Source organism: Saccopteryx leptura, chromosome 2 (genome assembly GCF_036850995.1).
Source record: "Saccopteryx leptura isolate mSacLep1 chromosome 2, mSacLep1_pri_phased_curated, whole genome shotgun sequence".
Taxonomy (NCBI): Eukaryota; Metazoa; Chordata; class Mammalia; order Chiroptera; family Emballonuridae; genus Saccopteryx; species Saccopteryx leptura.
Genome location: NC_089504.1, coordinates 105,078,249 through 106,073,453, shown reverse-complemented (window position 1 = coordinate 106,073,453; position 995,205 = coordinate 105,078,249). Strand labels below are relative to the sequence as shown.

Genomic DNA, 995,205 nt, shown 5'->3' with positions numbered 1-995,205 from the left:
AAAAATGACATTCTGTAGTTTAGTTTCTTCTGAGAGTGCTGAACTGATTTGGGGAAAGCCATCTTTTCCATCATGAAAGCCTGACAGAGTCAGCATGGATGGAGTGAGCACCCACAACTCTAGGAGGGGGGGTTCAGACCAGGGTCCTCCAAGATGGCCACTATTTATCTCAGTGATACATACTAATCCCATATCTTTTATTAGTAACTTTTAGTAAATTATACTAATCCTACTAAAATACTTATTTAGAGCTTATTTCTATTTTTTTAAGGCTATTTAATATTACTTAGTAAATAACTATACATGTGCTATTACTGTATTTGGTCTGCCCACTGAAAAAAATAATTTTTTAGTGAGAAAGAGAGAGAGAGAAATAGAGGGATAGGCAGAGGTAGACAGGAAGGGAGAGAGGTGAGAAGCATCAACTTGTTGCAATACTTTAGTTGTTAATTGACTGATTTCTCATACGTGCCTTGGCTGGGTGGCTTCAGCTGAGCCAATGACTCCCTGTTCAAGCCAGTGATATTGGGCTCAAGCCAGCGACCTTTGGGCTCACACCAGTGACCAGGGTGTTATGTCTGTGATCCACACTCAAGCCAGTAACCCCGTGCTCAAGCTGATGAGCCCGCACTCAAGTTGGTGATCTCAGAGTTTCGAACCTGGGTCCTCAGCATCCCAGGTCAATACTCTCTTCACTGCGCCACTGCCTGGTCAGGCTGAGAAAATAATTTAATTTAATAAAACAACATTGATAATGACCCATATACTATATTATTGAACAAGTTGCATCTATCCAAATGTGTTATTCTAGAGTGAGGGTCAGGGCTCAAACTTAAACCCAGGTGACATTAATTTCAGTGCTTTATATATTACACTACATTACAACACTAGATTGTAAATTTCACGATCAGAGTGACAATGTGGTTTGCCAGTATATACTCATTGCCTAACATATCATTGATGTTTAGTAAACATTAATGAACTAAAGAATGAGTAAAAGAACCATACTACTTGGCAGATAATATTCATTGTAAATACATTTTATGATGAAAAATTAATTCAACTATATTGTTGCTTACTTTGTACAAGATATTTCTCTATTATATGATTGATATTTAGAATAAAAGAATAAATGAAATGTGGACCCAGCACTGCAGAAATTTATAGTTGTCACACTTACATGCAAAACAGGGTAGAGCATGGTAAATGCCATGACACACAAGACTTATGAACAAAACATTACATGGAATATGAAAGCCATGATAAAAAAAGATGACATATATGCTGTGTATTTTAAAACAGGAGATTTTTTAGACAAAGGATTGAAAGACATTACAGTTGAAACGAACAGAATGTGTAAATGGATGAAATCAGGAAACAGTGGTTTGTATTTTATTTTTGAAACAGTTCCCTTGACTGAAAAATGAAAAGCATGAAGGAAGTTAACACAGTGTTAACACTAGAAAGAAGCTTGTAAAGACAGGGAATGGCGCGTACTGTAGGAGGCTTTGAGAGTCATCTTACAGAGTTTAGGATTTATTCAAAAGATCTTTCAAACTTTCTGGGCAACAAGGTGATACTAGGTTCTTTTTTAAATAGTATAATAAAACCTAATATAAAAAATGATTATAAATTCTAAATACACATTAACTGAAGACCAAAATTATTCATATCAACTGATCATATTCTAGTCACATCTGAAGAGAATAGATTCATTCTGAGACCATAGAAACGAGCGTTAACATCACAGACTTGGTTCATTGGTTTAGAGGCATCATTTTCTTCAATGTTTTTTGTGGTAGACATGTGGTAGCATTACTTTTTTTGAGGGCTGATGACTTTGGCTGTAAAAAAAATTGTTACCATGCAAAAAAAAAAGTATGCAGATGCTTAAGTTTATAATTCTGTGGACTCATGATTTCTTAATCCCTGCATTCTTATTAAAGCATCATGTATCTATCCTCAAATAACTCTGCTTGTATGAACTAATAATTGTAGTAGCATATTGTTACTCTAAGTCATATAAAAAGTACAGCAATGAACTAATGGGAGGAAAGATGAGAGATTTTTTGTGGCTAAAATATAAACAAATACTGGTTTTACATCAATGATGAGATGTTCATTAAGGAAGGCTTTCAGGAATTACCGCGGACACCTCTTCACGCCAAGATAAGTTTTGCAATAATGATGATTTTTAAATTCAACTGAAATGTTTTAAAGAAAATGAACTAGATGAAAGGCGAAAGTGGCTAAAGAGATTTAAATGGTGGTACACCTAGTCATTTGTGTCATTGCTGTTATAATCACTATTAACTCCAACTTAAAAATTAGAGATGAAACTTGAGAAAAATTGGAAAATGTCACTGAGCCTACAGAAATTATACAATAGTGAGCAAAGAAAGTTTACAGTTGTGAGTACATGAAACACAGTTTATCCTTGAATTGTTATTAATTGTTGTATTATTTGGATTACAACTGTAAACCTACTTTGCCCACCCTGTTTTATCAGTAGGACAAAACTTTCTTTTCTTCCCTCAAGTCTTTATGTGGACAACCTTCCCAGCATACATTTTCCACCTCCTAATGTGTTTGTACACAGTGACTGGCATTTTTGTTCAGACTAGTGGGTATACAAGACAAAGATTCATCTGTGACTAAGACATTTTAATCATAGATAGGAGAATTATCTTTCATTTTTATGTGGGAGATATATGAATGTTACAGCTCTTAAGACAAAGTATTTGCATTTAATGTCAGTGGAACTTTCATATTAGTAGATGAGATAAAATATTTAGGGAATAGGAGGGATGGTAAATGAGCAAGTTAACAATTTTGTGCTTTGTGCAACTCATAATTGTAGCTCTGTGAAGAGCTCCCACTGAGTCAATGGGAAGTGTGGGTGGAGGTTAGTGCTCGGTTAATTGTTGCATTCAACACCATTCAGGAGAAAAAGTGGAGATAAAATTGCAGCATTTATATTTCTGCCCTCCGATTTTCCCTCATCTCTATGCTTGTTACATTTTCTTCACTTGTTACTATTTATATACTGAGTTTTTCTTCTCCCCTGACTCGTTGAGTTATTGAAGAAATATGTTCTATAAAGTTTACATCTAAAGCATTTTAAAAATGAAGAAAATCTCATCCATCTATTCATTTTTAATACAGAGTAAGAAATATAGCTTCATGGAAAATATTACCAGGTAAACCTCATTGAAAAGGCATTTTGGTAGATGTTTCCATGTCATGCTGGGGATTGTGGTACACCACCAATGTTAAGCCTGCAGGTAATTTTAATTTTCATCTGACAGGTCATTTTTCTTTTTTAGTAGTTTTCTGGTCCATTGGGTGCCACCTATTCAATGACTACAAAAGTTTTTTCTGTGTAATGAAAGAATGTTTGACTTCAAATATGCAGCTTCAATAATTTAGTTTTTTGTTTTGTTTTGTTTTGTTTTTTCTGAAGCTGGAAATGGGGAGGCAGTCAGACAGACTCCCACATGCGCCCGACCAGGATCCACCAGGCACGCCCACCAGGGGGCGATGCTCTGCCCATCCGGGCGTCGTTCTGTCGCGACCAGAGCTACTCCAGCGCCTGGGCAGAGGCCAAGGAGCCATCCCCAGCGCGCGAGCCATCCCCAGCGCCCGGGCCATCTTTTGCTCCAATGGAGCCTCGGCTGGCTGCTGGAGGGGAAGAGAGAGACAGAGAGGAAGGAGAGGAGGAGGGGTCGAGAAGCAAATGGGCGCCTCTCCTGTGTGCCCTGGCCAGGAATCGAACCCGGGACATCCGCACGCCAGGCCGACGCTCTACCACTGAGCCAACCGGCCAGGGCCAATAATTTAGTTTTCATATTCCCTGAGTTCTCATCTTTATGATGTGATTTAGGTCTGCATTAGAGTATCATATAATAACGTGTCGGGACACTACTACCTAACTTTAAGTCAAGTCCAGCTTTAAATTCTGTTTAAAGGTGAGGCTTTCAAATACTATCAACACTATTTCTGCACTTTGTTCAAGAAGTTAGTAATTGGGTAAATTATATTGTGTTTCTCATCTACTGATACAGTCTTTACTCCATGATCTCCCTCTTTAAATTGTCCAGTTCTCTCTGTGTTTTTATTTTCATCCTATTTGTCAATATCAATAATGCCTTTCCAAATTTTTATTTCTGAGACATTTCTTTGCTAAGTTTGAAGAGTATTTACACAATTCCGAGGGAACTGAAGGTAACAAAAAGAAAGAAAGAATAACATTTTGAAGACTGTCAACTGTCATGCTTACTAAATGCAAAAATCCTTTTTTAAAGGGGAATCAGCATAACTGACTTTTCTTTTTTTGTGTGTTCATCTTTCAAAGTGAGTTCGGGAGAACAACCTGCATCAGGTTACAAATTTTATTGAATAGATTAGTGAAACAAACACAAATTAAATCTGTAAACTTTTGTCATCACGTAGAACATTAAAATTGTCACTGCCTTGCTTACCTCACAATTAAATTAAAGCATTTTGACAGAAAAACGCCTATTTTGATTAAAAAATAATCATCACTTAAAATTGCCCTTTAATTTTTACAAACCTGAGTGCATTCTAAAAGGCTTATAAAATGATATTGATCATAGTCTTATTGATGGTTTTGATTTTTTATATATATATAGAGAGAAACCATGAGTCATGAGTTTGTTTTCCTGGGTATACATAATACACGTTTTTATAAAATATAAACTAATTAAAATATGTTACAATGTCTTTCTAAAACTAGGCAACATCCTTATCCTCAACAGATGAGCTCTTCTCAATGGGTATGACCTTGTTGCATTGAAGGACTATAACTGTGTATTTCAGAATGAAAGGTAGGTTGAGCTCCTTCATCTTCTTGGTCTGGAATTTCTACCTCTTAAAGGATTCATTTAATAACATTCTGGCGCATCTCTTGGCTTAGAGGTGTTTATTAGGACACAATAGGGCATAAACATCAAACTATTGTGTAATTCTATTTGTATCATTGGACCATTTAAAAGTTTATACACAGGAACCCTTTTAAAGAAAATTTTAAATGTGGAAATATATAAATAGAATAGAGACAGCTGAATTGATTTCCCAACATTTTGTCTAGCAATAAAAAGTGTATAACCATAACAAACACATGCATTTACTAAATTCAAATGTCATTTTTATAGCCCTCATCTTGTGCTGGAATTTTATCCATTCAAGTTCTAAAGTATAAATATGAAGACATCATTCTGTGCATCATAAGTTTTTCTGTGGTTTTAGGCAAAAGACCTAGTTCCATTAATTAATATTAGGCACACAATCCAGGGAAATACCCTCATTTAAGGGCAAATGCTGAAAGTGGACAAGACCATGTTTGGGTTTTTCTTTTTCATTTATTTATTTATTTATTTATTTATTTATTTATTTATTTATTTATTTTTGTTTCCACATCTAACACATAGTAGTGAGTAAATAATTAATAGATGGAAAGGAGGAGGGGAAATTGACAAATAAATTCATGAAAAATGTTGAAGGCTTTTCTGAATAAGCAATGATATTAGTCAAAGTATATTTATAAGTGTTTATTTTGTATCTCAAATTTTGTGTACTAACTGCAAGACAGCAAGCAGACTAGCTATACCTAAACACTTCTGAGCCCTAGAATAGATATGTTATCTGTATTTGGCACATTCAAGTGCCCTGTTAGGGAGGCTGACTTCTGCTTACATTGCATTAGCTTCACAGGCAGACTGTGATTTTGCAAATTACAGTGAGATTGCTTCTTGCCAGGGTTAAATTCTAAAATCATCTAGTAAGGCAAAATTGCCCTTGAAATCCTTTATGTCACTCATAAAACTTGATTTGGGGTCTCTGTTCTTCTATCGTAATTTGTAAGTGCATTAAAATATAAGGAGTCCTGTGTTAAACTTAAAACAACGTCTTAACCCTCGGTAGGGAGTGACCCAGTGCTCAGTGACAGCATCGCTTGGAGGTTAAGAGTTCCTGCTTCGAAATCAGTCTGTGGACTTTGAGTCTTAGACTCACTGCTTAACTACCAGTGTGCACTTGGCCAAAGGACTTAATATTTCTTGCTCTGTTCCCACATCTGTACAATTGGATTATCATTGTACTTATGGAAGAGGTTGTTGTGAAGATCAAATGAGATAATCTGTGTCAACTGTTTGAAATCGTGTCTGGAATACAGTAATTGTATTTGCTATTCCTCCTGAATTTATTTTAATGACAAAATTCCTAATAGAGAACAAATGAGGGATGAGAATTCTAAAATGTTTCTGTTTGCCCGAAGGATTTATTCCATTCTGTTTTGAGAAAACTTAATAAATATAAATAATTGTCCCTTGGGAGAGGTAATGAGATAAAACGTCACCTTGCACACAGTAGGTAATGCATGCTGGATTTTAATCTAAATCATGTGTGAGCAGATGGACTTGCATACTCTCTGTTCTTGGAAAAGATACAGAGATGACCTTGGTTGCTTGCATCTGTCTTTTAGTCTGTTGGTATATTCTGAAGTCCCGCTGAACAGAAATCAGTCTCATGTGCTTAAGCATTAAATGCAAATTAAATGATGATTAGGTTCTCAATCCAGCTGAAGAGTTAAATGTATCGACAATGTTAAATCCATTGCGCTAATATCTACCAGTTCACTTATACTGCATAACATTTTTCTTGCTCCCTGGCCAAAAAACCTCCCTGACTGTTATACTGAACCAAGTGTTGTTTTATATATATATATATATATCTAGCCACGTTTCAGTTACATATCCAACCCTGATCAGCTAAAATTCCTGAAGAAATGATCTCCCTAAGAGCTTTGCCTTAAAGACACTCGTTCCATTATCTACACTTTGCGCGCGCACACACACACACACACACACACACACACACACACACACACACACACACACACACACTTTCCTTCCGTAACTCCAGTCCCTTAACCTCTCCCCCTATGTCACCATCCTCTCCACTGAGCTTTTGTCTGGTAGACACATCAGATGTGGGGGAGTCCCTTTCTCTGCTTGTACAGTGACAAGTTTTATTCTTTCCTACTGAAAAGTGGTGACAGATGGATCCCTTGAATACCTAATCTGAATATATCAATCATTCAACCAATATTTATTAGCTTATGAGAAATTGTGTGGTACACTCAGGATACTAATAAGTGAAAAAATACTGTCATCTCTTCTGAGTTGGCAGAAAAGAATGAGAATTATATTAATGAAAATTTGCTATAATATGCATCACCAATACAATGCTTGGCTAACTGACCTTTGTAGAATTGCATTCTACCTCAGTGTGAGTGAGCATCCAGGTATACGTACTGTTTGTATTAGAGTGGCAAGTATAGCTATTTGAAAAATAATCATTTTTTTTCCTGTTCTACTTTTCATCTGTGAAGGAGAGAAGGCACAAAAGAGTCTGACATATTTCTTTCATTTTTCTTATTCTACAGAGTTGCGGTATGATCTCATTGGAGGTGAATCCTTCATTTTTATTTTAAATTAGAAAATGAGGACAAGCACTCTGTCATAGACACTGCCTCTGTGCGCCATATCTAAGTAGAGATTATTTTTTTAATTACCTTTCCTCATGCGCACTGGAGCCAAATTCCTGAGACATAAAACTGTTTTGGCAAAAGCTTATTAGAGTGATTAATAAATATCTGGACATTTTATAATGTCACAGCCATGTTGCTTTTTTCTGATGCTTTTCATTGTTATATATAATGACAGGTACAGGGATTGAGGGTTTATTATGTGCCAGGGAAACAGAGAGTATTTACTAACATTTTGAAATTTAATCTCTCCTGCATCTTTATGAAGAAGATATTACTACTTTCTACTTACAGATAAGAAAATCAATACAGAGAGAAGCTAAAAATAACATAACTACTCTCTCTCACACACATAAGCCTGAATTCCAAGCCCACCCTCTTTTTACTCTATCTATCCCACACTTCTGGAAAAAAAATGCATTTAAAAACCCACAATGAACCATATCAGTTCTTCATACACTGTTCAAAAGCTAACTCACCTACCACTAGCCCAGTCTGTTCTTTGTTGATGTTAGTATTCAAGGTTGGTAATTAATTGTTTAAATGTCAGTGGGCCAAGATTACTCCTTTGAGTAAGACTCTGATGGGAACAAAGCAGATAAAGAGACTATACAATTACATAAAACAATGAGAATCAATGAGGTGATTAATTTCTTTGATGTTACAATGTATTTCTTATAAAAATTAACACACCCCTAAATGGACCATATCTGTGGAGTGAAAAGGTGTTGTTTCTCATTTAAATCTTTTTGCTTTATTGATATAAAGTATGCCCATCTCTGGGTTTTCTTTAAAAACCTTTCAGCATTCTCCAGGCACAGAAGAACGTGCCTTCAAAGCCATTTGCCTTCAACATTTGGCTATTTCAATGACTGAATGGATCCCGTTAGTTTTCACTGTCTGGGTGCTTTGTGCTGTTGTCCTAATGCCTTTGAAAAGTTAGTCGTTTGGGAAACAGCAAAGGACCATGAGCTTCAATCTTCTTAGCCAGCAGCTTTCCTCGTAATAGTATCTCTTGAGTAGTTTAAAAATAATTTTCGCATATTTATGTTCTCCTAACACAAAAACTCTAAGCCAGTGTAAACCAGGGACATCTATGTAAAAACTCTAGGAAATTGTTGGCAATCATATCCTCATAGAACCCTGGACCCCATATCTCCCTACTTTATTTTTTTAATTCAGTTTTAAAATTGTACTCTGTAACTATTATCATTATGAGCTAATTGTGTCTCCCCAAAATTCACATGTTGAAATCCTAATCCCCAATATGATAGCATTTGGATGTGGGGTCTTCAGGAAGTTATTACCTTACGAGGATATAGTCCCTATGACCGAGATTAGTGCTCTTACAAAAGAGGAGGGGGAGGGGCACAAAGAAAACTAGATAGAAGGTGACAGAGGACAATCTGACTTTGGGTGATGGGTATGCAACATAATTGAATGACAAGATGGCCTGGACATGTTTTCTTTGAATATATGTACCCTGATTTATTGATGTCACCCATTAAAAAAATAAAATTTAAAAAAAAAAAAAAGAGGACCAAGAGAGCTCCCTCCCCGCTTCCACCGCACAAAGGAAGAGGTCAGCTGAGAACCCGGAAGTGGGCCCTCACTAGAGAAGCTGCTGGTGCCTTGATCTTGTTCTTCCCAGACTTCAGAACTGTGAGAAACAGATTCCTGTTGTGTGTAAGTCACTCAGTCTATGGTGTTCTGTGATAGCAGCCTGAACTAAGACAAGTATGAAACTTTTTTTTTTCTTTTTTTTTTAGGGACAGAGAGAAGAAAGGAGAGAGAGGGGAGGGGGAAGGAAAACATTCATTTGTTGTGCCATTCAATCTTGCATGCATTAGTTGCTTCCCGTGTGTGCCCTGTCCAGTGATCAAAACCACAATTTTTCTGTTTCAGGACGATGCTCGTAACTGACCAGGGCCATGAAACTTTCTATTTCTCAACATATTTAAAATATTGACAGAAAACTTTCTACCTTGCATTCAAAGTTATTATTTCTTCTATAAGCACCAAACATTCAGGTTTATCATTCTATCTTTTAAATATTTTTAACAACTTTATTGAGATATAATTTACATGCCATTAAATTCCCCCACTTAAAACATACCGTTAAGTAGATTTACAGCAATCACTGCCGTATAATTTTACAACATTATCATCATTCTGAAAGAAAACGCCATACCCTGTAGCAGTCCCTCCCCTGCGACTCGTGTTTCTAGTGTTTCTACTGCCTTGAATTCCTAGCAGTCACTAATCTTCTGGTTACCTAGATTACATATTCTGGACACTTAATAGAAGTAAAATCATATGACCTGTGACCTTCTGTGTCTGTTATTTTGTTCACTTACCATGACGTTTCAAAGCTCATCCATGTTGTGGAATATATCGGTAATCTCCATTTCTTTTTATGGACAAATCACAGTCCCTTGCATAGATAAATCATATTTTTAAATCAATTCTTCAGCTGATGGTTCTTTTGGTGTTTCTGCTTTTTTTGCTACTATAAATAATGCTGCTGTATAAACATTAATGTATACATTTTTATGTGGACATAGGTTTTCGTTTTTCCTAGGTATAGACACAGAAGCAGAATTGCTGGATTTTCTGGTAAATTCATGTTTAACAATTTTAGAGAATGCTCAAATATTCTCTAAAATGGTTGCACCGCTTTAAAATATCACCAGCAAAGTACTTTCTTGGGCTAATTCAGTCTGTTCTTTGTTGTGTGCAGCCAGTGAAGTTTCTTCTCGGTTAATTTAGTGATCAGCTAGTAGTTACAGAGGTTTTCTTAGAGACACTGAACCAATATGTCTCCCAGTCTTTTCTGAGGAGCCCTGTTTGAATGTTAGGGTGTGCCCTCAACACCTCAGCACACAGTTTTAACCCCGCCTTAGTCTTTACTTCTTATCTGGGCACAACATCAGCCAATTGTGAGAGATTAGGGCCTTATCAAGTGATCTATTATATCAGTGTAAGTCACTGAAGTAATTTATTTGTTGTTAATTACATTCACCATATATGTCTTTTGAAGGGAATATCATCAATTTTCTAAAAGATTGTATTGCTTCTTTAAATTAGAATAGATTGAAAAAGAGCTTTCCTGAGGATTGTATCAATTTACTGCTAGCATCAGAGGCCCAGTGTATTAATGATAACTTACTCCAACATGATCGGACCCAGCCTTTGTGAAATATCAGTTTTTCTTTCAGAAAGATTGCCAGAATGGCTTAATTTTGCTTAGAACCATCATTTTATAACTAAGCATGCTGTCACTGATTTAAAATGTTTTGGATGACAGCTTTGGATTTCTTTGTTTAACTTTTTAAGGTATTCAAACTTGAACAATCTCTAGAATAAACTCTGTCAATTTTAATTTATTCTTGGAGTAGAATTGCCCTTGCAGTATAAGCTATATTTTATAAGTGGAACATTTTCTACCTAGAGATAGTTTATTTCTTTGAAAAGTGTGCTTGTGGTTTCGAGTATTTTTTTCTTTGAATGTCAGAAGAACTTGTTTATTTTCTTAGTGTGCTGATTTTTCCATCCAAATATATAAATGAACTGCCATCCTATTGTATTGCTCACTCTAATTTCACAATCGTGCTAACTCTCTTACCGTTCTTGGGTAGGTTCCAAAATACAATGTTAGAATTAAATATGCCTCCAGTAGATTTTACCCTTTAACTGTATCCTTCTCCCCTTTTACAGCTATTACATAGAACATCTGAATGACGTTATTATATTTCAGCACATGACTGCTATTTCCAGCTATTTTTGTCTTTTCTACTGGAAGTAGAGTTTCATATTTCTCTAAGTATTTTTAGAATCTGAGATCATTAGTTACAAATGTAAAAGCTGCATTTTTTTTCTAGTAAAAGTGAGTATATCACTGTAAGAAAGTAAACATTTTTGGAGCTCTTTTTTTTTTCATTTTATTCTGCTTTGTTAGATCCATATGATGAAATAATTTCTATGACTAAATGAGTAAAATGTGGCCATCTAAATACAATAACTTTTCTTTTTTTCTAAAAGTTGAATTTTATTGGAGTGGCACTGAAACAATTATATAGGTTTCAGGTGCACAATTCTACAACACATCTTTGTACTCTGAACTGTGTGTTCACCCCCTCAAGTCAAGTCTCCATCCACCACCATTTATCTCCACTACAGCCTCCTTTACCACCTTCCTTTACATGCAACAATCACCACCCTGTTTTCCGTGTCCATGAGTTTATTTTTTTTTTTTGTCATTTTTTGCTCTATCCCTCTACCTCCCTCACCCAGCTCCTCTTCCACCCTGAGCTGAAAACCAGCTCGCTATGAATGAGTCTATTTCTCTTTTGCTCTTTAGTTTATTTTGTTCATTAGATTTTACATATGAGTGAAATTATATGACATTTGTCTTTCTCTGAATGGCCTATTTCTCTTAGCTTAATGACCTTCAGGTCCATTCATGCTGTAACAATAGATGAGATTTCCTTCTTTTTTTATGTCCAACTAGTTTTCCATTGTGTAAATGTACTGCAGCTTTTCATTCACTCATCAACTCATTGGCACTTGGGCTGTTTCCAGATCTTGACTATTGTAAATAAGACTGCAGTGAACATAGGTGTGCAGATATTCTTTAGAATTAAGGTTTTAGGATTCTTAGGATATAAAGGCAGCTCACTAGATCAAAAGGCAGCTCCATTTTTAATTTTTTGAGATACTGCTTTCCACAGTGGCTGTACCAATCTGCATTCCTACCATGAGTGAACAAGAGTTCCCTTTTCTCCACACCCTCGCCAGCACCTGTTTGTTGATTTATTGATGGTAGCCATTCTGACAGATGTGAGGTGAAAGCTCGATATGGTTTTAATTTACATCTCTGATGAATAGTGACATCAAGCATCTTTTCATATGTCTATTATGCATCTGAAAATTGGCATAAGAAACCAAGGTCTGGGCACTAGATGTTCTGTCATGTTTTTTCAAGCTAAAGAGATGGGACTGATATTTCTTGAGCTTCTACTACAATCTAAGTCAGAGTTTAGCAGATGTTTCCTGTGAAAGGCCAGATAGTAAATAATTTGGGCTTTGCAACTATATATATAGTTTCTATCACAGCTACTAAATTGCCTTTTAAGTGAAAAAGCAGCCATAGAAAGTATGTAAACAGATGAAGCAAATGGGTATGGTTGTTTTCCAATAAAACTTTACTTACAAAAGTAGGTAACAGGCTAAATTTGGCTGACCTCTGGTATTAGCCATATGTGTGGCTCGTGTGTATGGGAGGTAGGCAAGGAAGAGAGTGAGCTATAAATGAAATGAATTACTCTTTAAGTGAAAGAGTCAAGGATTGAGCTCAAGTGGTCTGATTATAAAGCCTGTGTTATTTTTATTTCACCTTACTGTCTTTTAGTCAGCTCTGCAAATTATATTCCAGCAGTTCTTTGTATATTTCCAGCTTTCAGAAGTAGTAGGCTGTTACATGTATACACTAACCAGATGTCACAAGTGACATAACTGTAACAAAGATGTTGGTTCTACATGTAATACCTGGATATTAATCTTATTTACTCTTAGTCACATGTTATATGGTTATAAACTCGAGCTTATTAGTAAGTAGATAGGACTAGCCAACAAAACTGTTTGCTGAAATTTGCTGTTTGAAAGAGTCATTCAAAGTAAAGATATTTTTCAGCTCACGTGGCTTTTGGCAAGCTATATATCTGTGTGACTATGCAATAAGAAACCTCTCTGAACCAGCAAACGCCAGCATGCGGGGATGACAAATTCAACAATAGTCTTCCCTAGAAACTAGCAAAGGAAGTTAATGAAAAAGGGTGGACATGACAATTTCAAGATAGAATTAAGCCATCGTAAAAAGGGAAAAAGAAGAACCAAAAAAAATGCAAGTTAGTATTAAACCATCAAAGAAAGGGAAGAAAGGGAACCTGAGAAATATTGAGACACCCTAATGTGAGCCAAATTGATCTCTTAGAACATTGGAAATCCATGGCTGAGCCAGATACATTCCCTGGATATGTCATTTCCATAACATTTTTGAATTATTCTCCAGTGTTACACCCTCACATTCAAAAATACTTTTATGAATTTATAATTCTAGATGCTAAGTTTATTAATCAAAGGTCCTCTTACCAAGGCAGCCCAGCCATTGGAAATATACTACATTTGCTTCAGCTGTGAAACAAAAATGACCTGTGAGGTGCATATTTGCTTCCTCAAACTACTATAAGTCATTAGCAATCAATGAAGAGCTGGACAAAGATAATGTTGTAAAGGTTAATCACACAATATTTTTAGGTGCATTTGCCTTATGGAGGACACAAAACCCTTCTTATTATTGATTATACATTTTCCTAATTGTTCAAAATCTGTTTTTCAAAATACCAAATGATTTTTCTTAGACTGGTATTGAATGCAACAAATTTCTCCTCCCACTAAGCCATTAATCGGTGATAGCTACACACCTATAGTGGTGTAATTAAATGAGACCATGGTTCATATAACTATTGATCATTCATTACATATACCTCTGTGTCAAGGACGAAGTCTGTGGGGAAGAGGACTATTGTAGTGGACTAGAAAAGCTGAGTAGGAAGGTCACACTGTTATATTTTTGTTTGTTTATTTCTAGATAATGTTTCTGACTATGTTAACAATAATATTAATACGATAACTAGCACTAATAATAGAAATAATATAGTAAGTATAACATAACATAGTAAAATAACAATAGTTTTATTCACCGGTCAGGAAAATATAAACCCCTGTAGACATTTCAGATGCAAAGGGACTTGTGCATAGAATGAGTTACCAAGATGCTGGAAAGGCTAGAGGAACAAAAGAGTACAAAGGTTTCCCTATTTATCTGGAATTGGTGCCAGTCCTGTGCTGACACCCACCCTTGCCACTACTCTCTTGGAGACACTGTCCCTTGAGTTACTGTAACCGATTAGGAACCTGGGAGCCCCAGTCCCACAGAGAGTCTGTATGACACCATTGTGACTGTTGCTGAAGGCATCTCCAAAAACAAGGAAAGTGGCGTGTCTCTTCCTCTTACTTTTCAATCTTTGGAATCTATGAAGCAAGGAAAATACAGTTGACAGGCTACTACCCCTACAGTCCAAAAGTGAGTGTAGGAAGGCAAAGCTAGAGCTTACTCAAACAGAAAAATAACCAAAATGCATGCAATGTGATGGATAACAATTTAAGTATTTTAAGATAGAGTAGTACATCGATACATAGATCAATCGGTTGCTCGATCGATAGATAAATGATAGATAATTTATTTAGTTCTCACAACAACCCTGTGTATTAGGTATGCTTTATAATTATTTCACCAATGAGAAAACTGAGGCATGAAGAAGCAAAGTGACTTCAAATTCACATAACTGTTGAAAAATATAATTTAGGTTTGAGCCCAAATAATATGATTCTAGAGTTCATACCAGCAATGATTGTATTACAAATCTATAAGCACAGATGCTTTGGATTTTCATTCATTTGCCCAAAGGAAATAAACTAGTTTTTTCCAAGGCCCCCTTTCTGAGTATTTCTGAAATATACCTGTCCAGGTATTGAGTGTGACCTGATCTTCATGTGCATTGGCCAAGTTTGATGTATATAGCTCCTCCTCTTTGTATAACCAACAATTTCAATAAATAATTTTATATAGGTTTTCTTGCCAGGTCACCTTTCCTTAAGCCCCTGGTGCTACTACTATACTGGCCTCAGCATGAGGAAAAACACTTCCCTTCCTTTTCTCATACATAGTGTAAATATCCACCCATACATGGGACAGTCCAGCTCTTTAACTTCCCACAACACAGCTAAAGACGAGGCTATCACTTGGCAGGATTGCACTGAAGACTGGAAATAAAGAAAGGCTATCAAAACACAGAATGAATTACAATGACAATGAAATGAGGCTGCTTTTGGAATGTACCTGTCCAGGCCAATCCTTAAAGAGTCTCAGTCACAGGGCACCTCCTGGCCTGGTTTCTGACCTGCCTCTAAATGGCCAAAGCCAAGTCATTCTCATCACATGGCATGTTTTTTAGTCTATATCTGTTCATCAGAGTCCTGGCCCACTGCCTAGAGAAGTCTCTCTCTCATCCAAATTTACAATGAATTTGCCAGATTTTATTTCCTTTTCTTACTAGGAGAAGTTATCCAAAACCTGGGATGCGAAAGGATGACGGCACTGCCTCTCCGTGGCGTACATGAGCACTAACTGGTCTCACAAAGCTCACCTAATTCTCTAAGAGGATTCAATTTGTCTGATTTACTATTGATAATGTTTCATTTTCTGTTTAGTTAGATATTAACCTTTAGGATATTGTTAAATGGCAAATGACTTTTGTGCAGTTAAGACACAAATGATTTCTGTCTGATAGAAAAAAAATAACCCCAACGGTTATGTTTTATGGTCCTAGAAGATATAAAACAGTTTAGTATTTAATTTAACACTGTCATGTCAACATTTGTGTCATTTTGTGTCTATACATGGTTTGGCCTTTCACATACTCTATTGTACTAGTTTTATGTCTGGTTTAATCCTTAATTAAGGTTTTCAGTTTGAGCTTACTTGATATTTTTATTTGAAAATTATACTTTGATACTCTGGCTCTTCATATAATTACTAAAAAATAGAAGTGTCCACTTCCTGTAGCAAGTCTTACCACCTAATTTTGTGGGACCTGGGAAACAATACAAATATAGGTTTATATAAATATATAATAAAACTAAATATGTAACATTTATAAATCAAGATTACAGACTTTAAAATATATTCTACCCTTCTGCCTTAATAAGTGTCCCTGCCTTAACAATTGAGAAATACAAATTAAGCTTCAGTGATTTTTATTATTGAACATCAGCAAAATATCAAAAACGAGCAAATTTAATTATTATATCATATGCTTGGTTGTTCCATTGAAAAGAAGAATTTGGCTGAGTAGTATAGCAAAACATATATAAAATATAAATTATTATATATGTATTTAAAATGTAAAGTTCTAGCCTTTATGTCAGCAAACTTATTCCTTATGTTGTTATAGTCAAAGTTTTTACATAATTTATATTCTACTAACAGTAATGCAAAATTAAACAATCTCTGGTGAATCATCAGAGTGCTTAATATAGGGTTATTTGGTTTAGAATTTCAATTTGAAAAAATTTGCTTAGAATTATTTAAATTTATAATGTGGGTACTGGCCGGTTGGCTTAGCGGCAGAACATTGGCCCAGTGTGTGGTTGTCCCAGGTCTGATTTCCAGTCAGGTCACAGAGGAGAAGTGACCATTTGCTTCTCTACCCTTCCCTCTCCCACTTCTTTCTCTTTCTCTCTTTTCTCTTGCCACAGCCATGGCTTGATTGGTTCGAGCACATTGGCCCCCAGCACAGCACTGAGGATGGCTCCCTGGAGCCTTTGCAGCAGGTGCTAAAAGTAGCTTGGTTGCGAGCATGGCCACAGAAGGGCAGAGCATCAAGCCCAGGCAGGGGTTGCTGGATGGATCCCGGTTGAAGGGTATGCAGAAGTCTGTGTATCTCTCTTCCTCTCACTTGGAAAAGAAAAGAAAAATGTTTATAATGTAATACTTATATTTGGGGTTATTATATGATATAAAGTTATATATTTAAATGTAGTGGGGGTAATATTTGAAAAATTGACACATAAAATTTTATATTATGTATATCAAGAATTTTAGCATTTCATAATACAACATCCTGAACCATACATGTTCCTTAAATTTTTTCAATGCTAGTATATTTTAAAGGAAATTTAAAATATTCCATGTACTATTACATGGATCACCCAATTTGCTCAGCTCTTTATTCCATTAAGACCATATCTTGATTTTTATATTAGCAGGTGAAGAATCTCTATAGAAATTAATTTCAGTACTATTTGTATGTGAATCTCCTTTATAGTCATGCAAATATTTTGTTTTCTTAATTTCTCCATATTTTATTAAAAACAGTTTTCTTGCATATTTTACATGCAGTATGTTTAACTTAGAAAAACCATTTTCTCTAAAGTTTGACATAGCATATTTTTAAATGTCTAAAATTGAAGCATCCAAACAGCTTTGTTTACCTAGTTGTTTGCTGACATTATTAAACAACTGTATTATTTTATTTACTTTACATTGAACAACCATAGATAGCACAAATTCAAAATTGATTTTATTTTCTGTCAAAGATCATATTTTTGTTGGTGGTATTTAAAAAATAATTTTAATATATATTTTTTATTTTATTTTATTTATTCATTTTAGAGAGGAGAGAGAGGGGGAGAGAGAGAGAGAGAGACAGGGAGAGAGGAGAGAGAGACAGGGGGGAGGAGCTAGAAGCATCAACTCCCATATGTGCCTTGACCAGGCAAGCCCAGGATTTCGAACCGGCGACCTCAGCATTTCCAGGTTGACGCTTTATCCACTGCGCCACCACAGGTCAGGCAATTTTAATATTTTTAATACCCTGTCAAAATTTTACATCAAGCTCCATGGAATTTTTTAATATCTGATATATATTTTCTATAATTTTGTGTAGCACGTACATAATTTTAGCATCACCTGTATAATATTACAGATTCTAAAAAATATTGATAAACATTGAAACCTCAAATTCCCCTCACAGAAATAAAAATTTTATACTATTTCAAAGGCACAATTTTATATTTATACACAATGCATAATAGTTTCAGACCTATCATGAAATTGACTAAAGATGATGGTGGAATTCTGTGCTTAAAACAAATTCTTAATAATTTGGGCTTTCTAGGACAAGCTGTAGACTAATTAACTTCATTTAATAAGATAATGGTTTAGTGTAAGATTTGAATATGTGAAATACCAGAAATTTTACCAAAGTTTCCCAAAACAGAGCAAGGTCTTCAATCATCTTTTTCTTAGCAATCCTTGAGTTTAGGCTGTAATTTCATCATTCACTTATTTGAGAACCTCATCGATTTCCTTAACTACTCTAAAGTGTCTTGTGCTAACAGCAAGTGAAATGTAGATCCCTCTCAAGTGCTGCACTTACCCCCACCCACCCACCCACCCCCAATTTAATTCCTAGTTAAAGGTCAGATACTCATGATCATAAGTGGCTTAGCCTGACCAGGCCAGCTGGTGGCAGCACAGTGGAGATAGAGTGTCAGACTGCGATGCGGAAAACCCAGGTTATAAACCTGAGGTCGCTGACTTGAGTGCAGGCTCACCAGCTTGAGCTGGGGCCACAGGCTTGAGTGTGAGATCATAGACATTACTCCATGGTCACTGGCTTGAAACCCCAGATTGCTGGCTTGAGCCCAAGGTCGCTGGCTTGGGCAAGGGGTCATTAGCTCTGCTGTAGGCCCTCAGTCAAGGCACTCTGTCACAATAAATAAATAAATAAATAAATAAATAAATAAATAATAAATAAATAAAAATAAATGGCTGAGGTTCAAATCCTTTTTATTAGTAACTTTCTTTTTATTTTTGACAGAGACAAAAAGAGAGTCATAGAGAGGGACAGATAGGGACAGACAGACAGGAAGGGAGAGAGATGAGAAGAATCAGTTCTTTGTTGCTACACCTTAGTTGTTTATCGACTGCTCTCTCATATGTGCCTTGACTGGGGGGCTACAGCAGAGCAAGTGACCCCTGCTCAAGCCAATGACCTTGGGCTTCAAGCCAGCAACTCCTTACTCAAGCCAGATGACCCCATGCTCAAGCAGGCAACCTCAGGGTTTTGAACCTGGGTCCTCTGAGTCCACGTCCAAGGCTCTATCCACTTTGCCACTGCCTTCTCAGGCTATTTATTAATAATTTCTTAAAGAAGAATACACAATTATACAATGTTTACAAGGGTAAATGCTTTGCCATTGCTGGGCATCCTTTGTAACCACACTGAGAGTGAGAGAGGAGAAACATTTTAGGCAAAGGAGCACATATTTAGAAATAGAGCTTACAAACATCCAAATAATTGCCTCAGTCTCTGTCAAGAACAAAGAAGAGGAGGCAGAGCACTTGCTTTATGTTTAACTAAATAGCTTAAGAAGGTGTTCCCCCTCTGTGAACAAAGCAGCCTGTGCTTTAAAAGACTACTCGAATTGCACCATTTTCTCCCAAATTCCTTTCTAAGCTATTTTTATAATTTTATCTGACCTCAGAATACAAGTTACATTTTTTTTTTCAAAACTGAGATCTAAAATGGTTAATGAGTATTTTTCTCAAGTCATTCGTTTACTCATGTAAGCATAATTTACAGTCCACATACTTCATTCCAGCCACTATTCTAGTTGCTGGGGATAAACGTGCACAATCCATGCTTTTGGAATTTTAAAGGATACATGCAATTGTCTGGTTTATTTATTTGTCCACGTAAAAATATTTTTGTAGGCAAGGTGCCTTGGGACCACAGGAGAAAGATCTATTAGACAAGCAGGCATAGCATCCATTTCCAGTGCTATTTCTCCAGAGTAATGAGAGTTAAATTCAGTCCCCAATATTAATCTGCATTCACTTTCTGACTGTTGATGACCTTGAAACCATGAATAGCCACAATTTAACTGGGGGACTGGGGAGCACAGCTGGCAACCCCCTCCAATGATATACTAAAGTCATAGAACGAATAAATTCAACCCAGTTACAGCCACATTTTTCAATTGCTACAACTGTCCCCAGTACAGCTTATATTCTGCCGGCAGGGTCAATGGATTATCTGTTGTGTCTAATAACCTGCATCATTACTCCTCTTTATTTGTGGATAAAGTGGTGGATTTAAAATTGCACAATTAAGATCGAAGATAACACAAAGCTTTTAGAAATTAATGTGAAGAATATAATTGTTAACTCTAGATAGCCATTGACTTTGTTTATACTTGTAACACAGGGTAGGAAGGTGTATACGTGTTTCTGATTCTATCAACAGACCATAAAATATGCCAGTGAGTGCTAGTTCATGAGGATTTACTAGAGTAATCAAAAATCATAAAGTCAAGAGGAAAAAAATCAATAACACTTATACTAAATCACCTGAGTCAGAGGATGTGGTAAATCACTGATTTCTGTCTTGAAAATATATAGAATATATTTATAAATTTTTATTTGAACTAAAATATGAAAAATTATTAAATCTTCATTATACAGTTTCTCAAAAAAGCAATTAATGTTAACCACATTTTAATTTATATATATATATAATCTTTCAATTCTCTCTCTATATACACTCTTTCAAGTAGCCCAAAGCATGCTTACATATATTATCCCATTTATCTTAATAATCGACCTTATGAGGTATAGAGGGGTTATCATTATCATCTCATTGGAAATAGGGAACTAAGGGAACAATAGATTAAATACATAGAGGCAGATAAAAATTGATTTATAGCTTCAAAGCCCTGAAAAATTAAACCATGCTTAGTTTACAATTTATTTTTTTAAATTATTATTTCCCAGGTGTTTTAAAGGCAATATTTATTATGTTAGACTTTATCTGATAATTAATGGCTAATATACAATTCAGATCACCTTTATAACCTTGGTTCAAATGAAAAGATGGGAAGAAAGTACAATATACTTTAGTTACAAAAAAGAATATAAAAACCCAGACAATGGATGTCTAACACTCGCCTTAACAGGCAGTCTGCTCTTGTGCAGCAAGCCTTGGGGAGTGGTTTAATTTATGTTCTAGCCTAAGGGGGTGCTCCGGAAAGGCACTCAACCTGTGCTTTCACTGTTGGTCTCTTCCCTGCCTCTCCGCCCCGTATTGATAGATATTGTCTTTTCTTTGCTGATCTTACCTTATGAAGCTTTTTTAAAAACTGAAGGCAGAAGGTTAAAATTCTTTATTTACTTTTTTCTTTGTTCTTTAAAAAAAAAAGATTTTTTTTAATGAAAGAGGTTATGTGTGTATAATTCAAATATGGTTACAGCAACAGATTCCCCATCTCCCGAATATAGTTTCCAGAAGGGGATTCAGGAAATATGCACCTTTAGCCATTTAAAAGCTTGTGTTTACTTCTTCTATGAGGATATGCACACTGCTCTCTTGTACTGATTTACCATAGCGATGGGGCCTCTGTGTCTCTGCTCTGGTGAATGCTGCAGATTGACTTGAGCATAACTAAAGAGCGTGTGTCAAGAGCAGAGGTTGTTGCCCTGGTGAAGTATTCCCACTGGAAATAAAGGGCACCTGGAATGAGAAAAATACATTGAAAGGAGCTAGCACCTTGCCTGAGCATCCATCAAAGGCATTAAATGAAGCTTGGTTACCTTTCTCCCTCCCTCCTTTCAGGTTGTAGGTGGCAGCTAAGCCATTGTCCAGTTTATGGAGTGTCAGCCTCTGCATTAGCCTGTGTGAAACACTCAGAGGAAGGATATTTAGCTTTCTGTGCACTGAGGCTCAATAATGGCAATGGAAAACTCAGATCCACTGGGCATTGTTTTGCTGACCACTTAAACCACGCACTGTTCGTTTCTCTGACTATTTCATTTCCTGTCGACAAAGGACAAAATATCTTTGGTACGACAAGGTACTTGAACTCATTGACTCTTTCTTAGAATTTGGTATTGATAAAAATAATTCTCCTTTTCATATCTGTCAATAAAAGTACTGTGATAAAAATAAGGCTGTTTAGTGAATATAATAGTGATGATATTTTCATATATGAAATGAATTGGCTTTCCACGCCTTCACTCCTAGACTGTCGTTCAGATAGTCAGATGGCGGTGTAACCTACCACATTCATAAATCCATCTTACTCAGATGGAAAAGCTTTGACTAGATTTGACCCATGCCTGAATTTTGGAAGGGAGGTGTGCTATAAGTGGCAAAACACAGGGAGTTGATCAGGTCCTCTTAAGTGCATATGGCCGTCTTTTGTCTCAACTTCAGTAATATCTTTGAGGACAATTTTCTGTTTTCTGCAAGTTTTTATTTTGTTTTGCACAACACCTAGGACAGTACAATCTCTCCAAAAGAGCACATTATGCTCACACTAAGAAGATAAGGAATCTCCCATAACTACCTATCCTTTAAAGTGACTCATTCCCCAGACACTGGATAGCCCCTTGCCCTGCTTAATTTGTAGCCCTTATTGCTATCTGACATTTTTCTTGTTCATTTAGTTTTGTGTTTATTACCTGGTGTCCACATGAGGCAAGGCCACCAAAATGTCAGTAACTGCCTGAACTACTATTGTCATAAAGTAAATATTGTTCAGTGAATATATAAATGAAGAATACTGAGATTTTTAAAGGTTTCTTCTTCAGGAAAGTAATTATTGTTGTCAGACCGACATGTTTAATTTAGTTTAGAACTATAGACACAGCCCTGGGAAATAATAAAACAGTTTTGTTCTTATTACCCTTCTGTTTCTTGAAACAAGGAAATGGAAACTAAAGTGATACAACCTCCCACTCCTTAAAGTCTATGAGCACTATGGAACCAAAACCAAAGAAATCTGGACAGTGTCAGACCTGAGACTGAAACAGAATCACATCAGTAACACAAGGAACCAAACAAAATTATATTAATTATAGTTATTTTGTAAAGATAGAACTTATTTTTAAGAAGGGTGTTGGGCTAGGAAATAATTGAGTCATCAGAATCCCTCTTTTATCAGTATAAAAGTCAAAATAGATAGAACTAATGGTTATTCTACTCATCATAGCCATCTACTACAAGCCAGAGATTTTTCCACATTATTGCTTCAAGTGAGACCTGCAACTTGGAAGCTCTTTCTTTTTATTCCCAAGCATAGAGGTCAATAAGAATTTCTGCCAGACACTGAAATACAGACCAATAACACCAGGGGGTCAGACTGAAACTCAGTATAGCCAATGACTTGTATATCCCAAGTAATTAACCTTATGTGAAAAAAAGTATGTTTATTAAGTTTCCTTTCTTTTCTGTGGTCAAGCTGATATAATGGGATCTTTGACTGATCTAAGAAGAGTGATGTCTGTTTCCGTGTGTGTGTGTGTGTGTGTGTGTGTGTGTATCACTGGGGAACAATTTTTTTTTTTCATTTTCTATTGCATGAAGTTTTAGAACTGTTTCTATACATCTCTGCATCACTGATTCCAAATCTGAAATCCATGTTTTGGTGCATGCTCTAATTTTTATATAATTTTAATTTCTTTTTGTTACAGTTAATAGCATGCATTGGTTTTTAAATTAGAGTTAAAGCGCAACGACTCTTGGATTGAACATAACCACAAGGCAATTAATGTTTTACAAACATCACTTTTACATAATTGTAGTTGTTTTTAAATGTAAAAAATTGTTATCTGACAAAAATACCCTCTTATTTTGTTTTAAGATTGAATCATTGCTTCTTTGAGTAGGCATACATGTAAGAACAGTCCTGACACCTTCTGTTATATATGTGGCTGTCAACGTCAAAGGCACAATATTTCATCATTTGTGACACGTGCATATATTGCCTATTTTCAAGTTCCCCTTGGCGATCAAGACAAGAATTGGGCTCCTCATAGTGTGTGTCATAATTGTGAGGAAATGCTTAGTGACTGGACAAAAGGAAAATGCAAAGGAATACCTTTTGGTATTTCCATGGTTGGCGTGAACCTAAGGACCACAGCAGTGACTGTTATTTCTGTCTGATCCATACAAAGGGCATCAGCAAGAAAAAAACAGCATGTGGTAGCATATCCTAATATTCCTTCAGCAATACGACAATCCCACATTCTGAGACACTCCCAGTTCCAGTTTTCAATGGTTTTATTTATTCTAAGGACAAAGAAAGTGAACATGGTAATCAAGTGTATTTTGATAAGATGCATGGTTGTAGAATCTGAAGGGTCTTCTTCTGATGCCAAGCAGTCATTAACCCCTCAGCAGTTTAGTTAACCCAAATTGAATGACTTAGTAAGAATAACATAAAAATTGTCCTCAACTTTCTGAAGTATGAGGAGCATAACTGGATCATTTGTGTGGATCTTAAAATGGTAAATTTTCTGCTAGGACAACAGAGAGGTTTCATGAAGTATCCTTGCTTTCTGTGTTTGTGGGACAGTGGAGCTCGGGAGAAACACTGGACACAGAAGGAGTGGCCGAAACATTAAGCTCTGGAAGTAGGGATGCAAATTATTGTGAATGAACCTGCAGTTAATTGAGACAGGATCATTTTTCCCCTTCTTCACATCAAACTTGGCTTCATGAAGCAGTTTGTTCAGGCTTTGAATAGAGAAAGCGAATGCTTTCTACATATTATTTCTGCTTTTGCTGCCTTGTCTTTCGAGAAGATAAAAGCAGGTGTATTTGATGGACCTCAGATTCAAACCCTCATACATGACGAAGAATTTGCCGGGAGGATGAATAAGGAGGAGAAAGCAGCATGGCAGTCTTTTGTGGCAGTTACAAAGAACTTCTTTGGCAACAAAAAAGCAGAAAACTATGAACTTCTGGTTCAGAGGATGCTGTTGGCTTTCTGTGACATTGGATGTAACATGAGCGTTAAGATTCACTTCCTGAACAGTCAGTCACCTCGATAAGTTTCCCGAAAATCTTGGAGCTGTTAGAGATGAGAAGACTACTGCTGGAGCATCAAACGAGATTGTCCTCAACAAGTACACAAATGCAAGAGCTACAAATGCAATTTTTTGCCTGAATAGAAGTTAAATAAGTTTTGCACAATTTTTTTTTTTTTTTTGTATTTTTCTGAAGCTGGAAACGGGGAGAGACAGTCAGATAGACTCCCGCATGCGCCTGACCAGGATCCACCCGGCACACCCACCAGGGGGCGACGCTTTGCCCACCAGGGGGCGATGCTCTGCCCCTCCGGGGCGTCGCTCTGTTGTGACCAGAGCCACTCTAGCACCTGGGGCAGAGGCCAAGGAGCCATCCCCAGCGCCCGGGCCATCTTTGCTCCAATGGAGCCTTGGCTGCAGGAGGGGAAGAGAGAGACAGAGAGGAAGGAGAGGGGGAGGGGTGGAGAAGCAGATAGGCGCCTCTCCTGTGTGCCCTGGCCGGGAATCGAACCCAGGACTTCTGCACGCCAGGCCGATGCTGTACCACTGAGCCAACCGGCCAGGGCCATTTTTGTGCAAATTTTATGATTAAAATAAGTGTTTTAATATGTTCTATTTCAAAATTGTAGAAAAATTCTAATACAATCATATCTTTTAGTGTATTAGTGTATTTATTCCATTATATAAATGATTATATTTTTACAAAGATGATGCCCAAGAAGACCATTCTACTCCATTATGTTAAACTAAATGTTGAAAATTTTACAATAAGATGAAAATCTAAAATCTTGAATTGCAAAAAAGACTGTAGCTTACAGAGAAAAACTAATGTCAAATTTGAGATCAGCATACTCGAATTAGGTGAGAACAAATGTTTTTGTGGATACAACAAACATTTTGTTCCCCAGTGTATTATATAATATATATAAAAATATATGTTATATATAATATATAAATATAAACTATTTGTAACATATAAGTATATTGTATATTATAAATATATAATAATACACTATATATATAAATTCAGAATAATAAGATTATGCAATAGTTTTAGTCACTAAAAATAACATTACTACCTAATTACATGTGAACTTGTGTTAGCCTGAGACTTTGCATAACATGGTTACATAGGGCCTGACCAAGTGGTGGTGCAGTGGATAGAGCCACAGACTGGGATGCAGAGGACCCAGTTTCAAAACAGGAAGGTCGCCAGCTTGAGTGCAGGTTCATCCGGTTTGAGCAAAGCTCACCAGCTTGGACCCAAGGTCACTGGCTTGAGCAAGGGCTTACTTGGTCTGCTGTAATCCCACCATCAAGGCACATATGAGAAAGCAATCTATGAACAATTAAGGTGCTGCAACAAAAAATTGATGCTTCTCATCTCTCTCTCCCTTCCTGTCTGTCTGTCCCTATCTATCCCTCTCTCTGACTCTCTTCATCTCTGTCAGAGAAAAAAAAAAGAAAAGAAATCTAAAAACATGGTTACACAAGGATCTCAACTGAAGGACGTTCTGCTGCCAGCTTACAAATATAGTCACCCTTTCCACATGATGCCGCCACATTTAGTTTGGCAGAGGAGGAGAGCATGAACGTTTGCTGTCCCCTGGAGGATACTTCCACCCAAAAGAGAAAGACACTCATAACTGTTTGTTGCTCACGTTTAATATACCTACAGCAGTCACATGGGCATTCCTAACTTTAAGAAGGTATATTTTCTTCTTCTTCCAGGAAAGCTTTCATTTCTGATGATACCTTTGACTATAAAAGAACAGTTGCAATAGAAACTGATTGCAGGAGGGCAATGCAAAAAGTCGTGGAGAAAATACTTTTTAGCAGAAAACAAAGAAATAGAAAAATATGTATGATGTAATTAGTAAAAGTGAGAAATGTACCTCCTACCTTCCTCTTCCTTTTGCTTTCTTCACCTTTTCTTCTTCCCTTCCTTTTTTCTCCCTTTTTTCCTCCCTTCTTTCTCTCTCCCTCTTCCTCTGCTTCTCTTTTTCTTTCTTTCCTTTTATCTTTCACCCAATGTTTGGGATGGGGCAAAAATATTGCTAATAATTTGTGGTTATATAGATAAAAAGACAGTGCATTACTAGCACCTGAGGATGTTACTCCAGTCATAGATCTGACTTCATGTCTGTCTTGGGTTCTTTTATGTTTCAAGAGGACAGTGACATGACACAGCACATATACTCACTTTCAGTTTAAGAATATGAGGCCACTTTATTGTTGGCCCTCACTGAGGTCACACTGCATGAAGTCTCCTAACAGAAGGAATAGGAATTAGAGGTATATTTTAATAGTCTATAAGTCCCCATTGTATGACCTTCTTCCTGTCAGTGAAGAGATGGCATTTTTATCAGCAAGTCTTGGCAGCCAATAGAGAATGCAAAGAGTTTGTATGGTTCCAGGAAGCTGTCCCCAAGTGCAGGCCAAGAACCACTGCTTGTTCAATAGCTGAGCAACTGAAACTATGGTTCTCTGTCACTTCCAGAGACGCTCAACTGGTTCACTTCAATTCTTTGCTATTAATCACACTATTTAGCTACAAACCAACATTTACATCATTATAAACTATTATTTTTATTTCAGGGCCTAAAAATTTAACAATTTGTTCATTTTCCAACTATACAGTTGCAGCAGCAGGTAAACATTAATCAACAAGCCATGCCTAGAATATTCCTAGGATTCTCTCTGGCCATAAGCACAAGAACTATGTAAAGACTTTACAATATAAAAGGTAGGACAATCAAAAATGAGAAGCTATAGTAAAAATAAATAAAATTACTGTGCACTAAAGTTATAAGTTTGTATAATATTTAGTAATACAAGTAAAAAAATAACAGCTAACATTTTGATGAACATTTTTGTGTACTAGATGTTCTATTGAGCCTTTTACAAGGACAATCTTATTTCATCTTCACAGCACTTCTATGATGGAGTCAGACTATGCTACCTAACACGAAGATTTAAGAAGCAATGAGCATGACCTGTGGTGGCACAGTGGATAGAATGTTGACCTGGAACATTTAGGTCACAGGTTCAAAACCCTGGGCTTGCTGGCCTGCCAGGTCATGGCACATAGAGAAGCAGCTATGAGTTGATGCTTCCTGCTCCTCCCCCCTTTCTCTCTCTCTCTCTCTCTCTCTCTCTCTCTCTTTTCTCTCTCTGTCTCAAATGAATAAATAAAATCTTTAAGGAAAAAGATTTTAAGAAAGAAGCAATGAGAAACAAAGTTTTGACCAAGTCTTCCTGAAGAAATAAAGTCAATAGGCAATACTTGAAGAATGATTAGAAGTTTGCCAGACATATTAGCATTTCAGGCAGAAGGAAAAACAAGTTAAATAAGATAAAATATAGAGAAAGTAGAGGTACTAGGACTTAATAGATTCTAATGATAAGATTACAAAGTGTCTTTTGAGCCATGCTAAAAAGTATAGGTTGCATAGTTTGGGAAAATATCGAAGAATTATGCAAAAATGACTGTATTATTTTATTATCTATTAAAAAAACCTGATGCCTCAAGATAATAAAAGATGGAATAGAATAATAAATAAGGGAACTACAAACTTTTTTTATATATGCACAACTATAGGTCACAGAATTGACTGCTATAAAAAACATGGGCTTCAGGGCCACACAGACTTGGGTTTGACACTTACTTCTATTACCTAGCAACTCGACGACCATGGGAATATTATTTAACTTTTTTTGAATGAAATGGAAATGATAACAGTACCTACCTCATAAACTTGTTTAGTTATTTAATATACTATTGGTTATAAACTCCTTAACATAATGCCTTGAATTTAGTGTGTACTAAGAAATATTAGCTCTTACTATCATGTAAAATGCTTCACACAGTATCTAACAAGTATTGTTGGTTCTCAGAAAATGGTGGTCTCTACATATATAGTTAGAGATATCAACATCTCTATCAATCTATCTACATGTTTCAGTTACAGTATCAAAATAGAAAAAACAATGGACTACTGGGTGAAAACAAAATGAACAGAAAATGACACTCTGGGAACTCTCCTTCTAAGCTGAAAAATAGAGAGTAAGACTCTATTTTGCTCATGCCCTCCCACAAAAACTCAGCCCTCTGATCAGAAGTCAGAGGAGGTCCCAGATATTGTTCATGAAGAGACATTTGGTGAAAGTAGGAAGAAAATTTTGTGGACTGTTGTGTTTCAAAAGATGGAAAGTCAAGTCCAGTATGCCATAGGCACTAAGACGGTGATTCTCAGCAGGAAGCGCAAGTGGAAGACTCCCATCTTTTGCAGATATACCAGATGGAACTACAGCGGTACCAAGGCAAGGGAGATAGATGGCAGGATGAGAAAATTGCTCATAATAGTTAACATTTTAAAAGAAAATCTATTAAATGTGTGAATACAATTTTGATTCCATACTACTTGAAAATATATGTGTGGCATATCCTCCAACATAGATATATTTGTTAGGTTTTAATAAGAGAAAACAACATCTATTCTAAGTAATCCAAGAAGGAAGAGATTTAAGTATAAATATAAGCTTGGAAATGACTGGGTACATTGGAAGAGTAAGTATTGGGGGAACCACCATAACTCTCAGGTTCACTTCTAGCTTTCTGAGACTCAGATAATTTCAGGAAATGGAGGGACCCACTTATGAATGTTTACAGCTTCCTGTAGCCCCAAGGCAGATAATTTTCAGGGGAATTCTCAGAGGCTATTGCAAGACTTCACATCTGCTGAAACTCCCATACCTAACTGTGGGTTCAAGAGCAATGCTTTCCATTTCTCACATGAGTGCTTTTATTGAAAGTCTAGGCCATAATCCTGTTGGCAAGGGAAACATACAGAGACTGGAATGTCTCAGGAATGGTGCTAAGTTGCCAACAATCAGAGATAATAATAAAAAACAATTTTTATACTGGTCCAGGTAAATATGTGCTAAGTGAAACAAAAACATTCATAATATTTTTAGCCTGGATTTTTAAAAAAATTTTTAAAGAAAAATGGAGTTTATTTATTCTGATTTGGGTATTCCCTTTTTTTTTTTTTTTTTTTCTTTTTTCTGTATTTTTCTGAAGCCGGAAACGGGGAGAGACAGTCAGACAGACTCCCACATGCGCCCGACCGGGATCCACCCGGCACGCCCACCAGGGGCAACGCTCTGCCCACTAGAGGGCGATGCTCTGCCCCTCCGGGGCGCATCCCTCTGTTGCGACCAGAGTCACTCTAGCGCCTGGGGCAGAGGCCAAGGAGCCATCCCCAGCGCCCGGGCCATCCTTGCTCCAATGGAACCTCGGCTGCGGGAGGGGAAGAGAGAGACAGAGAGGAAGGAGAGGGGGAGCGGTGGAGAAGCATATGGGTGCTTCTCCTGTGTGCCCTGGCCGGGAATCGAACCGGGGACTCCTGCACGCCAGGCCGACGCTCTACCACTGAGCCAACCGGCCAGGGCCCTGATTTGGGTATTCTTAGTATATTTATTCATACTAATATATATTTCATAGCTGAGTAACAAGCAAATAGAAATGCTACTTGTAGACGTCAACAACTTGAATAGTTGTTCAACAGACAGTGCTGCGAAAACTGATATCCTTAATCAAAAGAATGAAATTGAACCCCTACCACACACCATATACAAAAATTAACTCAAACTAGAACTAAGACCTAAATGTAATGATTAAAATTATAAAACTCTTGGAATACAAAAGAGCAAATCTTTATGAATTTGGATCAGGTAATGGTTTCTTAAAAATAACACTAAAGTACAAGCAACAAAAGCAAAAATACATTCATCTTCATCAAATATAAAAGTTTTGGCTTCAAAAGACAGCATTAATAAAGTAGAAAAGACTACCCAAAGAATAGAAGAAAATATTTGCAAATCATATAATCAGACAAAGGGCTTGTATCCAGAATATACAAAGAACATTTACAACTCAACAATAAAGACAAATATCTAATTTTAAAATTGGCAAAATATGTGAATAGAGATTTTCCCAAAGATAAACAAATAAAGGAATTAAGCAATATACACACATGCATGCATGCGTGCACACACACACACACACTTAGACACAGATAACAGTGTGGTGACAGAGGGAAAGGGGGTGGGGCTAAGGTAAGGGTTGGAAAAGGGGAGCAAAATGCTGCATAAAAGAGACTTTGCTTGGGGTAATAATGGACACACAATGCAGAGTGCAGAAGATGTTTCATTAGTTGAACATCTGAACATGTACCCCAGTAAATTCAATTAAAAAATAAGTAAATATGAAAAGAAATAAACAAATGAGAAGATATATAAATGAAAAGAAACTCAACATCATTAGTCATCAGTAATATACAAACCAAACCACAACCATATATCAGTCACTTTACACACCAGAATGGCTAAAAAACACAGACAATAGCAAGTGTTGGTTGGAATGTGGAGAAATAAGAATCCTCATACTTTGCTAGTGAGATTGTAAAATAGTGAAACACTTTTGCGTTTTCTAAAAATCTTAAACCTAAAGGTACCACGTGACACTGCAATTCCACTCTAGGTATATGCCCAAGAAAACTGAAAACTTATGTCCACACAAACATTTGTATGTGAATGTTTATAACATTATTCATAATAGTCAAACTATGGAAACAACCTAAATATCAGTCAACTGAAAAATGGATAAAAATATATGGTATATCCATACAGTTTTATTTGTCCACAAAAGAATAAAGTACTGATACATGCTACAACATGGATGAATCTTTAAAATATCATTGTAACTGAATGAAACTAGACAACAAAGGGCACATATTGTATGATTCCATTCATATGAAATGAACAAAATAAGCAAATCTATAGAGGCAGAAAGAAGATAATGATGTCTAAGGACTCATGTCAACAAGGAATGAGTCATAATTGCTATGGGGTTGTTTTTGAAGATGATAAAATGTTCTTAAATTACATAGTAGTGAATGTACTAAAAACTACTGAATTGTACACTTTAAGTGGATAAATTTTACCATATGTATATCTCAATAAAACTATAATTTAATGACAGGCAAAGCAGAAACTTGAAACAAAAAGAAAAACCCGAAAACCTAATAGTAGAATGCTAGCTATTTAAACTATAATGTTAAAGTATAATAAGTTATGAAATACAAAACAAACTAGAAAACAATGAAATGAGATTACATTTTTTTGTTCACCAGTGTATAAAATGAGGGACTTGGTGTGGCTTATGAAATTAGATTATAAATTACCAAATGACACCGAATATTTATGCTTTCTTACTATGGTGACATGATGTCAATTTTAATGTACAGTGGATGCCTAATATTTTAAATAATGTATCCCTTTCAATTATCTTCTAGTATTGCTAATATGTATATTAGATTCAGTAGAATTAAAGAATCTGGAAGTGTATTCTGACTTTAAAAATCTATCTGTACATTATCATAAAATAAAGATAATAACATGAATTTTAAAATGCTCAAAGAATTATTAAATAATGTTAAATTAGAAGAAAATTTGGGAAAATATGTTTTTATAAATATTGTAGTTCAGTTAAATAAAGAAAATAATTTCTAGAACCAGAAATTTTGTTCTAATCTAAAGAAGTAGCATGAAGGTAACTAATTTTACCAGGAAAGAATGATATAGAATTATCAAAAGCAATACATATTTTTCATAATAATGGCAAAAGAAAATAAAAATAATAAGCTTTTAGTTTTAAATATCAACAAAAAGGTAAACATTGGGTACATTTAAATTTTATATAAAATCTATTATTTTCCTGCAGAATGATATTTATATAGCAGTCATAAATGCTTTTACCACTTAGGGCATTCTTCCTTTCATAGTTGTTAATTAAAAAGAAAAACAACTAAGAAATAACTCATATATAGATTACTCTAGCATTCTAGTAATTTATTTCTAAAATCTATACTCATGCCTCATTATCTCTCTAAAATTTTAAGTTCTTTCTTCTTCTATCTTATGATTCCATCTCGCTCTCTTACATGATAATTTGCTCTTTTTACCTAATAATTCTATCCTTAGATATCACTTTTATTCATCTGGTTTGTTCTATAAATCTGCTTATTAGATACAAAAGTATTTCTCTCTTCACACAATTTTTAGTTTTTTAAACCACTAACCACACTAATACAAAACTTATAGTCAGTCTTTGAAGTTAAAACTATTAAAGAATATTAGTAGGAATTTTGGGGGCTATTTTTCCCCCCACTAGAGTTACTTTATTTTCCTCTTCAAGAATCTTAATCATTTCTCCTACACATAGGATTTTGGATTTACCTCACTGATGACATCCTCTTTGGATCTAGTTAGCAAGAATCAACAAATATCCTATATGTGTTGGCATGTTACATAATATGTCAGAAGTTGAAGAGTGATCTTTATTAAAATTCTGGAGCCTGCCACCTCAGTGAAGTTTCTAAAGTGCCAGTGGTCTATGTCATGTTAACATATCACGTCCAAAGCAAAATGTGCATTTCTGCACTTTGTACTCCCCTACCACTAAAAAAAAGATCCCTTTACATTCTATTTGCAACAAGCATTACCTCCTCTTTCTCAGCCCTTCCAGTGACCTCATAAGGAGTTTCTTATAACCAATTTATGAGAAAAAAAATCAAGGCTGGTTTACACATAAAAGGAGATCTACATCCAGTCCAAATTATACAATTATAGCATAACCATCCACCCAACTGAGATCTTGGAAGACAGTGGGAAAGAGAAATCTTCCTAGTGGGCAGAACCTTGAGCAGTGCATGCATGTAGTGTTTCATTTTACTGGTAAAGGAGATGATTAGATCTATAGATTATACTGTATATCGATTACAAGATGATTTCAATAGATTTGCTGAATGGAGGTGAACACCAAAGGGACTTGACTATAAGTCAAGTAAGTTGGAGGAGGAGGAAAATGAGAGATCAGCAGAAGAGGACCTCTTAGGTCATTGCTGAGTGTGAGAATACTTGTATCCCATATATACACTGCCTCAATAAAGGGTACATACTGCAAAAGAGGCCTTCAATTATAAGGTCAACAAGGTAACTTGATCTGTGGCTGTTAATCAGTATTGTTCAACAATCATCCTAGTGTTTCCTCACTGATTTTGACAATGAAGTGTCCAAGACAGTTCAAATGGAAGTTATATATAAGTTAAGCCACATGGGTGTAATTTCTGCAAGGTTAATCGGTCCAGTGAACACTGTGTACCTGGTATGTCAGGGCTGAGGTAAAAGCTGAGTCCTCAGTATGACACCATTCCCTAGGACCAGCCAGTCACCTGGTAAGTAGATGATATGTTAAATTTTTATATCTTATGAAAGGGAGCAATATGAGCTCTGTGGAACAGACATGGTAGATATAGACTTTCCTTCCTAATCTCATAGACTTTGCCAGCAGCATCAACCTAGGGTCCCAAACATTGTTTTTGAACAAGGGACTCAGTCACTGTGCTACAAGTGAGGGAATAAACTAATAGCCATGGGAATCACGGGTCTTACCAGGTACCAATTATCTATAAGTATAATGAGAACACATGAGTCTGGAACTAACCAAAGTAGTTCATCTCATCACTTATATCCCAATTTCTGTCCTAAGAACTTTGAGTCCCTGGGTCCTGAGGGAGGAATGCTCCTATCGAAAGACAAAAGAAAATTGCTATGCAATTAGAAGTTGAGATTTCCAATGAAGCGATAAGCAAAGAAGTGGTTTATTGAACATTTTGGAGTGAATGGTCTTACTGATTAAGAAATAATAAGCTCTTTGCTAAACAGTAAGGTGGTGTGTGAAATAGAAGGGGTTCTCTGGGGAACTCTTGCTGTGTCCATCTATGCTGGGAAGAGTTAATGGAGCACTCCAGCAATCAAATTCAGGTGGAACCATTGAAGTTTAGGGCACCTATTAGGTAAAGAATTACAAGCCCACTGAGGACAAATATGACATCAAACAGAAAAACAAAGTTATTGATATCAATTATTGGTTCCTATCTAAGTTTAGAAATCACTATAGTGCCCAGACATACTGCCTTGCTTACTTTGATATAAATATACAGGGGAAACAAAAGTAGCTTTATGTCTATTCATATAGAAAATAATACAACAATGAATAATACAAGAATAAATTTTGTGTACTCAAAACTATAAACCTACTTTTGCCTCACACTGTATGTATATTGATTTATATCATTTTTTCTTTATCCTACTATTTTATATAAAGTATTTTGTTGATGGAAAACTTTTATAATTGATTGTTTCAGTTAAAGTATATTTTAAAAGTTGTGAACAAAGTAGAAAGATAAGTAGTACCATCCTGGTTTGGATAAAGTTACTAATGGAATTTGGGATCTTTATAGGGGGAGAGTGATCACATTTATATTTGAATAAGAAATAATTGCAATATATCAGATTTAAGAGTGTTGCCATTTTTATTGTTTTTAGATTTAAATATAAATAGATGGTCTATTTGAACACTGAATGGCCAAAGGAGTGACTGTATTGCATATTATTTTTTCTAGAGCAACCAGCATACACCTTTATTTTCCATTCTCAGTGTCCTCCTATCAGAGTTTAGGAAATACATTTCCCAGAATTTTTTGACAGTAAGTTTCTGGTTCAGAGTTCACCAAATGGAGACCACAAAATTTGAAAAAAGCAGAAACCATTATTATTATTATTATTGTTATTGTTATTATTATTTAGAGACAGAGAGAGAGAAAGACAGGAAAAGAGAGAGATGAGAAGCATCAACTTGTAGTTGCATCACTTTAGTTGTTCGTTGATTGCTTTCTCATATGTGCCTTGACTAGGGGGCTCCAGCTGAGCCAGTAACCCCTTATTCAAGCCAGCGACCTTGGGCTTCAAGCCAGAGGCCATGGGGTCATGTCTATGATCCCACACTCAAGCAGGCAACTTCAGGGTCTCAAGCCTGGGTCTTAAGCATCCCAAGCCAATGATTTATCCACTGTGTCACCAGCTGATCAAGCCAGAAACTATTATTCTTCATCCAGTAAGGAGAACTCATGATCTTCAACAGATGTGATGATTTGCAGCTCCTGCTGATTTCTTGGAACTTGTTCATCTGGTTCAGTGTTGAGCGGAGATCATTAATGGACATTTCCTGTGGTTCCTGGAACTTCCTCATCCTCTCGTGGCTGGTAATAAAAGAGTAAGAGTGAGTAATAGTGTTTTCCATGGTTTCTGTTCTCATCCTACCGATGTATGTTTATGTCACTAGGTCACTTTATCCAATTTGTTCCTGCTTGAAATACCAGAGTGGCTGCTTTATTTTTCTGATTTCTAACTGATACCATGAAATTGCTTAAATCAATCAGGAATATTTGAGATTTGGCAACACTGCTTATTTTAGCTGGAGCTTTTTCAATGAAAATGTGTTAACTCTTACCACACTGAGCAATAGTCTTTATTTTTTTTGCAATATTCTTAAATAAGCATTGCAAAATAAGAAATGAAAGAATTCTATTGATTTTGGGAGAAGATATCAAAAATATGATAGTGTATATCATAATTGTTTTGAGCTGACATGTCACACTTAACTTGTGCTAGAATGTTCTAGAAACTTTATATCTCTTATTTCACTTAATTCTCCCAACAACCCTATGAGGCAGGCACCGTTATTAGCCCTATTTTAAAGATGTAAAGGAAGAAGCTCAGAAAGGTACCTTGTCTGACATTGTATTACTCAAAAATGGTAACGATTCATTTGTAGCCAGGCATTCTGACTCCAGTAAATTTATTCTTTTGTTTTTGTTTTGTTTGTCTGTGTTTTTTTAGATTTTATTTATTGATTTTTAGAGAGAGGAGGAGGGGGAGAGAGAAAGAAAGAGGAGGGAAAAGCGGGAAGCATCACCTTGTAGTTGCATTCTGTATGTGCCTTGACCAGGCAAGCCCAGGGTTTCAAACCAGTGACCTCAGTGTTCCAGGTCAGTGTTTCATTCACTGCGCCACCACAGGCCAGCTTTCCAGCGACTTTATTCTTAAACATTGCAATGGGCTGCTTTGTAATGCAATACATAAAGGTCAATCCAAAGATGCATTGTCAATTAAAGTGGTTAAAATGAATAATGTAGGTGAACACAGTTTTCATACTTTTCAGAGACCACCCATGTATCCTGAATATGCTTCCTTCCTAGTGTCTCTTTCCATGCCCTCCACTGTCCACGCTATTCTGGTATTGGCTACTTATTAGAAATGTGACGATGGCTATGTTAATAGCTAACATGTATTGAGCAGATATTGGCCAGGCACTGTGCCAAATACCTTATGAATGTATTTTACCCACTCCCCACCCTAATCTTATTATTGCCCACATTTTACAGACTGGAAAGTTGATGCCTAGATGATGAAGTGATTTTACCATGTAAGCAACAATATAAATAATAACGTAGCCTACTCGCTCCAGAGCCTGGCACTTAGCCACAAGCTTCTCCTGTTTAGGGAGCTGGCACTGTGGAAGAAATGCATTCATATTCTATAGACAGAGTCCTAATAACTTGAAGGCATCAGAGAAATTCAAATCCAAACTTCTCTGTCTTTTCTTCTCCTCTCTGTAAGTATCTCTGTGAAAATAAACTCATGCCCAGGACCTAAATTAATCTAAAGTAGCAAAGAAAATGAGGCCACTAGTCTAAAAGAAAATCTACTTCCTGACTTGTGGACAGTGGATTTTTATGGGATTCTGCTTCTCAAGGAGAATTCTGACTTGATTTCCTGCATGTGGAAACTTTTATTCTCTTAGTTTAAAAGAAAATGGAACTCACAAGGAGAAGAAAAAACTGCACACTTATACAGTGGAGTTTCACAGACACCTTGATGTTTGAAGGAACCAAAAGGCACTTATTTGCCTTTTTATTACTATCTTTTTCGAGTGAGTAGAACATCTACTTTGGACTGGTGAGGGGAAGAAAGCTGGATCCAAGCCCTTTGAGGTTTCAGGCTCCAGAACTTCCAAGAAGAAACAAGGATTAATAAACTGTTCTGGTGTTAGCAGGGTAGCAGATCACATTTTATCCTGGGGTTCAGTTTGATCTTCATTAAACACATCAGCTGGAGAACAGCCCCGTGCCTCTCAGCCACCAGACTTAATGTGATACAGACTCCATCTCTACCACACCTGGGAAGAATACGTTGCTTCTCTTGGAAGCGCTTGTCTGCCAGGTGTCTCAGATAGTGTTCTCACAGCACCTATTAAACTGTGTGGTGCTAAACACAATGGTGATATATTTGTAAAACTATTCTTTTTATATTTGTCTTCCTTTTTGACCCATAGGTTATGTTCTTCTGTAGACTAAAGACGTTGGTTTAGTTGTCATTGTTGTAAATTAACCATCAAAGGCTACAACCACATGATATAAAAAATAGGAAGGAGCACTTTTTCAGGAGAGAAACTAGTGAATGTAGTTTTATGTTTTTAGAACTTTGGTGGATATATTACTGAGCAGGAAAATTAAAAAAAAACACTTCAGGTTCAGAGCAAGCTTTGTCAATAATTCTCTCTGTTGACACATGGTTATTTGGATTGGGAACTGTCAAACCACTGGATTAAATATAAATTTAGTTTGGAGGCACTTAGTTTATAGTATGAAGACTCAATCCAAACAATAGTCAAATATTCTAATTGTACAAGTGAAGAGGGAAGTGCCCAAAGTTACAGTTATTTAGTTTCAAAATCTGAATTAAAAATAGGAAGATTTTAATCAGGATCAGTACCCTTCCCAATAAATAAGAGACATTACTAAATTTCATAAACATTGATCAGCCAGCGAGTGCCCTCTATGAGTGAGTAATAGAAATGAACTCTGATTGACTTCAGCACAAACGAGACTTGCAGAATAACTTCAGAAATTATGAAATAAAATCACCATGAATTAGGCTTCGGTTGGGTCAACCAAGAGGCAGACTTTGGTCAGAACTCCAACCAGCTTTCTGACTGCATTAAGCTCTCCAGCCTGCAAGGGCACTGTGGGGTACGGGGAATGAACTGGGCCAGCTGTGCCAATTCCCAGAAAGGTCTGAATAAGTTATGTGGGTAACTAGTTATAGGTCACTTTAGGAAAGCAAACAATTAAACCCTTTGTCAGCTGGTTGAGCTAGTACACTGCATCAGGAATCTATAGGTGGTGTGCTCACACTGATACCTGTACCCAGTTTCAAATTACTATGCCATTTCCTCTTGTTGAGCTGCTTTAGAATCTATTTGCACTCACGTTCCTACACATTTACAGACAAAAATATATGTTATGAAATGCATTTAGCCTGTAGAAACTATGCTGGTATGTAGTTCTAATTGTAAGCCTGAAGACCATGGAGGATGGACCACTGGATATGAAGAAAATTGGCTTGTCTATGTAACACTCTCCTGCAAGAAAGTTATAGTGTTTTAAGCAAATGGGAAATGATTTCTTTATTTGGAAAAAGAAAGTTAGTGGGACTGTATAGTGAGGGTGTTTCAAGTCCTCCTGATTATCATCTATATAGACATCTTACTATGTCCTCACTTTTCAACCAGTGCCATAACTTGTGAGCCAGAAATGCGAGTCTTATGCAATTTAATTTTTTCTAGTAGACACATTTTAAAAAGTCAAAAGAACCAGGTAAAATGAATTTTTATATTTCATTTAACCAAATGTTATATACCAATATATAATAATTGTAACATATGAACAGCATAAAAATTAATAATAAGATATTTTACATTCTTTTTAGCACTAAGTCTTTAATACTCAGGCTGTATTTAGCTATAGAAGGTTAGTGGTACCATAATAAACAGCAAAGGTCTTTTTTTTTCTTTTTTTTTTTTTTTTTTTTTTTTACAGAGACGGAGCGAGAATCAGAAAGAGGGATAGATTGGAACAGAGAGAGATGAGAAGCATCAATCATTAGTTTTTCATTGCGACACCTTAGTTGTTCATTGATCGGTTTCTCATATGTGCCTTGACCGTGGGGCTGCAGCAGACCGAGTGACCCCTTGCTTGAGCCAGCGACCTTGGGTCCAAGCTGATGAGCTTTGCTCAAACCAGATGAGTCCACACTCAAGCTGGTGACCTCGGGATCTTGAACCTGGGCCCTCCGCATCCCAGTCCGACACTCTATCCACTGCGCCACTGCCTGATCATGCAACAGCAAAGGTCTTATTCTCTTTCTTTTTCTTTTAAGCTTTTCAATTGTAATTATAAGTAGTCACTGCCCTACGGTCTTGAATTCTCCATGCCTTATATACATTTGTTGGCAGATTTCTACCTGTGAATTGTAATAGGAGACCTAGATTCCCCTTCAGCAGTCTATAGACCATAACTAAGCCAAGAATCCTAATTTCTCTAAGCATCTACTGTCTACAATCTATTCACAAATACCAATTTCTTCACCAGAGCTTTTGTTGTAAGCAAGAACACCAACTCTGGAGAACTTAAGAAGAAATTATTCTACTGAATGAATAATAATTAATTAAAAATGTATAGAAATGATGGAAAATGAGTATCAGGAAATAAGCAGGCACTAACAGGTTAGGAATCAGGGAATAGAGTCAAATTTATGCTAAGAATGTCATTCTTGACACCTTAGCCAGCTCTTAAGACTGCTCCATTAAAATTGTCAACTGTATCTGCATCTCTGCAGATTCAACATCAAAGCCGAAGAATTTCACTAGTTCAGTATCATGAGCTGGCACTGTAAGGAATCATGGAGAGGTGATGTTTGAATTTTCATCTTCTGTAATAGAAGACAGAACTCTCTCATCAGGTGAATCAGGGGAATTCTTCCCAAATAATATAGGTAGTAGTATAATAGTAGGATAATGAAGTCACCCACAATAGACACCAAAGAACAAATTTATGACTGTCATAAATGTGCTCAGTAAAAACTAAGGGCTTGCTAAATTATTTAAAGTGACAGTTTATTATTTTTATGTTCAAATTTATGTGAAATCTTTTAAATTTTTCTAGTTTTAACAAGTAATATTTCTAGTTTTAACAAGTCTAACATTTTTAAAAGGCATAATCATTTCTGAGGTAACAATTATTAATACTTTGCAAAGTATTTTTTCTGTGCCAGAAGTGAAATTTTAGAGGATTGTTTGAGTAAATTATTTTGAAATGATAAAAAAAAAAATCCTCCCTCAACAATATTAATGTTGTCAATGTCTTAAAGTCCTTATGAAAAAATAAATCACTTAATTCTGAGAACAGCTTTTAAAAATCATGAAAAATCTTTGTTATGGTATCAAGGCAGTAGTATTCAACATTTATTTTTAATCAAAGAGGAAGACAACCACAGAACTCACTATTTATATTAATTTTAATTTCACTATACTACGGTTTAAAATGCATTATTGTTACTGTTTGTCATGTCATCAGTTTCAAAGCTTAGAAAAATGATGTCTACTATGCCCCAATTTTGACTGTATTTCATTTTCTCAATGTAATGAAATGTGAAAATGGCAAGACAGTGAACTATCTGGGATCAAGCGACTGTGTAAAACCTCATCACAACCAACCAATAAAGCCTCTTAATGAAGAGAAATGTATGCAGGACACAGCACAGCTGAATTGTGATCCAAAAGCTGGCAGACACATAGCAGTGGAGAACTGCAGAAATACAAGAATAAGGTGTAATCTAATTTTGATTGACTCTAAAGGGTAAATAAATGACACCAGAAGATTCAGGTGCTTAATAGTACAAGTTTCAGCCTATTTTTCTTCATTTTCTTAGCTGATACTTCAGATAGATTCTAGGCCAATCAAAAGCATTCATTGAAAACTAAAAGTTTATGATTAAGACACTATTCCAGGGGTATAATGTAAAAGTAAGCCTAATATTATTTTTTAAAATTGGTTATGATTTCATTTGTTCATTTACTCTCCATATATACTATATGACATTTTTATTAACTGCCTACTATGAACACATTTGGAATATATAATACTAAGTCACATAACTGAGTAATTAATTCAACTTCTTTATAATGATTTGAAATGCCAGTTTGGTAAATGTGTCCCCGCTGATTATACTGGAAGCAATTTGATGTAATCAGCCAGCTAAATGACTTATCTCCACCTGGCATATTGCTACTTTCTTCATCGTACATTAAGCACTAATGCCAAAATGAGCTATGATCCCAGCTGCTTTGATATTGATACCCATACGTACTCAGTTATAGAATACTTTTGCTCCATTATACACTTAGAAGCACCTTAACTAGTAGAGAAACCAACTATCTTAGTAGCCTTTATTTCCTAAAGAACTATGTATGCCAGCCAGCCGATAGAAAAAAAATCAGTAGAGACAGACCTGTCTACTCCTTTATAAGCAGAGTATTCTTAGCAGTAAAAAGCAAGTCATAATGAGGGTGACTGAATGAGACACAGCATCTGATGGGAGATGGAGAGGAAACCTATCACTAGCATGTCTGATTCAGTTTTCTAGTTTCTACGATATTTCCACTCCTGATAGCATATACTCAGCTTATCATTTAATATCTTCATTGTAAACATGAATCCAGAGTACTGAGAACCTCATTTTTATCTTCTATCTCAAGACATTGCCTGCCTTGCCTGACCAGGCGGTGGTGCAGTGGATAGAGGGTTGGACTGGGACAGGGAAGACTCAGGTTCCAAATCTGGTCTCCCGCTTGAGCATGGGCTCATCTGGTTTGATCAAGGTTCACCAGCTTGAGCCCAAGGTCATTGGCTTGAGCAAGGGGTCACTCGATCTGCTGTAGCCCCCTGATCAAGGCACATATGAGAGAGCAATCAATGAGCAACCAAGGTGACTCAATGAAGAATTGATGCTTCTCATCTCTCTCCCTTCCTGTCTGTCTGTTCTTCTCTCAGTCTCTCTCTGTCTCTGTCACACACACAAAAAAAGAGATTTTTCCAGCCTTGCTTGGATGGCTCTGTTAGTTATAACATCATCCTGATACACAGGGGTCCCTGGTTCAATCCCCGATCTGTCTTTCTCTTTCTCTCTCCCTCTCTTTCTAAAATCATTAACATAAAAAAATTTTAAAAGATTTTGCCAGATATTATGGTGCCATATAACTGTATACATATTATGAGAGAGGACAGAAACTTATATAAACTGTTGTTGACAAATTTTATTAAGAATATTAAATACCATTATACATAATACAGTGAAATGTTTTATTCAGAAACATTCCCATTACTTAACTGTAACACCTGACACTGTCTATATAACTTCTCTTATACTGTCCATATCATTCTGGGTTTTGTTTCTTGTTTATTCAACAAATATTTATTGAGAACTTAAGACATTCTAGGAACTATTCTGGCAGGAGTAACTAGAGCATGAATAAGGGCTTATAGCATCCCTGACATCATAAAGCTTAAATTGTAGGAAGGAGAGGAAGACCATAAACAAATAACAAAACATAAAATGTCAGAGAACAATAAATGCCATATAGCAAATAAATCATGTTAGGGGGCAGGAGACATTGGAGGTGTATTTTTAAATAGGATGGCCAGGAATGGCCTTACCAAGAAGATAATATCTGGGTTAACTTGAACAAAATAATAAAAGATCAACCTTTATAGCTATCACAATTAAGTTATTAATATCATAATTAAGTTATTAAGTTATTAATAAGGAAATGGGTTTATGTGACTGAAGGTGAACTACATAAAATGCACTAATGTAGGGATTTGAAATTATTAATATAATAACCACAATGCTATTGTGGTACTTTTGACAAAAGTATTAATTTACTCTTAGAAGCAGATTTCATATAGCACCTATAAACTATTACTCAAATAACAATGGAAATTTCAACTATAATTGTGAAATAAGAGTGTAAAAAACACACAGTATACTGAGTTCAAAATGGTAACCAAAATGAACCAAACAGAAGGTAGTAACTTTTAAAGGTAATGATGTATGATAATTTGAAATATACATGCAGTATACAGTAAGTCCCCAAGTTACAAACATTCAATTTACGTATAACCCATACTTACAAAGAGAGCACCGTAATGGCTATTAGTAATCAACTGCAGCTGGACATCAGTGAAAATGGTATCATAGAGTTACTTGACTCCCATGGCAAGGAACTAACCAGTGAAAACCTTATGAAACTAGAGCAGCACATGATAGCATTTAGGGAAGGAGACAGGGACTTAGAAACTCCAGAACCAAAAATGTTTTCTACTGAAGAGTAACCTGATGCTTTTCATCCCATTGAAGCAGAATGGCAAAGTTAGAGGAACGAGATCCTGATACAGAGGGGTTCACCCATGTTCACAGTACAATTACCAAAGACCTGAGATGCTACAGGGCCATTTATGATGGGGAAAAAAAAAGCTCTGTGCAAATCGCTCTTGATACCTACTTCAAGAAACTCCAGCAACAGAGTGAAACCCTGAATCTCTAACACCAGTCCCATCCTCTCCAGCAAGTCCATCATCTGCCGCATCATTCAAGATTGTTTAAGGTTGTATTTGAAAATGTTTATGTATTTATATGCACAGAAAGGTAAAAAAAAAAAACAAAAAACAAAGTTAAGACTAACATTTAAGTTGTATTTAGTAGGTAAATGTACCTTTTCCAACTTACATACAAGTTTAACTTAAGAACAAATCTACAGAACCTATTTCATTTGTAACCTGGAACTGCCCGTTGTATTATAAGACAGGTATTTCTCATCAGTATAAATCTACCACTAGAACTTTTAGAGACAGTTTTGTTAGCTGGAGGAGAGATTATGCAGACATAATAAATAATAAGCTTAAATGTGTAAGGCTAACATATAGCTTGGATAAGGTTGGATCTTGTATATTGATCATTATTTAGAGCTTATTAAAAAATATGAAAATTAGAAACTTAGATAATGCTTTTTATTGAGATATTTTATACCTATATTAATATATATTAATTTCCTTCCTCAGTTAGAAAAATTAAATAACCTTTCATTTTATTTAAAAGCTAAAGGAGTCCAAGACACAATTTTTATTGAAATAAACATTCATACAAATTAATCAAATCAAACTCAAAAAAGTCACAGAATAGTAGGTCATGATAAAAAATAGGTCATTCTAGGCCCTAGCCTGTTGGCTCAGCAGTAGAGAGTCGGCCCGGTGTGTGGAAGTCCCGGGTTCAATTCCTGGCCAGGGCACACAGGAGAAGTGTCCATCTGCTTCTCCACCCTTCCCTCTCTACTTTCTCTCTATCTCTCTCTTCCCTTCCTGCAGCCAAGGCTCTATTGGAACAAAGCCCGGGTGCTGAGGACAGCTCCATGGCCTCCACTTCAGATGCTAGAATGGCTCCTTCAGGTGCTAGAATGCAACGCCCCAGATGGGCAGTGCATTGCCCCTTAGTGGGCATGCCAGGTGGATTCCGGTTGGGCACATGCAGGAGTCTGTCTGCCTCCTCACTTCTAACTTGAAAAAAATACAAAAAAAAAATAATAATTAGGTCATTCTATTTATTTACTTAGTTTTCTAAATATTGAAGATATTCAAATAGACAGATCACTATGTTTTTTTGAATTCATTTTATTTTTATCATTATTCTACAAAATACCTTGTAATCCAGTTCTCACTGTTGGTACAATTCCCTAGATATAAACTCAATTCAGTTTTTAAAATATTAATCACCCATTCTTTGAATAGACACGGGATGCCTGAACATTAATTAACTTAGATTAGTTGATGAAAAAGTTGAATTTAACATTAACTTTAGCAGTGATGAGATGCCAAAAAAGTATATTCATATATTCAATGAGCAGAGACTTTAGTAGAGAGAAAAGATCCTTTTTGCCACAGCAGATTGATTGTCACCATACATATTTTATAAATTCAGTCTCCAAAGGAAAAGGAGCACTGGCTTATTACTTATGTTCTCATTTCTCTCCTAGGAACCATACAAGGCATCAAGGGGAGTGAGGAAGGAAAGGGGAAATTCACTAATAGAATATTCTACAAACTAGAAAGCATGCAGTTCTGGGAATTATATGTACATATAACAAAGCATGTGAGACCCATGGAACTTGCAGAAGAATGTGGTCACAAAGTCAGGGAAGACTTCAGAGTTCTGACAGGCAAGTATCAGAATTAATAAAAAATAATCTTTCTCAAAAGGAGAGAGCCCCAAGTAGAATAAGAATTTAACACCTTAATTTTTAAAAACTCCCCAAAGTAACTGTTTATTAAAATAGAAAAAAATATTTACATTAATTAAAATTCTTAGGTATAAAGAAAAGAAAAATGAGAATATCCTTGTGGGAGACAACCAAATGTATAATCCGAGGTCAGGTCAAGTCACATGCATCCAAGAGACAGTTATTATAAAAGAAAGAAGAAATTAATAAATATTCAAGTAAGGACTACAGAAGCGATAAAACTTATTTACAGACTGTATTAGAATAGAATAAATAAGACCAAAACAGGAAATTGATAATTTATAAACATTTAAGAAATAAATGTAATTCATGTGTAAGTCTTAAAATTGTGATTTCTATTTTGTTCTTTGCATGTGTGCAGAATGTGAGGATGTGTGTGGGGGTGTCTGACAAAATGAAATATAAACTATCTGACGAATGTAGTAAAAGAAAAAATAATGTTAGGCATAAAACAGGAGATACAATTAAAATATTGATTAGTTTCAAAGACTGCTATTTCAAGACTTACTAATAAATTTGAAAATATTAATGAAATGAGAAATTTTCTGAAAAATTACCAAATTGACTCTAGAAGTAAAAAAGTAAAATCTTAATAAACTAATAATCAGGGAGAAAATAATAAATTGTTAAAGTTATTAAAGAACTTACTAAATTCATTAAGGAACTTTTCCTTTAATGGTTATACAGGGGGGTCTTCAGATCACGACAGTCTTAACATACGACATTTCAAGTTTATGACACTTATTCCCATAAAACCTTTAAAAAATTGAGATGTGAGTGTTTTGGTTTACACCATTGGCATCGTACTTACGGATAACGCGAGCAAATTACGGAAGTTTGTGCACGGTGGAAGAATACGCAGTTTAGTGTACAATACAATATTTATGTCCTTTTCCTTTTTCTGTGGCTTAGTTGCATTTTTATGTTCTAGATTATGATTTTACAACTGTGTTAGGATAGGTAAGTGACTTAGACTAGAGTGTGTTTCGACTTTCACCACCCCAAAACTCCCTCCGTCACCCGCTATCCCCTCTTTTCTCTCTTCTACCTATCTCCACCCTCCTTTTCCTCCTGCAATCCCCAACTGTTGTCTGTGTCTATAAATTTTATTTTCATTGCTTAATCCCTTCACCCAGGCCCCAGCCTCCATCCTCTCTGACCACTGTCAGTGTGTTTTCTGTATCTATGAGTCTGTTTCTAGTTTGTTAGTTTATTTTGTTCGTTAGACTCCACATATAAGTGAAATCATATGGTACTTGTCTATACAGACATGGATTTTGTAAAAAAAAGGTTTATTAGCACTTACCGTGTATAACATACTGGGACATGAGATGGGAAGAATACAGAAAGGAACAAGAACAGTCTGCCCAGTTGCATTTTATAATCTGTCTTCAGAATTTTTTGAAATGCAGATCCCTGGGATGAATAAGCTCGTTTTTTACTTATCTGAAAATATGTCTTTTATTTTATCTTTATTGTTAAAGAATATTTTTGCAGGACATAGAATTCTGATTCCTTTTATTTATTTTTTAATTTTTATTGATTTTAATTTATTGTGTTTACATAGATTCAAGTGTCCCACCGAATACATCCCCCCGTGTTACTCTCAACATCCCCCTCTCCTTCCCCCAACGCCCTCCTGATTCTTTTTAATACATTAAAAATGTCCCATTTTATTCATTTTTTTACTAGTGAGAAGTTGGTTCACTGAATTGATATTGCTGTTTCCCTGAGTGCAACATACATTTCCCCCTCTTGCTACTTAAGACCTGTCTTTCATATTTCCTTGTGGTTTGATTATGTTGTCTCTCAGTGTACCTACTCTGTAATTATCCTGTGTGAAATTAACTGAATTTCTTGTTATTTACCAAATCTGCAAAAAAAAAAATCCTCCAAATATTTTTTACTCTATTTTCTCTCTTCTTTTTCTGGAACTCCATTCACATGTATGCTAGACCACTTCTTTTTCCTGTTTAATCATAGTTTGCTAAATGCCTGCTCATTATTTTTACAAAATTTTCTCTATCTTCAGATTGGATAATTTCAATGGATTTATGTCCAAGTTCACTGACATGATTCTGTTGCCTCCAATCTGCCGTTTACCACATTGAACATACTTTGTAAGAGCTTCTTTAAAGTCCTTGCCTGCGATTTCCAGTATTTTGGCCATCTTGGGGGGTTTTCAATTGAACATTCTTTTAACTGTCTTGACAATGAGTCATATGTTCCTGCTTCTTTGAAATCTAGTACTTTTTATTACATGTTAGATATTGTGAGCAAAATTTGTAGAAACTGTACATTCTGTTGTTTTCCTCCAAGAGTGTTTCTTTTTGTTCTAACAGTTAAATTACTTGTCATTCTCCTTAAGCTTGTGAAGGCTTGGTTTAATACTTTGCTATGTGGTTTTAACATCTGAAATTTATTGTTTTAATAACTGAAGTTTCATTAAGTCCAGCTGAGATATTGTTGGGAGCAAATATAATAACAACAACAACAAAAAGCAAAGCAATAATGAATTCATATACTTATTTTTTGTATTTATAAAAAATCTTCTTTAAAATTTTTATTTAGAAAATTAAATTTAATGGTGATATTGATCAATAAAAGTATATAGATTTAAGGTAAACATTTCTATAGCATTTGAACTGTTGATTACATTATATACGCATCACCCCAAGTCAAATCATTTTTCATCACTTTATATATATTTGTCCCTCTTTACACTCTTTCCCTCCACACCCTCCCCTCTCCCGAATTCATATACTTTTAGAGGGTAGATTTAAACAGCAAGAGAGAAGAAGAAAAGGCAAGCCTGCTACCCTGAGATTGCCCTTAGGATTTTACACTATCTCCTGCAGTTGAGATGCATTCCCCTTCATTGTGGCATCTCTGATGAACTTTCCAGTTTTCTCATCTCTGCTACGTTCTGCTAGCAACCAGCAATAGAACTTAAGTCAGCTGAGGACTCAGAGCTTTTGCAAATGTTGTTTTCTATACCAGGAATATGCTTTTGGTTAATATCTTTTAAATACTGCTCACGTGTGACTCATAAAACCTGTCCTAATTCTATCAGGCAAGGTTAGGACCTGCATTCTGAAACCTTCCACAACAGTTCTTTTCAAGTCTCAATTACAGATGCTATCTCAGCATATCACTTCTCTAGAGGAATTCTTCTTGAGCAGTCAGTCATTCATTTATTCAACAACAGCTACTCTGTACATAAAAAGTACTGGGCATTGGTTTGGGTACTCAGGATGCAGTGATAAAAACAATACAAGTGTTTTCTGGCCTCAGAATTTAATGGATGCTCTATCCGGATTTTATCTTGAGAAACAGTCCTACACAGTGGTTAAAGGAAAGGACTTTGAAACTAGATTGCATGGTTTGAAGCCCATCTCTACCCTTGAGCACATTACTTAAGTTCCCTGTCTCTCATTTTTATCATTTGTTAACTATAGATAATAATTCATAGGTTTCTTGTGAGCATAAAATAAATTCAAAAGTGTAAAACATTTAGAATTATACTTGGCATAAAAGAACTCAATAAATATTTGATATTATGATTTTTGTCTTTCATATCTAGTGTGATGTGTAATAATAGTAGATGCAAACCACATACTGTTAAATGAATAAATAAATGAATATGTGTGATTCTGGATTTAAAAATATACTTCAGATATTAAAGAAATTTTATACTGCTTTTCTCTTTTTTAACAATGTTTGATATTAAAAGCTCTGGCTAGGAAATGCGGCTGTAGAAAAGGTTATTGCATGAACACTTGCCACGTTTCCTAGCCAGAGCAAGTGTTCATGCAATAACCTTTTCTACAGCTACTTTCATTTTGTTCATTTATTCCTTCAACAAATTATTTTGTGTCTTCATTAAAAGCAAATAATGTGACATTCCCTTTCCTTAGGCATTTATAAGCAAGATGGAAAAATGATATGCATTGAATTACATATAATAAAACATAGTATACAATGAGTACACAAGGAAATTAAATGAATCACACATTTTAAAGCATATACAAACTATTCGGCAAATGTTAACTTTAGTTATATGAATATTCAAATGGAAATTTTCTATCACTCAAAATAATAGCAGATAATAAAGAATATATATTATGTATCCAAATAATATGTCAGAAGAGTAGAAACCTTTCAATCACAATGACCAAATAAAACTTTAGAAAAGGCCCTGGCTAATTGGTTCAGTGGTAGAACATCGGCTGGGCATGTGGATGTCCCAGGTTTGATTCCCGATCAGGGCACACAGGAGAAGGAACCATCTGCTTCTCCACCCTTCATCTTTTCTCTTTCACTCTTTTCTTTTTCTCTCTCTCTTGTTCTCCTGCAGCCATGGTTCGATTGGATTGGTTTGAGTGCATTGGCCCTGGGTGCTGAAGATGGCTCAGTTGCAGGCATGGCCCCAGATGGGCAGAGCATCAGCCCCAGACAACAGGATTTGCTTGGTTAATCTCAGTCAGGGTGCATTAGGGAGTCTGTCTCTCTATCTCCCCTCCAGTTGCTTGGAAAAAAAGAAAAAAGAAACTTTAGAAAAGGTAGAGGAGAATCAAGTGGTTCAGAACAGTGATCCTCAAAATTTGGTTCCACAATTTTAGATAAGCATAAAAATTTATAACCAAAATACAGCCAACCCGAAAGAACAGTGGCGAGATATTTTTCAAATAGTTATTTCATTTACTTTATTTTTCATACATATTCCTTTTTCTGAAGTTGGAGGGTTGAGAGAAATTTGCTCAAGACAGAGTATCTCTAACTGATAAAAATTCTTATAATTAAATTTCACAGAAATATCTCTGGCCAGGTAGGTCTGTTGGTTGGAACATCCTTCCTCATGAGGCAAAGTTATGGGGTTCAATTTCTAGTCAGAGCGCATACAGGAATTGACCAGTGAATGCACAGATAGGTGGAACAGCAAATCAATGTATGTCTCTCCATTTCTCCCTTCCTCTCTAAATTTAATAAATAAAAAATTTCTCAAAAATCAACCAATGAATGTATAAATAAGTGGAACAACAAAGAAATGGTTCCTTCTCTTTCTAAAATCAATCAATAAAAAAAATTACAGATTTAATAATTTCTTATATCTAATAATTTCAAACATCTGAGCCTATGTACAATATATTAGTATTTCCCCTACATAATTTTTGCTTAATATAACTTTTAAAGTTCCAGGTAACTAAGCTGACTTTCAACTTTCTATTGCACTAAAATATTCTGTTGCATAAATTCTTTTTATCTCCTAAGACATTTATTTAATAAAATGCAACAACATGCATTTCAAGGGGTCAGCTCTTTTCTCAAAATAATTTACTTAATGAATAGAAGGATGTCAGATCTGTAGGCCACTCAATACTGAAAGCACAGCATAAAATTAAAAGCCTTGTGTGAATTTAAAGGAATGATTTTCAGTAAAGTTTCATGTTTTAAAAAGTGCAAGTAATTTAAACTCAAAGATACACTGTAGGTATTTCTCATTTGAATTTATACTAATTTAGCAGAAATTTTCAAATGATGTATATGTGTATTTGTGATCATTTTACTTAGCCAAGGGAGAATTTTAACAATATTTCATATAAATGTTTATGCTTTTAAATACCGATAACGTTATTTTAGTATCTTCACGTGATATGTAAATGAACAAAATAGCTATTTAGTTTTTGAACAAAGTATCATAATAAAACAAAATGTTTTGTCTAAAGTACTTATTCAAAAGCTAACTATAGGAGGCTGGTTGAATGCATGCAAGGGAGGCAATTTCTTTCAGTAACCCCACACAATAAAGGGCACAGTCTCCAGAATTCTTGCTTTTTTGCAAGATTGAAATCATAGGAGGTCCTAAAACTGGTGTCCATTTCCAATTCAGTGGTGTCAGAAACTATTTCAACTCTTATACTCTCATAGGTAGAATGAATTGTGTACTGGCCACGTATAGAGGCAATGCTTGGCTGGTTTTATCCTTCAACTTAGGGTTTAAGAACACTCTAGCTGTGAAAACAACAGAAAATAATTCTAAACTGTACGTCATCTGATAATATCCTATGCTTGGAGATGCTAATGTCAACTCATCATGTGATACTCTATTTGTACAATAAATTATGAACCTGGAGGAAAAAAGATTACTTTAATATGCTAACTAGCTTGAACATCATTCTCTTAAAGATACCAGTTTCATTCTTGAAATTATTATAAATAGAAATCAATATGTAAGGAGGTAGTGCCATTTTAATGTTGTGGAATCATCCTTGAATTGGGATTTAGATCTTTATTCATCACCTGGGAAACTAGATTGTCTTTATCAGTTCTAAACTATATGATACTGATGTTATATTCACAAAGAATTCTGAAAGTACTGTAACAATGTTTAACAGAAAATGCAAAGGGTTTGCCGTAGCTAAGCTATGTGTCTTGTCTTTTACTTTTCCATAGTTTAATCTTAGTTTGTACACATCTCTTATGTTTAGAAAGAAAGTCTTTTATACACATACAAGAGATACTTATTTACTAAAAACTTTTCCTCAGACAGCAGAAAAGAGATATAATTGCATTTAAAAAAAAACAACAACTTATATAATGGGATTACAGATATAGTCTTTAACTTTGATCAAAGTATTCATTTTTCATTTGATTCCACTTGCAAAATATATTTTCACAGAATCAACCATCAGCAAGTCTGTGAAGAATCTATGGGAAGACATCCTCCTGCATCTCAAACATTTCAACTTCATGCTAGACTCCTCTTTCCATTATTCCAATATCTTCTCTACCCTTGGCAGTCATTCTTTTTCTGCATCAATACTGATACTAGATTTCAATTAATTCTTTACCATATGGCAATCAGTAAGCAGTTTAAGTCATGTCTATGTAAGAAATCTAAACCTATAGAGAATTTTTATGAGTTTATTTAAGACAAACAGATAATAATTGCCAGGAAACAAAAAAGTTCAACAAATTAAGAAAATGCTCTGGAGAATGACAGATTTACAGCTTATTTTTTTATATTACAATAAAAGAAGGAGAGGTGTGTGTTGGGGGGTAGTTTACATGAAATCCATTGGTACTGGATTAACAGAGCTGGAGAAAGCAGGGAGGGGAAGTCTCTGAGATTGAATAAAATAAAACAGAGAGACACATCTATTTTACATTGTTGGATATATGATGGCCAATAATTGACTTTTATTGCACATAGGACAGTATATGCAGAATAAGATAACAATGAGGGGCTATGTGATTACCTTCTCTGCTATAGTGGTTGTGCCCAGAGTGTATGGAAAAAGATTACTCCCACACATTTGTTTAAGGCAGGGGTCCCCAAACTACAGCCCGCGGGCTGCATGTGGCCCCCTGAGGCCATTTATCCAACTCCCTCTGCACTTCCGGAGGGGGCACCTCTTTCATTGGTGGTCAGTGAGAGGAGACCTGGAGTATGCAAAGCATAGCATCGCTCACATACAGTACTACTTCCGGTGACATGGGACACACGCGTCACGGCTTCGGAAGTGCATCACATCACTTGTTACGGCTAGCAGTGACAAATATGGAACCAGACATTGACCATCTCATTAGCCAAAAGCAGGCCCATAGCTCCCATTGAAATACTGGTCAGTTTGTTGATTTAAATTTACTTGTTCTTTATTTTAAATATTGTATTTGTTCCCATTTTGGTTTTTACTTTAAAATAAGATATGTGCAGTGCGCATGAGTATTTGTTCATAGTTTTTTTTATAGTCCAGCCCTCCAATGGTCTGAGGGACAGTGAACTGGCCCCCTGTGTAAAAAGTTTTGGGACCCCTGGGATAGAGCATTGATCTGTGATGCTGAAGACACAGGTTTGAAACCTCAAAGTCATCGGCTTAAGTGCAGGCTTACCTGCTTGAACAAAGGCTCACCAGCTTGAATACGGGGTTGCCAGCTTGAGCATGGGATCATCAACATGAACCCAAGGTTGCTAGATTGTTCAAGAGGTCACTGGCTTGGCTGGAGTCTCCCCCCATCAGGGCACATATGAGAAAGCAATCAATGAACAACTAAAGTGCCACAACTATGGCTTGATGCTTCTCATCCCTCTCTCTTCCTGCTCTCTCTCTCAAAAAAATTAAATAAATAAATAAATAAATAAATGAATGAATAAATAAAAGATTAACTTGGTTTTTATGAAATTAACAATAGTGATTCAGCCTGACCTGTGGTGGCGCATTGGATAAAGTGTCAAACTGGAATGCTGAGGTTGCTTGTTTGAAACCCCAGGCTTGCCCAGCTAAGGCAAGCATATGAGAAGCAACTGTTATAAATTGATGCTTCCTGTTCTTCTCCCCTTTTCTCTCACTCTCTCTCTCTAAAGTAAAAAAATAAAATTATAAAAAAGTTTTTATAAAAAAGAATAGCTATTACAGAAAGGACAGTTATGAGAGTGGAAATATAAGCCAGTGGCTAGACAAAGATAACTGACTCATGTACATCTGTCAGAAAACTTGTCTTCAGAATACAAATCTTATGCAGTACCTAATCAATCAAAAAGAGTAAGAAAATCTATCAATAAGAACAATATAAATCTCAAGTTTATAAATGGAGAAAAGACACAGGCATAGAAAAAAATGAGAAGATTCAGTTGGCCAAAAAACATGAAAACATGTTCAGCAAAATTACTCATCAGGGAAATGCAAATTAAAACTGTAATGAAGTGTCATTGCAAAGAAACTGGAATTGTTAAAATTAAAAGACTAATAATACCATATGTTGTCTTCTTACCACTCTCCCTTTAAGTGAACCTGAATATAATGTTCAATTCAGATTCCTGTTTTGAGATTAAGTTTGAATTGATAATGCAGGGTCTTATTCTTTTGTTTTTTTTTACATTTTAATATTTACAGTGGAAATTACAGATCTTAACTAGTAGTTTCTTGGAAAGAAAGATGTGGTTCTTCATGTTAATGAATAAAACTATGGTGTTCTCTGGTGCAGTGGAGAGAAACATCAAACATGCCCGGAAGAGAAAAAGCTCATGGACAGCTCTGACTCCAACTCTCTAATGAAAAAATGTGAAGAAACATCTATAGACACCATGTCCAGGGAACTGAGTATTGCAATTCTGAGTATGAGTTCTCAGTTGTTGTTTTGCTTTGTTTCTATATTTGATTTTACTTCTTTGCTTGTAGAAAGAACATTTTTTAAAATTATTTTTTTGATCTTAGAGAGAGAGGAAGGGAGAATGAGAGAGACAGGAATATCAATTTGTGCTTGTTTGTGCCCTGACCAGGGATCAAGCTGGCAATCGCCGTGCTTCGGAACAATGCTCTAACTGAGATAATCTGGCCAGAGAAGAAAAAACACTTTTTAAAAAGAATGACAGAACACTTCTGGACAGCAATGTCTTATTACTGCGATATTTTATAAGACTTGATAATTGATCTGGTCTAACCTCTCTGAGTATAAGAATCTTAACAACAATTTCTGATGGAAATTTCTATTCCCATAATAATGTTAGAAAGGTTTCTTTGACTCAAATTATGAGAAAATGATTGAGAATGATTCAACTCACAATACAGAGAAAACTGAGTGTGCTAAGTGTACTGTGCAGTTAAACACAATCAAATAACTATTAAATTCATGAATTTTCCATCTTCATCACTAACGCACTTGATCAGACCCTTAGACACAAAGCTAAGAAACCGTCTCTGTAAAATATCCTTTCTTTTACTTTGTCTAGCCTCTGCTGAGCTCTGTATGTCAGTCCCAATGTCCTCCAATCCCACTAAGCACTGATATAATGCTGCTTCCTTTTGTTAGGGAGATTATTACTAATAACAAAAACTAATCAGCCTTTGATATATTTTATCCTTCTTGCTCCCTTCTTCCGGCCTCCCCCTCCTGCTCCTTTTCTTCTTCCTCCTTCTTTTATTTTTTTACTTACTTATTTGTTTGTTTGTTTTTTCATTAATTTGAGAGAGAGAGAGAGAGAGGAAGGGAGAAGAAGAAGAGGAAAATTTGTTTCACATAGTTGTTCTATTTAGTTATGTACTCATTGATTACTTCTCATGTGTGCCCTGCCTGGTGATCAAACCTGCAAATTTCCTGTGCCAGAACAATGCTTTATCCACTGAACTATCCAGCCAGGGTTCCTCTTCCTTCTTTTAAACTATAACATTCTCTCTCCTGGATATACAGTGTGTCCATAAAGTCATGGTGCACTTTTGACCAGTCACGGGAAAGCAACAAAAGACGATAGAAATGTGAAATCTGCACCAAGTAAAAGGAAAACCCTCCCAGTTTCTGTAGGATGATGTGGCAGCATGTGCGCATGCACAGATAATGATGTAACGCCATGTATACAAAGGAGCAGCCTACAGCCATGCCAGTCGAGATGTGGAAGGTTCAGAGGAAAGTTCAGTGTGTTAAGTGGCTCGCTAAATTTGAATTCGTGACAAAAGTGCAACGTGAATATTGGCGCATTTATAACAAAGCACCACCACATAGGAATAACATTACTGGGTGGGATAAGCAGTTGAAGGAAACCAGCAGTTTGATGGAGAGACCCCGTTCTGGTAGGTCATCAGTCAGTGACGAGTCTGTAGACGCAGGGGTCCCCAAACTTTTTACACAGAGGGCCAGTTCACTGTCCCTCAGACCGTTGGAGGGCCGCCACATACAGAGCTCCTCTCACTGACCACCAATGAAAGAGGTGGCCCTTCCGGAAGCGCGGTGGGGGGCCGGATAAATGGCCTCTGGGGGCTGCATGCGGCCCGCGGGCCGTAGAGGCTATACGGGATAGCTACCTAAGAAGCCCTAAAAAATCTGTGCATGAGCCCACATTGAACTGCACTTAATAGGTATGAAACTGGGAGAGTTTTCCCTTTATTTGGTGCAGAGTTCACATTTCTATCGTCTTTTGTTTCTTTCCTGTGACCGGTCAAAATTGCACCATGACTTTATGGACACACTGTAGGTGAATGAATCATTTATGGAAATATAACTGTAGCTGGGCCAATCAGATTCTTCTTTCCAGGAACTTGAAACAATGATTCAGAGACAAGTAGGCAGTCTTTTGTGTGCGTGAATATGTAGCTGTAAACTTAGGAACTGTAGAGTTCCTGTGCATGAAGACTCATGCTAGAAGAATAGCCCTAGATTTCTTATATAGCAGCAGTGTGTGTGTGTGTGTGGGTGTGTGTGTGGGTGTTGTGTTGTGGGAATGACAATATAAGTGCTCCTTCTTGTAGTGATTTATACAACCTATAAAACTAACTCCTTGAAGCATAGATTGCTATAAAAGAGACTTACGCAAGGGTTCACCATAACGTGTGCTGCTACATAAAGGAACATAAAAATTCTTCACAAGGAATGTCATCACTTTGAGGATGAAAGAGGTAATGTATAAAAAAAAATTAGAACAATCTCTGAGAAATAATAAGAACTCAATGACTTTTAGCTATTATAATTATGGAAAGCTGGGTTTGGTGAAGTGACCTAGGATCTCTTACAATTAAAAGGGAGGTGTGAGGAAAGAGAAAGTGAAGAAAAGGGGAATGAAAAGTTTATCAGGATACATGAAGGCTGTCTTGCAAATGGATGAGAGTGTGGTTGTAGCAGAAAATAATACTGCATAGTGGCTCAGATCAGAAGAGTATAGTTGAGTCATTGTGCAATGAAGAGCTGTCCCTTTAATTTTCTGAAATGTGTCTTTGAAAAATCACTCATTTTCTTTTAATCCTTTTAAAGATTCAGCCAAAATTGATGCATTTGAAAGTGTATCACACATGCCGCTTGAGAACCAGTGAACAAGTTAATGAAATTAATTAGTTTGCCTAGCCAAATCAACCATTGCCGAATGATTACTTTTATTTCTACACATTTTTCATGGAAAAAAAATGAGAACGAGTAAAAGCAAAGCATTGTTTGAACCAAGTTATATAATTTGCCTCTCTGTACAGGCAAATTAGGCACATAAAATAACAGCAGTCCAATCCAGTCATGCATTTTAGGAAAAATATTTCTAAGATAATATATATAATCTTGCCTCCTATATTTTAGTTTTTCGGCTAATAAAAATCATCAAATGAAATGAAGATAAAGTAGTACTAAAAACATTAGAATAATATTATGTAATGTTTATGCATCCTTTACTGTGTGTCAGAAGCTCTGCTGGGCATGTTACATAGATTAGTTCTTTCCATTTTTCAACCACCCTACAAGGCAGGCTGCAGGGAACACTGATTCTGGCCTCCCCAGCCACTGTTCCTATCTCTGTCCTCATTGTGAAGTCACTCTGTGGTCTGTTTAAGACTGAGCCTAACCCAGATCAACACATTGGCCTAAATCAGTAAGACTCCTTCCCATTCTTTGTGCTATAGAAGTAATTTTAATGAGTACGCATGGGCACCAACACTAATTAAATCCAGATGAAGCTTGAAGTGCTTGTATTTGATGGTTACGAGAAGAGAAAGGTTCTCTTAATCTGCAGTAAACAGTGTGAGATGGGAGGCTCACAACTGAAATGGCCATTTGGCTACCCTGAGGTAAGCCAACATTGGCACAAAACCTTAGGAAAACGGAGCCAAAGCTGTGATCAAAGCATCTTGAAACCTCTGATCTCGTAATTTATGCGAGCCACAAAATTTTGTGTTTTAAGTTTCTTTTGAGTAGTTTTGTGAAACTTATAGTCAAATATCTTAAATGATTCATAGGCATATTATCCCCATTACATGGAGAAAATTAGATTCAGAAATATTACATTATTGTCTAAGAAAATATTTTCTAGAGCTAGGAGCTAGGATTTGGGTTCTGGAAGTCAGAACTCCAGAGCCATGGTGTTTAACGGTAACATAAATGGCTTTCCTACACAATGACTGGAAACATTGCATTCACTATGAGACATTCAAGGAATTTTGAAGCTGGGTTATTATTATCATTATTACTATTATTATTATTATTATTTCTTCATATACCTGGAAAGATTTTCATGGGGTGTGGGTTCTTTTTTTCACTTAATTTCTTTGGGTAAAGTGAAAGAATTAAGATAATTATTTGGATAATTTTGAATCCAAATACTTGAATTATTCTGTATAAAAAAGGAATTTTGGAGGTTTGAATAATCATAGTAATTATTCCACTTTCTAACTTTAAATTACTGTTAAATTCTTCAGTGTCCTCTCTCTCAGATGTGTTGAACACTTTGCCTAGAGTAGCAGGAAGAGTAAGGTTTTAGGGAATTAGAAGCTTGGAGACTTTTTATTAAAATCGAGAAGTCACTGAAGGGCTCTGTGATATTGGTCAGTCTTTGAACTTCCGTGTTATCCTTTTTTATTATTAATTTTAATGCAGTGACATTGATAAATCAGGGTACATATGTTCCGAGAAAACATCTCCAGATTATTTTGACATTTGATTATGTTGCATACCCCTCACCCAAAGTTAAATTGTCTTCTATCACCTTCTATCTGGTTTTCTTTGTGCCCCTCTCCTCCCCCCACCCCCTCTCTCCCCTTCCTCCCCCCTCCCCACTCCCCCACCCCACCCCCATTACCATCACATTCTTATCCATGTCTCTGAGTCTCATTTTTATGTCCCATCTATGTATGGGTTCATATAGTTCTTAGTTTTGTCTTTTATAAAAATTGATTAATAATACTTGCCTTGCTGGCTTGTTGAACTTGATAAAATGTGTTAATTGAACCATAAGTGGCAGAAGATAAGTACAGTACTCAAAAAATGAAATCTAAGTCATATAAAATATTTTTTAATCTATAGTATTATTATAAGGCCTGTTAGTAGTAATATCCTTGATTTTTAAATTATCTAAAAAATTATATTCCTTAGCTATATGGTATTGGCAATACACTGCTGCCTCCTTTACAACAAAGAGCACTACAAGTCAACTCGTGGTTTTATTGGACATGTTTGCACATCTTACCACTTCAGAATTCCCTGTTTACTGCTGGTTGGATTGTCTGTTGGACAGGATATTGATTTTGCAGTCATAGAGATTTTAAAGTTCAAATCCTGACTGTAACCATGCAAATTGTTAATAGCTATCAAGGCATGTGGCAGAAACGAAGAAGAATGTGTTTTTAAAAGATGAGATAAATAAGTGGATTATAAGTGATACTATTAACCATAATATTAATATAAATAATACATGTAAAGGGCCTATATAAATTAGTCATCGCTTTAAGGTTTTATTGCCATTTGTCTTGTGCGTGTACCCTTTCTCATTATCACCCAACACCGCCACGTCAGAGTGGTGTGTGTGTGTGTGTGTGTGTGTGTGGAGGAACCAGCAGCTTTCCACCTAATGACTAAAGTATATTCTCTTTGGAATCTGAGGAAATTAGGAAATTTGGAGATTTCCCATCTGAAAGTGCTGAATATAGTTTAAAAGAAGGTTTAAAATTGAATCAAACAATATTTTTCTGTATGTTTCAAACAAGTTAATGGAATCCTTCTAAGTGCCATTAGAAAATATTGCTTTAAAAAACTTCACCTGGCTTAAGAAATGTGGGGTCCTTCAGAAGTCTGTTTAATTTTTACTGTAAAACAAAGAAGAAAGTTTTCATGAACGTTAGAATGCCTTATAATTCCATGTGTTTTGCTGCACACACACACACATGCACACCCAGAAAACATACACAAAATAACGTGTCTAAATTATACAGGTTCAAATTCTTTCTTTTTATTTATACATATATTGGAATTTTTTAATGTGAAAAGTGTGAATACTTGCTTTGCTTCTCCACTTTTCATATGCTTAATAGGTCAACTTTAAATTTCGCTCTAAATAACTGCTTGCTGGCCCCAAAGACTACATATATTAAATATGAGAAAAGGTGTTTTATAATATATTATCTTCACTAAAGCAAATTAAGGGTATCTTTTAAAGGAGAAGAAAGTCTTTGTAGAATGCTAATAAGTTAGATGTTTATTTTTATTACATGCCATTTCTATTACAAACTATAATGGTTCTTAAAAAAAAAAAGAAAGAAGAAAAAAGAGAAGCAGAACAAAGCAATAGTTGAAAATAAAAGCCAAGCAGTTACAGAGTAAGGCAGTGTTCAGGGTAGAGTAATGGCAACCTTTCCGCTTGGGTGTTTGTCCTTTATATGTTTAGCATTTGTGCATTGTCTGTGGAAGATTAACTTATAAAAAGTAAACCATATTGGAGGTACAAGCCTTTCTAAAAGAGTTGTATATTGTGTAGGGACTATTTCTCTATCGTCTGTGCTCCTGAAATTGGTTCTAACAAGGAGCCATATTAGTATGCGGGCACTTGTGTTACATCTCTTTTCCAGTTTTTGTTCTTGGAATGAGGTATCCCCATGAAACTCATTAAACCTCCTGTTTCTGCAGCTGACACTCTACTCAGGCATGAATAATCTAAGGGATAAACAGGAAGTTGATATAAATATGCAAGCATTTTTTGATGAAACATTAAATAATAGGTAACTAAGGAACTGAGAGTGACTCATCTACACAAATTTTTTTTTACCATTTTTATTATGTTTAGTTATAAGAAAGTCTAATCTGAGTTTGAAGTGCTTGTTGAAATGCATGTTAAAATTCTTTAAAATTGTAGTTCATATAGATGTAAGATATTAGTATTGTAAGTATTTAAAGCATGGTGATAGAAAATTAAAATAAACAATTATAAATTTCTTTTTATCATCTTTAAAATGATGTTTTAATTAAATACAAGGCAACAATAGGGGGAAGGGATCACTATTTAATAATTTCTTTGGAGATATTTGCTTATCACTTTGAAAGAAACAATCTGGGATTCACAAATTGTGCAAACTCGGAAAATAGATCATCCACTCTGAACAAATAATTGAGTAATATATGCCAAGTAAACAAATGAAAGAAAAATATCTTTGCAAAATGATTACTGATAGAACAATTAACATTCATCAGATTGGTGCAAATTAATGTTTGATGATACTCAGAGGGAAGTAGAATTCATACTTTACTAGTGATAATGTCAATTTGAAAATTGTCTTAGGAGAATAATTGGGCAATAGCTAATGAATACAAAATGAGCACACTTTTCACCCAAGTCCTGCACTTCTAGGTGCTATGTTGGGGAAACACACACCCATGTGCACAAGGATGCCATTTCAGTATTGTTTGTATGAGTGGAAGACTGGTTTCAATGTGGTTATTAACAGAGCAAAAATAATTAGAACCATACCTCACATCATAGCTCATAAAATTGATTTCACATGGATTAAAGACTCAAACATAAAAGCCAAATATAAAATGTTAGAGAATATATAGAAAATTTATTTTTCTTATTAGGACAGAAGGAAAAAAACATAAAAACCTAACAGTGCAAGCCATATATAAAAAGTTGTTGAAAGATTTACTACATTAAAATGGCAAATTTTGTTTCAAAAAGAGACACTGGCCTGATCAGGCAGTGGCACAGAGGATAGAGCGTTAACCTGGGACTATGAGAACCCAGGTTCAAAATCCTAAGGCTGCTGATGGAGCACAGGCTTATCCGGCTGAGTGTGAGCTCGCCAGCTTGAGTGCAGGATTGCCAGCTTGAGCCTGGAATAATAGACAAGAGCCCATGGTTGCTGGTTTGAAGCCCAAGGTCGCTAGTTTGAATAAGAGATCACTGGCTCAGCTGGGGCTCCCCAGTCAAGGCACATATGAGAAAGCAATCAATGAACAACTAAAATGCTGCAACTATGAGTTGATGCTTCTCATCTCTCGCCCTTCCTGTCTGTCCTTCTCTGTTCCTCTCTCTCTCTTTCTTTCTCTTTTTCTCTCGCTAAAAACAAAAACAAAACACTGAAATCTAAAAAGATATCTTGAATTTAAAATAAGAAGCTTAATCATGCTTATAGCAGAGTATTGTTTTTCAGAATAGATAAAAAATTATTATGATCAATAAGAAAAAAATCCACCCAGAATAAAATAGGTAAAGGTTGTAAGTAGGTAATTCAAAGAAAATATAAAAATTATATTAAAAATGCTAAATCTCATTAGTAATCAAAGAGATAAAATTTAAATGATAGTTTGATATCATTTCACACAAAATTGGTAAAATTGTAACAGTCTTACCATAAATACTATATGAGGGAAAATATATGTAGAATTGTTGAATCTCCTAAAATATTGGTGTGAATATAAATTAGCATACCCATTTAAATAGCAACTTGGAAATATTTAAGAAATTTAAAGATGTGCACATACTTTGATGAAGCAATTTTATATCTAGGCATTTACCTCAGTGAAACTATAGTACATATGTTCTGAATTACAGGTACAACATATTCATAAGAGTACTTAAATACAAATTATGATTATTTTTTGAGTTCTGTCATCTCATTTCTGAGATTTTTGAAGTCTAATTTCATGTGGTATCTTTATGTATTGATTTCTTATGTAATTTCCTTGATAACTTTTATCTCATATTGATATAGTAGGTATGGTTTTAATATATAGTTTTTTATCTATCTATCTATCTATCTATCTATCTATCTATCTATCTATCATCTATCTATCTATCTATCTATCATCTATCATTTATCTATCTATCATCTATCTACCTACCTACCTACCTGTCTGTCTATTGCATGTTTTTTTTTCTGAGGTCCTTACACTGTATGCATCTGCCTTTGTTCTTTATTTTCTTTTCATTTATGTGATTCAACCTTAACATTTTTCTCATGATCATTTTTTCTGTAATATTAGTTTTCCTGGACTTTAAAGAGATTTGATTCAGAAGTATTTTCTAATTTCACAGTTTCCTCTTTAGTTTCTCATGGTAGCTCGTTTTTCCCTGAACATCCCCTTTCCTTCCTCTCTATTACTTGTCATGCTAAATTTGGATTTCATATCCAACAGTTACTCCCTGTGATCCTGCCCTGGAAATTGGCCTTGGCAGGTCAGTCTTGTGTCTTGTTAGGGCTAGAGTGTCCCTTATCCTTTAAGCTTTCTTATTGTAAGCTCTTATATTTACCTACATCTGGAATGTACTAAAACTCTTCCTCTTGGTTCTGGTTGTTACTGTCTTGCAGTGTTTTCTAGTGAACATCTGTTGGCTGCTTGAGTGTTCTCTTTCACACTAATCAACGTGCATCTATAATTTTTTTCTTTATTCTTTATAGCTAAGTATATTGCATTATATTTCTCATAGAGCCCTAGCTGTAGAAGAAGCAAGATGCCATATTGTCATATTGTGAGTTGCCCTATGGAGAAGCCCGCCTGGCAAGGCAGTAAGAAGGCCTCCAGCCAACAGTTGGTGAGGAACTGAAGTCCTCAGTCTAAAATTCTTTAAGGTACTGAATCTTGACAGCAGCTATGTGAGTGAGCTTGAAAGTAGATCCTTCCACACTTAATCCTTCATGGAGAACCCAGACCTGGCCAATCCCTGATACAGCCTTGTGAGACTCATTGAAGCAGTAGAATCTAGCTAAATTGTACGTGGATTCCTGGCCCACAGGAAATTTAAGGTAATAAATATTTATTTATTTTTATTTAATGAGAGGAGGGAAGACAAAATGACAGACTCCTGCATGCATCTGGACTAGGACCCACCCAGAAAGCACTGCCCATGTGCAGTGTTGCTCTATTGCTTAGCAAACCAAGCTCTTCTTAGCGCCCAAGGCGTAGGCCATGGAGCCATCCTCAACATCCAGGGACAACTTGCTCCAATTGAGCCATGACTGCAAGAGGGTAGAGAGAGAGATAAAGAGAGAGAGAGAAGTGCGAGGGGGAGGGGTGGAGAAGCAGATGGTTGCTTCTCCTGTGTGCCCTGACTGGGAATTGAACCCAGGACTTCCACATGCTGGGCTGATGCTCTGCCACTGAGCCAAACGGCCATGGCCAAGATAATAAATATTTATTAATTAAAACTGCTGATTTGTTATGCTACAGTAGGTAACTAATATCACTTGTGAAAAATTACGTATATGTATTATAAATTGCTAAGAAAAAGAAAAAATCTAAATATATTCAATACATCAATAAAGTAGTAGTTAAATATGTACAGAGCATTGCTCCCTAGTGGGCTTGCAGGTTGGATCCCAGTTGGGGTGCATACAGGAGTCTGTCTCTGCCTCCCCCCTTCTAACTTATTTAAAAAAACCTACATGAGCTAATGCAAAATAACTATGTAAAATATACATTTAAAGTAATCTGGCTTCCCCTTCACTAATTCTATTCACCTGTTTGCTTTTAAAAAGTTCAGATGGCCTGACCTGTGGTGGCACAGTGAATAAAGCGTCGACCTGGAAATGCTGAGGTCGCCGGTTCAAAACCCTGGGCTTGCCTGGTCAAGGCACATATGGGAGTTGATGCTTCCAGCTCCTCCCCCCCTTCTCTCTCTCTGTCTCTCCTCTCTCTGTCTCTCCCTCTCCTCTCTAAAAATGAATAAATAAATAAAAAAAAAATTAAAAAAAAAAAAGTTCAGACATGGGCAGATAAAAGATAAAAGAATTATTTTAGGAAAGTCATTTAAATATATATTTTATGCTATTAACATTGACTGGGACTCTATAAAAAATTGCTATATATTCTGTTATAAAATTTAAATATGGGTATAAATTGAATAGTCATTGGACATACAGTATTTAAGAAAATTTATATAAAAAACCATAAAAGCTCATGTATCTATCTTCACTAGTAGGAGCTATAAAAATAAAAATGCTAGCATTGTTAATACCTATTGATTGCCCATTACTTTACCAAGGCACTTTCATTTTACATTTATAACAACCAGTCAATCTGTACAATAGCTGAAGCTCTCTGTGAAAAAAACAAAACATTGTAAGCTACCTGTAACAGTAAAAACTAAACCAACCCAAAACATAACAAATATTATACTATTACAAAAAAAGCAGAGCTACTCATATATAAGATAAGTAATTTTTTATAGCAGCAGTAAAATCCAAAACCTTTTCTGGAATTCAGATCTTCTACTTTACCCTATTAATTTAATATAAGAACAGTCTCTATAGTCTCCTGGGAGGATGGTTTTACAGGATATTTTTTTCCAGTTGATCTTATTATGCCTTCCAGAGTAATGTAGAGAAAACCCAGGTCTTCATTGTATAAACCCTTTCAAATATTTGGAAATTATCTAAAATATATTTTAAATCTACTTTTTCTAAACTGCACATTCATTATTACATTTCTTCACTTGTTTTTTTTATAAATTATCCAGGCTTGGTAAATTAATTTTTAAGTGCTTCAGTTTATCAAATTTATTTTAAATTTGTCCCCCATAATTTACTACATTACTACTTTAGATGCATAATTTGAGTCAAAAAGTCAACTCCTTACAAAAATTAAGAAGATAAATCAAACTGGGTAGAGATCATGGTGAACTAGATTGGGTCTAATATGGGTGTGTTAGGTTAGTTTAAATGACATAACAAATAACCCTCAAATCTCTATAGTTTAAAATAATAAAGGTTTATTTATTGTTTATGTTACAGTGAAGATTAACATGAGCACTTTACTCCATGTAATTGTTCAGGGATTCAGGCTTCTTCCATGCAGTGTCTCCATCATCTTTTCTGGCATTGAAGTCTTCTAGCTGTATCTTCTGCATCAGTCAGATGTATTAGGTAAAAACTTGGGCATTGAGCATCATATGGACATCTTTTTTCAGCAGCCATTCCTTCAAGTTACATATATTGCTTTTAAATACATTTGATTTGTTGAACTCAAACTACCATACCTAATTTATTGAGAAATGTGACTTATGTGTGCCCAGAAAAAAAAAAAAAAGAAGGAAAGAAGGAAGGAAGGAAGGAAGGAAGGAAGGAAGGAAGGAAGGAAGGAAGGAGGGAGGGAGGGGAGGGAGGGAGGGAGGGAAAGAAGGAGAGAAGGAAGGAAGGAAGGAAGGAAGGAAGGAAGGAAGGAAGGAAGGAAGGAAGGGAAGAAGGAAGGAAGGAAGGAAGGAAGGAAGGAAGGAAGGAAGGAAGGAAGGAAGGAAGGAAGGAAGGGGAAAAGACATATTGATTCAGTGAACAAAAAGCTCTGTCCCTTCCAAAAAGATGACAGATAACCTGCTCGTGCCTATTAACATATGGGCATGTTGGCCTCAGTGGTCAGGTCTTTGAATTCTTCAGGAGAATCTAGAAATTTAATTTTCTAACATGACATATTCCTGATTTTTAAAAGTTGATCACTAAATCACTCTGTTAATGATCTTGTATGAACCAAATAAAATATGTCTGAAACTAGATCCAGTCTGTAGGCCGATAGTCTGTGAACTTTGATTATATTAAATACTATACAATTGCCTGACCAGGCGGTGGGGCAGTGGATAGAGTGTCGGACTGGGATGCAGAGGACCCAGGTTTGAGACCCCGAGGTCGCAAGCTTGAGTGCGGACTCATCTGGTTTGAGCAAAAAGCCCACCAGCTAGAACCCAAGGTCGCTGGCTCCAGCAAGGGGTTACTCGGTCTGCTGAAGGCCCATGGTCAAGGCACATGTGTGAAAGCAATCAATGAACAACTAAGGTGTTGCAACACGCAATGAAAAACTAATGATTGATGCTTCTCATCTCTCTCCGTTCTTGTCTGTCTGTCCCTGTCTATCCCTCTCTCTGACTCACTCTCTATCTCTGTAAAAAAAATAAATGAATAAATAAATAAATACTATACAATTGAACACTTGAGGAAAGGGTCAAAGTTCAAGATTTCTTCTGTGCATTGTGGCTACACAGTTAGTTGGCACTCAAGAACAGTTGGTGTGTGGTTCCACAGGAGCTGGGGGTGGGATAAGTTTTCATAAACAACAGTGTGTCAGAAGGTTACTCCCAGTAAACTATGATGAAGGTTCAAAGGCCATCCAATCTAGCAAATCAAACACGAGGGCCAGCCACAACCTGGTAAAGTTGTGATCTCTGGCCTCTTGAAACCTGCAATGCTGGTCCAGAAAGATTGCATACAAAGAGATGTCAGTGGGCAATACAGTGCAAGACTGAACACATCACAAATCAAAGAGCTAAATCATCATTGTGAGGTGTGGTAGTTAGAAAAAGATTTGTGAGGTAGGGAAGACTTGTAACAGGACATAACAGATTTAATGTGGAGAACTTGAGAATATTCACATAATCAGTAAAGAAAAAATAGACAGGAATTCTAAAGAGCTGAATTAACTTTTAAGTTCTGCATTGACTAGCTTCCTGAGTGGCAGAGGCTGCTAATAATCTCCTAATCACTATTCTCACTTTCTTTTCAATTTTTAGCTGGGCACATAACTTCCTTGCCTTTAGGTTTGACCATATGTCTAAATTCTGGCTAATGAATATAAGGAGAGTAGGATGTGAAACTTCCAGAAAATGTTCTTAAAGAGCATCCATTTTATCTCTTTCTCCTTGTTACTGATTAGGACAATCACCAAAATGCTGAAACTGCAGTAGCTATTAGTGGACCACAAGGTGACCGTGGGAGTGGCTGTCCTTTAGCAAAGCAACAAGAAAGGAACCTGGGCTGGAAATGGTGAGGCTCCCTGAATAGGAGCGATAAATAAATTCATCCCTAATTTCTGCCACAGGTATTCAGTCTGCTTACTATTATTTTATCTTAATTTTGCTTCCCCTCCACCACCACCTCAATACTCAAACTTGAACATATTACTTTTTACCTCTTTGAGCTGGACTTTCCTTAAAATGAGGGAGGTAAACTTAAATGACCCCATTGACATCTTTAAACTTTAAGATTCTGTATGATCTAGCAGGAAATTTTTAAATAATCTATATAAACAACCCTACCATGTCACAATGTTCATCAACATGTCTCATAGAGAAATGTAAAACACAAAAAATTAGCCACTCAGTTATTTTTAAGTGTACAGGCATTTCTCTTTGAGAAAATGTGTGATAATGTGTGTCATACCTGAAATGGAATAGATTATTTTCCAGAAGAAATTGGAATAGAAAAATATTCCAAGTCTTCTCATTCATTAACATGACGCTCAAAACAAAACATACACCATTAATGATACTATTGAATTTTTTATAGTTTATTCTTTAAAACAAGGCCAACATTTTCTAAAGTAGAGTCGGTTGACTATAAATCTTCATAAGAAATCAACAAAATATATATGCTGGAGTAAGATAATATTTATACCACTTTTATCTATATTTTCTTTTGAAACATTCACCATTCACATTAGCCTAGGAAAACCCTGGAGCCCTCTCAAACAAGCAGATAAACCAAAACATTTATCTTTGTTTAATCAGTTATTTCTACAACATATTTGACCACAACAATATTTTTCTTCAGGAGAGTGTTTGGGAAACAATTCTCGATGGTATTCTTTTCCAGAATTCTTTCTTATCCTGCTGCTTCTCCATTTAGAGAAGTAAACAAAGCCACGAGGTAATAGATGAGTTAAAACCAGTTTGCTATTTCACAGCACATTCTGCAAGAAAACTGTTTGTAAACCACAGCTTAAGGTTTTCCAAGGGAACAAGAATAATCAGCAAGCCGTTTAGACATTGCACATATAAGTTTGTCTCTTGGGCTTTGCCTTTCGGAGCAAAACTCAACTTTGATCCAAAAACTCATTATCATCTTAAGAGCATCAGTCAGACATTTGACTTACAACCTTGGACTTTATGTCTTCGGAAAGAGATTTTAGGAAGAAAATTTTAGTGATTGCTTCTAGACCTTTCTTTGGTCATAAACCTTATAGTTCACATAAGCAATAAATATTTGAGTTTTTTATTAGTAAAAATGGAAACAAGGGACTAAAATGATAAAAGTACAATACAAAAATAAGCAGTTAGTACTTGGAAGCATCTCCTTTTTGATACAGAATACATTTTTTAAAAATCTTTTAGGTATTTTTGTCTACCAAGAGAACAGAAATCTTCTACAGGGACTAGAAAATGCCATCTGGTGATTTTATACAATATTACTATTAAAAAAGCTCGATTTCCCCAATTGTAACACATCTAAAGACTCATTTTTGAGTTTCTGTGATTGTGCTGAGGGAAACAGATTTTCTTTAATTCTTTTTATCATTCAAAAAAATAAGCTAAAAGCTGTTTTCATTATTTAAAACACCTCCATTCATTCTTAATGCAAAGTAAGGAATGGAAACAAAAACCACATCAAGGATAATAAATCCATAAAGTCACTGAGAGTTCAAAATATTTTGACAGGTACTCTAAAAAATCACCTTAATGTATTTCTCCTGGAATCAAAACTATTAAAAGGCTACATCCTGGCCAAGTAGCTCTGTTGTTTGGAGCATCATCCTAATACTCCAAAGATTGCAGGTTCCATTACTGTTCAGGGAATATACAAGAATCAACCAATGAATGCATAAATAAGTGGAACAATAGATCAATATATTTTCTCTCTCTCTTTTTCTCTTTCCTCCTCCTCTCTCTCTCTCCAAAATTAATTAAAAAGTTTTTTTTTCAAGGCTACAAAGGAACATGTTATAAACATTTGAATTTTGAATAAAAAAAATATGACAGGCTTTTATTTTATTCAATTGCTTTACAAACATTCAGTAGAACTTTTATTTTTTATTTCAATTGCACTTTTAAATTAATTACATAAAATAGGGTGCTAAGAACAGTTAACAGAAATACAATATAACAATAACAATGACTTAAACTCTGTCATTCCTGGGGAAATGTAAAATATGAAACATTTGCTCAGAAACAATGATCAACTTTACATTTCAAAATATATGGATGGTCACGCATCGCTGTTTTGAGTAGTGATTGGCATTGATGTATGTTGATAGATTAAAACAAAGGCTAGTTTGTACAAGGAAGAAAGAACAGACAGGAGACTGCCGATTTTGGGTTTTTGCCAAATTGAATTTCACTGGGCTTTTTATAACTTGATTGGAAGTGACCATTTTTGTTTATATTTGAAATCTATGCATTTTATATGAAAACAAAATGTGATAGTGCCTATGTAACTCAGAGTGAAAAATACGTTCAATCATAGACCCAACATTTCAATTTTAATTGAAATGTTTATTTGCCCAGAGCAGTATTTCATGAAGCCCTTAAACTATTGAACCCTTGCCATTCTACATGGCTGGTTTAATATATACAATGCTTGATTGTTTTCTGACTAACTGCTAATATTAATTTGTGTACATAATTTATAATTTATTCTAGTTGAAATCCAGCATAACATTGCATTTCATTTTTTTCCCCCTCTTCTTAAGGGAGAAATGGAAAGGCAGAGAAACAGACTCCCGCAAGTGCCCCAACAGAGATCCACTTAACAAGCCCCCTACAGGGTGATGCTCTGCCCATTTGTGGCCATTGCTCTGTTGCTCAAACAACTGAGCTATTTTTGAACCTGAGGCGAGGCCATGGAGCCATCCTCAGCCCCCGGGCCAACTTGCTCCAACTGAGCCATGGCTGCAGGATGGGAAGAGAGAGACAGAGAGAGAGAAAGGAGATGAGGAGAGGTGGAGAAGCAGATGTTTACTTCTCCTGTGTGCCCTGAGCAGAAATTGAACTCTGGACATTTACATGCCAGACTGACACTCTACTGCTGAATCAACCAGCCAGGGCTATAACATTTCATTTCAATCTATTGATTTAGTACTTTAGGGAGGACAGGGACTATTAAATTTTCAAAGCTTCTCAGTGCTATTCCTGTATTTAATAGAACTAGCCAATTGAAAATCACCAATGTGGTTTTTCTAGGCAATCAGGCTGTACCTTAATACACAATGTCCATTTTCTGAGACATAATGTAATCATAATTAATCTCCAGTTTATTAAATTGCTGTCTGGGCCTTTAGAGATGACTATTTTTAGGAGAATAAATTTTAAAAGATTTTAAAGAAACAGAGAGACACTGCCTGTTATTATTGTCTTAGCCTGTTGCTATTATGAAACACATTGCTTCAATAAATGAATTTTAGATAAATTGTTTATGTATCAAAGATAATGTTAGTCACAATATGTATTTTAAGTTACAATCCTACTAAAGTGAAAATAAAACAAAAAGAATCATGAAAATAAACACATCTACTTGCTTTCAGAAACTGAAAATAGCAAGCATATTTAACTTTTTGAATACTTCATTCATTTTCATGACCATCAATTTTATAATTGGCTTTAGTATGGTTATTTTTCTGTGTTTCCCCTTACTATTATTTAGTTATATAACAGCTTGCCAGTGCAGTGCTGAGTACAAGGAAAGTTTTTATGTTTTTGTTAATACTTGTGTAACGAATGCATGCATTCTCAAATGAAGCTTTCAGTTCTCTTTCTAATTGGATACCGGCAGAGAAATAAGATAGGCAAGCTTCTTTATTATATCTAATGCTGAATCATGGGTCCAGCCAATAAACAACATCCATAAATCTTAGAATATCAGCTCTTTCAATGGATCAGAACTTTTCCCACTTATTGTCAGGATCTCATGTGTGTTACAAATGTTAATGTTGCCAAAAGAATGAATGCTCAAAGAACATTGATGTTATTATCAATGAAGAAATGACACAGGTAATGTATTGAGTTCTTGTGTAATGCTATTATGTTAACAAATATAAGCATTGCCTTAGGTGGTTTTATATTTAGTTATAATATAGAGAAAAAATTTAGAATCTGCTGTCTTTGCACATGTAAGGTCAGAATCAGTCCGAAATAATGGTGCCCTGAAAAGATAATATTGAAAACAGTAAGATCAGTGAGTATTCCCTTGGGAATTCTCCAGGTTTCATTATATAATCCCAAAGGTCATCTGTGGTTTTATTCTTATTAATTTCCTAGGCTGACTATATTGATATTTTGTTATATCTACACTATAGAGAACTAAGATTGTCTATAAAACTTACTTGTTTTCATCTACTTGGAGTCTATTCCCAGCCCCTAATGATATTGACTTGATTACTGTGATAAATTTATCAGCAATAAATTAGAGAATGGTAATCAAAAAGAAATAAAAAAAGAGGCAATGTTGTTAGATAATCATTTTTAGAAGATGTCTGGATGCTGGCATAATAATTTTTACATCCAGATTGTGAAATTTTTATAAAAGTATAATTTTATTGGTACAATTATTACATTTCTGTTTTTCTTCTCTTCTTCTAGTTTTGGTACATTTATTCTGTAATAAAGTTTTAAAGACTTGAAACTCGGTCGGGCGCATGCGGGAGTGCGGGAGTCTGTCTGACTGTCTCTCCCTGTTTCCAGCTTCAGAAAAATGAAAAAAAAAAAAAAAGACTTGAAACTAAAGTTCTAAAAATTGTTTTTAATTTTAGCCTACAATGCTGATTGTAATAATCTTCATTTTATTTTATGATTTTCTCTAACATTTCTAAATAAAATGACAGATAATTTAGAAATGGGCATATATATTTTGAATTTTTAAGTAGATCTCAGTGAAATTTGTTTTATGAAGTATAGCATAGACATTTGGCAGTTCTGATATAATCTCCAGTCTACAGGTATTCTTGGATTTAGATGGCACCTGGCTAAAAGCTAGAAAACATAGTGCTTATTAAACCTCATTTTGGAGTCTGCATTCCCCTGAATATGAGGATGTTTACTGCTATTTTTACAAAATCTGTGCCTCATTCTGTGGGTTCGTGCTGAAAGTCAATTTATTTATTAATAGTCTTCAGTTCAACAACTAAAACCCAAGACCAAGAAAAAAGTTGAATAATTCCCTACATGCTCCAGAACGGTAAAAATAATCAAGAGGCCATGATCTCCCTGGCTGCTGCTTGCAAGGCAAATAGCTCAGCCATTCTAGTTAATTGCCTTAGTAGCTATCCCAAACCCAGGTCCTTTCAAGAAGAAACTCAGGGAGTAGGCCAACCCGGAATTTATCCAAGCTATGAATTATTAATCCAGAGAAGAAACTACAGTTTTTTACTTTTATGCTTTAAGAGTAAAGAAATGGTGCTTACAAAATCCAAGAGAGAAAGCCTGAAGAAGTGCTACCCCCAGAAACTAGAAGTTAACGCTGGTGTCTTATTCCTCAGTTGCACGTTTTCTTTTTTTCTTAATTTTTCTTTTCTTTCTTAATTTTTAGAGAGGAGAGAGAGTGAGAGAGAGAGAGAGAGTGAGAGAGAGAAAGAGAGTGAGAGCGAGAAAGAGAAAGGAGACTCAAGGGAGGAGGAACATGAAGCATCAACTTCCATATGTGCCTTGACCGGGTAAGCCCAGGGTTTTTTTTGGAACCAGTGACCTCAGCGTTCCAGGTCGATGCTTTATCCACTGTGCCACCCCAGGTCAGACACTCAGTTGAACGTGTTCTTATGCACCACACTTATGGATGTATGCCTTATCTGTTCAGATGCAAGAGAATTAGATTAGGGATATAAATGGAATGTTATTTATTAAAAATTTCCTATAATTATGGACCTCATATGTATTTTTTCTGAGCTGAATTGAGTTATTTCATAGGATTTGCAATTCATCAAAAACAATTCAGTAAATGTTATAAAAAAATTAAAAGTAAACTTTTATTAGAAAATAATTTATTAAAAATGAATCTCCTAATAAAATTAAACTATTTAAAAATATTAATATATGCAGAGATGTATATTACTAATGTTAGAATGCAACAAGTTCAGGATCAACTATTTCATTTTTTTATTTTTATAGTTGTACAGGCCAAAAAAAATTTTTTTTTTTCTGTATTTTTCTGAAGCCAGAAACGGAGAGAGACAGTCAGACAGACTCCCGCATGCGCCGGACTGGGATCCACCCGGCATGCCCACCAGGGGGTGACGCTCTGCCCACTAGGGGGCGATGCTCTGCCCCTCCGGGGCGTCACTCTGTTACCACCAGAGCCACTCTAGTGCCTGGGGCAGAGGCCGAGGAGCCATCTCCAGCGCCCTGGCCATCTTTGCTCCAGTGGAGCCTCGGCTGCGGGAGGGGAAGAGAGAGACAGAGAGGAAGGAGAGGGGGAGGGGTGGAGAAGCAGATGGGCGCTTCTCCTGTGTGCCCTGGCCAGGAATCAAACCCGGGACTTCTGCACGCCAGGCCGACGCTCTACCACTGAGCCAACCGGCCAAGGCCAAAAAAATATTTTTTATGAATACGTTGATAATAATGGCAGTATTTTAAAATATAACTAAATTACTTCTGATAAAAGTAAAAACATAGTAATCTATTATCAAAAATCATTATTATTAATAACTTATTTACTATGAGCTCAATTAGGTCCTCTTTCAATTTTGTCAAAAGCAAAAATTTGAAAACTACTAACTTGTAGAAGAATTTGTTATCTAGTGTTCAAAGTCATTTACTCTATTTCTGGAAAGTATTCTGAAATAACTTTACCAAGACTTGTTAAACAACTATTATCTATAAATATTACTTTTATCAATGGCCTAGTTTAAGTGAATAATAACCAAGAATTCTATAGTATAGTCCTCACCATATGCCAGGTATCATTTGTCTCATTAATTTGAACCATATATAACTGCTGTCTCTATTCATCAACAATAGGTGAACACAGACATTTTGTATAGTTTAATTTACCTATTAACTACTAATCCTCATCACAACTTTATAATTAGGTTCTGTCGATATCCCATTTTAAAGATGAAAATTGAACCTGACCTATGGTGGTAGAGTGGATAGGGCAGGGCTCGGGAACCTTTTTGGCTGAGAGAACCATGAACACCACATATTTTAAAATGTAATTCCGTGAGAGTCATACAATCCGTTTAACACTAAATACAAGTAAATGTGTGCAGCTTATGTAAGATCAACACTTTTAAAGTACAATAAGTCTCTGAATTCTTTTTAATAATGTTGTTATGCTGTTGCTAACCAATGATGAATAAAGTACTTCTTACCATTAATGTGACTTCTGGTGCTGCATGGTTTTGCTGATGACTTTGTAGTCTGGTTGATACCTGGTGAGGTTAAGCTTCATGGAGGCATTGAGACTTCCATCCGTTAAAAGTGATCGTAGGTTGGTCTTAACATTCTTTAGATGTGAGAAAGACTGCTCACATGCATACGTAGAGCCAAACATTGTCAGTACAGCAATACTCACATGCTGCAGTGTGTGGTATGTGAAGGGAAGTACATTCCAAGTTTTGACAATCAGCTGGTCCGTGGGTTGAAGTTTTTTCATTTCTCCCCACTTGTGTTTGCTCGCCAACTCTGCTTGCTGTCGTGCAAGTCTTTCCAAATCTTCATTCAGTGACTTAAACTTATTCACCCACATGTCTGAGGTTTTCAAGTCAGCAGCTTGTAGCTCAAAATCTCTGACGGCGACACCAGGGATGTAACTCAGGTCGGCGCTGTCCACTGCATACTCATGTGGATGGGTGATGAATTTAAAAAGAGGAGTGCACTCATGAAATTCTCCAAAGCGCACTTTGAATGACTGCAGGAGGTTAGACATGAAGCCCACTAGCTGCTGGAGATCAAGATGTTGAGCAGGGTCACTTGCTGTGCATGCATCTTTAAACTCTCCCAGTTTTTCAAAGTGTAGTTAATGACCTGTTTCAATGTCGGGGATGAAGAGTTCCAGCTTGTTTTCAAATGCAAACACTGCTTGTTGAGGGGATAAGACTGTATTTCCAACACCTTGCATTTTCACATTGAGCTGGTTCAGATGTTCAGTTATGACCATGAGATAGTAGAACTTCAGGAACCACTCAGTGTTAGCTAACTAAGGATGCTCGACATTTTTCATTTCAAGAAAAGTCCGGATTTCGCTCAGACAAACTGTGAAATGGCTGAGCACCTTCCCTCTTGACAACCAACGCACATTGCTGTGCAGAAGCAGACCAGGATAATTATTCCCAACTTCATCCAGCAGTGTTTTAAACTGGCGATCATTTAAAGCTTGAGCAACAATAAAGTTGACCACCCGAATGACCAGCGACATCACCTCACCAAGCTGCTTGCCATACATCTGAGCACAAAGTGCCTCATGATGTAGGATGCAGTGAAAACTTAGGATGGGTCTTTTTTCATGTTCACAAAGAAGTGCTACAAATCCTCTGTTTTTTCCCACCATGCACGGAGCACCATCAGTACACACCGAAATAAGTTTATCCATCAGATTTTTTTCTTTAGCGAACTCAGTGAAAGACTTGAATAAATCCTCCCCTCTTGTTGTCTCTTTCATAGGCAAAAGAGCAAGACCTTCCTCACATAGTGTGTCACCAACAGCATGCCTTGCAATCACACTGAACTGGGATTAATGGTTTACGTCTGTTGACTCATTCAAAGTGAGAGAAAAGAATGGTGCTGCATTTATGTCCTCAGTTGTGTTGCCTCAGTTTGATTTGCCATCATGATGGTACAATCGTGAACAGTTCTTGCCAACAGAGGCATGTCTTTTATTCGTTTGATTATCTTGTCTTTTTCCGAAAAGTCATCAAAAAGTTCATTGGCAATATCAAGCATGAATGTTTGGGCTTGCTCCCCATCTGTGAATGGCTTTCCATTTCTCACAATTGCTAAAGCACCAGCAAAGCTAGCAGAATTCCAGTCACCTTATTGGGTCCAAACACAGAGTTGCTGCTGACTAGCTTGCACTCTGCACAGTAGCTCTTGACATGGTTTCTTCCTGCTGTCCCCTGCTGGATATTTCGATGCAAATGTAGTATGGCATGTGTTGAAGTGCCGCTTTATATTTGACCATTTCATCAATAAAATTTTATCATTGCATATTAGACACACTGCAGAACCTACTCTCTCCACAAAGGCGAATTCTTCTGTCCATTCCTGCTGAAAAGTACAGTACTCCTTATCTTTTTTTTTCCTTTTAGCCATCTTCTTCATCAAAAGGGTTTCTGCAATTAGCTAGCTGACAACTTGATTAAAAGTAGGGAAGTTTACTTCCTGACCTCACAATGACCCATGTACATTATGCATTATCCAATAAAAATTTGATGTTGTCCTGGAGGACAGCTGTGATTGGCTCCAGCCACCCGCAACCATGAACATGAGTGGTAGGAAATGAATGGATTGTAATACATGAAAATGTTTTATATTTTTAACGTTATTATTTTTTTATTAAAGATTTGTCTGCAAGCCAGATGCAGCCATCAAAAGAGCCACATCTGGCTCATGAGCCATAGGTTTCCAACCTCTAGAATAGGGTGTCAAACTGGTTGCCAAGGCCCCAGGTTCAAAATCCTGAGATTACTGGCTTGAGTGCAGGCTCATCCGGCTTGAACCCAAAGATTGCTGGCATGCGCTCAAGGCTGCTGGCTTGAACAAGTGGTCACTGGCTGAACTGGGGCCCCCTGGTCAAGACACATATGAAAAGCAATCAGTGAACAACTAAAGTGTTATAACTATGAGTTGATACTTCTCATCTCTCTCCCTTCTCTCTCTCTCTCTCTCTCTCTCTCACACACACACACACACACACACACACACACACACACACACACAAAAGAAAGAAAGAAAGAAAGAAAGAAAGAAAGAAAGAAAGAAAGAAAGAAAGAAAGAAAGAAAGAAAGAAAGAAAGAAAGAGAAAGGGAGAAAGAAAGAGAAAATTGAATCACAGCTTGAATCTCTTGCCTAACATCTCAGGATTAAATTCAGGTCTTTTCTCTCTGGTTTGTTCTCTTATCTACTAAGTTAAACTGGTGCCTCCTCCATTGTACTCAGAAAGAATTGGAAAATGAAAACATTCTTAATTTCAACACATTGCCAATATAACATTTTTAATATGTTTTTATCTTGCATATGCTTTGAATAAACTGTATAAAAACTTTGGAGCTGCAGATTTAATTGGTAAAGTGTGTTCTTACTGTCAAGCCCAAAAGCCATTATAAAAAATACCTTCTCATTCTTTCTATCCCCCTCATCCAATAAAAAAAAAAAGAAAAAATTCTGGGGAAAAAAAATGACAATGTGGTGATTGCTGGGGGAGGAAGGAGGTGGAGAGAGTGTGGGAGTAATAAATGGTGATGGACAGAGACTTGGGGTGATGAACACACAATACAGTGATGTGTTATAGAATTGTGTACCTGACAACTGTATAATTTTGTTAACCAGTATCACCCCAATAAATTTGATAAAAAGAAAAAATACTTTCTGACAAGGAAAGCCTAATTTTATTTTTCAATTTAAATATTCATTTTGAAAAGTATTACAAAATCCACTGAGAAATGTAGTATAGACCATGGTTTTTTAATAAGAAAATATAATGAGTCCTCTTAATCAAGACATAATTAATTCATAAAATTTTATAACATAAACAATATTATAAATCAACATGCTATTTCTCATTACTTATTTTTAATGAGCAATAAGTCATAAGTCATTTATTTCCCCAGAAAAAATTTCCTTTTTATATGTGTATACATACATGTATCCAACTTTGATGGTTGGTCATTGGGAGTAATTAAATTAAAATAATGTATAAAGTCAGAAAGAACTCTGTTAATTTTACATGTTAAGTTTATATGATGATTAAACTTTTCTTGTATCTAAATAAATAGAAACTTCTATATTGCCCCTGAGTAGTCTAGCAAATAGCATAAATTTTTACTTTTGTTATGGTATGACTTGATAAAATTCTTAAGCACTTTGTCGAATAATACATACCAAATCTGAAAGAAATTATAAAAGTTTTATCCATAGGTTTTATTCAATGTATCTTGAATATTTTGGTGGTCTCAAAAAATATTCCAGTTATATTAATTCATTAACTTATACTGCTTCAACTCTTCATTTTTTCTTTCCAAATAATGACAAATTCCAAGGAGCAGTGTTGGAATAGTTGAAAAGAACTCCTTATATTTAAATAATATTTAAATTCATGAAAAAAATCTTTTCAGTATTCAATATTTCTTACTTACATGTTATTTGTTTTGCTTTTGTGAAACTCTCTCAACATTGATACATTCTTTGATAATAGTTGGAAGATGAAAGAGGTATGATCTTTGAATCACAATGATCAGTACCAATCTGTTTTAAATGCTAGTTTTTCAGCTTTAACAGAAATATCTAAAAGACAGGGAAAGATACTAGTCCTAAGATGGTTTTTACTTCCTTGGTTATTTATTTACAGTGATTTGTTTTCTCACACCAGTGTTTTGAAGTCACTTTGTTTGATATCCAGAGATATTTCTGAGGTGTGTGTCTTTCTACTGTGAAGCAGAATAGAAGAGATAAGGAGAGGAAGGTGGACTGGGGGAACCTGTTTTTGTTAGTGTGTTCTTTTAAAGAGAGAGAGAGAGAGAGAGAGAGAGAGGAAGGAAGAGAGATGAGAAGCATAAACTCATAATTGTGGCACCTTAGTTGTTCATTGATTGCTTTCTCATATGTGCCTTGATGGTGGTGGCAGGGTGGTGGGGTGGGCTTCTGCCAAGCCAGTGACCCCTTGCTAAAGCTAGCGACCTTGGGCTCAAGCCAGTGACCACGGGGTCATGTCTATGATCCCATGCTCAAACCGGCGACCTGCACTTAAGCTAACAACCTCAGGGTTTTGAACCTGGTTCCCCAGCATCCCAGGCCAATGCTCCATCCACTGTGTCACTGCCTGGTCAGGTGAGGGGACTTGCTTTTAAATTCTTCCACTAATTCACTCTCAGCTAGATTAATCTTAGGAAAGAACACATATGAATTGAGTAAATGGAAATTATTCTTTAAACTATCCTTGTTCCTTTATTCCTTTTAAAGTCTTGGTTTTATAGTAGTTTGCTTACCTAGGTTTCAAGACTGCTCCAAAGAGTACTGTAAAGGCAGTGTTTGGAGAAAACTAAAACTCTCTATTTGTAAATAGCCAAGTCCAGATCTTTCAATAACTGAACGAATGGATAGATAAATAGATAACAATCTCTGTATAAACATATTTTAAATAATCTGATAGATTATTTTGTCATCATGTAACTTTTAATTAATCATGACTTATAATTTCTATGTAAATTTATGGTTTTATTAGATCAAAATATAACATAAAAATAGTGTGTTCAGTCATTAATTGTTGTATTTCTCAATCTAGGGTTCATATACCCTTAGGGATCCACAGACACATGCTCAAGGTCAGGTCCAGTGTGTAAATTTGAAAGTCTGAGAAATTCTGATTAATGCTCTTAGTTGTTAAGAGCTTAGGTTATCAGAGCCAATCTCATCTGGGTCATTTTACAGCTTCTCATTTACTAGCTGTGGATCCTTGGGCAAGTTACCTTTCCTCTCTGAATCCCAATTTCCTCATCTGTAAAATGAAAAGTGCAATGTAATGTGAAATTCTCATTTCCTCTTAGGTTGAATTAATTAAGAAAAACATTTCATTCACCCTTAAAGCCAATAAGCCAATGATGTTATGTCAGAATAACAGAGACTCCTTGTAATTCTAAAGTTTGGATTCTGGGTATAATTAAGTAAAAATAATGTACAATATTTCAGAAATAATTATACTACTTTTGTTCACCATCATGGTCAAACTTTTTCTGTATATTTCAAGAGTGAGAAATTTTATATTGTTGAACAATAATTACTCTAGTAGCTAGAATATAATTTTGATTTTTTAAATAGAAAGCAAAAAGTATATTTTATAAATAAAATACAATGAGGATTATTAACTCCAATTGGTAGGAGTAGTTCATGCTATGATTTGATAAAATGGGTTTTAACTACCAATATAGATTTTCATTAAATCAGACTCCCTAGAAGCCCAAAGTGTTCTTCTTCTACTGACAGGAAATTTTCCCATAAGAGTACCTTAGCAGGAAAGATGGAGCATGTGGGAGAAAAAAATATTCCTAAGCACTGATATTAAAAGCACATTAGTGTTTTGCTGGAAAAGGGAGAATATTTTAATTCTATGATAAGTACTGTATACTTCTAATTTAGACTCATATAACTTATTGTAAAAATGTTGCAAGCAATTGATAAATAAATTTCCTAGCAATATCCAGATCAAAACCTCTTTTATTGAGGCCAATTGGTACACAATGATGAAAATCTCATATACAGCAAGGTAGAGCATGCTGGGTAGTATTTAAGAAAGGAAAGCATGAGACAAACCTTTCGTTTGTCTCATAATCTCTGTACAATTTAGGTCTACTGGAACAAACCATCCCTAAATTTTACTGGCTTAAGACAGTAGAGATTTATTTCTCACTCACATTACACCTCAGCCAGGAAGTGGCGGGCTCTGCTCTTTACAGCTAATCAGGAACCCAAGCTCCTGACATGTAGCTCTGCAATCCTCTAAGATCCTGGGGTCTTCTACAGGATTTTCTGCAGCCAGAGAGCAAAAAAAGGTAGAGAAAAGGATCTGTAGTATCTTGTCCAAGGGTTTAGGGGCCAGGCTAGAATAGCACACATCATTTAGGCCACATTAATGGGCCAAGGCTTGCACTCTTCACCCTGTCTCATAAAGAGTTAGAAATATAGTCCAGCAGGGCACCAAAAAGGAAGAGAACATAGGTATTGGTCAACACCTGGCTGGGCTCTGCCAATCCTCTACAGAAATGCAGAGGACTGGATTTAAATTCACAGATTCTTGGAAATACATTAATGACATTGTTTTGCAAATGTTTTTGTTAGATTTCCACATTAATATTCAATCATAATTAACATTAATTCATTAATTAACTTCTAACTTCATGAAACTGAACTATCTTGTATACATAGTTAATTCTTTTTTGAAGATACTGCATTAATTATAATTCCATCAAATAAATAATTGCCAGCAGGATAAATCCGAACACTTTTAATTACAATTTCCTAAAACAAATCCACAACTGTATGGAAATGCTGTTTTACATAACACCTAAATAAACAAGCATCAAAATAGTAAAGTTAATAATGAAAATTATAATAAAAAAACAAAAATCATGTAGATCTTCTTGCCAACAAATTGCTAAATTATGGATGATATAATATAAATCTTGTGATGACAAAAGCTAACAGGAAAGAAACATCACCCAAACCTTGCTAATGGTATATCAAATTGTTTTCAAATGTGTCAAATTTGTAAATATTCTTCAACATTTTATTCTATTATTTACTAGATATTAAAGCTTGACCCATTACTTTGTATTTCAAAACACTGATATAAAAAAATTTCAACCTCTGTTTTTTTAATTCAGTGAGAGTAAGGTAGGCAGAGGCAGACTCCCTCATGCACCTTGACTGAGATCCACGCAGCAATCCCACTAGGGGGTGATGCTTTGCCTACCTGGGGCATTGCTCTGTTTCTCAGCAATCACGCTCTTCTTAGCACCTGAGGCAGAGGCCATGGAGCCATCCTCAGTGCCTGGGGCCTCTCATTCTAAAGAAGCCATGGCTGCAGGAGGAGAAGAGAGAGAGAAAAGGGAGATGGAGAGAGGTGGAGAAGCAGAAGGTCACTTCTGTGTGCCCTGAGTGGTAATTGAACCTGGGACATCCAAATACTGGGCTGATGATGTACTGCTGAACCAACTAGCTAGGGCTTGTTTTTTTTTTTTTGTTTGTTTGTTTATTGTTTTTTTTAATTGAATTTTTCTGAAGTTGGAAACGGGGAGGCAGACAGACTCCAGCATGCACCCAACCGGAATCCACCCGGCATGCCCACCAGGGGGCGATGCTCTGCCCATCTGGGGCATCACTCTGTTGCAACCAGAGCCACTCTAGCGCCTGAGGCAAAGGCCATAGAGCCATCCTCAGCACCCGGGCCAACTTTGCTCCAATGAAGCCTTGGCTGTAGGAGGGGAAGAGAGAGACAGAGAGGAAGGAGAGGGGGAGGGGTGGAGAAGCAGATGGGTGCTTCTCCTGTGTGCCCTGGCCAGAAATCGAACCCAGGACTCCTGCACGCCAGGCCAACGCTCTACCACTGAACCATCTGGCCAGGGCTTAGGGTTCATTTTTTATTCTCTCAAAATTCTAGTTACTCAGCTTGGGTCATGTCACTTCTAATTTATTTTAATTAAAGACATTTGAGATTCAAATTTTTAAATTTCCAACACTAATAATACATTTTCTCTAAGAGAGTTTGGGTAAATGTTCTTGGTCCAAAGTGCTAATATTTTTCAGCAGATCCAGGATATCTGGGGCTGAATTTTCAGCTCTCAGCTTTTCCAAAATAAAATAATAAATCATGACCACATGCCCCAGCAAAAAAATATACGCTTTATTCAATATTCAAAGAATAGTTAGGCCACAATAGTTTCACCAACAAAATTTTCAAGAACTGAAAAAATGCAATTATTATATTACATTAATAAAACTGCTAAACATCAAAGTTTATACTAAAACATCAAAGTTTATACTAATATCAAAGTTACCCATATTATTTCACTGCAAATAACAGTACCGGTGATTCTATACAGTAATCTATCTTCTACAACACCTTAAAAATATTTCTGTGTTTGCACTTTACTCTACAAAGTCTTATAGTTTCTGATTTGGTTTCTCTTTTTTTTTTCTTTTTCTTTTTCTCCCCCCCCATGCATGAGGGGGGGGAGAATGATGAGAAGAATCAATTTGTAGTTGCTGCACCTTAGTTGTTTATTGATTGCTTCTCATATGTGTCTTGACTGGGGGGCTACAGATGGAGCCAGTGGCCCCTTGCTTAAGCTCCTGATCTTGGGCTTCAAGCTAGTGACTATACTAGCAGGGGTCTCAAACTTGCGGCCCGCGGGCCGCATGCGGCCTGCCAAACAATTTTGTGCGGCCTGCAGACTAATCCACGAAGTTCAAAATATTTTGGATAAAATTAGGTAAGCCTAGGGGCCTACTTGTATTTTTCATTTCTCTAGCATCCTAGCTAGATATTAACTTAGTTAACAGCAGTTGTGATGCGAACTACAGTTTCTGGTCGTTTTGTGACACTGAGTAAACTGCATGTAAGATTGTGCTTGTTGTACTGATTTTTTTTTGTTTTCAACTGTAGTGAGAAAAGTGTTGCGTAACAGTTGCCTTTTGTAGACCTAGTGCGGCCCGCTGAATGGCTGTGATCTTGCTCTGTGGCCCACATGCTGAGTTGAGTTTGAGACCCCTGGACTATAGGATAATGTCTATGATCTCATGCTCCCGCCAGAGAGCCCATGCTTATACCTAATGAGCCCATGCTCAAGCCAGCAACCTCAGAGTTTTGAACCTGGATCCTCAGCATCCCAGGCCCATGTTCTATCCACTGCACCACCATCTGGTCAGGCTGTGATTTGGTTTTCATTCAAGCTCTTTATCTATATATTTAGTCTTCAGCAAAACATTAATTTTTCTGAGCTATAATCCTTGCCTATAAAACAAGGATAATTATATGAATATAGCAAAGTTTTGTGATATTTAAATAAGATGAGGAATAAACTCTTCTTAATTTTTTTTTAATTTATTGACGCAAGAGAGAGAGAGCGAGAGAGACATCAATCCCCTGTCCCACCCATCCATGCATTCATTGGTTGATTACTGTTTGTGCCTGATTGGGGATACAGCCAGCAACTTTGATGTATTGGGATGATGCTCAAGCTTCTGGGCCAGAGAAAGGAGTAAACTCCTTATAAACATTATGGGTAAAGCATCAGCACAGTGCCCTTGGTCTTCCTTCTTTCTTTTATGCATGATCTCGAGGGTTCTTGTTGGTGTTGTTCCTTTGATTTTTTATTTCTGTGTGTGTAGTTTGACACACTTACTCACTTACTCATTGATTTTTTATTTCTGTGTGTGTAGTTTGACGTTTGACATACTTACTTACTCATAAAACTAACTGGCAAATCAGATACAGTCTCCACCAAATAGTTATTAAATACCTACTATGTAGCAGTATTATGCTAGATAGCATGGATTCAAAGGTAAGTCAGACCCCCCTTACTCTTCCCAGTTGCAATTTATTGAAGCAGAGGGTAAAGTGTGATAATTGCTAAGAAAGTGAAAGAACATAGGAAGAGGCACCTACTATACTTAGAACAAGCTTCCTAGAAAATGTAATATACAAGGAGAGATATGAAGGCTGCAGAAGAATTATCCCAAATAAGTAAAGAATTCTCTAGCAAAATGAAAACGTGTGTAAGCTGAGGGGAGTGAGAATCAGGTATAAAGAAAATGGCTAGAGCCTGACCAGGCAGTGGTGGAGTGGATAGAGTTTCAGCCAGGGACGCTGAAGACCCAGGTTCAAAACCCTGAGGTTTTCAGCTTGAGTGCAGGCTCACCAACTTGAGCATGGGGTTACCAGCTTGAGCATGAGATCATAGACATGACCCCATGGTTGCTGGATTGATCTCAAGGTTGCTGACTGAACAAGGGATCACTGGCTCAGCTGGAGCCCCCTGGTCAAGGCACATAGAAGGAGCAATAAATGAACAACTTAGGTGCTGCAACGATTAGTTGATGCTTCTCATCTTCCTCCTGTCCCTGTCTGTCCCTGTTCCTTGCTAAAAAATAATAATAAATAAATAATAAAATAAAATGGATGAAGAAGAGAGAAGCATATACCCATCTAAATCTTTGAGAAAAATTAGAGCCATGTCACATGTTATTTACTCTGTCTGGAATACTTTCTTTCTTGCCCAACCCCTGTCTATTCTTCTATTTCTAAGGTTAAAATTTATATCCTCTAAGCAGCTTTCTGTCTTACCTTCCTCCCCAACCCCTTTTACTGTACTTTCTTGTAATTAATTATTAATTGTTAATTTTCTCTCTTTCTTACTAAACTACGAGTTCCAGAACAAGAGTCTTGCCTTTGTTGTCTATTAGCCAGCAGAATGTTTGGCATTTACCTGGTGTGTAACATACATGTTGAATGAATGAATAAAAATGACCAGTCCTTTAGTACCAAGTATGCATTAAACACTGTACCAAGTACTTTGTATGCTCACATAAGCTCCCTGGTGGTATTTCCATTTTACACATGAGGAAACTGACGCTCACGATAAAAGATTTGTCCCAAATTACATATCTAATAAAAGTACAAGGACTGGAAGCAAGGGCCAGAACTCCTAACCTCTATATTATAATAATTTCTCCCTGGTTCGCCCTATTATATTTACTCTTTTGTTTTTGATGACTTGGGATTTACATTTTGTTTGGCCTACAAGAAAAGTTATTATAGTGAATGGGAAAAACAATCATACAACTTTTAATGTTCTTAAGTTTCCTTTATTTCTTACATGTGTTTTGACCAGATGTGTTTTCAAAGTGGACACTTCAAATTTTGTTCATTTGATTCCATAGTATGGTTAAAAGGCCACTTGGGCATTTTTTGTTTGTTGTTTTTTTTAATGAGGTGCAGTTACAGTTAGATTTAAAGTAGAGTTGAAATAGTTATGCTCTTTTGTTCTTAATATATCTGTTTTCATTGTGTGACAAAGAAATGTTTCTTTTTTTTAATGTCACTTTTTTTTAACCTATCTTTGTCTATACAAAATGGGTATGTTCTCTCCTTTGCAAGCTTACTGATTGTTCTCTTTCTATCCTAAGCTGGTTAAGTATATTTTTTGAGAGGTGGAGGAGGAATATTGCCTACAACACTCAAGTCTCTTTGATTTAGATCTTGTACAAACTCTTAATCAAGTTACCCAAAGTTAAATCACAACAGTTCAGTTAAACATTCAGTTTTTATTTTTAATTAATTCAAATATATAATATAAGAAATCACTTAAATGTTATTTTCTAATAATATCTCTGAAGCAACAAGTCAACTTGATTATCATAACAATCATAAATGAAATTTGATTACTATTCAGCTATATACAACATAACCAAATCTCGAGGCTAGATTTAATTTAATTTTTACTGTGATAGTCTTTGCTCTACCTAATTATTTTGGCTTTCATAGACGTTTGAGAATTTTTTACATATCTTAATTACAACTTAATTATAACAGTTTTATCTGTGTAATTACCATGAATGAATTTACAATGTGGAAGCTTATCTTTATCCTCCTTCTGTAGAATTTCACAGAGTGCTACATTATGTGTAGCACTTCAAAATCAGCGGGCATTTCACAGATGGAAGATAAAGAAGTGTATGGGGGCAAAATTAGTTACTTTTCTAGTAGTGCTTATTTAATCCTGACAAGAATAAATGCTCATGTGTAAGAAAATTTGGGTATTTTAAGTTAGATCTTTAATCCAAACATTGATTGTGGGCTCAGTGTCAGTAGTGAAGTTCCATGAAATGTCAACACTGTAGATAAAAGAGAGAGTGGACCACTAGTAAACCCAAGCCCCCTCTCATTTGGATGCTTTGAAAACCTTTTGTCCAGATGTCAAACTCAGGAGGTAATGGTTATAATAAAGGCCATAATAAGAGGGTCAAAACCCTAAAACTTCATAAACACAAATCAGATATCTTCTGATTTTGAAATTTATGCAATTGCTTTTAACTGCATTTAGAGTAAAATCTAAACTCCTATCTATAGTCAATGAGGTCCTTCATGATCGAGCTCCTGTCTCTTATTCTAAATCTCTCAACCTTTTCATATTCCTTAAAGCATTAGTGAACTTTCTAACTCCCACATATGCCCAGCTTGTTCCAACCACAGAGACCTTGCACTGGGTGGTCCCTCTGTTCCTCTTTCTAAAGCTCTTTTCCCTCAGATGTTCACATGTCAATTTCTTTCCATGACCCAGGTCTTAGTTTAAAAATTACCTCTTAACAGAAGTTATTCACTCATTTGTTTTATTTTCATCATTGTCCATATCCTTACATAAAATAATATTTATTTATTGTTGTAATGTGGCAGGAGATACACTTTTATTTTATTTTATTTTATTTTATTTTACTTTATTTTATTTTTTGTATTTTTCCGAAGTTAGAAGTGGAGAGGCAGAGAAACAGACTCCCACATGTGACTGACCGGGATCCACCTGGCATGCCTACCAGGGGGTGATGCTCTGCCCACCTGGGGTGTTGCTCCTTGGTGGCTCTAGCCATTCTAGCGCCTGAGGTGGAGGCCACAGAGCCATCCTCAGCGCCCCGGGGCAACTTTGCTCCAATGGAGCCCTGGCTGCAGGAGCGGAAGAGAGAGACAGAGAGGAAGGAGAGAGGGAAGGGTAGGAAAGCAGATGGGCGCTTCTCCTGTGTGCCCTGACCAGGAATCGAAAATACACATTTATTTTTAAAAGTTATTCTGAGACATGAATTGTAGAGGCCCTGAATGGGAACACAGAATACGGATAGAGTTCAGTGCTCAGGAAGCAAAGGCCACAGTGGCTCCACTGACAAAAGTACTGAAAGCAGTACAGAGGTACCTTGAGATACAAACAGACCAACATACGAATTTTTAAGATATGAGCTGCGACTCGGTCCATATTTTGTTTGAGATCTGAGCAACATTCCAAGATGCAAGCTGTGATTCGGGAAACTGCTGCTAGTTGGCACGTTGGCACACAGGTCCAGTATCGGCAGTTTGATATTCGAGTTGACTGACTTATGAGCTCAGTTACAGAACAAATTAAATTCATATCTCAGGGTACCACTGTACTTTGTTGAACACAGCACAATAGGGATAGAATTAGCAATGCTCGTTAATCAATAGGTGGGGACATTTGAGCTACTTCATTTGCCCTTTAATCTGCTTTAAAGAAGTTCCCCTTCCTGACTTCCTCATTCTCTTCTCCTCATTCTCTTCTCTGCTTCCTGACTTCCTAATTCTTATCTCTGCTTCGATTTTGTGTGTATCAATAAATACCTGCAAGGACTGGGGGTCAGGGCCATCTCATGTGAGGCGGTATACTCTAGGTCCCTTGATGCATGCCATGTGGTCACTGAGTAGTCATTGTCTCCATAATTCACTAATTATTATGTGAAGGAGAATTTGTACCTCAATAGGAAACATTGGAACAAGCAGAGTTTGGGTTAAAACAAAGCAGATCAAGACTCTACATTCTACAGTTCTCTCTTAAATGACACCATCCTTGTACACATGTGCTTATAAACACAGAGACAATATGCCACTAATTTGATTATTTGTTCAACTAACTTATATTAAGAAGTATTTACTATGTGCAGGGACTGTGTAAGGTATGGGACACTGAGATAAAACTAAGATTATAAAATATAGTCATGCAGGAGTTCACAGTTTTTAGAAAAATAAAAGGGTGGGGAAAGAAGTAATTACAGCAGTATAATAGAGCTATAAGCAAGATAAGAATAGGGCAGAGACACTCAAGGGCTCATCTGCTTAATGGGATCAGGGAACGCATCCAGGAGATGAGGATATTTGTATAAAATTCTGAAGAGAATGTTTGAAAGATTGCCAAAGCGAAGAAGGCACAGAAGCCAGAAGGAAGGTTTGTGAAAATCAAAAGGAACTGAATTTCACAGGGAATTTCAGGAAGCCAGACACAAATGGAGCACAGGTGTGTGCGTACAGGATAGTGTGCACAAAGGGTAGGAGAACTATTTGGTAACATTGTTGATAACATGGTGAGGGGCTACACCCTTTTCTGTACAAGGCTTTAGTATGCTTGTGTGGTAAGCAGTTAGAGAGAGACATGAGCAGAGCATGGATGATAGATCAGGTACAGAAGGTCACCAGGGTAGAAAGACCCAGGTATTAGCAACAGCCAAAACCGGGAAAACAAGGACCTTTCCCACAGGGTAACCTTTCTTCCGCTAGCATATCACTAGTCAGGCAGTTTAGATCCCCTGACTTTTCGTATTGTGGGTTGTTGGGCAGATAAAATGTATTATGCTCACTTTGTTAAAGATGGCTCCGCTGCCCACGTGAGGCCGTCGCCCAGGTGATATTAATGTGTGTTGGGGTGGGCTAAAGGCAGGCAGAATCCTTGTAGCCTGGGGCTTGGTTTTGGGATTAAGCCTTTCCTACCCTTTTTGATGTGGGGTGGTACAATCCAATCATGCCTCAGAAAGTGACTTTGTATTAGAGACTTCCCTATTTTGTATATTGGATTAAGGGTTTTGAATCTACACTATAAAATAGGGGTAGAACGGGAGCTTGGGCTCTTGGTTCCTGAGGTTAGCATGAGAGAGCGGAGAGCGTAGAGCCAGCAGCTAAAGGAGGCCACGTGGAGGAGGCCAGGAGAAGCAGCCAAGATGGCGGAGTGCTGAGTGAGATGCCAGTCTGTGTAGAGTTTGTATCTGGGATAAGGAAGGAGATGGGGAACTGAGGAGAATAAGGTTGGTGAGCTAGAAACCTTTGATTCTAGGAAACTCGGATAAGTCAGTGGCTTTGTGAGCACTGAGTGTGACTGGGTTTTGGAGCCTGTAGAGCCAGAAGCCACGGCCGGGGCTGCTATCACAGCAGCCTCTTGGCCCATGCAGGTTCGCATTGGATTCGGACAGTCGGTAAAGAAACAGCGGAGCCAAAAACTGATGGGCCATAGCCTTTAATCCTACCTTGCACCCGGCGGGCAAGTAAAAATACACACTGGGCTCCAAAACCCAGTCACACTCAGTGCTCACAAAGCCACTGACTTATCCGAGTTTCCTAGAATCAAAGGTTTCTAGCTCACCAACCTTATTCTCCTCAGTTCCCCATCTTCTTCCTTATCCCAGATACAAACTCTACACAAACTGGCATCTCACTCAGCACTCCACCATCTTGGCTGCCTCTCCTGGCCTCCTCCACGTGGCCTCCTTTAGCTGCTGGCTCTACTCTCTCCGCTCTCTCATGCTAACCTCAGGAACCAAGAGCCAAGTCCCGTTCTGCCTCCATTTTATAGTGTAGAAATCCAAACCCTTAATCCAATATACATAATAGGGAAGTCTCTAATACAAAGTCACCCTCTGAGGCATGATAGGATTGTACCGCCCTACATCAAAAAGGGTAGGAAAGGCTTAATCCCAAAACCAAGCCCCAGGCTACAAGGATTCTGCCTGCCTTTAGCCCACCCCAACACACATTAATATCACCTGGGCAACAGCCTCTTTAACAAAGTGAGCATAATACATTTTATCTGCCCAACAATCCACCCCTATGCTCACTTTACTACCCACAATCTATACCACCAGTATCCCTGTGCAAGGAAATTAGAACATTACACAAATTACAACAGCAGAAATCATACAGTTTCAACAATTACAAAGGTACACTTCACCAGTCTCTGAGCACTTAGCCCAAAGCGCAAAATGTCCTCGGCCTTCCTTCTAGCCATCGGAAAAGCTTCCCGGGGTGGGGGAGTGCTTTCAGCAAAGCCACCCCCCACCCCCATCAGGGTATTTCACATTGTCCAAAATCCATAATCCGTAAATCCATCCAACAAAGGAGCCAATGCCCACTCTGGTCGTAGTCCAGGAAATCAGTCCACACACATGGGGCATCAGCCACCCCCCTCATTCCTGCCGTCCTGGCAGGTCTTACACTGTCCCAAAGAGGGGCACATGGCAATGGCAGTCAGCATTTCCATCTTGGCTCTGGAGAGCATGATAACGTTCATCCTATGTCCCCAAGATTGCAGACCTACCAGGGCTGTAGTAGGTGCTCCTTCCAGCTGGGCTCTCATCTTCCGGAGACTGCGGATTGCAACTCCAGTCCGATTCTCCTCATCCTCCAAAGAGGAACTGAAAACACCAGCTCCTGCTGCCAGTCTCGAGCCCCGGGCTGCCGCAGCCTTCTGCTCCGCAGACCTTGCAGCTCCGGGCCCGGCCTCAGCTTCAGCCTCAGCCCCGGCCTCCTGCCGCTGCTGGCTCTCCGCAACATCCAGGGCAAGCTGCAACTCACGAACCTCTGAATCCTCCTCCAGTGTTTGCTCCATTTCCAGGCGAATCTCGAACACCTGGTTGGCCTCCGCCTCCAGCATTTCCTCCAGCTCCAGGGTCAGCATCGGTTTCTCCTGCGTTTGCTCCAACTCCTTCTGCTGCTCGGTTTGCAGGTCCCAGGCAGCCTCTTTCACAGAGCTCTCGGTTTCCTCACGCATGGCTGTAAAAGTCAGCCAGCCTACAATCCCCAAAAGGACAGCCATGGGGAACCCTAAAACTAGCCAGTCCTCTACTCCACCACTCAAAGGCTCCTTGCCGATCTGTATCGAATCCTGCCACAGACTACGCCAAATGTAAAGCCAGCAGGCAGGGCCGGGGCCACTAACACAGCAGCCCGGCCCATGCAGGTTCGCATTGGATTCGGACAGTCGGTAAAGAAACAGCGGAGCCAAAAACTGATGGGCCATAGCCTTTAATCCTACCTTGCACCCGGCGGGCAAGTAAAAATACACACTGGGCTCCAAAACCCAGTCACACTCAGTGCTCACAAAGCCACTGACTTATCCGAGTTTCCTAGAATCAAAGGTTTCTAGCTCACCAACCTTATTCTCCTCAGTTCCCCATCTTCTTCCTTATCCCAGATACAAACTCTACACAAACTGGCATCTCACTCAGCACTCCACCATCTTGGCTGCCTCTCCTGGCCTCCTCCACGTGGCCTCCTTTAGCTGCTGGCTCTACTCTCTCCGCTCTCTCATGCTAACCTCAGGAACCAAGAGCCAAGTCCCGTTCTGCCTCCATTTTATAGTGTAGAAATCCAAACCCTTAATCCAATATACATAATAGGGAAGTCTCTAATACAAAGTCACCCTCTGAGGCATGATAGGATTGTACCGCCCTACATCAAAAAGGGTAGGAAAGGCTTAATCCCAAAACCAAGCCCCAGGCTACAAGGATTCCGCCTGCCTTTAGCCCACCCCAACACACATTAATATCACCTGGGCAACAGCCTCTTTAACAAAGTGAGCATAATACATTTTATCTGCCCAACAGAGCCCAGTGTGTATTTTTACTTGCCCGCCGGGTGCAAGGTAGGATTAAAGGCTATGGCCCACCAGTTTTTGGCTCCATGGTTTCTTTACCGACTGTCCGAATCCAATGCGAACCTGCATGTGAATGGCCACGATGGCGGCTCCTGGCTTTACATGGGTCATTCATTTAGGACCCTTCCCTGACTTCCCTCCCCTGGCATGTTGCTGGTTATGTGGTAGACCCCCTTGGAGGAAGAACACAGGGCTGAAGAGTGGCCTCATTTGACTCCTGTGTGGGCCCTTGCACTACTGCTCTCCTACGCATTAGCCCCTAGAGATAACATCTAGGCCTCAGTTGTGTTTCAGCTCTAAGCCCAGAAAAACAGCAAAACCAGATCAGTGATACCACAGCTGACCTCCGGACCAGCTGCAATGAATAATGACCCCTGCCCTGGCACCAGCCAATCAGTGGAGACCACAACCCTGAAAGGACACACCTGGAGAGCTGATGACTATTCTACTGAGAACCTCCCTTGAGACCTCCCTACAATCCCCACTTTTATTTATTTATTTTTTTCTTTTATAGCTATTTTCTTTTTTTTTTTTTTTTTTTTTTTTTAATAATTTTATTTTTTTAATGGGGTGACATCAATAAATCAGGATACATATATTCAAAGATAACAAGTCCAGGTTATCTTGTCGTTCAATTATGTTGCATACCCACCACCCAAAGTCAGATTGTCCTCTGTCACCTTCTATCTTGTTTTCTTTGTGCCCCTCCCCACCCCCTCTCCCTCTCCCATTCCCCCCTCCCCCCCGTAACCACCACACTCTTATCAATGTCTCTTAGTTTCACTATTATGTCCCACCTACGTATGGAATAATACAGTTCCTGTTTTTTTCTGATTTACTTATTTCGCTTCGTATCATGTTATCAAGATCCCACCATTTTGCTGTAAATGTTCCGATGTCATCATTTCTTATGGCTGAGTAGTATTCCATAGTGTATATGTGCCACATCTTCTTTATCCAGTCATCTATTGATGGGCTTTTTGGTTGTTTCCATGTCCTGGCCACTGTGAACAATGCTGCAATAAACATGGGGCTGCATGTGTCTTTACATATCAATGTTTCTGAGTTTTTGGGATATATACCCAGTAGAGGGATTGCTGGGTCATAAGGTAGTTCTATTTGCAGTTTTTTGAGGAACCACCATACTTTCTTCCATAATGGTTGTACTACTTTACATTCCCACCAACAGTGTATGAGGGTTCCTTTTTCTCCGCACCCTCTCCAACATTTGCTATTACCTGACTTGCTAATAACAGCTAATCGAACAGGTGTGAGGTGATATCTCATTGCCGTTTTGATTTGCATTTCTCTAATAGCTAAAGAAGATGAGCATCTTTTCATATATCTGTTGGCCATTTGTATTTCTTCCTGGGAGAAGTGTCTATTCATATCCTCTTCCCATTTTTTTATTGGATTGTTTGTTTGTTTGTTGTTGAGTTTTATGAGTTCTTTGTATATTTTGGATATTAGGCCCTTATCTGAGCTGTCGTTTGAAAATATCAGTTCCCATTTAGTTGGCTTTCTGTTTATTTTGTTATCAGTTTCTCTTGCTGAGCAAAAACTTCTTAGTCTGATGTAGACCCATTCATTAATTTTTGCCTTCACTTCTCTTGCCATTGGAGTCAAATTCATAAAATGCTCTTATATAATGAAAACTATAAACCATTGTTAAGGGAAATCGAAAAAGATATAATGAGATGGAAGAATATACCTTGTTCTTGGCTAGGAAGAATAAATATAATCAAGATGGCTATATTACCCAAAGCAATATACAAATTTAATGCAATTCCCATCAAACTTCCAATGACGTTTTTTAAAGAAATAGAGCAAAAAATCATCAGATTTATATGGAACTATAAAAAACCCCGAATAGCCAAAGCAATCCTAAAGAAAAAGAATGAAGCTGGGGGCATTTCAATACCTGACTTCAAACTCTATTATAGGGCCACGACAATCAAAACAGCATGGTATTGACAGAAAAATAGACACTCAGACCAATGGAACAGAATAGAAAGTCCAGAAATAAAACCACATATATATGGTCAAATAATCTTTGATAAAGGGGCCAACAACACACAATGGAGAAAAGAAAGCCTCTTCAATAAATGGTGCTGGGAAAACTGGAAAGCCACATGCAAAAGAATGAAACTGGACTACAGTCTCTCCCCCTGTACAAAAATTAACTCAAAATGGATCAAAGATCTAAACATAAGACCTGAAACAATTAAGTACATAGAAGAAGACATAGGTACTCAACTCAGGGACCTGGGTTTTAAAGAGCATTTTATGAATTTGACTCCAATGGCAAGAGAAGTGAAGGCAAAAAATCCCCACTTTTAAACACCTCAAGAGGAAGAATCCGGTCATAGATAGGTTAAAGCAAAAGATTTTTAAAAATATTTTATTTATTGATTTCAGAGAGGAGAGAGAGAGAGAGAGAGAGAGAGAGAGAGAGAGAGAGAGAGAGAAGAGAAGTGGTAAGCATCAACTTGTTGCTTCTCTTATGTGAGGTGACCAGGCAAGCCCGGGGTTCGAAACAGTGACCTCAGCATTCCAGGTTGATGTTCTATCTACTGTGCCACCTCAGGTGAGGTGAGCAAAAGATATTGATTTATATTTTAAATACTTTAAAATGATTCTTTTTTGCCATGAACACAGTGTCTTCCACTCCTCCCCCCTTTTTTGGGGTCCTCCACTATTGCATTTTCATCTACCTCTAAAAGACCTAATAAACTATGTCGTGTTAGTTGACTTGTCTGCCTCCTGCCTAGACTGTGAGCTTACTGCAATCAGAAATGTGTTCTCAGTTATTTATAAACCCTCATTTGTGGTCCTGAAAATCTGCTGAACTTGGTGAGAGGTACTCAGTAAATATGTGCTGATTAGTTGAATGATAGGAGGTAGGCGAGCCTGCAGGAAGTGGGTCGGGTTAGCAGGTATTAGTTCACTGGAGAAATGATAAAGGAATGTACTTTAGAGATGGAAAAGAATAACAAAGTGGAAATTAGTGATTTTACACACACCCACACACCCACACATACACATTCATAGTTAGTTTTGCAGGTGCAATCATCTATCAAAAAATCTAACCCTTTGTACCTGAAATAGTTTGACAGGCCCCAGTATTACTACTTAAATTTTGTTGTTACAAAACAATACATTAAAAAAAATGACAAAAATAAACTTAAATAGCCAATGTAAAGCCAGAAGCCAAGGCCAGGGCCACTATCACAGCAGCCCAGCCCATGCAGGTTCGCATTGGATTCGGACAGTCGGTAAAGAAACAATGGAGCCAAAAACTGATAGGCCATTAGCTTTAATTCTAGCTTGCACCCAGCGGGCAAGTAAAAACATACACTGGGCTCCAAAACCCACTCACATTCAGTGCTCACAAAGCCACTGACTTATCCGAGTTTCCTAGAATCAAAGGTTTCTAGCTCACCAGCCTTATTCTCCTCAGTTCCCCATCTCCTTCCTTATTCCAGATACAAACTGCACAAACTGGCATCTCACTCAGCACTCCACCATCTTGGCTGCTTCTCCTGGCCACATGGCCTCTTTCTACTCTCTGCTCTGCTCCCTCTGCTCTCTCATGCTAATCATCCCAGGAACCAAGAGTGCAAGCTCCTGCTCCGTCCCCATTTTATAGTGTAGAAATCCAAACTCTTAATCCAATATACAAAATAGGGAAGTCTCTAATACAAAGTCACTTCTCTGAGGCATGATTGGATTGTACCACCCCACATCAAAAAGGGTGGGAAAGGCTTAATCCCAAAACCAAGCACCAGGCTACAAGGATTCTACCTGCCCACAGAGACACACATTAATATCACCTGGGCAACGGCCTCCACGTGGGCAGCGCCACTTTAACAAAGTGAGCATAATACATATTTTATCTGCCCAACAGCCAATAATAGTTCTTTTTCTTTTTTTTTTATAAATTTTTATTAATGTTAATGGTATGACATTAATAATTCAGGGTACATATATTCAAAGAAAACATGTCTAGGTTATCTTGTCATTAAATTATGTTGCATACCCCTCGCCCAGAGTCAGATTGTCCTCCGTCACCCTCTATCTAGTTTTCTCTGTGCCCCTCCCCCTCCCCCTAACTCTCTCCCTCCCTCCCTCCTGCGTCCTCCCTCCCCCCACCCCTGGTAACCACCACACTCTTGTCCATGTCTCTTAGTCTCATTTTTATGTTCCACCAATGTATGGAATCATGTAGTTCTTGTTTTTTTCTGATTTACTTATTTCACTCTGTATAATGTTATCAAGATCCCACCATTTTGCTGTAAATGATCTAATGTCATCATTTCTTATGGCTGAGTAGTATTCCATAGTGTATATGTGCCACATCTTCTTTATCCAATCTTCTATTGAAGGACTTTTTGGTTGTTTCCATGTCTTGGCCACTGTAAACAGTGCTGCTATAAACATGGGGCTACATGTGTCTTTACGTATCAATGATTCTGAGGTTTTGGGGTATATACCCAGTACAGGGATTGCTGGGTCATAAGGTAGTTCTATTTGCAGTTTTTTGAGGAACCACCATACTTTCCTCCATAGTGGTTGTACTACTTTACATTCCCACCAACAGTGTATGAGGGTTCCTTTTTCTCCACAGCCTCTCCAACATTTGTTATTACCCGTCTTGTTGATAATAGCTAATCTAACAGAGGTGAGGTGGTATCTCATTGTAGTTTTGATTTGCATTTCTCTAATAACTAATGAAGCTGAGCATCTTTTCATATATCTGTTGGCCATTTGTATTTCTTCCTGGGAGAAGTGTCTGTTCATGTCCTCTTCCCATTTTTTTATTGGATTGTTTGTTTGTTTGTTGTTGAGTTTTATGAGTTCTTTGTAAATTTTGGATATTAGGCCCTTATCTGAGCTGTCGTTTGAAAATATCAGTTCCCATTTAGTTGGCTGTCTGTTTATTTTGATATCAGTTTCTCTTGCTGAGCAAAAACTTTTTATTCTGATGTAGTCCCATTCATTTATCTTTGCCTTCACTTTTCTTGCCATTGGAGTCAAGTTCATAAAATGTTCTTTAAAACCCAGATCCATGAGTTTAGTACCTATGTCTTCTTCTATGTACTTTATTGTTTCAGATCTTATATTTAGGTCTTTGATCCATTTTGAATTAATTTTAGTACACGGGGACAGGCTGTAGTCGAGTTTCATTCTTTTGCATGTGGCTTTCCAGTTTTCCCAACACCATTTGTTGAAGAGGCTTTCTTTTCTCCATTGTGTGTTGTTGGCCCCTTTATCAAAGATTATTTGACCATATATATGTGGTTTTATTTCTGGGCTTTCTATTCTGTTCCATTGGTCTAAGTGTCTATTTTTTTGCCAATACCATGCAGTTTTGATTATTGTGGCCCTATAATATAGTTTAAAGTCAGGTATTGTAATGCCCCCAGCTTCATTCTTTTTCCTTAGGATTGCTTTGGCTATTCGGGGTTTTTTATAGTTCCATATAAATCTTATGATTTTTTGTTCCATTTCTTTAAAAAATGTCATAGGAATTTTGATGGGAATTGCATTAAATTTATATATTACTTTGGGTAATATAGCCATTTTAATTATATTTATTCTTCCTATCCAAGAACAAGGAATATTTTTCCATCTCATTGTGTCTTTTTCTATTTCTCTTAGCAATGCCTTGTAGTTTTTTTATATAGGTCCTTTACATTCTTTGTTATGTTTATTCCTAGGTATTTTATTTTTTTTGTTGCAATCGTGAAGGGGATTATTTTTTTGAGTTCGTTTTCTAATATTTCATTGTTGGCATATAGAAAGGCTATGGACTTTTGTATGTTAATTTTGTATCCTGTGACCTTACTGTATTGGTTTATTGTTTCTAGTAATCTTTTTGTGGAGTCCTTTGGGTTTTCGATGTATAGGATCATATCATCAGCAAAAAGTGATACCTTTACTTCTTCTTTTCCGATATGGATGCCTTTTATTTCTTTGTCTTGTCTGATTGCTCTGGCCAGAACTTCTAGCACCACATTAAATAAGAGTGGAGAGAGTGGACACCCCTGTCGTGTTCCTGATTTAAGGTAGAAAGTCCTCAGTTTTACGCCATTTAATATGATGTTGGCTGATGGTTTATCATATATGGCCTTTATCATGTTGAGATATTTTCCTTCTATACTCATTTTGTTGAGAGTCTTAAATATAAAATTGTGTTGTATTTTATCGAAAGCCTTTTCTGCATCTATTGATAAGATCATGTAGTTTTTGTTCTTTGTTTTGTTGATGTGGTGTATTACGTTAACCGTTTTGCGTATGTTGAACCATCCTTGAGATTCTGGGATGAATCCCACTTGATCATGATGTATTATTTTTTTAATATGTTGTTGTATTCGATTTGCCAGTATTTTGTTTAGGATTTTAGCATCTGTATTCATTAGAGATATTGGTCTGTAGTTTTCTTTTTTTGTGCCATCCTTGTCAGGTTTTGCTATGAGGGTTATGTTGGCCTCATAAAATGTGTTTGGAAGTATTGCTTCTTCTTCAATTTTTTGGAAGACTTTGAGTAGAATAGGAACCAAGTCTTCTTTGAATGTTGATAGAATTCACTAGTATAACCATCTGGGCCTGGACTTTTATTTTTGGGGAGGTTTTTAATAGTTTTTTCTATTTCCTCCCTGCTGATTGGTCTGTTTAGGCTTTCTGCTTCTTCATGACTCAGTTTAGGAAGGTTGTATTGTTCTAGGAATTTATCCATTTCTTCTAGATTGTTGTATTTGGAGGCATATAGTTTTTCATAGTATTCTACAATAATTCTTTGTATATCTATGATGTCTGTGGTGATCTCTCCTCTTTCATTTTGGATTTTATTTATTTGAGTCCTGTGTCTTTTTTCCTTGATGAGTCTTGCCAAGGGTTTGTCAATTTTGTTGATCTTTTCAAAGAACCAGCTCCTTGTTTTATTGATTTTTTCTATAGGTTTTCTGTTCTCTATTTCGTTTATTTCTGCTCTGATTTTTATTATCTCCTTTCTTCAGCTGGTTTTGGGTTGTCTTTCTTCTTCTTTTTCTAGTTCCTTAAGGTGTGAAGTTAAGTGGTTTACTTCGGCTCTCTCTTGTTTGTTCATATAGGCCTGAAGTGATATGAACTTTCCTCTTATTACTACTTTTGCTGCATCCCAGAGATTCTGATATGTCATATTTTCATTTTCATTTGTCTGTATATATCTTTTGATCTCTGTGCTTATTTCTTCTTTGACCCATTCATTTTTTAGAAGTATGTTGTTTAGTTTCCACAATTTTGTGGGTTTTCCCCCCTCTTTTTTACAGTTGAATTCTAGTTTCAAGGCTTTATGATCAGAGAATATGCTTGGCACAATTTCAATTTTTCTAAATTTGCTGATATTGTCTTTGTGGCCCAACATATGGTCAATTCTTGAGAATGTTCCATGTACACTAGAGAAAAATGTATACTCTGTCGCTTTGGGATGAAGTGTCTTGTAGATGTCTATCATTTCCAGGTGTTCTAGTATTTCCTTTAAGGCCACTATATCTTTATTGATTCTCTGTTTGGATGACCGATCTAGAGCCGTCAGCGGTGTATTGAGGTCTCCAAGTATGATTGTATTTTTGTCAGTTTTTGTTTTAAGGTCAATAAGTAGCTGTCTTATATATTTTGGTGCTCCTTGGTTTGGTGCATATATATTAAGGATTGTTATGTCTTCTTGATTCAGTGTCCCCTTAATCATTATGAAATGACCATTTTTGTCTCTGAGTACTTTTTCTGTCTTGTAGTCAGCATTATTAGATATGAGTATTGCTACACCTGCTTTTTTTTGGGTGTTGTTTGCTTGGAGTATTGTTTTCCAGTCTTTCACTTTGAATTTGTTTTTATCCTTGTTGCTTAGATGAGTTTCTTGTAGGCAACATATAGTTGGATTTTCTTTTTTAATCCATTCTGCTACTCTGTGTCTTTTTATTGGTAAGTTTAATCCATTTCCATTTAGTGTAATTATTGACACTTGTGGGTTCCCTATTGCCATTTTATAAATTGCTTTCTGTTAGTTTTGTATCTTGTTTGATTCTTCTCTTTTGTTTTTCTATCGTTTGTTTTTGTTTGTTTGTATTCCATACTTCTTTCCTCTGTTGCTACCTTTTTTAAGTCAAGTGTTTTTGTGGTGGTTTTTTCAAGGGTGGTTACCATTAAGTAATGAAAAGGGTACCTACCATATTCATTGTAGTATCCTTTCTTATGAGTATTTCTGCGCTTCATCGTCCTTTGCTACTGTTAATCTTCATCCTTTCTCCCCTTTTTTTTCTTTTGTTGTCACAGTTTAAGTTTGGTTTTATTGTTTTCTTGGTGGAGCTGTTACTTGTGGTGTTGTTTTCTTTTGTTCTTTGAATCTGGTTGGAAAACCCCCTTTAGTATTTCCTGGAGTGGGGGCTTTCTGATGATAAATTCTCTCATCTTTTCTGTATTTGTGAATATTTTTATATCTCTTTCGTACTTGAAGGATAGCTTTGATGGGTATAGTATTCTTGGCTGAAAGTTCCTCTCTTTCAGGGCTTTAAATATTGGGGTCCACTCTCTTCTAGCTTGTAGAGTTTCTGCTGAGAAATCTAATGATAATCTAATAGGCCTTCCTTTATATGTTGTATTCTTCTTTTCCCTGGCTGCCTTGAGAATTTTTTCTTTGTCATTGGTTTGTGTCATCTTCATTATGATGTGCCTTGGAGTGGGTTTGTTGTGGTTAAGAAAACTCGGTGTTCTGTTTGCTTCTTGAATTTGAGGCTTTAGTTTTTTCCACAGGCTTGGGAAGTTCTCATCTATTATTTGTTTGAGTATATTCTCCATTCCATTTTCTTTCTCTTCTCCCTCTGATATACCTATTATTCTTATGTTATTCTTTCTGATGGAGTCAGACAATTCCTGTAGGGCTTTCTCGTTTTTTATTATTTTTGAGTCTCTTTCTTCTTCTTTCTGTTGTGCCTCAAGTTGCTTGTCTTCTATTTCACTGATCCTATCTTCTATCTGGGCTGTTCTATTAGCTAAGCTTGTTACCTCGTTTTTCAGCTCTTGAATTGAGTTTTTCATTTCTGTTTGATTTGTTTTTATAGTTTCAATTTCCTTGGTAATATATTCTTTGTGATCGTTGAGTTGTTTTCTGATTTCCCTAAATTGCCTTTCTGTGTTTTCTTGTATATCTCTGAGTATTTTTAAGATTTCTATTTTAAATTCTCTTTCATTTGGCTCCAAGGCTTCCAATATGTTAAATCTTTTCTCCATAGATTTTTCCACATCTATTTGTGTTACCTCTCTGTCTTTTGTATCCATAATGTTCAATTTCCTTTTTCTTATTGGCATCTGAAGGTGGTCTTGATGATAGTGTTAATTAGAATTAATAAAAAATAAAAAGGAAAAAAAAAAAAGAAAAAAGGAAAACACTCCACAAAAAAAAAAAAGTAATAATTTATTATTTCCCCCTTTTTTCTTTCTTCATTTCCCCTCCTCTCACCTCCTTAGGGAAATATCGTGATGACCTGTGAATTATATTATGCTAAATGGAACAAAAACTGCCTATAATGGAGGGCCTGATTTGGGGTGAAGAGTTCAAGGGGCAAAAAAGGGAGTAGGGACCTACTAAATACAAAAAAAAAAAAAAAAAAAAGAGAAAATCTTAGACAAGCATAAAATGATTTGCTTGTAATTGATGGTCGACTAAGAGATATAATGAGAGGGGTAAGAGGGAAACAGAAAAAAGGAGAGAAAAAAGAATAATTAAAGAAGAAAAAAATAAAAATAAAAATAATAAGTAAAAATCTGTTGTATTAAGTGGAGCGAAGACTAAATACAATGGAGACTTTGGGTTGGGAGGAATGCTAGTGAGTTAAAAAGCAATGTAAAAAGTGCCCAAAATGCCACAAAAACAAACAAAGGAAAACCAAGAACAAAAGCAGAAGAAGAAAAAAAAGAACAAAAAAAAAAAACCCAAAAAAACTTGAGCCCCAAATTAAATAATTTGTTCGTGATTGAGGCTTAAATGGGAGGAAAAGTAAAAGGAGAAAAGAAGAAATGAATAGAAAGGAAAAAATAAGAATAAGAGAGAAACAAAGGAAGAAAAAAAGGAAAGGAAAAAAAAACGAAAGGGGAGAGAGTGAGAGTTAAGGGTTTTGGAGTGTAACCCTAAAGGAGAGTTAGGATGAAGAAAAGAAATAAAATGTAACACTCATGGGTAGTGTAGTTCAAGAAAAGGGTAGCATAAGATGGGCAGAGAGTAAAAGGACCAAGGTGGAAGAAATAGAAATAATAATAAAGGCAATAAGATAGAAGAAAGAAACAACAACAACAAAGAATTAGTGGAACAAGTTATAAAGTCTGTGGATTTTTCTTGATTTTGAGAGGTTAACTTCTTCCTTTTTTCTTTTCTCTCCCTCTTCCTGGTCGGTGACTCTGTACCCCAGGTTCTGCCCTGTGTCACTCTTAGGTAGGAATTTGCAGTTGATGGGATTCTATGGCAATGTCATATAATTGGCTTTAGTCTCGCTGGTAGTCAAGGCTTGTTGGCGTTTGCAGAGTCCAACAATGAGAGAGTTTGCTTTCCTGGAGTCTCTTTCCTAGTCTCCCCTTCCTGAATTAGCAGCCTGGTGATCCAGCTATGAGGCTGCCACTGCTTCTGTCTGGGGAGTAAGAGGCTCAAAGAGCTGGGAAATCCTCGCTCTATCCTCACTCAGCGCAAGGCTCTGGGTAAGGCTCTGGCAGTCAGAGCCTCCAGCGTAATCAGGTGGGGCTGGGAGTCAATTGTTGTCAAGGTGACTGTTCAGCGCCTATCATTCAGTTGGACCACTCAACCCAGGCTTTCCACACTTGGTAGCCTGTTTTGGCTGGGAAGAAGAAGCACTAGTCGCTGCTTGCTTTATGGATCTTAATATCTGCCAAGTCCCTCTTGTTAGGTATATCCCTGAATATGGAGGCTCTGTCAATCAGAAGTTGCCCCCGCCCCTTTAGCGAAAGGCACTGAAAAATATCACGCCTCTTGTCTTGGATGGCTGAACTGGGAGAGATCTTATCAATTAGAGCCCCGTGGGTGCGGGTGCGTAGATTTCGTGGGTTAAGCTAATTTCAGTGATTGGATCCGCAGCTGTGCTCCAGAAAGTATTTCAGGCTGCCTGCGCACCCCTCCCCCCAACGCTTGATTGTTAGCTTGAATGGCTGGGTGAGGTGCCCCGCCCATGGAGAGAATCTCCTGACTAGGAAAGACAGCCTTGGCGCCCCTCCCGGACCGCGGCACGGGGCGCGCGCGCGGTTTCTCGTCACGCCAGTGGACGGGGACTCTCCGGACTGCGGCACGGGGCGCGCTCGCGCGGTTTCTCGTTACGCCAGTGGACGGGGACTCTCCGGGCTGCGGCACGGGGGCGTGCGCGTGGTTTCTCGTCACGCCAGTGGTCGGGGACTCTCCGGACTGTGGCACGGGCGCGGTTTCTCAGGGCATGCAGCGGCAGCCGCCAGTGCCCAGGCTGCTGTTCCCCGAGTGTGGGCGGGCAGCTGCAAGTGTGGGTTGACTCACCACAGGTGTACTCCCTCCTCGGCAACAGTCCTTTTGCTTTCAGTGTGTGTGTGGAACTCCGGAATGCTCCGAGGATAAATTTTTCTGTTTCTAGTTGATAAATTTGTTGAGATTTTGGGGAGATCTGTCGGACGCGCTACTCACGGCGCCATTTCCGTCCTTTTTCTCTTTCAAATGTGATGAGTTGGTTTATAATAGGTAGATATAAGTTTTAATTAAATAAGCAATATATATTATACAGAAATAAACTGGAATGCTGAACTCACTGGTTTGAAACCCCGGGCTTGCCTGGTCAAGACACATAATACAAGCAACAACCAAGCAATGAACAACTAAAGTGAAGTGACTGAGTTGATACTTCTTGCTCCCTTCCTTCTCTCTCCCCCTCTGTAAAATCAATAAATACATTCTTAAAAAAAAAAAGAACTCTTTGTCTACATAGTTTTACCTATACAACCATAAAGAAACTTTATATTCACATCAAGGTATCAGAGTATCTGAATTAAACAATACTGAATATGCAAGCAAATAACAAAGAAATGTCAATTGAAATCCCTTTTATACACAGTATAGCTTAATTAGAAATTCTGAATATATTCTGGCACACTTGATAAAATGGGCAAAAATCTTTTTTAAAATAAATATCCTAAGCAAGTGTAAACATTTGCTTGTTCAAAACAGGATATTGTATCAATAGATAGAACATGAAAGTATCACAAGAGTCATCTAAGCATCTCATCATTCAAAATAGTGGCATGCAACACGTATTCCATGCTTTTATTTATTTATTTATTGTTTACCATGCTTCCAATAAATAAACGAGACACCTGGTTTCAAAATCTACCTAAAGTCTTGTCTTCATCCCTATATTTCCTGTTTTAGAATAGTACGTCAGTTGAAATCCTTGTTTGGTCTTTAAAAATCCTCAAATTAATGCTCACTTCCTTGTTACATAAACAGCAGCTCTTGTGTTAGCAAACTGGGCTTGAGTTTCATTTTCTAGTTTAATTTCACGTGCTCCCACCACACACACAAACACATACACACACACACACTCACAAGCTGACACAGAAACATTGGCAACCTAAGATGATGTTAGGCAATCAAGTGCACTTTATAAAAAAATATTATGAAGGATACTTCTCTTTCCTTTTCATTTTTTGTTCTCTAATAAGGTCATTTGCTATATTTATTATCCATATTTAAATACCACATAGTGGTTTTAGTTTAAAAATATAAAAGGGAAAAGAGTAATTTCTTAGGAATTCTTTATGCAGAAAAAATTAAAGTGATCTCTCAAGGATTTTGATGATCTACTTAAAATGTTAGTAATTTTTATTGAATTTTTCATCACAAGTGCATTGATGAGATATTTTTTCCTCATTAGTAAATTGCTATGCAGGGGCAGAGGGGGGAGAACCAAAGAAATTGAAAACATAATTGGAAATCTTTGCTTAGGTTGTTCCTTTATAGTTCCTTTTTTCTTTTTAAATAGAAGCACCTAAATACTTTTTTTTAAAGTTAGAAATAAATTTTAATTACTTTTTTCCCCAAAAATATCAATATAGTTGGTGGATGAATTCCATGCCTTATTTTATTTGGTTGCTAGAATTAACTGGAGTCTTCCCATCGACTAGAATGTTATTTATTTTATTTTATGAAAACCATTTTTATTTATTGATTTCAGAGAGAGGAGAGAAAGGCGACGGGCAGGAGTGGGAAACATCAACTCACAATTGCCTCTCGTATAAGCCTTGACAGGGCAAGCTGGGGTTTCAAACCTGCAACCTCAGAATTCTAGGTCAATGCTCTATTCACTGTGCCACCACCGGTCAGGCTGCTTAAAAAAAAAAAAAAAAAAAAAAAAAAAAAAAATATATATATATATATATATATATATACACACACACACACACACACACACACACACACACATCTATCTATCTATCTATCTATCTATCTATCTATCTATCTATCTATCTATCTATCTATCATCTATCTATGACATGCAGGCAATTCTATTTATTTTTACAATTTATAACCCCAAAGGCTCAACTTGTTTATTGGTAAAATAGTTCACATCAAAACATCGCATGTTAACCCATGGTGATAATGCAACATTTAGCTCTTCTTTGTAGCTGGAACTCAGCCATTCAGTTCATTCTGATGATTCCTGGGACGCTCTCTTAGATTCCAAGCCCTCGTGCTTGGCCATAGTATGTTCTGATCGCAGCCTGCTGTAAATGATTTCACAGACCTCCTTTCGGTTTCACACACAAATCAAAGAACAAGCATGTTCTCACGTTCAGCACACTTCTTATCATTGTTGATCTTACTTCTGCTGGGCCAGATGAGCTGGGGATAGAGAGAGCTCTCTGAGTACCTGGTTGCCCTGTGTGTCTCACGAGAAAACCTTTCTTGAGAACTCAGATACTAATTTCAAAGAGCCATTCTATCCCATACTCTTCCTCCTCACAGACTGAATCATTGGGAAGCACAATGTTCAAGACAGCATTTTTCTCCAAGTACACTGTCTTAAGATTTAAGAATATGCTCCAGGCCTGGTCACCTGTGCGTAATTTCCGATTCCTGGACTTTTCCCTTGACCCCTTTGTTGTGCAGTCTGGTGACGACTTCATTTATCAAGGACTGTTGCACAGGGGGTTTCCTGAGCTCTGCATCCTCCACCAGCTAAATCGCACTGGATGGCTTCACCAACTTTGTTAAACTGTTCCAACCGGCAGCCCAGGGAATGACCCCCGGTGGGTAGCAAAGTTCCTGTCTCACATACCCTTCATACCCTTTCTCAGGGGAGCCTCCTCAGGCCAGGTACCGAGCACACCATACTTCCACGTGAACTCTGTGACACCCCATTGTGCTGCACCTGCTGAAATTCAGCTGAGTCTTTTTTGTTCTCATTTCCCCCCTAGCTGTTTAGTGCCGGCATTATTCTCAATTTTAACACAGGGAATAGAGGTCTTTGGTCCGGTGTCGTGGGCAATGGGGATGGACATACTGGGAGCCTGGATACACTTTGGGCACTGCTGAACATGGAAAATACGGATCTCCATATCTAAATCCTGCCCTAGGAACTGAAATTGGATTTATAGGCAAGATTTTGGCACTAGAACTTTGGTAAGGCTGCTTGGCTATGCCTTCCAAGCAATAAAAGGGTCTGGAGTTATTTTCCTTAGCATGTGTGTTTTCTTCTCAGAGTTCATTTTTTAAGGTTCTCTGGTTCAGAGTCTGCATCTGGGAGTGTCTACAGTGGCGAACCCCTGCAGCCCAGAGCATCTATCGGAATGTAAATTGTTTTAAAATAATTCTTTGACCTGCCCTTTTCACCTGGCCTTTATTGCAATTACCATGTGGGCAAAAAGAAGGTTTTAAAATAGGAGTTTATAAATTACACTACCACCAATCCTCACTTTAGAAGTTAAAGAAAAAAAAATTAAGCTATGAAAATCAACATAGTTTCAAAAATCCGTTTGCTAAACTGGAATGAATATGCAGCATTTCTGCAGGCTCATATTTCAGCTCGGCAAGCCTTCACTGCTGAGACAAAGTCCTTTGTGCAAACATTTCCATGTTTACTTGAAAAATTTTTACAATCAGGAATTTAGATGTATAGGAACCTTCTTTCTGTTATAAGCAAAATCTCAGTAGCTCTAATATTTACCTATTTACCCAAAGTTAACAAATGTGAATTTCATGGCCACAAAAATATGTGAACAAGGTAATCTATAATTAGTTATAAATTGTGAACTTTTATTTAATATTTTTGAGAAAGAGAAAAGAAGGGGGAGAGATGGAAAGCATCAGCTCATAGTTGCAGCACTTTAGTTGTTCATTGATTGCTTTCTCATATGTGCCTTGACCAGGGGGCTACAGCAGAGTGAGTGACTCCTGGCTCAAGCCAGAGACCTTGGGCTCAAGCTGGTGACCTCATTGTCTATGATCCCACCCTCAAGCCAGAGACCCAACCCTCAAGCTGGTGAACCTATGCTCCTTGGGTTTTCAAACCTAGGTCCTCAGAATCCCAAATTTCAGATTGACACTCTGTCCACTGCAGCACCACCTGCTCAGGCTAAACAGTGTACTCTTTAATAACTTTTCTTCTCTCTGGTAAAAATGTTTGCATGGTCTAAGGATGACCAAACCTAACCAAAAATTGCAAAGTGGGAAAATATGAATTGTAGGATATCTGTATCACTTCTCTCCTTCAATTCTAATACCATTCTGCTTACCTCCTGTATTTCCCCTCGCATCTTTCTCTTAGGCAGTCAGTATCCTGACTCCAGGTGCCTTCCTTCCCCACATTCTTTTGCAATTTTTGTACACAGGCTTCAACCCTTTTTATTCTATACTCAGAACTCTCTCTGTACCTCTTCTCCATTAGTATGCTTTTTCTATTTACTAGAAAGTTCTTTTTAGATCATCTGATTAATTAATTTTTGCTTGAGGTGTTTGAAATCTCATCTTGAATGGCATATTAATATATACCAGTTATTAATATACAATAAAGTAAATATTGTATTTTAAAAAGCTGGAGTTTTAGAGGGCTTAAATTTTGGGAAAAAAATTGATTACCTGTCCCCAAATTAGTTAAAAAATTGATTTTATTTTTTGAAGTAGTACAGATATATATGCATGCTTGAATTAAAATAATTTCTTTAGAAATTATCTGATTGTAAAATTTGAATAAAGCTGGAGCTTTGTGAGGTTGATTTTTAATTTTTTTTTTGGATTGGTTGTTTTTTCACAGGTTTGGCTGCCATCCTAAATTGTTGGGTTTGCTATTGCCCTAATGCTAAGCAATTTACACATATGTAAATCTTACAATACTCCTGTGAGATAAGCATCAGCTTCAGAATACAGATGTTGCAATTACAGTATAGAGAAGTTAATATATTTTCCAAGTTTTCCCACTTATTAGGTACTGGGATTCAAATTAGGACTCAATGGCTAATGGTTTTAAGCTTTTCATATTCTTAATGACCTATCAAGAAGCAGTGTCTTAATTTAAAGGCTGATGGTCTACCCTTAGGGCCTGGACTGCATTTGACACTATTTTGCTCCTATCTGGCTCAAATAAGGGTTGGTAGTCCTATTGCCTATTCCTGTTATACCTGTACACTGACTGCACTTTCTGCCTTTGCTGTGATTTCACTGATGCTCTTCGCTTGTCCTGTAATGAAACTTACATTAACAGTCTGTTTGGTACAATGACTTAAAACCCTCACTTTACTTAATAATGGCCATGAAGTGTAAGAGCAGTGATTCTGGGAAATCAGATGTGCCAAAGAGGAGCCAGACCGTGCTTCCTCTAAGTGAAAAGGTACAAATGGATAGCAGAAATGCCGCAGGTATAGGTTTCAGTACCATCCAAGGTTTCAGGCATCCCCTTTGGGCTACTATACTGCTGGGGCCAGAGAAAATGGTTTTGTCTGGCAATGTGGGCAGTGGGGGTCTAACTTTGCCTCACACAACCTTTTAATTAATCCTTTTTTTATGCCCCAACCATTATTTTGAACTTTGACAAGAACCCAAGGCCTCCAAATCCTGAGATAGTCCAGGTTTCTGATGAGAGAAATGTTTTTTCCTCTAAAAGCAGTTAACTTCAGTTCCCTTTCCACCTTTTAAGTCATAGACTACAAACCCACCTTCTTTCCAGTCTCTCTCTGGTTTCTTTTCTTCCTCTGTTCTCTTTGTCTTCCTGGGTTTTTATCATCATCACCACCACCACTCCTCATTGATTCTTTTTTGGTGGGGATTCTAGAGGAAGAAAAATATACCTGAGTGTCCACTTCGTCACATTTTATTGAAAGGTTAAAATCTTTCTTTTCTTTTCTTTTCTTTTCTTTTTTCTTTTCTTCTCTTTCTTTCTTTCTTTCTTTCTTTTTTCCTCCTCCTCCTCCTCCTTCTTCTTCTCCTTCTCCTCTTCTTCCTCCTCTTCCTCCTCTTCCTCCTCCTCCTCCTCCTCCTCCTCCTCCTCCTCCTCCTCCTCCTCCTCCTCCTCTTCCTCCTCCTCCTCCTCCTCCTCCTCCTCCTCCTCCTCCTCCTCCTCCTCCTTCTCCTCCTCTTCCTTATTCTTCAATAGAAAGATAATTCCTGGTGGGTAAATCCTGGACTTTGGAGTCAGATTCCCCATATTATTCAAGTCAGGGCAAATTCTGGACTTTGGAATCAGATTTCCCATATTATTCAAGTCAGGGCACAGAACGCACATGATAACATTTGCGTGGTGTGCTGGGGTCAGTGACAGGTATGAACTAGACTGGCACTGAGCAAGCCCTCCACCTTGAGGTGGGGTGGTTGAGCTGTCAAGCTGTGACCATCAATAAGGTTTGGATCCTGGTTCACTTTGTTAACCTCTCTCAAGCTCCATTTGTAATCATGCGGATTATAGTTCCCACTTTTTAGTACTGCTCTGAGATTCACAGGGGCTAACATATTGCAAAGTGGGAGCATATACAATGTGTACACACCGTAGGTCAATAACGGCTTCCTTCCTTCACAGCTTCCCCAACAAAGCACACCTTGCTGTGTAGGAGCTCATGTATTTGTTAAGCAGATTTCTGAGATGGACATCACTGTAATACTATAGGGAATAATTTGTGGTCAGGAGATCTTGTATTAAGCAAAAAGCAGCATTAAGCAACAGGGCAGAGGAAAGGAGGTTAAATGGCTTTGTAACGTTCTCTGTATTCAAGCGGTGACAAGCATCTTTTGTTACTGGAATTCATTTGATTTGAGGCCTTTGGAAGGGATAAAGTAGGTTGTTGATGTAAGGGAAAAGTCTAGTGCCTTGTTTCTCAGTTGGAAGGAAATAGTTGAGGCTGTTAAAGAAATTTCTTTTGTTTCGCAATAAATTTATCTGTTTTGCTGAACCTTTATCTCCACATTATTCTTTCCTGCAGAACAATCTGTTTACAGCTTCTCAAGTTTCCAATCCTTCCTAGGGACAGGGGTATTATACTATTTCTCACTTCAGATTTGGGAATGCACATCAGATTTGGGAATGCACATCTTTACATTTAACACTGAAAATACTGCCACACAGAAACAGAACATGCTTGGCATAATCCTAAAGCAAATGAGCTGACACCTCAATTTCACCAAGATGTAAAAACAGGGAAGGGGCTTGAAGAACGTTAAACTCAGCCAGTAATTTATTTCGCCCTTCTCTTTCCATTTTCTCCAGTCCCCCCCCCTCCCCCCCCATCATATAAAGAGCTACAGACACACTATAGAGGCAAATTGAAAGGGAGGAAATGCAACAAGTCCTTTCTTCTTTCTGTCTCCAGTCCAGTAGGAAGTCCTTATCTCGGTGGGGTTCCTTAGCCTCCGAGGCCTGTCAATCACTCCCAGGAAGGCTTTTCCAATTCTGCCGGCAAACATCCCTCCACTCCTCCCACCTTCTCAGCTGTCAGAAAATCCTGGAGCAGTCTTTGCCCTGGAGCTGCTTGTGTTTTTAATAATCAGAGATTGAGCTGAGTTAAAACAAACAAACAAACAAACAAAAACCCCCCCAAAAACCATAAATAAGAAATCCCGGGACCCCGCCGCAGAGTCCAGGATGGCTGGGGTCCACTGCAGGCCCAAGGCGATGTGCCTCCCCCAGCTCACTCTGCAAAGAGCAACGCAAAGTTCGCTCGCTCGCTTGCCCACTGGGAGCAGGCCGGCCCGTGGGCCTCCTCCGAGGGTACTTGTGCCCTGGAGACGGGGCGTGCTGCAGTCCCAAGGCTCTTTCCCTGGGACCCGCGGGATGGGCAATGCATGCAGGGGCTGGGTTTCTTGCAGGGCCATAGTGACCACGCGCAAGGGCCCTGTGATGCCTCCCTCTCCCTCCATCTCTGCCACTCCAGCCTGTTGCTTCCCCCGAGAATCCAGGTCGGTTTTTCCTTGCGACTCTAGCGTGACTTTCAAACTCCTAGGCTCTGAGTTAACAGCAGAGTTTGCCCCCGCCTCCCGCTTATTCCCCGGGGCCCCAAGAAATCTCCAGCACCCTAACTGTCCCCAGCACCCTAACTGTCGCCTGCAAAGTGCACTCAGGCTGCAGGTCGCGGAGCGTGCAGGGGTGGGGGCAGCTAGCGGCCATGAAGCCGTCTTGGCTGCAATGCCGCAAAGTCACCGGCGCTGGAGCGCTGGGGGGACCCCTGCCTGGGTCTCCTCCGGCTCGGGGGGCCGGCCCGGCCCGCAGGGCATACGTGGCCCCCGGCCCGCGGGGCGCGCTCGGGGCCCGGGGCTGTCGTGCGTTGTCCTCCGGTGGCGGCGGCGAGTACAAGACCCATTTCGCCGCCTCGGTGGCCGACCCGGAGAGGTTCTGGGGCAAAGCTGCGGAGCAGATCAGCTGGTACAAGCCCTGGACCAAAACGCTAGAGACCAGGCACCCGTCCACCAGCTGGTGAGTGACTCTGCCAGCCTCGATCTCTGGGCTCGACGTTTCCTGCACTGGGGACCTGCAGTTCTATTAGGAACGATAATTGAGACTGGAGATGTGTGCTCATATCTTTCAGTTTGTGTTTAATTTCATTTCACAGTTCCCATGCCTTCTCTTGAGGGATTCCGTTATCCATTGTGAGTCCAGTTTCCTATAGACAGAGATTTATTCACCTGTATGTCAGGGCTCTGCTTGGCACTGGAGGTGTTAAGCCTACTAAAGCAGGAGCCTGTCTCCAGGGATAGCACGGTCTAGTATGGGAGAAAGCCACATAAACAAGTGCAAGCAGTTTATTAAACTAGGAAAGTATTGCTAAACAGCTGTGGGGAAAGAGAGGGTAGTGGAAAGATTTCAATAAAATCACACCTGAATAGGGTTTGGACAGATGGGTATGTCTTCTCAAAGTCCACGAGGACCTAATTATTAAAGACTAGGAGATAGGAAACAGGTTAAAATTGGATTGTTTCTGTGGGTATGACTAGTTGTGTTAGCTGGCAAGGTTGGAGAAGGGGCTGTCAGTCAGGGGCTTAGGTCTAGAAGGGTTTTAGGTGTCATGGCAAGTAGCTTGTCCTGGGTCTAGGCCAGATGGTGCTAGAAATCATGGTAGGAATAAAGGCTTTTCTCTTAGAGTTGCAATTAGAAGTAGTTATAAACATTATTTTTATATTACAACACACAGAGATACATTATAGAATAAATGCCAAATTTGCTAGAATACCGAGAGAGAGGCAGTCTGGTAGAACTCAAGAGTTGTGGCTGCTTTTCGGGCTTCATGGAGTGTGGTTGCACTCATCCGCCAGTCTTTAGGGAAGGGTGTTTCTTGTAAAAGTTTAAGAAACACTGCAATAAGGTTTGCCATTCCCTTTCCTCATTCCCAGCAGTGAGATGAGGAAAATGACTAATCAGGTTGGCGTCTGATAAATATCTCCTTGCTAAGGGCAGGGAACCTGGAATGGAGTGGAGATGGCCAAGCGGGCCAGAGCCTGGTGTGTGTCACCATCATCCCCTGTCCTGGCCTGTTAGAAAATGTTTACATGGTTGTCCCTTTGGACAATCTGAGTGCCTTTCCTCTCTGGGTCCTGTTTTTCTTTCCCAATAGTGTTTGACTAACTAACCCTCTTTTACATGCTTGACAGTGAACCAAGCCCTAGGTATACACCAATGGGTAATACACGGGCCCTGCTTTGTTGGAGCCATGATAATTCCGAGCTGGAACCAGAACACTGGGGTTGAGTCCTGGCTTTCACAGTAATGGGCTGGATGTTCACAGGCATGTTACTTAATCCCTCAATAGTATGAGGACTGACTAGGTAAAGGATTAAGACCATGTCTTGAATGAAATAAGCCCCATAAATGTTAGGGGAAGAATACCTATCTTTACACTCTCATTCTACAGTTGTTGTTTGAGCCGATTAACCCTTTGAATGTTTCTCAGATCAAAATACAGATGACTTCCTCTCCTAACAGTATGTTCCCAAAGTTCTGTGTCCACCTATCTGTCATAAAGTATGGTACAGAAATGATTTATACGACTGTCTTCCCATAAAATTGTGTGCAATGAACTTGATTAAGAAGTCACTGGGATAGTCCAAGTACAAACTAATGAGGGCAAAACATAAGGCAGTGGACAAACACACAGGGAAGAGAAACGAGAGATTGCTTGAGGGTTAGTTAGGGTTAGGAGGGGCCAGGGAGTCCAGAGGATTTGGATGGCAAAGTGTCCATCAAATAGACATGTAAGATTTGGAGATTGTCTAACTTGCTTTTTTCTTCTGAATCTCTAGTTGCTTGCCTAGATTTTCTAAAATTGTGTGTATAAAATGTTTTTTATGAAAAGTTTTGACAAAGAGTCCTTGTATTTTCAAAATTCAGTACATTGTAAATCAGTGAAATATGATAATACTGTTATTTGACTAACTGATGTTATTTGGTGAAATAACATGACTCAAACATTACTAACAGTTAGTCAAACACTACTGAAAAAAATTGAATTCATCTCTACCATCTTGGAATCCCATGCTCATCCCTATTTTATAGCAGCCCAAGAGGTCAAAGTAAGAGTAAGTCTTGAGTCTTCATTTATTTGACCACTGTGATGCAAACTTACTAAGAAGTTTGGTTGGCCGAACAGCGTTGGGAGGGAAGTAGAGGTGAGAGTCCATACATCTAATCTTAAACTTCATTGAATATGTCATTTCAGTTTGAGTTCATTACTGTACTGGATACTTTCTTGTAGATACTGAACATTGGTTAACAATTTTCTACAAAGCTAAACTCAAGGGCAGGGTGAATGTTTTATTTATTTATTTATTTATTTATTTATTTATTTATTATTATTTGTCTTTCTATCCCTCAGATCTAGTGCATAGATGGTTTATGTCTTTAAAATGATAGTCAAATAATAGCACATAGATTTGATGATTTTTTCTTTGTCTTTGGGAGGTGCTAAGTTGATAGAGGCACAGTCTGATGTGGAAGAGCTTTGCTTATTTTCTTTGAAGCTGGAATTGGGAGAAGAGAGAGGTTGACAACCAAATCCTTAAGTAAAATGAGGAGGGGTTGCTACAGCTAGTTGTTCTGTCCAAGATGGAGATGACATACATAGATTCAAGATCTCTGATGCCCTCTTTATTATCAGCTTGTCTGTTGTTCATGAAAGTTAGCTCCCTTCTGAATCTACAAGCCTTTCAAAAGCCCAAACATATAAGAAGCGGTATGTAGAGGGTATTATATTGAGTGGGACACTCGAAACTATGTCAACATAATAAATTAAAAAAAAAAGAGTAATGCACATCGGCTTTCACAATGGCATAGGTTACTCAGTAGCTGTTTACATATGCAGTCGTATGAACATGGAAATCTTTAAGGGTGATACACTGAAGGGACTGTCCATTGTGGTAAAAATGACTATAAAATACATTTCTGCTACTATAATCTCTGAGATATTTGAATCCCAACTACATGTAGGTGGTTTAGGAACTTGTGAAGAAATGCCCTTCCTCGGAGTTTGGTAGTTAATTCCCAATGTTGACACCTGGCTTTTGGGGTAATAAAGTATATTACAGAGACTTCAGTGGACAACTGCAATAGAAGGTGAAGCAATTAGAAGTCCTACTGATTTCTCTAATCTTGGAACAACAGAATGAATGTTTTGGTTCTTTTCTCCTGATTGCACATCTTGCTGTCAATCTGAAATTGAAATCCACTTGCCACTCTCTGAAGAATTAGCCACACACTTCTGCACTATGCATTGCGGTCGCCTCTTCTGTTTGGTCATTGTTTATTCCTTTCCATGGAAGCAGTGTAATCCCATTTTAGTTTACTTTGATTTAAACAACATTGAATGAAAAGACTCACATACTAGTTGTTTTAGAATCTAATATTTATTAACAGTAACTATAAACTGAAAAGGAAGAGACTCTAACTAAATCTAGATTATTAGAATATGATTTCAGCTTGTTAACATTTTTATAATGGAAATAGTGTAGATTTTTTAACATGTAAAGAATCAGTTGTTTACTATCTATGAAATAAAGGTTGTTTGATTTCTCTAAATCTTAAAATGGCTTGTTAGAGTTGAAGACATCAATCATTCACTCACTGTGTCTATGGTACAGAAAAAATAATGGCAATACTGAAAGAACTCACCACACAACAGGGGAGACAAATGTTAAATAAATATTACCAAGCTATTTAGGGTTGCAGAGGTGCTATGAAATACAATAGTTAATGGGGGATTTAACCTGGTTTTCTCTAGAAGAATGATGGAAGGAGTCTTGAGGAAATGTTTAAAATGAGATCATAGTGAAGAGGGATTAGATGTGAGAAGAGGGGAGGAACATTTCAGGCAATGAAAACCACATTTGCAAAGGCCTTGAGTGATGTAGTATCTCAGTAAATACTAGAAACCGAAAGAAGGCTAATGTGGCTGAGGCTTAAGGGATGACAGGGAACTTAACAAAGAGTGAAAGAAGAGAGCCCTGTTGTTAGTGGTTTTGCGAGTCAAGTTAAGGATTTGAAATTTTTTCCCCTGCATATAATATATGTTATATAGTACATAATTAAAATATAAGTTTCATATAAATTTCTTTTTGAGCTGGAACAAGACAGGTTTGAGTTCAACCCTGTTACCAGACTAAATGGGTCCTTTGAGCACATTAAAGCACAAATGCAAGCAGGAATTTGCAGCCAAGAAAGTAAAGCTTTATCAGTTGAGGTAATGGTGTCAAGCTCTGAGTTTCAGGTAAACTAGTGCTCAAAGATCTGGCTCCCCATTGGCTTCCAGGGAATGGGTTATATAGGGGAAAATCATTAATCATGGTGATTAAGGGAGTTGGGGTCATGGGCTCTACTGATTGGCTGAGGCGGGAGCAGTTGATCATTGTATCAGGTCCTGATGTCAGCCATGGTGTTACTCTGCCATGTTTTAGTGAGGGTGTATTCCACTACTGTAGGGTCTTTCTGCTTTCCTGGGCCTGGGCCTGGGCCTGGGCCTGAAACACAGCTGAAGTCAAGATGTTATCTTTAGCTTGAGGGAATCTCTGTTTTGTGGTCAACAGATCTGAGGCATTATTCTTAAGCCAGTTTGATATTGACCAGAATTTGATGGCAAGGACTTAATGATTAAGGAAGGGAGTGGACAGACAGAAAGGAGAAGGGGCCATGTTATAGAAGTGGAGTTTCAGCCCTGATCAGATAGCTCAGTTGGTTAAAGCATCTTCCCTGACATGCTGAGGTTAAGAGTTCGATCCCCAGTCAGGGCACATACAAGAATCAACCAATGACAGCATGAATGAGTGGAACAAGTGTATCTCTCTCTCTCTCTCTCTCTCGCTCTCTCTTTCTCTCTCTCTTTCCCTTCTTCTGTCTCTAAAACTTGATAAATAAATTTAAAGGAAAGAAAGAAAGAAAGAAAGAGAAAGAAAGAAAGGAAAGAAAGAAAGAAAGAAAGGAAAGAAAGAAAGAAAGAAAGAAAGAAAGAAAGAAAGAAAAGAAAGGAAAGAAAGGAAAGAAAGAAAGAAAGAAAGAAAGAGAAAGAAAGAAAGAAAGAAAAGAAAGAAAGAAAGAAAGAAAGGAAAGAAAGAAAGGAAGGAAGGAAGGAAGGAAGGAAGGAAGGAAGGAAGGAAGGAAGGAAGGAAGAAAGAAAAAGAGAAAGAAAGAAAGAAAGAAAGAAAGAAAGAAGAAAGAAAGAAAGAAAGAAAGAAAGAAAGAAAGAAAGAAAGAAAGAAGAAAGAAAGAAAGAAAGAAAGAAAGAAAGAAAGAAAGAAAGAAAGAAAGAAGGAAAGAAAGAAAGAAAGAAAGAAAGAAATGGAGGTTTTGGGCTTTTATAACCCCAACTCTGCCACTTACCTTAGGTGATCTTCAATATTCTTACTTGTAAAATGAGAATAATGATAGTATCAATTTCTTGGGTTCTATGGGCAGAGAGTGGGGGCTTATAAAATACATATCCAGGACTGTGCCTGACACACAGTACTAGTCTTTGGACTATGGGAGAGATATTCTCACAAGCTAATGTGGTTCAGGAAATGGTAGTAATGTGTTTTCAGAGAAATGGTAGTATTTGAATTGGATTGTAAAGTAGGCCTTAGGAAAAAATATTTATATGTGGGGAACAGACATGACAAAGGCATGAAGGTAAGAAGGAACCAAGTGTGCTTGGAACACTTAGCAGAACAGCTGGCTGGCAGTGGTGACTTTGAATTACTGGTGCTGGACTTGGGCAGGTGGTATCAGGATGGGTTGAGGAGGCTGGGCATTGCAGGCTAAGGCATTCCAGGCTACAATTCCTATTCTGACTGAGAGACTGCACACAGGTTTTGTTTGACTCAGTGCTGTATTTTTTAATTGATCAGTATTTAAACATTGGAACAGTTCATTTAAAATCTAAATGTCCTTTAACACTTTAGTTTTTGGGTTTCTTCTGAAAAAAAAACAAAAAGCTGAGTATCTGTCAGCAATGGGTCAGCATTCTTACATGGCAGCCTTGGCTGGGACTGAGAAGCTGCTGTCCCAGGATGCATTAGAGAGGGAGTGCCTCCCGGCCGTGGGAGGCAGGGGGCAGAGGAAGTTATGAGGACTGCAAGAATATGAGTCAGATGTTCAAGTGGAGGAGTTGATTGTGAAATTAAAGATAATGGGTTGAAAATGCGAGAGGGCTTGATGTAGAAGTATAGCTTTGACGGTAAATTGCAAAGAGGTGACAGTTGAAGCCTGGTGAATGTTCAGTGAAGGGCGAGGCAAGTGAAAAGGGGAAAGAGGAAGGGAAAGAAGGGAGATGGGAAGAGACAGACGGAAGGGAAGAGAAAACTACCAAGAACTTTGGAGACAAGTAATAGAGGAAAAAAACACAGAATTGTTGGGGTGTTGTTCAAAGAAGTAGGAGAAGGAAGAGTATGATATTTTAGTGTCATGGAGTGTGAGAAGGAGAAGTTAAAAGTAGTGAAAGTCAGTGGTGGTCAAGGGCTCTGAGATGTTTTGAGGCTACCGAGGATTGAAGGATTAGTTTTGACTTAGAAATTCCTGAGTGATATCAATAATGTGTTGTCAACGGAGAAATGAAGACAAAATCCAGACATTGCATTTGAGTGACATGGAGATAGGCAAAAACATACCATGGGTATGTTTGACAGCGGCTGAAGGGGAGACAAGTGACATGTGAAGGTACCTAGGTTATGTGAAAGATACTTTCCCACTCTCTTACTTTTCCCTCTGCTCCCTTTAGGAAAAACCCGAGTTCAAAGGCAGAAGTGAGGAATCTGTGAAACAGGTATAAAGGGAGTTTTGCTTACTTGAAACCTATTTCTCATCAACAGGACTCCTTGTTTTCACAAATTTAACTTTGTGTGTCTTTTGTTTGTTTGTTTAGATACTAGAAGTTCATGAAAGAAACAAGATGGAAAAATTTAAAAGATGGACTAAAGAGATACTCAGCATATCTATTATATATGTTTCTGTTATATACTGTTCAGCTAGATATCTAAACATTTGATTGTGAGATTGATGAGGAAAACAAGGAGACAGTTGAAATTATCAAGCATGATGTCACTAAGTTGTTCAGAGGGGGAAATATTCTTTATCTTGAACTGGCAAATTTTCTATGAGTTTGGCATTGTTTCAAAAGGAACCTAAATAAGGAAAATATAAAGTGAATTTTATTTTACCAGAAAGTAATTTAATTCCCTTACTGAATTTTGGTTCTTTGGCAAACAATTAGGCACATTAAACTGTAAAATTTAATCTTCTTTTTATTAAACGTATTAAGATTCTATAAAATTTTCTTTATATTTCTCAAATTTCATATAGTTATATTTAATTCTGGTTTGAAAGTGAGAGTTTTATCTAAAGATGAAAAATTAGTTCCCTTTTGACACACTCAAACAGAAATGAGTTTATTCATAATATTATATACAGTACTGGTATATTTAAATTTAAATAACCATTTTTCATAAATATAAAAAAGTATATTGAGAAGGTACATGGTCAGCAATGAAAGTGGCTGACACAATACTGTTCCTTAAAGTAACAGCATCAAAAAGACCAGTTTAAAAAATGGGCCTTATTTTATATTCTGAAGATCAGCAACTTGGTGCTGTGCTATATCTAATTTTCTACATCTGTCATGCAACTGGGCCTGCAGGACAGAACAGAGTGAGCAGAGGAAGGCTGCCCTTACATAAGCGCGGATGGATTGCCTGACAAACGGCACAATCAATGAACAATGGAAATTCAAGCAGCTGCGACCAATCCACCAGCAGGCGTGGGAGGGGGCAGTCCAACTCTGAGCACTCTGAGCACCGCCTGGAAGGTGGCTCACTTTTCCTTTCTTCGTGCCATACGCTGTTATTAAGAAGAAATCCAGTGGTTTATGTTATCTCCTCCAATCCCTCTCCTTCTTCTCCTTCTCCTTCTCCTTCTCCTTCTCCTTCTCTTTCTTTTTCAAAAATGAACAATTTCCACTTTCATGAGCATCAAGCAGCAACTTCATGAAGGAGATCATCACGTTCCATCGTGGTGCTACATTTGAAAGAGAGATGTGTGGGAAACAGACATCGTTGTGAAAATATATAGGAATGTTATAATAATCTCTTGAAGTTACAGTTTTAGGAAGCACATCTGAATGTGGAACTCAAGGGACTGAGCAAATAAGGACAAAAAAAAGAAAGAAAAACTCATGGACATGGACAGCGATGTGGTGATGGAGGGAGGTGGAGGAGGGTGTAGAGGTGATAAATGGTAATGGGCAAAAGAAACCCAGTGGCTTAAATTATGTCCTCCCTCTCTTCCCCCCCCCCCTTTCTTCTTCTTCAAAAATACCCCAATTTCCACTTTCATGAGCACTAAGCAGCAACTTCATGAAGGAGATCATTACTTGAGGGGGCAAACACACATACAGTGTACAGAGATATGTTGTAGAAAGGGGCACCTGAAATCTGCATAATTATGTTAAGCAGTGTCACCCCAATAAAGTGAGTTAAAAAAATAAACCACGTGGTTAGAGAACCTGTTATGAGAGGTTAAATTATACATGCTTTTGCTGTTATGGTGGCTAAATGAGGTAAGACAGTACATAGAAAAGAGAGGTACTATTTTATAATATCTAAGAAAATTGAAGTTTAAGAATTTTAATTTTGAAATGATCCAGTTTCAGTCTTAGAACAGCTAAAAAAGAAAGTCTTTCAAATTCTAAGTTAGATAGAGTTGAGCTTATGACTTTTAAGTAAATAGTGAATTTTACTAATTTAAAATAAAGTCCTGTAGGTGTTTGACTTAAGAGCTAACTCTGCACAATAGGAACACCTTCTCCTTAGATATTAAAATAACAACATTTCCCAGTCTAATCTTTCAAAATTTCTCTCCTACATGTATCTATCAATTAAGTAAAATAAATTTGGGAAGATTTAAAAAAAATATTTCTCTCCTAAATGGATCTATCAATTAAGTAAAATAAGTTTTGGAAGATTAAAAAAAATAAAGATTTAAAAAAAATAAAGATTAAAAAATGCTAAGTGTCTACTGTGGACATGACCAATATAGATAGATATTTGTAAAAAAAAATTAGTATGATAGAGTGATTAAAAATTTAGTAGCCGAAGGGACATAAAATCAGTAGTATTGACTATTAGCTAAATAGCTGTGAGTACAAGCATGAGAGTTTAGAAAAGTATTTTTTCACTAATCTACTTTGCTTTCTCACTATACTTTCTCTTATTTTTACAGAGCTTCAATGATTCTCAACTGAGAATTAAATGCTTTTCTAAACCTTAAATGCCCTGACTTTGCTTTCTTCCCAACTCTCCCCCTTAATCAAGGCTGAGTGAAATTTGCCCCTCTTATTAATGGAAATTTGTCAGATACCCTCTTTTGGTGAATAGAAGGAACAAGTTGAGGATCATTATTTGTGGAGAAAACAAACTGATTCCTGGGTTAAAATGTTGGCTCCACTCTTTGAACAGTACTCTGCTTCAAATAATCATAAAATTGGGGAATTATAAAATGCAGGCTCTATTATTGTTCAGCAATATCAGTTTTGTTTTTTTTTGTTTGTTTGTTTTTTGGTGTGTATGCCAGATTATAAATTTATTCTGGGGAATAAATCCAAAAAAAACTGCTATGAAAGATGCTTTTGGTTAGAAAACAATGCATTGTTAACATTTTATTTTACTTCAGAGTAGATGACACATATTGTTGGGGCTTGATCTCTATAATTTATCAAGAGAAAAGGCCATGGAATTGTTCAACAGTCAAGAGAGATCTATGATAATCAAGACTGACAACTCTGGAGAATAGGCTGGATGCTACTTGATGAATTAGACTTTTAGTATAGCCACATTGTATGAATTTATCTTGAAAAGCATCTAAAAAATAAATATTTATATCATGAATAGCCACAATGTATGAATTCATCTTGAAAAGTATCTAAAAAATAAATATTTATATCATGAGTTTATCTTCTTTAAGACCGAAATGTAGCCACATTATATGAATTCATCTTGAAAAGTATCTAAAAAATAAATATTTATATCATGAGTTTATCTTCTTTAAGACCAGAATGTAGCCTGCTTGAATAATTCAGGCTGATTTATTTTCCATGTACTCTACTTTTTTGATTGAGTACATTTAATATTTGATATTTTTTCTTTTGATTGACTTTGTTAAGATGAGATTGGTTAACAAAATTATACAGGTTTCTGGTACACAATTCCACAATGCGTTATCTGTACACTGCACTGTGTTCACCACCCCAAGTCAAGTCTCCTTCCATCAGCGTTTATCCTCCCTCTACTTCCAAGCCCTCCCCCCACATACACATAAGCATGGTTGTGTGATTAGCTTTGGCTAATGCAGTAAGAGGAGTAAGGCATGTCAGTGCTTCCATCCTTAGAGCTCTCTGGTTTGTCATGGCCATTGTGGAAGCAAATGTAGGGTAGAAGTAAGTCTGGATTGCTGAGCAGATATGCGTAGAGGACAGTGCTTTGGGGAGTCCAATTGAACCTACAGAGAAGTATAAATAAGTAACATTTATTTTTGTGAGTTACAGAGAGTTTGAGGTTATTATTGTAGTGAACCCAACCCATCCTTATTGAAAGAGAAGAAAATAATAACTTTATAGAATATTTGGAATAACTAAGTATGCTAATGGATATAAGTAGTATCTCGCATATAGTTATAACAGGTAAGCATTATTTGTACCCATACTATGAGTCAGGTATAATACTAAGTACTTTAATTTACTTAATATTTATAACAACCCTGTGAGATGGGGTCAATTTTTATTCTTGTGTTATGGCAGTAGAAATGGAGATACAGAGAGTTAGGAAACTTGCCTAAACTTATAAAACTATTGGGTAGTAGAATTAGAATTTAAACCCAGGTTGAATGAATTTAGCACCTATATTCTACCTAAATGCTACATTGTATTATTTCTATAGTAATAGTCTCCATTGATTTTAGTTTTTCTTTTCTTACCCCTTCTTTAACAAAACCACTAAAACGAATTTAAAAAATCAGGATTTACATCTCAGTGACATTCAGAAAATAGCCTTATTGATATAGGATGATAGATTGATATCCTTTGAGAAAAATAAACTATATTTTATACATAAAATATTTAAAACATGTATGACACTCCCAAAAGTGAGGGGAGCAAGGCTTTATATTATTTCCTACTTTTGAAATGTTTCCTGGACAATAGAAAGCAATATTAATCTCTCATAGAAATGCTCTGTTGTTTTTCTGGCTTGAGGGAAGTCTGTAATGACCACATTACTCAGTGCTTGCAGTATGCTTTAGTATTATTGTTATGGGCACATGGTGATAAATAATTAATTAATTCGTCTGATTATGAATATTTGAAAAAACTTTTTTCTTCTAACTTCTTAATAAAAGAAAATACTAGGACTTGCTGCATCTTTGTAATTATGGAAGTTGTTGATTTTATTTAATTTTTTATGTATTCATGTAGGGCATGCTTTCCTGTTCTTCTTTTGCTGCTTTTCATCTCGATCCTAGTGCGAGTGGACAGACCTGCCTGTGTTAAGTGCAAAGATGAGAGTTTCTTTGGAATCATCTTGCTTAAAGTTTTCTTAGTTCATATATGAATATCTCATTTCTTTGAAATTCCATATAAGAACAATGAATTGTTGGCTCTCTCACTTACCTTAGTTATTCCATGGATGTCGCCAAATTTTGGGGAACAAATGATCTATAAAAATGTTCAATGCTTCCTTTCAGTGTTTAGGACTTTGGATATTTGCAGAGTCATATTCCAGCTTCTGACTGAGCTATTTCTTTCTCTAAGGCTGATACATGGTCTCTCAATAATGATAATGACAACAACAACAACAGTGACAACCATGGCAATGACGACAGCAGCTGCTAATTGTTGAGCAATGGGTTAAGGCCAATGCTAAGACTAATAGGCATGTTTCTTTAGATTCTTCCAACACCTCATGAGATAAGTTTAGTTAAAATGCATTTTTATAACTGTGTAAACTAAAACACAGGGAGATTAAGTGACTTGTTAAACAGTGGTGGACTTAATTTTTCAATCCAGTTGGGTCACAGTGTATAGCTTATTTTCTGTATTGAGTTTTAACTACACTTCTAACTTTTGTCTGTTTGTCAATGTTAGAATTCTAAATCTTTTTAATCGGAGATACAATTTCCCTTCTCCTCATTTGTTGTCTGTTTTTTGTGTGTCTTCCACTCTCCTCTCATTTTAGAGGAATAGTCTTCATTGTTTTCCCAGAGTCTCTTTGCACATATTGTTTTGGCAAATATTTTTTTCCTAAAAAGCACTTCACCTTGAACCTTATTCCCCTTTAAGCTAATTAGGCAAAGAATTCTCAATACTCATCTCCATTTTTTATTGCACATCCACTATAAAAGCTCACATTCGACTAATACTTGTTCTGACCAGGAATTTAACAAATTAACAGCAAGGTAATAGAAGGGCAGGGACCAAGCCTTGGTCACCTTTGTTATCTCCACAGGGGAATATAGAAAACTGTGTATATTAATTGAATTGATTTTAAAAATTCAACTCATACAGATTAACCAGTTTAGTCCATCTGCTTAATCTAGATGTATGCATAACTTGAAGCTAGATGTTACTTGAATTATCTATCCAACCAGAACCCGAAATGACCAATGAATCTTGGTTCTATCAAGACATCAAGCGTTTGAAATTCTCTTGTCTTCATGAGTCTAAATTTCATTATGAAGCAAATGGATCACTTTTCTCCCATTAAGCTCATTTATCTTTCAGCTGTAGTAGGGAATATTTTACATCAGCATTGTTTCTAGTCAGCAAGCCAAAGATACACATACTGCAACAAGGGAAACACTTGACTTCTGTGGTTCAGACCAACTACCCACGTGAGGATAGATTGGAAAAGTTGTCTCTCTGGCACATAGCAGATTCTAAGAATTTCAGATTTAAGAGTTGGATTAATATTATATCACTAAATTGTCATTTTGTAGTAAATATGTTAACCAAATATATCATATTTGGTTAACCAACTTAATATCACTGAATAAAAATGATAAAAGAAAGACAAATACCATGTGATTTCACTTGTATGTGGAATCTAAAAATAAAACAAATAAACAAACAAAAAGCAAAGCAACACAGAAAACCAAGTTTATAGATACAGAAAATTGATTGATGATTGCCAGAAGGGAAGAGGGATCTCGGGTGGGTGAAGGGTTTCAAACGTTCAACCAAACTTCTAATTATAAAATAAATGTCATAGGAATGTAACATATAACATGATAACTATAATTAATAACATTGTGTTGCATATTTGAAAGTTACTAAGACAATAAGTCTTAAAAGTCCTCATCATAAGAAAAAAAAAAGAAAAACATTGTAACTAGGTATGGTAAAGGATGGTAACTAGACTTACTGTGGTGATGATTTAGCACTTGTACAAATATGAAATCATTATGTTTCACACCCTAAACTACTATAATGTGTTATGTAAATTATACCTCAATAAAAAAAGTGTTAGCAATCAAATAACCAAAATATTTCCTTTAGAACACATTTATTGTATTGCTACATATGACAACAATATTAATATTTATCTTATTTAGAGAAAAATGTGATTAATCTGATAAAGGCATGAGCTTAAAAAGGAATATAAAGCTGATTTTACAATCAGTTTAAAATGTGGGGTCCTCACTGCTCAATGTATCTATTATAGACATCTCATTTTTTACATAGTTCAAGAGCTGTTTGAAATATGATTTGTAATTACAGACTTAGTACCATGTATCTAATGTGATTACATTTTTCTTAATTTAATTAAGTTACAAAAGGATAAATATTAGTATTTAATATGAATTTTAAAATTTATAATTAATGAAAAATACCTTTAATCTGGAATATTTTCTTTCTCTTACCAAATATCTAGTTATTTCAAACAATGATGAAAATAATAACACTCTTAAATTAAAATTTCTTAAATTGTAAAGGATGATCTTACTTTATACATGTGCATTTGTGTATGTGCATGTGCAGTTTTATATTTGCTAAAGTGTTACAGGATACAAAATGTATTATTATTGTGATAATAGGTATAATAATACCCTTTAACATAGGTTTTAAATTTCTTAAGAACCTCCTTTCTTAAGGATGGATTTAGGGAAAGTTAAATAACTTGCTCATGTTCTCTTGGCATGCAGGTGGCAAATCAAGCATGAAACACCAGATCTGTTAGACTTTAGATGATATCAGCTTCTCCCTGTGTCATATTTCCTCTCTAGTTAATCCTATTTTATCCTCCTAAATAGCAGTGTTATAGATTAAAAACAAGCCAGGTGCATGTATACGTATATGTACACACATCTATATGAGTTTGTTGACCTGTTATACTTATAAAGGTGAAGATTTTTGGTTCCAGAACTTGTTTATTTATTAAACAAGTTGGTTCCCTCATCCCTACTTTCCTTCTTGTTGATTCAGCAGATGTTTATTGAATGTCCTCTGTAAGCAAGCACTAATCCAACTGCTGAATTAGAGTCTAAAGAGTGTATAACTTTGAAGAACAATGTCATAATTCAAAAGGGGAAAAATGTTTTTGCTTGTAATAATGTAGCTTATATTTTCCTGTTTAATAAAAGAACAGTAATCATGAATGATATGGACTATTTAGTTATTATTTTTTGAATATGTGGGCAATAAAATTTATTTTGTTTTATAGTCAACTCTACTCAGAATTGCCCTTGTTGAGGTGTGAATGACTAGAGCACATTCAACCTGACATTTTGGTGAACAGTAGCTATCTTCTAGCTAACAAATCCTTGATGAAACCAATTTAACTTTATGCCTTTGTGCAGCCTTTCATTTTCTCTTAAAGGCGCTAACACACAGGAAAGTGAGCAAAAGACAAGTAACAAACAAAAAAAGAATAAAAGAAATATGTAATGGACTTAATTAACATTAACTAGGTAATGAACTTTTAGATAATTGAGCAAACCGCACTTTATTCAAGTTTCCAGTTATCCACTGTTAATGGAAAATGGTTCATTAATGAATGTGATATGTGCTAGTGGGGGAATTGGCAAAGAGAAAAGATGTAGTTTGTGATATTGTTCTCAGATTATTTTGATAATAAGGCAAGGAAAAAAGGCATAATAAAATTTTTTTTTACTTAACATTTTAGTTATGCTCAATGATATTACTTTTCACTGACATTTCTTCTTTATTTGGAAATATTCTGATTAAAATTGAAGCTCAGCCCTGGCCAGTTGGCTCAGTGGTAGAACGTTGGCCTGGTGTGCAGGAGTCCTGGGTTCAATTCTCGGCCAGGGCACACAGGAGAAGTGCCCATCTGCTTCTCCACCCCTCCCCCTCTCCTTTCTCTCTATCTCTATTTCCCTCCCATAGCCAAGGCTTCATTGGAGCAAAGTTGGCCCGGGCGCTGTGGATGGCTCTATGGCCTCTGCTTCAGGTGCTAGAATGGCTCTGGTTGCAACAGAGCAACGCCACAGATGGGCAGAGCATCGCCCCCTGGTGGGCATGCTGGGTGGATCCCAGTCAGGTGCATGAGGGAGTCTGTCTGACTACCTCCCCATTTCCAACTTCAGAAAAATACAAAAAAAAAGAAAAAGAAATTGAAGTTCATGTTTTTGTTACACAAAGAGGCAGTATTACTTTATTTTTAAATTTTTTAGAAAATTTTATTTACTGACTTGAGCGAGAGAGGAAGGAAAAGATAGAGAGAAAGAGACAGGAACCTTGATCTGTTCCTGTATGTGTCCTGATTGGGAATTGAACCAGCAATCTCTGTGCTTCAGGATGATGTTCTAACCAACCAAGCTATCTGGCCAAGGTGGAAGCAGTATTATTTTAAATTTTAATTAAATAAACTTAGGAAATCCAAAATAAAGATAATAATCAACTATAGTTTAATATAGAAGTATATTCTTCAAATATATATGTGTATACACACACACACACACACATCTTGGTATATTTCCCTTCAATCTTTTATTGCTTTTTCTTTTTAAAAATTTTTATTTGGGATAATTAGAGATTCACAAGAAGTTGCAAAAGTATGATAGTAGAGAGAAGTTCTTTGTATCCATCTCCCAACTTCCCCTAAGGGTAACATTTTACATAGCCTTGGTACCTTATCAAAACCAAACTTGACATTGGCAATACAATTCATTAGGCTACAAACCCTGTTCAGATTTACCATGTTCTTTGTATGCACTCATATTTTTTCATGTGTATATGTTTGCCTTTTTAATCTATAATCTACACTTGTTTACCCATCTGTTTGACTCTCTGGGTCTCTATTTTTGTTTTTACAGAAAAATGGAATTATATTGCTTATACTATTTGGTATCTCATTTTTTCACTTGTAGTAAGTTGTGATTTTTCCATTTCTCTATTCTATTTCATGATTTAAAAAAATTTTTTTTAATTTATTCATTTTAGAGAGGTGAGGGAAAGACAGAGAGAGAGAGAGAGAGAGAGAGAGGAGAGACAGAGAGAGAGAAGGGGGGGAGGAGCTGGAAGCATCAACTCCCATATGTGCCTTGACCAGGCAAGCCTAGGGTTTCGAACCAGCAATCTCAGCATTTCCAGGTCGATGCTTTATCCACTGCACCACCACAGGTCAGGCCTTCATGATTTTTAATGTATGGACAATATTTTGACATATTGTTCAGTAAATTTAAAATTATTTCACAATCCCATTGTGTTGATAATTAAGTGGTTTCTCTTGATGTGCTATTATAAACAGGCAGATATACTTTCATCTTTAGACACAGAATTCCAAAGATTTCTCTCTTTGTGTCTGTCTGTCTCTTCTTCTCACTCTGTTTTTTTCTTTCCTTCCTTCCTACTGATGAATACATAGATTTCTGGGCCAATTGGAATATATATACTTTCTGAGGTACATTGTCAATTTTTTTCTCCAAAAATATTAATAAATATTGTGATTAAGGTCCCACAGTCTTTTTCCTTTTGAAATATTTTTAGAATAAATAAAGGCAATAATTTAGTGCACACTGAATGGTAGACTCTGTAAAACCTTAACATTGTGTCATATTTGCTTCAGACCTTTTTATTTTAAGCATTAAAACAAAATTGATGTTCCCTTTGTATTATTTCCAATTACGTAGTCCTTATAGAAATAATCTCTGAAGAATTTAAAAGGCTCAATAGGAAGAAAAAGTTCTACTTAGATATTTATAATGATTGATTGTATTCCTCCTTTTTAATAAGAGCCTGTATGAAACAACTCTCTGTGGACAAGAGCTAAGCATTGTGCAGAATGAGTTAATGAATATGGTGTCTGCCTCCTGGGAGCCTTAGCTGTAGAGGAGTTTCATCAAATATAATAGTGTATCATTCTGCATGAGTTATAACCTTAAAGAGAAAGACAAAGATGAAATATGAAAATAAAAAAATATTCAGTCCTAAGCATATTAGGTTTTTTTTGTTGTTTCTTTTTTTACAGAGACAGAGAGAGGGACAGATAGGGACAGACAGATAGGAAGGGAGAGAGATGAGAAACATCAATTTTTTATTGCGGCCCTTTAGTTGTTCATTGATTGCTTTCTCATCTGTGCCTTGATCAGGAGACTACAGCAGAGTGAGTGACCCCTTACTCAAGCCAGTGACTTTGGGCCCAGGCTGATGAGCTTTGCTCAAACCAGATGAGCTCATGCTCCAGCTGGCGGCTCGGGGTCTCAAACCTGGGTCCTCCGCGTCCTAGTTCGATGCTCTATCCACTGCGTTACCACCTGGTCAGGCTATTAGTTTTAATCTTTATATATTTCTCCCTTCTTTCTTCCCATTTCTACTTAACTAGAGTAAGATAGGACCATGTGAAAGATCGGCTTCCTCCTCCCCTGCATGGTGCTGGGGCTGCTCTCCCTTCTCCTTTCTCTCTCTTTTCTTCTTTCATTTTCATTCTTTCCCCATCATGTCATCATCATTGTCTTCAGGACTGAATATTGATTGACAGGAATCTTCTCTTCCCTCCAACAAATACCAGTTAACCATGGAGAGTCTGCCTCCTCTCTGCCCCCTCCTGGCTCTTAGAACAGCATTGAGGTGTGCGGGGTTACCATGCTAAGCCTCTGTGGGCATCCTGGTCTGCAGGTCTGGTTTTCTAAGCATCTGCTCTGGTTTGGAGTTTAGTTGCATTATGACTTATTTCTGAGTTGGTTGACTGAGGACCCTTGCTCCTAAGAGTGTTTTATTTTTTTTTATTTTATTTATATTTTTATTTTTTTTGTATTTTTCTGAAGCTGGAAATGGGGAGAGACAGTCAGACAGACTCCCGCATGCGCCCGACCGGGATCCACCCGGCACGCCCACCAGGGGCGATGGTCTGCCCACCAGGGGGCGATGCTCTGCCCATCCGGGGCATCGCTCTGCCGCAACCAGAGCCACTCTAGCGCCTGGGGCAGAGGCCAAGGAGCCATCCCCAGCGCCCGGGCCATCTTTGCTCCAATGGAGCCTTGGCTGCGAGAGGGGAAGAGAGAGACAGAGAGAAAGGAGGGGGTTGGGGTGGAGAAGCAAATGGGCGCTTCTCCTATGTGCCCTGGCTGGGAATCGAACCCGGGTCCCCTGCACGCCAGGCCCACGCTCTACCGCTGAGCCAACCTGCCAGGGCCGCTCCTAAGAGTGTTTTAAAGTGCTCTCTTGAAAAGGGCTGACTAATGAAGTTTACTTTCTTTGAAAATTTACTTTTAAATTTATATTTATTTAGGATAATATTTAAATTTTAATGTATTTATGCTTTGAAATATAAAGGTTTTGATCTTATCTTTTACGTTGACCTTTAATATTATTTTGTTATAATTTTTTCTTTTCTTATATAAAACCAAATCCTGTTTTCTTTTCCTTTAATTCTCTTCTTCATGCATTTTCTCTAGAATAAAAATAAACAAGGTAAAATGGCACCCTCACCTTCTGCTTTGAATTTAACTGTCAAGCATGACTCACAACCAGAGGATCTTTAAGATGATTCGTTTATGCCTTTTCTCTTCATTGACAGTGAATCCAGTTCAGATAACAGGTATTGATTTCGTAAAAGCCTTTCTTTCCATTCTTTTTCCTGTTGGCTGCGTGTCTCCCCATTGGCCATTCACTCAGCTTTCATCTGAGAAGGGCTGGCCAGTGTGCAGATGACCAGGCTGCCCTTTCATGGAGATGTGGCAATCTGTAGCTGGAGCTGGTGGGATGGGACCAGGATCTGAGTGTATGTACTCATGGATACAAGATTAGTAGGGCTAAAGGAGTTTCTCTCTTTGTGTTAGATGTCTCTGATAAAATAATTGTCCAACAGAGAGATTTGCTTTCCAAGTACTTTTTCAAAAACAATATCCCTAGTGGTTAAATTACCATAAGGTTATTGTGCTGCCCCAAGTAAGCAATTACCCAATTTGGAGGGCTTCCTGGAATAGTCAGTTGATACTACCTAAGGCCAAGTATCTAATTTAGATGGGGTGTCACTGTGTGAATAACGCAATATGATGCCCTCTTTAAAATGCTTAAAGCCTTTTCTGTGGGCAATAGTAGTCTTTTGAGCTGGGCATTGTTTTTGGTGAGTGTTTACCTTATGAGACTCTTTTTCTTATTTGTGTTAATGTGTCAAAAGAGTACTACTTCAATTCACATTCATTCATACTTGCAGACATTTATTTGAAAATAATTATTGAGCATTTGCTGTGTGCTGTAGATGAGCTAGCTCATGGTCTCTGGCCACAAGAAGCAGTGCCTAGGGAAGCACAAGAATTACTCAGGCCCACAGACGTATAAAATTGGAGAGCCATTACATTTTTCTTGGAGTTAGAAAGAATGAGGTTCTGATCTGGCACGTGTTAGTTTTACAACTCTGGGAAGTTACTTGACCCCCTGGAGCTTCATTTCTTAGATGTAAATGGGAATAACATTTTTTCCTCAAGGGACAGTGTGTAAATGAAATGATGTGTATAAATTACCAAGCTCACAACTTGGCACATTATTTATTGGTCTTTAAAAAATGTTCATATCCAGCCCTGGCCAGCTTGCTCAGCGGTAGAGTGTCAGCTTGGCGTGTGGAAGTCCCAGGTTCGATTCCCAGCCAGGGCACACAGGAGAAGTGGCCATCTGTTTCTGCCCCCTCCCTCCCTTTACTTCCTTTTTTTTTTCCACTCCTCCGAAGCTGGAAATGGGGAGGCAGTCAGACAGACTCTTACATGCGCCTGACCAGGATCCACCCGGCACGCCCACCAGGGGGCAACGCTCCGCCCATCCCGGGCGTCGCTCTGTCGGGACCAGGGCCACTCTAGCGCCTGGGGCAGAGGCCAAGGAGCCATCCCCAGCACCCGGGCCATCTTTTGCTCCAATGGAGCCTCGGCTGCGGGAGGGGAAGAGAGAGACAGGGAGGAGGGAGAGGGGGAGGGGTGGAGAGGCAGATGGGCGCCCCTCCTGTGTGCCCTGGCCGGGAATCAAACCCGGAACTCCTGCAGGCCTACCACTGAGCCAACTGGCCAGGGCCCCCTTTACTTCCTTTCTATCTCTCTCTTCCCCCTCCTGCAGCCAAGGTTCCATTGGAGCAAAGTTGGCCCAGGCGCTGAGGACGGCTCCATAGCCTCCTTCTCAGGCACTAAAATGGCTCTGGCTGCAATGGGGCAATGCCCCAGATGGGCAGAGCATCGCCTCCTGGTGGTTATGCCGGTTGGATCCCGATTGGGTGCATGCGGGAGTCTGTCTGACTGCCTCCCTGCTTCTAACTTCAGAAAAATCCCCCCCCAAATGTTTGTTTCCTCTTCTACTTCAAAACTGTTTTTTTATTCTTTCTTACTCAAAATTGCCATTATAAAGACCATATATTTGACACTCAAAGATGAAAAAAAGCTGTATTTTTTTTGATACCACCCTTGCTCCTACTTCTAGCTCCTTTTGATTGGTTTCTGCAATAGTCCACCCTCCCCACCAATTCATTACTTACCAGGACTTCTTAGGCTTGTGAGTAGATCCTAATTGATTCTATTTTTCGTTTGCTTCTCAGGTACCTCCCAAGTCTGACCTGAAATCCATTTCTATGCAGAGCATTTTCCTGCTCAAAACCCTTTACTGGTCTCCCCTTAAGAAGGGGAGGAAGTTTCGAATAGTTATTTCATGCAAATTGAAAGTTTCTTAAGGAGTTACATGAGCCACATTGTTTAAAGTCCATTACATTTTATTCTTAGAATAAGAGAGAATGAGGGAATTAAGAGGAACATGTTCAACTTTATTATTTCAACTTTTATAGCTGGGTAATCAAATTCACAGAGTAAATGCTATCAATTCCCTTGTCTAAAAGAAGTAAGTTTTTTACTGTGAGTTTTATTTCCTTTTCTAATGCTTAGAAATTGATTTAATAAATATTAATCAAGTTCAAGTTTACAAGATAAAAATTGAAAACAAATGTTTTTATTTGATTAAAAATGTTCATTAATGGTAGTTACACTGATTATAAAGTTGATTTAGTAAGACTAAGGGCCAAGCAATCTTGACTGTTTTAACATATTTTTATTTAAATATATTTAAATCACCCATTCAATACATAAATGCATGTTTATAAAAACTGAATAATACAAAAATATGTATTAGATAAAAATGTAGACTCTCCCATCTCTATGCTCAATTTTTCTCTTACCCAGAATTTACCACTATTAATATTACATGCTTAAATAAAAAATTTTTAGCTCTCAAAAAAGGGAACATTGGTGATGATGGAAATTAATGGAAACAGAAGAATCATGTGAACATTTGCCACTAGCTTCTTCTGGCACCCAAAGGTCAAGAGCATGGGAATTGTCAGGCTCCAGACCTCTTAAAGATCCTTCAGACAGCTACCACATTCATTGACCTAGCCCAGTGCATGGGCCAAATACACACTCCAGTGTAACTTAGCTGATGAACAAGGTCAAAGTGAAATATAGGCTGGGCTAAAGTCTAGTATTTGGTATTATAAAGTCTGATTCAGGGTGAGCTAAGGTGAAGGAGAGAAGAAATCAAATTCAAACAAGATTCACTCCAAAGAGCTGAATCTAAGTTTTTGTGCTAGATATAAGCTAACAAGGGTTAGCAAGGAAAAGGCAAGGAAAGATAGAAAATTACACGCCAGAAGAAATCCATCGGAGTTTCAAGAACACTCTTGTTTACTGAGCTCCTTCGGCAGACCCTCAGCAATGCGTTTGGGAGCTCGGACACTGATGGAGGTACAGTATATCTAGAGTCCTATTCAAAAACATCACTGGGCTTTTATAAACCAAGGAGCTTTGAAAATTGTTGATTCCTGTGGCCAAATCTACTTTATCCTGACACAGAAGTCTTAAGATCCATCAATTTAAACAAATTCAAACAAAAATTTAAATTGTCATATTTTATCATTTAAGAAGCAGCTAGATATATTCCAGGGCAAACAAAATGGGAAGAATCTCAACTAATGTAATTATGTAGTCACTACAGTGATGCTTCCCCACCTCCCCCCTTTCTCTCTCTTCTTTCTAAAATGACTAAATAAAACCTTTCTTTTTTTCTTTTCTGAAGAACAGGTATGTTTCACTCATATGTGGTTATCTTGCTTTGCCTGGGAAATTGGCTCCATGTCAGCTCTCCTCATTGTTACCACTCGAATGTCTCTCATTCTTGTTAAAGAGAAGGTAATGTGGTAAACATACAGTGGGTTTTGAAAAATGTTTTGATTGCTTCTGTGGCTTATGTCATGGGCCACAGGAAGCTTAATGGATGTGCCTCATCTTAAGTGGGTGGAAGTGCATCTTGTAAGTGCCTGGAATGAGGGTGACCAAAATCATAGTGGACAGCAGGAATGATGATGACAGATTTGTAACAAATCTCTCTATGTGATTTGAAGGTAGCTATTTATTATGACTGTTCAGCTGTTTGGGGTTGGTTTTGATAAGAAAAATAAATAAAAAGAAGCAAAAATTTTATGTTCCAATTTTTAGTTTCTTAAATTTTAGTTTAGGGGTTGTTATAAGTATAAGAAATGTTCAAGTTTACAAGATGAAAATTGAAAACAAATGTTTTTATTTGATTAAAAATGTTCATTAATGGTAGTTATACTGATTATAAAGTTGATGATTTAGTAAGACTAAGGGCCAAGCAATCTTGACTGTTTTAACTTATATTTTTATTTAAATATATTTAAATCACCCATTAAATATATAAATGCATGTTTATAAAAACTGAATAATACAAAAATATGTATTAGATAAAAATATAGACTCTCCCATCTCTATGCTCAATTTTTCTCTTACCCAGAATTTACCACTATTAACATCATCTTGTCCATGTTTCTAGATGCCTTCTTTTTTCTTTTATATAACATAGAGATTCACACACAAGCAACTTGCTTTGAAAAGTACATTTTGGAGATATATATCTCCCCTAAATTGCTGAATTTATTTGGTCATCAACATTATATGAGAATGCTGGTTTCTCTTTACTCTCACCAACACTGTTTATTATGTTTTTATATCTATCTAATGGGGGAAATGACATCTCATTATTGTTTTAATGTTCATTTTCCTGAATGTTGATAAGGCTGAGCATAAAATATTTTTGTTTATTGGCCATTGTCTTTTTTCCTCTATGGATAGTGTGCGGAAATCCTTTGCCTATTGGATTTTAATTTTTTTCTTATTGATTATTAGGTACACTTAAATATTATCGAAATTGCCAATATATAATATCTTTCCTTGTTATTTTTGTTGAAAACGTGTCCTCCCCAGAGCTTTCCGTTATGTTCTATTTTATATCTATATACCTATATACCTTTATCTATCTACCTATCTATACACATGTGAACACATACACACACACTCATCTAAGTGTGAGATGCAGGTTGCTGACTGGAGTAGATTTTAGAATCCAAGTAAAGATCCCTGTTCACTTGATTCAGATTTTGATAATGAGAGAACTTCTTATGACCCAGTTATTAAGGATTGTTTAAGGGAGAATGGGGATTTCCAGGTGGCAGTGGTATGTTAGGTATAGGCCCCATGGAAATTCTGCAGAGCCTGCTCCTGTTCTGCAGGTTTTAGAACTCCTAGAGTATCATCCATGCTGCAACTCTCCCCAGTTCAGAAAGTTAGACTCCCAGGGGTCCCCAAATTTTTTACACAGGTGGCCAGTTCACTGTCCCTCAGACCATTGGAGGGCCGCCACATACAGTGCTCCTCTCACTGACCACCAATGAAAGAGGTGCCCCTCCCGGAAGTGCGGCAGGGGCTGGATAAATGGCCTCAGGGGGCCCGCATGTGGCCTGCAGGCCATAGTTTGGGGATCCTGCAAGTTAGACATTCACCTAAAGTATATATGTGTACGTATGTATGTGTGTGTGTGGGGGGAAGAGTTGCTTATGTCATAATTATATATCCAAATATTCATGGCCCATTCTTTATATTTCTGCCTGCCTCTGAACTTAGAGTTCTTTCAGAATTGCATTGAGTGAGGTTTTTTATTTCTTTGTTTTTGTTTTGTTTTTTGGTGAGTCTATTTATTGCATATGTAGTTAGGGTTTTATAGATTACTCATGGATGTATTCTGTGGTATGATTGTATACATTCTTCTACAGCTCCATTTTCTTTCTTTTACTTTGACTTAGTAGTGTATAAAATGTCATGGAAATCTTTCTGTATTAGTACACTCCAATCTACCATATTTCTCATGACTTCGGGACTTAGTCATTTAGTTCCTGTCTGCTTTAAGTATTCCCCAAATTTGCCATCACTCTGATGGGTGAGAGCACCATTTCTTTTTCTTTCTTTCTTTCTTTCTTTTTTTTTGTGTGTGACAGAGACAGAAAGAGGGACAGATAGGGACAGACAGATAGGAATAGAGAGAGAGATGAGAAGCATTAATTCTTCATTGTGGCACCTCAGTTGTTCATTGATTGCTTTCTCATATGTGCCTTGACCCCGGGGCTACAGCAGACTGAGTGACCCCTTGCTCAAGCCAGTGACCTTGGGCTCAATCTGGTGAGCCTTGCTCAAACCAAATGAGCCCGCGCTCAAGCTGGTGACTTTGAGGTTTTCAACCTGGGTCCTCTGTGTCCCAGTTCAACGCTCTATCCACTGCACACCACCTGGTCAGGAGGCAGCACCATTTCTAGCTGTTTCACTATTGTCATCAGCTTAATTTCAGTTTCATTGGATTTTTTTCCCTGTTTTTCAAGGGGTCTTTTAGATTGCTTGCAATTTTCTGAAGAAGGAATTTGGGGCAGAAGTAGGGTCAGAGAAAGAATATGAAATTGTTTCATTTCTTTATTTAATGGAACTAAAAGCTGTTTTTAAAGAGTTATTCACAAGACTCTAGTAACAGAATATTCCAGTAGTTATATCTAGAAACTATAGAGAGCCCTGACAAAGACTCTGATCTATGTATGTATGTCTGTATCTATCACCTATCTATCTATCTAGCATCTATCTATCTATCTATCTATCTATCTATCTATCTATCTATCATCTATCTATCATCTATCTATCTATCTATCTATCTATCTATCTATCTATCTATCTATCTAACATCTGTTTATAAATATACATATAATACATATGGGAGGAAAGGAGCATCAAAAACAAATGAAGAGAGTAAGGAGTAGTCAAATTATGCTTGAAAAATTGACTACTGAAAAATAAACAAATATAATTGTATTGCCACACAACAGTATGTATACACACGTATCATAGAATCCATATGTATACTATGTAGTATATAGCTTATTGCATGTACATTATATACATACACTAATAAATTATTAGCACATTTAAGAGATAAAAAAAGAAACAAGAAGAGAGTAAATTAATTATGTTAGAGAAAAAACTTGCAAAAGAAAATAATGGTTTGTTTGACTACACAAAATTTTTTAAATATTTTTTATGTCTTGAACACCATGAACTCAAGTTAGTCAAAAATTGAGAAAATAATTTGTAATTATGTCAGACTTAAGTTAAATGTCATATATAAAGAACTTTAAAAGACTGGGAAGACATTGTATTTAATAGTAGTAATCAAGAAAACCAAAATTAAACTTATTTTTTACTTCTCTAATTGTGGAAGATTAAGGATAATCTGTTTAGAGGAGTGTGATGAAATACGCTTTCAAGTAATGCTGATGGTAATATAAATTGATTCTATATTTTTAGAATAGAATTAGATTATTTTATTTGTGTGTGTTTGATTGTAGGAATCTAGCCTGCAGATGTAATAAAAATGATGTGACCAATATTTCTCTACAAGAAACATCCACCTAGGATAATTTAAAATAATGACAATTATTATTAAAGACAGTTTGAAACAATGTAGAATTAAGTCAAATGATAGAAATTCATTGCATATTTAGATCATTTTCAAATTACATAAAATATGTAAACATTCATTACTGAACATAGATTTATTCACTATTTGCTTTCTTGTACAGAGAAAAGAAAGCTTATTGGTCTATTAGTAAACATGTTTTGTGCCATGCTAAGAGATTTTTTAATGAAAAAGCATGTGCTATTAGAAATTATAAAAATAGTTGTCAGTCTACAGACCGTTAATGTAAAAGACAATTCACAATAGCTAACAATAGTGTTAGCTAGAAATTGAGGTTTCTAAGGGGTAAGCATTCTAATTTATATATCATTAAAAACATTGGAAATAATAAAGGAAATGTCTTCTGTGCAATGAAAGTAAAACATATGTTTCAGTAAAAGAAGCTATGAAGAATGCATTTTCTTAAGCGAAAATAATTTTATCCTAAAGAGAGACTAAACAAACAAACCAAAACCAGAAAAAATTTGAATATGAGAAAAAGAATGTTATAAAGGTTTATGGAAAAAAAATCTTTGGAAAGGAATTTATATGTGCTCAAACTGATTAAGATTGAAATAAATGTATTTATTTAAATAGCAGAAGTACACTGGTACAAAATTAGAATTGGTCTTCTCTCTTTGTTGAAAGGATAAAGTTCTGTTGGACTTTTGGTCTGCTTTTGATAACAAATTAAAATTTCCTTTATCTTTTAAGTAGCCTACCTGAAAAACCAAAGATGTTGTATCTTATTGGAACAATTTCTGTGCTTCACGGTATCTCTGTTATCATCAGGTCTTTGATGACTTAATTAAACCTTGCCTTCACAATATTGAAGGAGCTAGGTTTTGCTAACAACTGTGCACCTTCTCCACTTGCCTTTGAAATCTCTCATGCCATTTTGGTTGAGAGGATGATTAGGTACTGGTGCGTAATGATCTGTGGCCCTGTTTGGCCAAGTGGCCAAACCTTTTTGTATTTTTGACAAACTTCCCCAAATCAAATTTTAAGTGAAGTTCTTCTGAGTTTTAGCTAACTTTGGGGTTTTAAGAGGGTCCCTAGAATAATCCAAAAAATTTGTTCCCTCTTTGTATAGAAGAGAGATACTAAACCCGTTAAGCTTACTTGATATGTGGGATTACATGGGGAGCATTGTCAAATAAATGTTGAATTCCCTTTCTAGGTTATATTGCATGGGTGAATATCATTAACATATTAATGTATTCTAAGAAATCATTTAAAATTTCTATCAAGGAGGAGGAAAAATTGCCCCTTACCCCCTTGAGTTAATAGGGCTGGACTAATAAAATTGACTTAGATTAAAAGGAGAAAAAGTTGTTTAATTTATGAATACAAGATATAAGTTGATGCTCAGAGAGTGACCAAAGAGCAGGCAACTTTTATATCCTTTTTACACACTCACACAAAACCAAAGTTTATAGGCATTTAATGTACAGAAAACCCTGACATTTAGGTGCTCATTTGTGAGGAATCTAAGTAAAGGAGCAAAATTTGGGCTTGAAGACTAAATTAGTAAAAATAAATAAATAAATAAATATCCCAAGATGTGTTTATACAGACTTTTCATCCTTGAATTCTCTGACTTTGGTGATAAGGATGTTTCTCTCAGTCTCTATGTGAAGGGAAGGTTACCTTTCACAAGGGAGATTTATTTCTAGCTTCTGAGAAGTAAAGGATAGTTAAGGTTTCCTTACACTGGCTGCTTTTCAATGAACTTTAATTCAAAATAATCAATAGGACAAAGTGGCATATTTTGGAGTTACTTGTCCTGGGCCCCAACTTTCTTAATATGATATGTTCTGATAAAATAATATTACTCATAATTCTAATTATCTTCTTATAATGGTTATGTTACAGAAATAACATTTCTTTGTCAATTTAATTGTGATGAATGCTCATTAGATCTCAAAAAAATGGGTATTTTTTAAAGTCTTGTCATTTATAGACAATTACTGTTTGACTTTGATGCTTCTTCTTTAGAGACATGCATGGAAAGATCTCTGACAAATACTCTAGAATACAAGTCTCCGATAACTTTTAGATCACACTACTGAATTGGATTTAAGGAAACTTTCTCTTAGCTGTCTATGACTTACAGAAACTTGGTAAAGTATATCTCTCTGTACAAAGATGAAACAATCACTTTTTCACTCTACCTAATCCATCTGGAATTCAGAAACTGGAAATTAGTATTTTTCTTTTTATAGCAATATTGTTATTTCAGTGAGTTCAATAAAAATCTGTTTTTCTTGCAGACAAGCTACTGGCTCTTCTATGACTCAAATTCTATTACAGAAAATCATCCCTACCTGGGGAACCACTATAGAACTTTATAATGACTGGTGAATTCATTTTACCAATCAGGTTATTCAACAGGTCTAAGATGTCTGGTTGGTTCTACAATATTTTCACTGAGTCTACTATCTTTGGGTAATTTGTTCATAATTCCATTACCTGTGCCCCATTAGGATTTATTTTCATTTGCACTTGGCGGAAAAAATCTATGGGAGAGTTGCTTAAATTCTTACCTACTTGGAAGTTATTGCACCTTCAGATTATCAGTAACATCTATTTCATTATGTAGTCAATCAGAGACTCAGCACTGGTTATCACCCTTAAATTTACACCACAGAATAAAATAAGAATTGCCAAGTGATGTCTCTGATAATGAAGGAATAAGGTTTTTGAAAATTTTATGTCCATGGTGGGATATTGACACAAATAAATATATGGTCAGAAATTTGTCTAAAACTTTAGGGGCTATTGCTGAATCTATTGCCAAAGTCATGGCTGCTCTAGAAAAATCTTTACATTTACTTGCTCAGGTTGTTTCAGGTAACTGAATTGCTTTTGACTACATTCTAGCAGAACAAGGTGATATCTGTCACACCACCTATGAACTTAAATACAGTCTTCAGGATTGATTAAAACACAATTGCACAAAATCAGAGAATAAATCCACTGGTTAGAAAGCGTTTGATCTTTTGACCTGTTTAGAAGGGATAGACTCATGATTTAGAATTACTGTACAATTTAGAATTGATGCCGTTTTTCATTTTAGGAATAATTGCTATTAGCAAACTTTATGTCTACTGCCTTTCATGTTGCTGTAAGAACTCCACAAGAATAATGGTAGCGCAACATTTTGAATTGATTTCTAATACAGATAGGACCTTAGATGGGCAATTAAAAGACAAGATTGAAAATAATTGACTATCTGTGCTGAACTTTGCTAACTTCTGTTTATTTTATAGGACTGGATGGCAAGCCTTCCTCTGTTTTGGCACATTTACTGTTCACATGTGGCCTGAAGGCTCCCAAGAAAACTCTTTTCCTCCTACAGGGAACATGACACACAGGAATGAGCTTTCCTGGGGACAGGGTGTCATAATGTGAACACATGGGAAAACTGAGAAAATCCACCACAGTGATCAGTGAAACTTTTGAAAAAATGCCTTGGTCAAAAGGGGGGAATTGTGAAAATGGGCATAAGTGAGGTCATTTTAAAATGAAGTCAGAGCAGCCATTGCAGAAGAACTGCCTTGCATGTCCAGTTTTGTGAACCTTTAAACTGGCCCAAACCACCCACATAACATGTCAGCAAAAATAAGAATTTCTTGTGGGTAGGACTGATAAAAGTAAAATTATACCTACTGACCACTTAACCTGACAAATCAATGAAGTACAAATTTTGGTTTTTCAGTACCAGTGAACTCTTGCAACTGACCTCATCTTCCTTTATTTATATATTTACATAAAATCATGAAAATCATGATTATACATATATATTATATAAAATCATGAAAATCATGATTTCCTGAGAATGGCTCCATGGGCTCCAACTCAGGTGCTAGAACAGCTCAGGTTGCATCAGAGCAATGGCCCAGATGGGCAGAGCATCGCCCCCTGGTGGGCATGCTGGGTGGATCCGACTCGGGCGCATTCGGGAGTCTCTCTCTCTGCCTCCCCGCTTCTCACTTCAGAAAAAAACCCAAAAAATAAAAATAAAAATCATGATTTCCTCTTCTGTAATCTGGACACTATTTGGGTTTCTACCTAAACTGTTTTACCCAGAAAATTACAGTTCTTGGATCCCAAATAAACATTTTGCCTCTTGATCTGGTTCTTGTATTTTAGGATGACAGGATGGGCTGTGGGTTGGAGGTTGGCTGAAAATGATTATAAATTTGAACATATTTTATCCAAGTGTAAATGTTGAGCAGGCTATTGACTATAAATATGTGGAACTCCGAAAGGAGATTGAAGCTAAAGGTAAAGATGGAGGTTGAAATTCTAGGAGTGTAGAGATCATTTAGAGAATGTATGTAGAGTGAGTAAAGGGATGGATGTAGAATGTGAGAGCTTACTGTCAATGACAAATTTGGCAAAGGAAGACGATTCCGTGAAAGATATTTCTGGTTTGTGAACTGACCCCCACATACAGAAAGGAGGGAGGAACCAAGAAAGAGGCAGGCATTCGTGATTGGTAGGTAGCAGGGTTAATGAGCAAGGGCACTTATATACCAGGCTTATTTTGGGTGACAATAAGAGGCGTAGGTGTCCATACTTACCCTTAACTGGGTTCAGTCATGTACTCAGTCTGGATGGTCTCAACAACACTTACTCTCGCAGGTTATGTCCCTGAAAAGGCTGCTGGTTTGGAAATAGTAGATGTGGCAGACACTGCAAGGACAGGAGGGAGGGTGAGGAGCCTCTGATTGTCTGGGTCAAGTTCAAGGGTCAACCAGCAGTCTCCAATCCTCTTGATGACCTCCTCCAAAAGATATTGAGAAGGAGCAAAGACAGAGGAGAACTATCAGGCAAATAGTAAAGTATATTTTCCATGAATACTTGAAATTGAGAGGGCCTCTTTTTTGGGACATGTTATTATATAAACACAATTAAATATTGAGCACCAAGAGTAGTAGAGTAGAAGTTGTAAAAAGAATAATGACATCAAGACATATGCTAGCAAGTCAATCTTCCATGCACTTGAAATATATCATTTTCAAAAACAAAAACAAAAAATAACAAAAAATTCACATAAGTATCTTGTAGGAAAGTTTTGCAAAACATCTATCCTTATTTTTACTGCAGATGAGTAAACTTGACCTTTCTCTTGATGTACTAGTTAATTATGGCTACAATTAGGCAGCCCATCAAGTAACCATAAAAACCTCCAAATCATGAAATGCTGAACTGTTATTTCCATGTACCTGTAGGTTGTCATAGGATCAGCTGGTCTAGGATGTGTATAATTGGAAATATTGCTCCAAGAAATGTATCTGGCTGGGTTGGGCTCCCCAGAAGAGAGCTTCTTTTTCTTCTTCTTTTTTATTAGAGAGAGAGAGGGATAGACAGTGACAGACAGGAAGGGAGAGAGATGAGTAACATCAACTCATAGTTGCAGCACCTTAGTTGTTCATTGATTGCTTTCTCATATGTGCCTTGATGGGGGGCTACAGCTGAGCCAGTGACCCCTTGCTTAAGCCAGTGACCTTTGGGCTCAAGTCAGCAACCATGAGGTCATGTCTGTCATCCCATGCTCAAGCTAGTGACCCGTGGTCAAACTGGTGACCTCAAGGTCCAGGGGTCATCAAACTTTTTATAAAAACCACCCACTTTTGCAGGGCTGGTCAACCTGGTCCCTACCGCCCACTAGTGGGTGTTCCAGCTTTCATGGTGGGGCAATCGCAGCACCGTTTGGTCTGCTACCACCTACCATGAAAGCTGAACCGCCCACTAGTGGGCAGTAGGGACTAGGTTGAGCAGCACTACAAAAGTGGGCGGTTTTTATAAAAAGTTTGATGACCCCTGCCTGTGCCAATGCCTGGTCAGGCAAAACAGAGCTTCTTTTGGGCTCTGTTCCCACCTGCAAATATCCATTCTGGGCTCCAAGCTAAGGAGAGAGCAGCAGTAATACCTGGAAGCTGTCCTGGAGAAGGCAGAGGTGCAGGAGACCAAGCTCAGTTGTCCAAGTGCGTTCAGGCCACTGCTTGCATTGTGTCTGCTGATTGGCCAAAGCAAGTTGTGTGGATGAGACTTAACTGAGGGAATTGTTCTTCACTCCAGGAGGTGGAACAAGAAGAGACAATATTTTTGAACAAATGTTGAATCTGTCACACTTGGTCATTCAGAATTATTTTATTAATTACTTTTTGTGCTGTGCTGTAAAGTAGTCATAGTCATTGTTACTGAAGTATTTAGCCTTTGATTGTGATCCGTCCTGCTGCTGCCTTCTGAATCTATTACTGCTGAGTGCTGCCAGTGTGTCTAAAGCTGTTCTCAAGTCTCTGCTTAATTTCACACAAGGCTCTTTGAGTGAAAAACTGAGGGTGATACTCAGCTACTTAACAGGATATTTTTTCTTCTTGCTTCAATATTATTTGTCCTGTTCTTTGTTATTGTTATAATGTTTGCTAGTCTGACAAATGGACCATTATTGTGTTCGTATATTTATTCTAATTCCCTTCTTCTTAAAAAGTGGTAAATAATTAGCCATTTCTTTTTGTAAAAGTGGCTTATATTTTCTTAAAATTTATCTTCATCTATCTTAAGGGGCAGTCAACCTTTTTATACCTACCGCCCACTTTTGTATTTCTGTTAGTAGTAAAATTTTCTAACCGCCCACTGTTTCCACAGTAATGGTGATTTATAAGGTAGGGAAGTAACTTTACTTTATAAAATTTATAAAGCAGAGTTACAGCAAGTTAAAGCATATAATAATAATTACTTACGAAGTACTTTATGTTGGATTTTCACTTAGTTTGGCAGAATAAATCTTTATAAAACAACTTACTATAGTTAAATCTATCTTTTTATTTATACTTTGGTTGCTCCGCTACCGCCCACCATGAAAGCTGGAACGCCCACTAGTGGGCAATAGGGACCAGGTTGACTACCACTGACTACATCATATCTGTATTTTCAAAGGAAGGCACTGCTCAATTAAGTGATGAAATGTACTAAATTGAAAAAAAAAATTTTAATTAAAATGTTATGTACATGTCCATTATTTATTCAAATTATGAAGCATTTCCAACATGTGGAAAGAGCTTATATATTTTTTATGCAATTGGAGACATCTTATTTAATTGAAACTAATGTAGTATTTATCTATCATCTATCTATCTATCTATCTATCTATCTATCTATCTATCTATCTATCTATCATCTATCATCTTTCAAAGAAGACTTGAATTTCCCAGTAAGTGTGTTTTTATACCACGAGTCATCTACAATTTGCTCCCGCAGCTAGCAGTGTCTGTGCTGCACTAATACACAGTTCATTTCATTGCTGTAGATTATTTTGTTGCTCTATACCAGGGGTCCCCAAACTTTTTACACAGGGGGCCAGTTCACTGTCCCTCAGACCGTTGGAGGGCCAGACTATAAAAAAAATTATGAACAAATCCCTATGCACACTGCACATATCTTATTTTAAAGTAAAAAAATAAAACGGGGACAAATACAATATTTAAAATAAAGAACAAGTAAATTTAAATCAACAAACTGACCAGTATTTCAATGGGAACTATGGGCCTGCTTTTGGCTAATGAGATGGTCAATGTCCGGTTCCATATTTGTCACTGCTAGCCCTAACAAGTGATATGACGTGCTTCCGGAGCCGTGACGCGTGCGTCCTGTGTCACCAGAAGTAGTACTGTACGTGAGCAACTCAGCGCTTTGCGGCGCCGCCACATACAGTACTCCAGGAGCACAGGATGCGGATGCTCCTCTCACTGACCACCAATGAAAGAGGTGCCCCTTCTGGAAGTGCGGAGGGGGCCAGATAAATGGCCTCAAGGGAGCCGCATGCGGCCCGCGGGCCGTAGTTTGGGGACCCCTGCTCTATACTCTAGTTCCATCCTAAGCAATGAAATACACAAAGATGTCACCTAGAAGTGTGAGGTATTTTTTTTAGTGCTCATCAAAATAAGTATGTATTAATTAAAATGAAAATGTCACTTCTGTACCATTTTCCACAGCAAGTCTATAGCTATAATCACCTGGCATGACATGCAGGGGAAAACACTGTTTTAAGTGCAGCTCTGCCAAACTAGAAATATACAAACCTAGTTAAGCAACAATATCTTTTTTTAATTGATTTTTTATTATTTTTTAGAATGAGGAGGGGAGTGAGGGTGGAAGGGGAGAGAGAGAGAGGAGAGAGAGAGAAAGAGAGAGAGAGATGATTCTACTGCTCACAAAAATTAAGGGATCAGAGAATGTGCAGATACTCTAGTACTTTCAGCCTTTTGTATAGTGCATTTTCACCAATGAAATAAAAGTTGGTTTTGCATCTCATTTGCATAATCTAACAACTTTCTTTGACTTGTCTTTTGCTTTTCTGGTGTTCTTGTTTAATAAAGAAAAAAAATCAAATGCTTCTTTTATTGCCTCATATTCATTTTGAAATATCCCTTAATTTTTATGAGCATTATATTTATGCAATCATTGGTTGACTCTTGTATGTGCCCTGACCCAGGATCAATCCCATAACCTTGATGTGTTGGGACGATGCTCTAATCAATTGAGTACCTGGCCAGGGAAAGCAGCAATGTGTTCTGAAAAGAGTCATACAGTTTTACTTTCCAATTATTTTTCAGGTTTGTGGAAGGAATGCTTAACATTTGTTATAATGCCATTGATCGTCATATTGAAAATGGTAAAGGAGATAAGATCGCTATCATCTATGACAGTCCTGTTACAAACACTAAGGCAACTATTACCTACAAAGAAGTCCTGGAGCAGGTAATATGAATTTCCTCTATATGTTATTTGGAAGGCATACAGAAATGATTTAAATAGCATATGTTATCCGAGAATGTGATGGTAACAGGGGTGGGAGGGTGGGGGAAGAGGGGGCAAGGAAGGAGAGAGGGGGTGGGGGAGGGGAGGGGCACAAAGAAAACCAGATAGAAGGTGACAGAAGACAGTTTGACTTTGGGTGAGGGGTATACAGCATAATCAAATGTCAAAATAATCTGGAGATGTTTTCTCTCAACATATGTACCCTGATTTATCAATGTCACTGCATTAAATTTAATAAAAAAATAATTTATATTAAAAAATAGCATATGTTATCATTGTATATAACCTTAATTCTCTTAATCCACTGACATTACCAAATTTTTCTTTTGATGCACATTGGAAATGGAGGTGTGCTAACTCATTTGAGGTGTTTCTATCCCTTAAATTTATAGCTTAAAGTACTGAAAATCTCTACGAATACCTTTAGATCCTCTCTGGCCTCTGTTGTCCATCCCCACTGCCATCACCTTTCTCCAGCCATTCTAAATTTAGCTTCTGTACTGCTGAAGCTGTCTCCCAGCTTCCCCATTACCAGGTCTGCTCGTGTCACATCATCACCTAAACTGACACCAGAGATTTTTTTCTTCAGAAACCACATATTTCTCTACCTTACTTAGAATTTTTTCCCTTAAAAATGACTGTCATTCAGAGAGTAAAATGTGGACTCGTGGGATGCACAAGACCCCTTGGATTCTGATCACAGCAGCCCTCATATTTTTATTCCCCACATTTATGGCCATGAACACAGCTCTTTTTTCACCCTGGGGTCCTGTCCCTCCCTCAGGCCCCCATGGCCCAGTACAGCTCTTTGTCCATGTTCATTCCTATCTCTTATTTACTCTTTCTTAGTTTTCCTTTTTCTTTTGCACTTAGGTAGTTCTTAGGTGAATTGTGATATTGGGCAGATGAAGTCTGAGATTTTCTTTGATCATTAGGATAGAAATGAAGTTTCAAAAGCAATAATAACAGTACTTGGGTATTGTGATCTGTGGGAGAGTTATTCTAGCTCTGGGGGCATTTATTTATACCTGATTTAAAGGGAGATAATAGTCCAGTGTCTCGACCTTGACTTTATCAACATGCCAAGCCAGAGAAGTAAGTGTGGTGAGATGCTTGATGTATGTTGTAGGATGTTTAGTAGCATCCCTGTTTTCAACTCATTAGATGCCAGCAGCACCCCAGTGAGATGGTCATAAATGACTCAAATATTGCTAAATGTCCCCTGGGTGACAAAATCACCTCTAGTTGAGAACTACTGGTTGAACAGAGTCTGTCATACTAGGGTTTGTGAGCACTTCCTTTTAAATTGAGGATTTTCGAATTGCATTTTCTTCTTTTGCTTTTTCTAAAAACTTATTTAGGGTTTCCATTCAGTGTTAGAAAGTTTGTTCAACTTTTCCTGACTGGCTGAAATTATATCCTTTTACACCCACAGTGTTCCTGTTTAGCCTTCTAAGAGAATTCAAGAAAGGCATTTGAGACAAAACAATAAACTTCCCAACCCTGAGTTGTTGCAATCAGTCATGAGAGAAAGTGGAGGCCACTTTGGCTCAGGCTGGGTAATAAGCCCAGCTTTAGCTGGTTTACACATAGCAGTATTTATGAAAAGGGAAGACAAAGGACCCAGACTCGGGAAAATTGCACAGCCCAAGGGAGACGGGGAAGCGATGGAGAGCTAAGGAGAATCCACAAAAGGTCTAGTAACTAGACTTGCTGACTTGAGTCCATCTCCTTCTAGATTGACAGAGTAAGAACATCTCACTGGCCAGATTTAGGTTACATGCCTAAAGTACTAGGCAGTGGAAACAAAAAATCTTCTCCTCTCTGGATTTTATAAGATTTGGGTCCCTGCCTACTACTAGGACCCACACTAGGAAATTGCAATCTAATAAGAAGAGACAGCACAAGACAGAACAAATCCGAATTATTCTGAAAATAACTATTGGGTACTTTATATTGGTCTGTGGGAACAGTGTATTTTCTGAATAAATTATGCAGAGACAGAGCTCATATTGGGGCTAAGGAGGATAGGCACTCTGTTACCTAATGACTTTGTTATTCAAACGAGGCCGTGCCTTAATAATACAGCATAAATTTCTTAATAACCTGATATACTCCATGTTGTATTTTAGGTTTGCATTTTCAACTTTAAGGCAAGGTTTATTCTTTGATTAAAACTTGTTCCTCCTGACCAGGCGGTGGCACAGTGGATAGAGTGTCAGACTGGGACCCAGAGGACCCAGGTTCTTAAACCCCGAGGTCATCGACTTGAGCGCGGGCTCATCGGGTTTGAGCAAGGCTCACCAGCTTGAAACCAAGGTCACTGGCTTGAGCAAGGGGTCACTTGGTCTGCTGCCCCCCCCCCCCCATCAAGGCACATATGAGAAAGCAATCAGTGAACAACTAAGATGCCGCAAACAAAGAATTAGTGCTTCTTATCTCTCTCCCTTCCTGTCTGTCTATCCCTATCTGTCCCTCTCTCTGTCTCTGTCACACACACAAAACAAACAAAAAACTTGTTTCTATTTAGCCACATTGTTACAAACTCATTAACATCAGGCCTAAGATACTGGTAAATCTTGCTATACTGATTAGGCTGCTAATTTATGTATTAAAAATATCATCTATATCAACATATTACATTTGATACATAACCAAATATCAGAGTAAAAAAAAACCAAAAACCTTTGGAGAAACCTAAAATCAGAAGAGCTAAATAATGTCTCTTACTTGTCTCATTTTCTGTTTTCTTTTCAATCAATTCTATAAGGAAGTATGATAAATACACATTCACATTTGGCCTAGAAGTTGTTTTACTTATTCATCTTGATTTTATAATATTAAGTGTGGACTCTTAGACCCTCTTGAGGTTTGCACTGGTTCACTGGTTTCAGTTCGGCTTGTCATCAAAGTACTTAAAAGGTCTGTTTCTCTCACCTGCTGACAGCCTCTGATTCCCCAGGCATTTCTTCTCTCAAGAAGTTGTAAAGGAAGGACTGTTCGCAAAGAGGGTGGCATTGTGCTCCGCTTTCATTCCAGCTCCTGGTTCCCTGTGGCCTGTATTTTATTAAGCAGAGAAGACAAAGAAAGATTTAATGGGTAATGCCTTTGCGAACAAACAAAAAGAAGTGCCTTTGTGCTCCACTTGTTTTAATCTCTCCGGTCTCATTTCTACTGGGAGTTTCTGGCTAGGTAAAACTTTAGTTAGCATTTCTTATTTAATTAGTGAAGCAACTAATTTTAGGTTACATTGTTTCAAGGACATGAAAGAAGTGGAGATTTTACAGAATTATTCAGTAATACAGCTTATTCCAAAATTGCCATATTTTATGTTGATTTGATCATCTAAATAATCCTTTGAGGTTTTTATTGAGAAATTTGAGCCTGGTGTATGATCTATCATTCATCCAACAAATATTTATTTTATATGCCAAACACTGTTGTGAGCATGGAATACCAGGTAAATGGACTCATTCCTTATTTGCAAGAGACTAAAATAGGTCCTGTCCTGTTGGTTCAGCAGTAGAGCATCCGCCCCACATGTGGAAGCCCCGGGTTTGATTCCCAGTCACAGAAGAAGTGACTATCTGCTTCTCCACCTCTCCCTCTTTTCTCTCTCTCTCTCTTTCACTCTCCCACAGCCATTCTCAAATGGTTCAAGCAAAGTTGGCCCTGGGTGCTGAGGATGACTCCATGGCCTGAGGCGCTAAAATAGTTTGGTTGCTAAGCAATGGAGCAGCGGCCTTGGATGGTCAGTGCATTGCTCTGGTAGGGGGCTTGCTGGGTGAATCCTGGTTGGGGCGCAGGCAAAAGTATGTCTCTCTGCCTCCCTGCCTCTAACTGAATAACAGAGAGAGAGAGAGAGAGAGAGAGAGAGAGACTAAAATAACATGTAAACAGAGTAAACAGTAAGATGGTGATAGTGTTATATTCTGTGGAAACCCATGGGAAAGCCCCCAGCTCCGCCAGGGGTTAATAGGCTTTCTGGGAGAGTCAATACTTGACCAAAAGTGGGAAGGGAAAAATTATGGGGAGAGAGAGGTCTTACTTATGGAAGGAATAGGACTTGCAGAGTGATACTGAGGGCAGAGAGAACCGAGTGCCCCCACAGTGGCTTTGGCAGAACGTTCCCTACCAGGGTTTAGGGAGAGACAAGGCTGGAGTGAGCCAGACAGGATGGCTGAGAGGTGCCACACTATGTATTTGTGCTTTATCCTTAGGGCAGTTGAGATAAAAAAACAAAAGCCAACTCTGTAACGTATGTTCCTTGTGATCTGGCTCCTGTGACCTCCTTCCTGTCCCCATGGCGTTGTACTCCATACCCCAGCTACCTGCCTCCTGCAATCAACTCTCCGTTCCCACCTGAGAGCCTTTGTCCTTCCCTGCCCTCTGCTTGAGGTAGTTTAGTGTCGTTTTCTCGTCTAGAATTTAAGTTCCACAAGGCATGGATTTTTGTTTTGTTCACAGGAACGGTGCTTGGTACATAGTGACTGTTTGTTGAATGATGAAGGAATGGATGAATGAAATACCATTTGGAATTTCTAGGTGACTGTAGTTTCCCACATTGCAGAAACTTCTTATCTTTAAATGGTATCAGTAATAGGACTTGATTTTCTTTCCAAGTAAATTCTAACTTCATAATATCTGTAAAGCTTATTTATAGTTGGCTTGGTAGTTCAAGATTAATATTTCCTCCTTGAATTTCCCATGTATACAACTGTCATCTGTGTTCCAGGAGGCACGTATGTGTCCTTTCTTGACGTGAGTAGTTATGTCAAACCTCAGTGAAAGAGAAGGCATATGTGTGAGAGTCTGTGTGTGTATGTATATGTTATATATAGTGTTTATCATTTTTAGAAATTGCTACACTGAGTTTATTTCTCCATCTCTAATTTTATTTCATATTTTCTCTGTATATGGTTAAAAAAACCTCTTCTTTTATTTATATTCAAACAATTATACATTTTTTGTATTTATTCACAAAATAAAAGCATAAACCCTAAAGGCCGTTTGAGAGATTTTCATGAATATATGTATACGGGGAAAAAGTGATAAAACCCAATGTGGGCTAAATTTTCCTGATTTAATTAAAACTGAAAGTGTCTATTATCTCTACTGAAGGTAATTTTTGGAAATATAATTATGACAGTGGTTGTAATTATAGAAGTTGAATAATTAAGATAAAAAAATGACTGAAATCTAGGGTCATGTCCCATGAGAAGCCCTCCTTCCCACCTCTGCCCTTTGGGATGCTATCTTCGATGTGTGAACCCCGGTGTCTCAGGAACCTGTCAGGGTAAGGTCATGCGATATTCCTTGGTCTACCTAATACATCACTGGTATTTTTTCAAGCAAAGACCTAAAACATAAAAACCAGTTAATGCAGAAAATCAGTCCAGCCAGTGGTTACCTTAGTGAGAGGAAAGGGTGAAACTGTGCCTATTAATAGTTTTCTTTCCTTCAACTTCCTAAATCAGCAATAAAAACTTCATTTGTGTTATAGTCAGTGCCACTAAAAACTATTTCTGTAAGGAAAATGACCCTTTTCATGCTTGGTGAATAGGTGAAGGGCGCTAGTATCAGATTGAACTTGTAGTGGTTCAAATATGTTCTTTCCTAATATCTAATTTTTTAAATAAAAACCTTTATTGAAATGTGATATGCATTCAGATGAGTGCATAGATAAGTACAAAGCTTGTTAGATTTTCATAAACATAGCACTTCATGTGATGTGATCTGTCATATAACCAAGGACAGAATATTCCCAGCCCCCTAGAAGTCCTTATTATGCCTCCCTTTACTCCTTTTTTCACACCCTCAAGTCGTAATATTCAGACATCAAAAGACCATTCATGATGAGGTTTACCTGCTTTTGAACTTTGAATAAATTGAATAATAGGATGTACTCTTTTGCATTTGGTGTTTTTTTCTTTTGTTGCTTGTTTTATTTTTTGTATTTTTCTGAAGCTGGAAACGGGGAGAGACAGTCAGACAGACTCCCGAATGCGCCCGACCGGGATCCACCCGGCACGCCCACCATGGGGCGACGCTCTGCCCATCAGGGGGCGATGCTCTGCCCCTCCGGGGCGTCGTTCTGCTGCAACCAGAGCCACTCTAGCACCTGGGGCAGAGGCCAAGGAGCCATCCCCAGCGCCCGGGCCATCATTGCTCCAATGGAGCCTTGGCTGTGGGAGGGGAAGAGAGAGACAGAGAGGAAGGAGGGGGTGGGTGGAGAAGCAAATGGGCGCTTCTCCTATGTGCCCTGGCCAGGAATCGAACCCGGGTCCCCCACACGCCAGGCTGACGCTCCACCGCTGAGCCAACCGGCCAGGGCCTGGTGTTTTTTTTTTTCACTCCACCTTTTGTTTATAAGATTCTTTCATCTCAGTGCAAGAGGTTGTAGTTTGGTCATTTAGGTAATGACTAGATTGGGGCTGTTACACATGATGCTGCTGTACATATGTTTGTGCACTGACTTTTGTGAAGGTATGCATGCAGTTTTTTTGAGAATGTGCGTAGGAGTGAGATGGCTGGTTCATGGAATGTATACATGTTCAGTTTGAGTAATAGTGTCAAACCATTTTTCAGAGTGGTTGTACCAATTTCAATTCCTACCCCACCTCTGGTATAAGAGCGTGCTAGTTGTCGACACTTAGCATTGAGAATCCCCAGTCTTAATTTTGGACTTTCTGATGAATGTGCAGTGACACTGTATTGTGGTTTTAAGTTGCTTTTCCTGAATATGATATTGAGCTCCTTTTCTTGTGCTTCTAGGCCAATTTTTGTTGTATTTTTCTCAAGGGCCCATTCAGATCTTTTGCCCAATTATTTTTCTATTTCATTGTTACCCTGTTAGCAAGCGGAAGGGGAAACTTTTTCACATTTGAAGAAAGTGCTTTATCAACATCTGAAAAGCTTAAGGAAAAATGATGATGTTTTAATACAAGTGTTGATGAATTGAGTGGTTTGAAGTATCTAAAGCTGAGAAAACATTCTTTCCTATTTTAACTAGAACTGGTGATAAAAAGGACACTTTACTCAAAAATAAATAAGTAAGTAAGTAAATAAATAAATAAAGGACATTTAACTCATCTCTACCAGTCTTTCTCTGGAGGAAATTTGGAGGCAGAGAGTCCTACAGTAGGATGACTTAAAGCAGGAAGCATGAGCCCCAGTATTTGAGGTGGGAAATTATCTACAGAAGTTGCTGCCCTAGGGCTTTAACTAACATTGGAAGGCTCTAAATATGTTGATTTTAAGTGGTTTGGCTCAACCTATATTTACATAAGCATTGCTATTTTTGTGATCTATTTTGTATGATACAAAAGGGCATAATGGGTTTTAGCCAAAACACTTGTATTTAATTTGAAATGGAAGATGAGTATATACCAATGTAAAGCCAGGAGCCACGGCCACCATCAGAGCAGCCCGGCCCATGCAGGTTCGCATTGGATTCAGACAGTCGGTAAAGAAACAACGGAGCCACAAACTGGTGGGCCATAGTCTTTAATCCTAGCTTGTACCTGGCGGGCAAGTAAAAACACACACTGGGCTCCAAAACCCACTCCGATTCAGTGCTCACAAAGCTACTGACTTATCAGAGTTTCCTAGAATCAAAGGTTTCTAGCTCACCAGACTTATTCACCTCTGTTCCCCATCTCCTTCCTTATCCCAGATACAAACTCTGCACAAATTGGCATCTCACTCAGCACTCCGCCATCTTGGCTGCTTCTCCTGGCCACATGGCCTCTTTCTGCTCTCTGCTCTGCTCCCTCTGCTCTCTCATGCTAATCATCCCAGGAACCAAGAGCAAGCTCCCGCTCCCTCCCCATTTTATAGTGTAGAAATCCAAACCCTTAATCCAATATACAAAATAGGGAAGTCTCTAATACAAAGTCACTTTCTGAGGCATGATTGGATTGTACCACCCCACATCAAAAAGGGTAGGAAAGGCTTAATCCCAAAACCAAGCCCCAGGCTACAAGGATTCTGCCTGCCTTTAGCCCACCCCAACACACATTAATATCACCTGGGCGACAGCCTCCTCGTGTTATCTTTAACAAAGTGAGCATAATACATTTTATCTGCCCAACAACCAACTAATGATTTAATTAAAAAAAGATGTAACTGGAACCTTGTTTTGAATACCTTTTAGACTTCAGAAAATTTAAGTTAGTTTCTGAGTGTATTCCGTGTAAGGAAAATAAATATTAGACCAATTTAATATATAATATAGAAGAAATTAATTAAATAAGAAAACAACATTTTAGTATTTCCTAGCTTTTTCCCCTTATGTTTAGAGCTATGTATTCAAAATTGAAAATATCTACAGATAATTTTTACATCAACCCAAAACAATAATACAACCAACTGCTTTGAATTTGAAATCAATAAGCACATAGATATGGGAAGTGATGCTGTTAACATTATTTTAATTCATTTGGCAGTTTCATGCTTACATAAATAGTTAAGTAAAATAAATTTGAATAAATCAATGGAAGGTTACAGTTAATAGAATTATTGTCAAGATTAGAAAACTTGAGGAAATTGATTATTCATTTCCTCATGCTGTACTTGATTTAAGATAATTTTGTTTCCATTACAAAGCTAAATTACATTAACCTGATCATATATAGTTTTTATGGGAAATTTGGTCTACTTATGAATATTTATGATCGAATCTTGGCATATGTGATTGTCTATATTTACTTTGTGTATTAGTTAATAGTATATGCATTATATTTATGAATATTTTATTTTTAAAAAGATGTATGGCTTCTTTAGTTGAGTGGTGTTATTGCTCTTGGAACAGATACAACTATTGTAATGATCTTACGACGTCCTTGTACCCCTCCTGAGTATTTAACAAATTTTCTGTGAGCCTTTCATATATATTGATTGACTTTTAGGATGTATTGACCAACAAAACCATAAAGGTTAACGGGAACATAGCCGAATGCTGGGAAATGTGGTGGATGTAGCCAGAGGAGTTGTGTTTTATGTGCTGTCTGTAAAAATGCTGGAGGTGTTTGTTTAATTAAAGCTTTGATTAAATAATCAGTGCAGAATTTATCTAAATGCGGAAGGTTCCTGTTGACATCTCATGCTTCTTCACCATTTGCCTTACCTTATAAGAAAATATCTCAAAGAAACCATTTTTATTTCAAAATTGTGAGATATAGAAACATTTTATAATGGAAAAATATTCTTATATAGTTTTTGTATTGACTTAAATTATTTTTATTTTAATGTACATTTGAAACTAGGCTTTGATTAAGCCCAGTACGGATACTAAGCCATATCTGATTTATGCATTGGGTGAAAGCAAATCTACAAAGCCAGTCAAGCTCAAATGGACAGACACTGTTCATTTCATATAGTGAGAGATGTTTTGCTGGAACTGAATGACCTGAAAAATGTTTAACAGTTCTGAGTGCTGTGGACCTAGACCCTCTAAGTTCTGCAACAAGTTTCTTGTGATGCCTCATTTCTCTTGTCAGCGCAGTCCTTGACCTTTCATAAACTCTTTCATTATATAATGCACCACAACATCATCTGGCCTTTATAAGAGATTCCACAAGATTATGAAAACAAATGCAAAAATACAGTGTAATTGTATGTGAGCTCAGATAGTCCAGAATATGCCATATTCATTGTTAAAATGATCGTCACAATGACAACACAAAGTTTAAAAATTCTCATAGATTTGAAAGTCTCTCTGCAGACCTCAGATTCAAAAACATTACACTACATAGTTTATTAGATAAAGTGCAAGGGAGCTGGCTTTAACTGGCAGCATGAGTTAATGGTACAGTACTTTAAAAAGAATATTCTTCCTTAGCCATTTAATGTGGTGTTTATAGCAGTCACACTGTAACTCTTTTTAAATAAGAATTGTCCTACATTTTGCATGTTTATTAGTGTATAAACAAATATACAAAGAAATAATAATTTTCACAACCTTTATGTTTGTTGAGGGAATATCGTCATATCTAGATGGCTTACATATATTATACGGAGTCGAATGTTTTTTATTAATAGTGTGTAGTAGATTCTGTCACTTCTTAAACACAAATTTGAAAAAGTTTGCATGATAACCATATTATGCTAGATTTTTTTAGATAGCTACATAACGATATTTGAATACAAAATTGTGAAAAATGACTTTCCTAGTAGTTGCATTTTCTATTTTATTTTAATCCAGTTGTGTTATATTTTGAAAAATGTAATAAAACTTGCTCCAGGACTTGGAATATTTTCTTTAGGAACACTAGGAGACATCCAGAAATGAATCAATTGAGTTAAGCTGTTTTAAAATTTTATTTATGCCAGAGCTGTGGTGGCACAGTGGATAAGCATCCACTTGGAACGCAGAGGTCGCCGGTTCTAAACCCTGGGCTTGCCTGTTCAAGGCACAAATGGGAGTTGATGCTTCCTGCTTCTCCCCACCCTTCTCTCTTTCTCTTTTTCTCTCTCCTCTCTAAAATCATAAAAAATTATTTATTTATTTAAATTTTATTTATTTACTTGTAATTTGTACTATATTTCTCCATATATCTATAAGAAGTACTTTTCTGAGTAGTGCTTGGTTTCAGTCTATCCACTGTTGGAATCCATGGGAGTCTGAAAAGACCAGAGTAACAGGCTTTATTGAAAGGAAGAAAGGAACCCTGCTGGGCACTTCTCCAGGGAGAATGGCACCAGTACAGACTAAAGGCAAATTTTATAGGGTTTGGGAGAGCCTGAGGAGATACTGAGTCAGAAGTTCTGGTATGTTCCCTTTTACGATTTTACAGTTTCAGCTTCCTTCCACCTTCTTGAGGTGGTTGACCAGCTTCCTGGAACTCTTCTGCCTCAGGAGCGATTGTCCAGTAAGTAAGGGTGAGGTCAGGCAGTCAGGTGAAGGGGAGTTGGAAGTTCTGGTAAATTCATATATCTATCATTTCTCAACTCTGTGGTATGATAGAAAAGGAAAAGAGGTGGGGGAAGGAAAGGGTATGGAGTTCAGGAAGGAGGTTTGTTGTCTTGGACCGGCTATCTTCTGGAGCTACTTCCTGCTGTTATCCCTATTGGGGGTATCCTTTGTGAACCACTCCCTGGGGCAGTTGGAGTAGGGGTTGTAAAAGCATTTGATTGTAGGTAATTCTGGAGATTTCTCTCATTTGGGCCTGCAGGAACATTGTTCAGAGTAGGAGTGTATTTATAGGGTTCCAGATTTTTCTGTTTCGTGAGGGCAGGTATCAGGGTTGGTGTGTAGGGTTAGGTAGATTTTTCCAATTTTCTGATTGGCGAAGGTCAGCATGCAGTTCTGTAAGAAACTAGTGAACAAACGTAAGAGGCAGGGTCCAAAAGTTAGAAAAATAAATAGGAGAGTGAGTGGATCAATGAAAGGCAATAGTGAAGACACCTAGTTTGCGTGAAACCACTGACTCAGTGACTCGGGGTTTTTTTTTTTACAAATTTTCTGGGCTTCAGAGAGAAAGAGAGAGAGAGAGAGAGAGAGAGAGAGAGAGTAAGACAGGGCAGTGGCCAGTCCCCCTGCCCCTAGACCTATTTTATAAAAAATTTTAAAGCAACAAGGAGAGAAATTACTTGTATAGCTCGTTTGGTCCTTAGATTGATGGGTAGTGTACTAGGAACTGGAAAAGGCTCATGGGGTGGGATTAGGTTGATATTTGGGGTGAGATAGATTAGGGTACAGGTTTCTGTCCAATTAGTAGGGAGACACATATAGGTGTTATGCCATTTTTCTACTTTAGCAGCAGTGGGAGTTGTCAGGATCATGGTGTGTGGTCCTGTCCATGTGAAAGTCAGTCCTTGGGTGATATAATGCTGGAAGCGCCTCTTGGACAGTCTTTGAACAGTTTGCTGAGTAATCTGTAAATCCTGCAAGTACTTAGGGAAAGGGTGGTTACATTTCTACACTTTGCAGCTAAAGATTAAGTCCTAGTGACCACTGCTTCTAGCTGGAATTAGCAGCAGGTCCCAGCCTATAATAGGCATGGGACATTGAGACAACAGGAATAAAGGAGATACTATACATTAAATAAAGTAATAAAATCAGACTGTCAATACCCATAGTAGAGATCTTTGAGGGATAAAAAAACTCAAATATTCAGGCAAGGCATAGTAGATGGCCCTTGTGTTTCCAAGAAATGAGGTCAGCTTATCTGCTACTTGGAAGAAATACCTTAGGCTCGTGAACGATGTCCTTGGGCCTTCAGTGGCAATTCCCAGCATGCTGGGTAAGGTCAGGTCACAGGTAGCTGGAGCAGAGCTAGAAGAGACTGAACCCTCCTTCCATGGAGCAAGGGGGCAGCTTACCTTCCCGTGTCACTTTTCCACAGCACAGATATGTCAACCAGTGGGCCAGGAAGCATGGCAGGCTTCAGTTCAATGACCTTTTTTTCCACTCTTGAAGCAGGGTCCTGATGGAATCCTATGAAGCCCTTGAGGGTGCTGGAGCCTTTAGAGCGTATGCCAAAAGCTGGTATTTCATGACCTCTTTTGGGCCTTATTTGCCTTTTTGGTTACTCCCTTGGCCATTATAGACCTTAAAAGCCATGCTCAGAAGATCTGACTGAGGGGCTTGACTAAGAGAGTAAAATTAGGAATCTAGTGTCTAAAGAAGCATATTAGACTGAGGAAAAAAAGGATTTGATTTGAGGTGGTACGTGGTTGGAGATTATGGAGAGTCTGAGGTTCAATTTAGGGTGAGACCTCAGGTGGTGGGGTTAAGGTGATGCCCAGATAGACTACGGACTGAGAATGAAGTTAAGCCTTAGCAGAGAAGACACGATATCCCTTCCTGGTGAGGAAGTTAAGAAGGGTGGTGGTGTGTTTCCTTGAGGCAGGCAAGGAGGGGCTGCAGAGGAGTAGATTATTTACATATTGTAAGAGAGTACTAGTTTTGAGATTGCATTGCTGCTAAATCCTGAGCTAGTGCCTGCTCAAACAGGTGTGGGCTGTTTTTGATCCCCTGGGGTAAGACAGTCCATGTAAATTGCTGGGCTGATTTAGTGTCCAGGTCAGTCCAGGTGAATGCAAACAGAAAGTAAGAGTCAGGGTGTAGAGGAATGGAAAAGAAGGCATTCTTGAAGTCTGGGACCGTGAAGTGAGTGGTATTTGAGGGAATGTGTGACAGTAACTTGTAGAGATTAGGGACTACTGGATGGAGGGGATCTACTGCCTCATTGACTAGTTGTAAGTCTTGTACGAGGCGATAAGCTCCTGAAGGTTTTTGAACAGGAAGGGTGAGGGTATTGCAGGGCGAGTCCATAGGGATGAGTAAGCCTTGATTTAAGAGGCGGGTAATTATTGGTTTAAGGCCTTAGAAACAACTCAGTTACACATTAAACAAAGACTTCATGTACAAATTTTAAATTAAGGAATTTAAATGAGCGTGCTTTACTTATTTCAATTAAAATTATAGTAAAGATATTTTCTGACAAACAAAGAGACAAAACATATTACTTACACAGCTCAATAGACAACTCTGCTTTTTTTAAGCTGTTCTAGATGGCCGGGAGTTGTCAGCACAGAGGGGAAGAAGAGAGAAAGCTGATGGATGGACAGTGTGAACAGCTGGATGGAAAGAAGGAGGGTCAGAATCTGCAGGAGGAGAGGGAGGAGATTAAATTGCTGATGGTGGCACCACGTGGTCAGAGGAGTCAAAAAGATTTGGAGCTCTAAAGAGAGGGAGAAGACGAGGGGGAGAAAGGCATAGCTGTAGCCAAAGCCGGTAGGGTGGGAGGATGGGTAAGATACAGCTGAAGCTGGTGGGGAGGGGGTAATATGTCAAAGAAGAAGAACACAGTGGAGAATGGAGGGGCCCTTGGCCAGCAGGGGAGGAGAAAGAGACAATGGTATTTGCAGGTGAATAAAAAACAAGATTCAGTGAAGAGAGAGGAGGGGTCTTTCTGGAGGGAAGAGACTCAAGTGGAAGAGATTTGCAGAGGGACCAGAGAGGGGTCCCGAGAGAGGGGTGCCCCCGGGAGTCCTGCAGGAAGGGGAGAGTTGGGAGTCCACAGAGAAGGAAAGATTAGGAGTGAAGGTTTTAGGTGAGGTTTCTCTGGCCAAAAACAGCCTGCGTGTAGAACAAGTGGCACAGAAATTAAGGACAGGAGCGAAGGTAAAAGGAAGCCTACATGTAAGGAATTTCTGAAGCTCTCCCAGTCCAGTGGCAAAAATTATTTAGGTCCTCAGAATATTGTAATTGAATGTCCCATTTTTAGGCAAATGGGAGTCATTGTCAAGCCTATATTGAGGCCAGGCTGTGTTGCAAAGGAAAATGAGTTTCTTTGGCTTGAGGTCAGAGAGACCTAATTTGGTAAGATTTTTTAGAAGACAGCTCAGTGGGGTTTGGTAAGATGGCTTTGACTCCAAAGAGCTTATTGTGGAGATTAGGGATCTAGAGAGGGCACCCCTGCCTCTAATCACAATCTCAAAGGAGAAAGCCCTCCTGGGGGATGTGGAGTCGTCCTACCTAGGGGTCGTCACCACCTAAGAAGGAGCTCTGAGAGAACGTGGAGGCATTTGGCTAAGCACTTAGTATTTTGGAATGTGCTGTCTCTGAGACAGAAATTGTCAAACCCCTCAGAATGTGAGGCTGACCAGAGAAAGCCGTCCGACGATGGATTAGGGACTTATGGGTCGAATTAAAGCCAGCCGGGAGAAGGAAGGGAGAAACTCCTTACCTTCGGTCCAGCAGGGGTTCAGGACAGGGACAGATCGCCGGCCAATCAACCTACAATTACAAGTCCAAACAGAATCAGGGAGTAAGCCCAGGATGAGCTGCCGCTGCCCATTGTTTCCCTGGTTGTAAGTTTGGATGGCAAAGAGGGATTGTCCAGGCAGTTAGTACCCTGTCCCAGGTTTCAGCACCAGATGTTGGAATCCATGGGAGTCTGAAAAGACCAGAGTAACAAGCTTTATTGAAAGGAAGAAAGGAACCCTGCTGGGCACTTCTCTGGGGAGAAGGGAACCAGTACAGACTATAAGGCAAATTTTGTAGGGTTTGGGAGAGCCTGAGGAGATACTGAGTCAGAAGTTCTGGTATGTTCCCTTTTACGGTTTTACGGTTTCAGCTTCCTGGAATACTCCTTCTTGAGGCAGTTGACCAGCTTCCAGGAACTCTTCTGCCTCAGGAGCGATTGTCCAGTAAGTAAGGGTGAGGTCAGGCAGCCAGGTGGAACAACCAAAGGGCAGTTGGAAGTTCTGGTAAATTCATATATCTATCATCCACCAAACTGCTTAACACATAATATAGCTTGAAATACAGTGCATTAACAGTGAAAAATAATCAAGTTAATATTCTTGCAATGCTTGTAATTAAAGAGAGAAGAATAAAATGAATACAAAATAAAAATTATTGGCTATATTGGAGCTATTGTAAACCAGATTCAATTAGATGAAAGTACAGGATAGATAGAGACCAATGAAGATGTTCTGAGAGGTCTTTCTGCACATGTTAAAGAGTGACAGAGTGTGATGTGAAGGTGAAGGAGGCAAGTGGAGGTGGTCCATGAAAAAGAGATTGCCTGAGGTGGGGTAAATGAGCAATGGGGTGAACAGTGGAGGGAAAGAAGGATACCTCAGTGTAATTTCCTCAGGACTGAAGGACATTGTGAGGATCAGCTGGACACAAATGTGTGAGGTAACTCTCCAGTTTGGCCTTTTTGGTAGATCGATATGGGGAATGAGTAAAGAACATAGTTAATTGGAGCATATAACTTTCAGAGTATTTATTTTAAACCTTTGGTATTACCACACTGTGTAACAAACCCGCATTTTTAGACAGTTTGCATTTTGGACAAAATCTGTATTAGATGGTATAGTTTTAAATGGTTCTGACTTTCGATAGTTAACCCCAAAGAGTCCCTTCTGTTTTCACCTCTCTGCTTACACTGGTTATATTCTTCACTTTAATAACACAACTCTCTTGCTAACATCCTTCCCTGTCATGCACAGTATCACCCATCTCACCTCCATGGCAGAACTCCAGACCTGGATAAGTTCAATCCTATCTTTTCTTCTGTATCACAATATGCTAAATCCTGTAGAGAAAAAAAAATCACTAACTCCAGCTATGGGTTTACTATAAATTAGTGGTTTCCGGTATTTACTTCAATGCTGCATTTTAATTTTTTCTTTAACATTTTATTGATATGTTTTGTGTCTTCCCTCCAAAGGCTATTTTGAATTGACCTTTTCACCTCCATGCCTCAAGCTTAAGAGGGAACATTAATTTAAACCAATGAACCAACCTTGTGAATGGCATTACTTTCAAACTGGTAGCTAAACTCCAAAACTGGGACCCAGTTTGAAACTTCCCACCCTCTCACTACTTCTCTGCATGCATCAATCACCAATCTCTGTACAGTCTGCACTAAGCATTTCTCAAATTATATCATTTATTTATATCCCCACTGTCACAATCCTATTTTTTTTGCAATAATCATTGCACTGCAAGAATATGTATGGATAGCGCCTACTTCTAAAGAGTACTTAACACTTTTAAATTCATACACATTGTTCTTAGGATAAATCTAAGCTTAATCGGGCTTAACAAAGTTCTATATGATATATGATACTGAGTTTCTCTCTTGATATGTGATATTGAGTCTCTTTTTAAGCGAGAGAGAGATAGAGATAGGAAGGGAGAGATGAGAGAAGCATCAACTTGTAGTTGTAGCACCTTAGTTCTTTGTTGATTACTTTCTCACACATACCTTGATGGGATGGGGGGATCCAGCTGAGCCAGTGACCCCTTGCACAAGCCAGCAACCTTGGGCTCAAGCCAGCCACCATGGAGTCATGTCTATGATCCCACACTCAAGCCGGTGACCCCATGCTTAAGCTGAATGAAACCTGGGTCCTCACCATGCTCAAGTTGAATGAAACCTGGGTCCTCAGATTCCCAGGTTAATGCCCTGTCCACAGAACCACCACCTGGTCAGGCATATATTGAGTCTCTCTATACCTCTCCAACCCATCTCACAACCCGCTTCACCGTGAATTCTTCCTCTGTCCATTCTGAACTTTGTTTATTTTCTCAGGCAAATGCCTGGTTTAAGTTAAAAATGCCATAAGAATTAGAAATTTGGCAGAAACTATCAAATGAGTAAAAGCAGGAAGATGTCATTATTACTTTACCAGCAACCCCTCAAATAGAAATATTTTAAAATGTTGAAAAATGGAGTCAATCATTTTTTTCTATCGTTTTTATTACATACACTTTCTTTTTTATTATATATGCTAAATTATTGCCATGTGTTAATGAAAGACATCAGTTACATTTTCTATTCTTTTAGACCTTGGACTTCTCCTTGATGTAGGATTATTTTCTCTGTCATAAATGGCCAGACTGTTAAGTAGAAGTACAATTTTAAAATTAACAAGATGTCCCTTTCAAGATGTGATAAATTCTGATGACCTATTTGTAAACCACAATATATGAATATTAAAGAAATAGAAGAACACATTCTGTATTAAGTGTATGAGCTCATATGAATAAAGACATGTAGAATTAAACTAATTTTCTATGAAATATAGTCAGAAAATCACATTAGTTGTGAAAGCATACAGATTGTTGAAATTGTGGCTACTTTGAGCCTGAACTAAATGGATTAAAGATTTTGCTTTCATTTTGCTTGCAAATACATAGTCTTAAAATGACCAAATATTGATTGAAACCTACTTGTGAAGAAAATGGAAATGAGAAAAATAATTATTCTGAATAAAGATGTTTACTCCTTCATTTGGAGAAAATTATTTGAGAAGAGTATTTCCTAACTGGCAAGTAACTGTTTTGAACCTAAGATAAGATTTTACAATTTTTCTTCTAAAACTTAATGGAATTCAATTTTTAAATATGAAACATATTTTCCTCTGTGTTTTAAAAAGTGATAAATTGGCTCTTAAATATAAATGGTGTCTACCTTTATATTTCGAGGAAAGATTTCTCTTTTTTTTAATAGCACCAACTCTACTTTTCTGCTATTCAAAGGCTTATCTCACAATTGAATTGACTTAGTATATAGTTTCACATGCAAATGAATATTATCTCAATATCATACCCAATGAATTGTCACTGTCTCTAAAAATTATATATCTAGACACTTTACTATAAATTTTATCCTTTTGGTAGTTCTGTACGTGTGTCCAAGTAGGAAAAGCAAAAACATTTGTTTAATGTATGTGTATATACATACATAAATACATGATTAGCTTAATATATCTTAAAGTAATATGCAGGTATTTTAGGTAATCATCTCTTTCTGTGAGAAATTCTATATATTCTGAAGAACAGATCATTTCTCCCCAATTCTGGTAAACTGTTTTCTCAGATACTGTTACTGGTTTTTTACCCTTTGAGTAGTGAGTTTTCTCATGCTCGCTGACCCCCAGGAGTGAGTTTTTTCTCAAACAATGAAATTAGTTCCAGTCACTGTTTTATTAACTTAAAATCATGTTTGTTTGATAACCAATTTATAGAAACAAGAAGAATATACATTTGCCTTTTTTAATGTTGCCTTACACATTTTTAAAATAAATCGATCGTACTCTGGATGGTCAGGAAGCATGCGGACGTACATGAACATTCGTACTATTCAAAGGTTAAAATTAGTTCTATTTTCTGTGATAAGGTCAGGGTTTGCAGTGTAACATCATTACAGCTTGAAATATGCTTTCTTTTGTTCTCTCTTTCATATAGTTTCTTTGACATAGCTCTGAGGTTGCCCATGATTGTTGTCTGTGTACTATAATTTGTTCATCAACACTATGTTTGTCATACAAACATGATTTTCTCTAGATGAACACATCTGCTATTTGTAAAGTGTTAATATACTCTTTAGAACATACTATTTGGTCATTTTCTACTGATGTTTATATTTGTGATATAAGCATTTGATCATAAAATTATTCTAAACCCAGACTGCTTTTGAATGAAGATTTTTCAGAATGAGTAAATAAAAAATTTATTGAAATCTCTTTCATTATTCATACTAGTATGTTTTCACTTTATAAGTCTAAATTTAATATAAGAAAATTTAAAGGTTTACTTTGCATCTAAACCAAATATATGTGTATACCATTTCACATTACATGAAGATCTGTTGTTGTATTTTCTTATTTTATCATTACTGTTTATGTATGCTATTATCAAAGTAAGGGACATCCAAATCTATAAGAATTTTTATGAGTTCATTTGAACCAAACTGACAACAACCTCGAGGAAGCAAGATTTCTAGAGATCGAGAAGATGTTCCTGAGAACGGCAGTTCTGCACCTTATTTTACACATTGGAATCAAAGGAGGAGGTGTAAGGAGGGTACATGAAATTCATTGGTGGTCGATTCAGGAGGCAGAGAAAGCAAAGGGGGGTAATCTTTGAGATTCCATAGACACACACTTCTTTACATGCTGGGTAAGATGTTAACAGTGAACATGTACAGCTCATAGAGATGGTATGAGGGGGACAAGGTAACAATGGGGGTTTCATGGTCTCGTGCTCTGGAGAAAGATGGTGCCCTGATGAGCCTGGATAAAGGAGGACTGCCCAGACATGCCAAAGGTATGTTATCATAGAGGCAAAAAGACCATAGACAGGCTCAGCTAAGGTAAAGATTGACCTTTGTCAAGGAAGACACGGGCCTAGGATATGACTACCCACCATGACTTGCTTTTAGTTAAGAAGTTTTTAATTTCAGACCATCCTATGTGTTTACTGTAGGTCTCTGAGTTTGTAAGGCCACTGTGCAGTCCTCCCCTGAGCTTGCTTAGTATTTGACCCCTTTTCCCGCCAGACTGTTATTACTCCTGGACTTCGAATTGCTTTGCTTTAAGGACCATGTGTGCCTTATTTTGGCATCTGCAGACTTGACTTCAGTGTAGGATAGGTAGCAATATTATATAAAACATTGACAATGGCAGGATATAATCTTTAGTGGGAAGAAGCAAACACTGGTGTATCTAAATGAATACATACATTCGTCTGTTTCTCCAGGCCTCCTGAGCGGCTCAGTTATCCTCACTTGAGCAGAATAAGAGTGGCCTAGCCATGACTGCATGGCTTGTGCATTTTCTTTGATGTCAGAGTAAAAGCCACATTTAGTAGTGTGTGCATGATATAAAATCATTAAGTTGTTGATCAATTAAAACACAATTTTAAGAAGGTGCAGCAATGAATATGAATTTAATGAATTGCAGATGATTTAACCTTTTGTTCAGTTGAAAAACAATAGGTCATATGAGATATATATTAAATATTTTACCATCGGAAAATGATAGAAATTTTAATTCTATACTAAAACATCTATGGTAAGATAAACAGTGTATATATAAACATCTATGGTAATATCTATCTATCTATGTATCTATCTATCTATTTTTCTATATATACTAATCTTACCATAGATATTTTAGTATAGAGTTATAATTTCTATTATCTTCTAAAGGTAAAATATTAATATATCTGATACATGTTATCTTGTATATGTATCTATACAATTTAATAAAAATAGTATCTATTTTTCTTTTTTTTGATATTTATCACTTGAAAGTAAACAAAAACAAGATAAACCCTGAAATAGCAATCATCAAATTGTCCTTTGTGCTGAATGTCTTAGTGATTATGAACTCTTAGGAGTCTGGGATTTCTAGATTTTTTTCTCTATTGTTCACTCTTGTGTACATTTTTCTTCAAAATGATTTTATTTGCATCTGAGATAATATTATTATGTATTCAGCTCTATTATGTATTCTTATATTAACCAACTCCAGATTTATAAATATTTTAATATTAAATCAATGTACCTTTTTTTCTTGCTGTGAGCACATATTTTTTTCATAAACCTATTAGAAGTCTCATTAGAAACATATTTTCCCAGACATTTTTTCATATATATATGAATATATATGAATATATATATGAATATATATATGAATATGTATATATGAATATATATATATGGATATATATATACACACACATATATTTTTTAAATTTAGAGGTTACAATGGATAATTTTCCTGGAGTGACATTTAGCCCAGGAAACTACTACAAAATAAATTTTCTCTATTGATCACATAAAACTTTTGTCTTTCGGGCATCTGTGGTATGGTTAGCGAAGTACCAGAACGTTGAGGAGTAGCTGCAAGAAGCGAGGTTAACTAGGCCAAATGCCCGCCATCTAGTGGCTATACACATCTAATGCAGCCTAATTTGAAAAGGTCTTCAAAGCAGTGGTGAAAAACGGAGATGCCTACAGGAGCCAAGCAAATAATATAAATATAAATAGAAGAAGGGGGTGGAGAAAAAAACAATTATTGGCATATATCTCCTTCTGTGATTATAGAATTATGGTGTAAGCACATAACATAAACAGGAAGTAGAAAAATGTGTTTTAAATTGAGAATGGAAAGAAAAATGCAAGTTCTGTGATTAATAGTCCCAGGGAATGGCGAATTATATAGCCAACTGGGCAGCTGATCACAGATTCAATTAACTGATGTCATCCAAGAACACAAACACAAAATGCTAGACTTTCTAATTTTTCAAGAGAAACTAGAAATCTGGATTTGTATATGAAACTGTCTAATTTCAATCTCAGCTCTTTTTTTTTTTTTTTTTTAATTTATTGATTTTTAGTGAGAGAAGAGGGAGGGAGAGAAAGAGAGACAGGCACATCACCTGTTACCGTATGTGCACTGACTGGGAAGGGAACTGGCGACCTCTGTGCTTCCGGGCATTGCTAAACACCCGAGCTATCTATCCTTCCAGGGCTCATTATTTCCAAGATTTGACATGGTAACTTAAATACATTTTGGAGTGCCATTTTGCCATTTTGAGATCTTCCTTTCAAATAAGGTCTTTAATATATTTTATTTCTTTCAGAGTACAGAAAAGTTTTTGGCATCTTTTAGCAACATTGTGAAGTGAGAATGGAATATAAAGTTACTGAATTATTGCTAGCTTAGGTCTTTTTTTTTTATAGCGAGAGAGATAGGTAGAGACAGGAGAGAGACAGAAGGACAAGCATGGACAGACGGAAAGGGAGAGAGATGAGAAGCATCAATTAGTGGCACCTCAGTTGTTCATTGATGGCTTTCTCATATGTGCCTTGACTGGGGTTCTTCAGCTGAGCCAGTGACCCCTTGCTCAAGCCTGTGACCTTGGGCTCACGCCAGCAAACTTTGGGCTCAAACCAATGAACATGGGGTCATGTCTATGATCCCATGCTCAAGCTGGTGACCATATGTACACTCAAGCCGGATGAACCCATTCTCAAGCTGCAACCTCAGGGTTTCAAACCTGGGCCCTCAGCATCCCAGATCAGCTCTCTATCCTTTGCATCAGTGCCTGGTCAGGCTAGCTTGGGTAATTTTGAAGATTGTTTTTTATTCACTACCAGACACCAACCAGAGGCTGAAGTAGTAGAAGCTCTTCTCATTGGTCTTTCCCACTGCTAGACCTTAAAAAGGATACCCAGTACTGTAATCTTGGAGCGGGGCCACTCGCTGCAGAGATTGCTCACTGAGATGTTTGGAGATAACTTTTCAGTGTTTATATTGGTTCTGAGCTTCATATAGAATTTAAGTTCATAATTTATTTTATTGTGATGTATCTTTCTTGTATTTCCCTGTGGGGCAGCTTTGGGTTCTTAAAAAGTAGCATTAAATTATAGTTTGCAGTAAAGGGAAGAATAAAACACGAGGTAGTTGTTTGATGTTTCCTTTCACCAGCATTCTCTATCTTGACCACATCTTTCCCTTTCTGCACAGAGAAAGTAATAAATAGAAAAAAAGTAGGAAGAATGATCAGGATTCAGGTCCTTTAAACCTGTTCAAAAAGCAGGAGAGGCAGTGTGAAATGAAAGGAACCACAAATAGCCTTATGGCCAATTCCTTCCCTCGAGCCTTCTCTGTTCATTATCTTGAACAGTCACATTTAAAGGCAAGCCATAGTCCTTCCCCTTGCCCACCAGATCCCTGCAGGCCCTTTAGCTCTTTGACCTGATCTACAACCACTATTATTCTTGTTTATTTTCTCTCTCAGAACCTCTGGTCTCCCTGCTTTTCTCTTTTCACAATACATGTGCTCCCCCTTATACCTTTGTGCTGGCGTTCTCTCTCCCTGAAATAGTGTACTCACAGATACCCACTTATTCTCAACTTGCTACATGGCTTTGCTAAAATGGCACTTTCCTAATGAGGTCTACCCTGTTTGTCCCATTAAGAGTTATATGCCCTGCACTTCCAATCCCTTCTACTTTGCTCTACTTCCCCCTATTCAGTAGCACTAATTACCTTTAATATAATGCATAATATACTCATGTTTACTACAAGTATTTCCTCTGCTAAAACATAAGTACTCTGATGTTAGAGACCTTTGTCTTCGTTTATTGATGTTTCAGAAAACAGTGTCTGGTGTATACAGGTACTCAATATATATATTTAAAATAAACAATGGGTGAATGTCTTATTCACTTAGGTCTGGGCATCCCTCCCACAGCCTGCTGTTGTTACCCATGGATAGGTTTCTTGCAATAAATTATATCATCTGTGGGCTCATGATCTATTTTGTCTTTATAACTAGAAATTGCAAAAACACATATTAAGAGAACAGAGATGTTTTTATGTTTGGTTTTCAAAATATATATATAAAAAGAAGTTTGTATGTTTGGTCTCAATATGGAGGGCGGTTGCTTAGGATGGATAATTAGTATTAAAAGCTACAAAAAATAATAATTGGCTTGAGTCAGCAGAAAGGACAAAGAACACGAAGTCAAGAGAACTGTGGTGGGATCTTGGCCATACCTGTTGCTCGCTCTCTTGACTCTGGCTGGCCGTTTGTTATCTCTGAGTCTGTTACCTTATCTTTAAAGTAGGCATAATACTAATAGACTCTGTCTTTTAACTTTATATGTCTATAATGATATGTTTTTTGTTTATAGTCATTCTCATTTTCTTTAACAATTAGCCCAACATGTATCTAAATCGATAACCGTGTTATTTTCTGTTCCTGTGAGAGTGTCATCCTCTGGAATGAAAGCAACACAGGGACTAGTCTGTCTTTTTTTTTTATTGTTTTTGTTCTCAACTCTAAACACAAAGTATGACATGTAATAGTTGCTCAGTAAATGTGTTGTTGAATGAATAGTTAAGCAAATTTAAGCCATGAAGTTCCTATGGAATAATAATAGTAAGTTGGTTTGGAGGCAATTGTTATAATACAGATGTCTGTTATTATTGTCTCTAGCTAAACCCTTATCATCATTATCATCATCAAATCTGTGTTACTCAGCCTTCCTTAGTTTCCTACCCAGAGGATGATTATCTTCTTGCATTACTAACTTAATTGTTCAGTGAAAAAGCATAGAAAACACTTTACTGATCGAATGATTTTGTTATAGGTCTCTAAGCTGGCTGGTGTTTTGGTCAAGCATGGTGTCAACAAAGGTGACACTGTGGTTATCTACATGCCCATGATCCCACAGGCGATCTATACCATGCTGGCATGTGCAAGGATAGGAGCCATCCACAGTCTCATATTTGGGGGATTTGCATCCAAGGAACTAAGTAGCCGCATTGATCATGCCAAGGTAAGTGCTGTGTTTGAAGAAATCAAAGATTAGCTATGTATAGTACAGCCATATCTATGGATGAGTCATCCAAGAGTGATCTGAACTTATGTCCTTTCAAATAAGACACTTAAAGTTTAGTTTTTCTATGGCATATGTCTATTAACCAAAAATTATTTTTGTGTCAGTCTTATGTAAAAAACATCTTGCTAGGTGTTGTGAGGAATATAATATATGAGTTAGTTTGCCATGTATTAGGGTGTATAAGTAAAATAACTTATAACTAATTTATTCAGCCTGACCAGGCGGTGGTGCAGTGGATTAGAGCGTCAGACTGGGATGCGGAAGGACCCAGGTTTGAGACCCCGGGGTTGCCAGCTTGAGCGCGGGCTCATCTGGCTTGAGCAAAAAGCTCACTAGCATGGACCCAAGGTCGCTGGCTCGAGCAAGGGGTTACTCAGTCTGCTGAAGGCCCACGGTCATGGCACATATGAGAAAGCATTCAATGAACTACTACGGTGTCACAAGGAAAAACTGATGATTGATGCTTCTCATCTCTCTCCGTTCCTGTCCCTATCTGTCCCTCTATCTGACTCTCTCTCTGTCCCTGTAAAAAAATAAAAAATAAAAAAATAATTTATTCAGTATATATATATTAAGTTACCACTATGTGCCTTGTACTATGCTTGAAACAGGATAATAAATGATACTAACAAATGGTTGGGACACATAACTAGTTTTATAATTTATGTACGTACTCCCAGGGATGGTGGGATAGCACAGAGGTTAAGAGAGGGTGTCAGCAAGGAGAAGAGTTACATGTTTAAATGTGGTCCTGAAGAACACACTTGATAAGGTTGAGATGAAATATCGTTTGAGGTGCTAAATTTAAAACACTTAATACAGTGCCTGGCATGCAAGACTCCTTAAAATACAAAGGTGAGCTATTGTTATTCTATGACTTAACTTTAAAGCAGGGATCAGCAAACACCTTTTTGTACATTGCCAGATAGTAAATATTTTAAATACCGTGGATTAAATGGTTTCTGTGGTAATCACTTAGCTGTGCTGTTTAGCACAAAAGGAGCCTTAAGTGCTTTGTAAACACAGCAATGTCCCAGTAAAACCATATAGAAACATACTGTGGGCGGAGTGTGGCACTCAACCATAGTGTGCAGACCCCTGATTTACAGGAAGGAGAGATTTCTTTTCATTAATGACCAAAGAAGGCTTCCCAAAGGATGTGAGATTGCAGTTATATTTTGGCTAAAATTCAGCCAGTTGAAGAGAATGATGTCATGGGATCCCAAAGGAGAGACAAACAATGTGAATCAAGCATTAGAGGTAGAGAAGAAAAAATTCATTTGGAGGCCAGTGAATAGACCAATGTGATTGAAGCAGAGTAAAGGGTGAGCTTGCAAAAGCAGTTTATGTCTGAACTGGATCTTGTAGACCTTGACCAGTCAAAGTTTTTGAGCCAATGAGTCATGTTTTAAAGCAATGTTAAGAGTAGGCAAGTCTTTCAACATGATGTGAATGGGACAGAAGCTAGAGGCTGGAATAAGAACTTTTGGTAAGCAGTCTGTTTATGAAGCATTGGGCGATGTGTAGGACAGTCATAGCAGTGGGAAGGTGAAGGAAGGAAGGTTGTTATACGAGTAAGAGATGTTTGACCTTTGGAGTTTTACAAACCCAAGATGAGACATTTTTAACATGAAAGGTAACAAATATACAGGCAGTCCCTGATTTGCAAACAAGATAGGTTCTGTAGGTTTGTTCTTAAATTTGTATGTAAGTTGGAACAGGTATATTTATCTATTAAATGAAACTTAAACAGATGTTTGTCTTAACAGTATATTTTACCTTTCTGTGCATATAAATACTTAGACATTTTCAAACCTATAGAACCTATTTTGTTTGTAACCTGGGAATTGTCTGTATATTGAAGGTCCCTTGAGCACTTGGAATGAGGTTTTACATGACTGACTTCATTTGGAATAGGTCATTAATTAGAACTAAAAGCTGGTTTGTGGACTAACTGGCTAGGTTCATTTCTCTCTCTCTCTCTCTCTCTCTCATTAAACAAACTGAGTTAGTGCTTATGAAGGGAAATCTAGGGGGAAATATCAGTCAGTCATTGACCTGCAAATCAGTGAGCAGTGGGGACTCCTCTGAGGAATCTATAAACTCCAGTTTGTTTGTTTGTTTGTTTGTTTTAAGTGAGAGGCAAGAGTCAGGGAGGTAGAGACAGACTCCTGCATGCACCCCGACCACAAGCCCCCTACTGGGTGATGCTCTGTCTAAATGGACAGAGCTCAGTTATCAAGGACCATTGCTTGTTAACTGAGCTATTTCAGCGCCTGAGGTGAGGCCATGGAGACATCCTATGTGCCCAGGGCCAAATTGCTCAAACCATTCGAGCCATGGCTGTGAGAGGGGAGGAGAGAGAGATAGAGAGAGAGAGAAAGAGAGAGAGAGAAAGAGAGAGAGAATATGGAGGGAGAGGGGTGGGGAAGCAGATGGTTGCTTCCTCTGTGTGCCCTGACTGGAAATCCAACCAGGGACTTCCACAGGCCAGGCCAATACTACACTGCTGAGCCAACCAGCCGAAGACTAAACTCCAGTTTTTTACCTACAGAAATCTAAAAACCATTTGGATGAAGGTATGAAATATATTATTTCCTTTTTGTAAAATTTTATATGATGTAGGGAAATTGAGATATATAAAAATAAATATTTATAACACTTATGCTGTACCAGTGAAAGAGTTTCATCTATCACACACACTTTTTTTAAAAAATTTGTTTTTTTTACAGAGACAGAGAGAGAGAGTCAGAGAGAGGGATAGATAGGGACAGACAGACAGGAATGAAGAGAGAGATGAGAAGCATCAATCATCAGTTTTTTGTTGTGACACCTTAGTTGTTCATTGATTGCTTTCTCATATGTGCCTTGACCATGGGCTACAGCAGACTGAGTAACCCCTTGCTCAAGCCAGCAACCTTGGGTTCAAGTTGGTGAGCTTTGCTCAAACCAGATGAGCCACGCTCAAGCTGGCGACCTCAGGGTTTCAAACCTGGGTCCTCTGCATCCCAGTCCGGCACTCTATCCACTGCGCCATTGTCTAGTCAAGCCAAGACCTTGAATCATGCCAAATTAAAGGCAAGAAGATGGATATATATACATATATATGGATATGTATATATATATATTTGTGAGGTATTTCAATTTATTGTAAAAAGTTTTATTTTAAAGGATGGGAAGAATATATTGTAACAAGTCAATTGAGACTAAACAGAACTGCTACTGGTGATGTCAGTTCTCGGTTCTTGAGTTTGGCAAAGAAAATTCAGAGCCAACAACTCTACTGGAAGAGAAAGTTTATTTAGCATGCAAAGCAAAATTACTCTCAAAGAGAAGATTTGAGTGGGTTTCTCAGATAGCTACCTTGGCCTTTTAGAAAGAAAGTCACAGAGGCAGAAGAAGTGAACCATCTGGGCTGCGTGGACTCAGAAAACAAGTTACAGAGGCAAAAGAAGGGCCCTTGGAGACAGGTGCAGGGCGTTAGCCTGGGATGAGCTACTGCTGCCCACTGCTCTCCCGTTTGCAAGTCTCATGAGGACCCTTAGAGCTTAGGAGAAAGTAAGCAAAGATACACACCTGAAGAAAGAAGGCAGAGGCCCTGGCTGATAGCTCTGTTAATCGTAGAGGTTGCTGGATCAATCCCCAGTCAGGGCACACACAGGAACAGATTGGTGTTCCTGACTCTCTCTCTCCCTTTCTCTCTCTCTCAAATCAATAAATAATAAAAAAAAAATTTTTTTTAAGAAAGAAGGTACAGGTTTACTCAAGAGAGATGTTTGCGTCCTTTTTCTTAAGGGTTTTTAATCTGTTTTCTGAAGGTGGGGATTTTAGGGGGGAGGTTCTCAGGAGAAGATCTCAGTAGAATATTTATAGTTTTCTAGGTGTGCCCTTTAGTATGCTGATGAATCAAAATGAGCATATAGGTCATTGTATGGTCAGTTTCACCTTCAAAGAGTGTCATCGAAGAGGGACAGGGTCCAAGGTGGGTCTGCCCCAGCACAGTGTGGGTGGAAAGTGTGAGATAAAACCTTGCGATATATTATCTGGATGTAAATTCCTTGGCCAGTTTGTCCAGCTCTCTGTCTGAGTTTCCCCATTTCACTTGCCAAGGAATTTTCCTAGCTTTTTACTATCCGGCCTCAAAACCTCCAATAAAAAGCTAATAGAAATGTGAAAAGAGATTATTTTTTGTAGAGGAAGAGTCTAATTCTAACTTTATTAGATTATTCAAGTTTTGATATATTCTGTATGTTTTTAATTTGATATGTAACTTTCATTTATTCAGAATCCTAATCTTAGGAAATGTTATCTAGAGTTATTTTTGCAAGTATTACAAATATTAAAATGTGAATTATATTTAAATGTCTGACCTTTTAATATGTAATAAAAGGTAACAAGACACTTTCCCTCCCTCTCCTTTTTTTTTTTCTTTTGGTCTTTTAAAAGGCAGCTTGATAGAGCAGCGAAAGGAAGTTCCTGTGATCAGACAGAATGGGACCTTTTCTCATCCCAGCACTTGTAACCTGGGCAAACTATGTAACTGCATTGAGCCTCAGCTCCATGAATATTACATGATATTCAAAAAGCAGAAAGGACTAGATACACATATATTTGGTATATTAGATGAAGTGTATTGTAACCAGAAATCAGAAATCAGAAATAGATGCACTATCTTGGATTGATTATCTTGTCTCCTGAATAATTTATTATCTGTTTTCTTTGCTTTGGATTTTATGGTGAAGAAATAGTGTACTTAAGAGAATAATGACATGTTTGTTTCTGCAAATTAATGGGAATTTTGGTTCAGTTAGGAACATTCAGTTATCAAATGTTTATTGAGAGCTTGTGGCATGGCAAGCATGGTACCAGGCGTGGAAGACACGGAGGTGAGTGGGAGCCACGCTGGGCCTTGGAGAGCCAGCGGTGGGGAGGCAGGGCACGACTGCAGTCAGACAGCAAGGCTAGCCCGGGCTGGCCCGAGGAAGGGAGGGAACCCTGACTTCCTAGGCGCTTTCCCAAGATTATTTTTGGCTACGTCGGTATACATCATGAATAAGTGGCAACTTGTCAGGTAAAGGAAAGTGCCAAATGTGTCTTAATGCCAGGCTGGTTCAGGCTTTGTGGGTCCTGAAATCTAAATCATTTGGGGAAAACCCTTTTTAGAAAAATATGACAAAGTTACAGATGCTTGGTAAAAATGGATATGTATTTGGAATGCAAGAGAACCATAAAAGTATTATCAGAGACCCAGATGCCTTCCTTCTGTGGACTCTGGGCATAAGCAGAGATGCTTACATGAAAAAAAGAAAACTTAAAAATGCTTCCTGGTAGCAAATAGACTGGCCCTCCCCACCTAAGAAAGCACCCTGACTTCAACAACATCCATCTGTTACATACCTCTGTAAGTGAGGGGCCCCAGACTTGCCTTTTACTGGTTCATAAATCTACTGGCTTCATGAATTTTTTGGAAAGTATTATATTTTTTAAGCAGCTCATCCTTATTAGGCAAAGCATGTTAGTGTGTAATTTTGAACAGGTAAGTGAGATTTATGTGGAAGAGGTATGTTTATAACACTTAAAAAGGGCTTAAGGGCTTATTGGTTTTCAGGTCATTTGTTCAATAGAGCAATGAATCATTCAAACATTTTTTTTAAAAGAAGTGTTAATCTGCTTGTCTGCATCTGAAATACTGTGATTACCTTAGTTAGGATTGTTAAGCCTTCTCAATTTTTTTTTAATCTTTTTATTGTAGCCCAAGGTGGTTGCTACAGCATCATTTGGCATGGAACCTGGAAGGCGGGTGGAATACATCCCTCTTCTCGAAGAAGCGCTGAGACTAGGACAGCACAAACCAGAGAAAGTTCTCATTTATAATCGTCCAAATATGGTAATCTGAATACTGAATTTGGTTCTTGCTTTAGTGATGTGCTAAGGGTGATTCTAGTTTTGACCACTTAACACACTCTTGATTTATGAACCATTAAATATACTCCCTGAATGTCACTATTTTTGGCAGAAAGAAAAAATTAGATATGAATATTTTATTTCTTTATGAAAAAATAAAATAGCTTAAAAGAAAATGATTGAAACACAGAAATAGCTGTGATATTAATGAATTGGATTATCTGTCTATTCAATTGTGATAGCATTTATTTTTTTTTTATTTTTTTTATTTACTCATTTTAGAGAGGAGAGAGAGAGAGACAGAGAGAGAGAGAGAGAGAGAGAGAGAGAGAGGAGAGAGAGAAGGGGGGGAGGAGCTGGAAGCATCAACTCCCATATGTGCCTTGACCAGGCAAGCCCAGGGTTTCGAACCGGCGACCTCAGCACTTCCAGGTTGACGCTTTATCCCACTGCGCCACCACAGGTCAGGCGTGATAGCATTTATTAATTTAAATAATAATAATAATAATAGTAAGAGCCAACACTTACAGGCTGCCTACCATATGAGTTTTAAGATACTCTACCAGTGGATCATTTAAAAAATCTCCCATGTAACTGTGATCTCAGAATCCTCTTTGAAAGAAAAAGAATCTAATGAACAGAGAGAAAAACTTGCCCTGTGTCAGGGACACATCTGAACCCATGCCCTCTAACTGTTTCCTTAAACCCTAAGCTATCCTGCCAGGTGGAACAGTGTGATTAATTTGTATGTAAAATATAGTTTAAAAACTTTAGTGAAACTATATATACATAACACAGAGAAATAGATAACAGGACAGCAAATGCCAGAGGGAAGGGGGGAGGGAGTTAGGGGAACGGGCCAAGGGGGTATAAAAAGGGACACAGGGGTGGGGGTGAGGGAGTTATATTCAGTGGGGCACTTGAATCCATGTAAACACAATAAATTAAAAATTAATAAGAAACTTTAGAAAAGATATTTAGTGCAAAAATAAAAGCTATGTTCAAGGAAACAAAATTTGAATATTCTAAACAGATTTACTTATTCTGTGATCCATGAAGGAAGAAAAAGCAGTATAATACATAAATGAATATATTTTACAATTACTTTTCTTAGTAAATTGGACAAATGGTCTCCTTATTTCTGCATGCAAGCAAGTCTCCAGATATTTATAGTAGGACCAACTTAGGTTTCTAGCAGATTTAAATTTTTTGCAGAAGAAAAATTACAAGAGTGGAAAAAATCGTGTATGATTATGTGGGACTCTTGAGAGCTTCTCTGTAGAAAATGCTTAAATGACAAGATGTAGGAACAGAGAGCATTAAAATGGTGTCATTTTGGTCACCACCTAACAATTCCCATTACCATATTGAATTCCCATATAAAGTTTTAGTAGTCTGTGTTTCATGAACTGCTGCATTCAATGATTTTAATATTCTTACTGTCTCAAAGACTTTTTCTCTCAGATGACATTAAACCTATTTTTAAAAAAAGGTTTGTTGCTATTAAATCAGGGAATGCAAAATCAGCAATAAAGAAAGCTTTCAGTGAGAGAAGGTAAAACACACACACACGTAGTTATGTGGGCATATATGTACTATTCACACTTGTGTGAATTCAGAGGTTATAAAGAACATATGCCAGGCCAGATAATAAGTGTTTTCAAATACTTCTTATTTAATTCTCTTAAACCCATAAAGTAGATGCTATCACTGACCTCGTTTTGCAGATGAAGAAACTGAGTCATGGATAAATCTTAGCCATAAGTCATACCTACTATGACTCCAGTGAAATTTGAAACTCTAGTAACATTTGAATTCCAGTTAAGTGATTTTTTAACCAAAATAATTTTTTTACTTTATAACACACTGGCTATGGATATGAATGTTTCCTATTCATATTTTTCTAATGTAAATCTCTTCTCTTCCTCTTACTAAGTAGAGATTCACACACCCTTTCCCTCTCATACAAAACTGGCTCACTTTCTCTCTTTCTCTTTTTCTTAAGACCCTTCCTTCTATTTTGACATATCTTTATTTTAGATAAGGGCTTCACAGGTCTCTTCTCCTTCATATTAGAACTACTATACAGGCAGTAATTAAGCCCTTTGGACTGACTGGCTTTGCTTTGACTTTGGAGAGACACAAATTGAAGCTTAGTGGAGTCTTTCATTAACCAGATTTGCATTTTTGCCAAAGGAGTTAAAAACTTGGCTGCTATTCATAAGCTTTAGGCAAGCAGTGACAGAATCAAAGGAATATTACATTTGTCAACTCTAGCACTGTCCCAGTTATTGCCGTTTGAGAATGATAACAACTAGAAAGCCATGTCTATAGAAGTAAATGTATATATGTAAAAGCTAATGTTGTCTTTTTACCTCTCTTCCTTTTATCAAATCCTCTTTACATGTGTGTATTTCTTTCTTTTTTTTTTTTTTTCTTCTTCTGTATTTTTCTGAAGCCGGAAACGGGGAGAGACAGTCAGACAGACTCCCGCATGTGCCCGACCGGGATCCACCCGGCACGCCCACCAGGGGGCGATGCTCTGCCCCTCTGGGGCGTCGCTCTGTTGCAACCAGAGCCACTCTAGCGCCTGGGGCAGAGGCCAAGGAGCCATCCCCAGTGCCCGGGCCATCTTTGCTCCAATGGAGCCTCGCTGCGGGAGGGGAAGAGAGAGACAGAGAGGAAGCAGATGGGCGCTTCTCCTGTGTGCCCTGGCCGGAATCGAACCCGGGACTTCTGCACGCCAGGCCGACGCTCTACCACTGAGCCAACCGGCCAGGGCCATGTGTGTACTTCTTAGCTTGAAGAATAACCACTCATTCAAGTCCTCATTTCATTTAATTTACAGTTATTTTTGTGATGACTCAATTGACATTTATAATTGTTCAGTATGATGATTGTTTGTACATCTGTAATATTGATGTCAAGGGCTTCTTTTTTTTTTTTCCTTAAGCAAGATAGAGAAAGAGAGAGCGACAGACAGGGACAGACAGGAAGGGAGAGAGATGAGAAGCATCAACTTGCAGTTGTGGCACTTTAGTTGTTGATTGGTTACTTCTCATACATGCCTTTACTGGGGGTCTCCAGCTGAGCCAGTGACCCTTTGCTCAAGCCAGTGATGTTTGGACTCAAGCCAGTGACCATGGGGTCATGTCTATGATCCCACGCTCGAGCCAGCGACCTTGTGCTCAAAATGATGAGCCAGCACTCAAACTGGATAAGCCCGTGCTCAAGCTGGCAACTTTGGGGTTTTGGGGTTTTTGTTTGTTTGTTTGTTTTTTCATTTCATTTTTTCGAAGCTGGAAATGGGGAGGCAGTCAGACAGACTCCTGCATGCGCCTGACCGGGATCCACCCGGCATGCCCACCTGGGGGCGATGCTCTGCCCCTCTGGGGTGTTGCTCTGTTGCATCCGGAGCCATTCCAGCGCCTGAAGCAGAGGCCACAGAGCCATCCTCAGCACCCGGGCTATCTTTGCTCCAATGGAGCATCAGCTGCGGGAGGGGAAGAAAGAGACAGAGAGGAAGGAGAGGGGGAGGAGTGGAGAAGCAGATGGGCACTTCTCCTGTGTGCCCCGGCCAGGAATCGAACCTGGGACTCCTGCACGCCAGGCCGACACTCTACCACTGAGCCAACCGGCCAGGGCCAACTTTGGGGTTTTGAATCTGGGTCTTCAGCATCCCATATCAATGCTCTATCCACTGCGCTACCCCCTGGTCCAACTAATATCAAAAGCATGGTAATTTAAATTTAATTATGTTTGTCTATGCATAAAAAATGAAATTATACAATTTAGCCACAGTTAACTATTTTTATTTATGTAAGTGCATATTTTGGGCTTATCAAAGTGAGGCTGGGAATGCCTAAAACTTCACTTTCATGAAAGTCAATTCAGATTGTCATCTATCAGTATGTTTATTCATATAGGCATTGCATTTATGATGTTATATTGCAGTGTTAATTTGTAAATGTACTCATTTAAAAACATGACCATTTTATGCCTAACCAGGTAGTAGGGCAGTGGGTAAAGTGTTGGCCTGGGATGCAGAGGACCCAGGTTCAAAGCCCTGAGGTTGCTGTCTTGAGCATAGACATAACCCCATGGTTACTGGCTTGAGCCCAAAAGTCGCTGGCTTAAACCCAAAGGTCACTGGCTTCAGCCCAAGGTTGCTGACTTGAGCAAGGGATTATTGGCTCAGCTGGAGTTCCCCAGTCAAGGCACATATAAGAAAGCAATCAATGAACAACTAAGGTGCCTCAATGAAGAATTGATGCTTCTCTTCTCTCTCTCTTCCTGTCTGTCCTATCTATCCCTCTCTGTCTCACACACACACACACAAAAATCATTTTTTACAACCCTGATCAATACATTAAGGAGCCCCCAAAATAAAAATGGTCTGGCTTTTCTAAATATCTCAGAGTCTGGTTTAGTTTCACCTTGATGAATGCATGGTTACCCCTACACTCTTAAGTGGTGAATCTTAGCTTTCACTGAGGAATGTTGTTGCCTTGCCTTGTGCCTATACTAACAAGTTCACCGACTATAAGCCTCCTAATGTGACTTCTTGAGCTAGTTATTTCAGAAAATTATTAGACATATACTGGGTCATAATGCTACTTAAATAGATGTAACTCCATTAGAACAATTTTTCTATAAGCTACTTCCTTACTTTTCACCTGTCTGGTCTATTTCACTAGCACAAGTTGTGAAGAGGTTATCTAACCTTTTTTAAGGTGTAGCTGTCTAACTCATGACTCTATTATTGTAAAGTTTACAACTTAGAGCTTCATTCTCAGAACAGAAAGAAAATAAACATTTCAATGACATAGATGGAGGAAATTTGGGATAGCATTTTAGATATGTCACATACTCTTTATTAATTTTTAGAACTGTTTCTTCTTTAAAAAGCAAAAGTAGAGTTCACCTCCACCCCTAAAAATGATTTAATATTTTCTTATTTGGAAAGATGGCCACAATCTTACTCCTAAATGGTTCTCATATAAAGAGAAATTTTAACGGGTTAGTTGACATTTGATTGTTAAGATGATAGCTCCAAAGTAAAAGATACTGGTTACAAAAATTAGAAGTAACTTCATAAAGTTAATAGTGTACACACATTTATGAAAACATAAAACTGTGTTAGTTAAGCTCTGACCGTTGATGAAAACATGACCACATTGCATCGAGTTTCTTAAGGATAACCCTAGATCTGAATAAAACGTGTTCTTTCGTCAGAGCAGTTGAGGCCAACATCAAACTGTTAGACTTTTTATGGATGTTTATCTGAGAAATTTATACATCTGATATTTAGTGCTATATAGATAGCCTCTATTTAATGTCAGATGCTCAGACTAACATTGTTCTCCGAACTGAATCTCCTTTGTTCAGTACGTATTCCTGTATTTTTGCTCTCTAGGAGACGGTTCGTCTGGCTCCAGGGCGTGACCTTGATTGGGATGAAGAGATGGCAGAGGCCCAGTCACACGGTTGTGTTCCGGTTCTTTCAGAACATCCGCTGTATATTCTTTACACGTCTGGAACAACAGGTTTGCCGAAGGTACTCACTCTCTTAGCGATAAGTATACAGTGACAGATTAGTTTTACACTGAGTGTATTTGATTTCTGGCTGACAGTGCTTGCAGACTCTACTTTGTGGTTCAGACTTTGGTACTTTATATTTTAAAGAAATGTTGTGTTTATATATAGGAAAAATACTAATTATATTTAAGGTCAAGGGTTTTGCTCCCATTTCTTCCAAGATCTATATATATCTCAGCAATCTAGAATCGCTGAAGTAAACTATTAACATTAGCTATGTGACTGAATAGCAGCTGGGTACTGAAATTTTATGAAAATATATTTTAAGTGAAAAACTTTAATACTTTTTTGAACTGAGGTATAACTTTCCTACAGTATGGGATTGATTTTTCATCTCGGGGAGTTTGATTCTTTGTTATAAATGCAAGTTTGAGAATCAGTGTAGACAGTTGGAGCAACAGGCAGTTCATCCTGAGTATCGAGCTGTTTGGTTTGTAGCACCGAAAACTCTCAGGCTCTTTAAATCTGCTTACTGTGAAAGGTGTTAGCACAGAACCAAGTTAAACACATCGATATTTATGAAGGTGTCAGAGAGCAACAAATTCCACTTTTGACTGGGACCTGCAAACAATACTATTGGGAGTATTATACAATTTCTCAACAGCTTGCAGTCTCATCTTCCTCTTCATCATTATTAAAGAGTTCAATATTCATTGACTCACAGAATTTTAGTGGGGGAAGAGACTGTCACAATCACTCACATCCTAGAGGGGGGCAGTGGCCTCTTAATTAATATTAGATCTCTGCAGAATCAGGGTTCTAAGTAAAACTTGGTTAAACATTTTAAAAAAGGAAAATGATGATGTTCCATATAGAATTCACTTGTTGTGTTAAAGAAAACATTTGGTAGGAAAATTTAATATTGCCAGGAAGAGAGACTGTTTCATGACATTTTAGGCTGTTATTGTGTTTTGTGGGTAGTTAGTGCTCGTCCATTTTTGTTGAGTACATAAAAAATAAATAAACAAATGAGTATACATTAAAGCTACTTGTGCCATTGTAGAACTTAAGCCTTATGTTATTTTTTTTAAAAAACAATTTTGGTCATCTCAAAAATAAATATTTGTTATATTAAAGACTTTTAAAAAATATTTTATTCATTTTAGAGAGAAAAGAGAGAAAAAGAGAGAGAGAAGGGGGGAGGAGCAGGAAGCATCAACTCCCATATGTGCCTTGACCAGGGAAGCCCAGGGTTTCAAACCAGCAACTTCCGGGTTCCAGGTTGACACTTTATCCACTGCACCACCACAGGATAGGCTGTACTGAAGACTCTTAAGACTTGTTTAAGCTGTCCAAGTGATCTGTTGGGCATAACCCTTAACCTCCACTCTTTGCAATTTTGCATTATACACAAGCCATATAGAGTCCAACTGTACACTTGACTGTCAAATGAAAGCATGTTTTAATCTAACAGGAAAGTGTCAACATGAAAGGAAATCCTGATCTTGAAAACACAGTATAACCTAACCAAAAAACAAAACAAAACACATCCAGGAAGTCATTTCAGCTCCTTAAAAGCCTGAAGGAATCTTTAAAAGCATTTGCACCACCTCAAGCTATTAAATTGCTCTGAATTTCACTATGGTCTGGATGGGGATCCCTGTGGGACAATTTCAAGGAAGAGGTTGTCAGAAACTCAAAACCAACTCAGCCAGTAGAGTAGAAAGAAAATAAAAAAATATACAGAGCATTAAATCTAAAAAGTAGTAGTTCCAAATAAGGAAATATCTGTTCCAGATGTTCTCTGGGTGAAAAATTTCCCTTCTAGATTCCTAGGTATTCAAGCTGAAGATCATTTGAAGTTTTAATTACTCTCATTTTTTCCTTTTCTACCATACTGAAGTTAATCTGTTTCAACAGAATGGAGAAGGCTTGCATTGTTTGGAGATCTTTAGTCCTGTTGAATTTAACTCAATTCATTGTTCATTCTGTACTGAAAGAGGTAAAACCATGAGTAAACCACAGTTCCTTCAGTCTGGTAGGGTTGAAGAATATAGATAAACACAGATAATGCAAGGTTAACTGATCTTGCTCTCATGAGGATAGATGAGATTCAATGGCACCTGAAGTTTTTTATTCAATTAATTTATCAAATATTGTTGAGCACGCAAATATGTGTCTGGCTCACTTTCTATAAGTATATATTCTATTTCTCAGACACAGGCACTATTATATAAGGAGCTGTGCAATGTGTGATAAGTGTTATGAAGAAAAGTAAAGCAAGGTGAGGAGGCAGAGTGAGGGAGGAGTCGGTGTGCAGTTCTACCAAGGACTGCTCTCAGTAAGGGGGAACTTCCTCAGAGAGTGACATCACAGGGAGAAGGGCGTTCCAGGCAGAGCAGGTCAGCATAGGCAAATGCCAGAGTGTGTAAGGAAGCTTCCAGGAAGCCTACCTAGTGCATACGGTACAAGGGAAGAAGAAATGGCTACATATATATATAGGCAAGAGCCAAACTTACAATTTAAGAAGTTTAAGTTACTGTTCTGTATGTAAGGGATGAAGGACACTCATACTTTGTAAGCAGGAGAAACAGTATGAAGGAATGTTCTATTGGAAAATAAGCACGTATAAACAATGGAAGTAGGAATATTTTAGGTTGTTTAATTAGTTTAAGACATTACTTAGGACAGCACACTCAATCAGGAGGAATCAAATTTGGTTCAAGGATAGGAGTGAGGTGGAGGAGGAGTCCAAGACTTTGAACCTGAGAACATGGGAGGATATGGGAATATTTACTAGAATAGAAATACAGGAGGAAGGTTTAAGGTTGGGTAGATTCAGTTTATAAACATATTGAGTATGATGTGTCTTTGGGACATTAACATGGAATTATCTAGTTAAAAGTTGGAAGTGAGGATCTGGGTCCAAGAAGTACATCTGAGTTTGCAGATAGAACCTTATGGATCATCCATGTAGTTTTGGTGTTTAAATCATAGGAATATATAGATTTTGCAAAGTAGGACATATAGAATGACAAGAAAAATAATTGTCTCTCAAGATCCCTCAGAAATACTTCTCTCATCCCTTCAATGGACTTTAGAATTTCAATTGCCTTGAAATTATACATTATCAACAAATCTTTATGATATTTATTTTATTCTACCTTATACATATTGGTTTTTATTTACTATCTTCTTAACATTGCATGTTCTCTGAGGTCTTAGAATATGTTTCATATATCTTTAAATCCACTATGTCACTAACCTTAAAATTGGGCCATGGGAAGTCCTCAGAATATTTGTTAAATGATATCTTGCTTCTCCTGTTAGCATCTTCTTTATTGGTAAGATTGTCTCTTTATTTTTTTTTGGTAGGTATAATCAGGATTAATGGGATCTGAAAATTTAACATTAGGATTCTCAGAAGAGAAGTATTTCAGAAGAGAACACACATTTATTTATGAGGCATTTAAATGTAAACCTTATGCATCATCTAGTTTGTTTTCTCAGCCTTTAATCTTCATGAAGAAAAATAATGTTAGCCCATAAAAATATTCTGCTTTAAACTGCTTCTTTCTCACCGGCACATAAGACACACATGAGGCAACCTGTTCTTTGGTTAGGATTTGCAGATATATTTAGGGCATATTTCCATGTCTGTGTCTGCCAGCCATGGGTTTGTCAGGTTGCCGTTTGACAGGTTAATCTGTGAGTTGCTGCAAATATTCTAGCAACCACAGCTGAGCTGCTTTGCATACATTACTGTCTTTTTGTGGACTTCTCTCCTGTTTGATTTGGATGCCACCGTTCAAGATACTTAAAAACGCTTCATAATAGAAGAATCCTTCATCTGTATGGGTGTCAATTAGGGTGTGAAAGATTTAGTGATAGTCATATTTATCTTCTTGTTTGATATTATAGAAGGATAGTAAAACTAACCCCCCACCTCCCTTAACCCCCCAAAAAGAAAAAAAAAAGTTCAGTGCCAAAGGAAAACAGAAGAAAAGAAACCAAAAGGAAAAGATTGAAAAGAAGGCATGACAAGAAGGTGTAGGTAAGGTCTTCTGTCCTGATGTGCATTTACACAACTTATGTCACTTTGATTCCTGCCTGTTAGGAGATATTCATCTTCCCATATCTGAGGAAGAAAAAAATGAGAGAAAGTCCAATAAAAAGGCAGTGAACTTTTTAATCTGTTACAGTTCTTGCAGTTAAAATGCTGGGCTGGCTACACCTTTGCACCTTATCTCACAGTTGTTCAGATCAATAAGAAATTATACTGCTGCTAAAGTATCCTTCATAGAGGCAGCACTAGAGCTTGTAGGCAGAGATTTTATGTTTGATGAAACATCCTAAGTGGAACCATTCCATTTCTGCTAACATGATTTACTAAGTTCTGCAAGTTTCAAAGGTTTCTTCTGAACAAAGAAGACTACTTTTAAAAAGAATATTTTTTCATACATTCACTTATTTAGTCTATCAACAAATGTATTAAAATACTATTCTATGCCAGACTCTGTGCTGAAGAGACAAAGGCATTCTCCTCACAGTAAGTACCCAAGAGGTGGAGACCCAGCTCAAGGTTGGGTTGGAAGGAGGTAGGCAAGCCCAGGGGCAATGGAAGGTGGGAAACATTTACTGTGAGATCCTGGACAGCACTTTCACAATGTGTTTAAGTGCTTTTGTGATGAAATAGGACCTAACGAAGTTCAGAAAAGGGATGGGGTGGGGACTCATTCTAGGAAGAGGGACTTTCAGCTGTCAAGCCTTTATAAGACAAGGATAGAGTTGACGTGTTGGATTTTTTAGGTTATCAGAACCATATCTTTTATTTCTCAACCCATTGACTTCAACCTTCATTTAGTGGTGGATATTTTTTCACTTCAGGCAAAATATTTCTTCCTGCTTTATTATTTTTCTCAATTTTTCAGACTAAAATTCATGCATATAAAATAAATAAATATAAACAAACATAGTGAAAACATAAACATACAATACACATAGACATAAACATTCACATATATGTGTGTGAATAAATATATATCTCATGTATATAAATATATATATTTGTCTCATATAAGCATTTATCACAGGTTAGATGACATAGGGGCTCAATTTAGGGAGTGGAAAGCTTTGTCACATACTTCAGTCTTCTCTTTCCTAAGTATTTGGAGATTAGCCTTTGATATTTTTATTGATCAATGAAAAAAACATTTTTAGCATAAAAACTTTAAGGTCCTCCTCTTATCACACACCTCAGTCTTCCTTCATCTTTTGCAACAACCTGTGTTGTTCATATTATTTAACTCAAGACTGTCCTTTCAGGGATCATTTCTATAGTTCATTTGTATTTTTCTAATCATTTGTTTTAAGTTGCGACAATCGCAATTGTACACGACACTTGCTACTGATCTGTTTTCTATTTTACTTTAACGGCCCCATTTATGATATTTTGTGATTTTCTTTGTCTTCACAGATAGTTTATTAAGCTGGACATCACAAAGAGCCATCTGTGAAGACTCTGTGGTCCCATTCTTGCACAATTAATGATCAGCCTTTAATTTTATTTGTACGGATTTAATTTTTTAAAATAACCCTTATCTGGCCCTGGCCTGTTGGCTCAGCGGTAGAGCGTCAGCCTGGCGTGCGGGGGGCCGGGGTTCGATTCCGGCCAGGGCACATAGGAGAAGCGCCCATTTGCTTCTCCACTCCCCCCTCCTTCCTCTCTGTCTCTCTCTTCCCCTCCCGCAGCCAAGGCTCCATTGGAGCAAAGATGGCCTGGCCGCTGCCCCAGGCGCTAGAGTGGCTCTGGTCACGGCAGAGCGATGCCCCGGAGGGGCAGAGCATCGCCCCCTGGTGGGCAGAGCATCGCCCCTGGTGGGCGTGCCGGGTGGATCCCGGTCGGGCGCATGCGGGAGTCTGTCTGACTGTCTCTCCCCGTTTCCAGCTTCAGAAAAATACAAAAGAAAAAAAAAAAATAATAACCCTTATCTGTTGAAAGTGGGGTTTTGGTCTTTATTTTTTAAGAGCACCTCCATCCACGTTGTCTCTCATTTTGGTGGTAGAATTTACTTTTATGTCTTTATTTGTGGATTGGAGTGTTATTCCCACCTGGATGTCTGTCAGGTTGTCCAGAAGACTTTAAGAATAATGATGAATTCCACAAAAACCAGAGTAGAGTATTGGCAAGTTACATGGGGCTCTTCTGAGGATATGTTAGTGCATCTAATGTCATTACTTTAAGGTAGACATAGTGTTAAGTAGATAAAAAAGTTATAACAGATTCAAAAGAGTAAAATGCAGCATACTTGTATTCTGGTGTTAAGCATTGGTATTGAATAAGTATTTTTACCGTGATTCAAGTTTCAAATGTATTTTAAGATAGTATTTTCAGATTAATTGGGTCTACTTAGAACATGATTTCTTTAAGCATGACTAATATGTTTTCAGAGGCTGAACAAGTTTTCTCTTTTGCATTTTAATTATCATTACCTGGAAAATATAATTATAAACAAGACACAAAAAATGCTTTTTTTTTAAACCTGGCCTGTTGGCTCAGTGGAAGACCATAGATCTGGTGTATGGGAGTCCTGGGTTTCATTATTAGTCAGGGCACACAGGAGAAGTGGCCATCTCCTTTTCCCCCTCCCCCTTTTCTCTCTTTCTCTTCTCCTCCTGTAGCCATGGCTCAATTGATTTGAGCACATTGGCCCTGGGTCCTGTGGATGGCTCCATGGAGCCTCTGCCTAAAGAGCTAAAAATAGCTGATTGCGAGCATAGGCCTTAGATGGGCAGACCACTGACCCCAGATGATCACTGGATCCCAGTCTGGGCACATGTGGGAATCTGTTTATCTCTGCCCTTCTCACTTAAATAAAAAAGAAATGCTTTATTATTAGTCATGCATTAATATTATTATTATAATAAAGAAACTTTTTAACATAATCTTTGAACTTTTTTAACTTTTACACTTCTTGTAAAAGACCTACATGAAAAATATGAAATGATGCAGTTCTTTTTTTCTGTACCATATCACATATTTAGAATATTGAAAACTATTATCTGAAGACTTTGGAGGCAATACCAAATTTCAGATTGAGAGTCTAGATGAAGGAATAAACTGATGCTTGATGGGAATTTTTATACCCATCCTTTAAAAAATAAAAGCAAATGGTCTCAGAGACTGATGAAAAGCAGATGGTATGGATATTTTTTTCTCCTTTAGCTTCATTTTAATTGTTTTTAGTGAGAATCTTTGATGATAACTTCAGTTATTTTGATATTTCTGCCTTTTGGGTAGTATTGGCCTAGGGAAAATAAAAATCAATAATTGCTAGAACTAAGAAAATACTTTTGTTGATATGATTTTAAATTTTAGCCTCTATTCTTTTAAATGCTTTTCCATGCAGGGTCTCATTTTTAAGCCTCACTTTTTTTAGAGGTCAAACGAATTTACGTATTTATCATTTTATAGATAAAGCAGTATGGTAAATATACATAAAGAAGTGTTCACTTGAGATATAAATAGAAAACCTATCCTCAAAATTATCTTCTAAGTTTTACAAATGAATCACTACATATTCATGGTCATCTAAACCTTTAGTTCCCTTTTATCACTTCCAGTTCATTTACCTTACCCTCCGTACCACATAATTTAAAGTTTGACCCAGTTATAACATCATTTAGCATTATTGATACAAATGAACTCTCCATGCAGGGACAAGAGATGAAGGGAAAATTCTAAAACATGTCGTGTGAAATTATTACTGATATGATCTCTTTCTACCTATGGATAGCATATTTTTATTTTAAAAAGTTTGCTTTTTGTCCTCTACAAAATGAATAACAATTTTTAGAAGTGAATGTTAGCAAGGTGATTAATATTAAATTCATGAAGGATTAAACAATAAGAAAAGACCTTCTCAATAGGACAAAGGAATTAGCAAAGTCCATGGAAGATAATACCGAATCTACTGAGAAAAGAGCTGCCCATGGGAAGATGCATAGATGAAACTTACTGATGGGGTGTTAGGATTTCCCAATGTGATCAAAAGAGCCAGCTGCATGTATGGTGTCATACAACCTAGAAAGTATCTGTCAAATACCAACAAAGTGACATGTGTTATTTGCTAACAGGCCAGATATTGCTACTGGCAGATAAAATGTGTTCTGCAGCTTAATACCTGGGTTTAATTAGCGGTAACTAAGGAGTATAGAAATGTTAGTAATTAACAGAAAGTCCATTTATTTTTTATTCCTCTGATTTATGTACATGTTACAGTTGCAGAGCTATGGCAAAGAGGTACACCTAGTAGCACATTTATTCATTAAGACTGTGTTTGCCCAGTGAAATAAAAGACAGGATTAACAAATGGGACTATATCAAACTAAAAAGCTTTTGCACAGTGAAAGACAATAAGAACAGAATAAAAAGACAAACTACATAATGGGAGAACATATTAGACAATACTTCTGAGAAGGGGTAGTAACCAAAATTTATAAAGAACTTGTAAAACTCAACACCAGGAAGATAAACAATTCAATCAAAAAATGAGCAAATGAAATGAATAGATACTTCTCCAAAGAGGACATACAGATGGCCAATAAGCATATGATAAAATGCTCATTACTAATCATTAGAGAAATGCAAATTAAAACCACAGTGAGATATCACCTCACACCAGTCAGAATGGTGCTCATCAACAAAACAACACAGAATAAGGGCTGGCGAGGATGTGGAGAAAAGGGAACCCTCCTGCACTGCTGGTGGGAATGTAGACTGGTGCAGCCACTGTGGAAAACAGTGTGGAGATTCCTCAAAAAATTAAAAATCGAACTGCCTTTTGACCCAGCTATCCCACTTTTAGGAATATACCCCAAGAACACCATAGAACTGTTCCAAAAGGAGAAATGCACCCCATGTTTATGGCAGCATTGTTCACAATAGTGAAGATCTAGAAACAGCTCAAGTGTCCGTCAGTGGACGAGTGGATTAAAAAGCTTTGGTACATATATGCTATGGAATACTACTCAGCCATAAGAAATGATGACATCGGATCATTTACAATAACATGAATGGACCTTGATAACATTATACGGAGTGAAATAAGTAAATCAGAAGAAACTAAGAACTATATGAATCCATACATAGATGGAACATAAAAATGAGACTCAGAGACATGGACAAGAATGTGATGGTAACGGGGGCGGGGGGGGGGGCGAGGAAGGAGAGAAAGGAGGTGGGGGGAGGGGAGGGGCACAGAGAAAACCAGATAGAAAACCAGATAGAAGGTGACGGAAGACAATTTGACCTTGGGTGAGGGGTAAACAACATAATCAAATGTCAGAATAATCTGGAGATGTTTTCTCTGAACATATGTACCCTGATTTATCAATGTCACTGCATAAAATTAATAATAATCATAATAAAAATAAAAAAAACTGTGTTTGCCCTTTCAGCTATAATAATTATTTTCTGCAGAGTAATTATAATTTCTCTACTAAAAAATACTTTGAAACACATGAGTGAAATATTGAATGTTTCTTAGCAAAGATTCACCTCCCTGCTCTCAGAATTCTCAAGTCCTTTTCAGCCAGTGATGATGAATGTTTATAGAGAAGCAATAAATGAAATTAATTATTGAATGTACCATCAGTTCTTATTTATCATGATACTTTTTGCCCCATTTTCAAGTATGAATCTTGTATTATAGTTGAATATGTTCAATGCCATGGACAGTTGCTAGAAAATGATTCCTGGAAGCTATACTGGTGGGGTGTAGCAATTCCCACTCATCACCTTCAGAGGCAACTTCTCAGGATTGATTCCTCAGAGTTCCAGAATTCATCATTACAGAGTTGCTCAGCTCAGATACTGTGTAGCATGATCCCCAGGGCAGCATTGTGTGACTTTCCAGTTAGAATATGATGTTGTTTCTGCTAAGCATACTGATATTTAATCATCTTAAGGAATATCCCCCTTTATGTTAAAGTCTGTATTTTAGACACACAGCTACTTTTGACCTTTCTGTGCACTTAGTATTTAGTTTCCATTTTTGTTCTGGAAATCTGTCTGAAAAAGTAACGTTGTTAATTTATGTGACCACTGCACTAGTTTTTATTGCATGTGATTCTGTGAAATCCTATTTTCCTTAGAAGGTCAAGAACGGTCTGTGAGAATGAATCTACAAGTGGACTGATGTGAACAACTTACTCTGTTTTTATTAGTGGAGAAGCCAAAGAAATAATGATTCAGATACAATTATATAATTTGTAGCTTATAAAATATAAAATACTTTAAATAAAAACTTTTTTTAGGTAGATAGTAAAAAGACAGAAAATCTTTTAACACATTGTTTATTGATTTTAGCTTTATTTCTTCTCTCATTTAGGGCGTGGTTAGGCCCACTGGGGGATACGCTGTAATGCTGAACTGGACAATGTCTTCCATATATGGACTTAAACCTGGAGAGGTAATCATGGTTTTCAGTTCACTTTACATGACATTTCTCTGATTAAGATAGATACATTTTATTATCTTCTTATTTTTTAGGTGTGGTGGGCAGCTTCTGACTTGGGCTGGGTTGTTGGACATTCCTATATCTGTTATGGACCTCTTCTTCATGGCAACACAACAGTTTTATATGAGGTAATAAAAGAAAATCAATACAACATATAAATAATATTTTACTGAAATATTTTAAGTAGTAGTCCTAAGTAAGAAAAGAAAAATTAGAATGGTGGCAGGTGACTTTTTATATCATCTTTTTCTTTCAGGTAAAGATATGATTCCCAAAGAGAAAGGAATATATAGAAAATAGCACCCAGCTAATTAAATTTGTTGAACAAGGCCATAAAAATTATATTCTAAAAAACAAACATAAAACACAATATCTGTTCCTAACAGATTTCTAGAAAATATCATGCTGATACTGATTTTGAAATCTTAGCAAAGCAAATAGTAATCTTAATAAAAACAACATAGATTCACCTTTTTGTGTTCTCATAGAATTAATAGATTTCCAAATACATGGTGTCTTGATTTTCGCTAGATATTTTTGATGGTTTCTGGTTGTATGTATAAAGAAGAGAATCATAGACTGACCAGACTTGTAGTTAAATAGATAACTGCTTTAAGATCCTGTTGCATGGATTAATATCACAAAGGAATAAGATTTCTATGTCTGTACTAGAAAATTTTGCTCATATGCTCATTCTGTTTAATTTTATCAGCGCCGTGTATTACTACTTAAAGCATTTCTATCAGTGTTGTAGGTGGCCAAAATTTTAGAAGGATAGCAAAATGGTAGTTTACTAAGTCAGCATGAAAATAATTACATAAATTAAGTATGGGAAACTTGAGTTTGTTGCAGATTATGTGATTAAGTCCTTGAATATTATAATTGTCCATAGTTCAAACATAACCAGTTGGTAGGCTTGCTTTTTAAAAAAACATATACAATGTTATAATCTTATTTTTTTCACATTTGGATATTCATGTTCAGTTTAATGTAGAGGAGGAAAACTAACTTATTAGAAACGATCTGGAAGAAAGGCACTAAGATGAAAATAATGCCATGAGAAAGGAATATAGGAATTGTGAATGGCTCATGTGCATATATTTAGTGTACATATATGTTCAATATCTTTTATATTTAAAGAATTGATACATATAAAGGAAATAGTATAGTAATGCAGAGTTACAGAGACCAGTATTTTGGGAATAATCAAGAGACAAATTTTAACTCTTCAGTAATAGAATAGACAACTTCTCAAATATCAGACAAGGAATGTGAAGAAGGGAAAGTGAAGAGGTGTGGAGAATAGTATTAGATGATGTCAAAGTTCTTTACACCCTTAAAATTGTGCAACTCAATGATTCTGAAAATTTAAAGCTATTCTCTATCCCTGTGGAATTCTCCCAGTCACCATTTAAAGACATTAGTGTTTCTTCATTTTTATCTGGCTGGTCTTTTGTCTCTGAATGTTTGAAGATATTAAGTCAGACTTTACGCATTAAACTGCCTCACAGTGCTCTGTATATTTTGTCCTACACTTTTGTACTTTGTAGACTTAATGTGCTCTGTGGTGTTTGTAATTAAGATATAAAATAATCTTGAAAAATCCATTCCATTCTGAAGTTCTTGCAAAGAGTAAAGATTTTTATTAAAATAATCATTCTCCATGAAGTAAAAAAAAAGAAAGTAAACTTCAACATTGAATTCTTATAATGAATTGTGGTATTACTACCATAAACGTGACAGCCAAAGATGTCATTTTATTTATAAGTATTGAGCTGCCTGTGGAAATGAAGTATATGCAATTTTTGTGTATTTACCATTGGCCTTTTATTATTTCTCAAGTTTATTCAAAACATGATTTTAACACCATAAAAGAGGATTGGCTATTTGTCTTTATCTTAGAATGATGTGCTCAGGAGGAGTGTGGATGCTCTATAAATATAAATATTTGCTTTGCAGGGGAGTGAAGGAAGTAAGTTATATTTTGAACCTTTTCTCTGCACTCCTGTTTCTTTCTTACAACTTGTAAACATCCTCAATTCTCCGTGGTCACAAAACCAAGCCTTTTAGTCCTTTTCCCACTTCTAGCTATCCCATCTTTATTTTCTTCTCCACTGAGAGCTCCTTGAAAACACACTCTACCCACACCATCTGAATACATTCTTCCAGTTGTTCTTCATTCCTCTGTAGTCCAATTTCTGTCCACATCGCTTCACAGACGTGGCTATAGCAGAAGCCAACAGTGACTTCATCAGTGACTTCATGAGCCAGAGGGCTGCTTTGATCTGATTTTATTTTCTCTCAATGACATCAACCCTGACTGTTCCTTATAAGTAATTCTCTCTCCCCTCAAGTTCTTTTGTTATTGTTTATGTTGTTTCTTTTGCCTGGCATGACTTTCCCTCTGTTTTTTTTTTCTTTTTCCTTTCTTTTTCTTATCTGGTTAATTCCCATTGTCCTTGAAGACTCTGCTAATATGTTATCATCTCTTGAAAGGTTCCTCTCACAGTTATTGGCCATACTCAGTGCCCTATTTCATGGTTCCATTGTTTCCTGAGCTTATGTCTGTCACTGAGCTCACCACACTCTACTGAAATTATCTGTCGCAATCTCGTCGAGTGTGAAAGCCTCAAAAAACCAGTCCCTTAGCACAAACTGAACCTTCAATAATTTGTGGAACTAAATTGAACTCTTTTACTAACTTTTGACAGCTTGTCTTCCTTTTGCAGCCTTGCTTTTTCTTACTTTGATCCTAAACATTGGGGTTTAATAGGGTCTTGTTCTTAGTCTTCTTTTCTCCTTCTGCTTATATGTCCTTGTTAATCTCCATACAGTTGGATTTGAGTATTACTGATTCAACCAAGGCTCCTAACTCTTCTATATCTAACTTCCTTCCGAGCACCAACTTGTTAGACATCTTCAGGAGGTCCATACCCACCTTATGCTCAAATTTGATATGAACTGAACTCACTATCTCTACTCTTTCTTTCAAAAGATGTTTTATAAATTTTCTTTATGTATTCTATAGTTTTCTTAATGTTACCTGCATCCACTCAGTCCTCCAAAATAAAATCTGGTAATAACCCCAACATTAATGTTTTCATCTATCATACCCCATTGGTCATTACATTTTGTTGAATATACATTTTAATACATATTAAAAGTGTTCTATTTTTTTCATCTCTCTTGCCATATATCCAAGGATGATATTAAGCTGGTCTGCACAAGTATGTTATGTTGACTATTGTCCATTCTATGTTTGGGCATCTGATCTGATTTGTGCCTATGTGTTCTTGTTGCATATTTCAGATTATTGTCAGATAATTGATCCAGAGCACTTTCTAACAAATGTCCTACCTTTAGTGTCACTCCCTCCCAGGCCATTTCTACCCTAACTCCAGTTTCCTAGCTCTCCTCACATACAGTTGTCTGTCTAAAATGCAAGCAGCAACACAGAACGTTGCTTAATATCCTTCCATGGTGTGAGTTCTGCTTCCAGGAAGATGGTGATGACATATATTTTCTTCTTCCTTCCTCAGGTAGAACTAAACATATTAGGCATTATGTTTAAATCAAATATAAGAAGACCCATACTTAGAAGAAGGAAAATTGGATTTAGGGACTTTGAGAGTCAATGAAAAATGTGGCAATGATACCCAGGGTTTTATTTTTTCCTCATTTGTCCTAGACTTGTTACTGAAGAAGTTTACAACCTAGAAATTCCAACAAATGCAGTAAAACAATTAACCATCAAAAAATCCCTTGATCTTTTAAACTGAAGGAGTAAGAAGGAGGCAGCCTAAGCAAAATATAAAACTTTTAGATTACTCAACTGCAGACAAAAATCACAGAAAAATATACACTCCAATTCCCACTCCTAACAGCAAAGGCTAAGTGGGCAGCTTAGACTTCTACATCTGTCAGGCCATGAGAAGTCACTATAACCCTCCTTCTTCCCACAAGAGAAGGTGTCAGAGAGAATAGACTAGGAGGCCAAGACTTTTATCCCTGCCAGGTAGCACTGAGAGCCCCTCAAATCTACAGTGACAGTAGAGCCCATATAAGGAGCTGGATTTACAGTGTGTCTGTAAAGTCATGGTGCACTTTTGTCCAATCATAGGAAAGCAACAAAAGATGATAGAAATGTGAAATCTGCACCAAGTAATAGGAAAACCCTCCCAGTTTCTGTAGGATGATGTGGCAGCATGTGCGCATGCACAGATGATGTCGTAACACAGTGTATACAGTGGAGCAGCCCACAGCCATGCCAGTCGAGATGTGGAGGGTACAGAGGACAGTTCAGTGTGTTCTGTGGCTCGCTAAATTCGAATCCGTGACTAAAGTGCAGTGTGAATATCGGCGCATTTATAATGAAGCGCCACCACATAGGAATAACATTACTCAGTGGGATATGCAGTTGAAGGAAACTGGCAGTTTGGTGGAGAAACCCTGTTCTGGTAGGCCATCAGTCAATGATGAGTCTGTAGAGGCTATACGGGATAGCTACCTAAGGAGCCCTAAAATATCTGTGCTTGAGCCCACATCGAACTGCACTGAATAGGTATGAAACTGGGAGAGTTCTCCTTTTATTTGGTGCAGATTTCACATTTCCATCGTCTTTTGTTGCTTTCCTGTGACTGGTCAAAAGTACACCATGACTTTACGGACTAACTGTATATGCCCACTTTACCAGTAATGACATACCTCTCCCATACCCCATGGTGGTGTCCCCATTGGGTAGAGGCCCAGTAGAGAGTCAATACTTTCACCATTGATAACAAGGCCACCTATCCCTTCCAATTGGTGTTAGAAGAGACCATTTTGAAAGCAGTAACAAGACACTCTGACCTCACCCTGCCAGGAATGTATCAGCTGAATCCAAAACCCACCCAGCAGTAATGAGGAACATCCTCCCAATTGGATATCAATGGAGGACAAATGAGGAACCTGGTTTATCTTCTCTATATCTCTCTTTCTTGCTATAGTAGAATGAAAGTAAGTAAGATTTAAACATGAAACATTCTCAAAATATAATACACAAAACGTTTAGTATTTGATGAAAAAAATTACTTTTCATACCAAGAACTAGAAAAATCTCAAGCTATCTGAGAAAAGAAAATTGATAGTTTCCAATACTAAAATGGCAAAGATGTTAAACTTACCTGACAAAGATTTGAACATTCTTGGAACAAATGAAGAAATAGAAAATCTTACCAAAGATGTAGAAGCTCAAAAAAATAAATAAATAAAACCTATATGGACATTTTAAAATTGAAAATTATAATAACCAAAATAAAGTCTCAGTGGATGGGCTCAATCCCAAATGGAAGTACCAGAGGAAAGAATCAGTGAACTGACAGAGAGAAAAATAGAAAGTACCCAATCTACACAATAGAAACGAAGTAGACTGAAAATAATTTACCAAACCTCAGGGACATATGGAGTGTTAACAACAACAACAAAAATGTAACATTTGTGACATTAGAGTCATAAAAAGAGAGGAGAAATAGGGTGGGGTTGAAAAAAGTACTCAAAAAATAATGGAAAACTTCTCAGTTTCTCAAGTTTAGCCAAAGATAGAGCCAAACTATAGAAGATCTGTAGATTCAAGGAAATGAGTAATTAATGATTAGGATTAATCTAAAGAAATACACACTCACCAAGAAAGTCATAATTAAGCTTCTAAAAGCTAAGTAAAACAAATAATCTTGAAAGCAGAAAGAGAGAAAGGATACCTGGTCTTTAAAGGAACAAAACCATTTGTGACAGCATTTTTATTGGAAACCAGGGAGAATAGAGGGAAATGACACATTTTTCAAGTACAGTAAGAAAGGAACTGTCAATTCAGAATCTTAAATTCAGCCAAATTATACTTCAGATATAAAGGCATTCTCAAGATAAAGAAGAACTTAGGGAAATTGTCACCAGTAGGCCTCCCATAAAATGACCACTGGCCAAAACTTAATGATGAAAGACTAATACCTCATGTCTGAAAACAAGGCAGGGATATACTTAGTAGTATTCTATTTAACATAGTTCTGGATGTTCTAGTCAGTGTGATAAAGGAATGTAAAGAAACATAAATGAAAACATCAGAAAGAACAAAAGAAAGAAATTGTATCTATTTGCATATAGCATGATTATGTAGAACATTGTAGGACATTTAAAAATACCATAGTCAATAAATTCAACCAGGTTTCAGGACACAAGATAAACACACGAAATGTAATTGTATTTTTAAATACTAGCAATGAACTCTGTGGCTATCAAAGGGCAACAAGAGGGTTCTTTTTGTGATAATGAAACTGTTTTGTAGCTTGGCTATATCAGTATCCTGATTGTGATATTAAACTGTAGTGTTTCAAGATGTTTTCACTCTGAAAGTTGGGAAAAGGGAAGATGTATAGTACAGCACAGAGAATAGATTGTAATCACCAGATACAGTATAATCACTAGGTACAGTGCCAGGTGGGTACTGGAAGTATCAGGGGAACACTTTGTAAAGTATATGATTGTCTAACCACTATGCTGAACAACTGAAAGTAATATAAACTACTATTGAATGTAAAATATAATTCATAAATAAAACTATTAAAAACTGGGTAAAGGGCCTGACCAGGCGGTGGTGCAGTGGATAGAGCGTTGGACTGGGATGCAGAAGACCCAGGTTCGAGACCCCGAGGTCACCAGCTTGAGTGCGGGCTCATCTCCTTTGAGGAAAAGCCCACCAGCTTGAACCCAAGGTCGCTGGCTCCAGCAAGGGGTTACTCGGTCTGCTGAAGGCCCGCGGTCAAGGCACATATGAGAAAGCAATCAATGAACAACTAAGGTGTTGCAACGCGCAATGAAAAACTAATGATTGATGTTTCTCATCTCTCTCTGTTCTTGTCTGTCTGTCCCTGTCTATCCCTCTCTCTGACTTACTCTCTGTCTCTGTAAATAAATAAATAAATAAATATTAAAAAAAAAAACTGGGTAAAGGGTATATAGTATATATCTGTCTGTCTTACAATTGCAAGTGAACTGACAATGACCTCATATAAAATGTTTAAGAAGTAAAAAAAAAAAAAATCCCTCACAGAACACCTGTCTCTTAAGACCCTAATTCAAACTCATTTGAGTGATACTAATGACCCAAAGTGCTTAGCCTCTTGCCCACATGTAGCAGCATTTTGTCTCTGGTTTCTGGTCTCTGACTCCCCATCCAAACCTAACTCTCCTGTTGTTCCAGCACTTATATAAACAGGACTTCCAGTGATGGAGTTGTTCCCTCTACTAAAATTTCACTTCTGTTCCAATCATGTAGCAGGGATCAACTTACATTTCAGCTCTTCTTATATTTTCTTTTTGCTATCCTTAGGTTGATTGAAGGATTTTTTTACATATGTTATAGCATCTAGAGTCCTCTCATTTTTCAAATACAATGCTGAGATACTGTGAGCTCTTTGAGAGCAGAAGTAGTTTATAATTTCTGTATGCACCAGCGCTTAGCAGCATATCTCCTAGGAGGTAGGCAAAATTTGTTGGTTTTCTATGACCAGTCTGTGGACCTATCCACCAGAAATTTCGTTGCAGTGTGCAAAAGAGTTTAACCATCCTAATGTATGAAGATAGCAGACCCAATGATCTTAGCCAAATTCACTTGTGCTCAGGATGACTTCTACCCTAGTGGTCCCGAAGTAATTCTCCTATTTGATCAGTCCCTAAGTGTAAGAAGGTTGAAAACCACTGGTGTAAATGAACCATTTCTATGAGGGTTAATTGACAATTCGAACATGCAAAATGCAAAGGGAAAACATGACTGATTGACTAATTAAAACAAAACAAAATTAAAAGTTCTAACTTGTCACTAGGCCAGCAAGTGAAAAACAAATTATTATTCTCCACAAAATAATTGTTCCACCTGTGTCCCAATTTAGGTGGATTACCAAATTACCATTTATTATTATTTTATTTTAGTATTCATAGTTAGAAAGCTAATCTCTTCCATTTAGTAATAAAAGTTACATTCTTTATATAGTAAATAGAATAATTTAGCAAATCATTATGTCATGAGATTATTTTCCAAAAGAAAAATAAAATTATACACATTTCACTGTGATCAAAGTTTTGTTTTCACTCTGAATCAATTATATTTCAAAGCTATAATGCAAAGTATATAATTAATTGGTGTCTATGATTATATTTTTCCTTAATAATGAATTTTTTTATTTTTTATTTTTTATTTTTTTGACAGAGACAGAGAATCAGAGAAAGGGAAATATAGGGATAAACAGACAGGAAAGGACAGAGATGAGAAGCTTCAATTCTTTGTTGTGGCTGGCACCTTAGTTGTTCATTGACTGCTTTCTCATATGTGCCTTGACCTGGGGACTACAGCAGAGCAAGTGACCCCTTGCTCAAGCCAGTGACCTTTGGGCTCAAGCCATCAATCATGGGGTCATTTCTATGATACCACGCTCAAGCCAGTGACCCAGTGTTCAAGCTGGTGAGCCCACACTCAAACCGGATGAGCCCACACTCAAGCAGGCGACCTCGGAGTTTCAAACCTGGGTCCTCTGAGTCCCAGTTCAACTCTCTATCCACTGTGCCACTGTCTAGTCAGGTCCTTAATGATGAATTTTGATTCATTTAATAAAAGTTGATGGTCTGAAGTGCTAGGAAATTTGCATCTCATTTATGTGTCAAAATCATCTGGAGTGCAAAAATAAGACCATAAAGCATACCCCTTACTGAATGCAAGTGAATCATGGTATATTTGAATAAATAATGAATGAATCATTTTTCTCAGCAAAGATGAAAAATTTATATATATTCTGGAATTTAATACAAATCTGTAATTTGAGAAAAAACTGTAAAGATGGTTATAACTAAGTTGAATAATCATTTTTACTTCGAATATATGAGTTACCCACTTAAAATAATCTGTTTCAACATGAAAGCAAACAATGGATATTTATAAGAATTTATTTTCTGCCCTGAGAGGACATACACCTCTACATCCACAGGGTGAAAACTATTGGAAATCTTAGTTGTCTGCTTTGTCTTTGACTTCCTGACAATTACCAGTTTTTAAAACATATTCCCCTTTCTCACATTGAAAGAAACAGTATCAAAAACAAACAAACACGTCCTCAATTCCCTTCCCCCCTTGCAGTTACAGCGCTCTCTCTTTGAAGGCTTGCCTGCACCCAGTAGCATAGCTCTGTTTCTAACCTGGAGCTCCACTGTCCTCTTGGACTGGCTTCTATCACAATCATTCCATAACAGCTTTTAACTGGTTCCCCCAACCCCCATGATCTCTATTTTTCCAAAAACCATGGACATTTTAAGCCCTAATCACCCACATTTGGCTTTCTAGCATTTGAAAGTTGACCATTTTCTTCCTCTTAATCACTCACTTCCTTTCAAGAAGACGCAACAGTTTCCTATTTTCCTGAAATTATTCTTAATGCTCACTTCTACAGGAATTTGGTTATTTGTTGCCTGAAATGTAGTTCTCTGGTTTTTGATCTCAGCTCATTGTCACTTCTACAAGGAAGCCCTCCTTAACCTCTCTGAAGAAGCCACATATCCTCATAGTATCTCTTAAGCACCTTGACTTTTTCCTTCCTACTTGAATCATAGTCGCAGTTTCACATTAGCTTACAGAATCCCTGATTTGTTTATTTGCCCCTCCCTGCTTTAAATTTTTCCAGGGTGGGAATCATCTTGGTTTTTGCTCACCATTAATTCTCAGCTCCTGGCCTTGTTCCTGACACATATTATGCTCTCAATAAATGATTGTTAAATAAATGCCTGTATAAAGATATCAGGAAAAAAACACAAAAAACTTGAGTTTTACATAAACAATTTTTCCCTGAGGGATAAAAAGGTAATTTAAATTTTCTTTTTACCAGAGAACTTCATAAACAATATAAGTAATAGGTTATATATATTTTTTAATAGCAAGGATTTATTTTTGAAACTGGACATGTTTAAATTATGTAATTCTGGAAGCCAAATTGGACTGACCAGTTAAAATATGCAAACCAGTTATGAATAATTCAGTTCTTATTTTTGAGAGGAACAAAACAAACAGTACCTTTTCAGAAATTTACTTTATTAGTGGAGCACTGATTCCAACAGACCTAACCCTAAAAGCATGTGGACAAGGACATACTTGGTACAGTGGTTTTGTCAAAGAGGAGAAATAGAACAATACTTTAATATAGAAACTTTATGTATAAAAAAATTCAGCAAATTGTTACGTATGCGTGGGCAGTTGAGTGTGTTGGTTAATGGTTGTCATACATAGATATGCTTTCTGGCCTCTCTTTTGTCTTGTATTTCAAATTCTCTTTTTCAAAAAGTCTGTCATCTGCAGAATCAAAACCTAACACTTCTCAAGGGTGAACAAGTCCTTTTGAGCTCTGCCGTTCTCCTTATCTTTGCTGGGGTATCAATGTTCAAATGTGATCTCATACACACATTTCAATTGCATAATACCAGAATCCAGGCTCCCACAATGGCAGTAGTGTGGACAAGCAAAAACCAAAAATTACTTGACCCCATTATAGTCCCTTATGATTTTTTAAAAAATTTCGGATGCACTTATTACCTTTGCTTCTCTTTTATTTCTGATTTTTAAAATTTGAACAATTTCTCTTTTTTTTCTAGTTAGTCTAAGTAAAGGTTAGTTGATTTTATCTTAAAAACATAACTCTTAGTTTTAATTTTTCAATTTTTTTCTATTTTCTGATTTATTTTTAATCAAATGTTTATTTTCCTTTTGCATTGGTCTTAGTTATTTTTATTTTAGTTTCTTGAGGACTAAAATTAGCTCATTTACTTGAGATTGTTCTTTTTTTTAATGTCAGTATTTATTGCTACAAACCTTTTTTTTAGTTTTGCTTTTGTTGCATTCTTTAATTTTGGTATGTTGTGCTTTCATTTTTATCTGTCTTGAGATACCTTTAAAATTCTCCTGTGATTTCCTTATTAACACAATAGTTATTAAAGAGAGTGTTGTTTACTTTTCATGTATTTATGGATTTTTCTGTTTTATTACTGATTTTTAGTTTTATTTCATTGTGGTCAGAAAAGGTATGTGGAATGGTTTCTGTTTTCTTAAATTTAAGACTTGTTCTGTGATCTATGATATAATCAATCCTATAAAATAATTTATATGTTTTTGGGAAGAATGTGCATTTTTTTTGTTGTTGGGTGAAAAGATATTGGTCAAAAGGAATAAAGTTTCAATTATTCAGGATGAATTAATTCTAGAGATCTAATGTAGAGTAATGTGATACAGTTAGCAAGAATGTATTGTATACTTGAAATTTGCTAAGAGGGTCAATTATAAGTCTTCTCACCAAAAAAAAAGAAAAAAAAGTAATTTGTGAGGTATTTGTGAGGTGATGAATATATTCTTTAGATTGATTGTGGTGATATTTCACAATGCATACATATCAAAATCACAACTAGTATACCTTAAATACATCCAGTTTTTGTTAATTTTAGGTCAATAAAGTTGAGGAAAAATGATATAAAACTTTATATAAAAATAACAGAAAGTAAAGGAAATTTTACTTTAAATTAAAAAAAAGAAATGTTTACTGTTTTTTGTCTAAGTTATTACCTAGAATGGAATATTAGTTATTGGTCACCTAAATCTAACTTGACATTAAGTCATAATCTGGTCGGTATGCTTAATCTTTTTTTTTTTTTTTAATCGAGAGGGGTGCAGACAGGGACAGGCAGGCAGGGAGATAGAGAGATAGATGAGAAGCATCAATTCTTCATTGTGGCAGCATAGTTTTTCATTGATTGCTTTCTCATGTGTGACTTGACCAAGAGCCTCCAGCAGAGCGAGTGAGCCCTTGCTCAAGTCAGTGACCTTGGGCTCAAACTAGTGACCTTTGGGCTCAAGCCAGTGACCATGGGGTCATGTCTATGATCCCACATTCAAGCTGGTGAGCCTGTGCTCAAGCTGATGACCTTGGGGTCTCTAACCTGAGTCCTCTGCATCCTGGGCTGATGTTCTATCCACTGCGCCACCTCCTGGTCAGGCGATATACTTGTTCTTGATATGGCATTATTTATACACACATATTTATACATATTTGCAAAATATGAGTAATTATCATTTTATGTAATAACTGTCTCTTTGAAAGTCCTTGAGGAATGAAAGCTTGCTCTCATTTTACATTTGTTTGCATTTCACAAATTGTTAACTTCATAACAGTAAACCATGTCAATAATCTCTTCTTGTTTGCTCACTGTACTAACCAGGACAGATGGCTGCCTGTTATTAATTCAACAATTAACTTTAAAGATATGTACCACATTCTGTCTTCCTGGGCAATACATTTGTTACAGGAAGTCGAGGATTTAAGATTCTGAATTGCAGTGTAAGTGCATAGTCATTGGACTGAAAATATGAATTTCTGTGGCATTTATCTTGTTCTGCCTTTATCTACCTATATAACCTTAGGCAAATGAACTCCATCTCTGCTGGAATTCAGTTTATCATCATGAAAGAAGAGAGCTGACACACGTTCTCCTTGTTCTTTACTTTTGTGAGTCTGCTCCCAAGTCCATGGTTTTTCTCTTTCTAGAATAAATATAATTATTTGATAGCATGTTTTACTTTTTTTAACTCTGGAATTTATTCTTATTTCTTTTCATAGTGTGTGAACTTGACTCTTCAACTGCATTTAGAAAAGAAAAGTTTTATTTTAAATTAGTGAAACATCTTAGTGCGGAGAGGAAGCATAGCAGATAAGATTTCCGTTCCATGGTTTCTGAGATCTGCATATTGTTTGGTATCACACAAATTTCTTAACTGCTCTCAGCCTCGGTTTTCTCAGTTATAAATATCTATATTAATTGTACTTTTCTTATATGACATTAACTTGATGAATCCATACAAAGCCCTTAGAATAGTTGCCAGGATATAATAATCCAATAAGTGCTACAATTATAAGCTACTGTTATTATTTAAATATATGAATTTATTCTTTCTCAGAATAAAATTTTACTGTGCAAACACCAAATACTCATTCCCATGGGATCCAGTCACTGTGATGTTTGAATGTTCAGATTTCTTCTTTCAAAGTCTGTTCTCACAAATCGGAAGCAGTCATCACAGTGTGAGAGCAGCTCCCTTTGGAGCCCATTAATTCTCTTCTAAAAACCATGTGAAGGAATCAGCACACGGGACGCACTGGTCCTGCCACTCCTGACTTTGAAGAATGAGCAGCAGATGTGACAAATAACCCAGTGGTCTCTCCCCTCAAGAATCTGTTCTTTTAGAGTGAAGGAAGAATAGACTTGAAGTTTCATCTATGAATAACACAATACAGTTCATGGTTCACCATTATCCAAACATTTATAACCTTTCTTTTTTATTTTTTAATGGGCTTTATTATTACTAGTTCCTGCAGTGTGTGTGTGTGTGTGTGTGTGTGTGTGTGTGTGTAGAGAGAGAGATTTAAAAACTTCAGAATATTTAGTTTAATAATCTCTTATTGACTGCTCTTTTCCTGAATTCATAGGAGAAAAAAAATTAGATAACCCTGTCTTTTCTCTCTATATAAATGATTAGTGTGATTATTAGCACTATACTCTTTTATTTGTATAAGAATCAAATAAGATGATGTATATGAAATTAGTTTGAAATCTTCCAAGAAATATGGTATCTTTATTATATGTGGCTTAAGTGTCTGTTTGTCGCCGATAGCTTATTGGTTGCTTGTGTAACTATACTAGCCAATGGGGTGAAGTTGCCACGGCTGAACACAAATTGAGCGGGTCAAGGGGAAGGTGAACATTTGTTTGCATTGGCAATCATCTGCTTTTGAAACAATTTAAGGCTGAACGCAAATTGAGCGTGTCAGGGGGAAGGTGAACATTTGTTTGCATTGGCAATCATCTGTTTTACATAAAAACTACGTCTTAACGTAATTTCTTTTAAGAATGCCTCCTAGAAAATACAGCACTGAAGAGGAGAGAAAAGGAGCTAAAGCTTCACAAAAACGGCTTTCTCGACAAAAAGAAACCACTGAGCAGAGAAAGACAAGGCTTGCTTCAGTCGCAGAGCAAATGCATCTTTCTCGGCAAAATGAGACTGATGAGCATAGAGAAACAAGGCTTGCCTCAGATGCAAGACAAAAAAGCCTGTCTCGACAAAATGAGTCCCTTGAACAAAGGCAGGAGAGAAATGCAAAAAAACGACAGAGTAATGTTGACCGAAACGCAAAAAGGATTAAAACAGTTTCAAACGGAGAAACTTTAATTTTTGAGCATTCCTCTGGTGACATGAATATTAAATGTGAACACTGTTAGTCCTTAAACTTCAAGTTAGAAACTAATCGATTTGACCATGACAAGAAAGGATTTTCTCAATGTTGCAAGTACGGAAACATTGTAGTTCCACTAATTGAGAACTATCCACCACTCTTGAATAAATTATTGACTAATCAGCATCCAAATAGCAAACAGTACATGGATAGCATTTGATCCATTAATAGTTCGTTTGCTTTTGCATCCATGGGAAACAAACCAATTGACTTGCCTGGACCAGGACTTTATTGCTTTCAACTTCATGGTCAAGTTTACCATCAAACTGGAACTTTGCATCCTTCTGACGGGAAAAGAAAGTTTGCTTAATTATATATACTTGATCCCTCAGAAGCCAGTTCGGCACGTTTAGAATGGAATAAAAGAGTTCCTGAGACCTTACTTAATGAAATGGGGGAATTATTTCAAGACATTAACCCATTTGCACGTAAAATTAAAAATAATTGATGGTCCTCTGCAAGGCGAGCTTAAAAATGATGGAAAGATCTACACAAGAAATGTTGTGTACAAAGAGATCTTTGACATGTGAATTAACATTTTATTATTTAAATCACCTTTATTTATTGAGCTAGCGGTGGCTCTTAAGAAATGTACCACCAGTGGTTTCCTTCATTGCACTCTACTTTAAGCAATTAAGCAAGTAGAAGGGGGAAACCCTGTGGGGCACTAAGCAAAGGGGCGTCCTCGCTGCCTGCCCTGGGTAATTCAGTTTGAATTAGCAGATACCTTTGCACAAATCATTTTAATTACAATTTATAATATCTAAATTTTTTTTATTTATTTCAGAGACAGAGCAAGAGTCAGAGAGAGGGACAGACAGGGATGGAAAGAGATGAGAAGCATCAATCATCAGTTTTTCATTGTGACACCTTAGTTGTTCATTTATTGTTTTCTCATACGTGCCTTGACTGCGGGCCTTCAGCAGACCGAGTAACCCCTTGCTCAAGCCAGCGACCTTGGGTCCAAGCTGGTGAGCTTTTTGCTCAAACCAGATGAGCCCACGCTCAAACTGGCAACCTCAGGGCCTCGAACCTGGGTCCTTCTGCATCCCAGTCCGATGCTATATCCACTGCGCCACCGCCTGGTCAGGCAGACAATTTATAATATCTAGAACAGCAGTCATTTCGTATGACCGCCGGGCTTTCTAGTATATTATATATAGTAAAATATGACAGCATTATTTAATCACACATATTTCCACATGTTTTCAAAATATGAGTAAATATAACTTTGTAGTCATAGACATAAATTTAAGCCATTTCCAGGTATGAAAATCAGATGTTCCAGAATACTGAGGATCAGAACTACTTCTGAATTGTTTGGTATTGAACACTTGTTAAATTATGCCACAGTCTTTAATACATATGTCATCTACTTCTGTAGATGCTTCTGCAGATCCTGCACTGAATCTGTTATCTCCGTGAAGTCATCCCATAGTGTATTTTCCACACGTGGACCCTCTGGATTCTCAGCTCCTCCCAGGCTTCATTTTAACAATGGAATTTTAGATGTCTGTATTGTAGTTATCTTCTTTTTATAAGAATTTTGCAGTCTTACTTTTGTTAACCTATTTTGTCTAACTTGATTATCCCCTTTTCAAGGATGGAGATTTGTTTCTTTCAAGCAGAGGAGTCTATGACTTTATTTTAAGATTAATAGCCACAGTGTTGTTAACGTTCACTCAGTAGGCACACATCAGAGTCCTCTGCTTTCCCATTCATGTAATGAAAAATGATTTTTAATTTTTTATATTTATTTATTTTTAATTCAATGAGAGGAAGGGATGCAGAGAGACAGACTCCCACATGCTCCCTGATAGGGATCCACACAGCAAATCCTCTAGGGGGCGATGCTCTGCCCATCTGGGGTATTGCTCCATCACTCAGCAAACGAGCTCCTCTTTGTGCCTAAGGCAGAGGCCATGGAGTCATCCTCAGTGCCCAGAGCCAACTTGCTCTAATCAAGCCATGGCTGCTGGAGGGGAAAAGAGAGAAATAGAAAGAGAGAGAAGTGAGAGGGGGAGGGGTAGAGAAGCAAATGGTTGTTTCTCTTGTGTTCCCTGACCAGGATTTGAACCCAGGATATCCACATACCAGGCTGATGCTCTACCACTGAGCCAGCCAGCCAGCCAGTGCTAGGAAATGATTTTTTTTTAAAATCTAGTATATCCGCAATGTCCTTTTCTGTATGTATACAATAAGAAAAAAAAAATGATGACTCTATCTTTCCTCCGATTTAAGTATATAATATGATTTCCTAATTGTGAAAAATTATAAAGCTATGCCACCATCTTTTAGATTTCTATCTCACATGACCAGTTGTTCAAAGGTATTTATTTTTTTTAGTTTATTTTTCTGTATGTATGCCTGTGTTTTACATTGGTGCAAGCAAGTTCAGCTATGGTTATAGCTCCATCAATATTTGTTGGTGCCCATTGTAGCTCAACATCTTGCTAGGGGCGGATAAGAAAACAGAATATATATCAGATGCACTCCTTGCATCAAAAATGCAGGTGATATATTTAAAGAATTAAGATCAATGTAGAAAACAAAAAACAAACAAATTAAAACTAAGGAATGTTTTACTCTCTGTAAAAGATTTAAAAATTTTTCAGAAACTACAATGAGCCATGGCCTGTGATAAATACTCTACATTTAACTATTATACCTGTTTGGATACAGTTTTCTGATAATGAAACCTCATGAGAATCACAGAAATTAAATAAATTGCTTTAGGTCACATAGCTTATAAGTGGCAGAATTGGAACGCCACCCTGACTCAAAAATACATCCACTAGTCCCATCAGGGAAGTTTCAGACTATAGTGGACAGAAAAATTTTTGTGAATGAGACGGTACAAATCACAATAATATCTACTATTGATTGAATGTTGGGTAATAGTTACTCTTCTAAGCATGTATAAAAAAAGGACTTAGGGCTGACCAGGCAGAGGCGCAGTGGATAGAGCGTCAGACTGGGATACAGAGGACCCAGGTTCGAGACCCTGAGGTCGCTAGCTTGAGTGTGGGCTCATCTGGTTTGAGCAAAAGCCCACCAGCTTGACCCCAAGGTCACTGGCTCCAGCAAGGGGTTACTTGGTCTGCTGAAGGCCCGCAGTCAAGACACATATGAGAAAGCAATCAATGAACAACTAAGGTGTTGCAACGCCCAATGAAAAACTAATGATTGATGCCTCTCATCTCTCTCTGTTCCTGTCTGTCTGTCCCTGTCTATCCCTCTCTCTGACTCACTCTCTGTCTCTATAAAAAAATAAATAAATAAATAAAATTTAGAAAAAAGACTTAATTCTCTCTACAAAGCCATAGGTCAGTAGTGTGAGACCCTGTTTATAGGTACAGAAACTAAGGATCATAGATATTAAATACATTTATAAGTGACACAAGAGTGATGGAGCTGAGATTTGAAGCAAGGTTTTCCAGTTCCAAAGTCAGTGCTCTTTGCCATACTTTAGAGATGAACATCTGGGAAGCTGTTGAGAAGCACAAACTCCAGGGCCAGAACCAGTGATGTGAACATTAAGAAGGCAGGATGTGAGGGTTTCAGGTGGATAGTATAAGATAGAGGTGAACAGGAAGTGGAACGTAGCTGAGAAGTCCTCCGCTAAGACAACTGATAGATATATACTGACAGTTGTCAATTGCGGTACTCCAATAGAGCAATAGCTATTGTGGTAGGGGAAAATAGTGCTTTTGCTTTTGGTAATGTTGAATTTAAAGGTACTACTCAGACATTTGCATAATGTTGGGAACCATGTTTGAAGTTCATATATCTTTCAGAATTAGAGATGTAGAAGAGTTCATCATTTCAGTCCCTAAGGGGATGAAGATATTCAGAGAGGTGAAAATTGAGAAACGGACAAAGGGACACTATATAAATTGACAATGAGGAATTAGAGAAGCAGTGGGAGATTCAGAAAAGCAAGATATCCTGAAGACCGGTTGGAGGGAGGTTTTTCAGAAGATGCGGGATCAGCAGTGCTACAGAGAGGTCTGCTCAGGCAGCAAATGAAGAAAGCTTTGGGGAAGGGGTGTCATTAGCCACCTTTGTGAGAACAATTTTATAAGAAGGTTTATTATGTTTATTTTTTTTAACATGGGGAAATATAAGCATGTTTGAAGCTGTTTTTTGTAAGAATTTGAATTAGGAGCCAGACTTTGTACAACCTCAGGTTGAATTGTAGGATATATGTGGAATAGCCACACTTTATTTTCTGGGCAGAAATATGGAAGTGTAATAAAGCAAGAAGCTATTTAATTCCTCTGCTTACAGCAAAGTCTTACTGTTCACTATGAATAAAGAAAACCTTAATGGTCCCTCCAGTACAGGACAGCAGAGTGATTGTACATCAGCATGGAGGAATTCAGAGATGAAAGCTAGAAACCACAAGCTACCAGCTCTTCTAGTAATACGTGCTCTCTGTGACTGCTGAGAATGGTAACTATATCAGCATCCCTAATTAACTCCCTACTGGATCTACAGAATTACCAGCTCCAGTGCTGTGCTCCATTCACTTGGTATCAATACTTCAGAATTAAGCGTGTTTTTAGGGGGACAGGTAGACTTTTGTCACCTACCTGGAAGCAATGGCATATTGACTGGGAATGACCTCGTCACAAAGCCCAATATGATCAACTCTCAGAGCTCGTAGAAAGCAGGGGAAGAACCAAGTAAAAATGCATAAATGAATTAAAAAATTTTTTTTCAGCTTTATTGAGGTATAATTGACAAATAATATTTTAGAATATTTAAGATGTCTATCATGACGATTTTATCCACACATACATTGTGACAGCATTCCCCCATCTGGCTAATTAAAACATTTATTCACCTCATTTATTTATTAGTTTATTTCTTTTTGGTGAGCATATTTAAGTTCTACTCTCTGAAAACGTTTCAGTTATATAAAACATTATTATCAACTATTTTCACCATGTTGTATGTTGGATCCTCAGACTTTATCACCTTATAGCTGAAAGTTTGTACAAAAGAGATAGATCTAGTTAGATGTAAAGACACCTTTAATATATATAAATATCTATGCAAGGATCTTGGAGCTCTAGGCTTAGAGAAGTGTTACCTTATCAGACCTGGGAGGCAAAGCATGTTCTTAACTAAAGAAAGGGAAGGACTCAACACGAGAAATTACAACTCTGTGGTGTCCAGCCCAAGAGACTGTAAAGAGAGATGATTAAAGTAGAAAGCTTATCAAAAATATTAATTCAACCATGTAACATTGCAGTTTGATTAGTTTTGACTTATAAATATGGCAATTTCACATAATCAACTAATAAGAAGTAGAAAAATACAGCCTAGTTGGAGACCTCAGGTTGGCCACTAGGTTTTTGGTTTTTAAGTCCATTAGCAGCCCTTTGATGGAAGTGCGTTAAAAGGATTGCACTAAGGAGACATCCATCCTGTGGAGAAGAGAATGAATGGATGTTATGGTCTACCTAACCGTCCACACTCTAGTGTCATCCAAGCTGTTTCTCGGAGTTAAACAAAAAAGAGATTTCTGTATTTGGTAGTCTCTCCTGTACCTCGAAAACTTTAGGTTCTGGAATCCTTTCCAGATCTGATGAAAGCTATAGTATCAGAATATTCATGAACTCTCCTGAATTTAGGTCAGAAACCATTAATCTAAAAAATAAAGATAAAACCCTCTTGAGCATGGATACAACCAAACTAAAACTCCCAATGAGAATGATAGCTTTAAAATATTTCTGGGAAACACAGAAAGAGCTGTTGGACCAGGCAGAAAGGTAAGCATCATACATCTTTGGAGAAATGGCTGTTGTACTCAGGATGCATGAGGGTATATGCATGCTATGTATGTCCAGTCTGGTTTATAGGCCCAAGCGTAAAGAACTGAAACAAGGAGGCACTTCTTCCAAATCATTTATTTTCAGTGTATGGCCCTCTCTGATCAAATTGCAATTATCAGTATAATTTTTATTAATACTTAGATTAGCTCATTTCCTTATAACATAGAGAGAAAACCAGCAAAGGCTAGTGTTAAATTTTAAGCTCATCCACTAGAGCAATGGTAGTCAACTTGGTCCCTACTGCCCACTAGTGGGCATTCCAGCTTTCATGGTTGGCGGTAGCAGAGCAACCAAAGTATAAATAAAAAGATAGATTTAACTATAGTAAGTTGTTTTATAAAGGTTTATTCTGCCAGACTTAGCGAAAATCCAACATAAAGTACTTGGTAAGTAATTATTATTATATGCTTTAACTTGCTGTAAATCTGCTTTATAAATTTTATAAAGTAAAGTTACTTCCCTGCTTTACAAATCACCATTACTGTGGAACTGGTGGGCGGTTAGAAAATTTTACTGCTAACAGAGATACAAAAGTGGGCAGTAGGTATAAAAAGGTTGACTACCTCTGTAATACAGCAACCAGTCAGGTAGGTATTAGAAAACAATGTCATGTCAGGCAGTGCCTGTTGTGTGAAGATACATTGGTTCTCAATCCTGGCTACAGGTTGGAATCACTTAGTCACATGTAAACTGCAACAATGCCCAGTGCCAACTCAAAGCCAATTAGATCAGACTCTCTAGGAGTGGGGACTAAGAATTGATACCTTTTAAAAGGATCCTAAAAAGTTCTCATTTGCATTCAGTGTTGACCATTACTGGGTTAGATGATGGTATGGATAAGATGAAGGAACCATAGCCTCACAGGTGAGGCCAAAGGGATGATTAGAAATTTCTGGCAAATAATCAAAGAAGTCAGTCTGATAGAAGTTTGTAGTCATCATATTATATTTATAATTAAGTTTTTATTTATTAAAAGGGAACCTGCTTTAGTAACACAAAGTCTAGATCTGGAAGTCCTAGGACATAGGGCAATAATCCCTCTAAATTTAAAGCAGCAGTGATTTTTTTCAAAATTTGGGCAAGTTAATGTGAATTATTGAGAGAGGAACTTTAGGAAAGAAAAATCTCATTTTTTGAAGAGGCTATATGCTCATTTGGTTCATATTTCAAAACTCACAAAAAAGTAAAAAGTCTAAATCTCACTACCATGTTCCCAGCTGTTTAATTTCTCTCACTGTGAAGCAATCAGTCTTATGTGCACAACAGTTAATTCATATATAGGCAGTATCTTTTCTCCTCTTTAAATACAAATGGCATTGTACAAGTGGTATGTGTACTGTTTGCATTTTTCTTTTTTCACTAAGTAATATATCCACAGCTTAGATGCTGTACACCCAAACTCTTGTCCATTGATAAAGGCACAAAGCATGTGGTAGGAACTCAACAAATACTATTCCTATTTCACCAACTCTTCTGAAAAGAACAAGCTGCTGCTGCTGCACCTGTCTGCCAAAATGAAATTCAGGATTAGCCCACATGGGATGTTGCTGTCGTCACCTCAAAATTGTGGTAGAGACCTGACTTTGGTGACATTATCAGAAGGGTTCTAAAAAAATAAAAATAAATTAAAAAAAGACTAAACATGTTGTTAATCCTGCCACAAAAAGAAGCAAAAACTGCAATTGACTAAAAAATTTTTATTTCAAAATTTGAGGAACCACAAGTAGCTTTGACTCCAAGCCTTGAACTGAAATGATTGGATTAATAATAAAGGAAATGATTTTTTTGCTTGAAGGTTTAGCTCTAGTGTTTTATATTTTTGTTTTGCTAAGTTTCTGTATTCCACTACTTTCCTGTGTTGAAAACTTAAGTTCATTGAGAATTATGTGAGAATTCAAGACATTACCTGGTTTTTTAACTCAGGACTTATCATCTGCTATCTATTAATATTAACACATTGAATCATAAGTAGTAGAGTATTATATGTGCAAGTTCATTTTAAGATATTTGGTAACTGTCTTGTTTTGTGCTTTGTAACATCACTAACCACATTATAAATATTGGCAATTGATATTTTATAAATATCTGATGTTAAAAATTCATGATTTATGATAGCTAAAAGCTTGTGATCTCTGCTTCACCAAGGTAGGGATTGCTTTCTGCCTTTGTGTTCAGGGTGCAACCAACAGGGTAGACTTTAGTTTAGGTGAAGGAAATAAAAGCAAATGGTAAGAACATGGATTTGAGTTTTAAAAAATTTATTTGTTTTAGTTTTAGAGGAAGAGAGAGGAAGGGAGAGAGAAACATCAAGTTTAGTTGTGTAGCCCTTGATTGTGTCTCATATTGTACCTTGACCAAGATTGAGCTGGCAAACTTGGGTTTCAAAACGGGACCTTGGCGCTGATTTTTCTTTTTAAAATTTTTAAACTTTTAAAGATTTATTTATTGATATTTTACAGAAAGGAGAGAGAGAGAGAGAGAAGGAGGGAGGAATGGGAAACATTAACTAATAGTAGTTGCTACTCATATGAGCCTTGACCCAGCAAGCCTAGGGTTTCAAACCGCCAACCTCAGTATTTTAAGTCAACACTATCTACTGTGCCACCACAGGTCAAACAAGTTTTGAAAGAGTTTTTAAATTGTTTTTACCTTTTGTCGCATTACTGCTTTAGGTGTGTGTTGTTTATTAAAAATCCCTACAATCATAGAATTTTCTCATTTTAAAATTGAATAGTATTTAGGCTCCTGTCCTTTACTGAATATACACGTTCTGAAATTGTGTCATTTTTTTTCCAGGCTACTCAGCATAATTAGTGAGTTACTGGTTACTTTACTTTTTAATTTTTTAAAGCTTTTTGTAAAAAAAAATTGAGTCTAGCAAGGAAGAAAGGGAGAGACAGAGGAACAAAGGAGCTGTTCCTATATATGCCCTGACCGGGGACCAAACTCAAACTCACAACCTCTGTACTTCAGGACAATGCTCTAATCAACAGAGCGAGCTAGCCATGGCATGTTACAGGTTACTTTAAAAGAACATTATAAAAGGGATGGTATTGTGTGTGTGTGTGTGTATATTCAATAAAATTAATGTCATTGACTCACTTTCATTTAGAGATCATATGAAAGTGGCTCCTAGTCTTTTCTTTAGTTTTCTAAAACTACTAGTGGTGATAATTGTTGAGAAGATATTAGTCTGATTCTTTTTTTTCCTATATTCCTTCCTTTTATTAGACAAAAATAGTTTAGATGATCTACTATGTAATTTTTAATAACATTATCTCATACAAACACCCATAATTAGTAAAATATAAGTTACATTAGAACAGAACCTTACCTGATTCATTCACAAAATTATTCCCAGAATTTAGAATAATGTCTAGCTCACAGTTATATGCTCAATAAATATTTATTAAGTGAATAAATATATATATTAGTACTACCTAATTTATTGACTTGTTTTTATGTGAATGATGGTTCTTATGAAAGATCTTGCTCTGTGCTGCAAAGTATCACCTGTAGTGTTTAGATAATTCAGAACCTAATGTTTGTGTCAATCAACAGCTGTTTTGGCGAACAATAACTTCTTTAATATATCATAGCTTATGTTTTAATTAAGACTTGAGATTAAACAGAAGTCCTTAAGAAAATAAAATGATAATATATATAAATAGTAAAGTAATTCTGAAATAGAGAAACATCATATTCATAGCCTTGAATGACCTTCTGGGGAACAGAGAATAAAATGTAAAACAACTGAACCTTCCTGAGATCAACTAGCTTTCAATGAATACTGTAAGCTTTTATATGTCAAATTCTTCAGAATCCTAATAGTAATGATATATTATCAGATTTTTTTGCTCAATAAATACAATATTGATAAAAATTTTGTGCAATGTGAGAATTATAACCGTGGTTATAATTTTATATTATTTATAAAAAGTATGATAATGTTTTTAACTAGTATTTCTAATACTTAAACTATTGTTATTGTTACTGTTAGACATAATTAACTGAAGGTGCTGTAAATTACCTCACATTGTGCCTTTTATGGGAGTAGTCATTATGGGATAGCATTTTCATTATGATGTTCATATTATCTTGTAGTGAGTATATAGTAATTGCCCTATGACACTGGCCCCATCGTGGAATTCAACTTTAATTGGTTATAAAATATGTTTCTTCATTGGCAGTCAAACTGCTTTAAAATATTATCTCAGTGCTTTTAGCTAATCGAGAAAATATTGGAAAAGTGATTCTTATTTATCAGGCAAGAAAATGGCAAGTCAGTTGAGTAAGGTCAGCTGACAATTTGTTTTTATATGATTGATTGGCATCAAGCTTTCCAGAGTCACAATCTTGTACATGGTGGACTGATCAGTGCATAAGGTAGATCAAAGAAGTAAAAAAAGTCAAATGTTTACCTTGATTGGATAAAAAGAATCAAGTGGCTGATTCATTTTTAGACTGATGTGCTTAAATTAAGGCTTCAAAATTTGTTAGTCAAATTATTTATATGTGTTGCCAGATTGTATACTGTGTCAATGTGTTGATCTATATGAGATGGTAATGAATAAATTGCAATCAAGTGTTCAAGATAAGTCAGGATAATAAAAAATGAAACTCTACTTGCAATGAATACTTTCTTTGGCATTAAAAGAGCAAGAGAAAAAGCAAAGAGTATAACAAAGTCCAAAAGAGTTTTTTAAATGAATGTAATTACATTTAAGAATATTAAGAGCGCCTGACCAGGTTGTGGTGCAGTGGATAGAGCGTCGGAATGGGATGCGGAGGACCCAGGTTCAAGACCCCAAGGTCGCCAGCTTGAGCACGGGCTCATCTGGTTTGAGCAAAAGCTCACCAGCTTGGACCCAAAGTTGCTGGCCTGAGCAAGGGGTTACTCAGTCTGCTGAAGGCCCACAGTCAAGGCACATATGAGAAAGCAATCAATGAACAACTAAGGTGTCACAACGAAAAACTGATGATTGATGCTTCTCATCTCTCTCTGTTCCTGTCTGTCTCTCCATCCCTGTCTATCCCTTTCTCTGACTCTCTCTCTCTCTATCTCTGGAAAAAAAAAAAGAATATTAAGAGCAATTATGAAAAAATAAAATTGAAATTCTGCCCTATCAATTAACCAGTTAGAAGTGGATAGTGGACAGCTATGGTCTGCCTCATATTATTATCCATTCATTTATTATTCTCTGTGAGGAGAGCTCTAAAATTATTGATAGCAAATTCTTCCCTCTTCTAACCTTAGTTCAGTGTTTCCCAATTGTACTTTTCAGAAAGTTAAATCCATGGGACGCTCCAATTGGAGATATGGCCAAAGGAGTTTAGGAAATGGCATGCATATAACATATATTAACATTCCAGGCACCCTGCTTTAGTAGCACAGGGAGAAGTAGTGATGATAATGGACTGAAGAACGAGGGTACATGGCTGCGTTAAGGTAGATTTTTGTGTGTCACTTTAAATTTTTTTAGAGTTACTGATGTATTTAAATGTCACCTTCGTTTCCTTTTTTGTATGTGTGACAGAGACAGAGAGAGGGGCAAATAGGGACAGACAGACAGGACGAGAGATGAGAAGCATCAATTCTTCATTGTGACTCCTTAATCTCCTTAATTGTTCATTGATTGCTTTCTCATATGTGCCTTGACCGAGGGGCAATAGAAGAGCAAGTGACCCTTTGCTCAAGCCAGCGACCTTGAGCTCAAACCAATGACCTTGAGCTTCAAGCTAGCGACATTTGGGCTCAAGCTAGCGACTTTGTGATCATGTCTATGATCCCATGCTCAAGCTAGCAACTGCCTCACTCAAGCTGGTGAGCCCGTGCTCAGGCCGGATGAGCCCACGCTCAAGCTGGTGACCTTGGGGTTCCAAACCTGGTCCTCTGCATCCCAGTTTGATGCTCTATCCATTGCGTCACCACCTGGTCAGGCATCACTTTCATTTTCAACTTTGCAGACACCTCAATTAAAATTGCTTTGGGTGTTTTTGAATTGCATAGTCTATCAAAATTGCTGATTGGTATGCATGAGTTTTTCATTGGATATGCATCATGTCATTTTGAGGCTGTGGAACACATGCATCTTGGGATATCTTACTGGATTTTTTTTTAAATATTTGGGTTTTTTTTATTTTATTTTATTCATTTTTAGAGAGGAGAAAGAGAGGGGGAGAGAGAGACAGAGAGGGAGAGAGAGGAGAGAGAGAGACAGAGAGAGAGAAGGGGGAAGGAGCTGGAAGCATCAACTCCCATATGTGTCTTGACCAGGCAAGCCCAGGGTTTGGAACTGGCGACCTCAGCATTTCCAGGTCGATGCTTTTTTATTCACTGCGCCACCACAGGTCAGGCTGGATTTTTTTTTTTTAATTCATAGAAGTTGCTTTCCTTGGGTTGAGGCATTTAATTGAAAGGGTCATTGCTCAGAAATCATTATGACTCTTAAGTTTTTGTCTCTTCTCAAATATTTTGAGAATTATTATATCACTTTTAGTGGTGGTCGCGAAATAAAGATTAAAGTTAGCAATTAAGAGCAACTCTAGTTCTCTTTTAGCCTACCATACAAAACTATACATTTAATTTCTTGTAAAATAGAAGACTGTTGGGTGCTAGTCATTTGAATGAGATATATATTTTCAGTTTTAATCTTTCAAAATCTGAGAAAGGAAAAATTGCAATTTGAATAGCTTTTAGGAGGCTATAATGGGACAAATGTCCTTTATGATTCCTGGGCACTTGATTTGTTTTATTCATGATAGAATATAGGAATATTTGAAAACCAAGATTTGTTGAGAATCCCACTTTATTAATATTCCTATGTTAAATGTATAAGTATTGAACTGTCAATGAAAGACGAGACATTTTACCCAGTGACACTTGAAATGAATCTCATTGCAGGGGAAGCCTGTGGGAACACCAGATGCTGGGGCCTATTTCCGTGTGCTGGCAGAGCATGGAGTGGCTGCCTTGTTTACAGCGCCGACCGCAATTAGAGCAATCCGTCAGCAGGACCCTGGGGCCGCCTTGAGCAAGCAATACTCACTGACAAGGTGAACAGGGTGCACAAGGCAAATTACATTGAAAACTGCAATCAGAATGAATATCTGAACATTTTATTTTATTCTGGTACTGCAATATCTCTATGGAAAGAACCGAAAAATTCTAATGATATTAAGAGTAACTGTTCTAAATATATTTTTGAACTACTTGTAATTTTAACTATACTGTGGATATTTTAAAATACCAGATCATGTTTATTTCAGTTTAAATATTACCCTAATATTTCTCTTATTTAAACTGCCCTGCATATATATTTTTTACAGAGACAGAGAGTCAGAGAGAGGGATAGATAGGGACAGACAGACAGGAACGGAGAGAGATGAGAAGCATCAGTTATCAGTTTTTCATTGCAACACCTTAGCTGTTCATTGATTGCTTTCTCATACGTGGCTTTACCGTGGGGCTACAGCAGACCGAGTAACCCCTTGATCTAGCCAGCGACCTTGGGTCCAAGCTGGTGAGCTTTGCTCAAACCAGATGAGCCCGCGCTCAAGCTGGTGACCTTGGGGTCTCGAATCTGGGTCCTCCGCATCCCAGTCCGACTCTCTATCCACTGCACCACTGCCTGGTCAGGCCTGCTTATATTTTCTTAAAGTGTAAAGTTGATTGTGTATTAAAATGCATATATGCCTTATATGCATTATATATATGTATATATATGTGTGTGTATATATATATACAGTTTAAATAGAGTAAAATATTATTTGATTTTTCATAAACAGATAAAACATGAATTTTATAGTCCAAAGTTCCTTTGTTGAAAATGTAAATAAAGGAAGTTACTTTTTATAGTTTTGTAATAGTATACTCTGAATAGTTTATATATTTTTGTGCTGGCTTCTTGACATCTGTTTTAGTTTAATGTTATGTATATTCGAAGATAATTATAGCAATTTGTATCTTTCAGGCAGTTTGCAACGTCAGTTCTCAATGAACCTGTTTAAAATAGGTCAGTGCTATCCTACAATAAACAAAGAGATTTTATAGGTTTCTCAAGTCAGAAAGTGTGTTCAAATTAAGTTGATTTGAATTTTTTAATTAAAAGCCCGATGTCTTGAATTTTATGTTGCTATGCTTCAAAGAAGGAGTAAAAACAGATACCACACACAAACCAGAAATGTAATCAAGGGGCTTTTCATTTGGGCAGGGTCAGTGATTTTATTAATTTTTTTTCCATTTTTTATATTATGAAAAAAATAGATTGATATTTACATCCAAATTTATCTATACAGTAGTCCCTCACCATATTGTGGTTCACTTGTATCACAGATTTTTAAATTATATATATCAAATGTTTTGTCATAGATTTTTCTCTATATTATGGAATATTGTGGTACATAGGTATTTTTATATATGTTATATATTTGCAGAAAAATAAGCATTTTCTAGCCTAAAAAATTGAAAACAATATAAAAATATAAAAGTATTAATTGAAATCTCATCATTCAAGTTGTAGTGTATTCACTCGTGAGTATCCATATAGAATTTTATATGTTGTTAAAATTACGTAAGTTTAAGAGTGTAGAAAGTGTTTAAGAATATAGGAAGTTGCCCTGGCCAGTTGGCTCAGCGGTAGAGTGTCGGCCTGGCGTGAGGGGGACCCGGGTTCGATTCCCGGCTAGGGCACATAAGGAGAAGCGCCCATTTGCTTCTCCATCCCCCCTCCTTCCTCTCTGTCTCTCTCTTCCCCTCCTGCAGCCGAGGCTCCATTGGAGCAAAGATGGCCCGGGCGCTGGGGATGGCTCCTTGGCCACTGCACCAGGCGCTAGAGTGGCTCTGGTCGCGGCAAAGCGAAGCCCTGGAGGGGCAGAGCATCGCCCCCTGGTGGGCAGAGCGTCGCCCCTGGTGGGCGTGCCAGGTGGATCCCTGTTGGGTGCATGCGGGAGTCTGTCTGTCTCTCCCCGTTTCCAGCTTCAGAAAAATACAAAAAAAAAAAAAAGAATATAGGAAGTGTTTATAAGAGTCTGGGAAAGGTTCATAAGAGTGTGGGGAAGGTTTATAAAGCCTTAAAATATATATAAATAATAAAACAAATATAAAGTCTGTACTTTGCAGAATTTTGCCCATTGCGGGGGGGGGGGGCTCTGGAGCCTAACCCCTGCCATCAATGAGGGACCAGTGTAATCTAAAGAATACTCTCTTATTAAAATAAAAGGTGTTTATAAAATAAATCCTCTATTGTAATATTTCTATTCACCCCTCTATTTGTTCCTTCATTTGAGACATGTCAATTAAGTTTTCTTCATTTTAATAAAAAGCATAGAAATATAGATTTTGGTAAATACATTTGAGGTTGTGTATAGTCTTCATGTCTGAAGACAATTCCAGGGCTTTGAAGAAACAGTGATTGTAGTTTCTTGCAGTGTCTCTTTACTGAAAAAGGCATTTTGATTGCAGGGTATGGTATTGTGTGACCAGCAAGTTAAGTTCTCTCATTTGCCGCATCATCTTCTTTTCCCATTTGTACGAGGTTTTCGATGCTCTCTTTTCTGTGAAGGCAGGAACTGGTTCTAATTTGCCTAATGTATAAAGCATCAAGCAATCCTAAATGGCTATTAGATCATCAATTTTCAAATGAATTCCTAAATACATCGAGTCAAATTTTAGCATAAAAGAAATTGCAATAAGTTTCCCTCGATCATGCTCTTTTATCTTAGTCACCTATATTATTTATGATGATGTGCACATATGTTTTTAATAGGTATTTAGGAATAAAAGACTCTACAAACACCATCAAGTATTCAAAATACTACACTAATAAATACAAACACTGAAAATCTACTGTGTGCCAGGCATAAGCAGTATAAATTTATCTTACTTTGTCATCACACAGCGTGAAAATTGTAATTATCTTTACATATGAGTAACATTGGTCCCAGAGAGTTTAAGTAACTTTCTCAGAAAGAGACTAACTCAATTTGACTAGTCCCCACCCTCTCCACTAAATACTGTGGACATTTTCTTACTATGAAAGGTAAATTCAGAAAGAAACTTTGAGATTTTTGTCATTTGTGGGATAAAAAGAGCTTTCAGTTTTTATATATTTTTGGTCTTTTCAGATAATATCTTTGCTGAACTTCTTTAATGGGTTCTCACTTGTGGACTAAGCGAGATGTTAGAAACAGACAGGACCTCAAATATCCAACTGTGTCATTTTTAAAACAAGGAAACTGAGGTCCAAAAAAGTTAGGGTTGGTTTAGAGGCAGAATAAGTCAAAACCCAAGTCTTCTTGTAGAACTATACTTTTATTTTATATTTATTTTCAAGACATTTTGTACTTACACAGTGAATTGATATAATTTCACGCTCATGTTTTATTTGCAGGATTTCTCTCTTTTTTTTTTCTTATAGAACACTTCAAGTGATGAACTTTTCTCTTTAAATGTGTTGCATATCTCATTAAAGATTATCTTCAAATAAACTTGGAGGTTTTCCAAAAATTTCAGCTCTCAAAATGAATTTAAAAGGGTACTCTGAAACAGGAAACTAACCAGAACTATACATTCCTTTTATCATAGATGACTAGAGTTTGGAAAAATAGATTAGATGTCATCTAATATAATCATTTCATTTCACAGTTGAGAAAACTTTGTCACAGACAGGTGAAATAGCATTCCCTGTATTGTAAAACTACTCTGGGGCAAAGCTGGGACTAGGCAGTACAGTATGGTAGTTAAGATGCTGACACTGGAGTTGGACAAGGAGCATTCAATCTACCATTTACTGCTGTAAATATAAGCATGTAAGACCTTGGGGAAGTTAAATAGTCTCTGGTATTGTGTATGTGTGTAATATACAGATAGTTGTATTACAAGGGTATAATAAAAATAAGTTACCTCATTCATGCAAAGCACTTGAAACAGTTCTTAACACAGATGAAGTCTTAGTTGTTATACTATCTTCTGCTTTCTAATTCACTGCCCTTTCACATCACACCATAGTTGTTTATCTTCCCAGGATTTTCTAGTTCAATCTTAATCAAGTCAGACAATAGTCAGTGCTTGGATTTCCATTCAGTATCACAGTACCTCATACTGGCTGCAGCCTTTCTTTTACAATTACATACAAAGGAGATGAAGCAGGGCAGAAGCTCAAAAAATAAATACTTATGTGGACTGGAAATAGAATAGATTTGCAGGGTGCGGAGGCTGGTTGCAATCAAATGGGACCCAGATGGAATTGCCATCCAAGTACTAAGGAGGATAAATATAAGTCCTCATGGGACATGTCATTTGGAAATTGTAGAACATAAGTTGAGGTTATAGATAAAATTTATAAACTACCAGACAAAATCAAAAGAGCACCAAGGAGGAAAATCAAACTGATGCCAATAGACTTCAGATGACAACTGTGAAAGATCTTCAGAGCGATGATAGAGAAGTATCAAACAAATGAACAAAAAATTATTGAAGATCGAGGGCAAAATAAATAAATGTTCATATGGAGAAAGAAATTATATAGACATAACACAGCATTATAGAGAACAGGACAGCAAATCCTAGAGGGAAGGGAGGAAGGCATTGGGGGGAGGGGGCATAGAGGGGGGCTGAGGGGGAACATGGGGGTGGGGGGAGATATATTCGGTGGGACAGTTGAATCTATGTAAACACAAAATCATAAATAAATAAAAAATAGTAAAACTCTATAAAAAAAGGAAAAGAAAGAAAAAAAGAACTTACAACTCAAAGCCTTTCAAAAACGGAGAATACACATGGGACAATGGTGTGGGATATAAAAATAAGCAGCTGCCAAAACCACTGCCATATTTTGTTGAATTTATATAATTGGTATAATAATCATAATGGGATATTGTGTTTCATCAGACACCAAAATTAACATGGTAAATAACAGTAATAAAATGGTGGCGAGTTTTTTCAAAAGATAATTTGAGTTTTCTAGTGGTGAGCAGTTGGAGAAAATAGAATGAAGGAAAGATGGAGAAAACCACAGGGACATGGATGGCAAAAAGTAATGATGTTCTGTCATGTGAACTAGAAGTTGATGAGGCATCACTGAAATAATCTATTTTTATTTAACTTCTGTTGGCACAAGTAAAGAGTAATTTTCACTTGTTTGGTAGTTTATGGACCTTGAATAAAATATTCATTTTAGTTTTCTGCTGTCCTTAATTTGTTACCTGGAAATTCTTCACCAGAATTTCTCTCTAGCTCTTTATCTATTTCTGTGCAGCTTCTTGTCCATTTTGGACTAAAATTAATTTGATAACACTACCATTTTTTCCATTTCCCTTGTGCTTCATTTTCAACTTTGTCTTTGATTTTACTCAGTTTTCTGTAAAATTAGGGAATGGTGTGCCATCTCAGCTTATTTCTTAGGTTACTAATTGAGTTTATGAAAGCCAAATAAATGGCTGTTCTTTTTAATTCTTTCCCTTTTATGTAATACAGTACATTTAAAATTTTCTAAAGTAGCCAGAACTTTTCTCTCTTCAAGTCATTGTTCTTTAGTCAATTTCCATACACTTAAAAAACAACATGCCTCCTCTTACTCAATAGACGAGTCAAGCTGACATAAATTTTGCCAACTCCCCACCTCTGTAGTTCATCTTTCCAAGCTTCTAGAAATGTTTCAATGCCTAAAAATCCTCAGGTATTTTGTCTAGTATTGAGGTAAAAAGATGAATGCTCCTAAGAAGCTCACAGTACCTGTGGGAAATAGACAAAAAAAGCAAATTAAAGAGTAAGATACTTGTTTATAGCAGAGACAGGAAGTACATGTTAGATGATAAGGTGGGATATCTGAATCTCCATAATCTTCATGAGATGATACAAGTTAAAGGAAAGGTTATAAATCTTTTGTAGCTGTATTACCTTGTTCAGGGTAGGGAGGCAGGTTTTTCTTATTTGTTTGACTGCTTTTTTATTTTGATAATAATGATTAAGTCTTCATAAACACATGCCTTTTCTTGACAGGTCATGAGCATTGAGAATGGAAGAAAAACAGTCATTCTCTCAATGAACCACCAGTAGTGTCAAACCAATTCTATTTTTCTAGTTAATCCTTTTTATTTTGTGGCACGGTGCTCCCTGCCAAAAATTCTTTATCTCTCAGTACCCTTGTATTTCTTTTAATAAGAGCCTTTTTAACCTTGAAAGCCATAATGGAGTTTACTTTTTAATCATATATCTGTCCATATATATCCTTGGAATAAGAGAAATATGTGCTTAAAGTCAGAATAAACTTTACCAAAGGAACTTGTTAGAAGAAACAAGGGCATCGTATTTATGAGCATATTTGTTGTCTTAGCTGATACTTGAGAGTGTATTTTTGTGTATAGAACTAAGTAGAACATAGCGATCAAGGTGGGAGCTAAAATTATCAGAGATAATGTCAAGGAGAAAAAGGTTTTTATTCTTGATTATTAGAGGAATATGACAGATATAAAGATCAACTCGGTTGCTCTTTTCAGAACTGAGAAACACTAGCTGTGAATTCCACTTTTGAAATACCTCTCTTCGATGCTATGATGTGTATTTAGTTACATTTGGGTCAACAAATCTCTCACCTTTTTGTAGTATGATACACTGGTAACATGGATGTTTTCTTCTGAGAGAATTAGTGGGGTTACAATCTACAATGTTTAAAAGAATGTAGATGAAATTACTTATATTTATTTTCAAGGAATAATTTGAATTCACTCTCTCTCTTATATTTAGATTTAAGACATTATTTGTGGCTGGAGAACGATGTGATGTGGAAACTCTGGAATGGTCCAAAAAAGTCTTCAGAGTCCCCGTCTTAGACCATTGGTGGCAAACTGGTGAGCATTTTCTAAGCATGCACATAAACATTACAGAAATGCTCAAAAACACTGCAAGGACTGGAGGAAATTCTGAACTCTGACCATCAGGCACAAACTTGGGATGCCGGTAGTTCTGGTTTCCATAGAAATAAGCAGTGTTATTAAGATGTCTTTATCAATAGCATTGAGGCCGGCCTTCTCTTGATCCCAAGATGTACAGTACCAAAGACCGCGCTTGTTTTCCTCCTCTTTATGTCCTACATCCAGGAAGTCACTGAGTCTCAGAGTTTCCCTTGAAGTATGTTGCTGAGTTCTTCTCACCGTCATTACTCCCCTCGCCTTTGAGTTAGGAAAGCCTCGTTATCATCTGCCTGGTTTAAATTATTCTCATCACCCATCTCGGTCCTCTGCTTTCCTACACGCACTGCGCACTGCTCCAAGAATTTTTTACACGTACTGTTTTTCTCATAGAATTTTCTGTGATTCTCTGGCTCCCTTCTTGTGTTCTATAAAATTGAATATTTCTTCTCCTTTTTTTTTGCATCATTATTTTTTTTAAATTTTTGTTTTTAATTTATTGTCTTGACATAGATTCAAGTGTCTCACTCAATATTTCTGCCTAGGCAGAAGAATGTATTTTTCTCCAAAACACACATGCACTATATATATATATATTATATAGATCTAATTTTAAATTAATTATAATACAGAAGATCAAGTGAGTGACTAAAACTGAGGTTTGGTGTTTGATATTTTAGAACTTTTGATTCTGATAAATTATAATTTTTATATTATCTTCTTGTCTATTACTCTTGGAAAAATGTGTTTTCTACATCCTTTGTAATATGTAATATAAAAGAAATGATCAGAGCAGAATATATATTCTTTAAATAAAATGAAAATCAGAGAGAATTTCTATTCTTTTTAGTTTGATTTGCTAACTAAAGGAGAAATTTCTTATGTAAATTTAGATTTGGGAATAAAAAGGATAACACTGAATTTGGAGAATGAGCAATACTATTGAATATATGTGGAAATACAGAAATACAAGTGAAGAATTATTGCCTCCAAAAGGAAAAGTATTTAGCATGTTGATGCATTCCCTATTTACCAGGAAAGTTTTAACCGCTATTTTTCTCAGCTGAGAGAGAAAAATATCTTGTCACCTTTGAGATGGTTGTCCTTTCCTGGTCTAATCAAAGGGTTGTTTCCAACACAAGTATGACCTTATATAAATGCTCGTGAGGACATTTTTTTTTCTCTCCTTAAAATTGACTGTGCCAAAGCTTGTTGTAGGAAAGCAACACATCAATAAATAAAATTATAATTTTTTTTACTTTTTATTGATATATTTGTGTTTGGCAGTCTGTGCTGATGTGCACAGTTAGAACATTCCAGCTTACAGAAAAGCTCATATGGGGAATAATCATACAAAGTCCCTGGTGAGATTCATGTGAATTTGCAATTTTTCTTTAATGTATTGTTCAGAGGGAATTACTAATAGCCACACTGTGTCAGTGTGCTGTCACTTTAATCAGGTTCGAATGGCTGCTCATTACTGTGGAAAACAGTGGGTTTCTAACAAGGACAGATTCTTTCCACTTCCCCTCATTCATCTGTATTATATTTGATATTGTGTTCAATGAAAGCACACAAACAAATGCATATGAATGGGTAGGTAGGTAGCTTCTACTTTATAAAAGAAATTCATCTGAAGTTGACGCAGAAGTCAGCTACTAACAAAATCCAGTTAGAATCTTTCTTCAATTGCAATGAAAAGCTTATTTTCAAAGTTGTACATTGTGGTAAATAATTGTGAAGTGATATTGAAGTTTACCATTTGTAGCTGTTCACCTTTCCTAAGGTGAGATCAAATTTATCTTAAGGTGACATTAATTTAACGTTAAATCACCAAGGGGAAAAGATACATACATACTCCATGGGTTAGTGTTAACTCTTAGGAAAAAGAAAGAAAAATTCAGTATTTCTAGCACATTCATGAATTTCCTAATGCTTTACATATAAAGATGGTGGAACACTTCCCCCAAGATGTATGCTAAGAAAAATCGGATAACAGTAGAGGGAATGTAAAGCATTGTCCAAACAAATATTTTTATTTATTTCAAATTTCAAGTTTTTGACCAGGTCTCCCTTTCTTGTTACTGACTTAGAAATTATTTTTTATACAATTGCACACTTTTATGAGCCTTCCATATGAGGTATAATTTATAAATTTGCTCTCTGATTACATTAATATATGTGTACCCATGAGCTGTTTAGAAACTGTGATGTGTAATTAGAATTATTAAGAAATACGTTAAGTAACTAAAATGTACAAATAAAAATTGATTAGTTCCTGTGACTTGGGTTGTAAGAAGGCACACCATAGTCAATTCACTTCATTCCAATGATGGCTTTGTTACACGTGTGAAATTTGTGTTAAGAACAACACATTTCCAATGACTAACATTCTCTTTTGGCCCATTAATATCAACTTTGATATCTGATTGGAATAATATTTGAGATCCTAAATTGAGAACTAATCTCTGGAAAATTCAAAAGCAGATCAGTTCTTCATAGGGATATTTTAATAAAGAATTGTTGCTGTTTAACACCACTGAAACATTAAGTAATTGTTTTGGATTGTAGTAATGTAAACAAACATTTAATAGTCTCATGACAGAAATTGGTCTTGGTAAGTGTAGAGAGATGTTGATTCATAAATCTGAATAAAAGATGAATTGTTGTCATTTACCCCAATGTTTTATCTTCATAGTAGCTTATAGGTAAGATGATTGAAAGCATATGGATTATTGGCTGAATTTTTTATTTTATATTTTACATAAAGATAGTGAAACAGTGATATCACAATCAAAATTTAAAATTCTTCCATCAAAATATGGCAGTTCATATGCCAAAAAATAACCAGACAGAACTTCATTATCTGCAGGTATACACTGTACTGTTACAGATCATTTTCAGTACTAAAAGCAGCTTTTTCAGAAATTATATAGGAAACATAATTTTAGAAAAAAAACAACTATCAGTTCTGTGCACAGTATTCTTCAAAAGATTTTTTTTTCTTATTTAAGATGACTATAAAGAAATTGTTTTTCTTATGAGTGAATGACTAAGTACAAAAAGGAATACGTTTTAGAAACTAATTACTAAAACCTAAATCATATTAGAATTCATTCCTTTTTAAGGTTATTTTCTTCCTTCCTTTCTTCCTCTCTCTCTCTCCTCCCTCTCTTGCCCCTTCCTTCCTTCCTTCCTTCCTTCCTTCCTTCCTTCCTTCCTTCCTTCCTTCCTTCCTTCCTTCCTTCTTTTCTTCCTTTCTTTTCTTCTTTATTTTCCTTCTAATTTATTATATGACATGGTACTCATTTAGAAATGACTGTAACAAAACAGTTTGACATTCCACTTTTAATGTTATTTAATCCTAGGTAGAAATACTTTATCCATTCACTTGCTATCAGTTAATCAAAGACAATGCTTACAAAGTTAGAATATTTAAATTTCCTGATGGTGTTTATAAGGGACAATTTGGTAAATGGTTTAGATCAAGAGAATCCATGATTCTTTCCACCTGCTGGCAGGACATATCTGTGTGGTTTCCATGTGAAGATACAGAGCTTATGGTGAAAGTGTTTGAAATGTCCTTTACCCTGGTAGCAAAGTAATTGAAATGATCACCAACTTAAGCAGACTGGGTGATTTTGCTGTTGGTTTCTTTCTTTTGTTTTTCAGTGAGGGACTACATTTCTTTATAAAAATTTTAAAACTCTGTGGAGGGATTTCAGTGAAAAAATATAGACACCTAATGGATCAATACATTGGTGACGATTGAAGTTATTGATATCTTACTTTAGTCTTGAGCCATCTTTGCTGAGTGAGTTCTTTTATCTTGGAGTGATCACAGCATTTCTCTCCCTGTTTGATTGAACTGCTTCAGGTTTAATTGCAATTGTCAGTTCTGAAGTCACTCTATTTTACCTGTAGCCTAAATCCTCTTCTTTTGAGAAAGAATCTGGTAATTCTGGATTTTATTAACGTGGACACAGAGGCTCTGGCAAATTCAATCATGCCAGTTTTTAAATCAAAATTATTGATCCTATAAGCACACACATCCTAATACCGTGTTATTAAAATGTGTCAAGGTTACTTGACATGATAATCCTTATTTTTGCAGCTTGGTAGAATATATTTCCTGAGAGTGAAAAACTGGGACAACAGTTTTGAACTAAAAAAATTTGCTAGGCTAGCCCAATTTAGTCTCATCCTTTGGTTAAATGGGGAAGATCAATTAGCTCAGGACTTTTTAAAGAACTACAGTGCATTTTATTTGTAAGAATCAAAACCACAAAATAGAATATATTATTATAGTTTAATGATAATTATCCCAGGCAGAGATCTCTACAGAAAATGCTACAATCTCAAATATAGAACTGTCTCATTCCTCCTAGGTAAACTAATTGTGAACACTTCGCCAGGATTTGAAGATTTGATAGCTAGGGTATCAACGTTTAAGCCACCTTTATTTTCACCTTGATTATCCTTTCCCTTTGTTACCCTTGCATTCTCTGACATTCTACTTTCATGCCTCTGAATTGATACACCTAAGTTTAGTCTATAATAGGGAATTTTCTTCATCCCTGAAATTCAATACTGAAAGTTTTATGACTCTTGTGATTTCTGCCTTTTAAGAAACATTTTACAACTATGTACTAGCTATGTGATTTTCTTCTAACTTAAACATACTTAGCTTGTGCCCCCTGCAAAATGCTATATATTGTCCTGCAAAATACCTTCCTAAGTCTCATACATAAGAGTCTTTATATGACAGACAAGACAAGGAGCAAACTATCTTCTTGGTGACTTCACCTTAAAGACTCTATCTTTAATGATTTTCAAACCTTTTCTTTTATGATTTGAGGCCAACAGTCACTAGCAAATTTCCTCTGGCTACAAATCTTGGAGTAAAATATTTCTTGTACAACCAGATGCTGCCTTCCTAAACCTTACTTCATGGTTCTTTGTCATTCCTTGCTTCTGGGTTTTACTTAATGATTTCTGAGTCCATCAGATTTGGGCTGTGGTGACAGGTTTTCATTAAAATACATACCTGCATTTTCAAAGGCAGTGGGTTGGACTAGGCTCTTGAAATACACACTGTGGAACTCACAGGGCTGCTTGGACTGGACTGGCGATGCCACTGCCCCATGAACTGGCTTGCTCAGAGTATACCTCGTGCTGCTTTCAAATAGTAGGCTGCCGTCTTTAGTAATATGAATCACTACTGTCTACTGCATCTTTTTTTCTTTTCTCATTGTAATGTTAAACATTAAATGTATCTCTTTTCTTTTTCATTTATAGAAATGAAAATTTATCTAGTTTAGCATGAGAAGTTGTGATTAAGGGGAAAACAGTTACATAGACACAGTGCCATCTCAGCAACGTTCAGCTAGTGATGCCGACACTATCCATCTGGTGAGAGAAATAAAAGACCTGAAGTCATCTTTGTTGCCTGGCAACCACAGTTTTTTTCTTTTTTTTAAATTTTATTTAGAGCAGTCTTTGTTAGTTTAAAGTAGGTATTTCTTACTGATAATTTGAGAATCAGGAGCTTGGAGGTAATTATGACTATGTGAATTTGGTTTTAGAGGGAATAGTCTGTTGTCAAACATAAGGCGGGTTTGATGAGGCTTTCTCTTTTTGAAAGTGAATCTGTTTACAAATTGCTAATCCATCTGGAAATGAATTTTCCAAGTCAACGAGCGGTCATTTGAATCAGACATATTCATTTTTATAGCATTGCCATATAGAAATAACTTTAAATTAGGTATTTTTCAAATGTGATTACTATATACAAAGTAGTTAGGGTAGGTATAATTGCCTTTAAGAATCTCCATTTATGCTCATTATTACATCAGGTGATGTTTTGACAGAAGGCTAAACAATGGGACATCGATTAATAATATAAAGTTGTTTTGGTCTTTGAAATATCGTCTACTCTAATTCTCTTGCCCTTGGCAAGAATCACACTTAACCCACTCTAGAAAGGCAAAAATATGGCATGTTTTTGTAGACATTTAACAAGAAAAAAGGTTCCTAAACTTTTCCTTGACAAACTTTACTGTCTGAAAATTTGGTTTCCTTCCACTGCATATAAATTCCTGCACCGGGTCTGTTGGCCCCACAAAATGGTTCATGATTCCTCTTTTGTTGTTAGTTCTAATTTGGAAAACCACACATGGCTAATCTTAGGAAAGCAATGTGGGCAGTCAAAGGTGATGCTGACTCCTAAGAGGACAGTATTTAGATCCTGGCTCGACCACTTTGCATGTGCAGGCAAGTCCTTGATCTGCTCAGGCAGATCTCTGCACGTGGGCCTGTGGAAAGCTTGAACTGAGGTGAAATGTGTCCAGTGCAGCCGAGTTCCTGGCCTATAGCAACACTCAAACATTTTTCCTTTCTTTCTATGAATAATCCTTCATGTATATAAAGACCATTTTAGCATCCTGGCCTGTTGGTAATCCAAACTCAAGAAAACTTGGGACATTAGAGCTTGATGTATAGATAAGAAAAATTGTGGATAATTTAATTTCCCCAAGCCAATAAGATAGTTAAGATTAGAACCAGAATTCTCATTGTTCTCTGTTGTTCAGTGTTCTCTCTTCATATGTATTATCTTTTATCTTCATTAATTCAGGATTCTTATCTAGTTCAACTGCAGGTAATTTATGAGTTTCTCCCCAGTGAGAGGTGGTGTGCTGGTGAGGGAGTGGGATAAGACAAGTGTCTCACAGTTTAAATTAATGGTCTGCTTCCAGTAGGTTGGCTGCTTTGAATTAAGTATTTTAAATTGTAATCGCACCATCCTGTGAACACAAAGATTAAATTGATTTTCTTTCACTGGTGCATCTTACTGTTTCTGCTTTATTTCCGCTACCACCATTCAAGTTATTTATAGCTCACTGTATAGATCCAGAGGCGGAGAAAATGGTTCTTTTACAAATTGCTTCCATGACCATCATGATGCTGTGATGAATATTACTCACTGGTACTAGGCTGTTGAATTGATTTATTTCTAGGACTTCAGCTCTCTGAATGGGCCACCAACTTCTAAATCTGTATTGCTTAGGTGCAATGTTTCTAGGACCACAGTGGGGGCAAAATGGCAGATTTCCAGATGCAGTGGGGGACCTTATTTACAGAGCTGGACTTGTGAACCTGTTACCATGTTCTTCTTATCTCCCTTCCACTCATGTCTACTTCTCTTTCTGCATTAATTCTTATTTGTAAGCCAAAACCTGGGGCTCTTTCCCCCCTCCCCAAACAATCACTAAGACTTTTGGCTTCCAAGTATGATTCAAATATACTCTCATCTTCCACTACTGCTCACCTGCATTAGGAATGCCGAAGTCTAACTGACATCCTGCTCTGGGTCCTCAGTTTAGTGCTCCACTTTGCAACTGGAAGATTTTTCTAAAATGCAATTCTGAGCAAACTGCCTCTGCTAGAAACCCCTGTGTCTCCCATTGTTCCTGGAACTCTATTGAGACTCCTTAACAGGGCACAGAAGGCACTTCAGATCTGCCTCTACTAATCTCTCTCACTTTGTTTCTTGTTATGACTTAGTCCACCCACCACCCCAAAGCTTTGCTCTGCTGAGTAACATGGGGTCATTCCCGATGGTCTCAATTTTCCACCTTTGAACATGCTGCTATTTCTGTTTACTGTATCTTTTCATCCTGAGCACTACCTTCCCCCAACAAAATGCCTTTGAGCAGGTTAAATATATTTAATAAATATTTATTGAAATACTGACCTTTGAATATCATTCTTAGAATAAGAAAAGGTTGTGACAGGAATATAACAGGAATGTAGAATATTTTTCTTTTTCCCTGAGTTCTCTGTTCTTCTTCTCTTTGTTTCATTTTGGGACTGCAGTCTATTTGTTGTTGTTTTTTTTAAGACTTCTGATCTCAATAATGGAAACTGGAGGCCCTGGCTGATTAAATCAGTGGTAGAATGTCAGCCCAGCATGTGGAAGTCCCAGGTTCAATTCCTAGTCAGGGCACACAGGAGGGTGACCATCTGTTTTTCCACCTCACTTCCCCTCCCACAGCCATGGCTCTAATGCTTTGAACAAAGTGGGCCTCAGGCACTGAGGACAGCTCCATGGCCTTGCCTCAGGCTCTGAAATAGTTTGGTTGCTGAGCAATGGAGCAGCGGCTCAGCTGGCAGAACATCACCTAATAGGGTATTTGCTGGGTGGATCCTGGTTCTGGCCCATGCAGAAGTCTGTTTCTCTGCCTCCCTGCCTCCTACTTGATAAAAAAATAAATAATGAGAAATGGAGCCCAAAATCATTTTTAAAAATATATGTATTTACTTGTGATCAAACATTTCCTAAGCATAAAATATCAGAAATGTCAGAGAAATGGCAGCATGAGAGATACTCCTCATCTCTCCCCTTGAAATTTCAACAAATTCTATAACTATATGCAGAGAAAAAAACCCAAATGAGCTTGAAATATACACACACTGGGTAGACCAGTGGTAGTCAACCTTGTCCCTACCGCCCACTAGCAGGCATTCCAGCTTTCATGGTGGGTGGTAGCAGAGCAACCAAAATATAAATAAAAAGATAGATTTAACTATAGTGTTGTTTTATAAAGATTTATTCTCCCAAATTTAACAAAAATCCAACATAAAAGTACTTGGTAGGTAATTATCATTATATGCTTTAACTTGCTGTAAACTCTGCTTTATAAATTTTATAAAGTAAAGTTACTTCCCTACTTTATAAATCACCATTACTGTGGAACCTGTGGGCAGTTAGAAAATTTTATTATTAACAGAGATACAAAAGTGGGCAGTAGTTATAAAAAGGTTGACTCCCCCTGTCCTAGAGCAATACATTTTTTTTTACTGAATCATGAAGAAATAAAAAGCCTAAATAGACTGATCAGCAGGGAGGAAATAGAAACAACTATCAAAAACCTCCCCAAAAATAAAAGTCCAGGGCCAGATGGATATACTAGTGAATTCTACCAAACATTCAAAGAAGAATTGGTTCCTATCCTTCTCAAAGTCTTCCAGAAAATTGAAGAAGAAGCAATACTTCCAGACACATTTTATGAGGCCAACATAACCCTCATACCAAAACCTAGCAAGGACAACACAAAAAAGAAAACTACACACCAATATCTCTAATGAATAAAGATGCTAAAATACTAAACAAAAAACTAGCAAATTAAATACAACAACACATCAAAAAAATAATTCATCATGATCAAGTGGGATTCATGCCAGAAACACAAGGATGGTTAAACATACGTAAAATGATTAACATAACACACCATGTCAACAAAACAAAGAACAAAATCCATATGATCTTATCAATAGATACAGAAAAAGCATTCGATAAAATACAACATCCTTTTATGTTTAAAACACTCAACAAAATGGGTAGAGAAGGAAAATAACTCAACATAATAAAGTCCATTTATGACGAACCATCAGCTAACATCATACTAAATGGTAAAAAACTGAAAACTTTCCCTTTAAAATCAGGAACAAGACAAGGTTGCCCACTCTCTTCACTCCTATTCAGCATAGTGCTGGAAGTTCTAGCCAGAGCAATCAGACAAGAGAAAGAAATAAAAGGCACGCATATTGGGAAAAAAAAGTAAAGGTTTTACTTTTTGTAGATGACATGATCCTGTATGTAGAAAACCCCAAAGACTCCACAGAAAAGCTATTAGAAACAATAAACCAATACAGTAATGTCACAGGATACAAAATTAATATACAGAAGTCTATTGCTTTCTTATATGCCCACAATGAAACATCAGAAAAAGAACTCAACAAAATAATCCCTTTTACAGTAGCAAAAAGTAAAAATAAAATACCTAGGAATAAACATAACAAAGAATGTAAAGGACCTATATACTGAAAACTACAAAGCATTATTAGAGGAAATTGAAAAAGACACAATGAAATGAAAAAATATTTCTTGTACATGAATAGAAAGACTAAATATAGTTAAAATAGCCATACTACCCAAAGCAATATACAAATTTAATGAAATTTCCATCAAAATTCCAATGTCATTTTTTAAAGAAATGGAACAAAGAATTATCAGATTTATATGCAACCATAACAAACCTCGAATAACCAAAGTAATCCTAAGGGGAAAAAAATGAAGCTGGAGGCATTACAATACCTGACTTCAAACTATATTACAGAACCATGATAATCAAAACAGTATGGTACTGGCAGAAAAAATAGACACACAGACCAATGGAACAGAATAGAGAGCCCAGAAATAAAACCACATATATATGGTCAAATCATCTTTGATAAAGGAGCCAAAAACACACAATGGAGAAAAGAAAGCCTCTTTAATAAATGGTGCTGGGAAAATTGGAAATCTGTATGCAAAAGAATGAAACTTGACTATAGTTTATCTCCTTGCACAAAAATTAATTCAAAATGGATCAAATAATTAAATACAAGATCTGAAGCAATAAATTACATAGAAGAAAATATAGGTACTAAACTCATGGACCTTGGCCATAAAGAACATTTTATGAATTTGACTCCAAAGGCAAGGGAAGTAATAGTGAAGACAAAATGAATGATACTACATCAGACTAAGAAGCTTCTGCACAGCAATAGAAACTGTGAACAAAACAAATAGGCAACCAACTAAATGGGAGATGATATTTTCAAACAACAGCTCAGATAAGGGACTAATATCCAAAATATATAAAGAACTCACAAAACTCAGCAACAAACAATCCAATAAAAAATAGGAAGAGGACATGAACAGACACTTCTAAGAAAAAATACAAATGGCCAACAGATACAGTATACGAAAAAATGCTCATCATCACTAACTATTCGAGAAATGCAAATCAAAACTACAATGAGATACCACCTCACACCTGTTAGATTAGCTATTATCAACAAAACAGGTAATAACAAGTGCTGGAGAGGATGTGGAGAAAAAGAAACCCTCACTCACTGTTGGTGGGAATGTAAAGTAATACAACCATTATGAAAGAAAGTATGGTGGTTCCTCAAAAAATTAAGAATAAACTACCATATGACACAGCAATCCCTCTACTGGGTATATACCCACAAAACTTGAAAAATGGGTACATAAAGACACATGCAGCCCCATGTTCATTGCAGCATTATTCACGGTGACCAAGACATGGAAACAGCCAAATGCCCTTCAATAGAAGATTGGATAAAGAAGATGTGATACTGTACATATATACAATGGAATACTACTCAGACATAAGAAATGATGACATAGTATCATTTACGACAACATGGATGGAACTTGATACCATTATATTGAGTGAAATGAGTAAATCAGAGAAAGCTAAGAACTGTATGATTCCATACATAGGTGGGACACAAATTTGAGACTCATGGACATAGACAGGGGTGCGGTGGTCACCAGGGGGAAGGGAGGGTAGAGAAGGATGGGGAAAGGGGAGGGACTTAAAGAGAAACAAAATATAGGGTGACAGAAGATGATTTGACTTTAGGTGATGGGTATACAGCATAATCGACTGTTCAAATGATGTGGAGATGTTTTCTCTAAACCTATGTATTCTGATTGACCAATATCACCCTGTTAAATTTCATTGTCTAAATAAATAAAAAAATTTAAAAAATCAGGTCTTGACTGTGTTTATCCTACTGATACAAATGATGTTCAAGCACATGAGAAAATCCGACTGCAACTGTAGGCTGAGAATTATTTCCAGTCAGATATTTTTATGGTTGTTTGAATGTCATCACATTACTACTTAATATAGAATATTGCCTACTTTTGGACAATCTTCTAAACTTTAAATAAAACTATGATAAATGTCCTTTATATTTAATATTTTTGAACTCCTACACATATTTTCTTGCATATATTCCTTAAATTGGAACAACTGGATTAAAGCATCTATGCATTTTTAACAATTTTTATAATTGCCAAATTGTCATTCAGAAATGTAGTATTATCTAGATACACTAAAATTTATATAACAAAAGTGATCATCTTTGTTTTGTGTGAGCTGTCCTCCCATGTACGATCTAACAGGGCCTTAGTATTTCTGTAAGTCTAGTGGATTCTCATGTGAATTGGTTCCTGATGTTGATGAAAACACAAGAATCTCTATCATTAACCAGCCATTCTGATATAGCTTCTCTCTGTCTGTGCATTTTTTCCCATTCATCTCTCTCAAAACCCCAAATAATATAAACCTGATCACAGAAACTAAATGATGTGCAAATGTGTAAGTAAATCTTATTTGCGTTGTTGTGATTCATTAGCTTCTTTGTTCAAAAGCCCTCATGAGCTTGCAACACCATTCAGACTAAAAACTTACAGTTTTACAAGGACTTTGAAGTCTTTTCCATGATGCCTCTTCTTTACCTCTCTGAGCTTATTTCCTATTGATGCTTCCCTCATTTATTCTGTCTCAGTGACACTGGCTGCCTTACTGTTCCTCAAACCATCTGGGAATTAACCTGTCTCAGGACCTTTGTGCTGAGGTTTCTTCCCCTTGGATTCTTTGGCCCTAGATATGCAATGACCCATGTCCTCGTTGTTTTTCAGATCATTATTCAAATGTCACCTTCTCAGGGAGGTTATTTCTGGCCACCAATTCTAAAATTGCAATTCTTCTCCATTACACCTTACACCCTGTCTGTGCTTTCTTTATATTCCTAATGCTCATCATGCTAATATGCCATATGTTTTACTTTTGTCTGTTTTTTTTTATTGTTTGTCTCTCCAACTAAAATGTGAGCTCTGTGAAATTAAGAATTTTGGTCCCTTTTGATTATTGCTGTATCCCCAGTTCTAATGACAGCATCTAACATATAGCAGATGCTCAGTAAATAGTTGCTAGTAAGTGATTTGTACCACCCCTTTCCTTCTGAAAACATGAGAGACTGGGCTTACTCTGTCTCCAGAGTACAGTCTGAGTGATTTCCCTTCCCTTATAATTCTCTTTACTTTACATGAGAACCTCACAAGGTATACTTGTCTATTCCATTCTTCTTCTCTGAAAGAACTATGTAAACCAGGGCAAATGACTTCAATTTTCTCTCTCTTTCTCTCTCTCTCTCAGTGCACACACAAATTATCATGGTACACAGGGTAACTAATATTTGAAAAAATAATGTGTATTCTTCCTTTCCAATAACAAGTATGAAGGAAAATTCATTTAAGTAGCTACTCACTAATATAATAATGAGGCCATAAAGACACACACAGAAAAGTGAAGTGTATGTATCAGCATTTAATGCAGTAAGAATACCAGGGTAATTTATCTTTCACATTCTTCAGTTCCGTGCCATTTTCCTGGTTGTCTCTTCTCTAAAGAAAATGTGTTAATGAATTGCTAAGCATTGTGTGTTTCTAAGGTTAGGTATCTTTGGATGGCTTTCCCCAAATGTAGTACGCTGTTCTCTTCTTCAAAGAGAAAGCTCTGGTTTGTTAAATGTAGTTGTTTCCCATCACAATGCCACATCTGGATTTTCTGTCTCCCTAGATAACAGCTGACCTGTTCATTGTAGCCTGGGCAGTGGCAAGCGGAGGATTTTAGAACATTTTTAAAATGGGGTCTTGGGAGACCTTCGGAGCTTGGTTATAGGGCTGCAGCATGCCTGGGGGCGTGCCCTCATGGGAAGCCTATTCTGCACACGGCCCAGCCTGACAGCCAGGGCAGTTATGCAGTCTATGTGCAGGAGGTGTGAGCACACATGTGAATGCTTGTGTTATATAGGTGGTTCAGTATTGGGACCTCAGGACATTCAGACTATAAAAACAGAAAACCAGAGTTTCTATAACAGCCATTATAATCTTTCTCATCCCACTTTTGTCCTAAGTGTGGCTCCTTATTATGCTGAGAGGCTAGGAACTGTCATTTTGTCTGATTGTGTCATTTGCATGTGACTAACAACAGTTTTGCTTCTAATCCCCTAAATGAATATAAAAATAAGGTCAATGAGATACTCAGATTACTAATGTTCAAATCATAAACTAATATTATGTACTTAGTAACTGACTGGATAATTCTTTCACTGCCCTTACAATTCAGTCAAGGGTCTGGCTGGGTAGTTCTGTTGGTTAGAGCATCAGCCCCATACATCAAGGTTGTGGGTTTGATCCCCGGTCAGGGCACATTTGAGAAGCAACCAAATGGATAAATAAGTGGAACAACAAATCAATGTCTGTCTCTCTCTCTCTCTCAAATCAATAAATTAATAAAACAAAAAATAAATAAATAGCAGATTTATGTTAGCAGCTGCTTCCCACTGAGGTAAGAGGGGAATCAAAGCATCTTGAAGGGGACATCTCCTTTCCTAATGTGACCTGGCAGCTTCTGTGTCTTGTCACCTTGTGCTGTGAACCTTCCTTTAAGAACCTCTCTCTGCAGGGTTCCTTCCTGTCATCAACACTGCCCTTGTTTCTCCCTGTCAGTTTTGAAGGATAGCTGGGTCGAGCGCTTAGACGGTTTAAAAAAAGCAAAGGAGAAAATGCCGTTAACCCGTCTGAACATGTGGGTCTCTTCCATGCTTTGTATTGGAGGGAGAATGGCCAAGGTATTGCATGGCTGATGAAATGCCATTTCATAAAATATATTCCCATTTTTGTCTTGCTATGAAAATCATTTTTAAGAATTCTTTGTTATAAACATCAAAAATGTCTGCTCTGGGTACTTGCCACTTCTCCTCAGTGGGGACCATGTGGCTTAGCATCTTAAGTGTTGGGCTGTGACTTAGGGACTGCGTTTCAATATTCAAAAGTCCATCTTCTGTTATGATGCCAGCTGAGACACTGTCCATAAAATGTGAATGATAAACTGAATGGTGCTGGGAAGTAAAGGACAGTGATCCATTCTCCCTATCATTCTAGCATGATATAACTGTGTGAGAGATAGTAGTGAAAGGAACACATTCTGAGTCCTTAGGAAAATAGATGTTTTTATTATTTTTGATTACTTTGGTTCTGATTAGTTTGGCAATTAATCCCTTGGGCGTACAAATCTGTGCAATATTATTAAGCCAGTAGCTCTGAATTTTTACACTATCAATACTCTCTTATCCTGTCCTTCCACACATATGAAACTCATGCTTAAAAGGTTCTGTTAAGTTTCAACTTGCATTTACTAATAACAAATACATTCTTCAAAAAAATTTTTTTTCAGAACTATGGTTATTATGTAATAGCTGCTATTTTTCTGATGGTTACAGCCAGAGAGAGAAAACATATTTAACATTTTTGTTATTCAGTGCAGGCTAATTGTAGGTAACCCTCTGGTCTTGCTGGAATAATCAGCATAGTTACAAATATCTTTCTTCCCATGTTTTGAGCCTCCTAAAAATACAGGAAAAACAGATTGAGAGCAGTTTGATAAAACATTGGTAAATTCAGCTTTAGATGCTAGGAATTTTAGGAAAGTGTAGTTCTTAAAGGCACTAGGGTATGATGTCGTTCATACATTAAAAAAATTTGGAGGATTATTGAGAGACTAAGCTATAAATAAATATTTTGCATATAACTGTTATTTACCATGATAAAATAACTTGAGGTGAGTTAAGAGCATCTTGTCTAGAGATCTTTTCATTTTTAACATGTGTTGACATGTGACTCTGGCAGTCACAAAATTCTCCATTCTTCATGCCTACCCTCTGCAACTAATAACACTAGAGAGGCATTTCTTTTCCTTAAAAGAAATATTACTATATATATTATTCTAAATTTGTGACCTTAAAATTTAAAAATGTTGATATGACATAAATTATTGCATTTTTTTTCATTTTTAAATAATTCATTTGCACTGTTTATCTGTTCTTCATGCATTTAAATTCTGTGACAAACTTGGTGGAGAGAAATAGTGAACAGACTGAAGAAATCATGATCTCCAGTTGAAATATTCAATAATAAAACACATTTCTTTTTTCCAGAGACTGGATCCCCAATCACAGCATCCTGCATTGGATTAGGTAATTCTAAAACACCGCCCCCAGGGCAAGCCGGAAAATGTGTTCCAGGATACAATGGTGAGAAATGAACCTGGTCTATAAAATATCTGAGGTCCCAAAACTGGGCATTTTCTTGTGTATAATGCAAATCATAACACATGAAACAAGCTAGGTGCTAAGTAAGAATTTGATTGAATAGCTATTTATATTAAAAGGGTTACCTTAATCTTTATTAGCCAATTTGAGATCAAAAGTAAGATTGTAAACTTCCAAGGACATATTCTAAATTATGTCATAACTAAGAAGTTAATTTGTTTATAAGGCATGTTGAGGATACAAATGTGATAGATACAGAGAACAGACTGATGGTTGCCAGAGGGGAGGGGGGCGAGGGGGTGGATGAAAAAGGAGAGGGGATTACAAAGTACAAATTAGTCATTATGGAATAGTCACAGGGATGTAAAGTACAGCCTAGGGCAGGAGTCGGAAAACTTTTTGGCTGAGAGAGCCTTGAACGCCACATACTTTAAAATGTAATTCCATGAGAGCCATACAATGACCCATGTATGTTACACATTATCCAATAAAAATTTGGTGTTGTCCCGGAGGACAGCTGTGATTGGCTCCAGCCACCCGCAACCATGAACATGAGCGGTAGGAAATGAATGGATTGTAATACATGAGAATGTTTTATATTTTTAACGTTATTATTTTTTTTTATTAAAGATTTGTCTGCAAGCCAGATGCAGCCATCAAAAGAGCCACATCTGGCTCGTGAACCATAGATTCCCGACCCCTGGCCTAGGGAATATAGTCAATAATGTTATAATAACTATGTATGGTGCCAGGTGAGGACTAGAAATATCAAGGGCACACTTTGTAAATGATTGTCTAACAACTATGTTGTACATCTGAAACTAAAAATAATATTGAATGTAAGCTATAATTAAAAAATAAAATTTTATAAAAATAAAAAATATGAATGTGAAATTGATATGGGTGAATTCTGCCAAGTACTAAGTACTTTGATACACTTTTATATCATATTGAAGTATATTTAATTCAGAGATAGTGTTACCATTTTAAAGATTAACTAACTGGTACCCAGAGAGGCTAAATAACTTCCCTAAGATAACACAGCTGGTGAGGTCCTGAAGGTAATGTGAATCTTTGTGTTTTACTTGTATCGTGTTTGTTTGTTTATTTTTGTTGCAAAAGCTGCAGTTTGTTTTGTTAGACTACTTTTTCATTTAAGACTGATTATAAGGCTTTTGAAACTTTTGGCTGAAAATAAGTATAAAGAGTAAGAACTCTAAAAACAAAAATCATTCCATCCATGCTGGCAGTGTGTGATGAGACACAATATCCTTCAGTATTTGTTGATAAATTGTTGGTTGTGATTATAATAGTTCAGTAATTTCCATTGGACTCCATTTCCTAGTTGTATAATTATGGAAGTCCTCTAACTCTTCAAACTTTCCATTTCCTTATTCATCATACTTCAGAGGGCTGCTGTGTGGCGATGTAATTTAATGAAGCATTAACACAAGCGACTGCTGGTAGGAAGACTAAACTAAGTCTAAGCTGGTTAATATCACCGATATTTCAGAGAAGCTGACTTGATTTAGACTCACACATTCATTTTATAGATAAGGAACACGAGGCACAGAAGTTCTATTATTTGCATAAGGTCACCCAATTTAGTTGAATAGATTTACAGGAAAACCCAGCTTTGTGGGACAGAATATGATTCCTACATGTAGTGGCTATTTGCATATAAATTACAAAATTTAGAGATTTGTCTTTTGCTTCTCTAACATAAAAGTGTTGTGCTTCTTTCCTAGGACAATGACTAGTTAAGAAAGTGTGGATCATTTGGTTTAACCCAGCAGATATATTTATAAAAAGAAACGAGATATTTTTAAAGGGCAAAAATAGATATTCTATGAAGTTAGTGACATCTCCAGGCATGGAAAGGTGAATCTGGTTTTAGTGAAATCCTCCCTTTGAACAGTTCTGTCATCCCTACTCCTTTTATCAGAAAAATTGCTTTTGTGTTGGGCTATTTTTAGGGGCTGATGACTGTGGGAGATGTTAAACACATTTCCCTTTCAATAGTTTAGGGCCATTTTTGTATCCAGTTGTAAGGAAGAGTTAAGCTTTGATGCCTCATAGAGTTTTAGCACAGGAGTTTCTCACTGTCTGAAAGCCATTGGCTTACAGATAGCAAAGGTTAAACATTAGAACTAAAGTATTTATATCCAAGAAAATAGTAGCTTTATGACTCATTACCTTTATATAACTTGTGGCTTTCCAGAGATTCAAAAAACATAATGTAACATTCAATATTAGAATAAAAATGAAGTATTTTTTTGAGAAAGAAAAGAAAACCATTTTTTTTGTGTGTGTAAAACATTTGGCCATGACTGGTTGGCTCAGTGATAGAGCATTGGCCTGGTGTGTGAAAGTCCCAGATTTGATTCCCAGTCAGGGCACACAGGAGTAGTGACCGTCTGCTTCTCCACTCCTTGCCCCTCCTCTGTCTCTATCTCTCTCTCTCTCTCTGTTCCCCTCCTGCAGCCATGGCTTGAATGGTTCGAGCAAAGTTGGTCCCAAGCACTGAGGATGGCTCCATGGTCTGACCTCAGGCACTTAAATAGCTTGGTTGCCGAGTAACGGAGCAGCAGCCTGGATGGCAGAGCATCATGTGGTAGGGGGATTGCCGAGTGGATCTTGTTCAGGGCGCATGCAGAAGTCTGTCTCTCTATTTCCCCACCTCTCAATTAAAAAAAAAAAACATTTGATATAATGTAACACAACTTCACATTCATTGAATATTTTCTACAAGTATGTCACTTTATTATTTCCTTCAATTCTTTTACTAACTGTGTGAGAAAGGAACTACCCTCACTTTTAGACAGGGACATAGAATGTGCTCAGGGACACACAGTAAACTGGCCACTGTAGTGGGCTTTGGGGAAACAAAGATGAATTGGGCATGGCCTCCACCCTTAATGGACTCACAATCTAGTGAGAGACAGATAACTACCCTGCTAATAATTGTCAGAACCGAATTTTAATACAAAGTGCTCTGGGCATACAAAGAAAGGAGTGACTGTTTTGTTTTGTTTTGTTTTTTTCTGTGGGTAATGTCCTGCTTTTCTCAGCTTCTTTCAGTAAAGTAATCTGGATGGATGAAGCCACATAAAGAATCTATTAAGGCTTAAAACATGAGGATTTATTTTCATTTCTAGTTCCCACTAAGGGTTACTGGATGTGTATACAAGCTTTGATCTCCTAAAATCCTTCAGGATTGTAACAGGATAATGCTGGGAAAGCACTGGGATAATATTTTGGGAAGGTTACATGGACCTGTAAGACTTATAAGTGGACACGAAGCCGTAAATCAGAAAAATGGGGTTTCCAGGCTTTTCAATACTTTATTTTTATTGCTTGAAATATTTTTGGTCTATTTTAAAACTTTACTTATTTCCTTTAATTTTTAAAAAGCTGAATATATATTTTTAATGTTTTTGATAGAATGGAAAGATATGTTTAAATGGATATGAACATAGATTGTGAAATGACCTGCATGTTGGAAATATGATGTTTTTATTTAAGGGAGCATCTAAGGAAAATTTATGATCTTGTTAGAAATCAAAAGCATATGCTTTTTCTATTTTTGCAAGATATCATCGCTTATTCATATATCTTTATTGTCTGATAGGAATTACAAGATGCCTTTTTTAAGCTAGAGTTTTGGGTGTTGAGTAGAAAATATGGAAACATTTAAGCTTTAAGATTGTGCATTTTTAGTCAAAATATTTATTTAGCTTTTTATGTTTTATTTTGCAGTTATGATTTTGGATGACAATATGCAAAAACTGAAGGCTCAGTGTTTAGGAAATATTGTAGTGAAGTAAGTAAATTTTGTGATACTACTATTTAAAGAAACAGGAATTAATATGTAATTTTAAGAAAAAGAAATGCCGCTTGACCTGTCATGTCGTTGTGAATAAGGTCTTGACCTGGAACGCTGAAGTCGCCTGGTTTGAAACCCTGGGGTTGCCTGGTCAAGGCACACCTGAGAAGTAACTATGAGTTGATGCTTCCCACTCATTTCCCTTTCTCTCTCTCTCTCTCTCTTCTGTCTAAAATCAATTAAAAAAAACCTTAAGAAAAAAAAAAGAAATACTTGCAATAAATGATGTTACTAGTGAAGAGGTTGCAGAATGACCTTGTATATTGTTTGAAAATTCACAATGCCAACTCTTATAATTTACACATGCAGGCCCTATAAAGTAGAACAAATTTAGTTACACTTTTTATTTATTTATTTATTTATTTGTTATTTTTATTTATTTGGTTTTGAAACAGAGACAGATAGACAGACTATAGGAAGGAAGAGAGATGAGAAGCATCAGCTCATAGTTGCGACCCCTTAGTTGTTTATTGGTTGCTTTCTCATATGTGCCTTGACCGGAGGACTCAAGCTGAGCTAATAAACCCTTGCTCAAGCCCGGTGGAAGTCAACCTGGTCCCTACCGCCCACTAGTGGGTGTTCCAGCTTTCATGGTGGCCGGTAGCGAAGCAACCACAGTATAAATAAAAAGATAAGATTTAACTATAGTAAGTTGTTTTATAAAGATTTATTCTGCCAAACTTAGCGAAAATCCAACATAAAGTACTTGGTAAATAATTATTATTATATGCTTTAACTTGCTGTAACTCTGCTTTATAAATTTTATAAAGTAAAGTTACTTCCCTACTTTATAAATCACCATTACTGTGGAACCAGTGGGCGGTTAAAAAATTTTACTACTAATAGAGATACAAAAGTGGGCGGTAGGTATAAAAAGTTTGACTATCCCTGCTCAAGCCAATGACTTTGGGCTAAAGCCAGCAACCATGGGCTTCAAGCCAGTGACCATGGGGTCATGTCTATGATCCCACACTCAAACAGTGACCCTGCACTCAAGCTGGTGAGCCTGCACTCAAGCCAGCAACCTTGGGGTTTTGAACCTGGGACCTCAGTATCCCAGGCTGATGCTATATCCATTGTGCCACCACCGGTCAGGTGATTTTTCAAAAGATAAATTCTGCATCTTTTTAATAATGTTTTTTTGATTATATCCTGGCTGGGTAGCTCAATTGATTAGAGTGTCATCCCTATATGCTAAGGGTGCAGGTTAGATCCCTGGTCAGGGCACATATGAGAATTAACCAATAAATGCATAAATAAGTGGAACAACAAATTAATCAATCTCTCTCTCTCTCTCTCAAATAAAAATAAGAATGTTAAAAAATGTAAAAAATGTAACTTAAGTAGCAAAAATACAAAATATAAAGTTTGTATACGCCCACCTTCAATGATACACTATTAATTTATAATATACGTGACTTTCCTCTTTTTGACAAGCATTTTTCATTGTTGAAACAATTAGGCTTATTCTTGTGAATTGATTTTTTTCCTTAATTTGCCTCATGAGCAATTTTAACTTTTATTCTGCTTCTTTAAAATGTTTATCTCCACTCTAACCCTCTTAGTCTTTTTTGAATATTTATGATTATAAGTCACTCTGTATAGAACATTTTTTTGTGTGTGTTGTGTTTTTTCTCTTTCTGATAATTATTATAGTATTGATTAGATTTCTAAAAGTGTAATTACTGAGTCAGATGGTAGCATAATATAAAATCCCTGACTCTTCCAGTATAATTCATTGCTAACCGTTTTTTGTCATTGTTCATTTGATAGGCAAAATGCTAAAATTTGAAAATATTTAAATGTACTTTGGTTAAACCAGTACTTTATAATTGCTGTGCAGATGGACGGTGAAAGGAAGTTGACTGCTTTGAGAGACACACAGCATATCATTTCAGTAATTGATTCAGGTGGCTTTAGTGCCTCGGATGGTTTAAGTAATAGAATTTACTGATATGGTTTAAGTAGAATGAGCTACTCTACATAAAGGACATTGCATATCAAGTTTTAAAATAGGTTTGTTTTCCCATTTATTTGAAATAATTTTTCTTACTTGGCATTCTTAGATTGGTAGAAGATTGTCTAAGACTAATAAAACACTTCAAATTCTGTGAAAATTTAATAAAAATATTAATTAAAATACATTTCTTTAGGTAGAGATACTTTAAATTTACAAAAAGCTAATAGAGGAGGTATACATTTTGATGCAGTTTTTTTTTTCTTCAAATTCTTATGCTATCAGTAAACATATAGTGACTATATTATTTTTTTAAGTTTAAATTTTCAAACATTGTTTTGGCAAATGGAAAAGTTAAATATTGAATATACTATTTGTCATCATATTTTTCTGAATCGGGATCCATCTTAATATAAAACTAGTTGAAATTTGTCCTGTAAGGGGAAGGATGTTGGGGTTGGCAGGAGGGCTTGCTAAAGAATTAACCTAAACAAGACTGTGAGTGGATGTTTAGCTTGCTTTAGGAAGCACATGGTGTTTGAGAGCCTTTAAAAGCACTCTAGCAGCATACATTTTTATATAACCTCCTAACTGTATATAAGTGAGTCATCTATCTCACAAAGCAACTTTTGCAACATCTCAGGGCTGGTTCTTGATGCCAGCACAGTTCTAAACCCGTTATGTGCTCTGCCCTCTTATTGTGGCTTCACTTACATCTATTTAAAAATAATAAAATATAATATACCTCACATAAAATCTAATTTTTTTCTTGTAGCCATTTAGTTTTACTTCAACTGATTAAAAGTAACACAGCTATTGCCAAAAAGCAGTCTAGGATTAGATTTTTGCCGATTCAGAATGATTCTCCTGCCTCTCTAGTCCTAAATAGGGAATTTTTTTGTTCTGACTTGGGATTTTGAGATTTCATTATAAATTTTTTGATGATACAATATACTATGACATGCAGTGGACTTTGATTCCTCTCATAAGTGAAACTAAGTATTGATTAGATTTATAAAAGTATAATTACTGAGTCAAATAATAACATAATATAAAATCCTTACTCATCAAGTATAATTCATTACTAACATTTTTATTCTAATATATATGTGTAGTATATATATTTATATTTAAGAGGTAAGATAGAAATCTTTAGGAAAGAAGTTATACAAAGATTTTTCTTTTTGTTTAAATGGAACAGTCCTTGAAATCTCATTTCAGAAACTCATTTTTGTCTGGGAGAGCAAGAATTTCCTTTTGAAACACACCATGTCCAGTATCCATTCCACTCTGACTCACTGACCTGACGATTATCCTGCATCCCAATGGCTGCTTACTGTATTCGTAGAATGTTTTCATATCTAACATCTATCAAGAAGACTTGTTTGTGTCAGTCTGTTTCTTGTTCGGTGTACCTGGAGGGGATACGTCATTCATCTGGAATGGAAAATGACCAATAAATTCTTTTTAAAAGGATACATAATTTAATTAAGTTAAAAAAAAAGCATACCTTCTTGACTTAATAAAAATTATTGTGATTAAAAAACTATGTAATTTGAGAGATAATCATTTTTTCTCTGTAGACAGCATTTTTAAGAAGGTCTGTGATCTGGAAGTAGGGTCCTTTCCCGAGACCAGATACATGGCCCCAGGACCATTTGATGGCCTATAAGTGATGCTTGATTAGGGATCATATACAATGTCCAATGTTCACAAAATATCTGAGATTCTAAATTTTAAGAAATGTATAGATTCCCAGATTTGAGAAATGTTTAATCAAAGTGCATATGCACTTAATTATATATCTATAAACTTGAACATCATAACTTTATTGTCCGTTTAGTCTTCATAAATTTTTTATTTTATTTGCAAACAATTTTTAGGTCTTACTTTCTCACTTCCCATGTATCCAGAATATGTACAATGGTTGCTGGGAAATGATAGCCAATGGTGAACTATGTGTGTGGCTTCTTGTCAAATGATTTCAAAAGCAAAATTGTAACCTTTTCCTTTTTCAGGAAATGTTCTAGTATATATGGTGTATTGCTATATTTTATTTTATTTTATTGTATAATGGGTGAGGTCACTAATAATAAGAATGACCTGGGTGCTGGTTGGTTGGCTCAGTGGTAGAGTTATAGCCTGGCATATGGACATCAAGGGTTTGATTCCCGGTCAGGGGACATGCAGGAGAAGCAATCACCTGGTTCTTTACCCTTCCCACAGCCATAGCTTTTTTGGAGCAAGTTGGCCCCAGGTGCTGAGGATGGCTCCATGGCCTCCACCTCAGATGCTAAAATAGCTCGGTTGTTGAGCAACAGAGCAACAGACCCAGATAGGCAGTGCATCACTTATCTGGGTGGATCCCAGTCAGGGCACATGTGTGAGTCTGTCACTCTGCCTCCCTGCTTCTCACTTAAGAAAAATTAAAAACCGAAAGAAAGAAAGAAAGAAAGAAAGAAAGAAAGAAAGAAAGAAAGAAAGAAAGAAAGAAAGAAAGAAAGAAAGAAAGAAAAGAGAAAACAGAATGATTTGGTTCATGAGGGGCTCAAAATGGAGCTGGCATCAAAAGCTATCGCTGGATTGTTCTGCATAATAATTAAGCAAAATAGTCTTTGAAAGGGCAATATTTTCACTAGATAACTCAGTTTCAGAGCCTTGTCCCAGAGATCAGAGGTTGTGGGTTTGAACTCGGTCAGGGCACATACAAAAATACATCGACGTTCTTCTCTTTCTCTTCTCTCCTTCCTTCTCTCTTTCTAAAATTAATAAATAATTTTTTTTTAAAAAAGAGCAGTATTTCCTAATCCCATGTATGTTCACTAATTATATTTACAGTGATTATAAAGAATAAAAGGGAAAATCTGTATGAAATATTTTGAATATATGGGCTCAAGATGTGTTAAAATAAATCAAGAAAAATAATAGACTTTATCGTTTTAATCCCAAATTTCTTTGCTTTATGTAAATACAGCTATAGCTTCTCATTTTACTGCAAAATTTGTTGTAAACATTATAAATCACATTGAAAATGATCTCTGGCATTCCTTTAAAATTTAAAGCTATAGTCATATTTCCATGCTTTAGAAGATAATAAATTTAATAATGCATTTCATTGTATTAAGATGACTCATCTCCCAATCAGCAAAGTGATATGTAGTCATTTTGAGAAAAGCTCTTGATCCACTTTCGTTTTTCAAAATCGTTTTTAAGGCTCTCTAGAAATCCCAGCCTTGCTCTCCTGGGGATTCCTTAACGAGGAGGTAGGCATTTTAGTGATTTCTAAACTCCTGTGGACTTTAGGTTGTAATAAACATGAATCCCGCAGTTTTCATAGATCACTTGCATTCTTAAGGTGAACCTTTCTAGTAGAAAATTCCTTTGATTTTTAAATTTACTCCAGGCAGTTAATTTAGTGGGGAAGTTATAATATCTGAATTGCTATGAATACAAAATTCTCATGAATTTTCAAAGGTGCTCCTGCCATTACATCCAGAACTCCAAGTTGGAGAAATAAAACCATGAGCCAATAATTTCCAGTCAACACAGAGCAGGGCATGAAAGGAAAATGCAACTATTATTGCCTTCCTCACTAGCGTGGTGCTCACCGGTATTAAAGCCTTCGGTCTGGCTCTGCCTCTGTCGTGGGCATACGCTTCTCTGACAGGCCCAGTGCCTGCTCCAGGACGTGCAGTACGTGTGCTCTGTTGTCTGGTGGCCTGTGCCCTCAGCAGTGATGAGGTGTGGAGCTGTATTGCTTTGTCCGAGTGCCTTTATTCTGGTGCCTGCCAATATCTCAGCCTCCAAATACTGACTGACCTCTTGGCCCTTAGTGATGTTTATGTACATCTTCACAGCTTAGAAGAGTGATTCAGTCATGGTGTTTCAGTCTTGGGAAAGAATCTTTTAAAGCCTAACAACACTATCACGTGGGCAGTGTGACAGACATTAACCTCATTTTAGACATGGGAGTGCAGATATCATTAGTAGTTATACAGTTAACACTCATGTGTATTACCTTTTCATTTGTCTGCCCAGAGAGAAATTATGGCCTAGTTAGTTTCTTCTGGGGAGATAAAAGAGTAGTTTCATAGGAAAAGCTCAAGTCAAGCCTAATAACACCATAAGAAATAGAGGGAGTGCAAAGCTGGGAATCTACCTTTAAGTTTGTCTAGGGAACAGGAGTATATCGGTTTACTTCTGCTGCCATAGGGGTTCCTGACGGAGTGGTGACTATAGGCTATATTTTACTTGGCAGTGACAGCATCTAGGGTTTATATTTCAGGTGGGTCAGTAATGTGTTACCTTTATGATGATGGATGTTCTGCATTCTCCTTCCTTAGCTGTTTAAGGGTTTCTCTGCATGAGACCTCCCCCTCATCTCTCTCTCTCTCTCTCTCTCTCTCTCTCTCTCTCTCTCTCACACACACACACACACACACACACACACACATCATTGCTGCCTTAGTTGTTCCTCTTCCCCCTTAAGATTGGTCTCTTTGAAAAAGACAGACAGGGGCACAAAGAAAACAAGATAGAAGGTGACAGAGGACAATCTGACTTTGGGTGGTGGGTATGCAACATAATTGAATGACAAGATAACCTGGACTTGTTATCTTTGAATATATGTATCCTGATTTATTGATGTCACCCCATTAAAAAAATAAAATTATTAAAAAAAAAAAGAAAAGAAAAAGACAGACACTTAGTGCCATTTCCAACAGGTCCATACCTTGGCTAATGATAAAAAAATTTTTTCCCAGAGCTCCATGTAAGTAGTGTTTAACCATCCGCTCTGAAACTTGCCTGACAAACATCTTAAATACTTACATTTGCCATTATGTCATTAAAATGATGGAATAGACATAATTCATGACAGTCTTGCTCCCTATCTATTTTTTAAAGAATACTTGTTTCTTTTAGTGCACAATGTTGCAAAGATCTTCTTGGTTGTGAAGCCAGAATTTATATCAGTGTGCCATCAATGTCTAATACAGTGAGGGAGGAATACCAAGTACCTAACAAATATTCATTGGATGAAAAAATAAATGCATAAATGAATGAATGAATAAACAAATGAATAAATAAATGAATAAAACAATTGAATAATTTCTCTGCTGTTTTCTTCTCTAACTTTCATGTTTTCATTTTCTCTCCACTGGCTACTTCTAATGAAATCTTTGTCATCCTAAATTAGCCTGCCTCTCTGCATTAAACTACTGATTTATAGCTCTTCTTCCAGTCACAAATAAATTTTTTAAAGTATAGTCTAACCTTACTACGTCCACTTACTTGCTGTTTACTCCTTAGTCACTCCAGTTATTGCCTGCCTCACTCTATTAAAATGGAAATCCTGAGGATACTAAAAATATTTTCATTATTGAGTTTCATGACCTCTGTTGAATTGAAACCTGTATGGTTTTATTAACCAATGTCACCCCAATAAAATAAAAAGGACCGTTTTATAGAATTGTGTAACTGAAACTTATATAATTTTATTAACCAATGTCACCCTTATAAAAACCAACAAACAGACATTTGTACTTCTTTTGACCTTTTGAACATTCAATCAGTATTAAAACTGCCCTGTGGCTCTCAGGATATGATTTTTCTTAGTTATCATACATCACTGATTTTTATTTTACTTATGCTCAATGGTCTTCTTTTTTTGGTCCTTATTTCACACTACTGTTTGACCTTGGATTTCTTCTTATTCTGCACTCTCTTCCTGGATCCTACCTTTGGTACATTATTCTTAATTTCCAAGTTCTTAGCTATATAGAACCTTGCGCAGACCTTTCTCACAGGAGAGGTGGTGTGAAAATCCATACTGTTCCTGTTCTTCAGAAAATGTGTGTTGATATTTAATGTTTGGTGCCACGGCCAAGAAACCTGTGACCGGAAAGCATATTTGTTCTGAAGGATGGCTAGCTGTCCTTTTAAGCCTCTACATTTTTATTAATTATAAGAATATATTTTATTAGTTACCAATTTTTAGTACCATATTTTTCTCAGGAAACAAGAGAAAACACAGATTATCAGGTATCTTCTTTGAAGAATAGGGATTGCAATTGTATCCAACTTCTGGGAAGTCTAAAATATTTCTTTTCTTGGCAGTAATGCTCATACTGGAAAATATGAAACTCTTGGTCTCATGTATACTCAGTGAATTAGGTCCATACTAAACCACCAGGAAACTCAGATGATGTTCAACAAGTACTAATCATTTGCATAATTATTGCCAACGCTTGAGTATCTCTATTTACTGTGAGGAGGCAGTGTGTGGATGCTGGTGGACCAGAATCTTGAATTGGGGGTAGATACGATGAAAGAGAGGCTTGTTTCACAATGTGTTTTTCAGTGTGCATAAGTATGTTATGTGTTGAAGGATTTGGATCAGAATGTCTGCGTGTGAGACATCAGGTCTGACTAAAGAGCAGCAGCTCTCATTAAACCTGACGTGTGCATTCTAACTTGTCTCATACCACCCTACTCTCTGTTGTCCGCAGTCTAGGCTGAATGTCAGTTACCATTCATTATCACATTTACCTTTTGTTTTTCTTATTGTAAGGAAATATTTTCTTGTACCCATGTATCTGTTAAAAAAAAGAATGTTACCATGAGAGACAGAAAGGACTAAATAGATATGATATATATACTTTTGGGGCACAACTGAACATTGTTTCTCATTTAATGTACAAGCGGAATGCATCTCCATCACATTTATTGTTGTTGTTTATGTATAGTTGGCTTCATCATTGATGCTATTTCATTTGGTACATTATTGGATTTTGATTTGTCACATCTTCATAGTGTCTTTTTCACTTCTTTATCCTTAACATCCTGTAAATGTTGCTAATAAATTTAAAATGATTTTTAGTGGTTTCTATATTCTATTTTGTTTTCATTTTTAATTGAACTTATTGGGGTGACATTGGTCAATAAAATTACATTGGTTTTAGGTGGACTGTTCCACAGTACACCATCTATACACACTAACCACCCCCAGTTTCCTTCCACCATTTATCTCCCCCTGCTCCTATTTTAGTTTAATGTTTAATAACCAGTGATTTTACACTAGTTTGTAAAATGTTAACAATTAAGCTAATGAAGTAAAATTATTTACGTGGTAATTTAGAAGGATTAGCATAACGAGGTCCGTTAACCGGACGTGAGGGGATTCCCTGCTTCATCCTGCTGCCTCCTCACGGGTTTCTTGATGAACAGTCATAGTATCAAAGGCAACAGCACTAACAAGACAGCTTCTCTATAGCTACCTTATTTTTTTTATTTAACTGATTACAAATTGCTTTCACATATATTTTATATAACTACATGAGGTCCAGAAATACAAATGTAGCATTTTTCTTTCATCTCAAAATATTACAAAAAAGAGGTCGAACAAGGGAGGACCTACTGGGAGGTTGGACATGGTGGAAATAGGCAATTGCAGCTGGGCTGCCGATCCTGCTTGCACCTGATCTCATTTTCTGCCTGACAGAACATGAGAATACAATTCCCTGCTTCCCCAGGCTAACACTGGGTGGAGGGTGCATGAAGTTGCCTCCTGCAAGCAATGGCCACGTCTACTTAACTTTCAATTTTCTCAGCATCAGCCCTGTGAAGTCACCGCTTCACTTAACATTTTTGCTGTGTGAGTACAGGAGGATAGGTTTTGAAAACCCATAAGTAGTGTTACAGTATCTAAACTTCCAAACTACAAGGCATCTAAAAAGTTTCTGTATCCAGCAAACAGATGGATGATTATTTTTGTTACGTGACACTTTCTAGAGGGAACCAATATAAGATTTCTTTGTTCATTTATTTATTTTTTATAGATGATAGATAGATAGATAGATAGATGATAGATAGATAGATAGATAGATGATAGATAGATGATAGATAGATGATAGATAGATAGATAGATAGATAGATAGATAGATAGATAGATAGATAGATAGATAGATGATAGATAGTTATGGAGCCCTTGCCATGTGTATAACACCTGTTTGGTAATATGGAGGAAAGAAGGAAATCTGAGAGGAAGCTGGAAAGAAGAGGTGTTTGCCACCTTCTATCTTGCTCAGAAAAGTAAGAAATCACCTGGGTCTTTATGGTCATGAAGAGGGAGCAGTGAGAGGGAACTCTCAGAGTGGGGCGGTTTCTTGTTGTGTTGATAAGGTTGTCATGGGATGTTTAATTATAGCATTCAATTACACAGGGACAGGGAATTGGTACCTTGATACTTTTTTAAAAAATGAATTTATTTGCTTATAGTAGAAGAAAATTTATCTTAAATAACACAGTGATGCATTTTGGTTTATTTTTTGCACAGATTTTTTTGAAACATTTCTACTCATAACTATTTGAAGGCCAAATGTGTGCCTTGTGTGCCCTTTCCAGAGACTACAGTCACCCCTCAGTGATTCTGCTATGTAAGGAGAGGTCAACTAATGCGGCTTTGGTCAGACATGACCTACCCAGAAGATTTAGGGGTTGTAATTAATTACAGGTTTTGAATTGTAATTATCTATTACTCTGGAAAGTTATTAATTCTAATCAACCTGCCTTTATTACCACATTAATAATTCTAACTTCTATGTTTTAATATAAGGTTGCCATTACCACCGGGAGCTTTTTCAGGACTCTGGAAGAATCAGGAAGCATTCAAGCATTTATACTTTGAAAAATTTCCTGTAAGAACTTTATTATACCTTTTTTTAAACCTTCTTATATACTTCTTTATAGTTCTTGGCTAAGCAATTCAGTTAAGCAATTTGCTCCTAAAAGTATTGATCACAAAGCAACTTTTAAATGTTATCTGGACCAGTTTCCAGATTTCAGGGATTATAATGCCCAAACCACACAAATAAGTTATTTTTATATTTATGTTTATTAGTCTCTGGACATAAAATTTCTCAGTTTGTTTTAGAAGCTCTTCCTGGAATTTAATAGGCCTCAGTATCAGAAACATTTTCATGAAGGTAAAATGTTTTGGGGCTTTCTATAGTATTTCTTCCACTGGACTCTGTCACAGACTGAGAGAACCTGGACAGAAATGTACATTTTCAGTAAGGCCGCTTTACTGACTCTACCCCTGGTTATGTGAGCAAAGTTCACTGGTTTGTCAGAAGTTGTATTTTCCCATACCTTTACCTGTTTTTGACATAATTTCCTAGGTGGTCTCTGAGACTTTTTATTTTAAAGTCGCATTTTAAAATACGGATGCAGAATAGACAGTGTTCTCAGCACCCATTGCCCCAGTCACCTGGATAACAAAAAGTGTCTCCCTGTCTTCTGTTTTATTAGTTACCTGTCCTCTTGTGCCATGGTTATGTGTTTTGTGTTTATACCAGAACTTCATTGATAATACACATCAGGGTCTCACAATCCTCTTTCTGCTATCTTTCCCCTTCTGGGTCTTTCCTTAAGAGATACCTGGTCCTCATTTTGTACTAGGTAGACAGAATGATCAGAACTTCCTTAAAAAGAAAAAATGAGTCCAAGTATTTGGCATTCTATCTTTTTTATTTCTGAGTGAAGGACGGCTAATCTGATCAACTAGACAAATGACAAGAATTAAATAGCTTCCTTTAGAAAGAGATCTCATACTTAAAACGACCTCAGCAGCCAAGATTAAACATGCCACTGAGGGACAGTGGCAGGGACGCTTTGTCAGTGTAGGTGACTTCAGTCAGCCAATCTGTCTGCCTGCTGGACCACAGTGAAGTCATCAAAATACTGGTATAATTCATTCCAACCTGACAATGGCAAGTAGTAATATGTGCAGGTGGTTTTAACATGATCACTTTTAACATGGGAAAGCTTCTTCAGTGTTCCTGTTTATGTGTAACCCATAGGTAGTGAATCGGTCCTTTGTCTTATTACCCTGACTTCAAAACTCTCATCTAAGGGGTTAATAATAGCACAGAAGGGTTGGGTTGAGTAACTTGACCCCAGCTTCTAAGTAACAGCGCTAACATTTGAACCCATGTAATCTGGCTTGGGAATCCATGCTCTTGAACTAATTCTACAGATTGTCTCTCTAACAGTAATTGCAGTAGTAATTGCAATGAGTTCAAATTATTGAGGGATCATGATGTGCTGTATCTGCCCTCTTTATGTAAACCACCTCCTTTATTCTTTACAAAAACCTAAATTGTTACCCCATTTAATAGATTTGCATACTGCCCTGACCAGATAGCTCTGTTAGTTAGAGCCTCATCCTGAAGTGCAGAGGTTGCCGGCTTGGTCCCTGGTCCCAGCATATACAAGGACAGGTCAATGCTCCTGTCTCTCTCACTCCCTACCTTTCTCAGCAGGGTCAATAAAAAGAGTAGACGAGTATGCTGAGTATCAGAAAGGGTAGAAACACAACTAATGCCTCATTGGGATTGGGATTTGTCCCAAAGCCCGTGCTTACAAACATAGGTATCAAGATAACTCAGAAGCATTAGGGAAATAATATTTTTTTCTTTCTACTTATTCTTCTTGAGATGTCATTCCATTGTGACTTCTGGACCAGTGAGGATATGCTGCTCCTTTGGGTTGATTAAAAATTTAATTTCATACTTACTGCTTACTGTTTTACTGAAGCTGGAGTTCAATCAAAATCCATGTTAATAAACTATGCTCGAGTTTGTAATTATTCACAGAAAGCTTTAAAGCTTTTAAATATTAAAACAATTAGAGAAGTAATCTACCAAAGAATTACTTTGAATACCAAAGTATATTGGAAATATTGAATTCTTATTTTTAATTTAAAATAAAAGAAATTAGGCTCATAAACTTTACAACTTCAAGTTCAAACATTTAACTCGAACATATCTTAGAACATTTTAATTTATGCCAGGTTATTAGAGGAGCAAACAGTTTCTAGTAAGTTTTTTAAATTGTAAGTAATTTAATTTCATAGGCTACTTATGAAAAAGTCAAATGCATACAGTAAATTGATTTCTATGACATTTTATATTTTACCAATCTTAAAAATAATTATGTCATCTAATAGTACATGTTAATTAGACCTTATTTATTCTTATTTTCAGGGATATTATGATACCATGGATGCTGGTTACATGGATGAAGAAGGCTATTTGTATGTTATGTCTCGAGTTGATGACGTGATAAATGTTGCAGGTCACAGGATATCTGCAGGTGCTATTGAAGAGGTATTGATGAATGCTGGTCTTCTAAATAATCTTTAGGCACAGAGCTCAGATGAAGTCAATATTGAGATTAAGTCATTTGACCTGGAAAATCAGCCCACTGTTCATTGGAAGCAGAGGACCTTTCTCACCTCACTTCCTCTCCTGTGGATTTTCATGTTCTCCATCCACTTCTCCATTCCTGTCTCAGAATTCCTGTACAGAATTCTAAGCATGCACATATTTTTGTTATGTGTGGGACAGTCTGTATACATTTGCTTCTTGATATTTGCTGATTGTGTCCAGCTTCCTGATGTGCTCCTGCGTGATATCCACACTTGCATATAGTTTTTAAATTTGAACATTTTATTGTACTCTTAAATCCCGAGAATTTTCTGCCAGTATAAGTACTATAAGTTACACAAAATTCCCAGAAGAGTTTTTTAAAAACATATTTAATTTTCACCTTTATATAGAGTAAATCCACTTTTTAAAATTTTTTTTATTTTATTTTATTTTTAGTGAGAGAGAGAGAGAGAGAGAGAGAGAGAGAGAAAGAGAGAAGAGAGAGACAGGGACAGGCAGGAAGAGAGAGAGATGAAAAGCAATTCTTTGTTGTGGCACCTTAGTTATTCATTGATTGCTTTCTTAATATGTGCCTTGACTAGGAGGCTCCAGCCAACCTAAGACCCCTTGCTCAAGCCAGCGATGTTGGGCTCTAAGCCAGCGACCATAGGGTCATGTCTATGATCCCACGCTCAAGCCAGCGACTCTGCACTCAAGCTGGTTAGCCTGCACTCAAGCTGGATGAGTGATCTTAGGGTTTTGAACCTGGGTCCTCAGCATCCCAGACCAACACTCTATCCACTGTGTAACCACCTGGTCAAGCAAATGCACTCATTTTTGTACAATACTGAGTTTCTTACTTGCATAGATTCTTGTAACCATCATCACAGAAAGGATCCAGAAAAATTTTCACACGTTAGAGAATTTCCTCATTCTGACCCTTTCTATCCCTGACCCTTGGTAACCACTGAGCTTTCTCTGTTCTTATGCCTCCTCTGGAATGTCATATAATGAAATAATACAGTATGTAACTTTTTGAAACTGGGTTATTTTTTAGGAAAATACATTTGAGGTCCATCTAAGTAGTAGATCATAGACCTTTCATACTGCTGTGCAGTGTTCCGTTGTGTGGGTGGGCTAAGTGGTTTATGTGTCAATTCACCCATGAAAGGATATTTGGGTTGATTCTAGTTGAAGCCGATTATAAATAATGCTGGTATATATATTTAAGTACAAGTATTTTGGTTTAAAAGTACTTTTTATTTCTCTACAATCTACATTTGCTGGGTTATATGGTGTTTGTTTAGGTTTATAAGAAACTACTAAACGATTTTCTAGAGTGGCCATGCTATTTTATATTCCTGCCAGTTCTATTTCTTCCCATCCTCATAAGCACTTGAAATAGTCATTATTTTTATTTTCACCATTTCAATAGATATACATATCTATCATTGTGCTTTGAATTTCCTTGGCTGTAATAACTAATATGTTGGACATCTTTTCATATACTTATTTGCAATACATATATCTTTTTTCATGAAATATCTGTTCAAACTTTCAGTTCATTTTTAAAATATTAGATTATTTTTTTTATTGTTTAATTTTGAGAGTTCTTTAAATATTCTGGATACAAGTCCTTTGTCTGATAGATGTGGAAATTTATCTTCCAGTCTATAACTGGTCTTTTTTTTTTCTTTTTTCTTTTTTTCTTTTTTTTTTGTTTTTTGTTTGTTTGTTTTTTTTGTTCAGTGAGAGTACTGGAGGCAGAGATAGAATCCCACATGTTCCCAACCAGCATCTACCTGGCAAGCTCATTATGGAGTGATGCTCTGCTCATCTGAGGCATTGCTCTGTTGCTCAGCAACCAAGCTCTTCTTAGTGCCTGAGGCAGAGTCCATGGAGCCATCCTCAGTACCCAGGGCCAACTCACTCTAATTGAGCCATGGCTGCCAGAGGAGAAGAGAGAGAGATAGAGAGAAATGAGAGGGGGAGGAGTGAAGAAGCAGATGGGTGCTTCTCCTGTGTGCTCTGACCAGGAATTGAAGCTGGGACATCCACATGAAGAGCTGATACTCTACCACTGAGCCAACTGGCCTGGGCCAGTTTTTTATTCTATTAAAACTGTTCTTAGCAGAGCAGAAGTGGTTTTTATATTGATATCGTCAAATTCACCAACTGTTTTCTTTTATAGATTATGATTTTGGTGTTATATCTGAGAATTATTTCATAACCCAATGTCATAAATATTTTCTCCTTTATTTTCATACCTAAGAGTTGTATAGTTTTACTTTTTACATTTAGTTTTATTGGTATAAAATTTATATTAGTTTACATTTATGTTTTTGGTGTTTATTTGTATGGAAGATTTTTTTTTTTTTAATAATGATGACAGTTATTCCAGGCATCATTTGTTTCAAAGACTGGCCTTTCCTCATTGAACTGCCTTTGCACCTTTGTTAAAGGCAGCTGACAATATTTGAGTGAGTCTGTTTTTAGAGTAACTCTTCTGTTTCATTGATCTATATGTTTATCTTAGTCATCAATACTTTTCTGTCTTGTTACTGTAGCTTTATAGAATGTCTTAAAGTTGAATAGTGTCCACGTTTTCTCTTTTTTTTCACAAATGCTTTAGGTATTCTGTTTACTTTCTTTTTTGTTGTTGTTGTATATTTTAGAATGAGCTTTCAATTGTTAAGATTATTCCTGTATTTTGGTTTAGATTATGTTAAATCTATATAGATTAATTTGGGGAAATGTTATGTAAATTATACCGAATCTTCCCATCCATGAACTTTGTATGTTTCTATTTATTTAGATGTGTTTGATATATTTATTAAAATGTTTTATACTTTTTAGATTACAGATTCTGATCATATTTTGTTAGAGTTATACCTAAGTATTTAATATTTTTAACTATTATAACTAGATTTAATTCGAGGAGCTTCCAGTTTTTCATAGTTAGTTGATAGAAATACTATTATTATAAACTGATATGTATCCTGTGATCTTAATAAATTCTTATTACTTCTAGGTTTTTTTTATTCGCTATTTATTTTGGTAGAGTCCTTGAGATTTCCTGTGTAGACAATAATGTTTGTAAATAAAGATAGTTTTAGTGTGTCCTTTCTAATCAGAATTTTTTTTCCTTGCCTTCTTGAAATGGATAGTATGATAGCAAATAAAAGTGGGGAAAGCATATATTCTTGTTTTGTTCATTAACTTAGGGTAAAATAATTTAGTATCTTCACATTACAAATGATGTAACGGATAGGTTTTTATCTATATCGATGACCTTTATCAAATGAGGAAGTTTCCTTCTATTACTGAATTAAAAAAAAAATTGACAGAATGTTGAATTTTGTTAAATGCTTTTTATATCTCTATTGATATGATTATGTGGCTTTTATTTTTAACCCTTTGAGTAGTGACTTTTTTTCATGCTTGCTGAACCCTGGGAGTGAGTTATTTTCAGAAAATGAAATTAGTTCCAGTTACAGTTTTATTAACTTTAAATCATGTTTGTTTAATAACCAATTTATAGAAACAAGAAGAACATACATTTGCCTTTTTTTAATGTTGCCTGACACATATACAGTTGTACTCTGGATGGTCAGGAGGCACGAGGATGTACATGAACGTTAGTACTACTCAAAGGGTTTAAACCTGTTAGCATGGTGAATTACAACGATCAATTTCCAGCTATTGAACCAGCCTTTCATTGCTAGGATAAACATCACTTGGTTGCAATATGTCATTGCTTTTATATATTGATATATTTTTTAATTAGAGTAAATTTCCTTGTTCTAGGTACAAGTTCTTTGTCTTATATGAGATGTGCAAATATTTTCTTCCAACTGGTGACCAGTCTTTTTATTCCATTAAAAATATTCTTAGCAGAGCAAAAGTATTTTTATATTGATATAGTTTAAGTCACCTAATGATTTCTTCTATAGATTATGATGATTTTGGTGTTGTATCTAAGGATTATTTCCTGAAGTCTGATTTGTATGATAGTCATATAACAATTTCATCTTTTATGGATAAGATTTGAATCCTTTATCTTTTTCCATTCTTTCATCTTTAATCTATCTGGATCATTATGCTTCCTGTGGATTTCCCATAAATAGGAAATAGTTGGGTCTAGTTTTTGTCTTTACCCAATCTGGTAATCTTTTATTTTTAAACTGGTGTTTTTTAGATTATTTTTGATATATTTATATTTGTGTCTACTGATTTGTTAGGTTTTTCTTTTTGCCTATTCTCTTCTTCATTCCCCCATATTACCTTTTCTCGCTTTTTTAAAGTCACTTGGTTCTTTTTATAACTTCTGTTTTTTTTCTGGGAAATTTTATTTTTATTTTTTCTCAAAGAGTATGGACCATGAATTAATTTTATCAAAAATGTGTAAAAATGTGCTCTGGGTAAGAAACAGATTTATTAACCACATGTATCATCACCTTCTTACCCCAGGTCTTATTCCTAGGTGGCCCGTGAGAGCCAATGGGAAATTTCCCTCCCATCAGTAGCCAGACACTGTAGAGGAGAAATAAGGAAAAGGATTTTTCTCTGCTTGTTAAGAGGAAAGAAACAGCTATCTTTCACCCCTCCTGGCAGAGTCTCCTTGGAAACCTGATGGCCTCAATTCAAACTTCAGCTCTTTGATATGTAAATAAAATATCTCCAGGAGCCCCATAACCCCATGTGTTCAATTTTTACAACCTAGAAGTGTTTCCAAGGACTGAGGCTTCATCTTTTTGACATGGAAAGACCTGGGAAGATAGTGAGCCCGTCTCTGGGCACCATGGGAATTTAATCTAGGGATCTACACTGGGCTGTAATCGTTTGGCCCTACCAGGGAAACTAGAAAGTTTTAGTATCCTTTTAGATCAGAGCAATTAACTAGACAAATAGCTTTATCTCTATTTCTCATTGTATTTGAAAATTATCAGGAGGCTGAGGCTTGTATTACGGGAGAAATTGAGGAAAGTTTTATCCCCACACAGCTGTAGCCACATATATAGCTACATGGAAATATTTGTCTGGTAATTCTAGTATTTGGGTCATTTGTTTGGCATCTGTTGGTTGTCATTTTCTTAGGAGGTATTTAGTTTATCCTCATTTTTAAAAACAGGTCCAATCATTTTAGATTTTACCCTGGATATTTTCAATATTAAATTATGAGATTCTGGATTCTGTGTAAACCATTTGGATTTGTGTTCATATGATTTTTTTTATTTTTATTTTAACAGGTGGTCAACTCAGTTAAGACAAGACCACATCTCTTTACACACCTCTGTGGGTGGTGGTTTTCCAAGCCTTAGCACTGCTATTCTTGCTCACTTCATGGGTATCTCTCCCAAAGGTCACTATGGAGCTCTAGTTAAGTGTTTAGAATCTTCTCTGTGCTGATTCTTTTACTGAACTAAAGGGTTTGTTTGCCTGTGTGCATCAAAGCCCATTCAAATGTGAATAGGACTTTGCAGCCAAGAAAGTAGGGTTTATTTTTAAGGAAATAGTGCCACACCCAGAGACCCAATGAGCTCATGCTCATAGACCTGGCTCCCTGAAGACTTCTGGGGAATGGATACTATAGGGGAATTTCATGAATCATGGTTACTAAGGGAGTTAGGTCATGATCAGGGTCATGGTCTCTACTGTTTGGTCAGTGCTGGGGTAGGGGGTAGTAGATCATTGCATCTGGTCCTGTACTGATGTCAGCTATGGTGTATCTTCATCTGGTTTTGCAAGGATGTGGTCAGTGGGATCATTCTTTTCTGGGTCCAGAGCTGAAACACCACTAAGGCTTCAGTGTTATCTTTAGTTTGATTGAAACTGTGTGGTCAATAGAACTGAGACTTTGTTCCCAAGATTGTTAATGTAGACAAGGGTGTCATTGTCCTGAGGGCTTAATGATTAAAGAAGTGCTCCTTGCAAGGGAGAACGGGGCAGGTGAATCAGGGAGCTAGATGAGGCCAGTTTGAGTCAACTAGAAAGAATGGAGAAAAGGTCATATAAAAGAAATGAAGCCTGACCTGTACTGGCGCAGTGGACAAAGTCTTGACCTGGAATGCTAAGATCGCCAGTTCAAAACTCTGGGCTTGCCAGGTCAAGGCACAAATGGGAGTTGATGCTTCCTGTTCCTTCCCCCCTTCTCTCTCTCTTCTCTCTAAAATGGATAAATAACTTTAAAAAAATTAAAGAAATGAAGTTTCTATGCATTTACAGTTCTGGTTGGATTAATACATATACAAATTCAGGGTAAGGTCAGACCTTCACACAAAAATTTAAAGTATCCCTTTTTCTAGCTATTGCCTTTCCAAGACCTATTGCTCAGTTTTTGATTCCCAAGGCTCCCTTTCTGCTCTTCTGAGAAGAGAGCTCGGGTCTAAGTGTAGGTAGGGCTTGGTCTACCTACACGGTGTCCCTGGAGAGAGAAAGGGACTCTCTCTCCTTGCTGGCACTCACCTGGTATAGGACAAGGCAAGTCAATAGGGACCTACTCTCAGGGACTGAAGGGCTGCTGGTGGGGAGGGCAGGTGGCACTGAATATTTTCAGGCTCTCTTGGGGTAGCACATGGAGAGTCCACAAGATTGCTGCAGCTGTTTAGAGAGGAAGAGAGGCTCTGCTTCTTTGCTGGTGTTCATCTGGAGTAGGGAGGATAAAAACAAAATGACTGTTTCCCAGCTCCTCTGCTTCCTTTTCCTGGACCTCTGACTAGAAACAGTATGCAGGATTGGGGCTTTTCTGTCTGTATCCATTGGCAGTCTCACATTTTGGGTGACTCTAGCACCCAGACCACAATACATTGCAGGCAAAACCAAGCAACAAACAAACTATAACAACAACAAAAATTTTAAATCTCCAAACCAACCAAGTAACCAACAAACAAAACATGGGACTCACTGTCCTGTTGTTTCTCATGTTCTGATAGTCCTGATAGAATCTTCTAACCTATAATTTAGCACAGACTGTTTTCATTGCAATTAGTAGCAGTGACAAGGTGGAATGTGTTTATTCTGTCTTTCTTTAGAACCAAACTCATGACAGTTTAAACAGAGTGGGGCAAACTGCAGTTTAAATGAAAGCAAATATTTAAGGTAGTGTGATTAAAAATGCAGTGGCTAAAGCTTTGTCCCAGAGTGCCAAGGTTGCCAGATTTGTGCCCAGGGTCACCAGCTTGATCCTAAAGGTGCTGGCTGGAGGCCCAATCAGGGCTCAACCCCACTGGTTTGAGACCTGGTCAGTGCACAAATGAGAAGCAATCAGTGGCACAACTGAGTTGATGCTTCTCTTTCTCTTTCAAAAAAAAAGTGCAATGGAATTGAAGTATGTGAAATCCAAGGTTAGTTCCCTTCTTCTGATGAAAAGAATGGCACCTTATTTGAAGGAAGTACTTATCTTCAGCATAAATTTAGCGGATTTTTTTTAAAAGCGACAATGAGATATTATTTGAGTAAAAGGAAAGACTTTCATAAAATGTTTTGGAATATGTGACCTTTATGTGCAGTCATAATGTTATCTTGTTTTTAACTGACTCTGGATTTTGTGATAATCTGAAATTGAAATTTCCGCTTCATGTGTTTTAGTGTGTTGGCGAAAGGTGATTCTGGTTGCATGAACTTTTAATTTCTTGCTTGTAGATTACATCTAATATTTACTCGCATTTCTGGTGGACTCAGCTAATCAAAATATGGATATTACATATGCATGGACCTTAATATCAGTCAAAATCCTTTGTTCTGTCTTCTACTTATAGAATAAAAAGGGAAGCATCAGCCTATTTAAATATATATTGTACTTCACTATGTTTCTACCAACATTCTTATCACAATATGGAGCAGCAGAGTGAGGTAAGCAAAAGGTAGGCAGTTAAAATAACAAAATTGAAAACCTGAGCCAGAATCAATGGCATTTTACAGGGATTTTTTAGTGAAGTATTGGAGTACATACAGCACAACACAAGACACCTCTCAGGCCTGATCTGTGGTGGAGCAGTGGTTAAAGTGTCGACCTAGAACACTGAGGTTGCCAGTTCAAAACCCTGGGCTTGCCTGGTCAAGGCACATATGGGAGTTGATGCTTCCTGCTCCTCCCCCCTTCTCTCTCTCCCTCTCACTCTCTCTCCCTCTCTGCCCTCTGTAAAATGAATAAATAAAAAAACAAAGACACCTCTCAGCCTTCCAACCTTCATATGAATTAAATGCTTAACTCCTGCATATTTATGTCTAATAAGACAATTAGTATCTCAGTTCATATCAGATTTGTCTTTTCTGTATTGGAATCTATTAGAAAGAGTTGTAATCTCATATGCTTGATTGGCATTCCTCATCCTCTAGCACAATTGCTTAACAAAGTGATAATTCTATGGATGTGAATTGTTTATATTGATGCCATCACTAGCTTCTACTAAAGTGCCCAAACCTTGCTTGATGTTTAAATGCTTTTTCAGGATTCTTAATGGTGAATGCTATATTTCAGTTTGACTTTTTAAAATAAGACTTGAGGGTCTTAATCTGTTCAAAGTCTCATTTGTAGAAATTGAAAGTAGATGTAATGTTGCTTCGTATATTGTGAAAATGTCTGTGCTTTTTCAGTTTCTCAGAGTAAAACTTGACAAGGATATTACCTTTCATAAGACTTAATTAAACAGATATTCTATTAAAATTACTACATCAAAGACATTTTATGAAACCTATGCTATTTTCTATTCTCATCATGAGAAAATAGAGTCTTAGAATAGCTTTTATAAATTTAAGAGGACATTATCCTTGCAGATTTCAACACATGTGAGGGCTGTCTGTAACTGTTAAGTAATAATTATATCTATTTTAACAGTTGGTTAATCTTTAAAAGCTTGGCATCTAGCTAGACATTTGAGATATTTGGTGGGAGCTCAAGGAATTCTTTAGGAAATTGGATCTGAAATCTGCTAGTTCATGTCTTCTGAGTCAAAATTACTAGGAGTCAATGTGATCCTTCATGCTTGTCTCTCTCTTCCAATTAGAGGCAGACCTTTCATGCATAGACACATCTCCAGGGAATAAATTGGGCTTCCTGTTTTATTTATTACTCTGGTAGTTTTCAGTTTCAGTGTGTTAAATAATCCTAGTAGTATCTTTGGGAACTTGGAAATCTGGTGTTAAAATACTACATTTAAAGTTCAAGGCAGTATTCATATATCATTTGCCCTTTGAAGGTTGTTTTGACCAATATGTCATTGTTTGTTTCCAAGTTAGCTATTTTGTTCACTATTTTGGGCATGGTTTCTTCAAAACTGAATGTATTTCTGTAAACTGCATATTCAACAAAGATGCTGTGCAAATTCAGTTTTACTCAGCATGAACTAATTTCTGGATTTAAAAAGTTGTGAAGTAGCTGACTATTTTCCTTAGCACATCAATGTGACTACTGATGGTGTGGAATCTGCCAGCTTCCTGGATGAATCCAATGTCAGAGGAAATGAAAAAACATTCCTCTTCTTCATCAGCTCCTTACATCTTATGAGGGTGTTTGATTCAAAGTATGCTTTCTTAAATCAAAATACTGAAAAAACAAAATTGAAAAGCCTGTGTAAGTAGCCCACTGAAGGCATGACCTTTTAAACTCACTAAAATTTACCCAAGAGTGGCAGTACACCAGTAACAACGAATGCCAGACATTTATCAGACCCGTTACCATAACCTTTATATGCACATTTTTGGTGAGACAATTAGTTTAAATTTTATCTTTTGGGGGGGGAGGGGCAGGGATTATTTGCCTGTTAACCGCAGATGCTTCATAGAATGTATATGGAATAAATGCATGAACGTGGCTTTTGAGTGTTTCTCCCCACCAGCCATTTAGCTGGCTTCTGCTGCGCAGGTGACCCCAAGGCATATTTTGATGCTTTCTTTTTTAAAGATTCAGATGTTAAAATCATAATTGGCCTGCCAGTATTGTTGGCAGGGCCAACGTAGAAGGCTGCCTCCCTTCTTTTATGGTATCTTTTTAATGACGACAGATTGATACACTATTTTATCCACCATAATAATGAACTGCATTTACAGATGACATGAAGTTGTGGAAAGAGATTGTTTCTCATAGATTTTTGAGAATTTATGCACAGTTGGCAGAAATAGAAAACGTTAATATTCTAGGGAACTGTGTTGTGTATGACTTCTGATTTTAAAATACTTCTGCATTTAGAGAAAACTGGTCACCACTTTCCCACCCACTTCTAAAAACACTGAGACTGAGGATAGAAACCCGTGACATTAAAATAACAAGGTGGGAAGAAAATAACAAGGTGAAAGGATGGCAAACCAGAAGCTTTGATGTTTAATTTCGTTAAAATTGCAGCCATGTTGGTTAGGTGACAGAATACCTGGATGCTTGACTTCTTTTTTTACGGTGATTTGAACTGCTTTCTTGGCAAATTAAAAACTCAAGCATAGAGGCTTACGGCACCAGTGAACACTTAATAAATGTGTTTGGTTTTTTTTGGTGGTTTTTTTTTTTGACAGTTACAAATCTGGTTAGACAGGTAAAAGAGTTTTTCTGTACTCATTAAAATGGGAATAGGTAATCAAAATTACAGGGCTGAGCTGACCCCATTCTACCATATTTTTCGCTCCATAAAATGCAGTATTTTGATTTAAGGAGGAAAATAAGAAAAAAAAAATTCTGTTCCAAATGGTGTGTTAAAATATTTAATAAAATACCATATTTTTTTTTGCTCCATAAGATGCACAGGCATTTCCCCCTCCACTTCTGGGGGGGGGGGAAAGTGCGTCTTCTGGAGCGAAAAATACAGTATATGTATCTCATCTGGTAGAGACAAAGTATTCTCTCCCATGAACTGTTGACTGCTGTACCAACTACCAAAACAAAATCTCTGGCAGTAAAATCTGTTTCTACCCTGATTTATCAATGTCACCCCATTAAAATTAATTTAAAAAAAAATCTGTTTCTACTTTCAATGCACGGACCTAAAGAGTAAGTAAGACTTCAACAAGTAGGAAAGCTGTTGGAAGCATTCTGAGAGTTTAGACTGAGGTAGTGGGGAACGTGGTGTTGCATGGTTAGTGCAGCGTGTGTTTTGCAGAAGGTATTTAGCCAGTGTCAGTTAATAGAAAGAGGCTGTGGACTTCTTTAACTTAACAATGAAGTTAATAAAACATACAGTACAAAAATTATTTATTTAACACATCCTAGCCTCAGTACTGTAGAAGTTGAAACCTAAGTGGATGAGAACCTTTACAATTCAGTAGTTTAAAGTGGATGCAAGCAACAGGGTAAAGGAGAAATTGATTTGTATGTTTACTAAGGAATACGTGTGGTTGCACCCTGGGTCTGTACCAAACATTCTAGCAGGTCATTGAGTTTTCCAGGAGTTCTGAGGAGAGAAAGTTTGTTTTCAACTTGTCTTAACCACAAGAAAAAAAGTTTCTTCCAGGCCAGTTTGGGACTCAAAAATGAAATATCCCAGACATTGATTCTTTTCCTACTTGCCTGGTCAAGCTACTTTATGTTCATTTGTTTAATTGTGAGAAGGGCATGTGTGTTTCAGATTATTGTCAACAAGAAAATGACATTGCTCCATGAAATGTGGTTTCATACCCATCACAGCAGTTTGTGGGTGAATTTGCAGCTTTAGGAGTTGCTTTCAGAATCCTATTTCCAAACACTTTCACCTACAAAACATGTAAATACTGGTCCTTAGAGAATGGTTGCAGAAAGCCCAACCTAGTTTGGAGTTAGGGATCTGAGCTTGCCTGCAGGTTTGAAGCCGCTGCCTTAGGGTACTTGCCGCCAAGGTTTCTTGGCTAAAGTCAGGAAGGGGAGAAGTGGATGAAGGGCTTCTAACTATGCTCGGTGTTTCCTAACTCCTTCCAGTGGTTTAACCTCAACAAGCAAGTGAAATGGAAATTTGAAAAAAACGTACAAGAAAGAAAATCCCCCATTTCCTGGGGTCTGTATATGATTTGAATGATTGAGGAAAAAGACTTGAGTTGGGATGACCGTGGAAGATGATGCTGTAGGAAGTACCTAAGCCTTCGTTTTCTCTCTCCATTCTCTTTTCTCAATGGAAAGCTGATGTGTGAGGACTCCTTTCAGAACCTCTCTCATTTGATCCTCCTCACCTATCCTGGGTTTGGTTTTTTTTTTGAACTCTGAGTTGTGTGTTCCCTCAAAAGATGGTGGAGACAAAACAAACCTCCTCTCCCTTCAATCAGAAGACACTCATGGTTGACCAGCTCTGCAGGGTCATGTGTTGTTATTTTCCTCTCTGGTTGGTGCCATTTGCTGTACAGCAGGCATGAAGGCAACAATTATTATGGGGTATGGTGGCTAATTGTGGTCATTCCTCGCAGAATCCACCATCTCCCATTATTAGAATGCTTTGAACTCGCTGGAGAATCTGCCCATTCTGGGGCAGCCATCTGTATTTTTTTTTTTAAATCATCAGGGTCCTAGTTACTCATTCATGTTTGCCTGATACTAAAGCAGGCCTCTTAGAGGAGCAGATGGTGGCTGAGGGAGAGGGTGGTGCCTTTTTAATCTCATTTACCTGCTGATTCTTCTTTGTGTAGCTATTAGCTGTTGGAGGTCGTTATGGCTCTCGCTCTTTCCTTCCCATTACTTTCTCCCTAACCTCATGCGTGGCCGCAGCTTTTGCTCGCATCTGTACCTCAGTGGCACTCAAGGACACGGCTCCAGATCGAGGCTCGCCTCAGCTCCAGTGGCTCTGACTAGGAAGTTTCAAGAGCACTTCAATAAAACATCGCCAAGACTTATGACATGATTTCTTCTCTCAAGCCTAGCCCTCACTAGCATTTTCTTGCTTAGAAAATGACATCACTATCCATGTAGCTGCTCAAATCAAATACACAGAGTCTTCTCAACCCTCTGCCTTCTTCATGCACCATATCCAATTATCACCACATTGTATCCACTTTACTTTTAAGGAAACTCTGGAATCTTCACTCCTACTACCATATTCTTAGCCTACTATAGTAGCCTCTCAGGTGGTATCACTGCCCAAACTATGGTACTGTCTCTTAGTACCCCTCTATTTATTCTCCATGATAAAACAAGTTTGTGTTTTTCAAATTCTACTCTGATGTGAAAGAAGCCAATTTGAAAAGACTACATACTGTATTATTCCAACAACATGACATGGAAAGGAACTTTGGAGACAGTAAAAAAAAAAGAAAAAAAAAAGAAACATTGGTTGCCAAGGGTTAGTGGGAGTGAGGGGTGCATAGGCAGAGATTTTTAGGGCAGTGAAGCAGTTCTGTAATATACTAATATATGTCATAAAACACACAGAATAAACAACACCAAGAGTGAACTCTAAAGTAAACTGTGGACGAGGCTGATCGTGACGTGTTGATGTTGGTTCATCAGTGATACCACCGTGTATATATACCACTGTGGTGAGGGATTTTGATGGGGAAGGCTGTTCGTTTACAGGGGCAGGAGGTGTCTGTACTTACGCTCAATTTTCTACAAACCCCAAACTACTCCATAAAAATAAAGTTGGCTTTAAAAATCCATCCAATCTTGCATCTCTTCTTCAACTCCTGAAGGTGCTTTAGTGCCTGCCCAGTGCTGCTCCCGGAGCAGCTGGAAGTCCTTTGCATGGCTGTCTTTGCCTCCGCTGCTATGTTTCCTCTGTAGTTCCCACTCTGGCTTTTGCTTTCCAGCCACACTGGTTCCTTTCAGGTGTGAATGTATACGCACCATTCCTCCACACGGCTCCCCCCTCTTTGCCTACTCAATGTCTGCTGATCATCTACACCTGAGCTTATTGTCATTTCCTAAGGGAAGGTGTCTCTGAACTCCATAGCCTTCTGCCAAGTTGCTTACCCTTGCTCTGCATTGCATATAAAAACTCTAGTTATTTCCCCAAAGCCCTTACCACTTTTCTGTTTAGACATTTATAGTAATTAAATATTTATGATTGTTAATATTCCTCTCCCATTTTCAACTATCAGCACCATTGAGACCATGCTTTGCCTATTTTTGCTCACCATTGAGCCCAGCGTGATGGTTGGAACACAAGAAATGTTTAGTGACTATTTGTTGAATGAATGACTAGAGGAAAGAGTAAGAACTACCAAATGAACTATCGGTATATTGCGCACTGTTTTCTCTATCCATTAGCGAGTTGTACTCGTTGAAATATGTATTGCAGGCCTTGGCCGGGTAGCTCAGTTAGAGCATCATCCCAATATGCCAAGGTTGCCGTTTTGATCCCTGGTCAGGACACAGACACAAATCAACCAATGAATGCATAAATAAGTGGAACAAGGAATAGGTGATTCTTTCTCTTCCTCTCTATCTCTAAAAATAATAATAATAGAAAAAGAAATATGTATTATTTTCTCAGAAAATGATTTTTTGGATATTCATTTTAAAAAGTCCCATCACAGCTAAAATGGTTTTCTAAACTTTAAGCTTCTGTGTTTCTTGTGGTTACACTGCAGGTTCCTGTGATTCCATATAGGCATCTGCTTCATCCTTTAAGATATTTTGAGTTTAGGGTGAGCAATAGGAAAACGGTGTCCCAATGAGGGGCTTGCCTGAAGTCAGGGCTCCACTCCAAGTTCAGTCTCTTGTTTTGGAAAGTCCTACCTGGTTAGGTGGTCACTCAAGAGATGAAGTGCTCTATTCTGTCCTTAGTTAACAGATGCAAACATAAAATCACTACGTATCTAGTCAAGGGGCAGTAACAGACTCTGTTGGGAGGCGTGCTCATGGTGGTCAGCGCTCTGCTGGGAGGCGTGCTCGTGGTGGTCAGCGCTGAAGCCCAGTCAACACAAGCCCGTCTATTTTCGGAAGCCTGTCCCATTTGTCTATAGGTCATATCCGTTGCATATTTTCCCTGACTTCTTTAATAATCAATTGAGTTGAGGAAACAATCCCCTTACTTTCCAGGTAAGCTAAGTAATGTGTGTTAATTACTGTCAGCCTTTAGTGAATCACTACCGGGGGGACTTAACCATTCCCCCGGGAGTAATGCAATGGATTGTGGGTTAGTAATTTTCACACAGGCAGCTATGGGTTTCCGAGCTCTCTGACATGTACGGGTACTTATTTTCCCAATTGAAGTAACACACACACACACTCTCTCTCTCTCTCTGAATGAATGCTTTTTCTAATTGCAGTCCGTCCTTTCCCACGGCACTGTGGCTGACTGCGCTGTTGTTGGCAAGGAAGACCCTTTGAAAGGTCATGTCCCGTTAGCCCTCTGCGTGTTGAGAAAAGGTGAGAGAGCTTTGTCCTCCCTGACTGTCAGGACCCTGAATGATTAACTAAGGTTCATTCATTACTCACCATCCGAACTTTCTCCCTAGGTATAAATACAACCGAGGAACAAGTTCTGGAAGAAATTGTGAAACACGTTAGACAGAGCATTGGCCCTGTGGCTGCTTTTCGAAATGCGGTTTTTGTCAAACAATTACCCAAAACTAGATCTGGCAAAATTCCCCGGTCAGCTCTGTCTGCCCTTGTCAATGGCAAGCCTTATAAGGTAAATTATCAAGGATGTTGACACTGGGTTCTGAAATGGTTTTTCCTCTTTCCTTTGGCATCGGCAAAGCTCTTAAAAATAGTTCTCAAGCATGAGTTGTAAAATATACATGATAGCCCTTTTTTAAATGTTAAATGAGGAATTGCATAGCCACGCTCTCTGTGGGAATGAGTTTTGGAGAAACACAGATGAACTAAAACCATGTGCTTTGAGAATACAAGAATCAGTGGGTGAAAATATTTTTACTGTTAGTGAACATGTCAGGTAAATTTAAAAAAAACAAAACTTGGCCTGACCTGTGGTGGCGCAGTGGATAAAGCGTCGACCTGGAAATGCTGAGGTCGCCAGTTCGAAACCCTGGGCTTGCCTGGTCAAGGCACATATGGGAGTTGATGCTTCCAGCTCCTCCCTCCTTCTCTCTCTCTGTCTCTCTCTCCTCTCTCTCCCTGTCTCTCTCTTCTCTAAAAATGAATAAATAAAATAAAATAAAATAACTTGTGGAAACTCAATCTTATTGAATTAAAGGTACATTTTCCTTCCTTGTAGTCATTAATGGCTAGTAGTGAGAAAGGACGTAATTGAGGCTATACATATTTAAATTCTCCTAATTGATGCATGTGCTAATTGTAACTAGTGAAAATTATTTTAGGAAACTGGCTAATCCATGAGTATGCATTCTTTTCATTTGTTTGCATATTATACATGCATAGGTAGACATATTTTAATAGCAGAGTTTTTGCATGAGCAAATGCAAAAAAATAAATTCTTTTTATAGAGGAACATAGAAAGTCCAATAAGAGGAATTCTGAGAACGTAGCATTGAGGACCAATAGCTTTGCTGATAGAACAGTTTACTTTATCATTCTGGGAAAACTTTAGATACATTTTAAAAACATTAGGTCTAAGTTGCCTGTTTCTGAACATTTCCATATGAGTGTTATAATACGGAATAGACCATTGCATATAATTATTGAATTATGGAGTGAGGGAAAGGGTTTCAAGACAGAGCGTTCATATGTCTCTCATTTTCTTTCCAGATAACACCGACCATCGAGGACCCCAGCATCTTTAGGCACATCGAAGAAGTGCTGAAACAGGCATCATGACTTTTTTTTTTTTGAGTCAATTTTCTAAATGAAGTCTAGTTTTTTTAAAAAAAATTATTTCTCATAAATAAATATTTAAATAGAAATTACTTGCAAACTGAAATGTGAATTGTGAAGTTTGATCTATAATGTACTGGAAGACAAGTGAAAAAATCTCTCCCTTCTGTCTGATTAGTCTCAATTAGCATTGTCATCAATTACCAGGAACACGGTTGTCTAGCACTTTAACTTTAGGAAAGTATGTCTAATGTATAATATTTAAACATTGTACCCCCCCCAAAGTATTTTAATTAAAAGTGACATTAGTATAAAGCTACTTCCTAAAAATAAGAATCTGTAGCTTTGACTGACCCAAAACCAAAAATTCAACTTGAAGTCAGAAAATAATTACAATTTTCTTATAGAAATTTGGAATGTTTTTCTGATATTCCTGAGATGCCCACATGCATGCTCATTATCTGACCAGATGATTTTCTAAGTAGGAGAACCTGTCTAGTCATTTCCTGTGGGAAGGCTGGCTTCCAGGGGACAGTTCTGTGGTCAGGTCAGTGGTTCTTAGTCCAGGGGAATCACATGCCTGGCCAAGAGCCTAGAAGTCACTTAAGCTTTCTCTTTGTCATGGAGATGAGGGCCCTTCGGACCCCCTCTTCCCATCTCAGGTTCTTAGTTGACTGTGTGCTTAATGATTCCAGTTTCTTATGGAAACAGAGAAAGGATGTAGAAATCAGGAGGTGGGCAACAAAATCTCTCTAGGAAGAAATTTAAAAGTTATGCTAACAGACCAAAAAAAGAAAAGAAACCCCAGTGTTTTATGTAAAATCTATAATTTTTAAATAACCCACTAAAAAATATTGTGACATCCAAACACAGCTTTCCATTTAAACTTCTATGAAATTATTGAAAACATTTTAATATGAGTCTTTGTTAATAAGCTTATGATACTGTGCTAATATCCAGAGTAGACTGATAAAGCTAATTAAATATTTGGTTTACATAGGGTTGGGCATGTTATCAGTAATCAAAGAATACATTTAAACAGAAAAATATGCCCATTGAGTCTTTGATGGCATTCAAACCTTAATCTCTCAGCCCATCAGAAACACTATTTTCAAGAGCAGCTGTCCTAACATAATCATCTGGGTATATGAAATATATGTCAGACAATAAAGAGCTTATTTACTTGCTTGTTTTATAAAACCTGCTTACAACCTGTAGAAAGACATTTTGAAAATGGGAAGTTTTTATTTGGATCATAGGCTATGAAATAAATGACTACTTCAAGTGAATTCCTATATGCTGAAATTGGCTTCTTGATTGTTACATCTGGAAAAATATATTCATCTAGTTGTTATCATTAATTATTTTAGTAGCCTGAATTAAGCCAACTTTATAATTTGAAGGTGTTGGTTTCCTTAAACTGTAGGTACATTAACTGTTATCACATCGGTAATCTTAATAATCAATTTTTAATGTCTTTAATTGTATTACCATACTTTTTCACCTAAGAGACAGTTCATGTGAAATGGCAACTTTTTAGCTGATGGTGTATCCTTTGCAAGGTATGAACACCAGGTATGTCACACAGATGTAAGAAGTGTGGGAAGGTTGCATCTTTGGTCCTCTTGCACATTTTTCCTGGTAGTCACTAAAGGGACACTTAGTAAGTAGGCTTGACCTGTTTTCCCGGTGAGTGAGAAGAAAACAATGCACAAGACTGGGAAAGCGTTTTTTTTCTTGTTTCTGGTGGAGGAAATGTATCTGCTTTGCAGGGTCAGAGAAAGTATTGTGATTTTCATATTAGTAAATGTGGGGCAAGAAGGACACTCAAGTCATCAGATAGCTTAAATTTTGGAAGGAAAAAAGCCATTTTCTATTTTAATACCTTTATCATAAAGCACTTTTACTCCATAGTACCGAAAATATTCTGAATTAAATGTATCTTTAAAAATAACAATATAATGTTACTTAAAATGCAATCATCTTTAAGTTTGTGGAAATAAATTCTGTATGACCTTCTTCTGTATCTTCATAACATTTTTTTTTTACTGTAAGGCATTGGAAAAATTAAAATATAAAGATTTTATCTTAAAGGCTATAAAGTGTTTTTCAAGTGAGTTATTTTGCTCATGAAAATATATTGAGTATATACACGCAAGACCTGTTTTACATTTGAAAAGCAGTTTGATTTATATAAAAGCAGTTTGATCATTACAACTGTGAAAATTCATAATGTTGATAGATGGTCATTAAATGGATATTAAATGGATTAACCAGGTTTTAGAATTTGGCAAATAATACCTTATACATTGAAGAGCATTTTATCATTTTTTGAGACAAGTAGCTGAATCTTTTTTATCCCTATATATTTGAGTCTATTATAAATGTTACTATTTCTTGCTGATGCTTTCTAAAAGGTAGAAGCTGTCTATATGATTAAATCCTATATAAAAGTAGATACAAATCTAGTTTATATTGTTATACTATCTTAGTTTCTGTATTGTTTCATTTCCGTAAGTCAACATCCCCATCTAGCAGATGAGCTCAGAAAGCTCTTTTCCATTGTTTCTGCCCAGGCATCCTTTTCAGAAAAATGTAAGATTATTCTCATAAGCAAGTTTAGTACTCCCTCTTGTGGCAGATTCAAAGAGAGTCACTACAAGGACAGTTTTAAGTAAACTGTTCAACTTTATGTGATTAGAAAACAAATCTTAAACAGAGAACTGGAAGTATTCTTTTTTTATTGACAATGGAGAGGGTTTCTGTTACCATTACCTTTTGACTGAATCTGTTTAAACAAAAATAGACATCGAAACAAATGTAAATGTACGTGCAAACATAGCAAATTAAATACAAAAATGAAATTACTAATGACAGCTCTAGCTCTTAATAAGATCAAACAGCAGAAAATCAGCAGTTAGATAAATGTATTTTTAAATAGGTTTTACTCTGAAAATCTCCCATATGAACAAAGAATAAACAACAGTTAACACCACCAAATAAAGCCACAGGGAAGAGATTACTCTTCTATACTTTATACACTATATATGTTAATCATTCTGTCTTTCATTTATTTCCTCTGATAAGATTGACTTCAGGGAAGTCAAAACAAGGCCATCTCGGCTAGAAGCTTATAACATTAGACATGAGTGTGGCTATTGCCCTGTTATATTGACAAAAGGGAAGGGTTGGGGAGTGGTTTGTTTTTTTCCAGTGGAAATGAGCCTCAGACTCTGCAGTGGTTGACATTCACTGAACAGTGCTGGCCGGCCGTTCAAGGTATTTGAATGAACATGTGGTTCGTAGCAAAGAAAAAAATTGTATTGGTCCACAGGTAACAAGAGAAGATAATGTTTTTCTTTATAAATTTTTTTTTTAAATAATTGTTTTGACTCTTGTAAACAGTTTGGCTTTGTTTTGTATTTAAAAGGAGATTGAGCCATCACAGTGCTATTTCTAAAGATAGAGGACATCCCTGATTGCCTTTAAAGGTCTATTTTTGGCTCCAGTTCCAGGTTAAATCATTCTTTTTTACACGATCAGAGGCAGGTTTTCAGCTTTAAGTATTGACAGACTGGAAAGGGAAACACGCGGAGGCATGGAGCATGCTCCCAGGAAACATCCTTTTGACTGCTATAATTCAAAAACTGTAAAAATGGTGAATGGCAAAATACAAACAGCACTTGGTATTGTCAAATGTTTGCACTCGAGACGCCATGAACCATATATTTTATTTTTTAAAAAATCATATTTATATCCATTTACATAAGACTTACACATTTAAAAAGAAATACATACACAGTAATACATAAATTCCTAGTATATTACAATAAAACATGGAAAAACAAGTGTCTCCATTTCATAAAAGCGTCTGTTGTACAGAAATTATGATGTGGATGATGTTTTTATTCAAATGACTTAAGCATTTTCTTACAATTGTAGTAAACTAATCAAACTTAATATCTGACTTCCCCCCAAAATCACATTTTCAGTTTAATAGACCATTACTTGTGGTTTTTTTTTCCTATAGAATCAGTCTTCACAAAGGTGTTCACTGCGCGTCTTCCTCGATGGTAGTGCACTTTAGGTAGGGTAGACTGAAAAGACGACATCTAGAATATTTAAGGGACAGCATTAGTTTATGGAAAGTTCCCAGACTAGAGAAGAACCCCTCCGCCTCCCCTGGGTGCCACTCCATGCAGTCTGCCTCCTTCTGTCCTAGGAGATAATGAATAGGATGTTGTCTAAAATGTAACCAACAGCTGTATGTAATGAACATTGCTCTTCTCCAATTTTGTGCAGGCAAACTTAAATAACATTTGCTCAGTTTTGTGGAAAGTATGGCAGTAATGTATATTAAAAAAAAAGGTGTTAACAGAAAATGTCACCAGTCCTTATGAAAATTTTACAGTTTGCTCATTAATAAATTGGGTATAGCTGACCTATTCCATGGAATAGATTTGTATTCTAGCTCATATATTTTAGAGATCTTATAAAGATACTTTGGTTTAATTATGACAAAAGCATAATGATAATAAGTAATATTTTCAAGATTCTGGGTTGGTGATGTGGCATCATTGATCTTTTTCCAGTCATAGTATATTTGGAAAAAGTTCACAATGACTCTTCCTGACACAAAAATTAATAGATTATAAATTATTTTAATAACAAGTGATAATGTTTCATAAAATAAAAATGTATTGTTCTAGATTGAGTTATTATAAATAAATGCTTTTATTCCACTTAATGGAAACAACTAGGAAATATAAACTGAACGCCATGCACAAAATACAGATTGAAATAGAGTTCTTTCATCGGTCAAGAGATAAGAAGCAAGGACTACTCAACACACTAAATAGTCATGTGTAAGTTAGTGAAGTGTTTATTTCTGGGAAAATGACCATGTTATGTGTAGAAACTATTACAAACAGTATTTTGGAAACCCTATTATTTAGCCAAATTAGCCAAATTATTATATACTTTAGATCATGCCTAATTAGATGCCATGTTGTATACTGTAATTAAAATTTTAGTGTTAGCGTTCTATACACAGAAATTAAATCTCTTATTTGAAAGATTTTTTTTTTGTTCTGTTTTATCATCAGCAGCTTCCAATAGTGACCTAAATAAGGCAGCAAACCAGCCCCCATATGAGGCCCCACACACCAACAATCAATTGTGTGGAGCTTTTAGTTCAAGGCAATGAATAAACAGCACAAGCTGAGCTGTTCCTCTGCCCATAACTGCTCTCTCCTCTTCTCTGCACACACGTTCTGTTCTAACTGTTGCTCTAAAAGTATGTTCCCAAAATTTCAACTTATTGTAAATGGTCAAGTATATTGGCAAAGCACAGTTTTAGCTTAAAAGAAGTTTTATGAGCACTTGACATTTATAATCTAGGAGACCACAGTTTTACTAAGACTGCCAATACAACTCCATTTTGATGTAGATTTGGAAGTCAGTTCCATCAACTAGTATTTCTGTAAATAGAAATGCCTTATATCTTATGATTACGTATCAAGGTTTTCTGTGCATCCTGTCTGCTATTCTTACAAAATAATTTAACTTTGTTCTCCCGCTATAAGCCCAAGATACTTAAAATTCATTTGTATTTTTAACAAACATAGATCATATCGATGAAAACATCCTGAAAGTTCTAATTTTTCAGTTATACATTTGTTCACCTCATTTTTGCTGTCTCTGCCATTACTTGACTCTGAAGATCATTCTCTGCCTATTTCAGCTTCTCTTAGATAAATGACTCACTTACAAATACTTTATTCTGTAAATGCCAAACTCTCATCAGTAAATAGTTCTAAGCACATCTGTGTCTAATGCTACTAAAAATCTAGAGGACGGTGGCAGGAAACCATCGGTGTGTTCTGAGACAGTGACTGGCTTCCGGTGGGCAGACCTTCCACCACAGCAGAAAGGTGGTGATAGGAAATCCTAGATTAAGAGTTAAACATACAAAGATTCCTTTCCACCCCTGCAGCAATTCAAAGGGGTGATGTCCCTTCTGAACTGCTAGGCCACACCGAAGAGGATTGTGTTTATTGACTCGTCTATGTAAGTTCAGTTTCTGTGGCGGTTTGTTTTTCTGTCAGCCAAGGAAAACTACTCACAGCAAGTCAGTGCTGCCTCCTTTGAGGGGCTTGTCAACATGAGTATGTGCGGACAGTGGAGTTGTCTAACCTCTGCAGTCTTGAAGAGGCAACTGCAAATGGAGAAAAGGGCTTTAGAGGGACTTGGAGGATGGAGTACAAAATTTCAGATGAGAAAGATTTATTTTCCCTGCAAAGAGGGATCCTGAACATATTAGTAGACATTCTTTCTCTCAGCTAGAAGCCACTCACATTCCTTTCCTCTAGACCGAGTTAGTAATGAAAACGGGATTATCTCATGTGACTCAACTGAACTTTAGAGTCGTGTATTCTCCTTAGATGAATCTCTGAAAAGCAGCTCGCCCAGGGTGCTTCTGTGTTTGAAGCAAAGATTGTCTTAGAAAACTTAGTGGTGTGGATGCTTATCCCTCTGAGTGCTGAAGAACTTCTACATTGATTTTTAGTCATGTTAAATTCCTCATACATTTTGCTTGCATGTTCCATAATATTAACAAGTTAGGAGAAATGTGAATCAAAGATCACAGCTTATATGGGAATGAATTTTAAGGGCCATGATAACTTTAAACTTGAAATAATGATTCTAGTGATTGTCTTAATAAAGAGAGTGGAGCTATTTGGGTTTTTTTTTTTTTTTTTTTTTTAATGCGTACTAAATAGAAATAACTTTGTAACTGTCATGTCTAATCCTTTCTCCTCCAGAATGGCTGTTTTCTTTTGTGAAGGGTCTAACGCAAGTCAATGTCCACAGAAGGAAACACTCATTGGGAAATCACTGTTGGTTTTGTGTTTGTTTAATTCTCTTCTCATGGTTGTGCTTGTTTATTTAAGGCCTTCTACCTTGGTCAAAGGTGAGACTATCTGAGAAGTCTGAGTTTCTAAGATAAAATATAAAACTTGAAATATTCAAGCATGTTGGGTGACAGTGGAGTTAATTTCCATTTACTACCTCTATCTAAACACATTTACTTTAGGAATAGAAAAGTAACACAAGTCATGCAGATGCTTATTCTTCCTAGATGTGGACATTAGCCAAAATTGTCCCTTTTTTGGATATTATAAATCATTTCTCAAATGTGAAGAAAGTGCCATGAATTCATGCATTAGCAGTATACAAAAGTCTGGTCTGATGAAAGCAAAGTAAACTTCAAGCAGAGCAAAGCAACTTAAGTCAACAATCCCAAAAAGCTATGCAAGGTCAGAGAATGTTACTAGCAGTTGCTAAACAAGCTTTTCACTTTATAAGCAGAAATGCAAAACTCCTGTACCATCCGTTGTCATTTTCCTTGACTGCCCAGATGTTGTGGTTAACCTAAATCCAGCTGGTAATGTTTCTGAGGACCCAGGCATCATGCTGATTCCATGTACTTCACGGGGAGGAAACTGCCTTCTCCAGGTCGAACCACGCCTGAAATTCTTGTCATCACTCTGCTAGCACAGAGTTAAACACATGCAACATTTATTCCTTACATTCAGCCTATAAAGTATACATATATATAAAATGTTATACTTTCTTTTGAGAGTTCTGTAGATTACAAAATAAAAAAGCAGGAAGTTTGAAACAAATTGTTCAGATGATTTTAAATCTGTCTGTCATCCATAAAAGTAAACATGTTTGAAAAACTAAAATAAAATCCCAATATGTTTCCAAAAAATATATATTGGAGATACTTTGTTGTATTTATGCAAATTTGTTTCACAGTGTAAGATAACATACTTAGTGAAATAAGTATTTTGCTTTTATGTTTACAAGAGATATATGTTATAGGAATTCTATATTTAAAATAGCCTGGCTCATATGGGATACTATAACCTATATTCTGTATAAGAAACTCAATTTAGTCACATGTTATGTTTTAGCTGATACAGGATTGATTTTTAATATGTTGAAACATTTGCGCATCCTGGCTACTATCCTTTTAATAAATATATGTACTCTTTAGATGCCACTAAAAGCATAATGTAATTCTGGTTGCTGATTCTATTACATATTAATAATAAACATTTTTTCTGTCTCTGTATGTATACAATGTACTTATACAGACATAATTATTTTCTCTATATTGATGGGCAGCAATATGTAATTTAGCAGTTAATTAATATTATTCTTTATATCTAATTCTAAGAAACATATTAATCATTTCACATAGAATTTATCTTTTATATTACCAAGTTTCTCATCTAAGGAAGGCCTATCTATTCCCTTAAGTTATCTAAATATATGTGGTTGACCCTACTAACTCAGGGAAATTCATTTCAGCGTACAGAATGATTGACATTCAACTCAAATAATCGCTATTATAAATAAGTGCCACTATAAGAGATTCTTTATCATAGATTGTCAATTTAACTAAGTAACATGAAAGATCACCCTGGGAAAAATAAAATAATTTATGTAATTACATCTACCCACTATTTTCTTAGGATTCTTATCATTAATATCTAAATTTTGTTCCAATTCTTATTATCAATTTGGTTTAGATTTGATAGAGATTGTACAGTTTAAGTGTCTGAGACTCCTCACTGTTGGGTTTTAACATTGCCTTAGATCTCCAAATGTTTATTAATGCAGAAAAAAGCAAAATTTTACAGCTGTGGCCTCTCTGACTTCTTGACACTTGGAGAAGTTGTTGCACAAAATAGATAATCTTCAGTTCTACATAACACTAATTTACATTGCAGGAGTATACCACTCCTCTAATGGATGGTAAAGAGCTTTAAAAAAAAGCTAGGAATTAAAAAATTTAAATCATGATTCTGTACTTTTGCTCTTTTAACACAGTGTCACTGCAGAAAGTTAATGAGAACTATAAAGCAGCAACATCATGAGAAAGAATGTCCAAGAGACAAGGTTAAAATAGATCCCCATAACTGAAATTAAAGTCTGTAGCCTGACCAGGAGGTGGTGCAGTGGATAGAACGTCGGACTGGGATGAGGAAAGACCCAGGTTCGAGACCCCGAGGTTGCCAGTTTGAGCGCAGGCTCATCTGGTTTGAGCAAAGCTCACCAGCATGGACCCAAGGTTGCTGGCTTGAGCAAGGGGTTACTCGGTCTGCTGAAGGCCCACGGTCAAGGCACATATGAGAAAGCAATCAATGAACAACTAAGGTGTCGCAACAAAAAACTGATGATTGATGCTTCTCATCTCTCTCCATTCTTGTCTATCTGTCCTTATCTATCCCCCTCTCTCCGACTCTCTCTGTCTCTGTAAAAAAAAAAAAAAAAAAAAAAAAAAAAGTCTGTAGAAACACAAGTTCTCAAATTATGTCAGTGCACTCTAATTGTGATCTACCCCAGAAACAAGTCCACTCTGTTTCTGAGCAAGTCGTTTAGTTATTTTTGTTTACACTCAAAGAAATAAAAGACATACAAAAAAATTAGAACAAAAGAGAATAGAGGGATTCAATGATAAAATCATTTGCAGTGTTTTTAACAATAAGAAAATGCTGCGTATTTTAAAGGCAGATAGTCACATCCTATTTAGAACTTTTCTGCTTGTTACTTTCAGAACACAGTACTATAAAATAACACAGGCTCATGTCTCTACCTGGACAGCTTCTTCAGGCCAATCTGCATTTCAGAATGCAGAAATATGAGAGAGCTTTAATAATTTTTATGAAAAAAGATTTTCAGCTTTTAAGCAAGGAGAATATTATATTCAAAAGTATGTATGGGTATATGCAGACTATCTTTGATTCAACAATTAAGAATAAGGATTAAAAAATTACCAAACAGCTTACAAAACTAAAGTTGGTTAAATATGAACTGCTTTTCAAAATATTACTCATTATTCTGATAGGACAGCAGAATAAATTTATAGGAAGTCAGTTGAGGTCAAGATTGTAGAGTTTAATCTGTCTATAACTTCCTCTACAAAGGACAGCTTGGGTTTTATAACATCAAGATCATCTGCCTTGCTCATGTGAATATGGAATTATTGCCTCAATTTAGGATTTTCTGAGTTCATACACAAAATTATTTTAATCAGCTTTTCCTTATAACCAAGAGAAGCTGAAATTTGAAACACAAAATTATATGCCTCTTCACACTTTCCTTCTCATTGCTTCCAAAAGACTGTAAAAACTCAAAGGACTATTAGAGTCCACAGTGTCTATCAATGCAGGTTGCTAATGTCCCTTGTAATTTTTTCTTCTCAGGAGGATACTTACATGTTTATTATTTTCCAAATCATTTAAATATGCATGTTTGATATATAGGGATTCTTACACTCAATATAGCCTTCAAATCCTACAACCATTAAAATATTATTCATATATATATATATCTCCGAGAGAGAGGAGAAAGAGAGAGAAGGTGGGAAGGAGTGGGAAGCATCAACACATAGTAGTTGTTTCTCATATGAGCCTTGACAGGGCAAACCCAGGGTTTCAAACTGGTGACGTCAGCATTCCAGGTCAACGCTCTATCCACTGTGTTACCACAGGCCAGGCTATTCATATATTTTCTTAAGGAAGACTCAATATTGCTATCTAAAATAATGAAAAGCTTCCCATTTATTGAAAGCAAGTTTTCTCTTCATTTTAATATCCTAAAGCCTCCTGTCGAGATATACTGACATTTAAAAAATAAGCCATCTTATTAAAAAGCTTAATTTAGGATTAGTGCTATCATCCCTTCTAATATTTTTTAAATGTTCCTCAACATTATTTTGCTTACAGAGCCCATGAAAAAAAGTCTGTTTTTGAATTACTTCTTGGTGTTTCTAATTGCTGATATGATAATATTTAGGAATTCATGAAGTCCTTTCAAAAGTAAAATGAGTAATAAAATTCAATATTTAAAAACAGCACTAGGGAAAATTCTAGATCCTATTTGTAGAGCAAGCGTCCGATTAATTTCTGAGTTCTATCCCTTGAAAGCCATTTTGCTGGTGCTCTTTTGAATGAAAGGTAAGGACTTACCTCGTCCAGTCGCCGTTCTGTCCCCAGCGCCAGCAGGTTATTATACTCCCTTTCAAGAATCTGCCTTGCCTGTTGACATCAAATAACAGTCACCAAACCTGAAGTCACATTTTATTTTAAAAAATTTTTGTATTTATTTGAGAAAACTTTCCAAGTGCTGTTTTACTTATGATGACTTAAGTATTTCATCCTCCATATCAAAAAGGCATTGTAAGTTTAACTTATAAATAAAAGTTCGGGCAATTTTCTTTCATCTGTGAACAGTAGAAAAATAGCCTTACATAAATGTCTGAGGTCTAGGGACTTGGACCTCACTTTGCTACTTTATTCAAATTGAATATTTTCTATAAAATTTAAAATACATAGAAACAAAATAAAAAGTGAAATTAAACTGCCAAATTTTACACAAGTCTATGCGGGTAGTTCTCAAACCTGGACAATGATTACCATTTGGGGAAACTTTAGATAATTAGGATTTTTGTGTCCTATCTCTAGATACCTGATTTCTTAGGCCTGTCATATAGGTTGCAGTTATTATTTTAAAGTTTTAAGGCATTCTGGTGATACAAATAATTATTTAGATTTAAAAATCAGTGGCATCCCCAATGTTAAGAGTCTATGTAATTTGGATATGCAAATAGGAATGACAGCCTCTTTGAGAGGCAGAAACTGAAGGCTATCTGTTAGGGATATTGTTTTTTGGGAATCTGGCATTTAGGTGGGAAGTTGAGCCACTTAACCTCTAAACCACTTTCTGCTTAATTTTATGATTTTTGTTTTGGCTAGAAATACAGTAGCTTGAAATTAAAGCTACAGTGACATATTTCAAAGGTTGAGCTAACTCTTATTAGGAATCATTAATACACAGCCACCATTTTCCCCCTAAAAGTTGTTTGCTGTTATATAAATTAGGATACAGTGCAACTACAGCAGAGAGGAGCTTGCCTGGGTGTTCTGTGTTGGAATCTGCAGTAGCAAAGCGAGGCTGCTGTAGTCAAAGTTCTCATCCAGGGCGATAAGGGAACCATGCACACCACTCTCAAGAATATTATTTGCATATTCTCGAAGTCCAATTGCTTGGATCCAGCGAATAACTCGATCATTGCTCCACACCAACACATCTAGGAAAAGAGATGCATCATTTTAGGCTGCAGTATTTTGCATAATAAACAAAACTACTGACTGAGATGAGACACAGGCATCGGTCAGGTCAGCATTTATGCTGATTGTTTAATCCATTTCTGTGTGTGTGTGTGTGTGTGTGTGTGTGTGTGTGTGAGAGAGAGAGAGAGAGAGAGAGAGAGAGAGAGAGAGATAGGGACAGACAGACAGGACGGGAGAGAGATGAGAAGCATCTTTGTTGCAGCACCTTAATGGTTCATTGATTGCTTTCTCATATGTCCCTTGACCTCAGACCAGATGAGCCCACACTCAAACTGGTAACCTCAGGGTTTTGACCCTGGGTCCTCCGTGTCCCAGTTCAATGCTCTATCCACTGCTTCACTGCCTGGTCAGGCTCTTTATCCATTTCTGAATGTACCTGGACCCCATATGCTGCACATATTTACTGTTCTAATAATTAACCTTTTTTAGTTTTAGCACAGAAGAAAGTTGTCATTTCAAGATTGTTATTACTGAAATGAGAGGACTTCTATTAATGTGCACAATGTCTTGTTTTCTTTTAGAAGCTCTTGGGGTCTATTTGAAGCTCAGTATTTTTACCACAAGATGGGGATATTTCTTATTTGTGTCTTAATTCCTACCTTCAGTAAAAAGAGCAAAGTGAGAACAAGAAAGGGGTCTTCATCGGTGGTTTTTCACCACTATTTAAATATTTCCTATAGACTAGAAGAGACTTTTCTTTTCACCTGGAGTAATAAATCAAGAGACTAGAACAGTAAGGTAAAACAAGGACTAAATAGTTTGATATCTTTTTGGCAATTCATTATTTTAAATTACATAGAAATGCAAAAATAAAACACTCAGTCAAATTACAAGTTGAATTTCCCATTAGGCTGAAAAGTATTAATTTATTAAGATATGAAACACATTAATTAAATTTTATTTACTGCCCTGGCCAGTTGGCTCAGTGGTAGAGCATCGGCCTGGCGCCAGTGCAGGAGTCCCGGGTTCAATTCCCGGCCAGGGCACACAGGAGAAGCGCCCATCTGCTTCTCCACCCCTACCCCTCTCCTTTCTCTCTGTCTCTCTCTTCCCCTCCCGCAGCCAAGGCTCCATTGGAGCAAAGTTTGCCGGGCGCTGAGGTTGGCTCTGTGGCCTCTGCCTCAGGTGCTAGAATGGCTCTGATTGCGGCAGAGTGATGCCCCAGAGGGGCAGAGCATCGCTCCCTGGTGGGCGTGCTGGGTGGATCCTGGTCGGGTGCATGCGGGAGTCTGTCTGACTGCCTCCCTGTTTCCAGCTTCGGAAAAATGAAAAAAAAAAATTATTTACTGAAATTAAAACATTTAGAGAAAAACATGATAAATATCTTTTCCAGATGAAAACATATAAAAGTATTACTATTTTTTCTATTTCTTCCCATTATGAGTTGACAGAATGCTACATAACAACTAGTAAAATAGTCAGAAAGGCAAAAATGTTCCATAGAAAAGAAAAAATTTTAAGGAAATTAAGTAAAATTTTTTTAAAATTCAAACATTTTTCTAATTCTATAAAAAGGGAAATGAAACTCATAGTTTATTTTTACAGTAAAAGTAGGGTTTTCTGTTTATTTCTTACTATATACAATTTATACCTTTTCCATAAAAAGTACAAAGAATGTTTAGAGAATTATTTGTCAATTTCAACTGTCTATATTCTTCCATTTAATTAATCTGTAAAAAACAAGGTAGTATTTTGGGGCAAGTGGGGGACTTAGGGAGTGTATTTATATTCTAAGTTTTTCAAAACTATTACTAATTTGTCTCAATTAAATGAGCCTCAGTAAGAGAAGTATGTCCTGCTAGGGAGGGTCTGCTCTGTCCGTGGACCAGCCTTTTTTCTGTGTCACTGCTTCAATGATAAAGTTTCTTTCACTTTAAATTCTATGCTGTCTTGTAATTGCATTCTTTCCTGCAGGAAGCCAAGTGACCACAGAGGGTCATAGACCTTTGGCTCCCTGACCCCTGGAACACCAGCAACATGTCCAGTCACATGTTGCCACACTTGTAGTTAAGAGTCATCAAAAATATAAGATGATCCATTTATTTATAGGGTGAAGGGAAACAAGGCACTAATCCAAACTCCTTCTTTGAAACAGCAACATACCTTTTTTCCCCCATTTTATAAATCAGATCTTTTCTATAAACCTGCTTCTCAGCAAAATTTATGCCCCAGCTGTATAGCTTTGTAGAGATTTCTTAAACCTAAACAATAAGTGACTAAAGATCAGTGTTGACTGCTTCCTAGCAACAAATGAAATGTTAGTACATTCTTGATATTCACATGGTCTGCTCACTTTAGAAAGCTATTTATTAAGGTGAAGGTTAACTAATTATCACTTCAAATAATTACGAAGATCCCCTAGTCACCGACAAGAGTTATTCCTATAAATGTCATTAGATGAGGTATAGGAAATAGGCGTTATGATCTCAGTCATAGACACCATATGTAGTTATCTGTGTTTAATTTTAGTAAATTATGGAAGTTTTTTATCAGAGCTACACTTTAACTAGCTACTGCCAAATACTAATACAATATTTAATGTAGGACCAGATGGGTAATTCCTCTTCTTCATATTTATCTACATATGAAGCATTCCATGTGATGAGACCAGGCATAATAAAATCTAATTGGAAAAATATACTTCAAAAGAAAACTAGAAAGTGATATTTCTCACATTCAAATAATATGAGCCAAAGATGAACTACTAGCAAGAAATGATATCCTATGTCTCTCTAAATCATAATGAGAATGTTCTATTAAAAGTATGACAACAATTTCTACACAAAGGAATCTTTAGAAAACAAACAGAACATATAATTAGTAGGTTCAGAGAAATAAATGTTCAATTTTAAAGATCAAGAATATGCCCAAAATGAGATCTTTACCTTGCAAAGTGATAATATTCTTTTCTGTTTTAACCAGAAGTCATGAAAAAGAAATAATGATGACACTATTCTAGCCAAATATTTACATTTCTTAATGATAATTCTAATAAATTCAGCAATTTAAGCTTATAAAAGTGGAAACTAAAAATCTCAGAAGAATGGCATTTGATAGGAAAGAAAGAATACTACCTTTTATTTCATGTTGGCTTGCTTCTCGCCTTCTTTCCAGCTCTTTTCTGTCATAATTCAACCTTTTTAAGCACATAATTCCATACTGTAAACTTGTTCTGTTATTTTTTGAAAAAGAAAAATACATTAAATTGACTCAGCAGGTGAAGAGTGTTCTTTGATTAAGCATAGGCAACACTATGCACTACTTCTTAGGACAACAGGTTAATAAGTTACATTTGCAATTAAATCATTGAGTATTGAAGGAAAATAAAATTATAGTTTTCTAATTTAGCACACAGTGTTTCTAAAGAGTAAGACAAATATTTTCAGAATGATAAAATTATATGTGTCAAAATAATCATGGATTATATTGTTCATCCGTATGTCTTTGTCTTTCATTAGGCAATTTTGACATTATCTACAAACAAGTGAACATTTTATTCTTTTGAAAATAATTTACCGATCGCTACTATGAAGACAGGAAGGAATGCATAAGAAATTGATACTCTCTTTTAAAGCTGATATGAAAACATGAATAAGTTAAGTAGTAACCTAAAGAACCAAATACCAAGATGAAGAGCCACCAACTTTAAGTGATTCAGAATTACATATGTGAAAGGAATCAATTAGCAGACATTGAAACTCTAGACAGGATATTAGGGAAGAGCAGAAAATTGGCTGATTCTTAAAGGATCAGGTGCAAAGAAAGGGTTATTAATAAAAATAGAGCGTCATGAACACGGGATTGCAGACGAAAATTAAATGTGAGAAACACTGTCTGGGGTTGAAATCCACACTAGGAAGTTCGGAGAAATAAAATTACATATAGAAAATGGAGTTATATTAAGGAAAGCTTTGCATTCAGTCTAAGTGTGGAATACATCCAGGTGATAGAAGATTATTAGGCAATTTTTTACAAGAGAAAGACAGTACAAATTTCTGTTCAGGGAAGAATAATCTGGTAAAAAAATAGTACATGGGGGAAATAGGTAAACTAAGGGACAAGGAAATCAATTAAGGTGTCAATGCTGACAAATGATGGTCATAAAAGAACAGTTACCATGAGCATGAAAGAAAATCCGGAAACCAGAGATGTTCAGAAAGAAGAAAGAAAAACATTTGGTGAGATTTTATATAAAGGATATGGAAGAGTGTAATAAGAAAAAGAGAATTTTTAGGCTTCAAGAATAAAAAGCATTGATTATTAGCGATTTCTTAGGTGTTTAGAAATACACACAAATTTTGATATACACACTGGCCAGGCTACTCCTAAGTGTTAGATGCAATTCTGAGCCCTGCTCTTTAATAAAGACAATGTTGATGCTCAAACATTTCAGAATTAGAGAAAAATAAATAAAAATCTGCATTAAGTGGGTTTTACAGGATGAATTATGTTCCTCCAAATTCATGTTTAAATCCTAACGCCCAATGCTTCAGCATTTGAAGATAAATCCCTAAAAGAAGTAGTTAAGTCAAAATAAGGCTATCAAGGTAAGGTTTAATCTAGTCTGACTGGTATCCTCTCAGGAAGAAAGAACCCAGATGCACAAAAACTCCGGAGGCACCCACACAGGGGAAAGACAATACGACAATGCAGCAAGAATGTGGCCATCAGCAGTGCAAGAGGAAACCATTCCTGCTGGTACCTGGATCTTGGATTTTATAATTCCATGACTGTGAGAAAATAAATATTTGTTGTTTAAGCCACCCAGTATTTTGTTATGGCAGCCCTAGCAAACTAATTCAGAAGGATACCAGATAAGGTTGATAGAATGAACAGCACAGACATGAGGCAGCTTGTGGTTAAATCAATGGCTCTTGGCAGATTTCTGTCAAGTATTTATATGAAGCATAAAATCGTGCTATAAAGAGGATATATATCATCACAATGTCTGTGAGATTTCTATCCATGGTTATGGAGACAATGAGATACAGGATTTAGTGGATCCTACCTGCTTTAAGTCAGAGCTGAGCACAGCGTAAAGATGAGGATTGTGCATTTCCCAGAATGAGCAAGGACCCTGCCATTTGGGGAAGTTTTATTTTTAAAAAGTAAATTTGATTATTTCAAAAATCATTTCTACTATAATAATAAAGTGATTAAAAGTAGATTGAGTGAAGAAAAGTGTGTTATCAAAAATTCTAGTAGTATTCGAAAGTCTAACGCAACCACACAAAACTTGAGGGTCTAAATGCTCACAGATAGAGGGAGTCATTACCAAACAGTGTGAATGCTACAGGGCAGTTGAAACTTACACTAAGCGTCTACTGAAGATATATCACTCACCTTAGTATCGACACCTATGTGAACTAGAAAAGCACATCTTCAACCATTACATAATTATATTAAAATATAAAAAAACTTATCTGAAGTCTTCCCATATCCAAGCTAAATGTCTTTAATATCTTCAACCTTTCTAACAGACTTTTACCGCTTTTCCAATAACAACTTAGTGTGCATACATACAACTTATTATTGTCATCTCATCATACGGCAGAACTGCTATTATGCCTGCCAATAAACACAATCTAAATATGCCTTGACAAAGCATTAACTCAAACCAAGATATTTATGTCAACTATAAGTCACATATCTTTTTTCACTTAAACTCTTTTTAAATCAGGGATTTCCCATTCAGCATTTTAATGTTTTTATTAAATCGTTATATTTATCTCTACTACATTTAACCCAACAATGTTAATATATGTATTACGATTCAAAATATCTGCATATGTTTGATAAAAGAACCTCAATTATTATCTTTTTATCCTAACTTTGTCATCATCTTGTCTGATTTTTAAACCATTTTCATTTCAGTCCCTAATTTAATGTTGGACAGGATGTGATCAAATACAGTTTCCCCAGCCCAAATCACCTAGATTAATGTTTAATAAGTTGCCATTATAATCAATTATATATAAAACAATCACAAGACAACTGAAAATTTTTTACATAACCTACAAAGATATCAGGCTACAGAATAACATTTATGATATGATATTATAGAAAGCCTTTTTTCACCGCCTAGTTGGTAAATGTCTTGAAAAAGAAGTTGCATTTTATTCATCTGTGTTGTCACAGCTGTTTCACAACCCACTGGGTTTTTTTCCCTAAAAATTAATGTACAAATAAACAAAGGCACAAAAAATTTTATACAAAAAGAAAAACACAAAGTGTTCTTCAGAGCAAGATTCTTTCTCAGATTGTTTTCCTAGTATGATATAACCTCAAGTTATATAGTGTATAGCCACATACATTTATATTTGAGACTGCTTTAATTTTATTCTTAATAAATAATTTTCTGGCCCTGGCTGGTTGGCTCAGTGGTACAGCATTGGACTGGCTTGTGGATGTCCTGGGTTTAATTTCTGGTCAGGGCACACAGGAGAAGAGTCTATCTGTTTCTCCACCTCTCTCCCTCGCTCTTTTCTCTCCCTCTCTTCTCCTCTCCTGCAGCTATGGCTCAATTGGAGACTGTTGGCCTTAGGCGCTGAGAATGGCTCCATGGCCTTCACCTCAGACACTAAAAAATGGCTTGGGTTGCAACAGAGCAATGTCCCCTGGTGGGTAGAGCATCACCCCCTAGTGGGCTTGCCAGGTGGATCCCAGTCAGGGTGCATGTGGAAATCTGTCTCTGCCTCCCCTACTCCCACTAAATTAAAATAATAATAATTATTATTATTTCCTAATAGAAAAACATATGAAAATACAAATGTATAAATATAGGATTTCCTAAAGATACAGCAAAAAGATTTATGTTGTATGAGAATTTTATGAATATATAATTTTATAAGCTTTAGGCACAAATATGCACAGAGCTCTGTAATTTTCTGCATGAAACTATTTCACCAAGTGGATATTCACCAATGTCTCAAATAGCAAATATTCTTTATTTCTTAAACATCTTTTTCTGATTTAGTTGTATGTACATTATTTTTTGCTTTACTTTAATGACTCTTTGGAAGAAACCTACCGATGGAAACTATCCACCATTTTTAAATGGACACGGAGATCTTTTTTTGTTAGGTGATCTAACATTCTTGCATCTACCAAGCATTCCATAAAATAACTTCTGTATTGAGGTAACCCCAGGCTGGGAAGCCATTCATTTCCAATCCACTCGTGGTTCATATCTCCATATGCCAGGGTCTGTAGAAAAACCGGACACTAGAATTGTTTTATAGCAGTCAAGTTTCTTAGCCAATAAAATGAGATGGTAATTGGGGGATATTGCCTGTGATTAAAACTGATATTTAATTACTATGATATATGGAAATAAAGCAGAAATAATATTTAGCTTCTAAGATTTTATTTAGTTTGGTACAAAATGAAACTGTATAATGTATCAAGGTATTTATCTATAGAAAATAATGCTCATTTTGGATTCTCAAAACAATTACATTTTATACAAATATGCATTTTTAATAAAAACTAGAATTAATGGAATAATGCAAATGTTGAATTTAAGGATTATTTATGTAAATAGGTCTATTTAATTTATTTTATTTTTATCTCTTAGCTAATATTCCACCATCTCCTTCTCTTCAACGGTATGACATTGTTATCATGCAATAGCAAATCTTGATGTAAAAATAGAAACCTCAGCCAATGAATGAAGAAAGGAGCCATAGGCTAGAGACAGAATGCTGCAGCTTTATGTGAACGACTATCATCACCTAGTGAAGCATGCGGCCATATTTCATAAAGACTATTGAAAAGAATCAGTTTTCTTTAGAAATCAATCGATATAGACTCTATACTTAAAGAAACAGGGCATGATCAAAAACTAAGAAAGATAATAAACATAATCCTTTAAACAATATGAACTGATCTTACCAAATGTTGTTTATAACACCCAAAATGAGTAGAATCAACTGTTACGTCTAAACCAATAGTTAAAAAAAATGTATTACACTCTATTGATTGTATAGTGTGTTTTTATCAAATGAAAATTGTAATTATAACATATATTTCTAATGAAAACCTAGGTGTTTCCCTTTTTGTGTGTGTTCTTTAAAATTAAAAAAAAAAATCTTACTAAATCAAAACCTAATGGAATGCTAATTTACTGAATGCTTAATTATCGGTCTTAGTAATAACTACTGAAATTGTCCTTATAGTCAGAGGTTTGAATCACATTATAATACACATTACAGTCATGTGTTGCTTAACAACAGGAATATGTTCTGAGAAACGTGTCCTCAAGTGATTCTGATATTGTGTGAACATCACAGTATTTACTTACACAGTCTTAGATGGTTTAGCCTACGATACCCTAAGCATGTCTGTCATTGGCTGAAACGTCATTATGTGGTACATGACTGTAATTCTTTCAGTTATATAACATGTGGAAATGCTAGAAAATGCAAAACTTCCTTGCAAACATACATGTTTGCTCAAAGTATATGTGTTTGTCTTGTATTGCCATCTCAGTAAATGGGAGTGACTTCTAACTTGCAGGTAGCAATACTGACAGCCCTTTCAACCCAACCCTCACACACGTTCCATTATATTTTAAGACGTGTGATAACAAATATATTTTTAATTCTCCCCCCCCACACACACACATCCAACTTGAATGATTCCTGATTAAAAATATTCAGGTGTGACTTCAGAGAAATTTATGTTACAGTTGATTCTTCTGTAGAAGAAAAGAAAATTCCCTTTAAAAAGAGACCAGGTATGAAATGATAATCATCTTCTTTGAAAAATATGGTGATTTTAAAAGATATATATAATTAAACATAATAAATTCAAATTTATTTCTTTATGGAATGTGTATAATAATATTCATATTAGCCTAATCTTAAGCTAAGGGAAGATTTATAATATTGTGACATACAACAGTTTCTTACTTTATATCCTCATACTGTATGAACGATATTGTTTTAAGCGTTTGAATTTCCTACCTGGGCCCAGCTTCCTTCCTCAGTTTCTTTCTGTGTTAGCAGCAGGGAATGATTAATAAAGCAGATAAGTATTAGTTCATTTCAAATGAATATAGTGAAATTTTCTAGCAGAAGCAAATTGTTATTGAAAGTGTTAATTATGAAATAGGAAGCTAAATGCACAGATTTTTATTCAGATTCACACTAATCAATGTGGTAGTTCAAAGGCAGCCACATAGTTTCTAATTAGTTCTAATTAAACACCCATGGATGTAACACATGGGAATTTCATGCTACATTTGATCTGGTGATTCTAAACTTTTTTTAATACTTAAAAGTGTGTAATTTTCCAAATGTAATTATTTATAATATAAATTTCTGAGCATATACATAAAAACAAATAATACACAAATGTGTATATATACATATATTATAAAACACACATTATATATGTATAGTCTACTACAATCCCACATTTTATAGTACACAATATTGTACATGAGATCTGTTGTTACACACACAGACACACATACACATATATATAAAGAAATCTTATATAAAAAGTAAATTAATGAAGTGGAAAAGTAGCCTCATTCCTCTGTGGAAGTTTTATGGTAACCAAATAGATTTCAACAATAGCAAAAACAAGAACGACTAAAAATAGACAAAAAACTAACACAACAAGCTAAAACAGAAATGTAATTAGCACACAACCTTGGCATTTTAATCCATCATAATCTAGAAAATCAATTTTTCAAATAGGGACAAAAAGAAAGAACATTGCCTTAAAAACAAACAAACTAAAAACAAAATGCATGCCGTGCTTAACGTTGCTACTTTAAATTAAAAAGACTATATGTAATATTATATTTTTAAAAGTGGACAATTACAATGAGTCACCAAGACTTTTTTTAAACCTGTTCTTTGAATATCAAATGAACAGGACATTTGGGGGGGGGGGTGTGTGTCAAGCACTGTATCTGCAAAGGGAAAATACATGAAATAAAATGATTCCATTAAAAATGATTATTCAGTTTTCTCTAAATCTATGTACTCTGGTTGACCAATGTCACCCGTAAAATTTAGTTGTGAAAGAAAGAAAGAAAGAAAGAAAGAAAGAAAGAAAGAAAGAAAGAAAGAAAGAAAGAAAGAGAAAGAAAGGAAGGAAGGAAGGAAGGAAGGAAGGAAGGAAGGAAGGAAGGAAGGAAGGAAGGAAGGAAGGAAGAAAGCAAGTTTTAAAAAAAGATTATTCAATCTAAACTTTTCTATTACAAGTTTAATTGGGTTTGGTAATATGTATCACCTGTGAATGTGCCCAATACGAAGTGATTTTTGTTACTGATGTTGCAAAGTGGGTACCTAAGCTGTTATTGTTGTTATTATTGCATATTACAGATGCTTATGATATTAATTACATTATCACAATCTAGCGTTGCTTCATTTAAAAATATCCAAGAGCAGTACACTGAAACCATAACAAAAACTTTTAGTTAACCATTGTGTAACACTACATCAACATTCCCCCCATTACGGTAAGCTATTGCAACAAAAGAGCTTTATCATCCAAATAGCAGCCAAATAACTTCTCTTCATTTTTTAACAGAGCCCTAAAGACTAACCGTTTTCGCTGGAGCTGCAAGATTTTCCATTTCTTCGTGGGTCACCCAAACGTTGCCGGAAGGCTGCGAGGAGGCGCGGAGCAGCAGGGTCCGGGGAGGGAGGCAGCGGGAAAGAAGAAAGGCAGCACCATGGTAAGTGAACAGCCCACAGACACGAGACAAGGTCCTGCCTCAAGTCTACAGCATGCACCAGAGACCACTGCAGGCTCGTTCATAGCTCCCTTTTCTTCTACTTAAAAAGATTAAATAGAAAGAGGCATCCTGTGAAGTTCAAGTGAGATCGATTTAAAATGATACTTCTGTGTTTATTAATTAGAAAAAAAGGCTTAATCAAAATTTTCATTTCAAAGGTAGGTGGCTATTGGATCCACGGAGAATAGATTAAAGTTGAACTGTAGAAGAGTGTAGTTCATTCACAGAGTTTTGATTCTTCAATGTCCTTGCAAAGAGAAAATTGGTTGTCAATTCAAACTGGAAAGCACTGTCATATCCTGCCAGGGAACCAATGCCAATGTTTCCCAAATGTGCTCTTCCTCGAAGCTAGCATATTCCAGGACACAATTCAGCAAATATGTCGTTTTCCTCTATTCTTATTGAAGAAAGGATGTGAAATCCTATTCTTCGAATTCAATAAAATGTATTTTCAGCCACACTAAATACTGTCAGAAATTACAAAACCTAAGTTTCCTAATTTTTCAGCAGTGTCTTATATCATTAGAGAGAGGAAAATGGTGTATAAGAAAACTTCCCCTCCGGCGAGCAATGTTCCACAATGTCACATCATTTACTTTCTAAATAAAACAATCCATGATATTTGTTCTATACATTAAATAATGTACAATTTTTAAACCAAAGTCCACTTAGCAAGACAGAGGATCAGGCATTTTGTTGATGATAACAGCCACTGGGAACCGCTTTTCATTAAAGTCTACCATTTTGCTAGGAAATCCTTATGAATGTTGCAAAGTTGTCCATGTACATTAATCCTATAGTTACAATGAAATTTACTTCCTACCTATTTATTACTCGTTACTTGCTCTGAAACATGTCTACTTTTAAAGAACTGGAAGTAGCAAAATTGATACCCCAACATAATTTACCAACATAATTCCCTCTAGCTTTTGCTACCGTTCACATAAGTACCATGTTTGAATTTCCTTCTATTATAAATAATGCAATTTAATATAATATAAAAAATAACAACATAAAAATTAAAATGGCAAATATAATCTTTATTATATGCAGCTTAAGTGTCTGTTTATCGCCGATAGCTTATTGGTTGCTTGCGTAACTGTACTAGCCAATGGGGTGAAGTTGCCATGGCTGAACGCAAATTGAGCGGGTCAGGGGGAAGGTGAACATTTGTTTGCATTGGCAATCATCTGTTTTATAAAAACTACGTCTTAACGTAATTTCTTTTAAGAATGCCTCCTAGAAAATACAGCACTGAAGAGGAGAGAAAAGGAGCTAAAGCTGCACAAAAACGGCTTTCTCAACAAAAAGAAACCACTGAGCAGAGAAAGACAAGGCTTGCTTCAGTCGCAGAGCAAATGCATCTTTCTCAGCAAAATGAGACTGATGAGCATAGAGAAACAAGGCTTGCCTCAGATGCAAGACAAAAAAGCCTGTCTCGACAAAATGAGTCCCTTGAACAAAGGCAGGAGAGAAATGCAAAAAAAATGACAGAATAATGCTGACCGAAACGCAAAAAAGGATTAAAACATATTTAAATCACCTTTATTTATTGAGCTAGCGTGGCTCTTAAGAAATGTACCGCCAGTGGTTTCCTTCATTGCACTCTACTTTAAGCAATTAAGCAAGTAGAAGGGGGAAACCCCGTGGGGCACTAAGCAAAGGGGCGTCCTCGCCGCCTGCCCTGGGTAATTCAGTTTGAATTAGCAGACACCTTTGCACAAATCATTTTAATTACAATTTATAATATCTAGAACAGCGGTCATTTCGTATGACCGCTGGGCTTTCTAGTTTGATATAAGAGAAATTTCTTATATAAGAGAATTATTCATATACACAATTGAGTAACAAAAGGGAGCTGAGTAGTAAATATTCATAATTATAAGTAAATCATCTGGGCATAAATGTCCCCCGAAATCGGTATCATATATATGTATAGAATTCTCATTCTCCTACAGTTTGGAAAATAGAGTATACCTGATTATTTCTATCAGATAAAAGTGCATACACCTGTAAAATATACTTAGAATATGAGAGCCATCCATGTCATTAAAAGCCCCTCCCCTTTAACCCCAGTTTCTGGGAATGATTTCCATTATATTTGAATATGTGAAAGTGGCATATGAATATATGAATCATTAAGTCATTTGGAAGAAATTGCTTTTATTAAATTCAGGAGGAGTATTATGCTAAAAAGAACCTTACACTCATCTGTCACATTCCCTTTCTGAATTTTGCCAGAGTGCCTATACTATTTTCAGTGATTGTTAACTGAAGAAAATTAATTTAGGCCAATCTGGATTTACAATGATTTCTGTAGCCTTCATTTCAATTGTGAATTCAAATAATAAAGACCTATCTCTCTCCTTGTGTAAGAAACTTGACCCTCACCATCTCATTCTGGAATGCAATTGTGGATAATCTCTTTCACAGGTTATCTTAAAGTCTCCATTTGCCAGTCTGTTACCATAGTCTGGGATGGCCAAGGTACGAGAAGCTGTGGTTTGAATTTGTATCTTTATATGCGGAATGAGTATACATCCAGGGCAATTTACTAAAGTGTGGTGGGCAAACTTTCTGAAATTATGTTAGTCTTTTTGGAATTATGCCAGTAAAACTTTAATCTGTAGCTTTACTGGCGAGGAGCACTGCCTGTCTCTAGAATCTTGAAAAGTTACTCACAAAATGGCTTCTACACAGCTGACTTAATTAGCCATTGGTTGAAATTTTAACAAGTTTCTTTCATAAGCAAGCCCATACATAGTAAGTTTTTCAGAATTCTCTTTTCACCACAAATTAGAGGGATGGAACTTTCATCTAGGTAGTTTCTAAAGGGATGATTTAGAGCAGGGGTCCCCAAACTTTTTACACAGGGGGCCAGTTCACTGTCCCTCAGACTGTTGGAGGGCCGGACTATAAAAAAAACTATGAACAAATTCCTATGCATACTGCACATCTTATTTTAAAGTAAAAAAACAAAACGGGAACAAATACAATATTTAAAATAAAGAACAAGTAAATTAAAATCAACAAACTGACCAGTATTTCAATGGGAACTATGCTCCTCTCACTGACCACCAATGAAAGAGGTGCCCCTTCTGGAAGTGTGGCGGGGGCTAGATAAATGGCCTCAGGGGGCTGCATGCAGCCCGCAGGCCATAGTTTGGGTATCCCTGATTTAGAGCATAAGAGTTTCAGCAATGAGCCTATTGCTGCATGGAGAATAGCTAGAGTGGGGGGCTTTGAGCAACCAAAGCAGGTAAGGAAACTGGTGCCCAGGGCTGAGGAAAAAGAGAGTGCAAAAAGGAGGCTGGAAAAGCATAAAGGACAAGCATCACATAATTTGGTTATGGTTCTCTGAGAGCCACTGAAAATCATCTACTCCTGCCCTAGGCAGTCCACGTGGCAGCCTCCAACAGCTAAGCTGGAGAACCAAACCAGTAGTCATTCATTTTTTGTGACCAATACTGTCAGAGTCTAACGGGTGATTTATAAAATTTCAACTACCTGGTAATTCAATAAATTATAATGAAGAAGCTTGAGTTCCGCCAGATCCATTCCTCAGTAACTCCTGTAGATTTCTTAAACCTCCCTAAATTTTAGAGTCTACTTTGGTTAAGTGGCTAAAACCACATACTGCATCCGAGAAAAACACTGAAGAGTTTACATTATGATATAATAAATTCTGACGAATAAGATGAAGCAGGTGCCAGCCGGACTAAATTTAAAGAAGCCTCACATTCAAGGTCTGACAAGTGCAGGGTGGGCGCCTGAGAGGAAGAGCCCCCGTAAATTTCGTGCTTGAGGTGCCCCCTTGCCTCAGCTTAGTCCCGATGGAGGAGAATATTTAAATAACATTACCAAATGAGAGCCAGGGGAAAAATCCCTACAGGATGTGAAGGATTAAAGCAATCACCTAATTAAATCATTCAGGAGAAAGTTAGGACATAAAAATAAATATGAAAATGAGCTTAAGAAATAACTTATGAAAATTAATTAAATTAACTAGGAAAAAATAATAATTCTGTTGCTGTCAGAAAAATAAGTGAAGCAGCCAGACCTCAAAAAAAATCCTAAACCTTACCTCATTGGAATTAACTTCTGTTACTACCTATGTCATTTTGAAGTACTTTTAAATTAATGATTGAATTACATAGTACATTGACTTGAAATTTACTTTCCCCATTCAAAATGGCCCAGATCCACATTTTTCCCTTTTCTGAATTCATGTTTCTCATTATAAGAAAAGAAATGTTCCCATTACAAGAAGGCTAGTATTTATATAATTATACCTCACCTTATTTACACTAAAGATTGAGGTTAATGAGCTTATAATGAAAGGGGGAAGCAAAGCAGATTGGATAAATGGAACAGAGAAGGAAAACGGGTACAGTATAGAAAGCAGGAGACATACTTGTCAGATCATAGATTCTGGGCAAAACCATATAAGGGTGTGACCTAGGACCAGTCACTTATTCTCTCTATACATCAGGCTTCCCATCTATAAAACATATATAATAAAAGTACCTATCTCATAAAGTTGTTGTGAGGTATTATTACATGTAAAGCACTTAGACAAGGGACTTAATATGTACTCTACTAATGTCAGCTATTACTATAATACCCATAAAAATGTTGTTAAGCAATCTCCACCTAAGCAAATCTTTAGTTTAGTAAACGGTCTCTGCTTCCCCTGTACACTGCACTGACTGATGCCTATCTTGTTCCTTATATATATATCTGCTCGAATTCACTGAATTGTACATTTACCAAAGGTCATTTGTATTTGTTCTGAAACCTACTTATTTCCATTGCACTTTTTAAAACTAGGTCATTTGAATAAATATTTCATAAAGCAAAAAATAAATAAAGAAAATTTGGCTCCTGTGTAAACACTTCACTTGAATTATTTGGAAAGGTTAGATACAGGCAAATCTTAAACCATACTAATTAAGGGGATACAATTTTGTTAAAATCTGGGGAGAAATTGTAAATGTCCAGAAGGATTTTGCACTCAAATAGCTTTCTGAGTATCATGAAGTTACTACTTTAAAAAGAAATATTCAAACTAGTGAAATTGAAGATGTTTTATGGATGAGGTTATCAAAGAATGATAATGTGGAACTCCAGGCAGTAGAAACATATTTAAAGAAAGTCTTAGGTGTTTCATCTAAATTTGCAAGTTCCTAAATATTTACATATTTTTATTTTACATAAAATATTTAAGGAATGTAACTTTGTCTTTATAAAATTCCTTTTCAACCAAATATTTCAACTAACTGACATCTCCATCCCTATTCTATTAGGTAAGGGGTTTTCTATGGTAACACCAGTTCAGGAAGAAGAAAGCTGGAAGATTGGGAAAGAAATAATAAATGTAAAGGTGAGATTTTCCTTTTCATCTGGACCAAAAAAAAAAAAAAAATGGAGCCTGATTGGGAAGAAATTCTGCTCATTTTTTTTTTTAAGAGTCTAAATTCCTTGTCGTTTTCTCTTAAGAACTTGAATGAATGGACAAGATACACCTGGCTGAGGAACCAAAACCCAAACCTAAGTCTAAAAAAACTGTATATGATCTGAAATAATTGCAGTTTTCTGGAAGACATGAAAATGTTTCTTTTAAAAAATGTTTTCGTATTCTTTTGATGCAGTGGATTCACTGCTAGAAGTTTACATGTAATTTCTTTTTGCAAAGCAATTCATATTTGAAATATACTAGAAATAAGTAATTAAAAAGAACTAAACTTTATTTCATGTAACTTGAACCAATATTTGGCAAAGGGGCGCATATCTTTTGTGAATAAAGAGCATATATTAGTAAAAAGTTGAAAACTTCTATAATCCTACAGAAAAAATAGAAAATATTATAAATAGGTACTCATTTAAATTCTAAGTCAATAATCATACGCAACAATTTTAACCTCTCTAGTTATTTTGAAAATGCAAATTTAAGCAATGTGATAATGTTAACAAAGGGAGGGGAAAGGGCTACACAATGCAATTTGGCAATTAAGGTTTAAAAGTAATAAGAATATAAATGCTCTGTATTCAAATATTGTTGTGGCAATAACCACAGTTTATGCAATAACATAACATAACTCCATGTATATCCACTATGGTACTATAAACACAATGAAAATTGTTAAATAAGCAAAATGTACACTGTCAGATTTTGGGTTAAAGAAATTATGGTATTTTGTCGAAGAAGGTATGTAGCAATTAAAAGTAATACTAGAATTACATATTTATTAAACTGAGGGAAATATTTATGCTCTGCTACACTACTAAGTTTTAAGAGTACAAAAAGAATTCGTCTTTATAAAAATATCAAGAAAATAGGCTAGAAAAGTCTCTCTCAAAAAGTTAACAGTGAAAACAAATTAATAATAAATTAACAATATATGACCAGTTTAAAATCTCTGAAAAATTCAGTACTATTCAAATCATCTTTTTGAATCTACGATAATAGGTGGGACTCTCCATATGTCCCTGGGGAATTGCTGTCCAACTAAATTTATAACCTTCTCAGGTGAAAGCATTTCACAGGTTAATTCCTCCTTAAAGCCTTTTCAACAGGATGGACTGATGTGATTTCTTCTTTCACGAATTCCACGTCACTTTGCTTCCAGCTCACAGTTAGAAATTAAAATACATCATCTCCTGCTAACCTTACTGGTGAGCACGTCTCAGTCTCACTGCCCTCACCATGGTTACCCTCACTGATGTCAGGGCCATCCCTATTTCTGATCCTCTGTAATGGCAGGTAAAGTGACATGTACAGACATCATTTTTAAGATGAGTATTTACTGATCACCCACAATTTGCCTGGCACTGAGTTAAGGCTTAGGGACTATGGTAATATTCTTGCCTGGCCTAATGTGGTATAAATCAAGGAGAGAAACGATAAAATGGTTTTTAAAGGTTATCAGAGTGGTGATTCAGGGAGGAGGAGCAGACCCAGAATTGCAAGCTTTAGTGAAAAGTTTGTAGAAAGAGAACATTCAGGAACCATTCGATGAAGGGGGAGTTAGAGAAGGATGATCATCCTGGAACAGGAAGAATGTTCCAGGCAGAAGATCAATTAGAAGAGCAGATAATTCATCAAGGACAGAAAAGTTTAGGAAATTGAAAGTACTTCTGTGTCGTCAGGGTTCTGACCAGAGGAAAGAGAGCCTCTGAGGTGCACTGAGGTTAGACTACGAAGTGTCTCATGAGCTCTTCTCACATTTGACTGCTCTTTACACAATTGAGTATTCACTTACCTCTAACAGCTTTTAAAGTCCTTTAGTTTGCTTAGACCTTTTTAGATAGTGTTTAAAATTATTTCTCCATTAGGAAATGAATTAGGATGTGAAATAGAAATGATAAAGTATATGCTATTTTCTACCTTGAAACTGGAATTTCCAATGCTTTTAATTTTGCAAGGCAAGACATTTTAAATAATTTTGTATGCATTTGCTCTTGAGAGGAGAGGGTTGATGAAAACCAGTTGTGATGTTCAGGAAACTATCAGGTTTGAATTCAGTTTATAATAGCTATTTTAATGGCTACTCAGCTTCTGTTTTGAATTTTTTTTTTAACTTGAGTAATATTTCAGCTAGTATATTTAGCATTTATATACAGTTGAAAATATGTCATACTTAAGTTTGTTAAATTATATGTTTTTTCTACGTTATTTACAAAGAAGTTAAATTGGAATTATGACAGAGAGATAAAAAGTTTTTATTTATTATTATTATTTTTTGTATTTTTCTGAAGTGAGAAGCCGGGAGGCAGAGAGACAGACTCCCACATGCACCTGACCGGGATCCACCCGGCATGCCCACTAGGGGGCGATGCTCTGCCCATCTGGGGTGTTGTTCCGTTGCAACTGGAGCCATTCTAGTGCTTGAGGCGGAGGCCATGGAGCCACCCTCAGCACCTGGGCCAACTTTGCTCCAATGTAGCCTTGGCTGCAGGAGGGGAAGAGAGATAGAAAGGAGAGAGAGAAGGGTGGAGAAGCAGATGGGCACTTCTCCTGTGTGCCCTGGCCTGGAATTGAACCTGGACTTTCACACACCTGGCTGATGCTCTACCACTGAGCAAACTGGCCAGGGCCCCTAAAAGGTTTTTTAAATTTGACATATTTCTGACATTAAAATCTAGTATACTGAGAAATATAAAGGTAGATACAGTAAAAATGAAGCAAATTCTCTAAAACTACTGAACACCACATATAAAAATTACATTAATGCTTGACCAAGAGGTGACACAGTGGATGGAGTATCCACCTGGGATGCTGAGGACCCAGGTTTGAGGCCCTGAGGTCACCAGCTTGAGTGGAGGCTCATCTGGCTTGAGTGTGGGATCATAAACATGGTCACTGGCTTGAAGCCAAGGTCTCTGGCTTGAGCCGAAGGTCACTGTCTTGAGCAAGGGAATCACTGGTTCGGCTGGAACTCCCTGCCCTCCATAAAGGCACATATGAGAAAGCAATCAATGCACAACTAAAGTGCTGCAAGTGCGCGTTGATGCTCCTCATCTCTCTTCTTCCTTGTCTGTCTCTCTCACTATAAATAAATAAATTGCATTAATGTAAAATCAGTTTTCTATCTCTTATCCACTACTCAAATTTACCTCTTTCTTTCATATTTTGTTATTTTTTATTAGACATGGGGTCATAAAAGTCCAGTTAACATCAGAAATCATATCCTTTATCAGCAAAAGATATAATTAAGGAATAGACAGAGAAAGAATGAATATCATTTGAGAGTTTTTCTTAGTATTTAAATTTGTTGTCTGGTACGGATTCATTTTAGGTATTTTGTTCTTTCCAAATATTCGGATAGTGTAAAATTATAAGAAGAATAGGGTTTAATAAATGAGAAGCAAACAGATTTTGAAGGAAGGCATTCCACTTGGTATTTAAAGAACATCAAATATTTTTTCACTTTCATAAATATGAAAACTGCTTCATAAGTAATGTGTTAAGCATTGTATCTTCAGAAAGCGCTAAAGCCAACAGCTAATCAACTGAGATGTTAAATTACATTAAAAAATAAATCCCAAAAAAGAGTAAGCTTGAGAGAAAAAATTAAACTTTAGTCTAGAGACTAGTTCAAAAGTCTATCTTGGGCCCTGGCCGGTTGGCTCAGCGGTGGAGCGTCGGCCTGGCGCACCCCCCCCCCCCCCTTTCCTCTCTGTCTCTCTCATCCCCTCCCACGGCCAAGGCTCCATTGGAGCAGAGATGGCCCGGGCGCTGGGGATGGCTCCTTGGCCTCTGCCCCAGGCGCTAGAGTGGCTCTGGTCGCGGCAGAGCGACGCCCCGGAGGGGCAGAGCATCACCCCCTGGTGGGCAGAGTGGCGCCCCCTGGTGGGCGTGCCGGGTGGATCCCGGTCGGGCGCATGCAGGAGTCTCTCTGGCTGTCTCTCCCCGTTTCCAGCTTCGGAGAAATGCGGGAAAAAAAACAAAGGTCTATCTTGGTTGCAGCCTTTAAATCTGATAGGAATCACAACTTGTCCGTTGGAAACCTATTGGAAGTAGCAGCAAGGTTATTGAGGAGCAAGCTAAATCTCTTCAGAAGAATCCTTGCTGCCATGAAAATGCATGCTGCCTCTATTTGCCTCTGTCGTTTGCCCAGCCCTGGGAGCGGGAAGGAGCACAAGCTGACTCACAGTTCGGGATGTTGGAGGAGCAGAAGGGCTGGTTAGGGACACCATCTCCTGGATTGCTAACCGGAGCTTTAAGCGATGCAGAGGGTTGCTGATCCCAATCTCCCTCTGGATCTCCGTGTCGGACAGAGCAGACATGATGGCACCACTTTTCACGTTGGCTCTGCAAGCTGCCACATACCAAGCCGGCATTCCCAACCAGAGCTGTTGGGTAGAGAAAAGAAAAAGACACAAACAGATTATAATGATAATTTGAATTTGAGTGTCTCTTTATGTGAGAGGCATTATTCTAAGTGCTTTCCAAATATGAATGCTCTTACTGACACCATCCCATGGGATAGATGCTATTATTATTTCCTCAGGGGAGACAGATGTACAGGGACATTGATTTATTTAAAAACACCGTGTAGACAGTAGGGAATTAAAAATTTGAAATTGAGTTTCTGGAGTCTGCAATTTAACAATTAATTTTGGGGGGGGAATGTATTTTTCTGAAGTGAGAAGTGGGGAGGCAGAGAGACAGACTCCTGCTTATGCCTGACCGAGATCCACCTGGCATATCCACCAGGGGATGATGCTCTGCCCATCTGGGGCATTGCTCCATTGAAACCAGAGCCATTCTAGCCACTGAGGCGGAGGCCACGGAGCCATCCTCAGCACTTGGGCCAATTTTGCTCCAATGGAGCCTTGGCTGCAGGAGGGGAAGAGAGAGATATAGAGAAAGGAGAGGGAGAAGGGTGAAGAAGCAGATGGGCACTTCTGTGTGTCCTAGCCGGGAATCAAATTGGGGACTTCCACACTTTGGGCCAACACTCTACCACTGAGTCAACCAGCCAGGGCAACAATTAATTTTTATTATTAGGGATAAAACTAACATTTATGTAACACCAAATCCCTCCACTCCACCTTGGAGTTAAGACAAGGAGAACAAGCTTTATTTATTCAAGGGTCAATCAGTGTTTGTATATATAATGAGTGACTTCAGAGGTAGTGAACACACCAGGTAATATATTATAGAATTGTACACCTGAAACTTGTATAATTTTATTAACCAATGTCACCCCAATAAATTCAGTAAAAAAGGGAAAAAAGTGGGTGACTCTCATTTATAATTTTTTTTGAAATTCTTGGAGTGGAGAAATTCTGTCACAGAAAGGTCTTGCCCTGCTGCCTCTCTGTCCTGTTTGTGATCAAAGCCTGCAGCGTTGCTAAGCCTTGGGCCAGCTTATACATTTTGATAGTAGTATAAACTTCATTAGATGTTCTATATGAACATCTTTTTTGAAGGATAGAACGTGCTAATGAAAGACAGTTATAAACACCTAGAAAACTTTACCTAAAGAGAGCAACAACTTAAAAATTAGGGATTTCAATTTTTCAACTTTGCCATAATGAGACAATTTATCCAGCAGTGTAATGAGCCTATCACAGTGTCTGATACACATCTCAAGCCCTGGGTGAATGCCAACTCACATGCATGTTATAGCATCTGAATTATGTATACTTAAAAAAAGGAATATTCTCTCCACTTTCCCCCCAGCATGAGTTATGGGTAAGAAGCCCTACTTCTTACTTATCTTTGAGTAGGAGGTGGGGAGCATGCAAGTGAGCAGTTTAAACCTTGGTCTTTCAATATCCAAAATACTAATTGTCAAAGGCTCTTTCATTTGTTGACATGAACAGATCGAGCAGAAGAACATGAGAGTGAGAAAAGTAATAAGTAAGAGGAAGAAGAAAATTTTAAATCAGCAAAATACAATGCCGAAAATGAGAAGGCGTGGGCTCTATCTAAGACCTTCTTTGTCATCAGTGAATAAACCTCTAACTCTCAGCCTTATTTTTCTCATTTGCAAAGTGAAGGGACTCAGCTTTATAATTCTAAGGCAATATGTTGGGTAGTTTCCAAGACAGATCCCTACGAGCTCCACTTTCTGATATTCCTGCTCTTATATAATCTTGTTCCTTTGAGTTTGAGCTGAACTCAGTAACTTCTTTTTAAAGGTACAGACTATGATCAAAGTCATAGTATGACACTTTCCAGATTACATTGCAAAAAGACTGAGGCTTCAGACCTGCTAGCCCTCTCCCCCTCCTTCCTCTTGGAGCTCTTATTCTGTGGGAAGCCTGCAGCTATGTTGTGAGTAGTCCTGTGAAGATGCCCCCATGGCCAAGAACAGATGTTTCAGGACAATGGCTAACAAGACACTGAAACATGATTGTGAAAACATGTGTCAGCTTGAAAGTGTATTCTCCCCAAGTCAAGCCTTGAGGAGACTGCCACCCTGGCTTCCACCTTAATTTATAACCTTGTGAGAGCCTGAACAGAGGTCACAGCTAAGCTATGTCCACATTCCTGACCAACAGAAGTCATGAGGAAAATAAATGCTAAGTCTGGGGATAATTTGTTACACAGTGATAACTAACTAATTACAGATAGCTTTCATTTAAAAAAATATATTTGCCATATTAAAAGGTTACTTGTTCTTAGAGTAGAAACAACCAAGCAAAAAAAAAAAAAAACCCAATATTTGAGTCAATGTGGAAAGGACTGTGACTGAGATAAAAGAAAACAGAGAAGGAGTCTAAACATGACTAAATTGTTTATATAGCCCTGGCCGGTTTGCTCAGTGGTAGAGCGTCGGTCTGGCGTGCAGGAGTCCTGGGTTTGATTCCCGGCCAGGGCACACAGGAGAAGCGCCCATCTGCTTCTCCACCCCTCCCCCTCTCCTTCCTCTCTGTCTCTCTCTTCCCCTCCCACACCCAGGGCTCCACTGGAACAAAATTTGCCCCGGCGCTGAGGATGCTCTGTGGCCTCTGCCTCGGGTGCTAGAATGGCTCCGGTTGCGGCAGAGCTATGCCCCAAGATGGGCAGAGCATCGCCCCCTGGTGGGCATGCTGGGTAGATCCTGGTCAGGCGCATGCGGGAGTCTGTCTCCCCGTTTCCAACTTCAGAAAAATACAAAAAAAAAAAAAATTGTTTATATGCTCTTCCAACAGGTTAGTCACAAGTAATTGATCTTACTTTGACAGGCAGGATTAGACATGACTGAAGATGAAACTTGACCTCTTAGTTTATAAACTCAAGTTGTTCAAAATAACTAAATGTTTAAATATAGCTTCATTGTATCCTAATTGTTTTCCACTTCCTCTCTTCTAAGTAAGATATTTAGATTTCTACATAAAAACTTGTGGATGTGACATGTTTGGATTTACCCAAATGCTTGCCAATACACTGTTATCACAGTCATCCCTGATTAGACCTTAAACATTTTTTGAAGTGGATAAAGGGTATGAAGCATCAGACTTCCTCCTTAAAAGGACTTGCATCCTTTTCAGCGGGCTGTGCACACAGGAGGTGCTCACAGAGGTGAGTGTTAAGAGCTCCCATTCATTGGATCACCTGGCTTGTTCATCCAATTTATTCCATTTCACAATTTGAGTCACTTTAGGAAGCACATTATAAGCAAATTTTCTTTTGTGCTCAAAAAAGGTTTAATTAGCACAAACTTTACTACCTGTCATTTCCTAGGCCCTTAATGTCAGTCAATCTGGTATTTCGTTGTGTTTTTTTTTTTTTTTTTAATCAAAGGGATTGTTCATCACTTGCCCAAATAGCAGTGGACTCTGTCAAAGTGAAGCTCTTTTGATTGGCGTGGAACTGAACAAGAAGTGCTATCAAGTTTGAGGTATTCTTTCTTAAGCACTTTGTCTTATCATTGATTTTTAAAGTATAGTAATTTTAAAGACATGTTTGGAAGAAGCAGTTCTGATTACTGAAATGCTAAAAATCCCCTGACTGATATAAGAGAATAAAATAAAGCCAAGACACCCCCTCTCTTTCCCACTCCATTACAAAAGGAAAAACCTGTTTTTACAGCTAGCTATTTAGGGTCATTTTTAAAACTCATATGGGTTTTAACTTTTTCCATTGATTAAAACTCTTCAGCTCTGAATATGATATGATAATAAAGGTGACTGACTTTATAACCACAAACCATTAAAACAATGACTTCTAGTTGACTCTTTAGGTGGGAAAAACCTTGGTTCTTCTCAGCCCTGACATTGGCGTATCAGGTTCTAGAAGCCCACGATATGGAAGGGGCAGTGAGCACTACTGCTAAGTAGCATAAAGATCCTCTTGAGGTTAATTAAATATGTATTTCCTTCATTGTCCTAGTCACCCCCTGAAGCCTTCCTGCTCAGGTATGACTGAGTTTCCCCAGACCCCCTGCTCCTACTCTAGACATAAAGAGGGTGGAATTTAGAGAAACTTCTCTGTACCCCACTGGGTGCATCCTTCTGTCACAATCATAAGAAAGCAGCAGAGTAAAATCACAATGTTCACAGGCCCCTAGATAAAGCAAATATTTCCTTTATGAGCTATTATTCCAGGCTATTGGAAAGCTATGACTTCAGAAACCTGCTTTTACCCGTTTCATAAAACAAAACAAACCTATCAAATTAGTAGTGATTAAATTAAAAGCCATCTGGTTTAATTCTCTTACCTCTAGCCAAGCAACTACAGTAGGCCCATCCCACTGGGCGAAAGGTAATCCCTTCCTTCGAGCCTCTTCTAGAAGTTCATGCCTGAAGTATATAACAAGGATTATTAGAATATGAAAAATGATGGCTGTAATTGTTTTTAGTAATGTTATTTTTAAAAATCGAGTAATCCTTTATAAGCTTTTTATGAGATAATATAGAAGAGCAGAATTGCTCCTTCCTTTGAGTAACACATGCAAATCACTCACTGATTTGATTACAGATGAAACACTGATATCTAAAAAGAATTCTCTACATTTATTCACTAAAATTCAATCATTAAATGTTAATGGACTAAGAAGCTGCATTATATTATCAGCAAATACCTTACTCCTTAAACAAGAAAAAGGCCCACATACACATATTCAAGCATATATTATTGGATCTAATTGTGGCTTCTTCCATCTGCCTTGCTCATTTTTCAATTATAATTTTAATGGTAGAAGAAATGCCTGGATATAGCGGCGAAGATAAATTTGGTCATTTTAGCCACATTCAAACGATGTGCTTAGTTTTAGAATTCTCCCTGGGTTCAGGTGACTACCTTGGGAGTCAGTTCTTTTTCTAGACTACAAAATTACTTCCCCTTTGAAGAGAACTCCAGGGAAATTTACTCACATCACAACAAAGCAATGTAAGTTGTAAAATTCAAAGTACACCTATTTTTATTTATAATCACTTCTATTTTTAATGAAAGTGAAACACTTCAATGACAATAAATGTTTGTTTCTGACAATAAAAAGTTGTAAAGAGTCATGACAGAAGCATTTTAATCATTGTCTCTACTACTTAGCCTTTAGAATTGACATCCATTTACAAAACCAATTTGAGTTTGTTCATTATTGAAATAGCAAGTTTATTTTCTTGCTATATATACCTAGCCAGCACTACATTATAAATTGTATACTCTGTTCCTTAGTACACTTTGATTTTATACAAAAATAATAAAAATATATATAATAATTGTTTTTTGAATGTATGTACTTTGTGCTCAGGAATCCATTATTAATATAGTATATAAACTCCAGAATTAAGTATTTGATTGTTTCCTACTATTAATCAATCAATAGCTTATTATGGTCGACTATATGTTAAAATATGTACATATTCAAAAGTGTCTTTCAACATGAGAGCTTTTCGTGTTTGCAAAGGCTATTATAAAAAATGTATTGTGAAAAATAAGCAAGGAGACAAGACAAAAATTGAAGTTAGAGTGAAGAGACACATAAATCAACTACTGTTTCATTTGATGGGATAACAAGAGAAACATGGGTAACTTCTGCAAGTAAGCGATTCAGCACATGAGAAAAGGAACAGCGACACTGACGCTAGGAATGCAAAAAACTGGGAGATTTCTCGCCTTGCTTGCTCTGCCATCACCCATTCCCTCAGGCTTCCCTATGTCATTCTTTCATAGAAAACCAGATCCAAATAGCCAAGTCTCACTGTAACATAAATACTGACAGAAATGGGTTGAAGGGTCAAACCCCAACCACAAGGTACTTATGGAACACATGCTGTGAGCTGAGACCTGAGGAAATAGACATGGATCCAATTTACTAGGAGATCCCTGGTTAGATTGAAAAAGTAAACATATGAAACTGGAAACATAGTGAAATATACAAATATATGTTAAAAATTGGTAATGCACATTTTGATTTTGAGGATTTTGGAAAGGGGGTTAATAGCAATGGAAACAATAGGTGAAGACTGAGGCAGCTGAGCTTTGAAGGGCAGGTAGGAAGGAGATTGGGATGGGGCTCCAAGCAGGACAAGCAGTAAGAGTGGAGAGCCAGAGGGAGGACTGAGTATGGAATGTGTGCAAAAAAATTTAGAGTAGACCTCTACAAAGATGAGCATTATTAAGAGTTGTAATGTTATATCCATTATGGGAAGAAGCACTTTCAGTTATGTGACAAGAGAGTGGCATTAAAATGTAAGAAATGAGTGCACATTTATAATCATTTTTCTCTACATTTAGTAAAAAAGCAAGTAAATACACACTCAACACCTAGAAAGCACATAACATTTTTACAAGTGAATTATATGAGTTGTTTAAAAGCCATTTATAAATAAATAAATTTTTAAATATTTTTACAAAAGCCATTTTTAAAATTTAGAACACTTTAATTGTGAAAGTTCTATTGAAGTAAATAAAAATGTACCACACAAGCTAGAGTGATACTGTTAAAACTTGAGTCAGATGACTTAACTTCTCTGCTCACAAATTTTAAATTACTCCCCTGTATCGCTTAGAATAAAAGCCAAAGAAGCTTTTAGAAGCCACCCTACTCTCTTCATCTCTTTGACTAAACTTCCATATCACCCAGCAATGTTGGCTTTTTTGTTGTTACCTGAAAAAAACCAGGCCTTTTTCTGCCTCAGGACCTTTGCAGCTGTTATTCCCTCTGTAATTCTTGTCTTCTCCATCTCCACATGACTTATTCCTTAATTATTTTAAATCTCTACTCAAATGTCACTTTCTTTCTGAATGTTTCTTACCCTTCCTCCCATTATCCCGACCAGACACTCCTCCCCATTTCTTGCTTTATTGTTTTATTATATCTTCTAACACAGAGTATCGTTTATTTCTCTCTGTCATCTCTCAATAGAAAATAAGTTCATATATTCTGTTCAGAGATAAATTTGAAGCATCTGAAACAGGGTCAGGGAGAAAAGAGGTGCTCAGTAAATAGTTGTGAATATTGAATTTATCAGCCAGTGCTTACATTCAGATACTTTTGTTTCAGTAAATTGTATTCCCTACTGTATTCCTGTAGTCTACTTTTTGAGCCACATCATCAGAATAGTACCATTCCACATGATTCTAGAGTCTGACCTGGTTTGGGATACGTGATTGGAATCTGGACAAGAGTCAATCCAATGTGCACAAATAATTCTATTATCTTTCTGAACAGAAATTTAACCATACAAGTTTTTGAATTATCATTGGATAATGTGGCCCTTCAAAAAAGTTTTTTGTTTTGTTTTATTTGTTGTGTTCAAATCACAGACTCTCATAATGTAACTTTAGTAAGAGTATGCACTTCAATTTTTCTTTTAACATCTGCAAGCTGAAAATATATATTTTAATTACCATAATTATTCTGAACAGAAATGCATTCTAAATCTCAATCAGTTGCGTTAGAACATTGATTACTTAAATATACGTATTTAGCTACATAAAATTAAGAGTTTCAAATCCAACATGAACATACTTGACTTGATTTGGAAAGCATATCACCCTGTGATTTTGTATGCGTGCAAGTGTATGAATTTGTGTATCCTGTTATGGCACATTTCAAATGCAGTACATATAAAAGTCCATTGCATATGAACATAGTGTTTTATTTGGAGTTTAAGAACACATGCTAGGTTGTTCAGAACTGAAATGATTTGATTACATTAAAAAGCGAATTCATTCATATTGAAACCTTTTTTCTCTAAGCTGCTTTGAAATGGAGAGCATAGTCTCAAGCAAGAAATTCAATATATTTGTGAATTTGAGTTGGGGTTTACATAATTTATTTCTTCACTTTATTTTGAATTTAATCAAAACCATTAAAGAGTTATAAACACACACGCATAAATGTGATAGAACAACGCGATTACTCATGCTGCTGCTGAAAACTAAAGGGGTTTGGGTTACCTTTCATTAAACCATTTCACTTTTTTTTTTTTAATTTAGAAAAAAATTTTTTTTAATTTTTTACAGGGGCAGAGAGAGAGAGTCAGATAGAGGGATAGATAGGGACAGACAGGAACAGAGAGAGATGAGAAGCATCAATCATCAGTTTTTCGTTGGGACACCATAGTTGTTCATTGATTGCTTTCTCATATGGCCATGATGGCGGGCCTTCAGCAGACTGAGTAACCCCCCCGCTCGAGCCAGTGACCTTGGGTCCAAGCTGGTGAGCTTTTTTTTGCTCAAGCCAGATGAGCCCACGCTCTAGCTGGCTATCCTGGGGTCTCGAACCTGGGTCCTTCCGCATCCCAGGCTGACGCTCTATCCACTGCGCCACTGCCTGGTCAGGCCCATTTCACTTTTTTAAGACACTGTGGTTTGTTCTCCCCAACCCTTTACGGAGAGTAAATTAGGGACTTATTAAAAGAACATTGGTAATTTTTAATTTTTCAGGTTATGTGCATTCCATTTAGACTGGATGGCTTTAGGACTTCATCTAATTTTGAACCCCCTTTCACTCTGATTTGAAGTTTATAATTTTCATACTTCTGAGCTTATAGTATTTCCCCATACTGTTGTGAGGATGAAGAAGTTGAAAGCCAAACTGGTGAGTGCAGAGACTCTAATCCAGTCACTCAAGGGTATGCAGCAAACAAGTAGGAAAGTTGGGGTTTAAACCCTTGTCTTCTGATTCTGAATTCTACACCCCAAATTTTTACACATCATCACTGTTTGCTCTATCTTCTCCTGACATTTTTAACTTCCTTCACTTCCTTTTAGCAATTATACTAAGGGAATGATTTTGAAGTCAAAATGTTTTAAGTTCCAGGAGCACAGTGAGACAAGAAGAAACTGTGTGTTTTGGAATTGAGGCAATTATATCGATTCCTTAAAGTCCATAAATGACAATGCACCAGAAACTTATTATTTTTCAATATTATATTCAAAAGGGACAGAGAAGTAAAGTTTTATTTCTTGGGATTATTTTCCTAATGAAACTTAAAAGAATGTTATTGATAAAATGGAAGACCAATATTACGTAATGACATGAAAAAAAAAAACGCTTTAAAATCCAATGTCAAAATATGTATTACTTCAAACATGTAAGCTCTTACTACGTCCATTTGGCCAGCCAAGTTGAACTGCAGCTTGCCTTTCATTTTTAGGAACACTGATTAGAGCTTCTATAAATATCATAACTTATCCTAACTCTAGTAAATATATTATATAATTAAGTAGATAGCAGTAGTGACTATAACTTGAAATTAGAGTAGGAGAAATAAATATTTATCTAGTCAATTCCTGACACTCTCCATTGCTTCCTGGACATGCATCTCATTGGAACCACTTTGTTCACCTCCCCTTCCCAGCTTTTGGCTTTGAATTGAAAAGCAATACATCCCCTCATCAAAAGTGTGTTAAATAGCTCACCATGTTACCAATGCAGAAGTTTATACCAGTGTAAATATTGTATAAAAATTATGCATAATTTGTTTCCTTTGAGGCCCAATTTGTATTCAGACTGGATAGGAGCATTGTCTCATTTTTAGTTCAAAGGATAAGATTTGAAATTTGAAACTGTACTCCGAATAGCAGAAACTTCTAAAGTTTTGTGTACAGGAAACAATGGGAAGAACACAGAACGAAAGAGTTCAGCCAAAACCAAGATGAACTTTGGAATCTGAGTGTAAAAATTCTACTGGGGAAGATCCAGCATTCTACCATCTTCATTTAAACGCAGTTCTGGTGCCTGAAAAAGACTGTCTCTTGACTACACTGTCGGTGCAGAACCACAGAGCGCTAGGGAACACACAGGCAGGGTCAGCCAAGCAGCCTAGACCAAAGTCCCCAATAGCCTCACTGGTCATCTCACTAAGCCCCAGAGAATGACTTGAGAACTAGGGGAATTGACAACTGGCATATCTGTTGATATGTGTCTCACAGTACCAAAAAAAACAAAAACAAAAACGTAAGTGCCTGGAAGGCAAACATGATTCATTTAAATATAAACATTTCTCTGAACCAATGATTCTTTTTATGATGTGGAAATACACACTTCACAATTTTAGTTTTTAGGTCAGAGGCAGTGCAGTCTGTGTTACAACGGGAAAGAGAAATACTGAACATAAAAGAAAAAGAGGGTGGTGCTGAAAGCAAATACGTTCAGCAGCCATGGTGATGTCACTTACCCAGATGTGCTTTTCATGAGATGGAGAAGGATGGATGGAAAAGAAAAGCACACAAACGTTAATGGATACATTTCAATCCAAAGGAAGCCATGGGCTAAAACAAGAGCATTATTTCAGATGTGCGAAAGCTCGGATATGAGAGAAATAGGGTGCCTTATTTTTATTTCACCACGACATATTCATACTCACTGCGTCCAAAAGCATGATCAGGGTTGTTTGAATAGTTGACCAGTAAGTCTGTCTCTTGAAAATGAGCCACTTTGAAACATGCATGACCACATTTTCCCCAGCCTCTAGTATACCCAGGGCGGGGAAATCAAGCACCTTGATAAAGAACTTTTTTTTTTTTTTTTTTTTTTTTACAGTGACAGAGAGAGAGTCAGAGAGAGGGATAGATAGGGACAGACAGACAGAAACGGAGAGAGATGAGAAGCATCAATCATCAGCTTTTCATTGCGACACCTTAATTGTTCATTGATTGCTTTCTCATATGTGCCTTGACTGTGGGCCTTCAGCAGACCAAGTAACCCCTTGCTCGAGCCAGCGAGCGACCTTGGGTCCAAGCTGGTGAGCTTTGCTCAAACCAGATGAGCCCGTGCTCAAGTTGGCGACCTCGGGATCTTGAACCTGGGTCCACCGCATCCCAGTCCGACGCTCTATCCACTGCGCCACCGCCCAGTCAGGCGATGAAGAGCATTCTTTACCTCAGGGCACACCTGGGTTATTTTACAAACAGAAGCAAATAACTTACTAAATGACACTCAGATTCTCATACAGCCTTCTAAGCCTATTGTTAGAGCTCAAGATAAAATACACCAAGACTTCTGGAGAGGCAGCAACTTGAAGAAAGAACTGGTTTGAGTATCAGCATATCTGTATTCTAGTTCTCATATATAATGTGGTCAAATCGACTAGCAGGTTCCAATCTTAAATGTCCTCAACTTAATTTGAGGCAAGAAAAAAAAATTGGTGCATTCTAGGTCCATAATTTTTTTTATTTTAACAAGTGCTATAGTAGTAATTAGTATTTTTATTTTTGTAAATATGTTTGTGCCAGTTACTAGAACATGAGAAAGTATAAAAAAAATTCTATCACTCTTCTCTCCTTGCCACATTACTTCTTCTTTTGATTGAACAGACAAAAGAAATGTTGACTCTGTGTCAATTGAATCTCTTTCAATAGAAACATTTATTTGAACAGATCTTCATAAACGTGGCCGTGAGGAAAAACAATGAGTGAGATTGGTTTACCCATATTATCAGAATTCATTATAAAAACAACATTGATTTAAAAGTAGTGTTTGAAGAAGCCCACTTGTACCCTGAATATAGTAGAGGCGCTGGAAAAAAGATGGATATAAATAATTTAACAAAAAAGCAATAGGAATATTATTTCAAAACTTCTAGACAAGCATAATAGAAAACTTTTACTACAACGCATAAAATATATTTAAAGTAACAAAATATGAAGCAGAAATTTCTATCTCAGAAATAAGGTGAATGTGAGAGTTTTTTAAATTGCATAATCATTACAAAGAAAAGGTTGATGCGGCATGGAACACCCTGCACATGCCTCCTCTAAACGCATTCATTCAGAGAAACCTCCTATTATTTTCTTAAATAGGCACGACAAAGAAATGCACATTCTTTGAGGTGAGCATTGGGACAGCTGTGACACACGCTTTAAATTCTCAAATAAACAAAAAACATAATCGTCCATACAAGTTGGCATCACTACATCCTGAGAAATTTAAGGCATACTTTTTACATTATACATGAAACAGAAGGAAAATTAAGACCAGAAAGAGATAGCTTCTAAGTAATGAAGATGGTTTCCTTGTTAACATACTTGTGAACTTTTTCATGAGCTTTGAAAACAAGGCAATTTCTAAGCTTTACATGAAAACTGCAAAAAATTTGGACCAATGTTTCCCATAGATAACATAATCTTCTGTGGCTTACCAGTTTTCTAGGAATTGCTCTCCAATAAAACAAGCAGATTAAATCTGCTGAAAATGGACTATTAATACTCTTAACATGTTTATTATTTTTTTGAAAATAGGAAACTTGTACCTATAAAAATACATTAAGTATAAAACATGAGAAATGATGGAAACAAGTAAAAAGTATCACTCAACAAGAATTGCTTAAAGTTCTAATATATTTGGTATCAATTTGTGTAAGCTATCTGATTTCTCATAGTTTTTATGAACTGTCTTGTCTTCCATAGTCAATTTATTTAAGAGACACATTTAAGAGCTATCCTACTTTGAATATTAAGTTTTTCAGTCCATGACATTCTAAAATACATGTTCTGCAAAAAAAAAAGCTATATTCATAAGCAACTCAGAGAGTTGTAGTAATATATTATAAATCTGTATTGAAGATGTATATATGCAGATTTTTTTTGGTTGGATAAAGTGTTTAATTTTTATTATAAAAATTAATAAATTCTTTTCTATAAGCAGTTATTTAGTCACCTATAAGCTTATTATTCCTTTTCTTTCTACTATAGATTGTAAAGATTATGATAATAGCAAGAAAGAGTCTGTCGGAACAATGTTTTTTGTTTTTTGTTTTTTTTAGCTAAAGATCACTGGAAGTAATAGCTAAATAACAAATTTTAATTGACAGAGAAAAGGACAAGTTAAGTTACCATCTAATGAATAAGCAGATCAAATCCAATTACTAGCATAATGTTTCTTTGGGAACATCAGAGTACATCTGGACAAAACAAGAAGACGTTGCCAGCTAGCACATGTCATATTCCAAAACAAGTGCCTTTAATGTTCAGTTGTTTAACTTTAATCTTCTAGATCTCCTATCAAATGAATGGTCCTTTACCTGTTTATAAACTCGTAAACTGGAGATGTAAAACTTCACGTGAAATAATTTATTAAATGAGATTTATCTGTGGACTATAATTGTCGCTTGCTTTTGTAGTTTCAAGTTGATAAGGGAAATATTCTTACATCAATTATCAGCACCATACTGAGCAGTGAATGGGTAGTAACTGCAGTGGAAAAGTGGGATGAAGAAAGGATTTCTTGTATTTTTGTGTGTTTTTTTTTTCTTAGAACCTATTTATTGATTTTTAGAGAGAGGTCAGGAAAGAGAGAGAAAGGAGGGGGGAGCTGGAAACATCAACTCACAGTAGTTGCTTCCTGTATGTTCCTTGACCAGGCAAGCCTGGGGTTTCAACCTGGCAACCTCAGCTAACCAGGTCGATGCTTTATCCAGTGCACCACCACAGATCAGGTGAAAAGATTTCTTTTAAAAGGTTAAGCTTGAGAATGTTGAAAGAGTGGTGGCCAGAATACAGAAGAGAGCTGAATTTGATAAGATCGAGTGGGAGATCAGCACAACATAACTGAGAAAATGGGAAGGGATGGCCTTAAGCAAAAAGACAAAAACCTAATTTTCTGTAATAATAAAAACGCAGAATGGGGGCAAATGTTAGAGTGTATTAGATAAAAAACAATTCAGAGTACTCAGTTGCTTTGTTTTCTTTATTCTCTTGACGGTAGAATGTGAGCTCATCTGCATAAGATGCACATCTGACAGTGAAAGTTTCTAACAGAAGTTGCAGAGAGTAGAAGACTGGTCAGAGGGAGACACTGAGATTTCCGGGCACTGTTGGAATCCCAGATGAAGCTGGTGCAGGTCTCTCTGCTGTAACTTTCTCCAGTAGCACAGAGCTGCCCAAATATAGACATGAAGAACAAAAATTCTCTGGTGGCTGTGGTTATGACACGTGGACATAAGCAAATGAAAGAGGAGAAAAGAAATTTAAGAAGTTTTGGTTTTGTTGAAATTATGATCATGGAGTCTCTGCTAAATAGGGAGAGTGGAGAGAACAGAAAAGGCTAGTGAGGTGGGAAAGGATAGAAGTTTTAAAATACACGATAGTGGGAGAAGTTGCTAAAGACTGTTGAAAGGAGGAGACTCTAGTTAGAAAGAAATAATATGTTAAATCAGTAATTTTGGAACAGAATGACTTGGGGGTGATGACAAGAGTCAGACTATGACCACAGGAGGTATCTGAATTGGAGTAAAGGATACTATTGCAAGTGATGGAGTCCTGAGACTCAAAGGTTAGGCTGTGAACCATGTGGATAGAAAAGCACTCCAGGGCTACAGGAGGAACTGCTTTACATAGAAAGTCAGATGATGGGCTATGGATAAAAATAGATAGCCGAGCACATTTCTAGTAATTTTTGTCAGGGAAAGAAAATGGTTCAAAAGTTTTAAGTATGGGTCATCATGGCATTTCTTTAGAAACAACTTCTTTAAAGTTAATCTTGACTTCAAATAGCTTTTGGAGACATCTTTAAGAAAGGTTAAGAATCCTTATTCTTCTAAGAATATTGTTATTCATTAGTTTTACAAACTTAACCCTGTCAAGCCCAAAATTAAAATTTTAAGTGGAATCTGGAAAAAACACATTTCATTGTATGTTTGCATATACAAATGAATAAAATATACATATATATATATATATTTTTTAAAGGAATAGCTTTAGTCAAGACTGCTTCTTTATAAAACCATGGCAATAGGACATGAATGATCACTGCCCTTCAAAAAAGGCAGTGTCTTCCTTGCAGAGACATGGAAAAGGAAATTGCTTCATGAGTGGCTAATTTTAAATAACTGTGGAAAGAAACCACATCTTCAATAACCTTATGAAAAACACAATACAGAGCTACTGTGACATCTCAAATTTGTGGAAACGAGCATGGAGAATTCTTTCTAGATCAAGACATCAACATTATATTTAAATGTACCTTTAATTAGTGATACTCCTTTTTCTTTTTAGAAAAGGAACTAAATTGTCCTTGTTATTAGACACTAACTCTGTAAGTTTTACCGGAATAAATATTAGATTGATTAAATCACACACTTAAAAAACTTTTTACATTGCTTTTTTGTTAGTGATCATTACTATTGTTATATCAAACTTTGCAGTATTCTGTGGGACTAATTATATCAGAAAAGTCCATTTTATAACATGGTTTTATCTTGTATTTTGAAACTACCTACCCCTCCTTGTCTTAAAATAGATACAGGGGTTTTTTGGGTTATGACAGTCTCAACATATGATGTTTCAAGTTATGATGCTCACTCCCATAAAAACTTTAAAAAATGAGATGTGTTTCAGCTTACATCATTAGCATCATACTTAAGGATTACGTGGGGCCCTGGCTGGTCGGCTCAGTGGTAGAGTGTCGTCCTGGCATGTGAATGTCCTGCATTTGATTCCCAGTCAAGGTAAACAGGAGAAGCGACCATCGGCTTCTCCACCCCTCCCCTTCTCTATCTCTCTCTTTCTTCTCCCAAAGCCATGGTTTGATTGGAGCAAGTTGGCTGTTGACACTGAGAAAGGCTGAGCAACAGAACAACTCCCTAAATGGGTAGAGCATTGCCCTCTGGATTTGCCAGGTGGATCCTGGCCAGTGCACATGCGGGAGTCTGTGTCTGCCTCCCCTCCTCTCTCTTGGTAGAGAGAAAAAAAAAGACTATGTGGGCAAACTAGTTTGGTTGCTAGTGGTCAAATAAGTTTGCAAATATGATGCATATGTTTGCTCGTTTATAGTTTGTATTGAGTGTGGGAGAGAGGCTGTCAGCTGGCAAGGTCATTATAGCCTAAGGCTTAGTTTCAAGACTAAGCCTTTCCACCCTTTTACTACTAAGATCTTTTCAAAATTAAGCTTTCCCCCACACCCTTTTGCATGATGTGGGGTGGTGCACTCTTATGAGGAATTCCATTTATGCTTCAGATAAGTGGTTTTGTATCAGAGACTTTATTTGTATATTGGCTTAAAGGCTTTAGTTTTTACACTATAAAATAAGGAAGACAGAGGGCTCTCTCATTCAGTTCCTGCCATCAGCATTGCAGAAGAGAGGTAGCCAAGATGGCAGAGTACTGAAGGAGAAGCCAGTTTGTGCAGTTTGTGCAGAGAGAAGGAGATGGGGAACAAAAGTGAATAAGGCTGGTGGGGCCTTTGATTCTAGGAATACTCGGATGAGTCAGTGGCTTTGGGAGCCCTGAATGGAAAGGGAAGTGTTTTCCCCCTGTGTGTATTTCTCACCTGTTTAGTGTAAACTAGAATTAAAGGTAATGGCCCATCAGTTCTTGGCTCTGTTGTTTCATTACCATCTGTCCGAATCAAATGTGAACCTACACGGGCCAGGCGGCTGTGATGGTGGCCATGACTACTGACCTTACTACAGTTGTGTGCAGTGAAAAATATGCAGTAACACGGCATATGAGTGAGGGGGTTGGCGTCCCCTAGTACACCTACCTATGCCATCTTGGACTGTTAAAAGAGCAAGTGTTCCATTTGTGTTAGGTTAGGGTTTGTTTCGAGTTACACCAAAATTCAAGTTATGTCACTGTCATAGAAACTGTGTCATAACCCGAGGACCCCCTATATTTGGTTTGAATATATTTGTTGTTCATTTTGAAGGAAGGATTGGAGTTGGGTAAGAAATTATTCTCTAGGGAAAAATATACGCTGCTTTTTTCAGAGTATAAAGAAAATGAGGGATTCTTATTTTGACTAGACACTTTTTAAACTGAAATCCTAAGTCATTCAGATGTAATCAGGACTCAGGAGATCTGCACTTTTGTACACCACAGTGCCTGGACAACTGCGTTTCCTCATGTGTAAAAGAAAATAGTAGTTACTACCTCTAAGGCTTTGTGAAAATTAAAAGATATAACACAACATAAAATGTGTAGAATAGTGGCTAGCATATTATAACTGCTCAATGTGATTATTAAATATTTATTACATATAAAAGAGATTACTAACATTACTACATAAAAAATGAGGACAAAAATGGAACAGAATATGAGGTATATATATAAAATACCTTGCTGAAATCAATAAATGATATTTTCAGAGCATTTTCCATCATCTCCATGTCTAGAAAATGTTTGAAACTTTGAAGGGCACAGCTTCTTGTTAAAGGACTCCATTTACTCTTGGTTATCATCTTATGAATATTTTCCACTTAGTTGGAAAACTACAGTGAGGTGTCCAGTCTTTACCTCGAAGAACATCTTTTAAATAAGAGCATGAGGCCTTGGCCTGTTGGCTCAGCGGTAGAGCGTCGGCCTGGCGTGCAGAAGTCCCGGGTTCGATTCCCGGCCGGGGCACACAGGAGAAGCACCCATCTGCTTCTCCACCCCTTCCCCTCTCCTTCCTCTCTGTCTCTTTTTTCCCCTCCCGCAGCCGAGGCTCCATTGGAGCAAAGATGGCCCCAGGCGCTGGGGATGGCTCTGTGGCCTCTGCCTCAGGCGCTAGAATGGCTGTGGATGCAACAGAGCGACGCCCCGGAGGGGCAGAACATCGCCCCCTTGTGGTCATGCCGGGTGGATCCCGGTCAGGCGCATGCGGGAGTCTGTTTGACTGCCTCGCCGTTTCCAGCTTCGGAAAAATGAAAAAAAAAATAAAATAAATAAGAGCATGAGATGATTTCAGGCTCATGACACTTTTCTCATTCTGTTCACAGATCACTGACTTAGGGAAGAAAAAGTGCCCTGGGAAATACTTAAGGGCAAGAATTTGTTTTCATGTCTGTCCCTTTAATATCAATCAAAACAAGCAAAAGTATATTTAGAAAAGGTATTTCTTCTATGATATGTAGCTATCTTGAGTTTTAATTTCTTCTTATTAATTATTATTTTACATTTTACAAGGACAGAGAATATGAAAACTATATATGCTTCTGTTCTACTGTATTTTCCCAGTGTATAAGATGTACCTTTTGTTGAAAAAATGTGGGGTCTAAAAACTGGGTGCATCTTGTTATTCAGTGGTTGTAGATTTTTTACTTGCATGTCCCGCTTTTTCGTACTTGTTTTTGTGCTCCTTGTTGAAGACAGTTATTCGTCATCAGACACAAATGAGGACAAGCTAATGGATGGGAGTTTTGACAGTGATGAAAGTTGTATGAATTTTATGATAAGTAAAAGTTGAGTTCAATAACCTTATATAATATATTGCTTTTCAAATATCAGGCCCCCAAATTAAGGGGTGTCTAATACATGGAAGTGTCTTATACATGGGAAAATACAGTATTTACTCTGTAATCTATTAATATTGTACTATGGGTTCAAAAACAGCCACTCAATCCCTTCCTTCTTCTTTCTTTTCCCCAAATAGATCAAATATATAGAAAGAGCACTTTGATTTTCCTTAGCATTACTTTAATAATAAATTTCAATGCATGTTGACCTGTAGCTTTGGGATATTATTATTTTTTTTTAGGTTCAGGCAATTCTTAAAATTGTCCATGGTTGGAGTTAGGCAGGATAATCCATGATTAGATGCCATGGCAAAGATAGCTCCAGCTCAGTGCAGGCAGAGAAGACACACTTTTAGAGTTCCAAGAAGGAATTGGGACACACTACCAAAGAGAGAAATTTGAGAACCTTATGTTTATGTTCTGAAATATTCTGCATGACTAGATTCTTTTATGCCGGTTGCCAAGGAGTGCTCCCGTATTCCATGTCTGTAACTAAATGAATGCTTGATTGTAACAAATTGATCTGAGTACAAATATCTTTTTTTTTTTAAATTAGGCCAATCAGATGTTTTCAGCTAAGATTTTACAAATGCAAATAAGAAATATGAGTTATTAGCAACACTCTAGAGATAGTTCACAATTAGTTAATGTTGAAAATCAGAAGTTGTCTTGGCTCTGTTATTTCTGCAATCTTTGTGAATTCTAACATCCTGTCAGTGAATTCCCCTTTTTGCTTAATCTGGAAAGATTTAGTTCCTCTAACATGTATACAAAATAGATATTTGTGGGGGAAAGTGAAAATATTTACTTTCCATATATATATTACTTAGATGGAAAAGTGTAGTCAAAAATTTCTAGCATGTCTTTACAAATTAACCTCTGAAATAAACCCTGTTTTAAAATTTAACTTGGCACATAGGTCCTTAATAAATATTTATTAAATGAAAGACTGCTGTGGAATTGATATGATACCTTTAATTATGAATATTTTCTGTGACATTTATTTTGCTTAGAGATAGGCAATCTCGGAACCTTCCAAATGGTAAAGATTAAAAGTGCAGAGTCTCAAAACACATTAAAGATTATGCTCTAAAGGAGACCCTTAGGATTGCAATGGAAATAAATTAACTAAATCTACAGAGCTTCACTGTTATGTCTTTGAAGTGCTAACACAAAGATTCATTGGTAGTCATTAAGTGTGACTGCCACGCTTGAAGGATAAAACTCTTCTCTAGAGGATGCTGCTGATAGCCGAGTTGGAATGTTAATTTCATTTTAATGATGTTGAAAAATTGATTTCAAATATAAAATCCATTTTCATTTAGCAGTAATATCCATTCAGGAGAGCACAGCAAATAAAACATATAATAATATATTACCTATAACAAAAAATTGAAAGTGATAAATTAGCCAAATATTAATATTCATATGATATACATATTTCAATTCCTCTCAAGATACAGATTTCAGTATGAATATATGTTTTTGTAAAAAATTACACAGTATTAAAAATGCAGGAGAAAAATATTAGCTGATGAAAAATTGATATAAAAATTTCAGAATTTATATTTCTAGAGAAAACTAATCATTCACTGGGTATTCATAAATTTTAATATGTTCCCTGCCTGTCAAGAACTCTGGTGAGTGTCAGAAAGGTGTAATGCTACTGAGACAGACAACTTTAATGCCACAGTATCTGTAAAAACTAGCTTCTTGGAAATAGTGTAGAAATAAAGTCCTTTAAGTCAATAAGTATAAGATAGTACAGTGTAACAAATCTTCACATTAGAAGCATAAAGTAGAAAAATGAAACAAAAAATATTTGAGTAGAAATACTTATAACTTTTCTGAGCCCGAAGGATAAAGAGAAAAATCTTAAACTTTCAGAGTGAGAAAGAGAGTATATAAAGAAATCCTACATGTTCTGTATGAAAGCATGACAGTCAAGAGATAGAAAACCGGAAACAGGAAGAGGAGGTCTTTCAAAGTGTTGAGGGAACATCATCTTAAATAAGTAATTTAACACTTTTGGCAATTTTCAATTAATTTTAGATATAAAACATATTTTCAAATCTGTAAATACTTAGTGAGTTTGTCATACACCCTATCATCATATTTCTAGGGAGGTGATATGGGTAATGAATTGGCAGTTAAATATACTCTAGGAGAAAAAAAAATAGATAAGAAATCTAGTGAAACATTGATACAAACTCATTTAACATTGATATTTCAAAATTCTTTAGGAAAAGATTCCAATGACAAAATTTCATTTCCTTTTTTTTTTTTTGAGGTTATGGTCCTTGATTTCAGAGTAACATGTTTACAAAATCATAATATTGTAGATGTGTTCTTGGCCGGTGGCACAGTCTATTAGATCTGGGGTCACCCGTTCAAGCCCTGGTCAGGGCACATACATAAAAAAAGCCATCAATAGATGCACTACAAAGTAGAACAACGAGTTGATGCTTCTCTCCTTCCCCTTCTTCTCTGTCAAATCAATGGAAAAATATAATATTGTAGATACTATTTTTAACAAGAGGTGGTGCTTATAGCTGCTCACATTGGATGCCTGTATCTGTCCAGATCTTTCTGTGTTAAGTAAGTTTATCTAATTTGGGGGGTTCATTTTCAGGAAACCCTCCTTTTCCACATACTTAAGTCATGCTCTTTCAGTAATAAGGCTGACACTTTGATACCTAATTGTCTGACTCTTGTCTATTATCAGATTCTAAACTTAGTCAAAGACCAGAGTTTCTATTTACCAATTCCTAAAATACCACATTTATATTATTCTAAGTGAAATGCAGAGATTCGGGGAATTAAAGAATATTCAGAAAATGAGCTTTCTGATGGGGTAGGCCATGTAGTTGTTGGCCTTGCAGTAGCTTATATTATGCCATGCAGTTATTTTTGTAGTTGTGTGGTTGACCAGCCTGAATGAGTAGCTTTAGATTTTAGCCTAAAACATTGGCCTGGAGAATTTAGGAAGAGAAATAAGTTCTTGAAGATTAGATGACACATATGAAAGGGAAGAGATGAAGTTCTTAGGTCTAGTCATTCATAAATGTGAGTCTTAGAAATAAGGGAGATGTTCAGTTTGTATTAAATCAGAAAAGGTATTTGTCTTCCAAATCAATCAAACAAAAGATGATGGACAAGATCAGAGAGTAGTGACACTCCAGAAGGAGTACACATCAAAACAAAATTATGGAAAATTACGTTTTTTAATATGTAGATACATAGTGAGTATAATAAGTGACTCAATTCTTAAAAGAAATTGGAGAGCTATACCATGAGATTACAGAAAAGTTGGTCAAATGTTAAGGGGGAGCACCAGAAAAATTAAAGTAGTGAAAGATTTACTTTCAGTTTGACACATTAGCATAGGTATTAACAGCACTCTATATAAACCTGCTGGGAAAAAAAATGAGGGAATTGAAGCTTTAAAGGAAAGTACAGCAGAAATCAGGGATAGTGAAAGTGAACCAGGTAGGACAATAATAGATGACTTTAGGTCTAGGTTTGGAGTTCTGATGAAAGACTAGCACCTGTGTGATCGATAATACCCCACTTAGAAAGACTTTTGAACAGTGGGTGTTTTGGTAAGACTTTTTTGAACAGTGGGTGTTTTAGTAGATCCAGTATTGTTGATTTCTTATTTCTCATCATAGGACAAAAGGTGGAAATGTAAGAGAAACAAATGTCTGTACCAGAAAGTACAGTAAAAGTAATAAAGTGGGAACACAGATCTAGTAAGCTGTTCTAACTCTTGTCTGTTCAATTTGTTGGATGATAAATGTTATATCAAATTAGACCTTTCTTGGAGACTGGCAACATTACAAATTTCTGAACTTTGCAAAAATTTGGAATGTTTTGAATGCTGTTCTAAGAATGTATGATTTTTAAAAATGTGTCATAACTAATGTCTTTGGAAAAAATTATTCCCAATTAATTTTAAAATCACAGATTGTCAATTGTAAATACCTGATATCCTAGAGAAGTTAAAAATAACATTTTTTCCAAGTCTGCCAATTCCCACAGAGACTAATGAATCTCTGATATTAACTTTAGGACAGTGAACATAAATCTAAGTTAAGTACTTTGTCCAAGAAATGTCTTTTTTTGCCAAAGACTAAAATAATAATAATAATAATAATAACAATAATAACAAGTTAATAAAAATCATAGTCATTGCAACTATGCATGAATAGCCTACAGTGTTCAACTTTTTGGAAAAAGTTCCATTTTATGGTTTTCCTTATCTTTTCAATAAAATGCACTTTAATTTTTTCCATCATGAAAGAAGATAAATCAACATGAAAATTTGAGATAGAAAATAATATTTCTTTTTTTTTTTTTTTTTTACGTTTTTCTGAAGCTGGAAACAGGGAGAGACAGTCAGACAGACTCCCGCATGCGCCCGACCGGGATCCACCCGGCACGCCCACCATGGGGCGACGCTCTGCCCATCCTGGGCGTCGCCATGTTGCGACCAGAGCCACTCTAGCGCCTGGGGCAGAGGCCACAGAATCGAACCCGGGTCCTCCGCACACTAGGCCGACGCTCTACCGCTGAGCCAACCGGCCAGGGCCGAAAATAATATTTCTTGAAACACAAAGAGGATAAGGTGTCTATTTTCTTTCAAAGAAGGAACATGAACTTGTTTAAAAAAAAGTTAAATACTTTGGAAAACTTGAGAAGGTGCCAATGGTTAATAATAATTAATAATAACAGTTTAATATAAATTTTGAAATTCTATTATTTAAAATAACTATCTTCTAAAACTTATTACATGATGACACTCCACACTTTGGTAACTCGGAAACACAGTATAGTCATGCAAGTCCTGAATAAGTGATAGCACTATTATATGTCTCGCAAATTCTAGTTACACATTTTTGCTTATAAGGTTGCTATGGGATAGACAATAATAATGAATACTTCTTTTCTTCCATGAATTAACTCTGTTAGATCCACTTTAACCCAAATACATTTTATCCTACAGGAAATAGTTATACTAAAAAATGTTAGCTTTTATTATATTAAAGAATGTTTTTTATATTATTTTTATGTTAAAGACAGCATTCTATTTAATATATCTTAAGTTCACATTTTGCCAAAACATAGTGCAAAATAAAACTCAAGAGTTAAGTGCAGTAAGATTTTCAAACTAAATCCAGAACTAAAATCAGCTTCTGACTGAGAGTACACAGGGTTTGAAAAATAATCCCAAAACATTAATATCACATCAATCCAACAGTTTGTAAAGTTAGTAATAGCTAACCTTTAACTCTAAATATTTTATTTTTAAAATAATTGTACAATTGGGATGTTTAACTTCTAATAGCTGTCAGAAGGGACATTACCTTGATCCTATAAACAACCAAGGAGCTATGTGATATACTGCTTCATTACCAGCATTGTATGAATGTAAATACTGGACAGACTGCCATTTAATGTAAATATTTCATTGTGGGAAAATAAAAACTAACTTTTAAGAGAAACAAACCGAGTCCACTCACCAAGTTGGGTTTTGACTGTTCATATTCCTTTAGACTCAAAGTAATTTTCAGTGACTAAAACTGAAAATCCTTTAGACTTGAAATAAATTTTAAAGAATATAATCAAAGGAGATTTTGAAAAAAATTTCCTGGATTAATAACCATAAAGTCTAATATAATAGGAATAAACAAATTTAAGAGATTTCAAGGATATTGTGATAATATTTAAATATACATTTTGAGTAATCATTAAAGAAAAAATATTTACTAGTATTGAATATGACCAAACATTTAATTGCATTAAAAAAAAAACAATTCTTGCAATGTTACTTCTATTATCTGCACTGTATTTCTACAGAATTTGGATGAATACCTACTTTTTGTAAGTAGCAAATTAATGAAACAATTAGGCTAGTGCACAGTTCTGTACTTGCAAGTATATATTTCCTTCTTATTAGTAAACACCTACAAAGCAAGTGAGATGGCAAGATATGAAGTAAATTGGTTAGTTTGAGTGTTATAACCACGGGAGGATCTCCATTACAATACTGATAACCAGAGCCATGAACACTTGAGAGGGAGGGAAAGGAGAAACCAGCTCACAGTTCCTGGAACAGAGAAATTCTTTGGCTTTTAAAAGACATGTTCTAAAGGTGTTATTTTGTCACTGAAAATGTTACTATATATCCAAAAATATTATTTATGGATCCACTTCCTTTCTGATAGCTGCTGAGACTCAAAATTTGCCAATTTTGCAAGTCATTTAAATGTTCCATATTATATGTGAATGAAAGGATTCACTATCGGTTTCCTGACAGATGCAAAACAATCTGCTGTGAGTCTAAAATAAGTTTAGTCAATCACTCACAGTAATGTTCTGCTTTTAAAAACTTCATTTTAAGAGGAGATACTTTAATTGTCATGAGAAGAAAAACGAAGATGGAGGGTATAAGCTCTCATTTTATCATACCAATTCAGCACAGAATTTAACATCAAACAGAATATTATATTAGACGTGAGGCTACATTTAAATATTTACATATACTTGTGTTTTGAAATAACACAAGTATATTTAGAGAAACTTTATTTCAACTACAGGCAAAATATGTTTTATACTCATTTCAAACTTAGCCTATTAGAACCAGGAAACTTGAGCTTTGAATAGTTTTAGGTAACACCAGGGTGATATCTGCCTCAGTCTGTCTTCTTTCCAACTTGTCTCTTTTAAAATTCCCCACACGTAATGTCACTTAAATAAAAGTAAGAAAAAAGGAGGGGAAAAAATCTCCAAACCTACTTTTTCTTTAGTCTTCTATCCTTCTCAGCTTGCGTTCCAAGTTTGCCTAACCCCAGGGACTCCTGAGCGGCAGCTTCGGTCTCCATAAAGCCTCCTGTGAAGATGTAACTAGTTGCATTAGGTTGAATTCATTGTGTCAATTTTGAAATGAAATTCTTCGAAATTTATTTGAGCACAGGTTTTGTATCACACTGTTTCCTTTTTTTTTTTTTTTTTGATTGATTGCCATTATATTTCCAAACCAACAAGCATAAAATGGCATGATACAGATATAAACACACACTGAGTGAATTAAAAACGTATCTGCTGTTAGACTATTCAGTGGTACTTCCAGCAACATAATACATGTGGCCTGTATACTGAAAAACATGTGAATATATATGTCTTATGGTCCCTTTTTCTACTTTTCTTATGAAAAATAAGATCAAATACCTGTGTAGTATTTTGTTAACATTTAAAATTTTTTATATTTTATATAGAATAGGATAATTGATAGTCCATAGAATAGAAACTCAAGTTTTTAAATACAAGTCAAAAGCATGTCTTTAATTCCAAGTCAAGAGAATGGAAAGGCATTCCCTGACTTCTAAAATCTTTTTATATTTACCTTCTGGAACCCTCTTTTGCTCACCGGCATGACCCCTATATCCAGTATAAACCTTACTTTCAAAATTTTATGTTCTGGGAGGTTAATTTTTTTTGTTTTTTGTTTTTTCACAGAGACACAGAGAGAGAGACAGAGAGAGGGACAGATAAGGACACACAGACAGGAAGGGAGAGAGATGAGAAACATCAATTCTTTGTTGTGGCATCTTAGTTGTTCATTGATTGCTTTCGGATATGTGCCTTGATGGGGGGATGGGCAACAGCAGAGTCAGTGACCACTTGCTCAAGCCAGTGATCTTGAGCTCATGTCAGCGACCTTGGGCTTCAAGCAGTGACCTTTGGGCTCAAGCTAGAGACCATGGGGTCATGTATATGATCTCATGCTCAAGCCAGCAACTTCGCTCAAGCCGGCAACCTTGGGTTTTTGTACCTGGGTCCTCCACATCCCATTCTGATGCTCTATCCACTGCCATCGCCTGGTCAGGCTGTTCTGGGAAGTTTTATTTCATAAATTTTATAATAATACCTAGAAAAAATTCTAAGTCTTTTTTCAAAAAGATCCTTGTAAGAATTAATTTTATTCAGAAGATCAAGAATTACTTGGTAGTGGCAATTTTATTGGTATTGGAATATATATAGTATATGTAACATTGCAATGAAAGGAGAAAAAAAGAAACTATGCTAAGCATCAAACACAGAATTATGCAATTACACTTTTTCTGATGCAATTATTTGATTCAGAATCACAAAACATATAATTAATTCAAACATAATTTGTTGTAATTGAAAAATGAAAACTTAATCCTGGATTCTGTTTTCTCTTTGATAGTTATTCTGTGAAAAATATTATTTTTAAATGGGTTAATATATATTATTAATATACATATTTATTTTTAATTGTTCCATTGATTTGAGAGGGGGGAAAGAAGGGAGGGAGAGAGAGAGAGAGAGAGAGAGAGAGAGGAAAGCATCAACTTGTTCCATTTAATTGTTCCATTTAGTTGTGTACTCATTGATCACTACTCACACGTGCCCTGACTGGAGATTGAACCTGTGCTCTTGTTTTGCCAGGATGCTTTATCCACTGAGTCACCTTGCCAGGGCTTATATTTTAAATTGAAGGGATTTAGACTCCATTTAAGCTCAAGATTAGATGCAAAGATTTAAGTTAATATTAACTCTTACAAAGACTACTAAAAAATTTTGCCAATATATCATTAAATAAGAACTATTAAGGCAACTTTTAATCTCTGTTATTGTAATGGGCATTTCTTAACATTTGCAGGACTTAACCAGAGACAAATTTTGTTGTTACTGTTTTTCATAACTTACTTCAGCAAATAATTTATAATATTTGATACTATTAATTTTGGAGCATTGGTATAACAAGTTACTCTCATAGCCTAGTAATTCTATTACTAAACTTTATAATTGTAAGAAAGTATTTGATTGAAAACACATTGATTGCTATCTAGGTCTTATTCAGGAATTCATGGTTTGGGGACCAAACTTTATTTTACTTAATTATGCACATGTGAAATTAATTCTTAAATAATTTTTTATTATGAAAGATTTTCATTGTAGTTATCATTAGGAAAGTCATCAATAGCTAACTAAAGCACTCTTGGGGACCATTTTTAAATGTGGGATTTCTCATTATGCACAGTGAGTGAATATTTTCATTTTATTTCTCTCATTGGTATAATTGTCTTACTATATATCCATAAATTATTATTCACAATCTGCAATTAGCAATCAAATTCTATTCATTAAATGTAAATGACAGTGATTGATTCACCTAAAAGTTACAAAACTTTCCAGCAGCACAGATGGGGATGTGGAGATTGATGAGGGAAACCCATTCAGAACAGTGAGACAGTTTTAGTCACCAGGTGGTGGGACCAGTTAGGCTCTTTGTTCTTCAGGACAAAGAATAAGAACTAAATTCTGATGTACATTTTATCAAAACTCGAGATTCCCATGATAGACAAAAGATATTTTAAAAAATGAAAATTGAGGAAAGGAAACGAAGAAGGTTCTAGAAGAATTTTGTGCATCAAAACTAGATTCAGATAAAATAAGCATTAGAATTTGCTTCTCATCAATGAAATTTTTAATAAAAGCATGAGGAGCTTGAATAAACTCTACCTCAGTGGTCCCTAACCCCCGGGCCGCGGACCAGTACTGGTCCGTGGGCCATTTGGTACCAGTCCACAGAGAAAAAATAAATAACTTACATTATTTTCGTTTTATTTATATTTAAGTCTGGACGATGTTTTATTTTTAAAAAATGACCAGATTCCCTCTGTTACATCCATCTAAGACTCACTCTTGATGCTTGTCTTGGTCACGTAATACATTTATCCGTCCCACCCTAAAAGCTGGTCCGTGAAAATATTTTCTGACATTAAGTCAGTCGGTGGCCCAAAAAAGGTTGAGGACCACTGCTCTACCTACTTCAAAATTGAATACCGTTTGAATAATAAAAGATTTAATAGAAACTTGTGGACACATCTGGTTTGAAAATGCCAGTAAAAAAAAGACATTTAACCATAGTAGGTAAAATCATTTTTGCACATTATGTAAGAACACACTCTGAAACAGGATCAAAAGTCTAGTTACATGCATTTTTTTCAGACAAATTAAACTATTTCTGGATAAGAAGATCATTCTTTCATAGAATTAATCCAGCTTCCTCGTAAATTCCAGGTCCATTTTTCCACACACCTGACCAGCTATTTAACTGGCAAGGGTGAGTCAGTCTCATATTCTCTGGGCATCAGCAGGCTCCTATGACTGTGTGGAGTTTAGGAATATCTATTCATCTATACCAATACTTTATTCACTAAGCCTATATTACTACTGTTGAGCACTTGAACTGTGGCTAGTCCAAATTAAATACTATAGTAAAAAATATGCATGAGATTTTAAATATAGTAATATATATTTATACAATACCTAATTTATGATTTTATATTGATTACATATTGAAATAATAAAGTTTTCATATGTTGGTGTAAATAAAACATTATTAAAATTTTTCTCACCTCTTTTCACTTTTCTTAGTGTGGCTGCTAGAATATTAAAAATTACATTTGTGATTCACATTTGTGCTTTCATTATATTTCTATTGGCAGGGCTATACACTACTGGCTCTTAAACTGGAGATGGTATCAATCCTCCAGAGAGAGGATGTAAATATTTACTTATGTTGGTGGAAAGAGGAATCTACATTTTGAGACGTCACAATTGTAAGGTCAGTGGATAATGGGGGATGGTCACTTGGGGAACTCAGACCTGCGAACTTTGGCTAGGACCGCCCACAACCAAACGCGCCAAAAGAGGCTTCACAGGAACTGTTTGGAAAAAAGCGACCATCTGCCAGCCAGTGAGATTTCACCATGTCATATTAGCTCAACTTCCCTAGAGGGACCCCTTTAAATATCTCCCATGCAGTTTAATCCTTGCGACTTCCCTGGCCTCCATCTTACCTCGGGGCCAGGGAACCTTGCCGGGCGGGATGCGCTGTACTCAATAAAGCCTTTTGTTATTCCACACTTTGTGGCTCCGGGCCCCGTTCCTTCCTTCTTAGCGGGGGAAAATACCTTACATTTTGGTGCTGAAAACCCAGGAGGAGTTGAAGTCCACAAGAACCGCTCCTCTCCCCTTCCCCTCTGAGAAAGAACCAGGATCTCCGACCTTCTACCCACTTCGGCTCATGGTGTGGTAAGTCCCCTGCCTCCAGCCTTCCTCTCAGTTCTTTCCTCAGACATTCCCTCTCCGAAACCGTTGCTACGTCAGGGAAGTCTTTTCCATTCCGAGTGAGTGTGTGCTTGCGGAGACGTCCCAAGCATATCCACTTTACCTTTTCCATCCGTGGCCAGACCTTGAATTTTTAGGACACTAATACTCAAATCTGACCACTCCAAGGACTGAGGGTGGCTGTGGGGGCACAGGAATCTCCCCCCAAAAAGAAGAAGAAACTGTTCTTCTTCTCCGCTTTGGCCAGGCCACAGAACCCACTGAACTAGCCTTCTGAAGGGACTTTCGGTGTTAACACCCTCACCAATTTAACTATCGCCAAAAAAGCTGGGAACTGATTGGAGATCTCTTACATTCATGGCTTCTAATTATTTGCGCACCCGTCCTTAATCTCTGTGCCACCTGTTCCACTGTGCAGGACTTTTTCTGGCCAGAGAAACCTCACCTAAAACCTCCACTCCTAATCTTTCCTTCTCCGCGGACTCCCAACCCTCTCTCCCTCCTGTCTGACCTCCAGGGCGCCCTTCTCTCGGACTTTTCTCTGGTCCCTCTGCGGACCTCTTTTGTGCTCGGGTCTCTTCCCTCTGAGAGCCCCCTCCCCTCCCTTCGCAAAAACCTGTTTCTTATTCACCACTACCATCTCTCTTTCTCCTCCCCTGCTGGTCAGGGGCCCTTCCCTTCTCTACTGTGTTCTTAAGCCACTCCTCTGTCAGGCCATTCTCAGCCTGGCTTTGGCTCTTACACCAGTTTTCAGGACGTCCAACCCCAATTTTCTTGCAGGAAGTTCTGGCCCTATCCTGCCTTTGGCTCTAGCATTTCCTGTGGGATCTGGGTGCCGGGCTCCGCATGAGCCCCCCTCCTCTTATTCTCAACCCCCAAACCCCTATCCAGAACCTGTGAACACGGCATTTAAAGTTTTTAACGGTCCCAACTAGTAGAAACAGGCCAAGGCTGTTCACCAGGCCTGCATGCAGCAGAAGGTAATGCTCCAAACCCTGACTCTTGTGGCAACCCTGAGACCAGCAGAGCCACCAGCAGCTTGATTTAAGTGTGGCAAGCAGGACCACTGGTCCCAGGAGGGCCCCTGCCGGCAGCTGCCCACTGAGCCCTGCCCTGACTGCAAGCAGCCCAGTCACTGGTGGAGTGATTGCCCCTTTGAGCAACAGGCTTTTCCTTGGTGCCTCTACGTGGAGGACAAGCCGCCCAAATGGGAAGGCCAATCCAGCCAGGTGGGTGCATCGTTCAAACTCCTAGGACACGGCCTGGACTTGGAGAACCCAGGGTATGCTGCAACAAGTGGGTAAGTCCATCTCATTTCTTGTGGACATGGGGGCTACCTTCTCTGTTTTGCCATCACACTCTGGACCTCTAGTTCCCTCACAGGTCTCGGTTATGGGAATGGATGGGACCCCCTCCTTTCCCCTTTTTACACCACTCCTGACATGCAGTTCTGCCTCAAGCTTGCCTCCTCACAGGACCACTGGCAGTTGAAACCACTGGACTCCATTCATCTCCAGCTCACTAAAAGGCTGGACCCTACAAATCCCCCTATTACTCCTCTTTTTTTGTAAATCCTTACAGGACCGCATCTGCGAAGTTTCTCCAGTTACGGCCACACAGATGTTCCTCCTGACACCCCTCAAAGCCACCATCTTCTGATATCCCCCTCCCCACGACGCCCCTAATCAGCAGGAAGTAGCCAGATGAATATACGGCGCCCCTTTTTCTATTTAACACAAAAGGTCAGAATGTAAGGTCGGTGGATAATGGGGGATGGTCAGTTGGGGAACTCAGACCCGTGAACTTTGGCTAGGACCACCCACAACCAAGCGCTCCAAAAAAGGCTTCACAGGAACTGTTTGGAAAAAATTGACCGTCTGCCAGCCAGTGAGATTTCACCACGTCATATTAGCTCAACTTCCCTAGGGGGACCCCTTTAAATATCTTCCACATGGTTTAATCCTTGTGACTTCCCTGGCCTCCATCTTTCCTCGGGGCCAGGGAACCTCGCCAGGCGGGATACACACTCTGTACTCAATAAAGTCTTTTATTATTCCACACTATGCGGCTACGAGCCCCGTTCCTTCCTTCTCGGTGGGGAAAAATACCTTACAACAATGACTGCAAAGTGCAACTGATATATACAAAGTAGGGGACAAGATCTCATCCTCAAGGAGTAGTAAATACATATCTTGTCTGTTTGAAATGACAAGAGCATCTCTAATGAGAAACACTGGCTTGTGGGTCACTCTTTCCCTAGGAGGTCCATTAGGAATTTGGAGAGAATATTAACTCCACCATTTCATGGCATAAGATACTCTAGCATAGAGAGCTTGAGTGTCATGATTTGGTGGCTATTCAGATAATAAATTGCATTATCACCTTGTCTGTGGTCCCTTAGTACATTGTTGCACATACGAAAGCCCAAGCCAAAATTCTTGCCCTTGAAGTTCTCTGGGTTATTTATCACTCAGATATACTTTTGTAAAGACTAAAGATTTGGAAGTGTTAGAGAAAAGACCACTACAAGAGTATAAAGAGCCCAATTCAGTATTTTTTTCCAAGCCCATTTTTTATTTAAACATTTTGAGCAACCCACAATCAGTGGAGCAACAATCTAGTGGTTCAATCTCATACGACATTATTCCAACCAACATAAGTGAATGATTTACTTGTTGGGGCACTCTCCTGAGCCAGGGGCACACCATGGGTTCAGAACACCCCATAGGTGCAAGTCTCTGGACTGAGTAGGACATCTTGTCAACTCCAGACATGGAATAAAGAATTAGCGAGCACCCTGATGGGGAGAAACAGGGATCCAGGTCCACATGGTTTAGTTAGATTAGATGATTCTGCTTTCCTGGAACCGGCCAGTCTGAAATGTAACAGAATTTCAATGCTCCCAGCAATTGGACCCACATAGGTCTAGGCCTTGGCTGAGGGTGCCCTGCCCAGATGGCAATTCCAGCCTCAGCCTCACCCATGCACCAAAGGGAAGCTCTTAGAAAATTTCAACAAAGGTGATGTAAAGTATGAGACATCCTAACCGAGGTTGAGGAAGTCAAAGAAAGACCCTCTAATGCCCAGGTGGCACTGGTTTGAGATATTTGTTCATTTGGATCGGGAAGGCAAATATCTCTATGTTGCATGGACCTTAGATGCCATCCAAAATAATTTGTTTCACATTGGCCTTTGAAGTACAAGCCTGGAGAAATTTCTGGCTCAAATCCTATATTTTAAGGCCTCTGCCTCTCCATTTTTCCAGCAGAAGTCCCTGTTATTGCATAAAAAAGGGGAAGCTGCTCCTACCCCAGAGAGATTAAGACTACAAACTACTGCTGATCAGTAGCTTCATCATTCTTTTATCTGACCTCTCTTCCATATTATTTCATACCACTCATTTTGTATTGATACTTGAATTGAGAAATGGTTACTTGTTTCACCATTGTTAGCTCTCTGGAGGATACACCTTGGCAGTGCCTGACTCATAGTATATAAATGATGCACTCAGAATTGAGGCTAAATACTGCTTTCTTCAAAGAAAGGCCCATTTACCATGCAGAGAATGAGTCATCTCTAATTGATATTTTGTGGAATTTATATTATATCTATTGGTTCCATAGCAGCTAGGAACAATCTAACTTTTGGGGAAAAAGCCAGCAGAGTCACTCAAATTTTATGTGTAGAAATGCTCTTTCTAAATAACGCTGGTGCCATGTTGATTGTTTCTGTCATGATTAAGTCATTTTCTTTATTATGTTGATTATAGCAGGTCAGTGAGTTAAGACAATTATAATACAATCTGACAGATGACTAGAAGTGAAAGGGATATGTGATTTATTAGGCAAAAAATCTCTTTGAAATGTATTGCTTCTCATGCATTTAAAGGAAACTCATAAGAGTAGTTTAAAAAAATCTATTTTATATGTCTTTAATTGGAGATTCTGCCTGTTCAAAATTAATATATTTTCCCTTTTTTACTACCTTTACCTAACTCTGCTATGTTTGGTTTATTTGTTTAATTCTCCATTCTTTAAGATCTTTTTAATTTTGATTTTGGTTCTCTCTCTTGCAATACTTGTCAATGGCCTCTTTATCCTCACCAGTCACTGTTAACATCAGCTAGGTTGGCCATGGTGTATTCTGTTCTTTCCTTATAGTCATTATTATGAGGGCTCGCTGAAGACCTAGGGAGGGTGGTGTTTCCCAGGTAGTAAACCAATGAATATTAAGATTCTATGGAGAAGAGGATTCCCCCAGAAGCAGCAAATGTTTTAACATCTCCACCTTGTCTCCATAGTCTGTCACTATTTTAATAAGCTTTAGGTAAACTGCCTCCTAGCATAGTACTCGACTGCTCTAACTGCTAACTTCTGCTTGGATACTTGACCCTGGAAGTTAGATCATTTCATTTTTCTGCTTGTCTCTGCTTCACGTTGCTGCCTTCAGAGCTATGCATTTCCGATCTCTCCACAGTTTGGTAACTTGACCTTTAGCCCATATCATTTCCTTTGCTTGATAACTTGGTTTTACATTCCTGATCATGGCCAATTGTCTACTTTTTGACTAACCACAAGAAAGACCCAATTCCTTTCCATCATATTCTCCTTGGAGTTGGTCCTTTTGTGCAGCTCAGTATACCTTTCCTCAGGTGTGAGTTCTATCTGAAACTTTAAATTTACACCTTTTCAGTGCTGTAGGAAACTGCACTTAGGTATTCTTAGTAGAATCAAATGTATCCAGCGAGAGAAAAACTAATCATCTGAAGCCCTTACTTACATTAGATCTGTGTGTTTAATAGAAAAAAAATCATACTGGACTCTGAGATGTCTTTTTACTGTTGTCTTAAATTGATTTTTAATGTTTATCCATTTATATGTAATATCTCCCAAAAGTTCTAAACTTTATGAAATAATCATGTTATTAATTTTGTTAAGTTAACAACCTTGTTCAAAGTAGTAGGATGTCAGTGAGGTATTTTTGATCGAGACAGTTCCAGGAGTATGTAGTCTGGAGCACCAGACCAGAGAGTGAGAGCTGGGAACCAATACAATTCTCCTGCCATGCAGCTGCTTTACCCTGATGATTGTTAAACTCATCTGTTTCTACATAGACTAGAATATACACTACTGCATGATCTTAGTTAGATACAGTCTAAATCTCAAAATCTAAAATTTTAAAAATACAAATTTAATTATATAGTAAGTAATCATGGTATATGTTCTGTAAAATAAATGAATGAAATGAATGAATGAATGAATGAATGAATAAGTAAATAAGTGTTGCTCAACATAGGCTTAAATGTTAGAATTTCATTGATTTAGAACCTCCAGAATTGAAGTAGATCTTAGAGATCATCTGGTCCAAGAATATTTCAGTGTTTGGATCTCCTCTACAACATATCTTCCCAGTATTTACCTGGTTTCTGCTTTATAATTTACCTTGTTTTTCACTATCAAAGAAGGTATTACCATGTAAGCCAATTTTTTTGGATATCATTCTAACACCCCAGTGTTCTTTCTTACATTGAGTTGAAGCCAATCTTTCCACAACTTTAACACTTTGAAACTAGTTTTGTATCCTCATTCAATAATGAAAAAGCCAACAGTTCTTCCACATAATAGCTCTTCAAATATTTGCAATCAGCCATCCTGGTGGGACAGCAAGAAGAATAAACATATTTATCTACATACGTACTCCTTACCTGAGTTCAGTTCCCTACATCAGCTTAATCCTTCTCTCTAAACATTCAGTGTTTTGAAATGCCTCTAAAAGTGCAATAAACAAAAATGGATACTATTCCTTGGTTGTTATCTAACCACAGTGGAGTAGAATGGAAATGTGTCTTTTTACCACAATATTATGTTTATTAAAGTGGCCTACATTTATTGACTAATATATTGACTTTAGCATCACATAAAATTTTTAATTTTTTATTATAAAAATATTTAGAGTAGGGTATTATGGAGTTTTTATAGTTCATTTTTTATATAGTATTTAGAAATAAGGCTAAGCTTTTAATTTGTGATTTCTATCCATATTACTAATCTATAGATCAGATATCTGTGTTGTTGAAATGTTCATGTCAAAGTGATTGCGGAATGTATTGACCAAGGAAAAAGTGAATGCTAACTATGCCACTAGAAACCTTGAGCTAGGTGGCATCACTCTATTCATTGGCACTATTATGGTAGCAGTATTCAACCAGTTTTAATTCCCACCTAATTTTCCCATCACCCAGGCCCCATTTTCACTTCTTTTCCATAGAATGTCAGGAGTCACAGCTCATCTACTACCTTTCCTGTTCTGTTACTGAGCAACTTAGTCCATGAAAGAAATGAGCTTCTTTTGACATAGCTATTTTAAACACAGTTTAATTTGTTTTGTTTCAAAATAGGTTAATGCTTACTGATAAAATTAAAAATCAAGCCAGTCAGGATTCTAATTACTGATGCATAGTCATAGATCTTGGGTTTCAGAACTCCTGTTCCTAGCTTTCTGGATAGGAAAAACAATATAGAAGGTAAATATTTCTGGGCCAGAAAAATATTGAAACTTCTGTTTTATTTTGTTTTAAGGGAAAGGCTGTATATATTTATATATAAGGTTTTCATATTTATATTGCTACTAAATTTGTTTCTCCATGGTCAGGAGTCATCAATGCAGTCACATTGACTGACTTTTCATATCTGAAGTCTACCTTATTAAGCTAGATTTTTAGATTGTTATATAAGGCCAAAAAAAAAAAAATCCCTTTGAAAATAGTCTTCTCAGTGAATTACTAAGAATTACTTTCTTATTGTTATAATTCCTGATGGGACCAAGTAGATATTTTTTTAGTTAAACAGTTTGTATTCCTCTATACAATATTTTATTGAAAAACATCTAGCATAAGGCCCTGGCCAGGTAGCTCAGTTGAATAGAACATGGTGCCAATACACCAAGGCTGTGGGTTCAATCTCTGGTCAGGGCACATATAAATTTCTACTGATGCATGAATCAGCAGCACTAGGTGGCTGTCCCTGGGGTTGACAAGTTTTCCTGGTCTTTCCCTCATAGTCTGAATACACTTCCCAGAGTAAAAGTAGACCTAGGTCCATATCCCTCAAGCAAAGTACCAGGGGTACCATGTACCATTTTCTTTGGTACAAATATGGTTTCTCAGAATCTACTTGTGCCTGTGTTGTCTTTGTGCTTACTTAAGTCTTATTTTGAATAAAGACTTTTTGTTCCCGCTTTCTTCTGAAACTTTGATTCACCTTCAATATAGCATGTATATAGCTACAGAGGTGTAGATGTTCATCCCTGTCTCCTTCATCAGTACTGCAATACTTACCGTGCAGTTGATTCTGATTTTGTTTATATTCTACCTCTGTTGTTCTTTGAAGTGAAACAGAATTGCTCAGAACTCAGAAATCTTACAGTTATTGCTAGTTTCTGAGCTGGATGGAGTTGATCAGAATGTCATTGTGATTGATTCCCTTCTGTTTTGGCATAGAGATGCACATCACTGAAAATGGGTAAGAATGTGTAGGTTTCTAGGGGAATCTATATTTTTTAACTTTCAACTCTACCTTGAAAACTCTGATTTTTATTTTATTTTTTTATTATTTTTTATTTTTATAAATTTTTATTAATGTTAATGGGATGACATTAATAATTCAGGGTACATATATTCAAAGAAAAACATGTCTAGGTTATCTTGTCATTAAATTATGTTGCATACCCCTCGCCCAGAGTCAGATTGTCCTCCGTCACCCTCTATCTAGTTTTCTCTGTGCCCCTCCCCCTCCCCCTAAATCTCTCCCTCCCTCCCTCCTGCGTCCTCCCTCCCCCCACCCCTGGTAACCACCACACTCTTGTCCATGTCTCTTAGTCTCGTTTTTATGTTCCACCAATGTATGGAATCATGTAGTTCTTGTTTTTTTCTGATTTACTTATTTCACTCCGTATAATGTTATCAAGATCCCACCATTTTGCTATAAATGATCTAATGTCATCATTTCTTATGGCTGAGTAGTATTCCATAGTGTATATGTGCCACATCTTCTTTATCCAATCCTCTATTGAAGGGCTTTTTGGTTGTTTCCATGTCTTGGCCACTGTGAACAATGCTGCTATGAACATGGGGCTACATGTGTCTTTACGTATCAATGATTCTGAGGTTTTGGGGTATATACCCAGTAGAGGGATTGCTGGGTCATAAGGTAGTTCTATTTGCAGGAAAACTCTGATTTTAAATCACAATATTCTTGCTAAAACTCCTAGTGATTCAATAATTATTCATCTAAGTTAAATATAAAATAAAAATAGAAAATCTAAATGAAAAGGCAATTAAGTACATTTTAAAGGGCCAAAGTAAATTATGGAAACTAAGATGAACATATACATTGGAATATGAATATATAAAAAGATTATTATATTAGCAAAATCAATATTTGAAAATAATTAACTATCAACACTATTGTGAATTACACTATAATATACTGAGAATGATAAATAATTTGTTAAGACTATAATCAGTTGCACAATAAGATAAAACAAAATATTGATATAAGCAATGTCTTGAAATAGACATTTTATATCTAAAAAATAATCACCTGCCCTCTTCTTTCATTATACAATAATATATTTTGATACTTTAAGGGGGTCCTCTCTTGAGAAATGAATATTGAAGAGGCTTTAATTCTCCTGGTAAATAACATTTAATCACAAAGCTAGCTGCATATCCGTTTTAAGCTGGTTTTGAAACACTGGTACTAGAATGAACACCTTTGTTTTGTATAAAGCTAAGACATTGTTACCCATCAATGAATAAGAATAACAGTAATAACACTTGCCTCAGGGCGTTCTTGTGTCTGTCACAGAGTAAGCATTAAATTAAGCACTAACTTATATAGAATTATATATTCTAGCTCTGCTTATTATAGAGAAATCATAAAGACTAAACATTTTATAATACAATATTATTTTTTTGTAACTTTTCTCAGACATTTTTCAACTAAACTCAATTTGTTAAGCTGAATAAGATGAAAAGTTGGTCAGATAGGAAAAAATGAAAAAAAAAAACAGAAATAAAATAATATATAAAAGAAACGAGATAGACACTCAGAAATGACTAAAATGGTTAGCAGTAGAAAATCAATCGTGCATACTTACGGAGCTGCCCAAGTCGCGCTTTTTCTTTTTTACCAAACAAACGTCCTATTGAAGACTTGATTCCCTTCTTCTTGGGGGCTTTGTGAAGAGAGTCTTGGCTGCTGTTGGCACTGCCAAGCCCAAGGCTTTCTGGATCAAGGGAGGCAGATAAACTACTGCAAAAAACAAAAGAGGGTAAATGCTCATTTTAATGTAACATCCACAAGGTATGTAAGACTTGTTTCTTTTACAAAGGTATGAAAAGAGAAACAAGTAGACTTTGGAAGTTATATTCTCCCTTTCAGTTCACCTTCTCTCTTAAGCAAACCAAAGTGTGGTTTTCTTAGCCTTAGAACCCCGCACCTCTACATTTTCTCTAAGAAAAATTTCTTTTGTTCCAAATGAAATTTTCCCCCTTATTTTCCATACACTCTCAAACTAATCAATGACCATAGGTGGGTTTATTAAATACATGTTAAATGACCTTCTATTATTTAGTTCTTGACCCTTTATTTCTTTCTTGGAGTGCTTTTAAAATCTTAAACATAATGACCTTATATAAGAAATTTAAATGTAACTAATAATGAAGTGTAACCTATGGTTTCACTGGATTTTCAACTAGCCATCTTTTTTTTTTTTTTCTGTTTGGGAGCCGAATTCACTTAATTTAAAATGATCTGGTTGGGATTCAGAAGTAACAAATGGTGGTGATCACTGTATACTGTAGTTTTTCTTATAGTCTTCAGGTATCCTTTTACATGATAATAGCTGGTCTAGGTTCATTTCCTGGTCAATATATTTGACAGTGTATTAATAGGGGAAGTTATATAGATATTGCCATACTTTTTTCCCTACAGTTATTAAATTGACAATACCATGATGAATTTTTAAATTTCACTTACTCATCCTAATTAATGTGAATTCACTTTCTCCAAACTCCAGAAACTATTGGTTTTCATTTATTACAATATATTTCACTCTTTTTTTAGACAGAGAAGGAAGTATATCTTTTAAAGCTGGATTAATCATGTTTTTTAACATTAGAAATTAAAAATAAACAAAACAGAAAAAATTATCTGCCAGGACAGAATGTTCTGTTTTAAAAAACATTTGTTATAAAACACAAAGTTTTTAGAAGACAGATGCTTACTTAAAGTATTAATCATCATTATGTTCAGTTATATAATTATGTATGTAGAAATGCAATTAATGACAGTAAAAAGACATATATTTAAGATTAAATTGCATGCTTCGATTTATTTACATCAGTAATTATTACAGAGATCTGCTTGCAAATTTTTAGGAAGATGGCAAGGACAGTATGGAGAGTCATTATAACAGATGGAAAAATTCCCGATGTAAACTTACCTTTTCTTTAATAATTTGTAAATGTTTTTTTTTTTTCTTTTCTAAGAACCTTTTTCTTGAGGAGCAGCAGCACCCAAAGGAAGGTGTACCTACCAGTCTGCTAAAAGTAAATGAGGCAAAATAATGACTTTTCTAACTGTAATTACTCTTACACTCCAGGCCAAATGTATAGTCTTGTCTTGAGGGGGAGCAGAAAATATCACCCCAAACGTGCTACTTTGGCATATGGGTTATTTTAAGCTGAAGACAAGCTGAGTCCAGCACTTTCAGAAGAAGCTTTTACACCTCCCCTTCACTGCCTAAAAGAAGTTAGATAAGGGGCCTATATCAGAAAGAGAGCTATTAAGAGAGGTGACTTTTTTTTTAATATCAGAAGGACTTATCTGTATAGCACAGCAAAGATTTATTTACCAAACAGGTAATCTTTTCACCTTTCTATGAATTGTCTTCCTGTCCTTTGAAGCCCCAAATCCTTAACCTCTCCTTCATAGCTCAGGATGATATCTGTATAAACCTTAATATAAGCCTGATGGGCAGGGAATCTCATAGTTTTATGGAGTTCCCATATGAATGAAGTATGTTTATCTCCTGTTAATTAATGTCTTATATCAATTTAATTTAGACCAGCTAAAGAACCTAGAAGGAAAGAGGGGGAACGTGTTCTGTCCCTCCACCTTAGAATTCCTTGAGTTTCTGTAACTATTCTGAATCATTTCTTCCTCTCCACTGATTCCACTTTAACAAGAAATACATACCAAAAATAAAAGCTATTCTTATAAATATTGGCAAGTCACAAGACCACAACTATAAAGTTAATTTAAAAAAAAAAATTTGAGGCCCTGGCCAGTTAGCTCAGTGACAGAGCATCGGCCTGGTGTGCAGGAGCCCCGGGTTTGATTCCTGGCCAGGGCACACAGGAGAAGCGCCCATCTGCTCCTCCACCCCTCCCCCTCTCCTTCCTCTCTGTCTTTCTCTTCCCCTCCCGCAGCCAAGGCTCCATTGGAGCAAAGTTGGCCTGGGCGGTGAGGATGGCTCTGTAGCCTCTGCCTCAGGTGCTAGAATGGCTCTGGTTGCAACAGTGCAACGCCCCAGAGGGGCAGAGCATCGCCCCATGGTGGGCGTGCCAGGTGGATCCTGGTCAGGCGCATGCAGGAGTCTGTCAGACAGCCTCCCCGTTTCCAACTTCAGAAAAATACAAAAAAAAAAAAAAAAAAAATTGACCTCAGAATGAAAACTTGTTCTTTCCACCAGTGATATATACATATTTTTAATTTATTTCACAAGTTGAAATTAAAAAATGTTACATAAAATTTTATGCAGTCTCTCTGACCACATTGAAAGAAAGAGGACTGTTTTGCAGAAAGAGTGAGCCATACCTTCTGGCCTCGTTGTGGTAGGAAGAAGGGAGGGTGTGAGTCATCCTGATGGCTCTAGGAGTAGGTGGAGGGGAGGTTTCACATTTAATTGTTGCTTTATCTTCCCGACCATCTTCTTCCACCACTGCAATCTAGAAGTGAAAACAATATATTCAAATGAACTCTTTCTAAATTTCAACTGAAATGAATAAAAATGGAGAAAAGAGATAAGCAAGACTACCTGAGTAAGTCTAACAGAAAAACAAAACAAAACAAAACAAAAAACTCTCGGGGCATACAGGTTTTACATAAAGAAATTCACATTATTAAAGAGTGTGAATTTAATAATTCTTTAAAAGTGAAGATATTTCCATTGAAGTAAACATGGACTCACTACAAAAAAATATTTTAGAGTAAATAAATAAACACCATAGCTCAATATGCAGGGACAACAAAAAAGCTATTTTGTAATCTATTTTAATATACTGAAATGTAAATGCTTTTTAAAAAAATTGTACCATATAATTTCACTCTTATGTGGAATTTAATGAACCAAATAAATTAACAAACACAATAGAAACAGACTCATAGATTAAGAACATTCAGCTATCAGAGGCAAGGGAGGTTGTAGGGCTGGGTAAAAATAAGTAAAGGGATTAAGTAAATTAAAAAATAAAACAAAAAAACAACTCATAGGCACAGACAACAGTATGGCAACTACCAGAGAGGAAAGGGGTGGGGGGCAGAAGAGGGTAAAGGGGGATAAACAGTGATGGAGGAGACCTGACTTGGGGTGGTGAACACAGTACAGTGTACAGATGATGTAGTAAAAAACTGTACTCCTGAAATCTGTATAATTTTATTACCCAATGTCCTCTCAATACTATCAATAAGAAATTGGAGCAGCCTGACCAGGCGGTGGCGTGGCGCAGTGGACAGAGTGTCGGACGGGGATGCGGAGGACCCAGGTCCCAGATCCCGAGGTCACCAGCTTGAGCACGGGATCATCTGGTTTGAGCAAAAGCTCACTGGCTTGAGCCCAAGGGCGCTGGCTTGAGCAAGGGGTTACTCGGTCTGCTGAAGGCCCGCGGTCAAGGCACATATGAGAAAGCAATCAATGAACAACTAAGGTGTTGCAACGCGCAATGAAAAACTAATGATTGATGCTTCTCATCTCTCTGTTCCTTTCTGTCTGTCCCTGTCTATCCCTCTCTCTGACTCTCTCTCTGTCTCTGAAAAAAAAAAAAGAGAGAAATTGGAGCAGATTTACTTAAAAAATCCATAGTCATGTTATCATAACATGGACATCTTTTAAGTGGGGGATTTTTGAAGTGAGAAGACAAGTTGTCAAAATAAAGCTTTATCAGATAAAGTGTTTTAAAGCAATCAAGCTAAAGAAATGTATTCCAGGGTGTTTAAAAAATTAGTTGCAGTTGACATCAAAATTACAACTAAACTACAGAACAACCATCACTCAAAACTGCTTGAAATCCAGCTGAATGGAAGTCTTACATCTAGGGAATTAATGAAAAAAACACATCAAACCCTGGCCATGTTGGCTTAGCAGTAGAGCGTCAGCACTGCATGTGGAAGTCCTGGGTTCGATTCCCAGCTAGGTCACACAGGAGAAGCGCCCATCTGCTTCTCCACCCTTCCCTTTCTATCTCTCTTCCCCTCCCTCAGCCAAGGCTCCTTTGGAGCAAAGTTGACCCGGTCACTGAGGATGGCTCTGTGGCCTCTGCCTCAGGTGCTAGAATGGCTCCTATTGCAGCGGAGCAACACCCCAGATGGGCAGAGCATTGCCCCCTGGTGGGCATGCTGGGTGGATCCCAGTGGGGCGCATGTGGGAGTCAGTCTGTCTGCCTCCCTGCTTCTCACTTCGGAAAAAAAAAGAAAAAGAAAAAGCCATATCAATACTGGCAGGAGGGGCGGAGACACTGAACAGGCTAGGCCCACACCCACGTTTGAAAGTTTAAGATCGGGAGGGATATCTTGGTTGCAGAGGTCTCCCCTGAGGAGCAAGGGGTCCCAGCCCCACACCACGCCTCCCAGTGCAGGTTCCAGAGCCAGGAAGAGAAGTCCCCACAGCTTCTCATTGCAAAAACCAACAGTGACTACAGTTGAGTGAGACGGAGGGTTGCAGGAGTCCCAGACAGCACTTATTTTTTTAATATCACTTTTTAAAGAACATTATATACAAACCATTCTTCTGAATAATGCTTAGAATTTACACTATATAAACAAAATTAAAAAGAAAGGAGTTGAAGTCAGAGATGGATCTGAACACTGGTTTTTCTTATTTGTGTTAATTACTTACCTGCTCTAAGAATATATGTTCTCATCAACGAAATGGAAGTGATGATAACTTGGCTTAGTGTTCTCTTTTGAAGTGTGAATGAAATCATGCATGAAACTCCTTAACTGAATATGCAACAATTTTAACCCGTGGTTATCTTTCCATAACCTTTCTAACCAATCAGTAATCTCTTCTCTGAATTCTCTGAGGCTGAATTTCTGAACAATACCTTCCCTTTTGACTTTTTTTTCTTCTATCCATTGAAATTCTACTCAAATATTTTTCTGTTCCAAACTGGAGTCTATTTTGCTTCCTGTATTCAGTATTGATTCTCTTGATTTCATTCTGAACAGGGAAGCAGTGTACAGCACTAACATTATTTTCCTATTTTCTATATTCTTATAGCATCAGGGTCCAGGCTGAACCAGGAGAGATTGCCCCTTTTAGGGTCAGCTAATTCCTAGAAAAGGCAAACCAGTTCTCTGGTGTGTGCCTACCTCATGAAAACCAGTCAATCCATATCTGTATCCTAGACCTAGACCATCTCATCTGTCTCATTCTTACACTCCAGAAAGCAATATTCCTTTGCCTTAACCATCCCAAGCCAGGTATTAGACAACTAGAGACAGCACTATCCCCTAGAGCCTACTACAATTATTCAAAACATCCAGTTCTACTCCTCCTTGCCTTGCTTGCCTTGCTTTTCCCACAGAAACCACAGTAAAGTCTCCTGCCTCACTCTGGCTTCCCTGTGGCCATTCACAGCATCGTGAGCCCAGTCCCCTCAGCAAATCTAACAAGTTATCTTTTCCTTGCTATTGTCTCTTGACTTGTTGGCCTCACTATATCCAAATAATAGTAAGTAAAGCTGACCTTTTAAAACAAGCAACATTGCTCTAGTACAGATAGTAAACTATCTAATTCTTTGTATCGACAGTGCTTTAAATATTCTGTAGAAAATCAGGATACGCTGACCATGATCTAATCAATGTTCCAAACAGCATCGACGTAATTTTGTTTTCAAGTCGTTGAAAATAAATTATCCTATTTTAAGAATTCAATACTTAAATAATTTTACTATTTCTTTTTATGTTAATAAAGTATTTCAACTAGAAGGAATATCATTTTAAAGCTTTCATAGGAAAAAACAATATTCAACAAGTCATCATATAGAAGTAATTTTCAGTACCTTTCTCCGGTGTTTCCTTAGATCACTTGGCTGTGATTGGCAGTAATAAAAGCAACATAAAAAACAAACAAACAAACAAAAAAACACTAGTTAATAATTACCATTTGACCATGTTACAAATGTAAATGGTGTCTATAACTTTGGTATATATATATTTTTTCATTCCATTATTTTCTAAATACATGGGTTTATATTCATTGTTAATCATTGTAAAAGCATTCCTCTTCAGAGTTACTTTAGAGAGGAAGTTCCTGGACAGCAGGGCTGGGGTCATGTTGCCTGTGCACATGCATGAGGTATGAGACATGGACGCCAGGGAATATGAAGCACATAGGGAGTGAGCTAGCCAGAAATAAATATGGAACTATATCCTCCTAGTAAAATATAGATGAGAATGAAAACAAGTGCACATAAATGAAGAGTCAGTGCACATATATGGAGTTTATAAACATTCTCTTCTGTCCCATCTAAGCAGAGCCCTGGACCTCCTTTGGGCAGGTTTGCTGGTTCTGAGGGATCTCAACCTCCTGGCTACTAACAAACCCCCCCATTCACAAAAGCCAAATCTCTGTCCTCAGTATAACATGTTTCTCGCTATTTTCTTGTTAATGCTCTTTTACAAATTTTTTACGAAGCTCATTCTTTATGATTCCATATGTACCTTACTTACTTATTATCTTTGTTTTTCTTATGTAAATAAAATAATTTGTATTAAACTATTACATTATACTTTACATTTTAGTTGTTACCAGAAAATGCATTGATTATACTGTCCAGTATTCTAATTAGATATTGCTAATCTGTTATTTATGTCTTTGTGGTGAGGAACACAACAAGTAAAAGTAAATATAACAAAAAACACAGAAATGTTTGCAAAACATATAAACATTAAAATCCAAACAATGACAGTGTCTTTATAATCTGTATTTTCTGTTCCTAAAATTTCTAATGTTCCTTTGAATATTCAAACATGGATTATACCCAACAAAATTATTTTTCCTTCAATATTCTCTACATGTAAAAGTAAACCTACCTGTTTCACTATAACAATAGTGAATTGATGACAGACTTTCATTAGGTAACAGGGACTTCCTAGATTTCATTTCTTACTTTTCTAAGTCAGATATTGAACGTTTTAAATACTCTTTAACTCCTAGGTAATGTTCTAAATATTTTTTAGAATGTTTATTTCATAGACATCCCTTAACTGTAAAGTTCACTGTGGAAAATATTGCCTCAGCATATAAACATTAAATATTTAAAAACATTAAAGTATTTAAACATTAAATATTTTAAGTACTCTAATTAGAGCACAACAATGTTCATTTACCACTGATTAATTTATGACTGACTACACAAGAAAATGCATGAAATCCTTGTCACACATACAAACATCGTATTTGTTATAATATTTTATTTTATAATTATAAAAATAATAACACTGTCAAGGATTATGATGCTAATGTTTATGAAAATATTTGAAAGTTCAAAACACTGCTGTAATAATGTAAGGAAATAACAGTAGGACAGAAATAACCAAAGTCGTCTTGCCTTGAATGTTGACTAAATTATGGTCTGTGAACCAAGATTCTCACTTTGCTTTAGTAATAAGCAGGGCATCAATATATGTACCATGTAATAAATATGCAGGAAATAAGCCGGAGACAATATCATTTTAGTTATCAAAATCAGGTGGATGGTTTCTAGATTTCCAAAATAAATAGATCATAATGTATCTTTATTGTCTTATATGTCAGTACATTAGCTAAATTGTGTGCTGTGCTGTATCTGGGTGATTTTGATTAGTTGCTGTTTTTCCTGATTGGCCATTATCTGTGCTACTTTGAAAACATTCTTAATGTAAAGTCTGGAAATTAGCAGAGACTAGAGGACTCACTGGTTTAATGGTTTAAGTAGATAATTATTTGCTTTTTTAAATCTCACCTTTCTCTTATATAGACTTTATTTCATGGACATTCTTTAACTATAAAGTTTGCTGTGGGAAATATTGCCTCAGCATGTAAATAGTTTTCCATTTCAGTTTTCAGTTGCATAATCAAAGAAAGAGATACCTTAACTTACGTGCATAACAGAAATTTTGTGAAGATAAAATAAAAACGTAGAAAAATAATTATTTATAAGGTTTTCCTCTAGGGGTGAGAGCACTATATAGTATATAATTTATTAGCCATATTTCAAATTATTCCAACAGATTTATTTTAAAATACCATTTAGAAAATAAATTAAACTTGTTTGTTTGGATATTACATACACACACAGACACACACATATACACATACAAAGAGACACTGTGAACTTTGATAGAAGCTTCACAACCTTCTTATCTTCACAATATACACTTTATATTTTCTGTAGTATTATTCATTTCTCCTCCATGTGTTAGGTTTGTGTTATATTTTACAGTTTATCAACTATTATTTTACTTATTTGCATTTTAATTAAACTCTATCCACAAACTCTTTCATTTTAGTAGAAATTTTATGGTTTTTATAATATAGTTTTAATATTCATTACAAAAACAGAATTTTACCTTCATAAATATTTCAGAGTATTTAAATTTTCATTGTTATTGTCAGTTCAACATATTTCCAGGTAAAAATGCAGCTCCACCTGCTAGCTGTTTTGAACAAGGGCAATTGACTCATCCTCTCAAAGCCTTCATTACCTTTGCTCTCTACTGATGTAATAACCTCACAATTTCAAATGTTATCATGAAAATTCAATGATCAGGCATTGTAGCATTTAGTAGTTACTATTCCCAAATTTTCCAGGGGTTTTCCTATACTGTTCTTAGCAAGGGGCACTTGATTCCTACCAATTCATGCTTTTATCATTTAATTTGAAATATACAGCTAAATGAAGTAAAGAATTAAATAATGAAGAAATATGAGAATGCTGACATGAAATTCTAAAGCAAATTGGGAATTTGCTGCTATTGCTTTTGATGGCTTTTCTTACTAAAATTATTTGATAGTTTGTATACATAAAATTATAACATTCTGTATTGATATATTGAAGCAATTATAATAAATACTTAATTTCTGTTATTTATTGTGCTAATAAACAATCCCAATTTATTTCATCAAGATGTCATTAATAAAAATGTACTTTATGATATAAGTCATTTAGATTTCTAATGTACTATTTAGATTCCTACTTGTTTTACTTCTTATATAACCGTGGAAAAATGATACATTTTCCTCATCTGATAATGGGATTAATAATTGTACTTACCACATAGAGTTTTTGTGAAAAAAAAAAGAAACAATAAAAAAACAGAGAAAGACATCAGATTAGAATAAACACCCAATCAGTATCATTACTCCTAGTGGCAGCAAAGTTTCTCTGGCCCCAGCATCATACCAGTGTCATGACTCCCATCCGGTCCATTTCCCTGGCAGGACTTCGTGGGGTGAGCTTTGGCGTCGAGTGTCCACTGGGGGGAGATGAACTGGCCAGTGAGGAAGCGGTGACCGAGGCAGTGATGGAGGTACCTGGGTGGACTCTCGCTAAATTCAGGCCTTCTAGGCTCACACTGGCTACCCTATTCTCAATTTCTTCAGCACGTAACTCTGTAGATTCCTTTTCTTCTTGAATTAGCCTGAAAGATACGGTTTAATTTGTTCTATTATATACTCCAATAATGCTAAGTCAATAAAAACTTCTCTGTGAACATAATATACCAAACCTAATATTTTCATCTTTTTTTTTTCTCTTGGAAATAGAACTTTCAATAAATTCCAGAGACTTCCTGGCTGAAATTTAGAAAACCCTTTCCTCCAAGTGACCCATAATTCCTTTCCACTTCCAGTTTTATCCTCTTTCTAAGCTACAATCTGCAAAAACGTCTCACCTGCCTAATTAATTTGTGCCATTAATTCCTTGGGGGGTGGGGGAGGAGCGGGAAGCACCAACTCTTAGTAGTGCCTTTTCATATGTGCCTTGACCCAGCAAGTTTGGAGTTTCGAACCAGTGACCTCAGCATTCTGGATTGATGATATGCCATTAATCCTAAACTTACATTTGAACTCAGATACTGATAAATGACAATTTTAGAAGCTTGGAATTCAGCAAAGTTATTGAAGCTTATCTCCAAACCAATAACAAAGTATAATTGATAAAAAAATCTTCAATAATTCATAATTATCATTTGGTCAAATAAGTCATTAAGGTTTTTTTTTAAACATTAATACCTATTTAGCCAAGTCACCTTCAAATAAGCACTGTGCAATTTAATAATGTAGAGATAATAGATGATAGATAGATAGTAAAAATTAAACTGTTTTTGTAAATCCTTTTGAGAAGACAAAGCACCAACTATTGTTCTTTTTCTTTAAATAGGAACAAGCTTTAAGAATGTATATATATTAGGTGTATTATACAAGAACACAAAGAATAAAACTTTATAGCTCAGTTGCAGAAGGTTCCTATTTAAGTTGAATCTATATACATTTTACACATTTTTTATAATAAAACAGTGTACCAGTATAGTTTGCTTGAAAAAAGGTAGACAGAAACCTCCTGTCATATTTCCTCTTAAACTATACATGGCTTATTGTGATCTCCAATCACATATACTCCTTAATTTCAAGGGTGTGATCACTGCATTTTTTTTCCATATTTACTTTGGAAGACACTTTGGCAGTTTCTTACAAAATTACACATACTCTGACCATATGATCCAGTAATTATGTTCCTAGATATTTATTCAAATGAGTTGAAAACCGATGTTCATACAAATACCTGTACATGGATGCTTTTTAGCAGCCTTATTTAAAATTGCAAAATTTGAAGCAAACAAATATCCTTCAGTAGGTAAATAAATAAACTGGAATATTATTCAGCACTAAAAGAAAATGATCTATGAAGCCATGAAAAGACATGGAAGAGTATTAAATGCATGTGACTAAATGAAAGAGCCAACCGGAAAAGGCTACATATTATATGATTACAACTATACAACACTCTGGAAAAGGCAAAACTATGGAGCCAGTAAGAGGTCAGTAGTTGCCAGGGGTTGGGGTGGGAAGAAAGGTGAATAGGCTGAACACAGCACATCTTTAAGGCAGTGAAAATAGTTTGATATCATATTGATAAATGTTATTATACATTTTTCCAAATGCATACAATGTACAACACCAAGAGTAAACCATAAGGTAAACTATGGACTTGGGGTGATTATAATGTGTCAATTTAGGATCATCAGTTGTAACAAACATACTACTGTGGTGAAACGTGTTGATTATGGGGGAGGATATGCATGTGTGAATTCAGGGGGAAAACAGGAATATCTTTGTATTTCCCCTTAATTAAATTTGCTGTGAATTTTAAAATGCTCTAAAAATAAAGTCAATAATATATTAAGAAGCACATTTAATCTTTTAAAAAAGATTTTATTTACTGACTTTACAGAGACAGGAGAAAGAGAAGAAGGGAGCGAGAAGTAACAACTCATAATTGCTTCACTTTAAGTTTAGTTGATCGATGATTGCTTATCACATGTGCAGTGACCAGACAAGCTCATGGTTTCAAACCAGCCACCTCAGCATGCCATGTCAATGCTTTATCCACCTTGCCACCACAGGCCAGGCACATTTAGTCTTAATTATAACTAGTGATGCCATCCAGGTGAGAAGCTATTATCATGTACAATATGGTGATGATAGTGTATACTTAGGTAGCTTTGAATCAGAATAGGAGGTCAATGGATTAAAGCTTGAGTCAGAAAGAAGCAATAAAGGCATGGTTTAAAATAGTAAAAACTGCTAAACAGTAAAAAAAAAAAACAAAAAAACTTAAGAATGGTTTCCTGATGTTTGAAAGAAAACAAGTCCTCCAGACAGGATAGAGTTCTTTAATGGGGTTAGTCAAATTAATGATGAAAAGAAAAGAGACTGTGGATGTTATTGGAATTCAAGAAAATATTTATACATAAATTAAAATTTAAATGATCAGTGACATTTTTCAGTATTTGAAATATTATTATATACTTTCTAGTCTATAATGTTATCCACTTTTTGAAACTGTTTATTATTAGTTAGTGTGTGGTGAGAGTACCTTTTCTCATACCTACTTTGAAATAATTTAATCAGAGTTCATTTTACTTCACTGTCTAAATATTTTTAAGAAACTGAGTGCACATTAATTTGCATGCTATTTAGTACCTTTAATTCAGTGTTAAATGTACTATACTTTAAGAATGTATCTTATCATAAATAACATTTAAGTAGTAAATTATAATTTTAAGAGTGCTTTGAAATTCATTGGCAATTTTATCTTTAGCTCATTCTTTTGTATTTCCCTTCTATCATGTCCATTTGTTTCATGTGCGTTCCTTACAAAATCTATCCTAATTGTATATGGGACATATACAGATATCCAGGGAATTTTGTGAAAATGTGCACTCTGAATCAGTAGGCATGGGGTGAGTATAAAACTCTGCAGTTCTAACATTCTCCCAGGCAATGCCAATGCTTCTGGATCTGATGATCACATTTTTAGTATCAAGGTCTCCTAATTCCTGGAAACCACCAGTAATAATTGAACTCACCTGATTTCTTTGTTGATGGCATCCAATTGTTCCTGAAGCATCATAGCTAGAGTCTGGGCATCAGAATGACCACTTGGGGAGAGAAGATCCATTGAGCTAAAAATTGTTTCTCTGTCATCATCATCAATATCTGATATTTCTGTGTCGCTTTCAAAAGGGTGGCTGCTTAACACTCCAATTTGTTGAGTTCTGTTCCACTCATGATCTCCAAGAGATTTAACCTAAATGTAAATGAACAATATAGTATTTATCCCATTGTTCATTTTCAAAGCAATATTCTGCACTTGATCTTAGCCAAAAGGCCAAGAAGCGATCACAGCAATATCCTGAAAAACAACAGAAAAACACACATGCTTTTATAGATAACTTAGCAAAAGCTGAACTGATTGTTACCATTTTAATGTATTAGTTCAATAAAAGAGATCCTTGGCATTTTACGTAATGGAAAGTATTGTAAGCATAAATATCAAGATATTAATAGAAATAAAAACAATAACTAATAAACTTCCCCATGATTTCTAGCTCAGCCATCAAATCAAGGTAACAATTATGTCAAAGCATTTGAGTTTCCAAAATTTCTTCTTGTTTACAAATTATCCCTTTCTATTGGCATGTATTCAAGCATTCTCATTTCTGGAACTAGTCTTATTTACACTTTTGTGTTACAGTCTGGGACTACAAAGATTATCACACAACAAATTAAACAAGAATTCTTTCCCCAACAGTCATTTACATAAATTCTAACTAAATATTATTTTAAAATATTGCAAAGTAATTTAATTACATTTCCAGTGATCTGGTCACATAAATGTCTGATTGATTTTTAAGCCTAAGGTATACTAATTTAAATGACAATGTTTTAAATGATATAATAAATCCTCATATGAATGAAATTCTCAAGTAATTATTAAAGCAGTGTCTTTTCAAGCTGTAATCCAAAGGTTTGAGAGGTTTGGGAGTAAAAAGGAGGTCCTAGACTTTTCTTCTGTTTAAAAATATTTGTTTTTAATTTTTGTGATGATGTAAAAGAATTAGGGGGAGTGGACCACATAATACTGTCAAGTATTTATTTAAAATTTAATAACCTGAATTAACTTTTGTGTTACAAATTTTTTTGGTACAAATTAGTATTAATTTATTATCTATATAATAATAGAAATAAACTGAGAACCTAATTTATTCTTCATTTGTTCATTTATCTATCCATTCAACAACTATCGAATGTCTACTATGAGGGATTGCTTTGTATATAACATAGGGGCCAATTAAAAAACTAAGGGTTGCAAAAAAGAAAAGAGGATTTGTACAAATAAAAATAAGCAGGTTATATAGTATTTTGGACACATAAATGTAATTGGAAGGACAAAACATACTTAGGACACGAAGAAACTATAATATATTTTCCATGAAATGCAACTATTGTATATAACTTACTGAATATGCATAACTTATAAATTTTAAGTTACTTAGTGTGTGAAAGGCTGGCATTGTAGCCGATCATGGACAGTTCTCTACAAACACCTTCAATAGTCTATGGACATTCTTCTCAAACTGTTTCTCAAATAGTAAGTATAATTAAAATATTTAATTAATATTAACAGTATGAATGTCATTATTTAGGTGCCCAAGCAAACCAAACTACTTTTCTTTGCCAAAACAGAGTAATGGATAAAAGCATGGAAATTAAACCCACATAGACATAGGCTCATGCTTTGATCCTATTACTTTGCTGGTTATGTAGTTGAATACTGTATTTAGAATTCCTGATCTTCAATATTTTCATATCTGAAATTAGTATAAAAATAGTAAACAATTCATAAGGTTGTATGGATAAATAATGGGAAATGCTTGGTTGAATTTCTAGCATATAGTAGGGATTTTAATTTTATGTTAGTTATAGTTTTTTTTTTTTCAGTTATAGTTTTAAAATATGTCATCAATCACACTTGAGACTAATAAAAATGCTGGAATTTTAAATCTTCTCGGTATTAAAATTCTATCCAAAATGGAATAGTGTGTGTACTTAAACCCATCAAACACTTGGAATAAAAAAGTTTAACCTTTGGCTCATCTCTTCGCACACCCATGCGGCCTCTCCGTGGTCTTCTTATTACTTTTGTTGTTCGGTAGTCAGACTGGCTCTCCACGAGGGAACCAACGGAATAGCGCAGCTCAGCAGAGGTGTCCAGATGAGTCCTGGCAGAAGGAAAAATATGAAATACAGCCCGTCGACAAAACTGAACTTACCAGCAAATCACTACCCACTTCTTAATTGGCAATAAAGCTTTAACCCTCAAAGAAATAGACTTCAAGAAAAGAAAACTGATGAATTGTCATGACCTTTTGAGTTCTCTTCAAACGCTCAAGTTCTTTTCCCAAAGGTCTAGTGCATTTTCTCTGTTTAGAATATAAAGTCTTTCTGTTCATTAGTTAATATTTTCAAGTGTGGCAGAACAACCGAGTATGTTAACATTGACACCCAAGATCCAGAGGCCCAAATTCTGGTAATTCTATCGAGTGTGAACTGTTCAGTGGATATCCCAATATATGCTATTTGTTACCATATTTGTTTTAAACAGTTTTCATTAATCTAAAAGATAAAAAATGTATAAACTTTTTTCTGTTTTTCAACATTCTATTTTTTTTTTATTTAGAAAAGTAACAAAATGTTTAAAATCAGATTGACCCAAGGTTAATAAAGTTATTTTTTAATAAAATAGACTGTACTACCAAAATAATTTTTTAGCTTTTGACGAAATATTGATCTAAAAAATTAAGAAAAAATCTTTAATAAGCACATCTGATTTTGAAATTTACTTAGAGATGAAAAAGTTGGAATATTCCAACTGTGAAATACTGTCACTGTTATTAAGTATGCATAATAATAAGGTACACTGTAATTAAAGTGAAATAAAAGTTTCTACAGGAGCATTATTTATATAGCGATCTACAGCAAATTCAGTTTATTACTACAACAATGATGATAACAGCGGCAACATGCTATTCTACAAAATGATTTATCATGAGTAGCAAATATGCTTAAAGCTCTGTTTATTCTTGAACTTGGACTCCTGCTGATCTATGTTCTTGTCCTTAGTTATCTTTGTGAACAAAGCATTTCCAAATATTTGGCAAGATTAAAAGAGGTTAGGTGAAGTCTGAGTGTACACAGGGGTAGAAGATACTGATCAACTGATGGCAAGTTCTTGTTTTGCCAAATAGGACGTTAAAGCAAGTGAACTAAGAAATCATCCCTGAGATAGATGATGACATTGTTTTTTTACAACAGTGAAGGTGAGACTTAATGAAGCAAACTGTTTTTTGGGTTTTTTTGTTTTTAAATTTTGGCTTAATCATGTATAAAAACTAAGCAACAAGGCCATGGTCATAAATGGCCATGGTACATAAATGGTCTATCTCTTTGGCAGAGTAATAAGTTTCATGAAGACAAACATATTTCCATCACAATTATATGCTTGAAGAGTTATTCCCAGCATATATAAAGCACTTAATAAATATCTCACAGGATAATGAACAAATGAAATTGATTATAATAGATTTCAAACTAACTCAGAACATACTAGTTCCTTTTGTCTGTGGGACTTAGGGTAATGTCTTTTTTTGGGTATCAGAGTGGATTTTCTAAAATTAGAATATTATCTTTATTTCTCAACTCTAGATCATTTATAAAACATGAAACAAAACACAGATCTGGTCCCACTGACAACCTGTAAAGATCTGCAGTGTCGTCCTTCAAAAGCCCTCTACAGTTTGGTTCCTTCTATTTCCAACTTCACTTCTAGTTACTCTCTGTATTTTGACATCTAGCTGTACTGACTTTCAAGTCCTTCAATAACTGAAACTTTTTTTTTATTTCTGAGCTTTTGAAAACAGTTTCTTCATGTGTTTACATGGTTAGCATTTTTTTTTTTGACAGAGACAGAGAGCAAGTCAGAGAAAGGGACAGGTAGGGACAGACAAAAAGGAAGGAGAGAGATGAGAAACATTAATTCTTCATTGTGGCACCTTAGTTGTTCATTGATTGCTTTCTCATATGTGCCTTGACCAGGGGGCTACAGCAGACCAAGTGACCCCTTGCTCAAGCCAGTGACCTTGGGCTTCAAGCCAGAGACGTTTAGGCTCAAGCTAGGTACCATGGGGTCACGTCTATGATCCCATTCTCAAGCCAGCGACCCTGAGCTCAAGCTGGTGAGTCCGTGCTCAAGCTGGTGACCTCGGGGTTTCAAACCTGAGTCCTCTGAGTCCCAGTTCGATGCTCTATCCACTGTGCCACTGCCTGGTCAGGCCATGGTTAGCATTCTTAAAGTCTCAGTTTGAAAGTCTCATAGCCATATACTACTCTAGCTCCTCATATTCTTTCCATTAAAATAGTCCTCAAACTATTACTGCTCTAATTTCCATATAAAACATGTCTTCTTCATCGTCATCACCACTGTATCTCTAATGCCATGTTTGGCAGTATAAATTGATCTTGAGATAACAAAAGACATGAGCCTACAGCAATTGTAGAAGAGCCCATTGCTTATACCTCATCTAAAACAGTGTCTGTTCACCTCTTTCCTTTTATTAAACTCAAAGGTAATATTTGTATATATTTAAAATTTTAATCATTTTGGTGTGTATTATTTTGAGAAGTACTGAGGGGTCTAGGATACATGTTCATCTAGAGTCACCCATTCATTTAGACAAGGAACCATGATGTAGTTTTCCTTCCTGACTCTCCTGTGACTCTTGCACACAGTCTCACAATAGAACTTACACAGATAAATCAAATATGAATTTCCTTAGAGTAAACCTGCATTGCAATCCATCGCTATACTTCTGGAAAGTCCTCCATCGCCCTTTCTAATTATCCACATCCTACCCTCCCTTCAGTGTTCAGCCAGGTCAGGCCATCTCCAGCTACTCTGCAACTTATTTTACTTTCTTCTCAGATGAGTGCTGGTAGAGGAGTTAGTTCCAGATAATCACTAGCTTTAGCTCATCTCTTCCTGCCTCCTCAACTGGAAGATCAAACACAAATTGATGAAGTTCTGCATCATTCGTTTTCTTTATTGTCTCTTAACTATGTGCACCCGAAAGCACGGGTGTTCAACAAATAATTGCTATTTAATAAATCTTTGGTTATCCTGTAACAATATATATTCCATTAGGTTAGTTATCTTAATTCCTAGAACACTTTATACTTGTGGTTTACTGCTTAAAAATACCCTTTGTTTACTTCTCATTTCATCTGCAATGTAAGCTTGTGAGATGGTCAGGAAAATAGTATTTTACATATAACTCATTACTTTTCTCATTTTATTTGCAAAATAAGCTTGTGATATAGTTAGAAAATTGTTTTAAGTGTATATAGTATTTTATATATAGTTCATATATATAAAATTAGAATCTTATTAAAAAACTGGTTTCCCAAAATTAAACAGCTAGTAACTGTATGTATGAGACTTAGCAATGGCAGTCTTATTATGCTTGGTGTATTGTTGCTTCTATGACAATCTGCTGCATCAGAGAAAAAATTATTCTGTGTGTAGTTCTGCTATTGTGGATACATGTCACACTGTTAGGTGGCCCATGATGACTCACTGTAGCAATAAACTTTAGAGAATATGTCTAGAACTCTGCATTTCTGAAATGGAAGATGAAAAAGACAATAGAATGAACATTCGGTTTTAATCTTTAATCTTTGTTAATTTCATAATGCTCATTTTATGTGTTTATTCTTTTGGTATTTTATCAGATCTTTTTCTCTTCTATCATCATCAACATCAACATCACCATCACCATGTAAACACATAGCATTGAATTAGTAATTTCAGTTCAGATATATGTCAGAATAATTTTTTTAAATGAACATAATTTTTTAAATTAAAGACCAACCTATTTAAAAATATTTCTGGATGTGTTTCTAATTGCATAAATATGTTTCTTATACTCAACTAAAGAGAGGAAGATTCAAAATATTGCATGTTTTACCAATACTAACACTAAAAAATATAAGCTGCTTTAGAATTTTTTAACTTGGATTTTTCATCTGAGCATCTGAAAAATGCTTTACCAGATATTCATTCATTCAACAGGATCTATTGAGAGCATACTATGTGCCAAGTATTCTTTAATGTTCTGAGATTATATTATTAAAAGGACAAAAATTTTAGCTCTTGTGGAGCTAGTATTCTTAATAAACATAAGAGCATGAAAAATTAATTTCTAGAAATTGGTGGTGATCAAAGTTTCAAATAGATAATATCATTGTATTGCTTAATAAATAAATGATCAAATGAGTGAGTCCTTTCAGGGTTTTTTAAAAATCAAATTTGAATAAAAGCTCTAAGCAAAAAAAAATTATTTGTGAATGATTGAAGTCTATCTACAGAAAGAAACAATTGTCTCATTTTTTCTTTTAAGATGTGGTATTGAGTCAAAGTAGATGAGTGTGGTTAAATTTATTTGAAGTTTTTAAACAAATATTACTTCCCTTCTCCTCTTTATCTGTAATTACTTTACCAAAATAGCTATATATCCTTTCAAAATGAATGACCATATTTAATAAGATTTCTTCAGTAACATCAAACATTGAAAACATTTCTGCATGTAAAGAAAACGGCTGATACTTCTTCCTCAAATGAGATGTAATCTCTTTATATACAATTCCATTTCTTCATTTAAGAGTATTTTGATATATTTTATCTATAATTAAATACAGAATATCAAAGGTATTTCATATTCTCAATTTTCATTGTATATATGCAGAAAGAATTTCTAAATCAGAGAATTATTTTTGAGTATAGAAACTAAATTGATAAGGAGCTAAAATAGGGCAATGATGGTTGAGCGATAGCAGGTACTTTTTAATTTTACTTGAGGAGATATTAACCATCAGGAAATTCATATTGATTTTTAGTCAATTGCAGATAAGCTTTTAATTTAATGTTACCTTGATATTGTGGGTTCAATTAAAGAGCCAGTTCTCATTTTCAATTGGTCAAGTTCAGATCTCAGTTTTTCAATTTCTTCTGCTAATCTTTCCTAAAAAATCAAAGAAGTGTTACTAAAATGATATTCAGATACCAATAATACTGACACTCAATTATGATAAAGCAAGCCATTTAGTTTAGTGGCTTTTCAAAAATGAAAGACTGATGAATATAATGTTATTAAAGATTATTAGTCATGAAAGCAAAGCATGCCCAATTTTTCCCTTGTAATGAAAATGTGAACATTAGAAACCAAATAATCTACCTAGATTCACTGGAATTCATTAATCCTAAATTTTTGCAAAAGTATTAGAAAAATATTGTTATGACCAGCTATGTATACATCACTTAAAAATGCAGAGTAGAAATCATAGCCAGTTAAAAAATAAAGAAAAGGTCTTATTTATGCAGTAATAAAGGACTTCTATTATTCTATAAAGGTTGAAGGACACATGGATAAAGAAGAAAGAAGACTTGAATTTAAAGTGTGAAGAAAAATATCATCTAATCTGAGTTAATGTTATTAGTTTGATATTGATACAATTAGTCATACAATTGATAATTTTCTCAGATTTTACCAGTTTCAGTCTAAATTTATGATGATCAAGATTGTCTTATAGCCCTTCAGTGCTCATGGAGGCTCTTAATTTTGCTTTTATACTTACCATTTTTATATTATAATTTTTTAAAGGTGTCCTTCTGAATTTTTTATTGCTGCTTTCTTTTTCCCTCTCCAATTGGCCTATGTATGACATTTTACTTGACTCACTTCTTTCCCACCACACATGTTTTTAAATCATTGTGGCTTTCATAATGTTTCGCGTATCTGTTCTTTTTATTCTTACTACCACCATCCTACTCTTCACCCCTTTTACCTCTTTCCTGAATTGTTTTACCAGCTTCCACAGATGTGATGCTCCCTTTAATCTTTCCCCCACAGACTCCTCTTTTAGATGGATCATAATAGAACATATGTATGATCAGACAAATTTTTTGCTTAAAAATACTAAACAGTTTCTTTTGTATTTATTAGTTTATTTGTTTGTTATTTCTACAAATATACAATAAGCCACTCTTGTGCACTAGGCACCTAAAATACAGTAATAAACAAACAGATTTTCTGATCTCATGTAATTTATAGTTTGGTAGAAAGCACAATTTTTAGGATGTTGGTAAGAAGGAGAAAAGAGGAAAATCATGTAAAGGCTCTTCAATAATGTGATATTTGAGTAAAAACCTGAAGAGCGGGAGGGAGTTAAAATACTGGAATATCGGCCTTGGCTGGTTGGCTTAATGGTAGAGCATCGGCCTGGCGTGCAGGAGTCCTGGGTTTGATTCCCAGACAGGGCACAACAGGAGAAGTGCCCATCTGCTTCTCCACCCCTCCCCCTCTCCTTCCTCTCTGTGTCTCTCTTCCCCTTCTGCAGCCAAGGCTCCATTGGAGCAAAATTGGCCTGGGCACTGAGGATGGCTCCATGGCCTCTGCCTCAGGCGCTAGAATAGAATGGCTCTGATTGCGGCAGAGCGACGCCCCAGATGGGAAGAGCATCGCCCCCTAGTGGGCGTGCTGGGTGGATCCCAGTGGGGCGCATGTGGGAGTCTGTCTGACTGCCTCCCCGTTTCCAACTTTAGAAAAACACACACACACACACACACACACACACAAATAAATAAAAAATACTGGAATATCTTAGGAAAAGGCATGTCAGAGAGAAAGAACAGAAGTGCAGATACCCTTAGCCTGTACATTTGGTAAGTTAGAGGGCCAAGAGGCCAGTGAGACTGGTTTAGAGAGTCAAACAACAAAGGCAGATAAAGGACAGATTTAGAAAAATATGTTTGAGGGTTTGAGAAGAGTAGTTCTGAAAGACCTTGTAAACTATTTTAAAGCCTTTGGCTTTTACTCTGTGTGAGACAGGAAATGACTAGAGGGTGTTTGGGTTGTGAAGTGGCGAGACCTTTCTGACCACTGTAAAATGAACAGTTGAATGGGATTGGGAGGAAAGGACAAAATAAAATTATTAATGTTTTCCCCAAAACTTAAACAACAGCATTATGGCTTGGGACAATTATGGTGTTAGGGAGAGAATGGCTGGAATTTGGTCATATTTTGAAGATAGAATTAACAGAATTTGCTACTGGACCGAATGTGGCGTATGAGATAAGGGAAGGGTGAAGAATAACTCTAAGGCTTTTAACCACTCCCAAAAGAAAGAAGTTGCGCTTTACTGAGAAGACTGTAAGTATTGGTGGTCAGGTTAGGTGCTGATGTTTAGCAGGAACTGACTTGTTAAATTTGAGATGCCTATGGGTCCAAAGATATATATTAAGTTGGCTCTTGAATACATGAACTCCCTCCGGGTAGAGAACCCAGTTGGAGATTAAAATTTTAAAGTACTTGGTTTATAAATGCTATATAAACCCATGAGTTCAGATGAGTTCACCAGGGACTTAAAAAATAAAGAAGAAATTCAAGGACAGTCCTAAGAACTTTAAATTTAAAAATTTTAAACATCAAGATGATGAAGAAAAATATTGAGTGAAGAGGTCGATTAATACAGGAAATTTTGCTGACAATACATTGCAGAAAATTGAGTAGAAATCTGAGGAGTTATAGAAATTATGGTTAGGAGATATGTTTAGTTGTATGAGATAATATTCAGAAACAATGTATGACCTGGGATTTGCTTCCTCTTCTGGTAATTGACATGAACAAGGATGTACAGCATGGACTGATTAGTACTGCTGGTTGCTTAAGCAGATTGTTGATGCTACAAGCTAGGTAGGTGGTGGGGGAGTGGGTTCTGGGGATCTTGCCAGGAGTACATAGAGTTTTGGAGAACATAACATTTCATAACAAGATCAAGTCCAAAATTCACAATCTGGTCAAAACCTAGTTCTTTACACACATAGCAGTCTCAGTAAACTTCTGGTAATACAACAAATCAACCATCTTTGTTTTCTCTGTGCTACTGCAGAGGCTCTGTCTTTTATCCTATCCTTCTCTATTTTAGAACATATCTGCCTTCAAGGACCTGTAGAAATGCCCCTTTCCCCCATGTAGACATTCTGAACTACTTCAAAGAGAATCTGATGCCATCTTCTAGGCACCACACTGTATTGCTCTTGAAGATCTATCTTTTGGGAGATTGTGTAAATTCACTGTAGGACCAAATAGTTTTTAAAAAATTAATATTATAATATACATCATTCAATAGGATAGAATGTATAATTGTTCACTTTTATTTTCATTCATTTACCTTTTTGAATACCTTCCATATGCCACACTTTTGCCCTTCCTCCCTTCCTTCCTTCCTTCCTTCCTTCCTTCCTTCCTTCCTTCCTTCCTTCCTTCCTTCCTTCCTTCCTTCCTTCCTTCTTCCCTCCCTCCCTCTACCCCTCCCTCCCTCCCTCCCTTCCTTCCTTCCTTCCTTCCTTCCTCCTTCTTTTCTTCCACTACCTGTCTTTCTCTTCTCTTTCTTCTTTTCATCTTTTGTTCAACACACATTTATATATCACTTCATAAATTAGTAATTTGATGCTATTTCATTTGCCTATGCCAAACAAAATAAAATGAAGACAAATTGCTAGCAAGCGTTTTAAAGGCTAGTGAAGGAAGACAAAGATATATTAGCAACCACAACTTTTAACATTTCATAACCTGGTCCTGGTCTGCCTTTTCTACTACATGTCCTATGAGAGTAACTGATTCTAGGTGAACCATTATGTCCATTATCACTTAACTTATCAAACTCACTACTTACACCTTCTTCAACAAGCACCAGTAATCATGCTACACACAGTATTTAAAAGGCTTGCAACACAGTACTACCCCTTCTTAAAGTTTTAGTCAAGCCTCACCTTCCTGAAGATTTCTTTATAGCAGGAATGTATAGTGATCTCTCATACCTGTAGTTCTTATTGTCTGTTTCCCTCACTGATACTTAGCATCTGCTAATCTGCAACTCATTGCTTATCAAAGTTGTGTTCTCTCTCTTCAGTTAGATTTTTCAGCCATTTTGCAACTAGGATCATGTTTGAAAATATATAACAACACAATTCCTATGCATGATAGATATTTAATACACTTCTGTTAAAATGATACCTCAAACTAGACACACATTAGTGCATATATTTTTACTCCATTTATGTAAAGCACAAAGCAGTCAAAACCATTTCTCTGTAATCAGTAGATAGTGATTACCCTTTAGTATAAGAACAGTGATTATATGTTTATAAGACGGGGACTTCCAGAGTGTTGATTTTTACTATGTTTGGTTTCTAAAAATTCATCAAGCTCTTGCTCCATATGTTCATGTTCTGTATGTATAATATAAAAGTTAAAATTGTTTTAAATAGAAAGTATCCTAACATTATTTCTGATTCAATTTATTTTATAAAATATTGAACAATGTAAAATAGAAAAATGGGAAAAATGTAAATTTCCATAATACCTTATCATGTAATGATTCTTCAAGATTCTTTCTGAAAGTTTCTGATTCTTGAATTAAAACATTCTACAAAAGAGGGCAACAAAACAGAAATAATAAATTAAACAGAATAGAATTAAATATGGAGACTCTATTTTATCACTCAAGAATCTTAATTAATTTCTTCCTTGATGCATCTAGTTATTAGTTTTCATGGAAACCAAGAATAAAGGAATCTTTAAACATGGCACCTTAACATTTTGAAAAATACATAATTTAAATGGGATGTATTATCTGGTAACATTTGAATTGACACATGGACTGAATATTATCTTTACATTTCTGTTTGCCTCTTCTCAGTCTTTTTAAAATTAAAATTAATTAGATTACTCTTCAAATAAGAAACAATGAATTATAAGCTTCATATTAGCCAGAGGTGTTATTGATAAAAGAATTTAGATGAACTGATTATTATTATCTGAAAAAAAGAAGAAATAAGAAAATCACATTTTAAAAAGTTCAACTTCTAGACTTCTATTTCAAATACAGAATTAATTATTTTTATGATAGTTAAAATTTTAGAGAAATAAAAATAAAATTTTAGTTATTTAAAACTGATGTTATACAACATAACATGTGAGAATAGTTGCATCACAGATATTTTTAAAATGTTTGCCATAACAGTATTATTGTTGTAAAAGCTTTATAATATTTATATAGTACTATAAAACATGATTTAAAACAATACATTTTTTCGAGTTTACATAGTTAAACTAAAATTGTAGTAATTGGCATAGTGGCCATGTATTTGGATTTGAATGGGAAAAAGTCATGCCTTATGACTTCTTATTAGGTATATTAATCAAAATACTTTTTCAGTTTATTAAAATATTTTTTGTATTTAGATTATTAGATGGGCCAGAGGAAAGTGCCTAGCTTAAGTAGAGACTGGTACTCAATCTAAATATCCAAACTGACGTCTGCACCTAGGCTTTAGCCTCTCCCTTTGTCTATGCTCTGGGATTGAAAATCAGTTCACATAACTCTTGCTGGTTTGGTAGCTGTCAACTATCAATGAGACATAAAAATTGTGAATGAAATTTCAGACTATACAGAAGTACTTTTTTAAAACAATGCAGCTAAAAATATTGCATATCTAAATTTGGTAGTAGGGTTGACATTATTGGTGATATAGACTCACATTTTGGCTTTAAGACCAATGGTAGACTCAGTTACTTGAAACATTTGAATATTTCAAAACAATCCTCCTTGTGTACCAAAACACATTTATTTTTGTCTCATCACTCTCCTTTTTTGCAAAAGATAAATGAAATACCTTCATCACAAAAGCACAGCATATTTTAATACATTTGTCTCATATAATCAAGTTAATATACAAGATATATATACTATGAAGAATTTTGTATTCATTTCAAATGATCTTACACATTTTTCAGAAAAACTGTTCATTCACTTCTAAGAATAGCAGGTATTATTTTTTTTTTATTCAGTAAAGTCAATGAATCATCTGACCAATATAATCATTACAGCATGTATAAGAACACATGGTCCTAAGAACATGCTAAATATTTATGCAATTCTATTCTTCTGTCATTTTACCTTCTCTTCTAGAGCAGCCATTCTTTCCTTTAAGTGTAATTGTAAGCGTTCATTGGATTCAGTCAGAAGTCTGTCCACAGTATCGGATAATCTTTTGTTGTGTTCCTCATTCATTTTTTCTCTTTGCCTAGCCTTACATTCAAGAAAAGAAAATAAACTTGACATAAAAATTATTTTAAAAAGTATTTCGGTTTGTTTTTATATTTTTTCTATTTTAATATTAATTTTTTTCTAATTAAAAATTAGATTTAATTTTCTATTTATTGTGATTCAGCTGGTAGAAACATTTTTTTTCTTTATAGGGCACAGGGCCTATCCATAAGAGTTTATATATAACTCTAAAAAAAGAACGATGTTCACTTCTTCTATGTAGACTATAAATCCATAAACTGATAATTGAAGGGGAGGTTCTTAATACACATACTCTTTGAAGTTCTTGATTTTTCTCTTCAAGTTGGCCTTCTAGATGTCTCATACGTTCTTCAATATTTCCATGTCTCTCTTCAGCCTGTTAAAAAATATGAAGAATGTACCTGACATGTAAGATTTGATTAACACCTTTCCTCTAAATAAATTGAAATAAAATGTAAAGCAAGCTACTACCAACCGCAAATGTAGTTTCCAAAATAAACTTTCTTTAAACAGGCAGCTGAACAGCATTGCTTGAAATGTGTCAGCTACAAAGGCCTGTTACATCCAAGCATCAGCAAAACATTGGAGTTATTTATGAGCAATGAAATCAGCCAAATGTAACATGCAGACTGTGCATGGTTTGAACACAAACCTGCCATTGTCCAATTGTAAGCTCCTGAAGCACTTGAACTGCACAGATGGTCGATTATCAATAAATAAAAGTAACATAATTTTTTATAAATGAAAAGAAAAACTTAGATGGATTCTATTTAGCAATAGAAAGTAAAGTCCAGTAGGACTACCTTCCTACGAATGGAGATCATTTCTTGTAGTTTAGCTTCCATAACATATTGATAATCATCAGATGAGGTAGAAGAGGTTGGATCAGACTAACAAGTCAAGGAAAAGGAGAGGGACAAAATTGAAAAATCAGAACTAAAGACACTGACACCGAACAAAACACAGCACAGAATGCTTAAAAGAAAAGTGTGACAGCAAATTTAATACTCTAATAGACAGAATTTTATGTGGAAAGAGCTACACTGATATCTAGTGAACATGGTGCAGTTGATGGGTATAATTGAAAAACAATGATATGTTCAAATGAAAAGCTACCAGCCTAAGATATGGAAGGTTAGTGAGAGCTGGCGGTGAAAGACTACTACAGAATGAATTAAAGCAACTCTGAAAGAGTCATGTAATAATTGGAATTATGAGAAACCAAACACTAGAAAATGTCTCTGATAGATTATGTCTGCTTGTTTGTTTATCATATTATCTAAAAATAATAGAAACACTGTGTCTCAAACTTGAGGGCTATGCTAAGGCAAATAAATTTGGAATAAAATTTATTATAAGCCCAACTCTGTAGAATTCAGAGCAAAAGCTAAGCCACAGGGTTAATTATATTAGTATTCTCCAATTCAAGCAGAATTGAGTTTCCTCAGCAACAGCAGCAAACTCAGAAAATGACTTCTGGTTTCTGAATATACATCATGGCTGTTCTCAGATATAGTCACGATTTGAAGTTTTAAATGAATATTATTAAAAGTCCTCACATTATCAAGGTGCCAATAATACTGTGAGGACAGGAAAAATTATCTGGGAACTCCCCTGAATGACACTAGTGACCCCTCCAAGACTGTTTCTGCATTGAGTTGTTGCTATGGAAACAAAATAGTGCCCTTAAGTGTATAGGCAGCATTTTGCCTTTGTGAAATACAGTTTCCACAGTGCCAAGGTTAGTTATATGTCTTAGAGGTGAATGTCAGGTTACCAGAGACACAGACTGTTTAACATATGTGACATTGCTGATAGTTGAATTGTATTAGTATGTTATACACAGGTTACAAGTACGGTTACATCAACATTTTCATCATAATTACAAATTAAGTAATTATAACATTCAAAGTACCTTATGTCAGGACTATAGAATTTAACTCCAGAGCATATTCTATTACATTTTATATGTTTATTCTAAAACAGTCAAACTTACTGTATGCAAATATAGGACTATATATAAAAATGTCATGTAGTACCTGAAAAGAAATAGTAACCTATTCATGTATTGGTTCACATGGGTATGTACTATTTTATACAACAAATTCCAATTTACTCTATGATTTGACATTTAACATTTCCCTAATGTTTTTATGCAAGTTATAGTTCAACATTTATACTTTTTAATTTTCCTCCTAATATTCTTATTTCATATACAGAAAGAATTATGAAGAAATGACAATAACCATGTTTTCTTCTCAAATTTCCAGGCCAGAAACAACACAGAAAGCTATCATAGTACCCAGAAGTCATAAAATGGTTTTATAATAGCATTTAAATTAAACATAGAATTAAATTAAGACTATAGTAAGTGGATCAAAATGTTGTTGAAATTATATAATCTAAATTAATAAAGGTACCTATAATCTCTCAAAAGTGTAATTTAACTGACAGTGGTATAAAAATTAATCAGGTGATTAATTCAAGGTACCTGATTCAAGGTAGTCAAGACATGAGCATTTCAATTTCTAAAACTGTATCTCCAAAAATACATTTAAAGTCCAGTAGGTCTTCCAAGGTACTTAAAACTTCTACCTGTTTTTGTCTTAACTACTGAAGACACCAAGACATTGTAAAAAGTCACTTTAGAGAATTAATGAGAATTCTGTCATGTTTAAATTATTATGTTATTGCTGATATTTTTATTGGTACTAAAAATGAATAAAATACCATATGGAATTTAAGATGAATTATGCCCTTGCTGAGGGAATATGCATTTTAATTAAAGAAGCAAACATTATAATTCATAAAATTGGGAGCCCAAATCTTTATTAGTTAATTGTGTATACACTTGCAAAAGCCAAAATTTTTGTTTTATCCATAGCTATACTTTAGACTTTCTAAAAATTTTAAATGAGGTTTACCTACCTATCTATACACAAACACATGCGTGCACATGAAGAAATAAAAGACAGTCTTATTAACTAAAGAAGTGATTTGGACATCATTTCTAAACAAACACTGGAATCAACATTTTTGTGTGTGTGTGACAGAGTCAGACAGAGACAGAGACAGATAGGGACAGACAGGAAAGGAGAGAGATGAGAAGCATCAATTCTTCATTGCAGCACTTTAGTTGTTCATTGATTGTTTTCTCATATGTGCCTTGATGGGGAGGGTGGGGGCTACAGCAGACCGAGTGACTCCTTGCTTGAGGCAGAGACCTTGGGCTCAAGCTGGTGAGCCTTGCTGGAACCAGATGACCCTGCGCTCAAGCTAGGGAGCTCAGGATCTTGAACCTGGGTCTTCCTCGTCCCAGTCCAATGCTCTATCCACTGTGTCACCGCCTCGTCAGGCTGGGATCAACTTTTTATCACTATTGATTTAGGTTTACCTTAGCCTTGTAAAGACAGCAGTTTAAGCAACTGGTATAAACACAAGGATCACAGGAGAACAATCGGCTATTTTGTATTCTCCTTGATGGGATACAGGATTTATCAGAGTTCACTCTTTAACATGACACAGGAAAATGGCAAATAAGCTAAAGCTTTAGAAAAAAAAATCACATAGGCAGAAGTAGTTTTGGGAAGGGAAGGGATGGAATTTGGAAATGGAGAAAAAACTGAAGTTAAAAGGAGGAAGGCCACCTGACCTGTGGTGGCACAGTGGTTAAAAACGGCAACCTGGAATGCTGAGGTCGCTGGTTCAAAACCTGGGCTTGCCTAGTTAAGGCACAGGTGCGAGCTGATGCTTCCTGCTCCTCCCTCCCCTTCTTTCCTCCCTAAAAAATAAAAAAATAAAAAAAATATATATATATAAAGAGAAGACGGCCAAAGTTAAGAAAAAAACAAAACAAAACAGGCCGCTGATAATAAAAGCAGAAAAATAATGTATAGGCAAAATAAAATGTCTGAGGGATTGTGTGTGGGGTTTGTTTGTTTTCTGTGACAGAGACAGAGAGAGAGACAGAGACAGACAGGAAGGGAGAGACGAGAAGCATCTATTCTTCCTTGTGGCACCTTCATTGTTCATTTATTGCTTTCTCATATGAGCCTTGATGGGGGGGCTCCAGCTGAACCAGGACCCCTTGTTCAAGCCAGCAACACTGGGCTTCAAGCCATTGACCTTTTGGCTCAAGTCAGCGACCATGGGGTCATGTTTATGATCCCACGCTCAAGCCAGCAACCTCAAAGTTTAAAACTTGGGTCCTCTGCATCCCAGTCCAATGTTCCATCCACAGCACAACCATGTCAGGCTGAGGGATTGTTAACAGTACCATTCAAAATATAGCAGAGGGGAGCCTAGGTTTAAAATAGGCAGAAACTTTTTTACTATTGTGAGTAGTCAAAAATATTAAGATGTAGATAAACACTATGATGATCAACAGTAGTGAGGTACTGAAAATTAATTAAATCCAATAAATAAATAAGGCAGATTGTAGAGACATTTCCCAGAGGTCTTAAGGAACAAAAGGCAGGCAAGAGAAAAGTATGGTTATTGTAGCCATAACACTTGGAAGACAAATAAAAAGTTGATCTTCAAATATTATAAAAATGTTACAAGCAGAGGGAGTGTTTTGACGATAAAATCTCAGCACTAGAGGAGCACTATAATAAATTATATAGAGTAATCATCTAAAAACTGTATATCTGGCATATCATTTTCGATATGGAGCCAGCCAAAAAAGAAACCAGTAAGAAGGAGGAGTATATTCTGGCATGTTTTTTACACTTTTAAAGAAAAATCAAACTACTGAGAAAAAATCAGAAGGGTCATCAGGCGTCCCCAAACTATGGCCCGCAGGCCGCAATGCGGCCCCCTGAGGCCATTTATCCAGTCCCCACTGCACTTCTGGAAGGGGCACCTCTTTCATTGGTGGTCAGTGAGAGGACCACTGTATTTGGCAGCCCTCCAATGGTCTGAGGGACAGTGAACTGGCCCCCTGTGTAAAAAGTTTGAAGACCCCTGCAGCAATAGATTATTAGGTAATAGTAAACTGAAGAAATTACTTTAGGTATGCAGCAAATATATGTATAAAAGGAGAGCTCAAGAAGATAAAATAAGAAAAGAAAAGGCGAGACACCCAATTTCACACTTTTAAAAAGTATTCTAAATTAAGAATTCTTGTGATTTAATTTAAAGCCTCAAAAGTAAGGTATTATATTTTAAATTAGGTTTTATTTTTAGTCCATCAAAGGTTAATTTGAGCGAATTAGTTGCTGAATTTTAAATTGTGTTTCTTTGGAAGAGATTCCAGATTTTCCTGTATTTTACTTAGGATAATATTGATAATTATTTTACACTGGACTTTTATAAAAGTTATCTTTATTATTTAGCCACCTACCTCCTTCTAAAATAAATTTTAATTCAATAAAATACTTCTTTAAAATTGTTTTTCATGTTCCTTAGGTTAAAAGACTAGGTATACATATTATAATCTATATTATAATACAGTAATATAAAATATCTTTATAAGAAAAAAGAGAACACTACTACTATATTTATATATTTTGTATAATTTAGAAAATGTCTTTCTAAGTAAATGAGAAATTTATTTTTATCTTAGAAATCACACACTTCTGGAATTGCCAGAGGAGTTTATGGCATGAACTGTGACCGTAAAAAGACTAGATTCTAACATTATCCTAATCATACAAATGTTTAATTCATCTAGTTACTCCAATACTCTACAGATAACCAACTATTACAATATTTTCAAACCTGCAATACATTGAACAATGTTTGCCTTTTTACTACCAGATTAACTTCTGTATTTCAACTAATAGGCATCAGTCTACTGTTCCTTTTCAATTATTTACTTTTTCAGAAAAGCAGGTATGTGTGCTTACTTTTATATTGCCACATTGTTTTGAATAGTAATCTAATACCAGAATTTGTAACTTTCAGTTCACATAGTAACTCACCCACTTACTGCCGTGAAGTGAAAAACTTAGCACCTGATAACAACTGTGAAACATCTAAGATATATGCACATTTAAAATTGATATTAAAAGTCAAGCATGCTTTCAGTAACAAAATCTGGTTACTTTTATTCTAATGAAATGTATATACACTTTGAAGAAATCCACTTTCCATTAGACTGTGAAAGGTAAGAATCATTAAGATTATAATGTTTACAAAATTGTATAAAATATGCAGATAATTGTAGAGTCTAATTGCTATAACATGGCAGATTATATTTAAAGTTGTTTAGGCTATTATGGATTTTAATTGGTTAAGAAGAAATTGCATCTACTATAACCAGTTTCTGACCCTTTAATGGCTGTAGACTTTAGACTTCTACAAATCTAACTTCTAACTTCTAACATATTTTTTTACAGTCAGAAAGAAATCAACTGTTTATGGTATTTCCTATTTCAAATATCAACTTATATTAAGCTTATTAAATTATGATTCATGTATATACATATTAAATAACATCATGATGTATTTATATTAAGTGATCATCCTTATGTGTAAATATCACCATGGAAAATTAATATAAGAACGTAAAATTTTGTTTTTGTTAATGTTTAAGTAGGCATGAGAATTAAAAGCCATATACTAATCATTTATATCAACATAAATAATATATGTATAATATGAAAAATTTACCTAAATAAAAAACCAATATAATAAAGATTAGATGAATTTAACTTTTATAAAGCCTTAAGAAAATCTTTATAGATTCCATTTTGATCACTAGTCATTTCTGTAAGTACATCTAGGCTGACTAACTGTTTTATTGCAATACCTTTGTCAGGGCTGCGATTCTCTGAGCCAGTTCAGCCTCTACTTCAGGTAAAGTCTCCGCTTTTCTCATGGTCTGCTGCAACTTTTGTTCAGCCAGCTCAAGACGCTCTTGTAACTGTCTGTTCTTCTCTTCCATCTGAAATAGGGATGGGAAAAATGACACTTAAAGGGTCACACTTAAGATAGCAAACATTTCAACCATTATCCTAGACTTAAAACCAGCTACTATGACCATACCTACCGTACAAAAAGATTACTGTCCTCATGCTTTTATATATTACTTGGCTGTATTCCTTAATAAAAGTCAGCACATTAAAAAAATAGAAAAGCTCTTATCAATGGCAGCAAAAAGAAAAGAAGTTAATAGTAAATATATACTTAGATGAATAGACTACAACTCAGTACTAACACATCAGATGCACCATGATAGCAAAATCTTGCTAATCATAGTATTAGCTGGAGAGAAAGTGGTAATGTATATATTATAATGATTCAGAGTGCAGGCTCTGACGGGTCAGATGGTAAATATCTAGGGATGGGGTTGGCAAACTTTTTCTGTGAAGGGTCAGATGGTAAATATTTTAGGCTTTGTGTATCATACAGTTTCTGTTTTAACCATTTGATTCTGCTGTTGCAGCACAAAAGCAGTCACAGACAATGATTAAATGAATGGGTATGGCTATGCTTCAATAAAACTTTATTTATAAAACAGAGCCTTAGTTTTGGCACATGGGCCACAGTTTGCCTACTCCTCCCTGGAGTAGGATGGACATAGGTTTCCATTATAGACTGGCAACTACCAGAGGCGAGACCCTGGAAAAGTGTTCATTCTCTGGACCTTACTGTCTTCAATATAATAAATGTGCTTACTTCATAGGTGTTGGTTAGATTTAAATGAGATAAAACATGTAAACAGTTCAGCACAATTTCTGGTTCATGTCAAGATCCAAAGTAAATGTCAGTCATTATTTTTATTAATAGTTAGGCAAATTTCTAAATCACATGCTGAAAAGTACAGCTGTTTAGTTCACGCTACTCTAAATTTCAGAGAATGCTCGACTGCCAAGAAATAACGTATTTTATTTACTCCTTGTTTTGTGAGACTGGTGAGAACACGCACGAGGATCAGAACAAAACCAACGTAGAGATACCGAACCTGCCGTAGGATGGCCTCTTTATTTGCTAACTCATTTTCTAGCTTATCATTCATGTCATGTATGGAGGTAGATTCTCTCTGAGCACTGAGGTAACGCTTCTCAAGGGTTGTGATCCTTTCTTCCATATCTTCCTTCTGGGCCATGGCCTATGATTAAAATAATAAAAAGAATTCAAACTAGATTCTCAGATCATTTAATGTATTGTGTTATTATTTAAATAAAATAGTAAATATTAATTTCTTTTTTTATGGAAAGAATGCAATATTTCATGTGAGTTTCCCCAATTTATCTGTCAAAATTCTTTTTACATCTTGAGTTAACCAAAAGCTTTCTTTCTCTGAGAATGCAAGAGAGTACATTTTGAAACTGCTTATTGTAGAATTGGCATTCTTAGAGAAGATGTGGCAGATAAATTCATTCACTGCACAATAGAGATAAGTAAAATTTTGGGTAGAGTTGCATACAGTAAAATTGGTGAAATAATTGCTATAGTTCAAGATTGCAAAGCAGTCTTTAAATAAAGATTTGCATCTTCACATATAAGAGTAAGTAACTCAACGGTTAAAAGAGAAGGCAAACAAGGTAAATTTGAACCTTATGAACAAAGAAATTGGTCATTTGACTTTGTTACTTAATCACTTTCCTTGCTACATATATTCTAAATTAAAAAGTACTTTAAAAACTCAATGGACACATAACTCTAGCAAAAGAAAAAAAAACTATTGGTGCAAATGCGGTAAAACTATTGCATTAATAATGTCAAACCATCTAATTCATAAATAATTTGGAGGTTATCTTCCTAAAAGATTACATGGGAATTTATTAGTAAGTTCGTAACCTACCTTTCAAGACCATGTTGGCAAAAGTTAGCTAGAGAAGAGAGCCTCATGGGCCTGTGTGGTTTCCTAATGATGAGGGGAGCTACTTGGTATAAAGAGCCTGAAATTGATTGAGGAGACGCTGATGTTTTTCATGTATTACTATCCAGATTCACTAATCACTCATTCCAAATCCTTTGTTATTCTCCAGGATCTAGAGCCAATGCTGGCACACCCATAGAACAGATAAATTTTCTTCCCATATTCCAAAAGAAACCAAAGCCCCTAAATGGGTGGTCCTTCAGATCTCTTTCACCACCCTGTGGAAATTTAACTCCATGTACACAAAGAAGTTGGTTCAGAGTAGAGGTGGAAGGCAGAAGAAAAAGAAATGATTCAGATAAAATAAAAATAAGAATGATAAATTATCTGCTTGTCTATTAGCCATAACTGATTTTAAACTATGGAATTTTGCTAAACTGTTGGAGTGACTGGGAAGATTTCCTATAGTTTTAAAAATAAGTAAGCAAAGTAATATATGAGGCAACTAATAAAATCCAGAAGAAACAGAAAAATGTCCAACAAAAGGAAATACTATCACAGGAAACCCCTACTTAGAGCAGTTGTGGGAATTATTCACCTAATCATACTAATGTGAACAATGGATGTATTATGAGATAATTATAGCAGAAGGATGGGAAGAGAAAGTAAGGAAGAGAATAAGAGAGCTAAATTCTCCATATAATATATTTATAATACACGGGCACAGATTAAGTTTAAATAAGAGAAAATACAAGAAGTAATGGCTAAAAAAAATTGAAATTAAGACTCTCAGGTAAGTGAAGTAAGGTGGGGGGCTATGTTTTTTTTTTGTGATTTATATTTGTACTCTCTGGATATTATTTGGCTTTAAAAATTATGCATATATAATATTAAAATTAAATAAAAAGTAATATATCTACTGTGAAACTTAACAATGTTTTTCTTCAGTTACCCTGCCTACCCACAAATCAGCTCTTCTTCTTGTATTACATATTTGAGAATGCAATGACACCACTCTCCACGGAAATTTAGGATCATTCTCAAAAACTACTTCACCCTAACTTTCATTTTCCTAGCCTAACCTGTCATCTTGCTATTGGTCTTTCTTCCTTACTTAATAATCCTCCACCCTACCGACCATGAGACTACTCTAAATGCCAATCTGATCCTACTGTAACTTGGCTTTATGTGTTCACCTCTATCTTTAACATAAACTCTGAGCTACAAAGTCTAGAAAAGAAGTAGCTTTATGGCCTGACACTTCTCTATCTCTTTGTACTGGGAAAAATCATGTCCCCAGGAAACTAATGCACTCTGGACTTCCTTTCCCCGTGAAATGCATTTTTGTTGCTAATCCACTGAGCTCCAAGGCCCAATTAAAGACTACTGTCTTAATTATGTTAATATTAACTTCAAATATGTAAAATCTAATTAATCTATCAATTTGGCAAAAAAAATAAATTCAGGTTTATTTTTTGATATTAGGTACATACCCCTAGATTATAGTTACTACTTAAAAAGCTTTCATTTTAAATTCTGACTTGTTTTATTTTATATATGTTTTTAGTCTAAGGATGGTAGCATATTTATTTGAGAGTATCCCTCTGAGTGCATTCAATTGTTAATGTTACATTCTGTTAATTTCAGTTTCATACAGAACTCTGGCAATATTTTGTCTATTTTATAGCTCAAAGAGAAAATTCTGAATCTAGTCTGTATATATAACATTTTTATTAAATTTTAATAGTAACAAATTAAGTAAAAGGCATACATATGTTTCTTTAAAAGGTAAATCCCGCAGTAGTACATACTTGCTCCAAATCCTAGTTTTTGATACATATTATTTCTGTCATTATGTAAGTGATACAAAGTTGCTTAACCTCCCCTCCACTTCTTTTGGATGGGACATTGATACTTAGCACATAAGATGATTGTCCTATGTTTGTTGTAATGTTTAAGTTCTTGGATGGTGTTTCTTGCAGAAAACACATTCAATAAATAATAGCTATTTTTTATTATTAATTAATATTATGTTTATGATTAGCAAATATGACTCTGTGTTATACATTAAATGCAGGAGTGATTGTATGCGACTTTGGTATTGAATTTTTGATGCAGTGATTCATATGGGAGATTCAATTTTTAACTGCAGGCTGTGTTGACAAAAATAAATTTTGAATTTACAAGTTGAAAAAAATATCTTTTCCCTTGTGTCACTTGGAATTTCTAAAAAAAGAAGTTTTTTCTTGTCCCTGAAAACTGCTGTGTAAAAAAGGAAAAAAACAGAGAAAAGATTTAATTATCTCTTGACCTGAAGTTTATGTATAAACTGAATTTTATTATATAAAATAAATATAACTCTGTATATCTCCTAAAGTGAATAATAATATAACTCCACATTTTAGATAAAAGTCAAAATTTATTTAATCACTTACAAATCTTTGAAAAGCTTTTTAATAGGAAGTTGAAAAGATAAGATGGTTTCATTTATAAAACAAAATATAATTTAAATATTTCACAGGAAATTCTAATTTTTGCATAGCTACATATCTAATGAGATATTATATCTAATGCCTGATTAGTAGGCTTCTTGATTAAAATGGGGAGAGATAAACTTTTGTTATGACGTTGTCTATGTTTACTTTTGTTTGTCTTTGTTTTTTACTTTTGACTAAGATTTTAATGGATAATTCCCCTACTTTTTACATGTTAGATTCTGTATTTGTTCTGAACATTTCCTTATCAAATATTGCAGGAAAAAAAAGGTTCTACCTGAACTATTTGACTGCATTTTTGGATCAAAAACCTGAAGGTATCCAGTAACAGCTGCTCTTATATACACCTCCCCAACACTAAGTACTAGGTTAGTCTATGTTTTCTAATATATGTATTATGCCTAGATTTAATTCAGACCCCCACTCTAAGACTTCAAAATCAATTTACGGGGCAACTAAAATATAACTTTAAATAAAAATAAATTTCAAATAGGCTTATTTCTTGACAAAGAATAATTACAGCCTGACTAAATGGTGGCACAGTGGATAGAACATTGGACTGGGACTCAGAGGACCCAGGTTCAAAACCTCAAGGTCATTGGCTTGAGCACGGGCTCATCCAGCTTGAGCACAGGGTCCCTGACTTGAGCATGGGATCCTAGACATGACCCCATGGTCATTGGCTTGAGACCAAAGTCTCAGGCTTGAGCCCAAGATCACTGGCCTGAGCAATGGGGCATTCACTCTGTAGTAGTCCCCTGGTCAAGGTGTATATGAGAAAGCAATCAATGAAGGTGATGCAATGAAAAATGGATTCTTCTCATCTCTCTCCTTTCCTGTCTATCTGTCCTTGTCTGTCCCTCTCTCTGTCTCTGTCTCTGTCACACACAAAAAAAGAATAATTAAAAAATATAATTTGAAATCATTAATGAAACATACTTACATAATTAATTTTAGATATATTAGACTGTTTTCATGTACAAACAAAAATACATTTCAGTTTTTAATTATATGGCTATAGTTTTCTTATTCTATATTTTTCTTACATCAAAAAATATTTATTGCTTATTCAATCATATTGCACTGGTAATGTGATAGGGGAAACAAAAAAAATCATCTTAATTTTTTTCTACTAAAATAATTGTAATCTAATATATTTTGTGTGATTACAGCCCAAGAATACATTAACATTCAAGAAAGTAAATGCTAAGCCTGGGTCTTTGAGTGTGAGTAAATAATACTTTAAATTTTAAAGTATGCAATTTTGATATCTTCTTGCTTATTGAGAAAAACCATCAAAAGATTGATTATTAATTGAGGGGCAGTTATATTACAGCTGTATGTTTATAATAGTTTCTATCACTGAAGTAATGACTGCATCTCACTGATTTCAGAAGCTGCTCAAAGTGGAAGGAGGTAAGGTTTCGAAGTCTAGCTTGTCCTGTGTCTTCCCGGTGCTGGGCCTGAGAGGGTGGGGTGAGAGGGCAGTGTATAGGCCTTGGACAAGTCACTTTACCTCACCTGAGATTCTCCACCTGAAAAAAATAGGGATAATGACAGGTACTCACTCTGTAGAATAGTTGTAAGGAATAAGAGAAATTAGATATAATGCACCAAGAATAGTTTTCATGGTTGGTCCTCAAAAATTCCTAGCAGGAAACAAGGAGTATATGGCCTGCAACCTGAATCTTTTTGAAAATATTTTATTTGACCATCATAGTGTTTTTAACACACACACACACACACACACACACACACACACACACACACACACACACTGTACTCAGAAAGGCAGGCCGAGTATAGGCACTTTGTCCAGTTACATTAACTCTATCATTCTCTACTACCCCACACCTGCATGTTATACATGAATACTGCCTGCCTGGTTCTGAAGGCATGGTGTTTGCAACCTCCCTTCAAAGATGAATGGTGAGAGGTATTCCTTTCTCAGGAAAGCTCTTCTAAAGTACAACTACATAGAAATTATAGAGCCAATAAAAATGGTTATATTTGAAAAGAATTTATGTGAAGTCAGAATACCTTACCCATTAGAAGGGATTCCTAATAAAAGAACACCTGGCATCAGAAAATTGAAATTTTTTATCACCTACATCTAAATACCATTAAAATCAAAGAATTATTTTTATGTTGGCAATAAGAAAGAGGGAGCTAGAGACACTGGGCTCCATCTGTGACACTGGATAAAATAAACAAGAATAAAAAGGATGTATGTCAAATGATAGGAAAACAGCTAAATATCTATGACTAATAGAATAAAGAAATACATAGTGAACAAAAGGTAAAAAATATATATATATGGCCCTGATGGTTTACTGCCAGAAATCTCAGTATTACTTACTTGTGCTATAGAAGAGAGGTTAAGTTCATTTACTTTGTGAGTTTTCTGAGTTTGGGTTGTGAGGAACAGTGAAGACGAGAGACATATCTATAAATTGTTGATTCAAATAAGGGTGTAGGAGCACAGGATCTTTGTCAGGACAGTGCGCTACCACTACATGAATCATGTATCTTTCCCTGAGAGATTAGACATTGTGTTAGGGCAGAGTCTCATCCCATCCATGCCTTTTGATGTTTACATCAAACATCTATAAATATTCATGTTCTCTACAAAGATTTTTTGAGTGTCTATCTTATGCTCAATGGTTATAAGGGTGATTTAAATAGATCAGTAAACAAGACAAGGCAAAACAAACAAACAAACAAAAAATCCAGCCCTTATAATTTTTATGTAGACTTGGAGAAGGAAGCAAATGGTAAACAAATAAGTCAGTGAAATATGTATTGTTTTAGGTGGCAGTAAGTGCTATGAGACTAAAGAATGAGAGAAGAGTGAAGCTGTACATGTGTGAAAGTACATGTTCCTGAGAAAACATCTGAGTAAAAAAAAAATGTAATAGAATTGACCGAGGTTGTTTAAGAGGCCACCTTAACTGAACAGAGTGGGATAACATGAAAGTCTTGAAGAGGAGTTCTAAGAGGTTAGTAGGATAGTAAAGGAGATAGTACATGGCTTATAGGTCATTTCAAGAACTTTGATTTTAATTTAAGTAGGATAGGTAGTCACTGAAGAGTTTAAAGTAAAAACATGACTTGAGCTGATTTAAATTGGCTGCTGTGTTGAACAGAAGCTATTATTATAATCCCCTAAGACAATGGTTCCCAACCCCCAGGCCACAGACTGGTACTGGTCCGTGGGCCATTTGGTACCAGTCTGCAGAGAAAAAATAAATAACTTACATTATTTCTGTTTTATTTATATTTAAGTCTAAACGATGTTTTATTTTTAAAAAATGATCAGATTCCCTCTGTTACATCCATCTAAGACTCACTCTTGATGCTTGTCTTGGTCACATGATAAATTTATCTGTCCCACCCTAAAGGCCGGTCCATGAAAATATTTTCTGACACTAAACGGGTCCATGGCCCAAAAAAGGTTGGGGACCACTGCCCTAAAAGATGCTTCTGTAGACTAAGGAAGAGCCACGGAAATTGTGAGAATAGTTCGCATTATGGAGCTATACTGAAGTTGGAAGTAATAGGATTTATGACTGAATCAAATGCAGAGCATGGGGAAGAGAAGAAACCAAGGATAGCTCCAATGTTTTTGGTCTGAGCAACAATGATCAGTTGACATAAACTGAGATGTGTAAGACTTCAAGTAAGTCTGGCTTCCTGGGAGAATATCAGGAAAGTAATCTTGGCGAATCTAATTTTGAGATACCCATTGGAGATTTAGATACAAACATCTGGAGATATAAATTGAGAATTATGAGTTAAGGGGTGGTTTTTGGAGCCATGAGACTCCATGAACTTATTGAGGGAGTAAACACAGACTGAGATAGAAAGGCACTCAAAGACAGGCAGCAGGGGGAGAGTAAGCTGAGCCAGTAACGGAGGCTGAAATGGGAATAGTAAGCCAGCTGGGGGGAATTGAAAGAGTGTAGTGTGCTATTAGCCAAGTGAAAAAGTCCTCCAGGGAGTGATAACTGGATCAAGTACTTAAGAGAACTGAGAATGAATCCTAGCTTCAGCAACATGGACGTCAATGACAACTTAGATAAGAACAGTTTTGGTGAGACTGTGATGACAAAACTATGATAAAATGAGCTCAAAAGAAAATGGGAAGAAAAAAACTGATATATAGAGTAGGGACAACTCCAATAACAAACTAGTTAATTATACACAAATGATATGAAAAGGATAAAAACATAGGATTTAAATGAATATGTAACATTGGAAACAATAAGCTACAAAATGAAATTTCCATAAATATAGAAAAATCTTCTTTTTAATTGAATAGAATGAGAAAGTGCAAAATTCTAGACTTTTCACCTGGTAAGATGATTTGACAATATTACAAATAAAAGACCTCATCGTATCTTTTGTAGTCACTTTCTGGAACAGGGGTTCTTGGGTTACAGCGGTCTCAACATAAGACGTTTCGAGTTGACAACACTCACCCCCATAAAAGATTAAATAATTGAGAGGTGAGTGTTTTGCCTTACACTGTTAGTGTCGTACTTACAGACTACAGGGGTGCACTAGTTTGGTTGCACGTGGTGGAGGAATACGCAGTAATAAGGCATGTGAGTGAGGGAGTTGGCATCCCCAGTACATTTACGCCATTTGGACTGTTAAAAGTACAAGGGTTCCATTTGTGTTAGGCTAGCCTATGGTGTGTTTCAACTTAGACCAAAAATCAAGTTATGTCACTGTCGTAGGAATGATATTGTGTGGTAACCTGAGGACCCCCTGTACTATTTTATTTTTAAATAAATAACATGATATTAAGTCTAGCAAGAACTAAATATATAGAAAATGGAAGGTTCCTAGTCAAATATATACATTCATATTCATAGGCACAAAATCAAAATGTGAGAAGAAAAATTTTAAATAATGTCTTTGAGTAGTCTCATATCTAAGAGCAAAGCTATTTATTACACATACATTTAAGGGTGTTTAAAATTAACAGTTCAAAAAAAATTTTTTAAACCTTTAAAAGCTGTATAAACTTTTGATTATACCTGAAACTTGTTATCAAAATTTTTTTCCATATATATCTAAAGGGATAATGAAGCAAACAATTTTTGCCTTAGTGAACAAGTTTCATACCTAGCATAATGCATCCCAAATTATGGTCTTTTGAGTCATAGAGAGCCTTGCCACTAGTGGAAAGTATGAAAAAAAACATCTCAGAAGTAGTATTCAGGAAGTAAAGACTGGAAGTGTTGTCCATCACTTACCTCTCTGATGTCCCTCTGATATTTAGTGTTCATTTCTTCAGTTTTAATGAGATCCTTCCTTGCTGTCTCTGCTTCTTGTTCCACCTCTCCCACTCGGGAGGAAAGAGCTGCTAGACGGTCTTTCATTTGGGCCATTTCATAGTTTTGCTTTTCAAGCAATTCTTGTAATTCAACTATCTGACTAGTTTCATCAGTTGAGTCTATAGAACCATTGGATAAACGCTGCAGGAAAAGGAAAAGTCACGGCACTTAGGATTTTCTTCCTCTTTAATTTAAAATTCACAGGCTTAAAGAAATAAAACTGATACAGCTTTTATACTAAAAAAAAAGAACTCTAAGAGAGTTAATTTAACAGGAAATCTGAGTTTCTGGAAAAAACTCTTCGTTGTCAGAATGTAAAGACAAGTCAGTAGTTTTCAAACAAACAGAGGCATGTGAACTGAAAGGTATCATATATAGGATTTATTATACATACCTTCAAACAAACCACTGGCATACCCTAAACACTAAATAAGTGACAGCTATTATGTCATCTTTTGAAGAAGGTTGTTCTCGCTGTGAATGTGACCTACCTAGAACAAAGGTATAGCACAGAAAAGTCTTGATCTCTATATTGCTATCAACATAAAAGTCACGAGTACATATAACCCATGGGAAGGAGGCTGAAAAAAAGTAAGAAATTTGAGGCTGATTTTTTTCCTTTCAGAAAGGGCTGCCTAGAGGGCAGGATGACTCATGTCTTCAAAAGCATTCCCGATAGCCTAGCTGCACCGAAGAAGTTTTATGATAAGGACCGCACAACAATTGGGGAGAAATACGTGCTAAAAGAAAAAGGGCACAACCAAGTTGAAATCCAAAATGAAGAAAAACAAACAAAAAAAGTACAATCAATTCTGCTATAATGCTTATTTGAAAAATATAATTTTTTCCAACATAATAGATATATTAGGAAACAATTCCAACATACAGAAATTTTGTATTTTCTTGTGTGTTATTTCATGTCTGAAAATCACTGGTTAAACACAGAAAACTCTACTTACTTGAACCACGCCATTTAGGAAAACACAAAATGCAAATTCCCCAAACATCTAACATTGATCTCAGGTCATTGTGTGCTTTGAGACAAAATATCAACATCTGTCATAACTCTGTTTGATTTCCGATTCCCCTCCTTCCACCACTTCATAATCACTCATAGCTATATCCTTTCTGACAGCCATTCCATAAGCAAACTTCAGGTCTTTTTCAAAGTAAAAAATTACATTTATCATAGTGTTTATGCTATTTTGACCATATAACATGTAAAACTGTTTTACCATTTTTATTAATTTTATATTTTTATGTCATTGATGAAGTTTTTTTAAAAGAGATTATTTATTGATTTTACAGAGAGAGAAGAGGGTGGGGGTAGAGAGAAGTATCAACTCATAGTTGCTTCATTTCTGTTGTTCATTGGTTCTTTGTCACATGTGCCTTGACCAGACAAGCCCAGGGTTTCAAACCAGTGACCTCAGCATCCCAGGTTGAGGATTTATCCACTGCGTCACCACAGGTCAGGTCACTGATGAAGTTTTTAGTGTATGCTACAAACCCCTTTCCTTCATAAACCCTGTACTGTATTTTATATTGTGCAATTTTGTACAGCTTGTGATTTTTAGGAATGAGTTAAGTGTACACAAGATGTCTCTATATTATTTTTTCTAACTGAATGTGAATCTACATTATCTAAATAAAATGTTTAACTGAAAAAATGTTAGTGCAATTGACTGTAGGAGACAGAAGATGGGGAAGAAGAGCAGAAACGTCATAATACAGTGAGAAAGAGGAGCAGAAAAAGATGGAGTCAGTCTTAGGGTAGTACCTAAACATGCCAGTTCATCTGTGGACCTAACACTTTGAAGGTATTACTGAACTTTTGTATTGTAGGTACCGAACCTCTAATTATCTGCTAAATTCTTAAGAGATATTACAACTACATAGGAATATTGGCAAAGACACTGCAGCATGTTGACCAGATCCTTCTTCAACGTCTCTCTTCTCTTCTCTGCTGACTACTGGTAGTTTAGGGATCACAGGTGAGAATTTTCCCTGGAATTGGTTTTAGCAGAGGGGAACTACATTTTCAAAGTTATGCCCCTCATCTGGGGCATGCAATAATACCACATACAATGCAGCACAGTATTATTGTGAAACAAATAATAATTATTATAATGATAAACCCTTTTAGACAGCTTTTATGGACATAAAACTCAAAAACATTGATAATGACCTGTATGCAGGTCACAACTAACTGTACATTGAACCGAGAAAAGCCAGCTTCTAATGATTAGGCAGCGATTGAGAACTGGTTTAAGAAAAAAGGTGAAAGCAAATTTCTAGTCAGTTTTGTCCAAATTTGGGGTAATTAAGGCAAAATATTATAGGTTTTTGTCATGACAGCAAACATCTTCTAATTCTGTACATTCCTTAGAGGTAACTAGACAAGCTTAATCTCTACTAGAACTTCTCCCTCTTCACATTCAGAACTTTCTGTAGTCAACTAAAAACAGCAATTTTTAGAAATGACAATAATTACTAGAAAACAAATTTTTATTTTGAAAAATTATATTCAGGATTTCAGTGCCCTAAAAAATTTTGGAAAAACTGAGTCTCAGGTAATCACACAGAGCTGACCTGAATTAAATGCAGAACTTTGAATTCCTAGTTTAATTCATCTACCCTTTGTCATATTGCTTCTAGTCAGAACATATAAGTCAACATGATAAAGTTTACATGCTGTGTGGTATAAACAATTACCAAGAATATAGTGTGTGTGTGTGCTTGTATGAATATACATACATATGTATACACACATATGTACATATTCAACAAATATTTGTTGCATGCAACTGAATGTTAATTTTCTAATTAGAAAAATTGATTATTTTAATTCAGTGCACCTGAGGTCCATTAAAATCTTATTTAAAAATTGTGTATTTTTAGGAGGCTCAAGGTTAGAATAATTTTAATCAAAGATAAACAGTAATTAAGCAACTAAAATAAACATTTAAAAATGTTAACCTCTTTAATTCCTTTAAGAAACAGATGTGTGCTACATAAGTTTTATACTACTTGGAAATTTGGGACTATTCATGAGAAAATTTGCAAACTCAATTTTTTTTAAAGTTTTTATGAATCTTTTATGTTTAAAATGTGTAATATTTCATCTGTTCAAATTAACTTAAATACATTGCATGGTGAGCTTAATATGTTTTCATAATTTCAGAGTAGAAAGACCATAAAAAACTTATTTATTTTATTTTATTTATTTATTTTTTTACAGAAAGAGAGTCAGAGAGAGGGATAGGGACAGACAGACAGGAACAGAGATGAGAAGCATCAAAAAACTTACTTTTATCTTAGAAAAAGAATATAAAACTTTTGTTCCAGGTCATTGTTATGTGGAATTAACTTAAAAATAAATTGTGACACTTGAACTTACATGACAAATGACTGAGGAAAGCCCAGTGTTTATCTAAAATGGTTTTATTGAGGTAGAATTTATATACCTTAAAATTCACCCATTTAAAATGTAAATGTCAATGGTGCTTAGTATGCTTAAAGAGTTATGCAACTACTGAGGACATTTCTATCACCGCAATAGAAACATCATACCCATTAGTAGTCCCTCATAGCTGATCCCCACCCCTAACAACCTCTAATCTACTTTCTATCACTATAGATTTGCCTATTGGGTACCTTTCACATAAATAGAATCATAGGATAGATAGTCTTTTGTGACTGACTTGATTCACTGTACACACATTTTTTGAGATTCATTTATGTTGTAGCATCTAATCAATATATTATTTCTTTTATGGATGAATAAAATTATATCATGTGACTATACTACATGTTATTTATATATTTCTCAGGTAATGGACATTTAGATTACCTTCATTTTTTTGACTACTATAAATTATGCTGCTATGAACATTTGTGCACAAGTCTTTGTGTGGATATATATTTTCAATTCTCTTGGTTAGAGTTCTAGGAGTAAAATTGCTGGACTAGATGGTATTTCTAAGTTTAACATTTTGAAGAGCTGTTTCCCAAAGTGGTTTCCCAAGTTACATTCCTGCCAGCAATGATGAGAGTGCCACTTTTACACATCCTCACCAAAACTTGTTATTATCTTTTAGTAGACTTTTTTTTTTTAAAAGGCAGACTGCCACATGCAGCGCCTCATTTGGATGTGTCTGGAGTCTTGGAAGCTTGACTACCTTACTTTCTCCTGCAAATGGAGCTTGAGACTTGTTTGGAGGTTCTAGCAGGGGAGCGCAGCTACTTGTGTACCCTTGACCGAAGAACGGTCCTCTCCTCTATCGGGGAAGGTAGTCCTCTTCGACCTAGCGTGCAGCTTGGGGAAGGACGCACCTAGAGCGATGAGGGAGGAAGGGGACACCCGCCTAGCCAGCCAGATCAGCCTAATCAACCCTGGCGATCAATGAGGTGACAGATATCGCAGCCAGATTGCCCTCACATCCTCTTTTAGTAGACTTTTAATAACCAAAACTTGTTATTATCATTATAGCCATTCTACTGGGTATAAAGTAGTATTTTCTTTTTCTTTTCTTTTCTTTTTTTTTTTTTGCAAAGATAGCTCAAAATTTATTTATACATTTGTTTTAAGGAGTATACAAGTTTTACGTTTTTTATTTGTTCATGTGTGTACACTGGATTAGGGAAATAAGGATTAAAATCTAAAATGATACCAAAGGCTTGCCAAAGCTGATCTTAGAATTGGCTCCTTAGTGAGACAAGCATACAGCACCCATAACTCTCACTCACCCAAAAGCATCAAATGGTTCCTTTGTTTTCTATCTTAATAAAATTGCTGTCATTACACTTCCAATAGAGGCAAACCAATTAGAAAAATACTGTGACATTTCACTGGCAGTAGAGAATGAATACAAGTTCAGTAATCAGCTCCTGCAAACATGCATAAATGATGACAGGGAAAGCCTGTCATCCCTGGCTGCTTAGCTGTGTGGTGGGCCATGGAAGTCAAGATAAAAGCAGTGAGGATGAGCAAAGTTTCTTTTAAAAAAAGCATCTCATGAAGTTTTTCAAGGTGAGTGGACAAAGGCAGATCAATGTTCCCCATATTTCCCAGGATTACCACTATTTGTATTCCAATAGCTTCCACAGTGGTCAAGGCCACCAGGTTGACTTTTACTTTGGAGCTTTCCAAGACAGCCTGATGGGTTTGAGTTCTTTCTTCCTCCTGTTGCTATTGCTTAACTTTCAGTAATTCACACTATTCAGATGTTGTTTCTTCCTTCAGCATTTGCATTTTTCAATGTTTTCCTTCTTGTAGAAAATCCTTATAAGCCTGGCTTCTGACCCAAGTTGAAGACCGTGGGTCATGGACAGCAATTTGACAGGTACTTTGTTAGGCAGCTCTGTCTCCAGTCTGCTCAAGAACTTGGCAGTTTTGTATTCCCAACGCTGAATACGGTACTTTTCTTCCAAGGTTTTATTGAGGTTTTGTTTTCCTCTAGCTTTTTGCTCTTCTCTCTGAATTGCCTTCAGTTTTTCAGTTTTTAAATGTAAGCTTTGTGTGTGTGTGTGTGTGTGTGTGTGTGTGTGTGTGCGCGCGCGTGTGCAGAAATAAAGACAGAGAGAGGGACAGAAAGGGAAAGGAGAGAGATGAGAAGCACCATTTTTCATTGCAGCACCTTAGGTGTTCATTGACTGCTTTCTCATATGTGCCTTAATGGGGGGGGCTACAGCAGAGCGTTAACCCCTTGCTCAAGCCAGTGACCTTGGGCTTAAGCCAGCAACCTTAGGCTTCAAGCCAGCGACCCTGCGCTCAAGCCAGATGAGCCCACACTCAAGCCAGCAAGCCAGCAACCTTGTGGTTTCGAACCTGGGTCTTCCACATTCCACTCCAATGCTCTGTCCACTGTGCCACTGCCTGGTCAGGCTCCTATCCAATTCTTATAGCATATTCTCTTTTGAGCTTTTGAGGTTTTTAGAGTGCATCAAGTAGTTACTGTTTCTGCCTGACTTCAACCATGGGTTGGCTCCCACCCATCCACTTTGGTACCAGGTTAACTGGCTTTGCTCAACCTTGCTCCTTCCACTGCTTCTGGTTTTCTAGCACTTTCTCAACAATGTTTTTTTTTTTTTAATCTGATTTTTTTGGTTTTCATTTGGTGCTTTCAAGGTGAATGCATCTGTATTCTACCGGCTCTCCCATGAAGGGCTTGCCTCCAAACCCAGCCTGGGGCCTTGCAGTGGGTCCAGCTCCTGGTGCAGTCTAGAGGGGTCCAGGGCTGGGTGGGGTGGGAGGCAGCGATGTGCCAAGCTTTGAGCCTACTACTGCAGGTGTACATGGTTCCGAGCCAGCAGGACCTGAGCTGCCACCAGTGTGAGAGGGAAAAGGGCTCTCCTTCCGGTTTTATTTGCATATCCTAATGATTAATGATGTTATACATTGTTTCATGTGCCTATTGGCCATTTATATATCTTCTTTGGGAAAATGTTCATTCAAATTCTTTGCCCATTTACTAATTGGGTTATTTGTCTTTTTATTATTGAGTTATAATTATTTCATATATATTTTGGATACATTCCTCTTTATCAGATATATGACTTCAAAACAGTTCTTCTCAGTCTGTGAATTATCTTTTCACTTTCTTGATGATATTGCTTGAAATGTAAGTGTTTTTAATTTGATGAAGTCCAGTTTATCAAATATTTTTTTCTGGTTTGTGCTTTTCATGTTGTCAAGAAATTAAGTTTTCACACAGGTTATAAAGACTTTCAATTTTATTTTAGTAGTAAAAGTATGTGCTTTGATTATTAATTTTAAGTGCAACAAAGGCCCAGATGTTAAAATTTTAAATATATATATTTTGATTCATTAAAGAAGTGCTTATTGAGTACCTACTATGTGCCAGGTAAAAGGTATTAAGTTCTAGTATTTTTTTAAAATGTGATGATACATTCCTGGCATCATGGAAATTCTTAGCAAGTAGAGGAGTGGCACACAGATGAGCAGCTAGTATGCATTTGGATGCAATGTTATCCTGAAGTTATGTGTGGCTTATCTATTTGTGATGGGAGCAGAGAGAAGATGCATATTCTTGAAATATGAATACTATGTACTGTATCTCCAGTAAAATAAGAATAAGGGAGGGAATAGTTACTCCAGGAAGAAGAAACAGCATGAGCAAAGGCAGGGAGGCATTGTTTTGCATAGGAATTACAAGTTATCCTGTGTGCAGAATGTAAGATATGATATGTGCTTTGGGGAAATGGGAAGATATGAGACTTGAGTGGGGAGGGGGAGAGCATAGATTAAGATGGCCTTAGCTTTTCATGTGAAAATGAATGAACTTTGTGCACTAAATAGAATGACAGAAAGTCATCAAAGGTTTTGAACAGGAAAATAACATAAAAATCTGCTCGCAAACTGTCCATTTTTCCTCATAATCCTGGTAGTCTATGCAAAGCCTTTTAAACTCCCAGTGGTGGGCAAGTTTGCTCGATCAATATCCATATTCCCTTCCCTTTTCCCCACAGCTTCAGTCACAAAAATAACAAAGAATGTCCCATTTTATTCAAATTTCAGATGAACAATCAAAAGGTTTTCAGTACAAGATATAACCTGCAGCCTGACCAGGCACTGGCGCAGTGGATAGAGCATCAGACTAGGACATAGAGGACCCAGGTTCAAAACCCTGAGGCTGCTGGCTTGAGCGCGGGCTCATCTGGTTTGAGCACAGCTCATCAGCTTGAACCCAAGGTTGCTGGCTTGAGCAAGGGGTCACTCGCTCTGCTGTAGCCGCCCCCCCCATCCAGGCACATATGAGAAAGCAATCAATGAACAACTAAGGTGCTGCAATGAAGAATTGATGCTTTTTATTTCTCCTTTCCTGTCTATCTATCCCTATCTGTCCCTCTGTCCCTCCCTCCCTCTCTCTCTCTCTCTCTCTCTCTCTGTCTCTGCCACCAAAAAACCACAAATAAATTAATTAAACACACACACACACACGCAGTATTTGGGTCAGTTTTTTACTAGAGGAATGGATTATGCAAAGAAAACATTGAGCCAAGATTAAGAGCAGAATCAAATGTTTATCTGGCAGAGGAAATAGAAAAATCAAAGGTTGGGATTCACCATGGGTTTAGGACTTTTAAAAATACCAGTGTAGCTAGAGTGGAATAAGCTACATACAGCAAGAATATGGGAGTAGAAATAGGGAATAGATGGGCAGATCAAGTGGGTTGGTGAGATCATGTAAAACCTTAACTTTTTCTCTGGGTGAGATGGGAACTATAAGAAGGTGTTGAACAGAGAAGTAGTATGATCGTAAATTTTTAATGAATCCTTCCATCTTCTTATAACAGATGGCAAGGGTTAAGAATAAAATTGACAATTTTATTATGAGGCTTAATAATCCAGCTAGATGATAATGCTGGCTTGGACCAGGGTGCTAGCAGTGAACAGTGTGAGAAATGGTCATATTCTTTTAATGGAACAGAAGAGACATGTAACCAAAAAAATGTACTCATGAAAGACATCAATATTTTTTGCCTTCAATTAAAAGGGTAGAGGTATTATTTATTGCTATTTAAATTTACATAAGAAACCCGCATCTGGGACATCTACTCTTGCTCGAATTACTGTAACAAATTTCCAACTGGTCTTTTTGCTTTTCACCTTGTTCTCTTATGATTATTCTTAAAATAGCCAGAATAATCCATGGTGATTATGTTACACTGTAGTTAGATCAAGTCACTGCTCTGCTCAGAACACTGCAGTGGTTTTCCATTCTACTCAGTATAAAAGCAAAGATCCTACGATGAACAATAACCGCAGTCTCCTATCCCCGTTTCCCCTCCCTATACCCCTATCATGCCCCATACCCTTACCTCTTGATCGATTTCCTACTATTCTTCCACTTGCTCTCTTGCTACAGCCACACTGGCAATCTCACACTCCTCTAATGTCAATCACTTTCCAAAGTTACTGCCATTGCTTTAGTTTTTTCTTCTGCCCAAGGACTCTTCCCTAGTAATCCACACCTGGCTAACTGTTATTTCAGTGAGATCTACCCTGACCACCTTATCTAAAAATGCAAACTATTCCCACCCTCCATTTCCCCAGAACTCCTGATCCTCTTGTGTTTCTCTGTTATTTTTGTGTGTGTGTGTGTGTGGTTTTTTTTTTTTTTTTGTCAAGAGCATTTATCATCTTCTAACACACAGATAATTTACTGACTTATATTTGTTTACTGTCTGCTAATCTCCTCCAGTTTGCTACATTATAAACTTCAAAAGGGAAAGGTCCTGCAGGTATGTTGTTTAGGGATATCACAGGTGTGTTTCAGACACCTAGAATGATGCCTGGAATATGGTGGTTAGGCAATAAAATTTTATTGAATGAATAAATATTTTGATTACTTCTCTGTCTCTAGTGACTAAAGTATTTTATACACACACACACACATTATATATATATATAGAATATGTATATATATATTCTATATATGTATGTATATATAAATGAATGGGTGAATAAATAAATGATTGTTTTCATTAATGAGTGAGATGAGTTTTAGGAAGAAAGAGTAAGGAATCAAAGAGATGTTAAATATAGTGACAATATATTTAGCTGTTATTATATAAAGTTTATAAAAATATTTTAAGAATAAGCAAATACAAAAGAGAACTTAAGACTTTTCTTTCATGTTTTAAAAGCACTTTATAGATGAATTATCTTTAGAGTAGAAAAATCTAAAGTATATGTAGGAAACCATTATTATAAATACACATTTTAACAAGTAATATGATAGAAATATATAACCCTGCAAATAAGACCAATTAGAGTGATTGAAGTCCCAGAAATCTCTCCACTTCGGTCATGCTGGCTTCTCATTAGATAGAGCCAGGAATTGAAACATGTTCTTCCATTTTCTACCAAGTAAACAATAAACAATAGAAATAGGTCTCTCTTTTTTATTTGATAACTTTAAAACAAAATGACCTCCATTAATATTTTTATCCTACTTGTAGTTTTAGTACTAACAAAATAATTTTCTTTCTGAATTTTATGGTGTTTTGCTTTAATGGTTATTACTTGTTTTGAGTATACAGTAGTGGCTATTCATTGCTCTTTTACTCTGCCAAAGAATAGTAGTTTATTAAACATAATAATTAATAATTTTCACCTTTCTTTTATGTGGTAAAATAACTCCTGTTGAATGTACAAAACAGAGGGCATTTAAATTGCTATATTACTATAACTTAAAAATAAATATCCCTTTGGATAGATATTTCTTGACAAGGTTTTCCAGAGGATTTAGGTGCTAATTAATTATAAGTTTTTAGAATTAGATAAACACTACTATGCAGAATGACTATTTGATTAAGCCCACCCACTACTTGGCCCCAAAGAGCTATTATAATTGGCAGCTGACAATTTCCTCTCCCCCAGATTTGTTGAGATATAATTGACTTATAACACTGTATGTTTAAGATGTACAACATGATGATTTTATATATGTATATATTGTGAAATTATTACCAAAAGGTTTAATACATCCATTACTTATATAGATATCATTTTTTGTAAGAAAACATTTAAATCTACTTTCTTAGCAATTTTCAAATATATAATACCGTATTGTTAACTATCGTTATCACGACAGCTGATAATTTCATCTTTATTATGAACATATTTGTAACCTTGATTCATATATTTTGTCACCCCTCTTCCCATGTTTTTCATATCTAAACCATCAGCCTTTGATTTTCTCCCAATGAATTTTAAACAGATACATTTTTGTCCTATGCATCTTATTGTACATGGTTTATTAATCTTTCTAAGAAAATAGGAAAAGGTGGGGCCAAAGAGTAAAAATTAAGAATTTGTCTTACTATTCATTAAATTCAAAAATTAAAGGCACAGGTATACTTAAAACTTATCAGCATTTAAGGGGTAAACACTGAGCAGTTCTATTCTATTTTTAAAACAGTTTTATAAATTTTTATGGTTAGAAATGAATTGTTAATGGTTTAGTTAAAAATCTTATAGTAAGATTTGCAATCATTAACATAAGTAATCTAGCACTAATAACTCTGCAGAAGATTCAAAAGAACTGGTAAAATGAAAAGCTTAAAAAACATATTTTATTTTGTGAGGAAAAGAGAAGTATATACTAAAAAATGTAGAACTGAAAAAATGAACACAAATCAAGAAAGGGGAAGTATTTGTAGGCATAGTACTAATAAGAAAAATGAAATACTAGAGCTGATAGTTCATTCTAAATTTCATGAGCATCAGCAATGTATTAAGGTAAAAGAAATATACATATAGAGTCAAGGGCCAAATCAATTAGGAATCCTATAGGTAAACAATAAAGTCTATTTGTAAATATATGAGTAAGTCTTAGACTAGGCATTGACCCAGGGAGTCAGTTTGGAAGATTTAGAGTTATCTTCTAACAGATATTTCCTCTCATTCCAAAATATCATTATACTCCTCATTTTGCTTCAAATCCTTAAATTTGAATTTACTTCCAAATCCCCAAATCAGACTGTATCTTTCATTAGAATAATGCCAAGTAATAATAATAGCTAACATTTTTTGGATACTTATTTACATAAAAATATATAGCTGGTAAATTTTCAGTTTGCAGCACACATGTATTCATAATTTACTCCATTTTGTTAACATTTATTAAATTCTAACACTGTTCTAAGTGCATTATAACAACCTACTATATACACAAAAGGAAATTAAACAACCTACTGTATACACAAAAGGAAATTATAACAACCTACTGTATACACAAAAGGAAATTAAAAACAGAGTGTAAGTATGTTGCTTAGTGACACACTACTAAAAAACAATAAGGTTAAGTAAGATCTGAACCCAAGCATTCTTATTGCAGTGTCACATTACTAAGAGTTTTTCCTTTCTCTCTTTTTCTCTGTTCTTTTGTTTATTCTTTTTTGCTCATTCATTGTTTCATTTATTCACTCATTTAATCACCAAAATTCTACTATCTGTTTAGCTTCTACCATGTGTCAGATACTAGGTTGGATGCTTAGAATATAAAAATCCTGCCTGAAAGTAACATAATGTAGAAAAAAGAATAAACTAACTCAAGCAGCCTAACAATTAACAGAATAAATAAGGTTTATAATATTCAGTACTGGATAGTCCAAAGGCTTCAACGCTAAGACTTTTGGGCATTTTGGGTCTACCTACACTGTATTTGTTGATCTCCATATTGCTTTACAGCTTCAAATATCAGACCTGACCTCAGATTTCAAATCTTGTCCAATAAATAACTGCATTTTATCATTGATTTGAGATTCTCTAGTACAGAATTCACAGCTGTTATTTTTAATTCCACATTGACTTAAATCTGTTTCATCATATATAAACCATCTGTTTACAATCCCTGCAAACCTAAAGCCTAGAAGAAAGCAAAAATCATATTTGTACTCTACATTAGTATTCTTAGCCATGACACATTAAAATCCTTGGCAGAGCTGAATACACTATAGAAAGTATCCTACTGTAAACCTTATCCATGGATGAGGTCCAGATATACACTTGATTTTACTCTTTAAGCAACTGTAATGCTTAGTTGGACTAAAGAGTCATAGAGATATATTGTGCAGATACTTCTCTAAACATTGTATCTAATTTTTAAATCATCAAACCTGAAAAAGTGTCTGGCATAAAAAGGGAAAGAATTTAAAATAATAAAATGACTGATGAAGTGGATGTAATAGAAGATATGAAAATAGACCCCACATTTAATATTCTTTATTCCAGTATTAACTAATTATTTTTAAAAATAAATATTTAATGCTTCAAATTAAAAGACTATCTCTTATTTCTGAAAAATGAGAAGAAATAAATTCATTAATAGAGTTGACCATGTCTTGGCCACCATGAATAATGCTGCAGTGAACATAGGGGTGCATATATCTTTGCAAATAAATGCTTTCAATTTTTTTCAAGTAGATACCCAGAATAGGGGTTCTGGGTCATATAGTAACTCTACTCTTATTTTTTTGGGGGGAATCTTCAAACTGTTCTCCATTGTGGTTATACAAGTTTATATTCCTACCAGTAGTAAATGAGGGTAGGAATATACCCTACCTCTCCAAAATTTGTTATTACTTGTCTTGTTGATAATAACCATCCTAGCAGGTGTGAGATGGTGTCTCATTTTGGTTTTAATTTGCATTTCCTTACTAACTAGTGAAGTTGAGCATCTTTTTATATATCTGTTGGCCGTTTGCACCCCTATGTTCATTGTAGTATTGTGGCCAAGACATGGAAAAAAAACTGAAGTGTTTTTTGATAGATGATTGGATAACAAATATGTAGTACATACATACAACGAACTACTACTCAAACATAGAAAAGATAAATACTGCCATTGGAAACAAAATGGATGGACCTTGAGAATATCATGCTAAGAAAAATGTCAGACAGAAAATGTTTAAAACCGTATGATTTTATTCATGTAGAATATAAAACTGAAAACAACAAATGAACAAACAAGAAAAACAAAAAAAAAATCAACACAGACAAAAGTATGGTGGTTACCAGAGAAAAGGGGGTTGGTGGAGTAGTAAAGTGTAAAGGGGTCAAATCTATGTTAACGGAAGATGATCTGACTGTGGGTTGTGGGCACACAACGCAATATGTAGATTATGTATCACAGAAATATACACTTGAAACCTGTACAATCTTATTAACCAATGTTGCTCAAAAATTAGTTTAAAAAATGAGAAAAACAGGCCCTGGCTGGTTGGCTCAGCGGTAGAGCGTCGGCCTAGCGTGCGGAGGACCCGGGTTCGATTCCCGGCCAGGGCACACGGGAGAGGCGCCCATTTGCTTCTCCACCCCTCCGCCGCGCTTTCCTCTCTGTCTCTCTCTTCCCCTCCCGCAGCCGAGGCTCCATTGGAGCAAGGATGGCCCGGGCGCTGGGTATCGCTCCTTGGCCTCTGCCCCAGGCGCTAGAGTGGCTCTGGTCGCAACATGGCGACGCCCAGGATGGGCAGAGCATCGCCCCCTGGTGGGCAGAGCGTCGCTCCTGGTGGGTGTGCCGGGTGGATCCCGGTCGGGCGCATGCGGGAGTCTGTCTGACTGTCTCTCCCTGTTTCCAGCTTCAGAAAAATGAAAAAAAAAAAATGAGAAAAACAAATAACACAAAATCAAAACAGAACAAAAAATAATGGTACAGCTCACCATGTGCCAGGAGCTGTTCTATGCATCTGAGCTTCAGCAGGAATAAAACAAAGATCCTAACACTCCTGAGCTTATTCTTTACTTGGTATGACAGACAATAAATCACCTATTTATAAATAAATAAATTATGTCTATATGACATTTGAACAAAGGCTTCATGGAGATGAGGGTAACAGCTTTGCAGATATCTGGAAGAAGATATCTGCAGATATCTAGGCAGAGGGAAGAGCAAGTCAAAAGTCAACAGGAGCCTAGTGTGGTTGGGGTGGAGGTAGAGATGTAGTCAGAAGAAAAGCCAAATCATGTAGAGCCTTTTTAAATGGAAAACATTTTGCAGAGTTGCGAATAGATGATTGGCATGTTTAGGTTCAGGTTTTAAAACATCATTGATTCATGCTATGTTGAAAACAGGCGGTAGAGGACCCATGGGAGATGCAGAGGGTATGTATGGGTAGGAGGTGGTTACAATAATCCACATGAAACAAACAAACAAACAAACAAACAAAAAAACAATAATCCACATGAGACTTAATAGTTTTTCAGACCAGAGTGATTAACGGAATTAATGAGAGGTATTCAGATTTCAGATATATTTTTAAGATGGAACAAATAGAATTTCTATGTACAATAGTTTGATGTGGGGTGTGAGAGAGAGCAAGGACTTAAGGATGAGAGAGAGGGAAATCTTGAGGATGACTCCAAATTCTTCAGCTTGAGCAACTGGAAATGCAAGAATTTTATTCTCTGAGATTATAAAAAAAGATATAACCAAGTTTTTACCTTTGAAGTGCACAATGTCCTTTAAATATACAAGTGGAGATATTCAATAGACAGCTGGATATAAGCATTTGGTTGTAGGTTCTGTACTGAAGGTATAGTCTTGTAAGTCGTTATCTTATGAATAATATTTAAAGCTGTGAGACAGACATCACTGAGAGACGATAAAAAGGACTGAGCCTTGGGTCACTTCAATTTTAAGAAGTCAGGCAGTAAAGTATGACCAAGAAAGGGGACTAAGATGGAGCCACCAGTGAAGTAAGAGAGAAACAAAAGGGAGTATGGTTGACTGCAGTGTGTGAGTGGGAAGAAAAATGAACCGAAGAGGAAAGAATGATGAGCTATGTCAAATACTGCTCAGATATCAACTACAACGGGGCTGAAGATTACTTGTAGTATTTGAAAATATATCGTATTCCCCATGTATAAGACACACCTTAATTTTGGGGTCCGAAATTTGAAAAAAAATGTATTACAGAAAGTTATTGAACTAAAGTTTTATTCATCATAAAATTCATACAACTCTTCATCATTGCCCAAACTCCCACCGATTAGCTTGTCCTTAACTGTGTCTGATGATGAATCACTGTCTTCAACAATGAGTGTAAAAGCAACCACAAAACAGCGGGAAATGCAAGTAAAAATATCAACAACCACTCTATAAGACGCACCCAGTTTTTAAACTCCAAAATTTTCGAAAAAAGATGTGTCTTATAAATGGAGAAAGATGGTATGTGTAGTGATGATGGCGACATGAGTGATTTTTGTAGAACAGTGTGGCAAAGTCCTAACTGGAATAGGTTTGTTAGAAAAATATGCAAAGGAAAGTGATTGGAGAAAGTGAGTATATTACCTTTTGATGAACTTTGATATAAAGGGGAATAATAGAATATAGAGTAGAGTCAAGAGAGAATTTTTTCAAGTTGGAACAATTTTATATGTTATAGATAGAGTAAGAAACAAAAAATAATGGCAAAGAAAAACACAATAAGAATTACTGGAGAAATATACTTTACTAGATGACTGATGAAGACATCCACACAGGTGTAACATAGTGTGCTTTGTTCAAAGTTTCCTTAAAAAATTTTTTTAAGACTCATGACAAGTCTAATAAATTATTGAATTCTCTTAGACACATGGGCTTATTTAAGACTTTTCTTAAAGTAAATACTCTAATATTTTTAAAACCATGAAATCAGGTAGTTTATATGCTGCTTTTTTTTTTTGCATTCATATTTCCTTTCAATATTTGTATAACTTCTTATACTACTTATCTCAGTCCCTGACATTCATGAGCTAAATGACTTTAAGCCAGTAATCTTTGCTCTACAACCCGCACAGGGTTATTATAGAAATCAAAGAAAACAATTGACATAAAAGCATTTTGGAAAACTGTAGAGATTTTCTACCAGCTATTTATCTTATTCTTATTGGTGTGTAGTCTCTCTCTCTCTCTCTTTTTGTGACAGAGACTGAGAGAGAGAGTCAGAGAGAGGGAGAGATAGGGATAGACAGGCAGAAATGGAGAGATAAGAAGCATCAATTCTTTGTTGTGGCTCTTTAATTGTTCAGTGGTTGCTTTCTCATATGTGCCTTGACCAGGGGGAGACAGCAGAGAGGAAGGAGAGAGATGAGAAACATCAGGTTTTTTTTGTTGTTGTTTTTTTTGTTTTTGTGTATTTTTCCGAAGCTGGAAACAGGGAGGTAGTCAGACAGACTCCCGTATGCTCCTGACCGGGATCCACCCGGCATGTCCACCAGGGGGCGATGCTCTGCCCATCTTGGGGCGTTGCTCTGCCGCAATGAGAGCCATTCTAGCGCCTGAGGCAGAGGCCACAGAGCCATCCTCAGCGCCCAGGCAAACTTTGCTCCAGTGGAGCCTTGGCTACGGGAGGGGAAGAGAGAGACAGAGAGGAAGGAGAGGGGGAGGGGTGGAGAAGCAGATGGGCGCTTCTCCTGTGTGCCCTGGCTGGAAATCGAACCCGGGACTCCTGCACACCAGGCTGATGCTCTACCACTGAGCCAACCAGCCAGGGCCGAGAAACATCAGTTTTTTTGTTGCAACTCTTTAGCTGTTCAGTGATTGCTTTCTCATATGTGCCTTGACGGGGGGGGGGGGGGGGGGGGGGGCTACAGCAGAGCAAGTGACCCCTTGCTCAAGCCAGCAACCTTGGGCGTCAAGCCAGCTACCATGGGGTCATGTCTATGATCCCACACTCAAGCCACCAACCCCACGCTCAAGCTGGTGAGCCCGCACTCAAGCCAGCAATCTGCATTTCGAACCTGGGTCTTTCATGTTCCAGTCCGATGCTCTACTCACTGAGCCACCACCTGGTCAGGCTGTAGCCTCTTTGTTAAATGAGGTTTCCAGATAGGTTTGAAGAATGGTTTGCTTATCTTGAAAAACAACAACAACAACAACAAAAACAAGCAAAAAACCCAGTCAGTGTTAAGGACTATTCTGCATAATACTCATCCTGGCAAGTGAAATTCCCCTAAATACATATTTAGAAAACAGTGCATACTGCCTTCCCCCTTGGGACTTGACAATATTTAAAAATAAAAAATCTAATAAGTACTAAAAAAAAATGTCAGTTCAAAATTGTATAGCAAAATATTTCCTAATAGCCTGACCTGTGGTGGCACAGTGGATAAAGCGTCGACCTGGAAATGCTGAGGTTGCCGGTTCGAAACCCTGGGCTTGCCTGGTCAAGGCACATATGGGAGTTGATGCTTCCTGCTCCTCCCCCCTTTCTCTCTCTGTCTCTCTCCTCTCTCTCTCTCCTTTCTAAAATGAATAAATAAATAAATATTAAAAAAAATATTTCCTAATAGTCTTGTCCTGGGAATTCTCTGTTTTGAGGAGCAAGTTCTATAAAATAAATTCCCGAGGAGCTAGTGCTTCAGGAGAAATGTCGAGATGGATAACCTCAACCAATGTGAAAAATGGAATGAGGTCATTTGTGGGACAGCTGAATGACAGACACTTAGACCATCTCCTAGATTGGTTAGACAGAATGATACAGAGGGCGGGGAAGGACATGCTCTTCTCTCTATCCCTGTAAGGGAACAGACTCCTTGGAATAAAATGATGCTCAAATTATGCCAATAAGATAGAGATAAATGAACAAACTTCCTCTTAAACTTGTATGTTAAACTCATGTGAATCAGTATTTTAAATTCTGAAGACATCCTACATCAGCAAAGATGTGTTTATTTTGCTTCCCTGAAATATGGGCTAATAATGTAACTGATACAGAGTCTGTTATTAGAGACAGAAGCGTCAATTAGACACTTCCACATCTAGCACAGTCATTATAAAGCATAAAACCCATTTCTGCATTCAGAGAGATTTGTTTTGAACTTAATGTATTTCCATACAACATTAAAAGGTTCTTATTAATTAATTTTGTCATTTCACAAAGAAGATGGGTAACTTTTAGTCACGTTTCCTCTTTAGCTCAGATACTATAAAAGTGATATGGGATTCCTTCATGTACATAAAGGTGAACCATGAAACAGCCTAACCTTGTCCCTTCTGGGCCCCTTCCTACCCACAGACCTCCAGGACCCTTCATCTGTGTGAATCTAGGGCGGTACTTGGATCTGTTACTTCCTGGGAGCTGTACCAATCCTAACATGGAAAATTTATAAATTCCATCTTTCTGTTTGGTTATATTCCTTGAAAATTCAGTTGAAGAATAAAAGAGAAGTATAGATTTTATTGTTATTATTAGAAATTAGATCTTAATATATGGGATCAATACACAAAACAAAGCATTGTTAGTGCTATTCACATGTAAATAACTCCAAGTGACAACTATCTCTGATACTGAGGAGAAATGCATAAAACAGCTATTATTGACAAAGACTGAATGTTTGGGGGAACCGTTGTTGGCAGTACTTGATATATAGTGAGGAAGGCATATAAAAACGGGCAAAATGCACTTAATACACCGGAGACATCCTTATGGATGATGGCTTTATGCTAGAACTTAGCAAAGTTTTTAAAAAATGGTATCTGTGATAAATGATGTTTGTAAGTATTTTTCAATAGAAATGTGGTCATTATAAGTCAAATATTTAAATGTATAGTTAACATAATAATATATAAATTATTTATTATATAAGCCTATGAAAGCAAAGCCCTGGAGATCAGCTTCGGCCTGTTTGGTTGGAAGGTCTCAGCTTCCAGGTACCTGGCACATGGTAAAAAAGGATGGTGGTGTAATTTCTTTTGGTCTCATAAACTCCCCACCTCATAGAGGGAAGCACACAGGACTAAAACAAGAATCCAGAACTTGTCAGTCCAGAGCAAGGGCCCCTCTTGCCCAGGTGTGAGAGCCACATACATCAAGGTCAAAAAGTTTGAATGCCACTGACTTGGAGAATCAGCTCAGAGTAAAAAATTAACTGGGAGAATTGTGGAAAAAATTGAAGAATTTTCTTAAAAAGCATACTCTTGAGTGTAATAAAATAGTGAACTCTCTAGGAAACAAATATATATTACAATTGTAAAAGATGGAGAAAGATTAGTAAAAATTGAAATGGGTAATAATGAATTTTTTTTAAGTGAGAAGAGAGATAGTGAGACAGATTCCCCTATGTACCCCAATCAGGATCCACCTGGCAACCGCCATCTGGGGCCGATGTTCAAATCAAATGAGCTACCCTCAGTGCCTGAAGCTGATGCTTGGACAAACCAAGCTATCCTCAGTGCCTGGGGCTGCTGCTCAGTCCAATCAAGCCACTGGCTGTGAGAGGGAAAAAGAGCGAGAAGCAGGAGACAGAGGGGAAGAGAAGCAGATGGTCACTTCCCATGTATGCCCTGACCATGGATCAAGCCCAGGACATCCACACACCAGACTGACGTTCTATCTACTAAACAAACCAGCCAGGGCTTATAACAAAATTTTTAAAGTCACTAAAGCACCTAGAGAAACCATCTTGGCATAAAGGAATATGAGAGCACAGTCTTGTCTGTAGGTGAGAAGACCAGGGTTCTGATCCTGTTTATGTCAATAAGTCATTTAATCTTCCAAATTCTCAATTTCATTATCTATAAAATTAAGAAAGGAAACATCTCTACTTACTTCAGAAGTCTGATATGTGAAGAAAATGACAGGTCTACATATCATTGTAATGTAAAGGATTGCTTAAAAAGTATCTAATCAAGATGCTTCCATATTTAAAACACTACTATGTCTTCCCATTACTCTGAAGACAAAATCAGACTCCTTCCCACAGCCTGCGAGAACTTAAACAGCTGGCCCCTCTCCCTGTTCTGTCCTGTCCCCTGCTGCTCTCCCCTGACCACTAGGCTTCAGTTATCTTGTCATTTTTGCTTCCAGGGAATGTGCCAAAGAAGGTCTTTCCTATCCTTGGTGTTCCTTGGTACATGTTGTGTTTCTTTTGTTGCAGAAACTCTAAGCTTTTCCATATGGTTGACTCCTTACAGTCTTTCAGATCCCAGGTCAAACCCCACCTCCTAAAGAAAGCCCTTCCTTGCCATGACTAACATCCTCCCCAACCCTCTTGCACCTACCTCTTGATCACATCACTCTTTTTCAAACAAGATTTTTTTTTACCTTTTTTTTTTGACAGAGAGAGAGAGAGAGAGAGAGAGAGAGAGTCAGAGAGAGGGATAGATAGGGACAGACAGACAGGAAGGGAGAAAGATGAGAAGCATCAATTTTTCCTTGTGGCATCTTAGTTGTTCGTTGATTGCTTTCTCCTATGTGTCTTGACTGAGGGGCTACAGCAGACCAAGTGACCCCTTACTTGAGCCAGCGACCTTGGGCTCAAGCTGGTGAGCTTTGCTCAAACCAGATGAGCCCACGCTCAAGCTGGTGAGCTCAAGGTCTCGAACCTGGGTCCTCCACATCCCAGTCTGACGCTCTATCCACTGCGCCACCGCCTGGGCAGGCTTTTTTTTTTACCTTTGGCCCTCTTTACCTATTTATATGTATTGGTTTATTGCCAGTGTCTTCATCTTACTCATTATTCTGATTTAACCTGGAATAGGACCTATTTTCTAGCACCTTTAATAATGTTATCACTAAATATTTACTAAAAAAATTAATGAAGATGATGGCTCATATTAAGAAATATTCTAACCACCCTCTTTAATGCTTGTAGTCAATGTGCCAAAATCTTTGTCATTCATAGTCAGCATTTCTTCTTGTTGCAACAAAGCTGTAAGTTAGGCAAGTGTACTAACGCTCAGGGAGCTTGAAGCCTAGGGTCACGCACTCAGAGAAATTAGCAGAAATAGGTCCACTGACTTCAAACAAATCACCTTTCCACACTATCTCTCTGATACCCCCCAGTCAGAAGTAATTATCTCTTCTTTAAATTCTTGCATCATCTTGACTCCACTTTATCATTTTTTTGCAGTATTAATGTGGGCTTGTTTCCTAGAGAATCTATTTACAGGGACTGTGTCTTCTGTGTCTCTACCTCTGAGTGATATTCTACTTATCCACATTGTATAGTCAACATTCACAGCGGGAAAAAATCAGAACTGCAGGATATATGAATCAGGAACCCTATTATCTCCCTTACAAGAGTAGCATGTTTATTGAAAAAAATAATTCACAAGTTAACTGTCTTGTAGAAAGCAACAGAAATAATCAAGCTCAGTTTTAAACTCTTAATGAGATAACATTCTGTGTTCTGAAAATTTTTATTATCCTAGGAATATTTATGCTTTACTAGAACACTCATTAAATTTGTGGCAAGCACAAATATTTAAACTTGTTTTAGTTCAGCTTCAATTTTTTTTTCACTTTTTGTTTAGAAAATGCTAAAACTACACAACTTTTCTGTGAGTAAGAGGGCCTGCTTCAGAGTGAGCTTTTATGAGACTATTTTTATCAACTATTTTGTCAGTGAGTTCTCAAGCCACAGACATAAAATATCTCCTGTTGGCTAATAACCCACCCAGACTATGTAATTTAAGTAACTTGACTGCCCTAAACAAGGGGTAATCCATGCAACTATGATTTATAGGTCACTTTCTGACAGTTCCATGTACCTAACTATAGTTTGGTGTTTATCCGCAACAACCACTTTGCAATTTACACACTATTATGACAGTCACCCTACACTGGTAACTTTCATTCCATACACACTTCCCCAAATATACTCTTTTTCTTTGTTTGAATATACCTTTTAAGCAGTTCTCAATAAAATTAAGTGTTAGTATTAAAATTGCAATCCTATGGTACCTGTTATTTAATGGTATTGGTATACTTTATCATATTACAGGAGGTAATTTTGAAAACAAACTTTATAATTACATTGTATAATTGAGGAATATTTACATAGAGATGATAGAGTAATTATTAAGATGTTAGTTCATATATTTACCAAGAAATGTTAGCAGTTAGAAGATGAATTCAAGTTCTGGGGATTTAATGTACAGCATTGTGATTATAATTAACAATAATGTATTGTATACTTGAAAATTGTTAAGAGAGTAGATCTTAAATATCCTCATCCCCTCCAAACAAAAGATAGCTATGTGAAGTGGTGAAAGTGTTAGCTGATCTTATTATAGTAATCATTTTATAATTTATCCACACACCAAATCACTACATTGTACATCTTAAATTTAGGCAATGTTATATGTCAATTATATCATAATAAAGTTATCAAAATGTCAGGCAGAGTATTGTGATATAAATAAATCTTTTGGAGTACTTCTATGAATCATCTCAGGGGTAATATGAGCTGAAGCACAGTTAACTTACTTTTAAATTTAAATATATATATATATATGACACATTTTGGTTCACTTGGAGAATAGGGATATAATATATTAAACGATATTAGTATATAGTTATTCCAAAGCATTTGGAAACCAGCCTTCTTGTAATTCTGGAAATTTTTTAGAAAAGGAGTATTAATAATAACAATGTTTAAAATCTTTAGCTACGTCTCTAACAAAGAATGAATGAGATAGCAATGTCACAGAACTTTCCTTCTACACTGCCTGAAATACCTTCACCAAGAACTAGAAGACAAATAAAGTTAAAAACAAGTACTCTAGGCCCTGGCCGGTTGGCTCAGAGGTAGAGCATCGCCCTGGCGTGCGGGGGACCCAGGTTCGATTCCCGGCCAGGGCACATAGGAGAAGCGCCCATTTGCTTCTCCACCCCCCCCTCCTTCCTCTCTGTCTCTCTCTTCCCCTCCCGCAGCAAAGGCTCCAATGGAGCAAAGATGGCCCGGGCGCTGGGGATGGCTCCTTGGGGATGGCTCCTTGGCCTCTGCCCCAGGCGCTAGAGTGGCTCTGGTCGCAGCGGAGTGACGCCCCGGAGGGGCAGAGCATCGCCCCCTGGTGGGCAGAGCGTCGCCCCTGGTGGGCGTGCCGGGTGGATCCCGGTTGGGCGCATGCGGGAGTCTGTCTGACTGTCTCTCCCCGTTTCCAGCTTCAGAAAAATACAAAAAATAAATAAATTAATTAAAAAACAACAACAAAAAAAACAAGTACTCTAGGTCAGCAAATACTCAGACTATTCCATATGTACATCTCTATCTGTGGAATCCAAAAAACATGAATATCAATTATACATAAATCCTTATCCTAGTTCTGTAACCAGTTTCTGAAAATTAATCTGACATGAATTCTAATATTGTAGAATACTTAGATATATCTAAGATTTATATCTTAAAGAAACAATAGTTGAAAAAAGTAAAAATAGTTGCATGAATACACCTCCTTCCCAAGTACTAGAAGAATTCTTTAGCATTAAACAGTTTTTAGAGAAAAGTTTTTCTATGCCTTTGAAAGGGGTATTTCTTCATTTCTAGTCTGAATGAGCATAAATACAGCACTGTTATAGAAACAATATTTTGTAGACTTCTAAGAAAAAAAGTGTTGGGCAGATAAAATATATTATGTTCACTTTGTTAAAGATGGCACTGCCCACGTGAAAGCCATCGCCCAGGTGATATTAATGTGTGTTGGGGGTGGGCTGTGGGCAGGCAGAATCTTTGTAGCCTGGGGCTTGGTTTTAGAAATAAGCCTTTCCCACCCTTTTTGATGTGGGGTGGTACAATCCCATCATGACTCAGATAAGTGACTTTGTATTAGAGACTTCCCTATTTTTTATATTGTCTTAAAAGGTTTTGATTTCTACACTATAAAATGAGGGCAGAACCGGAGCTTGCTCTCTTGGTTCTTGAGATTAACATTAGAGGAAAGAGCAGAGAGGAGAGCAGAGAGAGGCCACATGGAGGAGGCCAGGAGAAGCAGCCAAGATGGCGGAGTGTTGAGTGAGAAGCCAGTTCGTGCAGAATTTGTGCAGAGAGAAGGAAGGAGATGGGGAACAGAGGTGAATAAGTCTGGTGAGCTAGAAATCTTTGATTCTAGGAAACTCAGATAAGTCAGTAGCTTTGTGAGCACTGAATGAGTGGGTTTTGGAGCCCCGCCGGGTGCAAGCTAGGATTAAAGATGATGGCCCACCAGTTTTTTGTTCTGTTGTTTCTTTACCGACTGTCTGAATCCAAGGCGACCTGCATAGGCCAGGGGGCTGTGATGATGGCCACGGCTACTGGCTCTACAAAAACCCAGATGACTATGAAGTCCATTTTCATACCCAAAAGAGTGTGAGTCTACTACTATTCTCTGAGGAAAGGTATAGCACTCTATTACTGATGACATACTTAAAATAGAGTAATAAAATGAAATGAAATGAAATAAAAATAATATGAAATAAAATAAATGTAAAAGAAATATAGTAAATATAATATTCATAAAATAAAAATAAAACAGTAATAGAAAATTACATGTTATTTTCCTAAACTGAGTTTTAATGCAAATGCCTTACTATAAAGAGCTTAGTGGTTTATTTACTGAATTAATGTCAGTTTATTTATCTGAAGGAAAAAGAAATAATATTTACTCAGAAATGAAATATAGCTCATAAAATTGAGCTATCAGATTATAGTTTATTTTTAATATCATACTTAGTTTAAGATTTCTATAAAATACACAGATAAGAAATTATTTAAAATGAAATTATTTAAAATAATAAAATCTTAAATAAATATCTATTTGCTCTGAGCCACCAGAATTGATGGTGGTCTCAGACATTGGCTGGTTTCCTTTGGCTTCCTTTGCTTTTTAACCTGAATTTAGAAACATAAGAAGCCCCCTGCATTTGTTTTAACTCGATTCATGAGATCTTGATGATTAAAGAGTTCAATCACCCAAAGATAAAACTGGTTAGAGGCAAATATCCTGGAGATTGTCTGAGCCTTATGCACAAGACGTGTGCATGACTATGTAATTTCTATCTGATTCCAGACCTACCAGAACTAACCTCCTTCCTCCTGTGCTGGGAACAAAGGGTCAGCACAGACTGCTGGTTTCTTTGGCCGGGGTCTAAGCACCACCTGAAAGAATCACTTTCTTCCCAAAAAATAGTAAAAGTATCATGACTATAGATAGTCTTTTATGTAATTTATCATTAGTAGGAGTACTACCAAGACCTTCCCAAACAAACAGAATATATTAAATCAAACAAGAGATTATCAAAAGTTTTTGATGTGTTCAGTCACAGATTATTCAACAACTGTACATAATACCACTTATAAATAAAGAATATTGTTCTGATACTTTAAGAAGTCCTGGATTTATATTATTGATACATCTATAACTATACATGTATATATTTATTCAATGATATATATGTTCAATTAGATATATAATTGAATTATTTTTAAGCAAATAAAGTTAACAGTAAGTAATGAGAAATGCAAATATATATGTGTATAAATGCACATATTTTTAAGAGAACAAAATTGAGAGCAATAAATGAAAAGAAATCATCATGAACTTTTGATAAATCAAAATATTAATATAATAATTTTTATTATGTGGGTTTCATCTTTTACATTCCTATCCAATGATATAGCAGGTAGACATTTCCAGGTCAGAGCATGTCATGTGCTTCATACCTTTTCATGAACTTTCTGGCCAGGTTCCATCCCTTCAAGATGTTCTGACTCCGTGGATCCCTCACTTGATGCCATTTTTCTTTGTACATTTTGTTCACGCAAGGCAACAATCTGTAAAATAAAAGCATTATGCTTTTAAAATCTAAAGTAGAGCATAAAGTATAAAAAAGTTGAATTTACTTGAATGTGGTTAAGAGTTAATGAACAGTCAGAAAATAAACATTAAATTTTAATCATTATTTCAAAAATATTTTAAAAATTAGGTTAGCGTTTAGAATAATATTTATAATATTTACAGAAATGTTAAATTTACTTTAAAATTTTCTAGTTGGATAATATATATATCAGGTTGGAAATGTATCTAAATCATAGCATGATCCATGTATTATTAAATCAGATATTACCTTCAAAATTAATTTATAAAATGTGACAAAGTTTGTTTAGTTTGTATTTTTAAAGTATAAAAGAAACATAAAGAAAAAAGATCCAAATGCTGAAGGCTAATTATTAGCACATTTACCCTAAAAAATAGTGTATCTGCAATTTAAAAACTAGCAAACACATAAACTGGATTTAAATAATTGTAGCAGTATCATGAGTGCTTAGAATTAAATTGGTCTCATTGTCATTATTTTAATGGCCATTGTCTTAGCATAGTTTGTCTAAATATAGTTGTTAATTTTAAAAGATTTCTCCAAACGCAATTATTTCCTGTAAATATTCAGCTCAATTTATAGACTTGATAGTTTCAACTAGAAATATTCTTAGATAGTTGTAGTTTAACTGATCTTGGTAATATTCAAGTGAAAAATAATATTAAAGCTTTTTTAATGGTGTTTTAAAATATATGGTTGAATCTGAACAAAACAAATTTGAACTATATAGGTCCATTTATATATAGATTTTTCAATAAATACTATAAATGTATTTTCTCTTTCTTATGATTTCCCTTCCTTCCTTCCTTCCTTCCTTCCTTCCTTCCTTCCTTCCTTCTTTTTTTTAGTAAAAATAAGGGAGGCCCAGACAGATTCCCACATGCGCCCCAACCAGGATCCACCTGGCAAGCCCACTTGGGAGCGATGCTCTTGTAGAGTCATTTTTTTAGTGCCTGAGGTGGAGGTCATGGAGCCATCCTCAGCGCCAGGTGCCAACTCGTTCCAATTGAGTCATGGCTGCAGGAGAGGAGGAGGAGAAGGAGGAGGAGGAGGAGGAGAGAGAGAGAGAGAGAGAGAGAGAGAGAGAGACGCATGAGGGAGAGGGGTGGAGAAGCAGATGGGTGCTTTTCTGTGTGCCCTGACCAGGAATTGAACCAAAGACACCACACACTGGGCTGATGCTATACCACTGAGCAAACCAGCCAGGACATGATTTTCTTAACATTTTCTTTTCTCTAGTTTATAGTAAGAATAGAATGTAGTCTACATATAACATAAAAAAATATGTGTTTATCAACTGTGTATGTTATTAGTAAGGCTTCTGGTCAAAAGTAGGCTATTAGTAGTTAAGTTTTGGGAGAGTCAAAAGTATGGGGAAGGAAGGAAGGAGAGGGGGAGGGGGAGGGGGAGGGGTACAAAGAAAACTGGATAGAGGGTGACGGAGGACGATCTCTCTTTGGGTGATGGGTATGCAACAGAACTAAATGACAAGATAACCTGGAAATGTTTTCTTTGAATATATGTACCCTAATTTATTGATGTTACCCCATTAAAATAAAAATTTATTTATAAAAAAAAAGTTATATGCTGATTTTTGACAGCGCAGGGGTTGACACCCTTATTCCCTGAGTTGTTCAAGGGTGAATTGTATTATCAACTAAGATACTGAGAGAGTATTAGTTCTAGGGAAAGTCAATATCCATAGTAGTATATTTAATACACAATAAAAAATAATCACATAAAACTTGTAATTTGAAATTATGAGACATGTTATACAACCAAAGTCATCAAATAAAAAAAAAGACATCAATTAGTTGAGTGTTTGTCCCGCTGCCTGCCACTGCTTCCATGTCCAGATCGAGTGATCCTGCATATGAGCTCCAGTGTTTAAACATATGGCACGTTGTTTTGTAAGGGCAGGCACATCACTACATAATGAAGAACAATGATGTAAATGTTCTTTCTTACAGTACTGCAATCACCAAATAACTAGTCCCCATACTCCCATTTCCATTCTTGCCCATCTATAATCTATTATCCACAAAGCAGCCAGTATCCTCTTTCAAACTTCTATTGTGTCATTTCTTGGCTTTCTAAAGAACATCAGTGTCTTTCCAACTTATGTAGTATACACTAAAACTTTGTAAGACTATAAAGTCCTACATAATCCCTTTGGCCACAATGATCTCCTTTCTGTTTTCTAAACATACCAGACTCTTTCTTACCCAGAACTGAGAAACTTGATCTTCCTGCCTAAAACATTCCAGCTCGGGCACAGAGGACATAATGCCAGCTTTCAAACCTCAGCTGAATTCCCACTCCTCAGAGAAAGCATGCTTTGCTGTCAAACACATATTACAACATATCCTTGTTTATTTTTGTGTGTTTCGCTCATGAAAATATAAAATTTTATTCCTTATGTACTTACTTTACTTGTTTATTTAGCTAGCAGAGATACTAATAATATCTCATGGGGAAAATAATTTTCAAAGAAATACCTTATTGAAAACATTTTTATATGAAGCAGCACATCTTATTATTATGTGCATGGTATTCAATAAAAATGTGTTAAATAAAATAACAAATAGATATGGAAACACAAAGAGTGTAAACCTAATTCATTCCTATATAACAAAAGATAAAGATTTAAAATGCTTGAGAACTCCTTCAGGCTTTCTTTCATATCAGTTTAGAAATGGATTAAACCAAAAGAAAAACAAAAATGAAATAGTTCCTGCAGCTACCATTTTTATATTACATTCCTAAAATTTGTCTTTGACCTAAAATAATATTATACAATCAATACATAACAAAATTTTATTATGAATTTATTATGAGTTTTTAAAGAGTTAAATTATCGGCTGGACTTCCACTAATATAACATTAATAATTTAACAGATATATTGAGACAAAGGAAACAATACATTTTAAAATTCTGTGCATATTATTTCATTGTTCCATCTACTCAGAAGTAGAGACTTTTTAGAAAAAAAATAAAACATGAAATTTAACTCCAGGCTTAGAGATGAATTTCCAATTATTTAGTAAGCCATATAAATGTTAAATATGTCTTATGCTTGAAATAAAGCAGGCCATGTATAAAGGTTTACTGAATGAATCAGTGAAAAGATGAATTAACAAATCAAAATATGAAAGTCATATGGAAAAACATCATATGCAAAAATATATTAAAAATTATAAACATCAAGTTTTTATAAAGTAGATACATGAAAACAATGTTTATCCATTACATGCAAACTTTACTTTTTAACATATAAAGCCCCCAAATTAGATTTTTAAAACAGGGGAATGGACATATGTACAACATTCTATATTCTGTCACTCTAATATTATTTTAATCTGTTCTACTTTAGCCCACTAACAAATTATCCTGAGTAGTTATGAAAGCCAAGCTTCAGCATATGATTTAATTGTAGGTGTTAATAAGTCTGATTCTTCCTTTCACACCAGGGAAAGTGAGAACTTCTCTCCCAGGAATGCACCTTTGGGGGTTGGGCCCTGTCTTCAGTGTGTTAAAGGGGTGGAGAAGGTCACGCAGCAATCCCTGGTGCTGAAGGAGGCACAGGCCTGTGTAGCCAATTCTCCCAGATGGCTTGAGCAATAAACACAGATGATGGCTTGAGAACCAGCTTATAAAAACAAGCAGAAGGAAAAGTAACTGATTCCCTGCAAACATTTCCTGAGCTTCCACTGGGAGAGGATACTGTCAAAGGAGGACCCAGTGACTTGCTCAGAATGCCGAGGTAAGACTGGATTCCTCACTGCTAAATAGCATAAAGGACCACAAATAGGCTGGCATGGCAGGTAGGAGGAATCACTTCTGGGTAGTGTCTGTTTGTTACATTTTTGTTACATACCTGCAGTGAAGTACTGGAAATTCTCCATGTGCCAAGCACTGTGCTATAAACTATTTTACACTGAGAATTAGGTGTTCTGATCCACATTTTACAAGTGATTAAACAAGAAGAGAGTTGAATGAGAACTAAGTAGGAATCAAATAAAAATCAACTCCTTATCCTTACACTTTCTATTTTGTCACATTGTCTCACATGGCTTAGCATTTGGGCTCTCTGAAGTTGGAGGAAGTCATGGCGGGTAAGGAAAGGGAGGAAGCATTCCCTTTCCTAGGACTGCTAACCTTCCAGCCTGGAATCCTCTTTGCTTCATTAAGGTTAAACCCTTCCTTGGAAAGATTCATATCTAGGTAAGTTGTGCATACATTTTCAATCCACTAAAGGCCTATGAAACTAGCCAAGAAAAAATTTGCACAATCATTTTAACTGATCAACTATGACTTGTCAAGTGCTTGTTGACATTTGTTTCTAAATGCCCACCATCCCTTCATATTCCTTTTGGTAACAACATCTTATATGTGCATTGGGAGTTTCTGAATTTCCTTTTCCTACTTTAATTTGAGAGGGACTATTCATCAAGGGGTCAAAGCTGGGGGAATAGCTGGACACATGATCCAAGCTAGGGCAATTAGCACATTCCTTGAGAGATTTCTGGGAGAGGTATAGGGGATGAACTACTATGATAAGATATGTTCAGGGTGCTTTCTTCCTTATGGAGAAAGCAGGGGGATGAGGTGAAGCCCTAAGGAATGCTTTTCTTGATTCTAATCATTTTTTAAAGTACAGTGGTACCTTGAAATACGAACAGACCAACATAAGAATTTTTAAGATACGAGCTGCAGCTCAGTCCATATTTTTGTTTGAGATCCAAGTGAAATTCCGAGATATGAGTTGTGATTCGGGAAGCTGCCACTAGTTGGCGCATTGGTGCATGGGTCCAGTATTGGCAGTTTGATATATTGAGTTGACTGACTTACAAGCTCGGTTACAGATCTAACTAAATTTGTATCTCAAGGTACCACTCTACTTCTTTTGCCATTTCTTTATCATCTATGTTTTCTCCAAATTTTTAAAAACTTTATTTTTAAATTACAGTTTACATTCAATATACTTTTGTATTAGATTCAGACATACATAGAACATTGTCATTAGTCAATCTTATATTGTACAAAGTGTTTCCCCAATATTTCCAGTACCTAATTGGCACCAGCCATAGTTATTACAATAATATTGACTGTATTCATCTCTACCTTCGGCATTTCAGTAAGATAAGCCAAAAAATTCCCTTTTGTGCTCAGTTAGTTTGAATTAGTTTTCTGTCACTTGCAACTAAAAGTGTCTTTGCAAATATTGCAGGAAATGTGTAAGGAAGGCAACATAGCCCATGCAATCGCTAAGTGGAGATTTTGGAGAACGACTAAGAATTTACCAGAGATGAAATGGGAGAAAATTTTCAGGTAAATAGAAGAGCACAGCTCTTTGTGTCCATGGTACTGTTGGTTATTTATCATTTCTACACAAAAAAGTGTCTGGAGGAAGATGGAAGAATGACGGGTAACTAAAATAAAGTAGTTCAAGTAAAGCTCTGAGCTCTGCATACTCCTATCTTTTTGGTGTTTTCCTTGACAAACTCTGACCCCATACAATGGACTTCTGGTGGTCTTTCAGTCTGGAAAATTCCCCAGCTCTTAATCCTTTTTTCTATCAAACTCCTTCTGGGATCCTACCATCTCTCTCTGTCTCTCTCTGTCTCTCTCTCTCTCTCTCTCTCTGACAGAGACAGAGAGTCAGAGAAAGGGACAGATAGGAAGGGAGAGAGATGAGAAGTATCAATTCTTCATTGATGGTGTTCTCACATGTGCCCTGACTGGGGCTTACAGCAGAGAGAGTGACCCCTAGCTCAAGCCAGCGACATTGGGCTCAAGCCAGTGACCATGAGGTCATGTCTATGATCCCACGCTCAAGCAGCGACCCCGGGCTTAAACTAATGAGCCTTCGCTCAAGCTGGATGAGCCCGTGCTCAAGCCGGTGACCTCAGGGTTTCAAACCTGGGTCCTCTTTGTCCCAGTCCCACACTTTATCCACTGCACCACTGCCTGGTCAGTCCTACCATTTCTTTCAACAGACCCTCTTCTATCCTCATGTCATTGAACAGCTATTCTCCCTGCCAGCCTGGAGTTATCCATTCATTCTACAAGTATTCATTGAGCCTAGGCATTAGGGAAATACAAATTGAGGGGAAAAAAGAAATTCTTTCCATAATAAAACTTTAGTACTATTGGGAGAAAGAAACTATAAATATACAAAAATAAGTAGCATGCATATGTAAATGGTGATATTGTAAAATGTAAGTGAATGCAGGGGAGAGGTGCCATGAGGTGCAGTTTAATTAGTAATTAGGTGCTTTCTGAGTATAGACCTGAACATGGGCCGAAGAAAGCAATGTGGTATCTAAGAGAAGAACTTTCCAGGCAGAGGGACAAAGATTTAAATATTTACTGAAAATGGAACTTGAGATTCATGAAAATGTTTCATTGAGTTCTTCAAATGATGTGAAATGTCCTCTTCAAAAGAAAAATAAAATGTCAGTGAAAATTGGTGCCTTAGATGTCAGGAAATATACAGAAACTTGAGATTCTTAAGAGAAATATGATTTTGGAGAAAAATAAGAGATTATTCAATATTTTTATATCCCCAAACTTGGGGAGTTTTCAAGAGTTTAAAATGTATTGATCCATTACATTTAATATCATTAATCACTGTTCTAAGTATTAGACACTACTGGGAAAAATGCAGATAAAGAAACAAAATTTAGGCCTTTGCTGGTGGTCTCAGCGATAGAGTGTAGTCCTGGTGTGTAGAAGTCCTGGGTTTGATTCCCTGTCAGGACTCACAGGAGAAGCGACCATCTGCTTCTCCACCCTCCTCTTCTCCCTTCTTTCTCTCTCTCTCTGTCTCTCTCTTCCCCTACTGCAACCATGGCTCGAATGAGCAAGTTGGTCCTGGGTGCTGAGGATGGCTCCATGGCCTCCCCTCAGGTGCTAGAATACCTTGGTTGCTGAGCAATGGAGCAGCGGCCCCAGACATGGTTGCCAGGTGGATCCCAGCTGGGGCGTATGTGGGAGTCTGTCTCTCCACCTCCCCCGTCTCCCTTGATTAAAAAAAAAAAGAATAAAGAAGCAAGATTTATTCCCAATTCTTAAGATACTGTCTGACAAATAGGAGGCACTATAGAAATTTTATAAAGTTGTTGAATGACAGCAGACTATCTGAATGAAAAAGACCTGTAAAGAAATTGGATGAAAAAGTACTCAAAAATTTATACACGGGGAAGAAAGTTAGCTATCCACAAAGAAGTCTATATAAACTTGAAGTATTTCCCAGAATTCATATTACAGGACTCAAGGTTAAAAAGGAGCCCTGAACATGTAAGAGTTCACCGGGGAAATAAAGAAAAAAGAACATAGCCTTGTAGGATCATGGAGGAGCAGCTTAGTGAAGGTCAGCAAGAAATCTAATGTAAACAAAAAAGTAGTAGGCAATTCCATTGTGCCGTAAAAATTCTGCAAAATATTTACTAATATATTGCACCCTAGATAATGTAGTTCAGGTGCAATGAACTATATGCCATGCTTATTCGCTTTAGATTTAGAGTACATTAACAATAGAGGGGAAAATGAAATTCTAAGGGCATCTAAGAATTAATTTCTGCTAACATGATTCTTAAAATAGGAAAAGAAAAGCAATATAAATTAATTTACTTTTTACTTGTGTTTTTTTCCTCTTCTTCTAATTTTTGAAAATATTAATGCATGGGACATTGAATGAAGTTAAGAAAAAAAGACAAATAAGAGACAAGAGTTTAGAAAATAGATTTATAATTAATACCTATTAATAATAATAGCTGCCATATGTTGAACATCTGTGGTGTGCCACACATGTGCAAAGTGGTGTACACACATTATCTCATTTAGTCCTCCCATTAACCTTGTGAGTTGGGTACTGTTATTTTCATTTTACAAATGAGGAAACTAGCATAGAGAAAATAAGTAATACCTTTGAAGTCATAAGAAAAAGTAACTACTGAGACAGATTTCCAAACCAGCTCTAATACTTTCAAAACTGATGTTTTTAAGCATTTCACTACAACGTAATTTTAAAAATTAATAAAGTAATTCAAGGATACGTATTCCAAATATTTATCTAGGTCAGGACTACAGTTTTGTGATCTGATAATAGGGAATTTACTAGCCCTGATTTGGCAAAACAATTTAAACAAAGAAGATGTCTTCAATTATTCCTAGGAATAAAATCATGCTGTTTATTTACATTATTTACCATTTTTATTTATAACTCTTATGTGGTACAGGCATTGCAATGTACCTTGACAATTTTGCAACTATTGTTTAAGATAAATCATGTCTAGCCCTCTTTTTAATTCTCCAAAGATATTCATTTTGAGGTCTTCAAATTCATATTTGCCTTTACCTACACAACTTCCAGACATTGCTCCATCAAATTAACAAAGATTTTTTTTCATCTCTTTTTACCCCAACCTCAATTTACAATTTCAAGAGTGAGACTGATAGTGTCTCATTACACCAACACATAATTTGTTTCTACACACAGATTTATTTTAATTCAGCTGAATTCTCTGCTTAGATTACAGTGAGATTGCAACATGGAAGAGAGAAAAAAAAAAACTAGTAGAAGACAAGGGCTTTACAATTTCCACTTAAGTAATTCTCCAGCCACTGTACTTTGGATTTGTGCTGCTTTCTATTAATTGGGAAACTATAAAATTTGAGATACTCATTCAAACAGAATTAAAGACTCCAAGCAGTGGTGGGATTCAGCCAGTTCGCACTGGTTTGGCAGAACTAATATCTAATATTTTGTTGAGTTTGGCACACGGGTTGTTAAAATGGCATTTGTAATCAGGGTTCTTTCTAAAGTAGGTGCTTGGGCAGCCGCCCAACGTGGGAATCACAAATTTACATTCCTTACTCTTTTTTAACATACGTCTGCACAACAGTGTATTCTAAGTACCCTTAGTAATGTTCATTCTATCCATAGGTGAAAAAAAATTTGATGGAACTATGCTTATATTTATTTATTTCATAAAACTCATTATACCTTTGATGAAATACTACATTTTAATTCCCTCACGTTATTTACTTCAGTCGCCTGTTTCTAACATTATCAAACACAATGACTATTAGTCTAATTGGCCTACCTCTAACGGAATGGGAACCAACTCCCACAGTGAAATGATGGCTAAGGATAAATCACACAGCCAATGATGTACGGATAAAAGTGAAAAAAAAAAATTGCAAGTGAGGATGCCAATCAAGAAGTAATATGGAAATATCTTAAATAACAGTTTTATTGTTTTTGTCAGGTATTATTTAATATTTTTTCATTAATATTTTAAAACTCCTTCTATAACACAATCTAGTTTTGTGTACCCTTTTTATTGTTTTTATTTAAGTATTCAGTGCATTAAATAATAAACTACCTTTTGGCATATCGTTTTATTAATACTTAAAATGATGATTAGGGCAGAGAATTAGTTGTTAAATTATTTGAATCCCACCACTGACCCCAAGCCAATAATATTTCACTTTCCAGTTCTAGCTTTTGGACATAGGAATTATAAGCATCACCAAAGTATATTAAAACCAGTGTAAAGCAACTTCATGTAGGCTAAGGTAGGTTGATCAGCTCGCATGTAACCTTCGCTTGCAGTATTTTTCAGTGAGAATGGAAAGACTGAAAACTTGTGAAACTGAACTGATCCAATGAATGACCAAATCGTTTTGAGATGAGAATTAGAGCTTTGCATTATGAGAATCTGTCTCCTGGTCAATTCAAAAAACAGTTACTTAATGAATGGTTTAATGAATAAACCCACTTATCCCAATGAATGAGCACATAGCTTGGTGGTGGGCAACTTGGTGCTTTTTAAAAAAAAAATAATATTTGCCACTACACTATCTCTATCAGCAAACAAATATTTATTGGATGAATAAGAACATACTACATTGCTTTATTTTAAACCTCAACCTTTTGGCTGGCCAGCCTTTCAAATTTCCATTAGATGAACTGACTGGGTGTTAAGATTTAAATGTACATACCAGAAAGTTTCTGGTGACCCTGAGGTGGTTGTGATGAAAAATATAGTTTATGGACAGTACATGAATGGCTAATTCCAAATTTTGCAACTGAACCGATTTTGCTTATACCCCAAAACATAAAAATACCTTGTTTTACCATGGACTCTACACTTGCTTAATTTTTAAGGGTGAAAATAATTCCTTAAAAATTATATTAAAGATTTTTTAAAATTTATTTATTCATTTTTTTAGAACGGAGAGGGAGAGACAGAGAGAGAGAGAGAGAGGAGAGACAGAGAGAGAGAAAGGGGGAGGAGCTAGAAGCATCAACTCCCATATGTGCCTTGACTAGGCAAGCCCAGGGTTTCAAACCGGTGACCTCAGCATTTCCAGGTCGACACTTTATCCACTGAGCCACCACAGGTCAGGCATATTAAAGATTTTAAAAGAATACTCTTAAAATGTTTACTGGCATGCAAGACTGTCATTTTTATTTTTAAGTTTAGGACAATAGCAATAGCAATACAATTTTAAATGTTTTTTAAGTACATTTGTTTTTATAGGAGATTTTGTTATATACATTGTTAACATTATATTATTCAACAATAGTAATCTGAACAATAACTATATTTTTAAGCATAGTGATTGATATAAAATTCTAATAAAAATTACAACTGTCTACCAAACTCTATTTTGTTTATACAATTGGTATTCAGTCATTACATTTTTTATACATGATTATTAATTTATTTCTCCTATTCAAATAGTTCCTAAATATTTAAAATGATAATAAATCAAATGTTGGCATTTTCAATAGAGGTATATAAACAGCTACAGAATATACCGAACAACTTAAATTGTACAGAACACTTAAGTGGACACTGTTAAGGCATAAGACTGTTTTTGCAGTAGATTAGCAGATAAGAGTAGCCTGAAGTGGAAGAATAGTAATAGAAATGGCTGACAATGTTAATGTGGTGAAGCACAAGAATTAGTCCAGAGAACAAAAGCAAAAATATGTCTCAAAGAGTTTTCCAAAAGTATCAGTAATAGGAAAATGCATTCTGAAAAAATTATATTTATCACTTCAAGAAACAAGCTTCAGCCCTGGCCAGTTGACTCCATGTTAGAGCATTGGCCTGGTGTGTGGATGACCTGGATTCAATTCCAGGTTAGGGCACACAGTAGAAGTGACCATCTGCTTCCTCTCCCCTTCTCTCTCTCTTTCTTTCTCTCCCTTTCTTCTACCACAGCCATGGCTCTATTGATTTGAGCACATCAGTCCCAGGCACTGAGGATGGCTCTGTGGAGCCTCCACCTCAGGTGCTTAAAATAGCTTAGTTGCAAGTATAGACACCAAATGGGTAGAGCAATGGCCCCAGACAGGAGTTTCTTGGTGCATCCCAGTTGGGGTGCAAGCGGGTGTCTGTCTATCCCCCTCCTCTCTCTTGGAAAAGAAGAAAAAAAAAAGATAACAAGCCTCAATTTAAAATATAAATGAGTCAATAAATAAACAAGGGGGGAGAATGTTTGTTGATGTAAAACGATGACACTGAAAAGTGTAACATCGAGTGTAAAACCACAAGAAATTCAGTGTTGAGGGCTGAGAAAGTTGGCAGTAATTTAATTGAAAGCTTTGAATTTCATGAAAAAGATACATTACAATCTCCATCTCTCAAGATGTCATTGCTCAAAACTTTTTGCCTCCCTGAATAACACAGCAGAATCATATTTAAAAAATAAGAATTAAAATGAAAACTAAAATATTAAATAAATAAGGAAGCCATTAGACTCAGATGGCTGGCTCTAATGTCAGGGCAACCTACAGACGCAAACCAAAATCTAAGTGCACAAATGCTTCAAGGTTACAACATCAAAATGCTAAGAGCCACCGATCATAAACAGCCAGCTAAGCTTTAAGCTATAGGCACATAATTAGCTTTATTTGCTTCTGAACTTTGTCTATACAGGTATCCACTTCCTTTCCAAAAATTTGCATTAGGACATTCTGCTTTTACAAAAGACCTACATTAAAAATGGCAGTGGCCTTTTTCATAAAAGTGAGAATCTTCTTCACATTTCTTTCAGTTAGTGGAAGCAGGTACTAATGTAGGTCCTTCCCTTTCCTAAAATGCAAGTGGCATAAAGCAAACTGTCATAAAGTGGAGAATACGCTGCTTTACGTCATTTTGGCTTAGGAAAGGTTTCATGGCAATGCTCTACTTTCGGATAGTGGGGACAACCTGTAAAAGCCTTTCCCTGCTCCTATCACGGAGTGGTGGTTAGGGCAACTTCCATTTTTGTTCAAATAAACTCTTAAAAATTTTAATATACTTCTGTTTATCTTTCAACATGTCTCACAGTGAACAAAGTAGAATTAAAGGCATTAATTATTATAAATGACATCTTGGCACGGAATAGAGGCTCTTTCACGATGCTCCCCACAATCACTCCCACTAGGCACCTAACCCTCTAATTTGACTTGGCCTTCAGATAAGGGCAGAATGACTCACTGCAGTAATTATCACGCCCCCTCCAAAAAAACAAAACAAAAGAAACAAAAAAAAACAATAATAAGTCCAAGTTATGCCAAGAAGAGAGTCTCAGCAAACTAAATAGTCCAGTGGGTCCAGAAACGATCAGTTCTGAGTAGCTCTGCGAATGGGTCCCTGTCTTCAAAAATCTCAATAATAAGTTTATTTTTTATTAAATATGTGAAGACATGAATGAGTCTATATTTTAATGAGTTTATGTACAGTGAGAAGTATTAAAATGCTTCAAGCCAATACTGATTATTAAATTAATAAAGGTAAATCTATATATTACTAATTATGTCTCTGTCATCTGTTTGTTCACGTGTAGTTCATCGGCTGTTAGGAATTTTTGCATGTTTTAGAATGAAAATTCCACTTTAATAATTCAAACATGTTATATTTCCATCAATAAATATTGTAATTTTTAAAAAATGTCACATTAAAATGAAACTCTCTTATCTGAGCACTCATCATGCCCCACCAGCTTAGATTCTGAGCTCAGACAAGAGATTTGGTGCCTTCAGGGGTTTGAGGTACAGGGGGAGGTGCAGAGTTATTGCTCAGTGGATATGAAGGTACAGTTATGCAAGAGTAATGAGTTCTAGAGATCTGCTATAAAACTTAGTGCCTATAGTTAACAATATGGGTTTGTGCACTGTAAAATGTGTTGAGGATAAATATTATACAAAGTATTCTTACCACAAAAATAAAGACAAAGAACAAAAAGAAAAACAAACCAACACAAGAAACAAGGACATTTTTGGGGGTGACGGATATGTTTAGTACGTTGATTATGGTGCAGGTATAATGAGTATATGCACACGTTCAACTCATCAAAATGTACATATAACCTATGTACAAATTTGAATATCACTCATAACTCAGTACCACTTAAAAAAAGAGATGTCCAACAGCATATAAATATAATAAATAAATTAATTTCTTTGAAGATGGACTATATTACCCTTTCAGCACTATAAAACCTGACCTCTTCAGCCAGGCATGGCTAACACTGTAAGTATATGCCTGTGCTTTTTCTTTTTTTTTTCCCCCCCAGTTAGTGCCAAAGTGACAAAATTATAGGCTGTGTTTTAGAACAATTCTTTTCAGCTCTGTATGCCAAGGAAAAAAGTCTTATGGGGAAAAAAGCATTTGAAAGTGCTTGAAATGTACTTGAGAAAATGTATAGGCAGAAACAAAACCCATTAGTCATTCTTGCATATAAAAAAAGCAAGCCAGGGCAATAAAAAGGATTTATCCATTTAGCTCCTTCCTTAGAAATAACAACAAAAAAAAGCATACTAAATTCATTATTCTCAACAATTTCTCTAAAAGGAATCCATTTGCTTGGGTTTTAATGGTATTAATTATATGTTATATTCTTTTTCATGCATTTCAATTTCATTTTTATGTGATTTTTTAAATGTGTACATATCACAAAATGTCATAATAGAAAGGAACCAGAACTTATGTGGTCTTTATACTTTTTTTAATGGGTAAAGAAAATGAAGTTTCCAGAGAACCTCTTCCTGTCCACAGCAAATGGCAACCTGCCAGCCTCCCTGTGAGATATACACTCCTCCCCTTAGATTTCAGTTCAGTCGTCCTAAGAAGTTGGACAGTGTCATGGCTAACCAGATCAACATCAAGATTATCAATAACAAAGTTATTTACTGAAGGTGCTCTCTGCCACGCACAGTGTTATGCACTTGGTTGTAGTAACTCATTAACAGCACCCTTAGCTGATAAGTTCTATTATTAGAATTGAACTAAGGAAGGCAAAGGGTACGCCAGGAAATTGCTTATAGTCACAGAGGAAGCAAAGGGCAGAAGCACTCAGGGGGAATAACATTCCCCTGGGTGGAGATTAGAGCTCTGGTTTGCAATGTGTTTTCTCCTTTCCTGTCTTGCCCTCAGCTAGGGCAGAAGATATTCACAGCACCCAATTACACAGCCACTATAGGATGAAGGTTTTATACCTGCCCCATTCACCCACTTGCCCACACTAATTCCCACCTACTTCTGACTATCCACTTTTCATAGAAAATTCTGTAGTCTTCTGTTCTTTATTTCTGTTGTGATACGTATCTCACTGCTCTGTAGTCTCCAGTTTCTGGGCTAATAGCTCTATGTTTAAGTTTTATTTAGGTCGAGGATCTTATTGGCAGTTCAAAATTATCTTCATCAAAATCACCTATGATACTTGTTCCAAATGTAGAATTCATTTTAATGAATCTGAATTTTAATACACTTCCAGGTGACCTTTAAAAACACCCTTTAGTTTGTGGACTAAACCTAAATTCTTCAAGTGCAGTTCTTCTCCTGTCCCTGTATTGGAGGTAGAGGCAGCCACCCAGAGAAAGGATGCTGAAGGCCTCTGACAGCCCCTACGACATGACTTCAGTGACCATCTCGTGCAGGGGTGACCTACTTCAGGCTGGCGATTTTTTTTGCCAGGCCTGCAAGCTAAAAATGGTTGTACATGCTTGAATGGCGGAAAAGAATTGAAAGAAGGATAATACTTTGTGACATAAAAATTATAAGAAGTTTAATTTCCAGTGCCCACAAATACATTTTTATTGGAACAGGCCAAGCTCATTTGTTTACGTAATTGTCTATGATTGCTTATACTCTACAAAGGTGGAGTAGTTGCAACAGAGACCAAATGGCCTCAGCTTAAAATATTTCCTGGATGGCCCAGAGAAAAGTTTGCTGACTCTTGGTATAGACATTTATGTCCCTCTCTCTTTTTTTTAAAACTGTTCAAATGGAACCAGTGAAAGTCAAAACTATAACTACTTCCTGATTTTTTAGATTTATGCTCTCTTGAACACAATTTATTTTTAATTTCACTTAAAACAGTAGAAACATCAGAAAACTTACCCCTGGAAATGCAATATTTCAATGTGTGAATGTACGGTATGTTTTCATATGCTATTTGGTATACTTGTGTCTGAATAGGAATATTCTGGATGATATAATGACATTGGTTAATAATATTATGAAAGTAAGAACTAAAGAACCCAGGAAAAAAACTTTAAAAGTATGGATTAACTTTGCAATACTCTCTACCCATAGGTCTCTACCCATTTGTTTCACAGAACTTGTCAGTACCTAAAATTATTTTAAAATTTATGTTTCTCATATAAGCTTTTTGACTGTGGGGTTACTTCTGACCTGGTTACTGGTATGTCCTCAAGGCCCAAAACAGTGTTTGTACCTGCCCACTACTGAATAAGAGCATAAACTATGGAGTAGAATTCTCATTTTAATACTTTTGGACTTGAGTTATTTTCCCTCTCTGCCTCAGTTTCCTTATAAATGATGACATTTGTAATACCAACCTCAAAGGTGACTAATGTGAAGATCAAATGAGTTAAAATGTATAAAACATGTAGAAGAGGGCTTCTTATGTGTTAAGTACTTTATGTTAATTATTGATGTAGTTTTAATCAATGTTTGTTGAAGGAATGTTGTTTCTGCTAAATATGATATAAATATGATCTTGAATTATTTCCTTATACATATTTTGATTAAATGTTTTCATGGTATTCAGTTTTTATAAATGTGGTTTTATTACTTAAAAAAATTTTTTTTTCACAGATTTGAGAGAGAAAGAAAGAGAGAGAGAAAAGCATCAAATTGTCATTGTACTTAGTTGTTCCATTTAGTTGTGTACTCATTGATTACTTCTCATAGATGCCCTGACTGAGGGTCAAACCCATGACCTCTGGTGCACCAGGTTGACGCCTTATCCACTGAGCCACCTAGCTAGGGCTGGCTTTGTTATTTATTTTCTATTTAGTTAGTACTGGTGTGGGACTGCTACTGATATTTGTGTATATATTTTATATGACTCTATTAAATTCACTTATAAATTCTAAGCATTCGTTTTTTGCAGTTCATTTTTCAGCTTTATTGAGCTATAATTTACAAATAAAGTTTTAAGTACATGAGGTATCAAAGTGATGTTTTGATATACATGTACATTATGGCCAAGTATTCTTTATATTCTGTGGATTCTAGATGCTACTTCTTTCACTTTAATATCCATTTTCTTACTAGTAATCAATATAAACCCTTCATATGGCCACACAAATAGACATTGTACTTGATGGTCTCTTCTATAACTTAGAGTGATTGTTCAAACAGGTTTTGTTCAATGGAATTATGAAAAAATAATTTTTTCTACTTCCTTAGCATGTCTCTCTATTATTTTTTTTTTTTTAGTAAGAGAGAAAGACAGAAAGGCAGAGAGATAAGAAGCATCAACTCATAGTTGTGACACCTTAGTTGTTCATTTATTGCTTTTTTATATGTGCCTTGATCAGGGGGCTCCCGCCAAGCTAGTGACACCTAGCGCAAGCCATCAACCTTGGGCTTCAAGCCAGTGATCTTTGGGCTTAAGCCAGTGACCATGGTGTCATGTCTATGATGTCACGCTCAAGCTGGCAACACCATACTCAAGCAGGTGAGCCTGTGCTCAAGCTGGTGACCTTGGGGTTTCAAACCTGGGTGGTCAGCATTCTAGTCTGATGCTCTAACCACTGAACCACTACCTGGTCAGGCCTTATCATGTCTCTAAGAGTTATAAGTTATCCTTCTATGTTTCTTGATCCCCTTTCATATCATGTTGGCTAGAAGACATGACAATTATGGCATCTCAGGAACGGATCTCCCAGAAGTATTTCTGATGACAACTGTAATCTAACTGCATTGCACTTCTCTATTAAAAAAAAAAACTATACTTTTCCCTCCCTCCCTCCTTCCTCTTCTCCCCTTGCCATTTTTTTTTCAATAATTTTATAAAACATCCTCAATACATATTCTGATTCTACTTGCTGGTTTTTTCTCTGTATTTCTCAATTGTAGTGCTTTTCAGGTAGAAAGGTAACATACTGGTTTTTATCAACATATTATTAAATAGAGAGCACTAAATGTTCATAAAAAGTCTTTAATTAAGATAGAAAGTTAAGATGAATTATAGCTGTGTGTAGAGAATTTGTCTTTGCCCTAAGAGAGGTCAGGCCTTTGTCCTAAGCTTATGGGAAGTAATCTTTGTCACACCTGCTAGGACTATCTTTGTTTAGGGTGAGGTCTGGCCACAACAGATTTTAGGATGGGACTGGCCACACTAACAGTCTTAACATAGAAGTAGGTTATGCCAGAAAGGAGGCTTTGCATCTTGAACTGGAGGCTGAGATCAACTACTTGGACAAACAATGATTTTTCTCTAATGAAAGCTCAATAAAACCTCTCAAAGCTTTGGTGTGCTTCCTAGATTGGCAGTACTCTTGAAGTTGATGCCAGGAGGGAGGCCAGTCTTGTGAAGGATTAAGCTCTGAGATGTGGCAGGTTGGCTCAGCACGGGTGACAGTGTTATAATTGGATGTTTGTATCCCCGAATATTCATATGTGGGATCCTAACCCCTAATGTGATGGTAGTAGGAGGGGGGACCTTCAGGATGTGATTAGGTAATAAAGGTGGAGCCCACATGAATTGGATTCAGTGTCTCATTCGTCTATGAGGACACAATGAGAAGGCGCCATCTATGAATCAGGAAGCAAGCTCTCAACAGACACTGAATTTTCTACCACCTTGATATTAACATCCTGACTTCCCAAACTGTGAGAGATAAACGTCTGTTGTTTAAGCTACCCAGACTTTGGTAGTTTGTTATAGCAGTCCCCCCTCCAAAAAAGCTAAGACAAATAAACAACATATGGTAGATACCAGCTAATCAAATTTGTGATGTTTTCTGCTACAGTGTTTTTAAAAATTAAAATTATGAGCAAATACCTATTTACAAAAGTAAAAACAAACAAAAACAAACAACAAAAAGTAGATTAAAGCAATTCATACATCTTTTTTGTCCATCCACTTTCATTTAGTGTCCCAGTCAACTATTTGGAACTTCCAAATTACTTAACATTTAAGATCCACTGTTCTTCCCTTTCAAAATTGAAATGTATATAAAGACATCCTTCAAAATTCTCTGATTTTGTTGACTATAACTTGAGGTCCCATATTTTCTACACTAAATACATGAGGACCAACACTATGCTCTCATGCTATTTACTTAAGAAACTAGTCCGAGTCACTGATACTGAAATCTATACATAGGAAAAACATTTAGATGTAAGGTTTAAAATCCAATAATCTAACTTATCCAAATAACTTCACATACTAGATGTTTTAATGCTTCTTTCCTCTAAAGTTAAATGTTAATTTCAACCCACTATTTGGTAAATTAAAGGCAGGTTAATTTAACTGATTGACTTAATACATGTTTTTTTGACTTAGTTAACACTTGTTTCTTACCTCCGTCAATATAGTGAATCTTTGAACCTTGAAATAATCCGGGGAAATATGACAAATACAAAGGAGCTGTGATGAAGTTAAATATCCAGTTGAAGGTAAGCTAAATTTAGAAACACAGTTTTCATATATAAATAATTTTTTTTATTAATAGAAAATCAGGCATCCTCATGGGTACTGTCAAATACTCAAATTTGGAGTCAGATTCCCTGGATTTGGATTCCTGCTGACTAGTGATAATGTGAAAAACATTTCACTTAGCTCTTCTATGCCTCAGTTTTCTCATTTGCAAAGCACTAGTAATAATAATTTTAGCTTCCTGATATGTTAATTGAGATGATTAAGTAAAAAATGTGCATGCATGCACCTATGTGCATTTTGGGGGGTGGGCTTTTGGGGCTTAGCATAGTGCCAGGCATAGAATATTGTTCCCCTCAAAATTATAGATGCTGTTATTATTACCAATTGCATAAATAAGTGAATTAGCAAGTCATTTATAAAATCCAGGTACTGGCCCTGGCCGGTTGGCTCAGCGGTAGAGCGTCGGCCTAGCGTGCGGAGGACCCGGGTTCGATTCCCGGCCAGGGCACACAGGAGAAGCGCCCATTTGCTTCTCCACCCCTCTGCCGTGCCTTCCTCTCTGTCTCTCTCTTCCCCTCCCGCAGCCAAGGCTCCATTGGAGCAAAGATGGCCCGGGCGCTGGGGATGGCTCTGTGGCCTCTGCCCCAGGCGCTAGAGTGGCTCTGGTCGCAACATGGCGACGCCCAGGATGGGCAGAGCATCGCCCCCTGGTGGGCAGAGCGTTGCCCCATGGTGGGCGTGCCGGGTAGATCCCGGTCGGGCGCATGCGGGAGTCTGTCTGACTGTCTCTCCCTGTTTCCAGCTTCAGAAAAATGCAAAAAAAAAAAAAAAAAAAAAAAAAAAATCCAGGTACTGCTACCGGTACAATACTTATTTATCCAATTAAATACAAATTTAGGCCCATGTACAAAATAAAGTACCGTTATTTTGTTTATCCCCAAGGCAAATTGTCAATGGAAGGCTGCTATTGATCTTTGAGCATAATAGCAGTACAATGTTAATACTTCAAATTTACAATATGCTTCCTTATATATTATTTCATCCAAATAACATCAAATTGAAAACAAGGTCATCCCCAAATTTAATAGTATTCCATTTCTCAGATGAGAAAACTGAGGTGTACAGAGGTTAAATAAATTACCAAAGTTTGCATAATTAGTAAGTGATAAAGAACTCAAACTAGAATCTTTTGACTTCAAGTTAAATAATTAAAAAAGATTTTTTTTTTACTTTGACACTTGTCTCTCACTAAATTTCATTAAAATGTATCCCATTTAAGTTTTTTAAATTATTAATCTATCTCATAAGAATGCTCTAATAAACACATGAGTAAAATAAAATGGGTCAGTTTATGATGTTTATGATCAAAGTATTAATATCAAGCATAATCTTGTTATTAATATAAAGAGATAAAAAGCAGTTCATAATCTCCATGTGCAAAGATAAAACAACCAGGTCTGCTATCACAAGGAGAACAAAATCTATGCTTTTATCAAAGAAGAGATGTATTCAGAACAGAAAAGAGAGTCTAAAAAAGATTGCAAATAGACTTCAAATGTCTCATACACAACAGGAGACAATTTTAACCTGTACTTTAAACAATTTCTTCACACAGGTCTTAGATATAGTTAAAGTAGTAAAAGTAGCAAACAGCAATTTCTTGAGCTTTCTTTTCATTGTTGTATTTTAATACATTTATCATAAAACATCTTGATTTTCTTTTATTTGGAAAAGATTCTTTGAACCAGCGCAGCAGAATTATCAACAGCAAAGAAGAAATTTTTTATTGATGATAATAACTTAGGTAATTTAGTTGATACACTTATCTTGACAATGCAATACTATTATAAAAGATAATCTAGAGGCATAATAAGCAAGCATAGGCATTTGTGAATAATTGCCAGTTTGACAATGCTGAAAACTTGAGTGTACCAATATAAAGAAAAAAAAAGGACATTGATCAATTATCATTAAACTCTTCTATGAAATAAAATCAATTAAGAACTATACAATTTTCTAACTAAATGATACAATTCCAACAGAAAGAATAGGTTCCCACTAAGTGGGTCCTTTGGAAAGTCATAACAGTTTGTAGGCAAGCTAAAAACATCACATCAGCTAAGTTTATGGTGTCTTCAAGGGATAAAAGTTCAGAGCTGTAAGGATGTCAGCACTACAGGCAATCACTGTTGTCAGTAAACAAATGCTATTTTCTGGTATATTTAGCCAAGGTGATGTGCTTCAAATAGTAATCAAACAAAAAAACTTGAATTTGACTTCCCCTTAGAATGTTAATTCAAAGTTGATCAAAGGATTTTACTAATAATGAAAATAGTTTTATACTTTTATTGATGACAAAAATAAACTAATTAGCTGAATTAGGATTTGTAATATATAAAAACCTAAGGTAATTAGAAAGTTGGAACAGTGGTCATTTCTATAAAGGCAGTGATAAACAAAAAAATTATGTCTGCTTTCATTTCAGAAACAAGGGAAGAGATAGAATTAAAAGAAAAAATGAGAAATCAGCACAGTCTATCAAGATAAATAATATTAAAGTAAATCTGAAACAATTTACTTAACTTCAAGTGAGTATTGCTATCAGTTACTCTAAGGCTAATTCCTTTAATGAGCACTACTTAACAACTCTCCCACATTCCATTTGATTGTCTGGATCACCCTCAGATATCAAATTTTTTTCTCTCTAAATATAGCTGAGTTGCTTGTGGATTTCAGTAGCATCCTGGTTTTTACCTCTGTTAAGTTTCCAGGAAACATTTCACCTCTCAATTTATTTCAAGTGACTAAAATCATCTGAAACAACTTGAATTTCATATTTGTGTCTCTCCCTTTCAAATTATTATGACTAAGAGAACTTCATAGATTTAGACAAGGAAATACTGTGGTAGAATTCTAATTGTTTCCATTGGTAAGTGCTGTGGAAACTTAATTTGTTTAATATACTGGGGTAACTTAATGAGAACCTCCTGTGGGTCTATCATCCCACACTAAATGCCCTTGTATAATTTATGGGCTCCATGACATATGCTACATTATCTTATACTCATTTCCATTAAGCTCATTAATAGTAATTCTGTTCCTCTGCTCTTCGCAGATAATCCCTGTTTCATTGAGAAGACTCTCTCTGATAAAATTTCTGTGTCTTTTTTACCTCTCCAAGTCAAAATCCTTATTCATCTCTACACTACACATCCTGTGCTCCTTCCTCCATTTCTTGGGGGAAGCTGTTTTACAACTTGCTATTGATTTTGAAACCATGTGTACCCTCTACTGTGTTGCACACTAATAATCCTTTCTCTTTGTGTCTCCCATTCTTCCCACTGGCATCTTCAAAAGGCTATCTCTTATTATTGCCTACACATTCAGCTTTACACTCCCCTTTTCTTTGATGCAAATTCTCAAGAGTATCACTCATCATCTCCCATTTTAAAATTCCTAATTGACTCAATTTCCTGTCATCATAGCTATTCTCCTTGCACTACAGTTTATTGAAACTGTCTTTGCAAACATTTTTAGTGACCTTCAAATGGTTAAGTCTAAGCCTAATCACTTCATAGTAGACATAATCTTACATGCCTTCATGAAACTTTTGACACTGTTGATCAACTCCAATCCCTATATTTAAAACTCTCTGTGTCTCTGTCTCTGCCTCTGTCCCTCCCTTCCTCCCTCCCTCCTTCCTTTCCTCTCTCTATCTCTGGTATCTATCCATTAGATAGATCTCTTATTATTATCTTTATTTGATTCAAAGACTTGAGTTTCCAGCTTCCGTCATTCCTTCCCAGCCTCTTACTGACTTTTTAAGGTAGGTTCCATCCTTGTTTGTATCTATTCACCTTTTCCATGTTTCCATTCATTTCTGTGAATTCAATAGAATACTTGTTTTTAATCCAACTCAAAGGATTGTTGTGATCATTAAATGGTGAAATGTATTTAAAGCAATAGCTACGGTCCATCTGTAGTTCTACCAATCCCTTAAAAATGTCCATTACCACCACCTCCTCCCACTATCCTGATCCAGTATTCTTCTGAATATCAATGGTACTTTGTTTGCCCATGAAAGTTCTTTATTTTTCCCCCCTAGGAAATTAGACTTCAGGGAAAAGACTGGTTGTAGATGAAGTAAAATAAAATGTCACTTTCTGTAAGAAAAGTATAATTTAAAGTTATTAAATTAATTGTTAGGAATAAACATAGAACATGCAAAATATAGTTCAGCCTACAACTAAATATGCCAGGTCACTTTATATCTAATGCAATCATGCAGAAAATTTTTTCTAAATGAACACACCTGTTTATTCACTGAAAATTACTCTGTCAGTTGAATTTTTACTGTAGTTTCTGAATAATCCATATGTCTGCTTTAATTAAATAATTTAAAAATTATATAGTCTTCTTTTAAAGGAGAACATGTTGTTAAGATGTACTCTATTTCTCTTTTCACTTCCTTTGTACATTTTTTTGTGGTTTCCAATTTTTAGCAGTAACAAAAATAGTTGACAAGAAATAAAGTCTTCATTGAATTTTCTGTGTCTATATCATCTGTGTTCACTTTTTTAAAGATAATGGCCTGTAAAATGTATTCAATGCTAACAATACAATTTGCCTGTGTGGGCTCTTCAAAGAGGCAAAAAAAAAACAACAAAAAAAAACCCCCACCAAAACCCAAATTTTGATTATGTATATTTATTTATTTATTTATTTAGATTGCTTTGATTCTTTCATTCATATCTAAAAGAAGATAAGAAATAGTAGATAGGGTTACTACCTCTGTTTTACACATTTCAGTATTTTCTCACACTAGCCCCTTGTTTCTTTTAAGAAATTGTAAAATATCTGAACTTTAAACACGGTACTTTTATTATCATATATATTTTTTTACCTTTAATATATATTTGGAGGTACCATTGATCTGCAAAATTAAAAATATGATCACATCCTTAAGACTCTTGGTTGGCTCCCCACTTGCAGCAGGAGGAAGCCCACGTTCCAGCAATCCTGTCCCGCCTGTCCATTGACCCTCCCGTCCCTGCTCAAACCTGCTTCCCGTCTTTTCCTCCAAGTCCATTGGCTAAGCTCTTTAGAGTCTCACTTTAAATTGTAGGTAAGTATTTTTTGCTAGAGATATTTAAAAATATACTTTTCCAGCTCTACTTAGAGATAATGAACAAATAACATTGTATAAGTTTAAGGAGTAAAATGTGGTGATTTGATATATGCATGTATCTTAAAATGATTACCACAAAAAGGTTAGTAGCCCCACCATTACCTGACATAGTTACCTTGTCACTTTTGGTGGTGAGAACATTTAAGATCTACTCTCAGGAAATTGTAAGTATCTAATCTAGTACTGTTAACTATAGTCACCATGCTGTACATTACACCTCCTAGTCTTATTTATCTTCTAACCGAAAGTTTCTATCCTTTGACGAACATCTTCCTACTTCTCTCAACCCCCCCCCTCCCAGCCTCTGGCAACCTCTCATCTCCTCTGTTTCTATGGGTTTGACATTTTCCATTCTATATAATATATATAAGTGAGGTCATACAGTATTTGTCTTTCTTTGTCTGAGTTATTTCAATTAGTAAAGGCCCTCAAGATTCATTCATCTTGTTGCAAATGGCATGATTTCTCCAGGAAGAACTTTTTAAATAACTTCAGCATTTCCTCATTCATGCCCATACAATTTAACACCAAAACTGTAGGTAAACATTGTATTTATTGAACATTGTACTTACTTTCATTTTCACATTAGTCATATTGTATTATAATTACTTATTTATTATGGTAAAGTATACAAAACATAAAATTTACTATCTTAACCATTTTTAAGTGTACAGTTTAGTGGTGTTACGGACATTCACCACCATCCATCTTCATAACTTTTCTCACCTTCCCAAACTGAAACTCTGCTCATTAAATAACTTACTATTATAATTACTTTTTACCACGTCTATCTCCCATACTAGACTTAAGAGAATGACTGCTTTGTTAATATCTGAGTTTTATTATTATATATTTATACCCAGCACCAAAGACAATGCCTGCTTAACAGTATGCCCAAATGGTTGTTGAAGTGTCATGATCAAAATCACATATCAGATCATTACATAAACAAGCCATATCAGATTACATCACCTTTCCAGCTCTACTCCTCTCTAAACTAACACTTCACAAAAAGAAAAAAAATCCTCTGAGTGGTGTTCACTATACAAAACAAAAAGAAAAATAAACCAAAGCAAAACTATACCTTCAGTGCTTTCTCATTTATAAAGTATGAATTACAAATATATATATATATATATATTTTGTATTTTTATGAAGCTGGAAACGGGGAGAGACAGACAGACTCCCGCATGCGCCCGACCGGGATCCACCCGGCACGCCCACCAGGGGCGACACTCTGCCCACCAGGGGGCGTCGCTCTGCCGAGACCAGAGCCACTCTAGCGCCTGGGGCAGAGGCCAAGGAGCCATCCCCAGCGCCCGGGCCATCTTTGCTCCAATGGAGCCTTGGCTGCAGGAGGGGAAGAGAGAGACAGAGAGGAAGGACGGGGGGTGGAGAAGCAAATGGGCGCTTCTCCTGTGTGTCCTGGCCGGGAATCGAACCCGAATCCCCTGCATGCCAGGCCAACGCTCTACCACTGAGCCAACCGGCCAGGGCCTAAATTACAAATTTTGATCACAGCATTCAAGGCTCTCTAAAATCTGAGTCCTATCAATCTCGCCACCCTCTACTTCTACATCTTTACATATCTTGATTCTTAGCAACACAGCATCATTCATTAGTACTGAAACAACCAATTTCTGGTTCTCTTAGTTGTACTGGAGGCTCAGCCTGAAATGTTTTCCACCAATTTTGAAGCCAAATCATAAGGGTTTCCTTCAAAGGTCAAGTCTTCCTTCAAAGGGGAGACCTCTAATTCTTTGGCTCAGAATGAATACCCTCCTCCTGTGTGCTCTTTTGCACTTTGTTTAGGATTCTGCTTTGCATTACTTTAGTTTTATATTAAATTGCATTTTATCTATTTGCTTATATGTTCCTCTCTATCACTTGAGGGCAAATTACATAAACATTTGCATAATTTCACAGTTATTTTATTTTTTATACCTTTCTGTCAGAGACTCAGAGCAATTTCTGCATATAGTAGTTGCTCAATAAGTATATTTTTAAAGGACCATCATCTTATTAATTTGATGCATGTGATTGATGTATTGCTGTTTATTAAGCATGCCTAAGGTTATTGCACAAACTCTCTATTAAGGAAATAGCCAATGAACAATGTGAAAACACTGGTCACAGCAAACTATATAATAAAATTTGACAAAGGTTAATCACAAGGTTCATATCAGTGTACTGACTGAAATAAATACAACTGAGCAGGATGCAGTCCATATTTTTAGACAACTAACAACTTAAGCTTAGAGAGGTATATGATTAACCTTAAATTAACACTTGTTTAGCAGACATGGTAAGTGCTGAAGCAATACGCTTTAGCAATTTAACCTAAGAGAAATTACTGTTGGCAAGAAATCATAAAAATACAAATATTTCATTAAAATTAAGGTGATGTCTGAAGTTGATTTTCAATAAGAAAGTATAATTTGAGTGGGTGAACTGAAGTTGTGGAGGCATTCCAAGAGAGACATTAGCATAAAATTTAGAGGGAGGAAAAATGTTGGTTGCTTTCATAAAAAATGAATACAGTAATTTAACAAGACCTTAGTCAGATGCAGAGGGGTAGTCAAGTTTGAAGGTTAGAACCATTGAAAAGATTCTCTATTTTTAAAAATGTTTTATGTAGGGTATAAATTAATCCCTAGGAGATCTCTACTTGAGAACAATTGATTGAATAAAGTCCCTAGTTCTGAAGTATCTTTTTGGATAACAAAAGTTATGTCATTTCATTATTAATAAGTTAATATGGCATATACATTACATATAAGTAGATATTACATATCAGAATATGTTATGGAAAATAATTGATATGATTGGAGCTTTGCTTAATAGATTTAACTTTGAAGGTCCTGGCTGGTTGCCTCAGTTGTAGAGTGTCAGTCCAGCATGTGGATGTCCTGGGTTCGATTCTCAGTCAGGGCACACAGAAGAAGTGACCATCTACTTCTCTACCCCTCCTCCTTTTCTCTTTCTCTCTCTCTTTCTCTTCCCCTCCCACAGCCATGACTCAATTGCTTCAAGTAAGTTGGCCCCATGTGCTAAGATATAGCTCTGTGGCCTCTGCCTCAGGTGCTAAAAAATGGCTTGGTTGATGTGCAATGGAGCAGTGGCCCCAGATGGACAGAGCATTGCCTCCTAGTGGGCTTGCTGGGTGGATCTCAGTTGGGGGCATGTAGGAGTCTGTCTCTGCCTCACCTTCTCTCACTAAAATAAAAAAAAGTTTAACTTTGAAGAACTAGATAGCATAAAGAGACTGGAGCCTTACCAGGCAGTGCACAGTGGATAGAGCATCGGACTAGGATGTGGTGGACCTAGGTTCAAGACCCTGAGGTCGCCAGCTTGAGCGTGGGCTCATCTGGCTTGAGCAAAAAGCTCACCAGCTTGGACCCAAGGTCACTGGCTCAAGCAAGGAGTTACTTGGTCTACTGAGGGCCCGCAGTCAAGGCACATATGAGAAAGCAATCAATGAACAACTCAGGTGTCGCAATGAAAAACTGATGATTGATGCTTCTCATCTCTATCCATTCCTGTCATTCCTGTCTGTCTGTCCCTATCTATCGCTCTCTCTGACTCTCTCTCTGTCCCTGGAAAAAAAAGAGATTGGAGATATAGCTAGAAATCTATAATAAAATCTCAGGTGTGAAATAATGAAGACTTGAATTCTGGTCATTTTAATGTTTATAGAAAATGATGAGAGTAAATGGATTGGGGAGGGTAGACTATGGAAACCATTGAATAAATGAATCGAAACTGCCTGAATACAAAGATTTATGACAAATTCAAAAAGAAGCACATTTTCAAGAAGGAGAGAAGTGTGTTAGGGTGGCAGAAATAACCTCTCTGGGCTCATCTGTAGCATAGTAGTATGTAACTCTTAGTATTATTCTACTTATATACATTTAGCACAGTGCCTGCCCTAGATGTTTAAAGTGCTCAGTAAATATTAACTGTTGTTATTATTAAGTGAACAATAGAGTGATCAAGTATGGAAAATGGCATCCTAAGCTAAAATATGTTTATTGCTTTATTTGTTTATAATATAATAAAAAATTATTAAAAATTTAAATGAAACAGACATAAATGGTACATCACTTGCAAATACCAGAAACAACTAATAATAACAGCTTGGTATTTATATCTAATTTTTTTTCTAGTGTCATAATAATGTTTAATTATTATTTGTATTTATACAAAATTAGAATCATTCTATGCAACCTCTTCCTTTTTGTAAAGTAGAATGTTTTGGAGCTCTGTCCAGAACAGAACATGTAGCTGTCTCATATTCTTTTTAATAATGCCACTTATTTCATTGTTTTCTTGTGCCATAGAGAATCTAAGGCTCACTCGGGAAAACTAGGTGGAGATTCAGGCCCAACAGTGCAGATGGTGCCTTTGTATATATTATAAAAATTCATCCCTAGAGATGGTTACAGTTCTGCAGGTGCATATCTTGATTAGCAAACCCTGAACTGGATTTTAGTTTTTCCTCTGTGTCCCATGCTGGACACCTGTGGCAGACAACAATCTATTCAACTATTATCAGAGCTGGGTAGAAATGCCAACTCAGTGTTTAAAATCTTCTGTGGAGCTTAGAAAAGAGCATGAACTTTAAGCTATAGATTTGTTTTTCTTTTTCCCCACAGCAAGCATGAGTGAAGACTTGGATGGATAAGAAATGAATGAGGACTTCTTGGAAAAGATCATATAAAAAAAATTAATGGGAGAGAACTCCAAAACCATCTGTGATAATGGGATAAGGGAAAAATGACGAGAGACACAGAGACAGAGGGAGACAGAGAATAACAATTCATAGATGATAGAATAAACTCTATTTCCATAATATAATGATGATAGAATAAACTCCATCATCTTTTAGACTCTGCATATGCATGTATATTGTTAAATACATGTATATATCTTCAGTTTAAATTGTTAAACCTGGAACCTGACCAGGCGGTGGCGCAGTGGATAGAGCGTCAGACTAGGATGTGGAAGACCCAGATTCGAGACCCCGAGGTTGCCAGTTTGAGCACAGGCTCATCTGGCTTGAGCAAAAAGCTCACCAGCTTGAACCCAAGGTCGCTGGCTCGAGCAAGGGGTTACTCGCTCTGCTGAAGGCCCGCAGTCAAGGCACATATGAGAAAGCAATCAATGAACAACTAAGGTGTTGTAATGCGCAACAAAAAACTAATGATTAATGCTTCTCATCTCTCCGTTCCTGTCTGTCTATCCCTGTCTATCCCTCACTCTGACTCTCTCTCTCTCTGTAAAAAAAAAAAAAAAAAAAAATTGTTAAACCTGGAATAGATAAAATTGTAGGTAAAGTTGTTTAGTTGCTGCCGCTTATTTTAAAGAACAGGGAATTTAGACTGGGTAAGATTTTTAGCTTGGTTTAAAAATATGCAAATTTGTTTTTGTGTATGTGTGTTGTAAATGTCAATATTATTTTGTTAAGAATCTCTTAATAAAACATAATTAATTACATTGACCTCCCACTCCTTCAGTTATTTATTAAATAATTCAATAATTGTTAAATTATTTTAGTATGTCCACTAATAGTAATAACAATATTTACATTATAGGAATATAGTTCTGGAGAACACAATTGCCTCATTAATAAAATGTTTATGTGTGTGTGTGTGTGAAAGAGAGAGAGAGAGAGAGAGAAAGAAAGAGAAAGAAAGAAAGAAAGAAAGAGAGAGAGAGAGAGAAAGAAAGAAAGAAAGAAAGAAAGAAAGAAAGAAAGAAAGAAAGAAGAAAGAAAGAAAGAAAAGAAAAGAAAAGAAAGAAAGAAAGAAAGAAAGAAAGAAAGAAAGAAAGAAAGAAAGAAAGAAAGAAAGAAAGAAAGAGAAAGATGGTTGGGGCTATTTCAGACCGCATTTATTATACATATTTATAAATTTGTTATATAGTCTGCTGATCTAAGTTCATTCAGGTACTAATCAGCAAAAGAAATAAAGTCTTCTAAATAAAAACAACTCTTTAAATTTGGGACAGTTATAAAATACCTTAGAGTCATGAACAGGATTTAAAGGAATGAATTCAATAATGCCATTAAGCATAGCATGCACTCAGTACTTTTAGAAGATAAGAATAATAAGGACCTGAGGGAAAATGTATTTATATCTTCAAGGAATTACCTTTGTTTTGAACATGTTCTAAGTTTAGCAGACATTTTACACGTTTTTCCATTTAGGATCTGTGTTTGACTTCTCATAAGGGATGGCATTCTGACTGCAGCCTTTCTAAATCTCCACCTCACTAGCTCACATATCACTAGCTATTGCTAAGTTTCCTTCATCTCTTAATGACAGATCTGAATCACCAGAAATGAGAAAACACGATTCTTGCAACCAGTTTCAACAGGCCTTGTTCAGTGGTGTGTATACAGAATGTAGTTTATTTTTTGTGACCATTTCAATAAACGTGATGTAAAACAAAGAATATATTGTTAGCGACATTGCACCTCAAAAGAGGAGAAAGTTTGGTATGTTACCTCCTGATTAGCAGCAGCTAGTTCTTCTTCCAGTGCAGAGACTCTTTCTAAAGAAACCCTCAGTCGCTCCCTTACCTAGAAGAAAAACCAAAATATGTGCCGTAAGGTACATTCATACATGTTAAACTGTTAATAGGTCATTCACATTATCAACAGTCACAGTTGGCTATTATTCAATCATTTATAGTCTTAAGTGTTCAGGAACACTACAACTACACTGACACCTTATAGTGTCACTGCATCAAGAGATTTTCTTGTAAGTAAGTCTTTTTAGTGTTTCAAAGATAGATTTTCCAGTGGGGTTGAAATAGACTCATCTTGCTCTCAATTCCGATTCATAGTAAATGGAGGCAAAGTTCAAAAATATATTATGAATTCATCCGAAAAATAGTTACAGATTAAGCATAAGATATAGGCAGGAAACTTTCTCTCTACTTCTTTAAAATAATAAATTAGCTTTCGTTTGGCATTTACTACTCAATTTCAGAAATGATTTATCTAAAAGCAAAGCATCTGAAGTATGTTGACTATTGCTCATGTGTTTTGTATTAATTAGAGGTCTACATTGTTATTGAAGGATTGAAAAGTGCTTAATTATTCTGAAATTCCTAGCAGGTTTCCGACACCAAAGGTTAAACCTCTATAATCTGTAGAACTAAAAACTCTTCACATTTAATTTGAAAATAATGATTTACAAATCTTTATAAACAAATAAAACTTAAAGTGTTCCTTTTATTCTTGCTTACTTAGAACTTCTATAATTGTTATATTTGTTATATGTTCAGATGTATAGATATGTTATATTTATTAAATTTATCCAAAAGAATAAATATTTTTATCACAAAGATATTACATTTATAAAAGTCTCAAAAAGAAATTTCACTGAATTAATATGAATGACTACAACAGCTCAATTTTCCTTAAGAAAATAATTAACAAAAAATTTATAGCATCAACATAAGATGCAATTTATGGTGAGTTTTTGAGTATTTATAAATTAACAGATTTTTTTAATGAAAATATAACAGCATTTGCATAATGAATATATATTTTATATATTTATAAACTTTTGATTCATTATAATTTTGACATTTTATTAAGTGTTTTAATGAATGGTATTTTCTTCTTTTTAGTAACATTTAATGGGGAATATAGGTTAAATATAATATGAAATATATAAAAACATACATCACAATTTTAAAGCTGTAGTTATAACATTATTTTTCAATTAGCACACAAACAAAAAGCACGTAGGGTCCTATAAATCTGAATGTAATCTGAAATTTTTTAAATCTCAGTCATATTTCTGTACTATATAATAATATCTGATATATATTCAGGTGACTTAACTTCTGAAATAATCGAGTAATAAAGAATAAGTATCTAAATGGAGTTTAAAATAAGTCATATTTCATTATGCTCAAATTCTCTGCAGACTGAAAATACATATACATAAATGGACATTTACTATGATAGACAATTCTGCAGCTTTGTTCATGATATCTAGGTGTGCTAGATGAACTGCCAGGTTACAGTGCTGTTAGACAAATATCCAATTGTTCATAAAATTGTATAAAACAAATTCTGATAAATAACTGAACAAGAGTTACTTGGAAGAAACTGTTTGATGATTTGACTCAGGGAATATTTTTTAATGAACATCTTGGATAGGTACCAAAGAAGCAAACGTTCCCAAGTCATAAAAATGAGGAGGGCGGCTGATACATGGAATGCAGATACTAACAAAATGTAGTGCATGCTTGATATTCAACAAAGGTGGTTAAGTTTTACGCCCACTTCCTAAAATACGAGCTGTAAAACATGGGTGTTCTGAGAAAGGTCTATGATTTCTCGGTGATGAGAACAATGAGAAATGGTTAAGTACAAGTAAATGATCTCAGTACATACAATACTAATCAGACCACATTTAGACTGTTGTGATAAAGAGTAAGGTACTATATTTTAAAAGATATACTAATACATTGGAATGTTTCTGAAAAGAGCCATTCAAGTCATAAGAAATGACTAAAACCAGGCTATCTTGCAGGTTCAAGTATCTTCCTGACTTTTTTTGCTCACTGAAAATCATAGAAACTATTTTAAACTTTCTTATTTATCACAATTTAAGCATTTATATTCTCATATTGAGTCTTCAAAAAATAGAATCACCCTCAATAAATTTAAAATAGCATTTACAACTTGAGATCATATTATTCACAGAATAATAATGTCTTTATAAGAAAATACAATTTCTGAATATATTTTCCATTAATGTTATAAATGTAAGAATTGCTGATGTAAACATCAACACATTATGATATGAATATTTAAATTAACATTTATATGAGAATGAATTGTTCTTTGTATTTAATTCATCATGCACTATTTCTGCATGGAAAAATGGGTAGGACAAAAGAGTAACTTTTCCAGGATTTAAAGAACCTTAACATTTTTGCTTCTTGTACATAGCTGGGACTCCATTAATATAAAAATAATAGTATCTCTGACAAGTCTTTTAGCTTGTTGCTCTGCTCTGAGTATAACAGCAACAGAATGCCATAAATATCTTTATTTTCCTTGCTGAATTTGTTGTTCTTTTTTCTCTAAAAGTAAATACACAGTTGATAACCTTGCCTCTATATTTTTCCTAATTTTTTACTATTTAACCATGCTCAATTAATGAATTTCTGCATAGTCTTCAGGTTAAGATATATTGATTGCTTATTTATAGAGCAATAATGTAAACCAAAATATATTTTATGTACATCTAGAATAGTTGATATATAATTCTATCTGTTACATGTATATTCTTTATAATGATATAAAACTATTATTTTCTTCCCAAAATATGTTTCAAGGTCACAGAAATTTATCCCTGGGAATTAAAATAAAATAAGTCCCTAAAAATGACAAATTGTTTCAGAACAACAAAGAACTTTAGTAGATAGGATGAGTATACATTTTAAATAAAAATTACATCATGGCAGGCTTTGTTTCATTTCAGCCTTATCAATCCTGTAACAACCACCATTGTAAGAAAATCTCAGAACAGTTCAAATTCAGTTTGGCACTGTGATAGTAGATCATAGGAAGAAATAGGGAGTGCACATATTTTAATATTTTGCTATAGTTCCCGTACATAGCATATTTTAAAAACTAGTCAATGATATCTGAGTGATTGCAAAATATATACATATTTCTCATTTTCTTTAGCCCACAGAATTGGTGAATATATTAGAAGTGTCAAAATTACTGTTGGTCTTAGCTAGTTGTAAAAGTTCTAACCTACAACTCAGTGGATGCATAAGTAAAGACATCAGTAATAAAGACTGCCTGTCATTGTTATTGTCCATAGCATGCTCAGTTTTTTATACAGTATTTAGCTCCTCAGGTGTTCTAAACCCCATATGATAAAGTTGGTAGTTTCTTGTCCTCAGGATATGGTTAACTGCATCTTCATTTGATCTTCTATCTATATTTTAATATAATATCTACAGCTTAAATAAAACTGTTACAATTAATTGTTTTGTGTCTGTTTCCTTAACCATTCCTATCTCCATGAAAAGATGTAAGCTATTCTTAGCGAGAAAAGTGTTTAGGTGCATATTAATTCCTCAATAACTAAATGAAATACTATATAAGTGAGCATGAGGATCACCAGTGATAACAGTATCTTGACAGAGTTTGAAAATTTTGTCAAATGCTGAAACTTACTATGTTAATAGTAATACTCATTACCACTCACTGAGCATTTGACATATGCTGAGCATGGGCTAAGAGCTTTGCATATCAGATCGTACCTAATCCTCATATGAACTCTATGAAGTAGGTGCTATTATTCTCTTATTCCAAAGAAGATGTTTAGAGAAGTCACTTACACATGTCTGTCCAACTTGAGAGCCTAAAATCAAAACAATTTTTCTTTAGGCTGTTTAGCTATACTTAGTTGATAATCAGTTCAGTTGCTCTTACACTCACTAACATGCAAAGCACTTCTGATGAGTTTTTATATCTTATTATAGCTTCTAGGGCCATAGTATAAAATGCTTCATTTAATTATGCTAAGTGCACTGAATTGATAATCAATTATTTCTATATTCTAAATGGTACAACAGTTATTTTCTTCTTAAATATACTCACCCTCAGCAGGTATTTGTCTTAAATGCTGTTTCTTGTTTTCTATTCATTCCTTAGGCTAAGGTGCCTTCATGAAGCTATTTCTCACTTAAACTGTGCAGTGCTCCTTGGGAGCATCCCAAACCACACCTTCTCAAGTGCCTTCATTGAGGTCACATAAAATTTTCTCTGAACAGGTCATGCTCTTCTTATAACTGGGTTATTTTACAGATTGTCAATACTATTTATATTATCTTTATTTCTCTGCCTAAAAAACCCTGATATATTTTTAATACCCAGATCAAATGCCATTCCTCTATCAATACATTCCTGACTTTCTTGTCACTTTCTCAAGCAGAATAAGTCACAACATTTTCTGTGACTGCACATTGCATTGCATTCATTTTTTCTTAGCAGTGCCTCTTATTGACATGCGAATCTCCATCACTAGTTATATACTTCTCATTTGTGAGAAGATATTATTTATCTTCATGTGCCAAATATCTGCCAAGGAGTCTGTCATGTGACAGATATTCTATAAGGTCTTGCATAGTCTTAACAATGTACTTTTGTAATAAGAAAGGGGATAGAATATGAAATGTATTAAATATATTAAATAATTATATGTTATTTTTATATATGATAAGTAGTTACTTAATGTTATATTTTTCAGGGATCTTTATATAATTTTCATTTTATTTTATTCAATATTATTCATAAACTAGTTGCCTCTCATAAGTAAAATAAAAATTAAAATATTTCTTCTTAATAATTGGAAGGCAGAATTATGGTTATCATTTTATACACATTCCACATAATCCCCTGCTCAAAGAACATCTGAAAGACCAATGATAAAAATATATATGTATATAAATATTAAATAGAACAAGAGTGTCTACATGTCAAAACCTAGCTATAACTGGGTAATAATCCCTTGTTTGGATTTTAATGCTCAAAATTTGTCATATAATTTACAATGAGGTGACCCAATTCCCACTACAAATCTTAAAACTTTATTAATTTAAAAATATTCATTCTTTAAAATTTAGAAAATGGATATCATGTCATAAGTCTTACTAATCTGTGAAGGGTATAATCATCATGTTGGCTTACTTATGTCAGCAGAATTTATTTGAGGGATAGCTAAAAGAAATTTACAGCTACTTTTAAAAAGAACTAAAGCAGCTTTTTCTACTAATACCTTATGCTGTTACATGCAGAGACTTAAAAATGTATATTCAGAACTATGATATTAGAGACCTGAAAAGATTGTATGGTTCTAATATGTACTTCAAGATATGCTTAATTGTTAATTAGTAGACTCCAATGTTGGCATCTATATACCTGTATTTCACAGAGGGATGGTGCAAGAGAAAGTGAGAGAGAGAGAGAGATTGAATGACAATATTAAATTTTAATTGACCATCTGAAGTGGGACGATAATGCACCATTAATAGAAGTCTAACTTGATAAGCCATAGAGTCAGTGATATTATAAAACATAATTATAAATATTACCCATATACACACAATAGTCTTGCTGCATTTACTAAAAAGTGATTTTCTTATAACTCAAATGTGTCCCTTTGAACTGCCTCAGCTGCAGATGAAGACAGGGTGGGGGTGGGGGACGCAGTTGCTGTGCTTCTCCGCAGAGGCACGATGAGGCTGAAATCTTTCGTCAATATTCTACTGTATCTTCTTTAGTGATTTTTTTGAATGTAGCTTTTTTTCAAAGTATAATTGAAATATAAAATTGTAAGAATCCTTGTACAATACTGTACCTTTTCATCCAAGGCCTTGTGGTGCTCAAACAAAGATTTCAGTGCCTTGAGAACCTCAACTTCACTGGAAACTCCCGAGGGGGACTGGGCTTGGCGCTTTACCACCGTCATTCTCAGTGACCTTTCATGTCGGGACACAAGGCACTCCAAATGCTCCAGCAACAGCTATTGGGTTTAACAAGAAATATAATGATCTTATAGATGAGTCACCAATACTTAAAAACGACTTCAACCTTAAAAGAATGTAGGTTCACAATTCCCAATCTAATGATAACCACAGGTTTATTATAGGTAAACAGCAAAGAAATAAAACTTGTGTCAAAACCAGGGTTCATAAAATACATTAAAAGTAAACATGTAACTGAATTTAAAAATATAATGTAGCCCTGGCCGGTTGGCTCAGTGGTAGAGCGTCGGCCTGGCGTGCGGAAGTCCTGGGTTCAATTCCCGGCCAGGGCACACAGGAGAAGCGCCCATCTGCTTCTCCACCCCTCCCCCTCTCCTTCCTCTCTGTCTCTCTCTTCCCCTCCCGCAGCCAAGGCTCCATTGGAGCAAAGATGGCCTGGGTGCTGGGGATGGCTCCTTGGCCTCTGCCCCAGGCCCTAGAGTGGCTCTGGTCGCGGCAGAGCGACGCCTGGAGAGGCAGAGCATCGCCCCCTGGTGGGCAGAGAGTCCCCCCTGGTGGGCGTGCCGGGTGGATCCCGGTTGGGCGCATGCGGGAGTCTGTCTGACTGTCTCCCCATTTCTAGCTTCAGAAAAATACAAAAAAATAAAATAAAATAAATAAAAATATAATGTAAATTTTATGTATTCTTTTAGAAAATGTAATCATTTCGGTATGGATTCAATAGAAGTAAAGCATAACATAATATGTGTGACCCAGTATGAAAATTATTAAAGAATATTATGCAATGGATAATAATTTTGTTAACAGCGTTTAAAGTCAAAGCTAATTTCATTTAGATTTGATTATTTAAAAAATTTTAATTGAAGTAAATCAACATAATCATCACATGTCTTTAAATGCAATTATAATGATAGTCACATGTTTTGTACTGATTATAGTGATAATCACAATCACATATTGCTATAGTAATTATAGATAATCACTCAATGATTTTATGTACAATTAATTCCTAAAATACATCATGGAAAATGTATGCGATCAACTGGAATATAATAACTGAGATTTATAATAGTCATTTTGGGAAAAAACAGTTAAAAGACATGTTTTTAATCATTTTTTTCTATTTACAGTTGACATACCATATTATACTAATTTCAGGTGTACATACTTTTTAAACTGAGTGATCTACAACCTGCATGTACCCCAAGTGGCCTCTGGGGCTGTGACAGAGGTCAGGGACAGATAACAGTCTAGAGAACAGTGCTTCAGTACATGTCAGGCTCCGTGCCGTGACATTTCCCAGAGAAATTTTACTCTTAAATGATTTGTAACTTGTCATATCACCTTTGCTGCATTTTATAAGGAAATTCTGCCACTAAAAACAAAGCTATATGAAAAGAAAATTAAAAATAAAACAACTACTGGGTTAAGTTATCAATTATTAAAATTTTTCTATTGAAGAGCAATACTTGACCAGTGAGTTTTGTGGGAGGGCTTTTCAGAAGGATGGTGATAGCACAGGCCCACAAACGGTGTCCATGCAAAATCAAGCAGAACTTACTTTATTCAAATGAGGAAAAAAAGCAAATAAAAGGTACTGGGGTGAAAAGAAAACAATTTTCTTATTTTATAGGATTATTTTCTAAAGCTTACACTGTAACAAAAACTTTTGGTTTTCACAATGTCACAGTTAGATTCAATGTCACATATTATTATCACATTTATTAGTGCTTAATAAGTTAATTTCTATACATTTACTGTTTTTAATTATGGTTCAAAATGTCAGAAAACTTTGCCATGTCATTGGCATAAAAGAACACACCCTATAACCTAATCATATATAGACCAGTAGAAACAAGTCATATTTAATGGTTAACATAACAGTAATAAAAATTCCATATTAAGATGACACAATTATTAATATTTCAAGGAGTTTTTCTTTTATTTATCAACCTCTGGTTATATTCATGGTGTTTTATTCTTGAATTCTATAGCTACATGTATTCATTAAATCCAAGCTGTTTCATGTAGGTTATGTGGAACTATATGGACTTAACCCTGCCTATTTCCCCAACATCAGCTGGTGTTAGTCTTTCTCTGGCAAAGTATGCTCTAAGCACACCAGCTTATTCTGATTCCTCGGTATGCCACACATTTGTGGATGTTGTACTCTCTGCCTAGAATACTCTTCCTTTGGCACCTCATTTGGCCAGCTCTTTCTCATTCTTTAGTCTCGGTTTAAACATCACCCTCTTAAAGAAAGATTTGCTTACTACTCTATATAAAGCTGGTCTCTCTTCCCAGCCTCCGTCATTCTCTATGTGAATCTCTTGCTTCATTTTTTCATAACATAACATGATGTATAATTTCTTAAGAAGTTTCACTATATTTTATTGTTTCCTCACTGAAATATAAACTATGAAGGTAGGTACCATGTCTGTCATGATAATTTTGTTCTCTATATTTGGATATTGACTACATTCCTAACATCTATAGATATGCAATAAGTATTTCTTGGGTAGATACATGTCAGTATTACTGTTGTTTCGAATTTTGATTTGGAAAAGCATATGATAAAATTTGAATTCTAGAGTTCACATTTGTGTTTCCCCAAATCTTTTGAACATACTCATCATATTTAATAGCTCCCCACATTCTGAATGCTATCATCTTCAACAATATAGGATTCAAGAAACATTTCTCAGTCATGTCTACCACTAGGTGGCAGATATGTGACTTAAGGACCAGCCAACCAGAACCTCACGCACAGGCAGATTCTGCTTGGGTCAGAGGAGGCAATGTGGGCATGGGCTACACATTACTGGGACTAGGGGTCAGTGGCGTAGCGAACGTAACTGGCGTCCAGGGCACGATACTTTATTGGTGCCTCCCTCCCCTTCTACTACACTTTTCTTTTCAAATGGAGACCATGTGGTGCCTCTCTGCGAGTAGCGCCCAGGGCATGATACACCCCCTTACCCCCCCCCCCCCCGCCTTGGCTACGCTACTGCTAGGGGTGTGAGGAAACCTTACAAGATTAAGAACTGTGGGGTTAGAAATTGTGCTTGGAAGCGCTATTTAGAGATTTCTTCTATACCTCAATTTCTTGATTACGACAGCTAAGTTGCACTGTTATGTGCTACTAGAAACTCTCATCTACATACTAACAAAACCAAATTATTTTTATTAATATAAACTAAACTCCTTATGGGCTTAATTTAATTTATCCTGAATATTCATTAATACCTAGGAAAATATTGTATATAATTTGTTTAGTACATGATGATTTAAATTATTAATAAATGTAAATTATCTAGCCTGGAGAATGTGGCCAAAAATGTTCTAATGTAGCATGTTTCTATGGCTTTTAAGCTTATAAATGAATATAAATTAAAAATAAAGAAGAACTTATCTAAGATACCACTAACAATCTGCTAATTTTTTTTCTGGGAGCCATAATTTAGTCTAATATTTATTAAAGATTGCAGAGGTCTACTCAAAAAAATTGCAGGGACTATATGTATAGCCATTAATCCCATGTTAGAATTCACTTTAAATGACTTACATAGGTATACAAAGAAACATATATCATACATGCATATACACATAGAGAATCATGGAAACTTGAACTCAATTTCTAAAACTATACATCTTCCTATTAAATCCGAGTTCAACATAACCTTATGCAATTTAGCTTCTATAGCATGGTCGTAACACAACATTATCATCTGAAAATGAAAACCTTCAAATGATTTGCTTTCATGTTCAGCCTACTTTATCTTTTAATTTCAAATACTGTTTACAGTCCCCTGTGTTTCTTCTGTGTATGTTTGGGTCTTACATTATAATAGCTGTTGGGAAAACATTATGTCCTACCTTATTCACTCATATATTTATTAAATCCTATCATAGCATGTTCATAAATAGGCATACATGCACCCACATATGCATATACATGTATCTTTATCTGCTTTTCACTGCTAGTGTCTTCTTTTTCCTTGATTGGATTGTATTTTCTAGTCATTATGGAAATGTATATATTTGGAGGAAGTTTACTAATTTGTGTAGACAGGTTTGTGAAAAACAGGAAGCTTTTCTTTAGTAATAGCTGATGTATGACTGTATGTGATCATTTATATAATTCCCTTAGATCAAAATAAAAGTAACTCTGTACCACAATAAATTTCATTAAAAAATGAATGTTTTAAATTATCTTTAATTTGAATAGAAGACAAATAAGTATGAGTTTGTGACCCATGAAATGGAATTACACCTTTATTAATTCTAACTGACTTTTCAAATTGTTAGCTTCTTTTTCAAAGTCATGCAATTGCTACATTCTTAAACATTGTCAATGATATAACCATTCTTTGCTATCTTTAGCCACAAAAACAGTGGAAACAGTTCCAAAACAAGACTTCTCTACTCTGATATTAAGAGATAGTAAGTATATTAACATTTTTGGTTTTCTTTTACCTTTTCATTAATTCAGATAATTCTGGAAAAAACATGGTAAATTTTAGTAGACAATTTGAGTAAGTTAAAATAACAGTAGAAATAAATTATTTTCTGTAAATATAACTTTGTCTAAGTATGCTCAGAAAAGTTTTTAAAATGACAATTCTTATCACTTTTTAATATTATATTAATATGGAAATATTAAACAACAAAACCTGTTTAAATGTTTCTGTAAATACCCACTATAATTTTGGTACAATCAAGAATAACATTGGGATGATTTTACTTAGATGTCCTCAATTTAAGTACTTGAGGCAGCTGGATTTATGAGAAACTCTAATGATTACCTTGATTTCTTTTATTCATTCATATTTTGGGGCAGGGGAACAGGTGTTTCTATCATGACAGAATGATAAATGGCCAAAATTTTCACCTCAGACATCACAATAAATACCTAGTACATTATTTTCCATACAATTGATGCAAAATAAATTGCTTGAACAGATTAGGAATGAATTCCAAAAAAGAATTAAACAAACTCTGTTGCTGTTTTTTTTTCTTAAACACAATTCCTTGTACCACATATGATTTGTGAATGACATAGGAATATGATTTCTTAAATACATAGCCTGTGGTTAAGCTGAGCAGTGGATTCCCTGGTTGTCTTACTTCTAAGTTATGTGGCTTGAGGCAAGTTATTTACTATGTTCACCTTCGGTTCAATGGGGAAAGTGGGATTGCCATAAGGATAAGTGGGTTAAACACATGAAACACTTAGAACAGGGGTCAGGAATCTTTTTGGCAGAGAGAGCCATGAACGCCACATATTTATATTTTAAAATGTAATTCCGTGAGAACCATACAACGACCCATGTACATTACACATTATCCAATAAAAATTTGGTGTTGTCTCGGAAGACAGCTGTGATTGGCTCCAGCCACCCGCAACCATGAACATGAGCAATAGGGAATGAATGGATTGTAATACATGAGAATGTTTTATATTTTTGTTATTATTTTTTTTATTAAAGATTTGTCTGCGAGCCAGATGCAGCCATCAAAAGAGCCACATCTGGCTTGCGAGCCATAGGTTCCCAACCTCTGACTTAGAAAAACATTTTGCACTTAATTGATTTAGCTATAATATTACTACCATTATTATTACTTGATATATTAAATAAACTTTATTCATTCAACTCCAACTGAAACGTCTGTTTTCTATTTGGAAGAAGGTGTAATTTATTCAAATATCAAATAGGAGGACCCTTTCTGATTTATTGTTTTTGATAATACTGAAAATTAAAGCAAATTACTCTATCCACTTATGAATACTCATTGTGGAATGTCTTGTTATTATTATCTCCATCCATATATTAACTGCTCAAGTTAGAAGGTAAAGAGTCACAAGTTTGAGAACCCCGGAAACTGAAATATGTAAATTCACTTTAAATACTTTAAGCTTTCTCATTATCTAATACCAATTTTCTTCAGGCGTGAGAAGAAAATACTAGCTGTTACTTTTTCTCCATGACCAATAAGTAGGTGTTTATAACAAGAAGAAAAATATAACATGAAGAAGAAAAAACTATTATATAAAATCTATAAAACTGTTATATTTAGCAACATTTAATATGGCCTTATCAGGGAAGAGAGAAAATTCATCTAAGTCTTAGCTCTGGATACTTTTGTGTGGTGGAGGACATGAGAAGTGGTTATGAAACTTAGGTAGTTGTTATATAATTAATATTTTGCACAAGGAAGGTTTCATAAATCTGTTTTTCTTTGACATTTCAATAACAAAAATCCTTAACATAAATGCTTTTTTCCCCCTTATTTTCCAAGAGAGAGGAGGGGAGAAAACAAATTCCTACATATCCCCCAACTGGGATCCATCCAGCAACTCCAAGTCTGTGGGGCCAATGCTTGGTCAGTCTGGGGCCATGCTCACAACCACGCTATTTTTAGTGCTTAAGGCAGAGGCTCCACAGAGCCTTCCTCAGCTCCCAGGCCAATGTGTTAGAACCAATCAAGTCATGGCTGTGGGATGAAGAGAGAGAGAGAAAAGAGGAAAAGAAAGGGGTGGAGAAGCAGATGGTCACTTCTCTTGTGTGCCCTGACCAGAATTGAACTGAGAACATTCACACACCAGACCAATGCTCTACCACCAAGCCAACCAGCCAGGGACTCCACATAACTGCTTTAAAGGAAGGTATAAAAATGTTTTCCAGGTTGGGGATGGGTGAGAAAGGTAAAGGAAATTAAGAAATACAAATTGCCAATTATAAAAATAGTCACAGCGTTGTAAAGTACAGCATAGGGAATATAGTCAACAATACTGTAATAACTATGAATGTGGCACACGAGTACAAGACAGGTTGTGGTGATGACTGCATATGGTATATAAATGTCTAATCACTATTTTGTACACCTGAAGCAAATATCGTTATGTCAACAATAATTTTAAGATAAATTCAAAAAGAAAGAAAAATGTATTCCGAGTTTATCCATGGTTTCAAAGTAACTTATTCATGTTTAAAATCAATGACTTCAATTTCCTAATTATTATTAACTTATCCTAATGGAACTTAATATTTTGTATTTTGCTTACAATGACTCCTGAATAGGTATTTCAAATAGTGCTGGCCTTAGTTCTTTTATTGCCCAATGTTCCTTTACAGATACAATAGCCATGAGTACTTCTGGGCCTCTTGGGTGTAATATGATGAAAACGGTGGATTCTATCCCCAGATCTCCTAGTTCTCTGAAATTAGTCATAATCAAGAAGGAATAGGAAAGAGGGATTGAGCAAAAAAAAGAGAAAAAAAATTATGCACACAGACAGCAGTGGGTGGGGGGCAGTGAAGGAAGGTTGAGGAGGGTATGGGGGGACAAATGTTGACAATGGAGGCTTGACTCTGGGTGGTGAACACACAGTAGTACAGTGTACAGATAATGTGCTGTAGCATTGTGCACCAAAAACCAGTATAATTTAGTTAGCCAGTGTCACCCTAATAAATTCAACAAAAAGGAAAAAAAAAATAAAGAAGAAATGACCTACTCCATACTGTGGCAGTCTACTCTTAGGCAATATCTCATCTCAGCTGTCATAAATCTTTGCATTTTCTCATGGATTTAACTTGAATGGCTGTGCTGGTGGCCTTTTGGTTAAGGGTACGAGATCTGGAGTGATTCTGCCTTAGCTTTGCCTCCCTTCTTTATTACTGTGTGACTTCTGGCGAATTATCTGTCCTTTCCTGAGCTCAGCTGCCTCATTTGGAGATGGGGTTCATAATAACATCTCCCACACAGAGCTGTGGACAGGGGTAATGAGGCTGCAGAAAGAAAGGCTGCATAAAGCAGAAATACATACACAGTAACAGAGTTTTTGTGCATTTTAAGAATGAGAAATAGTTAAAAGCTACCTGGAGGTTTGCATCTCCCTCCATTTTCAGTGTCTGGCTCCTACTTTTACATTTAGCATATTGTGCTGCATCAGGGAATATAGCCAAAAGTGTTAAAATAGAAAAGAGTGGCCTGACCAGGTGGTGGCACAGTGGATAGAGCATCAGACTGGGACACAGAAGACCCAGGTTCGAAACCCTGAGGTTGCCGGCTTGAGCATGGGCTCATTTGGCTTGAGCACAGGCTCACCAGTTTGAATGCGAGGTCGCAGGCTTGAATGTGGGGCCATAGGTTTGACCCCATGGTCACTGGCATGAGCAAAGGATCACTGGCTTAGCTGGAGTCTCCCCAGTCAATTCACATATGAGAAAGCAATTAATAAACAACTAAGGTGTTGCAACTATGAGCTGATACTTCTCATCTCTCCCCTTTCTTGTCTGTCTGCCTGTCTCTCTCTCTCTGAAAAAAAAAAAAAAAGGGTGATATGGGGCAGAATAAATTTCATGGCAGAAATAAACTTTCAATTTGGATGAAAAAAAATTGTGTAATTAAATTACACAGAGAAAGAGAAAGAAACAGAAAGAAATAATTTGTCTCCTAATAACATGATCTCGGCTGCTCGATATGTCTTATCTGAGGCAGTTCATGAGACCATCTCGTCACAGTCTCAATGCAAACTAATTCCTGTGTGCACCCTTTGTGAATTCCCTATACCACAAAACAAGCCCCTGATAAAAAAGGGATAAACCAAGTTTGATCATATAACCATTGTTCCTGTAATGGTATCTCATTAGAGGCACAAGCTCACTGTGAAGCTGTCATTTTATTCCTCTCTAAGACCAAGTATAAAATAAATGAATCCATTAAAACTATACCTTATTTTCTCAGCGTTAATCTGTTAGCTCACTAACATTTAAAATATTTTTTACCTACTTCATGTAAAACTGAACTATATCTACACAAAGGTAGTTTTCTTTATGGTTTTTAGTAGAAAAACTGCTCTCCTATGGTTTTTAGTAGAAAAAATTTGTAGGCATTATACAATTTATATATTTTATAAAACTTAGTGGCTTCTTTATAACTAGAAAGTACAGCATCTTTCATCAAATTCTGAACTTTAAAGTTCAATGCCATGAGGTTGAAATCATATGTAGGTTTCCAAGAGCAGTATATAGTAAATTCCATCAGTTTCATGAAATCAGAATATGAAAAATCTTCTAAAACAGAAAAAGTGGTGACTCTTTTAACTAGGAGATATCTGTTACAGTGCCTTTACATTTTAACACATAGAAAAATTTCTTTAAATAAACAAATATTTTTCTGGGTGAGGTGAGAACCAGTGCCATGACACTCGCTCACAGTACTTCACAACTGAAACTCACGCTTCTCTCTCAAACCTCTCCTGCTTGCCCACGCCAGCCTCCGAGGTATTGGGCTCCAGCTCCAGTACAACAGTTTGAAAGTTTGCAATTCTATATTGAAATTCAGCCTTTTCTTTCAAAATGGAAAAATAACAAAAGGCCAAAAGGAATAAGAACATTTTCTAAGGCAACATAGTGATTAAGTAGCCAAGACTATAATTTAAGTTTCCTGTCTTCCTGTTCTGTTTTATAGTAAATTGTTCTTTAGTTAAGTAATAGAGTAGAAGTGATGTCTGCGTGAAGTCTTCCTACGTTTTTAAATGTTTACTTTTTGTGCACATATGAGAGATAAAGAACTAAAATGTAGATGTATTAATTCTAAGTAGAGATACTTTTATACTTACTCTCGTGTTGTTTCTTTCAGCTTTAAGTTCAGAAATTTCTTCTTCCTTTTCTAGAAGTTGTTCCCTACAGGCATTTAATTCTTTTGTCAGTGCAGCAAATTCCTAAAAGGGGAATAAAAATATTTGAATATACATTTCAGATATTAAAATATATATATTTCAGCAGGAATTTTAAAAAATCATAATCTGGCCTTGTCCAGTTTGCTCAATGGTAGAGCATCAGCCTAGCCTTTGGAAGTCCTGGGTTGGATTACCAGTCAGGGCACACAGCAGAGGTGACCGTTTGCTTCTCCACCCTCCCCTTCTTCCTTCTCTCTCTCAATCTCTTTCTTCCCCTCTTGCAGCCAAGGCTCAATTGGAGCAAGTTGGCCCTGGATGCTGAGGATAGCTCCATGACCTCTGCCTCAGGCACTAAGAAGAGCTTGGCTGCTGAGCAATAGAGTAATGCCCCAGATGGTCAGAGCATTGCCCTTTAGGGGGCTTTCCAGGTGGATCCCAGTTGGGGTGCATGTGGGAGTCTGTCTCTCTCTCTCTGCTTCTGTTCTCTCACTAAAAACAAAAAACCATAATCTAAACTCTTGACTGTAAAGAATAAAAAAAACAAATCAATTGTTTGTCAATATGTATACATTGCTGTCATTAAATTAATTTCAATGCTCAAAAATGTTAATCCATGATATTAAATATATGCATTTTATTATAATAAGCTGCTTAGATGAGTGGATAAACTATATTTCAAAACATATCAGATATATCATACTGAACTTAACATTAGTATGATGACATATTAAGAATATAGAATAATTTAGGCCCTGGCCGGTTGGCTCAGTGGTGGAGCGTTGGCCTGGTGCGTAGAGGTCCTGGGTTCGATTCCCAGCCAGGGCACACAGGAGAAGCACCCATCTGCTTCTCCACCCTCCCCCTCTCCTTCCTCTCTGTCTCTCTCTTCCCCTCCTGCAGCGAGGCTCCATTGGAGCAAGGATGGCCCGGGCGCTGGGGATGGCTCCTTGGCCTCTGCCCCGGGCACTGGAGTGGCTCTGGTTGCGACAGAGCGATGCCCCGGAGGGGCAGAGCATCACCCCCTGGTGGGCGTGCCGGGTGGATCCCGGTCGGGCATATGCGGGAGTCTGTCTAACTGTCTCTCCCCGTTTCCAGCTTCAGAAAAATACCAAAAAAAAAAAAAAAAGACAATAGAATAATTTAAATTTGACTCATTTTGTTAACCATTCAAAAAATATATTACATTTTTATTTCTATAGAGCAATTTCCCAACTGTATATCCTAGATCATCAAATAAACAAAAAATAACACCAACACCAACTAAAGCAACTCTACTAAAAGGGCTAATTAGAAAATAAGAAATTCATTTATTTGATAACAAGAAGCAGAAAGACAATGTACCTCTTGCAAAATAATAAATAAACATCAGACTTGATGATAATGTTATCTGAGTCTTTTGTTAATTTATGCATAGCTTTCCTTGTGAAATGTAAGCTCTGTATGAAAGGGGACTTTCACTTCTCTGCTACACTCCCAAAGCCTACGGCATGGGGTGTGTGTGTGCTGAATTATTATTTTTTTCCAGTGAATAAACATGGGCCATGTTGTTACAAAAATTTGTAAGTTTTTGTGTATTCTTTTATGTGACAAATGACAGTTTCGAGGAATCTTCAATGGCTTCCTCCCCTCAAATGGGAACAGCTATTACAAGGCATAAATAGATTTATAATTGTGAATGTATGAAACAGTTAATTTTTGTAGTATTATTAATTAATATTGTATTACTTTTATATGAACAACTGTAAACCTACTTTATGATAACCTGTATATGATATGGGTAATTTTACTACTAAGCAGAGTTTAGACATTAAAAATTACTTTAAAAAAAGTTCAAGAAATCTAATTCAACTATTCTGCTACTCTTAGAAGCAAATTTTATTTTAAAATATTTTTTTAAAACAATAAACAGATCCATATTTTTCATTAAATCATTTAGATCGGTTCTTAGTAATAAAATTGATGCTTGTCAAATATTTAAGTATTTAGGAAAACTTAGGTGCAGGCTGAGAAGGCACTGTCAGAAGATCCCAGAACAAAACAAAACCAAAATGGGAGAGATAGGTTGCTTAACCTAACCTCCACCAAGGCAAATGTAGTATAAAGTAAGTGACTGTGATGATGATGCAAAGATGGGAAAGGCTGAGGGTTTATATTTTTGCTTGCTTCAAAGCACTTATAGTATTTTGCTTAGTTTCTCTGAGTGGCTTCAACCCCAGTGGGCAGTTCAAGGCCATCAGAGTAGATTTAGAGTTTAAAATCAAGATGAAAGTGTCCATTGTTATGTTAGGGCTGGCATTACAGAAAATGGTTTTCTCCCCTAAGTGCTGCCTGCTTAACTGCTGCTGATAGTCTCTGACATATTATTTAAGTGAGGAGTATAATTAAACAAGTAGAAAACAATAAGCATTTCCATAGAAATGAAGCCATATATAAACTGCATAGTTTTGTGGGGAAAAGAAGAAAATGACAAGTATTCCTTATTGTGTATTATTAATATATAGTCATTTAAATGTAATCCTATACATTTATAAAACATAAATCAAATCTGTATACATAACATCAATTTTAAGCAGCATATATCTGGGTTGATTTTTCTGAAGATTTAGCTTGCTATCTATAGAAAGATAAAAAATCAAGAGGAATTGGATGTTTCTAGGTGATGAAATAATAAATGATCTATGTATTTCTATTATCAAACTAACAATAGAGAAATATGCTTTTATGCATTGAGAATAAGAGAAACTATAACTCTATAAGTGCAATCAGGTATTCAAAACTGCGTGCTGATGTGTCAATGTTGTTCATCAATTGTAAGAAATGGACCACTTGACAGAAATCAGTCACAATGCTATTGGTGACAGATGCTCTTCATTTTTTATTCATTATCATCACACTGACTATAAGCAAGTTATTTAGTGACTCCATGAATGAAAATCAGACTTACTCTTATTGACTAAATTCTTAGCAAATTTTAAGCATTACTTTTTCATTTATTAGCTCATCTTGCTCTCTAAGTAACCAGTGATGGAGTCTCATTCCCATTTTTTAGCAGAGGAAACTGAATTACTAAGAATTAAGTCCAAGCCCATGAAGAAAGCCATTGAGAGTGAGTTAGGCTGTAAACATAGTCCTCCAGACTATTTGTTTAGTGCTTTTCCTATATACCATTTTGACTATAGCTGTTCATCAAATTTATATGATTTGAATTTAGAATACATTTAGCAATACTCTTTTCCTTTATCTCAAGAATTAGATAACCACCACTAATAATCACTTTGCATGATCCTTCTTAATTAGTCCAAAGGGAGGGTGGGGAACTAGGAGGCCCAAGGCAGGGTGTTCCTTCAATGCAGAGCAGAAAGTACTAGACAAGCACATTCTGCATATCAGGGTCTGCATGGAGTTAATTACCAAATGATTTTACACTTTTCTTCAAATATTTCTCTATCTACTTTTCCATTCTTACTGTCAAAAATTGAGTTTTATATCATTTTTCATGAGACAATAACAGCAAATATAATTAACATTGATTGAGTCCTTATAATAGGACAAGTATTCTGTCAAGCAATGTATAGTGATTATCTCATTAATCCTAATAAAACCCTGAAAAAAATACAGTGTCTCACTAACCAAAACTATATACTGTTATCATATAATCCAGAAATCTCACTCCTTGGTATTTACCCCAAAGAACTGAGAACTATCTACACAAAAACCTGCACCTGGGTGTGTATATCAGCTTCATCCATAATTGCCAAAACTTGGAAGCCACCAAGGTGCCCTTCAGTTGGTGGACAGATAAATAAACCGTGCTGTATCCAGACAATGAAAATACTATGCAGTGCTAAAAAGAAATGAGTTATCAAGCTAGGAAAGAAATATTTGGAAACCTTAAATGCATATTACTAAGTGAAAGAAAATAATCTGAAAAAGGTTACATTCTGTATGATTCCAACACTATGGTATTCAAAAAGAAAAAAGAAAACTATGGAGACAGTAAAAGGATCAATGGTTGTGAGAAATGCTGCTCTTGGGGTGGGAAGATAGACAAACACAAAAGATTTTTAGGACAGTTGAACACTCTGTATGACCACATGACGGATACATGTCATTATACATTTTTCAAACATACAGTGGTCCCTCGTCTTTTGCAGGGGTTAGGTTCCAGAATCCCCCCACAAAAGGCAAAAATCCACAAAGTCGTGACCTTATATTTATTTTATTATTTGTATATATTTTAAGGCTTTGTAAACCTTCCCCACACTCTTATAAACCTTTTCCACACTCTTATAAACACTTCCTATGCTCTTAAAAACTTTCTACACTCTTAAGCTTACGTAATTTTAACAACATATAAAATTCTATATGGGTACTCACCAGCGAATATACTACAACTTGAATGATGATGATGATGAATTAGCTGTGCAGTACTGATGACAATGAAGGTGATGACGATGAGATGAATGTACTGCACAGCCAAGAAGAGCGTTACAATATATAAAAATACCTATATATGGCAAAATCTCGCGATATAGCAAAAAATCCACGATACAAAATTAGAGCTATACAATTTAAATATCCACAATACAGTGAGATTGTGAAAAGTGAACCACAATATGGCGAGAGATGACAGTATACAGGGCAGGGTAAAGGTAAGTTTACAGTTGTTTGTATAGAAAAAATACAATGATTAGTAAATGTAATATAATAATAAACTCTGTGTTTCAGGTACTCACAACTGTAAACTTACTGTTGCCCACTCTGTAGAATGTGCAACACCGAGAGTGAACCATCATGTAAACTATGGACTCTGCGTGATGATTGTGTCAATGTAGGTTCATCAGTTATAAGGAATGTACCACTCCGATGGGCGGGTGTTTTTAATGAAGGAGGTTGTGAATGTGTGCTTACAGGGGGTAAATAAGAAATCTCTATACTGGCCCCTCCATTTTGTTGTGAATCTAAAACTACATTAAGAATATAAATATTTTTTAACTCTCACTGAGGCCTAAAGGAGTTAAGATACATCCCCAGAGCAAGACACTTAGTCCATGGTGTATGTAGCTGAGTTTAGAACTCAGACTATCTATGTCATACTGAATGAGGATGATAGGTTGTCTTTTTCTCTCTGAATCATAAGCTCCCTCTTTCCAATTTGTCCTTCTTTTGGTCTTTGTAAAAATTATATATTTTCAAGATAGCAAAACTTTCTAGAGCTTCAAATAGATTAAACATAAACAAACTTTAATTTTTAAAATTTGAATCATCTACATGGCCCTTTCAAAAATAATTAGCTTTATTTCTTACTGAACAATAACAACTGGGTACACAATATAATCAACAGTTCAAATGTTATAGAGATGTTTACCTGAAACTTATGTACTCTTATTGATCAATGTCATCTCACTAAATTTAATTTTCTAAATGAAATTTTTAAAAAAGAACATTTTTTTTGAGAATCATTTTTTGAGCAGGAACAATCTGCTTTGCCCTGATCTTAGCAATTTATATGATTATTTAATCTCTTTCCTATTTGGAAGATAAGGGTACTGAAGCTTAGCATGAATAAATATGTTGCTCAAAGTCACATAGTTAAAAATAATACACCCTGGTTCTAAAACTCTTTAATATCTGCAACACTGACTCATTCTGGCCAAAAATGACAAGCTATCAAATTACTCAACTGTATAAAGTATACAGATTTATCATTCCTCTCTAATTATCCATCCATATGTACACTATTTATTAAGCACCTACTACCTATTAGAGCCTTGCTAGGTACTAAAGATACAGAGATAACTTAAATATAGTTGTTGCATCTGACCCCCAAGATCTTTCATAATTCACATCTGAGGCACATTAAGAGTCTCCATCATTAACAAGCACTCAAAACTCATCACCAATGTCCTGCACACAAAGTAATATTAACGCTTAAATACACTGTTGACATATAGATGATACCGACAGTCTAAAACTTTTTTATTGAAAGGTGTATTTTCTGCACCTATCAGAGATTATTTTCCCTGTTTTTATTTCTATCTTTCCATTTTCTCATCTCTTGTTTTCGTTGTCTTTCACATACTATTTCTTATACCTAAAATACTTTTGGCCATCCTGTCTGCCTCATTCCTTCTTAAAGCACCAACTTGCCCTGTTAATGCTTTATAATACCTGTTCAAAATCTATCAGTGCACTTACTGTATTGTTTTTATGTTAATTGAATTATGTATTCATCTCTTTCAAGTAAACAGCATGATCCTTTAAGGTAAGTTTATTTTCTTGTTTATCTTTATATCCTTAGGACTTCTCATAGTTCTGGAAAAATTATATACACTTAACAAAGTTTTCTTGTAACAATAAGTAAATGGATCACTTTCCCTAAATTTTTCTACTTTGATAACAAAACAATATTTAAAAGGTATAATTAAGAAGAGTTATTTGTTTTTCTGAGTGAGATTAAAATTTGCTCAATATATAACATGTTTTATAGCTGTTGTTTTTGTCTACATCTGAAATATTATACTATACTATATTCTACACAATAATGGCATTATTGTCTTCTATGTTTTATTTGCATTTACTATTGCTCCCAATACTTTGTGCATTCAGATTTATCATTTGTTTATTGGATATATTATATTGGTCTTATTCATTCCTAAAATGAAAATACATATTTAACCCATGTTATTTCTCTACTCTTTTTTCCCCTCAAAATATAATCTAAAGAATAGTATTTCCACAAGATTCCCAGAAAAGAAATTTATAATCAAGTAGATTTTGAAAATAATGAATGCTAACTTTCACTCTTGGACATCCACTACAGGTATCAGAATATAAAAGATTCTGAGGAAAGTTGGTTTTGTGATCAAGAATTGGAATAAAATACCTAGGAATAAACATAACAAAGAATGTAAAAGACTTATACAATGAAAACTATAAACCATTGTTAAGGGAAATCGAAAAAGACATTATGAGATGGAAGAATATTCCTTGTTCTTGGTTAGGTAGAATAAATATAATTAAGATGGCCATATTACCCAAAGCGATATACAAATTTAATGCAATTCCCATCAAAATTCCAATGACATTTTTTAAAGAAATGGAGCAAAAAATCATCAGATTTATATGGAACTATAAAAAGCCCCGAATAGCCAAAGCAATCCTAAAGAAAAAGAACGAAGCTGGGGGCATTACAATACCTGACTTCAAACTCTATTATAGGGCCACGACAATCAAAACAGCATGGTATTGGCATAAAAATAGACACTCGGACCAATGGAACAGAATAGAAAGCCCAGAAATAAAATCACATATATATAGTCAAATAATTTTTGACAAAGGGGCCAACAACACACAATGGAGAAAAGAAAGCCTCTTCAACAAATGGTGCTGGGAAAACTGGAAAGCCACATGCAAAAGAATGAAGCTGGACTACAGTTTGTCCCCCTGTACTAAAATTAACTCAAAATGGATCAAAGATCTAAACATAAGACCTGAAACAATAAAGTACATAGAAGAAGACATAGGTACCAAACTCATGGACCTGGGCTTTAAAGAGCATTTTATGAATTTGACTCCACAGGCAAGAGAAGTGAAAGCAAAAATTAATGAATGGGACTACATCAGACTAAGAAGTTTTTGTTCAGCAAGAGAAATTGATAACAAGATAAACAGACAGCCAACTAATTGGGAAATGATATTTTTAAACACCTGCTCAGATAAGGGCCTAATATCCAAAATATACAAAGAACTCATAAAACTCAACGACAAACAAACAAATAATCCAATAAAAAAATGGGAAGAGGATATGAACAGACACTTCTCCCAGGAAGAAATACAGATGGCCAACAGATATATGAAAAGATGCTCATCTTCTTTAGTTATTAGAGAAATGCAAATCAAAACTGCAATGAGATACCACCTCACACCTGTTAGATTAGCTATTATTAACAAGACAGGTGATGGCAAATGTTGGAGAGGTTGTGGAGAAAAAGGAACCCTCATCCACTGTTGGTGGGAATGTAAAGTAGTACAACCATTATGGAAGAAAGTATGGTGGTTCCTCAAAAAACTGAAAATAGAACTACCTTATGACCCAGCAATCCCTCTACTGGGTATATACCCCAAAAACTCAGAAACATTGACTTGTAAAGACACATGCAGCCCCATGTTCATTGCAGCATTGTTCACGGTGGCCAGGACATGGAAACAACCAAAAAGCCCATCAATAGATGACTGGATAAAGAAGATGTGGCACATATACACCATGGAATACTACTCAGCCATAAGAAATGATGACATCGGATCATTTATAGCAAAATGGTGGGACCTTGACAACATTATACGGAGTGAAATAAGTAAATCAGAAAAAACCAGGAACTGCATTTTTCCATACATACATGGGACATAAAAGTGAAACCAAGAGACATTGATAAGAGTGTGGTGGTTACGGGGGGGAGGGAGGAGAGGGAGAGGGAAGGGGGAGGGGGAGGGGCACAGAGAGAACTAGATAGAGGGTGACAGGTCAATCTGACTTTGGGTGATGGGTATGCAACATAATTGAACTTTAAGATAACCTGGACATGTTGTCTTTGAATATATGTATCTTGATTTACTGATGTCACCCCATTAAAAATAAATAAAATAAAATATAAAAAAAAAAAAAAAAAAAGAATTGGGAACAACCAAATTTCCATCTATAATAAAAGATGAATTAAATAACCTACATACAAATAGTAGGTTATTATACAAAGAGCACAAAATAAATAGGTTAGATCTTTACTGTATGTGTGACAGAGACAGAGAAAGACAGAGAAAGAGACAGATAGGGACAGAGAGGAAGGGAGAGAGATGAGAAGCATCAATTCTTCGTTGCAGCTCCATAGTCTCCTTAGTTGTTTATTGATTGCTTTCTCATATGTGTCTTGACCGGGGGCTACAGCAGACTGAGTGACCCCTTGCTCAAGCCAGCTACTTTGGGCTCAAGCTGGTGAGCCATGTTCAATCCAGATGAGCCTGTGCTCAAGCTGGCAACCTCGAGATTTCAAACCTTGGTCCTCCACATTCCAGTCTGATGCTCTATCTACTGCGCCTCTGCCTAGTCAGGCAAATAGGCTAAATCTTTACAAAGCAACATAGAAATATTTCAAAATTATCATTTATAGCAAAAAAAAAAAGGTAAGAAACAGAACACAGTGTATGACACAAAGTATTGTCAGAAGCTTAAAACAGGGAAGGATATGTTAGAAGAAAACTTCATTTATACTTCACCATGTCTTAATTCAAAGGAGCTAAGTTTGCTATGAATCATTGAGACAGGAGTTGTAGATCAGTTACCAACCACAAATTATATTCAACCATTTCAGGCTAATCATTGTGTTCTGCAACCACAGTCTACCAAAATTCTTACTTTGCCTGAGGACCAAAATTACTTTCCCTCTTCTCTCTTTTTTCTTAGAATTTTAAAGAGTGGTCAGGACACAGTACTGTATAAGCACCCGCAGACTGAAAGGGATGTCCTGTTCTTTCTTAGCATGTACTCATTCACCCCCTTCTCTCTCTCTCACACACATACACACACTTTTGTATGCCCATTCCTTATGTATTGGGCACTAGTCTAAGTGCAAGGGAGAGAGGGCAGTGAAAGAAGCAAGTTAAAGAGTTCTTGCTCTCAGTAAATTTATATGTACTCAGGTCTTCACCATTCAATTTTTTTTATTCAGGAATGGGTCGTCTTTAGCTACAACAAGCCCCCTCAATTCTAACTCATTCAACTCATGATGTAGAGCATGATTTCCTTTAAAAAAAATAGAGCAAAATAAAGAGACTTTTTTCCTGTTAGTAGCTTAAAAAAACTGAAGGTGTCATTTCTTGTTAAGTAACCCCGTCATCTAATTTTCTTGTGCTTTTAATTATGAATTACAAGTCTCTTAAATTACATAAAACCTAAGGTTCCTAAATTTCAGCTCAATCCTCTGTGTTACTGCCCTTCCCCCTGGCCCAGCTCTTCCTCTTCTTAAGGTACTGTTTCTTGAGCACTTACAATAGGCCAGGGATGTTGTTAACTTTACATCTGTTATGTGATTTATTCATTACGGCAGAGAGACTTGGATAAAAGGGTTTAACTCTAGCAAGGATCAAGCTGGTCTTCGGAAATGATAGCGCTGGTATCCACATCCCTCAGGCCTCTCACAACCTGAGCGTAGTCCACTGGCTTTCATCTCAGCGGCGTTTCACCGTGCCTGCTAGTGAACTTAAGTGAGTCAAGTGGCCCGAGCTGCTAATATTTGAAATAACAGCCCTTAGGTCTGTTGATTATTCTCAGTCAGCTGGTAATATTTCAAATAATAGCCCTTAGGTCTGTTGGTCATTCTCAGTCAGTTTCATGCAAACAATCTTCTCCTGTTTTGGTCCCCACATTTGTTACTCTCAAAGTAAAAAATAAAAGGGCAAAATCCAATTTCCTCCGGTTGCTCTGCCTACTCAGATTCTGTAGCTGTAACCTGGTCAGAAGAGTGTACAGATCAGAGCTCCGTCTAGCCCTCCGTCCTCTTCTGTTCTCCTCCTGCCTCTTTCTGCCCAGAAAATCACACAGCCCGCCAGGCTGCCTTCAGACAGATGGAGAACATTCTATTTTTATTCATGTTTATCTTTAAGTCCGTTTCTGATATTTAATATTAAACACAGAAGGTCTGCAAAAGACTGTTAACTTCCCTGACTCATTATAGAATGATGTGCTAACTCGAGGAGGTTTATTATGTTTAAAAGGCCTGGATTTAACAGGTGAGCCCCCACCCCCCCACCCCCGAAAAGCACGTCAGGAGAAGCTGCAGCACAAGAGGGGAAAATCAACCTTTTAATTTCAAGTCATTGACACCAGACAGCAGTCTTCAAAGCAGTCTCTGACAGTCCGTTTATCATAATTACAATTTTAATACTTTTTCCCCAGCAATAAAACCTGCACTCTCTGATCTTGTGGGTCACTAGATTAATGACCCGACAGTGGCCTTATTTTCGCAGTGATCTATCTGCATCAGCAGAGGGTAAAGAGCGCGTGCGCAAACCAGCCTGAGAGAGAAGAGCAAGATAGAGGGTGAGCTGGATCCCGCTTCACCGAGCACCACCAACACCCTCCCCAGCCACAAAACAGCATCTTTTAAGTTTATTCTCCAACCATCTAACATTTGTGCAAATCAGAAATAGCTCTGAGGAAAGCATATGGCGTAGAAGCACGCTGACTTGACTATCTAGCGCTTAAATTAGACAAAATTAACTACTTCGAAATGCTTTTATAAGAACTTCCTTAGGCTATACCCCCGATTTACTATATTTTGGTGTCTTCTTGTTTGAAAATTGAACATTCTAATGCCATTTCTATTTGTGGTACTCAGTAGAAAGCTTCAGATTTTAAATCTATATGTTTTTCTATTAAATTGCACATAAATTTATGTATACAAAATACATACCTCCTACCATACACTATGGGACATACTTTCTAGAAGAGATTAATAACACGGATACTTAATTGGACAGATGAAAACAAAATAGTAAAAGACAATATATTCCTTAAATTATATATATATACATATAATATATATCATATATAAAAATCTGAGATATATATATCTCAGAATATTAGTTATAAATTCACAAGAGACTTTAGAAATTCAGATTTATAAATCATCTAGTTTGGAAAAAAAATCATTTGTTTTATAGAAATCCATACCCCACCCATATGTGGGTATGTCCATGTAATTGTTTTCTATATAATGTTATGTAATCGAATGCAATGTTAATGACCTCGGGTCTTATAATTGCCTCATAGACTTGCGTGAGCTCAGGGTAAGCTGTCATCCAAAATTACCGTGTGACACAGCGTGTCTCATGGTCAGTCCTGGACTAGACAGCTTGGAGGTAGAACTGCTTGCATAACTAATACAATTTGACAGGCACAACTGGGCTCCTAGAATTTCACAGAAATTGTTGAGTAAGGATGTAAAATATAAAGGAAAAATGCAATTTAAACTCCATACTAATATAATTTTGTACATCCTTGAGTTTTTTATGTATCCATATTATAATAAGAGAACTGTTTTGTCTTTTCCCTAAAACTACAATAGAAGATTATTTTAATGCATTAATAGTGATCTGAAGCATGCAAGTCTATTTAAAATTAAACATGCTACAATAGCCATTTTATAGTATGTGGACATAGGTATTCAATAACTTTTGTTTTAAAAAAAATCATGTAGTCAAGGTAACTGGCACCAAAAAGTAAAAAGAGTGAATGTTTGTTAAAATCAAATACAGGTGCTGCCAGGCAGCCTAAGGCTGACTGGCCATCAAGTCAGGCTCCTACCATACCTCGTTTATTATGCTCCCACTTAAAAGTGCTAACCTTATATCTTCTCCCCACTTTGCTATCCGGGCTGTAGTTTGTTAGTGCATGTACAGAGTTGCCCCAGGTATCAGCACTCTGTAACAGCAAATGTTAGAGTAGACTCATTTTTGTATCTGAATCCTAGAGAGCAGACAACGTAGTCATAAACTGGATGGGACTGTATTTAGAGGCAGGCTTGTTTTTTAGTATCCCAAAATCAACAGTATGACTTCCATGGGTCTAGGTACTTCTGCCTTTTTGGGCTCTTTCATTCATAAAAATATATATATTAGTCTGACCAGGTGGTGGCACAGTGGATAGAGCATCAGACTGGGATGTGGAGGACCCAGGTTCAAAACCCAGATGGTTAGCAGCTTGAGCACAGGTTCATCTGGTTTGAGCAAGGCTCACCAGCTTGAACCCAAGGTCGCTGGCTTGAGCAAGGGGTCACTCGGTCTGCTGTAGCCACATATGAGAAAGCAATCAATGAACAACTAAGGTGCCACAATGAAGAACTGATGCTTCTCATCTCTCTCTCTTCCTGTCTGTCTGTCCCCATTATCCTTCTCTTTGTCTCTCTCTGTCTTTGTCACACACACACACACATACACACACACACTATATATATATTTATATATTATATTTTACATATATATTATATATATAAACTATATTACTTCCTGATATAGAGATAAATATAATCTGGACTGTTTTATATTAATTTTTTTCTATTAATTTTAAAGGTAATTGAAACATTTTCATGGTCCCCAAAATGTATCGGGAACCTTAAACAGTATCTTCACTGTACCTAATGGGTAAATTGGCTTCATATTCTGCCTACTTCAGGGAGTCGTGTGTGCCATGGTCCAAACAGTACCAACTTCAGGGTGAACCAGAGCTAGTTTCATATCTAGGCCCAATAGTCTCATTTGACTTTTAAGCCTCAGTTGTCTTTCTGGCAAATGTAGGTATTGTGCCTTTGTATTGGATGCATGCTTGGTAAAAAAAATGGATTATTAGTCCATACAATTCAGTAGTCATGCATCTTGTTATTTATCCAAAAGAACTGAAAACTTAAAATTTACAAAAAATTCATACATACTGATGTTATAACAACTTATTCATAGCTGTCAAAACCTGAAGGCAGCCAAGATGTCCTGAAATAGGTGAGTGGATAAATAGACCGTGGTACATCTATGCAATGGAATAGTAATCAGTGCTAAAAAGAAATGAGCTATCAAAACATGAGAGGACATGGAAGAACCCAAAACACATATTACTAAATAAATAAAGCCAATCTGAAAAGGCTGGATACGATATGATTCCAACTATAAAACAGTCTGGAAAAATTAAAACTATAAAGACAGTGGTTCTCAGGGGTTGTGTCAAAAGGGATTGGGATAAATAGGTGGAATACAGAGCATTTTTAGGGCAGTGAATATACTCTGTATAATGCTCTAAAGACAGATAACTGTTATTATATATTTTCCAAAACCCATAGAAAGTATAACACCAAGAGTGAACCATAGTCTAAACTCTGGGCTTTAGGTAATAATAATGTGTTAATGTAAGCTTATAAACTATAGAAAATGTACCATCTGGTGAAGGATGTTGATAAGACGTGGGCTAGTCATGTGTGGGGCAGTTGAGACATAGAAAATTTATGTACATTCCTCTCAATTTTGATGTGAATCTAGACTGCTCTAAAAAATAGTCTTGAAGCACATTTTAAAAAATAAAGTACATTTAAAAAAATGAGATCCTTAATATAAATGTGACTAGCATTGTTCTTGATTAAATCAATGTCCAATAAATAGTATGCACTTAGTAAGTTCTGAGATACTTGCAGTTATTTTACATACTATTTCATTTTCTTCCAACACCCAATTTTCTCTATTAGAGTTGTACATTTTATTAGATACTTCAGGAAATGCAAAAATCATGCAGGTTTTTTTCCCCATTAATGGTAACTTAGGAATTACATACTGATTTAAATCACTTACATAAAACTTATTAAGTACCCTCCACTTTGGGCAGGAAGATCCTAATACCACTCCTAATAATAAATTGGGGACAGCATGATTGCTCTCAAGACTAATAGTACAGAAAAGAAGGCCCCATTGTATCATTAGCAGCCTAGCATATTGAAAATGGTTGATATTAATATGATAGAGTAAAAACACCCAGCATATTTTTATAAGAGAAAATGGCTTATGTGCCCCTTTGTTCCTTTGTACTTAGTAAATTTTTTCTGATCGATTTATTAGGTTTTTATTACCTAGAGCACATCAAATAACACTTGATGTTCTCTTATAAAAAGAAGGCATCATATTAGTGTCTACAAAAACAAGAACTATGAGAAAATTCTCTGGACATCATAAAACTGTTCTTAAAAGCTCCTTAAAATATGTGTCTCTGACCTTATCCTCTAATATTTCCTCCACATGTCTCTGATTTTATTTTTTACTACCCTGGGGCTCACACAACTCTCAAGATGTTGTCTGGAGTCTGAAAAAAAAAAGACAGGATAAACGTATGTGAGGAGTTTTCAGTGCACTCTTATGTGATTGTTCTGAGCTGCTGTGTGAGAGGAGCCTGCTGCTTACAAGTCTAGCCCGAATCCAGGGTGACAGCCTCAAGCCTAGCCAAGTGAGTAGGATGGACAATGTTGAATGAAGACCCCTCTCCTTTGGGCCCTGGCTCTTTGTTTGAATAGTTCCCCAAATCCTACATTTGAGCAGCTTCTCTAATTTCCAAATGCTGTCCCTGTGCATGTTATTTCTGGAATGAGAAAGACAAACTCAATGGCCTAGAACCAATACTGAAGTTACCCACATCAAATAGCCTTTCCCTTTAACCTGCTTCCCTTATACTTTTCTCCCAAATAGAAAAAGCTTTTAGGCCTGATCTTTTAGAATCAGACATATGAAATAAGAGAAAGAAAGATCATCAGAGAGAAATCCTAACAGAGGAACCATGACTTCTAGTTCTGTAACTCAATTGATTACCTTGACCTTAATCTAGCCTCATCTTTATAAAAAGAGAGGGAAAATATCTTTTATCTCTACCAATTACCAAAATATATTTTTGCATATTTGATGCTTGAAGCATTTGAAAATTTACTAAAACTCAACATTCTAGTACATTCGTAAAATCACCTGGCCCAGTATGCATTGTAGCTAAGGCATGTCAGGGCTGAGTCACTGCCAACCGAAAACTCTGTTGGCAGATAAAGCCAATTCTCAACAGCACTGGCAGTGTAAAGCAGGAGGCATGTTTGACAAGATGCTGCATATTAATTTCAAAGGTTTTATCATCTGGTTAGGTAACACCTGCTGTGGCGAACACTCCCAGGCATGCAAACAGCATCCCAATGGAGTATTTAAATCTCTCAACATAGCCTGACAAAGCTCATACTCTAAACAAAACTAAATCATGTCTCTCTAGCAATCAACAGAGTTATAACGATCTAACCAAAATTATGTGGGCTGTGGCATTGTTTGCTATTCACTGAGCTAAAATGGTGTCATGGGTGATTTGGAAGTCATAAAGTATATCAAAACACATTGTCCCAACTTGGAGAATTTTACTGTGTGTAGCATTTAGAAGTGCAGAACATGGCTTAGGGAATAATATTTTGTGTTCTATTATGTTGGGTTCATGTAGAATTAAAGTAGTATTTTTCCATGAGAAAGAGAGGGGATGGCAGCAAATAACAGAAAAGCAAGCCATAGAAAATAAAGAGCTGGCAGGGACCCGCTACACCATCTCGGTCTGAAAGGAAGCAAGGCTTAAGGATAATAGGCATCTGGGGAGAGGGATAGAAACAAGCATATGTGTGTTCTGGAACTGTTAGGACACACTAATGTGACAATTGTGACACAAAATGCTCAAATAACATAAGATCTCAGTCCATGAATACCAAAAAGTGTTCTTAGAATAACTGGATTTTTAGTGCAATTTCCTTCAGAGAAGAAATGTGCCATTGTCAGTCAATGTGGATACTGCTTTGCTTGACAATTCTATTTCTTTCTGTAAATTCATAAATTGACATTTTAATCATTTGTTTCTTGATTCCACAAAATATTGCATGCTAGCATATAGGAGGTCCTGCAATTTTTTTTCAGACATTATAATGAATACAAAGTGAAAAATAGTAAATAAAGGTAACTGTAACAATTACAGTAGGATACATGTTTTAATGGGGATATATATACAGGGTGCTGAGAAAGCACAGGCACAGTTCAAATAATCCACCTAGTGGGTATGTATACGCAGGGGCATCTAAGACAACATGTGAAAAATGAGTAAGAGTAAACTGGGAGAAACATATGTTAAATAAAAAATTTTCCAGATCAAGGGAACAACCGCATGAATAACCTCTAAAGTCCAAAAAAAACCCCACAAAAAAACAAAACCTAAGTATGTTAAAACTGTTTTAGTCTTACAAAAAAAAAAAATAGGGGTAAATCAGAACCTTGGATTAGGCACGGGTTTCTTAGAGACAATACTGCAAACCCGGGCAACATGAGAAAAGATAAATAACCTGGATACCATCCCCTGCGGCTTGCCAATTACGTGTGTTTAAGCTCTTCTCTGCCCAGTGTAACGGTATTTGGAGATGGGGCTTTTGTGAGATCGTTACATTTAGATGAAGTGATAGTGGTGGGATTATTGCCCTTAGAAGTAGAGGAAGAGATACCAGGTCCCTCTGCCATGTGATGACACAGCAGAAAATAGCCATGGGAAAGGACTTGGCCATGGCGGCTCTCTGAACTCAGGTTCTTCAGCCACCAGAACTATGAGAAAATAAATCTGTGTAAGCTTCCCCGTTTCCTGTACTTTGTTCTGGTAGACTGAGATTTGTACACCATGAAAACGAACAACATTTGCACTTCAATCATCCAGAAAGGGAAAACACAGCCCCTAGAGTGAGAGAAAATGTTTCCCAATCAGATGTCCTATAATAAGGACTTGTTTCTAGGCTATATCACTACCTATTATAACTCACTAACAAAAGGACAAATAGCCCATTAAAAATGAACAAAAGGTCTGAATAGACAATTCTCCAGAGATATACAAATAACCAATAAGCAAAAAATAAAGATGTTTAACATCACTAACCATTAGGGAAATACAAATCAAAATCATAATGAGCTATGACTTTGCCCTCACTAGGAAGATATAATCAAGAAGATAAATAAGTGTTAGGAAGGGTGTGAAGAAACCTTTGAAACTGCTGGTGGGAATGACACAACTGCTTTGAAAACTGTCTGGCAGTGTCTCAAATGGTAAAAAGAAAGTTATATAATCCAACAATTCCACTATGAGGAATAAATACAGGAAATGGAAAACCTATTCACACATAACTTGTACATGGATAATCATTTCAGCATTATTCCTTAAAGCTAAAAAATAAAAACAACCCAAATGTCCAACAATTGAAAAATGGATTTAAAAAATGTAGGGTGTGTGTGTATATATATATATGTGTATATTTTTATATATAGAATATATTCTATTCTATATATGTATATATTCCATATATGTTCCACATATAGTTTACATATATACATATATAATTTACATAGAATCCTGTTATATATCCTATATATAAAATGGAATATTATACAGAAATAAAAGAACTAAAGTCCTGATACATGCTATAACCTCAATGAACCTTGAAAAGTATTATGCAAAATTTAAAAGGCCAGTCACAAAGGACCATGTATTATATAATTACATTAATACGGAATGTCCAGAACAGGTAGATATGTCTATATAGAAACAGGAAGTAAATTAGTGGTTGCTAGGACCATTAGGAAAGATGGGGAGATTGGAGGAGGTGACACCTAAGGGGTGCAATATTTCTTTTGGGGTTAAAAAGACTGTTTTAAAAATTGATCATGTTAATGGATGCACAAGACAATAAAATGCCCTTTAAATAGGTGAATCAAATGGTATGTGAAATATGTTTTAATGAAGCTGTTTAAAAAGGCAGTTCAGTGAAATATAGCAAGTGTAAGCTATGTTAATTATCGTGTTCTCTGGTAAAGAGCAATGGAACCATGGAAGGAATTAAGCATGAAAATGACATTATTAACTATTGTTCTTCTTCTAATTTAGTAAACACTTTTAAAGACATTGAAAACACCAGATTTCTGGACTTGCCAAGCTAAGAGCCAAATTCTGGACCTTGCTAAATGTATCAAGGTAGAAACACCCTGGCATAGTCTTTTGAATAGCCATTCCATCTTCTTGTGGCAATTGTTTATTGTTATCATTGGAAACTTTTTCATTCCTATTCTGACTATTTTGATGTCCCTCCCTCAGCAACAAGAGTTTTTAAAATGATACTTTACATAAAAAATCTGCCATTTTCCTTCCTTGCCATTTTCCCTTCTTCTCCCAGGGGACTTGACTGAGTTCTGAGTATCTTCCTGGTTTTTAGAAGAAAAAGAATTTCAAAATACTCTGATTTCTTAGAAAGTAAGATAAATTTTTCAAGAAAACTATATGTAAAATCACTCACATATATTCATAACCTTTCAACATTTTCCTAAATTTGGCTAAGTTTTTGAAGAATTTATATAAGCTAAGAATTCATAAGAATTTTGCAAAGACTTAGCGAAATTTGGGTAAGACCTTTGACTTCCCTCTATCCTGTAGATATTTTCTCTCTGAAACATGTCCAGTCAATAATGAATTGCTACATAAACATACATGAATAAAATTGCATATAAAGAGTAAAATGTATAATCAGGTACATGATAGATTGATTTTTAGGATTTTATACAGTTTTTCTACAGCTTCATTTAATAAATCACATGTATGTTCACACTCTATCTTCTTTTGCCTCAGAGCATGAAATAATCCGTCTTTCAAGCAGTCTCATAACATTTCTTGATGCTGCACTTTAAGCTTCAACTAATTAATAACCCAAACTGGCACCTGAAATAAATCTTATCTGCCATCTTGTTCTAGGATTGTATGATTTTTTTTTTTACATTTTTTTTCCTTCTTCTTCTCCAAGGGAGAATAGGGGAGATAGAGGGATAGACTCCCACATGTGCCCAGACTGGGATCCAAATGGCAGGCAACCCTCCTCTGGGACTGATACGCTGCCCATCTATGGCCATGCTTGCAACTGAGCTATTTTTAGTGCATGAGGCGGGGACTCCACAGAGCCATCCTCAGTGCCAGGGTCTGATGCACTGGAACTAATCAACCATGGCTGTGGGAAGAGAAGAGAAAGAGAGAAGGGGAGGGGTGGAGAAGCAGATAATCTGATCGTTTCTCCTGTGCGCCCTGACCTGGAATTGAATGGGGACTTCCACACTCAGGGCCAATTCTCTACCACTGAGCCCAGGGCCACATTTTCTTAAAAAAAATAAAGTGTTGCAAATAGTCAAAGTTAAAAACTTCTACTGTAGAAAATTCTGCGATTGAAGAACCATGACTTCATTATCATTATTTGTTTATGTGCACAAATTGCACTAGAATGATGGACAGTTGTGTTTACATTATACAGGGAAATCAACATAAGAAGGCCACAGCACTCCTGACTCCTTTTTTATTGACTTAAGCTAATATTACATGGAAAAATGAAATGTAGCTATGGATCAGTGTATGTAATCAGATGTTCTTTCTTTCCAATTTTATCTTTGGTGTTAGAATAGCTTATTTAATGATATGCTTCAAGAGAAAGAACATATTCCATGAGTAAGAAAATTTTATACAGGAAAAAGAAAAATAAGGTTATAACTCTCAGGGAAGAAAATATTTTCAACACTTTCTTCATGTTGAGTTTTCACATTCTCTTTTAAACAGCACAACACTTAGAAATAAACACTAACAGTCTATATTGCAATAACTTAATTGCTCTGAAATGCTTTGTCTTTTGATTAATGGTGCTCTTTAAAAAGCATTTACACTTCACCAGTAAGTAAAATCTAATTAGTGTTTCTACATTTGCTTTCAAAGTATTGAAAAAGTAAGTTTGCTAATTGTGCTCTATTGCTTTAAATAGACCACTCATAGGATCATTGGGCAGTGAAGTCAATGAATGGTACATTCAAGTCTGATGGGTTGAAAAATATTGACAGATACTGAGGAAATTCTTTATTTACAAAAGATTTTTTTGTAAAGTCCTACTTTGTATTGAAAATAAGTTCATTTTAATGATAAAAACTGAGAGATGACATATTGAAAAATACAAATAAATAAATAAAATTAATAAGATTTTTAGGTGTGTTAACTCTACTTTTAAAATTGATCATGCCACTCTTCCTTTAGTTTGTTTTAGTCTAGGGTAGTAAATTACCAATAAAGCAGAATCCTGGAAGTTTTCATTCTACTCTAGTATAAAAATCTCAGCTCCTAGATGGGAAACTCTGTGAGGACCAGAACTAAAAATTTCTTGCCTTTGTTATATAGGTAGCTCCTCACACTGGGCCTGTCATAGAGAGTACATTTTTTTAAATTAGGATGATGTTAAATTTATCATTCACATTTAGAGATGAAAATTTTTAATGCAGATTAGTAAACATTTGCTTTAAAAGCATTTTATTAGCCTTGGACAGATTGTTCAGTTGGTTATAGCACTGTCCTGACATGCAAAGGTTTAGGTTCAATCCCTAGTCAAAGCACACACGGGAACAGATTGATGTTTCTGCCTCTCTCTCTCTAAAATCAATACATTTAAAAAATAAACATAAAAAACCCCCAAAAAACAGAACTAAAATCTTTTTTTCTGACAAAGCTACTGAGGAATGAATTTTAAAGCATGGGATACCAGTTTCATTCTTTGAAAGTGTTATTCTTTAAACATTTTAAGCTTACTGTATGAGTATGATAATTCTATTAACTGATACCTTTGAGAATAAAATTTGTTATTTATTATTTCTTCTCACTCGAACACAAGGCAACTTAGTTCTCATGATTTAAAACAATGATTACAAGATCATATCTGGTTATCTTAAACTGTTGGAATTGTATAAGGTCAGAATGAAAGAATTTCCCTAACAGAGAATGTATTTTTTTTCTGCTAGGTACTATGAAGAAGGAACTATTGTGAGTTCAAATAATTAATAAAAGTTTGAACTCCAACCCTTTTCAAGGGCAGCATTTTGGTAATCCTTGTTTTTTCCTAAACCTTAACTCAAATTCATATTTATAGTCTTCCTGACATCTTTCTGCTGATGGTAGAATTCCTCTAGGCTAGCCTGTGTCTGAGAGTGGTCCTGGATTTACATAGGATTGTAGTTCCAACTCTCTTCCCAGGTTTAAGGTCTTGTCTCCTTTGCTCCTAGCCTACCCTACTGAATAACTTCAATGTTCAATTCTTCAGAAAACATTGTGCTGGTTTTTCAGAGGCCTGTTTATTGTATTTTATCTCAGTTTCTCATTTGTATCCACATTGGCAGAAGTAAAAGCTAAACACGATAAAATATTTATAGAGTTTGTGTTACTATGTTGAATTAACATTAAACACGATTCAAGTCAGCAAGGAGTTATCCTTAGGAAATTTTTTTTCTCTATCAGTTACCTAGTTTGTGAGACACATGATTAAATGTGACATAAAAAATTAATGCGTTCATAAAAGAAAAACTGGAAATCTAGGTTTATATCACATAAAATATGAATTGTGTTTAAAATCACGCAAACAACCGAAACATTCACATTTCAACAGTGCAATGCTTTTTGTTAGTTTGGTCTGAAGAAAACATCCAGAAATCCCAGGGCTGAGAGGAGAGGCGGAGACGAGAGCTCTCTTCAATTATTTAAAAGGCTTTCGCTTGGAAGAGTTGCTTCCCATTCAGACAAAGAATGATTGTAAGAAAGTCAGAAAGGTGTTTTTATTAAATGATAAATCCACATTCCCATTTATTTACTCAACATTTTAGAAGTGACTGTCAAGATGTCCAAATTGTGCTGGCATCACAAAGATGGATAAGTAGGATCCAACTCTGAAGTCTGTTTACAGTCTGAGGAGGTGATAGATATGCTCCCAGTACACTGTGACACATATCAGTGTTTCCTAACCACCTGTCTGCACAGTTGGCTGCCAGAAATTTTGTGCCGATCTGAAATAAAGTTCACCTCCTTGATGTTGTACGAAGATAATAGATCTTAGTCTAATTTGCTTATGCTCGGGGTGATTTCTGCTGTAGCAGTCTCAGAAATAATTCTCCTATTTTCCCCAGTCCCCAAGAGTAAAAAGGTTGAAAACCACTGATATATACATAGTCTACTGTGTTAAAATTAAAATCTATTATATAAAAGTAGAGATGGAATTCTTCTGACACTCAACTGTGTGTCATAAAAAATTATATCTAACCTGCATTCATCATTATAGTGGTATTGAAAAATGATGCAGACACATTGAAAAACAGTTTGGCCCTTTCTCAAAATGTTAACCATATAGTTACACTCTAACAAACAAATTCCATATATATAGCAGTTAAGTCCTGGCCTCCTTTTTTTTTTTTTTTTCATTTTTCTGAAGCTGGAAACAGGGAGAGACAGTCAGACAGACTCCCGCATGCGCCCGACCGGGATCCACCCGGCACGCCCACCAGGGGCGATGCTCTGCCCACCAGGGGCGATGCTCTGCCCATCCTGGGCGTCGCCATGTTGCGACCAGAGCCACTCTAGCGCCTGAGGCAGAGGCCACAGAGCCATCCCCAGCGCCCGGGCCATCTTTGCTCCAATGGAGCCTTGGCTGCGGGAGGGGAAGAGAGAGACAGAGAGGAAAGCGCGGCGGAGGGGTGGAGAAGCAAATGAGCACTTCTCCTGTGTGCCCTGGCCGGGAATCGAACCTGGGTCCTCCGCACGCTAGGCCGACGCTCTACCGCTGAGCCAACCGGCCAGGGCTATCCTGGCCTTCTTATAGTCAGATAATAGAATTTATGTAAATCATGGAAAGAATCATGTAAAACCCTGAGACCAGATTTCTTTTTTAAAAATGTTTATATTAATGAATTTATGTATTTATTCAATGAATATTTATATTATGCAAAACATAGTGTGATCCCTGCCCTTAAGGAACTTTCCTTAGGAATAAAAACCATGTGAGTCTTGAAGAATCTGAAACCTCAGCTGGCTCCAACGGGGCTCATCTAGAATGCCTGTTGTGGGGTGTTTGTACATCAATGGTCTATTTACATGAGGGAGAAAGGTGGCCTCTGGGAAGGTAAAGTAGCCAGTGTTTAAAATCTCCAGCTCCAGAGGCAGATGTGTTTGAACTACAGTTTCAGCTTTTGGTAGCTTTGTAGCCTCGGAAAATTTTCTTTACTTTTCTTTGCCTCACCTATTCACCTTTATAAAAGGGATAAATCACAGAACTAAACACTCAGTCTCAGGCTGTGGTGAGACTTAGCTGAGTTATTGAATAGTTATATGCTTATAGACAAGTTATTGTTATTTTATTATTGGAATAAACTCATAGCTCACATCTTTAAGGATGGGAGGTTCATGTCAAAGGTGATTCTAGGAGTAAGCTCTATGTCCCCAAACCCCACCAATCCACAGGTACTGACATTGTTACATTAACCATCAGTTTCCATGGCTGGTATTTTACATTCTTACCCTCAAGTCTACCAACAGAATTCTATCATAATCAATTTCAGTTATTTCTGTTATGGCAAGAAAACAACAGTGGCATTTGGACCTAATACCATAATACCCTATTCTTTTAACCATCAATACGGCTATCAGACAGAGCTGTGGGAGTACCAGGCAGCTCCTCTTTTTTTTTTATTATTATTTTTTTAATTAAATTTAATGCAGGGACATTGATAAATCAGGGTACATATGTTGAGAGAAAACATCTCCAGATTATTTTGACATTTGATTATGCTGTATACCCCTCACCCAAAGTCAAATTGTCTTCCATTACCTTCTATCTGGTTTTCTTTGTGCCTTTCCCCTCCCCCACCCCCTCTCTCCTTCTCGCCTCATCCCCCCTCCCCCACCCCTCCAACCCCATTACCATCACATTCTTGTTCATGTCTCTGAGTCTCATTTTTATGTCCCATCTATGTATGGATTCATATAGTTCTTAGTTTTTTCTGATTTACTTATTTCACTCCGCATAATGTTATCAAGGTCCATCCATGTTGTTGTAAATGATCCGATGTCATCATTTCTTATGGCTGAGTAGTATTCCATAGTATATATGTACCAAAGCTTTTTATTTATTTATTTATTTTAATTTTTTAAATAATTTTATTTTTTGAATGGGGTGACATCAATAAATCAGGATACATATATTCAAAGATAACAAGTCCAGGTTATCTTGTCGTTCAATTATGTTGCACCCAAAGTCAGATTGTCCTCTGTCACCTTCTATCTTGTTTTCTTTGTGCCCCTCCCCCTCCCCCTTTCCCTCTCCCAATCCCCCCACCCCCCCGTAACCACCACACTCTTATCAATGTCTCTTAGTTTCACTTTTATGTCCCAACTACGTATGGAATAATGCAGTTCCTGGTTTTTTCTGATTTACTTATTTCGCTTCGTATCATGTTATCAAGATCCCACCATTTTGCTGTAAATGTTCCAATGTCATCATTTCTTATGGCTGAGTAGTATTCCATAGTGTATATGTGCCACATCTTCTTTATCCAGTCATCTATTGATAGGATTTTTGGTTGTTTCCATGTCCTGGCCACTGTGAACAATGCTGCAATAAACATGGGGCTGCATGTGTCTTTACGTATCAATGTTTCTGAGTTTTTGGGATATATACCCAGTAGAGGGATTGCTGGGTCATAAGATAGTTCTATTTTCAGTTTTTTGAGGAACCACCATACTTTCTTCCATAATGGTTGTACTACTTTACATTCCCACCAACAGTGTATGAGGGTTCCTTTTTCTCCACAGCCTCTCCAACATTTGCTATTACCTGTCTTGCTAATAATAGCTAATCGAACAGGTGTGAGGTGGTATCTCATTGCCGTTTTGATTTGCATTTCTCTAATAGCTAAAGAAGATGAGCATCTTTTCATATATCTGTTGGTCATTTGTATTTCTTCCTGGGAGAATTGTCTGTTCATATCCTCTTCCCATTTTTTTATTGGATTGGTTGTTTGTTTGTTGTTGAGTTTTATGAGCTCTTTGTATATGTTGGATATTAGGCCCTTATCTGAGCTGTTGTTTGAAAATATCATTTCCCATTTAGTTGGCTTTTTGTTTATTTTGTTATCAGTTTCTCTTGCTGAGCAAAAACTTCTTAGTCTGATGTAGTCCCATTCATTAATTTTTGCCTTCACTTCTCTTGCCTGTGGAGTCAAATTCATAAAATGCTCTTTAAAACCCAGGTCCATGAGTTGAGTACCTATGTTTTCTTCTATGTACTTAATTGTTTCAGGTCTTATGTTTAGATCTTTGATCCATTTTGAGTTAATTTTTGTACAGGGGGAGAGACTGTAGTCCAGTTTCATTCTTTTGCATGTGGCTTTCCAGTTTTCCCAGCACCATTTATTGAAGAGGCTTTCTTTGCTCCATTGTGTGTTGTTGGCCCCTTTATCAAAAATTATTTGACTATATATATGTGGTTTTATTTCTGGACTTTCTATTCTGTTCCATTGGTCTGAGTGTCTATTTTTCTGCCAACACCATGCTGTTTTGATTGTCGTGGCCCTATAATACAGTTTGAAGTCAGGTATTGTAATGCCCCCAGCTTCATTCTTTTTCTTTAGAACTGCTTTCGCTATTCGGGGTTTTTTATAGTTCCATATAAATCTGATGATTTTTTGCTCTATTTCTTTAAAAAACGTCATTGGAAGTTTGATGGGAATTGCATTAAATTTGTATATTTCTTTGGGTAATATAGCCATCTTGATTATATTTATTCTTCCTAGCCAAGAACAAGGTATATTCTTCCATCTCATTATATCTTTTTCGATTTCCCTTAACAATGGTTTATAGTTTTCATTATATAAGTCCTTTACATTCTTTGTTATGTTTATTCCTAAGTATTTTATTTTTTTTGTTGCAATCGTGAAGGGGATTATTCTTTTGAGTTCGTTCTCAATTGTTTCATTGTTGGCATATAGAAAGGCTATTGACTTCTGTATGTTAACTTTGTATCCTGCGACCTTACTGTATTGGCTTATTGTTTCTAGTAGTCTTTTTGTGGATTCTTTGGGGTTTTCGATGTATAGGATCATATCATCTGCAAAAAGTGATACCTTTACTTCTTCTTTCCCAATATGGATGCCTTTCATTTCTTTGTCTTGTCAGATTGCTCTGGCCAGAACCTCTAGTACCACATTAAATAGGAGTGGAGAGAGTGGACAACCCTGTCTTGTTCCTGATTTAAGGGGGAAAGCCTTCAGTTTAGTGCCATTTAATATGATGTTAGCTGATGGTTTATCATATATGGCCTTTATCATGTTGAGATATTTTCCTTCTATACCCATTTTGTTGAGAATCTTAAACATAAAATTGTGTTGTATTTTATCGAAAGCCTTTTCTGCGCCTATTGATAAGATCATGTGGTTTTTGTTCTTTGTTTTGTTGATATGGTGTATTACGTTAACCGTTTTACATATGTTGAACCATCCTTGAGATTCTGGGATGAATCCCACTTGATCATGATGTATTATTTTTTTAATATGTTGTTGTATTCGATTTGCTAGTATTTTGTTTAGTATTTTAGCATCTGTATTCATTAGAGATATTGGTCTGTAGTTTTCTTTTTTTGTGCCCTCCTTGCCTGGTTTTGGTATGAGGGTTATGTTGGCCTCATAAAATGTGTTTGGAAGTATTGCTTCTTCTTCAATTTTTTGGAAGACTTTGAGTAGAATAGGAACCAAGTCTTCTTTGAATGTTTGATAAAATTCGCTGGTATAGCCGTCAGGGCCTGGACTTTTATTTTTGGGGAGGTTTTTTATGGTTTTTTCTATTTCTTCTCTACTGATAGGTCTGTTTAGGCTTTCTGCTTCTTCTTGACTCAGTCTAGGAAGGTTGTATTGTTCTAGGAATTTATCCATTTCTTCTAGATTGTTGAATTTAGTGGCATAAAGTTTTTCATAGTATTCTATAATAATTCTTTGTATATCTACGGTGTCTGTGGTGATTTCTCCTCTTTCATTTTGGATTTTGTTTATATGAGTTCTTTCTCTTTTTTCCTTGGTAAGTCTTGCCAAGGGTTTGTCAATTTTGTTGATCTTTTCAAAGAACCAGCTCCTTGTTCTATTAATTTTTTCTATAGTTTTTTGTCCACTAATTCATTTATTTCTGCTCTGATTTTTATTATCTCCTTTCTTCGGCTGGTTTTGGGTTGTCTTTGTTCTTCTTTTTCTAGTTCCTTAAGGTGTGAAGTTAAGTGGTTCACTTGGGCTCTCTCTTGTTTGTTCATATATGCCTGAAGTGATATGAACTTCCCTCTTATCACTGCTTTTGCTGCATCCCATAGATTCTGATATGTCGTATTGTCATTTTCATTAGTCTGTATATATCTTTTGATCTCTGCACTTATTTCTTCTTTGACCCATTCATTTTTTAAAAGTATGTTGTTTAGTTTCCACATTTTTGTGGGATTTTTTTCCTCTTTTTTGCAGTTGAATTCTAGTTTCAAGGCTTTATGATCAGAAAATATGCTTGGTACAACTTCAATTTTTCTGAATTTGCTGATGTTGTTTTTGTGGCCCAACATATGGTCAATTCTTGAGAATGATCCATGTACACTGGAGAAAAATGTATACTCAGTCACTTTGGGATGAAATGTCCTGTAGATGTCTATCATATCCAGGTGCTCTAGTGTTTTGTTTAAGGCCACTATGTCTTTGCTGATTCTCTGTTTGGATGACCGATCTAGAGCCGTCAGCAGTGTATTGAGATCTCCAAGTATGATTGTATTTTTGTCAGTTTTTGTTTTAAGATCAATAAGTAGCTGTCTTATATATTTTGGTGCTCCTTGGTTTGGTGCATATATATTAAGAATTGTTATGTCTTCTTGATTCAGTGTCCCCTTAGCCATTATGAAATGGCCATTTTTGTCTCTGATTACTTTTGCTGTCTTGTAGTCAGCATTATCCGATATGAGTATTGCTACACCTGCTTTTTTTTGGATGTTATTTGCTTGGAGTATTGTTTTCCAGCCTTTCACTTTGAATTTGTTTTTATCCTTGTTACTTAGATGAGTTTCCTGTAGGCAGCATACAGTTGGATTTTCTTTTTTAATCCATTCTGCTACTCTGTGCCTTTTTATTGGTGAGTTTAATCCGTTTACATTTAGTGTAATTATTGATACTTGTGAGTTCCCTATTGCCATTTTATATCTTGCTTTCTGTTAGTTTTGTGTCTTGTTTGATCCTTCTCTTTCGTTTTTCTATCTTTTGTTTTTATTTGGTTGTATTCCATACATCTTTCCTCTGTTGCTTTTGTATCCATATTCGATTTTCTCTTCCTTAATGGCATCTGAGGGTGGTTTTGTTGATAGTATTAATGAGATTTAATAAAGAATAAAAAGTTAAAAAAAATAAAAAAATAAAAAATCGAAAGAGTTGTTTTTTTAAAAAAAATTAATAATGAAATAAAGAAAAATAAGATAAAATAAAAATTTTAAAAAAAGGAAATTATTCCCCCCCCTCTTTTTTTCCTCTCCTCTCCTCTCCCCTCTTTCTTGAGAAAATCTTATGGTGAACTGTGAATTATAACAAACAATGCCTGTGATGGAGGGCCTGAATTGAGGAAAAGTAATAAAGGGGCAAAAAAATAGAAAAGAAAAGAAAAAAAAAAAAGAAAGAGAAAAAAAAGGGGGTATGGACCCACAAAAAGCAAATAAGGAAAAAATTTGGGTCAAGAATAAAATGATTTGCTTTTAGGTGTTGGTTGTCTAAGAGTTATGATGAGAGGAATAAGAGGAAAACAGAAAAATGGGGGGACAAATTAAAAAATTACTATTGTATTTAGTGGAACAAGAACTAGATAAAATGGAGAACCAGGGATGGGAGCACTGCTATTGAGTTAAAAAGGTGAAGTAAAAATCCCCCAAAATGCCACAAACATAAGTTTGAGTCCCAGATAAGATAATTTGTTTGTTATTGAGGTTTGAATGAGAGGAGATGTAAAGGAGAAAGGAAGAAACTAATATAGAGGGAGAAAAGAAAGAGAGAGAGAGAAAAAAAGAGGGAACCACTAAAAGAAGAAAAAAGAAAGGAGAGAGAGAGTTAAGGGTTTTGGAGTGCAACCCTCATAGAGAGAAAGGAAGAGGAGAGAAAAGATAATGGGAGATGTAACACTTATGGGTAGTGTAGTTCAAGGAGAAAAAAGAGTAAGACCGGCAGAGAGTTAATCGGCCAAATTGGAGGAGGAAAAAAAGTATCAAGAATGAAGATAAGAGAAACAAACGAACAAATATAATAAAATGGGATAGGTTATAAAGTCTGCAGATTATTCTTGATTTTGAGAGGTTATCTTCTTGCTTTTTCTTTTCTCTCCCTCTTCCTGGTCGGTGACTCTGTACCCCGGGTTCTGCCCCTTTGGCACGCTCAGGTAGAGGTTTGCAGTTGATAAGTCTCTATGGCGATGTCATGTATTGTGCTTTAGTCTCGTAGGCAGTTGAGGCTCATTAGCATTTATAGGCTCTGACAGTGAGAGAGTCCGTGTTCCTGGAGCCTTTCTCCTAGTCTTTCCTTTCTCAATTAGTAGCCTGATAATCCAGCTATGGGGTTGCTGCTGCCTCTGCCTGGATAGTAAGAGGCTTAAAGAGCTGGCAACTCCCCCCTCTATTTCCACTCAGCACAGGGCTCTGGGTAAGGCTCAGTCAGTCAGAGCTGCTAGCATAATCAGGCGGGCTTTCCGCCCACTCAAAGACCTTTGGCTCTGCCACTCTTTCCGGTAACACAGGCAGGCGCCCACTTCTGGGGCGTTTGGAGGAAACTCTCACTCACTATCTGCGTGCGCAGACCAGGATATCCGGCCAGCAGTCTCACGCTCTGAGTGAAACCCCCAACCGCATGGAAAAGTTGCAGCGTTGGAATTGGCTCTAGCTCCGTCCCCGTGTGCGGCTTTTGCAAGGTGCTGGGGCGGCCCGAGATTCCGCTTTGGCCCACACAAAGGCCCCTGACTCTGCCCCTCTGTGCGATAACACGGGCACGCACTGCCGAGGCACTCGGAGGAATCTCTCACTCACTATCTGCGCGCAGACCAGGATATGAGGCAGGCCGCGTTTCCCTCTGAGTGCAACCCCCACCAGCACGGAAAATTTCTACCGTTGGAATTAGTTCTCGCTCCCTCCCGTGAGCGGCTTTCTCAGGGTGCTGGGGCTGCCCAGAGATTCTGCTTTCGGCCCACATAAAGGCCTCTGACTCTGCCTCTCTGTGGGGTAACACGGGCATCCACTCTCGGGGCTTAGGAAGAAATCTCTCGCCCACTAACTGCACACCGACCAGGAGATCGGGTAAAATGGCTGCCCCGCTTGTCTTTCTTTGTTTGGGTTTGGCGCGAGTGTTAGCTTGTATTGCCCGGGTTGCCACAGGATCAGTTTTTTCTTGGTGTGGATCTCCGTGCCACAGCCTGGTTCGGCCGTTTGTGCCGCGGCCTGGATCTATTCACCCCCTTTGCCCACCTCAGTTTCTATATTCACAGTTACCAGAGAAAGCCTCCCTGTTTAGGTTAGTGAGGAAGGTGGAGCTTTTCTTACTCCCTAATTCCTTTGGGGTTTGGTTATATATTTAGCCAATTTTTCACTCGACCATACCTTTGGGTGTATTGCGAAGCATCTGGATGCTCCAAGTATAGGTTTTTCTGTTTCTGGTTGAAGATCTTGTTGAGTTTTGGGGGAGATTTATCGGTATTGCTTCCTACCCCACCATTACTCTGACGTCATCTCTTACCAAAGCCGCAGCTCCTCTTAAAAGGACCCAGCACAGACTGACTCAGACTCTCCCTCGGAGCTCCAGCATAAGGGCAGAAGCTTGAAAGGAGCCAGGGATGTGTGGGGAGGAGGTGGGCTACCTGTCATTAGGACAAGAACAGGGGGGTTAGCTTTCTGTCAAGCAGAAGTGCTGGCAGAGAGCATTGTCCCTTTTCTGAGACACCCTCCCCCAATTCCCACAGAGCCAGCAGGCAGGCTCCATATCTGAGTTTCCATCAGCCTGCTTCATACTGTTTGTCCAGCCCAGGTGATACCCTGAGAACTTATCCCCACTCAATCTGTGGGCCAGCCCAGTCATTTCCAGTGGCTTTTCCATATAAATGGCCTCTCTTGCCTTGTGCTTCTGCCTTACCAAAAATCTCTCAAACAAATAGCATCTGGCCTCGGCCTATCCTGTACCTCTTGTTTTGTTGCCCCAGGCCTGGCACTATGTATATAATGCTATGTCTATAGTGCAATGCAGCACCTGGCCGTGGTTCACAGCTTGCTCTCTCCTGGGCACCTCCAAGCCCAGCACAAGAGCCGCCATCTGCACATCACTCTGTAACTCATGCTGGGTGGCCCCAGGCAGGGCATTGATGGTGGCCAACCTTGCACCTACCAGGAGGCCCCAGAGCAAGTGCACCTGCTGGACAGCTTCAGACCACACCAGATGACAACCCTACAAGCTTCATGAGCTTCACACTCAGAGGGAAAACTCAGTGAGCTCCAAAGCCCCACTGAAGCAGTCCTGTTCCATGGGGTCGGCTCCTGCACAGCAGCTTCACCAATGTAGTGGCAGCTGGTCCTCACAGCCAATCAGCTGGGGGTTCAATCCTTCTCAGTGATGCCAATAGCAAGCAAGGCTCAACTACAACAGGAAACACAGCCCATGCAGGTGCATACCTGGAGCACCCAGTTTGGGTAACAGGGGAGGCTGTGCCAATGGGCCCTACAGGACCTACTTATACATGGCCACTCTACCAGTCTGGGAGTTGTAAAAACTCTACTTAATATGTAAAAAAAAAAAACCCAAAACCCATAAGAAAACAGCCAAAATGAGGGGACAAAGAAACATGTCTCACATGAAAAAGAAAAAAGGAAAGAAATCTCCAGAAAAAGAACTAAATAAAATGGAGGCAAGAAAAATACCAGATAGTGTTCAATATAGTGGTTATGAGGATGCTCAAGGAACTTAGTGAGGACATAAAAACCATAAAAAAGAGACAGTCAGAAATGAAGAGTATACTAACTGAAATGAAGAATAATTTACGGAGAACCAATAGAATAGATGAAGCTGAGAATCAAGTCAGTGATTTAGAATATAAGCAAGGAAAATACCCAATCAGAACAGCAAAAAGAAGAAAGAATCCAAAAATATGAGGCTAGCATAAGGAGCCTCTGGGACTTCAAGCATACCAGCATTCACATGATGGGGGCAAAAGAGGGAGAAGAGAGAGAGCAAGAAATTGAAAACCTATTTAAAAATGACAGAAAACTTTCCTAACCTGATGAAAGAAATAGACATACAAGTCCAGAAAACACAAAGTCCCAAATAAGATGATCCCAAACTGACCCACACCAAAACCCATGACAATTAAAATGCCAAAGGTTAAAGACAAAGAGAGCCTGACCTGTGGTGGTGCAGTAGATAAAGCATTGACCTGGAAATGCTGAGGTCACCGGTTTGAAACCCTGGGCTTGCCTGGTCAAGGCACATATGGGAGTTGATGCTTCCAGCTCCTCCCCCCTTCTCTCTCTCTGTCTCTCCTCTCTCTCTCTCTCTGTCTCTCCCTCTCTTCTCTAAAAAATAAATAAATTAAAAAAAAAAAAAAGACAAAGAGAGAATCTTAAAAGCAGCAAGATAACAGCTTGCAGGCCAGAGGAATTGGCAAAAAGTATTCAAAGTAATAAAATGCAAAAACCTACAGCCTCTACTCACATAGCTCTTGCTTGCCTTGTTTACTTGAAAAACTTCTCATTCTCTAAGACTTAGATGCTATATCTTCTATCCTAAGAAGTCTATTTTCTGCAGAAAGGATTTAGAAAAAAACCTATTCTGAGTTTTTCCATGGACTAGAGTTCCCTATTCATGGCACTGTAATTATTTGTTATTTGGGCAGTTGTCTAAAGACCCACACGAGAACATGTGACTCGGTGGAGCAGGAATTGTGATATTTTTATTTTTGTATCCTTCTCACAATAAGGTATTTGTGTCTGCATGAACAAATGACCTAATGAAACAGAGATACACAATTGAGCACAGTGCAATGATTATAAGATTGCAGAGGTCAGCCACCTAAACAAGCACCTCTGTGATTTTTACAAATGGATCAGACAGGATCACCAATGTCCGACTTTTCTCAGATCACATATACTGTTTACCATATTCTCTCTATATTTTAATTTGGTAACACTCAGAATTACAAAAATGATAAATTGTAGTAATGGATATTACTAATTAATCAGGTAGTACATGAATTTCCAGGTATTCAAAATGTTAAATTTCCAGGGAAAGTTAAAAAAAAAATGGTTCTCTAATAGCTCAGTATTCTAATAATTGTATATAGAGAAGTTATTAAATATTAAATAGTTATAACATTTAATTACTTTTAAAAGTATATTACCAAAGTTTCTGTTTATTTGGATGTTTGCATCTGTATATGTTTCAAATCACCTGTTTAAAGCAATCAAAATAACACAGAAAATAATATGTTAAACAGTTTTGATTGTGGACTAGAAGAAACAACAAAATATATTTTTAATATTTTAAAAAAATGTTTTCACTTAGTCACTATAGTCAATTATCACATAGTCCTAAAAAAAATTCTAACCTGCTTTTGATAAAACTTAATTTTCACATAATTTCAAAATATTTAACTGTTAGCTGTTACTCCCTAGATAGCTTTCTGTGTGAAATAAAGTTTCTACAAGCATAATCTTAAAGATCTGTATTTAAGCTATATATGAACTGAAAGAAGTACACTGTATTCTTTGAAATTTGCCTATGTATCATATTTAACAATTCAAAACATTGCACAAGTAGAAGTTGACAAAAATATCTTTTTTTTTTTTTTTTGTATTTTTCTGAAGCTGGAAACGGGGAGAGACAGTCAGACAGACTCCCTCATGCGCCCGACCAGGATCCACCCGGCACACCCACCAGGGGCAATGCTCTGCCCACCAGGGGGCGATGCTCTGCCCCTCTGGGGCGTCGCTCTGCCGTGACCAGAGCCACTCTAGTGCCTGGGGCAGAGGCCAAGGAGCCATCCCCAGCGCCCGGGCCATCTTTGCTCCAATGGAGCCTTGGCTGCGGGAGAGGAAGAGACAGAGAGGAAGGAGGAGGGGGGTGGAGAAGCAAATGGGCGCTTCTCCTATGTGCCCTGGCCGGGAATCGAACCGGGTCCCCCGCACGCCAGGCCGATGCTCTACCGCTGAGCCACCCGGCCAGGGCCGACAAAAATATCTTTATAACTATGACTGTTGGCCGGTTGGTTCAGTGGTAAAGTGTCATTGGGCATGTGGATGTCCCAGGTTCTATTCCCAGTTAGGGCACACAAGAGAAGAGGCATCTACTTCTCACCTCTCCCCACATCTCTCTCTCTCCCTCTCTCTCTCTCTCTCTCTCTCTCTCTTCCTCTCCTGCAGCCATGGCTTGAATGGTTCAAGCAAAGTTGGCCCTGGGAGCTGAGGATGGCACTATGGCCTCAGCCTCAGGCGCTAATATAGCTTGGTTGCCAAGCAACAGAGCTGCGGCCCAGATTGGCAGAGCATTTGACTGATAGGGAGCTTGTGGGGTGGATCCCAATCAGTCAGGGCACATGCAAGAGTCAGTCTCTGCCTCCCTGCTTCCCATTTAATAATAATAATAAAAAAAAAAAATAAAAAACCCCAAACAAATCTAACTGTACAACCTCCTGTTGAGGTCACTCTATAACCCATCTTTCAAGATTCATTTTGAATTTCACCACTGTAGATAGAGGATATTCAGGTATTCCCCCAGTTAGAAATAAATAACCTCTCTCTTTTATATCTATCATCTATCTATCTATCTATCTATCTATCTATCATCTATCATCTATCTATCATCTATCTATCTGTGTCCTATCACTTATTCTTATTTATTATTGTAGTCTTTCTTTTGTATAGATGTCCAGGTTCCCCATCATAAGATCTTTCTCATAATAAGACCAAATATTCATCTTGATATCATGGATAAACACCTTCGCAGTGTTGAGCACATGGCAGATGCTTAAAAAATTCATGTCAAGCGAAAGTAATTAAGTAGTTTGGAAACAGCCAATTCAAAGTTACAATGTCTGCTAATTCACAAGTGGTTCTACCCAGGGAATTTTAGCAGCTATAGGTGACCTTTTAGAAAATTCTATTTTTGTTTTGTTAATTATTTCCTGGGCATATTGCTTTGTAGAGTATTTCTGGAAATGCAATCCTCTGGAAATCGGAAATGCAAACTCGGCATAAACACAAACACCTGCCTCAGTGGAAGCTCATAATTGCCAATAGAGAAGAATACATCCAGGCTATCAGCACCATTCTTTCCAGTGGTTGTCTCTACCACCATTTCCTACCACTCATGTTTCCAAATGAGCAACACACTATTTCTTCTAAATTGGATGTTTATGTCTAAGAAAATGCAAAAGTAAGAGCACTAGATACAATTAGACATTTGCTGAAGTTTGTATATTTAGATCCTATAGGAATTCTGGGTGCCAGATCCATATACATAAAACAGAAGTAAATGTTGTTAAGTAGCTTTGACTGTGCAGAGGGAAAAAGCAAGAACAAAAATTACTTCAGACTTTTAAGGCTTCCAGAGAGTCAGAGTCTCTATTTCCATGCCCGGCTCTACCTTCAAATGTGCTGTTTTCCCTCCATCTTCTTACCTATCTTTTCCTGATACGTGGTCATTTTACACTGGTGCCTATGGCACTTAGGTATTTGCTGGTACACGTACCACTGACTGTTCCCATGTTGAACATCCCCCGTCACTCAACTTTCTTTGACGTATACATCCTAAGTATCCATCAATTAAAGAAAATGACACCTTAATTTATGAACTTTAAGCCATTATCTGACCCCATTTTTTCAAGGCCTCTGACTTTATTTCTGTCTGGCTTCATCTGCTGACACTACCCACTTTTACCTGTTCCTCAATAACACCAAACTCTTATTATGCCAGGAATGCTCTACCCTCTTCAATATCATCTTCCAAGAGAGAGACTTCCCTGTTGACTCGTCCTAAGTTAGGTTTCTGCAAGCTTCTCATACTAGTCGCTATTTATCTCAATTCTATCATATTTTAGGAAAATTACCTTTCTATATTTCCCTATATTAAACATTACTTTTTACCCCCTTAATCCCTACTGAAATAATTGCTAATCCAGGTTCTCTACATTCAGTTTTATGTGTAGTTTGTTTTACAGCTAGAATGTCACTTATTCCAATGCCTTGTTTGGCCATTTCACTCCCCCAGTCACTCACCAAAATATGCCAGCCCAACATCTGATAATACCCATGCTTAGAAGATACATTATCTCTTTGTTCAAGGTCACCATGTGCTGTGTAAAGCCAGTAGCCTCGGCCACCATCACAGCCGCCTGGCCCATGAAGGTTCGCATTTGATTTGAACAGATGGTAATGAAACAATGGAGCCAAGAACTGGTGGCCATTAGCTTTAACCCTAGCTTGCACCCGGCGGGCAAAAAATACACACAGTGGGAAAATACTTCCCTTTCCATTCAGGGCTCCCAAAGCCACTGACTTATCCAAGTTTCCTAGAATCAAAGGTTTCTACCTCACCAGCCTTATTCACCTCTGTTCCCCATCTCCTTCTCTCTGCACAAACTGGCTTCTCCTTCAGCACTCTGCCATCTTGGCTGCTTCTCCTCTCCTCCATGTGGCCTTTCTCTGCTCTCCCCCAGCATGGGCTCCTCTGCCCCATTTTATAGTGTAGAAATCAAAACCTTTAATCCAATATACAAACAAGGAAGCCTCTGATACAAAGTCACTTAGGGTGGGAAAGGCTTAGTCTTAAAACTAAGACTTAGGCTATAACGATCCTGCCTCCTTACAGCCTGTCCCTCACACTTAATGCAAACTATAAGCGAGCAAACATATACATTATATTTGCAAACTTATTTGACCAACATGCTGTCTCTACCTATATTCCTAAACCGCAACTCCTAGGAGTCCTTTGAAAAAAACGCACTGCCTCCAGCAACAACAGCAAATTGACTCTCAGTCCTGCCTGTTCAGTTTAGTGTCCCATCATTTCTCTTGCCTGGATCATTTACTTATTCACCTTTCTACATCTCCAAGTCCTATGATTTTTTTTTTATTTGCTTGTTTCATCTTAAGGCCACATCAAGCCCCAGTACTTCCATGAACACTTCTCCAATTGTCTCAGAATTTAATGAGAATCCATTTGTATTCAATCTAAGCAGAAAGAGTTTTGCATTCCTGATTATGAAAACAATTTAAAATGGTCTTACAAATTGTTTTAGGAAAAGAAGTATCATGTAGTAGGCTGGATATGTTTGATAAATAAAATCTGCCAAAAAAAAAAAAAAAAGAAGGCCAGAAAATCTATCAATTACTCCTTTTTCAAAAAGTCACCATTAAAAACATTGATAGACTTCCTAGAAGAGAATCAGGCACTCTGATGGAAAATAAAGACGTAATAGCAGACCCTATTTAGTCAAACTTAATAAAAATCCTTGTTCTTACAGAGTTCCCTTCTTTGGAGGGATGGTGGTGGGGGCTGGAGAGATATACAAATAAAGAAAAGAAGTACGCAAATACAAATACAGGTGTGGGCAAAAGTAGGCTTACAGTTGTAATACAAATAAATAATATAATAACTAATAAGTAATAATACAAAAGCCTGACCAGGTGGTGGTGCAGTAGATAGAGCATCAGCCTGGGATGCAGAGGACCCAGGTTTGAAACTCTGAGGTTGCCGGATTGAGAGTGGACTCTGCAGTTTGACCGGGGTGTTGCCAACTTAAGCATGGGATCATAGACATAACACCATGGTTGCTGGCTAGAGCCCAAAAGTCACTGACTTGAAGCCCAAGGTTGCTGGCTTGAGCAAGGGCTCACTGACTTGACTGGAGCCCTCTGGTCAAGGTACATATATGAAAGCAATCAATGAATAACTAAGGTGTCACAACAAAGAAGTGAGGCTTCTCATCTCTCTCCCTTCCTGTCTGTTTCCATCTGTCCTCTCTCTCTTTCATTAAGATAATAATACAAGAATAAACTCTATGTTAATATACTCACAACTATAAATTTACTTCTGCACATCCCTGAATATGAGATGGTGGTAAGTACTAAGGAATAAAATGAAATGGGAGTGGGGAGCAGCAGTTTAGTTGAGGTGGGCAGAAAACACTGGAGGAAACTGACATCTGACCTGAACATGTAACAGAATGAGGAAAAGGAGACCAGATCCCAGTGGTAACTTCATACTCAAGTGTGAGGGACTTTCTATAGGCCATTGTGAGGACTTGGCTTTTTGAAAGCAATTGGAAGATTCCAAGAAGTAAAGTGACATGATCTGATTTCTATGTTAATGTAATCCTTTTGGCAGCTGCTTGAGAGAAAGATTAAAGTGGATAAAAGAGGAAGTAGCAAGGTCAGAGAAAGGGCTATTGCAAAAATCTGGAGAGAGATAATGGAGACTTGAAATAGACCTTAGCCATGAATGTGATTGAATTAGCAGATCCATATATATGTATATATGGATCAAGCCAACAGATTATGTTGAAAAAATTTATGTGTGGTAGATGTGAGATTAAAAAAATATATAAGGAGATGGCCAATGATTCAAAGAATTTTGTCTAAAGCAACTAGAAAAAATTGTAGAGATAGAGAAAACTGTGAGAAGAGCAGAGTAGAGCAGGGGCCAGGAAGTCAGGACGTCAGTTTTTGATGTGTTAAATAAATTGAGATGCCTATTTGAAAACTAAGATGGGATGGATTTTTTAATTTACAGGAAGGAGTACAAATTAGAGACATTAATTTGGAAGTCATTATTTGTAAAATCGTACTTAAATCTATAATTCAGCCAAGATTACCAGAGAGATGAGGTAAAATGAATACAAAGGGAAGAGGTCCACTGAATGATTCTGGTGTACTCCTCAATGTTCAGATATTGGGGAGATAAAGAGAGAGTCAATGAAAGAAACAGCGAGAGCAAGCAGGGAGGAGGGAGAAAAAGCAGAGGAGTGTATTGCTAGAAGGTTGCAACATGTACTAAGGAAGGAGAAATCAACTCCACTAAATATTCCTGAAGACTAGAATTGGATTTGGCAACACAGAGATCGCCGATATTCTTTATATTATTGTTTCACTGAACAGTTGGGGGTGGAGGCTGAAAGAATTAGAAGACAGAAATTGGAGAAAATCAGCATTCACAATTTTTTGAGTTATTTTGCTATAAAAGAAATATGAAAAATTGGAGTGGGGTGTAACTAGAAGCACAAATGGAATTGGGGGGGTTATTAGAAAAATAACAGAATTTTGAACATTGATGGAAAAGACTATAGAAGAGGGAAATTGATCAAGGAGAAAGAAAGGAGAATTCTTAAAACTCATCATTGAGGAGGTGAGAGGAGAGCAGTGGGAGGGTTGGCTTTTGTAGGGATAGGGCCAGTTTCTCCATAGAGTAGCTAGAACATACATGCATTGCATTCAAGTATGCAGGGAGGTAGATTGTTGGAAAAGTCTGTTTACTCAGACTGAACAGCAGAGTCAACAACCAAAAACAGGAAAAGGGTTCAGAAATATGAGAGATATTAAAGGTATAGAACTGTTGTTTAGGATACCAGTCTTCAAATATATTTGTTCAATACCCCAGAAAGACATTAAGTAATGTAACTTCTCACACATGTGGGAACTGAAATATAAAGTTTGTCATTTTGTGTTTAGTTGGAAGTAAGTTTATAATTTTAACATGTTGTAAATTTTGGCATATTGAAATAAAACTGTTATATCACTGTTTTTAAAAATATATCAAATTGAATCATAATATCTTTGAAAATTTTTGCTTACCATTATCCACTAAAACATAAAAAAATAGAAATTCTTCTTTAAGACTGAGTTTTTGCATTTTTGTTCTGCTTAATTGTATTTCCATAGTATTTTCAACCACATGAATGTATTTTTAAACTCCAAGTCACTAATTGATTACTTAATATGTATGTTTGCAATAAATATATTTATATAAATTAAATTAAAGTGTGTAATATCATAAAGCTTCAGTTTTTTTTTCTGGTTTGAAATCACATGAATTATTATTAGTCAAAATACTGCTAGTCAAAATTATCAACTGTTATTAGCCAAATTCAGTTAAAATACAAATAATATACATATGTTACAGTTGGATGTGCAATTAAAAATATAGAAAGTAAATTTTGTTGGCACTGTATAGAAAAATAAAAAATACACTGTTACTTGACTAAGGTTTGCTTCACAGATGACAATTTTGTGTTTTGTCTTATTGTTTGGTGCCCCAGGAATTTTTGTAGCAGTGCAATGTACCATGAAAAAATTTGAGATAGATAAAAGTGATGCATCTCCTTTACCCCCCCTTCTTTCTACTTTTCTCCTTTCTTCCTTCCATCAGTCCTTTTTATATATAAATATATATATATATTTGTAGAGTGAAATGTGATAAAAGAGAATCAACTTAACTCTTCAATAGACAAATCAGTTTTAGGAAAGGGAGTTCAAGGAAAATCCAATCATAAATCAATGTATGATCTTTGATTAAATTCTGGACTGAATAAAAAGCAATGAAGAATAAAAATATTTTGGGAATAACTGCAGGAAACTGAGCATGGACTATTTGTTAGATAACACTATTGCACCAAGTGAAATTTCTTGGCTGTAACAATAGCATTGTTGTTATAATAGGAAAAGTCTTCATTGTTGCAAGAGACACACTAAATCTTCATGGGTGAGTCACCATGTTATCTGCCTCTTTTTGTGTGTGTGTATGTGTGACAGAGACAGAGAGAGTCAGAGAGAGGGACAGATAGGGACAGAGAGACAGGAAGGGAGATGAGAAGCATTAATTCTTTCATTGCAGCACCTTAGTTGTTCATTGATTGCTTTCTCGTATGTGCTTTGAACAGGGGGCTATAGCAGACCGAGTGACCCCTTGGTCGAGCCAGCAATCGTCAGCTCAAGCTGGTGAGCCTTGCTCAAACCAAATGAGCCTGCGCTCAAGCTGGTGACCTTGGAGTTTTGAACCTGGGTCCTCCGCGTTCCAGTCCGACGCCCTATCCACTGTGCCACCACCTGGTCAGGCATTATCTGCCTCTTACTTACAAATATTTTAATAAGAAGTTGGAGAAAGAAATAGGTGAAGGAAGTGTGGCAAAAAAAAATCATAAACATAGATGAAGGAAAAAAATAATAATGAACTTTTTTACTCTGCACACTCTCAGCTCTAACACACATGTCAGACTTCAATGTTTCTGGCCAACAATCTTCTGAAACAGGATGAGATAGTTCAACATTTAGAAATAAAACATAAAATATATGCTGATAAAAACATATATGTTTATATGCATAAGACTAGAAGTTTGGTTTAATACTAGAGGAAGGGAGCCAGCATTGAAGCACAAAAATAAATCTGAGAAGGTGAATATCTTATGCCGTGTACCACTGCTTGCTCTTCTTGACTATGATGTGCCTCAGAGCAAATAGATTTTAATATGGCTTTACCCTTCCTTGGAGCTCAGCTCCCTGGAGGGCGGGTTACAGAAGATCTTTTGAAAAAAATTCAACAATCAGTTAACAAAAAATCTATCATAATGAATAGTCCTGAATCATAAAGGTCAGAATGTGTCCTCACCCATGCTTAGTTCCTCATGCATGTGAGTGGGTTGGCAGCAGCCCACTTCCCTAGAGACAACCAAATGCTTATTCAACAATGACAGTTTTGACCACAGGAGCAATCCGCTTGGAGACGGTTCTTCATGCTTAATAAAAATGAGGACAGAAGCAATTGCACCAAGACCACACTTTCAGGTCATTTCATGATTATTTTTGGCTCAACAATATTGAAAATCAGAGATTAAAAAATGAGATGCCTTTGAATTCCTAGATGAGACTAATGACTTAATGTCTGTTTTTCCCAAGATTATTTGTACATTAAGCTGTATTAATCTTCTCTTTTTAGTGTACAGGTTATTTTATATGCTTTTGGAATGAGTTACATAACAAAACATAGTGGGCAGGTACCATAAAAAGGATCTCCTCCCTTCTCCCTTCCCTCATGTTGGTCTTGCATCTATATACGTTCAGTATCTCATTATTAGGTCCTTTCTTGGTGCTCTTAGAAACTATTGAAAGTTCTAGATTTAAAGAGATTCCTTTACCTTCTAGCAGTAGTGTTCAATTTCCTTTCTGCATTGTTTAATCTTTCCCAAGCTCTTCTACAAAAGTGGTTTGGGAAAGAGACAGATAAGGAGTAGGGCACAGTCTCTCAAGTGCTGATAAAACGAACAAAAATCCTAATGGCTGCTATTCTTATAAAGTTATAAAAAGTTGGCATGACTCTCAAGAGCACACCGTGGAATGTGCCATAGATAATGTTTAAAATTTTGTTTGAGATAGTTTTAGATTTAAAGAAGAAAAGTTACAGAAATAGTACAAAGATTTCCTATATATTCTTCATCAGCTTCACCTTTTAGCATGTGACACTTCACTGTTAACATGTGACAGAACCACAGAAAAGCTAAGAAATCAACATTGGTACAAAATTATTAACCATACCATTTAGATTTCCCAAGTTTTTCTACTAATACTCTGATTCTGTCACAGGATCCTATCGAAGATACCAACACACTCTGTTTTATGGAGTCCTCATGTCTTCTGTGACCTTGACATTTTTAAGGTGTACTGGTCACATAGTTTGTAGAATGATTCTCAATTTTGGTTAATTTGATATTTTCTCATGATTATACTGAGGTTGTGAGTTTTTGTTAAAAATTCTGCAGTGGTACTGCGCCCTTCTTATTGTTGTGTCCTCTCAGGGGGTGCAGGTCATAGGTGTTTAAAAATGAATGTTTCTTCCCCTGGCTGGATGGCTCTGTTGGTTGGAGCATTGTCCCAGAGCACAGGGGTTGCTGGTTGGATTCCCTGGTCAGGTCAGATATAGGAACAACTCGATGTTCCTGTCTCTCTTTCTCCTTGCCTCTCTCTCTCAAAAAGAAAAGAAAGAGAAAAAAAAATTTTATCTTGGGAGGTGAGGTAAAGAAAAAAAAGTATTGCACATCAAGCAATGGCAAAAAACCTATTTGACTCTCTGCAAGCACTTTTTGCCTGTTGGCCATATGCTCTAAGCTAGCAGGCAGGGGATGCAAGAACATCAGTAGTTCTGCCATGTCAACCATTGTCAGCTCTGCAGTGAACTCATGGAGACTTCTCCCTGCCAGGACCTATACCCTGTCTTTGCATCAGGCCTCTGCTCTGCCTCTTCCAAGGGTGCGCCATTCCACACCCACTCTATATCTTGTATTGTCAACAACTATGACAGCTAGCTGGAGTCCCTGCTTGTTATTTTTTTTTCTTTTGTTCCAGCTAAGAAAATTGCTGAAAACCTAAAAAAAAAGGGGGGTGGGGGCATTAACGCTCATTCTGTTTTTCATTTTTTCCCTCTCTCTTCTTTTAATATTTTAATCTACACCTGATCAGAGAGGCTCAGTCTACAGCATCTCCTGGGGGAATCCACACTCTTTTTCCCCAGTTAATTCTCACCTCGGAGGGAGAAATCCAGCTAATAACAATGATAATTTTGAGGAACAGGGAAAGAAGGAGAAGGGGAGACCAATCACTCTGCTTGTAACATGCAGAACACTTTCCATCAGGTGCCTTTAATGTAAGAAGCCTGTAAGACAAATATGATCATCCCCACTTTATAGTAAGGAGAGCAGAGTTCAGTAGGATTTAAAAAGTTCTTCACAATCAGCGAGGTAGTAAGGAGTAACCGCCTAGGCTTATTGGATGCCCCTTTCTCCTTCCCCTGGAGGTAGAAATCACACAGGCTTTCTGAGTTGGTGGTTGAAAGGCACACACCTGCCTGATATCACCAATCATTTTCAATCTTGATCCCATTCTCCTCCAGGGAAGATTCCCTGACCATTGCTCTGAGATATTGCTGTGCCTACGAGCCCTTTGCAAAGTCAGAAAAGATGTGAACAATAAGAGCCACAGCACACAAGGTTTTGCAAAATTCTTACTCAATATTGTTTAATGGTATACAGATTAAACCCTATTAGAGGTCAAAGAGGTTTTTGTTTGTCTCCCTCAAAGACCTGAGGGAAACCTTTCACATGGCTAGTCCAACTCTAATAAAATTGAGTAGTTACAAATTGTGTGATCCTAAAATGCAAACACAGCATGTTTCACTATTTCTGATGGTTCTTTGACTCACAGTCAACAATAACTAAGAATTCTTTGTAGGGATATGACAAAATTATTATTATTATTATTATTATTATTATTATTATTATTATTATTCAGTGAGAGGAGAGGAGGCAGACAGACAGAATCCTGCATGCGCCTTGACTGGGATCTACTCAGCAAGCCTACTAGGGGACAATGCTCTGCCTATTTCAGTATTGCTCTGTTGCTCAGCAACCAAGCTCTTCTTAGCAACTGAGCTGGAGGCCATGGAGCTATCCTCAGCACCTGGGGCCAATTCATTCCAATGAAGCCATGGTGGCAGGAGGAAAAAAAAAGAGAGAGAGAGAGAGAGAGAAGTGAGAGGGGGAGGGTTGGAGAAGCAAATAGTCACTTTTTCTGTGTGCTCTGACCAGGAATCAAACCTGGGATGTCCACATGCCAAGCCAATGCTCTACCACTATGCCAACTGGCCAAGGCCAGAATATAACAAAATTAGAAACTAAACTAATGACCCCAAAACTCTGATCTTTACTCTTGATTTTATATCATATGTGAAAAGAATTTGAACTTACAGAACAAATTTCTTCATGTCCAAGGCTTTAGAGCCCCCTATTAAAAATGAAAATTCCACTTGGGTGGTGAACCACACAATACAATATACAGTGATGTACTATAGAATTGTGCACCTGAAATTGGTATAATTTTATTAACCAATGTCATACTAATAAATTCAATAAAATATATTTTTAAAAAAAGTCCAGTTGATAACATAACTCAAAAGAAGGCCTGGGCAGCCCAGTACTTCCTAGGCACTCTTCATTTCATGTACGATTCCATGCATAGGTGCTTCCTTAGACACTTAGTAGGAAGATCATTTCTCCAGAGGCCACTCTTCTAAGACTCTGCATTGCTGTTTCCAACTCTCACCAGGAACCCTTAAACCAAAGGACATGATCCTCCTACACTGACTGAGATTCACCAACTCAACTGTGACCAGTCCCTGTAAGCAGGGAGTTATCTGTGGTTGTCATTAGAGATGTTCACAAATATTCCAGGTCTCCTTTCCTTTTAGCACATAGCAACATCAGTTTCCTCTCTCACTTTGAAGTGAGCTGTGGCCATGTTCAAATCCTAGTTCTTCTCGTCTGCTAGGTATGTGGCCTGAGTCTGTATCCTCATCTGTCAAATGAGGAAACACTTAACTCAGAGGCTTGTTGTGAGGATTAGCTAGGGGCATGTAAAGCCCCTAGCACAGATATTGGCATGATTTTTCTTTTCATTTTTCTTCTCTCATTACTACAAACAGAATCAACCTTGACCTCCATCCCACCCTTTGGGTATATATCTTATAGACAGCTTTAGGGAACAAATATTCACAGAGGATAACAGTTCATTCTAACAAGTTGCTCTCTTTGCTGTCATAGTGAAAAAAGGTGGGAAAAAATTATTTCTTATAAAGATTTGTGTTTTCAGTCTCTAGCATGATTCCAGGATATATACAACAAACTTGTATTAATTAGGTGACTTTGAATGAATGAATGAATGAATGATGACCTTCACCTGGAAAGTTTAACTAATTCTTCAAAGTTCAGTTAATTTCTTCCTTATCTCTCTATGTGACATTGTTCTTGATTCTTCCAGATACCTTTAGTGGTTTCTTTCTTGCAGTCATATTAAACCATATGTCTACCTATCATCTATCTACCTATCATGTATTTATCTATCTATATATGATATTAATCTATTTTATTCGTTTATTTTTTAATTTTTTAAAATTTTATTTATTCATTTTTAGAGAGGAGAGAGAGAGAGAGAGAAGGGGGGAGGAGCTGGAAGCATCAACTCCCATATGTGCCTTGACCAGGCAAGCCCAGGGTTTCGAACCGGCGACCTCAGTATTTCCAGGTCGATGCTTTATCCACTGTGCCACCACAGGTCAGGCTAATCTATTTTATAATAGATTGCAAAACTTAGAGTTTGTTATGCTACCCTGTAACCCTGTAAATAGTTAAACTCAGACTAAAAGCAGCAACAAAGGAGCCATCATCATTAACTGAGTTGGTATTATGTGCTTGGCTGTCTGCTAAGTGTTTTGAATAATTATTTCTTTTAATCTTCTATAGGCCCTATGAAGCATATATTGCAACCACCATTTATACCTGAGGACACTGGTGTTTAGAAAGATTGAATTGCTCAATGTCACAAATCTATCAAGAAATGGCTAGAATTCTGTTCTTTTTGGCACCAAACCTGACCTCAAAACCACTCAGTAGACATCCTGTCTGTCCTATGCACCCCTGTCCCAACCACCCTCACCCAGATCCTGTTTGTAGTAAAGTTCTTAGAACACAATCAGTATTTGGTAAATTTTGCTGAATATAAATTAAATAATAATCATGAGCTTTTATTCATTTTGAGTTCATTTTCACATTTTGCCCAAATTCTTAGGCACTTCAGATATTGGAAAGCTTCCAGATCAAAGACTGCAGTTCACACACAATGCTACTTTTGGCACAAAGCATACCACATCTTGTCAATCTAACAGCATGCCTCCGTTGATACACAATAGAAACTGGTCAATTTCTATTTAAAAAAAAACCCAAAGTAAATTAGTTTTTTAAATATAAATTAAATGAATGTAATTAAAATATAATTTTAATTATCATATTTTCCTTGGGTATTATGTTCTACTAAATAAGATTTAGGGTGTCAAGTGCTCATTCATTTGTGCTAATGATTGTTCATATTGCAATCTGCTCTACAACCCACATCTCTGAATTATGGTCTTTCTGAATTGTATGTGTTAATCCGACCGTGCATGACTTCTCAACTGTTGTTTCTGTTTGTCTATGGTTTTAACTCTTGTACCCCTGACCTCTGCTCCTCATAATCAGATTAACACATATAAAGCTGCTTCAGGGAAGAGGTAAAAACCACTGCTAATAATAGTGGTTGCCCTACTTCAGTCTATTTCCAACGCAGTAGCCAGGAGATCCTGTTCGCACCAAAGTCAGCCCAGTGCCGTCAACCCCTCACACTCCTGCGGTGGCCTCTTACCTCACTCACAGGAAAAACCAAAGCCGTTGCTCTCACCTACAATGTCCCACACTATCTGTACTTCTCTTTTCTGATTTCATTAATGATGGTGTTTATTGTAATACATTCTCTTGTAGCAGGACTGTCTTCTTTGCTTGAACGTGACAGGGAGCCTCCCCCTCAGGCCCTTTGCACTTGCTATGTCCTTTGTTTTTTCCCCAGATAGTTTCTCCCTCCTTTTAGTCATATCTTTATTCAAATGTCCCCTTTTCATGGAGGCATCCTCTGACCAACGACCTTACTTAAATTGTCAATACCCCTTCTTTGCTATAATTTCAACCAGGACATTGATCATTGTCTAACATACTCTATATTTACTTAAATTGTTTTAGTTTTTCTCTATTCCCTCTGAACACTGTACGCTCCATGACACAGACACGAAACTCTACTTTGAGCACTGACATATTTATTATGAGGCCTAGAGAAGTGCCTGGCACTAGAAATTTCTCAAAACATATTTATCAAATGACTGAATAAATAGATTAATAGACACACCATTATTGACTTTTGCAAATGTTTCAGACATGGATTATTACTAAATAAGGCTACCTAGTTTATAAAAACTAATATTATGTGATTATTTTTTGCTATCTCTTTACACATATTGTTGGAAGTTTTTCTTTTAACTTTTTATTGAATTTATTGAGGTGTCATATTAATTTATTGTTAATAAAATCATACAGGTTTCAGGTTACAAATCCATCTGTATACTGCACCGTGTGTTCACCACACCCGGTCAAGTCTCCTTCCATCACCTTCTAACCCACTCCACCTTCCTCCACTTCCCATTCATATTTTTATTTTTCAAATGAAACTTTTTTTTTTTTTTGGTATTTTTCTGAAGTTGGAAACAGGGAGGCAATCAGACAGACTCCCACATGCGCCCAACTGGGATCCACCCGGCACGCCTACCAGGGGGCGATGCTCTGCCCATCTGGGGCGTCACTCTGTTGCAACCAGAGCCACTCTAGTGCCTGAGGCAGAGGCCACAGAGCCATCCTCAGTGCCCGGGCCAACTTTGCTCCAATGGTGCCTTGGCTGTGGGAGGGGAAGAGAGAGACAGAGAGGAATGAGAGGGGGAGGGGTGGAGAAGCAGATGGGCGCTTCTCCTGTGTTCCCTGGCCAGGATTCGAACCCAGGACTCCTGCATGCCAGGCCGATGCTCTACCACTAAGCCAACCGGTCAGGGCCTCAAATGAAACTTTTAAGAGAATATGCTAGCCTGACCAGGCGGTAGTGCAGTGGATAGAGCATCGGACTAGGATGCGGAAGACCCAGGTTTGAGACCCCAAGGTTCCCAGCTTGAGTGCGGACTCATCTGGTTTGAGCAAAGCTCACTAGCTTGGACCCAAGGTCACTGGCTTGAGCAAGGGGTTACTCAATCTGCTGAAGGCCCATGGTCAAGGCACATATGAGAAAGCAGTCAATGAACAACTAAGGTGTCGCAATGAAAAACTAATGGTTGATGCTTCTCATCTCTCTCCGTTCCTATCTGTCTGTCCCTATCTTTCCCTCTCTCTGACTCTCTCACTGTCTCTGCAAAATAAATAAATAAATAAAAGAATATGCTAAAGGCAGTGTTAATTCTAAAGAGCAGATCAGCTCTTAAGCATATGTTCTGCTCTTATTTTCAATTTTTTGCTAAAGTAGATCAAAGAATAAGAAAATAAAAGCCAAGGATGGATAGAGCTAGAGACATCAGTTTGGTTTTGAAGAGGAACAGATCTGAGCCCGGACACTGACAGCATATTCCATAATAAGAAACATTCCTTCTCAGAAAAAGGAATGTGCATTTCTGGAGCATTTCTTTCTTTTCCAGTGGAATACCATATTTTCATGTAAATCATGTTCTGACCTGATTTGTAATTGCAAGAAAACAGGTCAAGTGAACTTTTCTCATCATGAGCAAACTTTTCAGTCTTTCCTTCTTAGCCTCACTCTTAGATCATCTAAACTCATGTTAATCTAATTTTTTTCATAATTTAGCTAAATAATATTGGATCTAATAAAATTAGGCCACCATCTATTATCTAACACAACTTACATTGCTCCCTTTACTTGGAATGTTTCCACTAGGAGAAAGTACAGCCTCTATCAAAAAACATCTGTAGTCTGACCAGGCAGTGGCGCAGTGGATAGAGCGTTGGACTGGGACACAGATGACCCAGATTCAAAATGCCTAGGTTGCTGGCTTGAGTGTGGGCTCATCAGGCTTGAGCACAGGCTCATCAGCTTGAGTGTGGGGTTGCTGGCTTGAGCGTGGGATCATTGACATGACTCTATGGTCACTGGCTTGAGCCCAAGGTCATTGGCTTGAGCAAGGAGTCACTCGCTCTGCTGTAGCCCCCCAGTCAAGGCACATATAAGAAAGCAATCAATGAGCAACTAAGGAGACTAAGAAGCCGCAAGGAAGAATTGATGCTTCTCATCTCTCTCCTTCCTGTCTGTCTGTCCCTATCTGTCTCTCTCTCTGTCTTTGTCACACACACACACACACACACACACACACACACACACACACACACAAGGTAGCTGTATATATAGAAATTTTAAGAGAGAAGTAAATAAAGAGAGGAGGAGAGAGGAAGAGAGAGAGAAACATTGATTTGTTGTTCCACTTATGAATTCACTGATTGATGCTTGTCTGTGTCCTGACCAGGGATAGAACCTGCAACCTTAGCATATCAGAATGATGTTTTAACCAACTGATCTATTCAACCAAGGAGGACATTTTATTTTATTCCTTTTAGAAGTACTTTAATGAGCATTTTTATTCATTCAAAGTTATGATTCTTATGAACCTCTGCACTCTCTTATAATCTATTCACATGTAGGTAAACTCTTTATTATGACTATGTAATTAGGAAAAAAAAGACTTTACAGTGGTACTATGGCATTCTTTTTTATATTTAATTTATTGGAGTGACATTGGTTAATAAAATTATATAGGTTCAAGTACACAATTCTATAATACATCATCTGTATATTGTATTGTGTTTACCTTACCCCCATTACCATGGTATTCTGCTACAACTAAATAATACATTTTTGATAAGTTGGAAATTCAAAATAATGACATTTATATATTTTATTCTATTTCTTAAAGTAAATATACTAGACTATCCTGCTTGGTTTAATCTTCTTACTTTTTTTTTTTTTTTAATTAAGTGAGTCAGGGAGGCAGACAGATAGGCTTCCACATGTGCCCCAACCAGGATCCACCCAGTAAGCCTCCTATCAGTGATACTCTGCCTATCTGAGGCTGCTGCTTCATTGCTCAGCAACCAAGCTATTTTTAGTACCTGAGGTGAGGTCATGGAGCCATCCTCGTGCCCTGAGCCAACTTGCTCAAAGTATTTGAGCCATGGCTACAGGAGGGGAAGAGAGAGAGAGAGAGGGAGAAGGGGGAAGGATGGAGAAGCAGATGGGTGCTTCTCCTGTGTGTCTTGACTAGGAATTGAACCCGGGACTTCCACATGCTGGGCCAAAATCTTTTTACTTTTCTCAATCCACTGTCTTTTCTTTGAAAATAGATTGCAGAACTAAATTAACTTATTTGTTATACTATGACATTTTACCACTAAACTGTCACTTATGCTTTTATTATAAAGAATTACTTGTGGATTCTTACTGCCTGTTTTCTGATACATTTTTAATTTTTGTTGCATCTCTTCAGTGTTCTTTTCTGCTATTAACTTTAATCTGGAAAATCATACATATAAAAACTAAAAGGAATTTAATAAGAAAATACAGGGTGTTGTTGGGTTATGATAGTTGTGACATATGATGTTTCAAGTTTATGATACTCACTCCCATAAAAACTTTAAAAAAATTGAGAATACTAAACTAATGAAATCACAATAAGGCTATAAGGCTATAACCCCTTCTTCCTACCAGCTCAATGTACTGAATTGTTGGTGGAGGATAAATCAAAAGGAAACTTATCGTTGAACAAAACCTGTTGCTTTTCAGAAATCTTAGAATTATCCAACATGCTTATAAACACTTCCTTATGAATGCAAATAGTACAAAGATCCAAATGCATATTATTTATATTGATCAACATATAATGCTTATGGTATATAATTAAATTAATTAAAATGTATATAGCAAATAATTCTAACTATTGTGCCACAATTTTTTGAGCTTCATCATGCACTTATCTGATTTCTGACTCATGTTTAAATCTGGCTGCTCTTCAGCATCTACTCTGGTATTCAGCTCAGGTTCTCAGATTCGAACTCCTTGGTGCACATCATGTGGATGGTTCAAAGTCACCTCAAACCAGGGTGCTAGAAACGTACTTTTCTCTATCTTCTCTTTTTGAGTATTTTTCTATACTTGTATACATGCTTTTCATGACTGATTTTTTTTTTAAACCAGAAATATAGGAATTACTGGTATTTTAAACTATTGTTTTTATTACTAATGTCCAATAAATCAAGACTTATACATTCTACTACAGCTATATTTCTGAGATTTCATTCCTTCTCTCTTTTCCCATAGTTCTCATCATCTCTTGTTAAAAATTTTACCAAAGTTTCTAGCACACGTACCTGGAAAGTCCTTAATTTCCCAATATTCCAAATTTTCTATTCCTTGCAGTTGAAATAGTTACTATAATATTGTTCTTCGAAAATAGTTCTTACAAAACAGTGCTTACAATGTAAATATTTCCTTGATTGTGAAAGTCAAGGAAAAATACTTTCAACAGTTGTAATTCTTATGTAGCTTTTCTTTGTTGGGAAAACAGAGTAGAAGAATGGAAAAGTGTATTGGATTAATTTCAAATAGATTAGGTTTAGAATTTTAGAGATGAAATACTGCCTTTATGCTTGCTCATATTGGCCACATTATGCAACTACCCAGAGACAGTCTACTCAGTGCTAAAATGTGAATACTTTCTGGTAGAGTTGTTTTTGAGATTAAATAAGTAAATTAATTACAATCTTCTTGTCTCTATTTATCAACTCCACTGAATACTTAACTTTCAGTTACCAGATGTTTATATTTTTGTTTTTTGTAATAGATTGAATTATATTCCCCCAAAGCTGATGAAGTCCTTATCCCCAGTACCTGTGTGTAACCTTATTTGGAAATATGATCTATGCAGATGATCACATTAAGATAAGTTATTTCACCCAACCAGTGGTGGCTCAGTGGATACAGCAGCGATGTGGAATGCTGAGGTCTCAAATTCAAAAGCCTGAGGTCACCAGCTTGAGCAAAGGATCATCAACTCTTCCCAGGGTTGCTGGCTTGAGCCCAAAGGTTGCTAGCTTGAGGCCAATATTGTTGGCTTGAACAAAGGGTCACTTGCTCAGCTTGAGACCTCCAGTCAAGGCACATATCAGAAGCATTCAATGAACAACTGAAGTGATGCAACTATGAGTTGATGCTCCTCATCTCTTTCTTCCTTCTCTCTCCCCTTTCCTCTCTCTCACTCTCAAAAAAAAAAAAAAAAAAAAAGATGAAGTTATTTGTTTTGGGTCTTAATTCAATGATTGTCTTGTTAGAAACAGGGAAAATTTGGACACAGAGACAGATACATACAGAGGGAAAACATGTTAAGACACAGGGAGACCACTATCTCCAAGGAATTCTTGAAGCAACCAGAGAGAGGCAAGAGCGTGAAACAAAGTCCACCTTACAGCTCTCACAAGGAGTTGACCCTGACAACACCTTGACTTCAGACCTTGCACATCCATAACTGTGAGACACTCAATTGCTGTTGTGAAAGCCACTTCATCTTTTATACTTTCTTACAGCAGCTTCAGGAAACTCATACAGTTGTTCTATAGAAATGTGTCTGTTCTTGGGTTAACTGTTTTAGAAGGTTAAGAAAGACATGTAGCTGAAATATGTAGGTTACCTATCATATCACTTAGCAATACACAGTAGGTAACTAAATAATGAGTAAGATGTTGATAGTGCCAGACATGAGATTCTACTGAACCCAGAGGAAAACACGTTAAACAGATTGTCCTCACTTTCCACTGAGACAAAGGGATAGCTTCATGGGCAAAAGAGAAGCTAAATGCAGTAACTGATGTAACATTGTCCTTAATTTCTCCCTGTATGTCTGTCTACCATACAGAGTTCTACGTAGCTCTTTCTGACTAATTGTTCTATGTTGTTCAGGTTCCAAGAGAGAAACCAGATTTCACTCTAGCTAGTGGGGGATGGGTCAGAGCATATTAAATGGCTGAAACATTGGCAGGACTAAAGGAACAGACTCCCAGTTAAATATTTAGTAACTAATCCCACAGAACAAGGACCCAGGAGAATTGCTCTCTCCCACAATCAGTAAGACTTCAGGGCCCAACACCACTGCCTGGTCCAGAGGACAAGCAGGGGCAGCTCCGGAACCACAGTGTAGCAGTTACAGCTCGCACTGGGTGATCTGTCCCAAGTGCACGGCTCTCTGTGGCCACAGAGTGGCTGACAAGATGCTGAGACCTCTGCTAAGGCCACCACGGAAGCCCCACACACTCTTTGGTGTGCCTGTCAGCCAACAAAGCAGAAGCTAGGCAAAGAGAGTTTTCTGAGAGAACACGAGATTGACTGAACCTAGATCATATCAGGAATCTTGGCTGCAAGAGAATCTTGAAAATGTAGGTTATGGCTTTGGCTGGTTGGCTCAGTGGATAAAGCATTGGCCCAGCGTATGGATGTCCCTGGTTTGATTCCCAATCAGGGCACACAAGAGAAAAGACCATCTGCTTCTCCCTTCCTCTGCCCCTTTTCTCTCTCTTCCCTTTTCGAAACCAGTGGCTTGATTGGTTTGAACATCAGCCTGGGCACTGAGGATAGCTTGGTTGATTTGAGCATCAGCCCAGATGAGAGTTGCTGAGTAGATCATGGTCGGAGCATGTGCTGGAGTCTGTTTCTCTATCTCCCCTCCTCTCACTTAAAAAAAAAGAAAAGGGTCCTGGCCAGTTGGCTCAGTGGTAGAGCGTCGGCCTGGCATGCAGAAGTCCTGGGTTTGATTCCCAGCCAGGGCACACAGGAGAAGCACCCATCTGCTTCTCCACCCCTCCCCCTCTCCTTCCTCTCTGTTTCTCTCTTCCCTTCCCGCAGCGAGGCTCCATTGGAGCAAAGATGGCCCAGGAGCTGGGGATGGCTCCTTGGCCTCTGCCCCAGGCGCTAGAGTGGCTCTGGTCGCAACAGAGCGACGCCCCGGAGGGGCAGAGCATCGCCCCCTGGTGGGCGTGCCGGGTGGATCACGGTCGGGTGCATGCAGGAATCTGTCTGACTGTCTCTCCCCATTTCCAGCTTCAGAAAAATACAAAAAAAAAGAAAAGAAAAAAAGAAAACAGTAGGTTGTGGCATATTCTACCATTCATCAAGGCCCATTAGAAAGAGGGTGGGATGTTTCAAACACCCACCCTATCTACCATATAAACTAGTAAGGTTGATTTGTTATGGAAGTAACTTAGGTGCCCAATAAAATTTCTTCTTTTTTTCTTTAAGTAAGAAGAGGGGAGATAGTGAGACAGACTCCTGCATGCGCCCCAACCAGGATCTGCTCAGCAACCCCATCTTGAGCTGATGCTCAAATACCAAGCTATCCTCAGTGCCTGAGTCTGATGTGTTTGTACTCAGACCGACCTAGCTATCATCAGTGCCCAGAGCCAAGCTTGAACCAATGAAACCACTGGCTGCAGGAGGGGAAGAGGGAGAGAAAGAGGAGGGGGGAGAAGCAGGTGGTGGTTTCCTCTGTGTGCCCTGACCAGGAATCAAACCCAGGACGTCCATACTCTGGGCAGATGCTCTATCCACAGAGCCACCAGCCAGGGCCTAAAGTTTCTAATATAGCAGTCTTTACTCTATATCGACACTTTCAAACTATTTCCTTCCTGAAAACTTCCACTTTTGAAGTCCAAACTCTCAGACTACACTTCCTGCTACCTTTCTCTGTGGCAGTAATTTAAAGGTATAATTTTTTTCCTTCATTCCTTAAAAGTTTCAACTCCTGGCTTACCACAACTTTTGCTTTACCAGTTAGAATGTTTGGTGATTCACTATTCATACAAAAGAATCTTAAACTTTTCTTTTCTAATGATTTAATCCTCAATCATATTTCAGACACCCACTTTCAAAGTTATGCAATGCCCTGCTAATAACATGAACTACACCCTGAGTCCCATATCTCAATTTTAAATATATTTTCCATACATCATCTTCTAATTTCTAACTTTTCCCTCAAATACCCTAAATTCAGCAATCCTTCAAAGCTAGGACTCACATCCACGGCATATCATCCCTTCATTTTTTCTCATGTCCTCACAGCCTTCACTATTATAACAACCTTAGACACTATAGCCATCATTAAAATCATCATTATAATCTTGCAGACACCTTCTCCTTACAAAGTACCTCCTTCTCTTCCCCAACATTCTCTAAACTACGTTTCTTGCCTTGTAATTTTCTATAACATCTATCTATCTACCTATCTCATCTATCTACCTCTTTTCCTACTTGACTATAATTTCCATGATGCCAAAGACACTTTTGTTCACTACTGTTGCCAAGAATGTACAATAGTGTCTGGTATATAGTAAGAGATCAATAAATATTTATTGAGTAAATTAATGACAAAATTATCTTGTAATAATTCCTTTGTTTAACTAGAATATCGACTGCCACTTTGCAGGCACTGAAATATTGTGGTGAATAAATGAGTATAAGGAATTGCAATTTTAAAACAAACCCGTAAAATTCTACTTAGACCACTGATTAAAATTAAATGAAAAATCCATTTTGTAAGTGATATATAAGAAATAAAAAGGTACACTATTCTTTTTGCTATATATTGCAAACTTTGAATATATATTCTTGAAATTTTTTTGTTTTATTTTTTTATAAAATCCCCCACCTTTTAAATGATAACGACTTCAACTAAAGTGGCAATATAATTTTTGAACATTAAAAATATATGAGATAACTAACTGAATAAATTTTTAAATTGGTCAATTAATACAACTCTAGGTTATATTAATGCTGTGCTAAAACTATTATTCTCTTCAAATTGATTCTACTCTCTTCAATCTGTCTTTCAGGAAGGAAGTTAAATAGCTTTAAACTTTTTAAAGATTTACTTTAATGATGCCTTTCAGCAGTCGAATTATAGTTCCCAAGTTATTAATTACAACAGTTAAATCAACCATGAGGATGTATTAATAAGAAGTGGAGAAGAAAATGAAATTAGTAAAAACTATTTAAACTGATTAACTAATTATCAAGATATCCACACTGTACAAGCATGCAATAGGAGAGCCTGTCTGTGCACTAACATGTATGTAACTAAGATTGTTTACAGCAACGCTGTCTTCATTGCTATAATGAACCATCCAGAAGGCTATAGTATGTCGAATCACATGACATTGCATAAAGAAATGTTTTGAATCCTGTGTAATTGGCATGCTCCTAAAACCTGCACAGTCTTTAGCTATAGAAGCATATCACACAAAATATTATTTAGAGCTTGTCATCATAATGTGATGGATTAGTTTTAAAATGAAATGATCTCGGTTTAGGTATTGGTAACTCCACACAGTCTGCAATGAACAGTGTAAAAGACATTTGTTATTTTCTTCCTTTTTTTCTTTCTTCCTTCCACAAGTATTCTTTGGTCACCTATGATGTGCCTGGTGGTTTAACAGGTTTGGAAGGATAAGAAAGAATGAGGCAGACAAGATGACTGAGACCTGAAAGATGGAAGCAGTCCACCAGAAGAAGAGTTGTGAGAAAGGGGGTCAGGAGGTGGTGATTATCCTGCCCAAGAACATCTACAACTTTTCTCTGGTGGGAAAAGCATAGTATATTCTAAGATCCAATTGTTGGAAACAGAATGGCTGACAGTGAGCATGTTAAGAGAAAAGAGAGCGTAGATAAGTAGGCAGAATTCATACCATTCAGTGCCTGTAGCCCAGGGAGGGAGTTTGGCTTCTACTGGAAGTGCCATGGTGCTTTTATGGGAGAGAGAGAAGATAGGGGGAGCATCGAGTTATCCAAGTATTATAAAAGATAATAGTAGAAACCCTACTATTATCATATTTTTTCATTTATATGTTGCCATAGTTTACATATAATGCTAGAAAATAAAATAACCCATGAATGACAGCATATTAAAAAAAGAGTGGTGCTAAATAGTCATAGAATTACAAAAGTATAACTAAAATATTAGCATTAATAGAAAAATGTGTTTCACTCATTTAGAAATTGAAAAGAGTCACAGGAAAGAAAGCATGGTCTAGTGATCACTAACAAAAGATCAAAGTGAGTTTGGAGCTTCCTGCATGCTCTAGAAAACAGCTCTTAATACTATAAATACTGCTTAATACAGTAACTCTCTGCCTGATCTGTGGAGGTGCAGTGGATAGAGTATCAACCTGGAATGCTGAGGTCATAGGTTCAAAACCCCTGGCTTGCCTGGTCAAGGCACATATGGGAAGCAACTATGAATTGATGCTTCCCACTCCTCCTGTCTGCCTCTCTCTCCGTCCTCTCTCTAAAAGCAATAAATAAAATCCTTAAAAAAAGATGCAGTAACTCTGGTGAGTAGAAATGTGACATATTAATCATAGATGTGAGTGGGTAGAGGTTTATTTTGATCTTTACTCACCACTACTTCATTGGAAAAGAGCCAATATATTGCAAGCACCTGCCATGTATAATCCACAATCACATGCGGTGTTTACTGTGGTTATTTTCTTAATTTAAGTATGATTTTGAATAGTAATAAGTTATCCAAATGGAAAGGTTTTGAAATGCTAGTAGGGTTTTGTTCAAATCATTGCACATTTTTATGTATAAGTCAATTTTATTATGTTATAAAGTTAAATTAAATCCAGCACTGTCTGGTTTTGCACTACAAGGTTTTCTTTGTAGGTTTCTTATGCAAAGATAAGCGAAAGAATTGATTTTTGCAATTGTTCTTATTTTGACCAAACATAATCGAAGAATTTATCTAAGGGAGCAAAATAGGATGATTAAAAAATATTTAAAATATAGCTTTTAATATATGTTTTCTACATTACAGCTTTTTGAAAATAATAAATCTGTAGATTAAAAAAGAAAAAAAAGTTAAAAAGTATGAACTCTACTGCAGGCATTCTTTAATTGCTTTAAAATAATTTGTTGTAGCCATATTCTTCTCCTGATTTCATTTCCTACACCTTCCCAAAGATTGAATAAGCACTGTCAGATGTACAAAAATACCTTATTTTGCCTGACAAGGTGGTGGGTGGCACAGTGAACAGATAGTCAGACTGGGACGCAGAGGACCCAGGTTCAAAGCTCCAAAGTTGCTGCCTTGAGCACCGGTACACTGGGCTTGAGCACAGGCTTGAGTGCGGGGTTGCTGGCTTGAGCGCAGGTTCATAGACATGAGCCCATGGTCGATGGTTTGAGCCCAAGGGTCACTGGCTTGAAGCACAAGGTTGTTGGCTTGAACCCAAGGTCAGTGGCTTGAGCAAGGGGTCACTTGTTCTGCTGTAGCCCCTCTGTCAAGGCACATATGAGAAAGCAATCACTGAACAACTAAGAAGCTGAAACAAATAATTGATGCTTCTCATCTCTTTCTCTTCCTCTCTGTCTGTCCCTTTCTCTGACTCTCTCTCTCTGTCTCTGTCATAAAAAAATAATCAAAACTTATTTTTAAAATATACATTGACCATCTGCAGTGGATTCTATACATATAATACAATACATATAAGAATTTCAATGTAACACTGCATGTCTTATATGTTCAGAAACATGATGCATTAAAATAGAAGTTCTTATGCAGAATTCTTTAGATATAACACTTGAATCACTCAGTACTTCATCTATTTAAGTATACACAGAAATATTTCTGAATAGGAAATCACACAAGCTTTCTGCCTTTAATTAGGCTCATGTTAATTCAGTACCACAGTCTTTCCTGCATACTGACATGTGACTTAGTTTTATAAAAGTCACATAACTTCATCATTTTACCCCACTTTGCTTTCCTCCCTTAAAATTTTTTCTCAGAAGCCCTTTTCTAGGATAAATAACTCTCTCATTCACTTTAATTTTTCACAGAAGCCCTTCCATCCACCTGCTCTGCTGCTTAGGCTGAAACCAAATTTCACAAATAGTGTGTCACCCTCTTATGCCCTTACTCAAGGAGACGATATTCTGTATTAGTTAAGTAGTGGTAATCTGTAACAGAGAAACTCTCACATCTTAAAAGATTTTTTTCTAATCTGGGGAACTCTGCTCCACACACTCACTCAGGGACCCAGGCTGATGGGTGTTCTATGGTATTCAACATGTTGCTTCTAATTTGCTTGGAGAATCAACATCCCATCTATCAGAGAATTACATGGGATTTTATAAGTCACACTAGAAACTGGTATGTGCTTTTGTGGCCATAAATATGTCATAAGGCTGCTCCTAAGAGCAAAGAAAGATAGGAGACATACTACAGACAAGTGCCCTGCAGGAAAGGAGAACAGTTTGGCCAAATGGCTAACCAGACTCTCACAGTCTCCCATACTTCATGTATAAGTGGCGCTAGGTTTGTTGGCATTTTTTTTAGTTAGTAAATAGTTCTTTATTCCTTGAGAACCTTACAGAAATTACATCTTCTTAGAACTGACCACCTTCTATATTCTTGTCAATGTGAGAAGTTTTAGTCTTCATGTGGTTGACCTGTTCCAAAACTTATATTTCAGTCTTATTTTTTAAAAAGTATTTAAAGATAAATGCTTTTTTTCCCTTCCATCTCTTCTGTTACCCATATCCATGAACACTTTTGCACACTCATTTACACATGCCTGTCATTAGAACACTTGTATTATTTTAATTCTTGAATTTTGCATCGTTTCTCCCATCTACATGCCTTTTAAAAATACTCACATTTTGGTAAAACACTATGACCAAGAAAATCTTTTCTGGCTTTTCCTTCCCGAGTTTGGGAGTGGTACCTGTACTGAGTTTTGTCAAAGAACCTAGAGTTTAACCTTATAATGAATGATACTAAAAAAATAAAAATTTCTACTAACTTAAGCAAGTCCTTAGTCTGAACTTTTTAACCCACACTTCTTGCTAAACCCAAATTTACCCTCCAAGAGCTGTTAAACCACAGCCTAGTCCTGTTCTCTCTTCAGTCCATGATGAAAGCAAAAGTCATTTCAACATACCTTCATAAACTGTGGTAAGTGAATATTCTCAAAACAAAATTAAATATTGATAGCCCCTTATCAATTTATCCTCTAAAATGTTAAGCATCTGAGTCCTCACAAAACTCTCATCTTCAGTCTTTCTCACCTTGCAATGCTTTCAATAAGGTCTTGCACAGATCAAATGTGGTTTGTTTTTCTCCTGTATTAAAATGGGTATTATTATTCTTCCAGCAAAATTAAATACATTAAAATATGGCTAGTGCCTCATGCTTCATCTGTTGCTGTTGCCTGAAGATATTTTTGTTGTGTTTAAGCAGTATTTTTCCCCTAATCTTGTCTCACACAGAGGTTTTCAACTTGTTAGACCTGGTTCCTTTATATTTTTATATAAATAGTAAAAGACATGCCACATGTGGGGACAGGGAGAATGTGTATAGATTCGGGCTGGGTGGTGAGTTTTTCCAGTTTACAAAGATGAAAGATGAAAGCAGCTGCAGTATATGAGGAAGGTGGATGTGGGGAAAAAAACAGGTGTTCAGGAAATAATGCGGCAAACTTCATGCTCTTTTCCCAACTTCAGGAAGCAAAAAGAGATGAATTATTTTGAAGTTATTTTGGTTGCTGAACTATGTTCTTTGGCTGGCAAAGTATCTCTAGGATTGAACCAGGTAAGACAGATTTATAACTGCATCAGAGTCATATTTAATAAAAGTTGCTGAACAAATTCAGCTCATTATTCATTAGACGGCAAATCCCCAGTGACAAGGAAAGGGTGCCGTTTACCTTCATATTCATGGCATCTAAGAGGTGTCCTGCACAAGGTGGGATTTTGTCAATATTAATGAATGGATACATTAATGAATGAGCAAACACATGAGCAAAAATGAGAATATCTGTGATCATTTTCCATTGCATATACAGAATAGTCCAATCTTTTTATATTATAAAATGGACACATACGGTCAAAGCTAAAGCAGTTTTTTTGTTATCAACATATTCCACATTTATTCCATTTTAGAACTCCATACTTCTGCTCATTTTAGTTGAGTAACTCCATGACCTTTTTTTCTCTTATCTACCAAAAAATAATCTTATTTATTTTCCATTACCAAACTCATGTTTTATCCCTTATTTGAAGTTTTTCCTAGTAATTCTCTGCTCTTTTAGATAGAGTCAATTTGGCTCTTGGGGTAGACGGATTCTGGGGACAGGCTTGTGACTCTCATTTTTCCCCTCTGTCGTTCACATTCTATATGTCCCTTACCTTGAGGGTGGACAGGGACTGTAATTTGCTCCTGGTCAACAGAATACGGCAAAGGTGAAGAGATTTTGCATATATAATTAAATGAGTTCCAAATGGTTTGACTATGAGTTAATCACAAGTATTATTACCTTGGGTGGCACTGATTTATTCAGGTGAGAAACCTAAAAGGACTGGCCCACCTTAAAATGAGAGGAATTCTCTTACTGGTCTTGAGAGAAAGTGTGGGTGGTCTCTGGGAGCTGAGAGACTTGGCACTACAATCTCAGGGGCCTGAATTCATCCAACTACCCTGTGTGCTTGAAAGGGAACCCCGAATGAGATGAAAACTCAGACCTGGCTGACTGTCGTCTTAATTATGGGCCTGTGACACTGAACAGAAAATGCAGCTAAGCTGTGGCCAGATTTCTGAACCAAGTCAACTGTGAGATAATAAATCTGTGCTGTTTTCAGTTGCTATATGTGTGGTAATTTATTACTCAGCTATGGAAAACATATACAGATCTTTTTATACATTCTCCTAGTACTGTAACTCAGTTTCAAGACTTAACATGCTTTAATTGACTCATTCACGTCTTTCTTCACAGTAAGACTTGCAGGAACCCCATCTCATCTCTAAAACCACATAGATCAGGAAATACTTTATTGTTGACTTGAATATGTTACTTGAATAACATGATATACAATAAAATCCCTATGAATTTCTTCACTATTCTTGTCTAAGAAATATAGTCATAGGTAAAATAAAGTTAAGACATTCTTGTAAACACATAGGTCACAGCAATGGGCATTGCTGGCTCCTTTTCTCCTTTCTAAGGGTCTAGATTTTAGAGCAATTACTTATCTCTTCTGTATGCATACCAGGCAGTCTGAGAAAAGCTAATTACTCTCCTAACTTCAGAGAACCTTTTAAACTTGAGATAATCAGCATTTTTAAATTTCCTTGGCCTCAGATACTGTCCAAGGAAATCACCCTCCATGAATCTCTTACTTGGAATTCTGGAAACAGAAAGTGGTCTGTCTCCTACTAGAAGTGAATAGATGTGCACGTGGTCCTGGGTGCTAATGGAAGACAATTTGTGGCTCTGAGTTTTGCCTGTTTGAGGGTAGAGATGACTCGGCTGGAGTACAGAGCAGAGAAACAAAATAATTTGTGTTCTTGATGACATAACTGAAGTATGGTGCCACATAGTGCTGATTCCTGACTTAGTTTTGGATTTTGAGTTACTGGTCAATCTCTTCCTGGTTTACCAACAGTTTTACTTGGGATTCTGTTGCTTCAACATAAAATTTGACTTGTTGCAATTTCTAAAACTATATTCTCAAAGCATTACTTGTATTTGGTATGAAATAAAGATTTAGTCACTCAACTAATGATGTATAAAATATAAAATAACTGAATTGATTGTTTTGACATCCTGTTAATATAATCCTCGCATACTAATGTAAACAGAAAATAATTCCTCTCAGCTTAATGTGGAGTTGCAAAGATAGAAATAACAAACATCAGGTGCTTTAAAACATCTAACATATTAGATATTTTAATGATACTTATCTCTCATTCTTTACACCCTGATGGTTCTGGTTAGATTTAGTGTATATATGATTTGTATTTGTTTTAATTGACAGATGTAATTACTCATATTTTGGAATTCCTATAAAGGAATTTTACCTAAGCTTATAGATGAGACTATGATCTCACGGTTAAAATAATATATATCTTTCCATAAAAATTTAAATTAGCCTTTGATCAGAAGCAAGGCTATGTGTAATAGCAAAAATTATAAGAAATCAAGTTAATTCTGTAAAACGATGATGGCAAAGAGAATTACTTTTTGAAAATTCATGCCACTTATATAATCAAAATGTACCTTGATATATTGTTTGAACCATAATGTTTTCTTTGCCTGTAGGAACTAACATAATCAATATCTTATTTTAATAGGTGTCAGCACTTCATAAGCAAGGTGTGAAAGCAGACCACAAAACCAGGACCAGGTGTCTGATGCGGGACCAGTCCTGTCAGCATACAGCCATGCTGCAGTTCTAGCTACCCTAAGAAACACATTATTAATCTTGTACTATACTATCCCATTTCACTGCTTCTTTTTAGAATAAAATTATTTTAAAATGTGTGAATTCATGGTATTTACCTCCACACCTATTCTCTCTGAAACCCTCCAGAGTAAAAGTCATCTTGACAAGGTCCACAGTGGTCTCTCCTCCTGAATGCCTGCATGTTCCCTTCCTTACTTACTTTGAGTTCTTGCTCAAATGTGACCTTCTCAGAGAAGCTCTCCTTAATGCCTTCAGTGCCCCTGCTTTACTTTTCTCTTTAGTGTTTACTGATCATCTGAAAATGCTGTATATTGTTTTCTATCGTCATCACCAGGCACTTCCACTAGAGTGTAAGCTTCACAAGGAGGGCTTTTTATTTATTTTATTAATTTCAGTGTCCCAGTTCCTAGACTAGTGCCTGGTGCTTAGTAGATACTCGATAATTTTTGTTGAATAAATGAGAGAGCAGCATTGCTTATATGAACAAACATTGGGGCAGTCATTATCAGTAGAGATGAAATGTCAGGGTTCAGTCCTAAAGCGGATAGGTTACCAGCAGACACTGATACAGAGAACAGGAATTCAAAGACTCAACAAAAAACACTAGGTGAAATGCACAGGACTCTACCTTCCAGAATAGAAATAGATAAAGCATCAACATTCTGCTGAAGAAAACACCCATGCATACTTCATATATTCTAGAGACAGAACTTTTTTTGAACAGAGATGATTTATAAGTGGACGCAAGCAAATGTAACGTCTAGGTATGAGGTGAAGTAAGCATTTCTGACAATGGGAGGGAATCTATATTCCACTCAAACTACTGACCACGTACATGTCCAGCCCTAAGCAGTCATGCGTGCTTTATAATTCATTGTCTATGCCCACAAAATAGAACTTAAATGCACCAATAAACAAGTAAATAAACAGAAACAATGCAACAGCAACACCATTTACCAAAGTGACATTAAATATAGTTCCTCACACAACAGAATCATCAGCATAAACAACAAAAAAGTATACTTTACATATGAGATAACCATTGTGCACTTGACAATTATATGTAAATTGATGGAAAAAAATATATTTTAAAAAATGATGAAAAGAGGCAATTGTGATATTTTTATTACCAGTCAAATGTGTCAGATTCTAATTTTGGATTACCTTCCTAATATTAGAGCATTGCTTCTAGAGTTCCAATTTTAGAAGAGGACATGCAAAATGTTAAACATCTTAATTTGTATCGCCCTAATGAAACTGTTTTCTACTCAACACTAAGAACTCATCTGGAACCAAGAAAGTCAATGTATCAGAAGACCAAACTGACCACCAAAATGCTACTTCTTTTTTAATGGACTACATTAAAAAAAATTATCACCAAAGTAAACACTTTCCTATATTAAATGCTTAAGTGTCAAAATATAAAATTATGTTATTAAAAATTATTCTGGCCAATCGAAAAATACATCTGAGTCTAATGCTAATGTATTATTTACCTTTCTAGCATCAACTGATGAAGTAATAACTTAATATTCTTGAATTTATATTTTCTTGCTATTTGCAAGCTAATATTAACTCTTATTTTACATTGCACAATTCCAGAAACATGACTAACACATTAAAAAACAAAAGACGGCCTGACCAGGCAGTGGCGCAGTGGATAGAGCATAGGACTGGGATGCGGAGGACCCAGGTTAGAGACCCTGAGGTTGCCAGCTTGAGCATGGGCTCTTGTGGTTTTAGCAAAGGTCATCAGCTTGAACCCAATGTCTCTGGCTTGAGCAAGGGATTACTTGGTCCGCTGAAGGCCCATGGTCAAGGCATATATGAGAAAGCAATCAATGAACAACTAAGATGTCGCAACGAAAATCTAATGCTTCTCATCTCTCTCCGTTCCTGCCTGTCCTTATCTATCCCTCTCTCTGACTCTTCCTCTGTCTCTGTAATAATAATAAAAAACAAACAAACAAAAAAAAAAACATGGGGGGTGTAGAGAGAGAAAAAAGATGAGAGAGGAGCAAATGAGAAAATAAAACCCAAATCCAATGGTCTATCACGAAGCAATAATCTTTAGAAAGAATATAAGCTTTATACTCATTCCAGTTATAGTATAGGTTTCTGGAAATAGACAGAGATAGAAATTATTTATATATCAACATTTTTCTAGGTAAGAATAATATAATGTTAAGCAAGGTTATTTCTAATTCTATATCTGTTGATTTAGAACTATAATTTAAATTTTAAATTTTACTAAGTTTGCAGTATTGAAATATTTTTAAAAATTGAAACTTGAATATATTATATTTATTAACATTGGAAAGTAATTTAAGCTATGTGAAATGTTACCTGTCAAACAATTTAAACCATTAAGAAGAAAATCAAATGTATCAACTATATGAATTCAGACCAAAATATAAAATGGTATTAAGTTTTTAAATGACAACATATAATAGATGTAACAATAACCCTTAAAAAGTGAACATCAAAATTTGCTAGATTTATAAGTAGAAAAATATGATTCATAATTTAAAAATGAAAGTCTTTAAATGAGAGAATAAAGTTAAGGATTTATAACTTTAAATTTTTTAATATTGATTCCTAAACAATGGTAATAATCTAATAAATATTGTCTACATATTAAAATAAACCTCATAGACAGGTGTAAAGAGTAGACATGAAGACCAAAAAAAATATGCACATGATTTACACAGTAATACATACTAAAGGAAAGTGGGCCATAGTATGGTGAGAAAACACGAAATTGAACTCGCCATCAGGGAGGCCTTCAGTAAGGAAGTGACATTTAAGACAATACTTTGGGGTCAGAGCACTCCGGACAGGCATGAGTGTAGTAGAGGAGAGCTATGGAGGCCAGACTGAGGATTTAAAAAAATTTACCTCTAAGTACACTGTAAAGCCTTAAGTTTTTTTCAGTATGAATGATATAAGATCTGATATAAATTGTTCAATAATAGCTTTGGCTGCTAAGTTGGGACGACAAAAAAAATTGAAGCATACAGTTAAAAGGTTATTGTTACATTTGAGTTCGAGTTGATAGTGCCTTACACTAGGAGAAAATTAGGGTATTTGTATGTATGACATCAAGTAAAGCCGATGACATTTACTGATCTCCATTGAGAACAGGAGGGTAGATAAAGGCGAGATCAAGAATAAATCCTAGAATTTTTGGTTGAGAATCTGAGTAGATGGTGATGTTATTTATTGAGATTGAGAAGACTGGGGAGAAAGAAGTTTTGAAGATGGAAAATGAAGACTTCTCTTTGAGAAAGAGTATTATCTATTAAATATCCCAGTGGAGATGTGACGTAGGCAGCTGAATATACACATCGGGGTTATGTGGATGTTCAAGGCAGGAGAAAATACATTTGAGACTTGTACCTGTGTTTCTGTTTCCTTGTTTTGTTTTAATATACTTTAAATTCATTTGTATTTATATATATTAATTAGGTGGTTAAGTCTAGCAAGCAATTATCAACACAAAATTTTGATTTACCAAAAGAACATTTATAATTGGAAAACATGTTATTTAACACTAAAGAGTAAATATTTTTCTACAATATTAGTGTTTTAGTATTGAGGGCTTGTTGGAGATGATTATTCCTCATTCTTTATATTATGGGTGAGAAATAAAAGGTACAAAAAGCTATAATTCTTTGGTTAAAAATATAAAAAAAAACATGTCAAAGAAATATATTCTTTTTCTACTGCATCATGCATCTTTCTGAAGGGAAAATTTTTCAGTGTTCTTATGTATAATAAATAGAAGTCATATCAGCATATCTAACTGGCATAAATAGTATAGTACTTATTTATTAAAATGCCCATTGAGTAATTAGTTACAATTTGCTTGGAAGTCAGTCAGGTATTACATATCCAGAGAAGAAAACAATAATATAGCAGAAAAGACAGATAATTATACAACACTAAAAAAGAAAAATAATGATAGTGTAAATTGAATGTGCCATAAAATCACAAGAAAGGGTCATAGAAGACTTTAGGGTGAGTTAATGATTGGATGATATTTTGAATAACGAAGAGTTACTGAGGCTATGAATGGGGCACTTTTAGTCAAACTGCAGAAAAACGACCATCTAACAATGAGGAAAAAGAAAACACTAATGGACAACCAGGATGTGATCAGGAGATGATTGACATATTGGCATATGATGTTATGGCAAGATATGAGACAGAAGAAAATCTATATCCTCAGGTACCTTGTAGGATATATGAAGGAAAGAAGATTGTCTCCTAAGGGTATGGGAAGTTAATGAAAAAACTTCTCTTTCCCCAAGAAGGAGAATGATGCATGAGGACACACTAAAATAGAGTAAGACTGGGGTCAAGGAGATGAATTTAAGGATTATAATAACAACAAAATTGATGATAAGATAAAATGAAAGCAACAGAATCTGAAAATTAGAAAGAAACTTGGAGATTCACCGTCAGGTATATACAATCACTTCTGGAAGTAATTGAGAATTAAGTAGATATTAATTCAATAAATGAACTGGACCCAGGTCCTAGTCACTGAGTTGTTCAGTTTCCTAAAAGGTCAGCATTATCTTTACTGCAATCCTGTCTTCTCAATCACATTTGTCCACAGACAGTTGGGCCAAAAGTAGTCTTCTGAAATAAAGGCAGCCATGACATTTGCTAGAAGAAATTTATGACTTGGGTGGTCTGGCTTGAACAGATCAACTAATCTGATCAAATGAGAGATTTGGAGAGTACTAGTGAGCTGAAGACTTTATAGCTGGATGATTACGTACCCTTGGGTTCTGGAGTGGAGATTTTCAGGCTTGTGCAAAGTGATGACTAAGCCAGCTTGTAGAGAAAGAAGTTAGAGAAGACAAAAGAATGACAGTAAGATCAGAATCATTCAGTACCAGAGCAACCCAGCTCACAAAGGCCTGCCAGTTCTCATGAGGTCAGATAGTGCTTTCATGTCACATTGTAATTTTTTGAGTCCCTTCAAACCATTATAATATTCCCTATTCCCTATCTAGTTCACAGGTGAAGGAGCAGTGGGTGAGAAATGCAAAAGATCAATAATCAAACAAACAAGTAAGAAACTATGCAGTTAGGAATTTTTTTAATCTATGTGCGAAAACAAAAAAAGCTATTTAGCTTCTCTATGATTAGCTAGTTACCAGAAGCATAACTCATTTAGAAGCAATCTATTCCATTTTCGGTATTAATTATTAGCAAGTTCTTGACATGATGGCAAAATTTAACTTGAGCCTCATTTTATTATTGAATAAAAATTATGCCTACTGTTTGTTTTTCCTCAGCCCGTAACTTCCTTCTTTTTAGCAGAGTGCCTAGAAATGGTTTTACGTTTGTTATTTGCATCTTGCTCTTTCTCAACATATTAACTGCAGTAGTTTTTCACTGATAAAAGCAAATCTCCTTTATCTCAACCAATAATACTGGGGAACAATTTTTTTTTCTGTTGCTTGAGGTTTTAGAACTGCTTCTATATATTTCTGCATCACTGATTCCAAATCTGAAATCCGTTTTTTGGTGCATGCTCTAGTTTTTATGCAATTTTAATTTCTTTTTGTTACAGTTAATGGCACGCATTGGTTTTAAATTGGAGTTAAAGGGCAATGACTCTTGGATTGAACATAACCACAAGGCAATTAATGTTTTACAAACATCATCACTTTTACATAATTGTAGTTGTTTTTAAAGGTAAAAAAAATATTATCTGACAAAAAAACACCCTATTATTTTGTTTTAAGATTGAATCATGGCTTCGAGTAGGTGTAAATGTAAGAATAGTCCTGACACCTTCTGTTATATATGTGGCTGTTACACACTTCAAGGTCAAAGGTGCAATATTTCATCATTTATGACATGTGCATATATTGCCTATTTTCAAGTTCCCCTTGGCGATCAAGACAAGAATTGGGCTCTTCATATTGTGTGTACTAATTGTGAGGAAATACTTCATGACTGGACAAAAGGAAAAAGCAAAAGAATGCCTTTTGGTATTCCCATGGTTTGGCGTGAACCTAAGGACCACAGCAGTGACTGTTATTTCTGTCTGATCCATACAAAGGGCATCGGCAAGAAAAAACAGCATATGATCACATATCCTAATATTCCTTCAGCAACACGACCTATTTCACACTCTGAGACACTCCCAGTTCCAGTTTTCAATGGTTTTATTTCTTCTAAGGACAAAGAAAGTGAACATGGTGATCAAGTATATTTTGATAAGATGCATGAGGAAATGGTTGTAGAATCTGAAGGGTCTTCTTCTGATGCCAAGCAGTCATTAACACCTCAGCAGTTTAGCCAACCCAAATTGAATGACTGAGTAAGAGATTTAGGCCTATCAAAGAAAGCAGCTGAGTTATTAGCCTCCAGGCTTCAAGAAAAGAATATACTTCACCAGTCAGCTAAAGTATCCCATTTCAGGAAGTATGAACAAATTTTTGTGGACTTTTTTTCCAAAGACAAACACTTTGTTTACTGTCATGATATCAGTAGTCTTCTCAGCCAGCTAGGTTTTACCACTTATAGTCCAACAGAATGGCGGCTATTTCTTGACAGCTCTAAATGGAGTCTGAAATGTGTTCTCCTACACAACGGTAATGTTTATGCAGCAGTTCCAATTGGTTATTCAACTCATCTGCGAGAAGATAATAATGACATAAAAATTGTCCTTGACTTTCTGAAGTATGAGGAGCATAACTGGATTATTTGTGTGGATCTTAAAATGGTAAATTTCCTGCTAGTACAACAGAAAGGTTTCACGAAGTATCCTTGCTTTCTGTGTTTGTGGGACAGTGGAGCTCAGGAGAAACACTGGACACAGAAGGAGTGGCCGAAACGTGAAACTCTGGAAGTAGGGATGCAAAATATTGTGAATGAACTTGTAGTTAATCGAGACAGGATCATTTTTACCCCATTTCACATCAAACTTGGCTTAATGAAGCAGTTTGTTCAGGCTTTGAATAGAGAAAGTGAATGCTTTCACCATATTATTTCTGCTTTTCCTGCCTTGTCTTTAGAGAAGATAAAAGCATGGACCTCAAATTCGAACCCTCATACGTGACAAAGAATTTGCCAGGAAGATGAATAAGGAGGAGAAAGCAGCATGGCGGTCTTTTGTGGCAGTTACAAAGAACTTCCTTGGCAACAAAAAAGCAGAAAACTCTGAGCTTCTGGTTCAAAGGATGCTGTTGGCTTTCTGCGACATTGAATGTAACATGAGCGTTAAGATTCACTTCCTGAACAGTCACCTTTTTCCCGAAAATCGTGGAGCTGTTAGTGATGAGCAGACTACTGCTGGAGCACCAAAAGAGATTGTCCTTACAAGTACACAAACATAAGAGGTACAAACGCAAATTTTTGCCTGAATAGAATTTAAATAAGTTCTGTGCAAATTTTACGATTAAAATAAGTGTTTTAATATGTTCTATTTCAAAATTGTAGACAAATTCTAATGCAATCATATCTTTTAGTGTATTATTGTATTTATTGCATTATATAAATTATTATATTTTCACAAAGATGATGCACAAGAAGACATTCTACTACATTATGTTAAACTAAATGTTGAAAATTTTACAATAAGATGAAAACCTAAAATCTTGAATTGCAAAAAAAACTGTAGCTTACAGAGAAAAACTAATGTTAGATTTGTGATCAGCACACTCGAATTAGGTAAGAACAAGTGTTTTTGTGGATGCAACAAATATTTTGTTCCCCAGTGTAATTTGTCTCCATTTGACAATATCACTATTAATCTTCTATTAAGAGTGTGTATCTCATATGCCTAGCTTTTTGCTAAAATTCATCTGGGATTCCAACTTTGTATCATAACATTGATATAAAATGCTATGAAGGGGTACTTAGCCTTCTGAGCCAGGTAGGGTTCAGTTTTATATCCAATGTCACCAAAACCTTGGCTGAAGAAAGAAATTTCTTTAGGTAAGTGTTCTAAACATGATGAAAAAGTACACTAGTTAAAATCTTCAAAATGCTTATAGATATTCAAGTATGTTGCTGTCATAAATAATGTTTCATATAACATTTTCATATAAAAAGATACTCAATAAGAGTACTAATTTTTTCTAAGATCATTTATGATTATAGGGTCTATCAAATTTATACATATACTCTTTAATTGACATGTGTCTTCAATAACCTTTCTATCCAAGTTGTTTTTTTTTAAAAAAAGTGCTGCTGAGCTGTCCTCAAAATTTATAGCAAATAAATACTGATAGGTTATCCTCAGTTGCAGACCTTCCATAGTGATTTTTTATTGGTTATGAGCTTTTAAAACTTATAAAGTTTTGGGGTAGGAATTAAATTGGTTGCAAAAATTGCTCTGTATTATAAAGAGTCTTAGTGATAAATGTAAAAAATACACATTAGAATTTACTAATGTTTTGGCAAAGATCCTATTCAATTATAATGGTTTCTAAATTCATATTTTGTTGCTTTGGGTCATAAGCTCATGACCTTGTATAATGACATCATATTTCTCTTTCAATCATTACTACCACTCTGCACTTTTTACCAAGTAAAAGAAGAGACACAATGAAGGCCAATGTTTTAAAATATTCCAAGGCATTTTTTTTTGGAACTTAAGTTGTTTTCTTGTACTTTTTATCCATTTAGAATTCTTTTAGAAAAGGTCATGAGTGGATGTCAAAGACTGAGAAAGTTTTATTGAACTTTGAGTTTTAAACTCAAGAATTCATAGGAAGGCAGACAACCAAAATAAAGAGTAAAAGCTTTTCTAGAAACCAAAGCAGAGTTTACAGTTGTCAAGAACCAAAGCTGAGGCCCTGGCCGGTTGGCTCAGTGGTAGAGCATCGGCCTGGTGTGTGGGGGACCCGGGTTCGATTCCCGGCCAGGGCACATAGGAGAAGCGCCCATTTGCTTCTCCACCCCCACCCCCTCCTTCCTCTCTGTCTCTCTCTTCCTCTCCCGCAGCCAAGGCTCCATTGGAGCAAAGATGGCCCGAGCGCTGGGGATGGCTCCTTGGCCTCTGCCCCAGGCGCTAGAGTGGCTCTGGTCGCGGCAGAGTGACCCCCCTCCCCCGGAGGGGCAGAGCATCGCCCCCTGGTGGGCAGAGCATCACCCCTGGTGGGCATGCCGGGTGGATCCTGGTCGGGCGCATGCGGGAGTCTGTCTGACTGTCTCTCCCCGTTTCCAGCTTCAGAAAAATACACACACAAAAAAAAAAGAACCAAAGCTGAGATGACAGACCATGAAGTCAGAAGTAATCAGATAAAGTATCTGATGTGCGACTAGGTTTAGATATACTGAACTGATTCAGGTAGATTGTAGAACTGATCATCTTGCTGATATTTTGTGGGTGGAGCGCAGAGTGCATTCCTAGCAGCTGTGGCTGATGCAATGCTGTGAGAACACTCCAGCTCCCAGAATCCTCCTGGGCACACCCAGGAAGGGAGCTTGCCCACTATAAAAAAGTGACTTAGCACCAACCACGCAGCTCCCTGACCTTTTTAGCCATTGGCTTTGAAGAACACTCTGTAACACCCTTTAGGCTGAACCTGTGTATATAAGCTAGCTTACTTCCTGAATAAAGTGGATCTGCATCACCAAACCTGGTCCCGGAGTCAGATCTTTGTGTCTCCTTCATCCTTACCCTGGGCAGGACTTGTCCACCATATTTCCTGCTTTCTGCTGGGTAGTTATGGCAAGCCCTGATGGTCTCAGAGAAGACCTCATTTTAGCAGGTGTTATGGCAACCATGATTTAACATGATAATGACTGAAGGAGTTGTCTAGGTGAGTAACCATGAGAGCAGCCTCAGAAGATCTGGAACACTCCAGTCCAGAGTAAGAAATATGTAGTTGAAATAATTAGGACAATGGACACCACAGGCTATATAGAAATTCTGAAAGTGCTGTGGATTTCAAAAGGCCTGCTTTTAGAATAAGAGAATCTCAGAGTGTATAAACTCTCGACTGCAGGCAAAGGCTAGGTCTATCGTCATCATCATGGGATTCCAGAATAATACTTGAAAGGTCAGATGGGGCCAGCCACGCTTCAGTGGACACCCGATCATAATATCCAGTTTCCTAGAAGGTAAGATTTCACTGAGGTGATGCCATAAGGTCATGGTAAGACAACTAAACTAAAGAAAATCTACTTGCCTGACCTGTGGTGGCACAGTGTCTAGAGCATTGACCTGAAATGCTGATGTCATTTGGTTTGAAACCCTGGGCTTGTCCAGTCAAGGCACATATGAGAAGCAACTACTATGAGTTGATACTTCCTGCTCACCTACCCTTTCTCTTCCCACTCTCCTTTCTCTAAAATCAATAAAATAAAATTAAAAAAAAAATCTAACTCAATACCACAAAAATTCCTGTTTCCCTCTCCATTCTAATATTATCTGGGCAAGATGGGATGGAAGAAATTGATGAGCATGAATAGAAACCCTGATTCCCCACAATAAAAAAAAAAGACTAATTTTGTAAAAATTAGACTACTTTAAACTAAAAGAGGAAATGACGGCTCAAGAACAAGATATCCATTGTGGAAAATAAGAAAATTTCTAGGACAATTTTTATACTTAGGAATTGTATAAAAATTCAGTTTTATTATAAGGCACATAACTTGAAAAACTTTTTCATTCATGATGCCCTTCTTGTTGTAGATGAGTACAAATCCACCATTTATTTGTGAAATCAGAATAAAGTATAAGGTAAAAACTAGGAAAAAAGCATTAGTAAAGCATGCTATTAGTTACTTCACTAAATTTGTTAAGTCATAAAATACAAAGCCACATTTCCCAAACATTTGTTCCCCAAATTCATTATCATACATCATCAAAGCTAAATCTTCAGTACAAATATGAGTGCTATAAATATAGTCAGCATCTCAACAAGCATAGAATACACTAGAAGAATTAATTATCAAAGAACTTAAAATCATCCATCACAACAAAGCTGACAACTATTATTTACTTCCCTGTCAGATTAGCTAAAATAAACATGTAACAGGAAAAATGTATCAACTGCTCTGAATTCTCAACACAGTAATCCTCACTGGCTCAGCATAATTGCCAAATTTCCCTCTAACATACTTATGAATATTGAATATTGTATATAAACAGTAATTTTTTTCTAAGACTCTTATGATTAATAAATAAAGCTTTTAGTTATATTTTCTAAAGTGTTTAAGCATGTTGGACAGATAAAATATATTATGTTCACTTTCTTGGAGATGGCACTGCCCACGTGGTAGCCCCTATCTCAGGTGATGATATTGGTTGCCCTTATGCTTGGAATGGGCGCAATTATATTAATGTGTGTTGGGGGCGGGCTGTGAGCAGGCAGGATCCTTGTAGCCTGGGGCTTGGTTTTAGGACTAAGCCTTTCCCACCTTTTTTTTTCTTTCTACAGAGACAGAGAAAGGGATAGATAGGGACAGACAGACAGGAACGAAGAGAGATGAGAAACATCAATTATCAGTTTTTCCTTGCGACACCTTAGTTGTTCATTGATTGCTCTCTCATATGTGCCTTGACCGCGGGCCTTCATCAGACCGAGTAATCCCTTACTCGAGCCAGTGACCTTGGGTCCAAGCTAGTGAGCTTTTGCTCAAACCAGATGACCCTGCGCTCAAGCTGGTGACCTTGGGGTCTTGAACCTGGGTCCTTCCACATCCCAGTCTGATGCTCTATCCACTGCGCCACCACCTGGTCAGGCATTTCCCACCTTTTTTGATGTGGGGTGGTGCAATCCCATCATGCCTCAGATAAGTGACTTTGTATTAGAGACTTCTCTATTTTGTATATTGGATTAAAGATTTTTATTTCTGCACTATTAAGTGGGGAAGACCGGGAGCTTGCTCTCTTTGTTCCTGAGATTAGCATTATTAGAGCAGAAAGCAGGTTGGAGAGCAGAGTAAGGCCACATGGAGGAGAGGAGAGGCAGCCAAGATGGTGGAATGCTAAAGGAGAAGCCAGTTTGTGCAGAGTTTGTGTAGAGAGAAGGAAGGAGATGGGAAACAGAGGTGAATAAGGCTTGTGAGCTAAAAAACCTTTGATTCTAGGAAAACTTGGATAAGTCAGTAGCTTTGTGAGCACTGAATGAGTGGGTTTTAGAGTCAAGTGTGTGTTTTTACTTGCCCGCTGGGTGCAAGCTAGGATTAAAGATGATGGCCCATCAGCTTTTGGCTCCGTTGTTTCTTTATCAACTGTCTAATCCAATGTGAACCTGCATGGATCAGGCGGCTTTGATACTGGCCCTGGCTACTGGCCATACAAAGCACCATACTAAAAAGAATCAAAACCCGGCTAAATATGTCTTTCTCCAGTACAAGTTTATCACAGAAAACAAAAAGTAAAGACTCTCTCTTAAAGTTCTAAAATTGTAAACCAAAAAGAATAAAAGCATTTAATTTTTCTAAGGAATAATAAAAAGATGTAAATGACATATTGGCTACAGCAGACCACCCAATTAATGATATATACTATGTAATATATATTAAATGTGTGTAGAGCCAGTAGCCAGGGCCGCCATCACAGCAGCCTGGCCCATGCAGGTTCGCTTTGGATTCAGACAGTCGGTAAAAAACCAACGGAGCCAAGAACTGGTGGGTCATCATCTCTAATCCTAGCTTGCACCCAGCGAGCAAGTAAAAATACACACTAGGCTCCAAAACCCACTCACGTTCAGTGCTCACAAAGCTATTGACTTATCCGAGTTTCCTAGAATCAAAGGTTTCTAGTTCACCAGAGTTATTCACCTCTGTTCCCCATCTCCTTCCTTCTCCCTGCACAAACTCTGCACAAACTGGCTTCTCACTCAACACTCCGCCATCTTGGCTGCTTCTCCTAGTCTCCTCCATGTGGCCTTTCTTTGCTCTCCTCTCTGCTCTCTCCTCTAATGATAATCTCAGGAACCAAGAGAGCAAGCTCCTGTTCTGCCCCCATTTTATAGTGTAGAAATCAAAACCTTTAATCCAATATACAAAATAGGGAAGTCTCTAATACAAAGTCACTTATCTGAGTCATGATGGGATTGTACCACCCCACATCAAAAAAGGGTGGGAAAGGCTTAATCCCAAAACCAAGCCCCAGGCTACAGGGATCCTGCCTGCCCATAGCCCGCCCCCAACACACATTAATATCACCTGGGCAATGGCTTCCACATGGGCAGTGCCATCTTTAACAAAGTGAGCATAATACATTTTATCTGCCCAAAAATGTGAAAGTTAAACATTTTTTAAAGCCATGAATGGCTCCCTGCCAGTGCCTGACTGATTCATGAGTTTACATCAGTAAACATTAATTTATCAAGTATACACTGTTTGTATAATTCATTCCTAAATCTAAGTGGACAGCAGAAGGATAAAGAATTAAAAATGTTTTTTATAATGTACTTAAATACATAAACATTTTATAGATGAAACAAAAAATATAATATGAAAAAGTCACAGAAAAACCAGGCAACAGAGGATTTATTTGACATAATTTTTTTAAAAAATCTGTTGGGATAATTACATAGCAGAAAAAAATTTAATATTCAAGCATTTGACTTACTTTTCCCATTTTCCCACAAATCCTCCCCAATGGCAATCAAGACACTTATACCCCAAACCCTCATTTCCTAACTGATAAGAAAAAAAAAGGAAGTAACAGAAGTAATGGTAGGAGAGAGAAAAGAACAGCTTAGCCAAATTAGAACCAAAGATATCTGAGGATATATCAGCTCTTTATCATTTCAGTGTCTTTACCCATGTAATTCCCTGTCCTTGAATTCTGTGTCCCACCTCCATCAATGATGTATGGATAATTTACTCAACCTACCTAGATTCCTGAGATGCCTCTTTACACCTTCTGGAAAACTCAGATGCTCTGGATAGACCATTTGTTTTACTGTCAACATATCTCTACTAGAGAGAAGATCACAAATTATTCCAAGATTTGCTTTTTCCAGCCCTGGCTGGTTGGCTCAGCGGTAAATCATAGGCCAGGCATGTGGAAATCTCAGGTTCAATTCCTGGCCAGGGCACACAGGAGAAGTGACCATTTGCTTCTCCACCACTCCCCCTTCTTTCTCTCTCTTTCTTTCCTTCCCGTAGCCATGGCTCAAAAGGTTTGAAAAAGTTGGCCCTAGGTGCTGAGGATGGCTCCATGGCCTCACCTCAGGCACTAAAATAACTTGGTTGCTGAGCAACAGAGCAACAGTCCCAGAAGGGCAGAGCATCACTCAGTAGGGGACTTGCCAGGAGGATCCTGATCCCGGTTGGGGCACATGGAGGAGTCTGTCTGTCTGCCTCCCTGCCTCTCAAATAAATAAATAAATAAATAAATAAATAAATAAATAAATAACAGAAGAATCCCTTCTTCTCATTAGACTGTGAGTGAGTTCTCTGTTCCCTCAATGTCTTCTAGCACTTGGCACAGTGCCTGGCCTATGCAGAACAAGAGACTTGACCCCTGAGTGAGAAGAGAGATGATTGACCACCAGGGATCCCAAGATGTGACATTTCTTTGCTGAATTTTCCCTAGATCAGTACCCTCCTGTTGGGCAGATAAAATGTATTATGCTCACTTTGTTAAAGAGGCCGTTGCCCAGGTGGTATTAATGTGTGTTGGGGTGGGCTAAAGGCAGGCGGAATCCTTGTAGCCTGGGGCTTGGTTTTGGGATTAAGCCTTTCCTACCCTTTTTGATGTGGGGTGGTGCAATCCAATCATGCCTCAGAAGGTGACTTTGGGTTGGAGACTTCCCTACTTTGTATATTGGATTAAAGGTTGTGAAGCTACACTATAAAATGGGGGCAAAACGGGACTTGGCTCTTGGTTCCTGAGATTAGCATGAGAGAGCAGAGAGAGTAGAGCCAGCAGCAGGAGGAGGCCACGTGGAGGAGGCCAGGAAAAGCAGCCAAGATGGCGGAGTGATGAGTGAGATGCCAGTTTGTGTAGAGTTTGTATCTGGGAGAAGGAAGGTGATGCGGAACTGAGCAGAATAAGTCTGGTAGCTAGAAACCTTTGATTCTAGGAAACTCGGATAAATCAGTAGCTTTGTGAGCACTGAATGTGACTGGGTTTTGGAGCCCAGTGTGTATTTTTACTTGCCCGCCGGGTGCAAACTAGGATTAAAGACTATGGCCCACCAGCTTTTGGCTCCACTGTTTCTTTACCGACTGTCCGAATCCAATGCGAACCTGCATGGGCCGGGCTGCTGTGATAGTGGCCCTGGCCGTGACTGCTGGCTTTACACCTCCCAACCATATTCTAGGCTTAAAATTTGATTTTGGGCCGCACACAGGATGAATCCATGTCTTAAACTGATACTCATAGCACCCATGTTTATAATCTGATGATAACAATTTAAAATGCATCAAAAGCAGGCATCACAGAACAAGGGTTAAGGTGGTAATTCTTGGATCAGCTTGTATTGAATCAGATGTTGTCATCCCTACTAGATATTAGGGTTAGAAAGTTTTTATATCCCAATTATCTTGTTTCCTTATGTGTAAAATAAGCATATTTAGAGCTATCCCAAAAGTTGGTTTTGAATATTGAAAAACAAAATATAATAAATTCATATGACAATCACTGCATATTCACAATAAGCTGTAAATGTTGATATTATCACGACAATAGCTGAGGCAAACAAGGAAGATGAAATGGTGTTTAATGAATTCCTTCATTAAACATTCTTACAGCGTGCCAACCACTATTTTAGATATTTGGTTTATGCATGGACAGAGCAGCACTGTGGGGTTTATGGTCTGCTGGGGGTGGACATACATTTTAAAGTGCAATAAATATGTATTTTATATAATAAGAGAGAAGATGATAAGCACTTTGGGGAAAAAAGTAGAGAAGGTATAGGGAGCACGGAAATGCTGACAGTGAAGGAGGGAGAAAGAGTTTTCAATTTTAAGCTGGGATATCCCAGTAGGTCTCATTAAAAAGATGCTATTTGGATGGACTTGAAATAGATGAGCATGGGGATTTCCAACATAAAAGCTTTCTGGTATAAACCTCAAGCACAAAGATCCTAAGGTATAAAGTCCTGTGTGAGTGAGTGTGTGTGTGTGTGTGTGTGTGTGTGTGTGTGTGTGTACACGCTCAACAGAAATATAACCAGTATATGGCCAGTATAGCCAGAGTGGAGTAAACTAGGGAAAATTAAGGGTGAAGTTAGAGTGTGAATTTAACTTGTAGGTCATAAGATTTTGAAGTTTTATTTGGAGTGAGAAGGGGAGTTTTAGAGACTTTTGACCACGAGAATAATAAGAACTGACAGTTTTAACATCACTCTGACTTTCAAATTGGGAAGAGACTGTAGAGAGACAAGCAGAGCTGGGTTTAGGGTGTCGAGTTAGAAAATTATTATAATAATCCAAATAAAAAATAAGTTTCCCGACCCGGGTGATAACAATGTAAGTGATAAAATGTGGCCACTTTAACAGATGGATAGCACTGTGTGAAGGAGAAATAAAAAGTGATTTAAAGTTTTTAAAAATACTCCATTAGAAGAATTGAATAGTCATTAGGTAAGAGAGGGAAGTTTCTGGGTGGAGCAGATTGGAGGCAAAGTTAAGAGTTTTATTCTTAGATATGTAAAGCATGAGAATCTTATTAGAAATAGAAATAGAGAGGTTGGTTTGGCATTTGGATATACGTGTCTGAAGTTCAGGAGAGAAGTGTAGGCAGGAAATAACACATTTGAGAGTCCTTGGCTTATAAATGGTATTTAAAGCCATGGATTGGATGATATCAACAAGTGACCAAGAGCTAGGCTCTGTAGAATTCCAGTATTTAGGATGTCTGTAAGGGAGAAATATTAATACAGGAAAATGAGAAGGATGAGTAAAATATGTAAAAAAAAAAAAAGCTTAGTTTAGTGTGGTTTTCCCCAACCAGCATCAACAACATCATTAAGGAACTTTTATGCATGCAAGTCTTTGGCCCCACTTATGCCTTAAGAAATCAGTACCTTCAGGGTAATGCCCAGCAATTTAATAATAGTGTTCTAATAATTCTTTTATATGGTTCTGATGCATGTTTAAATTTCAAAACTACTGCCATAAAAACAAACAAACAGAAAACAAAAACAAACTACTGCAATAGAGGGTCAGTGGATTTGGAATAGAAGTAGAATTTGCATGGATTCTTTTAAATGTTAATAAACTATAATTGAGCTTTTGCAGAACCAGGTACTCTATTAGATATAGTACCAACTAGACACTCCAGGAGCTCACATGTTAGTGTTTCAAGATGTTACTACATTTAGATTAGCACTTTTACATACTTTTATATTCCTTATTTTCTCATTTTCTCTTTCTTTAAGGCATAATTACTTAGAGTAAGTTTTATCCTCCCAAATTGATTTCAATAACATCAATTGATTTCCATTAAATATGATTAAAGCAACTAAAATTTAACTAAGCTTTTACCCATCCAGGGAACTTGTTCACCCAAATGAATTCTCATGATGGAGAAAGGGGAGAGGGAGGGAGGGAGACAGAGAAGGAGATATAGATAGAGAGAGAAGGAGAAAGAGAGAACCAGCAGATGTTATATAAAGTGTCTGTCAAATAGATTCCATGCTTTTTAGCAACTCCCACTCCAGCCTTAACAAGTCAAATGAACCAAATAAAATAATTAATAGCAAAGGAATAAACACACAAACCAGGGAGTAAACACATGGCAGATCTTTTGAAGATTTCTTTAATATTTAAGGAACATAAAGACTTGTCATAAGAGCAGTTAAAAATGGAAAGAAGTGTGTTTTATTCTAGCCCAACAACAAATCTGGGGAAAGAGATTTAATCTCTCAGAACCTCCTCATGTTCAACAACAAATATATATAGAACCAGAAAACCTTCCTTGTAAACTCATCATGAGTGCTGATTGATCTCTCATATATGACAATGCTTTGTCAAACCAAAAACTAAGCAAAATTAAGTTATTAAAATAGGTGAAAGAAATTATCTCTAATTAAAAGAAGAAACTTTGGGATTAGGATGGATTTGTCAACCATTTAATTTTAAATAACTGTAGCTCTGTAACTATGGTTTTAAAAATATTTTAACGGCAAGTTGACTGTGTCTATGTATTTTTTGTGTTATTATGGATAAACAAAGAGAGTTCAAAACAGAAACTCATATACTTAAATAATTAATTATCCTTATTCATATATTATTATAGTTTAGAATTCTAAGGTATTACGATACATTTCAATAAAAATAACATAAAAAAGTATAGAAATAATATGACCTATCATCTGAACCTAGATTTTAGAGATGTTTTATATTTCCACATTAATATTGATTCTCCCTTTCAAAAAATTTTACATTTCATAGATACAATTAAAGCCTGTAACTCCGCATTGAGGCTCCCTTTATTTCATTCTCCAGGAATAGCCACTATCCTAAAATCAGAGTATATTATTCCCATAGGAATTATTGCATATTATACATATATGTGAGCATTCATACACAACATATAGTATCATTCTGTTCAAGAATTTGTCTAAATAAATTGGTTTTTTACTTAAGATTAAGTCTTTGAAATTTATTAGTATGCACAACTAGACATAGTTTATTTGTTGTAATAGCTAAATAGTCTTCTCTGATAAAGACCAAAACAGTTCATTTATTCTGTTACAGAGAACCAGGTCATTTCCAATTTTTTGTTCTTGCATTACAAACAGTTATTTGGCAGGCATTGTTTTTATAATAAAATAATAATAAGTGCTATTCAAATGAATTCAGCTGTAGAAAATAGTCCATGGCATAGTCAAATCTGACAGTCCTGTCCATGAGTCCCTCCTCAACAGCTGTCTACACTGATGCAAGATCATTTTATGAAAAATGAATGTTATACAAGAAGTTATTATGAGAGAAGTTGTCTTTTCTGGTGGAAAATCAAGTACAAAAAAAAAATGACAACACCAAGAAGAAATACAAAAAGTAATCCATTTTGATAGCTCCCTATGTGATCTTTATAGTATCTATGACAATTTAGAAAAGGCTTGATTTTCTTTTGTGAAAATAGAACAAATTTATGAAAACAATTGTTATTGCTCAACAAATGTTTTTTGTTTGTTTTGTTTTGTTTTGCTTGTTTGTATTTTTCCGAAGTTGGAAACGGGGAGGCAGTCAGACAGACTCCCGCATGCACCCGACCGGGATCCATCCAGCATGCCTACCAGGGGGTGATGCTCTGCACATCTTGGGGGGTCACTCTGCCGCAACCAGAGCCATTCTAGTGCCTGAGGCAGAGGCCACAGAGCCATCCTCAGCGCCTGGGCCAACTTTGCTCCAATGGAGCCTTGGCTGCGGGAGGGGAAGAGAGAGACAGAGAGGAAGGAGAGGGGGAGGGGTGGAGAAGCAGTTGGGCACTTCTCCTGTGTGCCCTGGCCAGGAATTGAACCTGGGACTCCTGCACGCCAGGCCGATGCTCTACCACTAAGCCAACTGGCCAGGGCGCTCAACAAATGTTTTTAAGCTGATCAGTAAACAAAAGACTAATAGTTTCTTGAGTATTTAGATCAGGATATGTGGGATAAAAGGGCACTTTTTTCTTTTTTTTCTTTTTTTCTTTTCTTTCTTTTTCTTTCTTTTTTTTTTCTTTATTCTTTTCTTTCTTTTTTTTTCCTCTTGACACTGTTTCTTGAGTTGATTTGCTCCAGGCTACAAGTTAACAATTTTGAAATAGATGTGCAATGGAAGTGAACAATTAAATAAATGGAAAGCTGATGATGACAGACAGATTTCTCTCTTGGAGTGATAGGTTACAGAGAAGCAAAAGGAGAAGACTAGAATGATCAAGGTGATGCTGAATTAAGGTTAATGACAGCAGTGTTAATTCATGCTCAGCTTAACAGAAATACAGAGGAATATTGCCAGGTGCTGCTTAATGACCCCTAAAAGGATGTATCTGTTCTCATCTCTGGAACTTATCTATTCTGTTACATGGCAAAAGAGTGGATATCAACATATTGGGTAAAATGTATGATTAAATTAAGGAGCTTGAGAGGAACTAATCTAATTTATCCTGTTGAGCCCTAAATGCAATCACATGTCTCCTTATAAGAAAAAGAAGGAGTTTTGAGACAGAAGAGGAGAAGGCAATAAGACCACAGAAGCAGAGGTTGGAGTGATGTGGCCAGAAGCCAAGGAGTGCCTTGAATCACCTAAAGTTGAAAAAGACAAAAAATGGATTCTTTTCTAGAACCTTGGAAGGAGTGTGGCTCTGCCTACAATTCACTTTTGGAATCCTAGCTCCAAACTATGAAATAATATCTTTCTGTTTTATTATGCCACCTGTTTCTGGCAATTTCTTACAGCAACCACAGGAAACTAATACAGATGTATGTATGTATGTATGTATGTATGTATGTATGTATCATCTATTGTAGGCTTGAGTACGGGCTTATCTGGTTTGAGCAAGGCTCACTAACTTCAGCCCAAGTCGCTGGCCTGAGTAAGGGGTCACTTGGCCTGCTGTAACCCCACGGTCAGGGCATATATGAGAAAGCAATCAGTGAACAACTAGAGAGCCACAACAAAGAATTGATGCTTCTCTTCTCTCTCCCTGCCTGCCTGTCTGTCCCTGTCTGTCCCTCTCTCTGTCTCTCACTGTCTCTGTCACACACAAAAATATAAAAAGAAAAAAGAAAAACCAACAAAGAATTAGAGAAAGGACAAAGAGAATTGCAGATATGAGCTTAATTCAGCATGATTTTCTATTAGTTTCCTTCACAATCTATGAAAACCCCCAGTGACCTACACTTTAATTAGAAAAATAATAATCGATATCTACTTATAGCAATAATAATAAGTATGTAGAAAAAATATAGTAAGGAAGGGAACCAGAATTCCACTGAGTTTTTTTCAGGCAAAGGACTATTGCTTTAAACAAATGAGAAGAGAATTACAATATTTATACTCTTTAGACAATGACAACATTAATTCATGACTCCTGTAGCCACAGTTAGGAATTATGAAGACAGTCATTAAACAGATGTTACGATAGATACTATGATTTTACACAAGCTTACTATAAAAATATAATACTAAATTTGCAAAGAAAATATCTGTTACTCCAAAGCTTTGGTTGGTAACTTTTTATTAGCAAAAAAATGAGAGCTTAGTTTCCCATAAGAGAAATAAATAATAGAAATCAATGTCTTTGAGCCATAGCTTCCCTCCACACAAGTAGTGTATCATACTCTCCCATCTGCCCCAACCCAACTGTATATCTTAGTAACACATGCCTCTCTGGAAAGAGCACTAGCATAAGTATTTATTATTGCTTTCATTTATATATAGTCTATACTATGCCTCTATTTTAGTAGAACCGTCTGTCCTTTAATGATGTTGATTTGAGTAAGAGTTATATACTTTATTGAAAACATACCTATCTCTACCATTCATAACTGGAAATAGTATTTCAATTAACAACTGGAGAATTAATATATATTCTAAAAAAAAAAAACTACTTTTAAGATATGTAATGATGCACATTAGAGACCTAATAGAAACTGATAGAAATTTTAGCTTCTATAAAAATATGACCTAGATGCTAACAGAGGTCTCTTTCATCTTGAGATTTAAATAATATTGACTGCTCCCTCCATATCATGTCCTATGGGAAGGAAGTCTAGTGTATTTTCTCTTGATGTTTTTAAAATATAGTAGTTATTCTCTTCACAACCTCTTCACTCCAAAGTTCTTGTCTTACTGAATTTTTTAATATACTAGTTTCTTTACTTTAAATATTCTCAAAACATCATTTACATAAAGCATTTGCATGTTTGATAGATAATAATAATCACAGAATGAATAATAGTGATGCATAATATAACAGCAAAATAAAAATATAGTGATCTGAATATAAAGTATTCTTATTTTACACAGTTTTTTAGACACTACATCTTCACAACAATGTTAACATTTCTGTCCAGCTGACCATTTTCCTGCAGAGGTCCCACACTCACAGATCCCAATTAACTTATTATCGAAAGCAACTTTCTTGTCTCTGTCTCTCAAACAGCAGTCCCAGAGTATTTATCTTAATAAAAAACCAAGCTCATTAAGATATATCCCAATGCAAAGAGAGTATTCTTACTGGGAAGCATTTGTGAACTTCTTAGATGATAATAATAATAATAATTAAACCAAAATTTATTTTTATCTTTAAACTCAAATAGCTATACCAATTAATTAGCACTAGAAAAAGGAGATACAAAGTAAACAACAAAATCATTGCCCTTTCAAAATTCACAGTCTAGGCAGGAAAAGCTACAAGTGGAAAAGTTACAAATAATGCACTATCTGCTGTAATAGAGCTGTGTGAAGTGTTTAAGAAGCAGGAAAAATCCAGAGATTATAGAGCTTATGGTTTGGGGGAGAATTCACAAAGAAGAAAACAGCTAATTTGAGCTAAATCTTTGAGGATGGGTAAGAATTGGATAGGCACTTAGGAAGTTAAGGCATTTCAGACTCAGGGAAGAGCATCTATAAAAACATGGAAGTAATTAATTTGAAAAAATAGTGATGAGATATCTTTGACAGGGTATATAAAGACTTATGTAGTAAATTACACAGAAGGCAGGGTATTAAAGTGCTATATTTTGAAGAGAGGTGGGGGGTGTTGGTGAAAAAGGTGAAGGGATTAAGGAGTACAAATTGGTAGTTAAAGATAGCCGCTTCACTAATTGCAGTAAAAATAATGAGGCTGAACTAAGATGGCAGCAGCGAGGAAGATAGGATGCAAGTGGTGTCAAGATATACATAGAAGAAAAAATTTATAGGACTTAATCAGTTGGATGGGAGATATAATTTTGAGTACTCAAATAGTCAGAAATGACCGCAACTGAAATTAAACTTTTTTTTTTTTTGCATTTTTCTGAAGCTAGAAATGGGGAGGCAGTCAGACAGACTCCCGCATGCGCCCGACCGGGATCCACCCGGCACGCCCACCAGGGGGCGATGCTCTGCCCATCTGGGGCGTTGCTCTGTTGCGACCAGAGCCAGTCTAGTGCCTGAGGCAGAGGCCACAAAGCCATCCCCAGCGCCCGGGCCATCTCTGCTCCAATGGAGCCTTGGCTGCGGGAGGGGAAGAGAGAGACAGAGAGGAAGGAGAGGGGGAGGGGTGGAGAAGCAGATGGGCGCTTCTCCTGTGTGCCCTGGCCAGGAATCGACCCAGGACCTCCGCACACCAGGTCGACGCTCTACCACTGAGCCAACCAGCCAGGGCCTGAAATTAAATTTTTTTAAGCCAGGGTGGGACACATTTTTTGGATTAGAAGGGTTTCTCCTGGAACTCAAAGAATGGCATGTGTCCGAGTCTCTGGTACAACTAAAACTAAAAAACTTTCCTCTCTGCCTCTTTATTGTCTTTCTCTGTTGTTGGTCAAATAAGTTTGTAAATATGATGTATATGTTTGCTTGCTTATAATTTGCATTGGGTATGGGAGACAGGCTGTAAGCCAACAAGTTCCTTATAGCCTAAGGCTTAGTCTTAAAGACTAAGTTTTTCCCATCCTTTTAATACTAAGATCTTTTCAATGTCCTTCTAATACTAAGATCTTCTCAAAATTAAGCTTTTCCCCATACCCTTGACTGTTGCATGATGTGGGAGGGGGGGTGCACTCTTATGAGGAATCCCATTTATGCTTCAGATAATAAGTAGCTTTGTATCAAACTTTCTAACTTCTTTATTTGTATATTGGCTTAAAGGCTTTAATTTCTACACTATAAAATAAGGCAGACCAGGGGCTCTCTCGCTTGGTTCCTTCCATTAGCATTGCAGAGGAGAAGCAACCAAGATGGCAGAGTGTTGAAGGAGAAGCCAGTTTGTGCAGAGAGAAGGAGATGGGGAAAAGAGGTGAATAGGGCTGGTGGGGCCTCTGATTCTAGGAATACTCAGATGAGTCAGTGTCTTTGGGAGCCCTGAATGGAAAGGGAAGTGTTTTTCCTCTGTATGTATTTCTTGCTCGCTGGGTACGAGCTATGTTAAAGGTAATGGTCCACCAGTTCTTGGCTCCATTGTTTCATTACCGTCTGTCCAAATCAAATAAGAACCTGCATGTGAATGGCCACAATGGCAACCCCTGGCCATACATCTGTACAGTGGCTTCTTTGAATTTTCTTATTTTAGTGGAGAAAAACATGGCCTCCACATTGGCCAATGTTTGTATTTAATAATCCAAAATCTAACATAAATCTTATTTTTAATTCCGCAGATCTAGAAACAAAATGTTTAAGAAATCTGAATAGATACTTGAGAAAGAGTTCACTCTGTAGTGCTCATATTCTCATAAGTGGGAGTTTTTCCTGGTGTGGTGAATAGTCTTACAGAAGAAAGTGATTATGTTCAAGTGAAAAGGCAATAGATCAAGAAGAAGTTATTAGTTCTATTATTTGAAACAGAAATGTTTTCTGAACCAAAAAGCTATATGGTTTTCAGCACAGTAAATGAGGGCTGCTTGAAATGTATGTCAGGCTTCTCTTGTTCAGTACTATCTGAGTTCATTTCAAATTCAGTGATCAGACTGGGTATACATTCTGGAAATAAGGTTATTTGCTTTTCTTTTAGAGGTAGAAGTTCTTTCAAGAATAAGATCACAGAGTATAGTTTGTAAGCAAATCTTAAGAAACTTTTTAGATTTAGTTCCTCAATTCTCAAAGAGTAATCTTTTAAATATATTAAAACATATGTTTCAGACACTTCTCCCAGGAAGAAATACAAATGGCCAACAGATATATGAAGATGCTCATCTTCTTTAGTTATTAGAGAAATGCAAATCAAAACTGCAATGAGATACCACCTCACACCTGTTAGATTAGCTTTTATTAACAAGACAGGTAATAGCAAATGTTGGAGAGGTTGTGGAGAAAAAGGAACCCTCATCCACTGTTGATGGGAATGTAAAGTAGTACAACCATTATGGAAGAAAGTATGGTGGTTCCTCAAAAAACAAAATAGAACTACCTTATGACCCAGCAATCCCTCTACTGGGTATATACCCCCAAAACTCAGAAACATTGATTTGTAAAGACACATGCAGCCCCATGTTCATTGGAGCATTGTTCACAGTGGCCAGGACATGGAAACAACCAAAAATCCCATCAATAGATGACTGGATAAAGAAGATGTGGCACATATACACTATGGAATACTACTCAGCCATAAGAAATGATGACATCGGATCATTTATAGCAAAATGGTGGGATCTTGATAACATTATACGGAGTGAAATAAGTAAATCAGAAAAAACCAGGAACTGCATTATTCCATATGTAGATGGGACGGAAAAGTGAGACCAAGAGACATTGATAAGAGTGTGGTGGTTACGGGGGGAGGGGGAGAGGGAGAGGGAAAGGGGGAGGGGGAGGGGCACAAAGAGAACTAGATAGAAGGTGACAGAGGACAATCTGACTTTGGGTGATGGGTATGAACGACAAGATAACCTGGACATGTTATCTTTGAATATATGTATCTTGATTTACTGATGTCACCCCATTAAAAAAAATAAATAAATAAAATTAAAAAAAAAAAACATATATTTCTGTGGTGATATAAGTTTTAGATGTGTTACATTCTATGTCTGCCTTTTAGACATTCACTGCGTAGATTAGAAGATTAATAACTAAAAAAATTCTATAGATCTATGTCTATACAAACATATAGTATTTTTAAATGTATTTGACTTTTCTTCAAATGATTTTTCTAATACAATGGTACCTTGAGATACAAATTTAATTCGTTCTGTAACCGAGCTCATAAATCAGTCAACTTGTAGATCAAACTGCCCATACTGGACCCGTGTGCCAACGCGTCAACTAGTGACAGCTTCCCAAATCATGACTCGTATCTTGGAATTTTGCTCGAATTTTGAACAAAACTACAGACTGAGTTGCAGCTTGTATCTTAAAAAATTTGTATGTTGGTCTATTCGTATCTCAAGGTACCACTGTATTCTGTATACATGTTGTAGGAAATGCACATAAGAGAATTGTAATTTAAAAATGTATTTTTGTGACTTCAAAATGGAAAGGGTTTAAAATGTAATTCTAATTTAGATTATATGGTGAGTGATATAGTATAGTATAACATAATAATATGTATCAAATTATTATCACATAAACTATTAGCTAAATAAATCTTATTAAATATGATAGCTATAAATAACAGATGTCAGCATTAACTGACCCTGTTTTTCCCATTTGTGATTATGGTTTATTAATCTGAGATTCTTTGAATTGACAATCTGTGAATTAATAGGCACAATTTTCAGATGGTGTAAAGCCAGTAGCCATGGCCACCATCACAGCCGCCTTGCCTGTGCAGGTTTGCATTTGATTTGAACAGATGATAATGAAACAATAGAGCCAAGAACTGGTGGGCCATTAGCTTTAACCCTAGCTTGCATCCGACAGGCAAGAAATTCACACGTGGGAAAACACTTCCCTTTCCATTCAGGGCTCCCAAAGCCACTGACTTATTTGCGTTTCCTAGAATCAAAGGTTTGTACCTCACCAGCCTTATTCACCTCTGTACCCCATCTCCTTCTCTCTGCACAAACTGCACAAACTGGCTTCTCCTTCAGCATTCTGCCATCTTAGCTGCTTCTCCTCTCCTCCACGTGGCCTTTCTCTGTTCTCCTCTCTAATGCTAATCTCAGGAACCGAGAGAGTGCAAGCTCCCAGTCTGCCCCATTTTATAGTGTAGAAATCAAAACCTTTAATCTAATATACAAACAAGGAAGTTTCTGATACAAAGTCACTTATCTGAGGCATAATGGAATTCCTCAAAAGAGTGCACTACTCCCTATCATGCAACAGTCAAGGGTGTGGGGAAAAGCTTAGTTTTAAAACTAAGCCTTAGACTATAAGGATCCTGCCTACTTACAGCCTGTCCCCCATATCCAATGCAAACTATAAGTGAGCAAACATATATATCATATTGTTGGGCAGATAAAATATATTATGTTCACTTTATTAAAGATGGTGCTGCCCATGTAGAGACCCATCACCCAGGTGATATTAATGTGTGTTGGGGGTTGGCTGTGGGCAGGCAGAATCCTTGTAGCCTGGGGTTTAGTTCTAGGACTAAGCCTTTCCCACTCTTTTTGATGTGGGGTGGTACAATCCCATCATGACTCAGATAAGTGACTTTGTATTAAAGACTTCCCTATTTTGTATATTGGATTAAAGGTTTTGATTTCTACACTATAAAATGAGAGCAGAACAGGAGCTTGCGCTCTTAGTTCTGAGATTAGCATTAGAGAGGAGAGAGCAGAGAGGAGAGCAGAGAGAGGCCACGTGGAGGAGGCCAGGAGAAGCAGCCAAGATGGTGGAGTGCTGAGTGAGAAGCCAGTTTGTGCAGAGTTTGTGCAGGGAGAAGGAAGAAGATGGGGAACAGAGGTGAATAAGTCTGGTGAGCTAGAAACCTTTGATTCTAGGAAAACTCGGATAAGTCAGTAGCTTTGTAAGCACTGAATGTGAGTGGGTTTTGGAGCCCAGTGTGTGTTTTTACTTGCCTGCCAGGTGCAAGCTAGGATTAAAGATGATAGCCCACCAGTTTTTGGCTCCGTTGTTTCTTTACCGACTGTCCAAATCCAATGCAAACCTGCATGGGCATGGCTGCTGTGGTAGTGGCCCTGGCCTTAGATACTGGTTTTACACATATTTACAAACTTATTTGACCAACAGATGGTGGCAGACTTTCATAAGGAGAAAGTAAATAGTTCTTTAGTCATGAGTTTCTGTTACTTGATTTTTTACTGATATTTTGGATGGTGATACACAAACCTTACAGTTAATTCCATAACAGACAAAAATAAGAGTAGAATACAAGTTGCTAAGTCAGAAAATTTTTAAAGTTAAAGTATTTTTTAAAAATAAATCTTAACTTTAAATGAGGAAGAGAAAATATGCAGAATCCCAAATCATTTCTTCAAAAGAAAAACCTTAAAGCTCAGAGATGTACATCTGGTTACACTTTTCCTGAATGTTTAAGTAGGACCCTTTTAAAATATATTCATATTCACCATAAATTTTAACTAGCAGCTCTTAATTTATTTAACTACTGAACACAGTCAAATTCATTGGTTCTGTACATTGAGGCCCAACAGCATAATTCAAATAGTTTTTATAAATAAAGACACCTGGGGTATTACCTGAAATATATTTGTTGGGCAAATAAAATATATTAAGCTCACTTTGTTAAACATGGCACTGCTCATGTGGAAACCCTTTGCCCAGGTGATATTAATGTGTGTTGGGAGCAGGCTGTGGGCAGGCAGGATCCTTGTAGCTCGGGGCTTGGTTTTAGGACTAAGCCTCCCCCCCCCCCTTTTTGATGTTGGGTGGTACAATCCCATCATGCCTGAGATACATGACTTTGTATTGGAGATTTCGCTATTTTGTATATTGGATTAAAGGTTTTGATTTCTGCACTATAAAGTGGGGGAGATCTGGAGCCTGCTCTCTCTATTCCTGAGATTAGCATTAGAGGAGAGAGCAGAAAGGCCACGTGGAAGAGGCCAGGAGAAGCAGCCAAGATGGCGGAGTGCTGAGTGAGAAGCCAGTTTGTGCAGAGTTTGTGCAGGGAGAAGGAAGGAGATGGAGAACAGAGGTGAATAAAGCTGGTGAGATAGAAACCTTTGATTCTAGGAAAACTCGGATAAGTCATTTAGTGCTTTGTGAGCACTAAATGAGTGGGTTTTGGAGCCCAGTGTGTATTTTTACTTGCCTGCCAGGTGCAAGCTAGGATTGAAGATGATGGCCCACCAGGTCTTGGCTCTATTGTTTCATTATTATCTGTCCGAATCCAATGTGAACCTGCATGGGCCAGGTGGCTGTGATGGTGGCAGTGGATACTGGCTTTGGTATTGGGCCATGAATATTTACGTTTAAATGCTCCCCTGATGATTCTGATACCACTAGTCTCTGACTTAGCCATAACATGCGAGAACCACCATACTGGGTGCTCTTACACCCAGGTCTTACTAGGTGATGACCTGTCAACCATTTCCAAATGCTCTTACAATGTATATTATATCTTCACACATTCTGGTTATCATTATTTATTCATCATCATGAAAACTTACTAATCTGGTCAAATACTTAAGGTGATGTCAGTCCTATAATTATTCACTGATTAATGTGTGATAATTATTTACCAAAATTAACCCAACATATAAACAAGAGTCTATAACTACTGTGGAGGGGGAACAAACTTTCCTCTACCCTCAAAATCTTGCAATCAAATAGACATGAGACAGACTAGCAAGAGAAAATAACAAAATTTAATTCATACCATGTATGGGAACCCTGATTACATAACAAGAAATACCCATGCACCAAGAGGTTCAGAGATCAAAAGGAGGACTGAGGTATATATAAGTCATCCTGCACTAGGGATGAGGTAAAGCACCCTTGGGGTTTGAAAAGGTCATTGCTGGATGATAAGAGCAGATGTTTAGTAAATAGAAATTTGCCCTGCCCTATAGATAGATGAGAAGATATCTCTGATAATCTCATTATGGGGAAGGACCCTATTTCAAATTCTTCTACTAAGTTAAACAAATGGACAAAAGTTTCTCTTGAGCCTGAAACTAAAATTACCTTTAGCTCAAAGTAATGTGCATACCAGTAAGGCACATCTAGGGGTGGCTTGTTCTGAATCCCCACACTATCAGATGAATGACATGTTTTATTAATAAAAAGATGGGATTATTGCAATTCTAATATTTTAAACTACCTCTTTGCTAAACTTGACTAATTGGTTTTGTGAACACCTAGAGAATATTTCTTACAATTTTTTATGCATATAAAATGATGCAACATTTTTCACAAAATAAATGGAAAAAGTGTTGATTGTATTTAGGTAATCTTATGAGCAAAAACTTGTTGCTAAAGGTGAGATTAAGTGATGAAGTATGGTTTCTCACCAAAAGGAAGTAGGGAAATTTGAGCCAGCTTTTGATGCATGTTTATTAGGTAGTTTTGTTTCAATCTATCTAACCGCTACACTAACTTATATGGCTAGTGTAAAGCCAGTATATACAGCCATCATCATAGCTGCCTGGGCCATGCAGGTTCGCATTGGATTCGGACAGACGGTAATGAAACAATGGAGCCACAAACTGGTGGGCCATTATCTTTAATCCTAGCTTGCACCTGGCGGGCAAGTAAAAACACACACTAGGATCCAAAACCCACTCATTCAGTGCTCACAAAGTGTAAAGCCAGAAGCCAGGGCCACTATCACAGCAGCCTGGCCTATGCAGGTTCGCATTGGATTTGGACAGTCGGTAAAGAAACAACGGAGCCAAAAACTGGTGGGCCATAGTCTTTAATCCTAGCTTGCACCCGGCGGGCAAGGAAAAACACACACTGGGTTCCAAAACCCACTCACATTCAGTGCTCACAAAGCTACTGACTTATCCGAGTTTCCTAGAATCAAAGGTTTCTATCTCACCAGACTTATTCACCTATGTTCCCCATCTCCTTCCTTCTCCCTGCACAAACTCTGCACAAACTGGCTTCTCACTCAACACTCCACCATCTTGGCTGCTTCTCCTGGCCTCTTCCACGTGGCCTCTCTCTGCTCTCTGCTCTCTAATGCTAATCTCGGGAACCAAGAGAGCAAGCTTCTGTTCTGCCCCTATTTTATAGTGTAGAAATCAAAACCTTTAATCCAATATACAAAATAGGGAAGTCTCTAATACAAAGTCACTTATCAGAGACATGATGGGATTGTACCACCCCACATCAAAAAGGGTGGGAAAGGCTTAATCCCAAAACCAAGCCCCAGGCTACAAGGATTCTGCCTGCCCACAGCCCACAGAGACACACATTAATATCACCTGGGCAATGGCCTCCACGTGAGCAGCGCCATCTTTAACAAAGTGAGCATAATACATTTTATCCGCCCAACACAAAGCTACTGACTTATCCGAGTTTTCCTAGAATCAAAGGTTTCTAGCTCACTAGACTTATTCACCTCTGTTCCCCATCTGCTTCTCCTGGCCTCCTCCACGTGGCCTTTCTCTGCTCTCCTTTTCTGCTCTCTCCTCTAATGCTAATTTCAGGAACCGAGAGAGCAAGCTCCCAGTCTGAACCACTTTATAGTGCAGAACTCAAAACCTTTAATCCAATATACAAAATAGGGAAGTCTCTAATACAAAGTCACTTATCTGAGGCATGATGGGGTTGCACCACCCCACGTCAAAAAGGGTGGGAAAGGCTTAGTACTAAAGTCAAGCCCCAGGCTACAAGGATCCTGCCTTCCCACAGCCCACCCTCAACACACATTAATATCACCTGGGCGATGGGCTTCCATGTGGGCAGCACCATCTTTAACAAAGTGAGCATAATATATTTTATCTGCCCAACACTAGTAAGACATCAAGCAAAGACCTTATCAAAGACAATAAATCAATTTTGTGAGGTTGGCAATGAGGGAAGGTCACATGAGGAACCACCCACGCCCATGACTGCCAAAAGAAATGGTCCAGGAAGGAACATTTTGAAATTGTCTGTCAGCCAATAAAATTTCGCCAACACTACCACCCTACCAATGCTATAAATTACCTCTGGGTGGGAGAAGCTGCGCGACTTGCCTGGTCCCTGTCTTGCAGACCAGTAAAGCTTGCCCGAGAGCACTCTAAATATAGCTTTAGCTTATCCACACTTGGTGGCTACGTCTTTTCTTTCTCAGTGGAAAATACCTTACATTTGGTGCCGAAACCTGGGAGGAGCTTGAGTCCTTGAGGACCACTACTCTCCCCTTCCCTTCCGAGGAAGACCAGGACCTCCGACCTCCCACCCATTTCGGCACATGGTGCAGTAAGTCCCCTGCCTCCGGCCTCCCCTCAGTTCTTTCTGACTCCGAGACTCCCTGTCCGAAATAGCAGCTGCGTCAGGGACCTCCTATCTGTTCCAAGTGTGTGTGTGCCAGTGGAGATGTCCCAGACACTCCCACTCTGTCTGACTATCCAGTGGCCAGAGATTGAGTTGCAAGATGCCAATTCTCATCTCTGATCACCCCAAGGGTGAGGGTGGCCATGGGGGCACAGGAATCTAAACCTGGCTCAAAAACACCCCTAGGGTGCCTTATTCAGAATCTCTCAAACATAGATCCCTCCCTAAAGAAGAAACTGATCATCTTCTCCACTGTAGCCTGGCCATGATACCCACTGGATATCCAGACCAGGTGGTCTCCTGAAGGGACTTTCGACTTTAACACCTTCACCGATTTATGGAACTGTTGCCAGAGAACTGAGAAATGGTCGGAGATCCCTTACATTCAGGGCTTCTGGTATTTGTGTTCCTGTCCTAATCTCTGTGCCACCTGCTCTACAGTACAGGTCCTTTTAGACAGAGAAACCTCAACTAAACCCTCCGCTCCTGATCTTTCCTCCTTCGCCGACCCCTTGAGGAACTCTCTCCCCCTCCTGCACGACCCCCTCAGTCCTGTCAGGGTCCTCCTCTCCCTTCGCTGGATCCTGTTTCTCATCTGCCTGCACAGACCAGTCCCTTTCTCTCCTCTGCTGTCAGTGCTCACACCAGATCTCGCTCCGAGCCACAAGAGGGAGACAACCTTCTCCGCCCTCTCTGTGAGGGGGCCAGAGCAGAAGGAGTTGTTTGGGTTCATGTTCCTTTTTCCCTTTCTGATCTGTCCATAATTGAAAAGTGTTTAGGCTCCTACTCTTCTAATCCTACCACCTATACCAAGGAATTCCAATATCTCACTCAGGCATATGACCTCACTTGGCATGATCTCTATGTTATTATGTCTTCTACCCTTACCCATGACGAATGGGACCGGATCTAGATGGCGGCATGGACTCATGCTGATCAGGCTCACCTCACAAATGTCCAATGCCAGTTGGGGTACAGGTGCTCCCCGACACGGATCCTAACTGGGATTACCAGATGGGACAAACAGGTAGGAGATGACGAGACCAAATGATTGAATGTTTCATAGTTGGCATGTACAGTGCAGCACAAAAGGTAGTTCACTATGATAAATGAAGAGAAATCAGTCAAGGACCTGAGGAAAACCCAGCCTTGTTTTTGAACCACCTCACTGACGCTATGGTCCTCCATATCAGTCTAGACCCTGCCTCTGATACCGGGGCCACTATATTAGCTACTCACTTTATTTCCCAATTGGCCCTGGACATTCAGAAGAAACTTAAAAAGGCGGAAGAGGGCCCCCAAACCCCTATCTGAGACCTGATGAATATGGCATTTAAAGTTTTTAATGGTCAGGAGGAAAAGGCTGAGGCTGCTCACCAGGCCCGCATGCAGCAGAAAGTGACATTCCAAACCCAGGCTCTTGTGGCAGCCCTGAGGCCAGCAGATCAACAGAGGCAAAGCATAGGAGGTGCCCGACCTAAGTCCAGGGTTCATCCCCACCAGGAGCTTGCTTTAAATGTGGCAAAGAGGGTCACTGGGCCTGGCAGTGCCCTTGCCCAAGGTCACCCACTAAACCCTGCCCTGACTGCAAGCAGCCTGGCCACTGGTGGAGCGATTGCCCCCTTCGGATAACAGGCTCTTTCTTGGCATCCCCATGCAGAGAACAAGCCACCCAAATGAGAGGCCAGGCCAGCCAGGCAGGCCCATTGCTGGAACTTTTTGGCCTCATGGATGACTGATGTGGCCCAGACTCGAAGACCCTTATCACCGTCACTGAACCCCGGGTAATGCTACAGATAGCAGGTGAATCCATCTCATTTCTTGTGGACACGGGGGCTACCTTCTCTGTTTTGCCATCACACTCTGGACCTTTAGTTCCATCACAGGTCTCGGTTATGAGAGTTGATGGGACCCCTTTTCGCACTCCTTCTTAGTTATGCCTTTATGCCCTGTACCCCTCCTAGGTCGGGACATTCTACAGAGTCTCAGAGCCACTATCCAACTGACAACATCCCTGACAGTATCTTCCCACCTACCATTACAACTCCTGGCTAAAGGCTCTCCCACTACTACAGATCACCTTAACCCGATCACATCCCCTATTCCACCAGATCAGAGCAACCCCGCAAAACCCCGCTGGACTCAGCCCCTTTGAGCTGGTTTATGGTAGACCATTTCTAATCAATCACAACTTACCTGTCAACACCCCTCCTCTTGCCACATACCCCCCTTTCTGTCTTTACTCTGCCATCTTCTTAGGGAACACGAGGACCGGACTCTCCCTCCCATAGGGGGTCCAAGTGAAGCTCATCTAGCAGTCCCCCTCCAACCAGGGGACAAAGTTCTTCTAAGGAAACTCCAACCTGGCTCCCTACAGCCCAGGTGGATGGGACCTCATACAGTTATATTGACTATTCCTACCACAGCCAAGCTTCTAGGGCAAACACCTTGGCACCATGTTTCCCACCTCAAGCTTGCCCCCCGTACAGGACCACTGGCAATCGGAACCACTGGGCCCCACCCATCTCCAGCTCACTAAAAAGTTGGGCCCCGCAGATCCCCTTGTTACTCCTGTCCCTCCCACAGGGAATTTGCCATCACCTTCTGACCTCCCTTAACCAGCAGGAAGTAGCCAGACGAATAGCGGTGCTCCTATCTAACATAAAAGGTCAGAATGTGAGGTCGGTTGGCAATTGGGAAAGGTCACATGAGGAACCACCCACGCCCATGACCACCAAAAGAAATGGCCAGGAGCATTTTACAACTGTCTGTCAGCCAATAAAATTTTGCCACCACTACCACCCTACCAATGCTGTAAATTACCGCCAGGCGGGAGAAGCTGCGCAACTTCCCTGGCCCCTGTCTTGCAGACCAGTGAACCTCGTCCGGGAGTGCTCTAAATAAAGCTTTAGCTTGTCCACATTGGTGGCTATGTCCTTTCTTTCTCAGAGGAAAATATTTATACTTTCAAAAAAATTTTTTTTTATTTTATAATTCTGAAGCTGGAAATGGGGAGAGACAGTCAGACAGACTCCCGCATGCGCCCGACCGGGATCCACCCGGCATGCCCACCAGGGGCGACGCTCTGCTCCTCCGGGGCATTGCTTTGCCGCGACCAGAGCCACTCTAGCACCTGGGGCAGAGGCCAAGGAGCCATCCCCAGCGCCCAGGCCATCCTTGCTCCAATGGAGCCTTGGCTGCGGGAGGGGAAGAGAGAGACTGAGAGGAAGGAGGGGGGGGGGTGGAGAAGCAAATGGGCGCTTCTCCTATGTGCCCTGGCCGGGAATCGAACCCGGGACTTCTGCATGCCAGTCCGACGCTCTACCGCTGAGCCAACCGGCCAGGGCCTATACTTTCAAATTTAAAGAGAGAAATTCCACATATAGCATGAGTCTTGGACACTACCCATTGTTGAGGTGCTTATTATTAAAATTCATGATAAATCTGAGAAGTTTAAAATATAAGGTATACATCAAGTCTGTGAGTCTTTTATTTATTAGTATTTTTTAAATTTTAGCAAGACTGTAGAAGATTAATTTCCAGATTCACCATAAATTTTAACTAGCAGCTCTTAATTTATTTAACTACTAAAAAATTATTTTTATATTAATAATAAATGACCTAAGTTATCTTGATAGGCCTTACTTTTATTTTTTCTCAATGAGACTGTCAAAAGAAAAAGAAGAGATTAAATAAGAAGTGGCTTACTTATCACATCTGTTTGATTCCAAAACTTACACACACACACACACACATACACACACACACACCAGTAATCTTTTTCACAAAATGAAGTTAAAATTGATCAGTTTGAACTAATTCAATATAAATTTTACAAAGCATTCTTGAAATCTTGGTTACTCTGATTGATAAAATTCCCATTCCTATGCACATTTAGAGCTGAATCATTGGTAATATCAACTCAATTCACTACAAAATTATGATTGCAGAGATTGCTAGAGAATTATGAGGTACTAGATTTAAGATCAAGAAAACACGATAAAAATAAACTCATAGAAAACAAAACAGAGAACAGACTGACATCTATGTGTGTGGGGGAGTTGGGCTGTTGGGTAAAATATGCAAAGGGATTAAGCAAAAAAAAAAAAACCCCTCATAGACACAGACAACAGTATTATGGTTACCACAGGGAAAGGGGGTGGGGTCAGGTAAAAGAGAGTAAAGGGGGATAAATGGTGTTGGAAGGAGGCTAGACTTTGAGTAGTGAACATAACACAATATACAGATGATGAGTTATAGAATTGTACACCAAAAACTACATAATTTTTATTAACCAATGAAACCCCAATAAACTAATAACAAATAAAATAATGTAATTTATTCACTTATAGGAGCTTTTCTATCCCTTCCCCAAGTTGAAAATGACATGCTTATGTTTTTATATAACTGTATATCCTTCCTTGATCTATAGCGATGCATTATTTAGAGTGATTGCTTGGTTAATATATGTCTGTCAACTGGACGGAAAGCTTGAGGGGAGAGATCTAGTCTATCTTCCTTCATCATGACATCCCCAGGGCAGCAGGTTCTTGCACAGTGTAGATTTTAAATATTTCCAATTCCCTAAACTTTAAAGAATATTTAAAATTCTTTCTGCTAGTGGCGTGCCTTCAACTCCTTCTTTTTAGAATTTCTGCATATTTTATTTCTGCTTACTAGAGTAGTGAATAATCTTTAAAACTGATCAACTTTAAGAATTTACATAAATTCAAGTTAATATTCTTATTCAAAGATCTTATCATGAAGGCTATCATTTGTTCTGGGAATAAGCATTATTTCAGCCATTTCCACCAGCTATCCTTAAAGCTATAATTTGTGTACATGAATAGCTATAGTAATTTCCTTTCTCTATTATTTAAGCTAATTGCAGAAAATACAGTAAGTCTCAGCCATTACTCAGAGTTAAATGATTTCATATCATAACTGAACCATCTTAAATTAAGTAGTATTTAGCTCACTAAATGGGTAATTTACTTAAAGTATTAATGGCCTGAGAGAATTAATGCTTAAGCTAAATGTACTTACAAACTCTCTGGCCATATATTATATCCTTAATAACATCTGAGACTCAGGAAAGGTGTCTATAGGAAAGCCATTGCTTAATTTGTATAAATGTTTATATGAACAATTTATGAATGTATTAAGCCTTAACCATGGGGATTTGATTAGCATATTATGTTTCTCAATCGCCAAAAGAATTATCATAGGAAAAGGGGTCAACAAGGTCCTTGAAAAATGGTGGGTCAAGATGAGTACTTGGGAATCAGTGATCCTGGATGATAATTTTTAAATTATCATAATTTTTTTTCTGATTTCATTAATTTTGTTTATATAGTATTGTTGGCTATACAGTATGATCTTTTCTTTTACTTAATGAGAGAAGAAACATTTTAATGATATTCTTTAAAAATATGTTCAAATGTTTCATGTATGTTTTTAAGAATTCTACATAGCTAATGGAAACAAAAATATAGTATACAACCTGTGTTTCTTTCTTATTAGTCCAAAGCTGGCATAGAAATTTTTTGCATTCATTCTTTAAAATCTGAAAGATGGACTATGAAATTGTAACTGAGTCAGATTTTATGGTAGCCATTACATAGCTCTCTCTTGATTGAAAAAATTTTATACTAATTATTGTAATTCAATTTTGTTAACGTGTTAACATTTAGTAATATAATACCACATTTTGATTTATGTTAAATAATAAATGTTTTTCTCTGGATTAAAAATCTATTTAATTCTCTGACATCTCTAAATTTATCTAGATTTGAAAAGTATCAGTATTACAATAAAAATTATGTTGCAAGGAATTAAGCAAAGCAAAAAAGAAAAATCAAACCAAAACAGAACTCGTAGATACGGACAACAGTATGGTGATCACTGGAGGAAAGGGGGTGCTGGGGGAAGATAGAAGAGGGCAGAAGGGGGATAGATGGTGACGGAAGGAGACTTGACTTGGGGTGGTGGACACACAGTACAATAAACAGACGGTGAGTTACAGAATCATACACCTGAAACCTATATAATTTTATTAACCAATGCCACCCCAATAAATTCAAATAAAAATTGAACATTTTATTGCTATCTGACATAACATGCAGATAAACAATATTTTTAATATAAAGTCCACACAAGATTTTTGAAACTGAGGAAAGAACATTATAAATTTTAAAAGTATATATTAAAGATGTACATTCTAGAATAAAGTAAAGAAGTTGTAGAAGTTAACTCACATTCACCAATAAGAAATGTATCTATTTTGGCAAACTAAAGAATTTACCGTGCTTCCCCATGTATAAGACGCACCTTAATATTGGGGCCCGAAATTTGGGAGAAAAAATGTATTACATAAAGTTATTGAACTTAAGTTTTATTCATCATAAAATTCATATAACTCCTCATCACTGTCAAAACTCTCATTCATTAGCTTGTCCTCCTCTGTGTCTGATGACGAATCACTGTCTTCAACAATGAGCGCAAACAAGCGTGAAAAAGTGAGAAATGCAGTAAAAAAAAATCAACAATCACTGTATAAGACACACCCAGTTTTTAGACCCCAAATTTTTCAAAAAAGGGTGGGTCTTATACATGGGGAAATACGGTAAATCAAAACCGCAGCATGGCACAACAGGGCTCTCCCTGGAACCAGGCAGTCCTGTTTGAATCTGCCATTCTAGTAGGAATAGCAATGTTTAAAAAGTTTTTGAGTCATTATCTTGTTATTCTAAACATGTCTTATTTATACACAAATCACCTTAAAAAGATGAGATGTTACCAGGTTTATCAGATATAGCTTCTTGGGAGCCACAGATTGTGGCTCATTTCTTAAAGGAGATATTTGATTCACTTTGCCTTGTATGTAAGAAATATTACTGTCTCCTGACTGATTCTGCTCATGACCAAGTTGCTACATAGAAAGAATTATATTCGTGGTTTTCCAAACGTTCTCTACACTTCTCAGTTGGTGGAGCTTGGACCTTAAGCTGTATTTAGAAGAAATGAAAGATTGATTCTCAGTTACTGTAATGCATATTTCCTTACCCTAATGCAAATGCCTTTTAATATTCAGTTTGTTATAAGCTCATTAAGAAAAATTAGGAAAAACAAATAAGCAAAATATAAATATATCACCAATAATTGCACCACTCACTCAAAAAGAGCAGTCCTATCCTTTGGCACAAAATATAGCATGGCTCTGCCATATTGGTGGTAGTAATGCAAGCCCATGGTAGCGTGATCTTAGAGTTGTAAAACAATGCATATCGAAGAAGCCAGGATAGTCAAGGAAGCCAGGATAGCTAATGAAGACAACAGAAGCTCAAAGGATATGTTTAGGATGAGTGAGACATTTCTGGAGACTTATAAAATACTTGAAGATATGGTCAGCCTTTTGCTAAGTATTTAAAGTCCTGCAATGATAAGTGTGGATTAGCTAGTGAAAAATGGGTTACTACAGGTTATTACTGTACTTGCTAATTTACACTCTGGTTAGAGTGGACTGGGAAAGCACGCACTCTAAGACATGTTAGGAATATATGCCTGTTTCCGTTTTATATCACTCAATGCAGTTAGTGTCATTTCTAGATGAATATGTGCTCTCTCTAAACAACCAAAATAGGTATAGTTCTTTCTCCACTAGACAATGCAAATGATTTGTTTTTTTAAATTTTTAAATTAAAATATAGAGTTATTTGGCCCACTTAATATTCTTTCTTAACTACATCCCAAAGTTAACAGTCTTGAAAGCTAAAAAATGTTGAGCCTTTTGAAAACAATATAGTTTATGCAATAGTGGAAAATATCTTAAAACACACAGAAAAATTGCCAACCTTCATTTCTCTAAAGAAGACATTGCTTCAGGATACTCTAACTTGTACAAAACCCAAGTAATAGCAGATAAATTACATCTCAAAAATAAGTGTTAAAGAGTCTCATCCCCCTTTTTTAAAAAAAAAAAAAAGGAATATGGGCATGGTGGTGGCAGTGTGTGGTGTGTGTGTGTGTGTGTGTGCGCGCGCACACACACATGTTTAGGTGGTAAAGAAATTAGAAGGCAAGAAAAGAAGGAAAGACAAACAGGATTGGAATCCATGGAGTTGTGTGTTATTGGTACTCTAATGTTTTATTCATTTGGGAGATTTATCCCTAAGTTAAATCAGTGTTTTCCTTTTGCAACCTAAGGAAATTTTAGTATATATATTAAAAATTATGTCCAAGATGACATTACACCTCTTTTTTTTCCCCTAGGGCAAATTAATTCTAGAGTTAGAATGAGTTCAAGTGCTATTCTATCCAAGAGTTCAAAAAATCTTCATATTTAGGTAGGATATTGTAAATCTCTTTAAAATTACAAAGTAAAGATAATTATTAAATAATTTTACATTTCATTCATTTCTCTTATCCAGTGACTTTAATGATGCTAAGTTCTTTTGCCATCTTCTGGCTCATGTTTTTCCCCATGGTGATGCTGACATAAATCTGCTTAATTGACATCCTATCTCAGTAGACTCATTTGGCCTATATATAAGGCTCAAATGCTAACTTATGGGCTGACCTATGTGACCTCTTCCATCAAAAACATAACACATGGTATTGTATTGTTATACTTCACATTAACAGAGGCAGAAGAGCTGTCAGAGCCTCCTATTTTGTTCTTGTCTTTCTAACTAACATTTAATGGGCTATACATGTGATCCTGAGAAATATTAGTATTAGAGAACAGTATGCAGGAAGGCAAAATATGGTTGAAATGGTACAGAAACTAGAGGGATTGTGGTTAAGATGTTTAAAATATTGTCAAAAATAGCCCTGGTCAGGTAGCTCGGTCAGTTAAAGCATCAGCCTGATATGTGAAGGTTGTTGGGTTTGGTCCACAGTCAGACTGACCAATGAATGCACATAAATAAGTGGAACAACAAATTGATGCTCCTCTCTCTCTCTCTCTCTCTCTAAAATCAATAAATAAAGTTGAAAAAATTATTAAAGTATTTTCAAAACTATTGAATTTAAAAAAAACTAAATATGTGTGTATGAGAGGGAGAGAGAATTCTTTATCATTAGATGTAGAATTATATGTAAAAAGCAACATGTAGTCATATATTATTAGTTACAACTACTGATTGACATGACCTACCATTTGACTTTTCTTAAAAAATACTAGCGGATGTGAGGAAACAGGGACACTGGAAGGTAGGCTTCCCCTAGCTCCTCTAAGGGAGGGTTCAGTCTCTTCCAGCCCTGCTCCAGCCACCTATGACCTAACCCTGCCCAGAATGCTGGGGTTAGCCACTGAAGGCTGAAGGTGCCCAGGGCCATCGGCCCCATCTACGACACTGTGGACGAGCCTAGGGTATTTCTTCCAAGAAGCAGGTAAACTGATCTCATTTGCACAAGGGCCACTTAACTATGTTTTGCCTGAATAGTCAGGTTTTTTATTCTTCCCTCAAAGATCTCTGTTGTAGGTGTTGATAGTCCTATTTTTTGCTGCTTTGCTTAATATATAGTGTTTCCTTTTTCCTTCCTACCTCAATGTCCCACTCATATTTCAAGCTGGGACCTACTCCTAATTTAGAGCTCTCTTTCCCCCTTTTGCCAACTTCTATTATGAATCTACCTTTGCCACCCAGCTTAGTGTATCCCAAGGTTCTCTTTACCATGCCACAGTCGCAGAGCTCCAGGGAAAAGCAACCTGGTCTCATCTTTCCAGGCAGAGGAGAACAGAAGCTCCATATCCACACATGCTGCACATGGCTTTTCCAGTCTACCTGAATCATTACCAGCTAGAAGCAGCAGTCATTGGGACTTGGACATGAGCTGCCAAGTATAGAATCGTGACAACAATTCCAGTGCCATGAGGACTTTTCCTGGATGTGGACTTTTCCTGGACTACTGCTCCTTTTGACAGCTCCTAACAGACTGAACTGTGGTTGGGTTGCATTTTTCAGGAATTTGGCATGGTGATGGGGCCAACTTGGACTTGGTGAACATGTTAAGGACACTACTCTTTTATGGATTCTTGCTGTATTGGCCAAGAGTTTGCCTAAAGGCTTTTAATCACTGCAAAAAAAAAAAAATAGAAGACTGGATAAAGAAGATGGGGCACATATACACCATGGTATACTATTCAGCTAGAAGAAATGATGACATCGGATCACTTACAGCAGAATGGTGGAATCTTGATAACATTATGCAGAGTGAAATAAGTGAATCAGAAAAAAACAAGAACTGCAGGATTCCATACATTGGTGGGACATAAAAATGAGACTAAGAGACATGGACAGGCGTGGGGTGGTTACAGGGGGTGGGAGGAGGGGAGGAGGGAGAGGGGGAGGGGGAGGGGGAGGGGTACAAAGAAAACTGGATAGAGGGTGACGGAGGACAATCTCTCTTTGGGTGATGGGTATACAACAGAACTAAATGACAAGATAACCTGGAAATGTTTTCTTTGAATATATGTACCCTGATTTATTGATGTCACCCCATTAAAATAAAAATTTATTTATAAAAAGAAAAAAAAATACTAGCAGAGAATCATGTATTTTGAAAAAGATTTAGAAGACTTATCAGGATGTCTTAGTTTGTTCCTAGATAAAACTGGATTGACTTATTTAAAAGCCTACTATTTGCCAAATATGGGATTCATTCTCACAGAAGACTTTTTTTAGGTCTTAAATTTATAACTCTAAATATTTTATTTTAGCTTAATCATGTAGACAATTTGCCTTTACTATGTTTTAACATCATGTAACCTTAAATTAGTAACCAAGAGAAAGCATAGGACAGGAGAAAGGTGTTCTATTTGGTATCACAGAAACCTAAATTTAAACTTTAGCTCCAGTACAGGTGCCCCAAATTCTACTATTACGGGAATAATTTCTTGATGAACATAGAAGCTTAAATTTAGAAAATTTAACAAAATGTATTGATCTGAAAACATCTAGAGCATTTAATCTATTGTGATTCTAATCGGGGAGAGACTAGACATCAATAAACCACCTTCTATGTAAAAGACATTCTGCACAAAGTACAATAAATGAGCTTAGAGTCTAAACGAAAAGCTAATTGCTTATTTCTATATATAGATCTCTTAGCTATTTTAAGACAATGATTTACTTAATTCAGTAATAAATTTAAAAGTGTAATAATATGCCAAAATTATATGTGTGATTCATTTAAGAATAGAATATATTTCTATTGTGACTTACACAGGAAAAAAGATAAACACAGCCTGCATATATAATATTATATGACAAAGAGAAAAACACATGAACCTAATACGCTGTCTCCTGTGTCCCACTTTTCCCTTATGATATTCAAACTAATTTAATCTCCCTAGTTAGTGATAACATGTCAATTAGGATATAAGATAAGAACATAAAATAGTTTTGTGCCTACAGTGTGATAGGCGACTAGTACAACAGAATAAGCGAGAATAAATTAGACACAGTCATACTTCAAAAATTTTACGATCTCTCTTATAGAGCAAGTACAAATGATAAAATAAAAGATAAATGCCAAGACTGAGATATGTAGATGGTCATATAGGAGAATCAGGAAATCACTTAATGGAATCTATTGTCCAGGGGCCTACTCAGACACCATCCCACTCCTTGGCCTCCTTTGAGCTAGCTAAAGCCAACTTTTCTTTTTTGTTCTTCCTCAGGGAAGGTTTCTCTGACCCTCATCCTTTTACTTTAACTAATTTTTATTATTATATTAAACTATTAACTAATTATTATTATTATATTAAAGTATTTTTTTATTTGTCAGGTGGCTCTAAGACAGCTAACTTTAGTTTGCCATAATTAGTAGTTTCTCAATTAAAAAAAAACACATTTGTTATATTAATGAATAAAGAGGTGAAATCTGAAGAATTGTCAAAGGTTAAGTAGAGTTCTCCTGGTGAATGTGAATCAATTCAGCAAAAGCACAGGAATAAGAAAGAGATTGCAATGTGCAGGGGAAAGTGCAATAAAAAAGCAGGAAACAATGCTAAAAAACACCTTCTGGAACTTCTAAATTGTGTTAGAAAGAATGGAAAGTTTGTTTGTTTGTTTTTTAGCAAAATTGAGAGCCATTGAGAGATTTTAATCTGACAACTGTGAAAGGGCAACTTTTGCTTTGCAGTCAGTCCCAGGAACTTCTATAAGATCAATTATTAGCAGGCTAGATTTTACGTAGAAATGACCACAGTGAATGATGGAAAAGACAGCTCTTTTTTTTTATTTTATTTTTTTTTTATTTTTCTGAAGCTGGAAACGGGGAGGCAGTCAGACTCCCGCATGCGCCCGACCGGGATCCACCCCGCACGCCCACCAGGGGGCGATGCTCTGCCCATCCGGGGCGTCACTCTGTCGCTACCAGAGCCACTCTAGCGCCTGGGGCAGAGGCCAAGGAGCCATCCCCAGCGCCCGGGCCATCTTTGCTCCAATGGAGCCTCGGCTGTGGGAGGGGAAGAGAGAGACAGAGAGGAAGGAGAAGGGGAGGGGTGGAGAAGCAGATGGGCGCCTCTCCTGTGTGCCCTGGCCGGGAATTGAACCGGGACTTCCACACGCCAGGCCGACGCTCTACCACTGAGCCAACCAGCCAGGGCCAAGACAGCTCTTAAGGAAAGAAAAAAAATCCTAAATGCTGCAATCCAAAGAAATTACTGTTAATATTTTGGTGTTGATGCCTGATATAATTATGAGTTATGCATTTGGAGCATTCTTAGAGTTGCCAAAGTAACAAATTTCCTATTTCACACAAACAACCACAGGGGAAAAAAGGTTAATTTTACATGGAAATAGTATCTTTGGACAACTGACAATTTTACAAATACACTACTAAACTCATACTTAGATATGGTAGGATGATATGCACAGGAGAGATATGGCTTGCCAAAATGTGGTTCCAGAGAAGACAATCAGTGTGCAGAAACACTGCTGAAGGTTCTCCAGAGTTCCTAAATCTATGTAGATGAAAGGACTGTCTTCTATTGAATAATCTTTATATTCTCTGGAGCACTGAGATAGTTTAATGAATCACTTTGTCTCAATTACAACACAGAGTTCTAATAAAATTAGTAACAGATGAAAGCCACCAACTTCTGTTTTCCATGTAAAAGCCATCACTATCCAAAGCTTCTCCACTTTCTTTAAAAAAAATTTATTATAAAGCATATCAGGAAATATTACCCCTTTGATGGTTGGTTTGCTTAAGGTCAAGTAAACATTTCTCTCTTTAGAAACGTATGTACTCCATCAGAGGGAGACTTTGTATTTATTGAGCACCTAAAACATGTCAATTACTGTATAGATTCTATCTAATTTAATCTTTTACTAATAACCCCTGTGAGCTGACATTGGAAGATTATACATGGAGGTCAAGGACAGGAGAGTACAGTACAGGGGAAAACCAGGCATGACTCAGAGAGGAGGTGAGAAGACGTAGAACTCAGACAAGTGGGATGATATTCATATGAGTGGAAACGAGGGGTTTGATAGTACAGAGAAATTACTACAGAGGTTGAAATAGGCATGCACAGTGTTAAGAATGAAGTCACCAGTCTGATTGAAATAAAGTTCTATATGGGAACTTTTCAACAATTAGAAATGGATAAACATGGTCAAACATTATAACTTACAGACAAAAGAATGTAAAGATATCTACTCTTCTGATCAATATATAAACAAAAAAACAATAACTTTAATAAAAATAATTATTATGCTAATAATTCAGAAATTGTGATTATAATTCAAAATTACAACTCAGGAACTGTTGCATCTTTTGTAAAAACTATCTCTTGTACATCTATAATCAAGAAAATACATGCTCTGGCCAGTTGCCTCAGTGGTAGATTGTCAGCATGGCATGTGGAAGTCCTGGGTTCGTTTTCCATCCAGTGCACACAGGAGAAGTGACATCTGCTTCTCCAGCCCTCTTGCATCTCTCTCTCATTCTCTCTCTCTCTCTTCCCCTCCCACAGTCATGGCTTGAATGATTTGAGCAAAAGTTTGCCCTGAGTGTTGAGGATAGCTGCATAGATCTAATTTAGCTCAATTGCCCAGCAACAGAGCTGTGGCCCAGGCAGACAGAGCATCACTGGGTAGCGGGTTTGACTTGTGGATCTAGATCAGGGCACATGTGGGAGTCTCTCTCTGCCTCCCTGCCTCTCACTTAATAAAAAATAAAATAAAGTAAAAAAAAGAAGAAGAAGAAGAAGAAGTAGAAGATACAGAGGCTCTGGCCAGGTACCTCAGTTGGTTAGTGTCATCTGGATACACCAACATTGTGGGTTTAATCCCCAGCCAGGACACATATAAGTAACCAATGAATGCATAAATAAGTGTAACAACAAATGGGTAATTTCTTCCCTCTCTCTCTTTTCCTCTCTCTAATTCAATCAATAATTTTTCAATCTATTTTAAAAAGATATAGAAAACATACACACATTTTATATAAAATTATTGAATTAAAAACCTCTGCTATCAATATTATTCTTAAATAAATTTTATTAATTTGGGACAGATGTTTTAAAAAGCTCTTAAAGAAGAAGACCACTAAAATCTAGAAAATGTTCTAGTGTGAAGGTTTAATTGAAAATTTTAAGATGCTACAATGGAAAACTCTCTACATGACCCCTGAGAGATTCTTTGCACTGTGAATGTAGACATGATAAGCTAAAGTATTTTCTGTCTCTAAGAAAAAAAATAGGCTTTTTCAAATGTATAGTTATTTTGTTTTCTTTTTTTCATAAAATTTGTATATTAATGTAACCTATATGTCATCATTTATGGAAGAAGTTATTCAATAATTTTAAGTTTCTAAATGTCAAACACTAAGTATCTGACAATCTCATCCACATCAAATCTCATCATATTTTGTCTCGATTTAATTGGTCTGCAAATAAAGAACATATTTATAGCAGCCATAGTTAACAGATAAACAATCTAAATTAACTTAGGAAGTGTAAGTCATTATAAGGACAAGTGGTGTCTCATAAAAGTCAGGGAAAGGAAAAGAACTGGGTCTTAGAAATGAAGAAGAGAATGAATACTTGAATATCAGCAAACTCATTCTTATCTGTACTCAACTCTTTTCATCTTCTTGGTTCTTTTTATTTTAGCCCTCTGAAGTTTTGCTTTCTACCCTTTAGGTCCCCTGGTTTAAAAAAAAAGGGGGGGAGACTTTATACAGCTCCCAAATTTTATATAAGTACAAAGCTTCCTCTTTTCCTGGTTCTCTTAAAATTTCCTAGATAGATCTCACTGGCAAGTTCAGCTAAATTGGTTACCACTTGACGAAGTAACTGAGTTGGGGAAGGGAGTGTTAGAGGAATGATTACCCTGATCCTTAGCACCTATACATTCAGCCATTTGAATTACAGCAGGGGTCGGGAATCTATGGCTCACAAGCCAGATATGGCTCTTTTGATGGCTGCATCTGGCTCTCAGACAAATCTTTAATAAAAAAATAATAACATTAAAAATATAAAACATTCTCATGTATTAAAATCCATTCATTTCCTATCGCTCATGTTCATGGTTGCGGGTGGCTGGAGCCAATCACAGCTGTCCTCCAGGACAACACTAAATTTTTATTGGATAATGTGTAACGTACATGGGTCGTTGTATGGCTCTCATGGAATTACATTTTAAAATATGTGGTGTTCATGGCTGTCTCAGCCAAAAGGGTTCCCGACCCCTGAATTATAGTAATATTCAGCATCCAGTGACAGCCTTTCACATCCAGTGAATTCTGGCTAGACTTTCTTTTTTTTTAATTTATTTTATTTCATTTTTTTTCTTTTACAGAGACAGAGAGAGAGAGAGCCAGAGAGAGGGATAGACAGGGACAGACAGACAGGAATGGAGAGATGAGAAGCATCAACCATTAGTCCTTCATTGCGCGTTGCAACATCTTAGTTGTTCATTGATTGCTTTCTCATATGTGCCTCAACCGCAGGCCTTCAGCAGACTGATTAACAACCCCTTGCTTGAGCCAGTGACCTTGGGCTCAAGCTGGTGAGCTTTTTGCTCAAACCAGATGAACCTGCGCTCAAGCTGGCGACCTCGGGGTCTCAAACCCGGGTCTTCCGCATCCCAGTCAGACACTTTACCCACTGTGCCACTGCCTGGTCAGGCTAGACTTTCTTTTAACTGTAACAAATACTTTGTGTTCACATTTTTTATTTTTATTGCTAGTAACAGAAAACAGATATTATCAGAGATAAAAATCATTTAGTAAGCTAATATTGAAAGGATTCCTTTAATTCTAAGGTTTTCTTATCTCTCATGAAAGAATGGGCCTGCATATTTTTCAAACCTAATTTTATAGCAATTGTCTGTCACCTAGCATTGCAGAAAAATAAATATAACTCACGGAACACAAAGAGAAAATTATGAAAACCCAGTGGAAGCAACATAAAAATTGAAGGAATCTAGAAGTGGTAAGTTTCTAAGAAGAATCATGTATGCTAATCTAAATCAAGAGTTATTTGTATAGATGTTCTCTGATCATAAACTTATAAATTAAGTAAAAAGTCATTAAGCCAGCAGGTAAAATAAAAATAATTCAGGGAATGTAAATGCATTGTTTTTATTGCCAATCAATACTTTGTCTTTATTACACAGATAATTACAGGGAAAATGCTATCTGGAAAAACAGTGAAAATTCCTGTATAGTTAGGACCCAGGGTGATAGCTGAATGAGGTTCTCTAAGGAATATTTTAAGAGTGTGTAGCCATGTTGCAAGAATTTGTATTGACTGTACAATAACCACTTTCTCTAGAAAATTCCAATATGGAAATAAGAAATATTATTGCAAGGAATTAGGCCTGAGAAATATTCTTGCAAGTCATTACAAATGGCAATAAACAGTGAATGTTGTCTTCTCAGAGGGTTCATAGCCTCCATTTTTTTCTTTCTCACTTAGGAGTGAGTTTCTTAATTTTGTCCTCTTTTCTATACATGCATTCACTTTCTTTTTAAATGATCTTTTCCAAAGAACTCAGACATCTATTTCTTTCCAAAGATATGTCTGTCTACGGCATTACTTTTCTCCTCTTCTACTTCTCTGATGTGTTACTCCCCTACTCTCTGGGGTACCTTCCTCCCTCAGCATCTCCACTAGCTCCTTCAGCATGACTTTCAAACACTCTACACCACGGACATATTTAACAATTTAAAACAATATCTTTAATAGACGTATTTACAATCTCTAGTCTACTGCTTTAAATTTCTTCTTGTTACAACTCTGCTTAAGTGGTCTCACTTCACTGCTTTAATTGGTTTTAATTTGTTCACTGCAATCTGGCTTCAATTCTAATGAAATGGATCCAATGGTCCTTTCAGTCTACATCAAATCTGTCTAATAGTTGACACAATTTATGATTCCTTTCTTTAAAACTGTCTCCACTCTTGGCTTCTGTAATGACACATTATTCAGTCACTATTCATCCATTTGTTCACTTAAGAGATATCAAACCATTAGCATTTGGCAGACATCAATCATTGTAGATGTCAAATGCCAAAGTACAAACGTCAGGAAAATATGGTCCCTGAACTTTTGAGGGAAAAAAGTACACAAATAATTGTTATAAAAGTTATAACAGAAATATTTATATTATAGTATGGTATCATGAAAGAGAGTTTATTTAAAAACATTTAATACAAATCACTCTTTCCATTTAAGTATATAAAATGAATAAAAATTACTCTATATAAATCTCTTTAGGCCCTGGCCAGTTGGCTCAGCGGTAGAGTGTCGGCCTGGCATGCGGGGGACCCGGGTTCGATTCCTGGCCAGGGCACATAGAAGAAGTGCCCATTTGCTTCTCCACCCCCCCTCCTTCCTCTCTGTCTCTCTCTTCCCCTCCCACAGCCAAGGCTCCATTGGAGTAAAGATGGCCCGGGCGCTGGGGATGGCTCCTTGGCCTCTGCCCCAGGCGCTGGAGTGGCTCTGGTCGCGGCACAGCGACGCCCCTGAGGGGCAGAGCATCACCCCTGGTGGGCAGAGCGTCGCCCCTTGTGGGCGTGCCGGGTGGATCCCGGTCGGGCGCATACGGGAGTCTGTCTGGCTGTCTCTCCCCGTTTCCAGCTTCAGAAAAATACAAAAAAAAAAAAATCTCTTTAAGTGAAAATAAGCAAGCAAAAAATGGCTTCTAAAGAATTCTATGTGAATGACATAAAATATTACTCATTTTTTAAAACAGACAAGTATGAAAGGCAATTATTTTGAATGATATTAGTTCTGATTAACATTGTAAATAAAAAACACTCATCTTCCTTGGATATTTATAAAAATTAATCATTAATCCAAAGGTACTTTGAACTAAGAAAACTTATCGAACTGTAAACTTTTAGAAGTGGAGGGAACTTAGAAAACATTTAGTCTAAAATTGTTATTTTAGAAAGAAGGAACTCGCTCTCTGGAAGACACCTGCTCAGTTTCATAGGGGCATACCTGAATTAGAATCCAGGATGTTCCATACCAAATGATCTTTCAACAAAAAAGTAAATTGAGCACCAAGGTAAGTCTATACAGAGATGCACATATACCCCTTTCTGAAAGTATCTATAATAGTCTAAAAAAGTATTTTAATGATTATTACATGTGTTTTCCCACCCCCTCATTTACTCCAATTGTAAAATGGTAGACCAACTCCCAAACACAGTGTTGAACTCCCTGGAATTTTCAAATGGATGTTACTTTACATAGGTGAGACTGTATTGCCCTCAGAAACAAGAATGAGCAAGTCAGATTCTTAGAGATGTCTCTCATATCTTATAAAATGTACAATCTGAGCCTCAAAAGATGTCATCATAAAGGCAACATTCCTTTTATTTGTCATCTGATTTCTTTATTTTGGAACAAATCTACAACTATTTATTTCCTTTTGAAAATGTCAGTTGTCAAAGGCAAACCTGTATCTGAAACCTGCCTCAAACGTGTCACATATAAGTGCTTACAGGGAAATCACATTTTCTCTGCAGAGGGTTAGGTTTTAAAGTCAGTTCATAAAGTGAACATCAGTTTACTCAAATCCACCCTAGATGATTGAGAGTCACCGCATTGCTGATAAACCTCCTGTGTCCCACTAAGTCTCCCCAGTTAGGACATATCATTCCTCCTGGACAAGAGTACTAGATGGATGACCTTCTCTGACATAAGGACCTTTTGTATGAAAAATATAGTGTAGACTTTCAAATATATGAGACGTAGCCATAAAAGCTGAGATTGCGTTTAGCATCATGTGGAGCTCACACCATGGGAAGCACAAGAGGAACTTCACACATTGTTTAGGTTTCCTTCTCACATGTGCTTGGGGGGATGTGCTCACTGCAGGGAGTCTTCTGTGACTTCTAAATGGTTACTGTGTCCTCTTCTTCTGGTGTTGCAGTACAGGAGTAGTAGAATTTAAATGAGATATATGTGCAAATAATGCCACTCCACTTCAATATATACTTTTTCACATATATATGAGAGATATCTGTATACATGTCAATATATACATGTAAAATATATATGTATATAAGTACTCAACTACATGCATGTATGTAGTGTAAGAAATGTTTTGGTGGTGTAAAAGTGTGTTTCAGGAACTATGAATTTTGTTAAAATTCTAACACAAATCAAATATGTAAACTATTACATAATTTAAAATTTTGGTCTTTATCCTGGTTTCTAGGAAGAAGCTTCTAAAACCTTAGTATGTCTCTAGTGCTGAAGTGTTTATATTATTTATGGTAGGTCCTTTCAGACCACACCTGAGTTTATGCTAATGAGGTGACTCATGGCAGGAACTCTGAACTCTTCAGGATAGGGTCTGGACAAGCCAGAATGATCACCCATGTGATTAGAGAGTTCGGGCTTTGAGCCTGACTTTCTGACTTGCGAGTGGAGAAAACTAGAGATGGAGTTTCATCACTCAGCCAATGATTCAATTAACTATACCTGCATAATAAAACCCCAACAAAAACTCCAGAAATTTGAAGCTTGATAAACTTCTTGATATGGTAGTAAACATCAATGTGCCAGGAGGCTGAGGTATCCTGACAGCAGGAAGCTTTCCATTTGAGACCCTCCCAGATCTCACCATATGCGTCTCTGCATTTGGCCTGTCCTGATTTGTATCCTTTATAGTGAAATTTTACTTGCAAGTAGAGCCTCTCCCTGAGTTAAATTCTTCTAGTAAGTTATCAAACCTGAGTGGGTACTGGAAACCTGCAAATTTATAGTCAGTTGTTTGGAAGTATGAGTGGCTAGGAAAGCCCAAAACCTGTGAATGCAGTGTGGGGAGACTTGTGGAAGACTCTGCCCTCCATCTCTGAAAGCTGCCTGGCTCTGAGTCAGTCCTGCATTGCAGTAACCATGTCATAAGTGTGATGAACACTAACAATGTTGGAAGGTACAGGGTGAGTTGTTTGTTTAATGAAGATAAGAAATTAACTTAATTTAGTTTGGCAATTGAAACGGTCCCTTAAGGTAAATTTCTGATTCCACAAAACTTCCGTATCTTGTGCTCTAGCTACTGTCTAAAATGACAGCTCAGAGTGGTAGGGCTTATACAAATTTATACAAAAAAAAAAAAAAATACAGGAGTCATGGGCCTCAAAGGACACTATCTTCTACCTCCTTTGTCTCTTGTCTGTATGGTAGCAAATCTTCATTCTTATATTCACAAACTGTCAGTGGTTGATGTAATTTGAAATATCTGTTGGAGCCTGGTCACTATTGCCAGCAAATTGATCCTTATTTAAGCCCCAAGCTCCACCGAGTTTCCTTGAATGAGGTTCTACTCCCTGCCTTTACTGCTGGATTAAAATGCTTCTTTCCATGGCTTGCCCAATTGCAAGCCTCCAAGTACTCAAATCATCTGCCTCTAACATGTCCCCTCAGGGAGATTTCACCTGAGAACTTGCAGATCTGTCCATCTCACAGGAGAAACAGGGAGCCTAGGAAACCAAACTCCCTTCTAGCCCCGGTTGAGGGAGTCTCATCTCAGAGTACCACACAGAAAACTAGCATGTTCAACTCTTCTATCTGCCTTACATACCTCTAGTTTATCTAACATTAGACTTTCCATGATTTAAAAGGTCTTTGTAACATATTTATTAGCTCTATTGAAAAAAGTAAAAAATGATGTTTTAAGATGAGAATTGTATATAACTATTATATTCCCTTGCAAAATATAGTAATGTACATTTACTGTAGACCAATTTGAATGCACAAATAAATTTAAAAAATAAAATTACCTAAAATCTTACATCTCTAACAAAAAAAATACTTTAACATTTGCAAGATGTAAAATTGATTAATATCCTATTGTTTTGGGGAGAAAAAGGTCATCTTTCAGTGTATATGTTCACAATTTTACAAATGAATTCACTCAAAAATATTTATACCAGTAGAATCATACTGTGAATGAAACATTGCCTTATATTTTTATTTAACATCAAATAGTAAACATAAAATTAGAACACTAACCAAGTATAGAACTTCGTAATTATTTTTAAGAATAAAGTAAATAATAACATCAATCTTTCATTTACTGGCCTTTAATGAATAAAATAATTATGCAAAAAGTTTTATATACTCTATTTAATGTGCAAAATTTATAAATAGGATACTATCATTTTTTTTCTCATTTAGTAAGAGGAGGGAAGGCAAAGACAGATCCCCGCATGCGCCCCAACCAGGATCCACCAGGCAAGCCCACTAGGGGGTGATGCTCTGCCCATCTGAGGCCCTTGCTCCATTGAAACCTGAGCCATTTTCCACTTTTTTTACTTTTTTATTTTTAGCTCCATAGCAGAGGCTATAGAGTCCTCCTCAGCATCCAGGGCCAACATGCTCCATCGCATAGGAGGGGAGGAGGAGAGACAGAGAGAGAGAGAGAGAAAGAGAGAGAGAGAGAAGTGAGAGAGGGAGGGGTGGAGAAGCAGATAGGCGCTTCTCCTGTGTGCCCTGGCTGGGAATCAAACCCGGGATATCTACACGCAGGGCCGATGGCCAGGGCCTATTATTAAATTGCATCCTCTAGCAAAATTTCTTGGGAAAATAAGCCATATTTATCAGCTTTTTCACAAAGTCTCCAAATCAGACACATGCTAGCTAGTTTTCCCAAACTGTTTCAAACCTGAGCAAGGCAACAGTTCACTCTTTTTCTCTCCTTTTTGTTTTCAACCTATTCCTACCACTACTTTCTACTTCTCAAATATATGATGACTTCCTATGTGGTTAACATCAGGAGTCAAAAGTAACCCATCAAAGGACAAGACTGTTTTTTACTACATCCAGTAGAAGTACAATGAGAGATGATATTTTTCAACTTTACAATTGCATTTAATATTGGTTTGTATATTCCAAAATGGTAAAATTTTAGATGAGAATTTTAAAAGTTTTGGGTCCCATTGATTCCTTGCAAAGTCCAAACAAAGTGTTTTTTTTTTCTTTACTTTACTTCTTGCCAACTTAAATTTAGAGAAAGACAACTGCTGTTGCCAAGTCGTGAAATGTGCTTAGGCAGGGTGATAGGAGTTGGATTATGAGCAATAAGAGATGCTGCTATTTTTGACAAGACAAATACAGTATGCATGACTCATTAAAATAATCTATTGTGCATCTTTATGCTATCTTATTTTGTTTTCAAAAATGGATTCTTTTTTAAATTTCATGAATAATATAAACACTTTTGTTAAAAAGGGGAATAAAATTTTATCCCAATCTGTTATAAAGTTCATATATAGTAATGTAATTTAAAGGCACAAAGTTATTTATGAATTACAACATAGGAAACTGCAATGCAGATTATAAAAATAGCTCCAGAGTGCCTAGCAGGAGATATACCATCATAGAAAGACATTTTTAAACTCATTAAATTTAAGTTTCCCTTATGGTTTTTATTCTTGTAAGGTTTGACTGCTGTACAAATGTAGATTCACAAACTATCACTTACAGAGTCAACTTTAAGTTGCATCCTCTAGTAGAAAAATTCTTCTAGAAAAGAAGGTTTATTGTATTCAACATAGAGAACAGTTCTTTGTGGTTTTCTTTTATTTATTTATTTATTTATTTATTTATTTATTTATTATTATTATTATTTTTTGTATTTTTCTGAAGTTGGAAATGAGGAGGCAGTCAGACAGACTCCCGCATGCGCCCGACCGGGATCCACCCAGCACGCCCACAAGGGGGCGATGCTCTTCCCATTGGGGGCATCGCTCTATTGCAACCAGAGTCATTCTAGTGCCTGAGGCAGAGGCCATGGAGCCATCCTCAGCGCCTGGGCCAACTTTGCTTCGATGGAGCCTCGGCTGTGGGAGGGGGAGACAGAGAGGAAGGAGAGGGGGGAGGGGTGCAGAAGCAGATGGGCGCTTCTCCTGTGTTCCCTGGCTGGGAATCAAACCCGGGACTCCTGCACAGCCAGGGCCTTGTGGTTTTCTTTATGTTGAGAATTTATTTTCCACTTGGCTATGCTGTGATTACACAAACTAGCTATGATAACAGCATTCACCCTGCTTTACCTTGCAACTAGCAACATAGCATATTGGTTCAGCATATTGGTTCAAGGACTCAGAAGCAAGTAGTGCAGGTTGAAATCACAGCTTTTGCACTTGCTATCTGTATGACCTTGAGCAAGTGATTCATGTGAAAATAGAATAATAATACTACCTACTGGGTTACTATAAAGGTCAACTAGTTAATACATGAGTGAACTGCTTTGGACAGATCACAGACTGTGCACTCTGTGTGTTTGTTAAACAAAATTACATGGTTCTCTGTGCTTTATAACCCATGATAATTAGACATTTAATAATTTATTCATTCACTTATTTCAAAAACATTTACTAAATACTATAATTGTTTCCCCCATTTTTTTTTGCCCTGGGTCTAGAACATTTTTGTTCAAGATAATACAAAACAATATCTGTTAATGTACTATAGGTATTAAGAAGTTAACAAAAGAGAAATTCAATGTAGTCTATCTACTTTCATATATAAAAGTGGCATTACAGCAAAAATGTTCTGTAGTTATGTTATTTGAGACAATGTAGTAAACCGGTACTAGATTCTGAGTCTTGATAACTAGGGAAGCTACCGAGAGAACCTGTTTTAGGGTATCCCTCAGAACATGCCAGCACGCAGCGCTGTCTGAGCCGTGGAGCACTCGGGCTCCAGCCACACTGGGCTCCTCTTATCTAGGACACATCAATCTTCCACTTCAGATTTATATTTTCTCCTCTTTCTGTCTAGAGCACTGTCCTTCCCATCCCTGCCTCTATCCCCAACACACAGCCTTAATTTAATGGGAATTAATATAGCATGGTTGGTATCATAAGAAGGTGAAAATACATTTGGTAAACAAATAAATAATAAATAAATAAGTAAACTAACAACAGATTTAATTATTGTGTTCCCAATGTCAATACAGCTATCTTGAGATTTGATGGAAACAAACAGCACCAGGGTACTTGAAATAAAATTCCCAATTTATATGGTGATGGCTACAAACCTTAAGAAAAGAGGGGGCACATCATAAACAGTAGAATATATTGGCCTGGCTTGTCCTTATCCTAAAGGATGGGTCCAATGACTATCACATTCTCTGCATTAGTAAGAAAATAGCCAATTCCTTGCTAAGAACAACAGGTAAGTGTTTTTATCCTTAGAGCTTATATCACCATTTTGGTACACTAACATTCTATGCATGCCCACTTAGCAAACCTTCTAATTCTTGAACCCACAATGGCATTAGGACAACTGTATCCTCAAAGGGGAAACAGCAGAGTAATATCAAAGTTCTAAGGCTGTTTCTAATCCTAAATTCTTCTCTGGTGAACTTGAATCCCCACGTTCCACTCTCTGCCTCTGATTTTGGTGTTTTCACCAGCTGGTTCTGATCTGCCAACCACAATCACAAGTCTTCCTTCACCTCCCCAGCTAAAAATTTATAACTTCCCTTAAGGAAGACAGAAAAAGAACAGCATGAGTTCAATCCCTAATCAGGAGCTTTAAAACTGTTATTAGAATGCTCCTTTGGAATAGAAAATAACTATTGTCCTTAAATATGTTAAATTGTTTTTGAATATTTTTTGCTGTTAAAGAAGTTTCAGTGGACCCTAAGGTCATAGATAGGTCAATATTTCTTTCTAAAAAACATTCTATATTAACTGAAAAAACAAAATGCAATTTAATCTGTTCTAGGCCGAAAACATTCTCAATAGGAATTGTACCTCTAACTTTCACCCTCTCATTAGAGCTTTACTTAATATGGCATCTCTGTGATCATGATTTTGGCTTGCAACTAGACAGATGATATTTAATGTTACATTTTCTAATGTCACAATACAAAAAATAGTTATCATGGGATGCGTATCCGTTTTCTGTAGACACCTAGGGAAAAATAACTTGCACATTCCTCTTTATCATCTCCTCTGTGCAGCCAGAAGCTTGCATGCCATGCCTTACAATCGATCTGTTGATGTATTGCTTCTTCAGATATTTTTGTTTTAATCAGAGAATTAATGGAGAATTCTAGATAATATAACATTTTGTTAATAGCAATAATCAGATTTTAAAGAATTAGACTATATCTAAAACCAAACCTACAGTGACCATTACTGATTGTTTTTGCAATGTTTCAGAAATTCCATCAGAATTTTGAAATTCATTCTATTAAAAAAAAAGCTTAAATAAACCCCATTAAATAAAAAATGGTGGCCCTGGTTGGTTTGCTCAGTCGTAGAGCATCAGCCTGGCATGTGGAAATCAGGGTTTGATTCCCAGTCAGGGCACACAGGAGAGACAGCCATCTGCATCTTCCCCATTTTCTCTCCCTCTCATTTCTCTCTCTCTCTCTCTTCTCCTGCAGCCATGGCTCAATTGATTGGAGTGTGTTGGCACCAGGTGCTGAGGATGGCTCCATGGAGCTTCCACCTCAGGTGCTAAAAATTGCTCAGTTGTGAGTATTGGCCATAGATGGGCAGAGGATTGGCCCCAGACAGGGTTGCCAGGTAGATCCTGGTTGGGGTGCATGATGGAGTTTGTCTCTGTACCTCCCCTCCTCTCACTTAATAAAAAAATAAATAGATAGATAGGTAAATAAATAAATAAAGGTCAGAATTAGAGCAAGTAATTCTTAGTATTGTGTCACTGTGTTCAGCTTCCCAGGCATAAATTTTTCATTAAGACTAAATGAATGCAATACATTGCACAGCCTACCAATTGCCTTTTAGCCATAGAATTCTCAGAAAACCCTTTGACTTTCCAGTTCCCACAAACAAAATATGTGCAAGTGTATTTCTACCTATAGTACCATGGTGCCCATACAGATATTTTTATTTTCCTTGGGAAAAACCTCTGTTATGTTGTGAGGGCTTGCATTCATTGAGTCACTTGTGCATTTATAAAAACAAAGTATTAAATTAATTGTTTCTTTGTGGTTCACACTGCTGTTAACATTTGCCAAGTTTAATTGTTTGCTGTAATAAGGCTTTGTGTTACTTGAGGTTACACGACACACAACCAAAAAGATTTTTTTTGATATTTTCTCGAAATTGTATAAAAACTTATTGGAGTGCTATAAGCTAGTAAACTACTACTTTTGGTTCTGAAAAGTTGCAGAATACTCTATTATGAACCACAACAGATTCATATATATTAATTTTATTTTCAAATTATATAAGAGATTGAAGAATAATCATTTCAAAAGGATATCTTCTAAATTATAAAAATGCAATATTGTGGGATCATTGATTTTTAAAATCACTTTTATATTGTTAAATTTCTATCTTTCTGTTGATTTGTGAACATACATTTAATAATTACTTTCAGTACCTACAAATTCACAATGAAATTAAAGACAAATATTAATAAGTACCTAAAACTGTGAATTTCATGACAGAGTAATAAAGACAGTGAATTTTATCATCCCACCAAAACAGCATTTCTCACATTGCTCCTCTCAGCAATTAAGGCTTATGACAAAGTAAATAGTTACAACTCCGTTTCTACCACTGAACAGACAACCCGGGCAAACATGAGCCCGGAACATAATCATTATTCACAGTATTTCATGAAAAATTTAAAGTTCCACTTAAATTTATCAATCTCAGGTCTTATATATTGACCTTGTGATCATTTCTTATTGAACAAATATTTATAAAACATCAACTTTGTGGTCAACACAATGAAAGACTACAGTGAATAAAAAGTGAGAAAAAATATACATGAGCCCTCTTGTCCGAAGTTTGCATTTAAAAAAAAAAAAAGGGCCAATATAGATAAATGTATAATTCTATATTGAGATAAATAGTATAAACAAAAGAATAAGCCATAAACATAAAACAGAGGAACTTGGTCTTATTGAATGGGATAGCAAAGACTTTTATATTAGGATAAGTTTCAGTTGGATATAAAATATATAAATTAAAAGTGACAGAAACAGGAGAAGAGTTCACTGCTCTCTCATATAAAAGACTACTGGATATATGTGGTCCCAGGCTATTCGTGGAAGAAGCTCCCAGTTGACAGAAGCCTACAAGCCTTCTCTTTGCTTCTCTCAATTTAAGCCTATGCTTTTATCTCATTATCAAGGATGGCTGTCTGAAATCCAGCTGTCAGCTCTGCATTCCAGTTAGCAGGAAGGAATGGTGGCTTCCATCTCTTTTAAAGAGCTTCCCAGAAGTTTCACACAACCTGTCCCCTTACACTAGTTAGTGAGAACTTAGTCATGGAGCCATACCTAGTTGTAAGAGTGGATGGCACAGTCATGTGAAATGGGCCGAATTAAGAATTCAGAATCTTTTCATAAAGAAGAAAAAAATGGATAATTAGAGGCAAGTAGCAGCAATTACCATAGATTGCCTGAGAAATGACTCTAGATCTAAGGTTTGAAGGATGAATAGATCTCAACCACATGGTGGGAGGTAGGAAGGAATCAAGAGCATTTCAGGCAGAAGCACAATCCACAGGGCTACACCACCTCCCAAGCAGTGGACATGGACCGCTTGTATCCAGTAGTATTTTATGTGGAAAAGAAAATAACTTCTCTCCTGTGTTAGTCAATATTGTTTCTTGAGATTTTTAATGTATACAATTCAACCTTATCCTAACTAAACCTATCTAATATAACAGCCTTTGTTAACCCCTTAGATAATGTCTAATTTCTCTATTTTCTTGATCCTGGCACATGATTAATGTTTGTGGGTATGTGTGTTTATTAGTAATATAAGTTTATATTTACAATAAATTTATGTGAGTTTCTGATAGTATCACAGACATACATGTAATTATATTTTTCCTCTTAAAATCATATAAATGTCATTAGAATATAAAAATAATATATATACATTTTATCAAAGCTTCTTAAAGCATTTTTGCTGAGCTAATGCAAAAAATTAAAAATATTTAGATTATTAAATCTTATTTTTTAAAAAAATACTTCTATGAAGAAAAATACAAAGAAAATATTTCTATTAAAATATTTTAAAATAAGTCCATTTAACTGCTACATTTTCATATGATATATATTCTCTGAAGATATCTCCTACCCTTTGTATATATATTTAGGAGGGGGTATTGGCAATTTATCCAGAACTATTTCAAATGCTTTCAGACTAGTCCTTTGTTTTTTGAAAAACCCAGTCTTTTCAGGAACAGTTTTGAAATACAGTGGAGGATACTAGAATTTCACATAAACATGATATCTCAAATATGAAAATAAATGTTATACTGAATTTTGTTAGAATAATAAAATGCTTTACTAACAAGGCTATTCTGATCTGTATGTTTACTTAACAGGAGTTCAAATTCTTTAGTACAAAATGGCATTTTATCTAAGGAAGATAAACATTACTATATCTTATCTTTTATATAATAATTATTATTTTAAGTATTCAGCTTACTAAAATTAACATTCCTTTGTAAAAAAGAAACTATATATTATAGTAAGATATTCCAGTGTTTTAAAAGTCTCTTTCTTTATATATATTAATTTAACCTCATAAAATGAGATTAGGTTGTATCAGCTGTCAAAGGATTCCAAGAAGTTAAGGTCTGCTGACCAGCAACTTATAAGTGTAGTGTGTACACATCTTAGAAAAGGCTTACAAGAAGAAAGGTCCATAAAACAAGTTTAGTGTGAAATATATTGATGTCCTGAGACATCTAGGTCAAGTGGACAGCAAATATAAATTAGGTGGACAAAGAGCAAGTTAGTTTAGCTAGAAAGGCTATGTCAGGGTAATGACATATCTATGGACAGACTATCGCCATGAACTCACTGGCTTAGAGACGACAAAGTTGTCCTGTGACACTGGCAGCTGTGTTAGTCATTTGTTTTTGCATAACAAATCGCAAAATGTTGTGGCTTAAAACAATAACAATTATTTTTATCTCCCATTGTTTCTGTGAGTGAGTCTAGTAGGTCGGCTAGGGACCTCTTCTGTGGTCACAGTCATCTGAAGACTTGGCTGCTACTAGAGGATCCACTTCCAAAGTGCTTCACTCTAGTCAGTGGCAATTTAGTGCTGGCTCTTGGCTAGGGGCATTAGTACCCCTTCATGAGAGCATGCGCACAGGACATCTGAAGCTCACAGCAGGGCTGCTGGCTTGTAGGCAATTCCAAAAGAGCCAGGGAGAAGCTGCAGTGACTTCATGATCTCATTATAGAAGGTATCCTCTTTGACTTGCACCATATGTTAGGGGTCATTTCTGATTTAATGAGGGAGGTGTTTACACAAAGGCATGCATTTTAGGAAGTGAGCATCATTAGCAGGAATCCTGGAGGGTAGAAACTAAATCAGGCATTATTATTTTATTATCATCATCATCATCATCATTTTTTATTTTAAAAAGCCTACCTACCATGTACTTGGTAGTTTACTTATTCCTAATCTTCATAAAATTATTTTACTTCATTTGTTATCTTCACAAAATTATTCTGAACAGGATTTATTATTTTCATTTTATAGTGAGAGAATTAAAATTCAAAGTAATTAAATAAATTGCCCAAAGTCACATAAGTAGTAAGTGGCGTGATATATATTAATCTGATTCTAAACCTTATATTCTTTCAACCATAACATGAGTCCTTTCCAAAAATATAGTCTGCTCTGGCCTGACCCTCCTAGGTAGGTGTTCAATATTCTTGCATAGTGACCACTGTACCTCTTAAATATAGTACAAAGTGCAGGAGATGGATACATTAATCAATACTAATAATACTGGGACTTTAAATAACTTTTTGTAGGTAAAATATAGTTAATATCAAAGCTTATTTTTGCTATATTAGGATAAGATTTCCAATTTTCTTTTCACTGGAGGTAAATTGAAAAAAATCTTGAAATAAGTAATTAGTGAATTTATAGCAAATCACATAGTAGGGCCCTCTCATAAATGTTTTAACATTATAAATTTCTTATGAACCTGGAATTTTGAACTTGAAAATATCTTGGCATAGGGGTAGGCATTTAATGAAAAGTAAAGTCACAATTTGTAGGCCTTAATGCTGAGATTGAGCGCAAGGCATAATGATAATGACCAAATTCACAAGGATGGGTTATTCTTCATATTTAAAAATTATGTAGTACAGGAATAGCAACCACGTAACACCCCTCTTCTAATGAACATGAATTATTTTAATCAAGATCTAATTTGAAATCAGAATTTTAAAACTGGTTATTTACTATATTGGATAATTTAAAGGTTTTGTTTCAGTTTACAGTTTCCAGGTGACAGATAAATCATTAATTAACAACAGATGAATATTATTCTTGACATCGCAATGTATTAAGTCTGAATTTAGAAATTTCATGACAAACACATGGCCAAAAGGAGGGATAAGCAAAAGGTCATTATTACTAAGGTCTGGTCCTCAATTTAACCAGCTTATGTTTAGTTGTAGTTTAGAATCCTAAAAATTCATTAATCAGTTGAATATAAAAATTGGCTCATGAGGCCCTGGTTGGTTAGGTCAGTGGTAGAGAGTTGATCCAGCGTGTGGAAGTCCTGGGTTCTATTTCCAGTCAGGGTACACAGGACAAACAACCATCTACTTCTCCTTCCCTCTCCCTTTCCCTTCTCTCTCTCTCTCTCTCTCTCTCTCTCTCTCTCTCTCGCTTCCCTTTCTTCAGCCATGACTCGATTGATTTGAATGCATTGGTCCTGGGCACTGAGGATGGCTCTGTGGAAGCTCCACCTCGAGTGTTAAAAATAGCTTGGTTGTGAACATTGGCCCCAGAAGGGAGTTTCCCAGTGGATCCTAGTGAGGGCGCATGTGGAAGTCTGTCCCTCTATCTCACCTCCTCTCACTTAAAAAATTAAAAAAAAAAAAAATGGCTCATGAAAGAAATAACTAAATTCCTCCACCACAACAAATTGAAGCATGTCTTTCTAAAATAGAACAATTATTTAAGCCCTGACTGGATAGCTTGGTTGGTTTGAGCGTTGCCCCAAAGCACAGAGGTTGCCGGTTCAATCCCCAATCAGGGCACATACAAGAACAGATCAGTAATCCTGTCTCTCTCTCTCTGCCTTCCTCTCTCTCTAAAATCAATCAATAAATTAAAAAAATAATAAAGAAAAAATAAAATAGAATAATTATTTAAAACTAGGGGAAGATGTGGATATTTAACCTCTGCTCATCTGTTATCTTTCAAATAAAAAGTACCTTTCACAGTGCTCTAATTTCTTCACCTCTTGCTCGCTGTTTCCCAATTTGTGACACTGCCGTGAAGACATCACCTGAAATTCGGTTTTAAATGAAGATTTGTTGGCGCTTACCAGACTTTCTGAATCATCTCTGGGGGTGGCAAACCTGCATTTTGGATCATTGTGTATTCTGAAGCTTGAGAATCTCTATAAAAATTCAAAGGATCTTGTATTCCAATCCACAGGAAAGGAGGGGTAAAACAAGCTGTCATCAACACAAAATCTGAAAGCTTAGTTTCAATTCCCAGACTTTGCATTGACAGTAAGCAGTAAATTTAGAATTCAAAAGCAAAGTATTTCATTCAAATATTTGATAGTTTAATAGAAATATTAATAAAGAGAATGCTGTAGGTACACCTGTTTCACATTTGTTCATTGTGTGACCAATGGTAAGCATCTCTATTGGCCTAATGACAGTTCTTTGAAGTTGGTAATTCTATTTACCCCATTTCACAGATGAGAAAAAGAGAAGTTAAAGAGATCATTTTACCTGTCCAGTAGGTGTCAGAGAATGACTAATATTCAGGTCTATCTGACCTCAAACTGCTATATTATATCATTAGAAATTAAAGAAGATTTAATATTTAATAATAATAATTTTAGAAAAACTATTCAATAAGGAAAGAAAATTGAAACTGATATTTGTATAGCCTGATAAAATAGAGCATCAAACAAATTGAAATGGAACATCTAAGTTTTTTATTAGAGTTCATATGAAGTGGATAGATATTCATATAATTTATTGAACATTAAATTTGAATTAATATATTTCTTTAAAATTTAGAAATGTTTAAGTTGTTAAATTCTTACAAAAGTAAATTATCTTAATTATAAATTCTTCACCAAATAAGGAAACCAACATCAGCAATCATGCACACCTTCACACATACACAAACATGCAAGATAATGAGGCTAATCAACTATTTTCTGTCAGATAATTAATATTTTATATTCAAATGTCAAGTTTAATCAATATATTATCAGTATAAAGATTGGAAAAAATGAATTTTGTGACCTTTGGGATAATTGAGGGCATTTTTATATATTTAGATGTTTACTGCCTGTTCTGTGGTGACACAGTGGATGGAGTGTCAACATGGAACAATGAGGTCGTCAGTTAGAGACCCTGGGCTTGCCCGGTCAAGGCACATACAGACGGAAATTACTATAAGTTGATGCTTCCCGCTCCTCTCCCTTTCTCTCTCTCTAAAACAAAAATCAATAAATAAAATCTAAAAAAATATATGATATATTAAAGAAAAAAGATGTTTATTGGGCAATCACAGTTTGTTCACCTACCAAATATATACTGTGTCTTTAAGAAATATATAGTATAAGGGGAAATATATATGCATACTTAAGTTAGATTTGTGTTAATTATTATGATTGAGATAAGGAAAAGTTTTTATGGAATCTTAGCAGGATGCTAGGTGAACCTAAATAGAAACTGAGATGCATTCATAAAAGACATATATAACACTGAACTTTAAAAATTTAGTGAGATTTTGGAGCAAATAGAAATTGAAGAAAGGATGGTGTATGAAGGAATTTCTAGGAAAGATGAGGACTATTGAGATATAATGAGTGATTTCTTACATCTTAAAGGAAGTCTAAAATCTGTTGAACACCACAGTCTGTTTAAGATGACTCTTATTACAGTGAGGTAGGGAAGCTTTGGGACAGAAGTTGGGAAGCCAGTCAGAAGGCAAGCAGATGACAGCATTTATGTTTAAGGGAGGTCCAGGTTGGGCCAACTAGACTTCCTCTCCTTTGAATTAAATCTGGAGTAGTGTGATGCAGGTAGAGTTAACCTATCTAGTGATGGCACTGTGAAGAGACTCTACTCATTTCATTCTAACACGGAGACGTAAAAAGCTTCTCTGATTCCTTCAGGTTTCATTAAAATATTCTCTTCTTAAAGATACCTTCCCTGCTGATGTGGTTCAAACTGCATATTCTAATATGCCTTCTCCACTTTCCGTGGTCTGTATTTCCCCAGAGCATTTATCACCATGTAACATATGACACAGTGTCCTATTTATCTTTCATCCTGCTAGAGCAGTGGTCCCCAACCTTTTTTGGGCCATGGACTGGTTTAATGTTAGAAAATATTTTCACGGACCGGCCTTTAGGGTGGGGAGGATAAATGTATGACGTGACCGAGGCAAGCACCAAGAGTGAGTCTTAGACGAATGTAACAGAGGGAATCTGGTCATTTTCTAAAAATAAAACATCGTTCAGACTTAAATATAAATAAAACGGAAATAATGTAAGTTATTTATTCTTTCTCTGCGGACTGGTACCAAATGGCCCATGGACCGGTACCAGTCCGAGGCCCGGGGGTTGGGGACCACTGTGCTAGAGTATTAGCTTCATATTTCACTTGCTCACTGTATATCCAGTGCATACATCAGAATGTGGCACATAGTAGGCTGCCTAAGTCAATAAAATCCTGATCTTTCTATTTTCTTTCTGTTTCTTTTGAAAAATCCAAGAAAATTCTAAAAATCTAGGGAAACACAGAGTTTTAGCTGTCTAGAATGGTCACACAGATAATGTCCCCTTGGCCATTCATAAAATATGGGTGCTACCTGTGAATTGAAAATATTTTTTTCACCTATGTTTATGTGATAGTTATTTTTAATGTTTTTACTATAATTTTCAAATAATGTTCTTTCTTGAAGATACCAGACTCTTTTAGCACAATGTCACTGTATTTTGAATGATACTTATATTAACATTTATTTTGGTCTTTTGTGTATTAAAATAACTGCTCCTTAGAAATATAGACCACTTGCCTGACCAGGTGGTGTTGCAGTGAATAGAGCATTGGACTGGGACATGGAGGACCCATGTTCAAAACCCTGAGGTCACTGGCTTGAGCATGGGCTCACTAGCTTGAGCGTGGCTTAAGTGTGGGATCATAGACATGACCCCACAGTCACTGGCTTAAGGCCAAAGGTCTCTGGATTGAAGCCCAAGGTCGCTGGCTTGAGTCCAAGGTTGCTGGCTTGAGCAAGGGGTCACTCACTCAGCTGGAGACCCCTAGTCAAGGCACATATGAGAAAGGAATTAATGAACAACTAAGATGCTGCAATAAAGAATTGATGCTTCTCATCTCTCTCCCTTCCTGTCAGTCTGTCCCTATCTTTACCTCTCTCTGATTCCCTCTTTGTCTCTGTGGAAAAAAAAAAGAAATATAAACCACAAAATAGGAGATGATACTTGCAAACAACAGCTCTGATAATGAGTTAATATCCAAAATATTAAAGAACTCACAGAGCTCAGGAACAAATGAGCAAACAATCCAATTAAATGGAGAGAGGACCTGAACAGACACTTCACCCAAGAGGATATACAAATGGCCAACAGGTATATAAAAAGATGCTTATCTTCACTAGCTATTTGAGAAATGCAAATCAAAACTACACTGATATACCACCTCACACCTCACACCAGTTAGATTAGCTATTATTAATAAGACAACTAATAAAAAGTATTGGCGATGCTGTGGAGAAAAAGGAACCCTCATTCATTGCTGGTGAGAACGCAAATCAGCATAACCATTAATGAAGAAAGTATGAGGCTTCCTGAAAAAACTAACAATAGAACTACCATATGAACCAGAAATCCCTTTACTGGGTATTTACCACCAAAATTCAAAAACATTGGTACATAAAGATACATGCACCCCCATGTTCATTGCAGCATTATTCACAGAGGCCAGACATGAAAACAACCAAAGTATACCTCAAAAGAAGATTGGATAAAGAAGACATAGTATACACATATATAACTCAGCCATAAGAAATGATGACATATTGCCATTTTATGACAACATGGATGGACCTTGAGAACATTATACTGAGTGCAATAAGATGAGTGAATTAAAAAGCTGTAGTACATATACATGATGGAATACTATGCATCCATAAAAGAAGGAAATCTTACTTTTTGTGACAACATGGATGGACCTGGAAACTATTATGTTAAGTGAAATAAGCCAGGCAGAGAAAGAAATATATCATATAACCTCATTCATTTGAGGAATCCAATGAACAATGTGAACTGAGGAGCAGAATAGAGACAGAAATAGGGTCAGAGGGACCAGAGAGAAAACAGACAGAGGGAAAGGGGATGATAGGATGGGATCAGAGAAGGGAAAGAAATTGGTGAAATTATACACACATAACACAACATTATAGAGAGCAGAAATGCAAATCCTGGAGGGAAGGGGGGTGTGAGGGGAGGGGGCAAGTGGGAAGTTAAAAGGAATATGGGGCTGGGGGAATGTACTCGGTGGGATACTTGAATCTATATAAACACAATAAATTAAAATAAATTAATTAATTAAAAAATAAAAGCTAAGAGCTGTATGATTTCACACATAGGTTGGATATAAAACTGAGACTCATGTACATAGAAGAAAGTACAGTGGTTACCATGGGGAGGGGAATGTAGGGGTGGGGGAAAGGAAGAGGGGGTGGGGGAAGGGTGTAAAGAGGGACAAATATAAGGTAATAGAAAATGATTTGACTTTGGGTGATGGGTATACAACATAATCAACAGTTTAAATGCTCTAAAATGTTTACCTGAAACCTATATACTCTAATTTCTTTTTTATTTATTTTATTTATTTATTTATTTATTCATTTTAGAGATGAGAGAGAGAGAGAGAGGAGGGGGGAGGAGCTGGAAGCATCAACTCCCACACATGCCTTGACCAGGCAAGCTCAGGGTTTTGAACCGGCGACCTCAGCATTTCCAGGTCGACGCTTTATCCACTGCGCCACCACAGGTCAGGCTAATTTCTTTTTTTTAAGCAAGAGATAAAGAGACAGAGAGAGAGACAGAGAAAGGGGCACTTAGAGACAGACAGACAGGAAGGGAAAGATGAGAAGCATCAACTCTTCATTGCAGCACTTTAGTTGTTCATTGATTGCTTTCTCATATATGCCTTGACTGGGGTCTGCAGCTGAGTCAGTGACGCCTAGCTCAAGCCAGGGACCTTGGGCTCAAGCCAGCGACCATGGGGTCATGTCTATGATCCCTCACTGAAGCCAGTGACCTCACATTCAAACTGGTGAGCCCACCCTCAAGCCGGATGAGCCCACACTTAAGCTGTTGAGCTTGGGGTTTTGAACCTGGGCCCTCTGAGTCCTAGTCCAATGCTCTATCCACTGCGCCACTGACTTGTCAGACAAAACCTATGTACTCTTATTGATCAATGTTACCCTGTTAAATTTAATTTTCTAAATAAAATTTAAAAATTTTTAAATAAAAAAATATAGACCATATGCAAATTATTGTTTCCTAAATGAAAAAAATGTGTATGCAAACATTTATATTGTATTATATTATTGTTAAAACATTTGATTCTTTATGCACATATTTTAACATCTCAACAAAATAGTATTAAAACATGGCAGTTAAACAATAATTAGGTATAATTCTTCAAAAACAGTGAATTTACAATATTCTATTTATGATAGCTTATATCATTTAGAATTTCAAAGAAGCCTTCCTTTTATTTTTTTTAGCTTCTTTATAACATGAACCAAAATACTTCTATGGCTTTCGATAGCCTACTGAAACTTCAAAGATGAGTCATCTTAGAAAAAGCAGATTAATGATGTGCTAAATAAGAAAAACAAAAATAAAGGATAAAAGTAAATAGACTGCTATAGAACAGTGTAACATAACATTGTAGTTCAGAACTGTCACTTCTGTATTGATTTAATTGGTAGAAAACAAATGACATTATTTTTGATGATTTCTGTATTTTTTCCCAAGCATAATTAAAATTGCAAATATTTAAGATACAAGAACTATGTTATGCTAATTTTTCCTGATGATATTGGTATTTTCCATTTAACTTTGCCAACTTCCTTGTGATACGTTAAAATATTATTTTGTGATAGTCTTCAAAAACATTAAATACTTTTAATATTGTTAAAATGCCTAATAATTTTTTTGAGATGCACAGCAATTCTCAGACACTTCTGCAAATAACAGCATCAAGTCTTGCTGACTCTAGGTGATGTATACTACTTAAATATTTACATGCTATACAGAGCACCAAGGGCAAAAAGTGAGCTACCCTCTTTTAATTTGTAGATAGTTTAAATTACACACTAAATTAGTCAATTTCACAAAACAATGACCTTAAATTTACATCTGTATATGTGTAAAACTTAAATAGATAATAAAAGTCAATGAAGATACAGTGTAAACTTAAAAATAAATTTTAAAAATATATTTAAAAATACAGCCTGATCGGGCAGTGGCGCAGTGGATAGAGTGTCAGACTGGGATGTAGAAAACCCAGGTTCAAGACCCCGAGGTCGCCAGCTTGAGCAAGGGCTCAACTGGTTTGAGCAAAAGCTCACCAGCTTGAGCCCAAGGTCGCTGGCTCAAGCAAGGGGTTACTCGGTCTGCTGAAAGCCCGCGGTCAAGGCACGTATGAGAAAGCAATCAATGAACAATTAAGGTGTCGCAATGTGCAACGAAAAACTAATGATTGATGCTTCTCATCTCTCCATTTCTGTCTGTCTGTCCCTATCTATGCCTCTCTCTGACTCTCTGTCTCTGTAATAAATAAATAAATAAATAAATAAAATATATTTAAAAATACAAAGTAAGTATTTATAAAAGAAATCCAAGTATACTTCCTAAAGGATACTTAATAACAATGCTATGGAAGTTTATATGCTATAAGCATAAAACATTTTATATAAAATTACATCTTGAAAAGTTAATTAAATATATTTTAATACACTCCTTTATATATAAAATATTTAAAATAAAGTATTTAAAGTGATGAATATACTCTCAGCATTTTTTTTCTAAATAAAGATTAAGCTCAGAGCAAAAACATCATTTTTAGAATAAATTATTCTATTATTGAGAAAGTAATTTGTCATTAAAACAATATTAGCTAATCTTGACTGAGTGACCTCTTTATTGGGAGAAAATACTTTGTACATGGTTTTATAAATAATCCTTTTAGTGTTCATGATGACCTAATGACCTATTCTTATTCCTTTGCAACAGTCAAGGAAAATAAAATTACAGAAATAATTCCACTTGTTCATAGCCACACTCTCATTTTGAACCATGTGCTTAATTCCAAAAGGGATGCTCTTAATCATTACACAATTTTATTGTACCAATACAGGGTAATGGTGGAAAAGCTAACTGTGACTAGAATTAAACGTAGATTTGAGCCCTGGCTGGTTGACTCAGTGGATAAAACATCAGCCAGAGTATGGACATCCCAGTTAAATTCCAGTCAGGGCACACAGAAGATGTGATCATCTGCTTCTCCTCCTCCCCTCTTCTCTCCCTCTTCTCTTCTCACAGCCAGTGGCTTGATTGGTTTGAACTTCAGCCCCAGGCACTGAGGATAGCTTGGTTGGTCTGAGCACATCAGACTCAGGTGCTAGAAATAGCTCAGTTGATTCAAGCATCAGCCTCAAATGAGGGTTGCTGGATGGATCTTGGTTGAGGAGCATGTGGGAGTTTGTCTCACTATCTCCCCTCCTCTCACTTAAAAATTATAATAATAATAATAATAATAATAAGTGGACTTGAAAATAGATTAAAGTTACCATCTTATAATAATAATATTTATATGCGCCTTTAAAATCAAACCAGGTAACGTGCTATTGTGACTTTTTTTTCTATTTTGACTTTTAAGTAATTTTACTTGAGTTGGTTATAAGGTTTTTGAGTGCAGAAACTAGGTATTTTGCTCACCATTGTTAAAATTTAGCATGATGGGTATATGGCCAGGGGCCACCGCCGTCATGGCCATGCAGATTCTCATTGAATTCGGACAGACAGTAAAGAAACAATGGAGCCAGAAAATGGTGGGCCTTTCCTTTTTTTTTTTTTTTTTTTTTTTATTTCTGAAGCTGGAAACAGGGAGAGACAGTCAGACAGACTCCCGCATGCGCCCCACCGGGATCCACCCGGCACGCCCACCAGGGGCGACGCTCTGCCCCTCTGGGGCATCGCTCTGCCGTGACCAGAGCCACTCTAGCGCCTGGGGCAGAGGCCAAGGAGCCATCCCCAGCGCCTTGGCCATCTTTGCTCCAATGGAGCCCTGGCTGCGGGAGGGGAAGAGAGAGACAGAGAGGAAGGGGGTGGGGGTGGAGAAGCAAATGGGCGCTTCTCCTATGTGCCCTGGCTGGGAATCGAACCCAGGTCCCCGCACTCCAGGCTGACGCTCTACCGCTGAGCCAACCGGCCAGGGCCAGCCTTTCCTTTTTTAAAGTATTACATCGGCAGATGAGCAAACACACAGGGAAGACCGCTTTTCTCTCATTCAGAGCTCCCAAAGTCCTGACACATTCTCCGGTTTCACAACCAGGAGAATCTTCTCTGATTCCTCCTAGAATCAAAGGCCTCACCAGTCGCAGTAGGGCTTCCAAAGGCCCTCCCAGCTCTTGTTCCCCACCTGCACTCCTTCTCCTCTCTCTGCTCAAACTGGCTTCTTCTTCAGCACTCTGGATTCTCTCTGCTCTCCAGGCAAAAACTGCCTGGGTTCTCCAAGACCCCTCCTCTAGCAAGCATCAGCAAAAACAATGGCCCTTCTCAAGCAGGAATGCAATCCACAATTTTCAATCAACTGCCCTGCTCTGAAGGCAAGCACACAGGTGGCTGCCCAGCACCATTTTTTTAACAATAAAAGTGAGCAAACTCAAAAAATACACATTTTACAAGCTTATTTACCGAACAATGGGGTTACTCAACAAGTTGTGTTGAATGTTTTAAAAATTAATAGAAGAGAATAATTTTAGGGAGTCTTCAATTTAAACATGAATTCATTTATTCAATCTAATAGCACTGACAACTTCTATCTGACAGGCACGTGGCAATAACAGCTATAAGCAGTTAAGTGAAATAAATTTTACGCTCTCCAGAAGTTCACATTAGTGGTAAAGAGAGATAAGTGAAGTGAAAGCAAAGTGGAGTATTAATAAACAGTAAAATGGACACACACTAATTATTTTATAAAAGTGTAAGGACGGGGAATTTAACTTGAATTAAGGTTCAGGGATGATATCTATGGAGGGAGTTGAAAAGGAATTAGTAGTTCCCAAAACACAGTTAAAAAATAAATCATATACTCACATAAATAAGCAGAAGAATTTAACTTGAATTAGGTTCAAGGTAAAATTCAAGGAGGGGTAATAAGAAAAAAGCCTCCAGAATGTGTTTACAAAATAAACCAAGCACATATGATCAAAATGATAATTCTGGGAAAGTCAATGTGTCCAAGAACTTCATGTTCCCCCCCCACCTGCCCCAATCTCCTCATTCTTTGCCAAGGTAGCTTTATCCATTTCTATAGTGTACCTACCCTGTAAGCAGATGCCTCCCTGTTTGTATTTACTACTCACAGACCTCTCTCCCGAGAGCCAAACCTGTGTTTCCAACTGTCTGCTCAATCTATCCAAAACTGAACTCCACATATTGTTTTCTAAAGCTGCATCTCTCCATATTCCTCTCTCTCTCACCAGCCCCTTCAGAGGTTATCTGGCCCTTTTCTCTTCTGTATTCTTTATTTAGTAAGTTAAGAAATTCTTTTGAACGTATCTCTTAATGACTTTTCTCTCATCTTGAACTGTTCTTAGCTCACATTTTTGCCACCTCTACTGTGGTCTACAGACCCCAACTCTGGCTGCTTCTACTGTTGTGGCAGCTGAGTGTTGAGCTCTTATTAACCACTAGGCACTGTGCTTAGTGCCTAACATGCTTTATCCTAAGTCTCCTCAATAATTTCCCTATATTCTGTTTCTCTCCCCTTGAGGCATTACATGAAATATAAAGCTATTTTAAGCTAGATATAGGCGAAATATATTTATGGACCGCAGCCTGGGAATCTTACCATTTATGTGTTCCTAGTGGAAGGTCATTCCAAATTAGGATACCCTCAATGCCTATATGATACAGAGCAAGACATTCTTATTTTCAATTTATAATTCAATACACATTTACTAATCATAGTTAGGTGCCAGGCACTCTGCTTAATGCTACTGATTTAATAGTAAAAAGAAAGACACAGTGCCTGTCCTCACAGAACATGCATCCTAGCAGATATCTACTAAGCAGAAACCTCTGTAGGTGGAAGATGTATCTTTCCTACATGGAGCCCCAGGAGCTATTCATTGATTTCTAGGGTTGGCCTCACTGATGTAGAGAGCATTATTAAATTAACAAAGGCGTGTATTTAGGAAAGGCTTTCCCTCTTAACTCCCTCTTCTTTGTCTTTCCGTGTAATTTTAGGTTGTAAGTTTATTGACAATTGTGTGACTATAAAAAGCTATTTCCATCTACAAGAATCTTGTGCCTGTGAAGATAGAAGAGATGTAACTACACTACCCACAAAAATTAGGGGATAGTTCAAAATGAATACTCCAGTACTTTCAGCTTTTTTTATAGTGCATATTTGCTAATGAAATAAAAGTTGGTTTTGTATCTCATTTGCATAATCGAACAACTTTCTTTGACTTGTCATTTGCTTTTCTGATGTTCTTGTTTAATAAAAATAAAGTTAAGTTCTTCTTCTTATTGCTTCATATTCATTTTGAAATACCCCTAATTTTTGTGAGCAGTATAAATAAAAGTCTTCAGTTTAAAAACCTAATGTGTCTGTATAGTGCAATGCTTTGAAGTGGTAGAGCTTAATTTCTATAAATTTCAGAATAAATAAATAATCAAAATTAAAAATTACGTATACTTTTGCTGTTGTCTTGAATCATCAACACTTTGGCCAGTCTAGTAATGAAGAAAGGATTCAGACTTTTGGGGTGTATAACCCTGAATTCAGGCAGAAACTACAGTCCTTACTGTCTACATTATTAACAATTATTTGGGTACCTTTCGTGAGCAACAGTTTTGTTTTTTATCAGTAAAGCAGGGAAATGATGACAATTCATCTGAATATTGTGGAAACCTACTGAATTTTTCTCTCTGCTCCTGTCTGACCACTCAGCCAAGGCACAACCCAATATCCTAACTAAACAAAAAAGACAAGCCTCTTCGTCTTCACTAAAAATCTTTAAATCTCTAAGTCCAAGATCCTGAGGATGACATTTAAATTTATCTTCATTTCCTGGAGTTTGCACATTTTACTTCTAGTCATTTACTATTTCCAGTTTAATGTTCCAGTTATACTATACTCTGCCTTTCCCACACACCTGTATGTACCTTTGAACATGCCGGTCCCCCTGATTCAGACACCTCTTGTGTTGTGTCTGCCACTCATAATCATGACTGCATATAATTGGGTGACATAAAAAAACCTCCATTCTCTCATTTAGCTGGGGGCTCTGCCTGTATTATTATGTAACCTGGAGCAAGGAATCTTTCTTAACATCTTTGCCTTCATTACTTTATACATATACATACGTATGTTAGTGGCTATTTCTATTACTTTCTTTCCCATGGCTAATATAAAATACATTTAAAAAAACCGAAAAAAGTATTTCTGATAACTTTAAAGTAGTTTTCTGAGGATACAAATCATTATACAATCTCACAGTGCAAAAACAGGGTAACAGTGGAAAAGTATTTTTCAACTACAGTTTACAGTCAAAACTATTGTCTATTAGTTTCCGGTGTACTGCATAGTGGTTAGACACTCATGTACCTGGTGAGACAAAAGCAGGTTGACAGTTGTGAGTACGTGCAAGTTTATCCTTGCATTAAATTTATTAATTATTTTTTTCATACAAACAACTGTTAATCAACTTTCACCCCACTCTGTCTTTTACAAAGTGTCCCCTTGATATTTCTAGTGCCCACCTGGCACCATACAGTTATTCCAATATCATTGACCATATTTCCTATGCTGTACTCACAGCCTCGTGACTATCTCATAACAACTAATCTTTACTTCTCAATCTATATATATATATATTTTAAAATAATAAAATTAAAGCATTTCACTGAATACTCAGTAAACTTTTACTTGCTTTGTTTGAATAATCTCATCGTGGTACACAAAGGTTGAGTATTAAACAAATTTACCTTTATATATCTTTACATATTCTCTTTAATAACATATAGTTATGCCTCACAAACAGCTTACATAGTTAAAAGAAAAAGAAATGTTTTGCCTGTTGTGTTAAATATTCATATTTTAATCATTTAACTTTCAAATATATGCCCCCAGCTTATTAAACAGAGATATTGGCATATCCATGTGCTAAAGACACAGCTTGCTAAAATGTTCTCAGGGATTAAAACAAAGCATAAGTGCTTTAATAGTGGCAGGAACAGGCAAAGGATAAAAAGAAAGGCACTTAATAAGGAATGCAGAAAAGAGGGGAATGAATGAAGGCTTCATGAGGGAGGTGGCATTTAAGATGAGTTTTTAAGTTACAACAATTTTTCAATGGGCAGGCAGTGAAGAGACAAACAGCAGAAGCGCTCAGACAACTTTCTGGGAAAGCAAAGTCAAGCAGTGTGCAGCCTGTACTCCAGACCACAGAGGGTTCTTTATTGCCAAGTTAGGGAAACGAACCTTATTCTTTAAGGGCAGGGGATTCATGAAGTATTTTTAACAGGAAAATGGCAGATCACTATGTTTTCATATTTTGTGATTGTCTTTCTCTTGTTTTCAGTGAGTACCAGGGTGTATAAAGTTAGCTACTTTTACACATTGTTCTGGTAATTCATATTATTAACACTGGCATTGGATAGCAAAGACATGTATTTTAAACAGAAATAATTCCTCTGTGGGTTCAACAGATAAAAATGCTCCCGTCAGAAATTAATTCCTTTAGTTTAAGGAAGTGGTTTGCAAACATTTGGTTTTGTACATTTTGGATATTAACCCCTAATCAGATGTATCATTGGCCAACATGTTACCCCATTCAGTGGGTTGTCTTTTCATTTTGTTGATGGTTTCCTTTGCTGTGCAGAAATGTTTTAGTGTGATGTAGTCACTTGTTTATTTTTTCTTTTGTTTCTCTTGTCCAAGATATTTTAAAAATATATATTGCTATAAGAAATGTATCAGATTTTATTGCCTATGTTTTCTTCTAAGATATTTTCTTCCAAGCCTAACTTTTAAATATTTAATTTTATTTTTAAGTTTATTCTTAAAAATAAATTCTTATATCATACACAAGAATAAACAAGTTTATTCTTAAACTTAAGAATAACTTAGGCCCTGGCCGGTTGGCTCAGCAGCAGAGTGTCGGCCTAGCATGCGGAGGACCCGGGTTCGATTCCCGGCCAGGGCACACAGGAGAAGCACCCATTTGCTTCTCCACCCCTCCGCCGCGCCTTCCTCTCTGTCTCTCTCTTCCCCTCCCGCAGCCAAGGCTCCATTGGAGCAAAGATGGCCCGGGCGCTGGGGATGGCTCTGTGGCCTCTGCCTCAGGCGCTAGATTGGCTCTGGTCGCAACATGGCGATGCCCAGGATGGGCAGAGCATCGCCCCCTGGTGGGCGTGCCGGGTGGATCCCGGTCGGGCGCATGCGGGAGTCTGACTCTCTCCCTGTTTCCAGCTTCAGAAAAATGCAAAAAAAAAAAAAAAAAAAAAAAGAATAACTTAAGTTTAAGTTTATTCTTAAACTTAAAATAAACATTTTAAGTTTATTCTTCTGTATGATATAAGAAGAAAGTGGTCTAGTTTCATCTTTTGCATGTATTGTTCAATTTTTCCAACACTATTTATTGCAGTGATTTTCAAAGTGTGCTCCAGGGCGCACTGGTGTACCCTAGAAGATTTCCAGGTGAGCCCTATGGTATTCCAGAGCAATATATGCCTGTTGGGAACCAAAAAACCAACAGGGTTTTTGGAGTTTAGATTTTTGGGGGACAGAGGTGTGGGGAATTGGCTGTAAGCTGACAGTGCCCAACCCCCACCTCAATTGACTGATTAGGTTGCAAAAGGCTGTTAAGCTGTGATGCTGGATTGTTTACACTACCCCCCATGTTCCCCAGAAAGACTGGAGGCAAGTTTCTTCTATCCTTTGTTTGGTGTAAAGTTGAGATGATATATGTGGTGGGAGTTTTGGATTAATGATTACACATAAGGAATTGTCTCTTGAAGACTTTCAGATTTCTATAAAAGAAGAATATGTAGCAATATCTAAAAAAGCTTTGAACATTTTACTACAGTTTTCAACATCCTATTTATGTGAAGTAGAATTTTCTACCCTCAACACAATTAAGAGTAAAAAAAAAGGAATTTTTCAATGTATTGACAATAAAATGAGAGTTTGCCTTTCAAATATATGCACAAACATTGAAGAAATTGCTAGGATATATCAGGCTCATGTTTCTCATAAACACAAGAATAAAAAACTTCACATTTGTACCAGGACTTGCCAAATTTACTAAATCTTACTAAGAATGTATCTATATATATAAAAAGATAACTTTTTTATCGGTTTTTAATTTTTAACCCCTCTTTTTTACAAATTCTAAAAAGCATAACTCAAAAAATTTAACATAAAAATGTTTTTTAATGTCAGAATAAACTTAATTTTGTTGTATTTATTTTGTTTAATTACCATAAAAGCATGCCTGGACTTCATATTTTTTTCTTTAATATTTGACTTAATTATTACAACATATTTCTCAGAAATTTGTATATAGTGTGCCTACAATTATTTGTAGGATTTTAAATGCGCCCCAACTTCAAAAAATTTGAGAACCACTGATTTATTGAATAGACGGCCTTTACTCCATTGTATGTTTTTGCCTCTTTATCAAATATTGTTTTTGATATAGCATACTATTTGTATTCTTGTCCATAAAAGCTTGCATAGAGCAGATAAATGTAGACTAAGGAAACGTCCAGGGCCTCAGAGAGTGTATATTTCTCTTTTCTGTTGTCTCTAGTAAATACTGACATACTCCTATGAAACCTCAAGGCTGTGCAGACAGTTTGAAAATCACTAGGTTAAAGAAGTTAATCTCTAGGAAATCAAGCATAGTGTGTTAGTCATTAAGACCTTTAGGAAGATTATGGTTAATCAATCTAAAAGTTTAGTAAAGCATTTAAATGGTTTTATTCTATAAAAACAGCTAAATGTAAAATCATATCTGTGTATCATTTTTTGGGACATACAACTAAGCAGAAGTTACTGCATTCATCTATACTATATTATATATTATATGTATATCTATTTAATTTTGTTTTAATGTAGGTTTCACATCCATGTGTATTTGAGCCCCATAAATGAACAGTTCTAATGCATACATATATTATAATTATTCCTTTCTCATGGTAGCATTTAATCTTAATTTTTGTCAGTCAAAGAGCATTTTAGGCAATGAAGCTCTTGAACTTCAGTTTAGTGAGAAGTGATTTACTAAGCATATAGTGCCAACTGGGTGTTGGCATCATCCATGCTTCAAGTACTTCTGCATAGGAAAATGCTGACAAAAGTATCTTCATAATAATGTACAAGGGAGATCTCACACATAAGGAAATTAATTTAAATTAAGTGTTAGATGGGCTATACAAAAAGAACATTTGCATTTGTATAGAAGTATAAAGGCATTTGACTAAATTAAAATGCAATAAAAAGAAAATCTTGCAATTAAAATATCCCTTAGTTTCTTATTTGTTGTCTTTTTACCTTTGAACTATTCAAGTCAAATATATTGTAAATCTTACTCTTAAAATCTGGTAATGTATAATTTCTGTAAAAAATGAGAGGACAGTTTGAATATTTAATACGAAGATGCAACTGAAACAATACTTTACACACTAAGTTATCTTCAATTTTTTTTGCATATGTTAACTCTAGTGCTAGAATAATTTTAAGAAAGGAAGCATTAAAATCTCAACTCCTTGATGCAGAATCCTTTCAGAAATGCATTTAGGCCATTCTGTAATGAGAACCACTTTTGAAAATTTAACTTATCATTTTCACAAGATATCTTTTTTGGTAATAATATATTACTTTTACACATCTCATTTCTTATACCTGTATTTCAACCAAAAAAAAAATAAATTGCCTTAAAATAGGTTAAAGTCTATAAATAAGAAAAATGGTCATGTTTAAGACTGTACATTTAACAATAAAAGCAGAGTCAATTTTTATAAACCTTTACTGTCATGATTTTTATTTTGCCCGTAATTCAGTGGCACAGTTTAATTCATATATATCTGATCATGTATGTTAGTGACTATTTTTATTACTTTTTTCCCAAGTTTGATATCAAATACATTAAAAGAGACAACAAAAACAATTTTATTTCTGATAACTTTAAAGTACTTTTACGAAGATACAAGTTATTGGTTTTCATTTTATACCTTTTTATTTTTTCCTCTTTTTTTGAATTTATTGGGGTAATACTGGCTAACAAAATTATACAGGTTTCAGGTGTACAATTTCACAACACATCATCTGTATACTGTATTGTGTTCAATACCCCAAGACTATCACCAATTATTTCCCCTCTACACTTCTTCACCTCCTCCCACTCCCCATCTCCCAGCAACTACTACACTGTATCTGTATCTGTAAGTTTTTTCTCCTTTTTTTTCTTTGGCTTTTTTGCTTCTACCACCCTGGCCCTGCCTCCCAAACCTCCCCCACAGTGGTCAGCAGGCTCTCTTCTCTTCCACCAAAACTAACAATAGCAACTAAAATTTAAACACATTTTCTGTTATTATAAATGTCAAAATAGAATACTATTTATTTTTTTAATTTAGTGAGAGGAGGAGAGTCAGAGAGACAGACTCCCGCATGTGTCTCAACTGGGATCCACCTGGTAATCCCACTAGGGGGCGATGCTTTGCCCATTTGGGGCTTTGCTCTGTTTCTCAGCAACCAAGCTCTTCTTAGCTGCCTGAGGTGGAGGCAATGGAGTCATAGTGCCCAGGGCCAACTCGCTACAATGGAGCCATGGCTGTGGGAAAAGAAGAGAGAGAGAGAAGCGAAAGGGGGAGGGTGAAGAAGCAGATGGGAGCTTCTCCTGTGTGTCCTGGCCAGCAATAGAACCCAGGATTTTCACATGCAGGGCCAACGCTCTACCACTGAACCAACCAGCCAGGGTCAAATACTATTTTATAAATTAAAAAATGTAGGATAGAGTTTCTATCTGCCAACATTTCTGCTTTATCTGAAATTCTAGAGTTTTTACACAAATTGTTATAACGGCAACACAATAAAAGAGTGGCTAAAAATCATTGTAGTGTGTTTTCAAAGGAAATCGCCTGCCAAGAAAGGTGTCAGCAAGATCTTTACTGAAGGAACTGTGGAATGCCGGTGTCGTGACTGAGCATATGGAATTCACTGAGCCCTAAACTTTCAGAGACTGAAGTTGAATATCTAATGTCAAAAGCTGCCCCAAAGTGCCAGCTACAGGATATTATAAAGACTGTTTATATCTCCAAGTACGGAGAAGGAAAGGAAAAAAAAAGCCCAGTAATAATTCTGGAGAACAGCCTCAAGGCAGTTGTATTTTGAGTCGCTGCCACAGTAAGCAGATCGCCACTGGGCAGCAAATACACTCTGCAAGAGCACAGACTTGCTCTATCAGTAGACATCAGTGTAAAGCAGGAGAGGCGACAGAATTAAAAATAGAAGTATAAAACGGGAGCAAGAGTAATTATATCTGCTGCTTCGAGTTTGCAAAGGCAAGAGACTTTAATAAAACACGCACTTATTCAGTGCTACCTTTTAAAAAAATTAGGATTACCTCTACTATGTATATTAATTTTCTAGGTCTTTATCTCTTTTTTGTTTTAAAACATTATTAACTAGGTAGCTAAAATAATTTAGTGCCAGGATGTTTATAATCCCATAATGTAAAGTATACAGAGAAAAGAGGTTCATTTTCCCTTTTCATGTAATGATGACATGACTGTTTTACAAAATAAACCATAGTACTGAAAGATGAAATGTGAGGATAAAAATGAGGTAGAATCTGATTTAATTTAGACTTAACCATTTTTTTAGATGGATGACTGATTTATTCTCAGGCAGTTGAAATATATGTAGTAAGTGACAGCTTTGCAACTCACTATTATATATATGTTATAAATCATTTTGACTTTTTGATAACACAGAAAATCTCCCATCTTAATGAGTTTCCACTTTACCTCAAATTGAAAAGCATATTAAACCTGATACTTAAGCCTCTTGTATTACTGATTGCTTGCCTATTACCCACATGAAAAAAAAAGAGAATTATGTTAACCTATGTAGATAAAATACAAAACATTTTTCTAAGCCCAGAGGGCATAGCTTGCAAAGTTCCACAAAATGTCATTTAATTCTACTCTCTCTGTGATCTATAAGGGGAGTAAGTTTATAATGTGCACTATATTATAGCTATAAATAACAATATCAAGAGACACATCTCATCAACACTCAAGGATGAAACTGTAGAAAATTTAAAAATCCCTATGAAAATTAAGTGCTTACTACTATTTTGCTTGAATTCACAGAGACTTCCAATACCATTTTATTTTCATATTTAAAGCATAGATTAAATTGACATGCAGGTTATCCATTTCTTACATCCTCTTTAATACTTTCACACTATGCAGTTTTCCTATTCTTATTTTCCCTTTATTATAAGTTTGACTAAACATTAACTTCCTAAGTAGTGAAGCCATTTAAAGCACACTTACTTGAAAAGTGTAAAACCGGGTCCCATTAGGAGGATGCACTTTAGGGGAGCCAGAAACGGTGTTCATATCCGAGAAAATCATTTCTGATCACAGAGACAATATAATCCACAAGGAGCTACAGATGCAGAGCAGAGAGCTTAGCGTACAGATAAATCCGTGCATGCATTGAGGGAGACTAGAGGGTAAAATGAAATCTGCCCCATCCTTCATAGATACACAGTGATAGCATTTTGAATCTTTCCCCTACGTTGGAAATCTAAGCTGAAAAAGATCATCAGCCACTGACCTTTTGTGCAGCTAGTTCTTTAGAACATACAATGTTTTAAAAAAATTTAAACACAGAAGGTAAAAAGCAAGAACCAACAATAAATGAAGCTTGTGCAGAATCTGGCAGTGCCGTGGACCTGCCCATCTGTTCTCAGTGATAATCACCTCCCTCCACCACAGTCTAGCAGAGTGATTATGCTAAATATTCTGGTTAACCAATAACATACAGTTTCATTTCAGGGAAGCATGCACAGTGTAATTCAGAGGACCTCTTCTGACTAACCTGAAGCATGTTTCAGATACTATTTAAAGCTGGGTTTAGTTACAAATTATTTTTCTATTACTCTTATTTCTGTGTTTCCACATCTCTTTGTAACTCTCAGAATTTTCAAAAAGATTTTCAATTTTTGCAATAAGCCCTTTATTTTAAAGTAAAGGGTTTTTTGTTTTTTTTTTAAGGATCTAAGCATATTATAGCTGGCTAGGACCAGGCATATAATTCACAAGGCTATATAATTCATATAATTCTCAAGGCTATAGATACTAGGAATATTATCAAATAAAATGCACTAAATATTTTTACTTTTCTGACCTCCTAAAGAACATCATAATATGAATATAATCATTACTCTATTTTCCCATTTTAACTCAAAAGTTATTCAATTTCATAGTCAATGTCCAGAAAAGTACATTTAAAGAATGTATTGATTGATTTTAGAAAGAGAGGAATGAAGAAAGAGACGGACAGACAGAAACATCTATTAATCTATTTCTGTATGCGCCCTGATTGGTGATTGAACCAGCAACCTTTGTGTACTGGATGATGTTCTAACCAGTCAAGCTAAACCTCCAGGGCAAAAAAGAAAAAAAAGTACATTAAAAAAAAATCAAACTTTATCTCATATATAGAAAACAATAATAAATCTTATAGACACATAGATTTTTGATGCAAGATCCAAAAAATTGGTTGCAAATATCTAGACTACATTGAAAAGCATGTTCATTTTTCTATATCTTCTATCATACATTAGTTAGTATGTATCAATGATCATATTAAGATTGCATTACACTTTTTAGAGGTAAAAAAATGTATGTTCCATTTACACCTGGTTCCAAAGTGAAGACTTTGAGAAGACACATAGAATGACCAAAAGTACTGTCTTTATGAATGTTTCTAAGATGATGTAATTATACATAATTGAGAACCAGAAACCACCTGCTTTGAATCCGAAGGCTATAAAATGAATACAGTGATAGGTTCTGAAAACTTATTATTTATTTGTATTTTGATTATCCAATTCTTATTCAGATTTGTAATATCAATGAAGTAGAAGAAGAAAACATGATTCTCAATTCCTTAGATCAGATTCCTACATTCTGGTAAATGATGTGAACAGGTAATTGTTAACCTAGCAAACTGCTAAATAGACCAAAAGATAATTTTTAAATAAATGTTTAATTTGGGACAATTAATTTTAGGTTTTTAGAAAAGTTACAAAGATATTACAGAGAGTTCCCATATATTCTTCATCCAGTCTCCCCAATTAACACACACTACTGTGGTACCTTTATCAGAACGAAGAAACTGACACCAGTACATTATTATTAACTAAACTCTAGACTTAACTTGAATTTCACTAGTCTTCCTGTTTGTCTCTTTTCTGTTCTAGGTTCCCATCCAGGGTACCACATTTCTTCATCTTCCATGTCTTCCCAGTTTCATCTGGTCTGTTACAGCTTCTCAGTTTTTGCTTGTTTTTCATGATCTTCATAGTCTTTAAAAGACTATCAACAAGTATTTTTAGAAGACTACCAAAAAGTACTGTCCAAGTAACCTGCAGGTACCCTACCTTCATGCTTATATTACTTTCACTTAATGATTTCTTCATGCAAGACTAGGGGTTTCGGATTTGGGGGAAGAATACCACAGAGGCAGAATGTCCTAAAATAACACTGGTGAAGTGACCTCATCACATCATGTGGGGGGTACATGAATCTATGTATCACTAGAGACGTTCATCTTCATCATTTGGTTGAGGTAGTAATGACCTGATTTCTTTACTGAAAAGTCACTGCTTTTGTCGTGCCATACTCTGAGCTTTGGAAGTTAGTCACTAAACGAGTACAACATCAAAGAGGCGATAGGAGGGGTGAAATAAGATTTACCTACTGGAGGGAGTAGTATCTACAGTTTTTAAATGAAGTTTTTCTCTACAAAAAATTTGCCTCTTTTCTTCTGATTATTTTTTAATCACTTATTTATATCAGCATAAACTACAGTATATATATTTTATACTTTGGGTGATAATACAACACAATAAATTTTATTTTGATGTTCAAACTGTCACTACTGTTTCCCTCTGACATGTTCCCATTCTTTCATTTTTTAAGGTGATTACCAGTATTTAAAAATTTTTTCTTTCTCTTGTATAATTCATCTATTTGCTAAAACTACTAGCCTTAACTATAATTCTAATTATCACAGTGTGTAAATTTGAAAAATTATGTTTTATTTTTTTCAAATTATTTAAGCAGCCATATTTTTTTTAAATAATTTTTATACATTTTGATACCTTAGCCCACATAGAGTTCATTCAAATAATTTTCAAATTAAATACACTATAGAAACATACCAGTTGTGGTAATCAGTAATGTGTGTAAGATATTTTAATTCTTCTCATTTGAAGGTACATGTTGAGATCATACTTCCTTATGTGGCTAGTGGCATCCCATAACTTGTGCTTATCAGAACTGTGAGTAGAAATAGAATTCCAAAACAAAAGTCTGGCTTCTTAAAAACTCAGAATTTAAAAGAAAAATCTCTTTGCCAAATAGATTATTATGATGCAAACATAACCTCTATGTACTTTTATGCTTACCTATAAATTAATTTCAATGTAATTTAGACCAGATAATTCCCTAAACTTATTATTATATATGATAATTATTATAGGGAAACCAATAAACCAAATATTTTATGGTATAATATTACATATTCCTAGTATAATCTCATATATTTGCTAAATTTGCATCAACCAGCAAATTATTTCAGTTAGGAATTCTGAAGTTTTGGGGCCAATAAGAATATGTCTTTCCTTTTCATGTTTCTTGTGTGGGAAGGAAAAGAGAAAAGTAAAAATTAATGTTAAAAGAGGCAGGAAAAAGAAACATTATTAATATATGTACAGTGCTTGATTCTAAATGTTGCTTAAAATTGACAAAATATACATTCTTTGGGGGGGGGCTCAGAGACAGAGACTGAGAGAGGCAGGGAGAGGGACAGATAGGAACAGACAGACAGGAAGAGAGAGAGATGAGAAGCATCAATTCTTTGTTCTGGCATCTCAGTTCATTGATTGCTTTCTTTCTTTTTTATTTATTTATTTATTTATTTATTTATTTATTTTCATTTTTCTGAAGCTGGAAACAGGGAGAGACAGTCAGACAGACTCCCGCATGCGCCCGACCGGGATCCACCCGGCACGCCCACCAGGGGGCGACGCTCTGCCCACCAGGGGGCGATGCTCTGCCCATCCTGGGCGTCGCCATATTGCGACCAGAGCCACTCTAGCGCCTGGGGTAGAGGCCACAGAGCCATCCCCAGCGCCCGGGCCATCTTTGCTCCAATGGAGCCTCGGCTGCGGGAGGGGAAGAGAGAGACAGAAAGGAAAGCGCGGCGGAGGGGTGGAGAAGCAAATGGGCGCTTCTCCTGTGTGCCCTGGCCGGGAATCGTACCCGGGTCCTCCGCACGCTAGGCCGATGCTCTACCGCTGAGCCAACTGGCCAGGGCCATTGATTGCTTTCTTATATGTGCCTTGACTGGGGGGCGGGGAAGCTACAACAGCCCAAGTGACCCTTACTCAAGCCAGTGACCTTGGGTTCAAGCTGTCTTTAGGAAATAATGTCATTTTCATAAATAGCCTACATAGAAAACAATGTTTGAAAAAGAATGTATATTTTGTCAAGAATGTATATTTAGGCCTGACCAGGAAATAGCACAGTGGATAAGGTGTCAGACTGGGATGTGGAGGACCCAAGTTCAAAACTCCGAGGTCACTGGTTTGAGCACAGGCTCATCCAGGGCTTGAGTGCGGACCCACCATTTTGAGTGTGGGATCATTGACATGACCCCATGGTCACTGGCTTGAGTCCAAAGGTTGCTGGATTGAAGTCCAAGGTTGCTGGCTTGAGCCGAAGGACACTGGCTTAAGCAAGGGTTCTCTCGCTCTGCTGTAGCCCCTCCCCCCCAGGCACATATGAGAAAGCAATCAGTGAACAAATAAGGAGAATAAGGAGCCGCAACAAAGAATTAATGCTTCTAATCTCTCTCCCTTCCTGTTTGTTTGTCCCTATCTGTCCCTCTCTCTGTTTTTCTCTGTCACAAAAAAATAAAGAAATAAAATATAGTCATATTTTGGGTCAGTATATTTGATCATTTTTAATTTTCTAAATAGCCTTCCAAAATTATTTTGGCTTATCAATTAACTTCAGTCCCTGGCCAGTTGACTCAGTGGTAGAGCATCAGCCCAGCATGTGGAAGTCCAGGGTTCGATTTCTGGCCAGGGCAACACAGAAGAAGCACCCATCAGCTTCTCCACCCTTCTCCTTCACCCTTTTTTCTATCTCTTTCTTCCCCTCCTGCAGTCAAGGCTCCAGTAGAGTAAATTGGCCCGTGTGCTGCTGAGGATGGCTCCATGGCCTCGTCTCAGGTGCTAAAATGGCTCCGGGCACAATGGAGCAGCAGTCCCAGATGGGCAGAGCACTGCCTCCCAGTGGGCTTGCCAGGTGGATCCTGGTCGGGTGCATGCGGGAGTCTATCTCTCTGATTTCCTGCTTCTCATTTAAGAAAAATACCAACCCCCCCCCCCCCACACACACACACACACCAAAAAAAAACCTTTATTCTTTGTTTGATAGATTTTATTTTTTTCTAAGACTATTTTTTAAATTTTTTCTTACGGGAGAAGCATGGAGGCAGATACTGATGCCTGGATGCCCCTGACTGGGATCCATCCAGCAAGTCCCCTATGCGGTGATGATGCTCTGCCCCTCTGGAGCTATTGTTTTGTTGCTTGGCAACTGAGCTATTTTATTTAGCACATAACGCAAAGCCATGTAGCCATCCTCAGCACCTGGGGCCAATTTGCTTCAACTGAGCTATGGCTCTGGGAGGAGAAGAGAGAGAGAAAAAGAAGAAGGCGCGGGGTGGAGAAGCAGATGGTTGCTTCTGCTGAGTACCTGATCAGGATTCAAATCCAGGACATCTACATGCCAGGCTGATGCTCTACCATGAGCCAACTGACCAAGGCCTCTAAGACTATTTTAAGCATTAACTTGAAAGTAAAAGTATATAGTACAGTATTTCTATCTATAACAAAATTTAACGTGCTTATGGTAGCAGTCAGTTTGCAGGTAATGTCTACCACTTGAAGGGTAATATAATATGTCCATTTCAGTTGCTACATTTATAACAGCTCCTAACCCCTCTGAAGATCTATCTTCTACCAAGGAAAGTAAATTAAGAATATGAACTCTGGAACATTTAATACCAGCTATCTAAGCCACTTGAATTTTAACAGAAAGAAACTGGAAATGAAAAAAGTAAAAGGGTAACTAAATTGTACTTTCTTAAAAATGAGTAAAATGAGACCTGAAGCCAGACACTTGTTTCTAATAGATTAATAGGAAAGATTTCTACACATCATCTAATATGTCCTTCTGCTTCTGGGAATAATTATTCCTTAGCCTTCTGAAGTGTATGCTATCAGCTTATTTTCATAAAAAGTTCAAAAAAATACTTTAGAGTCTATTATTTCAAATTCTGTCCAGAAGATTTAGCTCAAACACTTTTTTTTTATCTCACTCCAGCATAATTTTTAATCAAATAACTATAAATATATTCTGTTTCAGGACAACCAATTCAATATAGCTTTTCTTTCATTCATTTATGGATATCTGATTTAAAAGCTCTAAAATTTGATAGAGTGATAACAAATGGGGGAATTAAAGGAATACACTGAAAAGGGCTTGTCGTTTGCTGTTAGTTTCTGTTAAATGCTCAGGGAAAAATATGCCATCCTGGACTGTAATAGGAGAGAGAAAGAGAAAGAGGAAAAGAAGGGGGAAGAAGAATAGGATGAGTGGAGAGGAGAGAGTGAGAGAGTGAGAAAGATCACTACAGTTTATACCAGATTACAGTGTAGCACTATAGAATAACAAAGAATTGTATAGACAAGTGTTCAGTTAGAAGTCATGCCAGATTAGTAAAATTTGCAGCCCAGATGGGCAATACTTCCTAATGAATTCATATGGATGGCAGATGAAAGCTAATCAAGTATATACTGCCAACTAAGTTATCTATCATCTACCTAAATATGAATATTTAGGCACCTCTATCTATATATGTATTCTTATTCTTATATCATGAGTTCTCTAAAATGCAGCAAAGATGACCCTCTGACAATAGCCAACACCCTAAGTTTACTTTCACATCCTATTTCTGTGTGTCCTATCTCCTGACAGTCACAGCTGATTCTACACAAGTGTGTAGGATTCGTTTATTCATTCACTCATTCATTTGTTCAACAAATTCTTAGTGAGGAGTGATGTTGTGCCAGACACCTGTTACAGTTAGAATAGAAATGATGGGACGGTGAATCTAGTCATAAACACTTTGCATTTTGTAGTAAACCAATGAGAAGCTTCATTCAACAGGTGTAATCGATCCTAGCAGTGAGCTCTTTCTTGGGGTACCCAAAACAAACAAACAAACAAACAAAACCTAATAATGCCTTGGGGACCTTCTTCCAAGTTTAAGTGATTTTATTGTAGCAAACCGTTCATTGAAATGTCCCAAATAAATAAAGATGATATTCAAAATCTATTGGGAACCCTTGAGATTTGTAGCCATGTGGACCAAATAAAAAATATTGTGCACATTGAAATTGAAATTTATAACTTTCTGTTTAACACACAAAAAATGTTAAATTTGGCTTTAATCTTGATGATAATTTGTTATTTCTTTTACATAATCTATATGTGTGTAGATTTAGGCCTGTGTGTAGACGTTTGTTCACTCATGTACATACATGTATACATACACCTACATACACTCATATACATACATGTATAGTGTCTTCTTAAATGAAATTACAAAATTTTAAAATGGTATCATATTTCCATATTTCTTCTTCTCTTTTACTTTAGTCCCTGTTTAAAGCACATTTTCCACAAATGTTTACATGTATTATGACAGCTCATGAACATCTTTGTATAAATTATAAATATTAAATGATATGAAATTCAGAATTAAGTTTTGTTAACTAATTAGAATTCTATAACTTTACAATCAATAATTCTATTATATTTTGTTAAGTTTATCTCAAGTTCTGAAATACATCCTCAGTCTGGTTTTACAAAGATTACATTAAAGTTCTGTGACGGAATGTGATTTCCGCATCTACCCTCTAAATACTAGATGGTCACAAGTTCAAGTTCTTATAATAATACCTGAAAGGATTTCTGAGCTCTGACATTTACTAAATAAGTAGAGTTACTTGAGAAATATATGGTTGATGCTATAACATGAGAAACATATAGGGTATTATATGTTGAACTTAAAATTGGATATGGCGCCTGACCTGTGGTGGCACAGTGGATAAAGCGTCAACCTGGAATGCTGAGGTCGCCGGTTCAAAACCCTGGGCTTGCCTGGTCAAGGCACATATGGGAGTTGATGCTTCCTGCTCCTCCCCTCTTCTCTCTCTCTCTCTCTCTCTCTCTCTCTCTCTCTCTCTCCTCCTTCTCTCCTCTCTAAAATGAATAAATAAAGTCTTAAAAAAAATTGGATATGGCCTACATGCTCTATTGTATACTATGGGTTTGAAGTAATTAAGTTTCCATTTTCCTTGGAAATTGGTAAATTCTCACCATTTGTAACCAAACAAAATATTTCCACTCTGGATGGGTCTATATTCTTTACTTTATTTTTACTGTCCAGTTCACATATATATTCTCTGATTCATAGCACTATAATTATTGTGCTGGAACACAAAGAATTCTCAGTCAGTTGAACAGAATTTGGATTTGATTTTTTTAATCAGGAAGCAAAAATTTTAGCTGTGTTTGTTTGATATGAAATATGCTTTCTTTTTTAATTTTTTTTTTTTTTTTTTACAGAAACAGAGAGAGAGTCAGAGAGAGGGATAGACAGGGACAGACAGGAACGGAGAGAGATGAGAAGCATCAATCATTAGTTTTTCATTGCGCGTTGCAACACCTTAGTTGTTCATTGATTACTTTCTCATATGTGCCTTGACCATGGGCCTTCATCAGACCAAGTAACCCTTTGCTGGAGCCAGGGACCTTGGGTTCAAGCTGGTGGGCTTTTTGCTCAAACCAGATGAGCCAGCGCTCAAGCTGGCGACCTCGGGGTCTCGAACCTGGGTCTTCTGTATCCCAATCCGACGCTCTATCCACTGCACCATTGCCTGGTCAGGCGAAATATGCTTTCTTAGGGAAAAAGTTATACCTTTTTTATTATTATTCATTTTAGGGGGGGAGGAGCAGGAAGCATCAACTCCCATATGTTCCTTGACCAGGCAAGCCCAGGGTTTCAAACTGGCGACCTCAGCATTCCAGGTAGATATTTTATCCACTGCACCGCCACAGGTCAGGCCAGAAAAAGTTATACCTTAAATAGAACTTCTTGTCTATCACAAACTAGGATCAGCACAAAACATGGCATAAAATAGGCATCACTAAATATTTGGGAAATGCCTGAAACATCTTCCTCTGGTTGTGTTGCTTCTCTCTTTTCCCGGATTACATGTAATATTAATTATCTCATTTTGACTTGTTGACTAGTCTTGAGAACTCAAAAATATTAGTTCTTATCCAAGATTCTTATAGTTAATGTGTTATGTTTGGCATTTAAACTTTGGGTTGGCTGTACCGCTTGGCACATAGTAAGCAAGACTTGATGAATGAATAAAGAAGAAAAAATAAATGAACAACTTTCAATATTCTAACTAACAACCATATTATTTTTAGTATGAAATGCGGCCTAAGTGGTTTAGAAGACAGATTTGAAAAATTATTGAGACACAGAGCCTTTCAAATTTACATTCATTAACCCACCGAAATGCACACACAGATAACTTCATCTCTATGCACACAGCCACAGAGTGTTCAGGAAAATACCACACTGAAGGGGAAAAAGTGTATATAAACCAAGCAAACAAAGTAGATGATCTGATGTTTTTCATCTAGTTCACCTTATTCTAAACACTTTGTTTGTATCATTCCAAAAGAAAGAAATTTGAGCCTGACCAGGTGGTGGCACAGTAGACAGAGCTTTGGCCTTGGACACAGAGGACCCAAGTTTGAAATCCCGAAGTTCCTGGTTTGAGCTCGGGCTCATCAGCTTGAGTGCGGGTCGTTAGCTTGAGTGTGGGATCATAGACATGACCCATGGTTGCTGGCTTGAGCCCAAGGCATCTGTCTTGAACAAGGGGTCACTGGCTTGGCTAGAACCCCTCAGTCAAGGCACATACGAGAAAGCAATCAATGAACAACTAAGGTGCCACAACAAAGAATTTATGTTTCTCATCTCTCTATCTGTTCCTGTCTATCTGTCCCTATCTGTACCTCTCTCTGTCTCTCTCCTTTCTCTGTCTCTCTTGCTAAAAACAAAACAAAACAAACAAACAAAAAAACATTTGACTGATAGGATGAGAGAAAAAGAACCATGATGCTCATTAATTGTATATGAGGGTTTTTAGAATAACACTACTGGTAATTTAAAATAAGAAAACATTTTTAAAAAATTATATAGATGGACACTCCATAATAGTACCATCTTTAAGAATAAAAAAATTGCAAGATTACAGGAACAAGAGCAATATTAGGCAAAACTATGACGTAGTATTTTTCAAAATCTCTGCCACAGTTGCCATGGTAGCAAGCACTTTATTTTCTCCTTAATTTTACTTTTTCCAAGAATGTTCTTTGGAAGACAAAGCCAATCACCATTCTGTTTTGCCTTTTATTAAGAGCAAGAACAGTGGCTCAATAATTGCCATTTAGTGAATGATATTTTATGGCAGCTATAGTGCTGCCTTAGACAAAGCCCTCTCAAGGAGTATTTCTTCTTCATCTTAGAAAAATTATAACGTGTCTAAGTTCATGAAACTGATAAAGGGAAAAGTAACGTCATTTGAAATTAGGTCTCTCTGATTACAAAGCCACATTATAAATCAAAATTACATCTTGCCACTGCTTTATCTGCCAGAGATTTTAATTTAGTACAGAATATGAAGAAAGTATTAATAAATACCTGATTAATTGATTTCATATCAAAACATTTTTAGGTGACTGGCTATTTTGATGAAATATGCATTTTGATTTTCTGGACATATGTAGAATTTCCTGATGGATCAAATGTCAGTGTGGAAAATACAAAGCAACTGACAACGGGAAGGTTGTCGGTCTGAGCAACTTGTTGAAGTTCTGGGTCTGGGCAGGGAGAGAATGAAATCATCACTAAATGAGATGGAGAAGGCTACGAGAGAAAAGCAGCTTTGTGAAGAATTCAGTTGCTCAGTTTTCAGTTTTGCCCGTGGTGAGTTTATTAAGGTTTCTCTTAGTCAGCTGAAATGGATGTCACATTGGCAGTTGAATTTACAAATCAAGAGACCATATTAGTATACAGACTGAAAACCACCACCACCAACAACAACAACAAAACTGGAATGAGATCAACAAGAAGTGAATGCAAATAAAGAAGAGAAGAGAAGAGAAGAGGTACAAATTCAAGCCTTAGTGTGCAAGAAGAGTCCTAGAAGACCAGCAAAAGACAGTAAGTAGGAACAAACAGGGAGGTAGGAAGAAGATGAACAGAGGGGCATGTCGTTAAAGTACAGTGATTAACATGAATTAAGTAGGCAAGTATCAACTGCTGCTGAGAGAGTGAAGGATGAGGACTGAGAACAGGCCACTGGCTTTCACAATGTAAAGGTTGGTTTCAGTGCATATTTGTAAGAAAAACTGGATTGAAGTAAGTTTATGATGAAATAACTAGGAGGAGAGAAACTGGAAACATTGTTCCTAGACAACAGTTTTAAAGCATATTGTTGCGATGGGCATCAAATAAATGAGACAGTGGCTGGCAAGGAAAAAGGGGAGGGAAATAAGAACAAGTTTTCCTGTAGAAAAGGCTCTAGGAGAAGGTGAAAAATTGATGGTGGAGAATGGAAAGAGGCAAATTTCCAGAGCAATGCCCTTCAGTAGGTAAAAGGAAATAGAACTTGCAATTCAAGAGATTGGCTTTAGAGGGGAAGAGGACACCATCTTTGATCACAGATAGGAAGGCAGAGTATGTGGATTCCCATGTTGGAAATGGTGATGGTGGGAGCATGTGCCAGTTATCAGGAGCTTAGGAAGCAAGGAAGTCAGGTAGCAGTGATGTTGGGGGAAAGAGTTATGAATGTCTGAGTAGTGAGGGAATGGTATAAACAGATACATAAGAGAAAAGAAGATTATAAAAGCATACCGTATGAAAGAACATAGATTAGACACAGAAGCAAATCAGTTGACTGCCTCCTTAAATTAAAAGCTTTGGCTGGGTACATGGGTTGCAAAAAACTCCAGATTTTACAGCACGGCCCAAAGATGTTTCGAAAGCCCGCTCTCTGGGGTACAGGCAGTTCCGTAGGTGGCTAACAAGGGAGGAGAGGAATGAGCTGTGCAAACCCAGCTTGTCCTCTCAAACACACTTATCCAGGAAGCCGTTTGTTTCTTCCTGAAGGAGAGTAAACTGTGTATGCGCATAATTTACCATGACATAATAAAGTCTTAATTGAGTGTCTTGATACCTAACTAAAAATCTGTGTTCTATTGGTGCTTCCATTCTCTTACCAATACCCTCCCGATTTCCTAAAACATTTTGACGCATTAAGTAAAAAACTGCACTAATCCAATTGCCCAGGTTCTCCGTGCCACCCTGCGCTTTTGCGTGATGTTGGTGCACATGAGACAACCAGAGTGCTCACTGGCAAGCCTGCCATCCTCAACCCCTGTAGTGCCCTCTGCACCACTGGGCCCTTGTCAATCCCCACTTTCTCTTCACGGCGGCTCAGTAAACCTTCCTCCTGTCTGCTTAGGGCCCCTCTCCACTGCTTGCCCGCTCACTCGCCACAGATGAACAGTTCACAGTTCGGCGCTGAAATCCCTTTTCTTACACACTTACATGTATTTGCTCCTCTCCTTATCTTGTTTCTCTCATTTCAAAATCTGAGATCCATTCTTCTGCTTGAATTTTATCACAGGAAGAAAGAGAAGTTTCCTGGCCATTTTAAAGTCCACATGGAGATATTGTTATGCATCATTAGAAATGGCTTGCATTCCCTTTATGGAACAGTCTTTTTTACGAGTTTTCCTTGATTGTCCTTTTATAGCGTTCACATTTTTGTTCTCCAAACTCAGTTTGCTATAGAATGTCTCTGGATATTACTTCAAGTCCCAGATGGTTAGAGATATAGAAGACCATAGAGATCATCGAGCACAGCAGACTCTTAGAATCCTCCATGGTGCTTTAAAAAATAGCAGTATTTATGTGTCATCTTTAATGATTTTCTTTTAATTAGTTTAAAGATACCAAATGGGTATTTTTCTAGATCTCCCCAGGTGTTTTTCAATGTGTGTGCCAATGGTAGGAGGGAGTCACTGATGCAGTGCAGTTATTTTATTTTATAGTGAAACTGAACATAAGGGAGATTAAAATGTCCTGCTTTTCTTGGTCATACAATGAATCATTCTGAGCTAACTAGGGCAGCACTTCCCAACCAGTGCTGAAACATCAGTCTCTCGGCTTCAGGGTGGCTCCTTCAATCTGGGACTTCAGAGCCCCTGCAGTTCTCAATTCCAGGTTTGATCCTTCTTCTCTGTCCACGTTACTATGAGGTAGAAATAGAAGGATTTTCTATTTGTGCCAAAGTATAAAAAAGTTTGAGAAACACTCATCTGGTATATTCTTATCCTCTTTGAGAACTTGATCTTTTCACCTTTTTTTCTTTCTCATTAAATTCTTTTTTTTTTATGTTGACTCTCTTTTGTAAGTCCAGGTCAAGTGACCAGGTTTGTGTTGTTAGTATATTCATCAATCCAATAGCTAAATAAAAAATGAAAAGGTTAAATGCCCTTTAGGGAATGACCACAGCAAAGCTTTGTTTTGAACATATCAATAGTGAGTTATTAAAAAATACCCTGGTTCTCAACCTCTTCGGTGGAAATGTAGACACTTAGACAACTGTGGTCAAGTCACAGCTTTGCAGATTATTGATTAGAAGGCCATGTAGACACATAATTAAGAGTTTATTATGTCATGATAAATTATAGACATACATTAGTTTCTTTAATTTATCTGCCTTGTACTTGACATTCACCCCACATAAATAAATGAAAGGAACATAAACATTAGCATTTAATAACAAAGGTGGAAATTCTTATTATAACCACTTCCTTTAATATCAAAAGGGCATATAATCAGTAATATGATGATCATGCCAGGGACAGCATTACATATATTAGCAGCCAGGCACACAAAATAAACACTAATTAGATTAAGTTGATTCGATGCAAGAAATTAAATATTTCTTTAAATTCTGATTGCATTATCATTATATCATCAACTCACTACATGGGCTCTAGTGATCAAACAGGCCCAAGTTCAAATCCCCATCTTGATAAATAAAGCTTTGATTTACATTTCTAAGCCTCAGTTTTTTTCTCTGAGAAATGGGAATTAAAAAGGGTTTAAGTCATTGGGGGTGTTGTGAAAATTAAATCAGTAGATGTGATAAAATACGCACAGTAATTGTCACCTTCTCAGTCACTGCCACTTAGAATTAAACTTAGTTTCTACATTTCTTTTTTTTTTCACTAATAGAGTGTGTTGCATTTATCCCTTATGCAATTGTGTTCTGTGGCCCAGAATTCTCTTTTTACTCATACTCAAGATCCAGCTCTAGTGAATCCTCTTTTATAAATTCTCACCAGTCCATAATCTTTTTATTCTCATGTCATGCATTTATACATCAGTTGTAACCCTTATTAAGGTCTGTTATCAGAAACTGAGTGTGTGTGTCCACCCAGGTGAACGCTACTGGAGACTGTGGATCGTATTTCCCACTCAGCAGCCTCTAAGATCTGTAAATGCGTAAATCAGACCATTTCCTTCTCTTACCCTCAACCCTCCAATAACTTCTTATTACACCTTAGAGAAAATCCAAAGTCCTTTCCACAGCCTGTAAAGCCATACAATATTTGATCCTGGTTATTTCTGTCCTCACTTAATGCCACTAAGCTCCCATCCACTGTCCACTGGTCACACAGTGTCCTTGCAGTTCCTAGAATATAATGTCAACAAATACAGTGAAAATATTCTGCGGACCAACTATATATAAGCTGGGTGCTCTTCTAGGAATTTAGCATACATTTTTGAACACAATAGACAAACATGCTTTTTGTAAAGCTTTCACTGTGGTGGAAAGACATGCAGAAGTCATCAACATTATAGTAAGTAAATGCACTGAAGACCAGTAACACCAGGGACAAGAACAGGAACTAGAGCAAGGGAAGAGGAGACCAGGGAGCTGTGATTTCCAATCCTGTATTAAGTATATTCTACTCTTGGCATAGGCAATTGCTGTTCTTTTGCCTGGCTCTCTCCCAAGCCAACCCAATATTCACATGGTTCTCCATCAGTTATTTAGGTATCTGCCCAAATGTCAGCACTTCTGGTAGTCCTTAACTGAAGAGTGTAACATGTATGCCTTCACTCCCACATGCAACTCTCTGTTCTCTTAATCAGCTTTATTTTCTTCATTGAATTTTCACTATATATAATACTTAGTCATTTTATGAGGGAAGATATTTTTTTCCTGTTTTATTAACCATTGTATTCCCAGGGCAGAGGGCAATGTTCAGCACGAAGTTGTTAATACATATTTGTTGAATAAATAAATAGAGATAATAATTAGTTTCAGCTGATGGTTATTAAGCAAACCAAAAAAAAAAAAAAAAAAAAAAAAAAAAAAAAAAAAAAGAGCCAAGACAACTGCAACTTAATTGACAATATATTATGTCTCAATAATTGAAAAAAAAATTCCTATTTAAAAATTCTGCTTTTGATGTTTATAACACTTCTATAACAATGGCCTTCCAAACTTTGAAAGGAGATCACTCATTCAGTAATGTAACAATTATTAATTGAGTATCTATGATATTCTAAGCTTTCTACTAAGCATTGGGGATACACTCAGAACAAAGATACAATGATTTTTTAAAAAGTATCTCTAATTATTCAAAATCTTGCACATATATTTTTATCAAAGTTAAAACAGATAGATTGCTTGTAAAGATCATTACACTGCTTTTTTTGAGCTAAATCATCATTCAATAGTAGTCATAAAAGATTGATTTTTTTTAATGTGCTATTTCCTATATTCTTCTCTTTGACTGTAGAATAAAGCAAAACGACTCTCCCTGGTAAAGGACTAGGCACATATGAACTGGGTAATGCTCCTTCCATTCTTAGAAGCTTTGGTTATGATGACAATGACACTTCAGAGGTTAGTGAAATAGATGTGTAAAGCATGGTTAATCATGTATGTTGGGTACATAACATTATAAGTGGTTAAAGAAGTCAGCAAAGTAGTTCATCAACATGCCACATCATGTCATTATCAGTTATTACTTTTTTTTCACCCTCTTAATTTGTACCTGGAAATGGCCTGGTTTAAGAAAAGAAAAATTATACATGCCCTTTGAACAGCGACTGGGATAGTTAATATCCTGACCTGAATTTACTGAAAGACATTTTTTCCATAGCAAGAAATTTGAGTAAGATTTTTATTGTTTTTGCAACTGAAGTGTTAAACTATTTTTCTGACAACTTTAGAGGTTCTCCCAAAGGGATAAAAGGCAAATGCATTGTAAAATACATGTTTTACTTACTTAGTTGTTAAAGTTTAATATTCACAATACCAAATATAGTTTCCCTTATGGCCACTAATAAAATTAATCTAATCATTTAAAAAGAAAATTACTGAACAGTAAAGGTAAATATTGATTAGATAAATGCAAAAAGGAAGACTTCTATATTAAAAGAGAATAAAACATATCAAAAGTGAAATGTCTTACAACTAAATGTTTCATTTGTTTTCAAAGGAAAAAGTTTATTTATGAAATTTCCTAACAAAATAGGTTCACATAATTTAATTTTGCCCTCTGGATCCAAAATAGATATAGAAACCATCAAAACAATCTGAATCATGTTTATAATCTATAAGTTTTAATGTACCAACATTTGCAGTTTGATAATTAGACTATAACTAAAATCTAAAACTATAAGGCTATCTACAAATATCTTAAAGCTTCAGGAAAAACAACAAGAAAGACATAACCTAAGGCCAGAGTGGCCAATAAATTTTATGAACCATTATGTCTGGTATTGATTTCAAACTATTTTCTATTTGGTGATGTAATCATTTATTTTCTTGAAAATCATCCATAAAAACCTTCATTACTGACACTTTGGGGAAGGAGGGCGGTGGGGAGGCGTCCATGCATGAGTCATGAAGTTAGGCTGGGGACGGGATCTGGTAGGAGTGCGGCTGAGAGTATCTAAGGTCGTTGGAACAGAGCCCACGGCATGAATCAGAAGCAACATGTTTTAGGCAAATAGCAGCCAATTTAAAATCCCCTTTGACATCTTTATTAATGTTAAAGGCACTGACATACCCCCAGTAAAGTAGATATATTATTTAGATATTAAAAAAAAATTAAGGAAAGACTTTGTTTCCCAAATGTCTTTTTGAGCTCCCAAAGCTGTTCTGTTTGCACTGCTAAGATTCTACAGTGAACAAAACAGGGGAAAAATGATACCCTTTCCTCATGGAGCGTGTCTTCCAGTAAAATAAAGAAAGAACTGTGTACAGCTTATTGGAAGGTGATAAGTAGTATATGGAGGGGAAAAAGAAAAAGTTGGCAAGAATAGGAAACTAAATTTTTAAAGATAAAGAAGGCCTCGATGAGAAAGTAATGTTTGAGCAGAGAGAGATTTGAGGTGAGAGAGTGTGCCACATGGATATCAAAGGGAGACGGTACCAGGCAGAGCAAAGAAGAGGTCAAAGGGACCAAGGTGACAGCATGCTGAGAGTGTGTGGTGGAAAACAAGAAGGGTGGTGTGTCCGAGCTGGCTATATGAGCAAAAGAGTAGCAGGTGATGATGTCAGAGAGAGAATAAGGAGTCAGATTATGCTGAACATTATAAGGCATTAGATAAGCCTTGGCTTTTATTTAGAGGAAGATAGGAAAGCAGGGTAGGAGAGGCTTGGGGAGGTTTTGAGGGGAGGAGTGACATAATTAAATGATTGGCAATATTTTAAAAATATCTGGCAAAAATTATATATTTGGGAGTCTTTAGTGTATATACTAAATTGAGTAAATATAGAGAGATAAGAAGAGAGGTCCAATGAGTGAACCCTTTAGCATCCCAGTATTAAAAAGTCCAGTGAAATGTGGAGGAACTAGCAAGGAAGAAAAAGAAAAAACCAAAAATGAGAGGCCACTGAGCCTTATGCTGGGATTGGGTGTTTTACCACTGGAGCTGCCCGCTCTGAAGCTCATGACTAAGGCAAGAGCTATTATCTAGGGAGGCTGGCTTCTTTGTCCAACCTGACAACTTAGACAGCAAGTCAGTTGGTCTAAAAAACGAGGTGGTATTTTTCTGCCAATGATCACCAAAATCCACTATGCTGACCAATGAAATGATAAGTTACATTATTATTTTCCTATTCTGAACTGAATGGAGGGCCAGAACAAGAGGATATTAAGCACCATGGGCTTGCAGTTTGATACTGGGCTCAACACCAACACCCAAAATAACCTGGGAGTTCTAAAGATCAGTGCGAGGAAATTCAATATAGACTCTTCAAGTAAAATGTTAAAAAAATATAGTGATTGGTAATTTTTAACATTGTTTTCTAAACAGAAAAATACATTTGAAATAAAATCATATGTGGAAGTACAAGATAGAAGAGACAGAGAGTGTTGTTTCTTTGCTTGAGGTAGAAGTAACAGAATCCAAGACCTGCCTATTCAAGAGTTCCTGCTGGTGATTCCCGTGAGGTGTCCTGACACAGTGCTGGAGCCCTGGCAAGCACTTCAAAAACACTGGCAGAAACAGAAAAAGAAAGTGGTTCAGATATGAAACTAATTGGCCTTTGAAGCAGTTAGAGAATAACCAGGGCCATCAAGAAATAATGTTAAATAACTAATAATTTACAAAAGAGAAAATGCATCATTTAGAAGACAATTAAATAGATCTGAATGAGAATACATGTATATAGCAAGATTTATCTATTTCAGAAATAATACATTATCTCTAGGGAAGGAGGTAAAAAGAGGCATTCAAAGTTTGGGGTTTTCTTTCATGAAAGAAAAATTAGAGTAAATATGCTCTTCCATAACTACTTTCGGAAAGAAATTTCAATAAAGAGCAGGCATGATAATGAACCTATAATTGCATTCAATATCAATCTATTTTGATCAAATGAGAGATTAGCCCTCCAGCCAGCAGTAAGTGGAAGTGTGAATAAGAAAGCAATCTTGTTGGGTCTCTCAAGAGGAACAGTCTGGCTAATTTAGACATGTGAGACTTGCAGGGGGTATTTAAAAACAGTGAAAATAAAAATGCTCAAAATGTACGGAACTAATTGAAAAAGAGAAGATAACTATCATGAAAAATAAAAACTGGTATTTATAAATGTTTATTACAATGATTAGTATCTTAGGCAATTATAATGACCTAAAACGATATATCATTAAATTCATCTATCTACTATATAGGAATGAGACATTAAATTTTCTAAGGCTGAAAGATGCATCACTAGTTTACAAATGTGAGCAGTTAAATAACTTGCCAAAGATGTCAGAGTGAATTACATTTACGGTATAAGACTTCTACTACAAACAGTTTTCAGACTACATATGCATTATATTCACAGTTGTATCCTATGGATGCATGGTAGTGCTAATGATGTAGATACATCTTTGGACCTTTTTAAATACAAATCTGATACAAAAACAAAACAAAACAAAACAAAAACACTTGACATGGACTGAAACTAACTCATTTTTTTCCTACTACTAGAATTATGTAAATTTTACAATGGCAGGGGATTTTGCTTTTCTCACTGTTGTAACTTTAATGCTTAGAATAGTGCCTCACATTAAATAGCTACTCAGTGAATGTTTGTCAAAAGAAGGAACACCAGTTACCACACACAAGCCAAAGTGCAATACTAATCCCTGGACTGCTTAGTAAAGTATCCACTTTTAAAGAGCTAATTTGTGTAGTAGACTTATTGACTTGAATAGGTAGAAGGGCCAAAAATACGTATTTACTTTTTAGAAAAAAAATTAGTTACTTCCAAATTATAGATAATACACCATGATTTTGTTTAAAATGGAAAGATAACAATATTTGTTATTGTTATTGAAACAAACTTGGGAAATAAGAAATTGATTTTTCTAATTCTACCTAAACCAATAATCATCAGTGATTAGGAAAGGAGAAAAGCCTTAAAACATGGTTAGGTGGCATTAGGTTTTTCTACTCAGATTAGAAGTATGTAAAAGCAGGTGAAAATAAAACAAAACAAAAAGCATACAAGGAAAAAGAACCAAGGGTCGTTAAAACCCAATTTGCAGGTGACTCAAAAGAGAAAAGAATATTTAATTTTGAATTCTTAAAAGGACTGTGTGTGCCCATGCATCCAAGGTGGAAAAGAAAAATCTTGCATCTTAAATAACTTAAGTTATCATCTTTGCAACTTATCTTTGTGTGATTACTATGTTGTAATTAAAATTTGTGAGAACACAAATGTTCATGTAATAATTATTCATTCTTATATTCAAACCTTCAGCCATGTTGGTCTAATTTTTCCCTCTCATATACTCTAAGATCATTCTGTTTATAGTTTCATTAGGAGGGTTTTAACTATATTTCTTACATTAGAATAATTTGTATATTTTTCTCTGTCAATTAACTTTCAGTTCTCTTCTAGAGCATGAATAATGGCTTATTAACTTTTAGCATCAATATATAAATATTTGTGTCATAAAACATGGAAGAAAGCTCTATATATTTTCATCTATAAATTGAGACTGTAAACCACGTGAGAGTAAACATACTTACTCATGACTATATAGTTTATGCCCAGAAGGAAGTAATATAATATTTACTGAATGGTTCATTATAAAGATTCATAATTTTGGAAATTGTTATAAAGAATCATAGATATCAGGACATATAGCATGTGATGTGATATCATGATACAGAGTTAAAAGAACTTACATAAAGATACTTAAGTCATTAGATTCCAAATTACTTAAATTACATGTTAGCTAAAATTTTTGAGTTTGAAGTCATTTGAATAGAGAAGTGGTAATCACATCATTTTCCACCTAAGCTGTGATTAAGGTAAGTCTGTAATATTGGGGTTAAAACAAGCAAATTTACTTAGTACTCTTTTATCTCCTGTAAACAAGGCAGCCACATTTGGGGCACTACTCAAAGAGCTACATAAAAAGAAAAACACACACATACCAAAACCAAATTTTACTATTCTTTTCATCAAAACATATACTTTTATGGTGAATCACCTGTCACTTTATGTTGTACTAATTGGTTATTATAATTAATCTACCCTGCCCTTGCCAAGGGAAAATATTTTATTGTGAAATGGTGAAAAGGAAGAAAAAGGTGCAATGAAAGAGGTGGGTTGGAAAATTGGTTTTCACATCTACAAGCACTTAACATCAAAATACACTCCTCATAGAGCAGTTGACAATCCTATGCCAACTTTCAAATCCGAGGAAACACAGAGTCGGTGCATGCTTGCTCATTTCTATATACCCAATGCTTAATTATTACTTCTTAGGTTCAAAGTAAGCCTCATTCAATAATCTGTACAGTGCTTTAGCACTTGTCTCAGAATACAATTCTATATATAATATAGAATCATAATAAATATGATGATAAACCATCTAAGATTAGCCTCTCCAAATGTTAACATAAATATCAACCACAATTAAGACATACTCTTTTACTGGTTTTGGTCTGTCTCAGAATTTTGAGAGAAGTTAACTACTTCTAAGTTATAGGTTACATATATTTAAAAATCCATATGTTAAATGTAATATCAATCTGCAAAAGTGAAGAAAGGCCATCCTACAATTAACCATGTTAATAATTTTTTTAGAGTAATAGTCCAATAAAAGGTGAATATTTGGGCAAATTTCATATAGATTAACTGTGTGAAGCACAGAGGTATTGATGCTCATATAAGTTATTCAATTTTACTCTCTCAAGTAGTATTAGAATTTAACCCATGCTCAACACTGCATTGCAAAGAGTTGTCCCAAGCCATAGGGAGACTTGTCTCAAAAATATGATTGGTTAAATAAAAATTTATGACAGTATGGGATATTACACCACTATTACTCAAACAAAGTTAATAAAACTGTGGTTTTATTTTTCTAAGAATATAGACAATACATTGCGTATGTCTGTATAAATAAACTATATATTATATATACATATAACAATTATGCTTCTTGGATATCAGAAATGAATCTCTTCAGCTCATGAGCATTGCATATAACTTGTAGACTGTTTTGGACTCAGATTAATGCCTAGTTGTTAACCTGTGCCCTTACACACTTTAACTATGGTCATGGTTGGGGCCTAACCTTATCAATTTCTGCTAATTCTGATGTCAAGGTTGTGTATAATATGTCTAATTTGCATAAACATGTCCTAAGCACTTAGAAAGATCTGTGAACTAAGAATTCATAGCCTTTATTTATGTCCTGAAATAAGAAATTTGGCAAGAAAAATCATGCTTGACCTTAGGTGCATGCTCAGATTCATTATTGAAATCTGAACTCTAAGTAGGTGGTCCCGAGAAGCAGGAAACCCAGAGCAGGAGGAAAGACCTGAATTCTGTGGAGCAAAACCGAGGCTGTGATCATCTACACAGTGACGTCCTGACAGATGACCTTCCTTGGTTCCTTGGCCAAGCTTAGCAAAAATTTCTCAGTTTTAAAAAATAATAACAAGAGTCAGAAAGGAAGCCTCAATGAGCTTTAGACATTTGGCCAAAGTACTAACATAGCTGTCACATCTAAGGGGAAGCCTTACCACATTAGGTGACGCGTGAGATGCACCTAAGGCACGGACCACAGGAGCTGACCGCACATGTGAACAGCAGGGTCAGGGAAGAACGCAGGCCGGTGAGAGCATGTTCAGAGAATTGGCTTTTTCTACCTCTTGATTATGCTCTGGTGCCCCTCAGAGACAGAGCCCAAATTTCTACACATCAATCCTGGCAAATTCTATCACTCTTCCTTACTTTCACTGTTTTCTTTCTTTTTACATCCTTTCTCTCTCTTCCTCTTCTTACTGTGAGGCATAATGAAGACCCAGAAATATTTGTTGATCTTAAATTAAGTGTTCTAGTTGTTTAGTGATTTCCATTGGATCAAATGGTATGATTTGAATCTTGGTTTTGCTAGTTTGCATAGTGGCTATTAGGTGGTGTCCCTGGGAGAGATAATTAAATTTTAAAGTCATGGTTTCCAAGGCTGTAAACTAATATAATAGCACACACCTGAGAGTTCTTGTGAAGATTATATTTGGACATACTATTTGAAAATAAGTAATGCCTGACCTGTGGTGGCGCAGTGGATAAAGTGTCAACCCGGACTGCTGAGGTCACTGGTTTGAAACCCAGGGCTTGCCTGGTCAAGGCACATATAGGAGTTGATGCTTACTGCTCCTCCCCCACTTCTCTCTTTTTTTTCCCTCTAAAATGAATAAAGTCCAAAAGTATATATATACATTTTTTAAAAAGAAAAGAAATAGCATTATAGGTAGTTAAAGAAAATATTAATTTCATTTATACTTATTTCTATTATTCTCTGGCATTTTTCAAGACATTATTGTTATCTCCTGATTTTTCTCCTCTCTTCTCTTGTTTTCTCCCCATAATTATTTTATGTATATAACTTACATATCTGTGATAAAAAGAAAAATGCATGTCATAGACAGAAGGATAGATGATTCTTAAAAACAATCATTATTAGATTTCATTTTAAAACCAAACCACAGAATCATACTTAGTTGATAGAAATGTCTTGTTTCCAGAGCAGAAGATGTAAAGCTAGTTTTTCTTATTCCTTTTCTAAATATCATCTCATGTTAATCATTTATAGCAAGTTTGTAAATGTAAGTCACACACATCCTACCATAATTACAGGAACATTAAAGGTAGTAGAGAGGACTCATCTCTGTCAAAAAGGACTTTAAAGTTACCTGAAAGAGATATTCTCTATGAGTTGAAAAGCAGCTATTTTCAAGCTTTTTCCATTGCACATCAAAGGGATATTTTCTACTAAGTGGCCTACTTTGACTTATAAAATCTCAAATGAAAGCTAATTACATGATCTGAGGCACCATCAAAAATGTAATTCTATAAATATTCAATCTAGCATTATTTTTACATCTTTACCCAATTTGAAATGTTATAATATTAAACATAAAGGCACACAACTAAATAGACACAATGTTTATACAAAGAGAAACTCTCTTCCGAGCTGTTTGGGTCACCCTGCAGTCTGTCTGGTAGAGCAGTGAGAGTACTGCAGACAATAACGCAATGAATAAAACTGGAATTGTGTGTGAACATTATGTTCTTGGCAAGAATTAAGGTGATGCTATCATAAAGGACACCTGCTTCCAGAAATTCAACTGGAAGACTATTGTATTATTTCCCTAAGAACAAAAGCATTTTAGGTAATATGCATTATTGTGGGAATTGTTGGGGTGGGAATTTAGGGAGAGCACAGATTTTGAAGTAACCAGTCTGACAAATCATTCTTTATCATCTCAACACTTTTCCCTCTTTGATTCAGTGAAATGAAATCATTTTTATGCTATATTAGCTTGAGTCATAAGGCTACACACAATATTAGCAATTCAACTACTTTCACCTATCAAAAGAGATCTTAGTTTAAAAAAAGGATCTTTGTCACCCTGAATCTTATGTGATGTGCTTAAGAGTGGGCAATTGACATTATCAGTGATTAGGCAAAGATCATTAAGACTATAACAAACTTTAAAGCTAAGAGTCATTTTGATCATTGAAAGACTATCACTCACCTAGGACATAAGTATTGGCATTACAATTGTTTTTTTACATAAAATCAGTACTACAAGAACATAATTGTATTCTGGTGTCACACATGGGATGTATCTATTGCATAGCTGTAACATCACAAACTATAGGAAAATTTAGGGCTTAATTTATCTTAGTTCATTTTCCAGTTTAGAAAAAAATTAAATGTTTTGTGGTTCAAATTGGGTCCTATTTACATAGTCTGACAACCACATACTAAATGCTGCTAGTTTTCCTTGGAATTTCAATTATTTTCATGTATTGCCCTCTTGTGGCCATTTATGATGCTACTAACAACAAAATGACAACATTTCATTTCTTTTTCTATTCTTTGAAGGTTTATTATCTTAAAATTCACTTTATAATATTTCAAGACAAAATCCCCATGACTAGTCTTCAATGTGAGCTATAAGCTAAATCATGACTTCTGAAAATCAGTATTGATTGCAAATAATTGTTAAAGAAATATAATACGTAAGAAGTAAAGGGGGGGGGCTTGCTATGGTTATTTATTAGCTTTAAACCATGGCCATTCACTGATACATAAAACTAACATAGCATTTTAATTTCATAAAATAAAGTTCTAGAGCTACCTTTAATATAATTTTCAGAATAAAGAGAAATTTTAAAATATAATAATAATACCTAATATCAGAAAATAACTAGTACAGTATCAGTATTAGAAAAGGCTTTCCTCTTTGGTTACCTAACCTACTTAGTAAACAACGTGCTTTGATCTTCAAAGATAACTTAACAAATAATACAAATGCAATTGTACAAGTAAGGTGTTAAAATGTATTGAGTCTCAGCTAGTTATTGAAGCTCTCTAGGTCTCAGCTTTCTCATTTGGAAAATGATGTTTCAGCCAGGTGATCTTGATTAATATTTGTTTTAGATGCATCCTATTAGCAAGAACTAACTAGTAATCAACAGCTCCATTCTTACTTTTTTCTTTTTGCACCTGACTTCTAGAATGCAAGTCAAGGTATGTACTAAATCCTCGGTTTTTGGAACTGCTGCCTCCTGGTCACATTTGTAAGCTTCAGAGGTAGTTTTTATGGGTTTTTTTTTTTTAGAGAAAAGTAGCACAGTGCCAGATGATGTTTATAGTCTTCTGTCATTTTCAGTGCAAGACTCACAAGAGGGAGGTCCCAGAGCCAACAGAATGGAAGAAAAGGACCCAGGCAGAGAGGTACTGAGTAAGCTCCCCTGGGTAAACTAAATTAGTTGACCTTTCTAACTCGTCCAAAGGGATAAATGCCAAGAAGAAAGGTAAAGCAAGCTCTGTGTTCACCATTACAATAAGAAATGGACCTAAATTTAATCACACAAGCTTTGTAAATGTTTACATAACATAGATCTGAGGAGGTATATATGTGTGTGTGTATGTATATATCATATATATGTAATGTATATATATAATTGATTTTATAATGTATTGATTATTTTAATAAAATTTAGATTGTATTGGATGAGCTTTGATAGCATGATTTAACTATGTAGATTCTTAAAATATAGGAGTCATAAAATACAGGGTAGGCAAAAGCAAGTGTTCATATGAAAAGATATGGAAAGTAACACAATAATCAGTAAATAATAATATTAGAATAAACTGTTTTGCTCACTCACAGCTGTGAGTGAACAAAACCTCCCTTTGTCTCATCCTGTATTTCAGGGGTAGTCAACCTTTTTATACCTACTGCCACTTTTGTATCTCTGTTAGTAAAATTTTCTAACCGCCCACTGGTTCCACAGTAATGGTGATTTATAAAGTAAGGAAGTTAACTTTACTTTATAAAATTTATAAAGCAGAGTTACAGCAAGTTAAAGCATATAATAATAACTACTTATTAAGTACTTTATGTTGGATTTTCGCTAAGTTTGGCAGAATAAATCTTTATAAAACAACTTACTATAGTTAAATCTACCTTTTTATTTATTCTTTGATTGCTCCGCTACCACCCACCATGAAAGCTGGAATGCCCACTAGTGGGCTGTAGGGACCAGGTTGACTACCACTGCTGTATTTTATAGATAAAAAGTCTTTAACATTAAAAATAACTAATTAATTACCATATTTATTCAGTAAATCAGTAATTATCCTATTAAACAGCTAGAAACTCTCTTTGGTTTTGTTTTTTGGAGTTTTTAGGGTTTTGTTACTATTTTTGTTTTTTTGCCTGGACCTTGTATCCTTGAACATCATCTGTCTCATCTCTATATGGTCTGTACTCACCCATCTCTTCCATAAAGTCAGGGTTCTCACTGACTCAAGCAAAAAAGGAATTTATGGAGGGCCTGGCTGATTGGCTCAGTGGTAGATCATCTATCCGGTGTGTGGAAGTACAGGGTTCAATTCCCGGTCAGGGCACACATGAGAAGTGACGATCTGCTTCTCCCTCCCCCTCATTCTTCCTATCCTGCAGCTATGGCTCGATTGCTTCAAGCACATTGGTCCCAGGTACTGAGGATGGCTCCATGGAGCCTCTGTTTCTAGAAATAGCTTGGTTGTGAGCATGGCCACAAATGGCCAGAGCATCAGCCCCAAACTGGGGTTGCTGGGTGGATCCTGGTCGGGGCACATGTGGGAGTCTGTCTCTCTATCTCTCCTCTTCTCACTGGGAAACAAAAGGGGAAAAAAAGAATTACAAAGTAAGTTTAAATCCTTACCTGTCACAGGAATAAGAAAGGAAATGATCAAGCTGCAAATACAGAACCTTTTAGTCTCTGAGGCAAGAAGAAGCAAGCTATGGTATCTATAATAAATAAATAAATAAATAAATAAATAAATAAATAAATAAATAAATTTTAATAAACTAAATATCACACATTTATTCAAATGAAAATTATATAATTTAATAAAAGAAAATAATGAGAATTTATAGAAACATTAAAGAATATAGGAGAGTATACAATTAGTCATAATCCCTTACTAGGATGGTATCTAGGTAATTTTATTTTTCTTTCCTGTGGGAAAAGGGTAATAGAGAGGTTGTTTATATTTTACTAGGAGTTCGAAAATGTAAGCCCAAAATGAGAGAACCAGGTACTCAAAATGCTGCTGGATTCTTTGGCAAAGCTTGGAAGTAAAATTCTGCTTAAGGGTACTCTCTATAATGTGGCTGTTCACTTGGAATGGTTTGGAATATAAGTAAAATGTTACTATTTCATTTTTTCAGTGAAGCAGTTTTTATGTCTTGTCACACCAAATACAAATACAGATAAAAGTTGGAGATTCTTTCATTTTTAGAAATTTCTGTAACCTTTCCAATAGTGGGTTTTGTTTCTATGGGCTGCTCCATATAAACTGTTGGTTTGAAGGTTGGCATCTCTTTGTAGCTTACACTATGAATTTTTAAGCTTTTTGTTTTGTATTCTTTAGAACAGAGGGCACATTGCTGGTCTTCAGGTGAATTACTGAAGTGGCTCAATCCAATTGGAATTGTGCTATTCCCTAGCTCTGAGAAGTATGCTAATAACTGTCTGAAATTCAGTCATTTTCATTTCTTACACATTAATTCTCCATGGTTAAACCAGTTCCTTCCCCCCAGAGGGATTTGGCATTACCCTCCTGTGAAGAAAAGTGAATTATTTTTTCTTGAAGGAACACACTGCACATTATAATACAATTTTTGTATACAATACTTGCCATCATAATTAGTTTGGAGAACCACATTAGACAGTGTAATAACTTTTGTTTCAACCATTACACAATTTGAAAACCCAAGAGGAAAAAGAAGGTCTGTATTTTTGCCCTGTTTATTTTTTTTCTTTCTTCCTGATGTTTCAAGTATCCTTCTTTTATCATCTCCATTCCATTTAGAAAATTTTCTTTTGATATTCTTTTAGAAGAGGTCTCTCGGTGCCAAAGTCTCTTATTTTGCTTTCAAATGAGAATGTCTTGATTAAACCCTGCACTTTAAAGGACATTTCCACCGGATATAAGAGTGTGTGTTGAAGTTCTATTTTTTTCAGCACTTATTACTATACCACACTCTTCTGACATGTAAGTTTTTGATAAATTGCTACTGTCATTTGAATTGGTTTTCTCCTATAGATAATGGTATCATTTCTCTCTGGTTTCTTCTAAGATATTTTCTTTGCCTTTGAAAATTTGACTATAATGTGTCTTAGATGGGGATTTGCTTGACTGATCTCATTTGGGGTTTGCTCAAAAATAAGAATTTTTTAGCCATTATTTTACAATACTTTTCCCATCCACCCTCTTTCACTTTTTCTTCTTGGACTCCATTGACTTAAATAACAGAGATCTTGTATCAGTTTTATATTTGTGTGAGACTCTTTACTTTGTTTTTAGTTTATTTACTTTGTTTTTTATATTAGGTAATCTCTTATTTTTAGGTTTTGAAAATAATATTTATTTTTAATAGTTATGTGCATAAAATAGAAAACTGAAAACACAAGAAGTAAAGAACAAAATCATTCATAATCACAAGCAGTTTACAGTCTAACATGTCCTTTGAGGTTACCTGTGCATTTATTTATTTATTTATTTTAGCGAGAGAGAGAGAGAGAGAGAGAGAGAGAGAGAGGGAAAGAGAGAGAGAGAGAGACAGCTAGATAGGAAGGCAGAGAGATGAGAAGCATGAGCTGGTTGTTGCGGCACTTTAGTTGTTCATTGATTGCTTTGTTATATGTGCTTTGACTGGAGGGGCTCCATCTGAGCCATTGATCCCTTGCTCAAGCCAGTGACCCTGAGCTTCAAGCCAATGACCTTTGGGCTCAAGCCAGTGACCATGGGGTCACATCTACACTCTCAATCCAGCATCCCCATGCTCAAGCTGGTGAATACATGCTCAAGCCAAATGAGCCTGCACTCAAGCTGGTGACCTCAGGGTTTTGAACCTGGGTCCTCAGCATCCTAAGTGGTGCATCTATCCACTGCGCCACTGCTAAGTCAAGCATCTTCTGTGTATTTCTACACAACTAAGCCTCCATTTTGATGCATTAAGACCATATATTTACAGTCTTAGCCGGTGGCTCAGTGGTTCTTTCCTCTGCATTCTCTGTGCTGCTATTGAGCTAAGCTATTGAGTTTTTATTTTTGTTAGTGTGCATGGTGGTTCTAAAATTTCCATTTGGTTCCCTTTATATCTTTGATTACTGAAACTCTATTTCTTTGCTGAGACTTTATTTTTTAACTGTTTCAAGCATGTTTATAGCTCCTCTATGAAATCCTTTCACAATGAGTGCTTTAAAACCCTGTCAGATAATTCTAACAATTGGGCCATCACAGGATCGACAGCTATTGATTGTCACTTCTTATTCAGCATGAGCTCTCCCTGGTTCTTGGCATGCTAGTAATTTTCTACTGAAACTTGAACATTTTGTATATTATGTTATGAATCCTAGATCTTCTTTAAATCAGTGGTAGAGTGTCAGCCTGGCGTGCAGGAGTTCTGGGTTCGATTTCCAGCCAGGGCACACAGGAGAAGCACTCATCTGCTTCTCCACCCCTCCCCCTCTCCTTCCTCTCTGTCTCTCTCTTCCTCTCCCGCAGCTGAGGCTCCATTGGAGCAAAGATGGCCCGGGCACTGAGGATGGCTCTGTGGCCTCTGCCTCAGGTGCTAGAATGGCTCTGGATGCAACAGAGTGACGCCCCAGAGGGGCAGATCATCGCCCCCTGGTGGGCATGCCGGGTGGATCCTGGTCGGGCGCATGCGGGAATCTGTCTGACTGCCTCCCCGTTTCCAGCTTCGGAAAAATGAATAAATAAATAAATAAATAAAATAAATCTTATGTGTGAGCAGGTCTCCTTTGAACACTTCTATGTGTGAAGAAGGGTGCTGTCTCATTACTTCCAGGTGGAGGTAGAAGTCCAGGTTTTCTATCTGTTCCTATCATAAATACATATTGACTTAAAGATCACAGGAGCCTGACTAGGTGATGGCATAGTAGATAGAGCGTCGGACTGGGATTCAGAGGACCCAGGTTCAAGACCCCGAGGTCACCAGCTTGAGCGCGGGCTCATCTGGTTTGAGCAAAGCTCACCAGCTTGGACCCAAGGTTGATGGCTCGAGCAAGGGTTTACTCGGTCTGCTGTAGCCCCATGGTCAAGGAATATATGAGAAAGCAATCAATGAACAACTAAGGTGTTGCAACAAAAAACTAATGATTGAAGCTTCTCATCTCTCTCTGTTCCTGTCTGTCTGTCCCTGTCTTTCCCTCTCTCTGACTCTCTCTCTGTCTCTGTAAAATAATAATAAAAATAAAAAAATGAAAAAAAAAGATCACAGGAAGTTTATTCAACAACCTGTTTTTTCAGTTTTTCAGTCTCTTCACTTTCTTTAGTTCATCGCTGATACTTGTGATCATGGCTATACCTTTATCTAATGATCAGTGACAGCCTGATCTTCTCAAGCTCAGCTTTGGGCATCTCACTGTTTATAATGTCCCGTGCTCCAACTTACTTCCTCCAATTTTCCATTGCAGCAATGCTGTGATCTGATTTACACATTATAGGGCCGCTTGGTATAGAATTCAGAGAATAGTCTGTGGGGTGGGATGTATGTAAGGAATCTACTGATGAAGTTGTTGCAGAGGTCCAACTGAGAGACAGCAATGGTTGGTACCAGGGTTGTGACAGGCAAAGAAAAGAAAATGTTTGGGTTTGAGGTGTATTTTAAAGATTGAATTGACAGAAATGGAAGAGTAAATTGATGGAAGTAGGTGATTGTGGTTCAAGAGGAGGAAGATTTCAGAATGATATCCAAGTTTAAGCTGGAGCACTTAACTTGGTAGTTGAACCATTTGCTAAAATATGCAGGAGAAAAAATAAGGGTAATATTGAATTTATTGATTATATGACACCCAAGTTATAAAATGGATCTAGGACTCAGGAAAACAAGTAATAACTTATAGAAGTTTCTGTGTGTTAACAGACATATTTATCTTTATAGTGACAGATAATTTTATAGCTATATTTGGAGTTTCAAGTTTAGATGATTTTTATGGAGAGAAATAAATATAGAGCTAAGGATGAATCTTGGAGCAATGTTTGTTTAGTTGATCTTATCTATTTAAGAGCAAGGCAGGATGATGATCTTTTTATAAAATTGAAGTCTCTATACAAGGATTTCTTAGAGCTCTATATTTAATATTGTAAAGTGGAAATAGCAATTCAGTTTTTTCTTTTTTTTGTCTTAAAATTTCTTTTCCACTTTAATATATTTTGGAGACTTCTTCCCATATTTCTTCTCTAGTTTCCTGTTGCAAGTCTCTTCTCTTCCTTCAGGGAAGCACTTGTCACTAAGGAAATTGTCAAAGCCCTTAGTGAGAAACAGTGTTCATCCCTCACTGTATTTCTCACGAAGAAACAAAACATTACAAAAGCAATAACAACTACCAGATGGGCGGTGTAGGAGTATGTTTGACTGGTATCAGCCCCACCCCCCAATTTTTGTATTAAAACATGTTCCTCTGGATCAAATTTCTGAACACTACTTGCAACAAAAACAACATTGACAGCATCTCTGATAGAAGAAAATATAATAGAAACTACAATAGAACATTCACTCCCAAGCCTTGAAATCTCATCAACATCTCAGAATACTGCCTACAGCCAAGAAAAATAAAACATAACCACCCATATCCCCTCCCAGCTCCAGCAAGACCAAACTACACACATACCCCCTTCAACACATTTATAGAGAAAAAGTTCAGTTTCCCCACAGTCAGCAATAAAATACAATATGCAGTCAAACAGGTTCTACTGATATGGGAATGGGTTTGTCTTCTTTTAACTTAAACTTAAAGAGTTAAGATACATGTGTTTCACACAAAGACTGTAAATGTTTTTTAATTGATAAACAAGAACATTCTTTGCATAATAGCAGTTAAGTAATTGTCTATTGAATAGAACTGAAAAATTACATTACTCATGAGGAATTCACACTAAGACCACAATATTCTATTGTACAATGGAGAACAAAATGGCTAGTAGGCAATGCCTTGCCCTGTCCTGAGTCATTCAAAAAAATGAATGTCAGATTACTGTTGAAGGAGCCAGATAATTCCATGGGGTCCCAACTCAGTGTCAATTAGGTATAATCATTGTTACATGGTAGAGCTGAGTTGACACTGAACTGTCAGGAACTATCAGTTTTGTTAATATTTCAGTTTAGAAGGAGCTTAGCTATGACTGATGATCTTTGAATGTGAACACAATTGTATATACATATATATGGTTATATATATATGTTTAAATTTTAATATGTAATATTAGAAGGATTATAATAAATTTTTAGAATTGTCTTTATATAATGAATCTTGTATCTACTTTTTATTCAATCAAAATATTTCTTGAATTGTTAATTTTTGCTTATACTATACTTCAGGCTGAGATCATTAAGCATAGAAAGTAGGAGATGTAAGAAATAAGTCTCTGCAGAAGAATATGATTCTAACAGTTGGTGATTTTGGGAATGATGGAAACAGAATGAGCAAAAATTTAGTGCCAGGAAAGTAAACCACAACAAGAATATCATCTCACATATTTGGTTAAACATGCCAAATGAATTGGTTTTGGCTGCTTGCTCTTTTCCTTGCACAGATTTTTTGCTTTATATGTCCTTCATTCCCATGGCTTTGACCATCATCTATCTCTATATGGACATCTCTACCTGTGAGTTTTGCCTTACAGTCCAGTTTTAAATTTTCAGTGCCCCAACAAATACAATAGTTCCATTTATAATGTAATCAAATCTTATCCAAAATAGAATTATTCTCAAATGAGTTTCCTTTCTAAGATATATTTTTATTGCACATAGAATAATACTATTCATACAACTATTAAAAAAAATATGAATTTTACAAATAATAAATTATTGACAGTTTTGAGCCTCTATCATAACAAGCATACAATTATGCACTTATTTGCAGGATTATTTATTTGTTTGTTTGTTTGTTTATTTATTTATTTTAGTGGGAGAGACAGACAGACAGGGACAGACAGACAGGAAGGGAAAGAATGAGAAGCATCAATTCATACTTGTGGCACCTTAGTTGTTCACTGATTGTTTTCTCATATGTGCCTTGATGGGAGAGGGCAGATACAGCTGAGCCAGTGACTCCTTGCTCAAGCCAGTGACTTTGGGCTCAAGTCAGTGACCGTGGTCTCGTGTCTATGATCCCACATTCAAGCCAGCAAACCTGCATAAAAGCTGGTGAGCCCATGCTCAAACCAATGACCTCGGGGTTTCAAACCTGCATCCCAGTGTCCCAGGCCGAACTCTGTTCACTGTGCCACTACTGGGTCAAGCCTATTTAATTCTCTCAGTCACCAAATTAAGTAGTTGTTATACTTTTTAGGGGTATTTTTTTTGTTTGCTTGTTTGTTTTGCCAAAAAAGAAATAAATGGGAACTTAAAGAGAACAAAATAAGATGCCTAAGGCCAATTTTTAAAGAAGGAAATTGAATGGACTTTTAATCAAGGTCAACATTACTGCAAACCTTAAGCTGCATAAATTATGTTGCTTCTCATTAACAAAGTCACCTAGTTCAAACACTTTAACTTGACTCTTCTTCATTCATTTGTTTCTGTGATTCCAAGTTCCAGTGATTATAATCTCCCAGTATATACCATTTCCATGGCTAAATTCTGGTTGTGATAGAGTACAAAAGTGACCATAATTCTTTGCAGATCCATTCCCTAACAAGTGGAGTACAGTTACCCACTCCTTGAATTTGGGCTGGCTTGTGATTTATTTTGGACCACATAATGTTTCGATAATTAAGTTGTCATACTTCTGATTTAAAACCGTAGGATGTATTTTATACTTCTGCTCTCTCTCTCGAGATCTCTGCCAGTTGGCCCAGCCTGCTGTAGACCACACAAGATAAGTGATCTCAGCTGAACCACCTTAAACCAACCAGCATCTTTGATTGGAAACTAACCAACAAGACCAGCCAAGCTCACCTGAACATACCACACATCAGCCGAGCAGCCCTGCAGAGTCCATCCCGGATTGCCTCCCTATAGATCAATCCTAGGCTAACTAAATGGCCACTGTTATAAAACACCAAGTGCCAGGTGTGTTGTTAGGCACCAAAATGTAGCCTATTCACTTATGAAAACTCTACTCTAGTCAAACAGGTCTAATTACTATTCTCCCACTTTAATACCTGTATAATATATTTCAAACTTTGATATTATTTTCTTGTAATAATGTCATATTTATTAAACTCATTGATATAGTTTATCTTCTGATAAGACATTATGGCAGGTACCCTAGACTTGCCATTTCAAATATGATTTTGATATACATTTATTTCATCACAACTTATTTTAGAATAGGACTAACATGAAATTCACTTATATAACTAAGAGGTAAAGAGATACAACCATGAAAGTAGAAAAGTAGAACGTGCTAGCTCTAATTACAGAATGATTTCTATATGGAATTATATAAGATCTTGTATAGGTTATTTTATTTCTATGGCCTTAGTTTTCACATCTGTATAATATTTACAGCGTTCTGATCCTTCTTTTGCTGCTTGCTACAAGACTTTCCTGGGGCTCTGATAGTCACAAGGTCAATATGAACTGCAAACCTATTTAGCTACTTCCAAGGGTCAGTCACTGTACTAAAGCTTTATATACATTAGTTCATTTGATTCTTGAATACATATCCAAATTCTTTAAAATGTCATTATAAAAATAGAGTGTACTATTGTTCATCACTCTACTCAGATTGGCTAAAAATGCAAGATACTTATGATTTGAAATTTATTCAAAATAATTTATTACCACCTGTCATCTCTCGGGACAGGTTTCTAACAAATACACCAGGTGGAAGATATTTACCTAAAAACTAAAATATAAACATCAAAGAGCCATCAACCACTAAATACGTGCACAGATTCCTGTCCTAAAACTTCTATGAGTAGACAGTATGATTTCTGAAAACAGGCTAAGTCCAATAAGTGTGATCTCTAGTTTTTTGAGTCATACTTTTATTAGAAACAAAAAACTATTAATGAAAATACTTATAAGCACAAGATTTATTTGACTTATATTTGGTTTTAAAAATAGAGAGATGAATATTGATAAAGCCTAATAATCCTGGTGGGTATAAATATCTGAGTTGAGGCTCTTGGAAAAGATAAGGGCATGCAGGTTGGATGAGGTAATGGCAAAATCGTTTCTATCAGAATAAATACTAAAATGGGAATCACCTGAATGTAGGTTACCAGAAGCAAAACTCAAATTTTTGTTACTGACTTTTTATAATTCACTGTTGTCTATGAAGATGCAAAGGTACATTTACAAATTATGCTCATTGCTCAAGTTAGAGAAACATGAAACAACGAACAGAATCTGGATTCATAAAGAATCCAACAAACGGAAGGAATCAAGCCAGATTGCTTAACCTCATTGGAAATAACTGCCCAACTCAAACATGCTAGAAAAATATGGATATAGAATAGTGCTATAACTTGTTATTGAAAAGTAGTAAGGTAATTTGGCATTTCAAAGCATTAGTACAGCGTTTAATTTTGCAAGATGATGAAACTGACATTCTTTTTTTTTTTTTTTTTTCTCATTTTTCTGAAGCTGGAAACAGGGAGAGACAGTCAGACAGACTCCCGCATGCGCCCGACCGGGATCCACCCTGCACGCCCACCAGGGGCGGTGCTCTGCCCCCCAGGGGGCGATGCTCTGCCCATCCTGGGCGTCGCCATATTGCGACCAGAGCCACTCTAGCGCCTGAGGCAGAGGCCACAGAGCCATCCCCAGTGCCCGGGCCATCTTTGCTCCAATGGAGCCTTGGCTGCGGGAGGGGAAGAGAGAGACAGAGAGGAAAGTGCGGCGGAGGGGTGGAGAAGCAAATGGGCGCTTCTCCTATGTGCCCTGGCCGGGAATCGAACCCGGGTCCTCCGCACGCTAGGCCGACGCTCTACCGCTGAGCCAACCGGCCAGGGCAAAACTTACATTCTTTTTATATTTGGGACGATGACTACTTTCTAGCACTGGATTTCCCCATTGTAAGAAGAATATCCACGGACTATAACGTAACCTTTAAAAGTTAGCTGGGATGAAACACTGTGTAAACTATAGAGCATTGAAAAGAAACAGCAACACTTTAATCATAATAATATTAAGATTTTTTAAATTGAATTTCATGAAACACTAGATGCATTTATTATCTGGTGTTTAAAAAATAAGACACTAAAAACTCTAGAAAAAAATGAATATTGTTTTAGGAGGCAATAGTATATGCTGTGCACTGTTCTATAATAATAATAAAGTTTGCTTTAGTTATATAATCTATTCCCCAGTAAAGGACAATGAAGCATGCTACATACTAATGTCTGACAATTGATCAAAAACTAGACAAACAGGAATGATGTTTCTGTGAACAGAACCAGCACATCATTTGTTATGCATAAGTTGATGAACACACTAAATACACCCTTGCTTTTGATGTCCTTATTTTTAAAGGAAGGTTTTTTTGAGGTGTTAGGTAATAGTAATAGTTCCTTAAAATGATATTTATTGTTTTATACCAAAAATTAGTTCAACAGAACATTTGTATAAAAGTGATCATTAGAAATACAATTTTGCAGGGGACTTTTTTATTGTTTTATAAATATGAAAAACTGATATATGAGTGCATAAAAATTCTATATTTTTAAATTTTTTCTCAGAAAAAGATTTGGTCTTTTCTATATATATTAATGATTTAATAGAGTATAAATTATTTTTAAATAAATTACTTTTCCTTTAATATTCTCATCTTTCATTTCATATAAGCATATATTCCCACAAGGTGGTGCTCTTTATTTAAAAATCCTAACGCAAAGCAAATTTGTTCTATATTTGTATAGTTCTCAGTGACATAGGCATCAGCATATTGTAAATGACCAAATGAGCATTAAAAGTGTATTTGTCACTTAAAATTTATCTTTATTGATCATACTATTTCACTTATTGAATTAAAGTTAGGTTTTTATTTCTAAAATGTCAATGTACAAATAAGTTTTGGTAGCAACTCAGTCATTGAAAATTTAGAGGTTTTAGAAATTCAGGATTAAAATCTAAAAAGAAAAATTTATCCTATTCATAAACAAAATCATGAAATAAAAGATAGTAAGAAAAGTTTGTCTGACACAGATGTTATTTGGAAATAGAAGGAAACTAGAATAGCATAAAAAGAAGAAAATAAATAAAAGATAGAAGAAATTAAATAATGATAGTGCTTTTAATCCACCATTTCTTTCAAGATTATTATTTCCTGAATGTGCAGTAGGAAGTTTTTCTTTCTTTCCTCTTTGCCAAGTGGGAGGAGGGGAAATACAGAGACAGATGGAATCTTGCATGCACCCTAACTGGGATCTACAACCCCCACGTGGGGCCATGCTCACAAAAGAGCTATTTTTAGTGCTGAGTGGGTGGGGGGTGGGCTCCACGAAGCCATCCATACAGCCCAAGGCAATGTTGAACAAATTGAGCCATGGCAGTGGGAGGCAAAGAGACAGAGAGAGAGAGAGAAGGGGGAAGGAGAGGGGTATAGAACCAGATCGTCACTTCTACTATGTGCCCTGGCTGAAAATGTTGACATGCCAGGCCAATGCTCTACCACTGAGCTAACTGGCCAAGGCCATGGTAGAATGTTTGAATCTGCTATTTCTTCAATGCTCTCAGTTCCCTGAAGTCTCTCAGAGTATTGCATCTCTTCTTCCTGAAGTTCATTCTAATGTTCAAAATTTTACATTATTTAGTTCATGTCATTTCTCAATAAAAGTCAAAGAATTTATCCAGTAATTAACTAAAGGAGGAATGATATATTCTTCTTTTATCTAATATTAGAAAAATAAATTAAATGAAGAGTTCTATTCTACTTAGGATATAGAAAATGTTAAAAGAACATTGTTCCCGTGCTAACAATGAAAAAGAACCAAGTGATCAAACATAATTTTTTTTAATAGAGACCTGAAGATGCAACACATCCAGATAAGCCAAGTTCCCAAGGTTGACAAGCTCCTCTGAGGAAAGCCAGGATACACAAACCTTTTAATTATTGTCAGAACATGGGATACAAGTGAAAGCAGCCATAAAAGTAGGTAAGAAATAAATTCACATTTTAATGAATTCTTAAAAGCTTAGTGTGGGCTATTATGGGAGATCAGAATCCCTGAGGAATTCCCAAAGGAGTCTAACCTGCTTGACTAACAGCTCTTTTACAAGATGTACTCCGCTACTGCTTGGGGATAGTAATGCAAAGACACAAAGATATTTGCAACTGAGGTAAGGGCAAGAATGCTTCTAGCATCTATCATCTGGTCCTGCCTTGATAAGAAATGTCATCTCTCTGAGAGTGGACAGAAACCCTTCCATAAGTCCCAGGCAAAGGTTGGCTGCCACTAGAGAGAGCACAGAGAGTCCTCTCACTTCTTACTCCCAAGCCCAGGTCAGTTGCTACTGGGAGTGGAATAGAAATCCACTTACTCTAACCAGAACTCCCAAAGGTTAAAAAATAAATCTGCTATTGGAAGAGGATCGAGAAACCCAGGATTCTTCAATGACACAAATACAAGAGGTCTACTGCTATAAAAGAAGGGCAAGCCCTGGCCGGTTGGCTCAGCGGTAGAGCGTCGGCCTGGCGTGCGGGGGACCCGGGTTCGATTCCCGGCCAGGGCACACAGGAGAAGCGCCCATTTGCTTCTCCACCCCCCACCCCCCCTCCTTCCTCTCTGTCTCTCTCTTCCCCTCCCGCAGCGAGGCTCCATTGGAGCAAAGATGGCACGGGCGCTGGGGATGGCTCCTTGGTCTCTGCCCCAGGCGCTAGAGTGGCTCTGGTCGCCGCACAGCGACGCCCCGGAGGGGCAGAGCATCGCCCCCTGGTGGGCAGAGCGGCGCCCCTGGTGGGCGTGCCGGGTGGATCCCGGTCGGGCGCATGCGGGAGTCTGTCTGACTGTCTCTCCCCGTTTCCAGCTTCAGAAAAATACAAAAATAAATAAATAAATAAATAAATAAATAAATAAATAAATAAAAGAAGGGTAGGAGACTAGCTTGTGAAGCACCCACTGATTCAAGACAGAGATCTGTCTTGGAGAAAAGGTAGAAAACTACATATGCTTGGAAAAGGCAGGAAAATGGAGAATGGCCAAGACTTGAGGTTTGGTGCACAGAGTCTATTTAAGGCTGAAGCTGGAGAAATAGAACTATGGAGTCCTAGTCTCTTCTCCCCCTGACTCCTACCATGAGCCTTGTAATGAGTAACAATTAACAAGTAGTTTATTGTTAGAGAAAGCAAAAGAGAGACTTCACCCCATGCCTTTTGTAGCATGTGCATGCAGAGTCTTCTGAAAGTTGAGGGTGAAACAGGAACACTTAGACAAACCCTCTGGCATTGCAAAACTCACAAAATATGACATAGGTGCAGTTCATAAAGAGAGGAATGTTAAGGCTGTATTGCACTGTAAGTGTCATTAAAGCTCAAGTCAATTCAACTACTACCTACCAACTCAACTCCAAAAGTTAATAGCCTGATAAAGACAGGTGACCATTTATGGAAAGAAGAAGAGAGACACAGACATGTAAAAGGAAAAATGAAGGCCTATAGAACCAGACACAGTGAAATGGAGAAATGCAAGTTGTTCAAATGTTGGAACTTTCAGACAGAAATTAATTCATTCATAATTCTGGATGCCAGAAGTCTGAAATCAAGTTGCCAGGTCTGTTTGGCTCTTCTCAAAAACTCTGAGGGAGAATCTGCTTCATGCCTTCATCCTAGCTTCTGGTAGTTCTTAGCAATCTTTGCACTCTTTTCCATGACTCCAATCTGTCTCCATTTTCATATTTCATTCTATTCATTAGATTTAAAGCCCATCTAAATCCAGGATGATTTCATCTCAAGATTCTAAACTAATTGCATCTACACAGACCGTGTTTTCAAATAAGGTCACATTCCAGGGTTCTGGATGAAGACGAATTTGGGGTGGACACCACTTAACTATTAAATCTGCACAGATCATTCATTATCTATTCATCAAATCATTCATTTTTTAAGTCATTTCCTCAGGAAGAGCTTTTCTGACATTTTCTTCCACTCTTAATAATAATTTCCCCATTGTTCCTTCATACCAGATGTGTATAATTTCAGTGGCATCTTTTAAATGTAGCATATGATATATTGATAAATATAGATATATACATTGCAAATATAAATATAAAAGAAAAACACATATGATAGCATGTGTTTGTGTGTGATCATTTAAAGACACGGTAATGTGTCTTAGTTTAATTGTGTCATGGCATGTACTCCAAAGAAAATTAGCAAGAAACAACTGGAATATTTAAGGAATGGATAAGAAGAATAAATCATTGGAAGAATGCAGAGTATAAGTGAGGAAAAAAGAAAATGAACAAAACACCTGTAAATCTAAATAGGTATCAATGTTACAATATGAGAAAACAAGGGAAAAGGAAAAGGAAGGCACAAGGCAAATGACACTTCTTATTATATGAGCTGTTGAGAAAAATATCTCTAATATTCTAAAAAATACACAAAACTGTCAGTCTGTTAATTGGAGTGTAAGAATTATAGAGTTCTCTGATAGGATGAGCAAAAAAGAACTATTTTTTTGGCTTAAATGCACACACACACACACACACACACACACACACACACACACACACCCCATAGCTTGCCAGAGGTAATAAATAGCATCTTAAAAAGAGAAAAGGAAGGAAAGTGGTCCTCTCAGTCATTCCTATTAAATCCAACCTTGACAGCAAACAATGAGAGTGAGATGACTGGTTATGATATCTTCCTCAATGTGATATCTAAATAAAAACTTTCATACACATTAGCAAAACCTGTAATTTTATAGTTACACTTTATAAACAAAGTACATTGGAATTCTTGGCATGTCTTCAGTATTAATATAAATAAAACTTTGAGTATCTGCAGCAACCTTTCTTACTATATATCTTAAAAATGGAAACCCTTCATGTCTAAATAAATATTTTAAATTGTTTGAATAGCATTGAAAAATGTGAACTTACTTCCTTGACAATTTTAGAATTACCTTTCTTAAGGGCTAGAACATGGCATTCTTCCTGTGTTTTTTGTGACATCCAACATCATCTAGTTTCAATAAGCAAATCAAGACTGCCATAAAAACCCAACCCAAAGAGCTGATTTAGTGCTCCAAAGGAAATTGATCCTTAAGTAAGAATTTTAAAGGAGGAAGGAAGAAAGAAAGGAAGGAAGGGAAAGAAAGGGATTCTTACCATATGTTCCAGGATGTCAACTGTACACTTTAGCTTGATACAAAAACAAAACCAGGTAAAGACTGTTTTATACCTGATTTTTTTAAGATAAGAGATATTAAGTCCTGATGTTAACAAACATACACAAGGAACAAGTTCCATGCATGTATCAATATTTTAAAACGATGCTAACATAAATCCCTACCTGATTATTAGTAAAACTGTATGCATTTTGGTGATTTGTTTTTGAATTAAAGTTCTGTATAGCATAGCAAAATAAAAGAATATTTCTTTTTACATTTTAATTCTGGTGCCGGTTATCTTCCTATATGAGTGTAACACTTTTTTATACTTTATTCTATAACAATTGTAATATGTATAAATATATTCACTTTTGCAAAATTTTCATACTCCTAACATGCAGGAAGTATGATGTATTACATAATTTACTTATAATCCATCTTCTTTTTAGTTTTAAAAATTCAGACTAAGGTTAAAGTCACATTTCCTTAAAGATTTTTAATCTTACCAATTTAGTATGGTCGGCCAAAAAATAAGCTCATATGATAAGCTCATTAAAAGGAAATAATTATGTTCAATGAATTTTGAAAATTAGATACAAATCCAGCTACTAAAAAGGAAAAATCTGGAAGAGTTGTTATATTTATTTAAATAAAAAGGAAGAAATGAAAGAGATAAAAATAAAAGGAAAAAATATTATTAAAAAGAAATAAATTTAGCTATATATTTTGATCAGTGTAGACTACTGTATTTTGTGTGTACTTTTGATGTATAAATACTTTGATGTATAAGTAATTTAATAAGTATCAAGTAATCTTCTCTGTATAGTGAATGCATATAGAGAGCTGCCAATTTTTTCAAGGAAGAGATCCTCATGAGTGCACATGAACACAGAAAACAGTTGAGCTCCTGGCAAATGTTAGCTAATAAATATTTGGATAAAATAATGACATTGACTAACAAACTAATAAGGAAGTTCACTTCTATTTCTAGGATGTATAAGATTACCTTTAAAAATGATTATTGTATCAATATATAGTGATATTAAATTATTACATGATTTCAATCATCATATGACCAGTATGTGATATAAAAGTATGTCATTATACATGCCAAGTTTTTACCTATATTTTTTCTACATTTATGTAGATAATATGATTTTTCTCTATTAACACAGTAAGTTATAGTCATTGAATTGTATACATTACATTAAAGTTTAAAATTTTTTAATTTTTTTACATTAAAAAATTTAATTTTAATTAAATTTAATTTTTAATTAAATTTAAAATTTTTTGCAATGAACATGGGGGTGCATTAAATTTAATTTTCTAAATAAAATTTAAAAATTTTAAATTAAGTTGGCCTCATTTATCAGACAGAGGTAGTCTTCATGTTCATGTGATTTGCTTCTAACTATAGTAGATAAAATATGGTAAAGGCAACCAGATGTCATTCCAATTATTACACATGTATGTATATATAATATGTAAGTTTGTTTGTTCGCATATATATTTATATATATTTATATATATATACATACAGTAAATGAATATATACAGTCTAGCCCACACCTTCACTGCAGCCAATTAAAATCTGAGTAGAGGACCCATCTAAACTATTCTCACACTTTATGTTTCATAGAAACTCAGGTAATAAGTATGTTGCTTTAAGTTTCAAAAGTTGTAGTAATTTGTTACACAGCAATAAAGAACTAATGAAACTTGTAAAACAACTTGGGAAGTGCTTCTCTTTAATTGTCTTTTAGAGATTTTAGTTAGTATAATTCCTTCCTTAAATGATTGTAGAGTTCATTGGTGAAGCCACCAGCTCCTAGAATTGTCTTTATGAGAAGATTTTAAATTATTCCATTTTTTAGAGAGAAAAAAAATTTTTTTTCTTTTTCATGTGAGAGGAAGGGAGACAGAGAGACAGACTTTCACATGCACCCTGACCAGGATCTATCTGGCAACCCCCATCTGGAGCTGATGCACTGCCCATCTAGGGCCATGCTTGCAACTGAGCTATTTTTAGTGCCTGAGGCAGAGGCTCCATGAAGTCATCATTAGTTCCTGGGCTAATGCTATGAACCAATTGAGCCATGACTGGGGGGGGGGGGGGAGGAGAAAGAGAAAGAAAGAGAGAAAACGGAGAGGGAGGGATGGAGAAGCAGAAGGTTGCTTCTTCTGTGTGCCCTAACTGGTTATAGAACCTAGGACATCCACACTCCAGGCTAACATTGACACTGACACTGAGCCAACCAGCCAGGGCAAAGTAAAATATTTACTTTATTACTCATTTATTGTGTTAATTTGGTTGAAGTATATTTTCCTAGAAATTTCTCTGTTTCTCTACAGTTTTAAATTCATCAGAATAAATTATGTTCAAATTCTCAGAAAACTTTCTCATCTTGCCAAAGGAAATAAGCATCAATTACTTCATTAGGATCAGTAGCCCCACATCTGTGGCTGTCCTGTTGCCTCAAGCTATGCTGGGCTTGCCCATCAGACCCTCAGAGGGTGCAAGAACCACTGGAAACTTAGACTCACTGAGGCTTATGAAAAAGAGTTTAGCGGTTAAGCGGCAAAAGTACATGGAGTGTTTCTAGGGCTTCCTGGGTGGGGAGCATATACGCTTTTAAAAGAATATCTAATAACTAGTTTTAACTTTATATTCTAAATAACTTTAGCAATTAATTTTAAACAGATGTATTGCAAATGAGTGGCAGAAGCCAGTTTTATTAGTGGCTAAATCCTATAGCACTGAATTACTTTTCGATACCCAGAAAAGAAAGACCCCTGATTTCCTTGTATTCAAAAACAAAGATCTTAATTTGATGCAAATTAGTTCTTCAAGACCTGAATCAACATTCATCCTTTAAAATAAGTCTTCCCAGAATATAATAAAATCTCCCTCAAATATTCTTACCATCATTATTTCCCTGTAAAAAAAACATATTGGCCCTGGCTGGTTGTTTCAGTGGTAAAGCATCAGCCAGGCATGTGGAAGTCCTGGGTTGGATTCCAGATCAGGGCACACAGACGTGACCAACTGCTTCTACACCCTTACTCCACGCTCTCCTCCCACAGCCATAGCTGGAATGGTTCAAGCAAAGTTGATGACAGGTGCTGAGGATGGCCTTGCCTCAGGCGCTAAAATAGTTCGGTCGCCAAGCAACAGAGCAGTGGTAGGATGGGGAGAGCATGGCCTGGTAGGGGGCTTGCTTGGGTGGATTCCACATGCAGGAGTCTGTCTCTGCCTCCTCAACTCTCACTTAATAAGAAAAAAAAATGTATTTACCTATATACCCGTTCTCACCTTTATGGATGTTTTTAAAAGAAACAAATGTTAACCAGTTAGAGTACAAATATCTATAGCAGTGAGTTGTTATCTTTTACTTTTTCTAAAATGCCTTAAATAATACTGGGTACACAGTATTACAAATATGCTTTCTAAATAAGCCTTTGTTTTTACTTTATATTTTTAACATTTTAATGAGCAAATTATATGTAAACAGTTGTATTCACCCATCTGTTTTTTCAGATAAACATAATAAATTATACACATATTTGATCAAGAATAAAAATGGTCCTACTTTATTGTGTTAAACAAGAACAGTCTAATTAGAAACCACACTTTTGTTTAGTCAAGGACTCAAGAGACTAAACTATCTGTCCTTTTTTTTATTATTATTCATTTTCGAGAGGAGAGAGACAGAGAGGGAGAGAAAGAGGAAAGAAAGACAGAAAGAGAAGGTGGGGAGGAGCTGGAAGCATCAACTCCCATATGTGCCCTGACCAGGCAAGCCCAGGGTTTTGAACCGGCGACCTCAGCATTCCAGGTCAATGCTTTATCCACTGTGCCACCACAGGTCAGGCTTATCTGTCCTTTTTTGTAAAAGAAAATACATATCATATATTTGTGTATACCTATTATATAAGTTTTATATATTTATGTGTTTATATATGCTACATATGTATAAATACACATATACAAATACATTTATGTATAATAAAATTAAACAGAAATAGGAAAGACAGAAGAAGGAACAAAATACAAGTATGTGCAATAGCTCCAGATGAAATTATATTAAATATATATATTTTTTTTTAGGGAGAGAGAGAGATGGGAACAGACAGGAATAGTCAAACAGGAAGGGAGAAAGATAAGAAGCATCAATTCTTTGTTGTGGAATCTTAATTGTTTATTGATTGCTTCCTTATATGTGCCTTGATCTGGGGGCTCCAGCAGAGCCAGTGACCCCTTGCTCAAGCCATTGACCTTGGACTCAAGCCAGCAACCTTGGGCTTCAAGCCAGTGACCTTTGGGCTCAAAAAAGAGACTATGGGGTCATGTCTATGTTCTCACAATCAAGCTGGTAAGCCTGTTCTTAAGTCTGCGAACTTGGGGTTCTGAACCTGGGCCCTCAGCATCCCATGCCCATGCTCTATCCACTGCATACCGCCTGGTCTGGTGAAATTATATTATTTTTTATCAGAATTATGATAGGTATTTTAGGGAGCAAAGAGAAATAAATGAAAATAATTCAAATTGAAGTTTTAATTACATGAAGAAAAAACTAAGTATACCTTAATATATATATATATATGTTTTAGTGTTTTATTATTAACAAAAATAATATATCTTTGAATTAATGTACATCCTTGATTTATTTTACTTAATTGTCCTTTTTTATTAACATAATAATTTCCCTTTGAAAAATTTCAAGTATCTTTATTTTTATTGATTGATTAAAAATTAATAGTAAGTAATAAGTACAAACCTATTTCCAATAAAAAGTTGTTTTATTACTCTGAGCTTGCCAAACAACTTGACTCATATTGGAAAAATTATTTCTAAAATATTTCCAATCATATTAAATCATCAATGAAATAATATACTGACTGGTATCAATAATGCTTCCTACTTTTAGGGTTATTCCACACCCGACTTTCAGGTGTTAGCCTATGATTCATATCTCTTTGCTCACTTTCATATTTAACATGATTTAAACCTTTGAATATAGAAACCCACATTCTAGCATGCCCTCCAATTAAGACATGTAATTGTTTTGAAATATAGATGCCTAAATAGCTCTAATAAGTAATACCTTAATGAAGTGGTTCTCAAACTTTTTGAAATCGTCAGATTTAAAATTCTACAATTGTAGGCCACTATATACAAATTTCTGAGAAATATGTTATAATAATTAAATCAAATATTAAAGAAAAAAAAGTCCAAGCAGCTTTTATGGTAATAAACAAAATAAATATGACAAAATTAGATTTATTCTGATATTAAAAAACATTTTATGTTACATTTTTTGTTATGCTTTTTAGAATTCATAAAAAAGAGGTGTTAAAAAATGACAAAAAGTTACCTTTTTATATATATAGATACATTCTTAGTAAGATTAAGTAAATTCGGCAGGTCCCAGCACGAATGTGTTAAGTTTTTCCATTCTTGTGTTTATGAGAGACATGAGCCTGATGTGTCTAGTGATTTCTTCAATGTTTGGGCATATATTTGAAAGGCAAACTCTCATTTCCTCATCAATACATTGAAGAATTCCTCTCTTTTTACTCTAATTGTTTTGAGGGTAGAAAATCCTAATTCAAATAAATAGGATGTTGAAAATTGTAGTAAAATGTTCAAAGCTTTTTAGATATTGCCACATATTCTCTTTTATAGAAATCCAAAAGGCTTCAAGAGACAATTCCTTATATTTAATCATCAATCCACGATCAGTGGATATAGCTGCCAGTTCTTCTTCTTCTGTTAATGTTAAACTAAAATCACTTGAAGCTTCCATGAATGGGTTTCTAGTCCAATCATGTTCAGTGTTAAGTGATAGAAAATGCTATAAATTAAATTCAGCCTGTCAGCCTTCAAGTTCTATTTTATTTACACTTAACTTTTGCTCACCTCCAGAATTGGATTCTTCAATATCATGCTTCTTTTTGAGAAATCTATCCATTTTATTTGGATGTATTTATCTAAAAATAATATAATGATGTGTTAATAATAAATATAATAATGATGTATTAACAAAAAGAGCAGTATTTCTATAATGAAATGATATAATAGAGTAACTATTTTTATTTTTATATCTGGGCATATGCCTTTAACCAGAGCAGCTAGTAATTCTAGGTCCCAAGAGGGAATGGTGTGGAATTAAGAAAATACATGGAATTAAGAAAATATAAGGTTGGTAGGGCCCTGTAATTGCTGCTGGCATGAACAAAGTATGCCCAAAAACCATATCTTGCTTTATTTATAGGGCAAAGTGGGCCATTAGAAAATCAATGAGATCTTTGATCATGTTTCCAAGGCAACCCAAGAATTTTACCAAGTGCAGAAAACCCCCACCGTACATATCATCTTATCTTTACACCAAACAAAGGATAGAAGAAACTTGCCTCCAGTCTTTCCAGGGAACATGGGGGGCAGTGTAAACAATCCAGCACACAACTTAACAGCCTTTTGTAACCTAATCAGGCAAGTGAGGTGGGGAGTTGGGCAGACTGTCAGCTTACAGCCAATTACCACACCTCTGTCCCCCAGAAATCTAAACTCCAAAAATCCTGTTGGTTTTTTTGGTCCCCAACAGGCACATATTTCTCTGGAATACCATAGGGCGCACCTGGAAATCTTCTAAGGCACACCAGTACACCCTGGTGCACACTTTGAGAACCACTGCCTTAACGAGCAGAAAAGGACCAACCAAGCAGATATTTTGGTACCATACATGCTAAGCATCACATTTCTCTCATGATAAAATTCCTGCATATGAACAATCTTTCATTATTTTGACTAAATATTCATGCCACTGATATTTTAAGCACCTATTCTGACAAATTAAAGTATTAGTAAATTAATTAAAATGATGTCTTTCCTATTCTCTATCTGCATTGGCATATAGGAACATCTGATTCAGTTTTATGCATGCCCCCAAATTCTAAGGGATATATATATCAATTTATTTTTGCCTTCACATCTATTCCACAGAATCACATGCTGTTTTAGCTGCTGAAAAAATATCCAGACACAGAGACCTTCTATGAGTCACTGCTTTGGGTTCATCTCATTGGGCCTGGAGAAGCACATCTTTTTCTCCTGCACAAGTAAAAATGCTGCAGGATTCCGTACCAGCTGAAACTCCAGTAATAGGTCCTTATTGGTTTTGTTTTAGAGAGACAAAAGGTGTTGATTTATACTTGCAGGACTGTTACTACTACAATTATTACTTACTAAGTCTGTGGTGAGTATATCTAACACTTCTCCATAGAATGTAGGGATATTATTGTGGGACTGTTCCATTATTATTAATGGAACTATGCTTTCAGTCTTTAAGTAGGATTCTTAATCAACAATGGAAGTTCCGTTTCACATTTATTACTTTCTTATTTATTAAAGTTTATGCAATAGTTCATTCACATTTTTTCCATCTGAATACTTTTTAGTATTATCATGCTTGGTTCATTCATTTGCTCATTAAATTTTTATTGAAGGCTTACTAAGTGCTTGGACTGTTCAGAGCATTAAGGATGCAGTTATAAATTAAACAGATATTTTTGTTTTCAAGAGGCTGATATCTAGTGATATTAAACATAATGAATATATACTATATCATGATATACAGTATATATAATATACAGTATATACTGCATATATAGTATATACATATATGTAATATATAGTATATTATAATTACAGTATATATGAATATACAGTATATCATAATGATATTCAGTATCAAAACTTTATCTTTCTGATTTTATATTGCTGTTTTTATATTTTCCCAGTGGCCAATATTTGACATTATCCTTGAATCCTATTTTTCGCCACCATAAAATTCTATTAATAGTGTTCTTATAAGATTTCTATTCTCTGAAATTTTAATTCTTACTACCACTATCGTAGTCTGAAGTACATCATGCAATCTCATTACAGAGATATTATAACAGTTTCAATCTCTTTCTTCATGTAGTACTCTGCTAGTGTTATGATATTAAACACATAAATATGATCACATATATCATGTGCTTAAGAATATTTGTTCTCATTCATTCACTCAGCAAATATACGTTAAGAACTCATAAAACAGGTATTATTTTAGACCTTTGGAATGTAATAGTGAACAAAAAAAGACAAATCTCCTAATCAAATGAAGTTTATGTTATAGTAAAATAAAACAAACAATAAACACACAGGAGCAGAAAAAGGAATACTGAGTGTTCATAGATGCTCAACTAAAATAGCATTGAAACAGAGAACTAAAGAAAGTGAGCCATTGGAGTATTTCTGGAGAAAACATGGCAAGCAGAAGGAATAATAGCAAGTGCTTGCCTGGGTAAAAGATCAGCAAAATTGTTAGTGCAACCAAAGTGAAATGAGCTAGGAACAGAAGGAAGGAGATGAGTTTCCAGGGGCATTATAAGGAAAAAAGTCATGAAGGGCTTTAGAAACTACTCTGTGGACAATGGGGGTATCTATCTATCTATATAGATATATATAGATAGATAGATATATACACACACACACATATATTCATACATATATACATATACACATCTATCTATCTATCTATCTATCTATACCACATTTCCCCATGTATAAGACACACCAACACACCTTTTTCAAAAAATTTGGGATCTAAAAGCTGAGTGCATCTTATACAATGGTTGTAGTTTTTTTACTTGCATTTCCCACATTTTTGTGCTTGTTTTTGTGCTCATTGTTGAAGACAGTGATTCGTCATCAGATACAGATGAGGACAAGATAATGGATGGGAGCTCTGACAGTGATAAGGAGTTGTATGAATTTTATGGTGAATAAAACTTGAGTTCAATAACTTTATGTAATTTTTTTTTCAAATTTCAGGCCCCAAAATTAAGGTGCATCTTATACATGGGAGCATCTTAAACATGGGAAAATATGGTATGTAAGAACAGAGATTTAAGCTTAGATGTGATATAATCTTACTTACACTTTAAGAAATTTATTCTGTTTGGTTTACTGCTTGGACACATGAGAAATGATGGTACATTTGATCAGAGTGATTGTTTTGTAGTGGTGGTGAGAATCGGTTGAATTATGGATAAATTACGAAGATGGAACCACTGCTCCTGTTTTTCAAATTTATTCAGACTTGAATCTTCTGCCTCATCAATCCTTTCCTATCTTCACTGCAATTCTTAATCTCAGACTTAACAACATACAGTACTTGCCAAAAAATATTCTGGTATCTTGTCCTATTGGCCTTCCATAGCAACAGTCTAGCAGAACAACCCCTTGAAACCAAAATGGCTGCAGGCATTCTCCCCTTCCACCACACCTGAGTTACAGAGCATCTTATAGAAAAGAAAAGAAGAAAAAACTTTGAGTAATTTATAACCGCTACAATTTCACTGCTTACAACCATAAGTGGACCCCAAATACTTGCCACTAATCCATTGATGGAGACCTAGTTCTCCTACAATCCATGATATTAAATAAATCTCCATATTCCTGAAATACCTGATCCTCTCACCTCTGCTGCCACCATCAGGGAATTCACTTTTTAACTTTGAAATTAGAAGCCATTAAATGGAAACTCTCAACTTTGTAAGATCCCTACTTACAAATATGTTTGCATCAATTTTATCCTTTTTCCTACCCTCATTTCAACTTGGAAGAGGCATTGCGCTATTTATACAACATGCCTGGAGTCCAACCCTTTCTGCCTCATCTCGTGCTCTACTAGTTACCTTCTCTTTCCTCTGTAACTTCTCCCTCCACACATGCTTTCTACATGTCTCAATGCACTCAAATTTTCTCTATTTAAAATAATTGTCTCTCAATTTTTTGTTCTATCTTGGCTATTATTCCACCACTTCTCTTATAATTAAGAACCTTGAAATTGTTTTCTATAGCCACTGAATACAATTTTTATCTCACATTTAATCTTTCAGGCCACTAATAGACAGATTAACTTTTTATTTCCTTATCTTTTGAAGTAGATGAGTAGAACATTGGCATTTTTAAAAAAAAAAAAAGTCAAATTGAAATAGGTTTAGGAGATTTTTAAATTCTAAGATCATATAAATTTGAAAAATATATAACCTGGTGTAAATAGCACCCTCAGGAAATTAAATTTGATTTAAGAGTTCTGTGGAGTGTTTACTCAAATTGCTATGAACCATCAGGAAGACCATTAAAATGAGAACAGAAAGTACAAAAATATGGAATGTACAATTCTGGTTCCTCAGTGGGGAAAAAAATTAATAGAGCTAGAGAATGTTCAAGACAGTGTACATATCAAGCCTAAGGACAGGAATTAGATAGGGAATAGTTTTTTAACCACACTTTAGAAATAAAGAGAACCATTAGCATTTGGATAAAGGAAACTTAAAACATTTAAAAGTACCAAGTTATAAAGAAAGCAAATATATCTTATTACTTCAAGGCATCAAAGTAGAAAAAGGGAAGAACTGAATAGCCCTAAAATCATTCTTGCCATAAATTCCAGATGAGGCAATGAAGTGAACTTAATTCAAACACTGATAAAAAGCTCTCAGAAATATCACACTACCACATTAGACCCAGGTGTTCATGAATGTTTCATGTAGTCTATGATTTGGCCCTCGTTGCTTCTTATTAGATTTTTGTCTCTATTAACCCTTAAAATAAATCAGAAATTATAAGAAAATAGCTACTTAATAATCAGAATGTTTCTTAAACTAAATTTAAAACAGAAACTTGGTCTTCTGCCCATTTTAATTGGATTATTTATTTTGTTGATTGTTTCTTCAGACATCTCTCCCAAGAAGACACAAAAATAGCCAACTGATACATAAAAAGGTGCTCAACTCTATCAGTTATAAAAAAAGAAATGGAAATCAAAACCACTGTGTGATACCACTTTACACCTCAGAATGTTATAAAGTCCCTATTATCCCTTATCAAGTATTAGAAATAACAAGTGTTGGAGAGGTTGTGGAGAAAATGGAACCCTCATATAATGCTGAAAGAAAGGTAAACTGGTACAGCCTCTATAGAAAAGAGTATGTAGGTTCCTCAAAAAATTAAGAACAGAGCTATCATTGGACCCAGCAATTTCTTATCTGAGTATATGCCTAAAAATATTGAAAATATTTCATAGTAAAGATATATGTACCACTATGTTCACTGCAGCATTATTTCTGGTGTTGAAGAAATTGAGTATTCTTTTTTTTTTTTTTGTATTTTTCTGAAGCTGGAAATGGGGAGAGACAGTCAGACAGACTCCCGCATGCGCCCCACCGGGATCCACCCGGCACGCCCACCAGGGGCGACGCTCTGCCCACCAGGGGGTGGTGCTCTGCCCCTCTGGGGCGTCGCTCTGCCGCGACCAGAGCCACTCTAGCGCCTGGGGCAGAGGCCAAGGAGCCATCCCCAGCGCCCGGGCCATCTTTGCTCCAATGGAGCCTTGGCTGCGGGAGGGGAAGAGAGAGACAGAGAGGAAGGAGGGGAGGGGTGGAGAAGCAAATGAGCGCTTCTCCTATGTGCCCTGGCCGGGAATTGAACCCAGGTCCCCCACACGCCAGGCTGACGCTCTACCGCTGAGCCAACCGGCCAGGGCGAAATTGAGTATTCTTCAATAGATAATTGTATAAAGATGTTGTACATATGTACAATGGAATACTACTCAGCCATAAGAAAGGGTAAAATATTGCCACTTGAGACAACATGGATGAATCTTGAGAATATTATGCTAAGTTAAATAAGTCCTCAGAAAATGATAAGAACTCTATGATTTCACACTTATGCAGAATATAGAACAGAAAGCAACAAACAAACTAAAACTCCTAGATACAAACAACACTATGGTGGTTACCAGAGTGGAAAGGGGTTTTGGGGAAGGGGAGAGTGAAGAGGTAAAAAGGGTCAAATATATTGTGACAGAAGGAGAATTTGATTTTGGGTGGTGAACACACAATGCAATATACAAAAGATGTAGTATAGAATTGTACACTTGAAACTTATATAATCTTATTAACCAAAGTCACCCCAATAAATTTAATACAATTTAAAAAAGAGAAAATCCCCTCACTGTGTATGGTAGTCTGTTTGGGTCCATATTAATAAATTTTACATTTGCGGCCAAGCTAAGCTACTAAATCCCACCTTCAGTCTAGCCCACAGCCAGCAACAAATCCTGGCTGCTGGCCTGGGGTTGCCCAACATTTCTATGTCTTTGGTTTACCGGCTCAAGACAGAAAAATAATCTGTCACACTACTGGTTCCATACAGAACTGCATACTTACAGCTCTCCAGACACCAGGTACAGCTGGTACAGCTGAGTAAGAGTGTTCAGGCTCTGAAGCCCAATTTTTCAATATCCAAAATTTTCTTGGCCATATGAAGCTAGGTTGTTTACTCCTTACTCTGGCCTTCCCAAAGGCTGGAAGACAATGTGATCTTGTGGAACACTCCTGATGCCTTAGAGTTCACAAGCTTTTCAAATTTTAATATTGTTATTATTTAAAATTTAAATCACAATGGCAAATTGGTTTATTTTTTTAAAGTACTACTTAATACAGTGTGTTCATAAAGTCATGGTGCACTTTTGACCGGTCACAGAAAAGCAACAAAAGACGATAGAAATGTGAAATCTGCACCAAATAAAAGGAAAACTCTCCCAGTTTCATACCTATTCAGTGCAGTTCAATGTGGGCTCATGCACAGATTTTTTAGGGCTCCTTAGGTAGTTATCCCGTATAACCTCTACAGACTCATCACTGACTGATGGCCTATCAGAACGGGTTTCTCCACCAAACTGCCGGTTTCCTTCAACTGCTTATCCCACCAAGTAATGTTATCCCTATGTGGTGGTGCTTCATTATAAATGCGCTGATATTCACATTGCACTTTGGTCACAGATTCGAATTTAGCAAGCCACAGAACACACTGAACTTTCCTCTGTACCGTCCACATCTCGATTGGCATGGCCGTGGGCTGCTCTACTGTATACACGGTGTTATGTCATCATCTATGCATGCGCACATGCTGCTACATCATCCTACAGAAACTGGGAGGGTTTTCCTTTTATTTGGTGCAGATTTCACATTTCTATCATCTTTTGTTGCTTTCCTGTGACCTGTCAAAAGTGCACCATGACTTTACGGACACACTGTATTTAAAACCCTTTAGATTTCAATAGATTTTTATCTATTTTCATTCCCTTAATTTTTTAAATTATTGATTTTAGAGAGAGGAAAGGAGACAGAAAGAAACATCACTTTGATGTTCCACTTATTTATGCATTCATTGGTTGATTCTTATATGCACTTTGACCAAGGACCTTGGCATATCGGGACAATGCTCTAAGCACTGAGCTACCCAGCCAGGGCTCATTCCCTTTACTTTTATACATTTATATATAAATGTATGTTATTTTGCTGAAGTTAATGTGTGATCCATATTTTGTGAATGAAAAAGATATGCCAAATGTAGAATATCTAATACAATTTTTCAAATAAAATTCTAAGTTAACATTTAACAGAAAACATTTTTTCTCACAGATAGAAGAATTTATTTTCTATGTTAGCTATGTGATTTAGAAAAAGCTCAAGTTTTTTTGCTGCAGCAACTAATTTTCAGTTTCTGAATTTATAAACATAGTTTTTGAAATTCTTTTTAGAAGAAAGCCATTAGAAAATTTCTTTAGCTGCCCCTGAAAATCATGAATGATTCTTTTATTATTAGCAGTAAAACTGAGACTACTTGAATTTTTAAAATACCTACTTAGCATTTATTGTTAAAAAAAATAGTAATGCAAGCTACATTTCTGGAATTCCTCACATTTATTCTTACTAGATATGAAAATTTATTTATAATGACATTTGCAAAATGTGACACAACTTTTAAACATCATTGTTATATTAAAAAAATGCAAGATTCACTATTTTCTTTTGCTTCAAGAATAATATTTATGTCTAACCACAAAAAAATTTGCAATTTTTAAATATAACATTTACATTTGAAGATGTATTTAAGATTTCATTATGCTGATAAAGAAATGTGTCTATAGCTATGCATCCTTATAAGAGACCATAAATTCAGCACTTTATATATCCTGTTTGATGAGTAAAAATTATAGAACCTTTAACTCCTTACCAATAATGATTCCATATTGAAGGGCTTTAGAAACATATTGTAAATATTTATACAAAAGACATTAACTTCAGAAATGGATAACGCATATTATTATTAAGATGATCTATTGCAAAGGCATTTTAAAAAATAATATAAAACTTCAAGTAGATTTAGATTATGTATAATTTAATCTGACTTTGTTTTCTAACTTGAGGACAAAAATAATAGCTTCATTACAAGTCTTATTTTAAATGACTGAAGTAACTCTAGAATGCTATTATCATTTCAACTTGATACTTAAGATAACTTTATATAACCTTAGAGGGGACTAAAAATTATTTTATTACACAGCTCGTGGTAATATACTCCAGATTGTTCTTTAACAATGCAAGACACTAAATTTATATGTATTTTACCCGCCCACACCAGATTGCTTAAACTCTTATGTACTCTGAAATTTGCATGATATTCACCACTCTATGAAACGTTATAAAGAAAGCACAATCATTGAATTTCAGCAAACGTACACAGAAATATAAAATACCCCTCATCTTAGCAGGACATAGCCAAGAGAGAGCCTCTATTTTCATAATACCATAAATTATGTCTAAAGAAGAAAGGCATATATATATATATATGTTTAAATATACATACACATACATATACTCCTCAGATTTAGCTAATGGTAATGAAGTTGATTAAGTTTGACTTCAAGACACCATCTTGCCTTTGTGTGACCATTTACCCCTGCAAAGAGCTTATTTCTATAACTAGGTTTTATGCCCACTCAATCTTTCATGTCTGGAAAGATGCTTTCTTCACATGACATGATAAACTAAGTTATTTTAACATTGAAATAATGGGTAAAAGTTTTATTACCACTTGCAGAAAGGAAGTGTTTAGTTTTGTTTTGAACAAGAGACAAATCCTTTTAAAACCAATTGATCTTAATTGCAGAAATCTTTCTAGAACCAATGAACAGGTGAGAAAGATATTTTGAAGGACATGAATTTACTTTTCTAATAAAAATTGGATGCCCTGTACAAACACTGTGCAAAGCAGTAGGGTGAAATTTATATCACATAAGCATTATATATAGGTTTGCCATAAATCCTGTCAGGACATATTTCTGGAGCTGACTTACATTTCATCTTGTCTTGTACTGCAATCTAATAGGTTCAGAAACTAAATATAAGCAGCTATCTGAAGACAATGCATTTTTAAAATTTCTGAATCAACTATGACAATGAAAGGAAGAAAAAGAACTAAAAATGTTGTCTAGCCTATTTAGAAAAAATTTCATAAAGATTAGATAACACCATGAGACACATGAGAAAGACAGAAGAGAAAAGCTGCAATTGAAAGGTATTTTTTTTAACACCTCACTTGTGTTTTATTGTGATATTAGGTGAAGTCACCTGGATGCCTTGATGAAATATAGTGAACAATTGAAAACATTGGGTTCTGTGTGTTCCACATTAAACCTCACAATGGTACGTCAAAAAGCAAACAGTGATAAAAATTAATGCATTAGCTATTTGTTGAAATAAAATGAATTTTGCTACTTCAGACATACAGCATGGTTCATGTTTGTACTCCAAACGTTAAATCACAGAAATGATACATTAATTGTTTTCTGAAATCAGATATTACAGTAAGAACCAAGATGCTCCAATACTAGACCATTGCTTAAAAATGATAATTCTCTAAAACTTTTGAACACTTTTTCTAATTTTTCTAGAAGCTTCCTAGGTAAAGGAGGAAAGAAACAGCAATATCAAGAATCAATACTGTTGATTAAATGGGCTGAAAACACAATTTATCTCAGTAACTGGAAAATATATTGCAATCAAGACCATACACTGATAGATAGAATGATCAAGTGTCAAGTTCCAAAAGGTTTTAACTTTTGGCATAGCCCATTAGTAGAATATAAAAGTATTTACATATTTTAATGAAGATTTTATTCTTATTTTGTTGAGTCAATGTATAGAGAAGAATTTTATGAGTTACTAAAACTTTTAAAATACCAAATGACACCATAAAGCAAGTTTACACTTTTGTGTTAGTTACTGCAATAGCTATATATTTCAAAAAGTTACCTACATGGCAAATTGTATACAAGTAACTGGCTGGTGACCCGGTGTGTACATAATTCAATCTGTCAATAGTTAAATTTAATGAAGATGCTAACTTACCGGTGGATCAGCCCCTTTAGAACCAGTCAGACATCCTGTTAGGGATTCGATATCCTGAAAAGGGGAGAGGTGTTGATTGTAAAATGCTACTCAATGGCATGGAGAATTTCCCAGTCCCACAGTGTAATATTTTCTTTAAGCTACAAACTTAGGGCACTCGGCTATATTTGCTTTGTTTTATTTTTAGACCACCTTGCTATACAAATGCTATGCTATGCAAATAGCCTGAATCTAAAAATTCAGATGATTTTCTCCAACTCTGTACAATCTGTAAAAACAAAAAATATACATAGACTAATTATTCCCAAAATATGCAAAGAAAGTGGCTCTAGGTGGGAGAGCAGATGTTTTGTTCTCTAAGAAGTTGAAGTAAGTGCAGAAAAGGGAAAATTTAATGAAATTGCAATTTAATATATTATTTTCAAGAATATTAATCCCATGTAAAATGCTGAACCTAAGGAACTTTTTTGATTACTTACAGTCCACACTGTTATTCTACATAGATTAAAAAATGAATGGATATGGCTTGACCAGGCAGTGGCTCAGTGGACAGAGCATCAGCCTGGGATGCAGAGGACCCAGGTTCAAAACCCCAAGGTCACATGCTTGAGCATACGATCAGAGACATGACCCCATGGTCACTAGCTTGAACCCAAAGATCGTTAACATGAAGCCCAAGGTCACTGGCTTAAGTACAAGGTCGCTGGCTTGAACAAGGGGTCACTGGCTCAGCTGAAGCCCCCGGGGAAAGATACATATAAGAATACAATCAATGAACAACTAAGGTGCCACAACTCTGAGTCGATGCTTCTCATCTCTCTCCCTTCCTGTCTATCTGTCCCTGTCTGTCTCTCTCACTCTGTCTCTCTCAACTAAAACTATATATATTAATGGATATGGATAGATTAGCTATTCTTTTACAAGGTTCAATTTCTAATCTTGAATCAGTAACCACAGAGGATCATGCCTGAGTAATGATTATAACTGTCAAAGTTTCCACAGATGGAGAAATGAGTGATGTGACAAACGGAAGGGCATGTGTACTGTTTACAGGGACCGCTACCACTCAGCCTGATCATTGTAAGGGCTTTGGTTCCAGGGTTACTAATCATATGACTCTTTTATAAGATGCTAAACTTCCAGATTTTCAAGTAAAATTTCTGAGGATTTTAATGTCTGCAACTGTTTTAATTTCTTAAATCATATTCCCACACCTCCAAAATTAAAAAAAAAAAAAGTCGCTCAGAGGCTGCTGGATAAGATTTTGGAGCTACATTGAAGAGTTATACTATTAGCTAAAAAGTTACTTTCATGTGACACTGGTCACTTCTTGTATGGGCTGAGGAACCTGAGGAAATATCATTGTAGTAAAAAATTAAATATGAAAGATAACTGAGTAAAGATAGAAAGAAAAGAATATTAGATATCTATGATCAAAGAAAAAGCCAACAATATCTTGATATCATTAAGAAGGTTTATGCTAGTAGTTCACTTGGGACTTAATCACATCATTTCTCTAGTTATTTCAAAAATGGGGAACCTTAAGGAATATGGAGCTTATATGAGCATGTGAAGAAAAATTGAAAGGCAGAGCAGGGGAAAAGGAAAGACTGGTGGGACGAAAGTTACCATTTGAAGAAGCTGACTTTGAATGAAGGAATTCAGTGGGTGAGGAATTCCCACATGTGTATTTTATTTGGGCCATAAGTAACAAGAAGTCACAGGGAGGATTGCCAATAAAATTATAAAGTTGTCTCCTCTGGAATAGACATATTGTATATAATATGTTTTCTTGTATATAATATGTTTTCTTATCTAGCACCCCTTTTGAGGAATATTTCCTTCACCTCCCCAACTCTAGCTCTAAAAAGGCTTATAAAAATTGTTTCAAATGTTGTAGGGGCGTGCCAGAAATTAAGGCAATTTAAATTCTGGAAGGTATAATGGTACAGTCTAGGTCTTTGATTTTATCATCTGAGCAATGTTTAAAACTAATTGTTCACCCTGCCTTCAAATTTAAGATAGTTTTTGGCCTGCAAAAACTTTAAAAACAAAACCCTAAATAATATGCCTTCATTGTTTAGTGTTTTTTTAAAAGGCTCCCCTTCTCATCCTTTTAAAATTCTTTATTCCAACACCATGCACACTAAGCAACAAAATCACCTAAATTACTTGATCTCGTGTGTTCTTTAACATTCCTATTAAGTCAACTAAGTACATTATGTCCTTAAAAGTGAAGTATAAAACATTCATAAGTTGGCAAGTGAAATCAATATTTTTTTGAATCCAAAGATAAAATATAATTTTAAAAATTGTTTTAGAGTTTTATGGGATGAACTGACAAAATCTGAGAGTAAAATAGCTAGAATATTAGATTAACAGAAAACAAAACACACAAATCATTTTCTTTTATGACCACGACAAAAAAACAAAATTCTAAGTTCTATTCTTGTAAAAGGTTTCTTGCAAGTACGTTGAAAATCAAAGAAAATTATGTTAAGTATATTTTGAGTTAATTCCTTCTGTTCTTAATAGAAAGGTATATAAGTTATATTGAAAATAGATTTCTGATGGTATTTCCAGAGCAAAAATAGAGAAATTGATTCAGGTTTAAAAAAAAGGTATTTTAGCAATTTAGTTGATGCATTTTGTCACAGTGTTGAAAGTTCTGTCATGAATTTTTGCTATCATAGATAAGTTGGGAAGATTTTCAGGTTTCTAAAATCTTAAGCTTTTCATAATTGTCATGGTCCTGAAAAAAATAAAGCAAAAGTAGAATTTAGGAAATGAATGGAAATGGCATTGATATTAATGGTTGCTAACATGTTGAATGAAAGTAAACTATGAACACATGGCTCTAAATGGGATACCGATGTACATTTTTTTTTGTTTAATTGAAAAAGTGTTTTGAGCTTGTTCTTTTTTTTTCTTCTTTTTATATAGAGATAGACAGGAACATTTTTAGAGAGAGAGACAGGAACATCAAGCTGTTCCTGTATGTGCCCTGACCAGGGATCAAACAGCCTCTGTACTCTGGGACAACACTCCACCCAACCGAGCTATCTGGCCAGGGTGAGCTTATGTTTTATTTTGAGTATAAGTTGAAAAAGATTGTCCTACTTGGACAGACACCAGTGTGAAACATATTTTATCACTCAGTGCAAAAGAAACTTCAGGTATGAATGAGCATTAAGTGTGTATAAATGCATTTATGTAGTAAAATTAATAGGTGAAATAAATAAATCCTATTAGAATCTTTGAACACTATTAAAAGTTAGTCAATCTTTATGATGCTTATTGAATATATTCTCTACAGAGTATAACTGAAGTCCTTGACAATGCATTTATTTTGTTATTTAATGCCTTTCTTTTTATAGAAAACAACAAAAGGGGACATCATCAAAAATACACTGTTATCTTATAAAGTTTTTAAATTAATTACTCTAATAATATACTGCTCACAAAAATTAGGGAATATCTTATCGCTGCATATTCATTTTGAAATATCCTCTAATTTTTGTGAGCAGTAGATTTGTTTGATTAAAAAATTCAAAACAAACTACTTTTTTTAACCTGCTTACAGAATTTATTTAACTATACTATATGTCACACTTATTTAAATTTAATAGTTAATAAACTAGCTACCATTTACTGAACATTTACTATGTGCCAGGCACAATCTTTGATGCTTTATACGTACTATGAACAGCCATACCAGGTAGTTATAAAAGCCTTATAAGCTAGTTATCTCTTGTCTCACTTCACAGATTAAAACTTCTATATAACTTACCCAGTTATCACACAGCTGAGGCCCTGGCCAGTTGGCTCAGCGGTAGAGCGTCGGCCTGGCGTGCAGGGGACTCGGGTTCGATTCCCGGCCAGGGCACATAGGAGAAGCGCCCATTTGCTTCTCCACCCCCCCCCCCCCTCCTTCCTCTCTGTCTCTCTCATCCCCTCCCGCAGCCAAGGCTCCATTGGAGCAAAGATGGCCCGGGCGCTGGGGATGGCTCCTTGGCCTCTGCCCCAGGCGCTATAGTGGCTCTGGTGGCGGCAGAGCGACCATCGCCCTGCCCCTGGTGGGCGTGCTGGGTGGATCCCGGTCGGGCGCATGCGGGAGTCGGTCTGACTGTCTCTCCCCGTTTCCAGCTTCAGAAAAATACAAAAAAAAAAACAAAAAGAAGTGGGCAATGAAACATTTGTATGATGCTCAACCTGTGTTTTAATATTAGTTGTATAGGAACAGCTTCACCCTGGCATCCTGGCAACTGGCACATTTCCATACAGGCCATCAGGTAAGGCTACCCCACAAGCTAGTGGAATATCCAGCGAGCCACCCAAGAACAGGACAAGGTAGGCAGTCTTATGAAGAGCTTCCATGTGGCTGTTTGTCATTCTCCTTCCTGGAGCCAATACGGCATAGAACTCTTTACCTCACTTTTCCCCAAACCAGATCTATCTGCAGGCTATAAAACTGCTTAGGTGCACTGGAACTGGTACTTGGCAACAGAGCAGGCCACCACTTTTATTGTTTATCATCTGGCCCATCCAATTCAGAGTAGTCTTATGGGACTAGGGACCAGGGCCAGGATTAAAGTGAGGCAATGATGTGCTGAGGGTGTAAAATTTAAGGTGGCACTCATTCTGTGGGTCATACAAGTGCTGACCCTGCACTGGCAGGATCCTGAGATTTAGTGCCTCCTTAAATATTGTGCCCTAGCAACCTCATTCTTAGAGTCCTACAAGAGCAGATTTGGCAGTTATACAATCCTGGGAGTGAGTGACTCCTTAAATTTTGTGCCCTAAGCCACTTACTTGGCTCTACCTAGTCCTGGCTCTTCTAGGATTGTGGAGAGCTGATACCATGATAACTTTGTTTATGCTGTGTAGGTAATAAACTCTCTGTATCCATTTGGGCTCATTGTCTCCTTCACAGTTCAATTTATAGAACTGTGGCAAAACAACCTGTCACCTGCCCACATGCTGCTGCTCAATACTATTAGTACATAGCCTCTATTATGTGACTCATTAACACCTGCACAGAAGGGAAAAACCCAAAAAACCAATTAGGACCTATTAATAATCAACTTTATTTCTTAAAAAAGAATTTCAGGCAATGAAAGTCTCACTTCTCTCTCTAAGGAGTCAAATACCTAAGAGAGTTTGCCAGCCATCACACAAGCTATGTAGAGTCAGTCTCTGCTAGTATTGGGCAGCTCTTCTCCTGGGATAGGAACCCGGTAATCCAAGGCTGACCTGTGAAGTCTTAAAGCTTGGAAAGATGGAGTTGGGCAATCAGTGTCAGAGCTCTAATCAGAGTGAGATACCCATCCTGGAGCCTGCATATCACCTCAGCACAGGTCTAAAATAAACTCCATATTATACTGCACTGATGCTGTTGGTTTTCCAACTACACCAATCCCCAAATTCCCATGCTCCAAGAGTTGACCTGCTTTTCCCTTGACAATTTGAATGATGGAACCATAAGGATTAATCATGTGGTTCCAAGTCCAAATCATTAAGTATAGGTCTGCTTCCTCTGTGTAGAGGTGGGAAGAAGATGATATTGAAATTTGAGGTCTCATTCAAGTCTATTGCTAGATCCTTATTTTTATCCCTGAATAGTAGGATTAGCCAGTTCAAGAAGTAGGATTAACATGTTCAAGAAGAACATGTTAAAATAAATTGGTATGAAATACATTAAAAATGAAGGAAATAAAATTCTAAACAGTCATTTGGATCTAATATTTCACCTGTCATAACCAGAACATCTTTAAATCAGATAGTCACATTAAAAATATCAAGTTTTCAAGTATTGCACTTCCAAAAAGTCATGTTATATAATATAAAAATACTTGAACCATAACAATATTGTTATCAGGTAATAGCGTTTTAAAATTTGTTTTGTGCATAATTATAATTTGGAATTATTTTAGAAATTCTTTGGAGGAAAGTGATTATAATTCAATATAAAGAGTACATATTAGTGCATTAATCTTTCTAAAATGTATTAGTACAGTAAAATCAGTGTAAAATAGTAAAATATCATTTATAGTGAATGACTATTTTCAAAATTTGTTTCAACCTTTAATAATATTTAATGAAATATTTTATGTTTGTAGAAGTTTATACAACTGATATATCCAAAATATCAAGATTAAGCATTTCTCTCATCTTTTTTGTAGAAAAATTCCCCCAAATATTCTTCACCTCCCATTTCTCTTGAAGCAGGCTTTGTCCTCCCTACATCCCTGCCAGCTTTCTAATCAAAAGTGCCAATGATACCAATATGACTGAATCAATTTTCACTGCTCAATTATCATTCTTCTTGATCTCTAAGCCACATTTGATACAGTGGACCACTTCATCCTCCTTGAAATACCTTTTTCTCTTAGTTTCAATTTAGTTCCACCTACAATATGATTTTACTTAGTATCATAGCTTTACATACATATGTGGATAATTGTAAATTTATTATCTTCAGCCTCAACTTATCCTTTGTGATCCACTCTGCCTATTCAAATCTTCACTTGCAAAATCAAACTTGATTTCCATCTCAATCTCTCATCCAAATTAGGTTCCTATCTCCTTATCTTGACATCACTATTCACCTTGTTACCCAGATCCAAATCCATCAACAAATCCTGCCAAATATATCTCTAAAATATGGTTTGAATTCCACCTATATTTATACCATCGTAATCCCATGGACCATATCAACAATATTTCCTCCTTAGACTAGAGAAATAGGTTGTTTCCTAACTGTTATCCTCGCATCTGTTCTTGTCCCTCTTGCCCCCATGAGTTCACAGAGCAGTAGCTGTCAGAACTATTCATTCAAAATACAAATTAGATCAGATTATTCTCTTAACCAACCTTCCATTGTTTTCCCATTATTCTTAGAATAAAATACAAATTTATCACTATGTCCTACAGTGCCCTATGATGATCTGGCTTTGGCCATAACACTAATCCCATTTCTTTTACCATTTCTACTATCTCTCATGCCACCCAGTCACATTGGCCCCATTGTTATTTCAAAAACAGTCCAAATATGGCTCTGATCTCAGTGCCTTTGCACATGATTGTCTTGTTGCTTAGCATACTTATTCTCCAGATTCCCTTCCAGTTAACTCACTCCATTCAGATGTCTCAGTATAAATATCAAAATCTCAGAAAAACTTTTTCTAACTAGCCATCTAAATCAGTGAATGTTTTACCCAGAAACAAATGGCAAACACAAAAACACTATAGAAGAGTGTTTAATAAAATGATACTTTATAGAAGTATGAATGGTTTTGTCAATCAAGAGGAAAGATGAGGCACAGTGACTAGCAATAGCTGGAAGTCATAACCACCTTAAACCCAAAGAAGTAAGGCAAAAGAACATGCTGTCAAGAGTCCAGCAAAAGGTGAACATCAGTGTCTAGAATGGCTTGCAACTTAGTGGAAGCTCAATAAATAGTTTTGAAATAGATGACTGACTGAATGAATGAATAAAGTACATAATACCATCTTTATACATAAAAAACATGAGGTTCAGATTACATAAATGAAGAAGTATTTTTTATTTTTGTATAAATGTGTCACTTTGAAAGTATGGCTCAGGGCAGTAGTGTTTGCACAACAAAGCTTTATAGAATGCCTGACTGAACAAACTAATGAATGACTTGCCCAAGATCACACAGATGGTGAATGCTGGAAAGAAACTTTGAAATCTCAAGTGCTATAGCCTCAAGCCCAGTGTACTTTCTACTCCATTATATATCACTAATGAAACATCCTCCCAAAGAAAAATGTATTCAACTCTGTATTATCTCATCTTGAGGCAATACATTTTTATATATCTCAGGGTATTTAGTTCATAAGACGGAACATATAAAAATAATTTAATAGGCAATAAACAATATATTAAATTTATTCTCTGGTGAAATAGTGTCAATATCTCAAATTAAAGACCTGATACCTTCATCATAACAGAATGAATAAATCAATGCTTAAAAACATTGTGCTTAGTATTAATAAACAGTTCAAAGACATCAAACTAAAAATCAATTGTTCAGTTTTATGTAATATCTCATAGTAAGTAGTTTCATAGGAGAATAAGTAACAGTCAGGAGACAAAATTCTTTTTAAAAAATCATTCAGTTTTTCACATAATGCTTAACAAAAACAATCTTTTATCACAGAACACCAGCTCCTTGAGGCAAGCATCCAAATAATGAAGCTGAGTTTGTTAATGAGGTGTCTTCCTACCCGACTAGACTTAAGCTGTTAGTGTTTCCTTGGCAACTTTACAGGGTAAATTTGCTGGGAGGCAGAGAAACAGGAAACACACACAACCTGTTTTATAAATCTTCTTTCCTATGGAAGCCAGAAGGAGCCCTGTTTAGTCATTCTTAAACATTTTTAAAAAGTGAAAAAATAACTATACTTTTACTTTGAGCATAGTCAAGCCCAAATCTGAATTTTCCTTAAGTCACATAATTAATTCCTTCAAAAAACAGAATGATCGAGCATATATTGTGACTGAGGAACTGTGCTGAACAGTGAGAAGTGAGAACATGACAATGAATAAGTCAAGGTCACAGCTTTCAAAGGGTCATAGTCAAGGACAAACTCAGAATGGCAAAGACAATTTAGTCAACAAGCGTATAGTGTCTGCCTAATAAGTGCAAGTTACCACACCAAATCTTGTGCATAGAATCCAGACTCAATGACATCCTCTCTGATTTTGGGGATCTTTCAGGCTAAGAGTATATCAATCTGCAGAACAATAGGAAGAAAAATCCTGAGAAATAATTGTTACAATTATGATGGAGGATGCAGGGGAAATATTTACAGGGTGAAAACAAGTTTGATTATATTCTTTTATTCAAGATTCTACATCATTCTGAATGCATACTGGTAAAGTTTGTCCCAAGAACTTGGTTGGGTAACATAATAATTAACATTTATTCAGCTTTTACTGTACCAGTCACCTGCTGAGCTATACCCCCTCATTAAATAGAATCCTAGCTCTTTTACCTTTTATTATTTACAAGATGATGAAACTGTGTCTTTAAGAGTTTAAATGATCTGACAAAAACCACACAGTTCCTAGATGTTCAAATTTAGATAGGCTGATTCCATAGGCAATTGTTTTTAACAATTGTGCTTTCTTGCTTAAGTTGAGGAATAAAAAAGGGGGGTTGGTGGCATGCCACATAGTGACTTTAGAGAATATATATGTATATATTTGATTCTTGTATAAGAAACAAATAAAAGCACAAGCAGAATTTTTCTGATGGAAAAAAGAATATCCATGTTTGATCTACAAATAAAAGAGTTAATACTACTGGATTTAGCCAAAAAGTAAAATTTCAAAGATTCTTGCTATATATTTCTAATTTCAAAATATTCTCCTTGAATTTAAATGTAAACAGAAAATATAACATTTATCAAAGACACAAATGTGTTATTATTCCATGGAATAGGGTTTTCTAAAGAAAGCGCCAGAGATGTAAGGCTCATGGCATCCCCTTTTTGAAGCACTTTCCCTTATGAAGTTTTTGAACTGCTTTTATCTTACCTGCTTCCATATGGCTGAGGTGATAAAGGGAAATTTTGCTAAATTCTGACTCAGCCTCACTCAGTTCCTCTTCGCCAACTTTTCTATGTTGAAGTTTCCTTGTTATCTCAAACTCAATGTGTCCACATCAGACATCATCTCCTCTCCTCTGCCAGTACTATGGCCAACTGCCTCCCATCCAATTTCTTCCTCCAGCACTCATCTCTGTGGTATTTCCAAGAAACAGTCATTCACCTATGCTAGATTTCAGGAGGTCAATAGAGTCTTCTCACAATCTGGTTTTTATACACTGCACTAAGCCAGTCAATTTTTCCTCCAAAAATACCTGCTCAGCCCAATTTATTCCCTTCTTTCAAAAAGCACTGCATTCACTGCCTTAGCCCAAAGTCTCATTTTACTTTTCCCCATCCTTGATTTTCTCCAAAATAATGTCTTTTATGAGTTATTTTTTAGTTATTTTTAACACTCTTACCCACAACACAGAGAAATGATTCTCAAAGTGTGACCTGGGGTCAATTACATTACTGTTAGCTGGGAATTTAGAAATGTAGCTGCTTCTTTTGTATCACGTATTGGTTTCTGGTGTACAGCTTAGTGTTAGACAATCATATACTTTACAGATATTGATTTGATAGTTTCTGACCCCAGTCCTGTTGAATCAGAAGCTGTGTTTAACAAGACATCAAAGTAAGTCTGATGTAGGCTAAGGTTTGAAAACCACACTGCTCCAGAATGTTAATAAGGTCCCTGTTCTTCGTAGGAAGAAAAAATACCAAGGATTTTTATTCATGAGGTCCTTTATTATATATTTCTGAATTACATGTCTCATTTCACCCTTAACCACTTTCTCCAAAAGAAAACTTAGACTCCTGGAGACAGAAAGATGGCAATGGAGTAGGCGAATGTACCAACTTCCACCTCCCAGAACCAAAGTGGATTACAACTTAATTTTAAGGATCATCATCTGGAAAAACCAACTTTGGACTAAACTTGGTTAAGTATTCTTTAACCGAGGAATACTGAGGAAGCCACACTGAGACTGGTAGGAAAAGTGGAAATGCGGAGAGGGCTGCCCAGCTCCCAGGAGGAAACAGCAGCCCTAAGAGACTCGCGTGGTCGGAAGTGAGTTTAGCGGAGAAGGGAGGGTCCTGGGCCCCAGCAACAAAGCCCCAGCCTGCAGCCCCAGAGCCTAGAAGAAGTGTATGGACAGTATTTAGCTGAGAAACAAGTCAGGATACTGTTTGTGAGAAAGAGACAGATCTCAGACACAGGATTCTTCTTAAAGGGACCACGCAGAAAACCTCTTTTACAACCACTCACCCGGGGCTTTGGGGGACAGAGAGAGATGAGAGGACTGGAGTAGCAGGAAGAGAGTGTAATCTAGGAGGCACAGGGAGAAACACATTGAGGTACAACCACCATAACCCCTGGGCTGAGTCACCCCCCCCCCAAATCTAAGGTGAATATTTCCCCTGGAACCAGCAATACCAGCAAAGGGAAGCAGGACACCAGCCAAACAAGCTCTCCTGTGGCACTCTGAGCAGAGTCATTTAGAAGGAGAGAGCCTTCAGGAATACTGTATTGATTGCTAGGGTCTGAGCTGCATTGCCCCCACCCACATTGCTGAGGGGGTCGTCCAAGGGGGGGAGGCAGCAGGCCATGGAGGTGTGGTCCCTTTGGCGAAGGCGGAAGCCATGCCAGCCACAACTGAAGCCCAGTGTGATCTCAGTCTTGCTCAGTGGGGGTGGAAGGGAAGCACAAAAGTGGTCCAGCCAGGCTGCAGGGCCAGGAGAGCAAGAGTGGTCCCACCTGCAATCCCACCCACAGGGGAAAGGCAAAAGCCTAGGAAATGTAGAGACCTATGGCTGAGCCTGGGCATGCAGCCCTGCCTGGTCCACAGAGCCAGGGCTTGTGGCCTGATGCACAAGTGCAGCTCCACCACAGGGACAGGGCGAAAGCCCAGGAACAGGCGGAGACCCATGGATGAGCATAGGTGCACAGCCCAGCCTGTGGTGCCAAGGCTTGCAGCCCCAGGCGTGGTGTGCCGCACCACTTGTGGGGGTGGGGTGATGGCTGAGGCTTGTAGACCTGGGCACATAAACACAGCCCCTCAGGTGGAGAAGTGGCAGAAGCCACAGTGACAACCGCAGCAGGCTGGCACTGGCAAGCCCATACCCGAATGCCCAGAGTCAGTGGCAGAGGGGGAGGCAGGCCTGCAGACAGACCACACCTAAGAAACACAGAGGCCACACCTAGTGACCACACTCTTCTTATACATTGACAAAATGGAAAGGCAGAGAAATGCAACCCAAATGAATCAAGAGAAATTCCCAGAAAAGGATTTGAATAAGTCAAATATAACCAAATTACCAGATGCAGAGTTTAAAATAATGATTGTTAGGTTGCTCAAATATCTTAGAACAATAATAAATGGACATAACGAGCACCTAAATAAAGAGATAGCAAGTGTAAAAAAGGACATTGAAATAATAAAACAGAATCAGACAGATATCACAAATACAATATCAGTAATAAAGACCACATTGGAAGGAATTAAAAGCAGTATGGATGAAGCTGAGTATTGAATCAGCAAGATAGAGGACAAGATAAATGAAGGCATGGACAGAGCAGCAAAAAGAAAAGAGACTTAAAAGTCTGAGGAAACTCTAAGAGAGCTCTGTGACAACATGAAGAGAAATAACATCTGCATCATAGGGGTTCCTACAGAAGAAGAGAAAGAACAAGAGATAGAGACTTTGTTCAATCAAATCATAGCTTAAAACTTCCCTAAATTGATGCAGAAAAAAGTCACATTCAGTTCAAGAAGCACAGAGAATTCCATTAAAGAAAAACCCAAAGAAATCTATAATTAAAATACCAAAGCTAAGAGATAAAGAAAAATATTAAAAGCTGCTAGAGAAAAAAAAGGCTATCACCTATAAAGGAGCCCATGCAAGGTTGACATCCAACTTCTCAACAGAAACACTTGAGGCCAGAAGGGAATGGCAAGAAATATTCAAAGTAATGCAGAACAAGAACCTACAACCAAGACTTCTTTATTCAGAAAGGCTATCATTTAAAATTGAAGGAGAAATAAAAAACTACCCAGATGAAAAAAGAAACTCAAGAAATTTATTACAACCAAACCAATGCTGCAAGAAATGTTAAGGAGTCTGTTGTAAACAGATCAAAGGGGGAAAAGAATATAGCAAAAGAGGAATACAGCTTTAAAGAATAAAATAGCAATAAACAACTACATATCAATAATAACCTTAAATGTAAATGCATTAAATAATCCAATCAAAAGACATGGGTATTTGCGTGTATAAGAAAACAAGACCCATACATATGCTGTCTACTAGAAACACACCTTAAAACAAAAGATGCACGTAGACTGAAGGTAAAAGGATGGAAAATAATATTTCATGCAAATTGAAATGAAAGAAAAGCTGGAGTAGCAATACTTATTTCAGACAAAATAGACTTTAAAACAAAGGCTATAGTAAGAGATAAAGAAGGTCGCTACATAATGATAAAGGGAGCAATCCAATAGGAATATATAACCATTATAAATATCTACGCACCTAATATAGAAGCAGGTAAATATATCAAGCAGACTTTGATGAATATAAAGGGTGAGATCAACAGCAATATTATACTAGTAGGGGATTTCAATACTCCACTAACATCACTAGGTAGATCCTGAAGAAAGAAAATTAACAAAGAAACAGCAGACTTAAAGGACACACTAGATCAACTGGATTTAATAGATATCTTCAGAACCTTTCACCCTAAAGCAGCAGAATATACATTCTTTTCAATTGCTCATGGTACATTCTCTAGGATAGACCATATGTTAGGGCACAACATGTGCAGCCACTGTGGAAAACAGTATGGAGATTCCACAAAAAATTAAAAATCAAACTGCCTTTTGACCCAGCTATCCCACTTTTTGGAATATACCCCAAGAACACCATAGCACTGTTCCAAAAGGAGAAATGCATCCCCATGTTTATGGCCTCATTGTTCACAATAGCAGAGATCTGGAAACAGCCTAAGTGTCCGTCAGTGGATGAGTGGATTAAAAAGCATGGTATATATATAATGGAATACTATGGGGCCATGAAAAAGAAGGAAATCTTACCTTTTGTGACAGCATGGATGGACCTGGAAACTATTATGTTAAGTGAAATAAGCCAGGCAGAAAAAGAAAAATATATGACCTCACTCATTTGAGGAATCCAATGAACAATGTGAACTGAGGGATGGAATTGAGATAGAGGAGAGATCAAAGGGACCAGAGGAAAAGAGGACATAGGGAAAGGGGATGATAGGAGGGGATAAACCTGAAGGGAAGGGGGGAGGGGAGCAAGGGAGATGTTGAGGGGAATATGGGGGAGGGGGATGCATTCAGAGCAACACTAGAATCTATGTAAACACAATAAATTAAAATCAATAAAAAATGAGGAATACAAAATTACACATATTCAATGATAAGAATCATGTTAAAAAAAAAAAAAAGAAACCTTAGACTCCTATTGCAATGAACCCTGTACCTCCTTTCTGTGTCTTGTATTTTTCCATCTAGGCTTCTGCACTATGGCTCTTTCTGCCAAGAAAGAGACCCCTCTCTTCTGGGTAAACCTCAGTTATCCTCTGAGTCCCTCAGGCTAGGGTTATGATTCTGCATACTGTTTCTTCCATAGCATCTTGAACTTACTGCTATCATGACTCTTACTTCACCATTTTATGATTTTTACTTTACTCATTTGTTCTCCAATCACCGAAGAGCTAAACAACTCAGTGGTGCAAATATCATCTCTGTACCCTCAGAAGTTATCACAGAAAAATAACCAATAAATGCTACAGAAATTAAATTTATGTTTCATTTAGCTTCCCATGAACTCCTCCTACAGGGAAAGGATGAGCTGATAGGCTCACATTAGTACTTGAGACCACTTTGAAATGTGGCCTTATTCTATATTAATAGATTTGCATTCTGTTTGTATATTGGTTTTGTTAATGTAAACCAGCCATTGAGAAGCTGATTATCTTTGAGTTTACTGCAGGATTTAAAATTCAGAATGGCAAGACAAATGGTCAGATATATATATATATTTTTTTTACATTACACAGGTACTATCCCAAGAGACTCTACCTGAGGGGTAGCTAGCAGCCCTTCAGTTCTGCTCAAGCCTGCAAGATGCAATGAACACCAGGAAAAATATCCTAGAGATCAAGGGAACAGGTTTAAGCTTGTCTTCACTATTTACTGATTGTGTGACCTTGAGCAAATTGGCTTGATGTTCTTCATATAAAATAAATTAATCTATGCCTTCGTATCTATTTTAGGAGGATCTTAAAATATTAATTACGATAGTTCATGAGAAGTTACTTATTGATAACTCATACTAAATTTTCAATTAATATTAGCAATTATTACCCATGGAATCATTCACAGGCACAGAGTAGATTACATGTGAAGAAAATGAAGATAGGCTATAGGCACAGGTTTCCCTGTATTTGTTGAAACAGCTGTGCATTAGAATGCATGTGCATAAGTCTCAGATATTTATTAATTTATGTATAATTTCCATTAGATTTCTATAAAATGTTTTCCCTGAAAGGCAAGAGATTCTGTTCATATTTTACATCCTCAATTAGCCCTATAATTTTCATGTATTTCTATGAATTGTTATAAATTTTTCAATATCATTTAAAAATGTATAATTTTTATTCTTCCTATTAAAACTTCTACAACAATCTTTTTTTTTTTTGCTATAAAGTAAGAATTATTTATTGGATAAAGTTCACACCAGTAAGCTATACACATTGTACTCCTCTTTCATTGGTCCATCACGTGTTTATGGACCATGGTAGGCAGCTTTGAGCCTGTTTAAAATATGCTCAAGTAACCAGAGGAAACATCTGAATTTTAAAAGAGGATATCAATGCTATAATCCTAGACATCCATAACTTATGGAAGATTGATCTATCAGCCTTTCTTGGTTGAGAGTCAGAGAGGCTTAATTATTGTGGTCTTAGTTTATGATTAAATCTCCAATTAATTACTGATGCTTGATCTTTCCCCCTCTGACACAAAACACAAGTAACACAGAAAAAATACAATACACTTCCTTTTTTTAAAACAATCAAGTTTTATTTCTAATTCAGTAAATAATAGCCTTAAATGTTTACTTTGTTTAAAAAAAAAGATTATCCTATTTTATATAATATTTTCTATAAAGAAAAAAAAATCTCTTTTCCAACTGTTATTATCTGCAGTTCTACTGAGTATAGGACCTTAAAGCCATTTGTGATTTTTGTTTTTAAATAAATGCAAGAAAAAATTGCTTGTTAAGTAAAAAACAAAAGCAGTGCAAACACAATATATATTTATATATGATATTTCTAATAAATATTATCTATCTCTCTTACTAGATTTTAGGTATTAGCCCAATTAACATAAAAAAATTAATGTGATCATGAGAAGCTGGTAAAAAACAGATAAAATATCTTCAAATTCATTATGTTAACACTTTCAGAAAAATTTAGTATGAGATTTTCACCTAAATATTCTGTAGTTCATGTTCATACCTTAATTTTGGAAAGAGGAACCATAGAGAGATCAGATGGAGCTAGGGGGAGAGATGAGAACTTGAAAAAAACAGCAATTAGTAGCACTACCTAAAATCAGATAACCAAAATTTTCAGAAAGAATTCTAATTTGAATGTAAGGAATATGCAGACAAATTTGCATTGCTATTTCCTTTGTGAAAAAATTTATCAAGTTTAAAATCATAAGAAGTGGCCCTGGCTGGTTGGTTCAGCAATAGAGCGTCAGCCGGCATGTGGAAGTCCGGGTTCAATTCCCGGTCAAAGCACACAGAAAAAGCGCCCTCCCCCTTCTTTCTCTCTCTCTCTCTCTCTCTCTCTCTCTCTCTTCCCCTCCTGCAGGCATGCTCAATTGGAGAGAGTTGGCTCTGGGCGCTGAGGATGGCTCCATTGCCTCCACCTCAGGTGCTAAAATAGCTTGTTGCTGATCAACGGAGCAAGGGGCCCAAATTGGCAGAGTATCGCCCCCTAGTAAGCTTTCCTGGTGGATCCGGGTTGGGGCTCATGAGGAAGACAATCTCTGTCTCCCCACCTCTCACTTAATAAAAAAAAATCATAAGTTTAAAATTCATTTCATATTTCTTCTGTTATTTAAATGGTTAATAAAGAAGATAATGGTGAGCAGAGAAATAGCAATATGATGTATAATTTTTCTATTTTTCTTCTGGGCAGTTCCATTTGAATTGATGCTACCAGGATTCTGATACAAATCAATGCTTGCAATACCAACATCACATTCTCAAAATACTATTAAATGAAAAAACTAAAACTGACTAAAATTAGAGCATAAAATGTACTGATGCTAAGCTACTAAACTAATTGAGACTAGAGCATAATGTGAGTCTTCCAAACTGGGAATACAGAGTCAAAGACAGAATGTTCAGTAGTTAGCATCTGCTGTATAGACAGTCTTGCTTCCTTTTATTCATCTGATCAAGTTTCCACAAAATCAACAAAACTAAGCTTTAAAGTTTTAAAGGCTTGTTTTGATTTACCAAGATTACTTTAAAATATTTTATATTTAGATTATATTTAGATCTCTCCTCTCTTTAACTGGAGGCATTTAACTGAGTCACATGGCCAGGTAAGAATTCCAAAGTGCAGAGAAAGCTAAGACTCTTTAAATTAGTGCAGTGGCAAAGAAGCTTGACTATTTGTGTTGCTTTAAGCCACCAGACAGAAAATGCAGAAAGTCCTCACTTTGCATAGTATAGCAGTTACTAAAACTGATGAATGTGTTAACGGTGCACTGATTTTGCATTACTACATGGTAACAGTTATTATGTAAAGAAAGCAAGGACACAGTTCCTCTGGTTCTGACATGTGCTAGTGAGAGAAAGGAGAGAGAGAGAGAGAGAGAGAGAGAAAGAGAGAGAGAAAAGGAAAGAGAGAGAGAGGGGGTAGGAGAGAGAGAGAAGCATCAATTAGTTGTTCCACTCAGTTGTTTCATTCACATATTTGTGACCTGGTTGGTTGCATCTCTCATATGCCCTGACTGTGGATCGACCTCCATGTGGTGGGACAATGCTTTATCCACTAATCCACCCAGCCAGAGCCTGCAGTTCCTTTTTAATGGTAAGTCAGTTTCTGTGTCTTTGCCTCCAGCATTCCCAAAACTAGACTGTAAATTCTGAATGCATAATTCAGTAGCTATATATAACCCACAATTGAAATTGGAAACTGCCTGACCTGTGGTGGCACAGTGGATAAAGCGTCGACCTGGAAATGCTGAGGTCGCTGGTTTGAAACCCTGGGCTTGCCTGGTCAAGGCACATATGGGAGTTGATGCTTCCAACTCCTACCCCCTTCTCTCTCTGTCTGTGTGTGTCTCTCTCTCCTCTCTAAAAATGAATAAATACAATAAAAAAAAAGAAATTGGAAACTTTCTCAAATTTAGCTTGACCCAAAGGCTGAGAATAAAGCTATTGTGACAAACAACCTAACATGCTCAAGCAAGAAGCTATACCAGACCATGCTAAAATACTATAGAAAAGGTTCTGCCACAATTGATAAGTATCTTTTCTTACTGACATTTGGACAATATATACATATATATTTATTTAATATATATGTTTAATATATATGGTAGAATGTTCAGTAGTCAGTATATGTTGTATATATAGTTGTGTTCTTTTTTTTCCCATCTAATCAAGTTTCCAAAACATCAACCAAATATATAGAGAGAATGGCTTACATAGTGACTGACTTACTTCACTTAGTGTAATATCTTGAAAGTTCATGCATATCATTGCATTTGGCAGGGCTTTCTTCTTTTTTAGGGTTATATAATATTTCAGAATGTATATTTAGTGTGTGTGTGTGTGTTAACGTGAGAACATCCTACATTTTCCTTCACCAGCTATCCATTTATGTCTTTTCCACATCTCAGTTGCTGTGAATGGTGCTGCAATGAACACAAAAATTTTAACATCTTTTCGAGATCCTGATTTCAATTTTTGTAAGTAAATACCCAGAAGTGGGATTGCTGGATCATTTGATACCTCTATTTTTAATTCTTTGAGGGTTCTCTATACTGTTTTCCTTAGAGGTTGCATCATTTTGCATTCCCACCTGCAGGGGTCCCCAAACTTTTTACACCGGGGGCCAGTTCACTGTCCCTCAGACCGTTGGAGGGCCACCACATATAGTGCTCCTCTCACTGATCACCAATGAAAGAGGCGCCCCTTCCAGAAGTGCAGGGGGGGGGGCTGGATAAATGGCCTCAGGGGACCACATGCGGCCCGCGGGCCATAGTTTGGGGACGCCTGGAAGGGTTGTAATTCCTTCACAACTTTACTAATATCTGTTGTTTTCTTTGTGTATAGTACAGTGTTATTGCTTTTCAGAATGTCTGGCATCTTTAGACATGGGCACCAAAATCTGTTCCTGCTCTTATATGCATGCATGCATGCATATAAACTGCTCACAAAAATTAGGGGATATTTTATCGCTTCATATTCATTTTGAAATATCCCCTAATTTTTGTGAGCAATATATATATTCCCAAGGACTGGATTTCTGCTACATAGGAGGGAGTGCATCCTGAAAGGTAGTTGACCAAAGAGGACTGCTTAGAATGATTAATCAACCTAGCCTGGCGGTGAATGAGTGAAATCTCAGAAGATTAGGAGTGTATTAATTTTTTATAGCTGCTTTAACAAATTAATCTTTTATAGCTGCTATAACATAAGAACCAATATAATTACATTGGACCCACCCAGGTAATTCAGAACAATTTACCTATTTCAAGCTCTTTAAACATACCTACAAAGTCCCTTTACCATGTTAGATAACATAACACCCCACTTTTTATTTAAAAAATTAAATTTTACAGGGTGAAATTGATCAATGAGTACATATGTACATATGTTCAGATAAACATCTCTATAGCATTTGAACTATTGATTATGTTGTGTACCCATCACCCAAAGTCAAATCACTATCCATCACTGCATACTTGTCCCTCTTTACTCCCTTATCCTCTCTTCCTTACCCACAACCCCCTCTCCCTGGTAGCCACTTCACTTTTATCTATGTCCATGAGTCTCGGTTTTATATCCCACCTATGTGTGAAATCATATAGTTCTTAGCTTTTTCTGATTTACTTACTTCATTTAGTAAAATGTTCTCGAGGTTCATTCATGTTGTCATAAATAGCAATATTTGAAGGTTCTGAAAATTAAGATGTAGACATCTTTGATGAATAGTTTTTCAGCCTACCACAGGGGGATGTTAAAAATGTAAGCCAGATTGGCCTGGCCTGTGGTGGTGCAGAGAATAAAACATCAACCTGGAATGCTGAGGTTGCTGGCTTGAAATCCCAGGCTTGCCTGGTCGAGGCACATATAGGAGGAGTTGATGCTTCCTGCTCCTTCCCTCGTTCTTTCTCCCTTCTCTCTCTCTTTATCTCTCTCCCTCCTCTCTAAAATGAAATAATAAAATCTTTAAAAAAAACAAACAAACAAAGGAAGTTGTTGGGCAGATAAAATGTATTATGCTCACTTTGTTAAAGTGGCGCTGCCCACGTGGAGGCCATTGCCCAGGTGATATTAATGTGTGTCTCTGGGCAGGCAGAATCCCTGTAGCCTGGGGCTTGGTTTTGGGATTAAGCCTCTCCCACCCCTTTTGATGTGGGGTGGTACAATCCAACCATGCCTCAGAGAAGTGACTTTGTATTAGAGACTTCCCTGTTTTGTATATTGGATTAAAGGTTTGGATTTCTACACTATAAAATGGGGGCAGAACGAGAGCTTGCTCTCTTGGTTCCTGGGATGATTAGCATGAGAGAGCAGAGGGAGCAGAGCAGAGAGCAGAAAGAGGCCATGTGGCCAGGAGAAGCAGCCAAGATGGTGGAGTATTGAGTGAGAGGCCAGTTTGTGCAGTTTGACACTGGAGAAGGAAGGAGATGGGGAACAGAGGTGAATAAGTCTGGTGAGCTAGAAACCTTTGATTCTAGGAAACTCGGATAAGTCAGTGGCTTTGTGAGCACTGAATGTGAGTGGGTTTTGGAGCCCAGTGTGTGTTTTTACTTGCCTGCTGGGTGCAAGCTAGAATTAAAGACTATGGCCCACCAGTTTGTGGCTCCGTTGTTTCTTTACCGACTGTCCGAATCCAATGCGAACCTGCATGGGCCGGGCTGCCATGTTGGTGGCCCTGGCTGTGGCTCCTGGCTTTACAGAAGTAGATTAGTCTTGGCTGGAATCACAGAAACTAATAGGATACCTCAGATTTAAAGCAATATTCTCATGATCAGCCTGTGACCTCCCTCCGCTAAATTCCTATTATACTTATTTTCATGTATATATTGCCTTATGTTATCATCATTCCATGTTTTTTTCTATATAAATTTTAACACCTTTAGCAGAGATTTATTTACATCTCTCTGCATTTAAAGTCTTGCCACAAATTTATTGATTCAAAAACACTGAGAAACCATGGAGTATGGATAAAGTAGACAGTTGCGGTTGCCTGGGTGGCGGAAGGAAGGATTTCCTAAGCCGGTGCCAAAAAGTGTCCCCTTGCAGCTCCTAGAATCTGAAACTTTCCCATTATACATCACTCTTCTTTTTTAAGCCATTGAAATCTTAGGCATTATTACATGATAACACATATTGCTAACACTAACTGGATCATTTCACCAGATTCTACATAACCTTAAGCATCTCCAGTGTCCACTCATTGGGAGGAACTGCATTCAGTTACTCATTCTTTTATTGTCTGCACTGCATTTGCCAAATGTTTTGCACATAAAATGACTTCAGCATACACCTATTGATGAATAATAGCCCAAAGCAAACTTTAATTAGTCGTGGAAAGAAAACAGTACTTTCAGAACAGAGGTAGCACCCAGGAAGAAAATTCTCTAAGAATGAAAATTATCAAAAGGGGAAGAGAAGAAAAAGATACATCTCATTCAGGCCCTGGCCGGTTGGCTCAGCGGTAGAGCGTCGGCCTGGCATGCAAGGGGTCCCGGGTTCGATTCCCGGCCAGGGCACACAGGAGAAGCACCCATCTGCTTCTCCACCCCTCCCCCTCTCCTTTCTCTCTGTCTCTCTCTTCCCCTCCCGCAGTGAGGCTCCATTGGAGCAAGGATGGCCCGGGCGCTGGGGATGGCTCCTTGCCTCTGCCCCAGGCGCTAGAGTGGCTCTGGTCTCAACAGAGCGACACCCCGGAGGGGCAGAGCATCGCCTCCTGGTGGGCAGAGCATCGCCTCCTGGTGGGCAGAGCATCACCCCCTGGTGGGCAGAGCATGCTGGGTGGATCCCAGTTGTGCACATGCGGGAGTCTGTCTGACTGTCTCTCCCCATTTCCAGCTTCGGAAAAATACAAAAAAAAAAAAAAAAAAATACATCTCATTCATTTTACAATGTTGTTTAAGATGCCTTTGGAAAATGTGGTCAGAAAACTCTAAAAAAAATCTCTCAATGATTCCATTTCCTGGAATTCATGCCTTGGTGTAATCTCCTCCCCTTGTAAGTGGGCTAGACCTAATAAAAATATGGCAAAAATGATGAGATGTCATTTCTGATATTAGATTACAAAAACCTGTGATACTTCTTTATCTCTCTCTCTCTCTCTCAGAACTCTCTGGAGAAGCTAACACATTGTAAATATCCCCTATGGAAGGGTCCATGTGGCAAGAAACACATTTTTCATGTTAATAACCAGCCAGGAACTGAAACTTGCTGAGCTCAGGTAAGTGAACTGAGAAGGCCTCCTGTATTTGAGCCTGAGATGACTGCAGCCCTGGCTAATACTTAGATTGAAGACTTGTGAGACACACTGAGTTCGAGAACCTAGGTACGCTGCGCTGGATCCCTGCTCACATACATATGTTGTAAGGCAATAAATGCTGTTGTTCTAAGCCAGTAAGGTTTGAAGTTTACAGAACTGTATAATCGTTTACAAAGAAAAGAGTAACTAATACCACCACTTAAACTCAAATCTTATATGTTTCTAATCTGTCAAATTTTTTATATTCAATATATAAGGGCTCTATGTAAAATTATATTATTTACAGTAGTGAACATTTTTTTTTACCAAAATATCTATACAAAACAATCATTTTTCTTGTTCTGATTTTTATGATCTGTACAACTGTATTTCTAAGAGTGAAGCAATATTGGGAAAAAACACTAAGTGATCAATTGATTGTCTGCATTGTTGATAATTACCAGTATCAATCATTAAAAAAAAAAACTACACATGCCTCACAATATATTTTCTTTCACATACATGTCTATTGTCTTGGCCATTTCTAAATATTGAAGTACCCTTAATTTTTTTTTTAATTGAGTGAGAGGTAAAGAAGCAAACAGACAGATTCCCACATGTACCCTGACTGGGATCCACCTGGCAACCCCCTACAAGGTGATGCTCTGCTCATCTGGGGCCACTGCTTCATTGCTTGGCCGCCGAGCTATTTTAGCACCTGAGGCAAGGCCATGGAGCCATACTCAGTGCCCGGGGCCAACATGCTCGAACCTTTCAAGCCATGGCTGTGGGAGAGGAAGATAGAGAGAGAGAAGTGGGAGGGATGGAAAAGCAGATGGTCACTTCTCCTGTGTGCCCTGACTGGGAATCAAACCTGGTACTTCCACACACTGGGCCAACGCTCTACTGCTGAGTCAATGAGCCAGGGCCCTTAAATTTCTAAAAAAAAAATTTTATGATGATTACTATATGATTGAGTTTGATACCTCAAAGCCATATAACTATCAGTTATGTAAAATCCTATATTTTTTAAAAAGCATTTTTTTTCTATTATGTATGAATTATTTGGTAAAACTGATACAGAAGAATGTTTTAAAAGCCCTGTGATTTTTAGCGGCTGAATATACAATCATGGCAGATGACTCATATTTTATTTTTAACCTGAGATATTTTACAACATAGATTAAAATACTCCTCATTCAATGTCTGACCACCTAACAAAAATATGAACATATTCATCCAACTCATTTCTTCCTAGTACTTTAGTAATAAATAAGGTAATTTAAAAGCATCCTTTTGAGGAGGCACTATAAAGTATATAACATATTCTTTAAATTCCATATAAAAAGATCGTGTTTATATGAGCATTTCTGAATGATCCAGCCTCACTCTGTGCACACTACAGACAGAGACACACAAATACCAGCCCTCAAACGACTGCATTTTCTTTAGAAACCTTAGCTTTCTGCTCAAGTGACCACCACTACACATTACTTGATTTCTGCTTCTTCTGAATGGTTTTGCATTTTATATTCCCCAACTCTAGTTTCCTTAGGCAACCCTCTGACCTCATTCCTAATTCCCAGCACTATTATATAAATGTCTGAACAAGCAGGGTCCTCCAAAACTAAGAGAGGGAGTTATCCAGAATTTTGCAACCAGAAAATTAACGATGAAGCTAATTTAATTTCAACATATATGGTTGTGTCATGTAGTGTAGTATCAGTATTAATACATGGGCTGTACAGCTTAATTAGAAATATGAGTTTTAGAGCCAGGATACCTGGTTTCGAATCCTGACTTTGCCACTGATTAGATGTGTATACTTGGAATAGTTACATAACATTTCTGTGCTTATTGTATCATACACAGACTTGTATAATAACAGTACATGTCTCACATGGTTGTTGGGAAAGTATATGACTGTACATAGCAAATGCAAACAAGGGTCAGCTACCAGCAGCATAAGCAGCAGTAGTAGCTATTGCAATTTTCTTTTGATGTGCTTTCTTTTAAACTTATAATACACATTATTGTATTTCAATTTCTTCAGAGTTTATTTTTAATAAATATATTTCTCAAGCCCTATCATGAACTCTTGTCTCAGGAAAGAAATTAATGGTTTTATAGACAGTTATTTGAAAATAGGCAATAAAACAGGATCCAATTAGTCCTGACCTATTTGATCTCCCGCAATGTTTTTCTGCACCAGATGAAAAAATACTCTTTTATCCTTACATCTCATAAACTTAAAAGGATATATAGTTTTACCTTTGACCTTGATTTTTTTGTCTCTTGAGAAGTCCAAAAATTTTTTGCACGTTAAACTAAAAAATTTCAATTTTAAATCTGGGTTTATTATGAATCTACTATCATGTTGTTGTTGAAATGAATCATATACAAATATTACCTAATGAGACAAGTGGAAGGCTTACATAGAAAATGTAGATTTCCCCAGAATTCCTAAATTTAATGACTATGTTTTAATTGTATAACAAATTAAATATAAAAAGGAAGCTATTTTTCTCCATCCTTCTCAACTGGGAAGTCTTATCATAAAGTGTACACTCCAAATGAGATAAATTCTCAGTAATTACTTTTAAAGCTTTAAGCTATTCTGATTCACTAAATGAGATACCATATAATGTTATGAAAAAAAGATTAAATTATTTTAAAATTGATTTACAAAATATAATTATTAACTCTAGGTACAATTCTTTACCCTTGCAACACATTCTCAGCTCAGACTATGGAGATATGTCCAATTAGTTTGTAAAAGGAAAGGAAAGGAAAAGGAGGGAAATTCAATAATTCACATCTATAATTATGAAGAGTTTTATAGGTCACTTCAGCTGAAAGATCTGTTTATAAGTATATAACATTATTGGATATAGATTTACATTATTCAGAAGAGGAAAAATATACTACATTTTAGCAATAGCATTAACCTAGAAACTGCAAGACAACATGGGTTCTCTTTAGCCAGAAAGTATAAAAACATTCAAAATGTTAAAAAAAATTAATAACAACTGTAACAAAATCAATTGAACGCTGATTTGAATTTGATTTGTTATAATAGCAGTTTAAAAAATTGTTGGGATTCAGCAGATCCTACTCTATTACACATTATATGAAAAAGGTTTTAAATAAACATGATACCCAAACATTTATTTTAATTATTTAATGATTATAATGTTGTATAAATACAATTTGGCAGAAATATTTTCTTCTTGATTTAAAGTTTTTTAAAAACATTTATCATGATTATTTTATGTAAAAAAATTGTGCAGAAAGAATAAAATTCTTTATTGAAAGAATAAAATTATTCTTTCATAATAGCATAATAAGCACTTGTCAAGAATACCTAACCTTAAAAATATAAAATATACCCTAAAATAAAAGATGGCATCTTCCTTGAATATTAGAATTGGCATAAATTAAAGGTCAACAAAAGAAAGAGAGAAACAAATAAATTATTGGAATAGAAGATGATTCCATAAACATAAAAGTTTCCTTCTAGTGTACTTTATCACCATGCTCTTTCTGTCTTACAACATGATACAATATTATTGTCTTTGAATATGCAGTTCCTAGCCCCAAATCATCCTCCAGCTACCTCCCTCTGTCTCCTCTTTTTAAGCTACCTTCTAGAAGGACCTGTATCCAGTTTTCTCTCTCCATATCTTTACTTATCATTCAATTCCAAACCTGCCTCTGCTTCCAAAATTCTATTTAATTCTATCTTGCCAAGGGCCAATGATCTCAATATTTGGCTAATATTGTTCTTATTAGATGTCAATACTACTATAACATGGGTGAATCTTTACTCCTCGAAATTTTTATCTATGAAACTATTTTCCATGAAATATTGCACTTTCTACTAGGTCTACTCTTCAGATTTCCTCCTTTTTTTTTTTTTTTAGATTTTTTTAAATGTATTGGGTTGACACTGATAAATAAGATTATAGACATTTTGATAATGAACATAAAATTCAATAGTATATCATCCGTATTCTGCATTGTGTTTTGTTTGTTTGTTTTTTTAGTGAAAGCAGGGAGGCAGAGATAGAATCCCAGATGCTCCCTGACTGGGATCCACCTGGCAAGCCTGCTAGGGGGTGATGCTCTGCCCACCTGGGACCATTGCTCCATTGTAAATGGAGCCATTTTAGCACCTGAGGCGGAGGCCATGCAGCCATCCTCAGTGCCTGGGGCCAACTCACTCTAATCAAGCCCTGGCTGCAGGAGAGGAGGAGAAGAGAGAGAGAGAGAGAGAGAGAGAGAGAGAGAGAGAAAGAGTGAGAGGGGTAGGGCTGGAGAAGCAGAAAACAGATGGGTGCTTTTTCTGTGTGCTGAGACCTGGAATTGAACCCGGAACTTACGCACGCCAGGCCGATGCTCTACCACTGAGCCAATTGGCTAGGGCCCTGCATTGTGTTTTATGAATGCCTCTCTATCTGAGCTCCCCTCGGAAACTGGTGTTCCTCAGGGTTCAACCCCTCACCCATCAGTCTTCTTACCCTATGATTCCCTTGGTTCATCTCATCCATTCATGGAATTACAACTACCAACAATAGTATGCAGGGTGAGGTTAAAACTCTCAACTATAAAAAATAGGTTTATAGTTGTGAATATGTAAAATAGTTTATTTCTCTATTATTATTTATTCATTATTATATTAATTTTATGCAAACAACTGTAAACCTACTTGTTCCCCACCCTGTAGACAGATGATTCTGAAATCTTTCTCTGTCCTGGTGCTTATTGTCACTGAGAAATCTCATATATAAGTATCCAACTGAAGAAGTCCTCATCTTTTCTTCTCCTCTGTCCCTCATACCTGAATTAATACCACCATTCATCATGCAGATCGGACTTTAAGAAATCCCTAGATGATTATTTTTTCCATCACATCTAATCAATCACGAGGCCTCTTAAGTGTCAAATTTCTGTGCACATACAGTAACCTGTGAAGCCGATAAACACACACATCCCACATCTCACCCAAAGCGTCTGATGCAGTGGATCAGTAATAAAAATCTGCATGTCTAGAAAAGCAGCTTTGTTGCTGTAGGATGGACAAGACCTGAGCATGTTCACAAACTGTACATAGTCTGTAGATAAAGAGCCATCAAAGAAAAAATAGGAAACTAATGATGTTGTCAGGCATGTGGACATCCCTTTGTAGTAAAATTGGTCCTGTGACATTTGATTACACATTGTAAAATGGATGTTGGGGGTGAGGGATGTATAAAACTTAAAGGTCTCATTATTTTCACTCTATCTAATATTTTCTTAGTTGTATGAGTCAGAAAAAATACATTTTCCCATTTCTTTTTGAAAGTTTCATTGTTATATTTTACATTGCATTAGAAAAAAACAATGACATCCTTTTTTAAAAAAATAAGACAGTGGGCCTAAAATGGGTCTAAACCCATTTATGGTAAACTCAGTATGACCAGGCCTAGACTTAATTCACAGTTCCTGCTCTCTCAGAACTGCAATCTTAAACCAGTCCACCAAGAATCAGGAGTCACCCGGACCAGCACTACTTCCGTCATCTGCCTCCTAGACCCCTGCCAGCCCCTGACGTGACCTTGCAGCAACAGCCAGCTGGCCTTTTCGCCTAGTTTATCCTCTCATTCCCGTTCCGTGCTGCCTATGCAAGTCCTACTTTATACAGACTCTCAGAGTACCTTTCTATCTGCTACATTGCATGCTGGCCAATTTAAATCAATTTTTTTTTTCTTAAATAACCTCTAAAAATGTTTAGTATGCCTCAGGTAATCTAGTAACAGTGCTGGTGTGAGAAGATGGGCCCCAGGGAGACCTAGGAACAGAGCAACCAGGTGCAGGTGCCTGTCGAGCCCCTGGCACGGCTGCCTTAGGAGGTGGCGATACCCTCCTCGCTTCATGGCTTTTGCCTGATGTGCTTTCAGACCTTATTTGAGCATTTCTTTTTCTGGACTGGGTCTGAAAAACGGTGGCATCCCAATGGTCTGACTTAAAAATCGGACCAGATCACAGTTCGAACGGGGTTTGATTCAGAAACTGGGCTGGTTCCGGGTTAGACAAGTTCTGACTGAAATTAGATTCATGCCAGTGTGAAGCCTTAGGATAATATAAAATTCTGCTCTAAGCCTGAACAAGCAGGTTAACTTTCCCAAGATAACTGTGGATTACAGTGGCCACAGTTGAGAATGCTGAATCTAGATGAGCTTCCCCATCTACGAGGTGCCCTAGAGAAACAGGAGTGTTTGACAAGCACTCATTATCAAAGGCGGCAGGGAAACTGTCTCCTTTCCTACACTATCTCATTACCAGGATGAGACCCACTGGGACAGCCCACTAACTCCAGACGCTACAGACTGGTCCTGGGAAAAGTCAGAAGCCCACAAAGGGTAAGAGTTCTCACCAGAGTCAGCTCTCCCAGATTCTACCTGTGGCACCTGCTTGAGAGAGGAAGATAAAACTTTTTCCACTGTCTCTTCCTATCCAAATTTAGATCGGCAATAACAACAACAAAAATATTTGTGAGAGTTAGATCTTTTAACTGTGACTTGTTCATTTGTTTTCAGGTGCTCACTGGTTGTCAATCATTTCTTTCCTAGGGACAACAACTGCCTCCTTGTTTGTCTCATTTTGTGTACTTTAGGAACTTGGCTTGGGCAACTGTCAGGTTGGGAGCCCCAAAAATATGGCTGGAAAGAAAGAGGGTCACACCCCAGTTGAGGCTTAATATGGCTGGACAGAAATGGGAATTGTACTCTATTTATGACTAGGGTCCCACTGACTGTTGAAGCTCTCAGGGAAATTGTCTAAAATCTTTCTTTTGGTTATCTTAGGGCATTGAGTAGTATCTTTTGCACCCTCTTTGAGGATGACTTTTGCATCCAACAGGTTTTTCTATACTTCCAATGAGGTCCTTGAGTAAGGGCTAAAATGGCAAAAAGAAATTTGATGTTCTTCCTTGCCATCTATGCTCATTGTGGCCTTGTTACCTAATATTATTTGTCTCTCTGAGACTAGCCTCTGAGGAATACAGACACTTCATTTGGAAAGCAAAGATCAACCTATTACTGAACTGTAAAAGTAACAGCAAAGATCACATTTGATATATAATGAAAAATATTATGAAAAATTACAGTTGTTAACCAAACATAAAGTTCTATCCACAGTATGTCTATTGCTTTCAAAGTTTAAAAATGCCCATTGTTATGCTTTTTAAAGATAATTACTAATGACAAATATAAAATTTGTTACAGCTTGTGAAAAAATAAATGATAGGCTTATAAGAATAAAACATGGAACCTTAAAAATTTTCTCTGTCCAAAGGATTTTTTTTTTGGCACATCCAAAATCATGTTTCTGGAACGTGTTGTTTTTTTATCTTGTTTGTTTGTTTGTTTGTTGTTATTGTTTTGTGTGTATGAGAGAGAGAGAGACAGAGAGAGGGACAGATAGGGAAAGAGAGAAAGGGAGAGAGATGAGAAGCATCAATTCTTTGTTGTGGCACCTTAGTTGTTCATTGATTGCTTTCTCATATGTGCCTTGACCAGGTGGCTACAGCAGATCAAGTGACCCCTTGCTCAAGCCAGTGACCTTGGGCTCAAACTGATGTGCCTTGCTCAAACCAGATGAGCCTGCACTCAAGCTGGTGACCTTGGGGTCTCAAATCTGGGTCCTCTGCGTCCTAGTCTGACACTCTACCCATTGCGCCACTGCCTGGTCAGGCCTGGGGCGTGTGTTTTAAAACTATTTTATTTCACTTTATAAAAAATGACTACTTCTAAGAGCATTGTGCATTATATTTGAATTTACATTTCTTTTTTTTAATTTTTCAATTCATTTTAGAGAGGAGAAAGAGAGAGAGAGAGAGAGAGAGAGAGAGAGAGAGAGAGAAGGTGGGGAGGAGCTGGAAGGATCAACTCCCATATGTGCCTTGACCAGGTAAGCCCAGGGTTTCGAACCGGCGAGCCTCAGCATTTCCAGGTCGACGCTTTATCCACTGCGCCACCACAGGTCAGTCCTGAATTTACATTTCAATTGCACACAGCATTGAAAATGATATAAGATATAAAGCAATGGCTAACAATTACCACAGAAATATTTAAGAAATAAATACCAATAAAAGAAAGAGGAAAAAATACGGGAAATAAAAAGATTAGTTGGATATAAAAATTTATTAAAAAATATTTTGAATGGAAATAAACTCCACTGAGAATGCTCAAAGTTTGTGTTTCTATGTATACATTAGATATCAATAAAATGTGACCTATAGGTTGTTCCCAAATTGGAATTAAAAGGTTTGGAAGATAAAGCAGAGGTGGACTATGAAAAAACAGTTAAACTGTACAAAAATTTTCAACAAGTGAAAGTGTTCAAGATTTTGAGATTGACAGCTAAGACTATGGAGTTATATTGGCTTCTCCTACACTTATGGCCTAGGTAGCAAAACAGCCACTGTGAATCTCATTTTCTCATCTGTGAGATAAGGACCATCATGCACAGGGGTGTTGGGAAAATTAAATAAAATGCTACAAGTTAAGTACTTGGCATAATGCCTGGCAGTCACCATTCAGCACAGGTTATCTCTTACTGAGTAAGGCTGCTGCAGCTGCTGCTATTACTAACTGCTTATACGTATTAGGTGAGTACTGGCACCCTCCTTCTCACCTTGGGTCAAACTGAGCCATGCATTTAGAGAGAGGTAGAGGGGCACCAACTCAAAGAAATGACGTGATGCTGGAATGCTAGTAGGACATCATCCACACCATTTGGTGACCCTGGCAGTAGAGTTTAGGGGTTAGAGCTTAGACTCTGTGTCACAATGCTTGGGTTCAAATACTGACTCCAGGACTTTCAATGCCTGATCCTGAGTTACTTAACTTCTTTCTCTATAACGTGAGGAATAAAAATAATAGCTGACTAAGTGGATTGTGTGTAACTTACACAGCAAATTTCGCATAAGGTACTTACACAGTTTATGAAACATGGTCAGTGCTTAATAAATAAATATCAAACACTGCCTAATATTCTACCATACTCTCATTTAGTATGTTGTAAAAATGGTAATGTAGTTCCCATTAAATCTATCTATATAAAAACTTACTACGTTTCATTTTATTGTTCACATGAGTGTCTGATGAATCCTGAACTAAACTTTTTTTCAATTTTAATTAGCCACTTGAAAGGTAGCTATTTATTGGGTTAATTTTGTTATTTCCATAGAAAATTAATATACAAAAATCCTTTATTTTTCTGATTCAAGTATAAGACCCTTCAATCGAATTTATTGATTTCCAGTAGGACTTCACACATGTTAAAACTAAAGATGAAATCAAAATATAAATATCAGGTAGAAATATACACAGCAACATATTTATCATAATTATCTTTATTTTTCTTTTTTTTTTATTCATTGAGAGGAAGGGAGGTAGAAAGACAAACTCCCCCATGTGCCCAGACCGGGATCCACCAGGCAAACCCCCTGTAAGATGATGCTCTGCCCATCAGGGGCATTGCTCCATTACTCAGTAATCGAGCTCTTCTTAGCACCTGAGGTGAGGCCATGGAGCCATCCTCAGCACCTGAGGCCAATTCACTCCAATTGAGCCATGGCTGCAGGAGGGGAAGAGAGAGTGAAAGAGAAGAAGTGGAGTGGTGGAGAAGCAGATGGGTGCTTCTCCTATGTGCCCTGACCAGGAATCGAACCTGGGACATCCACATGCTGGGCTGATGTTCTACCACTGAGTCAACTGGCCAGGGCCATAATTCTCTTTATTTTTAATTTTAAGAAATATAAAAGTAGAGAGGATAAAAATATAATATAGTCTCAAACTGAAAATGGTTTTAAATATTCCAAACCTAGTTGTCAAAACTAAAGATTTTGGGATCCATAGACCATTTGCTGGAAAATTAAGAAAACTACATTTAGATTACTTGTAAGTCAGTTAACTTCATATGAAAAGCCTTCTAAAGTAATTCTGATAAAAGTCTTACTTATTTAAAAGTACAACTAATATTTATCTAAGCTAACATGAAGCAATAGTGGCATTCAATAACATTAAACTAATTATATAATTCCACTAATTCAAAGCAGTCAGTTCAGAGCCCCAGTCAGGGCACATGTAAGATGCAATCAATAGCTGCACAACTAAGTAGAACAATGAGTAGATGCTTTTCTCTCTCTCCCTCTCTCCTTCCCCCCCCTCTCTCTCAAAAAATAAATAAATAAATAACTTAAATAAAAATAAAATAAAATGGATTGTTACTATCTACCGTGTTTAGGGAATGTTTGTTAACGTTGAAGACTCAGTTTATAGCTTCTTCAAATGACTGGAAATAACACAGCTGTTAAAATGCATGAGATTACACTGTAATAGCATTTTCTCCCTAATAACAATCGGGCCACAAATACTAATAAACATAATCACTGGGCCCTTAATGGCAAAGTTCTGCTAATTTTGAAAGCTTTAAAATTAACTGTGATTCAATGAACCTGATTACCTGTTAAATTAAACTGTTAGGGAAAGCAAGCAGTGTTGTTTTAGGAAGTCAATACTAAAGATTCTATCTGAATTTTTACTTCAAGGCAAGGTCATTTTAAAAATAATGGCTTCAAAATTTTTATAACTATAGCATTAAGTCCTGTTTAATTCATACTTTGCACTAAGATTAAAATACATTTATTTATTCATCTATTTATATATTTTTAATATACATGACCCACCAGGACCTTAAGACTACCAGCATCTCAGACCTTCTCTCACCCCCCTCCTCATTGCCCACATCCCTTCATCACCCAGGTCTTCATCCTGCTGCAACCCTGCAATCCTATTCTGGTCTGAATCTTTTTCTTACTGTTCCCTCTTCCTAGAAGGCTATGTTCTTCTATCCTCTCACAACTAGCTCTTTCTTTTCATTTAGGTCTCAGTTCAAACATTACTACTTCAAAGGCATCTTTCCAAAGTTCCTTTTCTAAGTGCTCATTTCCCCTAGTTCAAAAATGATTCTTTTCCTCAGAACAACCATCACATTTGAATGTATCTTGTCAGTTGATGTGCTTAGTTGCTTACTATTTGACTTTTCCTCTGTAGAATATACATACATTCCATGGAAAACAGAACCCTATTTCCTTGCCCACTGCCAATAACAAACTACCATTAACAAACTGATGATATACGTAGTTTCAAAGTCCATCAGCGTTACCTCTGCAGCCTAGTTTTCAGTGGTTACGGGTGGTCCACCTGTTTAATATACCAGACTTTGTTATCAAGCCCCCTATTGTTGGATTCTTAGATTAGCACCATTCTGTACTATTATAAACAATATTTTGATTCACATCCTTATACTTAGATATTTGATCACCTGCCTGGTTATTTCCTCCAGGTATTCATCTAAGTTTCTAAGTAAATTAAAATATACATATTTAAAAACTTAACGTACATTGCCATACTGTTCTAAAAAATGTTTCACCAGTTTTCACTCATATCAACATTTAGTAGAAGTGACTATTTCTCCATACTTCTGACAATGCTGAAGTTATAAATACTTTCCAGGTTAATATGAAAGGATATATTATTTCCTTTGGAATAAATTGTTTATTGCCTTTGGCATGTTTTCCTATTCAAAAGTTTATATTTTTCATTGGTTTCTAAGGTCTGTTCATATATTAAAAATATTCAATATATGTAGTCAAATTATTCAGTTGCAAATATTTTTCCAAGTTTTCATATGTATTTTATTTTTTCGTGTGTTTATCTTTAGCTGTTTTATAGACATTGGCTTTTTGTTCAGAATTTTTATTTTTAGTATCAAGTTTTAAAAGGTCCTACTTTATCCCAGAACTAAGAATTAGACACACAAACATATATACAAAATCTGTTACTTTATAATACATATCACACATGTACATGCCATATATTGGTCTCCTTTTCATCTTTAATATTCAACAAAAATTTAAAATAATATCAGAGAAATTACTTTGCAAAATTGAATGTGTTGCCTGACCAGGCAGTGGCGCAGTGGATAGAGCATCGGACTGGGATGCAGAGGACCCAGGTTCAAGACCCCAAGGTCGCCAGCTTGAGTGTGGGCTCATCTGGTTTGAGCAAAGCTCACCAGCTTGGACCCAAGGTCGCTGGCTCGAGCAAGGGGTTACTTGGTCTGCTGTAGCCCCATGGTCAAGGCACATTTGAAAAAGCAATCAATGAACAACTAAGGTGTCACAACAAAAAAACTAATGGTTGATGCTTCTCATCTCTCTCTGTTTCTGTCTGTCTGTCCCTATCTATCCCTCTCTCTGACTCTCTCTCTGTCTCTGTAAAAAATAAATAAATAAAAAATGAATGTGTTGAGGCTTATATCAATCTGCCATTATAATACTTTGATACAAATTGCTTAACATTTTCTATTAATAGATCTCAAAGAGAACGTTCCAAATATAATTGTTTCTGTGTAGTAAAAAAAATGCTAAAATCCCTTAATGGCTAATGTGTATTTCCCAACTGACTTTAATTTTAGTTTATAAGGACATACATTGAAAGCAGGGCTGATTAAAGTTCTAAGCATACTTAGAAACTTAGAGTAGGGTTTAGTAATAAGTTAGCATCAGTTATAGAGATTTTGTTTCTTTAGGTTGCATTTCAGTACCACATGTTTTCAGTTATGACTAATGAACAACCCACTCTCAAATATATCCTCAACGCAGATACAGTTTATTAAAACATACTCTAACAGGTGGCTTACTAGATGACTCAGCCCCCACTCTGGTTCTAACAATAAAACAAAGGGAATTTTTTTAGTGGGGCATCACTGTTTTTATCTTTTCATTTGAGCCTTTAACTTGCATCATGGAGTTGCCCTCCTGCCAGTGCCTCAGACTTCCTTATACATTGTGTTTTTGAAGTACATTGCCAAGGGAGATGAAGTCATGGGTGGCTAAAGTCCCACTGAATAAGTAAAGTCTGTTTTATCGAAAGCTCATGATTCTCAAGGCAAGAGCTAGAGCCTATTTCTGGAAGTCCAAAACACTGTAATTAAGGTTTTTTTTATATATATTTTTTTCTTCTTTTTGTGTATAATAGAACTTAAGTCAAACATCATCTGTGTGTAACATGACCAGAATTAGTATTTCTATGGTTTCCTTTAATATTTTAATATGAAGTTATAAGAAAATATCATCAATAATAACAGCTGTTTTGAAAACTGATTATATGCTAACAGCTTTAAGCATTTAATTCATTTAGTCTTCATAGCAACATTATGACATTAGCGTTATATATATTCCTGTTTGATGGATAAGAAAATTGACATATCAGAAAATTGTTTTTGGAGGTGGAGGATAGGCAAGGACAGACAGGCAGGAAGGAAAAGAGATGAGAAACATCAACTCATAGTTGCAGCACCTTAGTTGTTCATTGATCGCTTTTTCGTACGTCCCTTCTCTGGGGAGTTCCAGCTGAACCACTGACACCTTGCTCAAGCCACTGACCTTGGGCTCAATCCAATGACCTTGGGGTCATGTGTATGACCCCATGCTGAAGCCGGTGACCCTGTGCTTAAACTGGTGAGCCTGCACTCTAGCCTGAGATCTCAGGGTTTCAAACCTGGGTCCTCAGCATCCTAGGTTGATGCTCTATCCATTGTACCACCATCTGATCAGGCAACATGTCAGAAAATTAAGATACTTGCTCAAGGTCAGACATCAAGGAGTAGTAGAAATAAAGCCAGGTCACTCACTTCTACAGTATATGCTCTTAGATATACCACTTTATACAACTTTTATTCTTTTCTCTAGATTTCATAGCCTGAAGTTATAACAGGCTCTTAATGAAAGTAATAGAGTATTTCCTGGATTCAGCAAAGCCAACTTCTATAGTTCTATAGCATTCCAATTTCAATTACTCCTACCAAGTTCTGGACATCTTAACATGTCAGCTGTGTGTCATGGGCTTGGCCATATATTCATTTTATAGCATATGTCCTAGGTCACTTCCATGAAGTTTTCTGCTCTCTAATTCAACTCCTAGCTTAGCTTGATTAATTTATTGACCAAATTTTATTGAGTGCTGGAAAAATAGCAAAGAATAAAACACAATCTCAGTTCTTATGATGCTTATATTATAAATAAGAGTGATGAATGATAAATAATTTGTCAGCAATGTCAAATGAGAGCTATTGACTAATCATTGCAAATGTGAGCCCTACTTCAGGAAGAGTTACTGGCTGGAAATGCTATTTGGGAGTTATGACACTATGAATTGTATTTAATTCCAGGAGACTGAATGAGCTCATCCTGAGTCCATGTAGAAAGACAAGATTGAAGACCTGTGCATGTTGATATTTAGAGGCTTGGAAGATGAGAAGGAAAGTACATTGTTTGAATCAAGAAAAAGAATTAGAATATAGAATCTGAAGGAACAGCAGGTCTTAATATCCTTCAGACACTATTCTATAATAATATTATGCTTTGCAAGGTGACAATTTATAAAAGATACATACTGGAGGTCATAGAGATATGAGATTTGGATAAGGGAAGACTCTTTGACTTTAACAATGAGTCATAAGAAATGTAATTTGATAATAGTTCTATGAAAATAAAGGCAATGAATAATAAAATATATATACATTAAGTCTTGGCTTTGAATACCAAGAACACATGCCAACCCTTACCATTTTCTTTACTTTTTCTTTTTCTCTTTTTTTTTTTGTGTGTGACAGAGACAGAGAGACAGACAGACAGGAATAGACAAACAGGAAGGGAGAGAGGTGAGAAGCATCAATTCTTCATTACAGCACCTTCATTGTTCATTGGTTGCTTTCTCATATGTGCCTCAACGGGGACGGGGGGGCTACAGCAGAGTGAGTGACCCATTGCCCAAGCCAGTGACCTTGGACTCAAGCCAGCGACCTTTGGGCTCAAGCCAAAAACCATGGTGTCATGTCTATGATCCCACGTTCAAGCCAGTGATCCCGCGTTCAAGCTCATGAGCCTATGCTCAAGCTGGTCACCTCGGGGGTTCGAACCTGGGTCCTCTGCATCCCAGTCCTACTCTATATCCACTGTGCCATCACCTGGTCAGGGAAGACTTACTATTTTCAAGAGGTGATTTCAAAAAGGGTTTGTTATGAATATTGGTAAATGATTAATAGATATTAATGAAGAGGAAAGTCCTGTTTCTAAGTTTCCCTGTGTCATTATTCTTATTATTCTGGCAAGAAATAGGAGTCAAATTGTTGAAGAAATAAAAGTGCTCCTTGGCCATAATCTTATAAGATACCACAAGACCTCTAATACTTATATGCAGCAGACCATAGATATAACACAATTTTTATATGGTGTTGCACTTCTGGGAACACTATATACATTTGATAAGACTGTGAACTCTTTACTTTCGTTTATCTATTCCTCCCATTTACTAATATTAGCAAAATTTAATTATATTGATTATATTATTATGGCAATTATAATTTGATAACCTTCACCATATTTAATATAATAATTAAAATAACTTAATTATTATATTAATGATATTAATAGCTACATAGTAATAGCTAAATCTGGTACATGTTCTTAAACTCATACTTGTGCCCTAACTTTTATATAGAGAGTACTTTTTCTTCTTTTTAAATAAAGGGTAATAAAACTACATTTTTTCAAATGATTTCATTTTCAAGCTTCAAGTAAAGAAAGCCTACTGGTTACAGCTATTCATGCAATGATCAAATATTTTGTCCTTTTTCACAGCATTTTAAAAAAATAAGATTTGGGTGAAGGTCACATTAATGAGGAGACTGCCACATGGCTTGAAGACTTTATGAGCATAAACTTTAACTCTGGGATAAATAATGATGATAAAACATTTATATTTTAAGTATAATGCTTTGCCAGGTGTCTATGCACAACATTGGCAAGGAAACAGAAATTATATAAGACAAATGAAGAATTACTGACAAAATAATATAACTCACAAGAATTTAAGAGAAGCTAATGGCTTATATACCTTTGACCTCATGTTGCCTTATATCTTTTATGTTTATTATTGTTTATTAAGATATATTCATAGGCCATAAAATTCACATTCTTCAAGTATAAAATTTAGTAGTTTTCAGTACATTCACAAAATTGTACAACTATCATCCCTATCTATTTCAGAAAAATTTTATCATCCCATAAAGAAACCCCATTATTCAATAGCTTTCAATCCCTATTTTCTTCTTTTTTAATTTTAGTATATTTTACTATTTATTAATTTTTTCATTTCTATTGAGTTTATTGAGGTAACATTGGTCAATAAAATTGTATAGGTTTCAAGTGTATAATCTTATTATAGCTTGTATTTTTACTAATTAAAAATAAATGGTTTAAAAGTTAATGTATTAACAAGTTGTAGTTTATTACATATGACTGACCTTTCTTTTTTTTTTTTTTTTTTTCTTTTCTTTGTGTTTTTCTGAAGCTGGAAACGGGGAGGCAGTCAGACTCCCGCATGCGCCTGACCGGGATCCACCTGGCAGCCCACCAGGGATGACGCTCTGCCCACCAGGGGGCGATGCTCTGCCCCTCCGGGGCGTCGCTCTATTGCGACCAGAGCCACTCTAGCGCCTGGGGCAGAGGCCAAGGAGCCATCCCCAGCGCCCGGGCCATCTTTTGCTCCAGTGGAGCCTTGGCTGCGGGAGGGGAGAGAGAAACAGAGAGGAAGGAGAGGGGGAGGGGTAGAGAAGCAGATGGGTGCCTCTCCTGTGTGCCCTGGCTGGGAATCGAACCCGGGACTCCTGCACGCCAGGCCGATGTTCTACCACTGAGCCAACCGGCCAGGGCCATGACTGACCTTTCTATAAACAAATTTTAAAATCTTTTCAGCTTTTTAAAAGTCTAGTCGAAAAATAACTGCATAAGTTTAAGGTATATGATGTGATGATTTGATATACATATACATTGTGAAATGATTACTACAATAAAGTTAGTTAACACATCCATCACTTCACATGGTTACCTTTATTGTGTGTGTGACTACATTTAAGATCTGTTCTCTCAGCAAATTTTAGGTATATAATACAATATTTGTAACTATATATATTCACCATGCTATATATTAGATCTCCAGAATTTATTTTATAACTAAAAGTTTGTATCCTTTGTCCAATATCCCCAATTTCCCCCTATTCCCCCCTTAGTAACGACCAATCTACTCTTGGTTTCTACTAATACAACTTTTAGATTCTATATATACATATAAGAGAGGTGAAGTATGTGTCTTTATATGACTACTTTTACTGAATATTTTTAAAACAATGCATACAATGCATACTTTTATCCATGTTATCACAAATGGCAGGTTTCTTTATTCTTTCTTCTTATTGCTGAGTAATATTGCATTTTCTCTCGCTCTCTCTCCCCCCTTCTCTCCATTCATCCATCCATTTGTCAACGAACAATTAGGTTGTTTCCATGCCTTGGCGATTGTGAATAATTCTACAGTAAACATGGAGATGCAGATTATATTTTTGAGGTACTGATTTTATTTACTTCAGATATATACCCAGAAGTGGGATTGCTGGATCATATAGAAATTCTATTTTTAATTTTCTGAGGGACTCCTATATAGTTAGCTATAATTGTCATAATAATATAATCAATATAATTATCAACTTATATTTGCAGTACACAGGGTTTCTTTTTCTGCACATCCTTGCCAACACTTGATATCACTTGTTTTTTGTTTGTTTGTTTGTTTTATAATAATCACTTTAACACATGTGAGGTGATCGTTCAGTATGGTTTTCACTTGCATTTCCCTGATGCTTGGTGATATTGAGCACCTTCTCATGTACCAGTTGGACACTTGTATGCATTGTTTTAAAAATATCTATTCAGGTTTCCTTCCCATTTTTAAAATCAGATTATTTTTCTCCAATTGAATTTGTGAGTTCCTCATGTATCTGAACATTAACCCCTCATCAGCTATATGGTTTAAAAATGTTTTCTCCTATTCTATAGTTCTCTTTTATTTATTTGTTTGTTTGTTTTGTATTTTTCCAAAGTTAGAAGCGGGGGGGGGGGGGCAGTCAGACAGACTCTAGTGTGTGCCTGACTGGGATCCACCCGACATGCCCACCAGGGGGCAATGGTCTGCCCATCTGGGGCGTTGCTCCATTGCAGCTGGAGCCATTCTAGTACCTGAGGTGGAGGCCATGGAGCCATTCTCAGCACCCAGGCCAACTTTGCTCCAAAGGAGCCTCGGCTATGGGAGGGGAAGAGAGGGACAGAGAGGAAGGAGAGGGGGAAGGGTGGAGAAGCAGATGGGCACTTCTCCTGTGTTTCCTGACTAGGAATCAAATCCAGGACTTTCACATGCCAGGCTGATGCTATACCTACCACTGAGCCAACCGGCCAGGGCTGTCTTTTATTTTTTTGATGGTTTCCTTTGCTGTGCAGAAGTTTTTTAGTTTATTGCAGTCCTGCTCTCTTATATTTGCTTTGATACTTCTGCTTTGATGTCATTATCAAAAAAACATTGCCAAGACCAATGTCAAGGAGTATTTTTCCTATGTTTTCTTTTAGGAGTTATATTGTTTCAGGTGGTATATTTAAGTTTTTAATCCATTTTGAGTTAATTTTTGTGGTACAAGGTTAGTGTGTTCATTTCATTATTCTGTCTTTGAATATCCAGTTTAATTAACAATATTTATTGAAGAGACTATTTATTTCATCACTGTTTATTCTTAGCTTCCTTATCAAATATTAGTTGTCCTTATACATGTGGGTTTACTTTTGGGCTCTCAATTGTGTTGCATGTGTCTATTTGTCTGGGGGTTTTTTTAATAATTTTATTTTGTTAATGGGGTGACATCAATAAATCAGGATACATATATTCAAAGATCAACAAGTCCAGGTTATCTTGTCTTTCAATTATGTTGCATACCCATCACCCAAAGTCAGATTGTCCTCTGCCACCTTCTATCTAGTTTTCTTTGTGCCCCTCCCCCTCCCCCTTTCCCTCTTCCTTTCCCCGCTCCCCCCATAACCACCACACTCTTATCAATGTCTCTTAGTTTCACTTTTATGTCCCACCTACGTATGGAATACTGCAGTTCCTGGTTTTTTCTGATTTACTTATTTCACTTCGTATAATGTTATCAAGATCCCACCATTTTGCTGTAAATGATCCGATGTTATCATTTCTTATGGCTGAGTAGTATTCCATAGTGTATATGTGCCACATCTTCTTTATCCAGTCATCTGTTGGTTGTTTCCATGTCCTGGCCACTGTGAACAATGCTGCAATGAACATGGGGCTGCATGTGTCTTTACGTATCAATGTTTCTGAGTTTTGGGGGTATATACCCAGTAGAGGGATTGCTGGGTCATAAGGTAGTTCTATTTTCAGTTTTTTGAGGAACCACCATACTTTCTTCCGTAATGGTTGTACTACTTTACATTCCCACCAACAGTGGATGAGGGTTCCTTTTTCTCCACAGCCTATCCAACATTTGCTATTACCTGTCTTGTTAATAATAGCTAATCTAACAGGTGTGAGGTGGTATCTCATTGCAGTTTTGATTTGCATTTCTCTAATAATTAAAGAAGATGAGCATCTTTTCATATATCTATTGGCCATTTGTACTTCCTCCTGGGAGAAGTGTCTGTTCATGTCCTCTTCCCATTTTTTTATTGGATTGTTTGTTTGTTTGTAGTTGAGTTTTATGAGTTCTTTGTATATTTTGGATATTAGACCCTTATCTGAGCTGTTGTTTGAAAATATCATTTCCCACTTAGTTGGCTTTCTGTTTATTTTGTTATCAGTTTCTCTTGCTGAGCAAAAACGTCTTAGTCTGATGTAGTCCCATTCATTAATTTTTGCTTTCACTTCTCTTGCCATTGGAGTCAAATTCATAAAATGCTCTTTAAAACCCAGGTCCATGAGTTGAGTACCTATGTCTTCTTCTATGTTCTTAATTGTTTCAGGTCTTATGTTTAGATGTTTGATCCATTTTGAGTTAATTTTAGTACAGGGGGAGAGACTGTAGTCCAGTTTCATTCTTTTGCATGTGGCTTTCCAGTTTTCCCAGCACCATTTATTGAAGAGGCTTTCTTTTCTCCATTGTGTGTTGTTGGCCCCTTTATCAAAAATTATTTGACTATATATATGTGGTTTTATTTCTGGGTTTTCTAATCTGTTCCATTGGTCTGAGTGTCTATTTTTCTGCCAATACCATGCTGTTTTGATTGTTGTGGCCCTATAATAGAGTTTGAAGTCAGGTATTGTAATGCCCCTAGCTTCATTCTTTTTCTTTAGGATTGCTTTGGCTATTCGGGGTTTTTTATAGTTCCATATAAATCTGATGATTTTTTGCTCTATTTCTTTAAAAAATGTCATTGGAAGTTTGATGGGAATTGCATTAAATTTGTATATTGCTTTGGGTAATATAGCCATCTTGATTATATTTATTCTTCCTAGCCAAGAACAAGGTATATTCTTCCATCTCATTATATCTTTTTCGATTTCCCTTAACAATGGTTTATAGTTTTCATTATATAAGTCCTTTACATTCTTTGTTATGTTTATTCCTAAGTATTTTATTTTTTTTGTTGCAATCGTGAAGGGGATTATTCTTTTGAGTTCGTTCTCAATTGTTTCATTGTTGGCATATACAAAGGCTATTGACTTCTGTATGTTAATTTTGTATCCTGCGACTTTACTGTATTGGCTTATTGTTTCTAGTAGTCTTTTTGTGGATTCTTTGGGGTTTTCAATGTATAGGATCATATCATCTGCAAAAAGTGATACCTTTACTTCTTCTTTTCTGATATGGATGCCTTTTATTTCTTTGTCTTGTCTGATTGCTCTGGCTAGAACCTCTAGTACCACATTAAATAAGAGTGGAGAGAGTGGACAACCCTGTCTTGTTCCTGATTTAAGGGGGAAAGCCTTCAGTTTAGTGCCATTTAATATGATGTTAGCTGATGGTTTATCAAATATGGCCTTTATCATGTTGAGATATTTTCCTTCTATACCCATTTTGTTGAGAGTCTTAAACATAAAATTGTGTTGTATTTTATCAAAAGCCTTTTCTGCGTCTATTGATAAGATCATGTGGTTTTTGTTCTTCGTTTTGTTGATATGGTGTATTACGTTAACCGTTTTACGTATGTTGAACCATCCTTGAGATTCTGGGATGAATCCCACTTGATCATGATGTATTATTTTTTTTAATATGTTGTTGTATTTGATTTGCTAGTACTTTGTTTAGTATTTCAGCATCTGTATTCATTAGAGATATTGGTCTGTAGTTTTCTTTTTTTTGTGCCATCCTTGCCTGGTTTTGATATGAGGGTTATGTTGGCCTCATAAAATGTGTTTGGAAGTATTGCTTCTTCTTCAATTTTTTGGAAGACTTTGAGTAGAATAGGAACCAAGTTTTCTTTGAATGTTTGATAAAATTCGCTAGTATAGCCGTCAGGGCCTGGACTTTAATTTTTGGGGAGGTTTTTAATGGTTTTTTCTATTTCTTCTCTACTAATAGGTCTGTTTAGGCTTTTGGCTTCTTCTTGACTCAGTCTAGAAAGGTTGTATTGTTCTAGGAATTTATCCATTTCTTCTAGATTGTTGAATTTAGTGGCATAAAGTTTTTCAAAGTATTCTACAATAATTCTTTGTATAACTACGGTGTCTGTGGTGATTTCTCCTCTTTCATTTTGGATTTTGTTTATATGAGTTCTTTCTCTTTTTTCCTTGGTAAGTCTTGCCAAGGGTTTGTCAATTTTGTTGATCTTTTCAAAGAACCAGCTCTTTGTTCTATTAATTTTTTCTATAGTTTTACTGTTCTCTATTTCATTTATTTCTGCTCTGATTTTTATTATCTCCTTTCTTCGGCTGGTTTTGGGTTGTCTTTGTTCTTCTTTTTCTAGTTCCTTAAGGTGTGAAGTTAAGTGGTTCATTTGGGCTCTCTCTTGTTTGTTCATATATGCCTGAAGTGATATGAACTTCCATCTTATCACTGCTTTTGCTGCATCCCATAGATTCTGATATGTCATATTGTCATTTTCATTAGTCTGTATATACCTTTTGATCTCTGCACATATTTCTTCTTTGACCCATTCATTTTTTAAAAGTATGTTGTTTAGTTTCCACATTTTTGTGGGATTTTTTTCCTCTTTTTTGCAGTTGAATTCTAGTTTCAAGACTTTATGATCAGAAAATATGCTTGGTACAACTTCGATTTTTCTGAATTTGCTGATGTTGTTTTTGTGGCCCAGCATGTGGTCAATTCTTGAGAATGATCCATGTACACTGGAGAAAAATGTATACTCAGTCACTTTGGGATGAAATGTCCTGTAGATGTCTATCATATCTAGGTGCTCTAGTGTTTTGTTTAAGGCCACTATGTCTTTGTTGATTCTCTGTTTGGATGACCGATCTAGAGCCATCAGCGGTGTATTGAGATCTCCAAGTATGATTGTATTTTTGTCAGTTTTTGTTTTAAGGTCAATAAGTAGCTGTCTTATATATTTTGGTGCTCCTTGGTTTGGTGCATATATATTAAGAATTGTTATGTCTTCTTGATTCAGTGTCCCCATAGCCATTATGAAATGGCCATTTTTGTCTCTGAGTACTTTTGTTGTCTTGTAGTCAGCGTTATCAGATATGAGTATTGCTACGCCTGCTTTTTTTTGGATGTTATTTGCTTGGAGTATTGTTTTCCAGCCTTTCACTTTGAATTTGTTTTTATCCTTGTTACTTAGATGAGTTTCCTGTAGGCAGCATACAGTTGGATTTTCTTTTTTAATCCATTCTGCTACTCTGTGTCTTTTTATTGGTGAGTTTAATCCATTTACAGTTAGTGTAATTATTGACATTTGTGAGTTCCCTAATGCCATTTTATAGATTGCTTTCTGTTAGTTTTGTGTCTTGTTTGATCCTTCTCTTTCGTTTTTCTATCTTTTGTTTTTATTTGGTTGTATTCCATACATCTTTCCTCTGTTGCTATCTTTTTTGTCTCATGTGCTTCTGTGGTGGTTTTTTCAATGGTGGTTACCTTTAAGTAATGAAAAGGGTTCCTACCCTGTTCATTGTAGTGCACTATTTTGTGAGTACTTTTGCACTCCATCGTCCTTTGCTACTGTTAATCTCCATCCTCTCCCCCCTTTCTTTTTGTTGTTGTCACAGTATAAATTTGGTTGTATTGTGTTCTTCTTGGAGCTTTTACTTCTGGCTTTATATTTTTTTGTTCTTTGTATCTGATTGTAGAACCCCCTTTAGTAATTCCTGGAGTGGGGGTTTTCTGATGATAAATTCCCTCATCTTTTCTGTATCAGTGAATGTTTTTATTTCTCCATATTTGAAGGATAGCTTTGATGGGTATAGTATTCATGGCTGAAAGTTCCTCTCTTCCAGGACTTTAAATATTGGGGTCCACTCTCTTCTAGCTTGTTGAGTTTCTGCTGAGAAATCTGATGATAATCTAATGGGCCTTCCTTTATATGTTGTATTCTTCTTTTCCCTGGCTGCCTTGAGAATTTTTTCTTTGCCATTTGTTTGTGCCAATTTCATTATGATGTGCCTTGGAGTAGGTTTGTTGGGGTTAAGAAAACTCGGAGTTCTGTTTGCTTCATGAATTTGAGGCTTTAGTTCTTTCCATAGGCTTAGGAAGTTCTCATCTATTATTTGTTTGAGTATGTTCTCCATTCCATTTTCTCTCTCTTCTCCCTCTGATATACCTATTATTCTTATGTTATTCTTTCTGATGGAGTCAGATAATTCTTGTAGGGCTATCTCATTTTTTTTTATTTTTTGAGTCTATTTCTTCTTCTCTCTGTTGTGCCTCAAGTTGCTTGTCTTCTATTTCACTAATCCTCTCTTCTATCTGGCCTGTTCTATTAGCTAAGCTTGATACCTTGTGAATTTCAGCTCGTGAATTGAGTTTTTCATCTCTGTTTGATTTGTTTTTATAGTTTTGATTTCCTTGGACATATATTCTTTGTGTTCATTGAGTTGTTTTCTGAGCTCCCTAAATTGCCTTTCCATGTTTTCTTGTATATCTCTGAGTATTTTTAGGATTTCTATCTTGAATTCTCTGTCATTTAGCTCCAAGGTTTCCAATATATTAAATTTTTTCTCCATAGATTTTTCCTCATCTATCTGTTTTACCTCTCTTTCTTTGTATCCATGATATTCGATTTTCTCTTCCTTAATGGCATCTGAGGGTAGTTTTGTTGATAGTATTAATGAGATTTAATAAAGAATAAAAAGATAAAAAAATAAAAAATCGAAAAAAGTTGTGTTTTTTTTAAATTAATAATGAAATAAAGAAAAATAAAATAAAATAAAAATTTTAAAAAAGGAAATTATTCCCCCCACCTTTTTTCCTCTCCTTTCCTCTCCCCTCTTTCTTGAGAAAATCTTTTAGTGAACTGTGAATTATATTGTATTTAATAGAACAAACAATGCCTGTAATGGAGGACCTGAATTGGGGAAAAGTAAGAAAGGGGCAAGAAAAAAAAATAAAAAAAAATTAAAATTAAAAAAGGGGGTGTATGGACCCACAAAAAGTAAATAATGAAAAAAATTGGATCAAGAATAAAATGATTTGCGTTTAGGTGTTGGTTGACTAAGAGTTATGATGAGAGGAATAAGAGGGAAACAGGAAAATGGGGGGACAAATTAAAAAATTACTATTGTATTTAGTGGAACAAGAGCTGGATAAAATGGAGAGCCAGGGATGGGAGCACTGCTAGTGAGTTAAAAAGGTGAGGTAAAATCCCCCCAAAATCCCACAAACATAAGTTTGAGTCCCAGATAAAATAATTTGTTTGTTATTGAGGTTTGAATGAGAGGAGACGTAAAGGAAAAAGGAAGAAACTAATATAGAGGGAGAAAAGAAAGAGAGAGAGAGAGAAAAAAAAAGAGGGAACCACTAAAAGAAGAAAAAAGAAAAAAGAGGAGAGAGAGAGAGAGAGAGTTAAAGGTTTTGGAGTGCAACTGTCATAGAGAGAAAGGAAGAGGAAAGAAAAGATAATGGGAGATGTAACACTTATGGGTAGTGTAGTTCAAGGAGAGGAGAGAGTAAGACTGGTAGAGAGTTAAACGACCAAATTGGAGGAGGAAAGAAAAAAAAATCAAGGATGAAGATAAGAGAAACAAACGAACAAATATAATAAAATGGGATAGGTTATAACGTCTGCAGATTATTCTTGATTTTGAGAGGTTATCTTCTTGCTTTTTCTTTTCTCTCCCTCTTCTTGCTCAGTGACTCTGTACCCCGGGTTCTGCCCCTTTGGCACGCTCAGGTAGAGGTTTGCAGTTGATAAGTCTCTATGGCGATGTCAGGTATTGTGCTTCAGTCTCATTGGCAGTCGAGGCTCATTAGCATTTTTAGGCTCCGACAGTGAGAGAGTCTGTGTTCCTGGAGCCTCTCTCCTAGTCTTTCCTTCCTCAATTAGTAGCCTGATAATCCAGCTATGGGGTTGCTGCTGCCTCTGCCTGGATAGTAAGAGGCTCAAAGAGCTGGCAACTCCCCACTCTATTCCCACTCAGCGCAGGGCTCTGGGTAAGGCTCAGTCAGTCAGAGTTGCTAGCATAATCAGGCGGGGCTTCCACCCACTCAAAGACCTCTGGCTCTGTCACTCTGTCCAGTAACACGGGCGGGCACCCACTCCCGGGGTGCTTGGAGTAAACGCTCGCTCACTATCTGCACGCGCAGACCAGGATGTCAGCCCAGAAGTCTCGCCCACTGAGTGAAACCCTCCGCCCGCACTGAAAAGTTCCAGCGTTGGAATTGGCTCTCGCTCTGTCCCTGTGTGCGGCTTTTTCAAGGCGCTTGGGCGGCCTGAGATTCCACTTTCGTCCCACACAAAGGCCCCTGACTCTGCCCCTCTGTGGGATAACACGGGCTCCCACTCCTGAGGTGCTGGGAGGAGTCTCTTGACCACTTTCCGTGCGTGCCGACCAGGATATAAGACCACCCTCTGATTGAAACCCCACCCACACGGACAAGTTCCAGCGTTGGAATTAGTTCTTGCTCCCTTCCCGTGCGCGGCTCACTCAGGGCGCTGGGGCGTCCCGAGATTCCGCTTTTTGGCCCACACAAAGGCCCCTGACTCTGCCCCTCTGTGGGATAACACGGGTGGGCACTGCCGAGGCACTCGGAGGAATCTCTCGCTCACTATCTGCACGCGTAGACCAGGATGTCAGACCAGCGGCCTCACCCTCTGAGTGAAACCCCCTTCCACACGGAAAAGTTCCAGTGTTGGAATTAGTTCTCGCTCCCTTCCCGTGCGTGGCTCCCCCAGGGCGCTGGGGCGGCCCGATATTCCGCTTTCGGCCCACACAAATGCCTCTGACTCTGCCTCTCTGTGGGACAACACGGGCGCACACTCCCGGGGCTTTGGAAGGAATCTCTCGCCCACTATCTGCGCGCGCCGACCAGGAGATCGGGTAAAATGGCTGCCCCGCTTGTCTTTCTTTGTCTGGGTTTGGCACGAGTGTTAGCTGTATTGCCCAGGTTGTCACAGGAACAGTTTTTGCTCGGCTTGGATCTCTGTGCCACAGCCTGGTTCGGCCGTTTGTGCTGCGGCCTAGATCTATTCACCCCCTTTGCCCGCCTTAGTTTCTATATTCTCAGTTTCCAGTGAAAACTGCCCTGTTTAGGTTAGTGAGGAAGGCGGAGCATTTCTTACTCCCTATTTCCTTCGGGGTTTGGTTATATATTTAGCCAATTTTTTGCTCGATCATACCTTCGGGTGTATTGTGAAACATCTGGAGGCTCCAAGGATAGGTTTTTCTGTTTCTGGTTGAAGATCTTGTTGAGTTTTGGGGGAGATTTATCGGTATCGCTTCCTACCCCGCCATTACTCTGACGTCATCCCCACCAAAAAAAATTGTCTGTTTTTTAATGCTAGTACCATATTGTTTTGATTGCCATAGATTTGTAATATAGTTTGAAATCAGGAGTGTGATGTCTCTAATTTTGTTATCTTTCTCAAGATGACTTTGGCTTTTTGCACACTTGTTTCACTGGTGATTTCTACTAATCATTTAAAAAAAGAAGTAAGGTCAATTCTTCTCAAATTCATTCTAAAAACTAAAAAAGAGAAAACACTGTCAAACTTATGAGGCCATAATTACCCTTATACCAGAGCCAGATAAGGATACTACAAGAAAATAAAACTACAGGTCAATATCCCTGATGGACGTAGGTGAAAAATTCTCAACTAAATTCTAGCAAACCAAATTCTGTAGCACATTGAAAGGATCATACATATTGATAAAGTGGAATTTATCCTTGGGATGCAAGAGTGGTTTAACTTATATAAATCCATAAATGTGATATACCACATTAATGAAATGAAGGATAAAAATCAAGAGATAAAACTCAAAACCAAAATAAGGATACTCACTCACTCGTACCACTCCTACTCAACATAGCACTGTAAGTTTCAGCCAGGGCAATTAGTCAGCTCTAAGAAATAAAAGTCATCCAAATTGGAAAGGAAGAAGTAAAGCTGTCTCTGTTTGCAAATGACATGGCCTTGTATTATATATACAGAAACCTAAAGGCTCCATCAGAAAACTATTTGAAATAACAAATGAATTCAGTAAAGTTGTAGCATAGAAAATCAATTGCATTTCTACATAGTAACAATAAACTATCTGAAAATGAAATAAAAATTCACATTTAGAATAGTATCAAAAACAATAAAGTACTAAGAAATAAATTTAACCAGGGAGGTGTAAGATCTCTACACTAACAACTACAAGACATAGTTAAAAGAAATAGAAGACACAAATAAATGGGAAGATATCTGGTGTCCATGGACCAACATAATCTATCTAAAGTAATATACAGATTTAACTCAGTCCCTGTCAAAATTCCAATGGTATTGTTCACAGGGATAGAAAACACAATTCTAAAATGTCTATGGAAGTACAAATTTTGTATTTTAGCTTACAATTCAGTTAAAACTTTAGAGAGAACCAGAAAATGTGTCTTTAATAAATCTAATATACTTATTGAATAAATAAAGCAATATTTAATATTATAGTTCCCAAATTACCTGGGTTTTGTATTGATTATAATGGCCTTAATTAGTACTAATGATTATCATATTTACTTTACCACTGAGTTTATATACAGATACAGCGGTCTCCTATCTATCATGAGGCTTAGGTTCCAGAACCCCCCACAATAGGCAGAAATCCATGAAGTAGCAAACTTTTATTTATTTTATCATTTAAATATGTTTTAAGGCTTTATTTTATTTTTTAATAGTTTTTTTCTTGTATTTTTTGAAGTGAGAAGCAGGGGGATGGGGGTAGGGTTGGGAGGAGACAGACAGACAGACTCTCGCATGTGCCCAACAGTGATCCAACCAGTATGCCCACGGGGGGGGGGGGATGCTCAGCCCCTATGGGGTGTTGCTCTGCTGCAATCAGAGCCATTCTAGTGCCTGAGGCGGAGGCCATGGGGTCATCCTCAGCGCACCGGCCAACTGTGCTCCAATGGAGCCTTGGCTGCAGGAGGGGAAGAGAGAGATAGAAAGGAAGGAGAGGGGGAGGGGTGGAGAGGCAGATGGGCACTTCTCCTGTGTGCCCTGGCCGGGAATCGAACCTAGGACTTCCACATGCCAGGCTGACACTCTACTGCTGAGCCAACCAGCCAGGGCCTTAATGTTTTAATTAATATTTTTATATTGTTTTCAATTTTTAGGCTAAAAAATGCTTATTTTACTGCAAAAAATAATTAAAATAATAAACATATAAAAATACCTATATACCGCAAAATTCTGCAATATAATGAAAGATTCATGATACAAAATTAGATATATACAATTTAAAAATCCACAATACACTGAGACTGCAAAAAGTGAACTGTGATATGCTGAGGGATGACTGTAATCAAGTTTCATAAATATTAAAATGTGATATAAATTTCTAGCATAAAATAAGTTTTCTTCTAGAATGTGAATAAATGCAAATATTTAACTTTTATTGATTTTTATCTATTCTACCGCTTTATTTTCTATGCCAACAAAGAGTTGAACCAGCAAAACATGTCACTGAATTGAAGTTTATGCACCCAATGCAAAGCATAGAGATAATTCACCTAAATAGGATATAAGTACATCCCTTTCAACTCATTAAAACTATGGTCTAACTCAGGGGTAGTCAACCTTTTTATATCTACCGCCCACTTTTGTATCTCTGTTAGTACTAAAATTTTCTAACCACCCACCAGTTCCACAGTAATGGTGATTTATAAAGTAGGGAAGTAATTTTACTTTATAAAATTTATAAAGCAGAGTTACAGCAAGTTAAAGCATATAATAATAATTACCAAGTACTTTATGTCGGATTTTCGCTAAGTTTGGCAGAATAAATCTTTATAAAACAATTTACTATAGTTAAATCTATCTTTTTATTTATACTTTGGTTGCTCTGCCACCGCCCACCATGAAAGCTGGAACGCCCACTAGTGGGCAGTAGGAACCAGGTTGACTACCACTGGTCTAACTGCTAACTGAGATAGTTAACACACAAAGCAGTTCATAAAATTGCCAAGACATTTATTTTTAGTGTCAAGTGTAATCCATGATTATTGTTTGAGATTTTATTTCTTACCTAACAATTCTTCAACTAATTATAAACCACCTCTTAACTGGAAATCACCAACACACAACACACACACACACACACACACACACACACACACACACACACACACACTCACTCACCTACAAGCTTTCTGTCCTGTCCGTACTGTTTGTAGAAAGAAAAAAGACTTGTTATCTAAGCAATGCAAGTTAGAAGGAATGCTGCTTAAAGTACAATAGTTTCTTCTAAATAAAGGATTATGAGACTTGTACTTGCTAAGTAATAAAGATTTCTTAGAAGAAAATTGCCACAGGTGGGAGAATTTTGTTATGTTTTCATGTACTCTTTCTATTAGCAAGACTTAAGCTGGGAACTTCGGGGGTATGGTAACACAGCAAATGTACTTAGAGCTGTGGATGCTTTGGACAACTAAAAAAGATTACTAGCTGACGAGTAGCAGCTGGTAACCAGGAAAAGACTGAATTTTGCTCCAGAAAACAATAAACTTTGTCCTTAATTGAAGAGGTCATAAATGTCATGTCATGTCAGGTCATGTCATGATGACATGACAAGGTATGGTATTATAGTCCTCATTGGACTAAAGACATGTCATGGTCTGAAGTGATATTTCTAAAAATTCAAAGATACTGGGACAAATTGTGAGTTTAAGTCAGGAGCCAGGAAACTTTTTTCACAATGAGGCAGATAGAAAAATTTTAGGCTTTGTTATCCATACAGAGATGGGCAGAAGTAGGTTTACAGTTGTGAGTATGCAAAAGTTTCTTCTTGTATTATTAGTTATTATCATTAACTTACTTTTACCCACCCTTGTATGTAGTCGCTGTTGCCGCTACTAAGAAACTCTGCCTTTGTAGCATGAAAGTAGCCATAGTCAATACATAAATGAATGATCATGGTTGTGTTCCAGTACAACTATAATTATACACACTGGACTCTGAATTTCATACAGTCACTACATACCATAACCTAATATTCCTCTTTTGATCTTTTCCAATGATTTAAAGATGTAAAAGCCTTCTTATCTTATGAATAACACAAAACAGGACTGGATTTGGCCCATAGATCATAGTTTGCTAACCTCCGGCCTAAATCATTTTATAGACTGAAGAAAATCCAATAAACAGTTAATAAAACAGTAAATATTGGTTAATAAAACAGTAAATATTTGGGCTAATGAACCTCTGTTTGACTGAATTTTAAGATGATTGCAAGCAAGAAGGGGAAAGCTGGTAGGCAGATGAAATTGTTTTTGTTTGCTTGCTTGCTTGTCTTCATTTAATGCAGAATGAGTGCTCAAATAACCTAGAGTGTTGCTCTACCTAAAATAATTAGGCACTTCAAGACTAAGACACTCATTCAAAATTACTTAAGCACCAAAAAAAGTCAGGGATGGTGCTGGTGCTGGAAATATAGGAGTGAATAAGGAAATACATCGTCTAACCTCAGGGAGCTTACATTCCAGAGGGGTGTCTTGGGTCAAGTTCCATTGAAGCAGAGTCGGAGGTGTGAATTCTTGAGTAAGCAATCCAACAGGGGAGCGCTCTCAAAAGGAGGAAAGTGGAAGGAGCAGAATTTGGTAGGAAAAGCAAGAACTAAGCAAGAATTCAGTCTTAGCTGAAGAAAGGTTTCAATTAGATTTCTTGGAGAAAATGTGAAGTAGAAATAGCTTCACAGTTGACTACCTTGAGGAAAGGGGCTAGACTTCTGTACTACTGGCTTGAGGTAGACATGGCTTTACTGGAGAGGCAGTTCTTATTTGACCTGAGGGCAATAGTCCCAGGACAGATACACAGGAACACCTGGGAGTGGTCAGCAGAAGAATCCAGACAAGGAACAAATATCACTCATTACCGGGAGAGATAAACTTTAAGACTATAAACATTTATTATTTCAAGTGGTGACATGACTATGTGGGAAGACAATCATTGGTAGAGGAATTGCTCTTTTTGATACAATGTATTTATTGATTTGAGAGAGAGAGAAAAGACAACAGAGATACAGAGAAGCACTGACTTGTTGTTCCAATTATTTATGCATTCACTGGTTGATTGTTCTATGTGCCCTGAGTACTGAACCTGCAACCTTGGCACATGGGGATGATGCTCTAACAAACTGACCTACCTGGCCAGGGTGAAGAGGAATTGCTCTTTTAGATAGGATGAGCAATGAAGGCATCTCTGATCATGTAAAATTTGAGAAGAGTCCTGAGGAAATTCAGAATCCTGGTCATATAGTTATCTGAAGGAAGAAAGACATTAAATCAAAACAAAACTAGCACTGGAATGTTCTAGAAATAGTGAGAAGATGGATGAGGCTGAAGTGGTTAGGGTGGGTGGAAAAGTAGGAGCTGGGGTTGCAAATGAAAGAGGTAGTGACAGATTATACAGAGCTTTGGAGATCATTATATGAGGTTGAGCTCTTAAACATAGAAAAATCACCAAGTTTCACAAGATATCTGCAATGTAGTTTTAGAACCAAAAGGGTTCTCAAGTGCCATCTGGACTAACTCTCCAATTTTAAAGCATTTGTACAATCAAAACAATTTTCACTGAAGCTAAAAGACAAGGATAGAATTCTAAAATGTATGAAAAGTGACATCTCGTTTAATCCATTTGAAGGGAATACTGTTAGAAATTTTTGAACACTTTCTGCATATTTGGATCCATTTGTTTAAGACCTGAATCTTAATGTCATTGTATCAATAGCAAAACTGTGAGAGGATAAAAGCTAGCTGGCTGATGTGCAGAGAATGTGTGCTCACAGTTTGGCATGGGCTTGGCATTTATTCTAGCTGTAATTTCATCATCTTGAAAAAGAGATATGGCGATAATGGTTTCAAACCAGTGAACCATATTTTCTTTATATGCAACTGCCAGGATGACTATCCTTTACATATTGTCACTTCTGCTAGGGCCAATGAAAAGTATTTTATGTTTAAGCTGATGAAAGGAGAACAGCAGACCATCCTTGAAGGGTAATCAGTAAGTAATCATAAAGTAATTTGAAAATAACTGCACAGGAATACCCAATAACACTAATGATAACCTATTACTTCTATTAGTTTGAAAAATATATTCCATTTTATATTAGTATTGGCCTTCACAGAAATATTTATTAATGGCTTCAGCCCTCTGTTATTGTTGTTTAGTATAGAGCAGTGGTGGGATTCAGCCAGTTCACACCAGTTCAGCAGAACTGATACCTAATTTTTTTATTGAATTTGGCGAACCAGTTGTTAAGAGGGCACTTGTAATCAGGATTATCTCTAAGGTGGGCATCTGGGCAGCCACCCAATGTGGAAATTAAAAATTTACATTCCTTATTCTTTTTTAATGTTTATCTGTGCAACAGCATATTCTAAGCGCCTGTAGTAATGTTCATTCTGTCCACGGGTGAAAATAGATTGCAAGTGAGGATACCAATCAAGAAGCAATATGGAAATATCTTAAATAATAGTTCAATTGTTTTTTGTCAAGTATTATTTAATATTTTTTCATTGATATTTTAAAACTCTTTCTTATAACAATCTAGTTTTGTGAGCCCCTTTACTGTTCTTATTTAAGTATTAAATGCATGAAATAATAAACTACCTTTTGGCATATCCGTTTTTTATACTTAAAATGGTCATTAGGGCAGGGAACTGGTTGTTAAATTATTTGAATCCAACCACTGGTATAGAGTAATTATATCTAGTGCATCTATTACGTAAAACACTTTTATATTCTCTAAGACAAAAACCTTATTTGTTTTCTTGAAACAATCAATTATATTTTTGAGGAAAGGAGAATGAGAGAGAGAGAGAGAGAGAGAGAAGCACCAACTTGGCATTCCACTTAATTGTGCCATTGATTGTTTCTCATATGTGCCTTGACCAGGGCTCAAACTGGTAACCTAGAAGGTCAAGCTGACAACACTGGGCTCTAGCCAGTGACCCCTGGATGCAGATTGTGACTCTAGGATCAAACAGGTGACATTGCCACTCTGGGCCAATGCTCTATTCACTGCACCACTGGCCAAAAATTGAAACAATTTTTTAATTTCTGGCTTTATTTTAAAGAGCCCAGATCTTATTCTAATATTAATTCTTCGTATACTATTTACTAACCCTAAAACTGCTTCTTAATTATTTGGCATTAAAAACTTTTCAATGTAGTAATTACCCCTTACTGAAGGGATGACCTTAAAATAGAAGTCGAATTTTCATTAGTATCAGATTTCTTCAATTTTTAAAATATGCTGAGATGATGATTATTATTTTTTTTGTATTTTTCCAAAGGCAGGGAGGCAGTCAGACAGACGGCTGGCATGTGCCCAACTGGGATCCACCCAGCATGCCCACCCAGGGGGCGATGCTCTGCCCAACTGAGGTGTTGCTCCATTACAGCCAGAGCCATTCTAGCACCTGAGGCGGAGGCCATGGAGCCATCCTCAGCATCTAGGCCAACTTTGCTCCAATGGAGCCTTGGCTATGGGAGGGAAAGAGAGAGACAGAGAGGAAGGGTGGAGAAGCAGATGGGCACTTCTACTGCGTGCCCTGGCCGGGAATCAAACATGGAACTTTCACATGCCAGGCCGATGCTCTACTGCTGAGTCATTTGGCCAGGGCCAATATGCTGAGATTGCAATAATATCAAAATGAATCTTAAGTCCCCATTAATGCCAATGAATAGATCTTCTGGACATAAAATCAACAAGGAAATGACTGCTAGATCAGATGGATTTAAAAATATCTTCAGAGCATTTTATCCCAAAGCAGCAGTACATTGATCCTTTTCAAGTGCACATACAACATTTTCTAGGACAGACCACATGTTAGGCCACAAAACACGTCTCAATAAATTTAAAAAGATTAAAATTATATCAAGCATCTTTTCTAAACACAATGGTTTGAAACTAGAAATCAATGATGAGAAAACTGAAAGGAACACAAAGACATCGAGTCTAAATAACATGTTACTGAACAATGAATGAGTTAACAATAAGATCAAGAAAGAAATAAAAAGATACCTAGAAACAAATAAAAATGAGAACATAACAACCCAAAATCTATAGAACACAGCAAAAGCAGCCCTAATAGGAAAATTAATAGTATTACAAGGCATAACACAAGAAACAAGAAAAATCTCAAATAAACAAACTAAGTTTACATTTAAAGGAATTAGAAAGAGAAAAAGAAATAAAACCAAAGTGAGTAGAAAAAAAAAGAAATAAAGATTAGAGCAGAAATAAACAAAATAGAGTTTAAAAAAATACAAAAGATGACTAAAACCAAGAGCTAGTTCTTTGAAAAGATACAAAAGAATGACTAACTTTAACTAGATTCATTTAGAAAATAAGAGAGAGGACCCAAATAAAACCAGAAAACAAAGAGGAGAAGTAACAACTGATACCAAAGAAGTACAAAAGACTGTAAGGAAATATTATAAATAACTGTATGCAAACAAATTGAACAATTTGGATAAAATGTATAAATTCCTAGAAACATTCTTCCTGATTTAGTTTTAGACTCCAAAATTGAATCATAAAGAATTAGAACATCTGAATAGACAGATTATACATAATAAAGTTAAAGCAGTAATAAAAATAACTTCCAACAAACAAACTCCTGGATCAGATGGCTTCACAGGTGAATTTTACCATTCAATTCAATAAAAATAAATTTAAAGAAAAAAAAATTTAGCACCTATTCTTCTCAAACTATTCCAACAAATCCAATAGAAGGGAAGACTCCCAAGCTAATTTTAGGAGATCAGCATTATTCTAATTACAGACTATAAAAAGATATATAAGACAGTGGTAAAGCATCGGCCCAGCATGTGGAAGTCCTGGGTTTGATTTCTGGTCAAGGCACACAGAAGTGACCCTCTGCTTCTCTACCCCACCCTTTTAACTTCCCCTCCCACAGCCATGGCCCCAATGAGCAGGTTGGGCCTGGGTGCTGAGGATGGCTCCATGGCCTCACCTCAGGCACTAAAATAGCTCAGTTGCCTGAGCAATGGAGAAACTGCCCCATATAGGCATAACATCAGCCTCAGACAAGGGTTGCTATATGGATCTCAGTTGAGGTGCATGCAGGAGTTGTCTCTCCACCTTCCTGACTTTCACTTGATTAAAAAAAAAAAGTACAAGAAATAAAATTATAGGCCAATATCCATGATGAACATATATGGTAAAATCTTAAAGAAAATATCAGCAAATCAAATCTAGTAATACATTAAAAGATCATATACCTTGATCAAGTGGGATTTATCCCAGGGACGCAAGATTGGTACAATGTTCATAACTCAATGAATGTAATACACCACATAAACAAAATGAAGGATAAAAACACATGATCATATCAATAGATGCAGAAAAAACATTTTATAAAATCCAGCACCTCTTTATGTTAAAAACTCTTAGCTAAGTTGGAATACAGGGAATATACCACAATATAATAAAAGTCATATAAGAAAAACCCATAGCGACATCATTCTCAATGAGCAAAAACTACAAGCATTTCCTCTAAGATTATGAATGACACAGTGATGTCTGTTATTACCAGTCTTATTCAATACTGTACTGGAAGTCCTAGCCATAGCAATCAGACAAGCAAAAGAAATAAAATGCATCCAAATTGGAAAAGGAGAAGTAAAACTGTAATTTTTTGCAGATGGCATGATACTGTATATAGAGAATCCTAAAGATTCCACTATAAAAGCTACTAGTACTGATAAGTAAAGTAGCAGAATAAAAAATAAATATTTAGAAATTAATTGAATATTTATATACCAATAATGAACTATCAGAAAGGGTAACTAAGAAAATAAATGAATTAAAATTGCACTCTCAAAAATAAAATATCTAGGAATAAATTTAAATAAGGATGTAAAAGAGTTGCACTTGAAAATTATAAGACACTGAAAAAAGAAATTGGAGAAGATACAAATAAGTGGAAGCATATACCATGTTCATGAATAGAAAGAATTAACATCATTAAAAGCAATCTATAAATTAAACACAATTCCTATGAAGATATCAATGGTGTATTTCACAGAATGAGAACAAATATTCCAAAAATTTATATAGAACCAAAAAAGATCTTGAATAGCCACAGCAATATTGAGAAAGAAGAACAAGGTTGGAGGCATCACACTACAGATATCAAAATATAATAAAAAGGTCATAATAATCAAAACAGCATGATACTGGCATAAAAATGAACATATAGATCAATGGAACAAAATCAAGAGTCCAGAAATAAACCCACACCTCCATGGTTAATTGAACTATGTCAAAAGAGGCAAGAATATGTAATGGGGAAAGACAGTCTCTTCGATGAATGATGTTGAGAAAACTGGAGAGACACATACAAAAAATTGTAACTAGACTACCTCCTTACACAATACATAAGAATAAAATCAAAATGGATTAAACACTTAAATGTCAGACTCAAAACCATAAAAATCCTAAAAGAAAACATAGGCAGTAAAATCTCAGATATTTCTCATAGTAATATTTTTTTCTGTTATATCACCTTAGGCAAGGGAAACAAAAGAAAAAAATCAACAATAAAACTACATTAAGTGGTACTAGAGGTTCTAGCCAGAGCCATCAGACAAGACAAAGAAATAAAAGGCATCCATATTGGAAAAGAAGAAGTAAAGGGATCACTTTTTGCAGATGATATGATCCTATACATCGAAACCCCCAAAGAATCCACAAAAAGACTACTAGAAACAATAAGCCAATACAGTAAGGTCACAGGATACAAAATTAACATACAGAAGTCAATAGCCTTTCTATATGCCAACAATGAAACAACTGAGAATGAACTCAAAAGAATAATCCCCTTCACAATTGCAACAAAAAAATAAAATACTTAGGAATAAACATAACAAAGAATGTAAAGGACTTATATAATGAAAACTATAAACCATTGTTAAGAGAAATCGAAAAAGATATAATGAGATGGAAGAATATTCCTTGTTCTTGGTTAGGAAGAATAAATATAATCAAGATGGCTATATTACCCAAAGCAATATATAAATTTAATGCAATTCCCATCAAAATTCCAATGACATTTTTTAAAGAAATAGAGCAAAAAATCATCAGATTTATATGGAACTATAAAAAACCCCGAATAGCCAAAGCAATCCTAAAGAAAAAGAATGAAGCTGGGGGCATTACAATACCTGACTTCAAAATATATTATAGGGCCACGACAATCAAAACAGCATGGTATTGGCAGAAAAGTAGACACTCAGACCAATGGAATAGAATAGAAAGTCCAGAAATAAAACCACATATATATAGTCAAATAATTTTTGATAAAGGGGCCAAAAACACACAATGGAGAAAAGAAAGCCTCTTCAATAAATGGTGCTGGGAAAACTGGAAAGCCACATGCAAAAGAATGAAACTGGACTACAGTTTGTCCCCCTGTACTAAAATAAACTCAAAATGGATCAAAGATCTAAACATAAGACCTGAAACAATAAAGTACATAGAAGAAGACATAGGTACTAAACTCATGGACCTGGGTTTTAAAGAGCATTTTATGAATTTGAGTCCAATGGCAAGAGAAGTGAAGGCAAAAATTAATGAAAGGGACTACATCAGACTAAGAAGTTTTTGCTCAGCAAGAGAAACTGATAACAAAATAAACAGACAGCCAACTAAATGGGAAATGATATTTTCAAACAACAGCTCAGATAAGGGCCTAATATCCAAAATATACAGAGAACTCATAAAACTCAACAACAAACAAACAAACAATCCAATAAAAAAATGGGAAGAGGACATGAACAGACACTTCTCCCAGGAGGAAGTACAAAAGGCCAACAGATATATGAAAAGATGCTCATCTTCTTTAGTTATTAGAGAAATGCAAATCAAAACTGCAATGAGATACCACCTCACACCTGTTAGATTAGCTATTATTAACAAGACAGGTAATAGCAAATGTTGGAGAGGCTGTGGAGAAAAAGGAACCCTCATCCACTGTTGGTGGGAATGTAAAGTAGTACAACCATTATGGAAGAAAGTATGGTCGTTCCTCAAAAAACTGAAAATAGAACTACCTTATGACCCAGCAATCCCTCTACTGGGTATATACCCCAAAAACTCAGAAACATTGATATGTAAAGACACATGCAGCCCCATGTTCATTGCAGCATTGTTCACAGTGGCCAGGACATGGAAACAACCAAAAGGCCCGTCAATAGATGACTGGATAAAGAAGATGTGGCACATATACACTATGGAATACTACTCAGCCATAAGAAATGATGACATCGGATCATTTACAGCAAAATGGTGGGATCTTGATAACATTATATGAAGTGAAATAAGTAAATCAGAAAAAAACAGGAACTGCATTATTCCATACGTAGGTGGGACATAAAAGTGAAACTAAGAGACATTGATAAGAGTGTGGTGGTTACGGGGGGAGCAGGGAAAGGGAGTGGGAAAGGGGGAGGGGGAGGGGCACAAAGAAAACTAGATAGAAGGTGACAGAGGACAATCTGACTTTGGGTGATGAGTATGCAACATAATTGAAAGACAAGATAACCTGGACTTGTTGATCTTTGAATATATGTATCCTGATTTATTGATGTCACCCCATTAAAAAAATAAAATTATTAAAAAAAAAAAAACTACATTAAATTACCATGTTTCTCCTGGCCAGATAGCTTGGTTGGTTAGAACACCATCCTGAAGCACAAAGGTTTCTAGTTCAGTCCCCAGTCAGGGTACACATAGGGATAGATTATGTTAATGTCTCTCTAGCTCCTCCATCTCTCTCTCTCCCCCTTCCACTCTCACTAAAATGAATAAATAAAAATTTTTTAAATTAAAATTTTTAGTACTGGAGAGTGACGTCAGAGAAATGGCAGCATGAGAGATTCTCCCAATTTCTCCCCTTGAAATTTCAACAAATTTAACAACAAAACACAGAGGAAAAAAAAAACCTTAGGAGCACCTGAAATTTACACACACCAGACAAAGGTATGATTGGGAGAAAACATGACTGAATATATAAGATGGAGGACAGGGCATTTTGCTTTCCGTGCTGATCTGAGGTAGGGGCACTTTTGTTTCGAGCCAGGCAACGAGGAGAGACTGAACTAGTGGGGATGGAGATGAGTTAGGGTGGGCGCCCAAACAAAGGAAAGAAGGAAAGAACACACCAGCTCTGCCTGAAATCGTGGACACTGGGCATGCACATGGGTGGTGGATCCACTAAAATTACCAGTTCAGAGTGCCCCCATGGGCTGATGCCAGCATCTTTGTATTTTCCAGCTCCACAATCACTGGAGCAGCTCTAGTGGCTCCACCTAGCATCACCAGCAAAGGGAGTAAGTGGGCACGTGCGTTGGCCAAGGTGCTCTGCCCGAGAGTAACAACACTGGGCACCTGAGTGAGCACCAGCATTTTTGGGCACTCCCGGCTCCATGATCTCCAGCTCCAGGCGTGCACACAGGCCAAGACCCTTGGCCTGAGAATGCCCTGGCTGGGCACCTGAACAGCGGCTGCAAACCATTTGTGTGCAGTTGTAGGAGCTGGACACACATATGACCTGTTGCAGCTACCAAGCAGAACAAGTGGGAAAACCCATAGAGATTAAAACCATGGTGTGTTGAGGTATGCCAGATAAGCTCATCAGCCCATAGAATTTTGCCTGTGTGTAACAGAAAGGAACTTGGCCTTTGGTCTGTGCCCTGCCCTGCCTGCTCACAATGGTGTCTCTGTTCCCCACTGCCTTCCCCAGAACTGTACTTTGAGCTTCACTGGAGGGGGGACCTGGCTGTGCATAGATTCCCTTGTTGCAAGGACAGTAGCTGAAGCGGATCCCACAGCTAAGTCTCCAGGCTGCTACCTCCAGAATAATTGGTGAGAATTTTCCAAGCCTGTGGAAAGAATTAAAGCCTTGAATTCAAGAAGCAAACAGAACACCGAGTTACCTTAACCCAAACAGACACCCTCCAAGCACATCTTAATGAAATTATCACAAATCAATGACAAAGAAAAAATCCTCAAGGCAGCCAGGAAAAGGAAGACTACAGCATATAAAGGAAAGCCCATTAGGTTATCATCAGAATTCTCAGCTGAAACTCTACATGCCAGAAGAGAGAGAACCTCAATATTTAAAGTACTAAAAGAGAAGAACTTCCAGCCAAGAATACTCTATTCATGAATGTTTTCCTTCAAATATGAAGAAGATATAAAAACATTCACAGATATAGAAAAGATTAGAGATTTTACCACTAGAAAACCCTCATTTAAGGAAATACTAAAGGGGGTTATCTGACCACATACAAAGAACAGAACAAAACAAAATCACAAGTAAAAGCTCCAACAAGAGCACAATAAAAACAATAATAATTAGTGACAACAAAAACAAAAAAAGGGAGAACACAAAAGTTAGCAGAGACAAAGGAGAATGGAGTACAGAAGCACTCATGAGATAATAGACAACAATAAATATGATATATATTCTTTTAATTACTTAATGGTAACCAGTCCTAAAAATACCACTACTGAAACATGTGGCTTAAAAAAAGAAGAAACAGAGAAAAGAAGTATGGAATGCAACCAAATAAAAACAAATGACAGAAAAAAGAAAGAGAAAAATCAAACAAGAAATACAGCTATTAGAAAGCATTATATAAAATGGCAATAGGAAAACCTCAAGTGACAATAATTATGTTAAATATAAATGGATTGAACTCACCAATAAAAAGGCACAGAGTAGCAGAATGGATCAAAAAAGAAAATCCAACTGTATGTTGCTTTCAAGAAACACATCTAAGCTACAAGAATAAAAATAGACTCAAAGTGAAAGGCTGAAAAACAATTCTCCAAGCAAATAATATCCAAAGAAAAGCAGGTGTAGCCATACTCATATCTAACAATGCTGACTACAAGACAACAAAGGTAATCAGAGACAAAGATGGTCATTTCATAATGATAAAAGGGACATTGAATCAAGAAGATATAACACTTCTTAATATATATGCACCAAACCAAGGAGCACCAAAGTATATGACATCTACTAACTGATCTAAAAATAAAAACCAACAAAAATACAATCATACTTGGAGACCTCAATATACTGCTGACAGATCTAGATCATTCATCCAAACAGAAAACTAATAAAGAAATATTGGCCTTAAACCAAACACTAGAATAATTGGATATGATAGACATCTATAGGACATTTCATCCCAAAACATCAGAATATACATTTTTCTCCTGTGTACATGGTACATTCTCAAGAATTGACCATATGTTGGGACACAAAACTAACATCAACAAGTTCACAAAGATTGAAAATTATTCAAGCATATTCTCTGAGCATAAAGCTTTGAAACTAGAATTCAACTTCAAAAGAGAAGTAAACAAACCAACAAAAATGAAGAAATTAAACAACCTACTTCTAAAAAACGACTGGGTCAAAGAAGAAATAAAAGCAGAGATCAAAAGATATATACAGCAAAAAAATGACAATATGATATATCAGAATCTCTGCTATGCAGCAAAAGCAGTAACAAGAGGGAAGTTCATATCATTACAGGCTTATATGAACAAACAAGAAAGAGCCCAAGTAAACAACATCACATATTAAGCAGCTAGAAAAAGAAGAACAAAGGCAACCGAAAACCAGCAGAAGAAAGGAAATAAAAATTAGAAGAGAAATAAATGAAATAGACAACAGAAAAAGTATAGAAAGAATCAATAAAACAAGGAGCTGGTTCTTTGAAAAGATCATCAAAATTGATAAACCCTTAGCAAGACTCACTAAGGAAAGAAGAGAAAGGACTCATGTAAACAAAATCCAAAATAAAAGAGAACAAATTACCACAGATATCATAGATATACAAAGGATTATTGTAGAATATTATGAAAAACTATATGCCACCAAATTCAACAACCTAGAGGAAATAGATGAATTCCTAGAACAATACAATCTTTCTAGACTGAATCATGAAGAAGTAGAAAGTCTAAACAAACTCATAAGCAGAGAGGAAATAGAAACAACTATCAAAAACCTCCCAAAAATTATGAGTCCTGGGCCAAATGAATATACTAGTGAATTCTATCAAACATTTAAAGAATTGATTCCTTTCCTACTCAAATTCTTCCAAAAAATTGAAGAAGAAGCAATACTGCCAAACACATTTTATGAGGCCAACATAACCCTCATACTGGAAACTGGTAAGGACAACACAAAAAAAGAAAAGTACAGACCAATATCTCTAATGAATACAGATGCAAAAATCCTAAACAAAATACTAGCAAACCAAATACAACAACACATTAAAAAATAATGCACCAAAATCAAGTGGGATTCATCCCAGAATCATAAGGATGGTTCAACATACATAAAATAATTAACATAATACACCATATCAAAAAAAAACAAAGAACAAAAATCATATGATCCTATCAATAGATGCAGAAAAGGCATTCAATAAAATACATCATTTTACATTTAAAACATTTAACAAAATGGGTATAGAAGGAAAATATCTCATATAATAAAGGCCATTTATGATAAACCATCAGCTAACATCATATTAAATGGCAAAAAACTAAAAACTTTTCCTCTAAAATCAGGAATAAGACAAGGTTGCCCACTCTCTCCACTCCTATTTAACATAGTGCTGGAAGTTCTAGCCAGAGTGATCAGACAAGAGAAAGAAATAAAATGTATTTGTATTGGGAAAGAAGAAATAAAGGTTTCACTTTTTGCAGATGATATGTTCCTGTATATAGAAAACAACAAAGACTCCACAGAAAGACTATTAGAAACAATAAACAAATACAGTAAGTTTGCAGGATATAAAATTAACATACATAAGTCACTTGCTTTCTTATATGCCAACAATGAAACTTCAGAAAATAAACACACAAAAAAATAATCCCTTTAATAGTTGCAACCACAACAACAAAAATTCCTAGGAATAAACATAACAAAGAATGTAAAGGACCTATTTAATGAAAACTACAAAGCATTGTTAAGGGAAATTGAAAAAGATACAATGAAATAGAAAAATATTCCTGTCCATGGATAGGAAGAATAAATATAGTTAAAATGACCGTATTACCCAAAGCAATATACAATTTTAATGCAATCCTCATCAAAATTCCAACATCATTTTTTATAGAAATGGAACAAAAAATCATCAGGTTTATATAAAACCATAAAAAACCCTGAATAGCCAAAGTAATCCTAAGGGGGAAAAAAATGAAGCTGGGGGCATTATAATACCTGACTTCAAATTATACTACAGAGCCACAATAATCAAAACAGCATGGTTTTGGTAGAAAAATAGACACTCAGACCAATGGAACAGAAGAGAGAGCCCAGAAATAAAACCACATATATATGGTCAAATCATCTTTGATAAAGAAGCCAAAAGCACACAATGGAGAAAAGAAAGCCTCTTCAATAAATGGTGCTGGGAAAATTGGAAAGCCACATGCAAAAAGAATGAAACTTGACTATGGTTTGCTGTGGACAAGTTCTGCTGGGGGTGAGGATGATGGAGATGCAAAGACCTGACTCCAGGGACCAGGTTCAGTGACGCAGATCCACTTTATTCAAGAAGTAAACTTACATACATGGGTTCAGCCAATAGGATGTTACAGCATGTTCTTCAAAGCCAATGGCTGAAAAGATCAGGGAGTTGCATGGTTGGCGCTAAGTCACTTCCTTATAGCGGGCGAGCTCCCTTCCCGGGTATGCCCAGGAGGCTTCTGGGAGCTGTATTCTCACAGCATTGCATCAGCCACAGCTGCTAGGAATGCACTCTGCGCTCCACCCACAGTTTGTCTCCTTGTACAAAAATTAATTCTAAATGGATCAAAGACCTAAATATAAAATCTGAAACAATAAAATACATAGAAGAAAACATAGGTACTAAACTCATGGACCTTGGCCATAGAGAACATTTTATGAATTTGACTCTAAAGGCAAGGGAACTAAAGGCAAAGATAAATGAATGGGACTACATCAGACTAAGAAGCTTCTGCACAGCAAAAGAAACTGACAACAAAACAGACAGCCAACTAAATGGGAGATGATATTTTTGAACAACGGCTCAGATAAGGAGCTAATATCCAAAATATATAAAGAACTCATAAAACTCAACAACAAACAAGCAAACAATCCAATAAAAAAATGGGAAGAGGACATAAATGGACACTTCTTCCAAGAAAAAATACAAATGGCCAATAGATATATGAAAAGATGCTCATCTTCACTAGCTATTAGAGAAATGCAAATCAAAACTACAATGACATACCACCTCATACTTGTTGGATTAGCTATTATCAACAAGACAGGTAATAAAAAGTGTTGGAGAGGCTATGGAGAAAAAGGAACCATCATTCATTGTTGGTGGGAATGTAAAGTAGTACAATCATTATGGAAGAAAGTATGGTGGTTCCTCAAAAATTTAAAACTAGAACTACCATATGACCCAGCAATCCTTCTAATGGGTATATACCCCCCAAACTCAAAATCATTGTTATGTAAAGACACACACATACCCATGTTCATTGCAGCATTGTTCACAGTGGCCAAGACATGGAAACAACCAAAAAGCCCTTCTATAGATGATTGGATAAAGAGGTGTGGTACATATATACTATGGAATACTACTCAGCCATAAGAAATGATGACATAGGATCATTTACAATAACATGGATGGACCTTGATAACATTATAATGAGTGAAATAAGTAAATCAGAAAAAACTAAGAAATGTATGATTTCATACATAGGTGGGACACAAAATTGAGACTCATGGACATGGATAAGAGTGCAGTGGTTACCAGGGGAGGGAAAGGGAGGAGAGGGTGTGGTGGGAGGTGAAATGAATAGTGTGGGGGGAGGCAAAATAAAGAAAACCAAATGAATGATGAAGGAGGACGATTTGACTTTGGGTGATGGGTATACAACATAATTGAATGTCAAAAAGATCTGAAGATGTTTTCTCTAAATCTATGTGCTCTAGTTGACCAATGTCACCCCGTTAAAATTAATTGTCTAAATAAAACTTTTTCAAAAAAATTAAAATATTTTTGCACAGAGAAGGAAACTGTCAACCAAATGAAAAAATAACCTACAGAATGGGAGAAAATATTCACCAATAATATCTCTATTAAGGGGTTAATATCCAAAATTTAAAAAGAACTTATACAATTCAATACCAAAAAAACAAACAAACAAACAAAAAAAAACCCAAGCAACCCAATTAAAAAACAGACAGCAGACCTGGATAGACTCTTCTCCAAAGGGGACATACAGATGGCCAACACACATATGAAAAGATGCTCAATGTCACAAATCATCAGAGAAATGCAAATGAAAACCACAATGAGATATCATCTCACACCTGTCAGAATGGCTATCCTCAATAAAGGAACAGATAATGTGTTGGTGAGGGTGTGAAGTAAAAGGAACCCTTGTGGACTGTTGGTGGAAACGCAAACTGATGCAGCCACTGTGAAAAACAGTAGTTTCCTGAAAAGAATTAAAACTGAAACTGCCTTATGATCCAGTGATTTCACTCCTGGGAACATATTCAAAGAAACCCAAAAGAACATATGCACCCCTATTGTTCACTGCAGTATTATTTACAATAGCTAAGATTTGAAATAACCCTTCAGTAATTGAGTAGATAAAAACGCTGTGGTACATTTATACTTGATCATAAAAATGAAGGGAATCTTACTTTGTCACTGCATGGATGGACCTGGAGAGTATTATGCTAAGTGAAATAAGCCAGGCAGAGAAAGACAAGTTCCATATGATTTATTTCACTTATACGTGGAGCAAAATGAACAAATAAAATAACAAGCAAAATGCAGACTCATAGATACAGAGAATGGACCAACAGTTGACATAGGGGAGGGGTGTTGGAAGATATGGGTGAAAAAGATGACAGATTAAATAAGGAAAAAGAATCCTCATAGACTAGACAAAAGTATGGTGATATCAGGAGGGAAAGGGCTGGGGGAAGGTAGAGGAGAGTGAAAGGGGGATAGATGGTAATGGAAGAAACCTTGATTTGGGGTGGAAAACACACAATACAATATGCAAATGATGTGTTATAGAATTATACACCTGAATCCTATATCATTTTTAATAGTACCACCCAAAATAATCAATAAAAAAATTTAAAAATAAAAATATACATTATAGCAGAAAAGGCTAACCAAAGTAATATATTTGGAAGAATTAGAGGTTTTAGCTGAACATCTCTATGTATCTTCAGTTAATTAAATTTATACTATTAAAACATTCAACCACTGATCTTAAAAGTATCACTGAGTAAAAATTTATTTTTTCTACAATTATTTAAACATATTATAATATATACTTATATTTATCTATTTTTATAACTTGGTGAGACCAAATCATTTCTAAATACTGTGTGTGCCTGTTGACTTTGAAAATAGAATATGTCTGGTAAATAACACCATGGCATACTTAGCTTAATTTACTTAAATACCTTTGTTTTAACTATAGAGACGATTTAAGTATAAAAGAGTATTTATTTCACTTGCTTACAGTTAAACAGTGATGCTTATTTTACTAACAATTATATCCATTCTAAATATATTTGGAGTTAGTAAGTATCAAGAAAACAATGCAATTTAAAAATAGTCTGGCATTTCTCTAATTTAAGAAGTCAAGTATGATTCTTGTGAAATAACCTGTGATGTAATTGGTAAGGAAGCATGACCTACATATGCCCATGTCTTAAATTTCAAATAGAATCAAATCCCTAATTGTTACTTTCTTTTGTACAGACAGAATTCTTGCTCTAAGCAGAATTCTTTAATTAGGAAGAGAAATGGTTCTTGCAAAACACTTCACTGATTATATACTTTGAAGGTGGAATTGATTGAAATTACTGGCACTAAATACATTTCTGAATACACGTTGAATACATACACTAACTTCATTCCTGTATGGCCAAGAGCTACACACAAATCAGAGAACTTAAAATGGATAGAATGGGAGTCTTGTCTTCTGTTGGTGTCCTGGCACAGTATTCATTCCCCAGCTCTGTTAATGAGACCTCAGCTTCTTTGGAACGATATTTTTACCCATCACATTATAATTGTCAATTAAAGTACTGATCTCCTCTTGCAAAGGTGTGGGCTTTGACTTAAACTTGGGCTGCTTCAAATTTCTTACCTCAGAATATAAAATCTGGGCCCTGTCTGGTTGGCTCAGTGGTAGAGCATCGGCTCGGCATGTGGAAGTCCCAGGCTAAATTCCCGGCCAGGGCACATAGGAGAAGCACCCATCTGCTTCTCCACCCTTCCCCCTTTCCTTTCTCTATCTCTTTATTTCCCTCCCGCAGTCAAGACTCCATTGGAGCAAAGTTGGCCTGGGTGCTGAAGATCGCTCCATGGCCTCTGCCTCAGGTGCTACAATGGCTCTGGCTACAATGGAGCAATGCCCCAGATGGGCAGAGCATCGCCCCCTGGTGGGCATGCTGGGTGGATCTGGGTCGGGTGCATGCAGAAGTCTGTCTCTCTGCCTCCTTGCTTCTCACTTTGGAAAAAAATAAAAAAATTTAAAAAAGAATATGAATTCTGAACATAGTGCCATTGAGGCTGAAAAACTTCAAGGTGATTCGGCTCATATGCAAACCCCCAACTGATGTCCCTTGATTCTTTCCTGCTACATCCCTAGATTTTCCTTGGTCCCCATTCTTTATGAGACCTACCTTTTAATTTCTGAGGCTCTGAACTGCCTTGTATACCTCTGATATATTTGTGTTAAGCCACAGTCAACCTCTGTTACAAAGATTCCTGACCAAAGAAAGCTCATAAAAATGATAAAATATGCAGAGAAAATGAAATGTTTCTATGTGGTAGTAATACTAAATAAATTAGAACTGTAACATAAAATGTACCTTAATTTCAAGTGATTATGTAATGGATAAACTATAACACCTTAGCAAGACAAAAAAAAAAAAGAGTTTTTATTACCTGCCTGCAGCTACTAAAAGTCTACATTAGTACTACAGTCAAGGTCAAAACTATAGGGCCTCTAACAAAATGGGGAAACAGGTGTAGATGGCACCATGATTAGAGATTCTTTCATGTTGATCCCAGGATTTTCCTAAAAAAAAATTTCCTGATTAATTTTGCTTAACCATGGTCTGCTCTCCAGGACTGATATTTTGCTTTGTACATGTTCTATGACCTATTGAAGTTCTTAATGCATTTACAAACTTCAATTGGATAGGGTTTGTGATTACCATGTTTTCTATATCTTCTATATCTGCTAGAGTGAATTGTGCAGAATATCTTTTTATTAATATATGTTGACTTTCTTCCATTTAACAAGTTCATATAAACACACCCTTACACATGCACACACACAGCAATTTGATCTCTAAGGCTAACCCTAATAATTAGTTAGCTGCTACTGGGGCATGGTTTCAAACAGTTAGAGCATCTTAGAAAGCATGCTCCCAGTGATTTTACCATTAGAAAAATACTATTTTACTGTAAGTCTTTTTTTTTCTTTTTTTAAGACTTTATTTATTGAGTTTAGAGAGAGGAGAGAGAGTAAGGGGGGGACAGGAAGCTTCAACTCACAGTTTCTTCTTATATGTGCCTTGACCAGGCAAGCCTAGGGTGTTACACTGGCAACCTCAGCATTCCAGGTCATTGCCTTATCCACTGTGCCACCACAGGCCAGGCTTGTAAGTCTCTTGTAAAAACAACTCTACCTTTTTCTTTATAATCTTATAATATAGCACAGGTGCCATAACATCCACATTTTTTAGCTCTATAAACTTCATACACTGAAAAAGACACAGGGGAACTATAGAACTTCCAACACTCTTTGATGGCAATCTCTTTAAATCCTTCACAACAAAATTTATGTCTATTTAAAAACCAAGAACTTTATAAAATCACAGAAAAGATTTTATCACATAATGCAGTAAAACACCCTTCCAAGACATTGACATGCCTAAAACAATGCATATGACAAAATATAGTGAACTATAAAGATTAAAAATCAATACCAGAAGGAAAAAAGATTTTACTGCTCAGTCACAAAGGTAGTTCTCAATATTCTGGTGATCGAAACAAAGAGGAGAGCACAATTACTTTTACCATTCAGGATCTCAATTCCCACGAGCACAAACAACTGAAACACCAGTAATGAAATGTGTTTATCACAGCAAACATCATGCTCAATGGGCAAAAACTACAAGCGTTTTCATAAGATCAGGAACAAGACGGGGTATACACTTTACCACTCCTGTTCAACATAGTACTGGAAGTCCTAGCCACAGCATTCAAAGAAAAAATAAAAATCTTCCAAATCAAAAACAAAGAAGTAAGACTATCATTATCTGCAGATGATATGATACAGTACAGTATATACTGTATATACTGAGAATACTATGAATCAGCCAAAAAACTACTAGAACTGATCAATGAATTCAGTAAAATAGCAGGATATAAAATAAATACTAAGAAATTGGTAGCATTTTTATACACCACTAATAAACTATCAGAAAGGAAAACTAAAAAAAAAATACCATTTACAATTGCTCTAAAAAGAATAAAATACCCAGGAATAACTTTAACCAAGATGTAAAAGACTTGTACTCATAAAATTATTAAGACACTGAGGCCCTGGCCGGTTGGCTCAGCGGTAGAGTGTCGGCCTAGCGTGCAGAGGACCCGGGTTCGATTTCCGGCCAGGGCACACAGGAGAAACGCCCATTTGCTTCTCCACCCCTCCGCCGCGCTTTCCTCTCTGTCTCTCTCTTCCCCTCCCGCAGCCAAGGTTCCATTGGAGCAAAGATGGTCCGGGCGCTGGGGATGGCTCTGTGGCCTCTGCCTCAGGTGCTAGAGCGGCTCTGGTCGCAATATGGCAACGCCCAGGATGGGCAGATTATCGCCCCCTGGTGGGCAGAGCATCGCCCCATGGTGGGCGTGCCAGGTGGATCCCGGTCGGGCGCATGCAGGAGTCTGTCTGACTGTCTCTCCCCGTTTCCAGCTTCAGAAAAATGAAAAAAAAAAAATTATAAGACACTGAAGACAAAAATTGAAGAAGATACAAAGTAGAAATATATACTGTGTTTATGGATAGAAAGAATTAACATCACTAAAATGTCCATACCACCCAAAGCAATCTATAGATTTAACACTACAGAGGTACCTGAGATACGAATTTAATTTATTCTGTAACCGAGCTCGTCAGTCAACTCGTATATCAAACTGCGGATACTGGACCCATGCGCCAATGCGCCAACTAGCGGAAGCTTCCCAAATAATGACTCATATCTCGGAATTTCGCTTGGATCTCAAACAAAAGTATAGACTGAGTTGCAGCTCGTATCTTAAAAAAAAAAATTTGTATGTTGGTCTGCTCATATCTCAAGGTACCACTGTATTACTATGTAGATACCAATGGCATATCTGACAAAACTAAAAGAAATATACCAAAAATTTATATGAAACCACAAAAGACCCAAATTAGAAATAGCAATATTCAGAAAGAAAACAAAGTTTAAGAAATCACCCTACCTGATATCAAACTATACTACAAAGCTGTAGTAATCAAAATAGCATGGGACTTGTCTAAAAACAGACATATAGATCTGTGGAACAGAATAGAGAGCCCAGAAATCAACCCATGCCTTTATAGTTAATAAATATCTGACAAAGGAGGCAAGAATATACAATAGAATAAAGACAGTCTATTCAATAAATGATATTGAAAACATTGAACAGATACATGCAAAAAAATGAATCCAGATCACTTTCTTACATCGTACAAAAAATAAACTCAAAATGGACTACAGACAGCCTGACCAGGCAGTGGCACAATGGACAGAGCATTGGACTGGGGTGCGGAGGACCCAGGTTCGAGACCCCGAGGTCGCCAGCTTGAGCGCGGGCTCATCTGGTTTGAGCAAAGCTCACCAGCTTGGACCCAAGGTCACTGGCTCAAGCAAGGGGTTACTCAGTCTGCTGAAGGCCCACGGTCAAGGCACGTGTGATAAAGCAATCAATGAACAACTAAGGTGTCGCAGCGTGCAACAAAAAACTAATGATTGATGCTTCTCATCTCTCCGTTCCTGTCTGTCTGTCCCTGTCTATCCCTCTCTCTGACTCTCTCTGTCTCTGTAAAAAAAAAAAAAAAAAAAAAAGGACTACAGACAGAAAATAGAAATCATAAAAATCCTAAGAGAAAACATAGTAATATTTTTTTCTGATATATTGCTTCAGGCAAGAGAAACAAAAAAAATGAATGAATAAGACTACATCAAACTAAAAAGTTTTTGCACAGCAAAGGAAACAATCAACAAAATTAAAAGACAACCCACTAAATGGGAGAACGTATTTGCCAATACATCTGATAAGAGTTTAATATCTAAAATTTACAGGGAATAAAACCCAACACCAAACCAAAACAAAAACAAATACACACACACACACACACACACACACACACACACAAACAAACAAAAAAGAAACACAAAAACCCTAATCCAATTAGGAGATGGGAAAAACATCTGAATAGACACTTCTCCAAAGAAGATGTACAGATGGCCAATAAACCTATGACATGCTGCTCAATGTCACTAATTTACAGAGAAATGAAAATTAAAACCACAATGAGACATCACCTCCCACCTGTCAGAATGATTATCATCAATAAATCAACAAACAAGTGCTGGCGAAGACGGTGTGGAGAAAATGGAACCTCATGCACTCTTGGTAGGAAGGCAGACTGGTGCAGCCACTGTAGACAGCAATATGGAATTATGTCAGAAAATAAAAAATAGAACTGCTTTCTGACCCAGCAATTCCACTTCTGGGAATATATCCAAAGAAACCTAAAACACAAATTTTAAAAAATATATATGCACCACTAAATTAATGAATTTAGCATTATTTACAATAGCCAAGATTTGGAAGCAGTTCAAGTGCCCAGCAGTAAATGAGTGGATAAAAAAGCTGTGCACAATGGAATAGTACTCAGCCACAAAAAAAAGAAGAAAATCTTACATTTTGCAATAGCATGGATGAACCTTGAGATTATTATGCTAAGTGAAATAACCCTATCAGAGAAAGACAAGTACCATATGATGGCACTTATATTGTGGAATCTAATAAACAAAATTAACTAACAAACAAAATAGAAACAGACTCATAGACATGGAGAACGAACTGACAGCTGACAGAGGAAAGGGAGGTTGGGACCCTGGGTGAAAAAGCGAAGGGATTAAACAAAGAAAAAAACCCTACAGATACAGATAACACTTTGGGGACTACAGGAGAGAAATGGGAATGGGGGGATAGAGAGTGATGAAGGGAGACTTATCTTATGGCGGTGAACACACAATGCAATGTACAGATGATGTATTATAGAATTGTACATCTGAAACCTGTATAATTTTATTAACCAATGTCACCCCAATGAATTCAATAAAAAATTTAAAAAAAGAAAAGCTCTTTTTTTCTGGTGGGTTAAATCTATTTTTTAACTGACCAATTTGATTAGTGCTCTACTAAAATGTTCAAATTACCAGTTTTTTAATCTAAACAAATCATCCACCAATAATTCCTGCACTGTCAAAAACTCAGAAAAAAATTTGTCTAAAGGACCAATTGCTGTTCAGTTGAAATTTATTGTTTGTGAACAAATGCAAAAGCTCTAGTCACCAGATTACTTACGTTTTAAGAGAAACTAAAATTACAAATTTTATGTAAAATACACCAAATTTGAAACTTTAAAATTAAATTATATTTGGGAGGTTAATCTCAAATCAGACTGCCTGAGTTTATGTAGGTTTCATCACTTATTGTTGTTTGATCTTAGATATAATAATCACACTTTTGATGCCTCATCTGGAAAACAAAATATTAATAGTATCAATCTCATGAGGGTTTTGTTAAAATTTCTTTCTTTTTTTAATTTAGGGAGAGGAAGGGAGGCAGAGACTGATTCCTGCATGTGCCCTGACCATGATGTATCCAGCAAACCCACTGGGGTTGATGCTCTGCCCAACTGGGTCATTGCTTTGTTGCTCAGCAACCAAGTTCTTCTTAGAGCCTGAGGAGGAGGTCATGGAGCCATTCTCAGTGCCTGGGGGCCAACTAACTCCAATTAAGCCTTGGCTGAAGGAGGGAAGGGGAAGAGAGTGAGACAGAGAGTGAGAGAAAAAGAAAGGAAGAGGAAGAGAGTGAGACAGAGGGGGAAGGATTGAGAAGCAGATGGGTGCTTCTCCTGTGTGCCCTGACCAGGAATCAAACCCAGGACATCCACACACCAGGCCGATGCTCTGCCATTGAGCCAACCAGTCTTGGCTGGTTTTGTGAAGATTTTAGTGGGATCAAAATGTTATGTATGTACTTAATAAATATTGGCTATAATTTCTATTTAAAACAATGTGTTGTAAAACCAAAATATATCTGCAATGATATGTATAAGTCAGCAGTTTAGAACTATGACTTATAATTATTCCTACTGTCCAGAAAAAAAGTTTTTCAGAGAAAACTTTATCTACAGCATATATTATCTAAATATTATATATTTAGATATATAAATAATATCCAAATACTATCTAAAATAATATTTTTATCCCAAATTTCATATAGATGATGAAATACATAGAGTAGCAACAACACAGTTCTACAAGGTGACATATTCTTTAGTCTCCCTCAACTTCTATTTTACAGCCAAGCTTAATCTTAATCAAAAATCAAGTGACCTCGAGTCACGCATTAGAAGACTATCTATAACAATCAACAACAAGAACTTAATGGTGTGCAAATCAACCTGCCCCAATATAATTTCTTTTTTTCTAAATAAGATATACTGTCCATGAAATCAAGTGTATGAGAATTCTTTTGTGGACAAAAAACAGGATGTAAGGCCAGTGACTGCCTCCGTCATGGCCATGCAGGTTCTCGTTGAATTTGGACAGACAGTAAAGAAACAGTGGAGCCAGAGGATGGTGGGCTGTTCCTTTATTAAAGTCTCGCACCGGCTGATGAGCAAACACAAGGGAAACACTTTCCTTTCATTCAGGGCTCCAAAGCCCTGGCACATTCTCCAGTTCCATCCACAACCAGGAGAATCTTCTCTGGTTTCTCCTAGAATGAAAGGCCCCACCAGTCTCAGCGGAGCTTGCAAAGGCCCTCAGCTCTGGCTCCCCATCTGCTCACCTTTTCTCTCTCTCTGCAAAAACTGGCTTCTTCTTCAGCACACTGCATTCTTTATGCTCTCCCTGCAAAAACTACCTGGGCCCACAAAGACCTCTCCCCAGCAAGCATCAGCAAAATAATGGCTCCTCCTAAACAGGAATGCAATCCACAATTTGAAATCAACTGCCCTGCTCTGAAGGCAAGCACACACATGGCTGCCCAGCACCACTTTTTCATAATAAAAGTAAGCAAACTCAAAAAATACAAATTTTATGAACTCATCTGCCCAATGCAGGACCACAAACTAAACCTGACAAGCTCAGGTGAGCCTACACAATGACCTTGCAAACTCAGAGACCTAAAGTAACCACACAGGATGGTCTGAAAATAACTAACTAAAAGCAGTTCATGGTTGGGAGTCAAGTCCTAGGGAGGTATTTTTCTCTAAATAAAGGTCCATACTTACTTTACTCAAGCCTGTTGTCATTTTGCATCTAAGTAGTGTACCTGATAACATGTCTTTGAAACATAAGGGTCATCTTTTCCTGTCTCCATCAGGGGAAGCATCCCAGAGCAGGAACCAACAGACCCCCTCATTGTTATTGTTATCATGTGAATCATTAACTGTTAACATTCTTTGTTCCAGCCTTTGTAAAAGAAGTTTCAACATGTACATTTTTACTTTTACTTTTTACCCAATCCCAGAGATTTCAACCCCTCCCCATTTTGCTTTCTCCTGCCTCCCTAATCTATCACCAATTAACTTCCTGTAACCCCCTTCCATTTTACCCTTTGATTCTAATGTATAAAACAAGTGGTGAAAGGGCCATTTTCTGGAGCACTTTCTCAATCTGTTGAGACTTTGTTTCCTGGCTATTGACAGTTTGGCTCAAATAAACTCATAAAATTTTTTTTACAGGTTTGGGAGGTTTTTTCAGTTGCCAGTCTTAATGTTCATATCACACATAATTTATTCCCTGATCTAAACTGGCCAGATTTGAGACTGACCTTTGTAATATATTTTTAAGTGTAACAATGCTTCTGCAATTTCCTCCAAAAACTTTACAAATAATTCCTCATTTATCAACAAGGTATTGCCTAACATCACAGAACCCATGCACGTGCATCCATCTTGCTTATTATATTGTATTTATTAAGTGTCAGCTTCCCGTATGAAGTCCCTTGAGGAATGCTTTCTGTTGGCTTCCCCTGTCCCTCTCATGCTAATCAAGACAGCACTTCAGCAAGCTTTCACTTCCACACAGGAAGATTTTTATTATGCAAAATTCAGGTCTTAATATTGGTTTTCCAGATCACTTCATTCTAACTTTCCTAAGAAAGATACTTGTTTTGAAAAACCTGTTCAATTGATGCATATCTAAACTGATCTTTCTGTCTCGCCATTATATGATTTCTTTTTAAATTTCTCTTCTGAGATTTCATGAGGGTGCATGTGTCAAGCATAAAGGATACTAATTACCTCTTCAACTTGTCAGGTTTCTGAAAGACACAAATTATACACCAATAGGCAATAGATTATACCAACCTAACTCAACCTCAGATATAACCTTTGTCACCTGTGCTTAGCTTCAATTAAGTTTAGTTGCACACTTGTACAGGTTTAATCATATAGGCAAACATATTCAGAAACAGAAAGGTAATAAATATACTGGGCCTTTGCTTCACTGCCTCAATTTCACCGCTCCACTAACTCCAGGCAATCCCTTTGAAACCTATAATTAACATCTCAAAGGACTGCCTAGTAGTACATTACACCTTTTCTGTTTGCAATTGAATACAAAACATAAAGGGGACATGCTTCATCAGTCTAGAGATTGCACAGCCAAGACTGTGCAAGCTGTCCCATAGTTTATAATGACAATTAATTGAAATGTTACAGGACATGCCTATAATTTTTTTAAAATATATAAATTTAAAGAAATGTTAATAAATAGAAAGTTTATAGTTTCTTCAAAACAGTGAGCAAAAACATTTCATTCTATAGAAAACTGCCTATATTGAGATACTTGGGGAATCAGTGAATTATAATCTTATATATCATAATAGTCATGTATTTTGTCTCAGGTATTTCAATTCTAACATACCCCCCAGGTGTCTAAAAAAAATAATTACTCTTTTTCATAAAGAAAAAAATCATGGCATTATTTAATAGAATACAATTCCCTGTACACACTGAAAAGCTTCCAGTCCAGTACATTAAGTTCTTGCAAAGACGTCTGTTGTAATGCAAATTATGAAATATAAAGACACTCTAGAATTCCTGTCTATAAAGCAAGCTCACTGTGGAAAATTCTGCATATTACAAAGAGATAATTCCCCCACTCAAGGTATTTTATTTCTGCAAGCACAAATTAAGAGACAGTTCTTCAACACTGTAAATGAGATAAATTATGTGATATTTTCTGTTAATTGTATACAAATTGTCATTAAAATGTCTGAGATTGGAGCACATCTTTTAAAAAATTTCAAGTGATTATTATTTTGTTTACTTAAATAATAAAGCTACTTGCAAATATAAGAGGAAAAAACAAAATATTAGCTTCATATGAGAGTATTTCTAGTTATCTTTTGGCATAACTCTGTTTACCTTTAAATTTGAATAATGTTAAAAATATTAAACAATTTGTAGAATATCTTTTTTAAATAGGTGTGTTTGGCATTGTTAATAGTGATAATTGTTCCACTTATTATAAATTTCAAAATGAAATTGTATTATACTGGGATAATAGTTTAAAAGCTCTAAAATGATTAGGAATAACAATGTTATTAAATTGTTATTATAATTAATTCAGCTTCTTTTTCAGTTGATGTGAGATCAAGTGAACAAAAACTAAATAACTTAGTACTTAATAACATAATAATATAGGTCTATATAATACATGTATTAAATTCTAGATATTGAAATAACAAAGAATAAAGTTTTTTCTAAATTATTTTAGAAAATTCAAAATCTTATTTAGACACAAAAATATGAATAATTTGAAAGTATAGGTCACAGTATCTCATCACAATTATCTTTACACAGAAATACTAATAAAATCAGAAAATAAACACAAAATATCCCATCACCTGAAAATCAAAACTATTTAACCAGTCATTTATTTTTTTAAAATTGCACAGTTGGGCCTGGCTGTTTGGCTCAGTGGACAGAGTGCCAGCCCAGCATATGACATCCTGGGTTCAATTCCTTGTCAGAGCACACGTGAGAATGGACCATCTGCTTCTTTTCCCCTCTTTCTCTCCCTTCTCTCTCTCTCTTTCCATCTCGCAGCCAGCGGCTTGACTGGTTTGAGTAATGGACTCAAGTACTGAGGATAGCTTGGCTGATTTGAGCATTGGCCCCAGGTAGGGATTGCTGGGTGGATTCCAATCAAGGCACATGCAGGAGTCTATCTCCCCTTCTCTCACTTAAAAAAAAAATTGCAGAATATTTTAAACACAGCATATCAGAAACTTTTAGAGAAAAAAACAACAGTTCTCAGGAAAAAAGTATGTCCTTAAAAACCATATCAATAAAGAAAAACAATAAATGAAATTAAACATTCAATTAATAAAGTTAGAAAAATAACAATATAAACCCACAGAATACAGAATATTTTTTAAATGGTAAAAAAATAAATTGATAAATGAGAAAACAAATATTAAAGAGCTGATGAACCAAATAAAAGTCCATACATTTCAAAAAACCAAAAAAATATATAACCTTTTGAGTGTTTTAATCAAATAAAAATGAGGAAAAAGAGGGATCCAAGATGGCAACAGAGTAGGTGGATGTTACATTCACCTCCTCCCAGGACCAACTGGAGTAACAATTAAATTTAAAACACAAAGAATTCAGTTAAACAAAATATGGCAAAAGACCTGAATAGACACTTTTCTAAAGAGGATATACAGATGGCCAAAGGACATAGAAAAGACACTTAATGTCACTAAAAAAATGCAAATTAAAACCGCAATGATATATGACCTCACATCTATCAGAACAGCTCTCATCAATAAATCAATAAACAACAAGTGCTGGCGAGGGTGTGGAGAAAAGGTGACCTTCATGTACTGTTAGTGGGAATGGAGATTGGTACAACCACCGTGGAAAACAGTATGGAGTTATCTCAATAAATTAAGAAACTGCCTTTTGACCCAGCAATCTGAATTCAGGAATTTATCCTAAGAATCTCTAAAAACTAATTCAGTAGAATATATACACCTCTATGTCCACTGTAGCATTCTTTACAATAGCCAAGATCTGGAAACAGCCAAAGTGCCCATCGTGCCCATTAGTAGATGAATGGATTAAAAAGCTGTGGTGCATTTACTCAATGGAATACTACACAGCCACAAAAAGAAGGATCTCTTACCTTCTATGACAGCATTGATGCACCTCCTGAAGATCGTTATGCTAAGTGAAATATGCTAGTCAGAGAAAAATAAGTACTTTACGATTTTACTCATATGTATATTGCAGGGGTCCCCAAACTACGGCCCGCGGGCTGCATGCGGGCCCCTGAGGCCGTTTATCTGGCCCCCGCCACACTTTCGGAAGGGGCACCTCTTTCATTGGTGGTCAGTGAGAGAGGCATAGTTCCCATTGAAATACTGGTCAGTGTGTTGATTTAAATTTACTTGTTCTTTATTTTAAATATTGTATTTGTTCCTGTTTTGTTTTTTTACTTTAAAACAGGGGTCTCAAACTCTCGGCCCGCGGGCCGCATGCGGCCCGCCGAACAATTTTGTGCTGCCTGCAGACTAATCCACGAAGTTCAAAATATTTTGGATAAAATTAAGTAAGCCTAGGGGCCTACTTGTATTTTTCATTTCTCTAGCATCCTAGCTAGATATTAGCTTAGTTAACAGCAGTTGTGATGCGAACTACAGTTTCTGGTCGTTTTGTGACACTGAGTAAACTGCATGTATGATTGTGCTTGTTGTACTGATTTTTTTTTGTTTTCAACTGCAGTGAGAAAAGTGTTGCGTAACAGTTGCCTTTTGTAGACCTAGTGCGGCCTGCCGAACGGCTGTGATTTTGCTCTGCGGCCCACATGCTGAGTTGAGTTTGAGACCCCTGCTTTAAAATAAGATATGTGCAGTGTGCATAGGGATTTGTTCATAGTTTGTTTGTTTTTTATAGTTCGGCCCTCCAACAGTCTGAGGGACAGTGAACTGGCCCCCTGTGTAAAAAGTTTGGGGACCCCTAGTATATTCTAATGAACAAAATTAACAAACAAGCTAAATAGAAACAGACACATACATAGAGATCAGGCTGACAGCTGTTAATGGGCAGGGTAGTTGGGTGAGGGAGGTGGACAAATAGAGCAAAAAAGGACAAAAGAAAGAAAAAAGTCATGGACACAGATCAACAGTATGGTGATTGCCTGGGGGGGTGAAGGTGGAGGAGGGTATAGGAGAATAGATGTTGATGGATGAACACTTAACTTGGGGGGATGAATACACAATGTGGTATACAGAAAGATATGTTGTAGAATTGGGCACCTGAAACCTGTATAATTATGTTATCCAGTGTCACCTCAACAAAATTCAATCTAAGGGGGGGGGGGGGGGACAAGCACAGGTGCACAAAAAAGAAAAAAAAAGAATGATAACAGTTAAATAATAGCCAGTTTCACAAACCTTAACAGGATCCTCAGTGCTTTCCATCAATCATATTCCACATCCTAATTTATATATCTTTCACTCTTAGAAAACTATTTCATCTATTCTCAAACCTTTTATTTCTCCGCTATATCCAATCTCAATTGATGCCCTTGCTCCCTACTGTACTGAAAATTGAAGCAACAGGCCTCCTAATCACATCGGCCCACTTACCAGCACGTCTGCTGACATACTTTAACATCTCAGATGCTATCCTAGAAAAACAGTGTATTTTTTTACTGAAGCCATTGCCACTACTTGCCTGTTAAACCCCTCAAGGACATCCTCCAGGAAGTCTCCCCTCTTTGTACACCACAAATTTATGAATTATTCCCATTTGCTTTCATCAGCATAAAAACATGCCGTTACACTATTTAGAAGAAAAAAATATTTCTCTTGATTTTACCTATCAGTTACCACCTATTTGTATCTTCCTCTTTATAGCAAAATTCCTTGAAACATCTCCGTCACCTTATATTATATTTGTCCCACTTTATACCCTTCCCTCAACCTCTCATCTCCATGTCCTCCACATCTCCCTCTCCCTCCTCCACATCCTCTTCCTCCTGGTAACTACTGCACTCTTATCTATGTCCATGAGTCTCAATTTTGTATCTCACCTATGTGTGAAATAACAGTTCTTAGCTTTTACTGATTTACTTATTTCACTCAGTATAATGTTCACAAGGTATGTGACGACACATGCATCCCCATGTTCATAGCAGCATTGTTCACAGTGGCTAAGACGTGAAACATCTCTTAAAAACTTGAAATCTCTCATTCTTGATTAATTTTTTTTCTTAAATTCACTGAAACTTGCTTTTGTCCACCCAGCTTCAGACACGAAACGTTGCAATGTACTAAAGAATTGGGCATACTCAAAATTGAATTAGACATAGGCTTTGCTTCTGAGTAGTTCCTAATGTAAAACAGTCACTGCTTTCCCTAGGATGACAATTAATAGACACCACCAACTGCAAGAGATTAAAAAGAAAACACAATGAACATTTTAAGCACTCAAATAGTACTCTTTAATGTTAGCAAAAAAAGTCAATAATCTTCGCTTAACCATCACATCTCTGTGGCTCCTGCCACCCTGGTATTGCTACTCTGATTGCAAATACCACCAACCACTCCCCATCCCTGCCACAATGTTCAGCTGAAATTCAACCTGTGTCTTCAGTAGTTTTGCTTTGGATGCTGCTTCAAGGCCCAGTGCTGGCTGCTCAAAACAGTTCTCCTCTTTCATCCTCTTCTTTTCGTTCTGAACCCAGCGGTTCAATGAAGGCTATCTCTGGGTCTGTCTGGAGGGACTGAGATCGGAACTGAAACTCTCCTGTGTATCTTTCCACTTCTCTTCATAACAATGAAATACTTGAATCTGCAGGTTTGCTCCTTTTTGCTGATTCAAACATAAAGACCCGGAGGCATGGAGAGGTTGGAGGTTGATGTAACTTGAAATCTAAACATCAAATTTCACAGGCAACGCTTTTTCTTTGCACTTCAAGACATATTGCCTTGGAGTAAAAAGACTATATGAAAGTTTCTAAAAATAAATATCAATTCAAGTTAACACAGAGGGGGAGGTTCAGTATGAGAAAATAGCAAAAACAGAGAAGTGCTCAATTCTTCCTCTCTATAGGCTACAGTAATGATGCAATTACATTTCTAATTTCACTAAATAAAATATTAGAGATAATAATGTTTAAAAAAGTGGAATATACTAATTTAAATACACATAATTTGCATTTTTTACATATATTGCAGAGAAAAGCAAACAAACCCAATTAACAACCAAAGCAAATAAGCAAAGGCAACATCAAAGAAGAAAAACAAAAAAAATATTAAGGAAGAGAAAAACTGTTCATGACATGAGAAATGAGAAAAGCCTTATATAAAATAAAATATATTATGATTTTAATCTTGAGAAACGTATCTTTCCCTTACTATGGAAGATGATAAAGTTCTACTTAAATTTAACTTTAAGTAATTGTAAATACAGATACCTAAACATCTACTGCAAAGCACAAAAAAAAACAAAAAAACAATGCGAGACAACTTCCAAGAACTGAACAATTTTACTATGTACTCAAAATGAAGAATCAGCAAAATACCTGTCATAAACTGTTGAAAATTAGCACAGTGTCAGAAAAAAAAAACCTCTTAGTTATGTCTGGTCTATGTTTTTGAAAAATTCTTTAATGAGGAGCTTCTTTAAATTAATACAGCAATCCCTTTGTGGTCTCTATATAATAGAGGTCACAATATATAAATATATATTATATTTAAGTTTATGATGATGAAATATATTTAATTCCAGTTTTAACATGTGAATTATAATTCTCAAGATTTTTTTTTTGTTTTATTTAAGTTTTAGGTCAATAATTTCTCCAGAAATATAAAATGACTAGTAAGTGTCACATGGTTAATAATGTTCTTCTATCTTTAACTGGCTTTGAGAGAAGTTGTGTTTAAGAGAAGTTGCTTTAAGAGAAGTTGTGTTTCAAAGGTGTCATGGTATAAAGTTTCAGTATGTTAATATAAATAAATTCTAGAGATTTGCTGTGCAACAAATGTGCCTATAGTTAACAATTCTGTGTGTTCTGCACTAAAAAATTTCTTAAGAGAATAAATTTCATTTTAAGTGTTCTTACCACAATAAGAAAAATAAACCAAAAATAAAATAAGATAAATCAGAAAAACATGTATTTAAATCCTGTTCTTGATACCAGCAATATGAGAGTAGAAAGCAAACTTTTCTGAGACTATCTTACTATGTATGAAGTAACATTGAAGGGATTGTTTGAGGACCCCAATGAGAATAAAATATTTGAAGGAGTCAACTAAGGTATTACTTGGGAATATAATAAATGATCAACAGATGTTTCTCCTTTTTCTCCATTCTACTACTCTATGTTCTTTACTCTTATTTGTTATCTGCATACTCCTATCATTAGCATATGTAAGGTCAGAGGCTGTTGCCATGGCCATGCAGGTTCCCATTGGATTTGAGCAGATGGTAAAGAAACAGTGAAGCCAGAAAATGGTGGGCCATTTCATTTATTAGTCTCTTAATGGCAGAAGTGCAAGCAGGCAGGGAAGGCCGCTTCCCTCTCTCTCAGCACCCACCAACCTCAGCAGGGCTCCAGAGCCCCTACATGGTCTCATGTTCCACAACCTGGACTCATTCTCCAGACTCACCCTCTGGACTCTCTCTCTGCACTTTTCTTCCCAGCAAAACAGGCTGGAGCAAAAAAAACCCTTCTCCAGCAAAAAATAGCAAACAATGGCCCCTTCCAAGCAGGAAGGCAATCCGCATTCTGCAATCTGCCACCCTCAGGGCAAGCACCTGCAGCCTTCTATAGACTGTACACACATGGAGTTGCCCCAATACAGGAGAGCAATCTTAAAAAAACATTTGTTTACCCAACAGCATACTTCTGCCATATATTATCATGAATATCAGTTTCATCATCAGTCACCTCAAATAACCTAAGTAGTTCTTGATGGAGAGATATTTTTCATTAGTGTTTTCCATTTCTGGAAACCCAGAACCATGAGCCCCCAGGATAACCTAAATGCCTACTTCATGTGTTCTTATACTAGTAGTCGCATGCCTATTACACGAAACACAGTTTATTCTTGTATTATTATTTATTAATTATTATATTATTTTCATATAAACAACTGTAAACCTACTTTTCCCCACCCGTATTATAATTTTCCGATTAGGAATTAATCTCTTCAGAAAATATGTAAAATCATTGAGGGCAGGAATGCATGTTGGAGATGATCAGTCCATGTCCTAGATAAAACCATGATCTCCTGTCACCACTGCTTCCTCTTGGAGGGGTACATATAGCACCCAAACCTGAGCATGCTCTGATGAAAATGATAGGTGCTTTCTCTAGAACTGGAGAGCTCACAATTTGTGTTTCTTTTTAACTTCAGGTGAACCACTTCAAACATCTAACAATTGTTAATTACAGATAAAGCCAGGCTCAGCACTGGATTAATAATTTGGGGAGATATGGAGATACATGATAAAATCTTTATATGATCAGAGGTTATATTGCACTTGAAGAAAAAATACATAAAATGACACTGAACGGCCCTGGCCAGTTGGCTCAGCGGTAGAGCGTTGGCCTGGCGTGCGGGGGACCCGGGTTCGATTCCTGGCCAGGGCACATAGGAGAAGCGCCCATTTGCTTCTCCACCCCCCCCTCCTTCCTCTCTGTCTCTCTCTTCCCCTCCTGCAGCCAAGGCCCCATTGGAGCAAAGATGGCCCGGGAGCTGGGGATGGCTCCTTGGCCTCTGCCCCAGGCCCTAGAGTGGCTTTGGTCGCGGCAGAGCGAGGCCCCAGAGGGGCAGAGCATCGCCCCCTGGTGGGCAGAGCGTTGCCCCTGGTGGGCGTGCCAGGTGGATCCCGGTCGGGCGCATGCGGGAGTCTGTCTGACTGTCTCTCCTCGTTTCCAGCTTCAGAAAAATACAAAAAAAAAAAAAAATGACACTGAACAAGACATTATTAATAACTTCAGACTTGAGGAAGTTTAGACTTGCCTTTAAGTTATCAGACAGAGAGTGGAAGAACATGAGGTGGGAAGAGGCAGATTAGAGGTCAGATTTAAAGATACAGTAAGAGTTTAATAATTTATATTCCAGATTCATGTTTTCCAAACCTAATTATGTGAATTATCTAAATTGATTGCTAAAATTATGAAATAAAAATCTCTGGAGATAATGATGTCATTATCAACAAGCACTGTGATTCCTGTCTTCAGTCAAGTTTGTGAAGACTTTTAGATGACTGGGAACATGAAAAGGGTTCTTTTGCCTGACCAGGTGGTGGCGCAGTGGATAGAGCATTAACCTGAGATGCTGAGGACCCAGGTCGAAACTGCGAGGTCACCAGCTTGAGCATGGGCTCATCTGGCTTGAGCATGGGATATAGACATGACCCGAACGTCACTGGCTTGAGCCCAAGGTCACTGACTTGAGCAAGGGGTCACTGGCTCAGCTGGAACTTCCCAGTTAAAGCACATATACAACTAAGTTACCACAACTATGAGTTGATGCTTCTCATCTTTCTCCTTTTCTGCCTGTCTGTCCCTCTCTCTGTCTCTGTCTCTCTTAATAAAAGAATAAGAAAAAAGAAAAAGGGTTCTTTTAACACCATACTTGAGATGTAATTTAAATACAATAACATTCATCTGCTTTAAGTGTACTATGGCATAATTTTATTAAATTTATGGAGTTGTGTCATTATCATAATACAATTTTAGAATATTTTCATTACCCCAAAAGGATTCTCAGTGCTCAACTGCAGTCACTTCATATCCCCAACTCAATTCCTAGCAACCTCTGATAGACTTTCTATCACTATAGCTTTGCCTTTTTTAGATACTACATATGCATGAAAACATACACTTTGTGACTGGCTTCTCTACTTAGGAAATTGCTTTTGAGTTTCATTTAAGCTACTGTAGTATCAGTAGTTTGTTATTACTGTTACTGAATACACTTTACTGCATGAATAGACAATATCTTGTTTATCTACCTTCCAGTTGAGGGATGTTTATGCCACTGCCATTTTTGGCTATCATAAATAATGCTGCTATGAATATTTGTAAAAAGGCTATATGTGGACATATGTTTTCACTTCTGTTGGGTAGATTTCCAAGAATGGAATTTCTGCTTAACTATTTTAAGAAACTGCCAAAATGTTTTTTGATGGCAGTTGTACATTACATGCCAATTAGCAATTTACGGAAGTTCAAAGGTCTATACAACCTCATTAGCACTTGAGATGTCTTTTTATTTATAAAGTGTAACTTAATTGTGCTTTAAATTTTCATTTCTAATAATTAAAGATGTTGAGTGTATTTACATGTGCTTGTAACACTCATTATTTTTGGCAAAATATCTATTCACATTGTTACCCATTTTTAATGTTCCAGTATTTTTATTTCTTTCCACCTTTATTAAGATAATATTGACATATAACATTGTATAGATTTAAGGGATACAACAGGATGATTTCATACATTTATACTTTGTAAAAGGATTACCACAATAGGGTTAGTTACACTTCCATTATCTCAAATAATGATCATTTCTTTGTTGCTCTGAGAACATTTCATCTATTTTCTTTGCAACTTTTTTTTATTTTTTTTATTTTTCTGAAGTTGGAAATGGGGAAGCAGTCAGACAGACTCCCGCATGCGCCCGACTGGGATCCACCCGGCACGCCCACCAGGGGGCGATGCTCTGCCCATCTGGGGTGTCATTCTGCTGCAACCAGCGCCATTCTAGCGCCTGAGGCAGAGGCCACAGAGCCATCCTCAGTGCCCGGGCAAACTTTGCTCCAATGGAGCCTTGGCTGTGGGAGGGGAAGAGAGAGACAGAGAGGAAGGAAAGGGGGAGGGGTGAGAAGCAGATGGGTGCTTCTCCTGTGTGCCCTGGCCGGGAATTGAACCTGGGAATCCTGCACGCCAGGCCGACGCTCTACCACTGAGCCAACCAGCCAGGGCTTCTTTGCAACTTTTAATTATACAATATATTATTAACTATTGTCACCATGCTGTGCATAAGATCCCCAGAAATTATTTGTCTTGCAACTCAAAGTTTGTACCTTTTGACCAATTATGTCCTTATTCTCAACCCTCCTCCCCTAAGTCCCAGGCCCTGCCAACAACCATTCCATATTGTTGTTATAATTTAGACTTTGTTAGATTCCACATATAAGTAATGTCATACAGTGTTTGTCTTTCTATATATGACTTATTTCACTTAGCATAATGCTCCTAGGTCCATTCATACTGCTGTGAGTATTTCCTTCTTTATCATGACTGAATAATGTTTTATTGATATATATATGTGTGTGTATGTGTGTGTATATATATATATATTATATATATATATATAATATATATATATCTCCCACATCTTCTTTATTTTTTTATCCATTGACAGACACTTAGGTTGTCTCATCTTGTCTATTGTGAATAATTCTGCAATGAACATGTAAGTACAGATAGCTCTTCAAGGTTCTGATTTCATTTGTTTTAAATACCCAGAAGTGGGTGCTGGGTCATACAGTAGTTCATTTTTACGTTTTTGAGGAATCCCATGCTCTTCCAGAGTAGCTATATCAATTTTGTTGGTACTACAATTTCACTAGAAACATGGACTTCCAGAAAGATTTTCTCAACTGTAGGTGTTTGTCTAAGACATTTTTCTCTATGAGCTCCTGGTTCACAGCTAAGAGGGACTAAATACAGTTCATGGGCCATTGAAGGGTTCATAGCTCAGACCCAGATCAATATGTCTATTACCTGATGCACAGGTGGGTAAGACTCTTCCAGAGGATCTTTCCACATGGTGCTGAATCCCACAGTTTCCGCAGTCACTTTGTCCATGAATAGATGCCAAATTGTTGTTGAGTAGGGCATAAGAGTGAGGGGCTATTTTTTGGCTATCTTCCTGACATCACTTCCTGCTTACCAATACTTTAATTTAGTTGTTTTCTTATTATTCAGCTATTAGAGTTACTGTATCAGGTAAGTGATTTGGAAATATTTTCTCCCAGGTGTCTTTGTCTTTTTATTTTCTTAATGGTGTCTTCTGTAGTATAAAAGTTTTTAATTTTGATAAAGTTCAATTTATCAACTTTTTATGAAGTATGTTCTTAGTGTCATGTATCTTTGCCTAATCCAAAGTCTCAAAGACCTTTTCCTATTTATTCTTCTATGATGTAACAGTTTTGCCCTTGCATATTGTTTTCTGAAACATTTTGTGTATGGTGTGCAGTTAAGACTAAATTAATCTTTTTGCACTTGTAGAATATCCAATTATCCCAGCACTATTTGTTGAAAAGACTAACTTTTCCAGATTGAACACTCTTGGTATGTTTGTTGTAAATCAATTGACCATAAATCTAAGTGTTTATTTTTTAGTTTTTTATTTTTGTCATTGTTCTCTTCTTGTCTATTCTTTTTTTATATTTATTTTTTATTGATTTTAGAGAGACAGGAATATCAATCTGCTCCCATATGTGCCCTGACTGGGAACTGAACTGACAACCTCTGCGCTTTGGGCCAGGGCTCAACCAGCTAAGCTATCTGGCCAGGGCCTTTATGTTTATTCTTAAGCTATCTTGAGAATATGCTATCTTTAAGTTTTTTCGATCACTGCAATTATAAGTTGTGAAATCACTGATTTAAATTTTCCAACTCAGTTATTATTTTTCAACATTGTTTTGGCTATTTTTTGTTTGCCTTATCATATAAATTTAGAATCACTTTTTCTTTTCCTGAAAAAGAGCCATCTGACATTTTGATAGGAATTATGTTCAATCTGTAGATCAGTTTGTGCATATGTGCTATCTTAATAATTTTGAGTCTTCCAAAACATGAACATGGAATGTCTCTCCATCTGTTTAGAATCTTTAGCTTTTCTTAGTAACATTTTGTCACATTCAGTGCATAAGACCTGAGTATATTTTGTTAGTCTTAATTATTTTTTGATGCAATTTTGAATAAAATTACTTTAGTTTCAGTTTTGATTACTTTTTGATACTATACATGAACAACTTTTTTATATTCTTCTTTATTTTGTGACCTTGCTGAAGTAGTTTATTGGTTCTAGTAGATATTTTTGTCTTTTTGTGAACATGAAAGCATTTTAAGAAAGGGAATAATATAGGGAATTTTCATTTTAACTAGATAATTTTGCAGCTGTGAGGAGAATAGTATTTGAAAGAGGAAGTGCTGGAGAAAGGAGTTTATTTTTTTTAACACTGTTAAAACAGTTACTGGCCTCCAGAATCTTGGCCGGAATATATTATAAGACTGGGAGTAGACCACAAAATGAATTAAGAAAGGTAATTGCCAATTTTTTTTCACAAAAATTGGCCTGTTTATCTTAAGAAAATTGCTTTAAGTTGCCTTTTGGCTTAATTACATGTATTGTACTCATTAAAGCTTATTGACTTCTGCTTTCAGTAATGGCAGGCTATGTATGATGAACCAGCTCTTTTGTTTGGGAAACTACAAATGTTGAAAAATATTTTAAGTTCACTAATTACCTAATACAAAAATGACAATGAAGAACTGAGAGTTCGAAATTGAAGGAAAGTTAGGTCTAAGACATTAAAGTCTGCTTTTTCTCTAGATTAAGAGAGGCTGGCTCAGACATTTGGCAGCTACATTGTACTACAACAGTGATTTTCAATCAGTGTGCCAAAAGAATTTTTAAAATATGTTATACTTGACTATTTAGTTAGGAGAACTGACCTCTTTTTCCTTAGATTGTCAAATAAAAATAAATTACAATAGCCAACACAATAGTTGTGTGGTGTGAATGAATCAAAATTATACTTACTTTTTGTCAGATCAGCAAAAAATATATATTTTGGTGTGCTGCCTAATTTTAGTAATTAGTTTATATAAGCCATGAGATAAAAAACAACAACAACAACAAACAAACCAACAACAAAAAGTTGAAATCACTGAACTAGAGTCTAGGGACATTAATTGTCTCTGATGAAATGGTATGGTTCAGGCAAATCCCCTCATTCAGAGTTGAGACACAAAAGTGTCATATTCTAGAACAGTGGTCCCCAACCTTTTTTGGGCCATGGGCCGGTTTAATGTCAGAAAATATTTTCATGGACTGGCCTTTAGGGTGGGACGGATAAATGCACAAAATAAAATTATGCGACCGGCGTAAAAACTGTGGTATTTTTAAATATAATTGTCGAACCTACGAGACAAGCATCAAGAGTGAGTTTTAGATGGATGTAACAGAGGGAATCTAGTCATTTTTTAAAAATAAAATATCATTCAGACTTAAATATAAATAAAATGGAAATAATGTCAGTTATTTATTCTTTCTCTGTGGACTGGTACCAAATGGTCCACGGACCGGTACTGGTCCGCAGCCCGGGGGTTGGGGACTACTGCTCTAGAATAAATAATCACTGGATAATGATCTTCTCAGGAATTATTTGGATAGAAGTGATTGAGGATTGCTATTTTTTCAGCCACATAGTCAAAACAAGTAACATCTTGCACTGTGCAAGATGATAATATAATCTTAGAACCAAAATGACGCCCACTAAGAATTTTACAAATAAAATGACTGACATCCATACAAAAATAACATGTATATTAGATGACAAGAAATAAGACTAAACAATTATACAAATAAAACAATAGGAATAGATTACAGTATGTTAGGCAGTTAGACAGACCTGAGCAGAGCAAGGACTGTAGACAAGGCACAGAAGGACACCAGGGTGGAAAGCTCCAGGTGCTTAATAAAACTGGGAATATAAGGACTTCACCCTCAAGTGACCTTTCCTACCTTAGCTGGTCTTGTGGTTTACACCCCTGGATTTCATATTGCTGGTCATGAAATTTGGACCCTCCCCTGACCTTTCCTCTCCTGGCATTATCACTAGGCATGTGGTTTTAGATTCCCTTAGAAGAGGAACAAAGAAGCCAGAGAATAGTGCTTAAGCATTAACCCCTAACATCTAGGCCTTAGCTGTGTTTCAACTCCAGGCCCAGAAAAGCAGCAAAACTAGACAAAGCCACAACCTCAGGACCACCTGCATTAACTAATGACCCCTTGCCTTGGTACTGACCAAGCAGTGAAGAATAAGACCCTAAAAGGCACATCTGGAGAGTTGTTAAATATTCTTTTTGAGATCCTCCCCGGGACATCCGTGAAATTCCCACCCTTAAAAGCCCTTAGCTCAGAGGTCCCAGCTCCCTCCCAGGAACATACCTAGTATCTTTCCTTCCCCCTTCTTCTCCCTACTTCTTCCTCCAGGCTCATTTTCCTTGCCCTTCTCTTTCTCCTGAGCTCTAAGGGACCCCACAAGACTTGCAACCAGGGGAGCAGTGGGCAGCAGCAGTTTGTCACAGGCTAACCCCCGTCCCTGTCACCTGTCTCCAAGGTCCCCTTTCCTCTAACTTTTTTCCTGCATGACAAATAAATTCTTCCTTTACTTGCTGCACTTTGTCTCTTGATTGAATTCCTTCTTTCAAGGAGACAAGAACAGATGTCTTGTCACTGCCTCTGTAGCAATGAAAATTCCACATATTAAAGTTATCTAACAGACTTAAAATAACTATGCTTACCTGAAACTATGTTTCAGGTAATAAAAGACAAGATTGTAATTCTCAAAGAGAAACTGAAAATTAAAAAGTAAAACAAAGGAAATGGAAACTGTAGAATTGAAAATTACAATAAACATAATAGGGAGCCACACAAGTGGTTCAACAGCAAATTAGATACAGCAGAGAAAATTAGGGCAACAAAAGGTAGGTACAAAAACAATGCCTAATGAATCATAGAGACACAAAGAGAAAACACAGAACAAGGTGTAAGAGCCAAAGAAGATAAAATAAAAAGGATGAGCATATGGGAAGTGGAATTCCAAAATTAATGGAAAAACAGAATGTGACAGTAGTATTTTTAAAAATTAGTAAAAATTTTCCCAAACTGATAAAAGGCATTAAGTTACAATGTTAATAATCCTTATGAATATAGAACAGAAAGAAATTTAAAACTGCATCTTAAGTAAATCATAATTAAACTTCTAAAATATTATTTAAAGCATCTAAAAAGAAAAACAAAGAATAAGAAAACAATTTGACCTTCAAAGAGACAATAGTGAGACATCTGCCTTCTCAATAGCAAAGATAAAAGTTAGAATAAAATATGTTAGGAGTGCCAACAGAAAATAACCACTAACCTAAAATTCTATATCCAGTGAAAATATTCTTCAAATATAAAGGTAAAATAAAGACATATTCAAAAACTTCTAAGCTGATAAACTACTCATTTACACTAAGGGGAATATGAAGGCTGTTCCTCAGGCAAAATAAAAATGATCTCAGATAAAAGATTTGAGATCCAGCAAGATTAATTAGTAACACAAATAGTAAATGTGCAAATAAACCTAAAGAAATATTGCCTACATAAAACTACAAAATACTATCTCTCACATTATACACATGGAAATAAAAGGTGGAAAAAAAAGTACACATTAACATTATACTTTGGTATACTGATGATGCACATTGTAATTTTTATGTTAAATAATAAAAAATATGGCAAAAGATTATAAAACCACCAGAGCAATGAAAGAGAAAATTGATTTAAAAAAATAGTATATGCAATCAATTCAAACTGAGGCATGAAAGAGTGATGAAAGAAACACAAAGACAGGGAAAGCCCCTGGTCAGACAGCAGAATAAGTACAAATATACAGTTAATTACGGTAAACTGAAAGAGATCAATAATTAAAGTAGAAACATTGACATGTAAAGAAACAAAAACATTGAAAATAAAAGGACAGAGGAAAGGTGTACAGTGCGAACACTAACAACAACAAAACATTTACTCTAATACTATTAGTGCAGACGAAGCAGAATTTATGAGAAAACGCCTGTTTAAAAATAAAAGTGGACATTTCATGATGATAGAAGGTTAATTGGCCATGTAGATATAACAATGATAAGGTTGAAGGCAACTAGTAACAGCCTGAAAACATATAAAAATCAATAGAATTATAAGGAAGAATAGATTTATAATCATAATAAAGAAGCATTAAAATTTGTGGTTATACTATCAAATTTTAGACTTTAAACTATAAAATAAAGCTGTATTTTTACAAGAAGAATTAAATTTGCCTAACAATATTACTAAAAAATAGGATTTTAGCCTGACCTGTGGTGGTGCAGTGGATAAAGCGTCGACCTGGAAATGCTGAGGTCGCTGGTTCGAAATCCTGGGCTTGCCTGGTCAAGGCACATATGGGAGTTGATGCTTCCAGCTCCTCCCCCCTTCTCTTTCTCTGTCTCTCCTCCCTCTCTCTCTCTCTCTCTCTCTGCCTCTCTCTCTGCCTCTCTCTCTCTCCTCTCTAAAAAAAATGAATAAATAAAAAAATTTAAGAAAAAAATAGGATTTTAGAGGTCAAATCTTTTCTACAAAAAAGATACTACTAGACAAGTTTCTTCTAACTCTAGCAATATCAAGTTCCATGGATTATTTCATACAGATTAAATACAGTTCACAGGACCATATTCTTCTCATGACAGAGTATTTCAGGCAACTGTATATTAGAATTTTTAAATATTTTTACTAATATTGTTAAATAATATTTCCCATATACAAAATTAACAAAGATAAAATAATCTTGTTATTATTTGAAAGTGATTTATCTCCTTTATCTTAAAAATATATTATTAGGTCTGACCTTCCTTCATCATTAAAAACTGTCAAAGTATAATAATTTGTATTATTTTTAAACTTGATTCATTAAAAATCTATTGTAAGTCATCATGTTTTGGTGCTTCTATGTTCTCACAAGCATAGATATAATTTTTGAGCCAATATATTACATATATCAATGCAAGCAGACTACCCTGAAAGTGGCATAAAAGGAAAGAATCATAGGTCAGAATAATTTAAAAAAAAAATAGTTTACTGTAGAATACTGTAGTGTCGAGTTCTAATAACATCCATTCTTGAACAATTTCCTATAATTAACATAAAAACTAACATGGGTTTTTAGAAACACTTCAAAGCAAAACTCTTCTTTCGTCAAATGCTTTACGAATAACCTAAAAGTTATTTGAAGGTGACCTGAGACCTCTTGATCACCTCCTAGTTGAACAAGAACCAAGAAGGATGAAATTTACCTTGTTTCCACTGCACGTATTTCAAATTCTAATATTAAGGATATCATTTCTCAAAAGGTTAAAGAAAAAATTTTAAATTTTCATTTTGAGAAAACGAATTCTAATTTAAAGTACCGTACAGAAAAAAATTAACAATAATTCAGAATCTCAACGAATAAATTCTGTTATACTTGGGGAAAATTACTAGATATTTTATGTTAAAAAATCACTAGATTTACAAATAAAACCTGGATTGAAATGCAAAATGCAATTTAAAATTCAGGATCTATGTACTTTTGGCTTACGAATCTTCACTAAGATTATAATACAAAATCTTTCTGCCAAAGTAATCACAGAAGATATATTAAGGGTTTACTAAGAGCCATGCAGCATAAGCTAATACAGAGCTACTATTTTATAAACTAAATTGCAGAAATCAATGCAAAGATAAATGATATTATTAACTAGAGTGTATATAATCATGTTTTAAAAGAATTAAAGTTCTAAATTCTCTTTCTCCAAACTAGAACATTATGCTGGCTGTACCTAGCTTTGAGTCCTAAGGACCTGAAGAGAAATGTCCAGGGAAAAGTACATAGTGAAGATTTTAACTCCTCTGTTACAAAATCTAGACTTTTCCTTCAAATATTAACAAAAACAAATAAATCATATGTATTCTAATATTAAGTATACCAAATTAAACTATAAAATTTAGTGCAAAACAGGTTAGACATTTATCTAATGGTTGTTTTTCTGTTGATATTATTTCTTCAGTAAGAATAAACATGCGAGCAAAGGAAAAAAAAAACAATAATTACAACAATCTGATTCAAAAATCAAAAAAGAACTAAAATGTTCTTTTACTTTTGTCCTCCATAAAATGAAAGTTAGACATAGATACCAAACAGTGGCAGTAGGAGTATAAATCACTTAATTATCCATGTCATTTCTTTTGTAAACACTGTTTTCTTTTAGGTAATAAACTTCTCAGTAAAAGAACATGAACATAAAAACATGATTGGACTTGGAAGGAAAAAAATGTGGATTAATAAACCTTATGCTTATCTTCAAAGTAAGTAATTTATATCTTGATATTCTTTGCTCTGATGTGTAACATATTCAAAATGTCTCCACCTGTTGATATAAAACCCACCTCATAAAAAGGCAAATCATAGGCCCTGGCCAGTTGGCTCAGCGGTAGAGCGTCGGCCTGGCGTACGGGGGACCGGGGTTCGATTCCTGGCCAGGGCACATAGGAGAAGCGCCCATTTGCTTCTCCACCCCCGCTCCTTCCTCTCTATCTCTCTCTCCCCCTCCCGCAGCCAAGGCTCCATTGGAGCAAAGATGGCCTGGGCGCTGGGGATGGCTCCTTAGCCTCTGCCCCAGGCGCTAGAGTGGCTCTGGTCTCAGCAGAGTGATGCCCAGGAGGGGCAGAGCATCGCCCCCCTGGTGGGCGTGCCGGATGGATCCCGGTCGGGCGCATGCGGGAGTCTGTCTGACTGTCTCTCCCCGTTTCCAACTTCAGAAAAATACAAAAAAAAAAAAAAAAAAAAAAAGGCAAATCATAAATATGAGGATTTGGAATTCTTGAATAATTGTGTTTAGTATAATTAGAGTTGGTTTAATAATTATTTCACATTTCATTAACAATAATTTTTTTTGCCTTATTAGACTTAAGTATAGTCATGAGAAACACTTTCAAAGGCCCCATATCTCTTTAAGAAGGTTTCCAGAGAAGGACTTCTTTAAATCTAGAGGAACATAATAAAATGAAGGAGATGGTTCAGAGTAAAATAAAAGTAAGTTGTGAATGTAATTCTCAGGAGCACCACTTACTAACAGTGTGGTGTTGAACAAGTTATTTACACTCTCTTTGCCTTGGCTTTATCATCTGTAAAATGGGAATAATAATAATGAGCTCACTGGAATGATTTGAGGATTCACTGAGATGATACAACTAGATAATTTAATGTATGACCCAGATTTAGAAATCATCATTATTATATCTCCTCTGACTCCCTAAGATGCAGAAAGAACCTCAAGTGAAATTTATCTTAGCTCAGAAGACAAACTATCTGCCCTTCTGTTTTGGAATTTATAACTCAAACTATCTCGTTGTTTTAGTTCAGTATAGAACTGCATAATATATCTGCCATTTTGTTTTGGAATTTGTAACTCAAACTATCTCATTGTTTTAGTTCAGTATAGGACTGCATAATATACAAAGCCCTGGTCTACTATCCAACTTAAAGCTTCCACTCTGATACTCAGTTCAGGCTTGTTTTGAGCTTTGTAGTCTGCACTGAAGGATGGAGGCATTATGGTCTCTCTTTTCTTTGACATCCTTCACTCACAGCAACAGCTTCTGACTCTTTCAGAGTGGAGGCCTGATAAAGGGATATTGGGGAGAAAGATCACATAGTACATGACTTACCTAGTTGTCATCCATGGTCAGTCAGGGCTTTCTAAATGGGAAATACACAATCAGTGACCCTCTTTCAAGAGTATGTGGCTTTCCCAAGTAAAACTGGTTCTTTCCAGTTATATTTTACTTGGTTTCAGTCTCTTCTCTGATACTAATTTCCCAAATTGTCACTCATTGTTCACCATTTAGGAACCTGGGTTTCTAACAAGGTACTCACTCTGTGGGTTTGTTACCAGAAACAAAGCTGGATTCAGGGTGACCTGTCACCCCTTTTGGCAATATAAAGAGAGATGAGGACCGAATGGGTACAAAGTGTGTCTTTATCAGAGAAACTGGTAGCCCTGAGAAGGCAGGGGAATTCTGTCCACAAAGACACCTTAACATCTTCCTGGTGCTGGTGTTTTTATAGAGTTTAGGGGCTGTTAGTAATGGTGTAAGAGGCAAGAAAGAAAAGGGAAAGTCTGTGTGGTTAATCACATAACACTATGCAGGGGGTGGGGGTTCAGTTGCAGGAATGTCTCCTCTGCAAGTTCTTTTGATGCAGCACAGGCCCAATTAGCATGGTTCTATCTGGTGCCCTTGGACAATCTTCAGGGCAGCAGGGGAAGGTATCTCTCAGGAGTAGTTGGGACCTGGCATCTCTGAATTGTCTGTAAATATCTGTGAAAATACTCCCTGTTTTCTTAGGATACAAAGTAAAGATTAAAGATTGGTGAACTAAGTTTCTAATTGATTTATAGGCCTTGACTTTTCACAGTAAACCCTGTTGTAGCTAGGCTTTCACAAACAACTATTGTGATTTAAATTCCTCTAATTGTCAGGTCCCTCCCCAATGTAAGCTTTCCCAGAAATTCCTGCAAAGGTAAACCTTTCACTGCATTTCATAGTAAAGGCCAGGGAGCCATGAAGAGAGAAGAGCAAGCAGATTAACAACTTCCTAACCGTTACATATCTCCTACTTATTACAACTAAAAAGTTACTATTGCCTGACCAGGAGGTGGAGCAGTGGATAGAGCATCAGACTGGAATGCGGAAGGACCCAGGTTTGAGACCCCGAGGTCTCCAGCTTGAGTGCAGACTCATCTGGTTTGAGCAAAGCTCACCAGCTTGGACCCAAGGTCGCTGGCTCTAGCAAGGGGTTACTTCGTCTGCTGAAGGCCTGCGGTCAAGGCACATATGAGAAAGCAATCAATGAACAACTAAGGTGTTGCAACGTGCAATGAAAAACTAATGATTGATGCTTCTCATCTCTCTCCATTCCTGTCTGTCTGTCCCTATCCCTCTCTCTGACTCACTCTCTGTCTCTGTAAAAAATAAATAAATAAAAAGTTACTATTAGTGAAGCCAAATTTCTAACTTTTGGGCTCCCCTATCAGGTTTACATAAAGATAACTCTGGGCCCTGGCCAGTTGACTCAGCGGTACAGCATTGGCCAAGCGTGTCGAAGTCCCAGGTTCAATTCCTGGCCAGGGCACACAGGAGAAATGTCTAACTGCTTATCCATCCATCCCCCTCTCCTTCCTCTCTATCTCCCTTTTCTTCCCGCAGCCAAGGCTCCATTGGAGCAAAGTTGGCGTGAGTGCTTAGGATGGCTCCATGGCCTCCACCTCAGGCACTAGAATGGTAGAATGGCTCCAGCTGCAATGGAGCAACGTCCCAGATGGGCAGAGCATCACCCCCTGGTGGGCATGCTGGGTGGATTCTGGTTGGGCACATGCAGGATTCTGACTGTCCCCTTGCTCCTAACTTTGGAAAAATACCAAGAAAAAAATAAAAATAAAAATAAATAAAGATAACTCTGAGCATGTTCCCCTTTTGAAGGTCCCATTTGCTCTTCACAAAATCACTAACTTTTATTTCGACATTGGAAAATATATAACTTGCTTGATCTACCATATATGCAGGACATCTCAAGCCACAGCTGTTGTTTTTGAGACTTTGACTCTATAATCTTCAACTTCTAGAGAAAGCAAACACATCATACTCTTCGATTGTTTTCCCTGAAGCTCTTCTCACTTAGCTAAACTGAATGGGAATGACCCACCCCAGCCCTCATACAAGGAAGGGTAGATTATGCACAGCAAGCCAACAGCTGTGGCAAATAAACTCCATTTCTCTTCCAACTTTACCACCTCTAACTTTGAAGAATCTTAAAATGGAGTTTGAGGTAATGCAAGACTTATTAGTTGGACTATATCTTAGCACCTCCTGCAAGTAAAGTCTTTCCCCTCTCTTATTTAGCCTTCCATCAAGCAGAAAGAAAGAATCCCATTTTAATATGTGGATCCTTAAATAAAACATTGTATGGCATCATGGGTGCATACAAAAATGTTAGATATTGCTATTATGTATCTTAACTTTATTATTTAACATTTAAAGAGTCGCTAGATGAGGAGTTGCCCATATGAAAAAAACTTAGAGAAAAAAAAACAAAATAATTTAGAAAACCAAGATAACAGAGTAGGTGTTTTGTTTTGTTGGCAATAATCACAGTGTTAAATTAGGCAGTGAATTTTAATAAAACAAAGCAACTGCAGTCGTCGATTGGTTACTGATAACTTGATTTTAAGTAGTGAATTAGAGAGAAAGCCCGATGGCATTTGTCCAATGAGAGAATAGAAGGTGAAGAAATTGAGACGATAAAGACAGACAAGTTGGGAAATAAGTTTATGGGTAGCTGTGCAGAGATAGTGTTTTGTTTTTGTTATAATTGACATTGTATCTGCCATCATTTTACATTTAAAGAACAGATTTTAATACATTATTCAAAAAGCTAGTTGTGTGTGTGTATGTGTGTGTGTATGAGAGAGAGAGAAAGAGAAGGAGAAAGAAACTAAAGATACTAGAGACAGAGAAAAAAATAATTTAAGGGAGATCAAGGTTTTAGAATGAAGTATAGTATTTATTTGTCCTAAGCAGAAAAAGCAATGCTTAGGATTGTAGAATGTTTGCCCTGCTGGATAGCTTGGTTGGTTAGAGCGTCACTCCAAAGCACAGAGGTTGCTGGTTCGATCCCGGTCAGGGCACATACAGGAACAGATCAATGTTCCTATCTCTCTCTCTCTTTTTCACTCCCTTCCTCTCTCTCTAAAATCAATAAATAAAAATTTCAAATAAAATAAAATGAGGTTTTATGCAAAAAAGATTGTAGAACATAAATGAAAAAAGACAGTTATCAGTGCTAATAAATGTAAAATGGTGCTAATAAAGGTAAAATGGTAAGTGAGAAAAGAAGGTATACAACTAGCCTTGGAAAGAAATGGTTATAGAGGATTAAGGACATAGGAATTTCTAGATAAATAATTAATAGCACTGCTTGGCACAAAGATGTAAGGGGCATGAAGAATGAAAACGGATCAATAGATGTGAAAAATATATATCCATTGGTAGCATCTAGGAATACATTTTTAGAAGAATGGTGATAATGGAAATCTGATTGTAAGGTTTAAAAAAATATCTAAATAAAGAGAAACAAAAAGATATAAATAATGAAAAGTAAAAGCTGCGGGTGAACACCATTTCATTTGGCCAGGGGAAAAAATAGCTAACTGATAGAAAGAAAAACACATTAAGAAAGTGAAATGACTAGCAAAAGATGCATTATCTTTCTGACAGGAGCAAGGGATAAAATGCTTAGTATGATGGCATTAGGTTTCCCTGAAAAGCAAGCGGCTCACTCCATATGTTATCTTCTCAACACAGGAGGAAGAAATGTTGTTTGACTTCATCTAAAGGCACGTGAGAGTGGCCTTTGAGGAAGGAGAGGATTTGGGAAGACTAAAAGAGTGTAGTTAAGCATTTTTTAAAAATATATAAATAAGTAAATAAATAAATAAAAGGACTTGTAAAATTTGATAAAGATTTTGGAAAGTAAGGATTTTAGTGCTTCTTAATGCGTGCAAGTGTTCATTATTACCCAGTACCATTCTGCAGTTAAGGCTGGCTAAGAATAATGATGATAATGTCTATGGCAATAATAACAGCACCAATAGCTGCATTTAACATTTATTGAGCATGTACTATCTATGAGACATTGAACTGATCATTTAACACGTTACAGCTCATTTATTTCTCAGAATGATATTATTAGGCAGGTTCTATCATTTTCTGAATTAACTACTTTGACCAAGGTTACTGAGCTAGTAAGCAGCAAGCAAGCCGAAAAGACACCCAGGTCGTGAGCCTCCAGAATAAAAGTGACTTCAGTCACTCTCAGCAAGTTTCACTTGAATATTTTGCATTTTAAAATGTCAAAATATAAACATATCCCTCTTCTCTACAAATAGCCTCTTTTAATTTAATTCCTATTCAGGTGTATACTGGAACATCCCAGTTTATGAAAAATACCTTCTGACATTTTATAATGTTCAGAGATTTTGAAGCACATACGTATACCTCCTTTCAATCAGTCCTAAGGGAAGATATTATTTCTTCTTCCAATTAAGGAAACAGAGTTTCAGAGAAGTCAGGTTGTTTCCCACTGGTTCCTCAGTTAGTAAGTGGAAGGACTCCAATTCTAATTCAGATCTTCTGACCCAAGTCCAAAGTTCATTACCAATCCATGTTTCTTCTTTCTCTTCAGATTCTTTCCATTTTTATTGTCTCTATTAGATTCGAGATTCATAATCTAATTTTAAATTCCTCATTTTACTAAAACTCTTACATTATCACGACAAACTTTCCCTAACATAAGGATGGCCCAAGTTACTCTTTTAGCTTAGAGTACACAGCATTATTTTAGCAATAGACCAGTTGTGCTTATCATTCCTCCCTGTAATTTTGCCATGTAATTTTGTATTTCTTTCCACTCTGTTTTCAGTCTTAGCCAAGTGATATTACCAAAACATATCCAAGAAGAAACTCTTTTTTATTTAGTGAGAGACATGGAGGCAGAGAGACATATTCCCACATGCAACCTGATGGGATTCATCTGGCAAGCCACTATGGGACAATGCTCTGCCCATCTGGGATCAATACTCCATTGTTCAGGCAACAAAGCTATTTTAGTGCCTGAGGCAAGGCCATAGAGCCATCCTCAGCACCCAGGTCAACTTGTTCAAATCATTTGAACCATGGCTGTGGGGAGAGGGGGGCGGAGTGGAGAAACAGATATTTGCTTACCCTGTGTGCCCTGACTTGGAATCAAACCTGGGACTTCCACACGCTGGGCTGACACTCTACCACCCAGCCAACTGGCCAGGTCCCCAAGAAGAAACTTAAAGAGCACTTGCCGGGTTTCTGCTTTGCTCTTATTCCCTTGCCATCACCATGAATAATCTGGCCTATGCTTAGAGCTGAGTGACTGCAGTTGGTCTAACTAAGGCCATCTACATCAGACAATGCCAGGAGAGCTAACTGAGCCAACCTTTAGCCAACCAGTGGCATGTGAGCCCAGCCAAGATCAACTGACCCAAATAAAGATCAGCTGAATTTCATGAACCTATCATGTTGCATAACACTAAGATGTGGTGGCCTGACCATGTGGTGGCACAGTGGATAGAGCATCGGACTGGGATGCGGAGGACCCAGGTTCAGAACCTTGAGGTCATCAGCTTGAGCACGGGTTCATCTGGTTTAAGCAAGGTTCACCAGCTTGAGCCCAAGGTCGCTGGCTTGAGCAAGGGATCACTTTGTCTGCTGGAGAACCCCAGTCAAGGCACATATGAGGAAGCAATCAATGAACAACTAAGGTGCCACAACAAAGAATTGAGGCTTCTCATCTCTCTCCCTTCCTGTCTGTCTGTTCCTATCTGTCCCTCTGTCTCCCTCTGTCTCTGTCACAAAAAAACAACACTGAGATGTTGTGTTGCTTGTCACACGACTTTATTTTAGCAATAGGTGGTTAATGCAATGAGTGTTATGCAATCTCTCCTAAATCAAACATCAGAATAACATTTTTTCATTATTACTTTACCATGTCACCAGTTCACTCAAAATTCTACTGATCGTCCTGTCTACACACTCCTGTCCTTAGCTGTCACCACACATATGAACAATCCACACTTCTCTATTGCCACTATATAAAACTTCATTCCTACCTTACAACCCTTCAATAAACAAATCTGTTATTTGTTCTCTTTATTTAATTTCTATTTAGTCTTCTTTAAGAAAAGAAAAGAAATACTGCTTGCTCATCAGTCTTCTTTATGATAATTAGGAAACCCCAAGCCTAACCTAGAAAGTACAGTATAGACTAAATTTCTCTCCCCCAAGTGTCCTTGAGTAGGATCCTAGGCAAAAGCCTACCACCCAACATGGAACACTCTTGAGTTATTTCCAACCTTCTCTTAAAAAGAACTCTCTAAAATCACTTTCCACATAAAACTTTCTGTAGTCAATCACAATCAATATTATATCTCAAATATTTTCAGTACTTCTATAATTTTCTTGGACTATATTAATTTGGATTCATTTACATATATTTTTGCTTGGCAACTCTATTTTCTAAATTATCTGGGCACCAAATTATATCCCTTTTCTCTTATTCCCTTTACAAACATATGTAACAATTTAACAATACACAGAAGGCCCTTAATATTTGTTAAAATAAGTGATAAAAATAAATTTTATACTTTCATATGTTATTATTTGGAATGGAAATCTCACAGACTTTAATTTTTTTTCTTGTGATAGGGACAAGAGACAGAGAGAAAGAGACAGATAGGGACAGACAGCCAGGAAGGGAGGGAGATGAGAAACATCAACTCTTTGTTGCAACACCTTAGTTGTTCATTGATTGCTTTCTCATATGTGCCTTGACCAGGGGGCTCCAGCAGACAGAGTGACCCCTTGCTCAAGCCAGCGACCTCGGGCTCAAGCTGGTGAGCCTTACTCAAACCAGATGAGCCTGCGCTCAAGTTGGTGACCTGGGGGTTTCAAACCTGTGTCCTCCGCATCCCAGTGAAATGCTCTTACCACTGTGCCACTGCCTGGTCAAGCTCTCTAAATATTATTAATAAACATATTAGCAATTAACAAATATTTTCTCTGATTTAAAAAATGTTAGACTATTAATATTTCTAGTAAACTGTGCTAATGCTGATTGACATATATATTTATTTATTTATATATTTATATCATATATAGTTTATATTTTGGCATTCTGGATAAAACAAATACAAGTATTTTCATATTTAATTCTTTACAAATAAATTAGTTTTTAATTATACTAATACTTACATTATTTTCTTTAATCATTATAAACTACCCAGTGAGGTATTAATATTAACCCCTTTTTGTAGCATGGAAATCTGACATCCTGACAAGTTGATGATGTTGGTAGAATCACAATACAAACCAGATCTTTCTATTTCAAGTTTATTACTCTTTTTATCTCAAGATACATATACAGTTAGTTCTGTTTTTACTTTATTATTATTATCTTTAATTGAGAGGAGGGGAGATAAGATAGTAAGGCAGACTCCCACATGCTCACCAACTGGGACCTACCAGGCAACCCCATCTGGGGCCAATGCTCAAGTACCAAGCTCTTTTTTAGCTATCCTCAGCTCCCAGGGCCACACTGGAACCAATCAAGTGACTGGCTACAGGAGGGAAAGAGGGAGAGAAGGGGGAGAGGGAGGAGGAGAGAAGCAGATTGTCACTTCTCCTGTATTCCCTGATGAACTCAGGATGTCCATGCCACAGGCGAAGCTCTATCCAGTAAGCCAATCAGTCAGGGTAGCTCTGGTTTTACTTTAAAAGCACTTATGGTCCTGGCTGGTGGTTCATTACATAGAGCATTGCCTGGTGTATGGACATCCCAGGTTCGATTCTCATTTGGGGAAAATCAGAGGTAACCATTTGCTTCTCCACCTCCCCCTTCACTCCACTGCCCTCCAGCAGCCAGTGGCTCCATTGATTCTAGCATGTCCTGGGGTGCCGAGGAGCACATGAGCCTTAGGCACTGAAGATAGCACAGTTGATTTGAGCTTCCACCTCAGAAGGAGGATGCTGGGTGGATTCTGGTTAGGGTACATAGGAGAGTCTGCCTCACTATTTCCCCTCTTGTTATCTTTAAAAAAAAAAAGAAAAAAAAGAAGAGAGGAAAGGGGAAGTAAGGAAAGAAGGGAAGAGAAGGGAAGGGAAGGGAGGGGAGGGGAGAGGAATGGGAAGGGAAGGGAAAGGAAAAAGAAGAGAAGAGAAGAGAAGAGAAGAGAAGAGAAGAGAAGAGAAGAGAAGAGAAGAGAAGAGAAGAGAAGAGAAGAGAAGAGAAGAGAGGGAAAATAGCACTTACTACTGGTACTCAACCAGTTCAGAGGGTTGTAGATGATTGACATATGTTCCTGTTCTCTTGGAGTTTATAATCTAGGCTAGTAAACAGGCATAATCAGATAACTTAATGATAATGTGGTAAATGATAAGGGTAAGGAACAATAAGGGTAAGGAACTTGAGTGTTTAGAGAAGACTTCTGTGAAGATATAAAATCTTGGCTGGGATGAGAGGAAGTCAGACAAAGCTACTGAGGAGGAACATTATGGGCAGAGAGATAAATATGCATTAAAAAGTCTGGAATAGATGAAGTTTGTGGGGACACTGCAAGCAGTGAAGAATAATCCAAGCAAAGAACATGACATATTTACAATAGTGAAAATGTTAGGTGATAGAATGACAAAGAAGTTCAAGGCCAGGTGTAGAAAAATAGAAAATACAAAATAATAAAGAAATGTAAAAATTATTAAGAGATTAAAACCAGTATGGCCCAAAGGATAGTAAATTAATAGATGAGTGAGAAAGCAGCATTTATGAGGAGAACTCTCAGGTGTCTGGGTGAGGAATTCAACAGATTTGATTGAGGAGTGGGAGACAGATGAAGACTGAGTTTGGGGTATACCAAATCTGAGGTTCTGTGGAACACTTAAATGCATCTATGTAAGTGTTGGGCAGATAAAATGCTCACTTTGTTAAAAATGGCGCTGCCCATGTGAGGCCGTCGCCCAGGTGATATTAATGTGTGTTGAGAATTCTTGTAGCCTGGGGCTTGGTTTTGGGATTAAGCCTTTCCCACCCTTTTTGATGTGGGGCGGTACAATCCAATCATGCCTTAGAGAAGTGACTTTGTATTAGAGACTTCCCTATTCTGTATATTGGATTAAAGGTTTTGAATCTACACTATAAAATGGGGGCAGAACGGGAGCTTGTGCTCTTGGTTCCTGGGATCATTAGAGGAGAGAGCAGAGCAGAGAGCAGAAGGAGGCCACATGGAGTAGGCCAGGAGAAGCAGCCAAGATGGCGGAGTACTGAGTGAGATGCCAGTTTGTGTGTAGAGTTTGTATCTGGGATAAGGAAGGAGATGGGGAACTGAGGAGAATAAGGCTGGTGAGCTAGAAACCTTTGATTCTAGGAAACTCGGATAAGTCAGTAGCTTTGTGAGCACTGAATGTGAGTGGGTTTTGGAGCCCAGTGTGTGTTTTTACTTGCCCGCCGGGTGCAAGCTAGAATTAAAGACTATGGCCCACCAGTTTGTGGCTGCGTTGTTTCTTTACCGACTGTCCGAATCCAATGCGAACCTGCACTGGCCGGGCTGCTCTGATGATGGCCCTGGCCGCTGGCTTTACAGTAAGATACAAAATTGATTGTGTAGTTTAGAAAATTCAGGCCTAGAGATGAGCAATAATTTAAAATTATAAGTCTTCTTTTCTTTTCTTTTTTTTTAAGTTCGAAGAAGGGAGATAGTGAGATAAACTCCTGCATGTGCCTCAGACCAGGATCCACCTGGCAAACCCCGTCTGGGGCTCATGCTGAATCTACTGAGTTATTTTTAACTCATAAGGCTGACCTTGGACCAACTGAGCTATCCTCAACACCTGGGGCTGATGCTCAAACCAATCGAGCCACTGGCTATGGGAAAGGAAGAGGGAGAGACGGGGGAGGGGGAGAGAAGCAGACGGTTGCTTCTCTTGTGTGCCCTGACTGGGATATCCATACACTGGACTGACACTCTATCCATTCAGCCAACCAGCCAGGACAAAAAATTATCAGTATTCTCTAAACACATTTACATTCAATCACATAATGAAGAACTAAACACTATAGCTACAACACCCTTTATATGGTTACGATTGTTAAAATCACTGCTGCTAGGCAAGTGATAGGCGAGAAAGAGACTAATGCAAAAAACTGACACATCAAAACCTGAAAGTATTATATAGGTAACTTTTACAATGATGTGTTGTAAAATTTGACTCTGCTTTGAATTCTCTCCCATGTTTGCTAAAATAATTTTTATTTTTATGTTATTGTAGTAGATTTCAAGTTTATATGCTTATTTCTGCCTCAAAACTCACATTTATGGAAACCATGTTCTCCTTCAAGCTAAATGTCAAGTGCAATGCCACCACACAATGCACGTACATTACAAAATATTCAAAAAGACTCAAAGATACCAATTAAAGAAGAATACTCTTCTATTACTTACATAAAACTTATATCCCTTAAAGTAAAGATTAGGTTATTCAAACTATGCTTTAAAGAAATTGCAAGACCACCACTGTCCTAAAAATCTGTAGATTACTAAGAATATTCAATATTTATAATAGTGAAATACAAAACAATATTGAAAAATGTGTTAAAGTATTTGTAAAAGGGATCGAAACTGTATGCCTCTAAACATTCAGGTTCATAATCCCTAGTATATAATTTCCAAACCTATACACTCTATAAACTGGTGTCTTATTTGTAAGTGTGTTACAACCTTGATTGATCGCAACATGAGACATTTATAGTCTTTATTTTTTCCATGCAATAGAAATGGTCACAGAATTCTCTTCAGATATGAAAATGCATGAATTATGGAGTGCTATCCAGAATCCTTCTGGAGGATTGTTCCATAATATAAATTATATACATACAAGAGTCTCAGGAAAATTCTGAACTCTAGACGAGATCGGGCGCGTTCAGGGTGGTATGGCCATAGACAATTCTGAACTCTAAAACACAAATTGTCTCAAGTGTTTCTGATATGAGATTGACTCAAATTCAAAACCTGAAATTTTGATCACATTATCAACTAGATATTCAACACAACTGAATTTCTAAAATTAAAAATTTTCATTTGTATACCTTTAAGAAGAGATTTATCTATATAATATCATTGTGTATGAAAACATTTATAGTTTTTTCTTTTTCCTCTAAAATATCTTGTTCTTCTATATTTTATTTATAGCATCCTTGTGTACAGATAGAGAAAAAAGATTAAAAACCCAAACTATTCTTATAATCAGTTTGATAAAGTTATAATCCAAATTGACATCATCAGGCTTAAATATAATATAAAATGATAAATGTAGAAAAGGTACACATAGACTCCTATACTCTATACCAAAGAGTCAATTTCCAAGAAGAGTAGGGAAAAAGGGAACATAAGAAGCATTTATGCAACTCAGTTATAATCCTCGTTCAATTACTGTCCCAGGACCTGCTGAAAGTATGTTGAACTTGCCCCCAAATAGAATACAGTTCTAGGCTTCTTTAATGGAATGTTCTATCCAGAAAGAGAATGCTTGTCCCATTCTATGCTTGTCACAGAAAATAATAAATAGTATGATTGGTTCAGGGACTACACTTTAACAACAGCATTGACCAACTCAAATAATCCTAGTGAAGAATAGACATGATGGTGATCATTCTAGAACTTCTCTTAAGAAGAACAGTTGCAAAGACTGAAATGTCTAGCTTGAAAAGTAAAATTCTTGGTGGAGATATTTGAAATGAATCAACTACAGTCACCAACAGGTGACAGTTACTGGAAACATTATTGTATCTCAAATCAAAACAAACTGACTGAAAATGAAAAGGACTGAACAGGAATTATCCATATATAAGGTTATGGGATTACCCAAGGGGGATGTAGCAAAAGGTTATGATCTTTTCTCTTCCAAAAGTGATCAATATCTCAACATCACAGTGCATGTTAACAGTACAGTTTGGTTTATAATTTTATCAATTTTTATTATATAATTTTAATATTTATGAAGACATAATATTTACAAGATATAATTTCATGAAAAAAAAGTCAACTCTAACATTTACCACACTATACTTAAAGCAGAGGTAAATCAAACTTATGTTTTCAAGAAAAATGTAATGTTTTGGAAATGATTATTAAAAATCTCATTCATTTTGGATATTTTGGCCATTAATAATAAAAAAAAATCTCATTCATATCCTCTGCTTTTTTTCACACTTAAAATAAACACAATTATGCTATTCTTATATAAAAAATTGACTTTCATTACTAACTTTGTATATAAGTAAGGTGCAAATACTTACAATATTATATTATTTTTATAAAATAAGATTCTTGACAAAAATATTCTAAAAATAATTCATCTAACAATTTTAAGTTTGTGAGAATAGGGCTGAACTCTTGCCATTTTTCTAATATACAAAATAATTTATTTAAGAAAGAAACTTGTTGAATGTTTTTTGAGTAGAGATGGTACTCCCGCAATAACTCTAGGAATTTTTTTATCACGCATTATGCATTTTTAAAGGAAAACGAAAAATAGACTGTAGGCTTCCAAACTATCATGACTTCCAAAGACAGAATGAAGAGTGCATACTTCCGAATGGCATGATTCTAATTAAAAATCAAGGAAGAGAAAATCAACTCTTCCCATATATTCTGGTGATTAGAAGCTGATCAACAGGTGATTCTCTACCCACACCAAAACATACAGATAAAATAAAATAAAATAAAACACCAGATAGGAACTCATGCTTCACGGTTTTCATCACCAATGTACCGCAATTTTCTTTGAGGCAAGGTTGCATGTAAATTAATTATTCTTAATTTTTTCTCACCAAAATATGCATATTTTAAAGGGAAAAATAATTACAAGAATGGGAATAAAGCGATACCTTATCCCATTTTCAACTGCAATGGGAAGAACGTTACCAGGAAGCGTACCTGTGGCAGGGCTGAATTGAGCTGCCTCTGAAGCGAGTCTCTGTCATAGATGACATCCTGCAGTCTTTGCTGGGCTAGTGAAAGACTTTCTTGGGTCTCCCGAAGCGTGTCTAGAAGACGGTCCCTTTCATCTAGCATATTCACCATCAGCTGCTCAAAATGGGAGTCGGAGTCCGAGCCACTGCTTTGGGACCCCCTTTGGCTCATCGGGGTGTCCTCATTAATCGTGGGCATCACTTCACACATCATTGCTTAAAGAAAGTAAAGGGAAGGGAAGTCTTAGTAAAAAATGGTTCCATTAATGCTGCCTGGCCCTCAACTCACCAAATGCTCTGCAGCTCATTAGCCTAATTATCTCTTTTTTCCCTTATTCACTGCCCCAACTCTCTAAATATTATTTACCTCAATGAAAACTGATTCATTGACTTCCTCAAACCAACAAGCTTTCTCTTTTAATGAAACAGCTTGGTTTCACCTACTGCTTAAAGTTGTTTTTTTTTTCTTTAATGATTTATCCCACCTAATTCAATTTATAGTAACATGTTATTACACTTAGTAATTGATCACCTTTCTTCCCCTGTAAGTTTACAAATCCCTTATTGCTAATACTTCCATGTTACCTTTATTTGTTATATTGTTAATTACAAATACAGTCTCTGGCACTTACTGGGTGGGCAGTAAATTATTTTTAAACATCTAAAATAATTTAACGAGTTAATGTTCCATTTTTTTTAATGAAAATCCACAGATAGTTAATATTCTATTTATAGAATAATCAGGTTTTACTTTTTAATTTTATCAACAGATTATTTTCATACCAATTTAATGCTTCTTGACTTTACAACCCCTATTTTATTATTTTTATATGCCCTCCTCCTAAATTCCTGTGGTAATCTACACAATAAAGTAACTGAATTAGATATAAGCTTCATGAAATAGATTGAGGTTCATAAATTTGTTTAGGTTAATATACTTCTAATTGCACTTAATATTCTTTTGTTTCCTGTGAGCTGCATTGTCTGGTCTTCATCCAAACAATACAAACTAACACTCTTTCAAATATTCCACAAAACAGATGCCATAAATTACATTAGCTAATGTAGTAACTTCACATCTCAGCTGCTAATCTGAGGCTCCCAGTCATGAAATAAATGAACTGCTCAGGATATTTTTTAAATCATTTATTAATTGGATTTAAAATAGACAGCACAGGCATTAGGGTATAACAGTGATCTATTGTGTAGCATTTTAATGATCAGAAAGTATATCATTTTCTCTTTTATCCTTTATCTTATATTTAAAAAAGAATCAAACACATCTCAATTTTAGTTGTTGTATTGAATAGAGGCCAGGAGCTATTAATTAGAGGGTTTGGTTTCATAGGAGGCTGATGAGGAAGGAGAAAGGGTGATTTGGCTGTTGATACTAAAGTATTCTTTGGTTTTATGATGCAAGGTCAGTTCATTTTTCTGCCTACATATTCCTGTTCTTGGGGAAAATGTTAATGGTAATATTTTCAAATAAAATGTCAGGACTTAACAGCTCAACAGTTAATTACTCTTCATGTGATTCTTCATAAAAATTGAATTGAGAGAAATTCAGTTATCTGTAAATGACCTGGTCAGAGCTCACTGAAAACTAGGAGAAACTTTCAGAAAGATAAGAAGCAAGTACTTTTATGACTAACATCATATGTAAAAAATTTATGGAGGGTGATTTTTAGAATAATTCTAAGATAATACTTTGAATTATTGTTCATTATTCAAAACAGTGGGCTACCTGAAGGTAAAAATTTGACTTGTTCAGTTTCTTATTCATCCTAAAATAAATAACAGGATAGATGCACAGGATGTATTAATATATACATATGTATGCACACATACATTGTTACTATTATTAAATATTTAATAATGAAAATATAATATTTTTTGTTTTATAATTTTAAATTTTATTCAAACACTATTACAAATATGGGAAATTAAGGACACTCTTTGCTAACTGCAACAAATTTTCTTTACATTGATTGAAAATAAATTGCAAAACAAAAACCTGTCCCACCACATTTGAATATTTAAAACAATTAGTTCACTTGCCATGCATGAAATACACACACTGAACAGCTGTGTCATTCTGAGAAATCACTACCAAGGGCCAATGTGTTTTGTTGTTATTTGTTTTGATTTTCTTTTTTATTTGACATTTGAGATTATAACAAAATACTGGAAGAGGAAATAGTAGCCTTGTGGCAGTTTGTGCCAAAACACTCGCAAGGTTTAAATTTTAGGTTTACTTAAACATTATTATATTTGTATTTTAAATTATATCCTTCTTGAAAGAAAGCCAATAGTCCATCTCCATTTGGAATTATAATAAATTTAAATTCCAAGAAAAAATATAACTTCAGTGATTACCTCTACTATAATTTGTTCTTGAATATACTACCCTAATTCTAGCAAACACTTGTCTTCACCATGGGACATTAGACATTCATAAACTTTAGGGTCTTAAATCAGTGTAAAGCTGGTCTTTGATTTAATCCAAAGATGCTGTGATGAGAAGCGCCTTAAGGACTTAGAAAGTCTATTAAATCTACATTCAAGAGAACTTGATTCAATTTCACTCCTATAGCCTGTGAATCAGGAAAAGTCACCTTGCTGTTCAAAACTTTAGTTTTCTCTTCTGTAGAGTCAATTATCCATGCTTTAGAAAACACACACACATAAGACTGTTCTAAGGCTCTGGTAGTATACCTGATTAGGATCACACAGTAAATTAATAAAGAGCTATTATAAACTCAGAAATTTATTTCTGTTATAAAGTGACCAACATCATCTCTGCAGAAAAAATATTTTGTTTGTAATTTATTCTGCTTCCATGCCTAAAGATCTAAATCCAGTCGGTACTCTGAACTTTCCAAATACAATTTAAAATCTGCTCATAAAAATTAGGGGATATTTTATAGCTTCATATTCATTTTGAAATATGCCCTAATTTTTGTGAGCAGTATATTAAACTATGCAAATTTACTTAAGAAATAAAATGACTACATGCTATTTTTTTCACCAACATTCTACCCAAATAAGTGAGTCTAAACTATTATCAACAAAACCAGGGGGGAAAAATGTTCCACAAAAATTAAATCCATTTTCATAAATGGCCTTTTTGGCTTCTTACAATATAACTAGATCCTGACTAATATAAATTACAAAATACGTGGATAATTCTTAAAATATAACTTATTTCTTGAATGCACATTTTAGGTATTAAAGGCAATTAAAAATTTATATTCAGTGTAAAAGTTAAACACTCTCAGAGATGACATCTGAAGCAACTTGGACAGTTCAGAATGGTATGGTCATTCAATCTCTAGTACACTTCATCCTCATATACCACTTTCTTTTTTAAATTTTTTATTTATTGATTTTAGCACAAGAGGAAGGGACAGAGAGAGAGAGAGAGAGATAGGAACATAGATCTGTTCCTTTATGTGCCCTGCCTAGGGATCAAACTGGCAACCTCTGTGCTTCCGGATGATGCTCCAACCAACTGAACCATCTGGCCAGGGCTCATATACCACTTCTAACTTTTATACCGTTTTCAAAATTAAAAGTGCCTTGTATAGCATAATTCCTGAAAAACCAGGAAGGGAATACTAACAGTTTGCTTTGATATTTGCCTTTTTGTCTCCTCCTCCTCAAAGTCAGCTGGATACATAAATTATATTATGCTTTTCTAGATGTTGATGTCTTGTTTTTTAAATAGTAGTTAAGGTTTCAAGACCTAGTAGAGGTTATTTTGTTTATTTAAAAGGAAAAAAATAGTAATCAACTTGGTTGGTTTAATTATCCCACTGCTTAAATTTAGCTTGAATAACTTTATACAAGAAAAACCAATTCCCTTAGCACATAACCTTGACTGTCTTCTAAATCTCTCAGATATCAAAATAAAAGTTTGAATACCCACTGGAGTCATTATGCAAAAGCTGTCAAGATCCAACATGTGTGTCTTTCTTTTAACAATATATACCCTTCAAGCAGTACCTATTTAGATATAACAGTGCTATATAAGGCTTTATTTGTTTTCTGTTAGTGAATCACTTTATTCAGGGAGATCACTAGGATTTAGAAGGTGAGTAGAGGTAAAGAAGAAATTATTTTTGCCAATGTGTTTCTTTTGCAAAGATTTAGTCTTAAGAACTAACCTAGCTCCATTTCAGTTAATCCACAAAAAAAGTAATTCGGTGAGAGAAATCCTAGCCATTGTCTGATTACATTACATGAATATTCCTCCTCCTCTTTAACTCTTTGAAATCCCCTGTCCTCTGGAAATATTATCATCACCTCTAACGGAAGTATTTTGCACTTTCTTGACCCTAATGCATTTACAGACAGACTGTCAAAGAGCCAGCTCACCTCACATGGCTGGACAGTTATCTCTCAGCCACACCCCCCACCCCCTGAAGAAGTTGACTTCATAATTTCCACACTTAAAATTCTTCATGCTGCCGAACAGGAGAGAACCAAGTAGGGAAGAAGAGGTAGTAATATAGGAGGAGGGATGGGAAAGGGGTGGAAAGCAAAAGGCACAGAGCAGTAATTGGCAAGGAGGAATTTGCATATCATCTTCCCTGGGGGCGGGGTGGGGCCGGGGGTGGGGAGGGAAATAAATAAATAAATAAATAAATAAATAAATAAATAAATAAATAAATAAATAAATAAAGCGGTAGGATACCATGTAACTCAAATACAGTTTTTGTACCTAATGTCAGTAATTTCGGGTCCTGCTTCTTCAGTTGATCAATGACAACCGCAGTCTCGGGCTCGACAGAGGGGAGGCTCACGCCCGGCTGTCCTGGACCATCTCCCTGGCAACGGGAGGAGAAAGGCAGCTCAGACACCGGCGTGCCCCGGCGCCCTCCCGGGTGGCGCGGCAGCACCTCGGCATCCTCCCGCGGCTCCGCTCAGCAGCCCATCGGAAGGAGAAGCGTCCATCGGAAAAATGGCATATTACAAATTTTGCTTTGGGAAGCAGAGCTCGGCTCAGACCATTGTCAAAAGGAGGAGAGGGGGAGGCGTCTCTTAAAGCAGCAGCGGCCCGTTTGCGGGAGCCGGGGCTGGGGACGCGGGGCGGGCAGCCGGGAGCGGGGCCTGGGTGGGACTTGTGGAAACTTAACCCAGCGGCGCTGCTCCCGGTCCGCGGCCGGGCCACCCGGAGGGAATTCCGTCTGAACGCGAGCTCTGGGGGAAGCAGTGAGCAGTGTCTGGAAGGGAAGTTCTCTACCTCGTCCCCCCACCAGAGCCCCTCCGGAGTTTATGGATAACCTGGGGGAGGAAAGCTAAAAGGACGCGAGTCCCCGGGGGATCCAAGAAGCGGGACAGGTTCCCTCCTGGCCCCCATCCTCGTTCCGCGCTGCTGTGTCTCATTTCACTTAAAAAAAGGCGCTTCTTCTCCCAAGAGGCAAGCAGTCCACCCCCCACACCCAGTGCCTCCTCCCAGCCTCCTTGCAAGCCTCCTCGCTTGCATCAGTGGGCCGGGAGGACCAACCTGCTGGGAGCCGGTGTGGATGCTACAGCATCTTCTCTGCTCACTTTGCCTCGTGCTGTTGCTGCTGCGGCTCCTCCTCCTCCGTCTGTCTCCCCACCTCCTCCTCCTCCTTGGCAGCCGCCACCTCCTCTTCCTCTGGAACAAGGGCTTCCCCTGGAAGCTGCTGCAGTGGTTTCCACCGGCCCTTAAATAAATTCTGAAGTAATCACGTCTTTGCTCTCCTCCTCACGCACACGCGCTCGCGGATACACACGATTACCTACCCCAAAGCCGCTGCCGGGCTGCTGGGGCTCGCGCCGGCCCCAGTGCCCCCGGCCAAGGCAAGAGCTGGGGATCGGCAGGTGTGGGAAGGGGGTGCTCTCCTTCTTGCTCTAGCCCCCCCCCCCCACACACACACAATGGTCTTCGCAGGAAAGCATGTGTTGACCTGCGCTACTGGGGAGGAGAATGGGCTTGGGCACCTTCTGGCTCTCCGGTCTCCAGTGCCTGTCATTTCTTGAAGCAGCATCTTTCTCCCAGGACTAGGGCATGATAGCCATGATTGTAAAGACCTGAGGCAATCCAGGGTGTGGCGGCATCTGTCACTTCTCATTACATCTCCAGCACTTCTCCATTCATTGCTTTGACGATGGGGACAGTATATTAAGTACTCCCTACCCTAGTAAATTTCAGCTTTGAGCAACGTCTGGTCTCCATAGCGTTCCAGTTCCTCTAGACCTACACATCCCTTTACCTATTCTCTTTTCCTCCTTCATTCATATAAACCCATTTTATCAGGGATAGAGAGGAAGCAAAAGACAAAATCAACACCTACTCTCAGCAAAAACGGAAATGCTTCAGTGAGGGAAAAATTCACATTCCTGGTTTTAGTGGAAAGAAAGAGGGCATGCAGAATGGAATTGGGAGTAAGGTTAAGCATTAGGAATAATTTGGGAGTTAGTGCAAGTAACTTCAGGACATAGTGCAGGAAACCCAAAAGGTGTGTTTTACTCTTGTTTAAAGCAAAGAGTCACTAGCTAACTAAAGAAATAATATTCAAATATCAGCTACCTTAATTAAGTACACTATTCAAAAAACAGATCTTTGATTTGGAGGGTATCATTAAGTCAATTAGTGATTCCACAGTGAAATGTGAAAACTACATGTATTTAACCCCTTCTTTTCTAGACTATTATTCAAACTCTGCATCACAAGATAACCCTATAAGGTTTAAGTATAAAAGTAATGTGACGCCCTGGTGGGTTAGCTCATTTGGTTAGAGCATTGTCCTGAGGCAGCAGAGATATGCCAGTTTGATTATCGGTAAGGGCACATATAGGTGCAGCTTGATATTCCTGTCTCTCTCTCTCTCTCCCCCTTCTTCTCTCACTAAAATCAGTAAATAAGAATTTTAAAAATATATTTTATAAAATAATGTGAAGATTTATTAGATGTCAATTGGAACACTTTCTTAAACATAAGGCACATTGTTGGTCAAATAAGTTTGTAAATATGATATATATGTTTGCTCGCTTACAGTTTGCACAGGGTGTGGGAGACAGGCTGTAAGCAGGCAGGGTCATTATAGCCTAAGGCTTAGTTTCAACACTAAGCTTTTCCCCACACCCTTGACTGTTGCATGATGTGGGGTGATGCACTCTAATGAGGAATCCCATTATGCCTCAGATAAGTGACTTTGTATCAGAGACTTCCTTGTTTGTATATTGGATTAATGGTTTTGATTTCTACACTATAAAATGGGGCAGAGGAGCCCATGCTGCAGGAGAGAAAAAAAGGCCATGTGGAGGAAAGGAGAAGCAGACAAGATGGTGGAGTGCTGAAGAAGAAGCCAGTTTGTGCAGAGTTTGTGCAGAGAGAAGGAGATGGGGAATAGAGGTTGTATGGCCAGTAGCTACGGCCACCTGGCCCATGTGCAGGTTTCCATTTGATTCGAATAGATGGTAATGAAACAATGGAGCCAAGAATGGGTGGGCCGTTACCTTTAATCCTAGCTTGCACACAGTGGGCAAGAAATATACACAGTGGGAAAACACTTCTCTTTCCATTTAGGCTCCCAAAGCCACTGAACTTATGTGAGTTTTCTAGAATCAAAGGTTTCTACCTCACCAGCTTTATTCATCTATGTTTTCCATCTCCTTCTTTCTGCACAAACTGTGCACAAACTGGATTCTTCTTCAGCACTCTGCCATCTTGGCTGCTTCTCTTCTCCTCTACATGGCCTTTCTCTGCTCTCCTACAGCATGGTCTCCTCTGCCCCATTTTATAGTGTAGAAATCAAAACCTTTAATCCAATATACAAACAAGGAAGTCTCTGATACAAAGTCACTTAGTGTGGGAAAGGCTTAGTCTTAAAACTCAGCCTTAGGCTATAACAATCCTGCCTGCTTACAGCCTGTCCCCCACACCCAATGCAAACTATAAGCGAGCAAACATATATATCATATTTACAAACTTATTTGACCAACAGAGGTGAATAAGGCTGGTGAGGTAGAAACTTTTGATTCTAGGAAACTCAGATAAGTCAGTGGCTTTGGGAGCCCTGAATGAAAAGGGAAGTGTTTTCCCACTGTGTGTATTTCTTGCCCGCCAGGTGCAAGCTAGGATTAAAAGTAATGGCCCACCATCCTCCGACTCCACCATTTCTTTACCATCTGCCCAAATTCAATGCAAACCTGCATGGGCCAGGTGGCTATAATGGTGGCTGTGGCTACTGGCTTTACATTTGGTGTAGTCTGTGGCAGGAATCGATACAGATTGGTATGGAGCCACCACCACCTTTGAATAGTGGAATAGAGCAGTGGTCCCGAACCTTTTTTGGGCCACAGACAGATTTAATGTCAGAAAATATTTTCATGGACTGGCCTTTAGGGTGGGATGGATAAATGTATCACGTGACCGAGACAAGCATCAAGAGTGAGTCTTAGACGGATGTAACAGAAGGAATCTGGTCATTTTTTAAAAATAAAACATCGTTCAGACTTAAATATAAATAAAACAGAAATAATGTAAATTATTTATTCTTTCTCTGCGGACTGGTGGCAAATGGCCCACGGACCAGTACCAGTTTACGGCCCAGGGGTCGGGGACCACTGGAGTAGAGGACTGGCTACTGTTATGGTTCCCCTGGCTGTCTTTTTGGGACTGTAAGCTGGCTGACTTTTACAGCCATGTGTGAGGAAACTGAGAGCTCTGTGGAAGAGGGTGCCTGGGACCTGCAAACCGAGCAGTGGAAGGAGATGGAGCAAACATGGAAGAAAGAGGTGACGACCCTGGAGCTGGAGCAAGCACCAGAGGAGGCTGACCAAGTTCGTGAGATTTGCTTGGAAATGGAGCAGCCATTAGAGAAGGAATCACAGGTTCGTGAGTTGCAAATTGCCCTGGATGTTGTGGAGAGCCAGCAGAGGCGAGAGGCCGGGGCTGAGACTGGGGCCTGGGTTGCAAGACCATGGAGCAGAAGGTAGTGGTGGCCCTAGGTTCAAGCCCAGCAGAGGGACCTAGTGTTTTCAGTTTCTCTTTGGAGAATAAGGAAAATTGGGCTGGAGTTGAGATTTGCAGTCTCCAGAAGATAAGAGCCCAGCAACAAGGAGTGCCTACTACGCCCCTGGCAGGTCTGCGATTTTGGGACATAGGGGTGGTTGCCATTATGCTCTCCAGAGCACAGATGGAAATGCTGACTGCCAATTGCCACGTGCTCCTCCTTGGGACAGTGTAAGACCTGCCAGGATGGCAGGGATGAGGGGTTGGCTGAGGCCCCATGTGTGTGGACTGATTTCCTGGACTACCACCAGAGTGGGTACTGGCTCCTTTGTTGGATGGACTTATGGATTCTGGACAATGTGAAATACCCTGATGGGATTGGGGGGTGGCTTTGCTGGAGGCCCTCCCCTGCCCTGGGAACCTTTTCCCATGGCTAGAAAGAAGTCCAAGGACATTTTGTGCTTTTAGCAAAGTGCTCAGAGACTGGTGAAGTGTACCTTGTGATTGTTGAAATTGTATGATTTGTCATATTGTTGTAATTTGTGTAATGTGCTTAATTTCTTTGTGCAGGAATACCTGTGCTTTAGGTTGTGACGTGAGCAAAAGGGGTGGTATGTTGGTTAAATAAGTTTGTAAATATGATATATATGTTTGCTCGCTTATAGTTTGCATTGGGTGTGGGGGACAGGCTGTAAGCAGGCAGGGTCATTATAACCTAAAGCTTAGTTTCAAAACTAAGCTTTTTCCCAAACCCTTGACTGTTGCATGATGTGGGGTGGTGCACTCTCATGAGAAATCCCATTATGCCTCAGATAAGTGACTTTGTATCAGAGACTTCCTTGTTTGTATATTGGATTAATGGTTTTGATTTCTATACTATAAAGTGGGGCAGAGGAGCCCATGCTGGAAGAGAGCAGAGAAAGGCCATGTGGAGGAGATGAGAAGCAGCCAAGATGGCGGAGTGCTGAAGGAGAAGCCAGTTTGTGCAGAGTTTGTGCAGATGGAAGGAGACAGGGAACAGAGGTGAATAAGGCTGGTGAGGTACAAACCTTTGATTCTAGGAAACTCGGATAAGTCAGTAGCTTTGGGAGCCCTGAATAGAAAGGGAAGTGTTTTCCCACTGTGTGTATTTCTTACCTGCTGGGTGCAAGCTAGGATTCAAGGTAATGGCCCACCAGTTCTTGGCTCTGAATCAAATGCAAACCTGCATGTGAATGGCCACGATGGCGGCCCCTGGCTTTATATACATCTAGATTATTCTTAGATCTTGTTAAGTTATAAATTATGACTCACTAGGACTGGGGTGGACCCTGAGTTTCTGCACTTCTAACAACTTCCAGATGGGACCACACTTTGAGCAGCAAAGATCTAGAACACAAAATCAACTTATCCTTCACTTAAATACTCTTAACCATAAGAAACCTATTACCTCACAAGGCAGCCCAGTCTGTTTTGAAATAGATCTGATTATATAATGGCTTTATTATATTAATCAGATCAGTACTCATAACTTTCACTCTCTGGAATTCACCAGAAGATATAAAATGTGCTTATACACAGACCTTCAAATTTTTAAAGACAGTTAATATGTCTCTTAATCCAAGAATTATTTCCTTTTTAAAACTTGGTTCTAATTTCCTAGGTAATCAACATTTGTCAAATACAGGCTCAGAGATTCTTATCATTTCTTAAAAAAAGTCTTGATTTGCCTGACTCCCATCCACATATCAAATAAAAGTTTTACTTCTATGTGTAATTCCCATACATTCAGTTGACACAACAGAGTTAAAAGGCTACCCCATCAATGGTATCACAGAATGGAAAAAATTGATAATAGAGGGCATAAAATAGTTGGAGTAAAAGATATTTTATTAAGAATATATAGTCCTGCCTGACCAGGCGATGGCGCAGTGGATAGGCATTGAACTGGGATGCCGAGGACCCAGGTTCGAGACCTTGAGGTCGCCAGCTTGAGCATGGGCTCATCGGGCTTGAGCAAAATAAAAAATGCTCTCCAGCTTAGACTCAAGTTCGCTGGCTCAAGCAAGGGGTTACTCGGTCTGCTGAAGGCCCGCGGTCAAGGCACATATGAGAAAGCAATCAATGAACAACTAAGGTGTCACAACGAAAAACTGATGATTGATGCTTCTCATCTCTCTCCGTTCCTGTCTGTCTGTCCCTGTCTATCCCTCTCTCTGACTCTCTCTCTCTCTGTCTCTGTAAAGAAAAAAATAAAAAAAAAATAAACTTAAAAAAAAGAATATATAGTCCTTATGTTTACTCTCAGCTTAGAAACTATATTTTCTAATGTTATCAACCCCCCCCCCGACACCATTGTCAATAGTGTAACATTTTTCTCTCTCTCTTTATTTTTTTATTAAGTGAGAAGCAGGAGGCAGGGAAGCAGAGAGACAGACTCCTGCATCCACCCCAATTGGGGTCCACCCAGCAAGCCCCCTAAAAGGCAAGGCTCTGCCCATCTAGAGTCACTATTGCTCAGTAAACAAGCTATTTTAGCGCCTTAGGTGAGGTCATGGAGCCATCCTCAGTGCCCAGGGCCAACTTGCTCAAACTATTCTAGTCACAGCTGTGGGGGGGGGGGGGTAGAAAAGTAGATGGTTGCTTCTCCTGTGTGTCCTGACCAAGAATCAAACCTGGACTTCCACACACCAGCCAACATTCTATCACTGAACCAACAGGCCAGGGACACATTTTTCTATTAAACTGAGAGCCATTTTTAAGAAGCAATTTTGCTGAAAGCATCAGGTAAACCAATTCACATAAGAAAAGTCACTCCCTGCACCAGTCATTCAAGTTTAGTGGCCCTCTAACTTAGCATGCAAGAGTCTCGAAAGGGTTTGTTACAATACAGATTTCTAAATCCATCCCCACAGTTTCAGATTCAGCAGGTCTGGGGTGTAGCCAGAGATTTTTCATTCCTAATACGTTCCTAAGTTAAGTTAATAATATTGCTAGGTCAGAAATCCCACTTTGAGAACCACTGCTTAAATTAATCTGGAGAAATTTGGGAAGACAATAAGTTCCGAACAAGAAAAATAGCTGATATATATTTTGTAATCAAGGCAAAAATCTGTCATCCAGATATAAAACCAACTATAATGCTGAGGTTATCATCTGCTCCTACTGGTTTTTGACAGCCAAAATTCAATGATTAAGATAGAATATGTTTATGTCCTAAATAGTCAACTAGGTTTAGGCAGAGGTAGTAGAAGCCACCTCTTTTTATTCGTCTTCATGCCTAAAATCAATTAAATGATTTAGTCCATACAGGCAAACAGTATTGCTAGCCACATTTACTAATGCTTCTACTATACATTTTATTCCAAATATAAGAGTTATATTTTTTAAGTGGAGAATGTCATACAACAATTCTCATGTTTACTATGATGGCTAGTCTTTTTATCTCTTTAGATATTCTGAATATTAAGATATATTAGTACTATCATGATAGTAATGAGAAGAAACACTCATTTTATTTTAATCAAGGATAGTGATAGTTTTGTTTGTAAAGGTAATGTTTATTTAAATCAACACCAAAGAAAATGGGTAATTAAGCATGGGCCATGACAGTAACAAAGATTTAGTGAGTGACAGTAATATGTCAAATTTTAAGAGTAAGGATAATTTTCATGAAAAATGAAAGCAAGTAATATTAGTTATAACAAACATGTTGATATCAATATCACCTCATTTTAACTATATAGTTACCCATTTATGAAAATATTTTGCTATATTCACAATAGTTTACATTGACATCATTAAAATAATTAAACAACATTTTCTGTATTTATGCTTACTGTTAAATTTAAAGTGAGAGTAGGAGAGATAGAGAGACAGACTCCCACATACATCCCAACTGGAATCTACCCAGCAACCCCCTTCTGAGGCTGATGTACTGCCATCTGGGGTCATGTTCACAACTCAGCTATTTTTAGTGCCTGAAGGAGAGATTACAGTGCACAGAGCCATCCTCAGCACTGGGGCTGAGATGCCTGAATCAATTGAGCAATGGCTGCAGGAGGAGAAGAGAGAGAGAGAAAGAGAAGGGGTAGGGGGAAAAGTGGAGAAGCAGATGGTCGTCTATCCTGGTGTGCTTTAACTGGGAATCAAACCTAGAACTTCCACATACCAGGTTGACACTCTACCGCTGAGTCAATTGGCCAGGATCTAAATTTTTTAAATAGATTTGAATAGATAATAGAAGTTACTCCCACCATTTATGGGAACATAAATTTTATTTTATTTTTATTAAACAATAAGGCCATGTAATATTATTACACTATTTATTTAAAATAGGCAACAGATAACCCCAAATATATAATGAATCAAATGCAATTGAAGTTCAGTTTTTACTTTTCAATATTTAAAGTTGAGAATTGGTTAGTGGGCTCTTTTCTCCCACACAATAATAAAGGCCTCTTTCTTGTCTGATCCCTACCATTTATCTCCTTGAGTTCTTCCAAATGATAGAAAGAGAGAGAGACTGGAGGAAATGCACCCATTTCTTAAATTCTGGTTCCAGATGTGACACACACTTTTCTCATATTCAATTGATAAGACCAACTCAAAGGGCAAGATCCAATTACAAGAGAGGCAGGAAAGTAGTCTGGCTTTAAGGCTAGAAGACAAGTAAAGAAGCTTTTGTAAAAAGCTAGCTTCTCCATGTAGTGTTTGTGAAAGTGCTAATGGAAATAAAAAATACGTAAAAAATATGTTATGTTTATATTCTTCGTTTTGCATGCATTTAAAAATAGATTAGATGCAATTAATTGTAATCAATAATCATAAAAGTAATACCAATTCTGTCACAAATAGTGAGCTTTTATTGTCTCTTTTATGTTTCTTATTTTTTATACTACACATTCCTCTTCCTACCTGTCTAAAAAAGCAAATTACAGAATATGAAAACTATACTAAACACATAGTTGCTGAATCTTCTACCTTCACATAAACATATAAACATCAGTTCTCACAAGATAAATTGTCATGAAAGGCTGCATTAATCAACCTTTATCTATGCATTTATATGGAATCACTGTAAAATGTAGCAATTTGACAAATAGTCACTGAGATTTCAGCTCATAACTAAGGATATCTTAATGTTATAAAAGAGCAAAAACTGTTAGTTATTTTTTGAAATCAGGTATGATAAGAGAAGACAAGTTTCAAAGAATTTTCTTTTTGCATTACTCAGTACTATTGGACATCAATCTAAGAGCAATGCAAGGGCACTGAAAAATAAATTAACATAGTGCTGCTTTTTGAAATAGTGTTTCATTTTTTAAAGGAAAAAATAACATCAAAGAAAAATATATTTCCTTTTTAGCCCCTCTGAGATAAAATATTAAGAGAAAAAAAAGCCCATTCTGATTATATATATTTTCCAGTTGTTTTTACCTAGAGAAGAGATTTATTCTAACGTAAACTTTCATAATAAAAGTTTTCATTTTTGCCTCTCCTTTAATTAAAAGAACATCACTTTGTAAATAAAGAACCATTGAATTATATGCTGGGAGTTCTAATTCCACTCTTACAGATGAGTAAAGTAAATCGCAGTAGTACTAATTCCTGGGTTTTCCAACTGAAATAGCTGAAGAAGCTAACCAGGTACTGCTTGACTTCAAATAGCTCCTTTCTAACTTTTATCCAATATAAATCTTCCAGAATTGGACTCAAAATTATTAATGAATACCTAAATATACTGCTCACAAAAATTAGGGGATATTTTAAAAGGAATTGAAGCAATAAAATATCCCCTAATTTTTGTGAGCAGTATACTTCAATCATTGACATCACTGATACCAATTCATTCTTCGAATCAATTGTTTATTTTATTTTATTTTTTGTATTTTTCTGAAGCTGGAAACGGGGAGAGACAGTCAGACAGACTCCTGCATGCACCCGACCGGGATCCACCCGGCACGCCCACCAGGGGTGACACTCTGCCCACCAGGGGGCGACGCTCTGCCCCTCCGGGGGGTCGCTCTGCCACGACCAGAGCCACTCTAGCGCCTGGGGCAGAGGCCAAGGAGCCATCCCCAGCACCGGGGCCATCTTTGCTCCAATGGAGCCTTGGCTGCGGGAGGGAAAGAGAGAGACAGAGAAGAAGGAGGGGGGGGCTGTAGAAGCAAATGGGCGCTTCTCCTATGTGCCCGGGCCTGGAATCGAACCCGGGTCCCCCGCACGCCAGGCCGCGCTCTACCGCTGAGCCAACCGGCCAGGGCCCGAATCAATTGTTAACACAAAGTAGATGAGGTTGAAATAAGTTATTATTGCTGTTCTTCAGATAAGAAATCATTAGGGTTAAAAGGTCACCAACATACAAATAAGCTTTTCCCTAGTGCTCACCACTAAAAGACATGTGTAAGCAGTCATGGATAGTAAATTAAACAATAAAAGTAATTTATATGGATAATCCACATTTTGAACAATGTTTAAAGATTCATAACCTGAATGGGGGTGGCACAATGCATAGTTGACCTGAGACACTGAGGTCCCTAGTTTGAAACTCCGAGTTCACAGCTAAAGCGTTGGCTTGTCAGCTTGAGTGCAGGGTCACCAACTTGGGAGAGGGATTGCTGGCTTGAGCCTAAAGGTCACTGGCTCAGCTTGAGCCTCCCAGTCAGGGCACATATGAGAAGTAATCAACAAGCGACTAAAGTGAAGCAACTACATGTCGGTGCTTCTCATCTCTCTCATTCTCTCTCTTTCCCTTCCTGTCTCTCACTCTCTCTCAAATAATAAATAAATAGATAAATAAATGAAATCTGTTTTGTGAAAAGATTCACAGAATAAGAAGAATACAAATATATGCTCTAGAAAGACTGTGATTAGAAGACAGCGTCTTCAGTATTAAATTAATAAGAATAGTTTATCAACAAGTCCTAGACAGTTGATATTATGTAGAAAACTCTCTTCAAAATGACAGTTAGCCTGACCAGGCAGTGGCGCAGTGGGTAGAGCATTGCACTGGGATGCGGAGGACACAAGTTCGAGACCCCGAGGTTGCCAGCTTGAGCATGGGCTCATCTGGTTCGAGCAAAGCTCACCAGCTTGGACCCAAGGTCGCTGGGTAGAGCAAGGGGTTACTCTGTCTGCTGTAGTCCCACAGTCAAGGCACATATGAGAGAGCAATCAATGAACAACTAGGGTGTCGCAACAAAAAACTAATGATTGATGCTCCTCATCTTTCCCCGTTACTGTCTGTCCCTATCTCTGACTCTCTCTGTCTCTGTAAAAAAAATAAAAAATAAATGACAGTTATATGTAATGTCTTTAGTAACTAACTGACTCTTGTCTTCTTTCAGTCTTACCTGGGGTGAACACAGGTTTATATCTCCTGCATACGAGGAGTTAGATGTGGAAGGGAGGTCAAGACCAAGTGGGGAAAATGGCAGTGTCCTGGCATGTATTACATGGATTAAAAAAAATTATTCCAAAACTTAGTAGCCTAAAACAACAGTTTTTTCCTCCTTTATCAAAGTATCAGTGGGTCAGGAATTTGATAACAGCTTGCCTTGGCAGTTCTGGCTTAAAATATCTCATGTTGATGCAATATAACAGTGGCTAGAATGGAGACAGCTATAGCAGCTGTGCATGGCCGAGAAGCAGTCTCTCTCTCTACCTCTCTCTCACTCATTTTTTGGCTTCTCCATGTGATATTAGTAAATGGGATAATTAGGGCCCCTCATAGCATGGCAGTTTAAGAGCAGTCAGGCATGGCAGCAGAAGTCAAAAGCAAGTAGTGAACAAGGCAGGAGCTGCTTCCCATTTTATAACCTAGCTTTGAAAGTTACATAGCATCACTTCTACTATACTCTGTTATTGAGTAACAGTCACAAGCTCTCCTGATTTAAAAGGAAAAGACATAACCCACGGCTTAGTGGGAGAAGCATCAAAATCACATGATAATAAATATTGAAGCCACTTGTAGCAAATACCATCAACCACAGCAGTCTACCTCTGTGAAACGCATATTTACTATTAAAAATATTCAATTATATTAAATGAGTACCTTTATACTTTTAAAAATGTTTGTCCTGCCCAGATAGCTTGGTTAGTTGAGCATCATTGCAAAGCTCAGAGGTTGCTGGTTAGATCCAGTTCAGGGCACATACAGAAACAGATGTTTCTATCTCTCTTCAGCTCTCTTCATTCCTCTCTCTCTAAAAAAAAGGAAAAACAGCCTGACTAGGCGGTGGCGCAGTGGATGGAGCATCAGACTGGGATGCGGAAGACCCAGGTTCGAGACCTCGAGGTCGCCAGCTTGAGCGTGGGCTCATCTGGTTTGAGCAAAAGCTCACCAGCTTGAGCCCAAGGTCACTGGCTCGAGCAAGGGGTTACACGGTCTGCTTAAGGCCTGTGGTCAAGGCATATATGAGAAAGCAATCAATGAACAACTAAGGTGTCGCAACAAAAAACTAATGATTGATGCTTCTCATCTCTCTCCATTCCTGTCTGTCTGTCCCTATCTATCCCTCTCTCTGGCTCTCTCTCTGTCTATGTAAAAAATAAAATAAAATAAAAAAAAGAAAAAAAAGAGAAAAAGAAAAAACAAATTTAAGGGAAAAAAAGGCCCTGGCAAGATGACTCAGTTGGTTAGAGCATCATCCCAAAGCACAGAGGCTGTGGGTTTGATCCCCAGTCAGGGTACATACAGAAACAAATCAATGTTCCTCTCTCTCTCTCTCTCTCTCTTCATTCCTCTCTTGCTAAAATTAATAAATATAATTTTTAAAAATAATAAATAAAAAAATGTAAGCAAAATCTTTTTAAAAATGTATTAAGAAAATAAATAAATAAAAATGTATCAAGAATATAATATAAGTATCTGGTAAGCAGGTTAGACATGAACAAAATTTATGAGAATTAAGTATAAAATAAGTAGTTAAAAAGCAGATTATGTGGGTATCAAACACAGAAAGGAATGGAAAAATCAGAGATACCTAATATTCATGAGATACCTTATATATTTCTAATATGTAAAAATATACCTATGTCCTATATATTTATAATATGTAAAATATACCTATGAACAAAAATATATAAGAGCTTGTAAGAAAAATTGTCATTTGTAAACTTTTTTTTTTTGACCATCCACTGGTGACGTCAATTATAACATACATATATGTGTGTCTTCTGCTAAGTAACACAAATGAAGCCCATGACTGTTCATTAGGCTAATTGGAGAGCTACATTTATTGGCAGGTGTATTTGTTCCTACATCTCTCTAGTAAAACAAGTGTGTATTGTTGACTCAGAATGTCTTCTGCCTGTTGACCCCTACCTAGCTCAAACTTCAACTCTGGTCCTTGTAACCATACTGTCGGTGCGGAAGGTTGATGTGGCAGAGAGAGGAATGGACAGGTGAACATCTCATGCATGTCCCAAGATTCAGATGGTGTTGTCTTTCCACATAATACCTTATCATTGTGTTAATGTATCCTATCTCTTTTCCTTTGTTTCTATGTGTTTTCAATAGACTTGATAAATTGTGTGATTTTAATTTTTATTTTAATTTTTTTTAATTTTTTTTCTGTGAGCTTTTCTATTTCACAACATCTGGTATAGCTTGCTGATAATATTTTTGGAGGATACCACTGTATCAAGTTGATGTCTAATGTGATATTTTATCTTGAGAAGTGAAGAGGCAAACTGGGTTCTTTATAACCACAAACATTTTCCCAGTGTGATTTCCATGGGCTGGGCCCAAAACAAATCAAATAAACAACAAAAACCTCAAACTAACCAACCAGATGCCAGCCAATTGGATGGTCCCTGGAATCTATGAATTTCCATTCAGCCCCAGAACCTAAAATAATCTCATGGACATGTAAGTTATGACAGACAACTATCACCAAATGGTGCCAAACTGCAACGGGGTCCAGATTAGATTTGTGTAGGGAACCAGAGGCTGGACTCTTGGCATGCTGGCAATAAAAGCTCTTACAACCCATTTACTTTCTCATTCATTTTTAGAGTTTTAGGGATATAAAGTTGGTCTTTGAGTATTAAAACTTATTTTATAATTTATACATTTGATGATAAGATCTTTACTTATATAATTCTAGATGGCCATGAATCACCAGGAAGTAGCTGTATAGGGAGTCAGGAGACACACAATGTGCTAAGATATATAATGAAGGTAATATGGGAACATAGAGAAAAACCATCTTATCTATCTAAAGGAAAATAGAGCTGAGGATAAAATGGATTTAATAAGTAACTTGCTGGATAAATACCGTGAAAGTTTAACAGCAATGGCAAATAACCAGAGGCATAAACTGTAGTTTGCACAGGAACCAGGGAATGGTGTCTATATGGCTACTATACTGTATATAGATAGATAAGGGACACAGGCTGAAAGAAGAGAGTGAAAATCTAAGACCATATATGAAATAACATACAAACCTTGTTAAAGAGCTTAAAATTTATCCTGAAGTCCTGACAAGGCAGTAGTACAATGGATAAAGCATCAGCATGGGATGCTAAGGACTCAGGTTTGAAACCCTGAGGTCACCGGCTTGAGCATGGGCTCATCCAGCTTGAACACAGGCTCACCAGCTTGAGCACAGGGTTGCTGGCTTGAGTATGAGATAACAGAAATAACCCCATGGTCGCTGGCTTTAGCCCAAAGGTCACTGGCTTGAGCAAGGGGTCACTGGCTTGGCTGGAGCCCCCCAGCCAAGAGTTCTAAGTGGTCTTTAGAACCTCTCAAGGCACATATGAGAAAGCAATTAATGAACAACTAAAGTGCCACAACTACAAGTTGATGCTTCTTATCTCTCTCTCTTCCTGTCTGTCTGTCTGTCTGTCTCTCTCTCAAAAAAAAAAAAAAAGTATCCTGAAGGTAATAAGAAGCCTAGGGAAGTTTTAAATCAAGAATAGATAGAACATATTTTGAAAGGATAGGATAAACATTGGGAGATAAGACAAAGTTATAGGTAAGATATGAAGGTTGAACCCACACTTCAATGGGATATGAAACAGGCAAGAGTGTGCTTGGGTTCAAACAAAATGTATTCAGTTTTTATCACATTGAATTTTAGTATCTGAATATGAGCAATCCACTTAGAGGCATTGAAAAAGAGTTAATTCAACGAGAAATCTGGGCTGACACTAAGTGTTTGGAAATCATTAGCGGCACTTGAAACCATAGAAATATATATTGGCAGTGAAAAAGAGTGTAGAATTAGATGAGATGAAGGCAGAATTACAGAACTTCAATGAACACTAACATTTAAGAAATGGTTCTAACAAGAAATAGGCAGACAAGGGAGGGAAATTAGGAGGCTATATGTCACAGACACCAAAAAAAAAAAAAAAAAGAGAGAGAGAGAGAGAAACCAACAATGGAGGGAGAGGGTGACCACTGTCAGATAATTCTGAAAAATGAAGTAAGAGAAAAATGAAAAGCATCCTGTTAATTTAGCAACAAGATATTACTAGAATCTTCAACAAGGGAAGTTTCACCAAAGTGATAATTGTGGAAGACAAATCACATTGGCTGAAGAAGATTACAGGCTGAAACAGTGGCTGAGAAATGGGACTGCTAGTGGTGTGGAAAAGATGGGTGCAAGCTGAAAAGACAGTAATGGCTCTTGTCCTGGAAGCCAATAGAGTTCTAAGTGGTCCTCAGGTGGGTTTTAGAAAGTTTCAGAAGCCCCTGAAATTATATGCATAATTTACATGTATATGCATAAAAGTATTTTTAAGATGAATATATATAGTATGAGATTCTAAATTCAGTGATCAAAACTTATAAACCAGAGCTGTATATAATATATTAGATACTTATTTGTATCCTTATGTCTTGCACAGACCTGAATTTATATAGAATGACACATTATTGTGATCTATTTTGTTTAGAGCAGGAAAACAAATCTAATTACTTTATTATAATGCATACTGTGGTATATTTTATTACTATTTGCTATTATTCACAAAATTCTCTGAAGAAGATCTAAATTCCCACCAGTTGCAATGTTCATTGCATTGCCTTCTGTGGGAGGAGTGTGTACCCCTTCTGTATTGAAATGGACTAGGTTATGTGACTTGTTTTTCTTCATGGAATGTGAGCAGAAATGGCCCTATCAAGACCTAATAGAAATGTGGAGAGTCATCACAAGTTATCCATAGCTCTTTTTCTCTGCCACAAATCCAAGAAAGCTGTTATTCCTTCAGCCTTTCTAATATATAGTCATCAAAATCATATCTTGTCTTATGTTTATATACCATTTTTCAAAAATATTGTTACTATTTTCACTCATATCCTCTTTTTTTTCATTCTATATAAACGATGCAAAGGAAAGACTCTCTTAAGAATTTTTTCCCCCACAGAACATGTATATATTGGGTGATGAAAATGTGTTACTTAGCCTGACCAGGCAGTGGCACAGTGGATAGTCCACACACAGGCTTGTGTGTGGACTCATTTGGCTTGAGTGTGTGGTTGTTGGCTTGAGTGTGAAATCACAGACATGACCCCATGGTCATTGGCTTGAGCCCAAGGTCGCTGGCTTGAGCAAAGGGTCACTGGCTCAGCGGGAACCCCCTGGTCAAGGCACATATGAAAAAGCAATCAGTGAACAACTAAGGTGTTGCAACTACGAGTTGATGCGTCTCATCTCTTTTCCTTCTATCTCTCTTTCCTTGTCTGTCCCTCTCTCTCTTTCTCTCTAAAAAAAGGGGAAAAGTGTATTACTTAATATAAATCCTGTAAAAAGGAAACTGAGACTGCACCCCATGCAGCCTTAAGTAACAGAAAAGACAAAATCTTTAGCATTAAAAGAGACTTTAAAACAGACTTAAATGTTAAAAAGTAAAGGTTGGCTCAGTGGTAGAGCATCGGCCTGGCATGTGGGAGTTCCGGATTCGATTCCCGGCCAGGGCACACAGGAGAAGCACCCATCTGCTTCTCCACCCCTCCCCCTCTCCTTCCTCTCTGTCTCTCTCTTCCCCTCCCGCAGCCAAGGCTCCATTGGAGCAAAGTTTGCCCAGGCGCTGAGGATGGCTCTGTAGCCTCTCCCTCAGGCGCTAGAATGGCTCTGAGTGTGGCAGAGCGATGCCCCAAGATGGGCAGAGCATTGCCCCCTGGTGGGCGTGCCGGGTGGATCCTGGTCGGGCGCATGCGGAAGTTTGTCTGACTGCCTCCCATTTCCAACTTCAGAGAAAAAGAAAAAAAAAAGTAAAGGTACTCCAGTGTAATTTTGTACAAATCAAAGCAGCACTGTTCTTTAAAAATATAGTTGTAAATTTGGTTTTAAATGTTTTTTATGAGTTACATCAGGAAGGAAAATTATGAGTAAATGACTTGAACAAATACACAAAATTTATTCTGGGCATGAGACAAGTGGAGAAAGGGTTAAGTGATGAGAAGGATCAACTAATTAGAGAAATGTCCTGGATATAGAGGAGTAAGACATCTAGTTAAGAAAAAATCAGAGGACATTTGAAGTAAAGGCAAAAAACAGCATTATATTAATCATATATGGAAATTTAAAAAAAAGGAGAAACACAATTATGTACCTTTTATTGGAACTTACTGTGATTCTACATATCTCTCTATGAGATATTTTAAAAGTAAAAAAAATTATAATACCATGAATAATGATCAAATAAACATGGGCATGGTGATATCAAGATATATCTCTGTATGTTTCTTGTCTGAAATTCATTGTAGACAAAACCATATTTCTTCTCTCTCTACCTTAACTCTTCTATGTCCCTAGAACACACCCATCTTCCCAGTAACTAAGGCTCATGTGGAATCTTCATTTAATTCATTCTAAATTTTTATCCTGTATCTGTGATACTGAGAATTGTTGAATCTTAACCACAATCGGGCTCAGCAGTAGAGCATCAGCCTAGCATGTGGACGTCCTGGGTTCGATTTACAGTCAGGGCACACAGGAGAAGTGACCATATGCTTCTCCACTTCTCACCCTCCTCTTTTTCTCTCTCTCTCTTCCCTTCCTGCAGCCATGGCTCGATTAGTTTAAGTACTTTGGCTCCAGGCACTGAGGATGGCTCCATGGAGCCTCTGCCTCAAGTACTAGAAATGGCTCAACTGCGAGCATGGCCCCAGACAGGGGTTGCTGAGAGGATCCCAATTGGGGCACATGATGTAGTCTGTCTATCTCCCCTTCTCGCACTTGGAAAAAAAGAAAGAAAGAAAAAAAGGAATTTTAACCATAAAATATTTCTCAGTATTTCTTTCTCTTCCTCCCATTGTGACTCAGTATTTTATGCCACATCGTTGTAGAAGATATTTAACTGAACTTCTTTAGTAATCTTGAAGGAGTTTAGCAAGTGTAAGAGGAAGTCAGGATATAACCAGTCTTGGGACAAAAAAAAAGAAAGAAAAAAAAAAGAAAAGAAACAGGGAGATGTACTGGTGAGGTATAGTGATAAATTATTCACAAATATTTCAACAGGCAGGGCATCTGAATCCTCATGTCCACACATAATAGGTGAGAATCCAGCAGTCAAGTAGGGGAGAATGGGATTCTTGGAAGCATGGGAGGTTTACTCAGATATAGACAGAAGCAGAATTCAAGCCCATGAGAACTTGCAAGAGCAAGCAAGGACCCTTACCCTAAGTTAAGAGAATAAAAGGTAGTGCTGTAAGTATTAAACAGACTGTCTGGTGTCAAATTTTATCATATGCTAGCTGACTATAGGCAAATTATTTAAAATTTTTATATTTCCCATTTCATTATGTGTAAAATAGGGATAAAAGGCTATCTTCACCATGGAATTAAAACAGATCATTTATATACGAAGCTAAATAGATGCTAGCTATTACTAGTTTCGGTTATTCCAGACCTGAAAAACCAGGCAAAACATAGTATTTGTAGCTGAGATAAAAATTAGAGGTCAGGCCCTGGCCTGTTGGCTCAGTGGTAGAACGTCGGCCTGGCGTGCAGGAGTCCTGGGTTCGATTCCTGGCCAGGGTACACAGGAGAAGCACCCATCTGCTTCTCCACCCCTCCCCCTCTCCTTCCTCCCTGTCTCTCTCTTCCCCTCCCTCAACCAAGGCTCCATTGGAGCAAAGTTGGCCCCGAGCGCTGAGGACGGCTCTATGGCCTCTGCCTCAGGTGCTAGAATGGCTCTGGTTGCAACAGAGCAATGCGCCAGATGGGCAGAGCATCGCCCCCTGGTGGGCATGCCAGGTGGATCCCGGTCGGGCACATGCAGGAGTCTGTCTGACTGCCTCCCTGTTTCCAACTTCAGAAAAAATAAAATAAATAAATAAATTAGAGGTCACAGTAGATCAAATTTGTATAAATAGATGAAAGTTAGGGATGGTCTTGATAGATAAACATACCTTGCTCTGCTCTCTTAATTCTAAGGTTTCATCCAGAGAATTTATAACTAAATTATATAGAATTTATGTGAACATTTATGTCATAACATACCATTTAGTTTATTAATGAATTTATAAAGTGCTTTCTAATATAGTTATCTTCATTGGATCTTTATCAGAATATAAACATATAGTTAGATTAGATTATTAAAGTCTCAGAATCTTTTATGTGTTCATTTTAGGAAAAAATGTATTGGAATTACCCCTTTTTGGACTTCAAATTTTATTCTTAACTCACACAGTATGGAACTAAGATACCTTATAAAAAGGCAGCACTAGAAATCATTTCCTCAGATAATATTTATTCTTTGACAAGGCTATGTGAGAGAGCTTTTAAAAAGAATAACAATACATTGTAAAATATTAATAATACAATTATTTTAGGATTATATATGTTTTAGAGCTATAGAAAATGTTCACATGTTTAAAACAATAAATTATTAATTCATCCAACAAATATTTATTGTGCCAGACATGGTAGATACAATAAATATGACAGACTCGCTGTGAGTAATTACCATGATTGTTAAATTCAGTGAGCAGCTTGTCAAAACAAGCAATAAATATCTACTTAAAATGTCCTAAGGTATTATATTTACTTTAAAAAGTTAAGAAGTTGGCCTGACCAGGCGATGGCACAACGAACAGAGTGTAGAACTGGGATGCAGAGGACCCAGGTTTGAAACCCCAAGGTCACCGGCTTGAGCATGGGCTCATGCCACTTGAGTGCAGGGTTGCTGGCTTGAAGCCCAAGGTTGCTGGCTTGAGCCCAAGGTACTGGCTTGAGTAAGGGGTCACTTGCTCTGCTGGAGTCCCCGGTCAAGGCACATATGAGAAGCAATCAATGAACAACTAAGGAAACTAAGGAGCCGCAACAAAGAATTAATGCTTCTCATCTCTCTCCCTTCCTGTCTGTCTGTCCCTGTCTGTCTCTTTCTCTGTCTCTGTCACAAACAAACAAAAAGTAAAGGAGTTATATGCAGTGTTTCCCAACCTTTTTTGTGCCATGCCCCACCTTAACCTTTCTAAAATTTTTATGTTCCCCCCTATGTAACATACATAATTTTTAACATTAAAAAATTGATTTGTTCACTTAATAAACATAAATGATAGGTTCTAGGAAGAAATCACTATGAAATTGTTAACAAAACACAGTAAGTAAAATTTCAAAACATATAATGAAAAACAGAAATTTAAATTCCAAATAATTTTAATACAGATTTTTCTATATTAATTTATTATTTTAATTTAGTGTGATCCTTGCGCTTGATGCTTGCTGCACAGAGATTTTATATTAGGTTCCAATTTGGTTAGCTTTAGTCTCAAGTCTCCACGTTGTGTTATATCCAGCCGATTTCTTTTTTTTACCAGTAAATCATTTACAGCACTAAATCCACATTCAGCTAAAAATGAAGATGGAAACGGTAGCAATAGTTTTCTTGCACATTTGGTTGAATTTGGGTATTTGATTTCTGTTTCCTCACAAAACCATGCCATCACTCCTTTGATATTAAATAAAGCTTTAGCTGACTCATCATTTTGCAATTCTGCGAGTTCTTCTTGATACTGCATATTTGATATATCAGACAAATCCACTAACATTGGCTGCATCATCCATGTTGGGAAATCAATTTGTTTTAAATCAGAAAATCTTTCTTTTAAATCAGCCAATAGAATATTCAAATGATTGACAATAACAAGTAAAGCGGTATCAGTTACTTCACATTTTTGGAGCCAATGAAACTGTTTAAAGTTTTTGTTGTTAATATGTTTCTGACATAACTCAATATTGGTAATGAAACCAAATATCTTTGCTTTTGCATCGACAAGAGTTTTATTTGTTCCTTGAAGTTGCTTATTTAATATATTTAGTTTTTCAAAGATATCGGCTAAATAACTCACAAATGCTTTACCACCTATTGTTAACAGATACTTCATTTCAGGTTTGTCGCTTAAGAAATCACTAAGAGTATCAAACAGTTCCATAAATCTTTTCAAACAGTTTCCTTTAGATAGCCATCTTACTTCAGGATAAAGTAAAAGTCTCACATGGTCTTCATTTTGTTCTTCACAAAATAGCTTGAAAAGACGCTCACATTTGGCACTAGCTTTAATAGCATTAACACACTTTATTACTGTATGTAATACTTCTTTCAGAACAGGCGAGATGTTTTTAGCTACCAAGTTTTCCCTATGAATAACACAATGCACAAGAATCATTTCTGGATTCGCATCTTTCATCAATTTTAAGCAGCCATTTTTCTTACCCATCATATTGGGAGCACCATCTGCAGCACAAGATGTTATATTTTTCACTGGTATATCATTGACATCTAAGTAGTTTTTTAGCTTATTATATATATCTTTGGAGGTAGTGGTGCTTTCTAATCTTTTACAGAACAACATTTCTTCAGCAAAATATCCTTTATCAATATATCTTACGTAAGTTATCAATACTGCCTCACTGTCTCTCAAAGTTGATTCATCCATTTGCAAGGAGAATTTTCTTGTTTTCAGCTTTTCAATAAGTTGTTTTTCAATATCCTCACTCATTTCGTCTATTCTTCTGCTAACAGAATTGTTACTGAGTGGCATAGCTTTTACATCTTTGTCATCTTTTTCAAGAACCATTTTAAGAAATGCTGATATTGACGGTTTTATTAAATTCTCTCCTATAGTGTTTTTTCTCCAGTTTTAGCGATGAATAAAGAAATTTGATAACCAGCCTCAAGAACACAATTATTAGTTGAAGTATGAGCAGTAAATAGAGACTTTAATGTTGTTCTTTTTTCAAAATTTTTCTTTAACGTTTTAAAGTAACTCAAATCTGAATTAATATGAGCACTATGTTTTGCCTTCAAATGCGCCTCAAGACGACCTCGTTTCATTGATTTGTTGGTCAAGCATTGCTGGCATAAAAGACAAAAAGGAATCCGCTCATCATGAACAGCGGGTATGAACCCAAATTTTAAATATTCCTCTGAATATTGACGAGTTTTTTTCTTGCTTGCACCACTCATTTTACTATGGGCTATAAATAAAATAAGATCAATTAAAAACTAATATTAAAATATGTGTTAAAATATATTCAATGTGACATAGAGTAAACGTATACTAAAAATTCATATTTATTTAAATGTATATAACACATTTACTACACTATCACTGCAAATCAAAAGTATCTATATTTTTTCCACTTGACAAAATTTTCTGGAAAGTTATGCTTCTAAAATTAAAATTGTCGTGCATGCACTATTATAGCCCCAATAATATTTATAAAATATTATTGCTTTCTAGCCCCGATGCAAGAAGTACTTAATAAAGAGTTTAATATTGATAAAAATAAAATCAAATACTTACCAATTATATCTATACAATATATATATGTATATTTATTAAATCAACGAGTTTTTACAACAGTTTTGACTGACACTTATTTCAAATTAACACCAACTGAATGATGTGAAACACTACAGAAGTTGTGATGGGCCAATTAGGTGAGAATAACTGCGCTGTTTAGCGAGTTTTTAAAACATCCGGGGTTCCCCACGGCAGACGGCAAGCTCTGCGGTGAACCCAGGACGAAGTTTACTTGACGACGCCAATCACCCAGCTGATATTTTGGTCTCATCAAACGAAATTATACTTAATAATTATTTACCGCAATTATTTAAGAATTGCATTTTTTGTTAAATTTGGCACCGATATCTAGCATTGCATTTAAATGGCCCAGGGCGAAAGAATTAAAGTCATGTCGAGTCCATTTTCAAATTGCCCCCCTTAACTATCAAATTGCCCCCCTGTGGGGCGTGGGCCCCACATTGGGAAACACCGGTTATATGTGCTTAAATAGCACTCTAATAATAAATAGAATAGCTGACAAACTGGAGTTACTCAAGAATAGAAAAAAATTACATATTTTTAATATTAAACTAAAATATGCAAAGATGGGTTGTTAACCAGAATAATATTTCATAGCTCACACTCAATTTTGTTTCTTTATTTGATTATCCCTCCTACTTTACCAATATGTTATCTGTTTGATGGAGTATTATAACACTTGCAGACTAACTTCTGATATCATCAAGTATAGTAGTTATGGGAAAATATTTTAATTTTTAAGTGTTTGGATTTTGCACTTCTTTAGAAGGAACCATTTTTAAAATCTTAAATAAAATGTAGGCTATTAAAAATAATTACCTCCTAGATACTATTTTTATGGTAAAACATGACAAAATTTCCAAAAAGAAATTATATTATAGGAAAATCTTTTAAGTCCTCTAAGGTAATTTAAATATCTGTGAGCATATTATCAAAAAATGAATATTAAAATTATATTGGGATTAAAACTGAGAGCTTGTTTCTATAATATAGGAAAATATAATTAAATTTAATTTCTTTATTTTACTTCAAGAATAAAATCAATACTCCTGTCAGACAGCGTTTAAGAATGTTACTATACTGTATTATGTTTACTGCCTTAAACATTACATTTTAAGAATTTCAATATCTAATTTATGTTTTGGTTTCTTTTAGAAGACATTATTTATATCAAAAGCTTTAACTTTAACAAATAACTCCTAATATTCATATAAATATAATCTAAATATAAACTCATGCTGTACAGAGGTTATGCACATTTAAAGTTGGCTAAACAATTGAAGATGTGACTAATAAATAGGTACGGTTATTCAAAAATGAGCATACAACTATAAAATATTTTTTATCAATTACCATCCATAAATAATTGGTGGTTTAACACAGTTTTTTTTTTTTTCTTTTTTTTTTTTGTGAGAAGGAGAGCCGGTGGAGGGGAGACAGACAGGGACAGACAGACAATAAAGGAGAGAGATGAGAATTATTAAGTCTTCCTTGTGACACCTTAGTTCTTTATTGATTGCTTTCATATACATGTCTTGACCAGGGGGCTACAGCAGAGTGAGTGATCCCTAGTTCAAGCCAGCAACCTTTGGACTCAAGCCAGCAACCTCATTCTCAAGCTGAGTGAGCATGCGCTACAGCCAAATGAGCCTGCGCTCAAGCCAGCGACCTCAGAGTTACAAACCTAGGTCCTTAGCGTCCCAGGTCAACTCTTTATTCACTGCACCCCACCTGGTCAGGCAAGATATGTTTAACTTATTCAAGTGGAAAAAACTATTCAAGTTTCCAGGGTTGTAATAATCTCATCTACTTGGAAATTTTAGAAAAACCTACCCTGAAGGAATGGCACATTTTAGAAAGGACTAATGACATCGATCAATCTGGTTAAGGTTAATAAAACACCACTAGCTTAATAGGCTGCATACATTTATGGGTCAAGCACCATATAGATATCAGCAAGAGTAATCCAATATTTCTTCTTTTTTCACTTATTTATCATAGACTTATCTATCAAAGGACTTACCTATCATAGGATTTATCTATTATAAGACAAAATACTCTACAGATACATAAGGTCATTTACTGTGGACTAATTTACAGTTATTATTTTGTGATCATTTAGACAGCAGGTGTTAAAAGAAGTTTGTCCTTTGGAAATTAGATCAGGATATTCAGGAGAATCTTTAGATAATAACCTTTGTTCTTTGTCAACTTTGGCTAACTATAGGTAGTGGCTTCAAGGTTAATGAGGTTATCATACCCATCATTTAAATCTTTGAAAGTAAAGTCACTTTAAAAACTAATCTAAAAAGGCAAAAGAAACACAGATTAAAAAAATCATTTGCTTATTTTTGTGTGATGGAATGAAAAAAATTGTTTTATATATTTATTTACATAGTATATATTTGTGGAAGACAATATAACTAGTTATACTGGCTTTCTCTAAAGATTTTCAAATATGGTCAGATCAAATGATAAGTAGAAGGTATATTGGGTAGGACTTAAAATGCATTTCTAAGTTTCTAACTCTGTTTTGTACAGTAACTAAATTCACATGTCAGAAACTTGAGAATAATATATAATTCCCATAGTAAGGCCAATTTTTTGTCTTCCATTACAGATGACACCATTCTCTGAACCAAAAAATAAAAATAAAAAAAAATCAAATCTTAATAATAATGTTAATACAAATAAAAAGGTTTTTTTTGTTTGTTTGTTTGTTTTTTTTGTATTTTTCTGAAGCTAGAAACGGGGAGAGACAGTCAGACAGACTCCCGCATGAGCCCGACCAGGATCCACCTGGCACGCCCACCAGGGGGCGACGCTCTGTCCACCAGGGGGCGATGCTCTGCCCCTCTGGGGTGTTGCTCTGCTGCGACCAGAGCCACTTTAGCGCCTGGGACAGAGGCCAAGGAGCCATCCCCAGCACCCGGGCCATCTTTGCTCCAATGGAGCCTCGGCTGCGGGAGGGGAAGAGAGAGAGACAGAGAGGAAGGAGGGGGGGAGAGGTGGAGAAGCAGATGGGCGCCTCTCCTGTATGCCCTGGCCGGGAATCGAACCCAGGACTTCTGCACGCCAGGCCGACGCTCTACCACTGAGCAAACCAGCTAGGGCCAAAAATAAAAAGTTTTTTATAAAGAAGTTAGGCTGTGAGAATTAAATTCTTTTTTGTGTGTCATACAGTGGTGTAAAATCAAAACTAAATCTAAACTAAAATATTTATTCCTGTAATCTGTATTTTTGATTAGTTAGAAAATGTTTTCTAATACTGGACAATAAAAAAATGAATATAGAAAGTCTAAAGTAGTTCAACATAAGTCACGTAAATTAAAAAAAAACAAAAACCACTCAGATCTATTACAAAAAATTATTTACCTGAAAGTGTCATTAGATCATCATGATGATATCTCAGTTTAAAGAATTTATACAAGTTTTTTCAAAATCTGCCAAAACTCAACCAGGAACTCTGATATTAGTATTCTAAGGAATGAGGTAGGAGGTTTTTGTTTATTTGAATGTAATTTATTGAGACTAAGGGCACAATTATAAAAACAAAAGAGAATATTCTCTTTTATGTCCATTAATGTTTGACTGACAGGTCAAAAGAAGATTAATTTATTATTGTTGAAGATTTTGCTCTGGGAGCTTTTAAATTTAAACTTTACATTACAACTATTTATATAATAAATATGTCATAGATATATTGATCAATATTACTAATGTATAATGTAACTTTTCTATTACATAAAATTATAAAATATTGTTTACCAAAGAAGCTAATGTCTCTTATAATTTACACATTTTTTAGAACATTTACTCTCTTCCAAATACCAGGTAAAAACATATAAAGCTGGTGTATGCCTTAAAATTTGCTTGCCAGTAAATTAAAATCATATTCTGTAATTTGCATCTTCAGCATGGTTCCCACTGGTATGCCCTCTCTAGTTTCTTTGTACACAGCAACCTAGCAATGAGAATATGCATAAATCATAAGCCTATTGATTATAGCTTTCCATTTTGTACCACATTTTAGGGACCATATTATTTGAACAATAAATTTACTAGCAAGAAATCCAGCAAAAATGATCTGTGCCCTTGAATAGCAACTGTAATCACAACATTTAAGTATCAGTACTGACAGTTTGCTTTAATGTTTCAACATACACTTCATTCTTCACAATAAATTGAAGTTTAAATTACAGGCATTGCTTTGGCATAGAAAATCCTATTACCTTTTGGGAATTAAGACATATATTTAATTCAATACTCGCATAAAGCTCAGCTATCTTTTTTTGTATTATACTTTGTCATTTTACATTCAAATTATCCTGATATCAAAAAGTCCTGCTGTTTTGCCTTTCTCTACTAGACTAGGGAGCTAACAATAGAAATGTTCGATGATGAAACCATGGTTACACTAGAAGTTCTGCATTAGTCAGAGGTTCTATTAATTTGTGGTGTGTCTATCATTTGAGGCATATTTTGGTATTTTAAAACAGCCTCTGTTCATGAGGAAGGTACTATAAGAGACAGGATTTTAAAATATCAACTACTTATATTAAACTATATTAGAGGATCCGAAGTAAAACAGAAATAAAGCATATATACTCCTTCATTTAACATATGTAAAATAGCATTGTGTAGCTACAAATCATCACATGGGTTTATGATAGTTGAAACTGAAATAAACCTAATGATTGTTCCTAAGGGATGCTTAAATAAATTATGGTTTTAAAACACAATTAATATTCTGCAAGATTTTAGAGGAAGTTATATAAAGAGAATGCTTTGGATACTGACAGTTTGCCCCTCCATATTCACTCCACTAAGTTTGTGCTACCTAGAATTGGGATTATTATTATTATTATTACAGTGGTACCTTGAGATACGAATAAACCAACATACAAACTTTTTTTTAAAGATACAAGCTGAGACTCGGTCCATATTTTTGTTCAAGATCCGAGCGAAATTCTGAGATACGAGTGGTAATTTGGGAAGCTGCCGCTAGTTGGCGCGTTGGTGCACGGGTCCAGTATCAGCAGTTTGATATATGAGTTGACTGACTTACAAGCTCGGTTACAGAATGAATTAAATTCGTATCCCAAGGCACCACTGTATTTTGAGAGAGAGAGAAGCATGAACTCGTTGTTTCACTTAGTTGTGCCATTAATTGCTTTTCATATGTGCCCTGACTGGGCTCCAACCTGCAACCTCAGGGTCAAGCCAGCAGCCTCTGGATCATGCTGGTGACCTCAAGGTTGAACCTGTGACCTCAGAGCTCTAGGAAAGCGCTCTATCCACCGCACCATTGGCCAGGAAAGAGTTATTGTTTAATAATTAAACTGAAGTTACACATTAAAATATTTTTTAGTTCAATTAATAAGCACATTCTCAATATGCATGTAGATATAGTACCTTTTGTGTGTGTTCTCTCACTAGATGACAAAAATATAATATCTAAGCCATACTGTAAGTTTTTCACTACTACAAATAAAAACTGTTAAATTATTTTGACATTCTGAAAGCTAGTGAGCTGTTACATTAAAACTATTTGAACATGTGGGATGAAATAAATGGTAAAATTAAATAGAATATATAATTAATAATCATAATATTACTAAAATGCTATGGGAGATAGGGAAGCTCCATCAGTGGAATTTGTTCTCTTGCAAATATGAAGAAAGTTATCTCAGTTTCTTGGTCACCATGAACTATAAAAAGAGATAGATTGGTGTTTATATTGCTAGACAACAAGAAAGTTGTATTCTTATAATAGAATATAGGTTTTCCCATTTGTAAGTTTTTACTAGTCACTATATCATGTACCTTAATAATGAAGAAACCTTATTTTTATCAGCTATAGCATATAAGCAGATATTGATTTCTTTCCAGTAGTGGCATAAATAAGGAAAAGATAGAATGGCAAGACCAAATATAGACAATAAACTAAACCTTAACAAGTTACATTGTTATGTGAGAAGTGATGGAATGGCTGAATTGAGCCAAAGGCCAAAGTTTTTCAATAGATGAATTATTGAATTATATCTATATAGACCAGTGTCAGTGGTTTTCAACTCCTAAAAAAAATATTTTTCAACCTTAAAAGAGTTTCAGAAATTCTTAACCAGAAACTGTAAAAATTATAATATAGAATTTTTGTTCTCATAAAAACATATGGAACTCAATGTTATTGAAATTCAGGAGTGGGCCACAATTACATTTATGTGAGGACTTTAATAACATCCTCATTACAGGTTTCTTGAATATTTCTCGTTTCTAAGGATGATCACGCAATCTCCACTTGAATATTCTGACCTAATTATCACAGCATTTTATAAAACTTAAAACCCATTACTGCTCTGATACGTTTGTAATATTTTCTCATTTATTTAATGTATTTTAAAATGAAATTCATTTCAAACTACTGAAGACTTTGTCTTTATAACTTGTTATTTTATCCAAGAGAGGATGTGTAATTTTTTCTGTTATTTCTGTTAGATCTAATTCACTTTAGGTTTCCCTCACACAAGTTCAAATTAACTTTTCATAGCATGTTCAGAATTCATTTAAATTGGTTTTAAATATATGCCTGTGCTCCAGAGCTCTCTCCATGTTTTGTTCAATTCATCTCTCTCTCTTATTTTATTATCAACATCTTCCTTTCTTTTTACTCCTTATCATTACAAATACATAAACTTACTCAAATCTCATCTTTTAAATCCCTCCTAGGACCCATCTACTCTACCAATTACTATCCTAGATCTCTTCCTATTTACAGCCAATCTTCCTGTCATATTCATCTATAATCTCTCCATTTCATTGGCTCCCACTAATTCCACATCGCACACCAATATTCTCTAAGTAAGGTCAATTTTGAGCTTTCTGTTGCTAAAGCAAATGTGCATTTGTCAGGCTTTATTTAACCTGAGCTCCCAGAAATAGTAGGCAATGTTGACAACCCAATTTCTCAGAACTTTCTCTCTTTCTTTATCTCTCTTAAAACCATATTCCTTAATTTTATTTCTAATGAGAATGACAATATTTCTTGCTTTGCTCAACAGAATCTTGGGTTATGGTTACTAATATGGGTTCATTCTTTTTTATCTTATCCAAGATTATTTTTTTATTCAGTGAGAGGAAGGGAGGCAGAGACAGACTCCCACATGTGTCCTAACCAGAATCCACCCAGCAAGCGCACTAGGGGGCAATGTTTTGCCCATCTGGGTCATTGCTCCGTTGCTCAGCAATAGAGCTCCTTTAAGTGCCTGAGGCAGAGGCCATGGAGCCATCCTCAGTGCCCAGGGCAGATTTTTCACTTTTTATTAAAATTTTCCTATTAACTTTTACATTAACTATGGCAAATTGCTACTTCAAAATGTCCAACTTCTGCTATATCTTGCCTAGTATGTGAAAAACACAGGCAATACACAGTCATCACTTTAATAATAGTTTAAACATTATTATTATATTTGATATTGTCAATAAAATAATCATGCACATGATCTCATATTAATGGTGGATTAAATTTACAATATATTTAAAGACAGCAAAAGTTAGAGATAGCATGAGTAGTCTTTATTATTATTTCTGTGCCTTCAGCAAACAGGACTTTTAAACTCTTGCAAGAAAATAAGTGTTAAGTGAACCCTCAGAATCATTGTTTTTAAATACACAATCTTTTACAGCACTGAAGAAAACTAATTTATTTCCAGTGTTTTTTTTTTATCTGAACTTTCTAGCTATACTAGATATTTTTCTTTTTCCTTTATACACAAACACAAACACACAATAAAGGCTCTTCTACTGGTTGACTTGTTTGGAGCTTAGTATGATTTACCAATGATTTCCTATATTAAAGAGTGAAATTGCACTGGCCCGTTGACTCAGTGGTAGAGCGTAGGCCCAGTGTGTGGAAGTCCTGGGTTCAATTCCTGGCCAGGGCACACAGGAGAAGTACCCATATGTTTCTCTACCCTTTCCCCTCTCCTTTCTTTATATCTCTCTCTTCCCTTACCACAGCCAAGGCTCCACTGGAGCAAAGTTGGCCTGGGTGCTGAGGATGTCTCCATGGCCTCCACCTCAGGTGCTAGAATGGCTCCAGTTTCAAAGGAGCAATGGCCCAGATGGGCAGAGTATCACCCCTTACTGGGCATGTCCAGTTGGGTGCATGTGGTAGTCCATCTCTCTACCTCCTTGGTTCTCACTTCAGAAAAAAAAAAAAAAAAGAGTGGAATCAATGCCTTAGGCACAGACTTTTAAAAGGTATATATTTCCCTGTCAAGAACACTGGTAGATGGATTGTAATGTGCACTGCTCACATTTATTAGAGTTGATGATGAGCAATCCATGTTTTTTGACTTAAGCATTTGTCCTTGGGCACACTGTGTTTTAAGTGTCACTTGTCATGCTCAAAGAATACTTGCTATCTCAGTGTCTGAGTTTAGAGTTCTGGAAACTCCAATCACTTTCTCTAAAGACTTATATAACCATATTAACGCTAAACTGATATATTTAAGATGCTGGATTAGAGTTTAAGGAAAGAAATTACTGTTTTCCTAATGTTCAGCATTTTCAAGGTACTATTTCAAACAAATTCATTTTGGTTTCTGAAACCAGCTCCATATTTTTTAACACATCTATTTCTCTCCAACCAAGACACATTATTATTCTGAACAAGTGTCTAATATTTCTATTCATCTAGTATCTCTAAAGTGTTTTTAAAATGAGGACATTTTAAAAGTTTTTTATTTTGTGTAATTCACAGACCATTCTTCAATAATGTGAATATTTTGTAATTTTTGAGACAACAAAGTATATTTTTTAAAATATATTTAAAAATGAAAAAAAGATAGCCAATAAAAGCTGTTGAAGATATATGTGATCTCACTATGACAATTCTAAAGCACTAAGTCAATATAAAATAATACAATTATTATTACTCTACTGGGCAATAGAATTTTTATCTTTTTTATATCTTTATGTAGGAGGCCAAAAGTGAAGGAAAGATAAGGTGTTTGGAAGCCAGCAAATCTTGAGATGCTGTCTGTTGATATTACATCTTTGTGAAATGTTCTGGATAAAGCCTTGTGTGCCCTCCCTTGGCTCTGCAGTTAAGCTACATGCTTCAATTGCCACAGCTTCTTTGCCCCATTTTATTAAATTCAACACTAGCACTAGGGTGTGAAGTTGCTTCAGAAATAATTTGGAAAGATACTTCTTCGTAGCTGCAATTGGTTTTCTCTGGATTAATAAGTAGCTCAATGCAATTTAATTCATTTCAAGTCAATGATGCTACCAATCTATCTGTGGAAGAAAATTATGCTTATCTCTGTTTAACATTTGGTGAGCGAATTACCTATTTGTGCTGCTTGTTCCCCTTAGTCCTTAAATGCTTTTCATTACAATGTAAACAGAATTATCTGTCTGTACAATTCCATCCTTTGACACATTGTTAAATTTCGCAACAGCTTTGTAGTCTCCAATATTCACTTCCGGTGTCTTGTGCAACTGCCGTCAAGAGGACTTGCCCAAGACAATGATTTCACAGTGTGCTCTTGGATCAGAAAAAGTCACTAGCTTTTTGACTGTCACAAGATCTTTCACATGAGCTTCTAAAATTCTGTAGTAATAATTATCCCAATCACTGATTGGGAATATAATATACTGTATTGTACCACCAAATGTGTGTGTGTGTGTGTGTGTGTGTGTGTGTGTGTGTGTGAGAGAGAGAGAGAGAGAGAGAGACAGAGAGAGAGAGAGAGACAGAGAGAGAGACAGAGAGAGAGAAATGTAGCTCCAGTTATATTCTAAACTGTTTAAGGACAGAGACCTTGGATTTTACTTTTGACACTTAGTGTCATTTAAATCATATCTCTTATGGTCTAAGAACATTCTATTATCTTATATCTTTAATTGCATCATACATTTTGCAAGGTATTGTTATTACCATCTTATATTAGGGAAACCAAGTCACAGAGAGATGTGTGTCTTGTGTAAGTCCACACAGGTACGTGGCAAAGTAAAGATTCAAACTGAATACGCTTGGCTCCAAAGCCCTCTCTCTCTCCACAGCACAACATGCTGCCTCCTAGTAAATTATGTTTGTTCTTGATGATATTTGCTTCAAGGAAACAAACAATCAACAGGAGGATAAGTGCTGGATGAAAGAAAAACAACTGAGATTTCTGCTACCTTCTGTGTGCTAAATTATTAAAGATGGGTAGAAGCAATCTGAAGACATGATACAGAAGGAAGGAAAAACATCTGGCGGGGCTCACTCACATCGCTCCTATAGGACACGCTTTCCCTGATTCAGTAAAAGATACAGAAATAGTAATAGTAACAAGCCTGTGTTTTTTAGACACCAACTTGTAAGGCAATTGAGGAGAGAAAGGACGCAAAGAGAATTGACATCTGATCATTAACTTCTTTCCAGGCAAACGAAAGAACTAAAATGATCTGTAGGCCATCTTTCTTGAGTAATGAAATTCATGCAAAGTACATAATTTTTTCTACAGGAGATGCCACAGGCTGCTGGAAATTTTTTGTGCTCTTTGTTCATAAATATGTGGAAGGTAATACATATAGAATACAGGACTCTTTAAAATCCTGAGTCAATACTACACAAAGGAGGCACTCAACAAATATTTCTTACATTTCTATCGAATGTTTTGCTTTATTTCATGTGTAATCCATTTTTTGAAAAAAAATCTCTTTATCTCACCCAACCAGGCAGTGGCATAGTGGATAGAGCATCAGCCTGGGACACTGAGCATCCAGGTTCAAAACCCCAAGGTTGCCAGCTTGAGTGTGGGCTTGCCAGCTTAAGCACAGCATTGCCAGCTTGAGCACAAATTGCTAGCTTGAATGTGGGATCATAGACATGACCTCATGGTCACTGGCTTGAGCTCAAATGTTGCTGGCTTGAAGCCCAAGGTTGTTGGCTTGAATCCAAGATTGCTGGTTTGAGCAAGGGGTCACTGGTTTGGCTGGAGCCCCCTGGTCATAGCACGTATGAGAAAGTAATCAATGAGCAACTAAGGTGCCATAACTACGAGTTGATGCTTTTCATCTCTCTCCATTCCTGTCTATCTGTCCCTGCCTATCCCTCTCCTTCTGGCTTAGAAAATAATTTCTTTATCTTACTGGCGACAGAATAGAAATCTTTTTGTTGTTGTTGTTCTAGAAGGTTGTAGATATGACTGCTATAATTTAAGAAAAGAGTCTTTAATGTTCAGCTTCTTTGCTACCTAATCAGCCTTTGCCTGTCAAAGACAAAAATTAAAAAAAGTTTTATAGAAGATACCACACAAAATGAAATATCTGTCATTTATAAAATGTCGGAATTAACAACATCTAAAGTTTATCACTTTGAAAATCTCTGTTGAGAGTCTAAACAAAGTATCCCATCAGGATTCCAGATTTAACACCAAGGGTGTCTGAAGAAATCAGGGTAAAAGATTACCCCTTTTCCACCTGCAGAGGCATTGGTACTCATCCCCATTTGATCAGTTCTCACCAATGATCATTTTAGCAGTATGAAGGGCCTTTGTGAGTGTACATGGTACATGAATTTTCCATGCATACAAAACTCTGCATGTCTTAGAATTATTTTTATTAGAATTTTATGTGAAAACATTTCTTCTGAATGGAGAAAGGTAGGAGCTATCTGTAGCAGGTAACAGTTCAGTGAATTTTATCAATTTCTAATACTATAAAAAATTAGGGTTTCAAATAGAAGAGAAAGGTTAGTGGTACACTGTAAGAAAATATGATTTTAAAACATGAGTACTAGCACTAAGAGTGCCTTATTAGAGTGCAGCATTCACCTCTTTTTAAAAGAAATGCCAATATGCAAAATAGGCAATTATTACTATTACTATTTATTTTTGCCTGTATATGTTTTGCTGGACATACTAAAACCACATTTTCCAAAAATTATATAATTGAGATATAAAAACAAGAACATGGCTAAAGTTTGTCAAATATGAAAAAAATCTACTCTGTAAATACAGTATGGTAAGTGGCAGTCTGTGTTACCAATGTGAATCTGTAATATGAACATAACAGAGCAAAGAAAAATATGGCTAATTTTCAAAGACAAGCTCAATTCAAATATATTCTGATATAATTTGCACATGTCCACAATTTAGAGAATGATAATAGATTGGAAATACAGTATAATTTTTTTTTGCTTGTTTCTTATTGGGCTTTTTTTTTTCATGGATCTAGAACAAAATATCTTTACTAAAGAGTATTTATTGCTCCTTCTTTGTAAAAGCCTGACATCTTAGCTCATGTCACATATTTGTAAACTAAGTATGAATTCCACTAAAAGGACAAAAAAAAACAAACAATAAAAAACTAAAATAACTTAGCTTTTAAGTTTCTATTTTCATGAAACAAGAAAACAACTAAGTGGGTGCTTATAATGCAAAACTGTTAGGATCAGTTTTATCACCACGCTATAATTTTATTTGTTAAAAATACATTGCTAAAAGATTATATAAATCATCTTTCTATTGTTAACTAAAAATGCAGCTTAGAAAACCCCAGCATAACTTACACTGTGCAGATGTAAGTTAGAACTAGGGGTAACCCAAGTGCGAGGGTCCTCTTGATCAGCATCTCACTAATTTGTGTCCATCCTGAAGAACTTCTTGTACGTTCTTCCCCAATGTAGACACAGTCATAGAAAGCAACAGCTGAAATGGAGATTTGTTGCAACCACGTACTAGAATTTAAGAGGAATCTTTCCAAATACCTTCATTCCATTCCTCCCTCTAAACTCTCTCTTTCCATCTGGGCCTCTCCAGCCTCCAGGGCTCCAGCTTTCAAACTCTGGAGTCTGTGTTCAGGGTCTCTTTATTTCTCGTTTGTTTTTTTTTAACAGAATTCCGTTTATCCTCAGCCTTCCACATTTTGTGGACTTCCTCATTCCTATCATCCAACTCAGTAAGCAAATCATGTTCCTTATAAAGTTTTGGGGGCCTAAAATATTAAATATTTTTTCTGTCACAAATAATGTTTTATTCATAAGTTAAATAACTGAAAACAAAAGACATTCAAGGATTGAAACAAGAGTAAAAAAAATTTGTAGGATAGATTTATAGAAATTTATGGCACAAACTGATTAAATAGGCCACCAATAGAAAGAAGAAGAAAGAATGAAAGAAAGGAAGGAAGGAAGGAAGGAAGGAAGGAAGGAAGGAAGGAAGGAAGGAAGGAAGGAAGGAAGGAAGGAAGGAAGATAGAAAAAGAAAATATTGATGAATAACACAGCAAAACATAGAAATTGTGTTAGGTTCTTGCATTTTCCCTTTTCCTTCCTGGAGCATTGAATGAGACCTGGAGGTGGAAGAGTCTCTTTGAGTTGTGGACTCCTGGACAAGTGTATATAATGAATAATCGCATAGGAATCTAGAAGGATCCTCAGAGTCACTAACACTGACTGCCTACCACTCCAGTGCTGTCCAATAGAAGTTTCTACAGTGTGGTATGCTGCCCAGTACAATAGCCACTAGTTACACATGTACTAATAGAGCATTTGAAATGCAGCTAGTAAGATGGAAAAATGAATTTTTAATTTAATGCATTTTTAATTTAAATTAAAATAGCCACATGTGACTGTCACTATAGTGGATAGTACATCTAGACCTCTGTTTTTAGGCAGGTTTCTTTAGCACACAATTAATTTCACTCTTAACTGAATACTATGTGTACACTAGGCTTCATGTTCTCTCTTTACCTCTTGGTGCGCATGGAACTCTACTCTGAAAACCTTCCCCTTAAATCACTATGAGATCAGACCTTGGTGAGATTGACCTATAGGTAACTGAGAATCGCTTTACAATGGAACACAGGATGAAGCAAAAGAATGGAAACATGGAGCATGAAAAAAGATTGATTTACCACAGGCAAGCTCCAAAGATAACCAGGCTTCCCGCCTACATTTCCCAGTGCAAGCAACTAACAACGCAGAAGAATGTATGTTCCTGGTGAGTTCAGCCTTTCCTTCTCACAGAAAACTGGGCTCTGCTTCTCCTCAAAAGATTTGTCACACTCTGCACATTATACTGCTGATTTCTCTCTGTCATACCCAGACATGCTGCCTCTTCTGACAGGAGTGTGTTTTGTATTGGAGCAGAAGAGGATAATGAATAGGGGGAAAGCCCTGACTGATGGTAACAGCAATACACATATGTTGAATTTCTTCTTGTTTCCAGATCATTCACAGAGATCAGAGGATGAACAGGGATCAATGTGACAACCGCCCAGAAGGGATAGAAAGCTAACTTTGGACTGTTGAAAGGATTAGCTATCGCTGCCATTCTGTAAGCAAGAAACAATGTTAAAAAAAAAAAGTCTGTCTTTGAGTACAGTGAAAGGAGAAGGATCTGAGTCCTGAGATCCTAATCATAGGGATTCACATAACTTCAAGACACAAAGTGTTAAGGATATCACTGCAGTGTGATTTTTACTCTATGTTGCTAATGCGGGAGAGCCCAATAGTGTTTCATACGGAGAAATTGTTAAGCACCCATTGTAAAAAAATTTTAAAAAAGAAAAAAGAAAGAAAAATAAGCCTTAGCGTACTTATGAAATGAATTATTACTATCTTTTATTTTAAACAGTACAGGATTAGAAGCTACCTTTATCCACCTATGGCCTCCATGTGTACCTGACAGTAACCGAAGCCATGCTATTAGATGGAATTTGCTTATTTTCAATCCACAGGCTTTCATTTGATGTGCTCAGTATATAAGAAACATTAGAGCATATAACATTTTAAAAGTTTAAAAAAATTTTTTTCAGGTAGAAACTATGATATACAGTCAAAAACATCTTTTAAGAGCATATTTCTTTACAGAAGATGCAGTTTTGAACCTGACCAATTCACTGCAGGGCATAATGAAAAGAACTTAAATAGATGAAGAAAAACACACTGCTCTCTGACATGTTGCTTCTAATTATGCTGAGATTTAAATTATACTGGAAATAATAGTGCATAGATAGAGTAAACCCAAGGAAAATATCAAACCCTAAAAATAATCCAGATAATTTGTCTTAAAGCCTTCATTAGCTATAATGTAAATACCAGCTCATTTGGACTCTATTAACCACTTAATAAATAATGATAGGGAAAATTCTCTGAGTAATGACTATGTGTCATATACTCTGCTAACTACTTTATATTTGTTTTCTCATTTACTCTCCTTAATGACTTGTTATAAAACTAAATATGATTAAGAAACATTTTATTAGTCTTACAAAGGATTTGCATTATATCATAGTTCAGCAAAAATACATTTTATATTAATTTGTCATTATTACCTATAAAATGAATAATAACCTCCAATGAGGTAATGGGTATATTGGAAAGACTTTTAAACTGTAAATGCATTAAGATTAACATCCTGATACCCACTTCGAGTTCTACCACTGATTCATCAGGTTTATGGCTACAAGCAAGCAATTGAAACTACCCCTTACAATTTGCCTTATGAGTTTTGAGAAATCGTTTTGAGTACAAAATAAATGAGTAAGAGGGAAGAAACAAGATAGAAGGTACTCTGGAACCAAAAGTTTCTAATTCAATAAAACTGGAACAGGACTTTATAATGTGTGTTTGCTAAAGATAATGAAGTAGAATCAGAAAAGGAAAATGATTCAGAAGTTTCTCAGCCAATGTAGCTTTTATTCTTGAGTTTCCTGTATCCAAGCATAGCAGCTACGTAGGGGTAGATGAAAACAATGAAGTAAAATGTTAAGAAAACCTTGGCCTTGGTCGGTTGACTCAGTGGACAGAGCATTGGTTTGGTGCTCAGATGTCCTGAGTTTGATCCCTGGTCAAGGCACACATGAGAAGCGACCATCTGCTTCTGGCCCCCTCCCTCTAACTCTCTTTCCCTCTCATAGTCAATGGCTCAGTTGGTTCAAGCGTCACCCAGGCACTGAAGATAGCTCAGTTGGTTCGAGCACTGGCCACAGATGGGGGTTGCCAGGTGGATCCTGGTCAGGGCGCAGGTGGGAGTTTGTCTCACTATCTTTCCTCCTCTTGCCTAAAATAAATGAAAGAAAGAAAAAAGAAAACCTAGTCAGAATCAATTTACAACAACTAACATGTCTCATGGTCTCTTCACAGTGCTGGGCTCTACAAAGAATAGATAGAAAAAAATACAAAGCATGCTCAAGAAATAGGCAGAACTTTCTGATTAGGTTTCCTTAAATCATATACTTCACAAACAGGAATCCTCAGAAAGATGGGTTAAAATGAGGCATTACAAGCCTGTAAATCATTGTAGTTTGTGTGACTTAAAATTCTTAAACCACTTTATTCGCTTTTATGTTGATGGCTAACTCTTCTCAATGACTGACTCATCCACCTCCCTGCTTCCTCATCAAATTACTCATGAAATCACAAGTGTCTGAATTTCTCTGACCTTAGAGCAGTGATATTCTACCAGTGTGCCACAAAAAATTTTAAAACATGCAAAACCTGACTATTTAGTCAGGGGCACTGACCCTTTTCTCTTAGATTGTCAAATTAAAAAAAAATGACAACAGCCAACAGAATAGCCATCCAGTGTGAATTAATCAAAATTATATCATTTTTTTGTCAGATTAGTAAAAAAATATGTTTTTACTGTGCCGCAGAATTTTAGTGATTTATTTGTGGCACAAGATGAAAAAGGTTGAAAATGGCAGCCCTAGAGAGCACTGACTCTGATTTGCCACATTGGAGAGGAATTCCCTGTGCTACACAACAGATGTGCCAGATCCTGCAGATACTCAGAGCTCCCCTGTGTTTTGATGAGTGAAACAAACATAAGCACATGGGAAGCCATGAGTATGAGGTTCAGGCACAGTCTCAAATTGCAGTGTGTGCCCTTGGAGAGATAGGCTCTGCATCAAAACTCGGAACCTGCTTTCTTTACTTTTAGGTTCTCTCTCTAGACTTGAACCATTTTCCCTGGAGACTGAGAGCCCAGTAATATAGCTTGGCCAGGTGAGAACATTTCCAAACAGGGAAACCAGCCCTGGGATGTGAACACTACTGTATGTTGAGGCAGTTGTTTTGAGGTTGGGAAAAGACTTACTATTTCTTTCAAAGTGTCTAGGAGAAAAAAATCCCATCTGTTAGAGTTGGAAACACAGGCACAATGACAGGCACAGTATATTTTTATTATTATTATTTAGAAATTAAATTTAATGGGGTGACATTGATCAATAAGAGTACATAAGTTTCAGGTAAATATTTTTTTATAATGTTTGAACTGTTGATTGTGTTGTGTGCTCATCACCCAAAGTCAAATCATTTTGCGACACCATATATTTGTCTCTCTTTATTCCCCTCCCCTGTCCCTCCTCCCTTCTCCCCCTTGTAACCACTTCATTTTTATTTAAATCCATGGGTATTAGTTTTATATCCCTCCTATGAACTACACTGTCTAAAAGTGGTCAGACAGTGAAAATTTGGCTAAGACTTTGCACATTGAACAGCTCTCAAGCTGAAATCTGAGAGGAGTGTGCTGGTAGCGTGCACTTTCACCTGTGGGGTTTCAAGAGACACATGTGCATCTTATCTGTGCTGACAGCAAACTACTAGGATGGAGTGCTTATTATTCAAGAATAAGAAAACTGGAGGAAGTTTAAAGTGAAGGAAATGACCCTAAGCTAATGAAAAAAACTAAGCAAGACATAATGGGAACATTCCCTTAATATCCAACCTCTCATTGAAATTGTTCCTGCTTATAAATGCCTTTATTTTTTTTTTCTTTTAGTGAGGTAGAAACAGAGCCAAAGAGAGAGAAAGACAGAGGGAGGAACAGATAGGGACAGACACGAGGAAGGGAAAGAAGTGAGAAGCATAAATTCTTTGTTGTAGCACCTTAGTTGTTCATTGATTGCTTTCTCATATGTGCCTTGATTAGGGGGCTCCAGCTGAGCCAGCAACCCCTTGCTCAAGCCAGCGACCTTGGGCTTAAGCCAGTGACCTTTGGGCTTAAGCCAGCGACCATGGGGTCATGCCTATGATTCCAGGCTCAAGCTGAATGAGCCCATGTGCAAGCCAGCATTTCGGGGTTTCAAACCTGAGTCCTCTGCATCTCAGGCTGATGCTTTTTCCACTGTGCTATCACCTGGTCAGGCTGCCTTTAACTTTTATTCCTCACTTAAAAGTAATTTCATTAAGTTTGCCTTGTGACACTTTATTGGAGAATGTAAACTTAAATGATGAATCTATTGCAATAAATATTCCATCCTTCTAAACAATAAATAAATATATATATATATCACCTAGTTGAATCTTCAAATGTAGTACTGTCAACGAAAAAAAAAAAAAGAAAACTTTCAAACCTGTAAGTATTTTTATGAGTTTATTTGACCAAACTCTAGACAACTGGAGTGAAGCGGAGTCTCAACAGATTGAGAAAATGCTCTGAAAAATGGCAATTTTACTACTTATTTTATACATTAGAATCAAAGGGAAAGACATAAGAGGGTGTTGGGCGGATAAAATGTATTATGCTCACTTTGTTAAAGATGCCGTTGCCCAGGTGATATTAATGTGTGTTGGGGGCAGGCAGGATCAAACACATTCAAGGCCTGTGCCACCTTGACAGCTCTCTTAGCAGCTGCAAATGAACTTTGCCCCTGCTCAGTCCAATCCCAGCGAACCCCCTTTCGAATAAGGTTATACAAGGGGCGTAGTAACTGAGCCAAATGCGGTATAAATGCTCGCCAATACCCCAACAAACCTAAGAATTCCTGTAACTGTTTTACCGTAGTGGGCACGGGGTATGCTTGAATCTTATCTATAACAGCGTCAGGGATAACTTTTGTCTTACCCGACCAGACAACTCCCAAGAATTTAACAGATAACCCAGGTCCTTGTAATTTGTTCTCGTTAACTGCCCAGCCACATGCTTTCAAATGGGATAGCAGGGTAGGGACTGCTTGCTCCAATTCTGAAAGAGAATCACTAGTTAGCATAATATCATCAATATAATGGTATATGCGGACTACCTCTGGCTGTTTCCATTTAGCCAGGTCAGCAGCCACCAGCCCATGACACAAGGTGGGGCTATGCGAATAGCCCTGGGGTAACACTGTAAAGGTCCATTGTCTCCCTTCCCAACTGAAGGCAAATTGGTATTGACTCTCTGCGGCTATATCAATAGAGAAAAAAGCATTGGCCAAGTCTGCCACAAAGTGGTATGTCCCCAACTCATGGCTTAGCCGATCCATCATGTTAGCTATCGAGGGAACAGCAGCGTGTAAAGGGGGAACAACTTTATTAAGTTCCCTGTAATCTACTGTCATTCTCCAGGTTCCATCTGCTTTGCGCACAGGCCATACTGGGGAGTTGTAAGGACTGTGTGCTGGCCGGATGATCCCCACCTTTTCTAGTTCAAGGATTGTCCCTGTGACTTCTTCATAACCACCTGGCAGGCGGTACTGCTTGGTGTTAGTCACACGCCGAGGGACGGGTAATTGCAAAGGGGAATGTGATGTGTGTCCCTGCAATACTGCCTTCACAACCCTGATCCGCAGCCGGAACTCCCCAGCTGTAGTTCCAACCACAGTTCCTGCTATCACAATTGCAGGGGCTTCCCTGATCCCTTGCCCTTCATGGGAAAAGCTGGTTTTCTGCTTTTCCCTTGTCTTCTTTTGTGGTTTGCCTGTCTTGGTGAGACACCAATAAATAGGATGGCCCACCATCCTCCGACTCCGCCATTTCTTTATCGTCTGTCCGAATCCAATGTGAACCTGCATGGGCTGGGCTGCTTTGGTAGTGGTAGCCCTGGCTGTGGCTGCTGGCTTTACATTTGGCGTAGTCGGCAGGATTCGATACAGATCGGCAAGGAGCCTTTGAGTGGTGGAGTAGAGGACTGGCTAGTGTTAGGGTTCCCCATGGCTGTCCTTTTGGGGGTCATAGGCTGGCTGACTTTTACAGCCATGCGTGAGGAAACAGAGAGCTCTGTGGAAGAGGCTGCCCGGGACCTGCAAACTGAGCAGTGGAAGGAGCTGGAGCAAATGCAGGAGAAACAGATGCTGACCCTGGAGCTGGAGGAAGCGCTGGAGGAGGAGGCTGACCAGGTTTGCGAGATTCGCCTGGAAATGGAGCAAACGCTAGAGGAGGATTCAGAGGTTCGTGAGTTGCAGCTTGCCCTGGATGTTGCGGAGAGCCAGCAGCGGCAGGAGGCCGGGGCTGAGGCTGAAGCTGAAGCTGAGGCCGGGTCCGGAGCTGCAAGGTCTGCGGAGCAGAGGGCCTCAGCAGCCCGGGACTCGAGCCCAGCAGTGCGAGCTGGTGTTTTCAGTTCCTCTTTGGAAGATGAGGAGAATGGAGCTGGAGTTGCAATCCGCAGTCTCCATAAGATGGGAGCCCAGCTGGAAGGAGCACCTACTACAGCCCTGGTAGGTCTGCGATTTTGGGGACATAGGATGGACGCTTACATGCTCTCCAGAGCCAAGATGGAAATGCTGACTGCCATTGCCATGTGCCCCTCTTTGGGACAGTGTAAGACCTGCCAAGACAGCAGGGATGAGGGGGTGGCTGACGCCCCATGTGTGTGGACTGATTTCCTGGACTACGACCGGAGTGGGCATTGGCTCCTTTGTTGGATGGATTTATGGATTATGGATTTTGGACAATGTGAAATACCCTGATGGGGGTGAGGGGTGGCTTTGCTGGAAGCACTCCCCTACCCTGGGAAGCTTTTCTCGTGGCTAGAAAGAAGGCCGAGGACATTTTGCGCTTTGGGCAAAGTGCTCAGAGACTGGTGAAGTGTACCTTTGTGATTGTTGAAACTGTATGATTTGTGCTGTTGTAATTTGTGTAATGTTCTAATTTCCTTACACAGGGATGCCGGTGGTATAGATTGTGGGTAGTAAAGTGAGCATAGGGGTGGATTGTTGGGCGGATAAAATGTATTATGCTCACTTTGTTAAAGATGCTGTTGCCCAGGTGATATTAATGTGTGTTGGGGGCAGGCAGGATCATTGTAGCCTGGGGCTTGGTTTTGGGATTAAGCCTCTCCCACCCGTTTTGATGTGGGGTGGTACAATCCAATCATGCCTCAGAGAAGTGACTTTGTATTAGAGACTTCCCTGTTTTGTATATTGGATTAAAGGTTTGAATTTCTACACTATAAAATGGGGACGGAGTGGGAGCTTGCGCTCTTGGTTCCTGAGATTATCATTAGAAGAGAGAGCAGAGGAGAGCAGAGAAAGGCCACGTGGAGGAGGCCAGGAGAAGCAGCCAAGATGGTGGAGTGCTGAATGAGATGCCAGTTTGTGTAGAGTTTGTATCTGGGATAAGGAAGGAGATGGGGAACTGAGGAGAATAAGGCTGGTGAGCTAGAAACCTTTGATTCTAGGAAACTCGGATAAGTCAGTGGCTTTGTGAGCACTGAATGTGACTGGGTTTTGGAGCCCAGTGTGTATTTTTTACTTGCCCACCGGGTGCAAGCTAGAATTAAAGACTATGGCCCATCAGTTTTTGGCTCCGCTGTTTCTTTACCGACTGTCCGAATCCAATGCGAACCTGCATGGGCTGGGCTGCTTTGATAGTGGCAGCCCTGGCCGTGGTTGCTGGCTTTACAGAGGGTTACATGAAATTGGTGACAGATTAGGGAGTCATTAGGGAGCCGTGAGAAAGTAAAGCAGGGAAATCTCTGAGACTGATTAAAAAAGTAAAAATGTATATACTGAAACTTCTTTTACATTAGAAGACATAAGATAGGTAAATTAATTAACATAATGACGGGGGAGGTTGTTGGTTCCACTCTGGTGGGATGCCTGCCCTGAGGGGACAGAAAAAAAGATTCCTCCTATATTTCAAAGGCATGTTGTCGGTACATTATTGCAGATGCAAAAGGCAACAGACAGGCTTCAAAGCAAGCACTGACCATAGTTCAGGTAGAGAATAACTCCCTAGGACATGACTACTCATTCAGAAACCACTTTTAATTGAAAAGTTTCCATTTCAGCCCATCCTGTGTGGTTACTTTAGGTCACTGGTCTCCAAACTTTTTACACAGGGGGCCAGTTCACTGTCCCTCAGACCATTGGAGGGCCAGACTATAAAAATAACTATGAACAAATCCCTATGCACACTGCACATATCTTATTTTAAAGTAAAAAACAAAACAAAACGGGAACAAATACAATATTTAAAATAAAGAACAAGTAAATTTAAATCAACAAACTGACCAGTATTTCAATGGGAACTATGCTCCTCTCACTGACCACCAATGAAAGAGGTGCCCCTTCCGGAAGTTCGAAGGGGCCGGATAAATGACCTCAAGGGGCTGCATGCGGCCTGCGGGCTATAGTTTGGGGACCCCTGCTTTAGGTCCTTGAGTCCGTATGGCCACCATGCAGGCTTTCCCCGACCTTGTCAGGTTCAGTATGTGGGCCCCTTTTCCATCTCCAGTACAAAACGTTAAGAAAATGTGAAAATGCATCTACTATGTGCTATCACTAAAATATAAGAAATACATGCTATCGAAAATAACACATAAGAAAAGTGAGGATATTATTATTTATTGAAGGGACCAAAGTTTTTCACTGTGAAGCTGCCTTTTGGGGATATTGATTTTAAACTGTTTATTAAAAAACAAAAGACTCGGGAAGAACTTAGACTTTCCCTCCTTTTCTGCCCAAGATTCATACTGAGAGAGCTGCTTCAGAGAAGGGGATCTGGGGATGCTCGCTATTGCCTAATTTGAATTAAATATGGTAAGCAGAGGGCTTCAGGTAGAAGACTCCAAGTCTATCACCAGGTACCCCACTGTGCCATTGCTTCTGAGTTGTCTGGCAGGAATTTGCCAGCCATTTATGCTTTGACTCTTCCCGAATTACCTGTAAATCTCCCATTTTACTTCTGAAATCTAATACTGCATTCCCCCACTTTCTCCTCTGTGGAAAGTGTCTTATATATCCAATGTTGACCCACCGTCTTTGGAATTTTCATGTCTATGCGAATTCCCCATTTCATATATTAAAACTTGGATTTTTCTTCTGTTCATCTGTCTCTGTAAATTGAATTATTATACTGTGCTGTGTAGGAGGCATGGTACAGAGTTGCAATTACTCACCGATAGATTTTAAGGTGAAATTTATTATGTTTAATGACAATTAAAAATAATCAAGGTAAAATCAAAAGGGGTTTGAACTTACATAACCTAAAGTAAAATAAATAAAAAGAATCAATGCAGCAATAAGCTATACATTACCAGACGAAGAAACATCAGCCTGGGTTCTAGAGGAACAGCTAGTTAAAGCAATAGACCAAGAAAAAGAGAACTATGAGTATGTACAAATCTCACCAAACTGTGGAGGAACACATAACCAGACCAGGAGGCTTCAGCCTGGGCTCCAAAGTCGGCCACCCACTGTACTGATCAAGAAGGAAGAGTTCTCCAGGGCTTCAGGGGCGGTCTGAGACCCTACCTATACTTACAGGAAATTTTTGGCTGGAGGTTATTACATGAGGGCCTTTCAGGCATAACCTCTGGGAACAAAGAAAGGTTATCACATTCTGCAATAATTAACTAGGCTGGCGATCAGGTGGTAAGAACATCCTCCCTGGCTTCAAGAGAAACTGCAGCAGGATAATTTATCCTACTCTGAGAAAATGACTCGGTCATTCCTGCAGCCATTTATTGTGCCACTTTTTGTTCAAGTTCAATTGAGTTCAAATATATAATTATATATACTGTTCCTCTACATAGCCCCAGCTAGAAGAATTTAGAAGGTGGAATAAAAAATATTATTATTTTTAGACCCCCCACATTATAATGTACATTTAAAAGCCTAACAAAACTACCAAGAACAAGTCAATAGCATGACCAGGCAGTGGCACAGTGGATAGAGCATCAGACTGGGACACAGGACCCAGGTTCTAAACCTCTAAGGTTGAGGTTATCACCTTGAGCATGGGCTTATCTGGCTTGAGCATGGGCCCAATAGCTTGAGTTCAGGGTCGCTGGCTTGAGCATGGAATCAAAAACATGACCCCATGGTCGTTGGCTTGAAGCTTAAGGTTGTTGGCCTGAGCCCAACATTGTGGACTTAAGCCAGGGCTCACTCACTCTGCTGTAGCCCCTCAGTCAAGGCACATATAATAAAGCAATCAATAAACAACTAAGGAGCCTTCCTGTCTGTCTGTCTCTATCTGTCCCTCTTTCTGTCTCTATAAATCAATCTATGACATAAATAATTTTTGCTATTTGAGAAAAAAATCAAGTTATAGTCTAACCTTACACCATATACTATAATGATGCTGTGTGTCCAGTAGCCATGGCCACCATCACAGCCGTCTGGAAGACAATTACAGAAACACAACACCACATTTTTCAAGTTTTCTTTACCCACATATAAACAAATATAGCTCTACCACTGAAAAAATCAGACCTTCAGATGTGATAGTTAAGGGGATTGAAAGCAATTCTTCAATAATATTAAATTTTTCTGAGATTCTAAAGGATAGGCATAATTCTTTATGCTTCCATTCATGAATTTATCTAGTAGTTACAACATCCCTGTGACTTGGGTCTATTATTAAAACATTTCTTAAGGGAAGAAACTGAGCCATAGAGTTGATAATTTACTTATACAGAATCATACACTTATTTGTTTGATCTGGGGATTGTGACTTCAGAATTGACTACAGTCAAATGTAGGGATTGTGACTTCAGAATTTGAGCTCTTCATCAATATGCAACTGTCACTCATTGGTAATCCTGTAAATAATAAAAATAAATCCCCAAAAAAGGCCACTTTTGAAGGTTTGCTATGCACAAAGTTCTGTAGTAAGGATTGTAAAAAGTTTATTTCCTTTAATCTTTACAAAGTGTGATACACATGCACAGTATTTTCTAGAACAATTTGTGAATAAACTAAGTATAAGTTGGGGGCTGGGGTGACTGTTGTCAATGTAAGTAACTTCTAAACCTGTAAAAATTATTTTTTGTGAGTTTATTTGAGTCAAACTGTCAACAATTGCCAGGAAGCAAAGTCTTAACGGATTGAGAAAATGTTCCAAAAATGGCGGTTTTCCCACTTATTTTATACATTAGAATCAAAGAGGAGGATGTAAGGAGGTTACATGAAATTGATTGGTGATCGATTAGGGTGGCTTGAGAAAGCACAGGTGGGGAATCTCTGGGATTGGATAAAAAGTAAAAATGTATATATTGAAACTTTTTTTATATAGGCAGGAACAAGACAGTTAACAGTTAATTAACATGATAACAACAACAATGAAGGGATTTGTGGTTTCTGCTCAGGTGGGATGCTTGCCCTAAGGGAGGCAGGAAAAGAAGAGGACCCTTACATTTCAAAGACGTGGTATTAGGTACTTTATTGTAGATGCAAAAGGCAATATACAGGCTCCATTAAGGTAAGTATTGAAAAATACCTCCCTAAGACATAACTACCCCACCACGAACTGTTTTTAGTGAGAAAGTTTTCATTTTAGACCATCCTTTGTGGTTATTTCAGGTCTCTGAGTCTGTAAGGCCACTGCGTAGGCCTCCCTTGAGCTTGTCAAGTTGAGCATGTGGCACTTTTTCCATTCACACTATGAACTGCTATTCTATCCTGTAAGGCCAGGGGCCACCGCCGCCATTGTGACCTTTCACATGCAAGTTCTCATTAAATTCAGGCAGATAGTAAAGAAACGGCAGAGTGGGAGATGGTGAACTATTCTGTTTATTGGTGTCTCACCAAGAAAGGCAAGCCACAGTAAAGCCAAGTCCCATGGAGGGCAAGGGATCAGTAAGGAGAGAAAAAAGAAATCCTCTCACACCTCTCAGTGGTGGGGCAGAATCTCTCATCCAGTAAACATTAGCAAGACAATGACCCCTCCCAATCAGGAAGTTGACCTACAACCTCACAGACCACTATATCTGGCGTTGCCCAGCCCCCAATGCAAACTATAAGCGACCAAACATATACATCATATTCATAAACTTATTTGACCAACATTCCACCCCTTTGCTCACTTTTCAATCCACAGTCCACACCACAGGCATTCCTGTGCAAGGTAATTAGGCACATTACAAAAATTACAACAACAGCCCAAATCACACAATTTCAACAATTAAAAAGGTGCCCTTCACCAGTCTCTGAGCACTTTTCCCAAAGTGTAAAATGTCCTTAGAGCTTCTCTTCAGCTGGATGAAAAGTTTTCTGGTGCAGGGGGCCTCCACTTGTCCTGCTCCCTCCCCCCCCCACCCCCATCAGGGTAGTTCATTGTCCAAAATCCATAAGCCCATCCAACAAGGGAGACAGTGCCCACTCCAGTAGTAGTCCAGGAATCAGTCCAAGCACATGGGGTCTCAGGCCCCTCACTTTACCCCTGAAGTCCTGGCAGCTCTTAACCTGTCCCAAGGAAGAGTATGTGGCAATGGCAGTAAGCATTTCCACCTCCACTCCAGAGCCATCCACCCCTTTGTCCCAAAATCAGAGACCTACCAGGGGCATAGTAGGTACTTCTTGCTGCTGGGCTTTCACCTTCTGGAGAGTGCAGACAGCATCTTCAACCTTCTCTTACTCAGAAGAGGATCTAAAAATGCCAGCTCCTGTCTCTGGGCTAGATCCCGGGCTGCTGTCGCCTGCTGCCCCACAAGCCTTACAGCCCTGGCCCCAGCTTCAGCCCTGACCTCCTGCTGCTGCTGGCTCTCCACAACTTCCAGGGTAATCTGCAACTCATGAACCTATAGTTCCTTCTCCAGAGACTGTTCTATTTCCAGGTGCAACTGGCAAACCTGGTCAGCCTCTTTCTCCAGTGTTTCTTCCAGCTCCAGGATCAGCATCTCTTTCTCCCCCACTTTCTCCAGCTCCTTCCACTGCTTGGTTTGCAGGACCCAGACAACGTCTTTCACAGAGCTCTTGGTTTCTTCATACAGGGCTGTAAAAGTCAGCCAGCCTATGGTCTCCAAAAGGACAGCCATGGGGAACCATAACAGCAGCAAGTCCTCTATCCCACCACTCAAGTGTGATGGTGGCTCCATACCAATCTAATCTGAATCCTGCCACAGACCACACCAAATGTAAGGCCAGTAGCCACAGTCACCATCACAGCCACCTGGCCCATGCAGGTTCACACTTGATTCAGGCAGACGGTAAAGAAATGGTGGAGTCAGAGGATGGTGAAGCATTCTGTTTATTGGTGTCTCACCAAGAAAGGCAAGCCACAAGAAAAGCCAAGGGAAGAGCAGAAAACCTGCTTCTCCCATGGAGGGCAAGGGATCAGGGAGGAGAAAAAAATAAATCCTCCTGCACCTCTCAGTGGTGGGGGCAGAATCTCCCTTCCAGTAAACATTAGCAAGACAATGGCCTGTCCCAAGCAGGAAGGCAACCTGCAGCCTCACAGACCACTATATCTGGCATTGCCCAGCCCCCAATGCAAACCACAAGCGAGCAAACATATACATCATATTTACAAACTTATTTGACCAACATATCTCTAAGATTACCTTTTGAATTTAAAAATTTTACCTTTTAATATTTACCTTATGCAAAATTGGAACCCTCATACATTGCTTGTAGAATGTAAAATGTTACAATAGCTTTAAAAACAGTCTGGCAACTCCTCAAAAGGTTAAACAGAGTTGTTACATGATCTGGTAATTCAAGTCATATTTGTGTCCCTAGGAAAAACTAAAACCTGTCCACACAAAAACATGCATATGAATGTTCATAGCTGCTTCTGATTCATAATAGGCAAGAATGAAAACAAGTCAAATGTCAATCAACTGATGATTGGATAAATAGGTATACCCATTCAATGGAATATTATTTGGCAATAAATGAAATGAAGTACTGACAATTTTGCAATGTAGGTGAACCTTGAAAGCATTGGGTTAAGTGAAAGAAGTCAATCAGAAAAATCACATATTATATGATGCCATTTCTTTCTTTATAAAAAAAATATTTAGTTGATTTTAGAGAAAGAGAAGAAGAGAGAGAAAGAGAAATGGGAACGTCAATCTGTTTCTATATGTGCTTTACCTGGGGATCAAACCGGCAACCTCTGCACTTTGGAATGATTCTCTAACCAGCTGAGCTCTCTGGCCAGGGAATGATTATATTTCTAATAAATGCCTAGAATAAGGAAATCCACCGAGACAGAAAGTTGATTGGTAGTTGACTAAGGCTGGAAGCGGAGGGATTTGGGGAGAAGTGGATAAAGACTGCTAATGGTCTCCGTTCCTGTCTGTCTGTTCCTATCTATCCCTCTCTCTGACTCTCTCTCTGTCTCTGAAAAAAAAAAAAAAGACTGCTAATGGGCTCAGGATTTCTTTTGAGGACGATGAAAATATTCCAAAATTAATTGTGGAATTGTGGTGATAACTTCATGATTGTACATATAATAGAAACAAATAAACTATATCATGTAAATAGGTGTAAAGCCAGGAGCCGCCATCGTGGCCATTCACATGCAGGTTCGCATTGGATTCGGACAGTTGGTAAAGAAACAACGGAGCCAAAAACTGATGGGCCATAGTCTTTAATTCTAGCTTGCACCCGGTGGGCAAGTAAAAAACATACACTGGGCTCCAAAACCCAGTCACATTCAGTGCTCACAAAGCCACTGACTTATCCGAGTTTCCTAGAATCAAAGGTTTCTAGCTCACCAGCCTTATTCTCCTCAGTTCCCCATCTCCTTCCTTATCCCAGATACAAACTCGACACAAACTGGCATCTCACTCAGCACTCCGCCATCTTGGCTGCTTCTCCTGGCCTCCTCCACGTGGCCTCCTTCTGCTCTGCTCTCTCATGCTAATCATCCCAGGAACCAAGAGGGCAAACTCCTGTTTTGCCCCCACTTTATACTGTAGCTTCACAACCTCTAATCCAATATACAAAGTAGGGAAGTCTCTAATACAAAGTCACATCTCTGAGGCATGATTGGATTTTACCACCCCACATCAAAAAAGGGTGGGAAAGACTTAATCCCAAAACCAAGCCCCAGGCTACAAGGATTCTGCCTGCCCAGAGAGACACACATTAATATCACCTGGGCAACGGCCTCCACGTGGGCAGCGCCACTTTAACAAAGTGAGCATAATACATTTTATCTGCCCAACAATCCACCCCTATGCTCACTTTACTACCCACAATCTATACCACCGGCATCCCTGTGCAAGGAAATTAGAACATTACACAAATTACAACAGCAAAAATCATACAGTTTCAACAATTACAAAGGTACACTTCACCAGTCTCTTGAGCACTTTGCCCAAAGCGCAAAATGTCCTCAGCCTTCTTTCTAGCCATGGGAAAAGCTTCCCGGGGCAGGGGAGTGCTTCCAGCAAAGCCACCCCCCACCCCCATCAGGGTATTTTACATTGTCCAAAATCTGTAATTCGTAAATCTATCTAACAAAGGAGCCAATGCCCACTCCAGTCGTAGTCCAGGAAATCAGTCCACGCACGTGGGTCATCAGCCACCCCCCTCATTCCTGCCATCCTGGCAGGTCTTACACTGTCCCAAAGAGGGCCACATGGCAATGGCAGTCAGCATTTCCATCTCTGCTCCGGATAGCATGTCCAGCTCTATGTCCCCAAATCGCAGACCCATCAGGAGCATGGTAAGAACTCCTTGCTTCTGGGCTCTCACCTTCTGGAGACTGCGGATCACAACTCCAGTCCGATTCTCCTCATCCTCCAAAGAGGAACTGAAAACACCAGCTCCCGCTGCCAGGCTCAAGCCCCAGGCTGCTGTCACCTTCTGCTCCACAGACGTTGCAACTCCGGACCCGGCCTCAGCCTCAGCCTCAGCCTCAGCCTCAGCCTCAGCCTCAGCCTCAGCCTCAGCCCTGGCCTCCTGCCGCTGCTGGCTCTCTGCAACATCCAGGGCAAGCTGCACTCACGAACCTCTGAATCCTCCTCCAGCGTTTGCTCCATTTCCAGGCGAATCTCGAACACCTGGTTGGCCTCCTCCTCCAGCATTTCCTCCAGCTCCAGGGTCAGCATCGGTTTCTCCTGCATTTGCTCCAGCTCCTTCCACTGCACGGTTTGCAGGTCCCGGGCAGCCTCTTCCACAGAGCTCTCAGTTTCCTCACGCATGGCTATAAAAGTCAGCCAGCCTACGATCCCCAAAAGGACAGCCATGGGGAACCCTAACACTAGCCAGTCCTCTACTCCACCACTCAAAGGCTCCTTGCCGATCTGTATCGAATTCTGCTGACTACGCCAAATGTAAAGCCAGGAGCCGCCATCGTGGCCATTCACATGCAGGTTCGCATTGGATTTGGACAGTCGGTAAAGAAACAACGGAGCCAAAAACCGATGGGCCATAGTCTTTAATTCTAGCTTGCACCCGGCAGGCAAGTAAAAAACATACACTGGGCTCCAAAACCCAGTCACATTCAGTGCTCACAGAGCCACTGACTTATCCGAGTTTCCTAGAATCAAAGGTTTCTAGCTCACCAGCCTTATTCTCCGCAGTTCCCCATCTCCTTCCTTATCCCAGATACAAACTCAACACAAACTGGCATCTCACTCAGCACTCCGCCATCTTGGTTGCTTCTCCTGGCCTCCTCCACGTGGCCTCCTTCTGCTCTGCTCTCTCATGCTAATCATCCCAGGAACCAAGAGGGCAAACTCCCGTTTTGCCCCCACTTTATACTGTAGCTTCACAACCTCTAATCCAATATACAAAGTAGGGAAGTCTCTAATACAAAGTCACATCTCTGAGGCATGATTGGATTTTACCACCCCACATCAAAAAAGGGTGGGAAAGACTTAATCCCAAAACCAAGCCCCAGGCTACAAGGATTCTGCCTGCCCAGAGAGACACACATTAATATCACCTGGGCAACGGCCTCCACGTGGGCAGCGCCCCTTTAACAAAGTGAGCATAATACATTTTATCTGCCCAACAATAGGTAAATTGTAAAATATGTGACCTGTATCTCAATGTAGTGCTTATAAAAATGTTTGCCTTGACTTACATTTCTATCAAAACCTAGAAGGTCAACATATCCTAAAGTATTTAGAATAATAATAACTTAAATTTTAGATTTGACAGATGTGAGATACTTTCTATTTGAACCTCAGTTTATATCTCATAAAGGACAAAATAGGCTTGGTCTTTCTCCAGGTCACACAACTAGATGACAAAATTTTTTCTAGAGTTTAGAACTATTCCTTCCTGCTTTGTATTCATTTGCATGGTTAATGGACATATAGTTCCAACAATCCTGGTTTATGTATGTTTTGGGAAGAAGAGCTCCCAGATCCTGATAATACCTGATAAGACTTTATGCTGGTGTAATTTTTTTTAACTTGTTTCAATCCATTTTATTCAGGTCTTGGTTCAATCATGCTCCACTAAGGGACATTCCATGTGTTGGGCAGATAAAATATATTATGCTCACTTTGTTAAAGATGGCGTTACCCAGGTGAAATTAATGTGTGTCTCTGGGCAGGCAGGATCTTTGTAGCCTGGGGCTTGGTTTTGGGATTAAGCCTTTCCTACCCTTTTTGATGTGGGGCAGTACAATCTAATCATGCCTCAGAGAAGTGACTTTGTATTAGAGACTTCCCTATTTTGTATATTGGATTAAAGGTTTGGATTTCTACACTATAAAATGGGGGCAGAACAAGAGCTTGCCCTCTTGGTTCCTGGGATGATTAGCATGAGAGAGCAGAGGGAGCAGAGCAGAGAGCAGAAGGAGGCCACGTGGAGTAGGCCAGGAGAAGCAGCCAAGATGGCGGAGTGCTGAGTGAGATGCCAGTTTGTGTCGAGTTTGTATCTGGGATAAGGAAGGAGATGGGTAACTGCGGAGAATAAGGCTGGTGAGCTAGAAACCTTTGATTCTAGGAAACTCGGATAAGTCAGTGGCTTTGTGAGCACTGAATGTGAGTGGGTTTTGGAGCCCAGTGTGTGTTTTTACTTGCCCGCCGGGTGCAAGCTAGGATTAAAGAAAATGGCCTATCAGTTTTTGGCTCCCTTGTTTCTTTAACGACTGTCCGAATCCAATGCAAACCTGCATGGGCCAGGTGGCTGCTGTGATAGTGGCCCTGGCTCTGGCTGCTGGCCTTATACCATGAATACCCATAAAGTAGTGTAATAGTGAAACACATGGCATATTTGTGTGTTGCTCATCTCTCTTACCAGAATGTAAGCTCCACACAACAGGGAAATCTTTGTTGTAGCCTAACAGAATTTGATTTGGTCATGCAACAAGTTTTAAACTTTTATTCTTTCAGTTTTAAATTACAGCAGTTTCCAAAGAGGTGTAAAGTAGCACAGCCTTCCTCTAAAGCCTTCCTTCTCTTCCACAGTTTTACTGCAAGATCAGAATAAAAATGACCTCTGACTAGTTTGGTTACATGTCAGACATTAGTAAATATAAAGTCATTAGAAAGCTGACACAAAGCAGTTATCATAAACTAATCTGTGGCTCAAAACATTCTAGCTCTCTGTTCTTTTAGGAGCTCCACCATATTTTGCCCAAAGGGCAAATAAAGCATTCAGTTCTGTTACACTTCTAGCCATCTTCAGGCACTGGCCACGACCCATGACTTCAGGCACTGGCCACGGCCCTGAGGCTGACCACATGACACAGATAAAGGATTCGTTAGATTCTTATACTTTGTTGTGCAAAGGCAGGGAGCATTTATAAAATTTTTGAACCAATGGATATTTCTCAAATGTTCTCCACAGAGAATTCAAATGTAATATTCCCTATAATACTCAAGAGTCACCACTTTTACTAATATAATCTCATTTCTGATGTCCAGTATGCTAATTAGAAAACTATTAGTTGTTCAATACACAGATATCTAATGCCATATTGAAGCTACCATTAGAGTTTAGATCTTCTGAAACAAGGACTGACTAACCCAGATTGTACCCTTCCCTGAAACCTCTCCAAGGAGTTTATTTGGGCAGACCAAGGGACAGGGAGACCCTGCATCTACATGAAGGTCTTAGGCCTCTTGGTGATAAAGCTGTGGCTTGTGCTGGTGACTAAGGACCTGTTGGAGCAGAGGGAACTTGCGTGGTAAAGTACCTGTACCTCACTTACATGAGTTTATGTAGAGACACCAAGTCCAGATGAGTTTTGAAGGGTTTTATTAAAAGGAGGAGATTTATTTAATATGCCAGTCGCATATGACTAACACGGGGCATTATAGACCCAAATCGTGTGTGCCAAATACATTTCAGAGGCTGGTTATATACCCTTGATCACATATAGGCTGGGGGGAGCATGACATCATGGCACAATTATTAGCAAGCTTACAACATTTGTTTAGGGGATGCACAAAAACATTAAAACTTTTAAGGTAACACAATCAAAAACATTTACAAGTCTTTCAGTGTCTATCTCCCCTCCTTTGCCTGGTGGTATATTACTCTCAGAATTCTAGGAATGGAGAAAGAACCAAAATCAATATAGGGTGGTATGTAAATTCTGTCTCTTATTGTAAAAGAAAAGAAGTTCCTCAGACAACCTTTACTCTATAGTTAAAACTAAATGACCCATTGTCCTTGCAAGCCAGAAACTTCTACATTCTTCTCCCTCCCCTTCCCAAAAGAAGGATGTGACAGGAAAACCTGACCTTTCCTCCTAAAATATCAATATTAATTTTGCAGCTTTTTGGTACCTTACTACATTTGATCTTGGAGTCATGGAACTGCTTGGTCCTTGGTCCGTGGCACTTGCTGCCTGCGGTCTCCTCCACCTTCACTATTTGCAGTGAGTGGACGGAGGCACAGTGTCTTTTACTTTAAGTAAAACAATCAGAATGACAGTATGTTTTTATAAGATATATTTGGATTCTGTTGCTGTATGGCCAGTAGCCGCAGCTACCATCATAGCTGCCTGGCCAATGCAGGTTCAGGTTTGATTTGTACAGACAGTAATGAAACAACAGAGCCAAGAACTGGTGGGTCATTACCTTGAATCCTAGCTTGTACCCGGCCGGCAAGAAATACACAGTGGGAAAACACTTCCGTTTTCATTCAGGGCTCCCAAAGCCACTGACTTATGTGAGTTTTCTAGAATCAAAGGTTTCTACCTCACCAGCCTTATTCACCTCTGTTCCCCGTCTCCTTCTATCTGCACAAACTCTACACAAACTGGTTTCTCCTTCAGCACTCTGCCATCTTGGCTGCTTTTCCTTTCCTCCACGTGGCCTTTCTCTGCTCTCCTCCTGCATGAGCTTCTCTGCCCCATTTTATACTGTGGAAATCAAAACCATTAATCCAATATACAAACAAGGAAGTCTCTGATACAAAGTCACTTATCTGAGGCATAATGGGATTCCTCATGAGAGTGCACCACTGTTGCATGACCCACATCATGCAACAGTCAAAGGTATGGGGAAAAGCTTAGTTTTGAAAAAGATCTTAGTATTAAAAGGGTAGGAAAGGCTTAGTCTTAAAACTAAGCCTTAGGCTATAACGACCCTGCCTGCTTACAGCCTGTCCCCTACACCCAATGCAAACTATAAGCAAGCAAACATATATATCATATTTACAAACTTATTTGACCAACAGTTGCCATTTGGTAGTATAACCTACATAATTTAAATTTGTTTTTTAAATATATATTAAAAATAAAGTAAATGACAGATGTAATTTGAGAGTTAAACTGTAAGCTACACAAAGTGCTAATAAAAATGTGATATTTCATTGTTTTTATTCATATGTGTAAAATTTTCAATACTCCTATAGATAAAGCTTCTTGAACTTTGGTTATAAAGGGTTTTTTTTTTCCATGGAAAATGTTGGGCAGATAAAATGTATTATGCTCACTTTGTTAAAGATGACGTTACCCACGTGGAGGCCGTTGCCCAGGTGATATTAATGTGTGTTGGGGGCAGGCAGGATCATTGTAGCCTGAGGCTTGGTTTTGGGATTAAGCCTTTCCCACCCTTTTTGATGTGGGGCGGTACAATCCAATCATGCCTCAGAGAAGTGACTTTGTATTAGAGACTTCCCTATTTTGTATATTGGATTAAGAGTTTGGATTTCTACACTATAAAATGGGGATGGAGCGGGAGCTTGCCCTCTTGGTTCCTGGGATGATTAGCATGAGAGAGCAGAGGGAGCAGAGTGGAGAACAGAAAGAGGCCATGTGGCCAGGAGAAGCAGCCAAGATGGCGGAGTGCTGAGTGAGATGCCAGTTTGTGTAGAGTTTGTATCTGGGATAAGGAAGGAGATGGGGAACTGAGGAGATTAAGGCTGGTGAGCTAGAAACCTTTGATTCTAGGAAACTTGGATAAGTCAGTGGCTTTGTGAGCACTGAATGTGAGTGGGTTTTGGAGCCCAGTGTGTGTTTTTACTTGCCCGCCGGGTACAAGCTAGAATTAAAGACTATGGCCCACCAGTTTGTGGCTGCGTTGTTTCTTTACCGACTGTCCGAATCCAATGCGAAGCTGCATGGGCCGGGCTGTTGTGATAGTGACCCTGGCCGTGGCTTCTGGCTCTACAGAAAATAAGTCATAGTTTCAAGGATATTACCAATGAATGCAGCAGAACTTTATTTTTTAATTAAAAATTATTAATTTTTATACTTTAAAGATGTTTTAGAATTTGTTTATATTGCTTTTCTTAGTTCCACTCTGAAAACAAGAGTTGTGAATGATTTTAAGGAAAAAGGAAAACTGCTGAAAGACACAAAATTGTGTATTTTGAATAATAATATTTTGCAAGTGGTGACCCAAATGCATTTTAATTTCTCCTTTAAAACATATTTGATTTTCCTGTCTCTCACTTCCAGAGCTGAGCCAGGAGTTTTAAAACTTCTGGGAAGGAAAAGTTAGGACCTTATTCTCTTCAGCAAGACATTAGACTTAAAGAACAAGCCCTATGGAGAGAGAGAGAAAACAAACATACCAGACTGTTTCAACCCCCATTTAACATTTTGAAGGGCAGAAATAAACGGTGTGTGCATCACACAGAGATGATACCTCTTCTTCCTTTTACATCTAGACCTCAAGGCTTTTTGTTCTTAGTTTAAAAACGTTAGGACAAGCAGGAGTAGGGTAAGCCAGTCATTCTCGGTCCCATGAGATTGCAGAAGCAGGAAAGAGACCAAAATGTAAAAGTGGTAAAACTTGTGCTCTGATCTTTCCTTTCTAGCCCTTGACATGGAAGGAACAGTCAGAAGAGAGAAAGGGTGTCCTGCCGCATTCCTTTTGGATTATGGAATGTAAAGGTTTGTCAGGTGTCTTCTACTCCTATATCAATCTTGGGTTGTCCATATCAGAGTAAGTGGTCATATGAGCAATTAAGTTTGACTCCTCAGAGTGTTTGCATGAATTAAGGTGGGGCTCAGAAGATAATGAAGATCCTGCTGATGAGCTTTCCAAAAATGGTTGGGAATTCACGTGGGTAGGTGAACCACCCAAGTGGAGAGTAACAGAAGGACCTGATACAAGACCAACTCTGTTAGGGAGCACCATCATGTTTTGACCAAACTAGAAGGAAACAGATTATGAGTTTCACTGATCCCTGATTTTATACTTAACTTGATAGTATTGCTACTGATTTGTGCCATACGAAAGAGAAATTATGATCAAATCTATTTGAACAATTCCATGTGAGAGAAAGACACAGAGATAGAGAGATAGAGAGGTAGAGTAAAAGGAAAAGAGACAGAGAGAGAATGAAAGGGAAAGATAGACAGAAAGGCACACAGAGAGAGTCTTCCTGAAATTTTACATATTTAATAATTGCAAGAATATTTTTAGATTAGCTTCTGGCTCTGTACCTTTTAAATTTTTTTAGACTTTCTTTTTTCCATCACTGCCCACATTCTTCTGGTCTCTGATGTCATAAAACATGCTTTATTATGTTTAAATCTCTTACCTTGTATGTCCCCCATCATAAAGTAGGGTGAGTTGCCACAGTTGACAGTAGGCGTAGTTCTGGGAAGCCATTCCTAAGCTCAGATGCCTAGCAATAACAGAACTCTACAGGGGAGTCAAGGTGAACATCAAAAATATATTTCACTTAACACAAACTAAATATAGTTAAAACTCAAATTCTCCTGCCTTTGGGGGAACTCCAAAATTTTAGCAGCCTCTTCTTTCACTCAAGGTGAGGAAAAGTATAATGATCTTAACTAATTAGAATGAAATATATTACTCTTCAATTTTTTTATAAAAAATAGACCATGTTAAAACATTGCAAATACTTTACAGTAAATATTCTTCTTACTGGAACACTAAAAAATATGAGAGACTGAGCATTTTTTCCCCAAAGTGTATCAGTATTTTAGTTAAATTATATTAATGGGAGAAAGCTAAAACTAGATAAAACTAAAATGTAAAAATTTCCCCACTAACAGGCTCAGTAAGAACATCAGATTTGTTATAGAAAAAAATACCTTTTAATCTACATTTAAACTTCAAAGTAATTTTTACATTAAATATATATATTTCAAATAAATTACCTGCCTTTCATCTTTATTGAAACATTTCTCTCTTTTTTGTGTTTTTTTTTTTGTTTGTTTTGTTTTTGTTTTTGTTTTTTCTTGAGAGAGAGAGACAGACAGGAATGAGACAGATGAGAAGCATCAACTCATAGTTGTGGCACTTTAGTTGTTCATTAATTGCTTTCTCATATATGCCTTGACTGGAGGACTACAGCTGAGCAGTAACCCCTTTTAATGTTCACCTTGACTCCCCTGTAGAGTTCTGTTATTGCTAGGCCAGTGACCTTGGGCTCAAGCCAATGACCATGGGGTTATGTCTATGATCCCACAATGAAGCAGGCAACCCAGTGTTCAAGTTGGTGAGCTTGTGCTCAAGCCAGATAAGACCATGCTCAAGGAGTGACCTCAGGTTTTAAACTGGGGATCTCAGCATCCCAGGTCAACACTCTATCCACCACCTGGTCAAGCAAATATTCCTTTTTTCTAAAAAGATCTGACATAACAGCCACCTCTGCTTTGAAGACTTCCCTGATTACCAGAAAGAATTGAACTCACACAATATGAATCTTAGTGGTACATGCCTATACTATTTCCTGATACTAATTACTAGCCTCTTTATCTTTTAGTATGATCCCCCATTAGGACACATAAGGGAAGTGACCAATGAAAGCACAACTAAGTAGAACAACAAATGAATGCTTCCTTCTCTTTCTCTGTCTTTTTAAAATTAATCAATCCAAAAAAACAAAAACAAAACAAAAAAAAACCCTGAACAAAAATGGGCAAAGAACCTGGATAGACACTTCTCCAAAGAGAACAGAACATACCGATGGCCAATACACATATAAAAACATGCTCAACATCATTAATCGTTGGAGAGATGCACATTAAAACCATACTGAAATAACACCTCACAGATGCCAAAATGGTTTTCACCATCTGTGGCAACTTGTGTTAGTTCAGTTGAGGTGTGCCAACTAAATATCTAATCCTCTCACATGCTTTGTGCCAAAGATTTAGCATACGCAAGCCTGAAAACACTCAATCTGGTTAATTTTTCTATGTTGATACAAAATGAATCACTTCTGGTTTTTTTCTATCTTATTTTTTATTCAATGAGAGGAGGGAAGGCAGAGACAGACTCCCACATGTGCCACAACAAGGATCCACCAGGAAAGTCCAATAGGGGGTGATGCTCTGCCCAACTGAGTTCTTCATAGCATCTGAGGTGGAGGCCATTGAGTCATCGTCAGCACCCAGGGCCAACTTGCTCCAATCAAGCCATGGCTACGGGAACTGAAGAGAGAGAGAGAGATGTGAGAGAAGGAAGGGTAGAGAAGCACATGGGTTCTTCTCCTGCATGCCCTGACTGGGAATCGAACCAGAAACATCCAGACACTCCCCACTGAGCCAATTGACCAGGGCTTCTTCTACTTTCTTTATGTTTTGCAAGGTTTTTGTTAACAAGATTGTGAATCTTTTTAAGTTAATATTTTGACATAATTAATCACTTTTGAAAATAGAAAGATTTTTAAGAAAATATTTCTTCAAAATAATAATTTTATTATATTCCTATAGTATTCTTAAGTTGTTACTTACTTTTTCCTTCAAATAATGAGGCCCATAATTGTTAACCTGGATGTGGTTTTAAAATAAGAATTTAGTACAGAGCTTGTCTTTTCAGTAACCTATACTTCTTATTATGCATACCATTCTCCCACCTACTTCCTTATTATTGACATCTTTTTTAAAAAGGCTTGTATTAGCTTAGTTAGTTACATACTTCATTTTATAGTACTTATAGGCTCCTACTTAAATGGTACAGATTAATTTATCCACATATTTTACATAACACTTGAACTCAAAATTAGAAAATCTATGCAAGAAAAGTGAGGGCCTGACCTGTGGTGGCGCAATGTATAAAGTGTCAACTTGGAATGCTGAGGTCACCTGTTCAAAACCTTGGACTTGCCTGGTCAAGGCACATATGGGAGTTGATGCTTACTGCTCTTCCTCCCTTCTCTCTCTCTCTATAAAAATGGATATATAAAATCTAAAAACAGAAAAGAAAAGTGGAAATGAAAAAAGATAATTTGTTATTCTGATTAAGTTTATACTTATTTTCCTAAGTACAGTTGTGTACCAAAAACTTTTAGCACCATGAATGTCAATATTCAAGTTAAATTAATTAAATTTTTTAGATATATGTAAACTCTGTGCTTTCTATCTCATATAAGACTTAATCTTTTTTCTTTGAGATAATCAAAGCAAAGTTTTTGCATAATACAAAATTTTTTAGAAAATAATTAGAACCAGAAATACAGTTTAATAGATAATTATTTTTTTGAAAAAATTATATTTGATCATAAGGTACATGAGATGAGTAGGAGAGTAAGCAATAAATTTTTAATTTTCTAAAAAAATGATAAATTCTATTTGAGTACCAAAAACAATATTAAGTTTAGCAAAAATGATTTATCAACTAGAATGTAATTTATCTTCAGCTTTGAGAGCCAATGTAAAAATCTACACACTCAAAATATTTTTCAGGATTAAGTATTATCATTTTATAATAATTTTTCTTACTATTTGTCTCCTGAATTCTTCAAACTGTTTCCTCTTCTGGTCAAAAGATTAAAGTATGATATTAATATAGTATTTATTTCTAACATTTATCATACCTGTCTTTACTAAGCTATCTTGCCAAGAATTAAAAATTAAGCAAACTCAATGTAAACAGTGATTTGAAAGACTCTAGGCTTTGAAATGTTCACTGTCTACCACTATTATATTCTTTATCCTTGCTCTCTTTGGCATAGCTTCTCCCTATAAGTAATACGTAATTCCTGTTCTCTATGCTGAGAGCCTGCTCTGTGCTTCTCCTTTTGATGTTCTTCTTTATCCTGGAGATGACGAGTGTAACTTTTGTATGTGGAGAAGTAGTTCAGGATTCTCTGTTTAAAATGGGAGGTCTGTCTGACCAGGTGGTGACACAGTGGATAGAGCATTGGACTGGGACGTGGAGGACCCAGGTTCGAAATCCCAAAGTGGCCAGCTTGAGCATGGGCTCATCTGGTTTGAGCAAGGCTCACCAGCTTGAGCCCAAGGTCTCTGGCTTGAGCAAGGGGTCACTCGGTCTGCTATAGTTCCCTCGTCAAGGCACATATTAGAAAGCAATCAATGAACAATTAAGGTGCTGCAATGAAGAATTGATGCTTCTCATTTCTCTCCCTTCCTGTCTTGTTTATCCCTATCAGCCCCTCTCTCTGTCTCTGTCTCTGTCACAAAAAATAATAATAATAAAATGGGAAGTCTACAATCAATAGAAGAAAAAAATAGTAGGCTGAACCTTGATACTGACCTTCAAATTACTATTTTCTCTTAATTCTATCTATTTTCCCAAAAAATCATTTGTAATTGTAAATATATCACCATATGTTTGGCCCCCTTTACCCTTTATATTTTATTAACTAATGTGACCCCAATAAATTTAAGAAAACAAATGCGAACATGATCATGTCATTTTATCTGAATGCTTTCAATACCTTTCCTCTGATCCTAAGTTCAAGTTCAAAATCCTAAAAATGGTCTGCATCATTAGGTCCGTGTTTGACAAAACCCATGTTTTACAGACTGTTATGTTTTTCAAAAAAATTGCCTGACCTGTGGTGGCGCAGTGGATAAAGCGTCGACCTGGAAATGCTGAGGTTGCCGGTTCGAAACCCTGGGCTTGCCTGGTCAAGGCACATATGGGAGTTGATACTTCCAGCTCCTCCCCCCTTCTCTCTCTCTCTGTCTCTCCTCTCTGTCTCTCCCTCTCCTCTCTAAAATGAATAAATAAAAAATTTAAAAAAATAAAATAAAGATTTAACTTATTACTTAAAGTGAAGCAAATCAATTGGAATAAATTATCTGATGCCTTACACATTCCAAGCAATACCAAATAAAGTAATTTGAAATAGGATATTGACCTAACTTTTTCTTTCTTCTTTAGCTATGTATAATCCTTCTGGGCTTCTGAAATTAAAATGTATTTAGCATAGTAAGAGTATTAGAACTATACAACCCTCTTCATAAACAAATGATAAAATTTTTGGCCCTTGCCAATGGCTCAGTGAGAGCTGATGCTCCTCATTATTGGCCTGGTGTATGGACATCTTGGGTTTGATTCTCAGTCAGGGCACACAAGAGAAGAGACCATCTGCTTCCCTTCCTTTCTCTTTGTCCCTTCATTCCCTCTTCCCCTCACACCTCCCATAGCCAGTGGATTCATTTAAGTGTGGCCATGGGCACTGAAAATAGCTTGGTTGGTCCAAGGACATCAGCCTCAGGTGCTAAAAATAGCTCAGTCTTTGAGCATTGGCCCATTAAGGGGTTGCTGACTGGATCCAAGTTAGGGTGCATGCAGGAGTCTGCCTCACTATCTCTCCTTCTCTCACCTAAAAAAATTATTTGAACTATTTTTTAAAACAAATTTAAAAGTACTTTGTCATGAGATATTCCATTTTCAAATAATTATTTAAGTGTAAATACATAAAATATATATGTGTATACATTTATTTATTATATAATATTTATAAAATATATATGCATATATATTTAATATAAAAATAATTGATTCTCAGGCCACCTTTTCTTGCTAAAAGCAGTCATAGAAGTATCCAAAATTTGAGATCTAAACATAGAACTAAATGACATCCCAGTGATATTGCTTCATGTCACCATCAGTAAATATCAATGATTTAAGTCCAATTTTTTCAATATCTATTCAGAAACATTCTAAAAAGGACCATTAGATATTCTACTGTGACTAAAATTTTTCAAAACTCTTTCCATTCTTTGGTAATATAGACATATTTTCCAACATATCTATAAATGTATTTCATAGATTTACAAGTTTTCTAAGGGTTTTAATAGATATTTCATGAAAAAAAGGTCCAATGTCAAATACTATTAGAAAATTCTGGATAATGCTATCACTCAGTTTCCTCATCAATAAATGTGGATCACAGTAAAACATACTAGACAGGTAGTTTAGGTATTCAACTCTCTTTACTTCTTCATGAGGTTTCACTGCCCATCTATGTATAAACTCCATTTCTCAGCTCCCATTGTAGCCAGGTGTGGCCACAGTACTAGTCATACTGACAGAATCTGAACAGAACTATTTGTCTGTTCAGAGCCAAGACTATTAAAAAGAGAGTTTTCTTTCCATTTTTCTTTCTCCTTGAACTAGCTGAGGGCAGGCGAGTCATTTTATGGAGAACAGCTGCCCACCTTCCAGTAATAATCACATTTGACTATCTGAACATTTAGGTTTGAGCCATTTGGAAGTATTTTACCCTGTTCTAACTAGTTCAACTGACCAAGGATTGTTGTAAGAAATAATTGAACATGTACATAGCCTCACCAATAGTGAGTGAAATGCTTATGAAATTTATTCAGTAATGTTTTTACTATGAAATATTCTTTGATATTCACTTAGTTGTTTTATCAATCAGTTCTTTCTGTAAGATAGTTGAAAAAATGTCAATCAACTCTAACTTGAGAAGATTTAAACAATAAACCCAACTTTTTTTTTTTTTTTTTTTTTTTTTGGCTTTTTGAGAGAGGCAAGGAGAGTCAGGAACATCAAGCTCTTCCTGTATGTGACCTGACCAATCGATCTGGCAACCTCCACACTCCAGGAGGCTACTCCAACCAAGCAAGTTATCTGGCCAGGGCTAAATTTTTTTTCTTTTTTCTTTTTTTTTAGAGACAGAGAGAGGAAGAGAGAGAGAGGAAGGGGAAGAAAGCCATTCATTTGTTGTTCCATTCAGTTGTGCATTCATTGGCTGCTTTGCATGTGTGCTCTTATCAAGGATTGAACCCGCAACATTGTCATTTCAATGAACTTTCATATACAAACATATTCAAGAGTGAAGATCTCCTGACCAATTCTTAACTGACTGAGCTAACTAGCCAGGGCCAATAAACTAACCTTCTTTTTTCATTTATTTTTTATTTTAAACTAACCTTTTAACAATAATAAGCCATATTATTATTATGCCATTTGATCCATGAAGTATTTCATATATTCTGAAAAGACAACTCATTTTGCCAGTACTGACTCTCCAGGGTTTTGCCCAATAAATGCCTGCTTTTTTTATATTTATTATTTCAATTATTTGATAAATGAATGAATAAATAATCCAGATTTAGAATCATCTCCAACCTGAGCTTGTAGTAACTCTGTATATTGGTTGCAGATAATGTACTAAATGTGACTGGATGATGTGGGTTTGGCAATGTTTTTCTAGCTTTCATTCTAGTTGAAAAGAGTTAATATCTAAAAATAACTCAATGGTTAATTTGACAAAGTAGTAATACTGCAATTTTTAGGTTGCCTTTTCAATGAAGTCTAAGCTATCAATTATGCTATAGGTATAAATCTCATCTTATGGAGAAGTTACTATTTGACAGCCAACATCAGACATGTTATTTCTTAGGAGTTTTCTTTGCCTTGGCTGTCATTTTCTTAGTCACTTTCAGAATATCTGTCATCAGTTTCTTGTTTTTCACAGTGGCACTCTTTTATGCCAAACCATCTTCCAGCTATTTACAATCATATAGGATTTCTGTTTTCCACAATTTAGATATCTTTCCACTGTTCAGAGTATTTCACAACCAATTAAATGGTGAATGATCTGTACTCTCTATTTTATTCTATAGAAAGTACTATGTATCCAAACCAGTATAACTGATTGTGAATTCTATTAAAGAATCTATTTTTGCATAATAATAAATAATTTAAATGCAATACCTTTGCCACTTTGACAATTTTCATAAGTTAAAAAAAAATTAAAACCATTTCCACAAATATATCCATGGAGGACAATAGCTTAAAATTAAGTTTTGAATATTTTTTTTGTCTTGTGACAAAATTTAGGAATAGGGGAGCTTATTTTGTTCTCTATCAGTTATCAGAATGGATCTGTAGATTTCCCCAAAAGATCTATTTTAGAAAAATATATTTAGAACTGGATAACCATGTAAACTAAGGACCAATGAATATAAAAAGACAAATATACATAAGCAACGCTTTTCAAATTCTTTTGTAATTAACTTATAAATAAAGAAAAGGTCATAAATATACTGCTCACAAAAATTAGGGGATACTTCAAAATGAATATGAAGTGATAAAATATCCCCTAATTTTTGTGAGCAGTGTACCTTGATAATTTAGCATTCTGAAATAAATAATGAACTTTTATATACAAACATATTCAAGAGTGAAGATCTCCTGACCAATTCTATTATGTTTCTACTACTAAGGATATTTCCTGTGAAATGTAAGTAAACTGCTTCAAATTTAACATGATTAAAATCTCCATGAATGAATGGGAAAAAAAATTGTGTTTAAAGAAAAATAAGAGTTGTATTTCTTAGATATTACTTATTGTCTTGAAGATCACAAAAGAAGATATCCCCAAATCTTTTTTTTAACATAAAATACAAGACAATCCCCTTCAACACATGAATATAGTAGTAATCTCCTTGTTGTCGGTTGAATATATAATAAATATACTTTCATTTTACCTTGATTCTATTACATTTAAAACTGATTTGCCTAATTTTCTATTCTAAAACAAGAGGCCTAAAAGAGTTAAAGCACAATAGCTTTAATCAAACAGATTATCTGTCTTCTAATTCTTACTTTCTCCAGAATCCAGAATCCAATGCTCTCCCCATATGAAAAGAAAATTGTATTCTTATATTACTTCTAACTAAATAATGTCTGCATGTTATATATATATATATTATATTTTTCTGAAGTGAGAAGTGGGGGGGGGCAGAGAGACAGACTCCCACATGCACTTGTTGGGATCCACCTGGCATGTCCACTAGGGGGCGATGCTCGGCCTATCTGGGGCATTGCTCTGTTGCAACCAGACCCATTCTAGCACCTGAGGCAGAGGCTGTGGAGCCAACCTCAGCACCCAGGCCAACTTTGCTCCAATGGTGTCTTGGCTGTGGGAGGGGAAGAGAGAGAGAGAGAAAAATGAGAGGGGGAAGGGTAGAGGAGCAAATGGGCACTTCTCTTGTCTGCCCTGGCTGGGAATTGAACCCAGGCCTTCTACACACTAGGCCAATGCTCTACCACTGAGCAAGCCAGGGCTGCATGTTATATATATTTTAAGTTTTTTGTTCAGCATAATCTGTTTCTAGTGAAATCAATGCCAGAAAAATACATCTACAAGGAAGCAAATATGGTGGTCATTTGGTTTCATTTATATAGAAAAAATCAGTGAACTTGAAAATATCAGGTGAAAATCAGATAGATACAGCTAAACGGGAAAAGATACCTATGATGAAGCAGTGAGCAACTATTACTGGTCTATCCTTTCCTTGGGAACTAGATAATGACAGCATGCATCATATACTAGATGCCATTTTCAGCAACCTATAAAAGTAGATACTATTATTATTTTTCTCACAATTTGAAAAACAATGCTACCAAAGTTAATATAGCTCATAGTTAGCATATAACTAGCTGTCCATTTTGGGATATGTAAGAGTTTAAGTGTGAAAAATTAAGAGAGCAGACATCAACAAGGACTATCTCAGGCAAACAAAACCATTTGGTCATTTCACTTTTATTTCATAATTATTTAAAAAAATAGAAATTACACTACATATTAAACTTTGTTTTTCTAGCATTTAAAGATTAGTACAATGCTAAATTCTTATTTCACTAGTTTCATATACTTGGGACTGACTACATATATAGTACCTACGTAGTGATGCCAAAACAATATTCAGCAGTGTTTGCTTTATACTTCAGATCAGTGGGAACAAAGCTTGGCAGAGGAGCTAGGCTGAAAAAATGCAGAGAATTTTATGTTCCCTTTAGATATACAGAAATTTTAAACTTTAAATTGCTTAAGTCATTTCTTTAAAATGGGTAATTGTAAAACAAATTGGAGTACTGTACATAAACCTAAATCATTTGCAAAGGTTAATTGTTCATCTCAGGGATGTCAACATAAAACAATTACTAAAAGATATTGTCCATTTTAACACATTGGTTCAGGACATACATGGAAGCTAGTATTTTGGACTTGTTCAAAATCTTCATGACTCATTCTCAACTATTCAGAGAAATTGGTTTAAATGGAATTTATTGACTGCTTACAGTGTGCCAGGCAGGTAGAAATATTGAAAAAAAACAGTCAAATTCTTCTTAGGGGTGTGTTATGTGGTGGGGGGAGAGAGAAAAATACCTAACAATGTAAGTAATCATAAATAATCACAATGTATTAAACAATAATTACTATAAAATATATTATTGAAATAGTAACTGTAGGGTAATAGGGTATTTTTGATTGAGTTTATCAAAGAATTTCTTTCTCAGGAGTAATATTTGAGCTGAGATATTAATTATAGGAAGAAATCAACGATGAGGCTGTTGGGGGAAGTATTTGATGCAGAGGAAAGAGCAGGATCAAAGGCCTGAGTTGGGAACAACCTTGGCAGATGGGGAGAGGAAACCAGTGGACTAGAGCTCAGGCATCACAGGAAGGCAGGGTATCAGATGAGCTTGGGGAAAGCAGCCCTGGCCAGAGCACCAGTCTTGTGGACTCTGGTACTGTTGTGGGTTAACTTAAGTGCAATAAAAGGCCTTCCGAGTCTTACTCAGTGAGTGGGTAGCATGATTTGGTATACCTTTCAGACATATCACACTGGCTGTAGTACAGAAAACAGATTATAGGAAGGCAGAATGAAAACAGGAGACCAACTAAGGTGTCTTCTAGGTGGCCACACAGTGACTTTGGTCAGGAATGGAGCTTTGGAAGTGGGAAAGGTTGATGACTGGTTTGAAATGTATTTTGAATTTGACCAAGGAAGAGTTACTGATAGACATCTGGTAAAGGATCACAGGCCCTTTTTTACTGTCATAATTCTGGCTTAATTAATGAGGTCAGAGTTTATTGTTTTGTTACTCACCTGTCACAGGATTCAGGGAGTCAATTAATAGATTTCAGGTGCTCAGTGTACTCACTAAAGCTGATGCAAAATAATTGACTGCATTTATTTATATATGCAGATACAGTTTTTAGGACAAGTGAGCTAATTACCTTCAACATATAATCAGGGGTCTATAACAAAGCAAGAGAGGAAACTAATGAGGCTGTTTTCCAAAATATTGCATATATGCTTTTCCATGAACTGGCTGTCTCTGTGACATCAGCTCTTGCTACCACTGGTAATTTACATTAATTATAATTATTAATACTGAACTGCTTCTTTCCTATATCAACCCATTATGATATTCTTTTTTCAATATATCTTTATGCTGTTATTTCTGCCTCTTAGCATTTTTGGTTTAACAAATTTTCTGCATTCTTCAAGATTTGGCTAAGATATCATATTACCTACAGTATATTATCCTAACTCCTAAACTAAGCTTTTCTCTGTTCCCAAAAGTTGTTGAACAAACTTTCTGTTTTAAATCTTTTAAATTTGTATTCCTTGTATGGAGCATAATTCCTGGTTTTAATAAACCCTAAAGGAAGGTAATCATTAAAAAAATTTTTTTCCAAAGATTAAAAGCTATTTTACATTATTTATTTTTCCTGTATATATATTTGTTTTGTTTTTGTCTCAACCCCCTACTTTTAGTTAATGTGGAAACCCTGTATTTTTTCTTAATATTTTCAAATATTACACTTAAGTATAAGACAGAAAAATTCTGGTGCTCTTAATTTGTGATTGTTTTGTTTCTTCTTTAATTGTTTTCTTTTCATATTTTTCTGAAGTGAGAAGCTGGTAGGCAGAGACATAGACTCCTGCGTGCACCTGACTGGGATCCACCCAGTATGCCCACTAGGGGGTGATGCTCTGCCCGTCTGGGGTGTAGCTCCTTTGAAACCGGAGCCACTCTAGCACCTGAGGTGGAGGCCATGGAGCCATCCTCAGCACCCAGGCCAACTTTGCTCCTATGGAGCCTTGGCTGCAGGAGGGGAAGGGAGATATAGAGAGAAAGGAGAGGAGGAAGTATGGAGAAGCAGATGGGCCCTTCTCCTGTGTGCCCTGGCTGGGAATTGAACCTGGGACTTCCACACACCAGGTCAACACTCTGCCACTGAGCCAACCGACCAGGGCTTATTTTAACATTTCAAAAATAAATTCTCAAACAGGCCTGACCTGTGGTGGTGAAGTGGACAAAGCATCGACCTGGAAATGCTGAGGTCGCCGGTTCGCAACCCTGGGCTTGCCTGGTCAAGGCACATATGGGAGTTGATGCTTCCAGCTCCTCCCCCCTTCTCGCTCTCTGTCTCTGTCTCCTCTGTCTCTCTCTCTCCCTCTCTCTCTCCTCTCTAAAAATGAATAAATAAATAAAATAAAATAAATAAAAAATTAAAAAAAAAATCTCAAACAGTTCTGATGTATTTCCTCTATGGTCTGCCACTGTGGTTTCTCAGTATAACTTTGCAATATAAGCAATGTAAATAATTGCAAATTTATTCAATATCATTAGTACTGCATGATATATATTTTAAACAATTGAAAAAATATAAAGTATTGTAAAAACATTATAGAGTATGAAAAAAGAGTCACTCAAAATGCTATGAATATAATATAGTTACTGTGATGTGATGTTGTATTTCAATCTAGGATTTAGTTCATCTTTTATATATACTTATAATTTCTGCCCTCTTTTTTACTTAAAACTCCAAAGATTTTTCTTTTTGGTACAAACTATAGTGTTTATTTTTAACAGTATCATGTACACTATGATTTGTGTAAGTATTTCTTTATTAGAATATTTTGTATTTTTATAACAGGGTTATTTTATTAGATAAGAGCCATAAGATTGATATTATTAGATCAAAAATTATTAAAATAAAGATATCTCTTGAAAAATATTGCCTAACATATTTCAATATAGTTGTCTAATTGTATCACTATTAATGAAGGATAAGCTTTTAAATTACATTCCCTATTATAAATACTTATTCTATTTTGTTTACTGAGCATATAGAAAATTTTGCTTCTTTGTTTTTTTCCTAGCACTGCATTAGTTTGATTATGACTGAAGTATAATTTTTAAATATATACATTTAGGTCTAATTATATTTCTTCTTTGTTTATTTTGACTGTAGTCATAATTTGTTTTATTTTTTCTCATTAATTTGCAAAAATTATTTATGAGATAACCAATTATTTTGGCCATATTTGCAATTTTGTTTTAAAACGAATTAACACATTGAATAGTAATTGAACTATTTTATATCACAAGCACTGTGCCATGGAATTTCCATATACTAGCTCATTAACTTCTCAATCAATTATAAGATAGGTGCTATTGTTAGCCTCACTTTATAGGTAGGAAACTAAAGTATCAAATAGTTAAGTGTGTTGTACAAAGGAAAGCCAGGACCCAAATTCAAGCAGATTGACTCAGGAACTCCTACTACTTCCATAAAATATCTATCCCCTTAGTATCGGCATATTGCTTTTGGTTTATCTTAGTATATTAATATTTAAGGCTTTGACTATGTAGAATTTTATTGTGCTTAATTTGTTTTTGTTTTTTAATGGGGTGACATCAGTAAATCAAGATACATATATTCAAAGATAACATGTCCAGGTTATCTTGTCATTCGATTATGTTGCATACCCATCACCCAAAGTCAGATTGTCCTCTGTCACCTTCTATCTAGTTCTCTTTGTGCCCCTCCCCCTCCCCCTTCTCTCTCCCTCTCCCCCCTTCCCCTGTAACCACCACACTCTTATCAATGTCTCTTGGTCTCACTTTTATGTCCCATCTACGTATGGAATAATGCAGTTCCTGGTTTTTTCTGATTTACTTATTTCACTCCGTATAATGTTATCAAGATCCCACCATTTTGCTATAAATGATCCGATGTCATCATTTCTTATGGCTGAGTAGTATTCCATAGTGTATATGTGCCACATCAGAAGTTAGTATTTTTTTCTTCTTTAATCAAGGGACAGAAATACAAATTAATGATTAATTTGTATTTCTGTCCCTTGATTAAAGAAGAAAAAAATACTAACTTCTGGTCATATTCTGTTTAGCAAAATATGTACAAGAGACATGTGTTCCAGTGTTAGCTCTTTGAAATCAAAACTCCGCAAATTATTGAAAGTGCTTACATGGAAGTTGGACATATATCAGTCAATAGTGCATGTCAGTTATACAGTCAGTACCATGAATAATGTCCACTAGAGCTGGCCATGCACACCACCACAATTGTGCATTGTAATCCTGAGTTGCTAAATTTTGATATCCAACTACCAACTTAAAAGATCTAAAAATAAATAAATAAATATTTTAACTTATTTGCAAGGTACTTTTAGTTCTGTCACCCAGAATATTGTGATCTTAAATATTTATGGTGCTATAATAGATTGATTGCAGCTGCTATGCTTTATGTAGATATAAAGAGTTTCTTTGTGTCTCTTGAAAATGTTTTCTAAAGCAAATATGCAATCTACACACTAATCACACTAATTCCTCAATGTAAAGAGTGTGTTTACTAATGAGATCATAGGAAGTCAGTATCACATGGGGTAGCAAATCTCGAGGTCTGAATCTGAAAGACTGTAGAAATCTAAGATCTGTTGCTTATTGTGTGAACTTTGGCAAATGAGTACTTCTTAGTTTCTTTATGTTTAAAATTAGGATAATAATAGCACCAACCTTTTCTCAAGTATATGTTGGGGGTTAAATATATTTAATGTAACAGGAAAGCAGGTTAGAGATTAATTGTTCAATAATATTTGCTATTAATACAAAGTATGGTCAGAAATGAGTAGTAATCTCAAAACAGTACCTTTAATATCTATTGACTGTGAATATAGAGCTTATGAGGTTAATTCTTGGGCTCTGCACTAGGCCCTCAGAGGTCTTTTTCGCTTCAGTGGATTAGCATACCAATAAATTAGGCCATTGGAAAAAATACACACTTGACCTGGTTGTCAATGAACTATAGCTTTTTCTCAGAAAGGAGATTATTTGCTCCCTTCTTATTAACACTTTTCTAGTTAAATCAAAACTGAACACATAATTATTTCAGTTTATTTTCCAGATTGCTGAAAGTGATGACTTCATTTATTATTAAAAAGAGCAGCTGGTAACATCTCAGAGCATGCAAATCAGTTAACCCACTATGATTTGGTTTTATTCTCTGTTTTGGAATGAGATGCAGTTTTCTTATTGATGAAAAATAAAATTCTGTTTAATATAAGAAAGAATCAGCGGGTTACATACACAGTAGTATTGTTGGATCATATGGCAGTTCTATTCTTAATATTTTGAGGAACACATGTACTCTTTCCCATAGCAGCTGCATTCCTTTACAGCCCCCAACTGGTTCCAATTTCTCTACAATCTCAAACTCACTGATCTTTTGTTGTTTAATAATAGCCATTCTAACAGGTGTGAGATAACATTTAATTGTGGTTTTGTTTTGCATATCCACGATAATTAATAATGTTGAGCACCTTTTCCTGTACCTATTGGTAATTTGAAGGTCTTCTTTAGAGAAATGTTTTCTTAAGTCCTTCAAGCCCATTTTTAGAATAAAGTATTTGATTTTGTGCTATTGAGTTCAAGGAGTTTCTTATGTATTTTGGATTGCATATATCTCCTAGTACAGTGTGCTCAAGTTTCTTTTGGGTATATGTACCTTGAAGTGGAATTACTGGAGAGTAGGCTAATATTCAATGTCATAATACATTATCTAATTGAGAAATGGCTTATTCACTTAGAAAGTATTTACTAAAAAATATATTGTGTCAATCATCATTTTGTATCCATGGAATACATCAATAAGTAAAACCAAAAAAAAATAGCCCCCACGGAGTTTACATTTAGATAGAAAATATAGTCAATACATATAAGTAACTTACATAGTATATAAGAGAGTATTAAGCACAATGAAAAATATTATAATATGTTTAATAGAATTGAGAGAATTGTTAAGCAGGTGGTCTGCTATTTAATTCCATTGAACACTAATTTGAGCAAGAATTGAAGGAGGTAAGAGAGTTGGCCATACAAATATCTAGTAGAGGAATATTCAAGTAGAGGAAACATCTGTTCAAAATGTGTTGTGCAAAAATGGCCTTGAAGCTGAAAGAGTGACTGAGTAGGAGACAAAATCAGAAAGATAATAGTCTGTGGTAACACAGATCATGTATGGAATTGTAGGTCATCATAAGGATTTTGGATTTTACTTAGAATGAAATGTTGTTTTTTTTTTGTTTGTTTTTTTTCATTTTTCTGAAGCTGGAAACAGGGAGAGACAGTCAGACAGACTCCCGCATGCGCCCGACCGGGATCCACCCGGCACGCCCACCAGGGGCAACGCTCTGCCCACCAGGGGGCGATGCTCTGCCCATCCTGGGCGTCGCCATGTTGCGACCAGAGCCACTCTAGCGCCTGGGGCAGAGGCCACAGAGCCATCCCCAGCGCCCGGGCCATCTTTGCTCCAATGGAGCCTCGGCTGCGGGAGGGGAAGAGAGAGACAGAGAGGGAAAGCGCGGCGGAGGGGTGGAGAAGCAAATGGGCGCTTCTCCTGTGTGCCCTGGCCGGGAATCGAACCCGGGTCCTCCGCACGCTAGGCCGACGCTCTACCGCTGAGCCAACCGGCCAGGGCTGAAATGGGTTTTTGAGCAGATAAAGGACATGTCTAACTAATGTCTTAGGGGGAGCACTCCTCTCGCTGTATTGAGAAAATACCACATAGGAGCAAAGACAGAGACAAGAAGATCATTAAGGAGACTAGTGCAATATTACAGCTAAGAGTTAGTGGTACTTTGGATCAATTGTACCATTGACTTTTGCAAGAAGTAATGGGACTTTGGAATATTTGAAAGTTAGAAACAAAAGAATTTTTTAAGATAGTGTATACCATGCATAAAGATAAATGGAAGTCAAATATAACTCTAAAAATTTTGGCCTAATCAGCCAGAAGTTTGTTTACATTATTTATAATGAAAAATTTAGCAGAAAACAGTTTGATAAAGTAAGTCATGAGCATAGTTTTGGATGTTTTTATCCAGGCTTAAAGTATTTTTATGGCATCTAGTAAAGATCTCAAATATTCAGGGGGTTTTTTTGTTTGCTTGTTTTTGGGGTTTTTTTGTTTGTTTGTTTGTTTTTTTAATAATTTTATTTTTTTAATGGGGTGACATCAATAAATCAGGATACATATATTCAAAGATAACAAGTCCAGGTTATCTTGTCGTTCAATTATGTTGCATACCCACCACCCAAAGTCAGATTGTCCTCTGTCACCTTCTATCTTGTTTTCTTTGTGCCCCTCCCCACCCCCTTTCGCTCTCCCATTCCCCCCTCCCCCTCCCTGTAACCACCACACTCTTATCAATGTCTCTTAGTTTCACTATTATGTCCCACCTACGAATGGAATAATACAGTTTCTGGTTTTTTCTGATTTACTTATTTCGCTTCGTATCATGTTATCAAGATCCTACCATTTTGCTGTAAATGTTCTGATGTCATCATTTCTTATGGCTGAGTAGTATTCCATAGTGTATATGTGCCACATCTTCTTTATCCAGTCATCTATTGACGGGCTTTTTGGTTGTTTCCATGTCCTGGCCACTGTGAACAATGCTGCAATAAACATGGGGCTGCATGTGTCTTTACGTATCAATGTTTCTGAGTTTTTGGGATATATACCCAGTAGAGGGATTGCTGGGTCATAAGGTAGTTAGTTCTATTTTCAGTTTTTTGAGGAACCATCATACTTTCTTCCATAATGGTTGTACTACTTTACATTCCCACCAACAGTGGATGAGGGTTCCTTTTTCTCCACAGCCTCTCCAACATTTGCTATTACCTGTCTTGCTAATGACAGCTAATCGAACAGGTGTGAGGTGGTATCTCATTGCCGTTTTGATTTGCATTTCTCTAATAGCTAAAGAAGATGAGCATCTTTCATATATCTGTTGGCCATTTGTATTTCTTCCTGGGAGAAGTGTCTGTTCATATCCTCTTCCCATTTTTTTATTGGATTGTTTGTTTGTTTGTTGAGTTTTATGAGTTCTTTGTATATTTTGGATATTAGGCCCTTATGTGAGCTGTTGTTTGAAAATATCATTTCCCATTTAGTTGGCTTTCTGTTTATTTTGTTATCAGTTTCTCTTGCTGAGCAAAAACTTCTTAGTCTGATGTAGTCCCATTCATTAATTTTTGCCTTCACTTCTCTTGCCTGTGGAGTCAAATTCATAAAATGCTCTTTAAAACCCAGGTCCATGAGTTGAGTACCTATGTCTTCTTCTATGTACTTAATTGTTTCAGGTCTTATGTTTAGATCTTTGATCCATTTTGAGTTAATTTTAGTACAGGGGGAGAGACTGTAGTCCAGTTTCATTCTTTTGCATGTGGCTTTCCAGTTTTCCCAGCACCATTTATTGAAGAGGCTTTCTTTTCTCCATTGTGTGTTGTTGGCCCCTTTATCAAAAATTATTTGACTATATATATGTGTTTTATTTCTGGACTTTCTATTCTGTTCCATTGGTCTGAGTGTCTATTTTTCTGCCAATACCATGCTGTTTTGATTGTCGTGGCCCTATAATAGAGTTTGAAGTCAGGTATTGTAATGCCCCCAGCTTCATTCTTTTTCTTTAGGATTGCTTTGGCTATTCGGGGTTTTTTATAGTTCCATATAAATCTGATGATTTTTTGCTCTATTTCTTTAAAAAATGTCATTGGAAGTTTGATGGGAATTGCATTAAATTTGTATATTGCTTTGGGTAATATAGCCATCTTGATTATATTTATTCTTCCTAGCCAAGAACAAGGTATATTCTTCCATCTCATTATATCTTCTTCGATTTCCCTTAACAATGGTTTATAGTTTTCATTATATAAGTCCTTTACATTCATTGTTATGTTTATTCCTAAGTATTTTTTTTGTTGTTGCAATCGTGAAGGGGATTATTCTTTTGAGTTCCTTCTCAGTTGTTTCATTGTTGGCATATAGAAAGGCTATTGACTTCTGTATGTTTATTTTGTATCCTGCGACCTTACTGTATTGGCTTATTGTTTCTAGTAGTCTTTTTGTGGATTCTTTGGGGTTTTCGATGTATAGTATCATATCATCTGCAAAAAGTGATACCTTTACTTCTTCTTTTCCGATATAGATGCCTTTTATTTCTTTTTCTTGTCTGATTGCTCTGGCTAGAACCTCTAGTACCACATTAAATAAGAGTGGAGAGAGTGGACAACCCTGTCTTGTTCCTGATTTAAGGGGGAAAGCCTTCAGTTTAGTGCCATTTAATATGATGTTAGCTGATGGTTTACATATATGGCTTTTATCATGTTGAGATATTTTCCTTCTATACCCATTTTGTTGAGAGTCTTAAACATAAAATTGTGTTGTATTTTATCGAAAGCCTTTTCTGCGTCTATTGATAAGATCATGTGGTTTTTGTTCTTTGTTTTGTTGATATGGTGTATTACATTAACCGTTTTACGTATGTTGAACCATCCTTGAGATTCTGGGATGAATCCCACTTGATCATGATGTATTATTTTTTTAATATGTTGTTGTATTCGATTTGCTAGTATTTTGTTTAGTATTTTAGCATCTGTATTCATTAGAGATATTGGTCTGTAGTGTTCTTTTTTTGTGCCATCCTTGCCTGGTTTTGGGATGAGGGTTATGTTGGCCTCATAAAATGTGTTTGGAAGTATTGCTTCTTCTTCAATTTTTTGGAAGACTTTGAGTAGAATAGGAACCAAGTCTTCTTTGAATGTTTGATAAAATTCGCTGGTATAGCCATCAGGGCCTGGACTTTTATTTTGGGGGAGGTTTTTAATGGTTTTTTCTATTTCTTCTCTACTGATAGGTCTGTTTAGGCTTTCTGCTTCTTCTTGACTCAGTCTAGGAAGGTTGTATTGTTCTAGGAATTTATCCATTTCTTCTAGGTTGTTGAATTTAGTGGCATAAAGTTTTTCATAGTATTCTACAATAATTCTTTGTATATCTACGGTGTCCGTGGTGATTTCTCCTCTTTCATTTTGGATTTTGTTTATATGAGTTCTTTCTCTTTTTTCCTTGGTAAGTGTTGCCAAGGGTTTGTCAATTTTGTTGATCTTTTCAAAGAACCAGCTCCTTGTTCTATTAATTTTTTCTATAGTTTTTCTGTTCTCTAATTCATTTATTTCTGCTCTGATTTTTATTATCTCCTTTCTTCGGCTGGTTTTGGGTTGTCTTTGTTCTTCTTTTTCTAGTTCCTTAAGGTGGGAAGTTAAGTGGTTCACTTGGGCTCTCTCTTGTTTGTTCATATATGCCTGAAGTGATATGAACTTCCCTCTTATCACTGCTTTTGCTGCATCCCATAGATTCTGATATGTCGTATTGTCATTTTCATTAGTCTGTATATATCTTTTGATCTCTGCACTTATTTCTTCTTTGACCCATTCATTTTTTAAAAGTATGTTGTTTACTTTCCACATTTTTGTGGGATTTTTTTCCTCTTTTTTTGTAGTTGAATTCTAGTTTCAAGGCTTTATGATCAGAAAATATGCTTGGTACAACTTCGATTTTTCTGAATTTGCTGATGTTGTTTTTGTGGCCCAACATATGGTCAATTCTTGAGAATGATCCATGTACACTGGAGAAAAATGTATACTCAGTCACTTTGGGATGAAATGTCCTGTAGATGTCTATCATATCCAGGTGCTCTAGTGTTTTGTTTAAAGCCACTATGTCTTTGTTGATTCTCTGTTTGGATGACCGATCTAGAGCCGTCAGCGGTGTATTGAGGTCTCCAAGTATGATTGTGTTTTTGTCAGTTTTTGTTTTAAGATCAATAAGTAGCTGTCTTATATATTTTGGTGCTCCTTGGTTTGGTGCATATATATTAAGAATTGTTATGTCTTCTTGATTCAGTGTCCCCTTAGCCATTATGAAATGGCCATTTTTGTCTCTGAGTACTTTTCCTGTCTTGTAGTCAGCATTATCCGATATGAGTATTGCTACACCTGCTTTTTTTTGGATGTTATTTGCTTGGAGTATTGTTTTCCAGCCTTTCACTTTGAATTTGTTTTTATCCTTGTTACTTAGATGAGTTTCCTGTAGGCAGCATACAGTTGGATTTTCTTTTTTAATCCATTCTGCTACTCTGTGCCTTTTTATTGGTGAGTTTAATCCGTTTACATTTAGTGTAATTATTGATATTGGGAGTTCCCTATTGCCATTTTATATCTTGCTTTCTGTTAGTTTTGTGTCTTGTTTGATCCTTCTCTTTCGTTTTTCTATCTTTTGTTTTTATTTGGTTGTATTCCATACATCTTTCCTCTGTTGCTATCTTTTTTATCTCATGTGCTTCTGTGGTGGTTTTTTCAATGGTGGTTACCTTTGAGTAATGAAAAGGGTCCCTACCCTGTTCATTGTAGCGAACTATTTTGTGAGTACTTTTGCACTCCATCGTCCTTTGCTACTGTTAATCTCCATCTTCTCCCTCTCTTTCTTTTTGTTGTTGTCACAGTTTAAATTTGGTTTTATTGTGTTCTTCTTGGAGCTTTTATTTGTGGCTCTGTTTTTTTTGTTCTTTGTATCTGATTGGAGAACCCCCTTTAGTAATTCCTGGAGTGGGGGTTTTCTGATGATAAATTCCCTCATCTTTTCTGTATCTGTGAATGTTTTTATTTCTCCTTCATATTTGAAGGATAGCTTTGATGGGTATAGTATTCATGGCTGAAAGTTCCTCTCTTTCAGGACTTTAAATATTGGGGTCCACTCTCTTCTAGCTTGTAGAGTTTCTGCTGAGAAATCTGATGATAATCCAATGGGCTTTCCTTTATATGTTGTATTCTTCTTTTCCCTGGCTGCCTTGAGAATTTTTTCTTTGCTGTTGGTTTGTGTCAATTTCATTATGATATGCCTTGGAGTAGGTTTGTTGGGGTTAAGAAAACTCGGAGTTCTGTTTGCTTCTTGAACTTGAGGCTTTAGTTCTTTCCACAGGCTTGGGAAGTTCTCATCTATTATTTGTTTGAGTATGTTCTCCATTCCATTTTCTCTCTCTTCTCCCTCTGATATACCTATTATTCTTATGTTATTCTTTTTGATGGAGTCAGATAATTCTTGTAGGGCTATCTCATTTTTTTTTTATTTTTGAGTCTCTTTCTTCTTCTCTCTGTTGTGCCTCAAGTTGCTTGTCTTCTATTTCACTAATCCTCTCTTCTATCTGACCTGTTCTATTAGCTAAGCTTGTTTCTTCGTTTTTCAGCTCGTGAATTGAATTTTTCATCTCTGTTTATTTGTTTTTATAGTTTCAATTTCCTTGGACATATATTTTTTGTGTTCATTGAGATGTTTTCTGAGCTCCCTAAATTGCCTTTCTGTGTTTTCTTATATATCTCGGAGGATTTTTAGGATTTCTATCTTGAATTCTCTGTCATTTAGCTCCAAGGTTTCCAATATATTAAATTTTTTCTCCATAGATTTTTCCTCATCTAGCTGTGTTACCTCTCTTTCTTTTTTATCCATGATATTCGATTTTCTCTTCCTTAATGGCATCTGAGGGTGGTTTTTTTGATTGTATTAATGAGATTTAATAAAGAATAAAAAGTTAAAAAAAAATAAAAAAAATAAAAAATCGAAGTTTTTTTTTTAAAAAAAATTAATAATGAAATAAAGAAAAATAAAATAAAATAAAAATTTTATAAAAAGGAAATTATTCCCCCCCTCCTCTTTTCCTCTCCTCTCCTCTCCCCTCTTTCTTGAGAAAATCTTGTGGTGAACTGTGAATTATAACAAACAATGCCTGTGATGGAAGGCCTGAATTGGGGAAAAGTAATAAAGGGGCAAAAAAAAAAAAAAAGAAAAAAAAAGAAAAAAGAAAAAAAAAAGAAAAGAAGAAAAAAGAGTGTATGGACCCACAAAAAGCAAATAAGGAAAAATTTGGGGTCAAGAATAAAATGATTTGCTTTTAGGTGTTGGTTGTCTAAGAGTTATGATGAGAGGAATAAGAGGAAAACTGAAAAATGGGGGGACAAATTAAAAAATTACTATTGTATTTAGTGGAACAAGAACTAGATAAAATGGAGAGCCAGGGATGGGAGCACTGCTAGTGAGTTACAAAGGTGAAGTAAAAACCCCCCAAAATGCCACAAACATAAGTTTGAGTCCCAGATAAGATAATTTGTTTGTTATTGAGGTTTGAATGAGAGGAGATGTAAAGGAGAAAGGAAGAAACTAATATAGAGGGAGAAAAGAAAGAGAGAGAGAGAAAAAAAGAGGGAACCACTAAAAGAAGAAAAAAGAAAGGAGAGAGAGAGAGAGAGAGAGATTTAAGGGTTTTGGAGTGCAACCCTCATAGAGAGAAAGGAAGAGAAGAGAAAAGATAATGGGAGATATAACACTTATGGGTAGTGTAGTTCAAGGAGAGGAGAGAGTAAGACCGGCAGAGAGTTAATCGGCCAAATTGGAGGAGGAAAAAAAGTATCAAGAATGAAGATAAGAGAAACAAACGAACAAATATAATAAAATGGGATAGGTTATAAAGTCTGCAGATTATTCTTGATTTTGAGAGGTTATCTTCTTGCTTTTTCTTTTCTCTCCCTCTTCCTGGTTGGTGACTCTGTACCCCGGGTTCTGCCCCTTTGGCACACTCAGGTAGAGGTTTACAGTTGATAAGTCTCTATGGCAATGTCATGTATTGTGCTTTAGTCTCGTTGGCAGTCGAGGCTCATTAGCATTTATAGGCTCCGACAGTGAGAGAGTCCGTGTTCCTGGAGCCTTTCTCCTAGTCTTTCCTTCCTCAATTAGTAGCCTGATAATCCATCTATGGGGTTGCTGCTGCCTCTGCCTGGATAGTAAGAGGCTCAAAGAGCTGGCAACTCCCCACTCTATTTCCACTCAGCACAGGGCTCTGGGTAAGGCTCAGTCAGTCAGAGCTGCTAGCATAATCAGGCGGGCTTTCCGCCCACTCAAAGACCTCTGGCTCTGCCACTCTGTCCGGTAACACAGGCAGGCGCCCACTTCTGGGGCGCTTGGAGGAAACTCTCACTCACTGTCTGCGCGCGCAGACAAGGATATCCGGCCAGCAGTCTCACGCCCTGAGTGAAACCCCCAACCGCAGGGAAAAGTTGCAGCGTTGGAATTGAGTCTTGCTCCGTCCCCATGTGCGGCTTTTGCAAGGCGCTGGGGCGGCCCGAGATTTTGCTTTGGCCCACACAAAGGCCCCTGACTCTGCCCCTCTGTGCAATAACACGGGAGAGCACTCCCGAGGCACTCGGAGGAATCTCTCATTCACTATCTGCGCACGTAGACCAGGATATGAGGCTGGCGCGTTTCCCTCTGATTGAAACCCCCTCCAGCACGGAAAATCTCCACCGTTGGAAATAGTTCTCACTCCCTCCCTTGCGTGGCTTTCCCAGGGCGCTGGGGCTGCCCAGAGACTCTGCCCTTGGCCCACAGAAAGGCCTCTGACCCTGCCTCTCCGTGGGGCAACACAGACACCCACTCTCGGGGCCTAGGAAGAAATCTCTCGCCCACTAACTGCGCGCATGCCAACCAGGAGACCGGGTAAAATGGCCGCCCCACTTGTCTTTCTTTGTTTGGGTTTGCGTGAGTGTTAGCTTGTATTGCCCTGGTTGCCACAGGATCAGTTTTTCCTCGGCCTGGATCTCCGTGCCACAGCCTGGTTTGGCCATTTGTGCCGCGGCCTGGATCTATTCACCGCCTTTGCCCATCTCAGTTTCTATATTCACAGTTACCAGAGAAAGCTGCCCTGTTTAGGTTAGTGAGGAAGGCGGAGCATTTCTTACTCCCTATTTCCTTCGGGGTTTGGTTATATATTTAGCCAATTTTTCACTCGACCATACCTTTGGGTGTATTGCGAAGCATCTGGAGGCTCCAAGTATAGGTTTTTCTGTTTCTGGTTGAAGATCTTGTTGAGTTTTGGGGGAGATTTATCGGTATCGCTTCCTACCCCGCCATTACTCTGACGTCTATATCTGTTTTTGTTTTTTTTACAGAGACAGAGAGAGAGTCAGAGAGAGGGATAGATAGGGGCAGACAGACAGGAATGGAGAGAGATGAGAAACATCAATCATTAGGTTTTTTTGTTGTTGTTGTGACATTTTAGTTGTTCATTGATTGCTTTCTTATATGTGCCTTGACCATGGGGCTACAGCAGACCGAGTAACTCCTTGCTCAAGCCAGTGACCTTGAGTCCAAGCTGGTGAGCTTTTGCTTAAACCAGATGAGCCCGCACTCAAGCTGGCAACCTCGGGGTCTCAAACCTGGGTCCTCTGCATCCCAGTCTGATGCTCTATCCACTGCACCACCGCCTGGTCAGGCTCAAGTATTCAGTTTTATACTCATATCTGGAGGTTGACAGAGATGTCTTATCTGAAGATACAAATTTGGGAAAAGTTGAAGTATCTTGGATAAAACTATAAGGAAGTGATTGTGAATGAAGAGAAAAATAGAACTTAGGGTTGAGTCTTGTAATATTAAAACTTTAAAAGGTCAGTGAGAAGAGAAAGAACTAGAAAAATAAAGGAAAAGAAAGAGTAACTTGAGGGGAAAGGAAAAACATCAAGAGTATATTGTCTAGAAAACCAATGACAAAAGTATAGTAAAGAATACATAATGATCATCTTTGTCAAATGCTGCTGAAAGGTCACATTACATGAGAAGAGAATTGACCATTAGGGTTTAGCAACATACAAGCCATAGGTGACCTTGAAAAGAGCTCTTTTATTGGAGTTGTGAAAGTGAAAACCTAATTGAGGTGATATAAGAAAGAATGAAAAAAAGAAAAACTAGTTTATCATCTCACTAATAATATATGAGATCCTGCATGGGATGATAGAAATAGTCATGTCATTTGCCAACCCTCACACAAGTTATAAACATCCTCAACTTCTATTAATATCTTCCACATTTAGTCAGCAAGTTGTCCTTGGTGACTAATTCTTATATATCTTCCCTACACTCAATCCTCAATTAACTTCTCTTATTGATGTTATTGAAATAGCATCTTCCACGGTCTTCCTGCTTCCCCTCTCTATCTAACCACTGCACAATCACTATGCTATTTCTAAAACAAATCCAGTGTTTCATAGATTTTTTTTGGCCCTATATACTGTAGACATATAATTTTAACTGGAGTTCTTTGCTCCCCCTTATTCAACTTGCTTAAGTTTGAGCAACTTAAGTTCTGTGGAACGTTGCCATTGAAACCTCATAAAAATAAGCTTAACAAAGGAAGTGAAAGAGCTATATAGTAAAAACAACAAAGCATTATTTAAAAATTTTTTTAAAAAGAGACAATGAAATAGAAAGATATTCCGTTTATGGATTGGAAGAATCAACATATTAAAAATGACTATATTCCCCAAAGCAATATACAGATTTAATGCAATCCCCATCAAAATCCCAATGACAGTTTTTAAAGAAATAGAACAAAAAGTCATCAGATGTGTATGGAACCCCAAACAGCCAAAGCAATCCTGAGAATGAAAGGATGAAGCTGGAGGCACACACTACCTGACTTTGAATTATGATACACAGCAATGATAATCCAGATGGTTTGGTATTGGCAGAAAAACAAAACAAAATGAAACCAGAGACCAATGGGACAGAATTGAGAGCACAGAAATAAAACCACATGCATATGGTTTTATTAGACCCAAAAACACACAATGGAGAAAGGGAAGTCTCTTCAATAAATAGTGCTGGAAAAACTAGAAAGCCACTGGCAAAAGAATGAAACTGGACTACAGTGTGTCTCCAAGCACAAAACTTAATTCAAAATGGATCAAATACCTAAATATAAGATCTGAAACAATAAATTACATAGAAAAAACTCAGGTACTAAACTTATGGACCTTAGTCTTAGAGACTATTTTATGAATTTGACACAGAAGGCAAGAGAAGTAAAGGCAAAAATAAATGAATGAGACTAGACTGAAAAGCTCTGCACTGTGAAAGAAACCAACAACAAAACAAAAAAGGAATGAACTGAATGGGTGAAGATATTTGCAAACTACAGCTTTGAGAAGGTGTCAATATCCAAAATACATTAAGAAATCATATAACTCAACACCAAAAAACCCCCAAACAATCATATTTTAAAAATGGACAGGGGAATCCAGGATGGTTGTAGAGTACGTGGAAGCTACACTCACTACTTCCCAGTGCCAAACCAGATTTACAGCTAAATTGTAGAGCAACTGAACTGAATAACCAACTGAAGGTTAGCTGCACTGAAATTCTTTAACAAGGATTTACAGAAGAAGCCTCACAGAGACTGGTAAGAAGGGCAAAGTTATGGGAAGGGCTGGCTCCTACAACCACATACAATGGCTGAGAAGTTGGAGAGATAGCTCAGTTGCAAAACTGCCTCCACACAGAAGCGAGGGGTCTCAACTCCAGGCAGGAATCCCCAAACTGGAGCAACAGAAACAAGAAGAAGAGCCCACCTTTGGGGGCCACTGAAGAGCACCTCATACACAGTGATTGAAGTTTACCCTTATAGTCAGCTAGTCTAAAAAGTTAACTCCACCCATGAAAGGACCAACAACATTTAAGACTTATATACAACAGGAAGGTGCACGTAACCCACAAGAAACATTTTTGGAGCACCAAGCTAGTATGATCTAAAAGATTGTGCCACTGAGCTCAACAAAACATCTACATAATAAGGCCATTATAACACTTTGGGAGTCATAGCAGATCTACCTAAAACACAGAGATAAAGGGACACAAATAAATATGCCCCAAATTAAACAGCCAGAAAAATATCCAGAAAAAGAATGAAATAAAATGGAAGCAACCAAGATAACAGATGCAGCATGTAAAAAAATTATAAGAATGCTTAAAGATCTTAGAAGAAGAATGGGTGATCGCAGTGAGAACATAAACAGATAGGAAGCATTAAAAGGACATGGAAACCATAAAAAAGAACAAGTCAGAAATAATGAATACAATATCTGAAATGAAAAATACATTAGAAGGAATCAGTAGCAGGTTACATGAAGCAGAGAACTGAAAAAGCAATTTAGAGAACAATGTAACAGTAAGCACCCAAGCAGTGGATCAAAAATTAAAGAGAATTTTAAAAAATGAGGAAAGTCTAAAAGATGATGGGACAACATTAAGCATAATAACATCCATATCATAAGGGTACTAGAAAGAGAAAAAAAGTGAGTGAAAGATAGAGAATCTGTTTTGAGGAAATGATAGCTCAAATATTCCCTAACATAGTGGAGGAAAAAGTCACACAAGCTCAGTAAGCACCAAGAGTCCCATAGTATTTTTATACGATAATGAAATATCAGAAAGAGTAATTAAGAAAAACAATTGCATATCAACAACAACAAAAAAGGTAAACAGAAATAAATTTAACCAAGAAGGTAAAAGACCTGTATTCAGAAAATTATAAGATACTAAAGAAAACAATTGAGGAAAGTACAAATAAGTGGAAGTATATACTGTGTTAATGGATAGAAAAAATATCATTGAAATGTTCATACTACTCAAAGCAATCTATAGATTTGATGTAATTCCTATTAAAATACCAATGACATAGCTCACAGATCTAGAAAAAAATATTACAAAAATTTATATGAAACCAAAAAGACCCTGAATAGCCTCCACAATCTTGAGAGGGAAGAACAAAGTTGGAGGTATCACACTACCTAATATCAAATTATATTACAAGATTATAGGAATCAAAACAGGATGGTATTGGCCTATGAACAGGCATATAGATTAATAAAACAGAATAGAGAACATAGAAATAAACCCACAAATTTGTGATCAATTAATATTTGACAAAGGACGGAAGAATATACAATAGACTAAAGACATTCTCTTTAATAAATGGTGCTGGAAAAATTGGATAGATGCACAGAAAGAAAATGAAACTAGACCATCAACTTACACCATATAGAAGAATGAACTAAAAATATATTAAAGACTTAAATATAAGTCATGAAACCATAAAAATCCTAGGGTAAAAATAACATAGGCAGTAAAATTTCAGACATTTCTTGAAGCAATATTTTTCAGCTATATTTTCTCGAGCAAGGGGGACAAAGGAAAAAATAAGCAAAAGGACTACATCAAACTAAAAATCTTTTGCACAGCCAAAGGAATCATTAACAAAAAGGAACACACTAAATGGGAGAACGTATTTGCCAGTGATACATCTGATAAGGGATTAATTCCCAAAATATAATAAGGACTTACACTATTAAACACCAAGAAGACAAAGAACCCAATTTGGAAATGGGCAAAAGGCCTGAATGGCCACGTCTCAAAAGAGGACATAAAGATTGCCATAAACGTATGAAAAAATGTTCAACATTTATAATCATTAGAGATGTAAATCAAAACCACAATGAGATATAATATCATACCTATTAATATGAATATCATCAATGAATCATCGATCTGTTTCTGTATATGCCCCAGACAAGGACTGAACCAGTCACCTCTGCATTGCAGGACAATGCTCCAGCCAAGCGAGCCATCCAGCCAGGATAATCAATGAATCAACAAACAACAAATGCTGGTGAAGATGTGGAGAAAAAAGAACCCTCATGCACTGTTGGTGGGAATGCAGACTAGAGCAGCCACTGTGGAAAACAGTATGGAGTTTCTTTAAAAAGTTAAAAATTGAACTGTTCTTGACAATGCAATCCTATTCTTGAGATATAGCCAAAGAAACCCAAAACATTAAACCAAAACAATACATGCACCCCTATATGCTCTGCAGCATTTTTTTTCTTCATTTTCAACTGGGAGGAGGGGAAATAGAAATACAGATTCCCAAATGCATCCTGACCATGATTCACCCATCAACACCTGTCTGAGGCTGATGCTTTGCCTATCTAGGGCCATGCTCACAACTGAGCTATTTTTAGTGCCTGAGGTGGAGGTTCCACAGAGCCCTCCCCCACACCTGGGGCCAATGCACTTGAACCAATCAAGCCATGGCTGTGGGAGAGGAAGTGAAAGAGAGTGATAGAAAGAGAAAGGGGAGGGGAGGAATGAAGGAGCAGATGGTTGCTTCTCCTGTGTCCTCCAACTAGGAATTAAACTCAGGACATCTACATGTTGGTCTGATGCTCTACCACTGAGCAAACCAGCCAGGACCAGCATTTTTTATAAAGCCAAGATCTTGAAACATGCAAGTGTGAATGGACAAAAAAGCTGTGGTACATTTACATGATGGAATACTACTTGGCCATTAAAAAGAAGGAAATTTTACCTTTAGCAACAGCATGGATTGACCTGGAAGATAAGACAAATACCATATAATCTCACTTATGTGGAATCTAATGGACAGAATAAACTGATGAATAGAAACAGAGGCATGGATACATGGAACAGACCGATAGCTACTGACAGGGAAGGGAATTGGAGAGCTAAATAAAAGAAGGTAAAAGGTTTGAGCAAAATAACATTATATATATATATGTTATATATATATACACACACACACATACACACACACACACACACACACACACACACATACATATGGAGGGTGAATGGTACCAAACGAAACTCTGCTTGGGGTGGTGGGTGCACATTCCAGTGTGTATATAATATTTTGTTGAGTTGTATGATTTTTGTGAACCAATGTAACTCCTAAAAGTTAAATTTTAAAAATTTAACCTAGAAATTAAATGGTCAGAGGATTTGAGCAGACACTTCTCCTAAGAAGACATTCTAACAGCCAACAGATAGACATAAAAAGATGCTCAACTTCACTAGCTGTTAAGGAAATGCAAATCAAAGCTACAATGAGATACCATCTCACACCTGTTAGACTTGCTATTACCAACAAGACAAGTAATATGTGTTGGAGAGTGTGGGAAGAAAATGGAATCCCCATTCACTGCTGGTGGGAGTATAAACTGGTACAACTGCTATGGAAAACAGTATGGCAGTGTCTCAAAAAATTAAGAATAGAGTTATTATATGACCCAGCAACTCTTCTTCTGGTGACATAGCTGACAACTTAGAGAACATTCACTCCCAAAAATATATGTACCCCTATGTTTATTGCAGCATTATTCACAGTGGCCAAGACATGGCAACTACCAGTATTCTTCAATAGATGATTGTATTAAGGAGATATGACATATATATATACAATAGAAAACTACTCAGCCAGAAGAAAAAGAAGAAGAAGGAGGAAGAGGAGGAGGAGGAGGAGGAGGAGAAAGAGGAGGAGGAGGACAAGGAGGAGGAGGAGGAAAAGAAAGAGGAGGAGGAGAAGAAAGAGAAGAAGAAGAAGAAGAAGAAGAAGAAGAAGAAGAAGAAGAAGAAGAAGAAGAAGAAGAAGAAGAAGAAGAAGAAGAAATTGCTACATATATATATATATAACTTGAGGATATCACTTTAAGTAAAATAAGTCAGACCGAAAAAGCTAGGAACTATATGATTTCACTTATATGTGGAATACAACAGTCCTTTTCAACCTTTTTACACCTGGGGACCTGAAAAAATAAGAAAATTATTTCAGGAACCACTAACACAGAAATCACCCTGAACATAGGCAAATTTTACTAAGATCACTGGGTCTATAATTCTCATAAAACTTCAAGGTGATTAACTCTTTCACAGACAACAGAAAATTTCTGGCTGACTGGTCTTCAGACTGGCAGTTGAAAATCATTGGGGTAGAAAACTGAAACTCATAGACACAGACAACTGTGTGGTGGTGACCAGAAGGAAAGGGGGTGGGTGGGGGAGAGTAAAGGTAATGGGAGCCACATATATGGTGATGGAAGAGATTTGACTTTTTGTGGTGGGCACACAATGCAATATACAAATCATGTATCATAGAAGTATAGACTTGAAATCTATATAGTCTTATTAACCAATGTCACCCAATAAATTTAATTAAAAAACTCATTTGAGCAATTATCGTAGGAGATGAGTGAGTTATCCATTCAGATATCTAGTGAAAGAACTTTGAAGCAAACTGAGAACAAGAACATTTCTAGGTATAAATTATGGAAGTCTCCAACCTTGACAGAGAATTTTAAAAGTTGCATAACAAGTTACAGAGGATAGAAGATTTTCTGAGACGTCTCACAAATGAAAACAATACACAAATCTAGTCAAGATAAAATGTCAAAGGTATGTCAGTTAGTACTTTAGACCTAATAAGACAAAGAAAGGATAATAATGGTTTGTATGATGAAGTGATCAAGAATGGAGGTTCATAATTATTTGATGAGTCTGAAGGTGTTTATCAGAGAAGACTAATATTGATAAGCCTTCTTCTCTGTATCTTGCCTCATCTTGTTTCAACAGACCTTAATAGGTGTCAATAAACTGATTTAGACAAGCTATTTCTTCATTTTTTATTTTTGAAATCACTGGATCCACATGTGCTCAGTTCTCAAATTTCAGAATCTCTTGATGTATTGAATTGCCATGACCTTGGTTATTACAACTAGGATATGTATAAAAATTTTAAAATGCTACTCTTCTAAACAAAACCTTCAGTGGCCACCCTGATTATAAAGTAAAGTCATTACTTCTTTAATGAAATAAAAATTCTTTACATTCAGTAGCTTCTTTTCTTTTTAAGCTTGTATTTCTTTTCTTTTCTTTTCTTTTTTTTTACAGACAGAGACACGGAGACAGACAGAGAGAGAGTGGGACAGAGAGATGAGAAGCATCAACTCATAGTTGAGGCACCTTAGTTGTTCATTGATTGCTTTCTTATATATGCCTTGACCAGGGGACTCTAGCTGAGCCAGTGACCCCTTGCTCAGGCCAGTGACCTTGGGTTCAAGCCAGTGACCATGAGGTCATGTGTATAATCCCACGCTCAAACTGGAGAGCCCACACTCAAGCAAGATGAACCTTCACTCAAGCTGGCGACCTTCAGTCCCAGCTTTCAAACCTGAGTCCTCAGCACTCCAGGTCAATGCTCTATCTACTGTGCCACAGCTTGGTCAGGCTTAACTTGTATTCTTAATACAGGAGGTCCTCAGGTTACAACACAATTCTATTCCTACGACAGTGATGTAACCTGAATTTTGGTGTAAGTCAAAACACACGCTAGCCTGTCACTTACCTATATTAATACAGTTGTAAAATCATAATCTAGAATATAAAAACACAACTAAGCCACAGAAAAAATACATAAATATATTGTACTGTACATTGTACTTCGTATTCTTCCACCGCTTGTAACCAGATTAGTTCAACCACGTAGTTTGTAAGTACAATGCTAATGAATGAAACACTCATGTCTCAATTTTTTAGTTTTTACGGGAGTGAGCATCATAATCTTGAAACATGGTATGCCGAGACTGTTGTAACCTGAGGACCCCCATACTCTAGTTCAGCCATCTTTCAGGAAACAGATTGTACTCTCACACTGGATAATTGCAGAGTGTTTAATACAACTGTCAAATACAAGTTAGCTATCAGAGTAAAAATAATTCAAGAAATAATTGCCAAAACAGCATCATAAAAACACTTTGTAGTTGATTTATGAAATTTCTTATATCTATTTTTGTAAAAACTACCTAGTTAAGACACAAATACAGTTCAGGAAAGGGCATAAATATCCAATTGAAATGCAAGCAATCAGAGTTAATAAATTAAAGATGAATAATAGAATTTTTAAAATTATCCATATCAATAAACTATGCTAAAAAAATTCATGGACTTAGCCACATTCTTGCCCTTGGTGACCTTTATCCTCTCAAATTGGTTTTGTAGAAAAGAATATCAGTTTTTAATATTTGTGGACATAAGTTTATTTTGTTTCTGTCTTTGTTAAAAAAAAATAAAGTGGGGCCCTGGCCGTTTGGCTCAGTGGTAGAGCATCCGCCTGGCATGCAGGAGTCCCGGGTTCGATTCCCAGCCAGGGTACACAGGAGAAGCACCCATCTGCTTCTCCACCCCTCCCCTTCTCTTTCCTCTCTCTCTCTCTCTCTCTTCCCCTCCCGCAGCCAAGGCTCCATTGGAGCAAAGTTGGCCCAGGCACTGAGGATGGCTCTGTGGCCTCTGCCTCAGGTGCTAGGATGGCTCTGGTTGCAATAGAGCAATGTCCCAGATGGGCATACCGGGTGTATCCTGGTCAGGTGCATGAGGGAGTCTGTCTGACTGCCTCCCTTTTTCCAACTTCAGAAAAATACAACAACAAAATAAATTAAAAATAAAGTAAAAACAGAACTATTTGCCATTAAAGGTTGGCTTTATAAAATTCGAGCCCTATAGTTTAGTATCAGTTAGTAGAGAGCTCCTGGCTTACATGGAGAATATGTAATTAGAAAGAAAACAATGCATTTCTACTAAACAATGCATTTTTATTCATGGTACGACACTAAATAGACCTATAGGGCCAGCAGGGCAGAACCTGTTATGATCCTTATGTGACAACTAAGAAGTCAGAGATTTAGAGTGCTTGAAATTACTCGGTGTCCCTCAGAGTATGAATATAAGAACCAAGGTATGAATCTAAGTGTCCCAAAATCTGACTTCAGAAGTCTTTCATGAAATTTAATTTTATTCAGTCAAGTTAGGTGAAAAGAAGTTCTATTTAGGAACTTATACTATGGCTTGGGAACAAAAACCTACAAATTTGATAATATAATTCAGAAACTCATTCCAAGACCTAAAAAATTTCTGAAAACTTACATCACGACATATAGAAATGCTATATTAATGTGTACTGATAGGAATCATCATATTGAGTCAATGTGTCATAAACACTTTCTAAACCAATTTTTCCTGATATGTTACCAAGATTTTTTCCCAAATACTTTCTAAAACACTGATTAAAACATTCTGGATTTTATAATCACTTCCTCTATGTTAAGGTAATATAAATACAAAAATAAAAATGGTTATTATATAAATCTAGAGAAAGAACATATAATTATTCATGTTACTTGGGTTCAGTACTTAATTGCAAATTTCATGAAATTTAGAAATATCTCTAGAGTGTGATAAAATTATCTTTGCTATTTTAAGCCTTAAATATCAGCTGTTTGCTCTTCACTATATTTATGACACAAATGAACAATATTCCGCCTTAAATATATATGCACTCAGTCAGATGTACAAATATTTTAAAAACTAAGGTGCTCAATTAAGAAAATCATAGTCATTTGTTCTCCCTCTGCTACTCCAAAAATTACTTAAATATTATATTAAAGAAAAGCTGATTATTTGGTATATTATATTATTCCTTGGGAAAAGCATGAGTACATATTTTCATCTTTTTCTAATGTTCATTGAAATTTCAGTGACATTTTTTAAAGAACTAGAACAAATAATTCTAAAATTATATGGAACCACAAAAAAACCTCAAAAAGCCAAAGCAATCTGGAAAAAGAACAAAGTGGGAGGTATCATGTAACCTGATATAAAACTATACTACACAGCTATAATAATCAAAACAACATAATTCTGGCTTAAAAACAGACACAGATCTGTGGAACAGGATAAAGAACACAGAAATAATTTCACATCTACACAGTCATTTACTCTCTGACAAAGGAGCCAAGAACATACAGTAGGATAAAGACAGTTTATTCAATAGAAGAGAAGATGTTGGAAAAACTAGACAGACACATGAAAAAGAATGAAACTGATTCACTTTCTTACACCATACATAAGAGTGAACTCAAAATAGACTAAAGACTTGATTAAGACTCCAAACCATCACACTGTTAGAAGGAAACCTAAGCAGTAAACGCTTTGATATCACTCTTAGTAATGTTTTTTGGGATATGTTTTCTAGGGCAACAGAAACAAAATAAAAAATAAAAAAAATGGAACTATATCAAGCTAAAACATTTTTGCACAATAAAGGAAATTATCAACAAAACAAAAACCAACCTATTGAATAGAAGATATATACCAATGAAATATCTGATAAGGAATTAATATCTAAAATATATAAGAAATTCATACAACTTAACACTAATGAAACAAATTATCTGATTTTAAATGGGCAGAGGACCTAAATAGACATTTCTCCAAAGGGGATATGCAGATGGCCAGTAAACATATGAAAAGATTCTCAACAGAACTAATCATCATGGAAATGCAAATTAAAACCATATTGGAACGGTAATGGTAATATGGGTTGGTTGTGGCAAAGGAAGGTTATACCTTCCTTTAGAGGCTGGCAGGGGTCTATTGAACAGATTACCTCACTAGGGCTGATCAGGTGATTCCTGATTGACTGGTTTAAGACTCCATTTCTGGGACAGGCCAAAAGTGTGACTAAGTGTGATGTTTATGGCATGGAGCTTAGCATGAGTAACTTATTTTGGGCCTATTGTCTTGCTTTTAACAGTAAAAATAGAAACAAAAACTATAATCTTTCTGACTCTTCTCTTCTGGCTTTACCTTGATCAATAATGAGTTAACCCTGCAAAAGGAAGAGAATTATAAAGAAAATTATACACTTAATTATCTTGAGACTAACAGTAAATGCAGAGAGATAAAAGAGAATAAATTACTTTAATGATAACATTTATTGATGGCTTACCATTAGCAACACACAGTGTTTCCTAAGGGTGTTATATATATCATCTCATTTATTATATACCATTGTTAACTTTTTTTTTCATTTACAATTGAAGAAACTGGGGGTTATAGAAATTAAGTAATATACCCACTATATATATGCAGTGGATATGGGATGAAAATTCAAATTTTTCTAATTCTATTACCTGATTTTTATGCTTTGTACTTCAGCACCTTATAATATCAGGGTGATTACCTTTAACATTGCAAAAATATAATTTTTTTAAAAGAGTGTTTCTGCCCTTAGAATGCTGGAGTTAATGTGGACTGATTAATTAATGACACAAAACCTCTCATACTTGCCATCTGTTTCTTAGATCACTTTTGGCTAATAGAGATCATTTTATTTCATTTTGCTCTTTTAAAACTATAATAAAATGTCTAGTTTCAGTTTAAAAAGATAATTTTCACATGAATACACAGCAATTCTTTTCTCCATTTAATAGGATTTAAGTTGTTGTCTGACCATTCCTTTAAACTTTATCTTCTTTAAGAAGACACATGCTATTCGTCAAGTACTACTAAAGCAAAGAGTAAAATGGTTAGTTCAGAAAATTGGTATTTTAAAATTCAGTTCTTATTCCAAATTATTGTAAAAATATTTTACAAAGATATTACTAAGAAACTAGTATGTTCGTTACATTACTTTCTATAAAATTTTAGGACACCTTACAGATAAATAGCCTACCCTGAAGGACAGAGGTGTAAGAAGTGTTTTCCGCTAAAGTTCTCAAATTCTTTAAACATTGAGACAAAATATTACAAAAAATTTAAAATTACATTTTCTCTTACTATTTTAGAAAATATAAAATAGATTTAAAATATGGACTGGAATTCCCCCCCCCCAAATGGTTAAATAACATACTATTCTATTTCAACAAAGAAAACTATTGAAGCATTCTAGGAATAAATTTAGTTCAATTCTCTTTTCTTTTACAATCATTTAGTGGAAATCACATACATGACAAGTTATCATGTTTCAGAATGTTCTTAAAACAAACAGCTGTTCACCATCATACTTTTCTTTTTACTTTAAATATTTTTTTATGTTTCAATCACACTTGACCTACAATATTATATTAGCTTCAGGTGTACAACCCAGTGATTATATGTTATATAACTTACTAAGTGATCAACCAGATAGATCTTACACCCATCTGACACAACACATAGTTATTACCATATTATTGACTTTATTCCCCATACTGTATTTACATCCCAGTGACTATTCTGAAAGACCAATTTGTATTTCTTATTTCCTTTACCCTTTTCACTCATTCCTCCAAACCTCCTCTCATCTGGCAACAATCAATATGTTCTCTGTATCCGTAAATCTGCTTTATGTTCTGCTTATTTGTTTATTTTGCTTTTTAGCTTCAATTGTTAATAGATTTGTATTTATTGCCATTTTATTATTCATATTTTTTTATCTTTTCTTCCTTCTTCTTAAAGAAGACCCTTTAACAGTTTACGTGATATTGGTTTGGTGGTTATGAATTCCTTTAGCCTTTTCTTGCCTTGGAAGCTCTTTATCTCTTTGATTCCAAATGACAGCTGCGCTGGTTAGAGGAATCTTGGTTGTAGGTCCTTGTTTTTCATTACTTTGAATATTTCTTGCCTGTTCCTTTGGACCTGTAAACTTTCTGTTGAAAAATCAGCAGACAGGTTTATGTGAGCTCACCGGTGGTTAACTAACTGCTTTTCTCTTGCTGTTTTTAAGATTCTCTCTGTCTTTAAACTTTGGCATTTTAATGATAATGCATCTTGGTGTGGGCCTCTCTGGGTTCATGTTTGGGACCCTCTGTGCTTCCTGGACTTGTATGTCTCTTTCCTTCACCAGGTTAGGAAAGTTTTCTGTCTTTTGTTTTTGTTTTGTTTTGTTTTTTTACATAGGTTTTCAATTCTTTGCTTTCTTTCTTCTCTTTCTGGCACCCCATAATATAAATGTTGGTTAGCTTAAAGTTGTACCAGAAGCTCCTAATACTATACTCATTTTTTGGACGTTTTTATTTTTTTCTTCTGATTGATTATTTTCTGCTTCCTTATCTTCTAAATCTCTGATTTGATCCTCTGCTTCATCTACTCCACTGCTGATTCCCTGTAATGTATTCCTCACTTAAGTTAATGTATTATTCATTGACTGATTCTTTTTTTTATGTTTTCTAATTCTGTTTCTATGTTTCGTATTTCTTAGTTGAAGTCCCCACTAAGCTCATCTACTCTTCCCTTAAGTTCACTGAGCATCCTTATAACCAGTGTTTTGAACTCTGTACCTAATAGATTGCTTGTCTCCATCTTGTTTAGTTCTTTTTCTAGAGTTTTTTCTATTTTTTCATTTGGAACATGTTTCTTTGTCTCCTAATTTTTGCAGCCTCTCTGTGCTTGTTCTGTGTATTAGGTAGAACTGCTACATCTCCCAGGAGTGGTAGAGTGGCCTTATGTAATAGGTTTGCTGTAGGGTCCAGTGGCACACCATCCCCTGTCATCCAACCTAAATTGTTTTCTGTTGGCCTTTTGTTTCCAATGTCATAAAGTCTACAACAAAGAGTCGAGTATTCCTGCAGAGATTTGACCACCAGGAGCCCCATATTTCCAGGATGCATTACTCCCTTATGTCATTCGCTGTTTTCCTCACGTTGCTACTCTCATGCTTCAGTGGCTTGCATGCTTTTATGGGAACAATAACAACAAAATAGTTTTGAATGGATGATTTGAACTTAATAGATGATTTGATCAGTGAAGAATAACTGTTTTCTCTTTTGTAGAAGGTACGTTAAACATGTTTCCATCTAACTTACAAGCTTTTTAAAGCTATCTCCATTTTCTTCATTTCTCTATATATTTTCTGCATATTCTCACATGTGAAACATTCAAATAATTGTTAATATGATTCAATTTAATATCAGTAACTAATACTCAGTATATTTCAAAAATGATTTACCGTCTTTAAAGATGCTTTTAATGTTATTTAGAATGGTGACAATTTTATTAGTTACCATAGCAACCTGAAATTCTATTTAAAAATGTGACATTTCATTTTCTCAGAAGGCATTTTAATTAAAACATACTGAGGTATTTATTGAAATGAATATCTACTCTCACCATCATAGCAGGAGGACAAATAATATAGCTATATCTGATAATATAAGGAGTTCCAATCACTGAAAATGAATTTGAAAAAAAAAGTCTTTTAGTTGCTTAGCTTTTTCATAAGTTAGGCTTACTACTTATACTAAAATAACTATAATTTAATACTCATACTCTTGACTTATTGAATCTAGTTAAGTTATATTTGAATACCAGATCCTATTTCAAATTTCTTCTCTTCACTCTGAGTTCTACAAGTCCACAAGGTAAACAGACATCTTTTCATTATTAAAAATGAACATAGATATTATACTTTAAGATTTTTTCTTTTAAACCATTTTCATCCCTGGAGAAAAAATGCCCATTCCTCTAAGTAAACCCAATGTTTTCTATATAGGTCACTAATATGTTTTATACATGTTTGATTCTTTTTTCCTCTTCACTAGGTTGGTATGTCTCAAGGGTAAAGCTATATTTGTTTCCCAGCATGTAGGTCTAGCACACAAAATAATGTCCTCTCAGTAGTAGAATTAATGTCTAATGTCATATGCTTTCAGAAATGAATAAGAACAAACCCAGTCAGAGAATATAATTATTTATAAAGGCAGATATTTGAAAAATCTCATGAAAAGATGAAAATAAATATTATATATTTTAGCTTTCACTGCTGTGTCTCAATTATACATAATATCAAAATATGTTGTGTGTGTGTGTGTGTGTGTGTGTGCTTAGAGATCTTGAAAGGATTCACTGAAGTATTAGTAGTGTTTACATCAGTGTTAAAATATTATGACATATTTTGCCTTCTTATTTCAAATATTAAATTTTATTTGAACTTTAAATTTGGTCATTCAAATTTAGTTTAAAGTATGTTCTCAAAATAAAATATATTAGCAAATATTCATATTAAATGAAAATATAGTAGTAAAAATGCATATAAATGTTAGGAATAAATAATTTAAAATAATTGTATTGTCTTAGGTGAAGGGATTATAGTTGTTATTATTTCTTTTTAAAATATATTTTCCAAATACTTATTCCAGCACAAAATTTTTTACAATGAAAAAATGTTTTAGAATTAACAGCAATAACCAAAACAAATAAGAAAACAGAGATATACTTTTTGCCATGTTTGAAAAATCTCTAACTGATGGTTCTTGAATTTTTATAAATGGCCAACAGATACATGAAAAGAGGTTCATCTTCATTAGTTTTTGAGAAATTCAAATCAAAACTACAATGAGATACTACCTCATACCTGTTAGATGGCTATTATCAACAAGACAGGTAATAACAAGTGTTGGATAGGCTGTGGAGACAAAAGAACCCTCAAGTATGGTAGTTTCTCACAAAACTAAGAATATAATTACCATATGATTCAGCAATTTGTCTCCTGGATATCTACCCCAAATATTCGAAAACATTGGTACGTAAAGACACATGCACCCCCATATTCATTGCAGCATTATTCACAGTGGCCAAGACATAGAAATAACCAAAGTGTCCCTCTATAGAGGATTGGATAAAGGAGATGTGATGCATATATACACTGGAATACTACTCAGTCATAAGAAATAATGACATAGTGACATTTATGACAACATGGATGGAACTTGAGAACATTATACTGAGTGAATTAGGTAAATTAGAGAAAGCTAAGAACTGCATGATTACACATATAGGTGGAATATAGAACTGAGACTCACAGACATAGATAAAAGTAAAGTGGTTACCAGGCAGAGGGGGATGTGGGGGAGGGGGATGTGGGGGAGGTCTGGGGGGAAGGGTATAAAGAGGGACAAATATAAGGTGACGGAAAATGATTTGACTTTGGGTGATGGGTATACAACACAATCAACAGTTCAAATGCTATAGAAATGTTTACCTGAAACCTATGTACTCTTATTAATCAATGTCATCCTGTTAAATTTAATTTTCTAAATAAAATAAAAAAAAAATAAGGAAAAGGGCAAAGAATAATGTCAAGTACAAGAGGAAGCATAGCACACCAATATTCCAGTTAATTTTGTAGATTCAAACAATAAAGTCTTCAGTAAATAATAATGACAAAATCTATATATAGTTAATGTGACTTCTGCCTTGTACATTATGAGTAAGTATACTAGTAGACAATTCTCACTACAATTAAACTATATTCAAAATAGAACACTTTTCATGGGCATAGTTGGCTTCACAAAAGGTAAAGAGGTGTTAAATTATTATTCTCATTAAAATAAAGTATAATCTGGTGCTAGAACAGTACATGGTCCTAATAACATGTGTTGCTTTAAGGATATTTCCAACAAGACTACTCAGAAGATATTCAGTCATAGATGGAATGAAGTGGAGAAGTGGAGTCTGTGACTTCCCCACTGACTAAGATCTTCAGGGGCTGAATAATCTCAGTTTAGATTTAAGCAAATGCAGACTTAAATCTACTCTGGAGAAAGATTTTCCAATTTATGTTTTGCTAACTTATCAAGAATATGATGGAGAAATAAAGTCAATCAACAATCACAAATGTAAAAGAAGCCAAGCTAAGCTACTATAAATCAGATGAAACAATAAAAAATAAAATATTTAGACATTTGAATATAAAGATACCTGTTGAGTTGCAGATACCTATTATAATTTCAGATACTTATTAGAACAGCTACCTATAAATTATATTCAACCATTTAACCTATGTCATTTAAATATAAGCAAAAAATAACACAACTAGAAATTATCTTCTATAAATAACCATATATACCATAATTTTGAAATAAAAAGAATCATTGGCTACATTAAATAGTGGGATAAAAATAGAATTAATAAACTGAAAAATATATGCCAAAGAAATAATGAAAATGCATCACAGAGGCTCAGAGCTGAATATCTTTTTAAAACACTAAGAATTATGGAGGCAGAATGAGATATGTAGTGAAATCTGATTGGAATCTTAGAAGCAGAGAAATTTTTAAAGTTTAAATAAAAGAATCCAAAACATATAGCTAACACACACTAACCAAACTATTTGAAGAGATAGTGCTTGTGAATTTGTGAATAAATACAAAATAATAAAAGTATATTTATCTAGGAAGCACATTTTCTCCCAACCAAGAAAATATCACTTACAAAGGAATAAGTTAAAATGAAAGAATTTTTATTAACAATATTAAAAATGCAAGCCAGAAAGAGGTAAAATTAAAATTTGAAAGTATACAGAAAAAAATGTCAACATAGAAATATATAACTAGTAACCCTACCTATATTTGTCTGTTTTTGTTTTTTGTTTTAGTATTCAATAAATTATGAATATGAGATAATGCTTTAACATACCTGATGCTACACATAAAAATATTCTCTCCCTCTGCTATTAAGATCAAATCAAGAGGTGCCATTCCTTCTTATTTCTGTAATTAATATTTATGCAAATTAGGTTTATATTATTACTTAAATTTTGCTACCTTCTATCTTTTTTTTTTAGAATTTTTTTAATTTTTAATTTATTGTGTTTACATGGATTCAAGTGTCCCACTGAATATAACTCCCTCACCCCCCACCCCTGTGTCCCTTTTTATACCCTCTCTTACCTTCTATCTTTAAGAGAATGATTCATTACTACAGCACTCACTCCATCCTTCCCCCAGTCTTGATTTCTGGAGGTCACCAATATGTATCTTATATGATCTCGAAGACATCATCTCAAGTTTTACTTATTTCCATCTACATGGGAAGCTCGCTTGGACACTAATGATGTTTAAATCCTCATGCATCAAAGCTGCAATATGATTCTAAGAGAAATTGAAATAAGACTACGGACCACTTGAGATCACATTTTGTCTCCGAAGCCCTGATACAACACTAAATACGTATTCCCTGTATTTCCTAAATATCGTTGAAACATATACCTGTACTGTTTGATTATGGTTCTCTTCCTAGACATTTCAAAACTAGTGAATGGAAGCAAGATTGAGCATGAATCATCTGTGCTTCTCTTGTTCCCATCTAATCTATTACTGCCTCCAGACACTTCTCATAAAATCTTCTCTCTTTTTCCCCATTTGTATGTCATCTGGTTCCTAACCATATATTACCTAAAAGCAAGAAATTTGCTTTTAAACAATGATACTCAATATCTTTAGCAACTTGTATGTCACAAGAACCCAGTGGTATGCATACTGGTATACACCTGTTGAGTCATACAATAGCAATACAGGAATGCATGGCTTAACAACAGGAATACATTCTGAATAATGCATCCTTAGACAATTTTGTCATTGTGTGAACATCATAGAGTGTACTTTCACCAACCTAAATGGTATAGCCGACTATAGACTACATGGTATAACCTATTCCTCTTAGACTATAAGACTGTACAGCATGTATGCACAAAACAACATGAAGTTAAATTAAGCACAAGAGAAAATAATACAATCAAGAGATGCAGTAAACATGAGATTTAAGAGGGTATTGCCTGTGTAACATGGCATACTGTATGACAGTTACCCTCTTAAAAATATTTTGGAAGAGTCACTCTAAATGAACAACAAAAGGTATAGTAGAATAAATACATAAACTGGTAACACGGTTGTTTATTATCAAGTATCATGTACCATACATAATTTTATATGCTGTATTTTTATACAACTGGCATTGAAGTAGGTTTGTCTGCACCAGAATCACCTCAGACACATGTTGCAGTATGTTAGGAAGAATACAATGTCACTAGATATTAGGAATTTTTCAGCTCCATTATAATCTTACAGTACAATATGCAGTTAGTCGTTGATAGAGACACCATTATGCAGCACATGACTACACTATAAGCATTAACAAAGTTAGATCTCCTCTTATGGTGAGTTGAGTAGGTTGTCAGTGTCTTTCCCTGTACGTTTCCCTTCTTGTCATTGTAAATGATTTGATGTCTATCTTCCCGTGTGCTGTCAAAATGGAAACTCAGAAGTTTTTGATATTTTGATGGTAAAGTGATAGGTAGTCATAAAAAAAAAAGAAGTTACTGTTTTATAGTATCTGCAGAAGTGGGAGACTTTATTAGCTGTTTAAATTAAATTTTCTAGTTTCTTTTTTTTTTTTTTGTAGAAACAAAAAGCTAACACTCAAAATGGCACTGCCCATTTAGTCCTTGTTAGTCCAGCGTGTTTTAAAATAACTTTTCAATTCCTAACAATCATGGAGGATAATAAAGTTAAATAATGACTGAACATCACCAGGCATGAAAAGTCTGACAAGGCTATTGCCATTGTCACATTGAATTGTGTTATGAGCAATTGTGGGAAGTAGGCAGTTAAGATTCAAATATCACTGTAAAGACCAAAGACTAGCAGACCAATACATTCAAATTGTTTCTGTTTTTTTTAAGAAAATTTCTCCATATCTTTTTGGACCAAAAAACATATATGGTGTTCCAAAATCAAAATTGAAAATATCAAGATGTCTTTGTGTATGCATATGTACATATACATATTTGTATATACTAAGAATTTGAAACTGTCTTTGGGAACTAATACATATCTGCATATCACTTGATGCAAAGGGATTGGTAGGCTGGCAAGAAATAGGAACAAGTCTCATATTGTAGCATTTAAAATCCTATGGGCCCAATTAGGATACCAGCTACACTCATGCACCCATTTTTTCTTCTTCTTTATTAAAATGAATTCATTCCATTATCACCCACTATCACCCACTATATCCAGTTTCATAATTATAAGAATATAGACAAAGACAACATAACCTATTTTCTGTCTGCATTCTTAGCTCACTTATATCTTACCAACTAAAAACTAGCTGTTACTTAAGTTTAAAGCCAAGTAAAATAAGTCAGGGAAAGACACACTATATGATTTTGCTTATACATAGAATCTAAAGAAGAACATAAACAAACAGAAGCAGATCCATATTTACAGAGAACAGATTAATGATTGCTAGAGGGAAGGCATGTTGAAAGACTGGATGAAAAAGGTGAAGGGATTAAAAAGTACAAATTGGTAGCTACAAAATAGTCATAGGTATAGAAAGTACAGCATATGGAATAGAGTCAGTAATATTGTAATAACTACATATGGTGTCAGGTGCGTATTAGATTTCTCTGGGGATCACTTTGTAAATTATATAAATGTATCATCATTATGATGTACACCTGAAACTATTAGAAAATAATCTTGAATATTACCTTATTAAAATGTAAAAAAAGAAAGCCAATCTAAAATTGTAATATAAAGTTAGGAAAATAATTATGAGAATAAATAAAAGAGATTACAGGGATACAAGGAAAATAGATAGATACATAAAATCCTAGCACTTCTGCTATAATTATCAAAATAGAAATATTTAGACTTTATTTATTTATTTTTATTTTCTTCTTTAAAGTGAGAGGAAAAGAGACAGAGAGACAGACTCCAACATGTGCCTCTGACCAGGATCTACCTGGCAAGCCCGGTCTGGGGCCAATGGTCTGCCCATGTTGCCATGTCATCTCCCTTGCTGGTTGATCAGCAACCTAGCTATTTTTAGTGCATGAAGGAGGCTCCACTGAGCCATCCTCAGTGCCCTTGGCCAACATGCTGAAACCATTTGAGTTATAGCTATGGAGGGGAAGAGAGAGAGAGAGAAAGGTGAGAGGGAAGGGTGAAGAAGCAGATGGTCTCTTCTCCTGTGTGCCCTGACCAGAAATTGAAACCAGAACTTCCACATGCCAGGCCAACACTCTACTAATTTGCAAACCAGCCAAGGCCAAATATTGGGATTTAAAAAAAATATATGTTTTTGTTTCTTTAAAAGAATCATTGAAAATTTTATCACCTCTTCTACCCAAATCCAAAAAGCAGCAGTAAGAAGTTTTATTAAATTATGTTCCTCTGCAAAATTCTGCTCATGTTGAATAGTATAGGCCAAACTTAAATCATGATTCCTAATATAGATAGATTGGGCTATCTATATGCCATCAAGTTGATCAGGCACATTGAAAGATTTGTTCATAAGTGGAGAGAAATTTTAATTGATCAATCATAGTATTCCATATTGTGCATATAAGACTCTCTATAGCATTTAAAACTTTATAAGCATATTAATATATATTTAACTTCTTGTATTCTCAATAAGAGATAAGTATTTTTACTTGGTTTATCCAATTAAGAATTTGGAGATGCAGAAGACATACAGATAGGTTGTGAGAACTAAAATTTGGATTTTCTAGTCAAGTTTCCTTCTATGGTCCACATTTTCTATTATAGGATAGATTTTAGCCATGAGGAAATCTAACTTGGTAATATGAGATTTGAAACCCATTAATTCTTAGTGGAAAAGTACAGAAAAAATCAGACTGAACATAGAAGCTTATTTTCCTCAAAAAGATTCATTAAAGCCCTAGCCAGTTGGCTCAGTAGTAGAGCATCGGCCCAGGCATGTGGAAATCCCAGTTCAATCCCGGTAAGGGCACACAGAAGAAGTGCCCATCTGCTTCTCCACCTTTTCCCCTCTCCTTTCTCTCTATCTCTCTCTTCCCCTCTTGCAGCCAAGGCTCCATTGGAGCAAAGTTGGCCAAACGCTGAGGACAGCTCCATGGCCTCTGCCTCAGGTGCTAGAATGGCCCTGGCTGCAACAGAGCAGTCTCAGATGTGCAGAGCATCGCCCCCTGGTGGGCATGCTGGGTGGATCCCAGTCAGGCATATGCGGGAGTCAATCTGCCTCCCACTTCTAACTTTGGAAAAATACACACACACACAAAAAAGATGTATTAAAAAATATAGAGGCTACCTAAATTAGATGGTGTTAAAAGACATATATTGGTTATTATTAATTTATTAATTAAAACATTGAATTATTTATAGGCAGAATTATATGATTTGTTGACTTTGCTTTAAAATATTTACACCAAAATATGTCTGTCAGGAAGAAAAATAGGATAGTAGAATATTTATATAATTATATATAATTGAAGTTGGACAATGAGTACGTGGCAGTTTAATTTATTACTCTATTTAATGAATGTTTGAAAATTTTCCATAATAAAACATCTTAAAACCTAACATAGAACAAATCTGAGCCAATGAACTTGAAAACTTAGGTAAAAAATGAGCAATTTTCTAAAACATCTTATCAATCCTCATTTTTAAGAAATAAAAACCTTAATAGCTATATACAGAGTAGAGCAAAAGTACGTTTACAGTTGTGAGTATGAGAAAGAGTTTACTCTCGCATTATTATTTTTAATTATTATATTATTTGCCATATAAGTACTCTAAACCTACTTTTGCCCCACCCTGTATAATCATTAAAGAAATTGAATCAAAAGTTAAAAATCTAGACACACAGGTAAGCCTACTGTTCTCAAGTATTTTTTTCAGGTGAGACCTATGTATTCAAGAAACAGATAATTTCAATTACATACAAATCCTTTCAAAGACTGGTAAAGTGAGTATGCTCTCCAATTCACTTTATAAAACAAGTACAGCACTGATACCCAAACCAGAAAAAGACAATATGACAAAGAAAATTTACAGATTAATCTCACATATTATCATAAATCAAAAGAACTTAGTAAAATAGAAGCAAATTATTACTTAGCAATGCATACATATAAGTAATGCAAAAGAGTTTAACATCAGATCTTGTCATATGTTTTATTTTAGTCACGATAGGAGGAAAATATGATCATCTTACTTAAAAAATGGAGAAAAAGCATCAAACATGATTAAATGTGCATTCATAGTAAATAGTAATAATAAAAAACCCTCAGGAAACTAGAAATGGAAGACAGTCCCTTAAGTTGACGAATGTACCGATAGAAGCCCATAGCAAACATCATACCTAATGGTGAAATATTGAGATGATTGCTCTTACAGGCCTACCTTGGAGATGCTGCGGTTTTAGTTCCAGACCACTGTAATGAAGTGAGGACCACAACCAAGCAAGTAGTGATATTCTAACTGGTGGAGGATCTTGCCTTCAATTTGTAAAAAAACAACAACAACATTTGTGAAGCACAATAAAATGAGGTATGCCAGCGTCTAAAAAACAAGACCATGATACCACATTCAACAGTTTATTCAACATTTTTCTGAAAGCCCTAACAAAATGTAGTAAAATAAATGAAGTAATTTTATGACAAAAGAAAAGTAAAACTGCCTGACCAGGTAGTGGTGCAGTGGATAGAGCATCAGCCTGGGATGGAGAGGACCCAGGTTTGAAACCCTGAGGTTGCTGATCTGAGTACAGACTCACCAGCTTGAGCATGGGATCATAGACATGACCCTACTGTTGCTGGTTTGAGCCCAAAGATCGCTGGCTTGAAGCCCAAGGTCACTAACTTGAGCAAGGGGTCATGGCTCTCCTGGGTCAAGGCATGTACTAAGGAGCCACAACAAAGAATTAATGCTTCTCATCTCTCTCCCTTCCTATCAGTCTGCCCCTATCTGTCTCTGTCTCTGTCTCTGTCTCTGTCTCTCTCTCTGTCACTTAAGAAAAAAAGAGAAAAATAGAACTATCCAATATTATAGATATACAATTGCCTAACTAAAAATCTCACACAAATCTATAAAATTATTACACTTGATTATAGAGTTTGGCAAGTGTACTATAATTTAGTTGAGGAATCAGCAAACTACAGCCAGCAGATCAAATCATTTTGATCTGGGCTGGCTGGATAGCTTGGCTGGGTAAAGCGTTGTCCTGAAACACAGAGGTTGCTGGTTTGATTTCCAATCAGGGCACATATGAAAACAGATCAATGTTTCTCTCTGTCTCTCTCACTTCTTCTCCTAAAATAAATAAATAAATAAAAATCAATACAATTAAAATACAATCAATACAATTTAAAAAATTAAAGGGAAAAAAACGATGGCAGCATTCTCTGGACAGGGGCAATCTAGAAGAAAGTTTGGAATTTAAAAAATTTTTAAATTAAATTAATAAAAAAAGATATTTAAGGTTGGGTTTAAAAAAATATGTTGGTTTGATTAAATGAGTATCGAGTTTTAATTTACCTCACTTAACAGAGCAGACTAGATCTAGGTCAGTACCATGATTCAGGAATATACTGTACTACAAAAAATTCCACATCATCCATGGCTTCTTTTTCTTTTAGTTAATGGCTAAAAATGTTAGCTTATGGAAGAAGAATCACTTCATTCATTCCATAGGCTTTACATTTGATTCTCTCAACTGTCCTAAGTAGTGTCAGTTTGTTAGGTCTGCTTCAACAAAACACCACCAACCAGGTGGTTTAAACAAAAGAAATGTATTGTCTCACAGTCTGGATGCTAGAAGTCTGAGATCAAACTGTCATCTGTTCGGCTGATGGCTGCAAGCGCGTCACTGCTCAGTGCTTCTTTCCTAGCTTCCCGTGTCTATAGGCAACCTGTGCACATCTGTCCAAATTTTCCCTTTTATCTTTTTTTTTTCATTCAGTGAGAGGAGGGGAGGCAGAGAAAGACTCCCGCTTGTGCCCCAACGGGGATCCACCCAACAAGCCCACCAGGGGGTGATGCTCTGCCTATCTGGGGCACTGCTCCATTGCTTGACAACCAAGCTCTTTTTAGCACCTGAGGCAGAGGCTATGGAGCCATCCTCAGTGCCAGGATCAACTCACTCCAATTGAGTCATGGCTGCAGGAGGAGAAGAGAAAGAGAGAGACAAGTGAGAACAAGTAAAGCAGAATAATAATAACAAGTAAAAAAATAATAATGGAGGGGTTGAGAAGGAAATGGGTGCATCTCCTGTGTGCCTTGACTGGAAATTGAACCTGGGTCATCCACATACTGGGTCAATACTCTACCACTGAGCCAACTGGTAAGGGCCCAAATTTTCCCTTTTAATATGGACACCAGTCCTATTGGATTAGGGCCCCAGCCTAATGACCTCATTTAATTAATTATACCTGCAATGGCCTTTTATGAAAATAAGGTAATAATCTAAGTTTTGGGGGGTTAGTACTTTAACAAATGAGTATTTGAGAAACACAATTCAAGCCATAAGTAGGTGTTATTTTTAATCCAAATTTTTACAAATGAATAAACAGAGGAAGAGAAGGGTTAAATAAACTGCCAGCGGTCACCTAAGTGAAGCCCAGGTTTGCATTCAAGCAGTTGGCTTCCTATACCGTTCTTTAATTTAGAGGTTAAAGTGAATTAAAGAACTGCCTTTGATAGGAGATTGTCTTACTAAGTGTATATTGGACATACTAAGAATGCTTCACTTTAAGGAAAAGTGATAAACATGGCTTTAAGCAGTATAACTAAAGCATACAAGCAGAAGGTCCTGAGGGGTGAGAGGGAAGAAGGTACAAATGCAGAAACCTGGCTTTCTGGAAGATGGGCTCCTCCAACCAGCCATTTTCCCCAGGCCTTCCTGAATCTACTAGTTTCTTCACAAGTCATTAACATCAACAGGAAGACTTTAAAGGAGGAGTGAGAAACAGTACCTCTTGAGAGAATTAGAGAGGTTGGGAGTTCATGTTGTATAATTCAGTTTGCTTTAACTATAAAAGCTTATCCTTACAGACCAAAGTATAGGTAATTCTAAAGATCTATTTTAATGGCCTGCCCCTATTTTAGGCCTCTACTGTTGTTACTACAATAGTTGCATTCATCTGTAATTTTTTGGTTTTCTACATAATGCTGTAAGGAACATCTTTGTCTATTCGGTATTATTTTCTTATAATAAACTCTTAGACATAAGATTCCTCAAAATATATACAGCTTCCAAGACTGTTGGTATATATTTCCCAGTTGTCCTCAGTTTTCCTTGGACAATGCTTTTATGTAAGATACTTTGCCATCTGGTCCCAATATCCTTTAGCAGCCTTATCACTCATCAAAGTATTTTCCAGTTGTGTGAGGTTACCTATGGCTCTCTGAGCCTGCCGTGTGCTTCCATACATCCCTTCACTAGGAGGTAAAATTATAGTTTTTTTCCTGAGTTCAACTCACTGTTATTGCTTTTTAGGGAAACTCTGATTCTCATTGCAGTATTAATCTATCCTCCCCATGAGCTCCCTTAGCCTCTGATCACTACTACAGTAGCATAAGTTACTATATAGTCCTTCAGCCTATATCGCTAGCTCCTGGTAAACAAGAACCAAGTCTTCTCCTCTTTATAGTCTTGGCAAAAACTAGTGAAAGTTATACATAATCAGATTTAGTCAATATTTTTGAATGAGTAAAAAGAACATATACTCTGTTTTCCTAAACTGGATCTACATTCTCTGACCCAATATTTTATCCTCCTTAGGGCAGCAAACTATCTGCCAACTGCTGACTAGTAAATCTCAATTCCAAGTTACCTGAGACAAAAATCCAAAAGTTGAATTGCTATACAGAAAGAACTCTGTGAGGTTTGAAAACATGGATTTAATTTACATTTTATTAATGTCCGTATGAATGGTTTCATTATAATTTTGATGATGTTTAATCTTAGAATAATGTCAAAAGTAGATAATGGCATGTGTCTTGAAGAGAAAACAATAGATTTCAAAGTTGTTTACATGAAAATGTAGAAAAGCATAAGAATTAAAAAAGGGCGTCTGAGATCTTCTGCCTTAGAATATTAAACATATTATGTTTGTCTCTCTTTAAGAAAGATGTATACTTATGTACCTATTTCAAAAGTCTGCAACTAACTCAGAATTGTTTAAAGGCCAATCTGAGCAGCTTTTTAACCTGCTGTGTTCATTACAGGTCAGGGAGTTTAACACAATAACTTCAAAAGTGAATTAACTCTGTTGCTTTCTATGGGTTATGTGTTTTAACTCTCCTCAATGCAGCCTGATTGCTCAGAGTCTCATAGAAGTTTGGTACCAATAGCTTCTAAATTTAACCCCATGCACATTTATATATCTTATATGTCATCTTCAATCAGAAATCTACTCTCTATTAATACATGAATAAGCCAATCTTTTTAACATAAGAATAAAATTATTAATTTCTCCCATGATACCATTTTGTATCTACCTGGAAATTTTGTAGAGATCATAAACCAAATAAATAAATATAATAAATAAATAAATAAGCAGATAAACAAACAAATAAATAAATAGATAATAAAGGCTTTATTTATAGGACTGGGAGGGCATAGCAGACATTTTGGAAAATCATTTTCTGTTAGGCAAGAGTTTAGACATAAGTGATCACAAACTCAAATTCTGTAATGGAGTTGGGCAAGTAATGCACATGGGCAAGTTAGCACTTGTGTGGGATACCTAAGAACAAAGGCACCATCTAGGGGGCCCTGCAGGTGTTCTACTCCAGAAAATTTTTGCCATTCAAGATAGCAAGATTTGAGCTCAGAAGCCCAATTTCAGTTTGCTATGAAATCAAGCATTTATACAGTTTCACTCTGATCTGAAATCTAACGAACAAAATGAACTAACAAGCCAAAGAGAGACAGACTCATAGAGCAGACTGAAAGTTGTTTGGAGGGTGGGGAGAGGGAGGTGGAGAAATTAAGCAAAAAAAAAGAGAGAGAGAAGAAAAACTCATGAACACAGACACTAGTGTAGGGATTGCCAGGTTAGGGGGAACTGGAAGGTGGTATGGGGGCTAGAAACGGCAGTGGATGAAGACTTGAGTTAGGAATCGTAACACATTACACAGTGTACAGATGTGTTGGGGAATTGTGCACCTGAAACCTGCAAAATTTTGTTAACCAGAATCACCCCAATAAATTAAATTTAAAAAGAAATCAAGCTTTTAAAATTATTATTTAATTATTCAATATTTTTTACACTTTGTGTGGGCCAAAGCGCATGCTTTCAGGGTGAGTGTGACAAGTGGGCATCTGGTTGGCAACCTCTCTAGTATAAATGTGTCCAACATGTCCTGACCCTGGGATTACAGGCTGTCAATCCTAACCCCAAGTGTGTTTGGGGTTCAGGAAATCCCCAGCAAAGTTTTCAAGTGAGGAATCTGATCTAGCCCCAGATCAGATTATTTTTGCTATCCTATAGTAGGAAATTATAGTTTTTCATAAGAATTTTTTGGAAATACTCAGTTTGCTTTAAATAGAAAAATCTAAGATAAAGAGGCTTACACTGCAGAAATTTTAAAAGAGTAGGTGAGAAACATAAAAACAAAAATTACTAAGGCATCTCTATCAATTCTCGAGACCCTGCCTATAGGTTATGTTCACCTACTTCAAATTTGACATAGTTTATTAGGAAAGAAAAAGAAATCAGTGTGTTATGTAATATTTTTATGAGTCTACACTTATTTAATCATCAATGACATCATTTGTTAACATTAGTATTACAAATTAACCTTGCTCCTTTGGTATTTTTAAATATCCTATTTTCTTAAAATAATAAATAAAACCTCATTGCAGAAAATATGAAAATAAAAAATTAATAAAGAAAGTTTAAAAAGTATTAATGACAATCCTTTTTTAGAAACTTCCAGGTTGATTGTAGAAATACATATACACATATTGGTATTGTTTTAGATCAATAAATATGAAAATATATAATTTTTAGAAAAGAAGAATATCTAATATACCAATATATCCTTTTAATTTATTGATTTTAGCAAGATAGGATGAGAGAGAGACAGAAACTTCAATCTGTTCCTGTATGTGGCCTGACAGGGAATTGAACTGGCAACATCTACACTTTAAGACAATGCTCTAATCAACCAGCCTATCTGACCAGGGCATGAATCAATTTTTTTTAAGTGAAAGGAGGGGAGACAGAGAGACAGAGTCTTGCATGGGCCCCCACAGGGATCCAACCAACAAGACTCCCACTGGGCAGTGATGCTTTGCCTATCTGCTCACAACCAAGCTATTTTTAGTGCCTGAGGCAGAGGCTTCACAGAGCCATTCTCAGCACCCGGGGCCAACTCACTGGAACCAACCCAGCCATGGCTGTGGGAAGGGAAAATAGAGAGAGAGAGAAGATGGAGGGGGAAGGGTGGAAAAGCAGATGGTTACTTCTTCTGTGTGTCCTGACCAGGAATCAAACTTGGGACCTCTGCATACTGGGCCGACACTCTACCATTCAGCCAATGAGCCAGGCCATACCCATATTTTTAAATCAAGCTCTCAATTCACATATGTTTAGGAATTTTGATATTTTTTAACATTAAAAATAGTACCTCAATATGTATTAATTTTGTTTACAACATGTTTTATTATTTCTTTAAGGATAAACTATGGTAAAATGAATTTCTGGGATTTTGTATAGACATTTTGAAGACTTGATACATAAGAAATTTTTCTTCAGAAAATTCTATAAATTTAAAACTCCCAATAATAGTGTACTAGAAGGACTTATTTCTCCATGTTGACATTTTTTTTTAATCATTGCCTGTGTATTATGTGATAAACAGGGTTTTAACATTGTTTTAGTGCACACATGTTTGATTTTGTAACAAAACTTTTTTTGATATCTATTGGCCATTTGCTTTCTCCTTTTGCAAATCTTTTCATAGACTTCAGTCAAAGTAGTCTGTTGTGGGTTTTTTTATTGATTTTTAGGACTTCTTTATATGTTCTTCAGATTATTTATCTTGTGCATATAATACAAGATGTAAATATTTTCCAAAGGTTACAATTTATCATTTACTATTTACCATATATGTTTTTCTTCTTAACTATATCCATCCTTTTAGTGCAGCGGTTCTCAACCTGTAGGTCATGACCCCGGCGGGGGTCGAACGACCAAAACACAGGGTCACCTAAAGCCATCAGAAAATACATATTTGACCCACAGGTTGAGAACCGCTGTTTTAGTGCATGTAATTAAATTAATCAAACTTTTATTTTTTGTATCTTTCTGAAGTGAGAAGCAGGGAGGCAGAAAGAGACTCCCACATATGCCCTCCTGCCCCCCAGGATCCACCCAGAAAGTCCACTAGGGGGCAATACATTGCCCATCTGGGGCATTGCTCTGTTGCAACCGGAGCCATTCTAGTGCCTGAGGCAGAGGCCATGGAGCCATCCTCAGCACCCGGGCCAACTTGCTCCAAAGCAGCCTTTGCTGTGGGAGGGAAAGAGAGACAGAGGGAAAGAGAAAGAAGAGGAGGAAGGGTGGAGAAGCAGATGGGCTCTTCTCCTGTGTGCCCTGGCCAGGAATCAAACCCAGGACTTCCATACTCCAGGCCAACACTCTACCACTGAGCCAAGCAGCCAGGGCAACAATACTCTTCTACAATCATTAAACTATATTCAGGTTATGTGATATGGCTTAATTATTATTATTTTTTTAGCAAGAGAGAAAGAAAAAAAGAAACAGACAAACAGACAGGGACAGATAGGAAGGGAGAGATGAAAAGCATCAACTCATAGTTGGAGCACTATAGTTGTTCATTGATTATTTTCTCATATGTGCCTTGACTAGAGGGTGCCAGCCAAGCCAGTGACCCCTTGCTCAAGCCAGCAACATTGAGTTCAAGCCAGCAAACTTGGGCTTCAAGCCAGTGACAACAGGGTCATGTCTATGATCCCACACTCAAGCTGGCGACCCTCTGCTGTAGCTGGATGAACCACACCCAAGCCAATGACTTCAGGGTTTTGAACCTGGGTCCTCAGTATTCCAGTCTGATGTTCTATCTACTGCACCACCACCTGGTCAGGCTAGTTTGATTTTTTTGTTAATTTTTTGGTTGTTTCAGTGAGAGGTGGGGAGGCAGAGACAGACTCCTTAATGCGCCCAATTGGGATACACTTGTAAGTCAACTAAAGGGCGATGTTCTGCCCATCTGGGGCATTCCTCTGTTAGTCAGTAACTGAGCTTTTCTTAGTGACTGAGGCAGAGGCCATTGAGCCATCCTCAGTGCTCGGAGCCAACTCACTCCAATTGAGCCATGGCTGCAGGAGGGGGGGAAAGAGAAGCAAGAGGAAGAGGAGTGGAGAAACAGATGGGCACTTATCCTGTGTGATCTGATTAGGCATCAAACCTGGGACTTCCACACGGGGCCAATGTTCTACCACTGAGCCAACAAGCCAGGGCCTGGTTTGATTTTTTTATCTGCAGAATTCTTCACAGGAGTATTGTAAAAACATTTTTATTAAAGTATAGTTGATATACAATATCATAGGAACAGAATTTTGCAGGTTTTAGGCACACAATTCTACAACACATCTGTACACTGTACAGTGATACCAGGAGATACGAGTTTAATTCTTTCTGTAACTGACCTCATAAGTCAGTCAACTCGTATACCAAACAAATTTCTCCCATTTAAAATAACTGAAATAGATTTAATCCGTTCCATTCCTGTGAAAAATCCCCAAACCATCCTAAATTATGAAAAAAGACATGTTTTTAATTAAGAAACACACATGAATACTTTACCAATGCATAATAAAATATATGAAATAAAAGAAAAAAGTGTTATTTAGTACTGTATTCTTACCTTGGAGACAGATGAGTGCAGCTAACGGAGGTGAATGGCGGAGGAGGAGGGAGGGAGGAAGGGATGCAGGCACTGTAGACATGTCAACTAAAACTGCATTTTCTTTACTTTAAACAAAACTGAAACTGCACTTTCTTTACTTAAAATGAAACCACAAAAACTTAATTGTAAAAAAAAAAAATGCACTTTCTTAACTTTAAACTTAATCTAAGCTTAACATTACGTATTTTTCATTTAATCATCACCTGTTTTTGCCTTTTTGGCTGCACTTTCAGCACTTTCACTTGCAGGACTTTTGAATAAAAATCTATCCAAAGAAGTTTGCTTTTGCCTGATTTTTAAAATGTTACAGAAATGTGACAAACAAGTGTCATTAAAAAGTGCTGAAGCATGACCAGTTGAAACTTTTTCTGGGTGTTTCTTTTCTTTTTTCTTTTTATATTTTTCTGAAGCTGGAAACGGGGAGAGACAGTCAGACAGACTCCCGCATGCAGATCCACCCGGTACGCCCACCAGGGGCGACGCTCTGCCCACCAGGGGGCGATGCTCTGCCCCTCCGGGGCATCGCTCTGCCAAGACCAGAGCCACTCTAGTGCCTGGGGCAGAGGCCAAGGAGCCATCCCCAGCGCCCGGGCCATCTTTGCTTCAATGGAGCCTTGGCTGTGGGAGGGGAAGAGAGAGACAGAGAGGAAGGAGGGGGTGGGGGTGGAGAAGCAAATGGGCGCTTCTCCTATGTGCCCTGGCCGGGAATCGAACCCGGGTCCCCCACACGCCAGGCCGACGCTCTACCGCTGAGCCAACCGGCCAGAGCCTTGGGTGTTTCTTTTCAATGAAACTTGAAAGCTTCTCCCACATTGCCAGCATGTCTTTAATTTCACTTGTAGAAATCACTTCCTCCAACTCTACCTCCTCCTCACTACTAATCTCTTGCAGAAGCTCCTTATGTTGTATTATCTGTAGCTCCTTTAACTCCTCATTTGAGAGTTCCTTCTCATGTTCCTTGACGAGCTCGTTTACGTCACCCTTATCTACCTCCAGACCCATCGACTTTCCCAGGGACACAATCTCCTCCAACGCTTCTACCTTGGTCTCTGTCTCTGGTTTGAATCTTTCGAGGTCCCTGTCTGCAACAACATCAGGCCATAACTTTTTCCATGCCGAGTTCGAGGTTCTTCTTGTAACCTCTTGCCATGCCAAGTCAATAATGCGTAAACCTATCATGATGTTGTAGTGATCTTTCCAAAACTCTCGAAGTGTTAGAATTGTATTCTCAGTCACCTCAAAGCAGCCGCGGAACAAGTGCTTTGTGTAAAGCTTTTTAAAGTTGGAAATGACCTGCTGATCCATAGGTTGCAAGATTGAAGTCTGTTGGGTGGGAGGTAGAGGACTTTCATGAATTTGAATTCATTGACAATGTCATCTTGAAGACCAGGTGTGTGGGCTGGAGCATTTTCAAGGATTAGTAATTATTTCATTGGGAGTTTATTTTCTTTGTGTGTATTTGTATTTTTCTGAAGCTGGAAACGGGGAGAGACAGTCAGACAGACTACCGCATGCGCCTGACTGGGATCCACCCGGCACGCCCACCAGGGGGCAACGCTCTGCCCATCAGGGGGTGATGCTCTGCCCCTCCGGGGCATCGCTCTGTCATGACCAGAGCCACTCTAGCGCCTGGGGCAGAGGCCGAGGAGCCATCCCCAGTGCCCGGGCCATCTTTGCTCCAATGGAGCCTCAGCTGCGGGAGGGGAAGAGAGAGACAGAGAGGAAGGAGAGGGGGAGGGGTGGAGAAACAGATGGGCGCTTCTTCTGTGTGCCCTGGCCAGGAATCGAACCCGGGACTTCTGCACGCCAAGCCGACGCTCTACCACTGAGCCAACCGGCCAGGGCGGGAGTTTATTTTCTTGAAGATATTTCTTCACTGCAGGACCAAAGACGAGATTTACCCATTCAATAAAAAAACTGCCACGTAACCTATGCCCTAGCATTGGTGTGCCACATAACCTGCAGTTTTTCTTTAAGAATCTTGTGAGTCTTAAAGGCTCAAGGATTTTTGGAATGATACACTAGCACTGGCTTTTCTTCACAGTCACCTCTAGCATTTGCACACAATGTAAGGGTCAGATGGTCCTTCATGGGTTTATGGCCTGGCAGCTTCTTCTCCTCTGCGGTGATGAAAGTCCTCTGGGGCATTTTTTCCAAAAACAATTTTGTTTCGTCACAGTTGAACACTTGTTGGGGGATGTAGCCTTCCTTTGCAATAAGCACAGCAAAACATGTGATGTACTCCTCAGCTGCCTTAGCGTCAGCACTTGCAGCTTCACCATGCCTCACCACCGAGTGGATGCCAGATCTCTTCTTGAAATTTTCAAACCAGCCATGACTTGCCTTAAACGTATCTTCTGCTGCCTCTTTTGAGATTGATGGTTCTTTCTTCTTCAAGTCGCCGTAAATAGTACATGCCTTTTCGCATATTACAGTCTCCATCACTGTCTCTCCTGCCAACTCTTTCTCTTTCACCCACACCAACAGAAGCTTCTCCATTTTTTCATGGATATTTGTCCTTAATTGGGATACAATTGTAGTTCTTTTCATTGGATTTGCGCTTTTGATGGCATCCTTTTGTTTAAGGATGGTACAAAGTATAGATGTATTGCGGTCCTACAGCCTTGCCAGTTCAATCACTCATACACCACGCTCATGTTTTTCTATTATTTCTTGTTTTACTTCTATCGACATCATTCTCTTTTTCTTCTCACCACTGTCCTTTATACTCACTTTCTTCAGCCCCATGATAGCACATAAAAAAAGTTAATAAAAAATGCAAAAATGATGCACGAATGAGTACAGCACACGAGATTCGACTCGATTCTGCGAGTAACATGTGAGAAAGAACGAGATGCTGGTGTTGTGCTGCCAATACTGGACTCATGCGCCAATGCTCCAACTAACAGCAGCTTCACAAATCATGACTCGTATCTCGGAATTACACTTGGATCTTGAACAAAAATAGAGACTGAGTCGCAGCTCATATCTTAAAAAAATTGTATGTTGGTCTGCTTGTATCTCAAGGTACCACTCTATAATGTATTATGTTTTTTGGGTTTTTTTTGTTATTCCTTTCTGAAGCTGGAAATGGGGAGAGACAGTCAGACAGACTCCCGCATGCGCCTGACGGGGATCCACCTGGCACGTCCACCAGGGGCAACGCTCTGCCCACCAGGGGGCGATGCTCTGCCCCTCCGGGGCGTCGCTCTGCCGTGACCAGAGCCACTCTAGCACCTGGGGCAGAGGCCAAGGAGCCATCCCCAGCGCCCGGGCCATCTTTGCTCCAATGGAGCCTTGGCTGCGGGAGGGGAAGAGAGAGACAGAGAGGAAGGAGGGGTTGGGGGTGGAGAAGCAAATGGACGCTTCTCCTATGTGCCCTGGCCGGGAATCGAACCCGGGTCCCCCGCATGCCAGGCCGACGCTCTACCGCTGAGCCAACTGGCCAGGGCTCTATAATGTATTATGATCCCTAACTTAAGTCTTTGTCCATCACCATTTATACCCCCCCCCCCCGTACCATCCCCAACCTGGCAAATACTACCCTATTGTACGTGTTTATGAGGTTTATGAGGTTTTTTTCTCTCTCTTTTTTTTTTCTTGCTTAATTTCTCCACCTCCCTCCCCCCTCGCCCCCAAACAGCTTTCAGTCTGCTCTATGAGTCTGTCTCTCTTTTGCTTGTTAGTGCATTTTGTTCGTTAGATTTCACAAAGGAGTGAAATCATAAAAATGCTTGATTTCATAGCAAACTGATATTGGGCTTTTGAGCTCAAATCTTGTCCTGCATGACACTGAGAGCTGCATCTAAAGGATGCAATTCACCTTGCTATCTCCATAGCTAAGAATTAAAAAAAAAATTTTATTGTCCTTGGGACTAAAATTAAACTTCTTAACATGTTTGACATACATCTTCAGACCCTAGCCCTTTGCCCACCCCTGACTGGCTAGCTCTCGCCTTTCCTGTGCCATATTCCTAAACATGAAACACATTGCTCTCCCTCTAATGATTCATATTCTCTGTTAAGTCTTGGACTTTATTATAGGTTGAGTTGTAAAAACCAAGAGGTTCTATATGGAATGTTTTAAAAGTAAAATTTTTTTCAAGTTTTAGTTTTGGATTTTAAACAGTTTTTTTAAATTAATTCATTTTAGAGAGAACAGAGAGAGAAGGAGGAGGAGCAGGAAGCATCAACTCACATATATGCCTTGACCAGGCAAGCCCAGGTTTCAAACCAGCAACCTTAGCATTCCAGATCTATACGTTATCTACTTTGCCACTGCAGGTCAGGCTTAAACAGCTTTTATTAATGGTAAAGAGAATCAAACAGCCTATAGAAATCCAACTCATTCTCTTTTAAGCTAGGAATATTATGTTTATTCATGATTAATAATTTCATATTATTTGTCTGGGACAGAACACTCCATGATGATATGAACCTTTCTTATTTACACTGTCCAGTAGACTAACCACATGTGGCTATTGAACACTTTAAAGAAGAAACTGGTGTGGCTAAAGAATTAGATTTATCATTGAATTTTATTTTAATCAATTTAAGTTTAAAGAGTCACATATGGCCAATGGCTCCCACATTGTATAGCTCAGGTCTAGGAAAGTGAAAAACAATTTTTTTTTCTTATAAAAACAGAGAGAGGGACAGGTAAGGAAAGACAGGCAGGAAGGAAAGAGATGAGAAGCATCAATTCTTCATTGCAGCACCTTAGTTGTTCATGGATTGCTTTTTCATGTGTGCCTTGAGGGGTTGGGGGTCTGCAGCAGAGCCAGTGACCCCTTGCTCAAGTTAACGACCTTGGGCATGCCGAGTGGATCTTGGTCAGGCGTATGCAGGAGTCTGTCTCTTTGCCTCCCTGCTTTTCACTTCAGAAAAATAAAAAATAAAAAACACAACCCTGAAGACAGGCAGAAACATAGTATTAAAAATTATTTTTTATTTCTTTCCCCCTGTTTGTAGTCACTGAAAGCTCATGTTCTCTCCTTATTTGAACTTTTGCATCCCATGGTAAAAAGCTTACAGCAGCCTATGCTAACAAAGACAATTACTATTTTTTTTTTATATATATAATTTTATTTTTTTAATGGGGTGACATCAATAAATCAGGATACATATATTCAAAGATAACAAGTCCAGGTTATCTTGTCGTTCAATTATGTTGCATACCCACCACCCAAAGTCAGATTGTCCTCTGTCACCTTCTATCTTGTTTTCTTTGTGCCCCTCCCCACCCCCTATCCCTCTTCCATTCCCCCCTCCCCCCCGTAACCACCACACTCTTATAAATGTCTCTTAGTTTCACTATTATGTCCCACCTACGTATGGAATAATACAGTTCCTGTTTTTTTCTGATTTACTTATTTCGCTTCGTATCATGTTATCAAGATCCCACCATTTTGCTGTAAATGTTCCGATGTCATCATTTCTTAAGGCTGAGTAGTATTCCATAGTGTATATGTGCCACATCTTCTTTATCCAGTCATCTATTGATGGGCTTTTTGGTTGTTTCCATGTCCTGGCCACTGTGAACAATGCTGCAATAAACATGGGGCTGCATGTGTCTTTACATATCAATGTTTCTGAGTTTTTGGGATATATACCCAGTAGAGGGATTGCTGGGTCATAAGGTAGTTCTATTTTCAGTTTTTTGAGGAACCACCATACTTTCTTCCATAATGGTTGTACTACTTTACATTCCCACCAACAGTGTATGAGGGTTCCTTTTTCTCCACAGCCTCTCCAACATTTGCTGTTACCTGACTTGCTAATAACAGCTAATCGAACAGATGTGAGGTGGTATCTCATTGTCGTTTTGATTTGCATTTCTCTAATAGCTAAAGAAGATGAGCATCTTTTCATATATCTGTTGGCCATTTGTATTTCTTCCTGGGAGAAGTGTCTATTCATATCCTCTTCCCATTTTTTTATTGGATTGTTTGTTTGTTTGTTGTTGAGTTTTATGAGTTCTTTGTATATTTTGGATATTAGGCCCTTATCTGAGCTGTCGTTTGAAAAAATCATTTCCCATTTAGTTGGCTTTCTGTTTATTTTGTTATCAGTTTCTCTTGCTGAGCAAAAACTTCTTAGTCTGATGTAGTCCCATTCATTAATTTTTGCCTTCACTTCTCTTGCCATTGGAGTCAAATTCATAAAATGCTCTTTAAAACCCAGGTCCCTGGGTTGAGTACCTATGTCTTCTTCTATGTACTTAATTGTTTCAGGTCTTATGTTTAGATCTTTGATCCATTTTGAGTTAATTTTTGTACAGGGGGAGAGACTGTAGTCCAGTTTCATTCTTTTGCATGTTGCTTTCCAGTTTTCCCAGCACCATTTATTGAAGAGGCTTTCTTTTCTCCATTGTGTGTTGTTGGCCCCTTTATCAAAAATTATTTGACTATATATATGTGGTTTTATTTCTGGACTTTCTATTCTGTTCCATTGGTCTGAGTGTCTATTTTTCTGCCAATACCATGCTGTTTTGATTGTCGTGGCCCTATAATAGAGTTTGAAGTCAGGTATTGAAATGCCCCCAGCTTCATTCTTTTTCTTTAGGATTGCTTTGGCTATTCGGGGTTTTTTATAGTTCCATATAAATCTGATGATTTTTTGCTCTATTTCTTTAAAAAATGTCATTGGAAGTTTGATAGGAATTGCATTAAATTTGTATATTGCTTTGGGTAATATAGCCATCTTGATTATATTTATTCTTCCTAGCCAAGAACAAGGTATATTCTTCCATCTCATTATATCTTTTTCGATTTCCCTTAACAATGGTTTATAGTTTTCATTATATAAGTCCTTTACATTCTTTGTTATGTTTATTCCTAAGTATTTTATTTTTTTTGTTGCAATCGTGAAGGGGATTATTCTTTTGAGTTCCTTCTCAGTTGTTTCATTGTTGGCATATAGAAAGGCTATTGACTTCTGTATGTTAATTTTGTATCCTGCGACCTTACTGTATTGGCTTATTGTTTCTAGTAGTCTTTTTGTGGATTCTTTGGGGTTTTCGATGTATAGGATCATATCATCTGCAAAAAGTGATACCTTTACTTCTTCTTTTCCGATATGGATGCCTTTTATTTCTTTGTCTTGTCTGATTGCTCTGGCTAGAACCTCTAGTACCACATTAAATAAGAGTGGAGAGAGTGGACAACCCTGTCTTGTTCCTGATTTAAGGGGGAAAGCCTTCAGTTTAGTGCCATTTAATATGATGTTAGCTGATGGTTTATCATATATGGCCTTTATCATGTTGAGATATTTTCCTTCTATACCCATTTTGTTGAGAGTCTTAAACATAAAATTGTGTTGTATTTTATCGAAAGCCTTTTCTGCGTCTATTGATAAGATCATGTGGTTTTTGTTCTTTGTTTTGTTGATATGGTGTATTACATTAACCATTTTACGTATGTTGAACCATCCTTGAGATTCTGGGATGAATCCCACTTGATCATGATGTATTATTTTTTTAATATGTTGTTGTATTCGATTTGCTAGTATTTTGTTTAGTATTTTAGCATCTGTATTCATTAGAGATATTGGTCTGTAGTGTTCTTTTTTTGTGCCATCCTTGCCTGGTTTTGGGATGAGGGTTATGTTGGCTTCGTAAAATGTGTTTGGAAGTATTGCTTCTTCTTCAATTTTTTGGAAGACTTTGAGTAGAATAGGAACCAAGTCTTCTTTGAATGTTTGATAAAATTCACTGGTATAGCCGTCAGGGCCTGGAATTTTATTTTGGGGGAGGTTTTTAATGGTTTTTTCTATTTCTTCTCTACTGATAGGTCTGTTTAGGCTTTCTGCTTCTTCTTGACTCAGTCTAGGAAGGTTGTATTGTTCTAGGAATTTATCCATTTCTTCTAGGTTGTTGAATTTAGTGGCATAAAGTTTTTCATAGTATTCTACAATAATTCTTTGTATATCTACGGTGTCCGTGGTGATTTCTCCTCTTTCATTTTGGATTTTGTTTATATGAGTTCTTTCTCTTTTTTCCTTGGTAAGTCTTGCCAAGGGTTTGTCAATTTTGTTGATCTTTTCAAAGAACCAGCTCCTTGTTCTATTAATTTTTTCTATAGTTTTTCTGTTCTCTAATTCATTTATTTCTGCTCTGATTTTTATTATCTCCTTTCTTCGGCTGGTTTTGGGTTGTCTTTGTTCTTCTTTTTCTAGTTCCTTAAGGTGGGAAGTTAAGTGGTTCACTTGGGCTCTCTCTTGTTTGTTCATATATGCCTGAAGTGATATGAACTTCCCTCTTATCACTGCTTTTGCTGCATCCCATAGATTCTGATATGTCGTATTGTCATTTTCATTAGTCTGTATATATCTTTTGATCTCTGCACTTATTTCTTCTTTGACCCATTCATTTTTTAAAAGTATGTTGTTTAGTTTCCACATTTTTGTGGGATTTTTTTCCTCTTTTTTGCAGTTGAATTCTAGTTTCAAGGCTTTATGATCAGAAAATATGCTTGGTACAACTTCAATTTTTCTGAATTTGCTGATGTTGTTTTTGTGGCCCAACATATGGTCAATTCTTGAGAATGATCCATGTACACTGGAGAAAAATGTATACTCAGTCACTTTGGGATGAAATGTCCTGTAGATGTCTATCATATCCAGGTGCTCTAGTGTTTTGTTTAAGGCCACTATGTCTTTGTTGATTCTCTGTTTGGATGACCGATCTAGAGCCGTCAGCGGTGTATTGAGGTCTCCAAGTATGATTGTGTTTTTGTCAGTTTTTGTTTTAAGATCAATAAGTAGCTGTCTTATATATTTTGGTGCTCCTTGGTTTGGTGCATATATATTAAGAATTGTTATGTCTTCTTGATTCAGTGTCCCCTTAGCCATTATGAAATGGCCATTTTTGTCTCTGAGTACTTTTGTTGTCTTGTAGTCAGCATTATCCGATATGAGTATTGCTACACCTGCTTTTTTGTGGATGTTATTTGCTTGGAGTATTGTTTTCCAGCCTTTCACTTTGAATTTGTTTTTATCCTTGTTACTTAGATGAGTTTCCTGTAGGCAGCATACAGTTGGATTTTCTTTTTTAATCCATTCTGCTACTCTGTGCCTTTTTATTGGTGAGTTTAATCCGTTTACATTTAGTGTAATTATTGATACTTGTGAGTTCCCTATTGCCATTTTATATCTTGCTTTCTGTTAGTTTTGTGTCTTGTTTGATCCTTCTCTTTTGTTTTTCTATCTTTTGTTTTTATTTGGTTGTATTCCATACATCTTTCCACTGTTGCTATCTTTTTTATCTCATGTGCTTCTGTGGTGGTTTTTTCAATGGTGGTTACCTTTGAATAATGAAAAGGGTCCCTACCCTGTTCATTGTAGCGAACTATTTTGTGAGTACTTTTGCACTCCATCGTCCTTTGCTACTGTTAATCTCCATCTTCTCCCCCTCTTTCTTTTTGTTGTTGTCACAGTTTAAATTTGGTTTTATTGTGTTCTTCTTGGAGCTTTTACTTGTGGCTCTGTTTTTTTTTTTGTTCTTTGTATCTGATTGGAGAACCCCCTTTAGTAATTCCTGGAGTGGGGTTTTTCTGATGATAAATTCCCTCATCTTTTCTGTATCTGTGAATGTTTTTATTTCTCCTTCATATTTGAAGGATAGCTTTGATGGGTATAGTATTCGTGGCTGAAAGTTCCTCTCTTTCAGGACTTTAAATATTGGGGTCCACTCTCTTCTAGCTTGTAAAGTTTCTGCTGAGAAATCTGATGATAATCTAATGGGCCTTCCTTTATATGTTGTATTCTTCTTTTCCCTGGCTGCCTTGAGAATTTTTTCTTTGCTGTTGGTTTGTGTCGATTTCATTATGATATTCCTTGGAGTAGGTTTGTTGGGGTTAAGAGAACTTGGAGTTCTGTTTGCTTCTTGAACTTGAGGCTTTAGTTCTTTCCACAGGCTTGGGAATTTCTCATCTATTATTTGTTTGAGTATGTTCTGCATTCCATTTTCTCTCTCTTCTCCCTCTGATATACCTATTATTCTTATGTTATTCTTTTTGATGGAGTCAGATAATTCTTGTAGGGTTATCTCATTTTTTTTAATTTTTGAGTCTCTTTCTTCTTCTCTCTGTTGTGCCTCAAGTTGCTTGTCTTCTATTTCACTAATCCTCTCTTCTATCTGACCTGTTCTATTAGCTAAGCTTGTTACTTCGTTTTTCAGCTCGTGAATTGAGTTTTTCATCTCTGTTTGATTTGTTTTTATAGTTTTAATTTCCTTGGACATATATTCTTTGTGTTCATTGAGTTGTTTTCTTAGCTCCCTAAATTGCCTTTCTGTGTTTTCTTGTATATCTCGGAGGATTTTTAGGATTTCTATCTTGAATTCTCTGTCATTTAGCTCCAAGGTTTCCAATATATTAAATTTTTTCTCCATAGATTTTTCCTCATCTAGCTGTGTTACCTCTCTTTCTTTTGTATCCATGATATTCGATTTTCTCTTCCTTAATGGCATCTGAGGGTGGTTTTGTTGATAGTATTAATGAGATTTAATAAAGAATAAAAAGTTTAAAAAAATAATTAAAAAAATCGAAAAGAGTTATTTTTTTTTAAAAAAAATTAATAATGAAATAAAGAAAAATAAAATAAAATAAAAATTTAAAAAATAAATAAATAAATAAATAAAGGAAATTATTCCCCCCCTCCTTTTTTCCTCTCCTCTCCTCTCCCCTCTTTCTTGATAAAATTTTGTGGTGGACTGTGAAATATAACAAACAATGCCTGTGATGGAGGGCCTGAATTATGGAAAAGTAATAAAGGGGGGAAAAAAAAAAAAAAAAAAAGAAAAAAAAAAAGAGTGTATGGACCCACAAAAAGCAAATAAGGAAAAAATTTGGGTCAAGAATAAAATGATTTGCTTTTAGGTGTTGGTTGTCTAAGAGTTATGATGAGAGGATTAAGAGGAAAACGGAAAAATGGGGGGACAAATTAAAAAATTACTATTGTATTTAGTGGAACAAGAACTAGATAATATGGAGAGCCAGGGATGGGAGCACTGCTAGTGAGTTAAAAAGGTGAAGTAAAAACCCCCCAAAATGCCACAAACATAAGTTTGAGTCCCAGATAAGATAATTTGTTCGTTATTGAGGTTTGAATGAGAGGAGATGTAAAGGAGAAAGGAAGAAACTAATATAGAGGGAGAAAAGAAAGAGAGAGAGAGAGAGAAAAAAAGAGGGAACCACTAAAAGAAGAAAAAAGAAAGGAGAGAGAGAGAGAGAGAGAGATTTAAGGGTTTTGGAGTGCAACCCTCATAGAGAGAAAGGAAGAGAAGAGAAAAGATAATGGGAGATGTAACACTTATGGGTAGTGTAGTTCAAGGAGAGGAGAGAGTAAGACCGGCAGAGAGTTAATCGGCCAAATTGGAGGAGGAAAAAAAAAGTATCAAGAATGAAGATAAGAGAAACAAACGAACAAATATAATAAAATGGGATAGGTTATAAAGTCTGCAGATTATTCTTGATTTTGAGAGGTTATCTTCTTGCTTTTTCTTTTCTCTCCCTCTTCCTGGTCGGTGACTCTGTACCCCGGGTTTTGCCCCTTTGCCACGCTCAGGTGGAGGTTTGCAGTTGATAAGTCTCTATGGCAATGTCATGTATTGTGCTTTAGTCTCGTTGGCAGTCGAGGCTATTAGCATTTATAGGCTCCGACAGTGAGAGAGTCCGTGTTCCTGGAGCCTTTCTCCTAGTCTTTCCTTCCTCAATTAGTAGCCTGATAATCCAGCTATGGGGTTGCTGCTGCCTCTGCCTGGATAGTAAGAGGCTCAAAGAGCTGGCAACTCCCCACTCTATTTCCACTCAGCACAGGGCTCTGGGTAAGGCTCAGTCAGTCAGAGCTGCTAGCATAATCAGGCGGGCTTTCCGGCCATTCAAAGACCTCTGGCTCTGCCACTCTGTCCGGTAACACAAGCGGGCACCCACTTCCGGGGCTCTTGGAGGAAACTCTCACTCACTGGCTGCGTGCGCAGAGCAGGATATCCGGCCAGCAGTCTCACGCTCTGAGTGAAACTCCCAACCGCAGGGAAAAGTTGCAGCGTTGGAATTGAGTCTCGCTCCGTCCCCGTGCGCGGCTTTTGCAAGGCGCTGGGGCGGTCCGAGATTCCGCTTTGGCCCACACAAAGGCCCCTAACTCTGCCCCTCTGTGCGATAACACGGGCGCGCACTGCCGAGGCACTCGGAGGAATCGCTCACTCCTTATCTGCGAGCGCAAACCCGGATATGAGGCTGGCTGCGTTTCCCTCTGAGTGAAACCCCCAGCAGCACGGAAAATTTCACCGTTGGAATTAGTTCTCACTCCCTCCCGTGCGCGGCTTTCCCAGGGCGCTGGGGCTGCCCAGAGACTCTGCCCTCGGCCCACAGAAAGGCCTCTGACCCTACCTCTCCGTGGGGCAACACGGGCACCCACTTCCGGGGCTTAGGAAGAAATCTCTCGCCCACTAACTGCGCACCAACCAGGAGACCGGGTAAAATGTCCGCGCCGCTTGTCTTTCTTTGTTTGGGTTTGGCGCGAGTGTTAGCTTGTATTGCCCGGGTTGCCACAGGATCAGATTTTCCTTGGCTTGGATCTCCATGCCACAGCCTGGTTCTGCCGTTTGTGTCGCGGCCTGGATGTATTCACCCCCTTTGCCCGCCTCAGTTTCTATATTCACAGTTACCAGAGAAAGCCGCCCTGTTTAGGTTAGTGAGGAAGGCGGATCATTTCTTACTCCCTATTTCCTTCGGGGTTTGGTTATATATTTAGCCAATTTTTCACTCAATCATACCTTTGGGTGTATTGCGAAGCATCTGGAAGCTCCAAGTATAGGTTTTTCTGTTTCTGGTTGAAGATCTTGTTGAGTTTTGGGGGAGATTTATCGGTATCGCTTCCTACCCCGCCATTACTCTGACGTCATCTCCTGACAATTACTATTTTAAACACATAAGGGATATACAAAGGAGACCATTTTTCCCTCACAATTTTCCTCAAATATGCATAGTGGGGGAAAATCTAGTTAAGTAGGATGTAATCTTATATATAATACTTATATTTTGTAAAATCATGGATGTGAGGGTTAATTTTATGTTATCTACTTGGAGAGTGATTATTGGATAAAATTACATTTAAATTGGTAAACTGAATAACCAAGTTGCCTTCCATAGTGTGAGTGGGCTTCATCCAAGGAGTTGAAGGTCTGAATAGAAAAAAAAGATTGGCCTTTCTGAGCAGGAGGGAATTCTCCAGCAGACTACTTTTAGACTTATTCTGCATCCTTGTTTTTCTTAGGTTTGCCTGCTGGCTTTTGGACTGGAACTGCACCACTGACTCTCCTGGGTTTTGAGCTAGCTTGTCTACACTGTACGCTGCCAGTCTCCATAGCTATGTGAGCCAATTCCTTTATATACATATATATGATTCTGTTTCTTTGGAGAACTCTAATACATGAACTTTGAAAATTTAAACTTCCTTTTTGTGTCCTCAACATTATTTTCTATATTCTTCTATCACCTTTGTCATTATACATTTTCACCAGAGAAGTCAACAACAAATTAATGGGAAGAAAAATTACTAATTTCACTGAAAGCCATTCATAAAAGGAAATATAAAACTCAGTACACTCAACAACAATGGACAACATTTACATAGCCATGATCATTCAAACAGTGATTACTGATTTAACTAAAAATTATAATTGCCATATTGAGGGGAAGAAAGGGAATTGCAGGAACAGAAGGAAACTAAACCTTTATCTGACATATAAGGAAGTCTACGTACATTTAGAAAGAAACAAATTAAGAAACAATGGTATTAACATGTTACCTAGAAAAATGTAGGTAAATATCAGAAGAGACAGCTGAGGGAGAGAGAAGTGATTGCCTCTGGGGATTAGTGATAGGAAGTGTGATTTTCAGTGCTATGCATTTTAAATTGCATGTCTATATTACTTTAATAAATATTTTTCTATGAAATAAAAAAAGGGGGAGGGGAAGGTAGACAACTGAAGGAAAATACAACAGCCTATAAATTCAATAAAAATCCCTGGGATAAAAATGTTATAATATAACTGATGGGACAATTATTTCAAACATTAAGTGTATTATAAAATATATATATTATGGAGAGAGAAAGAGAGAGAGAACCATCTAGGCAGAAATGGAACTAAATGAGTAATTTAGATGATCTTAGATCCTAGACTCTTCTAGCCAGAAAGCACCATAGAGATCATCTACATATTTCTCATTGCTCTTTCTGGTTAGTCTACTTTTCCCTGCATATCACAAAGGGGTGTGGGAGGGGAGATGTTATCATTCGCACAGTTAAGGGCTATGCCCTCGCTGCTGCCTTGTTGATCTGCTTGCAATTTGTCCGGGGAGGGGGACTAACAAAAGTAAGGAATCTGCTCTGGCCGGTTGGCTCAGTGGTAGAGTGTCGGCCTGGCGTGCAGAAGTCCCGGGTTCGATTCCCGGCCAGGGCACACAGGAGAAGCGCCCATCTGCTTCTCCACCCCTCCCCCTCTCCTTCCTCTCTGTCTCTCTCTTCCCCTCCCGCAGCCGAGGCTCCACTGGAGCAAAGATGGCCCGGGCGGGCGCTGGGGATGGCTCCTCGGCCTCTGCCCCAGGCACTAGAGTGGCTCTGGTCGCAACAGAGCAATGCCCAGGAGGGGCAGAGCATTGCCCCCTGGTGGGCAGAGCCTCGCCCCCTGGTGGGCGTGCCGGGTGGATCCCGGTGGGGCACATGCGGGAGTCTGTCTGACTGTCTCCCCGTTTCCGGCTTCAGAAAAATACAGAAAAAAAGAAGAAAAAAAAAAGTAAGGAATCTTAATTTTTTGAAGAAAAAAAACAAATAATCTGATTAAGAAAGTGTTAGTGAATGAAAACAAAGATCTGATTTTATTGACTACATTGTGAAGCTCACTATTTTAAACCTTAAAGAAAAAATTCTTACCTTTAAAAATTTACCATAGATTTTTATTGAACTTGGGCTTTGTGGATCTTTAAAAATGGATTTAGATTAGAGAATTAAGACAAACACTACAGTTAGCATAGCTGTGTTTATTCTACTCTAGAGTGGCGAATGGTCGGGTGGACTCTGGAGCATGAGGAGGCATTTCCTCACCCTAAGTGATCTGTAAACAAATTGTCCTTTTGGCCATTTTTATCATTAGACAGATGGGGGGGGGGGGCAACTGTAACAGCCTTCATTTCCCAGGAGCATTTTTTCTTTGGTATGAGATTATGGATATTCATTGGGCTTTTTCTGTAATCAAGACACCAATGAGTCTTTTAAGGTGAGACATCACTGAGCCAAAGGCTTTGAAGGAATAAAAATTGAAAACCGCTGGAGGGTTCTAAGTTTCAGGAGTGAGAAAATGTCTGACTACTTGCCTAACTATAAATCAGGGAGGAAAATGTCATAGGAGATTGACACAGAAGAATGTGAATTAAAGGAATTTTGGAAAGTAGGGGGATATGGAGCTTTACTGCCTTCCAGAGTTACAGTGGAGATGAATGACAAAAATAGAGATTCCATGTGGATTTATCTGCTATTTATCAAAGGACATTTGGCCTCTAACAAAGTCAGATTTATTTTGTATTATGTATTTTTTTACTGTCTATAAAATAAATTACTAAAACTAAAATGACTGATTATGTAGTTTTAAAATTATAATTACAGTTTGAAGTAAATGACATTATACACAAACTTTAATTGGAAGAGCTCAGAATTTAAAACCTAATTTTAAATTAATGATGAAGAATCCCATAGCATTCTTTCTGGCCATTTGGATTTTGTGGCTACTGTCTGAATGAAGTAGAGGTGAGTCACTTTACTACAACATCTGAAACTCAGGAAGCTGACAGGTTGTCACTGGCTGTTTTTTGGAACTTGTTCTGTGGTTTATCTTCTTCTTGCCTGTATCATAAATTGAGCTGTATTTGATCTACACTATTGTACACAGAGGAGTCACCCAGTTGACATAAAGTAAATATCCTTCTGCTCCTGCAGCATTTTTGGAGGATGCTCATGCATTTTTATAAAATGACAATGAATTAATAATGAAGACCCACATCTTAACAATGTTATTACTATCCATTTTCTAGTTATTAACAAAATAAATGTTTTAACCTAGAAAAGGGCAGATGGATTTATTATAATGCTACAGCATATGCTAAAATGCAATAGTACAGATAAAATGCTATACAGACTTACATTAAATGCCAATATTGAGAATAAATCTTTTTTTAAACATTTTATTTATTTATTTATTTATTTATTTATTTATTTATTATACAGTGACAGAGAGATAGGGATAGATAGGGACAGACAGGCAGGAACAGAGAGAGATGAGAAGCATCAATCATTAGTTTTTTGTTGCGACACCTTAGTCGTTCATTGATTGCTTTCTCATATGTGCCTTGACTGTGGGCCTTCAGCAGACCGAGTAACCCCTTGCTCGAGCCAGCGACCTTGGATCCATGCTGGTGAGCTTTTGCTCAAACCAGATGAGCCCATGCTCAAGCTGGCGATCTCGGGGTCTCGAACCTGAGTCTTCCGTATCCCAGTCCAATGCTCTATCCACTGTGCCACCGCCCAGTCAGGCGAGAGAATAAATCTTTGTAAATAATAATTAGTACCATTTATTGAGCACTTACAATGTATTCAGAAATATGCCAAGAGTTACACACTTGAAATAGTTTTTTGTTGTTGTAATTTGTATTTTTTGTTGTTGTTTTATATTTTTCTGAAGTGAGAAGCAGGGAGGCAGAGAGACAGACTCTGCATGTGGCCAACTGGGATCAACCAGGCATGCCCACCAGGGGGTGATGCTTTGCTCATCTGGACCATTACTCCACTGCAACTGAAGCCATTCTAGTGCCTGAGGTGGAGGTCATGGAGTCATCCTCAGCACTTGAGCCAACTTTGCTCCAATGCAGCCTTGGCTGCAGGAGGGGAAGAGAGAGATAGAGAGGAAGGAGAAGGGGAAGAGTGGAGAAGCAAATGGGCGCTTCCTGTGTGCTCTGGCAGAGAATTGAACTTGGGACTTTGACACGCCAGGCCAATGCTCTACCACTTAAGTCAACCGGCCAGGGCTCTGAAATAGTTTTATTAACACTATTTTTTGGCCCTATTATTGTGTGCCAACTTTATCAGTCAAAGTATGTGAGGGAAACAGATGACACAATCATAACTACAAATAGTATAAGATATATCTAAAGACTGGTTCTCAATGGTGTTCAGTTTCTCTTCAGAATGACATAGACTGAGAATCAGTATTTTCAGAAAATGGCCTCTGAACTCCAATCTACAACTTGTCATCGAATACTTGACAAGGATTATGGTTGACGGTCTTTTTCCCCCAGACATTTGCAGGTATTCTTTTTGTACCTAAATAGTCATTCTTTTGTTAGGAGCATATTTATTCCAATGTCTTCAATTCCAGCATTCTACTCATATCTATGAAAAGATATCTTTAGATTTGTCCTTATTTTTTATAAAAATGCCACTCAGTTTTCTCTGCTTACCCTTTCCAAGGGACTTCAGGCATATGCTCCTTTTAATATTTACCAACATAATCCCCTGTATACTTTCACCCAGATTAAAAAAACACAAGACAGCTCAAGAAGCAGCAGGTATAAGGTTTTAAGACAAAAAGCTAGACCTGTTTGGAATGCAAATTGTATATCAATCAGAAAGGTGAAAGGGAAAATATGCTGGTGGATTTTCTTTACTGAATTGTCTGAAAGAATTTTTTGTCATTCAATGGTTTTTTTATCTTTTAATTTACAATTTATGTTTATGCTAACCCTCCCATAAAGGAGCCTTGGTATATAGAGTTCCTTTCTAGTTAATACATAGGTTTATTATTGCTTTCCACATTTGGGCTGCTCATTGGCCCTTATTATCTTTGACAACATATTAGCTGCTTATTCACTGAGATAAAAAGCCCTCAGATCCATTTGCTATTATTTTAAGGAAGCCTTAATTTTATAGAAGTATAATTCTTTGAAGTAAAATAAAACTCAATTTTCTGGAGTTTAAATGTAGGATTAACTTTGAAATAGTAATAAATTACTAGTCTCTAATGCCTCGAGAACATCAAGTAAAAAGTACATAATTGTTTCATGAAATCTTTATTATTAGAATATTAATATAGTTAACTAAGATGGCTTTTCCTTAATGTTCCCTTCAGCTTAACTAAACTTGAAATAAGTCTCTTCCTGATATAGGGCCCTGAACTCCCTTCTCAGAACATTTAATTTAGAAAGCTTGAATTGTAAAATTATTTCTCCGCCCCTGTGAGGCACAAATCTTCCACAATCCAAGTATGTCTTTCTCAAGGACCTGGGAGTCATCTTTTTGGAATGTCATCTTCAGGAAAGATAGCACCCTTATATCCCAGTTTCTATGAAAAGGGAGGAACCTAATTTATGCAAATGCTAATTAGCAAACACAGATGGTCTAATCCCATTGACCAAAATGCTTTTCTCTTCTTTCACCTTTGATTTAGGTGGAGTTGTGTTCAAATTTTTCTCTTATTACAACAGTGTCTCTCCTCTATTGCAATAGTCTTGAATGACATCTTCCTTGCCTGTTTAACTGGTCTTGTACAATTTCCTTTTTAGTTAAAACTATAGGAATATTTGGGCCAAAGGGATAGAGATTTAATCCTGACTTAAAGTCTAGCTTTTATTCACTCAGCTAAGGAGTGCAGATACAAAACTGAATGAGCGGTGATGCTCAAAATTTCTTAACCAAAGTTATTGTTCACTCACCTTCTCAGAATAGTTTTGAAATGAAAAGAAACAGCATGATCTTGGTTCACATACTTTTTCCAAATATAGTTTCTAACTTATGTCTTTAAATTCTTGTATTTCAATTCTTGCCACTTCCATGATATAGTTTTTAAAATTATATAAAATATTTTTTCATGGATACCTTGATTATAGAATTCTATAAATTATCATTAGAATTAAAAATGAATAGTCATTTTTATTTCAGGTAGTTTGCCTTTAAAGTGACTGCAACTATTAAAAGCAGAGGTAAAAATGTTATTTAAAAGTTTGGCAAATAAAAGAATCTAGGAATATATCCAAATAAACCCAAAACACTAACTCATAAGAATATATGCACCCTGATGTTCATTGCAGCATTATTTATAATAACCAAGATACGGAGGCAGCTCAAGTGCCAATCATTAAATGAGTAGATAAAAAAGCTGTGGTACATTTACTTAATGAAATACTACTTGGTTGTAAAAAAAAAAAAAAAAGAAAAGGAAATCTTACCTTTTGAGACAGCATGGATAAAACTGGAGTACATTATGCTAAGTGAAATTAGCCAATCAGAGAAAGAAAAGTGCCATATAATTTTACTCTTATGTGGATTCTAATGAACAAAGTAAACAAACAAATATAATAGAAACAGACTCATAGATACAAAGAACAGACAGCAGTCAGAGGGGAAAGGGGTTGGCGGCTGGGTGAAAAAAGTGAAGGGATTAAACAAAGAAAGAAACACGGACACAGACAACAGTATGTCACAAGAGAGAAAGGGGATGGAGGAAGAGGGTAAAGGGGGGTAAATTGTGATGAAAGAAGACTTCACTTGGGGTGGTGAACACACAGTGCAATGATACAGATGATATATTATAGAATTGTACACATGAAAGCTATATAATTTTATTTACCAATGTCACCCCAATAAATTCAATTGAAAATAATAAGTACAAAAATAATAAGAAGAAAGTGCATGCTGGGAAAAGGACACATTTATGTATAGTCTTAAATATAAATTTAGTGACCAAATATTTTTAAAATTTAATATATTTATTCCACTTCAAGTAATGGATACTTTTTTTGACTCATTGGGGTATAATTGGAAAAGTTGAAAGAGATTAAAGTATATTGTGATGATTTGATGTACAGAAATATTGTGAAAAGATTACCCCATCTAGTTAATAAATACATGCATTGTTTCACACATTTATCTTCCTTTGTGAGAACATTTAAGTTCCACTCTTAGAAAAGTTCAGTTATGACATATATAATACATATGATCAACTACAGTCATCTTGCTGTACACTAAATCCTCAGATCGTTATTCATTTTGGAGCTGAAAATTAGTACCCTTTTACCAACTTCTTATTTTCCCCAGCCTCCAGCCCCTGAGAACTCTCTGTTTCTAAGAGTTTGACTTTTAATTTAAATTGCACATCTAAGTAATACCATGCAGCCTTTGTCTTTTCTGTCTGGCTTATTTAACTTAGCATAATGCTCTCCAGGTCCATCCATTTTTTTTACATTATTCACACTAGCAAAGTTATGGAAAAGATGGGAAATTTATGAATTATAAAAATAGATTTTGACAGCTAATATCCATATTATGAAAGAAAGCTTTTAGGACCTAAAAAAACCTTTATCTTACATTACCTGAACTTATTCCAAATCAGAACCATATTTTTGGTGGAATAAACATTGAAATTAATCATTTTCCCCACTGCACTACTCACCAGCCCTGACCACCACCCATTCTCCACCATCTCAGTGCTTCTTCACCCTGACCTCTGTGGACTGATGACTCTTGCTTTGGACTTTCAGTCGGACTATGGTATGGCAATAGAAGATACTAGCAGATTAGAAGATTATCCTTTTCCTGCGTGTGACTTCTCTCCTGACCGCTGACTTCTCTCCCGGAACATTAGCAAAGAATAGTAAATTCTCATTATTGTCTGTCACAGGATCCAGTAACACCATCACCTTCCTTGCCCATCTTCTCAGACTCAAGGTAATACTGGCTCCACAGCTCTCTTAGGCTTTATCGTGCCTTGCTTTCCTTCACCCTGAACTTACTGCGATAAGTAGTTTAATTATTACCATCTGTTCCCTGTCAGATATAGTACCGTGTTGATGCTACCTATGAACTGAGTTGAAGTTCCTGTCCTGGATAATTAAGAAAATTAATATTATATATATATTGATTTTAATTTATTGTGTTTACATAGATTCTAGTGTCACCCCAAATGCATCTCCCCTCTCCCATATTCCCCTCAATATTTTCCTTGCCCCCCTCCCCACAGCATACACCCCTCTTCCCTTCAGGTTTATCCCATCCTATCATCCCCTTTCCCTCTGTCCTCTTCTCTTCTGGTCCCTTTGATTCCTCCATTGTCTCAATTACGTTCCTCAGTTCACACTGTTCATTGGAATCCTCAAATGAGCGAGGTCATATGGTATTTTTCATTCTCTGCCTGGCTTACTTCACTAAACATAATAGTTTTCAGGTCCGTCCATGTTGTTGCCAAAGGTAAGATTTCCTTCTTTTTCATGGCCCCATATGTAACACTGCTTTTTAATCCACTCGTCCACTGATGGACACGGGCTGTTTCCAGATCTTCACTAATGTGAACAATGCTGCCATAAACATGGGGGTGTATTTCTTCTATTGAATCAGTGGTATGGGGTTCTTGTGTTTATATATTCCTAAAAGTGGGATAGCTGGGTCAAAAGGTAGTTCCATTTTTAATTTTTTGAGGAATCTCCATATTGTTTTCCACAGTGGCTGCATCAGTCTGCATTCCTACCAGCAATGCAGGAGGGTTCCCTTTTCTCCACATCCTCGTCAGCACTTATGATGTGTTGTTTGTTAATATGCGCCATTCTGACTGGAGTGAGGTGATATCTCATTGTGGTTTTAATTTGCATTTCTCTAATGATTAGTGATATTGAGCATTTTTTCATCTGTCTATTGGCCATCTGTATGTCCTCTTTGGAGAAGTGTCTATTTATTTCTTTTGCCCATTTTTTGATTAGATTGTTTATCTTCCTGGTGTTGAGTTTTACAAGTTCTTTATAAATTTTGGTTATTAATCCCTTATCAGACATACTATCAAATATGTCCTCCCATTGTGTGGTTTGTCTTTTTATTCTGTTTATATTGTCTTTAGCTGTGCAAAAGCTTTTTAGTTTGATACAGTCTCATTTGTTTATCCTGTCTTATTTCACTTGCCCATGGAGATGAATTAGCAAATATATTGCTGTGAGAGATGTTGGTAGCTTACTGCCTATGTTTTCTTCTAAGATGCTTATGGTTTCACGGCTTACATTTAAGTCTTTTATCCATTTTGAGTTTATTTTTGTGAATGGTGTAAGGTGGTGGTCTAATTTCACTTTTTTGCAGATAGCTGTCCAATTTTCCCAACATCATTTGTTAAAGAGGCTGTCTTTACTCCATTATATGCTCTTTCCTTCTTTGTCAAATATCAGTTGTCTATATAGGTATGGGTTTATTTCTGGGTTCTCTGTCCTGTTCCATTGATCTATATGCCTGTTCCTATGCCAGTACCAAGCTGTTTTGAGTATGATGGCCTTGTAGTATAAATTGATATCAGGAAGTGTGATACCTCCCACTTTATTGTTCTTTTTCGGGATTGCTGAGGCTATTTATGTTCTTTTTTGGTTCCATATAAATTTTTGGAATATGTGTTCTATATCTTTTAAGTATATATTGGTATTTTAATTGGTATTGCATTGAACTTATAAATTGCTTTGGGTAATATAGACATTTTAATGATGTTTATTCTTCCTATCCATGAACATGATATATACTTCCCCTTATTTGTATCTTCCTTGATTTATTTTATTAATGTTTTATAATTTTCCAAGTACAAGTCCTTAATCTCCTTCGTTAAATTTACTCCTAGGTATTTTTGTTGTTGTTGCAGTAGTGAAGGGGATTGTTTCCTTAATATCTCTTTCTGATGATTCATTGTGTGTGTATAAAAATACCTCTGATTTCTGAGTATTAATTTTATATCCTGCCACCTTGCTGAATTCATTTATCAGGTCCAGTAGTTTTTTGACTGAGACTTTAAGGTTTTCTATATAAAGTATCATATCATCTGCAAATAATGATAATTTTACTTTGTCTTTCCAATTTGAATGCTTTTTATTTCTTCTTCTTGTCTGATTGCTGTGGCTAGGACTTCCAGAACTATGATGAATAAGAGTGATGAAAGGGGGCACCACTGCCTTATTTCTGATCTTAAGTGGATTGCTTTTAATTTTTGCCCATTGAATATAATGTTTGCTGTGGGTTTGTCATAGATGGCCTTTATCATGTTGAGGTATGTTCCCTGTATTCCCACTTTGCTGAGAGTTTTGATCATGAATGGGTGTTGGATTTTATCAAATGCTTTTTCTGCATCTATTGAAATTATCATGTGTTTTTCTCCTCCCTTTCATTTATGTGAAAAATCACATTAATTGATTTGCAAATATTGTACCAGCCTTTCCTCCCCAGAAGAAATCCCATTTGATCATGATGTATTGTTTTTTTCATAGATTGCTGGATCCATCTTCCTGTTGGATTGCTTTCTTTATCATTATGTAGTTACCTTCTTTATCTCTTACTATAGCATTTGTTTTAAAGTCTACTTTGTCAGGTATTAGTATTGCTACCCCAGCTTTTTTTTCATTGCAATTTGCATGGAATATTTTTATTCAACCATTTACTTTCAGTCTATGTGTATCTTTTGTTTTGAGGTGTGTCTCTTGTAGACAGCATATGTATGGGTCCTTTTTTCTTATCTATGCAGCTACCCTATGTCTTTTGATTGGATAATTTAAGCCATTTACATTTAAGGTTATTATTGATATGTAGTTGTTTATTGCTATTTTATTCTTTAAATCTGTATTCCTCTTTTGCAATATTCTTTTCCCCTTTTGTTCTGTTTACAACAGACCCCTTAACATTTCTTGCAGCATTGGTTTGATTGTAATGAATTCCTTGTGGGGTTTTTTGTTTGTTTTTTTATCTGGGAAGCTTTTTATTTCTCCTTAAATTTTAAATGATAGCCTTACTAGATAAAGAAGTCTTGGTTGTAGGTTCTTCTGCATTGCTTTGAATATTTCTTGCCATTCCCTTCTGACCTCAAGTGTTTCTGTTGAGAAGTTAGATGTCATCCTTATGGGGGCTCTCTTGTTTAATAGACTGCTTTTCTCTTACAGCTTTTAGTATTCTTTCTTTATCTCTTAGCTTTGGTATTTTAATTATGATGTGTCTTGGTGTAGATTTCTTTGAGTTTCTCTTCATGGAATTCTCTATGCTTCTTGAACCTGTGTGACTTTTTCCTGAATCAATTTAGGGAAGTTTTCAGCTATGATTTCTTCAAACAAGGTCTCTCTTTCTTGTTTTTTCTCTTCTTTCTCAGAAACCCCTATGATGCCAATGTTATTTCTGTTCATGTTGTCACAGAGTTCTCTTAGAGTTTCCTCAGACTTTTTGAGCCTGTTTTTTTTTTTCTGCTTTGCTTCCATTCCTTCATTTATCTTGTCCTCTAACTCACTGATTTGATCCTCAGCTTCATCCATCCTTCTTTTGATTCCTTCCAGTGTGGTCTTCATTTCTGATATTGTATTTGTCATTTCTGACTGATTCTTTTTAATTATTTCAATGTCCTTTTTTATACTTCCTATCTCTTAATTTAGGTGCTTGTTATGTCCATCCATTGTTGCACTAAGATCTTTGAGCATCCTAACAATCATTATTTTAAACTCTGCATCTGGTTTTTTGGTTATTTCCAACTTATTCAAGTCCTTTTCTGTAGATTTCTCTTCATTCATTTGGGTTGCATTTCTCTGCCTTTCCATTTTTTCTGTGTATAAAAAGAGTGTGGCCACAGGAGTCCAATGGGTGTGGCCTCTGTGTTCCCTAGGTGTGATCTGTCTGCAGGCCCACGACCATCTCTGCTGCTGCCTCAGGCGTTTGAGTATGGGTGTTGCCCGCACCAGTCCTCTGTGGCAGTCACTGTAGTTTCTGCCTTGCCTCCGTGGGTGGGACTGTGTTCCTGTGCCCGGGCTACAAGCCTTGGCCAGCCTCAGCCTTCACCTCGCCCCTGCTGTTGGTCTGTGTTCATGCACCAGGGGTGCAAGCCTCGGCCCCACGGGCAGGGCTGGACACCTGCTCTTAGTTGCAGGCCTCAGCTGGTTCCGCAGCTTTTGCCCCTGTGGATGGGACTGCTGGCGAGACCGCTCTTGCTCACCTGTTCTGCAGCTGCTGGTTGGACCACTTTTGTGTGCCCCTTCCACTGCCATGGCCACCCTCAGCCTTTGCCCCCACCAGGCGGGACTGAGGTCATGCCGGGCCTCAGTCATGGCTGGCTCCAGCTTCTGTCCCCACCAACGGGACCGTGCTTCCAGTGTACTGCTGCCACCTGCCCTCTGGCTTGCGCTCAGCAGTGTAGGTGGGGGTGATGCAACTCAGAGCTTAGCACTCAAAACTGTATCCCTGATGGCTCCCTCCTTCTAAGCGACTCAGCTCTAGGAGCAGCAGGAGAGCTTCTGTTTGGCTGGTAATCTGCTTCCCTTGCTGCTATTGCTGGTTTGAGAAGAAATATTTACTTTAGATTTGGGGAGTGACTCAGCCCAGGTGTTAGGGTGGCTGTCCCTCAAAGTGTTTCTCCCTGTGCCTCCTAGATTACACTCTCTTCCTGTTACTCCGGTCCTCTCATTTCACCCCATCCCACAGAATGCCAGGTGTGTGGTTGTGAAAGAGGTTTTTTTGTGCAGTCCCTTTGAGAAGAATACTGGGTCTGAGAAATCTCTTTCTCACAAACAGTATCCTGGCTGTTTTTCAGCTAAATACTGTCTGTATGCCTCTTCCTGGCTCTGGGACTGCAGGCTGGGACTTCATTCCTGGGGCCTAGGACCCTCCCCTCTTCGCTAAACTCACTTCCCACTGGACGAGTCCCTCTGGGCTACTGTTTGCTCCTGGGAGCTGTGCAGCCCTCTCCGCATTTCTGCTTTTCCTACCAGTCTCATTGTGGCTTCTTCAGTGATCCTTGGTTAAAGAGTCCTCTTAGTTTAGTCCAAAGTTGGTATTTTCATTTGATGGTTCTTAAAATTAAGTTGTAATCCACTTTGGTTCTGGGAGCTGGAAGTTGGTACGTCCACCTACTCCATCGCCATCTTGCCACCTCAATATTATATTTTAACATAGGCTTAATTTAATTATTTTTCTTTAAAGACAGTAAAATATATCTTCCAGGTATCTTAATTATTTCTTTACAAATTTGCATTAATAAAATTTCAAAACATATACAAGAGTAGTGGAAAATGATAAACTTCTAAAACTTCCATCACCCAGTTTAAAGAATCATGAAAATGAGGAGGGTGGTAGTGGTGAGAGTAGGGCTGAAGTATTTTATTTTATTTTATTTATTTTTAAACTTTTTTTAAAAGACTTTATTCATTTTAGCAAGAAGAGTGAGTGAGAGAGAGAGAGAGAGAGAGAGAGAAGGGGGCAGGAGAAGGAAGCATCAAATCCCATATGTGCCTTGACCAGGCAAGCCCAGGGTTTTAAACAGGTAACCTCATAGTTCCAGGTCAACACGTTATTCACTGTACCACCACAAGTCAGGTGAGTTGAAGTATTTTAAAGTTATTCTTAGATAGCATGTAATTTCACCCCATTCTGGTATATGTCAAAGGCAAAGAAAATGATTTTCTTACAAAATCATAATGTCATTATTACTATGAATAATTAATAAAATTAACAATTTCTTATTAAATATTAATTGTTAATTAAAAATTAACAATTTCTGACAAGCTAACATGCCCTGGTCTTAATTTTTTTTCTTTACATTTGCTATGTTTGAATTGGGAGCCAATCCAAACAGTTCAGTTATTGTATTTCTCTTCTCTCTCTTGTTCTTTAAACATAAACCAGTCTCTCCTCTTCCTCCCACTATATTGTTCATGTCATTGCTTTTTTGAAGAAATTAAATCAGTTATTCTATGGATTTAGCTGATTATTTCTTGCAGGGTTTCACTAATATAAGTTCTTAAATATTTGAATAAATTCAGGTACTTATTTTTCCTTTTTCCCAAAAGCATTCTATAGTGATGCACACTTTGTCTAACAGTCCTGTTTCAGTGACACAGATTAATATGTAGTTTCAGATAGTGAGATCTGATTCCTTCACTTCAAAGTTCTCCATCCAGTTTCACCTAATGATTTTAGCATCCCTAACTGACCATTGCCCAAATCAATCCTTTTGTTCATGGTTGCAAAACAGTGATTTTTTCCCCCTAATTATGCAATTCCTTCTAGATATCTTACCTGGTATTTTTCTCTCTAAAAGAACTTTTCTTTATCCATTAGCATTACCATAAATTACAGTTTATGTTGGAAAGGTGAAAAAATTGCTTAATTATTTTGATAGTATCCATTAATAAAATAATCAGTATACTATTTCTTTTCACTGCATGCTGAGTTTTGTTTCTCAATCCACCCTTTTAATTTTAAGAGCTATGATAAACGCATGGCTTTTAGTACTCATGATGTTTTAATCAAATTGTCTTTTCTTTCTTTGAGACTAGCACTGTCCCATTTTCAGTTGGTGATGGCTCTTGTGAAGTTTTGATATCATACCATTAGTATTTGTAGCTCACTTTCTAGTGCAGTTTGGCATCCCTGGCTCTTCATATACATACACCCTTTGACCCAGACTTGAAATCAGCCACGTTTTCAAGGAGGCTTCCTTCCTTTGGGTAGGAAATTATATTTAGAGACAACCTGAAAGCTAGGAGAGGTCAATGCTACTCTGTGGTCACTGCTTCTAGGCCTTTTTAATTGACAGAGCTGAGGAATATGTAAATTTTTAAAGGGTAAAATTAAAGTGGACATACTGCTATTTCCCATGGATTGCACAATTATAGGGTCTTTACTTAGCTGCTTTGCTTTAATTCCTGCATTGTTTTACTTCATGCTGGAATCTTATTTACCAACAAATAGCAAAAGTTTCAAAAGGTAACATGTATTGACTTTCTCCTACAATACATGTATAGTGTTTATCACTCTAAAGATTGATTCAATATATACCCTTCAGGAAAGAAAAGAGTTTTATGGAGGGAAAAAAAAGAAACCCAACAACCCTGATTCTATTTTAGTTAATAATTTATCTACAGAACTTCCACTTCCAGCTATAATGGAGTAATTGGTATTAGAGCTATCATCCAACATAAATAGTTATAAAACTAAACAAGATACATAGTTTCTTTGAACTAAGGGTCACAGTTAGAGTTAGGGCTGTTGAAATGGCTGCTAATTTCAAAACTGATGATGATGATTCAGAAGTCTATGTGAGGATTTCTTATGAGTCTTTGATCAATGGCTGTACTGCAAATGGGAAGGGCAAGACCCAGTGCTGCATGGCTGAATGATGATACCAGCAATCACGCAGTCAAATCCTGCTTGACCAGAGTGAAGAGCTCTGCCTCAGAACACCATTAGGTGAGACCCCCTAATTGCCAATATATTTAGAGTAGATATGATGCATAAAGTAGGAACACAATCTACATGTAAAAATAAAACTGAAATAAAATGCTTAAACAAAGAGAAAAGTCCTGATGAGATAAAAAAAAATTTCACCTAATAGCTGGCCAACACAAAGCTCAATATTCTCTTTTTAAAAGGGTCAACATAATCCAGTCTGACAAGGTGGTGATACAGTGAATAGAGCTTAGACCTGGGACACTGAGAACTCAGATTTGAAACCCCAAGGTAACTGGCCTGAGCACAGGGTCACCAGCTTAAGCATAAGATCATAGACATGATTCCATGGTAAAAATAACAGGAGAAAAACCTAAATAGTCTGAAAAAAAAAGGGTTAAGTAACCTATTAGAAATACACTAAAAATAAAGTTCATTCTAGATAGTTGTTTCTGTGCAGCTTAGATTAATTTTCAAAAGAACTGAGGAATAGGAATAGTTAGTTTTCTGCCAATTTTGAAGAAGAAAAGTGTAGAAAGCCAAGGACTCACATTTTATAAACATGTAAATGTATTTTTTCTTTAAAAAAACACACAAAGTTGTTGATCAAACAGAGACACATTATAATTGTAGTACTATAAATAAAGCACTTTGTTTTCAAACCCAAGATACATAGTTTTAATAGTCAGGCTTAGTTTAAAACTTGCAGCTGTTAAATTCATGACAACTTGCTTTAATAATGCTGGTTGTGGCCCTGGCCGGTTGGCTCAGCAGTAGAGCGTCGGCCTGGCATGCGGGGGACCCGGGTTCGATTCCCGGCCAGGGCACATAGGAGAAGCGCCCATTTGCTTCTCCACCCCCGCCCTTCCTCTCTGTCTCTCTCTTCCCCTCCCGCAGCCAAGACTCCATTGGAGCAAAGATGGCCCGGGCGCTGGGGATGGCTCCTTGGCCTCTGCCCCAGGCACTAGAGTGGCTCTGGTCTTGGCAGAGTGACGCCCCGGAGGGGCAGAGCGTCGCCCCTGGTGGGCATACCGGGTAGATCCCGGTCGGGCGCATGCGAGAGTCTGTCTGACTGTCTCTCCCTGTTTCCAGCTTCAGAAAAATACAAAATAATAATAATAATAATAATAATAATAATAATGCTGGTTGTTCCAAAATAAGAAAATTGAATCTAACTGCTCCAATTAACTCACTTGGAAATGAAAAATAGAAATAAATATTTAAACATATTCCCAATTATTATAATTTTTGTTCAGATAGGACACCATTCTGAGAATTAAAAATAACATCAAACACCTATGATCTGATTTTCTTTTTACTTTGTAGTATGTGAGACCAAACCCATATTGTTACCTTTCCAGCAGAACTGAGAGGTTTTCAAAGAAAAAGGAATTCCTCTCCCCTAAATTTTTTTCTTCCTTTTGTCCTCTGGATCCTGGCCTCTCTCAACTTGCAGAAATTATCTATATATTGATTGATTCATTCATTTATTCACTCATTTACATAGTATGCAAAAGTCTATTGTGATTCTAGGATGTACTGAGTATTATGATAGTCCTTGAAAATAAAATAAACTTAGAGCAAATATTTGAGAAGACAAAGGAACTTGACTTTTAGTAAAAGCTAGCAATAAGCTCTAGTCATCCATCCAACTCCCCTTCTTGTACTGAAGCTGATCAAAGTTTTTGTTTCCTGGAAGGGAGCATATTAAAGAGGATTGGAGTCAGGCAGAAAAGTTGCAGGTACTGGGATAGATTTTTATGTTATCAGTATTTTTCAGTTTCAATCTCTTACAGTCATAATAACTAGGAATATTCCTGAAGTCACAGCGAGCTTTAGATCCTAGAATCATCTTCATACATACTTAAACTAGAGTAGAAAGCAGTTATCAAATGAGGCCAAACATCAGCCAGAACAAAGTAGATTTGAGCCTTGCAGACAGACCCTTGGAACCCAGGATGGGTAGTTGTGCAGACTTACACTTCATTTCATTAGTCTTGCAATAAAGTGACACTACACATATTATGTTATTTAATTTTTGGATCCTACTATATAATATTATGGCGAGCTGCTTTCCCTGAAAGGCACTTTTTCCGTTACGGCATGATACAATGAAGGACTGAGGATGGACACCGGTGCAGATGGCTTACAGTCGTGGTGGCCAGGCATTGGGGAATTTTCTAACTATTGAGTTCTGTTGTCTCTGTGATCTCAGAAGCAAGTTCATCTGATGAGAACTTTTAAATGCATCAAAACTAACTCAACTCTTTTTTTAAATGATTTTATTTGTTGATTTTAGAGAGAGGAGAGAGAGATAGAGAAAGAAGGAGAATAGGAGTTGAAAGCATCAACTCATAGTAGTTGCTTTGTGTATGTGCCTTGACTGGGCAAGCCCAGGGTTTTGAACCAGTAGACTCAGAATTCCAGGTCAATGCTTTTCCACTGCACCACTATAAGTCAGGCAACTCAGGTCTTTAACAAAAACAAAACAGCAAAAATGCCCCCAGATCCTATGCATCCCTTTTCATCATCCAGGAAATACTATTTTCCCTTCTGCTGCTGAGACTCTTGAAACTCCTTTAGTTATTGATGTGTTCATGGCTTTATTTTTCTGTATTTATTCTCTGCTTGTTACAACAAGCCTGACCTATATGGTTCTGTGTCTTCTAGTTTTAAATTTCAGTTCTTTAGACACAAGGATCTAATGGGATAGCTTGGTTCAATTGGACCCATGTGAAATTCAACCGCAGCCAAAAGTCAATCATATGATCATGGTATCTATTCCTAAGGATCAACTATTTCCAGAAAAAGAGAAGTTGTTATAAATCAGACAGCCAAACAATGTATCTCTGACACACTCAAGCCTTTCCAGGGCCATTCTTCATTTTCAGGTGGTTCCTTCTCAGTCTCCTTGTTGGGTGCTTTTTTTCTTTGATCTTAAATGCTGGTGTTTATTAGGATCCTTTTCTCTTCAATCTAGGATCCTCCCTGGGTGATTTCATCCTTTCCCAAAGATACAGTCAACAGTTTTCCTGTATGATGCCTACATATATACCTATTTTACAGATCTAACTCCTAAGTGGCAGACTTGGAAAACAGCACCAAGAACAGAGCTGAGAGACAAAGAAAGAAAAATCTTAATGGCACCAGAAGAGTCAGAACCCTGGATTTAGCGGGCCTGAAATTAGATCTGTTTCCAATATATGTTACAACAAGCAATTCTTCCTGCTTAAGCCAGATTGAGGTGGGTCTCTGTTGCTTACAACCAAAAGCATATTTGAATTTGACTGATTCAGGAATTTTCCTCAGTGCTCTCTATCATCATTGGTCCAGAGTTCCTTTCTTGGTCTCCCTTTCTGTTTTCTCAAGGTCAGGCTCATCGCAGCCTGCAAAGCACACTTGTGCTCCCCCAGAAACACCTCCACTATCACCCTCCCCACTGTCATCATCCTCCTTTCCCAACTCAACACACACATGCTGACACAAACTAAAATGCTAGTTATCATTGTCTTTTAATTAATAGTTACTCCAAAAATGTGCAGCTATCAAAGTTAATCCAAACATAGTTCTCCATTTGCACTAGAAAAAAACATATAGTTTCAGTATAACCCTTAGTAGAAAAACACTCCAGAAAGCTGAGCTCTAGTCCCACTTATTTGGACAATTCTTGCTGGGAAAAGATATACTTTTAGAAAGTAGTGCTGCATTTTTATTTCTTCCCTAATAAAAATTATAATTTGTATTCCTCATATTGTTGTTTAAAATGTCTAATCAGTAAAGGCAGTGAAATACTTTGAAAAATGAGAAACTGCTCTTGACAGTGAGATCTTAAAAGAGGTAGTTACACATCATAAAGTGAAGAAAATTAGGTGATAGTAAATAAATGAGATCTTAAAAGAAATACACATATTAATAGTCACATATATACCATCCTAATCTTGGCATGTATGAGAATACTGATATTCCTGTTCATCCAGATCATAATTGCTTAAATAAAACTTTGCCTGCTTTTTATATATTTACAAATATAGAAAACTATATGGAATCTATATTTATTATAGCACCTTGACATGTATACGAAGGATTTAATTGAAAGGAAAAAGGAACTCAAGCACTATTTAATACTATACAGATATATTTGTATCTTGATTGCATGGATATTGATCTAGCCAGAATGCAAAATTGACTTCATCATAAATATATCTGTATTTCTGTATGTAGATTATTTTAAAGTCTGATTTCAGCACAATGAGATTGTAAGCCTATCCAAAACAATGCTTTAGAACACTTCCAAACAATGCCTGGCATCAAGTAAAAATTAATAAAACACAAATTAAATATAGATAATACATTTTATTTCTAGCTTATTTTTCCTATAGTATATATTCCAAAATGACCTGCATAAGAGTTACAATTTCATAGAAATATTAATTAAATATTAATTCCTTTGTTATTTATTTAAAATACAATAAAAAGATAGCTTTATGAAATTTGAACTGGACAATCATTATCTTGTGTCTTTAAACAAACCCCTCTTAACAATAATTTTATTAAGCTAAAAATGTCACTCCTTTTAAAATGTATAGATAGCCTTAAAACAATTTGTTATAAATGAGCATTCAGAAGTGTAATGCCAAAGAAACAAATAGAATAAAAATTATAGTGACGTAGTAGAAAAAACAGACATAAAAAATACTGAAGTCTTATTACCTGGTTTAATTCTTGCATGAGAGAGAGAGCTATACGATGTTGTCCTAGTGACCTCCTCCTTTCAACCTCAATTTTCTCACCTGGAGAAAGAGAATGTCATTTTTCAATCAAGCAAAATCCTACTTATCCTAAGTGCATTTTACGTCTATCAGTTATTATTAGCACAGTAAGGGAATTAATTGATACTAATATTAATTCATTGATAATAAAAGTACATGCTCAATCTTAGGTAATATTACAAAGGAAAATAAAGAATAATTTGTTTCCAGAAAGAAGTGCATCCATCTTCTGAAATTATGAATTGTATGTATGAAATGGTTCACTCCGGTTTACTCTTAAGAAATAAGAAAATGTGGTTATTTACATATTGTGGATCATTGGTGATATTCTGCTGTGTTTTTCTTTCCTAAATTGCGTGATGTTTTTGGTCACTCTTCCTATAAGTAGTTAAGAATTTGAAGAATTAGGCTATAGTTTGGAAATAAACAAAATTACTAGGTGACCTAAAATTGCTTAGAATGCCTTTCTTTGTATTTCATTTTAAGAAAAGCAGTAAATCAAAGAAGAGTAAGTAATAAGTTGCTCGGGGCTACTTTAACTTCTGCACAAATGGTAGACACAGGATTCACAGGGTGCTTGTATAACTAACTATCCTTCTTCTCTTTCTGTTGAAAAGCAAATGCAGCAGAATTCACTAACCATTAGCCTTGTCAAATTGATGCTGGGTTTTTCTCCTTTCCTGAAGGCACTTACACTAACTCAATATCATTATTATTATGGAAAAGCTGAAACTGGCTCTGTGCTCAAGAAGCCAAAATAATTTATCCACTACCAAAAGAGTAGTTTGGCATTGTGCAACTATAGCTTTCCTTGGACTAATCTGTCTTTTGAGATTGTTCAGAAGTTAAAGCATAGCCACCTGCTCAATCAACAAAAGCAATCAAAAAGAAATGAAGTCAAGCTTCAGTACAAAGAAAGGTTAAAACAATAGTCACCTGGGAATTAAGTAGCACTAAGCTCATTACTGAGAATTATGTTAAGCTCAAAAATAGGAAATTTAGTACATTTACTGGAAGACTGCTCTTGTGTGACTTTAATAACAAAAGAAACACATATCCCCAAGTTTAAATGGAGTATTCCATCAAACTCCTGGCAATGAACTTTTTTTTTTTTTTTTTAGTGATAGGGAGAGAGAGCGAGAGTGACAGATAGACAGTAAGGGAGAAGAGTTGAGAAGCATCAACTTGTAGTTGTGGCACCTTAGTTGTTCATTGATTGTTTTCTCATATGTGCCTTGACTGGGGGGCTCCAGCTGAGCCAGTGACCCCATGTTCAAGCCAGAGACCTTGGGCTTCAAGCCAGCAACCAGTGGACTGACTCCATCCAGTGACCATGGGGTCATGTTTATGATCTCATGCTCAAGCCGGTGACCCCTCACTCAAGCTGGTGAGCCTATGCTCAAACCTGTGACCTTGGCGTTTTGAACCTGCATCCTCAGCATCCCAGGTCAGTGCTCTATCCACTGTGCCACCACCTGGTCAGTCCTGGCAAAGAATTTTAAAGCTGCCCTTCCTTCATTCCTGCCATTTTGTCTTTAGTTACATAATTATATAGCATCTACTGTATGATAGATACTTGCTGGTCAAATGGAGATGAAAGTAATAGCACCTGCTCTATAGCTTGATAATTATTGTGACATGGTTATGCATAGTATGCTAGGAGTGACATTTTCCAAGGCTGAAATGTCAAGGAGGAGGTCCCATAGTAGGAAATTATGACCTAAGTCTTAAAGATATGTAGGAATTAGGCCAGGTGAAGAAGGGAGATCAGGGTATTCTTGGAAAAAGGACATTTTTCAGTACAACATGGTAGATTCAGAAAGATGTTGAAAGAGAGGTTACATGTACAGAAAGAGTCATAGATGAATTTACAGAGGAAGGGGTCAGATCCTGGACAACCTTATAGGTTAAGCTAAAAAGTGAAAATTTTATTATGAACACTATTGGCAGTCACTGATGGAATATGAAAAGAAGCAGAGTAGGTAGATTTGGTTTTTAAAACTTTCTTTGTATGCAGAACATCTGTTGTGAGCAATGTGCTGTATCAGGAAATAACTATGCAACTATAAATAAGAATGCCAGAGTCCCTGCCTTCATGGGGTTTGTACTTCCCCAATAGAGACAGCCCATTGTGCATTACTTAAGAGGTTATTTCAGTAATTATGGTGAGAAGTGATAGAAGCTACACTCCAGGTAATAGCAGCAGAAGTAATTCAGGGTAGGTGACAGGATTCAGTTATCCTGGCAATCTCAGCACAGATAACATTTCTAACAGTAAGTACACTGATAAGAGGTATCCTTTGAGTGGCTACTCTGTGTCAGGCACTGAGCAAGCAAGCGCTTTATTTTACTCAATGCTCATGAAACTCTGTAAAGTATATATTACTTGTTAATTTTATTAGAAACTAGATGTATACATGTTTCAAAAATGCCCTCAATACTTTTAGTTTTTCCTATCAAGTGCTGGAGCCTATTCCCCACAAGGCTTGCTCCTGCAGGTTGCTTTGGCCCACAGAGCACAACGGGAGTGACAGTATCTCAGTTCAGAGCTCACGCTGGCCGTGGGTGCCCTTCTTCTCCCACATGCCCATGACCGAAAGACAACATTAAAGATAACATGACCAATGAACAAAACTGAGACTGGACCCTAACCATGAAGCTTTCTTACACTTAGGGGGGGACTTATCTTCAGATTTCTCAGAAAAGATCCTATGCTGTACAAGTTTTTTTTTTCTATTTATTTATTTATTCACTCATTTTAGAGAGAAGAGAGAAAGAAAGGGAGAAAGGGGGGAGGAGCAGGAAGCATCAACTCCCATATGTGCCTTGACCAGACAAGTGCAGGGTTTTGAACCAGCGACCTCAGCATTCCAGGTCGATGCTTTAACCACTGCACCACTGCAGGTCAGGCACTGTACAAGTTTTAAAACTCATATACTTTGTCCCTAGGAACACACAACATCACTCCTTACCTTTACCATCATGATGTTCTAATTTTTCAGGCGAAATCAGATGTCATTTCGATCAGGAGCATATATTTATGTATGTAAATAAATCAAGATATACTAACACCTTCTAGGATTCTTTGTCAGAGTCTTGTAGTACAACATTCTTTCATTGTCAGTGAACTTCTTATGGTGTTTCCTAGACACTTCTAAATGTTATTCTCAGGTCATATAATTGTTTACCATAATATCTGTAAACCAAAAATCATTCCACACAGACATTGATAAAAGAATATACCAGGCTTTGGCTAGCTAGCTCAGCTGGTTACAGCATTGTCCTAAAATGACAAGGTTGCAGGTTCGATCCCCAGTCAGGGCACATACAGGAAGCAACCCATGACCATACAACCAGGTGGAACAACTAATGAATGCTTCCTCCACCTTTTGATTTACCTCTCTCTCTCCCCCTGTCTCTTTAAAATCAATCAATAAAAAAAAGAATATACTGGAACTAGAACGGAAATTAAAAAAATATTTTCTAACTCTTTCCCTTCACAGATGAAACAACTGAGGTTCAGAAATCTCAGCAGCCCAAGGTCATTCCGTTTCTTAGTTAGACAGATGGAATGAAATACTATATTTCTCCATGTATAAGACGCACCTTTGGTTTTTTTTTTTTGAAAAATTTGGAATCTAAACATTGGGCGCATTTTATACAGTGGTTGTAGATTTTTATACTTGCATTTCCCACTTTTTCACGCTTGTTGTCTTTGTGCTCACTGTTTTGCCCTTGCTACCGGTATACTACTGGTAAGTTACATTTTGTTACATCCTGCTAAGAAATGGCTCAGAAAAGATTTTTGTATAGTGCTGAATGCAAGTTAAAAGTGATTCAGTTTGCAAAAGTGAATGGAAATCATGCTGCTGAACGTAAGTTTGGTCCTCCTCCAACTGAAAAATCAACTGAGACTGACTAAGGGAAGAAGAAACCCTACTGAAAACACCACAGCAGAAGAAGGCCATGAGAGGCAAGTCAGCAAAATGGCCTGATTTAGAGAGGAAATTGAAGATATGAATTGAAGAGCAAAGGGAAATTGGAATTCCTCTATCCACAAAGATGGTTCAGCATAGTCAAAAAGAATTTCTGATGAAAAACAAGTTACTGCCTGACCTGTGGTGGCGCAGTGGATAAAGCATCGACCTGGAAATGCTGAGGTCGCCAGTTCAAAACCCTGGGCTTGCCTGGTCAAGGCACATATGGGAGTTGATGCTTCCAGCTCCTCCTCTCTCTCTCTCTCTCTCTCTTTCTCTCTCTCTCTGTCTCTCCCTCTCCTCTCTAAAATGAATTAAAAAAAATAAAAATAAAAAAAAATAAAAAAAAAAAAAAACAAGTTACTGATTTCAAAAGAGGACACGGTGCTTCAGGTTCATGAAATGGAATGGACTAAGCATGTGTACACACACCAGACTTGCCCAAAAGATGCCTGAAACCTATGAGCAAAAGGTCTTTGAATTTCATTGTTTTGTCATTCAATGTCAGAAGACACATCAGTTTGAGTTGGGACAGATTGCAAATATGGATGAAGTCCACCTTCAATGTGATGTCCCAAGTAACAGAACTGTTGATTAAAAGGGGGTGAAAACTGTAACTGTGAAGACAAGTGGACATGAAAAAGAGCCATTATACAGTTGTGCTAGCTTGTTGTGCCAACGGAACCACTCTGCCTCCTATGCTGATTTTCAAATGCAAAACAATGCCAAAAGAAGACATTCCTCGAGGAGTGCTTGTCCACGTTCATGACAATGGTTGGATGGAGCAGGATGGGATGAAGATCTGGTTTGAGAAAGTTTGGTGAAGGAGACCAGGTGGGCTCTTATGCAAATCTGCCTTACTGGTGCTTGATCAGTTCAGGGCATACATAACAAAAAACACAAAGAAGATTGCTACAAAGCAAAAACAAAACTTGCAGTCATATCTGGAGGCTTGACATCCCAGCTCCAAACACTGGATGTCAATATTAACAAATCCTTCAAAGCTGCCATGAGAGATGAATGGAACCAATAAATGAAGTCTTCTGGGACAGTTTGACACCAGCAGGAAGAGTGAAGAAACCAACTATATGAGAAGCTTATACCTGGGTGAAAAGATCCTGGGATAATATCAAGATTGAGATCATTGTCAAGTCACTTAAGAAGTGTGGCATTTCAAATGCCATAGATGGAACTGAGAACGAGGCAATATATGAAGACAGTGATTCGTCATCAGACACAAATGAGAATAAGCTAATGGATGGGTGTTTTGACAGTGATGAGGAGTTGTATAAATTTTTTTTTTTTTGTATTTTTCTGAAGCTGGAAACGGGGAGGCAGTCAGACAGTCTCCTGCATGCGCCCGACTGGGATCCACCCAGCATGCCCACCAGGGGGCGATACTCTGCCCATCCGGGGCGTCGCTCTGTTGCGACCAGAGCCACTCTAGCACCTGGGGCAGAGGCCAAGGAGCCATCCCCAGCGCCCGGGCCATCTTTTGCTTCAATGGAGCCTTGGCTATGGGAAGGGAAGAGAGAGACAGAGAGGAAGGAGAGGGGGAGGGGTGGAGAAGCAGATGGGTGCTTCTCCTGTGTGCCCTGGCCGGGAATCGAACCCAGGACTTCCGCACGCCAGGCCGACGCTCTACCACTGAACCAACTGGCCAGGGCCTGTATAAATTTTATGATGAGTAAAAGTTGAGTTCAATAACTTTATGTAATACATTTTTTTTTCAAATTTTGTGCTCCAAAATTAAGGTGTGTCTTATACATGGGAGTGTCTTTATACATGGGGAAATACAGTACATGTCTTCCAAAACTCCAGTCTTTTACACTTAAAAAAGTACTGCTTTCAATCAATGATTGGTAAGTGGAAGGGGAAATCGAAATAAGTATTTTTGTATTTCAAGGAAATTTTCAAATTCTACTACATTAAAGTACAACTAAACAAGGGGAATCAAAACAACTAAAACATAAGAGAATGTGAGGAATTAACTAAAAAGGAAACAGCCTTTTCTTAAGCTATATTTTCAACACTTTTTTTGGAAAGAAAAAACCAATTTTTACAGAGTTCACTAGAGGGATAAAATTCAGCAGAGACTATCTTAAAACAAAATAATTATTCAAGAGTGCAGTTAAAATACACTTTAAGGAATTAAAAATATGTTGTAGAGCAAATATTACTACCTAAGAGGAAATCATTATAAAAATAAAATGATTATGGTTATTATCTTTCCCAAGGTAGTACAACCTCCAATCGTCATTTTATGTTTAAAAAAATAGTAACAACTTTGAAGTTTAAACAACTACTAGATTTTACTGAATTTTAATATATCATTGTACTACCTAAAAATACTATGAATTAGGCTGTTGTAAATTCTCAAAATAGTACATGTGATTATCGTATTTTCACAATGAGAATTTTGATAATTTTGTAATTATAGGATAAACGGTTTTGATGGCTTGCTGAAAGTTACACAGCAGACCTGGCATAAATATAAAAATGGAAGAAAGTGCTGATTTCGAGCTGCATTGTGGGATGCCTGTCCAGCCAATGCTTCCTGGAGAAGCATCCTCAGACCCAGACTGAAGTGGAGGGGCAGGCTGCCCTCTTATGCACTTGTCTCTTCCCTGCGGGCACAGTTGATGGAACCAAAAGTAGACATACATTCCAGCAGAAATTCTCTTGGAAATATGTGTTTTCTGATTTAGAAACTTTGCTTGTATTGGTCTTGGAAGTTATAAAGTATTGTTCAGTTGGTGTTTGAACCAGCGTCATAAACACCTAGACTCACCGTAAGTTATAAGGAGAATCATAGACAAGTTTAGCTGAAGAGAAAGAGAAGGCAGCTGGTGTGTACACAGCACACAGCCCCAGAGAGACAGCTAGCGTAAGAAAGAACTAGAGTATAAGAGAATAAGAGAGGGGCAGAGGCTGCTTGTTAACCTTTCAAATCATGTGAAGATAGCTGTATTTTCTACAATGGAGTTCCCTGACATTACCCTGGTTCCCAAGTGCTTCACAGATGTCATATCTATTAGTATTGGACAGAGCTAATACATTAGGTCCCTGGTTTGGAACCAACAGAAAGACAAATTTGGAAATGTAACAGAAGTGTCAGATTTAATTAGTGATAAAAGCTAAGTTGGTGCAGGGCAATCTTTAATAACTCACTCCAAATTTTTCAAATGTACCTACCCAGTCACAAGCCCAAATGAATTCTAGATGTCTCACCCAGGAGGTTCTGAACCTGAAAAAAAAACTGCAGCATAGAGGCACAGGTAAATGCAGCTCTCTGCATTAGGCATTCTACAAAACAAAAGCAGAAAACAACAGGTGATCTGTACTCATTCAGTGTGTTTAGTCTATTTTCATCAAACAAAGGTCAAGTTACTTATCTGTGGTGGTGGGTCCCATCCCAGATATTCTTACTTAATTAGGCTGGGTATTAGCAGGGTGTTGAGATTTTGGATAGCACCTTGGGTAAGTCTAATATGCACCCTATCTTGAGAACATCCTCTCTGGGGAAGACTGGGTGAAGAAAGAAGTGGCCATAGTCTACATTCCAAGCCTTTTGCAACTTTTGCTATTGGATTTGATCTGACTTGTCATCAACCTAGATAGTGATTGTCCCTCTCGGGTAAGCATATCAGCCTTTTTCTCAGAACTATCCTGCTTTCTTGTTCAAGTAGGCTCCAAACCAAATACCAATGATATCTTTTTGTACTATCATTGATTCTCTGATGGATATGGTGTATCCCACAGAAAGCTGCATAACCCATCAAAGAACTATTTTAATATATCAATTAAATTAACTTTACTATTTCCAACCCAAATTATGTCAATTCATGTTCATTATAGTTTATCAGAGTTTCTACAGTGAGATTAAATAATTTTAAGATATTCCAATAATAAAATACACTTTCATTTGAATATAATCCCTTTAATTACTGTTTCTCTGACAGATATGAAAAAAGAGTCTAAATAAATTTTATGTTTAAAATCAAAATATCTTATTCAGATAAAAGAATTTATAGCCTAATGACTTTAAAATTCTCCTCCGTTTTTTTGTGTGTTTTTTTCCATGAACCACTACAGGAAGAGGTCTTTATTTTTGCGGCTGTAGTATCAGTTTTCATCTGGTAGAAAACCTGTAAGTCCCATAGCAGTAATAAAGTTGAACTTACCTCAGTTAAAGTCTGTAATGTGCTTTGTTAAAATAAAAATCAAAGTATAACAGGACACTGTTATTACAGTAGCATTGGACTGTTCCTGACAGATTTAGAAAAGAAGCCAAACCACACACCTAGACAGCTCGTGGTAAAATCATGCCACAAAAATATACATGGTGTTGTCATTAACCAGTAGTTCTCCATCCTGGCTGTATATTATAGTTACCCTTTGTACGCTTTAAAATTTTCTGCTATCTCACCCAAGAGCAATTAAATTGACATCTCTGAAGAGTGAATTTGAGCAAATTCACATTTTCAAATCTCCCTAGAATTTTTCCTTTTTTAAAAATAGATTTTTAATACAGTTTTAAGTTTACAGAACAATTAAGTTCCATTTCCTCCCTATATTTTTGTGTTGCTACCATTTTACATACAATTTATATATTTTACAAACCAAATAATACAATATTATAATTACAGTATTACTTTATGCAATCTTGATGTTTTGAATCCTTTTTACACCTCTTTTTAAGATTTATTCTTTGTTTTTTAATATTTTGTCTACAATTGTTCTGGGTGTCTTGCTCTTTGTATTTTTCTTATATTAGTTTGTTAAGGTTCCTAGGTTTTCTTATTTGTTTGTTTGTTTGTTTGTTTTTATTAAATTTTGGAAATTCTCGGCCTTATTTTCTTGAGTATTTATTCTGCCCTTTGCTTTCTTCTCCTTCTGGTAGTCCCATTACATGTATGCTGGTTCTCTGAGATTCTTACTAGTTTTTGTTCATTCCTTATTCTGTTTCAGATTGCTTCCTCTCAATTGATCTATCTTTAAGTTCACTGGTATTTTTCTTCTGCTATTGAAATCTACTGTTGAGTCATTCTAGTGAATATTTCAGTTCAGTTGTATTTTTCAACCATAGGATTTTAATTAAATTACTTGTAAATAATTTCTATCTGATAATTGATATTTATTAGTTGATGAGCCATTGTCAGACCTTCCTTTAATTCTTTAAGTGTGGTTTCCTTTAGTTCTTTCATTCTACCAATAATAGCTGCTTTGAAGTCTCTTTCTTGTAACTCCACCTTCTGGATCATATCAAAGATATATATTAATACTATTGCCAATTATTTCCTTGTGTATGGGTCAAACTTTTTGTCTATGATATCTAATTTTTTTGTTGTTGAAAACTGGATATTTTTAATTATATGAAGGAATCCCTTGCTCTATTGTGTTTTACTTTACTGCACTTCATTTTACTTTACTGTGGTTTCATTTTATCAATTGAAGGCAAGACACTCTACCAGAAAAAAAAGTGACAAGCCACTTTACTGCAATACTTTACTGAAAGTGAATCTTCAATATCTCCAAGGTATGTCTGTCTTGAATAAATTCTGGATGCTAGACACCCCTGGAGGTGGTTGTTACCTTCTTGGTCAATAGTTTATTTATTTAATGACTTAGCTGAAATGATTCTAGAAGGTATATTTCCTCTATAGTGTGTAGCCTCTGAAGATGGTGCTCATATATTTCCCCTTGTTTATTTGTTTGTTTGTTTTTACCTTGGCCACTCCTGGGGCAGCATAAGGCAGTTATTGATCAAAGGTTAGACATAAGCCTCTTTAACCAGTTAGATTTTGACCCTTTATCATTAAATATATGTGTATAATTTTGAGACTTCTATCACAATTCAGGGATTTTATATTTTTTCCCATGTTTGACTTGAGTAGTAGCTTAGAGGTTCTCTCTCTCATCACTCCGAGAGAATACAGTGTTGGGCACTCACATGGTTTTGGAGGTTGCCAGGAATGACTATGATATTAATTTAAAACATGGCTTCTTAGAAGTCATCACTGGTCAGAATGGCTTATTGTTCTGTCATTGTTCAGTCAGAGGTTTTACTTAAGCTCTTTTGATGTGAAGCTTCAGACATTGGTGATCTATGTGAGGTTTGGATAATGCTTTCAAGTCTACCCCACATCTTGCTTTGACTGTTGCTGAGTGGGCTCAGCTTAGTAATATATATATGTGGGAAGGCTTCACAAACTTCAGGGTTGTCTATGATCCCAGGAGGGTTTTTACTGACTGTCTTTTCTTGATCTTCCTTACTAAGGTTCTGGCCGCTCTACCATTTTGCATTGTGAGAGCTACCAGAGTCTTAGCTTTGAGGCTTGCAACAACGCCATTTATTGGGTTTGTTTGTTTGCTTGCTTTGTTTACTACCACAATCCTGAGAAGTGGATTATTATTTTTATAACAAAAAAATTGTTTCTTTTTATTGGTTTACAAATATTATCTACCCCTTTATTGTGAGTAAAATGATACATTGAGACTGAGATATGTAAAACTACATTCAGAATTAGTAATTAACAATGCCAGTGCAGGTTGATTAAAGGTTATTCTTGACTTTGAGCCAGTCCATGTATAGCACTCTGTGTTTTAATCCAAAATACAAGCATATAGAACCAACTCTCTTTATGGATAAAAGACTAGGCTTTTAGCCTAGCTTTAGTTGAGATTCTTAAAATTTAAGCAGCCGAAAAATTATATTGCTCTTGACATCTAAAGGCTTACTGGGAAAGTTTCTCTAAGGTAGGTAGAATTCATAGGAATAAGATGCTCTCATTTCCTGCCTCCAAAACTCCAGCCCTTGGTGAGGATACTTTTTCCCAGTTTTTCAAATACTAATATAAGTGCTACTCTAAAGGAATTGAGCAGGTGTATTTAAAATTCCTTTCAATTGGCTTTACAGTGGGGAGCTTATCCTAGGTGAGTCTGATTTAATCAGGCAAGTCCTTTAAAATAAAGTGGCAGGATTTCCTTTTCAATAGCCGAGTAATATTCCATTCATATATATTCCAGATTTTCTTTATTCTTCCATCATTAATAAAAATTTAGGTGGTTTCCATATTTGGGCTATTGTGAATAAAACTGCAATAAATATGAGAATGTAGGTATATCTTTAAGATCCTGATTTTAATTCTTTTGGACAGATATCCTTGAAAGCATTGCTGAATCATACACTGGTACCATTTTTAACTTTGTGAAGCACTTCCATGTGGTTTCCATAGTGTCTGCACCATTTCATATTTCTACTAATAGCACATAAGGATATGAATTTCTCCACAAAATTACCAACATTTATTATTTTTCTTCCTCTTTTTTTTTTTAATAATAACCATTCTAAAAAACTTGAGGTAATATCTCACTGAGTTTTGATTTGCAGTTCTCTAAAAATTAGAGATGTTGAGCACCTTTTCATATACCTGTTGGCCATTTCCATATCTTTTTTAGAAAGTATCTATTAAAGTCCTTTGCCTATATTTTAATTGAGTTATTTGTTTTTTGGGTTTATTTCTTTTTCTCTACTATTAATTTGTAGGGGTTCCACATATGTTTTGGAAATTAAACCCCTTATCAGACATGTGGTTTGAAAATGATTTCTTCTGTTTTGTAGGTTGCCTTTACACTCTGTTGAATTTTTTTTTTCTGTACAGAGGCCTTTTAGTTTGATATAGTCTCACTTGTCTATTGTTGCCTAAAGCAATGTCATCATGATATTTCTCTGTCTTTTCCCTATGAATTTTGTAGACTCGTGTCTTATGTTGTAGCCTTTAATCCACTGTGAGTTGGTTTTGTATGTGGTTTAATGTAAGCATCCAATTTCATTGTTTTGCATGTGAATATCCAGTTTTCCAAATACCACTCAACATGTATGAAACTGGAGGACATTATGCTGACTGAAATAAGGCAGGCACAGAATGATAAACACTGCATAGTGCTACTTATATGAGTATGAAAAATAGTCAAGCTCCTAGAAACAGAGAATAGAATAGCATTCTCCAGGTACTGGTGGGAGGTGTCAATAGAGAGTTGCTGTTCGGTTATTCAAGATAAATAAGTTGTAGAGATCTGCGGTACAACATTGTGCCTCTAGTTAACGGTCCTGTATTATGCACTTGAAACTTTGTCAAGAAGGTAGCATTCATGTTCAATGTTTTTATCACAATAATAGATAAATGGATAGGTAGATGGGTAGGTAGATAGATAAAATAAGGTGAAGAGGCTCTGGCGGGTTGGCTCAGTGGTAGAGCGTAGGTCTGGCATGCGGGAGTCCTGGGTTCGATTCCCGGCCAGGGCACACAGGAGAGGTGCCCATCTGCTTCTCCACCCCTCCTCCTCTCCTTCCTCTCTGTCTCTATCTTCCCCTCCCGTAGCCGAGGCTCCATTGGAGCAAAGTTTGCCCGGGCGCTGAGTTTGGCTCTGTGGCCTCTGCCTCAGGCACTAGAATGGCTCTGATTGTGGCAGAGTGATGCCCCAGATGGGCAGAGCATGCCGGGTGGATCCCGGTCAGGCACATGCGGAGTCTGTCTGACTGCCTCCCCGTTTCCAACTTAAGAAAAAGAATAAAAAAATAATAAAATGAAGAAGCATGAGGAAGTATAAAGTATTCTCCTGTTGTCCTTGCAGAAAGTGGAAGCTGCCATGGATTCCACAGCTGCAAAGAAATTAATTCTGCCAACAAACTGAATGAGTTCGGGAGAGGTCCTCATGCCTCAGGTAAGAATGCAGCTCCAGCCACTACATTGACCATGGACAAGTGAGAGCTGAGCAGGAAATCCTGCCAGCCCTTGCCTAGACTTCTAGCTGTGGAAACTGTTAAGAGAATAAATTGGTATTGTTTTAAGCTACTGAGGTTGTGGAAATGTGTTACACAGCCATAGAAAATGAATGCACTCTCTCTTTCTCTGTAATGGGACCCATGCCTCCTCTGTGTGTGATGACTTGAGGCACAGCTGTCCCCTGCATTTGTAAGGCTTCTACTATAGTCTTTCCAGTTTAAAAATAGCCACTTGCCTGCACCAGAGTTGCTCAACTGAATAAATACTATCCCAAGCAGTGAATAAAAATTTATAATGTGTGGTAACCTGGCAAGTTCATAAAATCATGTGGCCAGAGGTTATAAAGTTCAAAGCAATCGATCTTCCCAGGCTACATGGTAAAAAGTCAACTGCAAAACAGGAAACACCAACTGTAAGAAACATATAGGCTGCTGACTACCATCAAGGTCAAAAACTGCCACAGCTCCCATTTGTTAAACTAAGGCTAAAAAATTGTCATCAAAGCCCAATCTGAAGATCCCCTGACTTTAGGAAATGTACAAATCTTGGGCCTAATATTTTAATAAGACATCTACACAATTCCTAAAGACTGAGTTGTATATGTGTATGTGTTCATATATGTGCGCATATATGTATACATCAGCAAATTCCATTGGCAAGGAAGTTAACATTATATAAAATAGGCAATAATGTCTAATCATAAAATCAGATAACTTGCTTGACCAGGCAGTGGCACAGTGGATAGTGTCAGACTGGGACACAGAGGGCCCAGGTTCAAAACCCTGAGGTCACTGGCTTGAGCATGGGCTCACAGGTTTGAGAGTGTGATCATAGACATGATCCCATGGTTGCTGGCTTGAGCCCAAAGGTCTCTGGCTTGAAGCCCAAGGTTGCTGGTTGAGCCCAAGGTCGCTGGCTTGAGCAAGGGGTCACTCGGTCTGCTGTAGCCCCCTGTCTCCATCAAGGCACATACAAGAAAGCAATCAATGAACAACTAAGGTGCCACAACAAAGAATTGATGCTTCTCATCTCTCTCCCTTCTAGTCTGTCTACCCCTATCTGTCCCTCTCTTTGTCTCTACCAAAAAAAAAATATATATATATATATCAGATGACTTGCCATTACAGCAGAATATCCATTAGATTTGAAATTGACCTCTAAAGAAGCCCATTTTACTCAGGTTACATATAAAAAATCATTTGGCAGATGTATACTTTGGACATTTCTATACTTTAAATATGTATGTTGTTTATTTTGAGAAATGTCCAACTTTTGTATGTAAAATATTGTCTATACATTATCAAATTTCAAAATAATTAAAATATATGAAGCATTTGAACTTACTTTTCTATACTTCTTTAGAAATTTGTGGTATCTTCTCTTCTTTAATAATCTTGACATTATTAACAAGAGCACAAGCTAAGCTGCTCTTACAAACAAATCCAAAAATACAGAAACTTAAAGAAAATAGATGTTTGTTATCACTCTCATTAAATCTTATTTCTCCAGACATAAGAGCCCTGAGGTTAGAAGGCAATTCTATAGTTTTGAACACATGACTCAGTCTTTGGGTCCAAAGGTACTGTTCAATACTTGTCACTTGTCACAGCAGGAACTAAAAAGGCAGGGATGAACAAGTACATTTTTAAAAAACATTTAAGTGAGAGGAGGGAAGATAGAGAGACAGACACCTGCATGTACCCTAAATCAGGTTCCACCTGGCAACCGCCATCTGGGGCCATACTCACAACTGAGCTATTTTTAGTACCTGAGGCAGATTCTCAAGGAGGTTCAATGGAGCCATCTCAGTGACCAGGCCTAATGTATTTGAACCAATCAAATCATGGCTGTGGGAGGGGAAGATAGAGAGTGAGAGAGAGAGAAGTGGGAGGGGTGGAAAAGCAGATGGTTGCTTCTCCTGTGTGCCCTGACTGGGAATCAAACCAGAGACATCCACATGCCAGGATAATGCCTACCACTGAGCCAACAGGCCAGGGCCAGCAAAAGATTTTAATAGACACATTACTGAGAATACACACACAAAAAAATGAGTAGCATAATTAATCATTAGAGCAATGAAAATTAACCAATATGATATATTACCACATTTATTAAAATGAATAAATTAAAATGATGGGCCCTGAATATTTGGCTCAGTGGTAGAGCATGGGTCCAGTATAGGGATATCCTGGGTTCAATTCCCAGTCAGGGCACACAAGAGAAATGACCATCTGCTTCTTCACTCCTTCCTTTCTCTTTTCTCTCTCTTTTGCTCTCTCTTCCCTTCCCACAGCCATGGCTCAGCTGGTAAGTTGGCCCAAGGCACTGAGGATGGCTCCATGGCCTCCTCTCAGGTGCTAAAATAGCTCAGTTGCCAAGCAACAGAGCAGCAGCCCCAGAAGGGTAGAGTATCATCCGGTAGGGGGTTTGCTGGGTGGATCTCTGTTGGGGGCATGAGGGAATCTCTCTCTGCCTACACACTTCTTACTTAAAAGGAAAAGAAAAATGATAAAATTAAATTAAAATGATGCACCAAAATGCTGAGGAGGATGTGAAGGTCCTGAACTTTTCATACACTGCTAGTTAGAATGTAAGATAATGTAACTAATTTGGAAAGAATTTAGCAACTTTTAAAAAAGCTAAGCATGTACCCGCCACATGATTTAATTATTCCACTTCTAGGTATTTAACTAAAATAAATAAAAGCATATGTCTATACAAGGTATACACACAAATGTTCACAGCAGCTTTATTTTGTAATAGCCAAAAGCTTGAAACAAACAAATGTTCATAAACCAGATTATGGATTAACAAATTCTAGGATATTCATACAATAAAACATAGCCCCACAATAAAAAGTAATGACCTATTTGTACCTACATTATAAAAATACAAATATAAATATATAAATATGAATATAAAATAATTATACCATGCAAAAAGCCAAATCCCCAACTGCCCTCCAAATAGTATCATTTCATTTGTTCAAAATTTTAGAAAACTCAAATTTATCTCTATTTGTTTTTATTTTAATTTTTTTTTTTTTTTGTATTTTTCCGAAGTTGGAAACAGGGAGATAGACAGACTCTCCGCATGCGCCCGACTGGATCCACCCGGCACGCCCACCAGGGGGCAATGCTCTGCCCATCTGGGGCATTGCTCTGTTGCAACCAGAGCCATTCTAGCACCTGAGGCAGAGGCCACAGAGCCATCCTCAGTGCCCAGGCCAACTTTGCTCCTATGGAGCCTTGGCTGCGGGAGGGGAAGAGAGAGACAGAAAGGAAGGAGAAGGGGAGGGGTAGAGAAGCAGATGGGCATTTCTCCTGTGTCCCCTTGCTGGGAATCGAACCCGGAACTCCTGCATGCCAGGCCGACACTCTACCACTGAGCCAACAGGCCATGGCTCATCTCTAGTGATAGAAACCAGATCAGTAGTAGCCTGAGATGGAAAGCTGGGGAGGGGAGGTATTGAGGGATGTATTACAAATAAGCTCAAAGAAATTATTGTAATTAGTAGATATGTTCATTAGATCATGATAATTTTACATGTATATACATATGCCAACACATTAAATAATACATCTTAAACATGTGCAGCTTATATATATCAATTATACCTGAAAACAGATGTTTAAATAAGTGAACAAGAGCAAATTCAATAGTATCACTGGATTTTAGTATGACAGAGAAGGGATGAGAGATATAATTTGGACATGTAATAGCTAATGATTGCATGTGCTCTTTTGAGTGCATATTACACGTGTGACTGTCACTTGTTATTTATGTCTCAATAGGAACAAATTGGAACTTCTGTTTCAAGTTATGCTTGGACTTGAAATACAGAGAGAATATGACATGGTCCCTGTGCTACAAAAGTATCATAGGAGCCGTAGGCAATGCCAATTTTCTTATTCCACATCTCAATTAAATTGTGAATTTCTCAAGGAACACACTATTCTAGACGCATAAGTGTTAGAGATGAAAGCAATTTAAGTTTGTGTAGTCAACCTAACTAATATCAGAAGATGGAATGGAACATACCCATCAGTACACAGTAGTATACTGGCAAAGTTGCTACCAAAACCTACCTTGTCTGGCTCTCTGCTCAGAGTGTTCCCCACCATATCATCACATCATTTGCCTTTATTAAACACTATACTCTGAGCATGGTGCACGACGAGTAAATTTGCTAAACAGTGGATGATCCCAGCTGACAAAATGAACAGAAAGAACCCCTCCACAGTTTATGTTCTCTTCAGAGATGTGAGGGACAAAGAGGTTACAAGAATAAGAAATAGTGGGAATTTTCTAATTTTCCTTTTTTTCCTCTTTCTCTAGGACTATATATGTTTACATTTAAGTGCTCTAAAACAAATAATTAAGAGCCAATTCTTAACAAACAGTAAGAAAAATTAATTGCCACTAAAGTGAAAAAATAATCCAAAAAGACCACTAAAATGTTAATTTATGAATTAAGACTATTTGTAGAGATTAAATCAGCCTGGCATACAATCAGTGGGAGACCTTTGAGAAGCTCCACGCTATTTATAGTGAATGCTTTGAAGCTGTGCTGTTTATTTACATTAGGTAACAAAATTATTACTGCATCAGAAGCACTTTGTAGCATCTATGGCACTTGGCAGGAAAAGAGAATTGATTCTGGGCCAAGGAAGTGACAACACTGCATAGCTGCTGCTGACTTTAAAGAATAATAATAATAATAAAAGAACAGATTATAATAGATACATATGGACAGTGAAGAGGAGTACAATCAGCTCAGACTAATTACAAGCCCAATACATGTGCAAGAGACATATTTTGAAGGAGACCGAGATAAAAGGGGATAAGCTTTTAAGGTGCCTGTAGGGAATTTGAAACATTCACATCAGCTAGGACAAAAAGACCTGTCATAAAAGGGATGTCGTGAATGACGTAGAGACACATTTAATCTGCCCAAGGGAGTTACTCTTAGTACTTCCTGTCAACATGTGCTGTTCATTTTTCTTAGGCCTTTTTGGGAAATATGTCATGGTCAATGTACTGATGACTTATTAAGACAACAAATGCTCAAAATATTAATATATAACCTATAGTAATTCTAATCGAGTCACACTATCACATCCCAAGGTCACACACTCAAGAAATCACCCATATATATATCATCATCCACCACTATGAAAAGGATTAAAAAAAACAAGTCCTTGGTCAAAATAGGTATCGCAAAATCCAACAACTTTGATCATCTGAGATACCCTCATTTATAGCATGACTCTTCATTTTAAATTTAATTTCAATAAGATTGTGTTCTCTAAAAGTAGAAAAATAGCAACAAGTTCTAGCGGGGAGGAAGTGCTATAAAAATGTTAACAGAAGAAAAATGTATGCAAAATCATATCAGTTAAGGGAGTAGTTCATCAAAAATTATAGGAATATGCAAAATAAATAACTCTTAATAATCAGAATTTAGTTAATGTAGAAATACATATTGCTTTACCTCTATCCATCATGATACCAACACATTCTCTAAGATAATTTATGTTCAGAATGATGATTCAAAATCATTAAAAGAATGAAAATATCATCTATACACTTCACAACAAAGGCATAAAAATGAAAAGTACATTCTGTAAATACTTCCATGAAAAAAATTTTAAATGAAAACAAAAAATTATTGCCTTGAGTATAGAAGTTATTTAGAAATTTTCCTTATGTAAAACACTGCATTAGCCATGAGACATTTTCTAGACAAGTCACAGCAAACTCACTGGCAAAGAAAAGAAATATTTATTTGCCATATCTTTTTTGCTTAGAAGTGAGAAAAACTCAACTAAAATGACTAGAGGATTTTTTGACTTATGTACTTGAAAAGCCTACGGGGTAGGTATGTGGTTGAATATAGCTGGATAGAGGTTCATAAAGTTGCCAGAATTCTTTTGTTCTCAATCTCCTGACTCAATTGCATTCTTCCCATATTTTTTTAACTTCTGGTTTTGAAATAATTTCAGATTTACAGAAATTGTGAGAGAATGTTACAAAAAGTTTACATATATTCTTACAAAATTTTGCCTAATGTTAAAAATTTAGATAGTCAAAATATATATAATTTTCACAGCCAGAAAATTAACATTGGTACAATATTATTAATTAAACTACAGATCTCATTTGAATTTCACCAGGGTTTTTCTCTCTCCCAAGGCCTTTTATTTTTCTTTTCCAACATACAGTCCAGACTGCCACATTGCTTTTATATTTTATTGTTCTTTTTCTTCAGTCTCTTCCCATTTGTGACAGTTACACAGTTAGTCCTGGTCTTTTATTACCTTGATGTTTTTGGCTAGTACTGGTCACTAATTTTGTAGATGTGACTCAGTTTGAGTTTGATGTTTATTCTTGTCTACTAATTAGATTTATATTATGCACTTTGGCAAGAATACTGCAGAAATAATAATTTTTTTCTAGGTGCATAATATTGAGAAAACACAATGCCAATATATCTTATTTCTGGTGTTGTTAATCTTGTTTGCATAAAGTTTTTTGCCAATTTCTTCATTGTAATGTTGACATTTCTCCCTTTGTAATTGATAACTTTGAAAGAGACACTTTGAGACTATGCTAATACCTGTTTCACTTCAAATTTTCACCCAATGATTTTAATATCCATCTGTGGATATTGTCAGGAACAATAATTTTACGATGTTTGCTTTGACACTATTTCTTCTTCATTAGGTTCAGTCTCAAAAGGACGCTGCTAAAGAAATAGTGACTATAGGTATTTCTAAACTTACCGTATGTCCAACCAGCTCAGCAATCCCAATGAAAAGAGCCCATTGTTTTCGCAACAAAATTTTGTCCTTTGTTTAGGTCATGTATTCACTGATGAACTGACTACCAAAGGAGTAACCAAAGGGAAGGCTACTGTCACAAACCAGGCCTAGATTATGTTCCCACTCCTGGGTCTGGTGGAAAGGGTAGTCACACTGTAACCACATGTACTGAGAATGGAGAAGAGGAGATTGATTCCCCAAGGAAAACCATGTTGTTACTATAAGAGTCAAGAGATGATGTACAGACTAAATCAACAGATATTTACTACACTAAGATATAAACAATCGTTCCTGGTGTGTCTTGAGACCTAAGCTTGTGAATAACAATTATTAAACCCATTTATACTTAAAAATATAAGCATTTCAACTTATTTATCACAATAGGGAAGACTGCAAATTCTTGGCCATCTATTTCAGTGTTTCCCAACCCCTAAAGTTAACATAATTTAAGATTTTTCTACTTTTTCCATGATATAAACAGAAAAAAAATTAGCATATCTGTTTCTACAGTCACAGTAGAGTACTTGGTATAGTATATAACATATAAATAACTGCTCAAAAATGTCATTGTTGTTGTTATTATTATTATTATTAAAATATTCAACTTTACACATACTTATGGGGTACTTGTTATAAACAAGTTTCTACTAGATAATAGGAACTCACAGATTAAGAAGGGTTTTGATTTTAAGAAGCACAAAGACTAGTGTGGAAGATAAAATACTTACAAAACTCTAATACCAGACAAAATGTAAAAAGTCTCTCTAGAGTAGATATATAAGTTCTATGAGTATAATACACATTTATGGATTTTAAATGTTAAATTCCTACTTAATCTCTTCTTCGGGCAACACAAAAACAGGAAACAAAGGACTGCATTTTCATCAGCTTTTTCTTAGAAGCTTAGGCTCTCCATATATACTTCACTTTCTGGATGTAAATTAGACGTCACATCAAGTAGCAACCGCATAGTGTGAAGAAAAATTGATATCACTGTTATCATTGTGCCATATAAAAAGACTAAAATAAAGATTGTAACAAGTAATTTAGTCAAAATACTATTTTTTAGCACTTAATACTATAGTTGCTTTATGCATAACCTTCTCTGTTTTTTTCTACACATAGAAAAAGAAGATTATTTGATTACTTTTTCACAAAAGGCTTCTTAATTTAGAAGTTGTTTTTGAATTAAATAATCAGACCATTGCTACACAACAGTTTTAAACAATTATTAATTATAAAGACATGAGCATATAAAGGCTATGGTCATGTCTAATATTTTTGTATAGTCAGTCCATATTATTTTTGAAATAAATATTTTCAGTATCTTCTTTTAAAAATGAATTATATACATGTGTAAGTATGTGTAGTCAGAAAATATGGATAGATTAAGTGAGAAAGAATGCAAAGTCGCCTGACCAGGCGGTGGTGCAGTGGATAGAGTGTCGGACTGGGATGCGGAGGACCCAGGTTCAAGATCCCAAGGTCGCCAGCTTGACGCCGGCTCATCTGGTTTGAGCAAAGCTCACCAGCTTGGACCCAAGGTCGCTGGCTCGAGCAAGAGGTTACTCGGTCTGCTGAAGACCCACGGTCAAGGCACATATGAAAAAGCAATCAATGAACAACTAAAGTGTCACAATGAAAAACTAATGATTGATGCTTCTCATCTCTCTCTCCATTCCTGTCTGTCTGTCCCTCTCTCTGACTCTCTCTCTGTCTCTGAAAAAAAAAAAAAAAAGAATGCAAAGTCAACTAAATTGGGTTAATTTTAAATAATGTTATTTTCAGTTCTGCATTAGTGCTGCTAGCCTTCCAAGGCATAGAATTTTCCCAAATCTTTCTCGTTTCTTTGCACTTCAAAACAGACAACCATTGAGATGTTCTAGATCAATGACTCTTCTCTGTAAATAGGGCATTTTACAGATATTATTTTTGGAAAAATCCGAAATGAGAAAGGTATTACCTGACTTGATAACATATACCCTAATTTAAAAAACATAACATAATTAATTTAATTTTATTATGAGGTTACAACACTAAAAATCCAGCAAATAATTATATAATAAATGGAGATTTTCACTAATATTACAAAGGCCAGAAACATACTTGTCTCTCCTTACACAAAAAGAGAATACTCACTACCATATGAAGTCATGAGTGGAAAGTCTGGTCTTTTCAGCCAATGGAAAAGCCCTGTGAATTCCTTTCCTATTAAAAATACTGCTTTGCTTTTACCAAGGTAGCTTTACCATAGGATGAACTTGGTCACTGAAGAAGCCATCACTCTATGTGGAGCTAACTTGACCACTGATCTCAAGATACTGCCTGCACTCCTAACTAGGAAATGTCAGACCCTCAGCTATTAACAAGGGAACCATTTCTGCTTCATTTACATAGTATTTCATTCACAAAAGTCATATGGAGCAAGGCTAAAACAAAAACTTACCTTAGAAAGGAAATGTCTTTGGATAGTTATCCTGCTAAGTTACTATCTATAGAGGTTTAGTTCTATGAACCTTATTATCAGGAAAACAATAAAAGATAAAATGAATTGAGACTAAACTTTTCTGTAAAACAAAAATAGAAATTTGTTTTGCTCTTAGGAGAGATGTGTACAAAGACAAAGAAAGAATAGTGAGAGAGTCAGAAGAAGCAGAGAGATTGACTGTGGCAGGAATACCTATAGGAAATATCCAGTAGAAACAATCTACCTTCCAGTTAGGTCTCTTGCCTCAGTGTACAGCCTCTCTTCTCCCAACTCCTGCAATCCATTATAATATTCTTCCTAATCAGCATTTGATAGAGCAAACTCAGTAACAAGCATTTTTCTTCTTTTTTTTTTTTTTTTTTGGTAGGCTATTTTCCCCAAAATGTTGTGAGTAGAGATTTTTCACTTCTGAATTGTATAGGATAAAACAGTATGTACAAAAGCATTAGCCCAACAGCAGAGGAATCAGAATTGCAGAGTGCCCAGTAAACTCTCATAATGTCAGAGAAAGGTTTTGGGTTTCCAAAGATCATGTTTGGAAGTTTAAGTCTATCTTGAGTGATTTCAAAGGAGCACGAGATTCCAGCCAGAAGTTATCTGGCTTACTGAGATAATACAAATGAGTTTGGTGTTTGGGCTATTTTATCTGTTGAATTTGTTGAACTGCCATTTTAGAAAATCATGTAAAACAAATATAATTTGTCACATATCATCTTAAATGTAAAACTAAGGCAGTATCATGATTGCCGTTGGAGTGTTTTATGTTTCCTGCATCTTGGAGACGTGGATCACCACTTGACCAAATGAAATAAAGCCAACCAGAATTCTAATCACATAATTAAATATTATCTTATTAAATCAGCTCTAATTACATAATTAAATAATTCTCAAATTATGTTAAGGTGACATACAGATTGCTATTTACACCAACAATCTCAGTACTAGTTAATAGGGTACTTTATACAAATATAAATCAATTGAAGTAGAGCTTCAGGACTAATAATAAAATAATATGATTATACCCATGGCAAAAAAAAGTAATAAAAAATAGGACATTTTTTATATTAGTCAAAAGGACAAAAACACACACTTTTAAATAGCACAGCTTACTCTAGTCATGCATTCCCTAACAGGGCATATTCTTTTGCTATTACTCTTTTTACCCCAAATATTTCCTCACCTAGAAAACAAAATGATATAGCAAAGATTATTTTTTTATTCACAAAGCTTTTGTCACTGGAATCACAATATAAACTGAAGATAAATTATAAGGAGAAATAATTAACTGAAATGTCTTCTCAGACTACTAAGGGAGTACTCAGACCTTCACAGATTACACATCATTAACTATGTAGTCTAGCAACCAAATCATGTGAGAACAGATGTGGGAATTTTTAGTGTTTTAGTAAATATGCCTAATTACGAGGTAGACTTTTTCTACTTAACCCAGAAGCAAATACACATCTTAGGGTATGTTTTTCTTTTAAAGTATTTTAGCGTAAATAGTATTTATAAAGCAAAATTTTCTACTTGTCTCAATTCAACAACTACAAATTTACTGTGGCTCTTGGAAACATTTTAAAATACAATTTGTTTCTAGGTAACTGCAACTAAAGTGTTCTGTGCATTTAATTTTATAGAGTGCTGTGAAGTTGCCCCAGTGATATTATCCTTGAGTTTCATGATATGAAAAATAATGTGTGTTCTTACTTGACCATATTTATTGAATGTTGCTAAAGGCCTTGAGAATAAACCTTTGTGTGATTATATTAAATCTATTTTGGGAAAGAAAAGACATTTCCTCATAAGAATTAGCTATTTAATACAGAACAGTAGTTTAGCAGAAACTGTGTAATGTAATGAAAATGTATAATGTATAATGTAAAATGTATAATGTAAAACAGGAAACCATATGATTAAAGAAAAGTATAAGGGTTACACTCAACAGTGTGTACACACACACATACACACACACACACACACACACTGCGCCAGTGGTTGTCAACAGAAGGATTGTAGTCAATGCAAAAATAATAGTGATAAGTTAAAAGAGTAAAACATCTTTGATAAGTGATAAATGAAAAAATTTTATCACTGGGAATTATTTATTATTTTATAAGTATCTTCCCACATTAAAATGCACTGTAGAAATGACTGTAATTATAACTTAAAAGAATAAAAGTTAGAAAATTTACCCAGATCCTGTTTCTGTAGGCCACAAATTCAGTTGGAACCAGATTTGTTACCTGGACTGGATCTCCTTTCTTTGCTTTTATGTTTGACCTTCCAGCTAGCAATACACATTATGACAATGCTCATTCCCACTTACCTTATTAGTAAGATCGGTCTTCACTATGTATATCAACTGAATAAAACGACAGATACCCTGGGCAGTGTTTCCTTTCCTTATGCTATTCTTCTTGACTTGGCAGATGGTAATGGAGTTAAAGTAAATACACAGGCCTCAAAAGCTGCTCAAAAATTGTAAGAAATATTTTACCTTGACACCTTAAGTGAAACTCTGACAAGAAAGCCATTAATCTATAATCTCTTTAAGAGTGAACTAATACCTGTCTTTTTAAATCTTTTATCCATACCACCTACTAAACACATAGTAGGTATAAAATAAAGTTTGTGGGATTATTTAGAAATGTAACTACCAGTTTAGGGACATTGACTCCAAAGAAACAGAAAATTGTTCCCTTATATATTTACTTTGAGATTTAAAAAACATCAGATTTATATTTGTTCATACTAACTGTATAATAAATGAACTATAAAAAGATATAGAGTTCTACTTTCTTGCTTTGACAAGCTCAACAAAATGCCTTTTGGAACCAAAGGCAAAAGATACCTTCTTGCAGAAATATCATATCAATTGAGCTTTCCATAGTTTATTAGAGGCTCCAATGGCTGAGATGTTGTATTAATCATTGCTTCCTTAGACTGTGAACTTAAATATTTAGGTGCTTAATAAGAATTGAGGGAGGATGCTCTTTATTATGCATTTAAAACAATTCCAGTTCTTCCAGAGTTGTCTGCCTAGTGAGTAATAAGATAACTCAGTGTGGAGGCCTTGACAGTGTTCTACTCTCTCAGATCCGCTGTGAAGAGGAGAGTGGACTCACGGATTCAGATGCTACATCTCTGAATTTCCTTTATCTGACACAGCAGTCTGCTCAGGCTGCCATAACACCAATACCACATACTGGTGGCTTAAGCAACAGAAGTTTATTTTCTTATGGGTTTGAATGCTGGAATCTCGAGATGGAAGTTCCAGGTAAGGTGGGTTTCTGGTGAGGACTCTCTTCTTGCTTGCAGGTGTTACCTTTTCTTTGTGTCCTTACATGGGTTTTTTTCTCTGCATTTGGAGAGAAAGAAAGATCTGGTGTTGTTTCTTCTGCTTAAAAAGATGCTGGTCTTATTGGATTAGGACCCCACCATTATTATCACATTTAATCTTAATTTAGCTTCTTAAAGAGTTTATTTCCAAATATAGTCCCCATGAGAATTAAGACTTAAACATATAAATTTTGAGGGACACAGTTCAGTCTATAAAGCACTGGATTACCTGCTCCCCAGTGTGGCACTATTCTCCAAAAACCAACTGGTCACTTGAAATATCAACTACATTTGGCTCTCTCCATGCTGAGATGGGCTGTGGTTTATGCTCACAGAGAGATACATGCAGGGCATGGGTTTGCCTTTACTGCCTTCCAATACTCAGTTACCACCACTGTCCTGAGGCTTATAGAATGCCTCATCTATAGGCATTGAATCCCAATGACACAACTTCTAATTAGCAACATACTTTATGGCAAGGAGGCATGGGAGTGGCTCCAGGACTATGGGATTCACTGGTCATATCACACACATCTCACCATTTAGGAATAGCCAGCCTCATAGAACAATGGAAAAGCTTTTTATAGGCAAAGCTGAAGTTCTAGCTTAGAGGAAATATTCAGAGAAAGTGAGTGACATCCTTCATGATGCATATAAGCAGAGAACTCTGTTATGATGCTGTGTCCCCTTAGTAGAAAGATTACATGGGTCTGGGATCCAAGGAGTGAAAGCATTGAGTAGACCATCTTACCATTACTCTTACCATCACTCCTAAAGACCTACAGAAGAATGTATCTTTCTGTCTAAATCAACTCTGGCATCTCCAGTGTTGGATGTTCTAATCCATAAAAGGGAAATATTCTTGCCGGAGGACATAGCAAGAGTATCAATTGATAAGAGTGTGGTGGTTACGGGGGGAGGGAGGATTGGGAGAGGGAAAAGAGGAGGGGGAGGGGCACAAAGAAAACAAGATAGAAGGTGACAGAGGACAATCTGACTTTGGGTGATGGGTATGCAACATAATTGAACGACAAGATAACCTGGACTTGTTATCTTTGAATATATGTGTCCTGATTTATTGATGTCATCCCATTAAAAAATAAAATTATTAAAAAAAAAAGAGTATCATTGGCCCACAAGTTATGTCTGCTACCAGGGAATTTTGGATTTTTTGTGTCTAGGACCCAGTAGGCAAGAAAAGATGTCACTACTGTGGAAGAGGTAATTGACTGTGATCATCAGGAGAAAACAGGGATGCTTTTACACAATGGAATCAGAGAGGAATACAAATGGAGCCCACTGATCCACTTGGTCCCTCTGGTATTCCATGGCCCATTGTCCCAAACATACATGTGCAGCAATTCTAGCCTGAAGGAGCTATAATTACCATGGTCTCAGAATCTTCAGAAATATGATCTGAGTCACAAAGTTAAGCCACTATGACCTGATAAAATGTTCGCTGAAGTTGAGAGATATTTAGAATGGATGGTGGAAGAGGAAGATCAGATGTGGTCTCTAAATCAACAGGAAGGCAACTGGCTATTATTCATGCTATTAGCTCACTATTTTATATTTCTCCTCAGGTTGAGAGTCCCACATGTACAATGAAAAGCTGCTTCTGGAATGTGCATGGAGAATAGATGTGTACTGCACAACGGGGAGACCCTGACAATTCTGATAATAAGCCATGCAGGGTACAATTGACAAATAGCCCCAGCTACTATGTCTCTGATCTGCCACCACCCTAGAGTTTGAAACTCTACTCTTTTCCTTCCTGCTCTCTTTTACTGGGATCAAACCTGATCATGATCTGAAGATTCTCCTGACTCTCTTCTCCCTTCGACCCAGCCCAGGCATGTCTCTCATAAGTCTCTTGTATGTCTAGTCCCATCTTGGAATCTGCTTCTAAGAAGGCCTGAAACAACACTTAAGAATATATAAACACAAAGTGTAAATTTAAAAGGAAGACATAGCAAGAGACTGGAAGAAAGATAATCATTAATTGTTTTAAAATTATAGAGTTTAAAAAAATTTTTATAGACACAGTTTTACTCTCTACAAAATTGTCTAAAGTAAGAAAATAGTTTTGTAAAAATAAAAAGCCAAAAAAATAGAAATTCTATAGAAGGATTGAATGGCACATTCAAAGATAGTATGGGTAAAGAATTCTGGGTAGAAAGGAAGGAAGATGGTAGAGGGCACCCCAAGAGAAAAAGACTTCACAATCTACCTAGAATGTGATCCAGGCAAACAGCAAGTAGAATGATGTCCATTTGCTGAAAGGAAAGACTATGCTCATTTTTCTCGAACCTTCTGAAACCACAAGAGCCATTTATCAAATTACCTGCATTGAAAGCCTGGGTCCACACTAAAGATGTGAAACTCATTGTTTAAATCTCCTCATTTTTAAAATAGGACCAGTAACAGTACTGCCATGGAAATTTTAGAATTAAATGAGATAAGCACTTATAAAAATGCCTGGCAGATAACATGAACTCAACATGATTTTATGGTTTTTCACCACTATCTCTTATATGTTGAATAAAATATGACGTTGGATCATTCAATAGTTTTGCCATCAGATATGTGGTAAAACAGGAACGAGGACTGAATAATATGGACTCTGAAAGACCTTTCATTCTAATGATTTTCTGACTTATATAATCGCATTGTGTAATGCTCAATTTCAGGGTTTTGAAACAAACTTTAAAATAATGCAGACAGGCAAAATCTATATAATTTTCAATTAAGAGCTTCCAGTAGAAAGTACACCCTGTTTTCAAGTGTAACCACTGAGATTTGCCAAATTGAAAAGTAAGCCTTATAGAGTGTTCTAACAGTCATATATTTGAGCCTTCTAAAACTAACAGAGCTATTTCACAGATATACATTTTTGCATGAAACAAACAAAAAATATTGATAGTGCCACTGAGTGAAGAAAACAATATTCTCAGCCCTTAAATCTGCTGCTGGAAGAGCAGAAGACATTCCAAGATGTTTGTTCACCAACTTGGAAAGCACAGCTGAGGTTAATACCTGCCACCATTTTTATTTTATTTGTTAAAATAACAATAAAAACTGTTGATTGAGAGCCTACGGTGTACCAGGTTCAGTCACCACAATAGGAAGTAAGGCAATCAACACAACCAACGGGCTTACTCCCTTAAGGAGTTTACAATAAGCCAATGGAAACCAAACAGTAAATAGCAAACCAATAAATAATCAAAGTAATTAGTGTAATCTATATAAAATGCAGAAAAGGAGAATGTGATAGGGGTGACTGGGTAGGGACACAGGAGCGTAGTCTATTATAGACATCATAGACTAGTAGTCAAAAAAAGTCTCTTAAGCCAAATTTGAATAAAAAGAAAGAGCCAGATGTGTGAAGATTCCTGGGGAAATTTCTAAGAAAGGGAGGAGTAAGTGAAAATGCTTGAGAGGGAAGAATATTTGGTTATTAGAAGAATAAAAAGTGGACCTTATTAGTGGACCTTAAAAATGAAAAGGAGAATGGTAGGAGGTAAGAACAGAGAAGTTAGTCAGAAATCAGACTGGGGAACACTTCCAAGTTATAATGCAGTTTGTATTCATTCTAAATTCAGTGGAGAGCTTCTGGAAGTTTCTAAATGATGAAAATGTAATGTCCACAATTTTTAAAAAAGTCAGTTTCACCATGACACTTTAACCATTTAGCAGTCTCACTAAACATAGCTTACATGAATGGTATCTTATAAACCATAATGCGTGAAATAACAAGAACAAATTTGCAGTGACACAACATAAAGTTTACAGAGAAAAATAGGAGAAATCAACAATTATTATAGTACACATAAAATAATCTAAAGACAATTATCAACTAATGTACGTGACTGAGTTGTCTTAGAAGTTATTAATCCAAAAAAGAGTTTAAGCCTCAGAAGTTTAATAGAATCCTGTCCTGCTCATGTTGCTCCTCTCTTCACCCTTATCCAGATGGAATAGTAGAAAATTATTCTGTAGAAGTATCTGGGTTTAGAAAGTCAGATTACTCCTTCAGGAAGTCACATCTCACAGAACGACCCTGACTCTCATGAGAAACAGAAATTGAAGAATGTCAGCCTGTGCAGCCACATGTCACAAGTTTTCTGCTTGTAGACACACAATCGAATTTCACTGCATGCATTTGCTCTGAGATGTACTTTCAACAAACGTCACCATAGAATGAGGAAACAAGTCTAAAATCAATCACACCTCTGGTAAAATGCTAAAGGCTCCTATAAAATCATATATGATATTTAAGTATCAGGTGTGGCCACTCAGAGTAATTAGGAACTTGTTAGTCGGCCAGCATGTTGACTTTATGTGTAATTTACTTATATGTCACTTTCATCCAAAAGGAATTTAAAGAAGGTATACAATGAAAGACATATGTCACATTGCAAGGTATGATTAAAGGAGAAGAAAACCAAGACAAGAGAAAAGAAATATGGGGAAGTAAAATAGAGCCAGCATGAGCTTAACACAAATTCCATGAACCTTTTTGAAAGGTTCACAGATTGGCTCTCAGCTTTCCAGAAGAATGGTACTTATTCTGTTACATTCTCAGTGTCTTAAAATAAAAACAACTAGTTTCCCAAGGAAAGCATTTACTCTTTCTGGTTCTGAGATCAGAGCAAAAATTATTCCATGAACCCATATAAAAGATGTTCTTTAATGCACTGAATGACTTCCTCAATGACATCCTTAAAGTAAATGTAAGCTTTATGACATTGTTTTTATAAGGAAATGAATGAATGATTCTTCCATATCTACATATGCTACAGTAAAAACATTTATTTCATATTTTAAACTGCTTTTAGTATTAAGAATAAACAACTGGGGTTGCAAGAGGTTGAAAAAAGTGTTCACAATCAGGCCCCAATCTCTCTAAGTGCTCTTTACTTGAATGGACACTTGAAGCAAAGTAGAATGGTGCAATCACATATCTATTGAAGGGGACTAATTATAAGGAAGGAATGTAGATGCTAGGAGTCAGGAGGGGTGTGCGAGAGAAAAAATTACTTCCCTGCACTCCTGTTGTTGGTGGCTGAGAAAGTCATGGTTCAAACAGAGAGCAAAGAACAATACCCTAATGGTGCTTGGGCTAACCACATTTCTCTGATATCATAGCAAAGAACACAAATTTACATATATATTTTCAGATCAAAGACTCTTTTAAGATTCGAATGAAAATTATGTACCCTTTTACTGGGGAAAACAACAACAACACACTCCAATGTACACAAACCTCAGTTCTCAGTGCACCTTAGTTTTAGAAAAAGTTTGACATCAAGGCTCTATCACAGGGTAGAATTCCCAGGGAATTTTTCTTTCTTTGGTTTGCGAATCTGCAAATTAAGAAGAAAGCGGGACCCTGTGGCTCAGCAGTAGAGTGTCAACCCAGTATGTGGAAGTCCCAGGTTGGATTCCTGGTCAGGGCACACAAGAGAAGAGACAACCTGCTTCTCCACCCCTCTGCCTCTCCTTCTCTTTCTGTCCCCCTCTTGCAGCCATGGCTCATTTGAGCAATTTGGCCCCAGGCACTGAGGAAACTCCATGACCTCACCTCAGGAGCTAAAATAGCTTGGTTGCCAAGCAGTGGAGCAATGACCTCAGATGGGCAGAGCATTGCCCCACAGGGGGCTGACTGGGTGGATCCCAGTTGGGGAGCATGCAGGAGTCTGTCTCTGTGCCTCCCTCCCTCTCACTTAATAATAATAATTTTGAAAAAAAAGGAAGAGAACTGGCAAATTACAGATACATACATGGGAGAGTATTCTATCTGAAGAAGAGTGGAATAGTGTAAAAGTGACTATCAGTTTGAGCTGAAATGGAGATGAGTGCACAGTGATATGGGCAAAGGATAGAGGAAATTCCAAAACGTGCATCAGTTGCGACTAGTTGAGAAGGGTTGGAGGCATCCTTGGCAGTGACCATTCTATTGGCATAGCACAAGGGGGCAGAATGTGCGTAGATGGGCTCACTGAAACCTTTTCTTTGTGCAGTAATGCTAGGAATTTAAGTCCTGGAGGCACAAGGAAATAAGAGTAGGCTATGGAGGTATCCCATCTTACACCTGACACGGCAGAATGAGATGTCTGGGATGCAGCATTCACCCTGTGGTTTGTAAACAAAAGGAGGGTGAGATGAATGGATCCTTTATAAAGAGAGTTAAATTGAGGGGCATTCATTTATAGTCCTTTAGTCAAAATCAATGCCTTCTATTATGCTAGCCTTACAGGTTTTTGAAAATTACTTTTCAGTATGTAAAATTCATATGTTATATAAATATCTACAATTCTGTCTTCACAAAAAAGAAAATCAGAAGATCTGGCAATGCTAGACTCCAATTTTTCTACACAGCAATTATTCCTCACAGCACCAAACCTTACTGCTTTTCTATCACTGAAGTCAGGTTATCTTTAAGTTTGAGCAGTCTTTCTGTCCAGAAATCTGGGTGCCTACTTTGTTTATTTATATTATCTACCTCATCCCTATAGTTGAGTTTGTAATTCACCCCATGACCCCCTGGACCAATATGTTATATTTGATTTATTTAATGTGACAGCCATGAGGATGCCCCTCATAGACCTCCAGCTTTAGGGAACTTCATCAGCCAAAGCAATCATGCTGTACTCTGAACAGACCACCACATCATCAAGGCCACACTTATTATTGGCTGCTCCTAGTCAATGACTGAGCAAACAGGGATCCTAAAATACACTCCAGGACTTCCTGATGATTTTGCTGAATCCAGAGATATTTGAATGGTCAATCAGAGTGAGTCTATTATATAAGTTCAAGCTTGGAAGAGAAAACTCAAAATACTAAAATCTGATTCAGAGACAACTGGATGAAAATGTCTGATGTGCTCAGACTTTATGGGATGGTGGAGAGGTGGCCCACGTGTCCTTGGTAAGACTTAGCCATTCACTGTGCTAGAATGTCTGGAGAAGCCTCACTCTCATAAAGCCTCTTGCTAGCTCCTCTCAGCTGCCAAGCTAATAATGTGATATCCCAACGTCACCAAAGTAGGGATGTGCCAAGTAGATAAGGAAATATGAAGACTATATGTCAGTAGTTCTCAAAGTGTACACTCTAGAAGATTTCCAGGTACACCCTATTGTATTCCAGAGAAATATGTGCCTGTTGGGGACCAAAAAAACCAACATGGATTTTGGAATTTACATTTTAGGGGGACAGAGATGTGGGGAATTGGCTGTAAACTGACAGGCTGCCCAACCTCCCACCTCACTTGCCTGATTAGGTTGCAAAAGGCTGTTAAGCTGTGGGGCTGGATTGTTTATACTACCCCCCATGTTCCCCAGAAAGACTAGAGGCAAATTTCTTCTATCCTTTGTTTGGTGTAAAGTTAAGATGATATGTATGGTATAGGTTTTGGATTGATGATTAAACATAAGGAATTGTCTCTTAAAGCCTTTTAGATTTCTATAAAAGAAGAATATGTGGCAATATCTAAAAAAGCTTTGAATATTTTACTACAATTTTCAACATCTTATTTATGTGAATTAGGATATTCTACCCTCAACACAATTAAGAGTAAAAAGAGAGGAATTCTTTAAAGTATTGATGAGGAAATGAGAGTTTACCTTTCAAATATATGCCCAAACATTGAAGAAATCACTAGGACACATCAGGCTCATGTTTCTCATAAACACAAGAATAAAAAGACTTAACACATTTGCACTGGGACCTGCCAAATTTACTAAATCTTACTAAGAATGTATCTATATATATAAAAATATAACTTTCTTGTCATTTTTAAATTTTTAACCCCTTTTTTTTATAAATTCTAAAAAGCATAACAAAAAATGTAACATAAAAATGTTTTTTTAGTCATAATAAATTTTTGTTGTATTTATTTCATTTAATTACCATAAAAGCATGCTTAGACTTTATATTTTTTTCTTTAATATTTGACTTAATTATTATAACATATTTCTCAGAAATTTGTATATAGTGCACTTCCAATTATTTGTAGGATTGTAAATGCGCTCTGACTTCAAAAAGTTTGAGAACCACTACTATATGCATCAGAAATCACAACAATTAGCTGGCAGTTACCTACAGGAGCCAGGAGAGGCCTCCTGGGATTGGATTTTAAGTGTGCTTGATCAAGAGTGCCAGAAGCTAGCTAAAATGGAATAAGCAAGAATTCATCCACTTGAGGAGGCAGGGAATTTTACCAGGACATGGGATTTAAATAGTCTACCAAGAACACCATCAGACAGAGCAACATTGTTGCTGGAATGATTCTTATAAGCCTAGAAATAAAGCGAGAGCTAACTTTATGTAAAGTAAAAATGCCAGCGGTATCTTGGCAGATGATTGAGAAAGGTGATTCAGAGTCTGAGAGGAGTGGGCATGCTGGAGTAGATATATTATGAAAGGGCAAAGGCGAGCAGAGAATTATAATGCGTGAGGAGGTTCAGAGAACACACGATTCACCAAGTCCTTCAGAAACGTGTGGAGAGAGGCACACCATCAGGAAGTTCTTTGGTGCACCTCTTCTCGAGTTCAGAAAAGATGGTAGAACAGAAGATCAGTGAAATGCTGTCATGAATATTGATGAGATGTTGGGGACCTCAAAATAATAGATGATAAAGGTAGTACTGATTCAGCAGAAGCCAAGAGGCAGCAGTTACTGTGACTACCAGTAAGGTCAGGGAGCAGACAAGAGGACTTGACCAGCAGAATATTCTGAAGACTATGGACCATGATACCCCCTAGAAGCAAAATAGATGAGCAGATAACAAAGGCACACACACACACACACACACACACACACACACACACACACAAAAGGCAAAAAACAAACCAAGCAAAGCAATAGAAAAGCAGACAGGGAATATCATGATAAAAATAACAATCCCTGCTCAGTTTCCAGACCTAAGCCATTTTCAGATCTAAAGCCCATTAATTGAAGAGGTTACCTGGCAACAACATGGCAAATATGTAACATACTAATTCTCCAAAGGGTCCTGTAATGACTATTTACTCAGGTAACTATAGCCTACTTACAGGGGACAAAGCAAACTTTATTTCTTTACTTACTTTATTATTATTATTATTATTATTATTATTATTTTTAACAACCAAACTTTTCAAAAACTATTAGACAAAGGTTCTGAGATGGCTCTGATATCTGAAGACTCATGGTTTTAACACAGTCCTTTGTTTAGAATAGGAGTCCAGGGGAAAACAGGTAATGAATGGTGTCCTGACTAAATTCCAACATAGAGTATATTCAGTGGGAAAAGAAAACCAACCCAGTGGTCATTTTCCCAGTCCCTGAGGGAATATTTGAAATTAGTGTAATTATTAATAGGGGTCCCTAGTCTGCAGAATAAGAGCTAACATGGAACCTCTGAAACCATCTACCCTCCAATTATCCACTCCCTGCCAAGACAGTAAAGCTAAACCATCATGTTCCAGAGGTTATAGCAGAGATTAGCACTATCATTAGAGACTGAAGATGCAAGTTGGATGCTCCATAGTATATCGTCATTTAATTCACAGTCTAGGTCCTGAAGAAATGGGTGTACACTGAGAATGGCTATAGACGGTCTCAGATTTAACAAAGTAGCATCACTGATAGCAGCAGCTGTTCTGTTTATGGTTTCATAGCTAAAGCAGATTATTAGAGTCACAAATATGTGACTCTAATAGTAGTTGTTAATTTGGTGAGAGTGTTTTTATCATTCCAATTAGAAAAGAGGATAAGAAATCACTGTTGTTCTTATGGAATAGATGGCAATTTTCATTTGCATATTTGCCTCAGGTACTTCAACACTCATCATCTGTTATGATATAGTCATAATATAGAAGAGACATGTATCACCTGGACATCCCATAAAACATCTCACTCATTCATTATGTTGATGGACATCCTGCTGATTTCACAAAATGAGCAAAATACAGTTAGTATTCAAGAGGTTAAGGTAAGACACATGTGTTCCACAATATAGGAAATAAACTCTAGGAAGTTTCAGAGACCATACATATACTACAGTGAAATTTTTAGGGGTCTAGTAGTCAAAGGTATGGTACGTTACCCCATGGACTAAAATACAAATTGTTATATTTTGAATTCCCTGTAGAGCGAATGAAGCATAATGTCTATAGGCCTCTTTAGAGCCTGAAGCCAACATATTCTACAGCTAGAAATTTGGCTCTCATCTAGATACTGGGCAAAACATAGGCTACCTGCACAGAGTAGGGCTTAAAGCTGTAGTATGTCAAAGCCTTGGTGCAGTGAGCTCGGCAGTTAGTATCATGTGATCTGGTAGACCGTATGGTGTTGGAGGTGTCAGTGATGGGAAAACATGCAAGCTCTGGGGGAAGACCTACATGTAGGCCACTGGGATTCTGGAGAAATACCTTATATCCAGAGAACATTAATTATGCCTCTTGAGAAGTAAATCTTGGCATTTTGGAGACCTGGCTGAAAGGAAATGTTAGACCAACTAGATTCCCAGTGAGTATAAGTCCAGAACTACTCATTTGAGTTGGCTTCTTTCAGACCTGAAAAGTCACTGTAGGCTGTCGTGGACCAGCACGGCTCCTAATAACAGTGCGGAATTAAGGAAACACACTTACTAAGAAAAAATAGGACCGGGAGGACTCTTCAAATTCTGATGGCAATATCCCAGTCCCTATAGCCCCAGTTCGCTTTATTATATAGCCATATGCAAATCAAGGAAGTCCTTGATACAAAGTTATACATCCAGGCTAAAACAGGAACTCTCCCAAGGCATAAACAGGATGCATTAGTGAAATCTACCAACATCTGAAAACAAACAAAAAGTCAGAGGAAGGGCATGTAAATTGCTTCCAGCAAGTCAAGGAAGCAAGTGACATGGGTGCAAATACTCAGCATCATAGCCAATATGGAGGTGAAGGGGGGAGAACTTAACCTTTTGCTAAGCCTCGAATCTACAATGGCTTTTTGCCATTTATGGTCCACAACAGTAGGCAGTGTTAAAGAGAAGACCACAGGCCCCAAATGGTACTACTTGTGTTATAGCCTATAACACCAAACCTAAATTAAACACCTGATCTAATTGTAGTTTCAACTTTCTTCAGCAATGTAATCTTGATCAGTCAATCTGGCTTGTTAGCACCAATGAGTTCTTCTGTCAAGTGCTCTCTCCCCTGTTTCTCCGTAAAGGAAGCTGAGGTAAGGTGATCTGCCTGATAAGACCTCTTCTTTCCCAAGAGAAAGTAATTTTGCCAGAAACAACCTTACAGTAGGGTCATTAGCCGCAGCCACCATCACAGCTGCCTGGTTCAAGTTCGCTTTTAATCCAGACAGATCATAAAGAAACTGTGGAGCCAAAAACTGGTGGTCCATTTTCCTTTAATAGACTCGCACTCGGCAAGCGAGTAAAACACACACAGCAGGAAAATACTTCCCTTTCCATTCAGGCCTCCCAAAGCCACTGACTCATCCGAGTTTTTCTAGAATCAAAGGCTTTCACCTCATTATTCTGCAATCTTGGCTGCCTCCTCCATGTGGCCTCCCTGTCCTGCTACAACATGGGCTCTTCCTCTCTACAAGAACGTGATCACTCTTTTCAAAATGGCCTCCTAGCTACTCCCTTTAAAACTTTTCAGAAGGACAACCCCTTCCTCCAGCACATATTAGCATAATCAAGCCCCTTCCCAAGCAAGAAGGGCATTTAGCTGTATCACATGAGAGCAGCCATCTTTAACAGAGTGGGCAAAATATAACTTTTCTGCCTGACACTTACCTTTTGTTTTGCTAATTAGTTTGTGGTCCCACCTAATTTTTGCCTATAAAAGCCTTCCATGTTGTACAGCTTCTCATACCACCTCGCTAGTCACCAGCACCAGATGATATCTTGATTAATTCATGGGTCATTCAATAAAGTCAATTATATTTTCAAATTTACACAGTTGAATTTTTGTTCTTTAACAGCAGCCATTGTGAGGCTGTAAAGTGACACATGTAGCAGCTGGATTACCAAGGTGTTACAGTGTCAGTGGACACTGAGAAAATAGCATCAGTACTGAAAGGAACCAAAAATTTGCCACCCTGAAGATGCCATCTTGGGGATATTAATTTTAAGATTTTAAGCTGTTTAGTAAAAAAAACAAGACTCAGAAAGAACCTTTGATCTCCCTTCTTTCCTGCTCATAAGATTCAGATGGAAACACCTGCTTCAGAAAAGAAGCCTTAAAGCGTCGATCTGGAAATGCTGAGGTCGCTGGTTTGAAACCCTGGGCTTGCCTGGTCAAGGCACATATGGGAGTTGATGCTTCCTGCTCCTCCCCCCCCTTTCTCTCTCTCTCTCTCTCTCTCCCTCTCCTCTCTAAAATGAATAAAAAATTAAAGAAAGATAGTGTCAGAAAAGAAGCCTTGGCTTCATCACCTTCAGAATCTTCCCCCTAGCATTAGCCAGGAGGACTCCAAGCCTGTTAGCTATTTATCCCAAGTGTCCCATTGTTTCTAAGTTGCCTAATGAGAATTTTACTTCCCAGTAAATTGCTCTTCCTCAAGTACCTGTAAATTGCCCATTCTCACTTCTGAAATCTAATATCATGTCCTCTGCTTTCCTCTTTTGTTCAAAAGTGTCATATATACTCAATGTGGCCTCCCTGTCTTTGGAATATTCACCCTTATGTGAATTTCCCATTCATGTATATTAAAATTTGATTTTCTCCCATAAACTTGTCTATTAATTTGATTAGCCCAGCTAGAAGAATTTAGAAGATGGTAGGAAAAGTATCCATTCTTTTAACCTCCACATCATCATCATTATCCCTAGAACTGACATTTATTGAATATTTATTACATACTAGATACTTTGCAATCAGTTTTGCATGACTTATCTTTTTTACTCTTCCCAACTCTATGACACGGGTTCTAGTATTAGTCCCATTTTTAACAGCTTAGATAATTTAAGGATCCTAACTAAGATAGAGATAATGGGCAAAGTTGTTATTTTGTACTGGATCTGACACTAAAGTTTCAATTCATAATCTGAACTCTCTGGTGAACACAGAAATTACAGAAAACAGTTTTAGAACTCTGTATTACATCAAAGAAACAGAAAAAAAGGCAAAGAAGTATTAAACTAATTTAGCAATAAGCAATTTCCTTGTTTGTTTGTTTTTGTTTTGTTATGCTTTGTATTTTTCTGAAGTGAGAAGCAGGGAGGCAGAGAGACAGACTCCCGCATGTGCACAACCAGGATCCACCTGGCATGCCCACCAGGGGGTGATGCTCTGCCCATCTGGGGCGTTGCTCTGCTGCAATGGGAGCCATTCTAGAGCCTGAGGCAGAGGCCATGGAGCCATCCTCAGCGCCCAGGCAAATTTTGCTCCAGTGGAGCCTTGGCTGCAGAAGGGGAAGAGAGAGATAGAGAGAAAGTAGAGGGGGGAAGGGTAGAGAAGCAAATGGGCACTTCTGCTGTGTGCCCTGGCTGGGAATCAAACCCAGGACTTCCACACGCCAGGTCAACACTCTACTGTTGAGCTAGCCAGCCAGGGTAGCAATAAGTAATTTCTAATGGGAGAAGTGTGCTTTAATAAAAATGTAAAGGTTTTAAAAGATATCAGAAAAATAACAAAATCTAAAAAAAAGATAGCTTTATGCTATACCATAGATTTACACTATTACTTTTATTCATGAAAAGTAGACAATGACTATACTCTTTCATCAGTCTTTAAAATCAATTCTAATGGAAACTTAAATAAAAAATATTACAATAATAAACCAGAATCATCACCAAAACAAGCAATATCAATATTCTATTTCAAGCACACAAAGAATACAGGTTTTATGGATGCATAATATATGTTCTAGAACACTATATGGGGTTTTCAAATAGCCCATACTATTTATACACACATACACACACACACACACTTACACACACACACACTAACGACCAAATGAAAATTTATTGGGCCTTTTCCATTATGTCTTTTGAGGCATAAATGAGATCCAGGTGCAGGATAACATAGAAAAATCTGTTATCTCAAAAGTAGACAGCTAAACAGTCTTGTTACTTTAAAAGCACTCAACTATCAAGGACAGTTCTGTTGCTTGAATGAAAAGCAACTAAAAACTACAAAAAAGAAGCAAATCGCAAAAGAATCACAGATATGGAAGGCACTTAAGTCAAGGCTAATAAACAATGGCCAATACATGGATTGTGCACAGAATAATCTGTTAATATGAAAATGGAGGACACAGTTCCTTTGAAAATACAGCATTTATTGTTTTAGCTGTATTTCCACACTTCTTAAAAGCAATGTTCACTACACAAAAAATTATAGGAAACGTCTACCATGCTCTGATGTTTACATATTAAAATTTTAATTTTACCACACTGCTTATTCATTCACACACACACATTAATTGAAAACTTCTTGAATACTACATGTTATCGGGTTTTGCTGTGAACATAAGCAAAAATCTTTCCTTGCCCTAAAAGTCAAGTATCAGAAACACACATATACACTGAAAATTGCAATACAATGTGAGAAGCAGAATGGGAATGGGTAGAACCAGGGTCCTGATGAAAAACAGCTGGAAAGATTTGTAGAAAATCTAAAGGAAAGATTTGTAGACAATGTAAATTTGGGGGAGTAGGGGAAATTAAAGGATAGATGTTGGTTATGAAAATTTTTGAGGGATTGAAAGGGCTCTGTGAGACATTCAGTGTGGATGGAGCATGGGCTGCTGTCGTGAGGTCAGAGGTAAAAGACGGTATTGGGAAATGAAGTGTTGGCATCAAGTAACAAAGAAAAGGTGAAGGAGGTTTTAAACAGGAAAATGACGTAATTAGTTTGGGTATTTCGGAGACCAGGAGAATGTGTACAGGATGTACTTAAGTTACTGGAGATGGAAAATGAAGAAGTACAAACTATACATTAAATGAAATAAAGATATGGTCTAAACCAAGTTGTAAAAATTAGTCCAAACCAAGGCTGCTGGTTTTAAGCATCAGTAAAATTAACAAATGTTATGCATGACATTCATAAATAGATTTATTGTCTAATCCTTATTTACTTTTAGGAAAGAAATGTTAATAATGCGATTTTCTCAGGCATTTGTGAGTTCTCTTCTAAATTTAACAGTGGAAGAGTTGGAGAGGAGTCGGAAGCCTTACCTTTGTTGCCTCCGGTAAAGCTGATTTTTTAACAGCACTCTCTTTCATCATAATAAACACATTACTGTTTTCGACAGTTTGGATAACACTTTTTGAGCAATGTTAGAATTATGAATGTCTGTGACTATAAGTGTATTCTTAGTTACCATATTTTTCACTCCATAAGACATACTTTTCTCCCCCAAAAGAGGAGGGGAAAATGCCCGTGCATCTTATGGAGCAAATGTTCTTTTTTTTTAGCTGCTGCGGGTGCTCTGCTGGTAAACATATGTAGAATGAGTGCCAGCAGGAGCGCAATCATACCTGCTACTGCAGAGTGCAGAACCCCAGCATCTGCTGCGTGATCTCCTGGTTCCAGTTTCCACAGTTGCATGCAGCGCAGGAGGGAAAGCGGGTGATGTTGTGTGGGCACATTCATCTGGCATCATTGAGGGCAAACGTGAGAGGTGCGCTGCAGCTGCTGGAGCTCTGTGTGAAGTGCTGACGTCACTTGCTGCCCTATTAGTGCTTGACCAATTTAGAGCACATATTATCAAAACCACACCAAAAAATTTTTTTAAAGAGGTGAAGACTCATCTCGCTGTAATTCTTGGGGGTCTTACCAGCCAGTTGCAACCTCTCGACATTTCCATGAACAAACCACTTAAAGTCTTTATGCCAGAAGAGTGGAACAAATGGATGGCCTGCTGGTAATCATAATCTGGCACCAACTGGATGAATAAAGAGACCCACTATCACTCAAGTTTGTGAATAGGTAAAAACATCATGGCAGTCAGTGAAGAATGAAACCATGGTATAGTCATTCAAAAAATGTGGCATTAGCAATGCCTTAGATGGCACTGAAGATGGTATCATATAAGAAAATAGCGAAGAAAGTGATACCAGTGATTGTGAGCAACTGAGCTTCTTAAATTCTGACACCAGCGATGATGAGTCCTGGGGTTCCCGGACAACTAGAAGAGTATTTGAACATTAAAGTCTCTTCTCATTTGTTAATGACAGTGCTAATGGTTGTTAATACTGCTGTTGAGTTTACATTGTTGAAATATTATTGAGGTATATTTTATTAAATATTTTAACACACCATTTGCTTCAGAATTTTTTTTTCTTATTTTTCTCCTTAAAACCCTAGGTGTGTCTTATGGTCAGGTGCGTATTATGGAGCGAAAAGGCAGTATTTGTTCATGAGTTTTGATTTTATATCTCACTTATGTGTGAAATCATAGTTAGCTTTTTCTGATTTATTTATTTCACCTAGTATAATGTTCTCAAGGTTCATCAATATTGCTGTAAATGGCAAGTTATTATCATTTCTATGGCTGAGTAGTATTTTACTGTGTATATGCCCCATATCTTCTTTGTCCAACCCTCTATTGAGGGGCACTTTGGTTGTTTCCATGTCTTGATCATTGTGAATAATGCTGAGATGAATGTGGGAATGCATGTGTCTTTGTGTGCCAATGTTTTTGTGGGTTTTTTTGGTAGATACCCAGTAATGGGATTGTTGGGTCATACAGTAGTTCTATTCTTAATTTTTTGAGGTACCACCATACTATCTTTCATAATGGCTGTACCAGTTTACATTTCCACCAGCAGTCAATGGGGGTTCCTTTTCCTCCACAACCTCTCCAAAACTTGTCATTGCTTGTCTTATTAATAGCAAGGTGTGAGGTGGTATCTCATTGTAGTTTTGATTTGCATTTCTCTAATAGGTAGTAAAGAAGAGCATCTTTTCATATACTTGTTGGCCATTTGTATACCTTCCTGGGAGAAGTGTCTGTTCAGATCCTCTTCCCACTTTTTAATTGGATTGTTTGCTTCTTTGTTCCTGAGCTTTGTGAGTTCTTTATATATTTTGGATATTAACCCCTTATCAGAGCTGTTGTTTGTGAATATCACCTCTCATTTGGTTGGCTTCCCTTTGTTTTGTTGTTGCTTTCTTTTCTGGGCAGAAGCTTTTTAGTTTGATATACTACCACTCCTTAAATTTGCCTTTACTTCCCTTGTCTTTGGGGTCAAATTTATAAAATGTTCTCCCTGGCCAAGATCCATAAGTTTAGTATCTATGTTTTCCTCTGTGTAATTTATTGTTTCAGATCTTATATTTAGGTCTTTGATCCATTTTGAATTAATTTTTGTGCACGGGGAATACTTATAAGGGTTTCAATGGAAATTGTTAGTCACAGTGTTATATGTCTTAAAGATTATCAATATTTTATTATATACCATGTGTTTTATCTGCAAGTTTATTGTTAATGTCTCCTGATCCTACACAAACACATTAGCATGTAACATGTAAGTCATATTCTCTGGCAAAAAACATTACTGAGAGATATATGACAATCAATGAGCCAATTTCAGGTCAGGCAGTGAAATCCAAATATGAGAAATCAGTCCAAAATTTGAAAAAAACAATGGAAAGCAAGATGAAAGCTCATTTTATGATAACTACTCTGTACTTCACAGTGAGAAATAGTTGGCAACTGTGGAGGTCATCATTAAAGGCACAAAATTTCATTTGTCTTGAACATATTTTTAGAAATATTGATTTTGATAGAAAAACTCCATAGTGTATTTTGAAACCAAAATCTTTCCCAAATAGCTTGTTCTAACAATTCAAGACATGGAATGAAATGAAGCAAATACTATAATTCTGTCTGTGATCTCTAAACTGACAAACAATTACCCAGTTATTTTCTGCTGTGAGACCCTCGTAATTGAAAATGTCAAAAAAGTTTTTGTGTGTGTTCTTGGTCTTTTTCTACTCTTGTATTAGATGAGAAATTGAACCCATAGTTCCATTAATATTTCTACCTTTAACAAATATTTACTTTGACAGTATTGATAAGAAAATTAAGGTTTTAGAAAAAGTTGTTTCTTTTTACCAAACACAAGATAAAAGCATTAGTTCAACCTAAATTAAGTTGCTAATTGTATAGATTATTTGTTCTAATTACAAAGTTGTTCATATGAGGGAGATATGATAAGTGTAATTTGAAAGAAAAGGCTGAGAGAAAAGAAATTGTAGCTGTGCACAGTGACAATTTAGCACACAATATCACTATATCTGTGGCATTAGTAAATTCTTTTAAAAGGTGGCTTAATGAGATTGGCTTATTAAAGTTAACAAAAATGGTAATTATTCAGTGAATCATTAATATACAACTGGTCTCTATAATCTGTTCTTAAACCTTGATTATAGTGTTTTTTTCCTGTTTCCTGACTAGCTTATTAAATCACCACTTCATTTTCTATAGATAGGACTTAAAATAATAGAAATCTACCTTTTAAGGTTGTAAAGAATTTATTTTACAGTTGAAGAAGCTGATATGCTGTCTCCTGAACATTAATACTTAATATTTATTGAAGCCTTTCTCTGTGGCCAGTACTTTACATGTTCTATCTCATTTAAGCCTCACATCAACCTCTGACCCAGTAAGATTATTATCCCACTTTATATGGGGTAAAACTGAAGTTCAGAGAACTTAAATAACCTACAAAAGGCCATAAAACTTAAAAGCAGTACACAACATTTGAACAGATAGAGCAGGGGTCCCCAAACTTTTTACACAGGGGGCCAGTTCACTGTCCCTCAGACTGTTGGAGGGCCGGACTATAAAAAAACTATGAACAAATCCCTATGCACACTGCACATATCTTATTTTAAAGTAAAAAAACAAAACAGGAACAAATACAATATTTAAAATAAAGAACAAGTAAATTTAAATCAACAAACTGACTAGTATTTCAATGGGAACTATGCTCCTCTCACTGACCACCAATGAAAGAGGTGCCCCTTCCAGAAGGGGGCCGGATAAATGGCCTCAGGGGGCCACATGCGGCCCGCGGGCCGTAGTTTGGGGACCCCTGAGATAGAGTTTAACTAAAAAACCTAAATTCTTAACTATTATATTATAGTACCTCTTAGCTCACAATAAAAATTACAAAAAAGAATCCCGTAGCATAATAAAAGTATGAAACAAGGCCCTGGCCAGTTGGCTCAGCAGTAGAGCTTCGGCCTGGCGTGCAGGAGTCCCGGGTTCAATTCCCGGCCAGGGCACACAGGAGAGGCTCTCATTTGCTTCTCCACCCCTCCCCCTCTTCTCTCTGTCTCTCTCTTCCCCTCCCGCAGCGAGGCTCCATTGGAGCAAAGATGGCCTGGGTGCTGGGGATGGCTCTGTGGCCTCTGCCTCAGGTGCTAGAATGGCTCTGGACTCAGCAGAGCGATGCCCCAGAGGGGCAAAGCATTGCCCCCTGGTGAGCATGCCCGGTGGATCCCGGTTGGGTGCATGCGGGAGTCTGTCTGACTGCCTCCCCGTTTCCAGCTTCGGAAAAATGAAAAAAATAAAATAAAAATTAAAATTAAAAAATTAAAAAAATATATTAAACAAGTTGTTAACATTTGAAATTTCTATCTCACAGAATTTTCAACTCCTTATCAACACATATGGCTGAAAACACTTGTGAATCACTGAAAAAGTTTTTACTTTCAATTATTAATATTTAACCATTTGTTTAGTAACTTCATGAGTTAATTAACTAATTGGAAGTTATCAGTTTTGTTCATGGGTCTGTCTCTTGTGCTTCATATAAAGCTCATGATATAAAAAGCAAAGTAAATCCATTTCTAGTTTTGTTCTTTTTATTCTACATTTGCTCAACATTTTTGTTGTTTATACCTTTTTTAAAATTTAAATTAATTGTCCTGATCAGGTAGCTTAGTTGTTTAGAGCATCATCCTGATATGCCAAGGTTGGGTTCTATTCCAGTTCAGGGCACATATAAGAATCCACCAATGAATGCATAAATAAGTAGAACAATGAATTGTTCTCTCTCTTTCTCAACCTCTCTCTCTCTCTCTCTCTATATATATATATATATATTAATATATATAATATATATAAATCAACCAATAAATAAAATTTTAAAAAACTAAAAAATATTTAAGCTAACTTACATAGTTACACAAATGTGAGAAAACAAAAATTTTAAAAATGAGGCAATGTTTCCCACAGATATTCAATTATTACTCGATCTTCCGAGTCATTAGGCCCAAGGGGCAGGATAGTTGTTGCAACATACACTTTCTACAGAGTGTCCCATACCAGCCCCCACGCAAAGCTTATGGGTTACTCAGTGAGAAGTAGAGAAGTGCCCTGAAATGTATCTTTTCTCCCCACTAAAATCCAGACAGGCTCTGCAGATACTGTGTGTCATTGTTTATGAGTAAGTTCTGCTCTAACCAACATTTGTATTTTTCTTTCAAGAGAGATCCCTGACATGCTGAAGGCTTCTGGGCCACCAGCATCAACACAGATTTAACCGGCTTCTAAGAGTGTGAAGTTTATCTCTCATTCTCTGGTACTCATGCTTTCCTGTCATTTGGATATTCTCTGCTTCCTGCTTACAAATCCAGTGAATCTTGGGGTAAAGAGAGAAAAGAAGTCAGCTCACTCTACTGGACTACTCTCATGGAAACAAAATTGAAAAAAAAAATGAAGAAAACTAATGATATTACTTTACTATAACAGAAAGAGATCAACAATTGATTTGATATCTTACTTTAATTGGTTTTCTAAACAAACAGGGATGAATATTGTCCCGTTGTCAGAAAAATAATATCTGTGATGGTACAGTGGCTTCATTAAAATACTTTACTTTCTTCCTAGACGATGGAAATCAATAGATAATGTCTGTAGCTAATTCACATCCTTTAGACCAATGGTAGGTTGAAAAGGATCATAAAAATGGCATAATTGATGAATGGATTCTGATCTGAGCTATATTTATATTATAATATCAGGCAATTTTTACATGTGTGACACTGTTCTCTAATAAATTTTCCCCATTTTTGCCCTAAGTCAATGTATAGCATAGATTACTAGAATTTGATGAAAACTTTAATTTAATATATGAAATTAAACTTTTTGGTGTGTGCTTAAAGTTTTTTTCATTTAATGTGATATGAACCCAAGATTACCAGACTAATATTTTAGAGTGCTGTTTGGACTTTAAAAATATAGGTATAATTTCAACTATATTTATTATAAATGAATTCTAACAATAAACTAATTATTTTAACACTTATAATTTTACTCTTAAGAATAATTTCAAGAAAGTGCTCTAACGTATTTTAAATATGTCATAACTATACAGCCACTAAAGGAGATCACTATTATTATTATTTATTTTATTTTATTTTTTCCAAGTGAGTGGAGGGGAGATAGAGAGCCAGACTCATGCATGCGCCCTGACCAGATTCCATCTGGCAACCCCTGTCTGGAGTGATGCTCTGCCCATCAGAGGTCATGCTTGCAACCAAGCTATTTTTAGTTCCTGAGGCAGAGGCTCCAAAAAACCATCTTCAGCACCCAGGGCGATACACTCAAACCAATGAAGCCATGGCTGTGGGAGAAGAGAGAGAGGGAGGGAAGGTGGTAAAAGCAGATGGTCGCTTCTCTTGTGTGCTCTGACCAGGAATCAAACTTGAGACGTACACAGCCAGGCCAATGCTCTACCAGTGAGCCAACTGGCAAGGGACAAAGGTGATTATTTTTAAGAGAAAACTTACCTATTGTAGCTATTTCATTTAAATTTTAATTTGAAACATCAAGTCTTATGACCACCTTCTCATCTTGTCTAGTTCTCCAGGAAAAAAATAAATCAAGATCACAAGTATAACTGTATTTAATTGTTGAAGAAGTCTGATGATGCTTACAAGAAGTTGAGTTATAAGCATTTGCTAGAAGACTGATCATACACACACACACACACACACACACACACACATATGTATGTAGAATTATTGTATACAAGGTTTTCAAAACACATATAAAAATATAAAAACCAATAAAATGGAATAAATCATAGTCAATTTTATCAGGCTAGTAGTCCCTTTCTGAAGAACTAGCTTATAAAATTGACTATAAACACAACTATAAAATGATGCTCAAAATATTTTAAGCATACCATAATTTACATAAATATATAGAAAACAATTTACAATTTTATAAATTATAACCTTATAACACTTAGGAATCTTAAAGCATTTTCTAGGTAAAAATATATACCTTTAGTAACTAGAAGCAAGAATTACTATAATTGTGATACCACTTTTGAAATTAAATATAAAAAACACACCCAAAATATGAACAATAATCTATAACAAAACAGGCAAAAAAATTCAAATAAACAATAAAATAAACTGTCATTAATATTACACAACAAGAATTGCCCATTTTGTTATTTCCTTACAATTTCCATTTTTGGTTTGCAAGTTAGCAACACTCTATTTTGAGCAAGCCAAACATATCTTTGAATTATATATAGAATAAGCAGGCATATGACTTAAATGAGATATTTCCTCTTGATAGAATAATATGTACCATTTATGGTACTGCTTAAGATCAACTTCCTTTCCATAGTTAACAAAGTTTTTGAACAAACATACAGATTAATCTGGAACACATTATAGCTTAATGTCCTTTTTCTTTAAAAGATATATGTGGACAGAAATAACCATTGGAATAAAATCTGTTTACAGTCTTAAGAAACTATTGTGTACTATTTTGTCAGATAAATTTGCAACATCAAGTTTATCAATTATTTTGTGGTATAGTAATTCATTTTTAATAGAAAATCAAGGTATATAAATGGATTTTCATAAGAAACCTGTATACAAATTAAAAAAGAATTAGAAGCTAAAATATCTATGTGTGTGGCTGAATCTAGGACATCTATACTACCATTAAAGAAATTAATTTGAAATAGTGATTTTTCCAATTTATTAAGGCATAATCTAAAAATAAAATTTATATATTTAAAGTGTACAACATGATGATTTGTTATATCAATACATACCCATTGTGAAATAATTACCATAATCAAGTTCATTAACACACCTATCACTTCACATAGTTATTTGTGTTTGTGTGTGTGTGTATGTGTGGTATTGAGAAAACTTAAGATCAATTCTCAAAAAATTTCAAGTATAAAATACAGTGTTATTTGTAGTCACCATGCAGTATATTAGATTGTAGGAACTTGTTCATCTTATAACTGAACATATGTAAACATTGACCAACATATCTCCATTTCTTCCACCTACCTAAAAGCCACCATTTTATTCTCTGTTTCTATAAGTTTGAGGGTTTGGCATATGCGCACATGTGTGTGTGTGCGTGCACTCATGTGTGTGTTGATCCAGCTTCCAATTTTAAGTGATGTATACAGTACTTATATTTCTGTGTCTGACTTATTTTACTTTCCAGGTTCATCCATATTGTCACAGAGGGCAGGATTTCCTTGTTCTTTAAAGCTAAATAATAATCCATTATGCATATACATACAACATTTTTTCATTCATCTGTTTACAGACATTGAAGTTGTTTTCCCATATTGGCTATTGTGACTAATGTTTCAATGAACATGGGAGTGTAAATATTTCTTTAATATCATGATTTTGTTTCTTTGTGATATATACCCAAAAGTGGAATTGCTGGATGATATGGTAGTTCTATTTTTAATTTTTGAGGCATCTCTGTATTATTTTCCATAATAGCTGCATCAAATTAAAATTCTGCCACCAGTGTACAGGATGCTCTTTTTGTCTTCATACTTGCCAACATTTACTATTTCTTCCTTTTTTAACTATATCACAACCATCTTAGCAGTTGTTAGGTGAAACTTCACCATGATTTGACTTGCATTGTCCTGAAAATAAGTGATGTTGAGCAACTTTCCATGTACCTATTGGCCATTTGTATATTTTCCCTAGATAAACATAATTGTAGGTAATGAATAAAGAAATAATTTTAGACAGAAGAAATAACAATATATTTGTATAGTGATCCAAAATCATCAAATAAACTAAAAAAAAATCATACCAGAGAGGAGAGCATTCCTGGAATGACAGCATTGAGTAGGCAACAGGAAATGGAATCTAGTTCATGAATGGAGCAGCTGTCTCTAAATAGAAACATAAATTCATTTATGGCAACAAACAGGATGAATGTGCAAATATTGGAAGTGGTTAAGTGCAGTAGTGTCTTTCTTTGAAAGTTCACAGGTAATTGTTACAATTTATCAATGAAGTCAGAAGCAAAGTGAGGATGAAGAAATATGGAGAGCTTAAGGAGGAAAGAAAAGAAATAGCATCTGAGATAGATGAAATATGAAATGATTAGGGGTACAGAGTATGACTGCTGGGCAAAATGAAGGTTTCATCTATGATTCAAACTCATGAATTTAAAGTGAGACAAGTTAGCATTATTGTGCTTTTTTCCCCCCAGCTTTATGTTGCATGGTGGAAGCTTGGAATAGGGGGATAGTTTAAATGAGATTTGTGTTTTGCTAAGAGAGTAAAATAAAGCAAAAGTAATAAAATGAAAGAGTATTGACTATATACAAGGCATGAAAATCAGAGACTATGATTTCTAGCTGAGTGAAAGAAGAAGACATAAGGAGGGTGAGGAAAAATACAATAATGTTTATATGAATGGAGTAAAAATATTGGTCAGAGTGAAGATTTGAAGTTTGGGTACCCATGGTAAAAAAAATTTTTAAAGAAAAGAGGAAGATATGTTTACATAAAAGGATACACAAAATTGAACTTTGAATTGTCATATTATAGTGAGTATGGGGGTCTTTGAGGTGTCCCCATGGAAACGTGTGGCTGAAATAAGATGGAAGACAAGATCAATGCAGGAGAGGGGGTCAAAGCCAGAGAGAGTAGGGTGATGGCTGTTTGACTCAGTGGGTAGAGTGTTGACACGATATGTGGACGTCCTGGGTGGATCCCTGATCAGCACACACAAGAGAAGCAACCATCTGCTTCTTTTCCCCTCTCTCTCCCCTTCTTTCCCTTTTTTTCCTAGCAACCAGTGGTGGCTCTGTTGGTCTGAGTGTCATCAGCCCAGACAGGGGTTGCCAGGTGGATCCCAGGTGGGTCTCATGAGGGAGTTTGTCTCTCTGTCTCCCCTCCAATCACTTAAAAATAAAAGAAAAATTATCTACAGGTATATCTTGAGTATTTTTAATGGTTTAAATCAAGTCACAAGCGGTTGCAAAAAAAAAAAAAAGACACGATTCTCTAGAAATGTCATTTATAATATATATTTTAATAAAAAAATAAGTGATGTAAAATGTATGTTCCTCAATATTTATCTTAATTTAAAGCTTGTTGAATGCAAGGCTAACTTAGTTACAGTTGATATCCATAAATGATATGACTTTGTGGAATCAGTCTCCAAAAGAATATATTTATAGAGTCAGTGTTGCCAACAGAAAGTCTTCTTTCCATATTGTAAGTGGAATAAGAAAAAAGCTTCTCTTATAGTAATGATATCAGAGCAGTTTCTCAGAAACTAGCATACCCTTGCATCACAAAGAGTGACATAAGTAGGTATCAGGTGCACCAATATATGCAAGAAACTCAATAATTTTAAGAGTCAAACCTATGATCAGGATTAATGTTCTTAATGTTAATTGCTAAGGTGGTATAAAGGTACAATAATTAAGACAGTAAAGTCAGAAAGGATAAAAATGTGGTCTGAAAAGGAAATGTGGGGGTATGAAGAATCAGAGATGATTTCTCTTAAAAGAACAAATAGGATGAAAATTATGAAAAATAGAACTTAATGATATAAAAATGGGATGATTGGAATAACAAAACTAATGTGCTCTAATAAACTATCTTGATAGAAATTTTAACAAAATATTCAGGACCCATAAGGAAAGATTTGGAAGGAGAAATAATGTGTATTAGGATAAGCTAGCTAGGTTATGCTGCAGTAACAAATGACTCCCAAATCTCAGTGGATGAACACAATAATGATGTATTTCTCCCTTACGCTCCATAGTCAGTGCAGGTCAGCAGAAAAGCTGTTCATAGAGGTCACTCAAGGACTCAGGCTGATACAGTCACTATCCAACACTGGTATAGTAACATGTGGGAGTTATATGTATTACATCTGTTCATATTTGTCAGCCAAAGCAATGAAGGCAGAGAAATAAAATATTTTTGAATAGCCCTAATGACCACAACAGAATTATAATACAATAAACCAGCTAAGTAACAACAAATTTTTTCATAAGCAAATGTGCATATATAAATTTTTGAGCAGGGTAGAGGCTTAATTTAACTAAACAGTTAAAAATTCTAAATCCTAACAGAATTTTAATGCTATTTCATTCTCTGAAAAATCGAGAAATTGGCACCATGGAGGCCTACCTCTCTAGCTTATCATTCTCAAGGGATGCAAATTGCCCCTTGTATAAAATTGAATGTAAAATACAATATATAGGATTTTTCAGTCAGGCAAGACGGATCCAATCAGGCTTTAGAGTAAATATTCTAAGAATAAATCTGGAAACATTTTCCTTGCTCTGCACCCAATTTTTTTCTTTTCTCTCCTATAAGTCTTAATTTTTCATTATGTATAATCTGATGGGTTCTTAAGTTGAGACATAGAACTTAAAAAAATATCTACTTAGAGTGATAAGAACTGAATGTGATTTCAGAAAAAAGCTGAGATCTTTTCTCAAAATACTTCAAAATTCTAGTTATTTTTTTCCTTTCAGTGACATGGTTTAGCTTCTGCTTTGTAAGGACAAATGGAAAGTGTGTGAAAGTATTTTGGTCAAGCTCAGCTGCACGCAGACACGGTTAGCAGAACGTTGGTTCTGAAGATAATGTGGGTCAACACTTCCACATTGATGCGGACCTTTTTTGTAAAATCAGGATTATTCCAGTAATAGGTGGTTTGATCCCAGAAGAGTTAACATATCACAAAAGGATATTTTTTATTTGATTGGAGTGACAGAGAAGGTAAGAGCGAAGAAGGAAGAGGAGTCCAGTTGCTATCCAAGTGTCACACAGTGAAGGCACAGGATGACAGAGAGACAGGAAGTCAATTTCCAGATGGATCTACATGAAGCCAAAAGCTTGAGGCCATAATGTCAGATACATAAGATGAGCCAGCAATATATGCTGTCAAGACATCCTATAAAAACTCTATTTCTGAGAGTTCTAATGGAAAGAGTTAGGAATGACAGTAATACAGATTGTGACAAGTAATTCCTAGAGAGTATATTATGACAGAAAAGTGAGAACTCTTTGCCATTTGTGTTAGAAAAACACATAGAAAAAAATAAAATATTATGACATTATAAATTTTCTTTAAAAGCTATATAATATACTTATAGATAATTTTTTCAGATTAAAAGCAGAAATTACTTATTAAATATTGATAAAAATATAGCAGAATCAATAAGAACATGAGTCAGACCATCTGGATTTAAACTGACTTTGCAATTAATGTGATGCGAGTTTGCACAGGTTACTTATCTTTCTGTGACTTAGTTTCTTCATCTACAAAATGAGATAAATTAGACAGCTTTTGTTGTAACAATTGAATAAATTAATATGTATAAATTACTTAAAACAGTCTGATACACAGTGAGCACTCAACTTTATTCATTATCATTATTCAAGTTACTCTCTTATTTGAATAATATGTCTCCTCCAGAAATCTGTTAATATATTAAAATAACTTACAGTCAATGTTGAATTATTTTTAATAAACTGACTCCAGGGAGAAATTATGTCCTAAAAGTAAAATATTTTAAATATACCTTTTGAAAATTTGTTCACTGGCACTGCTTATATTAATACCTACTATATAGCATATTAATTTAAAATATTTCTCAAAGTATGACCATAATTAGTTTTATATACATACAGATATATTTGTGTATATAAATTTGTGTATGTACATATATATTTATATACATACACATAGATGCAGATTATATAATATGTAGAGTATATATACACACAAATATACATATATATTTATGTTTACAAACATAGAATATTATTTCAGGAAATATGTGATTACTGCTTAGGAAGAGGTGTTGTAGATATGTAATAGAGAGAGAAGTTTTTCATTGTATTACTTGTGTGTTAGGTTTTCTTTCTTTTTTAATATGTGCTTCTGGTAGCATTTAAATTAAAAATATATAAAAGTATTTTTTCTACATACAGAGCAGTTTACTTTGCCTCACATATGTATTTTATGTTTCAATTATTTTCTTTTCTTTTGCTACATTAGGCACAGGCCGTAGAAATCAGAAGACACATGTTGAATTATGCATGAACATTAAGAGAGCTTTGTAACTCTGGCACTAATCATACTTCCTGTACTCAGGTAGGGCAGGAAAACCCCTGTCCATTGATGACCTGCCACGGCAAGATAAACACCAGGGCACCTTGCCAAGAGAGTACTCTCTGTTTCAGACTATTTTAAAATAGAGAGTCTTCCCAACTAGAAATTTATTGGGATCCCGGTACCATTTTTATGTCTGACATCAATGAGTCAAAGAACATTTGGTACAAATGCAAGTGATACACCACAAAGTTATAATGGAAGATTGTGGCTCTGAGAGGCAGGGGATCATTAAATGAAGAGTACAGTTGTATTCTGAAGAGAAAGAAAACAAAGCAATAGCAGATTTCCCAGTGCAATTTCTAAGAAAGTTGTGAAATAGGCTTATTTTTATAGTGTTGAGACTATTGACTAAGACATTATTTTTAATGTCTTTTTACCAATCATTAACTAATTTTAAACTTCTCATGCAAAGTCTCTTCAAGGATAACTATTTTATATTATTAGAATTTGCACTAATATTTGGGGATAATTTTACTTTTATCTATGGCCTATAAATAGTAAGAGATATAAATTATGATTAAGATAAATTCACGAGCCAAAACATTTTACAGAAACCGTGTACAAAAATAATTGCTTTGTCTTTCTCAGGACATCAAGCCATGTTTGTTCGTAAAAAGTTTTAAAGAAATTCTTGTAGTAATTTTATAGTTATGCCAATGCTGGAAAAAGTTATTGCTTTCTGACATTACAGAAAAGTTAACTGTCTAATTCATATTTTCCCATACTTGTAAGAAAATGAAATTTAGTTTGAAACAAAGTAAACCACAATGGTTGAGCTATAATAAAATTTTTATCTTTTAAAAGATTAATTCTAGAGCTTTTTTAGGTTTACAGCCAAATTAAGAGGAAGGTATAGAGATTTCCCATATGCCTTGTCCCCACAAGTGCTAGCCTCCAGCATTATCAACATCTCCCACCAGAGCTGTACCTTTGCTACAATTGCTGAACAGACAGTGACACATCATAACTACTCCAAGTCCACAGTGTACTTTAAAGTTTGCTCTCAATGTTGTACATCCTATGGATCCCGAAAAATGTATAATAATATATATCTGTCATTACAGCATCATACCAAGTATTTTCACTGCCCTATGTAACATATGTTTTATTTATTTATTTATTGTTTATTCAGTGAGAGGAGGGGAGGCAGAGACACAATCTCTCATGTGCCCCAAGCAGGATTCACCCAGCAAGCCTACTAGGGGGCGATACTCTGCCTATCTGTTCTAGGTATTGAAGGCAATGGAATAGCTAATGGGGACCAGGGGATCTTTTCACCAAGGAACTCATATTGATGAAGGTTCTCAAAATTAGAAGTTTGAGAGTACCTCTGTATGAGTTTATAAAGGAACTCATAATCCTTGTATGGCATTCCTTGTGGTATGTTTATGCTTCATAGAATCCATGCTTATATGGAATTTCCCCCCATATCATTTGCTTAAAAAATAAATACTTTAAAAACACCCAAATTTTTGTAATTCTACTAGAGAGAATTTAGAAACTAAATTTAGTTTATAAGCATTTTCACTTTTTTGTTCATTTTAGAATGTCTTAGAATCCTCATAAAATGGAAGTTACTCTGGCTTCTCTCACCTTTTGGCGTCTCTTGCCTGGAGTTGTCATCTTCCAATGTCACAGGGAAAGAAGGGGAGATGAGGGTTAGTCACCTATAGAAAATAGCACAACTCTTAAGCAAGGGAGTATGATTCAAAACAGGAATTTCTAATTCTAAAACCCTCACATCTCTCACTATAGACTTCTTAAGATCAATTTTAGGTATGCTAGAGCTTTTTAAAATTTTATACATTTTGTTCATTTGGAAAACATTATTTGTTGTCATAACTAATCTTCTGTAGCTTTAAAATAATCAATAAGACCATTGCATAGGAACATTATTTCCTATAAAGCAAAAAAGAAATTAATACAAATGATATTCTATTATCTACTATACACATAAAAATAATATGCATTAATTTATTTTTCACGTCTAGTAATAAGCATTATAACTTCCTATTATGTGTAAAAAGTAAAGATAACGAAAGTTGTGTTTTGCCAGAGTCAAGGAACAGTGCAACATAAAGTTTACCTCCATGTATCTTTCAATTAAGTTTGAAACCATATTTTCACTAAACATTTTCTTAGTTAGTTTTTATAAAACTTTAGTTTTCCTGACATTTGCTTAAGCCCTGGATGACTCATAAATATAATAGAAAAGGCATTTTGGGCTATTCTACTGAAGTACCTGAATGAGGCTAGCGGCTACTGAAGGCCTTAACTTCTCTGAGTTTACACAACTGTACAATTGTATGGTATTCATAACAAAATGCATGATTAATCTTGAATCAATATCTCTCTATATTTGTGGCATTTTACAAAAGTAATAAAATTATTAAAATTAATCTATTAATATACCTCAAACATAGCCTCTTTTTTGTGTGACAAAGACAGAGAGAGAGAGACAGATAGGGACAAACAGGAAAGGAGAGAGATGAGAAGCATCAATTCTTCATTGTGTCTCCTTAGTTGTGCATTGACTGCTTTCTCATATGTGCTTTGACCGGGGACTACAGCAGAGCAAGTGACCCTTTGCTCAAGCCGGCGACCTTGGGCTCAAGGCAGCAACTTTTGGGTTCAAGCCAGTGACCATGAGGTCATATCTATGATCCCATGCTCAATCCAGCAAGCCCACACTCAAGCCAGATGAGCCTGCACTCAAGCCAGTGACCTCAGGGTTTAAACCTGGGTCCTCTGCATCCCAGTACGATGCTCTTTACTGTGCCGATGCCTGGTCAGGCAAACATAGCCTCCTTAGTGACCAAACTCAGGGAGTCTACTCAGCTATAATGAGCAACACAAGATCAATTTCTCCCACTTGCAAAAGCTTCCAAATCCTCCATCAGCCAAACACAGGCCATTCCTAGGTATTTAAAGGACTACATTCTTTAGAAATTTCTCATTACATACAGTGGATCCACTCAGGATAACAACAGTCATTCCCTGCCTTAGTTCAATAACTTGGAATTTGTATGACAGTCTCTGCAGGTTCTTTTTTTTTTTTTTTTTTTTTTTTGTATTTTTCTGAAGCTGGAAACGGGGAGAGACAGTCAGACAGACTCCCGCATGCGCCCGACCGGGATCTACCCGGCACGCCCACCAGAGGCAACGCTCTGCCCACCAGGGGGCGATGCTCTGCCCCTCCGGGGCGTCGCTCTGCCGCGACCAGAGCCACTCTAGCGCCTGGGGCAGAGGCCAAGGAGCCATCCCCAGCGCCCGGGCCATCTTTTGCTCCAATGGAGCCTTGGCTGCGGGAAGGGAAGAGAGAGACAGAGAGGAAGATGGGGGGGGGGGGGTGTGGAGAAGCAAATGGGCGCCTCTCCTATGTGCCCTGGCCAGGATTCGAACCCGGGTCCCCCGCACGCCAGGCGACGCTCCACCGCTGAGCCAACTGGCCAGGGCCTCTGCAGGTTCTTCATGCTTCAGAGTCCTCATGCTCATACAGAGAATTAGGCCCTCAGTTTCCTTTAAGTTTTAAATCAGTTCCAGCAGAATCTTAGTAGCAAGTCACACTCATTAAGAACTAGTATCCCAAAGTTCAACAAGCACTTTTTTATTTCTCTCTGGCTATGAACAGAAGTAACCAGGAAAAAAAAATGCTATGAATAAAAAATTCAAGCATATTAAAAGATTTACATTCCCCAAGATAATTTCATTCACAGTATTATAATTTGTGTTTGACCATTTACTGCTGAGAATATCTATTCACAGTTTATTAACTAATTAATAATAAACGTGCTGCAAGCTGAAAGCATTATTTGCTCTATTGGCAATCATTTCATTCCCAATAATTTTCACTAAATCTTTTTTTATATATATAATTGAGAACATTATTTAAACTCACCCCAGACTCAAGCTTGTATAATGGGAAAAGTTAATGGAACAAATTTAGATTTAACATTGACATTAAAAAAAAAAAAAGTTCTAAAAGCATTATTTCTTTTAGGACTACTTTTGAAGAACAACAAGGTAAGTCCCAGTCCTACATCCAAAATAAGCCTCTCCTCCAACTATATAGATGGTAGTTACAAATTTCTATTTGTTACTACTTATTTATAAAAAGCTACTTAGAGTTCATTTTTCAAACTACTCAAAAAGGTATATTTTTAACTTTATTTTTTTTTAAGATTTTACTTATTCATTATAGAGAGGGGAGAGAGAGAGAGAAGGAGGGAGGAGCAGGAAGCATCAACTCCTATATGTGCCTTGAGCAGGCAAGCCCAGGGTTTTGAACCAGCAACCTCAGCATTTCCAGGTTGATGCTTTATCCACTGTGCCACCACAGGTCAGGCCAGGGAAATAACTTTAAATGTAGTACTTCTGTGGTTTGTTAGCCTTTTAGATTTTCCCAGGAAGTGATAATAGATATCTGAACCTTTGTTACATTGGTGAAAAAGTTCACCTTAAGAACCAGCAGGTGGCCCTGGCTGGTTGGCAAGTGGCAGAGCATTGGCCCTGCATGCGGATATCCTGGGTTTGATTTCTGATCAGGACACACAGGAGAAGCAAACATCTGCTTCTCTATCCCCCTCACCTCTCTCTCTCTCCTCCCCTCCTGCAACCATGGTTTTAATGGAGCAATGGCTCTTAATTGTTCTGGGCACTGAGGATAGCTCCATAGACCAAGCGTGGCCAACAGTTTTTGCCCCCGGGCCAGGTTAGAAAGAAAACTTTTTTCACAGGCCAGACAAAATATTAAAATTAAAAAATGTTA

The 995,205-nt window shown here is 36.7% G+C and overlaps 2 protein-coding genes across 14 annotated transcripts; one reads left to right on the top strand and one right to left on the bottom strand.

Annotated features, from left to right (window-relative positions):
- The first annotated feature begins 113,308 nt into the window (after positions 1-113,308).
- Positions 113,309-281,506, top strand: ACSS3 (acyl-CoA synthetase short chain family member 3). The gene is made up of 16 exons (XM_066368483.1): positions 113,309-113,771; positions 148,755-148,899; positions 173,376-173,564; positions 179,380-179,514; positions 184,948-185,088; positions 195,461-195,541; positions 195,622-195,717; positions 222,679-222,830; positions 229,519-229,622; positions 245,604-245,699; positions 249,477-249,540; positions 260,175-260,256; positions 262,606-262,728; positions 277,924-278,023; positions 278,113-278,288; positions 279,326-281,506. Exons 1-16 carry the CDS (start codon positions 113,464-113,466, stop codon positions 279,392-279,394), a joined length of 2,061 nt encoding a protein of 686 aa, XP_066224580.1. The 5' UTR covers positions 113,309-113,463; the 3' UTR covers positions 279,395-281,506.
- A 592-nt stretch (positions 281,507-282,098) lies between these two features.
- On the bottom strand, positions 282,099-787,949 carry PPFIA2 (PTPRF interacting protein alpha 2). 13 transcript variants are annotated; one of them, XM_066368469.1, is made up of 33 exons: positions 787,862-787,949; positions 787,076-787,181; positions 782,318-782,568; positions 670,411-670,464; positions 465,691-465,792; positions 455,939-456,103; positions 450,040-450,114; positions 419,264-419,374; positions 393,250-393,471; positions 384,630-384,776; positions 383,475-383,609; positions 377,013-377,096; positions 376,589-376,720; positions 374,993-375,055; positions 370,499-370,590; positions 365,601-365,736; positions 363,541-363,761; positions 360,354-360,591; positions 356,970-356,999; positions 353,506-353,636; positions 350,783-350,937; positions 337,256-337,349; positions 316,513-316,594; positions 312,011-312,211; positions 302,165-302,227; positions 300,567-300,596; positions 298,631-298,824; positions 294,675-294,772; positions 291,382-291,557; positions 290,437-290,505; positions 286,782-286,944; positions 285,517-285,608; positions 282,101-283,503 (listed from the first exon to the last, which is right to left on the bottom strand). In XM_066368469.1, the coding sequence occupies exons 3-32, from the start codon at positions 782,564-782,566 to the stop codon at positions 285,550-285,552; spliced, it is 3,771 nt and encodes a 1,256-aa protein (XP_066224566.1). In that variant the 5' UTR covers positions 782,567-782,568; positions 787,076-787,181; positions 787,862-787,949; the 3' UTR covers positions 282,101-283,503; positions 285,517-285,549. The 13 variants fall into 13 exon arrangements, with proteins under 13 accessions (XP_066224573.1, XP_066224568.1, XP_066224578.1 ...); XM_066368471.1 differs by lacking the exon at positions 787,862-787,949 and having other exon boundaries at positions 282,100-283,503; positions 298,631-298,806; positions 787,076-787,296; XM_066368470.1 differs by lacking the exon at positions 787,862-787,949 and having other exon boundaries at positions 286,782-286,941; positions 787,076-787,296.
- Positions 787,950-995,205: the final 207,256 nt, after the last annotated feature.

Bases quoted from the DNA above. Each gene is read 5' to 3' on its own strand.
- PPFIA2 (XM_066368469.1), bottom strand. From the start codon at position 782,566: ATGATGTGTGAAGTGATGCCCACGATTAATGAGGACACCCCGATGAGC. The intron at 291,558-294,674 runs GTAGTATTCTTT...CTCTTTTCCTAG, and splicing joins AAGCCAACATGAAATAAAAG to ATGTGTTGGTGTGGAGCAAT. The intron at 286,945-290,436 runs GTAAGTCCTTAC...ACTCTGTGCTAG, and splicing joins CAGAACGGCGACTGGACGAG to CAGAGTGATGACAAGAATTT.
- ACSS3 (XM_066368483.1), top strand. From the start codon at position 113,464: ATGAAGCCGTCTTGGCTGCAATGCCGCAAAGTCACCGGCGCTGGAGCG. The intron at 229,623-245,603 runs GTGAGCATTTTC...TCTTTTTTCCAG, and splicing joins AGACCATTGGTGGCAAACTG to AGACTGGATCCCCAATCACA. The intron at 245,700-249,476 runs GTGAGAAATGAA...TTTATTTTGCAG, and splicing joins ATGTGTTCCAGGATACAATG to TTATGATTTTGGATGACAAT.